The 1,153,433-nt window shown below is 38.5% G+C and overlaps 10 protein-coding genes across 35 annotated transcripts in view; 4 read left to right on the top strand and 6 right to left on the bottom strand.

Moving 5' to 3' along the window:
• PTPRD (protein tyrosine phosphatase receptor type D) overlaps nt 1–2,459 on the top strand; it is a 376,703-nt gene extending 374,244 nt beyond the window's left edge. For both annotated transcript variants that reach the window (XM_075021650.1, XM_075021649.1), the window contains one exon: nt 1–2,459. This exon is cut by the window's left edge and continues 2,716 nt beyond it. The gene's annotated coding sequence lies outside the window, so the exon portion shown is untranslated.
• A 401,816-nt stretch (nt 2,460–404,275) lies between these two features.
• KDM4C (lysine demethylase 4C) lies at nt 404,276–683,361 on the bottom strand. Of its 15 annotated transcripts, XM_075021802.1 has the most exons (22): nt 683,179–683,361; nt 668,520–668,684; nt 660,663–660,838; nt 657,637–657,751; nt 645,000–645,193; nt 637,807–637,856; nt 627,216–627,319; nt 620,916–621,053; nt 542,340–542,530; nt 539,367–539,605; nt 536,904–537,265; nt 534,437–534,548; nt 514,229–514,410; nt 513,139–513,355; nt 512,137–512,213; nt 494,124–494,179; nt 490,895–491,003; nt 441,561–441,746; nt 434,436–434,606; nt 411,940–412,059; nt 407,948–408,040; nt 404,276–405,243 (listed from the first exon to the last, which is right to left on the bottom strand). In XM_075021802.1, the coding sequence occupies exons 2-22, from the start codon at nt 668,661–668,663 to the stop codon at nt 405,067–405,069; spliced, it is 3,213 nt and encodes a 1,070-aa protein (XP_074877903.1). In that variant the 5' UTR covers nt 668,664–668,684; nt 683,179–683,361; the 3' UTR covers nt 404,276–405,066. The 15 variants fall into 15 exon arrangements, 10 of the variants coding, with proteins under 10 accessions (XP_074877903.1, XP_074877905.1, XP_074877904.1 ...); XM_075021804.1 differs by lacking the exon at nt 668,520–668,684; XM_075021803.1 differs by lacking the exons at nt 490,895–491,003; nt 494,124–494,179.
• A 25,491-nt stretch (nt 683,362–708,852) lies between these two features.
• GLDC (glycine decarboxylase) lies at nt 708,853–759,386 on the top strand. The gene is made up of 25 exons (XM_075020913.1): nt 708,853–709,083; nt 709,217–709,295; nt 719,074–719,209; nt 727,128–727,292; nt 730,104–730,181; nt 730,887–731,034; nt 731,295–731,491; nt 734,045–734,141; nt 735,195–735,300; nt 736,359–736,498; nt 737,252–737,332; nt 737,900–737,997; nt 738,502–738,586; nt 738,679–738,720; nt 741,679–741,821; nt 742,801–742,876; nt 750,043–750,168; nt 751,046–751,195; nt 751,645–751,757; nt 752,350–752,491; nt 754,151–754,262; nt 755,544–755,639; nt 756,801–756,973; nt 757,669–757,749; nt 758,753–759,386. Exons 1-25 carry the CDS (start codon nt 708,859–708,861, stop codon nt 758,894–758,896), a joined length of 3,033 nt encoding a protein of 1,010 aa, XP_074877014.1. The 5' UTR covers nt 708,853–708,858; the 3' UTR covers nt 758,897–759,386.
• A 2,058-nt stretch (nt 759,387–761,444) lies between these two features.
• Nucleotides 761,445–855,233, bottom strand: UHRF2 (ubiquitin like with PHD and ring finger domains 2). 2 transcript variants are annotated; one of them, XM_075020914.1, is made up of 16 exons: nt 854,639–855,233; nt 839,653–839,895; nt 835,147–835,409; nt 819,615–819,833; nt 798,054–798,163; nt 790,494–790,680; nt 786,344–786,467; nt 785,850–785,957; nt 781,999–782,103; nt 770,714–770,820; nt 768,545–768,707; nt 767,677–767,814; nt 766,737–766,860; nt 766,167–766,330; nt 764,111–764,209; nt 761,445–762,555 (listed from the first exon to the last, which is right to left on the bottom strand). In XM_075020914.1, the coding sequence occupies exons 1-16, from the start codon at nt 854,789–854,791 to the stop codon at nt 762,409–762,411; spliced, it is 2,454 nt and encodes an 817-aa protein (XP_074877015.1). In that variant the 5' UTR covers nt 854,792–855,233; the 3' UTR covers nt 761,445–762,408. The 2 variants fall into 2 exon arrangements, with proteins under 2 accessions (XP_074877015.1, XP_074877017.1); XM_075020916.1 differs by having other exon boundaries at nt 766,167–766,327.
• A 63,000-nt stretch (nt 855,234–918,233) lies between these two features.
• BRD10 (bromodomain containing 10) lies at nt 918,234–973,601 on the top strand. Of its 5 annotated transcripts, none has more exons than XM_075021699.1 (11): nt 918,234–918,300; nt 919,016–919,653; nt 922,064–922,264; nt 929,221–930,656; nt 943,376–943,452; nt 948,458–948,547; nt 950,774–950,853; nt 956,427–956,559; nt 961,830–961,945; nt 965,641–965,828; nt 968,010–973,601. In XM_075021699.1, the coding sequence occupies exons 2-11, from the start codon at nt 919,073–919,075 to the stop codon at nt 971,645–971,647; spliced, it is 6,540 nt and encodes a 2,179-aa protein (XP_074877800.1). In that variant the 5' UTR covers nt 918,234–918,300; nt 919,016–919,072; the 3' UTR covers nt 971,648–973,601. The 5 variants fall into 5 exon arrangements, with proteins under 5 accessions (XP_074877800.1, XP_074877801.1, XP_074877799.1 ...); XM_075021700.1 differs by lacking the exon at nt 918,234–918,300 and having other exon boundaries at nt 918,427–919,653; nt 968,010–968,222; nt 968,316–973,601; XM_075021698.1 differs by lacking the exon at nt 918,234–918,300 and having other exon boundaries at nt 918,428–919,653.
• A 22,019-nt stretch (nt 973,602–995,620) lies between these two features.
• Nucleotides 995,621–1,004,416, bottom strand: MLANA (melan-A). The gene is made up of 5 exons (XM_075020100.1): nt 1,004,278–1,004,416; nt 1,003,309–1,003,407; nt 999,514–999,610; nt 997,908–998,009; nt 995,621–996,938 (listed from the first exon to the last, which is right to left on the bottom strand). Exons 2-5 carry the CDS (start codon nt 1,003,380–1,003,382, stop codon nt 996,870–996,872), a joined length of 342 nt encoding a protein of 113 aa, XP_074876201.1. The 5' UTR covers nt 1,003,383–1,003,407; nt 1,004,278–1,004,416; the 3' UTR covers nt 995,621–996,869.
• Nucleotides 1,004,417–1,008,949: 4,533 nt separating this feature from the next.
• On the bottom strand, nt 1,008,950–1,023,768 carry LOC142026656 (monocarboxylate transporter 13-like). Its single transcript, XM_075019873.1, has 6 exons — nt 1,023,613–1,023,768; nt 1,020,543–1,020,682; nt 1,018,423–1,018,702; nt 1,014,472–1,014,615; nt 1,012,535–1,013,341; nt 1,008,950–1,010,457 (listed from the first exon to the last, which is right to left on the bottom strand). The coding sequence occupies exons 3-6, from the start codon at nt 1,018,622–1,018,624 to the stop codon at nt 1,010,231–1,010,233; spliced, it is 1,380 nt and encodes a 459-aa protein (XP_074875974.1). The 5' UTR covers nt 1,018,625–1,018,702; nt 1,020,543–1,020,682; nt 1,023,613–1,023,768; the 3' UTR covers nt 1,008,950–1,010,230.
• Nucleotides 1,023,769–1,033,213: 9,445 nt separating this feature from the next.
• On the top strand, nt 1,033,214–1,054,714 carry ERMP1 (endoplasmic reticulum metallopeptidase 1). 2 transcript variants are annotated; one of them, XM_075019919.1, is made up of 15 exons: nt 1,033,214–1,033,542; nt 1,034,483–1,034,784; nt 1,038,194–1,038,321; nt 1,038,671–1,038,776; nt 1,039,654–1,039,800; nt 1,041,882–1,041,974; nt 1,043,355–1,043,567; nt 1,044,498–1,044,718; nt 1,047,324–1,047,498; nt 1,048,091–1,048,281; nt 1,048,903–1,049,055; nt 1,049,588–1,049,790; nt 1,050,535–1,050,650; nt 1,051,119–1,051,282; nt 1,052,421–1,054,714. In XM_075019919.1, the coding sequence occupies exons 1-15, from the start codon at nt 1,033,238–1,033,240 to the stop codon at nt 1,052,583–1,052,585; spliced, it is 2,682 nt and encodes an 893-aa protein (XP_074876020.1). In that variant the 5' UTR covers nt 1,033,214–1,033,237; the 3' UTR covers nt 1,052,586–1,054,714. The 2 variants fall into 2 exon arrangements, with proteins under 2 accessions (XP_074876020.1, XP_074876021.1); XM_075019920.1 differs by lacking the exon at nt 1,041,882–1,041,974.
• A 4,335-nt stretch (nt 1,054,715–1,059,049) lies between these two features.
• On the bottom strand, nt 1,059,050–1,116,497 carry RIC1 (RIC1 homolog, RAB6A GEF complex partner 1). 5 transcript variants are annotated; one of them, XM_075021582.1, is made up of 26 exons: nt 1,115,771–1,116,497; nt 1,104,763–1,104,870; nt 1,098,194–1,098,270; nt 1,082,410–1,082,517; nt 1,081,125–1,081,267; nt 1,080,758–1,080,894; nt 1,079,674–1,079,765; nt 1,078,536–1,078,624; nt 1,077,377–1,077,521; nt 1,076,820–1,076,868; nt 1,075,511–1,075,663; nt 1,074,955–1,075,158; nt 1,073,468–1,073,506; nt 1,073,086–1,073,196; nt 1,072,403–1,072,492; nt 1,071,649–1,071,809; nt 1,070,491–1,070,629; nt 1,068,428–1,068,544; nt 1,066,773–1,067,501; nt 1,066,299–1,066,457; nt 1,066,055–1,066,188; nt 1,064,734–1,065,020; nt 1,063,739–1,063,933; nt 1,061,662–1,061,839; nt 1,061,332–1,061,520; nt 1,059,050–1,060,940 (listed from the first exon to the last, which is right to left on the bottom strand). In XM_075021582.1, the coding sequence occupies exons 1-26, from the start codon at nt 1,115,909–1,115,911 to the stop codon at nt 1,060,655–1,060,657; spliced, it is 4,260 nt and encodes a 1,419-aa protein (XP_074877683.1). In that variant the 5' UTR covers nt 1,115,912–1,116,497; the 3' UTR covers nt 1,059,050–1,060,654. The 5 variants fall into 5 exon arrangements, with proteins under 5 accessions (XP_074877683.1, XP_074877684.1, XP_074877686.1 ...); XM_075021583.1 differs by having other exon boundaries at nt 1,080,758–1,080,891; XM_075021585.1 differs by lacking the exon at nt 1,073,468–1,073,506.
• Nucleotides 1,116,498–1,137,610: 21,113 nt separating this feature from the next.
• LOC142026995 (programmed cell death 1 ligand 2-like) lies at nt 1,137,611–1,144,551 on the bottom strand. The gene is made up of 6 exons (XM_075020542.1): nt 1,144,497–1,144,551; nt 1,142,818–1,143,180; nt 1,141,444–1,141,728; nt 1,140,748–1,140,888; nt 1,139,957–1,139,998; nt 1,137,611–1,137,787 (listed from the first exon to the last, which is right to left on the bottom strand). Exons 1-6 carry the CDS (start codon nt 1,144,549–1,144,551, stop codon nt 1,137,705–1,137,707), a joined length of 969 nt encoding a protein of 322 aa, XP_074876643.1. The 3' UTR covers nt 1,137,611–1,137,704.
• Nucleotides 1,144,552–1,153,433: the final 8,882 nt, after the last annotated feature.

Here is a 1,153,433-nt window from a genome sequence, read left to right as displayed (position 1 = left end):
TATGTTTCTTTTTCTTCTTCTTTCTTGATTTGTATTTTAAAATAATTATTGAAGTGCCAGGTTATGTGGTGTAGTCATGTTCTTCAACTCAAATGTAGGGGATCAGAAAAACACAATAATCTAAAAAGCACCATTTTGGAAACACAGACTAGGGAAGATTCTTGCACACCAGATCTGTAAAAGGATCAGAGCATTCTCCCTAGCAGACTGTCTTGCAAGCTCCAAAGAAAATAAGGGAAGGGAAGAAAAGAAAAGAAAAGAAAAAAAAAGCAGAGCCAATTTGTGAGGAAAACTGTTGTAAAATTAAATATTCGTTTTAGTTTTTATGTTTCTTAAAATAACTGTTAGCATCATTGATGTGCATTCCACTTTCTGTATTCTTACATATAGTCATTATATAGTTAATTTGTGAGCATCTTTGTCTACATATATCATACTTTTCCAAGCTTAAAATTGGTTTCATCAGCATAACCAGTACGGTGCTATTATTTACATTTATATGTGTAGTTATGTCTAATTTTGTAATTAGTTGCAATGGAGAAACAAACCCACAAAATGTATAAAAATGATTTATACAGAAGTTTAATTTAGCTCTTTTTAAAAAAATTATTTGAGTGGTTAGATAGTGGAGAGGATGGCTGGGGGAAGGAGTGGCCCTATCGGGAGATTTGCACTTTCTATATGTACCTTTGTACTATGCACTGCCCTATTGATTCTACACCCAATAATGTTATAACTTGAACCCATCTGTAAGAAACTGCTTATAAAATCCACTTGTGTATATTTAAATGACACAGAACATGTAAAAAGGAAAAAAAGAATGTTTGCAGTGGCTAAAAAAAAAAATGCAACTGCTTTTTTCCTTTTATTCTCTCCTTTTTTTTATTTTTCTTTTTTCTTATTTTCTTTTCCTTTTTTCTTTCTTTTTTTTTTGTTTTTTTTCTTTTCTTGGTGCCCTGATACTCCACAGATATCAGAAGGCTGCAGGTCTCATCATAACCATCTGTTATGTGGCTTTGCCATTCAAGCTTGGAGTGTCTTTACAAAGATAATAAAAAATTGTGTTCTTTGCTCTTGTTTTGGATGCATAGACTGAAAAATTTAAAAAATTACCTTGTAAAATGGCTTGTTAAAAAAGATACAATTACCTCTAATTAGTAGTACGCATAAATGTTTTACAGAATGAAAGGCGTGCTTTTTATTTTCTTACTTCGTTACATTGGTGGCGAAAGAAAGTCTGTATGAAAATCAGTTCTTTGCTGACACAAGTTCCATTTGTTACAAATGAATTCTAATAAAATGTCAGTGTTATGCAGCCCTGGTCTTCTTTCTTAAGCAGTACTTTTGAAATCAAAACTTGTTTGGTCCCTCTTGGTGATAAAGGAGTTTAATTGGAACTACAAAGCAGTCATTAATCTTCTTAACTAGCAGCTGGACAGTGGAAAATGCATTCTTAGGTTAGCAAATATATATCATCTTCAGCAGCAAATTTTGAGCCAGCATAGGGAAACTCTTTGGCATATATTCCCATAGCTTCATGAATTTAATTGAAATTATCACGCTTTAAATGCCTCAGGAGTTCCCCTTTGTGCTTTAGAAATGTATCATTACACTGAGTAAATAGACTTCTGTCCATTCATAGGTGCAACCCAAAGAGGGCAAAATATCCACATATTTGGGGCAAATTTTGAATTTTCCAGTCCTGCAGATTTGGCAGGTTCTGGAGTAAATCCAAAGTCACTGATCAGAATTCAGTTACTGAAATTGTGGCAAGCAGTTGTGACAGATTTTTGACTCGTTTCTGCTATGCACTGCATGTCCAGCAAGTGCAAACATGGGTCTGTGTAGCTGCTATCCAAATACTGTGCAAGTGTTTTCAAACACTTTGAAAAAGTTTTAGATGAACACATAAAGTGTATTGAGGAAAGCCACAAGGGACATGGCACAGCAATCTAGTCAAGGAAAACATAAAAGATTATTGCTCTATTTGCTTGTTTTGAAAGAGGGCAGGTTCTGTCTTCAAGATATCTTTGTTAGTAAAGGAACACAGTCTATTAGCAATTACTATTAAGTACATGTTAATAAAGAATTCTCTGTGCTGGAAGGATGTGCAAAGACATTAACATTAGGCTGATTTCTAAGAACTTGTATTGTTCTTAGCCTAATTTCCACGTTAAGATGGTGGTAATAGTGTAAATGTGATGCCTTGGTATTCTTACAGTCTTATTAATGTTTTTCCACTGACTTCTGTGGATTTTGCAATTACTGCTTTGCAGGCTGCCTTTGGCTTGAACCTTTTTTGCGTAGTCTGTGCAAGGTGGTTTAAAGCTGTGTTATGTAAGGGTTTCTTTGACTATCTGAGTGGCTTTAGATGGTGCCCTTTAATGTCAGCGTTGACTTCTTTGGATTTTCCTGTTCTGTGCATCTAGCATGGGCCAAAATAAAGTGTGAAAATGAATACTGACAAAAAGATTTGGCTATGTATGGGTTAATACATTTTAAGTCAATGGGTTTTAACAAGACTAGTTCTAATTCATGCTTCCTTCACACAGAAAAAAAAAATTTGTCATGTACTTTGAGGTCATTGAAGTTAAGAAATGCTGTTGAGATGTGAAATTAACCCATCTCAAAGCAAAACAGTAGCTACAGACTTTCAAACACAATAACATTTGCATCTTTTCAATATTATACGAACACTTGGATCAAATTCCCAGATTCCCAGAATCTTTGGTGTTCTTTCACTCTGGTATCTCTCAAAATGAGACAGTTGGTTTTGATTCTAGAGCAAGAGAGGATTTCCATCTGTGGTTTGTATTTCTTTTTCCACTGCCCGCTTCTCCTAGTTTGTGTGAGCTTAGGACAAAAGTGAGCTACTGGTAAAGGTATAAACAATGTATTGAAAAAGTACTGATAAAGAATATATAGAAAGAAATTTTTCACTAACCAGAATGTCCAGAACAGGTCAGTACCCAATAGATCAGTACCCAATGAAAGCTAAAGAACATTATAGCCATCACTGGTCAAGAAAGGGACAGAAAAATGTTCGTAGAAATTGTTGAGTCCTTTTTGCTTCAGATATGAAAATGATCTTTTTTTTTTCTTTTCCTCTTAACCAGCTTTATAAGCAGAATGATCTCTAATTACTTTTCACAGACTTTCGACTTTTGAGGAAAATAACCAGCAAATTTGCTGATGTATAAGCTAACCTACCAGTGATAAATGACTTCCTCTTCTATAAAACTTAACATGATAAAAAATACATATCTTGCCTGTGGAGTTGCTGAATTCTATGAAATAGCCTTGCATATCAAAACCTTGAAATTTAACATCTTCAGACAATCAAAATTCAACAATAGCACTGGATCAAATTGGCAAAAATCTCCACAGAAGGTACCAAATGGTATCAATATTACATGCACTGTCAAAGAATATCTTTAAAGAAGTTTTAGAAGTGTGAAATAGTGGTACTTTTTTCATTGTGTCACGGTGCATGGAGAAATGAAACACTGATGGGGTATGAGGCTACGTACCTATAGCAAATTTTCATTTTAAGACCTGTGGCAAATTCTTATTTTATTTTGTTTTGTTTTGTTTATTTTTTATTCTGTTCTATTTTTATTTGTTTATTTCATTCTCGTTTATTTTGTTTTCTTTTTAAGGAGGGAATATTAATGGAGTCCTACTGACTGCAACTTTTGGAAAGTTATTTAATTAAAAAATTGAAGGATTTGAATAATGTTGTTGGACTGATATTCAAGAGAGAATATTTTCTCTGTATACTATCCAGTGTGTTTTAAACAAGCTGGTTCTGTCCTCCAATTCTGCTTATGAAGTGCACCATAGTAGGATGCAGAATATTTTTCTATCGCTAATGCAATGAGTCAAGATGGGAGAAAACATCTGCCAAGTAGCTTTCAGAGGAAAGCAGAATGATAACCTGCAAATGAGACATTGCAGTGAATAGAGATCATTTTATATCTAGACTATAAATAGGATGCTTTTGAACCCAAAATGCATTCAGCTTGCTTCTGTCAGCAGAAGTCTTTATTATTGTAGCAGGAACAAGCAAACAACCTTTCGTTGCCAATAAAAGCAGTTTATTATATATTCACAGCCTTATTGGATCTAGAATGCAAATCTTTAAAGTCAAAACTGCCTGGAAATGCCTTTCCTTCTCTCATACATAAAAACAAGAGAACAGAATGTAAGATTTTCTTCATTGGAAGAAATTATTTGAAAATACATGAGGATTACTATACTTCTGGTCCTCAAAAATCCAGTTTGCTTTTGAAATCTGTTAGGGTCTAAAGGACTTGAATGAGCCCGTTGTGCTACTGTGGTAGGCACTTTACAAATAAACAGGAAGTTCTCATCTATACAGCAAAAGAAAACAAAACATCATCTAGAGGCTGTAGGTGGCATTTCTAAGTTCATGAGCCAAACCAACCAGCTAGTGTTACCACTACAAGGCATCTTAGTCAGGCACTGTGGTAATTCGAAGTAAGTGCACCAAAATCTGCAAAAATCAGTGACTAATGTTGAGTACCCAGTAAACCATTGAACACAGAGCTGGCAAAACAATCATCTTTTGCTGACAACAGTAAAACTGTGTACTTCTGATCCATGCACATAACATGTTTATCAAGTTAATACAATATGTTCTCAATAGTCCACACCTCCAGAGAATATTTTGCAAACATTTCATACATTCACACCTTCTGTTTGAACTCATTTTATTCCATTTCTTCTGTAAAAGTTTGCTATTCTCTTTTCATCAAATGCTTATACTTGTTCATTGACTGCCTCCTTTGAAACTTAGTCCCTGCTGGTTTTAGAGAATTGGTACCCAATTTACAGCACCATGCAGAAAACTGGAATGACAGAGTAAGACCCAAACCTAAGTACTCAGCCTAGAGGGAGCAATATATTCGGCTACAAAATAATTCTTAACCATTGTAGAATGTGGCTGCAGAATAGCTCTTATGTAATGAGTAGGCAACAGAGCAGCCTTTCAGCATGGTGAACTAGAGCTCTGTCTTAGGTAAAGAAGAGGAAAAATGTGGTCTCCTATTTAGCTCTAACATAGATACAGGAAATAACATAATATTTCAAGTGGTATTTAGGGGTGTTTTGATTTTGGTTGGTTGTGTTTTGCTGGGGGTTTTTTTGTTTGTTTAAGACAATATTTGTTTCTTTTGAAAATCACTACCAATCAGGAGTGTTTATTTTTAGTCTACTGGTTTTGACTGGAATGGAGTTTATTTTCTTCATAGCAGCTCTTATGGTGCTGTGTTTCAAATTTGTGACCCTGTGTTGATAACACACCAATGTTTTAGTTATGGCCTAGCAGCGCTTACGCGGTATCAAGGCCATTTCTGTTTCTCATTCTGCCCCACCAATGAGTAGGCTGGGAGCACACAAGAAGTTGGGAGGGGACACAGCTGTGACAGATGACCAAAGGGAAATCCCATACCATATGATGTCGTGCTCAGCAATAAAAGCTGGGGGAAAGCAGGAGGAAGGGGGTATGTTTGGAGTTACGGCATTTATCTTTCCAAGTAACCATTATGCATTATGCCCTGCTTTCCTGCAAAGGACTAAACATCTGCCTGCTGATGAGAAGCAGTGAATGAATTCTGTATTTCACTTTAGTTGTGTATGCAGCTTCCATTTTACCTATTAAACTGTCTTTACCTCAACCCATTTTTCTCACTTTTACCCATCTGATTCTCTCCCCATCCCACTAGGGGGATGGAATGAGCAAATGACTGTGTGGTGCTTAGCTGCTGGCCAGCATTAACCCGCATTTGGTTACTGATTTTTATTGTTTGTTGTTAATTCCAAGGCTGACATAGACCAGAAATTGCAACTGATGCTCCTAGAAAGCCAGCTGCAGAGAAGCTTTTTCTGCACGCTCTGTTGAAGGAGCAGGAGGAAGAATACAATGGTCAAGCCCATGAAGTACAAAGTGGGAAAAAACCTATTGCTGTCTAGAAACTGTAGATAATAAGGTGTGAGGGATAAACAGCGCAACAAATACACAAGCACTATCCTCATTCATTGACTAAAAGTCAATTTCTACAAATTCTATAGAAAAACTTCAAATCTGCAAACAAACCTCACCAATGAGGTCATTGGAGCTTCAGTTAAAACCTTGCTCTTACACATGCTACTCACATGAAAGCACAATCAGCACTGCTCTGTGTGGCTAATTGAAGAAGTAATCCAAAGTGAAAGATCTCTAGGACGAAGTGAAAGAGCTACCATCCTTTGTGCATGCCACTGCTTAGGTCAAATGCGTGTACAAATACATTTAAGATAAGGGAATGCATTTCAAGGCTTTTTTTTTTTAATAAGTTTAAGATTATGAATATTTATTTCTTAAATACCAGATACAAATGAATCATCTTGAAGTAAACAAAATTCTGACTTCAATAGAAAAGATTTTTTTTTCCTACTTTTAGCTTTTTATTCATAGGATATAAGCTAAGTACTATCAAATAAGTAATATAGGCAACAAAAGAGATTTGGTAAATATCTGATATTTGGTAATTTTTTAGAAGATGTATGAAAAAAATCTGTGTAGCTTTGTTATGTCTGAATCACTTAATCATGTACTCTTCAGAAGTAATGGAAAATGAACATATGTACTCCATGGGCAGACAGGACTTTTCCTCTCTAATAATTAAGAGTACTCAACTGAAATCATGGAGATTGGCAGGAATTAGAAATACAGTAAATTTATTCCTTAGAAGTGTTTTTGTTGCATTAATATTTTTTGCCGATGTCTTGTGAGAACCGAGCTGAACATACTCCTTGGCCTGATAACAAAATTTATTGTTTTAAACTAAAGAATCTTTTGTGTGATTGTGTTAATTTCAAAATTGCTAGGAGTAAATTCCGAAAGGGCTAAAAGGCTAATCACATGCTGAGAGATGCGCTCTTTTATATACACATAACTTGTTCTACACAAAGTATTACAGAAACAAAAGCTAGATCTGCTTTTGCATTTCAGGGTTTGAGAAGTGTTTTATCAAATGAAATGTTAAAAGTTCATTCATGTTATGAGGAAACTTCTGCTTATAAGTAAATTTTCTAATAGAAGCATCACATAGTTTAATTACATATTTGGATGGGGAGGGGGTGCAAAGGAAGAGAGAGAAATGTATGAAATTATCTCTGTTGATGGCATCCACTCCAGGTAGTTGCTGACATCATTCTAGTATGGTTTATATCTTGACTTTGCCTCCCTTTTAATAGCTATAAGAGGGAGATTAGTATCAATATGGTTTGTCTATTTTTGACAGAAATTTCCTTTAGGCAAGAATTTTATTTGTCTATAAGCACACACCTACATTGATCACTATAAAATAGCACAAAATTATTATTTCATGGGATGCTAGAGAATCAAACAATATAAATTCAAGATCAACAAGCTCAGAAAAATCCTTACAAAATGGAAAGGCAGTGAAATTTAATGTAGGCACAGCTTTGCAAACAAAAGTTCCTCCCTCCCTCCTTCTATCAATGTAATAGGATATTAAAACTATTCTTGAGAGAAGTTATTTTATCAAAGGGAGGAGAAAAGAAAGGTAAGTAACAAAAGATAGCCTTGGAATGACCACACTAAACAGACTGGGGCAGGGGGGAAGATAGTGACTTTGTTTCAGCTTGGCACTAGTTAATTAACAGCTTTTAGTATCTAGAGAAAAGCAAGGTGAGAAGGAAGCTTTGAACCAGATAATTTGATGGCTTTATGGCAATACTTAATACAAAGTGGTTTCAAAAAGTTGATGAAAGCTTCGACCTTTGACCTGCATGAACATACAACAAAATGGGTAACTTCTTCCAAGATGCATGCAACTTTTTTCAAATTCAAAAGGGCAAAAGATGTGAAAAAAATCATGAATGTTATCACATTTCCCGTGAAGCAGAAGCTGAGTATTTTCTGATCCTATATGTGGTATATAGTGGCTACTGAATCACTTAAAGGTTCCCTTGAGTCAGTAAGGTTTGAAGAGGCTGCTTCTGAACCAAAAATCTGACCTAACAGAACCATGTGGTATAACTATTCTACATGACAGAGCTGGAGTATCTTATGAGCACAAGGCTCCACTCATTACAGAATTATGACAGGCTTCTCAGCCACTTCCATATTGTGTCTTTGTACCTCACAGTCTGTAATGGCTCCTTCTCTAACAGTCCTGTGAGATACTGAAATATTATTCATAATTTGTACTTGCAAACTGTGCAATATTGGCCTATCTATGCACATACCAGTTTGCCTACTCAGTATTTTAAGTCAACATTTAAGTTTCTCCAGGACTATACTCAATTGTCAGCTAGTTGTGTATATGTCTGCCACTAGGACTATTTTACATGCTGATGTATCTGACATCTAATGCAACAAAAGTGCACCTCTAACTCAAACAAGGACTCCTGCAGAATAATTCTCAAAGTAGCTATTCCCCTGCTCTAGTTTCCAGCTCTGTCCAATTTAACAGAGCAAATTTAACAGAGCCAGCTACATCTTGCAGTGGGAGATGGAGTACAGATTTTGGCAAGCAACACAGATCCCCAGTGGCAAACTGATAGGTTCCTGAGCATTCTGGGAAAGCTCTCACTTCTTTTTCCACCTTTCTCTTTGCCCAATTCAGGGCAATGCTAATTAGCAGTCCATTTCTTAGCAGCAACCTAAGGGCTTTTCTAGCTAAGGAAAGAGGAAAATCTTCTACCTCATGTTGTCAGATGAATTTGGGAAAAGCCTAGCAGTCTCACAGCAGTTGGGAGCACAGGGTGATGGTAAGATCTTCATTTTCCTCTCAGAGTTTACACAGTTCCTATACAAGAGCTACTGTCCATCCAGGGTGGTAGCAAAGCAACTCAGTCGTGTTTGCATCTATCTGTGTAAACATGGTTTAGCTTTAAACTCATGTATTTTAGCAGTCACAAGTACTGGACTCATGGCTAAGGATTACACCAAGTGTTAGGGCACCCAGGAAATTGGGCTTTGATCTTCCCAAGTGATATTTAGGTTTGAAGTGATTAAGAGCTGCATCCTGTTAAAAATATCACTTGGTTTCATTCCAGTATGACTTCTGAAATCTATTTGGAGGCCTGTAACTAATGATGTACCACAGTCAATACTGGGTCCAACCCTGTTTAATATCTTCATTAATGATCTAGATGATGGGGCAGAGTGTACCCTCAGCAAGCTTGCTGATGACACAAAATTGGGAGGATTGGCTAGAGGGTTACTCTGCCAATCACAAGAACCTCAACAGACTAGAGAAACGAGCCAACAAGAACCTCATGAAGTTCAGCAAGGGAACTGCAAAGTCCTACACTTGAGGAGGAACAATCCCAGCCATTCATGGAAAGCATCTTTGCATAAAATGCCCTGGGGGTCCTGGTGGACACGTAGTTGAACATGGGGCAGCAATGTGCCCTTGCCACAAGGAAGGCTAATGGTATCCTGGGATGCATTAGACAAAGTATTGCCAGCAAGTTGAAGGAGGTGATCCTTGCCCTCTCCTCAGCACTGGTGAGGCCACACCTGGTATACTCTGTCCAGTTCTGGGCTCTTCAGTACAGGAGACATGGACATACTGCAGAGAGCCCAGCAAGGGGCCACTAAGATGATGAAGGACTGGAGCATCTCTCCTATGAGGAAAAGCTGAGAGAGCTGGGACTGTTCAGCCTGGAGAAAGGAAGGCTCAGGGGGATCTTACTACTGTATAGACATACCCAAAGTGAGGGTTGCAAAGACGACGGAGCCAGGCTCTTTTCAGTGGTGTCCAGTGACGTGGCCAGGGGCAATGGGCACAAACTGAAACATGGGAGGTTCCCTCTGAATATCAGGAAACACTTTTTCATGTTGAGGGTGACTGAGCCCCGGCACAGGTTGCCCAGAGAGGTGGTGGAGTCGCCATCCTTGGAGATATTCAAAAGCCATATGTAGTCCTGGGTAACCTGCTGTAGGTGACTCTGCATGAGCAGTGGGGTTGGACAGGATGACCCCCAGAGTTCCTTTCCAGCTGTAACCATTTATGTGTGGGACATAACATTAGCAAGTACAGTTGAACCTTAGGTTACTTCTTTAAGACCAGGTTTCTTTTCTCACTCAATTTCATTTTCAGCTTTTCAGTGTCAAAAGTAAGAAAACAAACTGAAGAATTTTTTATTTAATACACATTTCTGTTTCTCAAGAAATAACCTTTGACTATACATACATATACTTACCACAAATATATACTTAGTGTATATACATGAACATAACACAGTGGTTCTTAATGTTTGTGTTAGGAGATCTCTTGTTTTTTTAGCTTTTCAGAAAATGTATGTCATTCATGTTTTCCTCTTTGGATACTTGATCTGTTTAAACAGGACATTTTAGGGACATTATTTTTAGCTACAACATTTACTTCATCCTTTCTCCTTGGTCCTGAAAGACGCTGTGTTTACAAAGCAAAATCTTTTATCTTGTCAAGCCCTTGACCAAATTTCCTTTCTCAGAGAACATTTATATTTTCCTTAATGGTTCAATTTTAAAGTGAAGTTAGTGGAGCCAGGTAACATAAAACATATTATATAGTGGACTTACTCTTACCTCTGAGAATTAATCCAGTATTAGCATTTCCATATACATTTCTTGCACAAATTATTCAGTATTTTTTATAAATATGACTGAAATTATTTTCCTAATTCGCAACTCATTATCTGCCCAGGATTTTCAATTTCACTTGCCACAATCCCTCATTAAAATGATTTTCCAACTGGAGAGAGATTTTTATGACTGAAAAAACTATTTCCTGCCTCATCCATGAATGTGAGAATGTGGGGCATGCTTCAGCCCTCTCATTCCCTTTTATGTTTCCATTTATGTTCTCATAAGCTATTTATTTGGTTTCAAGGAAAATGGATATTTTAGATGCAGTTTGTTCAGTGGCTCTTTGGCCATTGTCTGGCTTTGTGCCTGTTCAGATGAGATGGAAAACTGAAAGCAATTTCCTTAGAGGTGTATTTTTTGCCTGGGTTGAAGACCCATAGGTTTTTGTATTTGCCTGAGTTGAAGCCATGTCCAGAGGCTAAAATCAAAACTAACTCAAGCTGACATCTTACACTGCTTAATTAAAGCATCTGCACTGTTTTCTTTCATTGTTGAATACTTCTGACAAACAAGTTCCCAGAGCAATGTGAATCTGGTGTTTTCCACATTTTGTAGGTGTAGCATTCCTAGCATGGTCTTAATTTAGCGCCCCAAATGTATACATTGGTGATGTGTCTTTTCAGCCTTTGTCTTTCTTTCTTTTTTTCAAAGGAGAGAAATAACTGTCTGGCTGTCCTGCAGTTTCAAGGGAAGTAATGAAACAGCATACAAGCAGGCTGTTTGTAGTGAGACAGGAGGGATGTTGCATGAGATACCTATATTAGAAAGTCCTTCCCCCAGCATAGACAGTTTATATGCAATCTCACCAGGACCTGAGAATTCTTGAGTTGAACTGAAAGGTAGTTCCAGCTGCTGAGTGATAATCTCCAGTTTGGCCACAGTAGGCTGCAGCAGGCAAGGTGTGGTACAAAACAGGTAGCTAGCAAAAAAACCCCCCACTCTAACTTCTAATTTTTTTAATGGAATAAGATAAATCATCATTATTAATTTCTCTCTGAGTGTCCTTTCCTTAAACTGTACTGATCTGTGGAAATGGATCCACTTCATAAACAAGTCAGGTGACCTGAAGATTTTTATTTCTTGCACCAGTGGAGTGTACCATGGAATTGGCCTTTGTTTTCTCCACACTGCGGGAATCCAGCAGAGCATTCATGCAAATGGGGTGTAAAAGTGCCAACATGCATATGGAAACCTATGATGCTCAAGTACTCTTTGCAGACTTAAGTCCATAGGATAAGACTTATATGCCTTAGATTTGAATCTACAAAACCCAAACAACTGAGTAGACACCTCCTGAACTGGCCAGTAGAAAACTGCAAGTAGTGTTTGGATTAGAAATATATTTGCTTGATTTGGAACTGATATGCATGGAAAATCTGGAGCAATGAAGACCTACCATCAGTGGATGGTGATCAGGCTAGGGAATGTTTAACAAAACTGAAATTACACATGTCTGGGGACCTGACAGGATGCCCTGATGAGTGCTGAGGGAGGTAGCCAATGTGAGGCTACCTTTGGTTGTCTTTGACAGATTGTGGAGATGGAGGAGGTTCCTGAGGACTGGGAGAAAGCAAATATCACTCCTGTTGTCAAGCAGGACAAGAAGGATCTGGGGAACTACAGACTTGTCAAACTCACACAAATCCCTGAGAAAGTGAAGGGGCAAGTAGTCCTGAAAAACATTTCCAAACATATGAAGGACAAGAAAGTGGATGGTAGCAGTCAGCATGAATTTACAAAGGAGAAATATCATTATCAAGGAGCTAAAAAAAATGAGGTTAAAAGGGAAACTGAAAGTAAAGCCAACTATTTGAAGATTTATATTTACAGTAAATGCACAAAACCCTACTGGAGAAAGAAAACAAGAGACGTAGGAGTTACTTGCAGCTCTAAACTTCTACCAGCCAACCAAAGCTCTTGCTCACTCTGCTGGTTCCTTCTAGAACCACAGAGCATGTGCATCCTCTGACTCCTTTAGCTACATCTTTCCAGGCTTCATATCCTATTTGTCTGTCTCACTTCATTTTCACATTCAGCTACTGGTTCTTCAAACAATTCTGTGAAAAATCTCTCTATTTTTACAGTTAGCACTTCTGAGTGCTCACAAGTATGTCCCTGTGTTTGGTTTTAGAAATACAGTCTCTTGGAGGAGTATACCAATATTGTCTCAAAAAAAGAGTCTACTGCTACATCTGCTGCAAGTAGGGCAACATGCAACTTATAACAGACAGAAAGTCAGATAGGCTGAGTTGGGTGACTGTGTCCAAGTGCTGGCAGTGTTGGGCTGCAGGGATAGCCTCTGTGAGAAGAGGCCAGGGACTGCCCCATGCTGGACACAGCCCATTCCAGCTGGTTCCAGCCAGCTCCAAAATGGACCCACCAAAGGACACAGCTGAGGCCATCAGCCACATGGCACACAAAAGTGGCACGTCTGTGAAAATGCATTTGGGAAAAGGCAAAATGCCAGATGGCATAGTGAGGAAAAAAGCAAAACATGAGGAGCAACCCTGCAAATACCAAGGTCAGTGAAGAAGGAGGGGGAGGAAGAGGTGCTCCAGGTGCCAAAGCAGAGATTCCACTGCAGCACATGGAAAGGACAATGCTAGAGCAGATATCTACCCTGAAGCCCATGAAGGACCCCACACTGGAGCAGGCAGGTATTTCCAGAAGGAACTGGCACCTGTGGAGAACCCATGCTGGAGCCAGGGAACTGTGTGAGGAGGAAGGAGCCACAGAGAGGAGAAATTATAGACTGACCCCAAACCCCCATTCCCCATCTCCCTGTGCTGACCAGGAGAGGAGGAGAGGTAGAGGAGTTGGCAGTGAGGGAGTGAATTTGAGCCTGGGGAAGAAAAGACAGGGGAAAGTGGTGGTTAAATTTGTCTTTTTTTTTCCTTACTATCCAAAACTATTTTAATTGGCAATAAATTAAATTTTCCCAAGGTTGAATCTGTTTTGCCCATGATGGTAATTGGTGAGTGATCTCCCTGTATTTACCTTGACCCATGAGTTTCTCATCTTATTTTCTCCCCCTTGCCCTGTTCGAGCAGGAGGAGGAGGAGGAGGAGGAGCAGGTGGAGTGAGAGAGTGACTGCATCCATGTCTGGCAGCTGGCCAAGGCCAATCAACCACACAGGTAAATGAAGAATGTTTGGGGGAAGGTTTTGCCACTCTTCTGAAAGTACACTGTATGTTCTGCCCTGTAGATTTTGTAGCAAGCACAAAAAGGCAAGAATCACATGGTAAGAAGCATAAAAAGACAAGAATCACATGGTATGAAGAACAGTACTACCATGAAGTACATCCCCTTCCTTTTTCCCACAAGGCAGAAGAGATCTTTATTTAGATACATTAGGTTGCAATCATCTGAGAAGTATAGTTAACCTAAAGTAATTGTGAGAGACTGGACAGGGTTAATGACTGAAACACCTGTCATGATTGGCAGACACCAGGAACTGGCTTTTGTGGTTGAGGGGAGGAACAGACCTTGCTTGCAAGGTCCAGCAACGAGGCAAGTTCTGCATAGCAACACCATGTGACACAGGATGCTGGAGGCATATCGGAGGACGTGCAGCCCCATGCCCTGATGAACTGAGCAGGACAAGTCACTGTATATGACCAGGGGTCACCCAGAGTTTATCTGGGGAAGGGGCTCATGACCACCCCCCATAATGGCACCTGTGCAGAAGATTGAGAGTTACATAAGTCCTCAGGGATGGTGCGCAGAAAACCAAGAGGGCGTGTGATTGACATGAAGAAAGGCGGGAACTGGGCTATAAAAGGCGCAGACACGAGAAGCCCCACGTGTGCCCTCTGGGACTGGACCTCTAGAACGGCTGGACCAACACTGGACCCAGGACTGGTGAAATCTTTTTCTTTCATCTTCTCTTTTCTTTCTCTCCCTCCTTTTCTCTTACACCTCATCCCTTTAGACATAAACCACTGACCAAATCTGGGCCTAGGAGTGGATCCAGCCGCCCCCAGGCTCCTTGCTGAGAAGGAGTCTAGAAAGCAAGGGGGTCCACTCTGAACTTCGTGACTCAACGGGAGGGATCTCCTTCTTCCCTGAATTGATGTATATGGTTACTATGGGTTACATGGTTTACTGAGATAGTTTCATGCCGATTCCTGTTGAGAGAAACCCCACCACCTACTGTTATGCCTTCCAAGTTCAGGCTGGTTCTACCATGAATAAAATGTTTAACTGATCATTTGGTGTCATTTCACCTTAATTTAGCCCAACAGAATTCTGAATTCACCACTACCCCTCCCTGGTCTGTCCAGCATGGGTCATGACTTTTTTTGGTGTAGTTGGCAGGATTCCCTCAGTGTTGCTAAAGCGATCATTGGGACCAGGTCTCTGCTGTGGCCCCTCTCTGAAAGGAGTCACACCAAGGGGAGATAGTCCTCAGAGGACTCAATAAAAGGATCTGATTTCATTACAGCCTCCCTGGGAAGTTGACTCTAGAGATAGTCCTCAGAGGACTTAATAAAGGGATCTGATCCCTGTAATTGTGTGTTCATTATGGCCTCCCTGGGAGGTCAGACTGTAAGCTGTACCTCTCCCCTGGAGAGATTAGAGGCCTACACTACCTGGTCGTCTCCCCCTGGTATGACTTGGGCCCATGACAATTGGCATGATCCATAAGCTGTAGCAGACACAATTTTCATATTGACTAAAGAATGAAGGGTGAAGCAAGGAAAAGGGAAGGTGTTGGTTTGTGCGGTTTTAGGAGCCACTTTGGTGGCAGCACAACAGCACAAATACATGGCCCAACAAGCAGAAGGGGAGACAATAAAATCCCTCCAAGACTTGATGAAGGCTTTACAGGAGCAATTGGAAAATAAGACAAGAAGCATCTCTGACCAACTCGCCACTAGCAAGTGACTAACCAGAAACTACATACTGCTTTGATGGAGGCTCCGGAGTGGAAAAGGTTATTAAGAGAGTAAGTAGATGAAACCTGCTCCCAAATCACTGTAGAAAATGTGGGTGCAGACTCTGACAGGGAAAAGGAACCAAAATCATACTGTTTTGAAGACCTAGGACATATGAGGGAAATATTTCCTCTTCAGACAGGGGAAGCCATGATGAGATCCTTGATTAAGATCAAGACTGGATGGTGGTCAAGGAGGAGCCCAACAAGTTACCACCCACATCATCCCCTATTCCGCCACCTATTTGGCCAAAATTCAGGAAAAATATTCCCAGGGAAGCCAAGTATGTGTGGAGAGTATCCCTTACTGGGGACAACCGTATGCTCCTAAGTGAGGATGAGGCAGGAGGATATTGGGGGCCAGGGGTTTTCCTAAATACAAGTTACAATAGACAGTAGCATATTGGGCCAAAGAGCAGCATATCGGGCAGGTGGATTGGACCCTATGGAGAAGGGACATCCCTTCTCAATTAAAAGGTCTACAGTGGGTCACATTTTAGAGAGCATACAGAAAGCTGCATGTCTCTAGTTGATGTGTGATCAATTCCTGGTTCCACAACAGCCTTCCCTCATGCAATACATGGCAGACCCTGAAAGGTCACATCCTCTTATAAGGGGATTGCCTGACGCTTTGAAATTATATGTGGTGCAATTACAAGATTTCTTGAGAGCACCCCAACCCCGAAGAAAGGGAGGTTCACTGGAGATAACGTGGGGAGAAGTAGCCCAGGAGTTGACTAATTACAGGAGACAGATGGGGTTCACCACTCAGGGAGAGACAAAATTAAAGCAGACCTTAGAAGGGTGGAAGGGAATGGAGAAACAAAAGCCAGGTCCGCACACAATTCCCGATCGCCTCCTCCAGGCAGACCAACATGGCCTCCCAATAATAAAAGATATGCACTATGGACAGAGGGTATCTCAAAGGGAATCCCCAGGGATCTGATGGACAGAATGCCCAGTCCCAGCCTGGAAGGTCTGGTGAAAGGCTGGGACAAAATAAAAGGGGTGCTATCTTCCTCAAACTTCAAAGACCCATCTGCCCCATCTTGGGAACCCAGAAACATAACCCTGCCTGCTCCTCAGGAGGCTAAATTGATTGATTTGGACATCCCTGAGTTGGGAAACCCCCTCCGCTGTCCCCAACAAGTAAGCCAGGGGATAAAGGGGACCTGTTAATTACACTTCCCCTAGGCCCCTTTAAGACCCCAGTCACATTTTTGGTAGATACAGATGCTCAGGTGTCGGCACTCCAAACGGATGTCACCAACAGTAATGGCATAGTTGCTGACAAGAAACCAATTTGGGTAACAGATGTTTTTGGAAACTCTCAGCTTCAGGCAACTGCCCGGGTTAAGTGGTGGTTGCCAGGAGATGAGACTGTGACAGAAACTATAATGATATTGGGACCGCTACCAACAAACATTTGGGGGCTTATTGAAAGGGAAAGCGTGGATAGACTCCAAGGGGAGGAAATGGAAGTTCAGACTCCCTGCGGCTTCAATAAGGCTTTTGCAGTTGGCACCTTCACTCCCACCTTCAAAAATAGTCAATGTGAAACCTGATGCCTTGCTGTTAGGAGTGAGAGAGGGGATTGCCCCTGTAATAACTGAGCTACAGGAACAGGGAATAATTGTCCCAACCCACTCACCTTACAATTCTGCAGTGTGACCAGTCCGCAAACCAAATGGAAAATGGCGGTTAACAATTGACTATCAGTGCTTGAATGCTAATACAGGTCCCTTAACAGCTGCGGTGCCTAAAATGGTCGAGCTGATCGCAACAATCCAGACCCTAGCCACCACTGATGTAAAAGCTATGTTCTTTATGGTCCCTTTGCAGGAAGTGGATAGGGACCGCTTTGCTTTTACTTGGGAAGGGATGCAATTCGCTTTTACACATCTCCCCCAGGAATATTGGCACTTGTCGACAATTCCTGATTATGCATTGGCTCAAGAGCTTGCCAAAATCACTCCCGCAGAAGGGATTAAAGTATACCAGTATACTGATGATGTATTAATTGGCAGCCCTGATACCAAGGTAGGGGACAGACCCAAACAGAGATAATCTCTCACCTAGGAAAATTAGGACTCCAAATTCCCAAAGAAAAGATGCAACTTCCATCTTCTGAAGTAAAGTTCTTGGGTATGTTGTGGGGGGTGGGACAGTGCGCATTCCCCCCCAAAACCTTGACCACCCTTGAACTAGTGAAAATGCCTGCAAATAAGAAGGAACTCCAACACGCCTCTAGGCCTGTTGCTGTTTTGGCAGAAACACATCCCTGACTTTATCATAGCCAGACCCCTGTACAATGTAACATGCAAAAGGGTCTCTTGGCATTGGATGAAGCCAAGTACACGAAGAAGCCTTAAAATTGCTAATTTTCAAAGCTGGGGGGTACCAGGCCTTGGGGCTAATTCATCCAACAGAGCCACTCTGCAGTGAATGGGGTTTCACAGTCCATGGGCTATCAGTACACATGTGGCAGTGTGGACCTGAAGGCCCAACTCCGCCTATTGGATTCTATTCATGTAGCTTTAAAGATGCAGAGAAATGATACTCAATTTGGGAAGAGGACCTCTTTGTGGTCAAAGTAGCTTTGCAAGAGGCAGAAAAAGCTATATGGCAACAACTGATTATCTTAAGAGGGCCCTTTAAGGTTTTAAAACAAATATTGGCGGGAACCCCACCCCCGTAGGAGTTGCACAGTGAGAAACTGTAAGAAAATAGTATGCGCAGCTAGATCATTATTGTCACACATGCCAAATAGAAGAGTGAGCACCTAAAACATTCCAAATACAAGAACTGCCTGACACCCAGTTAATGCAAGAACTTCCTCCCTTGTATATAAAACGTACTCCTCCATTCAAATCTCATCTAAAAAAACATGTGGTTCACTGACACATCTTCTAAAAGAAAGGGAAGGATCTGGAAGTACCAAGCAGTAGCCCTGCATGTTGTCTCAGGGGACAAAATCATAACAGAAGGTGAGGGAAGTGCCCAGGTAGGGGAACTGATAAAAAGAGAAGTTGAAAATGGAGAACCAGTACTCATTTATATGGATTCATATGCAATCTTTAAAGGGTGCACTGAGCGGCTCCCCTTCTGGCAACAGAATCAGTGGGAGGTTAACTGGGTACCCATGTGGCAAAGAGAAAAATGGGAGGAGATCTTAAATATCACCAAAGGCGGAAATTTCTTTGCAGGATGGGTAGCCACACACCACGGGGGGGAATCACCCAGCACACATGTGGAATAATCAGGTAGACTCAGTAACTTGCATAGCTACTATGGCAGCAGGAGATGAAGAAGAAAAGTGGGGACATCAGTTAGAGTGGTTACGTGTGAAGCGTGGTCATTCAAGGGTTAAAGACCTTTTCAAAGAAGCCAGTGGCAGAGGCTGGCCTGTTAATTGGGAATTGTGTAGTACGATCATTTCTGCTTGTAGTCAGTGCTGTACCCAGCTAGAAAGATCAATCTTTGGGAAAGACATCCCTTACAAGAACCCCCTCCCCACCTATAAGACAGGAAGGGACTCTGGGAGACTTGGCAAATTGATTATATAGGACCCTTCAAAAAGTCAGACAGGAAGCAATATGTTCTTGTCAGGGTGGAAGTGGTGTTGGTACTTACCCAAGCAGTGGCAGTTGCAAGAGCAACTGGGGACAACACAGAGAAAGGATTAAAGCTATGGTTCAGTTATCTGCCTAAACCCAAGTCGATCCAATCAGGCAACAGTAGCCACTTTACTGCTGGGGTGGTTCAGGAATGGGCAAAGGATGGATGAATACAGTGGGTATTTCACACTCCCTACTATCCTCAAGCTAACGGGATAGTGGAGAGGACAAATGGGTTGCTAAAGTGTGTCCTTAGGCCCCACAATTCCGGATGGCCTGCATGGCTACCCAGTGCTGTAGCAAAGGTAAAGAGTTGCTGGGGAGTAAATGGGTGTCCCAAGCTCCCCTCATTTTGCCCCAAACACCCCTCACTATTCCTAGGGGAAAGGGAAACAAAAGACACAGTGAAACCCTTACACGACCCAAGACAACCCATACTGGCAGACCTCCTAACAGTGGGAGAGGTACCTCTGACCCTTAAAGCCCCTTTGAACTTGTATGCATGGACAGTAACAGATGCACATGGAAAAGACCACTGAATCCACATGTGATGGATAATACCCTTGTTTTGATCTATGTATGCTTTATATATGCACTTTGTAGAACAAAAGAGAGACAGCAAGGCACCCGTGTTAGTCCTAACTACATTAATTGTTATTTGTGTTATCAGTTTATTGTCACTTGTAATTTCTGTCTGTTATTATAGGGAAAGATGCTTTGGGGAAGGTTCTCCCTCATTCTGACCCTTTCCACTGGAGGACAAGGAAAAGATTCTCCAGATTTAGCTTGGAATTTGATTTAAGGTTTTATGCACCTCTGGAAGGACACCAATCAAGGTGTTTGTACAAAGGAATTCAATTTGGCCTCATTAATCTAAATATCACCAATCTTGTGAAAAAAAGCTGGTAAACCAAATTGCTCCTGGAACAATACTTCTGGGGGACCTTTCATGGCTCTAAAAAACCCTCCCTCTGATGATTAAAAGATTGATCTTCTTTCCTGAGGAGGGAGCCTTGTGATGTTGTTGTTAAAAGAACATGGGATATATGGGATGTTAAATCTGACTGACAGAGAATGCTGTCTCACTATACACAACAGAACTACCTCCTTAGAAGTGCGAAAGAAGAGGAGAGAAGTTATAGACAAGACTGGACAACTTTTCCCAGCGATACAATGAAGAGACCAGTTAAACAGAGGATCATTGCTGACCTGTCTCCTAACATCCTTGGGACTCATGGGGTGGGGAAAATGGCTTGTTAGCACTGGGCTTATGTTGTTATGTGGATTTTTGTTCTTAATGCTGGGCCTTGCAATTGTTCACTGTGTGATTACCCATGCCATCTCTTCCCTCTCTTCTCGCTTCTCTCCCTCTTCTGTCTGCTAAGTTAAGTTTTGTACTCTTTGAGGCTTTGCACATGTTTTCTGTCTTTTTTTTTTTTTTTTTTTTTCCTGCTCTCTCCTTTCTTTACATCTAAATCACCAGCCTAGAAGAAGACTATGGAGAATCCAGGAAGATTATATAGACAATGTTTGAGCCGCGGTGTGGTGTGAGAGACTGAAAGAGTCAATGTCTCGAGCATAGTGGTAAGCAAGTTCTGCTTAACGACGAACTCTGCATAACAATGAAGCACAGGTGAAAAGAAGCTGATCAGCACAGGACATCAGCAACAGGATATGGAAGGCATGTGGGAGGATGCACAGTTCCATGTTCATGTATGGCCAAAGGTGAAACAATGGTCATGTCTGCAGGGAGGGAGAAGTTACTGCCCAAATGACTCCCAAGCCCACCAACCCATTTCCTGAAGGTTCTGAAAGCACAAACCGTGCATGACACCTAATTAGCCTAATGAGTTTGAGTGCCTACCTAAAGGAGGGGTAAGGAGATGATAAAAGGGCATGAAGCCCCATGTGTGTGCACAATCTGGGACTGGACCTTTAGACTGGCTGGACCCACGCTGGACCCCGGACTGGTGTAACCTTTCTCTTTCCTCTTCTCTTTTCTTTCTCTCTCTCCTTCTCTCTCTTTTTCCATAATCCCTAAACCTCATTCCTTTAGAAATAAATTGTTGACCAAGTCTGGGACTGGAAGTGGATCCAGCTGCCCCCAGGCTCATCTCTGAGAAGGAGTCTAGAAAGCAAGGGGGTCAGCTCTGAACCTTGTGACTCAAAGGGAGGGCTCTCCCTATTGTCTTACATATGGTTACCACGGTTCACTGATGTAGTTTCATGCCCATTCTTGTTGTAAGAAACCCCACGACCTACTGTTAATGCCTTCCAAGTTCAGTTTGCTTCTGCCATAAATAAAACGTTTAACTGATCAGTTGGTGTCGTTTCACCTTAATTTAGCCTGAGGGAATTCCGAATTCACTGCGACCTCTCCCTGGTCTGTCCAGCCCACGTCGTGACAGTAATAGAAGAAGATGCTCAAGACTGATGAGAGTAGAAAATGTCAGAAATGCATTTTCATGCACTCCCTTGGAAAAAGTAATATCTCTTGGGCTGGGACACTGCTGCACTGCTCCATGATGTGACCTGCAAGTTTCTGTAGAAAAACAGAAGCTCAAAAATGTGCTGACAGTAAGTGAATGAGAAGCTGTTAATAAATTCCACTGAGAAACTTAAAGTGTGCCTGGAATAAAATAGATCCATATGACCAGGGCATGATCCATATGGGAATGGCAGCACCTTGGTGCCTTAGTAGACAGACAACCTCCTGACAGCTTGTAAAAGGTAAGTTTCATGTGTTACTTCCACAACCTAGATACTGTATTGTAAAACTGTTTTGTGTTAGGGTACAAATCAGGCATTTGTCACACTGTTGCCACTTCATGCAGGACACTGCTGAAGGCTAGTGTCAGTTCATTCATTAAGTATCCATATACATATACTGTTACTCATGAGATCAATTCATTTAAGCAACTCAGTTGGCTAAAGCTGCGTGAAATGAATATTCAATCAAATCTGTTTTGGATCTCATTCAGATATTCAAATAAGCTAAACCTTTGGCTTGTTCATTTGTGATATAAGCTCTTTTATGTGGGTGTAAAATGGCTTTTCACAATGTGTAAGCTCTGATCTCTGATCCACACATGTGTAACAACTAGAAGTAGCATAATCCAGGAATTTGAGAAGCTAGCAACAGTATCTGCACTGAACTGTTGCTCCATTGGGACTTCTCACTCTTCCAAAACCACATTAGGCCAGACATGCTTGTCTTGCATGTCTGTGCTTGAAGATAATGAAAATGCAGCATTGAAATGTGGAAGAGTAGTTCCTAGCACACCTGATTAGACTTTCTTTTCTGAAACTCTGGAATATGGTCTGTAAACACAGACATATTTTTCAACTTTTCAGGGTACTTTTCATCTCATGAATTTTTTTGCATAGCTAACTTCAAGCACTCATTTCAAAACTTTTGAAGGCACCAGCTTTTTTAAAATCAGGTCCTTCCAGAATTCTTAAACTAGGTTCTTAGCTTAAGCTGGAGATATACAAAACCGTCAGTAAAATGTTAGCTACATAGACTGAAATAAGTATCTGAAGTGTTGGGCTGGTACTAGTTTTGGATAAATATGACCAAGGACATAGTTACATGGCTGAACAAAGGAAGACTATCTGTCTAGATGTGGATTCATTGTATTAGGTGAAATTCTTGTATTTCCAGTTCAACATCCAGCAGTAACCAGACAGGAGAGATATTCCACAGAAACAGGCTGGGGAGGAACTACCTGGTTTGGTGGTTTTTTCTTATTTCTAGAAAATATGGTCTAACTAGGACAGACAGTTTATGATCATCTGACAATCTTTACCTTATGACCAGTTCAGATCCCAGTAGTATCCTGTGTGTAGCATGATTGCCTAATTGAATGAAGTCTGTTTACTCCCAGTCCAAGAGGGTAGGCTAGGGTATTTCACCAAGATGAAAAGCAAGTCATGTTGTAGGGACTATGATTGATCAATGGTGCAGGTAGAAACAGGTCAAGTGTCCACCATATCTGAAAGAAAGAGGTACAAGGGTGCTGTTACTATTGCATTGACTGAAGATTATAGGAGGTTACCTGCTCAGTGAGAGTAGGACTGATGACAGGACTGAAAATAAATAAATAAAAGACTGACCTGCAAAATCAAACTGAAAATCTACAAGGTTTCCATTGAAGGCTGAACAGACCATTACAATTACCTGGCCTGAACTATAGAAAAGCCTGGTACAGGCTTTAGTATTACTGCTATAGTAATTTCCAATTCAGTTATACATTTCCATAATTCAGTCATTCTTAAGGGTATCTCCAGCTCATAAATGGGCCACACTTCTGTATAAAGCATAAATAAGCATTAAGAAAAACAAAGAACACCCTAAATCTTTTTTTAATGTACTAGGACAGATCCTGCACTCCTTCTGCCCTAGTTTTTTGTTTGTTTGGGGGTTTTTAGGAGCATTTTTGTATGCATTACTTTAAAGATTAAGTTGTATTCTTTCTTGGTGAAAATAGATGTAGAGAGATGAAATGGGGTATAAAACAGAAGGTGAATTTATCAATTAAAATGAGATCCAAATAAGATTTGGAAAAAAATATGTTATTTCAAATGAAGGACATCCACTTAATTGTGTTAGTATCAGATGAAAAGGGTGAAAATCCAAAATAAGAATTTACTCAGAAAAAGTGAGAACCAGAGTGACAAAAAGCAAGGAAATACTTGTTGTTGTTCAAAAAGAAACCTCACAGCTTTTAATTCACTTTCTACTGTGGGGGAATTGGGGGGAGGGGGAGAAACTAAGCCTAATTTAAAAAAAGGATCCTTTTACAACCTGAGTGAGTCTGTGGACTATTCTTATACTATATTTCATTTCCATTTGGTAGATGTGGGGCATGCTCCTCAGCAAAGGATCGCCCTGCCAACAGGAGTAATGAGGCTTGACTATGCAAGGTGGAGGGCTAGATCTGATACTACGAAAAGAAGACAAGGACATCTCCTGACTGTAATGGTGTGGCTGAGGCACTGCATGTGTTGCAAGTCTGGGGAGAGTTTCCTTCTCTGTGGGTTGTACTTGATATGCTCTTCAAAGATACAAAGGCCAAAAAGAAAGTAGGCAAATAGGAAAAAAATGTAACACATGAATTTGTGAAAATTATCCACATATAATTCTCTTCTTCCTTCCTACAGAACCCTGCAGAATTTCTGTAGGTTACTGCAGATCTGCCTGGCTGGGTTGAGTGCTAAAGCCATGTTTAAAAGTTTTCTATCTTTGAAAAAAAAAAGTTACTTTAGTTTCATTTGGTTGAAATATATCCATATTACTTAGTGTGCTCTAACATCTTCTCACAACTCAGGCCTCAGATTTTTGCTCTATGGAACTGAGTATAGTTATAGTCTTCCTTGAAGGTATTTTTGAAACAGGTATTTATTCTATCACAGCCACTTATGTCTCAGAAGGAAAAAGAGAGGTAAACTCACCACCCAAAGATATTGAAGATTATTAAATATGGGACAGAAATGAACAGTGGTTTTGTCAGCTAACCAAGAACATTGATCTGCTTATATAATTTAACTCCTCTGTTCTATTAATAGCTTCCTATTAAATAGACTTAGACCCTTCAACTCATAAGCAACCTCATCCTAGACCCGCCAACCTTATAGGCAATTCTAAGATCTAGTACTGGAAGAATATATTTATTTTATTTAGCATTTGTAATTTTCTGCCATACGAACTAATAATTTGCAATTTCTTTCACCAAGGGGAGCCTATTACCCCGGGAAAAATGATCATTCATGCTTCAAACATGTGGTCTGATTCCTTTTTGGACTGACAGCTTACCTATTGCAGCAATCATGAATCCAAAGTAACAAACTATTAGCAGGTCCAATAAATTGCTAAAATATCAAGTAAGACCTTCCCATTCCTGCAACATGGCCCATATGAGAAATGTTGAATATAAACCAGGAGATGTTAATTGCTGTAAAGCTAGCTGCATTGCTTCATAACATCAAAAGCAGAAGGCCTTAGAATAAAATCATTAGTTAAAACTAGATTATAAAAAATATTTTCTACAAAGTAATAATAGAAGGAATCTCATGCGATATCACATTGTAGTCATAGATCTTTGTTTCAACCTAGCTTTTCCACAGACTACGTCTCTCCAGATCATCTGTCTCTTGAAAAAGAAGTTGTTAATTCGGGTTCTTACTGATGATTCCTCCAAATGTTTGTCTCCTGAAGTTTTAACTGAATTGCACTAAACTTTTTTTTTTTTGCCATAGTTATAAAACTGTCTTCCTTACTACTTCATTCCACCATTTATAGCTCCTCTCCTGTTTTCTTTGTAACTTTGTAACTTTTTTCTCATTAAGTACTTTAGAGGTAGTATATGAACTTCAGTATTTTTGTAGAACATATGTCCTGGTTTCAGCTGGGATAGTTAATTGTCTTCCTAGTAGCTGGTACAGTGCTATGTTTTGAGTTCAGTATGCGAAGAATGTTGATAATGCTGATGTTTTCAGTTGTTGCTAAGTAGTGTTTAGTCTAAAGTCAAGGATTTTTCAGCTTCTCATGCCCAGCCAGCAAGAAAGCTGGAGGGGCAAAAGAAGTTGGCACAGGATGGAGCCAAGGCAGCTGACCCAAACTGGTCAACGGTGTATTCCATACCATGGGATGTCCCATCTAGTTTAGGAACTGGGGGGAGTGGGGGCGGGGAATCGCTGCTCTGGGACTAGCTGGGTGTCGGTCAGCAGGTGGTGAGCAATTGCCCTGCACATCATTTGTACCTTCCAATCCTTTTATTATTGCTTTTGTCATTTTATTAGTGTTATCATTATGATTATTAAACCGTTCTTATCTCAACCCAGAGGTTTTACTTCTTTTCCCAATTTTCTCCCCCATCCCACTGGGTGGGGGTGGAGTGAGTGAGCAGCCGCGTGGTGCTTAGTTGCTGGCTGGGGTTAAACCATGACAACATGCAACAAGGTCAAAGGTTGGTGCAAGCTTGTGATTATTTACAGTATGGTCTCTTTTCTCCCAGCAACCTATTTAAAATCAAAAGAAACCATCTTCTAGCTTTTTTTGTTTGTTTATTTGTGTTTTTTTTTTAATTTCTACCTCTCTGTCATAAAAAAAAAAACAGTTGCTTTCTTTTAAAATATGGATAGGCAGCAAGGGAACTGTTTTCACAAGTCTTTTTTGTGGAATACCTGCTTATAGTGTATGTTTCCCCCAGCATTCTTTCACATGAAAAAATTGACCAAGAGACATATTCTTTACAATACCTACACTTCTGAGCCACGTTTTGTAGTTTTCTATCCATTTCTGTCAGGATTTTGTGATAGGTATGCTGCTCAATAGACATGCGTAGAGGTTTCTATCCACCACCTAAGCTTTACACAAATAAAGGATTGCCTGAAAACTAAGGAAAAGTCACTGTGTAACTATAGCTAAAAAAAAAATAAAAAAAAAAAAAAAAATCTGTAGAGAAATCCATACCTCACCTAGATTGGGAAGGAGATTTCATTCTACAGCATACTATTTTACCATATATTCTATTCCCAAAGAATTTTTTTAGCCAGCTTTTTCACAGCACTGCAATCCTTCCCAAACTAAAAGCCAATCACAAGCTTAATATCTGATCTCTTGTGATATGGCACAAAGACCGTGTTGCTGGTTGATGATTTTTTCCAAGTGGAGATGTGCTGAAAGCACTGTAATACATTGGGAATACTTCCCCAAGTTCATTTGAGATTGTTGGGTTCTTACGTGGCAGCACTAAGAGACTAACGGAGTCATTATCCATTCAATTTAAACATACCCCCTACATGTTCTGCTTGCAGCTGATTCCAGAGTCCTATTTAAAGCAGTACATCTTCAGGTGAACAGTCAAACAACAGATTTCAAGTGTCCAAAACCAGCCAAGAAGCTGGTTTGCCAAAACCAGCAAAACATCCTGTGTGCACCAACCCTTTTGCTTAAGACCAGCTTTAGGAAAACTTGAAGTTACAGGGCTTCTCTATGTTTCACTTGAGAGTTATATATCTGAGCACACATAGCATTATTGGTGTGCACAGCTCTTTGTCTCATCTGTGATATCCTGATCAAGGATCAAGACATTCTTCAGCATAAGTTTCCTCAATGGAAACCATTCTGCTAGATCATTACTACACACACAGCAGAGCATGCTATCCACTTCCCCAGATATCTGAGCCCCCCACAAACACCAGTGGGATCACTTCTGCAAGTGGTTATAACAAGACCCACCACTTTGTTGAAGTGGTTGCTCAGCATTACAAAAGAGTGGTTCTGCTTCCTTGGGTGCTGATGAAGTTCAAACCCATAACCTCTCACCTCCCTTCAAGCTTCTCACCACCCACCTTTAGAAAAATAGGACTAGCGGCCAAGGGCAATTTGTGTGGCAATACTGTCTCATTGTCCCTGTGTAATGGCCATAAGTTATGTTCATAGCCAGAAAATTGTATAAGCCTCTGTAAGGGGGAAACCCAAGAATTTACCAAGTGACTCGTCTTGGGGTCTTGCAGTTTCTAAAGCTTTCTTGAATCTAGGCTTTGATATGTTAACTATTTCTGGAAATAAACATTTCTATAGAACTCAGTCTTTTCCATCACAAGAAAACAGACCAAGATTTAAATAAACATTTACATATCTATATGCTTATCTGATGTCAAACATTGACTTCCCTGATGCTCAGTCAGTGTTAACTTGCAAAGAATGTAGACTATAAATTGAACAATGATGGTAGAATGCTCAACTTTAGAGACAGAATGGGTGGGAAAATGACCAGAAGTACTGGACCAAGTCTTGACGGAATTTAAGTCAACACAGGTTTTGCCTCTAACAATGAAAAAAGCTGCCATATCTCTTGTTATACTGGAAGGATACTCAGCATTGTAAAAAGAATTTCTCTTACTTCTTCTTCGAAGTTTTCTAAATCCAGATTTTGCTGTGCAATTTTCTTCCATTTTAATAAAAGATCAGAGGCACTCCTCTTTCTTTCCTGTACAGCACCTTATGGACCCTCCTCTTAGAAAGGAAAATTGACAGGAAAAATATACCTTATTAAAGGGTTATGGAATGTTGTTGTTGTGTTTTTGTGGAATTTGTCCTGTTTTCCCAAATAAGTTTAAAATATGGACATCCAGGTTTCTACTAACAGTCTCAACAAAGCTTCTTTTTTTTTTATTGTGTCAGGTAGCTCAACATACCCCATTTTATAGACAATCAAAACCCTGTTAAACTCTTCAGTATGACTTCATGTAAGCAGATCATAAATGTCCCAACCTTCCCAGACAGTTTAGTAATCAATACGTATCGCCAATAACATTTATACCTCTGCAAGTCTGTTGTCATCTTTAAAACTTTAACAGCAAACCCTTACATTTTCCTCTGGTCTTTGATAACATTATTGAGTACTATAGAGCCCAGACCCTATCTCACCAGGACACTTAACAAAAAAACAAGAAACACATTTCAAACCCCAAGATCTTTTTTCATGACTTCCCAGGTAACAAGAAGTTGGGAAAATGATAGTATCTGTCAAAGCCGTGTTACTATTCTGGACATCAGTATACTAACAAAACATCTGCAATTAATTTAATTGTGGTAAGTAGTGAGTGAATGAAACCAATGTTAAAAATAACAAGTGGGAACAGTATCAGGACCTCTTTTCCATCAGTTGCTTTTCTGAATAAATTGCTCAAATGTACCTATGTTCTTTGTTGTCCTATGCTGTAGTATAATGAACAGCCTTCTGTAAATGATTAAGTGCTTTATTATTTAATCAGCCATTTCTCTGTGTATTACATTGCTGCAAAAATCATCACATATTAAAAAAAAAAAAGGGAAAAGAAATGAAGAATTGGTATGTAGAAGGCAAGGGAAACATCAAATGACTGCTGCCTAAAGGCCTAATTTCATTAACTCAGCAGCCTAAAATGTTGTTTATCCCCCAGTTCTTAAGACATGTTGCAGTGTTTAAATCTTGACTTCTGAGACGTGTTTTTTGCAAAAGTACCAAGAGATCTCTGAATTTCCATTAATACCAATTCTTTGTCTATCCAGCCTATTAACATGGTCCCAGGCTCTCTTGAAGAACTATAAAATTATCAGAAGTCTATTGTAGCAAAAACAAGTTCAATAAATATCTGATCATTTTTTAACAATTAGCATTTGGGATAAAGAAACAGACACCAAAAATTACACAAAAATTTCTTTCTCATTCTCTTAGTAATTTTCTTGCTTTAGCCCGATATTTTAATTTGAGAATCACCTCTACTACAGCCAGAAATCAGTCCCTGTGCTCACATACCAGAAACCAGCTCCTTAGATGGTACCATCTAAGAGGTATCATTTACTTAGACCTGTGCCAACTAGCCCAACTGTGAATCACCAGCTGAAATCAAGTGCTCTTAAAGTCAAGTTGAACATAAATGTGTTTGGGTTTTTATGTTGGGGTTTTTTTTGTTGTTTAGCTTTGTTTCATTTTGGGTTTTGTTTTGGTTGGGTTTTGGTATTGATTTGGGGTTTTTTTTAGAAGGACAACTAATCCCCCAACTTAATCTTCCTTCCTAGTTTATTGTCTCTTGATCTGAGGCAAGAACAATGGAAATGTATGTTCCTTGACAATGGCTAGACTTCACAGAGAATCTTGCTGCTCTGACAGTAGAGAAACAGCATAGACAAAAGCTATGGGAGCTAAGTAGACAAAACTAATAAAAAGGTCATTCTGCAAATCATGTGGGTGTAAAACAAATGCAGCAGGAGAGAGAGGAGGTTGTTTAAATGGGGAGGAAGGATCATTTTGGGGAATTTGTATACAGTGTTTTCTTCCTACACTCCAACTGATCACAAATCTTGGGTTTCATCAATGACTCTAATCTTGATGATTTACATAAAAAATTGTTTACAAACAGAATAACTGCATTAAAAAACTTTATTCTTGTTTGGTTTTTGCAATTGCTTTTGACACAGATGAAGATTTGAGGGGGAAGGGGAGCCACAGTTCTGCTACCTGTTTGATCATGTTAATTTTAATTTTAAGGAATGCCAATGGCTAGTGTATCTGAAGGCATAGATCATTACATATTCATCCTCCCATTCCAAACCTTTGCTGTGAAGGGTTGCTCCCGTTTTTAAAACTCAGTGGAGAAATACTCACTGTATCGAATCAGGAGATCTGCTCTTTGGCTTTATATGTATGAACACATCATTTTTGTCAGCCTCTGCCAGACACACAATGACTAATAGGAAGTTCTTCTTGTGCCAGATTTACATGTATACACAGCCGTATAATGATCAACTTTTTAATGAGACTGTCAGTAATTCAGAACATTTAAGAAAAGGTGAACAAGCTTCCTCATAGCAAGCAATTAGGATATATATTGCTGTGTAATTCGAAAATAAACAATCCTGATTTAATTATCCTCGGGCATCTAGGATCATCAGAGGAGGTCCAAAAGAAGAGGATGGTGTCACATTTCATTGCAGTCCCTTCACTGCACACTCTAATGTGATAACACAGGGTTAGAGTCTTACAAACTGAGACAACCTCATTTGATTCGTTGTACTCAGGCCTCTTTCAGTTTAGCTCTTGTCATGACATCTGCATTTCCACAAGTGAGGAACTATTCTCTTTACCTTGGTATCTATGTATTAAAACAAAACTCAAACAACAACAAAAAATCTTACATGTCTATGTGCACTTTCAACAGATTATAAGGAAATGCACCTTCTCTCAGCCTCTTCAGTTTCAATATTTTCTTTGAAAGAAACCAAACTGGATGTGGCAATGATTTTACACACTCCAAGATCAAACTTAGCTGTGAAAAGTGTTACTTTCACACAATTTAACAGAAGTATTTGGGTTCAAGGAGGGCTAAATACGTGGGGAGTGGGGGATGGGGAATGGGCCATGTGCATTAATGCACAACAGTTTCCATGTATCATTTCTTAACATGTGAGAGGCCATGATTTCTGACCCACTGATTCTATAAAAGTTGTGTTCAGTCCCTTGCCTTTGCCAGTTCTGACTACCGTAATTGCTCTTATTTTGTCAAAAGGATAGCGGTGGTGGTGGTGGTGGTGTGGAGTGTTTGAGGATAGCTAGGGGAGTGCAACAGTCATGACATTACTGGCTGCTCTACTGCTCATGGGACAGATGCAGCTCAGTCTGGGCAGAGCAGAAAAATCTCCCCAAGGTGAACGAGAGGAGAGGGACCCCTATCAGCCCCATATGCCTACTCAGCATCTATGTCCAGGAAAGATGGCATCTCCTAGTCTTTCCAAGGAATAAGGGTTTTCTAAATAGGAACCTTCTGTAGATTCTTGCTTATCAGCCCTTGGATAAAAACTGTTTTGGAGATTACATGGTCTCACCTGGGCTGGATTTTAATGCTGATCTGGAAGAGAAAGGCTAATGGCCTAAACAACCCATTTGCTAGTTCTTACTGTTAAAATGTCACTGCAACTCTTGATGGAATTAAAATATATCAAAGTAAATACTTTTCTGTATTTGTATTAAATACCCAAGTGCAATAAGCCACTTTATGGGCCAGTGAACTGGAAAATGAAATTATTGTATTAATGTGACTTTTTACTTATGATAGTAATGCAGTGTCATAAAAATGACAGCATATTGGCTTTATTTTCACACCTGAAAATAAAACTAAAACAAGAAAGTCTTCTGAAGTGCAGTAAAAGAATGTTGTTTGAAATTTTTCCCCAGCTCTGGCACTTTGTATTCATTCAGATTCTGGAGAAGAACTGGTTTATGGCTGATTAAAACAGCCTTTCAGAGGAGTCTCTGAAGAGAAAGCATGTGCAGACCCTATGGCAGGAGTATTTGCTTATACATAGTGACTGTCACCCTCCTAGCCCACCTGGCCTCCAGGGCTCCCCATTGCAAGCCTGAGCCTACCCACCCAGTCTCAAGTCTCTCATGTCATGCACCCAGTTCCCTGCCCATGCTCCAGATCTACATGCCCTGAAATAGCCCCCTGGAAACCTACAGCATTTAAATAACTCTGCAAGTTATTTGTGAGTCCTAGTGCCCCCCCGCTGCCCTGCTCCTGGCTAGGGCATTGGGACGGGACCCAGCTGCCAGTCCCTGCCATGGGGAGCCCCTACCACTCTTGAACTGTGCCATGCCCCAAACGGTTTTTGTGTTGAAGATTATTTTTGCCAAAGTTATTATCATCCTATATCCGTGTGGAGGAGAAATGTGTCTAATTTAATTTTATCTGATATCTTACATAATCCTTCCTAAGAAATAAATTAAAAGCATTGGTACTGGTAGGAAAAGGGGCTCTAGGTTTTAATTTAGATTTGGCTAATCATAATCCTGCCTCCTGTAAGAAGGTTTTTGTTAATATGAATTCAGTTCTTAAGAGATTTTTTTTTTTTTTCTTAAAACCATCTTGGTCATTAAATCTCTTACAAAACCTGATTTAAACATATAGACCAGAGTTGATCAAAGCCTCGTATTAATCACTGCATCAGTATAGTTCACCACTGATACAATTCCTGGAGCAAGTCAATGTGATCTCCAAAAGGGTAGAGAAATAGTGATGTAAGATCACAAATTTATTCTGGTACTTATCCAGAGTTTTGGAATGTTTTGACAACTGTAGATATCTCAGTAATATCTTTTCTTTGTAGATTCAACAAGTGTAATGACCATAAACAATTACAATTATTACTCAGCTCCAAAATTTTCTCTCACAGTGCCCAAAAACTTTTGGTGTGCTTATTAGACTAGAGTAACATTGGAAACTCTTCAGCCTTTATATTTTGGGAAATGGTTGCTTTTCCTCAGAAAGGTAATCATGAGCTGGCAACTATGGCTATCAACAATCAGCAAGACCAGTGGTGAAGAGCATGCAAAAATACTCATGAAATTAGCTTACATAGTAATCTACTGGTGGATAGCTACAAATAACACTGCCATTGTAAGATTTCTGGACTGGTTCATAAATAATTCACAGGCAGGAATAAATGTGTCAAATAATATATTCATAGTGATTTAAATGACTTGTTATAGGTTATGAGAGCCCTAATAATGACCTAATTTCTCTGCTGTAAATGAGTAGCACCTCTGCTGACACCAGAAAAGACCTCCCAGCGGAAAACTGAACCCAAACTTCATTCATGTCTTTGGTAAATCTGTATTTCTAGGGTTTAAATTAAAAGATAACAACTAAGAGAAAGACCAACACTATCTTGAGTTTTGAGGGACTGATATGTAAACTCTTCTCTCCATCACTGGTTAGTCCCACAGGTGTTTAAAATGCAGTAGGAGCTTCTTAGAGGATCTGAGTATTTCTTAAGCCTGAATTCAGGTGTCTGCAACCATTCAGACTGTTCTTGACTGACTAGGTAGAGAGCTAGCTCCTGCCTTATCTCTGCTGTGACCTTAAGGGTCCAGGCAGGTATGCTCAGGATATGCTAAAAATTATTCAATTGAGAAAGTAGCCAAGGCCATTTTTATCTATATATGTAGTCAGGGATATGTGGTCAGGCCACCCCCTTTTTCACATTAGACTAATAGTAATACCAGGCTGTCAAACTCCCTAGACCAATTACATATCGAAGATGTGCCAAAGACTGTTCAGGAAAATGGAGTGCTGGATGGCTACTAAGGAGATGACTGTGACTTCCTTCTGGACTGAACAAAATCAAAAACAGGGTGAGATTTGGGAGAACCTGTTAACTTGCTTCTTCCCACAGTTAAGGATCTGAATATTCTAGGCTCCTGGTACCAGGAACATGAGATAGTTTCAAAGCAGGAGCCTCACTTAGGCTACATGCAGCTTTACATGAGCAGTTTGGCTATAGCTAGGACATAGGTTAGAGCACCAGAAAAGCCTTAGAAAGCAGCACAGATGTTTCAAGACCTTTTTCATCCTGAATGCTTTTACACACTCTCTCATATGTCTCAGAAGGATACAGCCTAAATGAAAACTATTTTAGGGAGATGTCACAGCCTAATATCTTAGGACAATGACTCAGGTTTGCTGATTCCCAGGTCAGGATTAAGGTGAAATGACACCAGAGAGCCTAAAAAAACTCAACTTTTATTAGCTCGCAAAAAAAAATTGGCATGAAACTGTGTCAGTAAACTGTGTAACATGTGCTAACCATACATCACCAAACATATACTACAGGCCTTGCTTATTTTCAGATCAGTTCAGGGAATACAATCAGGAGAGCCCTCCCATTGAGTCATGAGGTTCAGAGCAGAGCCCCTTGCTTTCTAGACTCCTTCTCAGAGACGAGCCTATGGGCTGCTGGATCCACTCCTAGTCCCAGACTTGGTTAACGGTTTATGTCTAAAGGGATGAGGTGTAGGGATTATGGAAAAAAGAAGAGAGAGACAGAGAGAAAAAAGAAAGTTTTCACCAGTCCTGGGTCCAGCATTGGTCCAGCCAACCTAAGGGTCCAGTTCCGGTGGGTGCATGCACGTAGGGCTTCAGTTTGTGTCCTTTTATCATTCTTGCCTCTCCTTTGGGTGGGAACTCCAACTCATTAGGCTAATTAGGTGTTATGTACAGTTTGTGCTTTCAGAACCTTCAGGAAATGGGTCAGTGGGCTTGGGGTTCATTTGGGGAGTAACTTCTCCTTTCCTTCAGACATGACCATTGTTTGATCTTTGGCTATGCATGGTGAGCTGCCCTGCTCAGCATATCAGAACAGCATGTCAGAACAGCATATCAGAATACAGAGCTGTGCACGCTCCAGCATGCCCTCCCTGTCCTGTTGCTGATGTCCTGTGCTGCTGGGTGCTGATCAGCTTCTTTTCACCTGTGGTTCCTTGCTCTGCAGCGTTCATTGTTATGTAGAGTTTGTCATTAGGCAGAACTTGCCACACCACAATGTTTGAGACATTAACTCCTTCAGTCTCTCACAGGAGGAATTGAATGCCTGCCTGCCTACCCCTCTCACCTGCATGAAATTAGGAAATAGAATCATGTTTCTTAGTAATTAGGACACACAGTCATTAGTAGATGGATCTGGGACTCTGGCTTCTTGAGTGATAGCTCATAATACTCACTGAATTGAAACCAGATGACAGAGGACCCAATAAGTAGAGGTGCATGGCTAGACCTGGAACAAGGAAGAACTTGTCAGAGATGTGAAAGTCATCAGGGGCTTTGGTTACAGTGAGCATGAGATAATAGAGTTGAGGACCCAAAGAGGAGAAAGCAAGGCAAAAAGCAGGACCACAGGAGAGCAGACTTCAACCTTTTCAGATATTTGCTTGGAAGAATCCATGGGATGCAGCCCTGGAAAGAAGGATGGGTCCAGGAGAGCTTGTTGATATTTGAGGATAACTTCCTCCAAGCTCCCAACAACTAGGAATTCAAGAAAAGGAGGCAAGCGGCATGCCTGGCTAAGTAAAAACCTTCTAACTGAACTCAGACATAAAAAGGAACTGTGGAAGAGGTGGAAGCAGAAAGAGGTGACCCAAGAGGAGTTGCTATCCAATATTGCAACGATAGGTTAGAAGAGCCTTCTTGGCCTTTCTAACCAGCTGGAGTTGAATCTGGCAAGGGATGTGAAGGGCAATAAGAAAGGATTCTACATGTATGTGAACAGCAAAAGGAACACTCTGGAAAATGTGAGACTGCTGCTGAAAGCAGCAGGGGAACAGGTGAGAAATTACATGGAAGAGGTCAAGGTACTCAGTGCCTTCTTTGCCTAAGTCTTTACCAGTAAAACTGGCCTTCAAAAATCCCAGGACCCAGATACTAGAAGGGAAATCTGGAACAAGGAAGACTTACCCTCAGTGCAATAGGACCAGGTTAGGGAGCACTTAAACAAACTGGACATACACAAGTCCATGGTTCTTGACAGTTTGGATCCACAAGTGCTGAGGGAGCTGGATGATGTAATTGTGAGGCCACTCCTGATCATCTTTGAAGAGTCATAGCAACTGGGAGAGGTTTCAGAAGACTGGAACAGAGCAAAGGACATTCCTATATTCAAGAAGGCCAAGGGAATATCCAAGGAATACAGGTCAGCGAGTCTCATCTCAGTCTCTGGGAAGGTAATGGAGAAAATCCTTCTGGAAAGCATTTTCAAACACATGAAAGAAAAGAAGGTGATCAGGATTAGTCAGCATGGATTTACAAAGAGGAAATCATGCTCATCCAACCTGATAGCTTCTACAATGAGGTTATTATTTAATGCGCAAAGGGAGAGCAGTGGCTGTTGTTTATCTCAACTTTAGTGTAAACCTTTTCACACTGTCTCCCATAATATCATCATAAACAAGCTGACAAAGTATGGATCAGGTTTGTGTGCAGTGAGATAGATAGATTGAAAACTGGCTGAATGATTGTACCCAGAGGGTTGTGAGCAATGACACAAAGTCCAGTTGGATGCAAGTCACTAGTCGTTTACACCAGGGGTCAATACTAAGGCCAATATTGTTTAACATCTTCATTGATGACCTGGATGATGGAGCAGTGTGCACCCTCAGTCTGCAGATGATACAAAACTGGGAGGAGTGGCTGATACATCACATGAGTCTTCTGCCATTCAGAGCATCAATGATAGGCTGGAAAGTTGGGCAAAGAGGAATTTTATGAAGTTCAACAAAGGGAAGAACAAAGTCCTGCCCTGGCAATGAAAAACCCCAGTCACTGGTTGAGCTGGGGAGACATCTGGCTGGAAAGCAGCTTTGCTGAGAAAGATGTTGGGGCCCTGGTGGAAACCTAGCTAACCATGAGCCAGCAGTACACTCTTACAGCAAAAAAGGCAAATATTATCCTGAGCTGCATTAGAAGAGCATTGCCTGCATATCAACAGAGGTGATCCTTCCTCTGATCAGCACTGATAAGACTTCTCTGGAGTACCGTGTCTAGTGCTGGCCTCCCAAGTTCAAGTAAGATACTGACTTGATGGAGCAAATCCAGCTCAGGGCCACAAAGATGATGAAAGGACTGAAGCATTTGCCATGTAAGGGGAGGCTGAGACTGCTAGGCCTGTTTAGCCTGGAGAAAAGGCTCAGGGGGATCTTACTGTTGTATATAAATACCTGGCAGGAGAGAATGAAGAAGGCAGACCCAGGCTTTTTTTCAGTAGTGCCCAGTGAGAGAACAAGAGACAATGGGCACAAATTAAAAAACAGTAAATTCCATGTCAACTCAAGGGAACCCTTTTTACTGTGAGGGTTGTCAAACAGTGAAATACATTGCCCAGAGGGGTTAAGAGGTCTTCATCTTTGGAGACACTGAAAGTCTGACTGGATGCAGTCCTGGGTAACCTGCTCTAGGTGACCTTACTTGAGCAGGGAGGTTAGACTAGATGATCTCAAGAGATCCCTTCCAACCTAAATGATTCTGTGATTCTGCATTTCTATGAAACAAAAATCTTAGCAGTAATTCTGGAAGAGGAAACCACCACCTCATCATGCTGTTCTAAATCAGATAACTATCCAAATTAACAAATCCTGTTGGTTGAACCAGCCCAATCACCATGACCTGGATGGTAAAATTTGCAGAAGGAATTTAGAGAAGGGGAGTGTAATGGAAGCATCCATCAATATTTATTTACTTTAATGGATACATTGTGTCTTTCACCTATATAATGAAATGCACACGTAAAGCTTTGTTTCAGTTCTGACCCTGTCCTGATGTGCTGGATTAACTTTAAGTTTTTCAATTATCTTTCCCCACCCCACCCTCTCAAGAAAGATAGTAGCTGCACAGACGTATCTTCTCCATGGCTGTAACCATAGTAACCCAAACACTTCATTTTCTGTCTCAAGTAACGTGTATGGTTCTGTCTGACTAACAATTCAGTGAGGACATTGACAAATTATCTCAGTATTCAGGCAGACATTTAAAATATGCAGATATTTGTCTGAATTCTAATATGGCCAATGGATACTCAAATGATAAACTGTGCAATTCTCAAGCAAAATGAGAGAAAACTTCTCCCTGAGGATACTTCTCATTAAATGTTTCAAAACAGATATATTTTAAGTGATGAATTTATTCAGTGAGATGGATTCTCTCCTAGAGATCAGAGATATAAAGGCTCAACAGAACTTAATTGTGCTGGGGAAGGCAGCATGTGGTCCACCATCATCATCATTAATCTGAAACAGAAGCAAGAGGTGTTGCCCTCTGCCTGTTAAATATTGACCTTCCTGGTGGGAATTAGTGTGACTCCTCCAGAGGAACTACATGTCAGCTAGAAGCTGAGCACATTTTCACAACGAGGTTGGTTACACACTGTAACAGATTTACCAGAGAGGCTGTGGAATGTCCATTGCTGGAAATAAGGGACAAGGCTTTGAGCACTAATGTAACTTTGAAGTTCTCTCAGTTTTGGGTAGGATTTGGATAAGATGACCTCAAGAGATCCCTTTCAACCTAAATTATTGTGTAATTTCATGATTCAGAGTCCATTGCTTCAGTTCATGTAAGTCACATGAAATAGTTCACAAATTAATAAGCTTTCAATCTCTGTTCATATGTAGTGGATTCTTACTAGAGAGACAGAGGTGAAAGACCCCTTATTTCATAACTCATCCATCTCCAGAGTTGTCAAAGTCCCTGCGCTCAGTATTTACTTTTAAAATAGCATTGCATTTTAAGAACACATTGCCTCATTTATAATGCTTCCTACTCTCCTGACAGTTCATCTGTTGCAGGGAATGCAAAGCGCTGTCAACATTTTACACATGCAGCTACCCTTCAACATTGGTCTTGATTGCAGGTGCAAGGTTGAAAGTGTCATTAACTCTGCAGAGAATGTCTCCACCAATGGAATCCATCTGTCAGCTCCTCTTTTGTGGCTTCTCATCTGGTTTGCTGTCAAAATTAACAGGGACTGTCATGTGAGATGATCTTTTCCTACTTTATTTCTTTCCTGTTGTATCACTTGCATAACAGTATTTCCCATGCAAGTGGAATTTAAACAGTGACTTCAGCAAGCTGACAAACAAGATATTATTGAGAACAAATGTTGCTTTTACATTCAATATTAAAGGAAAGTGTACTAGGTACCCAGAAGTTTTACTGATGCTAAACAAATAAACAAACAACCCTCCCCAGAAAAAAGAAATAAAAACAAACAAAAAAACCCACCCCAGCAACAACAAAAAAAAAAACAAACAAAAAATACCTCCTGAAAACTCAAGTATTATTTGCCCCCCTTGGCCCCAAGAAACAAGAGTTCTTAGTTTGCAACTCTAAAAGTCTGTAGTGACCTACTTGACTGTAAAGTTTAAACCAACCAAACAAAAAACCCAAACAAGCAAACAAAATAACCACCAAACACACAAAAAGAATCTAACCCAACCATTTGCATGACTATTTACAGGAAGACCAATGAGGTCCACATGTGCTAGGTATGTTCTTTGGTTAGTGAAAGAGCATATCAAGTCCACCCTAAAAGAGCTGGTCTTGAATACGTTAAGGGACAGTCCTAAATATTTAAACTAATAAGCCTTGGGCTCCAAAAGATATTCCCATCTCAGCACAGTTAGAAAAAATGAACCTCTCACAATCTTGGTTTTACTGTTTTGACAGTAATTCTTCAGCAATAGTTTCCATCTCAATTTACCTTAGTCTGTAGTTCAAGTCAAAGTTTTCCTGTTTTGATTTTTTTTCCCTTGCCAGATCTGAAAGCTCAGAGCAGCATCTCAAAAAGGAAACATACTCTGATTTGTACATAAAGAAAAAATACAGTCTAAAAATGAAACATAGTTGGCAACTTTGATGATGCTAAATGTTGCCAAGAAAGATGCAGCCACATTGACTCTGCTGCAAGAATTAGGGATGGAAGCCCTTTTGAGTAAGAGCTATTTGGACAATCCTTACAAATTCCCTGAACACCAGGAGATGGAATATAGGTCAATTATGTCCTGGACAACACCTAGCTTACTAGGTTAGAAGTGTGGCTCTGATATTTCTGTTCCCTTGCCCTTGCCCTTGTCCATGCCCTTGCCTCAGCGGTTTCTGAAGACACCTGTACTTTGTGAATATGGGTATGTATGTATGAGTTTTTCCTAAATGTATCTGCATTTAGGTAGTTCAAGAATGTAACTAAGGCTTAAAGGGTCCTGTTGAACAATTTCTAGCCTTGCTACTCTTGTCCCTTTCCCTGTAGAAAGCAAAGGAAATAAATATGCAAGTTTCAAAAATGCCAAGTGTATCCACCATGTCAGGAAAGTTCATCTAGGTAAACTAAACAAATGAGGAGATATGTACAGAAGAAGCTATATCAAGCAGTGGCAGCTGATGCAGTGCTTTTTAGGGTGATTGTGTAAAACAGAAAGAGAGTGAAAATGAAGTCAGATTATAGGAGAAGTCCCTGCATCCATCACCCAACACTACTACTGAAAAAGATTATTTCAAACTGAAGAGGTATTGTAAGCTCCCATTTCCCTTTCTAACAGCTTTCTCATTGTCATCCATCACTCTTTTTTTTTTTCCTTCCCCCCCCCCATTACTGTGAAGGGGAGGAAACTCATCACTAACCAGAGGTCAGAAAGCCAAGAGGACAGTCATTTAGTCTGAGAGTCCTGCATGCCTTGGAGAAATATTTAACCTGATGGGAAAAACTAGAATAGGTTATGGGTATAGAGGACCTGTTACAGGAAAGACAGAAGTAAATTTTTCACAGGGAACATATTCTGCTTACTTTTACAGGGAGAAATACAGGTTTGTCTTGGAGGTCATGGATGGTTTTATAGAATCAGATGAGAAAGTCTGCATATATAAAGGGGGAAAAAAAAGCTTACTTTTTTTTTGCAAAAGTAAAGAAATCAAGGGGTGGAAAATGGATTGGCAGAGTGCAATACTGATGGAGGACACAATTTACTTGCATTTCTGACAGGCTGGTAAACATGTCTGGCAGAGCTGAGTTGACCTCTGTCTGGACAAACTGTGACAGACTATCCTAGGAAGGTGAAGGGGCTGTATAGGCTTTAGGGCCAGCTCTTAGAAGATGATGTGTGTCTAAGGTTGGTTCTCTAAGCACCTAATGCCTCACCAGGAGAAAGTGTTACAGAGACAACACCTGGTCTGCCAGCAGGTTTGCCGAAGTATAATGGGCAGATAAATTTCTGTGTATTTCCCTCTCCTCTCACTGCCACCTTACTTTCTGCATAGCAGATGCCAGTCCTCTGTCACAAATGTGTATTTAAGCCTTTTTGTGATCTGCGTCCTGAGGAGGAAGCTCATGTTCTCTGAATGTGCTAGGCAGGGGCTGAGGCCTCAGTACCCAGCTATTCAGGCTGAGAAGTGGTAAAGCAAGAATCCAAGGGGTCTTGAGAGAGAGTAAGAGGGAAAGATATTTAAGACACAAGAAGGTGTCTTGGAAGGAAGGGGAGACTTGGGAGTAGGTAGTTGTATGTATGTATGTAGGTGGGATGGGGGTGGGAATGCAAGCTGCTGGATTTTCCCCTTTTGCCTATATATTTATATCCAAAATACTTGGTAAATAGAAGTGTTAGGCAAAGGAAAAAGAGTATAAAAAGGGAGAATAAATGTAAGATGGGTTAGGAATTTTCTCCCTCTTCATCTAGATACTTATATTTTTTTCCCTGTATAGTAATAGTGATGATATAGTAGAAAAAGAGTGACTTTTTTGTTTGCCATCTTTGCAGGACCTTGCTGTTTGCTGTTGTCTTTTCATAATTTGAGGAAGTTATGAAAGAATGTATCCAACTGCAATAAGGCAGGAGAGGGTTAAGGGTTAGCAAAGCAGATGGAAGTCTGCATTTGAAACCAACAGTCTGAGTAAGGGAAGAGAGGACTGTAGACTGCTTTAAAAAGTGGAAAATTGAGACTGAATGCAAACTCCTTCATTCCCCCACCTCCAAGCCTCCTGGAAGCAGAGGTTTATGGGATCAGAAATCCCTTTCCCACTGCTTTAGTTTGGGAAGAGCAAAAGTCTGTAGTCATCATGGTGACAGGGAGCTGATTGCCCAGATAAGTAAGAATAATTTGGTGTTAGGGCTATTATGCAAAAATCCTGTGACTTAGAAAAGGAGTCTAGGGAGGCTGAATCGAGTCTAATGGTTGGGAACACCTAGCAAATGTAGCGAATAAAAGTACTGCAGTCTCAGATAAGTGTAAGCTGGTAGCTGGCCAAAGTGAAGTGCTGAGTTTAAGATTGCTTTTCTACTTGTAAAACTTAGAACTGTTGTTAAATTTTGTGGATTCTTACAATTACTGACAACTTAGAGTGTAGAGAGCACTTGTCCAGACTATTGTATCAGAAAGAAGGCAGACAAAGAAGATAGGATTTTAAATGACACATGTATTAGGTTTTGACCTAATTGATGTGCTCATGGTTCCACCCCCATGCTGTTTCCTTCCAAGATATTGTCACAGAGACACATGCAACCAAAGCAAACAGGTGTTAAAAACTAAATTATATTCTTTAATAAAAAAGATTGGTTAGAACTCCAATAACATTAGTGAATCACAGGCTTAGTGGTGTAAGGGGAAGTTACTACTACACAGCTGACTTAAGAATTCTTAAGGTTTAGAAATGACGACTCAAAATGCACATATCACCCACCTAAAAGTTGAGGGCTCTCAACCTTGAGGAGTTCCCCAGGGCAGCATCCTGACCCAAGGGGAGAGTTGCCGACTGCAGACCCGCTGCTGTGAGGATGACTGGCTCAAAATGCCCTCCGGCAGGGCCCCATTTCTATCCTCATCAAATCTGACCTGTGGTCATTTTAATCCCCATTGACTGAAAGGTCAACAGTTCCATGTTCCTGATGCATGTCGGATTGGTCAGTTCAGCTTCCAGCCTGTGGCCTCTAGGGTTTTTTTAACTCTCCTCCATATCCAGAGAAATTTCGCTTTCTATCAGGGCGGGTGCATCTGCCACAGATACTTCCCCCGAGAGGCTGGATTGTAGTGAAATCTCAGTTCAATTCACGGAAGCGAGATGCTCCAAGAAACTGTCAATATCATTTTTTAATACTATTATATACCAAATTTTCCAGGCTCTCATAAGTCGGGTCATATCAACTGCTGATTTCCACTTGCTTTGATTAGAGGCTGTGCTAAGTCAGATGTCTGCTGTTTGATCAAGAAAATGGACAGTTAGGGATATCAGTATCAATTACGGACTTAATTGCAAATTCAGCTGACCACTGTAGTCAAGTAGGTATAGCCTCATCTTTTACTGTGCACCCAGAAGATTTCAGCACCTGTTATAAATGGGGTTTTCAGAGCGAACATCTTAAACACATATCCTTTTTCTGCAATGTATCTCTTGTCCTTGGTTTGTTTTGCACTTAAAAGTAACAGACTCATCTCAAATATGATCAGACAATGAAGACATATATCTCATATCCTCATGACGTTCAACAAGAAATGCAAAGTCCTGCACCTGGGGAGGAAAAAACCTGGGCATATGGGGTATGTGGTGGGGGCTGGAAGGCTGGAAAGCATCTTTGCATAAAATGCCCTGGGGGTCCTGGTGGACACGTAGTTGAACATGGGGCAGCAATGTGCCCTTGCCACAAGGAAGGCTAATGGTATCCTGGGATGCATTAGACAAAGTATTGCCAGCAAGTTGAGGGAGGTGATCCTTGCCCTCTCCTCAGCACTGGTGAGGCCACACCTGGTATACTCTGTCCAGTTCTGGGCTCTTCAGTACAGGAGACATGGACATACTGCAGAGAGCCCAGCAAGGGGCCACTAAGATGATGAAGGACTGGAGCATCTCTCCTATGAGGAAAAGCTGAGAGAGCTGGGACTGTTCAGCCTGGAGAAAGGAAGGCTCAGGGGGATCTTACTACTGTATAGACATACCCAAAGTGAGGGTTGCAAAGACGACGGAGCCAGGCTCTTTTCAGTGGTGTCCAGTGACGTGGCCAGGGGCAATGGGCACAAACTGAAACATGGGAGGTTCCCTCTGAATATCAGGAAACACTTTTTCACGTTGAGGGTGACTAAGCCCCGGCACAGGTTGCCCAGAGAGGTGGTGGAGTCGCCATCCTTGGAGATATTCAAAAGCCATATGTAGTCCTGGGTAACCTGCTGTAGGTGACTCTGCATGAGCAGTGGGGTTGGACAGGATGACCCCCAGAGGTCCCTTCCAACCTCAACCACTCTTTGATTCTGTGATATCATCTCAAAAAGGGAGGCACAGAATATATACAGAATTAGGAAGTACAGGAGTTAAACCAATACTAATCTGGTTCAGGATATCTCAGAAGCATGGCAATATCCCTGAGTACAAGAAAAGTTTTGTGAGTTTATTGTTCCCTCACCATTGCTATTTCAAGAACTTGTTTAGGATTTATTGCTTATTGTTGTACTTTTCCAGTTCTACCGGATCTTTAGGTGGTAGAAGTACCTATAGTTTTATGTCTCCAAATTTGAAAGAAATATGTAGCAAGGTAGCTTCTATGGCTACCTAATCTGTGGTGGTAAATTCATCCTGTCAGTGGAGAGGTATTTGGCACAGTGTTTGGGGAAAGGGAATTCTTTGGTTGTCTGGTTCTTCAGAATGTTTTTTTTTTTTTAATGAGGAATTTACAATAGCTGTGTTTAAATGCAAGCTCATGAGAGCAACTGGGAAGGTTCCTCTTAAAACAAGTTTTATTTTTGTGTGAATGTGAGCTCCAAGACTTCATCTTTTTCTTCAAAGGTAAAAGTTGCTTCATCACCTGAAGCTGTATCTCTGAAAACTCTCTTGGAATTGTTTAGAAGTGAATATCACATATATTGTTTTTTTTGTTTGAGATAGAGCATATTTGGTGCTTTTCAGCCAGGTTTGCAATACGAGAATATAGAAATGCTTTTGGTGAAATCACTGAATACTTTGTACACAACCCCTGGGAACAAACCCTCCACACATAGGGAGGCAAATGGAAACTATCAGTTTCCATTCTTAAACTGAGGTTTGTAATGTCTTTATTCTATGTAGCAGGAGGACTTAAGTTGTGATGGGTTAACCCTGGCTGGACGCCAGGTACCCACCAAAGCCATTCTATCACTCCCCCATCCTCAGCTGGACAGGGGAGAGAAAAAAATATAACAAAAAGCTTGCGGGTGGAGATAAGGACAGGAGACATCATTCACTAATTACTGTCACAGGCAAAACACTTAGCTTAGGGAAAATTAACTCAATTTATTACAAATCAACCAGAGCAAGGTAATGAGAAATAAAACCAAATCTCAGAACACCTTCCCTCCACCCCTCCCTTCTTCCCGGGCACAACTTCACTCCCGGATTTCTCCACCAAGCCCCCCCCAGCGGCACAGGGGCACAGGGATGGGGTTTACAGTCATTACACATTGTTTTCTGCTGCTTCACCTCCTCAGGGTGAGGGCTCATCACACTCTTCCCCTGCTCCAGCGTGGGGTCCCACCCACAGGAGACAGTCCTCCACGAACTTCTCCAACGTGGGTCCTTCCCACGGGCTGCAGTTCTTCACAAACTGCTCCAGCATGGGTCCTTTCCACGGTGTGCAGTCCTTCAGGAGCACACTGCTCCAGCGTGGGTCCCCCACGGGGTCACAAGTCCTGCCAGAAAACCTGCTCCGTGGGCTCCTCTCTCCACAGATCCGCAGGTCCTGCCAGGAGCCTGCTCCAGCGCGGGGTTCCCACGGGGTCACAGCCTCCTTCGGGAACCCACCTGCTCCGGCATGGGGTCCTCCACGGGCTGCAGGTGGAGATCTGCTCCACCGTGGACCTCCGTGGGCTGCAGGGGGACAGCCTGCCTCACCAGGGTCTTCCCCACAGGCTGCAGGGGAATCTTCGCTCCAGCGCCTGGAGCACCTCCTCCCCCTCCTTCTCCACTGACCTTGGTGTCCGCAGGCTTGTTTCTCTTACATGGTCTCACTCCTCGCTCCGGCAGCTGTTTCTCCCCCTCTCAACTTTTTTTTCCTTCTTAAAAATGTTATCACAGAGGCGTTACCACTGTTGCTGATTGGCTCGGCCTTGGCCAGTGGCGGGTCCGTCTCAGAGCCAGCTGGTATGGGCTCGCTCTCTCTCGAACACAGGGGAAGCTTCCAGCAGCTTCTTACAGAAGCCACCCCTGTAACCCCCCCCCCCCCGCTACCAAAACCTTGCCACAAAACCAATACATAAGTCTAAGAAAGAGACTCAAGAGAAGACGACATTGATGTGTCCCCTCCTAACTGTCACCATTACATTTTTTTATCAATACAGTTGAGACATGCTATGAATTTTTTATTCATGTTTCTTTGCTTCTAGGTATAGCACCTTACAATGGTACGAAAGCATCTGATGAGTTGAAAGTCAGCCTATTAGAGCACATTTTGAATAGATGAAATTTCGCAGATTAAATGTATGAGGCAAGGAAAGGTGATACCCTAAAGGGCTGGGCTCCTTTTGCTATCTCACTCTTAACTTTGTTGCTGCTAATACCCTACTCTGCACTGTCCTTTCTTCCTCAGAGGTTAGAAACTCTTCAGGACCTCAGTGATGGTCTGCCTCCATGACCTCCATTTCTACCTGTTACAATTGACAGACTGACTAATTAAATTGAATTACTGTGTTTTGAGACACCTTTTCTGCCTATCTGCAGTAATTACTTTATCCCTGAGGCTGGAAGCTGTAGGCACTACATTGCAGTGCTCAGGTGTATTCAACGAGTTGAGAGTAGTCAAAATATTGAGGAAGTTATTCCACAGCTGATGTCTCTGGAAAGCTCTTACAGGTACTAAGTACCACTCTACTGTACTGCCAGTACAGTGGAGTAGGCTGCAATTCCTGGTGTCAGAAACAGAATAATATTTGGTTTTTAAAGATGTACTTTGTGATATTAATAGGCAATTATTATTAGTGTTAATCAGAGAACTGATGACTGAAGACCTGAAAACTGATAATTAATGAGGAATGACTAAAGAGGGAAGGAAGGAAGGAAGGAAGGAAGGAAGGAAGGAAGGAAGGAAGGAAGGAAGGAAGGAAGGAAGGAAGGAAGGAAGGAAGGAAGAACACTATATGTGTATAACCTTCAGATAGCCTGCTATCTCAATCCATCTGGTCAGTCAACTGTGGTTTTTGTGCATTGGTTTGCTATTTAGGAAAACTGCATTAACTTCTACTTGACACATAAGGCTAAGAAACACATGGATATATGATCAGCCAATATGCATCAGTATTGCCTCATTTTAAGTCATATTTTCAAGTAGGTACCTTAACTTACATCCAGACACATGCTTTCAAATGTTGCTGGTAAATGTACATGTTATTACTAACTTCACATTTGGGATGTGCTTAGGCATTTTGCTAAACTGAGCCCTGAATTACGTAATCTGTACTCCTCTTCTTTACTCGCTGTCTATCCAATTTGTCCTAAGAAAGTAGCTAGCATCTTAGCAAGGGGCTAATGATGAAGTTGTACTAGACAGAATGTTTCACTGTTGAGAGGTCCTGTGGGATGGTGAGATATTTTAGGCTTGCATGACTTTGCTTCTGTGCAAAACAATCTTTACTGTTGGGTTCTGCTGCCAAATAAATCTGATGCTGGTGACTGGCACTGGTGTGCAGTCTCCTTTTCTTCTTTCGTGGAATAATGTGATTAATTAGTTATTTATTTATAATGGACACTTCCTCAGGATGGATTCCTCCTTTAGATTGTTCTGAGACCTTAGGTTATATTTAAGAATATCGATATAATTCCATAACATTAGCTAGAAATGAGGACTATGAAAATTCAATGTCATTTACTTTTTCTTTAACCTAGTGGACAGCTCTAACTTTTGCCATTACGTAGTAGTAAAAGTTATGACTTAATGATCTCATCTACAGCTAGCTTAAACTATGAAATCAAATCATATGAGTCTTTCTCTGTAATACTCTTCACAGTTGAGGTCTTCACAGAATCTCAGTTTTAGCTTTAATGGCTTAGCAAACTATAATATAACTAAAATCTACCTACTTGATAGAGTATTCGAAATGGTTTATTCCTAATGTATTAGCTAAAAAAATATTGCAGGAGCAAGTGAATGGAAAATAAATATTTTCATTGTGATGCATTTCCTGTACTAAATTCTGTGTGATTAGAGCCTGAGAAGTATAAACTAATAAAACATAAATTGACAGACAGTTGGTCAATTTTCAATACTCATATTTGCTAAAAGCTATACTCCTAAATTTCTGATAGTAGTAAAAGCCTAGGTGAAAAAATACTTTTGTATAATAATATTCAAGGCTTCTTTAGAAAGGAATAATTATAAGAGTATTATCATAAGTACTCTTCCACTAATCAGAAAACAGAACAACACTTACAAATTATTTTCCAGAATGACCATTATAAGTGCAAATAAATTCAGGACAGTGTGCTGAATATAGTAAGTATGCACAAAGGCAAGAAGTGTGCTCTGTCCACTCATGAAAATACCCAGTTTACTAAGCAGACTTTATGAACAACATGAAATAGAACAGACATTGACCACTAAGCAACTCACCTATATAACTAATTTTATATACCTCAAATTATTCTAGATCTATAGTAGATCCCACTTCACAGTATTGACCTTCCTGAAACCTATGCTTTGACATTCTTACTATTTATACCTGAATTGAAACACCTATGCTTTGACATACTGTGATGGGTTGACCCTGGCTAAACACCAGGTGCCCACCAAAGCCGTTCTATAACTCCCCCATCCTCAGCTGGACAGAGGAGAGAAAAATATAACAAAAAAGCTTGCGGGTCGAGATAAGGACAGGAGACATCATTCACTAATTACCGTCATGGGCAAAACAGACTCAGCTTAGGGAAAATTAGCTCAATTTATTACAAATCAACCAGAGTAAGGTAATGAGAAATAAAACCAAATCTCAGAACACCTTCCCTCCACCCCTCCCTTCTTCCTGGGCACAACTTCACTCCCGGATTTCTCCACCAAGCCCCCCCCAGCGGCACAGGGGCACAGGGATGGGGTTTACAGTCATTACACGTTGTTTTCTGCTGCTTCACCTCCTCAGGGTGAGGGCTCATCACACTCTTCCCCTGCTCCAGTGTGGGGTCCCACCCACAGGAGACAGTCCTCCACGAACTTCTCCAACGTGGATCCTTCCCACAGGCTGCAGCTCTTCACGAACTGCTCCAGCATGGGTCCTTTCCACGGTGTGCAGTCCTTCAGGAGCACACTGCTCCAGCGTGGGTCCCCCACGGGGTCACAAGTCCTGCCAGAAAACCTGCTCCGTGGGCTCCTCTCTCCACAGATCCGCAGGTCCTGCCAGGAGCCTGCTCCAGCGCGGGGTTCCCACGGGGTCACAGCCTCCTTTGGGAACCCACCTGCTCCAGCGTGGGGTCCTCCACGGGCTGCAGGTGGATATCTGCTCCACCGTGGACCTCTGTGGGCTGCAGGGGGACAGCCTGCCTCACCAGGGTCTTCACCATGGGCTGCAGGGGAATCTCCGCTCCAGCGCCTGGAGCATCTCCTCCCCCTCCTTCTGCACTGACCTTGGTGTCCGCAGGCTTGTTTCTCTTACATGGTCTCACTCCTCGCTCCGGCAGCTGTTTCTCCCCCTCTCAACTTTTTTTTCCTTCTTAAAAATGTTATCACAGAGGCGTTACCACTGTTGCTGATTGGCTCGGCCTTGGCCAGCGGCGGGTCCGTCTCAGAGCCGGCTGGTATGGGCTCGCTCTCTCTCGAACACAGGGGAAGCTTCCAGCAGCTTCTTACAGAAGCCACCCCTGTAACCGCCCCCCCCTCCCCCCGGCTACCAAAACCTTGCCGCACAAAACCAATACACATACTTACTATTTATACCTGAATTGAAACACAAGCCCAATTACTAGCTTAATAAATCTTTGTTCTTCATAGGCTTTGGAAAAGATTATCATTAACTAGGTTAATTTTTCATGGTTAGACATTCAAAAGTCAAGAAATGTTAAATCTAAGGCTACATGTGATGCTTTATTTCTAACATTCTCCATATTTTTGTGACAATGTTGTTTGATTACATGCATTTGTTTTAAACCATTTTTTCAATATCTTTGAAACTCACATTGAAGGAAACAATCATTAAAATATGATGGGAAATAGATAACTGAGTGTGCTGGGTTTGGCTAGGATAGAGTTAATTTTCTTCATAATAGCTAGCATGGAGCTATATTCTGGATTTGTGCTGAAAACAGTGTTGATAATACAGGGATGTTTTGTTATTGCTGAGCAGCGCTTACCCGGCGTCAAGGTCTTTTCTGCTTCTCACCCCACCCCACCAGTGAGAAGATTGAGGGTGCACAAGGAGCTGGGAGGGGACACAGCTGGGACAGCTGACCCCAACTGACCACAGAGATATTCCAGACCATAGGACGTCATGCTCAGCATATACAGCTGGGGGAAGAAGAAGGAAGAGGGGGGGATGTTTGGAGTGATGGCGTTTGTCTTCCCAAGTAACCGTCACGTGTGATGGAACCCTGCTTTCCTGGAGATGGCTAAACACCTGCCTGCCGATGGGAAGCAGGGAATTAATTCTTTGTTTTTCTTTGCTTGCATGTGCAGCTTTTGCTTTACCTATTAAAATGTCTTTATCTCAACCCATAAGTTTTCTCACTTTTACTCTTCCAATTCTCTCTCCCATCACACCAGGAGGGACTAAGCAAGTGGCTGTGTGGTGCTTAGTTGCCAGCTGGGGTTAAATCATGACATTGAGTAAGGTGCAATATACATTTACTAAGGGAAAAAAAAAAAAGAATGCTAAAGTAACCTAGTATGTTTCTCTGTTAAGATTACCAATTACAGAATAAACACTGTACATTTACTACAGATTTGACAAAATTTGGCTCACTAAAACTCTTGCTGCATTGCCACTTGAAAAAAAAAACAGTGTTAGTACAAAAAAGAATGAGTCTCTTGCTGAGTGGATTAAGAATTTGATAAATACTAGACAGCTGCAAGTTATGATCCTAGAGAAAATATCAGCTGTATAGGTTACCAGCAAAATTCTTCAGAGATTGATAGACTAAACTTAATCAATATTTTAATAAATTTGTAAGAAAAAAAATAAGTGAATGTTAATGAAATTTTCTGATGACAAAAAGTTTTAGGCCTTAAAACTCCAGGAGGCAATTAGATAGCATATAGAAAGAACTGAATGATCTCAAGCATAAGAGAAAAAAAAAAAAAAAAGAAATCTTACTGTTATAAAATGCAATCTTACAAATTTAGGGATTAGTAAAATTTCTCTAAGTTCAGGATCACTGGCTGTCAGCTGCAGAAGAGCAGAAGAAACCTTTATACTATATGAAAATGGAGTAACTGTAAGCCTCCAGGATTATGCAAGAATGAAGAAGATATACTGGGTGCTTATTTATATCAGAGACTTCAAGAGGAAGAGAAGGACTAGCACCAAAGTAAATATATGCATAAGACTTTTCATAAATTCAGATGATAACAGGTTCAGAGAAGGACCGACTGAATATTAGAGAAAATACTTCTTTATTTATGACACTAAAGGATTCTTGTAGGTTAGGTTAGCAAAAAGAAACTTGAGAGAGAATATAATTATTGTTGTCAATAAAAATAGAGAGATCAGCTCAAACAGGTGTGACATTTTCCTATTCCCATTATTGTCACATAGAATAGAGTGAAATAAATTGTAAGAACATGGCATAAATGTCTTATTTAAAAGACTAAGAAAGTTATCACTTTTATAAGATAAAAACGCAAGAAATTGTGTCATTCAACTGAAAGTCAGAAATTCTTAAGTCTTTCAAGATTATTATTATTCAGATAAGCCTATTCAGTCCTCAGGCATAATGAAACCTTCCATATGCTTAGATCAATGGAAACAAAGACAAATATGTGAAATGCGCTGTTGCAGGAAAGGCACAGCTTGGGCAACAGTAGCCTGCCCAAAGACAATTCCTTCATTGAGATGGGATCAGTTTCTCCCTTTTTCATCTTCCCACTGCAGTTGCCTCCCAAACAGATGGAAGCTATTATATTATAAAAGGCAAATTCAAAATAATAAAAATTATTTGTCCCAGAGGAGGATTAAGCATTCCATCAAAGCATAACTTCCCTCTGATGAAACTCTAATTTTGTACGCACTTATCAGAATGGTAACAGTTAGCTGAAACGTAAACCAGCAAATGCACATGACTGAGCAAACCTGCATGAAGTTTATTTGTCAGTCTTGCTTGATGCAGCTGAATCTTGGGCCAACATTTTGTTTTAGCTTGTTCTGGAAATACATGCACCTTCTCTTGACCACAGATTATGTCAACCTTGGAAAAGTGAAAACTTTTCCTTTCATATCCCTCACAAGTACAAATTCAGCTGGAATCCACTGGTTTTCGTCCGAAATTCTGAATCATGGGCCCAAGTAGCGTATAAGGTGTTACATATTCTGTTTTCTCAACCTGAAGCAACTGAGCCAAGGGGAGAAGTTGTTGCTCTGGATTATTAGACATCAGAAGAGAACAGGGTAGAAGGAAGAAGTCTTAGGAGATAAAACTAGTCGTGGTGGCCTTCTATTTAGCTAGTGGATTTTTCTTGTTGCTTAGTACAAGGGTACATGTTAACCTAGGTTTATATAGACTTCTGATCTTCCAGCTATACAGCTGTTTAAATCAGTTCTGAATTTGTGCTGTGATAACATATCTCATAATCTCTCTCTCCGACATGAAAACAGACATTCAGAGAAGAAAGAATCTGACTTTTTTATAGATTGTGACCTTTCTTTTGTAGATAGATGCTTCTGGTCTATGGCTGACATTCTGGAAATCAATGTACTGAAACCTGTTCTGTTTCAGTGAGATGATGCTACTCCAAATACCTTTTAAACAAGTTGTGGTTTATTTGGAGAAACTATTGGATGACTTATTCTAACTGTTAAAAATTGTTTCAAGTTCATTAGGAAATCAAAATAAATCAATTATATATGAATACGTGGCTTGTGAGATTTCTTACACTCAGATGTGAGGGGACTGTGAATTTTCATTTTAAAAGGCTTTCGTTTCCTTAATGGGTTTTTTTGGCTCCTAAAAAGTTCAAATTCATCCTCAAAAAAATTAGAATTAATAACTCACATGTATAGAAATTGAACTTTTTTTTAAAGTACATTCTTTAGTAGTTTGCAGGCAAAGTTCTGAAGCTGAGTCAGTTCTTTGACATCTGTGAAAAAGCTTTCAGAAAGCTGTAGTGTATCATATAAAACACATAAAAGAACCTAAGGTAGCTGATCTTGTTTGATTTAGTAGGTGAAGAAAGCCTGGTAAAGAGAAAGTCAAGAGACTTGCTTTAGCAGTTTTTGCTTAGTAACCTTCATAGCTTTGCATTGTGACTTACAAGATGCTTCCAGTTACATATGAAATTTCCACATGAAATTGAAGAGGTCAATGTCAGAAGTCTCAGATCATTTAGGCAGACTTACCTGAAAATTCTTGTTTTATCATATGTTTGAAGTAGCTTGAATTGTGCTTCTCTCAAGATTAAAATAACATTAGGATGTCCCCTGAAAAGTCCTCAGTCTCTATTTTCTACATATGACTGAGCCATGGGATCTCAGAACTTCTTTCCTTATGTGTTTAGTCTCATAATGGGTTATGCACTTTATTCCATTGTAATTCTTAAGCACCTCTTTCAGTAAGTCTGTAGGGAAAGGTATGTGTATTTGTGTGTGTGAGAGAGAAAGACTTTACTGGAAAGAAATAGTCACATAACTTAGAAATATATTGGTCCCATACACAGATGGTTGTCTTCCTCGTGCCCCCACTTTCAGCCTTTATTAAAGAGATATATGGTGGGCCTTAAGTCTGTGATTCATTTTACTCTATGGGGTCATCCCAGTGGATCTTTTTTGACTTGCCAAATTGATTAGGAAAAGCACTACCTTAAGGCTAGTCTCAATAGGCTGAAAGATGTAAATTTTATTATAGACAGATGTCTTTAACCCTTCAACCTGTTCTGATCCCAGGGAAGAAATTCCATCAGCAAGAGCTATCAACAATCCAACACAAAATGAAAGCAGTGTTACTTTCAAGACTAAGGAGGTTATTTATAATTTTTGAATAAGGTAATTAAAATCAAAGTTATTTGCAGTTCTGCCTGTATACTTACAAATGTTGATCAACATCATAAATAAAGGAAGTGTGATTCAACTTTAAATCCTCATTGTTAAAGTTCAGATGTAAAAGCTCCCCTCACAAGGTATTGATGTTTTAAGCTGTCATTACTTGGCTATTGGAAGGAGAGTATATAGATCTGCTTGCTAATCTGCAATGCAAATACATTGCAGTGACAGCTTGTGTTTCAATGCATTTATTTCAGTTGGGAAGCATTGCTTGGAATTGCAAGCCTTCAGATTTGACTAATTTACGTAAATACTGTGAACATCCATTCTGTTCTCAAAAGCCAACTCATAAGCAAGAAATCTAACATATTCTATTAAAAGCTGAGAATTTTTTTCTTCCTTACTATTAAAAGATTAACAATGGCTAGACTTTACTTTATGAATTTTGATAACAGATCTTCTGGTGTTTCTCAAGAGGATGTGTCTTAATTCAGTGAAAATTAAGCTGCTTCATGAGCTGGAATCTGATGGGTCAAACTCAACATAAAATAATTTGGCTTTTGGAGGATTAACAGAAAGAACACCATATAGGTCTGAGCAAAATACAAAAAAAAACAAGTCTAGCTGCATAGCAAATTTCTCTGAAAAATTATACTAAGAAACTCTTCAGAAAGAGGCCAGTAGGACTGACAATTACTGGTCAAAATACATCTTCCAGTTTTACTCTAGAGCTATTATTTTTCAATTGCTTTCATAAACACTAATAATATTCTCATATGTCATATGTTATTGTTCTAAATTTTTTGTTGATTTGAAAAGGGACAGCCCTCAAAAAACCCCAAACCAACATGCATGAGGAACAGGATGAATAGCTGTGATTCCTTTTATATTTTTTTCCATGAACAAAAAAAAAAAAAAAGGATCCTCTTGTAAATGCAATGTTGTGTATTAGTAAAAACATCCCATGATAATATTACAGATATGTTCTGCTAAAACTTCTTTTTCTTTGACTATAAGAACAAAAAAATCAGGCAGAAATTTTACTGGTAGGTCTCTGGCTCAGATTATTTTCTTTAGAAGGACATTTTTGTTTGGATGCAAATTATTTCATATATGTCTATTTAAGGTTCTTCAATTCCTTGAGGATTCTTCTTGTCTATAAAAGAACAGGTAAGCTTTCAGCAGAATGTATCAGCAGATTGTGAATGCTTTTCTTTTCTATCACCAGTGCATTTTGAGAATTTTTCTTCACTTTTTGTGTGGCAAACAAGGAATTGTCAGTAGTTTTTAATTTTATTTTCTTTCTCAGTTTGGCAGACAAAACTCAAAATCAATTACATATATGGTTCTAATTAACACAAAGTCTAGGGCAGAAGCAAATAAAGTATGTGATATCTAAATGAAATTGCCAGGGCAATGCAGACACCCAGAGCTTAATACTTTTACTTTGAATTTGTTGAATTAAAGGCCTACATACACTTTTTCTAAGACAGGTATATGTGGATGTTATTAAACAAGAGAGTGTTGCTGCAAAAAGAAATTTGTTTTGTTTAAAAAAGAAAAAAAAAGAAAAAAGGAAAAAAAAAAAGAAAAAAGGAAAAATACCTTTGCTTTAATAAGATCTGTTCAGGGTCAGGCTGAACTTGTGTTCCAGCCATTAATACTGATTTTTTGTTCTTATAACTAGTCTGCTACTCAATAAATACGAATAATGACTCTGGCAGGGTCCCACCTCACATCACAACAAAGTTTACACTAGAATGCAAGATTACACAATTGAAGCTATACAATATGAATTATTAATAATAACAACTCTGTTTTCCTTAATTCTAATGTAATATCTATATTGAGAATTTATTTGAAAAAGGAAGACTGTCTATCAGCTACTGTGGGATCAAATATACTAATGTTACAATTTAAGGATTAAGTTTACTATTTATGTGGACTGCAAATCTACTTTAATGACAACCACTATGTTTGCTTTGGCATAAGTATTCTGACCCCAGCTAATAATTAACCAGAAAACATCCTACTGGAGTTATTCTTTAACAAGGTAAATAATCTGTTGTCCACAGTGAGGGTATATGATGTTGGTGGAATTTTTTCCATAAAGTAATTTGGAGGGTCAGTCTTTGCAGTGTTTGCTGTTCAGATACTTTCCTAAGCATTAGCTACTTAAGGATTAATTCTGACCTCTGTTTCCAAAATTAAACCTGCATATTATGAAAGACTTGTGTATCATAAGTATACATAAACAATGACTATTTTCATTTTTTTAAATCTTGCTACTTGGATATAACTGAGTACATTTTAACTTTTTAATTTGGGCCTGGGGAGGTTTCATGCTTCATTTGTTTCCAGAAGCGGGAAAAAAAATCCTATTTGAGGTATCACTGAGGAATAAAAAAGCCAGTTGTGCAACATGCATTTCTCTTTCTTTCAGAATATTTGATACACATATTAAATGTAATTATATGTTTGGGGTTTTGACTGAACAGGTTGGGAGGAAAGGGCTATCTCTGCATCCCAGTTACACATTTTGGATTATTACTCAAAATTAGGGTGGTTAAAATTGAAACTGTAGACACATGTTTTATTAATGTAATAATAACTTAATGACTTATATCCAGTCAGGCTGGAGATCCTCCCCACTTTTCATTATTCTATGATTCTGTGATTCTAAAGGCTTCACTAGAAACAATAAGTAAAACTTCTCAAACATGTAGGACTTAATCTGCTAAATACTTCAGGTAATGGAAAAAAATAACCAAAAGCAAGGTGGTGAAAAGTATTCTGAACCTTAATCCTCTTGACGGCCTGTCATCAGCTGTTGGTATAGAGGAATGGGTGGTGCTGGCTGAAGAGTGAACACTTTTTGAACTAACATGTCCCAATATACTGATCTCCAGGGCTCTGTTACACTTCAGAAATAACAAAAAAGTTTTCATTCACTGATCAAACACCCAAGAGTAGTGAAAGATGGAAACTACCCTGCTTCGGGGAGGGCTAAAAGTCTTGTCTTTGCAACAGCTTGTCAGAACACCTGCAGGTTTTGAGGTAAAATATTGCTTTTAACAAATGATAATTTAGAGAATGTCTTCTATACAGTTTTCTGCTTAAAAAAAGCTGCTATCATATTGTTAAAAAATAAGCAGAATGTTACCCAGATAGTTTTATTAATCTTATTAGTTACCCAGATATTCTCATCTTCTGTTAATGCTGTAGATAGCCAGACACCACCTCTACAATGGGTTAAGAGCTCACATCAAAGTGTGTGACATGACAAATGCTACTTGCATTTTTTTTAATCCCCTGTAATGTTGCATGTTTCTTCCAAAGCTACCATCATGCTGATAATTATGTCATCCATCCTATACTGCATGCATTTTATACTGCAAAGAAACATTTACCAGTGTGCTTCAGGAACCTGTATCCTCTATAAAAGTTAGCTCCATACAGTTTTTCATATGTTTACTCTTTCACTTTCATTGGAAACTTTGAGCAGCATTTTCTGTAATATTTGAAGTGCTAGCACAGTAGGGGTGTTTCAAAATTGTGTACTTAAACTGCCAGAGAAACAGAGATCAACATTGGCCATGATTCATTACTGTGCTATTGATAAGAAATAGCTTTTCTTTAGGAAATCAGCTCTAATCAGTGTCATCAGAAGTCATGTAAATTCCCACAAGCACTACACATTGGCTGTTCAACAATCAACAGCCATCAAGAATGCCTTGCTTCCACTCTTTGTGCTGTCAGTAGTTGTCCTAACCTGCTATCGCTTCAACAACAGGGAGAAGTGCACATCTTTAACCTGCTATGCTCTCTTGACACAAGTCAAGACTGGCTTGTGCTGGAAGAATGTGAATATATGCTCAAGAATTAAGCAGACTTCCAGGACAGATGTCAGTTTATGTATTTATTTCCTTATATGTGTATGCTTCCTGAAAACCTGAGCGGGTCAGCTGTACAGCATTGCTGAGGCTGCAAATTAACTAATGCTCTCCACCTTGTCTTATAAGTTCCAGAATCCTAGTTTGTATGTATCCAAAGTAGAGTATCCTAAATGCAAGTTTTGTAGTTGATGGAAAACTATCAAGAACACAACAGTTCTTGTAATGGCGGTTTGTAGGTTTATTCCTTTTGTGAGAGGAACAGTAGCATTTTCACCAGCTGCAGGTTTAGGGCAGAACTTACTGAAGCAGGGAAGGCAAGACTGACACACATCACAGTGACTCACACGTGGAACAGTGAAAAAACCATCTGAGGCAACATTATGTTCTAAGAGCCATTAAGAACAACAGAGGTTAGAAGGCAAACGGGGAATACTTCTGAAGCCTCTTGAGGGGCCAGTTTGCTGTTGTCTGAGATTTTCTGAAGCAGTCACCTTTTTTTAGCATCCCCCTTCTTTTCTGACCCACTGGAGCACAGCCTGCTGTCTCCCACATACAATGTATCAGTTGTGGCAACTGAGGACACAGCCCCGTGTCTGCCTATAGTTGCAGAAAGTAACACTTCAGATTGGGTATCATTGGAGCATGACGACATTCCATCTTGTATTGTATGATTTCTCCTTTCACAAAAATATCAAAGGAATTAACAACCTTGAGTCCTCTGAGACACCACATCTATGAATAACTGTAGAAAAGTACCAGTTGTCCAGCAACATCTTCCGAAATGGTTCAGAAAAGAGTTACTTTTTATTAGTAGCTATTCTATTCACCTCAGCCATGTCATACAGTTGTGATAGAAAGTATCAATGAGCTGCTAAATAGGAAGAACATTTGTCTTCCAGTGCTATTTGTTGTTATTGCTAGAGGATTACCAGCTGCTGTACAGGCAGTATTTCTGGCATCCAAGGGTGCAAACAATGTCAAATAAGAGGGCTGGCCTGCCACTACTTTATTAAGAAACATTAACTGGGCATTTTTTTTGTCCAGAACAGGTCTTGCTAATAAACCTTCCACAGACTGCTAGAAATCTGTTTTCAGCTGATCCTGCAAAGCTGTACTAGCAATCCCTTATAATATGAGCTTCTATGCTTTCCCCATGGGCTTTCACCTAACAAGACAGGCTGAGGTCTCACAATGTTAGGAATACTGCTTACAGCTTTTCTATGACCTCTGGGTCACTGGTTGAAACTTGAAGAGATGGCCAAACTTCACATGTGGTTGTTAGCCTGCTGATGTCAGCATTCCCTGCAGTTCCAGTTGTAAGGAAGAAAAAAGATGTTCATCACTACTGTTCCCAGACTGCAGCACTATTTTTTGATGTTACTTGCTGGTACGAAGTGCTTTCCAGTTTCAGGGTCTGGAATAAATTCTATATCAAGTCCATGAAAATATGGCTGTGTCAAGTGAAGTCTTGTCCATCACACCATCTTACCCAGTAACTTCTTAGTTACAGCTTTTTTTTGTACTACATCAGGCTTGGAATGCCCCCTCTACAACTACTGTATATGGTCCAGTGTTTTGTCATAAACTGAAGGAAGGAGAATCCAGAAAGATCTCTTCCATTACAAAATTATTCATTCATAAGAAGAAATTACATTTGCTAGTGGCAGCTTTTTTCTACAAAGTACACAGTCCCATATAATTTTCAAAGTGTTGGGGTGTCTTTTGTTGGAGTAGGTTTTAATGGTAGGTATTTTTAAAACAGAGATTCCTGATATCCAATACTTTTGGTTGCTTGCAACAATTTACCTTTTCAAAGTGGATAACCAAGGGCAGGTGTCATGTGAGAGATTGTCAGGGTTTAGGGGTGAAGTGCTCCTGACTTCTCCACTCTTTGTCTCTCATTCAAACAAGCTGTAAAACACTCTATGTCTCTGCAGTTGTGCAGTAGAAGTATATCTTGAAAATTTTCTCTAAATTTTGGACTTCTGGAAAGAATGTAGAAGAAATTATGTCCAGTTTATTCTAGGTATCCACAGAAATACTGGATGTAGAGGGGAAATTAGGTAACACATCATAAAACTTAGAAAGAAGTATGGTTGCTTATCACAAATAAATATTTTCATTATAAATCCAGAAATGAAAGCAGAATTTCAAGGTATGCCTTTCATGATAAACATTTTGGCATCATGTCTCCTTGCTTTTGCTGTTCATCATTGTGTTATTACAAGACTTCTGAATAAGAGGATGTATTGGATAAATGGGTCCTACCTAAAATGACAGCAGATTCTGCCTACAAACACATAACCAATCATTGGTGGTTCCATTTAAATTTTTGCAATGCACACTGAAACTGAGTTTATATTGTTTTCCCATATCACAGGGACTCAATGAAGAGAGGAAACAGGTGAATGTGAAATAGCAGATTCTACTGGTTGTCTGAATTGCACTTAAAAATAAGCTGCGTACATCTGTAAGGATAAAAAAGGATTCCACATACTATGTTGTGTATTTATCTAGTGATTTTTATGTTATTTTGTGTGTCAGCAGAGGAGATGAGACTTAGAAAAGATTGTTAGGCAGTAAAAAAGTAAGCCTTACTCAGGGACAGTCAAAATAATATTTATTTCAATTTCAAAGAAAATTTGAATTTTTAATTACACTAAATTTATCATAGAAAACAGGGAGAATTCAGCTTCATTAAAAAAAAACCAAAACAAACAAACAAACAAACAAAAAAAAAAAACACAAAACAAAACATACAACACAAAGAGTAAAGTCTTCATTTAAAAAATAAACCAACAGAATAACCCAGGTGACCTTCCAGACTAAAGACTGAGTTGGGGAGGAAAAAAAAATTAAAAAGGTTTGTGTAAAATCATACAGGAGGTCTCTGGAAGAATGAAGAAAGTTATACACAGTCTATAACTCTTACAGTGGGGTGTTTTTTTTGTTTGGGTTTGGTTTTTTTTTAACTTGCAGGCAAAGTGTCCAAGGCAACACCATGTAAAAGCTTCAACTGAATCTAGTTACCTTATAGTAATTACTAAATGGCAAGAACTGTGAACTGGTGAGAGAGAGGGACTATCTGTGCATAAATTGGGGCATCTGCTGGGAAGTTTATCTCCCCCTACTTTTCACATATTATGCTATGCAGAATTTCAAATTTCCCTGTCCTTGTGAAAACACTGACAAAGCCATCAATGTCTTCTACAGTACTCACAACTATCAGTGTGAGTACCTCTGTCCTTCTAGCTTCTCTACTGTGGCAAAATCGTTTAGCATTCTTTAGCCTCTCTTAAAGCACACTGGAAAACAGTAGAAAATTGTGCTTACTATTCATCAGATTTTAGTACTGGACTGGGGATTCAAGGATAAATAAATTATACACTCAATCCCTGTCACACGGAAACTGAGGTGTCATTGAACTAATGGGCATCTTCAGAAAATGACAGTCAATTAAATATGTTATTTTAGGACAGTAATAGAAGTAATTATCTTTTGTGCCAGGAGAGGAAAAATTAGCACTGAGAGGCCATGATGAGTCCATAGAATCAGTCAATAAAGGAAATTTTCTACAGTTACTTGACCTGATTACAGAAGATGATGTTATAACAAATGTTGTGCAGCAGCATGTAGTACAAAATAAGCCAATGGTATCAACAGGTTGAATCTCATTCAGAGTAAAAAGGATGCTGGCAACTATAATGAAATTGATAGGTGTTGGGGGAATAGTATGAACTACAATAAGATCACTTTTCCAGTATAATAAAGGAAGATAACATTTATAAAAAACCTTGACCTAGGAACAGTTATACTGTCTTTAGAAGATAAGCTTGGGAGGGAAGATTAAGTGAGAATTTGGGTATGAAGTGTTTGATACTCATTGGCCATCATTATCTCAAAGTATCTCACCCCAATCAGAGCCAGCACATAGACCATGCAACTGGAGACCTTCAGTATGTGTTTATTAACATACAGGTTTATACAAGCATATATGCCTCAGTAAATAGGACGCAAGTCAATAAGTAGACTTACTGTCACTAAGTTTTTTGGTGGGTCTTTGTAGAAGGTAGGATAGCTGTTTCATTCCTGACTGAATCAGAGTTGTTAGTAAGCCAGGTAAACATGGCAATGCCACCTGTTTTACCACAACAACATTTGCCTCACCAAACAGATTAACTAGTCCTCCATTTTGGCAGCTTTATAAACTGACTTCATCCATTAGTTAGAGGTAAATAGGCTTGTAGTGAGGAATGAAGAGGGAAAGAGAAAATGACAGAGCATGTCTGTAACTTCTGAGTGGTCTCAAAGCAGAGAAAGCAAACATGGATCAGCAGGATGGGCTCTCTTGGGGAAATGCAGCATGAGAACCATGTTTTTCAGGATCAAGGAAAGTGTCTGTGGCAGTAAGGAGAGACAACATGCACCACTGATGGTGGTGGAAGTCCAACAAATGCATGCTTTTTTTCCCTTTCATTTTTTCACCTTTTTTTTTTTTTTAATTCCCATGAATGTGCTGTCTGTTATGGATGTACTTTACTCCAATCAACTCCATGGGCTAATTTAGGAGCTGGTGTAATCAGTCAGAAGTGAGAGAGAGGTGGCTAGCAGTAAGAGCCAGGAAAGCCCTCTGATACACAGGAAAGTAGGAAAGATGTTTCTGATGCTCTGGAATCCTGAAGGAGTTTGTGACATGCAGAAATCCATGTACTAAAATTAAAACTGTAACAATAACCTTTTGTGTAGAAAGGGCTGTCTTTCAAGGTAGTAGTGAGTAGGAGTTTCTAGCTTACACAAGTATTGTAGTTAGAGTTTATGAAAGTTGTTCCAGTTGACCTGCAAGGGGAGAAGAGTGAGTGAGGTGGCTGCGGATGTGAGGATCCCATGAAGAGGAGGTGAGGAACACCCTTTGGGTACCCACTGACCTCTGGGGTCAATGAGCAGAAGGGTGCTTGGGGTGAAGGGGAAAGGCATGGGAAGGTCCGAGTAAGGTACAGGTTATGTCAGATAGAAGTGCCAAAAGGCTTTTAATCAGAGAGTGTTTACATTTTGCTTCTTCCCTCCCCACATTGCTAACAGATGTAGCCAACAGACACCTCATTTTGTTCAACATTTCATTGATCCTCCTTCAGGGTCTTCCAAATCAACTAGGAAAGTCATCAGAGACTGTTGAGGCACTCCTGGGAACTCTTTGAGGAACTTCAGGGCACCTGCTGCTGCCAGGAGAGGTGAGAAGTACAGGAGGCCTTGACTTCCAGCAAGCTGTTCTTCCATCTGGGCACCAATGATACTGCCGGGGCAACATGGACCGTGTCAAAAATTACTATAGAGATCTGGTGGTCACAGTTAGGGGAATGGGGAGCCAGGTGGTATTTTCGTCAGCCCTGCTGGTGAGGTGAAAGGGTGTAAGTAGGAGGGCATTGGTACTATGTATCAACAATTGGTTGCAGAGTTGGTATCAGCAACATGATTTTGGTTTCTATGACCATGGGAGCCTCTTCAAGGATCAGCATCCACCTGGGGGAGAAGAGATCCATCTCACTTAGCAGGACAAAGGTATCTTTGCCAGTAAGACTGAACTAGTAAGAAAAGCTTTAAAGTAGGATTGACATGGGAGGGATGAAGTTAACACCTGTGAGAGAGTGACAAACAGGGTTGACAAGCAAAGGGCTGGGGGTGAGGTGAATGAAAGAGAACACAAAATCAATAAAACATGTCTTAAGCAGAGTCACCTCAAGCATTTGCATGTAAGCAAGGAAGTGTTTATAAGCACAATTATGGAAAAAAAACCCAGACCTTTTCCAGGAAATTGTTATGCCAGAGTGCCTCTCTGAAGTGCCTGTAGAGCAATGTATACAGCACAGAGAATAAACATGAGAAATTAGACATCTCTGTTTATTTGCAGGGCTATGGTCCTCTTGGGATCACAGAGGTGTGGTGGAATGTCTTGCATGACTGGAGTGCTGCAACAAAGAGATATAGGCTCTTTAGAAGGGACAGGGTAGGAAGACAAGGAGGGGGAGTTTTCTTTTATGTGAAAAGCAGTTGGATTGCACAGAGTTCTGCCTGAGGATGGATAATGAGCCAACTGAGAGCTTAAGGGTAAAGATTAAAGAGCAGACCAGTATGGGGGACAGAATGGATGTCTGCTATAGGCCACCTGATCAGGAACAACAAGTAGATGAGGCTGGAACAGGCCATGCTTCTCATGAGTGACTTCAACTACCCTGATATCAGCTGGAAGAACAGCACAGCAGGAAATAAGCATTCCAGGAGGTTCCTAGAGAGCATCAGTGACAGCTTCCTGACCCAGAATATAGAGGAGCCAATGAGAAGAGGTGCTCTGCTGGACCTTGTATTCAAAGACAAGGAATGACTCACTTGGGCTGTGAAAGTCAAAGGCAGCCTTGACTGTAGCGACCATGAGATGGTGGAATTCAGGATCCTGAAAGGAGGGAGCAAGGCAAAAAGAAAGACCACAGACCTGAACCTCAGGAGAGCGGTCTTTGGCCTCTTCAAGGACCTACTTGGAAGAACCCCATGGGAAATGGTTGTGGAGAGAAGTCCAGGAGATCTCATTGATTTTCCAAGGATCACCTACTCCAGGCTCAGGAATGGCTCAGCCCCATAGGTAAGAAATCAAGGAAAGGTGACAGAAGGATACATTGATGGACAAGGAGCTCCCAAGAAAACACGTAAAGGAAAGTAACCTGGGAGGAATGCAGAGAGACTATCTGAGTGTACAGGTGTGTTGTTACAAAAGACAAAGCCCACCTGGAATAAAATCTGGTGAGGGACCTAAAGGACAACAAGAAAGATTTATACAGGTACATCTGCTGAATAGGTCAGGAGACCTGGGCATAAAGGATAAATAAAAAGCCAAGGTACTCAGTGCCTTCTTCTCCTCAATCTTTATTGGTAAGACCAGCCTACAACAATTCCCAGGCCCCTAAGACCACTGGGGAAGTTTGGCACACTGGAAACTTTTCCTCAGTTGGAGAAGGATCAGACTAGTGAACACTTAAACAAATTGATTGAACACAAATCCATGTGTCTTCACGGGGTGGACCCACAATTGCTGAGGGAGCTGGCCCATGTCGTTGTGAGAACACTAGATCATCTTTGAGAGACTGTGGAGAATGGGGAAGGTTTCTGAGAAATGGAAGAAATCAAATGTCACTCATATCTTCAAGAAAGGCAAGAAGGAGGATCCAGCTCAGTAGTTTAAATGTGGCAGTTACTGAGTTCCTACACAGCTGTTCAATTTGCTTTACCATTTCAGGTTTAGATGTCTGTTGTCACCCCCTAGTCTGGCAAAACTTTCAATGATAAGCCTGCATGTGCAACTTTTTTGTTGTATTTGCAAGTCATTTGGCTTGGATCATACCTCTGGAGGATTCCTTGGTCTACCACATTCCTTTTTGTGTATTTTTTTTTTCATTAATTAAATGTATAATATTTCCCTGTGCATATGAAGAACCTCCTCTTCGAGGTGCCAGAGACACACATCCTTCTGCAAACTTTTTAACAGCTCTGCAGTTAGCACCTTTCTGTAGAAACCTCCCCACCCTCAACTTGCTCTTGTCTTTGGAAAGGTCTTCTTTGTAACAGTCCTACATTTCCTGGTAGGGAAAATTGTGGTTTTCCAAGTATTAGTAGGGAAATAAAGCTTTCCAATTATTAATAATGCTATGGCATGGAAATTCGTGTTTTAAGGTTGATAGTAATTCTTTTGATGTGAATGGAAACCATTTTATTGACTGCAACTGGCATTAGTTCAGGTCCACAGCCCACCCCCTTCCATTGGTCTTTCAAATCCTGTATTTTGTAATATCGTGTGGGGTTTAGTTCAAAGTCTTTTAAAGCATGCTTTGACAATCAAATACTACTTTAATTTATCCTCAAGTTTTCAGAGAATTATATTTTGGTAATCATGGTTATTTCTAGGTCACACAGTCACAGCGACTTTAACACTGGTAAATCAACTCTCTCTTCAATTATATTATACATATTATACATTATAATTGAAACTTTATCCCTTAATGTAAAAAGTTAGACAAGACTCATCCTGCAGCTCACACAGTGATGATTATGAGCAACAGCATAAGCAAAAAAGGGTTATAGAGGACACCAGGAACACTTTTCCTTAGATTTTTTTCTCTATATACACAAGATTCAAATCAGGAGGCATTATACAACTAAGAAAAATCTGCATGTTTCCTTAACCTAATGAAATGTTTTCTGAAGAACTATATCTAAAATATTCAGTGGACTTGATCTAATACTGAACTTAAATTTGGTCATATGAACAGAAACACAAGGACCTACTCTGATGCCTTGGACATTAAAGCAACTTTTAAATGTATCTTCCTGTTTTAATTTTTGAAAGATTCATGTGATTTGCAGGTTCAAGGCATGTCTTGCAGGCTGGGAGGCATGGTGGCATGGAGTCTGGTAAAAGTCTGGAATATCTTCAAAACTTTTATTAGTAATATATGTTGGAAAGTAAGTAATTCTGGCTTTGGATTGTCCTTTCTTGTCTGGGTGTTTTTGACTACACATCTATTTAAACTCCTACTAGACAGCAGCTGGAAATATCTGGTACCTCTTCTGTGAGTAGTTTTGAGGGCTTTTTTTCTTGTTCTTCACTACAGAACAGCTTATTTGTGTCTCTGGAGTGTCTTGAAGTTGTAGCTTGAGCAATATAGGATACTGAAGCGACCAGGGCTTGATAGAAATTTGAAAATAAGTATACCTATTATTAAAATAGGAATTCTAGCACCAGAAGTAGCAGAGATGAGATAGAAATCAGTAAAAGGAGCCACAATGGAGAAAATACGAGTTTGACTCTACTCAGGTTCTGCTTTTTCAGAGAATACAGCATTATTCCCTGCTTACTTGCAATATTCATAGACTTTACCTAGATGATACTGAAAACCGAAAATAAGCAGCAACTGAAAGACATGGTTGGAGAGGATGGATCACTGATCATGACTATGATCCATGTGCAGAACAGAATTGGCTCTTGCTAAGAGAAGCAAACACTGAGAAGCCATGCTGGAAGTCCAAAGGCACTGGGTACAAGTGTTTGTTGTGAACTCAGCAGATGCTCCTCTGAGGATAATCATGTAATGAACACAACCAAACACTACAAAAGTCAAGTTCACATTCCCTTTTCATGTATACCCCCAAATCAGACCTGGCGCAGAAGCTGTCCACTTGTAATGCCCTAATGTTTTTGTATGTGTGAGGGAAGATGGATAAGCTGAGCCTGTGCATTGTTTCTTTAGTTTCCATAAGCACCAATTTAGCAGTGACACATTGGCTAGAGCCTGCTATGTTATTTCTTTCTTCCTTCAGGAGCTGACCCAAGTACCAAAGTAGAAATATAGGAAAAAGAAGAAAACTCTGCCCCTTCTCACTCCAAAAATTCTATAACTTTGGGTATTGAGGCTGAATTGAGGCTAGGACACTGAAAAGAGATGTGCCATTTCTCAGCTTGGTTTCCTTAGGCAAAATCTGTAGTTCAACTTTAAAGACTTTTTTTCCTCATATTAAGTTTGTAGCCCCCTTCTTTTCTTCCTTTTTTGAATTCTTTGCCAAATGTCATTGAAACTTGCCAAAGGATTGGAGAATTCAAAGACAGTAAAGTTACTGAAAACAAGTGAATGAGAAATATTCCCTTGGCTAAGGCAGTAGCATGCACTTAAGCCTTATTAAGAAACAGAATAGTCACATAAGACAGAGAAGCTATTAATAATCTAACTGAAAGGAAAAAAATCAATCAGGTATGACATAATATTAGACATCAGAGAATCTATCCACAATCTAGTAAGTGAAGTTTCATTAATTCCTCCATGTATAGAATATATTAGTTTCCCTAATATAAAATCTGAACCCTTTCAACCTCAATTCCAGTTTTTACATCCAGAAATATTGTGACGTCAAAAAAAAAAAAAACCCAAACCAAAAACCACTTCTGTATTCCTTGCAGTGTAGCAGCTCCCTTAGGTCATACTTGTGATCAAGAAGAACCCAGATCTGCCACCTTTCGTTCTACAGGTATGGTAGACATAACAAAGCAGTAGGACTTAGCTTTCATGAAAAGTGAGAGAGGAAAACATTGCCATTGTGTTGACAGCAATATGTTGGAAGTGAAAAATCTGTAGTCAGCTGTGAAGCATTGTGATGTCAATTACAGTTTGGAAATGACATGTTTTGGCTGGGAAATGCAATAGCCTGCATAATCAATGTTATATTATGTGTACTTTTACAAGTGTACTTACTATCATAAAGAAGAGAGAAGAGATGGCTCTTTCAAGGCCACATATGTGATTGCCTTTAGGAAGGTTGAGTAATTCTTCATAGCTGCCATCTTGAATTTTCTGGAGAGAGGAATGAAAAGAACCTCTTTATTATCTACTTCCTTGCCATCCAGAACATCCTTGACTGCCTGAGCTATATCCACATAACACTGCTGTTGCTTACTTGTACTACCACAGACTTGCCATAGCCATGAATTTTATCTATATCACTCAGTGGATACACCATGTTCCTGATTCCATGAAGAATGCAAATGTCATTCCTGTCTTCAAGAAAGGCAAGGAGGATCCAGGGAACTACAAAGCAGTATGCCTCACCTCAGTCCCTAGGAAGGTGATGTAGCAAATAATCTTGATGGACGCCAAACTGACCATGAGCAAAGACTATGCCCTTGCAGCAAAGAAGGCCAACAGTGTCCTGGGCAGCATTAGGAAGCCCATTGCCTGCAGATCAAGGGACTTGATTCCTATTCTTTATTCTGCCTGGTAAGACACATCCAGGTGCTTTGTTCAAATCTAGGCTCCCCACTACAAGGGAGACACGGACATACTGGAGTGAGTCCAGCAGAGGATCACAAAGATGATGAAGGGACTAGAGCATCTGTCATGTGAGGACAGGCTGAGAGCACTGGGAGTGCTAGTCTGGAGAAGAATGGGCTGAGGGGGATCTTATCCATGTTTATAAATATTGGATTGAGAGAACCAGACTCTTCTCAATGGTGTCTAATGACATGATGAGAGGTAGTGGACATAACCTGAAAAAAAGGGAATTCCAGTCAAATATAAGAAAACTTCTTTACTGTGATGGTAGAGACAAAGTCTAGTACAGGTTTCCCAGAGAAGCTGTGGAACCTCCATTCTTGGACACACTCAAACTTGCCTGGACATGTACCTCCCTGAGCAACCTGCTGTAGCTGATGCTGCTCTGAGAAGGAATGGGACTTGGTTATCTACTGAGGTGAGATAAAGCACTATAATGCTGTAAATCTGTGATGCATGTATGTGTGCATGTGTGTTTTTATGTGTATACATATTCTCAAATGAATTGCAGCCTTATTGGAAAAGTCGATAGTTGTGAAGGGAAAAACAGATTCTGGATGAAGTGCTATATATCAAAACTGCCCTGGGACTGGCCAGCAAACGCTCTGGGACTGGCAATGGAGTAAGGAAGAACTTTTAAGTTTAGTTGAAAAGAATGATAAAAGCAAAGCACTGAAACATAAAAGGTTAAGGGCAGCTGCCTTTGAAGAGTTTAGTGCACTGCCTGCTGGTCTGGTTTAAGCAAATCAGAGGCGAAGGTGTTTCCTTATCTGGAATGTTAATGAGGAAGAAGCTGAGCGCTTTGCTAAGCAGAATTGTGGCCTGCATGATAATTTGTCATCCTCTAACAGTGGTTATGCTGCTTCAAAAGATTCTGTGACATCCTCAAATTCAAAATTATGGGAGGATGACAATTCAGCCACTGAGGAAGCCAGTGGGCTTTCAACTGACTTTAAATAGTCATGAGACAATGTGAGCTGTAAGTCTATAACACAGATAAATTCAATCTTTCTTTTTAAGAAAATGTGATCATAAGATCAGCAATAGTATACAAAAGTTAAACAAGTGAAAGACAGGTTTTATGGTATGGCTACTTGTAACAGTTTGTAAAAAACCCACAATTTTTTCCTATGAAGGTATCAAGCAGACTGTACAAAATATTCTAAATCTACTACTATGCCTCATTTTCCTGTAGCACAGTCACATCTTGAACAGCTAGTGAACAGAAACAAAGTGCCCATAGGTCTAAAGAAAATTTCTGTTTGTTTTAAATCTTTTTGTCATCCTTAGCTTTCAGTTCACAAGCAACTAAGATACCCACTATGACTGCCAGAGCTAAAGTACTAAATTGAAAGTATTTCCATATTTGCTGATAAACAGCACACTCAGCCCACAGAACATAGTCAACTTTTGACTTTGAAGGGAAACTGTAGGTACTTTTATCTTCAAATATTCTGACCTCTCTTTTGCAAGATCCTTATTTCAGAAGGAGTTAGATTTTGCTGGTACCGGAGAATGTGTACTTCCTCCTCCTCTGACCTGAAAACCATGGGACTGTGGTGGTGCAGACCCCCTGGGCCACGTTGCAATGTCAGGACCAGCCAACATTGTGTTCTTGTTTTGGCTACAAGTGCAGTGAGTTGGGACAGTCTGGTACTTTCTTGTTCTGGCTACGGTACAGTGAGTTAGTATGATTAGGCACTCCCTAACCATACCTGAAACTCCTGCTGCCTGGATCATGGCCTGCCCTAGAAGGTGCCAGAATTACCTGACAAGAATTGTGGCCAGAATGGAAATATATTGGCCAAAGCCAATCATCTTTCCATCCCATAAACAGCGATCCTAAGTGAGACCCTTTGAGCTCTGCAGGATCACAGCAGGCCGTGACCCAGTATCTCTGCCTGAGTTGGGATACCTCTCATGGTAGATTTTGCAAGGGTTTCCAAGATCATCCACTGATAGATGCTGGTAAAGAAGAAGGGGTCAAAGATCATCTGCTGACAAATGATGACGAAGGAAAATAGTAATTCACTACAATTAGATTTCACCAAGTTTCAAAGATCATTTGGTACCAGTAATTTACTACGACTGGCAAAGAGCGAAAAATCTTGATCATAGGTTAACTTCTGTATCTGTGTGTGTGTGTGTTTGTGTGTGTGATTCGATTTAGGAAACTTTATAGTGTGGATTATAGCAAATTTTATTAAATCACTCTGTTAATTGGCTGATGATTAAGTATTGTTAAAAATCATATAACACAATCTTGTGATTTACGATAATAGTGTTAATAAATCTTTAATTTCTGCTACCTCAAAGTTGTGTAGGATCCATAATCACTCATTCCCCAACAAATTGGTGTAGTAACTCAACAGGAGGTTTTCCCTACCCTTTATATTAATTCCTTTAGGCACCATTGACCAGGTCTGGGACTAAGTCTGGATCCAGCCGCCTCTAGGCTCCTCTCTGAGAAGGAGTTTAGAGAGCAAGGGGGTCCACTCTGAACTTCATGACTCAACAGGAGAGTCTCCCTTACCTGTTTATGTCTCCTGTCTCTGTGTAAATAATTTAAAATCAATTCTAACTTGACTTTCCTTTGTATGTTTCTTCCATGTAGTAAGTAATAGAGTGAACCTTGCCACTGAACTTTGTTATGTTGCACTTTCACAAATTCACATTAAAAAAATCATTTTTGCTAATACCTTTGATGGTGATTCTTTAAGTGATCTAAATCACTCATCTGTGACAAATTGGTGTAGTCATCAGGATTCTAAATTAGGATTCGCAACAGGGATGAAACAAAAACATATTCAGCATACGTGGGTGAAACCTGTACTGAAGAAGGAGTTGGCTTTTTCTAGTCTGGAACCAGCTTTGCTGCTATAAAAAGTGTGGGTGAGGAGGGCATGGAAGAGGATGGATGTTGTTTTCCTGAAGGTGTTGAAGGTCACTTAAGCCAATCAAGTTGATGTCAGTGTCACAGTGAGAATAAGACAATTAACATCAAATGGAGTGGCCAGTAAGCACTTTGTCAGATTCAGTGTTTAGTCTGTAAAGCTAGGAAAGAAACACTGCAGAGTTCTCCCAAAATGATCATGAACAGCCATTAACGGAGCACTAAATATAAGATGATTAGTCTGGTTTTGAATATGCTAATCTTTCCATATACACAGTGCAAACAAAAAGTAGGAAAGGGAATTTTCATTTTGTTTGTGTAACAAAAAAATTAAAGTGCATATATGCATAACCTCAGCTTGGACTGACTTCTCAGATCAGATCTTTTTGGAAAGGGAAGGGTGCAGTGCCAAATTCATGCACTACACCAGAAGAACATTTTTTTGGGGTGGCTTAAATTAAAAACATTATAAAACAGTATGAAACAAACAGATCATAATGGAAATGGAATGATGCTGACAAGCTTTCATCCCTTTTCACATCATCTTTATCTAGGACAAATATACAAATGACTTGTCTATATAGTTATGTATTATCACTAGCTCTAGCAACAGTGAAAAAAATATTAAAACTGCTTAAAAATATTATTAACAAAAGCCTTGCTGCTAGTTAAAAGAACTTTCTATAAGCATATAAGCATTACTGCTACAGGATACACTGCGAAAGGGGCTCATATTTTTTAAAGAATAAGGACACACCATGAAGACTCATCTCAACAAAGAGATTAGTTTCATGGGCACAGTCATGAAATAAGAAAGCTTTGTTTATCCAAGCATGTCCTGTATGTTGTCTATAGACAGACCTGTATCTTTTATGCACTGCCTTTTACTATAGTGTGAGGTACTTTGATCAATGGTAAGATACATAGCAGTATTTTCTCCTACTGCTGTATCAAGTTAGACCAAATGCTGGTTGATACATTGGACATGTGTGATGCCTTCAAACTGCATTTGCCTGCTGGTGTCCTTCAGCTTGGGTGGTGGTTCCTTAATGACTGCTTTGCTGTACTTTTTAAGTGTCATGTGCTTGGAACACTTGGAGATCTTTCATTAAATGTTCACTGATTTGGCCTCTGAGATTTAGCTGACCTTTCCAACAGCTTATAGGTGGATTGGACGTTGAGGGTTGTTTTTCACTATGGTGGGTTTTTTTGTTTTGTGAAAACAGTCAAGCATTATCTATTGACCAACATGGAAAATGGCTCGGAATGTGTCTAGTCATGAGTAATTAATTTAAACTATTAAACTGGCTTCTTTTTCTTTTCACAAGGATTATTCTGACAAAAACAAAAACTCGTGGAATACTTGACCACCATTGCTGAAAAGGGTACACACTTTCTGTTAAGACATACATATTCTGATCTGAGTTAGAGATTAAGTCACTGGACTTTTATTATTGCTTGAGTACATATTATAGATAAGCAGAGCTCTGCTGAAACACTTCAGTGAAATATTTCTCATCGCACTTCTTAATATTTTCAGACTATTTCTTCAGTTCCTCCCAAGTGCTATTTGCAGCATGGTAATTTCTCTTCCTTATATATCTGCACCTCATTTCTTCATTAACAAACCTGATCAGTCTCAAGCACGTTTTTCCAGTCTGGATAGCTTTCCTATACATTTATATGAAGAATATGTATGTATACATACATACTTGTAGATTGGTGGGTATGTCTATTTTAATTTATAACAAGTCATACAGATTATGCACTTACAAATCAAAGCAAGTTATTGATGAAATCTCTTTTCATTTAAAACTGACTGTTTCACTGAAGCTTTCATTGTGAAGGGTCTATAGGGCCTTAATTACTGTATATCTGGAATTTATGATGAGAGAAAAAAAGTAAAAAGACAGGAAAGAAAAAGAAAAAGGCAGAAAGATTAAATGAGTGGAAAGAAGGAAGGAAGGAAGGAAGGAAAGAAGGAAAGAAGGAAGGAAGAGAGATAGAGAAAAATCAAGAAAATGAGACTGACAGAAACAAAAGACAGGCAAACAAAAAGGAAAGAAAAAGAGAACTCAGAAAAAAGAAAGAAAAGAACATCAGGCCCTTCAATAACCAATAACTTCCTTGTCTGATACTCACCTGGAATCTAGTAACCCAGATTCAGACTATTGGCCTGAACTGCAGGTAGAGACTTATAATCAGTGAAAGTTACTCAGATCACAGAAACTACATGCATGTTAGAAGTGAACAGCTCCTGCTCACTCACTAGTGCTTGTGATGAAGAGCAGTAACAGATTACTACCATCAGGACACACGTGTCAACTGTGAAGTCACTGATGAGAAAAGAATGCTTTTTTTTTTTTTTTTTAAATCAGTGTATAAAGTAATGTTAAAAAATGCCCAGGAAAATGATATTATGGAAAGAAAAAAGTCCTATAGAGAGAGACTGTGAAGCCCCTTAAGCATTTGTCTTTTTTTTTTTTTTACTTAAACATTTATATCTTCAGCAACCTATCCTGTCTGTTTCACTGATTGTTTCAGTTGGATGTCACTCAGCTAATCTCAGTATTATCCAGAGCCTGTTGAGCAGTTCTGCGGTATTATTAACCTCATTTTCAGAATGAGCTTACTCTTTTCCTTGTTGCACTGGAAACAATAGCAAAGTATAGAGACCTTGGACTTAAGAAAAGGCAAAAAATTCACAGATTTTCTTTAGATGAGGGAGAAATAAACCCACCTACTTTTGGGGGTTCTGAGTCAAACTGTGTGTTAAAATTTGAGGAACAACAAAAATCCATTAATTAAGGACATATAGGAAGAGATGGCACATCATATTAAAGCCAGGTGAGAACAGGCCACTTAATAGACAAGATCTGTAACATTGTGTGTAAATCTCAGTAAAGAACCTGATACTCCTAATTTCAAACATGGATTTCATGGCATTCAAAAATGAGTCATGGAGGTGAGGATGCTCTTTGAGTTTGTAGCATGAGTCTGGAATTCAGACTTGATGTTTACAGAAGAAGATATTTTCTAGCAAGTATTACAAATAGATCAGAAGGTAATTTACCTAGCAGCAGAGCTCACTGAACCAAGTTTATTCCTAGGAGAGAATTAATCAAGTATTTGAATACACATATTGCAGAGCTACCCTTTCTTTTCTATTTTCCTTTCTCTCTCTCCTTATGTCTTCTTTTCTAAAAGGAGGAAAGTTATGCAGTTGATGATCCTGCCATTTATGAACTCCTAAACTGAAACAGCCAGGGACAGCCTATAGGTAGATAGATAAAGAATGCCAGGCATCAGATAACAAAAAACAGGGTTAAAGACTAAGGCATAAATCCAGTACAGCAGGCATGAGCAGTTGCAGCATTATGAGAGATCCTGTGTGTCTGAGGGGAGAGGCAGAAGTATGCATGAGCATTCCTTGTCTTTAATAGTTTATCACTGGAGGAGGAGGAGGTGGTAGTAGTGGGAACAAGCTGCCATGGATATTCAGAAATACCTACCTCTTTCTCAGCTAAGCAACTGGCAGAAGCTCTGCTTTTTCGGGATCCTGGCATTATCCTTTGGAGGTGGGAAAAAGAGAAAAAGAGAGAGAGAAATAATAAAGAAAGAAGGAAAGAAAGAAAGAAGGAAAGAAAGAAAGAAAGAAGGAAGGAAGGAAGGAGGGAAGGAAGGAAGGAAGGAAAGAAAGAAAGAAAGAAAGGAAAAAAGAATTAAAAGCTGTTTTTAAAATCACCAAAACATTTTTAAGCATTTTTATTGAGAAGAGTGGGTAGCAAGAGAAAGAATGCAAACTAAAAACCCCTCAGTTTTATCGAATGTGTATGTGACACACCTTTAGGACTTTAAGAGGGTAGTCTGAACTGAGAGATCTCTTAGGAGATCTAATGTCTAAACTTCTTGGTTACAACACCATCCCAGAGGACTGAAAGATCTACAGAAGTTCAGTGTACTTACCTTGTACACTGTTTTGCAAGGATCATAATTAAAGTTTGGATTCGCCCCTTCTAAATCTCTCTGGAAATCATTCAAAGCCTTTTTTCCATTTCTGGCAGAGGAATCAAGAATTCTGAAGGTCACATTTCCCATGGCAAATAGCAAAATCCAGCAACAAGCTATTTACCTAATCTGGAGTATAATAAACAAAATTGTAATACCAACAAAGCCTTCCAGTTTGACATGAAAGCATAGTCACAGAAGCAAAATGTTTGAGTGCAAAGAAAAAGTTGATGTTCACAACAGGATCAGTCTTTTACATATCTCGCATAATTACAGTTCTTTCAATTTCTCATCTAGTGATTGCCTTTATCAACTTCTTATTTTTCCCATATGATCTAAATCAGCCAGTGATTTATGTCTAGCAATTCGACTCCTCAGTAGCTGAAAGACAAGCAGATCCCCTCCTAGGCAGCAGACTCAACACTTTAGGAACAACTCACCATCTTGCAACTGGTACTCAGTGGCCACAAGCATCCTCCGCATGTCTAAACCAGCAGTGTGAAAGCCAGGAGAGTTTACCTTAGGCTTGAAAACATGCTAATGCCAAAAATTATAACAGAAAAGGACTGGACTAGGATTTCAGCTCCAAAGTTAATCATTTGACTCTTGTGATGTGGACATAGTAGAGATAGACCAGATCTCTAATCTGGAGATGTGACGAAAAGGAACAATTTCATGGTCAAGTAATGCGAAGATAAGAGCAGATAAAAAAAAGTTACCCTTGGCCATGTAAAGGTGTGATCAGTCTGCTTCAGTACAAAGCCCTCCTTTCAAACCACCTGTTCAAGTTTGTTTCGAAGCTGCTGAGAAGTGCCCAAATACTCAGTTAAAGCTGAGACATTGTTCAGAAAGCAGTTCTTTGTCACCTCTGGGCCATCAGTTATGGCTTCCCAACTGAGACAGGCATCTCATGATATAAAAGTGTCTCTTCCACTGTACCTTAGTGCAAATGATCTGTAAAACTGTGGAGAAAAAATCCTTGACAAACTTTGGCAGCCACAACTTTTTAGCCATTTCTTGCCACTGAAGGTAGGACCATTGATTCTTTTTTTTCATATGCCTTAAATTTGCATATTTTACTTAGTGACTACCTGACAGGAAATCATGTGGACAAAAATTTTCAAATCTGGTCATGAAAGGTTCATAAAATCATAGAATCACCCTGGTTGGAAGGCACCTTGAAAAATCAACTGGTTGAACCTTTCATAGGAAAGGGGACACATATTAGACTATCCAGCACCCTGGGTAATTGCATCTGGAAAACCTCGAGTGATGGGGACTCTGCCACATCCCCGGGGAGGTTGTTCCAGTGATTTTTCTCACTGTAAAAAATGTCTTTCTTATATTGAGATGAAATCTCTCCTAGTGTACCTTGTACCTATTGACGCTTGTCTTCTCTATGTGGATTCTTGTGAAAGGAGAGCCTCTGTCCCCTTTGTAGCTCCCCCTATACTGTGATGAGGTCGCCCACAAGCCTTCTTTTTTCCAGGGAGAAAAAACTTAACTTCTTCAGTCTTTCCTCAAAAGGCAACTTCTCTAACCCTTTGATCATCTTTGTGGCATTTCCTCTCCAATCAGTCTGTGACTTTTTTGAATTGTGGGGACCAGAAGTGGACACAGTACTCCAGGTGTGGCCTGACAAGTTCTGAGAAGAGTGTGATGACCATGTGTCTATCTGTCCTAGTAATGTCCTTGGGGATGCAGCCCAGGATCTGATTTGCCTTCCTTGCTGCAGCTGCACACTGCTGATGCATGTTCAGCTGCTTGTCCACCAGGACTCCCAGGTCCCTTTCAGCAAGGCTGCTCCCCATCCTCACAGTCCTAGCCTGTACTGGGCTCTTTGCTTATGTCATCCGAGGTACAGGACTTTGCACTTCTCATTGTTAAACTTCATACAGTTCTTGATAGCCTACTCTTCCAGCCTGTCCAGGTCTCTCTGCAAGATGGCTCTCCCTTCTAACACGTCCAGCTCACCGCCCAGTTTGGTGTCATCAGCAAACTTGGTAAGGGTGCTTTCAATCCCATCATCCACAGAAGAAGCTGAGCATTGTGGGGTGTGGTATCGATCCCTGGAGGACTGCAGTTGTAATAGCCTGTCAACTTGAGTAAAAACCATTGATCACCACCCACTGAGTGCAACCTGTTAGCCAATTTCCTACCCATCTCACAGACTACCCATTCAATCTGTATCTTGCTAGGTTGGACATTTAGTCTCTGTAGGATACCTTTTACTTTGTTCTCAAGTGTGAAAACTGTCTTAAAAAGGAGCTTTTGCCTCCTGCAGTGGAAGCCCTTTTGACACTAATATTTTAATGAGGATTTAAATACTTAACTTCAGACATGCAAGCAATTCTAAAACCAAACCCTGAAACTTTGGTTCCTATTTGGGATTTTATCCCACTTACTATGATTTTGTAGATTTAGAACAAAATACATTTGTGGATGTATGTCATATGCAGTAGATAGTGTGTATTTTATGTTACCTGTGTCAGCTTTGTTTCCTTCTTATGGAGGAGCAACCTCTATAACCTGCTAATACTTAGAAGTCAGTAGATCTTGCCCTTTTGTCTTTTAAATGATTTCTGATAGAGTGGTTCAGTTCCCTGAAATTCCTCTTGTGATATATAAACCCTGACTAAAATATGAGCAAAGTAAATGAAGCCATAATTTTAAAAAGACCTCTGTGCAGGTGGATGTTTCTACCTATGGCTTAATTAGTACTCTCTGCAGGAAAAGTCAGGTTGAGGATCTGTACCGGGTGCTTCTACAGAGTTCACTAAATGATTAGTCTTACTTATCCACCATCTGAAAAAAATGTGGAGCTGTTTTCTTTTATGGATGTAGACAATATCATTGGTTATTAGAGAACAGTTCTGGTGAGTACAATTGTTAATGACCTTGCTATATAAACAATTTATGTTTTGTTTTGCTTAGGCTGCAGTAGAAAACCCTTGTGTATAAACACAGATGGACAATGTTCAAAATTACTTCTAATTGGGTAGACCAGCTTACTGGATATTTCGTTTTGCCCTTGTGAACATATACATGCTTCCACAGTCTCATTTGCTTTGCCTATCAGAATAATCCATGTTATTTTTTCATTAGTAAAATCCATTTTAAGGTCTCCAGGAGGTAAATTCTTTTTAAAATTAGTTTTTCTTTTATTAGTCAGGTTACATGATATCAAAACTATGTTGGAAGCAGTGGCACTTCGATTGAACTTATTAATAATGATACAATCACTTTATGTCTCTGTTCAATATGACACCATTAACATTCTGAGACTAAGAAATATTTTAAAAAGACAACAGATAATTTTTAACTAATTACTTTAGAATAAATTTTTAGAGTGTTTTTTAGTTCTTACTAGCTTTATTCCCCAGAAAAGGAGAATGTAAGCAACAAGTTCATGAATAGTTATCAGCTGAAAATCAGAGAGAAACATCAGGTATCAGAGACAGTATGATGTATATCCTTCCAGAAACTTTGGCTAATGCATTTGACTCCCAGATGCAGGAAAAGAAAAGAGGTGGGGCACAAGTTTGCATAAAGCAATCCTGGCTGCTTTGGCATAAAAAAATAATAATATGAAGATAGAATGAACTTTTTCAAAAGTACCTACCTTGTTTAGGAGGTGATTAGTCTCCCATGTTATACACATGATCTCGAAACTTTACCCTTGCTACCCTGCACTTTTCCTCCTGGGATTGTCAAGTTCTTGAGTACCATGCTAACTTGTAACACAAAATACTAGAAAGTGAGAGAGCTGTACATCTTTCCTGCTCAATAGCACTAGTTTCCTTTAGCAAATCTGACATTTTGCTTTGCAGTAGAACCAGGTTGATGGAGGAAGTGATAATGACAGATAAATCAATTCTCATTTCTGCTCTACACACTGACTAATAAATACATTAGTGAAATCATTAATATCATTATTGTAGACACTTTGTCCCTTCACCTTGCTGAAACTTCTGCATTCTTGCATATCAGTCCCATAATGGTGTTGCCAAACTGCTGCCTTATGGTAGGTTAAACTCAGAGATACAGTGTGAGGTGATACTATAAAGCTGAGCATTTCTGGAAGATGGCATTGTGAACCTGGCAGGCAGGCATTATTTTAATGACATGACAGTATAGTGAAGTTGACAGCAAAGGAAAGTAATGAAGGCTTATTGAAAATTCTGTATACGCTGGGGCAAACCCATGATCTGGGGTCACCTCTGCAATGGAGAATAGAAATTTAGTGATGGCTTTGTTTAATATTAAATCCCAAACTATTAAGCAAATGAATGAAGAACATAGAGTGGTTATTTAGCTACAGCCTTTGAAGTGGGCCAACACAGAATACAGTTTTAGGGGGTTTTAGTGCACATCCTACTAATTCCTGATAGCATGGTACAGATAGCATGGAAATGATATGTTTCACTTGAGTAGGATGATAGAGCTTCAAAGTGAGATCTAGGACATTCGTAATGTTAAGGAGAGAAAAAGCATGGGGAGGTGTTAGAGAACAGCAGTGAATAGTGTATTGGGGTACGTCTACTTATTCACTTCTCTCTTGAGCCAAGTAACAGCCCCTCACCTGCTAATGCTTTATGCTTTTCATTCAGGGTGTAAAAGTGGTTTAATGCCATATATGAAAAATAAAGGTGTGTCCTCACTGGACAAAGTCTCTGTGAAAATGAAGTGGAAGATCAGCCCACTGGGGTGGCTCATTTGCTTCTTTCTGCTATGAAGCTCTACTAAAACAACTGTTTAAAATAATGTCAAGGGACAATATTTTCAGATGTGGTGTGTCTCAGTGTTTACAGTGTTTTAGTATTTGTTGTGACTGAAGTGTCACAGGGCCAGTGTCTGCTCTCCATCAAAGTGGTACACATCAAGGAGAACTGAGGATCACAGATCAGTCATGGTGACGTAGAATATACCATGATGAGTCCCAGCTGTTGACGCATACCTTGTCTACGATCTGACTTCCATGCTCAAGTCTTCTCCATAATGCAAATATGCTCTGAGAAAGACATCTGCTACTTTTGAACAGTTTCATGGCTTGTAGCCAGCTTTCATTTGGTATTTCTGTGGTGGTAACTTGCTTTCTCTATATTGCTGGTAAAGCACTGCTTATCAAAGTGTTTCTAAAAGTGGGCCCAAGTGACTTGCAATTCATTTCTTCATTTGTATCTTTTGTACAGACATACTGATGAAGTTTACCAGAGCCAAACACAACACTATGATAGTTTCTTTTGCAGGATTATGTTGTTGGGCTACCTGTGTCGCATATGCACCACAAGCACTGAGAAATAAGCAGCCTATTTATAAAATACTAATGCAAGCATGGTTTACACTGTAAGAAAGTTTGCCTTAATGTGTTGATCCTATGAAATCTGAACTCGCTGTTAGAGGAAACAAACCCCAAACCTCTTTGTGTTCAACTATTTAAAAGCAAGGAAGTATTACCACCTCCTGTACTTTCTCATGCACTGATGTTTTGATAAACTATTATACTTGTCTCCAGAAAAGGCTGGAATGATGTCCCTAATGACTGCAGTGCAGCATTTTAATTGTAAAATTTCTCCAAAGTGTTAACTATTTCAAAAGTTCTTTGCAAAAATATATCACTTGCTGCTAAAATCAGTTTAAGATGTTTTTTGTACATAATACCTGATTGCAAATTTTGCTATGTCAAAATGTGACTAAAAAGTTGAATCTTTTAAAAGATTTTCTCCTATATTTGCTCCCTTGGTCTAAGACCAGCTAATGTAACATTCTTCAAAGTTCTGCCACTGCACACTAGGGTATATATATGTTTCCTCTATACTAAATGGCTGTCCAGAAAACCTGACTTTTCTAAAAAACTTGTCAAAAGTCTACAGTTACAGATTCCTTTCTGGTTTTGTTTTTTTGGCCAGTAGAATTACTGAAACCACTGCTAGTGCATAAATGTATAAATAATTTTCCATTCTCTGTTGCTTTTTATTTTTCCAGTAATATGTAGTCTAGAGGGTTCTTGCCTTGTAGCCACAGTTAGATTTCGAGGACCCAAACATGTTCTTATCTCAGTCCTTTCAGATCTATCCATTGAGTCTCTGCAATTTATATGTTCTCTCTCTTTCTCTCTAACTTGCTGTTCTTCAACACAGCTTAGCTGTCTTTTTACTTTGCTTTGTAATGTCACCATTACCTTCCCTAGTACTTTCTTACTAATATAACATTTGAGTTCATTTTTATAGTTTGTTTTCCTGGAACACAACCAAGCCCTTCAAATACAGTCTGGTATGCTGTAAACATGTCAGCATTCACTTCTTCCTGCTTTACAATATTGACTCTACATTTATGCTTGTTACTACTGGCAAACCAAGAACTGCTTATGAGCCAAACACTGCAGTGTGAAATAAGTGTTTGCTTCTGTTCTCTCCTTATAGAAAGTACAGTTCAAGCTAATTTCCCAGATGCTTGCCTTTCCTTATCTGAAAGAAGACCTGATCCTGAGCAGGGTTGTGCAGCAGTGATTGTTGGCGAAGTGTCAATGCTCAGCTCCTCCTTTGAAGTGTCATGAACAAGCACATTCATAATTATCACACTTGTCTTCTCTTACAGTCATTGCACAGTTTTGATACACTGGCTAGATTTCCAGTAATTATGTTCAAAAACAAAACACTGTGTGAAGAGGGGTTTTGTCCACCATCTGCTATACTCTTCTCTCTCATGTGTGAGTTGTGCATTTCTAGTGAACTTTTATGTATAACTTCCTGCCTTTAGCTGTAATTGGACTTCAACCTCTTTCTCTCCCTCCCACCATTTAATGAGCACTAGTGTAAAGCACTGAAATGGGGACTGGAGGTCATTCTGAAGTGTCCCAGTACAGCAAGCCTGAAGATGTTCTTCATTTTTCATAGAGTGAGTTTAAAACTGAGACTGTGATGATTTTCCCCATATTGTACAGAACACGTATTCAACTCCTTCTTGTAGCAAGAACGAGTTCTTAGAGGTTACTGTCCTCTGCTGACACTTAGGATATGTTTGACCATAATGACTTGTCTTGCAATTGTTCTCCTGTAGCCCTGTACACAACAGATTGATTTACATCATATTTAACATTCACATACTTAGAAGGTACTTCCAGGTGGTTTCATATGCATCAGTAATTGTCTTATATTTATTTTCTTCTGTGCTAAAAGGAGAAAAACCCCTCTTTGCTTCTAGTGCTCACAGACTTTTCTTATATTTACCACAGTAAGTCTGCTTCCAATCAATCTATGAACAATGCTTCCTTTAAAAAAATCTGCTTCTTTTTAAACACAGGCAGATCTTCTTCTGCCAGATGGAGAAATAACATCACATATTTTCTTATGGAGCATGTAACGCTTTTATGAAATCTGCTGCTGTCACGGAGAGTGTTGGTGGTATGTCTGCATGAACAAAACAGCACTGCTCAGTGACACGTGATCAGACATGAATTTCCTAAGCATGGTGGGTACGGTGAGTGGATTGCAATTCCTCTTCTAAGATTTCTGTTCTAAGATGCACTTACACACTTCACACCCACGTGGACCAGCAGCTGCAGCCCAGCCCAGCCTAGCCCAGCCCAGCACTGAGGGCCCAGGATGCTCAGGCCAACAGCTGGATGGCTGACCTCAGCACACCATGGCTACAGCTCAGGCTTTGCCTTGACAGGGTGTTGGACACCTGTGGACCTGTGTCCTCAACCAAAGAACTATTGGTTTTGCTGTCTTTTACTTTGTATGTTATGCAGTAGGCACGCACTGATGATGAGGGTTTGCGCCAGTGTCTGTAACTCTCTCCTCATGCAAGGCCCATTAGCTGCTGTCACCAGGGTTTCTGTCACTTGCTGGTCTCCTGCCCCAGATGTGTTACACAACTGTGAAGCTTGCAGTGGTTACATGAAAAAGCTTGTCTATTGCTTCTTTTCCAGCTCACATTTCACTGATCTAGTCAGTTTATAAAAGGGCAAATATAGCCAAAGTATCCTTTCTTGAGCCTTCAGGTACACTTTGTGCCTGACAGCTACCATGTTTTCCTGTTGTGTGTAGAAGTTAATTCAGAGCTTGATCTTTATAGCTTACATTGTCAATTATTGCACTATCCTTTTGTAATTGGCTATCAAACTTTATTGATGGATTTTAAACATGTGCCCTTGCATTCAATTTCTGTCACCACAGTTTCTTAACCAAATGTGTAGAAACTCTCAGTAGATACATGGATATTCAATATGTTTCATATATCATCTTTATTAAAAACGTTTGATCCATGCAAAAATATTTTTTTTTGTACAGTCAAAACAGATTTGCTACAGTCTTACTCAATAAAATAATTGATTATGATTTATGCCAATGTTTTAATACAGAATCACAAACCACCTTCATGAACTCAGAACACGTGAGTGACAAGAAAAAGAAATGGAGGGTGGGACCATTTCCAATCTTACTAACTTCAGAACTTACAAACTATACCAGAGCAGATCTGGCTACTTCCATCCAGTGAGTATGTATGAAATATGACTAGACATTCCACCTGAGATCTGTAAGCTGACCTTTATGATGTGCCAGATTAATTTTTGCTATTATCTTAATCAGAAAAAGTCAGGTTTTCTATAATTAATGTAATGTTTTATTAATGAATAGTTCCTAATAAATGCATTTAGTTACTCCCAGTAATGAAGTAATACAAGTCTGGGGCTTTGTTGGGGGGAAGGGTAGTATATTTAAAACGTATTTAATGTCCTGTACAATATATCACCCATGAACTCTTAAATACCAAATACACTGCTCTTTGACTTTGCCTGTGCTTTATTAATTGCTATACTTTCAGTAACCTTATAAATGTTTCACTGTACCTGAAATATACATTCATTATGCAATAAATGATTGAAGCTCAGTAATGGGCTTTCCCTTAAGCATAATTTATGATTTGCCTTGGCAGGCTAATACCTGGAAACTGTTTGCTGCTTCTGCTGAAGACTGCATAAGTCCATTAAAAAAATGGCAGTGTAACAGTGCAATAATGTCTTCATGTCTTCAGAAAAAAAATTCTTATGCTTAAAATATTGAACTGCAGCTTATCTAATGGGCATTATTGCTAGGCTGAGAAAAGTAAGCCTCAAAATCTTGTAACATACATACTGTACAGCTGTTTAAGTATCATTGATTGCACAGGTCTGTTGAACTAAGTCCTTCTCCAGCTCTCCTGCAGAATTGCAAGTATAGAGCTGGTACAAGTATTTCAAGTATATAGTATGTTCCACTTTAAAGTCTCATTGACAGTTGCAGCAGGGGGAAATGTGTGTGGATAGTTAAAAGGAATATGACTGAAATATGTCATGAAAGTGGTCTTTGCTGCAGTGACAATCAAAAATATATTTTTTTGACAGGTAGTTTTTCTATCGAACTTAATGTGCATAGGTTCTATCAGAATGATTTTAGCTCACTGCAGATTTGATTAACTTTTTAGAAAAAAATGGATGGAAAATAGCCAGAAAAATAATTTTAAAAAGCAATGTAGAGAAAAGAAGAGGAAAAGGAAGAGGAAGGGGAAAAAGGAAGGGGAAGGAAAGGATAAAAATTGCCTACACTTGAATTTTGAAGTATATTGAAGAAAAACAAAACAAAGCAACCCTGGAAACTGAAATGAAACACTTCATTTAGTGTCCATTGAAAATATTTTGGCTGGAAGAACTCCATATGGGATTTACAACTGATTTGAGTCATGACAATGATGCAGAACAGATTAAGGAAACAAACCCTCACTGTACCTGCCTATCTGCCATGTTAGAAAGTGCAGGGCTGATTTTCTGTGCATTATGCAATGTCTCTGCATACTCAGAAGAAGTCTTTGGTGGATGCCATGTGCTTTCAAGCTCATTGATGCAACTGCTCACATCAGGGTGCTTGACACCTGGACTATTGTTATGTTACTGATGACAGCAATAGCTTACCAAACAACATTTAGTCAGATGCCACTCACTTCCAAGGAAGATGCAATTATTCTTAGGATTCTCAAGGCTTACACCATGTCCTTGACTAAGTTTATGCTGCAGAGACATTCCCAGCTTGGTGACTTTGTTTGTTAAAGGATCTTCTTAATTTCTTGTCTGAATCTTAAAAATTGCCTAAAAAATAAATTCCTCCACTATATCAAGGATGAGAAGATCAGGCATATGCCTGAGTCCTGCTGACATGCTGCTGCTGTCCCAGCAAAGGGCTGCAAATTCTCTGTTCAGTGAGTAGCAGCCAGCTAGGGCAGTGGTTGAAAGGCACCTCAACTTTGCATGGGAGAGGCTTTTAGCTATCTAAATGTCAAATTACTTACAATTTCTTTTTGAACAGCATTGTTTAGGAGCTTACTAGAAAAACATAAAATGCATTTATTACCCTGAAAAGAATTCAGTGTCTGCTTTTCCTCATTCACAATATACTGTGACAACTTGTGGCTTGTTAATCCTTAACTGATTCACTTTAAGCAGGAGGAAAACACCAAATGTATTTGGCTTGTAACAAAAATGTTAAAGAATGTTTTTTAATATAAAAAGTTGTTTCTTCCTGTTGCATGAAATGTTTATTTCAGCTCTTACATGTGTAGATGCCAATCAGATAACAGAAAAAAATGCCTTTTGAGGACCATGGGGTTTGGATTTTCAACAATTTTTCCTTAACAATGTGCAGATGAACAATTCCCCACCTGGAGCAAGTGGCCTTCTCAGAACTGACTGAGAGTCTATACAGAGCTCATTGCTGAGAGGGTTCCAGACTGAGTTAACAATAAATAAATTATTGGTATCCTCTGTAACTGAATAACTGAACACTTTCATATGTGTGTTTAGCCACCAGTGGGAGAGAGGTTCCTGTACAGGAATGTTTCTTATTGTAAGACTCCAAGTCAAAACTCATAGCAGCACCAATAATTTTCATTAGACCAGCTGCTCTAACTGGTGAAAACAAAACTTTCAGGCACATACTGCTTCAGGTCAGATCTAAGAACAGATCCACATGAGCATAGGCTGAGAAGCTGTGCTGTGCTCTACTTTGTCAGGTATTACTATTTGTTGGGACGGAGGGGTTGACATTTTTCAATTCAGTTACCATTCATAAAAGTGAAGCCAGTAACCAGAAGATGAAGAGAAAATATATTTTAAGTAGCTGGTGTTTTAATTAGGTGGTTTGGACTTCAGGAAAATTTGCCAGAACTGAAATGAATTTACAAAAGAATTTGATCAATATGAATCTGGGCTTTTTGCTAAGAGCTTAAGCTGAGAAATTTAAGGCAGTTTTATTCACACTGAATAATCCAGCTTGCAACTGCTTTAAATAGTCTAATTCTGAGTAGTGAAAGCAATATGGTAGAGAGAATATTATTTATTTTTTACTAAAAACATTTGTACCTAAACAAATGGCAAGGTATAATTCCACTTTGTTTAAATTCTTGTATATCCAGAAATGCCCCTGGCTTCAGAACTGGTCTGAACTTATAGCAGTGTGGGAAGAAGGTGGTCCTAAGAACTTTGTGAATGAGATGCAAGTGAATACTTTGTAGTAATTCTTAATGCATATAGTTATCTAAGGGCTCTTGTAGGTTTTTATAACTATTTTTATATTTATTATGCAGTCATCCTGGGTCTGTTTCATAATATGTCCCATATGCTTTTACTTTGTCTTGATCCAAATTAAAATGTACAGGTTGCCATTTCCCTTACAGAAAGCCAATGCACTTTAGTACCATAGCACTTTTATTAGGTAAAAGATTATATATATGTATGTAAACTCTTTTCATTAACAAAAGTTCTTTTAACAAAAGTGGACAAATTTATCATGCTTTCATGACTCTGAAATGCATTTTGGCATTGCGCATTATTCCATGTTTTGTCTGTCCACATACTCTATGTCTCCTTTCTGACTTGCAGCTGGCAGCCCATGACATACTATATAAGGATTTGTTTCAGGCAATACAGTGCTCAAAGAAGGAAAAGACTTACTGGGTGGGATCCTCTCCTGGTATGCAACCTATGGCTGGTGACTTGAGGTCTGTTCCAGGAAAACTCTTAGGAAACAGGTATTCTCCCACTTATTTGCTTCACAATATGTGCAAGGTAGCATTTTGCAGCAGTTCAGAAGTTCAGTCAAAGCTCCTGCAATGGGAGGGCTGGCTGGAAACAAAAGGAACCAAAGGGGCAGGAGTGGCTGACTGAGATGTACCAAAAGGTTCCATTGAGAATTAGAAAAAATGTAATATAAATCAAAGCAAAACGAAAGAAAAGCGAAATGCTAAACATACTTGCCTTTCTAGTTTTCGGGTTTGGAGCTGGGGAGAGGGGTTGGGCAGAATAGTTTTGCATTCTTTTGCTGCAAGGAGCAGATGAGTTGAAAGGGGGAGAAATAGCTGGCGGGTCTCAGGAAGAAGTACTATGAAGTGCTGAGGTCATCTTTCGAAGAGGAAACAGACGGGTTGGTGGCAGTTACAGCTTCCAGCACTTTAACTTTTCCAAACCTAGCAACCAAAGGGAAGTATAATTCTTCAGCTCTCAAAGCTCCTTTAAATGATATTTTAGGATTAATTTCTTTGATTCCCAGCTTTTCAGATAGTTGAGCATGTTTCATAAGGGGTACCACTGCAAGAAAGTTCATGACATCCATTATAAGAAGCACATAGTCCATGCAGATACCTGATTAGACAACTCCTGACCACAGAAGGAAGCATTAAAAAACTGCCCAACTAAATGAGATACTTCATTGTGCCAACCTCAATCTGCTGTTCCTATCAGCCCTAATTATAGTCAGCTAATTCCATTAGCTTCTTAAATACATTTTAAGCTACAGTACTTACAAGCTAAGAGCAAGTACTGGCCTGTAATGGAGTTATCATTTTCATAACAACATTTTCATTATATCAAGCAAAGTATTTTCCATTAATTTTGCCATTATGTAAGTTTATTTCTTTTTTTCTTTTATTAGATTATCTTACACCAAAAACCAAATAGCACTTTATTTACTTAACAATATTTGCAATGCATCAACAGAGCAAAGAAAAATATGAGAAAAAGTTATGTGAAAAGGAACAAAATAGCTTGATATTCAATTCTTGGTAAGGTATAGAAGTCAACATAATATGATACTATGATTGCTCCATCACACCAAATGTTAGACAAAGTGCACCTGTAGGCTGTTTTTTAAATGTTAGAATGTTATTCAGAGAAGTGATATTCTCCACTTTAGTCAGCAACTTGGCAAGTTAGAATGAAATTCAATAATTTGTCCTTTTTTAGAAAGAGAATAAGAAATAGGAATCATAAAGTGGAAATGAGGCTGAACCAAAAAATCTTTATCTGAACAAGCTTACTCTTTAGGGGAGTTTGAAAACTTTTCTACTTTAAAAAAGAAAACTACATTAGCTATAATACTCTATCTATCTTTTTGGTCAGGTGTGTGACAACTACAGACTATGATTAAACTGTCAGGCAAGAATTGCATTTAGGAAAATAATGGTATGGTTCTGTTTCAATATCCTAAGAGGCAAGTCTTGATACATTAATTCAACACAGTACACTATATTGAAAGGTGTGTTTCCTTCAAATATTTCCACTAAAGTCAACATGATTTCTAAAAAAGTCCATTTTCTGAAGTCAACTTGACTTCTGCAAAAGTAGGTTTTCTTCATAGAAGTACATCTGTTTCTACCTGGCCTTTATAATACATTGCATATACTTTTATACAGGTTTAAATCTTGTACTTGCACCAGTCATATATAAGACCCAGAACGGTACTTCCTCTGTGATGCAGAAAAGGCTACAACTTAGAAGAAAATAAATGGAGGGGGGCTACTCTCTGTGGTAAAAGTAAGTGTGTGTGTCTGTGTGTGTGTGTGTTCATAAACTTTTTGTATCATGAGGTCAGTACTGTGTGTCACAGTCCTACACAGGCCTGCATAGAGAACTAGTAACATGTTAAAGGTGTATGAACAGACAAGAGGGTTACAAAGGCCTATTATTTTTGAATGATAAAATCATTATGGAAAACCAGCTTGATGAAATGGGGGTTGTAAAGTGATGTTATTAACAACTGGTGGCAAATCTTTATTGCAGCCAGCACACTTTTGATGTTTGCTATCTGCTTAGATGTACTGAAGAGATGAAAATTTAGAAGTTGAGGTAAATAATATTTTTATCCTTTAAAACAGTTATTCTCACTTCTTTCTCAAAGCTTCTGAGGCAATCTGGATTTTTTTTCAACGATGTATAGAAGCCAAAGAACACAGAGATTCCCATAAACATGATGGGAAAAGGGAACCAAGGGTCAGCTCAGAAAATTAACAGGAAAGCTTGGCAGCAAAGCTTTCCAAAGCAAGCAGGTGAGAATCAAGGACTGGGGGATTTTCCAAGCAGGCAATTCCACTGTCCTGTTACTGTAGTCTCAAAGAAAAGTAATTGCTTCCTATTCCTTTATTAGAGGCTTCACACTCCATTGTCCTGCAGTCCTGTAAAGAATGTTGCTCTCTCTCTACCCAGAGTTTTCGTGCAGCAGCATTGGTAAATAAGGGGAGCCAGATGAAAAACAGAAAGAAGAACTGTAAAAAAGCAGATGGTCAGACACAACAGTAAGCAGCTGGAAAAGAGGAAAAGGCAAGGAAAAGAGAGTGGAAAGAGAGAGAGATTAGAAAGAGATTAAAGGATAGAGAGAACTGGAGGAAGAAAACACAGACATTGGCAAAAGAGAAGAAAGCTGGAAAGATTTGAGGGGATATGCCTTTGTCACACAGTTGTCTGTAAATAAGTTCCCAAATGTATATATTTCCGGTAATAAAGCTTCTGAATTTCTTGATGTTATGCCCAAAATATTGTTTAAGGTATAAAGGAAGACGACATTACATATAAGTAAAGCAAAGAAATTCTTGTTAGTAGAACTGAAAACTAGATACAAATCATTATTAGTCCAGATGTAACTGTAACAGAACAAGAAAGAATAGTAATACAGTTAAAATTGTATACACACACACTTCTTAGTTTGTACCTGTTCTCCTGGTGTTATGCTCACCTTTCTCCCCAGCTTCTCTAGATCCTATGGTTGGTGAGGGGACAGGTGTTAGGGTGGGTCATCAGCATCTGGAGTCCTCCACCAGGACGCATATGATGTTCATGTTGTTGGTTCCTTCTTCCTCCTTCTGGGATCCACTTGGAGTATTTTTTTTTTAATATTTGCTAACATGCTTTTACATCTTTCCTTTTCTTCACTTATCTGAAGTTCCACATTACATAGGAATTCACTGTGATGCATTTATGTGTGTTGAATACTATCTATTTCTTTTTCTTTGCTAATCCTAAAATCATTTTTTTACAATTCCAGGTCTGCATTTCTCTAACTGACCATCAGTGAGTTCTTTAAGGGTGTTGGGTCTTCAGTGCCAAGCCTATGCACCACCTCTTATCATCCCATGACTGTACTCAGCTATACCACATCCTGTGTCTCCACTTCTCAAAGCCTCTGTTATTGTATCAAGCCTGTGTTTCTCTGCTCTATGTCATTGTGTTAGAGTTGTAAATATATCATTCTACACAGAACAACCACTCATTAGTGTTTTCTGTATCAATTTGACTGGAAAAATTGCTTTCTCAGCTACACCACCTTCAGACAAGTGAAGAAACTCAGACACAGGCAAGTTTCTGCAAACTCAGCCATTGCAAACTCCATACAAAGCTTATGGCCTGTTACTATGAATTGCAACACTGTGTTACAGGGCTATAAGACTATAGTGTGCCCTGTAATCGTACCTTGTGCTGTGTGATGCCACAGTTTCTGGGTTCCTTCTGTCTGTGTATGTATTGGGAAAAAGTGTAGATCCGGGAAGCTAGGTGAATTGGTCCTTCCTTGGCTGGCAACACATAAAAATTGCCCAATGCCAAATACTACCATAACTATAATCCATGCAACCTTTGGTGGGTGGAAAAAGGGAACTGTACAGGACTCGGGATATGATTTGTCTAGTAACCATGTAGCAAATCCAGGGCCCTTGCTTGAGGATGGGCAGCAAGGTGCATGTAGATTAATTGACAGATCTGTCAAACTTTGATAAGGTCTGGAGGTCCTGTACTAGCTCTTAAGGGATGTTAAGAATGTGACCACCTTGTCCAGCTGCTCTGGCCAAGGACTGCCTCCTGCCAGGCTGCTGGAGCCCATCCAGGTGCACCTGGTGACCCGTGGTCTCTTCCCAGGCTGAGGGACACAGCTGCCGCTGTCCCATTTGCCTGTTCAACCTGTGGTGAAGCTGAGCACATATCCCAGGGACACACACATAGACATGGACACAGACACACACACAGGCACATACAGAATACTGACACAACTGGTGTCACATAGGCTGCCACAGACAAGGTGCTGCCTTCAACAGCACCCACAGACAGGGCTTACCTAAAACACAAGCACAGACAGGTGGGTCCCCTCCTCCTCTTGGGCTGGCAGAGGCAAAAGGTCACTAGTGCAGCACACACATGATGGTCTCCAGGTTTATAAGCACACACACATTTGCAGATCCCTCAATTGTCAGCATGGCTCCTCTGTCCACCCAGCACCCCTGCCCACATCCTGGGCTCTCTTACCCACTTGATGGACCCTTTGTTCCCTGGCTGGAACAGCCGGATGCTCTCTAGGAAATATGCAGCATTCACACCTTTGTCCCACAGGCACCCCACACTAACAAGTCCCCCTGGCTGACTAGTCCGGCTTGAAGTTTGCCAGTGAATACACACATACCCCCATGCTCACTGGGTTTAGGGAAGATACAGACACCTGACACCCAGCAGCTGGCACCAGGCACATGGGCTGTGACTGGCAGTCCCAGTCCAGCTGCCAGCACTGAGCCCTTCAATCACCTCACTCATCCCAGTTCGCCCACAGCTGGTTTTTGGGGCACACACCATTCCTGCCCCAGTGACTAGAGGTTAAAGACTCCCACTTGCTCTAGTCCCTGGTACTGAGATCCCACTCATTCCAGTAGCTGACACCACAGGTCAGAGATGCCTACACTCCAAGCCTGACTCCTGTAGCTGGCCCCAAGCTTCACTCATACACAGAGGTCTTGTCAGTAGCTGGCACTGAGTCCTTGAAGCACACATACACATGGGATGGAGTGTGAGATTTTGCAGAGAGATAATTAAGAAAAGATTAGTAAGAAGACACAAGATAGGACAGACTACAGTGATCTGGCGCAGGGCTGAACCAGACAAGTGTACAGACTGGCCCTCTTTTACACTTGACCAGCCCCTTTTATACCTCTTTTCTGCCTACGTCCTGCTCTTTGTCCTCACAGCTCCCCCTTCATCTGCACATCCCTTCGTGGGTTTCTATACCTCTACTGATGCCCTCACTCCTCCCAGGCCAGTGTCCAGGATCTCTCTTGGTTTACAATCATATCAGCTGCAAAGTCTAGGTTGATCTTCCTGAAAGGGTCAACTGCAGTTTCTTGATAGCCCATCACTTGGTGTGATTGGTGAGGTTGTTTCTTGTCATTGTCTCCATGTTTGTTTTGTTCGATCTGTGTCTCTGTGTATTTTGTTTCTTTCTGGCTTTCCCCTTTTTCCCTCAGTTTCCCAATTGACCAGCTCCCGAGTCAGAAAGGCTTCCTGGAATAAACATTCTCATGCACTTACATGTCCTCACCAATTAGTGTGAATGACCAGGCTTGATTTTCCTCACTGTCTCCCTTGCCAGTTGGGTTTGTGTCTCTGTATGTTCTTGTTTATGGTTTCCTCCTTTCCTTATTACACCGTTTTTGCAAGGTCCTTGACCAGATGCCCTTAAAAGAGCACACACACTCCTTCTACACACCCTCATAAAATCTAAACAACATAAAGTTCTATTGTAAATAACAAACCGCTGCAATGGCTGCTGATAAACTGTACTAAGATAAGTTATCATTGCCTAAACTTGATGAGGTGGTTCAAGTCAAGGTATCTCGGGGCTTCTTGGTCATCAGTGAGGTGAAAATTTAGGGTTCAACTCCAGTAACATAGCAATGAGAACTATTCAAAAGAAGTAAGACCATGTGAACTTTAGAAAACTTCCATCCAGCTAACTAAATTAATTAATTAATATTTGATGTTGTTTATCTAGTTTAAGCTTGAATTACTCATGACAGTCATTATCCCCTTTTCATTTCTTTTGGCCTTCACTAACATCATTTCTTTAAGGCACCTCAGTTTAGTGCTTTCCTTCCCATTGCTTTAGTTGAGAGTGACAATGAGAAGCCACATCCACATGTGCAAGATGTTACCATGAAATCCTTCCCTCTCACTGTCTCTCCTTCTTAATCTACCTCCCTCTCTCCTCCTAAGGATCTTACAGGTTTTCAGCTAGCTATGCCTCCTTTTTGTTCAGAAAATAGGTTTTCTGATCAATCCTGGATCATCCCAGGCTGTGTGGCTGAGAACTCCTCTAGGATTCATGAGTGAATGAATTACCAAAGTAGGATGTCTGAGCAACATATTTGTTTTTTCTGGGTTTTTCCTATTGAATGATCATATCACTCCATACTGTATTCTATTGTACTGTAGTTTGTTGTGTAGTTATTTTCTAATTATTCTCCAAAACACCTTCTCTTTTTTGAAGTCTGCCTGCCCAGTTACTGATGTCACCAGTTTTTCCTTATTTGGCTGTAACATCTGGCTATTGGTTGGAAGACAAGATGGCATTTTACAAAATAAACCTCCTTCTCAAATCTCTTCATGAATCATGTAAAACAACTATATAGACCAATACAAAGGCTCTTATTTTCTTCTTGGACCTGTCTTATCAGTTTGAGTTGGGAATTTTCAGGAGCTCCTTTAACACAGTTTCTAAAGCTGTTTTCATGTGAGTTAGGGTAAAATTTGCATTGCCCTGAATGACACCAGTGATAAAGTTACAGATTGAATCACTTTTGAAAATTTCTGCACAGTTGAAGTTCATGTCTATAAACTGTGATCAAAGGCTGACTTGGGCTACCCAGGAGTTTTTTACCTCACCGAGCACATCAGGGCAAGGGATAAAAGGAAAGGTTCACTTTCATTTTTGGTATAGATAATTATGGATAAATATTCTCAGTAGTAGGATTAGTGACAGCATGCAATATTCATTATTCTACAATTACCTTTTCTTGACTCTCATCGTACTTGAATCTGCTGGTCAGATGGCAGAAGGGGACTATCATGCTGCAGGGGACTATCATGTTGAAGAAAGTGATCATGTGCGACTTCCAGTGTTCCTCTCCTAACCTATGACTTCAGGATATCAGTAGTCACTAATTGTAATTATGCAGCTTCCCTATAAAATAGTGGCTGGGGAGAAAGAACACTGCTTTTCATTGCAAGTGCACAACTGATAACAGAAGGGCAGATTGCTAAAATTGCTCCTTTGCTATGTATCACATCCAATTCCCTAGCTTTTAAGGAAAAAGATCAATTTTCCAGGCTGGCCTTTCTTTCTTTTTGAAATTGAAATAGTAGGTTTAGAAACAGGAATGCAGTTATTATATAAAGTACCGAATGACTGACATTCATTGAAAGTATCTTTAAATAGATGATACTGTTGGTGATGTGGGATAAAATCAAAATCAAAGGTCATGGACACAGAGACAAAGAGTAGACTGAAGCTGTGTCTCTCTAATATTATATTCACAAACGTGAATTACCTTTGTAATTTGCAGAGAAGGATGTCCCTTTTTTGATTTACCCTCTCTTCCGTGTGATATTTGCTCTGACATAAATATAGCTCTGACAAACCTTGTATAAGAAAAGAGACCTCCTGTATATTATTTCCATAGGAAAGATACCACTACTGTACTGAGGACAGTTCTTAAATAAAGCTAAAAGGTTTATGTACAAACTGAAGAATAAAAATGCCAAATAAGCTAAATAGCCATTTTCCCCCTACGAAAAGCACATGTAATTGCTCCTCTACAAGGTATAAACTGCAATGAAACTGAATAAAGCCATCTCAACTTTTAATCCAAAGTAATGCCTTTGTACTTTAAATTCTTCTGTGTGCAAGGACATAATACAGTTAGTAAAAGAAAGCCTTGGCCAGGAGCACTGTTTACAAAGGCTTGGTAGCCCTGCTACGAAGGGTACAAAAATCTCATGAAAGGTGGGAGGTTTCCCTGAACTGTCACAGTGCTGAAAAAAGCCCACTACTATAAAATCTGCTCTCTTTGTTAATAAGAATCTTTTACTTCAAGGAGTAACTGAAATCCCTACCAATATCTAGCAACAGATTCCCTGACAAGGGCCTGTTTGAAAGAGAGGGAAGTCAATAAAAGTAAAGTGTAAGTGTACTGTTAATGGCAGGTTCTTGTAGGCATTTTTCCCCAAATTATACCATTCCTATTCAAATACCATCTCAAGAGCCTCAGACAGTGTCAAGTGCAATCATTGTTATTGCAGTTGCCAAGGTAATCAATTGAAATCATAATGAAGGGAACAGAAGGAAATCAATAGAGTCTGAAATTACAAATAAAGAGAAGCTATCATTTAAAAGCATTTGGCTGAAATCTTCCATATTAATGGAGTCAGAAATGGCTGTGTCATTCAGAAGCAGTGTGGTGCATAATTCACTTGAGTGCATTAGAACACCTAAAAGCTATTGCAGCAATTAGGTCTGCCTACCAAGAAAGTGTCCACCTTAGAAGAAACATTACTGAATTTTTTGTTTCATTTCCATATGTTTTCATGTTTAAAATTGCCTTTTTTTCCCCAAAACAGCCAGCATGATGCAATCTTAGTAAACATAGTTTCTATCTCATATTTTGTTGAAGAAGTTTATCTAGTGTGTGATAGCTCTTCTGGAGTTTTCTTTCAGTTAAATGCCCTGCTCAGATGCAGCCCCACCCCGATAGAGTTTATACCCCTTCAGTGCCCCAGTGCCTGTGGGACATTCCTAGGTAATGGCAGTGCTGAGGATTTACACTCCTCTTTTACAATTAATTACACTGGTGTCCTCACACATATTATTTAGGGTAGATTTTTGGAAAGCACATCACTATACTTAGACAAAGGCATTCAAGGTGTGACCAAGAGGGTACTGTCCTTTTCTCTTTTTTCTTGGTACTTCAGTAGCTGCAGTCCTTGGGCAGATAGGACAGCAGGATCCTTTTTTTGGCTTCAGAGAGACAAGCAGGCAGAGAAGGAAGACCTCTGCTGTGAGTGCTCTACTAACCAAACATTGTTATTGCACCTTGCAAGGCCCAGTAAATAATTATTCCAAAGAAGAAGCTAAGCATGATGTTATAGTCTGTTACTGCATTCACTTGGGAGGAAGAAGACATGGGTCTCAGCTCCTGAACCAACTGGAGCAGGGAATTGAAGTATCCATTGGAGCAAGAAAGCCAGGTCTTTTAGAGCTAGCCAGTATGTTATGCAGCTATGTTCCCTTCCTCTCCCCTTCTGGTGGTGAATATTTAATAGTTTCATGCAAAATGGAACAGCTTCTAAAGGAGGGGTTGGAAAAAAACTGTAACACCCTATAGCACTGCTCTTAGGTGTTTCCTCTACAAAGCAAATTACCATGATGTGAACAAGTAGATTTATCTATTTGTGTCTTTCCTGAAAGGAGTGCTCAAACTGCTTAGTCCCTTCTGAAGAGGGAGGTGGGCAAGTGTTCACATCACAGTTTTTTTCAGCTGCATTCAGGAGAAAAAGATGATGTGGGTCAGGGTTTTTTTTGCTTTTAGGCAGCTGCCCTTACCTCATTGAAATGTGAATTGGCCTTCTTAAGGAAATTGTTTTTAAAAGTCAGAGAGCAGGAATGGGAACAAAAATTAAGAATGTCCCTCCTTGCTGCCTGAAATACCACTAGGAAAATGTCCAAGCATTGCACAACCAAGAGCTTTTTTGCTCCAAAATATTGATTGGCTTTTGCATGACATTTAATAAAAACTTTACATTACCAGTTGCATAACAGCAATTAAAATCCTCATCAAATCTATCTTAACTGCTTATAGTCTTCCACTAGGGAGCATTTTCCTTGGCAAACATCTGCAGTAAAAGGCTATTTAATCTTCATAAGTAAAACAGTCAGTTATGCTAATTCATCTCTTTTATTGTCAGTTTACATTGAAATCTTGTACAGATCTGGTCTTCTGCATTAGGTGTGTTGAGGCACACTTTGGCTTGCTCTGAGCCTTTGTCTTTTTTTCTGTCACACCTGCTGAAGCTAGATCTGATCATTGTATGCCTCTGTGAAGGAGTTCAAAGTACTTTGCAGTCTGCAGACTACAATGAAGAAAAAAGTATCTTTGATGGATTGAATTCTTGGTTGAGACCAGTGAATCACTGCATAATTAGGTAATACAAATAAATGCATCAAATAATATAAACTAATCATACAATCACTAACAGCACTTTCTGCCTTTTTATTTGTACAGATTTATTAGTAAAGAAATTAAATGCAGTGTATTGAAAGCAACCAACCCCCTCCTTTCTCTGGAAAGTACTGAACAAGTCATGACAGAAAGGGAATAGTCCTTCATATCCTCATACATGAAAAATCAGACGTGGTGATTTTTTTTCCCCCGTGTCACAATCCCAGTCCTGAGGTTCCTTTAGCTCTCATTGTTCCAGATTTGTGATCTCTGGGTTGTCCCTTTAAGAGTTCCTGGATGAATATTAACAAAAGCAAAGATGTAGCAGACTTGAAGATACAAGGCTGTGCCTTCTAGTGTCTCTAGCTTTGCCTTCTGGCATCTGGCTCCAACTTTGAAGCTGTGAATCTTTTCTCACTTCCTCTTCTTGATGCTCAGTTCTCAGTTTCATCACTTACAGGACCGTCAAACCTCCCTCCTCCGCTTTATTTCTTTTTCTCCCTGAGAGGATTTCAGCTTTTACTGATGCAAACAGGAGCAACTCCATCTGTAAGAGAGGCCTGAATGCCATTTGTATTTTTAAAGAATGCTTTGCAAAGGAGGGAAGAGCTGTCTTATAAAAGTCTGAATAAAAGCCAAAAAATAAATCAAATAGGTATTTACACTTTAAATAATGTGCTGAATGTTTCTCTACTGTAAAGGCCTCATAGCAGATCAATACCGTTTACACTATTCACTTGCAGCAAGCAGTAAAAGTCTTTCAATTCAACAGTTTCCAACCATTTAACATTGTTAAAAAGACAGCTAAAACATCAATTGGGGGCATTTTCTCCTAAACTGAAATGGATCGATTAGTTTTCGTGACATTCACTGTGGAGATGTAGGATTAGGAAAGAGGTAATATGGGAGGAATAAGAGAAAGAAGAGACTGCACTTCTTTGAAGTTAATGAAATAAGTTGCATACTTCTGCTCAGCAAGAGTAAATCTTCTTGAAGAGATTGACTTTTTTATAATACTGTGTTAATAACTAGTTCTCTACACATGTAGTATGGATTGCCTTATAAATTGATTTTGCTGTACATATGCAAAAGCAATGGCTTTGAGAGTCTGGTTTGTGATATTTGTCATGTGGAATCAGTAAGGCAATAGTGTAAATTTGTGATAAATGCCACATCAGTAAGAACAGGTCATTATTAGCAAACTCTAAAAGAACTATGCATGGTGATTAAATAGAAATTAATTGTTCTAGGGGGTTTTGGAGTTAAAAACTAAAGTGATAGTTCAGCTATTGAATGCCTTTGTGTGATCCTAGATCAACACACCATTGTTAACATCATACAGAGAAACAATAGGGCTGTTAGCATCATTTTGGCACTTACTCTGCAGAAGGAGAGAAGAAAGAAACTTCTGAGAGTATATAAAGAACCAGAGATTTGAATTCAGCATTTTTCATATTCAAAAACTGCTATTTTTCCCTGTCTCTCTTGTCTTTCTTCTTTTTGTCACTTTTTTTTTTCATTTCTTCATTGTTTTCCTTAATGGCTGCACTGTATTTTAAAAAATTAAATTTAAATAATTGCATCTTACTCTTTAACTTTTTTTGTAAGCTCCAGTTCTAGGAGACATGTTCTATGGCTTATGGCAACAGAGTACAAATCTGAAGCCAAAACGAAAAGGAAACTTAAACAGGCATTCAAAAAGGGTTGTGAGTTGCAGGTCCTTTTGCATGGTTATGAAGTATCAGAAGATGGTAAGCTAAATGGTGGAGAAAAATCAAGATTAGAGGTATGGTATTATTTCTGGTTTATAACATGTTATTTTTTCATGAAGTACTATATAACTATTAAAAACAAATTATTTGAAATCATGAAATTTGTTTAAGGGGATATCAGTTTTTATCCTGTGATATTGTGCCTTGAATCTCATGAACTATGACTTCTGTCCAAAGATATGAGAGTACTTGTAACTAGGTTCCATTAATTTATGCGGCTTGGGCTCATAAAAGGGCTTCACAACAGCACAGGATAGTGTACAAGTCCCAGCATCCTGCATAAATAGTCAGTGTCATGAAGCATCTATGTACAATAATAGTCAGTCATATAAGTAGTATAAATTTGTTTAGGTAGCTTAATGAAATGGCAGTTCCCTATTCACTGATCTGTTCATTGTACATTCATCCAGAAAGTCAATGGAAAAGTGCTTGGCAGGTAAACCTGAATTCACCATCCCTTCAATCTCCCACATAGTAAAATACCTGCTTAAAAGATTAATTAATAATTTCCCACATTTTCCACATTTTCCTTTAAGTACAATCACCATCACTTTGTAATGGGATAAATATTTCTTGAGAGTAAGGACTGTAGCTCTTAATATAATCATGGTCTGATTTTTATCTCCTTCAAGCTTTCCCACTAGAATGCTCCTTCGAAGACAGGGAAAAGCTGAGCTATATAACAAGTAGTGTCTTAAATCCTAGCAATAGAAGTAGTTTATTTGACTAACAGTTTCCTGAGATGCTGAGTGAAATCTAGGTAGTGCTGAAATACTCTGCATTTTGGGGAGATGCAGCAGGTGAATGATACTTTTGATATCTAATATCCATTAACAGGCCTCACTACTTCTTGTAAGACTTGGGTTGGGGAGGGGTGGGCATTGGTACTGTCATTGACTACAACCACAAGGTTTGTTTCATCTGCATCAGCACTGGACAGCATTCAGATATCAAAGTCATTTGTTACAAACAAGTATTTCTAAATAAGATTTCTAACCCCACTGGCTTGGTTCTTGGTGGTATGAGATGAAACCAGGCATGCTATGAGGAAAACCATGCATAAATTATTTTAATCTAATTTTAGTTTAAATAAGATGGAGATTTTATGGATTTGGGTCAACAGAGATCATACTAAAAATGTTCACTGCTTCATTCTAATGAGTTTAAAGGATGATTGCTCTATTTTTCTTTAAATCTATTTTTGTCTTGTTAGTATGTAAGTACAATATGTTACTATGGAATAAAACAAACTCATTCCTGAAAATACCCAAATGTAGGAGACGCCCCTGAAGTTTTGCTCTAGACTGAGGTCCAGAAATGCCAGATTTGCCTGCAGGTAGACAGATCTATTCCTCCGGGGTAATGTAAGTTTGAATCTTGTCAGGTACTAGAGAGAATTTTGCCTAACCCTTCTGCATTTTGAGTTTTTGCAATAAAGGTTGGAAGAAAAGACATCAAGAACCTCTAAAAAAGTCAAGCCCTGCTCTGTGTGTGCTTATGTTTGAGACACAAATAGGGCCAAATCTTCTACTGCCGACCCTTACTATTTGCTCACAGTCAGAGAATTATACCTGCACCCTGAGTGGTCCATATCAACTGCAGTACCTGTGTGTTAGTGGGAAAGAGAGACCAGAGACATCTGGTGAACTTGGGCAATGTGACTCACCTATGTGCAGTGACAGAGGCAGAAGAGCAAAGCATTTGCTTCATCGTCATCTTCCTTCTTGAGAAGGACAAAAGGGTGGTGTGAAACCTGCCTTCACAGCTAGTCTGGGATTATGTGAAGAAATAATAAAGTGGGCAGGACTCTTTCCCTTCACACCCCTGAGAATGTCCCTTGGTAATTAATGTAATTCATGTCCCTTCATAATTAATGTAATGGTTTGGATGTCCATTCTTTAGCCCAGCTTACTGAAGGAGTAGGTGTATGTGACCAAGATATGTCCTTGCACCTTTTCACTACCATGTTTCTACAGTGACACTGGAACCTGCTCACTGAGTCCTTTTTAACATTGGGCAAAGAGGTCTCCAAAGTCTTAAGTACTGCAAGTTTCACAAGCATACACAGAAAGTAACATGAAAGATAACCTGTTAACATCTCTAGAAAAGCTGCAGCATCCATTCTAAGTTTCTTAAGGCACCAGGAAGACTACCTGAGACAATTTATGAATGCTTTTGCTCCGTGGGGAGTTTCCAAACTTTCAGACAGAAGAGAATCTTTAATGAGAAGCTATGTGCAGCCCCATAGGAAATGAGATTTCAGTAAATCTGTTTCTCAGAGACACTGTTAGGATCTCAGATGCCCAACTGTCTGCACTGGATGGCTGTGGAGCCACGGTATCCTCATATAAGTTCCCTCTTAGTAGGCACAGGCAACTAAAATGTGAGTATGAAGCTCTTTTATAGGTTTCATCTCAACTTTCTGCTACATGGTTAATAGAAGGATGGCTTGTATCTCAGTTGCAGTGCAAGTGTTGTATTCCTTAACAAATATGGAAAGCTTGCTAACAAATATTTTCTTAGATTCAAGCATTCTCATTAAAAACTCCCTGAAAAGAAAAATGCCTAAAATTTAACCTCTAAGTCTCTACATTTGGCATCAGTAGGGAGCAGCTGAATGTATTTTGCAGTGCACCAAAAAAATAAAATCTTCACTCTACAAAGTAAAATAAACCCAATCAAGACCTTAAAATTCTAGCAGACATATTAATTTGCAAGATTTATGTTTGCATAAAAGAGAACAAACACTTTACGAAAAATGCAGTCTTTGTCAGCAGGGTGTATACCATACTTTTCATATTTTGTGTGAAGACCTTCCTTAAGCGCCTCTATGTTTATACTTAGTATGTACAATACTTGCACTTTGAAAATACACTTTGGGCAAATGGACACTAAGTATAACAATTTTATTTCACATTTCAGTTACTAAAAATGCCGGGTTGCTGCTCCCCAAAATGCCCTTTCAAAAACAGAGTCATTAAAATCAAAACATGCCCTTTGTGTGAACTTCAGCTAGCTGCCAATAGCTCTGTACTCAGTTACTGTGGGATGACTGCCTTTTGCAAAAGGAGTGCCTGGAATAGATCAAACTTGAAACAAAAAACTAACCTATTTTTTGCAAAAAGTAAGGCTCTTTCTGTATTCAGGCCAAATTCAAACTGGAGGAATTACATTCTGGCTCCTTCACTCCTTGTTTTCTTTTTACTAGCTGATGATTTCTTTAGTCTTTGTAAAGGATGTGTATCTGTACTGGTGCAAGGAACCATTCCTGGAGAGGACATTCAATTGTGCATGCCATTCAAATATTTTAGGAATCTTTGGGGTCCCTATCACAATGTAAATGTAAAAATATTCTTTAGTTCACCTTTTATAAAAAATAATAATTATAGAAATTTAGGTTTTCAAAATAATAATTTTATTGAAAAGTGGGTTGCTAAAATAAGCTAGAGCCTTCTTTGATCTGGTAAAACAAGGTTGTAGAACAGAAGCAATGTGTTTTGTTAGATCAAGAGGTATAGCCAGAAAAAGTAGACATGAAGATCTTACTTGACAGAAAACTTAGGTTCTTGCTGTTGATTGCTGTATTCACTGCTTAGATTTTCCATCCTTTTTAAGTATGAAAGGTATTATTTTTTCTAAGCTGGAGCCAGTATATTTGCGGCATTCTTCTGCAGAGTGTGAAGTTGACAATTTTTTGTCTGTAGAGGCTATTTAAAGGGAGGGCACCAATATGCTTGTAGTTCCAGAGGTGACTGAAACACAGATGTACGGGCACTCTCCATCAATTCACCCCAAGGCTATCTACACAGGTCTGGGAAGATGTGACTTTAGCATAGGGAAGCATATCTGAACTAACTGTAATCTTTTAGCAGTGAAGCATTCAAGCTGTAAAAATCTAGCAGGACAGCTATGTGCATATTGGTCAGTCCACATGGATACCTATGTCATCATACCTTAGTCTTTACTTTTAATCTGTTATAATTTATTATTTACATTTAAATTAATTTTTAGTTTAGATTTAAATTAGCCTGGAGATGACTAAATATTTAATAAACAAATAAATAAGTTTCATGTTCTCTGAAGTGTGATTCTCTGGAGGTATTTAAAAGGTGTGTAGATGTGGCACTTAGAGAGATGGTTTAGTGGTGGACTTGGCAGTGTTAGGTTTGCGGTTAGGACTTGATGATCTTAAAGGTCTTTTCCAACCTAAATGATTCTATGATTCTCACATTTCTCAATTGATGAAATCTTCAGTCATGTCTAAGCTTCCTATAAGCAGTGTAGTCAGAATTATTTCCAGTGCTGAGAACAAGAATGAATTTCCCTTAAAACAGTCTTGGATCTAGGGCTGGTTTTCCTTCTCAGGTCTGTTGTTGGTACCAAAGAGTGCAGAGAAGAGAAGAGGTTTGAGGAAGTATTGAGGAGTGGCAGAGCTCCCTGAGCAAACCAAGACAGTGACAGGAACTTACAAGTTCCCATTTTGACATGAAGTTAATTCCTGATATCTTAGAATGTTAGAAAGAGGTTTGCTCATATTTAAGGGTCTAATAGAAATAGCCATGCATGCTGAGCAATTGCAGACACCCTATTGCTCTTAACGGGACATTCAGAGTCGTGACTGTTTCTTTATTAAATATTCCCATTTAATAAACACTTGGGTGTATATCTGGTGAAATATTAAGGGCTTCCCAAAAATGACATGCTCCCTTAATCCCCACTGCAGTTCAGCTGCTGGTGCTCAGAACAGTGCAGGATCAGCAATTTGCATGTCTGACTTTCCCTGGGTGTGAAATTAGAATAATAATACATAATTACCTAACTTGCAAGGGTGTTGTGTAGATCACATAGTTAATGTTTGTACAACACTTCTAATGTGTAAAGTGCCATGAGGCAATTATTACTGTATTAGCATCTTCTGTGGAGGTTCTTGTATCTTAAATTTCTGTAATATAGTGAGACTCTTAGTCTATGTCTGTCCGTGTGTGTATGTGCATTCTGTGAATGAAAGATCAGTATAAAAAGCAGATCAAGTTTTTTTTAAATGGCTATGTCAATCATATCACTGGAATACTCAGCAGGTAAGAAGTAGCCAGATGATACTAAGTAGAGCTTGAAAGAATGATGGCAACCCTGGAGATTTTGCAGCTAATCACAGATGATTAATGGTAGTTGGGGAAGTTACTTTAAAAAAATCCTACCTTTCCTTTTTGGTTGTTAATTATTCATGGAAGACTAAGAACAAGAGTATACTGTGGCAGGACAACACATTTTTAAGCATTACAATGAAAGAAAATTGATCACCTAGTTAGTATGCAAGCAGCTAAGTACAACAGGGTCAGCTGTGCTAATTTGAGAGTCAGTTTGTGAGCTTAGCAAAGCCTCTTAGTGCCAAGTGACTTATTTCAATTAAAGATGAACTGAACAGGCTTGTACATATCCATGTACATCTATGATGGGATGTTTACCCACTGACATTGTTACAAAACTGACAACTGGACCGGCTTATTCCAGCAAGTATAACATCAAAATGCGACTTCTTCTTTTTTTTTTTTTTTTTTTCAGGACATGGATGGGTGTTTTCCATGCCTATGAAGAAGCTGTATTTCCTCATTGGTTTGCAGCTCAAACACAGAAATGTGAGGAAGCTTTTATATTTTTCATACTTTTCTCTTTCACATTCTTTAACGAATGCATTATTCAATAAGGCAACCCCCCCCCATAAAGATTAGGTAAGTATTTAAACAATGACAAAAGGAGAATAAATAAAATCTTCCCCATATTTGTCTCTTCAGAGTGCAATCTCTTCAGGCCTACTGCTTAGTCTTTTCCAGCCTGACTGATGTAACTGGGTTCACTCTTCCTCAACTCATTGGATAAGCCAAGGCACCATCTATAGCTGTTTTGGGTTATTTTTTTTTGCTTTTTTGTTTGTTTGGGTTTTTTTGTTTGGTTGGTTGGTTGGGGTTTTTTTTCCATGTAAGAATCCTTAGACCATAAAATCCTGATTCTGTTTTGTGTGGATGACTTAACTTATTAAATGAGTACTCACTCCCTAGGTTGTCAAGTTCCTCACAGAAGCAAAGAGATGCAGTGGTTGCCTCAAAGGGCTTATAATCCTTTATATATCACAATATAAGCAAGGGTCATGTATATAAGTGCAAAGAAAAGAAATAATACAAGTACCAAGCTACACTGTATTCTTAATTCTTCTACCTGGGTGGGAAACAAAGTTGGTTTTTTGATATCTAGAAGAAATATCAATCATATTTCTGTATCAAAACTGCAATTTATTCAGGCAAAATAATTTTATTCAGCTGTGTGAAGACCACCTACCTTTTTTTATGTTCTATGAAAGTAACAGGGTATTTACTAATACTTCTGTCATTTTCATTGAAGAAACAAAATTTGAGGAATCTGAAACAAGATGGATTTAGGTTCATAGGAAGAGTTTTGAGAGGTCTCTGTCTGCATCTGCTCTTCTAAAGGTAAGGAAATAGAAATGAACAGAAGGAACAAAGAGGCGCTGGTGAAAACGGCCTCTGCTGTTCAGAGGACTCATTCAGAGAGAAGGGCTGAGAAGAAAGCCCTTTGAGTGATGCTGGTTTAGCCACTGCAAAGCAGAATCAGAGTGACATACTTCTGCTCCAAAACCAAGAGCCTCCCTTGCCCTTTCTGCACTGCTGCAGCAGCTATATAAACAGCTGACTTTTCTGGACCTCACACAGCAGCGGTAGGTCCCATCTATCACCGTATCACAAATCTGCAGAGCCCAGATGAGACAAGAAGGGTTACAGTATGAAAATATGGCTGAGTGTATTGGTTTTATGTGGCAAGGTTTTGGTAGCAGGGGGGTTTACAGGGGTGGCTTCTGTAAGAAGCTGCTGGAAGCTTCCTCTGTGTTCGAGAGAGAGCGAGCCCATACCAGTCGGCTCTGAGATGGACCCGCCGCTGGCCAAGGCCGAGCCAATCAGTGATAGTGGTAACGCCTCTGTGATAACATTTTTAAGAAGGAAAAAAAGTGGGGAGAGTGAGAAAACAGCCGCGGGAGAGAGGAGTGAGAACATGTAAGAGAAACAAGCCTGCGGACACCAAGGTCAGTGAAGAAGGAGGGGGAGGAGATGCTCCAGGCGCTGGAGCGAAAATTCCCCTGCAGCCCGTGGTGAAGACCCTGGTGAGGCAGGCTGTCCCCCTGCAGTCCAGGGAGGTCCACGGTGGAGCAGATATCCACCTGCAGCCCGTGGAGGACCCCACGCCGGAGCAGGTGGGTTCCCGAAGGAGGCTGTGACCCCGTGGGAACCCCACGCTGGAGCAGGTTCCTGGCAGGACCTGCGGATCTGCGGAGAGAGGAGCCCGTGGAGCAGGTTTTCTGGCAGGACTTGTGACCCCGTGGGGGACCCGCACTGGAGCAGTGTGCTCCTGAAGGACTGCACACCGTGGAAAGGACCCATGCTGGAGCAGTTCGTGAAGAACTGCAGCCCGTGGGAATGGCCCACGTTGGAGAAGTTCGTGGAGAACTGACCCCGTGGGTGGGACCCCACGCTGGAGCGGGGGAAGAGTGTGATCAGCCCTCACCCTGAGGAGGTGAAGCGGCAGAAAATAACGTGTGATGACCGTAAACCCCATCCCTGTCCCTCTTGTGCCGCTGTGGGGGTTGGTAGTGAATCCGGGAGTGAAGTTGTGCCCGGGAAGAAGGGAGGGGTGGTGGGAAGGTGTTCTGAGATTTCGTTTTATTTTCTCATTACCTTACTCTGGCTGATTTGTAATAAATTGAGCTAATTTTCCCTAAGCTGAGTCTGTTTTGCCCGTGATGGTAATTAGTGAATGATCTCTCCTGTCCTTATCTCGACCCGCAAGTTTTTGTTATATTTTTCTCTCCCCTGTCCAGCTGAGGATGGGGGAGTGATAGAATGGCTCTGGTGGGCACCTAGCGTTTAGCCAGGGTCAACCCATCACACTGAGACCATTGTCCTTTCCTTTCTACTCCCTTCACAAAGCGAGGGGAAAACAGCAAGTCTATAAGCTACCACAGAAATGACAAGAGGGAAAGCATTTTCAGCAATCCTTTGCTCAATCCCAGATCAATCACTCTGACACTTAGCTGAGCAAAAGGGCATCAAAATTAGTTTTGACTGTGACAAAGATTTAGGGGGAAAGAGAAGGTTCCTTAAGCAATTGAGCCTACTAGAAATACAACCAAAGCCAAACCACATGGGTAAATATATCTGCTTCTTTATTTGTCAGTGTTCCTACTTCTCAGACTATAGTAAATGGGGTTGCTGTAAGGCCTTCTGGTAACTTCAAGAAGATACCTGCAGTGGAACGTGTCAGTTGCAATTTAACTGTGGAATAGGACATTGCAGCTGATCTTAAATTTTAGAGGCATTACAGTGGTTCTGCTCTAAGAAAATAATAATATACTTCTAATGGAAAAACACAGCAGTAATTCTGATCTCTGTGAATCAGAAGTAATTGATATTGCACTACTGTAAAAATATCTTGGTGGTGAATTCATGGACACAAAACCCCCATGTTAAAGTTTCTCCACTCCTGTTCATCTTCCTTGCTTCCATGTAAGTGATACAGTACACTGAGAAAAAAGCCCTGTCCAACTCTATGAACACACCACTCTCCTCCACTAGTCAGCTTCCCTGAATGCCTAGTTAATGCTCTCATCAACCTGGTTTACCATTATTCATATGGAAGCATCCATGAGATGCGTTTGCACAAGAGATGCCCACTCCTAGTTTGAATTTGTCACATTGTTTACAGTATAGGAGGTGATTTTGACTTAAAAAATAAAAACACAAAACCAAAACAAACCCACACTCATTTACCACTCTAATTTATTATATCACACTGAGATGAAGTCAGAATACTCTTTATCACTCTGCATTGTTGATCTTCTACCAAAAAAAAAGTAGAACCAATTAAAGCCAACAAATCTGTAAAGTTGTTCCTTGTTCTTATAGCATAACAAACTTTGTCCTTGTAGCACTCCAATTAAAGACTTTTTTCTTGTAATTTTTCAAAGCTTAAAAGAAATGTTACAGATGAGTATCTACGTGCACCTAAGAGGGATCAAGTGAGAACCTCTTGGACATACTAGTAGAGAGTTAACCCAGCTGTGGAGGGGTTTTGTTCTTTATTCACAATATTTTACAGTTTTTTGAAGTCAAAAAGCACATCTACATTTCTGTGCATTAAATAAACTTCTAGAGACTAACTCCATTTTAAGGTTGCAGAGGGCTCAGGAAGATATTAAATCAGCACAGAGAGACAAAAGATTCAGTGCCTCAAGACAGTCATTTCCATTATGCTACTGCTCTTGTGCTTCTTGATCCTTTTGCTTAAATGTTATAACTGATATAAAGATGTGGGACAATAGAAATTAGATTCCCAGGCAGTTTAAATAATGTTTCTCACTAACAACGTTTAAGTAGCTGCTTCTGTGAGGACTTTGTATTGCATGAAAAGAAAAGGTAGACATGTAACTGCAATTTGCCACTTGTGTATGATACAGTGTAACTTGGCACTGTAGGCTGGTGTCTCGTATTGTCATTCAATCCCGTTCCAGTAGTAACCCAATTTTGACTTTCTAGGTATCTGAATAACCTTAGAACAGTTTATAATTAAAGTTATTATTTTCTTGCCAAGAATTCATAGACAAAATTGCACTGTTGTTGTGCACTTCTACCTGACACAGCTCAAAATCTATGTTTTGTGATCCTGTCATTCCTCCCCAGTAACATGCCTTGTCTCTCCTCTCTTGAGGCAAAAAGAGTAAGTGAGACCACTAAAGAAAATACACATCTTCATCAGGACATCCTCCCTCAGCAACCTGTGTCTGTAAATCTAAGGCAACCTCCTCTCCCTTGAAAACAAGCTACACACAAAGGTTATACTCTCAGTAACCTCTTACATTTCTCTAATCCCAGCATTAAAATTACACCCACCACACAACAGCTAAACCATTCCTCCTCCTTTCCCCAATAAACCAAAACATTTTATCAGTCCTCTTTAAAGCAAACCCTTTCAAGTCTGAAATGAAATATTGGAGTCAAATGGGCAGCTGCAAAGTGAATGAGTGGTCTTTGTTCTTGCACTTGTTTCTGTCACACCATGGTGCCAAAACATTAACAAACAATTTAACTGCACTCCATTTGTAAATTACCTTGGCAGTATCAACTTAATATTGCTTACTGACCATGGTCATGCTTCAGTGACTGATGTACAAAGGGTGCAGTGATAGTTGGAGTGCTTTTGAGAGCATTTTTTTTACAACAAGCACCATCTTTGGTCAAACTAGGCTTCCTAAATTACACATCCAAACCCATGTGGAGGCATGTGATTAGCTGGCCCAATGTTCATGAGTTCGAAACAGTTTAAAAAAAACAGTAAATGGAAATGACAACTATTCAAAGTTCTAAAAACCATGCAAATTTATACATTTAAGCACCTTATTGCAGGCAACAAAATAGATCTTTCTGCTGACTTTGGATCAGACTCCAGAGGCAATACTTAGATGTACAGTTATGTGGATTAAAAAGATGCTTGGGGATTTACATACAAGCAAATAACAGCAGGATTTGTGAGTAATACTCCATTTCCTCCTACTTTGCATTTGAAAATGAAGTTTACCTTTATATTTGTGATTGAAAAATTCCAATTTCATCTGGGCTATCTGGCTATATTTCTCATTTCCTGTTTCCCTATGTCTGATTGTTGGAAGGATGTGTTTGCTGAAGAAAAACAAGCCCTGTATGTTCCAACAGCTCTGAAGGATATGATCTCAAACAGAAGCTATCTAGTCACTCACATGCTATTTTCCCACAGACTAGCATAACGGTTCTTGATGTTCTTACATTTTTATATTCAGAAATGTATGCTGCTTTTGAGTGCCGTTAACAAAACATGTGAATTAAGTACTTCTTAGTCTCAGGATTTAATTACAAGACGAGGAAAAAGAAGGTTGTGAGGGATTGCAACCTTTTTTTTCCAATGCATTCTGCTAAGCTTCCCCTTTTATTCTTCATTAGATCTCTGGACTCAAAATTTTGAACAAGACATGAGGGACAGGCTACAAAAACAGTGTAGCTTTTTTCCTTTTCATTCTATTGAGGTTAGTTCTCGAGTGCTTTCCTGCTAATAAGTTTGGTAACACAGGAAGATATTTCAGTTGCAGCCTCAAAGGCAAACCTGATAGCATGAACTCCATATGGATAATCTGTATTAGGCTGGAACATGATGACTGCTTGCTATTTGAAATGTCAGTGGGACGATCTTCATGAGAAAAGTCTTAATAATTTGGCCTTGAGTATGTCTTTTATATGGGTGCTACAGTCTGCAGAAGATATCATCATACTTAATTTTGTGTCATACTTCAGAGTCAAATGACCCTTAAATTCATACAGTCGTTTTTCACTCAGGAGCTGGCAATATATAAGGTTGACAGGTAGGCTTAACAATTACATAATCCAAATTAATCAGCATCAGGATAGCTAGTGTTACACAGAAGTTTAATAAAGGCACAATTGATAACACAACTCTATCAATGGTCCATTAATCCTTTTGTCTAACTTGTACTAAACCACTAGTAGAACACAGTATGTCTTCACATATGTAAACAGCCTGTAGAAGATATTGATTATAGATACAACTTTGCATAAGAAGTGAAACTTTACAGTGAAACTGTAGGAGCAAGATTTTCTGAGATATTTATGTCTAAGGGTGCACAGAAAAGAAGCCACAGAATAAGTTGCTGGTCTGCTATTCAGTACCCCTCAGAGTGATTTCTACTAATGGGAATCCGCTTGTCTAGTTTACTTCACCACATGAGCTCGTAAAGACCTAGAACCAAGTCACAAAGCAGGGCAAATACAAAAAGAGCTACATGCAGTCTCCCTTGCACAACAGAAGTGAACGAGGTCTGTAATACGGTAAGTGTCCAAGGGAAGCACATGGGAAGGAGGATGGAGTTAGAGGGTTGCCCTCCTATGGGAAACTTCTTCCTGCTTCCAGCCTCGAGTTCTTCTAATTCCTTCATATTCACTTATCCTCTGCCCTAAGTAGAGCTTCTCCTTCCATTTGTTTTTAGCTCCTACATGTACATCTAAGAAAGCTTTACCTCCTTTCTCACTCTTCATTTTGCTGCTTTAAATAGCCAATCCCCTTCAGTTTTCACCCATAACAGAGAAAATTCATTCTCTGGGTGTGCCTAATTTGTTGGCAGCTTTTGAAGTCTAAATATGTCTTTCTCAAATAGGGTTGAACAAAATTATATCCCACATGAGGTCTTGGTAATGGCAAGCATGATTTCATTAATACCTTCCTATTTGGAATAGAAATACCTCATCTGCTATTATATTCACTTCTTCTACATTGCTTGGTTTAGGATCAGATGTTTTGCTCCGATGTCTTCTCTGTCCTCTGCTTCCAGCTAATAAATCTATTTCTTTCCTTTAGAGCAAAAGAGAACTAAGGTCTAAATACACGTTTTCATTCGTTGCACCATTGCATTTTGTTCTGTCCCTGTTACTTCTGTGCCTATTACTTCAGTTCTCAGGAGCATTCAATATTCCCATACAATATTTTGCTATTTATGCTTTATTTAAATGCCTACTCAATTTGTGCCACCAGCAAACTCTGTTAGCACATACCTACTCTTGGATTTATCCCACTGAAATATAAATGACATTATTTATGAACTGGAAGAAGAATCAAGGAATTGCAAATGCTTAGGGAGAAGTGTCTGGGATGTGATGAGCTTGCATGGAAAACTCAACTGCAGAGCCAAAGCCTCACTGTAGCTGATGGCTCTTTTTTCACTTAAACTATGTCTGTCTGGGGACTATATCCAAATATGACAAGAGTATTTTTATTTATTTTTCCTTTCTCTTTATTGACTTTTTCAACAGCAGTTATTGCTAGTATTGGTAAAACTGATAGCCCCAAAACTTCAGCTCTTTTACCTTATATTGCCAATGTTACACACAGAGAACAGCAAATAGATAGGAGGGGGATGAAGGGCTACAGGCATATTTTTATTTTTGCTTGTTTTCAGATTTGTTGTTTGACATTTGGAATTTCTTTTTAATCAATTCTCCTCCTAACCTCTTTGTTTATTTCTCTAAAATGTATGCCTGCTGGATAGGTACACTTGTTTCTGGTTTTTTAGGATTTGATTTTTCAGGTCTTAACCAAGTTAACCTTTATTCATATGGTTTGATAACGTTGCAACCTTAACTCCCTTTTGTAAGCACTCACATATACAAGTAATCCCAAGGCAAAATACCTGCACAGACAAGCTCATGACATGGTAAATATAGCGCAGAAAGAAAGAAATTCTTAAAATCCTGAATCTGGGCTAGGTTGGGCACTTGATTATGTGATAAGTGGCTTTCATGTGGGGCAGAGGGCCTCCTGCCTTGGTATGAATTTCATTTTTTAAAGCACATATTATTTCTCCCATAATACACTGCAAAGAAGTGAGAATATTTTAACAGAGTTAGTAAGGCAGCTAGAATTATTATACTATCTTAATTCAAATTGTATTTAGATAATGGGTACTGTTTCAGGTTCAGAGCAAAGCCTAAGCAGTCTGCCTATTACTTCTAATAGGTTTCAGATAAGATCTTAATAAATGAGTGTTCTTATTAAATTTTCAGTCACATCTACACCCTGTAAAGAACCATTTTTTTCATAGTTTTTCAGTGTCTCAGCAGTGATTAAGACACAAACATTGCACACGACAGTCAGGTTTCTTTTGTCCTTTTGGTTTGCCCTTCAGAATCATGTAGGTTTGTCTGTCATTAGTGTCTATTACACTGGAAGTGATTAAATGAGCCAAAAGGAGGGGACTACTGTTTCTTCATGTGCTTTAAAGCAGACATGAGGAACAGGACCTGAGGAAAAGAGTTTTAAGTAGCACCTCAAAACAAAAGATAAGATAGAGTGAGTCTGAAAAGAGCCTTAAAAAAAGAAAATCCCTGAAGTCCATTTCACTCAGATGGAGGGTTTATGTGAGTTTCTATGCTCTGTGAAGAGAGAAGGATCTCAACAGGATTTGAAGGAAAATTCCACTGTTAAAACTGAAGGCCAAATAAGTCTATTAATCAACTCAGTGGTGAGCTTGAGAAGGTGCTTCATGCTTCACCTTTTTAAAAAAAAATCTAGTCTATGCTCATGAGGCCAACCTTTCACTCTGTCAACTGATTTCAGATTCAAATGACTGAACTGCACATTGCTTTCAGACGTTATCCTCAGGAATGTCCACTCACATCTGGTATAAAAAAGGAACAAGTAGTGATTGTTCTTCCACTGATGAAAAATCAACTGACTACAGATTAAAAAAAAAACAAGTTGAATTTTTAGGTTGGTTTTTTTTTTTTAATGGGCATTAACTCACTAATTTTTCTGTTCCTAAAATCTGATGGGTAAGTCTATGTTTTCCTTCCCATTCTGCATTCACTAAAGTAATGAGTCCTGTCTATGGGAATCAAAGCTCAAAACAACTACTTTAATGGTCTAAAATATACCTATGTATTACTTCATATTTCCTTGATATTTCAGTGCTGAATTTATTACACTGATATAAAACTGTGTGCTTGCAAAAGAAGCTGCTTCAAATGGTAAGTAAGTAGGTGGGTTGGCCTGGAGTATCCAGGTTGCTTCTCAGGTGATCTCAGGACCAGAATCCTGGACTAGTCAGGTAATAGCTATGCTATGTTCAGGTCACAGGAGTCTGACATATTCCTACAGGTTAAAGTAAAGGATTTTAGAGGCTGACTACCTTTCTTCTCCCTGCAAAGGGATGTTTGTTGGCAGAAAGATGTAGTGAGACAGAAACTCCTTGTCTGCTGCTTCTGCCTCATACTCCTTCATCAGCAAGACTTGTTTCTCCAGGCCGTAAGAGGCAGAGGTGTGTGGGACTTTCTCAGTTTGGAAGAAATTAAGAGGAAAAACTTTCTCCATACATTTAGAGAATGTAAGGGAACAGTTACAATCCTGGAAGTACTCTGTAATTCATAGCATTCGGAATCAGGTACAGTTTTATTGATAACCTTCACTTTAGCCAAAAGATGACCTTTTTGCCTTTTTTGGAGCAATAGCATTCAAGCTTTTCATGTAACTCTCCCTGGCTTGACATTCGTCTGTTTTGCCAGCATAACCCTTCTCAGCCATATCAAGGAAAGTAAGATGTTACTTGTTTGCAGTAAAATGTTGCTTACACCAATCCATCTTTTTTCCTAAGTCAGTGTAACAGCTCCATTAGAAAACTTAATATTCTTAATAGGAGCTAGGGAGAATTCCTGAATAGAAGCTGCACATCTATCTATTCTGTGCTAGCTTTCAGGTATGCTGAGAATTTTTTTAACATTGGGTTGTTTTGAGGGGTTTTTTTGCCTTTGTTACAATGTATTTCTAACCATCCCTTAGTTAAATGTTTTCACTTTTACTTATATATGTATATGTAAATGTAAATTTGTATGTATATATATGTATATACTATCCAGTTCAATTAACACATTTTGCGTTTTCTGATCATGGCTGCTTCTTAAGCTTTTGAAGAAAATAAATTAAATCTAAGTTGAATGGTGCCCACACATATATACGCATTTTGTTTGCAACTGGAATGTGGTTAAATGATCTTTGAAGAGTTTCTGTGTTTTGTAAGACAATGAAGAATGACATGGATGTGTAAATGGTTAGTCTGAGGACCAACAGTTTATCCTAGTGAAGAAGAGGGATTATCAGAAAGTAAAACAGAATGAGGATAATGTTCTCTTCTTCAGGCTTTAAAGTTTCAGAGAGAGCTGAGAAGCTTTTAACCTATCAAACTGTCAGTTCAAGGACCCATTTCTTACTGCAACAATTGCTACTGATGATTGTCCATTGCAGAATCAGTACTGCTGGTTATGGAGTATTGAATTACTCTCCCTGCTTCAACCCAGGGGCTGACTTTCATGCATATTTTAAGTTTTACCATTTTTCCAGATTCAGCATTAGTATGCTAGGCAGGCAGTTAGAGATAAGCTAGAGACCATTTTTCATTTCCTCCCTTTAGGTCAAACATGCTGGAGAGAAAGCCTTTTTAGTTTCAGTGTATGGGATCATAAAATATTGATTCACTACTGGTTTAAATGCACATTTAGAAGAATGTGAAAGGTGTTATTTTGTGTACTCTTGTGGCATGAAATATGACATGGCCATGATTTACCCCTTTGCTCAAATGGTGAAATAATGATCTCATGAGAATCAATTCCAGCACAGGTAAAAAAACCACAGAGAATGAAAGGGATGCTGGTGTCCAAAGCCTTCCTGTATTCACTTATATTACTTACAGTTAGTAAAGAATGGAAACTTTCTGCCCTCTTTAACTCTTCTCTTGCCTTACACTTTTGGCCTGTATCAGAGCTAAATGAAATTTTACTTGCCGCTTGTATTTTTCCAAGACAATGAGAAATCTCTTGTTCCCGTGTAATGTTGTGTGACAACCACTTAGCCTAGTGTCTGTCAGTAAATACTTTTTGAATCTGCTAAGAAAAAGCAATTTCTCTACTTAGGAAATTGTGTCATTTTGCCATTTTTTCTCAGGCACAAGAAGTCATTGTTTTGAAATCTTTTCTAGAACAGAATTTTTAAAATTGACTGTCAATGATTTTGAAATTATGGAAATATTTTCCTTCTTTTGCCTCAACTATGTCAAAGCATTTTACTTCAGTTAATCCTCTCCAGTAGGGAACATTGCAGTAAATATTATGTATGTCTAAAGGAAACACTAACTTTAAGTTACGGGTAAAGCAAGGCAGACCATTCATAGAAAGATGTGATGCTTCACAGAAGTCAAAGAAGGCATAGAGATTTCTATGACTTTTTTAGATAAGTGGGACATTTTCAACTGTCTTTGCTCATTCATGTTGACAATAACAGGACAAAAATAAATTGAGAGACTGAGCAAGGCAGAGAAAGAAAGGACTTCCTCTGTAAAAATATATTGAAATTTTTAATGCCATTTCAAATCAAGAAAATATTTTACATTTTGTAATCTATTCTAATGTGGAACAAAGATTTTTGAAACTCAATGAACCTATGCTAATATAAAAATAAAAATGAGATAAGACAATAGTATTAAGACAAAATTGTTTTAGTCATGCAAAAAGTTTTCAATCCTAACCAAATGTTTTGATACAGATGAATTAAATACAAAAAGAGCAAACAGTACATTTACATTTTCCTTAAAAAATGAAATTAGCACATTCTTGAAAAATATTTTTTTAATATTTTTATATTCAGCAGAAAGTTATTCCTTTCATACTTTTTCAGCAAGGATGGATGATTATACAAAGTATAACATTTTAAACATAACAGGGATCCCCATATAGATTTAATTCTGATATTGAAGATGGAATACAAGCATAAATTGTTAATACTTTCTGTTATATCTGATTTCTTAAGAAATTGATAACATAATCATATGGTATCTTTATAGTTAGTGTGTTCTGTGTCAAATACTCCTTAAGAACTTCTGGAACTGTTGTTTGGCTTCACCTGTTCTTTGCTGTGCAGACATTAACAGAGTTTCTGTACAAAAAGAAAATCCTTAATTTGTTGAGCTGTTTTGCGGAGGCTAAGGCTCACATGGAGAACTGAATCTTTGAAAGTGGTTGGTCACTGTGTGGATGGTGATGGGAACCTTCAATGCAAGGATCTTTACAATATCTTCAGCTGGTTCAGAGGAGATTCTCAGTCTGCCATTCAGCCAGACACTTACAGTTCAAATCACCTGCAATCTTATGTGGCCACTCCAGCACATACATGATCCGTATCTATCAATTATTTGAAATTACATAGAAGGCATCTGTCAATTTGTGTATCTGTAGGTAAAGATTCTACCAATCATTTAAAATTGTCTATATAATTTGGTTAATTCTACAGCAAGACCTACTTGCTGGGATGGCCAAATTCCCTTGTGTTGTTTGTCAACACAATTTAATTATACAAAGAGTGCTGATCAGTTGGACTATAGACAGCAAGGGCTGCTTGGAGGAATGTCAGAACTGTCCATAATGTTATTCCTGGAGGTGTCCTGCACCAAAAAGTCAAATATTTTGTTATGAAGGTGATTTGGGGTTCAGTCAATCACTGGGTCTCATGCCAGTCCATTGCCACAACTCAGTCCTTTGTCTCACTTATGCAGAAACTAGCAGGGGAGTTGATGATTAAGTGTGACAGGTATGCACACAGGCACAGTCCTAATACCCAGCTTTTTTCATGGGAAAGGAAGAGGTTGGATAGAGAAATGTTATTAGTGTCCTTACTGAGGGAAGGGCTGAGTTTAGTCATTTTAGGGAAAACAGGATCATTTAACCAGGCAAGATCCACCTATCTTTGTGTTATACACATTTATTTTATATTCAGATAGTGTTTCGTATTGCAGTAGGAAATAGGGGACAGAGTTAGTGGGTACATGGCACCTTAACTCCTTCAAAGTCAAACTAGCCATTTCTTCAAAGTAACAGCTTACTTTGGTACCTTTTACTTTCAGTAGGTGAAAATATGGGTGTTGGAAGGGAGCGGTAAAGGAAAAAAATACATGGTGACTATATCTACTGAAACACTTTGCCTACATTGTTCAGAAGGCATACAAAACCCTGAGGTAGAACTACAAACGTATAATTATATTCTCTCTTTGTCTGGTCTTCTGAAAGGAGTCATGTTTTGGAGAAGGACAAAGCATCACTTGGCAGTGATTAGTAGTCACAAGACATAACAGAATGGGACAGTGGTTAACCTGATTATATATGAAAACATGCATTTAAACACTGTCATAAACTAGAAGACCTGTACCTTGTATTTTTAGGAAGAAGTTGATTTTTAAACCTGTATTGATTGTTCTAGCAATGTACATAACCTTTCAGTATGTTTTTTCCAGTGAAAAAAAGAAGTCTCTTGATTTTTCCTGCTATTCACCAACCCACAATTTAATGTTAGTTTTTAATGGATGCTGCTACTTGCAAGTTTGAGACAAGTGCCAATTGACCTGTCATTCCTCTTTGAATTTACTGATGAAGATAGGGATGTAGTGTAAAATAAACTTGTACAACATGAAGGGCAGTAGGAAAGTTATTATAGAAAGCTGGAAAATACATGCATGAGCTTGCATGGAGGGCCAAAAGAAATATTTCATGTACTATGGCAGAGATATTACTGACAGCCTTAGTTTAGTAATGAAGAGTGACTATCAACAGTATCAAAAGCTGAAGTGAAAACAAAATCAGTGGCTGTGTGAACAAGCTTTACCTATGACAAGCTCTCTGGTGAGGGTGTGAGTTTAGCATTCATGAAAATGAGGGTCTGAGATTAAGAACTTTATGACCTTCCTCTAGCACAGCCCAAGAGATGCCTGCTCAACACAAACATCAACTCAACCTTGCCTTTCACTGGGATCTGCTGGCCTCCAGAAAGCACTGAATATTATACGATGAGCGAAGTGAAATGGAAGTGCACCACAACACACAGACTGCTCTTCTGATGTGGTCCTATTTGACAGCAGATTAATAAAGTACAGTGTTTTCTGTTTTTCACTGTGACTATAATGAAGCCTACCTACTTGTGACTATCAGCAAAGTTGTACAGTACACTGGGAGAGCTCTACACAGCTGCTTACAGACCATCAGGAGAACCAGGTATTCAGCAGCCCAAATGCTCAAGAGTGAACCATGCAGTTCACAAAACCCAATTACATCAATAGCATTCCTTGTCCCTTTTATTCCCCAGAGAAGTGTGGAAGCTGGGGCTGGTGAAGAGCCCCCCTCTGCAACTGAGAGAGAGAGAGAAGAGACTCTGTTGCCATGGTGTGCAACTGCTTTTTCATAAATGTTTCAGTAAGGTCGTGCCCTGCTTGATTAATTCCAAGAGTTCACATTCATCTACTGCCACACAGACAGCTTACAGCAGATGTTCACTGAAGCCGTTTTATGCTGACTTATAACCCTTCTCTTTTTTTCAGTACCTAATCTATCAGGATGGTTGTATTCTGGACACAGAAGTAACAGGCATAACCACTGAAAAGCAACAGCCGTTGTGCCTGCAACTGTCTTTTCATTCCAGCTGCCTTTGTTGGCAGCTAAATGGTAGCAAATTTTTCCTACCCTGAATAACCACAGACTCTCCCTGGTGTAAATGTAACAGAGTACATGGACCTATGGTTGAAAGCAGCATGCGCACAAACACAGGAATGACGCAGTTTCTGAAGAAGCTTGTATACACAGTCCAAAGACAGGGCAATGGACAACGGAAATTGTTTTACATCCTATGCCCTGCTCACCTTTCCTTCTCTCACACAAGCCTCAGGTTGTCAATAATAAGGGGAAGGGAAAGGCCAGGAGGAGGTGGGTTTGTTATATGTTTTGGCACCCCATAGCCTGTGATGTAATGAGTGGAAGGAATACTTGCAGAACAAGAATTTCTGCTATGGTACAGAGAAGAGCAGAGGTGGTTATAAGTGGCAAACTAAGAAAAAAGGGATTCTGCTTTTAGATTTCTCATAACTTGTGAAACTCCATGCTTCTGCCTAAATGATGCAGATTATTGTCATTGTGAGAAATTGTATTGCATATTTCTTATCCAAATTTTTCAATTAAAATCAAGGGCAAATTCTGGGGATATGAATCTGCCCAAATTAAACTAAACCAATGTTCACTCAGTTCCCACTGAGGTGATGAAATCATTTGAATGTGACTGTATCTGGTAATTACAGCAGGTTAGTAGTACTCTCGGGAATTCTGTCTTGACTTTGAATATTGTGAGAAGTGATGTCAGATGGAAAAATAAAATTATCACTTCAGTTTGTGTTTATGTAGCTAATGTCTTCAAATTCGTTTTGTTACTATGATTTTCTACTGCAAAACTAGGTTTCTGAATATCATGCTATTTTTATTACAGATCATTTAATCCCTCAGCGGAATTACCTCTCCCTCTCCTCTTCTCCATCTCCAACTCAAGGTTCCATTGCCATGTGCCTTTTACCAGGAGCAGAGCTGGTTTAAATTGCTTGTCGTGCACTTTTATTGCATCCTCGGGCAAGTGAAATGTTGCTCCACACAAGTTCTTGCAACTGAGGGAAGAATTGGTCCTGCAGGGCACCTGATCTGTCTCAGGAGCACACAGCTCTTCTGTTGTCTTCTGTGCTTGTAACCAGTCAAAATGGGAAGGTAGGAAAGGAGGAGTGGTGTATCTCGCACTGATGACATCCTGTGGGCCCTGCCTCCCCACAGCAGACTGCAAGGACAGTGCAGGGGGCTGGAGTCAGCCTCTTGGAGCCCTGCTGCGTCTGACAAAGGTATCAACTGCCAGCATGATCTCAAGCCATTCTGAGGTCAGTGCATACTATGTGCCTGTTGCCCACTTTTTAAAGAGGCATCTCAAAGTCGGTCAAGGCACTGAAGCCATAGATCCTCTGCATGCAGAGGGGGATCTGCTGTGGTTGGATGGCATAGCCAAGTGTGTGACTCCTCAAAGTCTACCCTTGTGGGAGGAAAAGGCAGTTGCTAAGAGGCACAATGAGAAATTAAGTTCTTCTGTGTTCTCACAAAGAGCTGGGGTCACAAACCAGCTGTCTCAGTATCATGTGAGCAGCTCCAGCTGAGGACTCCTGAGTGGCTCTGATGCTGCTGTGTGGTGCTGGCATCCCAGTGAAGCCGACTGTTGTGCAAAGAGGAAGTGCCAGTGACATGGGTAACTCTGAAGTGAAGGTACACCTTGACTAGAGAGTACTGAGAAAGGAGGAAGTTTAAAAAATAAAATAAAATCCTTTTTTTTACTGATGAACTTGCCAGAGTTGGCTGAAGGTATCAGTCCCAAACCTGCAGTTGTGGATTAGTACAACAGCCTTGACATGGTCCTTTCTCTTCCCTGGAGTGAATGGTAGTCTTGTAGGCTTCTTTTTTTGTGTCATTTCTTCTCATCTCATCATGTTGCTTGGTAAGCATGAACTCAGAAAGCGAACCTGTTCATTTTGTAGGGTGAGCTGGAGGTCACAGTGGTCTCCTGTGGAAATAAGTCCCAATAACCTGCCCTGACTGCAACAAAAGCTCTGTCCCTTGCTCCGGGTTTATCACTGGTAGATTTATCACCCTCAGGAACAGGTCCTGACAGGTTGTGGATGTCTGTTGACCCAAAGGTCATAAACTCTTTAAATAAATAATCATTCTTTCAAACTCTTTCTGAAATTCAGTGTAATTTGAAGCAAGAGAATCAGTCCACTCCAACACACACTGAGCTTGTTTTTGCCAGTGTGTACTCCTAATCACTTACCAATTACTTATGCAAATTGGAGGAAAAGATGCTGAAGGTTGCTTTCAAGGCTACCTTGCAGGGGCTCTATAAAGCTAATAGTTGTGGATGACCATGGAGGTTTTTTTGGTGGTTTTTTTTTGTTGGTTTTTTTTTGAGTGGGTACATTAGAACTTTATTAAAAGGTTCTTCATTTCACCTAGACTCCCAAACAGTACTGTTTTAGTACTTCTGTGCAGAGTTTTCCTCACCTGTCAAAAGATAGCAGCTGATGGTTATAGTGCAGGTAATCACAAAGATAAAATATTCTTGTTGAAAAAGAAAAGCAGAGAAAAGTTGGGATATTATGGGTGCAAAAGGCTTTTAATTTAAAACTAGGTTTTGCTTTGCTATTACACTAAAATTCTTACCTAGCTGTTCCTGTATGTTTTGTACTGTTTTGAGGGCTAAGAGCATATCTTCCTCCCTGTGCTTTCATTTTGTGCACGTCTTTTCTGTGTGCAGTTGTATCATATCTGCTATTTATCATATAAACATAGTGTGAAGGGATGTGGATAAATGTTAAAAGGTAGAGCAAAGGGTTGATAGAAGTACAATCCTTTAGGTGTGTTTCTTAACTTGCATAATTATATTTAATTAAATCACACAGAATGTACACCCTATTTTGATGTGCTGTGGTGACCAGCCACAAGTGAAATTCTCTGCAGGAAAGGGCTTTTGCAGATTGTCTGAGATCCTACAGGGAAATCAATGACATTTTAATCTGAATTAGACGTAGTTCCTGCAGAGAGGAATCTAAGCAAGCCTGCAGAAAAGTGTTGATTCTTTTAGTAAATAAGACATTTTCTTGCTTTGCTGTCTTAGTACTGTGAAGATTTTCTGACGGAAATTTGCAAAATAATTGTTTGATATATAAGGTATTTGTATACTTTTAGATGAAAAACATCAGTTTAAATTTTATATCAGGTTAAATACAAGCAATAGAAAGATTAATTTTTTTATATCTGATCTTTTGAAGATTAAAACCAATCCATGCATAATCCCTCCCTGCTAGACAGAATGCATTTTTAAAATGTTCTTTTAATTATCTAAACACTAAGACTTGCACATTGTATAACATCATATGATCATATCTAAAGTATTATTAATAGATTACTGTGTTAGAAAATGCAGGAAAATCCCTCTTTGTAATTTTGTTGTGTGCTTAGTCCTGTCTCTCCTCTATACATTTGACATTTTGCCTTGCTTACTCATAGAAATAATATAATAGCAGAATGTTTTGCATGTTCAGTCAGAGGATCTCAATGCCCCTACTAACTAAATTCTCACAAATGGAGCTTGTTGGGACTTTTCTGATATTAAAACACTTTTCTGGTGGTGAGGAACACAGTCTTGTGGAAACTGAAAGGCTTTGAGAACAATACACCTTATTCTGACAAACTTTCAGGTTTTCCTTTCATTTACCAAGCTCTTTAGGCTATCTGCTAGGAGTTAAGTTTTTCAGTGTCTTTCCTTAGGAATGCCAGTAAGCCAGGAACCCCAGATGCCCATGTTCCTGACCTCTGGGCAGCTCTACCATGTATGCATGAAGTATTGTGTATGTTTTCCAGCACCTATGGCTCTAGGACAGTCCTGCCTTGCATTTCTGCAAGTCATGGTATTTCTGATTGTCGTGGTTTAACCCCAGCCAGCAACTAAACACCACGCAGCCGCTCACTCACTCCCCCCCATCCAGTGGGATGGGGGAGAAAATCAGGAAAAGAAGTAAAACTCCTGGGTTGAGATAAGAACGATTTAATAGAACAGAAAAGAGGAAACTAATAATGATAATGATAACACTAATAAAATGACAACAGTAGTAATAAAAGGATTGGAATGTACAAATGATGCGCAGGGCAATTGCTCACCACCCGCCGACTGACACCCAGCCAGTCCCCGAGCCGCGATTCCCTGCCCCCCCTTCCCAGTTCCTAAACTAGATGGGACGTCCCATGGTATGGAATACACAGTTGGCCAGTTTGGGTCAGGTGCCCTGGCTGCGCATGAGAAAAATCCTTGACTATAGTCTAAACACTACTGAGCAACAACTGAAAACATCAGTGTTATCAGCATTCTTCACATACTGAACTCAAAACATAGCACTGTACCAGCTACTAGGAAGACAGTTAACTCTATCCCAGCTGAAACCAGGACACTGATACTCCCTCCTGGAATCTGTGAGCATCTGTTTTCTTGTTGAGTTTCTTTTCCATAAAGATTCACTAAACATTGGTCCAAAATTCTTTTTGCAATATTTCATGAGGCAGAAAGCTTAATTATCTGTCAGATCACCTGCAAATTGGGGGCTAAATTTAGCTATTCTTCATCTCTGGGAAGTATTTAAAACCCACTTACAACAATAGTTGCTGGTTAACCCTTACCAACTTGTTAGTTTAGAGTTGGTGTTGGCTTTAAGATTTTTTCAATGCACTTCATTGCATGAGGCAGATGCTCCTGATGATTCATGTAAGCTTTCTAAGTGGGGTATGAAGATCTGGGAAGATAACGCAGCCTTGAAAAGAGCATGTTTCGATACAATTGTTTTTTCTTGCATGGTTGTGAAACAAAAGCACACTGGGAGAGACATAGTATAAAACAGAAGCAATGGAGGAAGTCTGCTGCAAGTCACTGTCCAGAATGGTCACCATGTGGTAGAAATCATTACTCTCTTTTGTATTAGTGCAGTTCAAGCAGACCTTTGGCATTAACCTAATATACTAGTTTACTTTTTCTAGAGGAATATTAGCTTCTAGTTTAAGGGTCTTTCTGTGTGAGTAGAGGCATATCAATTAGGTTATCTTTCTACTCACAAAAGACAGAATTATTCCTGACTATTTTCATGTTTTCAGTCTTCACAGTTATGGTAGTTACAAGACAAGAGAGATGATCTTTGAAATTAAACAGTGTTTGTGATTTGAGATTCCTACATATTGGGAGACCAAACAGAACTGATGAATAGGATCTACTCACATCAATTCTTCAAATCATAACACTGAAGTAATTGGAAATTGCTAGAATTTTTTTTATTTCTTTCCACCAATAACATGTTACCCATCCTTGACCTTACCACACACATCATGAGCCATAGTTTCAAAATTGCAAACCAAGCTACCTGTTTGCACAAAAGGTTGCTTGGTTATGAATCTAATTCTTGCTTACTTAAATAGGATTTGAGGCATTAATTAGTACTTCATATATACAAAGACTTCATTTGCTCCTGCAGTAATTGATAGATAGTGATTTGTGTACACACTCTTTTTTGAAAACTGATCTTGCACAGATGACTGTAGCAGTGCTTACTTTTGTTTAAAATGCCATTGATTAGTTTGCTGAGAAGTCCTGGAATAAGCTTCTTTAAAATTAATTAATAAAGAGATTGTATTATAAAAAACCATAGAAAGTGTGGTTCTCTCAGCCATAATAATTTGTTATGGAAACTGGCTTTTGATATACTGTGTTCTTGCAATTGGGAGTCATTCTTCATTGTCCATGATAGTCAAGAGCAGGTTGCATATGTTTTGGAGATGCTTCAGCTGTGGAACTGAAAAAGTCAGGAAATCTCCATGCCAGTTGATCCTAACTCCTTTTGGAAAACTTGTGCAAAAAAGTCTGTGTCTGGGCAGTGCCATGTTCTCTAGACTATGGCTGGAAGGTTGGTGTAGGTCAGTGAATGAGCCTCCAGCCTTCAATGGGAAAATTATCTTCAACTTCAGTTCTAGTCCAGAAAAGCCAGGATTAGTTTTGATGAGGTCTTCTGAGCTCTTTGGAAGAGCCTGAAATAGAAAACAAATAACTTCCTTCTCCTCTTCCATTTTACTGTGTTCGCTTCCAGTCAGAAAGACCATTCACATTTAAAAGATTCTGTGATAATACTTTTCATTTTTTAATCAATCAATTAAGTGTCACGTCCTTCACACATGCTTGTTTCCTACCAGTCTCTGTAGCAGCTCCAGTTCACTGCTAGTCTGGAAGAGAAAAATCAAATGAAGTGCCTTGGTGACTAACATGGGAGGTGGACCAGTCTCACCTGCCAGGCAGAGTGAGAAGGTCTGAATCTTGGATCCAGCACTGAATTATTGTGTCATCTTGATCATGTCACTTAACAACTGACAACCTAAATTTTCTGAGTTGTGACATGGGAATCCAGTGTTTATTTACGTGAAAGTGCTAAAGTGTTTTATGTAAAACGCTATACAGAGCAATGCTCTAATTTAAACTCCTGGGTTTAGTTCTGTTTTCTGTGGTTTCAGAGAGTGGTGAGTTGACCTTGGCTGGATGCGAGGTGTCCACCAAGTGGCTCTATCATTCCCCCCCCGCCCCTAGACTGGACAGGGGAGAGAAAATATAATGAAAAGCTCATGGATTGAGATAAAGTCAGGGACATCACTCAGCAGTTACCATCACAGGCAAAACAGACTCAACTTGATCATATTAATTTAATTTATTGCCAATCAAAAGTCAGAGTAGGATAATGAGAAATGAAAACAAATCTTAAAACACCTTCCCCCACCCTTCCCTTCTTCGCAGGCTCACCTTCATTCCCAAATTCTCTACCTCCTCCCCCTGAGCAGCACAGTGGAACAGGGAATCGGGGTTGCAGTCAGTTCATCACACATCATCTTTGCCACTCCATCATCCTCACGCTCTTCCCCTGCTCCAGTGTGGGATGTTTCCGACATGGACCCTTCCTTCTCTTCTTTATTTTTTTCTGTTTCTCTGTAGAGAGGACCAGTTTTGAGTATTTTGCATGAATTTCTAGTTTCTAATGCAGTCAAGAGTATACTGGTGAGAACAGAACTCAGGGAATTCCTATCACTAAGGCCTCTACTCATTTGTAAGCAATGTTTCTATTTTGTCCTCACATGTGCAAGAATCAGTGATCTGTTATCTACTGATAATTTTCTGTTATCTGTATCAGATCACATAGAATAATTTCAGTTTCATAGACTTTAGAATGAATATTTCCAAAAATAGCCAGCCAAACTTTCTAAAAATAAGTTAAGGATGCCAGTCTTTTTGGAGGCAATTAAATAAAACAAACTTGAAGTTTCGAGGTCATTGAAATTTCAGTGTATGACGTACAGGTTGGAACTAGTACCAGCTGGTGAAATCACTCTGATTGTTTTTTTTCTTTTTTTTCTTTTTTTACCAACTCTTTGGCATTTTCCTTTTTAAAAAAAATTTTTTTTATTATTATTTTCTGCTATCTGTATCTAACTACAAACTTTGAAACTGTTACATGGATAATCATGTAGATAATCCAAAAGATGTACATGATGCTGGAATGACAATGGGAAGACTTGGTCAGAATTTTCCTTTACATAGAAATCAAAATTAAACTTTGATTCTCCACCAAACCTGACATAATGAAGGTGTGTGAGAAATGAGTCACCAGTGGCATTCCCCAAGGCTCAATTTTAGGGCCAGTGCTCTTTAATGTTTTTATAAATGATCTGGATGCAGGGATCGAATGTACATTAAGTAAGTTTGCCAACAATACTAAACTAGGAGGAGCTGTGGACACCCTTGAGGGTAGAGAGGCCTTACAGAAAGATCTGGATAGACTAGGGAGCTGGGCAGTCACCAAATGTATTAAATTTAACAAGAGCAAGTGCCTGATTCTCAACCTGGGACAGAGTAATCCTGGTTATGTATGCAAATTGGGGGACAAGAGGGAGAGCAGCCCTGCAGGAGATCTGGGGGTTTGGGTTGTTGGCAAGTTAAATGTGCGTTAACAGTGTGTCCTGGCAGCCAAAAGGGCCAACCATGTCCTGGGGTGCATCAAGCACAGCATCGCTAGCCAATGACTGCAAGTGGGAGATGACTGTCCCACTCTACACTGCACTGGTGCAGCCCCACCTCGACTAGTGTGTGCAGTTTTAGGTGCCTCAATATAGGAAGGACATCAAACTGTTAGCGTGTGTCCAGAGGAGGGAGATGAAGATGGTGAAATGTCTTGAGAGCAAGCCTTATGAGGAGTGACTGAGGTGACTTGGTCTGTTCAGCTTGGAGAAGAGAAGGCTGAGGGGTGCTCTCATTGCAATCTACGAATTCCTTGAGGGGGGCAGCAGAAGGGGAAGTGCTGACCTCCTCTCTTTGGTGACCAGTGATAGGACATGAGGAAATGGAATGAAGCTGTGTCAGGGGAAGTTCAGACTGGACATTAGGAAAAGGTTCTTCAGCGAGAGGGTGGTCAGTCACAGGAACAGGCTTCCTGGGAAGTGGTCACAGCACCAAGCCTGTCAGAGTTCAAGCAGCATCTAGATGACGTTCTTAGTTATAGGTTTAGTTTTAGGTAGTCCTGAGAGGAGCAGGAATTTGGACCTGGTGATCCTTATGGGTCCCTTCCAACTTGAGATATTCTATGATTCTATGATTTTTTTCTCTTACTTTGCTTGAGATGTAGTTTTCCTCCAAGCCTTCCAAAGAAGTGGTACTGAAATTGCCTTCATACCAAGTTTCAGAGGTAAGCTAATTTTAAGTGTAATTCTGGGCAACTATAATGTTTCCACGTGGCACAGTATCTTTTTTTTTTTTTTCAGTCATCTTTCAGTCCATAGAAAAGATTTCACTCAAAGAAGATGGCCAAAAATTGAGAGCTTTTAAAAGAGAAAAGGTTTAGAGAACAATGACTGTATAGCAGACATTAGGGTATAGAAATGATGAGAAGTGTAAGAGGTATGATGACAGGTTTGACAACATATTCTATTTTACATGTAAATTACACAACTCACGAAAAAATTGCATGGAGTGAAAAAGTTGTCCATTAACTCTCCTAGCACCTTCTCACATAGTTATCAATTATTATAGAAAATAATTGTTTTTCCTTCCTTGCCTTGGTTTGTGGTGCTAAGTTGCAAAATAGTCAGAATTTGCTTAGACCTACTGACAAAAATCAAAATGTCCACTGTGCAACTGGAAGCTTTCTGATGAACAATCATACAGGTGCAACATGAATGGTACAAGACAGGAAAAGGAGGCAAAACACCAATGTAATTAGCCTTTGCCTTGCTGTAAATACCTGATTCTACCCATTTTGAAGGCAATAAAGTTAAACACATTTTCAGTAAATCTTAGGCCAGATACAACACCATCATGTTAATCTCAAGTGAACTGTGCCTAATCCGTTTGCTGTAAGATGCAGCTAACTCACTGTTTCTAGCATCTTAACTTTTTCATTTCATGTTACATTTAATTAACAGGTAAGGTTTATCCCAAGATTTATCTGAGCAAAGAATTCAGCAATTCCTTTTGCACTGTCACTCCGATGAAGAAAAATTTAGGTTTTCTTTCATAGGAAAGACAGTGATCTTCAAAGAACTTTCATCTATGTTACTCATACATATGTTGGCATTTTTAAAGACGTGCATAATCTGATTAGGACTTCAGTGGATCTTTCTAGATATGGACTGCTCTTTTTAGGAGAACCGACAATGCTCATTCTCTCAACTCAGCCAAATGCTATCTTTATTTTGCCTTAACTCCCTGTTCATAAAGCTGTTTTGAAGGTGTTACTTTATTTCACTACATTGACCGCAAAAAGGCTATGTGCAAAAGTACCTGCACATAAAAAGAGGTTCATATGCTGTCCATTTATAGAATTCTTATTTTAATATAAAAGGATTCTTATATAATTTTTCTATATGCAGATATTCACACATGGCTCCAATCCATTTCATTCAGATAAGTGAATTCATATCAATTTGAATAAGAGTTGTGCAACTAAATCCAAATGAAGGTGCTCTTCTTGATGGTAGTGGAAACCAAGTTATGGTTCTTCTGGTTCTTGACTGGCAGAGACTAGGTTGTGTATTGAGAACTAACACATAGGAAATCTCCTAAAACATGAAGAATTGCAATACAAGAAACTACAAGGACAAATGTGTGGATTCTTAGTATTCCTTTTATGAAAATCATATTGATGATTTTTATAACACTCCAGAAGAACAGTATTTTAATTTTGAGCAAGCCTTTTAATCTAAAAAGTACATACATAAATTTATACACACACGTAATCCAGCAAAACCCTAATATCCAAATGTATAAACTGGCCTCTACTATTTGGACAAAATTCATCAGCCTGCAAATTCTTTCAATAAACAAAAAAAATATCAAAGTACAGGGCAAATTCAGCCTTTTTCTATTATCAGCCAGTAACTTTTTTTTTCACATTCCACCTTTTCAATAGGCTTAGTGAACTTATCGTAATGCTTGGAGAAAACAAACCTAGTTCAACATATGGACAGAACTCAGTATTTTAATTAGTTTCCCCTCAGTAAAATAGCTAGAATAATACGACAAATTACATTTCTTTTGGTGGTGTTTTTTTTTTGTTTTTTTTTTTTTAATCCTTGGCTTTAACAATCTTCCTTTAGCAAAAGAAGAGGGGTTTTAAGAAACGTACAAAAAGAGGTTGGCAAAATAGATGCTGTTACAAGACTCCCTCCATCCACACTGAAGCCCATTACTTTTCCATGTAATGGCAATAATAAAGGCTCTTTGGACTGCTAGCATGGAAAATATGTGCCTATATGCACTTTTTCTTCTCAGATGTCCTCATTCTTTTTTAAATAATCAAAATTCTTCTATGTTAGCATCATTAACTGCCCACTTTTTGTGCCAATGCCATTTGTCAGGGGCCAGGCTTCCTAACAACACATCACTTTCTTTCAGGATGGAAGAGTGTGGATGTAAACAAATACAATGTTCTGTGACTTTTCAGAGCATTAAACTCAGAGATAAATGTTTGCATGTTGTATTCAGAAGCAATGTGTCAACAATATAGTATGATTAACCTATTTGGACAAACCAAGGATTAGAATTCATACAGTGTCAATACATGGTTTACTGTTGGAATGATAGCCCTGCACAGAGATGCTGTCTGTACTGTTTGATGAGCACTGTCACAAACAAAATCTCGATCCCAAAGAACATGCAATCTAATGTGAAACAAAGAGATCATAAGTGATTATTACAAACAGCAGGAATGAAGGAGGAAGTGTGGCAAGAGCAAATCTGAATAGTTCTGTGTGCTGTTGATACAGTCTGAATCAGTTTATTTTCCTTAAATAAATAAATATAATTTCTGTCAGACTGCAACTCACCTAGTAAGATTAATGGCTGATTCCTTGCAGACCATGCAACGAGATGAACAGTTGTGCAGGGACTGACAGCAAGACGTGATATGGTACAGTTTGCCACAGGAACTAATACCAGGGAAGAGAAAAGGAGGCTATTATGTACAGAAGCATAGAGAAAGTTGTGGTACCACTGAATACTCAGCAACTCAGGGGTTTACCACCATAGACCTGAAGGGAAAAGCAAAAAAATTGATTAAAAAGAAAGGTTATAGTTGTGAAGGGCGTTGAAGGTGAGCATGAGGCATTTGCATATGATGCTATGGAAAATGAGGAGATAATAAAGACATTCAGATAGGAATAATATAGAGTGACAAGCAAAGAGGATGCTCTTAGGTGATGCATTTTGAAGGGATTGAAAAGTTCCCAACTTGCATAATGACATGTTAGTGATGAGCACTTTGAAGGTCAAAGCAGCCTTTTTATCTGTGAACCTTCTGATGCCCATGAATTATCCCCAAACCAACAAATTCACCAGGGTTAAAATAAATTTCCTCAAGGTCAGCACATTCTGCAAATAGAATAACATACAGACTTCTTTGGCTAATATGATCCCAAATTAGCACAATAAGCAATCTATAAGAGGCTGTATATTTAATGCACTGGAGGGAAAAACAGATTTAGTTTTTACATGATTAAATAAAGTCAAAATAAAACAGCTTTAAAGGAGTAAATAAATGATTCATTACTTTGTGTCTGAGTTGTCAAAAGGCCAGGGAGATAATGACTTTGGATTTTCCTGCCATCAATGTTTTTGGCATCTATTATGTTCAGAGCTCAGCTTGTTTCAATGGATGCATATGATGGCTACATTTGTGTGTAGCGCAGCCCTGTAGGAGTGGATCTGAAGTACAGAACAGCAGCTGAAGAGGGTTCAATGCCCATGTGATAAGTATATCAGAAGAGTTTATTTCAGGCTCCCTATTACCTGGTCCCAAGGATCCAATGTCCACCAGCACCTCAAACATATTGCATGTGTTCCCAGATTACTGCTTCTGGTTTAGCCCTGCCTGAAGAAAAACCAGTTCATGCACTTTATAACTGCTTGGTGATGTGAACAAGAACACAGTGAGAGATCCAGAGATCTGAGTCAAAAGTGTACCCATGATCTGAATCAAAGTAGTGCACTCACATATCACACATTCACTGAGGTGGATCTGGTCCTCTGTCCCTGAGCAAAGCTTTATTTTCTCCCCTATAGCTCCTACAGCTTGCAAAATCTGCAGTGCATAACAGCCCCAATATCAAACAGCCTCTAGGCATAAGCTGTAAGCAGATCTCCTTGTTCCTTTAGAATATGTTATTATAAATGCTAATTTCACCATTCCTGCACATGCTTGACAAAATGATTAAGTGAACTTTCTAGACACTAGCCAGGAAACACTAATTTTGGAAATTATTCAGACTCTCTGGAGATAAGCAGAAGCATGAGAGATGGCATTATGTTACCAGAGCTGGAAACCTGAGTTAAAAAGATTAAGGGGCAAATACTTCTTGTCAAACATAGGGGTGGATAAGTGAAAAGAATACTGAGAAGGTTTCACTTTAGATAGTTATAGTTAGTTAGTTTAGATAGTTATATAAATGAAATTCCAATCACAACACTCATGTGAATAAAAATTAAATCAAGTGATAAGTGATAAACATTAGTTTCCTTTCATCCAGATGGTCCCTATCACTGGGTAGTAAGGAGAAGACACAGTGTAAAAGACAAGACTAGAGGAAGAATGCCCTCTAAAAAGCAATGACAGGAAAAGATTACATGCTTCCCTTAACTGTATTGCTATTTCATGACGTAAAGGAGAATCACACAGTTAGGAAGGCTCCATTCTTCATTCCCTGGTAGGACAAAGCAGTAGAAGCATCCCTCCATGGTCTTCTCTCCCTTTCTGTAGTTAGGCTCTCAATCACTTCTCTTCATGTTCAGTCTCAAAGTCCTACTGAAGGCTACACTGCTGTTCAAATAGAAGTCCACAAGACATTATTCATTTGAACAGGCGTTAGGAGAAATGAATTAAATTCAGGGTGGAGGAATTCATGGGACAGTGTGTAACTTGCTGCATTGTGTGTTAGTGGGAGCCATATGTATGCTGCTGGCAGAATCTGGCTCTAGAGTTATCAGACAGTGTGGCCAGTTTTGTGCTTTTTATGTTCTGCTTCTGCTCCTCCTAGAATTCAAAACCTTCTCATATCAATCATGGATTTTCTTTTGCATAACTTAAAATTTTGCAAATTCTAGTTCTGAGATTATGTTACTTATCCTTCGTATTTATCTTATACACTTTCATGTAAAATGTTAAGATAATTTATTTTAATGAAATTATGAAAGCAAAATTATTGTTGGTTTTTTTCCTCTGACAGCCTTTAGCTTTCCCTTGGCACAGTATCATATGATTGCTTCACTGCACAGTCTGTGATCAACACTGAAAATTAAAATAAAAACAGGATTAACAGGAAGAAAAAAAGTAGATTGTACTTCAGACTTCCACTTGTGCTCCTCTTCTGCTCTCTCCACCTTCCATTTCATCTTCTCCTCACTATTCAGCCATTCTGGCTCTGTTTTTCTTTCAGCCCTGTTAATAATCTTCAGTTAGTCTCTCTCTCTCCTTTACACAGTGCTGCTTTTTATCTCCCTGGTATTGCTTGATTCCAACATTGTAATAAAGCTCATCTAGGCTGATGAATTAAAGCATTAGTACATCTGACTGATGTTTACTCTCAAATAAAGTTATTTCTCCCTCTTGCCCTTGCTGCCATACTCTCTGCTTTTCCTCTTAAATGAGGCTTAGTTTGGTATGGTTCTGCCCTTTCTTTGCAAATGCAAATTGATAGTTTAAGGATATTCACAGCCTCAGAGTTTTAAGAAAGTTTTAATTTAGCTTTTATTAGGTGCTGGGCAGCATAGTACCAGACTGTGTACACAGTTAAACAACAAGAGCTCTCTCAGGGGAGTATATTGTTGCAAGCTTCGACATCTATATGCAAATTAGACTTTCCTTATTTGCTATCAGTTACAACAGAAATTTTCCACCCAGGCAAGACACTTTTTTTTCTTTAGCTATCTAAAATAGTGACAAGCCCTGAAGAAAAGAGTCTGTTCTCACTGGCTGCAAAAGTTAGAGAAACAATATTGGGTTTAGGGATTGTTTTTTTTGAGAGGCAGACTACCCTAAAGCAGGCGTTTACTATAGTTGCATAATATTCCTGGAGAAATAAGGGGGAGCACTGAGGTCCCTGCATCAGCATGAAAGGAAGTGGTATGACAAGACTTTTGTTATTTGACATGGGGAGAAGGAATCCTGAGAACAAAGAATGTTTTATTAAAATTTCTCAGGTCTGGGACTCCAAAATGCAGCAGGTACCTTCTATTCTAAAGGCTGTCCTAAACAGTCTTTCTGTTGATGTTGTGGATTCCTAGAGCTGAATCCCACAGAAGGACACCCATACAAAGCAATGCTTACTTGACTGGTGGTCCTTGGAGTCTCAGCAGGTATGCTGTATTGTAGGGATTTGAGGGTAAAGCACAGCCCTTTGAAAGATGTGCCCTCCTCAGTTGCCCCAGAAAAGGTAAGTGTAATTTCTGTGAGGATAAACACATTTTGATTTCCATGTTATAACTGAACTGTTGAAATTGACATCTGAGAACCCCATGAAAGCTATCCACATTACTCACACTGGACATGGGCACTGCAATATGCACCAAGCATCATTCTGGCACATACCAAATCTAAAGCTATCTGTTAGTAGAACTGCTTTTGTATTTTTCTTTGTGTTTCCTTCCTTTGATGATGTTTCTCATTTTGTTTTGGTTTGGTCTGGGTTTTTTCCACTCTCCAATTTATGCAACAGAACAGTCACATCTGGCTGTAAAATGCAGTCACCTTTTTCACGTGGGGCAATGATGCACAAAAATAATTTTAATGATAAATAGATACCAATTATGAACAATGAGTCACCAACAGTTAGAGAAGAAAGTGGTTCCAGTGCTTGAATTCATAAAGTAACAGTACCTTTAAATACTTGATAACTGATGACTGCATCAGTGTTTATTTTTTGTCTTGTGCACCATCTTAGTATTTTCCCTTAAAGTGAAAAGGGGCCAATTTCTATCTTACCCATCTGCTGCTTCTCTCCATGACCCTGCAGTTATTGCATTCCCAGTGGTGTGTTTCAGAGCTTGCTGTGAGCAGGGGCAGTGTCTTGTGAGCTTTTCAGTGCCTTCTGAAAAGAAGGGAGATAGGAAAAGAAGGCAAACATGAAGAGCCAACCTTTCAAGGTATTGAGAGGTAAGGAGGTCGTTTGCAGGCTGGGCCAAGAAATTGCTGAAAATGTATCCACCTCACTGACCAGGACCTATGCACTCAGATTCTTAGATGTGGGAGGCTGGTGGGTTAGTAATCACAACCATATGAGTCTAAGGGCAACCACTAAGCCGGCTACCTATGGTGCCAGCTCTGCTTTTAGGACATCTAACTTACCTTCGGCTATGTAATGATCCTGCAAGAACACGTGGCAGACACATGCCAGGGAGATGTGCTTCTGAGCTTACGCTGCAGAATGGAGCCAATCAGTGCACATATAAGATGTATTTGGGTTAAAGTGAGGACTCAGACATGCATTCAGAATGAAATACAGACCTGCCGTGCGTTGTGCTTGGTTCCTAGAGGGTAACATCCTACTTTGACAGACAAATGTTTTGCTTGAAATGTGTGTATGACCTTGTCTGAATAAGAGGTAACCCTGAACTGCTCTGGCTCTGGGTCCGTATCCAAAGTTTTCCAGTGTTTGAGGGTACTAGAGTGCATGAACTTGGGTCCATCCCTCCTACTGGAAAAAAAAGTCTAGCCATAATGCTTAGCTCCAGATAAAAAGTCTGAAGCCGCATATTGTGGCTATTTGCCTAAGAAGATGTGATTTGCTCTGTATGATGTGTGACTGTCTCTGAGCCTCATTTCCAACCAGACCTTTCCTTTCAAGAAGACCTGTGCATTCTTGACTGATGGTCATCTCCTGATGCCATCAGAATGTAGCTCATTACATGAAATGTTATATTTCAATACAGATTTTCTATCTTCCTGAATCCCCAACTTGCTTGCTGAGGGTTTCATGCTGCTCCACTCTGTACTGTGATATCCACTTAGAAACTTCCACATTGTACACACGTTCACTTGACCGCTTGTTCCTTGAAGGAAAAGGCTATTAAGGGATCCATTTCCCCACGCATTTGTGGTCACATTACTGAGCATGAGATTTAAAAAAAACTCCTGTGAATGTTAATTGAAATGGCTTAGTTAAGGTACAGTGCTACTGAATTGTGTGCAAATCATGTCACTTCCCTATGCAAGTGTACACTCTAATTCTGCTGTTTGTTTTTGCTGGCTATGTGGCAAGCCCATTTAAAGTTGCTGTGGTGTGATGATATAACAGATGTATGTGCACTTTATACATTACAGTTTGTTTTCATGAACTACACATACTGCTGTGTCATATGTATAGCCTTCACTCTGTATTGCATCTTGGAAGGAGAAGGTGAAGTAGCATTCACAATTATGGCTGCGAACGGATTGTTGGCTAAGGAGCTTTAGAGCATGGAATGTTTTCATCTACATGAGGAGAAAAAGGAGTAATGTGTTTTAGATGCAGAGGAAGGAACCAGTCTGAAGATGTAGCCTTCTCCCAAGCATCAGGAGAAGGTGAACAAAGGGAGTTCACAAAGACAAAAAGCAGTTGTTGAACAAGGAACAAGAGAGTCTGCTTTTATGACAGGGACATCCTTTTCAACTGTTGAAATAATGCATGAAGAAGAGAATCCCCATATCACAAGTTTGTGTAAAAATCTTCATACCTGACAGACACAAATAATAACAAGGTGCAGTGAATTTAAGGCAAAGGATGATATGAGGACTTACCAACTTTTTTAGATCTGTGTATTTTGTGTCAAAGTTTGTGTATTGTATGTTTCACCTGGCAGGGATCTAAGAGAGTATGTACACAGAGGGAGGGCTGTAGAAGTGTGTAAGCACTTATGTAGTCTGCCCAGGACTCGTAAGTGCTCTAACAGCAGGTCAAAATTGTGTTATGGACCACCAGAGCCTAGGAAGTGTACTCAAGAAGTCAAAGAAAGAGAACACTCTTAGAGAAAAAATATTTTTCTTTCGCTCACAGGTACAGAATAGTGAAACCTAAGCTTAGGAGCATTGAAAGTCCACCTTAGAGACCTTAAACAGAGTTGCAAAGGGCTCTGTCATGTTGTGTTTGAACAAGGCTGAACACTGTGCTGCTCTGATCTCAGCTAGACATTTGCAAAATACAAATGATGGATAGTGTGAGAGTCTCCTGGAGTAGCTAGAGACTGACTGAAAGACATGGATTACACATCTTGTACTATATTTGTTCCCTGAGCAGCATCTGGAAAATGGGTGCCCGAACAATAGGGTAGGTAGAATGAGTGAATGTAATGCCTCATTTGGAGAATGCTTTTGCTATTATGCAGTTTAAATTTAAATGCAAACTCTAAAGTTAAATCCTAATGGCAGAAACAAAAAGAAGCACTCCTTCAGCAGATCTGGGAGATACTTTTATCCCTTTTTTCAAAGAAAGCAGGATGGCTCTATTTTTCACTGCATTTCCCACTACCATTTTTCCTTGGGTCTTTGTGAGATTATTTTATGTTCTTGCAATACCAGGCATCAGACACTTGCACAGCTGGACACCCTCTCCCCTCTACCACCTTTAGGCTGATTCTAGCTGGCAACAATAAACAGGAGAAGCATTGTGTGCATATGTTCAAGGCAGAATTATCTTTCTTTTTCTTGAGACCCACAGGTGGGTAACTATATCACGAGGGGAGGTAATCTGGCAGAAAAGCAAGTGCATGCTGTCTTCTACGAAGGTAGATTGCTTGCTGAGTGCACACAAGTGAACACTGAGAGGGAGACAGGAGCCTTTCCATAACATTTTTCTCCTTTAAGAAAGTTGGGTCTGATTCAAATGTTCTGCTACGCTTCTGGAGATGTCAATCCAACAGCATGGGGGTGGGGAAGGGACACCCCAGGAAATCAAAGCAAACTCAATTATCTATCTGCTGACAATGACAAAACCATTTCATTCCTCAGCTCTTCACAGAATGTGAGGGGGGGGAAATTAAAAGCGTGAACATTTTTAATGAGTGCAATTATTGAATCATCAGTCACACAGTCCATCTGCTTCAGAGTGTTCCAGTGACTAGAGAAAGACTAAAATACTGCATTGCCTTTTTGCATTCATATAATCATATAAATGTTCTTTAAGGAAAAGCTAATGATATTCATATATCATGCCCATCACTTTCAGTAACTTGCAGCTCCCCTTTCACTTACTTCACTTTATTAATCACTAATTTTGAATTTTGACACCAAGGTGGTGGAAATATCTTGACAGATGCATGGCTAACAGCGAACCCCATGATATTAAATGCAGAATCATGTAATATTCAACTGGAGAGATAAACTAATGTAAACTTTATCTCAAAGGTCCCATTTAGCCTACAATTTAGTGAGCAAAATAAACTTCACACTGCAGTAAAAAAAAAAGGGGGGAGGGACGGGACGGGAAGGGGGATTTAAAATTCCTTTCCCCTAGTGCTATCAATCCACTTGGTACACAGATCAGAGTGTGAAAGCACGTCAGGAAAAAGCCAAAACTTATTCAACAGAGTTTGACAACATTTGCAAATAGTCAGGAGACATAGAGCAGGAAAGGTTCAGATAAAGGCCTGAACCTGAGGAACTGCGACAGAACTAAAAATCTGTTTTGGCTGTGGTATCCTAAAATCTATCCTAGAATGGCAGGGAAGGTAGAGATTTGGATCTGAAAGTAGTAACAGGCTTTGCTATGTGCTAACTTTTTATTATGTTGGGATTTGTGCTACAAGCGTGTGGCGGAATAAAAAGAATGGTTTTGTGCAAGGAATGTTTTCTGGAATTGCAAATAAATGCCACATTCTGTAGAGATGTCCTTTGTCTAGCTCTTTTCAGCCTTCTTCTGCAATACTGAGCTGAGAATTACCCAGATACAGTAATGTGCATATCTATGAGACATATTATTTGAGAATTCTCTGACTTTGCTACAAGGACCAACATCAGAAGATTTTAAGGGTCGAACTCTAAAAAACCTGAACTTCATATTGGGGGTTGCAAACAACATACAGTACTTTTTCTGTGGATAACACAACAAAACAAAATAACATTTCTCATTCTCTTCTTGATTCTGGAAATTCTTTTTTTTTTGTAACTCAGCATACTCTGAAAACAAAGTTTAGTCTCAAAGTATGAAATTCACAGCAACTGATGCCAATTAATGGCCCCAATAAATTAGACATTTTGAATTATGCATTGAGACTCGTATAAGATTAATCCTGATATTTGAGCTAAATCCAGGAGGATTGTATGTGTGGTGGTGAAATCTCACTATACGTTGTCTGGGATGACAAAGTGAGTTACTGGTTTTATTTTTAAGTTATAATACTCACTTTTTGAAATAATTATTTATTACATTTTCAGATTAAAAATTTTATCTAAGCAACCAAGATCAAAGAAACAAACAATTGGCTATAATGTTATCATGGTACGCAGGCTGTGCCTAATCAATATGCTACTAACTTTTTCCTCTTCTCCCAGTAAATGTCTAGCAAGAGCTGCAGCAACAATTTTTGCTATTGGGAAAAGAAGCATTAAATAAATAATTAAGGCCTAAATTGCTGATTTGTTCTCTTTGTAGGAGTGAATTAGATACGGGATTAGTTTTCTTTTCAGTTTTAAATGTGCGGACTCACTGAACCATGTCTCTGTGAAGAAATATGGCTCCATGTTCTAGTAATTTAAAAGTAATCAGTAATCTCCTGCATCTCTGAGAAAGTAATCAGTGACATATAGGAGATTATTGTTAGAATCCAGTGACTGGTGCAAGATTGATTTATTTTTTTTATCCCTCCCACCAGTTTTGACAGCTCTGCTTAACGACTGACAGTAAATGGAGTTTGTGCTGTGTCAGGTGTTCTGGAAAGGGCTCTGGCAAGGAAGATTCAGATTATCACATTGCAACCTAAGGTCCTGATCCAGCAGACATTCAGAGCAGTAAATAACATTGCAACAGGGACTTATCTCTTTTATTTCAATGAAAGCTCTTACTCATATGTATGTTTGATTTCTCATGTGCAGACCTTGCTCCTGTAGTTTCCTGGGAATCTCCTGGGCAGCCATCTCCATTTAATGCCTCTGTGTATTAGTAAATCCATCCTTGGAACAATAATTATTATTGGATATTTGCATCCTATGCATAGATTAGTTAAGTGCCTCTTATATCTATACATAATTATTAATTAATCTATAATTATAATTAATAATAATTAAAATTAATCTATAAATATACAGATTTTACCTTCAGTAAGCTTGAAGTCTAGAACATAGACACAACAAAAGAAATAAAGGAAAGAATAGACAAAGGATGGCACACAGCGGCTGATAATATTATGTGACAAGGCAAAAACAAAATGGCAAAGCTTGATTTAACTGTTATGTTTTTTGTAGTCTTCAGGGCAGACTGCAGGATGAGACTTCAGGATGAACTTGACTGAGATGAATATGGGGCCTTGGCAAATTGGTTTGGGGACACAGTTCAAGGAATTAAAAGCAGAGGAAAAAGACAACGAGAGAACTGTATGAAGGGATGACTTGGATGTCTGTGTGATCAAAAAGAGAGAGAGGAAAAAAATGGTAGAAGTGTTGACCATCAAAGCACCCAGCAGCATGGCCAAAAATTTGGACTTAAATTCTGCAGAAATCATCTCTACATGAGAACAGAGAAGAACTTCTCATTTTGATAAATAAAACAGGCTTTTTTTAACTGAGGGGCCTGAATCTGCTGGAAGGAGCAAAATATAGGCTGCATAGCAGATAGTGAAACTGTTGACACCATAATAGAAAAGGGAGTGTTCAGAAGAAAACATTAGAAGCTGAGTTTCAACCACTGTGATTTTGAGATGTCAGAGAGCAATTTAAAATGGCATGTTCCTTGAGACAAGAAGAACTGGGGGCCTGCATCATACTCAGGGAAGGAGAGGGAGAGTTGAGAGTTACCAGATTAAAAACCAGGAACACTGAAATCTTCCTAGCAGCTGAAGTGAGACCTAGTTTTGATAGACTAGGGAGGAACTCATTCATAGTCTAGTGTTATAAGCATGAGTTCAGATAGTGTATCAAAATGCATTTGGAAATAGTGGTTGAATTTTTCACTGAGATTTTAAGATACTTGGACTAAAAGTTGTAAAATACATTGAGTAACACTAAAGAAGTACAAAGCAAAAGCAAAATGAAACCACTTTTTTTCAGAACAGTTGTGGGGATTCTCTGAAGCAGTAATAGCTGCTACTTGACATGTGTTTATATGTAGCTATTCTAATACTTCAGCTGTTGCTACTTTGGGCCAAATAGAGTTCAGTGCTTTACAAAAATATGCATACTGTAAACCTTGGCCCAAAGAGCTTGAAGACTGAAATAGCAGACAAAATGTGTATGTGAGGCAAGCAATCTACCTTCAAGTTGTAAGGAAGGCTAACATATTTACAAGGATGAAAACCTGGCCATATTAAATGCAGTGGCAGACTTCCTATTGATGAACACAGTATGCAAGAGATATTAGCAATCACAGGAATCACAGCTAATCTCCTGCCTCACCATGATCACAGGCATATTTCTGTAGCCTGCCTGGCAAACACAGTCAACAATAACTTGATGTTAGTCAGTCTCTTTAAAATGATTTCCAGAATTTCTGTTCAACACACCACATTTGGTCTTGACAGGAGCACAGCTCCCACTGATTGCTGGATTCAGTGTAGTTGATTATTTTTTTATCAAAATGAGTTTGCATTAGAAAAACCAAACACCCCCATAAAAATCACTTGTTATCCAAAGTTACCTGCTAGGAATGACCTATGGTAAAAAAATGTTTACAAAGTACAGTGGCAATCAACTCAGAATGGCTTACTGCTACAGTAAACTTTAATGCCAGCAATATTTTCTACAGATGTTAGAGTCAGAAGCACATTTTGGATACCCATCACTGAAAAATTGTCAAAAGAACATTTCTAAGCCATCCTGGGATCTGACATGTTTTTACATGTTTTTAATTTCTTGTTTTACCCAACCAGTGACCTTTTATTTTTTTTTAAGAAGAAATCAGTAACATATAATCTGTAGGTAACCTCTACCATACCAGTGAATTTCACAGCAGAGTAATACTAATAGAAATGGGGAAGAGGGAAGGGAGAAAACAAGGGGGAAAAAAAGTTACGGGTTTTTTGTACTGTAAGGGAAGGAATAGAGAATGTTAACAAAGAATGTAATTTAATACCGAATCAATTTACTGATTGGAATTTCCATGAGACTAACTTTGAGTCCAGAATGAGTTGCACTGATCTTGCAAGCTACTATAATGACCAGCAAGCAGTAGTATGAGGCTGCAGTGGTATAAAAATAATAATGTCAGTGACTTCAAACAGCTACAGTAGTTAATTAAATGTGTTCAAATAACATTATGTTTGGACATAAAACCACAAAAGCAGGGAAATTTTGAGGTAAACCTGCCAGAGTGCTGGCTGACCATCTTCATGTGCTAATGCAATTCAACAGACTCCTTCCAGGGACCCAAAACACCACATGGGGTCAAACTCTGCCCTCCAATGAGCACGTAGAACTCCTTTCAATTTCTGCAGCTTTTTCATATATGTTTCTAAGACGATCAATATCTGTGTCTAGGCATCTCAGGCTTTTAAAAAACCATGCTGTGGCTCTGGGCCATGACTGAACTGTGCTTGGCTCAGGAAAGGCAGCAGGCAAAACTAACTTTTGGGATGTGTCTGCACTTTGATCTGGGGCAATGGAGCACACCACAAAAAAAGAGCCAAGCACATGCAGCTGTGCTCTGGCCACTCCTCCTTCATCTGCAGACCTTCCCTTTGCCAGGATGAAGGAGATCTGCTGGCTGCTTTCAGAGATGCTTGACAGTACTGAAGCAGGAAGCACAGGACCTGGCTGTAGGTCCACAGCCATCATGCTGGATTTGTTATGGTTATATATTTGCATGCAACATTTTAACTGACTGTTGTGTTTTTTCTTTCTTCTGTCACCCACCTTATGTAGTCCTCTTACTTGTTGCACTTCCATGGAAGAAAGTGCAGCATGTTACATTTGGGGGAACGATATTTGCCCCAGTGAGGAATAGGAAGTTACTACTTCTATGGGACAGAGGGAGAAAAGGTCCTGTGAGGCACCTTTTTAATACTGCTTTTGGACAAAGAGAGGCTGCCATAGCATGTCCTGCAGGCTGTGCTTGCTTTACGGTCCCATTGTTAGACTAATGGGATATTGCTCTTCATGAGACCTATTAAAGTCACAGAGAGACTCTGCCCCATGTCTGAACTTAAGAATCTCCAGTGACTTTGCTAACTATACAGCCTGGCACATACAAGCTTGGGAAGAACAAGAAAACCATCCCTAAAATATCTGGATAAGGATTACAAACTGAAGACCTGTTTGCTTGTCTCTTGCTTCAAGTTCTAAAGTCAATAACCCTTGCTATATTTACTTGGTCCTAAAAACTGAGACCATAAGCATTACATCTATTTACAGCCTAATGAATCAGTCTCTAAAAATACAGGGACGTGAGGGCATGTTAACCCCAGGACTGCTATTCCTGCTAGTCTGAAGTCAGTGAATGTGGGGTGAGGTTTAATCACAGCGCTGAGCAGTGAGAGAGCCCTTCTGATCCCTGAAGCTGCCCTGAGGGGGGACGTCCCTGGAAGTATCTGCTGGCCAATAGGAACAAGCTGAAATAGTTTCCATAAGAAATCAGTAGAGGAGACCTAAAAATAATGGGGCAAGGAGTAAGGAGAAAAGTTTTCTTGCACTTAAATTTAAGACTAGAGAGACAGAAGGAGGACAAGACAGCCTAAAGAGTGCAGAGCTCTTTCCTGGTGTGGCCTCAGATGCCCTGGGAGACTTTCGTCAAGTCATTAACTACCATTTGAAGCATTAGCTGACTTTGCACACTTTGTGGAATTACAAATGAGGCAACTTTTCAGTTTCTTGCAATATGGTGAGAAGAGAGTGAAAATGGCAAGGAAGATAGTTGCCAAATTTGTGAATAGAAAGAGGGAAGAGATGGTTTCAGGATGTTTAAGACTGTCATGAATGCAAGGTTTCATAGTCTCAAAGCAACTTGGTGATGAATCCATCTAAAAAGAAAAAAAGAGAAGAAGAAAAGAAAATTCAAGATGTTAGAACTGATTTATAAAAAGAGCATAGCAAGGACAAAACAAAAGGGAGGAAACACATTTGAAAGCAAGAACAAGAGAAAAGGGAGGAAATGCATTTGAAAGCAATAAAAAAAAAGGTGCATCACTCATATGTGGGGTCATTACAATTTTGTTCTTATTCATGCATCGTTCATAAGGTTAATATGTACATTAGCTAGGACCCTCAAGCTCCTAGCAAGCCACTAATATTGACTTCAGTGTCACAAAAAAAACATGCTGCTGATTTAAAAAATACTTAAGTCCAGCAACACAGTATTTGTCTAATAAGTGAAGAGGAGTCTGCATCAATGGATGTTAGCCAGTTAAAGTTGGGTGCTCCAGGGAAAAAATTCAGAATACAAGTTATGCTTAGTCATGGTATTCTATTAATAACAGCCATGGAGGTACACCCAAGCCTAATACTTTTAAACTGAATGGCATGTAATGGAACAGCTTCCACATATTTTACATAGCAGTATGTCTGCAAATTATACTGCAAGCATTGTCTAGCTTAAATATTATGCCAGTTGAAAATGAAAACAACTTTTGGGTACCAGACACAAAGAAAGTTGTGCTAGCAATGTAACTCTAAGTAATCAACATTTTAATTTGATTCCAATTGACACTATGTAATTTGGCACTATTCTGCATTTTTTAATTTGAAAAATGAATATATTCTTTCTTTCTTTTTAGATGCGAAGGCAGTTCAGTATTGCTACAAGGTATAATTTTTAATTTTTTTTTTTTTTTTTTTTTTTGCTAGCACCTCCTAGAATTATACACACTTATTTTCTAAATTTGGCATTGAAAATTGCTGAAATTTTTTTTTTTCATCTTGATATGATTTCCACATTTTCTTAAAAACCTATTTTCTACCCTAAACTGTCTCCTGGACTGCTGTCTTTTAAAAGCTTTGCAACCAGGGAGAGTAGAATTGCAATAGGCAATTTACTTTTGAATTCCCACAAAGCTACCACATTTTCCAAAAATGAGATATATTCATTTTTCAGGAGAATCTTTTTACATGTTCCCAAACATGGTTTTACAAAGGCCAACTTTTTACCTCAGGTATATACATAGAATACTCCTTGAATTTTATTTGGAAAAGCATATCTGTATCTAAGTGCAATTTATGTCTAACTATGTCTTAAGGGGACTGCTTTCATTCTGATACCCTTAGTCTTCAGGTATTGCCTAAGTTATCATTTTTGTCATTTGTCTCATTTTTTATCCCAATGAAAGTATTGGTATTGCAACATCATATTTCCAATAGCCAATAGCTATTTCTCCTGCCAGAAACTAATCCTTAAAAGTGATAAGTACTTCATTGCTCCGTGAACAGACTGATACAGCTGGAAGGTCTCACAGCCAGTCTAGATGTGGTTTCCAATTCTCTCTTGGCACTATAACTTCAGTTGTTAAAGAGGTTGACCTGTTCGGCCCAGGTAGTGCAAAACTCTGATATGTTCAAGTTACAGTATTTTAGGCAGTTAGCTTGAAATCATGCTGACTCTTTATACACTCCAAGTTGTATAGGTTTTGATGTGTTTTATTGATTCTGTCTGAAGACATTCAGCACCTTCCTGGATTAAGTCCTATACTGTTCGTGCAGGATGCTCTCCATTCTGTCATCAAGATGAGCATTTTTGCTTGCTGAACTCATTCTTCCTTTCAGAATATTAGCTGGAGAAGAAAAAACATGATGATAGGCTGCACAACAAAAAGTGTATGTTAAAAACAAACATGTATGAACTCCCAAAAAAGCAGAACATCTTTCAAGGTTTGTACGCTCAGAGATGCATACAGTATGAATCATATAAAAATAAATGTTGTAGCCTTACACATGGCCTTATGTAATGAAGGATGAACAGTAGAGCCCCAGCCTCAATGAGAGCTGGATTCAGTGTCACGCATGACAGTACAAAGTGCTGTCCATATAAACACCAGGGCTGGCCACAGAATATCATCAGTAGTAAGGAAAATAACAGGTGTGGTTTAATTATGTAAATGTCCACTGTACATCACATGCATTATTCATTAGTATTCATGGTGCATGTCTTAGTAAGGTTTTAGCATATCGTAGTAACCCTGGAGTAGTCAAGAGTTAGTAACATCAAAGACATTGATTTAGAATGTTGAAAAACTGTTGGAGTCTTGAAATCAACACATTGCCAGTTGGTTAACTGGTTGTCTTGCTTGGCAATGCTCTGTCTGGGTTGCTATTGTGAATTCAGACACAAAGCATTTGAATTTCTGAGGCTGGAAAATGGGAGAGTTGGGAACAACGAGCTGTGCAATTTTTGGCTGGTGATGCAAGCTGCAGAGAATTCCAGTTGTGACAAGTCTACAAAAATCTTGCCTGGAATGACACCAAACAGCATCTATTAACTTCCCCAATTATTAAAACGCCATCTGCATCAGTAAGTGCTGTTTCTTTTCTTTGTGCAGTACTATTTGCCCCTCTTTGTTGCTCATAGCCTTGAAGATTATTCATACTTTTCTGGATGAACACTGGATGTATGTAGGTAATTCTACTTGCAGCTGTATATATGAACTAGTAAAGAAAGTCTCTGCTCTCTCTTCTGATATAAGCTTTTTGGGGCATCTCTGATGACATTAAAAGTCCTTCCAAAGCTCATCTTTGTTTTGTTGTTAATTTTAACAGCTCTCCATCTGAGAGCTGAAATAGAGCTTTTTACTAGAGAAAGTCAATTTATGATGCCCTGAGGCAACATATATTTGTAATTCATATTTATAAATGGCAAGAACGGCCACCAAATTCAATATCATTTGATTGTAGGGAACAACCAGGTTTATGATTTTTTGCCAATATTGGCTTACTTGGATATGTGATTAGGCAAGGGCAAGTGTCTCATTAGTATTTGAGACTACATTGTGGGAAAACAATACTTTGAAGCTTACAGTGTATTAATAAAGGAAAAGCTTACAGAGACTAATGTATTTTGAAAAAGAGTATTTAAAATGCCAACATGAAAAGTCCATACTTGAAAGATGCTTTGCTGGTCCACAAAGTAGGGTAAAAGCTGCTCTTGATAAACCCAGTGGCTGATCACACTGCTCAGGGCTATTGTATCTGCTTTTTATGTGTATATATATACATCTATGTATGTTTACGTACCACTTGCTCTAGCAGAGCCATGGGCTCTGACTTGCTCCTACACAAAGGAACAATACATGGACATCTGCCAGCATCTGTGAGTGTGCATAAGCTTGAGCGGACAAGGACAGCTCCTCTCTCCTAACCTGCACTTTTTTTTTCCACATTTAGACACCACTGAGAGGACAGCAATGCCCTGAAGGCTGCCAGCTAGCCCCAGGATGTAAAAGCAGCTGTGTAAAGGAACCTACAGGCACATTTGTTTACCAGGCTTCCAGCCTTCACCAACGATGGCAGCAACAACAGCAGCAACAGCACTGTTGAAAGGAAATCCAGCTGTGTTCTCAACATCTGGCCTGAGTTTTGCTGGAGCACAGGAGGATGGCCAGGAGTGTGCCTGCATGGACAACCCCTCTCCTGCTCCTGGGGGTGTGCAGACCTCTGCACAGTCAGAGTTGTAAGGCTGAGACATGGGTGGTCCTTGAGGACAGCTCGTAGAGGAGGCGAACCATGAAGAAGGCTTGTCTATGATTTTGCTTCTTTTCATGTTCCATTTGGAAAGTGAGCAAACCCCATTAATCCCACTGAGCCAGCCTGGAGGAGCATGCTGGGCATGCTGCCTGCTCACCTGCATCCAGGGACACCCCGCAGGCAACACAGCAGAATCCTTTCTCCAGTCAGATGCAAAGGTTGTTCCTACCCTATTCTGATCTGGGAGGCTTGTGGGGCTTTTCCTTGACATTTCTGCTTACTCTCTGAGAAGGAGGGACACTTCACAATTATTTTCTTCACCCCTCATATCATATATTCTGCCCACCTACTGATAACTATTCCCTGCAGGTTCTTCATGAGAAACACTAAAATTTTGAAGTCAGGCCAGTGTTGTCTTGTCTCTCAGTCCTGATTAGGTCAAAGTAATTCTGGCTAAAACAAACTCTGATCTCATCTTTCCTCCCCGAAAAAAAAAGAAGAAAATCTGAACCTCTTCTAGATGCTGAAAATCATCCTTTCCTTTACACTTTTCCTACATTATTTTGTTTGGCACTTCTTGATTCTGTTGGGCCTGAAACAGGTATTGGAATATTGCACTGAATCTGACATTTGTCATTTTTATACCTAAAACTGCAAAAAACCTAATGTTATTCTTAAGAAATGTCCAGCCTCTTTTTTTACAGAGTCTGAAGCAAACATTTGCCTCTCTATATATGCTCCTTTCAATGATTTCTTTGTGCTTCCCCATCCCCTCAACAGTAGAGATGACTAGTAACATGTAGGACTAATTATCTTCAGATTTCATAGCAAACTAGCCAACTCTGCTCTCACACAGCTTTCAGTCACATGATTTATAAGCAAATACAACTACATCCTTACATGCAGTCTCTTGCTTAGGGAAACTCCATTTAGTTAATTTTCTGCTGTCTGCCTCTTGTTTCTTTTGTGTTTGTTTTTTAAGAATGAGAGGAAGGGTAATCTAATTCATCCAGAGTCATAGAATCATTTAGGTTGGAAAAGACCTTCAAGATCATTGAGTCTAACCATCAAACATGCCCACTAAACCATGTCCTGAAGTGCCTTGTCTATGTGTTTTTTAATACCTCCAGGGATGGTGACTCAACCACTTCCATAGGCAACCTGTTCCAATGCCTAACGACCCTTTCAGTAAAGAAATTTTTCCTAATATCCAACCTAAACCTCTCCTGCCGCAACTTGAGGCCATTTCCTCTCGTCCTATCTCCAGCCACCTGACAGAAGAGACCAACACCCTCCGCACCACAATCCCCCTTCAGGCAGTTGTAGAGAGCGATAAGGTTTCCCCTCAGCCTCCTCTTCTCCAGACTAAACAGCCCCAGCTCCCTCAGCCGCTCCTCATAAGACTTGTGCTCCAGGCCCCTCACCAGCTTTGTTGCCCTCTGCTGAACACACTCCAGCACCTCAGTGTCTTTCCTGTAGTGAGGGGCCCAAAACTGAACACAGGACTCGAGGTGCGGCCTCACCAGTGCCCAGTACAGGGGAACAACCACCTCCCTGCTCCTGCTGGCCACACTATTTCTGATGCAGGCCAGGATGCTGTTGGCCTTCTTGGCCACCTGGGCACACTGCTGGCTCATACTCAGCTGACTGTCAACCAGCACGCCCAGGTTCTTTTCTGCTGGGCAGGTTTCCAGCCACTCTTCCCCAAGCCTGTAGCGCTGCATGGGGTTGTTGTGACTGAAGCGCAGGACCAGGCACGTGGCCTTGTTGAACCTCGTACAATTGGCCTCTGCCCATCCATCCAGTGAGTCTGTAGTTCCAAGATCAACTTTTTTTCTTGCTAAAAAATTACTATCTGGAGATTCCATATTTCTCTGTGCCTTGATTTCCTCATCTTACCAGTGGAAGAATGTAGTTTACTACCTTTTACTGCCTCTGGAATTTATTAATGGCAAATGGATCCATATAGGGAAAGAAGTGGTATAGGTATATAGCACAATCAAAGATGTGGAACACTGCTTCAAGAGATACTTAAGGAAACCAGATGTTTTCCATCATCTTTCATTGTAAGTATATAATAGACTCTCCACCAAAACAAAAAGTGTCAAAAATATCCAGTAGCTTAATCTGTATCTTAAAAAAGGTTTTTCCTCTTTGGCAGGTGAAGGAACAGTGAGAAGTTTACCAGTTTACTCCTTGGCTCCAAAAACTAACTTACAACACTGAAAAGTAAGTATTCTTACTTGCTACATAACAATTTACTATTGACTGATCATTAGGAAAAAAACCTTCTGACCTCAAGATCCAGTGGGAATATTGACAATAAATCAATTTGTCATGCCTGTGAAATTAAAATAGGTTAGGGTTATTAATACAGTGTAATTAATCAATTGGTAAAAAACATCCCACCAACATCAAACTTGATAGAAATGTTCAGGATGGTTACTGTCACTCGCTGTATTAGATATTTAGAACAGTTTTTCCAATGCTTAACAACAATATCTAGATTGTTTAATGTTTAATACCAATTAGAGCTGAATAATGAGACAAATCCTACTTAATAACAATAAAGGGTAATTGCACATTTATTACCACTGTAATTTTTAAATAATAAAGTAACAAGGTTTATCTTATAGCTTTACCTTTTAAATCAAAGAGACACTTTTGTAATAATCAATATTTAATTAACTTATAATTACTCACAATAACTGTCTCTTAAAAGTGAGTTAAAAGCCTCTTTGAGGTATTTTAAGCATTACTCGTGTCTCTGGTTAGGTCAGTTTAACTAGATTTTACTACCAAAATTTATCCTTAATCATGCTGAGGGTAACTGGAGCCCCATATATATATTTTTTTTTAGAATATTAGGAAAACCTGCTTATATTAAAAAATCATAATTTTTGCCAAACATTTTTTTTCAAATATTTCATCACTTTGCTATACGGACAATGTTAACTTACAATACCCAGTGATGAAATTTCTTTTTAACTTGCATTCCTATATGCATTATATAGTTTTGTGAAATTTGTTCAGAGTGAATTGAAATGATACATGTATTCCTTAAATAATAGAAAGCATTAATAGAAGCCCTCACCTCTTACATTTTTTACTGAGTTCAGTAAGTACTTACCTAAGTGCGAATCTCTGGGGTTGATTCATCAGCTTTCTAATAAATAATGTTACTTTAACAGATAATGTCCCTGCTGAATAAGGGACACTACTTTGTCAGTCATAAGCTGAAGAAGAAAGTAAATTTAAAAGATATGTTTAGACGAGATTCTCAACAGCATAACAGTGTTCTGTAAGAGCTGTTTTCCTCAGTTCTTGTGGGATTTGTAACCTAATCAACAGATGAGATTTGCAGCATTTCATAGCTTTTCAGATTAAAGTCTCAACACTGCATAACACTGCAGCCTTGAACTCAAGTTTACATGATCTTTTTAAAATAAAACTGTGAATTTTCTTTATTTCTTTATTCCTTCCAATAATCTTGCGTCTTCCTCCTACCTGAAGCAAACTTGTAGGAGAAGGTTGTCTTCTATTTGTATATACCAGCAGTAGTTGATGCCCTAGGATTTCTTGGTCCCCAAGATTTCAAAACATCTGGTTTGAGTGGGCACAACAGAAGCTCCAAGGAAAGTTTGTTCAATAAATTTGCTTGAATTTGGTGTTGTTGCCTTTGTTTTTTTAAGCTAAAGGCTCCCAACATTTATTTTTGCAGTAGATGGTGGAATTTGGGACATATCAAGTTTGCAGACCATCTGGGCAGTAGAGAAGGGAATCTTTCTGGTCTTTTCCACTAAATTGGAAGCAAGCAAAACCTACAACAAGGCTCAGCAGAGGTTGAGACACAGGCGTATGAAGGGAAATAAGAAGGAAGAGGAAGGTGCCAAGAAGCTTCAAAAGATGGTGACATAAACAAAACTTGAAAACTGGTGGATGAGCACATAGACCTACATTTAGCAGGAACATCTATGCAGATGGACAACAAGATGATCATGTGTCAGAACAAAAACTTTTTTCAGAATGTCAGGGAAGATGCTTTGAGAAGACATTCGTGATGGCATCTGAAACCAGTTGAGTTAAGCCTGGTCTGTATTTCTTAGCCCAGCAGACTTAGGCAAAAAAAAAAAGTGTCTACTAGCACAGATTCATTGCCTGGTAGGAAAAATAATTGACTGACCTTCAAGGAGAAAATAAACAGGTGGTTGTAGTGGCTTGCACAGGGTAAGGATAAGAGAGGGTAGGTGATTTAAAAATAGGTTCAGATAAGCAGAGGAAGCCAATGGAAAACCACGGGTGAGAATAAGATGGTTTGCTTTCCCCATATTGCAGAACATCATCCTGGACTTACTTAAAGTTTAGAGACAGGATTTAGGAAGATCATAAAAGTAAAATTGCTGTCATTGATTGGTGAAAAATGATTACACTTTTTAATGCTGCCAACAGTTAAGCTTCAGTAAACCACAGGAAAATATTGGACCAGCTTTGGAAAGAAAATGTGCTTCATAACTGGGCTGAGGACAAACTAAATAAATTACTGATTTAAGCAGTGATGTTACAGTCAGGCACCTAATCCTTGGAAAAGATTTACTAGGATCCCTGTGGTGAAAACCCTCCAATTACGTGACTGGTAGAAGTTCAAGCTCTGGGCTTACCCAAGGCCATCAATGGCTACTGTTAAAATCAATTGTGGGCTTTTTTTATGAAGGAAGAACCAGATGTCTTTTCAGCACCTGATAATGGTGGGAAAGAATAATTTTCCACAGGTCCACGTGTATTTTATTATGGTGCACAATCAGAACTTTGGCTGCAAAAGCAAAAATAATAAATATTTCCCAAGTTCATAACTAGCCCTTGAAGCGAGCTCAAGGGGTTAACCAGATTGCCCATGGGAACTGGCCCAAAAGCCTTAATAAAGGAGGAGACTCTTCCAAGAGTTTCTGGAGATTCATGCTGCAGAATGTAACAGAATCATCACCTGATCTTGGGATTCTGCATCTACATGAAGTCCTCATAAAACATTAGTTTGCTTCAGTTCACAAGCTTCATAAAAAGACACTGATAGAGGCCTAATGGGGAAGAATCATTGGGGGGGGAGGAGGGAACCTACCAAAAAAACCCCTTATGGACATAAAGTGACTGAAAAATAAAGAGTAAGTCGTTATTTTTGAGCAGAGAAAATCCAATAATTTCAAATATACACTTCAAGTCTAAAGTTACAGAATACTTGGAAAACATAACCCTGAGAATTTTAAACTAAAAGAAACCTAATAATCTTTCCTGACACTATTACCCTATGTAATTGTGACAGAATCAGTGCACTTGGCAGTTACATATTAATGGAAGCACCTGAATAACATTCACAATAAATGATTAGCTGAAAAGCATGCTTCCTGCTGGGTCAAAAGATTTTGTTTTGTTCTGTTCGACTGCAATATTTAAAACCTGTGACAACTGAAACATACCCAAAGCCTGTTCAGAATTAGCAAAGATAAAGAATTGTGGAAGGGAAGGGGGAAAGGGGAAAGGGTTATTCCCCTTTCCTTTGGTGGGGAAGAGATAGGAAAAAGAAGGTAAGAAGGGGAGAAGGAAAAAAGGAAAGGGCTGACTTCTGGAGGCTTTATTCTTGTAGTGTTATCTTAGCAGAGTGTGAAGGATTTTCTGAGGAGGCATAGTTAGCAGACAGGATACTGGTCTGTTAGCTGTTTGAAGAGAAAACATAGGTTATAGATACCTGTGAAAAGATACATAGCGCATCCCTTTTCTTGGTAGCATCTTACACAGCAGTCTATGTGAACTGAGGTTTAAAAATCAATTAACTGCATCTGCCATAATATTGTCCAAGTTAATTATGTACAAAGCACACACAGGCACATAAAACAAGCTGTAAAAGAAAATGAAAAAAAAAACAGGGAGGAAAAAAACAGAAAGAAAAAAGCCGGAGACTCATGCCTACTTAGAACAGAGACCACAAAAGCCTGGGGGAAATACAACCTTCAAATAGATATCCCCCCCCCCTCCCGCTCACCTTCTGCTGTGCTGCAAAATTTTAATATCTCATCAAGTATATAGCAGCCATAAACTACTGTCCCTTTTTATGTAGTTTCAGATGCAAGAAGGAGCACATTCTTTATAATGACCTAAACCTATCAAATGAAATAACGCTTTGGGTTGATGAACTCTAAATTATGAGTGATTATTTCTAAATTCATTACAACTTTGTTTGACATTTTTATTGCCTTCTTAATTTCTTCCAGCCAAGCCACAGAAGTTATTACTCATGATATAAACAGTGCACCAATTAGGAAAAAGGTTTTTCCAGGTTTGCATTCTAGCTGTTTGACTTCCAAACGAAGATGACTGAGCCACTTTTGGGACATCACTGAAGCAAACATCGGCATCAAAAACATAAAAATAAAATAAAGTTTATCATGTTTTGCACTCCAGAAACTTAATGCATTTCTCAGACATTAAGCAATTAAAATGCACAACAAGCTGTTGACGAAGGTATTATTAGCTCCATTTTACAGATGGAGGAAAAATGTCAGGAACTGAGTCATGTCACAGAACAGACAGCCGTTTAATACATCAGCAAGACATCAGTCTGTAGCGATAGCAAAGGTAGAGGTATTTGACAATAAGCAACCAAGAGATTTGGGAGGTTGGTATGAAATATGGTACACTGTGGGCTGTGCAATTGTGTACAACTGTGCGAATATAAATAATGATTTACGTGAGGAGCTGAAGGGAAGCACACTGTCTCACCTTGACTGAGGGCACAGTCACAACAGTAGACTGATCTCCATGCCTCAGTGGATTTCTGCTCAGCTCAGTAACGAAGGCAGAGCACATCCATCTTCATTTGCTGCAAGAGAAATCTTACTCTTCTGCTCTGACATTTGGATCAGGTCCTAAGGTAGGATGAAGTCTGAGCTTCACGCTTCCCACTCATCTACACAGAAAAGAATACATTTGACTGGTGGGGAAAGGATGACAGGAGAGTGCAGGGGTGTGATAACATTTATAGAATTGCACTCAAGTAAGGTCGTGTACCTAGAGCTAGGCTTCCAGGTATCGGTCTGCTGGGATCTCCTACATGTCTGACTCAATGTGTTTGGAGGCTTTTTGGCCTTCCTCTAACAAATCAGGTATTGGCCATTCCCTGAGGCAGGACATTCATCACACTTGGCAAATCCTGTGTTTCCTGATCTCTCCCTCTGGTAGGGTTTGCAATTAAGAACCTACAAACAATTTTCAAACTAAAGACAAGAAAAATTCAAGAAAATGATGGATGCTAAAAGAGACAGGAGACCAATTTTGCTGAGGAAGGCATTACTCTAAATAGAGTTACAGTAACTAGTAAAGCTAGTCTAAGACAAATGTACTATTTGGCAAGTACTTTTCATCTAGCATATTCAACAGAGGTGAGTTTTAGGTTGGGAGGTTTGTTTGTTTGATTGATTGATTTTAAAAAAGGAGAATACTTTTCTGTGGACTAAATAGTTAACAAGCATTCATAACATCACCGAGTGCAGAAGTTTATCTTTAAAACACCTGTGGGTCTTTCACTGAGTTGGTGGCAATACTAGCACTAAATAGCATAGCTTACACTGGTTTATTCAATAGTGAATTTCTGCACAAGCTCCTCCCTTTGCCTGGCTAAGAGTCTTCATGGGAGCACAGCATCCTGCCCTTGTGTTGTGGCTTAACCCCAGCCAGCAATTAAGCACCACGCAGCTGCGTACTCACTCCTTCCCACCCAGTGAGATGGGGGAGAGAATCGAAAAAAATGTAAAACTTATGGGTTGAGATAAAGACAGTTTGATAGGACAGAAAGGAAGAAAATAATGATAATTATAATAATTACAATGATAATTGTAATAATGATAATAATAACATGACATTCATAATAATAATAAAAGAATTTGAATACACAAAACAAGTGATGCACAATGCAATTGCTCATCACTCACTGACCGATGCCCTGTTGGCTCCTGAGCAGTGATCTACCTCTGGCGGATAACTGCCCCCAGTTTACATACTAGGCATCATGTCACATGATATGGAATACACCTCTGGCCACTTTGGGTCAGCTGCCCTGGCTGTGTCCCCTCCCAACTTCTTGTGCCCCTCCAGCCTTCTTGCTGGCTGGGTATGAGAAGCTGAAAACCCCTTGACAGTATAAACACTACTTAGCAACAACTGAAAACATCAGTGTGTTATCCATGTTATTCTCATACTAAATCCAAAACATTACACTATACCAGTTACTAGAAAGAAAATTAACTCTATCCCAGCCAAAACCAGGACACCTTGCTATAAAGTATAGAAAGGGCAGCCTTTGCTACGCTAGGCACACATTTACTCACCCTCCCTTGTAGGGGCAGACGGTGCAAGACCAGCTTATCTGAGTCACTGTTTGTAACCCTTCTCAGGCTCACTTTTTTTGTTCACGTGAAAGCACTTCTAACAATACCTTTGCCTGGACACTCTGCCTGGAAAGTTCAAGCCTCTGCCTGACAGCCGCACACTGTTACACATTTCATCTCGTATGCCAGGATGTGCCTGACAAGAAAATGGACAGATGAACTTCCTCAAACTACTCTCCAGTACTTGATTGACAGCCCTGTATCACTTACCCAGAAACCCAAGAGGGTGGCAGAAGAGGTGAAAGGCTGGGCAGCAAAAAGATAAGATTATGCCTGCAGCTGAGGGATGTACAGCCTTTCTGCTCCTCAGCAGTATTCAACACCATTACAGTAGGTGATGCCCAGCAGTGCTCCTGAGAGGTACTTGTGCACTGAAATTCACCTTCTGTCTTGTGATATGAACTCACAGAGCTTAGGAGGACCAGCCAGGAGGCACAAAGCAATTTTACTTCCTGGGTCTGTAATTTCCATGGGAAATGCTGATGTGTGAGGTAATTCTTCTGCTGATTAAGTTCACCTTATAAAGTATCAGATCCCCTCTCTGCATCTTGAGTACTTGATTTCATTACTTCTTAATCTGCATATGGCCTGCTTTTATTCATATGTGATCGTTGATCAGCCCATGAAAGGTCAATGTTCCACATCTCAGTGAAATGTTTCTTTAAAGAAATGTTAAGGACCTGAAGTATGCCACAGAAACAATAGATTTCAGCAATGAAACACTCTACTGTGTATGCTGCTGCTAATGATATTCATTTCAGTGAACATGAGCACCATAAGTAAGCCTCCTTCTGTCCTTTCTTTTCCTAAGACCACATCTCTTCATCAATGTAAATGCTTCACATAACCGTACAGACAAGTTTTACCTTAGGTGAGCAAAAAAAAGACTCAATGAAATGGCCTATGCTAGGCATTGGAAAATGCCAGGAACTCAATACTCTTGAAAAACAGAAAGTCAGAAATGTATTCAAGTGTCTAAATATTGATTTAGAAAAGCAAACATCTGGCAGTGCTATTCATATTAAACAACTATTCACTATCATTGTTTTAGTTCTTAACTTTGTTTCCTGTCCATCCTTAAACAACATTTTTTTATATTCAGTTTGCATCTTATTCTTTCCTTGGGCACTGTACTTGTGGTGATAATTTGCTGTTATTAATATTGTATTACCAGTTTCCTTAATCAAATGCTGTTTTATTTATTCCCTGCTCAGGATGAGATTAACTGTAATGAAGTAGTGACCCTAACTGAGCTCCAAGGGTCTTCGAGTCTTTCAGGGAGAGGAAAGAAGTCATTCAATAAGGCTATAAATATCTAGACATGGAGTATTAGGAATTTTTTAGGGTCCCTTAAATCTCTTTTCAGCAACTTGAGGTAGACATTGCTTGATGTGATACATCAGTGCTAGAGTAGTTGCCTCCTTAATACTAAGCAACTGTGGAAGGCTTTACATGATCCTGCCACAAAAGTTGCAGCCAGATCTCTGCCTGACTAATTCTGACGTCTGTTGTAGGGCTTGGCTGGGCAAGAGGGCTTGTAAGAAGAGGAGAAACAATACAGTAATCAGAGAGCCTTAAGCCTGTGTTTCCAGTCAGGACAGTTTTTCAAGGTGGTGGGATACAAACATGCAGCAGCTTGGTGGTATTTTGTCTCTTGGACAGCCACAGCCATCACCTATTTGCAGAGGTCCAAACATTTCCAAGTCCAATGGTAGCTAACCATTGATAGGTTCTGAATTCATCTCAATGTAAGTATTTTGTAATAACATTTCAGAAAATGAAACAAAATAGATTGAGCACTTCTCAAGGACTTCCTGGTAACAAATGCCTCTCCAAATAGTTATGGTCTTGTGTTCATAAAACATAGAAGGTTAACTGGATTTAAAGTGTCCTGGTTTCAGCTAGGATAGAGTTAATTGTCTTCCTAGTAGCTGGTACAGTGCTATGTTTTGAGTTCAGTATGCGAAGAATGTTGATAACACTGATGTTTTTGGCTGTTACTAAGTAGTGTTTAGACTAAAGTGAAGGATTTTTCAGCTTCTCATGCCCAGCCAGCGAGAAAGCTGGAGGGGCACAAGAAGTTGGCACAGGACACAGCCAGGGCATCTGACCCAAAGTGGCCAACGGGGTATTCCATATCATGTGATGTCACATGTAATATATAAACTGGGGGGAGGGGGGCAGGGGGAATCGCCGCTTGAGGACTAACTGGGCGTCGATTGGCAGGTGATGAGCAACTGCACTGCGCATCATTTGTATATTCCAATCCTTCTATTATTGCTGTTGTCATTTTATTAGTGTTATCATTACCATTATTAGTTTCTTCTTTTCTGTTCTATTAAACCGTTCTTATCTCAACCCATGAGTTTTACTTCTTTTCCCGATTTTGTCTCTCATCCCACTGGGTGGGGGTGGAGTGAGCGAGCAGCTGTGTGGTGCTTAGTTGCTTGCTGGGGTTAAACCACGACAAAAGGTACTGGAAAAACTGATCAGTTGTGGAAGTATATGGGTCTAAACTACAAGATCTGCAGACACATTTCACCACAGCTTTGATAATTTACTGTCATGATCATTGTACAAAACCAGTATTCATATTCCTAGTCATAACATTTTAGGAAAACTGACATCTGAATTCTATTACAATAAGTTTTCTTAAGTCATTAACAACTATAATTAAGTTCAAAAAAACTAATAAACATTGAATCTGTTTCTGTGATGTATCAACTATTTGAGCAATTAAGTATTTAAAAGCCACTGAAGAAGAAATCCTTTTTTTTTTTTTTGTTTTTTTTTTGTTATATACTTGCCAATTCACAGAGTCAAATCTCTGCTGAGGTTTCATAAGGGCTTTTCTCAGATAATAAATTACTGCAAGACAGGGTGAGCTCAGATATCAAGATTTGGTGCAATAATTGTTCATTTGCTACAAGTCTTCCATCCATAAAAATGAATTAGCAGGTTCCCAGTTTTTTCGGACTGAACAAAAGTGCATATGCTTTGCATTTGCATAAAGCTGCAGATCTTACTACACTTAAACAAATTGGACATACACAAATGTGTGCACTCATCTCTCCACGAATACTTTAAAAAATCTGGCCCTTTAATGCAGAAAATTGGAACCAGACTTCTTGATGTTTGAAAGATTAGAAAGAGGGGGTTTGGGGTTATTGTTTGTCCTTCATTTCACAAGCACAATATAATTTCTGCAGTATTACTAGTCTCCATATTCCAGATGCTTACTATTATGTACCACATTGAACAGATATGTTCTTCTTGCAAGGGGAAACTCAGTTCATGGTATGTGAAAATTTCTAAAGCACTATACATAATAAATACAATTTGCAGAACACTCAGTTTATTTGGGGAGAAAAACAATGCAAGGTAAGAGACTGTGGAAGAAGACAGGAGTATGGATGAGAATTCACAATTTGGTATCTACCCAAAAGCCTAGACAAATACTTCCTAAATTGCATGAAACTGCTGTTTATTTCATTAAATTAAACTGATTTCACCCAGGCTTCTATGCCCAAGACTTGCATATAATAACTGCCTTGTCAATAAAAGGTAAATAATCAGATGCTTTTCCCTCCCTCTGAGGAAGTACTTGCTTTCTGCAGCAAGGTCTCAGCTCTAGTAATAGTGATTAGGCAGCACTATTACCCAGGCAGTCCATGGCTGACAACAGCAGGTATCAGTGCAAAAGCAGCAGTAATAACCACATCATTTCATTGAGGAGGGAAGGCTGGTGTTGGCAGATAAGTGACAGAAAGTTTTACTTTTTGCTTAAATGCTTTGAATGAAAAGCTCAAAGAAAGAGCAAGACTGAAATATGGAGGTTTAAGGCACTATTAGTGAAATAAAAATACAAAACTCATGTGTGCACATGCATTGCTGCTTGCAATGGGTGAGAATAGATTCCACAGACCCCTTCTCTTCAAACTACAATAACTGTAGCATCTAAGAACATATGTATAGTGTGAGCTAATGAAACTTTTACATACTTTCTCTTGTTGTCTCCATAGGCTTATGTCATGGTTTAACCCCAGCCAGCAAGTAAGCACCACAGACCCACTCACTCACTCCCCCGTGGTGGATGCAGGAATGAATAGGAAGAGTAGAAGTGAGAAAATTTGTGCGTTGAGATAAAGACAGTTTAATAGATAAAGCAAAAGCTGCACGTTCAAGCAAAGCAAAGCAAGAAATTCATTCACCACTTCCCATTGGCAAGCAGGTGTTCAGCCATCTCCAGGAAAGCAGGGCTCCATCACACATAACAGTGACTTGGGAAGACAAAATGCCATCATGCTAAACGTCATGCCCTTTCTTCCTTCTTCCCCTAGCTTTTATTGTTGAACATGACATCATATGGTCTGGGGTATCCCTGTGGTCAGTTGGGGTCAGCTGTCCCAGCTGTGTCCCCCCCTCAACTTCTCATGCACCCCCAGCCTGCTTGCTGGTGGGGTGGGGTGAGAAGCAGAAAAGGCCTTCACTCTGTGTAAGCAATGCTCAGCAGTAATGAAAACATCTGTCTGTATTATCAACACTGGTCCCAAAACAAATCCAAAACATACCCCCATACTAGCTGTTATGAAGAAAATTAACTGTCACATTCAAAACCAGCACAGCTTAGGAAAGATCACTGGGAATGAGCAGTTGTCCAGTTGTTATACAATTCACACATGGTACCTTTGCTTTTGCCAAGGCTCCAAGTGTCAGCATCTGGGGAAAGTTTTGCTTGGGCCTCTGTTTCACAGAGTGGGCATGGTTATGTCACAGAGCAGACTGACAATATCACAAAATATAGGTGCACAATGTTCATTTTGGAAGATATCCTACGGTGGCAATGATACAGTTTAAAAAAAAAAAAAGGAGAAAAAAGTCGCAAGACCACTATAATAATTTCACATGCACCTGGTAGTCACAGAAAGGAAGGCCATTCTTTCTGCTGCCATGGAAAACAGCAGAAACAAACAAACAAATCCCTGTTTGTATCAGCATTATGCTGAAAAATGGGCTAAATCCAGGCCTTTAATACAAACTGTCTACATGTCTATCCTTGGAAAGCTGTCATTTGTCTTCTAACTATTTCATTTTAAATCCATAGTTTCTGTAATCAAATGATTTCCTAGAATATTTTAGGTTATTTTTGGTAAATGTGGAAGAAAAAAGAATAGGGGGCATGAGACTGTGAAAGGGAGAAAACAAACTACAAAATTTACTACCTGTATTTTCCCAAACCACGTTAACTAACACAATATCTTACAAAGGGAAAATGTATAAAAGCTGGCATAAGATATACTCTATTTATATTCTATAGAACAGCTAAGTCTATATGATTATATATGTTATTTGAAGTGTTATTTATTTGTTTACCTTTTCCTAATATTTTTTCTTTTTTCTAACTAATTCAGCTTTACTTTGATTTCATCTCCTTTTGCACATGCCCAGCACTTCCCATTCCCAACCATGCTTTAAAGAGAAAGTATGGTAGTATTGGTACACTCCCTGCCTGCTGTTGCCAGAAGGCAAATGTTGCCCATAAGTAATGAACTATATCTCTGAAATAAAACATGCAAAAAATCCTTTCTTGGGCTGTGTTTAAAAACAGTCTTAATGGCACTTTAATTCTTCTGTTACAATTGCTCAAGTCAAAAGAAGACTGAATTAATTAAATTGAAAAAAATTTCTTCGTATTTCTCAGCTATGCAATCCTGTAGAAAAATTCATTTCTTTCCTATATCATACCTTTACTGAACATCTTGAAACAGTTCTCATTCTATGTAATAGTCATTTGCATGCATAATATTAATGGAAAATTTTGTTTGTGAATTCACATGAACATTTTTTTCTATGAGTAGTTTACTTGAATGCTTAAAAAATGTTGGATTTAGTTATAGATAGGTATGAATATATTTACAATGCAAACTGTGATTCTAAAGATAATAAGAAGTGCACATTTTCTCTGGCTTCAAAAATAAAACAGCTTAACTTCTGAATTTCACTTTTCCACCTACTTTTTATTCCTTCCTAGGGAAAAAAAAAAAAGGAAGGTGGGCCACCAAGTGAAGCTGAGGGTAAATAAGTAATCCATGACTTCTGGAGAATGTTAATTTCAATCAAACTGTCTAAGAATGGAAGGCTTAGGCATGGACTAAGAAGTAATATTGGGGCCTTCTGTCTCATAGGCAGAATATGTTGAAATTTAGGTGTAAGACTTCCAAGAAAGACTGTACAGGTTTCAGACTCTGTATTAGTCATGACTGTGAATAGTGTTATAGTATCTGGTGGCAGTCAAGAAGACATGACTCATTATCCATGTACTATATTTAATATCTACCTTAACTTAGCTCATATTAAAGACATTGCAAGTCCTGCTCAGTTTTATGCATCAGATGCCTAGCAATTCACACATACAAGTACATCACAAAGGCAATTACACTTACAGGTCTGGGTCCATAAGCTGTGTGTCACTTTCAGTAAAGCTGTCTCTTTTGAAATGTGGTAAGGTACCCAAGCCTAATTCAGGTAGTCAGCAAACTGCAACATCTGCCAGCGAAGGACAGCCTGATATACCCGAGTCCACCATCTTCCTTTCAGATTTGATGTCAGCTGAACACAAAGGTACCAAACATCCAAAAGAAAAAAAGCCTGGAAGACAAAAAGGGGGGGAGTGGCAGTGTGCACATTCTGATCAACACAGGTTCTTGCTCACTTTTTGTGATATTTCAGAAACACTGTATCACAAATGTTTCTCTGTCTGTATTATTCCACTAAGTATTTGGTGGAAAATAAAAACATCTGTAATGGGTAATTTATAATATTTTCTATCTTAACTGAGGCAAAAATCAGGTTATGATTTAAGAAACATCAAGTATGCCCTCAGAGCAGCCAAGAGCACAACCACTGTGCTCTGGATTAAGAAAGGATGTTGTGAACAATTGTTCACCAAGCTGGAAAATAACCTAGTGATAAACACTATTTTTAAAAATTCATTGTTGGGGTAAAAGCCACAGATCTGAAAGCAACATGTTAGCAAGAGAATCATGAAGAAAAGTTGGTGAAACTGGAAATTATCAGTGCAAGTATGAGTACATCCCACACTCAAGATCAAAAGGATATAGCTGCCTGTCTGTTATATAGAGACCTTTTTCTTTTATAATCTTACACATGTAAGACACCATCATGCAGGATTTGCTGTCAAAGGCTCTTGCCTCAAATAGGTGACCTGATTCTAACTCATGCAGAAGCCCCTTTTACCAGTGTTACAGATTATACTGTCTAGACCCACATGGTCCTTGCAATCTCTTCTTTCATAAAGATCCTTTCTACTACCAAACACTTGTTAAGAGGCTTTTGCATAAAAGAGGCATGTATGGTTCATTTAATTCATACAGAAATATGCAAATGTGTTTTCAGACAGGTGAATGCCAAAAATAAAGGGCAAATAACAAGTAAGTTGCCACCTTTTGCAGTCCCAAGTAACTCTGGGAGACCTCTCTCAGAGGAAGTGGCACCTCCTGGAGCTCCATCATATGTATGTACTGTATCCTCTCCTCATTGCTCAGAAACAGACATTGGATAGTCAGTGGGGGGTGTGCTGTTCCCTGATTGATTTGAGCGCTGGTCTCCCCACAGGCAAGGATCTGGTTGCCCCAGCATTGCTGAGGTGGCTACCTTCTTTACTCTATGGCTGCATCCTTGGTCACACCTAGAGGTGACAAGTATACCCCCAGAAATGGGGTTGAGGGGTTGTTCAGCTAAGTCTGCCCACTGTCCTGAACACTTTGAGGCAAAAGAATCATGGGGAAAATCCAGCTGCAACAATGTCAGTAATGAGACCTTTTTTCATTATTCTTCCTTACCTACTTGATCATGAAGACCGCAGAAACCCATAAATTTTGCCTCAATATAGCTGTACTTCCATTTCTAATTTCATCCTGGTCTGGAGTCAGAGTGATCTAAGCATAACACTTTGTGGCTAAGTAGGTAAAGTGTTTTTACAGATGTCTGAACCACTTCAGCCCTTTCTCTCTAGGCTTTATAAAGATGTTAACATTACTAACAATGGCAATAGGCATGACCATGAATGTCACTCATGATTCCGCTTTTTTTTTTTGGTAACATTTTTCTTTTTATAAATTTAATGCATGGGTGTGTTTACTTTTAGGGGTACAGACTCAGAAATAAATGAATGTGGCTGCCTGTCAAATATTATTTTTACGGATAAGACATTTTTCTGTTCTGATGCATTGAAGCCTAAATGTGTGAGTGCAATGAGAAAACATGTAAATGCCCTAGCTGAGGTAAAGACCCACACCAGAGCACATGATTCTCAAAGGTTGTTGCTAGTGGTTTCAGTTGCTTTTCATTCAGTCCATGTTCCCCTGGACCGTATATGGCAAAAGAGAACTGGAGGTAGAAGTTTTATATTTTTAGAGAAATGTCTGAAGGTAAAAGTCTTTCTGCTTTTATAATCAGTCTGAGGGGGCTGATGACATTTCCACAGCTCATCCTTGCTTACCTTCTCTTAGCTCCTTTCTGTGTTCCTTGTGAAGATGCCACATGTATCTTTAATTTAACTCCTGGTGCTGTAGTAAAACATCCTGTGGGTTAATTTGCCTAATCCTCTAAGCAGGAGGCTTAACAGCTGGAGCTCATCATGTCCTCCTTTTATGCTGATTCAGTGGTCAGCAGAAAATATGATGATTCCCAGATGTTCACACTTGATAGACTAAACAGGCTTGAGAGGAATACAGGAGAAATCAGTGACAGGTATGTTTTTTTCTTCCCACCATAAGGTGCACAGAGGAAAAGGAGGACATATTTTTAAAGGAAATAGGTGTTTTGGGGGCTTCCAAATAGAGTCTTTGATCTCTCGTGTTGACATCCAGAAACAGGGAAACGTGATATTGCATAGATTTAAGACATAGTTGACCACACTTTGTGTGTGTTTATTACAGCATTTTTTACTTTGATTTGTTAACAAAATCCAAACCTCCCTTTCAATAACACCAGCAATACAATATTCTGATTGTAGCAGGCAATAAGTATATTCAAAGTCCAAACGATTAAATTTTTGCTGTTGTAGACAGACAGCTCTCAAAGGACTGCACACTGAAGATTTATGATCACCAAATGAATCAGAGGGCAGGGAAAATAAACAGATTGGCTAAATACAGAGGTGGTGGCATAATTGCTCAGTTTTTAATTGGGTCACTAGCTCCTGAATTTGAAAATGAAAGGATGCTGCACTTCTGTGGCTAAGATGGCATGTTGGATACTTGCTGGTCTGTTCACGGGGTTTCTATGCTGTGTGCACAATTAATTATTGGAGAGAAAATTCAAGGATTTCCTCTTCCAAAGAGTTACGGAAGTGGTTTTAGTACCAAGTAGAACAGCTGAAGCAGGAGATGCCATGCTCATGGTAATGTCCTCCATCTGATTAGGTGTTTGGCAGGGATATAGAGGACTCTGGTCTGAATCAGGCTTAAGTAAGGACACACATCAGAGCCAAGCATTCTCACTACAGGGAAAGATGCTGTTTGGCAGCACATCCTCTCTTTTGAAAACATTGATTTTCTTTCAGCTATCTCTTGGCAAGTCAGATAAAGATCCTTTGGTCAGATAGTGTGCTTCACTGTCATATTCTTAATAACTTGGTGAGTCTCTTGTTTAGCTGGTGCCTAAGATAAGTTCCCAAGAGACCAGACTCTGAGACCTCCCAAATAACACTTTGTGTTAAAAAAATGATTGATCCCAGAGGAAGACCCTACTTCTCAATTAGGCCCCAAAAGCCTGTTGGTTTTGTCATTCATTGTAAGATGACTGATCAGGCAGAGTGCAGGTAGCAATTGTAGCTTCTCAGGTTAGTATCAGATATGCACCCACCAGCTTGTTGATGAATCATTTTTCTATACAGGATAGATGAATAAGGGCATAACAGAGAATCCCAGAGACAACTTGCGATTTGAATATATACTAGAGAAATTAATGAGATAATGAAAATTAATCAAGCCATGATTAGTATCCCACATCCAAGACAAATAACTGAATCCATAATGCATCAGGTTATCAGCTGAACTGGAGTCAGGAGGATATCCTGTTTTTTTCTGCATACAGAGGAATGCCAGACCTGCAGTGCTCATCCTATCATAGCCTCTGAACTAAAAGGGTCTCATCTGCCTGGTGCACCTTCCCTTGCTCTCCCTCACAAAGTATTAGTCACATGAAGTTGTTGTTGTGGTGAGTCCTTCACAGTGGAGGATGGTGGCATGGTGTGGGTGGATGAGTCAAGCTTAGTGGGTGAGCAGATGACTGTTAGTTCACACAAAGTAGGAAATCTCTCCACAGGAAGAGTAAGAAAAACACACTGCCTTGCAACAGCATGATGGCTAAGTTTCACAGCATTGCTTTATCTAATGTCAACAACGTACTTAAAGCCCATCTTCTCCACTGTCTGGAGCACAATGTGTGTGCCTCCCTTTCTCTCTCCTTTCAGCTCCTTTTCTTGGGATTAACAAAATTCCCCATGCACAGAGTGAGAAAAGTGAGATGTACAATTTAGCCAGTGTTTGGGACACTCCTGTAAGAGCTCTTTCTTTTTGCCCAAGCTAACAGCTGGATATCTGGCATCCAGTTTCTACTAAACAGAATAAATTCATGGTACATAGCTGTAACATCCCATAGTTGTAATTATCCTGTGATAATAGGAAGGATGGAGGAGGTAGAATCCCTTTCACAGCAAGCACTGAACATTATCATCCAGTAGATTATACAGCAACAGTCAACTGACTCCGGTCATAATTTTGTCTGATTTCCACGATCAAGTAATGTGTGTTGAAACTTAAATGCACTGAGTTTCCTTTAAGGTCAAGTAATTGCTCTCACTGCAAGTCTTTTCTTTAGCAACAACAGCACTACATCTGGGTGTCACTTCAAATGAAAGAATCCAATTAACCAACCCAACACAAACTTCGAACATCCTCCAGTTACAGAAACCATTGTGACCAAAGACAACATAAGTAGGCTCTGCAAGAGATAGTGGCTTATCTAGCCCATCAAAAATGATGTGACAACCATTTCATCATGCAGCGTGACCTTCCCCATTCTTGGGATCTGGCAGTAGAAGAATGGTCCTTTTTTTCTTGCTGTTCTGAAGCATGTATTCTCTCTGTATGTCGTTCAAATGACCTAGACTTGCCCTTGAGCTCCAAGCATTTCCCATTCTATCTTCTATCTCCCTTCTTTTTTTTTTTTTTTTGACATGTGCCCAAGTCTAGACAGACATTAATCCTTACAAACATTCTGACCTTGTTTTTATTAAAATGCTTTCTGGAGAGGTAAAATTCATTTTAAATTAAGACCATTTTCAAAGCTTGTGTTTCAAATGTATTTCATTTGGCTTCCCAATTATGCTTTTTCTATTTTTGTGTGTTTTTTACTATCAGTAATGATGACTTTTAAACAAAGTGTGTTTCTGCTCTTTAGTTTGTCCTTTGAAGGGAATTACTTACGTAGCTATTATACATTGTTTGGCATTCATTCATCTGAGCGCTGCTATGCAGTGCATCCTTTTGTGCAGCTGTCACTGTGACACTACCTCTCTGGGCTGCCTCCAACAACTGGTTAGCATTACCTTTTACTTTCAAGAGCTAAGTGGATATACTGTATTTTACTCTGACAGCTGGGCCATTTTGTTTGAGCCTTATTGAACTTGATAGTTACCTTTAGGGAATGTCTTTTTCAATTGTTTATTTCCAAAGTCTTCTGTCAGTTCAGACTGTGAAACACAAAGGAGAATGCTGAAATTGTTGGTACTGATGCATCCACCATGGGATAACAAATGGTTGGGGCATCACTGTTCTTTGGACATTGCAGGAGGTTATTAGCATCTTATTAGAGATCCAAAAAAGAAGAGGAGAGAGAAAAGCTGTTTTCAGTCTGTCTCCTGGCTACAGATCTTTGCAACTATTTTACTTTGATTAATAATTTTGTGTGTGTGTGTGTGGTGCTATTCAGGTATTCAGGACTCTACAAGTGCAGTAGGAGCAATGAAGCAGTTCCAAATGTAGATGTGTCCCACTGATAGCAATGAGACACAGCCCTATATAAGAAATACTGCATAGACACTGTATGGTTGTGGATGTGGCAATTACTAGCCCATATGGGTAGAATATTTTGTCACAGGAAGCTATCCAACAACAAGCACATCCAGCCTTATTTAAAACACTTTTAACATCCCTATACTTGACATTCATAGCAAGTCTGTATGAAATTTGAGGATTGATTTGCAAATACAAATAACTGGATGCTAACCCTCTCCAGTTACACAGTTGTGAATCTACCTATATGTATTAATTTTGGTGTGTATGAGTGTGTTTTTTAAGAATTCTTAGTGTCACCATCCATTTAGGGACTGGAATGGTATTTTGTTCACAGGAGAATTCCTGTAAAATCCATTCAAGATAGGGAACAATAAATGCAGCCCTAAAGGGAAGTGAAAGCCTGGCTTGAATGCCTTCTGTTTCTAAAATGTGTCAAACAGAGAAAGCTCTTTTCAAATTAAATAGCTAAATAAATCAACTCATCACATAGGGTTTTTTCAAGGGTTATTTACAAATAATACACACACCTCAGTCCAGACAAATAAGGAATCTATAGAATTACTCTTTTCATTCTATTGTTTGCCCGTGCGATTGCATAGGAAATATCAAGACAGAGAATAGTGTTTGGGCTTTTTTTTTACCTTGACACCAAACAATGGTTTGGTGTAAGGTATAAAAGACAAAGTGAAAGACAACCATTACTTTTATAAAGTGTTCACCTAAATCTGAAACTTGCTTGCTTTTCCATCTGTTCTACAGTATTTTGAGCACACACAAACTAGAATTCTGTGCAACCCATTTTTTCTAGTTTTACAGTCCTCACAGAACTGAAGTTTGTTTCCTGTAATTCCTGGAAAACCACATGTCTACACCAATCCAATTGAGTGGAAGGACAACCAGTTATATATTCTGAGGAGGCATTATCTGAGACTTAGATATGAAAGTGTTAAATGTACTTGGAATAGATTGATCAAAAGAGACACAGAACAATGCAGAGTAAACCAGAGTGGTTTTATTGTCAGTACGATAAACAAGAAGACCTCTTAACTACCCATTATCCATCATTCAGTATTATTGCTGTAACTCTTTGAAGTAATTTAAACCTTGCTTAAATCTCAATTTAAACTTTGTGATTTTTCACCATTTTTGTATCTTCCCATTCTTGAAGATGAAGTCTTGTGAAAACCAATCAAAATTATTAACTATTTTTTGTCAAAAATTTTATATGCGCATGAACTACAAGAAACACATCAGAACTAATCATCATGGATTCACAAAGAGGAATTAATGCCTGACCAACTCGAAGAACTTCTATGATGAAATGACTGGCCTGGTAGATGGGGGGAGAGCAGTGTGTATTGTCTACTTAGAATTCAGTAAGGCCTTTGACAATGTCTCCCAAAAGAGCCTCACTGACAAGCTGTTGATGTACATGGGATGGATGAACAGACAGAGAGTTAGACTGAAAACTTACCAAATGGTTGGCCCCGAAGGATGGTGATCATTGGAACAAAGTCTACTTGGAGGCCAGTAACTAAAGTGTACCCCAGGGGTCAATACTCAGTCCAATTCTGTTCAACATCTTCATTAATGATCTGGATCGTGGGGAACAATGTTTCCCTCAGCAAGTTTGGAGATGACACCAAACTGGGAAGAGTGGCTGATATGCCAGATGATCGTTCTATCATCCAGAGGGACCTTGACAGGTTGAAGAAATGGGCTGACAGGAACCTCATGAAGTTCGACAAGGGGAACTGCAAAGTCCTGCACCTGGGGAGGAACAACCCCAGGCACCACTACATGCTGGGGTACACCCAGCAGGAGAGTGGCTTTGCAAAAAGAATCTGTGAGTCCTTGTGGGCACCATGTTGAACATGAGGCAGCAATGTGCCCTTGCCACAAGGAAGGCCAATGGTATCCTGGGCTGCATAACACAGTCTGGCCAGCAGGTCAACGGAGCTGGTCTTTGCCTTCTCTTCAGCACTACTGAGGCCACACCTGGAGCACTGTGTCCTCTGCTGGGCTCTTCAGTACAAAAGAGTCATGGTCATACTGGACAGAGTCCAGCAAAAGGCCGCACAGTTGATTAAGGTACTAGAGCATCTCTAATATGAGAAAAGGCTGAGAGAGCTGTGAGTGATAACCCTGGAGAAGAGAAGGCTCAGGGCGATCTTGTCAACATCTGTAAATACCTGAAGGGAGGGTCCAAAGAAGATGGAGCCGGACTCTTTTCAGTGGTGCACAATGACAGGACCAAAGGCAATGGGCACAAACTGAAGCACAGGAGGTTCCCTCTGAACATCAGGAAACGCTTTTTCACTGTGAGGGTGAGCAAGCCCTGGCACTGGTTTCCCAGAGAGGATGTGGAATCTCCATCCTTGGAGATATTAAAAAGCTGTCTGGACATGGTTCTGGGTAACCTGCTCTAGGTGATTGGCCTTGAGCAGGAGGGGTGGACCAGATGACCTCAAGAGGTCCCTTCCAAACTCAAACATTCTGTGATTCTGTGATATTGTTTGACCACCATTTTCAGGGTCCTGAGCACACCTATTTGCTTTATTTTCCCTGACCAACATCACAGATGACCCCAAGTACACTCACAGCTCATGGCCCTGGAGCTCCATTAAGCTTAGACCTGAGCACCCAAACCTTGTCTGAACTGTCGGAGTTTGTCTCTGGCTCCATTTCCTTTTGCTTCTCCCTGGATGGACCCTGGACCTGTTTCACCCCTTTCTTTGGCAAGAAGCCCATCACCCCAATCACCCCACCCAGCTCATCCTTCCCAAAACACTGGAGGGCGACATCCCACAGAAAGGGTCCTGCCCAGCATATGGTGTACCTGACGCCCAGACTGCCCCCACCCCAGGACAGCCCTGCTTCTGCAGTAGCCTGACAATCAACAGGAGACATAGTCCCATTGCGTCAGCTCTGAAAAGTCTTAAAAGGGTGAATAATATGCATTTCAACATTTTTATGGAATTTGGATTCAGTCCTAAAGGAAATAATAGACCTTTATGAATCAAGCCCAATACCTTAAACAGTGAGGGCAATTTGACTTCAAAATCCAAGTAGTCAGGGGTCTTTCTTATAAGCAGAACATTTCTTTCTTCATGCTGTTCTTCCATAGTCATAGCAAAAGAGGGTTTTCATGTACTTTTAAAGATACAGGAGAGGCCCTCAGATGTGGAATGGATTTACCTCCCAGTGTGAAACAGCACTGATTTGTGAGCCACAAGGGAATACTACAATATGTGACAATCTGTTCAAACTATTGCAATGACTGACATTTTAGCTAAGAGTCTTTGAATGTGGGCAAAAGGTTTCATGTTTGGAAATCGACCTGATTTTTTTGAGTGCTAGGCTGCTGAAATGTTTAATCATTTTCCCTCCTTTCTTCTGAGCTTCCTTCCTTCAGTCTTTACCTCCCTTCCTCCTTTCTTGGACATTTCTTCCATTATTTGTTTGTCTTCCTTCCTTCCTCCTTCCTTCATCCTTCCTTCCCTCCCACACTCCTTTCCTTCCTTCCTTCTTTCCTTCCTTTCTTCCTTCCTTCCTTCTTTCCTTTTTGCCTTCATTCCTTTTTTCCTAGCTCTTCAAAGAACTGCATATACACATACATATACAATGTCCTTCATGTTTTGTATTCTAAACATCTTTAAAATCTATTAGAATAACCCCAAAAGCAAAGCTGTATTGAACCAAACAAGCTGTGGAAAACAAGAGAACACATACAGTATGGTTCAGTCATCTATAACCCAGTATGATAACATTTAATAAAGTGGAGATTATGAAACAAAAGGGCAACACTGGGCAGTCAACAGATGGAGAGAGCAGCAGGAGAGGCAACATTAGCATTCTGCAAGTCAACTTGGCAACTGTAAGTTAATACCAGTAAGTCAGTGGATCAACAGGCAACGGAAGGGCATTCAGCCTTTCAACAATACCTGACTGTACATTCAATTATTGCAATTTAGAACTTTCTTTCCCCCTTTCATATTTGTGTTAGTAATTAGCATTTTAAATTTTTTAAAAATAGTGACATTTCTCCCCAGTTAACAGTTTCTAGAGAAATGTTTCATAAACTTCCACAGAGAACTTAGTACATCCCAATCATAATTCACAATGCATAAACCTTTCTTGTATATAAAAGTCTGACAGCCAAGTCATCTGTAGAAGCACAGGGGGTTCTGGGATTTTTTTATGTGGTAGCTGTAGAACAGCATATCCCAGACAGGTCTAAAAAAAGCCCTGCTCTGATGGAAAGTCCTGTTCCAATCCTGTTTTAAACAGCCTGATGTGCATGTTTGAATATAATAGCCAAGTAATTGGGAAATTCAGAATTTAGCCTTATTAGTACCCTAAGTGAATAAAATAGTCATATAAAGAAAAAAGTGCTGAAATGAACATGGGTGGTGGACATATTTACACCTTCCTCCTAACACATAGCCACAATTGCATGTAAATGAAGGTGAAAACACAACTGAAAAGACAAGAGCTAGAGAATGTAACTTCCCTTTTAACTTTGTGTATAGCAATGGGATTTGGAGTGAGGGCCACAAGAACAAAGAGCACTCCAATAAATCTGAAGCTGCTAAGGAAGATCCAGTTCTTTTTTTAGTGTGCAGACTTCTGATGCCAAGTGTTTAAATCGTCTACCAGAGACAACTGGCAGCAGGCCGGTGGGGAGGAGAGGAGCAAGATCAAAGCTAAACACATCAATGTCATTAAAAATCTCATCTGGGGTCATGTAACTGTGACCAAACCCAGGGTAACCTTTCTGAATTACCCAGAAATTACTGATATGTACCAATGAAGTAACAGAAATGCTAGTGTTTTCTTTTAGATGTTCTGTACCTCACTTTTTAGACTGAAAAGTGTGGTTTTTAATTCACATTGCATAGGCAGTTAGAATCACACTACGTTGAATGCACCTACCTAATAGTGGTAGTTAGGGAAGACACATATGCACACAACCACACCCATATTCCAAAAATGAATAATTATATTGTGAAAGTGATAATGAAAACCAGGAAATCAAAAAAGCTATAGCTTCTCTAGTAACTGAGTTTTGCCATGTTGGTTAGCATCTATTTGAAGAGCATTTACTTTTTTTGTTTTCTGGAAGAGCAAAGATAAATACGAATACCCTACTTCCACCTTCTAGGCCTATCAGCAACCTCTTGTTTATCTTTTCATGTTTGAGTCAGTGAAAAGGCAGAGCTAGGGAAAAAAATCCTTTGAGAATTTCTAAACCAATTAGGAATTTAAATTTAGGCTGAGTTCAGTGCACTGATTTATTTCATTACAGATAGAAACCACTGATTGATTTACTGATCAATCTATCAATAGATAGAGATGCTCTGTATATATGGATACTTATATACACGTATGCATATATATATACATGGATGTATACCTACATATATATATATATGCAATGTGGTGGGGTATATATGTGTATACACTTCTGTGTGTTACATAGTGTTTCTTATTAACTAACATACCAAAATGGTGTGATACATTCTGAAAACTTTCCCAAAGTTGTCCTAGTGAACAGTGTCAGAGTAAGGAAGGGGAGGTGCACATGAAGGAAACTCTATGTGTAAGGGTCAGTCACTTACTTAAGTGGAGGATAGGATGGTGCTAGCATGGAGAGTTACAGCCATTGTATTGCTAATAGGAAAACTGGGGTGGTAATCTATGCCATGAAGGGTTGGGAAGAAGGATATTCATAGCATTTAGCACACATTTTCATGCCCCTCCAACCTTCTTTAATCTCAAAGATGATTTTTTAACAGATATATTTGAAATTTCCCTTTTTATCAATTTCTACTACAGCTAATTCAATGCACTATTGTCTCGTTATTACAAACTACAGCAACATTTTAGGTTAAACAGGCAGTGTATGGAATAACATAAAAATCTTTTAAAAAATTACTGTATGACACATTTTCAGTACAATGAAAATGAAACAGCCATAGCAAACACATTCTGTAAGTGGGGAAATATGCTAATTTAATCCTCTTCACAGCATATGGTATCTACATATGTGCATGTTAATTACTGTATATAGTAAAATGTAGTACAATACCTTGGTCCACAGGGAATTCGAATTTACAGACACACTTCTACATAATGATTTGTAAGGCTTTCACAATCACCTAGGTCCAAATCATTTGTATCACACTCACTGGCATTTGATTATTACTATATTAGTAGAAAAATACATGTTATTATGTTGAATCTCTCTTGAGATATATCTCTGAAGATACTTGGATATCTCCACTTGAGACACTTTTTAACTACTTGTTAGCAAAGTCAGTTAACCAAAGCAGAATTAAGCTATCTTTCAGGAGGAAACATACAGTTATTTTGATTGATCTCAAGTCTGTTCTTATGTGATATTGGGATAAGCAGGGAAATGAAACTGTGGTTTTTATAATTTTGCATACAAGTGATACAATATCAAACCATGTGCATGTATTTGCTAGGGAGGTAAATGTATCTTTATTTACTGAGTAAAGAAGATTGTTTAGTTTCTTGAGACTCAAAGTAGGCATATTCTACTGCTGAATAAGTGTCACAGAGGAATGTAAATGACAGAATTATGAAAAGTCAAGGACTGGAGAATTTTAGGAAAGGATGTTGTTTTCAGGTTTTAGTATCTGTTACCATCAAGATATCTTGAAAGATTTTTGACATAAAATAGACTCATGTTGCAACAGGTTGTCAGCTAGATGGGTTTCAAATATAGCCCTTTTTCAACACACTATCTATGCTCTTCTACTGTTATCATTATCTCATGTACACACCAAGATTTCATCACACATCTTGGCTTGCTTGGGACTCTCCAGATTCCAGTTCTTCATAGCCTCAGCTGAGCAAGGGCTGTCACACAGTATGAGATGGTTGCTGATTTTTTTTTTTAAACAATACATTCTTAAATTATTTGTTTTCTTTCAGGCAATAGTCATAAAACTTACAGCAGATAAACCAGAAAGTATCAGAGAGGGGGATGGAGGATTTGGAGGTTGAGAGACTTGCCCTGAAGTTACATAATGCATTTGTTTTGCCAGCAAAGCTTGCCATAAAAATTCCTTCCCCTTTTTTTTTTTTTTTTACCATGGATAAAAGTTGTTGTTCTATCAGCCATGCCAATGCATTTGCTTATTAGGCTACAATATTAACCAGAACAACAAAATGATCCCAGTTAACAATAACGCCCCTTTTGGCAGGTACATCTGAGCCAGTTTTCCTGCCAAGTCTGACGTGTCATACAACTACACATATAAAAGAACAAACCAGACATACTGCTATGGGAGATTTTTCCATTTTCTGAACAGCAATTAGGCATCCAATTACCATTTAGCCATTCTGAAAACTGTTCCCCCATCACCCTTTTCCCTGTTTATAAATTGGGAAATATGACAATACATTTTTTTCACCCACATTTTTACCTTGTGTATTTGGACTTGCTGGCCATTAGATTGGGCAAGATGTGTTTTGATGCTTTTCCAAGATTCCTAAATTTTCTGTGTCTGTGTTCTGGATTGCAAAGACCAGACTATGCTGCAATCTGGTTGTGATAATGGCACTTTTGATATGATGACCATGTTCTTTTGTATTCAGCTTTTAGCATCAATTATTTTTTTCTCTTACTTTCTCTTTGAAGTTTTTGTTTTGCTTTGTTTTGTTTTGTTTGCCACATCATCCATTACATGCAGACATTGATGAGAACAGGAGAGAAAAAGGAAAAAGCTTTGAAAATGAAAGTCTTTGTAACTCCAGGTGTGTTGCCAGTTGCTGCTCAGCTCCATTCACTGCTGCTGTTGTTTTTCATTGGTCTGTTAGCAAGAACATATAACTGAAAAATACACAAAACAAAAATTAATAACTACTCAGGAGAAGAAAGTATAGAAAAAAAGTTTTATTTTATGAGTCCTTGCAAGCTGGCAACTTAAAACACCAGCTGCCAGTTTGTTTTATTATTATTTGGTTTAAATTTATACATGGATGGGTGGAAGGAAAGGTAACTTATAATATTTTTTCCTGTTATATTCATTATTTTATAACCTTGAGCTTGGTCCAAACACAATTGCTAGTGGAAAGAAAAAAATCATTGTTCCCCACATCATGAGAAGGAGGAGGCTGTTCTGTGTCTTATTTCTGTTCCCTCTCTCATAGCTATAAAATATTTCCTCCAGTGGTGAGAAGGTCAGTCTCTCACAGAAAGATCTTTATTTCTGGTACTGCTTAGCCATGTTTTGTGATAAACATAACAATGAAGAAGGACATCCAGATTGCAACCTTTGCTCCCAAAGCACTGACAAACACCTATATTTTTAATATCATTCTCCCAGTCAGTCTTCCCCAGGCAACACCTTTTGGTTTGTAGATGCTTCTGTTATGCTTTTTTATTTTTGAGTACAGGGCTAGAATCAGTCCAAAACCAGCCCAATGCTTTTTAGAAACAGTCTAATCCAGGAAAACTGGAGTAGCATGTAAGACAAACCCATACTTTTCATACAACAAATTTAAGTAGGAGTCTGCTTGTTTCCAGATTTTCTTTACACTGGTCTCCTGGTCTCCATCCCATTTTCTACTCTCAGACTACATACATATTTGTCTTTTTGTCCTGAGATTCAAATAACTTGGAATTCTGACTGACATGATTCATCTTTGCTCAGGCTGTCTGCAAATACCTTCACTGATTGTAAATCAAAGTAATTTCTCCTTGAATTCCTCTATATCCCATCACATATTTTGGCTCATGGTGAACTGGAAGCTTCCTTAGTTAACTGCAGTCAGCTGGCTATTCAGTGTGCTTAATACTAGATGTGTTCGGTAGTCCCTCTTCTGTAGCAGCAGATATTCTCCACAGGTTGTGAGCCAAATCTTTCAACATTTTTTTTCTTCCCAATTTTCAGATGTGTTTGAACACTACATTCATGCAGTGGCTCCATAAAACCTTTGCCACTTAGGCTTACATATTAAAAAAAAAAAAAAAAAAAAATGTGGTGAAGAATGAGGGTAGTTTACTAGTAAACATCTGAACTTCCTGACTAAGTGTGCATACTGTAACTGAATCTTTTTCATACAGCTGGCTATGAAGAAATACTTCTGGAAATGTACACAGGAAAAGGAAATGCAGGAAAAGGAATAGAAAATATCTTCAGAGTGTTAGAAATGTTTAGAAAAGGACTTCCAGCTTCTTAGCAATGAGGGTAAGTAAAACAGCTAACAGTGGAAGTAATAAATGCACACCCATGTGGATTCTACTTTGGCTATCTTTCTGGAAGATATACCTTTGGAAAAAGTCTCACACTACAGGAGTTCAGATGAGAATGTCATTGTGTCCTTTCTGCCCTTTAAGTCTCTAATAACAGCTTTAGGAGCTAAAAAAGGCTCTGTGACCTGTGAGTGAGAACAAGAGATGTGGCTAATGGGCCCACAGCTGACTAAACTCTTGTGCTGCTGGAGCAGGCTGAATGCTTCCATTGCACAGCCACACTGATGAATGACACAGAAATCCTCTGCAGCTTCTGAACTCCTGACAACACAACGCATTTAGCATTTTGTGCTGTGGCCCCACCTGAGTTTCAGCTATAAAATGTCATACAGAATGCAGGGTCTGAAAATGTGAAGGCATGAATCTCTCAAAGGCTGACAGAGCTGTCAATAGAATCTACAGCACAAACTCAGATATAATATTTGGCATTTACCTAGATGATTTCAGGGTATGACATTAACATGTACACCTGTGTGTGAATTTGAGCCTGGCCACTGAAAAAAGAAAGAAAACACAAAAATCTGATAGTCCTATGAATTCCAGCATTCTTTAATTAAATTTTTAAAAGGCAAGAAGTACAAAGTAAGACTGGACCTGTTCTGCTCCAATAGCTGTTTTTAATAATACAGTTGGGTATCTTTTTTACACGCCTTTACAAGGTGGTGTGTTACACTCTTCAGAACCAGCTGGAAAACTAAGATTAAGCCTGAAACACTTCAGGATTAGAAAATATCTTACTGGAACTGGTAATTCCGCCCTTTAAAAGCAGAACAACCTAGTGGTCTTTTTCAATGGAAGGGAAATTACTTCCAAATATCTCACAACATCCTGGATTTTGGCTGCTTTTTGAAAACACACAACATAAATATAGGGCATTGAATGATTCCTTGGGTTCATGCCAAATTACCAGGTCATTTAAATTGATGCTGTATGCTGTTGCACACTTAAAATTATTTACACTAATTTTATGATTTCTTCAATCTGTTCTCTAACATTAACACAGTGGATAACGATTTACTCCAGAAAATCAACATCTTTCCTTCATTTCTTTTTTGTGGAGAGAATGTTAGCATGCATCAACTTAGCTGCAGTGAGGTTTCAGAGGATGTTCCGTTTACAATGCAAGCAACTTGATCCTTTTTATTTTGAACACTTTATTTGTTCTTGTTAATTTCCTTCCCTTTCATTTTTCTCTTTTGAGTTCTGCCCATACTGCTTTGTAACTAGGTTTCCAGACATCTGAGGCCTGAGCATTTAGTAGTTCACATTTGGGAGCTGGTGAATAGCCCATTTTGCTGGCTGAGATACATAAAGCTTGTAGCAGTATGGGTAATTATGATTGATCAGAATTAACTAGTTTATGAGACTCAGCAAATGTCAATCAAAATTGCTTTGGTCACTTTAATATCAGTTAAGACCGTAGATAGATAGATGGAAATAGTTTTATAATCATTAACTTTGCATGGTAGACACAAGGGGAATGACTTGAGGAGACAGCCTGAGAAGTTAATTGTGGAACTTTACTGCTTTTACTATGTTTTCCAATTGCCTCGCTGCATGCCATCTGTTCCTCTTCCTCCCTCCAGGCAAAAGGGCATTACAGCAGAGCCAGGAGTAGGAAAGGGTAGAAATAGAATTCTATACATACAGAAAACAGGAAGAAAAGCAATTGTAAATGTCAGCAATCAAACAGTAATCTATTTGGCGTTGTAAATTAGCACAAATAGAGATCTACTTCTCTCAGCCTCAAATCCTTTTGCTTCTGGGTAAAACACACAAGAGTAATATGGCAGTCCCAGGCTCAGACTCCAACAGCTGCAAGGAAGTTCTAGTGCCACAAAGTCAATGGTAGATCTTCCATTGATCTCAAAAGAGTCAAGAGACTACTCTTGAGTTTATTCTTGGCTGCTGAACAGCTCTCATGAGACCTTAAACTGATCATCCAAGTTCACTTAAACTCCCTATCATCATAAAAAAAAGTGCTTGTAAAGCTTTCTGACCCTGAGTGTTTATTGGTAGTTCTGCTTGGTGTTTGTCAGTGCCTGAGGTCCTTCCATTGACAGTACACAGTCTCCTTCCCAAAAAGTCTCTCATTCCCAGGTGCTTTGGTCATGTGAGCTTCTCTTTTATTCCTCCTTGCCTCCATTGCTGCTGCCCTCCTTCCTATTCTTCCAGAGATCAGGAAAAATCAGGAACCCTCATCTCAAGTGTTTATTTTATAGTGAAATCCTGTATCTGTGCTTTTCCTGATATGACCTGTGTCTGCCCATGCTCCTGCAGCTCAGAGATGTTGCAGGTGGCTACTGTAATAACCTGTTGATTTATTTTTAATAAAATTATGTTTGCATATCTGCAGCTGGTTGAAAGTAGAAGCTTGCCAGGGACATACAGATCTTCATTCTAGCAATGACCACAAGCCTCAGACCATAGTGGAACAAGGCAAAAATTCAGGAAGAAAAAGCAAGAGGTGTTAAAGTAATTTTGTTAGTTTTGGTGAGCAGCAGTGGCACTCACCTATTCAAAAATATTCCCTAGCATGCCAGGGCTCATGCTTTCCTCCCACTGTTTCGTCTGAGAGCTGCCATGGGGATATTCTCTTATACAGATCATGTTGCTTTGATTTAACTGCACTTAAAAGAAAAGCAAGGCATACTAAAAACAGTCTTGGTCCATGAAGATATGGTAATTGTCCTCCATTTTCTTGATAGGGCTGGATGCTGATCTATGGCTATCTCTAAAGCCCCAAGAGGATAATGTGAGCTTGGCTGAAGGGTATTAGTCAAGAGACCCACTTCGCCTGCATGCGTTTCTCATCTCTAGTAAGAATCTGAGAGGAAAATCTGGTAGTTCCTCCAAGGTCAGGAGTAAGGATTGCTGTACATTGATCTCAAGCATGGTTGGCACTATGGACCCAAAGTGGTTTTTATAATTCCAGGTTTTTTCCATTAAGGAAAAACTAAGGTGATTCTTACTCAAATTGGGAATATTTCAGTTCTTGCTTAGCTGAGTTAAGTATTCAGAACAACTTTAATAGTCAGAAAATAAAAGTTGCCAAAAGTTAATTCTCAGCAAGAAATTACTTCTGTTGAGTAACGTTATGCCTGCAACACACATACATATTTCAACTTGTTGAAAATAGGCTGTATAAAATTGAAGTAAAAGGGTAGATTTCTAAATATATTAACTAATACTTCACATGTTCTTAAAACTGAAAGCATACCTTACTGATATTCATTTTTAATTTGGCAACTTAGGCCCTGGCACAGTATGATTTTTAAAAAGAAATTTACCAGGTTTCAAGGAGCTTTTTGTCATATCATGACAATATCCTATCCCTAAGTCATATTCTTCACTTTCTTCCCCACTCCTAAACTGATTGTGAACTTTGATGAAATAGTTATTGTTACTAACTTTCTTAGCAGGATAATTACAAATCTCCCTAGGCAAATACAAGAGTCTTCTTTAGAAGAAATGAGATTTCATTTCTGTTAGCTATTGAGGAAAAAAAGATGCTTCAAATATGTAAAAATAAGTTATTGTTTGCTTCAATAGATATGGAAGGATGCATGCACACACATATATACATACACGTATCTATAAATATGTGTGCATATGCGTATATTCTCCTGTATATTTTTTTTTAGGCACAACATTAAGAGCCTAGTGAATATGTAGCAGCAAAAAATCCATGACTGGGAGGATGTATTTTTATGAGCAGTTTGTGTAATTCATTTAATGGCCCAACAGAAAGTGCCACAAATCTTACGTCCAGACAAGCTGATAGGCCCTAGAGGTTCATGTTATCTGAGTGAAGCTCAACTTTAAAATAAACATCCTAACCTTTTTCTTTTCTCCTCATGTTGCCTAATTTCTCCATGGGCCACTCAGTTCCTTTCATTCCCCCAGAGGCCCCCAGATCCCTCCCTATGCCACTACCAGGTCTGGGAAGCTGGCAGGGAGTTACTACATCCTCGTACATTCACAAAAGACTCAGAGTTTCCATGCTCCAAATGTCAGTGAGATAAACTGCTTGGTTTTACCACTGTGTTTTTCCCCTGGAGATTTACAGAAAGAGTACCAAAATGTAAAAAGTAAAAGCACTTCATGGTATGAGCTGATGTGAATACCATGGGAGGAACTGCTAGGGTGGTGCTGACATTTAAATTTTGAGATTATCTGGATCTAGAGAATGGTAGCAGTTTGCAACTCCCTCTGACTCCTGACATAGAGATAACAAAAGAAAACAGTCACACAAGTGGTTTATAAGGGTTTGCCACCATTGGGAGTTACCTCATAGCCTAAAGAGATATGAGCCATCAATGTGATCCTAGGATGGTTCCAAACAGTGGCACTGGGTTTTGGCATTGCAGACCTTTATAGTGCTAACGTCACGTTGACTCTGCTATTTGGGCTAGCTTTAAAGAATCTCTACTGTGAGGTAGACTACAGATACTATAAACTACTATGAAGGTACACTATAACTTCCTAAGCAGATCTGTGCCCTCCAAGAGCTTTTGAAATCTTTTTGAGTGTATGGTTTTGTTTACCCTCCTTCTTTAGGATGTGTATAACAGCCATAGTTCACCAATCGGTTCTCCTTAGCTCACTGCCTTTATTTCTATTCTGCTTCATTAGATTACCTGTGTAAAACCCACCCAGTCTTCTAAACATCCTCTTTTAACCCTTGAGCCTTTTGAGCTGTCAACTCAAGGTTTTTTTAGAATTTAGACTGCCCAGAGGCAAATGTTTATTCAAATTAATGGTCTTCCACATAATATTTCCTCCCCCACCACCACCACCTTCTGCTTACCCAACTGGATGACCTTTCTATTTTAACAGAAGCCCAGGCTTCACAGATACATGATTCCAGGACTGGAAAATCTGAAGTGTTATCCCAGTTGCTTTAACTCATTAGCATTGCACAATAAAGTAGCTGAAAGTAACTACATCTCTGTATTCTAGAAATATTGACACAGCAGCTTTCTAAATATGCCATATTGGTATGGCATTAATTATACATTTAATGATGTAATTTCAAAACTGATGAGTCAGAGAAAAATAATGTTGTAGGAATTTTTCCTTGTTTCTTACACTTAAGAAAGAATTATTTGATTTTCCATTCTGGTCTCTTTTCTGCTTTCCACTGGCAGAATCTGACCCAGTGATCCACAAATCAAGTTTCAAATTGCTGCTGAATGTAAGTTGAAGAGCCCAAGGACAGGACTCATCTCATCTAGCTGTATACATCTACAGTATAGACATAAGTGTCTGAACTATTCTCCTAAACTCCCTTTTCAATTAGTGAAGTTCTCTTCACTTAGAAGTGCCTTCATAGGCACTTTTCAGGCTTGATTGATCTGGTTTATTTTAGACATCTACTTTCAGATGAGATTAATCATGTCCTGGACACCACCAACTATTTTGATTAGATTGTCATAGATTAGACAGGAAATCCACAGTGACTAACTCAGATTAAACATCTCCATTTAGTCAGATGTTTCACATTCTGAGAGATTCAGAATAAACTGTTCAGATATTTTTTGTCCACCTTGTCTCTTAAGCTTCCTGTTATAAATGTCTTTTCTCTTTCATATCTCTTCCATGTTAGATATCATCTTGCAGACATGTTTGCTAAAGGCAGCTGACCAATTAAACCTGTGAATTGACCGAATTCTTCAGACTACATAACATTTGTTTTATTTTTGATGTATGCAGATATTTGTCAAAATGTGTTGTCCAAGTGGTTGTTTATTTCAATGAATATTCTGTATACATTTTTGGTAAATTCTTTGGAATTGTCAGTGAGTCTAAACATACATATCCATCTTTTTGGACAATGTTAATTTAGGTAACTTCTCACATTTGCTAGAGGGCAGAAGAAATAGTTACTATTTTTAAGCAAATTAAGAAAATTTCTTTTTGGAGAAGTAGCTAAAGTAAATCCTAGAGATGTTTTGGGAAGTTTGATAGTGGTTCGTCTGTTACTACTGTTATCTTGCTTTAAGAAAGGCACAGACTTTCTGCATGGCAATATGACAACATGAACTTGACATTATGTCTAAGATGAAAGTTCGATAGATGGGCTGTTCAGGTAAATATGTATATCTAGAATGCAGGAAAATGCTTCTGATTCAGAGGAACTTGGACAAGCTGGAGAAGGAGGCAGATAGGAGTGACACAGGGAGAGAAAATAAAAGCAAAAAGCAAAAAAGAAAAAAGCAGGAAGGAAGAAGGAAGGAGGGAAAAAGAAAAAAGAAAGAGGGGAAAAAGAAAAAAGAAGGAGGGAAAAAGAAAAAAGAAGGAGGGAAAGAGAAAAAAAGAAGGGGAAAAAAAGAAAAAAGAAGGGGAAAAAAAGAAAAAAAAAAGATATGTTTAGGGTTCATATATTTGACCTACTGACCTTGCCTGAATAAAGACCATGCTTTTTATTGAATATTCAGGTCTAAAAGTTTGTCAATCAGGTGAGAAATCCATGTTCTGTTTCTTCCCTATACCACATTAAACATGAACTATCGTCAGTTCTTCAAGCAAAACGCTAACTGTACAAGTGCAAGTAGATAAAATAACAAAAGATTTTACACTCTAAGCCCTGTTTAGCATAAGAATAGCTTAAAATGGCTAGTTACACTTCTCAGCCTGGACGACCTGAGTGTATACATGTATATGCATATGCTGACTATTGTAGAGAGAATTAAGAAGAGTAAGAACAGGATCCGGAACTGTCATCTGGATAGTAACACCAAAAGTAACTAACACAACTCTAAGGAGATGTGTTTCTAACTGAATTTTCCCAGTTTTCTAGATGGTGTTCTGCCTAGCATAGTAATTCTTAGGCAGAAGCCCAAATGTGCACTTCGGTCAGTCTTACAACACTTCTCTGAATGTTTGGCTATAAAACTGGCTGTAATGCAGCTTCAAACACTGTCATTATTTTTATTGATCTAAAATACAGCACATAACTCCTTGGATTTTTAAGACATATTTTAACTTATTTATTGCTGACCCAGTCTTTTAATAAGTCAACAAAAATGCCCATTTTCAATTTCTGCCAGTGCAATTGCTGTGATTTCATATAGAGTCATGGTATCTTTAAGTGTTATAAATGCACAGATTTATGGAAATCAGGTCCATTGTAAGTGAAATGAAAATAGTTCTTGCTCCTGTGCTAGATGCAGCACATGGGAATTCAAACTTCAAACTCATTGTGACCTGCCTGTAAAAGCCTATCTTGATGTATTAAATAGGGAGGGTGGGGTCAGGTTCCCCAAATTGTCTCAGGTAGCCTTCTGGTTTAAACTGATAACAGTAACTAAATCTGGTAACAGCAGATTTATATATTTATGGGCCAAATCCTGATAATTTTACTTGATTTATTTCTCTTCAAGTGAAACCCTGTGGAAATTACTGTGAATTTGGCTAGATGATGACTGGACTAGGTGGAGCAAGTGGCTGAACCAATATCTTTCAAGAATTTAGGTGTGTTGTTTGGTTGATTTTTGCATGTAGAAGAAGATATCAACACACTCTTTTCCTTCACATACTGCTTGGTTTTTTCTGTACTGTTATGAAGGTCAATGTCACATAAACAACTCTTGCCCCTCCAGTGACAGAAGTACTAACTATTTGTCATAAATGAAACAAGCAATAGTTCTTTGAAGCGCTTTGAAACAATAGTTCTTCTCATTTAGAAATATGTGAGGGGATACCACAGTGGAGTATGTGTCTTCTCTTCCTCCTCATCATGCCAAGTTTGCTTTCAAGTACCATGCATTATTCCTCAGAAAGATATTATCATGCATTTTAAATAGTTCCATTAGTGTCAGAATGAATTACTATGCAATGCTGAAATTTCCACCATCAGATGCCTGTGCTCAAAATTGTGAAAAAGTGATGATGCCATTACACTTCCTCATCCCATTCCCCTTTGCTTTCATCAACTGTTATTTTCAGTTCTTTTTTGGTCATTGTCACATCCCGATTTCTCAGGATGATGACTCAGGTTTGCCGATTCCCAGGTCAGCATTAAGGTGAAACGACACCAGGGATCCTTTAACTCACAAAACTCAATTTTTATTCGCTCACAAGAAGAACTGGCATGCTCACCACCAAAACTGGTATGCTCGCAACAAAAACTGGCATGAAACTGTGTCAGTACACTGTGTAACATGTGCTAACCATGCATCACCAAACATATACTACAGGCCTTGCCTATTTGGGAGTCAGTTCAGGGAAGACAATCAGGCGATCCCTCCCGTTGAGTCACGAGGTTCAGAGCAGACCCCCTTGCTTTCTAGACTCCTCCTCAGCGAGGAGCCTGGGGGTGGCTGGACCCACTCCTGGTCTCAGACTTGGTCAGTGGTTTATGTCTAAAGGGATGAGGTGTAGGGATTACGGAAGAGGAAAAGGGAAGAGAGAGAGAAGAGAAAGATTTCACCAGTCCTGGGTCCAGCGTTGGTTCAGTCAGCCGAGGGGTCCAATCCCGGTGGGCTTGTGCACATGGGGCTTCAGTTCATGTCCTTTTATAATCTCCTTGCCCCTCCCTCGGGCTGGCACTCGAACTCATTAGGCTAACTAGATACCTTTGGGCCGTGGGCTTGGGGGGTGTCGTTTGGGGAGTAGTTGGCCCTTTCCTGCCGATGTGATCTTTAGCCGTACCTGGTGAGCTGCCCTGCTCAGGACATCAGAACAGCACAGGAGAACAGGGAGCCGTGCACCCTCCAGCATGCCCTTCCGCTCCTGTTGCTGATGGGCGCTGATGGGCTTCTTTTCACCTGTGGTTCTTTGCTAGGCAGAGTTAGTCCTTAAAGCAGAACTTGCCCCACCACAACGTTTGAGACATTAACTCCTTCAGTCTCTCCCAGTCATTTATTTTTGTTAGGATTTCTCACACGGATTCTGACTCCTTAACTTGCAAGTGTGCAGATGGACCTGTTCAGGAGCTCATTAAGGGGCAATCTACCATCACCAGAAGTTTGTGACAAACCTCCAGATGTCACCAGAAGTTTGTGGCAAACCTCCAGATGCCTTCCCTGCACACTGAAGGTAATGAGAAATGAGGGGCCATGAGCGACTCAGATCTCCTTACTTTCTATCACCAATGAGCATGTGCAAAGTAAGCTGGAAACCATACTGTGTGGTTTTGGTGGGGGGAGTAACATTTTGGTTTTTCCTTTGGCTTTACTCTGTACAGTGTTTTAAGAATACACATGGAACTGGTAGTAAACTAAGGATATAGAACAATATTTTAAAAGAGTTTCCTTTATTCAAACTGCTTGCCACCTCTGTGTCAGACAGAATCCCAGGACAATAGGGTGCCAAAAGAAAACATGTCTGAATGTCCAAATTGTTCCTGAACCTCCGAGGAGCGTGCCGGGTGGGGGGGTTGCCACTGACCGTGGAAACAGTGACTGCCCAGGGAATATGCTTTAGCTGCACCTCCAACTAGGGAAAGATGGTGCGGTTGCAGCTCTTGCATCCTCCCTTAGGCTGAGCTTGAGGCTCTTTTGACAGAGCCGCAGGTTCATTGAAGTTAATGGCATTAACTAAATGGAGTTAAATTTCTCCCTTTTTCATCCCTCAACACACCTGTGCAAGACCAGGCACAGTTTAGTGCTTATTACTGACAGCTTATTTTCTGGGAAATGACCAAGATAGAGAGTAAAAAGAAACCTAAACCTGATACTCAGATTCTTTTAGACTTCTTTTTCCACAGATTTCTTTAGCTTCAATTTCAATTTAGATGCTAATCTCATTTTTGCTTTTTGGGGGAGTGTGAATTGAAACCTGTGTGATTTGAAGCATAACATAAGGGCGCACTTATATTAAGCTCCTATTATAGAGTGGATCATATCAACATAAACAGCAGCTATCAGAGTCTTAGGAAAGTGCTGCAGGAACATTTCACATGACGCTTTAAAGAGACAGTCTAGATGGAGGAAGAGCCTGGTTTCTTTTGCATGAGCTCCTGTAAGCTGCCACTGCAAAACAGAAAAAGAAAAGGAGGAGGGAAGGGGCAGGGGGGTGTAAAAGCAAAACAAAGAAACCAAAATGAATGGAGTAAATGAATTACTGCTCTAAAATGGAAGATAAAAGAGAAGAGCCTGCCAGATATAAGACAGGGTAAAATCTTGCTTTTTAGATAGATCAAAGTAAATCCCAATTAATTCCAGTGTTTTCTGCAAGTTCTTTTAGATTTGCGCTAGTCTAAGTGACAGATGGAATTAGTCAGGCTTTACATCAGTTGCACTGAGAGCAGAATTTGTCTTGGTATAACTGCAAGAGGGTGGGCTGTCTTTCAGTGCAAAGAATCCTCCTATTGATACTACCTTTTTTTCCTCCTTTTTTTCTCCTTAGCTCTTCTCATACTAGTTTTAAATTTTCTTTATTCACATTCTTTCCTATTCTCCCCCAATTTATATAAAAGAGGTTCTAAAACACGCTTCATGACCAGTTTCCACTCCTACATTTTAGATTTATTTTTACAACCCTCCTACCTTTGCAGTAAGTCTTCTCAACACTGATCCCACTATACCAGTATCTGCTGCCTCCTATCCCTTAGGCACTCATGGTCTCTTACCAAACTCTATTTGTTCTTTTACTTGAAAAAATATGCTATCCCACTACAACAAGCTGTAGTACACATGAGCTCTTCCTTCATATTGCTTTTACTGACTTCTTAATGCAGCTATTACCTCAGTTTTCTCAGTAATTTTTTGAATAGTCTTTCGATCATAAGCAAACCTGTGCTGTATTTCCAAGAGCATCTCAAACTCACCACATGGTCTTTTTGGTCACATTTTCACCAAAAGGTCACACTGCCAAGTGAAATACCACTTCCTGTCAGAAAGCTCTCCCTATCCAGCAGAGACATCACGACACAAATGAAAAAAATCTTCTTAAACTTTGCTCCCTATATCTTCCTATTCACCCTGCCTTACCTAAGCTACACGATAGCGTAGTCATTTGGCAAGCACCACGAACAGATTGCCCATGAAAACCTAACATTATTTGTGAAGGCGTTTACACGCAGCATGCACAAACCCTTTTGAGCAGAGTAGAAGACAGAAAAGCTTCTGAATTCAAGGAAAGTGCCCTGGTCTGTGTGCCTCAGTTGCTGCTCTGGTCAATGTAGAGGCCAAGCACGAGGCTGCTGCAAACATTGCAACCCCACATCCCTTGAGAATGAATATTACTTCTAGCTGGAAATCATAGCTTTGTAGTTACTGAGTTGGACAGGGATTCAAAAGCAGGTTACTCTTCACAGATATTCTACTGGCTCCCTCTTGGACAAAGAACAAATAATTTCCTTTTTCTGTGCTTCAGTTTCTTTGCCTGTAAAATGGGCTCTGAATATTTCCATGGTTAGCCTTCCATATTTATGGCTTTAATGGCTTGTGTACAGAGACTGTGGTAAGATTTAATCAGGCACATGCATTAGAACATAGGGGGAAAGCCTATTGTTCACCTTGTTCATATTTTCTTATGCAAAGTGTATGTTGTTTTATTCAAGGCATACAGACCATTTCAGTAACTATTTTGTCATTTCAGTCTACATCCATAGCAATCACACCAACCAATAGAAAAGGAATTGCCGCAGTCTGCTTCTGTCCTCACTTCAACTGATCATAAATTGTATTTGCACCTTCTGAAACATGTTAACTTTCCATCTGCATGTGGTTTTGGCTACTTTTCCCCAGAGAAAACTATTACACATTGAACAGTACTTGCATTTTTGAAAAAGAACAAACACAACTACATTAAAAAGAAAAATACGGAGATATTGGGTCTGATAAGGCAGGGAAATGACTAACTCTTACTTTTGATAAGACCTGCTCTGACTGTGTCCCTGGCAGTTCTTTGCATGTCCAAAGCTATGTGCACACATCAAACTGAAGATGTGATGGTAGCATGTGTCAGCATTCGGGTGTGACAACAAGAGTGAAGATGAGATGGCATGTGCTTCAGCATGTGTTAGCAGTCAGGATTTGTACCCTGGCTCCATGAATTGTTTGAATGCTGCCTGTAGCTCTTCTGGGAGTTCATGCTTGTATGCTTCCACTGCTGTTTATAAACCAGAATGCTCTGCAGGGAGGCCTTCAGCCACTGCTAGCACCTGCCCAAAAAGCTAAATGCAGACCTGAAGGCATGCAGAATGAACATAGGAACACACAGCAGGTTTAACACTTCATTATGCAGTCCAGTTATAGTGAGGTTCAGAGAGAAGCTCTTGATTCACTAGGTTTTACCCTTTAGGTAACTGTGGATATTTAAGTGGGATTCCCCTTCCCTCATTCACTCTGAGGTGTGTTTCCACAGCATGGGGTGCTGGCACAGTGTTGTGGCATGTAGCAAACTTAAAAGGTAACTGCACTGTGTGCCCAGCTGAGTTCCAGGAACATCTAGTTCAATTCAATGAATTCACACAAATCATTTGCCTGGGCCTTGTAATGAACACACAGACATAAACTACACCACATAAACTGTGGAGTCTTTTGAACTAGTAATGACTGGATTATATGCTTTCTTCTCAGTAAAGTTTGTGCTTTTTTACAAATTCTTGGTTAACTATTTTTCCTCTGAATTTTTTTTCTGTACTTGGATTTGGCTAAGAACAAAGGGCAAAACAGACTCTTCTCATAGTGATGTTGTCCTGACTCACTCCAAGGAGGGTCTATTAATGGGAATTTTAAAAAAAAATCTTCATCTGAAACAGATAACTCTATTTTCAAAAGTTGTCTAATCCAAACCAACAAACTCAAGGGAGACTTCATCCACATGAGTTGATAACTCATGTAGAAGTCAAGAAAGACATGCACATTCTTGCCCAAGGAAAATCTTGCTGTGTTTAACCACATTTTAAGGAGACATTCATGTATTTGTTGCTAAGTGCTCTGGAGATGTAGGAAGATCTGTCCCCTGGGATTTGCCTTGGCCTGAAATGGATTTACATGGAAAAATGTTTAGTGAGGAACAGAAAACCTGTTGGATGTTTGATCTAGACAAATGTTCCAGAAAGAAAGCATTTAATAAGCATGTTCTTGATAGAACTGTGGAAGGCTGTGGAAGAAATTGCATGAAGCTTCTAAAAGCCCTCACACAGTTTTGGAAAACACAAGCAGGGCAGAGAATTGAGGAGAGGCCATGCTAACAGCAATTTCCAGAAATATCTTGACTCACGTTGACACTAGCAGACAAAATTGCTTCAGGCAACTGCATGTGAGGGAGAAGTTTCAGTGCATCATAACACCCTCAATGCTGGACAGTCAATCAGCACAGCGGTAGCTTCTCAATTTTCCTGAAACACCCCTGCTACACAGACCTGCTAACATCTTCAACTTTTTACTTCCCATTAAGAAACCTACAACACCTACAAGTTCCCTTGCAGTCAGTTTCCCTGATGCCACTGTCAGAAAGGAGTTTTTTGCAAAAAATTATTGCCCTTTTACTCATTTTCTTCATCTCACTGTCCCATTTGTCCTTTAGGAACAGGAAAGACATTTAATGTTTTTCATATGTTTACTAGTGCTAATACAGCTGAAGCAATTAAAGCAAATTTTGGAGAATGACAGGTCTTTCTAATCCTTTTAAACAAGAGGAAAGACACAAATTATTATTTTCTATATGACACTTTATAGATGGTGTATATTAATTGCCTCATTCCTACTCCAGTCAAAAACTTCATCTATGTTAGAAGAATCATCTATGATTCAAAATAAGTATCAATCATTAAGTTGTGTTTTCCGTTGTTATTCAGGATGGTACCCACACTTAATTAGATGTCTCCTTTAACAATAAGATGGAAGTTGCAGGACTACCTGATTACTTCAATGACATTCCCATTTGATGACCTGCACTTTTATGAAATTGAACCTCATTAAATTGAAGGTCCTTTTCTATGTTACATTGTTACATATCCACTCCCTTCCCTGCAGGCACTTTGATTTGATGTTACTTTTATTCCATTTCAATGCACTGTGAGTGTCAGAGTAGTCCTGACATGTGACATTATCTTTGACAAAGTTCCATTTTATCATTTACAAATTCTTGGTGTGTTAAAAACTCCAGTTGATTGAACATCCCAAAGGGAAGAAGGAAGGTAAAAGGGAACATGGTAAGAAGATGAGATATGGAAGTTCTGACACTCATGTTTATTTCACAGATTAATTATTGCAAGTAATTTGATTTCTGAGGCTTTATGAGGTCACCTGTATTTGTTGCAATTTATTTAGAACATAACTGTCAGATTTCAAACAGGCACCAGCCCTGCATAACATGTTACTTCCAGCCTCAATTTTTTTCTATTTCACATGATAAATATTTTGATGCAAAGTCCTGTAGTTTATTTAAAATCCTCTTTTTACAAAGGTTATTCTTGCTTGGTTTGTCTGACACTTGCCCAAACACATCTTAAGTGGCTGCCTAAATTAGGCTGAGAAGAATTATCACTCAGTTTTTAAGTATCACACAGTAGTAAAATTGTTGATGTTGGGAGGTACCTCAACAGATCATCTAGCCCAACCTTCCTGCTCAAGCAGGGTCAGCTACAGCTGGATGGATGGTTGCACTCAAAGACTTGTGGTCAACACCTCGATGTCCAAGTGGAAAGCACTGACAAGTGGCATTCCTCAGGGGTCAGTATTGGGACCGGCACTGTTTAACATCTTTGTCAGCAACATGGCCAGTGGGATTGAACGCACCCTCAGCAAGTTTGCCAACGACACCAAGCTGTGTGGTGCGGTCAACAAGCTGGAGGGAAGGGATGTAGGGGTCGGCGTTCGGAAGATCTCGCGTTGTCACGGAAAGTTAGAGGGTTAGTCGCAGCCTTGTGATGTACCTGTAACCCCACCTCCCCTTGTTAGTATAAAAGGAATTAACTGCGCAATAAAAGGGGGAAGTTGGCGCTCACACTGCGTGTGTTATCTGTCTCTTTCCCTGGTCCGGGCCAATCAGTGATCTAAGCGTGGCACCTTGATATGTAGCGAATGCTACAAAGGGATGCCATCCAGAGGGCCCTTGATAGGCTTGAGACGTGAGCCCATGTGAACTTCATGAAGTTCAGCAAGGCCAAGTGTAAGGTCCTGCACATGGGTCGGGGCAATCTGAAGCACAAATACAGGCTGGGTGATGAGTGGATTGAGAGAAACCCTGAGGAGAAGGACTTGTGGGTATCGGTTCATGAGAAACTCAATGTGAGCTGGCAATGTGCAGTTGCAGCCTGGAAAGCCAGCTGTATCCTGGGCTGCATCAGAAGAAGTGTAACCATCAGGTTGAAGGAGGTGATTCTCCCCCTCCACTCTGCTCTCATGAGACCCCACCTGGAGTACTGCATTCAGCTCTGGGGCCCCCAACATAAGAAAGACATGGACCTATTGGAGCAAGCCCAGAGAAGGGCCACGAAGATGATCAGAGAGCTGGAGCATCTCTGCTGTGAAGACAGGCTGAGAGACTTGGGGTTGTTCAGCCTCAAGAACAGAAGGCTCTGGGAAGACCTTATAGCAGCCTTCCAGTACCTAAAGGGAGCCGACAAGAAAGCTGGAGATGCACTTTTTACGAGAGCATGTAGTGATAGGGCAAGGCGTAATGGCTTTGAACTGAAAGAGGGTAGATTTAGATTAGATGTAAGGAAGAAGTTCTTCACTGGGAGGGTGGTGAGGCACTGGGACAGGTTGCCCAGAGAGGCTGTGGATGCCCCATCCCTGGAAGTGTTCCAGGCCAGGTTGGATGGGTCTTTGAGCAACCTAATCTAGTGGAAGGTGTCCCTGCCCGTGGCAGGGGGGTGGCACCAGATTATCTTTAATATCCCTTCCAACTCAAACCATTCTATGATTCTGTCATTCTATGTTAAACAGTATTAGCCCCAGATTTGATCCCTGGGATACATCACTAGTAACTGGCTTTAGCTGAACCTTCTGGCCTGGTCACAACCATTTAAGCCTGACCATTCAGCCAGCTTTCAGTCCACCTCACTGTCCATGTTTCTAGCCCACATTTCATCAGTTTATCAGTGAGAATGTTGCAGGAGATGGAGTTGAAAGCCTTCTTAAAGGTAAGATGAACAATATCCACTGCCCTCCCCTCATTCACCATGACAGTCACTTCATCGTAGAAGTCTGTGAGGTTAGTCAGGCATGAATTCCCCTTCATAAATCCCTGATGACTCCTCCAAATTAAATTCTTGTCCTTCATGTGTTTGGAAATGTTTTTGAAAAGGATTCAGTCCACCACTTCCTATGGGATCAAGGTAAGGCTGACTGGCCTGTGTCTCCCGGGATCCTCCTTCTTGCCTTTCAGGAAGACAGGAGTGATGATTGCTTTCTTTCAGTACTCAGGAACCTCCCTTAGCTGCCACAGACTTTCAAAGCTGATCAAGATTGTTCTTGCAATGACATAGGTCAGCTCCCTCAGGACTTGTGAGAGCATTCCATCAGGTCCCAGGGGCTTATGTATCTCCAGTTTAAGTGTTCCTTAACCAGATATTCCTTGTCCTGGGATTCCTGAAGACAGGTGTTATCAATAAAGACCAAGGTGAAGGCAGAAAAGAGTACCTTGGCCTTTTCCATGTCCTTTGTGATCAGATCCCCTGCCTCATTCAGCAACAGTCCCATATTTTCCCTCAACTTCCTTCTGCTGCTTATGTGCCTGTAGAAACCTTCTTTGTTGCCCTTCTCATGTTTCACCAGATTTAACTTCAGAAGGGCCTTGGCTTCCCTAACCCCATATCTGCACACTCATACAGTGTCTCTTTATTCCTCCTAGGCCACTTTTTCTCTGCTTCCACCTCTTGCACAGTTCCTTTATGTCTGAGGTCAGTAAGAAGTTCCTTGCTCATCCATGAAGGCCTCCTACTTGTCAGAACGGACATTTCTTGAGCTTGGAGGAGGGGATCCTTGAAAATCAACCAGCTTTCCTGGACACCTCTCCAGGGCTGCATCCCATTGGATTCTTCCAGGCAGATTTCTGAAGAGGCTGAAGTGTGCTTTCTAAAAGCCTGGGCTGTGGTCCTGCTTTTTACTCTGCTCCCTTCTTTCAGGATCCTTAACACCATTTCATGGACACCACAGCCTGTCCCTGACTTTTACATCACCAACCAATTATTCCTCATTTCTATGAGGTCCAACAGAGCATCTGCCCTCATTGGCTCCTTGATCAGCTGTGTCAGGAAGGTGCCACCAATGCACTCTGAAAACCTCTTGGATTTCCACTGCACTGCTGTAATGTCTGTCCAGCACATACTTGGGGGGCTTCAAGTCTCTCATAAGACACAGGGCCTATGAACATAAGGATTCTTCCAGCTGTGTCAAGAAGGCCTCATCTACTTCTTCTTCCTAGTCAGGCAGATTGTAGCAGATACCCACCACAATGTCACCCATGTTGGTCTGCTGACTAACCCTGACACATGAGCAATCACCAACTAATTGTTCATCCGTAGGCATGCACCCCACTGCTGTCCTGTGTAAAGGGTCCCCTCTTGCTGTCCCAGCCAGTTGTTCCTTAACAGCCTGTATCCATCCATCACAGCACTCCAGTCACGTGAGCTATCCTGCCATGGTTGCATGATTCCAATGTGATCATAACTCTCTAACTGCACATAGACTCTAACTCCTCCTGTTTTTTTACTGCAGAGAGGCAGCAAGTCATGCTGATTTCCCAGAAAGGTCATGGGAGATTTTACCATAGTTCTGTCTGGTAGGCACTTCCTTTTTTATGTGGATATGTTTGGGTGGGTGTCCCTTGTGCTCTGCTTTGTTGATTACATCCCTCCTGTTTACATCACCCCACACCCCAGCCTTGTCCACCACTTCCTCGCATCACTGCTGGTCATTCCCCCCCATTCCCCATTCCCAATTCAAAGATTTCCTCACCAGGTTGGCCAGCCAGCTGGCAAAGATGTTTTTTGATCTGCTTGGCTAGATCGATCCCATCTCTTACAAGCAACCCTCAATCCTCAGAGAGGGTCCCCTGGTCGTAAATAATAAAACCTTGTTGTCAAGAAGGTTTGACAGCTGCAGAACCGATTTTTGACCCACGAGTATATTTGCACTAAAAAATATATGATAAATGCTAAAGACTAAAGCTTTTGTCAAAGCTCTTTGTCTTCTATAAAGGCAGGTCTCTGATGACAGCATGGCATTTGTTACTAGCTGTTATTTTCCATGAGGTTTTGAGTCACACGAGAAGAGTGCTTCTGCTCCCAAGTTCCCTGCATGTTGCACAATGTTGCATTTCATATTGTTTCCTTTCAGTTTCTAATCTGTGGGCTGGGGAAAAAAGTGTCTCTTCTGACATGGGAAATCAACCTAGTGAAACTACTGATACCATCTCTTTACAATGTAATTGTAACTGAGAGAATAGTTTAATTTCAAGCCAATTTGAAAAACACTAAGAAATCTCCGGGTTTAAGTAGCTGAGTATTTCAGAAGGGATACATATTCACACAGAAAACATTGCACTGAGTATAGCCATCACACAAGTAAGAAATACAGAGCTGAACTGGCATTGGAGAACCCATGAGTTCTAAATGTTTACTATCACTTCTAGCCCCCTTCCTAAATATGTGCAGTCAGAAAACAAAATTGTGTTATGCCTTTGAGGTATGACTCTAACCATATAATTCAGATTGAATTATGAACACAATTGATTTTATTCTATCTAGTCCTATATATACTTGATATTACATTTAATAATGTAGGTGGTGGCCTAGCATTTGAAAGAGAATGGGGAGAGACTGAGAAAGGAAGACATATAGCGAACAGGAAAGTAAGGCTTCTGAAGAAAATTTAGGATTCCATTTAAAATAAATACTTTGTAAACCTCAGAAAAATACACCTTTTTGCCTGTCATGGTCAAGAATAACTAACTTCTGGAGATTCTGCACAGCAGTGGGACCCCATAAATCAAATATATTTATTCGGCACCAGGCCAACACTTCCAGTTGGCCCAACCAAAGACCATGCTTGTATCAAAGGAGACACACTCCTTTTCCTTTTCTCCCAATTTCAGCAAGCACTTTGAAAGCCCATAGAGGCCTTTTTAAAGAGCAGGTGTAAGGGGTCTTATAAAAGCAGATCTAGGAGAACGAAGAACATCTGCTCTCTCTCAGAAAAGACTCTCAGGATGGTGCAAGCTCTTGTCTAAGAAAATGCATGCAGAGTTAAGCATAGCACCCTCCTCAAAGGGCTGTGTCCCCCATATGGCAGCTCTAGCTCCAGAGGCAGGCAGACTATTCAGCACACACCGAAGCAAGATAGATGAGCTGCAGTATCCCTGGCACGTCTCTACCACTTCCTGTGCCCATGCTAGTCCTGCTGTTTCCCAGGCATGGAAAGTAACTGTTAACGCCTAAATCCAATGCTGTCTTTGGCCTGAATTCACACACAGAAAGAGGTAATGTAAGGTCACATGGGGTTGTTTTCCAAAGCCGTGGGGATCTGCTCATGTTCACAATATCTAAGGAAGGAGGGGAGCAGCAGGTTAAGCACATTGCCCCATGGCAGTCCATCACAGAGCAGGGAGGCTTTTCAGCCCTTAGCAGAAAAGCAGAAAGAAGGAAACAAAAAACTTGGGCTTGAATGAGAAGATAAGGGCAACGAAAGCAGCTGCCAGAATTGAGCCCAAAGGCAGAAGGTCTGCTAGTGACAGACGGTAGTGACCAAAACACTGCTGGAAGGAGAGAGCATATGCAATATTTATTTATTTGAGGCTAAACAGTTTCTATGTGTGCTCCTAACAAACTGCTTATAACCAAGGTTCCTTTGGCTATGATTTTAATGATACTCACTGTTCTACACAGTTTCAGTAGTATATGAAGAGTCTGGTAAATGGAAATTGTCCTTAGTTATAGCCCTCAAACAGTATCTTATGTCCAGTTAGGCTTTAAGTCCAGAAAGAATGGAGGCAAAGTCATTGGTGCCATGATCATTTTTAGCAGTGGAACAGAAATGTCCTAAGCCCCAATTGTCTGGCAAGGGGTCAGTTGGTTACTAGATGGGGCAATGTGAATGCTGCTTCTTTTCCCAGAGCTGTGTAAATCACACCCCTGCTATATTAGAAAATTATGTTTTTCTTGTTCAGTTCATAATGTATTAAATGTTATTTGTGGTTTAACTCCTCCCAGAATTTTCTTGTTCTGTAGGTCTCTGATGAGGCTGGAGATATCATACCTAGTGAGCTTGGGCTGCTGGAATGGGGCAGCACAGATTCTATTGAATTCTTCCTTCCAGTTCACACTCTGCAATGGTAGAGCTGTCACACATAACGATATACTGTAATTGATAGGTATGATGATTTCAGTATGGTTGCATATGTCTGTTTCATTATTTTAACTCATTAAAAAAGAATACATTTTAAAAATTAAATTTCTGATGCCTTCTTCCTCCTGAGACCAAGCATTTAAAGTGCCAGCATGCCATGCCTAACATGCATACCATTTTCTGTTTTAGTTTTATCCCAACCTCTTGCTTTTCTAATCTATCTTTCAATTATCTCCTTTCCTGTGAGGAATCTCAAACCAACATCACTGAAAAGAATAATAAAAAGTAATTGGTGGCTTGATAGAGTTTGAGAAAATAATAGCGCTACCATAGGAAATAATGATGGTATTTTGTCTTTATTTCTTCTCTTCCAATGTGCTTTGGACATAGACTTACTTACAGGTCCCACTCCAGAAATACTGTATCTAAGTGGTGGACATGGCAACCATTTAAAGCGTGTAAAACTCAACAGGAGTTCTCAGTGGGAATTCAGAATAGCTTTGCAATTCAAATGACAGGTATATTTCACATTGGTAGAATGTAATTTCACTGTCTGGAATTTGGCCAAGATATCAGGGTCATGCTCTTATTCTTACAAAAAGAGTCTTGGGATTTTTAATCAACTCAAGCAGTTGGGAGCTTGGGTTTATTCCTGAATTAAATTTAAACACTTCCCTCAGGACCCTGAGACAATGCTGAAGCACCTGTTCAGTAAAGGTTCAGGCGAACAAGCATGTCGTCTGATTCTAACACTACCTTCATTTGCTGAATTTTCATGCATGATGCCATTTCCTATCCAAGTCATTACCAGGTGTGACCATGCTCTATATATGAGATCTGATGACAGCAGCCCAGCATATCTGCAAGCAGAGGAAGCACATGTTGTTGATGATTTGTCTGCCTTCAACACCTAGCTAAACCTTTCTTTCAGACTGAGAAAATGTTATTAGCAAGAGTCTCAGAAATAAGCTCTAGACTTCCAATTTGGCTAATCAGTACTAGCGTAAACAAAGTAGCAGTGCAGTCAGGCACAGCAGAACCAAGAAAGCACATGCAGTTTAACGTTGACAAATAACACAGCGTATTTTAGGGCAAAGAATAAAAAGAGGAAATATTTGTCAAATGGAGAGGATCTTCAGCATACTGAAGAAGAGCCCTCTTTGCAGCAATGTGAGGAAAGGCCCCCAAGCCATCAGCACAATGTGCAGCTGTATGGTGAAGGGAAACAGAAGGGTGGGTTGTACTGCTGGGGGAATACATTATCAATCAAAGCAAGGGCAAATCCAGGACACCTTCTGGGGAAAGGCAAGTACAGAAAAAACTCTCCTCCTTCAAGCTTCCCACCTCCTTCACTCATGGAATCGTTTATTAAAAGCTTCATTTTTGGCTGATCCATTTCTTCTGGCAAGACTGGAGGTCAGCCCATAACTAACACCTAGCTTCATCTCTGCCTGTAGCCATAGAGAGGAATCTGGATTTTGGGGTGTCCATTGCTCAGCCTGCATGGTGCCAGTGGAGGGGTGGAGAACATTTTAATCAGTTTTAAAAATGCATTAAACTAAGCCATTTTCAAAATCAGCCTAGTTCCCTGCCCTGCAGAAAAACTTTGAGGAAGAGGATTGGGGAAATGGAAAGAACTGGGATTGCTGGTACTTCTCAAATTAGCTGTATAGATACATCAGTGATTGAAGAGGCAGTCTGCCTTTATGTGCCGTGCAAGGCAGGAAACTCTTTGTTTGATCATAATCTGAAGGAAACAGGAATGCATAGTAAGGGAGAATGGTTGAACAGATTTTTCTCAGGAGTCAGGAGGTAGCAACTTCACTGAGTAAAGATCAGCAGGAGGGAATGAATCAGGCTGGCTTAGTAAGAATGTTTTGCCTGATCTATCAAAAGGGGCACCTCCTTGCTAGTACATGTTAGATTTGTTAAGATGGGCACTTATTCAGGTCCTGGCAACACCTTAGCCCCCCAAAAGCAAGGAGGGCAAGGAGATGTATTAGTGAAGTTTGACTGTAAAGTGCAACAGGGAGTAAATATATGTATGCTGATAAACAGAGTTCATTAAGAAAGTCCCACAAGGGAAGGGAAAGGGTTGAACTGAGGAAAAGGGAAGAGGAACAATGAGGAAAATAAAACATTGTACAGCAAATTTAGATCCATGACCTAATTATTGAATGCCTAATACACTGCAGCCACTCAACATGCAATTTGCTTCAGGCTCAGAGACTACTCTGCAAAACACGGAGTTAATAGGAGCTTCATAGAGGGTAAATCATGTGGATTAAGGGCCAACAGAGCCTTACTGCAGTGACCTTGCACTGTAGTTGGGTATCAAAAACATTTACACAGTGATCTGTACTGTGTATATAACTTAACATTATACATGTGCACTCAGGACTATCAAAGCTGGGAAAATCCAACACTGTCTACAGAAATTTTTTTCCAAAACTTCTTTTTTCTTCTGGGAAAAACAAGCAAAGAACCCTATCATAATGTCATCCAAAATGTCTACCCACTGGCTAAAAGGACACTACTAGGAAGCTGGCCCAGCTGTGAGCCACTGGATATATCCTATTATGTCAATGACAGAATTATAGCATCATTTGGGTTGGAAGGGACCTTTAAAGACCATCTAGTCCATCCCTACTGCCATGGGCAGAGACATCTTTCACTAGATCAGTTTGCTTAAAGCTGTGCCCAGCCTGACCTTGAACACTTCCAGTGATGGGGCATCCACAACTCCTCTGGGCAACTGGTTCCTGTGTCTCCCCACCCTCACCATAAAAAATGTCTTCCTTATATCCAATCTAAATCTACCCTCTTTCAGTTTAAAACTGTTGCCCCTTGTCCTGTCACAGTCCCTGGTCCTTCTCCTTCTTTCTTATAATCCCACTTTAAGTATTGAAAGGCTGCAGTAAGGTCTCCCTGGAGCTTTCTCTTCTCCAAGCTAAGTAACTCCACAGCTCTCTCCACCTTTCTTCATAGGAGGGAAGTTCCAGCCCTCTGATAATTTTCATGGCCCTCCTCTGGACCTGCTGTAGCAGGTCCATGTCTTGTACTGGGGACCCCAGAGCTGGATGCAATACTCCAGGTGGGATGTCCTGAAAGCAGAGCAGAGGGGGAGAATCATCTCTCTCAAAATGCCAGCCACACTTCTTTTTATGCAGCCCAGGATACAATTTGCTTTCTGGGCTACAAGAACACAGTGCCAACTCATATCCAACTCTTTGTCCACTAGTATCCCCAGGTCCTTCTCTGCAGGGCTGTTCTCAATCCATTCATCCCCCAGTCTTCATTGATATTGGGGATTGTCCTGGTCCATGTGCAGGACCTTGCACATGGTCTTGTTGAACTCCATGGGGTTCCCATGGGCCCATTCCTCAAGCCTGTCAAGGTCCCTCTGCATGGCATCCCTTCCCTTAAGCATATCAACAGCACTGCTCCTCTTGGTGTCATCCACAAACTTGTTGACTTTGCACTCAATCCCACTATCTATGTCATCAATGAAGATATTAAACAGTACTGGTCCCAGTGTGGACCCCTGAGGGACACTGTAGCATTCGCTACATATCAAGGTGCCACGCTTAGATCACCGGTCGGCCCAGACCAGGGAAAGAGACAGATAACACACGCAGTGTGAGCGCCAACTTCCGCCTTTTATTGCGCAGTTAATTCCTTTTATACTAACAAGGGGAGGTGGCGTTACAGGTACATCACAAGGCTGCGACTAACCCTCTAACTTTCCGTGACATCGCGAGATCTTCCGAACGCCGACCCCTACAGGACACCACTCGTTACTGGTTTCTACTTGGACATTAAGGCCATCCAGCCAATTCCTTATCCATTTAATAGTCCATCCATCAAATAGATCTTTCTCCAAGTAAGAGGCAAGAATATTTTGGAGAACCATGCCTTACAGAAGTTCAGATAGATGACATCAGTTCCCCTTTCCTTGTCCACTGATGCAGTCAGTCCACCATTTGTGCAGGCCACTAAATAAGTCAGGCACAATTTGCCATTGGTAAAGCCATGTTGACTGTCTCTAATCACATCCCTATCTGCCATGTGCTTCAACAGAGCTTCCAAGAGGATTTGTTCCATGATCTTATCAGGTACTGAGGTGAGGCTGACTGGTCAATAATTCCCAGGGTCCTCCTTTTTACTTTTTTTTTTTAAATGGGTGTGAAATTCCCTTTTCTCCAGTTGCTTGGGACTTTATCTGACTACCATAATTTTTCAAATATGATGGAGAGTGGCTTAGCAACTATGATTATTCCAACGAACAAAATAAACCATCCAAAGTACTTATGAGAAGGCTAGCAGTGCTAGAATTGACTTTTGACAAGTAATTAATGAGATCCAAATAGTGGTACTGACAATTTTCATATTTTTCCATTGCTTCCAACATCTTCTTGGAAGTCACATCAATCAGTGAAGACTGAAAGATTAAGATTTCTTGCTTACCTACATTGCTTTAGGTGAACAACCTCTGTTCTAATCAGGGCAAATCTCAGCCTCCTTTTAGGAAGCCCAGGAAGATGGATAAAGGGTTGCAGTCCTAGTCTGTGCCCTGGAGTGCTTGAAGAAGGAGTTGTGCTCATGTTCAGCAGGGCCTCATGGGCCTGCATTGGACTGAGGATTTTTTGCTGCCTCCCATGCTGCACTAGACTGAGCCACCATAGTGGCTTCCTTGGAGTATATGTGGTCCTTCAGCAGGACTTTCTGTGACAGCCTGAGAGCAGATATGATGCCAGCTGGTGAAGGCCTATCCCCACAGAGAATGTGGGAGCCCTCATTTAGGACATTATCCTCTGCCTAATTCCTCAACAATTTTTTAGGCAGGCATGCCAACTGGGCTACTTGCTGAGCTGCCTTCAAGTTGTAAACAGTTTCAGCAAGTCCTCTCTACATTGTTCACTGGAATATAAGGAATGTCTTTCATTTCCTAATTTTGACCATCTTTCTAAAAAGTTCTCTAAGTAGTTGTATGTCAGGCCATACCACTGCTTAGCACTTCAGTACAAGTCATCAGTCACTGTAATAACATTAACCGTGAAAAATTTACTTGGTATTAGGGAATATAACATTGTGTACAATTCCATAGGAGTTACTCATCTGTTTTCCTGATTGACACCTTTGAAATTCTCTCTACCATGCATTTTCCATGTATCCTGACATTTCTTGATATAAATAGAGACTTCTCTATTAAAAACAAAAAACATGCCCTCTCCCCAAACACAAAAAGGCATGGATATGTGTACACATGCACACACACACACACACACATGCAGAGAAGGAAGAAAAAGAAGGAGGAGTCTCCTTCAGGATATCAGAGATATAGAAATAGTTGCTGAAGCTGGGAGTAGGAAAGAGCCATTTCTGCTACTGGGATTATAAAGTGCTTTAAGAATTCTTTTCCCTTCACAAATTTCAAACCAGCAATTAATTATCTATATATGGTAATTTCACTTTCTTAACCATTGTCAATATTTGGAAGCTTCTTTTATAGATTTGTGATTAACTTCTAATTATAAACTAATTACACTGTTCATAGTAATAGCGGATCTTGTGAGTTGACAGAGAATCTATAAACGGTGCCCAGGAGACAGCAGCAGATTTAATACATTCCAGTCTTGTCATCTCCTTTTACTAACCAAAAAAGCCTCAGGACACCTAGTGCTTGATCTTGGGAGCTATTCTTGCCTCCATTAAGAAACTGAGAAAGAAATTCAGCTGCCAGCAAACAACATAGGTGAACTTTCTGCTTTCTTCAAGTTTAAGCAAGGTGATAAGAAAGAAAAAATGGAACACAATGACAGCAGTAACATAAATTAATTGCTGCTTTATGTGGTAGGGAATGGATTCAGTGTGTCTGCCTGAAAAAGTCATCATTCCCCTTGCCTATTTCCTACAAAAATGAAGCCAAAGGTTCAGAAGAACTGGGGATGACATCTCTAGCAAGGGTGGGATTCAATCACATTTTGTGTACTATTTTCTACTTTCTTCCTTCTTACATCACTTACTTTATCCACTGATGTGTTCCTTATTATTTTGTAAATATTTCCATCTACTGCTGCTCACTCTCCATTTCCCTAGAAAGTTTTGCTGTCTCTAAAACTTATATTTTGCTTCATGTTTCAATTAGATTAACTATAAATACTGTGATATTTTGCTGCTCTCATTGCATCATAATATGAAATCATTGCCCTGCAGCAGTGTATGAACAGTTTCCCATTTCAGGCTGTGCTACTGATTTTGTTCACCCCCTACATCTGCAAAATGCTGGTGTGATCACAGCCCTCCTCAGGCTGAAACTAGGTAGTGGGTGGTCAAAGGGCAGAGTCAGCAAGGACAGTAAGAAAATTATCTCTGGGAGGAGAAGACCCAAAAGATATCTGATATATTCCTAAAAAACTCAGAGGAAGCCTAGTAGTAACCAGGTAATAGGAATGGACCAGGTGTAATAACAGCTTTCATGGACTAGCATGCACACACACTGGGACACTGATAAGGAATATAAGAAACTAAAGAACTGGAAACTATGTCCAGCGTTCCAGGAGAAAAGGGGCAGTTGGAGTGAAACAAACAGACACATGTACGCTCCATAACCTGCTCTACAAATCACATGCTTCCCACGGGATAAACTCTACTGACATGCAGTGACAAAATTAGACTCAATGCACACTAAATGCAAGCTAAAAGTAAAAAAGGCAAGTTAAAGACACTTAAAGTGTTTCTGATGCAGTTGCCATTCCTGTTCTGGAGATGTAACATGGCTCCATCTCTCTGCATCTTGCTCACCCCGATTTATACCCGATCAGGGCTGTGCGTTGGATACAGATTAAAAGCAAAGGGTACACATATTGTAGGGGTTATGTTTTCAACCTGGCACTTCATCTGTGAGATCTGAAAAAATCCCACATGCCTAATGGGCTGATCACACTGAGACTTTTACACTTGGCTCGTTGCTATGGGATAAAGAACAAATGACTTGCTCTTACTTGATAGGGAAAAATGTGGTAAGTCTTGTCTTGGCTGAGACATTGTCAGCTCTGCTAACATTTGAGTGAGCACAGATATATCTGATTCATGTTATTCTTTCTTCTGTGCTTTGATCACCAATAAAACAGTTCACTCCTCTGAGGTATATTATTTTGGCCTCTTTAAAAAGGAAGCAGATGCTGCTTATCAGTCACATTTAATTTAGATTAGTACTACCTCTTTTTTTCTTTTCTCCAGATGTCAAGATGAACAGCTAAATGTTTTTTAAGGAAAAGACAAAAAGTTTTAGTGCCAGAAGACTAGTTCAAGCATAGGAGAAAGTGCTCGAATGTGCCTGGGAGAAAGAGTAGACTCTGAACACTTTCAGATTAAATGCTTCAGTTCTTTGAGTGTATCTAATAGTCACATTTGCTAAGCCTCTGGGACTGGGACTGCACAGTCCCAGAGGATTCTTGGACATCCTAGCCCAACTGCTGTAGTTACCTTAGCCCACTTTGGTAATTCATATGGTGAGATCATGAGGAGGCAGACACCAAGACATGGGCACTATGAGCTTTTCCCCCATGTGGGACCAAGGACAAACTGGAGCAGGAGACTCATCCTGCATACTCTGCCTGGCAGATTTCTCTGTTGTCAACGTATGTCCTATTTTGGATACCCTAGCCCCAGGTAAGTTGGCTATTATCACTGTCAGAGTTGTCTGAAAGTAAAAGGACTATTGACCACTCAAGAAAAAACTCAGCTGTAACTAGAATGGTAGAAAGAGATGTATGAAAGGAAGCAGAGAAAAAAAGATAAGCTTTTATCTGAGGGGGAGAAGAACACTATGTATATTTACTTTTGTGAAAGGGACTAATACAATTGGTTAGGTGGAAGGAATGGATAAGTTTTAAAAATAGTGGAAATAAAGAGTAATTCTGAAGAGGGCAGTCCTTGATTTTTCATCTGTCTTTGTAATGTCCTTCTGCTGTCTAAAATGGAGCAATTTTTAAAAGGCTGTTATAGATACAAATGTCACAGATATTGTCACAGAGGAACTTGGGCTAGAGAATCTGCAAGAAGAGATCTCAGTGGCATAAAATCTAAAATGTATTCTCTAAGCAGGATTGGAATAGCAAGCCAGTTGTGATTTCTATTCTTCCATTGAAAGACACACACACGTACATACTCTGTACAAAGCCCATTCACAACTACTGATGTTAGAAGTTCAGCCACAACCAGCACCAGGGACTTAGGAAATTCAGGCCCTGACCCCAGTCACTTGGTACTCCCAACCTCAGGCTGGCAGATCAGCTTCCTCATGCATTGCTTCAGCCTTGCAGTCAGCCTTTTGCTTGCCGTGGGGCTCTCATGGATTTGTTACCCTAAGGCACCACTGTCTTCCTTATTTTTTTCTTTGTAATTTAGATGGTCTGCATGAGTCACCAAAGGCCTCATTGGTCACACCATCCTGGGCCACTCTCTTTGTCTTTCTGCATTACTAAAGTGAATTAGTGGTTGTTACCTTCATCATTAGTTGTTCCAAGGATGTCACTTCTTGCCAGAATGTAAAGCTGTTAATATTCAACTGTACTTCTTTGCTTCTCCCCCTGTCATACCTAACCATTACAACAGGGCAAGTGCAGTCCAGAGCTTTTAGGTGAACCTTCCCCATGACAATTGTCTGTACTTTCCCTTGTTTTCTCTGCGGATATCAAAATCATATAATGTTACAGCTGGGCAGATGTCATCAAAGTCTCACTTATCTGAGCAGGGCTTTTGGGTAGGCTTCTTCTAGGGAGACATATGTACAGCCTGTTAAAAACTTTTGTCACACCCATCTATAAATACCCCACAGTGCCAGCTCCTCAGCCTCTGAGATTATTTCACGATCCCAGTAGTCATGCAAATTACTCAGTATTTAGAGGGGTGATGAACTGGCAGTTGGCACTTGCCCATAGAGCATTGGCTCAGAGTCAGCTTGCCACAGCTGAGAGAGACAAGATGGTATTTGATTCAAACTATAGACACACAGTCAAGATTGAGTGCTGCACCTGTGACACTAGATAATGCGTGACGGTAAACCTGGAGAGTAATTAAAACATAAATCCATCTAAAAAGTGTCTCTAGAGCTAGATAGACTGTCAGTTTGAACCAACAAAGTCTTGGAGAGTGCAAGCACCAGTTGGTGTAGCGCATGTATGCAATACAAGCACCATTTGAACACTCTTTGTAATGAACGGGTTAACTTTGTTCATGAAATCGCATGTGGGGGTAGGGACAATCTTCGCTTATCTAAAACCTGTAAAGGTAGGGACATTCTTCACTTATCTAAGACCATAAGTATCCAGTTGAGTAGACAATTACATACTGATGATTAGCATGAATGGGACTTGAGTCACCTAAAGAACAGTTGAGGAAGACTTCCGCCTTCATCCCAACAACCACCAGAAGCCAGATTACCACCACCTAACAACTGATGGCACAAGATACCGAAGATACCAGCCAGCCACCACGTATCAGGGACTAAAAGACTATAAATAAAGAGACTCTTCCCCAGTTTCGGTGCGAGCTTGTGGCGGAGCATTGCCTCCCCGGCCGCCCAGCGCTGTTTTGCTCTCTTGTCACTTGCTAATAAATTCAATTTTTTTATCCAATACAAATTGGCTCCTCCAATTTGTCACGAGCTTTTATAACACTCTTGATTCTCATTCTTTCAAAGTTTGAAAAATACACTGCTTCTAACAAAATGGTCAGCATTACCCCCATTGATTACGCAAAGCAGCAGAACTTCAGCTTTCAGTCTTCACCAGTATTGTATTTGAAGCATTGCTGTATGCTTCCTCAGGGACCAGCTCCCTAGGTCCTAAGAAATCTGGCATTAAGAATTGTCCATCATTTGCATAATTTGTTCTTTCTCTCTAGACTGAGAAACTACAGCTTCAGAAATCCTGCAGATGTATCTGTACCCTGTGACCATTGAAGACACTGCAAGATTTGTGTTTACCTGGTAACTTCCTTTCTTTACAATTCGCTCTTGTAATCTGATCTACTTAGGGAATTTAATTGCAATGTTTAAACATAGATCTTACTGACAACTACTTGAAGAGCCTTTATCCAAATGGATCATAATGCACTTGTCAACATACCACCATTAAGGAAGAAATGAAACTTTAGGTTTTGAATATTTGGTTCCAGGATCTGCTCTTGCCAAGGATACCTTTAAGCCTCAGTCGCACAGGATAGCTCTGTTTTCTGATGTATTACACAGGGGAATAAGCCACAAGTGGCTAAAATGAAAAAAAAGAAAAAAAAACCAACCAGCAGGTAGAGACATATTTTTAATCTCTGATCATGTGTATTTAATATTTTTTTTCCTGTGAATATCCTTCTAAACTGAAAGAAGTCTGAAGAGACTGCAGGGTCTGATTAGCAGCAGTCCACTTGCTTGTAATGGGATATTGCATGTGTTGACTTCAGAATCAGCAATAATACATGAGCTGCAAATCAGTGGGACAAAAATTCCTACATTAGCAAAATGTACAACTGGTATCATGAAAAAAATTTAAAAACTAGTATTAAAGAAAAATACTGTGAGGAGCTGGCTAAGAAAAATCCAGTTTAGGACACAGTGAAAGCTAGTCAAAGGAGATGCCTATGTTTAGGTGGGCAAATCTGGATATACTAAAAAAGCCAATGAGAGCTACATTTTTAAGCTTCCATAGCTGAAGATCATATCTCAGACAGGAGATGTGATGCTAACAAAGTATTCTGTTTCTGACACTGGGCAATATCATATGCTTAAAGCCAAATGGTATAGCAAAGACAACGCACACTGATGGTGTCCCAGTAACACTACCCATCTTCTGGTAATCTGTAACACAGAGATTTTTGAAGCAGAAATGATGGCACGGTGCTTGACAACCCTCTTTGGCTTTTTCATTTGGGAATTTGTCTAAATGCTTTTTGCACCTATAGACGTCTTGAGTAACCTAAACACTCTGTGACAGTGAAGTCTACAGTCTGACTGCCTCCTGTCAGAAAGGGTGATCCTTTTGTGTGTTTCCAGCCTGCCACCTGGACTTGCTTGCTACTTGTTTCCTGTATGGTGGAAGAAGCACAATTGAATGGTAAATCAGGAAGGGGAGTTGTCACAGGATTGAGTGCCAAGACACAGATTAAAGTGAACTCTGCTATCACATGCCTTGGATACATGTGATTTATGCATCTAAAGCTTTCCTCTTAACACCTGTATTTGTTTGCACTCATTAAGAAAGTTTGAGAAGTGAAACTGAGAGATTTCACATGAAAGAGACAATGAGAAGGAAGTTTCAGAAACATGTGCTGGCTGAAGTATAGCTATCTGCTTAAAACTTTCCTCAGATCAAATTCCTGTCAGCAGAGGATAGCAGGCTGAGAGACAGGCTGTTCAGGAAATGACTAAGCAACAATGGCAAACTAAACTGCAAAGTGTGATTAACCCTGAATGCCCTTACATGATGATATGGGGAAATGCAAGATAAAACTGATTTACTGCAATGGAATTACAATTATAAATTACTTAAAACCCACAGAAAATTTGTATCTATACTGTGATAATCTCCATATCCCAAGGCGTGCCTGGGGTTCTTAGATTTTGTTATATTTCAGTGTCTATGGGAACAGCATTTGAAATTATTCTGTCGAAATTGGTGTTATTGTGACAAACAAGGAATCTCAGTAACTCAAAGTTTTGTTTGATGGTGTGAGATCTTTATATCCTGTTTGGCTGTAAACAGTGGAGATACGGTGCCCAAATGTACAAATATGTTGGGCATGCATCTCAGAGCACTGTGCTAAATAAAGTGATCTACTTTAGTGAACCCTAACACTGACAAGATGAGAGAATACAACAATAATTTTGTCTTCTGAGGAAATCTGAAGGAAATTACAGAGTGTGAAAATACATGCTCAGGAGATACGGAGTCAAGAGTTACCAATTTATCAATCATACACTTGCACTGGTTAATGAGAGTTCCTGAGGGAGACTTAGCTAAGATATGAACATACAAGTGTGGCTTGATTCATTTTCTGTCCTATTCTTAAACAAAAGAAAGACTTCAACTAGTGTGAACAAATTATAATTTAATTTCATCCATGTGACTGAAAATTAACTTTTAATTTCCATTTTTCAATGATGTATAGTATTTGTCTATGTAAATAGGGCTAATGAATGTTGTTAAACAGCCTTTCAATATTCAGTTCACCTGTTCATCAGGGACACATATATTCTATTTGAGGAAAGTAAAATATAGTTCATTTCTGTATTACCATTATTATCATAGCAGTATGGGGTGTAAATTTTGAATCTGGGCTAATAATTTCTGTTATGGTTTCCATTAGTTGTTTTTCAATAGAAAAATTCAATCTGTTGATTTTAGAAACTGTTCTGCACACCATCTGAGTAGATAAGGATGCATACAAATTCAAAATACTCAACATAGCACAGTGAAATCCTTACCCTATTTCTAAATAGTTAAGTCAGATGTCATCACTATGTCAGAGACAATGTTCCTGTGGACATACAGAGGAGTTCAAAACAGGGAGTAGAAAAACTAGGAGGGTCTCCAAGAGATGGAGAGTAAAAAATATTTTATTATTTTTAAATGAAAATCCCATAATTTTAGCAAAATTGCACAATGTTTTTTATCCAGAAGACCTTATAACACAAATCTTTAAAGTCCCATCCCTTGAATAAGGAGCTCAAATCTGCTGAAGTAAAGGTTCCATTGCTCAGGTTATGTCTTATTCAGCAACGTGGAAACAGCTAGCAGAAAAAAAGCTTTGGTGAGATAATCCTGTGAGATACCAAGGACATGAACATTTCACTAGCTTCAGGTCTTAAAATCAAGAACTTGCAAGACAAATATCAATCTATTTTTAACAGAATAGATTTCCTGATATCTTGAGAGAAAATTATTCATCTCAGTATTTTCAGATACCCATGATTCTTTTGAATGAATACTAGAGTTGGGTTTGGGGACGCTCTTGGACACATCCAAATAAGAAGAAAACAATGTGGATTTTATGCTCTGTGATATTGAATTCCCTTGCATTCCATTTATGTAGGAGTTTACTGTGGTGTTACAGAAAGTAGATGTTTGGAAAGTATTCATATGGAATATCAGTAAAACTTCTGCTCTGTGTTAGACAAATACTCTTCCAAGGTTGTTGCTTGGCAGTACATTGTTAAAAGCTAGAAAAAACTACCAATAGAAGAGGGAGAAAAAAGAAGTTATTAATGAGACACTGAGGAAAAGTTAATATTTATTTCTTTAACCTGTAAATATGCATGGTGTTTAAAAAACTGGAATTCAAGATTTCTGGGCTGGGGACTTCATATAATTTTGTGTTTTCCCATTCCTTAGCATGATGTTAGGCAATGATTGGTCTACAGCTGTGACCACATAGGACAGATAACACTAACATAAATGACAACATGGCTGGAGCAGACTTTTCTTGTCTTCTTATAGCACAGTTCTTAAATGTGTGGGAAATTAGTTTAAGACATCAGTGAATTCAAAAGGTAATTTTTCCAGTGCACAGTGGATTTTATGCACAGGTTGTTCAGAACCATACCAATTCTTTGCAATGTTAAGCAGCAGTGAACCTTATTTACAAACTAAAGTTTATATTTCAACTCCAAAGTCAATGGGACTTGTGTATCTTTCACCATGACATTGTGATTCTTTTGCTGTTTGAGTCAGGTATTTCCTCAGAGAAGCAGCAGCTGTAAATACAGGGTCTCTCCTATTTTAAGTATACTAGCTGGCTAATGTTTTTCCTCTCCTTTTACCATACACACAACTAGCAAAGGTTGCACCACCTTTCAGTTAAAACAGAGGCCTGCCATGGCTCTGCTATATTGACTTGTGGTAGTTATTTTTCTGTTGTTGACATTCTTGGTTCCTATTGTGAAGAACTGTGACAGGTTTTTTTTCATTTCTTTTCAGTTTGGCACAGAACTGAAACACATAAAACAGTTACTTTCATTAGCTTAAAACTGATGGCTAATAGTCCAATCGAATACATTCTCATATTCTTCATATATAGTACAAAAAGAGCACTATTACACCACATACTGATCTATATAGACACTGAAAGAGAATTCTTCCATATCTGCTTGCCTTAGGTGTAACTAGTTTGGCAGAAAAGACTTTTTCAACATATCCAAACAGAGCATGTTTTCTCAAACTTATTCCACAGCTTGGTCTTCCAAACACAGGAAAGGCATCACATGACAATAAATTCAATGTACGTGTAGTCCAAGGATCTCAAAGATATTAATAAAAGTAAATTCATTTGTTATTTATTAGCTAAGGAAAAAGTTAACTAAAGAATCTAGATTTGAGAAATCTGTCATGATATCTAACTATCTATCAAAACTATACATTGCAAGTAATTTTGGTTTTGGTTTTTTTTTTTCCCAACTGGGTACATATTTTGCTACTTTAAAAAAGCAAGACTAAAAAGGTGAAGATTGTGTTTGAAAACATAATGTAGTATTTTAGGTGTTTATATTTATTCATGGAACTGATATTATTCGAAGAGCTGTGATACTTAGCTTTCCAAGCACACAAAACTCCTGTACTAGCCGTGAGAAATCATGAATATTGGAATTCAAATCTGTTTCTGGTCCAGGACTAAATATTGTCCAACCTGGGTGCAGTCCAGTGTAATTTTGATGCAGGAAAGAAAGCATTCCTCTGGGAATTTTATTTAAAGAGTGACAGCTGTTTGAGGATACTTAGGGACTTAGAATGTCAAAATGAATCCTAGGAGAGCTGGATTAGCGAGCAGAGGACAGGTTAGCAAGTCCAAGGTACATGATGAACACACAATTTCATGTGGTTCTGAAATTTCTTACGTGGATTTTACAACTGGACATGTGCTGTCTACTTGCACATGTGTAGAATATATTTTTAGGCAGTGAACATTTGCTTTATCCTTTATCTTTCTTATGTATTTCATAGTCAAGTTATCCTGCTCTCCTCCAGCTGTGAATACACCTCATGCCACATTTTTGGTACCCTTTTATTAGTCAACTTGATGACAAGCATCTGCAATATTCCTGCAGAATGAATGCATTATAATGACCCAATTAATAGGAAATCACTAGACAGGCTAAGATATTGTTGAATTTATCTTCTAATGTATGCTTGTCAAAGTTTTATGTAGATTTTATACATGTATCAGTACTTTGAAGAATGAAGAAGGAAGAAAGGGACACAATGTTATTGTCAGTCAATATTTGATTAAAAAGAATCTGTGCTGAAACTTTTTTAACTGTAGAATCTCTATCTTATTTTGTACAGTACAATTTTCATGAGGTATCCCTGTGAAATTCAAGATAAGCATATGCATATATAAGCTGCTTCTGTGACATATGAACTAGAGTTGGCAGAATTTATTGAGTAAAAACCTGAGATAATTAGGAAATATTGATAAATTTTATCATACAATATTTAGTGAACTGAGTGATGCTCATTAAAGCCATTGAAGATTATGTTGAGAATGGGTAAATACTGAAAGGTTGAAATCTGAAGCAAATGTGGTTCTTATCTTTCAAAAAAGGTAACGGCAAGTGACAAAATTACAGATGCATCATTCCGAATTCAGAACCCAGAAAATATGGGGGGAAATTGAAAAAAAAATCTTGCCGTAAATGCTTGAAACAACAGATGAACAGTGACATATACAGATTTGCTTTCAAAACCACATAAGTTTCTCAAAGTCTAGTAGGCCTTTTTCATAAAAAAAATAGGATAAATAGTTGGTAACAAATGTCTTGAATTTAGTAAGGTTTTTTTGACCCTATCTTCCTTGGTATTTTCTTATACAGCCTGAGAATGCTTGGTCTGTTTACAAATATTCTTGCATGCTTGACAAAATGTCTGGAAAATCATAACAATGTCAAAATAAAAGATATACTACATGGGTTACCTGTCCTGGATCTGTACTTACTCAGTATTTTATGAATGGCATGTGTGGTGTAATAGCAAAGATATGCTTATTTAATTGTGAGGTGGGTTGACCTTGGCTGGACCCCAGCTGCCCACCAAGCCGCTCTATCACTCCCCCTCTTAATCTGGACAGGGAGAAAAATATGAAGAAAGCTTCATGGTCTGAGATAAGGACAAGGAGACATCACTCACCAACTACTGTCACTGGCAAAACAGACTTGACTCAGGCAAATTAATTTAATTTGTTGCCAGTCAAAAGTAAGAGAAGGATAATGACAAATGAAAACAAATCTTAAAACACCTTTCCCCCCAACCCTCCCCACAGGCTCAGCTTCACTCCCAATTTTCACTGCCTCCTCTCCCCAGCAGCACAGTGGGAGAGGGAATGGGGGCTGTGGTCAGTTCATCACACATTGTCTCTGCTGCTCCTTCCTCCTCACACGCTTCCCTGCTCTAGCATGGTGTGCCTCTCACAGGATAAAGTCCTCAATGAACTTCTCCAACATGGGTTCTTCCCACAGGCTGCAGTTCTTCACAAACTGCTCAAGATGGGTCCCTTCCTTGTGGTACAGTCCTTCAGGCACAGACTGCTCCAGCGTGGGTCCCCCACGGGGTCACAAGTTCTGCCAGAAAACCTGCTCCAACATGGGCTCCTCTCTCCATGAGGCCACAGGTCCTGCCAGGAGCCTGCTCCAGTGTGAGCTCTCCACAGAGTCACAGCCTCCTTTGGGTGCATCCACCTGCTCTGGTGTAGGGTCCTCCATGGGCTGCAGGTGGATATCTGCTCCACCGTGGACCTCCATGGGCTGGAGCAGGACAGCCTGCCTCATCATGGTCTTCACCACGGGCTGCAGGGGAATGTCTGCTCTGGTGCCTCGATCACCTCCTCCCCCTCCTTCTTCACTGACCTTGGTGTCTGCAGGGTTGTTTTTCTCACATTTTCTCACTTGTCTCTCCTGGCTGCAATTGCTGTTGTGCAGCAGTTCTTTCCCCTTCGTAAATATGTTCTCCCAGAGGCACTACCACCATCATTGATGGGCTCGGCCTTGGCCAGCAGCAGGTCTGTCTTGGAGGTGGCTGACATTGGCTCTGTCAGACTCAGGGGAAGCTTCCAGCAGCTTCTTACAGAAACCACCCCTGTAACCTTCCCCCACTACCAAAACCTTGCTGTGCAAACCCAATACAAATTCACAGATAACAGTACAGATATACGGGAGAATGGAATTTAAACATAAAATCATCCTGAAAAATTGGAGAACTAGTCTGGAAAAGTAGAATCCAATTCATGTAGCTATCCATAATGAATTTATTGAGGGTGACTTCATGAATTGCACAGTCTTAATGATTCATTAAGTTAACTACCTGACACACACTTAGGTAGATCTGCAATAACTGATTAGATAGTAGGGAGAAAAAGATTTAAGAACAACAGTGGATCAGAAGTTGTATACAAGTAAGCCATGCCAAAGTGCTTCAGCAAAAGCATATATTACCCTGAGATGCTTTAGCAAGAACATAGGTTGTTATGTAAAGAATTACCTCCAGTGTACTCAGCAAAGCCTCTGCTGGCACTTTGCTACTCCGTGCTTGAAAAGTGTTGAGAACTACATGACACAACTGCAGAATAAAGCAGCTAGACATAGAAGTTCTATAGAAAACATGCAAAAGCATAAATTACCTATGTTGGTATAGCTCTGAATAAAGCAAGGAAGGATCCTGTGTCTACAAGAACAGTGAACTATTAGGACAAGTTGTCCTGGGAGGTTGTGATGTTTCTGGCACTAGGGATCTTTAAAAACAGGCTGGACAAATGTCTATTAGGAATGACATGGATCTAGGTTCATTCAGGTAGGTTAAATAGATGAAAGACATGATCTTCCCAAGATTCTCTCCTGAACTTGATTATTTGATATCACAGAGCCTTCTTGTGAGACACTGATTCATCTCAAGCCATTCGTCTCGAAGATTGTTTGCTGTGAGAGACTGAACTGTGAACTATTTATCTAGACCCATTTGTCTTGAGCATGGCTTGTTTAAGCAGGACACCCCTCTGGTGAATAAGGACAATTACCAGGCCATTGAGGCATCGGAGGGGGGAGAGGGTCTGGAGCCCTGAAGCATGCAGGAATACACAGACACTACCACTGTCATGGAAATTGTAGTCCTTGAGATAATGTACTGGTTTGTTGATGATGCAAAGGTCCTGTGACAGACGAAATCTGCAGCACGTGAACAGCGTATCTGCGTGTATTGGACTGTGCCCTATAAAAAACCGTGGAGACAAGCCGTGGGGGGAAACCACCAGCGAAGATTTGAAGACTGAGGACCAATGGGAGGCCGCTAGATCCATGGTGGTGACTATTCTTGCAACTCTATCCCAACTGCTTGCTTGATTTCTGCCTTTTTCTTCCATTCTATCCTATTGTTATTATTTTCTACTTTTGATACTTTTGATAATAACAGCTGTTCTGGGTATACGGCATTTGACCTCATTTGTGTCTTAATCTTGCTCTTTGCATCGTATCAAAAACTTCCCCAATATTGGATTGGGACACTTCTTCATGTCTTCTGAGAGCAGGAGTGAAGCTTTGTTGTCATGACTATCAGAAGGCAAAAGCTGAAAAGTCATAATGCTGAAAAGCCGGTCGAAGAAACTCTCTAAGACTTGTTTTGGAGTTTTTGAAAGCAGGCATTCTTTATTGCAGCACTGGATGCAAGGGGGATAATTCCACCTAGCGTGCATGCCACAGCTTTAGCACAAACAGGTTCTATAGAATAACTAATTGCATATTAATCAGATTAGTATACATATACATAAAAGTGATTGCAACTGATTATCTTAGTACTGCCTACATCCAATCATGCACAATGAAGGATCCATTTGAGTCGAAAGGCTGCTTTTGTGACCACCGACCCATTTGAAGTTCTTGTTGACTGTTCTTGAAGTCCTTATTCTTGTCCTTGTTCTATGATCTTGAAGCTTAACGCAGTTTCAATCACATGTGGTCAGTTGCAACATTGTTCTCATCTAGTGTACAGGAACACCTAGTCATAAGAGCAAAGAACAGTAAAACTTATGAGTAACTACCTCTACTAGTTAATTTCTTGGCTACACTTTTGTCTATCTTTTCAACCATCATGTTAGTATAAGATTTCTAATAATTATTTACCAAATCTCACTTTTACAGTCACCTAGCAGCAAACCAGTTTCCACAGCTGGTACAAAATAATAAAACCATCAAAATATTTAGACATACCATACAGAATGTATGGAAAGATGCTATCAGTCATACAGCCAGAGTTAAAGGCTAATAACGCAATTCCTCTGTCACTGTCTGTGCTGCTTAGTAAATTACATATGCATCTACTATTAAAATATATAGTGCTACAACAAAAACAAATTGCAACCAGTGGCAATTAAATATTCCTAGCATGTGGGTGTGGATGTTTCATGCTTCTTGTAAAAGTTTGTTTCCCAGTTCGGATCAGCTACAGGTAGCCTGGGTAATTTCACTGAGGACGTTTCACACAAGTAATACATAACCAAAAGGAAATGCTCAAGTGTCATTTAAAATGAACATCTTAAATTCTGAAAAATCAAAATGTATTCAGGGGCAACTTGTGAACAGAATTTTTAAAAGACTGGAAATTCTTGAGACTGAATTTCGTCTACAAATGAGAAGTCCTTTTTCCTAAATTCCATTTGCAAGCACAGAGCTCATCACAAAACATGCTCTTTTGATTATGATAATGAGAAGTAGCTGTGAGCCAGATCTTGAAATCTCTTCTGCAGTCAATACAGCATCTGATTGAGTATAATTGGTAAAGGATTCAAGATAATTGCAAGGTATGAAGGAGAAGCAGAATCAACTACCACATGTACATTTTCAGAAAGAACAGAATATTAACCTGGATATCACAGAAGTTCAAAGAGGGTTTAAAATTACACTTCTGCTAGAGCGCTCATTGGATATTCTGGGAATGTGAGCCAAGCGCCAATCAGAAATTCTTTCCAACCAACACCTTGTTCAGATTATCAGATCAAACTGAAGTTATATTAAAATTCAATGTGCTTAACAGTTGCATTAACACAATTATTAGAAAGTGTTATTAAAAAATGGTCTATTTCATTTCAGGGTGTTATAAAACCATTGGCAGCAATTGCCAGAGTTGTTAAATTTATGATTGTGATCAACCATTTCAAAGTAGATCAAAGATTAATAGCAAAGCTCATTAGAAGGCTGGATTCAGCCACGAAGATTGTACCTAGATAATGGTAATGGTTAGCAATGGCATAGGGCATCAGGTTTATCATCTGTGATGAGGCAGCACTTTTTATGAACACCGTTAATATTCAGGTAGTTTGCTTGGGAAACTGGAGAAATCACTGGACATGCTCAAAGCCTTGTAAAGATAACCTCATTGCATCAAAATCAGATAATCTAATCTGCAGTTTCAGTTCCACTCTGGATCTCTCATGTTCCCACAAAACGTGCAGAATAAATACAAGTGAAATCCATATGCTTATAGTTCAGTATGCACAGCCCTATAGATGTACCTTCCTTGTTTAAATTAAACAGCTCAATGGTTTGGAAAGCATTTCAGTAGACTTAATGTTGTACATTAGCCAGTGAGGTTTCACACCTAAAAAGGAAGGACATGCACGATCTCATTTTTTTCAAGGATGATACTACTTCCATTACCACAGAAGTACCTATTTCCTTTTGGGATTTTTATAAAGAAGCAAATAAACAGAAATTGTCCCCCTGACTAAGATGGGAATAGTCTTTGCTACCATTTACAGTAGATGAATACATTGCAATGAATTATAATGAAATAATTAAGTATTGTTTTCTAATTTATTTCTGATGGACAGGTTAAAAGCCAAGAAACAGAAACAACTAACCAGCCTTCTTCTCCTTCTCTTCCCAATGAGCCCTGGAGGGTTTTACCTCAATAATGTCTACACATATACACAGACATGCTTGCACACTCACTCCCATACAGGCATCAAATGCATGGCCAAGCTCTGTTTCCTGAGATAAGCACTTATAAATCAGAGTTAGATCTATTTAAAGACATTTTGGCTCACAAGCTTGGAAATACTGAAGTACGCAGTTTACAATGAATGGATTTGTTTTCAATTTTCAGGTTTGCCTACAGGTACTTTGTGGAATCCTAGGAAACTGCTGTAACTAAAGCTGAAAAAACTTTAGTTTCATTTCAGATCATTCTGTTCACCTCTTTATTACTTTTGAAAATAAGTAAGAAAATCCATTTCTTTCCCATCCCTGAAAAATATTTATTTTGAATCAGAGTTTCTCAATTTTGGTGCAGAGGAAAGAGAATGTTGGATCTCATGGTTAAAACAGGCACAAGGTACCATTTTTTATGTCCCAGCGCGTGTTATGTGGATCCTACCTGCTTCTCTGGAAGGGCACAGATATTCTGTAGGCCCTGTCATACATCTGCTCATGCAGATTTCTGCACAGTCTGCTTTTAAAAGTTTAGAACTATTCTGGTGTTAATTGCCAGAGAGGACAAGAACAGCTACCATGCTGAAAAGATTCTCTTTGTACTTAACAGTTCCTGTTCACTTGCCCATCCAAAAGTGGTGGTGACTTCTTTAGAAATTCTGGGAAGAATAAAGAATCAGAGGAGCTCATTATTTTTTTGAATAGCCTTCTTTGAACTCTCCAGCTTCCCAGTGAGAGTTGAGGCACCATCTTTCTACACACTGTACAAATTGCTGTCATTCTAAATCTACTCTCCTAACAATCTGACTTTTTTGATACTACGTTGTTCCTAAATATGACCACAGATACTCACAAGGGTTTCAATCATTGAGAAAAGTCTATATGAAACAATGAGATGTAATTAAAAATCCTTAAAAACTATGCCTTAGTAAATATCTAGTATTATATATCTAGGGCATGGGAGAATCATGAATACAACCTATGGAGCGTGACATTTTATTTTGTTTTTTTATAATCAAGGTATCTGTTTATTTTTCTGACAGTTAGCTCAGTAGCCTGTACTGTCGATTGTCTCACCATAATGAGAATAAGGTATGCTATTTTCACACATGTATGTGAAATATCAAAACACCCTTGTTAAGCACAAAAGAGTGCTATAAGACTTGAAAGAGCAGGATAGTACATTCAAACACACATTATACATGTCTTAGATTATTCACAAAAACATATGTAACTGCAATTCCACAGCAGTATATAATTAAATTAACATATGTTGCAAAAATTTGGAAGAGTTGAAGTGACACTGAAATCATTAGCTACCAGTTCCAGTTTTTAATACTTTTAAAACAAATGATAACTCAAGAGAACTCCCTGTTTATAAAACAAAAATAGACCATAGGCCTGATATATTTGGAGGCTAAAATCTACAGAAGGTGTTTGTTCAGATAAGGATGTGGCTATGAACAAGTTAAAAAAAATGTTTGCCTCAGGTTTCCCTCATTATACCAAAGTACTTAATTAAATATTTAAATTTCTAGTAAAAAAAAAAGATGAATGTTCAAACAAACAAAAGTGCTTGCCAAATTGCTCAAAAGGAATAAAAGGGTTTAAAAACTTTACTTCCGAGTGCCATTATCTGGCTTTCTATTCTATTTCTGTCCTCGGTGCTTTCTTCCCTTTTTTCCCAGTCGTCCCTTCCTCTATCCTCCTCTACCAAACTGAGATACCAAAATGAGTTTCCACAAATAGCCAGATAGCCTCCTTCTTGCCAAGAGATTGATTTAAAAGGATAAATGTCTACACTTATGCATGCTTATTGTTCTGGGAACACAAGATTAGCCAATGTATAGGAATGACTGGAAAGACTGAGTGAATAATAATATAGTGGCAAATACTAGTCTTCTTTTGTTGTATACATTTAAAAACAGATGACTTTTCCATTATTTCATAGCTGTATCTGAACTTGTCCTTGTCACCCCTTGCCTTTAATGTTTGTTCAGAATTTTTTCTATTTTCATCAGAAAAGAAAGAAGCAGAAGCCACATGTTTGTTGCTGGCAAACAGTTCTGTCACTTACACGTCAAGTGTAAGAACCAGCTAGGTCAGATGGCACGGTTTTTAAAGGTGCTGAGCTTGGAATTAGTTTCCACTGACTTCAAAGGGACCTCCAGATATTTAGTGTACTTCACACATTTAGCTCAAGAGCTACACTAACTACTTGAATATGGACATTTGCATATTCACAGTGTAGTCAATAAGACTGTGCAGCAATTATACAAGTTCCTCTCCTCTGGATGGCTAACAATGTTTGTAAGACAATCAGAGTACATGGATTTACACATTGTAAGACAATAAACTTTGTGTTTATGTAACAGCCAGAGTACAGGGAAATACATAACAGGGAAAAAATGTGCAGTTATATATCATTATGCTAACTGTAAAGCAATCTGGAGAATACAATTCCATTTCAGTATAACATCCAGTGAGCACTTAGTTTCATCATAGCCTATAAAGTGTATTTTTTCCACCCCAAATTATATGAATTTTGGCAGAAAAAGAGGCATTAACTTCCACCTCAAGCTGTCAGAATTTGTTTTTTAAAAAATCAAATAATTTCCTTATATGATAAGTCACAAGGGACAAATCTGGAAACATACAAGACCAAGTCTGAGTTAACTTACACCCTTTTCAACTCCATTAACTTTAGCAGTATTGGCCAGGGTTGTGAGTTAACTTGGAATTTGGCCCATGGAAAGAACTCTTGTTTCCAACATGGTTTTCGTTTTTGACTATGTGTGTTACAGCATTTTTAAACCATATTTCTTTATATGAGAAATATTTGAAAGATACAATTTAATTAAGGACATAAACCAGAAATGACCCAATTCATTTCATTTAGATTTTGGGATTCAAGATAATATGTACATCTGTAAACATGAAGCAACATTCTCTTTCAAAAATGGCTGTATTAAATTACACTACATTAACAAGAGGCTGTCACAAGCAGAAATATTCTCAGACTCAGAAGCAGGCTTTCTAAGATATGTCTCATTGAGACACCTTCAAACACAAGAGAAGGTTTTATCTCTGTGGGAAGCACATGCAGTGAGTCCAGCTCCTAATTCAGCCCAGGCAGCATGGTGGAAAGCACATATCCAAATTCTCACAAACATCCCCAGACTAAGAGCATGAGCTGTGCCTGTCTGTCCATGCTGTTCACATTTGCTGTTCCCATAGGATTCCCCAGGAACCACACATGCCATTTAAACACCAGGACTTCTGTCTTGTCTTTCAGTTTATTTGCTGTGCCCTGGGGCTGAGGGAGCAACAGCAACAGCCTGAGGTAGAAAGTGTTTTTCCCAGTGGAATGAGACTTGACAAACTATATTCTGAACTGGTTTTGGCCACTACTTATATTGTTATTATATAGAACATAAAAAAAAATAAATGGGGAAGATTTTATGATTGTCTTTCAGATCTCAAGAGTGGTTCAAGAACCCTCTTCTGTTTTCACTAACATATGAATTTCTCTACAAAGTAACCCTACATCAACCTGAGCTGAAATTCCAGAACTTATCTGGTCCTTCAATTTCTCCTCTCTGGAAGTTAACTGAGCTACAGACATAAATTGATAAAATAATCCTTTGGAAACCACAGAGAACAAGGTCTAACAAGATTTATGCAGCCATTTGCTTTTCAATTTATTAGCAATCTAAGAGACCTGTAAACCTACTACTGCCTGTTCTTAACATTCGCAAGAAGTGACTTTCTTAATCCATTGTGGCAGTGACATCTTACAGTTCCTTCCTCTGTTCCTTAGAGTTGGGCCCACTATAAATATAGTAAAGAGAGTCACTTCCCCTTTCCCTGACGATTTCTCTGAGTTTAGAATCCTATTGTGTTCTTTACTCAGCACACTCTTTGGTTTAAATAATCTTTTTACCGCCTCCAGTGTTTTGAAGGTTGTGGTGAGAATTTCATTAATCATACATCCTCTAACAAATACTTACACAAATGACTTTATAATATCATTGAAATTAGCTGACAGCTAGTAGCATAAAGAGATCAAATGTGGGATTAACTGAAAATAGATTTGAAACCTAGGGTTTAGGACTGTTTAAGTCATCTTAGTTACTCAGGACAGAGATTCTTATTCTTACACATTCGCCTCTTCTGCACATCCAGTATTTCCTGTGAAAGTTTTTCACAGATGCCAGATTTTTGGTTATGATTGCATACACCTCAACAAGTATGTGAAGAAAGATATTGCCCATTGTACATTGTACATTTCAAATTATTTGGACAAATATGCTGTTTCAAGCTTCGAATTTGCAACTGTGTCCTGTAGAAATATTTATTATCATCCAGATCACATGATTTTGAGGAACAGGTATTCAATGCTGCTTCTGGAAGTTACCCAAGTATGAAAAAAAAAATTAAATACCCAAAATCTCTGTCAATGTTTAAAAATATGACAAGAAGTCTCCTTTTTTTGTTTAAGAGTTACTGGGTTTACAGATACACATCATAGAGAAGATCTTTTCTTAATATTCACTTCTTTTCACTTCATCAAAGTATTTGGACATTTTTCAAAGATTATAGAAATTAAAATAAAGTCAAGACTTTCTCCTACTGTGCTAGTTTTAACCAGCTTAAAAAAATATTTTTTTCTATTATTAGAAAAACTTGACATATTCTGTTTTTCTTTTTAAGATGTCTTACATGAGGAAAGACCAAAGGAAAAAAAAATGTTAGGTGGATGCTGGTCTGAGTGACAAGATTTTACCTGAAAAGAATGAGTATGCTAAACTGCCAGAAAATTGTGTAGAAAGTCATTTGAATATAATTTTACTTTTAACAGTGGATTAGTAACAAATCTTGCTGAGAAAAGAGATTGTTGCTCTTATTGCCTTTAGGCTTGTACAGGCGACTAAGGAAAAACTTGCCTAAAAAGTTGCTTGACCAAGAGGCCCAGTGGTGCATTTTCTTCATGTATGATTGTCCTGGTTTTGGCTGGGATAGAGTTAATTTTCTTTCTAGTAGCTGGTATAGTGTAATGTTTTGGATTTAGTATGAGAATAACATGGATAACACACTGATGTTTTCAGTTGTTACTAAGCAGTGTTTATACTAAGTCAAGGATTTTTCAGCTTCTCATCCCCAGCCAGCAAGAAGGCTGGAGGGGCACAAGAAGTTGGGAGGGGACACAGCCAGGACAGCTGACCCAAAGTGGCCAAAGAAATAGTCCATACCATGTGATGTCATGCCTAGGATATAAACTGGGGGGAGTTGGGCTGGGCAGCAGATCACTGCTTGGGAACTAACTGGGCATCTGTCAGCAGGTGGTAAGCAATTGCATTGTGCATCACTTGTCTTTTCTTGGGGTTTATTTTTCTCTCTTTTTGTTTTATTCCTTTTCATTACAATTATTATTTTATTATTATTGTTGTTGTTGTTGTTATATTTTAGTTTAGTTCTTAACCCACGAGTTTTACTTTTTTTCGGATTGTCCTGCCCATTCCACTGCAAGCAGGAAGGAGTGAGCAAGCGGCTGTGTGGTGCTTAGCTGCTGGCTGGGGTTAAACCACAACAATGATACATATCATCATTTTAAAGCATAACATCAGTAAAAGGGAGTTGGATCTATGCCATGAGGTGGATCTATGCCTTTTCTTGAAAATTTTCAAAACAAAAAAGTAATCAAAACAGAAGTGCCATACCAGTGAGTCTCAATAGTAATTTTGCTGCTGCTCAATACTGTGGAAAGGCAATCCATTACATCTCAGATTAGACATCTTGGCTGCAGAAACATGGGATTTGCCAGTGGTCTTCAATTTGTACTCCATCAGGAGTCATCTGTCAGCAAGTCCTTTATGGCAATGAATCAGAGCAACACCCTTGTGCCAATACAAGACATACTGGGTTTGAGATGCAAAGACTTGTCTGGGGTGAGAAAAGCAATTCAGATAAACCCTTTTACAGGAGAAGACTCAGTCTGGGGTAACAAGCCTACACAAGGTCCCACAGTACGTTTAAATCTCACTTAAATGAAATTTTAATATGCATTCTCTGTGCAGCTAGTATAGGAACTTAACTGTTATGGTTAAAGGCGAAGTGTGGAGAAGCCAAAGGTCCACAGAAAGCGAATGAAAATAAACCAGAAGAAAACCAGACTTTGTGAGTCTTCCTTTGCCTGTCCAGCCTTTCTCCCTAGACATTTCTGTACAGCCATGATAGTTCAGGGATCCTGACTCAGGAGAACAGTGTTTTAAGCCCAGTAAAAAAAAATAAAAAACAGTTTTACATAAGCACTTAATCACGCAGTAAATGTGCTAAAGAATACAGCAATACGGATAGGGCATCACATATTTTTGTACTACTATAGTATAAAATGTATGAAAGAGATGATTATGTGAATAAAGAATGAAAATTTTATAAGTAAAAATAAACAGATAATTTTTCAAAAATAAAAGTGTGGATTACCCTAAATGAACACCAGGAGACAAATTACTTATTGGGACAAAATTTTGCATAAGATATCTAAGTTCCACAGGTAAATTTCAAGAGTATTTTGAGTACTTGCAAGTGAGAAACTCTGTGAATATAAAATAAAGGGCAAGATACACAGCCAGGATGCCATGCCCATCATTTATTATCTTAATGAATAATATAAGATATCTCAAGTTACATAAGGTAACTACATATGACCTGCAAGAGGTGTCCAAAGAGACTGTGGAATTTCCTCAGAGATATTTGACAGTACAAGTTCCTGAGCAATCTGAACATGCCTTAAGTTAGATTTGACTTGAGCACAAAGGCTAAATGAACTTCAGGGATCCCTTCCAAACATAAGTATTCTACCATCTTGATCAGCTGAAGGGTCGGGCTCAAAGAGTTGTAGTAAATGGGGTAACATCTGGCTGGCTACTAGGCACTAGTCTGTTCCCCAGGGCTCAATTTTAAGGTCAGTTCTCTTCAATGTTTTCATCAATGACCTGGACACAGGTGTTGAGTGCACAGTAAGTCAGTTTGCTGATGATATTAAATTAGGAGGAGCCATTGATTGCCTTGAGGGCAGAGAGGTCTTACAGAGACATCTTAAAAGATTAGAGCACTGGGCAATCACCAATTGTATGAAATTTAACAAGGACAAATTCCAGATTCTGCAGCTGGGATGGTGTTATCCTGGGTGTTGTATAGATTGAGGGATGAGAGGCTGGAGTGCAGCCCTGCAGAAAGGGATCTGGGGGGTTTGGTTGATGGTAAGCTCAATATGTCAACAGTATGTCCTGGTGGCCAAAAGGGCCAGCCATATCCTGGCATACATTAAGTACAACATAGCTAACCAGTCAAAAGAAGTGGTTGTCCCATTATACTCAGCATTAGAGAAACCTCATCTCAAGTACTGTGTACAGCTTTGGGCTCCACAATATAAGAAGGATATAGAAATATAAGAATGTGTCCCAAGTAGGGCAACAAAGATGGTGAAAGGACTAGAGGTGATGACTTATGAGGAGCAGTTGAGGATACATTTGTTCAGCTTAGAGAAGAGGAGGCTGAGGGGCAACCTCATTGCTCTCTACAACTTCCTCATGAGGGGAAGCAGAGAGGGAGGAAACAGAGTGGGAGGTGCTGATCTCTTCTCTCTAGAGTCTGGTGATAGGGTGTGAGGCAATAGCTTCAAGCTGTGTTAGGCCAAGTTCAGATCAGCTATTAGGAAAAAGTTCTTAACTGAGAGAGTGGTCAAGCACTGGAACAAACTTGCCAGGGAAGCAGTCACAGCCTCAAACTTGTTGGTGTTCAAGAAGTGTTTGGACAATGCTTTTAGATATGTGGTTTATCTTTGGGGCTGCCCTGTGTGCAGTCAAGAGCTGGACTTGATGATCCTTATGGGTCCCTTCCAGCTCAGGATACTCTGTGGTTCTACAGTTCTATGATTCTGTTCTGTTTTGAAGCTACTATTTCACACTGTTTGCCTGTGGAATATTTTGATTCATCTCAGCCTCTCACCTCCAGTGTTTTCTGATGTGATAAATCCTATTTACTCTAACCAAAACTAAATTAGCTTAACTAACAGTTCTTATCTTATTCTGTCTCCAGTTGTTATCAAATAATATTCCCTCTGTTACATAACACTAAATGCAAAACTAAGACCTATCTGAAAAGTGCTGGTATTAAATAATAGCTCTCCATTTTGCAGAGAGAAGATGGAGTGTTGGTCCCTGGTAATGCATTTCACCCAGTCCATTTGTTACACACAAATGGAAAACAGCCTCCATTTTTACATCTCCATCTCCTCACTTGGCTGCAGGGAGCAGGTTTACCCTGATGGCCAGGTGCTAATCTGGGCTCCCATGGGCTCCGCTGTTGAAGCCCTTCAGGCATACACATTATCTAAACAAGGCACTGTCTGCAGCCAGATCTGAAACTGGACCCCATGAACTCCCTCCTTCCTCCCCACACAGCAGCTTTCCAGAGCCAAAGCAGAGCTTCTTCTGTGTGCTGGTGTTGGGCTGAAGTCCAGATACTGCCCCTGGAGTCAGATAAGGAAATGCAGAGCTCAACTTTGGGCAGCTCAGCCTCTCCACTTTCCTAAGGTGTCCTTGGTGATCAACATACCTGGGGGGACTTTAGCTCACTTTGAGTCTCTGGTTCCCAGGGACAGATTGGATGTCTGTTAAAACAGAAAAAATAAAAATAACCTGATGTTCACTCTTCAGTGTCGGGCTGCGCACCTATTCTCACTGACAGATAAGTAAAACAAACATTTCAGGGTGCGGGCCAGGAAATACTCTGCAGCCCTGCCATCAGGGTTTACCCAGGGCTGTAAAAGCCACTCCAGAGCTCACGGCTTGGGTTGTATCACAGGTTTAACATTCCCCAAATTCTGCTTTGTCTCATCCCTCTCTACAATGTCACCACTCCAGCAGCAGATGTAGCAGTGTCACTTGCTTACCATAGTCCACAGGCTTTATCAATAAAGTGAGTTTTATAAAGTACAATTTTCTCAAATTTAGTTTCACACAGAATCCGGATATCTCATTTTCTGGGCATCTCATTAAACATGCTGAAAAAATCTGAAAAGCTTCTGCCTGCTTCTGCAGAGGTAATGCTGGTCATACCCCTATGACTATATATACTTACATATATGTAAAGGCCTAATTAATAACTAAGGTATCAACATACGGGGCTCAAGCATTGTTCCTATCTTCTATATGACATGTATATTACAGCTTGCATTACAAAGAGCTCTTTGGCAAAACACTTTTCAAGAAATACTGCACTGTGAAGCAGCTGCTGTATTTCATAGAAGTCCAAAGAGATTGCTGTGCTGTACAATGCATAGCACATACACTTAAGTCCTTTATGCTTGTAAAAATCTCTGGGATTTTCAAGAAGAAAGGAACTACAAAAATAAAACTCAGCACTTAGAGCATCACATGATAACTTCAGAAAAAGCAATAAGTATTTAAAATTTATTTTATCCTTTAGCTGGATCTTACCTCCCTTCATCTGAATCACTGTAACATACATTTTGAATGCTCGTAGTCGGCTCCTATGCAAGATAATCCAGGTTAACCTGAACCAGGCTGTCACAAACAAGAACCTCCTTTTGTTTTGGCTGGAGGTTCAGAAAATGAAGACTGAATTTTCCAGTCCTTTGTACAAAACTATACACTATTACTGAGGAAAACTGGTTTTCATCCTTGAGGCTAAATTTATGTCACCTTAAGTATACACTAGGGCCACATTAGATAAAAGAAATAGGTAAAAAAAATGGAGAATTTAAGGAGGTTTTGAAATTGATTTCAGTGAAATAAAGCCTGCTGAAGAGTCACCACCAGCTAATACATTATAATCATATGTTACTATGTGCTTAAGATAGCAGTATTTAGAGAACTTCTGTTCTTCGTATTATTTTAATTAGAAGATTTTAAATCATTCTACAATGATCTTTCAGCCAAATTCTATGTCAACATCTACATTGATGTGTATTGAATATGTGCCTTATACTTTTACAATTACCAGCAGAATCCAGCTACATTATCAGCTCAATAAAATACTGAGAGGTGGTTGACATTCTTTCATTGCATTATATGAGTTAACTGGAGCAGTGTAAATATAGTTAAAATATAACTGAGTGTACACAATTTGAATGCTTTTAATTACAGTGGGAGTTAAAAGAAAATTCACAGTAGGGGTTGTCACATCCCAATTTCTCAGGATGACGACTCAGGTTTGCTGATTCCCAGGTCAGGACTAAGGTGAAACAACACCAGGACTAAGGTGAAACAACACCAGGGATCATTTAACTCACAAAACTCAACTTTTATTCATTCACAACAAGAATTGGCATGAAACTACGTCAGTAACTGTGTAACGTGCTAACCGTACACCACCAAACATATACTATGACCCTTGCTTATTTGAGGATCAGTTCAGGGAAGAAAATAAGGAGAACCCTCCCACTGAGTCACAAGGTTCAGAGTGGACCCCCTTGCTTTCTAGACTCCCTCTCAGAGAGGAGCCTGGAGGTGGCTGGATCTGCTCTTAGTCTCAGACTTGGTCAGTAGTTTATGTCTAAAGGGATGAGATGTAGGAATTATGGGAAAAAAAGAAAGTGAGAGACAGAGAGAGAAAAGAGAAAGTTTTCACCGGCCCTGGGTCCAGCATTGGTCCAGACAGCTTAAGGGTCCAGTTCTGGAGGGTGCACATGGGGATTCAGTTGTGTCCTTTTATTATCTCCTTGCCACTCCTTTGGGTGGGCACTCGAACTCATTAGGCTAATTAGGTGTCACACACATTTTGTTCTTCCAGAACCTTCGGCAGATGGGTCAGGGAGCTTGGGGGTTGTCTGGGGATTAATTTCTCCGTCCCTGCAGGTATGACCGTTCTTTGACCCTTGGCCATACACCGTGAGCTGTCCGGCTCAGCCTGTCAGAACGGGGAACTGCACACCCTCCTGACAGCACAGCCTCTGCATCCTGTTCCTGACCAACATCTCACCTGCAGTTTGGTTCCTTGCTATGCAGGTTCCTTGTTATGCAGAGTGAGCCATTATGGAGAACTTGCCCCACCACAATGTTGGAGACATTAACTCCATCAGTCTCTGACAGGGGTAAGCCTTAACAATCTCACAGAAATATCTCATACTTTATGAAACATATAATACTTTATGAAAGCTATCATCAGAAGCTTAAAGATCACACTAGGAAAGAATGATGTAAACTTTTTGTACATGGAGACTATGATCACCTTGTGTCTTGCATCAGAAAGACATGTACTTCATGGTTTGAATATAAATACTAGCATGTTACTTTTTTTTTTTTATTAAAGCCATCAATGAAGGGTTAGATAATTAAAACCACTTACAATTACCTCTAGAAGGTTTTCATCTAGGGTATCATTTCAAAGTTCAACATGAATCAGGCAGCGTTAAAACGCAGTGGATATCAATTCAACATAGAAAATCAGGAAACCTAAAAATACAATTGGGGTTCAAAAAATGTTCAGATTTCTAAATTTTATGTCCCTAAACTAAAAAGGCTGTTCGCCTTCCCCAAGACCGTTATGCATGTGTTTCTAAGAACATCTCATTCTTGTCTCAGGATGGCGATGCCAGGACTCAGGCCAGGGCCTTGTTAGTGAACTCATCATTTCTCTGCTGCTCTAACCCCCACAGCAATTAACTCTGTCTTCCATAAAACATGCCGGAGCACCTCTTGAGGATGTTCTTTCCCTCTCTTTCTCACAGATGAGCCTGTCCTGCAAAGGCTTCTGAAATTTCCACTGAGGATATCCCAGATGAAAACAAGAGTGAAAGTGCTGTGCAGAGCATGTCCAGTGGATGTGATCAGCCTGGATGTGCTGCATCCATCTGTATAAACATGCAGTGCATGGGCACTTGCAACCTTCACATTAAGGCTAGTCTGACACATCCTGGATGTGCTGGCCTCCATGAGACTGTGCAGAGGAATCCTGTCCTTCCCGTGCCACCCATCCAGCGTGCCCTGAAGACAATGCAGTTGTCATGCACCCACAGTGAACTGTATAACACTGACCTTGTAAGTTACAGGGAAAGTCATTACACAGGCCACCTTTGTATGTTTACTGGCCATTTGCCCAGGCTTCCTGAAGTCACAGCAGCCAGTTTAAGGTATCACTTTCACTAAACTGAAATCCAAAAATTCTGGAAAATTTCCTCCTTTTTTGATGAGAATCAATTTCCATTGCCTCCTAAAAAACAGTTGCTTACTACATGCTTAGTGCATGTAGGGTATTTTTACTGTTAGAATAATGTTTCATCAATCTCTGTAAGCAGCTTTTCATCTATTTCTACTTTCCCTGATCTTAGTCTAATGAAAATAAATGGGGTATAACTTTTGCCTTTTCTTTGTCTCGCTCTGCATCTTCCCCAAAGCAAAACTTGAGCTCTTAAATTTTTCCAGCTCAAAAAGGACTTCCACTCCTGTAACATTTGAATGTGCCTAAACTGAGCATATGCACTGTCTTACATACAACGCACACACACACATGCACACCCCCCCCTCACCCCCCCCCCCCAAAGTTTTTGTGCTGATATAGAGGGTGCTTGGTGAAATGAGTTACAGATCACAACTCTCTTTTAATGAACACAGGTCAAAGAACATTTGGCATTGATGCACACATGCCTTAATAACGTAGGTATTTTCAAGTAATAAAGTGTGGAAGCTTGCCCATGATAAGTTCCTTCTATGCTCATAATACAATTCTATTCCTCAAGACTTCACATCTGAGTCTTTTCATTAGCTGAAGTTTCTTTCTTTACATGATTCTTTCTTAAACCACAATGCTTCAGGTAGCTGTGGCCATTATAAAGGACTGCAACAGAACATCAATTGTTTATTGCTAAGTAGAAGAAATTTTGTGGTAGCTTTACATATAGCACTGAAATGCTATTTAGGAGGTCCCTTCCCTCCTTAACAACATCCAAGGATAAGCCATGCATAATAAACTCACAACAGATGTCAAATAATCCTAAGCAGTTGTAAGACCTCAGTTAGACTTCTATGACCAGTTCTTGGTTCTCTGCTTTAAAAAAAAAAAAAAAAGATGTGAAACTTCCTATGACTAGATAGATAGATAAATTCATATCCATAAATTTACACACACACATATGCATGCATATATACATTTTTTATATATATATATATATTCACCCATGATGAAGGTTTAAAGAACAGAGGGAAAAAAAGAACAGAAAAGGGCTACTATTTTTCTCATCCAAGTAGTTAAAATCAAGAATAACTCTAGGGAGACAGAGAAAGTTGCCTTACAGTAAAGACAGAACAGCACTGGAAGACGCTGCAAGTGATGATTGTAGAATCTCCATCATTAGCTATCTTCTAGATTCACTGGATGAAAATCTCCAAGGAATGGAAAACATCTCACTGACCTCCTTTGAGCTGGAGAATGGACTAGAACCTTATCTTTAAAATTATTTTATGACACAACTGTTAAAAACAACTGTTCCACCAAGAAGATTGAAGTCTTTGAAGTTATTTTTAATTATTTTAACTATTCTGGTATAGATCTTAAGAAATTATGTCTTTTGCTTACCCATTCACTTAGCCAAAGAAAGCAATGTGGTCTCATCCTCTGGAGTCCATCAAATGTGCAAGAGCTAATTGCATGAATATACTAGCTGCTATTCTTTTCCTTTCAGGCATATCTCTGCAATACAAAAGGTGCCATAACTTCAAGCTTCTGCACAATGCCTTTGCTTTGCCAGTAGTACAATCACACAAATTATGTTACTCTTAACACAGCTTATTTCCTTCTGCATCAGTGAAATCAGCAAGCCCTTGCTTAAACTATGAAAGAAAAAACAGACTATCTATAACATATGGTGAATTTATCATTTCCAGAAAAGTTTGACTTATTGCCAGTGTGCTATACTACCAAAGATCCAAGCAAAGTCCTAGAGTCTGAAGGAGTTGTTTTGTTCTCATTTTGTTTTCATTTTTTTGATCTAAATGTTTCTACTGAGAATTTGTGATTTCATGTTTACTGAGATGTTCCATAATCTCTCTGCTTATCTCCTTCTCTTAACCAATCTTAAAAAATGCATGCATAATTTATCATATGGCCCCACTAATCATAATCAGGCTTCCAAAGAGGTTTTTTGTCTTTTTGTTTTCCTTATGAGCATTGGAAATGTGTAACTACAGAGTTTAATTCTCTGCAGCAGTAAGAGAAAGCCATCTGGCTAGGTTTCTACCAAGTAGAATGCATGTATTTACCAGTTTGCTATCTTGGGGACTACGCTGAGTACAAGGAAGACATCAAAACATCTATTTCACCTACAAGGTGTTCATATTATTCTTTTCTGGTCCTGTTGTTATTTGGCTAATTGGTTTTCCTGCATCTCTTTCTGATTTCATGACAGCAATTTTGAATTACTTCTGAAAAATAGTTGGGTTTTTTAGAGCAATAGTATCTCACGACTGGTTTTCCTTCCAATCACTTTGAATAAGTCTGAAGGTAGTATCTCCTCAAAAAAGGTATTCTATATTAATTTTGTTTATAAACCAGATTGTCTTAATTATAACTAACCCTTTTGGAGTTAATCGTATGTAAGTTTCCATAAAGTCTTACAGAGATTGTTTTTTTCTTTCTCAATAACTTTTTCTGAACTATTTTTCTTTATTTAAGGGACAAATGTTTAACTGGCATCTATCAAATGAAAATGTAGTGTATCTTTCACTTCAATAGTTCTTACAGCAGAGCTTCTTTTGTCCCCTACAACAAAACATTTTATTAAAATCCCACCTAGCAGTACTAGAGTACGTCTAGTGAACCCTTGCTACTCAGATAAGCAGCCCCCATCTTTCCGGACACCACAAGGGAATGCAACATCTACCCAGAGGTTTTGAGGAAGAATAGCCTGTTCATCATCACTGTGGATTTTCACACCTGAGGGTAGCAATGTGGTACTAGGGGTATGGCTTAGGAGAGTGCATAGAAGAGTGTATGAGCAGACAAAGTTGTTTTACAGTATAATTCACAGTGCTACTTAGACAATATGCTGGTTTGTTTCTGCTGTGTCACTCCTTCACTATGCCAACTTTTCCTGCTAAAGAATACACAACTTCTGTTGAAAAAGTTGTAGCATTGCCTCATCCTGATGTTCTCTTACTGAAGATTTGCAGTTAGGAGTTCAACAGAGAGAGTTTTTATTAAGTGTGCATTTAGAATGTGACTGAAAAGCATTTTGGGCAACCATGCTTCCTCCTCCTGTGCTTGTTCTTCCTACCAGAGCAGTTGGGTGCTTTTTATTAGCTCCTTGATGGACATGCTTTTAGTGTGCTCTAACTAAACCTTTGCCACTGGTGGGAGTGTCTTGTCACATCGTTAAGAGCAGTAAGTAAAACTTCTCCTCTGACAGAGACTAGAAAATTGTTATGCATATTGCACTAAAAGGATGATCAGGCAATCCGGTTGGGATTACAAGATAATAATTCTTTTTAGCACTTTCCTCACTGAAGGTGATGAGCAGAATCAGCATCAAGGAAAACACCAACAGACATTAAGACATTCTTGTCTTGCATACAGTGACTAATTCTTGGGCCACCACTATGCACATGTCTTCCTGTGATTTTGAGCAGTGACACAAGGCCTGTTCCTTTCCTTCTCATCCTCACTACACCTTTTCACCAGAAAAAAATGCTACAGCAGCAGCATGCACTGCACATGACAGCAACATCTTCTCCCTTGCTCCCATGAGCTTAGTACATAAAAACAAAGTTGAACCTAGGAATGTCACGCCACAATGAAACCTAGTGTTTGCCAGTAAACCTGCCATCTCGCAAACCCAGCTCATCAGCTCTCCCTAGTCCAGTAATATTTACTGACCCACAAAAAATATTAATCATATAGCATGTAAAAGCAAGAACCCTATCTAGTTTGACTGACACCTGAGTACACAGCAATAAACCTACCTTTGTTCTTGAGTTCTGAGTTCTGACCTTTGCACAATCCCTGCTCCCTCTGCCAGCCCTGTTAGTAAGCACAGCACACTAAATTTTACTGATACTTGTTCTGCCATCAGTTTAAACTCGATACTAGGCAGCCCTTGAGTTTATCCAGGAGACCAATCATGAATACAGCCCTAACCATAACTCAGTAAGATAAGTTGGATGAGGCAATAAATCCAGTTCACTGACTACTGCTAGACTAAACTCATATCTTAACCCCAACCTCAACAGCACAACACTGGTCAAGTTCAACTCTAATCCGAATCCACTTCTCCTTTCTTGATTGGCAGCATCGCTAGCTCATTGTCCCCTGCTAACCTGAGTCCTAAGCTTCCTAACAGCTCTAGCATTGGATGGCTGGGTATCTCAGCCTTGCTGCATCTCAGCAAATTTTAAAAATCCTTGCCATGACTATATCCAATATACTCCTTTTTGTCTCTGCCTCTGTACTAATCACACCTATGTGATACCAGACTTGATTGAGCTCTATGGCCTTTGTTAGATCAAGTAATAAACCTACTTATTGATAAGTACTGGAACAAACACAATCCTATTCCCAGACTAGGCTCAAAGCTAAGGTAGAACACCCTCCGTATCTTTAAGTCAAAATTAGGCATCCCAATTCTCTCCAGACAGTCCCTTACTGCCACCTTGATGAAAGAAGCATATGTCTTTCTCCTCCTCTGCTTATAGCCTTTTGTGATTCAGCTGCCAGCAGGAAAAGGAATGGTGAGAGAAGGAGGGAAATACAGGCAAATCTGGAGTGAAAAACAAATGGAGATTCCCTCCCTGTTCAGCCTCTACCAATGCAAATAATTTTCAGTCCAACCCTCTCTCTGTCTTACACCTTTGAACAATGTTACCAGCACATGACCAGAAATATGCACAGGGAAATAAACCATCATGATTTATCAAGTTATTATGGCAGCAGGCCCCCAAATTACTGTAAATCAGTGTTTTATCTAAACCCTACTGCAGACTCTATCCTTATCCTGAATAAATTCCTGGGTTTTATAGCAACCAAACTTGAAAATTAATCACTGCTGTTCTAAACCCACTTTGGGATTTGATTGTTAGTGGCACTCAGAATCCATTATCTTCAAACTTATGAAATCTTAGCACTAAATTAGTTGATGTGTAGCAAAATCTGACTGAAGCCCAACTCACGTATCCTTTAGAGCCTTGATGGCTAACTTTCTTAATACCTTCGGTAACGAGGCCTATAACACTCTTATTGTTGTTCCACATGGTCTGTTTTATTAAGCCCTAAATGCAAAGCCAGCTCTAAACCTATGATCACAACTACTGTTGACTGGCAGATACAACCTACAACCCAGATTTCAGAGAAAATCTTTGCCCCTCTGGAGACACAGCTGGAGGCCAAGAAGCAGAACACAGAGTATTGCAGGTGAAGATAGACATCTTTGGACAACTGAAGTGGGTTGACACTCTGCCAGTCATGTCTTCTACTACAGTAAAGGAGAACTGTGACTTTACACAATGCACAGTAGTAACAGGGAATAAATTCTCTTGCTTCAACCATGAAAATACTGTTGGCTATTGTGCTGTTTCCTTCTGGGCTCTGGTTTAAATTGTCATTTTTACTCTAGAGAGTCTACTAAATCCCAGCCATAACCCAAACATTATATCAGGTTCATTGGTATTATGTGGAACATCACTCTTAACTTTCACACTGAGAAACCAAATGGTTCCTGTTAAAAAATTATTTTGTGGTATTCATTTTAATTGGGCTGATACTGTCACACTGCAGAATACACATCCTCAAAATCTAGCACTAGGCAAATGCTTGACTAGATCTATATATTCAGAGCAGTGACAGTCTTAATTTTTTCACTAAGAAACTTAATGACCAATGACACACTTACCATCACTCCAGAACTTCTCGTTTTCCAGTCCTTAACCTAGGCTCACACAAAGTTCAATCATATGAATTACAGGCCAAGACAGGAATTCAATTACTACCATCTTAAACCTAATTTGAAGTCTACTTTCAAATGCTGCATTTGTTTTTCTCAGTAGTTTCTCATTTACTAAAATGTAACAAAAGCCTCAGACTGTGCTCACTGACACCTCGTGAAACACCTAGAACCACTGAGTCATACAGGCTGGAGTAGACCATGGGAGGTCTCTATCCAGCCTCTCACCCAAAGCAGGGCCAACAGTGCATTCAGGACAGGTTGCTCAGAGCTTTGTCCAGTCAGATCTGGAAACCTGCAGGGATAGAAATTCCAGTCTCTTGGGGCTGCCCATTCCATTGCTTAATTATCCTTATCATGAGTGTTTTTTCCTTATATCCAGCCTGAGCCTTCCGTGTTTCAGCTTCTGCCCACAGCCTCTTGCCCTCCTGCCACACATCACTGTGAAGAGCCTAAGTGCATCCCTTGATCCCCTCCCATCAGTGACAGGGTTGCTGTGAGGTGCCACTGAAGCCATGACTTCTAGATGAACTAGCCCTAGTCCCACAGCATCTTCCCACAGGACACAAGTTCCAGTTCCACTGTTTTGGTAGCCTCCACTTGATTGCACATCATATTCCAGTTGTAATATAACCAAAGTGCCAACTGAAGGGGAATAATCATTTTCCTTGATCTGCTGAATATGTTCCTCTTGAGGTAGCCCAGGGTGCTGTTTGCCTTCATCACTGCCAAGGTTCACTGCAGGCTCAGTTTAGCTGACTTACTCATCAGGACATGTAGATGTGGCACTTAGACACATGGTTTAGTGGACTTGGTAGTGTTAGGTTTATGGTTGGACTCGACCTTAAAGGTCTTTTCTGACTGAGATGAAAATGATTCTATGAAAATGATTCTAGGACCCGCAGAACATTCTCTGCAGACCTGCTGCCAGGGCAGACAGTGTGTGCTATTGCAGATGTGATGCAGGACTCTGTATTTGTCCATGCTGAATTTCAGGAGACTCCTGTCAGTCTAGTCCTCCCACCTGTGTAGCTCTGCTCTTGACAGTATTGACTGTACCCCCATCCCTCTGTCGTTCAAAACTTGGTGAAGGTGTATTTTATCTTGCCATCTAGGCCACTGATAAACATGCTAAACAGAACAGGTTCCAGAATAGACACCTGAAGAGCTCTGCTTTTAGCCAGCCTCATGTAGTGTATGACGTATTAAGCACTATACTTCAATCCTGATCATTTAGCCAGTTTTTCACCTAGATGGTAGGCCAACCACGTAGATTTTAACATGCCATCTTGATTACAGGAATCCTACAGGAGACTGGGTCAAAACACTTGCTAAAGTCAAGGTAGACATCCTGCAAAGTAGAAAACTGCTTCCCTCTCATCCACTTACATGACTTATTCCTGGTAAATTCATGCTGGCTATTTCCAGTCACCCATTTTTGTTTCATGCATCCAGAAATGGTTTCTTGTTCTACCATTTTCCCAGGCACAAGAGTGAGACTGTCCAGCCTGTAGTTCCCTGGATTGTCCTTCTTGCAAATTTTGAAGATAGTTGCTACATTTCCCTTTCTCCAGTCATAATGGATTTTGTCAGCTTTTCAAAGATGGTCAAGAGCAGCCTCACAATGACATCAGTCAGTTCTTTTAGCATCCGCAGATGCATCCCATTGGGTCTAGACTTGTATGGAACAAGGTTTATCAAGAGATCCCTGACTCAATTCTCCTCTATTGCTGGTAGCTCCTTGACTTCTTGAACCTTCTTTCTAGGTGCAAGACCTTCAGAGTGGCCTTGCTAGTGAAGTATGAGGCAAAGAAAGCTTTATATGCCTCTCCTGTCAGTAAATCATCTGCTCCAGTCAGCCACAAAAGCACATTTTCCTTTGTTTGTTCTTTTACTGTTAGTTCAGGGGTAGAAGCTCTTCATGCTGCATTTCATGTCCCTTGACAGTTTCAGCTATAGCTGAGGTTTTGCTTTCATAAGAATATCTCTGCATGGCCAGGAAATATTTCTATAAACTTGAATTATAGTCTGTCCTCACTTCTACCTTCTGTATACATCTTTTTGCATTGCAGCTCAGTCATAAGTTCCCTGTTTAGCCACACCAGTCTCCTGATATGTTTAGGTATTGTCCTGAATGTTAGCATGGGCCTATCTTGAACTTGGAGGATGCTGTCCTAAAGAATTGAGATCCTTTGCCCTTAGGAGCTGTACCACAGTTTCCTGAAGAGCTAAAACTTGTTCTCCTGGAGTCCAAGGATATCTACTCTTCTACTTGCCTTCCTCACTCCTGTTAGGATCTTGAAATCCATTGTTTCATGTTCACTACAGCCAAAGCTGCCACTGATCATAATTTCCACTACCAGTTCCGTCATTCATGAATGACATATCTAGGACATCACCCCAAAGTGTCCCATCTAGAATCTGAGTTAAGAAGTACACACCATAAATAATTGTTTCCCCTAAAAATGTTCTGGGCACTGTCTTAAGAATATTTTTCTGTCTACCTTAGTGGTGATCTGTTTTGAACCCTTCATCAGTTTCTCACTGAAAAACCAAATGGTTTACTCTGAAGTTTTCCTTCAGCATATTCACAAGTGTCCCAAATTTCTCATTCACATCATATTACATTTAACTGCAAGCTCTCCCTTACCTCAATCATTTTGCATGCAATAATCCACATCTTGCCTAGCCTTTACCCCTGGTTCATGCTTTAACCTTGGTTCAGCACACAGTGTTCCTCAGATTGTCATTTCTCGTTTATTCCTTAGAAACCTCATGACAACTTTCCACAATTCTGGGGTACCCTTACAATGCTACTCCTAAACCTGTTCTAACTTTTTTCTAGGGTCAGCCTTACGTGGGCATGTTTTGGTTGCTCTAGGAAACACACTCTTTCTTATGGCATTGATAGTCTAAACTCTCATCTTAGTTGCAGACTTGCAGTCTCTCACTAAATCTGGGCTTCCCTCAGGCTCAGAAGTGCCTTATACCATCCTGCTTCTTTTTGTCACTGAGAACTCTAAAAACTAAAATGCTATTTTCTCTAGGGTAATCTTTTCGAAGTCCTTCTTATTCTCATGCCTTGATTTTCTAATTTGATGAACTTAAACCCTAACTGAACCCTAACTCTAAATTTCCACAAGACTCTAGACACACTTAGATACTTTCTTCTTTTCAGTGGTTTTGCTTCACCACTGAGCATTCACTGTCAGTCCAAGGAATTTTATCACTTTATTACCAAGATGCCCAATGCCAGATGTCTTAATATTTTTTTATTATCTGTTTTTCTATGACCTTCTTATTGCGCAGCCACAACTTCTAGTTTATTCAACCTTAAATAAGTTTAGTGGCACTGCTAAATTTTCACTGAAATCCCCACTATTCTGAACTCATTTTTGGCCTTGTCTGAAATTTGTTGTTCTTGACCTTTTGTAGATCCTAGTTTATAAAGCCCTAATCTTAATTCTTGCTTTAGGCTGAACTCAGTAATACCCTAGAGAATTCTGTTCCTCATTTTATCTTTGAAAAACCCAACAATCATGGTCTTAAATGTAGCTTGGAGTTGTCTACCAGTATGTTTTCACTGTGTTTCCATAGCTTCAGTTTATCTAAGTCATAATCCTTACCATATTCCTAGACAAAATGACAATCAAATGGCACACCAATGTTCTAACTCCTGGGGTCCACTTCTTAAAAATTTATTTTTAGTGTAAAAAACTTCTAATCACTAAAGGTAAGCCCATCTGGGACATTATTCATCAATTTCTAATGAAGAATTTCCTTCTGTAATCTGCTTTCCCATGGCGCTGTTGCTGTCAGTTCACAGCTTCCACTTTATTAAACCCTAATTCCAACCATAGGCTTCCACTAGCTTCAGTGATGTTCTCCAAAGGTCACTGCCAATTTTCACTACTGAGAAAGCCACAGCTAGTATTCTAAGTTTCCTTGATATGTTTTAAGTTTACTTCAGGATCAGCTTTCAAACAAATATTCTCATTATTATTATGTAGTTTACTAAGCTCTAGCTTTATGACACCTGATGGAAAGATGCTCCTGTGACTGTCCCTAGGCAAGTTAAGTTTGCTCTCTTAAAATAACTTCATATCTCACTTCAAAGGGCACTTTTATATCCTAACAGATAGGATGGTTACACGGTCCTAACATGTATCCTAGACATTGGATTTTATGATTGTTGAAATCTAATGAAATTCCTAATTTTTGTCACTGAGAAACCTAATCACCACTGCCTTCAAATAAGATTTTTATTTATTTATTTGCTTCTTTATTTACTTTTAGTCCACTACCTAGATACTTAATCAAAACTAGGAATCCTTGAATATCCAGGGGAGGAAACATCCCCAGACAGAAGACAGACAGATGAACACACACACACACACACAAAACTACCTGATCAGTACTTTTAGGACTAAACTCTCATGCCATGTTAAACTTTCTAGTTCATTGACTTTCGCAGCTGCAAGTTCTAAATGTTCTTAAACTATCTATAGTCCCAAGATAGAAGCAAATAATGAATACATAAAAGGCTTAAAAAATTATTTGATCAAACTCTGTTGTCTTGAATTTCAGCACTGAATGTGGTGCAGAAGCTACTGCCACGCAAGCTTTAAATTAATGCAGGTGGCCTATTAAAAGAACAGAATAATAGGTCAGTCTTTTACCAGGAATTTTATGCATTTTGTTGCTATACCAGCAACAAATGCACAGCTTTGGGTAAACACTTTGGGATTGCCTAGAGATGACAGAAGTAAAAAACTTAGACAGACAGATAGGTTTCAAAAATACAAATAATAGGTTTCTGACAATAACATCCATACTGTAGTATTCTGCAACTCCTTCCAGCTTATTCTTTGCTCAGATGAGCTGTGACATTGCTAAACCAAACCTTCACTAACACAGAGATCACCATATCTGACTTCGATGTCCTTGAGGGCAAGTTAGAAGTACAACATGATAAACCAGTTCAGCATTAGAAATATAGTTTGCGCTTACATTTTATTTCTTCTTGAGCCTTTCATGACAAAGGTGACAAATTCCCTAGGAGATTTGGGTTTGTGATGTCATATCTTTATCTTGAGCTACCCTATCTTACTGTCTTCAGTGCCTCATTCTATGGATTAAAACCATTCTGATAAGTGACTGATAAAGATGATCTAACAGTCAGAATTAAGACTCAAAAGAAAATATGCAACATACTTCATCAATGACTTCTACAATTTAGGAATATAAGACCATGACAAGTAGTTATTTTGAACCACTTTCAGACTAATTATTTTGTATAATTTGTCATATGTGAGCATTCCTATAGCAAAGAAGAATGATTTAAAACATTCTTCTTGTTTTCAGATAAATTGTTTACTACAACCTGTTCTTTCCATCTCCATTTGACCTTCAGTTTATAGACATCAGTACTCCTGTGCCACTGTGATGTCATTGTGAGATGACTTCAATTACTTGTATGCATGCAAAAGGTATAACTGAGACTTTGTAACAGGTCTGCAAAGAGTCTGAAGTCCTCAGATGTAATACTGCATTTAATCTTCATATCTATCCATACAGGCAAATGATAATCTGAAGAAGCAAACTTCTAACTTTCAAGATTTACAATTATTACACAGCACACAACTGATAGAAAAGCTCTGAGATCCCAGTGCGAGAAACATGGTTAATATTTAAGAAAGTGCAATATAGTACATAGGTATATACATTTGAGGTGGAGTAGGAATGGTTAGGCTTGTCCCATAAAATGTTACAAATTACATTCAAAAACCAGAGGAAAATTTCACTTTTGTCAAAATGCATGTCATCAAATAAAGTAAAAGTTTTTTAACAGAAAAGTAAAAATTTTAGAGGAAAGCAAATATTGTATGAAAAGTTTCACTTTGTGGATTGTCAAATTTTCTATTCCAATACATCTGTTGTGGAATGGGGCTGTTGCCCTTTTATTTATAATTACCTATCTGCCTTACTACAAATATTTGGAATGGGCAAGTCCTCAGATAATGCAGTTTGTTCTTTGAGGCACCTGAACAGGGAAGTAGGAAACTGAACTCCATGTGCTGGTGCAAGAAGGAATGGCAGATGGGGAAAAGGAGGTTTCCAAACTACAAATTAGTTTTCTTTGGAAAGTAAGGGTAATCAAAAATCTCATCATGCTGCATTCTAAATAAAAGGTGGATGTAAATGCATAGTAACCCTGCACTCACACTTCTGTTCAGTGGGAGAAAGTAAAAAGACAGAGAGTGTTTGCCCCTTGTTAGCCATATTACTCATTGCATTTCTGATAGGAGTTCTATGATGAGTTGTCTGAGAAGTAACACTCAGCAAATCCAAAGTATTCTGTTTTATGAAGAAAGGCCTAGATTGTATTCTTACAATGAGTAAAGAGAGGTTTTCCTTAATTTTTTTTTCTCAGTCTGCAGGATGGAAAGAACTTCTATCTTCAACAGGCACAAAATATGTAAAAAGTCCTTAGAAGACTGATGTTACAAATCTGGAAAAAGTCCAAGTGCTGTTATTGTTTGTACTACACTTTAGAGTAATGCAATTCAGAAATTAAGTTGTGGTTTCTGAAGCCTATTTTACCAGCCTGTTGTAAGATAACTCATTCAGCTTTCTTGCATATGGAGCCTTTGTCAAACAAAGACTCAGTTGATAAGAAACAGAAGAGAAATCATCTCTGAAAGTTATTAACTACTTTTATATTATGTATTTACACTTCTACCAAATTGTTAAAAATAAATCTCTAGTATTCCTTTCTGTGCTGCTGGGGCAAAGTCCTGTGATGATATACAGAACCCCTCCTTTCTTCTTCTGCCATTCAGCAAGGCCCACTTGTCTCTACCTTTGTGACCTACTGCTATGAACAAAGACAACAGTTTCCAGAAGACAGTTGGAGAGATGCTTAGAGTATTTTCTTAGGAAGCAACTCCTCACAGAGGACTTGAAATTGATTTATCATCCATTTAAATTCTTTTTCATGTGTTTTGCACTTTTTTGGTTTGAAAGGTTTTTTCTCCTGCTTCCCCTTTGGCTTAATCAGGTCCCTTTAAAATTCATTACAGAAAAGAACAAAAGAATGCAACTAAGCATAACTATGGTAAATCATCCCAACAGCAGAGCATTCAGAGATGAATTGGTCTCAGTTAGTGCCTCTCACATTTCTGTACTGCCCAAGTGCTCTTGTCCTTTCTTTTCTTTCTAAGGAGAAGTAGAAAAAATGTGTCAGAGAGTACTATCACTAGCAGTAATTGTTACTACTAATGCATGCCATTTTCATTAAGTATTTGGCTTTGGCGGGACATGGTTCTACTAACCTCATATTCCAAAATAATAGAACTCACAAATAATTAAAAATGCATATTTATTGTTAGTCCCATTATTCCCATTAATCACTGTAGGTAAAACAAAAAGGAAAAGACATAAACTAGTAGGAGGAAAGGACCAGATAAGAGCATATTTAAAACATTCAGATACTTTGAAATAACTTCAAGAAGATAAGTTTCACCTTAGAATACTAAAAATGGTCTATTAAACTGATACAAACACCAGAAAGTCACTCTGAGATTTCCTAGGGAATGAATGAGAGAAGACTAGGAAAAGGCAAATATGCTGTCTTCCTTTAAAAGGAGAAAGAACTTAGATAATTAACTTAATTGGAATACCTGGAAACATTGGAGAGTAAATAAGCTATTAGTAGGCAAATGAAACAAGCAACATTGAGATGAGTTACAGCAGAAGTAGATTTAGTTTTAAAAAAAAGAAAGCTAAATGAAGGTAGTTTTCTTACACAGGAAGTTATTTCCTGTGACATTCTCTTAAGCAAATTAAAGCAACAGGAACATAATGAAAATCTTTTAACACGAGCACAAATTCAGTACTTCCACATTCAGTGAAAAGTCATTAATGTTTCACTGAAACAATGGATAGACTTATTTAATGTGTTTCTGTGGAGACTTGATTTGGGCCTGCAACTACTTCCTATCTCACAGATGAATACAAGACAAGAGGATGTCTTATTACATATGAAAACATATTGACATAGAATGTAAATATATTTACATGTAATGTATTCTGTGTAAATATACTTACATTCTGTATTCAAAAGGAAAATAAGCAAGGCTGAAAGATTAGAATTGCAATTCCAAAAGATGTTGACAGCTTAGAGAAACAACATAAAACTAAGACTTAATTCATTAGAAGTTTGTGGTAGTCCCTTAGAGATGAGCAAACTGGCTAAGAAGCAATTCTTCAGAAAAGAAACTGATAGATTATATATGACTGTAAGTTGAACTCTAGTTAGCAAAGACTTGCTCTCAGGCAATGTAAACATTAAGGTGGAATGTATAAATAGGAGTACAGAATGCAAGATAAATGAATTAACTTTTCCACTCTGCTTTGAATTGGTAGCACTTAACCTTAAAACATTACAGCCATTGATCTTGAAGGAAAAAACCTTCCCCTTTTCATTTGCATGACACCTTGATTAACAGGGTCTCCGTGATTATTCACTTTCCTTTGTAATGCAAATATGGAAAGTATGAACTCACCAGTATGGATTCAGTATTCAAGCAATTCCTTCCTAAAATCTACTGTGATGAAAATCTAAGTCTTTTAATATTGCCTCTCATGTCCGTGTTCTAAGCCTTCACAAGAATAATGAATTTGGTAATATAAGATGTATGTCTTTGCCCTTAGAATGATGCTACACAAATGGGAATTCAGAGACTTTATGTTCAATAATCATTTATTACTAGTCAGTTTTGCATGCAACCATGATAAATTTTGCAAGAAGAAAAGGCAAAAAGTGCTTTCTGGAATGTATTAAAAAACTCACCTTCTAATTCAAAAAAGTAAATTTATTTTTAAAGGAATATTTATAATTCACTGAAAGGTCTTTTTGACTCATATTTTACACCACAGAAAGCATTGTTCAGCTGCTAATGACAGTGGAAATATGAGGAAAAATCAAACTAATTGTATCTTTTTGCATATTTTGGCTCAGCTGTCCCATCCTAAGCTAAAAAATAAACAGCTTCTGATCACACTTTGATGCATACACTCCAGAAGGATTTACCAAAACTACAGTAGAGAAGAAATAAAGTTTGACAAATACATTATACTGTTGCATATGGTAGCAGGGGAGTGGCTTCAGTGATCTAAGAACTCTTTTTTTACTCTAGTGTTTCTGTGTGGTAAATTTGCCACTTTTCCATTATTCAATTTTCTGCTTAAAAGAGTGATTAAAAAACATTATGTTTTCACTCTCCATTAAGAAAACACCCCCCCCCCCAAAAAAAAAAAACCCAAAACCTCTAATAATCTACCCCAAAATGGAAAAACACTTTCTCCCATGCATTTTTTCTAAAATTTTAACGTTGACTACTGAAGTGTTTGGCTTTTCTGTTATCCTGCTTATTTCCTTCAGCGTGCATGACTAAATAATTCTGAAACTGGTGCAGATGACTCTGAGAAAGAATGAGTAACTCATCACTGGGTAGAAAAGATCAGGGCAGCATTAAACTGTATAATACAGTCATTAGAACCTCTGGACACAAACACTCCTTCTGTCCCCATATGCTCCACACAGTGCTGCCCAATGATGGACCAAATCAAATCCTCATGAGACAGTTTTATGCTGACAAAGCAAAATCCTTAGATTTTCTACAGTGAAACTTAGCTCTTATTGGGGACTCGGGTGACAATTCAAACATAAATGGAGCTTCCTTCAAAGATTTGGACTTGCCTATAGTTTCCTGCCTTTCCACTCTTACATTTTCTGATTACAGTATCACATCTCCTGAAGTAGTCTCCTAATTAATGTCAGAAGCAAAATTTACTCCAGACATGTATGTAAGTCCTACAGTTACAAATGCCCAATAGCAGAATTTTGAGTCCTCACAGCTTAGGGTCTCACCATCACCTAACCCACACTCCCCCATATTGTTTACAAGGCTTTTTGCTCTCTCTAGTGCAGTCCATGAAGCCATAGGTTTCACATACAATAATGCAGCTACAGCCACTCTTTCCAGAAGAGTAGGTTTCCCAGATGTGGGACATTTACTTTAGTCAGACCTCAGTCATGGACTGTGAACATTTGAAAATTTCTGATAGTTTAAAAGATTACCACTCCTCTTCTCCAAAGACTGTTACTGAGGATAGTAAGCCAGAAAACTCTAACCAGAGCTGACCCATTGACATGGTCGTTTCCAATGCACATATTTATCTAGACTACTTCAAAATTAGGCAAACCCTTTCAATGAACAAGCTATGTTGCTGATTTTTATGGTGCACCCTGAATTCCAACAGTCAAAGGAAGAAATCAAAGAGGTTTTTAAAAAGTATTTTTGACAACTCAAAAAAATAATAAACTTACTCTACATTTTGATCTATTCTCACTTTTTAAAGTATTGTCATTTATTAATTGAATTGTGAGGACTTAGAATTCTTGTAAAGAGTAACATAAATATAAAATATAATAATATGGTTTAGTCTCACAGATAAGTAAAGAAAGGATTGTGTTCACCTCTCTTTCCTCTCTGAATACTTACTTGTGGGCATTCAAAATCCACTCATACACTGCCAATAGAAATTAGAAATATCTAATAAAATGGTCTTTGTAAGCACAGACCAGCTGCTGGAGCTCTGTAAAATAGTCAGAATCAGTACGGATGTGGAATAAAGCAGCTGTGCCTTTCAGTTGTTTTACTCAGCTATTGCTTTTAACTTCTATAACAGAGGAAACAAGCATAGGCACCATCTGAGTTTCTACAACACAACTGTTTGCTTGATTTTCTTCCTTCTCTCTGAAACTGCTCTGTGTGTCTCATGGAAAGAGGGGTGTGGGGCATGTTCTCTCATTTTGCTTCTATTCTACACTTAGCTTCCTTTCCCTGTTCCACAGAAATGGAGAAAACATCAATCTTTTTTTTTTCCTGATAGCAAAAGGAAATGGACTGGTTTGTAATATTCAATCAGTCTGCGTGCATTTCTGAGTTGCACAGGGAGCTGTTTTGGATCCCAGAGGCACAGTTCCATCTCAAAGTTAAAATGAGTTACCAAAAAAAAGAAAGAAGAATATTGTGATTTTTTTTTTTTAATCTAAAAATCCTATCTACAGCTAAACAAACTAGAAACAAATGTTCCATAAACAGTAACAGGGAGTTTATTCTTGAGAAAAATTTCTGAAGAGCCTCTTTGTAAGGACACTAATCATTCCTAGTGATAAAAAGAGCCATCTGAGATAAAGCACTGGAAAGGCTGCCCATGAAATGGTCCTGAATGCTAATGAGCCTTGCTTTACATAGAGGACAGTGCTGAACTTCAGAAATGAAGCAAATGATTCCTCTGCATTGCTGCTGACAAATATTTCAGCCATAAGACTTGATTAAGTACTAATTGCTGCCTGGCAGTGAATGCTTTCTGTGGCATCTTGAAATGAAAATGAGGATATGTAACCAACCAACCAAGAAATTCACTAGCTTGGCAATGACCTATTCAGAGAATCTGATGGACATCTAGTGATACTTTTAACTGTTTTCATGCTGAAGTATTTTTTAAATTCTCATCATTTGAATGAAAAGATTCTATAACAGAAAAACCATTTTCTGACTGGTTTATTTAGAATTTCCATAGAGTAAATGTCATTCTAATTAGTTTATTGCTTTGAAGAAAATTTTCACATATGTAGCATAATATGAATCAATATGAGTTGAAGAAAAAAAATTAATAAATCACTTTTTTTGAATATGTATTTATTAAAAACTCCAACACAAAAGTGGACTTAAATAACATTTAAACTCAAAATATGAGACCTTTAATGAGTAGGTCAAATATCTACTGTAGATAATTCATCTGACAAGTATAATTCACTTCTTTGTTCATAAATCACTCATGAATCCACCCCAATTATATATACATAAGTTGGGAAGGTTCATGAGTAATTATAAATAGATATTAACCATCCATGGGCATATCCTGAACAGATTATGCAAACAAATTTTGGCTGCTGAATTGTTCACATAGTGGTGCCTCCATCTGTTCCAAGCATTCCAGTTGGTTACATGGAACATGGGGCTATTGTTTCTACTTTCCCATAAGAGGACAGGAAACTGATGCAAGCCAATAAAAGAACAGAGAGAATAGCAAATATTTTTGTCCATTGCAGAATAGTCTGCTTCCACCAACTTTAATGGAAGAAACTGTAGTTCTCTGAGCACTTCAGTGTGTGTTTCTATAATTAGCAGAGCAAAAATGCCTGTATTTAAACGTTACGGAAGCATGAGAATGCTTACATAGAGACTTTTAAAAATTTGAATCCATTCTACAGCACAAATAGGTACATAATCTGTCCAAAACAACAAATTAAAATGCAGTTCATTTTCATTACATTCTTTTCATCCTTGGTAACAGCTCCAAATTTCCCTGCCTGCTCATCCCTTTCCTTATTGTTATGAAGAACAGTATTTCATGACACTCTGTTATGTGCCCTTCAGTTATAATCCTGCCTTTCAGTTTTGGAAAAAAATGTACGTAGCAAAATATATGTGGCTAAAGCAGATACATGTTTACGTCTTTAATTTTTCAGGAGAGTGCGTAGAATAGTGGATTTCTTACTTGTCCAAAGCTGATTCTTCTCTGCATTCTAATGTTTAATGATAATCAGTTTCAGTTTGTAATTCCTATTTTAAGTGTTTCTGAAGCTAAAAGGTCTTCCCAGGAAAGTCCTGTGTGTGTTGAACTGGTGTGACAACATTTTCCTCCAACCTTGACCTTCAGGGAAAAGCTATGAGGAAAAAAACCCCAGCTATTCTGTCAAAATCACTCTGAAAAAGAAGTGAAGATTAGGAAACTTTCCATGCTGAAGAAAACTCTGACAATTGCCTACCAAATGCTGACATTGCAAGTGGTCACTTCTATCTAGCATAAACTAGAGATACTATACAGAGAGATTACTTTGTTTTTAAAGCGAGTAAGCAGCTACAGAAGACACGATCACAAAGATGTGCCATGGATTACCATTGTAATTATAATTTCTTAGACTCATATAGTTTCATTGACATGTGATAACAAACATAAGTGTGTCTGGAACTAAACAGGCAGCCACATACTGGTGTAAAATCTCCTTCTTTGAACATGTTCCAGCCTTGGCAAAATACAGTTGTGACTGACTTGATCTTGGGTAGGTTACCATTCTGCCTGCAGAGGGAGACTGGAGGAGGTGGCTTCCCAAAGTTCCTCCAGTTCCATGATGTTGATGCCTATGTGCTATTACTACTCTCCAGTTGTAACCATCCCTTCAGCTGAGAGACAATAATTCATTGTAGAAGTGCATTTCAGTACAAAGGGTAGTTTAGGCAAACCTGTTCCACTTTTCTCTGAAATGGACTAGAAATGCTCGTGTCATCAGTTATCGGTCCCCATAGCTGAGGCTCTAACAATTTCAAACTGAAGGGTATTAATGAATAGCCATAGGGTAATGACATCTTAAATTGTTACATCTATTTCAAAAATGAATGTATGACTGTGCCCTAAGGTTCTCAATTTCAAAAGGATAGATTATGAGAAATTAAGAGTACTGGTTGGTAAAGACAGCTGCACTGACGAAAGTACAAAAACAATCTAGAATTTATACCCCAGCCAAGGGGAAAAACTTCCGTGGAGGGTTTTCAGACCTAATTAGCTAAATAATCACTTCAAAAAAAGGTATTAAATGCAAGTAGAATGACTATAAAGATTGACATAAAGGATTGTTTAACAAAGAAACCCTACATTTTAGTCATCAGAAAGCACAGATAATAGCTAAAAGTCAAGTTGATACAGTCTAAGAAGGAGATTAAAACAGAAAAGGATTGTTTATAGAGAAGGCATAGAACCTTCAGGTAAGAAGAGGTTAAAATTAAGGGTAATATAGACAGGCTTCAAAAGCTAAACTGACAGTTTGCCTCAGTTTCAGCTAGGATGAGCGCCTGAGTGTGGTATGAAAGACAAAAGAACTAACAAAACTGAAGAAGAAGAACTGGTAAATTGTAGAGTGGAAAATTATTTTAGATAAAATACAATGCTGCCAGAAGACCTGAACATAAACAGGGCATTTAAGAATCAGACCTTTACTAGGGATAGTGGTAACTAGTAAGATACCCTTACTTGTAGGGATATCAGAGATTCAGTAACAATTACAAAAAGCACAAACTCCCTCAAATGTATAGTTTTTTAGAAAACTTAAGGATTTTAGGGTGTTCTTACAACTTCTTGTGGTTCATGTTTTCAATATTTTTCAATATTTGTGTAGGTAAAACTGCAGCTATCCAGCCAAAATACAGACTGATCATCATTTTTAGTCTCAGGCACTTCTTTTCTTTGTGGAGGAGCTTGCTGCAAAAAGAAGGGAAGGGGAAGGGGAAGGGGAAGGGGAAGGGGAAGGGGAAAGAGAAGGGGAAGGGGAACGGGAAGGGGAAACAAAGGAGGAAGGGGAAGGCACCTGTATGCAAACACATATTCCCAGAAGATGCGCTGCAGGAACACCTGCACCGAGCAACATGAACCATGACAAACGCATCATACTATTCATATTTTACGCAGAAAATATGGTTAACCCCAGAAATAATGAGTGTCACATTGAAGATTTTCCTGTTAACTATAGTTATCTTAGCCTGTGGATTATAGGGCAAAATGCAATATCATACTTGCTGAAAAATACAACTGAATTAAGATAAAGAATGGTGGACTAATAAACAATGAGTATCTTGCTATGTGCATAGACTCATACACACACACATAGATGTGTATCCACATAGATTGGCAAGTTCTTTTGGGGCATATCAGTGTCATAAAGTAGCAGGTTTAGTATGTTAATGAAGCTTTCTTTTCTTTTAGTGTATGCAATCACTTTGACCAATGTAGCTGACATAATTAATGGTACACCTTAGTTATAGGGCAGTGATACATAGAGCCCTGTCAAAGTAAAATTAAGTTCTGGAACATATTCAATACTGTCCTTAAAATTCCTCACTATAAAATTGTGTACTGTATTGGGTTTGCATGGCAAAGGTCTTCATAGTCGGAGGGCTACAGGGGTGGCTTCTGTGAGAAGCTGCTAGAAGCTTCCCCCATGTCCAAAAGAACCAATGCCAGCTGCCTCCAAGACAGACCCGCCGCTGGTCAAGGCTGAGCCCATCAGAGATGGTGGTAGTGCCTCTGGGATAATGTATTCAAGAAGGGGAAAAACCTCCTGCACAACAGCAACTGCAGCCAGAGAGAAGAGTGTGAATATGTGAGAGAGACAACTCTGCAGACCCCAAGGTCAGTAGTGAAGGAGAGGGAGGAGATGCTCCAGGCACTGGAGCAGAGTTTCCCCTGCAGCCCATAGGGAAGACCACGGTGAGGCAGGCTGTCCCCCTGCAGCCCATGGAGGTCCATGGTGGAGCAGATATCCACCTGCAGCCTGGGCAGGACCCCACGCCAGAGCAGGTGGATGCATGAAGGAGGTTATGACCCAATGAGAAGCCCATGCTGGAGCAGGCTCCTGGCAGGACCTGTGGCCTCATGGAGAGAGGACCCCACGCTGGAGCAGGCTTTCTGGCAGGACTTGTGACCCCGCGGAGTACCCACACTGGAGCAGTCTGTGCGTGAAGGACTGTACCCCAAGGAAAGGACCCACGCTGGAGCAGTTTGTGAAGAAATGCACCCATGGGAAAGACCCACGTTGGAGAAGTTTGTGGAGGACTGTCTCCTGAAGGAGGGACCTCATGCTGGAGCAAGGGAAGCATGTGAGGTGTCCTCCCCCTGAGGAGGAAGGAATGGCAAAGACAACATGTGTTGAACTGACCACTACCCCCATTTCCCATCCCTGTGCGGTTTGGGGGACGAAGTAGAGAAAGTCAGGAGTGAAGCTGAGCCCATTAAGAAAGGAGGAGTAGGGAGAAGATTAGTTTTAGTTCTCATTATCCTACTCTGATTTGATTGGTAATAAATTAAGTTCATTTTCCCCAAGTCAAGTCTGTTTTGCCCATGGTGGTAATTGCTGAGTGATCTCCCTGTCCTTATCTCAACCCATGAGTTTTTCACTGTAATTTCTCTCCCCTGTCCAGCTGAGGAAGGGAGTGATAAAGTGGCTTTGGTGGGTACCTGGTGTCCAGCCAGGGTCAACCCACCAGATGTATAAAGAATGTCTGGCCTAATGAAGAGACAGTATGGGACCAAAAAGGACACAAACAAAAAGGACAAAAAGGTCTAAATAGGGGTAGTTTACAAACCAAAGTTTAATGGAAAGACTATAAACAAATAAATTTTAAAACCCCAACTTACTAGTAGAAGCATGTAGAAAGTGTGAATTTCAGTATAAGATCAAGTTAATGTATCTGTGGATGTTTATGGATCAGTAAGACAATGAAAATTTTCTCTCATCCTCTTTTCCCACAATCCTATTTTACAGAAGTTCTATAAATGGAGATCTCTTGGCTGAAAGCATGACATGATTCACATTTAAGAGTCAGACCAGGTTGTTGTGATTTAACTGCACATATTGTTGATTATCTCATAGAACTGTAGAATCACAGAATGGTTTGAGTTAGAAGGGACCTTAAACACCACCTAGTTCCAACCCCCCTGCCACGGGCAGGGACACCTTCCACTAGATTAGGTTGCTCAAAGACCCATCCAACCTGGCCTGGAACACTTCCAGGGATGGGGCATCCACAGCCTCTCTGGGCAACCTGTCCCAGTGCCTCACCACCCTCCCTTACATCTAATCTAAATCTACCCTCTTTCAGTTTAAAGCCATTATGCCTTGCCCTATCACTACATGCTCTCGTAAAAAGTGCATCTCCAGCTTTCTTGTCGGCTCCCTTTAGGTACTGGAAGGCTGCTATATGGTCTTCCCAGAGCCTTCTGTTCTTGAGGCTGAACAACCCCAAGTCTCTCAGCCTGTCTTCACAGCAGAGATGCTCCAGCTCTCTGATCATCTTCGTGGCCCTTCTCTGGGCTTGCTCCAATAGGTCCATGTCTTTCTTATGTTGGGGGCCCCAGAGCTGAATGCAGTACTCCAGGTGGGGTCTCATGAGAGCAGAGTGGAGGGGGAGAATCACCTCCTTCAACCTGATGGTTACACTTCTTCTGATGCAGCCCAGGATACAGCTGGCTTTCCAGGCTGCAACTGCACATTGCCAGCTCACATTGAGTTTCTCATGAACCGATACCCACAAGTCCTTCTCCTCAGGGTTTCTCTCAATCCACTCATCACCCAGCCTGTATTTGTGCTTCAGATTGCCCCGACCCATGTGCAGGACCTTACACTTGGCCTTGCTGAACTTCATGAAGTTCACATGGGCTCACGTCTCAAGCCTATCAAGGGCCCTCTGGATGGCATCCCTTCCCTCCAGCTTGTCGACCGCACCACACAGCTTGGTGTCGTTGGCAAACTTGCTGAGGGTGCGCTCAATCCCACTGGCCATGTTGCCGACAAAGATGTTAAACAGCACTTGTCCCAATACTGACCCCTGAGGAACACTACTTGTCACAGCTTTCCACTTGGACATCAAGCCATTGACCACAACTTTTTGAGTGCAACCATCCAGCCAGTTCCTTATCCATTGAATGGTCCATCCATCAAATCCATGTGTCTCCAATTTAGAGACCAGGATGTTGTGCAGGGCAGTGTCAAATACTTTGCACAAGTCTTGCTAGATGACACCAGTATTTCTTAAAATAAGGAGTGACTTGGAGATAGCCAATTAGTCACTACACTGATGTCTTCTCAAAAGCAATAGGCCTACTAACAGCAAAAAACTGAGTTTACCTTCCAGAGATGTTCTAATCAATATGAAGTTTAAGCAGCAGCAGAATATGCACTAATCTCATTTATGTTCTAAATATGAGAAGTATTTTTGCACTTAACACTGCTGAATGGTTCTAGAAGATTGCTTAGTTTGTAAATGTTAATATCAGTTTGCAAGTGTACTAAAGAAATGGAAATAAAAACAGATTGTTATGTCTAAAACAGATCACAACATTAATGCATACCTGTAACTTTGATATCAGGAATATAGGGGTGATGGAAACAGGTAGCTGAAAGGGCTGGAAATGAGTTCATATCCCTTACTGTGAGTATTGGCACTTTAAATGCAACACTAAAGATCAAAATGCATTACCATCTGAACGTTATTCAGTAGACTGTATGAAATGAGCCAGCAGATCTCAGTCTGGTTGTGAACAGTTGTATCACCACTGCAAAAATTTGCAGAGACATGAGGGCTGAACAGCCCTAAAGGTTATATTATGCTGTAGGCGTAAGAGGCAATGTTTCCGCCATACCAGTGACTGAGACATGTGTCTGAATTGTGCACACTGTAGGTCCAGCTGTCCAATCAGTATTTTTTACTATGAGTAAATTTATTTTCCTGCAGTTTCTGTACCTGCATCTCAAAAGGAATATGTTTGCACTCTTGGAGATGACAAACTGGTTTTATATAATAAAAATGGTATCATAGTTCTCTCAAGCAGAGGTAATACACTTCTTATTTCAGAAGTTGTGCTAATATTGAGGATAAAGCAGTAATCAATACCACAGTGCAATTTTGCATTTTCAACACCTTTAACCATGTATTTCACCTGGCGCTATGCCCTCAAGCAAATGAGGCCCACATGATCACAAAGTGCACTAGAGGTCTTCTATGGCAACACATATAGGAAGAACTTGCTGGAAACAAAATGTGCCAGAAGGGGGGACAACAGCTCCAAAAACCCTTCCAAACATAAAAGAAAAATAAAAAATAATCAGAAAAGTCAAAACCAGGGAGAAACAAAAAGTGTCTTTTCTGTCCTTTACATTATTGTGTGGTAACTACATAATGATTGTTGTGTGGGAGCATATTCGTAATCAGAAGGTTTTGTCAGACTGGAGGATGAACTAGGGCACAAAGTTGTGAGTTCTACAGACCAATTGCTAAATTTCTGACTCAGGTCATACAAATGGAGATAAGTTTGTTGACCTCCATGCTAATGGCTATTTGTGCACATCACAAAGCATATCTAGCTGACAGAAATGACAGTCACCAGTCAAGGGAAAATTAGCAACTACACAGGCCAAATCTGAATGACACAGAAAACAAGAGATGAAAGCTTGCACATTATCAACTCACATTATAGCAGAATCTGAAAAATATGCCTTTCTATGATGTTTAAATTAATTCAGAGCTATTTATAAGGAAATTGCATAGAAGCATGTAGGTATGGAAGAATTCTTAATGTTTCAGAATGAAGTTATATAAAACTGAAGTTTTATGAAGCCATACTGAATATTTTAATCACCAAACACTCACACAGATGAGAAGCCCCACAAGAGTTATATTCTAACTTTTTAAAGAAGGGATTAAATATAACTGTGTCCATGTGTACATGGATTATAAATATATGAACATCCATGACTGAGAAAGCCTACAGGAATGATAGACTGCTGTATACACATTGCTATGCAAAGATAGCAGGAACATATGCTTAGCAAAATGTATGTCCTCTAAGGTGCTTGGAACATCCACATTGGTCTGCAAAATATGGCTTGTCATCTTTGGCAGATCCACATCAGTCTGAAGAGCCAGCTGTAACCAGTGGCACACCCTGATGCATCTGAAATGTCCACAGACACCTACATTTAGGCAACTGAATCATGTTCATTTAGGCAATGACACTTGATGGGGATTTTATGGATATTATAAGTTAAAGTTCTGCCAACAGCCTTTCAGCATGGTTTTGGAAAATTCACCACCAAAAAAAAAAAAAGTTAGCAAAGGACTATACTTCACATGATACTTACAATAGTTGACCCCTTCATCTGCACGAGGTCTTTTAGACATTTTAATTAAGAACATTGCCAAAAGCCTATGAATAAGTCTATCTGTTTGCAACACTGGAGCCTACAACACAAATAAATGTTTAACCACAGCAAAGTACTTCTTAGGAATCGTTTCAGAGTGGTTTAATAGTATTCTAAGAGTTAGAATAACTAACTGTGTTATACAGTCCAATTATAGTAGAAACATTCCCATGGCAATGAAGATTTGAATGGCCTGCAGAATAATTATTAAAATATTTGTGACTAATGGATTAAATTCATTTTGTGAGATTTCTTATTTTGTAAGCATTTTGATAAACGTTTGATATTCACAAACATATTTGTGAATCCAGCATAAATTCTCTCTAGAATGATAGCTTCATTGCCACCACTATTATGGTATCTTTTGAAGTCTGAAAATTCATATTAGAATACACTAGAGCTGCAGGCGAGTGAGTAGTCCTTTGAATAGGACACAGCATGAGACTGCACTAACTGAACAGAACACTGAAAACTACAGGATGTGACATAAGAAAATGCTGAACATATTAAGTCTCAGTGTGAGAAGCTGAAAAATGTTACAGCCAGTGCCATGAAGGATAGCAAGATCTCACAGGTGGTTAATGGGAAGTTAACCCACCAGACTCCAGAGGTATCTGGCGGGGAGCACTCGGGACTTTCTAGTGGGTACCATCTTGACAGACCAACAGCACGAGTGTAACTGTATCAGTAATAACATATAAAACTAAGATTGCCTGAATAATGGTATCAGAAATAGTGAATTTGGATAAAGATATATCCGAACTGTGACCAGTTGAGAAGAGTAATATGGGATTGTTTACTTGGAAGGAGACTAGTGTGGGAAAGGAAGGTCCAGCGGAGGTCCAAGGAGGTCAAAGAAAAAAGAAAAGGGAGAATAAGGTGTGCAAATCATGAGAGTGGTGCTGCCTGGGTTTACCTATCAGGAAGCCCTGAGCTTGGCCACTGCAGCTGGAGGAAGACAATAAACCAAACCCACTTCCTTGACTATATCCTGAAAATCAATCCACTTCCATGTTCAGGAGGACCAGAGTAGTGGTGGTCAGGGTGATTTTTCTGACAAGCAGGGGAGCACCCAGAAAGACAGATCAAGAATCCTGGTATCACCATGTTGATGCCCATTTCAGCTCGTGTGGCATCAGAAGTTCTCCATCACCCTTAACAGAACAACTATTTGCTAGTCACGATTTAAAAGACTTCAGTTCTCTAATAGGAAAGCCCAAGCAAATGATGTCAGAGGTAAGTTATAGAGGCATACATCATGTAGAGGAAATAGTAAGAAGCCAAAGCCAGACATTCACAAAATGAACCTAAAAAGTTATTGCTCATTCAATGATTTGCTAAAACAGAACAGGTTGCCTCTGGTAAACTGTGTTATTTTACATGTGACTAATTTTGGTATCCTTATTACTATTTGCAAAGAATATTCAGCTCCAGTTTATTAGCATCTAAGCATTAGTGTAGGATTCAGGATGGGCAGAACAGTCTATCCGGTTGCATGAAGACTTGAACCAGAATCTACTGGAGTAGAGTTTTACTGCAATTCTTATACAGATCTAGCTACTTTACTCCAAACTTACATGCCTGTAGAATTAAGAATATCTGAAACACAGTGGTCTAATTTTATAAGCATAATCTTGCACTTTTCTATTTTAGCATTAAGAAAGTAAAAACAATACAAAGGAAGGGTAGACCTTACATACTGCAAAGGAAGTGTGTCCATACTGGAAAAGGATAAAGCTAATATTACTCCCAACAAAGAAGCAACTGTGTTCTTTCAAAATGTCAGCATTTATGGAGGGCTGACATCCACCCCAATTACAAGAAGCTCTGCAAAACTGTTCCATGTTGATTGTCATGTTATTGTCTCTGTCTGTGAAATAAAAGGGATATGTAACGCCAGTGACAACAGGAGGGTAGACCATCAGGAAAGGGGAAAGAGTGGTAAATAACTTAGACTGGCACTGAAAATTCAATGTTATTTAGAGGTGAGATAAAGCAATGAGCTCTTGGGACAAGAAAGTAACTAGTATTTCAAGGCTGCATTCAAACACCAGAGGGAGACTCCCATTTTAGACCACTCCACATCTCTCTTTTCCACTCAAAGACCGCACTAATGCTTCCTGAGGCAGCTAATCATATTTGGGGTTTTTTTGTACCCAGACACCATCCTTCAGCTTGGAAAGCTGCAGGCAGTATTATTGGAAAACATGGGCCATATCTAACCTTAAGGTATCCCTGTGCAGATCTCAAGGGATGGGCTGTAGCAACAGTAACAACAACAAACAAGAGCTGTATTTATGGCTTCCAAAGAGAGAAGCAGTGACAGACTAGATAGAGGAAGGATTGCCATGGCTGGGGCTCTCTGTGCTTGGTAGAATGCATAAAAAATAGAAAAAATGCAGATGCAACAATGCCCTACCAGCTGTCCAGAAAGATGATAATCTGCTAGTACAATATTGTGACAAAAGCAGTTGCAAAGTATGGAGAACTCTTTGACTCCACACCTATAATAATGGTATTACTTAGCATTTATATAGTATGTCTCAGCTGCACAGCTAAAGCTCTTTACAAAAGATAGGGATCATTATCCTAATTTTGCATTTGGGAAATGAATATGGAGAGAGTTTAAGCCAAAATTTTAAGAGTTGGCTCATTTGGAGGTTCTGGAAAAAAAACAAGGGATCTGATTTTACACAGGCTCCAAGCATCTGCAACTTCAATTAGAATGGCTGGTAGCTGCAGGTGCTCATCAACAAGAAAATCATGTTATAAATGTATCAGGTTGAAGACTTCAGAACCCTGTATCCCAAATTAGTGGATGCTTTTGTGAAAGGTAGACTGGCTGATGTGGCAAAGGTTACTTGTAAAGCTGAATAACAGGAACAGAATCCACGTCTCCAGACTCCCATCCTATATCGTACTATAGATTGAATGACAGTATCTAGAATAAGCTCAATAAAATTTAAAAAAAAAAAAAAAGACAAAACAAAAAAGGCTTCACTAAAATAGCAGATGTGATGGAAACTTAAGGAAATGAGTTTTGGGATAAAGTGTGAAGCGTAAAGGAGACAAAAAGCTTAATTTAGGATGGAAGATTTACTCTATAATTTATAACAGGAAAGATGGTACACTGTAATAGCATAGCAATAGCACAGTCAGAATATCCAGGCTGAATGACAGTATAGCTCCCAAGGGCACAACAGCTGCACGGGACTAGCAAGATCTGAAACACAGCCTAGCTCGGGTAAAGGACCAAATTAGTGTGACTATTTTGGCTCCAATGCTCAAGCCAGTTTGATAGGAGTTGGATGGGAGTTGGGTGAGTATCACACATTGTGACATATAGGTATTGCTTAAAGTTTACAATTGCATCACTGTCATCAGACAAAGAGAGAAAGAAAAGATGACATTTGCTGAAAATTAATGAAGCTGAGTTCACTAATCCCGTCTTAGATTAGAGACTTCCAAGCATCTAAGGGCTCTGGAAAAAAAGATGCAATTATTATATAGAAGGCTGGGTCCCGACAAAATTTCCAACATTGTCCCTATAATAATAACTACTAATGCCCTTGCTACAGTTTGCGTCTGTTCCAGTGTGCAGCTCACTACAGAAAAAGCTTCCTCTTGAGAACAATCTCATAAGGCAGAAGCAGCTGCTCTTGTTCCTCCTGCTCTCCCTCTTCAATTCTTTGGAGTCGTGTCACTAAATTTCAAATGATAAGTTTGCTTTATTACTTTAGGTTTCAGTGGAGTTTAGGGACAAGTCAGTAGCAAGACTTAGACTTCATACTGTAATGCATGAGAGGACAGACCCAGAGCCAAGGCCCAGCTCTGCTTCCTTCCAACCTTAGAGTTGTTTAACTAATAAAATTAATTTGCCTCTTTAAAATTTAAAATAAAGACAAGATGTTTTGATTTTTTCAGTAATCTACATTGGCAAAAAAGAAGGGATGTTATTTGTATGCTGATTTGGCTGGTGAAAAGCCAAACTGCAGATAGTTTGGCCTGATGCCAGTCTGAGTTGCTTCATTTCTTCTTTTCCCAGAGCTTAATACAGGCAAGATAGCTACTGTGCGCCAGTGGCTGCACCAGAAATTTAAAGAACTGGAAGTATAAGAGAGAAAGCCAAGAAGGGGCAGACAGCAAAACAGCCATCTTGCCACAGTTGCCACACCAGACCTGACATTAAAATATACTGTTAATTTCCTATAGCACCAATAATTACAATCAATTTTGCAGTTTTACGACTTCTGTTTTTTACACCTAGAAACAGTTTGGATTGGTGTCTGCTACCATTTTTTCCAGCTACTTATCAGCAAGAAAAGTGCAGACTTAATAAATCTACCTGTCCACAAAATAGCAAACACACAACAGATTAATCCTGTAACACACCATCAATTCTCAGCTTTACAAATCAATAACTGGACTGCAAAACACAGCATCTGTGGCAAAAAGTAACACCATAGCTGTAGAGTCCTAATCTGCTTTTCTAGGAAGATATGTTAAGGTTGCCTCCTCAGACATTTGAGGTAGATGTGCCTATCCATGGTCTTAAGTGAGCGTCTCAAGAGGCCGAAGGGCTTCAAAGCCAAAAAGCAATTATATACTTGAATAAAAACTAGAAATTTAACTTTATGAGAAAGTTTACAGTATACAGAAAAGAAGAAGAGTCCTTTCCAGCTCACTCACTTCAAATTGAAGCAAGACCTGCATGATACATGGGTTTGCCCTGCCCCTCCTGCAGCCTGACTAGCTGCTTCTTGCTGTATTTGGTTGTTTTTCCAGCTCTGTGTTTGAGTTGCAGGCTTTTAGCTCCTGCTGAGGCTTTCTCATTTCCTTTTGCTTACTGCATCCAGTGTTTTCCAAAATCTTCTGTTCCTGAACAGGTTAAATAATTTTTCATGAGACCACTCCCTCTTTTAATTTTCCTGACTCAGTGTTATTAAAGGAACACAACAAAGAAAACTAAAAAAAAAAATAAAAAAAAAAATCACTGCAGGTATTATTCATTCCAAAAAGGCAAACCACAGAGGAGAGAGATAAGGCTTAACAGTTTCTACAGCCTTTGCCGTTTGGCCACAGAGCTTATGTAGGGTGTGCCTACATTACTGAGTGGTGTATGGCACAAGGAGAGGAGTACTGTGATTTGATTTGCTGCAGTCAGCAACATTTCCAGGACTGCATGTTTACATAACCTCTTAACCAGCAGTTAGCTTTGGACTGGTATCCAGTCATCTGTGCATATCATGCAGGCCTGTACGCTAAGTGCTGAGCAACGTTGCATCCACATTGCAAGTGGGGTGCTCTGGGCAGTTCCCTGTTATCTGTCTTAGTTGCAGCAGGAGTAATTTTGATTGTACAGGCTGTGCACTTAGTTGTGTAACACAGGAAAGACAAAAAGCAAATTTTCACAAGAAAGGATCCCCTCCAAAACTCAAATTCACTAGACACAGCCATCACCCAACAGACTAGGCTACAAAATCACCCTGGTTATAAAAAATGGAAAGAGCTGAGTCTGTCATAACCTTGCCTGTTTCTGGACTATTTGGACACCAGACATCAGGAACGAAGAGGGTGTGCGTTGGGTTTGCATGGCAAAGGTTTTCACAGTTGGAGGGCTACAGGGGTGGCTTCTGTGAGAAGCTGCTAGAAGCTTCCCCCATGTCCAAAAGAACCAATGCCAGCCTCCTCCAAGACGGACCCGCCGCTGGCCAAGGCTGAGCCCATCAGAGGCGGTGGTAGTGCCTCTGGGATAATGTATTCAAGAAGGGGAAAAACCTGCTGCACAACAGCAACTGCAGCCAGAGAGAGGAGTGTGAATATGTGAGAGAGACAACTCTGCAGACCCCAAGGTCAGTAGTGAAGGGGGGGGAGGAGATGCTCCAGGCACTGGAGCAGAGATTCCCCTGCAGCCCATAGGGAAGACCACGGTGAGGCAGGCTGTCCCCCTGCAGCCCATGGAGGTCCACGGTGGAGCAGATATCCACCTGCAGCCTGGGGAGGACCCCACGCCAGAGCAGGTGGATGCATGAAGGAGGTTATGACCCAATGAGAAGCCCATGCTGGAGCAGGCTCCTGGCAGGACCTGTGGCCTCATGGAGAGAGGACCCCACGCTGGAGCAGGCTTTCTGGCAGGACTTGTGACCCCGCGGAGTACCCACACTGGAGCAGTCTGTGCGTGAAGGACTGTACCCCAAGGAAAGGACCCACACTGGAGCAGTTTGTGAAGAACTGCAGCCCATGGGAAAGACCCACGTTGGAGAAGTTTGTGGAGGACTGTCTCCTGAAGGAGGGACCTCACACTGGAGCAGGGGAAACATGTGAGGAGGAAGGAGTGGCAGAGACAATGTGTGATGAACTGACCACTACCCCCTTTCCCATCTCCCTGTACCGCTCTGGGAGAATTTGGGAGTGAAGTTGAGCCTGTGAAGAAGGAAGGGGTGGGGGAAGGTGTTTTAAGATTTGGTTTTAGTTCTCATTATCCTAGTCTGATCTGATTGGTAATAAATTAAATTAATTTTCCCCAAGTTGAGTCTGTTTTGCCTATGATGGTAATCACTCTCCCTGATCTCCCTGTCCTTATCTCAACCCATGAGCTTTTTGCCATGTTTTCTCTCCCCTGTCCAGTTGAGGAGGAGGAGGGATAGAGCGGCTTTGGTGGGTACCTGGCACCCAGCCAAGGTCAACCCACCCTAAGGTGACCAAAATATCACATTCATGTTCTTACGTAGTAATGAACACAATTTGATACAAAGTTCACAAACGAATGTGTGCTTTGCTAATCTAAATAGAGGTAATAGGCCTTTTTGCTGTGACAGACTAACTGGATCAGCCCCATACCCCATCTGCCCATAATTAAAACCCCACACTCAGAAGTAAACTTATCAAAACTCTCTCATGATTCACCCAAGTGTTTGGGTAAAAGCCACCCATTCTCTTCCTTTGGAGGAGACACAGATCTAAGGCATGCACAGTATTCACTTGAGCTCTCATGACAGAGGTTCTCAGCAGAATTTCATCCTCAGCATTTCTAAATCTGAATCTGACTTCCCTGTAAAAACACAGAAGATCATTTGCTTGCTCTCTGGAAGTGGTCAAGCAAGACACATTTATCAAACTGCTTTGTTCCAGCAAATCTCAGAGAAGATTTTGAAGAACAGATTGTTCAGCACCCTGTGGAGAGCAACAGCTGCTCCATGGTGCAGCCTCACAAGGGAGTAAGGAGATTCCAGCCAGCCATGGATGGAAGTTCAGAGTGGGTAAAATGAGCTATCTCAAACAATAGTTAAGATACTTATCTCTCAAGCAGAATTAGGATCTGTAATGACCACAAATTGCTAAGATACTGGGTCTACACATAAGCTATCATCCAAAAGACAACATTTGCAAAAACAGGTGCCTCGCAAAGCCCTGCTGGGTTGGGTGCAATGTTAGTGACAGTAAGTGGCACAGTTAAATTGCAGAAACCAGTCAGCCTTTGGAAGCTTTAATACCTAAGCAGCTCTTAATTGTGACCTGGCACACTATATAAGTGTAATGATGTGTTTGTTACTACATAATATAAATCACTTATTTTTTCCTTATGTTTCCTAAGAATTACTTACAATTTACCAAGTAACTGCCACAAATATTTATTAATTTTAATTACAGAACCAACATATTTCCAGGGAAAGATGTCATCCATAAATATAAAACTAAATATATTGCTGAGTACAGGAAATGAAGTAGTATTTAATTACCAGCAATTGCCATAAGTAATTGTCAAATGCTAACCACTACTACTACAAGTCTCATGTAAAATGGAAAATTAATGTGTTGCTGCTAATAATTTAATTTACTAAAGTTACACTTTTGCACTCTACTTTGAAGAGAGGATCAAATAAATATATATATATATGTGTATGTATATGTATATATATATAAATGTATATAATCATTCCTTTATGCAATGGAACCTGTATGAGTACAATACCTTCAGGCTGCAAAACAACAATAAATAACAGTGCAGCTGAGAATGATAATTCATATAAAGCTTGAATATGTGTGGTTGAAATCAATATAGATCTTCAATCAGTTTCACTGATCATTTGAACAGTGAAAGTCATACTACAGAAACCATCATAATCTATTACTTATGACAACAGTAATAATTATTACTAGTTCAACACCAAAAATAAGAACAGCAAAAATAACAACAGCAGCAGCCTTTGCTTATTTAAAATTTATTACAACATTTCAGCTAGGACACCAAAAGTCTATGAGTCTATATGAACTTTTTCCTGATGTTGCTGCTGGAGTTTGGAGGAATACACCTTAAGCTCTGTGAGCAAGGTTTCCATCTGCTGTGTTACTAGAAATACTAAATAAACACTTACCAAGGTGTGCCACTCATGTGAGAGCAAGTAGATGAGTAATAACCATGAGATTTCACTCAATTCCAGAAGTTCAATTATGTATGTGTTCAAAATCCTAGCAATCAGTTACTCCGTCAGGTAACATGTTACATTGTTACGGGAAGGCCTGTATTTGTGTGTCCTCCCAGTCAAACACACTTTTCATATATCCATTTTGTGATGGACAGGAGAAACTGGATGGAAATGAGGAGATAAAGGGAAGGTTGTTCACATTATTGTAAATATTATGACACAAAGGATATCATCTGGAACTTGGGACAGTGTGAAAGACAGGAACCAGATGGAAAGCAGTGATGAAATGTAAGGCATTTCTACCTCCACGTCATTGATTCAAAGGCAGCCACTCAGTACCATTGACTCATGAAGGTAAAAGCAATGACTCATCTTTATTTACACCATCTCAGGAATGCCTGTGAAATTATCTCACATTCTGGCTATCACGACTGGATCTCTTTGGGGAATTTCAAACCTCAGAGGATTGTAGGAACCATAGGGACCAGAGCACTTTTTTTCAACAGATTGCAATTCTAAGCCATCACTGCAGACACCAAACCTGTGATATACATGCACGTGCATTATAGCACATGGTCTTTCATACAATTTTTCCCTCAATGTCCTTATTTACATCATTTTTTAAAGACAATCACAAAATCATTTTTCTAGTTATGCTTCTATGGGATTTTTATCAATCAACAGACGTGCAGCATCTGGGTAGATGCAAATTCTTTTTCCACAGAGCCTAGGCAGTTTACAGAACAGAGTCTGAACTTTGAACTTCACCAGTCCAGCAGTCTTATCTGCACACTTTTTGAGCTTGGTGACAGAATTTACTGTGCATATTCAATATCCAATACCCCAAAATACCCACACAGGTCAAAGCAAAACCAGTTTTCTCATATATAAGTACAGGAATATGTGCCTGTCTGAGGCAATTTCCAAACCAAATTATTGTTTACCAAAATGAACAGCACAGGTGTTTTTGAAGGAAATAATCTTCCATAAATTTATATAAAAATATTTTTCTAGCCTTCCCTTGATTGAAATGAAATAATTATTTATGCTCAAGCAAACAAATAAATTTAATCGCCAAGAAGTTGTTAAATATTTGGAAAAAAATCCTTACATATACAACATTTAGGAAAAAGCATAAAAATGAAAGGTTAAAATGGAAACATTGTAAGACTTTGCTTTTTCTGCAATGAAGGAAATTCAGTTTATGAATAAAGCTCAGTGCCTGCTGTGCCTCTCAAAGAGCAACACGTAAATGTCAAACATAAGTTTCTTTCACTTCCAAGCAAAAGTCAAGATACTGTGTGAAACAGTATGCAATTACTAACAGCGTTTGATGAGATAGTATGAAATAACCAACCAACTTATGCTAACTTACACTGACAATCACAGGGCACTCTTTGGATATGCTTTCCAGGCATGTTTTAGGAAAAGCAGGCACAAAACACTTTGCCTCTTTTCTTCTGAGGTGCTGTACATTTCAAACACTGCAGTCATCTTTCCAGACCCTCCCATATCCCCTGCTCTCCTCTTGGAGAGGAGCAAGAGGGAGGAGTACTAGCCTGATTTCCTAAACTTAGGCAATCATGCTGTATCTTTCTGCTAACTGTCTCTTCCCCATAAATTTTCAATCGAGGCCAATTTCAATTAAAATCTGCAGAAGGAGCGCTCTCAAAGATACTAAACCCCTGTGAATTTCATGAAAATTGGGTAACTAGAAAAGACAGACACATATATTGCCATCATCAAGGGAAAGAGCACAGCATGTTTTTTAACCTTTTTCAACATCAAATAATGTACTCACGAGAGCACTACAATCAGTGATGCCTGGTCTCCAATGTGTTTGTACCTCATGGCAGACTGACACCCTGGTCAATGTAACCAGGGGTTACGACAGGAGCTCTGCTCTTATTAGCCACAGGAGAATCCACAGCAGACAGCACCACTGAGTGTTCCTTGACTGCGGCAAAATCTTCAGTGAGTTTATGCCATTTATCATACACCAGAGAATATATGTTCAAGATGTGCTCCTGCTGGCAGCACTCACTGTGGTAGAGTCTCTAGCATCTAATAAAGTGCCAATGCAGACTGAAGCTCATTTTCCACAGAGTATTCATAACCTCTCTCTCTCATTCTGACACTCTTTCCCTCCTTTCTTCCAGGTGGAGTATCAGATGTTTAATAAAGCATGAGTTCATCTTGTAATCATGGTATACTCGAGTTAAATTTGTCCTTCAGCTGGGAGAGAAATCCATAAGAAACTTTGCCAATTATCATTGCTTTCTTAGGGAAGAAGATGTTTTCAGGGAGCTGAGCATCAAAAGTACTCAAACCATTACATATGAAATAATTTATAATGTCCTAAGTTTAATAATGATTGAAATGTTACACTAAGAAATCAGAAAGACCTGTGTACAAAATTCCAGTGATTTCTAGGCAAATGCAGGCACAACACACAACCCCCTGAGGCCTGTGAAGCTGTGAATGGCAGTCAGCCCAAGTTCGTCACAGTACCTGATTTCCTCCCAGCTGCCGGGTAAGGCGCTAAAGAGCTCTTTTGACATGATATAGCAAGATTTCTGCCAATTGATTTTTTAAAAATATTTTAGACGGGTATCCATTCTTCTTATTCTGATTTCTGATTTCAAACTCACTGGTCCTATCATATTTCTTATTAGCAATATAAGGAGTGGCAGAACAAATCCATCTTCTTCTGTCATGGTCCTCTGCACGAGGGCTGTGTAGGAAAGATTTTTCTTCTTTTCAAAAAAATGTAATTGCTGTGTTAAAGGAAGACCCCAAAATTTCTGAGGAACTGCACTTTTCATTCTAAAAATATAGACTGCAAAAAAAATCCACTCAGTTTACAGGACATTTGTCTATTAAGTCTATTAATCCCTTTGTAAACTGAAGCCCTTAGGCAATATATGGCATGAATTTCTTCTCACATCTGCACTCTTTTTTTATCGGCATAACACCACTGACAATAATTAAATCACCCCGTTAAAATGAGGGGAGAATCAGGTCCATGTGTTCCTATATTGGTTTGATAGAACATATTATTCATCCACTAATAATTCGATTAACAGTTTGAGAATCCTAAGAGTTTTACTACAAATTCAGCTGTGTTGACTCTACAGTCATGCTGCTTAAGAAACGTAGCCTCATTTTTATCAGTTGCATATTATGAAATTAATGCATTTCCTATCTAGGTATGATGAACACTTATTCTCTTGCCAAGATAACTCTAACTTCTGATAGATGTGACAGTTCAAGCTAAACATTTTGAAACTCTGCCAAAAGTCTGAATTGCAGAGAATGCAACTTTATGCTTAGAAGAATTCCATTAACTTTTCTCTGGCTTGCTTTTTTCACATTTGTTTTCAACAGCCACTAAGAGCAAAACATTAGAAACAAAACAGGAAAGACCATTCTCTGAATACGTTTGACCTGATTTAGAGCTGGAAAGCACTTAAAATCTTCCAAAAATCCTGAAATTTCCCCAGAAGTCTGTGCTTTCATACAGAAAAGCTGGATATAGAAAATTCTAAATCAGATTTCTGCTTAATTTCCCCTGCCATTGGAAAAGCACATAACCCTGCAGAACAATTAAGAGCAAAGGAGAGATTTCAACAATTAGGTGAAGCACTTTGCACATCCTGAAGCAATCTGCAAACTTATTTATCTGTTACAAGTCACATCTGTCTAACATAAGTGGAAAATACTTGCCAAATCTGACTTCTGTTGTCACTTTTACAACACACAGATGAATTGACAGGGTAGTGACCTATACTTAGGTTCATTTTTTCATTCCTTTCTGCAAGACTGAAATCAAGAGGATAGTGAAGATTCATTATGCAAAGTTAGCGGCTGTGGGACAAGTAGTTTGGAACTGGGATTAAAAAAAATAATAACAATAATAATAATAATAATAATAATAATAGTAAAATGAGAGGTAAATAGACTAACTGAAATTGCAAATTGTTTTCTTAGGTAATATGTTTCCCAAGGGCATTGTTGTGACAATGCACCACAATACTGTGTAGTAACTTGTAGAGTTTCTGCTGCCTCCAAGCTGAATCAATATTTTAGCACAAGCCACAGAAATTCACAACTTAAGACATTCACAGGCTCAGTCCCTAAAAGAATATTTAGCAGTTCTGCCATTTGTGTGTGTCAGGAGACAATATTGATTAGTAAATCCCTGTACAAATCCTAGCCATGCAATAGCACAGGGGTAGGTTTCACAGCGTCTTCAAACTGGAGTCAGGAATCCACTACAGAAAGTAACTCCTAGCTTGGGATCCTGAATCCTGAAGATGCTTAGAATAAACACATTTCAGAGGAAGAAGTGTTTCTCTCATGGAAGAAATTTAATAGATATATCCTCCACAAAAGCACATTGGTTTAAGCTACAGCACTGGACAGTCAACTCCTATACTGGGCAGAACACCACCAAGGCGGGGCGGGGGGGGGGGGGGGGCAGGAGGAAGCAATAAATTCCTGCCACGTGAGTAATTGCATGCTATCACACAAGCCCACCTTTCCAATCAACTAATGGCAGTCGCCACACAAGGGCCCAAGGAGACCCTTTCAGTCTCCTTGGTCTGAGGAAGTCTCAGATATGATTTGTAAAAAGCCCAGAACTAAAAATTTGCAGAGAAACTCAGGGTGCATCTATGTACCATAGTGAACCAAGGTGAGCTCTTTGTCTGACCCATGCCTTGAACCCACTTATGTAATAGGACTTCAGTCATATTGAGCAGAAGTGGCTTTGACTGCTCTGGACTGCAACAAAGCCCCTCTGCATGGTGGCTCCTCTTATGTATTCACCCATGAAAACAGTGGGGCCAGACCAGGCAAAGGAAGTGTAGGGACTCCAGCACAAACCTGTTCATCCTTTTGCCGGGGCAAGGATCAACCTGATCACTTGGCATGCCCAAAGTATACCCACACTGCCATGTCATGACAAGGAGCCACCTGGGTCAAACACCTGTCTGTATAGTTATAACAATCCCAAATGTAAGATATGTATACTCCTGTTCTGAACTAGACTCTTCAGGAGCCTATCTCTTCCATGCACAAACCAAAGAAAACCAGCCTTCAGAGTCTGCTGGCCTTATGTTACAGAAAAATCAACACACCTCTCATTGGGCCAGCCCACATTTGTGAACAGCATCCTCTTCCTTTGCCCTTCCTAAAAGAGACTTCCTACCACGAAACTCAAAATTTATATGCACCAGCATACAAGCACTCCAATTTCTGGAGACCTTTACTATTTTTCTTTTTTCTTTGTTTCCTGCTGTTTTCAGATAGTATTCTATGCTGACAGTGTGTCTGAAGTTTACACAGCTAGACCTATACAACAATTACTTGTATACAAAAGCCCAAGATTAGAAAGGACAGGTTTATCAATGTTTGCATGTGAACCATCCAAAACTCTCTCTCTACAAAATGAGAATATAGACATTCTGATTGACATAAGCTTGACAGATTTCTACCGTTACATCTTATATACTGAAAATGACCAGGCTTTCAGCTACTGAAGGCATTCAAAATGAAACATGCTATGGTCTCCTGATCCATTGATAACAGGGTGCATCTGCCTGATAATATGACTGTAGAAATGCCACTTGATGAAAGTTTTTGTTTCCATTGATGCAAGAAAGACAAAGGAGGCTCATAGGCAGACCTAGGTGCAGGACTTTCTAGGAAGAATGTGGTTGAATTATTATATGCTTTTTACTATATGACTTCCAAATCAATCAGTAAATAAGGAACGATTAATCATCCTGGGAAGTCACTAGTCCACACAATTTCAGGCAAGGTTGCAATGTCAGACGAAACCAAGGACACGTGAAATCCGTGTATCAGAACTGCTGGCATGACTTTATGAAACCCACATAAACTTACACTAGCAAGTTTCTTTCTATATCATTTGACTGGGGACTGGGGACTATAAACAACAAAGATAAAACACGGAAGTTATGAATAAGTTTCTTAATGTGTTTCCATGGGGTTAATGACTCTTTCCAGTATGAAGAACAGTTGCATGGCTATCCTGCAAAGGACAAAAATGGAAAATTTTGTGCAAAGTAGACTTTAATAATTCAAACTCGACAATTCCCATACAATCTAAAAAAGCAGTTTGACATACCTCATATGGGCTTTTCCCGCTCTTGTTTGACATACAATTAAAATAGGCAGATTTTCTAGTGAAATAGCAACACAAGATTTTTATTTGACCAGTCTACTCTGCTTGACAGTCAAATCTTAGCTAGAAAAAGTAGTAATTTCCATATTTTGCTAAGCTGATATTTACTGAGCTCATTTCTGCTGAAAACATTTGATATGGTTAAAACTCATTTCATCTTGCAACATACTCTCTGATGGAAACCTTCAAGTTTCAGTTTCTGCTAATAACAAACCTCAGCACATTTTCTTTTGCTGTCCTAGCCTTCTTTTCTTCCCAAGTACTCTGATCGTTGGAATGCATTTTCCAGCAAATAGTTTATATGGACAGAAATTAAATCAAGTTTTCAAATCCTATGCGACCTTAGAAATCTTTGTGGATTCTTGTGGTTCTAAAATGATAAAGGGGAATTCACTCTGTTCTGAAATAAAAAGGTTTCGGGGAGATTTTGAAAGGAAGAAGCACAATAACTGATGTAAAAGTTTTACTCAGTCTCAAAGTATATCAGCTATGGCTTTTATATTTTATAGTCTCTAGCTAGCTTTTATGTGTTGTTATTATTAAGTTACCTTGTACCTATATTGTAGTAACTGTAGCAGTGCTGTAATTTTCTGTCTTGCCATGCTTAACATTGTAACAAATTGCAAGTGGTCATTACAAACCAGTGGGTTTAGAATATTCTTGGAGGTGCCCTATATTAGCCTGGGCAGTAGCAAGCCCCTGACCAAGATCAGGAGCAAATTTAACATCTACTTTTATCCATCTTTATTCCCCTTATGTGCTCTGAGTTTGAAGGTGGAGGAATATCACACTGGAAACTGCACTTCTGCAGGACTTTAACACATCCCTAGATCTTCTAGCTTACAACAATACTGCTCTAAGTAACTTCCTGCAGAAAGATGGACAGAAACACATTTTACAGTGACTGGTAAAGGAAAGGCTGGTGTATTTTGCAAGAGCTTTTCATTTTTAATGGGTTCTTTGCTTTCTGTACTTATTTTATTTAATAGCTTAGCCTCCTAACTCTCTCTTCTCTCTCGTAGTGAATTACTTTCCAGAAATAATAGGGAATTTTAAGCATCATCATGTTGCTGGTATTGTCACTTGAAAATGTGGGTCGCCATCACCTCATCACCCCATCCTGGTTTGCTCATTAGTGGCACTCTGTATGGAAAACCTCTAAAGATCATTACCACTGTAGACTAAAGCCAATGTGCCAGCATAATGAAAAACAATTCAGCAGTTCCCTATGCTCTGTTAGTTGTGTTTGTCATAAATGAGTTGTGGAGATTTGGAGTGAATGATCCATATCATATTGAACCGTCCTTTTTATCGCTGACAATTGAAGGTGACTGAAAAGCTGGGTCAGTGTCAGACTGTATCTAATTGGAAACTTTTCCTCATTAACGTTTGATGTTGACTTGTATTAGTTGATGAAATTAGGACCACAGTGGAATGGATTTTATTACACAGAATGAGCTGGTTGAGCTCTCTTCCATTTCAATGTTTTTTTAACCCCACCTCTGGCTGCTGAGAAAGGAATCCAGAAGCAAGGGAGTTGTGAGTGATGCAGGATTAAGAGGAAATTGAGTAAAAATGTCAGAGCTGCTCAGGAAATTGAAATCGTGTGCATATTTATGCCACATTTACTTCAGCAAACCTTTTGTGAAAATACTTCCTTATAGATCATCTGGGGTTATTTTGTGGGTTTGAATCAGAAGTAGGAGATAAATGTTTCCCAGGTAAAAGGGAAATGGCAAATTGGAGGGGGGGGGGGGCAGTCCTTGTTTTCTGAAAAGCAGAAACAAGGAAATATTTTTTCATGGTTTAGATAGTCAGTTTTGCAGTAAGAGAAATGTAGCACTCTTCAAAAGTACCCCCAACCCTGAATAACTCATTTTCTTGTTTATCAGCTGCTGCAAAAGCTGTTAATTGAAGGAAACCAAGACAAATCTGTAATACTAAAAATGTTAACTATAACTGCATAAGCCTACAGAAAATATGCAGGAGTCATGCTATAAAGATAGATAACACACAACCTACTAAATTTTTCACAGACATTTGGTGACTTTAAAAAAGCAGTAATAGCTACATATTCATTTTAGGAGCAAATTATTGCAGTTAAATTGATCATAGGACGGTCTGATACAGGATCATGATGCCTATAGACTGTCACATTGAGGTAAATTCCATCATTACAGAAGAATAGAGTAGCAAGGGTTGCTTAGCATGCAGTATCATGCTATCACAAAAACTCCATTAAATGATCTTGTCCTCAGACTCACAACTCCTCTTAAATATAGCCTTTTTTTTTTTTTTTTTTCAGCAACAATTCATTAAAATTGAACACATAAGGGATATTCTGCTCTCAACTCCTTATAGCATGTCCTTAAAGCACATAAGTCACTGCTAGTTATGGACAAAACCTCAGAACATACTGGCACTGACATCTTTAAGATCAGATATAAAAAGAGCAAGGGCTTTCTTTCCAAGCCACTTGTATGAATCTCTCACAGGTTTTTCACTTCCATCAAACTGATGATTCATGACTTTTTGCCTCAGAAATCTTTCAAAAAATCAAAAATATGTAACTGGACCAAAATTCCACTTACTTCTGTAGCTCAAAGGCATGCCAAAACCACTGTGCAAATAGCTTCAAGTCTGTGATCTCAGAAATTCTGCTTCTGAACAAACAGTTCCACAAACTGCCTTCAACTCTCAAAAATTGCTCAGTCTGATTCAGACAGGAGTCTGAGCTGTTTTGTCAATGTCTCCTCTTTTTGTGTTTAGTCAGAGATTGACCCATCCTCACTAGGTTTTGTAGCTATGCTAATTTGTAATCACAAGCATGATATTGTAATTATAAATGCCATATTATAAGAAGATACAGAAAACTGACAGTGTAAACTGAGAAAGAGAGAAATAGGTCAATAATAGAGCAATATCAAATGCTCTTTTAATAATACCTCAGTAATAGGTTATCTTGGTTTGTTGTTGAAATGTTTATCTTGCTCACATTTTTCTTATGTTTATTTTTTAAAAATTAAGACAATAATTATTCGTAACATCTTTTAGTACAGTTATATGTTTACATTTTATAGATGTATGGTTTGGGATTTTAGAATGAAACAAAAATTTTATTGGTGTTCCTGGAGAAAAAGTAAATGGCATTCTTCATCTGTCTCAGCCAAGAAAACCGAGAAACTTGCCCATATTATGAGAAACCCACATTATAAACAAAAAAAATCATGTCATGTATTGGAATGAGTCTCATAGCTTATGCGTAGCTACCAGTGGACAGAATCATTTCCACTTGTCATCACTCAAATATATTGTGATTTACAGAATACAATTGCTTTCAACTCTTTTCCTACTCATGCATCATGACAGTAGACTTGATAATAGTTGCTACTTTTCTTCTAATTCTGGTGCTGCTCGGCTTGAATGGCTTGGTAGATTCATATTTTGATGTCCTAAAATTTTCCTCTGATATTATCAGAAATCTTTGTCCCAGCTCACAGAGGACTTCTTTGGCTCAACATAAAAAGACAGAATAAATAATCATGCAACTTTAATCTATCCCCCCACAGTCAACATCTGGAGTGTGATGAGTATCTTGCAATACCCAGATAATGCTTGGAAATTAACCCTGTTATAAAGAAATTTTTTTTTAAACTCTGAACTTCCACAAGGTATTTAAAACAACCATGATGGCATTTAAATTCTGATAGAAATTGGGGGGGGGGAGCAAGTTAAAATAAAATAAAATTAAAACCAAATGTAACATGAATGTGTGATGGGAAGATCTGAGATTTCCACAAGCAGGTGAAAATAAAGAACTGGCACAAAAGCAGCAAAGAGAATTCTATGCTTACAAAATAGGGTGACTTCCAAAGCAGAAACACTGGCTTTACTAAGAACACCAATGTTTAATTAAGTTATTTAAAAGCATTGCTTTGGAAAAATGCAGGTACAGACACATCTGTTTTGATTCTTTCTGCCTTTCAAACCATTCCAGCCTTCATTTGGATATGAATGTATCTGATGTTTACACACATGAGGTCAACATGCTTGGCTTGCTCAAATCCATTAATAATATCTCCCTGGTTTACCTCCACTGTATTTATGAACTCTAATCACTAAGAAAACATCAGAGAGAAACCCAATGACATCCAAACATGGGCAGTTACCAGTTAAACTCACATGGCTTTCTTCCCAAACTGTCTTTCAATGACCGTCCTTCTGAGGTTTTAAGCGCTGTTTAAGAAGAGCTGCGGACATTCTGTTGGCACCAGACTTGAAATTCATAATGGGCACATTATTTGGCCACATTATAAAATAGCATCATCCATCTAACAAATGGAAAATTTTTTAATGTGTGTGCTCTTAATTATAATAATTTGGAAGAGAAAGACATCAGCTGAAACTGAAGTGAGAGGGTCGTTCAAGGAGATTTGTGACTTCAGAGTCCCTTTCCAAGTTAGTATAGGTAACTGGACTCGATGATCTTAGGGGTCTTTTCCAACCTAAATTGTTCTATGATTCTATGATTCTAACTCCTATCTACAGTTCCTGTTTTGTTGGGAGCTTATAGTAGATTTTCTTTTGTTGTTGTTGTTATGTAGGCAAAAGCAAGAATATGACTACCTGATGCTTTGGTTGTGATTACATTTTTTTATTGCCATGACAGTTTCTAATATTTTACATTTAGAAGTAAAGCATCTTTCGGTCACTAAAGGCTAGGGCAAAGGAGACACACACATCAAAGACCTACCAATGGATATTTGTGCTCAGCCAAAATGGAAGACAGAAAGGACATGGAGAAAGAACAAAACCTGAAATAACTCTTTACAATCTCAAAATACTTGTGACTCAGAAAAACACTTCACATGCAGCTCTACCAAGCTGTTACACCCATAACTCTCTCTACTGCACAGATTCCAGTAAAGTTCACAATAAAATGTGTATTGAACTAACATATTACTGTTTTCAGCACAGGGTACACCATTCATGAGCTCTTATACATTTCTCCCTGGAGGTACTTTCTTCTTCCTTTTCTCAGAAAGAAGTTTAGTGCCTTCTTTCTGAGAAACAGTTCTTTCCCAGGGACCATTAGCCCCCAGGATGCTGTGGTCTCCTTCCCCTCTGCAAAAGCCCATAAGTGGCAAAGCAGGAAACAGCAAAGTACATGTAATAGATATAACACATCTGTGCCGCACACATAGATGTCATAGATAAAAGACATAACTGCCAGGGTGGTGGGACACTATCCACCTTCTTGATTATTTAAGTTACTTGCACCTCAGGCATGTTCAATATGCCAGACTTTAGGAAAATGGAAGCAAATGCATCTATAACCAGAAACTTCTTTATATCAAAGCTATTGCCACTTCCTTGTAATATATAACTTTGATTAAAGTCTAAGCATAAATCCCATTTTAGCCAGGGATTCTGACCAGCCGTTTGCTGTATGAGAAACAAGATAAATGAATATTCTGTCTCAGCAAAGACAACCTTGTAAGGAAATAGTCCATTATTACAAGTACATACACGTGACCCTAAAAACAGCTGTCTGTAGGAAAAAAGCAGCCCTTTGACACCCAGGAACACCGAAGAACAGGCTGCCCAAAGTGAATGGCAGACAATGGATGTGAGATCAAAACATAAGGATAATACGATTGTGACCGGGAAACTATTTGCTTAACACAATAAAGTCAACATTTAAACACTAGAGAAAGCACTCTGAGTTTCAACTTCAAGGGTAACATTGTTAACAATATTGGTAACATGTTAACAATAACTTGCCATTTTACCTAGTTCTTTATGTAACACAGTTACCCAGAGTATCTTTCTAACAAGCCTGACCTGGTCTGATGTGGTTACACTGTGTGATGGTCTGATGTGGTTAATAGTGTGGGATGGTTAACTTCAGACAAATATAATAATAATAATAATAATAATAATAATAATAATAATAATAATAATAATAATAATAATGTTCCTGAGTTGGAAATTAGTAAAAGAAATGGTGCCATTTCTTTGTGGGTTTTTTTTTTCTTTTTTTTAACTGAAATGTTTATTGGACAAACATATGCTGTTGCAGTTATATTGCAATGGTGTGTGGCTTTCTGGTATTTTACTCAGAAATACATATTAAGCCCTCATCAGACTTTCTTAATTTTGCAGGAAACAGGACTCTGTCTGTATGGCCTTTCTGTGGCACATAAAGATGCAGCTGCTATAAATCAAAGAAATGGTGACATTACTAAAGGCAGAGTGAGCCACATGTAGCATTTTTCCTGACCTCTTTGCAAGAGAGTCAAGTCTAGAGTTTAATGAAATGAAATCTGTTTTGAGGGAGTTCGAATGAGGCTGCCTCTGGAGCACTGTTCTGGGGAAATGATTTCAGCTGGCCTCTGAGAAGATTTACACCTAGGTCTCCAGTGTCAGAAGCTAAGGCAGGCTGCATTCACTACCTGGAGACCTTCTTATCGCTTCTTATCCTAAAGCCAGGAGCTTCCTCTGAAATTGCTTGAAGTAAAAATGTTTTAGAGACAGAAAGAGATATAAACAAATTAAATGAGAGTCTAAGATCACTATGGCTTTCCTATCAATAAAAATGTTAGCCTACCTAGGAATTTCCTGGCCATAACAGGGAAAGAGATTAAAGTTGTTATTCACTCAGAAAAGACCAAAGGATGCAGTAAGTTATTTTCTTCTTGTTAATACTGATGATTACTATTTGTATTATAACAGTTCTTATACTGGATACAACCCTTAGTCAGAAAACTGTCTTTACTGTAGTAAACTGAGATAGCAGTTGAAATTTATTTTTCTGATATAGTTTTCCTTATGAATTTGAGCATTTTTCTTCAAACAACTAACTCCATAGATAAGAGAAAAAAAATCAATAAATAATTTGGTTATTGATTAATGTTGTTCAGTACAAAAATTATGTTCAAGTAATTTTTTTATTAATTCAACCAAGTGAACTATTAAAATTGGGATTAAAAGGAGTTTTGTATAAATAAACCACTACCCTTTCACCAAGATAGAGCAACAGGTTCTTTTGTCAGATCTTAGCAAATGGTAATATTATGCCTAAATTAAATGTTTTGATGTGTATCCCAATCTGCCTAATATTAAAGAACCACAACATGACACAGCTTTGTAAACTTTTATTTGGTTAGCCGATCTATAAGTTGCACATTTTAACAGTTTAATTGAAGCTTGGGGGGGGGGGTGGGGGGTGGTAGGGTATTCAAACTTCTGAATACAGTCATTTAAAAGGAAACTACCAAAACTACCAAACCTCCTGATCTCTATTAGACAGAATCACCTATTCTTCTGCAGTAAAGGGTCTGAATTCCTCACCAGAGAATACAGGCAGAAAGGTCAACAATTATGCAAAATAAATAAAGGGTTTAGAACAATCACCGTATCCAGCTGCTGCAAAGTAAGCAGATTCTCTGAGTGCCAGGTGTAGGCCTCTTTTCCCCATGGGCATGACCAGGACCTTTCAAAAATGATGCAGTAAACAGTATTGCTAGATATCCAGGAAAAATACCTATCAATATGTTTGAAAACCTAGGGTCCTAGATGCAGATAACAGGAAAGATGGTTATTTATTTTGGCAGATCAATTTTATTGACAAATAACTTATTTTTATAGAATACCTTTTTATGAATACTACAAAAATTATAAATTAATTACCTCAAAATTTTCAGGGTTTCTTTTTGTTGGATGAATCACATTCTGCCTTCACTTACCTCCAATCCTGCAGTTTTGTCACTGTTTGCCAGAAGTTAGTTATATAGCTATAAGTACCTATATTGAGAGAATTAAACTCAAACTACCATCACATTAGAAATGCTATTCCTCTCTTTGAAGGGATAAAACCACTATTTTGTGATTTATGTGTTCAATTTCTTGGTATTTTGAATGATCACTTTCACAGAGAGCTCTTTGTACTGCATCTGCTGCTTTTAAAGTTTGCCAGGAAGATTCATCAAATACTTCTGAATAACAATATATTCCAAGGAAGAGTGGTTCAGTTGGGAATTCATGTAAGCAGAAGGTTTTACTAAGGTTATTGGTTAAATCCTGTCTCCTATAGTCTCTGTACAGCAACAGAGTGGACCCTAGAATCTGGACCTACTCTCTCTCCAAACAAATGAGTCCCTGAATAATCCTTCCCTTACTTGATTTTTTTACCTTTCTGTACTCAGAAAATTGAGGAACCATGGGCAGAGCCTGACATATGGTACATGGAGCTCTGCCAGTGCTTCTCTTCTCTAATTTGAAATATCCTTCCTGCTGTTTAAATCTTTGGTCAGCCTTAACAGTCCTCAGCAATCCTTAAGAATCAGCTGTAGTGCATTAGGAAATGAGTCCTTAAGTACAGTTAAAAGTAGTGCAGTAACTCACCAGCTACATTACTATTTGTATTTACTTATTGATATCAAGAACCTAATGGCAGGAACTACAAAAGAATAAAGAATTCTAAGGCCCTTCTTGAATTAGGAATTTGACTTGAACTGTCTGTACAGTTCAAGATGCACAGAAATAAAACAGCACATTTGAAAGGGGTGCTTTTCTTTCTGCAGCTGCCAAGCATTATTGGAAATGGGAGGTGAAGTTAGAGCAGAGGGGGGAATTATTAGAAAATGTTTTCCTGATGTTTCATGGCCTTTTCTCTCACTGGGTGGGTGCAGGGTGAGCAGTGAATGATAAGACCTCTAGAAAGCCAGGCCCATATATCCAGTGTGCCTGAAAATTCAACTTTCTTTAGAATTATGAGACCAAGCTTTTACACGGACAAAAGGAGGAAGCCTTATCAGAGGTGAAATACTGGAGATACAGAAAAGCCCTAGAGAATCATCCTGTTATCATCCTAATAATTAAAATTAAAAAAAAAAATCAAAAGGAGGGGGAGGGGGGAGCAGCACAGGCTTAAGCATAGATCTAGGGTCTGTGTTGAATCACCATCTAGATGCAAAGATAAGTAAAAACTATCTCTAAGCAGAAACTTACCAAAATTTATGAACACAACTTTAGTCCCTGAGAAGTCAGTCCTCTTGGTTTTGTTGTAAGCAAAAGCAAGTTTCTGGTATTGCTTGAGCCTGCAGCATAAGGACCGGCAATGCACCAATGCGATAATATACCATCAGTTGGTCTGTGCTAGCAGTCTAGCATAGTAAGACCCAATATGGCAGGGAATCACTGTGGTGGATTTAGAGGTGCTGAAGGAGTGTAATGAGGACCTCACATGGTTTCTTTGGTTGTTAAGTATCTCTGTACTAATCTGTAGCAGTTTTTCGTGGACCAGACTCACCGTCACAGTCACTGAAAGTAGTGGGCTGTAGGATTTCCATAAACCAGGAAGAACAGGTGCAGCACTGTTTTTACCCTTCACCTTTTCCTGAGGTGAAAGACTAGTCATGGGTAACCCTGGCTTCTCACCTGTTACAGTCAAAGAGCAATAAAATAAGCCCTAGAAATATAATGGGGGGAAAAAAGCTCTCAGACGATATTTTGGCTGTGTGACTTTCCCCTGGCTTCAGGGTGATGAGAACAAGCTTAAATGCAGCCAGGTCTATTTTTCCCCCAGCCAGAAAATAAAGGTCTCAGAACTAAAATGTCACAATGCTTCTTATTTTCAATTTTTCAGGTTGTAGTCAAAAGCTGAGGCTGACATTTTATCTTTAACTCTCATAGTTGTAAGAAACAAAGGAAAAGTACAAAGGTGTGAGGAATTAAGGGCAATGTATCCCTCAGACTTGCCTCCACAGTTCCTGTATTTTGGTTGCTCACAACTGTTACTGGGCCTTGTGCCACTCAAGCCTTTGGAGCACGCATTGCCCATGCTGGCTGCAGCCAGCCTCTTCCGCAGTGCAGTCCGGGTGAGGAGCACTGTGGGTTCCTGGCCTTTGACCACATGCACAGATGCTTCTAGCTGCTGTGTCAGCTTCTTCTACCATCAGAGTTAAATTTTCTTCCCATCAGAAAGCACTGACATTCCCCTCTAAGTGTCCCCAGGTTATATAGTGGGTGTTTCATTAAATTAAATTAAATGCACCTTAGATTCTGTGATTATAATAATTTTCCCCATCAGTTTTACAGTATTGCACAGGGTGAAGAACCTCATTAGACACTAATTTGTCTCCCTGAAATAAACAAATACATATTAAAATTTCTTAAAGGTCTGGCTTTCTCCCATAGAGAACAATATTGGGGCCAATTTTTTCATAAACAATTACAGTTTTGATCAGTATAGGTATTACTTGCCTTTTTCATCCTCAGTACGTCAAATCTTGCTCCAGTCTTTTACAGTTCTGTCATTTTCTGATAGTGGGAATGAAGGAGAGAATTAACTCATGAATTCAAGCCTCTGGAGCAAGCACAGTGGTGCCACACTCATGCCAATAATCCAGGAAGTAAGCATAAGCAATTTAGAAAGGGTCAAAGACTTTATTGCTTAATGTTAACAGCCTTCACTCTGAGACCAAAATGAGACATTGCGACAACTATTCCTATTGCTGACTTACATATTTTTCGAGTAAGGATTTTAAACAAACCAAGAGATTGCAATAGAACAGATTTATTATTAGTTTTAAATTTATGTAAATTATTTGCACTCATGCTATATTTGTTATTTATGCCACTATAATAGACACAGAAAATCTTTGTATGCTGATAGCCGGTTAGGTTCTTCATGTAGTAACTTTCGCTCCCCATTCCTTTGTACAAGACATCCTTCTCTCCAGCAGACACTATTTAGACCCAGTTGCTGTTATAGGTTGAATAGAAAATCAGGCCCATATGTTAACAGTAAAAGGTTTCTGTAAAATCATTTCCAATACTTTTCATTTTTTGAAAATTTCTCACTTAAAACACAAAGATTTTAGCTTAGAGAGCATGAGAAAGAGGGAAGAAAGAGAAGAGAGAAGCTACTAAAGTTCTGATAAATCAAGATCTAAGTGGACATAAGAGTATAAACAGACAGATGCAAGATATTTGCTCATCACTAAGCACAGGCTTTTCACAAGGACAATTAACTAGCTGTTACCCATATTGCATGCTCCCAACCATTTTCCCCCATTTCCCCCCTGCTTCAGTGGAACAAGTCACATGCATTTTTTCCATTAGTCTGACACTTTCTTTTATTTGGTTTTTTTTTTTTTTCTTTTCTTTTTCCCAAGGCAGGTTTCCACATCAGGATAGCATGTAAATCTGACTATGTAACCTTAGAGCAACACTCAGCACAGAAACAAATGTAGTAAAAGTGATGCATACCGCAAGGCCACTTTCTATCATTTGTTTGCCATTGTGCTTTGTTATGGAAAAAAATGAGGATAAAAAGAAGAAATACGAAAGTGTTGTCAAGGTCACCAACATTTCTGTGGTGCAGGATTTCCCCAGGTGAAATTATTTTAATTTACAAATTTGCAGAGATGAAAAAGGCCCTGCTGTGAAAACCACAATATTCACTGTAGCATGTGGTGCTGATGAGCTCCACCAGATGATAAAGCAAATTGAAATCTCACATTTCTAAGACCTTTTGTTAGTGGGGGGAGAAAATCATGTGAAGAGTTATAATGTAGTTAATGGTATTGCAAGGCTGATCTCACTAATTCTACAATTCTGTTACATGCATAGGTTATCATACTAATTAGCTTCATCTGGAATATTAGTCATCTTAATAGAGGGCTTTCATGTTTCCTTTTACTTCAGTTCTAAAGCTTGCAGTTTGATGATTTCAGACTGCAGTAAAACTCAAATCTCACAAAACAGATCAAAACTGGATAATTGGATTTTAAACAAACCACTCTGCTGTAGGCATGCCACCAAAGGGAAAATAGCACAAGAGAATTATCCAGTAGCTCTCAAATCCAAGTAAATGGGAGGTACATCCCAAGAATCAGAAGAAAATTTAGTACGTGCCATAAACTCCTTTCCATTTGTTTTTTCTTGTTGATTAATCTTACTGTAAGGGTGCTGTGATAACCAATATCACTAACACATAACCAGAGTTAAACTACAGAGTTAAGTTTTACCAAGTCATGCCACCAGCAGTGAGTGGCTCTGACAGCAAAAGGCAAGCACTAGATTCATTTCTTCTCCTTGGTACTAAGGCAAGCATGTAGCAACTACTCAACAATGAAAACATGAAACACCTCCACATGTGAAAAACAGATTCCTGAAAAAAAAAAAAAATTAAAAAAAATAAAAATTACCAACCAAATAAAAGACCCCTTTCCTATTTTTTAATGGCTTTGCTTCCTTTTGGTGTTCCTCCCAAGAATACTCTAGCAGATATACCTGGAAGCTAGCAGTTCGAAGAAATCTCACCACTTTAAGAAAATACTGCAAAGATCATTTTAAAATTCAGAGAGTTTTTGTGGTTTAAACTGATAGCATATGTCCATACATTTAATGTGATTTGTTCAAACTTTTATGGTTCTAATATTTTGTACTTCTATGAAAACTGGTTTGCTGCTAGGTGACTGTGCAAGTGAGATTTGATAAATGATATATAATAACACTATGGTTAAAACAATGGACAAAGGGTAATGGGGGAGATAATTACCAAGTCTAGTCAAGTGATAAACTAGTAATTATTCATAAGTTTTGCAGTTCTTTGCTCTTATGACTAGGTGTTCCTGTACACTAGATGAGAACAATGTTGCAACTGACCACATGTGATTGAAACTGCGTTAAGCTTCAAGATCAAAGAACACGGACAAGAATAAAGACTTCAAGGACAGCCAGCAAGAACTTCAAATAGGTCAGTGGTCGCAAAAGCAGCCCTTCAACTCAAATGGATCCTTTATTGTGCATGAACAGATGTAGGCAGTACTATGATAATCAGTTGGAATTATTTTTATGTATATGTATACTAATCTGATTAATATACAATTAGTTATTCTATATAACCTGTTAGTGCTAAAGCTGTGGTATTTGGCACGCTAGGTGGAACTATCCCCTGTGCATCCAGTGCTGCAATAAAGAGTGCCTGCTTTCTAAAACTCCAAAATGAGTCTGAGAGAGTTTCTTCAACTGGCTTTTCAGCATCAAAACTCCAATCAAAAATTATGAAGCAGAATCTTATGATATGCTTGAGTTCAGTTGGAAGAAAGCTTTCTTGAATATTTACATTGACCCATTTGTGGATCATCCGATTCCAGATTAGCTGTGAAAGCAACAAATGACAGTTCCAGAGAGGAGTTATTCTTCTCTTCTAAGCATCCTGTCACCACTTGGGAACTCCCTCTTTTGTCCACTTTTCATTTGCTCTTAGCCCAATGCTTAAAAACTCAAAACTAGAAAGGCAACATTAAATGACAAACAGATCGTAAGTGATATTGTTACAATTATGTAGACTTTGCTGGCAGAAAGAATAATTTAGCTTAAAAAAAAAAATACTCTCTACACATGTAGACAAGATATGTGGTAGTTTTTGATAAAGTCTTTCATCTGATGGAGGAATATCTTTTGTTTTGATGGCTCCGTGTTCTATTGGCCTCCAAAGAGTTTAGAAATGCCTCAGCTTCAAGGCAACTTACTTGCTAAGCTATATTCTTTATTGAAAAAAAAGTATGAAGATAATTTTGACTTATTGGGCAATTAAAAACACAATAAAAACAGTGTTCAGTTCAAATAGTTTCTAGTTCAGCAGAAGTTTGGAGGGGATCTGGAATATTTTCCTGTCTTTCTATTACTTTACTAAGGCCATCATGAGATACGTTTGATGGCAAAGCATCCTCAAGGTGCTCTAACCTGAATTATTTTTGTTAATGCAGATGCTTTCTCCTAATTTTTTTTCCAGGACATGAAATGGTGATTTTTCAAATCTGTTTTTTTATGTTCTCTTCAGAAAATGTGGTCACTTTAGGATCAGTTTGACTCTTACAAAACTCAAGTAATTTATACAGGCAAGAAGACAATACATTTATGAAAACATATACTTACCATTTTAAAACAGTTTAAGAAAATCTCAGATAGCAACTTTCTGCAGATTCATGGCAGTTATAGTAGTCAGTGTCCACTTTTTTACAGCTATACGAACAAGAAGATAAATATTTTCTCAGGTAGAGAAAACACTGAAGGAAACAAAACCTCCCTGGTGAATCCCAGTGATAGCTCTTTCAGAACTGAAAGGGGCAAATGCCAAATAAGGGCTAAAAAATATTTTTGGCTGTATCCCTGTAAAATAAAGGGTGAGGCAAAGGAAAATATCATAAGCATTTGTTTTGATCTTGAGAGTATTAAAGTCTCTGGAAAGGACAGAAAACAGCCAGCCATTAGAAAACAAAGTTTTCCAGTTGGACTTATGGTATTCTTCATTTGTATGATTTTATACACAGGGAAAAGAATCAAAACTAATGTTTGGTTTGATTTGTCAATGGAGGCTCATAACTTAGCATGCTTATGCTGCTTTTGGAGCTCTGGTGCCATCAGTTAAACACTCACTATTTCAGTTCACTCATAGGAATCGTTACATTATAGGAAAGGCCTGCTGTTGTGTTTCGTATTAAACGAATATAGCTGTTCTTGTCATCATCACTGAAAGATCTCCATAAAAAACATGTCTGAAGGACACAAAGATATTTAGCTATGCTACTATAAGAACATGATTTAAGCTTCTTCCAGACTTGGGAGACCATCAACTTAGTATTCTTTTCAGAGTAAGGTATTTGGTCATGTTTATGCCACACAATGAGGTATTATTCCTAAAAAAAATTATCTAAAAAGGTGGTTGTCAGAAGTTAATAGTTTTATTCTGGATATACTGTATGCCATGTAAAGGACTGGTATTTGTCAGCCAGATTGTGCAAATAAAACTGGGCTTTATTCTCTAGGCATGGTATAGAAGCAAGTTAATGAAAACAGGAACAAGGGAGTTAGAAGTAAGAACAAGTCGGTGGCAGGTCTCTGCTTAAATGACCTCTGGGTTTTCAGCTATCTATCAATCCCTACTTCAGGAGGTTTTGCACAGTTTCCTGTGAATAAAATAGAGTGGAGGAAAATGTATAGCCCTGACTTTTGGAAGTCCTAGATATTTCTCAGCTCCATTTAGAGCTGAGAATGCAAAGTTCAGACTTAAAAAAAAAAAAAAAAAAAAAAAAAGAGTTTTGGTAAGTTAATAAATCTTTCCTTGTTAAGGTTTGTGAAAGTGGGAATACAGGAGGCTGAGGATCTAAATATTTTTATACAGAGTAGGAAAATGGAAAATATTTCTGAAAGCTGGACAGTTAACACTCTTTGTCAACCCTGTGAAGAAGATTGTGTTTGGGTGATGGGTAAGACATGCTCTGTATAGTCAAACTAGTTAAAAGTGATCAAGCATAGGAAGATGTCTATCTTTGCAACTGAAGAGAACTGAAAAGTTAGTTTGCTTTTTGTTCAAAAGGCCTAACTTCAAAAGGTATTCAGTGTCCTTCACCCTCAAGGGACTAGCTTAGTACACTGCTGAACCAGTCACTAATTGCTTTGTTAGATTATTTAATTAACCCTGAACAAACTCTCTTAGGGGATGCAGCGAGGGACATTTAACCAATCTCCCTCCATGTGAAAACCTTGACTGGTGAAAACTGAGAAGGGAAAAAAAATGCCCCCACATGAAATTACACTGATAACATTTTGCAGAGTGAGACATCTCAACACAGTATTTAATTAGCACAAATGTCATTTAACCCACTTATTTTTAGATTAATTTTAAAAACTTGGGAGTAAAACCTTTTTTCCTTGGGATCCACTTTGGAAAGTGACATTGCTTTCCTCTCTCTTGTTGCCCCATCTATTTCTTCCACAAGTTGCTGCCAGCAGGAGGGGTAACAGCTAAAGGAGAGATGATGCTACAAATGATAGCAGGATACAGGTCCGTTCGTTTCAAGTGACTTCTCAGGACAATAGCTGGCATTGTAACTGGCAGAAATCCACTCATTGATCTCTGAAATTGTGATGCAGAATGAGATGGTATGACAATTAAAGTTATTCCAGTTCTGACACGCAGCAAAGGAAAATAAAGCCCAAATGAAGTCTATCATGCATAAGGTATTTTCAGGCTGTGCTAAACAACTGCTTTATCTGCAAACATCAGCAAACAGAGCATATACTTAAGCACAGTTCAGTAGTAAGTCTTAGTAGAAACTCCCCCCCAAAAGCTGATTTAGATTCAAGACTTGGAGAAATGGAAAAAAAAGAATCCAGGCTAAGAAATGTGGTAGTGTAATTTACCTCATCTGAGCAGCTTCAGATTTTGTTGAGGAAAAAGAAAGTGTTCTAAGATTTTCAGTCTAACCTCTGGTGGTTTTGGCAAGGACTTTGGAAACTGTTTCTTAATTTAAGAATGAATAAAACAAATATGATATCATAGTACCCATGAAAGCTACTGTAGGATATTTTATTGGACATGGCTGGTCCACCTGGGGTGAACAGTTACCAAATGCTGATGTCCATGCAGGAATGAAGTCCTATGTAATCTGAAAGTTTGCACAGCTGCATCTTTTTGGTAGCTCATGACATATCTGGTAAATTGTAATATCCAGCATATGGGTCTTATTTGAACATTTTGATTAAGATATTAAGTATACCCACAAATGGCCAAGGCAACCGTGTTGTGTGCACTTTGAAATCTGAAGTCCAACACACATTTACTGCTTCCTTCTCTGGGTTCTCTTTTCCTTCATATTTCACCACAGAAGCCAAAAATGACAGTATCCCGCAGACACGGCATATACTCACTGCCATGTGATTTTGAAAGGGATGTTTTCGTAACTGTATTTTTTAAAGACTTTTATAGCACTGTGAATAAAATCCTCAATGTCTGTTAGCCTGAAAACACTAGGAAATTTAGGGGCAAAAGTCACATTATTGAAAAAAGCTTTCCTTCAATTGATTGCAGAGCTATGAAAAAACTCACAAGAAGAAGTATTTCCACAGGTGAGTCAACCCAAGCAATGGAATAGCAAGAAAGCAAGTGTTTTGGGCAATACTGAAATATCAGGTCAAGGGCCCTGACCCTACAACCATTTTCTGTTTAAATGGAAAGGATAACAGCCTGAATACCTCAGTTAACCTCAGTTCTTATGACATCTCTCAGACAAATCTGCTGCTATTAAAATGCAGCCACCTCTTTAGGGTTTCAGTGGTCAAAATCAGTATCTTAATTGTCTTCCAAAAATCTGTTGGAAACCAATTTTGATAACTAGATGGAATCCAAGAGAGTGATCATACCATCCATTGTGAAATATGTTTATCCTTGCGTGAAAATCCTCTTACTATTGGACTCAGATATTGCTCCTGCCAACAAGCACAGAAGCAGTTGAATTGTGCCTATGCCAATCAGTAGATGGCCAGGCATTGTGATGAATGCCATTCCCTTGTGCATGAAAAAAAAAAAGGCAGAAAAACCAAACATGCTATTGGAGTTTTTCTGATGTCCAGCCATGGCTTCAAGCTCAAGTAGGCCACCATGAGAAGTGTTTGTGAGGAAATCAGATATACCAGTTCAGCATCAAACCCTATCTGTATTTTGCCAAGGAGCAGAAATTAAAGCAGCCTAAAAGTTGCCTTGAATTCTGCTGGCAGGCAAGCTATGGACACAAAGGCCTTTAAGGCCTTTTTATGCTCCCTTTCCCAGCATACATTTGAGCTCTCCAGCCAAAGCTTAGTATCCAACTTATTAAATGTGGAAATGGTGGTGGGTAATGGAAATATTTTTTTGTAGTTTGGAATGAGATTTGACAACCTATTCCCTCATTGGAAGATTTTTGGCACAGTGCAGCTTACAAGAAAAGTTTGTATTATAAAGTAAAATGCTGCTGTGGTAATTGACTATAGTGTAAATATAATTTCCTAATGTATGCCATGTTTCTGCCAGCCTTATTTTTCTAGCCAGTCTTATACTTTATTGGCCATTAGAATAGAATATGGAGAGTGTCCTTTATTACTTCATGAAGAAAGATATTTCAGATTTTGCAGTATAAATCCTGTGCTATCCCAGTGCTGCTTCTCTGCTGCAGCTTAGTCATCTGAATAAGAAATAAGCTTATGCCAGTGTTAGGGTTTAACTAGCAATGAATTTCACTTTATTGTGATATTTATGAAAGCTTTTAAAAATGTGGTTAAGCAGAAATCTTCCATGTGGCTTCAGTCAATATTTCTTGAGGAGGAGAACTTAAAAAAGCTGTGGAGTTTTATGTTCTTTCCTGATACCTCACCTCCCTTTGTCTTTCCTCTCTTCTTCTGTTTCCCTGAGTCCTACCTTAGTGTCACAATAGCCATGGAAAGTTGGTTTTTTTCATTCAGTTGCTTTTTAACAAAGATGTCTCCATGTTGCCTATAAGATAAGCAAGAAGCTTGGAAAACAGGACCGGCAAGCCCCAGGCACAATTTTCAGGCCCTTGCAAGTACAACAATTATTACCAGTGGTGCAACAGCTGTGAGAGTTGTTATTTGAGCTTATCTAGTTGCAGCTAGGGCTTTTAAGAACCAGTTTGTAAACAGTTGCTTTGCTGAGGAATGTTTCTTGGGATTGACAGGAAACTGTGGATCCTGAGCAGAGTTTTCCAAATCACTCCCCCTGCTTTTCACAGGGGGAAATTGAGTGTGAGAAGAGAATAGAAGACATTAGCATGACAGGGAAATAAACTGTGGTTGATTAGTGACCTATGAATGCAGTAGCGGCTGCTGGTTTGGGGGACCTTCTGAGGTCTCTTGCACTGGCTGAGAACTTCTAAGTAGCCAGTAAGACTCAAAGGTGTCTTCCAGGGCAAGATCTTCCAAAGTTTAAATTATTTTTCGAGATTAGATTGATAATCTAATATCTGATGAAAAAATGACATTTTAGGTGTAGTCTGGGTTATGTATCAGTTTTCCTTTCCCCCAGTAGCTCTCTTCATTGTGGCCTGCTTAGACAGCCCTGAAAAACAAGATCTGTTTTCCTGATCTCCATCTTCCAAGGGAGTTATCCTCATCACTGGATTTTCCATCCTGCTCTCTCTTATCTGCTCTCTCTGTGCCCCACATATGTGTTGTACTTCTGCCTACAGCTGGACAGGGCTGGAAATCACGAGCCTTGTATTCCCAGGAGCTGCATGATTAAGAAACCCTCCAGTGAACTGTGAGCTGTGAATGAGAACCCCTTTATTCTGAGGACTATATGCAGGATCTCAGTATTTAGCCTGTAGAGGGAACAGTTTAGCTGTCTGGTTTATATGCAGGTATGAAATCCTTTCCTAGTTTGGTAGGAAAATGTAGTGGCTATTCTGTTTTGAGCTTAACATGGCAACATCTACTTTATGAAAGCTGCAGCCTGAAGATGCCTATCACAACAGGACTCTCAGAGGAGCTCAACATAGAGAGTCCTAACACACCAAATCCCAAGCAGACTTTGTTGTGACATGTTAATCTAACCTCTGAGTTTCTGTGGTAAGAAAATTTGAAGTGCCACACCGCTCCTAAGAGCTACCCAGACTGCAAGACAGATCACAGAACAAAACAGTCATATCAGCAGGATAGTGTGTACCACTAAATACACTAAGGCAGTCCTTCTATCAAGGAACAAGATAGTTCCTTGAAACTACCATTTCAAGGACTGAGATCTCTTCATTGTGTTGCACTGTACCTTGTAGACTGAACTTGCCAGGTCAGATCAGTTTCAGCTCAGCTGTGTCTGCACCACATGTTCCACAGTGTAAGATAAACCACAACTTTTCAGACAGAGAGTTGCTGTATTTTTGGATACAGCCTCTTCTAAACACAAGTTCAAAAAACTTAATTTCACTCTTGGTCCTTTATCACTAGAGGCAAGTAAAAAGCTAGGAAACTATTGTTTTCAGCTAACGCACACTTCTGTTGTACCAAGAATAAATCACAGAATAATTTAGACTGGAAGGGAACTTCAGAGGTCATCTAGACCAACCTTCTTCTCAAAGCAGGTCTAATGAGATCAGGTTGCTCAGGCACTTGATCAGCCTGAACTGCTGACCATCACTAGAAAGAAACTGTGTACCAGTGTAGCATTTGAACGTGGCAGTCTGGATGACGGGGAAAAAAAGTTATAGAATTTTGAATTCACTTATTTTAGCTTTGTTACATTTGCAGTGCTAAGAAAGCCTAAAAGCATGTAGTTGAAAGTCATATAGGTGTAGATATAACTTTGAACTCATGCTACACACCCAAAATCTTTGGACTGCTTTAGAAAATCTAATACATTTCCAGGAGAAAACATATAAAGTGATATAACCATAAACTGGTAACTGCAGAATATGAGAAAGGAAAGAATAGCAAGAAAGGATACACAACAATGAAGAACTCTCTTCTTAGAGAAAATATAAGTTTGAAATGACAGTGATCACAACAGCTGTGAAATATAGAAACAGCAAGTACAACAACTAAAGATTTCATTCATGTCAGAAAGGTAGGGTGTCAGGGCTAATAATCTTGGCGGAACAACTTGTCTTCTGAGTGGTCTCTTCTAAGCTCCATCTTCTCCATAAGCATAGTGTCAAGACAACTGATACCTTCACATTAAAGGATTTCACTGCAGGGAGTCAGTAATGTCAAAGAAATCTTCTGCAATCTTATGTAAAAGATACCTGAGCATGTACAGTAAGTAATTTTCTGGACTATAAAACAACTTGAAACAAATAACAAGAGAGCAGCTACCACCAGCTGATTACTGGGAGCAGGCACTGAAAATTTGTGCTTTTCTTCCTGAATCCTCTGGGATGCATTGCAGAAAGATGGAAACAATTTGCCTATTGCAATAATATGTTCCCAAAAGAGTGATGATCCTATGCGTTTTAAAAGCTGCTTTATTCCAAAACATTAAAACACATTCCAGTTTTTCCTGCTTTAAGAACACAAATAAAACATCAGTGACACTTAAAAATAAAAGCATCCAAGGGTTCAGCTTGCTTCCATGGTGCACATTTGTTTTTCAGTTGTTATCAACAGGTTTTGGTTCAAGCTCTTTCTCATTCTAAATGCTCCTAAATGGGAGAAATACCCTAACTGCAGATAAAGGTGAGGAAACCACCTGTAGTGTGTATTTAATTTTATATGTTTTCTAAAATGTTTGGATAACAAACAGAAATCTCAACGTGAAGTTCAATAAAATGGAAACAGAAGAGACAAAGATACATGTGAAAGAGCAGTAAAACCATCCATAATGCCAGTGATGGTTCAGGTATTAGAGATAACAGTGAGGAATGGTATAATTACAAAGCTGAAAAGATAGTTGCTATCTCATATCATGAGGATATTATAAAGGGAGATTCTGTCCCTCTTTCTTTCCCAAAGGAATATGCACAGAAAGTGGAACTCATGAGGTTGAGGACCAAATAGTTAAGGAAGGTCCTCGCCTGTCGTTTATAACACCTCCCCCTTGTGGTAATGATAGTGACTTCACTTTCTAATCCGGTGGGCAATTACCATTATACCAGAACAGCACATACTTTAAAAGAAGTCATTGTTCAAGTGATTTTAGTTTAATTCTGCTAACGATTCCTAAGTATAACCTTGAATCTAGCTCTTTAGTAATGCACTCCTTTCCAAACATGGCTGCAACTTACATGCAATTGTTATTCCCCAGTTTCCTTGGTGTGGTTTTTTTTAATGATTTACACGATTAGTTCATTACAAAAAAGGCATTATGTAGGGCAAGGTGGGTAGAATCAAATAGTTTGTTATTTAAACACTGCTTTCCAAAAATCTGTGCCTGCAGGCACTTGCTGTAACATTACAGTACACTGGAGCCTAATTGATGAGCACCTGTTGAAGCCATGGGCCTCTTAAAACAATTTATTTCTGTATTCCTGACTAAAATATAGTCATAAATACAAGGATATTCTGCCTTTCATTTAACTCGACCATAAAGGTGTCTGTATCTTGGAAGGCAAAATCACCAATGGATCTCAAGCTGTAATGGCATAAAACCTTCTGAATGAATACATGTTTGTGCATGGACCAGGAGTGATACTATATATGTGTGGCAGATATAGACAGAAGAAAAAAGGCCTGAAAGAAAAAAAATTGCTGAAATACGATTTTATAAATGGTATTTCAAATAATACCATTTTTATGGGCAAGAAAATTAAGTACTCAACAGATGTGTGTTGGACAAATAATAAAGTAGAGCAGTATCTTACAGAAGTAGGTTCTACTATACAATAGGCTTAAGAATAATTCTGCAAAAAATAATTCTGAAGGGTCCAGTGGCTTTCTTTGTGTCTGTTGAAAGTAAGAATATATTTAAATGCTGAAAAGGCAAAGATGACTTCTTGATGAAAGACTGTCATGGTGAGACAGTAAAACAGGTTTTTTTAACCTCTTCTCTTATAGAATGGTGGAGGGAGTTAAACAATTGGAAAAAGTGTTAGAAGCTACATTTAAAACAGCTCCCAAAGCTGCATCTTGTCCCTAGGTATATGTGCTTGTAACAAACACAGAAATAGTAGAGTGAATATACTGAGAAGCACGTATGTTAACAAGACTAGAATGTGAGAAGGAAGCACAATTCCTGTTTGGTGGGCACAGAGTTTCTCAGGGTTTAAAGTGTCTTGTGTATATATTCTGTTGTAGCTGAGAGGCCCTTGTGCACATCCATAGGGTTTTCTTCACTGTATTGTTCGTTTGCAAAATACTTTTATCTCATAAATTCAATAAAGAAACAGGGGTAAAAATTTCCCCTTGAGGGCTGGATTAGCTCTTCCTACAGCTCAAGGATTGTCTTTTATATTTTTATTTTTATTGTTTGGGGCCTGGATGGAGAGTGCCAATGGTGAAAACTTCATTGAAAAAATTACTTATGAAGCAAAACAGATTTCAACAAAACAGCACATTTAATTAGTAGTAGGAAGGTGTTCTTTGAAAACTCTCCATCTATTTTTTTTTTCCTATGAGTCAAGAAGAATGAGAATTCTCCTGGCTAGGTCCCTGATTTTTCCCTAAGCACAAGCATGTTTGGGGTCTAGTGAAGAAAAGAAGCTGCCAGAAAAGGTCTTTGTGGCTTTCTGGATCAGACATACACTATGAAAGGTAAGTTAAGAAGGGACAACTTTACTTCAGAGTTGCAGAGGAACAGGTCTCTAGAGTTTTGCTAAACTCCTTTCTCACTGACTCACATCCATGCCCCAGACACGTCATTTCTCTACTGACATTCAGGAACACTGAAAAGGCACAGTTACCTTTTTCAGATGTGCATCCTCAGAGCATATCCACAGACAAGAGTACTCTACATAGCCTAATTTAAGCATGCTAGACACTTGTAGTAGAACAGAGCTGTTCATCTCATGAGTGTGGATTAACTACTGGTGTTTATACAGCCTGTTTTCTGGTGCACCCTTCCTTTTTCTTTTTGGATTCAGAAAATTCCTGCATTTCCTGTAATTTTTCATGAATAGATGAAGTATTTTTGCCCCCAATCACAAAATATTTCTAAACAGCAAAATTTCACAGCACACTCTCAGTACTCCTTGAGTAGCCCATATTGCACTTTCAGAGAGAGGAACTGATGAGATCCCAGTTCTCTCTTTGCTCTCATCTAATTCCCCTTTCCAGCTCCTACATTTTACCAGAAAGTTGGAGATGGCTCTCAATAGTCATCTTCAGTCCTGTTCTGGGTTTACCAGCAGAGATTTGCTACACAGCTACAGAAGACAAGCACATGAGCACTCACAGAGGAGGAACAAAGAACATCTCAAGAGCCCTAATGCAGAAAAGGAAGATATCACTTCTGTACATTTCTGCCTCAGCATTTAGTAGTTGATATCACATTTTAGGACACCCAAAATATCTATCAGGGCTTAAATGTTTGCCAGGGATGCAGAAACAAGTCTTTTCATCAGCAGTAAAATTTCTTGTTTGGGCAGTGTTTCTTATGTCATGTAATCTAGTTATTTTGATGTTGTTTTAATTATTAGGGTTGGCAAGGAAATATTTCCTTTAATTTTTAGACAATTATTTAATTTTCTGTTTACTGCTAGTTCTGTTTTTCTGCTAAAATGGAAAAAAATCAACCTAACATTATACAGCTATTTAGTGTGCACAATGAAGAAAGCCTGAAAAACTGAATGATCTAATTGGCTAGAGTGTAAAACAGCAGAATTCAACACTCAGAGCTTATTAGCCTGTTCATTTCATTAAGATTATGCACATTTTTGACAAAAAGTAACATTTTATAACAAAATTGCATTCTATTCAGACATTCTACTGTTTGAATTGTACTAGAGGATGTTCATTTACGACAAGCAGCTTTGATCATAAATATGCACTTATTCAATCCCTGCCATGTCTTATTGATTAAACAGGGTATTTTCCCTCTTGTTAGAATGAAGTTGCAGTTCAAAGGTTTTAGAAAAACATCCCATATAAGAAATTGGCAAGGCAAGTGTGTAGTGCACTACAACCTTCTGAGAATTGCATACTGTTCCTTCTTCCCAAGCTACTGTGGTGGTTATTGTTGAAAAAACAGTGTGTGCAGTATGTGTTGCAGTTGAAATTAATAAATATTTGAAAAAAAAGTCTGCTAGAAGACAAACGTGCAGTATGTCAAATGCCATGAAATCAGCAGACAGGTCTCCATCCGTTTATTTATTTAAACACATCATGATGTATTTCATCCACAATGTGCAATGTACAAGTGAAAGCTTTGGCTCATATCTCCTAACAGGACTACTAACCCTTGCACTATATTAAAGAAAAGCAATCCCAAAATACAGTAAAAATGACTGAATCCCAGAGACCTGTTACATGAAGTAGGGATCTCTCTGATGTTCTTTATGTATAAATTTCAGTAAAGATGTCTGCAGGCTTTTTGCAGAAGTAAAAAATACAAAAATTTTCTCTGTTTAGATGGAAGGTTTCGATTCAGGGGGGGTGTCTTTTTTTCCTCCCCTTCTTTTTTTTCTTCTTTTTCGTAAAAGCTCTGTGTGATTTAATACTTCTCTGAAGCTCTCAGTAATAATTCCTCCTATGGCAAGTTCCAAAATGGAAACCAAATGTCTCCTGAGCCTCAGATAGTATGCACTGAATAATAAAATAAAACAAGGCTTTGCACTCACATAGCAGTCTCTGAGGGCCTCTAAGCATTTCAAAAATAAATGAATTCTCACAGCACCTCAGCAAGGTGTGTAAGAACAGGAGATGGTAATGGGATTATTATCCCCATTTTGCTAATATAGATATGGAGATAGGGAAGTTGAATAACCTGCCAAGCTTGTGCTACAATCTCGAGAGAAAGCAGATCTCCTGACTCCTGGTTCTAAATATTAACACAGAGCATTGCCAATGGCTAGCTGAAGTTTACTAACCTCCAAACCTTACAAAATCTCTCCTGAGATATCATATAACAACCAGAAAGCTAGGGCATGATCCAAAATGCATTAATGTTAATGGGAATTTTTCTACTAGAATAAACACACTGGAAGTCTGAAGATTTTCCTGAACCTTAGTCAACCCAAATGCTACAAAACTGGAATAGGTTTTGCCACTTCCTGCCACACTGCCAGAAAGTAATCTAATAATTGTCTCTCTTGTAGGGTTTTGGAATTACTTTTCTAAGCGCTGGTCAGAGCAAAATAACAGAGTTCTTGAGAGCATTTGTGCCCCCATGCCTGGCATGGCCAGCTCCACTCTGGGTGCTATAGGTAGGCAGTTGTTGCCCTGGGAGGCTGAAGGCCATGAGAGATGTTTTTTTCTGTATTATCTTTGAATACAAACATGAGCATTTTTCATATTGTTAGTCATAGATGTATTCATATGTTTTATCCTGGCTTCTCACTTATAAAATGGTCACTGAATAACACCTTTCAAGAGAGCTAAGAGTACCACAAACAAAGAGAAAACAGCAGCTAATTTCAGAATCAAATCAGTCCTGCTCTACGCCATTCACTTTTTAATATCTACCTCTTTTTTGTTTGGGCTTTTTTTTAATTCTAGCTCTCTCCATATAACAACGTTACATGAGTCCAGCTCAGAGGTAAGAGTGCCACCTATTGAGTCTCTGGCATTATTTGTCATCATCTACAGAGGAAACAAAAGCTTACACACCATTTCTTATGATGTATCTGCATATAACAAAAAGACAAGCAGCATCTCACCAACTGAACTCAGGACTGTTATGTATTCAGAGAAAAAAAAAACATTATAAAGACTATAATAAATGGTGTCTCCCTAACAAATATATCTTCAAATATCTTTTTTTTCTTTAGAAAATAAGGAAAGTGAAAAAATTAAGATACAGAAAAAGATCAAGTACTTAATGATAAAAAACAGTGCCTCTAATAGAAGAGCAGTTTTCTTAAAACAGTTCAGTTATAGTTCAGGGTAAGTTTTTCTCCTGACTTGACCCAGAGAGAATTTTTTCCCCTCATCGTATTGGCTAGTCATTATACTAATTGAATACTTTACTAATCCAGGGTGTGCTAGATGTCACCTTGGAAACACTTCAAACAGTATTGAGTAATATAAAAGCTGAATATAAGGCAGCCACATTACAGGGTTATATTACAGAATGAACTAGCTTTTCTTTTTGGCAGCAAAATTGCCAAGACAGTGCATATTTTTAAAAATTGCTGGAATCTCTAGAAAGTGAGGAAAACCAAAGATACTTACAAGAACACTGATGATTTTTCCACTTTATTACACTTGCATATGAATTGCATTTTCCTGGAATCCCAAGCAATGATGACATGTGAGAAACATGTATATTTTTAGAGGAGTTGTATTATTGTTGACTTAGGTGTATATGCTGAGTTTAGTCAAGAGAAATCCTACCCATACTATATGCTTCACTTAATGGGCACTAGCTAGACAAATGAACCATTTCCTGAAATGTGCAGAAAAGTAATCAGATGAGAAAACTATCAGAAATTCCATCAGTACATGAACACTTATCTCCCCAGACCAGGGAATAGATGTGCGTACTTCATTTTAACTTTCACTGAAAGTCCTTTGTTTCCTTTCTTTTTCTGAGCCATGGTGCAATATTACTTACTGTTGCTCCAAAGCAGATTTTGTGGGCAGTATCTATGTTGGTGACCTGAAAGCTTGCTCATGTGATTAGGAAATGCAGCATGAGGAGAAAAAAACACAAATAAATGTATTCAATTTATCTGCAAACAACACCCTGAACTAACCAGGTCCTGATCACTTTTCAGGATCAGTCTCTCTCTAAGAGCAGTGTTTGTGAGAAATGACAGAAGGTGAATTCTGGTAGCATTATTCTGGTGTCAGTGTGAGCATTGGTTCCATGAAACAAATGCAGGGGGGGAAAGAAATGCTCTGAGGAAGCCTGGAAGGAGAGATGGGAGTAAATGTGCCTGTAATTATTGCCCCCAAATGACCGCAGTGATGATTTGATAAGCCCAGACTAACAAGGCAAACATGAACAGCTGTCACAAACTCCAGAATCTGAAATATCATGACAGAGGGGCAGATTCTTCCTCAGTATGCAAATATATGTGAGCACAGGGCAGACAGCTACATTTCCTCCATCCAGGGATGTCTTTTTCTCAATGTTACTTAAGCTAGTCTGCTAGCATTCCTAGGAGAGCTGCGAATCTGGCCAGCAAGCTGTGCAGACAAAAATCCCAAAAGCCTAATCAATAAACCTTGTCTACATATGCTTACTTTATTCCCTACCCTTCAGGAGCTAGACTGCCCCAAAATCCCTAGTGGTACAAGGAGATAGCCCTTTCTTACGCTGTTTTAAAACCAACACAATTAATCCCTTCTGTGGATTGATGAGTGAATAAGAAAGTTTAATTTCCACAGCCTTATTCACTTCTCATGAACGTCTGAGACTCCTGTACACAGGAAAGAAAATCTGACTTCATAGGAATTGCTGAAATCACTCGGAGAAATCTTCATCTACTAGAGGCATAAACAACTCCCCACAGCTCCCACCGGAATGATGTACCTAAAGGTTTGAACCCACAGTACATCCAAGATGGCCAGATCCTGTTTTTCTAGATATTTCTAGTTTCTCTTCATCTATCAGTGACATACCTCTGGATACAAGATGTATTTGTCACTTTGCACACAACAGAGATTTTTCCTAGTCATCCACACTTCCTAGACTTCATGCAGTCTATAAACTGGACACGGATGTTAACAGGATGGATTGAAGAAAGGTAGGGAATATTTGTTGCACAGGAGTGTAAACTGCCTGTAATGTTGCTGAACACCTCCCTTTTCCCTGACTGAGTTTTGAGCTTGGGTTTTGGCAGCAATCACAGCAAGGTAGAAATCAGTCCAAGTAAGGATGTAAGAAAAAAGGGAAAGAAAAGGAACATGTCAAAAAAACCCATGCTGTTTTAATTTAACACAAAAGTCCTTTTAAGGGCTCAGGGTAAAAATCACTCCAAGTAAGGATATAAGGGGGGGGGGGGAGAAAAGAAAAGAAAAAAGAAAAGAAAAGAAAAGAAAAGAAAAGAAAAGAAAAGAAAAGAAAAGAAAAGAAAAGAAAAGAAAAGAAAAGAAAAGAAAAAAGGAAATATGTCAAACAAAACAGGCTGTTTTCTTTTAAAGAAAAGTTCTTTTGAGGGCTCAAGGCCTGAGCCTCTGTTAGGACTGCTACACAGTCTGAATGACTGCCAATATATCAGGTTGCAATAGGCCATTAGAAGGGGCTGAATATGGATAATCTTCCCTAAGGGCTGAGCAGAGTCATACTGCCTTGATTACTTTTTTTAATTTAGATTAAAAATCTCTATAACAGTTGCAGACTAATTGGAAAAAGACTTTAAAGGAGCTTTAGGAAATTAGGTAAGAATAGTTTTTATTGTTGTAGTGCGCACCAATTGCTGCAAACCTCTTCCTCCTAAAGGATGGGGAGTCAATCACAAGAAACTCTTATCTGAACAGAAAACCAAATCTTGTCCCTTATGGGATTTCATTTTTTGAAAGCTTGTTTTACCGTGACCATTTTATTTCAAGTGAACATTGGAGAGCAAAAAGAAGTGTTGGAAAGGCTGGCCTTTCAGCAGTCCGGACACTTGCACAGTGTTGTTGAAAAAACAAGTTAGCTCCACATGTAGGTCACTAACCACTGTAATCATAGGCCCAACGTTATGATTTGCTGAACTTTGACAACAATATATTGGTATTTCTTTTAAAATAGAGAATGTTTCTGATTTAGTTTGAGCATTCTCCCACAGTCTTGTGATAGGAATCCCAGTATTCCTGGCTCTTTATCACTCTGATTAGTAAACCATGAACCATAGAAATTGCAATGTTTATTTGAGCTCTGGAACTCAAAGGTCAGGTACAACATTAAAAACCCCAACCATCATCTAATTTCTAGCAAGAAACATAAAAATAACAGTCCTGTGCAACAGCAGCAATACATTGATGCACGAAAGCCAGGATATGAAACTGGGAAGAAATAAGAGGAAATCTCATGGCCAAAATGGTTAAAGACACAAGTGTAATCAAAATTCACAGATATGAGAAATAAATCAAGCACTGATACAGAAAGAAAGCTAGCAAAGGTTCCCGCTCTCTTCTTTCCAAGTAAATTTGCACCTGAGTTTTATGATGGCAATGCCTCTGCAATCACTCTCAGTCTCAAGGAGTTACAGGATTTAGGCTCCAACCTATACTACTTTCATTCACAACCTTAATGAAAGGTTTGCAGAGGTAGCCTCAGCATCCACGTGATTCATTCAGATATGCAATCAGATCATTTTGTTTTCAGGACAATACTATTTGGAGAAACAGATTTATATACTGTGATTGGTATATTCTTGACTTCTCGGGGCAGGTTTTCAAGTGCCCAGCTCCCACAGCTGGGATTACATTTTCAAAAGTGATGAGAGTTCATTAGCTCTATTGTCCTATTTTTGATCAGATTTTTATATAAATATATATGTATGTATTCTGAATACCACTTGTTTTAAGAACCTGGACACAGCTCTGTACATTCAATCTGTGAACATGGAGTGTCACTCGTATCTGCTGCTTAGAGGTTCTCCAGAACTTCCTCTCAACGCAGTATGCTCATCCTGCCTTTATTTTTATCGTGTGGTACAGAAGAACAAAAGCTAACACCCTTGTATTCCCAAAGAACATCAAAAGCACCTGGAGCCATATTCTAAGAAGAGAGGCTGAGAAAAAATAGAGAGTTCCATGTATGATTCTGAAATAATATAAAGGCTGCAAAGGGATTTACTGAGCAAATCAAATGAAGAAGGCAAATTCTTTAGACTTACTAGACTTTCAGAGCAAGTTGGTCCCTAACCCAAGATAGTTATTTACAATTCTTGGCCTTTGCTGGAGGTGAATGTGTCTCAGCAAATGCTGCTCAGAGTGTCCCCTATAGCTAAGCATCTGGCTCCACTGTAGACTCATCTACTAACAAATGAGCAAATGTTCACAAATCTGGAACACATATTCAAACAGACTCCAGCTAGCTTTAAAATGAAGCAACCCTTTCCTAATGTATACTGCACATATTTGGGAGAGTGCTGTGTTTAATGACAAATATTGACCATGTCATTTGACTAAATTCAGTCCCTTTGTATGTTTTATGTCACTTTTACATCACAGTCTCTCATACCTTAAATCAACAAAAATAAATCCACCTATTTGAATAGTGAAACTGCAACCAATTTATAGGTTTTTGAGGCTCTCTGCTGTTAGCTAACTCCTTCTTCGTAACAAATCATTTTTTAAATTGTCAGTTACTGAATACATAAAATGATAAACAGAAAGATCATCTGTTTAAATACTGAGTCTTAATACTGACTAGAGATGTTTTCTAAATAAACTTTTCCCTTTCTGTTCCTGTCTTACCATTCAGTCATTCCATAAGGAAAAGATTAAGACCAGGGAAAAGTATCAGCACATTTTTAGTCTGTTATGCCATTATAATGATATAACGGGAGAGGTTACTGAGAGGAGTTGTTTTTTAAACCTATACATTTAAGACAGTATCAGTTAAGTAAAATGAAATTGCTGCATTTCAGGACACTTGGCAAGCCAGAAACCTAATTCTCATTTTTATTCTGCTTTGGAAGCATAAAGGACTGTCAAAAAAAAGACATAAGTTAGTATGAATTGGCACTGGACCCTAGACATTTCTCATCTTTCTGTAACAGATTTCGATTCTGATGCCTAATCCACAGCCAACCGATTTTAGATATGAAAAGGAAGGTGGATATAAGGTTAAAAAAATTAACAAATGAGATTAAAATATTCTAGAAGTATAAATGATACAGAAGTACAAATTATAAAGAGCTATGAATCATAGAGCTTTGTAGTCCAAAATCACTCTCAATGCCTAGCCTCCTTGAGAAGTAAGGAAGGATTTATACATGAAAAATATTCCTCAAAAGCCAATAACAGCATTCTTCCATGTTGCTCTCCTATAAATATCTCCTCTAAAGATAAAAAGTCACAAAGTCTCCAAAAAGAAAGGGCAGCAGGCTTCTTCCAGTAGCAGCTTTTAAGCCCACTTATTTCTATGTACAGATATGAGTTATTGCAAGCAGAAGAATCCAGAAATTCCAACAGACTATGCGACTCAGTTGCTTTGGCCGCAGGGCTGATTAGGAGGAATGGCCTCCCAGGGCAGCCCCACTTTTGAGAGGCTTTGACAATGTCTATAATGTAGCCTCCAAAGTTGGTTAACTTTACTGTCCCGTGATCTGATGTATTTTGAGCACACTTCTGTCTCCTTCTTTAATCTGTTAAGACACCAGACCCCACCCCCCCCCCATTCACTTCAGTGGTAAAATAACTTTCAATATTTTTCTTCTTCCTAGTTCCTGCATATAAAGAAGTCTGGTTACCTGAGTAACACAAACACAAAATCAAACATAAAATTAGAATTTGTTAGGCTTCCTGATTAGGCTATTGAAGAACAAGAAATATCTTGCACATAAACAGGTTTCTGCACAAAAGTCAAGAGCTGCAGAATAATGTGTACCCAGCCAGATTCATATATAAAAACAGAAAGCAGAAAAGAACATACAGGTAGCCATGTAGGATCAAATCACAGGTCACAGTCATAAATTCATAGGATAATTCAGGCTGGCTTGGACCTGAGGAGGTCTTCTAGCCCAGGTTCAGCTTGCTGCCCACCAGGGCCTGGTGCTATCTCCCTAGAGGTTCTCCCCAGCCCTGTTGTCCTAGCCTGCATCCCTGCAGGGCTCTGCCTTCCTGGAACAGAGCTTGGCCTCTGCCCATGCTGAATTTTATGGCATCCCTCTCAGCCCTTTTCTCCCCCTGCTTCAGCTCCCCCTGGATGGCAGGCCAGCCCTTCAGTGAATCAATGGGTCACCCTCAGTGTCATCTGCAACCTTGATGCATGTATCCTTCATCCCCTCCTCTAGGTCACTGACAGAGATGTCAAACAGAACAGTTCCCAGGACAGACCCTGCAGGACCCTGGTTGCTACCCACCTCCAGGTAGGACATGGCCCACTAACCATGACCCTCTGAGCCCCACCATCCAACTGGGTTTTTTGTTGTTCATAGGCCCATACAGCTCAGTATCATCTCTCCAAATGCTGCCAGTTTCAAGGTAGTCCTTAAAGCAAATTATAATGGGGCAAAAATAACCCAATACTTCCACTAACATGGTTTCATAACTTTTAGCATCTAGAAATGCAGTTGCCATACTTGAAAGTAAGAGTGTTTCGTGGACTTCTATTTTTTGAACATTTTCAGTTACTTTCTGAACACATCTCTCCTCACAATAAATCCTATGGTGTCATTATGTATTGTGTGGTGAAGGAAAAACCTCATTTGTTGTAAACACACTGCCAAATAATGTCATTTTCTCCATCTTCATTCTATTGCGGGAAAGTGTGACTAATCAGTCCCTGTTCACTTTCTCCTCATCATTCTTGGATTTATCTAGTACCTCCAGTCATTTTTCCTCCCAGACTAAAGAAGCCTAGTCTGTTTAATCTATCCTCATGTGGAAACAAATGGAACATCATTGTCATCTTTCTCCCTTTCTAGTTTTATTGTGTCCTTTTTGAGATGCTGTAACGAGAGCTGTGCTTAGTATTAATGATACGAGCACATCTTGGACTTGGGGCATAATAATGTTTTCTGGTTTGCTCTAATTTTCTTTCATAGTAATTCCTAACAGTTGATTTTCCCTTTTAACTGTCTCTGGGTATTAAGCTGATGTTTTTATAGAAATAGCCACAATGCCTCTACAATCTTCCTTCTGAATAGTAATAGTTCATTTAGAGCCCGTCACTGGGTGTATATAGACAATGTGTACATACAGATAGTGTTTTTTCCCAGATGCATTACTTTACAGCACTGAATTTATCTTTCACTTTATTGCCAAGTTACTCAGTATTGTAACATCCTCCTGCAGCACTTTGCAGTCAGCTTTCATTTAACTGATCTGAATAATTTTATTTTATCAGCAAATATTTTTACCTCTCTCTATAACTATCCACTTTCCCAGGATTTTGGTGAATATGTGGTTGAACACACATCTCAGCCCAGACACTTAATGAACTCTACTAGTGAACATAGTAACACCTGACAGTTATTTCTTCTTTTTGTTTTTTTATGATACCCAGTAATAGTTGTGCTTCCTCTTGCCCCATGTCAGTTTAGGATCTCTGAGAGTCTTTGGTAAGAGATCGTCAAAAGCATTCTGAAAGCCCAAGCATAGAACAGCCACAGGATCTTGTTCATCCATATAATCACTGGCACCTGTAAGGAATTCTAATACGCTTTCAGAGCATGATCTTATTCTGCAGAAGCCAAACTGAATGTTTCCCACTATGTCATACTCATTCATATATATTACTGTCTTTGTATTATGGCTTCTTCCAGTTTTTCCAGTACAGAAGTCAAATATACTCACCTGCTGTACCCAGACCTGCTGTGAATCCCTTCCTAAGAACCAGTTGCAAATTTGCCAGATTTGACACTTCTGGTCTCAGTGTCATTTTAAACAGTAAGTTGTACAACATTGTTCATAGGTCAGCAACTTTGGACTGATTGCCTTTACAGCTCTTTGTCAAATATAATCTGATCATGATAATCAAATGTTTTTCAACTGCCTTTATTAAAACTCTTCCACTGCAGAGTGTCATGGTGGATTCTGAACCTTTCCTTCACCATCCTTGAAACCTCTCCCAGCCTGGTGTCACTATACACTTTAGACAAATACTGTCTAGCCCATCATCTGCTGTTCAGTTAAAAGGCCGATGAAATGAACAGGCCTGCACAATAGATTGAACCACAATAGATTCCTGATGTACCTCACTTGAAAATGTTTTCTCTATTGAAGGGCAGCCATCAATAACCACTCCCATCATCATAATCATAACTGGGTATCTATATTCACTTGCTTGAGAAGCACAGCCAGTCATCTTCTCTGTTTTTTTAATCTTTAAGGATTTGATAATAGCAGTAAAGCCTCTCCAGAAGGATATAGCATATTTTAGCCTGGCTTCTCTGTTGTAACTCTTAAGATGCTTGTTACTGAAGGGGAAAGAGCTGGAGGAGCAGAGAGCTGCATGTTTGACTGCACTCAGTGACATTTGCTGCATATACACGTTTAAGAGAATACCCAGACACAGATTCAGTGCTCTAAATATCTGCCTGTCCTTGTTAGCTCTTCTTTCAGCCTCTGTGGTATTCCTGATGCTCAGTAAATGACTGCCTTCAAATGCCTGCCTTGACAACTGAGCTCTATAAACCAACCACCAGCAAAACTCAAGTTGAATCAAGGGGCTGCTTGAATAATTTATATGAGTGTTACTTTTACAACTTCAACACATTTACAACTAAATCCAATACACATGAACTACTATGTAACAGTCTATTCATGGCAAATTGGGCCAGAGAGAGCCTACACGTTCCTGAGATGAAAAAAAAAACAAAGCATAAAAGGGCAGTAACTGAATTCCACTGGAGCTGATTATAGGTTTTATACTGTTATATAGCTTCCAACAAAACATTAAAAAAACACAAATGGTTTATCAGTACAGCAGCAGCACAGGTTTGTCCGGGTGCAAGACTTTAGCCTGCCTCCATTCGGATTTTTTTCCTGGAATATGGAGTCTACACTCAGAATTACCGAGTTTAAGAATGTGTGTTGACCAAATAACTCTTAGATTTGGCCTTTTTTTAATGGAAATACAAAATGTTATGCTTACACTGGCATCAGCTGGTTCCAGTTAAACAATTCTCACCTAAAAGGAGTTAGGCACAATGTTAGTCTACATATGTCATTTTCCAGTGTGCACATTCCTTTTAGGACATCCTACAAGTGTAACATTGATTATAAACAAAACAAAGAAACACAATTAAAGTAAATTGCTATTGTTTAGTTGATCTTATTTGATGTATTCAAGGTGAGATTCAACTTACACAGATCCAGCCAGATCCTAATTAATATAAAAGTATTTATGAGTTTTGTTTATGCTCCGATGCAATTTTTCATATGAAACAGGATTTTTAAAAAAGGGGAAAGGGAAGGAGGAAGGGGAAGGGGAAAGGGAAAAAAGGGGAAGAGGAAAGGAGGGGAGGTGGAGGGGAGAGGAGGGGAAGGGGAGGGAAGGGGAGGGGAGAGGAGAGGAGAGGAGAGGAGAGGAGAGGAGAGGAGAGGAGAGGAGAGGAGAGGAGAGGAGAGGAGAGGAGAGGAGAGGAGAGGAGAGGAGAGGAGAGGAGAGGAGAGGAGAGGAGAGGAGAGGAGAGGAGAGGAGAGGAGAGGAGAGGAGAGGAGAGGAGAGGAGAGGAGAGGAGAGGAGAGGAGAGGAGAGGAGAGGGGAGGAGAGGAGAGGGGAGGGGAGGGGAGGGGAGGAGAGGGGAGGAGAGGAGAGGAGAGGGGAGGGGAGGGGAGGGGAGGGGAGGGGAGGGGAGGGGAGGGGAGGGGAGGGGAGGGGAGGGGAGGGAAGGGAAGGGAAGGGAAGGGAAGGGAAGGGAAGGGAAGGGAAGGGAAGGGAAGGGAAGGGAAGGGAAGGGAAGGGAAGGGAAGGGAAGGGAAGGGAAGGGAAGGGAAGGGAAGGGAAGGGAAGGGAAGGGAAGGGAAGGGAAGGGAAGGGAAGGGAAGGGAAGGGAAGGGAAGGGAAGGGAAGGGAAGGGAAGGGAAGGGAAGGGAAGGGAAGGGAAGGGAAGGGAAGGGAAGGGAAGGGAAGGGGGAACTAGGTAGAATTGACTGGGATGGACTAGCAGGAAGGAACTGTGAGAAAGGAACTGGAAAGATGTTAAAGCTGTGATTTTGAAAAACAAAGCATTCTGCAAGAAAAGAACAGAACAACAGTATACGCGCAAACATGTCTGTGTCATCTCAACTGTTCTTCTGAATTTGCTTACAGAAGAAAGCGTATTCTGGTTGATACACAGTTGAGCAGGACATAATATACCACTTATATTGAGGGCTCTATTTTCCTTAATGCTGCAACAGCATAAATGTGTGAGCAGGGATTGTCTTTTTAACTGTAATTTAAGGCAGTAGGAGTTGTGTAAATTGCTAGCTATTTGTGTAACAAAGTGTGGTAAAGCTGAACCATAACGTGTAACTATACAATCAAAAGAAAAATTACCTACTAGGTTTTTTTGGGTGAGCCCCTTACAAAACCATTGAAGACTTGTCTCACTTTAAACCTTCTTTCCTTTTCTGGATGAAATGTTGCCACTAATAACAGTCATACTACCCCTTACTGATAACTTTAATTGCATCAGTAATATTGTAGTTAAAAGTACAGTTTGGCTCCTTCATTATGAAATTTACAGTAACAAAGTCTTACAAGTTTAAGATAAAAGACCCACAATACCTACTGACTAGTCACTGTTAAATCACCATAGCTTCAACAATAAGAGGAGGTAAGCAATACATAGTGAAACTGTTCACTGCATTTCCACATGACCTGGGTGACATATAGCTTAGGAGCACATCTCAAGTTAGGTCTGATGACATTCAGACCTAGAAAGCCACAATGTTCACAGGTGCTAGCATCTGAACAGTCACAGAGCCAACCAAGATGAACTGTGGGGTATTTTCACTGAATGTCCTCACTGTACTTAGTCAATGTGATTTTCAAAGGTGCCACAACACAGAGTGTCTAAACCAGAAGTTTTTTTTACTCTGGAAGTTCGGGCAACATATTTTTCTGTTCTCATCTTTGTAAACTTTAAGCAGCAGAAGCATCCAAAAATGTCTCAAATTAAAGAGACTAGAGCAACATAGAAGAGATTTGGGAAAGAGAGGCTTTATTAGTGATTTGTTCAGAATCTAGAAAGGAGTATAAGACACTTTGCAAATATTTTCCCAAGATTTAACTGCTATCTTTGAAGATAAAGACTGTATGTAATAGTGCCACCTGGTGACTGAATGATATTAAACACTTAAATTAATGAAATCGTTCTATTAGCTTGATTAACTATTCATAAATAGGGTCCCAGCACCCCTGGAGTGAGTGACATAAGCCAAAACAATAAACAGCCTATTGCTAATGTGTTGTGGTATAAACCTTAATTTTAAATCTGACTAATGTCAAGATCCAAGCTCTTTCTTAAAGCTGGAAATGCGTGTAATAATAACTCAGTGAAGCTGACGGTACTTAGTATGTTCAAGATTTGTCACCTAAGTGAGTCAGCAAGATTTTAACTTGACAGGATTAGTTTCTGGTTGAGATGTAAGTGTGAAGTGTAACTGCTAATATTTGCTCCGGAGTAATTCATTTTCAGATCATAAGCATTGATTTGGATGTGTCCATACTTTAAGTGACAATCCATCTTGTCCACAGTGGAAACAACCAGAATTTGCTCAAAAGTCTTCAGGGGAAAAAAACCAGCTTCTTCCAACACTCAGTTCTACTTTAAGTATTGTATTTTCAGTTAAAGAGCTTGGAAGCAACCATCCACCAATGTCTTACTAATAATTGTTCCTGATTAACACAAGAACATCAATAAAAAAGAGAATTGAGCACTTTTTTTTTTTTAATTAAAATAATCAAGTCAAGGAAAACAGCCTACGTGACAGATAGCTTGTGTAAAAATAATTGACTCATTAATCTTAACCATATGAACATGTTCACATTAACAGGGTCAGCTGCTAGAAAGGATGCAACTGTAGTTACGTATTCACAGAGGTGTGAAGTTGAAGTTAGCCTAATTGCACAAAAGCTTTCCTCAGGAACTGAACAGAGGCTTTAGAGAAGATAGCTACTCAGTGCCAAAAGCAGAGAAAGTTTCAGGGGGACTCTCAAAACATAGCATATGGATTATAAATTATTTAGGCAAAGGAATGTCTTTTCATCATACTAAATAGAGCAGGCAGCACAAAGATGTTTGGATCACTGACTGAGGTCTCTAACAGTATCTAAAAAAATACATCCTTAACCTCAGTGCAAAGGCATCTGTTATAACCTTTTCTTGGTTATAAGGCAACTAGACCTTTTAAAGCTAAATAGCTTTGGAGTTAAATTCAGTTAATGCAAAAGGTTTCACACTTCCAGTAAACATTGATGTCAGCACATGAGAATATATAGATATTCAGCAAGAGTTTTCAGCAATGTGGGTATAGTTGCTGAATGAAAATACAGTCAGAAGCTTATCACTCTGTTGATTATACAGGGTAAATCTTTGTGGCCATGTAACCCCATAGTGATGGTGTTGCTACTCCTCAAATCAGGCCACAGGCTTTGCCTTAAACTGACAATTCAGGGCTCAGTACCTGAAAAGGTTTGTCTGAATTTCTCTTGGCCTCCCTGTTTTAGTTCAGCAGTTAAAGCAGTTGTCTAATGACCAGGTAACTATTGGTTTATGTTTTGTTCAGCTTTGCAAGTAAACTGTTAAAATAGTTATCGCTATACTGAGGTAAGCATTTAGTAGCTAAAAGCAGCAATAACAAGTAGTTAGTCTATGTGGAATGACGGAGCTGTGACTTAGAAAGAAATGCAGCATGGATAAGCAGAGGAATCAGATGGCAGCAGGGGCCTTCAAAGCCCAAGCACAGAGCAATAGCAGAGGCCCTGGGCTACAGAGAGCTAACCAGTCATTCCTGGTCACTGAAGGAGTGCAGCCCTGGGAGCTGGGAAAAAAACAGTCTTAATGGTAATAAAGAGAACAAAGAACAAGCATCCAAACAAGTGCAAAACACACCTTATATAGTGTAACATGGACTTGCAGACCAGTGGAGGAAGAACAAGGTGTAGAGCCTGTTGCCAAGCACACAAAATTGGCCACTAGTATATCCTAAGTGGAAAAGAAAGAAACCATTAACATCAGCTTCATCTTTCTCCCTGCAAATGGCTCAGGATACTGGTGACTGTCCATACACGACAGTCCTCGCAGTGAAACTATCATCAACCTTAAGGTCCAGAGGCGTAGTGCAAGGCTGAGCACATCACCAGAGAAAAGGGTAGACTTCAGGAAGTTTGTGTCTATACCATTTTAACTATATGTGGTTTGATCTGTAAGCATTGGTATCATGTTAGTACCATTGCAGCTGGGCTACTAAAATCCTTCAGTTAAACTGTTAAGTTTTTAATTTGACTAACAATGTATTATTGGCTTTGCATGTAAGTTGTGTGCCTTTTTCCTGTAAAATGATTTAGAGTGTAACAAGCTGGCAGGAGTTAAAGCAATCTGTTTTGTAACCTAGGTACAACAGATTGGTAGGACCTCACATTAGTTACGTTATTCAGCACATAGGTTGCCAGAAGAGGATAGTGGGCCTGTCACAAGATGTTGTTGCATAGACTGTGTACCACTCTGAAGCACCTTAATTCTTTCACTCCTGGTATTTCAGAAGAGAGCACAGAAGTTGCAGCTAGGCAGTTCCAAGCTGCTGCTGACTGGACCCATGTGGGGCATATTTGAGTCTCTCTTTATGTTACTTGACCATGAGATTTCTACACATGAAACTTAGCTGTTGTGATTGCATTGTCTATAATAATATATTATAATAAAATGGGATGAAAATAAGTGCTTGGAGCCCAGCCAGCTTCTGTAAATCTCAGCTAAGCTGTGAGGACAGCTCCTTGAAAGTATCCAGGCTAAAACAATTGATGGCAGTTGAAGATCTGGGTCAGCACATTACAGAACAAGCAACTGTCTCCACTTTGATTATTTTGAGAATAATTGTTGAGATAAGCTTATTACCTCTGATCTTCTCAAACATCTGCCTTTTCAGTCTCCATGATTGCCATCTCTTAATTCTCTTTCAATTTTTTAGTTCAGAGAGCACGTTAGCTCATTAAAGGCTACATTATTTTCCTAATATACTGCATGGTTTCTCTTGGAATCAATATGGGCTATCAGGTAGCATGTCTTTCATTAGGGACTGTAAGTCAAAAGGTGAACCTTAGCTATCCAAGCACAACTCCTCTAAAGCAATGTAAACAGTTACTCTTCTCTTTACAGGAATACAAATAAAATTGGATTGTAGTTTATATCTTAATCAATGCAAGTTATCAGGTATTTTCATGCCTCCCTGCTAAAAAAATTAATATACACATTACAGCTGTGACTAGTGTTTTTATATGACTAACCATTTCAAAATAGTTTTAAATATACTTCTTATTTCTTATTTAGATGAGGTCTTCATAAAAATCCTTTAAATGTGGCTTTTCAGATAGGGCCTTTCTAAATGTTTATTGGCATAGACTCCAGGCCCCAGGCACAATGCAAAAACTGCATATGTCCAGGCTTTGGACAGCACAGAATTTAATCACACCAATTGACAATGCTGGATTACAAAATAATTAACGGGGGTCTTTTTTTTTTCTTCCTTCCTCTTCTCATGTCCTCCTCCAAATTAAGAAAAGAAATTTACTTCATAATTTTAAACTATCTACAGTCATTAGACAGATTAATCAATCACCTACAACTTTTTATATGGAAATAAATAAAACTAGGTTTTGAGAAATAGATTGAAGGAAAAGCAAGCCCACAAAACTAATTTGTGGGGATGATGTGACAATCACAGTTCAAACACAACCATCAAACACCACAGAAAAATGAGATTCACTTTTAACTTATATTCAGAAGGGGGGAGGTAAGGTTTCCAACTGAGCTTAGACCAAAAAGCAGCACATTTGCCAGTGACTGAGTGATCTATGAGATCAAGACATCTTATCTGATCCAGAAAGAGGTTTGTAAGGGTTTTTTCACTATGTTGGGCTGTAACTTAGAAGTGCAGACTTTAACCATAATAATTCTGTAAGAAAGAAATATTGCAAGTATGGGAGAGACATTTCTGTACTTGTCTTGAAGGAAGGCATTAAGCAAAGCAAAATGAAACAAAAAAAAAAGGCAGAAAAAAAATGCATTCTAATGTGAATTACTAATAGTCTTGTTTATCCAGAATGAAGTATTTTTATAACACTTCAATCACATACACATTTTCCTCAGGTTTTTTCACACATGCTTTAATAAAAACTCAAAATTTTTGGTGTGCTGCAGTCATCTTCAGTTAGTTCTTTTTCAAATTCAATGATATCTAAATACAACCAGTGTCCTCTTAAAAAGAAAACAGTAAAAGAGTTAGCTGACAGAGAAGGAACTGTGAGATTGACAGGTGCATTAACCAAACCTGTAAGAAGCTCCTAGAAGATGGAAGTTTTACCTTGAAAGCTAAGTAGAAGGTTAAAAAAACCTATTCAATATATTGTCTTCTGTGAAGATACAGTTGTGTCACTAATAAGTGTAAGGTGAACCAAAGTCTACTGAGGAAGGTCTGAATAGGAAAAGATGGCGGGGGGGGGGGGGGGGTCTGTCATGACAACAGTGTCTAGGCATCTATTTAAGCTTATTTTGAGAAGTCCCCCTAGGACTTCATCCTCATTCACCAACATTTCTAAATGTAGAGCTGTTTCCTACAGCTCTGGTAATTTCTTCCAGACATTTTATAAAAATAAGCATTCCTGAGGCTATTTTTCCCCAAAGCCATTTTTCATTGTTAAGGAAATCGGATTTGCACTCAGCAGAGACAACTCTAAAACTATTTTGACTTGGGAAGAAACAAGCCTAGTGACCCCCATCTACCCTACCCTGCCCTGCCCTGCCCAGAGCTCACAGTGGGGTGCCTCACTTCATAGAAAGTCTTTAATTGATATGACATCATTTCCTTTTATTCTTGCATTCTCTGAGTTCTAGGTACACCAGGTTGTGGCTGCAGCATAGACTTAAATAAAATTAAACCTGGATCTTCAGTTAGTATTCCTAATTTTTCCCTGCTAAAAAAAGAAGAAGAAATTAAAATTATTTTCCTTGAATGCCCTATCATGTTTGATTTGATCAAATGCCTTCCAGTTCTTAGGTATTTTTACAACAAACCCAGAAAACATCAATATAAACATCATTTGTATTACCGTGTAAATAAATTCACTCTATTTTTTTGTCTTCAAGACATCCTTTTACTCTTCCTTCCAAAATCTGTATAAAACTGAGTCTTGCTAAATTCAGAAGAGATAGTAATGAAAAGCAAATGTATTTGTGCTGAAGTCCTTTTAAATTTTGTTTCTCTTACAGTTTTCATGTTTTATATTTCTCTTAATACTCCTGATAACTCCTAAAAACTATATTATCCTCTGGACTAGGTACATCTGGAGTCTGAAGAGAAGAAGTAAGAGGAAAGGAAGGAGGGAATGCTCAGTATCTCATAACAGACCTCTTTTCCCTTCTGACTTTTCATGTCACTGTAATATTATGCCATTACAAAAAGGAGCACAAAAATTCAATTGTGCCACTTTTTTATAACCTTTTCAGGTCATCACCAGAGTGATTACAGAAATTATTAACAGGACTTCACAACCAAACAGCCTTGGTGCTTACCACATTTTGATTTGTGTATATATGTAAATAAAACTGATGGCGAAGAAGCTGCATGGGCCAGGGAAAAACTAGAAGGCAAGTTCCCTAGAAATTTCTAAAAATTTTCAATAGGTTAGTTCCCATATAGTTATGTCTCAGAAGCATTTTCCCTCTGTTATCTAGCTGTTTCATGGCAGTACTACCTCTTCTTTCAAGTCTGTGAATTCCTTCATAAAGTCATTCAGAAATAAACCATGAGAGGCACTTGCTGAAACTAGTAGAAGAGCAGTTTAGAACTGGTTAAAGAATGCATTTTTCACAACAAACAGTGAACCTCTGGAGCTTGTGGCCACAGAAGGAGGCAGAGACAGGTATAACAGCAGGTTCAGAAGGATAGCAAACTCACTCATGGACAACAGGTTTAAGAACAGAGTAAATAGAATAAGTAAGGAGGTGTCTCACAGCACTTCTGCTGTAGCCATTGAAGATGCTGGGGTAGTACGAGTGACTACTGTATCAGGACTAAGTGATTTTATTTAAAACCTCTGTTAAACCTTTCTGGTCTCTCTTCCTCCTACTCCAAATTAAAGAAAAATTTAAAAAAAGAGAGAGAGAGAGATTGAGAGCAGAATTTAGAATGAAAAGATATTTCAGGGAACAGCAGACCTGCTAGTCTGACCTGAAGGAGGCCAAATATTTAGCTAGTCATGGATTTCTACCCATGAAAGCAATAAAACAACTCTCCAAAAGAGTGGAAAAAGGCTACAGGCTGCTTAGCTACTTTGAAAGGGTTGTTGGCCATTTAATGAAGAGGATTGTGTAACAGGTTTCCCCACAGTGCCAGAAGGCTGGACCAGATGATCCAGAAAGACTTTCAACAGGGAAAGTGGCACTTTTGACAGTCTTTCCACTGAAAAAGTTAAATATTGTAATAAAATATCACAAAATCAAACTAGCTGATTTCCCTGTCCTCCTTCTCTCATTCTTTTCTACCTTGGGGACCCTCCTGCTCTTCTAGAAAAGAAGATAGACATCTGTATTTGGCAACATTTATGCAACACATTCAGCATTGAGTAAGTGCTTAGTCCCACTGAAGTCAAAATCACAAACTCTCAGATGGGCATACATATTTTCAGGCTCAAGGCCACAGTGATTGTTTTTCCCTGTATGCAGCTATGCAAACTTATTCTGTTTGTGATGTGAGTCTTAAATTACTATCTGAATAAGTGCATTAGTAAAAGCAAACTAACAGTTTACTCTGAAAGTCAACACTCCTACACTGTTCTGAGATTACTTTAAACTTCTGACTTGCAAAAGATTGTAACAAATGGGAATCAGAGAACAACTGGTCCTTGTTGTCAACACTTCTTGCAAAGAAGGACTCCTTCCATAAATGCTCACCCTAACAGATTCACTCTTAAAATTAGGTTAGATTACTTTAGAAGCAGAGTTACAGAGATGTGGTCTATTATGGGCTGAATCTGGGCTAATTTGAAAGCATTGTTAACACATGGAAAAAGCAAAGAGAAAATTTACTCATTACAGATTGTTTACAACGGAAGCCCACATAACCTTATTAATTGGGAAAAAAAAAATATGCAGATTTCCCTCCTCCCCTCCTTTAGGAAAGTAAAAACACAGGCATTTAATGACACATTCTTTATTGTTATTCCCTGTTTTACCTATGGAGTTAAATGTGGTGATAGGTCTAAGAAAAAAATAAACATTCTCATTAACAAGCACAGACATCTGCCAAATCATCTGGGTTTTTTCCGCAAGTGAAGAGTCTTTTCAACAGTGCTGGGCCTGCACTATGCCTGAGCTCTGATAGCAGGGGGAAAATTCAGCTGTAAATTGCCAAGCTATATCTACGTTGCAAACACTGAAGCTGTGGCAGGCAAACTCAAACTAGTTCTTAAGCAGAGAGCTTAGGTACAGCCTGCAGCACAGCTGTGGCAACACGAACCACTGTGGATGGTGCAGAACCCACGTAAGAAGCTGATGAAATGGTGTTTATAAGCCAAATGCATAAGCTGCTCAGTACATTTCGCTAAGGGTGGCAAGCTCCAAGGAGCAGTAATCAATAAGATCACTGTCCTCAAAACTGAAGGCAGAACAGTAGCCTTTACGGTTGCTTTTTCTGCTTAGTGCTGCAGGGAGTGTCAACACTGAGCCAAGAAGTATCACCACTCCTGACAAGGTCTGCACAGCTCCTGATCTCCTTTTCAGGAGCCAGTCCAAAAGTATCCAGCAAAATGCAACATCTTAACTTTGTCATTAGAAGTAAACACCTCCAGGCCACCAACACTGGAGATACTGTATAATACCTTAAATGAAAATGGCTAATTCAATTTTTCAAATCCAGTACTGGGTTTCTGGAGATGGATAAAGCCTTAAAAATCACATTTATCTTCCCCTAAAGTATCAAATTCAAGGAATAGTTTTTGCTTCCATTTTTTTTATCATATAAGGTATAAATTGTACCTAGGAGGTTTGTAACTGTTTTTAATTCCAGCAAGTGCTAAGCTATGGGCAAATGAAGAAATGCCTGCAGAGAAAACTCTTGACATTGTCTGACAGTGGCTCCTTAAATTCCTAGAAAAGATGGAAGTTAAATAACCTTGCTTGTAATGCCTCACATGCACTTAATTTTATGGGTTAGGATGTGCATGATTAAGCGAAAGAAATTGTTATCTTCACTTACATTTATCATTATAACCTCAGAGGTAAAAAGCAGCCTTTTTTTAAATTACATTGGAATGTTTAAACTCAATCTAATGTTAGGGTTAAAGGGAAATGGAGGTGGGGGGAGGAATGACTATTACCTAGAAGCCAGTCATTTAAGCAGATTTCTTAACTGGTCTCTGTAGAGCAGTCTCAAAGCAGGAATTACTTTTTCAAGTATTCACCTGGCAATGAATGCACTAGGCATTGATGCCAATGGTGAATAACAACTAATAGTGCATCTGCATTAGCATCTTAGTTCAAATCAGGAATGCTTTTGTGAAGTGACTTCAGGTTGTTCCCACTTACCACACTTCAACTGACATCTCAGAACATCCTCTGACCACATGAACTAGATTTCCTCTGGATGAAACCAAACTAGAAGAGGGGTTCCATGAGCTCATCTAGCATTAATTTGATGATTTATTGTCAAATAAACTTTATTCTCATTTAATTTTTATCCATACCTCAATTTTACAAATTTTGTTTTGAATTTGTATTTTGTTTAATAACACATTAACCATTTGAAATATACTGTCTGGAAGATTTTTCCTCAAATATCAGAGTTCCAAACCAGCAAAAACCTGAAGACATAGGAAATCTGTCTCAAATTCACTGAATAAACCAGAGACCTCTCACATAATGTACACCTGGGCCAGGTTACTCTGTCAGTTTTTACAGGAAAGCTAACTGGTATATTTTTTATAGTTCTCAAAATGTAATGTGAATTTCCTACAGCATTTGAAGTTCTGGGTTGGACAGTACACATTAATGTGAAACTGACCAGTACTTCATAATATGTCTACATTCCTTCCTGTTATTGTCTGATCACAGATACCTGGGCATTAATGCTGTCAAGTTATTCTTCTTGTGGTGACCATGTGTTCTGACCTTATTCGAGCTTGGATAAAAACAATGCCTTTCACACTCCTAATCTGCTAATGTGGGCCTGAGTCTTGCTGTCAGCATCTCCCTCTCAATGCTTCTCTCCCCCTCGTTCATTCCTCCATGGCTGCTGCTCTTTTATGTCCATCTTGAAATGCTGTGAGGAATGCTTGAAGCCAGTTGGCCCAAGCATGAGCCCAAAATCATCCCTTCCTTAAATAGTTAAATTGAGTTTTCACTATTGGAGTACAAGACTTAAATAAAGGACTTCAGGCTGCAGGACTTTGTAGTTTACAGCTCAAACCCCAAAGACATCCTAGCCACAAATCTCCTTAAGGTGGGCTGGCTCAGCTCAATTTAAACATAAGGTAAATTACAACATAGAGGTGATCCCAGCTCTCAGCCACTTCCATTGATACCAGACTTCAAGAAAGGACTTTGCCAGGATTCAGACAGAGCAGAGTCCTACCTACAGCCCAATTTCTCCACTTTTCATGCCTTTCTACCCTTTCCCTTTGCCAGTACTTGCAGTGCTGGAGAACACATTTCTGTGCCCAAAACCTACCAGTCCACTGTCCTCAGAATCCCCTATTCCACGTGGGTCTCTGGTGACCTTGCATGCAACCATTTCAGAAGGGACCACAGCCATAAGCCCGCTTCTGACGTGCTAAGGAGCTGTGCCACCACCTGAGCCGCCAGCAAGGCTTGAGGAGCAGCTTCAGCAGCAGAGCATGTGAAGGAAGCAGCTGCTTATTCAGCAACAGCTGCAGAAGCAATAGATATGGAAGGAGCCAGTCAAGCTGCAAAAGAAGCTTCTGTTGTTTTAGCAGAAATCTGCAAGCTGATCTTTTCCTGTTTAGTGAGATGGATGAGTAGTGGTATGGAAAAAGAATATAGAGGGCATGGGAAAGAAGTCAGTTGAAAATCTGACAATGTATTCCATGTTCCATATGTCTATTTAATCTAAAAACCCTGATCCTTTTAAAGCCTGCTCCTAAATGAAGAATACAGAATCTGTTTCCCTTTCTGAGCTGAGTAAACATAATGCTCTACAGTAAGAGTTACACACATTATCCAGAAAGATAAGGCAATTTTAAACATGGCATCTTTGGACATATTCTTCCTTTTCCTAAACCCAAAGACCCCCCCATTAAATCCAGAAATTTAAGTAGTCTGGAAAGTTTACTGATTATCTCTGTAGAACAACTCAAGTACTGATATCCTTCAGTTCCTTGAGATTACATAGGTTCATATAAAAAACCAACCAAACAAACAAAAAAAACACCAAAAACCCTCCAAACAAACAACAATAAAAAGGCAGTTTGGGGTTACAAGAAAACTCATCAATCCAAAATATGTTGTAGTTTTGTTTCTAGTTTCAGCCCATTTCTTTCAGGAAATAAAGTCAAAACCAAATGACTATGTTAGCGGGAGATTTTATATCAGTTGACCTACTGATTTTATTTTCTTTTTTTAATTAAAAAGATAGAACATTTTCTTCATGGTCATCCTTATAAACTAACTTCTGTCCATTGAGACAGATTAATGTGTAATCTTGGTTTAGGGATATTTGTAAATTACACTGTTGTAGATTTTAACTACCAATGAATAATTCAAATCACTAATTTACCCTAACATGCAGTCAAATCAAAATCCACAAAATTTCCTCATTCCCTCAGTAGCCTGTTTATTTTATTCTTTACTTCTTGTTGGGACAATTTTTCTTCAAAGCCAAAGGATATTTATGTATCAGTCATATTACAATGTGTTCAAGTTAACCAAACAACACAACCTCACATGTCAGTAATTCAGGAGAAAATGAAATCTGTTGGATTCCCGGTGGCAATTTAGAGAATAAGGATCTCATCCAAATTTATCACCATGACTGGGGAGAGGGCAGATGACCAAGCACAGCCAGGATACATCAAGGGTGTTATTTTCATATGTGGAAGGGCAATTTAATTTGTCTTTCCTTTTTATGAATTGCAAGCATAGAAGTATTTGCACAAGAATATGTGGACATTTTAAAGCAATTAATTAAGCATGCAATTTATATGAAAACTATTTATTGTTGGGCATTATATAGGCATGCAAAATGCACATGCGATTTCTGTGCCTTCTAATTTGTGGACATCATTTATTTTGATTGTGCAATTAGGGAAGTAGATTAATTAATTTCTGTCTTACTACAAGAAGCAAGGCAAATTCAGCAGCCAAGATGTCAAAGCTATCAAGAAAAAAGAAAAAGCAGTACAGAACACTGAAAAAAAAAGCTCCAGGCAAACAAAGCTTCTACATACCAAAATAGAGAAAATAAGAATCCTGAATTTAGGGAGCAAAAGCTAGGCTAAAATCTTTCACTTAAAATCTCACTGTGGGAGAAAGTACAGTTAATGCTAAATCTTAGAAACATGAATGTAAAAATAAAGGGGAAAAGATCATCTAGCTTAAAGCAACCTAATGGTCTCACTGGTTCAGAAATGTTTTATGTGGTTCTCATTAGAGCTCATAGGAACATTTACAGCCAAGTATGTTTTCATTAAAATAAGTATTTCACAGAAGTTGGAACATTTTACAGACCCATATTGATTTCAGTGCAGTTTTCAGCTAAAGAAAGAGACCACAAAAATAAAACCCACAACCTTTTCAGTCAAAAGATTAACTTTTCAGCACAGCACTATATAGGGAAAAAACCCCAAACATTTAAAGTCTTGGTTTAGACCAATACATAAATTAAACCAACTGGAAGTGGTGGAAAGCTGCTGAAAACATAATAGTCATCCTTCAACCCTCTCTCATCTACCTCTTGATTCTTTTCCCTGCTATGAAAACCATTTGCGTTGCAGCTCAGCTGATGAGGCACACACCTATACCCAGCAGCATTGCTGATAATGTCTCAGCTGTTATCTTGAACTCCCTTTTTATGGATCTGCTGCAAGGACTGTGTCAGTCTTATGAACTGTAGGGAAACATGTATTTGCGTGAAGTGCATGGTCAGGTTTGTAAGAGACTATTGCATTGTCCAAAATACATAGCTGAAGAGCAAATGAGTACAAAATACATGTTCTTGAGTCCTAAAATATGCAGGTTCTTCAAACAGAAAAGACAGGCATGTGCTTTGACTATTCACTTTCCCAAGTTCACACACATATTTCAGTCATCAGTATCCAAACTGTGAACTGTGATAGGTCACAGTTACTCAGAGCAGTCTTAGCTTGTATAGTAAAGATTCAGAAGAGATAAGACAGTATTTTTAAACTCTTGAATATGAAGACCTTTAAGAAAATATTCTCTATAGTGATTCAATGTGAGTAGATGATCTCTATATAGACATGTCCTGTAACAGCTGCAGAGAAAGCTTTCCTCCTTCCCTTCCAACCCCTAATGACCTTTTGCCAAAGTGGTTTTCTTTCATCCTTCCCTGTTAATTCTTCTGTCAGTGCCTTGTGTGTGGTAATCCCTCATAGCCTTTGGAGGCTAAATAACATCCTCTCTTAAACACGAGGATCACTACTTGTGCACGAATGTGACTGCAGCAGTCCTTAAGGCTACCAGATGATGCCTCTGAGGCTCATGTCCAATAATGCATGTTGTTTAAGTTATAACATTATAACATTATAAAGTGCTTTTATTAAAGACATCATTTCTATTTTGAAAATTCTGCGTTCACATACAAACAGCACATCTGAACCAGATTTACACTGTTTTTAAAAACGATGGCCTTTTCAGGTGCTTGTTTACTCGTGACAAGGACTAAATGCATTGCAGTATCTTCTCATTAAAACCCCCATTCAAGTCATCTAAAGACAAGGTTCCAGCTTATTACAGTGTGATAAAAATGCCTAAGACTACAACTGTAAATAACTGACTTATTTTTTTAAAAATAGATGTGGAACATATAACCTTGGGCTAGAAGTTCTCTAGTCCACACTCCTGTTCCAAAAAGAAACAGTTCATACAGCAGAAGAGGAGGAGGCTCAGGTGCCTCAGGTGTGACTCGCTTGCAGCTGTCTGGAACAAAGGCTTATACTTTCTGACTTTGACCACAGGAGATAGAAGCATAAATTATTGCATTAGATTCCTAAATAGACTTTTTCTTATGAATCTCATTTCTGTATGTTCAGACAGAGAGTTAAACAAGCTATGGTAGTCGCTGTGTTTTATGGATTTATTGTGTTTGTTAGATGCTGTATTTTATTGCTTTATTTTTGGTCCCTACAACCTGAAAGTTTGTGAAAAAAAGTAGATTTCTTTAAAGAATTTTGTATGAGTTTGAGAGGGGTGTTTTGTATGTTTTCAAATTGATAAAGTTAGAGAAAGATATATTTTCAAAGTGCTTACCATGAACTTCTGTGCTCTTATATTTAGACCAAGAGTTCTTACAGTTCAAAATGTTGGCTTTAGTGCATGTAATGGCTGTCGTGGTTTAACCCCAGCCAGCAACTAAACACCATGTAGCTGCTCGCTCACTCCCCCCCACCCAGTGGGATGGGGGAGAGAATCAGGGAAAAAGTGAAAGTCATGGGTTGAAATAAAGGAATTTTAATGGGACAGAAAGGAAGAAAAAAATAATAATAATAACAATTATAATAATACAGTAGTTGTAATAATAATGCAGTAATAATAACACAGTGATAATAATATGACAATAATAATAATAATAAAATAATTGGAATATACAAAATGATGCACAATGCAATTGCTCACCATTCTCTGACTGATGCCCACTTAGCTCCGAAGCAGGAATACACCCCCTGGCCAACTCCCCACAGTTTATATATTGGGTATGACATCACACAGTATGGAATATTCCTTTTAGCCACTTTGGGTCAGCTGCCCTGGCTGTGTCCCCTCCCAACTTCTTGTGTCCATCCAGCCTTCTCGCTGGCTGGGCATGAGGAGCTGAAAAATCCTTGACTTAGTATAACTACTTAGTATAACTTGACTTAGTATAATCCTTGACTTAGTATAACTACTTAGCAACAACTGAAAACATTAGTGTGTTATCAACTTAATTCTCATCCTAAATCCAACCCCTAACACTATACCTGCTACTAGAAAGAAAATTAACCCAGCCAAAACCAGGACAAGGGCACAGTATTATAAAAGGTAATATGAAGCAATGAAATGTCATGTCATAATAAAGGGTGCTCTTGTTAGATATGTTACGCTAAAAAATGTATTTTAAGTGGCTGGTTTTGACATTAAATGACCTAACACGGAAAAAATCTCACAACAAAAATAGAATTTTGCTAATTTGTACATCATTATGTTTAAATTGAAATGTGTGTGTCAATATAAAAAAAATAACTTGCCTATTCCTGACTAGTCAAACAGCTTGTCTTCCTGAGCACTAAGCTGGAGATAAACGTAAATAAAGATTTCAGGATCTTTGGGAGCACCTGGGACAGAGTTTGACATACCCTGCCTTGGACCATCTGTACAGACTTAGGGTATTTAGGAGTTGTCATGGTTTAACCCCAGCCAGCAACCAAGCACCACACAGCCGCTCACTCACTCCCCCCCCATTCAGTGGGATGGGGGAGAAAATCGGGAAAAAGAAGTAAAACTCCTGGGTTGAGATAAGAATGGTTTAATAGAACAGAAAAGAAGAAACTAATAATGATAATGATAACACTAATAAAATGACAACAGTAGTAATAAAAGGATTGGAATGTACAAATTATGCACAGTGCAATTGCTCACCACCCACCGACAGACACCCAGCTAGTCCCTGAGCGGCGATTCCCTGCCGCCCACTTCCCAGTTCCTAAACTAGATGGGACGTCCCATGGTATGGAATACACTGTTGGCCACTTTGGGTCAGCTACCCTGGCTGTGTCCTGTGCCAACTTCTTGTGCCCCTCCAGCTTTCTCTCTGGCTGGGCATGAGAAGCTGAAAAATCCTTGACTATAGTCTAAACACTACTGAGCAACAACTGAAAACATCAGTGTTATCAACATTCTTCTCATACTGAACTCAAAACATAGCACTGTACCAGCTACTAGGAAGACAGTTAACTCTATCCCAGCTGAAACCAGGACAGGAGTACACAGGGAAACAATGATGGCTCAGAGCTCCTCTGCGTGCCCCACGTGGACTGATCAAATATGAGGCAGCCTGAGTTCAGAAGTTGTATCTCTGCACTATCTTTGTACGGTAATCAGACCAATTCATCCTGTTCTGAGCAGGTCTTACTAGCTGCAAAGCAGGGAACTTCTCTAATACAATGATACAGCTTCCATATCAGAGATGTCTGAGGTGCAGCTCCTTCAGATCACAGGGAAATGGGTAATGCATCTGCCTGCACCCACCCGCACAAGCATAGCTTTGTACACACTGTTGCAGTCTAAGTGAGCTGTACCCATGTTTTGCCAAGTCAGAGGACAGAACTACCTTGAATCTGCTTTAGTACAATCACATCTCTGATTTTTATGAGAAATATTACTGTCCTGCAAGTAATCCTGTCAACATGGCCAGCACTTCAGAAAGCCCTAAGAACACCTTAAATTGTATAGTCCTCAGCACTGGCGCTCTTTCTTTTCTTTATGTTTAGAACAGCTTCTTTCTCAGAGCTCACGCTGTATGCTGACTAGTGACTAAAAACCACATTGCTTGGAAAATTTGATATTTATGGAAAGATTCAACACCTACAACAGGACATTTCATCTGAAAACCTAGACATTTGACAATAGATTGACTTTACAAGGATTGCTTTACCATCAGCTGGTGGCTGGATCTCAGCAGGTGTTTAAGAGCATACAGTAATCCCATAAATGAAGATACACTCAATATCCATGTAAAATTAAAAGGGTAACTGACAGGCAGAACAGAGTGATTCAAATTGACCTGTGCCCAAGGTAGTGGTTTTGCCATCACTGCGTTGAATACTGTCAAGGGATCTTTAATGATTTACAGTAGGAAGGTTTGGGTTTTGTGACTAGTGTGGCACAGTACAGCACTCCCCTCTTCCCTACTCCATGACAAGGTTTGATGTCAGTGCTGGCTAAAAGTTGCCAATTACCAGATCAAATTCTGAAGTGCTTCAGCAGTAAGTGAGCCTTTTAGGACCACAAGATGAGTTAATTGTCTAATTTGGAGCATCTAGGGTAGGAGTGACTAACAGTCACACTTGCCCTCCAGAAGTATCTGGTCCTATGAACTGTATCTAGGCCTATCCCAGTGGAAACTATCAACAGAGTTGCTCATTTCTCTTTTGTCCTCTTCCTCTCCATCTGTCAGCAGACTGAGGATGTGGATCTGCAAAATAAACACAGGACAAATACTCAATGCAAAATAAAAATCAAAGTTTTCCATCTGTCCCTTTCAAACCTTGCACAGTCATCCAGGTGTTCAGAATACAGATCTTATTTTCTAAGGTAAATAAATGACTATATTTTCAACTTAATTCCAGCTCCACTGATTTAACCTTAGCACTGCTAATAGATCTCAACTGAAGACCTGGCTAACTACTGATGCCATTCTTGTGCATCCTGCTGGTGCCATACCACAGCTTTGCTTTTCAGATTAGGTTTTGCAACTGATCCTTATTTACGCCAGACGACAGGAAGCACAACACTCCTCCTTACCATGTGAAACATGTAGCAGGCTCCTTACAGACCTATAATACTTTGTGGGACAAGCATTGCTTTGCCCAATAAACTTGGAGTTCCTCCACCCACATGCTGACAAGACCTAACATTCAGAGTTCAGGAAAGTTGGCAAAATCCAGACTGAAGTGGAGGGAGGAAAGGACTACATGAGAAAAACATTACCATTTGAACTTCAAAACTGAGATCCAATGTGTGGCCTAAGTTAAAACGTCAGAGTTGATATTCCAGCTCATACTCACAAGTCAGGTAAAAAGATATTATAGAGGTGTTCAACAAAAAGAAAAGCCATGTTCACATTTAGCCAGAGACAAGTCTGTCAACAAGGAAAGCAAATTTCTGTGTGGAGAAAAAGTGGCCATGTCGTTCTGCTGAAGAGTGAAAGGAGGAGGAGTGGAGGTGAATAAATATAAGAAGCAGAAAATTTAGCATAGCACAACCATGAAAATTAATGCTGGAAGCAAAAAAGAGGGACAAAAAGGATCTGAAGAAATACTGATAAGGCTCAAGAGGAAGAGTTATAATAATATACATTGAGGAGGGAAAAATGAGGGAAAGAACTATAATGTAGAGAGAGCTAAGCTGGTAAATCCTACAACTTTAGTATGCAGCAGGATCCAGGAACAGATCATTCAGGATTCCCCCCAAACTTAGCAAAGCAATGTCAAATGACAATCATTTTATTTCACCTAAGAGAACACTGGCATTAAAAGTCACACATAGTCAGAAAAGTAATCTGTAGTAAATTACATGGGTTTTCAACATGAAAGGAGTTCTTTGTACAAGCTTTTGTACCTAACATGGGGTAATTTCACAGGGGAAAAAAGAATGAAGTGCGAAAATGGTAACTTAAATTGTTCATTTGCTACATATCTAAAGTTGGTGTGGAAGAAGAATGAATTGTGGGCTTGTTCACCCACAGTATGTTATCTAAAGCCTGAATAATGTGACAATTATCAGGGCTAACAGAAAGAAAGTCTCTTTTCCATGGCTGCAGCATAACAGGGAATGAAACAAAATGGGTTCTGCAGCTCCAGGAAATGGAAAGTGAGGTCTGGTTTCTCTGCCAGCAGGGGACCAGTTTGGCTGGCTAGCGTAATATAGTGCCAGCCATCCCTGGTCAATAAGAAAGATTTCACACCAAGGCTAGTCCCCACATTTCCCAAAGTACAGAGATTTCCCAGGTGACTCAAACCTTCTCTGTGTACCATCTGTACCTATGTTCAGGACTTTTACTACCAAATAAAGCATATATTTGGCATCAAGTTGTTGTTGCGGGAGGAGGGGAAGCTTTTCTTCTATAAAGTCTAAAAATAATCAACTCCTAATGAACTTTATTTATTATTAAGTATAAGACTGCTGTGTTTAATTATGTTTATAAATACTAGTTCCCTGATTATGAATGAATTAATGGGTAACACTATGTTCAAAGTAAAAACTATTCTGCGGTTATGAGGATGGGTGGAGGAAAGTTATAAATCATAGGCAACTGACTGATGACACTGCTCTTCTATGGAGAGTGGAAGGAAGTAAGCACCATCTGGAGTCCTTACACTTGAGAGGTAGGAAATCTCAAAAGTTCACTTCTACTGTATTGCAGAAGTGCTATCACCTCAACTGTGAAGACACAGAGTTGAACACTCAGCACACTATCTTGCTCAACTGCAAGGAAGAGAGCAAGCTCAGCTGTAAGAGACTGAATTGTTATCTTGAACCATTTGCCTCAAAGATTGTTAGAAGTGAGGGACTGGGCCGTCATCTCAAGGAACTGTGAACTGCTTATCTCGAGCCCTTTGTCTCTAAGATGGCCTGTTTAAGCAGGACACTCCTCTGTCCATAAGGACGATTACCAGGCCATTGAGGCATCCAGGGGAGGAAACAGGCTGGAGCTGATCTGGTGTCAATCACGTGAAGGTCCTGTGATAGATGAAACCTGCAGCGCATGACATCATCAAAATATGCCCTATAAAAAACCGTAGAGACAAGCTGTGGCGGCCTTTTTCACCACCAAAGAATTGAAGATTGAGGACCTGCTGGATCCATGGTGGTGACCGTCCTTGCAACTCCCACCACCGACTGCTTGCCTGAGGACCAACGGGATGCCACTGGATCCATGGTGGTGACCATCCTAGCAATCCTATCCCGACTGCTTGCTTAATTTCTACCTTTACTTCCATTCTATCCTATCGCCACCATTTTCCACTTTTGATACTTTTGATAATAAAAGCTCTTTTGACTATATGGCGTTTGACCTTGTTTGTGTCTTAATCTTGCTCTTGGAATCTTATCGAAACCTTCCCCGACATTGGATCGGGACACTCAGTGAAGCACTTTGCTGTTCAGTATTGAAGAATACAAAATAGCAAAAAAAATCATATGTGCAGTAAGGGCATTTTATACCTTTTATACACTTCCATAGTAAAGGAGAACATGAATGCAGTAGGGCCAGAGATGGAAGAGGTGGAGAGTGGATGCTGGCCTCAGAAAATGCAGCTTCTTAACCTTATGTATCTGTGATATTTTCTTTCATACTTTTTATCAGACAGGAACAAAATCCAGTTTCCTCAGATGGACTCAAATGCAAATTCATTTAATTCATTAAATCCCTCTGTATTGTAGAAAAAAACCTCACATTACTTTATTGTATTAAATTTTTGCCAACATCGAGTAATGGAAATATTAATAGCATACTCAAAAAATATTTAAATTGCTTTCCTACAAGAAAGAATATAGTTCATCTTACATAATTTTAATGTATTTATTTATAATATATTAGAATTTAGGCATTGGAATTATGGCTTATGATCAATAACTAGTTAATGGTACATTTCTGTGTTTAAAATGGATAGTGCTAGCCACGTATATTCAATTTATAATTGATGCTGCCCACACACAGCTTTCTATACAGCCTTTCTTGCCTATTTTTCATCACTCTGCTGTTCAGTTTCTTGCATACATAATCATATGCATGCATGGAAACAGCCTCAGCTGCTTAGAAGGCTTCTAAACATGAATGTTTTCAAACCACCTCAAAATGGTAGCATTTTAAAATATTATCAACATGTCTGAAGAAGAGGCATTTATGTTGTTCTTTATTAAGTATGTTTCCTTTGTATTTTATTATATGGTATCTTAACATAGTAATAAAATGCAGTTGTGATGGGCAACAACAATTCAGAATATGAGAGTGACTTGCCAAAATTCTGCAGTCCTTAAAAGTGGATTAATTGTTCAATTTTTCCATTATGCTCTCATTTTATAGATGGGAATCTGAAGCAGAGAGAAAGAAATTAACTTGCCCAAAACCCAACAAGAAGTATGTAGCAGAACCAAGGACTGAACCCACTGACTGTTCCTTCTTCTGCCCCATTGCGTTGTCTTCTTCTACATTGATGTCTCCACTAGAAGTAACAAGATTGGAAACAGCTAGAAAGGTCCCTGCTACACAGACTAGACTTTTCTCTCCTTCCTCAGTCTAGGATCTTTTATATGCTACTTATTGGATCAGGTCTTTGCTGAAGAAAGTCAGGGATCAACTCCTTTCTAAGAGATATCTACAGAACTTCTTTAAGACTCAGCAATACTTGAAGTTTCTTTCACTTTCTCTGTTTATAAGTTATGATGTTTGGGGCTTAAATTCATAAAAACCTATACACCTTTTCAATATGAACAAAGTCAAAGGAATATAACTAGTATTTGTCTTTTTTTTTTTTTTTGTCATATCTTTCATTCATACATAAAGTCTCCAGTGTTTTCTCAGTGTCAGGTTCTAAGCAAATGAGTAAGCCCAAAAGAAGACTTTTTCTTGGTTATTTCCTTAAGAAATCATGACTCATCACTTCTCTAGCAATGTTCACCAGAGATTGCAAGAGGGTAGAATTATGTTACCTTGGTAGATGGCTTAACAGTGAAGCAGACAAGAGATAGATCTTAAAAGGACTAAGCTGGAGATTAAAGGACATGGTCACACAAAAACGAATTTTTTCCTCCTTTTGAGATCAATTGCAGTGGGCAGTCATGATGTAAACTGCAGTAACTGTGACCTTCATGGCCAAACATGATATTCTCAAATAATTGGCTTTTCTTTTCAGGAAGAGACAGTTACAGTGCCAAGACACTTGTTTGTCTACACTTATCAATGAAAAAAAATAAACCACACTGGCCTATTCTTCTGTACTCCAGTTCATCACAGCTACATACAGGAAGTTTGTCTTCCCTCATCCACACTGTCATCCACACTTGAAACAATTTTAAGAAAATCAGCTGAGAAGAAAATAATCATGGTTTTTCTTCTCCCTCTGCTTCACCTAAAGGACTACCCTTTCCTGAGTGAGAAGATGAACTTTTGAGCTGAGTGGACCAATTACATTTTGAGTACACATTCTGTCATGAAATACAGATGATGTAAACATGTTAAAAGAAGTCGCCGGGCTTCAGAGTCCTGGTAAGAAGGCTTGCCATATGTTTTCTAGGGACATATGAATATTCAGGTTTGACTTCCGAGGTACTTCATGTTGGGAAGAAAGGCAGTGGTGGGGGAACAGCTGAGAAGTTCTCTTCAGTATTCTATTTTTTCCTAAGTTTTTTTTCTTTTTTTAAATTCCACAGTTCACAAGGAATACAGAAATTCAGCGTAGTTTAGGAAGAAAACCATATTTTCAAACCTTTTTTTTAATTGGTCAGCTATGCACAGAAGTGAACTAGTTTACTGCATTTAGCCTGATGCCAGACTGTGAAGGGAATTATGTTGTGGTCTTTGCCCACATGTTAATGTTGCTACAGTGGCAGGCAAGGGCAGTATCATTATATTGAATCTGTAAGGGTGAAGTTTTTTACTTTATTTAGTGAGTGAAGAATAGTATTTTGTGCTTCTATTTGTGCTGCTTTGCTCTGTTGCAAATTCTTTGCAGGGAAGAACTTTTGCACTATGAGAGCTTGTTTTCTGCCTTCTTTTCTTTGGCCAGTCATTTTGAGCACAGCAACATCCTTGAAGGCAGACACAACTGTTGAGATGAACACTTTGGAAAGGGCATAATGCCTGTTCACTGTTTTCAGCCCCTGCTATTCTAGAGCAGGTGAGCATACTGCTGAACAAACAAGGTAGTCTAAGAAAATAATCTGCTCTGACAGTATTTTTCCTTTTCCACTCAACCTTTATTTGAGTCTATTTATGCTTCTGAAAGACAAGAGAATTTGTCAACTGTTTGTTAGTTAAAAGTTTTAATTGCATTCTATAAATAACATCTTTTTCACACAGTTTTGTTGATCTTAAAAAATATTTTGAACCCTTTCCAAGGTAGCAAACAAGAGAGAATGGTGAGGAAGCAACTGTTTTGCAGTGTAGGCTGCCCCACAGCAGTAACTAACTAGTTTAAACCTCTGCCTGGCAGCAGTTGCTGTCTTTGAGTTCCTCCATAAAATATGTCTAGGAGATGGTTTCCAATTTCCTTTTATTTGAGTCTGTATATCAAAGGCCACACCTGAGTGATTTTTATAATTAAGATCTCCAAAACTCTGATTCATGTTGATCTTTCAGCCTCAGACCTTTCATGCTCCATAATTTCTTTCCTAAAATATGGCTCCTAGAATTGAACATGTAGGTTCCAGCTATGTTCCCCCTAATGCTCAGCATTAACCAATTTATAATCCCAACTCCTCTGAGTCTCTTTTCACTCCTGCCAAAGATTGTTCAAATAGCTTTGGTGTATTATTTATGATAAACCCTGTTTCCCAAGGTGATTTTTTTTTTCTCTGTACAATTCATGCATTTGTTAGGGTCTTTATTTTTAAGCCTACTAGTACAACTTTCTGTCTTCAGTCAAGTGAATGACCTAAATCAGTTCAGATATACCTTTTCTGCTGTTTTTCCTATCTTTTTGCAAGCAGTCTGACTTTCTGGTTAGTATAAAGTACTTCTTCTTCACTTAGCTATTAGTAATATTAATTTCCATACTATGTATGTTGCATATGTGTATATCAGCAATGACACCAGTCAGATTCACTCTGCAGAATTTGCAAAAAATATTTTTGTCAAATAAAAGCTTGGTGAAGCTAAAAAAAAATATATTTTATGTAAGTTTGCTCTAAGGATAGAAACTGTTTACACAAGGTGACACTGATACTTGGCCAACAAGAGATCAGTGGTCAAACACCATGTCAAAATTGATATTCAAAAGCTATGAGAGTTTAAAAAAAAAAAATTGAAGATAGATAAATAGCAGTGAAGTTAGAGGATATTATCTGTACAGAACTCCCAAAGAAAGCAAGAGAAGAAGGACATGTTGTTTCAGCAATATCATGAACTGAAACAGCAGAAAATTCCCCTTCATAAGTCCTTTACAATATAGGAAATGAGACAGAAACCAAACAAAAATACATTTATCCAGGCCACTGCTACATATTTCACACTCAGGCACTAATGGTTTAAAATGCTGCTCTCAAAAAATGTGAAACACTTGTAGCCCTTGATCTTAGAAATGGCAAATTGGCCTCAAAAGGGATCACACAAAGTCAGATAGAGGTTGAAGTGGACCTCTGGAGATCATCTGGTCCAAACCCTTCTGCTCAAACAGGGCCACCTAGAGCTGGTTGCCCAGGACTGTGTCCAGAGGACTTTTGAATATCTCCAAGGAAGGAGACTGCACAATCTTTCTGGGCAACTTGTGCCAGGGCTCAGTCACCCTCACAGTGAAAAAGTATTTCTTGATGTTCAGGAGCAACCTCTTGTGTTTCAATTTGTGCCCATTGCCTCTGGTCCTGTCACTGAGCACCACTGAAAAGAGCTTGGCTCCAGCCTCTTTGCACCTTCCCTTCAGGTATTTATAGACATTGATAAGATCCCCCTTGAGCCTTCTCTGCTCCAGGCTGAACAGTCCCAGTTCTCTCAGCCTTTCCTCATACTAGAGAAGCTCCAGTCCCTTAATCACCTGTGTGGCCCTGGGGTCTCTCCAGTATGTCCATGTCTCTCTCATACTGGTGAGCCCAGAACTGCACAGACTACTGGAGTATTCAGAATGATTCAGAAACAGACTTTTCTGAGTACTTAAGCCAGGTGTGCTCTACTTCAGACATTCCTATGACCCATTTTTCTTGGGATCTTTAGGTTTCTAATATCTCTCAAAGCTTCACTGGTGCTTACTTAAATTATCTTGACAGGAAACTACAGAGCTTGCTGTTTCTCTGAAAAGATCAAAAGAGCATATGCTATGCAAGCTTTATCTCAAAATGATTCAGAAGAGAGAATATCATCCTCAGTTAAAATCATTAACATGGTCTCTTTTGCTTTATCACAGCTGTGAGATAAAGACCAGATGAGATACAGATTTTGGATACAAAGTTTGGAAAAAAGAAAAGTTCAAGACTGTTCAGTTAAGGAGTCAACATGAAGTCAGTCTTCAAAAGAACATGGAGCCTCGGAAGAAATGAGTGGCTATGTTTCAAGATTTATCAAGATCCTTTCCTTTTTTTTTTTTTTTTTTTTCATTTGAATAGATTAAGTTGTTTTATTAAGTTAAAACATAGTTTCATACCAAAAGTACTCAGACCATGTAGTCCGAAATTGTTTAATTACAGGTAATACAAGTACAGTTGAGTTTCATTACATTAAGGTCGAAGGCTTTGATTATGCAAAAGCATTTCAGACCATTTCAGGTTTTAGCTATGTGCCTCAGGACAGATAAAAAGAAGCCAACATGCCACTTATGCTTGACGTGGCTGTAATTCTAGGAAGAAGAACAGATCAAATACACCCAAGGTTCCCAGTTAGCATACTTTACACCGTAGCAGAAGACAACCATGAACCATAGGTTTGTTACTCTGACTGGGGAAAATCTTACATCAACATCTAGCAATCTGTATGATCTTTAGTGCATACGTCAGACCCACTCACCACATACCTGGAGAAGAATTGTCACATGACAGCACAAGAACAGAGTGAGAACAGTGCAAGAGATCATCCAGATGTGACTCTGAGAGTGCTCTTGTGTCCTCATAGATAGCCACTTCATCACAAACACTCCCTACAGCACTTCACGAAATAGGCTAAAAATGCTCCTGTATGGAAAAGAGAGAGTACCAGATGGCAGCAAGCTGAGGCCTGACTGCTTCTTTGCCTCTCTAGAGGGCATTGGTGAGACCACTATTTCAAAACTACACTGTTAAACGCAGTTCTCAACTGCAAGAACTATGTGGAAACTTTTGGGAGAGAACTGTAAGAGAGGCTGAATAACCACAAATAAGCCTTGGAAGGAAACTGTTTATTTGTGCTGTAAGCTGTCATTTTATTAGTGAGCATTTACATGAAAGGAGTAAATGGGTATTTAACAACTGCACTAAAGTGTCATGAAAACATGACAGTCAGGCACAAAAATGGACAAAAAAGTCTCCTTTTACAGTAACTATAATCAGATTGAGTCACTCTGAATCAGATCAAAATTTCTTCTAGTCTAGAATCCTGTCTCTGACAACGTTGTTAGGAAATACTTTGAGAAAGACTCGAATAACAGGGGGAGAATATGGTGTGCTTCCCCAGAGTACTTTTCCAGGTGCCAGCGGCTCTGTGCAACTTCAGACACGACCAGCATGTTTCATGTAAAGTAAGAGGATGAATAGGCACTGTTCTACAATTCCTTAATGATATATCCATGATATGTCCACTGTTGCCTGGAGGATGTTGATGTATAACAGAGATAAATCTTTCATTGCAGAAGTGTGAGATTCTTGCATGGTTTATTTAAAAAAAAAGTTTCCTCCTAATTCTGAACTTAGAACACCTGAGGGAATAACTAATGTAGATTTTTATATGCATAAAATTTGTTTTAAAGTTTATCTAGAAGTTGCTGATTGTTTTTCACAGCAGAACACAGCTAGGAATACCAGTTTACATCATTTTGTCAATCATATTGACATTTAAGTTAACACTTTTTCTGTAGCCCATTTAGAAAATAGTAACTGTTTCTTATAAAATTGAGAATTCTTTTTAATTTGTAGAGCAGTCCTGTATACATCCCATTGTGTCAAACATCATCATATATCATCATATCCTATGATGCATACCCAATAATCTGAACTGAAGACAACTGTATTACTATGGTGCAGCATACATTTGGGGACAGAAAGGGCAAGATGGTGGGTTTGATGTGAACAATATGTTATATATTTGTTTAAAAAAGCACAGGCTTGCATGTTACATGAAAATAAACTTACTAGATGATCTGAAAAATCTCTATTGTGCTGTGACTCCTTCAGACCTTTAAATTCCAATTCATAAATTAGGGAAAGTATATTACAAAATTTGGAAATCTTTCAAGTAAACATTGAATCGAAGTCCGTAATCTTCATGGTATTAATAAATCAGAACTACCTGCTAGTGTATCCAAAGTATCTATCAAAAAACCTGTTACTCATCTGAGTTTTATTTTAAATGCAGAAATATATTTTTCCTGAAAAGTTTTTGAAAAGCTGCACATTAGACACAGCAGAGGTATACACAAAACATGCAGGAAAAGAAACCACCTTGTTTTTCCTCAGACGTGTTAGCTGTTAAGTTTCCAGTCATTCAAATCAATCTCTGTTGTCAGCAGGGGAATAAGATTTATCAAGTTTGTGCCCTCTGTACTATCAAAAGGGAGCAAACTCTTGAAGGAACAAAACACCTTTTGCTTGATTCCGGCATCTCTTTCACTGGTACCAACATCACTGACTTCAGAGAGCTTTCATTTACACTGGTGTACTCTAGAGGGGAATTTGGCCTTCCAGCTATATGTTTCATTCCTGAATAAGAGAAACTGAGAACAAAATCTTAAACAGACAGTTTAAATGTAGGTTCCTAGATATAGCACACTAACTTTCAGAGTGTACACATACTTGCTGCTGAATTCAATCAACTTCATTTCATCTCTCACTTGCACAGATTTTGTGCCAATATAATACGAGTGGCATTACTCCCAAGTGTCTTCAGTGAATAGAAAGGAAAGTCATGTCCATTTGTTTTCAACACTAATTCACTTTTTTAAAAAAATCTTTTATTTAGGCACCTCAGCATAGATTTCAGTTCTTAATTCCAGGATATGAAGTAGGCAGATTACTCTAATTTCCAGGTAGTCATAACCAGTTATTTGTTCACAGCAGGATAAGTAGTCCTATCTGCACAGTGCAACTTTGTAAGTTTATGGACAATGTTAATATAAAGATTTTTCAAGAAGTGCAGGGTTCTATTTGCATTTACCAAGACAAAAGGAGACAATGACCACATCAAACTTTGTAGTTTAATCATGCATTCAGTGAGACAAGCAAGGAAGGAGAGTGGTAGTAAAGAAAAACTTGATCTCAACATTGAAGTGGCCTCAGGCACTTAATTTGTACCTCTGGCTGAGAGAAAATATCAGCCTGCCTATTGTGTTCTGCTGTTCACACTGAAACTAAATCCCACTGTAAGACTTTTTCACAGTGAGGAATCTCTTGGCTGCAAAGTTATTTTAAGTTTTGTTCTTGTGACAAATGAATGAGCCCTAATGGAAATACTTTTCTTACATGGTCACTGATACATACATTATTTTCAAAGTGAAGTAAAGTAACATTGCAAAATGAAGCACAGTGAGGTCAGATTTCCATTTGAAGAACAGTCTATAAGGTACCTATATGGGATTGTAAAATTCATCACAGGTTTTATGTTATCTTATCTGCTGCTAAAAAAAAAGGCGGGGTGGGGGGATGACATGTTCAACTATTGATGCCTCTGACATGCAGGCACTCCTGTGAAGTTCAGGCAACTAACTTACTCCTACATTAAAATATTGTGGGTACAGTTTCTCTTGCTGATGTTTCAAAAATATCACACTCAATTAAACACTATAGACTTTTGTATAAATTTCTGCATCTTTCAACAGACACTGATGACAAAGCCTCACTGCAATTTTTAACAAGATGTAGGTCTTCAGAATAGGAGGTTTTAATTTGAATAACTAACTTTGGAGGTAACAGGTAAAAATCATCACAAATTAATTAAAATGTCTTCCTTTGTTTGGGGTGATTAATAATACATAAGGAAACCAGGTTTTACATAATTTATCAATCTGACGCAAACTGGCACTCTCCAGTTCCACCGAGTGGAAACCCAGCTACTCTGTGACACTTGAAAAACAGCTCTGAATTGATGCACTGCATCCTTCTGCCACAGGACTTAAAGTCATATGGACCCAGTTTGTCACATACTAATGAAGTATCTAGGACTGAGGCAGTAAGAAGTAAAAAAAAATAAAATATGCTGAGTTTAAAACAGCGGGGTTTTTTTTCTTTTTCAAGCGCTAAGCTGACAAAACCTAGAAGTAACATACTAGCAATTAAAGATGGAGAAGGACTCAGGTAAGATAATGTAGCCTATGCTTATATGACTGAAGAATTATTTCTTAAGGAACTTGAAATTCCTAAGTATGTCATTCAAAAGGCAATCTAGTGCCAAGCATATATAACACAAGGTTCAGTCTGAAGCAGCAGGGTGGCAACACTGGGATTGAATCAAAGTGGCAGCAGATCCTTCTCCTTTCCAGAGATGCATGGTCATAGCAGGGAGTCTCTCCCAGTAAGAGACAGGCAATGAAATATTCTCTTAGCAGCATTCCTCTTCCCTGCATGGAGACACTTTGCCAGAGAGTCCAAAACAAACAAGGAAAACTGTACTGAGCTCCCTTCAGTTCTTAGCCTTGACCAAGCTGTGTACTTTTACCTTCTTTAATATTCTTTTATTACTCTCTTAACCTACTGCCGGATTGTGTGGTGCTTGTAAATCTTTTTTCCCCAAAATATTTCTAAGTGCCCTGGCTCCTTCAGTTGTTTCCTGCCTATGATTTGAATTTCTTTGTGGTTTGTCTCAGGAGTTCATATTTTTCCTCCTTTTTGCACATTGTGACAGAGTATGAGGAAAAGAAACAGCTCCTAAAAATCCATCTGCTCTGCTTGATGTGTAATGATAACCCTTCATTTGTATCTGTGCACGGTACTGCAATGCAATCAAAGATAATTGCACAAAGCAGAACTCTGGTACCAGAGGCTGCCTCTGAGCTTTGTGCACTGACACCAGCACTGCCTGTTGGCACCAGCCTCCTCAGCTGCCTGTGGTAGTTTTAGGAGTACACGTTCCTACTTAGCTTTAAATTTCTGCATCAGGTATCTCTAGTGTAGATACTAAACACTTTTCTTAGTGTTCAGTGAAACCTGAACTATGCAGGCCAAACCTAAATCTCTGGCAAGTCTTCAGCTGATTAGCATTACTTTTGAAAGAAATATTTAAAAACAAACATCAAAGTAATTACCAAATTCTTAAATCATGAACATATTCTTTATTTATAGTGTACATGGAAAATATATTATATTGATCTCATTTAATTAGCTATCCTAAAACTCCCAAATCTTTTCTGGTAAGAGTTGTTCTTTGTAAAGTACTTGTCACTGAGTGTAATTCAGCTATTCTCTCCATTGTGATAAATTTAGTATTTGTACTGCTGCTCATCTTGGAGCGTACATAATTTGATTGACATTTTTGGAATAAAGTGTATAACATTTATTTTTCTTCCAGTTTTCCAACCAGTCATGTTTTGAGTAAAGACATGCTGTAAAGTCTGGTGATTAATTCTCTTAACATCTTTAATGTTTAGAATTCTTGTGTTAGCCTTTCTTTTAAGGCAGAGACTTAATTAACATTAATATTATTTATATCTAAGTATTACATAAAAAATCAACAGCAGATTCTGTCTGAGTGTGGTCTAAAGCCCCATCTTTTAAAAAGGAGGTTGTTCTCCATAGCTGTAGTTGGATCATTTATTTATGCTCATATACATTCATTATCTGTGTGGCCTTTTATATGTAATTACAGTTTGACCAGACCTTTTTTTCTTGCAAAAGATAAATGTTCAGCACCTCAGCTAAATAAGTCACCAGTTTAAGCCTTCTGTTACTTAATGGCTTGGGTTTTTATTGTGTGATACAACTTTTCTGAATTTTTTCACTTGTAAAATTCTTCTTTTATGCACACTCTGTTAGTCAATAGTTGTTTTCTAGGATGCTAGTCATAACAAGAGTACCACTTGGTTACAAAACCCAGTAAAATTAGGATAACATCAAAAAATAGAGCTAGAACACATGCACTATCCTGCTTCAGGTGCAACCATGGATCAGTGGCCAAGACTTAACTGCATATAATCCAAACTCTTAGAGTTGCTACAGGAAAATACAACTTTATGACAGGACAACCAAGAGCTACACTGTTGCTACAGTAAATACCTGTGCAAACCACATGGAAAGATCCTGGTAATTGTCAGTGAGGCACAGACGTAGTGATGAATACTCCTTTTTTCCTTTGGTACATTTTCTTAAAGCAGAGAAATACACTTCAAATTCCTGTAGTTACTTTCACCTCACCATATCATTCCCTGGTTTCCTCCCACAGAAAAGATAAAAGAATAAACTCTGTAAACTCTGGAGCACCTTGCATAAGTTCTTTGTTTTCCAGAGGCCTATTGGTCTGTGGAAAAATTCAAAATGCATGGACCACAGCTATTCATTAACAAATAGATTAATTTTTCAATATCCATCCATATCTTTAATCCTTAGGTCTAGCACAGTCTTATGCATCCACCTGAAACTATACTGAAAACAGAAAATAATTTCTAAGTAGACAAGCAAACACAATGAGATATTTTTCTTAAGATAGCAGCATTTCTTGTTAGTGTTTTAAATTCTAGTACTTGCGTTTTTCACACATAAATAATCAATATTTGCCTTAAGGATAACCTACATCAGTTTTGGAAAAACAAGCCTCCTGTCTCAAACAGCTGGAGGATGAAACAAGCTCCCCTGCCCCTTAAATAGATAACTATTGTTAGTTTTCCAGTGAAAAGGGAAAATGTTTTATTGACCTCCATTCATGGTAGAGCGTTGGTTCATGCATGGACTTGAAGTATTCAGGTTTTATTTCTAAAACAATTAGAAAGTCTCCAATTTGCTTCTCCTATCACCTCTCTTACAGAAAATATTCAAGTCATGCAATATACCTGTTAGTCTAAAGTCCTCTGAGCAACAAGAGACTTTTAAGAAAAAGGTCAGAAATCAAGTTAAAATTTGCTAGTTTATCTTTTTTTCATTTTCATTGATTTATCCTCATACTGATGGTGATTCGTCTTCTCTGTAAATCCAAGATGGTGAAGCTGAAAGACCTCCCAGGGTAAAGGCATAATCTGATATATAGAAAGCTTTAGCAACTTCAGCTGACATTTACCAAAGTTGAGCACTTTTTCCCCTTTTCTTTGATTTTAGTTCCAACAGACAGCGTCAGAATACAGAATATGAAGCTTATTGCGCTTCTGAGATTAGAGTGGCAGAAACTGCTTCTAATCCTCCATCACCCTCAAATTGACTACTGTCTGACATTGTCAGTGCTGAGCACTGCATGTACCTGCAAACACTGGAGACTGAAAAAATATTTCATTCTAATCCAAAAGAAATGTAACTGGAACTGCATAGACATAGCCTGTATCTTCTCAGAGAAGATATAGAAAAGAGGAAATTACCTACAGATCTATACTTGATTGGAAAGGGGGACATGTTTGGAGAATATTTTGCTGCACTATACATTTCTGAGCCAATATTTTGTGTAACAAGACTAGTATATATATGTTATACCGTTATGCAGTAGGGAGGCATATTTGTTAAACAGGCAGCATCTGCATATTCAAAGTAAAAATGATGGGTCCAAGCCAGGACTCTGGATCCAAACAGATGGCAGGTAACAAAGGCTAGTTCAGACAAGAGTGTTGATGGCAAAACAAAGGCTTTACTGACAGGGTGATACATAAAAAATTTCCAAGCTTATGCTGAGGTTGTATTACAAACTAAGAGATTCTGCCTATCAGTCTCCACTTAAGCTGCCAAATCCTGCCCTGAGGAGCTATCCATTGCAGTACATTATTTTATCAACCCTGAGTGCTCACAGTGTGCAAAAGAACAAAGCACCAAAACCTCTCTGAAAATACCACATATCTGGAAAGCTTTTTAAAACATAGATTCCCCCATCTGTTCCACCAGACAATAACCACCTACATTCCCAGTGTTGAATACATTCATCTTTTAAGAAGTTCCTAGAAAACCTAAGCAGTGTTGATCCGGGACTTCTTGGATTTAAACTATGCCCTGACTAACAAAATGTTGTAAATAATTGGTGCTCCTCTTTTCTGAAAAAGTAAAAATATCTATCAGAAAAGCATCTTTCACATGCTTCTTCTAGATGCCCTGCTGTTATGAGAGAATTTAGGAGTGAGGTAGATGCAAGAACACAATCACACCAAGCAAAGACAAAGATTTTATTTTCTAAATAATCCAGGTAATAACAGGTAATCAGCAGTTGTATCTTTACATTAGGAATGACAAGAGGGGATTAACTTAACAGTTGGGTTGTGAAATTTCTCACTGAATAAAAAGAAAGATGTCACTTATTGACATTTACTACCTGTGTTTTCTGCTAGTCTTCAAGGCATTGCATGTTTCAGATATGGCAACAAATTAGGCTAGAGACTTGTCTAGTAATGCTCCAATTTGCATTGTTCAACAAGGTGACTGGAGATGGAAAAACATTAATAATAATAAATACAGAAAAGATGATCTCATCAGCTGCCTCTGAAAAAGTTGTATCTAGGTGATAACATACTGACTGCTGACATCACTCCTCCAGACAACCAGCCAATAAATAGTCATTGCTGACTGTACACTTAATTTGTGAATTAGAGAAAAGATTCTATGGTGCTACAGAAAAGACTAATCACAGATTAACTTGCAGAGACATCTCCTGCATTTCCAAGTCTTGGGGACATACTTAGCACTAGGCCAGACGCAAGTTATGATCTAACCCTTCATCACTCTCTTAATCTCTCATTGCTTGGCAGTCTTTCCATAGACTTTGGAAAAGGTAGCCAGGGGATTCACAGCAGGTTTCAGACTCAGGAGAAGGTCCAGACTGTAAGGTTCATGAGACAGGGACCCTGTCACCTCTGAGCTCTGCTTCAGATTTACCCATGGCTAGTGATGATCTACAAAGTCATCTGAAAGGAGCTAATGGGCTGCTTCTCCAATAGTTGTTTGGAGAAATTACACCACAAATGCTACCCCAACCTCCTTCAGGAAACTGAAGCTCAAAAGAAAAGGGGATTACACTAGGTCTGAGTGAGGAATCCAGATTCCTATTTCATACTATCTTTGCAATTCTACAGTTCTTTTAAGGTAGGAAATGATGGCTTTTTTCTTAGTTTGTGGTTTTGGAGACAAAAGAAAACTTACGTCAGCAAATGGCCTGATCAGAACCAAACACACTGCAGCATATGACCATGCCCCAAATAAGCCAAGTGTGTTTTTTAGAAAAAGGGATATAAGAACATAGGAGATGGGGATTGTAACTTCACTGGAGTAACTAGGTGATTTTCACTAGGCAGTGAAACAACTGCTGAAACAGTCATGCACAAACAGCAAAACAAACAAACAAGCAAACGAACAAGCAAAAGCCAGGACTTTCTTTTCAGCAAATACTGCATTTTTCAAAAGTTACATGAATACTGTTCTCCAAAAGGAGTCATCCTCACTGAAAAATATGCATTTCTGTTCAACTCTAGCTTACATCAACATATTATTGATGCTTTAGTGTTTTGCCTTGAATAAGATTTGCTTAGACAAAATCCTGAAGGGTTAATAGTATCAAAAATTATAAATAGAGCAAAGAACAACTATGTTCTAAATCCATCCCTGGTGTCATCTTAAAGAGGTAAATGTTTGACTGATTCTTTTACCAAATTTGTTTTCTGCTGAATAACACTTACATTTCATAGTTTTCAGGATATCCATGTAGTTTGCTTTGGCAAGTACTTCACATATTTATTGAGATGTATGGAGATTTTCCAGTAACAAAATTTGTAATACACAGAAGTGGCATGGGGAACGAAAATTAGTAAAGACAAAACTTGTATCATATGTACTGAAAAAAATTATATAAGTTCTCAGAATCACATTCCATAGGATAGTAGGAAATCTGCAGACAGTGCATATGAATATAACATTAAGCTCTCATATTACCATGCCTGAAACTAAGCAGATATGAAAAGAAATCTTAGCTACACACTTTTTTCTCTATTAAAATGGCATATAAGAACTGTGGGGAAAAAAGATTGCAGGAACACTAAAACACAGTCACATGTGCAAAGGTACTAAGTATATAATAAACACAATGACCTTTGCAATATCAGCTATGGCACTAGCAAACAAGGTCATGGGTTTGTGCCATGGCACAAAGGTATATGCTGACAACTGTCAGAAGAAAAACTGAGTGAATATATGTCTAATCAGAATTAGTATCTTGATGTGAGATTCCACTTCTCATCAATACTTAATGGATGATTAACATTTAAAGTTTAAAGATAAAACACCTTTCTCTACTAGCATCAATGAGCCATTGAAGATGACAATGGAAAAGATGGATTCAGGGATTGGCAAATTCAGAGCCTGGGCCTCCATGGCTGGAGGTTCTGGGTTACCAGTGCATTTTTCAAGCACAGCTTGCATTTCATTAATCCCATGAGTTTGAACAGCAGGGCACTGTGGGGCAAAGTGAGGCATTTCCCAAGTGTTCGGGGGGGAGGGGGGGGGACAGAAAAGAAAATGAAAACAATTTTATTTTTAAGTAAAAGCCTAAAAGGAGTTTTCTGAGCCTTTCTGTTTCCTTTTGGGTATTTATTTCCTTTTCTGGGAAGAGTCTGCACACACACAAAAATGCATCTCTGCACACTGTGGCAAACAAGCTAATCAGACATTAGTTATTCATACAAGCATACCAAGGAATATCACCAAGTAGCATTAGAATACAGTCTTCAATCACATGGGGGGAGTATCATGTCCCCTAAGAGAGGAGAAACTCACAGACTTCAAAGAATTATGAACATCTGACCTCCTGCATAGTAGAAACTATAAATGTCATCCAGCAATTCCTGCATCAACCTCATAATTTCTGCTTCAGTTGCAACATTTGCTTTATAAAGACATCCGAGTCTTGATTTAGAGATCTCTTGAGCAATGTCATAGTGCCTGGTAATAGGGACTTAATCAGGACTGAACAGTCAGTGAATACTCACTACTGTCTCAGCAAAAGCCAAAATAAAATGTCCATGATCTCAAGCAGTACACCTCACCACAGTCAAAAGAGGAATGGCTACCCAATGCAGTGGCATCTGTTCTCCGGCTGCTTTTAAAGAACACTATATACAGAAAAGCCTTTGATATCCAATACACAAGGTCTGTTTCAGCAAGGAATAAAGAGATAGCTTTCCTAATCATGTTGGTTTAAACTTCTGCCTCTCCTTAGAACAAGCGAAATAGAAAGTACCCCACAGTTAGCAGTACCTTAAACTTCTTGGTCTTCCACTGTATCTTGGATTTAATTAAACTATTTATTAAAAAAATAATAGTAATTCCAGCATAGCCTCCATATTATTTTAAATAACTCAGCTTTCCTCCTTGCTAACACTTAGCAATGGGAGAAATAACATCATGCATTTAATAGAGTGCCCATATTTTAAGCAGGCTTCAAGATACTTTCCATTGAAGGTCAATATACTGTTAGTGAAAAGACAAATATAAAAAGCGGCAGAAAATATCTGCATCAACAATTCCCCTCTATAACCTTTAATCACTGAAATTCCTTCAAAATATGATGTAGTTCAGGGGCTAATTAATACCTTTTAAAAGTCAGAACTCTAATAGACCTTAACATGTCATATAGAGATGTCTGCTCCAGTATCTATGAAATGTTCCTCTTTGCTTTGGATATCAGCTATTGGAAAAGAGGGCCATGGAAAGAATAGTTAAACCAGTGCTTCAGCTTCTGTAAGGCTGATTGAAAACAGGGAAGATAAAATAACTTTTAGAAAGAATTGCTTTGTAAAAATCCACAATATTACTGAAGTGCCATATGAGTTACTGCACAATATAGCTGAAGTGGCACTTTCATTTCAAGATCCTCCTTTCAAACACTTGTTATTTTCATAGAAGGAGGTAGAAAATCTGGCTGAAAATTCTATATGTGTTTTTAATTTTTATGCAATTTTTAAGGACTCTATTTTCTGGTCTAAGAATACCTATTACAAATTAATCTATAAAAATGCCATAAAAGCATTCAAAATCCCATAAACACACTAAGACATATTATATTATAGGAATGCAAGACTACTGTTAAAATAATAACAGGTGGAAATAGTATCTACTTTCTTTCATCTACTCATAAACCACAATCCCACCAAATGTCCTTCCCGTGAAGACAGGAGAGAAGAATTTTTGCTTCTAAAACCGGACAAAATTCATGCCATGTGTTTCCTGAGTTTTCCTGAAACTGTTTGCAAACCGTGACCGTAGGCAAAGTTTTTGTAACAAAGTGAGGAAAACTGCGTAGCTCTGGCTTTAATTTCATGATTCCCCAGCAGTCTAAATCCTACTGATCTGAAGAAGTGACCATAGGACAGACGGACAAGTGGAATGCTTTTCTTCATGCTTTTAGAAAGATGCAGTGGCTATATTAGGTTTACACGGCAAGGTTTTGGCGGGGGGGGGTTACTGCTGTGGCTTCTGTGAGAAGATGACTCAAGCTTCCCCCATGTCAGACAGAGCTAGATCCAGCCATCTTCAAAATGGACCCACCACTGGCCAAAGCTTAGCCCATCAGTGACGATGGTAGCACCTCTGGGATAACATATTTAAGAAGGGGAAAAAAACCTGCTTAACAACATACAGCCAGAGAGAGGAGTGAGAACATGTGAGAGAAACAACCCTGCAGACACCAAGGTCAGTGAAGAAGGAGGGGGAGGAGATGCTCCAGGTGCCAGAGCAGAGATTCCCCTGCAGCCTGTGGGGAAGACCATGGTGAGGCAGGCTGTCCCCCTGCAGCCCATGGAGGTCCACAGTGGAGCAGATCTCCACCTGCAGCCCGGGGAGGACCCCGTGCTGGAGCAGGTGGATGCCCCTGAAGGAGGCTGTGACCCCATGGGAAGCCCACAATGCAGCAGGTTTTCTAGCAGGACTTGTGACCCTGTGGGGCACCCACGCTGGAGCAGCCTGTTCCTGAAGGACTGCACCTGTTGAAAGGACCCATGCTGGAACATTCCTGAAGAACTTCAGTCTATGGGAAGGATCCACATTGGAGAAGTTCATGGAGGACTCTCTCCCATAGGTGGGACCCCACACTGGAAAAGGAGAAGAACTTGGGGAGGAAGGAGCACCAGAGATAGCACATAATGAGCTGACCACAACCACCATTCCCTGTCCTCCTGCACTGCTTGGGCAGAGGAGGTAGAGAATTTGGGAATGAAGTTGAGCCTGGGAGGAAGGGAGGGGTGGAGGGAAGGTGTTTTAAGATTTGTTTTCATTTGTCATTATCCTGTTCTGACTTTTGATTGGCAATGAATTGAATTAATTTCCCCAAGTCGAGTCTGTTTTGCCTGTAATGGTAATTGTTGAGTGATCCCTCTGTCCTTATCTCAACCCACGAGCCTTTTGTCATGTGTTCTCCCCCTGTACAATTGAGGAGGGAGAGTGATAGAGCAGCTTGGTGGGCACCTGGTGTCCAGCCAAGGTCAACCCACCACAGCACGCTGCAGTATTTGTAAAGGACAAGAACATGTACAGCTTCCATTCAGCAGTCAAGGGCTATAGCTAGCATTTTCAAGTGTATTCATTCAGGGTTGGACACCAAACTACCTACATGAGATGTAGGCTAGTGCTGTGAGATCAAAAGCAACTATAGCTCCTGATGCACCTCCCTGGCACTGCTAAAGCTCTATAGCCCCATCGCTGATAAAGGTCATGTTAATCTGGGATCCTGGGAGTTTAACATGCAAGAGCCTAAAATGAAAGTCACAAATTTGCTATTCACATTGACTTTGAAAATTAGTTTGTACAAATTAAGACTGTACAGTAGAGAGCTGGCTATGAGTAATTATCATGCTATAAATCCCTGTCTTTCACAATTTACTTTACACAAATTTCTGTAATGGCGATTTAAATACCTACATGAACACTTTGGTCTGTATTTCCCAGCCAAACATCAACAAGCCTTGACACACCATAAGCAACAGTCGACAACTCTGGATGAGGGAATAGCAGTATAGATGTTTCACCCGTATGCATTATATGCACATAGTAAAAGTGAAGTTTATTAATTTAGGCTGTTCAAGAGAAGATAAGCACAAGTCTCCATCCTCCATTTGTGCTAGCAGAATTCTCTTTTCTACATATACAGGGTAAAACCATTTGGATTTTCACTTCTCTCCCTTTGTAACTCATCCAGTCTATTTTAATTAATGTTTTAAGTGACTTGAGCCCTGAAGTAAAGGATTCAAACAGAAATTCAGAGAGGGAAAGAGCATGCAAGAGGCATGCTGTACTTGTAACAGTACATCCATGAGTATCACCAAGTAGATGGCCCACCTTTTTGCATGGCAGTCTAAAATTACACATGTGCTAACAAACCTGAGCAAATAAGGAGGCAGCTAGTCTTATTTGCTTCTTCCTTTACCCAAGCACTTGTCAGCACAGCAGTCCACAAACTATGGCCATGCCAAAAGCAGTCCCAAATTTCTCTGATATCTCTCTTTAGCAATAAACCAGAGATTTATTTGGTTAAACCTACAGAAGAAAAAGAAATAAAATCATCCCAGATGACTAAATCACAGTTTCTGGTGGGTAGCTTGGTAACTGAACTCTTTATCCCCTGAAGAACTACTCAAACAATTTGTTTTCATTTTCTTGACATCCTGTCAGTGTAACATAACTGGATGTGCTGCTCTGCTTGTTATTTTCTGGGATGAAAATGACTGTCTTTGCTAAGGAATCTTAAGAGGTAATGAATAATAAGTTAGAGGAATAGACCCATTCGTGTGATCTCTCAGGAAAGAACATTTGCTCATGAGCTCACTTACAAACCACAGAAGTCAGTGAAGAACTCAGGAGCTAGGCTGTTCATGTGGGAAGAACTATGACATGTTCTCTTTATACTCCCTCAAAAAAAGATTCATTTGATGGAATTTCAGCACTTTTTTGAGGCTGGTCTTTTCAGAAAATGTGCTTTTTTTCATACACAGAATAGCTGCTCAATTGTTTAATGCTTTGCTACTCCTGTGCTTTCATTGTCCCTGCATTTCCAAGGAGGTGGCGGTCATTGTGACAGTATTAAAGACTTCAAGAGAAAGCAATAATATCTGTGATATTGGCACTGCAGTGGGTTAAAACATTAAGTCACCTAGACCTTTCAATTCAGGCACAGTGAGCTAAAATTTTTGGCTTAGGGAACAAGGGAACACGGGTTCAATGACCTCATCCTAGCCTCTAGTGGACATTAATCCACATCAAAAAACCATCAGGCAATTTGTCAGAGTAGCTATACACCCTTCAAAAGATAACCTGAGACTAGTGAGTTCTGAGGGTGGTGCTGGACAGGAATCACTGTTTCTTTTCACATAGAGTTTGCACTGTGTTTGATGTCAGCATCACTTGCTCCAAGCATTGTTACTAGATACTCATTTTCATTCACATACCTGCCTGTAAAAGTGATAAGAGAATTTTAAAGGGGAATATTGTGAAACTTACATATATACACAGCAAACCAGAACTGCTTGTAACAACAAGGGCAGAGATGCAGCCTGTAGCAGTGTAATATTAGAGCTACAGCCTCCCAGAGACATTATGCACCTGAAAATCCTGCTGGAAACAAATTTCTCCTCTGCTTCCTCCTTGCTCCCAGGGGATGATAAGTTACTGCTAGCCTAAGAGTGCTCAGTTCTACACCTACACCTTCAATAGTAGTTCTCCTGCAAGGATCAATAGAAAACTGACTGTACAGAGAGCATTTCCTCATCCATTTCCTAGTCCCTACTCTGGTAAGGGAATAACTGAGTGAAGATCCCAGCTTCCTCCAAAGTGACAAGACCAAATAACTTCTCAAAAGATGAAAGGTGGCTGTCACATTGCATGTCCTTGAAAAGACTGAACAGTCCAAACAAGATTCTAGGATTTAATCTTTTCCTTCTATGTAGTTCTCACTTATGAGAAAAGGACTGGGGAAAAAATTACCTTCTTATTCTGCTCATTTCTGAAAGCATCCCTTTTTTTTAAAAAAAAAAAAGTACTAATGGGAGAAAATGAAACAAAACAAAGCCAAACACAAACTTTATGGGTGCTTTATGCATTACTACTTGACAATTTTATTCCTAAATCCAGATTACTTCTCTCTCTCAGGAATAATGTAGAAAAACCGTAAAAAAGGAATGAATACCTATATAATCAGACTTCTGATTAGAATTCTATTCCTTTACTAGTTTATAATCTGTTATTGTACCATAAATTTGGATTTAGAGAGGCATTTAACCAGAAGAATATGTTTACTTAGGTACAGTTATTTTTAAAATGAACAATACTATTTCTCTAAGCTCCAAATCCCCATTTTGCATAGTTCCTTTTAAAAATACGTTTAACACTTTTGTAAGTTTTAGGAGCAAACCCCAAAGTTCATCAAATTCTCGTATTTCTTTGTCATGCTACAGTATAATTCTAACTGATAATCACCCTCAGTAATGCCTACCAGAGCATCACAAGAAGTGTAAAATAAACACTGAGATAGCAGTTATGTTAATGCACATCTATCAATATCAACAGGGCAGATTCATCATCACATCACTAGTCTTGCAACTTGTGCATCACTTTGGATCTGGCTTTCACGTTTTATGATACAGGACACCCAAGACATTATTTTTTCTGTCTGCCCCATCACAGCCAAAGCTCTTCTGTATGTCCTCCATATTTTACCTATTGGCTTCTGTGAATCATCTTAAAAAATGCTGTGTTGACAGTCTCACGGAAAGTTAAACACATCCTTTTTTACATGCCGTTGCAACTTTGCACTTGCCCACTATTGTCCTTTTTTTCTTTTTTTCATAGCATCAGTCAGCAACTCCTGCCTTCAAATGCTACTAACTACCTTCACCCCACTGGTTTCATAAGATACACAGTCAAACTATTGGCTCTGATACATAATCTGAGACTGTTATCACCACAACCAGCTATCTGTCAGATTTTCCACTGCCTCCTTCTCATACTTACATTGCTCTCAGTACAGGAAACATTACTCCAGCTGTCCATCTTTAAAAACCACCACTTCCATGATACCCATAATCTCTTCTACCACAGTTAAATAGAGGCTTACTTTAACAGATGCTTTTTACTCTCTCCATATGTGTTTCATTGCTGTCCATTTCACCCACCTGATGTCATTCACCCTACCTGCAGGATGATATTCTCTTCACATATGTGCTTCAAATATTTCCATCTATCCAGGAGCCCTTCCTGGCCCTCTTTGATCACAAATATGAAATAAGTGTTGCTCGGTCTGGGATTTATGCTGAGAACACATTACACAATTGTTCTAAGAGTACTCCACCTACTCATCCTGTAGTACAACAAATACAGTTCAGGAATTGCACAGGGTTGTTATAGCCTGGAAGGAATGAAGTTGTAGCCTGTTCCAACAACACAGTTGTGATTGGATTGCTTTTAACATAAAGAAGTTACAAAATATTACGTGTGCCTGTATAAATAAGCACATCCATAGACATTTTTAAGCCCAATTGTGTAAAGTCCCAGTAACCTGAGACTAGGCCTGTCTATAGCAATGACCTGTCAGAGACACAGCAGGAGCCCCTGAGTGCACAGGCTGGCAAAGGTCTGGAAAGCCCAGAAATGGGATGGTACTAGGAGCCCCAAGGCCAGTCACACAAATGTCCAGCTGCTGACATACAGCTGTGTAACAACCTAATGAAACTGCATATAAATGATAGCACAGGTGGGGCTGCCTTAAAATTGTATAGATTACAACAAAAACAATCAGTTATGCTGGTACCACCCCTCAGAAATAAATACACAGAGCCAGCCACTTTAGCACCCTGTACTGCACGGTCACTTTTGTAAGTATTGTCTTTTCATTGTTCCAGTGAAATTATATTTTAGTATTTGGTTTAACATGTTGCTGATTCTGCTTAGTAGGTCTGACTACCTACCCTTTTGGACTAGCTCTTAAATCTAAATACTACAGGGTGCCTCTATCAGGCCATCTGAGCTAAAGGAAGCATTGTATTTCCGGAAGTACTGTATGTATAGCATTGCAAACACTTGCTACCACCAACATTTACAACCAATGAAGCTTGACCCCTGTACATAGTCATTGTTGTCTGATGGGAGCATGCTTGCAGTTTTCATACTAGGCACCATGAGCTCTGGTGGGAAAGCCCCTATTATCCCACCATTCCTGAGAAAGATGGGGAGTGTGGGGGCAGCTCTCAGAAAGGCACTTAGATGTCAGGCTTGAAACCATGGAGAGTATGACTGTCGCAGACAAACCAAAGTACAGGAAGTACTGTCAAGCAAAGAAAGCATCAGTACATAAACATCAGCGAAAAACAAACATTTAAATCAAAACTGGTATAGCTGGGATAGAATAAGGACAGCTAGAGTTGCCCATGTGACTAGTTACTGGGTGGCATCTTGCATGGTTGTGGTCTTTAAAGGTCCTAGGATTATAAATTTTAGATTTTCATGACTTCACCCAAAAAGCTTCCGTATTGCTGAATCTGCAGGATGATGTTCAATGAAACAGTGCAAACCAAGGCAGCACAATTAATGACCTGAATAGTGAAAAGGCTGCCAACCTTCTGAAGAGAATGAAAAGCAGCAAACTGACCCCAAATTGAATTAGATTGCTTCAGGAATTTATAAGTAGTTTTGTTAAAATTAAGAATGTGGCTAGTGGAAAAGAGCGGAAGGTCAGCAATACTGTTCATTAAACTTCAGTAAGAACCTCCTGAGAAATACAATCAGGTGTTTCAGTTCAAAAGTGCCTTTATTTCCATTATTTAGCCATGGCCGAGAAAAGAATCAACACAGAATAAAACACAGCAAATCAGATCCTTTAAAGCTTTATATAAGGCAAGCTTTGTGCTTTGCCCAGTGCTTGAGCAAAGCTGTTAAGTGTTAATGCATATAATCTATCTAGCCAGCTAACTAGTTTAATCCATCACACAGTGTGTGAAAACATAAAAGCAACCCAGCTGTGACAAGTTAATAGTAGGGTTAGGCAGTAAAACAGTAACGAAAACACACTTTGATTAATGATGCCGAATTGTCCAGCCCTAGTATAGATGGCTTTTGTCTAGGTTTATTTAGTGGCCAATCAATGCAAAATAGATCTGGTAATTTAAAGCATTATACCAGATCGGAAGTGTTGCCCCATACGGACAAAAGCTGGAGAAAATATCACATTTTCATAGGGAGAAAAGTAACAATTTAAATAACTAGACCTGCTTCAGAGGAAGAGAGAGAATTAAAATACACCAAACTCAGGGGACATTCCTGCATAATACCTGCAGTGGAAGGCATGCTATAATTTGAGTAAAATAAGAACCATGCCAAACTATTACTCAAAGAGTAAAGCAAAACCTTCTTTGATCTCCAAAATTTGCTAGGCGCTTCCCTTTCCTTGTGTGTTAGTTTCCATTTCCATAACCCACCATGAGCAGTTTCCAAAGAGTCAGAAGAAAAGCTTGATAAAATGTAAGAAGAAAACTCGCTTTCTTGACATTTCTCAAATCTGTGCTCTTTTGGATACTCCACTTGAGTACCAAATAAGCACACATACTTTGGGATACATCAGTGCACTGAACAGTCAACATTCCTCCTCCTTTAGTGCATAGACCCTTTTCTGTTAAAAACACCACTGAATGAATATGCATGACACAGTCCCTGTGACCTCCTGATCTGGGAAACTTGGGACAGAGCCTCCCAACAAGAGGAATTCAGGCATCTGTTACTTTCTAAGTGAGTGCTGCAAGCTTCAAGCTGTAGAGCTTAATTACCTCCTCTTGACATTTCTCCTCTGAAAATACCTGTGGTAGGGTACAGATTATTCCTAAGTATGCCTCCTGTTGGAACTGTGAAAAAAAAACAGTGAAGTCTGTCTTTCTTGCTTGTGCACAGTGCACAATATAGCAATCTTTCAATTTGGGATGTTTGATAACACTAAACCTTCTGACCTGCATAGTTGGAAGAATGAGATTCCATGAGTATGTTGCAGCAGAAAGTGAAAATGAAGAATGCAACTTGCCAGTGAAGAGAAATTGCAGTTATCTGCAAAGAACACAACATCCTGTTTCCCTGAACACAGAAGGAATTGAGTAACTGGAGATGGTTACTTCAACACAACTTCAAACGTCTTGCTAGCCATTACAGAGCACACTGAGCACTCCCTTTGCTGTAACACCATGTGTGATTTCTCTGGTTGTTTATGGCTTATTGCTCGTTGTCTCATGCTGCATTGCTGCCTTTTCTATTTTCTGCCATACAGGCCTCTATCCAAACATAACTAAGTTGCATTTCACTCTCCACTGCTTGTTTTGAATAGTATTGATTCTTATCTTTGGCAAGAGTTGTGGTGAAGTGTACAATGACTTCATAAAAGGAACTTAACACTTCATAAGTAATGTGATAGCTCACACTGACGCATGAAACAGTTCAAAACAAGTCTGTCACAAAAGAAAATGCATCGATGAATGAATCAGTGTTTACTTCTGACATCACAGGGTGTAATTCAAATACATTATATTGGTCCTACTGCAGTGGCCTTTAACAGGAATTGCAGGTATACACACTTGAAACTAGAATTTGTTTCTTAGACAGTTTTAGATTTATGAATTTTTATTGTTGTTGTTTTGATGGTGACTTTAGGGCAAACTAATAGCAAAAGCCTGTGCATAAAAAATGAAAAATCAAGCTTGGAATATCTGGCAATCTTTTAGCAGAACAGTACCACAGCTTGATTGTCAATAAAGCAACTAGAAACATGGAAAGGCTGCCATGTAAAGTGACAATGTGTTATGCCTGTAAGTAGCACAGCACTCCTAAAGACAACTAAATCAGCCTGCCTGTTTATAGCTATCTGTGAGAAACTGCCTGCTGTAGTACTCTTTCTATCAGTAGCGGTTGATAGCATGATATTTCCATCACTTTTGAATGGGAAGTATACCTGTCATCTCATCTAACACAAGTAGATATCTAACTATGTCTAGAAATGAACAAAGGACTTGCTGCGTTAGGAACTGATAGTAAATTGGAGTCTAATGTTTTCAAAAAGGCTGTGTCAGAGAAGGATATAACCAGTAGGGCATTGGATCTACAAAGAAGGGAAGGAATACTTCGTCAGTGACTATTTCTGATAGTTCAAGAGTTCTGTTACCTGTCAGTGTATTCCAGGCAGCCACATTCAAAGTTACACACTGAGACATCCATGTCCTATGACGTCTAAAGGATAACACTAGCCTACAGCTGCCGCTAATCCTTCAAGCACGTTTTAGAGATAAAAAAGTTCAGGGGGTCAAACTAACCTAGCCAGCTGACTCCAAACAAACACATAGGAAGTCCCTAGAGATGTGTCAGATTACAAGCAGTGATTTGGAGCATCATCTGCACCAAGTAACTGTAAGTGCTACATGCAACGTCCAATTACATGCTGACACAAATTCAAAACACAGCAACCCTGATGTGATAAACCAGCCTGCAAACCCATGTCTCCCAGTAGAACATTGTTGAATATTACCACACATGAAAACAAGCTCAGACTTTACAACTAAATGGATGTGACCCAGATTGGCTGTTTCTTTATCTCTTTTTTTAAAGGTTGGTTTTATATTTTGACTGCTATGCGGAGTGGCCAGTCCTTATAGGAAAGGCATGGTTTCAGTCACATTCAACAAGGAATTCAAAGTAGCCGCAAGGATTGGGGAGATGAGGTGCTAGAAGGACTTCTCCATTTCTTTGGTGGGATATTTTGGTCTGGGCATGATATAATTTATGGCCACTCAGCAGGGAACAAGTAACACAGTGATTTTGGTAAGGAGAGTATTGTACATGCCTAGCTACCACAGTTCTCAGCCTTTACCTATTAAATAAGAGTGCCCTCCCAGTAAAATCTTCACAGTAAGGATGAGGCCAATGTTTAAGACATGAATTCACTTTCCAAAGAAAAATTGCCACACAGAGTGCCATAAAATGCAATTATGATCCTTAAAGAAATTAGTTCAAAGGGACACATGCCCAAGGGAACTTCAATGATATTGAAGGCAATGAATGGATTTTGAAAAACATAGGTGCATCTTTAGAATAGGAGTGCATTCTAGGAAATATCTGCTCTCATTACTGCTTTATTTCTAAAATCACTTTTAAAATATGGTAATTAAAAAGATAGAGGAGAAGGCTGCTTTATTTCCATACAAAGCACTAGGTGAAGAAATGTGTTGCTTCTAATTTTCCTTTGAGTGAGTGGGAATTATAGGAAATATGCTAGGAAATGAAACTTTAAAACTTTGCAGTTTAAAACAAAACTGTAAAACTCTAAGGAGAAGCTTTGCCTGACTAAAAGAAAGGAAAATTTCCTCAAAAGACCGGAAAAGGGAGTTAGTGGGAGAAAAGAAAAACTTTAAGAAAAGCTAAGGGTTTTTTTTAAGAAAAACTTAAGGTGGAGATTTTCTGAGGTAACATTTTCCTGAAAAGTTTTTGTCCCTTTCTTGCACTAAATGGTGGTCTAACATAGTGGTCTGCCAGAGTAATAACCTTTTTTTTTCAGAGAAATTGAGGTTTTGCTGCAGAGTAAGGATGTAACTGGTCAGTGGAAAAGAGCCTGTGATGTTGTTTTCTCTATTATTCCTATTAATCAGCAATGAGCTTTATTAAATATATTGGTTTTATGACTGACAAAGAGTACTCTTAACTACAAGCGCTTGTGAAATTCACAAATCACTGAAAACAAACAGACATTAGGCACATGAAAGATGATCAGAGAACATTTTTGTGAGTGATTTTTTTCACATAGAAAGAGAATGAGAATCTAAGCACTGAGGTGAAGAAAACTGGCAAGAAAAGTACAGAAGCAAGCAAAAAAGACATCCTCATATTTGATCAAGCAATGTGGAAGGGGAAAGAGAAGGGAAAGGGGAAGGGAAAAATAAAGGAAATATACCTAGCTGAGAGAAAGGACTGTCACTGTGCTGAGATGTATAATTTTGCATACTGAATTTGCCAAGAAACTACAAATCCCAGGCTGCTATAAATTAAAAGCGTGCTATAGGGCAGGGGGATAGCATTGGGGGCAGAGTAATCAGCAGCAATAACCTTACTAAAATAGAATATTTGTATTATGCTTGAGGAATAAGAATTCCATATTACAATATCCTTCAGTGGCTGGGATTGCCTGAAGCTTTCAATCAGTATATTTATTGTTTGTGGGTTAGAGGGCAAAGGACACTTACCAGGCATTGACAGGATTGCAAAGGACTGAAAGGAGGACAGCCTTTCTCTGCTTTCCTGTTCAGAAGCAGCTGATATCCTACCTGTGTCAATGAGACCTTACTTCTACTGCCATAACTTTTCACTTATGTTGTCCTGAATGACCCTTGGTTATGATCTTTCGTTAGAATGATTCTTGGTGAGGGATAGACAAGTGAGCTAAATAGGAGATTTTAGACAAGCCTGAGATGAAAACAATGGTCTAACATGTTCCCACTCTTCTTACTGATGACAAGATAGGTTAAAAGTCTAAAAAGCAGATTTTGTCCACTTGCCAGAAAGGAAGTAGATATATTGTTCAGGGGGAAGGGGTGAACAGGCTGATTCAAAGTGGTGCCCTCTTTTGACACATCTAACAATACAAGAAATGTATGCAGAGCCAAACAGTTCAGTCTCAATGGCAGTTTATCCAGGAATAGCTTAAAAAAAAAACAGAGAAATTTCTAAATTCAAGATCAATGAATGTGGTTAATCTTAGGACTGTTCCGTACCCCTAAATTACTATAGGCTGCTGTTATGCACTATAATAGCTTGCTGAGCATTTGTTAACTCCAGCAGAGTATATGTGCAATTATTTCTAATGAACTCCCCAGCCCCTTAAGAAGAAATAAAAGTCCTTTTGAACTGGCTCTACCTGTTGGCTGCATTAAATTTGGAAACAAAAGCCATACATTTTCAAATCTCCCCATACAACATGGCTCAGAGTGAGATTGGCATGTTTATTTTCAGAAAACCTCCCAAAGCATTTTAGGCATGGCCAGACTAATACATCTCTCCTTGACAGTTGCAGAACTTTTATTTCCTTAGCTAGAGTGTAACAGATTGCTTGCAGTTTAAGTCTCGATGTTTGGGTTGCACTGCAAAATCTGGCTGCCTGCTGGGGTTGTAAAGAGGTCCCATGCAGAGAGGGGAATTCTGGGAACATCTGCCCACGTAAACATTATGCAACCAAGGAGTCAAGGGAAGGAACAGCAATTTGTGGGAAGGTGAGAGAAAATAATTTTCACTCACATATCAGCAGACTTTCTACCAATACATTAAGCTTTAAAAACTCTATCTGTTCTTGCAATTCTTGATGAGTTAGCTGGCAGAACAATTAAACCAGAAAGATAGGACCCCATCTTAATGAAACGACTGGTTTTTCAGTTTCAGAACATCTCTTATTCATGCATGCTTTCAGGTTTGCTTTTTTGACTTTCCTATATATTGCAGTGTAATTGGAAAAATATAGCTTCACATGAGAGGATTTTCATTTTCATGGCAGATTTACATGAGATTGCCTTTATCTGGGAGATTCTTGATCACCAGTCAAAGCAACAGCTGGTGCACTCTGCTTCAGCTGTATTTGGACATTGGGGAATGTCATGTTATCAAAATGTTTTAAGTGCACCCATCAAAGCTGACATAAACTGGAACCTGCGACATCAGCCAAGCAGACTGCAGGTTTATTGCATGGTTTCACATCACTCTACAGAAAGTAAATTGTGCACAGGAAGTGAATCACAGATATTCTAATGCTAAACTTAAACTTCACTTTCAACTTTCCCAGACAATATAACTTAGTTTAGTTCCCAGCAATTATCACAATATTTCTGGAGTTTTAAATGTGTACTGTTCAACAGCCAAGATCAGCTTTTAAAAAATTATGAGGCCTAAACCACTTGTTCCACCAATGTTTTTCATACCCATGAACTTAGGTAAACAAAACACACTTCAGGAGTGCAAGGATTCTGCAAGTGTTAAAAGGTACCTTGTACTGAATTTGCCTAAGAATACTTTTGTCTGTGGCTAGCATTGAAACCCACATAAAAACCTTTATGTGGTGTTAGATCAAGAACAGTTATTGACACAGAGCTGCAGTCAAATCATAGTAGTGATCACTGGTACTTAAAACAAGGTTTTTCCTCATAAGCTCTTAATTGCACACACAGAGTATGCTGGATGCATGCAGTATATCAGCAGCTTTAATAATTTCCGATTGCTTTAGCCAGTGTTGAGTTCAATTGTTTTTTTCATAATACCTAGATGGACGCTATTATTTCCATGACACATTATTATGTTCTAGATGAATAAACAACACATATCACCTAATGGCCTACAATGTACAAGATGTGTGCGCACCACGTATTCTTTTCACAGTGGATTTTCAAAATGCTTTACAACTCCCATTTTGGCACAAAATTAGGCCATAAATTGACTGAATGCAGCTCTCTTAGACTAAGCTAGAGTTCTGCAGCCTGAATTCCTGGTTGCCAATCAGGAAGACAGAAAGAATTTTAAGTGCAAATAGCTCAGGTGTGCAGGAATAGATTATAAGCATGAGGTAGAAAGCAATGAATTCATAGGAATTTGATGTTGCAATAATGAGGATGTTGCTGTGCCACTGCCAATTTACTCCCAAAGAGGAGAGGACATAGCTGAGCAGTTCAGTAACTCAGTTCTCTCAAGTGTATGTATTTTCATGAATGTCCATGGTTTGCCCCAGGTACATCCTTCTTAATTCTCTGTTCCTGGAGCTAAGAATGCATGCTTGCAAAGGGGCTTGAAACATACAGTATTGAGGACTAAAAAGCAACCTTAAGCTTAATGGTCTCACTTGTGGCTCCTACATAGCCCAATGGAGGTGAAAGAATCACAGTCTCAGGAATAAACAGAGAAGGCCAAATTTACTGCTGAGTGTCTTGTGGCCTTTTCAAGTACCCTAGAATAGTAATCATTCAGAACTTGTAAACAGAGATCCCGGATGATGTTTGCTCTGAGTAACTCTACTGGATCCTCTGCTACAGCACTCAGCAGGTGCCAAAAATAAATTTTACTGAAACTCACATGGATATGGCAGAAGTTTGGAATCTCACCCTAGCCGACAGTATGTTCACCCTTGGTAAAACAAATAAAATAACTTACTGTAAACGTTGGTACATATGGGGAAGCTCTGTTCCAAAATGTTTTTTGCAATATGCACTCATATAATGTTACTGCTGCTTTTCAAGGGAGACCTACTTTTTTTTTTTTTTTTTTTAATGTGATTGTTAAACTCTGTGCTCTCTATTCAGATATCTTTGATAAGCACATACTGGTAATACTGAAAAGTAAAGGATTTTCATGTTTTTACACCCAAAGGTCTCTAGAAATGTTTTGCTTATTTTTCAGCTTACTCTAGCTTTATGTGCACTGCTTTGGAGCAACAACTCAGAGTTCCTGAGCTGATGCGTGGCTGGGCATTGGTCTACCCATGGGAGCTGTTGAGTGATTGCCTTTGCACCACTTGTTTTGTTCTGTTTTCTTTCTCTCTTCTTCCACATCTCCTTAGCTTATTAAACAACTTTTATCTCAACCCACAAGTTTTCTTGCTTTTACTCCTCCTTTCCTCTTCCCCCATCTTACTGGGGGTGGGGACGGTGGGGGGAGTGAGGAAGTGGCTGAGTGGTGCTTAGCTGCTTACCAGGGTTAACCTACAACACTGAGATAATACATCAAGAATCTTTAAAACAGAAAATCTATGTCAATACTTAAACAGAATTTTTCAGGGATGTTGGCAGGTTTTTTGTGTTTTACTGATTCCACTATATATGAATGTGAAATATTCACTTCTAGTGTTAAATATCAACTGCCTGTTCTCTTAAAAATAACTTGAAAGAGAGAGCAAGCACGTTGTTAAATTTCTTCACTGAGAGGGTGGTCCATCACTGGAACAGACTCCCCAGGGCATGGCACCAAGCCTGTCAGAGTTCAAGGAGCATCTGGACGATGCTTTTAGTCATATGGTTTAGTTTTAGGTAGTCCTGCAAGAAGTGGAGAGTTGAACTCAGTGATCCTTATGGGTCCCTTCCAACTCAAGATATTCTATGATTCTATGAACTAGCAAATTTATATATGAGCATCAGAGCAGTATTCATTGAGGGGACTACTAACGGCACATTTCACAGCTCTTCACACTGTGAGCCACCCTATTTTTCTGTCCTCTCTGAGCACATGTAAGGAACCACGAGAAGAAGCAGAGAAACAATTCAATAGGCAGCATTCAATGTTAACCTGCACTCACACTGAAGTGTGGTAATCTTTCTCAGCCTATGCTTTCTCTTCATTTAGCCAGCTCGACTTCCCAAGCACTCTGCACTGAAGAGCTGAGCAGCTCTGCTACATGCATGCCTGGGCTTACCATTCCCTTTCTGGTACAGAACTGAAGTTTGTGTTTCTTAGGTGTTGTTCATAACAAAATAGTCCCCAGTTTGTCCCTTTGCCTCATCCAAGAACCAATAACCCTGTCTGATTTACAGTGTTACCTGGAGCTGCTGAAACTGCCTAAATTCAAAGATAAAAAGGCAGCTAGTCCTTCACTTCAGATTCACTTCACTGTTATTTATTTTCTTACCCTGGGTGACTAACCTGTAGAAGAAAAACACAAAACATTTCCATGCTCTACATGTAGCCTTTTAGCCCAAAAGAAGGTCTTTCTGAAGCCACTGTGCTACCTCACCCAGTACTACCTCTGCTTTTGACATGCATTCACCTTTTTCACCAAAGCTAACCTGACAGACGGGCTGGAAGCCAAGCCCCAGAGGCTGGCCCAGGCAAGACCAAACATCTGGGATATTTTGTCAGGTGGCTTCTGCTTTGGCACTTCAGGGTAAATTTGTTCAAAATCTTTTAGCATCTGTTAAAAAAAAAAACAAAAACAAAAACAAAAAACCTCAGAAACTTTACAAAAGCTTGACTTCTTAAACTGAGCTTAGAAGTGTGAATGAATCTTCACCTCTAAAATCATCACGGAAGTACAAAAGGCAGAATTCATGAGGGGAAGGACTTCAGCACACAGAAAATCAGATGTAACATGAAATGTCAAGGGTGAAACAAAGACAGTTATTACTCTGGCTTCTCACAGTTAAAACTGCCAGTGCATACACTTTAAATGCAGAGCTCCATTACACTGTAATCCCAGTCATATCACGCTGTCACTATGGAGCTGTGCTATAAATGATGTCACTGTTTCTCAAGTCAGACCTAAACTTTTCAGTTTTGGAAAAAGCAAGTCGTAATTAAAATCTATGCTCTCTATTAAAGTGTTTGTGCTAAATGGAGCCAGTGGTAACTAGAAGGGAAAAAAAGATATCTTCTTCCACTCTTCAGCATCACTCTTTTTTACATCATTTGCTTCAACTGCATACGTGCTAAGATCAACCATCCCTAACATTTTATGCCACAGTCTAAGAACTCAGTTTTTCCTTTGCACTTGTCAAGCCTACGTCTGGCCAACTGGAAATTAGTTCTGAAGATATAGAATGCAGTGGAACTAGAGACAGAGTTGCAGCAAGAACCTTATTGCAGAGAAACAATAAGCAGCCAACAATTAGCTGATAATATGCTGTCCATGTGAGGCACTTATGTTACACAGATGGAGAAAGGGACAAATAAAGTGCAAATAGAGTGCAAATAAATTGTCCAAGGACATAAAAGAAAAAGTTTTGGGACAGTGTTTGGAAACTTCCTGTTGAATTCTTTGGTCCATTTACTACCCCATCCTGCCATCACTACATACCTCTTAAATTCCAGAGTAACTTATTTCCATACCCTAAAGCACAAAATGTCATGATAATAAGAACTTTATGATTGTAAAAAATCAAAAGAACCAAAGTCCACTGGGTGATTTGACTGCATTCATTGCTATACCAACTTGTCTCAGTAGCAATTTTTGCAATGGTAGAGAGGTCAAAGAACCTCAGGCCAAAAAGTTTTGCAATCCAAGCAGCTAAAAAAGCAGATTCAGCTTCCATTTTGTTCTGCTGCATACAGCCTGATTCATTCCCTCAGTACTGTATTTACAGGGCAGATTATGTTTTCACAATCCAGACTTTTCAGAAGGAAATTAACACTGTAAAAGTATGATCGAGATATGAGACTCATAATCTCATATCTATGATGAGTGTCTAGGGTGCTTAAACAACCATCAGAATTACACTGTACGGTTGTTTAAAGGTGCACTGGAGAAGCAGTTTGGGTTGTTAGAGAACTCAGATGAAATGGAATGAATCTGTAATCCACATTGCAAGTGTAAAATGACAGTGACTTAAAAGGAGAAAAATATGTAGATGGCTCCAGCTTTTTTTCTTACTTCTTTCTTGAATAATTGTGTGGCAGGGTTTCTATACCCTAATCTGTTTACAGAAATATTGAGTATGCATTACACATCAAAATAAATAATTCCCCCATATCTTTGTACTCCAAAATTTGCAGTTAATTAAACTAATTTGTCAGTTTTTGTAAGTTGGAACTCTTCCTGTCATCCTCTCCAATCACTACTTATTTAAATTTCATCCTTGGCCAGTTTCATGATAATGTTTATCTGCTCCAGAGGATTGGAAATGAGAGTAATACACTGCCATACCATTTAATTTCTTTCTTAAAGCTGGAAAAAGCAAAGCATCAACTGGCCAGTTAGATAACACAATTTCCCATGTAGGTTATTTGCTTACGATAGCTGGGGGCTAATTTAATTCCTGAGCTGCTTGTTTAATGGTTCCGAGAGGGATTCCCTACAGTTAAGAATGAACTGTGCATAAAGTTTTTATGAAAATTGTATGAAAATGTTCTCACATCAAAGCAGGTTATATATATTACTGCAGCACACATTTAACATATCTCATTATCTGAACAGAATAAAAATTCTCTACTATTTGTATACATTGTTTTTATAGTATTTATCCAGCAGAATCTAGACAGGAAAAAAAAAAGGGATGTTTAATATCAAATGCATGTTTTAAAACATACAGCTTTTTTTGCAGATGGTTCACTTTAGGCTTACTTCTGATTTCTTTTTAACTGCTCCTGAAAAGTCTAGCAAGCAATGAATACAGGTTAACCTAAGTCATATAAAGAAATTTTTACATTTACTTTCACGCTCAGTGTGCTTTATAAACATTTAGTTAATTCCAACACCACTTTTGTCAGATAGAGAGTGCATGCTTCAGGTTTTGGCAACCTAGGAAAATTAAGGCCCATATATGATGGAGCATTTTTTATAGCTCCTTCTGCCTATAAGATGGATCCAAACTCTCCAGAACAGTGAAGATCCTAAGGAGCATTTGTTTGTAGACAGAATAAGGATGTTTGCATGTACTCTGTCTCTGCCTTGGAGAACACGCTACTCAGTGAGAACAGTGCACCAGGTAAAACTTCAAGTCCATGCACCAGTGTTTTATCATGTGGCTTCTTTTGCTGCGGTGTTCCCTACTGTGTACCAAATATATCTTAAATACAGATGAAAACCATTAAGATGTTCTTCCTGCCTCTTGTTTGAATGTAAGCTTACCAACTTTGCTACCAACAGCAGAGATATGCCAAGCATTTCCATCATTCTCACTTCCTTAGTGTGTATTTTTACTTTCATTGGATCTGTCTGGCAAAGCAAAGAAAGAAGACTAAGCTCAAGAGAAAAGGATAGCAGGAAGCATTGCACAGCATGTAGCACACATGCAACAAAACCTCTCCTGTTCATGATAGGGCAGGAAACAGGAAAGACTGGAATATGAAGGATTTCACATACGTAATAGCAGCAGTTGCTGATCAACAATTGTAATTCTGCAGTAGAACTGGAAAAGCTGGACTTCCTAGTCTCTGATAGCAGAAGTGTATTTTCTGCAGTGTCTTTAGGTCATTGCTGTCCCTTCATCTGTAAGAATCTTTACCTTGACTCTTTGTGTCTTCCTCACTCTCCTCTTTTTCCCCTGGGAAGTTAGCCTGGGCTATCAAAGGACCCAAAGTAACCAATATAATTTCAGTTCAAGAGGATTTGAGCTACTTCCTCTCCAGCCATTCACCTGAGGATTTCAGTCTTGACCTTGTTTTGACCCAGCAGTGATATGATAATAAGCAACAGCTGGTACCATTTTGATAAGAGGCATTTTGCCTTATTGCTACAGAAAGCCCTTTGCCTTAGACCTAAACCAAATCTCTACTGCAATGATGTTGTTCTTCTTAAGATTCACGTGGACACCCTTGTAACCAACCTTCTGGAAGTCGTCTTGCTATTACCCTAATATATACTGTTTCACATTTGTATTTTGTATGTGTCTTCCACTCTCCCAAGTCATCTGACTACGTGTTATCTCTCTGTTTGAATTCTGGTGGGCAGCCAGGGCTTCTCATTAGTGACATCATGTAGTTGAAAACTCATAAACTGTTCTTACAGTATTGTGATCCAAACCAAGTAACTAATTTACACTCTCCAAAATCATTAGCAGCTGACTGAGTCTGGCTGGGATGGAGCTGATTTTCTTCATAGGAATTTGTATGCTGCTGTGTTTTGGATTTGTGACTAAAACAGCATTGATAACACATCAGTATTTTGTCTATTGCTGAACAGTGCTTGCACAACATTGAGCTTTTCTCTTTTTTCCACTCTGCCCCCTCCAGTGATTAAGCTGGGGGTGGGCAAGTAGTTGGGAGGCAAAACAGCCAGGGCAGTTGACCCAAACTCACCAAAGGGATATTCCATACCGTATGACATCATGGTCAGCAATAAAAGCTGGGGGAAAGGAGCAGGAACTGTGGACATTCATGGTTGTACCATTTGTTTTCCCAAGTAACCATTATGGCATGCTGAGGCCCTGCTTACCAAGAAGAGGCTAACATCTGCCTGCCAATGGGAAGAAAAAAATCTTATTTTGCTTTGCTTGCATGCTTAGCTTTTCTTCACCTACTAAACTCATTTTCTCTCAAACCACAAGTTGTCTTGCTTCTGCTCTTTCTGTTCTCTTCCCTATGTCACCCGTATGGGGGAAGTGAGCAAGAGGCTGTGTGGTGCTTAGCTACTGGACAGGGTCAACCTGTCTCAAGAGTGGAGAGCTTCCAGATGGCTGTAACAAGGGTCACATTACCTGCTGAACTGAGTCTTATATTATTATTTTGCCAATGAGATCTGCAGTATTTTATAGCAACATGTTAACTTTTGTCAAACAGCTTTTCATGATATTTCTTTGTCACTGACCTGTCTCATAGCCACAGTTGACAGATTTCCTACATGGCAATCAACAGAAAGAAGATATTGCTTGTTTTACTGCTAACATTACACAGCAGCTTTCAGTGTAAACACATGACCTCACCACTCAGCAACACTAGGTAACAATGAAATGGTAATGGTTAAGTTAGTGGTTTCCTTGTGATAAACAAAATCTTCTCAACTTCATCCTTTGACTCTCAAAATTCCTGTACTTGTCATTAGACAACTGGCAGTCAAACCTTAATATTTGGCCTATCTCAGGGTGAGAATTTGACTGGCTGTCATGAAAAATAACTAGAAAAATTGGAGGGATGTCACCAATCATGTAATCAATGTGTTGGTTGATGAAGTCAACTTTATGGCTATCAGATAGTTTTAGATCATCCTGAAGACTGATACCATGAAGGAGGGTCAGGTGTGAGAGACTTTTTCTTTCATGTAGATATGCATACATTATGCTTTCATATTACACTAAGCTTTTCCAGTGCATTCACCCTGACGTAAAGAATACGAATTGTGCACAGCTTCATAGCTATGTGTATTAAAGATCAAATCCCATTGTACCAAGGAGTCATCTAAATAATAGCACAGGATTTATTTCTACTCAGAGTAAATAGAATAGGGACTTTAAAAGAGTAAATTTGAATTAGCAGTTAACAACAGTACTATACTTTTTTTTTTCTTCTTAGCATATCACAAGCTCAAAAGCTCTCTATTTTCTTCACTGTTATACAGAAAACTTATGCAACTGTAACTTGAGTAAACTATCATCTAATTAAACAATTTAGATTGAATATGCTAATGTAAAGGATCATAAAAAAAGAATAATTACAAAGGGACTTCAAGAGGATAATTACAAATGGAGAATGTTGGATCCAAATAAAATTCTTATGTTCTTTAATTACTGAAAACCCATCTAAACAAAGGATTGAGAATATCTTATTTAAGCATTGTGCACAAAGAATGTCTCTTCAGACCCTTGAAAAATATTAATTTGATCATGTATTTGTTAGATATCACCTAACAACTTTCAAAGCCTATGAGCTTTAAGGGGCGGGGGGGGGGGGGGGAGGAAGGATCCAGCAATGCTCCAACTATAGGTCTATTGGTAGAGTGTCAACAGTGTTTCTCATCCCAACAGTAGGGCAGCTCATGCCTTGGTCAGCATCACATTCCTGAAGCTGTGGGAGAGGGAGTTCCACTTACCCAAAGTGACTTAACACAGCACTACCAAAAAGATTCAAGCTGCTTCAGAAGAAGAAACAAACCCAAAACTATTTACTTCAGCAAACAGATGCATGCAGACATATACAGATTACTGCTCTTCAAACAGGTGTAACAGTAGGCTCTATTCCTCTAATATCCCCTTTTCTACAATTAGTGTGTTTGAGTAGTTCTCCTATTTTGCCTCAAATGTCTACTTTCTCATGCAGTGAACTGTTTGCCAAGTCAATCCATGGAAAGATTGTTGCTTCTTTTTCCTTTATACTTCAATATCTAGATTTTGGGGGGTCCACAGGTTAGTTGCAGATTTAAAAATATTTTCACAATCCCATCTAGCACAGTAATTTCATCAATGTCAATAACAGGTTTTAAGAATATTGTCATTCAGCCTTTGGTCAAAAGGTTTAATGATTTGCAAGATCATATGGTTTAATCACACTAGTAAGGACCATTTAGCAGAAGAAATTACAGTATTAGCATTATATGTGTTGCATCCCTGTAGTAGCCTCAGATCCCATTTACACAAAAAGCCTCTGCAATTTTTGTTTAAAATTCCAAAACAAGTACCAGACACAGGGAGAAGCAGCAGTTCATAATCAGACTATCATCTCCTTGATTAGTACTTGGTTTTGTTAACATGACTCAAGTATTTAACAAATATGCTAGAAGGATTCAGCTCCATCTTAAAAGTCTGAGAAAGCAGTTGCTTCATTTCTCCAATGAGATCTGCAAGAAATATGCAAAAAATAATATTTGGTGCATTATTTTTCCACAGAAAAAGAGTAAAAAAGATTATTTACTTTTAAGTTTTGGTTGTATCTGTTCATTACATAGAAAGTATTCATTAGATGGAAAGTACAAAAGACATAAAACCTTTCCTTTTTATTTTTTAAACCCATTTTGGATTACCTTGAAGCATAGCTGAACTAGAGATATATTTCTGAGCAATTTCAGCATAAAAGAAATATGGTGATCTGAGAAAGAAAACCTGAAAAATGTCTGTTCATCACACCACCAGAACATTCAGCCAAATACACAGAGGTTACAAAGCACACAGGTTGAGGACGACAAGAACTGGAAGAGTCTAGTCATAGGTAATCTTAGAGTGTAAAAGAAAGTGAAAACTTGAAAAGCTAAAATTTGAATACTGGAACCTGTTTTGTACCCTGGTGTGATTTCAGGATATTAAGAACTAAACCTTTCCCAATAGACAGAAACTAAATCAAGAGAACTGTATATGTAAATAGGAGAATTTTGCATATCTGTGCATGATCTGTTAGATTTCAAAGGGAAATATCTTGACTGAGGACACCTTTGTTTTATATTTCCTTTTAGTGTTTCATTACATAAACATGTTATTTCCAATTAATATGTTACAAGTTTAAGGTGGAGAGTTGGTTGTAGATTCTTGGTTTTCTGAAAGAACATTACTGAAAGCTAGTAAGATTTGTGTAACCATAAGGGAAACTATCAAAGAAATAATGGCTCCAAGTTGACTACTAAGAAGGGTATTCAACCTGATGAACTTGGGTTATATGAGGTGAGATAAGCAGTTTGTCTTGCTGTTGAAATAAGTCAGTAGAGATACACTGAATAGATCACTGCTCTAGAAACATTTAAGGGAGACAATACAATGCACAAATGTAATAAATATCTGAATTTTCTGGGTTTGGACCAGAAAGTGAAGTCTGTGTTGCACTACATATTGTACTTGTGAAAAATCAAGAGATGCAAATATATGTAAACTTCAATATGTGTGTACACAGCCACAAATACAGTCCAGCTGGGCTGCACTCCTGAACAAGTGGCACAAAATTAGGGAAAACTTTAGAAATCTGCAAACCTACCTATAACCTAAATACAGAAGAATAAGGTAGAAAAGATGGGAAATTTATTTTACAGTTATTTCTCAGCCACCATAACTTGTAGGAACTGAGATAAAAGAGAAAGAGAACCTACCACCTATGACTGAGGAGAAGGTGTGTAACCTTCATCCTTAGGAAATAAGCAATCTCAGCTACCTTAAAATTCTCCAGTTTTATTTTACTTTATTTACCTCAGTTTGGTAGCTGTTAGATACAACATTTTCCCCCACAAACATTCTTTTCCCCCTTAACAAATGCAGGATTATTGAAAATGGAGTCAATCTTTGAGGCAATTGTATTGTGATACGATTCTATGTGAGCTGGTGAACAAAGGCTCAGGATGACTCAGATGCACCTTTGTTTGATGGCACCATACTGTTTCCATCTGCCCAATTACCCAGCACTCAAGGGGAAGGCACTGCAGCACCCTAATTGGTAGAATTTATGGCAACTTTTTTTCCCTTTGAGGAAAGTTGCCCTCCAAGACATTGACTGAAACAGGCTCTTTAGAAGAAGCAGCAGCACAACCCAGTATAGCCGTGTCTCATTCTAATTTTGTAAACCATAAGTACAGTATGTGTTCTTAATAGATTAGAAAAACCTTCTTTCTGAGAGTTTCAATAATTTAGTAAAAAATATTTTCACTAGACAATTGGTAATTTCAGCTACCAGCCTATTCTCTATTCCTGGCACACAGCTGATTCATGAACCTAGCTTACCCCACCTGCCACAGCTGGACCTACAAAGTTTTGTTAATGCTTCATGAACTAAGATTTTCTGCTGCAGTTTTGACAGAAAACTTCACAGAAGCTGTCTCTGAAATATCAGAAGTATGAATGTCCTTTCTAGCAAACCCAGGAAATATTCATTGCTGCAATTAGTAGGCTGAGAAAGGGAAAGTCTAATTAAATTTCAAGCCCTTTGAACCCGATGTCTTCTGCCAAAGTTCATCCTGATCATTGACACATAGGCAAACTATAACACTAAGGTGATGAAGAATACCTGAGGTGTGAGCCAACAGACTACAGCTAGACAAAGAACCAAGAGTCACACATGTACATATTCAGTTGACTGAAACAAATTTTTTGAAACTTCATAAAAGCAGATTGTTAAACAGGCTTTTTTCAGCCTGGCCTGAAGTAAACAAATTAGAATCTGAGGAGACATGACTCTTCACAGTCTAGCTGAAGCCCATTACAAACAGAGGTTACCTACTTTGTGCTGCAAAGTATGCAGTGGCTATGATCCTCAAGAAAATGCAGGTATCCAATTGCTTTAGAAGCAAAGCAGCTAGACAGCTTTGGGGGTCCGGGCTTCACCTATACTACTTCATTCACCAAAATTAGATAAGTATTTTTACCCAACCAATCGTCACCTGAAACCATATAGGCATTAAGCTGAATTCCAAGGCAAAAAAAGTATCATTAGATGAGGATGCAAACACAGACACACAATCCTCCCCTTCAAGAAATCCATCTGAGATGAAATTACACTGACTCCAATATATTCACTCCAGCATAAACAGTATAGTGCCTACCAGCAGCAGTCTGTGTATCAGATTTTGGACAGGGAGTCCTTTTATACATTCCACCTACACATTCCGTTCCATGTTCACAACCTTACCTAAAACACACAAAACATATACAAAGTGACCTGGAATATATTCTGCTGTCTTGAAAAATAATATTTTAATATAATGAAAGATCAAATTTTTATCTTAAATCAGACTGATTTGGAGAAAAGTAGTGTGGGATATTCAGGTAGTTTGCTTTTCAAGATATGTGGCAAATGGAAGTTGTTATCTTGTTTGCTGAATAACAAATTTTAAAACATTTTCAAAAACCTACGGGAATGTTAAAATTGTTAATTTACACTGACAGTGCTTGCTGCACATTTGTTGTTATTGCTTTAGTATCTGTACACTTAGAGTGGACAATTTGTTATTTTGCAGTCTCTGGATTTGCTGAAATTGTGATGCAAGAACACCAAAGATATCTAAGGTAGTACAATAAAGCTGTGACTTTATGGCATGCTAAAATCAGAGGCATTTTGTATTTGAAGCTGTTGTATTACTAGCATCTGAAGTCAAATTACCACGTGTTCCACTAAGCATAATTACATTATACCTAACTACAGGTTGTTGCACTAGAATAAAGAATTTTGCAGTTCTGCTTTTGAACACATACAGAATGTATGGAACTGAGGAGCTTGAGATTGCAGGGTACAGTTACAGTACTTTGAGAAAATGTGGCTACCACATGCCTAAATACACTTGAACTAGCTTCCAGACCAACAGCAGAGACATCACAGGTGAAAGGTCTTCAGGATGGGTTTTGCAAACTAACCTATGATCATTGCTATCACCACGCAGCTTTGCCAGATGCATTTGATAAGATACACCTATAGATGCTATGAACTCATGCTGCAAACGTATCCAGAAACTGGGCTTTACTTGCTTCCCAGACGAGCCTGGCTACTCACACCCACTGGCATTCAAATACTCACAGTTTTTCACCTCAGGTGCATAGGCAAATTGTACATAGTTTGGCAAACTGGGGCTGAAGTGTCAGATAATGTAGATTTTACATATAATATAAAATGGGTATGACTGGTTTTCAGTGTGTAAGTGCAGAATACCCTATTTGCCCTCTGCTCAGGAAAATACCAACATGCCTTGGACCATTTTTACAGACTGTGTTTGTCAAAAGCAAATTTGAATCTAAAGTTCTTTGTCCCTTTTCCAAGGTCCAGCTCTCCCCAAACCACATCCAAATTTTCCTTCTTGGTGCTATCCCTTAGCCACATCCTGTCTTGTACTGCATCTCCCTAGATCCCAAGCTAACCTCAGCTTCTGACAAAACTAAGTTTCATTTCCTTAAGATCAGTTCAGTTTTGCTGACCCTGCTATGAAATTGATGAAATAAATTGCCAATGCTGGCCAAACTGGCCTTTCCAAAAAAAAAAGTCCCTCCAGTTCTGCTCTCACTGACAACAAGCACAAATAAGCACCTTCCCTAGCTGGGGCTTTTTCTGTTGTTTCATTCAGTTGGTTTTTACTCAGGGTTTCCAGCTGCAATGGGAGCAAGGCTCTTACAGCTTCTCTGAAAACAGTCCTGTCAGCATTCAGTATCACACACACATCTCAACTCTGTACAGTCTGCCCCCCAAAACTGTCTTTGGGGCAACAAAGGCCATTAACACTAACAGCAAGGTGTAAACCATAAAGTCTACGAAAACAGCCTTCAAAACCTTGTCACTTTTTAAGCAAAGAATGCAGAGAAGGAGTTAAACTCAGTCATGTGTGCTGAGTTAGATCTGAGAAACCTCCTGCTATTGAGGGTTGGATCTGAGTGCTGATGCGGGAGGCTCCTGACTGAGCAGGCAGCATAATAGAGCCTCTATCTCCTGTTCCATTGCAGGGATCCACATCCTGCTCCGACTCAGATCAGCTGTTGTTTTGCAATTTCTTTTGGGCCACCTGCTGTCTGTACTAATTTTGTAGCTAGCAAAGCACTCAAAGGATAGGTGGGGCACAAATACTGTACTTTAGTTGGAGTAGGAAAGGATCAGAGACTAATACAATTATTAAAGTTAGACTGTGTGTGTACTACTCTTTTCTAGGCATTAAGTACAATAAAAGTAGAGTTCACAAACCATCAAGTTTAATGCACTACAAACAATTAGTAAATAAAGTCCTCTAGGGAAGATTCCCTCCATGTTCTTTCCTTCCAAATATTCCTTAAGCTTAGTAGCAAAATTAGGCATCTCTCACCTCATGCTATTCTTCTACTTTCTTAGTAATGTGTGGATGACTGGTAATGACACTGGAGGAAATCTTGCTCCCAGATTAGCACTGCAGGAGTGCCTAGCTGCAATGCAGATCCCTGCTGCTTTCAGTACATGTTATCCACAAATGTCAGTAATCTTAGAACAGGGGGGAGAGGGGGGAAAAAAAAAAGCTTTACCAATTAGATGACACTTTTTTATCCATTGATCTCTACTGTTTTAAAAATCTTAACCATCTAATCAGATTATGAATACAAACTGAGAATAAGCAAACAATTTTTGCATCACTTATCACATACAGTGAGAGTGTGTGTACACAGCACAGAAATATTGTAGCTCAGTTGATAGGTGGTAATTCATTAAAGCATGGTAACTCCTACATGTCTAGGCATTTGTCCATGCACAGAGCATCTAGAGGCTTAATTCTGTTCCTAGTTCTTCTACAAACTCTGCCATTTAACTTCAGGCAGGTTACTTCATCTTCTTGGCTCGCTTTATCATTATCCTAGTCCCCAGGGCTTTATCTATCATATCTCTTTAGATTGCAAATATATCAGGGCAGAGGTGGGGGTAAGACTGTAGGGTGTTTTTTAAAGACGGCACAATGAGCCTAGATCTATTTGGAGCTTTTATTACATAAACTATAATTTCATTTTTTTCTCTTTCTCTAAGACAAGGGACAGAAAGACTAAGAGAAAATTAATCAAGGATAATCCTAGCAGTACAATCGACTCCTGAGTTTCAGTTTTATATGCTGTCCTTTCATTATGCCCTGAAGCCTTAGCTTCAACTTGTTGTTTTCCATCTCTAGGGGGACCTTGATATGCTTGAGGGTAGACTTCTTTGCAACTAAAGACAAATTGTCCAGAGGGTTATTTATGATTGTTTTTTTAAATCACTGTTGTCTAGAGTTTAATACTAAGTTCCATGCTAAAGCATGGAAATAAAAGCAATAAATCCATACTGATTTAGACTCTTCTTCCTTGCCCAGCATTTTCTCCATCCAGGAAGCCAAACCAGGAAGGGCACTGAGGTATTTATGCTTCCTACCAGCCAGGCAGAGCACCCACAGTACCACAGTAGCATGGCAATGCAGGTAAAACTGTTCTCTCTTGCTGTCTTCTTCCATGAAGCAAAACAAATATTTTATGTGCATTCACAGGTGCCACCAAGATTTTCCTGAAGTTTCACAAAATACGGCCAGAAGGGAACAGTGTGTGACCTTTTTTTTTTATAACACAGGGCACAGAATTAATTACTGTACAAGCTGGAGCATGTCTGTTACAAACACAACCAATTCTGATGAAAAAATTGTCAGTTAGGAAATTCAGCACCACTGTTAGTGTAGTCTAAATAGCTAATTATCTTTGCTTAAGATTTATGCCCCTAAATGATAAAAAGGTAAACTTAAAAAGAAATAAAACCTTCTACTTACATGATTAGCATTTCAGAGCAGGCCAGTTCTGAGACATAAAATGCTAGAAGCTGTTTCTTTTTATTTGCTGGAGTTCTGTCTTAAGGAAAACAGTTAAAATACTGGAAATACCTATTTGTTGTGGGAAAGCACAATGCAACAACATAAGAAAGCTTCTTGGTAGTGATAACAGTTATAACTTTGGTTCAAACTAGTGAACAAGTTAAATTTATGTTCCTTTTCTAGAGGCCATACTCAAAGACCCCTTTCCAGTATCTGAGACCACAAAGGGGCCATGATGGGACTTCCTGGGATGGGGGTGGGGGGCAAGATCACATCTTGTGGGATGTGGCTCCTCCATGTCTGTGCTGGGTGCAGGTGCCCAGGTGCTGGCAGTGGGAGCTACAGGGGTGACTTCTGTGAGGAGAGGCTGGGGGCTGTCCCATGCTGGACACAGACCACTCCATCTGGCTCCAGCGGACCCACCACAAGGCACAGCTGAAACCCTCAGCTAAGATGGTGACCCCTCTGGGAAAGCAACTTAAGAAAGGGCAAAAACACCAGACAGTCAGAGGAGGAGGGAACAATAACGAGTAACAAAGAACAGAGGAAATAACAAGGGCAGAGAAGGTGGGGGGGTGGGGGTTGCTGCATAGTGGAGCAGGTATTTCCCCATGGCTCGTGGACAGCCCACACTGGATTGGGTTTATCTTGAAAGACCACAGTCTGAGGGGAAAGTCCATGCTGGAGCAAGGGAAAAGTGTGAGGATGAAGGAGTGGCAGAGATGAGGTGTTACAGACCGACCACAATCTCCCATTCCCCACTCCCCTGCACTGCTCAGTGTTGGGAGTAGAGGAGCCAGGAGTGAACAGGGAAGTTGAGACTGGGAAGATGAGGGGGAAACTGTTGTTTCAATTTCATCTTTGTTTCTCACTACCCAAATCTATGTTAACTGGCAGTAAATTAAATTCATCTTCCCCAAGTCAAGCCTGTTTTGGCCATGAGAGTGATTGGTAAACAACTTCCCCGTCTTCATCTCAACACATGAATTTTTTCATCCTATTTCTCCCCTTGTCCTGTTAAGGCAGGGGAGTTAGTTAGCAGCTGGGTGGGCATTTGGCCAAGGTCACCCCACCACAACATGCCATAGCAGCAGAGGACAGCAGAGCTTTAGGGAGACTTTTGATGTGGCAATATGGTAACATTACAAAGGTAGGAAATAGCAAGGCAATAATTGCATATGAACCTTCTCACTTGTGGTGGATTGACTCTGGCCAGCAGCTAAGCACCACACAGCCACTCGCTCACTCCCCTTCCACCTCCAGTGGGATGGGAGAGAGACTAGGAAGAGCAAAAACCAGGAAATTCATGGGCTGAGATAAAGATAGTTTAGTAAGCAAAGGAAATAGGAAGAAAATAATGAAAACAAGTAACGTAAAGACAACTGTTCACCATCTCCCACAAGTAGACCAGTGCCCAGCCAGTCTCCGAGCAATGTCTACCTCCCCAAAGAAACCCTCCTCTCTGTTTTTCATTGCTAAGCATGACATTGTATAGATTGGAGAATTCTTTTGGTCAGTTTGGGTCAGGTACTCTGGCTGTGCCCCCACCCAAGTTCTTGACCAGCCTCAGCCTACTCCATGGGGGACAGAGTGGGAAAAAGAGAAAGCTCTGATGCTGTGCAAGTACTGCTGAACAATAGCCAAAATACTGGTGTGTTATGAACATTGTTTTAGTCACAAATTCTAAACACAGCACCATTTGGGCTGCTATGAAGAAAATTAATGCCATCCTAGCCAGACTCAGTACATTACAGCAGTCTTCATATTGAACAATTCATCAGAAGTGAAGAAACAGTGTTTAAGGAAGTAAAAATGAACCTTTTTAGATTTGTATTCACCAGAGTCGTCACCTGTGAGGTGGTGATGAACTGGGAAGAGAATAGTTATCTATGCTGAGACAGGACAAGAGACAAAGCAGAAAGATTTTGATGCTGTCAAGCTAGGTTTGTATCTCCTGCAGAGAAATAGATTCCTCCATTTGGATTCTTCATGGAGCTGATACCAAGAAAGAATCATGAAAACGCTATGAAACCTTTTCTGCAGAGGGTCAGGCAGACATGGTGGAGCTGCAGTAGAGCTTTTGACTCTTTCTTCATTAAATCCCTGCTCTGCAAACAATACAATTTCACTAGATAGATAGCCCATACTGACTTATTTCTGTACCTCAGCCTTTCCCAGGCTTCCACCTCCACATTCTTTCTTCCAAATGCACCCAAAGACCTCCACTAGCTAGCAACCTGTAAAATGGGTCATCTGGAAAAGTATAGCATGTAACACAAGGCTGTGTTAACACCTTGACAGTAACAACACCTAAGTATTTTTGTGTAATTTGGTCTTATGTTCATTCTGATTTCCAGCATTGTGGAAGTGGTATGACACTCATCATGGCTGTAGATACAAATGAAATGAATTAGAAAGAAAATTTTACACAAAAATTCAGAACTCTAGTTTCCTTGGACTAGATTAATATGCATGCAAACAAGGCAGTAAAATACTCCTCAAGACAATGTAGATATAGTTCTCTTCATTATTTTATTAAATTCCTTGAAATCAGGTTGTTAGGTTGCAGTAACGTATGGATGGGATATATAATGCTACAACATCTGTAGCCCAAGCAGGCCATACAGCAGTGAAACAGCAAGTGGTTGTGGTAGTGGCTAGCTTTCACAATACACGACAAGCAGATTCACACTGCAAGGTCTGTTATTGTCAAAGGGGGAGGATGAGATAAAACCCCAAGTTTGCCATCTGGAACATGCGGAAGAACAGAGGTACGTTGACCATGAAGAGGCTAGCAAGAAAATAAAAAACAGGAAGGTGTTGGGAACAGGCAAATGAAAGAGAGTTGGAAATTAATGATGGGCAGATGATCACAGAACATGTAATCCCTTCAGAAACATCTCCTCCTTCCTTAGTGAAATTGCTGTTTTGAATAAACAGGCTGGGAGAAGAGAACCACTTAGATAAACTCTTAGCTGGATTGTGTACATTGTTGCTGAATCCATCTGAAGAAAGCACAGAGTATTTATAGTTTAATTGCTTTCTATTTCTTCCTTAGAATAAAAGTGACTTGGGGAAGAACAATGGGTCAGCGTGGGTGCTTCCACCTCCTCCCACCAGGGTCTCAACAGCCCAAGACAGATTTCTGTGTTGTGAGGCACAGTTTGAGTCAGGCTCTCAAACAAAAGCCCCACCTTATCAGAGCCATGCTGTGTTTTATCCGTGGCAGCTGGAGAATGGCATCGCAGAACAAAATCCTGACCAGTTGCTGGAAGGACAAAGGTAGGTGACACAACCTGTGCCATAGGAGCCATAGGTCTCCTTGATTACTTCTAAGTTGATTCCAGCTTCTTGCTTTTGACTCTGCTTTGTAGCTGAGGTTTGAACTTCTTCCCTGGCTTCTTTAGTGATAGTTCATAGCTATCCCTTTTCTGATATATTCTTAAGAGCATTACCTTAGCAAGGGATGTCAGCACTGCTCCAGGTAGGTGCATGTAAAATGGACATGAGTGGACATATACTATCCTACAGGATGATTCTGGCTGCAGGAGAATGACTCAAGTTTTGCTACAACCCAATATTTTAGGAAGGAGATGACATACAGCAACCTGGCACAAACGCAGTTGAGGCACATTGACAAATTGATCAGTTAGTCCTAGCAGGATGCAAAGCACTGTGGGATGCCAGTGGGAAGTTGGTCAATTTAATGTGAGGTGGAGATGTGTCCAAGGGAATGTTAGGCCTCATTAACTTAATGTGCTGTTAAGTTCACACCCTTCCCACTAAAATATAGGCAACATTATCTGGCCAGTTAATTCACCTAAAGAGCTGCAGCATGTAGAAGCAGGTATTTTCAACACAAATAAATTAAGTTTGGTGTGGATTAACCCCTGATCCCCACCAAGATATTTATTTACATGTATCTGTTGTCCAAAAATGATGAGCTCATTTTGAAATAGATGGAAAAGTGTATTACTAGTCCCTTTTTTTCTGACTACTACATTTTCAAATTGTGCTAAACATAATAATTGGACAGCAAATTGGCATCAGTGGAAAAATGTAGTGAGACTGACTTTTTATGATGTTTTTCCCAGACATTTTTTTCCTTTCTTCTTCTTTACAATCAGTTTCCAAGATAATTGTGCCTCCCTTCACTGAAAATGATGACTGTACTTACGTGTTGCCCTGTAGAAAGTGAAACTGCATGCCTCAGTGAATTCTATCATCATTTCACCCCCTAATGAGAGAGATTGTTTGCAGGCAGATGAAATTAAATTGTAAGCTCTATTGACTTCAACAACAGGTGCCATTTGTGCAAACCCAAGGGGAACCATTGAGTTGTCAAAAAGATTTAACTCTTCCTGACACAGTGGCATCAGATAACATCTTGGTACCTGCACCTCACATAGTTCCTGTGCCCACAATATATGATCTCACCTATAACATCCCTGGCAAAATGACTAGAAAGCACTGAATTAACTGCAAATGAAACAGCTACACTTGCTGATTGCTGGGTTGTATCGGATCTGCATAAAGTAAAATGAGGAAGGAAGAGAGAAATTAAGCTGGAAAAAAAAGAATCTGGGAAGCAGTAAGGATTTCAGAAACTTCCCTTTTTTTTTCTTTTTTTTTTAAATCTTCCATGGATAAAACAAATTCAGAACTATACTTGGCAAATTTTAGTGGGAAGAATTTCATTTATAAATGTTCCACACTTCCCCCATAGCCCCAGGCTGTGAAAGGTTGCCAATCACTTGATCTGCATTTGCAATTAAATCAAGATGATCACTGATAAGCTACACAAAAGAAATCCATGCAGAAGCAGGCCTTTGCCTTTTTTTTGAACAAGTACAGCACAGTTGTGATTTTATAGATTAAATTAGTATTAGCTCAATGGCTGGGTTTTGTGCAAGTGTAAAACATTGGCATTCTTAGTTCCAAACAGAAAGAATGCCCAAATCCCAGTGTTGAACAAAATAAGAGCTGGTGCTCTTTGAGTTACTTCCTTAATGCTGTTTCTTACCCTGACATAAGAATTCTGTTCTTGTCAGATAGAGAGTCAATCACTGCTATCTAGCAAGAGAATCCTCTCTGTTTCTGGGTATAATTTGATATTTCAATGATGTGAAGAACAATTAAATACTTAAGCATTACATAACTTCAAAAGTCTCTTTTGAGATTAAAAATATGCAAATGATAATGTCTAATATGGTTATGGTAAAATTCTTTAATTTTGACTTGAAAGCAAAGAGATTTCAAGACAGCATGATATATTTGATCCAATGAAATAATCAAACCAACTTTGTATTACTTTGGTGGCAATTTATCTTCTCTGCCTGAAGCAGAAAGATATTCCTGCTGCAATAATGGATTTATGTAGTTTCTCCCATATCTGTTTCTTTCAGTTTAAGTATTCAAAAATGTGAAGTCCTTTAGTGGGTAATAGCTCCAGGCATGTAACAGATAGGAGACTTCCAGGAGATGGAGGTTAGAACATTCCCTTGTTGAATATGGTTACAGGGCTACAAGTCAGCACTCTTGCTCTGCTAACAGGCCCTCACATTCACTCCCTTATTATACTGGTGGAAAAAGGGAAAGAAAGGCTCAGGAAACTAATGGCCTGCAATTGCAGAAGCGGCACAGAATGCAGGTTTAAATAGTCAGCCAGCAGGATCCCAGCTTTAACAACTGCTGTCCCAGGTTTGCAGCAGCAGCAAAATCTGTGCGTGCACTGCAGGTCTATCTGTGCGAGTTCCTCACCGGGGTCCTCGACACCACACACATTACGAGCTCTGCCTGTTGCCTTCTGGGCACAGCCACCACCACCTAAAGACAGGGAATAGCAAGTAAGTCCTGCAAGCACCTGGTGAGATAATGACTGTTTTATGCTGGTAAGAAGTAAAATGTTCTGATAACATCTTTGACACTTAATGATGTTGCTTTCAGTTTGAACACATCATTGAACAGGTATTGAATCCATTCATTTTGGTAATAGACTCATAGCTGCAGAGCTTCTGTTGTAATAAATAATTAAATAAATAAACACAAACCCCAGACACTTTTTGTGGGGGGTGGAGCATGGGAGGAGTCATAACCCCCCCATATTATACATGTTCGCATTTCATGATTTTTGCTTTTCTGTGAGCATCTGCATATGTCTCCTTGAAAAACTAATTTCATTTTCCCATTCTCGACTGCAGCTTTTCCAATTTTGAGATCAAGCTGCATATTATTCTTTGTCAGACTGGCTATTCCAAAATAAATGCTAAAACTTAAATATATTATCCATGTTTTCCAATTTGGCTGGAGAAGGTTTGGTTTAGATATTATTTTTCAGACAAAATTGCAGCATTTTTTCTTATCACACCAATTATATTTTGTAATTATACTTCTCCAGCTTGTAACAAAAAGGGGAGATTGAAATTAAATAAAATTATTTGTAAAAACTGCATGGAAATTTTCAGGTTTTGCTACAGCTTTTTTATAACTGGCAGGGCACTGCCATGACCATTGCCACATTTATTTCCCCAAATTCAGTTCCTTGTGGTTTTATGCAAAGTAACACAATTAGTATTTGGGCAAAACTAGGTATGACACATTAAAAGCTTAGGATCACTGTGAGGCTAAACAAGCCAAAATGTATACCAAAATCCAAGTCTGGATTTTCCTCTTATGTTAGGTAAGTATTTTTGGCCAGCGCATCTCCACCTACTTTTGTAAAGTGGCACTACATTTATACCACAACAATTGACATGAAAATCTGCTCTTGTGCTAAGACTTAGACATGTTTGCAAAAAAAAATAAATTTGATCTGTTACTGAAAATTATTATTTAGACATGAAAATACTTACAGGTGCCTAACTTAGTATGTGTTTCCTCAACATAAAAAACGATACAACTTATTTTAAAATCTGAGTCCGTCTTCGTGCATGAACAGCACAAACAATTAAAATAAGATCAATCTATATGCTTTTGAAGCATGTCCAGAGAGTTACTGTCTCCAAGTCATGTAGAATCACATGTAAACTGTGCACCCATGTGACCTAATGAAAACATATTGTACCAGTTACAGGTATCATCCTAACCTCTGCTTACAATTTTAGCCAATTGCAAACATCAACCAACATTTTCTCAGTCTTATCCTGCTAATCAACTTCAGAGTTCAAAATTAAGCTGGTGTTTTGTGGTTTGTTTCATTGCTCCAGAGAGCTGAGACTTAGCAGAGAAATGGGAATGAGAGACATTGGAATAGACAGTACATCATATCTGCTCAACAACCTTTAGAAATATGCAAACTGCACAGGGGACCTCACATTTTAGATTTTTTTTTTTAAATTGGACAGAACAGGAACTTCATGTGTCTTCCTATAGAAACATGGCTCTGTATGAAAGGAAAAGAGATTGTTCCCACTCCTTCTGTGGCTGTGACCACTTGCAGTACGTTCTGATATTTTTCTGTGTAGCTACTGGTTTCCTTCATTTTTCCTGTCAACACTCAACTTCTTTCCTGTCTTATTACACTTCCCTTGCTGAAATCTCTGCCCCTGTGGAGAAAACTACATGGTCTGTCATAAAAAAGCTATAATGAAATCACAAAAAGGGTATTGCCTTACTGGGCTTTTGCCAAATTCTTCCTCTGTCTTTACTTTTTTTGAGTAAGCAGTAAGATGCAGAAACAGCACAGCGGATGGTGCAACAGTTTTTCCCTTGGTCATAGGGTAAAACTGTTTCAGCAGGAAGGTAATAAGCTGTTAACGAAGATGTTTGAAGCAAAGTATGCTCATAAGATGAGTAAAAGGAGTCTATTGAGTAATACAGATGAAAAGGTGGGATAGAGGTCAACCATGTAATGACTCCAGGTTGGCTATTCTGTGTCCCATAAGTTGGTTATGACTCCATTTAGCTTCACACTAAGAGGAAGGGCCACACTGCTGTGATTTGTGATTGCAAAGCTACAAAAAGAAGACACTCTGCAGGCAGCACTCTGCCTCCATTCCCAGGTTTGAACAATATGAGTTGCAGGGCAGTAAGGAATAAAGTTCTACACCCTTTTAAGACAGTGAAGTTGAAGAATAATCCTGATTTGCTGTACATGCAGGCATCCAACCTACTCCCTGCTGCTAATTCTATCAGTGGATCCCACAAGTACGTATTTCTATAGCCTTCCTTTTTTCAGCATACGATAATGCACAAAATAACATAACTTAAAGTCATTAGTTATGCACCAATGTGGATGTTTATATATGCAAATCTCTCTCATTAAGTTCCACAAGAACTTTCCTGGCCATTTAAGAATTACCTACCCACATACTTTAAGAAGCTGCAGAGCTAAGCAGCAGCTACTGATTGCACTTTTGGATTTAGACAACCAAAGTGGCAGGTAGTTGCTTAAACCCTTTATGATCTTTCTTGCTTATAGTCTCTCTATTTTCTAGTGTCATAATCTACACAATGGAAAAATGGGTTCCTATATCGGTTTTCAGAGAGAATAGGTAGGTTGGAGATTAAAAACTCTTCAGGTAATCCCTCAGCACATGAATATCATTGAGATGTCAGAAACAATGGTAAATTTGTTTTGATCAGGCTATTTAAAACTCCAATCACACAGGACCAAATATTCACAGGGCTAATTATTAACCACCTGGTAATGAATAATAAAAATTAAGTTCTTATTTCATTTTTCTACAGTTGAAGGCAGTTTTCTGTCTTCTGTCACTTGGTATCAATAAGCAGGTTTCCAGCACAGCCGAAACAACACTAGATTTGAAAGGTGTATAAACATTGGTATGATCAAACATATAAGCAGCTATGAAAGCCAAACCAAGTTTTGCCAACAGCTGCAGCTAGTTTCCCCAATTCAGTACAAAGGCTGCAAGTAAAGAACAGCTCAGATTAAATCTTGGATGTGGCAGGAGGCAAATGATGAGACAAGATCTCCTTCTAATGCAAGCTACCATCCTCATGGTAATTCCCATATGGAATATAACTGGAACTTGCATTCCAGTCATTTTTTTCAGTGCCTGTAGAGTGATTCATCTGTGAGTCAATAACTTTAGAGCCAGCTTGCTAGAACAGGTGGATAAAACAGATATAATAACAGGTAGGTATTAAATAGATAAAATTATCTTTTTACTCAAGCAAAATTTGGGCAACAGCCTAGCACAAGTCCACTAGAACTATATTTCTTGTAATGGGGTACAAACTGAATTTCTCACTTTGTTACTACCTGTGTCCATACCAAACAGTTCTCAGTAGCCATTTCTGACATGGCAATAGCCTTTCCTTTTGGAAAGCATGCAATATGAATCAAGTAATACAACATTCTGAGTGCTTTGTATGAGACTAAGTAGTCGTGAAATGTCCTACACTCTGAAAAGAAAAAAATACTTTCAGGGGAAGGGGAAGGGAAACTTGATCATTACAAAAATAAGATATTTTAAAAATAATATTTATTATAAAAACAAAATAAAATTATGATAACATGAAATTACCAATCTCAAAATTCTTCAATTGTCTTGTATTCCCTTTTGTTTTGTTACAGACAGAATTGGACTTTTTGCTAAATTTTGATATGCCTACGTCTGGTACATCACATTAAAAAAACATAAATCTGTATCACATAAATAAAATAAGGATTACATTACAGTAACAAGACTAAAACTGCAAACCTAACATGAACTATTCAAAATGTTATCACATGCTGAATCAAATTTTGTTAATTTATTTCACAAATTCGTAGCCTGAAGTTGTGATGCTAAACAAATTTCTAATCAAAGACCACAGAATGCTATTAAAACAACAGATCTTCTGAACACAGGTCATTGTTCACCACTGTTTTGAACTAATAGACATAGCCAAAAATATCTGGAATTTTCTACAGTTCATATTAAACTAATTTCCTTCTTAGTTGTAAGTCAAAGATAGTATGCTTCAGCTCTATATTAACAATAAACAACAGTTAACAGAAAAATATATGCATAAAACTTCCACCTTTTTTGTGGGTTCCCACTAAATATGTTTCTGAAATCAAATATTCACATATTTCTACAAAACATGCTTTGGGACAAAGCTAAGATTGAATGCTTGGTGCTTTCTGACTGGCATGATTGTAAAGAATGTATTATGCATGAAACATGTATAGAGTGAGGTTACAACCTGCTCCAAACATTTCTTCACTTGTTTTGATATGTGATGGATAATTTAAAAATACTTCTCAAGATAGTTACAGCATAAGAGTTATGAACTATAGTTTTTAATAAATGCTTTTTAATGCTCATGGGATACAAAAGCATGCCTTCAGTTGCACGTTTGCTTTCTCAAGGGAAAATGATTCTTTACTTGGAAAAGTAATCTACAGGCTTGCAACTCTGCATTTTGGTCTCTGTTCCACAGATGCAAAACAGCTATTCAGTATCTGGCAAAAACTGTCTCTATAGAAAAAAACACATACATAATTGGCTGTTTGTTGGTTTAAGACACATACTGGGGAACATATTTTTAACTGATCACCTCTTCTAGGTAAAGCCACATAAATATGCAGATTGATAATACATCTGAAATTGTTGACTCTCAATGCAAAGTCAACATTTAAATGTGTATCCTCCAGTTCTGAAAACTGTTTATTAGCCAGCATATCAAAGCAAGCAGAGAACTAATTCAGTTCCCATAACAGCTTCATGTTGCTGCTGTTCTACTATCAAAACTGTGGTTTTTACATGCAGGAGAAATCCAAAGCAGTGTGTTAATAACGCATACCAAGAAGGTCCTCAGTCCATCTATAGAGTGGCTGCCATGCATTTCCCTTCTGACATATTTCTCTAAAAAGTTTTTGAGGTCTAAGCAGCTTTTTGCATCCTGTCAAGCAGACTTCACAAATATGAAAATGTCTACAACCCAAAAGTAATGCCCAAATCCTCAAGCTCTAACATCAGCATGGCTTTAAAGGAATGGTAAAAATGTTTCATATAGTAAACTGAAAACATACCTCCTACCTAGCCGACCATGAAAAGAACTGATAATGCACTATGGGTATTTATAGACCAATTACAGAGTCAAATTTTCTTGAGAAGACATGCTTGAGTATTCAGAAAGATGCCTTAACATGTGGCCTTTTATTTAGCAAAAGGTACATCCAGAAACTGTGAAAGATCATTGCAGGAAACTGCTCTGCTGTAAACCAATGTCATTGTTCATATTACTAATTTCCTTCTACATGCCACCAGTATAGTTCTTCCTTTTTTTCCTGGTGCATTTTTCAAGCAGGTGCCAATACCAGACTGAAAAGTAGAGGCAAGATCACCTACAAAGACAAATCTAGTACTAAGGACTCAATTAATTTAAAGATATTTGTCCCCACACACATCTGCCAAGCTAATCAGCCAATAGTATAAGCCTTATATAACCTGAAACCCTAGTTCGAAAAGAGATTACTATTGAGTTCTTACTATTCATGGGATTTCTCTTTTCTTCCAGATCTCCTTTGGTAAACAAACCTGTCTAACAAATTCTAATCCAAGGCTAACAGGGCCAGATTTCCTTCAGTGCCGGTTATACAATACAGTTCAAAATCTGAAATTTAATATTCGTGGGAGTAAGATTATTAAGAGCTGGGTGACTTTAGCAGAGCTGTCTTTCAAACCATGCAAGCAGTCTTTCACAAAGGATTTACCCTGAACCCATGGGAGCAGCCTCCTTCCCCAGTATTTGGTAGGCCTGGACTCTGAGCAACCTTTTAGTTTTCTTCTGGTTCTGAACTGTAAATTCAGATTGTAAATTGTAATTCTTTGAGTGCACTTTTCTTTCAAAATGAATGCCCTGGTGTCCCTTTTCTAGGGAGGAATATCACTGCCAGTAGCTAAGTGCTTATCAGGAGAGACCTTGCATGTCATACCTAGCTGTGCACCTTGATATAGTCTACCGCACCTGTGCATTTCTAGGCAGAAATGTAAGTGCAGGAGTACTTTTTGGAAAAACTCTATGTTTCCCTAAATATAAGTTCTCTCCTTCTAGTTGCTCTATTGCTCAATTTTTTATTCTTTTTCCACAGTATACAAATGTCATTGAGGATACAATACAAGTCAACTTTTTTTGAACTATATAAAACATTCAGACTACCCAGTAAAAATAATCCCATTAATGGTCAATGTCTGTTAATCTATTTTTGATAAAAGAAATGCCCTTTGTTTAAAGACTCCAGGAAATTCTCTTCAATAATAAAAGTTTTAAATTTGAGAGACACTCATTTTTCCTTTAGAGTACTTATGGAACCTTGCAAGGGTTGCACTTTTGAGTCAGTCTTCTCTTTAAAATACATCACAAAGTAAAATTAGTTGCAACTGTTACATAAGGAAAAACTAACCTTATTTTGGAAGTTAGTAAGACTCAGAAACCCAAGAGAAGTGACTTTCAACCACTTCCCATTTATGGCTTTATCTGCCTCCAGTATTTTTTAAAATATAATTTTTCTCTCTCCTATTTTTCCTATCTCTCTTATCTTTTTTAAAAAAATTAATTTAACAATATTTTATATTCTACCTGACAAACTACTCTTAAAGAATTTTAAAATGTTTCAGAACCATTTTCAAAAACATGGTTAGCAATTTAATTTGTTTTGGTTGTCCACAGTTTCGGGGTCATTAAAGTTGTGTTAGTTTAAGAGAATAACTTGATTTGAAATGTTCCATTATGTGCTTACTAGCATCCTTAACAGTAATTTTTTAAAATTAAAGCAGTATTGGGAATTGATTTCTTTAGTGAATTGTATTTACTTTCCTGTATCTGCAGACACAGGGCCAAAATACTGGAAGAGATATAAATCACTGGTTGTTTCTGTTGTTTTGGTTTGGAGGGAGACTTATGGAAAACAATAAAATCTGATGTCCTGGGACAAGGTTTTAAAAACCATGAGATTTCATCCAATAAAGTACAGCTCAACATACACAGCAGAAATCATCTGATAATTTGCAGAGTTAAATACAACATTCAAGAGGAATATTCTTGTCCTATTCCATGCACATAGCACCCTTTGACAGTAATAAATGTTCCGGGCATGCACATTAAAAAAAGGAGAATAAGAAACAAGCACATACAAATCCTTATATGGTAACTGCTCAAAATGAAAAAAAAAAAAAAAGAAGTTAAAATACACCAAGCTGCCACTGGTTAAGCCCAAGTAAAATAGTGTCATAAATCCATCTATTACAAAATATCAAAAATACAAATGCAATTATGTACAATAACAAGAGACTGGAGACAATCCCTCAAAACAGGACAAGCTACAAAGGGTCTGGCAGAGAGAACAGGACATCATGGTGCCAGCAATATGCCCAATGGCAATATGGACACCTCAGCCCTTGAGACAATAACCATAATAATTTCCTGCCTAACAAGATTTTTCATAAATCTAAACTACAAGTCACTTTACAGCTTTTCCCAGTACCTGAAGCCAGCAGCTTGGGAGAGTTTGTGAGCTGCAGGCATAGAATTCTGCTATAAGTTTCATATGAATTTTGACTTGCAGCTGGTAAATGCTATCTTGAATTGAACTGTTCTTTCCATGTTACCCCCTTTTTCACTGACTACCATGACTAGCAAGCAAGAAACTAGTAAAATTAATATGCCCTACATGTGAACATCATGTTAATTTGTCTTTCCACATTTCCAGCCACTCTAGTGCCAGAGTTCCTGTTCTGAATGCCAGATAAAGCTCAAAAGGAAAAGGATAGTTGAATCCTTAAGGAAACCACAAGTCATGTTATGATTCAGTGGTAATAGCACGTTTGTTTCATGACACCTGGCTTACAAGAGGGAGAAGAACTTTCCAATGGACTGGTAGAAATGAAATACATTGTCTTAGTACACTATCTGTAGTTCAAGAAGTACAGTCCCTTTGGGTGCATAGAAAAGAGTGAAATATGTTGTAAATGTGATTAATTTCTGGCAATTCAGGTAGCTTTCTCAGTCAAATTTAGTCTGACACAGAAAGATAAAACTTTCTCCTTTTTCTCACTCATTACATGAAAGGGCTAGCACAATAACAATGAACTTCATGTCTAAACTGAACCATTTGCTCAGCATGTTACCCTTCAATATTCCTAGGTGGCTTCTTTAAAGAACTGACATTCTATTAATGGATTTTCTCTGACACTGGGTGAATAAGCTAGACTTTCTTTAAATAAGCTATGGGATCGTGTAGTTCCTTTCTTAGAGGATTTAACCTACCTAACTCATTATACACAGACAGATATACTCCTTCCCATTTCATTGAACTGAATCATACACTGTGGCACTACATGAACTTTAATGATGTAGTTTTATCAAAGCCATAAAACATTCAGCATTCAGACTTTTGGAATATCTCCTAATTTCATGTCCATGTACAAAAAAAGATAACATCAGACCTTTTTGCCCATGTCTGTGGTGACAAGCTGCCAGCATAATGAAAATAAATATTTTTTATTTCATGAGACCTTCTTTATGATAGATCCTATTCTGCAAACCAGTGAATCTTTTTTCTGACATGAATGGCAGACAGAGGTGGATAGTTAACAAACTCATAGATGTATTGCTAAATGGCAGAGTTAAATCTTTCAAGCACAAATTTTGCTTACCATGGATGCTATAGCAAGTATGCTATTTCTCCAAACAAAGAGATGCAATTGATCTGTCTTGGGAAAAAGAGTAAAACCCTGTTTAATTCCAGAACAAAGTATACTTTGTAGTTATGTTTAATTATGATGGGAGAGATCCAGAGCCCATGGAAATCAATTGAACTATTTCAATACACTTTTGATCAGGCCCATAAATAGAATTGCTTTGTGAATCACTGTATCACAGCACTTCAATAAAAATTGTTTCAGAAGATTTACTGAACTTCCAGAATGAAAGTGTTGGAATTTCACAGAAAATAAAGAAAAACTCCCACATGTGATTTGGATTCTTGCAGAGTGTCCCATTCAGAATGCAAAAGGAAAAAATATGTTTGCTATTGTTGCAGGGATTAATTACCTTGGCACTACTTGCAAGTAACACTGCTTCACCACTACCAGGAGCCATTGGTAAAAAAGGTAGTTTTTCTTCTTAAGAGCCATACTGGCTGCCAGGCTGATAGCTCAGATGAGACCACATCAGTCCTGTGTGGAAAGCCTAGCAAAAACCTTCTGTGCTTACAGATGCTTTGCAATTTAGATGGACAGCAAGTTGCTGTTATTTGTTCAGGGTTTCAGGACCTGCTTTCTGGGTGCCAAACCAAATGGCAGTTTACCATGGCAGATCCCAGGTGTAAAGGCCCTCTTCTGCTTTTCATGTCTCACTGTCCTTTCCTGTTTGCATCACAGAGCAATGCCTTCTAGCAATAAATCAACCTCAATGACAGAATGAACTTATAAGTGAGCAGACCTATAGGGGCATCTTCTCCTTGGCAATATGTCATAATCTCCCTGAAGACTGAGTATGGACAACAGGGAGAGGGAAGACATCTAGGTGCGAGGACACTATGGGTTCTTTGCTCTATCAACTTTGACAAAGCAAGCAATTGCTCTACCTATTCCAACACAAGTCTTACCCTCAGCTCTCTGCCTACAGAATAGATCTGCCTAAGGGAAATTCAGGTCTATAATATTTCTTTTTCATTTGCATGCGTATTCTACTTACGCCTACCTATTCCAGGAAAAAAAATGCTAAAAAAACAACAAAACCAGTCATTTTTTCCATTTCTTAAGTTTTATCCCCTCTGCATCTGGGTATTCCATTGTGTATTCCCTTCATGCCAGGTCCCTTGGTTCTGTGCAACACCTCTGAGCACCAGAAAACAGCTGGGATGGGAGCCTTTCCTCCTTTTTTGGCTGTATTTGCTGCTTAGGTTTGATAGCATCTGGATGGCTACCATCGTATTAGCTGGTTGTGCTACAGATACTGGTCTCCAGGCTGCAGCATGTCAGTGAGCAGTGACACAGGACAAGGAAATGTGTGTTCCCTTTTTTTCACATTGCTACCCAGACACGTTCAGAAATCCCAATTGATTTTCTTCATCTTCCTCATTCCCATTTCATGTACAGATTATCAGGCAAAAAGTGAGTGGCCTCCCTGCCTGAAGCCAATACATGGCAGTCCTTTGTTTGGGCTAGGGTAAGAAACAGCATGGAAAGCAAAAGGTAGTCATAGAATCAGATACACAAAAAGAAAAAAAAACCTCTGAGCACTGGACAAGTAGTAGAAAGGTGTCAGAATTATTCATGAAACCAGTTGAAAGAAGGACAACCTATATGGCATGCTTACTTTTATAATATATAATATATATTATAATATATATATTTTATAATATATATCTTTTATAATATATAATAACTGGTTCCAAAGTATAACCAGCAATGCACTGAACTTACTAGTGTTACATCTTCTGAGAGGTTGAGATGCTGCAAAGGAAGGCATGTGAAGCTACATCAGGGTTAAAAGGAAATGATGCCACTATATAGAAGAGAATATTTTTCTTTGTTTGTATGCTTATTGTATTAATGCTGTCCATGTGTGTTTTTCATACTCTTCTATTGATGAATTTACAAAATATTAAAGAGCAAATGATGCTCTTTTATGTTTGTTATTTCTCTGCCATACTGATAAGTAAATCTAATGAGGTAAAATTCAGATAATCTACAAAGCACATATGTACCTTTTGAGACTTTAAACATAGACCTGTAGCAATGAACCAAAAACATGGCCAACAACACACAAAATCTGTAGGCTTACCTGTGTTTGGTTAGCTGTACCTTCCAATCTTCTGCAAAATCCTGTTATGGGGCAGGGGGACACAACACACCACCTTGCTGTGATATTCCATACACAAAGAGCAGTCAGATCCTTCTGTTTCAAACAAATTTATTTTATAGGGAAAACAACAGTATCTGCAGCAACAACAACAATAAAATGAAATAGCAATGAAAGTAAGGTTCCTCTGAGAGAACAGTGTTGTACTCCCCATAGCTACCAAGTCACATCATTGCAAAAAGACTTAGTTACTTCCATCTAAAATAAACAAGCCAGCACAGCTAGAGGTTATATGTACACCAGGAAATTCAGCTATGAAAGACAAGAAACTTTCAAGCTAATGGCCTGCCTTTCAGATGTGAACAGAAGACACAGCCATTACTTAACTACAGAATTTCTTTATTCATTCTCCCAAGCATGTTCATCAATACTGTATATGCAACAAAACAAAGAGCATTATTTCACTCTCTTTATCCTGTTCTGACAGTCAGTGTATGTTTAGGAATTCCCTGTTGGGTCTCTCCACTGCTTGATATACCCAGCTTTCAAGTATCCAACTTTCTTGAGATTTAAATTGGAAAACTTTCTGGCTGCTAACATACAGACCAAGGTCTAGTGCATCCCTCCTATGAATCAGTAAGGGGGGTTAATGAAGTGCTCTCACTGCATGTGCAAGAATAGAGCAAAGCTCTCTGGTTGCCAGCAAATCAAAGATCAAACCAGTTTGAGGCAGGACACACAGCTGCATAGCACTGCTTTTGTTGGAGGCTGGTTAGGAAAATGATCTGATAAATAAGGGAAAAGACACAGAGTGTGTATAATGTGCCAAAATAGAAATAGAGAGTGAAAGAATAGGAGACTTACAGCAGAGTTCAAAAGTATCTTTCCCTTTATGTTTTGCTCTAGATAGCTCTCCCATGTATTTCTCAGATTTGCAGGCTGGGGGTGGCAGGGGAGGGCTGTTCCTTCCTGAGTTGTTTGTAGTTATTAAATAATAAGAAGGTAACATTTGAAAACTTAGAAAATCATGTGGCATCAATTATATATTCATACTTCAAACACCCATCTTCATTAAATCCAGCCAAGCTCAAGCTCCTAAATAGGGAAGAAGAGAGGAATTGTTACATTGCTACAATTAGGCTGGAAAATTTAAATCATGTTATGATGAGGGTGGTGAAACAGTGGAACCGGTTGCCCAGAGGGGTTGTAGATGCCACATCCCTGGAAATGTTCAAGGTCAGGTTGGACAGGGCTTTAAGCAACCTGATCTAGTTGGCAATGTCCCTGTTTATTGCAGGGGGGTGGAATAGATGACCTTTAAAGGTCCCTTCCAACCTAAACCATTCTATGATTCTGTGAGAACTAAATCACAAAGATACTCTCCACAAAGATGACCAGGACTGCTTTCTGGGCTGATACATTTATTTCATAACCAGTGATGTGAAGGTGTACTTCTCAAAGTATCAAACAAACCATATTGCTACTGCTTTTATTTATAGTGTGAAGAGGTATTCAGCATTGTACTATTACTAACATTGACTTTTCTCCAGCCTGTCTCCAGTAACAGGCTAGTTTCTTCAGTCTTTCATTTCACTAACTTTGCAATTTGTCCTGCAGTGAGACTGCTTCAGTAAGCAGCATTAAGGAGCAGCTCCAGCACCTGCTCTCTGGGGTCACTGACCATCTTTTACATGGGGAGAGGGAAAGAGAAGCAACTGAGAAACTCGGGTTGCAGAAAGATCAAGTCAGCCACAATTACCATTGTATTCATTTACTAAACCATTCAGCTGAGATTCTAGTTACACTAGGACAACTAATTTTGTTCATTAGAGCTCAATTAAATTAATCTGAAATTCAAGATAGGATCATTGTTGTTGTACAGCCATATTAAAGATGAAGTATAATCTCTCCTGATTGTTTTCCTCTGACAGAATGAAGTTTTCATCACATGGAATTAAGATACAGGCATCTTCTTTAGCAGGACAATGAAATTTTACAAAAAAAAAAAAAGATTGGCTATTTTTAATTAGTCTTGTCATCAACAGATTTCATTTGAAGACAAAATGGAAGTATTTGCATTTTCAAAAAAAGAATTTCCTGGTAAATGTCTCCTTAATGTTATTATAATGAATATTTTCCTTGACTGACCACAGAAAACTTATTTTTAGAATACCTGTCCTATAATAAAAGCTTATACTTCACTAGCCTTAGCTTATTCAGTTTAAGGTCTTTGAAGAACTCATCCTTTTTACATCACAAAATTGGGGCAGAAAGAAGCACACCTCCTCCCTCAAAACAGGTATTGCTATCCCTGAGCTATTTTAGACAGACGTTGGTCTAGCCTGTTCTTAAAGACCTTCAGCAACAGAGATTTCACAGTACCTATCGCAGCAGTTCTTTCTTCTTAACAGAGCTGCATCTCAATTGGCAAGAAAAACAAGGGACTGAAACTATGCATTTCTGCAGGGTCATTAATTACCAGCTTGTCTTGGTAATCTGTATGATTTCACCTAAAATCATCTCCATCCCTGTTGGTGGCTCTGTTTGAGACCTTACTGTGCATTTTACAAATCTTCATGTGGTTAACTGTCATTAGCATGTGGACTGTCAGCAAAGCCAAGCCACAGCTCAACAGGGAGCCAGGCTGGCTTGGGCAGGACTTTCTCTTAGAAAGTGGCATTCCAGTCACACTATTCATGATTAACTGCACAGGTTTTCTGTTCACCCACAGAACTAGTACTTCACACTAAGTTGGGAAGAAAAATTCAGACTTTTCTCCTTCAGTGAATATAGATCCCTGTTTCAACAGTATATCCTATGCAGAGAGGGATGTGTTGTTGTATAATAAGAAAAGTTTCACTTGATGCCAAAATGCTAATAAACAAAAGAAACCATTAAAAAAATAAAAATAATTGTGGAATTAACTATTAAGCAGGGTTTGCTAGTTTCCTACCAAATGCAGAAATGAAGTTGCCCCTGAAAGGCTGGGGGGGAGGAAGCAATTACTGCCTGAATAAGTATTTAAGCTAAAAGTCTGCTTAAAAATCAGGTTCTTAAAGACTTCTTTTTTTTAATGATGAAAAGTTTTCATATGTTCCTTGTACCTAATTGAAGAATACATCCAATCTTATTAAATTCCAATGAGATTAAGGGGTCATCTTGTTCAAGTCAGAAACCAACCAATAATGAAATCACAAGAACAGAGAGCAGAGTGACGACAGAACACTGGAGGGAAGCCACCTTCCAATTCATCACCAGTACCAGCCACTACATCTTAAGCCTTAAACCCTTTGCCAAGGGAGCAGGTTTAACTTTCTCTTCTAAGAGTTTTAAAGGGATATTTTCATTCTATTTTAATTAAAGGTATTGTCAACATTTCATCTGAAGCAACAAATCATTTAAATCATGTGTTTCTATATTGTCTGGAACAAAGAAAACAGGAATGGGCTTTCATTCAAAATGATGGATTTAGATGTACATTGATCTGTCTGTCACAAGACAACTTTTTGAATTTTTTTTTTTTTTAAGTAGGTGGTTTAAATACATTCTTTGGGTCTGTAGGGTTTAATTGAGATTACTCTCATTTTCTCATTTATGAATTTTTTAGACTAAACTTGTTATCAATTAATATGTATAATATGATTGAAATAACCAGGGAGCTGCTAAAGTCCTGTGCACAGCCCCATCAGTTAATATTTAAAATAGGGAAACAATAACTAGACATGATTTAGGTTTAGGAACTAAATACTAGACAATGGGGCTTTATGTTTATGTCAGAAAAGGTAATGGATTGTAGTCTGGTCAATAATGCTTGAAGAATCACTTGGAACTGCCAAGACTAGGGAAGAAGTAGGTAAAAGGTCATTTTTACAGGGGGAGATCATGACCACCAACTCATTGACCACCTACTTAAATGATACCACCTATTCAAAAGAACACAATGAAGGAAGAAGACAGAGTCTGCGCACTAATTTACATGAGAGGCAAAGAAGAAAGAAGCAATCATTAAAGGAAATAATAATGAATATGTATTACTTAAGTATATAAATGTAGGAATTTTTGAGACAAAGTTATTGAGACAGGTACCCATTCATGTCCCTCAATGAATTCACTTGAAAATACCTCAACTCTGTGTGTTATTGGCTTGCACACCGGGTAAAGGAACCTTGTTTGTGGGACAATAACCTTACATGACTAAAAAAGTGATGATTACATCTGGCAGCTAATCTAAAAGGAGAGAACCATTAAGAATCACTTTGTGTTATCCTTTCTTTTCTAAAATGTGCATTTTCAGTAATTTAAGAAAAAATTACTTTGCTTTTATGCACTTGAAATGCCCCATTCTACCCCATAAAAACATGATTAGAAAAGAGAGGCCTGAGAAGTATATGTATTCCCTTATTTTACTTTGCTTCAGAAGCAGATATCGGGATTAATTTTGCTGCAGAGAGATTTTTATGAGTCCATAAATTCTAGGTAAAATCCACTGAACATTCATTCTAAATACTTTGGTTCCTTTCTCTGATCTATGCATTATTTTGTTTCTTCAGGAACGTATGCTTGAGTACAGCCTGTGCTGTGCTATAAGGTCACCTCCTGCTTTCCTATTTCAACTGCTTTTAAAGCTTCACAGCAAAAGGAAATACCCTATTTTGCAGGAGTCCATCATATTTTATTTCCAAATATTTTTTTTAGTTTCTGCAGCAGCCATTTCCTTTCCTATTAAAAAAAAAAAGAAAGAAACAAAACAAACACAAACAACCCCCCTAAAAAGCAGTACTCAGACAGTTGCTTTACCTTTTTAGAGTGGAAGAAAAAGTGTGCAGGTTCCTGCTGGAGGATGTATGTTACGTTACAGAATAATTTGATGAAAAATTCAACTACATCAGATGCTGAGTCACACATGAAACATCTCAGAGCAATTTACTGCATGTCACATGTAAATACAAAGGAAAAATTAGAAACTACAGTTAAATTACTGCTCTCTTTCTGCAAAAATGACCATTTATCACTAAGCATAATTCTTTAAGGACTGCTAACGACATGATCATTATCAAATGGAATACCTTCACAGCTTTTCATTAGCTCTCTGGGGAAGATGCTAAAAGACTTCCACTTCAAAAGACTGCACTACTGATGAGTTACTGAAGTCTAAGGTTGATCCAAAAATACACACTTAGAAGTATATTTTACATTTCAAGGCTGCTGCTCCAAATGTCCAGATACAGAATTTGGGTTTTCTTCTGTCACTCTTTTCTCACAAAAACTGTGGTTTAGAATGAGGTCCTTATATGGATATGTGGGAATAAATTTGGTAAGATTCAGTTCATGAATGGTGATACAAAGTAACAATGAAACACTTGCTTTTTCTGGATGTACTTTCATATCAAGCTGGAAAAATCCATGTTGAAAAATTACTTTTTAATTATACATGCTACTTACAAAATCTTTCAGGAACATGTTTTTGATATAAAAATCACCAAGCAATTAGTTCTAATGCAGTTGTGGATCGACATTTTTGGAATATACTACCTCAGAAAGGCTGCAAGTAGAACAGGAAGGATATTCATGTAGTCTACTGATTTAGCAAGGATTCCTGAGATACTTCCACTCTAGCCTGATCTTTAAGCCCAGAACTGCACCCTAATGAATTCTAAAAGATTCAGAGGAAAGAATACACCATTAAATGCATACTTAAAATCTTAAGTCACTCTGCAACAAGACAGGAGAAAATCATGTTCATAGTGGAAACTAAGCATTAGTCGCTGACACTACAGAAGTATATACAGAACTGTATTGAAGATAATACTTCCAGTCATCCATACTACCTAGCCCTTCACATGTTAAAAACTGCTGGGGAAGGGAGAACCAGACAGAAAGGGAGAGATGCTACTAAGAAAATTATATTGGCTAAGGGCTATATACAAAGCATAAAACACAAAATCCAGATAAAAAAAATGTAGCAAAATGCAAAGCAGTGTTTCTGCCATAGGGAATACCACATAATTCACTAGAGAGAATGGATTACATGGCCTGACAACAGTGATGGGATGCCAGAGACTGTTCTCATAGAAGAACTAAGCTATAATTGCTGTATTGTTATAATTTTCAGCAGGCCAAAACCTGCAGCTTTCACTTGGCCAGCTCTCACATTATTGTTAGGCAGTGTTTAGCAAAGGATTTGGGCCCCCATCCTGCATTTGAAAAAATCGGGTGTTGCTCTACATGGACAAAAGGAAACTCTTGTCCTTCCTCATTTAATGTACTGTCAGACACGTCAAACAAATTTCTGTAATAGTATTTGCTATGGAGTCAGACCTGCTTTTTCACTACATCACCGTGAGAGGAGTAGAGATGTGCATGTTCCAGACCTGAACTGTCATTTCAACCTTGACTGCTAAGGTACAAGGCTGGCTTAGGCAAGGAAGGGAAGAAGACAAGCCAGAGAAGTTGTGAAACTGGTGAATACACCTGTGACATATCCCAGCACACCCAGCAAGGTGTACCAACCCTTTCTGTCACTCCTTCCCCAGCAATTGTAGCCATGTAGGACTCCCCAACGGCCCAGAGGTAACATGTCCTTTTCAACTGGAAAATATTTCACTAAGATCAGTTGCTTTTAATCACTGAGAAATCAATTGTGTTGATGTACCAGTATTGTTTTCCTGCAGGGCCTCCCTCAGTGGCTACTGTGTCCTTTCTTTTAAAACACATGATGAAATTAATAATTTTGATGGTAAGTGATTACCCTCCTGGGGTTTCTCAATTGGTTTCCTGTGTCTTTTTAAAACACTACTAATTGACATTAATTTTCTCACTACTATCTCAGCAGTTAATTTGATGGACACTTCACAATGAGAGTGTCTACAATAGCGTTTTCTGTTTATTTTTCACAGAGTACCTACTGTTACATAGCTTTGAGGGAGTTCCACAGAACAAAGTGCTGAAAATTGAGAGTGATGCACATTAATAACATGTTTATATAAGGGTAGGAGTTGTGGTCTATGTGTGCCCCTACATCACTTGTCAGTATCCCCAGCTGCAGAAGCCCAGTCAAATAGCAGGTGAATTTTGCTGAGACACAGGCTCTTCTTTGATTATTCCAAAATCTTAGGATGCTGTAGCACAACACTGTTATTGTATCTCAGGCATCCATCTTCTTTTGGGGACAAAGACCTTGCAGTACTCAACAGTTGCTTTAAATCACCCTTTTTACCTAGTGTTTCAAAAGGATGGGGAAGAACTTCTGCATGCATGTTCACATCTTGGTCTTTCTTGTTCTCTAAGCACATGGTGATACTTCCAGCACTGTCTGAGTGGTATCCTACAGATTGAAGTTCCTTCTGCAAAGATTTACCTCTAGTTACAGAAACTCTCTCATGTGGCCTCTGCTTGACTTTCCCTTGGCAGAAAGGAGCTACTGAAGATTTTTATCCATGTAGCTCTTTGTGTTATATGGAAACATACCATCTATCAGGCCTTCCATTTTTAAAATATACTTAGTGAACCAGCTTACATGGTGTCACGTTCACTAACTTCTCTAAGCAAAGACAGGATGTCTGGATAACTGCCCAAAATCATGCAGGAAGGTGGTGTCAAAGCTGTGAGCTCTTGCCACAGTACGCCACGGAACTGTGGCCACTTGCTCGCAGGGCCTGGAATGCCTGTTCTGTGAAAATAAACCTACGCATCTCATACTACTGCTAGAGCTTTGTACATAGCTTAGGTCCCCATAATAATTTCCATGAAAATCTAATTTGTCTTATTTACCGCCTGCCATTCCCAAGTCAGCTTTGTTGGTCTTCTCTTTATTGAATCAAAGACATTTTATGCATAAATGATCTCTTAAAAATGGTTAATCATGAAGAAACCTACAACTGCATTTCTTATTTCAACAAATCAGTGAAGTCAAGTATGTTGCTACCTAATGCATGTTTGCCATTTATTCATTTGTGATGGATACTGTTTTCTCTTCAGGAATATATTGTCTCATTAAAGGTAAAATATATTAGTCTTCTAGTTTTTGCAACTGCAAATATTGCCCTTAAATTGAGATCAAGGATTGAATATCCATGATCAAGGGAGAATTTATCATTGATTTCAGTGGAAGTGGGACTTTATTTATGTTACTGACAAGGATGCTTCAGTCATGAAGGATGCTTTCAGAAGAGAACTTCAGATCTGGGGCATGTGAATAACTGGCTACTTGACCAAACTGCTGAGCAAGAGACTGGCTTTCAGTACACGGACACTAACTCAGTCAGATATACATCCTAAACAAACACCCATTAGGCAAGGCCCTTTATGTATGCCAAAGTTGTGCACAGAATTAGAGACACTGAACTGCTTCCCTCACCAGAGACCTCTGTCCTTTGCATCTTAGCTCCACACAACTGTCAAAGGAAGACAGGAAGTTGTCCTTTTTTCTACTTGTGTGCTTGGGAGTTGAAAGGAAAATTTTAGCTCATTTTCCTCTGCCTTTTGGTGGGACACTTTGAAGTGGGATCTACAAAAGTGGATAAGCAGAGAACAGAATGGCTCCAGCCTTTCCTTTGAGAGGACTTAACACCTGAAATGACAAAAAAAAGGAGGTATTCAGCACAGAAATCTCTCTTATTGCTATTTCAATAGGTCAACAGGAAAAGGAAAAATACTACCTTGTTTTCTGCTCCTTCTTCCTTCCAGCTAAAAAAAAAATAAATATCAAATTCTCTTGTTCCTGCTTTCACTCACCAAATAGGACTCTAAGGAACACAACAGGGTCATGCAAGTCATCCTTGGTTGCCACATCAGGACTGGACTGAGGTAACAGCTTTGTTTATTACTGATGTCCACTGAGCATGGTCACAGAGAAAGGGACTACTTTTAGACACGGAAACTTTTCAAAAATAATTTTGTTCTATTACATTGTTCCTTGAGCCTTTTCTCCTCAATAATGCAGCATGACATTGCCATCAACTGTTAGTACTGTGTCAGAAAATGCCCTTTGGGAATGCAGTGCCTCATCTCTATTCTTCCTTGCTTTAACTCCTGTGCATCCCAGAGAGTCATTATGGTAATTCTTCCTCACAGCTCCTCAGTGACTAGATCTGTAAGGAACATATAAGGAAGCTTCAAGCATTATTTGTCTTCTGGGAAAATTCTGGCATTGGCTGTATACCTCATTTTGCAACCTTAACTCTAGCATAATTTAAATGCACACAAACACACAAACTGTTTTTTCCTAGTGACCAATCTGAAAAAAAAAAAGAAGAAAAAAATAATAATTAAAAACTCATCACATGTAACTGGCTTTCAATCTGTACAGCAGGACCAGATCCTTAGGAGAACAAAGATGACTGCTCCTTGAGTTCATGCAGTAATTGGCATCAGGAATAGCTGTTCCTAAAGGCAACCAGCCAGTAATTTGCTGGTACATTTCACAGCCATTTGCTTATACCAGAAGAAATTTGAGCCTCAGGCATCCTGGGTTCTGCAGAGGACTGTGAACAAATCTCTTTTTCAGAATCTGGTCCCCCTGTTTCTTCCCCTTCCAGCTCTATGAATTCTCTCTATATGCCTTCAACTCTTTACACCTTTGTACTGAAGTCGGATTTTTTTCTCCTGCTTTTCGATACTATGGCAGCAACATTAGCAGGGAATTGAGAACAAAGGAGAGCCTGCCTCTGTCCTCCATTTAAGTAACTAACTAGAGTGTACAAGAAAAGGCCCTCCCAGTTTGCAAGCCCCGCAAGGTCAGTGCTGAGCTGACTGTGGTGGCAATATATGCACTGTCCCTTCCATCACCGCAGAAGGGCACTGGGGTGGGACAAGCACTGCAAGTGGTACAGGCTCTTCCAAGACACTATCATCTCAGACCCCTGTCCACAGACCAGTCAGTTTATGATATATAGCTCAGTCAGATGACAGCACATCTCTAGAAAAACTAACAAACCTATTTCTAATACCTAATGGGAACTACCCTTTCCCTCATCCACCAGCAAGTCCCTGTTCCACTGTACAAAGGAACCACAGAGGTTCTCAAATAAATGGCTGGGAATCTTCAGGACAGAAAGAATGAAGATTTTTTTCCTTAATCCTGCTCTTCCAAACCCTTCCAAATGACCAAACTGCTTGAAGTAACGTTCCCTGACTTTTTTCAGACATAAACTGACACATAAAAATCTCAACTAAATTGCCAAAGTTTTTAGTAACTCAAAACAGGCAGAAAGTTTTGGCAGCTATCAGCTCTGCTTACAAATCTAGGTAGAGAGGAAATACATTAAAGTATTGAGAATAATATCTCAGCAGCATGGCTGCAGGACAGTTCAGTCTGATAGTAACAGTGAAGCCATAACCAAGTAGACAGTATATACAACAGCTCAGATGAACTCCAGTAAAACCTTTATGCCCTACCATATCATCGCTCATTTTCTTTTTGCTAGATGTGTCAGAGAAAAATGCTACCTAAGGCATCTGGAATTCAGGACTAGAAGCCTCAGAGATGGCTTTTGAAGTTCAAAGGTATGCGATAAATTTATCAGATGGTTCTGCAATTTTTAAAAAAGATGGATATGCCTTTTGTCCACATGTGCAGGAAAGATTCTTCTTGCCCACCATACATAAGCTTTCTTTCCTGCTAATGTGCTATTGGACACAGGCATGAAATACTTCAGTTGGTTAACAAGAAACAGAAATACTATTACAAAATTTAGAGACTGAAGAAAAAGCAGCATTTCATAACAGCAAGTGAAATTATCATTTTGCCTTCATCTGTTATCAAAGTTAAGTTGTGATTGTGCCATTAAATAGAGATGGCTAAATCAAGCAGAACAGGTACCAAATACAACTATTTGTTATTTAGCCAGATGATCATTCAAGCAGCATTTAGCTTATCAGTAATTCTTCCTGTTAAGTTTTCTACACTGGAGAATGTCTCACAAAATCAGAAAGGGTGGAACTGCATAAATAGGGGCAGCTTTTATTCTGCTATATTTTGTTTATAAGTATCAGGGTATCATATTAACTTCTCTGTTACAAAAAATTACTGCTCACTTACATCACAGCTGGAAAGCTTCAAAGCAAAAATACTTTGTAGGAATCTATCTATTACTCTTTTTAATTGAAAATTTTTAACTACTGTAGCACAACACAATATATTGTAGAGCTCCTATTAAGCATCAACAGAATTGCTTTGCTACAGTAATACAAGAGCAAATAGTATTCAAGAGAAGTAATCTAATTTTTATCTAAGTCTAGTAATTTGTTTTATCAGACCTTAGCTAGAGCTGTGGAAATCATAGTTCATAGTGCTAAAGCATTCTACTTCACAAGCCAGCATAAATTCAAGTACTTCAGACCCTTCCTTGATATTTTTCAGATGAGTGTGAATATCCTGAAAAAAAATTTTTTAATGTGTCCTGGTCAAACCATTACTTTGTGTGTGTAGACCCACAAGCACACCCATAGCCTTCAGGATTTTTGAATATACAAAACAATTACTTGCTTTTGTATGTATAAGATAATAGAAAGAGCATGGTTCCTCCTGTCCTGAGATATGCAGCTATGCCTTGCTACAGACATTCAATTTTTATTTTTTTTTTAGCCTGGGAAAACCACCGCTGATTCAGTTAGCCTGCCTTTAAAGGTAACACTTCACTCATCTGCTTCACTCTTCCTCGTACAGACACTGTAAGTGAAATAGCCATGAATGCTGACATGCTTTTTCATCAGAAAAGACGTAACTGGCCCTAACATTAGGACAAAAATAACATGTAAAGGTTTTACTGGAGAGAGAAACTGGCTATTGAGAACTGGTTACATGGACAGCAAATGACCCTGTTTTGGTGTCCACCTACCTGATTCAGATGGTGGCAAGCAGCTCCTGGTTTCCCAGAGCATGGAACACCAACCACTGCATGTGAATCTGCTCTTTCACATACCTGAAAGGTCCATATCAATACCTGATGCGCAACTGAAAAATGTGGCTTTTCAGGAGTTGTAAAGTAACAGGAAAGGTCTGTTTAGGCCAGTTGTTTAGCCAATCTAGTTTGCAAGGGACATGAGGTCTTAAGACAGGAGGCATGAAACTGCAGTCATGACAACAACTATGTTTTCATTTATATAGGAGGTATTTTACAGCACCTTACAAAGGCCAGAAATAATTTTGAAGTCTTCCAGAACTTCCAAAGTAAAGATTTTTTTTGCTGAAAGCTAGAAGGGGAAACAAGCCAACTGACTTTTTTTTTAATGAATCTTTTAAAAACAATTTGCAGCACTTTAATCAGCAAATTTCAAGGAACTTGAAGAGAAAGATGCTGGATCCATCTTACAGACATGAGGCAGTTTATTCACAGTGTCATAAGAGGTCATATCAGATCCAGGCAAAGAACATACATTTGATTTCTAGCCTCTGTAGTACTGCATATCATCATCTATTTTATTACAAAATATATTTAAATGTATTTAACCAGTTAATAATATCGTAGTTGTTTTGAACTTTCATGGTGGATCATAAAAGCACTATTATCCTAGAACAGTATTTTGAAACTAAGCATCAATAATCCTAGAATCACAGAATAGTTTGGGTTGGAAGAGACATTAAAGATCATCTAGTTCCAACACCTTCCACTAGACCAGGTTGCTCAAAGCCCCTTCCAACCTGGCCTTGAACACTACCAGGGATGGGGCATCCACAGCTTCTCTGGGCAACCTGTTCAGTGCCTCACCACCCTTACAGTAAAGAATTTTTTCCTAATACCTAATCTAAATCTTTCAGTTTAAAACCATTACCACTTGTCCTGTCACTACACGCCCTGACAAAGAATCCCTCCCCATCTTTCCTGTAGGCCCCCTTTAGGTACTGGAAGGCTGCAATAAGGTCTCCCCGGAGCCTTCTCTTCTCCAGGATGAAAAACCCCAAGTCTCTCAGCCTGTCCTCACAGGGGAGATGCTCCAGCCCTCTGATCATCTTCGTGGCCCTTCTCTAGACTCGCTTGAGCAGGTCCATGTCTTTCTTATGTCAGGGGCCCCACAGCTGGATGCATAACTATGTTACCAGCTGCATTTAACTCTAGAAAGCAGCAGCAGTCTTGCATTTTGCAAATGTATCATTAGTTTTTATTTTTCCTTTACAATACCAGAAAGAGCTCTGATACTCTGAAATACACCAGACAGTACCCACCACAACCCAGTACCTCTCGAGAAAGTGTTGTCAGTAAGACATACATTCCAATTGTCACAGCTAAGCAATTTCTTAGATTAAAGGGATTCTAAGTGATTTCATGGTACAAGAAAAGATAGTTAATGTAACACAGAAAAATTAAATTGTCAATCGAGGTGTCACATAGTAAATGAAAAGATTTCACTGTCCACTCAAAAAAATAGGAGTAATCATGCAAGGGCTACAGTGAAACAAAGATGTGTGTGCCTTAGCGTATAAAGGACTGGGTTTGTCATGAAAAATTCTTTAGGTCCATATATTCAGGGTTTTTTGCAAGCAGAACCCTAGAAACAGCAGTGCTCAGATTTAAATTGGATTTCGAGAGGGCTCTTTTTCCTGTGGTGACAGTCAGAAATCCTGCTGACGGTCCAATTTACAAGAAACAGCTGATGTCATTTTGATAAAGCTCTATTCTAGTTTCACGTACCCAAGTGTTCAGACAAATTCAGACTTTCTGCTTTCTGTGAAACATCCAAAAAGGTCAAGATCCCAGAGAATGAAGGGAAATAGACAAGAAATGAAAGTACAGTAATAATCAGGTTTGCATTTTAACACCAAGTCATGTGCATGCCTGTGTGTATATTCTGTTGTGTTCAGGAAACTATAAGCATACAGCATATAATGAAGTTTCTTGATTCCTATAGGTATAAAACAATGGGATTGAAAATGACATCAACAGACAAAATGCTGCAAGTAAAAGGACAGTATTTATTTGTTTGTTTGTTTATTTTAAAACATTTTACATTGATAGAATTTTATTTTAAAAGGAAGACCATAATCTATTCATTCAAAACTAGGCTGTTAAGCATATATACTTAACTCTAATTTTTCCTACACATAATGGAAGAAAATTATATTTTACAAATAGCTATTTTTAATAGACCTTATGAAAAACATGTTTAAAAATAACTGCCAAAATCTGCCTCTTTAAATATAGAAAACACCCTTGCTGCACTAAAGATATCTTTCTTAAAAGCCAAAAATATCTAAGTCAACAGCTGAGACCACATCAAACCCTACTGAAAGCAGTAGTGACATAAAAATGTAAAAGCACTGTACAAAGTAAGTACAGCTTTTGTTTGTCTTAATACTGTACGTATTTGTTTTAAAAATGTTTTATAAATACTAATATTATTGAACTTAACATCCTTTCCTTTCTGCAGAAAAAAATGAGCCACTGAAATTACCTCTGTTTACTAAAATGTATCCTCTCCTAATGTGAATCTTCTCTCATAATTCAAAGGGAATTTTACTACTTATTTCAATGCAAGCAGGACTGAAAGTTTTCTTCAGCATATCACTGTGTAATTCCTCTTACTGTCACTTAGTTTCCCCCTTAGTTTCATAAGGCAAAACTTTACAGATCAGAAAATCAAGTACTTCAGTTTAGTTCATTGTAAAACCGAGTGTTCAATTAAACCAAAACCAATTGCAAATAATGCTGCATGCTTTTTAATCAACATTCCTCTCTCTCTCTTGCTTCCTTTATAGCCCCTTCTGGCTTTTTTTCTGGAATGAGCTTTTTAAGAAGGTGCGGTATCCTGGATCATTCACATATTCATTAGTAAAGCGTGAACTCAATACTCTCTGCCTCTTCTTCTCTCCCAAGATAATATCTGCTCCATAAAATGTGTCTTCAAATCTCATGTCAGAGGCTGTAGACTAAAACCAGACAGTAATTACACATACAGCTTCTTACAGGCCACCATATTCTGACATATTTTAGACAAGTTACAAGGAAACACAGATATATTTCACTAGAACATATGAAGCCATCTACATTACTGATTATGTAGTTACAACTGTTTTCAGGAAAACATCTAAATATTAAATATATATTTTAAATGTATATTTAAAATATAATTTTTACTTTTCCATATTTTGCATGTACCAGTCATCATTTAATTCTCTAGGTCTGTAGTGTTGCTGACATCGTCCAGAGGTCACACAATCACTCTAATTCATGGTGAAAAAGAGCAACATGGAAGTGATACAATTGTTGGGCAGGTTTGATGCTAGCAGTATCATCTACCACTTTGTGTTATTCAGAAAAGTTTTAAATACAAGGTACTACAGCATGGACCTCTGAAGAGAAACCTGCACACTGCATAATTTGCAAAGAATTGGAATCACAAGTTCCATTGTTTGTCATCAAGCTTAAAACTGTTGGGAATCCACTGAAACAGAGCAGCGGGACAGCAAACAGCAAGCCATTTGGGAAAAAGCAGTGGCAGAAATTTTTGGACCAACTTCTACTACTGGAGTCATGGTAAAATTCCCAGGATTAGGAAAAGTAACATTTAGGAGGAATTAGTGTCATTTATTTCAAGAGATGGAAACAGTATTATAAGCTGCTTTCAACTTGAACTGTATTCAGCATGAGGAAGAGGAGGCGGCGTTGGGCATACCTTGAGGACTAAGCTACATATTTATAGAATTTGAGGCAATAATAGAAAATCATGCAAAGATCTGCGCACAGGCTGTGGCTTGTTTTATTTATTTGACCAAATTAAATGGTTTTAAGCTATACTTATCTTCCCTATGATGTTAATGGTGTCAAATACAAAAAAAAAAATTGATCTATAAAAACTCCATTTTAAAAAGAGCAGCATAAACCCAACTATATTTGTATTGTTATCCTTAGTGAAATGCAACCATTTACACTCTACAGAACATGCAGTTAATTTGAAATGCTTTTTACACATAGTCTCTAAAAAAAAAATGGTAATGGAATGTTTTCTGGGTATAACAAAAAAACCCATTGAATATAACCAGATGGTTCATTTAACATTTTCCAAGACTTCTATCTCAACCCTAGACAGACAGGACACTGAAAGATGTGCGCACTTATCCCAAATACATTTACAAAAAGGTGTCCTAGCCAAGAACATTTGACCACTGCACCTCCCATTAGAAAGAGCAGTCCTAAGCTTACTCTATTCCTTCAGCAAAACAGGGCATCCTGCTGGTGAACACTCCTCAGCAGGCTGACAGCCTCACATTTCTGTGTCTCTCTTCCTTTCCCACCTTGACTGCCCCTTTCATACATGATGCCAATCCTTTCCTTTGACACGCTCCTAGCTTTCTGCATATACACAATCCATGTTGGGGTGGGCTGCTGAGAATTGGATGAAAAGGAATGATAACAATGATGGCAGCTGCATGTGGCAACAAGCATAGAAAAGGAAAGTCAGACTGAAACCTTCTTCAGCTACCTCACCATGTAATGCTACAGCAGTTCACCGAACTCATACAAGCTGACATATGCCTGAAGAATCAACTCTACACATCATTCCCCTACAACTCCTTGCACCCAACTTTCAAGAATCAGCTAATTAATGTCACATAATGGCTGTGTGAACAGGTATTGTGTATGAGCCCATCTCTGTGCAGCAATAAAAAAATATAGTGTACTCTGCTCTCCCTTTCAAAGCTTCACTGAAAAGGTTCTTCAAGTAAGAGGGAATTTTTTTATTCAAACACTGAATTATTGTTTGTTCTCAATTATGACTAGGTTTTTGCATCTTTATGCTTGGGTCTTACATGTTAAGAAAGCTAGCGTTTAACTTGCAATGCAGTTTCGAACAAACAGCTCTAAAATAGAACATGGACATGAGAAGAACATGGTGCTCTTCTCAGTAGACTTTGTGAATTGCACAATATTTAGCATTAATGACAAAGACAGGTAATAGCAGTCTTGTCTCCTCCAACAACTCAACGGCAGAACTTTCCCTTTTCAACCTTTAAGTGTTACACTTTATGAACCTCAACACTTTTCCACATGGCATACATATAAATGACTAGTTGGTGGATGTTGTTTGAAACTGCAGGAAACCTAAAAAATATAGCAAAGATTTGGTTTTAAACCAAAGACTAGTGAAATGCTCATGAGTCTTGCCAGTGACATTAACGAGTTCTGATCAGGCACTTTTTTTCTTAGAACAAGTTAATTGCATTTTTATTAAATCGAATGCTTTTAAAATCACAAAGCGCTGATTACTTTTAAAAGTTTTTAATAAAGTATACACATGTTATAAGCATACTGAAAAAACAGAATGTCTGTCAATTTAAATAGTTACTAACTTGGTTACTCATGTCTTACCGATGATTGACCAAGATGTCCCTTTTAGGAGAAAAGAATCATGTTTGACGACAGCGTTTGCCTGTACTGGAAGAAAAACTAACCTTTCTCACTAGCAAATGGACACTTGTGCTAATTGTTCTGCTGATTTAACCAGCCATATTAGTACAGGCTTCACAAAACATTTGTCCAATTTAAACAGAAAATGTGGAATAAATCCAAGGATAATGTTATTACCATTTTGAGCATATATATACTATAATGTTATTATCAGCAAATACTCACAAAACGTGCTTTTACTCTCTTAGGAAGCTCTTCATCTAGTGTATAGATCTCTTCTCTCTTCATTACTATTTGAGAACCATCTTCAAACTCAACCTAATTGAAAAAAATGGGTATATAAAATAAAATCATAATTTAACTCTTGCAGGAAGTTTCTGGGAATGTCTCCAAATAACAATATATGTGTAAACACAGAAGATTTATATACAAATATTTAGCTATCTATTTTAGAAGGTAAAATTAGGATAAAACACAAAAAATGTTACTTGTTAGGAAATGCAATACATTCATAAGTTGAAAATAATATCTAAGCAAAGAGACTTCAAAATCAACACTGACACATATACAATAAAGTAAAATTTATTAGATTAGAAATGCAGAGCAGTAACAACACAGACAACATTATTTTGTAGGAGTGACATTAAAATGTCTTCATGTCATTTTTATTTGCCTCTAGTTTTTTTACTTGCTTCTAATAAATAAAAAATTAATTTTTACATCCTGTGATTCAAGGTTGAGGAAGACTATATCAAAAGAAAGAAAGTATGAGTGACAACTAAGGAAATACCAGTTAACAGAATTTTATTGAATCTGATCGAATTTCTTTAAAATGTTGTGTTCAGAAGATGAAAAGCTTTATCGTGCTTAGGTTTAGATTTAATCCAACATGAACCCTGTTAGCAGAAAATGAGAAAGGAAATGTAACTAGGTGTGGGGAATGTTAAAATGCTGAGGCTTTGAAGCATTTAAGCTTTCAGTAGCTGCTGATATTTTTTTTAATACTTCATCTAACAATTGTGAATTTCAGCTATTATCTATGACTGCAGTTTTAGTTCCCACAGAAACTGTATTTTAAACTTTGGTATGAAATTTAAAAAAGTCCCATTCCACAACCTTAGGTGACTTAATAAGACCATGTAAATGACAACAACAGACTTAGGCTCAAGAACAAGCCCAAATACAAACATAGGAAAACATTAACTTATCAAAAGTATTATTATAGATTAAACTGAAAAGTCATATATTTGAAGTTGTAAATGGACTGGGTTTTGTAGGTTCAAATTAAAGCCTTATCATGACTATGTCAGATTAATTGTGAACAGCTGAAAAATCTGACATAGTATACCTATTCTCAAAAGCCAGGGTACAGATCTATGAGCTATTAACTTCTTTAAAAGCAATTTTTTTTTTTACAGCAATTAACATGGATGCATAAATCTGGAATGCATTTAAAATCCGCAGAGCACAGATGGATAACGAAGTCACAAAAGTCATCCTTGCTCCTCTCTGTTCCTGTTACTAACCCCGTAAGCCTAGCCTGTGAGTAGGATGTTAGAGGAACTTAAAGGTCAATTTGGCTTAAGCTTGTTTAAGAAAATAATGGCAATTTAGGTATTTTTCACCAGGATGCAGGAGCAGCTTTTCTGCTATTCCTGCTCCTTACGGCACATTTGGTAATATGTTTTTGCATAATACAGTTGGCAACAATGTTTTTTGCATCACTGGTGAAAGAACTGGGAAATTAACTCGGCCACCTTCATGCCACCAGAAAATCACCTCCTGAACTGGCAATATTTTTGTTTTTACTGGTAGCGTGCAGCAGGAGGCAACTGCTTCATACCACAGAATCTGGCATGCTTGCAGCACAAAATATATTGAACATTTACAATGGAGAGTACCTGGAAGTTCTTCAGCTATAATTCAGCGTACCACACTGGAAATAAATTTGCCTACCATTAAAGGCAACAAGAGCTCCTCTAAGACTTTCAATAGTATCATGATTCATGCAAAATATAAACCCACCAACTGTAATAGCTCCAATTTAATTCAGACTGCAGATACATTTCAAATTATCAACTTTATCCAGCAGATTATTTTATTTGGAATTCTGCTGCTGTACAATTTCTGTGTAGTACATTATTCTCTCCATGAGATTTTCTTTTATCAAGACACCATAAATTAAAGGGTCAGCTGAAACTGTTAGAAAGCAATTAATAGAGTGAATGGATAATTTAATAATCTCAAATGAAACTCAAAAATAAATAGTGAACTTTAATATAAAAAATGATCAACAAATCAAATGTAGATCACATTAACAATTTCACTTGAACACCTGCTTTATTTGGCATGTATAACTCTGCTTAGGGATTGTGTAGGATACTGGGTCACTAATGTCAAACTGGACAACACAAATTCTAGTGCATTGTGTCATAGCTCCTGCATGCACAAGTACTATTACATTCAGTACAAATGTCTCATGAACAGGAGGAAAATTCACAGATATATCCAAGCAGAGTGGATTTGCCTTACTAAATCATAATACTTATTTCAGAGAGTCCTTTTCAGTCCCTCCTTTTGTCATACCATCTGAGAGATCACACAAAAGACTTGGTAAGAGAATCTCGAATCTCAGAGGTGCAACAGAGATCTCATAACCCAGAAGAAGAATGGAGCATCTGTATGCATGGGTCCTGGAAGCTTTCAGACAGGCTGTGTAGAAAGACCAGAGGGAGAACTACTAATGTGTCTTGAAGATAGCCTTGCACCCTTCATGTCACAGACTTTCTGTAACCTGTGGCCATGGTGCGGCAGTCCCCTCTTTGGTCCTACAGATTGAAATACTTGTCTCCAGAGCCCTAGGTAGTGCAATTTGGACTCCCTCTAATCTTTAATCTTTGCTATTTACCTGTGATAGGGGTTGTTACAAGGCAGTTTACAGTAATCTCCCATGATTGCTATGCTGAGGAACTCCAAACCTTACTGAACCTCTGCATGCTAATCCATTTTCCTTAAACTAAACTGGTTTCCTCATGTTGTCCAAGAGGTCTAAAATAAAAAAAACAGTTTGTTTTGACTGTCAGATTCCTTCCAATATATAAAAGATAACAACATTCATCTAATGTACCTCAAAGTATTCCTCAGAAGACCAGCTGTTCAGAAGATTAAATGATTTGAAGATTAATGTTACTATAGAACAATAATCTTTATATTTTATAAAGAACTTTTCACCTTCACAACATAATATAGCTGCTGAATATAAGGGAAGAGGTAAGATTTAGAGACTAGCTCAAGGGATCAGGCATTTGAGGACTTGAGTTCGATTGCAAGTCATTGGCAAAGTAAGAAGGTCAACACAGCAAGTCATTTAGCCTCCCTGTGCCTTAATTTATCTACAGATACAATAGTAAATTTGCCATTTTTGTAGAGTAATGTGAGGCCCTCACATGAAAAGAGTTACATAACTGAAAATGATTATATATATATAAACGAAACGTACCTAGATTCTCATTCTTTCAGAAGTGCTATTATTATTGTGATTGTTTCATTGCAGTTTCTACAATTCACTTGGGTACTCAAAGCTGCTGACTGATTTTTCTCAAAGGCAAGCATATAAAAAAACAATTATTGTGTCTCTGAAATCAGAAGTCAGCTTTTTAGCACTGCCTTCAGTGTTCAGTTCCCTTTTGCCTTTGCTGAGGATAAAACGCTCCTTATATTACATGTTAATTAATTCAAAAGTGCCTCAGACAAATGAAAGTGGGGCCATTTATGCTCTTCTTTTTACTGTCCTCCCTTACATCCTTTTATGAAATGCTTACAGTTCATTGTAGTCACACACCAATACTTATTTTTCTATCATTAATTGTACAATTACCTGACATCAAATAAAAGTAATAACCTGGTGAAATTAACAAATGTTATCTCTCAATCTCAATGTTCTACCTGTTCACCTGAGTTCTTATTAAATAAGACATTCTCTTGCTCTTATAAGAACGGGTGAAAACTCAACTCCCAAAGAGTGCACAGCACTTGTTAATGGTTTAGACAGCTTTATTTATTAGTTTAAATGCATTAGCAGTTACAATAAGAGCCCACACTCCAGCCTTCTGCAGCTTTGAAGGTGCAGCAGGCCACTCCAATGCGAGAGCCTAATGAGCAATTTGCAATAAAGACATCTGAAAAACAAGCACATGGCAATAAATATAGACACTCACCTGATAGATGTGAGCTGTGTTTGTTCCCAGATACTTTGCACCATACAGTTTTCCATCAGGCCATTTCACTTGGACAACCTCTCCCTCTGCAGGTGGGCCCAGCCTTAGGCAATCTCTGCTCTATTTACAAAGAAGTATGGATTCTCAAATCAGTGAGTGAGCCACTACACTGAAATTACCAGTAAGCTGCTTTTTACAACTTGGTAATTGGAGGTGATTTATTACCACGTGTGTTTCAAGTTTTACAATCCTGCTAATGGGCTAACAGAAGATATTGTTAGCCTTTATGAAAACGAAATACTGACCAAAGAAACACTCTCTTTACAGTTGATGCTGCATTGGCAAGGCAACGTATGCATAAATCAGATAGCTATCAAGAACTGTGATACATTTTCCCCCAAATTAACTTCCATCACACATTGAAAATAAAGATCACTAAAGTGCAGTTGCATATGTGCAAGACCTTCTCTTTTACATATTGAAGTAACTCATGTTTTGTTAACCACAGCACATTTTTGCTAGATGCTTACTTTGCTGACTGAAACATATCCTGACGGATCAAACTATAAATGGTGAGAATGCCAATGAGTTCTTTGCTTACGTGGAGAAACACTGAAAGAATCCAAATGCTTACAAAGAAGAATCAGATGGGATTTTTAATTTTTTTTTCAGAAGGCATGAAGCAGTTTTTTTCCTGTGTTTTGACCAAATTTTGTGCCTGACTTGTTGAGCATGTCAGAGCAACACACTTTACCCTAGTCACAACATATCCATGTTATGGTTTCTTTTGCCCCATATAGCTCAGTATGACCTAAATGACTCATTTGCAGAGAACACTGACCACACAACCTTAACAACAGCTGTCCACATGAGGAAATACATGAAGGACCAGAAAAGGATCATGTCAGCTCTGCGCTCACTAATTCTTTGGAAGCTATCTCTGCCAAATACTCACCCCAACAAAGGCATCTACGCTTTGTATGAACTACATTGCAAGACCTGTCATATAAATAGCACTAATTTAGTGCTGTTCTCCTAGGTGTGAGAGGACCTACTTTACGACCATGTTACCTGAGCTCACTGCTATGAGCTCTAGACTGGGAAAAGATAAAGCCAAGGACATGGGTACAAGGACTCAGCAAAAAGGTCCTGCAGGACCTGGTATTTTCTCAGGTTGCTGCAATACTACTACCATTTTCCAAGTCTCAGATTTACATAGAATAATTTACAAAATTATTTTATTTACAACAGTTCACTTCCAACAGAGGCTAACAATCATCATGACAAAGAACTCAAAACATGGGATTGAAAAATGCACCACAGTGATCCTTACATTACCTTGTTATAATATCATGCTAGCCAAATCCAGGCTTTATGAACTTTTTAACCACGTGTATCTTAATCCATGAATTTGATTCAACACATGAAAGAAGAAGTGAAAAGCTGGATTTTCATAGAAACACACTTTCCTGCATGACAATACTGTCTCTGTCATCCCTCAGGTGCTGTGCCAAGGGGACAGCTCTAAAATATGCCCTGTGTGTTTGCCTGGCAAAGATTGCTGTGACAGATACAGAAAGACACATGTTTTCAACTTCACCACATATTTGTGGTAGTAGGTGGCATTACTGTAATCACACTTCCTGGTATTTCCAGGAGAGGCAGGGGGAAAGGGAAAAGGGGAAGGGATAGCTTCTGTCTGCTTTCCAACAGCGGAATAATTGAGTTCTCAGGGGACAGGGATTGCTAAATACTATCATAGCTCTGCCTATAAATTAAATGAGACTATATTTTTAATGCTTTCTCCTCAGTGGTGACTGTCAAGATGGTTACTGTCATGATAATACTTCTTCCTCTATCTATTTATTGCTAAAGTGTAAAAAGGAGTCTTGGCTAAGCATCTTGAACCAAACTTTTAAAATGCATCACGGAAGATAGCAAATTTCCTGAAAACAAACAATCTATCAACAATGTCAAGCCAAACATTAATTTTCCAACAACAAAAGCCCAGGATGAATTACTCCCTTTGCACCTTGCACAAGAAAAAAATCTCACAGCTTCTCTAGGATAGCTAATGGAATTGCTCATATGGAAAATTAGAGTTCTCATGCAAATAACTAGACAAATAACAATCCCATTCTTCATGTATCACCACAATGTCTTAGTCTATGGAACAACGTTTGGGAAACCTGTACTAAATAGTTTTTGCTGATTTCTACCAGAGTTCCTACCTTTTATTTTCATATTACAAAACTATTTTAGATATTCTTTACTGCAAAAATAATTCTCACCATTTTCTTCTGGGGAATGATTAGATCCATTTCTTAGGCTGACAAAACTGCAAAAATGCAACCTCACTTTTCTGTCATAAAATGAAAAGTCAGATATCAAGATATGGCAATTCTTTAACATTCCCATACACTAGCTGTAAATAACATAGTGTGGGCTCAGTCTACCTTCAGCTTGTATGAGAATTGTACATGGATTACAATTACATAGTATATTTTCTTCTTCACACAAATGGACAAAACCATGCCTATCTGCACTGAAAAGCCTATTCACTTAAGTGTCCAGTTTCACATTCCAGCTGTTTCACAGCTCAGAGTCTCAGCTCCAAGCATGGTCAGCTACAGAAGGCTGCTCAGGGACATGTCCAGTTGGGTTTGAGTATCTTCAAGGATGAACACTTCAGCCCGTCACAGTGAAAAAGTTTTCTTAAGTGAAGAAAAATTCCATGTTAAGGAATTTCCTGTATTTCAGTTGGTACCTGTTGCCTTTCATCCTGTCACTCTGCACCACTGAGAAGTGTGTGGCTCCATCTTCTTTACTTCCTTCATCAGGTATATATATACTTGGATAAGATCACCGAGTCTACTAGTCTCTAGGCTGAACAGCCCCAGCTCTGTCAGCCTCCTCTCAAATAACAGATGATCCAGTCCCTTCACCATCTTCATATCCTTTCACTGGAGTTGCTCCTGTATGTCCTTGTCCTTCTTGTACAGGTGAGCCCATAACTGGACACAGCACTACAGATATGGTATCACCAGTGCTAGGTTTACAGCCATTCAAAAACTTTCTTTATGAGTAAAAACCTGTGAACAGCAATAATTCTAAAACTTTTCTTGTTTATTACAGGTGGTATTTTCTGGTTTCAGAAACATTCATTTTGGGGTTCATTATATACATTGAACTGTGTCCTGGGTTCAGCTGGGATAGAGTTAATTTTTACCGGAACCTGGGAGGTGGGGGGCATAGCTGGGGCAGCTGACCTGAACTAGCCCAGGAGCTATTCCATACCATGTGACATCATGCTCAGTATATATATAGGGAGCGGGCCGGGGGGGGGGGGGGGGGGGGTGCTCTCGACTTTTGGTGGGGGAAGTGGCAGAGCGTTGGGTCCCGGGTGGTGAGCAGTTGCACTGTGCATCACTCTTTTTGTATACTCGTTCATTAGTACCGTTGCTGTTGTTGTAATTCCTTTGTGTTGTCCCAGTAAACTGCCTTTATCTCAACCCTCGAGGTTCCAGTTTTTTTCTTTCCTCTCCTCCGTCTTCCCCCCATCCCACCGGAGGGGGCGGGAGGAGTGAGCGAGCGGCCACGTGGTCCTTTGTTACCGGCTGGGCTGAAACCACGACAGTCCTTTTTGGCGCCCAACGTGGGGCACGAAGGGTTGAGATAACAACAGATCTGGCCAGAGCGTGTTTGAAACAAATTTGTCATATGCATTTCTTATACTAGATAAATAGATGTTAGTCACAATGTTGATTCATTTGTTTACATGGTGGCGTTTTGTAAGTTCTTATATGCTCTATGTATTGCCTGTAGTTGCGTATCTCATGTCTGGGAGAGTAATTGGGATTATCATTTTGCTGTACTGGGCAATGTCGACTTGTGAAATAATTACATCACTGGTCATGAGGTTAAGCTGGTATCTGTATGAGGCAGTGATATCATTTCCATACTTTGGGCACCTTCTGTCGGATTTTATTGGTAATTACACCCAATCCATGGGGAAGTTAGGGGGGGATACTTCCCCCCGTCCATTCCCCTCCCTTTTCTCCTTCCGACTAATTACAACAGCTTTCGAGAATTTTGAATATCCTTGGGATGTGCAAGCCAGTGTGCTGTTAGTGCTATGCCTCCTGACTATGTTCCAGGTCTTGTTTAGGGCTACAAAAAGGCTCTTTAAGAGTACCACCCAGAGATCTGTCCCAAAGCTTGATATGCATGGGTGGCACGGCATGTGGGAGGATGTGGGAAGGTATCTAGAGAACTTCTCACCTCCAGTGACTTGGAAGTTCACTCCCGAACAACTACAGAACCCTCATGAAGTGACAGAATTTTTGAAAGAAAAATGCTGTGGCTATCCCAGAGACACACAGCTCACTACAGTGTGCTGGGCCCTGGCCGGTATCTACCAAACACTGCTTGATATTAGGCAGCATCCTCAGGGGAAAAAGGGGGAAAAGATGGAAAACAGGACAACATGCACCATGGCTACCCCAACCCCGACAACAGGTACCGTGGCTACCCCTATCCTGGTAACAGATACTGCAGCTAAACCAGAAAACCAACCTGTGCCAGTATCAGTCGCCCCTGTACAGAAAAAGAAACACACAAAGAAATCAGTTCGCTTAGTGAGAGATAAAAGTGAACCAGGGTCATTGCGAGAACAGGAGGAAGAGGTAGAACCTGAAATAATTACGCGATCTCTATCCCTGAGTGAGTTGCGTGACATGCGAAAAGATTTTAGCTGCCACCCAGGTGAGCACATTGTTACCTGGCTGCTCCATGCTGGGATAATGGGGCTAGTAGTGTGGAATTAGAGGGTAAGGAAGCCAAGCAGTTGGGATCTCTGTCTAGGGAAGGGGGCATTGACAAGGCGATTGGAAGAAAAACACAAGTTCTCAGCCTCTGGAGGCGACTTCTGTTAGGTGTAAAGGAAAGATACCCCTTCAGGGATGAAGTTACATGTCACCAAGGCAAGTGGACCTCCATGGAGAGAGGTGTCCAGTACCTGCGGGAATTAGCCGTGCTGGAGGTGATTTATAATGATCCAGAAAATGGGCAGTCACCCACAGATCCAGATGAAGTCCAATGTACACAACCGATGTGGCGGAAGTTTCTACGAAGTGCACCACCAACCTATGCCAACTCATTAGCAGTAATGTCCTGGAAAGAAGGCTATGGACAAACGGTGGATGAATTGGCTGTCCAACTCCGGCAATACGAAGGAAGTCTCTCTTCCTCCCTACGGGCCTGTGTCTCAGCTATAGAGGAATTGTCCCGAGAGTTCCAGCAATTCAAAGTGGGTATGTCCTCCTCCTCACCTGTACAGGCCCGCATCGCAGTTATTGGGAGTAAGCGTTCCTCTGCCCAAGAGAGAGAAGAGAGAAAGTACACACGATGGTGGTTTTACCTGTGTGACCATGGAGAGGACATAAGGAAGTGGGATGGAAAACCCACCTGCAGTTTTGGATGCACGGGTACGGGAGTTGCGAGACAAAGCAACCAGAAAAGAGGATTCTTCTTGGAAAACTGCTGCTCCAGTTTCCCGTGAGCAGTCCCCCAGACGCAGTAGATGGGCCGATCTCATTTCTGATCCTCTTGAAGGGACTTCTGATTCACGTGTGCAAAAAGTGAGTAACGGATATTCTAACCAGGATTAGAGGGGCCCTGCCTCCAGCCAGGTGGAGGAGAGGGACAACCGAGTCTACTGGACAGTGTGGATTCGATGGCCTGGCACGTCAGATCCACCGGAATATAAAGCTCTAGTAGACACTGGTGCACAATGTACCCTAATGCCATCAAGTTATAAAGGGGCAGAACCCATCTGTATCTCTGGTGTGACAGGGGGATCCCAAGAGCTAACCATATTGGAAGCTGAAATGAGTCTAACCGGGAATGAGTGGCATAAACACCCCATTGCAACTGGCCCAGAGGCCCCGTGCATCCTTGGTATAGATTATCTCAGAAGGGGGTATTTCAAGGACCCAAAAGGGTACCGTTGGGCCTTTGGTACAGCTGCATTGGAGACGGAGGAGATTGAGCAGCTGTCTACCCTACCTGGTCTCTCCCAAGACCCTTCGGTTGTGGGGTTGCTGAAGGTTGAAGAGCAACAGGTGCCAATTGCCACCACGATGGTGCACCGGCGGCAATATCGCACCAACCGAGACTCCCTGATCCCCATCCATAAGCTGATTTGCCAACTGGAGAGCCAAGGAGTGATCAGCAAGACTCGCTCACCCTTTAATAGTCCCATATGGCCCGTGAGGAAATCTAATGGGGAATGGAGACTAACAGTAGATTATCGTGGGCTGAATGAAGTCACGCCACCGCTGAGCGCTGCTGTGCCAGATATGTTAGAGCTTCAATATGAACTGGAATCAAAGGCAGCTAAGTAGTATGCCACAATTGACATTGCTAATGCATTCTTCTCCATTCCTTTGGCAGCGGAGTGCAGGCCACAGTTTGCTTTCACTTGGAGGGGCATCCAGTACACCTGGAATCGACTGCCCCAGGGGTGGAAACACAGCCCCACTATTTGCCATGGACTGATCCAGACTGCACTAGAAAAAGGTGAAGCTCCAGAGCACCTGCAATATATTGATGACATCATTGTATGGGGCAACACAGCAGAAGAAGTTTTTGAGAAAGGGAAGAAAATAATCCAAATCCTTTTGAAGGCTGGTTTTGCCATAAAAGAAAGTAAGGTCAAGGGACCTGCGCAGGAGATCCAGTTCTTAGGATTAAAATGGCAAGATGGGCGTCGTCAGATCCCTGCGGACGTGATCAACAAGATAGCAGCTATGTCCTCACCAACCAATAAAAAGGAAACACAGGCTTTCTTAGGTGTTGTGGGCTTTTGGAGAATGCATATTCCAAATTACAGTCAAATTGTAAGTCCTCTCTACCAACTTACCCAGAAGAAGAATGATTTTAAATGGGGGCCTGAGCAACGACAAGCTTTTGAACAAATTAAGCGGGAGATTGTTCATGCAGTAGCTCTTGGGCCAGTCCGGACAGGACAAGATGTTAAAAATGTGCTCTACACTGCAGCTGGGGAGAATGGCCCTACCTGGAGCCTTTGGCAGAAAGCACCTGGGGAGACCCGAGGCCGACCCCTGGGGTTTTGGAGTAAGGGATATCGAGGATCCGAAGCTTGCTATACGCCAACTGAAAAAGAGATACTGGCAGCATATGAAGGAGTTCGAGCCGCTTCAGAAGTGGTTGGTACTGAAACACAGCTCCTCTTAGCACCCCAACTGCCAGTGCTGGGCTGGATGTTCAAAGGGAAAGTTTCCTCTACACATCACGCGACTGATGCCCCGTGGAGTAAGTGGATTGCACTGATCACACAACGGGCTCACATAGGAAACCCCAGTCGCCCAGGAATTTTAGAAGTGATCACGGACTGGCCAGAAGGCAAAGATTTTGGAATGTCACCAGAGGAGGAGGTGACATGGGCTGAAGAGGCCCCGCTGTATAATAAACTGCCAGAAAATGAGAGGCAATATGCCCTGTTCACTGATGGGTCCTGTCGCATCGTGGGAAAACATCGGAGGTGGAAGGCTGCTGTATGGAGTCCTACACGACTAGTTGCAGAAACTGCTAAAGGAGAAGGTGAATCGAGTCAATTTGCAGAGGTGAAAGCCATCCAGCTAGCATTAGATATTGCTGAAAGAGAAAAGTGGCCAGTGCTCTATCTCTATACTGACTCATGGATGGTGGCAAATGCCTTATGGGGGTGGCTACAGCAATGGAAGAAGGGCAACTGGCAACGCAGAGGTAAACCCATTTGGGCTGCCGCACTGTGGCAAGATATCACTGTTCGGATAGAGAAGCTAGTGGTAAAAGTACGTCACGTAGATGCTCATGTACCCAAGAGTCGCGCCACTGAAGAACATCACAACAATCAGCAGGCAGATCAGGCCGCCAAGATTGAAGTGTCTCAGGTGGACCTGGACTGGCAACGTAGGGGTGAGCTATTTATGGCTCAGTGGGCCCATGATACCTCAGGCCATCAGGGGAGAGATGCAACATATAGATGGGCTCGAGATCGAGGGGTGGACTTGACCATGGACACTATTGCACAGGTCATCCACGAATGTGAAACATGTGCTGCAATTAAGCAAGCCAAGCGACAAAAACCCCTGTCGCATGGGGGGCGATGGCTGAAATATAAACAGTGGGAGGCCTGGCAGATTGACTATATCACACTCCCACGAACACGCCAAGGCAAGTGCCATGTGCTTACAATGGTGGAAGCAACCACTGGATGGCTGGAAACATACCCTGTGTCCCACGCCACTGCCCAGAACACTATCCTGGGCCTTGAAGAGAAAATTTTATGGCAACACGGCACCCCAGAAAGAATTGAGTCGGACAACGGGACTCATTTCCGAAACAACCTCGTAGACACCTGGGCCAAAGAACATGGCATTGAGTGGGTATATCACATCCCTTATCACGCACCGGCCTCCGGGAAAATTGAACGATACAATGGACTTCTGAAAACTACATTGAGAGCGATGGGGGGTGGAACTTTCAAACATTGGGTTACACATTTAACAAAAGCCACCTGGTTAGTTAATACTAGAGGATCCGCCAATCGGGCTGGCCCCGCCCAACCAAGACTTCCACATACTATAGAAGGGGATAAAGTCCCTTTAGTGCGCATGAGGAGTATGTTAGGAAAGACAGTCTGGGTTAGTCCTCCCTCAAGCAGAGGCAAACCCATTCAAGTAGTTGTTTTTGCTCAGGGACCTGGGTACACCTGGTGGGTGATGCAGAAGGATGGAGAAGTTTGATGTGTACCTCAGGGAGATTTGATTTTGGGAGAGAATAGCCAGTGAATTGGGCTGTATGATATTTAACTGCTAAATAACCTGCCAATGCATGTCATTGTATCTATAATGTCTATATGCCATATCAAGGGTATTACTGTAAGAATTACCCAAATGACTGCAGGATGGACTTTGAAACTGAGCCAAGTACAACAGCAATAGAACTTGAACTGGCACCCAGCAATTTCCTCAAGATCAACATCTTCGACCTGCAGACCAAGGGCATGAGTTGCACCAAATCTACTAGCCACAAGTTCCAGAGGCAGCATACAACAACCCAACATCTCACACCATCTCGCTTATCCTGAAGAACTGTTACAACAGATGGAGTCCCAAAGTCATGGACTAAATAAAATCGATGGACACATTACAGGGATAGCCCATAGGGTAAAGGAATACCATTTGTGTGTGTGTGTGTGTGTGTGTGTGTGTGCGCGCAAGGCGGGGGGCAAGTCCATATACTTATATATATATATAAGACAAGGAAAGTGGTAGTGGTTGATTGGAAAATCTAAGATCTGGGCACGATGTAGATGGTATAGAATAAGGGGTGGATAATGTCCTGGGTTCAGCTGGGTTAGAGTTAATTTTTACAGGAACCTGGGAGGTGGGGGGCATAGCTGGGGCAGCTGACCTGAACTAGCCCAGGAGCTATTCCATACCATGTGACATCATGCTCAGTATATATATAGGGAGCGGGCCGGGGGGTGGATCCTTCTTTCGGTGGGGGAAGTGGCGGAGCGTCGGGTCCCGGGTGGTGAGCAGTTGCACTGTGCATCACTCTTTTTGTATACTCGTTCATTAGTACGTTGTTGTTGTTGTTGTAATTCCTTTGTGTTGTCCCAGTAAACTGCCTTGTTTTGTTTTGTTTTTTTTTTCTCTCCTCCGTCTTCCCCCCATCCCACCGGAGGGGGCGGGAGGAGTGAGCGAGCGGCCGCGTGGTCCTTTGTTACCGGCTGGGCTGAAACCACGACAAACTGAAATAGTAAGCAATCCATTCGCAATAGGTGTTGGAAAAACATGTTGAAATACTGGGTTTGTCTCCTATGCTGTCACTAAGGAATTCTTGTGTACAGCACTACGGATAAAGTAGACATTTTTGCTATTTTTCTCTTCTGATATTTCTTTGTTTTTACCACAGATGTTGAATGATACTTTGGTTCATTAAGGCTGGACAGAGTATTTGCAAGTAGCAAATCCAGTTGCAGTGGCAGTGTGGCTGACACCATCACCACACTGGAAAAAATGTGGAGCCACACTAAGAAAAAAAAGGGACGAAGTCTGCACCTGAAGCATGCACTTGAATCCAGAAACTGTGAAATGTTGCAAGATTCCCATAATTTGAATACAGCCACTGACACCTGAAGAAAATATCTTAATTTTAAAAAAGTCTTTTAAAATATTTTCAAATGCTTTCCTAAATCAAGGTTAAAGAGTTTAGATATTCTGGTCTAGATGAACTTATGAACTATTGAGACTATTCTCCGAAACAGTCAGAAACAGATGTTCCTTGGAAACCTACAATTTTATTTTGACAATGTCTTGCCTGGCAATTATGTTATTAATTCAGCTATTTCAAATTCAACAATTATTTTCAAAATCATAAGAATATAAGAGCCTTTGACTTCTTCTAGGTTTGATCCAAAGGAGCTACACTGAAAGCAAGTATCTTTAGTGAATTCAGAGGAAACAAACAACAGCGTGGTGCAATCCTCAAAGTCAATGGGGCTAAATTGGCTCATATCTTCAGGCACTGGCTAAAAGAAGCTTGCAAGTTAAATTGATAGTAGAAAGGATACTGTAGTTTTTCATGTGAAAATTGTAGTAGGAAAGGATGAAAATATTCTGTGACTACAAAATATCAGCCAATGTTAATTTACAGAGTCTCTGGTCTGACAGAAAGCTAGATAGAGAGGAAATCTTAGAAAGAAAAATATTGGCATGGCCAAAGTAGAATATGTGAGTATTTAATGAAACACAAAAAGTTTCCAGTTTGAGGATTTTTTTCACCAGTGAGAAGGCAGCAGTTGAACAAAAAGGACCTAGAGACTGCAATGCATTATTTAACAACACTTTTAAACCACTTTTTTTTCAGGTTCAATACCTGAAAAGCAAAAAGCTCTCACACACATTTCCGAATATTCTGAAGACACAAACCCCCCACCACTTCATTCCTCCTGAATCAAGCAGCAGGGAAAGTTTTTCACTGGTTTGTACAATGTTCTGCCTTTCAACAGTCAGCTTATAGCTCAATGTTTGTTCTTTCAGGAGCTTAAATGGAACCATATCCTTCCAAATCTGATTCGGTCTTTGGTGAATGTGGAACGTGATTGGTGAAGAAGGGATCATTTAACTCCTTTAACTTTAAGTAATTGTCATAAAGGTTAATATTGTATCTAGTATCATAGCAATAATATTGGTCATTGTATCTCAAGAATTTGTTTGAAAAGAGGAAAATGTGGCCCATATGGCATCTTTTACAGGAGGTATAAATCCAAGAGTAGTCAAATATTTAAAATTGTTGCTAGAAAACAATCATATTCAAATGGAAGAATGCCAATACTTGTCTATTCAAATTAGGGGACAACTTTGTCAGATCACCTGGCTCTTGTGAATTGTTTGATGATGTGATCCTACCCTGAGTCAAGAGAGGATAGAAAAGTTGTGATGATGAAAGTTCCCGATTTGATCCTGCAGCTGATAACCTAGACTAGTATGTCTTGTTTAAAAGCTGCTTTTGCCTTCCACTCATACTTTTACATGAGCATTCTGTGGAACTTTTCCTATTAGGACAAAGAAAATCAATCTCCATCTTGATCAGATCAGAATATTTTCTGTGGAAGATTACTAAACTCAGTTCTCACAGCTGTGCTCCTACAGTGGGCTTAATAGGGAAGAGGAGAATGAAACACTGCGGTGTAAAAGTCATATGCAATCCAAAAATAACAGCTTGAAGACCCTCTTTTAATGCTAATGAATATTACTGAAGACCAGTTTTCCCTGAACATAGCCTTAAAACATTCACACACACACACACACATATATATATATAACAATACAGTGAGATTTCTTTTGCCATGTATAAAAACATAAGGCCAAAACCTTGGAAAGATATTGAATAAAAATCAATCTTTGTTATACTGTATTAAGTGGAAATATTGTCTGCAAGTGGTTCATTCTTGATGTTTACTCTTATTCACCACTAACCATCTGAATAAGCATAATTTTTTTCCTTATAGCTGCACTGTTTTACATACCTGAGGTTTACATTCGTAAGCTGGCATCATTTAAAGTAATTTGTTAGACATGCAGAGTAGCCTCTTCCTTTTCTGAACCATTTCATTCTTCTGGAACTTGTTAAACAATTTTCAAATCTACCACATCCATAACATTCTTCTACCCATTTCCCATGAAGGTGTCTCTACAAAATCCACAACATGGATCATCAAACTGTCATCAGGTATTAACCAAGACAGCAAACATAATCAGGCTGGCACCTCTTTGTTAAGGAGAGTGTCTGAGTAGCCCCTTTCCCTTGAACAACCTCAGAAATTCCCATTTGTTTTCCTCAACAGTAATAGAATTGTTTATCTGTTTAACTGGCAGACACAGTGCTGAGCTCTGTTATTTTTCAAATCACTATAGTTTAGACTGTATTCAAAATAAAATATTTTTGTTTGTTTAAATTGTATTCAAATTACAGCATTTTTCTCAAATGTCAATTAGCAAAAATTTCTGCATCTCCTTGACACTCCTGGGTTTTACTTGCTGATTTGCTTTGTTTCCAAAACAAAGCACAAAATGCCTCATTGTTTATTCAAATTCTTGTCAAATACCATTGATGGTATAATTGACACACACAATACAGGGGTAAAGTGGTTTAGTGTGGCTCTTACAACAGGTTTTGTGAGTTAGCACATACTTCTAATCCTGTTTTTGCTGTATGGCTCTGTAATGCAGGGACTGAATGAAACACATGGAAATTGTATAAATTATTTTACTTAATGGTAAAGGAATAGTATAAATATACACAGAACTTGACTGGCATTATTCTTCCTGGGATGCTATGAGTTTAAAGACAGTTTAAATCTTAGCTCAAAACTAGTATTTGCAACAATCAGTTTAGCTGAAAAGTTACTCATTATTTCTGTACCATACAACATTAAAATGCTCTAGGAAGACATATTCCAATCAATCAACAGCAGCCTTGCAGGAAGACTGTGTAAGAATCCATTTTGTCCTGCTGCTGCGGCTTTCCGTATCGGACCCACTATGCTGCTGTCATGCAATTTGCCAAGAAGGAATGGCAAAGAGGCAGAGGTAAGCAGCAGCCTGGCTTCAGCCTTGCAACGTGCCTGGTGAACAGATCCTTTCTGTATTGTTCCATCCCTGACATACAGAGGCCATGGCACAATATTGTAATCCTCCTCCTGCAGACTGAAAGCTGATAATCTAGCCCTGAGGTTTCAAAGATCAAAGAGAAACAGATACCGAAAACACAAACTAGAGCCAAATCAGACTCTGTAATTGCAATAAACATGGCCTTCCTAGCCTGCATATCTACATATTTTTTTACTATCACTCATCTTGTGTTTGTTCATAAATTTATACATATTGTTAAAATCAAATTGTGAAATAGAAACTGTCCATTTTCTGTCATCCACTGCATTGCTTAAATCTATAAGAATGGCTCAGACCTTAGTATTAGCCTATCTAACCACAGTTTCCATGAAGCAAACCATAAGATTAGCTCATTTGGGCTTTTATCCTAGAAATTCCATGGTTTCTGAAAAATAACTTAAAACTCATGCATGGTCCCCAAAACTGAATAACCAACACCTCTATCCTCTTATTTTGGAGAAACTGAAATTAATTTCACAGCAAATTCAATTCATAGGACGTTCATTTTAATTTATAGCAAACGAGCATTGTGGTATTAATCACAAAATTAACAGTTACCTCTCACAAGACAGACAAAACACAGTAACTACATCTGATTTTCACTGATAAGACTTCAAGTGGGTTTCTAGTCCCCAAAATTCATGAAAAAGTAGGAAAAATCCAGGTTTGATTATTGGGCTTTTGCACAGAAATGGTCCTCTCGTTGACTCTAGTTGAACTGCAGCAGTTGTTTCTAAATTTTCCCCTTAAATTAGGACCTGAGTTAAATTTACTATCCTACTTCATTGTTATTAGGGTACCTACCATGGGATAGTGCTCTGTACTCACAGAAACCAGATGAAGTTGGTTTGAAAGGGAAGGAGCACAGAACTAAGCACACGGTGACCGTGCTGTCAGGAAGTTAGCTCTTGCTGTACAGATGCAGGAGAGAAAAAAGTTCCCAGGGCAGAGTAGGAAAGGTACCCCTGAACAGTCCTGAGGACGGAGCTTCAATGTCCCCAAGGCCATTCTGCAAAGGCACTTAATGCAAGTTGTCTCCTCTGCCTACGTTACTTCAGCTAACATTAACTTTCAACGCGAGTGCTAGTGATTAAGCTTCCACAATCATGCTCACCAGTGATTGTTTCATAAGGAGCAGGACTAATGTGATTACAACAAACACCTCCAATTTAGAAAAGCTTGTCACACCGGCAAATAACATAACACAGCTGCAAAGAGTGAATATATCTACCAACACCATTAAAGTGGAAGTGGAGAAACAAATTGTGAACAACCTCTGACCTCAACAGACTGTCAAACTTGTTTTTTCTTTTGGGAGCTGATAGTATACAGTAGTTAACGTAAATTTTTAGAAACACAAAATTAGGTTTCATATGTTCCAAGACAATCTGAATGAAAAGGAGAGTGGTAGCTAATTTGCCACAGTCAGAATTTTATCTAAACAGGAACAGCAATTTACACAGTGCATTATCATTTGAAAGAGCAGGTCTGATTCCCAGGAGTAAAATTCTGGTTTTGAATTGGTATAAATTCAGTGAAATCACCAGATTAGCAGAATAGTTCCTGTAATTCAACAAATTTAGCCTTGGATCATGGAATGCATAGTATAAAAATATTTTGTATTTATGTATATGTTGTCCTTAAAATATTACTGAATCTTCTCTTATGAAGTGAATATATGCTTACACGAAAGGGAAACTGGAAGAGAAATTGGATCATGCATTCCTGAATACATCTAAAAATTTCTTACTTTCCTTTCAGCTTAGAAAGTTCCTATTTCAGCCGTTATATTGCCTTTCAGCAAAGTATTAATAACACAAATACATGCAAAATGCTGACAGATGCAGAATAGCCCAGAAGGCCACAATTCAAACCCACATTGTAGAATGTGGTTTAGGATGTCCAGGGCACCACGATAAGGTGCAGCACAGAGGACACTGAGGAAGCCTTAATTTGGGGTACAATATACTCTTATGGGACAAAACTCAATGTCAGCAGTAGGAAGGTGAAGTTGGTAAGGATACTGGGATGTCTGATTCGCTGTGCCTGATTGAAGGCTCCTTTAGTGCAGCAGAGAACCCTTGCTTATGCTTATGCTAAAGTTAGATGAGACTGAGTCCTACAGCATGACCTTGTACCCTGCCCATCTATATATTGGTGAAAGCCTAAAGGTTTAAAGTTCCCAGTAAACCAATTGCAGTCAGACAAGTATAAAGACCAGCTCATCTTCTCTGCCTGCCCCTGCCTCAGGACATAACACACACAAAGTAAAATGTTCCTTCCCCACCTTCCCCACCCCGAGCCCCCTAACACACATGGCAAGTCTAGCAATAATCTACTTCTGAAACACACAACAAATAGGGTAAATTACCGGATCCCAAAACCCTACAATTCCTGGGTTACCTCAGAAAAAAGGTGGGAGGGGAAATAATGCTCCTCCCCCACCCCCAGCAGTCCCACCTCATCTCAATGGTTCCTGTGCAATTCCAGGCATTTCACTGTGCTCCACATGCTCATCATGGCTGTACTAGTTGTAGTCCTGGACGTGGATGCACACTCACTTTGCAAACACAAGAAGCATTGTAATATATTTCTGTCTCTCACCTGCTTCAACTCAAAGTCAGCCATCTTATTACTGCAAAGTAATGGTATATCTTCCATGTTGTTTCTCCTGCTGAGCTGTGGGGGCATTACCTTCAACTAATCTAAAATAATTCTTGATAAGGTTCCATAAAGCATTCCAGTATAAAGTAGAAAGAACATTATACACAGGAAACTGTATAAAGATAATACTTATATTTAGAGCTTTAATTTGTCTTTAATCTACCCTATATTCATTTTTTATGTGTAACTGCTAAGTTCCCTGTCTTTCTACTGTAACAGGAAACAAAGAAAAAGCAAGAGCCACAGAAAAATCACTTCTGTTCTCCATAACAAAGTAAAGTGAAAGTAACTGACTTAAATCAATATGGTTATAGTACTGTACAACAAGTTTCAGATTAGAATCAGACTATTCTATCTTTTGATGTTTTGCAGCTTCAAGAGTTAAACGATGGAATAAAAGCCACCAGTCTGAAGCCTTAGAACTTAAGTCTTTGCTTTAGAAAAAGTTTGATTTTAACATAATAAGACCACAGTTTTAAAAACAGGAATTCATTTGTGTTAGTATTCCGAAGATGCAAACAATGATTCACATGTGCAAAGAATAGCATTCTGTGTATCAGCGCTTGCAAATCCAGTGCAAAAGTTCACAGTTATAAAAATGTGTTAAAATTAATTTCTCAGCTCACATGAACTTGAAGTAAAATCTTCAAAACATATATACATATTTAACTTCTTGGAGTATTTCACAGAACTGGAATGCAAAATCCTACAAAATTTTTACCAATCTAACCAGGAAAAGAAACCCAAGTTTTCTCCTCAGAGCCATGTCATGCAGCTCTCAAACTTGCTTTCCAGAATTTTTCAGAATTGTCCGTCAATGGCCACATCATACAAATTGCTGAGTAGTAAGTTCAACTACACAGCAGATAATTTTATAATGCTGCAAAAAAAAATTGTGCCAGCCCAACATGAGTAGTACATTATTCAGACCACAGACTCAATGTTGTCTCAGTTAAGAAATAAAAAAAAGGTTGCTAAACCTATTATAATTCATTAGGTCTCTTTTCCTACATCACACAGCTAGTTCTGAGGACTTTTTGACTAAGTTTACACCAAATACGATCTATCCTCCTGTTACATTCAGACGTGCATTCCTCACTTTTCTATTTCATTCTCAGAAAACACTGGTGATGGTGATACTGAAGTGCACCCAAAGTATCTATAGATTGCCCAGAAAGTGTAAATTCAACAGTTCTAATTTCCTGAGCCATTCTTTACAGATTTACATGCCAGTATAATAAAACTGAACAATAAGCTATTATTGTCTGCCAGAAGTCTAATGGATCTTTCACAGATACAAGGAGGCAGGAAAGCACTACTATTTAAAGTTTTGATTTGAACAGGTAGACAAGCAGAAAACAGTTGTCAGAAGAAATAAAGAGAGAAAGGCATAAAGAATAGAAACCACCGGAAAAAATGCTGGAAACTAGTCAGGAGTTTAGTCATTTATAATGCCAGACAAGGTTGATAGAGGAAAAGTTACATACATCTGGTTTGTAGGACAGCTTTCCAAAAAAGCACACAGCATCCTTCGGAAATTACTAGGGCTAGAATCGAATCTTCTCGTTTTTATATGCAGATGGACATTAATGGACTGTCAAGATTTACATGCTAGCCCAGTATTTCCAAATGACCATTGTTCAAGCAGTATGGTTTTGCAAAAGCAGTAGCAAAAGTATTAACATGTACAGAAATTGAGAAGCTGATTGAGTGTCCACATAGACATATGCAGACACATATTTATTGTATCAGTGAAAGTCAGTAGTCACAAAGTCATTAGAGAGAAGTTCTTGTAAAGAAGTAAGACTTTGCTCTTGAAGCTACATCTTGAGCACCGGCACTCACGGCTCACAAAAGTGAGCTACCTTTTCTAACCCGCACATGCAAAAAGTCCCACCTACACAATGGCACATTATGTTTTTAAACTAATGTTCCCTTTAGCTAGTCTGTGGAGGAAATAATTTTTGAAGAACCATCCAGCTAAATCCGATTTGTTCTACATCTCAAAGGAAGATGAAGTAAATCTGTTCTGTCTCTCATTAGTCTAATGCTACTATCCTTGGGACAATCTGCATTCAGCCTGACCCCTTTGCGTGTACTTTACACCAATTGGTTCACCTCATCTTGAGCAACTTCTAAGATTATAAATGCCTATGCAGCTTTGAACCTCTGTCAGATATCTAGGTCAGGAAGGATCATTCGGAATCTCAGCGAGTCCACAATCATCAAGAAAGACAGGATAATTGGCAAGCCTATGCAGACAGTATGTGTATAGATTAGAGTGTGGCTCATGAGATGTCAGAGCTTTCTTTTCATAATTTTGCAGGTGTGAAGTGAGCATTTGTGGGCTGGGACAGAGGCAGAGGATTGCAAAGAAGGTCCCTGGCTGAGAAAAGGCTTGCTTTTTTTTTTTTTAATAGCTTCGCAAATTACATTGCTGGCAGGGTTTTTTTTAAATACTGGCAACTAAAATGTGCTGCATTTTATTTAAAAGAAAGCAGTGGTTAATAATTTTGGACTTTGTGAAATTTAGGTGCACACCCTAAGAAGTTGTAGCCTTCATGTAATTTCAGTGAACTACTTTGGCTGTCAGAGCTCTCAATAGCCCTGTTCCTCCTTCCTCTGCTAGTGGGGAATTTAAAGTATTGATAGTATTGATAGACACATAAAAATAGAGCTTAATCTCTTCTGTTCTCTTCACACTGAAGGCTCTCTTTGGACCACTACTGAAAGAAGGTACTCGCATAACTATCAGCGTAATTCTGTTAAGGATTCCAGGTATCACTGTTAGTATGTTAAAAAATCCACTGCTTGGTGGGTTTTTTTCATGCTTGAATTTTTTTCCGGTAAGGTGGCAACCACTTCAAAAACCAGCAGTAGACAAAAAAAAATCAAGCAAGATGTTGGATGGACCAACTTGACACATGCAAAAATAATTTCTTGTTCCTGCTTTTGACAGCTGCAGTCTGAATGTCTTAACCTGAACTAATACATACTTTTTCAAGAGTATGCTTTTTGGATTTTATCAGGACCTCAGAAAATTACCATAATGTGGTTCTGCAAAACAAATTCATAACTCCTGAATATAGCATCCAAGTGTCCTTCCAAACACATCTCACCTCCTTAACTCTTAAGATGCTCTTGATTCTAAGGAACATTTACAGCAGTTTTCCACAAGCTACAATACTACTTAGGATGGTATTCAATTTATAGATTTTAGTAAGTAAAGTCCATTTTGGGTTGTGGGCATGACAACCCACAGATCACCTTTACCTTCTCAATGCAGGACCCTTACATTTATACACTTCATAGTAAACTAAACCACAGTGTGGGTATGTCATGGCAGCAAGAGAAAGTACACTCATTTTTGTTCACCTAGTTTGCTTGATAAACACAAAGTGGAACCAAGACAGCAAAGAATTCTGTGTAAACTGGTCACTGGAGGACCAGGGCACTTACTGGGGCTGGTGGCCTGGAAGGAAGTCCACCATTTCAGGAAAGGTGTGCTCAGCTCTCCTGTAATCAGACCTCCCCACAGACTCAAAGCATGCTTGACTCTGCAACTTTTTTTTTTTTTCTTCCTCTCTTCCTTGCAATCAATACAATTTGGTGGGACCCTTCTGCCCACAACCAAGTATACTGCAAGGACTCCCTGTTTAGCTGGGATTTTAATAAGGTAATGCGGGAACGACGTCATCCTTACTCTAATTTCAGATTACATATGTATGTATATATATTTTAATTATACTTGCTGTTAAGGCATTATTGACAGCCACAACATACAAAGAAACAAATATTAATCCTAGCTAAATACCCAGAATATTCATTTCTAGCAAACCGCCAAGTTATGGCAGTGGGGAGATGTCCATCAGGTACTAACACAGGGAAAAAAAAAAAAAAAAAAGGAACTGTGGGACACCCTCCCTAAATGAGCAGGCCGAAAAACTGAGACATTTCCTGATGCATAATCTGTAAACTGACATCTGGCCTGTTGGGCAGGACAGTACTCCTCTTGGTGCTGAGCTAGGGGCTGTGTGACAAATTACAGAGCATTAATTCTTCAAGCAGTGACAAGTGGCACACACACATGCTGTCTAATGGTAGCAGTTAAGCAGGACTGCAGCATATGCATACCCCACTTGTGTACATGCATTGTTAAACTAACTGCTAAAGCTGTCACCTCACCTCCTTTAAGGTATCACGTACTCTCCCCCTCACTGCAGTCTTTCCATGACTTACAGAGGAAGTTGTCCTGCTGTTTCTCCCAGAAAAAAATTGTACCCATATACTTCTTTGCACCCTCTTACAGCTGCTGGGTTGAGGGAAAGCTGGCTGGTTAGCACATTGGGAAGCTCTCTAATGGGTTTAAACATTGTAATTGAGGAGTGATTATTCTAAGAAATTCCGACAAGGTAGAAATCAGGTATAGTACCCAATAGCTTGAAATAAAAATCTATACAGCTATGCCTATAACTAACCCTTAAAAAAACCCCAACTGAAACATTTAGCAAATGGTAACACAAACCAAGGGAAATACATATGATAAAAGAACAATGTATACCTTGCTTTGGTAGTTACTAAATACTTACAGGCAAATAGAGTTTCATGAAACTTTGAGACTGAAATTTCCCTGCTCCTATTTTCCTCCTTAAAAATAAATTACTGTGTCTGAACATTGGAACTGTGGTCTATTGTGAGCTGAGCTGAAATTATGTACTGGATTCAGCACATACTGGAAAAGCAGAAAGCTCCTGCTATCTTTGTGAGCTAGTTGAAAAGTGAAAACAGATTAGAAAAATAAGTTCTTCAATAGGCAGCAATATTGCTTTCACACCAGATTTGATGAATAAGTCCTCCCAGCGGCACTAACACCTGATATGCACATTGCATGGATTAGCAAGTTTTAGTCCAGGCAGAAGAAAAAACATTTTTTTTCCCTTCCAGTAACTGCTGCAGGTATATTATCTAATGAAAACACAACAAGATTTCTCTAAGGAATGTGAAATTCGTTTGGTGTTTCCATCAAACAATTATATGTTGTTCATCCACTATCTGAGAAGCACTGAGGCATATCCAGACCTGATTACATTTATTCTTAGCTCCAGATCAGACTACCCCACTAGGGCAGCAAGCAGTTTCTCATCTCTGCCTTACCAGATCCTTGATGCAGGCATACATAAAAGAGGGGTTTCTAATAACAATACAGCCACATTTGCTTAATATCTTGATCATCCTAAATCAGAATGTCTTTGATCATTAATGGAGCCTTTTGGAGTGTTTTGAATTAAAGGATAAATTTTCAAAGACATGTAAGAGGGATTTGCTGACTGTCTGCTATTCAGACCAGTGGGAGGTAAACAGCTCAATCCCCATACACTGCTCTGAAATGTACCCTTTCAAATACCGTATTTTCAAAAGGCATCAGACTTTTCAATAAGTAAGAAGCATCTAAGAACAACAGTATCATTTCCACTGATGTATCTGTCAGCTAATGCTACTTCCAGGAAAACACTAGGCCTGCAGAAAACAGAACAGCTCAAAGATTTTCACGGGAGAAGAATATGGAGTACTTCTAGGGGTTGTGTCCCTTGAGCTGCACAGCGTGTATTCTTTTGCACTGCTGCACATGCCAGACTCTCCCCCTCTACATACAGAACAGGACACAGGGCTAAATGAAACCTGGTCTTGCAACAAACAGCACTTTTGCATACCAGTGTTCACTGAAGGCTCTAACTTTCAGAGATTATTAGCAGGAGGTACACTAAAAATATCAGTTCAGCACAAAAAAAGACTCAGAGCATGAAGGTAAACAAGGATTAGAGTCATATCATGAGAAAGACATCAAGCGGCACCTGATGAACACAATGAAGGTTAATATCCAATGTATTCATTGCAAATGTGGAGGGAAACAGAATCTTTCCCCGGCTGTCTGCAAATTTTGTTCATATGTGCTAAGTGCACAACGTGGTCCTTAACAGTTCTGAAAAACACCATAGTTTATGTAAGTGCATAATGGAAACCAAAATATCAGTTGGTTTTTGGAAATGCAATAAACTACACATTCTACTCCCTGATGATATTTATCATTAATAATGTAATCTCACAAACTAAATATCAGAAGGTGTAAACAAGTTGTTAGATTCTTGAGAGCTATTCTTCCCAGTACAGCAGCATTTTTCTATTCTGCAAGGAATTTTTACAAGTTATCTCTGAGAGACACAGAAGGATATATGGAATTCCCTCTCTCATATCTTTTATTAAATACATATTTCTTAATTAAAAGATTTTCTAAGATTACTTTTGATTCATTTGGTCAAATGGCAAAGACTAATTAGAACAACCAAGGTTTGGAAGCCCATTAGAAAATAATCATTCTCAGCAGCAAAAGTAACAAACACAAAATGAATATTAAGATTTTATCTCCTCAGGGTCAAAAGAAGTAGTTCAAGAGGTTCCAACTCTCTAATTTAAAAAAAACACCACAACAAACAAACCAAAACCAAAAAAACAAAAACCCCCAAACAAACAAACAAAAAAACCAACAACAAAAAACCAGAAAGGACAGGTATCTGAGAAGGTACTTACTACAATGTCTTCAGGAAAAGTATCCAGACTGAAAGAGCCATCATCAAACATGACTTCATAGAAAAGTTGAGATGTCACTCCTATGACCCTGCAACTATAGTATCTTGTATTTCTGTGTTTTGTGATGACTGTCTGCCCAACTGTAATGGCCTTCTTACGTGCTTTAGCTCTCTTGAAAAAAAGGAAGAATTTAAAAGAAAAAGTCATTTTAAAATACCAGCTTACTCATCAGAAATTTGTCACTGTCAAAACAGAATTGATAACAGTTCACCACTCAATATAAAAACTTCAACTGCAAAATCATTCCTTCCAATCATGATCACACAAATTTGTTTTACATACAAAGTTTTTGCATTTTATGAGAAAACAAATGGCATCTGAAGAATAATAAATCACAGCACTCAAAAATATTTTTGCAACTGATGCCTTCTAACTATTCTGCATGAGATCAATAACACTTACACAATTAGCAATATTTGTAAATTTTATTTGTAGAATAATTTGTAGAATTTGCTTGAAGAGGTAAGATGTGATGAACCCAGACTGTGGTCTCGCATTGCTTTAAATGATGGGATTTTTAAGTACTGGATTTCAGTATGAATCTACGTAATTGCTTAATATTTTGCTGAATGGGACACAATAACTAAATGCATATCTAGTTCTTGTCAGAGCTGTCTACAGCAGTATATCCGAGTAACTTCTTAACCCGTACTGTGCAGCACTTTTGCTTTAAAACTTTAGACAACATTGACCACTCTTCATCAGTTATTTATGTAGTAAATCAGTAATAATAATTTTTTTTCATTTCTCACTTTTAATTCCACAGAGCTAGTTACGTCAATCAGAAGAGTAGCAGGGTTGTTAAACTATGCAAAAATTCTACAACAATAACTGCGTGATGGATTCTATAAATAAAAAGAAGCATGGTACCTTGTAAGTGAGCAAATGCTCAGAAGCTCACATGATACAGACAGCTGTTACATCTCAGCTCCTAACTAATTTATCCTCATGAACCTTCCACTTAAAAAGTAACCCTCCTCACCAGGAAAAATAAGATCAAGGGATTCTCATCTTAATAACACAAGGAAGGCATTTCTTTCTTATGATCCTGACTGCCTATTTGTTACCTCACAAAGGTCCATTTCTTTATGCAAAAGTGAGTTATTGTGACTTTGTCTATATCTGAACAGTTGAACTTCTGTTATAATGGAAGATGCTACTACAAGGGGCAACTACACAGATGTATACTAAGCATAAAATATTTTTTATTAGAAACGTTTATATAAACAGCATGAAAATACTTTATTACATATGTTAAAGTAATTACTCAATTTCCTAGCACTGCTTTTCAAACCTTCAAAGACAGTGAATTCTTCAATCAATATAATAAATTTTAAAAGTGTCTGTGAAAATCTGGAAAATGCTACAGGTATAGAATTCTTAGCACTAATATCAAAGGGAGAACCAAGGACAGCATCAGTTCTTTTTGTTAGATTCCAAGCATTAATAGTAATGCCAATGCTTTTGGGGAAGAGGAAAAGCCCACCCTAAACTTGAACACTTCTGTTTTTGCAGAGACTGTAGTCAGTCATGTCTCTTTCTTGGACCAATATCTGGGATTTAGAATTTTTAAACCTCTCTGCTCCCGCAAACTAAAGGGCAAACCAAGTACAGATATTCTGTACCATTTCTGGAGACAGTGAACTAAATCTCTGTGTGTCAGAGCTCTGCCTGACATACGCATTTGGAGGATTTAGCTGAGGTCACCTCAGATAGTAAAACCCAATGACGTGTCTAAAGCATTTTCGAGTTTACCTGGAAATAATGTTCCAAGCATACTCACAAATTTTTTAACCATTTAGATGTGTAACAAAATTGTTTCTCCCTCATTTTACCTGTCTATAGTTAGACTAAGTAGCAGAATTAACTACATAAATAACAATTTACTGGTATAATCACAGGAGTGGTAACATGTCAGTTAGCACCTTTTATCCAATCTTGAAACATATGTAAACATAAATGTTAATTTACCTTTCAATTCTCGACTTTAGTCTATTCAGTTATTTGGGGGGCGGGGGATCAAAAGTAAACTGGAGAGTATTAGTTGATTTACTTATGTGAGATAATAGAAAAAGGTTGATATTACAGAAGCCCAAAGAGAAACAGCTCTATTAAAAGGTTTAAATATTTTTAAAGCCTGAAGATGGAACTCTTCAGAGAAGAAGGAAGGCAAAGTGTATTTTAAGACACAATACAGGCTTATTTAATGATAAAATTTTCAAAGAAATGTCATTGTTCATTTGAACAAATAATAAAAAACAGAAATGCTCAAGGAGAAGATCATTTTTAGTATTTTATCTTGGTAGGATTCTTGAATTATTTCTCAGAAAAAATATTGACAAGCATACACTGTAATTGATTGCATGTTGCAGAAAACATTTCCTGTCAGAAAATCTTAAGAATTTATGGATGTTAAGAATGTCATTTTTGATCAGAAAGGACATTTGTTATGTAAGGGAGTCTATCAGATTAAAGAAACAGCTGTGGTTGTTACCAGATTATTGAGAAAGCTGTGGTTTAAAAAGCATGATTTTCTTTAACAGTACCTAAGCCAAGGATGAACTAAGATAGTGGCAGAAATACAGAAAACAACCAGATACAAAGAAAAAAAAGTTAACCTCCCGTTCTGTGTGCAAACTTCAAAAAGATAAGAGAAAAAATTACTTTCTCCTTCATTTTCTGTATGGCAGGACACAAAAATCTTGTTAAATAAAATATATAAACTGTATGTATATGAAATCATAATAACTATCATGAAATAGGCATCTGATGTATATCTAAATATCTAGAAACTTTCTCTGACTGCAGTTTTTAATGGGGGATCTTCAAAATTCTGAGGCTTTTTTGATATAGGAACATAACTCTCATTTAATCATTTTAAGCTTACTCCTTGGAACTTAAATTTAGGCATAGAAATGATGCATGACATTTCAAAAATATGCCAGCTCATGATTTTTGAATAATATGTCCTTCCTAAAGGCATGCCTTAGTCTCTCTGAAATGTTAAGGAGCTGACAGTAGTTAGCAGACAGTGGCAAACAATGACATTGCATTACTCAGGTATTCAACAGAAAAAGGATCTGCAGCTTCCATTTGACAGCATCCCTTTGTTCCCCGTGTGCTACAGAGGCAAGAACTGGCTGATAATAGCAGAAGATAATTTGAAATAGCTCAAAAAGCAGCAACAGTAGGTTTTTGCAACTCCTATCTTTGCCCCTTCTAAAGACAGCCTTTCAAAATGCATGTAACTGGGGCTGCCTAGATGGCCTCTTCTGATCACGATTTCCAAATGAAACATCACCTGTGAGCATATGTTTGCCTCCAGCTAGCTTTGTCTGACCCTCAGTGCTGTCTTTGCTAACTTTGTATGGATCGTCTGGGGTTGTTTTTCCTGCTAGTATAGTTGCATACAACTTCTTTTTCTCATTTCCTTGTGTATGAAAGAGCTCTTTTAATCAAAACAAATGCATCTGCATTTCTCAACTGCATATTCTCAACTGTACTTCCAAGTGTTCTTGCAGTTTGATGACAAAAAAGTGCGAGGGATATGTTTCATGCCCAGAGACAAGCACAGTCAAAGAGGAAAAATGAAAAAAACATGACCTACTCTGTAAGTAGTAAATCGCAGAGCCTTCCTTGCATATTGACACTCCAATTTACATAACAGAATAATATAGGCTGCAACAGGAATAACCAAAATCATTCTGTATAAAACAACTTTTCTGCTAGCAAATTTTTGTGTTATTTCCAAAGCTGTACCTTCAGCAAATATGAGGCATGCTTAGTCTTGACTCCATGGACCTCCAAAGACCAGATTTTTGAAAAGTCATATCAACATTTAAAACTCCTGCTCTTAGTATTTGTATATTTACTCCATTTGGCAGCACTATAGAGATGCAAGGAGTATGCTTTGCCTTTTTTTACTGTCTTTTTGATGATTTTTCATCAGAAGACCTGCCAGTGTTTTCCATGGTTGACATTAAAATAGTACTCTAGGAAAAAAATCCTGGAGACGATACAGAACCTGATCCCCAGAAAGAAAAACTTGTGAAAGTAAATTGATGAATAATTTGGACACAATTCGCTTGAGATCAAAGCAATAAATAATTTGGATACATACTCCACCTCATCACTGCAATAAGCCCTTGCCTGAGGTGAAGAGATACACTAATACCAGTAATAATACACATTTATCTGTACATAGGTAGGTTTTTTGTTTGGTATTTTTTTAAAATTTGAAGAAAGTAGCAATCACGGTTTTCACTGAGCATTTAGAACGAATATCTAGCGCCTATATGAGTGAAAAAACATTTTTTTATTTTGCTTCCTTGAAATGAGAACCAGTAGTGTCCTTGCTTGATGTACAATGTTTTCAACTGCTAAATACCAGAAGAAATTATTTTTCTTGCTGACAAGACAATCTGTTTGATTCCTGTAAAAATTTCCAAACTGAGTATATTTCAGTCTGAATGATTCCTCTGTTCTGCTTTCAAGCAAAGAAGTTAAAACAACAGACAAACGAAAGAAGTTCATTAGAAGTAAGATACATTGCTATGCCTAATGGTGAAGAGCAATATAATTTCTGCATGAAGGAATAGCTAATAGCTAAGAAAAGTGTAACAAGAAAACCAATGGTGAAAAAACTTCCAAGGGCTTAAAGATGTGATTAGATTAATTATCCAAAAGACAGAGTATAAAACCAAGCATATACAAACATACGGCAATTTCCTTTGTCTCAGGAGTTAAGAATTTCACAGAAAAAAGTTTCTTTAACAAAATATGTGATCTTTCCAAGTTTTGGCCCAATGAAAAACACAGAAGTATAATTCTTCTTTCTCTTCTGCAAATCTGATTTTGATTTGAGCCTCAGGAAATAAGTTAATAAGACAGGATTTTTTTCAAAAAGGTTGTTGCTGAGTTTCAGGAAAGGATGTTATAGTCTCATTCCAAACTACTTTGAACATCCTTCACACCACCTTTTAAATAGTAGCCACACAAAATCCTGTTTCTCTGGAGTTGGTGGTTTTTTTTTCCTTTGACACTACCTAATATAGGTCAAGAAAATCACTAAGACAAAATGGATTTTATGGGTTTCCATGTCACTGTATTACTATTGTGGTTTTTTTTAGATGAGCATGTGTTTTGTTTCTTACCATTCAAAATAATAGCTATTTAATAACTTCTTTTCTTTTCCAGAGAAAGTGTAGACTAAGAAAGTTGAGTGCTGAAGTCTGCAGTGTTTTATATTAGATTGAAAGTATAAATTCTGCTTAAACAACCTACCTGGTTTTCATTACTATTTTGTAGGTATTTCTATTAATAACCAACATGAACACAAATGCCAGAAAAAAGGTCTGTTTAGGACAGAAACACTGCTACATTAAGTGCTCTATAAACTTAGAAGAAATAATCTGAAACTTCAGAACATTTACCATTTAGTATCATCGAAGAGAATAAGGTGAAGAAAAATCACATGCATTGTTTAACAGCATAAGGGGACTCCAGCATCAGAGACAGATATATTAGAGGAAGGTGGAAAAATTAAGGAGCTGAGGGAGTGGCTGCAATATACACATGAAGAGGGAATAAAAGAAAGTATGCAGAAAGTCCTATTTGATCAGGGAATGATTTCCCAGCTACTGATGCAAATCTCACTACCTAGAGTATAAAGACTTGTCCCAAACAAATACTGGAAAATATTTGGGAAGAACAGCCCTATTTTTACTGGCCATGACTTTAACCCAGTAATTTTCAATTAATGATAATATTTTCCAAGAAAGCCAAGAAAAGTATCTTAAGTTGCCTGTACAGATAGAGGTTTAAGTTTGTTCCTTTGTTTTTCAAAACAAACTCATTTTCTTGAAAAATGTTTGAAGAAACTAAAATCACATGATGTGTACTGGTTTCACATGTTAATTCATTTTGGAAAACAAAAGTCTTTAAAAGGCTTAACAGTTCCATGGAAGTTTTAAACAGGGACACACAATTTGTTTCCCCTTTTAAGAACCACCAGCAGATTGAATACTCAGGACTGATTACTCTAGTTGGGAGGCACTACATTTTACTACACTTGAAAGAAAATCTTACTCTTCAGTAGACTTGTCATTAAGACAAAGGATTCACTCACAACTTCTTGAAAGACAGACATATATTATACAGGCATTACGTGGTTTGGGTTTTTTTTCACTTCTAATATATAAAGGACATAGAAAGTTTGCAAATTGTGAATTCTCAACTTGACTAACTTAAGGTATTTCCTTAATAAGACTATGTTAAGTCCTTCTAGTTTGCTAGGAAACAAAACCTTCAAGATGTAGTTTTCTATGTATGGAAATATCATAAATGGAGCCATTACAATACATAGTGTGGATCCTTTCTTCCATTTTCTCTGGAAACATACTTTAATTCTGCAATTCCATTTCTTAACAAATAAGGAAACAAATTCCTTACCTACCACAGTTTTAAAAGCCCAAGATAAATAGCAAGGGTTCTCTCTTAACTGAGATAGTAACAATTCATTCGAATAAAAGACATTAAACTAAATCTTCAAGTGTCTCATCTAAAATTAAAGGTTCCTCCCAGCACAGACTAGAAATAAAAAGGCACAGTAATAACATGAATTTTCATGACATACCAGTGTTACTTTGCCAGATGACAGAGTAATTATAATTGGATATTTGCAAGACACTGTTTGGCTGCAGAACAAAGAACTTACATACACACCATATCCTTCATCTCACAGTGAGTATTTGCAAGATACTGTGAGCTGGGTATTAGTAATACACTCCAGGTCAACAAAACAGAGAATTCAAAGATTTCTTCTGGCTGTCAAAACAATACATTCAGCAATGACTCTAATGCAAAAATGTGTTAGGCATATTAAGTATCACTTCTCCCAGGTAATGGCATAAGGAAAAACCTTCAAGATGTAGTTTTCTATGTATGGAAATATCATAAATGGAGCCATTACAATACATAGTGTGGATCCTTTCTTCCATTTTCTCTGGAAACATACTTTAATTCTGCAATTCCATTTCTTAACAAATAAGGAAACAAATTCCTTACCATATTTTGGTTGATCTTGTGCCTGAAACATGTGATGTAGACAACATACGGCCAGTCATCAGGTTCCATCCGCACTCCTGCAGCATGGGCACAGGTAACATGGAAGGATGCTGGGCAGCGTCCATATGAACACTGAATGCAGGCACCAGACATTTTCTTAATTCTCTGTCTGCAGAAGATACATTTCTGTAAAGCAAAATAAACAGAATATTTACCATACCACCCCTGTGGAATGATTGCTGGAGGTCACTTATTGATATGTGGCCCTTTTAAGAAAATGTAAATGTCCAGGGTGGAATGCAGTGAATATATACAAAATCTGTTCCATAATAATCCCCTAAGCAACATAACCTGCAACCTTAGATGTTAGCAACACCAGGGGAGCTTGGTATGCTGACTCTGAGAAACAACATGGAGGGTGGAGCAGAGTGGAAGTACCATGGCCAGGCTCTATGATATCCCTGCAGGGACGGGGAACTGGAACTACTGGAACAAGAATGGAAGGTCCCTGCATTGAATCCACTGAAGCAAGGAGGTGAAATATGAGGGTTCTGTCAACGCTATTGTCTTACTTCTGATTTATATCATAAGTGCCCAGTTCTGGAATAGTGACATGCTAAATCATGTTCTCTAGGTGAACTTTGCTCATTCTCATTATAATACCGAAACACACCTCCATCCCAAAAGCTACCTGCCTCCAAGGTTCAACCACCTGTCACTGAGCATGCGCTCTGAATTTTTGCTAGTGTATACCTTTAAAAGTAAAGAAAGGAGATTTTACACCAATCATAATAAAGGTATGTATGACTAGAGTCACTCAAGCTCCACCTAAAAATAAGAAAATATAAAAGGGCTTAAGAGAGGAGGAATGCTAGGGAAGATACTATCGTAGACAAGTCAGGAATACATGCTGACTTCTGGGATCAGTCGACAGGCTGAATCTCTCTTGCTCCCCATGGGGATGCCTATTGGGTAAGATTTGAACCTTCAGTTATACCGAGTGCTTGCCCTGGAAACTTAGAAATCTCTAGAGAGTTTTTTCATAATTTAGTGCGCTTGTAGTCAACAGTTATTATTTGCACGTGCTTTGCAGACAGCGTATTTATAACTGGCAATCCAAAAGAAACTGTACTCCTGTTGCTTTAATAAACTGCTATTCATTAAAATCTAGCCGTGATAGTTCATCGAACGTGACCAAACTCCTTAAGTCTGGCCATAATAGTTCATAGAATGTGACTAAATTGAAAGTACAGTGCACTATTAGTGCATCTGAAATCGTGATAGTTCAATACACTGAACACAACCAGACTTATAGCACTGAACTGGGCATCACTCAGAATCTAAGCCTAGCTGCCTCCAGCCTCTCTGATACCTGTGGACAAGCTGGAATGCAAGGGGGTTTATTTTCTGCCAAACTTCTTTACCCTTTAATGCAAAAACCCCAACTCCATTGACTTGTAGAAGTACCTCAAGGACTGAAAAGTTATTTGTGCTTCACTGATTACATCTGATACCTTGCAATATGCATCGCAAAAGAACCAGCATTTATGAATTACAAGATAACTTAGTAATATGATAATTAATAGATATCATTTTTGCCTTTTTTACGTTAATGTGAAGATGATCTGTTCTGGTGCTATAGTAAGAAAACTGATAGATGGACAGTTATTTAAAAGTTTAATTTCAAATTCCATACACTGCTCTGAAAATTAACCTGATCCTCCTAAAAAAGGTAAATCAAAAAACCTATGCATAATTCTGCAAAAAGTAACTGCAAGACTCAAAAATAAAAAGAATAGACCCACAGAAGTGTAGGGCTAGACAGGAATTCCAAATATTTAACCTAGCTCCCTACTTTGAAGCTGGACTAAATATATACTTAGACAGTCTTTGGAACATGGCTAATCTAACATGTCCATGAAACGGTTTCTACAACGTCCTCAGATAGCCTGTTAAAGTGGATAAATAAAGTTAGAAAATTTTTTCTTTATCTCAAGCATTTGCATAATTCCACAGCTGAAGGCAGTTCCTAAGCCCCTTTTCATTTTTTCTAGCCTGGTTTTCATTGGTTGTGTATTTAATATAATGGTGATTGAGTAGCCTGTATTTCCCCACTTCATATATTAAAACATCATGTCAACAGCCTTACTTGTGTCAAGACATACCATTTTTTTCCCTTTTGCCAAAATGGAGACCACGTCAAAATATTGTCACTATTTTGTAAGCGACTGTCCTGGTTTCAGCTGGGATAGAGTTAACTGTCTTCCTAGTAGCTGGTACAGTGCTATGTTTTGAGATCAGTATGTGAAGAATGTTGATAACACTGATGTTTTCAGTTGTTGCTAATTCATGTTTAGACTATAGTCAAGGATTTTTCAGCTTCTCATGCCCAGCCAGCAAGAAAGCTGGAGGGGCACAAGAAGTTGGCACAGGACATAGCCAGGGCACCTGACCCAAAGTGGCCAACGGTGTATTCCATACCATAGGACGTCCCATCTAGTTTAGGAACTGGGAAGGGGGGGTGGGGAATCGCCGCTCGGGGACTGGCGGCGTGTTGGTCGGCAGGTGGTGAGCAATTGCCCTGCGCATCATTTGTACATTCCAATCCTTTTATTATTGCTGTTGTCATTTTATTAGTGTTATCATTATCATTATTAGTTTCTTCTTTTCTGTTCTATTAAAAGGTTCTTATCTCAACCCATGAGTTCTACTTCTTTTCCCGATTTTCTCGCCCATCCCACTGGATGGTGGGGAGTGAGTGAGCGGCTGCGTGGTGCTTAGTTGCTGGCTGGGGTTAAACCACGACAGTGACATAAGTGGCCCATATGAAACAAATGAAGGGACATGAGCTAGGTTAACTACGTATGGGAAATAAGCTCCACCATACTAAAAAAGACAAAGTACAAGACAACTGGTATCTTGCCACCAAAAAAACATTAACATGCTAGATAGAATAATTACCTCAGTAACATCTACAGACAACTGTGTTATATCACATACAGGAACTATCCTCTGATAATTCTCATCATGGCTAACAAAAATGCAAATGTTATTGATGATCACAAAACTATCTCAGCTATTCTAAGATACAGACATTTTATTTAATGACACAAGACAGTGAATTCAGTCATTTGAAAACATACTGCTGGAATAGTGGTTACTTTCATTTGTTCTAAATTTGCTAGTCACTGATTTTGTTAAATGCCCTCTTGTCTGCCTATGGTGGGAACATGAGTAAGAATAATTTTGATTTATTTTTACTATATGGTTAATAATTCAAAATGTTTCAAATTAACTCACATCAAATTCTTCTTCCTAGGTTACCAGAGAATTTTGTTCTATTGTTTATTAATTTCCATATTCTGAAGAAAATATGCAGAAATTCTGTTATATAATTCCATAGTTTCAATGGCTTCTGGCATTCAGTTTGTGACTGAAGTAAGTGCTAGCTCATTGGTCATGCAGGGTTCTAGTTCACACATCATTCTGGATGTGAAATACTCTTGAAGTTCTGCCTTCATATCCACCCTCTGAAAGCCAACAGCCTGCATGGCTTTGCACAAGGAGAAACAAAAGCAGCATCTGGTATGTGGAACTTAGTTAAAAAATTGACCTATCATTCACCAAAAGGACCAGAACTCAGCACAGTCTGCTGTAGCAGCATCAGGTCTGAAAGACTAGTAGAGGTAAAGATGATTTCACCATCAAAACAAATGTTCCAGAGACTTCGCTGATATGCTGATATCTCATTGTGCATTTGTATTCTCATGCATAAAGCCATTTGCAGATAAGTGAAGTGACTGTTTCTTGAGGGAGCTTAAGGATTTTTTTATATATACATATTCAGAACCAAGTAAAATTCCAGAAAGAAAATACAATTAAAATCTGTTATGTGTAATGTCTAGACAGTGAGTTCATGCAAATACACAGCTCCTTTTGAATGCTTTTTCACACAGATAGACACACAAATTCACTGGTCAGCTTAATGGAAGAAGACTGAAGTACAAAACACGTATGGGTATAAAAACAAACAAACAGCTGTGTGTTCTGACTAAACACTCAAAAAACGCAGTTCAAACAAAATGTAGGTAATGGAGAAAAGGGATAAAAAAGTAAAGTGCAGATAAACTAGCAGTAACTGAAGGAAGTACGTTACGCAGGAAATGCTGATCCCTTTAAATTATTGGCTGCACTTGTGCAAGGCAGCAAATATGCAAACATTACAACATGGCTGCAAGTTTCTTTGGCATCTTACTAAGGTAAGAAACTTGGGAGATGCAGAAATCTAAAACATTGCATTACATGAATAATGCTTCCCCAGAAGATGCTCTTACAACTATACATATGTACAATTGTTCTATTTTAAGGCTTATCACCTTTCAGAAGTGGAGAAGCTGAGAAAAATAAAAGCATCATGAGGACAGTGAGAGATGCTGGAAGGGAAGCTGAAAGTGCAGTCAGGAAAACTGAAAATGTAGCACAGTAAGTGGGATGGCCAAATCCACAGAAATTAGAGCAAAACTTCATCCCTCCTCTAATATGTTCTAACATGAACGTATCAGACAAACTGACATATTTTAAGAAAATTTATTTTTCACAGTACTTTTCAGAGTTGCAACTTGAAAGTATTAAAAAAAAAAAAAAGCTGTTGAATTACTATTGACTATATTCTTATTTCCATCATGCTAGTGTAAAATTACTGTAATACTGATGAAAAGTAAAATTACTTCATATTTACTCTTACATAAAAGGAATACTGCTTGGCCATATGTAATTACGTGGATGAAGACTTCAAGTCACATGAGGAAAGTGAAAATACTTCCTGGGTTTTAACCATGAGATGAAACCATCTCACTGACAAACACATGGAAGGTAGTTGTTACATCAGTTAACTCCAAACACACATTAATCTTTTGTGCTACACTCTTACACTCTTCAGGTATCAAAAAGATTAAGATCAGGGAAATGAATAGGGGAAAAAAAAGTTACTGTACATGCAGGAAAAACATAATCCTATATCTCCCTGTGCTTACGGAATACCAGAAAAATTCTGAAAATCAGTCTTCTTTCAGAAAGCATGAAAAGAATCAAGGTTGACAAATAATGAAATGTCTGCTATTATTTGTAAGATGCTGTGTCCTTTGTACAAGTACAACAATGAAAGGGATGATGCAGATGTACCTCAGCATTACAATGAGTCTCAAACTTAGGCAAGAATTTTGAAAAGTACACATATGCACAAATAAAAGTCAAGTGTACAAGCAAATTCACAGGTTGCATAACTGTATCAGGCAGCATGGCCCCATTCAGAGATATGAGAAAAAGCTCCTTCATCTGTGAAAACATAAGTCAAATAGTTAATCTACCATATTTGATTAATAAAAGCAACATACACAGAATAAAAGCAAAGCAAACTATCTGCTTTGCATAGGCTTTAGGAATCTTAGCTGAGGTACATACCAAGCTGTGTATTAGATGTAAGTAGTAAATTGAACTGTGCTGTGTCTGACCCATACTGGCAATTCTTTCCCTCCCTAGCTTCTAACTAAAAATCACTGAAAGTGACCAAAGGAAAAGCACATCAAAATTATGAGATGAGACAACAATCACCAGTTGTGAAGACTGAGATTTCACTCTCCCTGCCACCCCTCTCTGAAGTCTGACTTTCAGAAGTTTGTAAAATGAAGGAATTGTATAGAATGGAACCAATCTTGAACCACTCCTGCAGAGGATAGAATCTAAACAGCTCTCTGTCTGGATGAACCTCGTAGTTAGGTACGCAAGTTTGCTTCTTGTGAAATTAACAAGCTTGACGTACTATGAACACATTTACTGAAATACAATCATGCTAATTCAATGCCCAACTGACAGTGTTGTAGTAGCCTGAAACTACAGCTGTTCCTACCAGCTAAAGCAAATTCAACAACCTAGATAGCTAGAAAGAATGTCATTTTGACTTAATGCTTGCTAGATATTAGTGCAAAGCAGAGACAATGGGGGAAGTAGCTGAGGATCAATCTTAATCAGAGATTCAGATGCAAAATGAATTGGAGAATAAATAAAATTGTTTATATAACTGGAGATTAAGAATATAGGACAGAAAAATGTAGTGCAATTTTCTAGATGGTGAAATGACCTCTTTTTGCCCCCAAAATGAAAAATAGTCTGATGCAAATGGATTTTCTAATCGTAGAATAGCTCTTTAATATTAATAGATTGCAAATATATAAACAGAATGGATTTTAAAGAATGAGTCTGAGGAAACTGGATGCCAGTGTTTTGCAGAAGAAAGCCCACTGATAGCTTTCATAATAATTTTTATGCATCCTTATATAAAGAATTTGATATTACTTCCCTCAAAAGGAGTAATACTTACAAAATAAAATTCCAGTCCCTAACAGGATTATGAATTAAAAACAGTAACACTGCTTTCTCATGCAAAGATTTATGAAAATAAGCACAACCTGAGGTTGCAGCAGAAAGCCGAGGCTGGATTTTAGGAAACAATTTGGGAGTATTGATTTCTCCCAAAAGTATTTCTATGCCTTGGCAAGAAGAATGACTTATGTGAAGAAGCTCACTATAGTAAGGAATTAAATTCTACAAAAAGAAGCTATTTTAAGAGAGCCTCGAAAAATTATTATATTTCCAACTACTACTAAAAATCAACCCATAAGAGCTCTTCTTCTACTGCTGCATATGCTTATTAACTACTAGTCAGTAACTGAATTGTATATTCTCATCCTCTTTTATATATGTGGCATTTTTGGCCTTCTAGGTATCACCGGAAATAAACACTAAGGCAGAGACACCATTGTAAAGTTTAGGAAATAAATGAAAAATCCTGCGTATTTTTTTTTTTCTTCTTTAAGATCTGCTTTACCACCTCTGCATTTTGTAATGAATCTGCTTTCCATCAGAATTGATAATACCAGACAAGCAATATGGCTGTGGTGTATGATCACACTCTAGATATGAAATGTTGGTCCTACTGTGACCAACAGTAAAATACCCATAGATTTTAACAGAGCAATGATTTCACAGAGAATATTGAGAGAAGGAGCTTCATCAGCTTATCAACTGTTATAACTTGAGACATATAGTATAAAATGCACAGTGAAACTAATCTTTTCTTTCTCCAGTCCAAAGCCATAACATGGATTAGAAGTGAGAAAAGATTACAGTCTAGTCATACTGCAAAAGTTGGTAGAAAGGTACTGGCACAAAGATTTGTTAACAACGCTCAACACAATCAGAAGATGCATACTATGAAGACATTTGACACATTATCTGCAGAACAGTGAGCGCATGTTGTCTGCACAACCATCTTTCAGAATACAAAGTCAGCACTTAATTTTGGCAGAGAGCATAGCATGTTTCTATGGAAACAAGCTCATTACTTTTTTTCAGTTTATGTTTCCTTTTATTCCTGATTAATCTAAACCAAGCTGAATATTTCAGCTATGAAACTAACAGACCTGAGAATCAGCACATGTGAAGAAAAAGAGTTTCTTAGATCATCTATTCCACTTCTTTGTTCAACATGTTTAGACAATTATATAAAATTAACTAATAATGTTGTTAGTTAAAGTATCAAAAGACTACTTTGCATCCCTCTGGTACTTCAAACATAACAACCAGTACCTCAGGGAGGGGGGGAAACAATGCTTGTAGAAAATTATTTGTAATTTCCTACTACTCAGTAAATCTGCCTATAGCACGGGGCTATCACAAATTAAAGACGGCAGACATTATCTAGATGTAGGTGAAATTCTCTTAGTCATATATTCCAGCAGAGAAGTAAACATAACACTTATGCATCAGTAGCAATTAGAAACAGTAATCTTATTTTCTAATAACTCTGAAATAATGTAAATTGGGGTCTACTCTCAATGAGTGAACTTGCAAGTCATGTTGTTTAATTTTGAATTAAACATGAAAAGATCTTGAAATGGTAACAAATATACATATTGTTTAATATACAATTTTAAGAGCTGATAAAATATTATCAGGACTTGCAAAATTATGTATAAATGCAGTATACATCTACTATTTCAGTGAAACTTCTAAGGTACCAATAGCTTTTTAACTCATAGCAAATGAAAGACAAACACACAGTGTACAGTTAAAAAAAAAACAACTTAGCTATTCTGAAGCACAGATTGTGAGATTATAATGAAAAAGTCCTTACACTGTAGGTTAAAAGAGAAAGAAAAACAATCATAGAAAACAAAACACTTGGTGAAGAAGTTCTTATTTTAGAAAGTGCCTGAAAAGGTTTATGTTCCTGTGATACACTATGTAATCTCCTTAACTTGTAAAAGGTGAGTGTCGTGAGGCAAAAAGGAAAAAAGACTTCATTAGAGCTCCAGCTGTTGCCTGTACACTGGTAGTCACCACCACTATACCTACAACTATGCCATATCTAGGGAAGTAAACTGCCATGTATTTATTTTCAGTATTCTTGAAGTCCTCAATATTTGTAATTAGATTTCAACACCAAGCACTGCAGTTAAGACCCTACTCTATTTTCAGGCTACAGCAGTACCATTAGTTTTCTATGCTGTTGGAGATACCCAGAAAACACTTGAGAGGTCTGTAATCCTACCCTAGCGATCTAGTGATAAAAATACCACATACACATATCTCTACTATCTCCTCAAAGTCTTATTATCAATAAATACTAAAAGGAAAATATTCAATCACCAAGATCTCCTTCAAAAAGAAGAATTACTACATATATAATGAATATGCTGCTAGCACATAGTCATTGAACACAAGAATACCCCCCCACTTCCTTCCAGATTCATATACACCAGGTGACACTGAGAATTTAGTCATCCTAACTCTTCTTTTGCCCACTTCATATCTACCTCCCTTCTGAAATATTAATATGTAACTGTGTCCCTTCACTTTGTAAGGAGACTCTCATGATTTTAGCTTAACTCTAGTTCTTATGTATTCATACATACTTTTTCCAAATGTGTTTTTATTACAGGACAAAACAAATCTTTTTTTGCCAATGCTTCCTCCTCTGTAGCTTTGAAATGTTGCATGTCTTCTTTTGGGGTTTTTTCCCCCATAATTTTCACCTTTTAGCTTCTTCATTGTACCATATGAACAATTAAACACACAGCCTTAAAAAGTTTAGTTTCATAGAAGCATCATGCCTCTATTCAGTGCATCTTTCAGTCATCCTGGAATGAACAAGAAGAAATGGTTGATACTAGTATTGGAAGGGCAAAATTCCAGGATGATAAATATGTGAGGCTGGAATGAATCTCCTTTTCTTTGTTCTCCAGGAAGAAAACATTTTTATTAAAACTTTCCTTCAGATTTGCATAGACCAATTTGAATAGATTCACCATTTACACAAAAGCTAAAATGCCTGACAAGTTGTGAAAGGCCATTTAGGCTAAAAAGGTGATAAGGCATCAGTTCGCTACCTCACTGCTGCAGCCTCAACCAGATATGGTGGTAGAGGTCCCAGTATTATATTGTAACTGCACTTTTTCCAGTCGATTCCTATAGGCATTGCTGGAAATTAAAGGCAACAGTAATCTTCAGATTCTTTTCTGCACTCCAGTCATCCAGTCACAACCACATTTCTCAGCCCAAGCACATAGTGCAGAGATAAAACAACTGCACAAAATGAGAGCTAAACTATTTCCATAGAGTCAAAGAATAATGGATGTTGGAGGGGACCTCCAGAGGTCATGTAGTCCAACACCTTGCCAAAGCAGACCTAAATCAGGTTGCACAAGGCCTGTCCAGCTGAGTTTTGAACATCTCCAAGGACAAAGAACCCTCAATTTTTCTGGACACCTGTTCAAGTGTTTGATCACTAGCTTTCATAGTAAGAAACCCCTTTCTTTACACAACACTGGAATTCACCATGTTCTGATTTGTGTTCTTTGCCTCTCAAGCCATCACCATGCACTTCCAGAAAGCATCCATCTCCATCTTCCCTTTATCCTCTGATTACCTAGGTATAAAAAGCAGTAAGATCTCTGCAGAAAGGTGTCTCTTTCCCAGGCTGAACAGACCCAGTTTCTTCAGTCTCTCTGCATACATCCTGTGCTCCAGCCCTGACCATCTCAGTGGCTTTTCATTGGACCTGCTGCTGTATGTCAATAGTGGGGACACCAGGTGCAGCCTTACAAGTGCCAAAGAAACGGGAAGGATGGATCAATTCCCTGGGCCTGCTGTCTACAGTCTTACAAATCAAACCCAGGATGCAGCTGGCCCTCTTTGCTGCAAGGGCATACTTCTCATTCAGTTAATATCTCCACCATGATCCCCAGGTCTTTTTCTGCAAAACCAATCAAGATAAATTCTAGTGGCAGACTTTGTATTATTCAGATTTCAAAAGAGACAGATCTCCAACTAAAACAGAGCATGACTACACGAGGTACTTAGAGAAGACATCTAGAATTGCTAACTTAGAAAAGTCCCTAACAGACAATGAATAGAGAACTACTATTGAGAGACTGCATGGCCATTTCAGGCTCCACTCCTTCATGAGCTATCATTTCATGCAAAACACAGCTCTGAAATGTAATATCATTATTTATACTCAATGCGGAGAAGATCACTGTTTCTGTATAGTTTATTTTATAATTGCTTTATAACATTTCATATGAATACATACAAACACACACAGAGAGAATTTAAGATTTTAATAAGAGAGCCGTTAAAATTAGAACATTGATATGCAGCATTAAAAGGATTATATTCTTAGCAATATCCTGTAAGCAATTTACTGAAATGAAAAAATGCAAAGACAGTCTTTATCAAAACAAAGTTACCACCATATCTTATCCAATAAACTCTCTATCCTTCTGAGAATGGCTAGTTGGTAAGGTGATACCAATAAACTAAAAAGGTATTTGCATACACACGCAAAGAAAACAAAATTACTAAAAAGCCAATCATACAGCATTTAAGACATCCATGTTCAAAAGTTTAGAAAAAGGAACCTTGTAAAACTCAAACAGAAACTTCTGACAATACAAGCACACATACCAAAATTTCATTTACCTACTAGCATGACAGTAATGTGCTGCTTTCTGTCTTAGAAGATTAGAAAATGGGAATGGACTTCAGTGTATGTCCTCTGGGCAAGAAGGGGTCATGACCAATTATGTAGGTGAATGCACTTTGCCCCTGGGAGGGAAAATATTGTGCTTGTGAAGTACACTGAATGAGGACACAGCTGCTTGTCAAGTTGTTCTCTGTTGAAGGGAATCTATTGTGGACAGAATACACCATTAGAAAAGAAGGATATTTAAAACCATTCAGCGTGGTTATGCCACTGGCCAGGAACTACCTGGCACCCCTACAGTAAATCAAGCAAATGTGAGTCATGCTATTTCCAGGTGCTATGAATGGCATGTAAAGAACTGAATAAGTCAAAACCGGAAATAAAGGGCTATTCCAGGGTGGAGGGGTATTTTTTGCTTGTGTAGGGGTTGGTTTTTTTGATTGTTTGGTTGGGTTTTTTTAAAATTTTAGGAAGGAGTCAAGGCACACAGAATTTAAACATGCTCTGCATCACAGCAAGGGTTTTTTTCAGTTCTGAAAAGCTTGGGGGACTGCACAGCTTACAAAGAAAAGATTATTTGTGAAGCTTTCAGCCAAAAGCCCAAATCTATTTTTTTGCAGAGTTGATGTTAACATTATACCTAACCAGAAAATAGTGTCATTTGAACAGGCAAAAGTGATAAGGCAGTACAGAAAATTTATGACATTCTTTAAGACATATTAAAATGTATTAAGTGCAAGAAGTTTAAAAAATTCCACAATCTAAAATGAATCAGATTGAGGTATCTCAGAAACAGTAAGTTATTTCTAAATGTTACACTTATTTCTAAGTCCTGTACTAACTTCACTAAGTAAATATTTAGAATAATCTGATCCCACTGCAGAAGAGGGTAAGCAGTGTCTTGGAGTAGTTAGCTGTTATCAAAAACAGTGAAACCATTGCTCCCACTAAATTGAAATATACTGGTTATTAATATACTTACTGGCTAAAATGGTTGTCATCAAAAATGCAGAAGCAAAAATTGAAATTATAACATGTTTAAAATTAATTGGGTTTTTTCTCCATTTTTTTCCCCCTGTTGCTTTCCCTCAAAAGATTAAAAAAAAAAAGAAAAACAATATGATGGCTTTATCTTAGACAGGTAGGCAAATGACCTTTTGCTTAAAAAAAATCTCATAAAGTATCATCTTTCTTGCATAAACCCAAAAGTATGTGGATTGCAGCACAGTTGCAAAGCATTCCAAGTTTGCCATGGAAACAACATTCTTATTTCAAAATAATACAACTGCTCACTGTGGACTATTGGCATGAAAGCTCCCAATCCAAGCTCATTGACAGCTTGTGGAGTGGACAGATGAGGCATGGAAAATATTTTAAATTAGTTCATTTATCTTGCTCAGACATGGGAAGAGACTGAGAATTTTTCATGTTTATAGAAAAAAGCAGAGGGAGAGAAAGAAAAAAGCAGCAGAGGGGAGAAGGGGGAAAAGGCGGGGGTAAAGGTGAGTAAAAAAGGGGAGAAAAGGAAGAAAAAAGAGAAAAGGGGTGAAAGCAGGAAAAGTGGGGAAAGAGGAATGAGAGGAAAGGATGAAGGGGAGGGAAAGGGGAAAGACAGTGCACCTTTTTATACAAATTATTACCAGTTAAGCTAAATTTCACACACAATGCATTTTTTGTTCATTAGAAAACATACACCCCAACACTAGCTAAACTAGCAGATGTTTTTAACTGCTTTTGATTTTATCTTCATAGTTTTCAGAAAATAAACACTGGCTTTTATTACTGCATTAAACACATGCAGATTTAAATTGTTTTGTCCTAAGGACTTAGATTATAGAGATTTTTCAAACATGAGGCATAATTCCCCTCACATACCTCAGAAATTATGCCATACACATCCAAGATGAAGAATACAATAGATTAAGTATTTAGTTAATGCAAAGTGTCTTATTGCCATGGACTGGAGCCCAAGACATAGCAAGGGAGATGGCTCAAAGGACAGAGTAATGTACAGCCAGTCAGATGACTTATTTTGTTCCTGAGATTCCAATGGCTCCTGAGAATGTGATTCTGACAAACTTAAACAGAGATAGGTTTCCTCCTCCTGCTTTGAACTTAGATCACTCTACAGCTACACCTAGAAAGGCAGCTTAGTACTGTATGAAACTCATATGAGGACCAAATATACCTGACATGCACATGTCAGACTTCTGTGAGAAGCTTATATGGGAATCTTACCACAAATCATGGAGTGTATAGAAATTTACACAAGAACGAGGGATTCTTTTATATCAGAATAATGACCAAACACTAAAAAGGTCTGTAATATCTGATTGTTTCTTCACTATCAGTTCTAATTCCATATAGAGAGAGGCTTTGAATCCTATTTACTTATTGGAAAGTAAGATATTATTCTAAAAGCAAACGGTAAAGTGAAACAATGCATTTCAAAGAGAATCTGAATAAAAAGAAATGTGTGTCTTACTTATTTTCAACAGAACTAATACCTATGGGTAACATTTGATTATGTTTTGTACAGTTATTTCCTGTATGCAACTCAAATTTTGCTTCATATGGAAATTTTTATGTTTAGTTTTTATATTTTTAATTTATCCAGTATGTCTTCCTCTTTACCCAGCTTTTCAGACACAGTGATTAGGCTTGAAGGAGGTTAGACTTTTCCTCACATCTTTATTTTTCACATTTTTAAATTTCTAATTTCCTGCTCTGGGAAACACTTCATATCCTTGATGGACATGTAATTGATTTATTTAGTGTTAGTATTTAGCAAGGACTGCTACTGAAGGGCAAGCTGTACTCTCTTCCACTGTGATGCCCAGTTCAATAAAAAACTATTACAAAAAGAAAATTTTTAAAAGCCTGTTCTACCTGTCCAGTGTGAGGACTGACCCATCTATTTGGTCTAAGTGGAGCCATTTCGCATGCAAACTATTATGTTCAATTTTAAAGTACCATTTTCAGCATCTCTGGCATATGGCTGCATGCTTTTCTTTTCTGAAAAGCATAATCTCTCACTGTAAACAGAACTTCATTAAATTATGAAGCCTTGGCCTATGGGCCTATGGGCCCGTGGGGCCAGTTGTCCATGGTATAATTTTGAGAGCTTCTTTTCTTCTGTTCTTTGTATCACAAACCTTTTCTTTAATGTGGGACTCATTCACAGGGAAATAAACTGCTAACTACATATGTAATTTTAAAGGCAATTTTTTGAAGTTACCTACCAAATACTGTATCAGCAACAATACGTAGAAAAGTGCACATTTTAAAAGTCACAGAACAGGAAGAACACCTAGCATATAGTTTGACTTTCGATACTGATTTTCAAAACTTCTTTTTGACTAGTTAGACTTCTGGAAGATATTCTTTCTCTCCACACAGTGCATCCAACTCTTGTGTTAATGGACCATTAAAAGATGCTTCATTGTGTCTTAATGGCATAATACATTATAAAAGTCAGGTGAAGGAAGGAATTACACTTCTCAATCTAAAGACATGTCATATAAAAGACCATAGCTGGTATTTCCTGAAAGAAATATAACAACATTTTGCTAATACAGCACTGCCAAGTAATTGGTGAATTTTTTAAAACTTGCCTGTCATAGAAAATATTTTTCAAAACTTGTCCAGAATTCAATTAAACCATTTATTAAACTATAATCTGACTTGAACTTCTGACACTGATTTGGACATGTCATTCACACGTCTAAGCACCTTGATGAATTATGGGAGCAGATAAGTATAATATTTCAAAGCATAATTTAATTGCTTTAACTCCTAAATACCCTTTTAGTGACCCAGTAATTTGTGCGTGATCTCTAAACATTTCTAAATGCTTATGCAGGAACTGAGATAGCACACAAAAGATTGTCTCACCCCATACATTGTCGATTTGCTATGCACAACTTAGCGTCTCAGCACCAGAGAAAGAATGACATGGGTATTTGGGTCTCTGAAGTCTCACAGTACAGTACAGCTAATATAATGATATGGAGGCACTCATGATATCTATGCTTTCTAGGTAACTGTGAATAATTCATATACTTATTTGCACCAGTCTTTGCTATATTAAGACTAATAAACCCATGTGATTTCTGTCTGGTGGGGGCCTACACAGTACAAATCTTCCTCTATGGTGTACTTGGCTCAACACCCTTAGGACAGCATCCCGTCCCCTTCTGAGAGAGCTCACCATAGCCTGAGATCACACAGGAGGCAACACTAAGCATCTGTCCCCCACAGAAAAGACAAACAAATCACTGGAAGCAAAAGTGAAGAGAGCCTCTCTGATTCGTGAGAAATCCTGTAGATCCATCAAGTCCATAGATGACACAACTGTAACTTCCCCACACCACACAGATGGGGTAGACATAAATCTGCTTAAGGATGGTTCACCTTTCATTTATAATCTCAGTACAAATAGCAGCTTCAGTGGTGAGGGGGCCACGTTAGTAAATCACACTTTAAAACAGTTGGGTTTTAACCTTTTACAGAACTATATCTAGCAGAACAAAGCAAAGAATCTGAAAAAGGGAAAGGACACAGAATCTTTGTTATATTTAGAATTCAAAGTATAGGTTTTATTGCTTTCACCACTTCACTCAGAAATACTCATTTTTTTACTTCACTCATTTTACTTCATTAGTCACCTTTTACTTATAGTTAACAACCAGTTTTTAAGCTTTGAGGAAGTTTGCCTGGAGAAACAGATAGTGTAAGATCACAATAGGTTCTTAGAGATGTTTATCAGTAAGTCAGAAAAAGGCTAAGAACACAAACAATCAAAAACAAAAGGAAAAGTTATTTTCTCCTAAAGTGAAATATTTACAAATTTTATTCTATTCATCTTCATTCATTCTTTAAAACAGTAATCCTATATTCCTTGATGCAAATGCTCAGTAAAAGTGGAAACTCTTGTCAATTCCCTCTACATCCTTTTGCCCTGGAGATACTAGATATAAAGCACTGTGTGATCTAGAGCTGAAAAAAAAATTACAACTAAGTGGTGATGAGTTTAGATATCAGCAATCAGGCAAACATTTCGGTTGAACAAAATCACTGAAAATTTTTGTGGACTCCTAATAAGTGCATTCTGGGATCACAGTGATGCGCTGCACAAAAACAGTTGAGACTTCTTGTAAACCTCTACTACCATGGCTGTCACCACATTTTCACTGCCAGAAATCATGACTCTCTATGAACCATCATGAACCACTCTATGAGACTTTGTAGGACTAGTCTGCATCAGTTTGATCAGCTTTGTTTTATTGCACTGAAAATGGACAAAAGAAATGGGAGCATTCTCACAAGCTACTTATATATATTTACTACAGTACACTTTGCACACTGAACTGATAGAGTTTTGCAAATGAGTTCCAGAGACTCGTTAGCTTCTTTCATTTTGTTTAATGTACTTTTGAAAGCACACATTTAAGGTCACGATGCTCGCTGTGATCATTTCCAGAGATGTTCCTTGGCTAATTTTATCTGTAATCCACTGTTTACATTAACTGCAGTCATCTCAACCTGAGTCTGTTTCACTCTATCTATGAGCACAGACCTAACACCTTTTAACCTTGAGAGGATCTTTGCTTTCACTGAAGACTCCTCTCTTGACCATTACTTTTCCATCAACTATCAACAGCAATATGAGGAAAACTAGTAATCGTCTCCTTTTAACTTAATGATCTCTGTAATCTGTCAGAGACACAAAAGCCTCACAAGTATGGGTTGACAAAAAAGTGAAGACCTAAGTAAAGCATCTCTAGGAACTTTTTAATTCAAAATATGTGATATTTTTCAATATTACATGACCATATTTTTAAATAAGCAACATGGTCTCCTTATTTGTCAATACAAACTATTGTAAATATGACTGTGTATGTGCTGCAATCTTTCATCTACCCTTTTTGTGAAAGTTATCAATTTGAGCAAATTCTTTATTGCATTTTTCTGCATTCTTCATAACTGACTTTCTATTCTTTCCTTCAAATATAGTCCCTAAACCCCCCCAAAAGATGGTAGGATGCATAATAGAATACATAAAAGGATAATTTATTGAAGCTGTGTACTCAATGACTACCATCAAGACTACTAAAGTAGTTGTAAATATCCAATCAAGTATTCTCATTTAAACTGGTATACCATATGGTAACCAAAAGCAAGCAATAAAAGCCTGTTTGGTACAAGAAACAGTCAGTAGTTAGAAAATAGGGGCGGGGGTGGAAAGGATATGTATGCTCTGTGTTTGTTTATGCAAAGTTCAGTATAATTTAATAAAATCTGTTCTCAGTCTGTTCTCAGTATTTAGGTAATTTCTATGCATGGTCAAGTTAGTTCTTAAGTCTAATAGTTTTCCCATGCTGTGTGGATTTTGCAGTATTAACTACCAGCAGACCAAGGACAGAGACTCAAAAGTTGTAATAAAGAGATTATCGTGGTTCCTATTAGCAAAAAGAAGACAGTATGTGTTTCGGTGCTCTCACTAAAGCCATTTAAATTTAAATACTGTAGAAATGTCAAGTTTAGAATAAATATGGTTCATCATGCAATGGCTGGGCATTACTTCTGTCTCTTGTATGCTGGAGACAAATGACACTGCTTTTCCATGATTAGGTACACATTCTCCACATTAATTTTTGCTGATTTTTCAATTCAGCAAACATGAGGAAAAACTAACATGTATCAAATATATCCAGTAAAACTGTATATAATTTTTATAGCCAAAATTAAGACAGAAGGCTTCCCCACTGCAAAAATCAGAAGTAATCAACACTACTGATTTTAAACACATTTTGGGGTGCTTATGTCCTTCTTTTTCCAAGCTGCATGAGGAAGGAAGTGCCCTGAAGTACACACCACTAAGTTTTCACTCAGTATGAGGTAACTCTTCATACTTAGTTTGGCACTCGCTACTGTAGTGGAATCAAGAGTGGTCACTTGGTAGGAGAAGAGGATTTGTTCAAGAAAAGACAGGTTTTACCAAATACTTTTGGAAGATACAGTAAGAAGTAGAGAGGTCCCTAGCTGCTTACTGGCTCCATCTCAGGCAAAGTATGCAGCACCAGTACCCTGCCTGGATGTTACAGCAAGCAACAAAGCAGCAGCTGCCTTTTAGCAGTCTGGATAGTTTTATAGCCTGGATAGCAGGCATGTGAACTGTGAGTCCTGAAATGTGACTTTGTGCATCTGCATTGTCTCCTGACTTTTCCAACACGAGTCTTCCAAGGAATTAACCCAACACACCTGAAATTCAACCCAGGACACTTGAGTTTGGCACAACACAAAGATCTTTATCAGGGCAGAGTGTCAACCACAATATATATTATTTCACTGCTAAGATCTCATGAGGTTTCTTTTGCTCATACTGATACTGCCTTAGCACTACTAACTTATTATTAGTTTGTAAGGCAAATTATTCAGACCATCATGTAACCAGCATGTACAATCTGAAACACTTGATTTCGCCACAGTGTTTGCTTTAAATCACATAGCAGGATAAAAGATTTAAAAAAGAAATCCACACAGAAAACCACTACAAGCTTGTTTGAACTGTGGAGCTTCAAACAAGAGCAACCATAATCATTACTTTCAAGTGATTGTCAGTATGCAGAAACAATATGATAACTGATGATTAATACAACAATTAGTATGGTAAAGAATAACCTTACCTGTGCTTTAAGCTAGGACAAAGTGAAAGATATTGAAAGATAAGATCAAAATTATCAGATAAAAATGGATAACTACATCACATTCCCTACAGATGTTTGTTTTCAGCAGTACAAACCCCAGAGGTCTTCAGGAAGACCTCTAAGGTAAAAATTCAGTTTTCAGGCCCCCACAGAGCTGTGCATTGAAACAAAAAGAATCTCTACATTTTATCCAGTAACTCAAGAGAATGTAAAGAGCCACCTACTCATATCACCAAAAGTGTGTTAATTAGAAAATCTGAAAATGCACACTCACCTACTTTCTACCTATCTGTTTTCATCTGCAATATTTCCATATTCTCTGCAAGTCTAATGTGGGACCCCAGGTGTCCATCTTTAACACAGTGAGTCAGTGCAGCTGCTCAAATGCATAATGCTGTTTTCTGCCACAGTGAATTTCTAGCAAAACAGCTTTTTTTGAAAACAGAATGCTTTGAACAGAACACTGAAATAAAAGGAACATTCTGCTTTTGCTTTAGCAAGACCAAGAATATTTTAAGTAACTATTATGTTTTCATATGTCTCTTAATTTGTTGTCTTCATTAATGAATGCAAATTTCATAGCTATTTTTTTCCATACTAGAAAAATACTTTCCAACTTTGCCTAATAAAATGCCCCTGTGAATCTCCAGTGAAAATGAAAAAAGGGAATAAAAGAGTTCCTACATTTGGTAAATCAATCAGTTCTTCTAGATATAAATTCTGTAATTTTTCTGTTCCACAGAGAGCAACTGAATGATTTCATTGATTGACAGACACAGCTTACTCAAACAGAATGCAGTATTGTAGAAGTGAATTAATATAACTATATTTTTAAAGGCTAGTATAGCTATTTCTGGGGGGAAAAAAGCACATGACAACTCACCCTAGACCCTGTTTTCCCAGTGATTTAGTACATGGGCCTGGACAGAGGATGTTCAAGTCCTCCTATAGTCCATGTTCATGCAGGTCCTTCCAAAACAAAGGAGGAAGGGAGGCACTGCACGTCCAGTTTTCTTCCAGATGACAAGCAGATGCAGAGCACACATGGACACTGAGTTTGCAAGGATGCACCTATTCTCAGGTTTAGACACAATCTGTGACAATTCAAGGTTCATTTTATTTATAGAAGCTTAAACACAAATTTTCCCAATAATCAGAATTACTTCCATAATATAAAATGAAATCTAAAAATTAGCCTTTGATCTCATCAACAATTCAAAAAGGCAGCTGTGCAGATACCCACATAAGAAACTTCTAATGTTCAGTAACAGCCGAGTAAATAGGTAAGGCCTACAGTGTTTTATCTTGGGACAACCTACTTCTTGACAGGATTTTCTGTGGCATGTGGTATAATGCTCTAGAAAAGAAAAATGTCTGCCTCAGGTTCAGCCATGCTCTTTTTTGCATATCCAAGAACAGGAAAAAAATTCACAACACCCAAGTCAGTTAATATTTTTGTCCCCAATGATGTTTAGTACTTCACAAATCCTTTCATTCATTAGAAAGAAATGAAGCTTGTGTTGGGTTTTACTACACTTACACAATCATGTGGTAAGTTCTGTTACATTAGTTTGGCTGTAACTGTCTGGGACATAGCTAACAAGGATACTTCACGTATTTCTACTTTTGTTCTACAAGGATTGCTGTCTCTATAGTGTGTTTAGGAGTACATCAAGACTGCTAGTTATGGAAAATGAATTTGTACTGTTCCTCAGTACAACCAAGATAATTCCTCCATACTCCTCTTAGGAGGATATACAACAATGAAAGAACACACCATTTATTTACAAAGAACACTACATGCTATTATTTCCAGCTAAAGCAATTAATACCTAAAGCACTTATGAGTAGCAATCCAGAAAACCTTCACTTGTGCTTTGCAAAGATAGAGAAATATCTTAGCATTCCGTGGCAACCAACAAGTCCACCCATATACATAATAGCTACATATTCATACAGGTACAAACAATAAGATGTGTCAATTCAAGGGTTGGTGCTTGGAAGAGAAAGAGGCTTTTTTCTTTTCAGGACTGCTCAGAGTATCAATAAGGGGAAAATATTAAATTACTTCTACCTGTTGACCTGGTGTAGCATTTAGCTTGGCCAGGCAAAAACAGGGAAGGTTGTCTAGCTTAGGTAGGGAATCATTGTGCCACGCCTCCTTGAGAGAGTGAGGTTCTAAGTTGCATTCGAGAGCTGTAAATGCTTCAACTTTGCTAGGGTTAGGGCATTTCCTCCCACTGGCAAGCATACCAGCAAGTAGGCATACAACAGAACAAGGTAAGCTGATACTTACCTTGGGTTCACTACCTGAGGAGCAAAGGGAAAGGGCCAAGAAACTGCACCTCACCAAAAGAACTGAGACGAGTCAGCAGAGGTTGGTACAGGATACTAGACAGAAAAGGACAGGATGGCCTCCTCAGAGGAGCAACAGTGCTGCAGCCAGCATGCCACCAAAGAGGCACTAGAGTGAGAACACTCTAGTTGCTACAGTGAAGGGAGCTTCAAGTGTTTATGTTAGAGGGAGGACAGTTCTCAGTTTTACAATGTTTCCTGCAGATTAGGTTTGCGAAACCTGGATGTGTCCCTGCGGTAACATCTATAATACTTACTTCCCTAGCTTTCTTACGGAGATTGGGTTCAGTCCTCTGCTCCTGCTATTATTAGATAATAGCAGTATAACACCCAGCCCAGGGAAGGGAGATTTGCTTTCAAGGATGCAGCTAGATTACTGTTACAGAAAAGTCCACAAAATACTTGGGGCAGAAAAGTCTGAGAATGAGGCAACTGGACCTTACTTACAATTATAGATAGATGCCAATACCCAAGTCCTAATTTATAGACTGCTTTCGTTGGGTTATTAGCTTGAACCCAAACAAATTTAATATGCTTTCTTCTATTTTAGAGGCAGCTACTTCAGCTCTGATTTCAGGATCAGAGCTACGATACACTTATTCTAGTCATCCCTGGGACACTAGAGGTCTTATTTCCCACCCTATGACAAGCTATTCTAGCAAAACTCCCTTCCTGCTCCCATACTGATTCCTCCCCTTCTCTTTTTCTTCCCTCCAAAAGATGAAAGAGAAGATATACCTACTGTAAGTTATAATTGCAAGAGGCATTAAGTATTAGACACACCATAAGGGGATACCGACACAACAGAACCCTGATATAACGCAGATTATTCCTCTACATGAATGTGCTCCAGTTTGAGAAGCAGTGTTATGCAAAATTGGCTCTTCATTGATTTGAAGCGTATGCTGCTGACTTGCAATGTGAATTTGAGGAAAGCAGACTTTTGCGCCTTTGTGTCCCCCCATAATTTAATTTTATCTTTCACGTTTGGATGGCCAGATACCAGCAAAGTTGTTCCTAACAATTTGTGCAATAGGCCAAACCAGAGGATTTTTCTGCTTTATCATTATAAAATGTATGAAATATATTTAACTTACATAGACACACAATTCTTAGAGATATCCAACGGTATTTTCTCATGGTCCTACCTTTAAAAATGATATCTTAATTCCATTCTAAACTAATTCTAATGTAGCACCTCATAGGACATGAAATCCCCGTGGCTTAAGAGATCTCAGATTTATTAAATGAAGTAGGTTTTATTATCAGTGATTTTGACGTCATGCCCAAGTCCCTAATTAACACACTGTAACAGAGCTAAAAGAGAGTTATATTTTCAATAACACTGTGATAAAGAACAAAAGCAAAATTTATCCATCAATATTTATAATCTCTTTTTAAAGGATGGCTATATTTGATGGCTTGAAAAACTGATCTACCTTTTTATTTTCTTACCGCAAGTATGAAATTCAAAAGCTTCTTAAAATAAAGGAAACATTTCACTATGGACAGTTTTGGAAAAAAAGCTCAATGGCAACTGTTAGGAACAACAGCATAAGAAAAATTCAGTAAGTGTGTGAATGGAATATAAACCATATATAAAGGGGTTTATGATCTCTGAAGTGCTAAGTGCCATTGTTTGAAAGACCAGGGCTCCTACAAATTTTAGATAGTACATTTGTATTATCCGCATAAATAGGGACTGGGCAACTCTGAAAGAGAAGAGACAAGAAGATATGAGACTGTGCAAGAAGAATAAATGCAATATAGGGTGAATGGAAGATACCAACAAACAAACAAACAGAACAGAAATTAAAAAAAGGCAAGAAAACAAAAAGGTGCCATGAATAAAACATAGAACGTATAAATACTGAATAAATAGTGAAAATAATGAAAAAGAAATATTGAAATTGAGTAACTGAAATTCAATATTGAAAGCATTCATCTTTAAAATGCTATAAAAACATGGATAAGCAACATTTAGAACTGAGGATTATGTTATATATTCAGGAATTGACTAGCAACTTCTACACTCCATGATCCAGCTGTGAGTGCCTGCATTGTGGGATGCAGGTCATTGTAACTTGGTTCTGCAAGACTTTTCTGGCTCTATCGTGTGAAGTTTCCTGCTGCCCTTGTGTCATTTTGGCTGGAGTCCTTATTTGTGCTGTAATACCAAAAGTATAAGAAATTAATAGAAGTTTAAATGAGTAATTGTCCTTTATGCCTCCCCCCCTCAGGACATGGCAGCTAAGCCTTTCATAGAGAACATCTGGACTCTATTCTTCAACATCTGGGATTCCTAATGATGGGTTAATGCTAGTACTCATCCAGGCTTTTAAACTCTATAGAAGAAATATGATTCTGACAAAGGTCTTTTAGCAGTGTGCTTACTTCATATCCACCTAGTTTTTTGGTATTTTGAGCTTACCCAGGGTGTGCATGTCTGGTATGCTCATCATGAAGAGGCCTGCAAGCTAACAATCTGATCTCTCTTGAGGTCAAAATTTAAAAAGATTATTCCGTACTGAAGAAAGACCAAATTGTTAGTAAAATATTCCTTCAAAATAACTTTTTCAGAATAATTTTGGTAATGCTCACAGGGCGGAGTGTTACAAGGTATATTTTGTGTAGCATTTTGAAGGTGAATGCTGTATAAGTAATGGCAGTTTTCTCAGTGACACCAATATTGATATCTGTTCTATGTTTTACCCATGGTGTGTTCTTTCTTTCTTATTTGATACTATTATTTTCCTACTTGTTTTCCTTCTATTCTGTTGGTCTACTTCACAAATATAAACAATTAACAATTATGTAAAAAATGCTAACACTGTACAAATAAGGAAATTCCATGGACTGCACTGTAATAATGAAGTGGGAAACACAGTTCTGTATCCATTATTAAAATGCTGGTCCACTACAGGAAATGTAGTCTACATCAAACTGAATGTTTTATTTGAAAAAAAGAACAATGAGCAAATCTTATTTTTCTTAATAAGTAAAAAAATATTTAAAAAAAAAAAAGGAATAAAGAACACTTTGCAAATCTATCAGCTGAGTTTCAAGAAAGTCAGCAGTCAGCAGCCCCAGCTGTACAGAAGTCAATTAAGCCTTTTGTCTTCATCTGTTAATTGAAGCTGCATGACATGGTAATTCTCTTGGGGAATTATAATCTCTAAAGTACAAAAATTATCTACAGTTATAATACTTTTCCCTCATAATTCAGTAAGATAGGTTGCACAGATTGTTGAAGCTGAAAAATTCTTCTGCGTTATCTCTACAGACTGCATATTCAATTCCATGGCAAAAACAAGAAAGTTGAAGGATGCTCAAGTTCAGGATTTCATACAACAGAAGGAAGCAGCATGAATGTGGCAAGAACATCAAAGATTTTAGCATTACCATGCAGATGATCAAAAAATAGAGAAGTGTTTTCGAATCATTCTGCAACAATTCTTGTAAAGCCAAGAGAGCCGTACCACACATCACATTCTACTTCCTGGCTGGCTATGAGGGACTGTCAGGTTTGCATTTTTGAGAATTCCAGCTGCATCCAGTATTGTTTTATATCATTAAGGATAGTTTATTTTTCTAGACAAAAGGCATGCAATTCCTAACAACCATTGTTTTGAGTCCCAGCAAAGGCAACACGGCTATTATTCTACCCAATTACACTTATTAAGTACCATCAAGGTTTTGAAGATTTCTGCGAGTTGCACAGACATCTCAAACACAGAACTGCGTACTTATCCGGTGACGGTAAGTTTGTACCGTACTTGTACTTCACATATCAGAAGAGATATTTTGTCAGAGTAATAGGCTGAATGTGACTGCTGCTTGGCATCACAGTTTACCTCACTGCATATTTCAGTTTCAAATTATGACTTTAAGTCCTCTTTTTTTTTTAGCACTAAGAAGTTTTGAATAGAGTCTATCTTCAGTGGGTCAGATGATTACAGTGAAACAGTAAGAGGCAACAGGAGCTGAACTATAAAGCAATATAGTCTGTGCTGAGGAACTGATGCTCATGTACCTTTTGTGGGGTTCTCCTTCAGACTAGCTTGACTGATCTCTGTATTTTTTTTATAGTTTTGTTATTAAATGTTTTATGTTACACATAGAAGGTTCTCCCTTTTTTATTTATGGGTGGAATTTTAAGGATTGCAAGAACCTTACAAATCTGGGAAAATTTCACTGTGCAGAAGTGAAATATTTGCAAACAGCAATCTCCATTTATTAGAATAATAATAATTTATGCATAAATTGACATATATGAACTAATGCATTATAATAATGCTTTATCTTTAGCTTTGTATTCAGTCTGAAGATACAAAATAGCACAATGATACCAGCTTTCAAGAGAGTGAAAGAAATGTAAGAAAAAATGTCACAGGAAGCATGTAAGCAAGTAAGGAATCTGATCTTCCAATTTCAAAACATATAGCTAAAAAATCAAATTACTGCTGAATTTATGTTTTGAAAACTCCCTTCTCACAAAAAGTGCATGGTAGTTTACTGGTGCCTTAAATAATGCTTGTTGACTACAGGAGGTACATTGCAGTGTGGTAGGTTGACTTTGCCTAGCTGCCAGAAATCCACCCAGCTGCTCTCTCATCCCACCTCCTTGAAAGGACAGAGAAGAAAACAAGATAGAAAAATTTGTGGGTCAAGGTGAAGACAGGGAAGTCGCTCACTGTCATGGGCAAAACAGACTTCACTTGAGGAAAATAAAAATAGAGTAGGATGGTAAGAAACAAAGACAAAACTAAAAACACCTCCCTCCCATGCCCCTCTTCTTCCCAGGCTCAACTTCACTTCTTCACTCCTGACTCCAGTACCTCCTCTTGCCCACCAAGCAGTGCAGGGGGATGGGGAATTGGGGTGTGAAGGTGAATCCATAACAGCTTCTCTCTGCCGCTGCTGCTCCTTCCTCACACTTCTCCTCTTCTCCAGCATAGGGTCTCTCCCACGGGATACAATCTTTCATTAACTGCTCCAGTGAGGTTTGATCTTTCCATAGGCTTCAGAAAAAGCCCTCCTCTTTTCCTTTCTCTTCAGAAAGAGACTGCACCAGCATGGGTCACCCACAGGCCACAATAACTGGCAGAAAACGTGCTACACTATGAGCTCCTCTCTGCAGTCAGCAGTTCCTGCAGGAGCCTGCTCCCGCACGGGCTCTCCATGAGCTGCAGCTTCCTCAGGGCATATCCACCTGCTCTGGCATGGGGTCCTCCATGGATTGCAGTATGGATATCTGCTCTGGTGTAGTTCTCCATGGACTGCAGGAGGAAAACCTGCTTCACCATGGTCTTCACCACAGGCTGCAGGAGAATCTCTGCTCTAGCACCAGGAGCACCTCCTTCCCCACCTCCTCCTCCAACCTTGGTGTCTGCAGTGTTGTTTCTTTTTTTTTTTTCTCCCCTCTCTCCTCTCTCTCACAGCTGCTGTGCATTGTTTTCTCCTCTTTCCCAAATCTGTTTTCCCAGAGGCACCACCAGCCTGGCTGATGGGTGCAGCTGTGTCCTGTGGTGGGTCCAATGGAGCTGGCTGGACCTAGCTATGTCCCACACAGGGCAATGCCTGGCCTTTTCTCACTGGGTTCCGCTGCAGCCCCAGCACTATCAAGATCTTGACACTTACACCCAATGCAGGTAGCCATGAATGTCTAAGGATATAAGCAACAGAGATTTGAGAATCTTTAAAAAAATCCTGTTTTCCCTAATAGAGCAAAATGTCTACTGAATTTTTAATAGCGTACGTTAAATATACAATTGTATCAAAAGTGAATTACAGCCTTTTAGGTTTCTTACTGATCATTTTTAGTCATTTTATTATTATTGCTAAACCAAAATACTGATAATGAAATAAACAAAATGTAGTGCATATATGTCAGTTTTGTTACAATTTCCACTTCTTTTTTTTTTTTTTTTATCACTGGTTTGAAATATTTCCTTTATAATATGAACCTAACTAAACTTCCCTCTCATAAGAATACTAAATACTCATTTTTAATCTCACTCAGCTGTATATATTACACCTTTAATCTGTTGAATTGCAAGTACAGATGATTCCTCCTATAAGGCAATTCTTGCTGTAAAGAAGCAATGTGCTGTATATTCTTCAGTCACAAATGAGCATGAATTAATAGTTTCCTAGAGAACAAGCATTTTCATAGATTCTTCAGAAAAGCTACACAAAATTTTAAAAATTTTATACTTGCTTTTACTAAGTATGAGGTCTCTCCAGAAAAGATTTCACAAAAAGCAGGGTAAAACTCTTTTGCCCTGCCATATCTAACAAACTACCACTGCAGCTTTTGAGATGAGATACAACTGCAAATGTGTTATGTGTTTATTTAAGAAAAAACAATAATGGCAGACTCATTGTATTTCAGAACACTTAGAGGTTTTGGCTTTAAATATGAGTCAAAAATCACTAAACATATCAACAAGTGACACTTATCAAAATAAATCACACAAAATGGCACTTGTATGATAACACATTGTGACAGTACTACTGCTTTCCTAAATAAAGAATGAAAATTAAACTTTCATAGTGAAATATTTCACTAGACTAGATTGCAATCTTTGACATGGTCAATTCATCACTGCAGAAATCAGACAAAGCTCAGTCTACTGTAGTCAGGAAGCTCATTATTTCATTAAAATTGCACTGTATCTAGGAGTCCAACATTCCTTTTATTAAAAATAATCACCAAGAAGTTGAATGGTAATTGTCAACCTCCTACACTACAATTTGGTTTCCCATTTAAATGAAGGCTGAAAAGCAAAAAGTAGTCATTGCCAATAAAACTACACTGGATTCTGTGTACGGAAAGCAGGCAGATTCAAGGAGTAGTTTACAATTTGTTCAGCAATTTAGAGCGGTACAAATGCTCTAGAAAAACCTAAACAATGTTTTTCAATGGCTATTTTACAATCAAAACTAAAACTACAGGAAGGGTCAGTTTTAATTATGTTCTGAATTAAAGACAGGATGGAAAGCAAATTCCAAAGTTTTTGAGCTCAGTCCTTCATTCTGAGAAGCAATCAGCATAACAGGATCATTTTCACAAACTGTATGAGCTCTAGCTTAACACCACTGGGCCTGTCAGCACACTCTATTCCCATTGGAAGACTGTTCAAGAACTTCACTAAGTAGATGGGTAGAAATCTCCTAGTCCTATAAAGCCTAAATTTGCTTATAGTCCATTTATACTTCATAGTTTTATAGCAGCAATGCTCTTTAACATCAACAATTTAAAGTTTTTATATAGCTAAATTTTCTTTTACTATTTTGTAATCTTTTCTCTGTACTGAAAAGTTACACTGTCTATTGAAACATTACTTTGTATTAAAAAAGTTAAAAAACAAGGCTCAAAATTTAAATAAATAATTTCAAAATTACTAAAATAAGGATTTTGATCTTGCTGATAGGAAGTTAGTTCAAATTATCAATTTATTCTTTAGGGTTTCAACTTGTGTCAATTTTAGGCAAGAATGTTTTTTGAGATCTTGAAAATATTTAGGAGTCAAAAAAATTGCTTTTCACATTCTTTTAGTGACAACACCTTTGAAATACTACATCAAATCCCACTAAAATAGAAGTAGAAAAGTAGAAAAAGAAGAACAGGAGCACGGGAAAAAAACAGAAGCATGGAAGGATTTTTTTTCCTGGTCTAGATAGTGTGTCCTGCATTCAATCCAGTCTATATGCCAGTGCAGATGTGAATCTGAGGTTTTCTCTTGGCTGGCTGAAGGCTTCCACAGAGATCAAACCAAATGGCACAGAGAGACTAAACAGCCCATGAAAGCAACACTCAGAGAACCAGCACAAAGCTCAGAGATTCATATGACTTCATGCCATTACAAGTTGGCCACAAAGGAGCTGTTTTACCACGTAATTTTGCTTCATGTAAGCCTAAAGCTCTAAGCCTGTATTGATACCAGGGGTTATCCCAACCCAGGTGCAGGACCTTGCACTTAGCCTTGTTGAACCTCATGATGTTCACATGGGTCCACTTCTCAAGCTTGTCCAGGTCCTTCTGAATGGCATCCCATCCCTCAGGCATGTCAACCACACCACTCAGCTTGGTGTCATCTGCAAACTTGCTGAGGGTGTACTTGATCCCACCATGTCATTGATGAGGATATTAAACAGTACTGGTCCCAGTATGGACCCCTGACAGACACCACTTGTCAGTGATCTCCATCTGGACATTGAGCTGTTGACCACTACTCTCTGGATGCAACCACCTAGCCAATTCCTTATCCACAAAACAGTCCATCTATCAAATCCGTATTTCTCCAATTTAGAGAGGAAGATGTTGTAGGTGACCATGTCAAAGGCCTTACAGAAGTCCAGATAGATGACATCAGTAGCTCTTCCCTTGTCCACTGGTGTAGTCACTCTGTCACAGAAGGCCACTCATTGGTCAGCCACGACTTGCCCTTGGTGAAGCCATGCTGGCTCTCAAATCACCTCCCAGTCCTCCAGGAGGATCTGTTCCATGACCTTCCCTGGCACAGAGGTGAGGCTGACAGGTTGGTAGTTCCCAGGGTCCTCATTTCCACTCTTAAAAATGGGTGCAATGTTTCCCTTTTTCCAGTCACCAGGGACTTCACCTGACTGCCATGACTTTTCAAATATCATGGAGAGTGGCTTGGCAGGTCGTCTCGAACCTGATCTGCTCTTAGGGAGGGACTTTGCTCCCCCAGTCCCTGCCTTGCAGTCCATCCACTCAATAGGTGTTGGAAGAGAGATTGCCAGTGAAGACTAAGGCACAAAACTGTCAAGAACCTCAGCCTTCTCCTTGTCCACTGTTATCAGTTTACACTGTCTTTCACCTTCCTTTCCTGGCTGCCATACCTATAGAAGCCCTTCTTATTATTCTTTGCATCCCTTGTCAAGTTCAGCTCCAGCCACCCCTTGGTCTTCCTGACCTCATCCCTACACAACTGGGCCAACAACCCTACACTCTTCCCAGGATACCTGTCCTGCTTCCACTGCCTGTGCATTTCCTTCTTGCCCTTTAGTTTGACCAGCAGGTCTCAACTCAGCCATGCTGATCTCTTGCCCTCTTTTCCTGATTTCTTACAACCTGGGGATCGAGGGCTCTTGTGCTCTATGGAAAGTGCCCTTAAAGATCTGCCAGCTCTGTTCTGCTCCCTTGTCCCTGAGGGCAGTTTCCCAGGGGGTCCTATTGACTCACTCCTTGAACAGCTGGAAGTTTGCTTTCCTAAAATTCAGGGTCCTGACTTTACTCTTCACCTGCCCCATTTCCCTCAGGACTGCAAACTCCACCAGTGCATGATCACTGCAGCCCAGGCTGCCTCCAATCTTGATGTCTCTGATCAGCTCACCTATGTTGGTGACCAACAGGTCCAGTAATGCATCCGCTCTGGTAGGGTTATTACCCGGCTTAAGAATTTATCCTCAAGGCACTCCTGGATCACCTCCAGCTCAATGTGCTAATTTTCCAGCAGATGTTGGGGTGGTTGATGTCCCCCAGCAGGATGACAGCCTGAAAGCCCACTGCCTCCTCCAGCTGGAGTAAGAAGGCTTCATCAATAGGCTCCCATTGATCTGGTGGCCTGTATTAAACACCAACCAAAGGATCCCTTTGTTGGCTCAGTCCTACCCATAAGTTTTCAAACTGCTTGTGGCTATTCTTCAGAGACAGGTCTCCACAGTGTATCAATTTCTTGATGTAGAGGGCAGCCCCTCTGCCCCTCCTTCCTTGCCTGTCCTTTCTGAACAGCCTGTAGCCATCAACAGCTACACGCCAGTCATGGGATTCGTCCCACCACGTTTCAGTAATGGCAGTGAGGTCATTGCTTTCTAGCAGCACTGTGGCTTCCAACTCCTCTTGTTTGTTGCCCATGCTGCATGCATTGGTGTAGAGGTACTTCATCTGGGCTATCAGCCATGTCACTTTTTTAGAAGAACAAACCTTAATTCCTCTGAGGTATTTCATCGCTGTTCCCCTGTCGGTTTCTATTACCTCATGAGCCCCTGGCTCATCTCCGCAAGACTTTAAGTGTGCTCCAGTGTACCTAGCAAGTCTCAGAGCAACAGGATGAGGGCCCTTGCTAGCACCCTGTCCCTCTAACCTTGGCATGTCATCCCATGGCTTGTCACGGGCTAGCCTGATATTATCCCCTTCCTGCTTCAAGTCTAGTTTAAAGCTCTGTCAATTAGCCCTGTTAGCTCATGAGCAAAGACCCTCTTCCCCCTTTCAGAAAGGTGAATCCCAACCAGTGCCAGCAGGCCTGGTGCCATGTAGACCATGCCACTACCGGAAAACCTAAAATTCTGGTGGTAACACTAGCCACGGAGCCATGTATTAATAGACTGGCTTCATCTGTTTCTTACAGTATCGTTGCCCACACTGGAAGGATAGAGGAAAAAACTACCTGTGCTCCAGATTCCCTTAGCAACCACCCCAAGGCCCTGAAGTCTCTTTTGATTGCCGTTGGACTACGTGTTGAGGCTTCATCACCACCCAAATGGAAGAGCAATAATGGGTAACAGCCCAAGGGCCATACCAGGCTAGAACATTTCCTAGTGATGTCTTTAACCCGGGCCCCAGGGAGGCAGCAGACCTTCTTAAGACAAGGGTCTGTCCAGCATATTGGACCCTCTGTTCCTCTAAGAAGGGAGTCATCTACAACTATAACCTGTCTTTTCTGCCTCATGGAGGTGGTCTTGATATTGGGGGTAGGCCTTTCTGACTCTGGCAACACCTCTGATATAGATGGACCATCATCCACATCATCAACTGACTGACCTTCCACATCCAGAGCCTCACACCTATTGTACAGAGGCACCTGGGAAGGCGAGGTGGGCAAGGAGAGTGTTAGCCTGCCACCCTGAGCGTAGACTTGCCTCCATTCACTCCTTTCCTTTAAGTTACTGCCTTCTGCCTGGTGTGGGGAGGATAAAGGATCCCAATGATCTTGTGTTTTTTTCTGGTGGATGTTCCTGTTTCTGTCTCAGGAAGGGAAGAGCATGGTTCCACCAGTCTATCTCTTTCTCAGACTCCCTGATGCTCCTTAACCTTTCTACTTCTTCTCATAGCTCTGCCACCAGGCTGAGCAGATCATCTACTTGGTCTCACCTCACGCAGCTGTTCTCACTACTGCCATCCCTGACCAATGAAAGGCTCTGGCATGCCGTGCAGCCTGAAACCTGGATGGCTGCATGTTTTCATGGGAGCTCTTTCTGGGTAGCGACATCAGTTCTGGTGAGTGCAGAGGACATAGCTTTCTGCCGGGTGGATGCCATAGCTAAGCTCCTTCTGGGAGGGCGATGACCACCAACTGAACTCACCTTTTGAGCTGGTGGGGTGACAATGCCCTTCCTGCACGCCCTTTGGCGCTGACTGCCGCACCACGCCTGGGTCGCTTGTGCTCCCTAGGCTGCTTTGTGGAGGTGTGGAGGTGGCCGCAGTTCCTCTGGCAACACCCAGGCCTTGTCAGCATCTACCGCATGAGCTGCCGGCTCCTAGCGGGTCGCTCTGCTGCCCTGGTGTTTCCCTGCCTCAGGAAGCCCTGCTGTGTGCCAAGACCTGCCATGGACCAGGCTGGCTCCAGGGCAGCTCACCTCAGCGACTGACTCACCAAACACTGTAATAAGACTTTTTATCAAAACCCACGAACTATTACTTTGCTTATAGAGTCTTTCCCTTTTCAGGTTTGCTGCTCAAGATTTGACATTTAGCAGATATTTGAAAAATCTGAAGCTTTCTGTTTAGATAAGAAGCAATTTCATTGCAAATTAAGAAACACAGAATTCAGATTATTCACCAACAGCTCCCAGTGCTGCACTCCAAGCCTTCCCTAACAAGCTGTAACCTGCTACAGAGAATTATAAATTCACATTCCCAATTATTTTAGAATAAAGATCTACCAAGGAATTGCAGTATAGAAAATCATGTGCTTTATAACCTTTCCACAAAATAAATAAATACTACTGTTTATACCTATAATACAGCACCAGCGCCTATAGTGAAAGCCAAATTTGAAGATTGTTTACTGCTAGTCTAATTTTAAAAATATTAACATAGAACACTTTTTGTTCACACTGGTGAGGTTAGTCTTGATATACTTTCATTTAGGTAATTTATTATTCAATCCCCTCATTCTTAAAATCTCACTATATTAGACTGTCTTGTTCACCAGTGTGAAATCCTTCACAGTTAAATATCTAGACCCATAAAACTGTATTTGTTCTATTTAGGAACACCATCTTTCTCAGTTTTTAAAGGATCTCACAATTATTCAATGCAGGAATCTGATATTCCAATCAAATCCTAAGTGGAACATGGAAATTCTAAATTCATAACAGAAGCTGTACCTAAGAACTCTTAAATGACATAAAGAAGTTTCTATGAAACAGAAATCAGTGACACAGAAACACAATAAAAAACGTTTCTAGGATAACTTTTCCCCAGTGACACTCGCCATTTCGGTATTCTCTAAATGAAATACATCAACCCTCTAATGACAAAAAAAAACCCAAAACCAAACCAGAATTAAAACTTTCTAAATTTTCTAAATTTTTTAAAGCTTGAAAAAGAAATGAATCAAGTTTTAATTCAAACTAAGTATTTTGGTTTGCTTTAATGCTTTGTGCAAATTTTAAAAATCCATTTTTCCATGAGGCACTACAATTTTTCATAGTATAAAGCATCTACACAAAAATCTAAATAAAATCCCAGACCTCTAACAAATGTTACTATTCTCAGTAAAAACATTAATCAAAAAACATTAGGTAACCTGTTGGTAAGCTCCCAAACTTGTCTAAAAGTACACTATGATCATTACTCCTTCTTTGAACTGGTCCCTACAGAATAACTACACAAGTTTAACATCTTCCCACTCAAAGTACTTCACTGACTAGGGGTCAGCAGAGGAAAGTGTCAGTTCAGCTCAGCTGCATAAACCTAAGCATAGTGGAAATTTCCGCAATAAATTTGATAGAGTGGAAGACAGCTTTTAGAGGACCAGCTTAAGACTGGGACAAATTCACTCAAGAACTAAGGGTCACCTACTATCTTAACCACTTTCCACTCCCAGGGCACATTTCTATCAACATTTCTTCCCCAGACTGTTTGATATAAACAAGCAAGAATGCCTGCACTTAGGGTTAAAAAAAATATGCATATATATAAAAACCCCCCAAAAATAAGGAAAAAAATACCCTGCAAAAAATCACTACAACATACTTAGAATATCCACCCCTTAAAATACTGTGGATATCACTCACATTGTTTCATAACTACTTGAAAGGCTCTTTGATGGCATGATGAGACACCTGACAAAAGATCTACACCAAAATAAAATGTAATACGAGCACTCTGTCTAGTATAATACTAAATCATCTCACTGATTTGAAAGGAAAGGATCTTTGAAACATCTTTGAACTATCTGGAACATAATGGTTACCACATTTACACAAAACTTAATTCCAGCCCACTAAAATTTTAAAGCAACGCTTACCTCCTATACCATATAGGTACAGCATCATGTGACAGCATAAACACAAAATGCAGAACAAAAGAAGTAGGTGGTTTCTTTCAAGGATTTTCAGTTGACAGCCATCAACATAGAGGCAACTTTGAGTAATAAAATCTTCAGGCATCAATAACTGTGTTTTATATACCTAGCTTATGTTAAACAGGTGATCACACACAGTAGGTAAAGAAAGATGTTCTTGAGAGGAATAAAAAAAATGGGTCTTTAGGTGTGATAAGTACACAGTGCTCCATAAGTTTGAATTTTGAACAGCTGGACAAATATAGCAAGCCAAGAAGGTGCTCATCTATGACATCCCCATTTTACCAATTTTATTACTATTTTCACAGTAACAGTGGAAAATCCAGTTTACTGCACATACATAGACTTTATCTATGAACATGTAAGTACATCTAGTTCCATTATCAAAACTAAGTAATATTTAAAGCTTTAAAATGTTGTGATGCTGATTTAGGAATTCAAACATTTTTGGCATAGCCATTTTATGCTGATTTTGCTGCACTGCAGGAAAAAAAATTTGGAAATGAAAACATTCAAAAATTATGTAGCTGGACACCCAAATGAACTACATGGACAGTAATCATTCCTCTCAGTAGCTTTAGGTTATGCATCTTCTTCCTTTTGCTTAGATATAAAGTTCACTTGCACTTTAAAGTTTTCTCTGTTTTCTTTCAAACAATAATGATTATGGTAAAAAATATTTAGCCATTAGCTGCTTTGCTTTTAGAGAGCTCTACAGTTCAAGATTCTGTAATGAGAGATAGCTCAATCCCTGCTTTCTTATCTTCATTTTAAAAAAAAGAAGAAAATCAGTTTGCAATATCAAACCTCCTTTCATACAGATGAGATATCTTGAAGGTTCACCAAGTCTCATCCATAATCCCACTGACTGCTCACTAACCATTTCATCATGCTCAACTTGACAAGAATCTTGATCTTAATTTTCCTCTTTTAAAGTAATCTGTTAACAAGGGATAAATATCGAATATAGCTCCCCTATTTCCATGTTGCTTACCTGCTTTCATTTTGTTCCACTTATTTTGAAAATCTTTATGAAACAGGGCTCAGTCACATATATTTCGCAATACTTGAACAAGTGCTTGTAATTTACTAGGAGCTGTCCAGGACAGCACAAATCTCAGGATTATACAAATGTTTGGTCAGCAAGTACTCTTCTGACACCTGCTTGCACGCTAGTCACAATTACACAACTGCATAAACAAGGAAGGAAAGTCTTGAAAATTAATAGCTGCAAATATCACCCAGTGAACAATCATTTGCAGTGTTTATTGCTGCTTTAAAGTAACACATCAGGGACCCTTTCAAACTTCCTATATTCTTTGGTGTTGTCACCCAAACTGGCTGAAAGATAGCCCCCAAAAAACTAAACCACAATAATTGAAAAAAAAAACCAAAAAAACCAAGTGGTAAGTTTGTGTCCTTCAGTTACAGTAAAGCAATACAGTAACGCATTAGTAAAAAACCTGCTGGCTGTCTTCTCTCTTTTGCTGTTTAATTCTTGTCTCTTCTCTTAACCTCGGAAACAATCATTTAAGTAAAACAAGCATCCATTTATAAATAGATGTCACATATATCACACAAAGTCACACATATTTTCTCTAATAAAAAAAAAATCCCCACCAGTATATTCTAGAGATTTTATATATACATATGTTTTAATAAAACCTCCTGCTGAAGAGCAGGAATCCAAAAGATATATAACGTGAATGGAATAATTCTGTGCTGCATATTTATGTTAAAATTATGAAAACAATTGAGCTCTTAAATAGCTTTTTGTGCATTTTTCCAGTCAACAGCAAATCGGTGAAAGTGATAGCAAGTGACCAAAGCCCTCCTGCCTTTTACAAATGGAGAATCTAATTTCTCTGAGATGAAGAAAAAGAGCTATGAATACGGAAGTCAGAAGTTTGTAGTACATTTGAGTTTACAATAATAGGTTATGCCATAATGAAAGGATTTAAAACAGAACAGAAGGTTAGGACACCTCAAATCACTAAGCTGATCAGACAGGGAAAAAAAATTAAAATCTTGAAATTAAATGGCAGAAGCACAGAAATTAGACAATAGTCACCATAAACAGTCTGGAGCAAAAAATCTGTATTCTCACTGCTGAAAAACAAGAAGCTATTACGTCAAAAAATGTCCCTGAATCATTCAGATATTCAATCTGTGTGCAAAAAGAAGCAATGAGTCAAAATCTTCTAGCTTCATATATTCTGCTAAGACTCCAAAAGAAATATAAAGAATAATGTAAATATATATAAAATAGTTACTTCCACTTCTGTGTGAATTGCACAAATGCTTGTATCAAAGGAATTTGATTTTCTTAAGCTTCCCTTATTCTAAAAGCCAATATTAACTGCTTATGTATAGGAATATGTGTGTGCATGTACATGTATATGCATGTAAAAGCAATGCAACTAAGTATGTGTGAGTTTACATGTGGGAAAATGAACATTCAAAGTAAAACTAAGGTATACCAGATCTTTTCTGTGACACATTAAGTAAACTTTTAGCTCCTACAAGCATAACTTTCCCATTAACTTAACAAGGCACATCCAGCAGAGTTGCAAATTTTCAATTCCTATTTAAAAGCTATCTGATTTCTATTTGCTATAATGAGATAATTCTACCACGACTAGTTAAAGAAGTAGATGGAATTATTGCAAACAGAAAATTCGTAAGGGGAAAAGAGACTTCCATAATAGTTATCTCGAAGACTACCTTCACAGTGATCATGCTATTTTTCAGATAGCTGGGGTATCTTAAAACTATGATGCTGATCTGGAAAATGTACATTATAGACAGCTCTGACTAGGATAAGTCTACATTGCAAGTTGTGTTATAGCAGCAAAATTAATTAGCCAGCAAACAGGTTTCAGTTATAAAAAGAATAGACCTCTCACAAGGATAGAAATACTCTTCCATGACAGTCTAAAAGCAAAAGGCTCCCAACCAAAGGACATCTGCAATATAAGTCCAGTCTTATTACTCAAAAGAGATCTGGAAGTTCTCCAAAATCACATAAGTTCTGCCTAGCTGCAGGACTCTAGTTTTTCTGTTTTTGAGGAACTGATATTTAATATTGCAGAAGAAAACCAACAAGCTATAGACCAGATGGTTAGCTGAGTATCATACAGAACGAGGAAATATGAATAATTCTTCTATTTGTTCCACTCCCTCCAGCCATCATTTCTATGGCTAACATGTTGCCTTAACATTAAAAGATAAGGTAGACAGCTATAATTCTATTAAAGGGATGACAAACATGAGACACCAGGCAAAAGACTAAAGGTTCATGTGTATTAATGCTTCCGCAGGATACAAAGGTCTTTAAAACAAAGATTCTATTTGCAATGGCTTCTTTTATTTACAGCCCTGTTGAGTTATACTTGCACAAGAACGTATCTCCTACTATCACTCTGATGCCCAAAAAGCAGAGGTATGTATAGTTTTTCAAATCCAGTTTAGGATATTTTCCACAACCTCTACTTCATATACCCTTATATCTGCCAGTTTCACAAAGTTAAATTTTATGCAATAAGAAGTTAACACATTCATTACTCATTTTATGAACTTTACACCAATTTATGTGTGATTTTGTTATGGCACCTTTGGACACTCCACCTTCTCTGCTGAAAAAACAGACGGTAACACTGGCTGTCCACTAAGAGAAATTTCTGTCATACAGTGTCACTCTGTAACATATAGTACTGGAGAAATCGGAAGATGATGGAGGCTGCAGTGCCATCATTATGATGTTGACATCGCTTTATGACTCATATTTGTCAGACTTGGACAGTGTAGTCTCTCAGCTTGCCAAGTGCCCTGCTGTGATAAGGTGCAAGGAATAAGTAAGCTGCTTAAGTTCAGAGCTGACAAGACAGATGTAATGCTTGCTGGTAATGAAAACAACGTACAGCCATTCCTGAAGACCACACAGTTAAAAATACTGGATATGCCTAGCAAATAATCTCACCCCACTATGTACATAGCAGAAAATATGCCACTCCTCCAGAGAAAAAATGTTGTTCTCCGTCGTTTGGGGTAATTTAAGACACTCATCTATAGTGCAGGCTGTGGCTATCTAAGAGACCATACTTTCTTCTGATAAAAATGGGATGCAAAACAAAACAGCAGGATTAAATAAATGACTGTTAAAAGAGCAACACTGTAAACAAAGGGACGACAAATCACTAGTCTCTAACAGAATGTGCCATTTTTCTCGTAATAAAACTTATCTGAAACAGATACCTCATCCTTTTTCTTGGAAACTGCATATATAGAAAACTCACAGAGAGCTACTTCAACTCATGGAAAAAGGTAATCCCTGGCAGCAGTTCAGCAATCATTCCTTGCTCTTTAGAATGCACATTACCTTGAGTTACATCAAATCCCCAGAATATGCTGCTCAACTCAACTTACTGCTTTCTTCAGCAACTCCTTACAACTATTATTTCAAATAGCAGTCAGCTTCCTGAAGGAAAACTAATATCTGTTCATATAGACACGTTCTCAAGCTTATAACCTGAACTGGACTTTTTTCACTTCAGGGAACAGCTCTGACAATAATGTTCCAAGAATCACCACAGCAATGCCTTGTGGCACAAAACTTTAAACGAGAAAATGACAGAAAAAAGTGACTTAAATAGTAAAAATTGAAATTTAACCTCTGAATGCTAAACATTCTTACTGAACTGAGTTTCCAACTATTTCCAATTATGTCCAAATAATGAATTTAGCAATTACTCATCACTCTATCCTTAAACCACACCAAATCCATAAAACAGCATGTAGCACAAGTAACAAGCAGGAGGAGCTGGAAGCAACTGCACAGCTGGAAAGCTATGATCTAATTGCTCTCACTGAAACTTGGTGGGACAACTCACACGACTGGAGCGCTGTAATCGATAGCCATAAACTGCTCAGAAGGGGCAGGCAAGGAAGGAGGGGTGGAGGGGTTGCCCTCTATGTAAAAAAGCAGATTGACTGCACAGAGCTGTCTTTGAAAAACAGCAATGAATAGGTTGAGAGCTTATGGGTACAAACCAGGGGCCAAGCCAACAAAGGAAACCTCATGGTTGGTGCTTACTACCCACCACCCAATCAAGGGGAGCCTGTTGACAAGGTGTTCTTACTTCAACTGTGGGAAGCATCACCCTTGCAGGCTCTGATCCAGCTGTGGGTCTTCAGTCACCCTGACATCTGCTGGAAAAGCAGCACAGCAAGCTGTAAACAGTCCAGGAGAGTCTTGGAGACCATTGAGAATAATTTCTTAATCCAGGTGACAGACAGCCTAACCAGAGGAGAAGCTAATTACCAGACCTGTTGCTTACCAACACAGAACTAATTACAGAGGTCAAGATCCATGGCAGACAGGGCTGCAGTGATTATGCCCTGGTGAAATTCACAATCTTGAGGGATATGGGCCAGGCGAAGAGTAAAGTCAAGACCTTGAATTTTAGGAGAGCAAACTTTTAGGGATTGTTTAGGGAATTATAGGAAGGCACCACTGGGAAACTGCCCTGGGGATAAAGGAGCAGAACAGAGCTGGCAGCTCCTTAATGACATTTTTCTTCAAGCAGAAGAGCTCTCGAATCCCATGTGTGAGTGTCGTGGTTTAACCCCAGCCAGCAACTAAGCACCACGCAGCCGCTCACTCGCTCCCCCACCACCCAGTGGGATGGGGGAGAAAATCAGGAAAAGAAGTAAAACTCCTGGGTTGAGATAAGAACAGTTTAATAGAACAGAAAAGAAGAAACTAATAATGATAATGATAACACTAATAAAATGACAGCAATAGTAATAAAAGGATTGAAATGTACAAATGATGCGCAGGGCAATTGCTCACCACCTGCTGACTGACACCCAGCCAGTCCCCAAGCGGCGAAATCCCTGCCCCCCCCCTTCCCAGTTCCTAAACTAGATGGGACGTCCCATGGTATGGAATACACCGTTGGCCAGTTTGGGTCAGGTGCCCTGGCTGGGCATGAGAAGCTGAAAAATCCTTGACTATAGTCTAAACACTACTGAGCAACAACTGAAAACATCAGTGTTATCAACATTCTTCACATACTGAACACAAAACATAGCACTGCACCAGCTACTAGGAAGACAGTTAACTCTATCCCAGCTGAAACCAGGACAGTGAGCAGTCAGGCAAGGAGCACACCAGCATTTCTGAGTAAGGACCTCCTGGTCAAAGTAAAGCAGAAGAAGGAAATGTGCAGGCAGTGGAACCAGAGACATGTATCCTGGGAAGAATACAGGGGTGCTGCCCAGTTGTGTAGAGATGGGATCAGGAAAGCTAAGGCACAGTTGGAGCTCAATTTGGCAAGGGATCCAAAGAATAATAAGAATGGCTTCTACAGGTATGTTGGTCACAAAAGGAAGATTAAAGAAAGTGTACCCCTCGATAACTGAGACAGAATTAGTGACGACCAACATGGAGATGGCTGAGGTACTCAACAATTTGTTTTGCCTCAGCTTTCGCTGGTAATCACTCTTCCCACATCTCTCAAGTCCCTGAACTTTAAGGCAGGAACTGGGGGAATGAAGTCCCTCCCACTGTAAGAGAAGACCAGTTTTGAGACCATCTCAGGAACCTGAACATACACAAGACCATGGGACCCAATGAGGTGCATCCCAGGGTCCTGAGGGAATTGGCTGATGTAGTTGCTAAGCCACTGTCCATCACATCTGAAAAGTCATGGCAGTGAGGGAAAGCCCCCAGTAATGGAAGGAAAGGGAATATCGCACCCTTGTTTAAAAAGGGTAAAAAGGAAAACCCTGGGAATTACTGACCAGTCAGCCTCATGTCAGTGCCCAGTGAGATCACAGAACAGAGACTCCTGGAAGTTATGCTGAAACATACAGAAGACAGGGAGGTGACTGGAGATAGCCAATGTGGCTTTGCCAAGGGAAAATCATGCCTGAGTGGACTGACTGCACCAGTGGAGAAGGGAAGAACTACGTATGTCATCTACCTGGACTTCTGTAAGGCCTTTGATACGGTCCCCCACAATCTTCTTGCTGCTAAATTGGAAGACAGAGGTTTGATGAATGGACTATTAGATGGATAAGTAATTGGCTGGATGCCACATCCAAAGAGTTATAGTCAATGGCTCAATGTCCAAGTGGAAACCAGTAATGAATGGTGTCCCTCCAGGGTCCATACTGGGACAGTACTATTTAATATCTTCTTCCATGACAGAGATAGTGGGATTGAGTGGAGCCACAACAAGTTTGCAGATGACACCAAGCTGAGTGGTGGCAGGGGGGTTGGACTAGATGATCTTTAAAGGTCCCTTCCAACCCAAACCATAATAAGATTCTAGAAGACATAGAACAGTGGGGACTTTAAAGGAATAAAGGTATCATGGAGCACCCAATGGTGTTGGTGAGGAGTGTCTGGTTTTTTAAAATGTATATAGTCTGTATATAGTCAATAGCACAGCAAAATTTATTCAAAACTGGCTAACGCATAGAATTAAACTGGAGCACTACTGCAATTATTACCAGTTTGATTTATGACACCATAAAGATGTATTGTTCAATCTTCTACAAATGTACCCACTGATGTTGGTGAGGAGTAAAAAACTAAGCTTTGATCTGAAATACAATCACAAGCTCTTTCGGATAGAAAGTATTATTGTACCCAAATACTCAAATCAAAACTCAGTATTTAATTTAGCTCTTCAATGACCTTCACCTCTGGACATCTACCTGTTTAACTTACGAGTTACCTTTCTCATACGCTTGTTGCATTACTGTCCATTTGTGTGTGGACAATAAAAAAACCCACAAACATGATCTCACCTATACACAAACACACATTGTATAGACAGAAACGAACTTCAAAACATAGACCTGACTCTATCAGACCTACACATCTTATTATGGACTATTAATCCTTCAGATGTTTAAAAATTTCAAAGGATTTTTATGGGAAAAATCTGGTTTTTTACACATAAAGTACTCTCTGCAATCAAAAAGAAATTCAGAGGACTAGTTAGCATTTTAAACACCCTGCTTTCATTCTTACAGACATGTCCATCTCTTCAGACATTATTTACAGTCACGCATATCTAACATTTTCCGTATTTTTCATAAGACTTGATAGTATGGTACCACTGCAAGATACAAATTTGACAGTTTGCAATAGGATCTGCTTATTGTAGCAAATTATTCTGACAGTAAGTACCATACAGACAGCAGTGTACATTCTTCTAACATACTTACTAAAAATCTTATAAATGCTGTGACTAAAGCATGTACACTAAATTGTATTTTGTACATGATTGCAATAAGTCACTACATTTTTAATGAATTATATATTGCAATAATCAACTACTGCATCATTTTTAGTTAACATTTTTTTAAATCAAAAAGTGTGCTATTGAAAGCTATTTTATTAATAGTTCTAAAACAATTTGGAAATATTTTAAAACCTCTTTTCTGTCTATTTTGCTCCCATTGCCTGTGAATGTGTGCAATGAGTTAATGAGTGAATTTATGTATGGTATAATGATTCTCCTCAACTGTCCTCCCAGCAATATTTTTGGAAACTTTGAAAAGTAATCAATACCTCTTTGTATTACTAGAAATGCATAGCAACACTGGTATACACCAGTGCAAGTGTTTCTTTAGTCTTTCACAAACACAGCTGCAATAGTTCCACTACCTGACTGTAGTTAAACAAATGAATTTCATTACAAATTAGAACACAGAAGATGAGCAGTGTCCTCGAATGTCTTTAATCCTTTTTTAGATTTCATACATCATTAAAATAGAATGACAGGCAGGAGAATATTTGCTCATTCTTCTAAAAGCTCATACACATTTTTGCTTTGACTCCATTCTTCAGTGGTATACCACAGAGAAACCTCTGTATTTTCAGAATTGATGTACCTTTCAAAACTATAATCTCTGGCTTTCAAGCTCACTATTATTTGCCTTCAGGTGCAAATTTTAAAGTGTATAGGCTTCTAAAAAGAACTTTATGGCTTCAGCCAGATTCTGAAAGGCTTGTAGATCAGTCATCGTCACAGTGTAAATTTCTTTTCAAAATAATGTTCCTCACTCAGAGTACACTTGCGCTTATACTCGGTTCACTTGTCAAATACAAATTTGAGGTCATCAAAAGCTTCAGGGCAACTTCAGCTATTCCAAAACTCATTTTCTACCTCTATTTTGTTGGAGAAATAGGATTTCAAATGTAAAAATAATAGGAAACTCTACAGATAAAGAAACAAAGGCATCTTACATGCATGTTTTAGTACAGCATTGCAGTGACTGCCTGAAAGGACAAAGTCAAACCAATACCCAAGCATTTTAAAACACTGAAGATATTACAAGCAGATAACATATTTTGCTATTGAGTTGATATGTATTCTATTCAAAACATGATTTTAGAGTTGACATCTTAAATATATAGGTTTAGAAACAGATGCTACCGATTCTATCTAAATGTTTCTTTTACAACAGATGAAACATTTAAACACTCTCATTTACAATGTCTACTGTTCATTATAAATCATACGTCTGACAAGGGTAAATGACAGTAGGCTCAATATTCCTATTGGCTTGGATTCCTTGGCCTTATAATAGTAAGTGCTTTTATTCAATTCTGTTTTTAAGTCCTATGTTTTATTAAAATAGAGTGACAGACAAGAGAGCACTTATTCTTTCTTTTGAAGGCTGAGTTTATGTTTGTGAGGTCAGTCTGATTTTTTCATCTCCAGAGACTTTTTCATGCAGCTATAGTTCATATTTATAATTAGAGCTGAGTAATTAACACTCTTTTGAAAGCAGAGACTCTCTAGGTACTTGGGGAAAAGCTTTTCCCTTCCCAGAGTAAAATCGAGTTTATCGCTGACTTTAACACACACAGGAATCCACAGTCTGTTTTCTATGACCCAAAGCCTCATACATGTAAACAGTCAAGGAAAACAGGTTTCAAAAGCAGGCATTTACACCCAGGCTTCTCTTGGAGACTTAAGGACAAATGGTACAAAGCAAAAATAAAATAAATAAAGTTAACTCAGCTAGAAACCTAAGCTTTATCTGCTTTGGGTAAACTGTTAGATGCTGTTAAACTGTGTTGGGATGGAAGCTGACACCACACTCATTCCTGGCATAAACTCCCCTCCAAAATACAACTTGTTCCAAATTTTCACCAGCTGAAACTCTGCATATACGTTTAGACAAATTTCATGTGGTCCCCCTCCATACCATCACTTCTCACCAACTTCACCTCCCTTATATCTGCTCCTAACATTTTCACTATGATTAAACAGTATTGAAGTTGGCATTTGTATATTACCTGTCTTTTCACGCTTGCTCATGTATCTGCTGTTAAACTTGGAGACCACTGCAACAGAGACCATCTGAACTAAGTGTTTACAAAGCAGCTAGCATATTGTATTTTATGTAAAATATTTTTTTTAAATGTGTGATATGGTAAGGTATATTCCTCCACCCATTTCATTTTAGAATGTGTGCATTAACATCTGAATTCAACATTTTTGTTTCCTAGCTTCATAATCACAAATTGTCATTCCACATGGCTACTGGAACTCAAAGTGTCTGACAGATGTGACCATCCAGACTGAATCTAAAATAAAGGAAGAAAGCCTGACTCTCTGACAAAAAAGACCAGGACAATCTCATTTTCCCATTCACATGTTTCAAAAAAAGAGAAAAAGTATAGTCACAGAGAGGTAAAGTGGAGAAACTACAGGTTATAGCATCTTTGTGGGATATTCTCTAAACTGAGGCTGCCTGGGAGACCTTTTGCTTTCACATGAAAAGTCAACTACAGTCCATCAATATCATGGGTGTACACCCCTAAAATATAAGTGATGATACAACCTGTTTTATTTCAACACAGAATGTATCACATTCCCCTATGAAAGACATAGCACCAAAATCTTCTATTAGTATTGATTTAGACTGTTTCATTCACTAGCATTAAGGAATAATTTTCAAGAGAATTAATTTTTAATGAACATTTCACTATCATCTAAATTTTCAGCAACAGTGGAACATGGCACATAACCCATTGAAAAAAGCTAGGGAAATATGAAAACATTTTGGCATTCTATAAAAACCCACTAACTTAAAACATGAAACGGCTGCATAAAACAATTTTAAAGTTACGAGGACTGTAAGCATAAAACAAATACTGATTTTTAGTCTGGAAGAAATAAGTATATACTGAATATTTAATAATGGAAAGATTGACAGGAAACACACTGATTTCAACCCAAAATGTCTAGTGAACTAAAACTATTTAACAGCAATCAGTATACATACTAACTAAGCGATAAAAACCAGCCTACCAATATGTTCATGTTTGCAGTTATTTGTCAAAAATAAAACACTGACTTTTTATCTCCTTTGATATTCCTTTGGAGATGCTACATTAAAGAAAATGTCAGCTCAGCCTCTACAGATCTCTGAAGACAGTAGATGTTCTGCTCATTTGGGTTTCTTACTATTTCAGAGAGAGAGATGAGAAGGGGGGGAAGGAGGGAAGAAGGAGGGGAGAGAGGAAGGGGGAGGACAGGGGTAGAAAGAGAAATGTTTAAAACACTAGAACTATTTGCTCCTACATTGTAAGATCTAGTTCTGGTATGTCTGCACACCAGAATGTAATCTATCCTTTTCTATTTGGTTTCCAATGTTTTCTGCTTATTTAAAAATATTAAACAAAACACATCCCAAATTTTGTAAAGGAGAGATGGCATAGTAAGAGAGCCCATTAGCTATCCTATGCTTTAACATAAAGAGCATTAAAAAGAGAGGCCCAAAAATGTATTTTTAAAACATTTTTTTGGTTGTGAAGGCTCAATATCAACAAACAATGTACAAAACTTCCTTTTACTTATACAATGAACAGTCTCTGGCTTTGAATGATGGAGATGAACAAAGATATCATTAACCTAACAAACAGGATAGCTATGAAGCAGGAATTGGCTGCTGAAGAGCAGTATTGGTGATCCCTACAATTTCAAAGGGGAAAACTGGCCCAAAGCTAACGTCAAAGTGTGAATCACTCAGTATGCTTTTACAGAAATTAACAGCAAGACAGATGGTATCAGCTGTGTACTCCAAAGTATAGAGTATATGATAATGGAGAGGGATGAAAGATAAAATTGAGGCCATGTGGGCAGAAGAAGGGATGGGAATTCCTAGAGAAAGAAGCAGAATTAATTTAGATATAATTCCTGGGGTTCCCCCAAGGCAAAGGACCCAATGACAGTGGGTATGAGAGCATAACTGTTATTCTGTAGCATCAACAGTCAGGAAGTGAAGACAAACATAAGGATCATATTTGATTTGAGAATGACATGGCATATATGCACAAGGTTATCGACACCAACCTCTTTAGAGAAGTAGGAACCCCATGTTTCAGGAAATAAGAGAACTAATGTACCAAAAGTATCTAATACACAGGGCTTTAAAGAAAATATAAAGTGTCTATGCAATTCCATCTAATAACTACTTTTTAAAAATGTTTTTTTAAAAAATACAAAATACTACAATGTTATTCAGGAGACTTAGTTTACGTAGGGTATTCACTGTGAAACAGAGCAGAGTAAAATCATCAGATACAGCAACTTATTTGCGACAAAAGCCAAAATTTAAAAGCAGACAGATTGCTGGTGGTTTTAGAGTAGATTTTTTCTCTGCTCCTTTATCCAAGGAGGAGCATTTTATTGGTCTATTGACATTTAATCATTATAGAGCCTTTTGAAATGGTCAAACTGCCTACTTCCCTTAAATTTGTACAAGTCTAGCTATTTCATTATAAATTCAATGTTAGAAACTAAGTCTTGGAAAAGTAAGGTTTAATGAGCCAAACCAGGATTATAGTGCTTCCTTCCCTCACAGTAAGGGTGCCTACTACCTGCAGCAATGGCTGTTATAAAGTACCCTGTCTCTCATTTTTATTGTATTCAGCTGAGTTCCTTCATCACAACATTCATTCCACTCAAACATACAAACTCTTTTACTTTAAAAAACAGCATTAAGGAAAGCAAGTACTGTATTTCTAAACATTCAGGGATTCACAGGAGACCAAAAGGGTATATATTGCTTAATACAATTTGTAGTGCTTTAGTGTAATTTTATATTGAAGGAGGCTTCAAGAACTGAAAAAGCACTAAGGACTATAAGCAAGCTTCTACCAACTGAAGGAAAGAATTTAAGAAAAAGCTCTGTGTTATAAATAACTGGTTAATATAACTGCTTCACACTCAGCAGAAATTACCTAGGAATTGTAAATCATGGAACTTCATAAATTTTTGCTCCATACTTTCATAACTAATAATCTACAAGTAATTCAAGTCTTCTCCAAAAGGCTCCTGTTACTCTTATACAGTTCAAGTCATGGACAGCCCACAGAATTAATTTCAACATCTGGTAAACTAAACACTTCTGCATTTTCAAGCCCTGAATTAACAATTTCCAATCAGACACAAATCTGTGCCTGTTTAAGATCTTCAAAAAATAAGAATGAACATATTAAATTAATTCTCAGTGCTTCTACTGGTTTTATTTTCAGATTAGGAAGAACATTTTTATAATGAATTATACATATTCTTTAGAAATGTGTTTTATATTATTTTTAAAAGGACATGTGAAAACCAAAATTTTGAACAAAAATTTAGAAGGGATTACCATTTGAAGTACAGGCTATCAACTTAAACCACTCAGAATTGCATATGCACATTTAGAAATACAGCTAGAAAACACAAGTAATGAATGAAATGAAATGAAAATGTAATGAAAAGATTAGTAGTTCAAATTGAGCAAGTACAAGATCAGCTAGACCAAGAACCACTTTGGAAATAGTGTGGGGCAGATCCAGAAAGCTGATAGTTTTCCTAAGATTTTGAATGAGCCACTAACCACTTTCTTTCTGTCAGGTGACATCACAGTGACGCACATGCTGACAAATTAAGTAATTCTCATGTAATATAGCAAGGAAAATACTCTTATATTGCACTTATGCATATCTTCTGCTTGTGTACATCAACTTTCTTGAATGACGTTTTTACTCTAGATGTAACACAGGGTGCAACTGTTAGTAGCTGATGCACTTGTATTTTTGTTTTCCACCAGTTTCTGAAATCCTCAGGAAACAGGGTTTTTTTCATCCAATATAATGTGTGATTTGTTTTGTGCATATTTTTCAATGCCCAGATGGTAGACATACACGTAACAAACAGATTATACATCCTTTTACCTTCATAAATAGTTCCTTGAGGCAAAAATACATAATAAAAAGACCTCACAAATATGTACTGTGTGATATTCCCAGTCTATTTGGGTTTCAACATTTTCATCACCAATACAGTTCCAAAACTGAAACTTTCACAAGTTGACACTGGTCAAGTTTGTTATTCTTCTTTTGGGGGAGGGCAGGTTTGAACTTATTTTAATAAAATACCAAAGGCTGTTAACAGTGTTAATGAATGGCCATTATATGTCAAAAAGCCCATCTTGATAAAACGCTGGTTATTTATTCCTTACCTTAAACACAGTTTATTGCTCTGTACCTGCCAATAATCATCACAATTCAGATTTTCAATACATTTCAAATATTGGAACACCTTAATAGCAAAGAATAAATGAAGCATATATGAATATACTACTCACCAATTTTAATCTTTGCAAAGGTATTCTGCTAGTGTCTATCGGTGTACGTTCTGTGACATTACCAAATCTGACTTCTGGGATGGCAATTGCACATATTACATGTGCCCACCTGTGAAAAGTGGCAAGTCAAGAATACTACCAAAAAAACCCATAGAAATACAAGTGTTTAAGATGTTTCATTACTTGCTGTGTGTTTGTTTTTTTTTAAAGTCAACCATCTCTAAATACTTCCTTATTAGGATTTCCTAAACTTCTTTGAAACGTATTTAACAAACCTTAGAACACTACCACTTTGTGTAAATATAATTTCAGACTGGGGTTTTATTGCGACATTTTTTTAAGCATCTTTCACATTCAATTTATTAAGTGCAAAGGTTTTGTAGTTGTGCTATCCAGGTCCATATGTGAAGACCACACTATTTGATTCTTGTGCAATTTATCACCTACAGCATTTTGGATTAACATTACTCAGACCTGAGTAACTATTCTTAGGCAACACACATGATCACCATCAGTCATACATCTATCAAAGCGTAAAACTAAGTATAGTATCAAGACCTTCTGGTTACGGACATAAAGGCATAGAAGCAGCAAACTGATCAGGCTATCACTGCAATGCCCAACATGAACAGGATCCCCTTTAGCAGTGAAAGCACGTGTCAAGTGCCTAGGACCAGTGCTACATGTAAGACTTCAGTGCAACTTCAGGAAGCTTGTCAGATGATGCTATATGCTTCCTATGCTCATCAGAAAGCACTGCTATATCCTCCAAATGCAGGTTCAATACATAAATCTCAAAATAAGAAGGCTAAATGAAACTAAGAAAAGTCTGAAATTAGTATTGAAAGTGCATATTATATGAAGTAGAAGAGAAGCTAATGACATTTTTATTAACCAAGAGTAGCCTTCTGAGGCTACTTCTAAAAACTTTTTTGGAGTAGACAACTCATACATCTGAAGAAAGGGAAACATTTCCATTCCTTGCCTCATATTTGCCTTATTCCCTGTCATTCACTGTACATCTTCCCCCATTACCACATTTGCTCTTTTTTGTAAGCCCTGAATGCTTGCCTCACTTCACTTTCTGTTCATCTCCCGAGACACACATCATATGAGCATCTTAGCAGATTAACACGAACGCAGGCTGGAGCTAAAAGAGATAGTGGGTGATGCAGCAGAACAGAAATAATTTCTCTTTCCTGCACTAGAAAATATTGGTGCTATTTCAATAACTCTTCTTTGACAAAAATATCTGGAAAAGTATAATATGACACACAGGGACTAAACAAACTGCTGTCATGTGACATTCAAGTTGCATTGGCCAAAGTGTGGAATAAGAGCTGTATGTAAAGATGACATATCAATTAGCAAGTTATACATTTCAGCCCAAATAAAAGCAAATAAACCTTGTAGATCTATCATTTTGTTACGGTGACAGTTTTGTTTATGTTCTAACTTACAGGAAGAAGTCTTGCTTTGAGACTTTTTAACTTTTAATAATACACTTTTTCTTTTCATTGCTGCCTGCCTGCCTGCAAAACTACATTGTCTTACCATCTAAGCTTTATGGGACAGATATGCTATAAATAAAATGCCTCTTCAATAATTCTTCACCCAAACCTTTATACTCTGACATCTCTCAACCTGACAGGACTGAAAACAATTGCTGTGCTCTGCTGAGAAGAAGGAATCTCAGCTCTCCTACATGGCAAATTGTTACCCCCCCCATGCCATGTTTGATTCATTAGCTTTTAAATCCAAGTAATGCTCATCCTATATCTCTAATCAGTATGTGAGAGAGAAAGAAGGGGAGAAGGGAATGCACATGTTGGATTTTACACTTGTTGGAGAAAAAAAGACATAATTAGAACATACTCTTCCAAAAACTCTCAAAAGTCTGGAATGGTAGCTAATGCTGAAAGACAGATGAAAGATTCAACAATGCGTAGCAACTGTAAGGTGTTCTGGAAGCAGGAAAACAAGAGTTGAACTACTTTTACTGAACTTTCATTTTATAAATCCATAACAGTAACCTACAGAGAGATACAATGCAAAACGAAAGACTTTAGGTATAGCTATGCAGAGAAAGTCACTCTGCAATCCCCTGTGGATATTTTTTCTATGAATAAATCTTATGAAACATTTCTAAAACATTTTAATTGATCTACAAAAAAGAGGTAGGTTTTTTCAATGATGCAACATGCAATCTATCAGCAGCCATTATCAAAAGGGCATGATAAATTCTACTGAGATGACACTTTTGTCTTTTTTTTTCTTTTTTTTTTTTAGTGAGATCTAGGGGAGTTTAAAACAGAACTAAAAAGCAGCTGAGAATTTTCATGTGTTGGTCAAAACCTCCAGTTAAAATGTTAATGCTTTCTGAAGGTAAGATCTGGCCGTGAGTTTCACATAAAACCTTCTCCTATCTGGACAATTTACAAGGGTCATGCAACCAATTACAAATCACTGACAAATAAATTCTTGTTTACTAAGTGGAAATAAATGTTGCAGCTAGATCATCTCTTACCGCTGCATTTCAAAGTGTTAAAGAAAGAGATCTACAGGATATTACTAAGTTACTAAAATAATTTAATTAAACATGAGAAGATTCAAAATGCATAAAGACTGTTCCACTAATTGGCTTGAAAAAATATTAAGCTGCAACATTTTCCATTTTATCTGTCAGGGTTACTTGCTATAGTATTCTGTTATCCAAATCCTGATGCTGTTAATAGCATGATGTCAGCAACAATACTATTTTTGACATTGTATGATAGATGTTTAATTAAAAAAAACCTTCAAAATCTAAAACTAATATGATTCAAATTAATTAATAAAAAATACTGTTTCTAGAAGTTCAAAGGTGTTGTATTGAATTCTGTAATCACAAATTTCCAGGACCAAAGAAGAAAATACATTTCACTGTTTGATAAGACTTGCCATGCAAACAATGACAAATGAGCTCTCATTTACTTTCTTTACACAAAGGCCAGTAGAATGAAATTTGGAACAAGTGCATGCAAATACTAAAACAAATGTACATTATAGCATCTAAGTATTTCAGAAAATGCCAGTGGCACATTTTGATAGAAGTAATTTTAATTCTGCAATGATTCAGCTTAAAGGGACACTGTTAAATAACTAGGTTTACAAATGCTTTATACATGGGAATGGATTGGGAATAAAGTTTAAAACAAGCACATACAATCCTGAAGTACATATTACTTACTTCTTGTCAGTAGTTTGCTTTAATGCACCACCTCTCAAATTGCAGAGACAACATTCCTAAAAATAAAAATAGTGTAGAATAAAGTGAACTTTATTGATTGGTTACAAATCAGTTTTATTCAGCTGATCATAAGGATATGTAAATTGCTAATGTATTTAACGTACTGGGTTGTACTGTAATGTATATATAACTGTAATGTAACTGGGCTAGAAACTGCCACTTATAAGCATTGCATTTCCTTACAAGAAAAATACAAGAATACAGTAATGAAAAGAGAAACAGCTCAAATGAGATTACTAAGGTAAAACAAAGTAAATGACATATAATTAAATAGAAGTTTCTGAGAAACTAACTCACAAGCCATTGATCCAACTCGAATACCTTGAAAACCTGCTTGTTCCCAACAGTTCTCAAATTTATAAACCCACAGAATATGGGGCAGGTTAACCTTTCTTCTTTTTTTTTTTTTTTTCTTCTCCCCAGAAGTTCCCTTTGCTGCAGTACACCTTCACTGCCTTGATCTTCAGTACAACTCCACCTGCTTTCAGGGCACTCAGCAAGGTATATTTCAGTGGTTCCCAGATAACATGCCAAACAGGGCTTTTCCTACCTCTACTTAAAGCTGTGCCTTTGAACAGATAAACAGGCTTTTCTACTTTCCAACCCTTCTCCCTCTCTCTTCCATCTCCTCCTTCTCTGAATCCATCCTTTCCCCTTTTTTTTCTAAACAGGAACAGATGAGAAAGTGTTTCCAATTTTAGGGTGTTTTTTTCCTGTCTCCATTTTTCTGGTCTCTACAAAGAATCAAATGCACAAAATGAAGTCAAGATATCCTGTGCCTGTGTATCTATACTCAGAAAGAGAGGCTGTCTCCCAAAGCTCTAAATTTAAGTTGCCCTTGCAGGGAAAAAACCAACCAAACCAAACCAAAAAAAAGAATTGTTATGTAATGCTCCAGTCTGATCTCATCTTAAAACCTCCAATAATGAAGATTATCAATGTCTGCCAGAAATCTAACTGAATGCTTTACTACATTTCCTATGAGAAAGATCTTTCCCTACCAAAAAATAGTTCCTTGTGACAATTGAATCGTCTTTGCAATTTAAGCACATACCTTTTTGTCTTACCTGCCAAAACCATGAGGAACACATAAGCCATCCTCTTACAGAGTACCCTGTTAACTATTCAATATTATTGTAGAATTGTGAAGAAGAGAATTGAGGTTTATTATTTTACCCACAAGATCCTTAGGATGGGACCTAACATGTTCCAAATCACAGTTCCCTTTTTAATAGTAAACATTGACTATTAAATCAGGAAACCCAGAGGCTCAGAATACCAATTCCTTCAGGTATTCAAAGAGGACTGAGCAGGAACAGGCAGTTTCAGCACATAAGAAGGAAAAATGGAACACAAGGAGGCTGCAATTGCAGCACTGAGTGGGAGCTTCAGTTTGTACTCTTCTAACTTTTTGTAGCTTTTGCAAGAGAGGAAACAGCTCAGACGGGGTACAACATCATGGCATAGGATTTCTCCATTTGGCTGTTGGAGAATAAGTAAAAGTGTTTCTTCCAGAACCAATATTTGTATTCAATTAGCTGTATCACTGTGAGGTTCTCTTGCCACATCTTAGGAAACCTAAGAGCAACACATGACAAGCTCATTGTGGGTGGAGGGGCAGTGGAGAGAACAAGTGGAAGGGAGAACACAGAAAGGAGGAAGGGATGGAGGTAGACAGGGAGAAAGGGAAAGAAGAAGGCAGGGATGGATGAAGGGAGGGAAGGAGACAGGGACAGAAGATTATTTCTTCTCTTTCTCCCCTAAGTGCCCACACACTTGAAGGTAAAGCAAAATGGCAGGAACCAGAATTACTCTAATACTATTTACTCTTCCACTTCTTCTGTCAAAGAGAGATCAAGTCAAACAACTTCATGCCATTCTAGATTCACCTACTAAATTCAGTTCAATGTACACATCTTATCTTAGTTTCAAATCATTCAACCACTATACATAATCACCCCTTTCTTCCCTACCCATAATTATCTTCCAAATATTTGTAGATTTTTATGATATCCTAACCTCTTGGTATATTTCTTGCCAAGTTATATATACTAAATTCACTTAACTATTCTTCAAGGTGATTCAAATCATCTTCACATTCTCTTTGTCTGTTGTCCTTCTTTGGATGTTATTAGGATAACAAGGTGCTGCCACCTACACAGGTATACTCTCAAGCTATGTGAAGAACTGTTACCTTTCTTAACCTGAAAATATTTTTGTTTCCAAAAAAACATCACTCAATTGGAAAATTTACTGAACTACATGGGCGTGAGGTAGAGAATTTCCTAAACTAGATGCTAAGGAAACACATTGTTAAGACTTTATACACGTTAATTCACCATGCTGAAATTATTCTGAAATAATACAACAAAAATTCCACTAAACAGTTAATGGGCACAGTGCACTGTTTCAGTAAAATACCACTACAGGCACATGAAATTTGCTTCTAATTGGCATTCAGTGCTCAAAGGCAAGCACTTATATGTGAAAACTACAGCATGAAAGAGTCTGCACATCTTTAAACCAACCTGGGAATCCTGAGGACTACCTTAACACAACCACAGAGTAATCCTACAGCACTGCATCCTCTTCAATCCGATTTATCTTAGAATCTTGCTTACCAATTAGCAGAGGAAAGATCTATTTCGTCAGCTCTTCCTTTGACTGATTTTCACACCCTGAGTGAATGGGTCATCTTTTCTGCTATCAGTGTTGTTTATCTTTATAAACAGAGCTTGGCCACAGTCATAGTGAGATACTGACCAACAGAATGAGTCCAACCAGTTCATTTTATATGTGACAGTTGGAGGTGCAAGAAAAAACAGTAAAAACAGATGGGCACACATCTCCATGACTACATGAGAGTAACAAAGTAAATAAGCTAAGTAGCATAGAAAATAATACTTAAAATGGAACATCCATTCACCAATCTCCCAAAAAAGGAGCCATGCAGGACTTCTTGACGATCTGATCCCCAACTCATTTGCAGTTCTGCAGAAGCGTGAAGCTTACAATGTAGAGGTAGAATAACATCTGCAGATTGGGGAAGAGACCATCAATCTGACTCAACAGAAATCTTTGCAGGGGAAAAGCTCCATTTGCCACTTTCAAATGTAAAAGTTCAGTGGATCCCCCACCTGTGGATCCCTCACAATTTATTTTTTTTTAATTGAAGCACTTTCTTCATATTTACCATAAAAATCCTTTAACTGACTGCTTCTCTGTTTTGCAAAATAACAGTGGTTTTGCTCCTATTTTATAAGCTTTAATGTTTTTATGCCAGTTTCATTTGAAATTAATTGCTTGAATAAAGATGAACTTTTTCTGCTTCTAATAGGTATTTTTTACTTTTAAGTAAAACCTTAATCTGATCATCTGCTGTGTAACTTATTCATACAACTAGAGAGAAAGTCCAACGGCCTAAAGAAGGTCCACAAATAAACTAAGCTAAAAGAGCACAGGAAGAAACTTTATATAAGATGTTGTTAACAAATTTCTTCTGAAGGCTTACTGCCTCTTGACCACTGTAAAAATAAAGAATTGTGAATTACATCATCTGCATCACTGCAAGAGGCAGAAGCCATAATCTTTACCTACTAACTGCAGAGCTTTCACACTAGGTAAAAAAAAAGAGATCCTAAAAAAGAGGACAAAAAGGGGGGGGGGGGGGGGGCAGCCCAGAGAAAAGAGAGGGTGGCTGTAGATATCCTCATCACCAGCTAGAAAAAATACTTCCTCTATGCAGGACCCATAGGAACCAAATGTAATCTCTTCTCAAAACCCACCTATACAGTGGTGGCGGGTAATGACTGTTCGCTGTTAACTGGATACAGGCTATAACAACTTAGACCCATAAGAACTAGAAAATTTCACCAGTGTTCATAGAGAATCTGAGTGGGAAGGACCACAGGCTTAAAGACCATTAAATTGATTTTGTAAATCATGCCTGTGTTGCAATATATTGTCCTGTATCAATGCGACATGGCTATTACTTTACCTCCAGTTTCGACGTACTGCATGCAATGAAAACACAGGGGACCTGATATTTAGAAAAACTAATATTCCTAATACAGGTATACCTGCCATGGATGGCAGTGAAATCACATGTACACTAGCAACTATTACCCATGTTCTCACAGAGAAAGAGAGTCTTTGTACATCCATGTGTGTCTGCTGTCAGCCTGTGTGTAAAAATCAGGATAGGAATGGACTTCATTATGGAGCATCACCTTAGAAAACATCCAATCTCTGATTCTCTATTACTTTGCAAATCCTTTAAACAAGTAAATTTGTCATTTGTATTTGCATTAAATAATAATTTCTTAAGCATATTATTTTACACTTACCTAAATTAAATCTTAGACCATTTTAAATTGCTCAACTGCTTCAAAAATCTCCATAACATTCTAGAATTACAAAAGAAAACTCTCTCTTCCAGTATCTGTGTAAAGTAAGATGTCTCCATATAATTCACAAGTTTTAGCACACTAATGTTCACATCATCTTTTAGCTTTTTAGTGGAGATGATGCATTTTTTTCATAACAATACAGATCATAGCTACTGTTTCTGGACTAAGCACTTTTCCTTGCTTACAATGAAACCGAATTCTGCAACCAGCATTCCTAATCTGGTTTATTTTTCATTTCTCTGTTAAAGAAACCTGCTAGAAACCACAGCAAAAGCCAGAAGTCAATGTGAATTAACCATGCTTCCTTTGGTATATACATCCAAAAGATGGATCACCTTTTTTGGAATGATACCACTCAGGCATAGCTGCATATTAATTTTTGTTGCATGGATAAATACCACACAAAACCCAAGCCTGTTCACACTCATTTATATTTTAAAATGAATGCATTTAGTCATCTTTGAGTATTTTTTACACTCTGCCATAATTCAAAGTCATATTGACACTAATGCTTATAAAAAGCCAGTTTCATACTTCCATATTTGCATACTTACTTCATCAGCAACAGTATTCTGTATGAGACAGGAAGCTGTCTGACACAGCAAGGGAATAGAGTTCAGCCAAGTCATAGCAGAGGGATATATATAGTAAGTCATATAATGATTATTGTTATGGACAACTATGAACATGCCCCACATGATCCCCTTTCTTGTTAAACTGCTGTTTCTCCTTTCCTCTAAGATCCTGTAAATTACAATGGCATCTCCAAAGAATTGTATTTATCCAGTTAAATGAAACATATAACTTAATGGCGGCAGATGAAGACAGGGTAAAACAGGATCTATGTTATTCCTAATGAATTTTGTCTGACACATTTTCAACAACTTCCTCATAAAATGTAGTCTCCATAATCAACCTAACAATCTCTTCCGGCTCTTTGACATCCTTGCCATTAGGAAGTTTTTCATAACAGCTAACCTCAAGATTCCCTGCTGTGGCATAAGCCTTTTTCTTTTTACCTTATGCATCATAAACAGATTATTCCTCTCCTTTTTGCCATTTGCCATTTACAGCCCATTAGTTAAACAACCACAACTTTTTCACCTACTGTCTTCATCTGCACCCATGTTTTCCCCTCTGAGATGCAATTAGAGTAAATCCTCAGTGATGTCAGGCAAAGCATGTTTAGTTGATACATCTTGCATCCCACATCTAGGGAGATATGCTCACACAGTGTTCACCTTTGCATTACAGTGGCTTGTTAAGCTCATGCTCTATAACCTTTGGGACCTCTTGATAGCAATGGCTGATATCATTGCTCACCATTCCTTTGTCTGTATTCTAGCTTCAGTATCTTGCACATTTCCCTATTTAATTACATTCAGTTTTCCAGAATATCTCAATAATTTATCAAGATCTTGTTCATTTCTGATTAACCTTACTTCACAGGCCTCATTAAAAAAAAACCCTTGTATTCAGCTAACATCAGCGGCAACAGCTTCTGCACAAGGGATAACTAAGCAGGCTGTGGTTGGTCAGGCCAGGAAAGAGAAGACACTATGGTGTTTGAGAGATGCCAGTAAGATCATGATGGACTTGGAAAAGGGCTTGACTAAGTACTCCAATACAATAACTAGGTGGTTGCTATCAAGGGAAAACAGAAAGCTGCAGATTCAAAACAAACAAACAAAAATTTTCTTCACAGAGTATGTGACTTTGCCAGATGTGGATCATAAAATATTATATACCAGTCAAAAAAGAAGCTGCATAAGTTCATGAAAGAGAAAACCAACAAAGGTTACCTTTTACTTCGTACATACAAAGACACTGCCTTTGGCTAAGGCAGTTTCTTATTTGCATATTGTAGATTGAGAGAGCATTAGGGAATGCTTGCCCAAGACTTATATTCTTCCCCAGGTATTCATTTCTCGCTGTACTAGAAAGAGGTTAACAGGCTAAAATAGACTTTGGTTTAATTCATTATGGCACATCTTAGTATTCTATATAACCTGCCATTTTAAAGTTTTACAAAATACATTTTAAAATGTTTTAGAAAAGATTCCTGGATATTAGGAAAATCCTGTTACTTGGCATTGCTAAGTATACACTGCAATATGCATTACATAAAATATGAATTTAATTTAATTTTCATGTGTTCATAAAGGTTTTGATTCTGAAAACTAAACAGAATGCATTCACTGAACTTTATATTATTATTATGAAGTTATTGTGATAACTTTATTATCACAGCTTTACTTAGCAGTGATACCAGAATGAACCATTTCAAATAAGTATACATTTTGGTGAGTGGTTTGAAGCATTTCAAGTGTTGATAATGTCTTCAGCACTAAGCAGGACACTATTTATCCAGTTATCAATATATTTCACCTTTTTTTCATCAACTGTTGTCCCTGTGTGTCTATTGACTCTGACCAGTGCCCAAAGCACTCAAAAATTTCAGAAAAGTGGTTAGGACAGGTTTTTTCCCCAAATATTTCTAATAAAAGGTTAGAACAGTTGTTTTCAATTTAAGAGTCAACTGCTACAAAGCTGTGTCACAATAGTGCTGATTTACCAGTCTCATTTAAAAGTAGCTAATTAAAATGGACATCTAACCTTGAACTCCACCACAGCTAAATGAAATAGATACAAACTGTATGACTAAGGCTGATAAACATCTTTTGTTTCCTTCAAGCCACTCTGATGGGTTTTTTAGAGAGGAACCTTTGAACTGAGAATAGATACCCTTAGTCTTCTACCTTCTCTCTCAATTGCCTTGTAATGCCCAAGGTCACACTTCCTAATAGTATTAACACAGATGTGCATTTGGATATAGCCTTGCTGCCTTTTCATCTATCTCATTTCCCCAGCTTATTTCTGTCTGTATTTATCGTTGTGTGAAGAGAAAAGGGTTGGTGTTTCTCTTAACGCATTTGAAAATGTCATTTTCAGCAATGGTCCACTAACGAATATTTTAATCTTTCCACACCAAGGGAATAATTGTCACTCAGAAAATAGCTTTTGAGATTATTTAATTTCAATTCAGAGACCATTACTGTATTCACTTCAAGCCATTACCTTAAAATTAGCTTCTCAGAAAAAAACTTCCATTTTTTTAGAGACAAAATATTCCTAAAAATAACAAATTACAGAGAAATTAAGGTTTGTCTAGTACACGGATTCACTTTCCTGTCTGGGAGCACCATTTTTTAACATAGCTGCTAGATACTACCATTATAACTCACAATCTTCATTTGTATATAAACACTGTCAAACTTCCACCATCATCTGCCTCAACAATGCCACAATTTTTATTAATAATAGGAACTTTGAGAAAAGCATTTCAACTTTTTTTTTTAGAAAATGTTACAGGAAAATCTTACTCTGTCCAAAAGAATAAAACATTATCAGTTCTTCTAGCATTCTGCAGATGCTTAAAGTTCACACTGATTGAGGAGGCTGGGTAATTGCATGAAAGAGAAATCCACCACAGGTTAACATTTATTTAATATGTAGATACATCTTTGTCTGCAAGCTTCAAGTGGGTTCCTGAAAACCGAAGGTGGCCACACTTCTGCTGTGGATAAATATTTTACTCTTTCAGATACATTCAAATCTGATCAAGACATCCACCTTTGGGAATTTAAAGTGTACAAATCATCAGCTACTGAATTTCCACATTTTAGTAGCCTAATCCTGCAAAAGTTCAGTCTGCCCTCCCCTTGATTCAGGGATGGCCAAAAACCTCCTTGCAATTGCAGCTCCCAGGTCGTGCTAGGCTGAGGCAATAGTATGCAGAGCAAGTAGTCTTTTACTCTGCTGTCCGCAACATAGCATTATTGAGAACAAGGATGCAAAAAGCAGGAGAGAGTTGGCTCTGTGGCCAACTCTGTTGGCTGTATGGATAAGAAGACTTGAAAAGGACAGGCAAGAGAGGTGAGATGGTGAATCGGAGTAGGAAGAGAATTTTGCAGCCAGAGAAGGAATGGGAACTGGCAGGGTTGAGACTAAAATAACAATCAAAACACTCATTACAGGCAACTGGAGTAAAAATAACTCCCACGCATAGTAGGGGGGGCCTATGTGTATTTTCTCACTAGAATGTGCATATCTGAAGTAAAAAACATGTATGAAGTATGAAATGAAGACTGTTAACATCACTGAATACAAAATACTTTCTCCAATAGTGGTTATTGGTCACTTGGTTTTAGAAAATGTTTACAGGAGAAATAGAGCAACTGCTCCCAAGCATCCAAACAAGAGAGATTACAGACAACTTCCCCTTTGAAGAGAAGTCAAAAGGAATGAGATTAGCTGTTTTAAAAATAAATAATTAAGCACTGAAATTAGGTACAAAGTCCATAACTGATCATTCTTCCTGCAAAATATAATGACACTGTGACAATCTCTGCCAGAGGATAACACTGATGCTAAACACCTACCAAATACAAATGGAATGACGATATGTCTACTGATAAAAAATATGATTATTCCCATTATTATAAAACAATGTTTGGAAGTGACACTAAATATTAGATTTAAACCTGACCATCTTTAGCTGAAAATCTGTATCTTCAGGAAAGCAGCCTAGGACTAGCTGTGCAGGGCAGGATATCATGCTACTGGCTATTTCCAGCTTTTTTTTCCCCTCAGTGATCTTTCAGCAGTACTCCTAGAGATCAGATATCATCTTTGAGGACAAATTTAGATTGGACAAGGTTGCTGAAGGTTCTCTGGTCCAATTCCAGCTCCAAGCAGGGCCAGATTCAAAGCTGCATCTGATTGAAAACCTGCTTCACCCTGCAGGGAATGGACAACCTTCCTTGGTATGATGAGAATACCAATGCATCTGGAGGTGCTCAAAGCTATCAAGCCTTTTCACATGGATATCAGTGGCAAAGGTTGACTTGGTGAACTGCAATGACAGGAATCCAAGGTCAAAAAGGACTTTGGGTCTGAGCATTATGGCACTTAGGTTAAAAAGGTATTTTCTGGGTTTAACAGTCTTCAATTAATTTTCTATGACAGCATCAGGGAAATTCAGTATTTACAAAACTGTTAAAATATGTTGTGTCAAAGACCAGTTTTTACAAGCAGTACATAACCTGTTACTAGACTAATACCAAAACCAGAAAGAAATATCATGCTCCCCACCTTCAAGTCCACACATCGTTACCATCAACATTTATAAGTAACTCTCCCAGTGTTATATTTTTGCAGAGATAGTTTGAGAAAATCCAGATTTGAAAAATAAATAAATAAAAGAATTTTGAAAAAATAAATGAGGCCTTACTTTTCTGAAAAGAGAAAACCACAGAAAAGTTAAGGTTTTAACTTCTCCTGCTATAGCCAATTTTTCATGCCAAATAATTTCTTTTTATTAATAATATACAAATGTTTTTAAAGCTTTGTAGCAAAATCAGTTTGAGAATTAAGACATGGTACACCAACTCACATGTAGTGAGTTAATTATGGCAGTCATCAGGCTCTGAAAACAGGAGTTCATAATGGAAATGCAGACACTGTATCAGTGAGAAGGGTACCACTATAAAAAGATTGTTCAAAATCATTATTTTCAGTAGGGTGAAATAGGGCAGTTTCTAAGCTGGAATGTAGAAAGCTCTTATATGCCATTTTTCTGTGCCACTTTTCTGATGCCTTGGGAAAAAGAGAGAAAAAAAAAATCCTTTAACTGATGTAATGGGTTACTCTAACCACAAAATAAAAAAAAAACAACCCACCCCAAAGTCTGAATATCAAAAGTAAAATATAAAGCATGGAAAAGCTCATCTACAGAAAAAAATTCTGCTAAGCTGTTAACACTTGCTATTCAGCATAGGATCTGTTCTCAAAATCAGTGCCAGCTGACCAGATTAGGTGCTGAACTATTTCTGTCGTGCTATGGATGGTTAGAATAACATGTGAAAATTCATGCAGCTTCCTTAGAAGCCTTATTAACAGATAGCTTACTACGAAGTAAGGCATTGAAGTGCATGTATGTTTCCTATCTTGCTCTTCTTTCTAACTCTTTCCTGTCCCAAATCCTTTTGTCCTCTAAATAATAAAGATACTTACATTTATGTTCTATAGCTACTAGGTGACCACATCCTTGCACACTGTACAGTACATTGCATTCTCTGTAATGCCAGTCATTATTCTTCCTGACATCACTAGCTTTCTTTAGCTGAAGCATTTAAGATTAATGAGGCGTTTGCTCTCAATCAAGGCACTTTGTATGAATACAGTTACACTTTCAGGAGCCATGCAGATGACTTATTTAATATTATTTGATTTTTTAAATTGTTTTAGGGGATTGGTTTACGGCTATTTTTTATCCAATAGCATAGACAAATTTGGTATCTCTCTTATCTTTTGTCAGTAATCGTTATCAAACAAGACCTACTGCCTAGTAGAATATAAAGATATATTAAGTTATCATGGATCCAAGTACATCCTGGAATGTGAAAATTTGACATAAAATATTGTAAAGCATACTACTTCAGCTACTTAGAGACACTGAAACTGCAAGAAAACAGTATGCTTCGGAATCTCGAAAGCAGTTTCCTCTGATAAAATAAAATGGAATCTCCATCAAAGAAAAGTCTGGCTCTGTAAATCTGAGTCTACATATGCATTTTTCTATTTCCATATTTTAATGATGTTCATAGTTGGGATTCACACATAATGCAGTTTCATTTAGCTATTAATACAGCTCTCATTTCTACTGCTCTCATACTTCAGTGCTTTGCAAAATCATACTGATACACAAAAACCTAGTAGAGACCAAATTTTCTATAAAGTTAACATAAGTGTGGAGAGTTTAAAAAAGTATCATTTAACAGAACTAAAAACAATACCTAATTGTGTAAGCAGAAGAATAAGAAGCAACCTTCCCTCCTAAGATATGAATTCTGAACTTTGAACCAAGACTTGTACCAATGTTTTATAACTTCCATTCTATTCTCCACTGCAAAAAACTTTTCTTTCTCCTTGTTTTCCAATCAACCTTCCTTTCAGGATTTAAAGCCTTACTTAGAAGGGAATTCCTCAGACAGATCTTCCTCAGCTAAATCTCCTCCTTCTAGGAATCAATGCAAAGAGGAAGGAAAACAATTTCAGACATTCAGCAAGTTGGATTTTCAGGGAATAGGTATTTTCTGATAATTAAATCTCACTTTGTGCACTTTTCTGATGCGAGAATTGAATTTTTGAAGGCATGTGGATATAGAATTCCCACAGTGAGTCAAATCTCTGTTTCACATCTTTTGCAACAGCTGCATGTTTTAGGAATGCTTATCCTGAACAAGAAATTAGATGAATATGATTTTTTCCATTTGTTTCTTGTAGAAACTAGAAGTCTGAACTGTGTTAGTAGGAATGTAAAATACACTTACTCTATATTCCCTACAGTAAAAAAAAGGTCGTGCAAATAAGTAATATTCTTTAATTACACCTCCCTCTCCAGAGAGACTTATGGTATTACACAGCAATTTAAAATACAATTAAAATATCATATGTATAACAACAGACATAGAAAAATTTATACAAATTAAAAAACTGATTCATAAAAAAAAAGCATGTGATTCAAAGGTAGCATAAAACTTTCAGCTGCAAGTTGGTGCAACTAACATTAATTGCAGGTTTTTAAAAGGGAAAGTAGTACTCTGGACAGCAGTATGTTCAATTGAGTTGTCTTTTTTTAATAGATGTACAGAAGACTGGTTAAAAGAGAACCACATTTATCTTAAGTATAATGCTAAGTTTAGACAAAAGTATTGTACTATTTTGAAGTGAAATCTGTTAGGATAATCTAAGGTTATTGTCCAAACTCTGAAGAGACAGAAACATGATCCTAAAATGACAAATAGGACACAAATAAGTATCAGCAATTCTTAATTATGCTGATGTCAGCAATGAGGTTCCATACAAGCAAAAAATACACTAATACATTTAAGTTATATATCAAACTGATAATATTTTCTCCAACGAGAACTACAGTCACATTGTTTTGCAATGAATAATACTGTTCAAACAGGCAAAAGAGAACCATAGGAAAAAGAAAGCTCAATATCTATTTTATCCTTCTGCCTCAAGGCACGATCAAGTCTTCTTCAGCTATTCCTGACAAATGTTTGTCTAACACGTTTTTGAAAATCATGAAGGAGTAGATGGTACAAAATCTCCATATATTCTACCCCAGTAGTTCACTGTTTTTAGAAATAAAAATTCATAGAATTTCCTGGTATCAACATAAACTTCTGCTGATGCAGTTTAAAAGTGCTACAAGTCGTCTTGTCCCTAAAATGAGAGAATGGCAATTGATTGTGTTCCTGTTTGCCAAACACATATAATTTTACATGAGAGAACACTACTTATTTCCCTTCTGTCTTGCCCTTGCTATACTAACTAGGTTAATTCTTTTCAATCCTCCCTTATGGAAAGATTGAGGTCTACCAGGAATGATTAAAAGAATTTTGGTTCTGGTTTTCTGCAATTTCAATTGCACCTCGTTTTCTTCCATCCCATTCAGGCTCATGGTTTTTTGAACAATGTGTGTTCACTGTTAGACACAGTTCTTCAGCTAGGCTCTCATCAAAGCTGAAGAGAGCAGAAAGATTGTTCCATGTGTTTTTCAGGCTCTACTTCCAGTACAAGGCTTAAACATCCTACTGAGATGTTTCAGGTTCTGTGGAACTGATGACCTATGTTGTTTGTGACCACAGTGATTACAATTGCAGTTGGCAGCAGGAGCTACTGCTTAGGTAGGGACTCCCATCTTATATACGCGTAACTGGTAATTCCTCTCTAAGTATTGCACCTATCTCTGTTGAACTCCATATGTTTTGTTTTACACCATTTCTTCAATATAGTAATACTATTATTGTCCTACAAAATAGAGGATCCAAATCAAAACAGTAATTGGATACAATCCAAAATAATAATCCTAACCCAAATTAGTAAACCTCAGCCTACAAAATGCCCAAGGTCCTTGGTACTTACAGAAAATGCGTGGGGAATGCTTCTTATTAATCCTTTCGCTTCACTGAAATATTGAAACAACTGAGGGAAATAATATTTTTAATAATACCTGAAACACACTTGACAGCTGTGAAAAAGCCTTTGATGTATTCTGTAAGTTTAACACCTTGGTGGCTTCACATGAAGTATACTCCCCCATCTCCTATGCAATTGTCTTAAACGACTTAAAGTAGATCAGTCTAGATTTCCACATATGTTCGGTAAGGACATAAAAAGTAATTAGCAAATGATGCAAAGAACATTATCACTTTCTTAGTGATTTTAAGAGTCTGATGAGAATGATTGCTGGTGGCCTGAGATAGTGAGGGTTGAAAGCAAATCCATATTCCTATATGTTTGGCAACTACTGCTTTACATCATATCTCTTCTGTCGCTTGAATACCAGAATTTAAAACACTATCAAAAGCATCTGAAAGATAGGATGCACAAAATCTTTTGCTTATTCCTTATTCCCATAAGCAAAGCATTAGTTCTTTTGTTCTTAAATACATATGTCTTTGTACACTGTTATTGTCTAGGTGTTTAGAAATTGATGGATTCATCATTTGTTTAGTATTTCTTTTGTAATCCAAGATAGGTTGACTGCCACTTAATTTGTTGGGTCGACCATTTCCTGCCTTTTTAGAAAGCAACATTAAATTTTTGAGGCTGCTGGCACCTCACCTAAGGTCTGCAAACTCTCAGAGATAATCACTAATAGTTCTAAGATTGCTTCAGCATCTCAAGAGTTTTGAAAGACCCTAGTATTAAAAAAGAAAAAGTGACTTCGGTATCATTCACATATGAGTAAATAACAGAGCGTTACTCACATCCTTGAAGCTGTTGGGGTTTTGCTATTTAACTCAGGTAGCAGATGCCTACTATCTATCCCTCCTACATATTTCAGCTGACAATGAACAGTTCCCATTGACATGTGAATGACATGTAATAACAAAGAATACAAGATAGCAGACTATGGAGGACAAGTTTTAAGTAAATTTAATACTAGTTAGGTCTATTCAATCTTCAACATTTTGTTAAAACTTCCCAACTGAATGACAACTTATGACATTAAGAATGTGAATTTCATTCCACAAACATATCTGAATGAAGAGCTCTCTTGGGGCATAAGTTCATTTCACTCAGGTCACCAAATCAGAGCTATAGTAAGGTGAAGTTGTCACCACTAACGATTCAGCTGTACAAAATCACAGCAATTTAGTTAAATATATCATAGCCAGAGCTTACATTAAATAAATTGACCAAGTGGGCAACACATACTGTCTAGCCTTTGCTCCACTTCACTCCTATCACCTTCTTGTTACCTAACACATAAGATTCCAGAAATCCACTGAGTCTTCTCCCCTAGTCCCCAGAGTGTGTTTTTGCAAAAATCCAATACTAAAACATCTTCACATAAAATTTCAGCTATTTTCTGTATGTTTTTGATATCTCTTCCACTGCTTCATCTCATCTCCTCAAATAATTTGGCCAAAAAGTACTTTCCCTAAAATTCAGATCTTCCTAATTTTCAGAAACTTATATGCATTATAACAGAATAAAACTAAACCTATTCAGTAAAATGTGCATAATTCTTCTCAAATTAACACTAACTGTGGGTGCAAATTTTCCCCCTAATAGTTTGATGAAGAAAAATCCCAGTCAAGTCAAGCTTTAACCCTCTCCCCAACATTTTCCTTTTTCTATCATATTACCCAGATCCCCCTTTATTGCCCCATAGTGAATGTAAATAAGTCAGTCCTTATGACACTGTTTTTATCTTTCACCTACCACTGTGCCATCTGAATGTCCTTTTCACTTCAAGAACACTTGTAAAATAACCTTAAAACCCCAGAACAATTTTAGAATCCTTTCTACAACACAGCATTAACAAATTATAAGACCAAATTTTGTTTTACTATTTTTCAGTGACTTTTGATTTTAAAAAATGCACTATACTCAAAAGACAAACACTCTCTCCAAATTTCCCATCAAAAGTGTTACTGTTATATTGCAGTTAACATCAGGTTCCAAGGCCATGTTCTAAATTTTTCAGTGCTCTTAACAAAAACATCTGATTCAGTCCTATTCCTGTCACACATGGTATTTCATGAACAAGAATGTTCTCCTTAGAATTCCCATACTTGCACATTGTAGCTGTATCTCCCTTGAAAAGAAATTAACAAAACTTTTCAATAGAGCAGCGGGGCTTTCTAACTGTTTGTTTAACTGATAATTAGATTCTGAGTTAATGGCAACCTGTCACTTGCTACAGCAGACTTATTCTTTTCCCCTCAACCTTCCCCTGACTCTAGGGCAGTAGTCACAAAAGTAGTTCAGGAGATCCTGAAACTCACAATTGTCTGATAAGGAAGCTGTAACAAGGTTTTCTTATTACCAACGAAAGATGAAAATTGGATTTTAGCTAGTAAGAATACCTTTCCTACTAAAATAAGAACACATTACAGACATAGAAATTGATTCAATAAATATTTTAATAGCTATTCACTGAGAGAACATAGGACTAAACATTACAGATTGACCATATTTTTGTAATGAGCAGTTTTAAGTCACTTTTTTTCTTTTGTTTTCCCCAGCTGCAGTAATATGTGGATTAAAAATACCAGTTCCCTTTTTGGTTTCCTTAACTCTTACCATTCACAAAAGAACCTTAAAATGTTGACAGTATACGAAAGGAAAATCAAAGTGTTTATATTTATTGTTACTTTCATGTTTGCTAATGCTATGATTGTGAATTTCTTACAGGTGACTTTCATAATTGCAAGAAGTTATATTTGACAAAGTGATATCGTATTTTCCAGTAGTTTGAATTCTCATTTCTTTTCCAACATATCTAAAAATTTTATGACATCATTTAATGATTTACATTTTTAAGGCACCTGAAATATCTCCTTTTAATTCAACAACAGAAGGAAGAAAAGCTATGTTGCCATTTCAGACTCATTGTGAGAGACCGAAGGAGTTAATGTCTCAAACGTTGTGGTGGGGCAAGTTCTGCTTTAAGGACTAACTCTGCCTAGCAAAGAACCACAGGTGAAAAGAAGCCCATCAACGCCCATCAGCAACAGGAGCGGAAGGGCATGCTGGAGGGTGCACGGCTCCCTGTTCTCCTGTGCTGTTCTGATGTCCTGAGCAGGGCAGCTCACCAGGTACGGCGAAAGATCACATCGGCAGGAAAGGGCCAACTACTCCCCAAACGACACCCCCCAAGCCCACGGCCCAAAGGTATCTAGTTAGCCTAATGAGTTCGAGTGCCAGCCCGAGGGAGGGGCAAGGAGATTATAAAAGGACATGAACTGAAGCCCCATGTGCACAAGCCCACCGGGACTGGACCCCTCGGCTGACTGAACCAACGCTGGACCCAGGACTGGTGAAATCTTTCTCTTCTCTCTCTCTTCCCTCTTCCTCTTCCGTAATCCCCACACCTCATCCCTTTAGACATAAACCACTGACCAAGTCTGAGACCAGGAGTGGATCCAGCCGCCCCCAGGCTCCTCGCTGAGGAGGAGTCTAGAAAGCAAGGGGGTCTGCTCTGAACCTCGTGACTCAACGGGAGGGATCGCCTGATTGTCTTCCCTGAACTGACTCCCAAATAGGCAAGGCCTGTAGTATATGTTTGGTGATGCATGGTTAGCACATGTTACACAGTGTACTGACACAGTTTCATGCCAGTTTTTGTTGCGAGCATACCAATTTTGGTGGTGAGCATGCCAGTTCTTCTTGTGAGCGAATAAAAATTGAGTTTTGTGAGTTAAAGGATCCCTGGTGTCGTTTCACCTTAATGCTGACCTGGGAATCGGCAAACCTGAGTCATCATCCTGAGAAATCGGGACATGACACTGATTATCACATTTCCTCAAGCTGTTTTAAGGAAAACAAACATTAGATGACTTAGCAGGGCAACTGATAGATTGGTAAGATGTAAAATTTTACACTTTTTTTTTAAAATGAGTATATGTTTAGGGATTCTATGAACTATTAATTGCCTCTCTATTTATTCCTTGCTGTATAAAACTATTTTATGCTTTTTTTAAAAATCAAACAATAGGCATTTAGGAGCCTCACAAGTGAAATCTTCTTCGGCTTACACAGTGCAGTAAACCTTAAATGCTCAAAACCAACAATTTCATTCCTGACTGTAATTTATTATTCTTTCTCTATTCTCCGGCTGTCCACACGTACATACCAGAAGTCTAAAATATTTAGAGGAAATCTCTTTTTTTCTATTATGTGAATTTAAATTTTCAGTTGTTTCCTTGAACAATGTTTTACACACAATTATATTCTGTTAGCCAATCCTTTTCATGAGTGTATAAACCTACTCCAAGTTTGTCTATCAAAATGCTATTAAATTTTACATTGAAATCTATTCGTATTTTACAAATAATTTTTCTGCAGCAAGTGTGTGTTCAGTAAAAATAAGCAGGCTACATTCCACATGCAATCATGCATGTGCTTCATTTTTTTTTTTTTCCTTAGATAACTAAGCAATATGTGAAACTTACGGCTGTCCAGGCTTCTGTTCTGCATCGAGAACACAGCCAGTCAGTATGGATTTCATGAGAAGGAACACCATAGCAACCTAGAAGAAGAGAGCTGGATTGATTAATATATTCTGCCTTTCTATCCATGATGCCATACCATTCAACCTTGTATAAACACTAGTAAAATACATCTCCTGTGACCAAGGAGACTTTTCCAATCTAGGCTTACTGCTAATTCCATAGTCCATGAAATATATAAATTAGACACACAGACACCCTTCCCAAAACTCAAAAAAACCCCAAACAAAAACAAACCAAAAACCACCAAACCAAATCGAAAATCAAAACAAACACCCCCTCCCCCCCGCTGCAAACAGTCAAAAAACCAAACCCCAGGGAATTTCTTATTTTCTGTCATTTCAATAGCGAATCACCAATTCTCCCTGAAGTAAAAATGTACAATTTGATTAATATACTGACATTTTTTCTATGCAATTATATCACGCTTCCATAAAAGAATTTCACATGGACTTCTTAGAGATAACTATTCAAGTCTTACTCTCTGTAGAAGACACTGCAGAAAATCCCTGCATTCATCAGTCACTCTTGAAATAAAAAAGAATGCAAGGTGAAAGAAATTACTGCATACCTAAAGTCAATAGCAATATTCATAAGTCCTTAAATCCAGCAGGATTTCACCCTGACATACTAACATCACACAGTGGTTTAATATATGAGAAGTAAAAGGAATTTAATAGCTCAAATTGAAATAAGAATCAGAAGTTTGTGATTATTGAAAGTTTACAGAAAAGTTAATTCTTCACTATTTTCACAGCAGTCATTAGCTAGTAATAGAAAATGTAACAGTTTTTTAAAAAAATTTAGCCAGTGATGGAAGCATTACATATGGAAATGTTTTTCCAGTGCTTTTAAAGACATACTAGAAGCCTAGTTAACTATTATTTATCAATGAAACAAAATTTGAAATTACATTTCTGCCAACTGAACAATTAGCTTATTTACTTGCATGAACCCGCACACAACACTTTGCACAGGAAATCAGAAGACTTGTTCCATCTTCTTCGATAAAGGCATTTGATGGATAGTTTTCAGTGTTTTCTTCACTATAAATAAAACACATCTCTGGAATAAGAGGTTTAGTCTTTTCGTTTTCAGCCATCAGTGTTTCTGCTGAGTTTGCTTCCCCGAAAGTAGGACTTTCTTCATCATGATTGTCTGGCTGGAAAATAAACAGAATTTATATTTAAGTAAAAGAAAGGAGCGTCGTTCTTAGTCTTCTTTTTGACAGTGATGAAATTACTTCTCCCCTCCCAGCTCTGGCATTAACAATGTAACAGTTTTATGAGAAAATTAACTGCTTTAAGTTTTTATCACAGTCATTCTATAGTTCTTTGATTGTTCAAATAACTGTGAAACCTAGAATAGCACTCAGCCTCCAAACTAGTGTTATTGCAGCAGTGTTCAATGATACTATACTTCTGTCTCCCTTTGAGTCCTTTAACTGGGTCCAGTGCAATAAAAGTTTTCTTCCTAGTTCCCATGCTGAGGGGATTCTACTTCAGCAGCTTCAGAATTAGTACCATAGAACTACAACAGCATTTTTAGCTGACATTTGACACGGGAATTCCACAAGCCAGTATCAAACTGTGCTCTGCATTAGACTGTTTCTGTAAGAACATTACTCCTGAGAAGGCCTAAGTACTGTGAAAACACTTAATTCCTTAACACTGCAGGAAGGAGACATGGAAGAGGCTTTGATAAAAAGCATCTGAAGATGGACAAATAAGGAAATAGCTAAAAGATACAAACCTATGTGGATTCTCCACCTCAAAAAGTGTAACATTTAAGGGCAAGCACACATACGCTAACACCAATCCTACACAAACCCTAGTAGAAGGCATACACTGTCTGCAACCAAGGACAAATGCAGGCGAACAGAGTATCAGTTCTAATTTTAGCAATAGTGAGTTTATTTACCTCTCATACAAATCAAATGCATAAGCTTATCTTATTTCTAATTTACTGGAAATAAAGTAGCTGAGCAGCTATTTCACACTTCACCCGGAGATGCAACTGTTAGGATCTTGCTTACCTTGTAGTATGGCATGAGGAGAGTGCAAATGGCACAGTATGGTTTCTTTTTTGCACAAGCTCCATTGTATTCTTTTTCAGCATTGAAATTGGGTACTCTCGTCTGCCAAAGGTAGACCAGAGGCCTGGCCCATGTCTCTGTCTCTTGAACTTTCTCTTCAGTTAAGATAGTCTCAGGCAGTTCTTAAAGAAAACAAACAATTGGTTACATTGCAGTCCTAGAATGAAAACAAACAACAACAATTTTGTCATGTGTGCTAACAATGAAGATAAAACAATGCTATAAGGAGTCTGTGTGAGTGAATACAAATGCAGAAGTCTAAAAGAATGATGCATCAGGACAAGCACAAAAAAAGTACTTTCACACCTGTGTCATGAGCTGACTGCTCCACATACAGCATAAAAAGTATGCCACTAGCTCTACTGTTTACAATTTGTATTCATATCCACAACAGTACATCTTGCTCTCCCACTCCTTAATTCCCCCAACCTCTACACCCTAACCCTCCATGCACTCTGCCCTAAACTCCTTACAGATGGAACATGTTGCATCCTGCCAAGCAACACCAGACAAATCACTCCATTCATGCAGAAAAGCACCTCTCAACTCTTTATGGAAACAGAAACTCATTTTCCAAAGGGAAAAAGAGACAAGTGTTATAGCCAGGGAGTAATGGGGAACAATCTGATCCAGAGATGTAGCTGGACATGCATGCTGAATTCCACTACAGGCAAAACTAGTTGGTACTATCAGTGATCTGTTCCGGATGTTGTAAAAGTTTGGTTTACTTAATAGCAGTGTTTCTGTGCAGGACTCCATAAAGCTGACTTTATGAAATTAAAAGCCTCTACAGAAGCTGGGAAATAAAACAGACTGAAACTCAGAGAAATAGCTTATTCAATAGGAGTAATTTTAAAATGTAGTCATTTGCTATTGAGAAAGATTGGAAAAAGGAAAGCTGTGAAAAGGAGACTGGGTGTAAAACCCTTGCCCCAGTAAAATCAATAGCATAATTATTAATGATCCAGTTGTTAACACCAGAATTTCAGCCTAGTCACATGTTTGAGCTGGTTGGAGAACTCAAGATACCTTCATAGGCAACCTAATGACTTTGTCACCTGTGAAATATACAGATTATGAAGAGGGAAATATCTTTTCATCCTAGAAAGGAAAGCATTGCTGACAGATGTTAAGTATATTTTTCTGAATTGGGTCCTTATACGCTGCTCTGATTAATGATGAGGTCTGTGGTTCTGTTCATTCAAGTGGACAGTGCCTATTAAATCTTTCATGATCAATGAGAAGTCATGTCGGTGACAATTAGAATAATTAAAATAATGTGAATGTGGGAAGGAAAATGTAGAAAGTTACTGAATAGAACTTTCAGATAACAAAAAAGGTCTCTAGCATACAGGTCTTTTCTAATGATGTATTTAAGAAAAATTGTTTGTTTCAGAAGAAGAAAATTCCAACAACATAGAAATGTTTAATGAAGTACATTAAGCTGAATCATCACATTCCTTCATGACAACCATCATCCACTTTATGAAAAAGTGGAGGCTTTATGGGTCTCCTCCTATGATAAATTGTCACACGCATTGCTACAAAAGCACTATAAAGTTGATAGCATTTTTGTCAGTGTTGAATAAAATAAGGATTAAAATATTTGTCTACAAGCAAGCCAAATGTAGCAAAAATAAATTATTAATATATCCTGCATGTGAATTTTATTCCATTTTTTATAGTTTCTCAAGAGAACTAATACCAATTCAATAAACATTTGCCAATAATCCAGGTAGAAGGACAAATACAAAACGTGCAAAAAACATGTCACCAATTCAATATTCAGCAGCAGAGCTCTATGGCGAATAATGTAGCCGCAGAAGAATAGCAGTGAAGAAATAGCTGAACACAAGCAAAAGATGAAAATATAAAATGCCGGCATCACTTTTACAGCTTTCTGAGTTACTTATCTTTTGAGTTAAAAGCTTAACTAAGCTTTTAGTTAAAAACATTGTCAAATCATATTTTTTCTATTGCTTGCTGTGGGAGCAGCTCGGAACACCTGGCATTTGTTTTCAAGAGTGAACCGTGTCCTGGTTTCAGCTGGGATAGAGTTAACTGTCTTCCTAGTAGCTGGTACAGTGCTATGTTTTGAGTTCAGTATGCGAAGAATGTTGATAACACTGATGTTTTCAGTTGTTGCTCAGTAGTGTTTAGACTAAAGTCAAGGATTTTTCAGCTTCTCATGCCCAGCCAGCGAGAAAGCTGGAGGGGCACAAGAAGTTGGCACAGGACACAGCCAGGGCACCTGACCCAAAGTGGCCAATAGTGTATTCCATACCATGGGACGTCCCATCTAGTTTAGGAACTGGGAAGTGGGGGCAGGGAATCGCGGCTCGCGGACTAGCTGGGTGTTGGTCGGCGGGTGGTGAGCAATTGCACTGCACATCATTTGTACATTCCAATCCTTTTATTATTGCTGTTGTCATTTTATTAGTGTTATCATTATTAGTTTCTTCTTTTCTGTTCTATTAAACTGTTCTTATCTCAGCCCATGAGTTTTACTTCTTTTTCTCCCCCATCCCACTGGGGGGGGAGGGGGGGGAGTGAGTGAGCGCCTGTGTGGTGCTTAGTTGGTGGCTGGTGTTAAACCACAACAAACCGTTAGAATTTGTCGTGCTGCATGTTTGCCAAGCCTTTGAAGAACTAGTTTTACAAGGCCAGGTTGGATGATGGCCTTGTGTATGCCTGGGAAGATGTAGCTGAAGACAGTCACGAGTATATTATGGAATTTTTTTATCTTTAACTGTTCTGAGGACTGGCAAACATCCCAGCTGAGCCAGATATGCGTTCCTGTGTTAGCAGTGTTGGCTATATGCCGTTAGTTCTTTTTAGATCTTTGTTGAAACATATGTAAGTTTTATCCTTTAATGAAATAAAGGGAATCTCGTACAGAGAGCTTGAGCGCTTAATTCAGTTGCCACACTTGCAATTTCCCAGAACTGTAAAATAAATAGCTCTGAAATCTGTGCCTCTAGTTCTGTCTTTATCTATTTAAATTTTCCCTTACAGAACAGTCTCACAAGTGGCTTCATCTTTGCTAACTTATTTTCCACATTCTTTCTTTGACATTATTTTCTTTCAGGAGGTTATACTGACATTATTTTAAATAATTTCATTATAGTTGTGACCTGACAGAGAATTCAAGGCTTGATAGTACCTTATAAAGAAAAGAAGGAGGAACACAAAATTTGTTGTGAAGGTTTGTAACTTAAATGTTCTGTATCTATTATCCACTTTGAAACTGACATCCTTGGATTGCACCACTCCTTATCACTGCTGAATAATTCTCCCATGAGGGACCTCAGCCTATCACGCTCCTTGTTAGTCAAAAAATCTATCTTCAGATTTCCAGTCCTGGAATCAATTCTAAGACGACAGCTCTAGTTCTCTCACATAGTACTCTGGTTTCCCACTGCCTCAGCACATTGCTGAGTTCATGACTGTATTGGTTTCGCTTTGGATGAGAACCATATTTATATCTTAATTACATATAAACTCCACAATTTCAGTTCCCTCTTGTGTGATCTTTACAAATCCTTTCCAGATCGCGGGAATGAAAACAATGCAAGAGCCAAGAATAAAACTGGCAGTACTCTTGCAACAGTGTGTTGCTTTCAAGAGCTTTTTATTTATTTTCAAACTTCATTCCAAATGAAGCCAGGGACAAAGTGTCATATGCAGATGTACTGGACTGCATCTTCCACAACCTTCAGAAAACTTAACACTCTTTTAAAAAATTTATTTTCTCCTTTGCATTATGTTCAGACTAACTACTTCCAGTTACTTATTGACTAGAAGCAAACCCCCATTTGCCTCTGATCTCTAACATCTCTAATTATGCATTCTATCTCCTTTTGAGGTATGACTGTCTTCTTAGTGCTCCTTACAGCAGTCTCTTAAGTCTCCTTGCATGAACTACAGCACCCAAGCTCTCTTATGTGATCCTACTGCATATTACACCCTGCAATCTCTCACTCTTCTCCATCATAACAAGCCCAGAAGCACAGCCAGGAAAGGAAAAACATCCCTCCTCCTTTCAGAGGGAGACTAGCTAACCCAGTATTTCTTAAATGAATGTTACACTAGCAGTATACAAAATTAAGAACAGAAAGAATGGATGTTCTTAAGGGATATAAGCTTTGTCTGATTGACTGTTATCACTACTGTACGGCTTGTGAATATCAGTTCTCTTCAAGAATTTCCTAGGCAACCTCAAGCTTAATTTATCATCTTTCAAGGGCTTCAGAAATATTGGTTCATCTCCTTACAATCAACATTCATGCACCCACACACTGAAATCTTAAAATGTCAAAAGAAATTGATATTAAAAAAAAAAAAGTTACAGAGTACGTGACTCCCATTACAGAATATGACAACAATGCTGCCTTCAAGAACTTTCTCACCAGGTAGAATTTGCAATCTTCTATGTAAATACTCTACATCAGCAGAACTTGGGCAGTTTCACTTTGTGTACTTTTTCCAAGGTGCATCAATAACATTGATAGGAAGAACTTCCAGGTCAGCTTCTCAGGTAGTACAGGTGGGGTTACCTTCCTGGTTTCCATGAAGTCAGAGAAGTTATATACCATGAATAAAAACTGAGAATTTGGTTATCCAAAACAGGCAAGGAAATAAAACTCAGCTCTCCAACTGTTCAAGAAAGCAGAGAGTATAATCACTTGATGTAACAAACCCTGCCATCTTGGCACAGTTTATAACCTTTCTTCACTTGTCCATTCGATAATTCCAAAGTACTATTTGTGTCCCCAAAAAACTTGGAAAACTTGAGGGGTTTTTAGAATTTTTTTTTGCTATTTTTCCAGTACTTCTCACTTCCTCTTATTCTCTTTAATGACTCCTTCCATCACTTACTACATAACTGAAGAGCAAACAGTGACTTAGCCTAAAAAAAAATCTACTTTCCTGACTAACATTGGTATGTGTGGTTTCAGGGTAGACATTCAGGTGCCTTATGTGAGCTTGGTGGTTTTTGACCAGGTATACCTGTTAGAAGTATGAAAGTGCCCAGCATCTTCGTATGCTTCTATGCAATGGTATGAAGTACACAAGGCAACTGCAACCTCCAGTTGCTTCCATTCAAAATCCACCTTAAGTGAGGATTTTCAAAGTACGAATAGAGAACAATTTGTGGTGTCCATAGTGACTGAAAAATCTCAGAAGCTCCACTGTCATAAGCAGGCATACTTTGTACTTCAACTATGTATATCAATGCCATTTCCCAGTACTCAAGACCTGCAAAAACCTGGTGGAAGCATCAGTTCCCACAGTGAAAGAGATTCAAACATTGCCATCCAAAAACAGCGTATCTACAAGACCAGTACATAATGTTTTATGAAGCACTATGAACATGATGTTCCACTAAAAATCTTACATTTTGGCATTTTTCTGAAAGAGCCTGAGAATGTTGTCTCAGTTCTGGTAGAGCAAGTTTTGATGAACAGTCACTTACGCAATGCTGTCAACCAACAACATTCTATGATAAGTGCCACTATTCAGTCAAACCTTCCTTGTGATAAACTCGCCTTGCTCTAACAGCAGCTACCAATGGCCCAAGACAGACAATCCAAATGATTCAGGTCAGCCAACACAGTGATATGAAACACAATATATGTCTATGGAGAGCATTTTCTCTGTGCAACACATGAAATGGTGCTAGGGAATCTATCTCGACTTCTATGCCTGCCGTAACTTGGATCAAATCACTGACAATTCCTCACAGTTCCCTGCCAGTAAGTGCGTGAACAGGACTCTGTACAAGTGTGTAGCCAAATTCCCTGGTGAGAATTCTGACGTGCCGTTTGCTTTTTTCAGCTTTTCAGCATGAAACTTATATTCCAAATTAAGAATTAATCAAGACAAAAGTGAATAATGCATTCTTGATATTCTTTGGTAAAGTCAGATGAACTTAACTATAGTACAGGATACATCTTGCTGTCAGAGGGAATAAAAGAAAATACAGGAGTTGAATCTGCTAGCCATGACAATGAAATTCAATATACATTTGCAGCTCAATTGACAGCACTGTTCAAGAGATTGCAAACTCTCATGCATAACACATAGGCACGCTAACAAATACTCGAAGAACCATCTTTGAAGTCTTCAGCTGATATATTTCTGTTGTTTAATCTCCATCTGAATCATGACACTCTAATTTTGATACAGTAATTATTCCCATAGCAACAAATATTGTATACAAAATTGAGGCCATCACTTCAGCTACAAAAATAAACATCTCTTTAGCAGAACACCTTCTCACACAACACCATGTTCAAGTGTAAATGTTATGCTTAACCTGAAATATAAGTGCTACTTACAGGAGTTCTATGAATTCAGAATTACTTAACAATGCAACAGAACTATAATTATCTGATTCACTTTCTTACAGTCAAGCTCACTCTTTTCCTGAGACCATTTGTCTCTGGAGAACTTCAGCAGATAAGACACTGTGCTCAGAGGATGACTATACAAAGATTTATGTGCTCACCCCCTGCTTCAAAGTGAAACTATGAGAAGAGCCATCCAGCACACTTTCTCGGATTGTATTAAAATTCCATAACTATAAAAATATAGTAGAGGGTTTCTGTACTTTAACTGCAAAAATGAAAATCCTCTGGTTATCACATGAAGCCTTTACCATCTGGAATGTGACATGCCTGAGGAATTACATGAAATAAAAATTAAATAACCTACACTAAAATAAACCATTATTACATTAAAAAGGACTGTCTACACAACGTCTTGCACCATGTAAAAATTCAATTAAACTTCTTTTTTTTAAAAAGATTTAAAAAATAGAACACTGTATAAGAAAGAAAAATAAAGACTTGTACTTGTACCATTGGAAACATCTATGTAGACACAACCCCCAGAACTCATAGCTAAGGCAGATCAATCACAGTCAGGAAAAAAAACAAGTATCATAGAACTTCTACAACCTATTATCCTTGTAAAGTTCAAAACATGACTGTAAGTATACATTATCAAATAAACTTTAATTTCAAACCACACCCTACCTTTCCAGCTGTAAATTAAGCTTCACATCACACCTGTGTAATGAATAAGAGCCACAGGGACAGGCTAAGATTTGGTTCATTAACAAGGATGTGTTACTCAAAGGAAATAAATGTGGAATTATCATTCAGAGTTTCAAGAATTCCCTGATGCCAGACAAAGAAACAAGAAAACCAAAGATGATCTTATTTTTAAACAACTTAAAAGGACCTCCATTCTCAATGAATATTTTCTAGGAGAGAAGAAGAAATCTTGGGCATCCCATATGTGGAAGAGGACCTATTATTAAGCAGACACTCCTTCATTCTGCCTAACAAACAGTGGCAGTCTTCTGAAAATCTTCTTGATGATGGAGGTATATTTGTATGTAAACCAGGGCAGGGTTCCTCTAGTTTACACTTTAATGTTCCATGCATCATGTGACTGATCAATAAATCCCTGAAACTGAAGAAGGCTCAGAGGACATGCGCAAGGGCTCTGTGCTTTTGAACCTCAGGGAAGAATCTAGGGAGTGACTGCCCATAGCTGTTGCAAAGGAAAACAAATCTATCTCAGCATAAAGGGGAACGGAGGGTGTCCTTTGTTTTAGATAAATGGCTGTATCACTTGGGTGGATCAGCTGTTTGTCTAAATGTTTTTCCCTGAGTTAATCAGAAGATTGCAAATGTTTTCCTGAGCCAGCCAGCTCAGAATATGGGAACTGTGTATATAGCTCACTTCAACACTGAGTATAAAGACTGAACATTGAACAAAATGAACTTTGAAGGGAGCAACAGGTTTGAGCTGACTTCAACCCACATATTCCTTCCCAGCAAATGGTGACACCCAGCATCATGACAGCAAGCATATACAGAAGAGAAATGGGAATCACATTTACATTGTGATCCAACTGTATACTGCAATTGCTATATTGTGCTTATATTGTGATTTCAGTACATTGCTGTATCACTCTGCTAATGCAAAATCCTTTGTAACATCAAATATCTTCCAGTAAATTTGGTATTAAATATTAAATACATCTTGTATGGGACATCTAAAAGAAGCCAGTCAGAGAGTATAAGACTCTGGCACAAGGAATGCAGAATTCAGTTCTTTAGTACTGGTACTTAAATTGTATTTACAAGTAAAAAGACTGACTTGAGTTCTGCTGGAGTGCTAGGCATTACAGTTTAAAGCAGCCAGAAATTTCCTGGATAATATGTAAACCTTCAAAGTTGGAACATATGTTTAAATCAAGTTCAAAGACTTTTACTGGATACACTTGGACAATATATCCTACTTGGATTCAAATGTCTTATCAACACATCATTAAATATATCACTGATTTTGGTATGCTTTGATAATAACTATGTGGAGTGGCCTTCACACAATGAGACTGATATTTCTGCCTCTTACAGCCTCCCATGGAGAGCTTATCATGCAAGTCTGTTAGTATGCACATTTTTTTTTTTTAATACTTTTATACAAATGAAGCCTGTTTCTTGTAATGTCTGTTATGTTTCTGGCTGTAATTATATCACATATTCATGCTGAAGTCTAAAATGGATCAATACCAGCCCAAAAATAAGTGTTAACGGGATGATGTAATGCAGGATATTCCTATGCATTTAAAAACATCTCTTCACTGCCACCCCTAACAGTGGTCACAGATTTTGATTGTCCATGAACCACCAGGATGTTTTTACTTCACTGCAAGTATAATGCTTTGTTGTAATATTACTTTAGCAGATACAATTCATAATGAGGTTAAATATTTTGTTTCCTAAGGGGATAGACCAAGTGCTCTTTTTTCCAAAAGAAAAGCAGAAACGCTTGATGAGCCAATTAATGACTTTAAATAAATGCATAAAATTTATTATAAACCTTACTGGATCATACTAATAATTCAACCATAGTGGTAATGATACTATAAGATAATTAGCAATTCCAAACTCCGTAACAGTTACTGCTATAATATTTGTACCTGAAAAGAATATTTATACAGGATTAATTAACCTCTGTAACTTAACTGTGGATATACCAGTTCTCATTAATGCCATTATTTATATGCATCTATCCCTTTACATATTTAAGAAAAGTGAAACAATTCATTAAAACAAACTGTGTAGACAAAAAGAAAACTATAGCCCAGAATCTTTTTTGGCACAAAGGAAACTCCTTCTATAACAAGAGTACTTACAAACAGTTACTGTGCTGCTTTCCAAGTAGGTAAGTGAATGAAATAAATGTTTTCACAAATGTTACTGGTTTAACAGTTTGTGTCAAACTTGCTCCAACACTCAATACTATTGCTTTGAACAGTTTTTGCTTACTAAGTTAAACTTAAATTCTCAGACGGAAAACATTTGGGCCATTTGCAGAATGGGCTGTTGCCAGCATTTGCTGATTTAACCCAGCAGATGTGAAAAGCCATAGATGCTAATACAGTACAATTTGCTTTTGCCAATCTCAACAATGATTTTGTTGCTGGAGGTTATGTTCCACTGATGTTTCCTGGCTTTGTACAGCAGCATTCTCTGCTATGAAGAGCATAGCAGCATCTGTTATTTTTCAGGTAGTTGAGCATAATCTCAGCCCGGGGAGGCATTATCTATAGTTTCAAATGTCCTGGAGGAAATAATAATAAGAAAAAGTCAGTCAGGGAAAAAGACTTGCAACTTCAAAACTTTACTGTTCCTGCAGTATATCAGCAAACTCAGTTTCAGATATTGTGTTTCTTTTTTTCACTAATGAAAGCCATAGATTTCATAGCAAAATATGAAAATGTAAACTTTGTAGATTCTTGTACGGCACTGTACAGTAACAGCACTGTAAAGTAGGTATATGTTTTTGGTTAGAGAGTCTAATTGCTGAATTATCAATCAGTACTTCAGTTCTCATAAAAATTGTATGTAAAGATAGCCATACTGAATCACAGCTCTATAGGCTAAACTTAAGAGCTCCTAGATTAAATAAAGTTTACCTCACAAAATAAGCTAATGGGATGCTTTTTTAAAAACAGTAAAATATAAAGGAAGTGTAAAACATAAGTTGTAGCAGATCTCAAAATGTTTTGAAAGGTCAGAAAAATTCAGAGTTCAGAAAATTTTTCAAAAAACAATTTGACAGGATTGAAAGATGTGTTTAGATATTGGGATACTCTGATTTTTCTTGAGCATAGAGTCCCATAATAAAATTGTTTTGTGATTGAACTGTGTATTGCAATTGCTACACTTTGCTAAATGTAATTTGTTCTTGTATTGTGATTGAACTGTATATTAAAATTGCTACACTCTGCTAAATGTAATTTGTACTTTCACTGTGATTTAGGTGCATTGCTGTATCACTCTGCTAAATTGAAATCCCATGTAACTTCAACTAATTTCAAATAAGAAAATTTTGTGTTATTCATTAAATATTCCACACATGGAATATCTACAAGAACCTGGTCAGAGTGTATTATACTCTGACATTAACTGGCATACTCAGCAGGATATTCCTGAGGGTAAGTGGTACCCATTAAAGCAGTAATGATTACTTCGGCAAAAACATACTTTCTGATTTGGTGTTAGTAACAAATAAGTACCTAGTAGCGAAAACCTGCACTGTGATTAAGAATATGTAGTGATAAGACTGGCTGCAGACAGGACTACTAACATTTAAAAGAGAAGATAGAATTATTATAAATACTAGCAAAGGCTGGAAAAAAATCTCACCAGTAACTTTGAAAAGGAGGGATGGGAAATCCATAACCAGTATTTTTCATGGACAGCAGAACAAAGCACTGATCCCACTGATATTTGGGATGAATTTGAAAAATTGAAAGGTTCTAAATTGAAGAAAGGAGAGAAAAGCAGGGCTTTGCAGTTGCTGGTATTACTTGTGAGTAGTAGTGCAGAAGTTAGAAGAGAAATGAACACATAGCATGCTAGAACAAGAAAAAGAAACATTTATAGAAGATAACATAATGCATAAGCAACATACACAGGGAATTAAAATAAGTTCTTAGACTCAAAGTTGCAGCCTCAAATCATATGTGATGCCCATACACATAAGGAGCATTTACTATAGTTTACTGAAATAGACCTCATTCAAATGATGGCCACCATGTATACCAAGGACAATGAATGATCAAGAGATACCTGGTTTGATACTGATCCTTTCCAGGGTGATGATTCAGGTGACTCATGAGAAGAAAGTATTATGAAAGTGTTTCTTCCATGGCAAAAACCAAACGAAAAAGCAACGGGCCTGAACCAGTTGCAACCCACATATTCCTTCCCAGAGACTGAAAACATCCAGCATTGTGACAGTGAGCATATTATTAGACACCAGTAATGAAATTCACATTTGTATTATGACTGAATTACATATTGCAATTGCTACACTCTCCTAAACATAGTTTGTACTTGTATTGTGATTTGAGCGCACACTGTACCACTCTGCTAAGTCAAAAACCCATGTAACTTCAACTGACTTCAAATAAGTAAATTTTCTATTATGCACTGAATCTTTTGCACGTGGAATATCTAAAAGACCCTGTCAGACTGTACTGGAACCCAACTTTTTTCTCTAACAAATGGCAAAGTAACTAAAATGTATTTGATTTACACTGCTATGCTGCTGCTAAACTAACTAACTTTGAGAAAGCTCTGAGGACTCATGGTGTAGAGAATAAGTCTACATTTACATAATCTGTAAAACTGGTTTTACAAGGCTACAGTATTGGTGTTTTTTAAAACTATCATTTTGGTTTGCTTACTAATTCTTGCAACAAAATCATTCTCTACTTCAAACTGAGCCCTAATAGTTAAGGCTCAAATTGTCAAAGATGTCTACTAATTCTGGCTATCTAAGCTGAAGCACAAGCAACAAATTCTTATTGACACTACAAAACATGGACTATCTAGTGACTCCAGAAATACAGATACTTATTATGTCCAAAAACCAAGCTCAAAGGTGACCCACTAGTCAAGCAGCCATATTTAAAATGTGGACATGAGGCCACAGAAAGGGACGTGTTCTTATATATGTAAGAACTGCCAATTCAAAATATGTACAGCATATTTGTGTTATAGTTTCCATTTTTATATATATGTACATCATAGCAATTCCAGTAATTTCACCTGTCTTTACACCATGTAAGTTTAAAGAATAGCCACTGTATTTACAATTTATTTCAAAGAGGCATCACATCAAAATCAAAACAGAAACAAAAAAAACCTGCTGGAATTTACTGCATAGCGTATCAGCAAAAAACAAAGCTGTCAGTGCAATATCATTACAAGAACAGACTACAAGCTAAAGACTGGCAGATATCTGCTCTCCTGAAAAGCTTAAATTCACAGCACTGTAGAAGACTTATTACCAGCTGCTTTCTCCATTCCATTCCCCATGTAATTTTTTACAATTTTTAATGAACAAAATTTTTACTTTGCATTCCAATTCAATTTGCTTGCAGTCACTGTACTGACCAGCTAGAAGATTCGATCAATAGCTGAAATTAGATTGGAATTTTTAGGAACTGCTATTGCCATCCACACACATGCTTACTGATTTACTAATGAAACATCATAGTTTGCCATCTAGTTTCAAGAGCTTACTAAAGCTCTTTTAAGCTAACCAACTCCAAATGTAGAATATGTATTTAAATTTACATTTACTTCTCATAATTAAGGATTACTTAAACCTGAAGGTCTGATCATGTATATCTTTATCCCAGTATTTGGTACATACAATGTCAACAATGTAAAACTAGTGTATCATAAAGGATTCAATGAAATACATGCACTTCTCTATATAAAAGACAAATCCATTATTTCATTTAATTCTTCCTCTTTATTTAAAATTAATATCTCATGAACCTCTGCAAACTTAAATGATGACCCCTGAAAACCAACACTGGACTAGTCCCTACCTTTGTCAATTACCTATTGGAGTTAACAAACATGCACAATATCATCAGTGTAAAAGTATTAGTATAGTAGGCTTTTTCTCCCCGATTTTCTTTCTGCGTTCTAAGAATTTTCCAAACTAGCATGCAATCTAATTCATACTATTTCATAAAACACTCTATAAAACTTGTCCAACCTACTTGTCAGTATGTGCATCTGTACAAAAGGGGAAAAATACAGAAAACTTTCTCCCAATCTTCAGGCTTTCTTGCCTACTAATAAAAAGGGTCACTGAGATATGACAGTTATTTGGTACTTCTTTATTCTAGAAATTAAAATGTATCTTCATTGACCATACTGCCAAGTACTATACAGTCAAATAAATATCCAAGTATTACGCTGTTAAGAGTGTTTTTGAAGTATTACATAGCAGATTCACCAACACACTCTCATTTTATGCTGCTCTAGAGACAAAAAACAGTACCAAGTGGGGAAAACTTATTTTATGGTTATTTTATATCTCTCAGGCAGCAAAAATCTAACCTATGTCAATACACCATTCCTGCATAAGTGCCTCTGGGCAAAGCACAAATTAAATTTTGAGGAACCCCGTTACTTGAATGCTTACATTTAAGATTGTGCTGAAGTTCTCCACTGACTCAAGGCCTTGGGTAGTTACTTATCTTCATAAATTAAGTATGGAAGATGCAAAGCAGAAAGACTTGATCACAGGTCCAAATTTACATGACAAATCAATGCCTGAATTGGAATTATAAATTAATAGCTTCAGGCTACACTTCCTGCACAGATCACTAAAACTAATACCCCATAAACACTCCATACACTAGACAACAATTGCATTCAAACTCCCTCAAGGACCAATTACTTAAGTGTAATTATTTTGTACATTTAAAAAAATATATATATTACACACACTTCTCAGCCAAGAAAAAGCATTTAGTAAAACCCCATTAGCATTAAAATCAAGTCACTTCCAATACTGCTGGTTTACAAAGCAGCTTCAGATATTGACAAAAGCAATGATAACTCTATGGGCTAGATTTCTTTTCATTTGGAAAAAAACCAAACCTACTATGATATTTTGGAACTAGGATAATTTATTAGGCAATCCTCTGTACCAATACCTCAGGGAACTAATCCTTGTTAAATGCAATTCATACATTTTCTGTGTTTCCCTTTGGACCATAATTACAGAAACAGAAACTCAACTCCAGAAGATAACCCTATAGAAGAGACATCTGTCTCCTTTGCAAACATCATACCTGGTTTGCCTACTGACTCTACAGCTACACTTGAGAAGGCTATTGAGAGGCTGCACAAATGCAGCAGGAAATCCATTTTCATCTTGGCACACTTGATAATGAGAAATTATACATGCCTCTGTATCTAAGACTAAAGTTCTGTCCACTCCTTTAAGAGGTAAAATATTATATTTTAAAGCTAAGAAAGCTGTGCAATTGTAAGGTTCATCTAGAGGACAATGAGTCTTAATGATCTCCACATATACCACTGTCCAGCAAATGAGGCATAAATGTTAGAGGAACTGGTTTGTATTCCCCTCTTGAATCAAAATAATGGCTACTCTTAGATCCTGGCATTTGTAGGTGTCCACTCTAAGGCAGATAAGCACTGCTGTGAAAGATGTCAAGGGACAAGAGCCACCAGTGGCAATAATCAGAGCTGTCAGTTCTCACCATTTCTGAACATCAGCTGCTAGCCCAGAAGTTTGACAAGAGTACTGGACGTTCAGGAAAAGCTTGTATTTGACCTTTGAACACTTCCCTCTCCTAATTACCTACTAAAGATTCTATGACAATTTTATAAAGTTGTTTTGAGCCTTCAGGATACCACATGTTACGTAAGTGCTAGAACTTTTTGTTAATTATGGTAATCAAAGCTTGAAAATGTAACTTAAACAAACCAGAAGCATGTAGATACCAGAAGAAAGGATAGAGAACACCTAGCATAGTGATACCATTGCAACTGGTAGACAGTGCTGGTCTCTTCCAATGCTAGAAGATGAAGCATGAAAAATACAAATTCTGTACTGGATTAACTCATACTCACACAAGAGCAAAATATTTTTTAAAAAGTAAAACTCCACTCAAAAAGCAGACCAATACAGTATGGGAGTGAAAACAATACTGCAAATTATAATACTAATGTGGCAAAATAAACATGCCTCTGTTAACTGGTTAACAAATTCTTCTCTACCTCCTAAGACACACCAGAAAAAAAGAGCTAACATTTCTTTCTGAAATAAGTAACAATCTTCAAGCAGAATCTGGCATCTTAAGCTTCAAAGCAAAAGAATCACAATTGCATCTACAAGTGTAATCTCCCCCTATTTCAGCATGCTTAACCTATTTATGACATTACTGAACACGCCTTATATGGCTTGACTACTAGTATCAGATCAAGCACATCTCACAGGATGCTGAGAGTGAACGTAAAAAAAGAAGTTTTATTTTATGACACAAATGAAGGAAAAATACAGCTGTAAAACTAGCAATTTTCACTAATCAAACTCTTGTCCAAGCCACTCTTTCCATTCACAATAGTTTTTGCTCTGTTTCCTTAGCTTACAAAGTAACAAAAGCAAAATGAATTCGAACTTCTGAATCATATTTAAAACACTAAAAACCATATACAAAGAAACCCATACTGAATTCAATCTTTACACTATTATTATATCATTTAGGGTTATGGCAGATTTTAGTCAACTTGAATCTAAAAACAGTTTCTAATGTTGCGTGCCCAAATATTGCTGGAAAGAAATCTCTGGGACCAATCAATGTGCATCCAAAGCCAGTATGCTTGCTCCTTCTGCTGAATTTGCTTTTTTATTGCTTAAGTGAGCAGAAATATAACTGCATTAAATACAAAAGAATAATATTACCATAAGCTAATATACCGCCCTGAGAATAAGACCAAGGTTCATTATGTAAAAATTATTAGTATTTTGAGTGTGACATACAGCTCACACTGTACTGTTGTACTTATTTTTCTAAACTGGAAGCCTGAGCTGTAATTTCTGGGATTGATTCCCCGGTCCCCAGTACTTCTCATTGCTCAGTCCTTTAGGCATTAATTCCACAAAACCAATCATAATAAGGGAGACTCAGAAGACAGACATACAGAGGGAAAGGCTTCAGAAAGACTGAAAAAAAAATATAAAATTAACACCAATAGACCACTCAGAAACAATTAAACCGATCATTTTTCTGCAGAAGAAACAATTAGATCATAAAAAACCATACATATAAAGAAGCATAGGCAGTGATAAAAAGAAAACACAAAACTCAATGTCCAAGCGATCCTGTGCAAAAAAAATAATTTCTGCCAAAGGACTCTGTATTATAGCAAATCCAGAAAGTCTCTGCTAAGATTCAAGCCTCATGCTTGAATTGAATGAACAACATTCGTGCTGTTGAATATGATAGTATTCTGTTTGCAAAAGTATGATTCTGAAATATCTGACAGTGTCAAAGAATGTTGCCTTCAAATTGTTAACAGCCTCTGATCACCTCTATTCACAGAAACTTCCTAATAGAACCCTAGTATCTGAAGGACTTCAAATATATTAATTTGAATATAAATTATCTGTATTAGAAATGGCTACAGACTATCCAACTTGTGGAAAGTGACATGATTTGCAGATGAACTATAAAGCCCCCATTTGTTAATTTTTCATAACAGTACTAGTACTTATCTTCTTCTTCCTCCATTTTGTTTACATTTATGATTTTACTGGACCCAGATGAATTAAAATATAACCTGATGTATCAATACACAAATCCTCCTTGTAAAGGAATAGGTGAACTCAAAAATTATGGTACCTAGAGACTATAGTATCATAGCCATTATCTGCATCACTTTTGTTCAAAAAAACACAGAGGACAAGAACTGAGTAAGTATGCATGCTGAATTACATTTCTGGTAACTCCAGAATATGGATGAAGCACCTTCATAAAGAGGAATATAGTCATTGGTACATTGATACTGATTACTCCGCTGATACCCAACAACAAACATTCTTGAACATAATCAGAAAAATCTCATTTGACTGGCACTCATCTAACCACAGATCTTTAACTCGCATGCCAGCATGCGCCAGGAAAGCTAATGAGGCTTCAGTTTGCCAGTCTGCCTCAGCAGTTCTTCAATCCCTGTCTTGCATGTAAACATTCTGTTCTCCCAAAACCTATTGTTTGTCTTTTGGTGTTTTCACAAAAGCATGCTGATGAATTACATCACAATGAGAAACAGACACATGAAAGTAATATCAAATTCCAGTTCCAGCTAGGAAATACCAATAACTGCCATTTCCAATAAAACTCTTAATTACTTCCTTCAATCAATAAGCAGACAGGTGCTTAATAGCTAATTGAAATTATTCTAAGACAACATTTTCTTTCCTAATAAAAATACACCCTTAACTACCAGAAGGACAATCATGTAAAGAGGAAAGACTGGAAGGTATATGACTTCTTGTTGGGATGCTCCTACTTTCACACAAAATTAAGACACCAGGAAGCTGACAAACTACTGGATAAGGCAATGAATGAAGAGCAGAATCCTTGAGATTAACCAACCAGTGTCATCACATCATCATCTAGCCAGATTATATCATATGCAATCCATGCTTAAATAGAAATTTTACACTATGTTTTAACTATAAAGTTGAAAAAGAATCAGCAGGCAAAAGGAATATAATCTCTAATTAAAAAAGAGCAATTTCACTGCAACCTACAACATATTTAAATCTTTAATTACTTTACTATATGAATCTTAATATTAATATCATCCTTTTTGTGTAAATTACCATAACACTTTCTGAAATATGCTCTGTCTAGCCCTCAAGGTATGCAAACATATCCATATATGATATAGATCATGGGCCTAAGCTTTCTCTAATTTTCAGAAAGATGCTTAACAACTAATTGAAGTATAAGCCTGGCAAAACTGCAGCTCAGATAAAAAAGGGAGGGTATGGCTTTCCAAAATTAGTGAGATGGAAGATGCAAATCAATGAATGACTTCAGGCTTGGAACAAGGAGGGAGATGTATTGATGACCGACCAGTTAAAATTACAGCACCTAGCTCAACAATGGCTAAATCGGTGCTAACTGAAAGCATAATATTCCTTAGTTACAAGAAGAATCAATTAACAGGCATGCTGTCTCTCTCTGAAGTCAAGAAAGTTTATCTGTAGCTGTAAGAAACAGCTACTGTTGACTAGAGGTAATAATTGTGGAGAAAAAAAAAGATCAGGAAGCCCAGCAAGACTCTTATATCATTTAAAGTATAAAATAAGAGCTCCAAGCAAAATGCAGGTACAAAGTGCAGGTAGACACTGAAGCATACAGCAATGTTGGAACCAGAAGTGTAGCCACAGACGCGATACCAGGCCCATTCTGCACTACACAGAGTATCAAAGTGTCTAAGGAGAGTACGTGGACCAAACTCCATTTCTGCTAACTGAGGAGATTCTGGAGAACAGCACCTGAAAAACCTGCGCATTACAGAACTAAAATGCTAAGGCAATATGAAAAAGGAATGTATTTGTTTTCCATTTTGATGGATAGTTTTGATGCACAGTTTGATAAGCTTCACAAGCCATGTTTGATAGAATAAAGTAGCTTTACTCATCAACTTTGGCTGGCTGTATATGTGATTGCTGGGTAAAGTAGATTTACTTTTTCTATTTACTTCAGACAAGCAAATCCCTATCTTGGGTAAATTTCTTAGCTTTTGTAGCCTGTCTGCACAAGATGATGGCTCTCTAAAGTTAAAGTACTCAAGTAAGCTCCCAGAAAGAGCATCTGAGAAGTTCCAAGTATTGTTTTAATATTTTTGATCACTGCGGTATCTAGTTACAGAGCACTAAAACTCATGGCTGCAGAAGTATTTACTTATTTTGCACAGAACTCTGTTCTATATATCACTGTCACTTATCATCATTATTTATGGATATGCTTCTTAATTCGTACTTCACTCTATTGCTTGAAGTGCATGAAGGTACTGTACAATATACAATAACATGCGTATCTGCAATCTATGGTGAAGATCTGGACAAGTGTATTCAAAAGGATTGCCTAACATTATGCTTCTTATTTATTCAATTTAATTAAACAATGGAATTTTGTGGTCACTACTCAGCATTAAAATAAAATAAAATAAAATTACTCAAAGTACCTAAATGTCAAATCAGAAGCCCAGTAGTCTACGCATTCCCAGGAGGGCCATTTACCCTGCTTCCAGTTGCCTTCTGCCACTTAAAAGTAAGCAGAAAACTGCTCTAAGAAAAATTCTCAAGAATTGTTCAGCTGGGTAAACAGAGAGGAGACCTTTTGCTGCTTTCTAATACACAAAGGTTATTTTCATTATGTCTAAAAACAGAACTATGTTTTTGCACCATTTTTATGTTTGTGAAAATATGGTACTTACTTTCAACGTCTTGCACACTATTCACTACATGCAAACCTGCACACTACTTAGATACAGTTAGAAGCAGATATAGAGATATGAGACATGTAGATGATACATGCATCAAAATCAGCTTTTACATTATTATTTTAAATCAACAGAGTAAAAATGATTTACCAAAACTACAGGGAGAGACATGTTCTTTCTTTCCATATGCAACTAAGCAGAAGCCTAGAAATCAAGACATATGTAAACTCTCTTGATAAGCTTTTGATGATACCCAGAAGTCAGTAGCCTTTTTCTTGAATGAGAACTATAGTATCTTAAGGCATTGACTCCCAAATGTACAATGTCTATCAAAAAAAACAGACAACAAGGAAAAAGTGGTTTTAAAGCAGTATAGGGAACTAGGGCTTACACCTAAGATTTGTATTCAAAGGATTCTTATGTCACTTTTATCTACATTTCCAATATTAAAAACTTGTTCTTAAACACAACTGCTATGTGTTCTAATAAGGAATATTTGATTGGCAAATATACTTGTTTTAAATGACGTCTTACTGTTCAGAGCTTTTTGCAAAGACAATTTCAATGTTTTTAGAAGAATTTGAGTGAAGACAGGCAAAAAGTACATGACCTGTCTGTGGCTTCAAAGGCCTCACTGTTTACATTTCCCATGCAGAAAGAAATTATTTCATCTTGGTTGCTTTTGCAAATATCTATATATATGGTGTCTCATAATCACAGAAAAAGATCACCAGAAAAATATAATAAATAGTACACTCACCTTCATCACTAGTTGCTTGCTGTTTAACCAAAGTCATTGGAGATCTAGCTGGGGGTTTATTTAGTGGATGACGCCAACTCTTAGATACTTTCTTTCTTTCAACTTTCACTGACTGAAAAGGAAAAAATAAAACTAATTTAGTATGTAATTCTGCAAAGTTAATTTTGATGAACAAAAACATTCTTCTGTAAATGAGCACAGATGTCAATTCTGTAAATACTATCAGGGTACTTGAAGCACCTTTAGTGTACCTATAAAGCATTTGTCTCTAATTCAGAATATACACTTTAATCAAAAAAGAGTAATCCTTGTCAAACACAAATGGTTTGAGGTGTAAGTTACTGCAGCCCTTCCCAAATTACAGAGCATAAATCCTGGTTTGCTCAGGTGATGTCTGAGAGGAAGAACAGCCCAAACAGTTCTCCAGAACCAGAAGTACAATACAGCCACTAAACGTGGCTGGGAAAATGAGGCAGAAACCCGCTGACATCATTTGTGAAAGAGTGCAAAATTCCTGAGGAAGTAAAAAAATTATCTGGAATTTAGGTAAGAAATTAAGAGTCCTGATATGTAATTAACATGTTGATTTGGGATATGAGGAAATTCTTTCCTCCCTCAAGCAACCTTATGTACTACAGCTCGAAGTTATCCAAGCTTCAAGAACTAAAGCCAACACTACAAACTCTAGAAGCGCAGCTTTCACAACTCTGTATTTGAGTGCCAGTGGGGGAATCACGAAGTAAAAAGCTGCTGATGGTATCTGGAGGTTCAGGAGCACAGGAAAGGCAAGCACACTGGCAGAAGGGTGGGAAGGACAGTCTCACACAATTCCTATGGACCACAGCTTCTCAAGACCCTGAATCTAAGTTAGCAGGTTACACACATGCCCCTTTACTGATTTGAGGGTTGAAAATTACTACTATAAAATGGGAAGTAAATCACAAAACAACATCATATTTACTGTGATAAGCAGAGGGAGGAAGATGTGGTTAAAGCACTGGACAGGTTTATGACCTAGAAAAAGTTACCAACTAAGTAAAAAGGGAAAGAAGATCAGACTTTTTAATTGCCTCTGTACAACACACTTCTTCACTTAAAAGAGAAAGAAAGAGTATGCAATTATACTGGAGAATATCCAAAACCTCACGTATAAATGGCTGAAAGGCACAGAAAGAGATAAATATAATCTCTGCTACATGATGATTAAAACACTGAGATGCTTACAGTGCTCATTATTATTACAGCAGAAGGGTTGGAGCCCAGATTACTAAAACTCACAACAAAAAATCATTAGTGCACAGTTCATGTCTGTGAAAGGGTCAGCATGATTTTAATTTGGCTTTTAAAATATATTTCCCACTAAGTGTGGCAATCTGACAGTGGATTTCCTGCTCTCACTCTGCCAAACTGGGATTGAACTCACAACTCAGAAAGCTCCTGTGACTACCACCACAGCTTAATTTTTCATCATGCTTCCTAAAGTCAGCTGCCCACCCTTCATAGCAGAATAGCAAGAGTAAAAAAAAGACTGTAAGTTTGTATGTGCCCCAATAAGAAAACATTATTAAATCCACTATTTAAAAATTAAAAACCATATTCCTTTTATGAGAGGGATTTTTTCTTCAAGTGTTTCCTTTACATGTTTTATGCCATTTCCAAAATCCAAGAACAGCAGGTTTCAGACCCTGAAATCTGTATTATCCTTCTAAAGCCATGTCTTGAAGATTCACTTTCTCCAACTTCAATACTATGGATACAGTTTCAACTAAAGCAAGGAAGTCCATAAGATTTTTACAAACTATGTGAGATAATATAATGGAATGAAAGGAAACTTTGTTTCCACCTAACTCAATGCAGAGATGCTCCTCAGCTTTGGTTTATCCACTTCTTCATTTGAGAAGGGCATCAGTCCAAAAATACATTACCATGTGCTTCCACAATGATATGTTCTGCCCTTAGATAGTAAGTCTCTCAGAATCAACCCATTCTGCTGACATTTTACTAGCACACTGTTAAGTCTCCTTAATACTTAGTCAAAACAGCCATTTTTTTTGAAGCACAAGTAGGTGATACCAAATATAGTACTCATCTCTAATCATTTCAATTTCACATCAATAGCAATAACTAAAACTGATAGCCTTGCTCATACTGGCAGGCAGTGAACATAGGAATAGCTTGAAAATAGTTGCTGACAGTTGAGATTCACAGATATAAAGTGAAATTACTAGGTATCTAAAATCAGAAGGAAAATACGTCAACAAGCCAGCTCCAGAAACATCCTACTTTTGGATCCAAATTCCCACCCTTGCCTGAACACTTCAAAACATGTTCAAATTAGCATCTGATTAAAATCATGCATATTGTTAAGTGCTTTAATATGGATATCAGGTCTCATTAGAAACATGTTCATTCACATTTCATTAAATCAGGAATATATTACTATAACGATGTAATTTGCTTCACATACACTCAATGTTTCCATGCCATCTTCTTCATCCTTTTTTACAACGGGCACTTCTCCATGTTCCAAGCTATTTCCACAACTTTCTAAGTTGCTCACATCATCCTCTATCAGGACATTTTCCTCCTTATCTGGGTTTTCTGCTTCAGAAGCTTGTCCCTCGGACTTATGGTATTGTATGGATGAAACAGACTGATTCTGAGATTTCAAACTCTCTTCTTTTCTACAGCTATCAGAAGCGGGTATGCGGGCCACAGAATCTTCAAATGTAAAGACAGGATGATTGGAATCTGTCCTGTCCTCATCTTCCATTTTTGTTTTCTCTAGTACAGGAACAGGGCTCAAATACGAGTCTGAATGGATGCTTCCTATAGATCAAGAATATGATTTGTTAATAAATCTCACTTTATATCACTATATTTCATTTCAAAATGATCTGAGGTATTGAAATTCAAAGCATGGTTCCTCATTTAGAAATCATACAGAAAAGTATTTGGTAGAAGGACATACACAACTGTGGAGTATAGCTTTGATCAAAGAATAAATTAAATGTAAATGTTTTGCGTTTGAAGTGTGAAATACAGTTTTAATCATTTAATTGGTATTTTGTATTTCATATTTGTATTACAACAGGTCTTCATGTCATTCAAAATAATCAATATTCACGTAGCTTGTTTACTCTGACAGCCCACAGGCACTTTGAATAGTTGGAAAAAAAAATATAAAAGTTTGGTATATTGAACTTTATACCCTGCATTTATACCTATTATGCCTGTTTTTAAAATGACAATAAACAAGATTAAAGGTTTATAATTAGGAAGATGTATTTGAAATAGATACCAAGAATATTTTGAAAACAGCAGCACCGGTCTAAAAATGAAAAGCAATTAGCATAATTTTATATTTCAACAATTAGCATATTTTTATATTTCAGTGATGCTGAAGGGTGAAATTGTGTGGACTTTATCAAAATTCTTCATCTGCTGATGCTTGCATGGGATAGACAGAACAATGGGTTAGAGAGGTCACTCAAAAATCCTGTTCCTGAAGAACTCTATGGAACACACCACAGTGAATTTTGATTCAGCAGCAGGTCCAAGGCATTAAAGAAAACTGTCTCTGTGAAGTCCCTCCCCATTCTTTCTTTACAATTGTTATTTGAACTTGCTTTTCTGTAAAATTCCCTTTTCAGGTCAAATGAATATAAAATTTAGTAATACAAAGTCCATCCAATACTAAAACATAATCTCTGGGTACGAAGAGTACTGCCTCAATTGAGCATAATGGACATACTAGCCAGAGATAATACAAGGTAAACAACCATCTCCAACATCAGTACTGGAGCTTTCACCATCATATCTAAACAGGTCCTTTTCCCTACAAAGTTCTAGGCACCACCTCTTAATAGCACAAAGGAAAGAGGACAGCTCTCCACTCTTCTCTGCTTTTCCTTCCCTTGTCAATGAACACAGAATGGCTGCTAACTAAATACTAGTCCCTCAAGGGTCATGAACACTCCAAACCTCTATTAAAAGTTGGGGGAAGCTGTAAAGGAATAGCACCTTTAAACAAAAAGATCATTAGAACAGACCTGGAAAGGCTTTGACAGAGCACCAATTAATTTGTACACAGTAATTTCTAAGCCTCCATACTGGAATACTGTCTTTGTTATGTTTATATGGATCAATCCTGGTGTTTACCATCTCCAAATAACCATTAACATAACCATTAATGTTCACAATCAGGGAAATACTCTATACACAGTTTGCAAGTAAATTTTCAGTATCAATATAAACCCAAATGGGACTGCTCACAACCTTAAAATCACAGTTTGCCTTTCTGAACAGGAATGTGAAACTACACCTGAACTACAATTAAATGTGAAACAGAAGAAATAAAGTCCAGAACAGACCAAGCCTATTAGTATAAAATACCTGTGGGGAAAAAAAGAACCATCTTTGGCTTGACATGGCCTTTATAACTTGCATTGTCAGACAGCTCAACAGGACGTGATAAGAAGTCTCAAAACAGAGCATTTTTGTGCAAAAGTATACACCGTTTCTAATATGCAACATTCTTCATGAAAATACATGTAGCATACTACGAGCATATATGTTCTGTACTGTTTACCTAAGTGTTAAGAGATTCTGTATCATTTCCATATCAAAAAATTTTGCTGTAAAACATATCGCTCTATTAAAGAAATAAAATTTACAAAACCTCATCCTTTTTGCCCCTTTAAAAAACACTTCATTAAAATAGTTTAGGTGATATTACTGTCAGCTCAGAATATTAATTTTGGCATTTTCTCACTCTTACTGAATATCAATCTTCTCTGCATAACTTTATACATAAGTATTTTAGTATGCTACTTAGGATAATACTATGCTTTAACATCCACTGATTTGTGGCATTAGAGTATCAACAGCCTACAACTTACTTGTGAAATATAATCAGTCCTTATCTCACCTGCAACCTTGACATTATCCAATAAATGTTGATCCAGCTGCATTCTACTACGGTTTTCTTCTTCCCCAGAAGGCACTCCTGTGTTTACCAGTCTCACTTTTTTTCCAGGTTCTTCACTGACCTTGAAGCCATCAGTAGCTGCTTCAGTCGCTATGATTTCTGCACCAGCTACCTTAGCAGATAGTCTCTTGTCCTCTGGAGTTTTAAGCTTTTTAGATCGTGATCTGGTGTGCTGGAAGCTGTTATAAGAGATATTGCTGTCAGAGTAGAATGTCTGTCTTGGATAAGATAAATCGTTTACCAATATGTATGTCCCTTTCACCTGCTTAAAGTGGTAAAAAACTGACATTTTTTCATCTTTTTGTGTTGAGATAGTGTTTACAATTTATTAAGTGATAGATTAACAATTGATTGGATTTAACCTTCTAATCTTTTATCACCATTCTAAGGAAAAGTTATTAGACTAAAAGTAAAATAACATTAAGTAACTATTACTTAACCAGCATCCAAACTACTTTTTAATGAATCAGTCTTTTGAACCTGAAAGAAAATAACTCTTATAAAAGTAATGAAGAAAAACTTGTCAGTTGGACTACATTCGAGTGGTATTTCCAAACCTCAATGCTAATAAAGCATTAGTCTGAATACCCTTGTAAAATCAGATCTGTTTAGATATCTTGGAACCTTTTGTGTGCATTTTAACACAAACAACAAGCATCTGAAAGGAAAAATTCTGATCATCAAATATTTTGAATGGCTACAATATCAAGCAATACATTTAATAATGCTGTGTAAAAAACAAAGTTGACATTAAAGCTTCAGCATAAGTTTTTGCACCCTCAGAAGCAGAAGGGAAAGGTTAAAGCAGGAGAAATGGCACCCTGTCAGAAACTGGTTTGCAATTTATGTGCTTAGGATGAAAGTAACAGGAGATTAGTCCAGTTTCAAATTCAACTATGTGACATGGGAGGAAATTTTTATATGCTTCATCACACATCAGGCTTCAAAACTCGTAACACGCTAGTCATAAAAGCCCAACTACAGCAGGTAAAACAGGAGTTTTACAAATGTCTTGCATCTTAGACTATACACTTCTCCAGAAAAACATTTTGCTTCCCCTTACATTTTATCCTGTGTCCACTAATATATACCTTTCAATACCTTCTCTATAAAATAGTAATTTCCAGAAAATTTGCCAAAGTATGAGAGGCCCATCAGTTCACACTCTAATATAACTGCAAGTATTATTACTGTTTACATGCAGTCATTAGATGTTCTATTGTAGCAAAGTATTTCAGCCATAAACTTCAAAGTTAAGCTCTCCCTGTCACTATATTCATTAAGATTTCCACAGACAGTATTTCTGTTTTCACTCTGCTGGACTTGTATTATTCCCATAATCAGAATGATGACAATTTCAGTCAACACATTACACTCAAAATGAAGCTGAATAAACATTTTATCTTCCCTTCACAATACGCATTGTTACTATGCCTGAGCAAAAGCCAACTCAAGAATTAAACAGCATCGGAATTGTGTTTATTAGTGAAGTACACAAAATCAGCCCACATGTTCCTATGATAAAACTTTCAACAAGATTATTAAAGAGTCTTTGCTTTTAGTTAAAATTGGCTACCTGTAAGGGTACTACCAAATGAATCACTGCTGGTCCAAGCATGAATTTGCAGTTATGCTGTACAATACATACAGTAAAACTTACTACAGGGCAAAATGGCATTCAACTAGCTAAACAACAGAATTATTCTCTTTGTGTGTCCAGGTTAATATTATACATATACTAACAAATTGGCTGTCTAGCTATGTCACTGGCTGTCTTCAAGAACTGATTCTACCCCACAAACTATTCTTACCCAGAACAAAGCCAATGTTACATTTCTCAGTTATAACGTTCCACTACAGTGGCAGTTGGTCCTCTCCTTTACAAGTTGATGTGCCTATAATTTTCCTCAAGAAATACATTAATTTACAAAGATAATGAGGAAATTCAGTTTAAGAACAAGTTTAAAAAGTAACTATATTGTAAAATTATTTGAAGGAGGAAAAAGTTCTTAAAAAATCCAGCACTATCTTTAACCCAGCAAACTGCAGTCCACAGTAAGTAGATACCAACAAAACCACCCACCCTAGGCTAGAAATTAAGTAGATCTTTATTAGATAATGAGGAAGAAAATCCATAAAGGTCCTGATAAGTAAGACAGGAAAGCATTAGTGTACAAAAAATGTTTGTGCAATGCAAACAAAAACCACAATACACACCAAGAAAAAAGATGCAGCTATGAAACTGCTTTAATAGGTCAAAGCTTTGATAGCTTCAGTGACAAGATAAGAAACTTTTTTCCTAATTTTCTTAGTGGTGTCAACACCAACAACTGAGATTTAGGCCTTCCTTATGCCAAATTATGATTCGTGATTGACCTGTGGTAGACACAGAGAGGTTTTGGCTGCAGCACTCTGAGAGTGTGCCAAATAGGCCATGATATCTCCTTGGTGTTACATGGCAGTGAGGGCTAGACTATTGCTAGAGACTTCACACAGCAGTTGGGATTCTGCCACAGCTTCATGATAAGTTTTTCCAACTTCTCCCTTGTCTTTTGGTTGCAGATGTCGCTAGAAACAATAGCAAATATCCACACCTTGAAAATTTTAATGAAATAATCTCTACTAAAGAAAGATTCCAAATACCACACTGGAATGCATTTTGATGCTCTCCATACTCAGTAACTTTAGCTATACACATAACTTGTAAGTTGAATTAATTTTTCATAGTCATTCTGAAAAAAATACTTGCATGTCCCCAGGTTCATCTTAATGCAGAAAACAGAAAAACAAACTTTGTCTAAAGTAAATTAATTAAAATAAAACATCTGATAAAGTGGCAAAAAAAGAAACAAAAAGGAAACTGACATCATATTAAAGACAATTAAATGGAGGATAAAGAAACATAAATATCACCTGGGAAAGTTCTTTATTTTCTTTCTTCTCTGTAGCCAGGTCTTTACTTCAGGTGTTGATTCAGGAGTTGGTTTTGTATGATCAATGGTGTATATATCCTTTCCTTGTTTCCACAGCTGGTATCTGTCTGGTTGAAACTTCTTCACAAAGATGTCCATGGATATTGACACCATGTCTTTCCTACAAGTGCACTGCAAGAGAAGACAAAAGTTTGTAAGTGACAAGTAAAGGAATATGCTGCAGTTCACAGTAAAGAAAGTCCAAAATAAGAATCCCACATGTGAAAATTTACTTTAATCAAATTTTTCCTTTTTGCCTCTTCCTCACTTCTTTGGGGGGAGAAGATCATTCAGGAGAAGATACTATCTGAACAAATGTGACACACTAGGATTCCACAAAGGTACTTATGGACAGTCCATTGTTTGATTAACTCCTACAGGTTAAGACCAAAAAGAAACCATAGCATTTCTTTTTTGCTCTATTAGCTATTCCTGATAGTTTTAAGCCAATACCATGTCAAATCCAGAGACTGCACGTATCTTTAGCGGCATCATAATTTTCTTTTTAAAAATAACTCATGTAGTATCCACCTGACCCAAAGGTCTTTACAGGCATATACACAGTCCTAGCTTTTAACTCTTCAAAACAAAATGCATACGAGTACTATATCAAGTTACAGTTTTACCCAGGTTTTTCTACAAGGAGGAATAAACAAGCAAGAAGGTGGAGTATTATGTTTAAGGTCTAGAAAAGCTTGATATAAACATGTAACCTGACCTTCTGTGCAATGCAAACCCTAAAATCTCATGCAGTACTTTCCTCATCAACTTTGCTCTAGTCCCTGATTTTAGTCCTCCCAAAGAATTTTACATGGCTTTTCTTTACAAATTATGCATATGAGTGGAATATTTTAGACTTATTTGAATAAACTTTTAATGCTGGTCATGAAAATACAGGGGAGTCTTCACTTGGAATACTGTAGATGCTGAGACAATTTTCAGACTAAAGTTACTGCACCTAATGCTCCAAAATACTTAGTATTAGGAGACTGAAATAAGTAAATCAATATGCCTACAGCACATAAACTATTGTGGTGGGTTAACTTTGGCTGACTGCCAGGAGCCCACCAACCTGCTCTGTCATTCCCCCTCCTCAGCAGGACAGGGGGAGAAAATAAGATGAAAAAGCTCATGGGTTGAGATAAGGACAGGGAGGTGACTGACCAATTAGCATTGCAGATTCAGCTTGAGAAAATTAAATTAATTTATTGCCAATTAATAACAGATCAGGATAGCAAGAAATAAAAACAAAACTAAAAACAGTTCCCCTCACCCCCCATTCTTCCCAGGCTCAACTTCACTTCTGACTCCAGTGTCTGTTTCTCTCACATTTTCCTCAATCCTCCCTCTCACAGCTGCTGCGCAGTGTTTTTTACCCTTTCTTAAATATGCCATCACAGAGGCATGACCAGAGTCGCTGATGGGCTTAGCTTTGGGCAGCAGTGGGTTCATTTTGGAGCCAGCTAAACCTGGCTCTGACATGTGCAGCTCCTGATCCCTTCTTACAGAAGCCACAGCTGCAGCCCCCCTACAGTACCAAAACCTTGCCATGTAAACCCAGTGCAATTATTCCCCTACACTACCAAAACCTTGCCATGTAAACCCAGTGCAATTATTCCCCTACGCTACCAAAACCTTGCCATGTAAACCCATTGCAATTATTCAGATTAAAAACAAATTCACTGGCTAAAACATATAGTCTGAAATGGAAAAACTTTTTAAGAACTTAGTGTTATAGCTAAATGACTCAGTTGAAGGGCAAATTTGAGACAGTATTTTCTTTCAGGTGAACAAAGTTATATAAAAAAAATAAATCCTGGTAAATGCATGTCCTGGGTTTCTGGTTTGCTACAGCTAGTTTTATCACCCCTTTTAAACAAGCAGGGTGTTTAATCATAGAAAAGTTGAAACACTAGGGACTGAATGCAACTTTTCTACTAGCTAGCTTTTTGTGGACTGGATGCAAATTTCTTTACCTGCTATTTCCACCTATCATTTCTAGTCCACCCTTCTTCCTCTTGAAAATTGTAAGATATATAATGAAAAGAAGGCATCCAAGATGTATTAAAAATGCTTTACTTTCAATATGTCAACATCAGTATGCTGTATATTCACAACACTGCCCTCTAATTGAGAATGGAATGGAAAGAAGAAAAAAAATTCAACATAGAAACTGTAATTTTATGCAGCTGTCTTTAATGATAGTTTTTACCCAAAATATGATTAGAATTTTCCTTTTTCGAACAACATGTATATAAGTACATATACACACATACTGTGAAAGACTTAACCTTATTTGAAATAGTGTGTCTGATTTAGAGAGTCATTGATCAGTCACAATGAACAGTAACAGAAAAGCAATTAAGGTACTTCTGTGTACTGGAAAGGTGCGTAGATGATCCACTGTTATATTTTTAACTTTTAAAAATGAAATTTGTAACACAAAGACAACCAGCACTGGATTTTCTCTCCATTTACTCACAAAATCCTTTCATATTCAAGTCATGTTGCTACACATTGATTAGAAATGTTGTTAAACCCAAAATTTAGAGGATTACTGTTTTTGCTGTTAGACACCAAGACTTCCAGTGGTTTGGAAGAAAATAATTATTTAAGTCAGGATTGAAGTATCAAGGAAGAAAACACATCAAGAAATAAAATTTATTCTATGATGGAATGATAATAATATATAAAAAGACTCAGAATAAATTATGTCTAAATGAGGCATAGAATTTCTGTCTTTCAGTAATCTTTGATCAGTTTCCACTAGATTCTGATAGAACTACTGCAAATGATTTTAGAAAAACAGGCAGGTGTTAGAAATATCATAGAACTTTTTAGAAGTTTTAAAAATTTTAAAATCATACACTTCTGAGTAAAAAGTAATGGAGAAACTTCATGCTCAACAGAATTGCTGCTTGCCTGAAAATACAGAAGACAGGCTTCTAGGCACCAAAAAGTGGAAATATTTGAAAGTAACCTATCAGACAACAACAGCACGCATGTTCTGAAAACTATTTCTACTCATATTCCCTAAAATGAGACAAGAAAAAAAATATTCTGTTGCTTTGATAAATAAGCTGGAAGATTTTTTTGTTCTTCTTGGTGGTGGTGGCAGCAATGTTTTTTAATGTTTTTTCTTCATTTCCCATTTGACTGACTTGTAGCTGACAGTTATATGGCTTCCTGCTCTCAAGACAAAGAAGTGACTGAAAGATTCTCTCTAAAGCAAAACTAAATGTCATTCTGTTGAAGGAGCCTCCAGGGACAGACACAAAAGAGACATGCCACTGTCTGCTGAAATACTCACAGTGGTACTTTCATGGATCACAATAATTTTGGAAGCATCTTTTAGTATCTTTAAAAGTAAATGCAAAATCGAAGTTGTTGGAACACCATGTAAAACACAACTGATGTTGCCATAGATAAACATCACAACCATTGCATTGGAAAGAATTATTTTCTATATGCAGTAGAATTAGTCTGATGCATATCCTTCAATCAAAGATTAGTATGACAATCAGAATACTTAAGGGAACAGAACTCTCTCACAATTCTTTGATATTACTATTAACATCAACATCACCATAACTATTATCTATCCTATCACAAAGATACAGCTTAGAGGTAAGCAATTCAAATAACATTTATTAGTAGCTGCAAACCTTTATAGCAATGAATTGGAAGAAAAATGTTTCAGAAACTTTAACTAATTGGTATAACTAAATGTGAGATATATTTCTAATATGAGAAAATTACCTAGGAGAGACATACTCAGCCAAAATACTTTGTTTTCAAACACTTGCTATTTGTGAATGGAAAAAAGAATCATTATTTTGTACTAAAAAAAAAAAAAAAAAAAAAGTTAAGTTCTTCCGATTTTGGACTCTGATTCAGGAAAATTTAAAGGAATACAACAAGCTTCTAGACTTATACATACTAGAGTTAGACACATAGTTAAGCACATTTTAAAATAGAGGCATTTTTCTCCTAATTGCTCTCACTGAGGTAATCGTAGAATTCATGTTTTCATCAGCAGGATATTGACCCACTGACATCTATGCTAGTACCTAAGAACAGCTCTTGAAAAACATTTCATATCACTAAGAATCAAGTACATGTCTTAAAGGTCTTTCTAATACTCCAATATTAAACTCTTTCATCAAACAGAATCATTGGATTTTTAAAATTAACATCAAAATATTCACTCTGTAGAGAGTACCATATTTTGCTGCAACAGAAAGCAAAAAAAAATTATCTTATTATCTGACTAGTAGAAGGGGGGTAGTATTTCTCAGTACCGCAGTTCTAAGCACAGAAATGTACATCCAGTGTCAAGCACTGGTGATTTACATTTTTCTGTTAGTTAAACGAAGTATACATGATAATGTAACTTCTAAGATGTGAAATTATGTCTGTATCAACAAAAATATCTTCTCAACCTAAACACCAGTTGTTATACTACAGTGTTACAATATTTAACGCATTAGGCTTAAAATATCTGGAGGATCTTGGACATTTTGCACTCAGTATTGGATTTTGTTAATTAAAATGTGATTTTCACTATTTCCAAAATATACTTTAGTTAAAATTCTTCCAAAGCATTAATTTGAAGAAGAATAGTAGTACTTTGTTAGGCTAAAATTTTGTCCTTCCTTTATATAATCATTTCAGAAGAAAAGAGGCACCTAATTCACGTTGCAACTGCATGGTGTAGGTAAACTCTTTTTCTACACACCTGTGGAACAGCATGTGTGAGTATAACAATCATGAGTAACCATGAAAAGTTCTCTTTGTAAAGAAAGAATGGATTTTTACAAAACATATAACAAACCAACAAATTAGCAGAATGAGGCATGTATTAGGCTGGTAATCTTCTTTATATGCTATAAAAGCCCCAATCCACAAAGCAAATTTTAAAAATTAACTAATCAAGCCATTTTTCACTGATACACCTTCCTAACTGCTTATAATGATTAAAGCTTTCTTCATGGCACAGTGGCAATGATGTAATTATTGGAGAGACACATTTTAAATAATTTAGATTCTTCTTACCAGCTTAACTTCAACTGCACTTAATAGACTATTCCACCCACTATATTCCACTCTCCTTGTAATATGTTAAATGAATCATGTTCAAACAATGTAAAAAATGTGTTTTGGTAAACAACATTTTAAAGGTCCTACAACTGGAACTGCTTCTTGTGGGCTACCTCTAGAAGAAGTGCTTGATTCGAGGTACTGTTTGTTAGGAGGACAGGATTTAATAAATCTTGGTAACAATAACTGTTCTTTGCTATGGAATCAGGCAGGGATATATTTTCACACTGACCTTCTGGCAACTTGTAGGCAGTGTTGCAGAAACCTTTGATATCAGTTAGCCATCTGTGCAAGCTTCAATAAAGCAAGCCTTCCTTTGATAAGTCATAGAGAGTACATTCACTTTTCCCTGACACAACCAATCACACACAACAAAAATACAAATTCAAAACACCACTCTTTTTTTTAAGGTTCTTTTTACACACATTCCACAAAGTTTTGGGTAAATAATAGAAGAAAAGATTTCTAATAAATTCATTATTTGTATTCATATATGCATAAGCAAATAGTCTCCAATATTTTTAAAATAGTCTAATATTTAAATAGTGCATTACAAAATATCTGGTTTTTTTCTTCATTCCTATTTTCAATTTATTTTACACTTACATATAATGCCACCAAGACATTCCCACACAAAAAAGACTTAGTTTATATTATGTAGAACTGATTCCATCAGCACCAGATGCCATTGCAAAAATGTGGCCATTTTCCTCCAACTCCTTTGAAACCTGGGCAACAGAAACAGTGTGACAGAACACAGCTGAAAGAACCCCATCTTTTCCTATATGTTCCACCTCTGACCTCTTCTTTCTCTTTATCTTATCTGCCTGTTACACCTTTTTGATTATACTCTTTCTCCATTTATGTGACACAGAATCCAATGAATTAAGTATGAATTAGGCATGTAGATGAGAAAACTGATGAAATTCAAAATGGAAGGTAGGGATCCGTCTATGATCCAAGGAACTTGCTGGAGACAGGCAAAGATGAGGACAGAAAGATATTTCTAGGCACAGCAAGAGGAGAGAAGGGGCTTTACATACATTTGGTAATTTTACAGGTCTTCTTGAACTCTAAATCCAAGTCGTCATCCAGAGTAACAGATTAATGTACAGGACAGCATTCTCACTTACCAAGTTTTGACACCTAACTATGCAGTAACTTTAAGGGGGGAGAAAAAAAAGGCAGGATTGTTGCAATATGTGCTACCACATTTGATGCAGTGCGAACTATCATTGCTGACAAAGCTCAACCCTTTTGAGTGCAAATAAAACATTTGAAAGGATATCTCTGCAAGACAATTGTTTAAGGTTTGTTGCTGGTTTGAGGGTTGTTCGGGGGTTTTACAGGTTTGCTTGGGGGGTGGGGGGCACGTGTAACATATCTTGAAAATAATCCCTTGAGCTTCCATAACTATACTACCCTTGAGTGTCCTATCAGTGTGAATCCGTTACTGGTATCTTTCCTGGCATTACTCTTACTCTTTGGAAGTTTTAGTCATTAGCTATTAACTTTTTTCTCTTCATTCTGATTTTACTCTGTATTTCTATCCCAAATTCTTCTCCTCTTTGACACACATTCACTTCTCCATCCATACGTGATGCCTATACACAGAAACCCTTTGCCTGGAATCTTTAGCGCTCTGCTGTGTGTCAACTCCCCTCGCTCCATCCTTCTCTTTGCTCTACATTGTTTTCTTTCTTAGTACCTTTGGACTGCATTTCCTTAGATCCAGAAAGTGAAGGCTTCTGCCCCTTAACTTAAACTGTCTTGTAATTCCTGTATTTTAAAATGGAAGGATTCTGACCCTGTGGAGTTATAATTTATTGTAAAGAAATTAATCTCCATCTGCAGCAGACCAGAATTAACCAATTCTTAAATATCTCCTGAACTAAGAAAACAAGCACTCTGTGCAAGAATACATACACATATATAAATATATATATCACATTACAAACAATAACTTGTAGTTGTTGAATACTGAAGACGGGCCCATTACTGTGTCATCCCTCATCTTGCTTACACAAATTCCTCACTCATTACCAAGATTTACTTACAGAAAGTTTACTACTATCAAGCATAAAAAAGGAATTCACAAATGACACAAGTGCAGCAATTCCGAACAATTACATATAACCTTAGCTCATTAATTATAGCAAAGAGATAGTTTAACATATCATAGGTAAGAAGTCAGTTAACAGGAAACCTAGTAAGGAAATGTTTCTTCTCTGTTCCCAGTAAACTCAAAAGAAAATCAACAGGTTACAAATTTGAAAACTGTATTCCTACATACCAGCTGGGAAAAACCTCAGATTAGAACCCCATATACTGCAGATTAAAGGGGGTTCTGGGAAGACAGATGCAGATATACACCTGGTATGAGTAGGCAGGCTGAGGAATAAGAACTTTTTCTGTTATTTTGGAGCGTTGGTTATTGGCTAAAATAAACTGTTACCACCACTGGATTATTTAAGACCGTTTTCTGGCACAATTAATATATTTGTGTATCACTACTAACATTGCTAGCTATTCCAGCAAGTCAAGTTACTGTCAGTACTTTCAGAAGCCTTTTTTAAATTCAGGTTAAGATTAACAATAATTGAAGCTTCACAGTAATATAATCAGATTAGTATAGACACTTTTTTTTGCACAACAATTTGAATTTTACAGAACTCCAAACCTAGCTGCCGCTATTAAAAATTATGGTTGCATTTACACATGATAATGCTCACAGACAGATCATGTTGAAAACTAAATACTATTAACTCATGTAAAGCCCTAGAACTGTTGAGCATTCCTCAATGTTGCTTCTGCAGCACAGCACAGCAAATAGAATAATGACTTGGCCTTATATTAATAAAATGATAAATTACTTTTTAAAGTTCAGAAAATAATTTTTTTCTAAACATTTTGAAGATGATCTAAAATGTCATGATACATTTTTCTCAGGTTTCACCTTTTAGCATCTAGAACATTGCACTAAGGGATGTTAAAACCAGCAAATTAATGTTAGCAATAGTAAATCACAGTACATAATGACTTCTGCCTGAGGGAAGGAGAAGAAAGCAATAAAATTCCAATCAGAGGGAAAAGCTGTGGCCAAGTCTCATGTGAAGCATGTAAAGCACCATCACATTCATTAAGTTTCTCTAAGGCATATGATAAATTCTTGCAAATGCTTGGCTCAGTTTTTTCAGGACTTAGATGCCCAAATTTCATCACTCATGCACATCTTGTAGCTTCTGTAAATGCTGAGTCAAACAGCAGGCTGAATCAACCAATGTTTTGTTTATATATCAATAACCTCACTGCTCCGATTGTTAAGTGTTATTCTTAACTAAAAATTCACAGAGGATAATAACTACAAAAATTAACACCTAACAGATTTATTCTAGACTGTCATCTACTGAATTATTTTTTGGCCAATATGACACTTATATTGAGCTTATGCCTCCCAAAGACACTTCAATTGTACTCTTGCTCAGCAAAGCAGAACAATATTTAGAGCACCTATATACCTTCCAACAGATAATGAAAGAGTCTATAGTTATACATATCTTAATTCCAGGAAATCTCAGAATGCTTTGCAAATATTAATGTTTCTTCCTGATAACAGAGAATAAGAAACCAGACCACAGAAAGGCTTATTTGTCAAGGTCACAAGGCAGGCCACAGTCAGAACTGAGACTAGAACACATTGGATTTTCAGTTCCCTGCACCAGATGTTACACCTTATTTCTAAACTGAACAGAGGAAAAGAGAATGATTTTCCCAGTTCTTAAAAGAACTTTTTTTTCCCCAAGGCTCTCCTACTATTCCAATTATATTACAGAGAGAAAAAAAAATAAAGAGGGCAGAAAAAATATTGTGAAAAAAAGAATTATATGATCCAACCATGCATTTTAAAAGCTAATAAAACCCCAGAAATTTCAAATAATCTGCAGCTATCTATTTGTGTAGCTTACCCTTTAATAAAAGATGGAAAGGAAAGAAACTGTAGCTATGCAATGTTCTACCACCATTTAAATCCAAACTAAGTAAGCAATGGAGCATTGTGATATTAAAACAAACAAACAAACAAAAATAAACCCCACAAAAATAAAAAAAAACCCACACCTTCAAAACCTCCAAAAAACAAACAAACAAAAAAAGCAATCCTGTCAGAAACAATGCAAAGAAAAAGCACTCAGTTAGAAAAAACTTCAAAAGGAAGATTTTCTGTCTTTTTTAGGTAAACTACATGGCTGAGAACAACACTATGTTGATGCTGTGTTGACACATTGAGAAGAGAGGCTTTGTGACACAGGTTGTCTAGGTTTGGGAAGGTAGGAGAGGATGAGAAAGTAGGAGAGAATTGCAGTAAGACAGAAACTGCAGAATCCTCTGTAAGTTTTTTTCCAATAAATAAAAGCTGTATGGGAAACCCATCAAAAGTTTTCCTGTTCAGACACTGACACACTCTTGCTAAACCATCTAGCAGGCCTATGAACCAAACCCCTCAAATGTTCCTATCAGGGTACTGAAGTGGCAAGTTGAGCACAAAAACAGTAACAACACTAAAATAATGAAATCTACTCACAACCCAACTCTTACAGTTAGTATCTTGGAACACTGGGCTCAACTATTAAAATTACTTAAATATGTAACTTGCAAAAATATGAGTCAAAAGAGTGGAACCAGAGCATTACATATTTCACCTGCTGCAAAGAGGAAAGAGTAGCTGAAGCAAAGGAAAATTCATTGCATGAAGTATGCATTCAAAATAGGGTGAAACTACCCCTAGACATTTTTGGAAGAAATGGAATATGTTTCTGTTGACTAAAGCCCTTGTACAAAAAAACAGTCTCACTGATGTGAAGCAAAGTCCCTTCCAGCAAGCACTGGGTTATCAACAAATACATCATTGTCACTGAAGATCCTAGAGAAACATCTGCCAATAGTTATGGAAAATTGAACCCATTCCTAGAAAATATGAGTTTCCAGCTGACAAATATGATAGACAAACAGAAAGGCTCAGTGTAAACAGAGATTGTATTCAATTTAAACTCATAATGAAAAAAAATGACAGACCATTCAAAGCAACAGAAATTCCTTCCACTCAAGTGAAGAAAGAAATGAAGGAACAATGATGTTGACAATACAGGCCTTTCTGGCTTATGGTTTCTAAAAGAATGATAATCAAATGAAGGACTTGACAGAAGATGATGACCTACATTCCTCTTACCTCACATAATTTACCATGCCCTAGAGTTGGGAAAATAAATATTACTTCACTATTCACTGAAGTGGTTATATTGCTGCAGTGATCACAGTTCCTATGCTGACAACTATGGATATAAGGCAGGAACTTTCCCAAGAAAGATCTAACAATTTGATTCTAGTGCTGGTCAAGCTTTTCAGAGAACAGTAAAACCAAAACACACTCACTGCAACTACATCAGATACGACTATTTAATTTGTTTATATGTTCATCAGCACATAAAAGAGAATGAGAATCAGAGCAAACTAAGTATCACTAAGTGTTACAATAGGTAAGGATGAGTATGAAGCTGGTCTACAGAGCTGAGTGTGGAACATGCAGGCTCATTATTAGATAAGAAACTGAAAAACATTTACTAAGGTACCACAATTACTTGCCATGTCTTCAGTTCAATACATTTTATTAAAACAGTCTATAACAGGACTGCTTTCAATCCATTAGCTCTTTGCCTTGCAAAAGCCTGGTGTAGCTATTATCTCCAAGTATTAATATCACTTGGAATAAAAGCACTGACTTGCCATTAGCCTATTCAGAAGTAGGCTAGATGGTCAAATTATTAATGCAAGAAATATCTGGTAGTATGAAACACTGCACAGACAACAAAAAATACACACATTTGAAAAAACAGATTTTTCTAATTTTAGTCTGAGATTCACTTTGTGATGCATTAGATAGGACTGTGTTTTGCTGCCCAGGAAATACAGAATGAAAAGTTTGGTATTGCAGAGCATTATTACCATATAGTACTGGGCACTAAAAGCACTTCAGAACCAAAACCTGTACAGCTATGTAAAAGAACAGACAGCCACATACATCCATAGTCCTTCTCCCACACACATAGATCCACTCAAGATCCTCCAGCCATCCTCTAGAGCTGGGAAGTTAGTATGACCAGAGATCTGTGTGGTTGCAAAGCATGAAAGTATCATTACTTTCTTGGCTAAGCGACTGCACTATTAACCTACTCAGACCAACTTGTATCACACACCACCACAACTTCTTGGCATTAGGAGGCCGTGAAGAAGCGTGTTCTAAACAGTGCTGTCTTCATCATAAGTAGTCATGGATGATTCTTGACATGCCAAGTGTGCTTAAACTAAAACCCCTTTACTATGCTTTAGTATTTTTAAATCTGCATACAATTAAACGTGTGCTAACTGGCAAACTTTTAAAAACACTTTGCTAATATGGGTAGGGCAAAAGGCTGTATAAGTGAAGACGGAAGGCTTACAAACTTCTCTAGCAAGAGTTATGATGCAGTAAGAGGAACTTGCCAAAAATGTTACTAAATGCTGATCACGTGTAGCTAGTAGATTCAAAAGGCATCACACTTTTATGATGACTTTGCTCTTATCAAACAGTATGCTTAGTTTAGGGTTTTCTTCCCTTTCCCTTTTTTTATTAACCACAACACAATAAAGAATATGTGTCATTTCATCATTATTCATTTTGGGTGGCTGTAGAAGATAAAAGGATCATTTAAGATCTAGACGCCTTCTTTCAATAATGACTTTTTAAAGCAATCAGAATTTCCATCAGCCAATTGTTCCTTATATTTTGACAAAAGAACAGGATTCTACTTGTGAGAGAGTGACAGTATGATGTGCTGCTTACTGAATTTTTCTGCCAAATGAATAGGAGATTCACCTGTTTTCCCACAACACTGCAGGGAGATAAAGAATTTCTGTAGTCATAAAGTCTAATAAAACTAATGAAGCTTCTACAGGCAAAACAAAAATATGGGTAGCTTCCTGTGGATTGGGCCCAAAATTTAGGCTAAAGAGTTCATTAAGAGTAGTCATTTGATGTTTTCAAGACAATCAGGTAATCAGATTTACTTCTTCATAATCAGCTCATCTAGGATATTAAATATGAATATTTTTAACTAAGGATTTCGGGTGACCATAAAAAACCTAACTGCATTTCTCATTCTGTCATATCCTTAAGATTATTTGGTTTAATCAGTCAGAGAGAAGACTTCATGCACAGAGTCCACATTACTGTGTTCTTTCTTACAAATCAGAAAATGTATTTTTACTGATTTTTAGTCCACTTTAAAAATACATTTACTCCACCTGAAACAGATAAAACTGCTCTTGAAAATTAAAGGCTTTAACTTCATAGAAATATTGTTTGCCTTTCATGCAAAAGAATTGTGTTACATGTCTTTCCCCGAGAAGCGTTTACAGGAGGTTTGTATTTGGCAGAAGGAGAATTGGTACGACAAACAAATGGTCCTGTATGATATCCTGGTTGCTTTTTAATCTGTGAAAAGTCTGTTAATCAGACAGAACATGTCCAAAGAGTGAAAGAGATTTCTGCATCAACTCTGTATTAAACTCCAAGATTTTCATACATTTCTACAAAACGTTCTGTCCCCACTTGCAGCTAGCCTGAAATCTATCATAAAAAAAGGCTGGTATCAGTTCTATAGGCTGTCAGACAGTGAAGACCAATCTAAGATAATTCAACCTATTCCAGCCAACTGTATTTCTGTTTAAAACAAACAAACAACAACAACAAAAAAAACAACAACAAAATCACAAACCAAAAAAAAACCCCCGCAAAAAAAAACAAAACCAAAATTGTGTGTTTTATACAGTGACACCAAAAAAAAAAGTCTGTAAATATAGATGTGTAAAAGGAAATCACTATATGCAGTTCTCTTATTTATATCTTGAAAATGTCTTCCTATTATTATCTATTAACTGTCAAGAAGAAAACCTAGATAAATATGTTCTACATTCATAAATATGTTTTTCAGGGAAAAAAAAAAAGAAAAAAAAATGTGACCAGCAGTAGCTTTCAACTAAGAAATGCAAAAGCATTTAAGATTTTTCCTGGCTGTTTGGCACAATAAAAAGAAGTAGGAAAACAGGTTTAAAAGAAGAGAAAAAAAAGACCAATATGAGAGAGTATTGACTATTCTAATTCTATATTAAATACATTTTATATAGATTCAGTATTGCAAAACCGAAATACTGTGATAAGCTCAAGCCCTACTCTGCCCTTAAACAGCTGCACTAAAAAATTAAGTTTTCTCTCTATGTAACCAGATAGTTAAATCATTTCTATCAGAGAACTACCTCAATATAGTACCCAACTTAAAGCAAAAGAATCAGAATTTGTTACGCATTTCCATCATTTTTAACAGATCTTTTCCTTACTTCCAGCATATCTCAAAAGCTACCAATATTTCACTTAAAAAACCCAATTGCTTACATTCTATACTAGTTCCAGTTAAGAATCTACAATAAGAACTGAGTTCAGTTTCAATGCAGTGTCCAAATTTCTGGGTATTTCCATTCCATTTTGAAGAACCGATGATGGAGGTAAAATCCTCAGTTGCAAGGCCTAAAATAGAAGGCCTACCATCTTGATGTTTAGTCGTGTGCATTCAAAAATAAAGGGATGCTTCCTTGCAGACCTTAATGACTTTAGGTAATACAACTGAAAGTTCTGATTTGCAGGAGCTTTCTCTCTAAGTTCAGGTCTGGCATTCTAACATGAATACACTTCATATTGCCCTCAAAGAATCATCACTCTCATTTGATTCACACAAAAGCTGGAATTATGTCCTTGTGTTAACGTGTTTTTTCCCCAAAAGTAAAGACTGATGTTAAATTTCATATCTTGATGGCAGGACCAACAGAAGAAATTAAACTAAGCAGAGAATAGAACAGAATATGTAAACATCTACAGTAAAGGATGGAAATGACCACAGAATTTTTATTTTTCTCCTGTTTTTTCCTTACTCCCTGTTAAACATATGTAAGTGCTTTAAGTCCAAATTCTAGAAAATAGCACTTAAAAGTTTCATGTTCAGCATGGGTCTCTGAATACTTAATAGGGTTATTTTTTATTTATATTGCATGTGATAAGACCAAATTAGATCATTAAATTTTAACATTCCATGGAGGAATGATAATGGCTTTCTGATGATGTCAGAATAGTTAGTATAAAACTTTTGCATTTACTTTTCCAGTGTGATCAGCATCTTATTTTATTGTGCAGATGTCACTCTACCAAATTATTATCAGATTGTTCCATCTTTAAGTAGATAATTCTATGCCATATGTTTGTGTAGGAATTAAGATTCTTGCACTGGAACATACCATATTGCTATCTCTCTGTAAAATACAGTGAAAGAATTAATGCTTAATAGACACATGCAGTGAACACTAAACTTGCTGCTGGGAAGAATGTGACACAAAAAAGGGGAACATTACTTGATGTCCTTTCCAACTGTAACCAAATCTATTGGAAAAGAACTAGTAATTTAAACTCAAGACATACAATCACAAAATCACAACAGGGAAGATAGGGGTACTGTGAATTATATTCTTTGGTAAGTTGCCTCTAAGCTTATCTATCTTCTGAGAAAATGCAAAGTTTCTTCAGCTTCTATTGACTTCAATGGAAGCTCAGGATGCACCACGCCTTGCAGAATCAGAAGCTTTGTGAATAGAGGTAGCTTAAAGGGAGAGTGAAACTGGGTTCAAGAGAGACACAAACAGAAGAAAACTTAAGTTAAAAGAAATTATAAATCAAGATTGCCACCGGAGTCAGAAACATCAGGTTTTTATCCAAATTCATCACAAGCATATGTGAAATGTTTGTGTTACAGGAAAAAGCAGTAGCTAGATGACCTTTCTAAAACAAGATGCATATCTTGTTAAAGTATTTTTTTCTGTGAAACATTTACTCATTGGATACCACATCTTCTACTCTATATAGTCTAAAAAGGCAAAATGACCACTTCCAACTTCTTCACTATTGCATAAAAATACAGAAGGAACTGCAATGGATTTATAGTATGCTATGTCTTCTTTCTCAAGGATAACATTCTTAAGGAAGATGTCAACTGCAGTAAACAGAATTGCTAAAAAGCACTACCAAAAGTTCACATTCTTCATATAGTATGAAATGGAATGAAACAAATCACCTAACAAAAGACTTGCAATTACCACAGGAATTTCCATGACTATCTTCTTTTGCTAGGGACCTACCAAATGAGGTCTGGATCATGAGGATTATTTCCTTCTAATTTTTATTTCTTTCAGGCTGATTATAGAGGAAATTGGAAAAATAAAGAAAAAAGATACTAAGCAGTATACTGTAAGTACTAAAACCCATCTATTTAAAGATACACTAGTTAGTTTTCCTATTTTTTTAAGGAAAGCTTTTAAGCAGGTTGAGACTTTATTACTGCTCCATTTCTGGGGATCGTAACAAGCAATATTCCAGTTTAAAGGAAGTAAAACTAAGTGGTTCTAATGAGAAAATGAAAGTAGAATCAAGATGGCCATTTCTATTGCACAAGAAACAAAAGGTTTGGGGTTTTTTTTTCCCTTTTTTGTCCTCCTGCTCTGGAACTCAGCATTCACCTATGGAAAAAACAAGCCTAATTCATTCCTGTCATATGCTTTTGCAGTTCTTGTTAATATCCATAGAATTACACCTACGACACACTCCTTTTTCCCCAGTTGACCTACCAGGTTGCCTGGTCTGATATTAAGAACAGAAAAAGCATTTTATTATGTTTTTCTAAACTATTTTTACAGGACCCCAGTCTGGGACTTCACTTCCACCAGGCATAAAAATTTCATTGTGATAGCAACCTAAATATATTCATAGGTTGCCTATGTGATTTGTTCATGTTTGTACTGGGGTGAACACTTTCATACTTGCAAGGATAATGTTTTTAAACCCAGCAGTTACCCACAACTCAAGGACAGTTTGGTGTCCTGGACCCATCCAACAGACATAAAAATTATGCCTATAGGGACAAAACCAGAAAGCTAAAATGCAGCTATACTTAAAAATGTTGCTTGCTTCTCAGTTCCACTTCTATGCCTGTGCTATCTATTCAACTCTGCTTTAGTCAATAAGCCAAGTTTCTTTTAATTTGCTTTCAAATGAGAATCCTCCATTTTCAACAACTTTTTGAATTAACTTTTCTTGAACATAAGTGATCAGAATTGCATAGTCTTTCAGATGACTTTTACTATGGTCTTCTACAATGGCAGTGATGCTTTTGTAGAACTAGTACAAAAAAAAAAAAGTTGTTACTGATACTATCTACAACTGCATTTCTTTTATTCAATAACATCCTGTAGGGTTCTTAGTTATCAGCTAAGTAGACCCAAGGTCTTGGTGGTACTTTATCACTTCTAAGTGATGAGGTCCCAGCTGCCAACAGCCATTCCTGTTACTTATACCCTAGAGGACCATCTTTTTAAATGACTAAACAAGCAAATGAAATTTAATTATTTGATACTATGATGGCTAGCATATGTCCACCAGAAGCTGTGCCACAGCACTCTCCTATTCCTGCAACAATATCACTTAGGACTAAGAGACGTTTTTGTCCACATTTGAGCAGACACATACACTAGGGGTGTGACAAGATTGCACAGTTGCGAGGGAACAATTTAGTAAAAAGTCTCTCTCTCTTTCTCTCAAGGCTATCGTTTCAGTGTTTTAAAACAGTAGTGATTAATTTCTTCATCAAACACAATATAATAATAATTTTAAAATATCCGTGATGTCAAACAGCAAGAAATTACCAATGAGGCAGTTCCACTACCACCACTCCATATCCCCTTAGGCCCAGATTTAATTCATAGCTTTAATGTTTGTGCTCAAGGTTTCCTATCCTTCCGGCTGACTTTGTCTGCAATCGTGTTACTTAAAAAATTTTATTTGCTCAAATAGTATTGCTGTTTCTGGGAAACAGAAGTTTCTCCACACTTGGAAAAGTGGCAACTATTTTACATTTTAATAAAATGAGAAACAGAGAGTAGATTTGTAATAATTATGGGCTAAGGAATCTGTCTCAGATTTTTCTGCCTTACCTAACAGGACTCTGATGCATCCTGAAAGTTCATGATTCTTAAAGACTGCTAGCCAACAGAGGAGAGAATGCTTAAATCTGTAACTGGGCTAAAACTATGCGCTATAACTAGTCAGCCTGTCTGCAAGTCTTTGTTTCAGAATCTGTGACCAGTAATTAATACAGCCTTTCACAGCTCTTTTAAACCAAGGAAGGTTTTATCCTTAAATGAACAGATAACTGAGTGAAAACCAATGTTTAAGCAATGAAACATTTTCCATGGATCTCTGTTTTCCACAAGCTCAGCCCAATTGCCTCAGATCATGCATGCAGTCTTTATCTCTACATCTGCCTGGTTTTCTGCAAATAATTCTCAAACATCTTCCAGACAACAATACTTTTTTAACATTCAATTCTCTGAATTAACCTCTCCAAAGCCATTGCGTGCAAATACATCATTATGAACTAGGCTTCAAAGAAATGCTTTCTCAATCAAAAATGTGTACATTGTTTCTTATACTGAGAACTGGGAGATTTGTTATTTAATCATAACAATAGACTCATGGTAGCTTCCTTAACAGACTTGCTATTGAATTACAATAATGTGTATGCAGCACATTTCCAACACAGTCACATGGCAAACTTTTCCTTGCTGCAAGACCAGGTCTCACACACTGGTACCAAGTTGCTCTGCATTTTTTACGGGCCTCAGTTCAAACACAAACTGAAGTCACTCCTACTTCCGAACCATACACTGTATTCAAAACACTTTCTTCTCTCCTCATGTAAGAAACACAGCTAGGTACAAGTGCACAACATATACAGCATCACCATTAACCAGGTGATATACATTATGAAAGTTACCAGTTACAGGTGACAGGAAGACTTTAACATTTACCAAGTTTCCAGGTCTGGAATGTTCTTTATATTTTACAACATGCTCTTCAACGCCACCAGTTAGTTTCTGTAATTGTAATATAAAATAGTAATTTCGCCATAGATCAATTATTTGTGTCCACTGAACTTTGATGGCAATTTTGAAATCAAATCAAGATTTGAAGAAAAAACAGGGAGTAAAGGTAATGTGTATTTAAATACATTACATTCTCCACAATGTCAAGAATAGTTTCTATCTGTTGAGAATGGTCTTTTCTAGTTTATAGCCATTAACTGTTAATTGATTAAAAAGATGACAATGCATTCTAATATACTAGACCTAATATACTTCCTCAAAAACTCAACTATAATATGACATTACTTTAATCGGGGGTCCTATTAATAGAAGAAAATGACAGAATTGGAGTAACTTGCACCAAGAGGTACAACATTACTGAGAATCACTGTGGACTGGACAAGTAACTATGATATAGAAAAATTTGACACTATGTAATTTGTACTGAAACAGAATATAAAATAAAAGGGAAATGACAATTCAGTATTTTTAAAAGTCATTCAATTTGGCCTTTTTTTACAGTACCTCAGAAACAATTACAAAAGAAAATGCTACCACCCCACAGCTAAATGCTCATTGCAAAGATTTTTATTTTCTTTGGCTTTCATGCTCCAGTTTTGCAACTATTAGAAGATTCAGAAAACAGCTGAGTGTACTTGCGACTTGGTCACAATTGGCAACAGAATCTTCTGTTAATCACTGCTACTTCCAAAGGTACCCAGCTTGACAGAAAGTATGTTTAGGAACTAGTTTAAACTCCAACTATAAAAATGCTCTTAGAAAAGGAAAGACGGACACATGGAAGACTGATTTAAAAGCACAGACCAAAGACATTGGGCTTCCTTCCACCCTTGAATGCTCAGACTTATTTAAAGTCACTTAGAAATTTCCAGGTAATATTTTCTGTTTCAGGAAGTCATCAGTGCTTATCAGGCCATCACCCAAAGGAACCTAAACACACACAAATGACAAACTAGCTTCCTCTTCAGTTTGACAGAGGAACATGTCATCTTACTTATGCCGCGAAAGTGAACGGTGCTGCTTAGAGAATACAATTATTTTTTTAATCACTCCTAACAGTATCTGTAACTCTGTCATCTGTAATAACATAAAATAAACTGATACTATTGAATATATAATAAAAGTTGATCACCTACTCAAACACGGAAGAATGCCATTTTTCCTAATATCAGTGTACAACAATGACATAGCTTGTACATATACTATGAAATACTGGCAATAAATAGAGGTCAGGATATTAACATGCATTATTTGTCTGATCTGCTACATATTACAAATCTTATATTCCACTCATCTAGTTTTATAGGGGCGAGGCAACACTCAGTGGCAACATGGCAATACAGAGTTTGATACTTAACACACAGATTGGGAAAATACAACACGGTACACGGTATGCTTTACTGCTCCAGGTTTAAGCCACCTGCCAAAACCAAACCAAACCAAAACCCACAATACCCAACCAACCAAATGAAACACACACACACACACACACACCCCCTGCCAAAAAAACCACACTCCCCACCCCCAAAAAAAAAAAACCATCACCATTCACTTCATTTTGGAAGACTGATTTTTTTAGTAGGGTGTCTTGAACCTTTACTCAAGTAACACTTATGGTACAGAAAACAGAGGTCTCATTACTATTTCACATCTGTAAAATCAAGCTCTGTGTTTAAGACCATCACTGAACAGCCACTTTCTTTGTCATTACTGAAAAGTATGAATTAACAGACTGCACTGATCAGTGAAAAATATTATGTAAGAAAACAACTCACAAAATACTTGCCCCTACAGCCATAATTTACTAGCCAAATAAATATCCTGGTGCACCAAGTAACCAGAATTCTACTGTCATTAACAGAGTATGAGATATGCTCTGCTTTGGTCTTCAAGTCTTTATTAAAATACATAATCTTTACTTTTTACATAACTGTCCTGATAACATACTTCCTTTCATAAGGAGTGAGGAAGGAGAGCAGCACAGCACAGACCTCAGACTTCAGTAAGCTGAAATCTGCTCTCCTGAAGGAACTGGTTGATGGGATCCCAAAGGAGGCAGCTCCAAAGGATAATGGAGTTCAGAAAAGCTGGCATACATTTAAGGAAAACATCCTCCAAGTCCAAGGATAGTTCATCCTGATACTCAGGAAAACCAGAATGTTTAAGTGCAGCTGGAGCTGGCTTGGCTAAACAATAACTCAAGACTAAGCTCCAAAGCAACATGGCAGCATATTGGAGGCAGGGAAAGCCTATAAAAGAGGAACTTTAGGCATGTAGGGATGGTGTTAGAGGAGCCAAAGCTCATCTAGAGTTGACACTTGTGAGGGATATCAAATGGCAACAAGAAGAGCCTCTACCACTACTCTAGTAATAAAATGCTGAGCAAGTAAAGCATGCACTCACTGCTGAGTGGAGAGAGTGATGCAGTGACAGAAGGCACAAACAAGGCTGAGGTGCTTTCTTTGCTGCAGTCTTCACAAGGTCCCTCCACCTTCTGTGCTTAGTGATAGAGTACAAAAAGGAGATGAACTACCAGCAGTGGATGACAGCTGAGTCAATAATTGCTGCCAAAACTCAACCAGCCCAGCGCCATGCAGCTGATGGGCTGTATCCAAAGAACCAGCCAATACCACAGTTAGATTGCTTTCTGTCATCTTTGACATGTTGTCGAGATGACAGGGGAAAGGACATTGCACACATCTTCAAAAGCAGGCCAAATGGGTGATCTAGAAACTGCAGACCAGTTGGCCTTCTTAGGTCTCAGGGAAAAATCATGAAATTAGTCACCTTGGAATACACTTCTGGGCATCACGGGTGAATCACGCCTGAACAACTTGAGTGCCTTCTCTGATAAAATGACCAGATTTGTGGTTGTCAGTGGATGTCATTCCCCTCAACGTTAGCAAGGCTTTCAACAGTGTCTCCCACAATTCTCTTGCATCCAAGTTTAGACCTTACAGTCTGGCTGGATGGACAACTAGATACGTAAAATACTCATCAGATGGACAGGCTAGGAGAGTTGTGGTTAGTGAGTTGTAGTCTACCTGGAGACCAGAAACAAGCAGAGTACTGCAAGGGTCTAACCTGGGACCTGACTAATATTTCTATCAATGACCTGGAGAAGGTGATAGAGTACACTGTCAAGTTTACAGACAACACCAAGCTGGGGGACCAGTTGATATGCAATGGCAGGGCTGACGTTCAAAAAGACCTGGACAAGTAGAATGAATGGGCTGACAGGAGCCTAATGAAATTTAGTTTGTCCTAACAAATGTGGAAACCTGTCCCCGGGAAGGCAAAGCCCCTGGCAATGACACAGGCTGGGGATGGATGGGCTGGGGAGCAGCTCAGTAGAGAAGACCCTGGGGGCCCTTGTGAGCAGGAGAGTGCAGGCCAGCTACACACCCTGGCATCAACAAGGGCCAGCAGCATCTTGAGTTCTATGAACAGTAGGGTAGCCAGCAGGTTAAGGGAAGTGACTATCACCTTCTGCTCAGCACTCACCAGACCACACCTAGGTACTCTATCCAGTTCCCTCCCTTTCTGAAAAATGTAGATAAAAGGGAGTGAGTTCAGTAGAGGTTCACCAAGGCAGTCAGGGAAAAGAGCATGAGGAGGCTGAGTGAGATGAGCTTATTTAACCTGGAGAACGGCTGAGCTGGTTTCAGGGGCAAACCAACAGCAGCCCCCCAGTACTTGAGAGGTTACCAAGAGAAAAGAGCCAGAGCAGTGGATCACAGAAGGGTGAGAGGCAGTGGGCATTAACTGAAACACAAGACGTGCAGACTGGAGCTAAGGAGAAATCTTTTTCCCCATGAGGAAGCCTGGCAGTGGAGCCAGGGCTTTGAATTATTCTATGATCCTATGAAACATAAAAACCAGTAGACAACCCCATCTACAAATCTTTGCATTCCAGGCTTATACTGATGCCCAAACCCAATAAACGTACACTGAAAATGATAATTTCCACAAGGCTTAAAAGCCAGTAAATTTTCCCCATCAGTGACTATGGATGGTGAGTTTTGAAACTCTTTAGTTATAATATACATTTAATTTTAAAAATGCCACTAGTTAGCAAGAGAGTACAAATGAAAGAGGTTGGTTGTATTCAGAGGTAAAATCCAAGAATGATTGTTTAACAAATCCATAAAGAGTTGCATATTCTTTGGGGAGGGAGGAGTAGGAAATACTCTTCCCATAATACTGATAAAGCATCAGATCACAAAAAAACAACCAAAAAACCCCAAGATAGCTCAGCAGGCCTAGTTAAAACACTTCACTTGACCTCTGAGCAACAGGATTGAGGATTTCTCCTGAACCAATTTAAAACCTATCAGTGCTGAACATAAGGAAATTTCAACTGCATAAATGTACTGGTTAACATGCATTTGAATGAAGTTACAGTAAACTAGAGTGTGAAGACATATGATCTTCTCTCCTATATGGAATACTTTCATTGTCATGTCTTCATTTTTTATATGCAATATTAGTGCAGTTATAATTTGCTCACATTTTTAATGACCATTTAGTCTGATACTTTGTATTCAAATTAAATCTTTAGTCATACACTATAAGTAGTCTGCCTTTTGATAGTTTTCTCTGATACATTTAAGCTTTCTTATTCCTCATTAGACTTCATGACTATTTAAAGCAATGCAGCCCCTTGCTACTTAAAAACTAATGTATTTTTTTAGGAAAAAACAGACTGTCTGAAGAAAAGAGCTGTCATTGAAGCATCCACATTCAGATACAAAATTCCATGAAAGGGTGAATAATTCAATGATTCATTATGTGCAACTTCTGATAGGGTTATATCCCTGCTCTCACAGACAACTGAACGAATCGTGGCAGCTGGTGACTGGCTGTACAGCATGTTGTTTTTGTGACCTATTGTGAGGCCTCAGCAATGAGGCAGCAACACGTTGGCATAGATGGCACAGCATATGCCCTTTTTGCATTCACTGTCCAGACAGAAGCTACACAAATACACTAGTCTGTAAATAGGAAGAAACAATTTAGGGTAAGACTGCAGCTGAGGGAAAGACAGTGGTAATGCAATGGAATTTAGCAAAAAGACACAGTACAAAACTACTGCATACCTCTCTGTACTATGCTGGGGTGAAGATGCCCCAAGATAGTCCAGCTACCAGTAGAGAGCTTACACAGACCTTCAGGCAACTTGCAATCCTCTCCAATAGCCAAACTAGCCTAAATGAATTTGTTCATGCATAGGACTTCTATCAGCAAGACTGAACTGAAGCAGTACCATTTTAACCACAGCTACAGATGCATAACATGGAGATGTTTTGAATGTATTCTGCAGCCCTGCAAGGATGACACAAGGCCCAAAGAGTCATTTGTTGCAGTCGGTCAAATAAGAAGTTTGTTTTCAGTGCAAATGAGAACAAGAGCCAGGAACTATATGTGTCAAAAAAAAAAAAAAAAAAAAAAAAAAAAAAAAAAGCACAGACCTTTAGACCTTTCCTCCAACTATAATCTTTATACACAGCACTTATTTTTGGCTCCAGCTTCACAAAGTTTGTTGAACGGGTTTCTGGAGAATAAACAACTATCACAAACCAGACTTCTCACACCTAACAATTCACTGTATTTTTTTAAAAAGCATGGGGTCTGAATCTGGGTGTCTATTATGTACAGTCAGAGATGTTTAATGTGGAAATCCCAGACTCCCTTAAATAATGTTTAAAAGCAAAATATACAGAAAAATTAGATTTAACATTTTTCCTGTGGCACAGTGACCTCAGTAACAGCAATTTTATGCACTGCATTCTTCTACGCACAGAGTTTTTTTCAGTGCAGACTGATTTCGAAAGCCAATCCATACAGACTTGGAGAACAGAGTAATAATTAGAAAGCACAGAAGGGAAAAAAAGAATACATATATATATATATTACTGTTCCTTCCCTTACCACTGAATCTGAAGACAGCTTATACGGAAATAATTTACAAAAGGTGTTGCCTAAGATGGCAATTAATACCACAATACTATTTTCATTAAAAAAGATGATTTTTTTTATAACATAAACCAGAAACTTTTGAGTGATTATACAGGAAAAAGAAGGTAAAATGGCAGCTTATGTTAACATGCCTGTACTAGCCTTCATGCACAAGCACAGGTTAAAAAGAAAAAAAAGGGGGGGGTGGGGATGACACTAGTTAGAAGCCAGCACAGCTATCCACAGTTACCAGGAAACAAGTACTTTCATTTCTCAGGCATGTTAAATTACAGAAATACACTATCATTTAAATAAGTACACATGTGCTAGCACAGGCTATGATTAACTTTCATTTTGCAGTTTGACATGTGCTACAAGCCAATGTTGGTCAAATTTAATGCATTCCACACCTCAAACCTCGCTACAGAACAAGTCAGTCCATAAAGTGACACTAGTTCTCCCAAAGAATATGCTGTATATGCTGTACCTTAATAATCGGCTATGGTGTCCAGAGAATTGCAATTATACTGCATTTGTCCCTAGAGACAGAAAGGCATATCTTGAATCCTCAGCATAATAACACCCAAAGCCAAAAGCAGTATAGCTGTAACATAACATTTTTTCAATGTAAATGTGACTGAGGCATTTAAGAAAAGACAGATTCCAAAATGAAATATAGTGGAGAGATTAGCAAAGCCGCTGTGATTCAAATAACACTGAATTCTCCAAGGGTTCAAGCTTATCTGAGTCTCAGCAGCAGCATAATACAGCAGAAGTCCAAATCACAGATGCAGGGATTTTGAAGCACTACAGCAACTAGATATATACCACTAAATAAATCATCATCATCATGAAAATGTAATTTCTTAACAATCTGTAGATGATGAACCTTTGTTTTAAAAGTAGAATAAAAGCACAAACTGAACACTGTCTAAATGGTATAAATCACTGTATTGGGTGCCCATGGCACGGTGTTGGCAGGGAGGAGCTGCAGCGGCAGCCTGTATGGGCTGAGGCCAGAGGCTGCCCCATGCTGGACACAGCCCATTCCAGCTATCTCCCGCGGACCCACGGCACAGGGCACAGCTGAGCCCAGCAGCCAAGATGGTGGTGCCTCTGCAGAAACTTACTTGGGAAAGGGCAAAACCACCAGACAGTCAGAGGAGGAGGGAATGAAAAATAGAGTGAGAAACAGGAGAGGCAACACCAAGGTCAGAGAAGAAAGGCAGGAGGGGTTCCATGGTGGAGCATGTATTTCTCTGCAGCCTGTGGAGAGCCAATGCTGGAGCAGTCGGAAGTCTCCTGAAGGAACTGTGGCCTGTAGGCAGAGACCACACTGGAGCAGCGGAAAAGTGGGAAAAGGAAGGAGTGGCAGGGAGAATATCCCTATATACTGACCAGACACCCCTATTCCTCCCACACCCTTCAGGGAAGCAGAGGGTAGAAAAGTCAGGACTGAAAAGTGAAGTTGAACCTCAGAAAGGTGGGAAAAAAGGTGGTGTGTTAATGTTTGTCTGTTTCTCAGTACTCAAATCTATTCTAACTGGCAACAAATTAAATTACTTTTCCACAAGTTGAGTCTGTTTTGCCCAAAACGGTAGCTGGTAAGTGATTCCTCTGAGAAGGGGAAGTGAGTGAGCAGCTGGGTGGGCCTTTAGCCCTTAGCCAAGGCTAACCTGTGACAATGGGGCAGGTTGAGAACAGGGAAATAAATTATACAAGGACAAAGGCACTGTACTGTTTCCCCTCACACCTAATAATATTCTGAGGAAGTGCTTTTACTTGTGGAAAAAAATATCTTTAAGTGTGGCAGACAGTGTTAAAATTCTTGGTAAGACCCACATTATTACAACTCCCAAGACACTGGAAAAACTTTCCAAGATTGCAGTTGACAGTTTACTATTTTATCCTGCAAAAGGCAAAGGTGGGGTTTTAGGGTTTGTTTCAAAAACACATTGACCTATTGCTCACACAATGTGTATTATTATACAATACTATACTTAATGTAGATAAAACATGCCATGCAGAAATCGATGTTTCATTGCTAAAAGAGGTAGTAATGTCTGCACACAGCTGACTCAAGGCAAAAGGATGTATCCTGAATAAATCTCAGTTTTAATCAGTAAATCAAATGTTCTGTGATATGGTCAAATTAATATTGCTAGGAAATTTGGTCATTTGCACTATCTGTGTTCTTAACACTGCTATTGTTCCATTATGAAATGCTTTGGCCCTTTGTTTTTATTGTTATCTCTTGTTTGATTATTCAGATTCTTTCCTTTAAATTTGTAAAATATCTACATCTTATATGGACTTGCCTTTTTTTATGCTTGAGAGTCAATCTGAGTGGGTTCCAAGTGTACTTTTCCACAACTACAATCACTTACACATCCTAAAAAGCTACAATATCAAGGTTGGTTTGCTTCTCATTTCCGTAAAATCAGTAGCTTTCTGATGATGACCCAATTTGTGATAATTCTACAAGCTCTCCTCTCCCATGAGGTGGCTTTTTATTAGGCAAAGCACAGGGCTTTTACAGTTTCTCACTTTAAAGAATGCTTTAAAAAAACTACTATCTTCTTTTTCTTAAGCATAATAGAAAACTTGTTCAACAGAACTCCACTCTCAGCTTTCTTGAGACACACTGCCTCACTTGACTCTTCAACATCTCCTCATCCAATTAAGCACCGTAGACGAGCATTGTTGAAAGCTATGAAAGAAGCCATATCCAACCCTTCTTGGCAACCATGGCATAGGCCACAGAAGGATTATCCCTGGGCTCCCAACAGCTATGCAGAAAACCCATGCTATTTTTACACCAACATTTTATTAAAGAATTTTCCTATTCTTATTACTACCAGCCTGTACCCACCAGAAGATGCAGTGATGTAAGCAATGACAAAGGCAAACTTCCACTGTATGAACTTTGCTCATACCAGATGTAGAAAGCAAAAAGGTGAAGTTGCCAAGAGCTTTCAGCACCTTGCATATGTTGCAGCTCTCACTGCTCCTGCCAGCTGTACAGCTGAACCAGTGATAACACTGGTTGGAAATTTTAGAGTAAACACTAGCACAGACAAGACTACAAAGGGAAAATAGGAAATGAGCTTTTGGCAAAATAATAAGATAAATAAAAAAAAGAAAGCCTAGTAGGCTGGATGTACCATAAAGAGCAGTAATAGTTTAGCAGTCATATCTATGAGGAAACTCCTGAATGCATTAGGTAGGGCACCATGCTCCTAAGCAACTATGTGCCAGGCAGCTTTCACACATGTGTTTTCAAAGCATTATAAATAAAGAATAAGTGCCAAAGTCATTATCCTTCCTCCCCTAAAAAGCCTGAGCTAAAGAATATCAGGCATATGCAGTTACTTTTCATGCTAATCACCACTGCTATAAGATGGAACAGCAAAGAAACAGACCCACTTAGTATCAAGAAGACTAGTTTGACTAATAATTTTTGCCTAACTAATTTGCCTAATAAAATGTATGTAACAAGCAGATAGCCTTTTAGCACCTACCAACCGTACCTTTCAATAAGCCTCCTGAACAATATTGGGCAATGATATCATTTTACTTGTTGTAATTCATAAATGGAATGTTTCCCTTATTTTACTCTAGATGAGCAAGTACTATCAGTCCAGATTTTTGTACATTTGGCCATGACAAACAGAAACATATGGGAATCCGCTTTCTATCTACTGTGTAAAAAAAAGAACATATGTAGGTTTCTTAAAAAAACAGTAAAGAAAGTTTTTAATCATTGTTGACATTTGCTGTGCACCAGGCTCTCTTTCAAGAATTAGGGTTAGAAAATGTGCTATAACACATTACTTTCACAGACCAATTTGTATGGTCTTTCTACAACAATGAAAGCCAAGCTGGATTCTCAGCAAGTGTTCAACAGTCTTAAAGACCATAAAAGTCTGAGTATGGAAGAAAGAACTTGAATACACAGCCAATTGCATTTTGTAAAGCACACACAGAAGTACTGTTGCAAACTGGAACGTAACACTGAGCAACACCTGAAAAAACGCTTTAACAGGTATATCAGACATAACACACATAGTAGAGAAAAACAGGAATGTTTTTATTCATGCGTGAGATGTTTAAAAAAAAAGCCTTAATATACAGACACTAGACTAAAATCTCTTTGTTTCTGAAGAGTGTCCTAAAAGATAAAGACATGCAGATATGTATCTGTGACAATCCTGCCAAAAATCTTTGTCATCAACAAACAAGTTAATATTTCTCAAATCTTTCATAATACCAAACCAAAACAGTTTGAGGCATATGCATTTCATGGCAGTTCACAAAAGAATCATAGAAGTCATGGAATAACAATCTTTAGACTGAACGTAAATTCCTGTGTTGCATATAGTCACCCTAAACTATGTTTGCAGCCAGTGGCAAACTTGTCAATATAGTCAGTGGAGTTTAGCATACAATTCATGTATTGCTTAAATCCATGCCTAAGCTCTCTTGCTAAAGAAACTGCAATCTACAAATGCCTATTTCTCTCTGCTGACATTACATCAATCTATGGTAACTAGCTCAGCTGTACACACCACGGATGGCTAAAGTCAGTCCAGCTATATTACAGCATTAGCCAGTTAAAACAGTAAATCCTGAAAAAAACACACCAAAAACAAAACAAAACAAAAAACAACAACAACAACAACAAAAACAACAACAACCACCAAACCAAACATAACAACAACAACAAAACCAAAAAAAAAACCAAACCAAAAACCCAAAACACCACCAAAAAGACCCCCAAAACGCAGGGAGAACATAAAATGAAATTTGAATCAGAAAGCTAACTTGAAACACAGATTTAAGGGAAAGGGAAGAATGAGAAATCTGAAGATTTCTCACAAGCAGAATCTTAGATATGCTTTTGTCATATGAGAGCAGAGACTGAACAAAACTAGAAAAGTAAAGCACGGAAGAAGGAAAGATCGTAAGCTTGCCTTATACCAACATCAGAAGATATTAGTGTATGTAATAAACAAGGTTCAACCAGAACCAAATATTCTAGATTTTCCCACTATTCAGAGTTATCTTGTTAAAAATTGCATGTGTTGATGTATACCATCGAAACAAACACTGTAGATTTAAAATACTATTTTCATTGTCAAACTGGGGAAGGAAACAAGAATTTGTAGCATCAGCACTTTTTGTTAAAATCCAGTTCTCTATTATCTCTTCAACTCCATGCAGCAATACACTTTATTTTTTTTAAACAAAGAAGATACCGAAGTAAATTCTTTTCAATGGTTTAATAAACATACAAATCTATTTACAGCCAAAGGATAGAATTAAAATTTTACAACAACGGATGGATTGAGTAAGTATTGCAAATACTCCTCTTCGTATTGAAAGGAAATCATTGCATTAATCCATTGATAAGGTAAGAGCAGAGACTAATCCTGTCTGCAATATTTTAATTACAACATTTTCAACGTAAGTAAAGAAATCAGTTATATTGCCCATATTCAGTATTACTTAATAAGCAAAACCTAAGAAATAAACAGAGAAGTGAAGGTCATCAAATTAAGCTGACAAACTCCAATTTTCCTCTTTCAGTGAAAAAGTGGTTTTTAATATACTTCATAATAGATATGCATTCTCTCCTCAGAAATTGCTGAGTTGAAGAGAAAGGACTAAAGCCAGAGCTTGAGGTACTTAACAAAGGAAAGTTGTTAAGGCTTTTTTAAAATTACATAGAATTTAAAGATGCAAATTAATCCTATTTACTAAAAGAACAGAAGGCTGTTCTCTGGCACTACAAAAAATGGGGCATATTCAACATTTCACAACTGTATTCCTTGACTTCCCTGGTACTCCAGTTTAAATCAGGCCTGAGTTTGATCCAGTCTATCTAGATGCTCTTCAGTAATTCACAAAATGCTATCTTCTGCAACTTGTCCTCCTTAACATGGGAACAGATACAGTTAGGATTGAGATTTTCTTTCTGTGCTTAACTCAGAGTTTTAGCTCCTTTCTTGTATCCTACAATGTATATCTTACCATCTTTTTAATTGTCATATAAGGGTAGCTGGCAATGATTTATCACATCTGAGATAATTTACCCAAGCTGGTTAAGATGAGGTGAGAGAAGAATATTAATCACAATTTGCAATTTTATCAAGTTTTTCTGCGAAAAGGGAGAATCCTGATATACAATCACTAGGAGATCCTGTTGAGTATCTAAGAGAAAACATGAGATGAATTCAAGCAAAAATTTTAAATTCTTAAAACAAAGTGTAGAAAAAACAGAATCTGATAAATCTCCCATGAATTGAGGATTCTAACTGTCTTGAAGACACCTCATACAGAATTGAGAAGTTTTACAAACTTTGCCACCTACTTAGTCTATAATATAATTTTCCAAAACCATAATTTCCCACAAACACTACACAGAAATTTTGCAACTTATACAGATCTTAGAAAACTGCAGTGAGATTCTGGCCACAAGAAAAAAAGAGGAAGGGGGAAGAGGGAGGGGGAAGAGGGAGGGGGAAGAGGGAGGGGGAAGAGGGAGGGGGAAGAGGGAGGGGGAAGAGGGAGAAGAGAGTACATGCATATATACACACACACATATGCACAGGTTTTCCAAATTCCACACACTTTCCTGGTTCTCTAGCTCATAATCTCTTGGAAAGAAATTTTTGAAGGACAAATAAATCCAGCACTATTTACTCTCCACCAGATGGCACACAGATAGAATGTGTTTGTTGTTACTTGCATCTGCTTGACTAAAGGTGTCACACAGAAGTGGCTTGCACAGAGGAGTAGTAAACATTGCTGTGGGGGAACTTCAGATTCTGTTTATTCTGCAGTGAAAAATATTTGTCAGTGTTGTCCTAGGCACTACACAAGCTCTCCAAAATACCTAATAATGGATATTTCATAATCAGATAGCCTTCCAGTAAGAAAATGTTTTTTCTAAAAAGTAATGTAAATCATCTTTCATGCAACTGAAGTATACTCTCTCTTCTATCATCTTCCCTGGACACAGAGAACAAAGGAATAACACCTTCCTTAAAAGAATCTCTTGAAAAGCTTGTGGTATCATGCCTCAGTCTTCTCTTTTTCAGACTAATCAAACCAAATTATTTCATTGATCATGTAATTCTTACTGCCTAGTACTGCCTTCTACTACTCTCTCTTTTTTACATTAATACTAACTGATGTGTTCTAGCCAAACTGGAAAGAGTTCTCCAAAGTGAGGCTTCATCAGCTTCAGGTGAAATTACCAACTCCCATGTTTTCCATAACAACACTGTTGTTAATGCAAGATGTTAGAAATTCAGCAGAAAGGTGAAAATTTTCATTACTCAAACAATATCAACAATATGGGTAACTAGAGAAGAATTTGTGCTAAACCCTAAATTGTCTTTTACAAATGCAGTATCTTTAATACCAGCTGTGTACAGTAAACACATAAAAATCAGTGTATTTCAGAAAATGTCAGAAAATGTCAAACCTTCAATTATGTATTGTCATGATAAAGCAGCTGCTGTAGTAGAAACATTATTTTGAGCCTAAGCTTGCAATAGCGAATAGATATGATGTTTTGTTTATACACAAAAGTATTTCCTTTATTTTTTCAATTTTCTTACTAGCTCAAAAGTACAACTAGCGTTACCCAGTTTAGAATATTTTCTTCACTAAAAAAAAAAGCGTGCTCATGTCAATACCATTATTTGAACACAACAGAAAAAATTAGTAGCAAATACTGTACTGAAATAGTTAACCTTCCCAACACAAAGGATCCTTGTGATCATTTCTTTGAGAAACTCACAATTTGTGAATGCTTGAAAACTTGGGAACTCTCATTCCTTTGTCCTAGAAAATTCTGTTCAGTTTTCCTTGGTTTTCCTAAGGAAAATTATGGCAGATCAAAATTACCTTGGCAACCAATGCCAAAGTCTCACCACTATCTTTGCTACTATACTCTTAACAGTTGAAGTTGTTGTAGCAATTCCAGTAGGAAGTCTGCTACAGACACTCTCCTTCATCTGATCTCCAGAACTGGCAGCTCATGCCAATAGGCCACTAGCTCCTGCTGTACCAGAAGCTGGGAAAGTACCTCCAACTCACCTGCTGTCAGAAAAGAGAAAAATTAGTTCTTAAACTAATGCCTAAAAACCACTCCCCTCCGTTATGACCCTACTGTGGGAAGGAGATCACCTAATCCAGAACAGAAATCAAAGAGGTGAGCAGAAAAACTGAGCAAATTGTGTTATTTGGGGGAACAATGGTCTAGCTACTGCTACAAAAACCACAGTGCCTTCAGATACCACATAATGGCATTAGACCTGCAGCTCAGTTTAACCTGTAATGCAACAAGGCAAGGAGCCACACTACTGATAAATGTAAAGAGATACCTGGTGTATCCTAATTTTAAATGTTTCCTTTGCAACTAAAAGAATATTATTCTAGCAGACTAACTTCCTGTAAACTTCTATTAAGGCCTATTTCGCTTATAATGAAGCTTACTTCATCTTCTAACCATAGCAATTGGTCTCCACCATAATTTGCTTACAACTCCCAGAAATTCCTGTGTCCTTAGAATAAAGCCCGTGCAAGATCATTTGGCATTCTGTCCAGTAAGATGCAGAAGGTATATTCTTTGCATATTATAAAATTAAATAGTTACATTGGAAAAATAATCAGATAATCATGAAATTTTATGCAAGTAAATATAAACTAGTGCTAATCCACTGGCCCAGATTCTACTCTGTGCTTGAAAGATTCAGAGGAAATCAGGACATGAAGTGGCTTCCAATTATCAGTATTTCCTATGCATTTCCCTTTCTTTTGTCTCTAGCTGGAGGCCAGCTGTAGAATAATAAAAAATACTGTACCCTTCAGGCTGTTTTTGTTTCTGTTAGGACACAGCTTCAGAGAGCTGTTCACCAATAAGAACCTCCAAAATTGAGAGTCTTCTGGCCCCTTGCCCCACCTGCCTTACTGAGGGTGAAACTCAGGATCACCAGTGTACTGCAGCAGATCCACATCATTCCAGGATTCTTTTATGTAAAAAATCTTCAACTGGGGAAGTCTCCCAGGCTTCCTTCTAACATGGGAAAGTGGGATGAAACACAGGAGTTTCACGACATGATCCATTACCTTAATTTTAATAATGGATATATCTTAACAATGAGGATATACTATTACATCATCAGATTTTATCAACTTTTCCATCTAAAAATTGAGATAATTTTGGGGAAAAGAGCTATTTAAAACAGTTTTCAAAACTAAGGAAAACAAAGAAATCTTGGGAACAGTTACTATGATAGTTTTATCTACAGAAATGTTCAGAGAAAGGAAATTCAAAACTGGCTAGAGAGAACTTCAAAATATGTGTTTTCTGCAGCTTTCTTTGTTGCATCATTCCAAACTCTTAAAAAGCTCCATTGTCTGTCAACAATATATATTATATCCTCTAAAGCTAAATCAAACCTCAGGATTGACTCCAGCAGTCTAGCAGCTTAAGGGTACCACTAACACTGAAACATTAGCTACTCCTGGTGCTACTCAAGCCTATCGGACCTAGTAGAAATTTAGATGCTATAATGTTCACTCAGTGGCGGGGGGGGGGGGGAGGGGAGGAATAGCCAGAACTTCTAAGTATGAATTACAACACTACTCAAAACTATTTGCATTTAATAATTTTATTTTTAAATATATACCATTTTAAATACTGTTGTCACATAAGTGTGTGAACAAGTCCAAGATATTACCATAAACACCTTCCAAGATGGAGTTCAGCTTCAATAACTAGTTTAAATTACTTTCAAAGTAGTTTAGTTTTAGTAGCTTATAAAGCAGCTTGTGTAAGCTTAAAGACAACCATTTGATTTTCAGATCACACTGCTGGAACATCCTACAGTGATGTTAGAGAAAGAACATTAAAATGCAATTAGACTTTGATCCTGCTAAATTCTCAGCAGCTCCAGAAGGTGCTGAATGCCTTCATGCTCCTTTGGAGTTTCTTGGTGCACTGGCACGTCTGAGCTCAGATTGTGCTCGTACAGACACTTAAACCTTTAAAGACCGCTTCCCCAAGACCCGTGTATTTTTACAAGTTCTATGCAAACACTGACAAAAGATGTTTTGAAAGGACAACATAAGACACCAAAGTCTTAGTATTTCATTAGATTAGCTGATGCACACAAACAGACTAGGTTTTTAGCTTATTTTGGGGTGGGGAGGGGGAAGGATGTTGCTGACTACTTTACTTGAAATAAGCCTGCCATTAGAAATGGCAATGCCATAAAAACTAACACATAACCACTGGCAGGATCCAATTTAAAAGATCTTGCTTGATTGTCTTTCCTCAAATATTTAAATGCGTCCCTTATAAAATAAAATAAAAGCTACATAAATAAATGCAGTAGGAAAAAAAATATATATATATCCTTCCTATTTATATACCAGAGAGCAACAAAACATAAAATCTCTACTTAATGCATTGTGTGTGAATAGTAACATTTCTGTCATTAATTTTTGCCACGTGGTATGGAACTTCTCTTTGGATAATAAACTTGAAATTACATTTAATAATTTTATTCAACAAATCCTACTTTTAGTAATAAAAAGCGCATTGTTTAAGAATACTTGAAGACATTTAAAAGAAGGTTACAGCTGTATTTTACAATGGTAACGTTAAAACAAGGCAAAAGTAAGATTGCTTGGCAGCCACTTCATAGATTATCTGACAATAACAAATAAACTAAAAATTCACAGACAATAGAAAATATACCACTTTATTATCCCCAAACAGCCATAGACTATAACTAGCCCTACTACTAGCATTTTAAACTGCACTACAACATTCAAAAATAGTTAAATAGATTAAACATTGTTTGGCAGTTTGTAGTAAAGGGTCTGAGTTCAATAAAGTATCCTATGCTGTTGATCAGAAAAGCTCAAAAAAAACCAAAACCCTAGATAAGGCTTTGTTTTGTAGTGCTGACCTTACCACTGTTATGATGCTTTATAGTGCTGAACTACAAAAGACGTAAACAGACTTACTCCTCAGAGAAAGGCAATGTAGTCTTTAAGATTAAAGTTAATTTATGTGAGTCTAATTTCCACACAAGAAAGATGCTTTATCGATACAGAAGGAAGTTCTAAACACAGTCACACCGTTGCATGTCAGATTAATAAGGTATCAAAATCCATGAACAGAAGACAAAAAACTGCAGGTTTTGAATACAAAAAAATACAGACAAGTTTTCTCCCCACATACATTATGTCAATACCTTGAAAGAAAAAATCCACTATAATGTTCACTTTAAAGAAACTGCCACAAGAGAACAATTCTCAAAAGCTTTAACATGGTAAGTATTCTGTACTGTGAGTCACTCCTTCCCCTTTTAGGAGAAGAAACCAAATATGAACTCTGGAACTGAGGATTTTCCATGCAGTTGTGACATCCAGAGGAGACACTGAAGTTAACTGGAATGCTAGAAAGGACTTCTACAACCTCCAAATTCAAGAGAGCAGCATGGAGAATGCTGACGGAATAAGGGCAAGAAATCCAAGCACCTACAGGTGCATGGTTATTCATCATCTTCCCAGTGGCCATGGTAGGGGATGCCTTCCCAATGCATTTCTCTGCAACATAGCCAGACTCTCTTGCATGTTTCTAACAGCTTAGACTCATGAAGTACGTATCACCCTCCTCTTAACATGACATATGCTTTTGAAGTCCAAGTACAGGTACATGTTTGAACTTCATCTTCCAGCCTTTCACATGCCATGTTAAAACTAAAAATTTCTAATAGCAAAAAGGAGAACAAGGGGACAGCTCCAAGCACTCCTGCCTTGGGGAGGAGATAGCACTGTCAGACACAAATTGTGGTCATGTCTCAATAAAGAAGGACAGCTGGTGTCTCAATAAAGTAGACATAATCCTGCTGAAATTTCGATCCCTTTCTTTCCAGGCCTGTTCTATTCTGAAACAATCTCTATACTTAAACAGCCTAAATCCTTGAGAGGAAAGAGAACAATACCTGGAGACTTGTAAACAAAAACGTGAAACGTAGAGTTCAAGGTCTACTACGCAAACATGAAAGCAAGTTTCTAATCCTCTCCTTTTTGTGATCCTACTCTTGAAAATAGAAACATTTTATTCCACATTTCTTCAGGAAGTGCAGAACTGTAGAAAGTGCAAACTACGAGAAGGTCACCTTGTTGTGGGCAGGGATCAAAACAGCAAATAATGGAGCTGTAATTCAAATAGATTAAAAAATAGAGTCTCTCAAGTATTTTTTTTAAAGTAAATAAAAAGTAAAAAAGGCTTGTTCTTTTCTTAGCTGTAGGAAATATATTTGTAAACTTTTTAAACTCACTATTTAGGAACAGATATTTAAAGGCTGCCTGAACTAAGCATCTGACCTAGAAATGATTTTCAAAAGTAAACCCCAGCTGAGCTGCTGTGTTTACAATCACGATTACGATTGTCTCATTTTCTAAAAGCAAACATAGCCATAGAGTATAGATTTGTCTCCAGTGGGTATAAATCCCAACACAGACTGAAGAAATCCTCTCTTATCCAGCCAGTTCTCATATCTTATAATGAGCCCTCTCACACAGTGGAGTAATTAAGAGTTGATTTTATATAGGAGAACAGCACTGGGGTTTACTCATGGCACAGGTATAAGGTATCCATAATGACACACTGCAAGAGAAAAGCTAGGGGAAAAAAAAGATTAGTTATAGCCTTTATCTCAGACTACAGCAGGCTTTGTTTGCTAATACCATTAACTTACTGGGTCAATTTTAAATCTTAGAATCTATTTACCCTGTATAAAAAGATTTCTATTTATGCACAGAAATTGTATTTACTGTGAATATGACATACTGTTTTTTTACTACAGTCATGTTATACTATGAACCTTTTTGATTCACAGATGTAGATTAATACATATATAAATACAAAACTCTAGTGATGAAACACAAGGCAGAAAAAATAGAAGAATTTTTATAGCATACCTCTAAAATTATGAGGTATGAAAATTATTAAAGTGTATAAAAATTTGCTTGTTCTCAGGGAAAGCTCACATGGCAAAAGAATTTTTATATACTGCTGATTCCTAGAACAGAGACATCACTAATAATATCCAACAAAAAGTACAGTGTGTATAAGAATATAAAAAGTTGCAGTTTAAAAAATCACACAAGCAGAGCATTTTAAAAAGTACTAGTAAAAAGCTGATGCCACTTTTCAATATTGGTATGCAAGTCATACCATATTTCTGTGAAACCCACTACTGAAAAGCAACATTGCAACTTTTAATTTCACACAGCCTATCCACTGCTATTTCTGTATACTTCAAAATCTGTTTTGCTGAATGGCCAAAAAAGCACCCTCTCCCTACCTGCTCACAGACCTTAAAAGCTTTCAGCTTTTGTTTTAATTAGTTTTCTTTTAAAAATGTTAGACAAGACGTAAGAATCATCATTATCACTTACATTGAGCACCTGATTTACTAACCAAAGATGCTGCAAGAACAGTTTTTGTCGTCATCTTTCTTGTGATTCTCAAAATCAGATTTCACGTGTTATTGATACCATGAATATAATGTATATCCTTATAATCATTTGCAGCAGGAGGAAAACAATGGTCAGGAATGCTGCATTTTAAGATGTATACTATAAGCAAAAGGAAAATTTCCGAAGTTCTTTTAACATTTCACTACAAAACATTATAAACTCACTTTTAAAGCTTAGTAGTTTTACAATACCATACAACCCGTACAGTGAAAGTTTTATGACATTAGGAACTTCTGCTTACTACACCTTCTTTAAGAGCTTATCACTTCATACATTTATATGTGCTCTTACGTGCCTTGGTTTAAAATTCCCACAGGACTCTCAAATTAAAATACTAAACTAATCATTTACTACTAATTTGCCTATCTGGCTATTTAATACATTTACTTACTAATTATTTTTACTGACATTTAAATATGTGATGCTTTAGCACAGGACAAAGGACTTACATATTTGTATTTTAAACTACACAACTTGAATTCATGAATCTTTGGCTAGCTGATCACCATCTTTTCATTCACAGTCACAATGCTCTGTCTTCATGTTATGCAGTTGTATGGTAACTTCTACTGAAAATGTCAGACACATCCACAAGATGAGATGTTTTTATTAAAGACAGGAATTTCACAAAACACAGCTGTGTATTTTTCTAAATATTTAATATCTGCATCTAAATTTTAGAAGTGATTATTTAATTCATATTCTTATTTTTAACCAGCAAATATTTTTAAAGACTTTTTAGGTTAAGCCATTATTTTTTTAATGACCACTGAAGTTACAAGGTGATTCCACCAATGTAATTTTAACATGATCAGTGGAGCTGCTTAGAGAAAAGGGGACTTGTTATACATAAAGATATTATATTACGTATTGCCTAAAGATATTATCTTGCCATACCATTTGAAGGAAGTTTTTAATTTATGTAAAACCCACATTTTTCTAGTACCTCTAACATTGAGATCTATCCTCTGATATTAAATTTAAGTAATTAAGCATTTTTTAAAATCAGGGCCGTAAATGGGCTTTTTATATGCCAAATACAGTAGTTACCATTCAAAACTAAACCCTGTCTCTGATGCTATCTTAAAGAGATCCTGTGTAGATATTACAACATCCACCCACATTTCCAGTGACTAACAAATGTGATGCTTCTGATGTCAGCATATGGACACCACAGGCATGTCCTGGATTTTTAATACAATCCAGATAGAAATTTAGTAGACACAGAGACAGTGAAATGACTCAGACTTCATAAAAATACACCTGTTTGCAGAGTTGTGTAATGAGAGAAAGCAATAAATAAAAAAATACTACAGATATAAACAAAAAGCAATTACACATACATGCAGCCAAACACAAGTCTTTCCCCCTGAGGTGCCTTAGTCAATTCTTAGTAAGATCAATGTCTGTTATTCATATAGTAACTTGACAAACTAAAGGAAAACACTCAGTCATATTTTATAAGTACACTAATAGGTGGCTGTCCTGGTTTCAGCTGGGATAGAGTTAACTTTCTTCCTAGTAGCTGATATAGTGCTGTGTTTGGGTTCAGCGTGAGACGAATGTTGATAACACACTGATGTTTTCAGTTGTTGCTAAGTAGTGTTTGTATTAAGTCAGGGATTTTTTCAGCTTCTCATGCCCAGCCAGCAAGAAGGCTGGAGGGGCCCAAGAAGTTGGCACAGGACACAGCCTGGGCACCTGACCCAAACTGGACAAAGGGATATTCCATACAGTGTGACATCCTGCCCAGTATATAAACTGAGGAGAGTTGGCTGGGGGGTGGATTTCTGCTTGGGAGCTAAGTGGGCATTGGTCAGCGAGTGGTGAGCAATTGCATTGTGCATCACTTATATATTCCAATTATTTTATTATTCTTACTGTAATTTTATTATTGTTGTTATCATTATTAGTTTCTTCCTTTCTGTTCATATTAAACTGTTCTTATTTCAACCCATAAGCGTTACTTTTTTTCCCCAATTCTCTCCCCCATCCCACTGGGTGGGGGGCAGTGAGTTAGCAGCTGCGTGGTGCTTAGTTGCTGGCTGGGTTAAACCACAACAAGTGGCTTTATTAAAAGATACTCTTTCTGGAAAAAACCTTTGAAGTTTCTTTGACTTGTGTTTTAGGATATATATTTACCTTGCATTATAAACATTATGTCTCACTTCCTAGTGCTCAACATATATATATCTATGCAATTGTCACTTTCTTATTTAACATACAATCTTCTATTCTGAACACAGCATTGGGCTAAGTAGAGGCGATACTACACATTTACGCATGCACTGCAAATGACAGCATGAGTGTATAAAGGTACCAGATGAAATGACTGACAAGGCTTTAAAAGAATGGTGTATGTGAAGCAAGTCATAACAAATAGAGCAGCAATAAATACATGGAAGAACCCCGATGAAGCAAGAAATAGGCAAAAGTGCTGGATGGAGTGCTGACTGTATCCAGGCCACACTACAGCTACGGCGACAGCATGGAAGCAGCAATGATACCACAGAGCTTAACCTGGCCTGAGCACAGAGTCTGCAAAAATCACGAAGAATCATCACCAGCCAAGGAGAAAACAAGAACTGTGATTGGAACTTGCAAGTCACTGTTCCCTTGTCTGCTATACCTCAACATCTAATCCTAGCTAGACTGTTGGGAAACCTCAGGAAAGATGAGTATGTCAATGTAAGAGAATGAGTGTAACAAAGTGAGTGAGTGAAATCTACAAAGAAATGCCATTAATAAAACAAATTATGTTTAAAATTTTTTAAAATCACCTTCCCCTCCCACAGAGTCTTGCACTGAGCTTTTCTATCTTGAGAAAGAGTATGAAATATAATTATTTAACATCTACTTTTGCTGTTAGCACTGGAAATAATCACCTGAGCACTATGCATAGGCAGAATAGGCCATTTGACCTCTGGCATATCCAGTTCATTTCTGGGTTTTCAATTTTGCTGTATTCTGTTTTGAATAACCTGTCAGCAAAGTCTAGTTTGATTCATCTCTCAGCTCAAGTGCTATTTCAACCTAGGCTTACCAAAGAGAATCACAACAAAGGTAAACAAAAGCACCAATTTTGTTCTGGGCTTGAAGCACCACTAAACTTGTTTTGCAGACAAAGCAAAAAAAGCTAAAGGACTTGAATTTCAAATTTAGTCTTTCACTCCCCAAACTACTAGAGGGAAGAAAGTGCCCCAGAAAGTATAATTAGTCACAGCAAGTTGTGCACTAGGGATGCACACAGACCGTTCAAAACTAACTCCTATGAGGTACACAGCTCTCAACACTACTGTAACTGGCTCCAGAGGGAGCAACAGGCAGAGAAGCATGCAGCTGCGTGAGAGAGTTACAAAGCCAGACGGAGAAGGAACCAGCTGGAGAAGAAATCTGGATAAGGGCAGAGAGAAGGTGGAAAAGTCCACATCTGAGGAACAAACAGGGAGGGAAATAAGAAGAAAAGACCTCTGAAAACCAGGAGTCAGGAGTTAGAATGGAGAGAGATGTGGGTGAGGAAAGAGACATGGGTGGCTGAGGCAGGGCAGATGACAGCACCCAGAGAGGAGGCCAGTGACAGGGCGGTCTTTAACCACGGGAATATTGTCTCCTCCAGACCTCAAAAAAGAACATCCAGAATCTATATCCCTCTTTAACCAGAAAAAAACTTAATCCAAAGGGTGAGTTTATGCCTCATCCCTTCTGATATTAACATTCAGAGTGAAATCTGCAACAGCTACCAACCACTGTATTAGCTCTGACATAAAAGATATGTACTGACAATATAAAAGTCCACGTCCCATTGTAAATCACACATGAGAAAACTTCCAATTCTAATTTTTTTAAAGACATTTTAATCTTAAATTAAAGGAAATATTAAGAGAATAAGCATTGCAAAGTCAAGAATTTTCACATAGGAAACACTAGGATCAAAACTGCATTAATGCCTTTAACCCATTCCATTATGTCTCTACATTACTGTATGCTCTTTAATCAAATGACCACACTTACTAAATGAGTATTTTCCACTAAATGCTCAGGACAGATATGACCTGGGACAAAATAAGAATTTTCTAATTGCTAGTGTTGCACATCTTTGCAAACACTTGAAGATGTAAAGAGAGTGCAGCAAAGAACGCTTTAAGGGAATGGTAAATCTCACTTTTTAAGGAAAAAGCATACCTACTAGAAAAAATTGATTATTTCCTTTACTCAGTCATGGGGTTCCTGTGTGATAGCAGGCTAACCACAAAATCCAATTTTCATGAGCAGTAGACAATAAAATATTACAAAAGGAAGCTGCAAAAGTGATTAGCTACTATGTCTGTAGTTTAAGTCAGTTAAACTGTGGTTCAAAGCGCCACAAGAAAATGCTAAAATCTAAAATGCAAGTCATTGGCATCTCATATTGGATACTTAAAATCAACAAAATATTTCAGCCTTGATACCTTTTGAGCTTAGAGTTCCCCAGCTGTAAAATACAGATAATAATATGAACTAATCCACACGACTATTGTGATGTTAGATTAATTTTTATGAAGTTTACAGATGCAATGATTAAAGTATAACAAAAACTTCTAGAAGGAATTTTCTTTCTTTTTGGTGCCCAGTTTGAATAATGAACAGTATGACTACACATTATATGCTCTGATAAAGGAATACTGAATAAGTGAATTGTGTTAATGGAGTAAGGTCCTGTGGAAAAATATGCATCTGCTCATAAAGTTAAAGATTATATATTAACATAACGGGGGGGGGGGGGGGGGGGTTAAAGTTGAACTGACCCCTTGGTTTTGACAGACTAATTTTGCAATACTTGATTTTGTAATGCTGCTGTTCTTTTACACACAGTTTCTTGATCAGTGTAAAAATGACCTAATGACCTACTAAGATGTTAACTGTTCAATTTTAGTCTTCTCTAGACAACAAAAAGTACAGAACATCTTGCTTCTATGCAGACAGGTCAAAATACATGAACTGTCTGAAAATCTTAGGCTGACATTTTACAGGCACCTGTCTGTGAAACACTTTGTAAAGGTGCATTTGATTTGGTTTTATCAGTATGATAGGTTCTTCATGAAAAGACCTGCTTACAGAAACAACTGGAATAAGAATGCAAATTAAGTTGCTAATCTCACAGTAAAGCACCTCAATGAAAATGTAAGACTAACATCTTAAAACTGCTGAATTCTGCTACATTTGACACAAGAAATGTTTTGAGGTATCTCCAACACTTTTGAATAAGTGTGTTAGCAGTGACTTTTAAAGAAATTTAACCATTTGTGTAAACAACTTTTTTTAAAAGCATCTGTAATTACCAAGCTGATTACAGATGTAGTTACAGCTGACTGAAAAGGACCTACTGAGTTGACACCAAGCATTATTTTACCTTATTGAATTATTTCAAGGCATCTTAATCGTACTGTTTTGTAAAAATAAGGGGGTTTTTACAAGCTAACTGCAATTTCTCAGAAATGTATGTACATGTAGCATATGGACAGCGATCATCAAGCTCACCAAGATCACTGACCACTGATCAGCATATGCACAGCATATGTGACATCTTCATATCATACCAGATTTCCACAATACAGTTTTGCAGCTCTTACATGTGAATTTTGACACTTCCTGGAAGCTTCTAAGTCTACCTGGATAAAACATTTGAATGGAAAACCAAGACTTAGGAAAGACTATGCTAAAGATGACAAAGCTACTCCCAGAGAACTCCAAAGCTGTAACAACACTGTCAGAAGTGAAGCAGCTCAGTTATGTGCAAGAAGAGTTTATGCCCACAAACAATACACAAAAACAATAAGGGAAAGCCAGTGAAAGAAATAAAATAAATAAAATAAAATAAACCCAAACACCCCCCAAACACACACCCAATAAATGAATAAAACCACAAACCAACACATTTCACTTGGCTGTATTGCTCTGACATGGTAGAAAGCATGTGACACATCACTCTGTTTCTGGCTCCTGAATAATCAGCTAAAACAGCAAGGTAAGTATTGCTCTATCCCTGAGTAATCTATGACAGAAAAAGTAAACTCTCTTCAAAAATCTTAGTTAGGACAATTTAGGCTCCAGAAGGCTATTCAATCTTAAGCTCAACTGCAACTCTATATTACTATTAAATTTTTAATGGCAGGACTATCAAAGTAGCTAATAACTCATACATTGAGGAAAAAACCTGTGCCAAGCTTCCTTTTTGCTAGAAGATTACAGAGGACTAGTATTAGAAATTTTACTACATGGAAATAGTCTCAAATACTGTCAACTGTGTAGTCCAGATACCATAAAAAGCCCTCCCCCGGCCCCTATTTTTTAACATCCAACCTTAGAGGCTAACCTTACAGGTTTTACATATCTCATTCAGTTGAGTGAATTAAAATCTTTTGTACCTAAATAGTCTAAACTGCTTCCCAGAGATTCTACTGTCTCTGTAGAGAACTCAATATATTAATTCAGGTACTTCCGTTACAAGTATGGCACAAGGAAAGGTTAACTAATTAAAGCATTTTCAGTCCCAACTTAACTTTAAAGAAGAGATTTAATATCCTTGTCTCCAAATATTATTTTTCCTCATGTTTAAGTATTTTTAGCAACTGGAATGTGTTAAAATACAGGAAGACACTGATTTAAATCTGAATGTACAATCTGAAGTACACATTTTCCTGAAGATTGATTTTAAAAAGTACTTATATATCTAAATATGCAGACAGGTATGTACTGGACTTTCTAGAAGTATACAGGAGCTTAATTCATAAAAGCTCTCCGCTGTGATTGGCCAAAAAAAGACCTCACCACCCCATCAATAAATATATTTTCCCATAATATAAGAGACTGCATTTTCTTTGCACAGCAAAAGCCAGTAGCTATTTGAAAGATGACTGTGGATTACCATATCAGAGCTTTATGAGAAGTAAACACTGGCTTCCCTAAGGCACCTGAGAAAGACACACTGATAATGTTAAAAAATATCGCCACGAAATTTCTAACAATCACAGGCAGGATTATCATTCCCATCCTACATGCCCTCAAGCACCCTTTTCTTTAGTACTCTAATGATAACAATAAAACTTCTTTAAAAATGCATAGTGAATTTACCTCTGTTATATTTTTATACAAATTATTTCCATAAAAACTAATGTACCTCCTATGTTCAATACTATTAGCAAGATACTGCAACAGAAAGCAAAAGATTGTGAAGAATTATAAACATCAAAAGATCCCTGATTTTAATTTTCCTTTTCCTTTATGCAACATATTTAACACTGTTAAAGAGAACATATTCTGCCTAGCAGTCTGCTTTTTCTCATTGCGTGTACCTCTAAAACAAAAGGACAAAAATAAGACTGGTTACATAAGTAGTCAGATACTGTTGCTGCTTCATACCTGAAAGTTGTTACACATGAAACTGAAAGATCAACAGCACTTTTGCTTACAAATAAGGTGAAAAGAATTGCCCGTATCTTTCTTATAACCTGGGAAGCCAAACACAGGATATGGATTTCAATATAACAGTGTTAAAAGTGAAGTATGAAACTCTTTTAATACTAAATGTCTTCTGACATACTAATGAATCACTTCACATACATTTTTCACAATTATAATAGCAATTAAGTGAAACAAAAATGAAGCCAAGAAATCTACTATCCCAAATGAACCCATATTAGACTAAATCTAATCCTTTTGGTCAAATATGGTTGAAACCTTAACTTCCCTTCACCATTATTATTTTTATTCACATTCCGTAAACATTATTTTTGGTCTCACAGAAAGTTAATGTCATCCTTTCCAGAAAAAAAAGAAAAGAAAAAAAAAAAAGCTCATTCACTAAAGATGCACTTTACATTCTTTTTATTATAACTATTTAGATCCCTCCCATTGGCTGCATCTGTTGAATAAGTCCTTTCTGTTAAATGTAAAATACAGGCATATCACATCCCAGTGATGGCTAAGAAATGTAATGTAGGAAAGACATATTTACTTTCCACTTCTCTCATCTCCTCAGCATCACTTTTAATTTTGTTTGCCTTCTAGTACTTTTCCATATCTCCTTTCTTGGTTCCTGTAACATAATTCCTCCAAACAGCATTTTCATTACCAGCAACACCACTAGACCTTGTCAACAGCCTCATCTTTGTAAGTCTTTTTCAAAAACCACCTCATGCCAAAAATTTCTATCCGTAAATCAGCAAACATGTCCCTTTTTTCTACCAGCATAGAGTTCTCGGTCTTGAAATGACAGCTCTTAAAATTACTCTGTGCAAATTCAGATGAGAACATGTAGACCCTAAGTTTTACTAGTTGTTTCATGATACAGTGAAGACTGTTTTCCACAAAAACTTTTTATACCAACAAGCCTGCACTAAACAAAGCCAACATATATTCTCAGTACACAAGATACTTAGGATTAAAATATTAACCACTCAAAAAGTAAGCATGGTTCACTTGGTCTTTTTAGTTGTTACACATGGTTTCTCTTACTTAATACTAGTTTATTGAATGTCCATAAGAGAAAGGCAGTAAGTATTTTCTCGGTCGTTTTAAGTTACATTAAAGAAATCTTTCCAGTCTTCACTGGATGTTTATCTAAGTTTAAGAAACTAATTTTTCTCTTTAAGAAATACAAACAAAACAGTTCAAAATAACTTAGATCTAAAATAAATATTAAGCTTTAGTAGCTATGATAATAGCTGACTTGGCAAATTTCAAATAGAATCCATATCTTACTGCTTGGTGACAAATAATGATTTTTGAAAGGGTCTCCCTCACAAGCTCAGAGCAGACTCAGGACTGACATGAAAAATAAGAATAAGCAGGGCAAGTAAAGAAAAGAACACACAGTGCCAGAATAAAGTAAAAATGCTTTCTAATGTTCACCAAGACATAATTTGTTTCCTTACAATCAAAGAGCAGTCATAGAGAAAACAAAAGAGCAAGACTGTCAAACGTGACAACATAATGAAGTTCAACAAGCTCACAGTCTATGCAGTGCAAAAAGCAAAACGGACAGAGAAAAGTATGCAGAATTCCAGCCAAAGCCAGTATCACTGCTGCTATTTAAACAGACCATGCAAATTTTATTAAGCATTTATTAAAATTAAGCTACCCATGCATATAAACATTTATGCCACAAAAAGATACAGAATAAAATACAAATCCCAATCTTCTCTCACACAAGTATGTCCTTTTAAAGAACAGATTCTTCCCAGACAACTTTCCTTCTAGTCATTTTCCCTGTATTCATTGTATTTCCCACATTTTTCTCATTATATCTTTTCCCCTACCTTTTCCTTCTAAGGTTTTCTAATTCTTATCGGCTTTTTTGGTTCTTTTTTTCCTTCCTACTGCTGCTGAAGGTACGTTGCAAAGAAGAAAAGGCACATAATGCCCCAGCAACTTCAGGCAACAAACAGGGCTCTGGGTACAGCAGCATACACCAATTCCAGTATCATCTTTCCGCTGCGTGCTACCTTTCAACCACAAAACAAGTTTAAACACAGGCTGTCAAGCTGATGGGCACTTCAGAAGACAAACTAAGTATTCATACAACTCTCAGCTTGGCTGAAAACAACTTACCCTACAGCAACAGGGATACACACATCCAAATTCTGTACTAAGTGTCCAGTGTATGGACTAGAAGTGTATGGACTAAGTGCATGGACACTCAGCACTGCCATACAAGCAATCGGCTCCTTTCCCCATGCTGATCTTCACCGGGCTACAGTCCCAGACAAGGACACCGCTTAAACCACAGCAGCTAATACCTACAGGTTTAGACATCCTTAGCAAAACTCACAATGAAGCTGTCACAGGCTCACATTCCATAAGAAAATGATGGAAGGAACCTTATTTCCAAGGTCCTACAACCAATGTAAGACCACCAGCACTTAAAGCAAAGACGACAAGGATGTGTGGAAATCAGACAGACCATGTCAACCAAGCTGTCGCTGTCAATAAAGGCTGGTAGAGCTGCCCAAGGGACACAAATAAGAGAAGTAAGTTTAAATTAATTAATTAAACAGCTACACCAAAGAGATGCAGTCTATTGCTTTTATTCCGTATTTCTGCTCTTATACAGGTGTCCTAAGTTTATGAATACACTTTGTATGGGCTGTGCCATGGGCATCATTTGCTTTATTCAGAAAAGAGAGAAAGTGCATTCTGTTGCTTCAGAGGCAAAGTAGCTTGAACCACTGACCTTTTTGCCCCCACTTTGAGAGCTTGTACTGAAAAAAATACATTTGACATCTTCAGAGGTTGGGTACTTTCTAACTGAAACAATATACTTTCCATAACTTAAACGGCAAAAAAAAAAAACCCATCATGTGCTTTCTTCATTTATAATATGCAAAGGCTAAAAATTACATGTATAGAAGCTGATTCTAATCTACATTGCAAAGCATTATATTGTGATTTACAGAGTCTTTGGGAGATGAGTAAGATTTGGTAGCAAATTTTAGTTTAATTTATGATATAAAATTACAAAAAACATGCCCTCTGTCTCAAAACCATTCCCAAGTAGAATATCTAACCATGGTTAGTCTATTTCAGAAAAATTCTAAAATAAAACTCACCACAGCTCAGGACCCAAATCATACAGAACTGATTGAACTCTAGCATGGTTTTCTTATATTGTAAAGACTTCCTTCATAAGCTTTACCTAACCACCAAGAATTAAAAATAAAAACAGTATGTTGGCACACAGCACCAAGCCAAATCTATCCACTTCGCAGATACATGCATACGTTGTTTTATATTAAAATTCATAGAATGTGTACCCAAAATACCTGGATGTTTTCATTCCCAGAATCATCACACCCCACCCCACCCCCAAAAAAGTGAAGACAAGAAAGAGTAAACATGAGAAGCCAGAAGTGAGACAAACTGTGGCAATAAACAGTAGCTGATTTTATTGTTTCACTTTGGAAAAGACCAAGAACCTGGTTCATTTAGCTACCATCTACTTTCATTTTGCAATGAAGTACTTCACTATTGGCCATCAGTCGACATCTCCATTTCACATCAGTTTGAATGAGATTTTGTTCCAAAATAATAAAAAATAAACAGATTTATACCATTCATTTTTAATCTGATTAGAATGAAGCATGGCTCATTTTTATTTTGAAATTAGGTATTTTGTAACATTTACTTATTACCTAGTCATAATTTAGAGATTTTTCCACGCTTGTTACTATTCCAATTACCAGCTGGCATAGCTCATCAAGTAAATATGCTGACTAGAATACCAATTTCCAAACCTATTGTGATTTAGAATTTTATTATACAAATTACAATTATCAAAGTAAAATTAACAGTCATTTATTATTTTGTTTTATATTACAGCTTTGAAATTATTACATGATTATATTAGAATATGTGGCAGGTGTTATACAAGGTTTAAAAATTTTAAAAATTACAAACGTTTTCATTTACTACCTTTAGTTTTCAGAAAAGCTACTCCCTTATAAATCTCAAACTAATTTTTATTCTTATATCATACTACTGGAATCAGTATTCCAGAAATGTTCCTCTTTTTATCTTTATACTCATTATTTTATTTAACTTCACACTCTTGAAAACTGCAGTGCATTTGATACATAGAATTACTATATTTTTGCTGCACACATATATTTTCCAGTGCTAATCCTGTTAGTTATTTTAAACTCAGGAATATGGGATGTAGATTGCTAAAAGATAAATAATCAAGAGCATTATTTTTCTCTTATAGGACACAAGATCTCATCTGGTTTATATGCAGTTGCTTAAATAAAGGACAACATGTTGTCTTTCATAACAAGAAAAGTTCTTGATGCAAATCATTATTTCACATGAAATTCACAGATGAAGAACAAACCATCAACACCATTATTCTGCAGCTTGGGACATGCACTGTAGGAATAACCATATTCCCAGAATGATTTCTGGAAAGTGATCAACATTTTGATTTGGAGTGTGGGAAAATTTTAAAACTGCTTGGCATAGAGTTTTCCTTGAAACTCCTTATGGTATATGTGGAAGGTCTTACATTCTCATGAGCGTCTCCATTTCTTTTTAAAATATCTTACCTCCAGCAAGACTGTAATCAAATGATACAGGTAGTTTCCACTATTTCAACCATCGTTCACCACTTTATATTGGATTAAAGAAAAAGTCAAAGGTATATAATAGAAATTTGAAGCTAAGCTTGACTGATACATAGTAAGGTTCCTAATTCAAAGAATACAGGATACTAGGATATTTCCTTTTGATTGATCTTAAACATAGCAATGGGTTAAAGGTCATTGCAGTTAAATTTTTTTAACAGCCATATTTGTATTCCCTTGCCACAAGAACAATGTTTAAAAATAATATTGAATAAGTTATCAAGACTTATAACAAAGTAATCAGGTTTCAAGGAACGTAAAACTCTGTTCAGATTTTTTTCCAAAATGTTTTTTGTTTGCTTCTAACAAATTCACTAGTAGGCCTCACCTCTCCTATGTATTATCATAACAAAATAAAAGACTGTCAATTTTATGTCAAGTACCTGCTTGCTCTGTAAGAGCAATATTTGATTCAAAAATGCCAAGGAACCCAGCAGTGCTGAGTTTACTTCCATTAAGACAGCAAAACTGAAGGAAAAAAAGAAAAGACATCTGACTATAGCCTGAGAGAACATGCACCAAATAGCATTTCCTTAACATGCTCTAATAGATTCAGGCAGAGAAGAGAATTGATTTGGAAATTAATTATCAGCTGTCACAAAACATGGACATCATTAAAATGAGAAAATACGACACATGATACAACATAATCTTTTTTAAGCTTAAGTCTGAAATAATACCAAATTAACAGTCAGCAAACACTTCAATTATGTCAAGATAAGAGTTCAGACAGAACATATTTTAAATAGTGCCATGTAACTACAAACATGAAAAAACATAAATTCATATTCAGTTTTATCCAGCAATTTCCACCATCTATACTTTCAGTAACAAACAAAAAAGTTTGAAACAGATTTTAAAAGAATACAGAAGCAAAGTTCATATATAAAACCCACTAAAAAAAAAAAATTCCAATAGAAGTCCAACTCTGAAAACTGGTAGGCCACTTGTATTGTATAGCAGGCAGAAACCATGGTGGAAACACAAACGTGTAATCTCACTACAGAAAAAGTATTGCCTCGTCATGGTCTTGGGAATACCACATGCCAAATCCATTTAAACTGACTTTGCACATGACTTCAGCCTTGTCCTCAGGTGAGGCATAAGATTTCATTTAATTTTTAGGAGGCATTCTGGATTACACATCCTTATTCATATCACAGCACCTTGGTACTGCAGACTGACATGAAACTGGTAATGGACTGCTGTATTCTCATCAATCACCATAATGTCCCTTTTCGGGAATCCGTGAAATACAGATACATAGCTCTGGGTCAGCCCTTCATCAGCATCAAGTACATGTCAAAAATCCATATACCCAATTAGCATCTACACACCTGACCTGAAACGAGCAATAAGGACAGTAGAATGTAATAGGAATCCAGCAGCGCACCATGCAGAAAATACAGCCTTTTGGCGGAGGACCCTGAGACCAAGGTGATGTAAAAGAACGAATACTTAAGGCCCAAGCCACCCTTCCCTCTGCAAAAAGTATGGAAAGGTGCTTCCCTCACCCTGGTTTGTACAGGCATCTTTTCCCAGACTTTCCGTTCCCCCTCAGCACTGTACAGAAAATTCTACTCTGTTTCAGCTTCCTTTAAGAACAGATTTTATGCAGAATCATTAGGACAGTGCCATCTACAAATATGTCATATACATATTATGTCTCAGCTTGCATATATTTTCAGTACTAAAGGAGTACTGATGTACAAATGAATGTACTAATTTAAGTGCAAAGAAATGCAAAGCAAGCACAAGAGGAAGCAAGACTGTCAATCATGCAAGAAGGAAATGTTAATTTACTTTAAGATTAATTCCTCCCCCAGCTTCTTTCAAGGAAAGAAGGGAAGTATCATTTTGAACGATAACCAATCGGAGGTATTCAAGCACCTAACCACATCTAGGAAAATGCGTATCTCAAAATGTACATCCCATACCTGAGCAGGGGAAGGCAAAGGGTACTGGAATTTTTATCTTCACATTTCAGTGTCCAAGAGCATAGCTGATCAAATGTTAGGTTCAAATTGCAACCAGTTGGTAAGAGGCAGGTGTCCAAGTGTTGTCACCTAAGTAAGCCATATTTCTAAGGTGCAGCCTTTTGTCTTGCACAATCAAGACAAAAATGCATTCAACAGTTCAGAGATCAGACAACTAATGCAGGGTAAGTTAATTTAAAATGCCTTCGTTGCTGCTTTCAAAAAAAACAAAAACAAACCTGTTCTCAATAAAGTCAACAAAAAATAGAGTACAGGGACAGGAAAAATAAAGGGGAGGAACAGCACACAACAACACCACAGAAAGAGAATCCCTGCTATTTTCTTTTCTACCTGCCAGTTCTATACACAAATATACTAAATCTTGGGAATGAATGGTTTTATCATAATAATCTATACCATCTCATCATCACACAGAATAGGAGCAGTAATATTTACTATACTCCTGTGGTATTATCTCAAGTCTTAGAAATGACTATGTTGCATTTATTTCTAATTGCAGTTGCCAGGAAAAAAAATAATAAAAAAAAAAAACAAAAAACCCCCACACCACACAACAAAAAAACCAAACCAAACTAACAAAAACCCCATGTAGCTGTACTTTTCCTTTCTCTTGCACTAAAATTGCACAAATACAAGTTTAATTACATAATTAAATGGAGTTTGAAACATGAAGTCAAAAAAAACCAACAACCTTTATATAATTAAAATGTGACTTATTTAAATAAACTACCTAATATAAAACATTACGGAAGCACCAGATCAAAATATATTTCTGACAACTAACTTGTCACATTAGTTTGGTTTGAAAGTAGGTTCTAACAGACAATCAGAGTAAGATGCTACAGACATATTTGTTCATGCCTAGTTTACCAACGTCCTTCATGAATCATATTCTCCAATACTTTAAAATGTCTGTTGCAGAGAGAGAGGGAACTCAGGCGATATCTGTTGGGTAGTAATGTACTAAGTAAGCTTTCAAGAACATCGCCACTAAATTCACTAGTCACCAACCACCATGTTAAATAAGCACTCTGGATATTTTATATTTTAATGGAAATGCGCCCAATAAAATTAGTTATGTCTCAACTTGTCCTACAGTCTTCAAATTAATGCTCTTCTGTCATTTGTTCAATATCACATATATAATCATTATGAAACAGCAGTGACATACATACTTGGTTACAAAGAGTATTTTAATAACAAGGATGTTTTAAACATCAAAATTATTAGAAAAAAACATACCCCTTAGTGCTAGAACATGGCACAATGGCAAGTGCCTAAGGATATGGTAGTGTGATAAATTATCTACTTAGTACATTTTAAGAAGCTACCATCTCTCCACCAAGACACAGTAAAATGTTCACATACATGTGCCTGGATATAGCACTGAGAATGAGAATGGTTTAGCTCTGCAAGTCATCCACTTTATTATGCTGGCTGCTTCTTTTTCCTCATTTAACCCTGTTATAATGGAAAATAAAATCACCAACTGGAGTAAGATGTCTATAAAACTGTCTTTGTATTGACTCCAATTAATGGTTTTTAAAAAATGAAACAACCTTTTAGCTTAAAGTAAATGAAACGTCTAAGATGCTAGAAAGGTGATTTTCAACCTACTTCTCTAATGTACACATGGCTATTTACATTTACATATACATACTATGTTCATTTTTACCATCCAACAATGCTATATTTAATTAACAATTTGTTTATGCTGTGAGACATAACCATATATCCAGCACTATATTTATACATGAAAATTCTGCAGATTTTTTCTAAATAAAATTTTAAAAGCCATAATAATTTTTACTTGCATTTCTGTTTCCCAGACTAAGACTTTAATACCTGCTGAAGTTGATTTGAAATTGTTCCCATTTTGCAACACAGTGATAGTGTGAAAGACTGAATGATTTAATCAAATCCTGTAATTAGGAGTAGATCTGGAACTAGAACACAATACATTAGCACAAATACCTGTGCAAAAATTTAAATGCAAAAGCTACGTTATACCAAATACATATATTCTTCATGATCTGTTCTGCCATTTTTTTCTGCATGCAGTACTTAGAGTTCTACTGTTATTTGCATTTTAAATTTTACAGCTTTAACAGTGGCAAATTAATCTTCAAAGCAATTTTGGTAATAGAAGATGACCACCATTATCCAATGCATGTGAAACAAAAGTAGAGATGGATGCAACTGCCTAAGGTCATTCAGGAAGCCAAGGGCAGAGCTGGAACTAGAACTCAAAAATCTTTTAATCTTAGCCTCATGTTTTAACACTGGTAAATGCTGCCTGTCCCAGGCTGTTAGCAGGAATTGTATCTATGTTCTGACAGTAAAGTAGACTCTTTGAATGTGTGATGCCCAAAGGAGAAGATGAAAAACAAGAAACCATATGTCTGAAGTCTTTCTGAATATGCCTCAAGAGCATCAGAAATAGGAAAGCATATTTTCAAAAAAAATTTGCCACACATGAATATCCATTTTAGGATTCCTGATATGTCCTGAAAGAAGAACTAAATGAAAATATAAATGGCAACATAAAAATCAAAGAACTATCATAACAGATTAGTATTAACATGATATATACTAAAAGGTTATGGTACATACACTTCCTAAGGACTGTAAAGGCTCATTTTACCACCCCACTCATAAAACAAAACTCTTCTTGTCACAACATACAGAATGAATGAGCTGTAATGGAGAACTGTATCTACTTTTTCTTAATTATCACAGCACAGCTTCTCAGCACACCTAACTTACAACACATGTACTCATAGTCTGCAAAGTACTACAAATTCTTCATAAGGGATTTAATCCCACAGTAAAACCGAAACAGATATAAAAAGAAACGACAGAAAGCCTCCCAAACTTTGCATGAGTCTGTCCTGGGGCAGGGGGTGGGGGGAAACGGGGAAAGAAAAAAACCAAAACACTAAAAGGGTGCATCAGCTAGTTGCTAAGGGTGCATCAGCTAATCCAGTAAAAAAGCAATAGCATGTTTTGCCATCTCCATAAAGTCTGGACATTAACTGTCTACTTATGAACTTAGAGGATACCTCCCATTGGGTACAGCTACTAGGAAGTTTATACAGCCTTCTGAAAGTGCATAAGGAATACTAATACCACAGCTCATTGCTTTTTCATCATGAGTTCACATATTTTCTCAGTATTTACAAGTAGGTGCTCCTTTAGTTAAAACTAGAAATAAAAAGATCAACAAATTAAATCCTTTCAAGGAAATGTATGAAGTTATATTGCCCTCTGCTGATGAACAGCTAAAATTGGATATAAAACCAAAACTCGTGCTCCAGTAAACACCTTGAATAATGTATGCTACTGAAACTCAAATATTTGTTTTGCTATGATATAATTCCAGCTGACCCCAAATGTCATTTCTGTTTTTCAAAGAACTGTCAGCAAACAGAGAAATATAAAAGATATCTGAAGAAGAGAAAACATGCAATTTTAGGTTTTTTCTGCTCTAAGAGTTGGAAAATAAACTTTGCTAATTTCATTTTTACTGAGATAAATTTACCTGCATGATCTTACTTTAAATTACTTACCATGTGAAAATGTTTGTCAAATCAAGTTACATATCATTAACACCATTTTTTCCCTTGAAATGAATATGAAATTATACCTTATTTTAGCAACAAGCAAAACAATCTACTCCACACTGATGTTCAAAGGCAAAGGAACTATACAGGAGAGGTTAGGAAAGAACCTTATATCTAGTCCATGGAGACTGTTTGATGATAAAAATATACTTACTTAGATTACAAATCAAACAGTATACTCTTATATAATAGCCTCCAGACCTCACCTTGGCTAAACATTGGATTTACATTTATAAATATTTTAACCATTAGTTAGAAGAAATTCTTGCTGCTTTTTAAAATATTCTTCCTAAACACTACAGCTTACTACTGGCAATGCTAATGTGTTATTAACAGCAGCAGTGCAGATACAGTTGAATGTACTTTGAAAGGCTTGAGCAGATCAAATTACAGCCTAAATTCCCTTCCAGCCTTTAACTTCTTGGTCCTGCATGTGCTAAAGCACAAATGCTTTACCTTAACTGCAGTTTTATGATGTGTTAATTAGATCACACTTCGTAATTTCATCTCATATCACCTATTTAAGCTCTAATCTATATAGGCCTCTGATTTCCTTATACTTTTCTTAAAATGCGATTAGCAGCACGCTTTGTATAATAATATCACCTTGGAAACAAGGCAGTACATTATCCCAAGATGTAAATAATGATCTTGCGTTTTTTCAATAGGATGTTTTCATAATGCCTTTCTGGATTTTTTTAAACCACAAAAGATTTCAGGCCTGAGATAAAATGCCCAAATAAAAGGAAATAGTACCTACAATGTATCCTAAATAAAAGGGAGTTGTGTTCATCCTAACATGAAGTTTTCTTCATTCTTTCTGTTTTAAAAGCCACTTTCACTAAAACTCAACAAGTTTAAGACAACAGAAAAGAGAACACTCTAAGTTGTGATTTTCTGTAATTCTTGTCTTGCCCACACACAGATGGTATACGATTTCTTAATATAATGACATATATTTTATTTACAATACTTACACATACTGCAAGGTAACAACAACAACAATTTGAAAAGCAAAGAAAGAATAGGAACTATGACAAAATACTAGTATTTCTTGGACTTTAATAAGTAGCAGATGGTTAATCAACTAACATATATTAGTGATGTGATTAAACAGAAATATTCAGGTATCAAAAAAAGAGACACATCAAAACTGTAAATAGGAACAGGAGTAAACCAGCAATTGGTATAAGAGAACAAAGGTATTGCCACACAAAGTAGAACACTACATACATTCTTAGATGGGACTTTAGGAGGTCTTGAGATATTCACAGGAAAACAAAGCAATTGCCTCTAGGTAGAAAAATGAATGTTTATAAGGGTGTCTTCTGCTCATTCTGAAGTGACAGCTATGAATAATTTAAAGTTTTCTGGATCTTATGAAAAGCAGGCCTGACATTCTGAGTCAGAAGTGCTCAATGTAAGGACCTAAAAGGTCTGGATGGACTTGGGAAAAAAACAACTGAAGATAAAGACTATTATGGTGGTTTTAGAAAGAGAAGCCTTAAAAAAAGAGGTTATCCTCTTAAAATTGAAATTATGATCAGAGAATTGACATGATTACAAAAGAAGTCCTAGCCCAAAGGAGGTGCAAAGGAAATAGTTAAGGAAATAATCTTTATTTTAAAGACCTTCTGAGAAAATACACAAGAAGCCCAAAAATGGCATGATAAACTAATAATCCTCTAAGATCAAATGAAGCAATTGCTCACTGAACTTCTCCCATCTTTGAACTTGCATTAAGGCTGTTGGCCAGGTTGTGCTAATTTCACCCGTGGCTTATTAGAATTACCATCTCACTTGTCTTCATTATCGCAAACCATCTGCTTTGAAAATTGCTTCTTGAATGGTAACCCTAATGAAATACATGATACTATGAAATTTTAAACTAGGTATTTCCTGAACTTGGAAGTAGAATTTTTCTGTACTTGTTTTCCCAGTAAATGAACTAAGAATTAAGAATGGCCAGGAAGTCATGAATCTTTTCTGGTACCTAGACCCATTCATAGTGCTAAAAGCCTAAACCTGCCAGAAAAATACTTAAAAAGATTGAACATTCAGAGAATAAACTTAACACAAAAGCTTAAGAACTCAAGAATGGAAGACAGGAGGTCTACCAATGCTCACCTACATAGGATGTAAAATTGCATTTTCAGAATTGAAAAAAGAATGCAGATTATGTTTAGAATTTGCCTTATAGAGAGTCTCTGCTGTTCTGTATTATAACTTATTAAAAAGTTGTTTGCACATTCTTTTATATTGCAGTGAAGTAGTGCTGCTGAACAGTTGTTTCAGTGATTAAACAATACTGAAAGTCAATTTCACAATTACAGTAAAGGCCATATATGAAGTGAAACACTTTCTTTTCTGGGCTATCAGGAAAGCAAGAAAAAAAAAGTCAGATGCTAAATGGGAATAATAAAGAGCAAACAACAGAATGAAAAATATTTTTTCACCAACAGACATGGAGTAACAGTTCAGATTATGACAAAGTTTCCCCCCAAAATCAGACTAAATGAAAGTCATTTGTAAGAGTGACAGGGTAACAGAATAACTATGACCACAAATTCAACCAGGATGCCAAGTATTGCTAAAAGTACCTGATAGACTATGTGCCTTTATTGTATGAGTGACCCCTAAGTGACCATTACCTTAAAAAAAAAATAAAAATTATACTGAAAGACAAACATCATTTTAAATAAGATATCTACTAATTCAAGTAATGTTTCTTTGGTTAATGGCTAGTGGAGTTAATGGTTTATGGAGGTAAAGGAATCACTCGACAGCCAATCTACATATTTCAATAGGCACAACACAGTTGCAATACACTGGAGCTTGTTCATCATCATACTGAGTGACACTCCTGCAACACCTTCTGGTATTCACCAAACCACATAGGGTCCATAAAAAATTCTGAAGAATCTAAGTGGTTTCTTGGTCCAGGAAGTTCTGAACTGCTAAACTATCCATAAAACTGCACTTTATAAAGGTGTGTTCCTTCTAGGATTAAAAACAAGAATACCATTAAAACAATTTTTATTCTCACCTGTTGTAACTATAAATGATGCATTCATGTCCAGCAAAAAACTTGTATTCCTTTTTTTCGCCTATAGTAAACCATGGTAATTACCAGTAGATTCTAAAAGCCAGCAACAAAATCCCAAGCAGTTCTACTGCAACAAATAGAAGGCTTTAAAAAAAAAAAAAAAAAAAAAGGGAAAAAAAAAGGAAAAAAGAAAAAAGGGGGGGGGGACAAAAAAGAGAAAGGAAAAAATGGAACGTCTTTTCAAAAAAATCAATTTTTCCTCATTTCACTTTACTTAAAATTTGAAGAAATTCTGTAAGATTTACACACTAGGGAAGCCCTCAAGAAACAGCACTTCTGTGTGTCACCTGACTTTATATTCTTTCTTCTGAAAAGCTCTTTATCAGTGTCTTTCAGAGTTTGCACAGAACAGAGTTTATCACTAGTAATTTTTATAGACATAGCCAAATAATGATGGAAATGACATGAGAAGATTTGCATTCATGTCTCTGGTCACTACAGTTATTAAAGGACTAAGATAACAAATGTGACATGAATCCCCTCTGCCTAACTCAGAGCCTTCCCTTTTTAGACTTACTGAAGCAGAGTCCATTTGCCAGACCTCTGCATACTTGCTTTATTCAGCTATGATATCTATGACCTAATATTACTGCAAAAAGTCAACAGCTAATTTTCTTAAGAATGAAATTAAAGCAGTGCAAAAACTTTAAAAGTATTTTAAAAAAACCTTCATTGGCTAATTGTCAGCATTTTCATTTATAACTAGTTCTGAGAAAACAACTAAATCAATTCTAACTTGCTTTCAAAAGTCCTATAGTATCAATAAACTTCTTGTATCTTATTTCTGAAGATTCACAGTATCAATGCAGTCAAATCTGATCATTTAATTACTCCTTCAGTTTTTCAACATATATTCATGTGTTTTCAAGTATTTGCAACTGGAGACAAAACAGAATACAGACAGCAATGCAAAATAGTTTAAACATTATTTTAAGTAACCAACTAATTCATTTATAAATTATGTAGAGGGAGAAAATAAAGCAAAGCAAATCAAGGAATCTGCATTATGAATTACATTTTTAAGCGAACACTTGCAGATCATTCATGCAAAAGATCCAAATTCATTACTGTTCAATAAAAAATAGCCTTATTAATACTTGCGAAATCTCTATGGTTCATCTAGATAATACCTTAAACACAGCTTTTTGTACTTCATTTCTTGCTGTATTGTTAGTAGGACACTTAAGAAAGAGAAAAACAAATAAGTACAATTATTAGCTTACACTAATGACAGGGAGACCCACTGTGCATTACTAGGGAAGTAAGAGATGAATAAAGCTGGCAAATAAGCATGTATGCTGCTTCGCAATGCTTTTACACAACATTATTGTTAATTAATTTGAAAATGCTTAATCATACGTAAGCCTGAAAGGCAAACATAACCACATAACCACAGGCTAGGCAAACACACAAATGTGTGCCCACATAAAAAGGCACTGAAGAAACAATTTGGAAAGGAATATTCTTTTACTGTCAACTATCTTTCCAACCTATGCATACAGGCAGGAATCATAATAACTGCAGAAAGAACAGATGGGACAATTCACAGAGTTGCTTGCTGCTATGATTTTATCATGAAGAACAATAAAACCTATCAGTCATCCAATCACAAACTAAGAGGAGACACAACAACCAGAAATGAGAGACCCTGGAAAGCACATTCACCTCAGAACACAAACTGCTAAAGATTTCTGTCTAGTTTGTCAACATCCCACATAATTTTGCTTCCAGCTATAACAGTAAGGTCTGATTAGCTCAGCACTTTTAAGCTGCTGCTCTGGTATAGAATCAGAGAATCGTTTAGGTTGGAAAAGACCTTTAAGGTCATTAAGTCCAACCATTAGCCTAACACTGCCAAGGCCACCACTAAACCATGTCCCTAAGCACGAAGTCTACATGTCTTTTAAACACCCCCAGGGATGGTGACACAACCACTTCCCTGAGCAGCCTGTTCCAAGGCTTGATAAACCTTCGGTGAAAAAAGTTTTCCTAATATCTAATCCAAACCTCCCCTGGTGCATCTTGAGGCCATTTCCTCTCATCCTATTGCTTCCTACTTGGGAGAAGAGACTGACACGCACCTCACTACAGCCTCCTTTCAGGCAGTTGTAGAGAGTGATAAGGTCTCCCCTTATGACAGAATGTGTGACAGAATTAACATAGCACCACTATGTTACCAGTATCTGAAGTAATTACTTCTAAGAAAAAGAGACTTTTACTTAGCGAGTCAACAATAGTTCAATCTTTCTAACTGAATTTAAGTAAACTAAGTGTTAATCAAAGTTCAAAACCTGGTGTTTGAGGCTACCACTTAGAAAGATTTCTGTCTTGCACAAATATTTGCAAAGACCTCTGTGAACTCAGCTAGTTCCATATCTTCAGTTTTCCAGTCCAGTGTTAAGGCACAGACATTTGCCAAGCTATTAGCTCTTCAGCCCTGCTTTCTGTTCAGCTTCTCTGCCCTTCAACATTTCCAGTAACCTTCACTTTACATGACTCCTCCTTCACATGCACAGATGCAGAAATAAATTGCATGTTTATCACTGCATACTTATAAATAAATGCATGTATATCACCTGTCTTGCCTCAAAATAATCTTAAACTCTCTTTTCAAACTGCTCATAATACCAACAAAGAGGGGGCAAAAAAAAAAAAATCAAGTAATAGCAATAAGCCTTAACACAGCATTCATGGTCTCAGTTAATACAGCAAGTCTTTCATTCTGGATTGTTTTCAACATATGTAGTACTATCAGCTGGCAACTTCCTTGCCAGAAAATTATTAAGAGGTCATCCAAGTTTGAGACTGCGTTTCAATGCAGCACAGACACCAGCTAATAGGGAGAAGCCACAGAGCAAGTTACAGGATGCACAGGGAAATAACAGGATTTTGCTGCACTTTAGTAATCATCCCAGCAGCTTCAGAAGGTAGTGCTGGCAGCCTCTGACATAGAACAAAAGAAGCACCTACGCCATTTTAGGACTCTACGAGCACAGATTTGCTTAGGGGAGGGGGGAGGAATCCAAATAAAATTGGATTGTTGTCCTTGTAAGAAATATTACTATGTACAACATACCTTCACAAAGGAGAGGAGGGGGACAAATTATGGCCTGATTTTGGTTTAATAAATGTATATAAGTGTTAATTAAATTAACTTGCATTTTCTTCACAGTCATTTTATGAATAGCTTTGGAAGGTAAAATAAGATTACTGAATGTTAATTAAAAATAAAAATCCAAATGAACTGCAGCAGCATAATCAATACAAATTACATTATTTAAATTAAGCAAAATTTAATTAAAGGCATTCACATGAAATTTATTCTCTTTGGATTCAAAGCTTTTCCAATTTGAACTGTTTTGTAACAATTTTACAAGCAGCACAGCAGTCAATAAAATTTCACATTATTCTAAATTAGCCATTATGTGCTAGACACATCATTTTTATGAAACAAAGTACTGATTCTGTCACATGTTGGAGTTTAGCAACAAAGCCAGAGGAAGAAAAATGCACTTCACTCTCCAGGTTGATTCTGTACAAATGCACTACACTATCACTACCCATTTGATTATGGCAACACATGTTACACAAAGCAACTGAACAGTTCTGTTGAACTTACCACCTCTCTCCTCTTGCAAGACAAGCACTTGATGAGTATGCAGCAGAAAAGCTGTCTCACAGAAAACATAAATCTTCCTACAAAAAATATATGTAGTATTTCTCATAAAAGTTTCAGAGCCAGAAAGATGCAGGAGACCCATCGGTAGTCATTAACACTAAAATTCTGTCTGAAATTAAATAAAAAATTGCTTGGTCTTTAAAGATGCTGAATTATGCTAGCTGTCAATAGGACCTGAAAATGCGCAGCACTTTCAAATGTCAGAAATAAAAATGTTTAGTTAGAAGCTTGTCAAACTACAAAAAAGGAAAAAAAAAAAATCATTCTTGCATTACAAAGTTTGCTTTTAATTTAACCAGGTCAAAAATCCTACAAGAACTGGTATTTATTTCCATACTCCACCCCACACAAAGACATGAAATTCAAGAGCATGACATTTTTTGAAAGGTTTCCTCATCTAAAAAAAAACCAAAACCCAACCCTCTGAATATATTCTAATTGTACCTGAAGTAAAGCAAAAACTTCATAATTTTGAATATGGGATTCAATAACAACAACACTTACAACATCAAGGAGCAGCTTCTTTTAAGAAGTCTGCAAGACTGGGTCTGCAAGATCAAGCAACTAATAAACAAGTTTGTCAACACCACAAAAGGAAAGAGGGGAAAGCCCTTCTGAAGTACTGCAGGGATGTTTTGACCACAGCCACAAGAGGACCACGGAAGATTTTACCCTTTTTCCAGGCAGAAAACCCTATAACAGGGAAGAAAAAGTGAAGATATAACAAGAGACTGACACACTCTGAAGAATGTACAGAATATCATTCTAAGATGGTAAGCAAGGATAAAATAATATAGATCTTATAACTCTCCAGTACAAAAAAATGGAAATGCTCCCCAGGTTCTAACATCTACTAACAGTGTAAAAAAAAAAAAAAAAACCAAACAAAAAACAACTATAACATCTGAAATGTGCACCTCAGGGTGTTTCTGATATGTTTCCAAGCTTAAGAAACAAATATTGAGATGATTTTATTTAGGATAGATAGATAGATAGATGCATGCACCACACTGCCAATGGGCTAACTGGTTATAAGTTTGCAGATCCGTTTCCCTCCTGCAACACATGGTGTAGTGCTCTATTTCAGAGGCCACAGATCTCCAGTACATAGTGGTAAAGACTAGAAAACTTTCTCAGGTTCTTCCTTTCAGTGATTTGGCCATCAGACCTGCTAAATTTTATTAATGAGGTTCCACCTTTTTATTTTTACAGACCCTGTTTTTGTTGGAATCAAAACAAAGTGAGGGAATTGGCAGAAATTCAGCAAAGCAAACCATCTACCTGTTCTGCTGCTAATACTGCAATTATTGTAAGTAAAGATGGTTTACTGAAATCCTCTAAGTTATAGATAGTACATAACCTCTTTACTCAGTTTTACTGATTAATGCTGACTCTTTCTGATCACTTTGTAAGCAGAGGGGGAAAAAAAAAATCCAAATATGCAATAATTTCCTAAAAAGACACTAGTGCTCTATAGTCTTTTTTACAAAATGCCCTAAACTGGGTTTTGTGAGGTTTTTTTAACAAGATGTTCAGGATTTAGAGATCATAAACAGAAAAACTATGAAACTGTCCTGTTTTCAAAACACTGTCAGCACTCAATTGAGTCATATGTCAGGGGTTGCTGATGACTGACTAGTCTACCTATATGTGCATGAAACATTTTTACACTAACGTGTGGCATTTCTTTTTTTTTAAAACAGGTGATAGAGAACTGCTTGATAACAATTATTAATAAACCAATGATTTTGAAAAGAAAACTATTTTGAAAAGAAAGAAGAATTCAATTAGAATGCTCTTGAAGCAATTTATAAACTTTAGTGAAAAGTAAACCTCACATAATTTTTAACAGTTGTTGTAAAAAGCATTATGGGAAGAAAAGGCCTGTAAGCATACCTACCTGTGCTCAGAGTCCCTAACCCTTAGCTCCAAATATCAAACCTGCAGGACTATATATGATTCAATCGGAAAACTAACTGGCTTGTCCAGAATTTGCTGTCACCTGCTTTGCCCAAAGCGAGAGAATAACTTCTACAATTTCAAGAACACTTTGTACAAGTAACGGTAGCAGAACTCTCCCCCAGTTTCCTAAATCTGGAGATTACTGTAGAAATTGCATTTTCACTTTGGGAAGGCAGCATGTGAAGGAGAAAGAGGAACAGCTCTAGAGCAGCAAAAATCTTAAATAAACTTATAAAAAAAAGATTAAATGGACTGGATTTGACAATTACAATTTTTGTGTGATTGCACCAGCTCTCTTGAAAGCAAACAGGGTTATGGTATACCAAACACAGAATAACTTCTGGGAAGTCAACAAATAAGAGATTATCAAACAAATGAAAGTGAATTTGATGTATTTCCTATCAGAGGTGCATACCAACTGCACACATTCTCTAAGCCCATACACATTTTAAAGCTATGTTGCCAGTAGCAGGTTTTTCTAAAAACCAGTAAGAATTTCCAAGCAATTCATTGAGTAGAGCAGCTACTTCAGCCTAACCAGGGAGCACAAGTGAAGAATCGCACAAATTCATCCAATAACTGACTTCCCCAAGATACAACACTGATTTCTCTTTTCAGCCTGCACTATAAAAGGGTCAAATCCTGAAGTCAAATTTGGAAACACTTTGCTCAGTGGGGCTAGCTGCATGCAGATTAATAGTTTAATAAGGATTAGAGGGTGTAGACCTATGGAGACCCAGTAGTTATGAATAGCAATAAAAGTACACAGGGATCCATATCCAACTACTGCTTTATTAAGGCACCAGCAATTACATTTTATTTAACTATGCAGAATACATAGTTTTATAACAACATGGGGGGCTCAACTGACAAATTAGTTCCTCCTTTCTTACCAAACTCAATGAAAACTTCATTTTAAAGGTGCTTTCCACAGCTTTAGAGAAGACCTCAAGAATTTTCCTCTCTAGCTCTAGACCAAAACCAACATGAGCAGATTTTAAAGGCACAAACACCCAAATTCTCAAAGTACTTCTGCACTAAAAAAATGACCAATATTTGGTTATTGTACTGAAGTCCAGTCTAAAACTTAAAAATCTTGTTCTTTTACCATATTTTTTCCAACAAAATACTTCAATTTTGCACCAATTAAACTATTTGACTTTTAAAACCCTACTTTGTTTTGTTCAGAGTATTAAACAACACTTGAGACCACTCCCTGTAGGAGATTAAATTCATCATGCAGGCACGTACTTCTTTGATATTAACCTGTTTGCATGCAGGTAAGAAATATTTATCCCCTATAGCCAACAGTAATCAAATAGTAAAAGAGGACTGGAATGGCAAGAACAGAAATTCTATTTGTCTCTTCCTCAGTCCCTTAAATCTCCCACTTTTCTCAGGACCACGCTTTCAGTGCCTCAGCAACCTATGTCCATTTTTTATTCACTATTTCTTCTCTCTATATTTCACAGGTCCTCATGCCTCTTTTTCCGCAAACACTCTGCCTCCATTTTGGGTAGAGGAATATCTGAAACTGAGTTGAAGATAGTTGCTATTTTATAGATTTAGTCATACCACATAGCTTAATATTGTCTTACTATTAGCAGCTCCTCTGTCTTACTACTAGCAGCTCCTCTGTCTTACTACTAGCAGCTCCTCTGTCTTACTACTAGCAGCTCCTCTGTCTTCAGTGGAGGGTATATTCCCTATCTCAATATCTGAAATTTTGCCAAAACCACAACTTATCTGGTTTAGAATAAAAATCTAAAAGTAAAATCCTGTGTCATTTTTTCAGGAAATTACTTGAACATGCCAGCTTTCAGTTAAACCAGTGTTGCACCAAAGTTAACTCAGACTGTAAATGTCGGTATCACATCAAGCAAAAAGAAAATGCTCTTCCTCTTACTCCCTGCAAACTCTAGCACATGATGTTGTTAATCTTTTGCTTATTACCTCTTTGCAGCTATATTCCATGCAGGGTGTCCCATTTCAACACTTATATTTTTTATTGTTTGTTACCATTTACTGTCATCCTGATGTCGCAACTGCGAAAAATGTAACCAATTATTTCTTTTTAGAATCACACAATAATTTTTCCAAAGTCTGACATTTGTCATAATGCTGTTACTATTTCTTTCACAGTTTCTTTCATAACAAAAGCATTTTAGTAATTCCACCACCTCCAAGTAACTTGCTTTATAATCACAGATACAATACCTAGTTCTATGATGTGCAGACTTGGAGTCAGGTATCTTTCTTTGTTTCTCTGTCTTTCCTGAGGATTTTCTAGCACTGGTTAGACTTGCCTCGCTGAAGTAAGCATCAGTCTCTTCTCTCTAGCCAGAATGAAACTTGTATAAAATACAGTAACCTTGAGAGCCATCCCTTACCCTTTTGTCCACTTTGACTGACTGAAAACACTCTTCCTCTTGCACCCAGCAAGCTCTAGCACACTACTTCTTTATCCTTTATCATCCCTTTGCAACTATAGTCGCACCTTAGAGGGAATTGGAGGTGAAGTGAGAACAGATATGAGACTCACTTAATTAAACAGGCTAAGGCAGCACTCTTTACAGCTTCTAAATACACGGAATATTTTCAGCAAAACTTCAACACAACACAAAGCCACATCTAATTAGACATCTCACCTACACAAAAAAGGAAATGTAACTATGACAACTTTTCCTCTTTTCTTTTCTAAGGTTTCCATTGTCAGGGATCATATATAAATTTTAGGTTTTATTTAATCAGAATTATCTGTGAAGACTTTTCCCAAAATGTTTTATATCTAGACTCCCTCGGGTCCCACTACCCACTCTGACAGATATCCAATAATGTTCACAGAACATCAAGAGCACCACCTAGGACACTGTTTCTTATTACATTGTAATTTTAATTCCAGCATTAAAACTCCTTTAAAACTGCTTAGTTCAAATATTTCATTCATAACTACATCTACAGTACCTAGAAACCAACAAGTCACCTGATTTACAATAAAGTACTAGAATTATTTTTAACTTCAAACAATTTGCCAAGGGATTACCTAACAGTCCGTTTCATAGATGTTCAATACACTTACTGAATGCCACCTATACAGATTTTTTCCTAAAATCTTGTCCAGTCTCAGATTCTAAGAAAGATTCTTATATCCTGATTAACAAATTAAAGACTGATACACAGAGCCGTGTTTATCAACACCTCGTCATCATCTATATAAAAACGGGAGAAGAACATAAAGAAGGGGATTTGGGGAGATTTCTTGATGGTATCTTTCCTCTTTTTGAGTAAATTTTTCAGTCTGTCTCTTGATTCGTTGGAAACATTTTTTTTTTTAAAAAAAGGCATAAAAAAGAAACAAAACAAAATTGCAGTACCTGAACTAAATTTCTCCTCTACGTATATCACAGATTTATCCCCACAGCACTCATAATAATGCACCAAAATACACCGACCTCTCTATCTTTCTTACATACTGTGATTGTTCTCAGCATAGTTTGGAAAGGCCATCAAAACACAGCATTTACTGTCCTATATGAAGGTATTCAGAAGAAGTAACTGAAATTACGTAATTGGAATAGGTTGGAAAAACCAGACATAAGCACAATGACACCAAGATAAAATAAGTTTTTATTTTTTATTCAGATGTTTGCTGGATATTTCAAACTCAACTGCCCCCTAGAAATAAACACTGTTCCAGCTCCCTAGAGCAATCCATCTTTCTATATATAGATACATATATATATAAATTTGCAACAGAAACTTCAGGTGAAAAACTGTCCCCCAGAATCCCAAGCATGTGTGATGTCACATGGCAAAGGCAAGATGAGCTGGTTTTGTTGTCAAGATCTAGAAGTTAGTTATTGATCTGACAAAGGTTGCTGAATATATGAGACCATATTACATACAGAGAACAAATACAGCGTCTTACCTTAATTTATTTGGTTATATGTTTATGCACTTACAAAAGAATGAATAACTTATTTCACTCTAAGAATGCATGCAGGGTCTTGTAATGAACCATACAGAAGTGCACTTTATCTAAAACATCAATACGTATCTTCCTTTGGTGTTAATATTGTAACTGAGTTAAGAGGTGATGTTTTGGGTTTGTGTGGCAGGGTTTTGGTAGCAGGGGAGGTGCTGCAGGGGTGGCTCCTGCAAGAAGCTGCTAGAAGCTTCCTGGCTCCAAGTCGGACCCGCCTCTGGCCAAGGCCGAGCCCATCAGTGACAGTGGTAGTGCCTCTGGGAGAACAGATTTAAGAGGGGGAACCTGCAGCAGAGAGTGAAGCGGAATGTGAGAGAAAACCCTGTGCAGACACCAAGGTCAGTGAGGAAGGTGGGGGAGGAGGTGCGCCAGAGGAGGGGATGACCCTGAACCCCGTGGTGAGACGGCAGGCTGTCCCCCCCCAGCCCATGGAGGGGAGCGGGGAAGCAGGTGCCCACCTGAAGCCCCTGGAAGAGCACACACTGGCGCAGGGGGTTGCCCCCGAAGATGGCCGTGACGCCATGGGAAAGCCCGCACTGGAGCAGTCTGTGCCTGAAGGACTGCAGCCCATGGAAAGGACCCATGCCGGAGAAGTTCATGAAGGACTGCAGCCCGTGGGAGGGACCCCATGCTGGTGTAGGGGAAGAGTGAGGAGTCCTCCCCCTGAAGAGGAAGAAGCAACAGAGACAACATGTGATGAACAGACCCCAACCCCCATTCCCCGTCCCCCTGTGCTTCTGGGGGGAGGAGGTAGAGAAATTGGGAGTAAAGTTGAGCCTGGGAAGAATGGAGGGATGGGGGGAAGGTGTTCTAAGATTTGGGTTTACTTCTCACTATTTTTTATTTCATTGGTAGTAAATTAAATTGATTTTGGTTTTGCCCCAAGTTGAGTCTGTCTTTCACCCATGACCATAACCAGTGAGTGACCACTCCCTGTTCTTGTCTTGACCCACAAGCTTTTCTTTATGTTTTCTCCTCATCCCACCAGAGCCAGGGTGGGGACAGTGAGTGAGCGGCTTCATGGTGCTTTGTTACCGGCTGGGCTTAAACCAGGACAGGTGACTATATATACCCTCAGAGAAAGATGACACCTTCAAGGTGATTGATTCTACCTTTTCTCCCAGCAACCTGAAAGTGGTTAATGCTTCAGGCAGAAAGACAAACCTTAAAAACTGAGTACAACCACACTGCCACCAAGGTCTTAATTCAACTTTTTTTGCTATAAAACATTTCAGAAAATTATTTCAAAATATACTTCAAAATTACTTTTTGTAAAGCATAGCAATATGTTTTATTGTGGGTTTTATATAAAATCAAAACAGTACAAGTTATATAGTACATTTAAGATCCTTTTCAAGAATTTTAAACCTTAAGACTTTTTAATCTAGTAGCATATAAACTAGAGTCCTACTCACTCAAGTAAGAAGCACAGTGGGGACGCTAAACCTGCAGCTGAGGCATATTGCCACGTTCGACTCCTGTTTCACATATCTGCCAGGCTACCTAAGCTCATTTGTACTAAAAGTAATACCTACACTTTATTTGCCCTGGTGTAGTTACCTCAGGATGTGGGTATATCATTTATTCTTCTTCATTCATACAAGCCTTCTCTACTGCTCAGACTAGGTCAAGGATTTTGAATTGTGTATTTATATTTACAGTGTTTTCTTTCAGATGAAGGAAGGAAATAAGCCATGTGTGTTTCAAATCTATGACACTGCTATTCAATCTTTCCACAGACTCTCAGAAAAACAGAGAGAAAATTGCAGGTATGTGTTTATCTCCACAGTATTTTTGGCCTGAGCCAAACTAGTGAGTCTAGTACCAACTTCAGGAGTGATTCATCTCCAGTAGAGGTGAATCCTGTAGAAGGACCCAGTAGAAGATACATAGGTTAACTGAATGAAAATCATCTTCATACAAAGCTTCATCTCTAGAGAAGGAAGGAAAAAGAAGAAAAAAAAAGAAAAAAAAAGAAAAAAAAGAAAAAAGAAAAAAGAAAAAAAATGAAAAAAGAAAAAAACACACACCAACAAAAACAAACCAAACCACACCAAAAAAAACCCCAAACCAAAACCAGAAACACTTGAGTTCAAGACAATGTCAGAGACCAACAGATACAGCATGGAAGAACACCAACAGAATGGTTTCTAGTATTCTGAGACCATACTTCCTTCTGCTGGCAGCAATTTACTGTGAAATCCGTGAAACAGAAGCATATCTCACTCTTCCAGCACCAGTCAACCTGGAGGACATTGCTTATCACCAATACCTAGCACTATAATTACCTCCTACAACTGCAAAGACATGAACTCTCTGATGGTTCACACGTAGAGTCAAAATGGTTGCAAAATAATAAGACGACAACAGGAGAAGCAGAAGAAAAAGAAGCAGAAGAAGTCGGGGGAGGGCTTGGTTTATGAGAAGAAAGGTTGGGGGGTGGTGTTTTTAAGGGAACTGAACCCTAACACTTAAGCCATCTTTTTGCTTATTGGCATAGGTCAACTCCTAGTGTCAAAATACAAAATATTCTAGCAAGGCTAGAGAACTGAATTCCTCTTAGAGTAGAGGAATGCAGTCAATTTTTAGGACAAGTTTAACTTATGCAAATGGTATAAATAAGAGAACACAATGATGGATGGCTCACTTCAATTGCCTGGGCATGCACTGACACCTGAAACACTTTCTGGTATCTGTGACATCTGCCTGAGCTCCAAATATTCCACTGGATTCATGGAGATTGGTACTCTTCTGGCTAGACAAAGCAAGGCAAAATATCTCAAGCTAGCTCAAATGGTGTGGAGACACCTGTGTTTCAAGAGCTGATTCAAGCCCAGATAGCCTATTTTGTGAAACTCAAATTTATGAAAATAATTTCTTAGTTAAAATTCTTCTTTCTTGAAAAACTTGGAATGAAAGTAATCTCTCTTTACAGGTTGTGACATTAATATATGGACAGAAAGGTACCTAATGACAATAGTTTTTCCTCAGTATTTCAAGGATAATTATAATCTGCGTTCTGATAAAAAGTAAGGAAAGACAAACTGTATTGATTTACTCAAAATTTCATATAAATGATCTTCTGAAAAGGCAATTTTATTGTAAATTATTGACTTTTTCTATGAAAAAGTTTGGTGAAAGCTCCTATAAAACAAAAACTTCTAAACAACTACCAAGTATGCAACTTGGTACATTTATTATTTTGATAAATAGAACTTCTATAATGTCACTTAGAAAAAAAAAAATCAAAGGAAAATTAGATTCCATCATTTCTACTCACTCACAGTTGCCAGAATGTACTCCAACATTTAAAATCTTATTTTAAGGAATTCTCCTCTCCTTACTTATTCAAAATGGCATTTTAAAAAAAAATAAAAATCTGATAGTAGTGGTTTCATATTTATTTAATAAAACAGTACAGCTTGCATGAGAGCCCTGGGCCAGAAACACGCATGCATAACCTTAGTCACACATACTGTAGTACCACACACACAAAAGTTAGGCTACATCGAGATGGAAAAGATTCATTAGAATCCACACTGAACTTCAGAACCACAGAATACACTAGTCACAGATAACAACCGTACTTGCACATAGCGTAGCACAGACTGTGAAAACATAAAAACACAATCATATGAAGTTTCAGATTATGAACTTGCAACCAGCTGCTCTACCAAAATGGGAAGGTAAAAAAAAAAATAGAAAATAATTCTCTTTGCATTTACAGGTAAAAATATTGTGATTATTACTATTCCTTCCTACTCCTAAAACGATTACAATTCTTAATTCAAGATGTCACAGTACTAGAAGTCTAGAAGTGTACAAGTTAGTGCCCACTGGGAGACTGACAATCTCCCCATTACAGGAAGAGATTTTAGAGTGGGAAATTTTAATAGCTGCTGTTCTCAGGAAATGCTGAGTTTGTGATGTAAGATACAAACAGGGGCAGTAGATTATGGCAGTAAGATGGGCAAAAATAAAAGATAAGGAACAGATCAAGATAAAAGAAATACAGAAAAAATAAAAGAGAACATTCCAAGACAACTATAAATCTGAGAGTGGCACTATAATTATGAAGTGAAACATCAAACGGCAGAATGCACAGGATTTCTTCTGAAGTGGTGTACTAACATCAGGACCAGAAATGAAAAGCATGTCTGGTTCCTGAATCCTTGTAAGATTTCATTAGCAGCCAAGTCAATAATATAAGGTAGCTAATTATGACTTCCAGACAGTAAAAACATTAGTTTTTACAGCTTGAACGATGCTGGTATCATTGCAGACTGGTATCAAATGTATCAACATGCAGTGTTTAAAAAAAAAGTTTCTTTGACCACAGTACCTCATTCAAACTAATAAAAGAAACTGATAAAAGAATAACTCATGAGTTTATGTGCATAACTATTTCTGACATTCAGTACTTAAACACTGCTGTAGAAGTAGCAAGATAATTTTTAAGTCTAGGCCTTTAAATCACTTACCCACATTTAAAAAAAAAAAAAAGGTACATAGAAGTAGAAATTTTATTTTTGTTTTCAAACAGAGAACTAATATTTTATTGTACAAAAGCAACCTAAACATAATCCTCATTGAAAAAAAATATTACCTCAATAAATTATAAGAGGTGGAAATGTGCTTTTGTGCAGTAAGTATAATTTCTTCTCTGATAAAATTATTTGTCAGACATACTGTCTCTCAATATATATTTTCTAATAAATATGTTGTTTGGATAGCATAAGCTGGACATGGCTATCCTCAAGACAATGACTCTCTTTTGCCCAAACAAATCAGGATACTAAATAACTTTTCTTCCCTTTGAAACAGTCATAACTGCTTGAGGCTGCTGCAGCACAAAAACAAAATATCTTCACAAAGGTCTTGAAACAGTCAAGCTGAAAATCTAAGCCAAAGTTTCATTTAACAGCCTGTCAATTTTTTGATGTGAAGCTAATGAATGCAGTGGCAAACAAATCCATCAAACCTAACATCAAAACAACTGCACTTCATCCCACCAAAGCGAAAAATACAACCTGCAGGCCAGCACTTTGATCTAACCTATCCACAGAAAACATGTTGCTAAGCAGCTACCACTGAAGAATGCATGAGTAATTACTGACTTAATTTTATGAAAGAGAGCAATAATACTTAAGTAGCCCGAATTTCAAGTAGAAAAGGTTGATAGGCTTCTTTCCTAATGTTCTACATTTCAGCTAAACAACAAAAAGCTTTCCAGCACCAACATCTGAAAACAAATCACGTCTTAAAAGGATCTGCAATACAAAAGAATCATTATAATGACTAGTAAAATCACCTAGTGTGACTCTATCCCTGATAGAAGGCAGTAAAATTTACATACATTTATACTGAGTGAAAGTCACCAAGTGGTGCCACAAAACAGACACAGTGAGCAACAAGAGCAGTATTCAGAAATGCCAGTGCTTTCCCTGAAAGCTTTTGAAAGTATGGCTATTGATTTGGGCAAGGGCTAACAGAGTTGTGAGAGACCCTGACACGAGGATTTGGAAAAGCAACAGACAGGGGAATGTGGGGATTTGAACAGTAACAAGAGAAAAAAGGAAGGAAAGAAACTAAAATAATCACCACTGCATAAGGAAGAACTAGAGAGCCCTGACCGAACCTGCTCACATCACCAATATCCTGGACATGTCCTACACAGGACCTCCATCTCAACCCAATTCTCTGTTCTGTGAACTACCTTCTCCTATCAAGCTTAGGTGGGACCATGCAGTCCAGAAGCTCTATACAAGGACAAAGGATGTGCTTTTTAGGGGGATTTCCTGTAACTAGGAACTGATTTGCCAATATCTACGTTTTTCAAACATTTACAAAATAGCAGCAAGGGAAAAAAGGAATTCCAAGAAAGAAAAAAAAAAAAATTTGCCTGTACAGAAAAGCACAGGATCTTATTCAAAATTTAGATCTGTTTCCGGTTCTCAGTATCAAATTAGAGTGCATAAAGTTTATCGATCCTATCCACTGGAGCTCAAATTAGGTGAAAATTATGACTGAGAACCCCAGTTTGGACACCTGTGAGAGGTCTTGCACTGTAACCCTTGTATGAGGTCAACACTGGCATTCATTAGAAATAAAAATTACAACAGACAAAAATAAAAAATTAATAAATATACAAGATCCACAGATTTGGGGGTGAGGGCAGAGGGTCTCCCACCCTGCAGCTAATAAACAATAGGAATACAAGATTTTTCTCAGACTAGAGATGTGTCTTTTACCCAATTGCTTCAGAAGGATCTTTATTTTACTAGACATACAAGAATTATGTGTAAATATTTCTGTTCACCAATTCTAATAACTAAACATCACCCCTTGTTCAGCACAGAAGTTATCTACTCAGCACAAATCAAAGTAGATACCTATAAAACATACAAGCTAATTGCCACTGACTCATCTGCTTTACCACTAGTAACAAAATGCACTGGGGGAAGGAAATTCAAAATGCACTTCATGAAGCTACACATTTCCAGCCTACTCAAATAAATGTAGCTCCATTTAGAAAATGGCAAAAACCACAGAAGCCTGAAGAAATATCCTCTCCACCCCTATTTTGTACCATTTAATTTTTTTCAAAAATAAACAACATTCAAGAAATGAAAGTTATAGGATGATGATGATGATTGAGAATATCTAAAGCTTAGAGTGCCTCTCATCCTCACAGAACATAACAAACACAACTAAAGTACTTGTGAGCTGAGCACTACCTACCTTTGATTCTCTAAGTCCCACCATTACCATACATCAGCACTTCACCAACATCCCTCTGCACCACCCCCATTTGCCAAGCATCTTCAGGACAGCATGACTGGTTTGTTCCTTTCACCAGTATCTCCTATTTCTCTTCCTCTGTGTTCTTGCCAGTGGAAAAAGACAGCAAAAACTACACCATTTCTCCCCTGGAGTTGGAGGACTTTCAGTACATCTGTTATTTCTCCATTTCTGCTTTTATTTTCTTAAATCTACTTTTTACTTCTGCTTAATCCTGTCCAGCTTAATTCTGTCTAAAAGTGAGAACACACCTCAAAGCAGCAGCCAAGTTGTAGGAAAGAGCACACTGGAGATGCCATCTGGTATTACTTTTTGTATGTCCCTTTTCCACCCCCTGAGTGGAAGTCTTACACAAACTCTAGAAAACAAGCTGGAGTGTACATCCCTGCTCCCAGAGTTCAACTACTACAGGTAGTTAGGGTACACATAGTAAAACCAAGATCACATGTTTAGCAATTTTAAAGACAGAAAATAATTTTTGGAGTTTGCATCCATAGTCTCTGATTAACCAAAATTTCTGAGGGTCTAAATGATCTCTGATTTAACATTTGCAATCAATTTCACAGAATCTTTAACACCATCTCATTTCATGCAGGAAAGCAGTATCGTCACACAGCCGAAATATTTACTTTAATGGAAATTTTTGCATGATTTTTTTTTTTCTCGAAATTAATGAAGAATGAATATTGTCTGTACTTCAGGGTTTTTTCTTTTTCTAAGACAGAAATACAGCTGTAAGCAATTAGAAACTATTCTGTAACAATAAAAGTGTTCCAGTAGGAAGACAAATAATCAGTCATCAGTATACAATATTCTCTAAGGAGAATACAGCAGTGAACTGACCTAGATATTGCTGCATTTTGCTGATGCAGGCAATTTCTGCAGTACAATACAGTGGAACTAGGGGATCCAAAATATTTTTTTCAATTAAAATTCTTGTACATACCATATAAAGAAAGAAAAGACAAGTCAAACACAACATCAGTACTCTGAAGAATGACAAATGGGAATGCAAGGTTGTGTGGTGGATTTTTGTTGGTTTGTGGTTTTTTTTTAAATGAAATTACCAGAGCTGCAAATAAAACTTACTAAAATATCAGTACTCTCAGCACATGGACTTCTTACCTTTTTAATTAATACTTCCAGGAAGTTTCCTGAGGTTGTGATAAAACTAATCATGGCTATCCTCATGTTTTTCTAGAGAAACACCATAATCAAGAAACAGAGTACCCAATTTGTAGTAACTCCATAATTTGTCTGTGCTTTCGACATGTCATATAATTACAATTTAAAAACAGATAGCCAGTTATAATGCTTTCTCTGGTTGACTTTTGTTTACCGTAGTTGTACGGCATAAACAAATACAAGTACTATGAAGAATTATTTCACCGCCTTTCCATTAGTTTTTCTCTTACACATTTCCATTTTAAAAAAATATTTTAAAATTCTACTGTTAGCACTTCCTAGCATGTTCTTTTTCATTGAAAAAGAGAAGAAAAATAAACTTTCATTCTCATTCTTGTGGTAGTAAGTAATAAAAAATGAGCAAGTAACATGAAGTACTCTGACCATTTGCCAGAGAAACGAGTTCACATTTGACAATGGTATCTAAAATTTCCCTATAGAGGAAGACTAGTAATTATTGCTTCAGCTGCCACTCTGAAACTTTCAGACATTTAAATTTAACTGCTGACACCACAGAACTACTTTAGTTTTGTATACTATATATGCACAATACTGCTGCTACATGCAGTAACCACAGAGCGCAGAATTCTGTGTCCTAATATGATCAAGTTTTACCCATGTGCTAGAGAAGTTTGACTAAATAAAACTGTACTGAGAGTGTATATACCAAGACTTCCTAGCTAAAAATTCAGAATTTCAGGAGAACTTTTGGACTGGTGTAAAGGAATGAAATCTCATTAGCTTTAAAAAATTATCTTCTAACTCCGCTGAATTTAAACACGACATTAAGTTTACAGTATAATACAATAACTGAGAGGCACGCTGGAGGCATAAAACATTTAGTACTTTGTACTGGGGCAGCTGCACACTTAATGGTAGACCTTTTTTTTTTTAAAACATAAGAAATATGAAGCCTGTACACTGAAAGGGATGTAGCTGGAGGTCATTGCCTCATATTTGCTACATCCAAAGATAAAGCTTGCCATTCTTGAAGTTCAGCTGAATCAATTTTAGAGCTGCAGCACATTTGTATCTTAAAATCCAGGGCAGTTTTACCTGCCACTATTAGGTCATATGTGTCCATGCCCATATTCCTCTCAACTTTGTTTCACTGTACTATATATTCCAAACTATCAAATACATAATTTTTTTAATGAACTTTACAGTCAACACCCTATCTGTTGACTGTTAAAACCACATCTTTACCATTAATGACGAGCCTGAACATGTTAGATGCATATTGATGTTTTCAATACTTTCACTATTGTTAGTGCATGCATACAGAACACCTGAAAAAAATATTTATAAACTTTTCCCTTTGAAGCATATTAAATATCATTAACGATAATAATCAATACTGCCTAGAATCATAGATTTCCACTATTTGGGAACTTTCTCATGATGGTCTTCCAAGCCCGAGTATTTAATGAGAGTTCACTATCATTACTTCATTGTTAAACCTGCACATCTTATTTTGCCCTTTATTCCATGTCATCTTATTAGCTAATACATTAAGCAAATACCTATTGAAAAGGGATTTTTCAATAACAAACATGTCAATGCAGAAAATGCCTCTGAATTAAACATTTTGGGAAGCATACTAACCAAAGCATATATAAGCCATAACTCTGAGAAAAATCACAGAATATTGAAAGCAGTAACAAACTTCTGCTGAACAAATTGCACTTTCTTGATTTTGTGTATTTACTCACATGCTGTACATGAAAAGAAGCAAAAAATGTATGCCACATAACAAAAATTTCAGACTAAATTTCTTCAGTAAAACACAACTCATTTTAAAACCAGAAAATATCTACTCTGAGTTCACAGTTCCTTTATTATCTTGTACTACAAGATATCTGATGACATTAAAAATGAGAAAAGTTGAACCTGTTTCTTTAAACTTTGTTTAAAGTTTAATTATTTATGTTTCTTTCCAGGTATCAAAATTTCTAGTTTAAATAAAGTACTTTCACGAACAGTAGAGCTTAGAGGAGGTTTAAGAGCAGAAGTCAGTTGTCTTTCACATATACTAACCTCAGTATATGTAGCTTCAACTTAAAAATATCCATAAATAGAACTGGTTTTGAAGAACAATATGTACATTAACCTGCAAACAAAACTCACTACTGAGAGGAATACACATTGCTGGAAGTATAATACCCACTACAAAAAGAACAACTATAAGTAAAATTTCAAGGGCAGTATAATGTACTATCTGATTTAATAGCTCTCACTTTCTCATCTGCTTCCATAGATCCTCACTAAGAAATAACCACAGGAAACACTTCCTTACGCATCAGTTTTGTGCAATATGACTTACCAATTTTGCTGCTTTTCCATAATCAATCCATCGGATGGTGGCGAAGTTTGTTGACTCTGCACAGTTAAAACCATGGTTAAATCCTGCATGGTATCCATATGGGAAAGTGATCATAAATTCTCCTGCCTCTTGTGTAACCTATAGCATAAAAACAAAAAAAAACCTCGAAGTGAGCAACATTACAAAAGCAGTTCTGCTCCTGAAACAATGAAAACTGTATTTGCCTTTGCAACTACCTAGAAAGAAAGAATATTTTCACCTTGCACACAGTTGCAATTTAATGCAAGCAGAAACAGTATACTTGAGACAATGTTGTTTACTATAAAATTCATAGCTACATGTATTACTTTAAAAATTCAGAAAGTAGTTTCAAAAACGCTAATCTTGGAGGACAGGTTCACTGGTAATAAAACATGGAAGTATGGGGAACTAGAAAAGACAGTGCAAAGAATATATCAATTTTCCTGAGTGGAAGCAGAGACAGGCTGGACCAAAATACCCACAATTATCATCCCTAAACACTAGTACAAATTAACTGTTGAAGAAATTATTCTGTCCACCACCCTGAAGATGTTTCTTTAGAATAGCACAAGAAGTTTTCTTGGAAAGACTGGAGAGAGATCTTATTCCCACTCTTCTCTCCCACACTCACCCATTTCAAAAACTATGATTTGAAGACCTGTGACTGAGGGCCTGATTTGCCTTTTAAGTTACTTACTATTGAAGATCAAGCATAAAGTAGGAGAAGCTCTAAGTTAATGAGCCTTAGCAGTTAAAGAAACCAATGTTGTTCATCCCAAAGGAAAACACTGGATACATTTGGATCCCCTCAGGCAGTAACTTTAAATAATTTTAGATAGGAAAGCAGAAAGAAGAATTAACAATTGCCCTGCACCAATCCTTCAGCCTTACAGCTGTGGCGGTGTGTCCCTCTCACCCACCCAACCAGTGGTGGTTGTGATGGTTGCAACCAGCTTAAATTGGACTTTGGGGAGATGGATGGCAACACAGCAGCCAAGGGCTGTCTTGCACAGTGACCCAGATGTCCCGCTGGTATGCGAATATTACTATAAGTCAATAATCTTACTCCACAAATAGTGGACAGCCCAGGGTCTGCTGAGCTCTCCTGCACAGCAGCGCGCTGCATGCCAGGATGTCCCCTTGAGTAGGGATGCCTCTCAAGTTTACTCCTCAAGGCTGAGAGTATCCTTATCACATCAGATACTGGGTAAATGAACTGGGAATAAGCAGCACTGAAACTCTGTAATCTTAGCTAAGTGATATAAAGGATTGATCATGCATATATAATCCTTTAGACATAAACAGTTGACCAAGTCTGGGACTAAAGTCTGGATCCCACCACACCTAGACTCCTCTCTGAAAAGGAGTTTAGAATGCAAGGAGATCCTCTCTGAAACTCATGACTCAACGGGAGGGTCTCCCTAACAGTTTTGCCTGACCCTGTCCTTGTAAGAGACTGTGTTTGATTTGCTGACTCGACATCCTGTTGTTGTAGGGGAGTACGCACAAGATGTCCCCGAAGAAAGCCACCACATAAATGGGTGGACTTTTCAGAGAAATGGTGGGGACTGGAACAATAAAAGAACTGTGTACTCCCCTCTCGCTGGAGAGCAAAAAACCTGGACTTGGAAGACACCTAAAGGACTGTAACATCTGCATCAGAAGGAGAGGCACCTGACTGTGAGCTGAGGAACCCGACCCTCCATCACCGGCGTCGGAACCGACTCCGCGGGATGTTGCTGGCTTTGTGGTGGTGGTAACTAGTGTTGCTACCTCTCGTCCGTTCTCTTGCTTAGGTCTGCCTCTCTTCCTTCTTCCTCACTTTGTTCTATTGCAGTTATTAGTTGTTGTAGGAAATAAAAGTTGTAAGGTTGTACAGCATTTGACCTCATTTGTGTCTTAATCTCGCTCTCAGGATCATTTAACAACCCTCCCCGATATTGGGTCGGGACAGTCCTCTATGCAGTAAATACTTATGTGTACCTTGCCATTGAATCTTATTAAACCACTGTCGCATTTACCATTGAACTTTGTTCACTCACTGTTTTATATCAATAAAATATATTGCTGCTTCTCTCTTGCAAGTGAAGAGCATCGCTCTCCTGTGACAGTAGTGACTAACACCAAGGGGATTCTTGCATTGGAAATGCCATGCAAAAGGTCTCAATGTAAAGCCATTAAAACATTAAAACTTTACATTAAAATTTTATTTTACCCTTGTTGTTTCCGTCTTTCTCTTTAAGCACAATTTAAGAGAGCAGAAGGACTCTCATACTATTGATAACAAGAATTCCAAATACCTAAAGGACAAAGGGCCTGGAAGGAGATTCTCAAAGAGGAAAAGCTTGACTACAGTTAAGCTCTTGACATTGCTTTGGAGAATGAGCAAGGGTAGTTCCAAAGGACTGTTCTGATCTTTACAAGTACAGTGAAAAGCAACCAAAAGAAAAGTGTGCTGAGGCCACTGACTCAACAAGAAGTTATAGAAAGCAGAAGAAAAGAAAAACAAAACCAAAACAAACAAAAAAAACTAAAAAAACCCTGCCACAGTAATTATATTTTGTATAGCCAAAAAGAAACTGAATTCCTAGTAGTTATAAAAGAGATATCAGATATAAAAGGCTTCTAAAGTAAATTACAAAAAGAAGTGGGGTAAGGTAAACAAATCACTGGTCAGGATATTCTCTTTAACAAGAGAAATCTCATCTTCCTATACTTGGATGAACTGCTGCTCTCCTCTGGACATAAAGAAAAGGAGAGACAGCACTTCTTGTCAGTCACTAATATTCTCTCCATTCAGAGACAGCTTAAAGTCAAACTCTTAAAGTCAAACCACCAAAGACTGTATCAAGGACAGGTTAGTCAGAGACTAAAAATGGCACATTGACTTCTGAGCTATCTGATAAGAGTTAATCAATGAACTAGAAGATTCAGAAGAGTTAGAAGAGATTCCTCATACTCTTTTTGATATGCCTTTTTGCACGAAATGCACATCAGACAGCAGGCCCACTAAAAAGCAAACAGATCCATTTAAATGATGCAAATACTCTGAGCAATGACTGATGACTGTTCAACAGGATGCATTTGCTGATTACAAGAAAATAAGTAGACTTCTTAGAGATTAAATAGGCTGTTTCCATTCTGTGATAATGCTTTGCATAAGCAAAACAGTAAGAAAAATTGGAAGGACAAATATGGCTCTTTTTAGGGAAATCCACTTGTAATTTGAGATAGCAAAAAGGAAGAGTTAAATATTAAACAATCACCAAAATTAAAACTCCCAAGTCCAAACATTTTTCTTATTAATATGTCACATCTTAAATCTCAGCGTTTTGCTGGAATAGTTGTCTTACATTCAATTTCTGCTTGAATCCCCACTTTCTTCTTCAAAATTCTCATCTTATAGTTTTACAATTTCTTTGTCTTTTTTCCTCAACGCAAGAATAAATACACAGGGATAGCACTTCAAGATGTAAAATTCTCATTGTATTATGGGAGGAAGGAAAGACATGAAAACAAGAAAAAAATACTTAGCTAACAAAGGTAAAGAATAAAATTGTATCTTACATTTTGCATTTGCACTTTGCAAGGTTAATTTTTTGTTGGTTCATACTTAGCATATACATGTAAATGCACATACAGTGCATATATTATAACTGCTACTGTAGCACTCCAACAATCGCTGTGGGAATGTTTAAGAAAGATTATTCTCAACACTAAGAACTCCAAAATTTATCTCAATACACCCTCCCACTGCTGACAGTTTAGCAGGTGTTCTATTGCAACAAGCAGCAGTTCAGCTGCCACCTGGTAGGCATAGGCTGACTTATCAGCATTCAGCACATTCCAGTTCTATTATTTTGAGCCATGAGACATCACAGCCTGGTTCTCTCTATTCACTCTCTCACTGAATCCCACTAATTACAATTACACTCGGGTACAGTCTGCTTCCTCCCAAGACTAGGTGACAGAACAAAACTTAAATATTTAACTATTTCTAGCACCTTTTTTTTTTTTAATTTAAATACAGGAATAATCAAGACACTGAAATAAGAACATCAACTCCCTCACCCACCTCAAATGTGTGCTACTGAAAACAAATATGCTCACATTCAGAAATATGCTACTTTAAACACCAACCACTGAAAATTACACTGTTCAGAGTAATGTTCTGTAAATCCAGAACTATAAATCTAGTTATAAAACCTTCCAGTCTGGAAGGTTTCATCTGACACTTCATGATAAAGCACACGGCTATGAAAGAAATCACTATTTACCTATATATTACAAAAACTGAACTCAGCAACTACATTTCCATATGATAATATATCATTCAGAAAACGAACTACTTCTGATGCAAGTAATTTATTCCAAAAAGCTTGCTTTCCAAGGCAAGCAGTATCATTCTGAAGGCCTACATTTCTTCAATTTTATACATAGGTTGATTTAAGCATGAAAAGTGAAGTGATATTCCAAAAGGCATTCCCACCTGTGCTGCAAACTATGTTGATAACACAGGAATGCTTTAGTTACCGCTGAGCAGCGCTTACACAGACTCAAGCCCTTTTCTGCTTCTCACCCCACCCCACCAGCGAGCAGGCTTGGGGGGTACAAGGAGCTGGGAGGGGACACAGCTGGGACAGCTGACCCAAACTGACCACAGAGATATTCCAGACCATAGGACGTCATGCTCAGCATATACAGCTGGGGGAAGAAGAAGGAAGGGGTACATTTGGAGTCACGGCATTTGTCTTCCCAAGTCTCTGTTACGTGTGATGGAGCCCTGCTTTCCTGGAGATGGCTGAACACCTGCCTGCTGATGGGAAGTGGTGAATTAATTCCTTGTTTTGCTTTGCTTGTGTGTGCAGCTTTTGCTTTGCCTATTAAACTGACTTTATCTCAGCCCACAAGTTTTCTCACTTTTACTCTCCCAATTCTCTCCTCCATCCCACTGCAGGGGAGCGGGCGAGCAGCTCTGTGGTGCTTAGTTGCCGGCTGGAGTTAAACCATGACAATACTATACATGAAAACATTCACATAAATATTATTTCTGTGGGCTGCATTTCATACTCTTACAAGAATATCACCTAAAACAGATAGAAAACACTGCATTATCCCATAATCTAGGCGGGGGAACATGAAAAGCTAAGTTTGTGTATGCAGGTCCATATGATATTAATAAATACTGCATACACTAGAAGAGAAACCACAATAATAAACAAGGAGTGTGGCAAGGACAGTTTACAGGACTACACTGCAACAGGAATTGAGTGAGAAAAAGTATATATTGCCTGGCTCTTCTGAACACCTTAAAACAGTCTGTGCAGTGGGAAACCAAGAATCATAATCCCTTAACGATCAAAAGGCTTTTAAAAACTCAGTATAACATAAACAGATGTTTAGGCAGGGGACGTTCTACTCTTCCGAGTGCCTTACAAAGCTCTTAAATTTAGAACTTTAGAGTTTGCAAAGCATTCAGGATATAGAATAAATATACTTAAAGAAAAAGCAATGCAGCAGAAACGTTTTCATTAGCTGGTGCCTGTAGGAAGTTAAAAGTGGAAAACAGTAAGTTAGAAAATCTTGTAGGAAAGGAGAAGAAACTGAATACTTCCGATGTTTTTGAAAGCAGCTATGTATTAAATTCATCCACAAAGAAGAAAGCCAGTTATTCTTCCCACTTTCTATTTACATAATGTTCTTATCAACTGTCCAGTCTGCCACCACCTAGCAGCACAAAATAATCATTCACCCTTTTTCTAATATATGACAGCTTTTAAAATGTATTTTAAATTAAATAACGGTTCTTTTGGTTTTATTCCACTTAAAACTTTTTAATCATAATACTGATAAAGTTACATTTAATTGCATCAGAAGAACAATACACAGACATAAGAAATGAATTGTTTTAAAATATTGCATATACAATTTAAATTAATACAGCTAGTTAAGAAGTGTTTCAGTCAACAGGAAATCACATGCAAGCTTGTATGCAAATAAAACTGAAATAAAAAATATTGGTTATGTCTTAAAAATCACAGAAACTTTTAGGATAAAGATTATGGTGGCTGCAAGTGTTTTCTGCAAGAAAATTCCAAGCTAAACCATGCAGAAGTCCTAATACTACAAGCATTTGTTTTCATCTTTCCATGGAGTCAGTGCCTAAAAAAAACCCAAAAATAGTAATTTTGCCTCGCATTTACTAATAAACAATCCTTACAGTAAACACAATCTAATTCAATGCATGAATGCATAGTTTAAAAATAAATACTAATGTACCTTGTCAAAAGGAATTCCATACTTTTTCAGTATTGATGGAGAAATCAGAGTCATCTTGTGGCGAAGAAAAGCATCACACCCTTGAGAGCTGCTTGGGAAGAACCCTAATAACGCAAGATAAGCAAAAGTGGGTATCTTTTAATTTAAAAAGTAGGATTATTGTTTTTAATATTTTACAATACATAATACTGTTTAAACTTGTTTTAGAATTTTTTTTCATGTCATTGCTAGGTTCCAAGAGATTTGTATAAAAAAATCAAATGCACCTCCTTCAACTGATTTTCGGGGGGACGGGTTGCAGGGGTTCAGGGGTACTTTGTTTGTTAAGAAGTGAAATAATTTAAAATAAATTTGGACCTGTAAATTTAGGCATACTTTTCTTACCCTTTAGAGAAATATTTTATTGTTGGGGTTTTTTTTACGTTAACGTTCATTCTGCAACCCCTGCATACATGAAAACCAACTGCAGTATATAAATTTAGGATTCCACAAGGACTAGTTTACCTAGCATTTCCAGACCATCTATACAGTAAACAAACACAACTATCTAGAAAAGGCTAGAAAGTATGGCTACTTTCACAGAGGTATCTGATACAACTAAAAACAGGTGGGGTTTTTTGCTTCTTTATATCTTGTCCTGATTTCTATGAAAAAAGATTGCTTTCCATGTTTCAACTTTCATGTTTATGTACCACTCCACAAGCCCTGCTTAGTTCATTAAATAATTATATAATCCATCTGAGAACATGGAGATAAATGAATGAGGGAAAAACTGAAAAATTAAAGACAAAGTTTCAGTGTTATTAAATGCTTGTATCTGACGCTCTAACCAGGATGTGAACAGCATCTCAGCTACAGTTCAATTGTGCTACCCAATCCTTCCTTCTCTAAAATGAAATCATCACGTTCTTTTCCATTCAGCCTAACTATGTTACCATAAGAAACCACTCTGTTACAAGGAAAATGGGAGAAGATGAGAAGGAGAAAGAGGGGGGCAAGTTTTCAGAACATCGCTAGTTTAGTCCTCCCTGACCTCCTTTCATACTCCATTCTAGAAAGAAGGTAACACTCTCAAAAACTGGAAACACAATTCCTACAAACAATAAAATGAAGAAAAAGAAAGGCATAGTAGTTAATGAAAGCAAGAAGCTCCTGAAAACTTCAGACTGAAAAACGGAAGGAATAAAGCCATCTAACCACCTACTACTTTCTCTGAATACTTCCTATCAATCCCCTCTTCCACTTACGCACAGGTGTATTACTTGCTCTGATATGAACATGTGTCTTCTGTTGGAGTCAAGAGGAATGCTTTTGACTGTGTTATAATGCAACATCACAGAAGTCTCACTAAGTTACAGTACTAACATCAACAGAACTAGGTTGACAAAGGGGAACAATTTACTCACTAATCAGCAAAGATAAGACAATCTTTATTATCTTTATTATCATAAAAATAGTGTTTGTACCAGACCATTAGCAAGAATTACCATGAGATGTACTATGAGTAACTGCAATCCATACATTTATCAGTCCTAGGTAATACGTAATTTCATTTTATCTAGGACATAACATTTGAAAGAATACCTTTCTGTGAAGTTCAACTTGATTTATTTATTTCACTTTCTTCTGTAGAGTATATTTTCCAGTGTTACCAAGATTTCTTAAGATCAACAGTTTACTGTATTGTATGTCATTTATCCTCAAGTGATTTCAGAGATTTCACAAAGATTGGCAGGCTACTGCTAAAAAAAAAGTTATTAAAAAAGTAATTGTTTTTAAAATTTCTTAATTTTCAGAAAACAGAACTGAGGCATAAAGGAGTTAACTACCTCTAACAGTTCCATAGGAAAAATACTGAGGAAATAAGAAGTTGAAACAAGAAATGCTAGCTCTTTGTCTTAGACTCTTAAGAGTAAGTTCTTACTGCTAGGTGTACAGTTTCATCACAGCCCTCTCTTAAAACATATAGGAGGAAAAGATGAATTCTAATCTTTTTAACTAGTGCAGTATGAATTAGCCTGACTCTACTGTAAAAAAAAAAAGTCTGTGATAATGACATTAGCTAAAAAAGGATTCCCCAAAATTGTTTCCGTTTGTGTTATAAATCTAGGTAAAATTCACTTGATAAGAAAATCCACATATAAAGCCATTTAAAAATAACAACTTTTTTTTCTGGGTACAAGGAAAACATATGCAATCCTATCCTCTAATGCAGAGGAACTACCTGAGAAACATGGACAGAAATTAAAGTGAAGCAAACAGTATTAAAAGGAAAAAAAAAAGTATATTTTACCAATTATCTTGCATAGCAACTTGATAATGGAGAAGATATAAAGCCAGCTCTTCATGATGAAAAGGTCTCTTTAATGATGGTATTAATACCGATTCAGAAAAAATACTTTTGATTCATTTATGCATAAAATGATATTTTATGCCTGAAGAACACAAAAGATCTTTGAGAGATCAGTTCCAGACTGATGGATTACCTAGGATTACTCAAGGTATAAATGTTTGTCCACAATGAATTTACTAACCAAGAACACCACTCAATTATTCTCCAAACTTAATAGTCTGTTTTGCTGGAAAAGCCTGGTAATTGTAAGAAAGCAGTAAGAAGACGTCACTCAAGAAAAATACAGAAAAAAAATTAACAAAAATGACTAGACAAATGATATAAAAACATTGCTTAGTGGACATAATATTCGCCACAGGACATCTAACTAGTAAAAGGGCTTTCTGTCATCTCTTTACTGTGTTTGCACAACTCATTGTATCTCTCTCACGTAAATGTTAGTTCATCATTCACAAAAGCAGTTTCGTTCTTGGAACAATATGCTCACTACTCGATTATAAAAAAAAAAAAGAAAAAAAGAAAAGAATCACTTTCAATCAATTAACCATCTAAATATTTTTAATGACTTGAGGAAAAAAAAATGGAATCTCAACAATTTGCCATAACATATAGCCTTCTCTGTAATGTCAGATTTAACAACTTCTCTCTGATTAGTCTTATATTTATGTCCTTTAACCACCCTACAATTCCAGAACAATTTTAAGATGATCACATTATAATTGTTACATTCTTTCTACATTCTTTTCTAGCTCACTCCCCAGTCCTGGGAGAACAAATGTTTTCTAATAGCTCAAATATAAAGTTAAGCAGCACTTAAGCAGCAAAGATGTAATGTACACTTGTGCTAATCAGTGTACTAGGAACTCTGCTAAGATGCCCTAAGATCAAATTTTATTCAGATTTATAATTCTTTTTTCTCCCCACCAACAGGCAAAGAATTCTTTACTCTCTTTTGGAATTGCAAATAATAGTGTAAGTCTCAACAAGTAGTATTTGATAGGTACAGTTTTATCATACATGTTTGGCTTCACTGACTAAAAGACAGTTAAAAGAAACTATCCCACAATTAGTGGGCTCCAGCAAATATATTTCAACTGTTTTGGCATAATTAATGCCTATAACATAATGATAAATATCATAACTTGGAGTCTACAACTTATGAGTTTCAAGAAGTCTCAGTCCTGAGCATCATAATAATAGAAATATACTGGTACACACTGTGAAAAAAGTGGTTGAAAGTGATACTTGAGACTGAGGCAATAACTGGTATGAAAAGTAGCAAAACCCCTAATTCTAAAAAGCAGGGAGAGTTTGACTGAGTTGTTTTCCCAGAGAACACAAATTTTGTACCAAATTCTGCTACTGCAATGTGCTTAACTATCTCAATACATGATGATAAAAAGCAAACAATGGGCAGATATCCAAAACTTAAGTTGTACCACTACAGCTCCAAGAGATCAGAAATAGTTGTGACAATTCCAGCCAGAAGGCAAGCCTGTTGCTGAATTCTAAGAAAGTTGCAAACAACACAGAACAGCAGAACACAACCTGTGCAAAATCCATTAAGAGAAATTTACAGGAGAACATTTGCTGCGGTTGCAGAGCCCTCACAGTGAAATCAAAGTGCAGCCTACACATTCTGTACCACGATAAAATATATTTTGATGCTGTCAAAGTCTACACTTACACACAAATTTTCCAGTCTCATTCACCTGCTTTTCTCAAAAGCACTCTCCTACAATGAACAAAGGAAGAAGGGAAGGTAGTATTTCCTCATTACAAGACTTTGTTTATCAGAAGGTCTTTTGTTCTGTCCAGGCTAAAGATAAGGTCACAAGAGCTTTTCTTTCAGGAAAGAAAATCCCTGTGGGAGAATTGGTTGGCAGATATAAAAAATACCTAATAGCACACTAAATAGACGACATTGCATTAGAAACATCACAAGACCCTTACAAACACATTAACTGCAGGCCAATTCAAGACATGCCTGCAACACACCAGAACCACTCTCAAATACCAAGCTGACATTAAAATTACTGATTTACAGGATTACCAGTTAATCCTGGATATTTAGTGAAATACCACATCCAAAAGAAAATACACTGAAATCTATCTAAAATGTAACTATCATTCAAGTTCTGTAGTACATTCATGCTTTTATGAGACACATGAAATCTTAATTTAATCCATTAACACTAATCCATTAACTCTAAATGAGTTGTAAAAAAGCAGGTATTTTGTGGGAATTTGCATGCAACTCCAGTTTCTCAGATGGTCTTGAGACACGGCAGACCTCTTCTACACCTCTTCTCAATACTTACATTTAGCCATCTGTGCCCTACTTATCATCTTGGAAATGATTACACAGAACACAAAATGACAATTCAAAGCAGTTACTTCATAGGAGTTGATGAGCAATTATCAAAGATCAGGGTAAAACAGAATTAGGTTGCTCGTTGATTTACGTCCACGAGAAAAAGACCACCCAGTTGAAAATTCTCTAGTCCATGATTTAAAGAAACACTGACATTCTCAACCCTAGAGCAGAATTAGAACAGTCTACATGGTAAGTATGTGATTCAGCACTTGGTGGCCAAACGTTTGGGTATGAGCACATAAACTATGAGTACATTTATCCACCAAACTGAAAGTCCCACTCAGGCTTTTTAAAAACCTTATCTAGTTAACACAAGCAACAATAGCAAAAAACATGCTCTGAGAAGACTACATATATATTCCAACAGATTACACAGTCCAAAATAAGATGATTCTACACAAAGTAACCAATGCTATTTGTACTAACAAAATAAAACTACTTCTTGAGTTACAGTCTCATCACTGGGCTGGTGAAGACACACCCTTTGTCAACGCTATTCCACCTCAGTAGACAATAACACTTCCATACAATTTCTGGTTTTATGAATCCATGCCCTATATACAAGTCAAAGCCTTCTCATCTTTGCAGGAAGCTGGGAACAGTGGGCACTAAGCAGATTCCTAGCTGTGTCTGAGGAAGACAGGATTTCCACACACAGGACATTGCTACATAGAGTCTTTAAAGCATACATGAAATGGTTCAGGGATAAAGAACGTATTTAAAAATAAGTTCAACTCTATAAATTATTGAGGGACGGTGAGCATTGCTATCTGGAAGGCTCATTTTTTTTTCACCCTGAGAGTATCATTCCTACACATCACACATGCCTCATATCAGATGACCACATCACAACTATCACCAACACAAAGTAAAGTGGATTGGGTTCCATTTCCTGGTTGATTACCATTTTCAAGATACTTGGAATGCTTATCTATGATACTAAGAATGTGTCTATACTGCTTTCAGTTAAATTGTTCATCTACATCATACATGGACAAATTACAATGCTATTTCCAAAAAAGTAATTCTACAACTTCATTGACTTGCACAGGGTGATTGACTATATATTACCTTGTATGATGAAGGATATCACAACTTGGCCAATAATAAAGTCATTATTTAAGCACATACACATAAAATCACATTTTAGGGAACTTTCAAATCAAATTCTGACCAGTCAATGAATGAGGCTAGACTTCCTATCTTTTTCTACACTTCCATACTCAAGTCTTCACCTAAAATTCCACAGTAAAGGTGCTGCATTTCTAGTTTATTAATAGTAATTGAAAATATAACTACAAAACATGAAAATATAAATATAAAACTTAGAAGATAAGAAAGATAACACCCTAAATTTCAAATATCCTTAATGTAATTTAACTTTAATTTAATGAAAAATAATCCAAATTAACGTAATTAAGCTCAAAGTTATGGTGATTTTTTACTTATGGAGATCTTCATTTAAAGGACTTAGAAGATACAAAATACTAATCATAATTCACTGGTCAGTATTCTTGGAACACAGGTAGAGGTGAAAGGACTGAGGACTGAGTTTTCTATTCATTTTATTTTTAGATTTTACTACGGTACGTATAAACACAAACTTCATATACATTATTTAAATTAATTTGCAGTGATTTCAACAAATTTGACTTAACTTTCTATATTGCACATAAAAGAAATTAGGAGGATGAGTTTGCATGACAACAATCCTCATAGCAATCTTCTGTACGCTATACAAAGCACAGAGTGCAAAAGCCATGAAAGAAGCAAGTGCTGTGAAATATGAGTGTTGTTATGCCCTGTTGAATATGTTACAGCCTTAAGTTTATTATCTCTTAGATGTGACTTTCCTACCTTGACTGTCATAACTATCAATTGAGACAAAGTTCAATTCTTCAGCTGCTCAAATTTTCAGATTCAAGACCCTTATAAGTTATGCAAGATCTACATCAAGTTTCATTTCAACAACTATTTATACTTGTTTTCATACATAATAGGTAATGACTTCTGCATTAAATGAATTAATTAATATTATACACCATACAAAGCTTTTTATAACACCTCTACACACCTAAAATAAATTAAGCTTTACTTTAGTTTCTTCTTTAACATAATTGAACACCACAAATAGATGTCATCTCCTCTCTAGAAGTTTCTGCAATTAAATGATCTATTAGAAGATCTTGAAAATCCTTCAAACTGTCATTGATTTGCTATTCTGCTTCTATTATTTTCTAACTCATTTTGTGAAACAAAAAATCCTTAAGAATACCATGGTATTACAGATTAACATAACAAGTATAAAAATTGCAGTTAATAGCTCACTTGAGATTTTTATTACATTTATGTCTACATAAAATTGAAAAAAAACTACATAAATGAGACAGCAGCTGAAGGGCAAAATCAAACTGTTGTCTTTATTAGATGCAAGTCTAATGTCTTTCAGATAAAGTATCTGTAGGTGCCACAGTCAATCAAGATTTCAATGGAAAGCAAAAATAAAAGCATTCATGCACAAAAGGCATGTGTGGTAATTGTGAGGTGCAGACAAGAGAATGGAAAATATTCCAGCCTTCCTTTAATCTTATGTATCAACTGCCGCCTTCACTTAGACAACCTGTCACATTTAATGCATTATTTTATTATTTTAATTATTTAGGACCATTCGGTAATTTGGTAGGCATCTGATCATCAGAGCTAACCTTCTTGAATAAAATACTTCTTTTTTTCTTCAGATGTTGCACTCATGCAAATATATGATTAAAAATATTTTCAATACACGTGTAAGTATGAAGGTCTCATTTACACTATGTTTTATTAATGTTTACTATTAAGTGACTTGCAGCCATGCAGCTTACTTTACATTTTCATCTTTTTAAGATACCTTACTGTAAAACTCAGACTGTATTTTAGCAGGTAGCAGTTACAAGTAGAAGATCACAAAGGTCTTAACCTCCACAGCACGGAAATAATCAGAAGTGGTAGTTCCCCTTTCCACTCCCCTCCCCACCCCCTCCCAAAAAAAAAGGAATGTGTAAGTCAAACTGAGCATAAAGTCCATCATCTCTATTCTTAAGAACTACAGCATCATCTTCTACACTCCATTCTAAGCCAGTAGCTGGCCAAAAATATCATGAGAACAACTTGCAGAAAAATATCACAGAAGACATTAAAGTCAAATACTAAAAACTTCGGAAATGTCGGAGAGGGTTGTATGTGAAACTAACTCAGCTATCTTATATTGCTGTTACAATAAAAATCTCTGTATAAAGTATGTAGTTCTTCTACAGAAATCCAGTTTCATTCATGGAATATAATGGAATAAACAACTATTTGAAATCTTATCTTCACTGTTCAGTATGTGATTCTATGTTTTATTTGCTATCTACTATTCAAAACATGGTTCTGAAATAAAAATAATTAAGTTTTGATCATAGACATGATTCATCAAGGAAAGTAGTTTTCCATTCACCACACAGATCTTTATGACTTGTAGATTTCCACTTCTTCCCATGCTTTATTTCCCATTCCTCTTACTGTATTAGGCCACCATTACCAGTAATAAGAGGCCTGAGCACCTTCAGGCTGCAGTTTTCTACACAATACTTTCTAAAACTATGCAAGTTTACACCAAGTGACTTCAAAAGCTCCCATGTAGCAAAGCATGTATCTCCAAAAGTTACCTACTTCCTGAATTTGTATAGGTTACTCCAGTATCTGGGGAAACCAGGGTATGTCAAAGAAAAATCTCAAGGGTTTTTTTAGCTTGCAGCAAAGAATACCATGCATCAATGCCACTTAATTCCTAGAAATGATTGAACAAGTGCTGCTGAAACTGCCCATTCTCTTCCCTCAGTCTCAAAAAAAAAAAAGTTTTGATAAACACTCATTACAGAACATTACAGAACATTTAAACCTGAATAAATTCTAACACACTACAAAGCTATAATCAATCAATATGAAATCTAAAATAAGTGCCAGAGCAGCCATATCACGTCAAATTAAAAGTCTATCTACCCAAAGGTGTTGTTCCCAGCAAATGTCAAAAGTAGATCTACAGAGAAGCGTTTAAATACAGCATGAAATCTTTGCTTCCCCTGAGTAATCTAGTACCAACAAGTTGCTGCTCCAAGACTTCCAAAACCAGATGCAGTTCCTATGCTCCTCTAACAGATTCCTTTGCCAGTGTTGGCCAGTCTTCCCCTGAATCGATGCAGAATTTTCGAATCGACCAGGGACGGTGAGGAGTTCATACTGTGAAAGGAACTATCTCCTTCTGTTTGTTTTGAACCTGCTAAGATTCTTCATTCAAAGTCTCTAGCTGTACTGGAAGACCCAGTGAACAATCACTCTTCAGTCACCTTTTCCCTGCCAGTCATCACAGTTCTTTATCGTACTCCCTTCCCCTTATTTGACACTTTCAGATCGAAAAGTTAGAGCTTACTAACAATTATTAATAAAAAAAAAGGCAAATTTTTCACCAGTCCTAGTGCCCCCTCTGATTTTTTTCCAATTTTCTATTCCTTTTACTCCTTGCTCATTTCCTGTGAATCTTAAAAATAATTATTGAATGATCCTATCACAAGTCAGTGTCCCTTGCCCAGTCTACAACATGTATCAATTTGTCTACCAGTAAAAAACAAAAGCTTCAAGGTATGCATATGAAGAGTTCTATACTTTGCAAGTTGGAAAAAGAATCTGGAAAGCAAAAAAATGAGCAACAACTTTCTCAACTGAAACTATGGGAAAATTTAGGAATAATAAATGTAATTATCCAAGTTGAAATCTGTCTTTCTGAGACATGTTTTTAAGACTGCAAGTTCACAGGTCTTTACTTTCACGTCTCAGTGATACACACCATCTCACTGTTCTTAGCAATAGTTTAAAAATAGCTCAGAAAAACAGCCATGCACCTATATGCACACAAAACAGATATGAAAAAATGTACAAGAATTTTCAGAATTTGGTCCTGACACATGATATCTAATTATCAACTTTCAGTAGCATTCCTTATATAATATGGTTAATAGCAGGCTATAAAACATGGGCTGCCAGGCCAAGAAACATGCCTAATTATTACCATATTCATAACTTGCGCTCTTAATCTAGAAACAAAAAGAGAGGTGTAGTGTTACTGAAAATTAAACAAATTACTGTGTAAGAAGAATCTTCCTATAGACTAGTGATTTTTACCCCTTAGATCTCAACCTTACAACAATATCCTCTGCTCCTTCTCAACAGAAGTTCCTCACACCTCTGGAGGGCAAAAGGCAGTACATGCTTTGGCTAAAGTGGATTTATATGCCTGCTCACTGACCAGCAGGCTTCCACCTAAAAAGATTTAACGTCCATACATTTTGTCTGCTTCCTCCTTCTCAGAGGTACTAACCAGGTTTCTATCCCCTACCCAGCCATTAACTTTCAGGAAACTTCTGGAGACTTGGCTGTCTTCAATATTTCTATCTTTGTATCAAATTTGGCTAAGAAGTTAAGATTCAAAAGCTACAGATGAAGAGAAGCTATGACAAGAAAAAGCAAGGCAAGAGGAGACAAAGATACTAGCACTGAAAATCTAATGAACAACAAAATACTAAGCCTCATTTTCATAAGTTTCACCAAGCTAAAAATGCCAGTACAAAATAAAGTTCTAAAAGGAAAAAAAGAAAAGATTATTTGTTTGTTACAAATTCCTCAGAGTACTAGAAAGTGTTCCTTGTTTGCAATCATACCATAGACAGATAAAAGTCACACAACATTAAGTAATAAAACACAATAGGTGAGTCAAGGACAGTGTTTTTCACTTTGCTGGAGGTTTCATGCTTCAAACATCTCACATATGGAAATATTGGAAATATTACCTTGAGCTAATCTTTCAAGCCGTTTCCCATGCTCTGGAGGAACAGCATACCTAAAATTCACATAAAGAAAAGAATGAAATGCTTAAAGACATAATTATTACAAAAGCCATGATTCACGTATGATAAATATCTAAAAATACAGAAGTCAAAAAGATTAAAGACTGAAAAATTGTAGAGAAAAAATATACAATTTCTGAGGAAAAAATACATAGGGTTTTTTCGAAACAACATTTTTAGCTTAATTCTAGTTTAAACATTTTATGTAGTTCAAGAATGTCATATTCACTATTTAAAATCACGCATATGGGCAATATTTGATATGATTACACCACTCCAATTAAAAAAGACACATATACTTTCATTTTCCAAATGAAACAAAAACACATAAAATAAGTATTTTATACAGGTTTAATTTCTTTGAATTATATTGTGCTTCATAGAACACAAGAGTTATTAAATACCTCTTTTTTTTCCTATAGCCAATGCTGTAGAATGAAAGGGTTACTTGTGTTTGTAGAGTTAAAAAAATCATTTAAGAAATACACTTTAAGTTAAAGAATTGTACCTATCTTGGAATCACTCTGTTCTTACAATAAATTATTTTTTAAAGATTTCATATACTACCTGCAACAAGTCAGTAACAATATAAAAGAACTGGAATTAACCTCATGTTATTTTTAATGTTTATTGCAGCTAAAAAAATTAAGATTAGTGAAAAGCTGTAATTTCATTCTGCTTTTCTGAACACTTTGTTATTCACATATTTACTGCACTTCATAGATATAATGTATGTATTAATTAGGCTTTATTATTGACTTTAACTGCTTCAATATGTGATATAATAGGCTTTTGTTTCTGTTTAATCTTGCAACAGCATTGGATTGTTTCTTCTCTATAAAAAACATGGTTCAGAAAAGGAGAAAATGCATATTCAGCTGTACAAGATAGTCCAAATCCACATCTTCAAACTAAGTCAACATACAGCTTTTTTCTTTTACTACACTGTGAAAAGATTTCATCTGCCCTGACAACTCACTCAGAAGAACAAGTGAATGACCCTAGGCCGCTCATATTGGTCAAGAAATAAACATCCCCCTATCTCAAGCTCTTATTTGCACACACAAAATTTTATGCTATTACAACTGAAACTGTTGCGCAGAAGCAAGACCCAACACATTAATCAGTGCTCTAATGTGAACTATAGCAAAACCCATGCCTACCTACAATCCACTCCAAATGGTATTAAACAGAAAGAGACTCAGCTCGACTCTGCTCAGTGTTTGCAGTTTTAATCAGAATTTCACTGTCTTACAAAAATGGATTTTGTTTCTCTCCATTTGTAGAACAGAAGTCCATCTTGACTGACAGTTAACATCATCAATAAAATAAATGTAAAGCCTAACATAGAAATTTCCATGTATTTAAAAACATTAGTCAGTATTATCTTTTCTGTGACTTCACAGACAGCACCTCTTCAATGCTGCATTTTACAGATTGCACCTTCTACATAGAACAAGTGGGTTGGATTGTTGTGTCATTTGTATTTCTTTTTGTGCAACAGGGTAATTGGTTATTCAGTACTGTAGAATTTCTTAAGTGTAGGCAGTAGACAAATTTGAAACTGGATTTGAATCCACTTGATTTTAACACATGCATTGTATCATGATGACTATAGATGGAAGGAAAACTGGTGATCCTTGTCAGGTGCTCAGTTAAGTGGTATGTTTTACAAGTGGGGTGACTTTTACAACAGTATTATTCAAAGTAGGGACAAAAAAAAAAACCACATCAAAAACAAGGAATCAGTGCTTTACTGTGCAAAAAGTAACCAGCCAAGCAAGATGGTCATCAGACAAGCAGCCTCTTGTTTTCACCCAGTTATTCTCATCTCAGTCACAAGAAACAGAATGTGAAACATTGCGTTCCATTCTTCCTAAGCCAGGTACATGCACAGATAATGGATACTCCCCCATCAGCTGCAAGCTAATTACATGTGATGCTAAATACTTAATCGAACTACTTCTCTGAAGCCCATGTTATATATTGACAGGGGAACAACAGCTGATGATTTTTCTTGCTAATTAGTATTTTAAAAATTCCAAAGCTGCAAACCCACAAACTGTTGTTACAACTAAACTTACAACAGAATTTTTTTTACAATGAACCCAATTCATTGGTTTCACAGTTGATAACAGAGAATTTGCAGCCTCCACGTTATATCAAAATAATGCTGTCTATCTAATTCCAGACACTGGGCTCAGAATCCCATGTCACTTTTTATAAGCAACACTAATTTGCTCTACTATCTATTTAGGTGTTTAATAGTTATTATATATAAACATGATAAATTTTAAAAGTATAAACAAACTGAAATCTCATAAACTTAACTTAGGAAGTTAACACATTTGCTGTTTTGAGATGGGAAATTTCAAGGTCTGTTACCACGTAAAAAATTTCCCTACTTAATCTAAATATTTCTAGGAAAAAAAATCATCTTTGGGGGGGGGGGGGGGTGTTAAAATAAAAAATATCTCCTTTTCTTCTAATTCCCATGTCTTACTAAGCAAAGTTCCCCCACTTCATGGAGAACATTCTAATTACCAAATGATTGCTCAGTTTCAAGCACAATGATAACCCTTTCAAGACTGCTGACAAACCACTATACTCTTTGATTATAGCTACTTTTTTACAATTAGAATTCCTATTCTTATTATATTCACTGCTGTAACTACTAACATTCTTATTTCTAACTCTTCTGATAATTTTCAGCAAGAAGTGTGGCTAGTCATCTCCTCTCTTAATTTGAGCGTAACTGTCTCTCCACCTCTCATGGAAGTTTTATACATTACTCCCATTTTTCACACTAGAAGTTTGCACTTCATTGTAATTTTCTGTATCTGTTATTTTTCCTAGACATATAACATAACTAGGAAACATGTCAGTTCTGTCAATGGTATACATAACTTGTGCAAAGGTAGCAAGACTCTTACACTCATGCTGAGCTCTGCATCACCCAGCCAAATTTTGACCAGTGTTTGTCAACTGCTGATAACGCTGAAAGTTCTATTAATGCTACCCCAGAAGACCCTGTCAGGGCCTAGCTGAGCCTCTTTTAACCCATTTACTTTATTGCCATATTTGTTCTTAAATCATACAATGTTAGCATCAGTCCGAGTATGCTTTCCCTTCTTCACTTTTTTTGTCTGTAAATTTTGTCTAAAACTAATATTAAAACACCACCCATTTTTATCCCACCGTACTCATAACCCTTTTACTATTTCCTATGCTACTGGGATTCTCTGAAAACCTTCACATGAAATCATGTTTTAAAGAATTCCACAACCCCCACTGTGTAACTATCTTTCCTCATTTTTCCACTTCATAAAGGAAGATGAACAAGTATCGGCACACATTCTACACTAGCAAATCCATAAAATAAGGTTCTAGCCATGGCAATCAAGAGGTAACAGTAAAGTTGCCCATGGCAAAAATTTTAGGCAATCTGGAGATCAGATTTGTCTCCATCCTGTATCCACTGAACTCCTGAAAAAGAATTCCTGAACCTAAATCACCTGTTTTATTTTGAATTTCACCATAGATCCATTCCACTCTACTCCTCTTACAACCTAAATAAACTACCAGGTCCAATCTCACACTTCTGATCTATTTAATTTTGGCCGTCTAAGCGTTCTCTCTTCAACAGTCTGGTCTCTTTTTCTTGACATTATCACAAAGACAGAACCATCTTCTCTTTCTGTAGTATATATTCCTCTTCATTTTATGACTGACCAACCTGGCAAGGCATTTTATGATTTATAAAACACATTACTAAACAGGAGGGGTTTTTAACTTAATGTATTCTTTGTCATTTCCAGTCTTCAAAAGAGCTAGGAAGTGAAGACCAGACGGAATGTCAAAGAAAATATCACAAACTGATATGTAAATTATGTTTGTATTATACTGGAAGATTACACTGTGCCCCTTTCAACAGCAAGTAAAAACTCCGATTCTTCATACAGAAAAGAATTCAGACCTCCACCATCAGATATAAAAGGTGAGCAAAGTGAGCACAATTTTTAAAAAATATTACTTTCTAAAGTAAAATATTAATTATATTCTCCACATATCTGAACTCCTTTTCTCTAAAATAATAAAATAAGAATAAATTAGTCCAATTATTATTATATTTCAAATATCCATAATGACATGAAAATGATTACTTTGGGCCTGTTTAATAAACAGTTTCACATATTCATTATTAATATTCTTCAAAAAGATTTACATCACCTTAACACTTCAAAAAATTCCTATCAACACCACTGTTTTTCATGAGTTAGGTAAACAGCACAAAGAGTAAGCACCGCTTTCAGATACTTAATAAACCCAGAATTATTTTACAAAATATTAAATATCTTATTCACATCTTTTATTTATAAATTTACAATGTAAATTGAAGCATTATGTATATTTTACCCATGGATCTAATACAAATACTAAAAGTCTAACATCTGTACTATTAACAAAAACCTGGTTTATGCTAGGCATTAACTTCCAACAGCAGTTCAATACTTTAACAAGACAAAATTCCTCAAATTATTACACAAAACAAAAATAAATTCTCTTTAGTCAGGGCCTATACCCCTGAAATAATAATTACAATAGAAGAAAATATTTAACAACAAATGGCAGAGGGAATAAATTTTTAATACTAATAAGCAGTTCACAGATGCCATTATCAAACATACCAAGAACAAACTGAATTAATAGATTAAGCAAATCCTCAATCAAATCAATGCTTCTCCTTGGCAATAAGACTTTTCTTTCTAAGAAACTATGATGTAAAATGAGGTACCATCTTCAAGATTTCTTTCCCCTCAGAATAAAATGCAAAGGAAAAGTTGCAGTAAAGATTCTGCCTCATAGCAAGTAATTTTAATAGACTCTATTCCCCTTTCCAGCAAATCTTTCCTCTTCATATTGCACTCTTCCCCCCTTATATTGTTCTGTTTCAGAGTTAAGTTTTCTTAATTCCTTTTTCTCCTTCAAATTATTTCCTCTCTTTAGCATTTTTTTGCAAGCAAAAAATCATCTATAAAGCAAACATATGTATTCCAAAAATATATACATACATAAACACACAAACAGCCATAGTCCTCATTTTGCAAACAGTTATCAGACACTTTCCCCGTCTTTCATATGAGGCAGTCAATGGAAGAATCAGTATACATAACATAAAACTGTAAACTTCTTTGCATGCCTCTTGGAAGTGAAACTGCACAGAGTGTAATAAGAAATGGAGGTTAATCTACGCCTAAACACTGGAGAAAGTTTCAAATTCCATAAAGACTGCCATAGCAGTCAGATTTAACTGCTGCCTACAAGTTCTCATCACGCCTCTCAGGTGGAAGTGGTTGTCTTCTTGCAATTCAGACAAAATATGCTGCCTATAGTGCTTCTTAATAAAGTATTTTTCAATTCTCCGTAAGACCACTGTGGCTGTCTTGGAGAACTACATGTGTACCCAGTAAAATCAAAAAACATGTATTACTACTGTACATGCCAAGGTATTTGGTTTCACTCAGTAAGCACTTGTCAACTCAGTTTAAATTTTTTAAGAGCAGACAAGATCTTTACTATGTGTATCCTAAGATTCAACTCATCCTCCACTTTTTTGAAGAAAATATTATACTAATATTACATTAACATGAGATACATTTTACTGACATAGGAACAGCATTAGCATAAATTATTGCAGCATTCCTCCAGTAAAAGCACATGTATAACAACAAATAAATCTTCAACTGTCTTTCATTCAACTTTTTATTGGCACTGCGTTTCTTAACAATATGGGCCAATGTAGTCCAGAAAATGAAGTCGTATCCATGGCTATTTTTTCAAAAGATGAAGTTGTCAGTGTTTAATGATTTTGTTCATTCAGAAGTGTAAACAAGTATCTGTAAACTAGAAAAGCATTTATCATACTATTAACTCATACCTCCTTAAAAATACTTAAAGAAAAAAAGTTTTCTTAGCTTCCCTAAGGACTTCAGGGCCTAAATAGATGTCTCTGCTACTTGGAATTTTACAATATGCAGTGACTTTTTTCTTTAAATAGCACTTTTAAAATTCCTAAGAATCCAAAATAATTTTTACGCAATCATTGTTTTATTTAAATTTGTCCTATCACCTTAGAACATTTTGGAATTACCTATCTTTACATCCATTTTTAACAAAGATATCCTTCTTATGGCTGAGACAACTTTCTTAGTATGTCTAACTCTATCAAAGCAGCAATTTCAGAAATATATAATTATTCCATTCAAAACATAGACTTGCGTTACTACAACAGGTGGTGTTTATCTTCTCTGTCTAAATGCAAGCGATCCACTATACAAGAAAAGCAGGTAAACATAAGGCAATGACCTAAGAACCAGCAGCTGACCAATTTACTACCTTCTTAGTTTAAATACCTGATGTTGCACAGGTCTTTGTCTTTTGTATGGGTATAAAAATAACCAATAATGTTTTATGGAATTACCAGCTACAGAATATTCCATCTAAGTTTGGATGACTAGAAACTGCCAGAAACCACACTAAGCAAATCTATATGTACAACATTAAAACTACTTGTCTCTCTATTAAGGCTGTTCAATCAAAAATCTAACATTATTGAGAAAGGATAGCAGAAGCTTCATATTAGGAAGTACCTTTAACACTGAATCTTATCTCCTGCTGGGCCTACTGAGTTAACATTAGAGAATATGACTCTGATTCAAAAAAGCAATTAAATGCATATTTAATACAAAACATGTTAGGCAGTTCCAAAGGACAACTGAACCAAAGAAACTGATTTGAAAGAGGCCTTACAGAAGCTCCCTCAAATACTCTTGGGGTTCCCAACTCATTAAACTTCTCATATTGAATCATTACAATCTTATTCTGTTGAACTCAAATAAGCCTGATGTACTTATTAGTCTTTTCCTTTAAAATAAAAGGATTCATTACCGAGATGTTCTTTACATCACAAATCTCACATATTTCATAGCATTCTCAGCTTAAAAAAACCCACAAAACTACCAGCATAGCTTTTCAGTAAAGCTTATCACTGTGAAGCAAATGTACCCCATCTGTGTGGTTTAGTCAGCTGAAACAAACAGATAAATGAAATAATCTTTCATAAAATTTAAACTTGCCATGACTTCGGCTCCCCAAAATGGAGATAATTAATACTGTAGAGATCCATGTCTTCAGTGTGCCATGCAAATGTTGTTTTCCACATGCCAAAATACAGATATGGCGTATTTACACCCTCAATAGAAATTCCACACTCTTCTCCTACAACATCTAATATTGTATTAAGATGGGCAATATTCCATTCCTCGATACCCTAAAAAAGATACATAACAAATGTATTAGAAGATTTATAAAGTAATGCAATTTTATATAATAGTCTCAGTCGAAAGATAGACACCTGACCTAGCCGTTCAAAAGACTGTATATTAATACAAATTTGTAAGCACTTTAGAAGACAGTTGAAGCTACCCAAAGAAAAATTCTCTTGACCTTAGTAAGATTTAGATCAGGTTCTAAGCTTGAGGTGTTCAGAGAAGAGAACACAAAGAAGTTCATATCTGCTTAACACTTAATACATCAAATCTAACATGGGATGAAACACCATACAGAATAGAAATAATAGCTGTAGACAAAATCTTTGATGAGTTCATAGCTAGAAGCCACTAAGTTTCACTGGGCCTATCTATGCTATTTAATTACTCACGAAGTAATACGAAATAGTATTAAAAATTATTTAGAAGTTTAATTTACATGGGTAAATTTACCATTTCTCTGAAAAGTATAAAACCTAAAAACATTACATCACTTCAAAGGTATTTCTAACCATAATGATGTACTGCCTAAGAAATATATCACAAAAGAAATCTATTGATTTCATGGGATTTCAGCTGTTTCATTACATTATTGCCTATAAAATTTGTATATTAAAAAGACATTCAGAAAGCCATGCATGTAGTTTTTGTTGTACTTCAGATTCATCCACAAAGTGCAATTCTAATTTCAGGTAATGTAAGAGACAGTACAACCCAGATCAAAGCTACAAAACTGAAGACAAAGAGATTAGACTTCATTATAACAGCAATTATTAGCACCTGCAGGGAAGGTATTAGCTGGTGCTCAAACAGTCAGAAAAATATCCAAACACTTGCACAGTTTAGAAGGAGCTGACCCATTCTATTCTTAAAGACATAAAATGAAATGTAGCTTTCAGTATACTGGTAAAAAGTAAACCTCAAGGTTGTAAGCACTAACCTCTTTGCAGATAAAGTAGGCTCCAAATGAAATTATTTTTCATTCATTTCCTTTTTTTTAAAGTACTTAGAATAGTGACATGATACTAACCTTTGCACTTTACTTAAACAAATCAGCCAACAGTGTGATGTATTCCATTCTTTATTGGGAAGACAGCCCCTAAACATGCCCTTAACCATGACCTGCTCTGCAACCCTCATCACTGAACTCTATATGGTTCTGGTAATCTTACTCAAATTTGGGTAACAAATTGATGGCAGACTGCAGTCCTGATGCAGCTGATTAAGACTAAGAAGCATGGTGACATTCAATAGTTGGGCAGGTGGTGAAGTAAAGACACAGGTTAAAGCAAGAAGTAATGAACATTTATCACTCAGATTACATTTCCTTGTTTTTTTGAGATTTTACATCAAGCATGTTAAGTATACAGCAACTAGAATTGATATACAAGATGGTAACTTCTGTATCAAGTTCAACATTCTCATTGAACAAGCACTTCTGACCGCCTGCTGTGACTATTTCACTTAGTAAGAAAAACTATCTGTAAGTTATCTGGGACTTTTACAAAGCAGTAAAGGAATCTTAAAGAATTAGTTCCTTACAGACAGCAATTTTTGTCTTTTTTTTGAAATTGGAAGCTTTGGCTTTGATGCATTTGTGTGACAAAGGCACTTGAAATTTAAAAATTTTTTAAAAAAAATTAAAAATTAATATGATGACCATTATCAAAGGAAAAAAAATAAACACCAGTATGAAGTCAAATAGTAGATGCTGGTCAAATTTGCACCTTCCAAATCTAAAAATCATAATCATCAGCAAGGTAGTGGAGCTGCAAAATATAAAATCTGTTTGAAGAAACAATTTTAACTAATTATTCCTCAAATTAATTTACAGACTTTATTTCTTTCAAACCACGTAAGATTTATCTTTGTTCACAAATTGTGCAGCATTTGGAGAAAAAAATTAATACAGCAAAGTAAGAGCAATGACTCAACCATGTAGGCACAGAGACACATACCGGGTTAGAAGACAACAATAAATACACCACATAAAAATCAACTGTTAATCTAGGCAGTATACTCTTTCCAACAGTAGGCAAAGCAGACAAGAAACAGTGTAAACAAAGCAGTATTTCCCCAGAACACCCTTCCAGCCTGCACCAATTTGCAGACTGAAGGTTCCTCCAGCCAGAAGCGTTACCCTTCTACTTATCAGTACCCCATGGGCTTTTTACCAATTTATTCATCCAGGCACCCTCTTTAATCCATGTAAGCTCTTAGCAACCATAACATCCTGAAATCTTACCCTTCTCTTACTAAAAATTAAGTGACAGTTAAGAGAATAAATTATCTTTTTAATTTTTTAACACCACTGCTTTTTACTTTCTGTTCAGTCAAATCACAACTAGTCACCAAGCAAACTGCTAGTGGTTTGTCTCTAATACAAAAGCAAATCCTCCCATAGAGAACAATCCCAGGAGAAAAAGCTTGCTTCAAAATACCAGACATACAAAATACACAACCCATAACCTCTACGCTCAAGATTCATGAGCTATTTCCATTTCCTAAAGACTATTTTGGACAAGTAGTCTTAGCTCAAAAGGAAATGTTCTCTGAAACCAGCTGAAACGTGAAAATCACGCTGACTCATTTTAACTCTTCCTACATTCCTTGAACTTAAAAAAGTTTTATATTTATGCCTAGATTGTTACAAGTAATTATTACAGATTATTGTTAAAGCTGTTACTTTCCCCTCACAGATATATCTTTTTTAATATTCCAAAACATTGAGTAAAATGCTTAGATGAATTTTTCAGTAAAATATCCATTCTAACTTTTCCAATACTTGCATAACTGTTTTTAAACTCTACAGTTGCAATGTACACTAAAAAAATCATAGAAGCTGCAAAAGAGCAGTTTAACAGGTCAATACATAATAATAATAATTCTCAAAATTTACGTATACATTAGCAGGGTGTGCTATATTTAATAACCAGTATTAGAACACCGGCACACATACTACTTGACTATCAGGTATAGATGCTAGTTTCTTACAAATACAAAAACCCATTTAGACATCATAATCTATTTAATGTTAGGAAAATATCAAATATTTATTCTGCTCAGAATATCACATTCTGTATCAGAATATTTAACAATTTCAAAGGAATGTGTAAAGGAAGTATTTCTAATTTTTCCACATTTTTGATAGCAAATTATTTAAAGAATACGTGTCATCTTCAACAACTGTACCACACTATCCAACATCAGGAAAAAAGATGAAAAAATAACGTATTTTTCTTTCTTTACTAAAACAAATACAGGCTTGAAACATCTCGCCATCTATTGACATTGCTACGCACACTAGACTTACCTGGTATTTCTTCAGAGAAATATTATAAGGTACATAGTAATTTATATAGAAGATGACTATTCCAATCTTCACCAATTTTGAATGTGATTGAAACTTCCTGTAAATTACTATCAAGAGGTTTTATGACTCTTTTAACAGCCTTTGAACCAGCTTTTAATGCAATGTGGAGATAAAATGAGACACTTCACAAGCAGCTCTCAAATATCTGAACACTTGCACAGTTTAGAAGGAGCTGACCCATTCTATTCTCAAAGACATAAAATGAAACGTAGCTTTCAGTATACTGGTAAAAAGTAAACCTCAAGGTTGTAAGCACTAACCTCTTTGCAGATAAAGTAGGCTCCAAATGAAATTATTTTTCATTCATTTCCTTTTTTTTAAAGTACTTAGAATAGTGACATGATACTAACCTTTGTACTTAAACAAATCAGCCAACAGTGTGATGTATTCCATTCTTATGAACATGATTTCTGTATGTATACATTAATACACACATCCTTTTTCAGTCTTTAATTTTTCCTGCGATTATCTTATGGATTCATTTCAATATTAACCTGTCAAACAAGACATTTGTTCTACAACTAGGACTAAAAAGCCCCTATGACTGACTGTAACAGCTCAAATAATGAAGAGTAAAAAAACTAATTAAGAGACACAGTGAAAAGGAGCAGAAGAAACATACAGAAAAATTTGTGCTTTGTCACCCAGTCCTCTCCCCACACACCCACTCACTCAAAACGATAAATGTAATAAAAAACCCTCCAGGTTTTTATTGCTTCCTCAAATTGCATAAAATAGAGACAGAAAAATGCTATGAACAGAATCTCTGCACCATAAGCACACAGGTTAGGAAATACAATCACCCTCATTTGATCTGTTTTTTCTTCTCAGTATCTTTTCAGATATAACCATTGCTTTGCAGCACCCTTTCAAAGGGTGGAAAAAAAACTAGAAGCAAGTAGATTGTCTTCAGAAATGCACACTAGAACCAAACATGTAAGTGAAGGAATGCTCACATTGATCTCAACTATGAGGAGATCATACAGAAAGGACATCTGACATAATAATCAAATCATTTAGGTTGGAAAAGACCCTTAGGATCATCAAGTCCAACTGTTAACCTAGCAAAGCTGAGTCCACCACTAAACCATGTCCCTAAGCACCACATCTACACAACTTTTAAATACTCCCAGGGATGGTGACTCAACCACTTCCCTGGGCAGCCTGTTCCAATGCCTGACAACCTTTTCAGTGAAGAAGAAATTTTTCCTAATATCCAATCTAAACCTCCCCTACTGCAATTTGACACCATTTCCTCTTGTCCTGTCACTTGTTACTTGGGAGAAGAGACCAACACCCACCTCACTACAACCTCCTGTCAGGTAGTTGTAGAGGGTGATAAGGTCTCCCTTAAGTCTCCTTTTCTCCAGGCTAAACAACCCCAGTTCCCTCAGCCGCTCCTCATAAGACTTGTCCTCTAAACCCTTCACCAACTTGGTTGCCCTTCTTTGGACACGCTCCAGCACCTCATTGTCTTTCCTGTAGTGAGGGGCCCAAAACTGAGCACAGACCTCAATATGCGGGCTCACCAGTGCCAAGTACAAAGGGACGATCACTTCCCTAGTCCTGCTGGCCCGACTATTTCTGATACAGGCCAGGATGCCGTTGGCCTTCTTGGCCACCTTGGCACGCCGCTAGCTCATACTCAGCTGGCTGTCAACCAACACCTCCAGGTCTTTTTCTGCCGGGCAGCTTTCCAGCCACTCTTCCCCAAGCCTGTAGTGCTGCATGGGGTTGTTGTGACCCAAGTGCAGGACCCGGCACTTGGCCTTGTTGAACCTCATACAATTGGCCTTGGCCCATCAATCCAGCCTGTCCAGATTCCTCTGTAGAGCCTTCCTACCCTTAAGCAGATCAACATTCCCGTCCATCTTGGTGTCATCTGCAAACTTATGGAGGGTGCACTCAATCCCCCCATACAGATCACTGATAAAGATATTAAACAGAACTGGTCCCAGTACTGAGCCCTGGGGAACACCACTTGTGACCAGCCGCCAACTGGATTTAACTCCATTCACCACCACCTTTCGGGCCTGGCCATCCAGCAAGTTTTTAACCCAGTGAAGAGTACACTTGTCCAAGCCACGAGCAGCCAATTTCTCCAGGAGAATGCTGTGGGAAATGGTGTCATAGGCTTTAGTAAAGTCCAGGTAGTCAACATCCACAGCCTTTCCCTCATCCACTAAGTGGGTCACATAATCACGTGCTAAAACATGCAGAACTTCCTACATTTAAAAAAAATGATGAGTCCATGTCCCCTCATTAAGCTACCCAGTGACATCCTGTACATACTTGTAGTGGGTTGATCCTGGCTGGATGCCAGGTGCCCACCAAAGCCACTATGTCACTTCCCCTCCTCAGCTGGACAGGGGAGAGAATATATAATGAAAACCTTGTGGGTCAAGATAAGGACAGGGAAATTACTATCATGCGCAAAACAGACTCAACTTGGGGAAAATTAATTTAATTTATTACCAATCACATCAGAGTAGGATAATGAGAAATAAAACTGAATCTTAAAACACCTTCCCTCCACTCCTCCCTTCTTCATGGGCTCAACTTCACTCCCAACTTTCTCCACCTGCTCCCCCTGCAGTGGCGCAGCAGGACAGTGAATGGACACTGCAGTCAGTTCATCACACATTATTTCTGCTGCTCCTTCCTCCTCAGGGGGAGGACTCCTCACACTCTTCCCCTGCTCCAGCATGGGATTCCTCCCATGGGAGACAGTTCTCCACAAAATTCTCCAGTGTGAGTCCTTCCCATGGGCTACAGTTCTTCACAGACTGCTCCAGCATAGGTTCCCCCACAGGGTCACAAGTCCTGCCAGAAAACTGGCTCCAGCATGGGCTCCTCTCTCCACAGATCCGCAGGTCCTGCCAGGAGCCTGCTCCAGCACAAGCTTCCCACAGGGTCACAGCCTCCTTCAGGAACCCACCTGCTCCAGCATGGGGTCCTCCCCAGGCTGCAGGTGGATATCTGCTCTACCGTGGACCTCCATGACTGCAGAGGGACAGTCTGCCTCACCAGGGTCTTCCCCACGGGCTGCAGGGGAATCTCCGCTCCGGTGCCTGGAGCACCTCCTCCCCCTCCTTCTTCACTGACCTGGCTGTCTGCAGGGTTGTTTCTCTCACATATTCTCACAACTCTCTCTGGGTGCAGTTGCTGCTGTGCAGCAGGTTCTTCCCACTTCTTAAATCTGTTAGCCCAGAGACACTACCACCTTCACTGATGGGCTTGGCCTTGGGCAGTGGTGGGTCCATCTTGGAGCCAGCTGGCATTATCTCTATCAGATGTGGAGGAAGCTTCTAGCAGCTTCTCACAGAAGCCTCCCCTGTAGCCCTCCCACTACCAAAACCTCGCCTTGCAAACCCAATACAATAATGTAAAGGATGGTATACAAGATATATACTTATGGTATTTTGCAAAAGACAAACTGTAGGACTACCTCAGCAAGGATGGAGATATCCACAATCTCTCTGGGCAACCTGTGGCAGGGCAGTCAACCTCACAGTAAAAAAGTATTTCCTCATGTTCAGGAGGAATCTCCTGTGTTTCAGTTTGTGCCCATTGCCTCTGGTCCTGTCACTGGCCACTGCTGATAAAAGCCTGGCTCCATCCTCTTTGTACCCTCCCTGCAGGTATTTATATACATTGATAAGGTCCCCTTGAGCCTTCTCTTCCCTAGGCTGAACTACACTCTCAGCCTTCCCTCATATGAGAGATGCTCCAGTCCTTTCAACGTCTTGCTGGCCCTTTCGCCGGCTCTCTCCAGTAGCTCTGTATCTCTGGGCACAGCACTCCAGGTGTGGCCTCACCAGTGCTGACTAAAAAGGAAGGATCACCTCCCTTGACCTGCTGGCAGCACTCCTCCTAATGCAGCCCAGGACATTGTTGGCCACCTTGGCTGCACCAACACATTGCTGGCTCGTGTTCAACTTGGTGTCCCCCAGGACCCCCAAAGGACTTTTCTGGTAAGCAGCTTTCCAGCCTACCCAGAAGGTACCCCATATACCTGGGGTTTTTCCTCACCAGGTGCAGCACTTTGCACTTCCCCTTGTTCAGCTTCATGAAGTTCCTGTCAGCCTGTTCTGCCAGCCTGCCAAGGTCCCTCTGGACAGCAGCAAGACCTGTCAGCATATCGGCTGATCCTCCCAGTTCCGTATCGTCTGCAACTCTGCCCCATCATCCAAATCATTAATGAAGACTTTAAACAAGACTGGACCCAGTACTGATCCCTGGAGCACACTTATAAAAGTCCTTCTTGTTGCCTTTGACATCTCCAAGATCCAATTCCAGGTAGGCTTTGACGCTCACAGTTGCATTTCTGCATACTTGGACAGTGTCTCTACATTCCTCCCAGGTTACATGTCCCTGCTTCTACCTCCTGTGTATCTCTTTTTTATGCTTGAGTTTCATCAGAAGTTTCTTGCTGATCCATGCAGACCTCTGGTATTGCCTGACTTCCTGCTCATTAGGATGGACCACTCTTGACCTTAGAGGAGGTGAATACCAACCAGCTTTCTTGGGCCCTTCTTTCCTCCAGGGCCTTATCCCATGGGACTCTACCAAGCAGATCACTGAAGAAGCCAAAGTCTGCTCTCCTGAAAGCCATAGTTGTGGTCCTGCTTTCTGTCTTGACATGCCCTCTTAAGATCCTGAACCCCACCATCTCATGGTCACTACAGACAAGGCTGCCTTTGACCTTCACATCTGCAACAAGTCCTTCCTTGTTTGTGAGTACAAGGTCCAGTGGACAACTTTGGTCAGGAAGTTGTCACTGATGCTCTCCAGAGACTCTTGCATTGCTTATGCCTGCTGCTCTCCTGCAGCCCTAGGTTAAGCTACAACTCAGATGCCATCCTTAACTCATTTCATGGTCAAACCCAAATTCTACATATAATGTCAATGTACTGCTTTAAAATCAAGTTAGTTGCTCTGTCAAGGGACACAGCAGGAAATTTGAGTACATCTGTTGCTAGAGTTAATATTACATTAGAGATGTACCTACAATTTAGCAAAAATAACCAACTGTTAGCCTACAAACTCCACTGAATCAATCACTCTTGTACTACTAACCAAATACGCTCCCCACAGCTTAGACATGGAAGAAGGGAGGCATTAGCAATTAGTTTTATTCCCTCTGATAAGACAAGAGAAGAAAAAGGGAAGTGATATCTTCAAGACAGGAGCTGAAGCAAGTGGTGAGAGAGAGGCAAGACAACATTTATATGCGCTTCTTTCAAACCTTGTTTTCTCTACCGAATAGCAGATGCCATTGACAGCACTGAAGTCAGATGTGTTTTATGACCCATTATAAACATCAAATCAGTCACTTTTCTTTGGAACCTTCTTTGAAACCAGGAAGATTTTTTTCTCCTTAGTTGCTAGATCAGTCCATGTGAGGGTTTCATACGTCCTCCCCATCTGTCTATACAAATACAATTTCAAGTTAATAAAACAAAACAAAAACAAAACAAAAAAAGAAGTTAATTTGAGCTCCTTGTATCTCATACAACAAGGAAACAACTTAATTTGTAGCCTCAGTGATTGGTGGTTTCATATAAACAACAGTTGGGAGTGGCATGGAAGTGGAAGGCCTAACTGTAGTTCACCAGAATAGAGACTGTACAGAAAAAGTAGGTGAATCGCACTCTTGAATTTACTCACAGGTACAATTGCCAGAGAAGTTAATAAGAAGTTAATAAAGTTAGTAAAGTTATGATATCAGAAACAAAATAAGGTTCTTCCTCCCCTTTCCTGGCAGGAACAGTAACTATTTGCAACTGTTTCACAGGCTAGTCATTCACAGTGTAAGCTGGCTCAAGTTGGCATTACATTCATGATAACTCATAAGGAAGACGGCTCGCTTGAAATAGCATAATAAAAAATAAATACTCACTTCTCAATTAAACTTCCTAAACAATCATAACTCTTAGGTGTTCATAATCAATTCACAAATCAGTTTAATGACTGCAGCTAATGAGACTGGTGCTTTATTATTGACATTATAAACACTTTCAGGAATATTAATTTTCACTCAAGTCCAGATGACCTTATAACAACAAAAAGACAGAACCTTGAACATATATCTTATAGTGTTTATAATCTTAATATAAATAATGTTCTTTACAATCTGTTCCTTAGTGCAATGCTTTTTCTTGAGTCACCTGCATTGTCATTCTCCTACAAAGCACTGTAATTAAATGTAACAGCAATTAAAATGCACACAGCACAGAATAATATTTCAAGTAAACATTCAACTATCTTAAATTTATTTTCTATAAAGCTCTATGCAGTGTACAGAACACTTGTTCTCATAGGTTATTTCCTTATTCATAAAGATTTAATCTGTGTTCAAAACTGTCAAACAACCATAAATACATTATAAATACACAACAGATATTCTGCACTAATCCAAATATCACAAGGGTAAACTTTGAATTGTTGATGCTAGTTGTCAAGTTTCAAAGCATGCATTTATAGCTTTGTTCCTGTTCTTTTTTTTTTTTTTTTGCTGTTCCGTATAACACAGGCTTTATAACTCTTTATAACTTTGCCCCATCTTCCAAACCCCTCAGAATCTGCCATCCTCTGATCTAAGAAAAGCAAACAATACTACAAGACCTATGATCTCTCTGGCATAGTGCCAGCAAGGTGCTGGATTCCACAAATAACAATATTGTTTCTTTAAATAATCTAAATAGTAAAAATTAAGGCTCCATCATGCTTCAGATACAGATGTCTCACCGTAAAATTGAACACCACCATGTGGAAAAGAAAATGTAATTGGTAAACTTGAAAACTAAAAAATATGGACTTGCAGCATAGCAGCACTTCTCACTAATTTTGATGGCCCAAGTACACATATACATCACACTTCCACTAAGTTCCAGGTGTTTTTCTATCTGGAATTCTGCCAGATATTTACCTTTCTGTTAAATGCAACATCTATAAACACACTGCTTTCTATAAAATGCATTTTGTAAAAAGCATTTGGGTTTGTTTATTGCAAATGGGCTGTTATGACAAATTAATCCCACCATCCCCTTTGCACTGTATGTTGCCCAAAATGTCAGCTACTTGTATTCATCTCCTTTCCCCAAATAATGACAATCCTCAAAAGCAAACTGAATGAAGACATAAGAACAACCTCTAATTCCAAATAGAATCAAAAAGGTCCTTTCTTAGCACTGTCTTCAAGCATAACACATGAAAAAGATTAGTTGTGCAAGTACACCATCTGCTGGCCAAAAATTAACTTCGGCAAAAATATTCTAAGAGAAAACATTTTGATCAGTGGCATCCATAAATTTCTCACCAGCAGTTTGGTACCAGGCATTTTTCCTTCTTTTCCTCTAAACCCCACTGGGCTGTACACTGTGACATGGCTGTCACATTTACTAATCAGTCTGTTGACACTCTTTCCTCAGTGTCTCACTAACATTTTCACTAAGATTTTTCCTTTGTTATTTATTTATTTTTAAATAATAGCCATTTAATCATAGCCACTGCCTGCAACTTTCAGTGCTTTCTTTGCACTAACATCTGAGATAGGATTGCTGAATGCTGCTCTTCTCACTTCACCCTTTGTTTTTTTGACCTCCCTTCCTCAGCCTCCCAACCTAATGAGAGTGCAATTCCATGAGAAGGAAATCTCTGACCTTCTCTTTGACCAGTTAGCACTTCAAAATCAGATATTACTGCATCCTCTTTTATTTGGAAATGCTGCTCATGCAACAGTAACCTTAATATACCAAAGACCAAAGAAAACACAATCAAAACAATGTCTACATTTGTAAAAAGCTATGCCGGAAGGCGTTACCTGCCAACATTAAAGAAAACAAAAATATCAGCGAAGCAAAAGAAAAAGGGAAAGCTTCTGTTTCTTGAAAGAAACACTGCTTTCCTATGCCCCGTTTTGGTCTCCACAAAGCAACAGCCATCTAGAATGTCTCTTCACCAAAACACCCCAAATCAGCATCTTCAATTATTTTCTAAATCATTTTTATACAGCTGTTTGGACACAAAAAAATAATTTGGACTTGCTGCTTTCTCTGAACAATAGACCATTGGACATTTATAGTTGTCTTTCAAAGATCACATAACCTAGTGCAAAAATGGAATTGCCTTAAGCCACCGTGGCTGACCGTATTTATCTTTGAACAGAGTCTTCAAGTAATTTGATTTCTATGAAGAAATATGAAACATTAGCAGAGCCTCATCTGCCACAGAGAAATCCTACTTTTTTTTTTTTTTTAATGATTGGAGAAGGCAGTTACATAGAACATGAAATAACTCAAGAACTCCACACATGGTAGATTCTCTTAGAGAAAAGTTTGCCCTGTGTTTTTTAAATCCTCAAATCTTTTTTGAAATGCTAATATTTCTTCTGTTAGTCTCATTACTTAAATAATCCTTTCAAAATCTAGTTCCTATAGCTACTCACATAGCCTAATTGATAACAATGGATATTCTGTAAATCTTCAGATAATGAGATCTGTATTAAGAGTCCATTTTTATCCATGGAGATCTTGCCAAGTAACCAGCAAAATCCATTTACTTAGGAAGCTTCCATTTCATCTGTTTTAATTCAGAGGTACACAGGAAGTATAAGCACATTTCCAGGAAACTGCAGGTATTCCAAGCATGTATAAAGTACAGCTATCAACTTTCCTCAGTGAGAGAGAAATAAAGGGTTTAATCTTTTAAAGTTATTTAAATATCACTAGATTTCCAAAGAGGTACACAGATAACATGCATACTGAAATGTTAATAAACAAATAAATAAATAGGAAGGAATCTCAAAGTTCTGGAGAGTTCAAAGTGAAGAAAGGAAAGAGTCTTATGATGAGGGAAAGTAGCAATATCCTACTGTCTAAGGACAGAACTGTCTGACTCTTGCAGATGTAGCGTTAATTTCAGCCTTGCATGGGAGTCTTTAAAGTAAGTAACACAAAGTTTTCAACAGAAAGACAGATTCTCAGTCACAAAGCAAGAATGTATCCTCCAAATATAGTACCCTTTAAATGAGGGCTGGAAGAGATAAACTTCAAAAAAAACTATGCATACTTCATCATAAATGCTCCCATTGATATCTGCTCCATAAATTGGTGCCACAAAAGTCAAGTTCTTCCAGTATTTACGCTCCAGATCTTCATAATCTATGTATCTTGGGGTGCAGTATCTGCAGAGGAAGAGGTAGGCAAAGGTTCAGCATAGTCTTTCAACAATCACCTTCACAATGGACTATGCCTCTGATCCTGCAAACTTAATTCTAAGAGATCACTTCATTTCAAGTTCACTGAAATAGAGGAATTATTAGTTGTCCTGAATTCTTAGTTTCATGATTCACCACAGCATGTAATGTCCTACCTGACAGCTATAGTAACTGAAGTCATACACCTACCTATGTAACATTTTCTTCAGTCTTCAGCAGCTAAACAGCACATCTACTGACTGTCCTCAGGCTGAGGCCCTCCCTTTTGTTTCTCTTCCAGAAAAAAAGACATAATGAAAAAGCCACTTAATTGACAAGTATTTGTTATTTTCCTGCCTCACTACCAGCTCTGCAGAGACACAGAGGTAGGTCCTGCATAAGCCTGTCTCAGAACACCTCAAATGTACTAATTCTGCCAAGTAGCAGCCCTGTCTGGCAAAACCAGTGCTTTCCTCTCTTTCTCACTCCCCAGAAAAAACTTCTGAGAAAAGGTGTAATGTTTCAAACAGTTGATACCAAAAATTCTACCATGCAGTGAGAAAAAATATTTAAGGGAATTACTCTTTTTACTCCGTCAGTGCAGCACAGGGCACCATACTTTTATATGCATAAATATACTTAAGTATATACTGTTCGAAGGTTACTCAAACCTCATTTAAAATCTCGCGGGAACACAACACAAGCACACTACCATAGAAAACATCCATCAATAGCTTTTGCCTCAGGATCTTTTGTTAGGCCTCTGTTCTCCCATATTCAGGTCTTCAGAAAAGAAAACTTGCTCCATTACTGCAACTCTGAGAAGTAAATTTTCATATTAGCACTGCCAACTTACTACAGTTGAACTACTGGAAAGAAAATCCAAACATACAAGAATCAAGTACACCAGGTACATTTACATCATGTGATAACACAGAACAGAGACAAGCAAGTTAGCAAAACACATCTTAACCAAAGCATTCTCAGCAATGGAGTTGCTTCAATTATTTCTCATGATATGGCTCCAGAAATCGGATTGTATTTCTGCTTGTCACTGAGTAATATGGATACATAAACTCAGTTACCATAACACAAGTATCTTGATTACAGGATGCAGGTATGCCCATACTTCCCAGAGGTCAAGGTGGAGAAGCACCTTGGTTCAATGGTGAACTGTGAATCCTCAAGCAAATAAAACATGCAAGGCATTAGACTGAGGGCACAAATCCTTTTAAAGGCAACTATGTTTCAATTTAGACCTTCATGACCCTTCTCTCTTTCTTAAAGGAAATGAGTAACATCACCATACTCAGGAAAAGAGTTTTTAACAGAGAAGTTTTCTTCATTAAGGAACAAAATTATTTTTATGGGAGAATAGGGGCTCTCAGCTACTTAATAGTTTAAGAAATATAGACTGCATTGAGTGTCACAGGAGGTTATATGACACATTTTCTCAAGAGCAGTGATGAATATTTAGAAAGACCTACAGCTAGTAATATATAAGAAGTACTCCCAACTGTTCTTTACTTTACCGATGAAATGAACTTGTAAACTGATTTCAGTAAAAAACATGAAAACTGAAATCAGAAACACTTCCAAATTATCTTCCATGATAAAGAATATAATAAACTTAACATCATGATACATATTAAAATCTTCACACTATTTTTGCATTATCAAACTATTTTAAGAAATTAGTGTTTATCTTTTTATCACATTTAATCAAAAGTAAACTATAAACATATATAAACAGATATCATAGAAAATGACATCAGATCCCATACAGGCTTTGTATTTTATTCTCCCCTCTAACAGTTATTGAACAAATAATTTTAAGAACTACAAAATAGGTTCCCATTCCTGTTTACCAGAGGAAGAAAATTTTAAGTGTGATAAGCTCAATTTTTCACAAATAATATATGGGCAGAAACATACTGATAACTTTTTAATTGAAAAAAGATCAGTTTTGCATTTTTACAACGGCATGGATATTACGGAACATTTGCTGAGGAGCCTCTTTAAAAGCTTTTCATGTCCTAGTTTTTCCTGATTTTGATAACAGGACAAGATCTTCTCTTCTTACTTCATAATTTCTTGAATTAACTTATGAGGGAAACTTTCCTTCAAACTAGGGCAGTGTTATCTTCCTTCATTATATTCATATACCTTTTGTCTCTAGGATCCGTTGACTCACCTTCCAGAAACTGTTTCCAGTCAGTTTTGAGGAAATGCTGAAGTAGAATTTATTCTTTTTATGTGGCCAAATGGAATGGGAAAGAATTCCTTCTAATCACTGCCCTCTTCTTGGGATGTCCACCAATTTGAAACTTTTTAGTATAGCACCTAGCCCTTCACAGACTTTCTCCACCCCCCCTCTCTTAATATCCATCTTGCCATAACCAGAACATAGACATTCGCTAGGTACAGTTGAGTTCTCTTAGATTAATGCAAAAACTTCTAGGTGAGTTAAAAAGATGTCGGATTTTTTTCCAAATTACATGGTGATAGGTCATTCCAGTATCTAGGCCAAAATAAGTTACACATTAAACATTAATAGCTGTACTCAAAATAAAACTCAGATGTAAGTCTGTATCATCTTCATTATTTTCAACATAAGCATTTGTTAGAAGAGGAAAAACAAAAAATGAAGGTAGACAGAAAGCATCATGTCTCAGGTTTGTCAGATGCTTTCTTGCTGCCTTGGTATCAGATGATTTCAACAACTGGAACACAAACAATGTTCATATTGTGGTACCCTTCCACAACTTAGGAGACAGGAAAACCTCTACTGAGTAAGTGAAAAAAAAAACCACCAGCTGCCTAGTGCAATTCAAAGAAACCACAATATGGGAACAAATAAATATTTGTCATTCTAAGCAAGACCCCCTCATATACATACTGGTCACTGTTGGCCAGCTGCTTGAACTCCTTCACCGTCATTGGCTTTTTCTGAATGTTGTACTGCATGAAGAGCCCCGACTGGCCAGTGACAATCTGCTGAATTGGAGCAGGAATCACCAAATCTTCAATATCATTATAATGTTTTCTTGGTTTCCACTCCTTCGGTGGGATAACCTTTAAATTCAGAAATAAAAAACAGGATATCAACAGTTGCAATACCAATTCAAAACATTCAGGAAAAATCAAAAGAACCAGTCAAATATGCCCAGATGATCACATGAACGATTCCTTACCAGCTGTTTCACAGTAACTGACCATGTAAGTGCTCCTAGATAATGCAGAAACCATTAAAAATGGGCATAACATTACCTCAATTCACAAGCAGCAACTCATTAGTCTACACCAATTCAATCATGTGAAACTGTGCAAACATACACATGTATGATAACAGAACAGACAAATATTTTATCATCAGAAAACCTTAAAAATCATAAATACTTCATACTCCACAATATAAAATTGTTATCCTCAATTTAAAAAAACAAAAAAACAGATTCGTACACAAGATTGACAGTCCCCTGTCCAAATGTTATTTGGTGTAAACAGTATAAATAACTTTATTTCTTACTGAAAAATGTAAAAAATAGAGCTATTTCAGAGAGCTTTAGATTTTAGAGTCTGTTTAACTTACTCCCCATCAAACTGCAGGGTACAACTCTATTATAGTCAGAGTTTGCACCAATTTAGATATACTAGATTTTGTATTAACATGATTTGAACCTCATAATTAAAGATTAAAGCTATGTGCAGATTAACCAGTTGTAAAGTTAACACTTTTATTCCAAATACCACAGAATTGCCCAAAGTCTACAAAAACTCCTCAGCAGATTCGAAAGTGTTGGTAATAAAGTCATTAGGAACTTCAGAGAAGCCTGTAGTTATACCAGTGTTCTTCAACTGGCTGCGTAATTTTGAACATTCCTTGCATGTGTTATTTTACCTGAAAACAGAAAACTCTCTAGATTTGAAATTGCAACAGTTTTAAAACACAGCAACAGACATTTTTAATTATTTTTTTTTAGTTTTGAACTTTTACTTGCCCAAAAGCTCAGTGATTATGTTCTTTGACCCACTCACTATATTCATTCTTTTCCATGGTGTTCAGATCAAATTTTCACAAGCATTGGCTTGGAAACTTTTAAAGTAACATACAGCAAAGTAGGATGACTTTTGTAAACATTCGTCTGCTATGCACAAATTACATTACTTGAATAATTAATTCACACCTTAAGAGGTAGCCTTCACACTAGGCTAGCTAGGCTGTTCCTCTAACAAGCATTTCAGGATTCCACACAATATTGTCCATTAGATATTTTGCTATTACACCACTCCAAGAAAGTAAAAAATTCTAAAAAATATTACAGATAGACCCTGAGATCATTTGCTACCTTTGGAAAACAATAACAAATGGGGTAAACTGTAATGCTAACATACTCAAATAGTCCAACCCTCAAAGAAAACTGATTATGATCATTAATGCTAGCAAGCACACACCAAAACAGAAGCATCAAGATGAAGAAAATTTATCAGATAGTAACACACTTCCATACCTAATGCTTTTATTTCAAACATAGGCATTTTTATCCAGTTTTTTACACAGATGCAACTCCCTCATTTCATTTTTTCTTCCCAGCTTCCATGGGACTTCAGCTGCACAGAGACTACTTAGCAACTTTCACTGTTGTTTGCTTTTAGAGTAAAAAAATAATCTAACCATCTTGTGATTCCTACTTATTTCTTTCACACAAATCTTAAATTATATGCACATCAACAAAATACAAAATGTTGGTTTGGAAGCACAGAAGTCATGCATTCAGAATATATGCATAGAAATCAAATATGTGCACAGAGATTTCCATTTTCATGATTATTAAGTATGCACTTGTAGGTTTGCCTCAAATATATGAATACTGAAAAGCAAAATTTGCATTATCTTATTTATTTCAAGGTCAGTGTGTTTTAAGCAATGAAAATATTTTTGTGACTACAGATTCAAAATATCTCCTTCCAGCTAACTGGAGCATGTTTATTATCGTTGTAATTAGAGTACTGGTTAGAGAAGGGAATTCTGTGGGGACTGATGTGCTAAGCATCATTTTCAAAGAAAATAAAAATAGAGTCCCTGGTCCAAAGGATCTGTATTTTCTAACAAAGGTCAGGGCAAGGACTGGAGATGTTAAAATATAACATTCAAAGCAACACAGAGCTAGTCAGTATCAGAGTTAGAAATAACAACTAGGTCTCTTGAGTTTTTACCACTGACCTGTCCCACTGAAGCCTCCTTACATTCCCTTTAGTAAAAATAACCTCTACAGAGTCAGGCAAGTTAGGTTTACTCCATGGAAGCAGCCTAGATCAAATTAATCAGCCAAGCTGTTCAATGTTCTAATATAAAAATGGAAAAACCTAAGGCAAGGCTTTCTCATTTATATATCTATACATACATATGTCTCAAACATCCTAAGCATATTAACACTGTGTAGTGTTACTTAGCATGACATATATATTCAGTTTTAGATAGATATATTTGTTATACCACTCAGTCTCCTCCATGAAGGCCGCACTTTAGTACAACTGAGGTTATTTCAGAGTGCTATCAATGCATAAATTTTTGTTAAATCCACTTTCGTATAATGGTAATCTCCTGTTCTGCATTTGATTCTGAATGGCACTGGCTACTATTTCCATGTAGCTACTTCTGCCCCAACTCTTCTGAAAATTGTTTTTCTTGTACTTGCCAACATCTACTTTCAGTACCATGTTCCATAATTACTTTTCTACTTGCCAAGGTGACTGCAAATTAATTTAACTATTTAGCTCTGCATAAATGCAGTTTGAAACTCCAAAACACTTTTTATTCAAGTAAATAGCAACTAATCCATGAGGGTGCCTTGTTTTTCATTTGTCCTACTGCTTTCATCCCTTCTTTTCCTTTTTAAGTATAGGATCCTCTATAAGACTAAAATACATTATCTATGCCTAAAGCTCATTTCAGACATTCAAAAGCCCAATGGAATTTTTTAGCCAATTTGGTCCAGGGATGCCACAGTGTATTATCTGCTCTGGAAGTGGTTTAATGTTGTTTGTCTAGTACCTTAATCATTTGTTTCAGGCATATTATTAGGAACTTTTTTTATTAACATTTTATTCCCCGCACTCCCCCTCTTCCCACAATATATGCAAGTCTTATAGTCAGTTTATCCCCATTTACATACACATATTCTTCCACAAAAGTAAGAGGTCTTCTCCCCTTACTCACATTTAACCTGAAGTGCTGGGTACACCTACTCTGCTTATGACCTCCGTTTAGAGGTTAAATTACTGTTTCTGCATATGCATACAGCTCCTCTGGTAGTCTTTATATTCTTTGCATTCATACTTGAGTCTGTACATCCTAGACTTAATACAAATTAGGTCCTCTGTAAATTCATTTTATATTACTATCAAAACAGGAAAAAATATTTTATTCTTCTTATTTTAAATCCAGTTTCCAAAACTCAGAAAATGACCCTTTAACTTTCGCAGTATGAATTATTGGTTTGATAAGATTTGTTTTAAAAAATACTTACTTGGTTTAATTTTTACATAAAAATGTAATTTTTTTGAGATATATCAAAAAATAGTAAAAATTAGAATATAAAAAGTCTCAAGACATCAGAGTAATACGAGCCAACTAACCGACAGGATGAAAACAGCTAGAATGCTTTAACTGCTATTCTAGTATTAAGCAGAAGGGGAAAGCAGACCTACGTGGTATGGTTAGAAGGGCCCTTCCTCAGTCGCAGTACAACTGAAACATGACTAATGCAATTAATAATTTTTAAAAGGTTTTGGTATGCTTTCTTATATCATAGACATTATTCCAGGTGTTCTGTAAACCCAGATCAGCAGATATCCCACATGCATATAAACACAGATATATAAAAATATTTTTCTGTGGTCCCATGACTATCACATTTTAACAATCTGTACATGGAGAAGAGCTTCCCAAATGGTTTTGAAATGTGATACATGGAATGGGAATTAAATCTTAGATGTATGGCCAAAAAATGGAAACACATTTTCAATCATTTAAGCACAGGTATATTAACTTCAAACAAGCCAAAATATACTATGCAAAATATCACCAATCCCTGACCACATTGCCAAATTCTGCCCTTATCAGATATGTTTAATTTTAGTGACTTCAACAGAAAGAGTATGAAACTCCAAGTGCTATGAGAGTAGTGACAACCTCTGTAAATCAAATCTTGGAGTTATTTTTAAGACTCCACTAATTTCCAGTTTCTCTTAATTGCGTGTGTATAATTTGAAAGAACAGTAATTTGTAGCCAAATTTTTTCCATACCTACTACCTGATAATGAGATCTAATAACCATCTCATTGAGACATTATGTTAATGAGAGAGCAAGAGAAAATATCATTTCCTTTTTAGGAAAAGAAAAAAAAAAGTATAGTCCAGATGAAACTACAAAATAAATAGCTATAGTTTGATAATGGCAACAACACTGAAAGACTCATCCTTAAGGAAGCAGCTCATGAGCTCATCAGGAAAGAAAGTAGTTTCAATTTGTATTTAATGACATTAAAAAAAAAAAGTTGCTTGAAAATTTAAAAATTAATTCACGTTAAACAGTGTTAACTAGGGATATGCATCTAAAATTTACTACCCACTTCTCATACTAATCCTGAAAGTTGTCATATCTCTGAAGTACTTTGTCACTTAAATTACCAGAATGGACCCCCCATTAATTTTCAACACAGTTATGGGATTCTAATCTACATCTTACAGCTTTACACCATGGTGAAGAAGAAGAGACCACAGCCTAACCTCTGTTCTTCTGTTGCCATGCTTACCATTTTACAGATTGATTTTTTACTAGATTAGTGTTACAGTAAATTAAATACAGTACACGCCTGCATCCATTGCACAGTCAACATCTGCATTACACTCTTTAAAATACTGAAACACCTGGTAGATATTAGATATTACGGTTGCATGTACCATTTTAAAAAAAGTCAGTTTCACATATTCATGTTCCTAACCTAAAAAGATAACTACTACTTTGGCCCATTACAATATTCCTTTTAGGTGTTTCAAATTCAAAACAAAGTTTACATATTAACATTAAGTGCTCTTTTTAAAATGACAGCATTAGTCTATTTTATTGATACTATGTCATCTTTGCCTTTCAGTGACAAGTGAATATTTAGATCATATGCATTTCATATATGCAAGAATTAATCTCATGCTTGGTTATGCCAGAAAATTATGTCTATCCAGAATCTTCGAGGGGGAGGTGTCGGGGGGGGGGGGGGGGTGCAACACTAAGAGTAAGGATATGAAGATGACAGCAATATTACAGAAATTCTAAATTTTACAATAAAGGCAAAATTGTTTCACATTCTTTCCTTTCAGTCTTTCCTAAGGTTACTATGTCCTTTGCTCTCCTCAGGACATCTTCAATGGCTCTGCCCTTTTCTCCTACACCAGTTGCACATGGAGGTTTATTTAATTGCTGGATGGCAGGAAAGGAACCAGAACCAGAACCAAGATAAGGTACCAAAACACAACTATGACTGAAGCCATATTTATGTCTCATAAAAATCTGAAGAATATTTCCAATAAGACTTCATTACCTCTTCACACTGCCTGCTGGCTGAAATTTTGCAACCAAGAATGCCAAGACATGGAAAACTCTCCCTTTCCAGATATCCTAAAGTTCACACACACAAATGACTAGTACACTGGGATCAAACCATGACATATTTTAGTCCCACAGTTAATCTTAAGTATACCAGCAGCCTCAGAGGAGCACCTAGCACCATGTATCAGGAAGCTGCTGACCAGCATTCCCAGCTGCTTCAATCCCTGACAGAAAAGAAAAGCAGCAGCGCAAAAAAAAAAAAAAAAACTGATGGAGAGTAACTGAAGCATTTATTTATTATGAATATCTCAGAAATAAAACAGAAGTTTGCAGAGGCTTTTTAAGGATTATAGTTCATTTTTTGATGATACACATCCGGAGAACTGTCAAAGAGGTAAACAGATACACAGTTTTTTAAAGGAAAATGAAATGTAAGATACTTTTCCTTTTTTTTTTTTTTTTTTTTCCAAATTAAGAAGCTTCTGGTTTGGAATACCATCGAATGAAAAGATTAATTGCAGTCTAGGACAGACACAGCCATGATAAAGAGCATATCATAAATATTCTTCTTTTTAAACAAAAACTAGTTCATTTTTATTTTTTTTCCCAAACGTATTACAGGCTAATCCTGGCTCATATAACAGCTTCCTCATATAGCCAGAGAAAGATAGGAGTACAATTTATGCATACCTGTCTTTGTTTTATACACAACATACCAAAGAAAGCAAGCATATTATATATGAATAAACAAACTGAAGTAGAAGAAAATTAGTCTCATCTCAGTGGCTGGTCATAAGGCACTTTCTATTTCTTTGGCTAGATCCCCATGAAAAAGGATTAGAAACTACCAACAGTTGAAATAAAGCTATTTATATAAGCAATATGAAAATGAGAGAGTTTTTTAATGTTGAGTCCATGTACAGAATCCACAGAATGATACATAGCTAAAATCTCCTGCTCATATACATGTTAATGGTGTAAATCTGTTGAGTAACAGATGTCACTATGATGAATTTGCTGTTATGTTTACTGTTCAAGATGAGAGGACTGCAATAGTTCATCCCCACACAAACAAATAGGTTCCATAATATATCCTTAATACAGTTGAGTAAGTGAAAAATTCAGCTCAGGCTTTCCTCTGTTGTCTATTTATCCCATTTCTACTCCTGTTTGCAGAGAAGAGTTTGAAAATATAACCTACATGTACTCCACCCTCATAAATCAGAAAGCAAGTAAACTATAAGGTTTTCAAAGTGTGTTCAGTTTGGGGAGTTCAAAGGGATTCAATTTTGCTTTGTTTTACAGGAAGCAGGGAGTGGGCCAGGGGAAAGCAAGAATTGCAGGTTTTGTTTCTCAATTTTTAAATGTCTTGACTTTGCAACATTAGCTTAAAAACCCAGTGATGAAGACAGCTATTCCCACTGACTACTTGCAATAACTAAGCTAGGATTTCTAGACCTGCACTATGCCCTGATGGTTTGAAAAGTGGCAAAACAAATACTGCATAAATACTTATATGATGTAGCACTAAATTACATCAAACTTAATCTCTGACAATCACTCTCCATTAGGGGACAAACACCTGCTGTAAAACCCTGGATATACCATTGTTCAAAGGGCAATTCAATGGTAATTAATGTACCTCCAATTCTCATTAATAAAAGATAACATGATCACCATTAAAAAGAAAACAATTTTCATTCAAACACTGCATCACTATCTTCATGCATACATCCATTGACTGTAGTGGGATTATTTGCTCCAGCAAAGTTATACACAACCCTAGAAGACCGAGTTCAACATCTGATAAATCAGGACTTTCCAATTTATACTATGAACTCCTAATCTGTTCTGATTTGCCAAAAACTAGCTTAAATCTGCCTTAAGATGAGATCTTCTTTCACTATTGTAAACATGGAAACAATTGACAGAGAGAAAACAGTATACATCATCTTCATTAGTTTGCATGAAACATCAGAGATACCAAAAAGCTCTTTTTTAAAACAGTAACAGCGCAGTATCCATTCATTGAAAATCATTGGGAAAAAAATGTTAAATACCAAAAAAGTCAGTTTTGCAATCAGCAAAATACAGATACTGGGAAAACATATTAGGAACAATTTTCCTTCTACATTGTAGATGTTTACCTTTGCAACTCCAGCCCTATGAGCACCTTGTGATTCCATGTATGCTAAGTATTTGTTGAAATCCCTGAATTCATCCATCGAAGGCCTAAAAGTCATGATTTTGCAGCTTGGGTTTGAAGGACTATCTGAGATGACAGCAGCCATTGTGGTTCACTTTCAATCCAGCTTTAAAAAAAAAAAAAAAGAAAAAGAAAAAAAATAACATACACTGAAGAGAATAATCTGTAAAATAAATTCTGAGATTCATGTTGAATTCTTGCTGGCTGGGCATGAGAAACGGAAAAATCCCCTACTTTGTATAAACACTGCTTAGCAGCAACTGAAGACATCAGTGTGTTATCAACATTCTTCTCATACTAAATCCAAAAGGTAACACTATGCCAGCTACTAGAAAGAAAATTAACTCTATCCCAGACGAAACCAGGACAGACATATGTGTTTGAAACAGGAAAAGAGCTTCTGAAATCCTCTACCCATGCTAGTATAAAAGGCACAAAACAAGTGTTTACTTTTTCTCCCTCCTCCTTTAAAAATACTCAGCCTTCACCCAGCACAAACACCATCATGAGTGACATTTATACTGTCCAGTTCATGCCTCTGGTTTTATGACACCTTTTCTCAAGTTAACCTTTAACATCATAATAGCATCTTCCTGTGTTGACCCGTCTGCAAGTTACTGCATTTCTCTGTCTAGGGATTTACATTACACAGGCACAATCCAGGGTAACAAAGCTACACATTTGATAAAATATTACTGTTCCCAGTTAGTATACAGAGAAAACTGATTACTCACTTCCCACTCACACTGCAAACAGAAAGAAAGAGCACCTGGATTTCCTAACTCTCACGTCAGCAGTTTAACAGCAGAACTATATTAACCCTTATTCTCTGAAACCTCTTCAACAGAAACAAAGCATGCAAGTGATACACATAAAGACAGTAAGTTTCCTCTTATTTCCATTTCTACACTGAGGATGATAAAAAGTTATATTTCTGTTTCATACTAAGATACAGTACTCATGAAAGGACTGATCATTTTAACTTCAGCAGGTGTTGCAATTTCCAACTATACATCACCATGTGCCATCTATTGTTCACAAAATTCTTCCTTAACCTTACAAAAAAGCTCATCCCAGAATACAAATAACTCAACTGTGACTAGCTTTTTAGTGATTTTGCTTTCCTGAGCATATAGTTTAACTCATTCCTCATTTTCTCCATCTGCAAAATGCCTGCAATAATGTTTTCTTTGCCACACAGTCAACATAAGTTTTTTTGTATGTCACTGTATTAGCCACTAATTTCATTAGCTTCATGACCCTTCTAGCTTGATATGAACCACTGTACAAGAAAGCTGTATGTGCAAGATGCCTTTAAGTCCTCCCATGCTTTACTCTCCTACTGGTATTCCAACATTTAGCCTGCTTTTTGTGTCTTTATTTTTTCTCTCACTTTGCCTCCCCACTTCACTCAGCACACCACTCTCCATTCTTAGCACTTAATTTTCTTTTTCCACACTCCCACCTTCAGTAAGACCCTATTCCCCTGCCTACACTACTTTCCAACCCTATTTGAATTGAAATTAATGAGACTTCTGTAACTCTTGCATTCCCAGAAATCAGTACCATTTTAATTTGGGGGTATTTTTGCATTTAAACTATCAAGTCCATATACGCAAACACACCTCAACATGTAAAAGTGGGATAACTTCCCTCAGCAGTAAACAGCTGGCTTGTATATAAGACACCCTTCATTTATTCCCATCCATTAGAAGTTCCACATATAACCTTGCTACTGTGACCCATCACAGGAAAATGAAACTTGGATTTATGACCACAAGTGAAGCTATGCTTTCCTTCATTGCAAAGTGCAATAGACAGTGCTTACAATTTATAATGGTTCACTGACAGTAAAGTGACACTGGAAATATAATCAAACAGGATATTTGATTCCTCTGCACAAAATCGGAGAGGGGGGGAGAGGGGGAGAGGGGGAGAGGGGGAGAGGGGGAGAGGGGGAGAGGGGGAGAGGGGGAGAGGGGGAGAGGGGGAGAGGGGGAGAGGGGGAGAGGGGGAGAGGGGGAGAGGGGGAGAGGGGGAGAGGGGGAGAGGGGGAGAGGGGGAGAGGGGGAGAGGGGGAGAGGGGGAGAGGGGGAGAGGGGGAGAGGGGGAGAGGGGGAGAGGGGGAGAGGGGGAGAGGGGGAGAGGGGGAGAGGGGGAGAGGGGGAGAGGGGGAGAGGGGGAGAGGGGGAGAGGGGGAGAGGGGGAGAGGGGGAGAGGGGGAGAGGGGGAGAGGGGGAGAGGGGGAGAGGGGGAGAGGGGGAGAGGGGGAGAGGGGGAGAGGGGGAGAGGGGGAGAGGGGGAGAGGGGGAGAGGGGGAGAGGGGGAGAGGGGGAGAGGGGGAGAGGGGGAGAGGGGGAGAGGGGGAGAGGGGGAGAGGGGGAGAGGGGGAGAGGGGGAGAGGGGGAGAGGGGAGTTAATTAATTCTTTGATTGGTTTGGGGGGGGGGGGGTTAAAAGCAGTTTACTTCAGCATCCACTTACAAATTTGTCTTTTACATCACTAATATTCTTTCCCTTAGCAGATAGAGAGAAACTTTTCAGAAGCGTGTTTCATCCACTTACCTGCCTAGTACCAAGCCCAGTGTTCCCAAACCAAATCAAGCATTCCTAAAGGACTAGCTTTAATGAGGAGTGGGAGGGGAGGGCATACTGCAACAGCCAATAGTTGGAATTATGTTCAGTTAACCGATAACTCGGTTCCTCACCACTTCAAGGTCTCTCAGACACATACTTTTATCTAAGCCAAATCAGAGCAACTATTTCTGCTTACAACAATGTGGTGTTTGTAGACAATACAAAACTGGGAGGATTGGCTGATACACCAGAGGGTTGTGCTGTCATCCAGAGGGACCTTGACAGGCTGGAGAAATGGGCTGACAGGAACCTTGTGAAGCTCAACAAGGAGAAGTGCAAAGTCCTGCAGCTGGTGAGGAACGACCCAAGGCATACGGGGTACATGAAGGGGGCTGGCAGGCTGGAAAGCAGCGTTGCAGAAAAGGCCTTTGGGGGTCCTGGGGGACATCAAGTGGAACACAAGCCAGCAATGCGCCCGTGCAGCAAAGGTAGCTAACAGCATCCCAGGCTGCATTAGGAGGACTGTTGCCAGCAGGTCAAGGGAGGTGATCCTTCCCTTTTAGTCAGCACTGGTGAGGCCACACCTGGAGTGCCGTGCCCACTTCTGGGCTCCCCAGTACAAGAGAGATACAGAGGTACTAGAAGAGAGTCCCTTCCAACCTCCACAGTTCTCTGATTCTGAGCTATTCCTACCTGCTGCTCTAAGTTAAACACTGCAGCTGCACAGGTAAACACGCAAAGCCAAAGTTACAGCTATGAATTAATATTAGTTCTGCCAACTCATACATGCGCACAGTGCCAGACATCATCTTCCACTACGTCACAGATGAAGCCCATTTCCAAAAGCAGTTATATAAATTGTTTTACCAATTAGCTTAATCAGTTTCTATGTAAATGTATTAAATTAAATCATTCATATAGAAAGCCAGTTTCAAAAGGAAATCTAGTATCAACCTTTTCATCCTAGTTTTGTCTGTGGGCACAAAACATACACAAGCACAGTGCCTACATGTGTTCCTAGAAACCTGAGGCTCTGTCTTCCATAAGTTTTGTAATTAAATTTGTCTAAGATAAAGGGTTATAAATCTGAAAGATAACTGATTTCCTACATTCCTCATGAAAAGGGGTAAGGAGACAAAAAAAAGCCACATCCAAGTGGTTCAGCTACAAGAAAAGCTGCAAGATTATTTTGGCTAGTGTCTGATTTCAATCACTAGGCACAACAAACTAATTACTGCATAAATTACTATGATAAAAATTCCTCTCTGCCAAGACATTTCACCAAAACATCAGTTTTAATACCTGAGCTACTTTAAAAACAGCAATGTACCAAACAAACTGAATATACCCTACCACTTAGCCACAATGAAGAAATTAGTTAATTTAAAGATTGTTAATCTAGCTAATCAACGGTGATTAACTCATGCTAACTTCCACAATCACATATGCCAGCATGCTTCCCTGGCTGCTAGATTGCTAAAATCCTGTTTGCAAAACATACCAAAGTAAAGATACTAACTAGATTATTTTTTTTTACATCTCTGGACATCTCTGGAACTAAAAAGCTCAAGCATATAACTGAATTGTACTATAATGAACTTGAATATGTACCGCAAGCAAAATTAGTAATTTTCAACTAATCATGAAGACATTTGTATAGCATTGGAAAGGCAGAATTTTTGCCCAGCTTTATTGGCGTGTGAAAAACACAAATCCTCTTTCACAGGATCTTTTTTCTACCTGCTTCCATGAATCTTAGGGTCCAGCTCCCTGTCCAATGACCACACAGACCAGCCAGCTATGTTATTTTTGGTGGAAATATACTCTCCGATCCACGCTTGTGATACCCTTCTTCCTCAGTAAAGGACATCTTCTCATTAACTTACTGGGTAAAACAGCTCTTTGATAGGCACAATCTTTGTAAGAACACTCCTTGAGCAGATTCTACTATACAATCTCAGTAGTTTAGGAAGCAGAAAGATGATAGAGGCTATGCAGTACTTGCTGTGCTAGAAGTCCATATACTTCTTATTAGACAATGCTATTCATTTTATGATTTCCTAGTAATTTAACACCTTTACAGTTATGACCTATGAGTTGAGACTTCTTAAATTCATTTCATAATTGTATTATTGCAGCATTGTTCATTATACTTGTCAGTCTAAAACAGTAAGCACCAGTACTGAGTGACATGGTTTAAGTTTACCACAAAAAACAAAGCTATGCTGTAAATCAGTTGGAAAATGCTGGCCTTCAAATTCAATTCCATTAACTTCTAACACACCATGTAATTCTCTCAAGGACTTTGTGGAATTCAAGAGTCCTACATACTCTCTCCCACCAATTCCTACTTTTGCTCTTTCTTTCACATGCAAAAATTCAGTTACACCCTACCAAATCATAAAACAGGACAGCATAAAATATAGTCAAGTGTAAGAGTTAAAAGGCCTTCAGAGGTTCTTTTGCAGACAAGTACATAACTACTAAGATGCCATTCTAAAGTAAAATCCACACTGCAATCATGCTATCACTGCCTTAACTATTCCACTTAGGGGTATACATAACTACCTGTTTTGTGATGTTAAAGAGCAGCGCAAGCTGAGAAATAAAAAGTTCTAGAGTTTTTATTTACTACTACAAAATGAGTATGTGCAAGACATTAGCAAATACAAAGTCATAGAAACAAGGGCAGCATGTCCATTTAGGCTGCACATTATAAAATAGAAAGACAAGTAGTATGTAGAGAGAGATTTTTAACAGTTATTTTAAATGTCTAATATCAACATTGTAATCAGCCATTTTCTGCCCCCTTGCAAGACAGTACTGCACCTTGACAAGTTTGCCCATAACTAGCTAGAAAAGCAGTTGATAACGTGAATAAATGAGAAGACATACTCCACTCAAATTAGCATGCATTAGTACTTTGCATAACGCTGAAAGAAGCTTTTTAGCTAATCCTCGGAAAGCTCTAGTCAAGCAAGCTCAAGCTATGAGCCTGATCCAAGAAACTGCAAGGCCTGCCCATAGAACTTAAATTTCTTGGTGACCAAGTAGTTTGCCTATGTCTTGAAACATGTCTGATTAAACAGCGCAAAATCTAGATAAAATGCAAGCATGTAACTTGTCCACAGTTGCCAGCTAAAGAGCCAACAGCTGTGTTAAAGAATCTGGTCCTCCTTTTAAAAAGTTTATAGCCATTGTCAGGCCCCGCCAAAAGACCTTCAAGTCATCAGCCAAGAGCATAGTAATGCTACATTTGTCTTAATACTACAGAACTGGAAACATGAAGTCAGCAAAGTTTAATCATCCACATCTAAGTCAGTATGTGGCCTGAGAAACCTAACGAACCTAATTCAAAATGTCACAGTACAACACTAGAAAAGCTCATATACTCACAGCAAGATGAAATCTCATTAATGCTACCAGTATTTATATAAGCCAAGATGCAAACGCATTTAACCAGTTAGGATGACAGGGGGAAGTGCTTTTTAAACTAATCCTGTAATATTTAAATTGCACAGCTTGTACAAGCGTAACAAACTTGATATTTTGATAGGTACACTAACTACCAGAACAAAAAGGTGATAAAAGACTACAACAAACTTCTCGGAAGCTGCCAAAGCAAAAGAAAAAAACAGGTAAGAGAGGAAGAAAGAAAAGAATAACTTCCTGCATGCTTTCACATTAGTAACTAAGGCCAGATATGGAAAGAGTTAATAACCTACATCTACAGAACAGCAATGAACCATACTACAATGCTTGATCACAGACTTTATTCTGCATGATTGTTTAGTAAGTGCAGAATCTACAGGATTGTTTCTTCCATATCCTAAGAAAAGGAAAGGACCTCTATACCTCACCACAGCTAACTGAATCTTAACTATCCTCATTAGTACCAGGCAGCTACAATTTCCAGCCTGCCCTGTCAAAACACTGGACTGCTTTTTATAATGCCTATACCTTACCATATTGTTAAAGCTGTCAGGATACTAAATATAATTTATTGGCAGAAAATTATCTGTTAAACACCATTCTTCCATGCAGAATCCTCCATACCCTCACAAGAACACAGAATATATTATCCCCAGAACTGGAAAACACCTTCCAACTTTCATTTATTGACAGCTAATAGAGAAATCCAAACTAGCAATTATGTTTAATCAAATTACAAGCAAGGCACTGATTCACACAACTAGAAAATACTCGTATGAAACAGGACGAAACACACCAGAAAAACAGCATGTGTTAATTTGCAGTTCGTCAAAATGCACAAAGAACTGCAGTCTTCACTACATGAAACCAACTTTCAGTATTACAGTACTCTCTCTCCACCTTAATACTAAGCTGTCATATCTCCTCTGAAGGCTATCCACTTCTCACTTGTAGTGTAAAATAACTAACCAGTACTTCGAATTCCACCCCTCAGCAGCAGAAACCAAAACTTAAGCTACACAAGACTTGACACAATTGTTCTTCCAAACACGCAAACATGTGGGAGGCAGCTCTTGACTGCCAAACGGTGCCCACTTTGGCCCCTGTACTGAAAGCACTGCCGAACAACAAGGGACAAAAAAAACCACAGCCTGCTGCATCTGCTCTGCTATACACAAAAAGGTTAGCTAACACGGAAAAGCACTAAATAACTACAGGTCATTTGTGTCATACCTGCATCATAAAATAAGTGCATTCATATTTTGGAAGATCAGATTATTTTATTATTTCTGTGTGTTCAATATATAAAATATCAATGTCCACAAACTTTACTCAACAACCCAAATTAAACAAAGCAAGCTCCAGTAAATGAGAAAAAGAAGGAAGACAGGAAGAATAAAGAACAAATTTTTGAAGGTCATCAGTTCTCATAGATAAATTAGTTAAAACACACATTTTTCCCTTTTTTTTTTCTCGCAAGTTTTCACCCACACTAACTATGGGACAACAAACATTTGAGGAAGAATTAATTCATCCTGAGAAATTTTTTTTTCAAATAACTAACAACAAGAAAATAAACTTGTCCAGAGAAAGGCATGCACAAAACACCGCAGCATTTTGTTGAGGCTTATCTGAAAGAAAACACGAAATAATCTATTTGAAAACACTTGGCAGATACAAGAGGTTTCAGTTGAAAACAAGACAGAGCACTCACATTCTAAAGTACTACCCAACATTTTTTAGGAATCATTCAATAAAAACACTTTACTGACAAAACTTGAGGAAAACTACAGTTTTTTCCACTAGCCTCCTATTTGCAGTGTCTGTTTTGCAAAAAAAGTAAGAAGTTTGTACAACAAGCTCTGCAAGAGCTGGAAAGGGAACAAGCAGTAGAAAACCAGGTCTTAACCTATAATAGTCTAAGCAGCAATTTTATTTACAACCTAAGTAAAAACTTCATAAGCTCATCCAGTCACTTATTTTTACCACAGACAATGGGTAGAATCACTTCTGCATTTTCCTACATCACTTTTAAAAAGTTTTTAGCATACTCTGTAAGTAGGTACCACTCAACTCCCTATATTGTTTGGCAAAGCAAATTCAAAGATGTAAGATACCGCAACAGTGCAGTCCATGACTAGCTACAGGAATGACTTTAAGGTAATTGGAAACCTAAAAGCATAGCTTGCATGTCCAACTGTTACTGAGCATGCAAATAGTTAATTCTCAACGTAATTTGTTTTGCAAACTTATGTTTGAATTGTTCCTTTAATAACAGTAAATGTGCATGCAAATTATGTCTGCCTAGTTTATGTACCTGGCTTAGAAAAAGATCCTATTTATCAGGAATTCCAAATCTGTTGTTTATGTTATTTGATTGAATTAACTGTTAAAATAAATGCATGGGCCACTATGTTTTGTATTTGTGATATGAGGCATTTATAAGCCAGATCTCATGGTTAGGCATGTATTCATCAGGTACCCAGCAATCATCTGGAAGAATCAATTAAGTTTAAAAATGTTAAGAGTATTAAAGTATTCAAATCGATTATAAAAACTTAAGAAACCAGGAATCTGGATAGGTAGCCATATTCTGAAGTTCCTAAATCCATCTCAGTTTGAATATAAAACTCTCAGTAGTTTGACAACCTTGAAATGAAGTTTGCATTTCTATGTTTGGTACTACCCTTACAGTAATTATTTCCAAAAATACAAAAATGAACTCATAAACATTGAACTGAAAAATTACATGAATTCATTTCATAAACATTACTCTCCCACACCAGGCTCACAGCATGCAAGAACATCTTGAAATAATTGATAAGGGGGGGGGGGAGTATTTTTCTCATTTTTACTTGCAACCCATGTTTCAAGAGTTTTTACTTCCTTTTTAATGAAAACACAGGTATGAAATCCATAGTCCCAGTTGGAAGCAGCATGCAACAGCCTTCAACAACAGCAATAACAAGTCAGACCAATCAAGTTTCCAGTTGCTAACAGCAAATATCTAGAAAAAGTTAACTGTAGGGGTAGCTTATAACTATACTTTTGCAGAATACCATCTCAGCCTTCAGCAATGTACAGATTATGGAATCCTTAGACAGAGAGGGTATTATTGCATTTTGTGGACTCTGATGGATTTTTTTGCCCATGATTCTAAACCTTTGTAGGCCTTTAACATCCAGAACATCTCATGATAAAGCATTCCACAATCAATGACATGCTAAGCGATATATCTCCTTCTGTAAGTTTTGTATATTTCACATTTTAGTTTCATCCGACATCTCATGTGCATACTGGGAACAGTTACCTATCTGCTTCTATTTACCTTTAGACCACACATGAATTACAGAACTCTATCATGGTCTCCTGCAGTCATCTCTTTTCTAAGCTGTAGACTCCTAGTCTCCTTGCAGATAATCCATTCTGTACTTCTAATCGTCATTGCATCCTATTTCTGGATCTTTACCAGTTCCAGTAAATTACTTTTAGTAGGCAAAAGGGGTACCAAAGCTGTAAGCACTATCAAGATGCAAGTAAACCATGAATTCACACAATGGTGTAACAACATTCTCAAATTTGGGTGTAGTCCTCATAGAGACCAGAAAGCAATTTGGCCTAAAACTCAGTTTTAAAAAAGCTATTTACAAGCACCTAGAAGTTTAAAAAAAAAAAAAAAACAACTTATTGCTAATACAGCCTATAATATTGCTGGGGATACAAACAGCAGGTGGTGAGTGTGAATTGCTTCCTGATTAAGCACTTTTAAACAGTTCTGCCAGGTCTCTCATTTCTGCCAATACGCATTTCTCAAAAAAACTCCCTAACTATATGGCACATTATTAACTAACTGCGTTTAAAGATCTCCTCCCAAAAGATACCCTTATACCCCGGATTTCACAACTCCTTAACATCAAAACACACATTCTTTTCGGGAAATGTATAGTAACAGTGATAATATTTTTCACAAGCAATCACTACATGGCAAATCTGTTCAGATGCAGAACAAGGACAGGACAAAAAAAAAACCAACTGTAAATTAGTGTCGTTGCTGAGAAACAGAAATATGTACTTTTCCCCCTTAAAGCTGCTTCTGGCACACCTGAAACAATATTTCTGCACCTGTGATAAGGTCTAGCTACTATTAGCCTTCACAGTGAGCATCTCCCCTCTCAAAAATATTTCGTAATTCAAAGATGTCACGCAATTCCCCCGCCCTTACACCTTGTTCTAAATAACCATAGACCCAATACCTCGTGGCCAGGGAAGAGCCATGCATGTCTTGTCTTTCTGCTCTTATGACTGAAAGTACACACACTGAAGTGAACCAGAGGACCAAAAAGCACATGCACAGTACAGTCATACTGCGCTTCTGTGGTCTGCTATAATGCTCACAGCAGTGAAGAAAGCATCATTCGCTCAGCTCGCATGACCAAAGCCTCCTCAATCCAAACTGATCACAGGCCACTGATATGGCATATCATTTAATACCAGAGGCAGACCACTTTAAAATGAACTCACAAACTGGTATCTGGTAAACATGTGGCTGTAATCCACAACATTATAACATACAAAAGGAACAAGAAGAAAGAATTGACATTGTGCCTCTGTTGAACTTGCAGCTCTAGCACATCATATCACTTCGCAATGCAAAAAGTTCAATGAAAAGTAAACTATATAGCTAACATTTGTACAGCAGGAACCTGTGAAGATTTGCATCTCAAAAAATCCAGAAGATACTTCCACAGGGACAACAAAAGAACATTGTGAGCTTAGAAGTTTCACCAACTCAAACATAAGCCGTACCTACAATCTGAAGGCCACAAATCAGTTAAGAAAAAGCTTTTCCTCTATTATTACCTAATATTTGTCCATATTTTAGACATTTTTACTGATCTCAGTTTTGAAATATTTGTCATCACTTATTCAAATCAAATACTCCAAATACTTCCATCTAAAATCAAACCCAAACATGAAGTGTTTGATTCCTAAAACTTAGGGAGTTTGTTAAACTCTTCTTTTCTGTACACCTTTATTCATAGGTCAGTTTACAGATTTCTACACATTTCTGTAATTTTAATTTTAGTTTTAAATCAAAATCACTCTTTTTTTCAAAAGCGTTTATGATTATAAACAATTTATCCAGCTCCAAAGCCATAGGTTCATTTACTGTTTTCGCAACTTATAAATTATGTTTTAAGCAAAGAGATAAACTGTGAAAATGAAGCAAAACCTGACTCAGCATAGTAATTTTTGTCACACAGCATCTATTATGAACAGGAGTACTTATCTAGGTTTTCTTAGAGACAAACTACCTGCTAATAACTAGTATTTTAATTTTATTAGAGAAAACCCAGCAAGAAATCATAAGTCCACTAAGCTACATCATAACAGCCTCAGTCAAGTGATTCTACATTTTGCAGGCAAAAATGTCACAAAGGAACTGGTCCATTTTTGTTTTGTGAAACTCCCCTATAATATCTGCAACAGTCAATGAAGTATCCTGTGATGTCTAAGAATCAGAAAGCAAAACTGATTAGACACCAAATTTTTTTCAATATTCAGTCTTCACAAGAAGATGTGTTTTGAATTTTAACTCTTGCAATTTCAACACCTTAAATTAAAAATCCTGACAATTTTTCTAATCTGTTGTTTACATATACTGTCCCCAGTTTTTAGGGTATACTGTCCTAAGTATACTGTCCCAAATATACTGTCCTGCAAATGTTAGATGTAAACAGAATAAGGATAAAAATGAGTGCTTGCATAACTCCATAGTAGGACTACTCACACAGACAAAGTTAACAACTTAGCCGCTATGGGTAACTCCACAATTTTAAGCAAGTGAAATAAAGTTGGAGCAAAATGCAAGCCTACAACAGAATGAATTATAATATACAATGCCACATAAGAAACCGGAAGTACACCCTAAATCCTTATATACCAAAAATACAATATGAGTTTATAATGCACTCTGGACTTCAGAACAGCAAATTGTTATGAACACCTTCATTATGTGATTTGATTACACAACAATTACCATCTTCCAAGTATAAAATACTGCATTTTTTAAAAAATCTTATGAGTCAGTCTATGAATCTAAGTGAAAATCAAGAAAAGAACACAACACATCACTTGTTCATTTTGAGGTATGAAATATTAATCTATCCAGTGACTATGGATATTTTTTCTAGTGAAGTATTAAAATCTTAACATTTCAGAACAACATCTTTTGAACCATTCATGTGATCATTCAGAGAACTTGAAAATATCTTGTATTAGCAGAATTACAGTAAAACATGCTCTCTTTGAAGCTCCGTGTATACTAAAAGCGTGTTTCAAAATGTATTTGGGGTTTTTTTTATTTATGTTGGGGGGCAGTAGGATAAAAATACCACCTTCATGAAACAAATTTGACCACAGCTGAGACCACCATATACCCCATTCACATTCTGTTCAGCATCATGCTGAAGAAACACATCCCAGGAAGAGACACCTGTAGGAAAAAACTGAAAACTTCAAAGCAAATTAACTGCAGAACTAAGACGTAGACCAATCCAGAGCTGTTTAAATAGAGGAAGTCCTAAATCTACTCAATCCAATATTTTTTAATAAAGTTAGGTATGAAATCACAGAATTTTTTTTAATAATTATTGTGCTTGTTCATAATTGCTTAGGAAGATTCTAATAATTAGCACTCAACAACATAATTTTCCAGTTTGAATGCATTACTGTGGTAACTGTGTATTTAGATTTGGTGCAGAACTGCTTACCTAATTTGTTTAGAAATCAGGCCAAGAGATAAAAAATTCTGTACTCAATACACATCAGTAATTAAGGACTAAAAATTACAGGACTTGAATCTGGTTTTCTGTTTCATCATATTTACCATTAAAAAAAAAATTAGAGACCAAACCAGGTTGGTTTTTTTTTTTTAAACAAACACTGACTAAAGGTTTTCCCCTCGTATACACTGGCTCTAACTCTGATCCAACAGCTATTTAATCACGTCCGCGTATTTGGATGAGACATACTGTTTCCTGGGTCAGTCCCTAGAAAATAAATTGCTCTTACGCACATCTGCATCTGCACTTAGCTAAAAGAAAACCATCAGTTGCCAGCAATCAATAGCATCAGCACCACTCCAAACCAAAGTTGAGAGCAAGATAAGCATGGATCCCAGTGGTTCATCTCAAGTACTGAAAAGCAAATCATGCTTGTGCTTTCCATTGTCTTGTGTTTGGAAGGTGCTTTTTTGAAGCAATACCATCAGCTAGTTATCACAGTACAATGAAAAATATGCGTAAAGTCCAAGACAAATTTTATACAAGTCATTTTCATGTTCTCGGTTCATGAAGAACCTGAACAAAAAATACTGTAGGGTAAAAAAAAATAGCCTGCATTAGGCTGCCAGTAAGTTTCTTTCTCACAGAAAGTATTTCAGCTTAGAAAACTGCTGGTTTAGTAGCCACCAGGTAACTTTTGTTGCTGCTGTTGTTAATGTCTCAGAAAAGAGTGCAGAGAATCATAAATCTGCAGCTTAATAATATAAAAAGTAAATGCCGTTTATACTCTGAGCTAGTATAAACCTTTAAAAAACACAGGGACACCTAGTATTTTTCCTAACACAGTTCACCTAGCAGAAAAAAAATATTTTTGCTTTTCAGATTGCCAGTTAAAATCAAGTACAGAAGAGAGAAGGCTGACCAATGGAAGTCTATTAGCGTGGCATAAAGCCCTGAGCCCCGAAACTGGCTCCGAAAGGGTGGAGCACTCTAACCACCGACAGACCGACGTGGAACCGACGCTTAACTGAGTATTTTACTCGGAAGACAGCTTCAAAGTCTTTTTCTAACACTTTACAACCGTCAACTTCCAGCAACGCCTTAATGACACGCAGAAACGAACGAGCTGTATCGGCGCGGCTGCACTTTGCAAGAAAAAGAGGCTGTTCGTGAAGTCCGTAGCATTTCATCAAAGCCCAGAGAGACACAGAGAGAGGTAACGCTGTAGCCTACTCTGACCACCCGCTTCGAACACCCGGGGAAACCGCCTGACCTCTCAGGTGGAGAGCTTCCACCGACCGCCCTGACCCAGAATCGCTGGCCACAACCGGGAACGCGAGACCTGTTTTTCCGACACCTGCCGGTTTCGTTTCCCCGGCCCGCTCCCCGCCGCCATCCACCTATTCGCAACTCGGAGCCCGCGGACCGGTTCCCTCCCGGCCGGGCCGGGCCGGGCCGGGTCCCGACCCCTCACGCACCCCGGCGGGGAGGGCTTGCCGGGCGGCACGGCGGCCGCTCTGCCCCTCGCACCCGACCCCCACGGCCTTGCCCCGGCCGCGGTCAGCCCGGCGAGACGCGCTGCCCCGCCGCCGCCCCGCGCTCCGACGCAGCCCGACCCCGACCCCGACCCCGACCCCCTTTTTCCCCCGGCCCTGCCCCGCAGCGCCCCGACTCATCCTCGTTACCCCCTCGCCCGCCCCGGCCTGACCCGGTCCGCCCGCTCGCCCCCGGCCCAGGCGCACCCCGCCGCACGCCTCCTCCCCGCCAGCCCGCCGCCGCCCGACCCGGCTCGGAGCTCGCCCCGCACCTGTCCGGAAGAGAGTTAAGCGGGCGGCCGCAGTCAGAGGAAGGCGAGGAGGAGGGGGGGACACGGCGGCAGGCCAGGCCAGGTCCGCTCCGCTCCCCCCCGGCGGCCGCCGCCGCCTGCCCGGTCCCCTCGGGGTTTTTCCTCCCCGTGCCCGTGGGACCCCTCGCTCCCTGCGCGGATGACAGCTGCTGACTGCGCATGCGCACAGCGCTCGCACGCACAGGGAAAGCGCGGCGGCCGGGCGGGGAGGGGGGAACACGTGACGGAGGAGCGGCGCGCTCGTCACGTGACGAGGGCGGGCGGAGCCGCCGGTGCTTGCGGGTGGAGCGCGGCCGCGGGCGGGGTAAGGCGCGTTCCCCGCCCCGCGAGGCGTGGCGGCCGCCGGCCTGAGGGATGGGTAGACACGCGGTGGTCACGTGCCCCGAGGGCGGTCGCCTGGCGCGGCGCAACGCCTGCCGGCGGTGGCGCGCGGGTGCGCGTGGCGGCCGGGGATTGGCGGCGGCTCGCGTCGTTCGTGGCCGCCAGGGGTCAGGCGGGGCCGTCGCGGCGCAGGTGGCGTCGGCGCGCTCTGCCGCTGGGGGCCGGGCCGCGCACGGCACAGGCGTGCGGGCCGCCCGCCTCTCCGGTGGGAGGGAGGGCGAGCGAGCGAGCGAGCGAGCGGTCCGTCCCTCTGGGGGAGGAGTTCGCTTTGGGGGAGCTGGCGGCGGGAGGAGAGGAGCGGGCGCCTCCTCGGCGGCTCCCCGGCCGCGCACCCCCGGCCTGCCTCCGTTGCCCCAGCCGCCCCTGAGCCATGTCTGCTCTTGGACGAAGAGCCGGCCTGGCCTTCCACCGGCCGCGGCACCTGCCGGGAGGCACGCGAGGAGGACACGAGCCCCAAGCTTACCGGCGAAGCCGGTCTGTCAAGCTCAGCGGTACTCAACGGGCGAGACCTTTCTGGTCCGTAGGAGCAAGCCGCTAGGTCGGCTTGGGTATCCTGATCTCTTCTACGCCGTCGTGTCCCTTACCAGTCAGTACTGCGCTATGAACGTGGTTTTGTTTCCAAACCTTGAACGGTGCTTTTGGTGACTAAGCCCCTCAGTGCTGCACGTCATGCATTTACTTTCTAAAGTGCCACAGTACAGCGTAATTTTTTTGACTGCACAGGTTGCTGCTAAAATAAATGTCTTTTTTTTAACTGTGTGATGTGCTTTGATTTTTCTTATAATCAGTAGCCTCTGCTTACCTTTCGTTTTAGCTTCTGGTTGCCACGTTCAAGAAAGTAGTGAAGAATGACCAAAAGATAACTAAAGGACAAGTCTTTTTTAGATGTGCTTCTTCAAGCATACCTATTATGTTAAGCCTTACTTTAGGCTTGAATTTATCTTTAAGTGACAAAGATTTTATTCAGTACTAACGGAACCTGAAAATACAGGATTTTTTTTTTTTAAAAGGAACCTAACTAATGCTATAACTTTGCTGTGCTCGGACGCTTTCATGTTTTGTCATCTGGATGTTGCCAAAATCCGGAATAAAACTCCTTAACAGCAATGAGAAGTTAAGAAGCAGGCACTTCTTTATTGCAGCGCTGGGCACACAGGGGATCACTCCACCTAGTGTGTGCACCTGTCTGGTTTAATCATGCAGGTTAAATATACACCTGTTATACATATTCACTAAATTTCTGGGAAATGTCATACATAATCATCAACTGTCCGATAAATCATTAGCATATGTAAATGTCCCTTTTACGCAGGCGTGGTGATGTCTCTGGTGGTCTTCAGAAGCCCTCTGGTGGTCTTCCATAGTCTTCCTCACTTTGTCCAATAGTTGACCTCTCGTATGTGATTCTGTGCAGTATGATTTTCGCCATCATGTATTAGATTTACATAAAAGTACATTCAATGTTAATTCTTGAATTTAACGTTTCTAGTGATTGGCCCTCAGTTACACCACCTTATCAATATTCTTATACTAAAACATTCATTGGTTAATCTTACTTAATTCCACTAACTGGAATCTTGATCAAAGTGGGGTTTCTAAGCAACAGAACTAAGGTCCATAACGATCTCTCTTAGTTTCTTAGGACAAAACACTACAAACTAACAAATCGGTCGAAGTTTCTATGGTTAACTAATTTTAGACAATACTTATTTTCTTATGACTGTATACAGCACATTTTGTATGTTCCTAAATTTCGATGACTACATTGCGAGCTTCAAACCCCTATATTCTACAGTCTTTACCTTTTGATCAAACCCAGCTTATATATAAAATTTTAACTTATCAGAATATTTGTAACATGGACACAGTACTATACATTAAATGGTAGTAGTACTGTGTATGCTCTGTGTTATCCTCAGTCCCAAGAAAAACTCATGCAACTGTATCTTTAGATACCTCTGTATAGCACCACTGTGCCCCACAATGTCTAGAATTAGTCATCCTCATCTGCCTAAGGAAAGGAATTTTGATTCACTGACTATAAGTAGGAGAAACAGAGGAAGTTGCTTTCTTCCTCAAGCCTTTGGGGTGATGAAGAAAATGTTTATTCAATGCTTATGGGAAAACAGTGCAGTTGAATGCAGTTTCTCATTCAGTTTGCTTTCTGCTCATTGATTCAGTTATAAAGTACAAAAGATTGATGACTTAGGATTGTTTTCAAACATGATCTCTTAAGATTCGTACTGAGTGCTAGCTAAAGAGAAAGTACAGCAGTGGCTCTTCAAAGTATTGAGTCAGCACCTCTCCACACCTCCTGGTCTTTCAGGTTACAAGCCTCTGTGAGGTCATTAAGTGCCCGGAGGGTGTTACAGTATTGCCAAAGCATACACCTCTCCCAGCCACTGGCTCACCACTCCCAAGAGGCGGACTCTTGGGTGGGTACTCCGAGAACATTAACCCTCATCGTGCTGCAATTGTGGCAAACTATGCCTTGACATCATTTTTCAAAGCCAGTAGCTTAGCACTTCTGTCTTGCTAGAGGGAAGTAAGGACACCGGCCTTCTTCAGAATAGTTATGTAGCTATACATGGTCAACAGATCAGTGTTTTAGCTTTATTAAACTGCTCTGGCACACTGCTTTCAGTACTCAGTGATCACATTCTTTACTTTAGTGGGTTCATCTCAAAGCATCTGTGAATTTGCTGATCTGTTCTCGCTGGCATGAAGAATTTTTTTATTACTGAGGCTTAAGTAAGCTTTTCCACACTTCCTCCTGCCTTTCATGTTTTGGGCTATGCCTTTAGGTTAGTGTTGGCTAGGAACAAAAACCCTGGTCATATGACCACAGCCACTAAGAAAAAAGGATGTAGCTGGTAAGTTCCTTTCGCCTTTGTTTTAAGTTGCTGATGTCATATTTAGGCAGCCCAAGCTTCTGACCAAAAAATGGCCCTTCTGCTGTATGATAGTGTAAGTATCTTCTCTCTTTCACCCCCCTTGGCAGACGTCAGAAGCCACTCCTGTTTGAGTAGTTGATGTCTGCTTAAGCTATGAGTTTGTCTTCCATGACACCTCTGAGTCCCTGTTTTGACGTTGTACCACTCATCGTGAAAACTTTTTTACTTAATACAATGTGAATTTCCTGTATTGCAGTTTATATTTTGTCTTGTCCTATCACTGTGTGTTTCCAAGGAGGCTCCATCTTTTCTATGCCCTCTCACTAAGTAATGGTGGACAGCAATAACATCACCCTGAAGCCTTGTCCTCTTAAGGCTGAACAAACCCAGCTCCCTCAGTCACTCCTCATATGTCATATCCTCCAGCCCCTGACAAGCTTGTGACCTTCCACTGGACTTAAGTATGTCAATGTCTTTCATATACTGGGAAGCCAAAATCTGGTCACTGCATGGTATTTCACCCAAATTGGTGCAGAATATATCATTTTTGGTTTTGAATGTAGGTTACTTCTATATTGTGTAGCAATAATACTAAGAAATCTTTTCCGAATTTTAAGCAGCATCTTTGCTTAACGTGACAGTAGCACAGCTATCGAAGGTAAGATCACTTTTGAGGAAGAAAAAATTCTCTTGTAGAAATCCACTGCAATACCGCTTAAAATACATGAGATGGCAGCAAACACCAGAAGCAAAGCGCTACTGGCCCAAGGCAGAGACGCTGTTGGCAATGAGAGAAATTTTGCCATGTTCCTAGTATTACTGTGCAGGTTGCTGCAGTTTCTGTTACGCTGCTTTGAGTTAGAAACCAGGACACGACGTGCTGGCTGTTCGAATGTAATCGTGACTGAAACTTTCTGTTACTGTATGGTTAATTAATAGTGTGCAATTTAGCAATGTTGCATTATATAGGTTGTGTAGACTACAGAGGAAACATAACTTTTTTTTTAACTATATCTTTTGTCAGTGTTACATCTGTCGTCATATCCTCATCTTAAAATTGTTGCTAGCAATAGGTAAGCTTATATCTCATCGTGTTATGGAAATTCATTCACTTATGGAACTTTGTAGCTTTTAAACATTTCAGTCATACAAAGTTAGGCATATTTAAACTGGGAATGATGAACAGTAAAAACAGTAACAGTGCAAATGAGGAGTTAGTTTACCCAGGGATATAGTCGGTAGGTAGCCTCCTTCCATTAATGTCGTTATATCCAGATCAAAAGTATTTTGAGTGCTCCGACTCAGACAAAAGCTACTGGCTTGATGTAGAAATTCTCAGAATATCTCTGCACCTGTTACAAAGGCCAGGCTTAGATAATCATAAATAGATCTTCTAAGTTGAGAATTCATATGAAGTATTTATTTTTATTATATTCATTCTTTACATTTTATATTAAACATAGAGGAAACCTCATTGTATTTAATATTGATCACTTTCATTAAAAACCTTACCTATCCAGACAGTGTTCCTTCCAGCCAATAACTTTTTTTTCCTCAAAATTTATCAGGATAAAATAGAGAGGCTATACCATATCGGTTAAAGGATGCTCATGGGCTCTGCAGGGCCATAGTGCTGGAACAATGCATCGCCAGTCTGCCCAAGCATCAAGTCTCAGAGGCCCAAGTTCTGGTCTCCCAGCCAGTTCAGCTCAGTTGCAGAGCAGTCAAAGGTTCATTAGTATCTAAGAGCAAACATGAAATAACATCGCATTATTTGGTGACACTAGATTATTCTTTGGTCATGTTCTTGCTGTCAGTTTTGTGAAGAATGTAATGCTGATTTCCACTAGTACTGGACAGATGGTCAAGAATCTTGATTGTACTGTAGTGCAAAAGGGCTGGAAAATTAACAGTACATAATCAGGTCCCCTTGTGTCCCCTCTGTGTCAGTGAAGTTGCATTCCTTTCAGTACAGTTAGTTGTCTGACCTATTTTTAATAGTGTTCCGAGTCAAAATTTTCACAATATCTGCCCATTTTCTCTGCAGCACTCGTGGCTTCACTGACCTTTAAGAGTTTTATATGCATAAAAGGCAATCCCAGGATAATGACAAGTTGGAGATGAATTTTCAAACAAGGACAAGAAATGCAGACTTTTTTCCTTCCCTCCACTGTAAATAAATAAAAGAATTAATGTATGTAATCTTACCCTAAAAAGGATGCAAATACATCTTGTAATTAAATGCCTCACCCAGGTACTTTATACATGCCACAAATTTGATTTGTTGATGCCAATATCCACTGAAATATAGGAAAGGAAATTTTTTTCAATTTATAAATTAGGCATAGAGTCAAGACACATCCCGCTTAGTTAAAAAGTTACATGTTAGGGAAGCCAAAACCTTTTTATTGTGAAAGTGACAGACATGGCTGGAGCACTGAACTTGGAACCACCAGAAGAAAAGCACTCTTACTTTAGTGCCTTAAACATCCCCTAGATGAGAAAGTTCTGCCCTGTTTACTTATTTTGTTCTGTCATTAGATTGCCAGCATGGTCTTTTGTTGTATGCAGAAACTGTTTTATTTCAGGATGCAATAGGTGGCAGCCTTTATCCTCTGTTTATCTTGTCCACAAGCAGTTAACGGGTCTTTTCTGCCACACAACAGAAAGACAGTAAGGCTTGGTTCTGTCAGTAATCTAACTGCTTGCATTCAAACGGTAAATTTAACCTCTGTAAACTGTCCACTGGATCCACCCAGACTCTGGCAAACATGAGCCTGCAAACAAGTGGCGTTTAACCATCACTGTCCTTTTTTGCAGTTGTCTAATTTGAGGACTGAACTGAGAAAAATGAAATGGGATCCTTTATAAAGCCCTCATCCAGAAAGGCATTCTATCCTTTTTAACTGAGCGGATGAATGAAAGAGATTTTTTCACTGTTGTCTTGAAGAGTGTTTCTCTGCCCAAGAAGGGTAACGAAGGAACCAAGAGGAAACACTAGACGCTAACTGGGCAAATACTGACTGCAGGATACCATGAAAGAGCTGAAACTCTATTTTAGCCTGTGTGATTGCTGTAAGTGATTTGAAACCATGAAGATAAATTGGTTTGAATGAACTACTGTATTTTTTCCAAAAGCAGTGGAGAAACTAACAGTTTGGCAACTTTCTCCAATCAAAAGAAAACATTTGTTGGCCTGATGCAGACCACAAATTTAGCTTTTTCAAATTGAGAAAGCCCCAAAATGTGATGGATCTAGACTCTGCCACAAGCTGACTAACAAGAAAACTCAGCCTGAAGGGAAGTCTAGTGTTCCCATGATTGTAAGTGGAAATCAAGAAAGCTTCTTTAAAAAAAAAAAAAAAAAAGGCATTGCTCCCACCACCTACATTGGTTATTCTAGCATATTTTGTCTTTAAAACCCCTTTATGTGATAATACAGGAAGTAGCTGAAATAACTTTACCTTCAGTTCACTGCACAGAACAAGTGTAAAGGAAAAAAATTAACCAAGTGTACACAGCCCAAAGCATTGCCTCAGAATACTATTTTCTAGAATTTGCTCTGAGTTTAAAATCCTTGAGAAACTGGAAATTAAATGCAATTTGTACTAATCAGAAGTTGCCACACTTCAAATTGTTCACTTAAATTCTAAATTATAGTATCTTATAGGAAGACATAAAAGGTTCACATTTGTAGAAGAAAGGAATACAAAGCCAGAAATCTCATTTTTGCCTTTGAGAACTTGTATCAAACATCAAATAATTTGGTTTTAATAGTAAAACTTTTAGCGAACTTCAGCTCACATATGTGGAGTCCTTTAGTACATAAGTTGTGATTTGTGAGTAGTCAGAATGATCATGAAATGGATAAATCGTCTTACATTTGCAGTTTTAAAGATTGATGATTTTGAGAGTTAATGTAATGTAACTAAATACTGAAATAAATTTTGACTTGATTTTAATTTGATACTCTATAATTTCATTGCTTTATTTTCAGTGTACACAGTTCTTTACAAGGTTACATTTGTTGGGGTTTTCTCTTTTTAATGAAATCCAAAGCACTCATGCTGTCACAGCTCTGAGAAGCAACATGAATTCAGAAACCCTGAAGATCTTGGAATGTGTCAACCAAGCAGCCCTTCAAGGTTAGTATGGTTTTGGCCTCACACGTGGTTTCACGTAGCCTTTGTCGTCCTTAGACTCGGCTATCCTTCCCATTAATAGTGCTCTAATAATACCTACAACATCAGAGTACCCGAGAAAGTAAAAAAATATTCTTACTGACTTCACCTGATACTCAACTGAATTTTTATATGTTGTTTTTTCTGTCTGTAAAACAGTAAAGAATAACATTTGCTGTACTGGAATCAAACAAGGATTAAACCAGGAAAGTTTCTGATGTGCAGACTATTATTCTCATCTTGGTACATTCTGACTTTATTAAAAAAGGACAAAGTTGCTTTGTTAAATAGAAAAGACTAAAATCAGTCATGGAATAAATAGTAGTTGCAGGCTGACACAAGTGATTTACAGGTTATAAAGGAAAACACATCCAGTAGGAGGGAACATTGTGAATACCATTTTTAAAAAAAGCATATGAACACTCCTGAAAATCTTTTTTTCTGGTCTTTCTGTTCTCATAGCATTTTAAAAATTCAGTTTCTTACATTGATTGCTTTTTATTATTCTATTTCTGTATACCCATTCCATATCTTTACTTTTCAATCACATTACTCTTCCTTCCCATGTGAACTCCCAATCTTGATAAGAGATTGTGAACCTTCATGTGCCAATTTAGTACTGCAATAGGACGGTTTTCTGTAATGACACTAAGTTGGGATGGGGGGCAGAGCTTGGGGGTTTTTTATTGTTGTTTTTCCCCCTCACTGTGCAATGGTGGACTATATATACTAATCTGCTGGACATTGACACAACATGTATCAACATACAACATTTCCAAAGAGCAAGTTCTTGATTTTTGTTCTGGTTTTTTTATGACATAAAGGGACTTTCAAACATCTGTCCAGGGTAATGATGACATTTTAAGAGACAGCAGTCCAAGGTTTTTGGCTTGAGTGACATCAGTGACGGCCCCAATCCAGAGGTCATGCAAGGAAAGATAAGAAAGATAAGTTCCACAAAAGTGAAAGTCTTTCATCAGCTTAGTTCTCTTGCATTTCTACCTTTTCACGTAAATGCGCAAGATGTGACAGAGTACCAGCTTAGCTCTAAATTCCCATTTGCTGCCCAGTAAGATGTATTCAAAACAGAAGATAGTCCCTCTGTCATGGATATAAATAAAAATCCTGGCAAAATATTGGATTGCTTCTGGAATTACCCTCTGAGAAGAGATTTTGAGAAGAAGAAGTTTTAAGCACAGTATCTGCCCATTTTCTCTCTATCACCTATGTCACTTCACTGAGCTTTGAGAGTTTTATATGCATAAAAGACAATCCCAAGGTAATGACAAGGTGAAAATGAATATTCAAACAAGAATGAAGAATGCAGATTTTTTTAATTTTTTTTTTTCTGGGACAAACCCTTTTTATTTGGGCTTGCACAGCTGGCATAGCTTCTCATTTTTTTAACCAGATCAAAATCTTTGGATATCACAGAATTAATCATAGGACAAGAATCTCAAATTAGAACTTCAGTTAAAATGAGTAAGCCAGCTGGTTATAGAGGTTTTTGAAAGCACACAGTGCTAATTTAGTGTTACTGTGCTCATACCTTTTATTTGGTTTTTAAAAGAAGCAAATTCATCATTTGATGTCAGAGCCTATTGCTACAAGCAATATTCTCTTCCAGCTGAACCACAGTTAACATGCCTTTTATTCTTTTTTCTTTGTGTCCCTTTTATCACTTCAGTGTGCTCTTCCATGTGTTGCAAAGTACAGATGGTGAAATGCTTTGGGTCATACAATGTTGTCTCTTAATTCTTTTGTGAGCTGTGGCGCCAGCTAATCCCCATTTTTCAATTTCTGATGTGTTCCGTGCAATCACTTTCTTTTGGTTTAATCATTATGCCTGAAAAAAGAATGGCTTTTAACGGCTAAAAGTCAAAGGCATTGAGCCAAATTGTTCTTCCACAGACATCCATGCAATTAATTGGCTTTACTCATACTAAAAAGAATAGCAAAAAGGAAAAATTTACCCACCATTTTACACAGTGATAAAGTCTACAAATATTAGAAATAAAGCTACATCAGACAGCTAAAGCATGTACAGAAGAGCGCATGCTTCAAATAGATGCTCAAATGTACTTGACAGGATATTTTAGTATGAAGAAAAAAGGGAAGGAAACAGTGAGTGACAGAGAAGCACACAATGTTAGTAAGGGTGACAGATGTAGGAAATGGTATATGGTATTGCAGTAAACATCCTGAAGTACTCTTTCAGCCCAAGACTAACAGTGTGAAGAGTATTAACCTGAGGGAAGAAGGTGAGGAGGGAACTGTGCACCTAACATAATTGTAGCACTGGTGTGGTAAGCCAATTAGAATAAAGCACTAAGATGACTAAAACACACGTTCAAGTCCTTATGTTGGACTGCACCCAAATACTGTGCTTTCCAAAATGTAGCTTGATAATGAAATGTGACATTCTATGCATTTGAAAGGCATGGCCAAACAGAAGCTGAGCCTTTTCAGTGTCATCTTTTGCTATCTCCTCCTAAATGTGGTGGGCAGTGGGTGGCGTCTGTGTTGAATACAGGGTATTTCTCCTAACACGGCTTAGATCACCAGCTTGCTCCTACTGAGATGAGGTCGCCTCTCTTTTACATGCACCCACACACACAACCCTGCACACTTGCTTCTTCTATCGCTTACCTCGCATCAGCTCTGGACCTTACTAGACCCCCCATCTGAGCAGACTCAGCTTATTGCTAAAGTGATTAAAAGAAAAAGATAATTTTCTGATAAATTGGGAGATTGAATCAATACACAGAAGGGACCTTTCAGTGCACAGAGATGTCGCAAAAGCACTAGGCACCTGGTGTGAACAGAAGAGTGTGTGAGATCTCTCATTTTCAATAGTGATAAGTTCAAGCCGTCGCTGGTTATGTGGTTCTCATTGTCCATTTTTTCTTCTCTGCATCCTTTTATTGGTACAACTTTTCATTTGTTTGTCTCTTAAACTCTTTTTACAAAGTTTAAAAATAAATTTTAAAATAACACTTTCCTGAATCAATTCTCTTCAAATCAGAGGTAAACTGCCTGAACAATATGGGAAATACTGTTGACTAATGAAAAGAGTGTCACACTCTACAACCACAACTGGATAAAAGGAAGCTAAGTCCTGTTATACTTGTAGGCTGTGCTTCTCTGCTTTCTAGTTTAAAAGGCATTCTGGGAATTCCTACATTCTTTAGAAAAAGTACTGCTAACTGTATCCAGCTGCAGATGGAAATACCTTTTTTCTTTTCCTTTTTTGGTGTTCTTGCTGAGAGAGATGTCACATGATTACACTATGAATTTATACAGAAATTAAATGAGCTGCTGTGAGTTTCCCATCTTCCCTAACATCCTACAACCCCAGCATTCTTAGCGCCCCATCAAATTGCTGTAAACACTCCTACGTAATAACAGTTGCTGTACCCTGCAACATTGCTGCTTATTTGCAGTTGCATCCACACAAAGAACTTGGTAAGCCAGAAAAAAATAGAGAAGGAAAAAAAAGGAAGGCAAGCTTACAAACAGATGGGACACTGACAAGGCACTGGTAACATTGAGTATGCTTTGTAAGCCTTAATCAAATTATTCCAGGACCTTGCCCCAGCATTTCCAGAAGGGACTGCATTCCCCTACTTGAAGGTGAAAAGAAATACAAGTTAGGTCTTGACAGCTATGGCAACCAGCTCTCATGAGTGTCACAACTGGACACTCATCAGATGTATAGTAGTCATCAGACTACACTAATTGGCAGTGTAAGAGCAAATGGCAAGGCATGTGGTTTACAGTTTATGAAGCTGTGAAACAGTGTACTCCAGTGTGTTGGCATGAACCTGCCTTATATATTTCTCTTCCTTCTGGAGTAGGAGGAATGCTGAAAAAAAAATTAATTCTTGAATGAATCATACTTGTTTTCATATATCTTCTAAGTAAGAGTTTTCAGGTTAATTTACAGATGGTTTTACAAAGAATGAAATTCAAGTGATTGAGGGTCTCACTCTGGCAAAATAAAAATTCCTGTACAATAAAGTCCATTTTCCCTGCTCCAGCCAAAACTATTGAGAGACACTTCAGGCAATTTAGGTTACTACTCTATATAAGTTTTATAGTATATGGAAATCCTAACACTAAGACTGCAATTTCAATGGATAATGTGTGTGGATCTAACAGCTTGTTGCTACTCCTTCCCCTTTGAGACACTCGCACCACTCACTAGACTTCTTTGTTAGCTGATCAAACTCATTAACTAAGCAGAAAACTAATCCAGAGAAAGAAAGATGGTTTCCAGAACAATTAGCAAGATAAAATGGTTTATCATCCAAGGAAGGAGGAGGAAATTCACAAACAAGAACAGGAGAAGAAGAGGTGGAAAAAAGAGAAGGAAAGGTAAAGTTTCCTCTTTCTTGACAATAGTGAGATACTGCAGTGCTAGAGGTAAGACTATTCATGTCTCATCAACAAATAACTTACAGCTGACTTCTTCAAAAAAATTTGTAATGCTGAATTATGTATCAGTACAGTATTATGGTACAGTAGGACACTAAAGCTAGTTTTCTCAAATAACAAAGTGCTAGTGAAATCTCGTAACACAAGTAACAGAAGATGAACAGAGTAATCATAACTAGTCTTGCTAGGTATTGCTTATTAAATAAGGGGGTTTTAAAAGCAAAGATTATAGTTATTTCTATAGAGACCCATGTGCATTAAAATCCATGCCCATGGTTTTGAAGAAGGTGGCTTAATCAGTGCCATTATTTTGATCCACAGGGTTAGAATATAAAAATGGGAGCTAGTAAGTAGTTTATGTGTAAAGACGTATAAAAACAGAAGACAAAATGTAAATAAAGAGTGCACAGTTGTGCCTAGTGAGGTCTCAGGCTGGTGTTTCTACCTATAAGAAGGAGGAAAGAAGATAAATGTGATTAAGCAAAGGATATAAAAAAGCAAGGAGAAAGCTGCTCTAAAAGACAACTTTGAAGAAAACAAAAGGGAAATGGAGAGAGGAGAGCAGAACAGAGAAATCAAAAGAAGCAGAAAAAGGAAAGGTATGTAAGAGGAAAAAAGAAAGAAAGAACTAAGACAAGGATAATTATAATTTGTAGAAGCTAGACTCTCTGAAATGCGCTAGTACATTCATTTTCCCAGATCAAGCATGGAAGGCAAGTTTTTGAAATCATCTGATTTCTAGGATCCTGCCTGCTGCCATGTGGTGTGTCTGCTGATCACAAGCCTGAACAGAGTTTGGAGGATGGAGCACCAATCTGCTATTCCTGCACAAAAGCACTAATTATAGGAAAAGGTTGTTACAGCAAGTAACTTCCCTGTTTGACAGAGTTTATGCCAGAAGGAAGAAGGATTTGAAAAATCTTTTCAGTATCCTTCCTGTTATTCTGGGTAGAAATGTACAAATACTAAATCTCTTTCTTGCCTAGTTGATTTCTTCACCTCTTCCCATTATCTGTTTGTAACTCATGGCTATTTTTAATACTTTTTCTGCCTGTTTATTTTTTGTCATCTGAAGCTCAACAAACTTCAAATTTTAATAATGAAGTCCATTTCATAGGCATGTAAGTTTTACCAAAAGTTATGAACACTGGTGGAAGAAAATGTCACCCTTACGGAAAAGGTTTAATCTTGCATAGTTAGACAACTGCATACTCTGATAGCAGCCTCTCTTGGGTTGTGAGAAACTGGGAACAATTCTGTTGCATTGGGCTCTAGCACAAACCATACGACTGCTTGGCTGATCTAGAGAGCTAAAGAGAGTTAGGACAACATAACCGTGTCCATTACAGAATGTAAAGGTATAAAGGCATGGCAAACAAGTTGTACTTGGCACATGAGACCATCATGGGAGGGGAGCTTATTTTTTATTGGGGCCGGGGCGGGGGGGGGGGAGGAATATGTTGGTAACTATCTACAAAGAGAAAAATATTCTATTCCATATAAAGTAAAAAGCAGCAGTATAGTGTACTGTACTTCAATTAATATGTGAGTGAAATGACTGTTAAAATAGAATATGAGTCTTTGGAAAAAGCATCTGAGCTATGGAAGATAGTATGGTAACAATTTCATTTTCAGAGACTGTTGTGGAGTAGAGAGGTAAAAGAAAGGTATTTTGCTAATAAATAGAAATATCTGTACCCCCTACTAAATACCCATTCTGTATCTATTTAACTAAAAATTGGGGTCATTCAACAGTCCTGGATAAACCAAAACAGGAAAATATTGGCCACATTTCAGAACAAAATTGACCGAGTGTGAAAGACAGCAAGCATTAAAATAGTGCTTTTCATTGTTGCTATTTCTAAAAACACCTATGAAACAAATGTTTTTCACACTGTTTACTGTTATTTTTAAAACTGGCATGGTATTCATTACTGCCCTGTGAACTATTTGTATATATCTCTGAATCAATCCAAAGTGACACTCAAATTTAACATTTTGTTCTTTCACAAGCCCAAGCACATGCTGATAATATTTACTTACTAGGGAAGCTGTCACAAAAAAGTCCCACAAAAACCCCTCTTTCACTCCATCCCAATGGCCTTTCCATGGCCCTTTAGCACCCTGAAGCCCTCTAAAACTGGCAAAGAAGAATACTAAGATTTATCAGAAGGCAAGGATCATGAAGAGGGTTAGGATTTATTCAATCTGTAAGAAGGGTGCAGGAAGTAGTTTACAACCCAACAGCGTTCTGCTTCTAAATCCACTATCGAAACAAGTTCACCAAGTTCTGCAGGGCAGAGAAGCATATAGTGAAATATGACTGGATCATCAGTGGGGCAGGGACGGACATGGGGGGACGGGGATGGAGGGAGACAAGGGAGATTAGATTTTACATTAACTTTTTACTTCTTGCTATGAGTGTCAAGTTCCTCATTAAATTCAGTGATATGACTGACAGTATGTTGGCCTCTAGTGGGTCTTTCTTAAGCAAAAAGATTACAAAGAATCTTACTCATGAGAACTGGAAAAAGAAATACCAGATTTACATTATTTGCTAGTGAATAATTTATATCATATTTTACAGGACAGCAAATAAATTTATGCAAATGGCCTAAGGTACCCACAGGGAGAGTCATTAAAAGTTTTGTGTTCTTATCAAGGATGTAGCTGCATTGACTTCTGAATGGGACTAAAACCTCAGACGAGTAAAGTTATTTTAGAAAGAAACAGAACCCTTAGAGCTGTGATTCTCAGATTTTTGTAGGTAAACAGACTGTTGTAAATTTTCTATTTTTCACTGGACAACCATATATTTTATTGAATATTTAATTGTTGTGTTCATAAATTTTACTTATATACATTTTCATGGTCAATTACTCTTGCTCTGCAGATCATTATACTGCTTTAAAGTCTCTTAACTCTGTGCAATTATTTCAGGTCTCGTCATCCATTGTCCATTTCATTTCTTCTATTATTTTCTGCTTAGTCATTACTGAAATGTTCAGGCTAGTTTATAAAAAAAAGTTCTTAGAGAAATATGACACGTGTTACTTGGTACTGGTCAGAAATTTAAAATGGAAGGTAATTTTTCAGATTCTGCTAGCTGCTTCTTAATAATGGGTGACCTGAGTTTAATTCTTTGGTTATTTCATAGATGACTAAAGGAGTTTATACAATGAGATATGACCAAGGAAGCAGAAAGAATCTAGTCTTTGTATTTCATTGCCAGTATTGCATTTTATTACTTTAAGAGCTTCTGAGTACTAAGTCCCATTTAACAGTGCATATTGCTTACCTTGATTAAAAATTGCTTAGGCAAGAAGGTACAGACTGTATTAATCAATGCTCCTTGCCAGGTGTTTTTCCTACAAATGAGCCTAGACTGTTTCTTTGGAAAGACATATTTCTGTTTTAATTATATCCTAGAGTTGATGTTGATGAACAGAGGGCAAGTGTCCTGTTGAAGCAGTAAGGAGGATCATGGTTTTTTGTTTCTGGAAGCTCCTTATGATCACATGGCAGAGGTTACTGTGGTGGCACACTGTTTTAAAAAGCAGTTGTCATTCAGATGAGGAAATGTGATTGTGCTCTTTCCCTATGCAAAATTGTCAGAGGCCCTGTTTGTGGTTTACGTTAACTTTAATCAACTGAAAAGTAAAGGTGAGTTGATCCTATTATTTATTTCAGCTTTTTAAAAAGATTGCCAAAGACAGAGTTGCATAATGCCATTTTGCAATTGGTAAACATAAGCACAGAGAAGATACATTTTAAATATTTACACTTAGGCAGTCTAATATATTAGCACTGTTAGAAGATGGTGATCTCTAACGTTCTCATCTCTACAGTAACAAATTAACAGACTGATCTTAATTAACTCAGTGTCCATTGGAAAATCAAGATACACATTTCAGATTAATCCATGGGTAACAGGTATAGTGTTCTATAAGAGCAGGTGTAATATAAAACTATATAGTTTTCAGATGTTAGTACTATGGAAATTTCAACTCCCCCTTGTTTCTGCTCATCTATTAGTTAACATTTTGTCATGTCATTCATTGAGAGAATGGCTGTAATGAGAAAATTATATGAGATAGTGGGTCCTTTCTATGTCATCATTATGTTAAAATACAGCAAAGGAATTGTTAGTAGCATCTGAGATTTCTCATCTTCACACATCCTTGTATACTGCCATGCTGTTTTAATTACAGATTATGATCTATCTGCTATATTTTACATCCAAACAAAATGAAACATGGAAAATCATGAAATGAATGAAGATTTAGGATTTCCTTTACAGGTTTAATCTAGTCCATAGACATTTGCATTAGAATATATTTGTAGAATATTTAAAGTCACTGTTGTCTTCCTAGGACACACACCTTATTAGGCAAATAGGTAGTTATTTGACTTTTTTTTCCTCAGTGCTATTATTCCGAACTTCCCCTCAGTTCTTTTCTCTTATTCTTCACCACTGGTCAGTCCTGCCTCAATTTCTACTCTCACCAATTTCTTTCTTCACCACCCTCCTTCCACATAAACCATGCTGACAGTAACCAGCATTTCCTAATGACTGATCTGTAAAGTAGATATACCAAGCTGCATTTTTCAGCTTCTTGCTGCAGTCTGCCTTTTCAGTCGCTCTTCAAAGTCTGAGCATTGTTCCTTCTCCACCTGAATCAGGATTTTGCCTCACCATACTGCACTAAATAACAAATTTCTGAATCAGTTGAGGCTCATTATCATGTTAAAGAGTCCTGTTCAGAGGCAAAGTATGCTAATGTAGCACTGCACCGAACCAACATTATTGCATGGCTTTTTGGCCAGAGCTGCAGAATCACGGCTGTACAAATCATGTGAAATCCCTGAGGGATTCAGGGAGCATAAGTGAATGGCAAGTCATGGTCAGATCATCCCATCCCAAGGTAAAGCATGCTTGCTGTAGCTGGGATGTTTAGAGAAGGTATGTCTGAGTCCTAAGCCTCTAGTAAGTGTATGTGAACTGATCCCTTTAAAAGCTTATATTCTAGCAGTGTTTGGTAGTTTTACTTTGCATTTTTTTAACAGAAGCCGCAAAAAGATATGTAATACCAGAACTAGGCCATTGCAACATTTCAAGCTTTTTCTAAGTTAACATATAACTAAGACATTATGTAACATTAAAGTATTTATTCAGTTTTGATTTCAGAGCCAGATTCTTCAGTGCTGATTCAAACTTAGTCTATGTTTAACGGCTCGCATACCTGCGTTCATTAGGAGTTTGTAAAATGTCAGATACTCTAATCGATTGCAAGCATACTTCAGGGAGATAGCTGAACCAACCTTAGCAGTTGCTGGGTGGTTTTCAGAAGAACCAGTTGCATTTCTTTCACTCCCCTACCCTGGTTGTGCAGTCCTGCTTCCTACCTTGTACGGACTGCGACATTCATCTTCTGTGATCATTTAGAGGGCCAGCTAAACTTATTCAGCCAAGAAAAGCATTCCCCTTTTTAGGCTGAACTTGGTATAATGAAATCTTAGATTTATTCAATCAAAAAATTAAACTTCATCTACAGTTATACGGGCAAATCTGTGTATATGTAGGTATAGTTAGGCTGTGATAGAACAAATGCCATAACTGATTATAGGCCACTTAGAACCCGATAGAAAGTATGTTTTGATGAAATCGCTTATTGCATTTGCAGAACTGGTTTAAGCAATCTCTTAAAATCAGAAATCATTACAGCTCTGGAAGCAGCAGTCCTCTTTAAGCAGATGAGAACTTAGAAACTCCCCTAGAAGCTTTGCAGTGTAAGGAACTGCAGGATCCCTTCTTCCTAAATCCTTTTGCTGCAAAGGGGAAAGAGGTATGGCCTTACTGGAGCTTCTGTGATTTGTAAAAAGGACTTCCTAAAACTTTACCTCAAACAGAGCAGAGGAAAATGGCTTTGTAATTCATTTGCTATTGCTAAGGGATCTTGTTCAAACTCTGGAAAAGAAAAAAACACTGAAAGATGAGAAGCTGTGACCTGATCTTGCAAAGGGGGGAGGATTTTTATTCAATGTTTGTCAAGCTAAAGTTTGGTTTCATTAACACGTGATGAACTGAAAATCCAGACAGACATCTCGGATCCGAGTTCTTTTTTTTGAAAGAAAAGTTAAGTCTTTGCTGAAGCTGTCATCTCAGCAGTTTGTGTTGGTGTGCTCTCTGAAGTACAAACAAAGTTTATAATTCCGTTTCTAATGTAAAAATAACAAATGAATATGCAAAAGTGAGTCTTCTGAAAAACAACCTTTTAGACTTCCTGAATTTTCAAAATCTGCGCACTCTGTTGCATAATACCTTTAACTCCTAGATAAGAATAAGAGAGGACAGATGTTTATTTCCCAAAGAATATCTCAGTACCATGTCGTCATGATACACCTGTTAGGGTCAGCAGTATACAGTTCTCTCTGTGCCAGAGAGAACTTTTTATTGCCTAATAAAACTAGATTGGGCAAGAGAAATTCTTGCAATGCTATGTCTATTACATAGGTATTCATAATAGATAACATCTACTGATATAAAGTATTTGCATAGGCAATGGTCTAATCATATAGCTATATTCAATGTCTAAAAGCCAATGGACACGAATAACACGATAAGAGGCTTAACGTATCCAGTATTAAGTAACTGAATTTGCATATCAAGCTTACCTTTGAACCAAGTTGAAAAAGAGCAAGTGACAAAAAGAAAGACTAGAAAATCACCCACTCAGCAGCAAATAATTCTGACTTTGTATGAAATCCGGTGTAGGTCCTCTTGGCCTTCTCCTTTGGAAGGTTTACAGAGGACAGTGGTAGGCGTTTGTAAGAATCAACAGTAGATTTTGACAAATATATCTGTTAGAAATGGCAGTGATAACAAGGAAAAAAAAACAACCCAAAACACATATTTGATTGTAATCCTACAGTTTTCAGGAAAGCGAGGTGTTTGCCATGGAGATGAAGCAACAGCTGCCCTGCTTGGCCATGTCACAGAGATGTCTGTCAGTTCAGTCAGTCACAGCATGAGGGAGCAAGGTGGCAGATGGACAACAAACCAGTGATGTTTGGAGTTAATTCCCTTTATCTCCTCTGTGGATATCCGCAACTCCAAACATGAAAGGAGGTGGAGCAGAAAAAAGGTTTGACTTGTGTTGAAGGGTTAAGAGACTTTTTTGGCCAGAGGACTGGAATCCTTCAGGAGTTTTTAAAATAATCTAAAGCCTGTGGGCAAAGCCAGCCTACAGAGAGTCCCTACCTAACCACACAGTTGTTTCAGTTGTTACAGGAAGAAGTCAGGGCCCCAAATGCACCTGTAGGACCTACTGGCCCTGACCAGCTTCACCCAGGGCACACACACCCTGCCCATGAGCCCCAGGTCTCCACTTCACCTCAGCCCCAGGCCCTCAGCTATCTTGCTGGAGTGCTGCTCTCCAGACAAGCCTGACCCTGCTGTCTGGATGTACCTCAAACCTACCTGATAGCTAGCTTGTCTCCTAGATGGGTCCCATGGATGCCCATTGTCCACTGTTCCTAGCCCTGCGGGCTGAATGGACTTCAGATTCAAGCTGAAACCTTGTCTCTAGTCTATCTCTGGCCTCGACTCCTTTTGCTCCTGTCTGGAGTCCCTGGATGGACCTGGTTCATCACTTGCCTGGGACTGCCAAGGGACCCTGCTACCAGCACCTGGCTCACCCTGCTATGACCAGACCCTGTGGGACCATGTGTCCCCATGCCAGGGACAACCCTGCCTGCTCTGGAGTCACCTTTTACTCCTGGAGCACCAGGTCTGAGGGAACAGCAGGCCCTTGCTGCTCCCTGGCAGAGAAAATGGAGAAACCACACTAACACCTAGTACCTTAAAAACCTTCAGACACTTGCTTCCTTCAGCCATTTGCCCAAGCAAGAAATGGGGTTGGAAGGACTTTGCTGCAAGGCTAATAATCAAGAATACTTAGATTTTCCTATTTTCCGCGTGTCTCTTCTTCCAAAGTCTTAGGGATTTTTTTAACTTATTTTTGTTCTCCTTTCCTTCCTTTCTTCACAGCCCTGTACTTCCTTATCAGACCTCTCTGTGTCATTCTCCCTTGTCAAAACAATCATACTAATAATTTATTTGATAAGAAAAAGAAACGTGTATTTGAATATTTAAACATCAATAGGAAAGGCAGTATGTTATATATCTGCCTGCATCTGTATGTGTATATCCAAGAAATGTATACAGAGCTTAAATAGTTTTGCTTGCTACATTCACTTTGAAGAGGAGGAATGCATATGATTCCACACAATTGGTTGTACCAATATTTAATGATCATTACTTTGAGACATGAAATATACTTTGAGATTTCTGATATGGAGTTGTAGATTATTCTAGGTCTGCCCTATTGACTTAGCAAGTGTGGAACATAGTGGATTTGTTAAGGATTATATTTCCAACACCACAACTGTGGGGAGAGATTTGAACACAACTAAAATGAAAGCTGCACCCTGAAGATGCCAAAGGCATGGATATGTATGTGAGTAAAACGCTTCCTTGGGAGGAAGCACAGTTCAGTTTCACTGTAGTTCTAGTTTATCAAATAACTGAAAACAAACAAGATTTGAAATTTCACAAAGTGTCAGCTCTAATCGATGTGCAGGCATACTTCTGACTTCAGAACAACTAAAAGACTGTCACCCAGGGATGGTCAGTTAAATAAGGGACTGTCAGTTAAAGGTAAGCTTAAAAGCTTGAATATATATTAATCTAACATTAAGGTGTTTACATAGCAAACATCTCATTGAGGAAGCTTGACTACAGGTCCTAAAGAACCAACATGATACTGTGCCATCTGGTGTGATGTTACCCAGTCTTTTGTGGAGGATGGCAGCCCTAAATCCAAACCATTGTGATCCACGAGAAATCCACCACATCAACTGTATTATCTCATGTACTAATGTGTATTTTATTTTATGATCCAGCTGTGGTCAGTGAAAAAATAATAGTGGGTAAAGACTGCAAAAATGGCTCCTGGCTCTTTGGCAATAGCGGCTGCATTATGTAGTTGGCTGGCTATCCACCCTCAACACAACATTGCCTATCCTACTGCATATTCTGATGCTTGGGTATCAAAAGAACATGTCATGAAACTATTCTATTAGGTTTAGAGACATGAAAACTGTTTCCTGGGTACATATTACATGCAATTCATTGAGCTCTTAAATTTTACTTGTATAAAGGGATCAAAAAACCAAACAGGTGGCAATTCAGTCCTCACTCAGTAAATACTGGCATATGCAGGGACACTGGTGAGAAGTAATTTTCTTCCCACTGGTAGCAACCGGTAATTTTTTGTGAAAGAAGTATGACATATTGCTACTTCACTTAAATAGTAAGTTTGGGAATAAAATTAAGTAATTCCTGGTTTGATATACTAGGTAAACATCTGTATTGTTCTTTATGTAATGACAGCCATGGTGCTTTTTAAATCTTATTTTAGAGCAAAGAATCATGTCACAGATTAAACATTTCTTGAAAAGAAAAAACTGTGATAAAGATGTCTCAAATTAGAAGGTAGCAATGTTTGCAGTACAAACCCAAAAGTAGGAACAACTGCATATTTTACCTTTTATTATCTACGGACTAAAATGTTTTATTTGATAACAAGCATATGTATAAAATATGCATAGAAATATGTTTGCAATCTGTTTTCATTTACATATTTAAGTATCAGTGGTGGGAAATTATATTTATATGTCTTTCTACCTATATCTATATATCTATATCTCTATATCTATATATCTATATATATCTCTATATATATCTCTAAAACCCTCCAAAGAATTATTGGTAGAAATTCAGATGATCTTCAATATTGAATTAGATACAGCTAAACTGAAAGAGGCACTGCACCTCTTGTGCCCCTGCATTTTAAGATAATTTCATGATTAGAAAGGTAAAGTGTTATCTGGATTGACACTTAAAATAAGCATGGCCATTAAGAGATCATTTGGTAGGAATTCCTCACTTGATCTGCTAGAGACTTTTGAAAACACTGATGATGGCTAGTAATGTTCTTAGAAAAGGCAGCAGAAGTGGTAATTTAAACTGTTAAAACCTTTCTTTCTGTTGAGTTTCTGCAGAAAAAATCTTGCATAAGCACGGAGTTAGTCTGTACTGTTACATGCATGATTTGTTTTGTTTTGCTTGTTGCAATGTGTTTAACATTATGAGTACTTATCGTGACTTTAAGGAATAGTAGATTGAGAAAGAAAGGTTTATAAAGTGACTGCTCTTGAATAGTAGCCTGTGTCCTGGTTTCAGCTGAGAAAAAGTTAATTTTCTTTCTAGCAGCTGGTATAGTGTTAGGGTTTGGATTTAGTGTGAGAAGAATGTTGATAACACACTGATGGTTTTGGTTGTTTCCTAGTGTTTATACTAAGTCAAGGATTTTTCAGCTTCTCATGCCCGGCCAGCAAGAAGGCTGGAAGGACACAAGAAGTTGGGAGGGGACACAGCCAGGGCAGCTGACCCAAAGTGGCCAAAGGGATATGCCACACCATATGACATCATGTCCAGTATATAAACCGTGGGGGAAACCTCGCTGGGGACCGCTGCTCAGGAACTGACTGGGCATCAGTCGGCAAGTGGTGAGCAATTGTATTGTGCATCACTTGTTTTGTATATTCTAATTCTTTCATTATTTTTATTATTTTTTTTATTTTTATTACTACTAACATTATTACCACTATTATTATTATTTTCTTCCCTTTCTGTTCTTTTAAACTGTCTTTATCTCAACTCATGAGTTTAACTTTTTTTTTTCCCAATTCTCTCCCCCATCCCACTGGGAGGGGGGAGTGAGCAAGTGGCTGTGTGGTGCTTAGTTGCCGGTTGGAGTTAAATCATGATCAGCTGTTATATTTATTCCACTAACAGTTTACATGGTTTCAGTTGGCAGCCAAACAAATTTGGGGAAAAAAAGCACACTAAGAACTCCTAAATGCAGAAATCCCAGCATGCTAACTGACTGTAGAAATACTGCAAAGTGGTATCAGCACCTCTTTTTGTCCTAGTCTTGTGTTTCTCCTTAGGGTAGCTGTAATTGGCCAGTGTCAGAAATAGGCTATTGTTATAGATAACATGGTAGTATTATCTACATATTTTTGATATAGTGGTACAGAAGCGAAGTGTATCAGCTGGAATAGACTTCCAGCTTTGGGTGATAGGAGGGATCTGAAGTGAATCTTAAAAGAATACAACACAATTTTCTTATTGCAATAGTTTGTGGCTTAAAAGGAGCAAAGAATGGTACTTCCAACACCACCCATAAACCCTGTAGTATTAGAACTGCAATAGAGGTTTTTAACTAAATCATGACTGGAGTCAAGGCAGATTGCAGGGTTTTTGTCCTTACTGTGGCATTCAAATAAAGCTAAAAAATATCAGCGTTAAGGAGAGTACATATACCGTGTCACTTTAAATGATATAGGGCATTCCTCTTAAGAGTTTTGTGCTTTATCTAACAAAACTGATATCCCTGGCAGCTGCATAGCAACTCACATGATGTCAGCTCATTAGGCCAAGACATACACATCTCTGAGCTTTGTGCAAATTGCTTTAATAGCAAGACACTGGTTCTCAATCTTGTCCTCTCTTCCATGAAACCTCCTTCTTTCTGCTGAAGTACATGCAGAAAACAGCTGGTTTTGTTGGCTACGTACTTTGAAGTGAACAATTTATTTGAAGTTACAAGATTAGCTAGGTTTTGTTGATCTGACATCAAAGCATTACTGGCATTTGACATCAAAGCTTCATCTTCTATTACATCTCTTGTTCAAGATTCCTATTTTGCTTTTTAAGGCCATAATACAGCTTTCAGGAGGCTGCTAGAGAGCTGGCTAATGGATCAAGCACATAAGCCAAGCTTGTATCCCTGCCACAGTGATTACATATAGCCCATGCTAAGCGAAGTCTGTGCTGAGTCTCTGAAGGAGAAAACTTTAGCCATAGAGTGGCTTAACAAACCACTCCAGGTGTGGTGCTTTCCAGATGAAGTGGGCAAGCGACCTTGACACTACTGCCTTGTTCACGGGTACCTCTCTCCAGTCTTCCTCCTCCCACACATAGTTTTCAAGTTGAACTAAAACTGGGTTTAGTTCTCGAAGAGCCAGAAATGTGGATAGAAAGTACATGGTTTGGGATGTTTGGGATGCTTCTTTCTTCCCTCCAGACCTCACTTCCTACAGCACTACAGGTGACAATAAAACTCTGGCCCCACGTTGAGGAAACAATTCTATCAAAGTTAGTGTTTCAGGTGAGCTGGTTGTAATGGCTTATTTTGTGTGAAATATCATCCCAATATTACCTGCCAGACAAAAGGAGAAATTTTTAAGGAACACTTACTATTTGGACAAATTCTGCAAAAATATTTGGACAAAATCTGCAAATTGTTTTCAAGAGCTTTGGAAGTGCTTTAAAAAGAAATTGGTTTAGGTAAAAACTCATAACATGAATTAATTTGTTGCTATCATGGTTTTAATATATTGTTCTACTATGTCTATTCACTCTTGCTACATTACATCAAGTTAAAAGTCATAGCAAAGTTTTAATTTCCTTCATGTTATGATCATATTTATAAAGAAGCAAGTTACAGAGGAGAAAAGTGAAATATAATGATCTCTGAATAGCAATCTGTTGAAGTCAATATTGGATTTATGTCACAAACCCTTGCAGCAAACACCTTTGCCATTTGAAGTGAGCTCCGTCTCAGCTTAGTGTGTAATTTGGGGCTCTCTCATTCTGAAACCAGGGACTTCAGTCTTTCTCCAAATACACACTGGTGTAAGTTATGGGACCCTGCTCCAGCATAACAGAACAGTTTAGATAACTCGGGTTGTATCAGAGGAGTAACTCCACGTTTACTACAGAAACAGAGAGCTTGCATGAGTCGGTGGTCTTTGGTGCAAAGCAAATTCATTTTTAGGTTCAGAAGTAGTGATCAGTTATTAAATTCAGAAGACAGGCAGTAAATCTGTGATACAATTAAGATGAAATCAGTGCCTATCTTGGGAATATATTTTCATCTTTCATTGTTGCTCTACTTAAGTGTTGACACAAATACATGTCGTCAACGTTGCTACACTTTGTCCTGCCGATAGAAACAAAGATTCAAGTTTGTAGCTATGCTGATGTTATCCCCAGCGACGCAGAACTGAAACAGCGGGAAAAGCGGGTGGCGGTTCACCAATCCGCTCCCCAAGGCTAACACCACCAGAAGTGAAAGCCGTAATAAAGCTGCCACACACCGCTCCCCCGCCCCCGCCCCCGCCCGGCAACCGCTATAGAAAGTGGCGTGTGTTTGTTACTCCTCCAAACGCTAGTGACTTGAAAGCGAGCCCACGCTCTGCCGCAGAACGGCAGGAGCCCTTTTTCCACCCGGGCGAGGCTTTCGCGGAGGAGGAAAGTCCCGTTTCCGCCAGGGCCTGCCACCCCACCGCCGCGCCCCCCCGCCCCCCGGGGTGCTCGGCGGCCGGGCCCGCCGGAGCGGGGTCAGGGCCGAGCGGGGCGGCCCGCCGAGGGGGGGGGGCGGGCGGCCGGCAGGTGGCGGCGGGGCGGGGCGGGGCGGGGCGGGGCGGGGCGAGCGCGGCACCGCCCCCGGGCCCCATTGGCGCCGGCGGTGGGGGGCCGCGCCGCGCCGCCCCCCGCGCACAAAGCGGGGCTGCCCGCCGGCGGCGGCTGTGGCTGTGGCGGAGGCGGCGGGGCCATGCAGAGCTGTGGGCGCTGGTGGGGGCGGCTGGCGGCCCGCGGGTCGCCGCGGCACCTGCGGGCGGCGGCGGCGGCGGCGTCGGGGGGTCAGCGTCGCTGGGGCGGCGGCGAGGCGGCGCGGTGCATCGAGCAGCTCCTGCCGCGGCACGATGACTTCTCCCGGCGGCACATCGGGCCGCGGGAGCGGGAGAAGCGGGAGATGCTGCGAGCCGTCGGGGTGCAGGTGGGTGCCCGCTCCGGGCCGGGCCGTGCCGGGCCAGGCGGAGCGGAGGGGGCGGCGCGGCTGGTCCCCTCCCGGTGCGGGCTGCGCCGGGCCGGGGGGGAGCTAACGACGGCGTGCGGTCGCCTCTTTGCAGAGCGTCGAGGAGCTGATGGATAAAACCGTCCCGGCCAGCATCCGTCTTCGGAGGCCGCTGAGGATGGACGACCACGTCTGTAAGTGACCGCATGACCCGGGGTGCCCCCAAACCGCCCCGCCCCCCCCGGCCGCTGCCCTCCCCACCGCTCCTTCCGGCCGCCAGCACCCGCGGGGAGGACTTGGGGTGCTACCTTCCCCCCCCCGCCCCCCCGCCTGTCCCCGGTGAAACGTGTAACGAGCTGGAGTGAAGTGCAGGATAAGACTTTAGGGAGCGTAGCTCCCTTAAGTACCCTTAAGTACCGCCGCCGGCACTTCAGCCTTCGCAGGCTAACTCGGTAGCGTAGTTCGGCTGCTGCAGTTCTTGCTCTCGTGTCGGAATCCGGTGGGAAAAACGTGGGTGGCAGGCCGGTGTTGCCCCTAAAAAACACGTTTGAGCTCAAGTGCTACAGCCCCATCACTTTTTCCCAGGAGTCTGAAAAATGTGGCTAAAAATCGTCCCCTGAGTGTGGACTGCTAGCTTCAAACGGGCCGCTGTCTTTTGTTGGCTCTTACGTCTCTGCAGGATTTCTTTGTTGTTGTGTCCCTCCCCCCGCCCCCGTAATAACCTGCGTATTCTAATAACATGCAAAACCTGTGTCTCCGAATAACGGATGCACAGTAGACTCACGGCTAGCATTCTGAATCTGATGGAGGGAGTTGGATGAACTGCAGGAATACAAAACATCTGAGCCAGCAATTGTGGCACTACAATAATTCAGCAAATTGCTGTAGAAAACTCGATGTGATTTGATGACTCTTTAGGTATTAACATTTTTTAAAGTTAGCAATCACAGCACAGAATTTCTATCCGTGTAACTGCGATCTTGACAGATATCTGTGAACATCGTGCTGGAAATCCCGTGAGTGAAAGAAATGCTCAAAAACACACCTAGCTAAACAATTCCACTGAAACTAACAAACCTCAGTGGCCATTCAGATAGTGGAGTCGATTACATCAGTATTAACTTTGTATTTATGTCAAGATAACATTGCCTGATTTGTAGAAGATTTGATCCCTCTCGCTGGGTTTTATTCATTGCTCATCCATGCGCTGTAATTTGAGTGTAAACTTCAGGCCTGCAGCTCCGGTGAGGTTCCCGGCCAGTTTAATCTGGTTACTCCAAGATGACATCACGTGTGAGAGGCAGCGCCGCAATGAACAGCCAGGGAAACTAGAGCCTGAAAGGACAGATTCTAGCCAGGAGGGATACAGTATTGACTGAAAGTTTCTACTCTGAAAATGTTTTATTAGTACAGTGGTATTTTATATTTTGGTAACTAACCATCTTATTAAAATGGGCTGGGGGGGGAGGGTAGAGAAGTGGAATGTAATCACGTTCTTCTGTCTGTATAGCTGCTGAAAGTATTGATTGCATATTTTCCTATGACTAATGTATTTTAATCAAGGTACTCCCTGATTGATGAGTGATTTTCATTTAACCTCAGAGAAAATAACTTTTTAGATTTTTAGGTCTATGAGAGGGCTTAATTGTAGATTGTCACTAATAACGACTTCTTAAAAAACTTTCTTCAGGCTTTTTTTTTTTTTTTAGTATATGATACTCTTATGAAGTTTTACATTGCTAAAACACACATAAAAGTGGCACAGTACAGTTGGGCATTAAAATAATTGTACATTATTGAAAACTAAACTGATGATGTCAACCTAAGTCAAAATCTTGATGTAGTTTTATGTGTTCTCATGCTGATTTACATAGCAACTTTGAAGTGGATGTCTCCAACATTGCTGTGCATTAGTTCATGCTCTGTTGTATGCAAGTTCTCATGTGCAGCAGGACCTCATTAGCTAACAGTGTATTTAGCTCACTGGCATTTTGCTCCACTTGCTATGCTGTTCTTGTTCGCTTAGAGTAAACTTTGAAAGAATGTGACTGATGCAGAGTCTCACATTGCACGGCATGCAGCAGTGAGTTTTCAAAAGAGGTGCTTGCATGAGGTACAGAAAACTTTTTTCTGCACACTGCTGCTTTTCCTTCTGCAGCCACTGTGACAAACTGTCTTTTGTTATTTAATGTGTGGATTTTTGTCACTAGTTTTCCACTGCATTGGTAGCAGAAAACTCCACAGCTTGTAAAAGTTAAGTTAAAAGCCTCAGCTTAAAACTTGGGCAACTTCACATTGAAAGTCTTGTACCTAGGACACTGTAGTCTGAGTAAAACTTGATTCCTCGTTCATCTACCATTAGAGATAACACTGTCTTTCCAGTCGCCAGTGTGGGAGTTCTTATGTGAGTATGGTATATTATTTATCTCCCTTGTATTAAAGGGAGATACTGAGAGAACTGTATCCTATTTTAAACATGTTCTTTTTATGTGTATGAAGACAATTTTGCTCCCACCATCTCCCAAACTCATACATGCAATGAGAGAACAGGGCAAGGCCATTCAAAATGTGTTGTTCAGCTTTAGCATTTATAAAATTTTTAATACGGCAATTCCTAATGGCTTAAATATACACTTCCAGTTTTCTGTATAACTTCAATTAAAAAACATAATCACAGTGACTGCACAGGTCAGAGCGCAGCTGAACAAATCAGCTATGCTTGACCTACTCCTTTGTATTGGGAAACGCAGTTGAGCTTGCACTGAAGTCTCATGGAAGTCAAGCTTACAGATAGAATTAGATACGCAGTCCAAGAAAACCATGCACTCACCATAAATAGTACATCTGGGTGAGTACCATAGGTCTCTGCAATTATAATTGTGGGGTTTTTTTAAACTTTCATAGCTTTAGGCCTCATCTCAGATGTGTACATTTGATGTATCTGCATATCTTCAAATTTTGATTAAGCATGGCAGTAAGATTGTTTTGCATTACAGATCCTTCCCTTGGTAACATAACAAGCTGTCTAAAAGAAAATCAATCAGCTGTGTGTATGCAATAGCAGTAAAAAAAAAAAAATCCTCCTGGGGATGCAGCTTATGTTAAAGAGCTGTTTTAAATGGTATTGCATATGATCGTAAATAAAATCTTTGATTACAGTAGAAGCATAAACTTTTTGTACATGCGTTGTCTTTCCTGGACATTTTAGCACAGCCCTACTTTTCAGTGGAAGAATCAAGCTTCATTACTTCTCTGAAGGACATGATATATTGAGAGAGAAAGCCTCTAGCCTTAACTGGACATTTGTTTTGCTCATGTATGAATGAAGAAGCCATTCTGGTAAATGCTAAGCTTTGCTGGTACAAGTGCATCTACACTAGAAATGCTTTTTCAATATTTATTAGTGTTCCTGTATTGGTAGATCTCTTCTTGTACAGACATGGTCAGTGATGGAGGAGAGAAGGAGTGTAGCTTGTGCTAAGAGGTTTCTGAAATGAGTTGCTTCCTTTGGTAGGTAGTATGACAGAACTATCTGTGTCCCTTTTCTGACCAAAAAAAAAAAAAAAGCCATTTTAAAAGTGCCTGCTGCCGTGAGCCCCCTGATGGTGTTGTAAAACCACCTGAACATGCCACTGAAAGCCAGTAGGGGTGAAACAGAAAAATGTCTGATTTCCTGTAACAGTAAGTTGCTGTCCTGTACCTCAACTAATTCTGGAAGGGGGCCTTTTTTACACTCAGCTTTTTCTGTAGATATACTTACAGGAAAATGTTGTTTTGACATGTAACTTCTGTTCAGTCAATATTTATAAGGGTAGACATCTGTTTGATACTTAATTGTGATCACCTGGTATTACAGAGGGGTTTTTTTTCCCCCCTGTCACAGTAAGTAAACTTTAACAATCGGCTTTTCTTTAGGTATAGGTATTGAAGGTGCTTTAGCATGTATGTAGTGATTGATCGATTTAAGTAAAAGAACAGATCATCTTATGTAAGAGTAATCCTCTTTCTTTTATCCTTGCAAACCTACTGTCTGTATCAGTTGTAGTTATCCCTGCAGTGCCGCTATTGCTTGTCCATCTTTATTTAATGGGTGGGCTTTGTACACATATTATGTGTTTCTGCTTTTTTGCTCAGGATTTGAATTAAAAAAATGAGTCTACAAACTCTGCCATGATTTTTTTTCCAAAGTATTCCCAGTTACATTCTCAAATTTTAGAAATTTGTAAACATTAGTTCATAAAATCTGTGTAAGAAACTAACTGGGTCTCCAGTCCAAACATTTTTAGAAGCAAAATTGCTCAGCAGCAGTTGTATTGTAAGTAAGACTATTTGTATCTTCAAATTTAACTGCTCTTCATGCAGTTAAATCTACTTTAACTACGATTTTGTATTTAAAATGCCACTAAAAAAATAATTCTGGATGAGTTTATCGTCAGCTCCTAATGTCAGTCAGATTTTTAGAGCTGATTTAGTCATTTCGGATTCCCTGCTGCTGGAGTCCACACTGTATGCTTTGAACGCCTATAGCAGGGGTAATTGTCATCCTCCAGAGTGTTGCTACAAGTGGTGCAGGAATCTGCGTTACCACCGGTGGCACTTGGCTCTCACACTTTGCTCCTCAGCAGTTCCAGGCTGCTGTTCTTCTTTCCAAAGGCAGCAGGCCTTGGGGGTAGGACAGAGACCAGCAGGCATGCTGCTGCCGCTCAGCCCGTCCGAGCTTTCTGCTCCTCACAGCATCCTTGGGTTGCCTCTGCTGCCCAGGCAGGCTGGGTGAGTGCGTGTAGCCTGAGTGAAAGGAGGAGGCAGGGCAACAGATGGTGTTGGCTTTCTACCTGTCTTTTGGGAAGTTTCTGGTCGGACTCAGCACCTGGAACAGAAACTTTTCTTGTGCTGTCTTGCAGCGTTATTACATGTCTGACGGTGCTTTGGAACTGTTCTGCTTCGATAATACATGATGGTTCTTTTTTTTTTTAATGGAGATTGAATTAATTGCTAAAGCAAGAGAAATTCATTCATCCCCTTTTTCTTATATCAACTATTCTGAAGATCTTGCTTCCTTAATCATTGAATCGTTTAGGTTGGAAAAGACTTCTAAGATCTTTGTGTCCAACTGTCAACCCAACACCACCATGCCCACTAAACCATGTCCTGAAGTGCCTCGTCTACGTGTTTTTTGAAGATCTCCAGGGATGGTGACTCAACCACTTCCCTGGGCAGCCTGTTCCAATGCCTAACGACCCTTTCAGTAAAGAAATTTTTCCTAATATCCAGCCTAAATCTCCCTTGCCACAACTTGAGCCCATTTCCTCTCGTCCTATCTCCAGCCACCTGACAGAAGAGACCAACACCCACCTCACTACAACCTCCCTTCAGGCAGTTGTAGAGAGTGATAAGGTCTCCCCTCAGCCTTCTCTTTTCTAGACTAAACATCCCCAGTTCCCTCAGCCGCTCCTCATACGACTTGTGCTCTAGACCCTTTACCAGCTTCCTTGCCCTTCTCTGGACACGCTCCAGCACCTCCATGTCTTTCCTGTAGTGAGGGGCCCAAAACTGAACACAGGACTCGAGGTGCGGCCTCACCAGTGCCCAGTACGGGGGAACAACCACCCCCCTGCTCCTGCTGGCCACACTATTTCTGATACAGGCCAGGATGCTGTTGGCCTTCTTGGCCACCTGGGCACACTGCTGGCTCATATTCAGCCGGCTGTCAACCAGCACGCCCAGTCCTTTTCTGCTTTTACTTTTTCTTCTGATCTCAGAAGCTAGATTTTTTTTTTTTTTTAAGACCTGACATAATGTGAACAAAATGATATCAAACAAATAGTCACCTCCCTTTTGTGTTATGAGTTTTAAGTTGTATAACTCAAACTGCTCCTTCTGTCTTGATTTCTCTCTCATTTTTGGGTACCATATTATTTTGTAGGTATCTCACAAGTTCAAGGCAAATCTACTGTGCTAACCACAAAAACACTAGCAGAAATAACGGTATTATCATTTTGTAAACTGATAATTCACTCCCTCTTATTATTTTTGTGATATGTTTTGCCTTTTCTACCTCTGGGTATAGCAGTAATGAAGTGTCCTCACAGAACTACTACTGGGAGCCTCAGTGAATTTTCTCTACAGTTCTGAGACAGCAGTACTGCAAGGTGAATGAACTTTATTCTGGGTACTGGTTTTGATCATATTATCTAATGAGTTGATGAGGGGAATAAAGATCAACTGCAGTGCCTTAGCTGGCAATTTTTTTTTTGCTGAACAAGGTTCTTAAAGAATTTATAGTGTACACCCAATAAAATGAATTCAAGATAAAGGCATTTTAACCATGTTGTCTTAGAAAACTGGAAACAAATAGCTGAGCATTATGGCCAGCTTCCAAACATTTCTTAACCATAGTCAATTTTTTAAAATTCTGTTTTACTTCCCCATTTTGGATATCACAACTTTATTTCACCCGTTGCTAGGGAGAATTTAAAAAAAATAAAATCAGTAACCCAACACAACATCTTGCAAGTTGTGTTTTTTCAATCATATGTATTGAAATTTGCCAAAATCCTAGACTTCGTGTGTTTTAGCTTTAAATAAATAAATAAATATTTACAAGAATACACTGTTTCCACTACATATACTCCAAGGTATGTAATTCATACAGCAGAAAAAGTCTGTGTAATTTTTTGGGTTTGGTGACACTCTTGTTGACCAAACTGGAAACCTAGCAATTTCATTTTGGATTTGAAAATTAATTTTAAAACAAACATAAGGTACTCATGTGGTTAGCATTCTTCTGCCTTTATACAAGCGTTAGTTATTTACAGAGTGACCAGTAAAGTGTTAGACCCCTTTCACAAATATTATGGGAATACAGTGTTAAAAATGAAGCTTGATGGAGTGGGAAATACAGCTACTGACAGAGACATGGGGTCCTGTTCAGGCTGGTGGAGACCTGGGGAGTGCTCCAGCCCCAGCCTCTGCCCAGAGCAGGCTCAGCTGTGGGCTCAGACTGGGCTGCTCAGGGCTTCACCCAGTCGGAAGATGAAACCCCCAGGGATGGAGACCCAGCTCCACTGCTGGGCTGTCCTTCCAGGGAGAAGGCTTCTCCTTATCTCTGGCCTGAGCCTCTCATGTTTCAGCTTGTGCCGCTGCGTCTCAGCCCCCCACCACACACCACTGCGGAGAGCCTGGCTATGTCTCCTCCATCCCCTCCTGTCAGTGCTGGGGATGCTGTTAAGAATGGTTTCATTCCCTTGCTCTCCAGTCTTTGGATGCCAACATATGTGTTAATTTCCCTCACCCTTGACTACATCAGTTTTGCTTGAATTCAGAACCCTGTCAGTGTAAAGCAAACACTGAATCCATAAAAATTAAATCATAAATCTACATGGACTTATGTTTAGTCTTAGGTAAGCCAGGCTGTACAGACAAATCAGGGACCATTGACTTCCGTTACTCTGGAGTGCAATTCCTTACGGGCTGTCTTCCTAAAGACATGATGTGATGAACAACTTCAAGGCAGTGTAAGGCATAGGGGAAGAACTGTTCACCCCAGGTCTCTTCAAACAGGCATGCCAAATGCGGGACATGTGTCTTGGAGCTGTACTGCTCCTGTTCCCTTTGTAGTGACCAAAGGAGCAGGGTAAGTGAGGTGAAGCAGGAGTAGCAGGAGAGTGCCCTCCAGCAGTTCACCACCCTGATTAAAACTAGTAGTGTAACTGATAAAAATGTAATAACTAAAAATATATTCTGTGTTGGGCTCTATCAGTGCAGCTCTTCTAGGTGGAATGTGGTTCTACTCTTAAGCTTAATTGCTACCTAAGCTGCTTACAGTCTCACTAGGCTTTTTGCTTAGTGCCTTGGATCGGTTTGGAAACTGGTTTGTTTCAGAGAGCTCTAGCGGAAGTTCAGCATCTTCATGTGGTAGTTGTTAGCTATATTTGCTCAGAAATGACTCTCTAGAAGAAATATCCAGTCAGGCAAACAAAGGGAATGCTATCTGGCACATAGTACAGTATTTGTGCTATTTGTGTGTGACGTTGGGCTACCAAGCAATTTATATGATAGTCAGCTTCTGCCTTCAACTGCCTTCGGAGTTAAACAAGCAAATTCATTACCATTTTCAAAAAATCATTGATGTTTGAATTCTGCAAGAATACAACCCTCCTTCCCAAACTGCACCCAAACTGTCTTTCATCAAATTTTTGGTTTGCAAATGATAGAGGAAGATCTCTACAGTGTTAAAACTCTCACTTAAACAAACAAGCCATCTATCTGGAATAAACTGTGTGGGAGGAGTATGGGGGAGTGGAGCTGCTTGCTAGGCTTTAGAAACTTTGCCCTGGACATTGCTGAGTTCAATAAACACATGACTTTTGAGTTTTGAGAAAAACTGCAATTTACTGAAAACAAGAAATTAATCTTTATACATTAGATCTAATAGTAACACTGAGTAAAAGGCAGAGAAGAAATGAACTTTGAAGTGAGAACTAAAGATCAGTAAAAAAATAACTTTGTGGAAGGTATAATGTGACTCTGGAAGAAATTAATTGAAAACCAGAACATTTTTTTACAAAATTAATTTTTACACATGGAATGCAATAGTAACACTTTGAGTAAAAGGAAGAGGAGGCATGAGTTTTGAAATCAGAGCTAAAGTTATAGTATCCTTGTTTGTGGCTGTGGAAGAAATGAATTCAAAACCTAGAGAATTATTTGCCAGCAGATCCCAGAACATTAACTTTGACTTGATCTCTCTTGCTGAGTAACTTACAGAGAGAAAATAGGTTTTGAGACATCCAGGGCTCAAGCCATTCTGCTTTGGTGATTTGTAGCCTTATATTCCAAAGTCTGATTTTCAAGTTGCAATGCAGAATGAACAGAACTTCGTGCAACTGCCGCAGTAAAGCAGTTTCTGAGGTCAGATTGGGGCGGGGGGGGAGGAGATCTCCCCTCCCCTAAGAAGGTTGGTGTCCAATTCCACCCAGGTCTGTTAGGTTGGGCATGACTATCTCTCTGTCTAATCTTAGGCAGCCTACTGACCATCTTTCTGCATCCTCAGGTACTAAAATATTTTGTAAATCTTTCCCTTTGGCAGATGTCGGGTAGCATTATTCATTGACTACTAGGAACAGGTTGACTGAATGTGATTTTTGCATAGCCTTCAGGACACTGAGAACTATGTAGAAGCAAGACCAAAGAAACTGTGGTTGGGGGAGGGAGGGCAAATGCCTTCTGTCTGAATGCTTCAAAAGCATTCTGTTGTAATCTCTCCAAACTAGATCAGCAGATTCATTTAAAAGTTAATCTTAAATGGAATTTCTTAATCTAGAAATACGGTATTCACACTTTTTGTTATTTCTTTTTTCTTTTTTTTTTAAATAAACTGGTGAAGCATACTAAAATTGAATTAAAAGGAACTGTTCCATTTTATCAGCTATTTAGGGAGAATGCAAGAAAGTACAGTTCTTTTTAACCCTAAGAAACTACTCCTGGATTCTTTTTGTGAGCCCCGTTTGTGCAAATATGGCTCTGTTAGAAACACTAAATCATATTTGTGGATGGCTATGGCTTCATCCAGTGCTGATTGTGCAAGGTTTAGCTAATGAAAGGTGCCTTCCAAGATATATTTTAGTGCATGTGCAGGAGACCCAGAATGTATATTGCATTAGCACAAAAAGGGGTCTATAAGCTGTTTGTCTACAGCTGTTTCTCTCACTATTGCTTCCACATTAGTTGAAACACCGTTATTATTCAGTTGTTGCATTTTCCAGAATTTGGCAGAATTTAAACTTTCCCAGAATATTTTACAAGCATATTTTTTTATCTTTACTGTTCTTGGTTTGCACTTTATTCTGCTACTATTTATACTTGTATCATCCATGTTGCAATTTTTTTACACACGGGTACAAGGCATTTCAGTTAAAAACTGTTAGCATTATATGTAACTGTAGTTTTCTGATACAATTTCTTTTCAATTAGGTGAAAATGAAATCCTTGAAACTCTATACAATATTGCAAGCAAGAACAAGATATGGAGGTCTTATATAGGCATGGGTTATTACAACTGCTCAGTGCCTCAGCCCATTGCACGGAATTTGTTGGAGAATGCAGGATGGTAATGTACCATGTTTTCTTTTTAAATGCATATGTATAAATATATGTTTGAAGTTCATCTTATGAATAAGCATAAAAAAATATAAACCAAACGTATTTTTTTGACTAAGGCTTTCATATATTTGATACTGATGTGTAAGTGTAGGAAATGTGTTGTTCATGCTGAAACTAGAGAGGAAGAAGAATACTTTTGACTTTAGAAGATGCTTTTCTGTAAAATATTTCATTGATTTTGTGACTGCTGTTCACAGCTCCTATTTATTATGAACTAAAACAAGAATATTTGTTTGCTTTAAGGAAGTATACAGACTTAACTCCTAAATTAAAGTAATTTTTTCTAACTTCAGCCTAAATTTAAATTGGCTTCCTCCTCCACTGGTGTATGCAATTTTGGATGGAGGTAGTTAAATATTATGCAATACTCTGATTATGGTTTTCTTAGGAGGAACTAAGAAGCCTTAAAATTTTTAAAGGCTTTTCTCTTGGTATTTCTTCCTTGATTTTTTTTTTAAACCAGAGACCTTCAAGAGTTTAATGGGTATCCATAAAGTATGTTCTTGTCTGAACAAATAATTCACTGGTTGTTGAAAACAGGTAGACAGCAATACTTGACATTTCATTTATGAAGAGGCTAAGAATATTGTACCTTGTTCTCATCACCCAGCTGACATTTCTTTTTTGGGGACAAGCAAAAGAACAGCCTATCTGACAGACTTGAATTTGAATGTTATTGGTTTGGGTTTTGGTTGGGGGTGGGGTTGGTTTGTGTTTTGTTTTTTTTTACTTAAATGTAAAAAGGAAAATATTTCAATGCATTGATTTATATATTATGAATTTCATTAATCTAAATAATAATAGGGTTTTGTGTCTTGATGGACTTCTCCTGACGAAGGCACTAAGACTTGATTATAAATACTCATTTAGCATTGACATTTCTCTAAAGAACTGTAACTCAGAAATGATGCAACAGAAAAACTAAATTTAATGTGGAGTCTTAGTTTCCAACAGACTGAGTGCCACTGATACCCTGCATTGACTCATTTGGTTTAGAAATTCCCTTATCTCTAGTCAGTAACACCCTTTTTTTATACTGTATTAAAATAATAACTGTCATCTTTATTACTGAGTAATTTTTATTTTAATAAAAGCAGTATTGAAAGTTTATATATATATATATTTATAAAACACCAACCAACCAATCAACGAGTCAAATTAGTCAGTGTAAAAAGCCATTGTTACTTAATGCTATATTTTTTGTACTTTGGGTTGCCATAAATGGGTCTATGTGTCTGTAGACCTCCAAGTCTATGTATTTTTAGACTTGTCTGCTTTATATGTATCTCAAACTTTTGAACTGACAAAAAAGTTGCACTGTTTGGACTCTATGCAGTACGTCTATACAAAGTTTTATTTGGCCTTATCCCCACCCACTTTTTGCAACATATGCAATCTAAATATTTCAGTACAGTGCCACAAAACAAATAATCAATTGCTAGAGGCAAAAATAAGAACAGTTAAAAAGTAAATGGACCAAAATGAACTGCATATTTTTAAACCCTAAAAAATTATATAGTTTTAATGCAACAACTGGGAGAGTCTATCCAGAAATCTGTTCTTGGAGTGTCCAGTAAAGTCAAACTAGATGGCTAAAAGCTAAACTTTTAGATGGCTAAAGTGAAGGCTGAAATGTTTGTGGGGGAGAGGGTGTAGGTGTGTGTGCGTGTGTGCAAAAGTAACTATACAGACTTTATGGAAGCTGTTTAAGTAACCAAACCTCTCCTTACATCTACCGAGTGTGTAACAATTTCTGTGCTAGCACACGTCACATTGCAGCTCCAAGGGAAATGCTGCAAGTGCAGGCTTATTGTTTCTGATCAATTCTGCCACTCACGTGACTCATACTTTCTCACTGCTTGGCATTCATTAGAGCAAGGCTTGCATTGGAATACAATGGAAGTTTATAAAAGATTGTTTGTAGAAGTCTGTGAACACTGAGGTGAAGGACTTCACACTATTTAGGACACTTGGACTTGCTAGGAGGAGGTAGGAAGTGAAGGAGTAGATTTTAGGAGGAAAGTGTTTACAACAAAATGTATTTTCAACTGAAAATGAGACTACTGACCCTCTCTGCTTTCTTTAGACAATCACCCCAAAAGTATTCCCAAATCTCAGATTCTGTTAAGAAAATACTCAACACTGTTGGAGTTTCAAAACTGTTCAAAGCATTTGGACAACGATCTATAATATCTTGTTCACAATAAAAGCTGTGTGTAGCTTAATTACTGAGAGATAAAACTGTCTGACTAAAATTATGCACTAGTAAGTGCCTGGGAAATCAGCATTCAGGAATTTCTTGTACTGGTAGCTTTAGAAAAGTACAGGCGTACTTTTAAGTCTGAATCCCATTTTAACTACTTCTGTATTTGTGAAAGAAGCTATTTCAAAACAATTGGGGTGGATACTTTTTAGGTAACTTTTTATCCAAATAACACTTTGACTGAAAGTTAGAGAACAAGCAGGAGAATTTATGTTGTGGACCTGAAATGCTGCAGTTAAAATTCCAGTCTCCTACATGAGGGATTTGACTTAGTCACAGAAGGTAGCGGACAAGTATCCCATATTTTTTGTATTAGATTTCTTTTTGTTCTTGGTTGCTGACTGCTAACACTTCCTTGTTCCTAGGAATCTGTGACTAACAACTCCATGCTAACATGGGGTGGAAGTCTTAGAAGTATTTTTCATGCACTATGTAGTTAATATTAGCAAAAATACTAGCCTGTTTTTCCAAACAAATAAATAGCAGGACAATGTGTTACTTACTTTATCCTTAGAACATCTCAACTCTAAAGTACAGACAGAAGGATTTATTTGGGGTCATACCACCAATTATGTGACTTTCAGCACAGACCCCTCAAATGCATGAATACCTGTCAGCTGTCTGCTGGTATGCATGCATAGTCCTTACACTGTGTACCCATATTAACATATTCATTAAATTTTTTCACACCCAGTGTGCTGAGCTCTTTCCCTAGTAGCATACCAAATTAATTCTGTGCCCTGCCATGAACATAAATGAATAACTGAAGATGTGAAGAATATTTGGTTTCAGAAATCAGCTTACATATAGGCTTCTTAATAACATATACGTCAAAACAATGTAGCATTTATTTTTGAGGCTTAAATGGATAAAAATACCTATCAGGCCTTGAAAATCAAGAAGGCCTTTAAAGTCACACTAATACCATACAATGGAGCATGGTGCAGAAGTCTCCAAAGTACAGTTCACTTGATTTCTTTGCCCCCAGACATTAAGTATGCAAGAATAAAGTACCTGTACCAAGGACACCTGCAATCTTTACATCAGTAGTGTAACTTATTAAACTTATTGGCTACTAGCACTCAACACTTATGCATTGCATTCTGAAAATTACTGCATAGCATGCAAAAATCTGATATAAACATTATGCAGCTGGTTTCTACTTGTAGACCAGATACAGAAAGCTGCACAAGCAACTACAAAGCATGCCAAATTGGCAGTAAATTCAGTGTTTATGCTTTGAGTGGAAACTGGCACATCTCCATGCCCTTACACAGCTTTCTCAAGCCGATGGGTAAGACACTGTTTTCGGAACACCCTTATAACTGCTCTTCAAAGATGCATAAAGTGCCAAGTGATGTGTCTGGAACTATATATACAGTATGGCATTTGGGAATTTTACAGGCTGGATGGAACTGCTTGCAGTTGGCTGGCTCCTAGTTGTATATCTTTACTCTAGTATCTTTCTACACTGCAATATTTATATATGTGCTATTTAAATTAAATACAGCTTTTTTGTTTTGTCTTGTTTCACTTTTGGCCTTAACACTGATGGCCAGTCCATAAAAGTCAGATAATTTAAAAATTTCATGTATTCAAGACTGAACTTCAGGCTCAGTTTTTCAGTGTTGTCAGATGTATGAACTACCTTTTTTCTTTGGCTCATATATGTTGGTTTTAAATTCTACTAGTGTTCTGTCCTTACTTTAAGTTTGTTTCATCTTACTAATTGTCAGATCTCAAAGAGAATATTCTGTATAACTGGAAATCCAAATCAATTCTAGCTCTGCCATTGCATAAGATTAGTCTTGCAGGCGTCTAAAACTGCAAGAACAGAATTTGTAAGATAAAAGTATTGTGTTGATTATGAATACATTAACTTTCCAGAGATTCAGTCAAAGTATAGAAAAAATCACTAAGGAAGATATATGGTGAACTGTTTTGCTAGAACTTACTGTGTATTAAGAAATAAATTAGGCTTAGTCTTAGATCTTATTGACTGTACACCTACAAATATTAATCAAGAACTAGTTCATTGATATTGCTTGATAAGGGAGTTTTCTGAATCTTTGCATGGAAGCAAGAGTTAACTTTAATATAAAGAAGCCATAATTGTTAATGTTGCAGTTAAAGTATAGTCTGTTGGTTTGTTGCTAAATCTAGAACAAATCCAACTCCCAAGTACAAAAGCTTCTGCTCTTTCATAAGCCAGGTCTTTTGATGAATGGCCTAGCTTTTGGCTGAAAGCATGCTTCCTGAATACTTCTTGCTCTGATGCCAGGTTTTCTTTTAAAACCTTCATCGGTATCTTAAAGTTGGTATTCATACAAGTATTTTTGAGACTAGGATGAGGCAAAGGGTGAAACACTGAACTCAAGCAGAGTTATAAAAGCTACAAAAACAGAAGCCACTTACTACCAGACTCTTGAAGGTCAGACACTGGCTCAAGAAAGATGCCACAAAAATCTCATGGAAGGTTTCTTTTGTGTCATGACCTATCACCCTTCATTAGCTTGGGAGCGTTTGTCTGCAGAAGTACTTTTGGTCAGAATAGATGCTGACTGGAGATCATATTTGCCTCCAGTTTGATTGAACGAGAGGCAGTTTGTAGCTGTGTTCCTTGCCACGATGGTAATTCTTCCTTTTCATTTTAATGTTGTTGGTACTGGACTTGAATTATGTGTCGAATAGCCAGTTGAACAAACCTAAGCAGAAGAGAGGAGTTATTTGAATGAGAGATGGTTTAGTGTGCTTTTTAGAGATTTGACTTATGTAAAAGATTACTTCAGAAATTACTTTTACATTTAAAGAGTTTACTTTTAAATTGCTTTTAAAAATTACGTAACATGTAGTATAGATGCAGGCAGAAGTCAGAGTGCAGACTAAAGCCAGCTGTTTTATTTAAAGAAATTGTGGAGAAGTAGAATTATTATATTAAAATATTTAGATGCTTAGACAGTGCCAAACAACCTTCTAAAAAAAAAGAAAGTGTTTAAATAAATGTTTTTATGTTATGAAAGGTGTCTTCACCTGTACAACTGTTAAGCTTCATGCACTGGAATTTGCTGTAATGCTGGAATTCAGTATTTCTTTGTTGATTTTTTCCCATCCTTTCCATACTTGGTTGGTTTTACTTTGACTGTTTTTACCATTCAAAACCATAACATTAAAATCACAAAGCTTCATTAATTCTGTTTTGTAGTTTAGTGTACTAGCCCAACTATGTGGGGTAGGATTGAGGTTATTCAAGGGAACCATCAAATTAGCAGCTACTTTGTAGAAGTTTAAGAATAGACTTATTTATTTATTTTACACAATATGAAAAAATTTTAAAAATCATTTGAGCATAAACTATGAGTGGAAATTCTTAGGCTTTTTTAATAGGTTCCTGGGTAACTGATTTGATTGGTCAGCTTTGAAGCATTCACTGCAAAGTCTGTCTTTAATTATATAAGATAAAATCTTAAGAAAGGGGTTCTCATCAAGTAAGGAGTTGTGAACATTGCTCATATCTTAAGAAAGATGCTTTGTCTTTGAAAACAAAATAGAGAATTTTGCACCACATGAACAGCTACAACTTCAATGTCCTTTAGCAAAATTTGCAGCCAAGTTTAATGTGAAGTATTGCTTCCCTACTACAGACTTTTCTTTTTTTTCTACCTTTCTCATTTTGAATCAGCCCCTAATTAGTAATGGTTTAATGAAACAATGTTTTTGTTGAAATGAATAATAAAGCCAGTGTGCTCAACTTTAATTAAAATCTCACTTCTGTTAACTGATTATTCTGGCAAGTACTAAACAATGGTTCTTGATTTTGGTTTTTTTTTTTCTTGCACTGAGTCATATTTCTCTAATGCATTTCAATTAATCTCAATGCTTTAATTCTTATTAGTCTGCTTTTAGTTCCTCCTGCAAGTTATAATGCAAAAGAAAGGCCTTTAGCTGAAATAAAATGAGAAAGTAAGACTGTTAACTTCAAGTACAGAGGAGTTTCTTTTATTAAACAAGAAAACTTATTGTTCATGCAAAGGACTTGGGAATAACTTTTTATTGGTGAGAGCTGAGTGGGCAGGGGGACCATTCAGAAAACAAACCTTTATACTGCCAGATTGAAAGTTTATCTGACAAACTGAAAACTGGGTTTAGCAGCCGTGGAGAAAAAAATTATTGCTATTGAGACGAGCAATGTTGCATGCTGTGCAGGACATGGTCTCATTTGTGAACTATGCAGCCAAGTATATAATGATAAGTAGTTTAGTGTTAGACTTGGCTAAGAAGCAGGAAAAACCTTCAATATTTGGGAAAATCATCAATATTTATCTAATTTGATATATAGCTATTGCTTTCTGTCACTGTACTGAATAGTATACGTGAAAAATTTGAGCAGATATATCATTTAAATAGACATTAGTAAATACATTAGCATCATATACTACACTTTGAGTTCACTTACTATGTCCTTCTTTCTAGCTCTTCCATTCTCTTCTTCAGGACTTTTTTCCTTCCTTCTCTTGCATTACTATTTTATTGCTCCTCTCATCTTGCTCTATACCACAGATTCTGCAGCTTGCTCTTTAAAAATCTCTGTTGCTCACCTTCTATTGACTTTACATGACTCGAGCTTCCAAATACTTCAGTCTCTTTTTAAAGATTATACCTTCACCCGTAAGAATTTTTCAAAAGTCTAGGGCTTACTAGTGCCCAGGAAACAAACTGTTGTTTTCTTCTATTGCTAGAAAACAGAGGCCACGAGTGTTCCTGCTTATCACTTGTTTCTGGCTGCTAGTCTGAATTCAAACTGGCATAAAGTCTGTCCTGAGTGACTGTGGAAATATTTCCCAGTCCAGGGATTTTACCCAAATTTATCCAAATTTACCCAAATTTCCAGCTGTGAGAGGAGAGTCTGATCTCTGTTCTTGCCTTTCATCCCTGGATGCATGCTGCTTTGTTTTCATTATAATAGAGTGTTTCCCTTAGATTTTTGCCTTTTCTAAGGAATTGGTTATGTTGCCTCTACTGTTTTGTTCTCCAAATGACAACAGATAAAACTCACATCAGTCTCACTTCCCTTCACTAACATGTATGGAAAATGTTATTTCACAAGGAGTTGCATATTTCTGAGCTTGATCCTGTGAAATGCCAAGTGCTTTTCCTCCCATAAGAGTGGAGAAGACTTGGCAAGGAAAGGGCTTCAGAAACAGTGTTGAAAGATAATGGCAATTCCTAGATTTGATTGAACTAATAATTTTCATTTGGATATTGTAACTTGACTAAACATTCTGACACTCAGTGCCTACTTTCCCTCTCCCTTCCCCAAGATGCACTCACACCTCTATTTTAAAAGTGATTTCTCTTTTCAAAATGGAGAAATAGAATTCTGCTGTAAAAAGCCAAGTTAGTACCAGAAGAGAAAATATTCTCAGGCTTCCAGGACAGAAATAAATTACACCCTTCTAAAAGTAACTGTTTTCTAACAAACTTTCGTGTTAGTGAGTTATGCTTTACAACTTATTTTTCTTATGACATAGTTGAGTTACATATGGGCATAATTCTGTTACATATTTATTTTCCTAGACCCAAACTCAGAATTCTTTTCTTACAGGGTTACCCAGTATACTCCTTACCAACCTGAGGTGTCCCAGGGCAGGCTGGAGAGCCTGCTGAATTACCAGACTATGGTATGCGATATCACAGGAATGGATGTGGCTAATGCGTCTTTGCTGGATGAGGGGACAGCTGCTGCAGAAGCCATGCAATTATGTCACAGGTACTATGTTTAAATGTATGGTTAAATCACAGCATGAAGGAATTTTGGAGTTTGAAAGGCATCTCTGTGGAGTAGGCATGGATGGGTGAGTGGGTTGAAGTTGATTGTGGCCTTTTCACTGAGCAGATCACTAAGCAACTATAGCCCATGTCGTTAAGCCCCTGGAGAAGTTCACAGTGTTGATGTGAATGTAACTCAGACGTCTAAGGCCTTAAGAAACCTAAGGACCTAGAGACCAGGGGAAAGTCTAAAACAATTAAGACTTACCCTTGCTGGAGGAGGGTCAGGTTAGAGAATACTTAAGCAAACTGGATATACACAAGTCCTTGGGCCCTGATGTGATGCACCCATGAGTGCTGAGGGAACCACCTGAAGTCATTGCAAGGCCACTCTTGATTATCTCTGAACAGTCATGGTGACTGGGAGAGGTGCCTCAGCACTGGCGGAAAGCAATTGTCACCCCTATCTTTAGGAAGGGCAGGAATGAGGATGCAGGGAACTACCAGCCGGTCAGCCTCACCTCAGTCCTTTGAAGGTGATGGAAAAACTGCTAGTCCTGGAAACCATTTCCAGGCATGGGAAAGACAAGAAGGTGATCAGGAGTCACCAGCATGGGTTCACACAGGGGAAGTCATACTTGATAACTTTCTACAATTAAATGGCTGGCCTGATAGATGAGGGGAGAGCAGTGGGTATTGCTTACCTTGACAGTCTCCCTTAAATCCTCACAGAGATTCTGAAGAAGTTTGGCCTGGATGAGGTGAGAGTGAGGTGGATTGAAAACTGGCTGAATGGTTGGGCCCAGAGGGTGGTGATCAGTGACATGAAGTCTAGTTGGAGGCCAGTTATTAATAGTGTACCCCAGGGGCACCACTGAGTCCAATTAATGATCTGGATGATGGGGCAGAGTGTATCCTCAGCAAGCTTGCTGATGACGCAAAACTGGGAGGATTGGCTGATACACCAGAGGGTTGTGCTGTCATCCAGAGGGACCTTGACAGGCTGGAGAAATGGGCTGACAGGAACCTTGTGAAGCTCAACAAGGAGAAGTGCAAAGTCCTGCAGCTGGTGAGGAACGACCCAAGGCATACGGGGTACATGAAGGGGGCTGGCAGGCTGGAAAGCAGCGTTGCAGAAAAGGCCTTTGGGGGTCCTGGGGGACACCAAGTGGAACACAAGCCAGCAATGTGCTCTGGTTGCAAAGAAGGCAAATGGTATCTTGGGCTCCATTAGGAGGACTGTTGCCAGCAGGTCAAGGGAGGTGATCCTTGCCCTCTCCTCAGCACTGGTGAGGCCACACCTGGAGTGCCATGTCCAGTTCTGGGCTCCCCAGTACGAAAGAGATGGACCTACTGGAGAGAGTCTAGTTGCCCTGCCTGTGGTACCAGCCCAGCTGCTGGCAGCCAGACACACACCTACCACCACAGACACACGGGCCACTATGGCTGAGGTGCTGCTCCAGTTGCTGGCACTGAATTCCAGTCACTCCGGTCACTCCAGTTGCAGCACCATGGACATGTGCATCCTCCATGGTCTGACTCCAGTTGCTGGCACCCAGACAGCCATACACATCCACCACCACTCCTGGAATATGGAGTCCACTCACCCATGAAAACAATCAGAAAGGAATTTAACAAGAAGAGAGGACAGACTGTACTAGTTGGGTGCAAGTTCATCAAAAAGCAACCATTTATATATGACTGGCCCTGTTTACTCCCTTAGCTCTCTATTTTCTTACACTTGTTCCTCCCAAAATCACTTAGCTGAATCCCTTTTCCTCTAAACATCTCATAATAAGCCACTGCAATCCCAAAATGCTCTTCCCCTGCATCCCATAATGTCTCCCCCCCAGGGAGACAATGTGTCTGTTTGGGTTAATTAATTAATTTGCATTCCCACCTGCCTTGGGGCCACTGTGCTCCTCTGTGCTGGTGGAGATGGGTCTCTGATGGGCTGGTATCTCCTGTGATGGGCCTGGGACCAGCAGGAACAGGGTGTTATTTGGGCTCCCCCACCTGCCATTGCCCCTCTGGGGGGTGCCAAGGAGCTTTTATTGCATAATCTAATAGTCTGTGGCATGAATCCCTTGTGTCCATGAACACTGATGATGTGAATTGTTTTTTTCCACTAGTGGTTAAAAGAAACTTTATAAACCAGTGAAGTAGATCAGTCCTAAGCTGCTAAAAGTGAAACTGTTACTGTTATACCCAAATTTACTTTTGGGGATCTGTATTGTAGGGGCAATTGAAAGGGATCTGCAAATCAAATGAAATCAGAGAGATGATTGAAGGTCACTGCGGGACTGTATATCAGGAAGGACATTACACAGCAGTGACTGTGTTGTAACTATTCAATTGTTTAAAGCATCAGTCTGACATAAAATCATGTTTACCAGAGAAAACTAGGCAATTGTCTTAGTCTCCATTTTACTATTTTGATGGCTCATGTTTGGTTATCCAGGGCAACACTGAGAATCTGTATTAAAGACCACAGTTGTATTCCTTTAAAAGAGTATGTGTGTGTGGAGGCATTCCTGCAGCTTCTTAAGTTGGTGCCTTCTTCTGTTTCATAGTCTGTTTTAATTTTTGTCATGTATGAATCTCATTTGACTGTCTGAAATGAACTTTCCTATTTTAAATGGATTAGAACTTTCATTCAATCTTACACTTAATTTGGTTATGATAACCAAAATTTACAACTGCCTTTTAACTTAGGAAAACTCTATATTTAGAAAACCAATTAATTTTATTTCCATGGAAAAAATATATTCTTGATATGCAACCCTTCTTTTTTTCCTTTTCTTTTTAACAGGCACAACAAAAGAAGGAGGTTCTATGTAGATGCCCGATGCCACCCCCAAACTATAGCAGTGGTCCAAACTAGAGCAAAGTAATGTTTTTCTCCATTTTCCACCATATCTTTTCACTTACAGTGAATCATTTTTCATCTGTGTCTCTTCACCATATACCTAACATTTTTGGAATATAGGATTATGCTATCTTTGCAACATAGAAGCAGAAATCTGTTAAGATTTGGCATTGCTTCTACTTTTCCATTCAAATACAACTGCAAAGTAATTAAAGATGTTTAAAAAGAGACTAAATATCTGATAAAAAGAAAATATTTAATTTCCTCTTAAGTTGTTGGCACAAATATATACATTTGGTTACTGAATTCGGTCTGGTCATTTTTTTTTAACTAGGAAATTAATTACCCTAGATAGCAAAAGTTCTCTTGTAATGAAAGCTAAATCCATTTTAAGTTTACAGTTTAAAGTAACCATCTGCTAAAAATATGACTTGATTCTCCAAGTTAAACATGCTAAAGCAGCAAAATGTTGATATCAAGTAGCTTAGGCATCCTCTACTCTGCTTTGCTTCATATTTCTGATGATCATATCAAATGCAATTTTCTTCATTACTATATACCATGACATGAAACTTTCTCAATGTTTAGTGCTGCAAAGCAGGTTCAATTCTCTGTATGTTAGAGAGAAAAGTCATTTATAAGTCCGTGAAAACATCATGTTGAGTATCGCTCCGAGGCAGGAAATGGTTTGAATATTGTTGTCTTCTGCATGTTCTTGTTTTTCAGTTATACGGGTGTTATTACTGAGATCAAATTACCCCATGAGATGGATTTCAGTGGAAAGGATGTCAGTGGAGTATTATTTCAGTATCCAGACACTGAAGGGAAGGTGGAAGACTTCTCTGAACTTGTTGAAAGAGCTCATCAAAACGGGGTGAAGTAAATTTTATTTGTCTCAGATTTCAATCTGGTGCATCAAATAGCCATAGTCATAGAAACTAAGTGTTACATGAGATACCATCTAAAGTATTACTAGTCGGCTCCATGCAGTTGATAGCCATTACAACCATTACAACCACTGCACTTTAGCTCTGTGCAAGTGATATGGAACTGTTTGTTGTTCCAACTTAGCTCCCATGCAAACACCATTCCTTCAGAAAAGAGGCTGACTGCTCTGTGCACTTCTCTTCTCAGGCTCTCACCTGCTGCGCTACTGATCTTCTGGCTCTCTGTATTCTGAAGCCTCCTGGAGAGTTTGGGGTAGATGTTGTCCTGGGTAACTCCCAGAGGTTTGGCGTGCCACTCTGCTATGGGGGACCCCATGCAGCATTCTTTGCTGTTAAGGAAAATCTGGTGAGAATGATGCCAGGCAGAATGGTGGGCGTTACAAGGTAAGGGCTCCCTTCACTGTTGGTATCTTCAGGGAAAATCAAAGTAAAACACATTATGAACATCTTGTGCAGCCTTTATGAATAACTGTGGTGTTGTACTGAACACCTTTTTTCTTGAAAACTGGGAGAATAAAAGTTGCCTTCAATTTTTAGGAAGCAAGCTTAAAGAATTGCATTTGTCTGGAATGAAGCTGTGAACTGTCTATAGTGCTTGCTGCAATGTGGGATGAAGAGATAACCAAAACAACAGAGGATTAATTGTGATGGCATGAGCATGAGGCTTTGCAAGCTAACTTATTCTGCTTATTCTGTATCTTATGCCTTTTTGTCTGACATCCAGCCATTAAAAACATAAATGGGAAGAAATAGAAAATTCAGTGAACCTCCCAAATAATCAAGAAGGAACTTAATCTAGTACACATTTTAGTCAGGCTTAAACAAAGCAGAGAAACAGTGTGCAAAAACTTACCTCTAGTTCTTGTTATTGGTGACATATTTTGAATTTTGGGAAGAGGTCTAGCCGGGAATAGAAGAAATGCAAGGTAATTGTCACTGGAAAACCTGCATATCTTTGGCAGAGAAGCTATTCAGAAGTACTTCAGTAACCAAAATAACTAATGACATTAACAGTTATCAGTAAGCTTAGATATATTTCATTTGTGTAGTAATATTCCTTCAAATACATTTTTAATCATCTTGCTTATTCTAAGGGTGTCCTTAGGCTTTTCTCGTAGTTCTGAAATCTGATTCCCAGTTCAGATTTTGATCAGAAGTCTGGTACAATCTTTTACAAAAGAACAGTAATTCTATTTATCAAGGTCATGCTACTGCTATTTTGTGACTATACCTGGTTTAATATTTTGAATCTATTTTCATCTTGCTTCATCTTAAGAAAGTTGGAAAAGAAAATGTTAAAATGGAAAAAGCTATGGTACTTTTCAAGGCAGCTTTCTGCTGTGGATTTTTTTAAGTTTTTGATCACAGAACCACTGAATGATTGAGGTTGGAAGGGATCTCTGGAGGTCATCTGGTCCAACACCCCTGCTCAAGCAGGGTGACCTACAGCCAGTAGCCCAGGACTGTGTCCAGATGACTGCTGAATATCTCCAAGGATGGCAACTTCACAGTTTCTCTGGGCAACCTCTACTGGGGCTCAGTCACCCTCACAGTGAAAAAGTGTTTCCTCGTGTTCAGGAGGAATCTCCTGCATTTCAGTCTGCACCCATTGCCTCTGATCCTGTCACTGGCCGCTGCTGATAAAAGCCTGGCTCCATCCTCTTTGCACCCTCCCTTCACTTATTTATATACATTGATGAGGTCCTCCCCAAGCCTTCTCTTCTCCAGGCTGAACCGTCCCAGGTCTCTCAGACTTTCCTCATATGAGAGATGGCCCAGTGCCTTCAACATCTTACTGGTCCTTCACTGGACTCTCTCCAGTACCTTCATACCTCTCTTGTATGGGGGAGCCCAGAACTGGACACAGCACTCCAGATGTGGCCTCACTAGCTCTGAGGAGAGGGCAGAGATCATTTCCCCTGGCTTGTTGGCAAAGCTTTGCCTAACACAGCCCAGGATACCATTTGCCTTCTTTGCTGCATGGGCACATGGCTGGCTTGTGTTCAACTTGGTGTCCCCAATAACCCCCAGGGTCTTTTCTGTCAAGCTGCTTTCCAGCTGGGTGGCCCCCCAGCATGAACTGGTGCATGGGGTTCTTTGCCAGGTGCAGGACTTTGCACTTCCCCTTGTTGAACTTCATGAAGTTCCTGTCAGCCCACTTCTCCAGCCTGCCAGTGTGGTCTCTCTGGATGGACTGATGATAAACTCAGCTGTATAGTCAAAATCCCTAAACAACTGCTGGAGTAAAAATGATATAAATATCTTGTAACTGGTGTGCAAGTACTTGAGGCAAGTAGTCTAGCTATTCAAACCCTCACATATGTACTATATATATATTTATATATGTGTACATATTTTGTCCATTTCTTTTTGTGACTGTTCTGAAAGATTTCATAGTTTTAAAGGATATTAGATTGGCTGTTGTGTCTCCACTTTTAACATGTTAGGAACCCTACAAAAGGGCCTCTTAAAGGATGGATTGGCCAGAGCCCTTTCAGTTATTTCATACAGCTTTGTTGGATGGTTTATTTTTATGTACAAACTCAACATGCTTTTACTTGATGTCATTAGAAAAGATGCTGCCTTCTCCATGTTTGTTCAGATTAAGTTCTGGGTTACCATTCGGTTAAAACAATTGCAATAATCTGTGGCATTTTAAGGCAAATACCAAGTTTTGGTGTAGTATGCTTAGAAAATTCACTATGTGCTCTACCTGACCAGACACATTGTCCAGCCATGATGTAAATAAAAATCTAGAGACTTTAGTCTCACTCTCTGTTTGATATCACAGCTGTCCTGACTTATGCTTTATTCTCTCCAGCAACTTTTTGTCTCTGAGGATAAATAACTAGTTTCAGGTTAGCATGCATAGAGCCTAATGCCTTAAATTACTGTGATTTTAAAGTAACAGAAACAACATTTTCACTTGTCACTTAGAGATGCAAATGGAAAGGAAGTGTACCGACTTGCTTTGCAAACACGAGAGCAGCATATCAGGAGGGATAAAGCTACCAGCAACATCTGCACAGCACAGGTAACTTGTCATACTTTATTTTCAGCAGTAGAAAGGAACAAGTTAAACCATAAGATTATAGTCCTAACATCACAGTGATTTGAGTTAGCTTTACTTTTGAGAGTTTTTTCTAGAAAAATGAAGAACTTTGAAATATTCTGGTGTTTGTGCATTTGTTTTGAGTCCTTTGAAAAATGGAACCCTGCTTGAAAAGCGGGCATTAATATCTGCTTCCTTTAATAAAGACTTTAGCCCTGAATTTGTACATGAGTCCATCTGTCTCATAGGGTGAACGCCACTGAGTAGTGCTGTGTTTGTTATGAATGAGACAGATTTCTTAATAAAATGGAAGGGAATTCTAATGATCTGAAATTGCCCACTCAAGGCAAAAAAAATCAATTTTTAAATTCTAAAACTACTTGTTCAAAGTGTCACAACTAATATTCTTATCTATGTGATTTGATTCAAAAATACTACATTGCCAAAAGCTATCTTTACAGGAAAATACCATGATTAAGTAAGTAATTATCTAAAATAATTATCTTCAGCATGCCTCCACAGACCTTCAGCCAGACAAGTTCATAATTTTTTCTGCTCCTATCAATGCTTTGTTCATACTCTTAATGTTGAGGCAGATTTTGAGGAGGGATTATTATATATTAAAACAAGCTTAATTACTTAGTATTCCTGAGATATCCCATGTATATTTTGTACCAATCCTGAACAATGCATTTCCTATGAGACTAACTTTACTCGGGAGTCTTCAAACGTCTTTGTTGCAGTAGATGAATTTAAGTTCATGTTAACTGCTGACACAGTTACATTTCAAGAGCCGTTGAATTCATAATCAGTGCTTACGGCTTCCTAAAAGTATTTGCCTTTCCCACCTTTTATTTTGTAGGCAAAACGTAATCAAGTATAATATTAGCTGAGGATATGTGGTTGTCCCTGGGTGCTAAAGAAACTTTCCACTAAACTAACATGAAGTAATCTTTGATGATGATCATGATGATTATGGTGATGATGATGATGATGATGATTATAATGATGTCGTAAACTGTATTTGGATCCTAGGCTCTTCTGGCTAACATGGCAGCCATGTTTGGTATATACCATGGGTCTGATGGATTAAGGCATATTGCAAGACGGGTACACAATGCTACTCTAATCTTAGCTGAAGGTGAGTGTTTAATGTTTGCAGAAACTGTTCTTAAATACTTAGACCTTCTTAAATAAACTTATGGGGGTTTTTTGCCAGCTGATGTGTGTTTTCTCAACTCTGGAGAGAACATTTTAATACAAAATTCATAGCTGATGTTTTTGTGTAATTCTGATAATGACATCCAAGGATTAGATATCTATGTGATATGAGCTTGCAAGCGTCACTTCTGTTTCTCTGGGAAACTAACAGAAGTCTACACAGCATGTCTCTAGGTGACAAGATTCAAATGCTGGTTTCCAGCTGCAAGCTCTGTACTTCACTTACTGGACCATCCTAGTTTACACACAGAAATCTGCACAGAGTATTAATAACATAGCAAAAATAAGTAATAAATGAGATTAAAGAAATAGGAACATATCAGTTAAGTTGGATGGAGTATCATACCTGCTATGAACACTGAAATCCTAAAGCTTAACAGCTGACCGAAAGCATAGAATCTGTAGCAGAAAATAATGGTTGCAGCTGACCATGTGGTCTGGTAGGTTTTTTTCACTGGCATGACTATCGTTGCTGTCAGAAGGAGCTATACAGAACTGGGATGCTGGGAATTGAGGAACGATTGCCATAATTATCCATGCTTTATTTGCCAGCTTAGCTGGAAGACCTTTTGCTGCTGTGAAAAGCACTAAGACTCTAAACTTTGCTATGGCAAGCTGCATGATGGTTAATATCCATTTATATAATAAAATTTTCCTTTCCAGTCTTGTGATTTTGTCCTTATTGCATTCATATACCAATTATGCTACTGTATATATTAGAAATCTGATGTATCAGAAGGATCTTCCCTAGAATCAATCTGCATTATTAATTAGGTCTGAATCTGATTTAGATGCATTTCATGAGTAGTGACATTTTGCTAAAAAGCTGGTGGGTTTGCTGCTCTGTAGGCAAAGGGAATGTTTTCCTTTATTATGTAAAAGGATTTATTTACAAGATTGATAGTGCTGTTATGCAAGTACTGTGTAAGCAATCAATACCATATACAGCTAATAGAATTAACTTACTGTTTTTTATAGGTCTCAGAAGAGCTGGTCATAAACTACATCATGATCTGTTCTTTGATACCTTGACAATCACGTGTGGATGCTCAGTCAAAGAGGTTTTGGACAGGGCAGCTCTTAGAAAGATAAATTTTCGGATTTATAGTGATGGCAGAGTAAGCAACTCCCTAAAACTTTCAGAAATTTTGTAGCATGACTTTTTCTGCATTAAGTTTCTAGTCATTATATGTGCTAAACAGAACAAAATTATGTAAGACTTCTTGTCATTTGCTCACATATATCAGTCAATATAAATATGAAGAATGAAGTTGTTAAGTGATGTACTGAACTTCCAGAAATAATAATTCTATTTTCATTTTATTGTCTATTTGAAAAGATTATCTAATTGTTTCATGTTAAATATGCCACAAAGGGCTAGACTGGAGAGACTCTGAAACTTAATGATGAAATGCAAGGTGACTTCCAGAATTCAGGTCTTGTGGCAGTCTTTAAAGACAGATTGAAATCTAAACCACATTTTGGTAGGCACTAAGGACTTTTGGCAAAGTCTACTATGTTCTGTAAAATGGGATGGGGGTGGTGGTCTAGCAAAATGGGCAATTTTCCTGCTAAATGGAAAACCCTTAGAAATGTTAGAAGTGAGGTCACAAGTCTTGAAGCTTGTGAGCCATCTGGCTTGGATGGTTTAGCAGGGGCAAAGTAGGAATAGGAAAATTTTATGTAAATAAAATAGTAAAATAGATTTATGGATTTGTTACAAAAATGAAGTGATATTCACATACTGTTGGGTAGGTTGATTATATTTTTTTTCCTCCTATGTTTCTGGAATATTTTTGGTTGACTAGAACAAATATACTATGCATCTGGAATTAAGAGCTTTGAGCAATTACTGCTGCTTTTATCCATAGCTTGGAGTATCACTTGATGAAACTGTAAATGAGAAGGACCTAGATGACATATTATGGATTTTCGGTTGTGAGTCTTCAGCTGTAAGTAGTCAATAGATCATACGGATTAAATTATCTGAATGTTTCAGAAGTTTAACGAAAAGCAAAACTGCTCCTGGGATAGTGGTTGTCTATATGATGACCATTTGTTAAATACTGAGAATTTCAGATCCTCTCTTAAAGAAAGAGGCAGCATGAGGTAACAGTGATTTATGTAACTGAGTAATGCCATTTTCTGATTGTGACACTTAGTCCTTTTGGCCAGCTTTGACACCTTGCATTTAGGCTGTTACTTGTTTTGTGAGGCTTAGGACATGGTGGTCAATTATTTCTCTCCCACTGGAATTTTTGTTGCATGTCATTAGTAATTAGCGGCAATACTTCCAAGATGCGGACTATTGAGACATCTGTACTCAGTTTTAATATAATGCTGTTGTCATGCTAGATATATACAGATATGTATGCTAATGAAGTTTTGGGTTTTTTTTACCTAAAGACCTGATTATATCTTGAGGTAAGCTGGTAGTATAAATTAGTTCTGATAGAAATTGACTGTGAAAAGAGAAATTTCCATGAAGGTATTTGACTCCATGTTTCTTTGTGTCAAAGGAGCTAATTGCTGAGAGTATGGGCGAGGAAACCAAAGGCATCCTTAGCACCCCATTTAAGAGAACTTCCAAATTCTTGACACATCAGGTTTTCAACAGGTTTGTGAAATTGCTGTATATGTGGTATTTTAATGAAATCTGAAAGTATCTCCTTTCAAAAGTGATACTGGAGTCAGCTGAGGACAGTTTTGTAGCTGTATTCACACAGTAACTCATTACTCTGAAATAATCTATTTATTAGCATTTTTAGAAATCTTTAATGTTTAAAATGAACAATACTCATGCTCACATGGGGGATGTGTTTTTCCGTTAATCTGCTACATTGTACAAGCTATAATTTGAGGACATAGTATCATCAGACTTAGTAGAGCCCTTATATTCCATTTTTACTGATAGCATTTCTGAGTGAATGACAATAGGCATTTTTCATCCACATTGCTATTAGCAAGCGTACACTACTGACTTGGAAAGAAGTATCTAGTATATATTAAAAATTATCCTCAGCCTTAATTCTTTTTTATGGATTTTCCTATGTTGAAGCACAGACAAACCAGCTGGTATAGCTAACCTACTTGCCTTAACACCACATTTTGTGTTCTCCAGCTATCACTCTGAGACAAATATCGTGCGGTACCTGAAAAGATTAGAAAACAAAGATATTTCCCTTGTTCACAGCATGATTCCTTTGGTAGGTATTTATCAAACAGAGAAAAAAATTAGGTACTTACGTACATATTCATATATTTCAATAAATACTGTCAAATGTGTTTGTATTTTTAGGGGTCCTGCACAATGAAGCTCAATAGTTCAGCTGAACTTACAGTAAGTTGCAATAATCCCATCTTACTTGAGACCCACATGAGTAAACTATCTATCCAGTGTCATTGCAGAGAAGTAAAGACTGCTTTTGGTCTAGCACTGCAGCTGAGGAGGCAATTTCAGAAGTAGTTAAAGTCATCAGCTCCCTTCTCCGCTAGGAAAAAAGCTCAAAAAAGCACAGTAGGGGTGCAACAACAGCAGGAGAGTGAGTGACTTTGAAGACTCCCTACTGAAAAAAATAATGAATGTAATTTTTGGAATTTGTTATCACCATCCTGTTCCCTCATGTGGTGTTGCAGTACCTAACTTCTATCCACATTACAAATCTTACAGTCAAATCCTCAGAAATATGGAGAGTCAGGTGGGACTGGCAATTCATGCTTCTCTGTCAGTTTGCTGTTTCTTAGGATAGCACGCCTTTTGTCCAGGTGAGGAGCTGCAGTCTCCAAGTATCTTCATTTTTCTAGCTGGTAGCAAATGAAGCAGAGCATTAGCTAGGCTGTTTGGGTACCGAATTACTTTTTGACTCTGAATGAGCTTCCTCTGCTCTCTCCCTATTGGTTTCTCACTTTGATCTTTCACTAGGTTTCCTTTGTCCCCTTTCTCTCACTGCCTTCTCTATGTCTTCTCCCTTCACTGTTTTCTGTCTTCTATATTCCCTTCTAATTAAAATGGATAGCAACAAAACTGTGTGAACAAATTGAGTGTTACGTAGTATTCCACAAACTCCTCCCTGTTTTCCCTGTAACCCCACAGCTCTACATAAGTGTAGGTGACCTAGAAGGAGAAACTAAGGATTTTTAAGTATCTTCTGAATGTTGAAAAAAAATGTTACTGGAAATCATAGAATCATAGAATCATTTAGGTTGGAAAAGACCTTTAAGATCATCAAGTCCAATCATTAACCTAACACTGCCAAGTCCACCACTAAACCATGTCTGTAAGCGCCACATCTACACATCTTTTAAATACCCCAGGGATGGTGACTCAACCACTTCCCTGGGCAGCTTGTTCCAATGCCTGACAACCCTTTGGTGAATAAATTTTTCCCAATATCCAATCTAAACCTCCCCTGGCACAACTTGAGGCCATTTTCTCTTGTCCTATCACTTGTTACTTGGGAGAAGAGACCAACACCCACCTCACTACAACCTCCTGTCAGGTAGTTGTAGAGAGCGATAAGGTCTCCCCTGAGTCTCCTTTTCTCCAGGCTAAACAACCCCAGTTCTCTCAGCCGCTCCTCATAAGACTTGTCCTCTAAACCATTCACCAACTTGGTTGCCCTTCTTTGGACACGCTCCAGCACCTCATTGTCTTTCCTGTAGTGAGGGGCCCAAAACTGAGCACAGACCTCAATATGCGGGCTCACCAGTGCCAAGTACAAAGGGACAATCACTTCCCTAGTCCTGCTGGCCACACTATTTCTGGTGTAAGCCAGGATGCTATTGGCCTTCCTGGCCAGCTGTGGACCAACACCCCCAGGTCCTTTCTCTGCCAGGCAGCTTTGCAGCTGCTCTTCCTTCCCCAAGCCTGTAGTGTTGCATGGGGTTGTTGTGACCCAAGTGCAGGACCCAGCACTTGGCCTTGTTGATCTTCATACAGTTGGTCTCGGGCCATCGATCCAGCCTGTCCAGATCCCTCTGTAAAGCCTTCCTACCCTTAAGCAGATCAACACTCCTGTCCAACTTGGTGTCATCTGCAGACTTACGGAGGGTGCACTCGATCCCCTTGTCCAGATCACTGATAAAGTTATTAAACAGAACTGGCCCCAAAACTGAGCCCTGGGGAACACCACTTGTGACCGGACACCAACTGGATTTCACTCCATTCATCACCACTCTTTGGGCCCAACCATCCAGCCAGTTTTTTACCAGCAAAGAGTACACCCATCCAAGCCATAAGCAGCCAGTTTCTCCAGGAGAATGCTGTGGGAAACAATGTCAAAGGCTTTGCGGAAGTCTAGGTAGACAACATCCACAGCCTTTCCCTCACCCTCTAAGCAGGTCACCTTGTCATAGAAGGAAATCAGGTTAGTCAAGCAGGACCTGCCTTTCAGAAACCCGTGCTGACTGGGCCTGATCACCTTGTTGTCCCATATGTGCCATGTGATGGTACTTAAGATGATCCGCTGCATAACCTTCCTCAGCACCAAGGTTGGACTGACAGGCCTGTAGTTCCCCAGATCCTCCTTCCAGACTTTATTCTAGATGGGTGTCACATTTGCTAACCTCCAGTCAACTGGGACCTCCCCAGTTAGCCAGGACTGCTGACAAATGATGGAAAGTGGCTTGGTGAGCACTTCCACCAGCTCCCTCAGTACCCTTGAGTGGATCCCATCAGGCCCCATAGACTTGTCTGTGTCTAAGTGGTGTGGGAAGTCGTTAACCAGTTCCTCTGGGATTACGGGGGCTTCATTCTGCTCCCCATCCCTGTCTTCCAGCTCAGGGGGCTGGGTACCTGGCGTACAATTGGTCTTACCGTTAAAGACTGCGGCAAAGAAGGCATTAAAAGTACCTCACCCTTTTCCTCATCCTTTGTCACTATGTTTCCCCCCGTATCCAATAATGGATGGAGATTCTCCTTAGCTCTCCTTTGTTGCTAATGTATTTATAGAAACATTTTTTATTATCTTTTATGGCAGTAGCGAGATGAAGTTCTAGTTGGACTTTGGCCCTTCTAGTTTTCTCCCTGTGTAACCTCACAGCATTCTTGTAGTCCTCCTGAGTTGCCTGCCCCTTCTTCCAAAGGTCATAAACTCTCCTAATTTTACCTGAGTTCCAGCCAAAGCTCTATGTTCAGCCAGGCCACATCCTATAATGAGGTTGGGAACTTGTCTTGCTGCACAAGAATTGTTTGATTTTTATTTGAGCACAGGGCAGCTTCTTTCCTTCATAGAGTTCAACAACAAAACAGAGTTGTCTGCAGAATTTTTCCTTGCAGCACATTTTTTTTTTTTAATAGCCTATTTCATGGAAAGAATTTGCCAACATCCACCCTTTTGTGCCCCTGGATCAAGCTCAAGGGTATCAGCAGCTTTTCAAGGATTTAGAGAAGGACCTATGTGAGATTACTGGCTATGACAAAATCTCCTTCCAACCAAACAGGTAGGAAATTTTTCCTGAACATTTGCTCCTTAACATGATTCCAAAAACTTATCTCTAAAGAAAATGTGCAAGCCAAAAGTGAAAGAAGTTTCTAAAATTAAATTTGATAAAGAGAAGCCTTGAATGCCAGGTTATGAAAACAAGATTTGTTTTTTCAAGACTGCAGAACCTTACTTTGTCTCATCTCTTCTAAAACTTTAATGGTCTTTTCTATTATTTTATTAATGTTTTAATTTATTTATTTAATTTATTAATGTATTAATTCTATTAATGGTTTTTTTTTCCCATGTTTTCCTTTCTATGAAGGCTGGTTTCTCCACCATTGCTTGCTTAAAATGGTGATGTTACTGATACCCTCCTATGAGCTAAAATGAAAGATTTGAAATAGGAGTAAGCTGTATGAGCTGGCAACTATATAATTGTTGAAACTGATATATGATGCTCTAGGTAATACTAGGTTTGACGGAAGAATGCCTAGGATCTGCATGGTCACTGAAATAGATAAAGCAGATCTGAATGAGTACTGCTGCAGCCTGTTTATGTCTGTTAGTAGTTTTGATATAAAATGAGCATCAAGGACTTACTTTACACTTAGGATATCACCAAAAGAGTTCTTGTTTCACTGCGTACACTTTACTATGCATTTCAGTATTAGTCTGCCTCTCTGTAGTCAAGCACACAGTCCCCTGCTAGGTGCAGAATTGAGGATCAGCTCAGTCACCAAAAGGATTTAACATCATAATGTAAGCACATAAAATGGCATAACTTTTTTCATCGACTGTTTGCAAAAGAGGCAGGAGCTGTTAATTAATGCTTGTCTATTTGTAATTTAACCCATGGGATGTGCTTCTTTTAAGTTGCTGACACTTGCCTAAAGTTATTGAGAAGGATTAGGGCTGGACAATTTTGAAGTTTCAGTAGAGAGCTGGCCCTTTCTGATTTGTATGCTTGTGTAATGGGGTTTGTATTCCTCTTGCAGTGGAGCCCAAGGAGAGTATGCAGGTTTGGCTGCAATCAAAGCTTATTTAAATGCAAAAGGAGAACGTCATAGAACTGTAAGTGTCAACACTCATGTGGGAAAGAGCTTTGGGTGGGAAGTGGAGAAAGAAGAGTTGATTCAGCAGCTGGGACTCACCTAGAGGGAAACTAGGTTGTGTATGCTCGTCTGTGACAAGCTTTCTGTATTCCCTGCTTCCCTCATGGATCATGGGTACCATCTTAAAAGTCTTTCTTTCGGACAGTGGGAATGAGGAGTTAATTTTCTCCATTGCAGCCCACATGTTGCTGTGCTTTGGATTTGTGGCTAAAGCAGTGTTGGTAAGACAGGGATGTTTTGGCTATTGCTGAACAGTGCTTGCACAGTGTCACGGCTTTCTCTCTCTCCCACTCTGCCCTGCCCCACCCCCTGTACTCCCCCAGAGAGAGGGCTGGGGGTGGGCAAGAGGCTGGGAGAGACACAGCCACGACAGCTGACCCAAACTCACCAAAGGGATATTTTATGCCATATAAAGGCATGCTCAGCAATAAAAGCTCAGGAAAAGGAGGACAAAGCAGGGAAGGTCATGGTTACAGCATTTTTCTTCCCGAGCAACCATTACGTGTACTGGGGCCCAGCTTTCCAGGAAGTGGCTGGACATCTGCCTGGCCATGGGAAGTAATGAATTAATTCCTCTTCTTGCTTCTTTGCTTGTGTACGCGGCTTTCATTTTCTCTATTAAACTGTCATTCTCTCAGTCCGAGTCTTCTCACCTTACTTCTATTTACTCCTCATCCCATGGGAGATAGGAGTGAGTGAGCAGCTGCATGGGTGTTTGGCCACTGGCTGGGTCAATCTGTCACAGTCCTTTTTTGCATCCAGTGTGGGGCTTGAGGTAATGACAGTTTTGATCTGAGCATGTTAATTTGTTAATTGGCTGGCTCCTGGGTGGGTCACAAAGCTTGCTTGCTTTACTCTGTATTAGAGTCTAGGGCTTTTTAATGGCTGCTTTTGGCTTTTGCTGTTTGCTGTGCTGCTTATCAATGTATTTCACTGTGCTTGGAAACATTTTGATAAAAGCAGTGGCTGTATGCCTGGACTGGCATACGGCCCTGGCTGTGATGCCATTCCTGTGCTGCATGAGCTACCTTGTGGAGAGAACAAGGGATTACACCTCCCTCTTCTCCTCTGGGATTGATGTGTCCAGCTCTGTTGCGTGGGCTCCTGAGTTTTTTGTACATCCTTGTGTAAGATGTTTGATCCTATTATCTAACATTGTTGGCTTGTTGTTGGGTGTGTGGAACCTGGTTTGGTGCTGGCATAAGAGTAAACAACTTGTTGCTGAGCTGACAGAGAAACGTGCCCTGAGGCAGTTGATCCCTGGGTGACAGGGTGTGTAGGAGGGTTTGGGCAGGTGCCTAGCGCTATTATCACCTCCTATAACCTGGGATTTTACACCTGAACAGGCATGCAATCCCATTGAATTGGCACACTACGGGATGGAAGGGTGCATTGCCTACCTCAGTGAGACCCAGCAGCTTCTAGTACTGTTCTGGGGCTTGACCTGTGCCTATTGAGCTTCTGTCTAGCACTGTCACAGCAGCAAGGGAAAGTGGGCCTCTACCTCCAAGGACATGATGGCTGAGACAGGGACCCAAACCTCAACCACAGTGATTGCCCCAGTAGTAAAAAGAAAGCACTGGCAGTGGAGGTCAACAGAACTGTACCATCAATTAGTAAAGGAGGAGGAGGAGGAAGGGTCTGATCAGGAAGCCAGTCCTTTGGCAAGGAAACATAAAGAGAAAGCGATAGAAGTCATCCAAGAGGCAGAAACCACCCCATCCCTAACACTGACCAAGCTCCAAAATGTGCAGAAAAATTACAGCTTCCAGCCAGGCAAGCATATTGCTGCCTGGTTGCTCAAATGCTGGGATGCTGAAGGGGATAGCCAGGAATTGAGGGCAGAGAAGCCCAGCAGCTGGGATCCCTTGTTAGGGAATCAACAAAGGAATCAGAAGACAGTTGACAATCTGCAGCCTCTGGAGGTGGTTCCTGTTGAGTGTGAGGTGTCCTCTCAAGGGTGTTCTTGTCAATTACTGAGGCAATTAAACCCCTGCTGAGGAAGGTGTTCAGTATGTAAGAGAATTAGCAGTGGCAGAGGCAGTCTACAGTGACCTGGACAACAAACAGGTCTCCACAGATCTGCATGATGTCCAGTACTCATGGGCCATGTAAAGGAGGTCTGTGGAAGATGCATCAGTATCATATGCCAACTGACTGGTGATGACGGACCGGCCACATCTTGAGATACCAACTGTGGAGAGACTGTCTTGCCGGTTCCAGGGTGTTTCAAAGATAATGCCTCCACTTCTCATCCCCACAGAAAGTGTCTTGGCTGTCAAGGGTACCCTATGGAGTCAGCCTCCCCCTGCCAGAGAGAAAGGGAGCCCCAGGTGCACACCATATGGCACCCTCTGGTTCTTCCTGCGTGGCTGGGGTAGGACACAAGGAACAGGGATAGTGCACTCACCTTGAAGCAAGAAGCACTTATACCTGAACTGCGGGGGAAGACAGCCACTAAGAGGGACCAACCCAGAAGGTTGCCGCACTAATTGCTGCCAAGACAGTGGAAAGCATCCAGCAGTCCCCCAGACACAGAATAAGGGCTGAAAATGCCTCTCCTCCTGAGCTTGGTGAAGGGACTTGTGGTCTGACGCCACGGGAGTCAGAGTGAATACTACAACCAGGATTAAAGGGTCCTTGCCTCTGGCTAGGTGGAGAAGGGGATAACAAAGTTTAATGGACTGTATGGATTCAGTGGCCTCGCACATTGGATCCACAGGGGTATAAGGCTTTGGTGGATACTGGTACACAGTGTACCATAATGTTATCAGGGTAGAAGGGGGCGGGACCTATCTGGATTTGTGGAGTGACGGGGATGTCAACAGTTGTCTGTGTTGGAGGCTGAGGTGAGCCTAACATGGCACAAATGGCAGAAGCATCCTGTTGTGATGGCCTAGAGTCTCCATGTATCCTTGGAATAGACTATCTCAGGAGAGGGTATTCAAGGACTGAAGAAGGTACTGATGGGCCTTTGGTGTAGCCACAGCAGACAGAAAGAAGACTAAATAACTGTCTACCTTGCCTGACCTCTCCATTGTAGGGTTGCTGCATGACAAAGAACAGCAGGTGCTGGTTGCTACTGTGACAGTGCACCAGTGGTAGTATCACACCAGCCAAGACTCCCTGGTTACTATTTGTAAGTTGATTCATCTGTTGGAGAGCGAAGGAGTGATAAGCACGACTTAATAACCCTTAAATAGTCCCATAAGGCCCATGCAAAAATCTGACGGGGGGGGGAGGTTCACAGTGGACTATCATGGCCTGAACAAAGTGATGCCACCATTGAGTGCTGCCGTGTGGGACAAGCTAGAACTCAATATGAACAGGAGTCAAAGGTGGCCAAGCAGTATGACACAATTGATATTGCCAAAGCATTTTTCTTTATCCCTTTAGCAGCAGAGCACCAGCCACAGTTTGCTTTCATATGGTGGGGTGTCCAATACACCTGGAAATGACTGCCCCAGGGCTGGAGCACAACCCTACCTACGTATCAGTCTTTGACTGATACGGACTGCACTGGAACAGGGTAGAGCCCCTGAACACCTGCAATACATGGATGACATCATTGTATGGGGCAACACAGCAGAGGAAGCATTTGAGAAGGGGAAAAGAATAATCCAGGTCATTTGGAAAGCTGGTTTTGCTGTGAAACCAAAGAAAGGTAAATGGACCTGCACAAGGCATCCAGTTCTTGGGACTAAAAAAGCAAGATGAACGTCACACCCATGGGGCTGCAATCAATAAGATAATATCTATGTCCCCACCAGCTAGCAAGAAGAGAACACAGACTTGTCTAGGCATTGTGGATTACTGGAGAATGCATGTGTATGGCAGGTTACAGTCAGCTTGTGAGCCCTCTCTATTGAGTGATCCTAAAGAAGAACTTTTTCTGAGTGGGGCCCTGAGCAGCAACAGGGCTTTGAACACATCAAAGAGGAGATAGTTCGTGTGGTAGCCCTTGGGGCCATCTGGATGGGACCAGCTGTGAGAAACATACTCTACACTGCAGCTGGGGAGCACAGCCTCAACTGGAGCCTCAGACAGAAAACATCTGGAGCAATGCAAGGTCAGCCTTCAGGATTTTGGAGCTGGGTGTATTGAAGATCCAAGGCCCACTACACTCTGGCTGAAAAAGAGGTACTAGTAGTGTACGAGGGGGGCTGAGCTGCTTCAGAAGTTGGTACAAAAGCACAGCTCCTCTTAGCACCATGATTGCCTGTGCTGTACTGGATGTTCAAAGGACACTGTATAAAGTGGGTAGCGTTGGTCATGCAACAGGCTTGGATGGGGAATCCCAGCTGCCTAGGAATCCTGAAAAAGATCACGGACTCATCAGAAGGCATAAATTTCAGAGCATCACTCAAAGAGGCGACTCATGCAAAAGAAGTACCACCATATAATGAGTTATCAGAAGATGAAAAGCACTATGGTCTGCTTACCAGATCCTGTTGCATTGCAGGAAACCATTGGAAGTGGAAGGCTGCTGTGCAGAATCCTACACAACAAGTAGTCAAAGCCATCAAAGGAGAAGGCAAGTTGAGCCAGTCTGAAGAAGCTGGCCCTAGAGACAGCTGAATAACAAAAGCAGCCAGCACTTTATGTTAATACTGACCCATGAATGGTGGTAAATGCCCTGTGAAGGTGACTGCATCACTTGAAACAGACCAGCTGGCAGCACAGAGGTAAACCCTTCTGGACTGCTGCCTTCTAGCAAGGCACTGCTGCCCAGGTAGAAAGCATTACTATAAAGGGATATGTCATACAGATGCTCACAAGCCCAAGGGCATCACCACTGAAGAACACCAGAACAATGAGCAGGTAGACCAGGCTGCCAGAATTGAAGTGACTCAGGTAGACCTGGACTGGGAACTTAAGGATGAGTTATTCATAGCTCAGTGGGCCCATGAAACATCAGGAGGTTTAGGGAGAGACCTAAAACCTACAGATGGGCTCATGATCAATGGGCGGACCTAACAATTTAAGCCATCACACAGGCTAATCATGAATGTGAGACAGTGATACAGATCTTCAGTGAGATGGATCTAGGCCCAGATGTCCATGCCTCAGAAGAAAATGGGCAATGACAGTTTTTTGCTTTTTCAAGGTGGTATGTCACTCCCTCTCCAGCTTTTTCACTTACAGGGGGAACAGGAACTGATTATCTAAAATTTATATTGCTTATAATGTCAGTTGGTTCAAGTATAGCCACTCCTGACAGAAGAAGCAGACAAGCCTCTGGTATGCCTTGGTAGCTACTCATAAAAGTCTCAAGGTTCATCTAGTTCTTGTCCATTCAAACTGTTTCAAATAAATTTCTATGGGATATATGGAGGTAACCTTGCTTCACAAGGGCGACAAAAACTGTAGCTGAATAATGCTAATCAGTTTTGATTCACTGAGGATCATCTTCAGTTGGTAATGCAAGTCTAAAGGCTTGATTTCTATTCTCTTCTATACTAACTACCTGAAACTTTGAACTCAAAGAGTCACTTCTCAGCTATACCATTGTAACCTGACAAAAGAGAGTTTTTGTAAACCTGAGAGTTGATACAACTGTAGTTAACCCCAAAGAGGAATCAGTTCTTACTAGTACATTATGTTTAATAGAATTTTGAATTCTAATTTTCTTTTAAAGAGAATTCTTTATTTTTACTTAATGGCAGGCAGTTATAGCTGAAAAATCTGAAAGTAATATTGTTCCTTTAGGTGCTTTCTGAACAAGCTGTGATGCCTGGAAGAAGGGCTGTGTTAATCGTAGGTTTTAGGTATAAGTTTGATTGGAAGTGAAATAGGTTGAAATACGTAAATGTGAAAAGTTGGTGGTAGCAAGTTTCATTTTGGAGACATGATTGCATGTTTGTGATATAAGAAGAGCCAGATTAACCCAGACCAGAAGTCTGTCAATCCCAGCATCCAGATTTGGTGGTGTCTCATAGAAAAAAAAGTATCTACTTTAACTGACAGCTCACATCTGTCCACTTTTTTGCCTGATCAATAACTTCTGTAACCAGCAGCTGCAGATGCAACTCAGCAAGACTGGATGGCAATCTAGACTCACTTTACATTTCTGCTGTGCAGCTAAAATGACCACAGATGTGCCACAGTGCTTCCCAGCACTGGGGCTGTAATCCCTATGTTTCCTTTCAGCACAGCTGCACAGTAAAACATTGACAGTTCACTGCAAGAAAATGAAATACCCAGGTGCTGAGACAGTTGGGTTGGTTCCTTGAAATAGCTTTTAAAGTATTAATATTTGTCTCAGCATCTCTGTGGAATATGAGGTAGAGACCAGCAAGCAGTTTCTCATGAAAACAAAGCAGCTTACTGCTAGTTATTTAATGCAGCTAAGTTTAAGTAACTTACTTAATACACCTAGTTAACTTAATCCTTCCAAGAGAATTATAATAGCCAAATGTTTCAATATACTCATTGAATAGAAGCAAAGGATTTTTTTAGACAAGGTATATTTATCATCTTTAGAAGGGGTGGAGTTGCTAGCAAATGTCTGGAAATATCCTGAGCTCCATTTTCCTAACTATTAGTAACAAGAACCTCATTTATTTAAGTAAAAGTACTTCTTTTTTTTCTTTTTAAATTAACTATATCAAGCATGTATGTAGCTGTCTGAAACTTCTAGCTATAGCCGAAATATTTCAGTCTAAATTTTTGTTCTGAATGGAATACAGAAGAAAATGCTTTGGAAGTCAGCTGAAGATGTAGTGGGAAGTTGGAATTAGATAGTTTTTCCTTTCAAGTCATTGTTCATATGGAGACTGATTACTGTAAAAAAAAATTAGCCTTTAAAAAAAGAGGGGTGAGAGGAGAGGATTTTCAATGTGAGTCTTTTGAGATAATATTCTGGAACTTCAGCCCTAAATATGATTTATGCAGCAAATGAAACTTTACTTTCCTAATGAGTATTTAGATGCTGATACTTGAATGGCTTTTCTTCAAAGAAAATTGAGTTGCATCCTTCAGTACAAGTGGAAATTTACCAGTAAACATTCCCTCAGGATCCCCTTTGAAAACTCTGATAATGATTTGTAGCTGAGCATAGACCATAATGCTTTAAGACTTTTTAACCAGTTATACTTTAGCCCCTGCTTCTTTTTTCCTTCTAAGGTTTGCCTTATTCCTAAATCTGCTCACGGTACAAATCCAGCAAGTGCACAAATGGCGGGGATGAAGATTCAGCCAATCGAAGTGGATAAAAATGGGAGCATTGATATCTCCCATTTAAAAGCAATGGCGAGTATTTAATTATCTTTACTTCTCAAGGCAGGAATACTCCTTCTCCTCTACAGGTAATAGCGTTGGTAGCTGAATCAGACTTTTCTTTGAGAGAAAATAGGGCAATAATAGTGAATACATGCTTGAAAAGGATAAGTAATTCTTGCTTTTTTTGCTCACTCAGGCACTACCATGTGGCACTTGTGAGATTTCCTTTAATTTGAGGATCTTTGATGCAGGAGTGGCTCAGAGTGGTTTTCTACACAGTAGGATCTTTTATAGCAGACCTTTTTGGTCTACATCTAGTATTTGAAATGAATGAAGCATGTTCATGAGTATGAAGCATTTGAAACGGCACTTTAGCCTTTGCTTAGCGAAGTTCAAGCCCACCTCTGCTGGAGAAGGTGTTGCTAGGCAACTTTTTTCACTTTTTTGAGTAGACTGGCTGCAGGTGAATCTTGGGTACCCAAGGGATTAGCAGGACACATTTCCAAAAACACATATTTCAGCAGGCTTTTATGGTAGTCATAGAACTGTATTGCTGAACGCAGGGGGATGGTCATTAAATCACATTACCTTGAAGGCCAGATGTGTCACTTGACTTGTCTTAAGGTCCGAGAAGTGACTATTAGACATGTATCTTTTAATACCATGCCTTCTTCTCTGATTTAAAGTTCTGATTTATTGAGAAAATACTATTTCTCTGTAAGTATTGCTGAAGGAAAGAGCGCAGTGTCTTTTGCTGACTGTAAATGACTTAGACTACCTGCCGATAGATTTGCTTCTTACCTGTAAAACACCTGATGACCTCAATTACAGATTTTTGTAGAAATCTGCTCTTAAGAAGCTTTAGGAGCCTCAATGACCTTTTTTCTTTCTCCTTCCCTGCCACCAGGTGGACAAGCACAAAGAGAATTTGGCAGCCATCATGATCACATACCCTTCCACCAATGGTGTGTTTGAAGAGGAGATTGGAGATGTGTGTGAACTGATTCACAAACATGGAGGCCAGGTTTACTTAGATGGAGCAAATATGAATGCCCAGGTACAAAATCTCAGGGGCAGATTTATTACAACTGGGAGTGTACATTTGCTTGGAATAAAAATAGCACAGTTCAGACCTTAACACAGCTTCCTCACAAGATGGCACAGTGTTTGGGGGGAGAGGTGAGGTTTCCAAGAACAATAATAAAAATTAGATGGTGGAAATAATTATCTTTTATCTGGTTTTGCCTGAAATGTGTTATAAAATGTATGAGATGTACACTGAAATTGGCTTAGTCTGCCTGATCTTTGTCAAAGACATTCTTTACAGAATTGAGTAGGAATTCCTACCGAAAAAAATTGTTTGCATCAATTCTTTCTTATGATGCATCACATTAAAGAAAAATGGAAAACATATAACATCTTTTTCAACCTATTTTTCTTAAATGAAGTAATAGGTCTTAAAATGGCACATGAAGAATGTTTTGAAACAGAGTATTCCCTTCACAGGTGGGCCTGTGTCGTCCTGGAGATTACGGCTCTGATGTCTCTCACTTAAACCTTCACAAAACCTTTTGCATTCCCCATGGAGGAGGAGGACCTGGAATGGGACCAATTGGAGTGTGGGTATCTCTTTAGTAGCCTTTTCTTTAAAAAAAAATATCTCTTAGTGAATCATGGTTGGCTTAAGTACAGAGCCATGAATGGGAAGGTGTACTGTTGTTTGTAAACTTTTGTCCTTCTTTGTCATGTGCTGATCTCATGAATGGTGAGGTCCACATGTATTCCCAAACCCTGACTTTCATGTTGGCCCTTTAGTGTGTATGGTAGACCTTGCTCAGCAGTCTGTTTTCTGAGTAAATGCAGAGATGACCTGTGAACTTTGAGGGCTGATACTGTATGTAGTCCAGAACGCAGAAGTGGTACATGAATTACATGAATCTATTCTATATGCAATCATATTTCTTTAGAAGAAAATAATCTCATTCTTTTAAAAAAAAAAATTTTGATTTGGATAGCTGCATGAGTATCTTATGATAGAATGAAGACTGAGTGTCATCCTCCATTATCACCAGTTACGTTAATAAACTTTCTCCAGACTTCCTGGAGGAATGTGTTTAGAAGGAAGGTGAAGAGAAGCTACGGTTGAAACTGTCTAGAAATGGTAACACAGGAACACACATTTAAGTTCTAAAATCAATGTTTTTGTTTTAGGAAGAAACATTTGGCACCCTACTTGCCTACCCACCCTGTCATCAAAATACAGCTGGATAAGGATGCATGTCCTTTGGGTACTGTCAGTGCTGCACCTTGGGGTTCCAGTGCTATATTGCCAATTTCCTGGGTGTATATCAAGGTGTGTAGACTTTTATAAGGACTATCAGCTGAGGGTCTGTTTCTGTTTCAACAAGTCTGAGGACCACTGGAACCACATGAACAGGTTTAAGAGCAACTTGTCACAAGATGTTGGCACAGACTGAAATGACTATGGGACAGTCATAGGTTATTTACATCCTTTGAACCTCCTTGTTTTCTGGCAGGACAATGGAACAGCCTATTGCCATCTGTTGCAATAGGGAAGGATGGCAGGACAACTGCTGTATCTATTCAGCCTGCTTAATTCTTCTGTCTCTTGTCTGTAATAATTCTTGAGACAAGTGGACATAAGGCAGAAAGCTGCAACCAAGCTTGCCCTTCCACTGTCTCTGACATTTAAATTTTCATGTTAAAAGCTGCTTGGTAATTACTGTTCTTCCAAGAATATTTTTGGTTGTATGCTGCAGTATTGTTATACTTGACCTGTATGTAACATTTAACTTTTCAAAATCTGTTCAATAAGAACTTGAATTCCAGGGGATTTTACTGAATTTGAAAATTGAACTTAGTTTTGGCTTTGCATATGTGACAACTGGATCATGATCTATGTAATTTTTTAATGCATTGCAATTTAGTGATAAGCCTGCAAATATTTAGTTACATATATGGAAGTATTCAGCTAACAGAGATGAGTGTAGATTCAAATTCTGTTTGAGAAGAGGGCATGCTGGGACTCTGAGCAACATTTAAAGCCTTCAGTGAAAGAAAGACTTGGAATGGCAAATATAAGTGCAGCATCTATTCAGAGTAGCCTGTAGCCCATTTGATACTCTAACCATGGAACCTTCCGCTCCCAGAGAATCCAGCTCTTCAGGAATTTGAAATGAGCAAATATGAGCTGGTACAACTTCCATGGTGGCTTTTCAGCTGTGGGTAAAAATCACTTGTGACTGTAAGCTGGTTCCTATTACAGAATATTTAAACTGTAGTGATTTTTTAAGGGAAGCTGTTTCTTTGCAATGCAAAGTGTCATCTGTTTACACTGTCCTATCTAAAGGGGCTACTTTGAAGGCTGTTTTGGCTGTCTTTGCCAACTTGACTTCTAAGTGGAGTGTTAAGAAACAACAGCTCAATTCCAGCACTGTTCTTTTGCTGTGCTTTAACACAGAAATAAGTGCATCTGTGTTCATTTGGCTCTGGTCTCTGCTAATGGACAGTATCATCTGTGACATGATACGGGCAAGCAGAGTTTGAGTTGCTGGGATAATCTGTACAGACAGCATACATAGATTCTTGGGCAGCTCTCTGGATGCTTTCCCTGGGGGTAAGGATGGCAACAGGCAGCATGTGCAGCTCTTACAAGTGTGCTGATGACATTCTTGAGTTCTGCTCACTTTTTTCTATTCACTTCAGAGCTTCTCAGTTTGAGGAAATGTTTGGGTTGCTCACTTGTTGACTTCAAGCAAAAAATCTTACACAGTAAGCAGCCTCATAAGTTATGTATACCAAACTTGCTCACAAGTAATCCCAGTGCTTTTCTGTGAGTGTAGGGTGGAAAGGTGTAATAGCAGTGTGACTGCCTTAAAACTACGCAGATGCATTAAGGTGCTGTTGTCTATCATGCTTGCCAGGACATGAACGCACTTAGCTTGCTTGGGAGTGTTTTTAGATCTGTTTCTTCATGTTATTCCTCTTTCAGACAATGGGAGCAAAGGGTCTGAAACATGCTTCTGAGATTGCTATACTAAATGCAAACTATATGGCAAAGAGGCTAGAGAAGCACTACAAAATCCTTTTCAGAGGAGCAAGAGGCAAGTATTGGACAATGTTTTCTTCTACAAAGCTGACTTTTTTTTTTTCCTAGTGTACAAGTTGGCTTGCGATATGATTCTTTTTTAATGCTGTATGACAGCTGCATCTCAAACTTCTCTTCACGTTGTTCACAAGGAGAGAAATAACCTGCCATGCTGCTTCTGTGGAGGTATTGCAATGAAACTGAGATACTTAGAAGTAGAAGAAAAATGCCTGTTTGTAATTAGATGAAAATATGACAAAAGATGGAGTCAACCTTGGCATTCAGATTGTTCTCCTTGAAGTCTAGTAGCAGAGTAATGAACAGTAGAAAAAGGAGTAGCAACAAAGTTGAGACCTCCAAATTTCCAATAACCAAAAGCACAACAATTTAAGAACTGGAAGCAATTTTTGGACCTGTGCTTTCCCTTACACACGTTCTGTGGAAAAAAAAAACCAAACCAACAAATTTCTCTCGTTTCCGCTCCTTATTCTCCCTTGTGAGATGGGGGAAAATCCCCTTGGCAATGCAAAATATTTTAGCTACATTCTAGTTCCCTTCTGCGGCTCTCCAGTCTTGCAGCAGGACAGAAGTAATGAATAAGAGGTGAAAAAATTATCTGTTACAGTAGAGTAACTATCAGAAAATGCTATTTTGCTTAAGTTGAATAGCACCAAAGAACATTTGAGTACAATAGGTATGCTCTTCAAAAGATATGTCTTAAATTTAATGGAGTACACACTGGCTAAACTTGCAGGTTGCATTTCAAGAGAATATATTATTTCCTCACAGAAGTGAATGGAAGTTGCAAATTTTGAAGGATTCAGCAATGAAATGGAACAAGGTTCTCCAGGATCATGAATATAAATTTAGATAACTTATGTCTTTAGCCTTTCTATAACAGCAGATTGGAGCTTTTCTGTGGCATAACATGAAGCCGATTATCTTGTACATGGCTAATTCAAGCCTAAGACCCAAATGGTGTTGGGCTACTGACAAATTCAGTTATTTTTTAGAGTACTTGTAAATTGTAGGCGCTACTTTGGCCACCCTTTCCTAGTTCTCATGTTGGAAGTGAGGACTCTTCTTAATGTGACTTGGGACTCAGAGGGCCAGTCTTCAAATACTGAGTTGTGTATCTCTTACCTGATAATTTCTCAGGTTTGAGGTTTTGTGCAAGTGGATATGTTTTAATTTGTCTTTTTGCCATGTTCTCCACAAAACCAATCAGAATAGACTGCTTGGTAGATTGTGTTATTTTCCTAGTAGGTAAACATAAGGTACACTTTTTTGTTTACAGGTTATGTAGCCCATGAATTCATTTTGGATACAAGACCTTTCAAAAAAACAGCAAACATTGAAGCTGTAGATCTTGCTAAGAGACTTCAGGATTATGGTAAGTCAAATGTCTTTTTTTAAAAATAGCAGTGTAAATACGAATTTCCTAGATTTCTTCTAAAGGGAGCCAGAAACATTCTAGTCCTGTGCTTATGGATGGTGAGCCTGTCACAATCATTTCAAGTCTTACCATGTTCATTAAGGGCTTAGAGAGATATTTGCATCTCTTGAGTTGCAGATGCAAATCTGCTGCTACCTCCCCAGTTTTGTAAACTGCCCCTTCAAATTTGCAATTACATGACTCAACCATTGGAGCGAGTGGGCTGGAGCCGAGAGCTTAATAAGATTCCAACAACGGGGGGGGGGGGGGGGGGGCGGGGGGGGAAGAGTTTTGAAGTAAGATAATAGGATTTAAATGCTTCCATCCTGATACAGTTTAGGCAGTTTTGTACACATGCTGTGAAGAACCTGATCGTGGCTACTCTGGCTGCCAGACAAGATGACCCACAGAACTGCTTGATCCTATGCAACTGTGCTTTTAACCAGTAATACCTGGTCACTGAAATAATCCAGAGCCCAGTTGTGATACCAAAAAATCCCATCCTTCCTGCTTGTTTTAAGTAAGTGGGCTGCTATGGCCTTAAATAGCATGCATCACTTTAAGTAGACTTTTCAGTAGGTACAGAGGTGAGTTACATGGATAAATTTAGTAAAGTTCCATCCTCTGTAGCCAAAATACAATTGTCACAAGGCTGTAATTAGCAGTAGTGCTGGAAGGGAATAATGAGAGACCACCTTTTCTTTCTATCTTGTTTATGAGTGCAGAAATCTATACATCTTACTTTGCCATCCAGCCTGTCATAAGAAGGTAAAGTGACAAAACAATTCTACTGAAGTGATCAGCAGGAACAGAAATAACCCAGGAAAGCAGCAATATACTTTGGGCTGAAAAGTAACAAAGCAGAAAGAGCAACTTTTAAGAGTGTTTCATTAAATCAGTGTGTAACTGTATTGTAAATAAGACAATGGCATTACCCTTCAGTGTTAAACACTAAGGTACTTGAAAAGTCTCTTACCTCTACAGTACACTGCCAACACTACCAATGAGTTCAGTCCTGTAAAGATTATAGAAAGGGCTGCATTTGTGAATCAATTGCTAGCTAATGCATATATTAACTCATAACCTATTGTCAGTGACTGATGATTTCTTCTTTATCAGGTTTTCATGCTCCAACCATGTCCTGGCCAGTGGCAGGGACACTTATGATTGAACCAACAGAGTCTGAAGACAAGGCAGAGCTGGACAGATTCTGTGATGCAATGATCAGTATTCGACAGGAAATTGCTGAAATAGAGGAGGGCAGGATGGACCCCCAAATTAACCCACTAAAGGTAAGATGGCATGTAGAGCAAGTTACCAGCATCAGCTTAACCCTTGAGACTTACTTGAGACTACATAAGCCTGCTTCTGGTCTTTCAGTACTTAAAAATAATTATGTGCAACAGTGAACACATGAATTTCTTGAAATTTGGCTTTTTTAGAAACCTTAAACTTTTTCAAAATTTGAATTTTGACTGTTTCAAGTCAGAAGTCTGGCCTTTGTTGAGAGAGCAGAGAAAGTTATTTATGCAAGCATATGACCTATAATTTTTGAGGCCATCTCAAAGTAATGGAGATGCTTATTTATCTGGTTTAAGAAGGGAAATGGAATGACCTTAAAACTAACAGTAAAATAAAGATTGAATGAATTATTTTAGCAACTGCAGCATGGAATTGCTATAGGCTCAAGATCTGTTCAATTCTTGTAATGCTGTATTAACTTTTTAAATATTGGGGGGATTTAGTGAAAAATTGGAACCATGTTCAAACCTTGGGTAGTATCTTCAGGCAAACTGGAAGAAACCCAGATACTAAGTCGCTTTCTGTTTTAAATCTGCCTTTTTTTCCCAGATGAATGGTATTCTCAAGAGACTCTCTAGACAGCAGTTATTTGTATGTAGTAATATGAACTTGAAAGAGGGTTCACACTGGTATGTTCAACTGAATTTAGTGATTTCATGTCCTAAAGATGTCTTTTTGCTTGTAGATGTCACCACATACTCTGAACTGTGTCACTTCTTCCAAGTGGGATCGTCCTTATTCCAGAGAAGTAGCAGCATTCCCACTGGTGAGTAAATAATTGGATCCTAGTGGTGTGGTAATACATAAATGCGCTTTCTGCTCTGTGGTTTTCTGGTCAGTTGGAGATGAAAAATGTGGTAAGAATAAAAACTTCAGAGCCATTTTTACTGTTGCTCAATTTTTATGTGTGTAAGCTCTACAGTAGTTCCATTAGTTTTGTTTTTCAAGACAAGGAGAAAAGATCTTAAAAAAAATATCTCTACACATGAAGTGCAAACTCGGTCTTCTAAATCTCAGCACTTCAATATTGGATATTCCTATTGGAAACAGCCCGTTCAGTTCTGACATACTGCACCAGGGGCTCCCAAAACAGAGTCCCATATCCTGACGTTCAAAGCTGTGCTCCAAAGAACTTAGATGAGGGTTTGACAAGATGCATGGCCAGCATGGGGCAAGCCACACCAATGTGAGTCTGCTACAATTAAAAGTCAAATTGGAGCTGGATACATAAGACTTCTTCAGAGCACTCCATAAAATTGCTTCCACAATCTTAACAGCTAAATATATGTGTAACTAACTTTTCTCACCTAAAACTGAACTGCATCTATTTTATTGCTTCGTGCTGTTTCAAAGAGGAAGAATTTAACTGCACCTGTGAAGTTTGCCACCTTGTTTTATATGTTATATTACAACTATCTTGAACAGCACAGGTCTTGGTAGTCTCCTCCACTTTTCCTTGGTTCCTATCTGTGAACCAGTTATTCAAAGGGTCATAGTTTTCTTTTATCCTACAACAACTGCTTCTTTGCAAGCATTTGTTAGAGGACATGGTTATACATTTTTGAAAATCTAAATATTCTTTTGACTGCCAACTCTATTATACATGCTTGTTAACTTTCAGGGACTGCAAATAGATTTGAAGTATGACTTCACTTTAAAAAATCCACTTTTCTAGCATTTGTCATTCTTAAAACTTCTAATGTCTATTACAATTACATAGATTTGCTTGGTAGAAAAATTAAAATAGTTGTTTTTTCTTCTGTACTTAGCCATTTGTGAAGCCTGAAAGCAAGTTTTGGCCCACAATTGCTCGCATTGATGACATATATGGAGATCAACATCTGGTTTGTACCTGCCCACCAATGGAAGCCTATGAATCTCCCTTTTCTGAACAGAAGAGAGCATCTTCATAAGACTGCTTCCAGCTGCCTGGATTACTGAGTCCATCAGGATGGCCTTTTCCTCCCAGACCTGATAGGGGATTTATATACTGTGTATATTTTGGATAATCACCATGTTTGTTAATTGAATCACTGCTCAGTTAAAATGTAAATACAATCATATGTTAGGTGTGAACAAAATGTGATTGTTCCAGAGCAGTTGCTGTTGAAGTTGCCTTGATTCAGTATTTTCTCTGTTTTGTGCTAAAGTTTTAACAATTAACACCCAATTTGCTAAGTGCCATGGAAGATATGGTTAAAAAAAGTAGAAAAGGTACAGATGCATAAGGCAATAGTAATGAATATTAACTGCAGGAGTAATTGTTTATATTTTGTAAAAAAAGATGAAGTAGATTGTTTAATTTACTTTTCATATTACCACTAGCATTGCTACTGTTAATATTTCATGCTGTTTTTTTTACCTACCAATGTTAGTACTCTAATAAAATTGGTCAGAATTTTGTGTTGTCATGTTCTGGATTTCAGTTTTTCAGCTGGATTTATCCAACAGTGCGGTATGAAATTATGAAGCTAAAGTTCTGATTTGTCAGAATTGCCACAGCAGTTAACAGCTTCCACATAAAGCAAAATACTGGCAGAGATTAATATTGAAATAAATGTCTGATTTTTTTTTAATGAGCTAGAATGATCAGTTTTATGGAGCAGTGACAAACTTAACTTTTTTCTATATCACATCAATTTCCCCTTGTAGTTCCATCTAATCCTCTCCTCTTATTCCAGAGAAGGCATGAAACACCTTTTCTAACAGACTGTGAACTGCTAAGGTATAAATTAGATCTTGTCTAACAAAGTGTTCTCCTTCCACAGTTTCTCAGATCTCTTGTTTTGGATACTGGCTTTGGTTTATACAATACACTCAACTTGGCCTGCTTTGTCTTTTAAGTCTACAGCTTGTGTAAAAACTGATTCACAGCTTTAGCTCTAGCCCTCCAAGAATACCTACAGCACCCTGAGACCAAAGCCCTACTGCTACACACAAAGCCACACTCAGTTACTTAGTAACCAGAACACAGACCTTAAAACAGGAGCCTCTTCTAATCTGTTCCCAGTCAAATTTACATAAAACTGATCCTCTCACCAATTACACAGACAGACATCTAAATACATAGTGAAGAAAATTAGAATTTTATACTCTGGAACTTACTTACTATTGAAAAGGGCATCTTTCAGTAGCTACTGATACAGCACTAAGGGCATCAGGAATTGTGAAAAAACACTGCAGACTTACAGTGTGAGGAAAGTAGGGTCTTTTTGTGTTGCCACTCTAACTCCACAAAGTTTTGTCAAGCTACTTTAGTGTTTGTTAAAGGCAGTTCCATGTTGTTTGATTGTGTCTGTCACTGAGAAGTTGTATTAAAAAATTGGTTTACATATATTTGTATTAAGCAGAGAACTTCCGATTGTTGACCTCAAACCGACAAATTTATCTCATCAATTAATTGTTAAAAGCTATCAAATGGAAAAAAACCCATTAAATGGTATAAAATATTTCACAGCACTCAACTATCAGGTAAAAGGCCACAAGTCTTAAGTGCTTACTGCACAGATGCAATGATTGTTACAAAGGTAAAATTACATCTGTTTTCCCCATAAAATACTGACCCGTTTTGTAAAACATAGAAGTTCAACAGGATATAAGAATCTGTCTACAACTCTTTTAAACTGTATGCTTAACACTAATTAATACCAATTCACCTACTGAACAGAGGCTGAACCCTCATTCTAGTAAGCACAGAAAAAGCTGATGCATTAAATCTTTCAAAACTGTTCAGCAGCACCTGTTTTTTTGATATGTGACTAGAGAGACAGTACCAGCATTATGTATTTTGGATGCAACTGAAATCCTAAGTAGAATGGGGTGGGGGGAGTGGGTAGAGAAAGAAGTTATTTACTTCGGATGAAGTGAATAAGCCATTAAGCTAATTTTGAGCCACAAAAAACAGCACTGCCATGTGCATCTCAAGGACCGGTTCATTACCACTCCAGGCTAAAGGCAAGATCTAAAATTACTGAGAACAACCTACATACTTCCATATATACTTCTATATATGCCTACTTTGCAGGCTACGGGCTGTCAGCGCAGCCCCATGCCTATGGTGGGAATCTCTGACTGATGGCTGTGCAGAGCACCCACAGCTCCCAGCTGCACCAGGCTGGCTCTGGCAGCAACCACCGCCAACACCAGTGGGGTAGGACGGGCTCTGACTCTGGTACAGGGATTGAGCACTGACAAGCTTCCTTTAAATGCTCAGTAGAGACCAGAGTAGCTACATGACAGCCACTGCTATAGAGTATGTGTGAGCCCATGGATATCGGTGCCAGGTGGTTGGGTTTTTTTTCTTAATATTTTTTTTTCCTGAGAAATGAGTTAAGGAATATAAACCCGCATGTCTGAAAAATAAGCAGCCCACCTAAAGACAGCATTTAGTAAACTGAAAAAAATTCTTTAAAAATGTTATGATCTAAATAAGTGGATAATAGTAACAACAGAATTAGCAACTTTTCTGAATCATAAAATATTTAATAAGGTATATTTGGGGGGGGGATATATTGTATATAAAATTTCAGATCACAATATGAAGCGATTTGAACCCTCTCCAAGCTAGCACTGCCTTCAATGCCGTGTAGATGTATTGCCACTGATACAAGACCTACTAAAAGCATACAGCTTAACTAATACAGAAGTGGCTTTTTTATATGAAATATTTTTTACACAACTAGAGTGTCTTGAATACCCTCTTTAAGTGCAAAAAACACAGATCACTTTACACTAATGCAGCAACAATGCATTCATATTGTTCTCATTAGTCATTAGTAGTCAACTTGCATAAGATACAAGAAAAGCACAATGAAGCTCACAAAAATAGACTAAAAATCAGCCAGTTCTTGCAAAAAAATACAGCATAATAGAAGAAAAAGACAAAAAAGGATTATGCACACCACAGAATCTGCTGTTCTTTAATCCAGCTGGCTTAAGTGCTGTTTCTGTTTTTTTGCTGTTTTTTTGTGGGTTTTTGTTTTGGTTTGGGGTTCTTTTTGTAAATCAAACCACATGGACCAGGCACAACTAATATTCAGGAGGCAGTGTGTAGCTAAAACTTCACTAACTTTTTGTCATCCCCACAATTTATTTTCCTCTGTCCTGAGGTAGTTACAAAAAAACAAATCATAAATTAAGCATCAGCTAGGCCAGTAAGAGCTGAGGCTTTTCTTTTTTTTTTTTTTCTCCTTTAAAAACTATTTGTTAACTGGCCAAAACTACCCTTGATGTTAAAAGACAGCTGAGAATTAGAGTTCTCACTACACCAAAAAGATGGCTATTAGGGGAAGAGGGTTAGCTGCTTCAAAATGTGACAATATATTGAGTCCCATCAAGCTGGCTGGTCCACTGTTGAATTTCCCATATTTATTCTCCTTTACTGTCTATAAAGTCACTGGGAGAAGTACGGAAGGATCTGAGCACATCATCGTCCTTTACTGTAACCAGGGAAGAACTGGTCCAGTAGTGTCTGCAGTATCTTGTTGGGAACCATGGTGTAGCCTTTTCCCAGGTCATAGCGGCAGGCAGGGCAGGTGAAGACTTCAGCTCTGAAGGAACGCTGTAAACAACTCTAGGACACACAAAGACAGAGAAGTGAATTATGAGAACTTTGTTTTAGACTGACAGCTTAACCCAGCAAAAACCAAGGAATCACTATAAACCAAAGATGTAATCTATCTGCTGTACTACCAGAAAAAAGAAAGTCATTATGAAGTTCTCTGGTGCTCACCTGTGTCTCTATGTCTAAAATGTCCTAACAAAGGAACTCTGCTCTGGGCTGGGATGTGAAACATCGAGCTTGGGAGGAATTAAGTCACTACTGAGATTTCCCCTTCATTTCCACTAGTGCCTTCCTGGGAATCACAGCCATGTCTGCAGCTTCATTCTAGCTTCACGGTTAGATTGCTACAGTTTTCTAGACCTTCATTTCAAGAGGAAGGTGAGTACACCAGGTATATTGTTTAAATAATCTCCATCTATCTCATTGGAGGAGATTCAGTTAAGCCTTAAAGACATATGTGGAATAATACAATCTCTAACACATTAGCTTCTATGCTGCCCTTCTTATTATGTTACCACAGGCTGCAGATAGCCCAAGCACATAAGCCGAGTATCAGAAATTTATCAGGGCAGATCTGTGCCCAAACAGCAATAGCAGCTTACTATCAAACTATTCCTTACAACTTTAACTGGATGTTATTTTGTATTTGCAAATATTTACTGACATCTTCAAATTCTGTGCTTTGTGAGTTGATTGCCATTCAGCTTTCTCTTCTCCATGGTTTTCCAATTTCCACAATTCTGAATATTAACCCCTTCATAATACTTTTTGGTTTTTAAGAAGCCATAATCATTCTATGTATGCAGGCCATCCATAACAATACAGCAATTTTTACTGGAGTGATACGTATCTTTTTGAACTTGCATTATCAGATATTGTTCTAGGATGATAACAGTCTGAGTCCTTTTAGGCTCTTAGGAAGAAATGCTAGGTATGGCAGGCACAGTTGAAATACGTACAATTCAGCACAGGATTCTGTACACACCTGTGTTACAGAAGTTAACTCTAGTACAAATTCGATTCCAAACTCCTTACATTATATCCAACTGATCAAGATTTTAAGATACACGAGTTATAAATTGACTCCTGTGGCCCTCCTACCAAACATAAACAATGCCAAGAATAACAAGGTAACATAATTTACTCCAAATAAGCCCAAATAATTTTCTTGTATTTACCCTGCATCCTTTCAACAACTCTTAAGTGTTACACAATTATAAAATCTGGTTTTATTCCTTACCTATGTAAAATTAAATTAGTGTTACTGTACCAACATCTAGCTCTTGGACCAAATCAATTTCTAGTGTAATTCTACTGATCACAAAGGAATGACAGCAATGGTAAACTTCATTCATTATGTCTACCAGGAACTATACTAAACATACTTCCACTCTTTATTACATAAAATTAAGGTTACACAGCAATCACTGAATGCAAACTTGTTGCATGTTTTTGCTCAGAATGTTAGGCAATAATTATTGTCTTTCTAAAATACATATGGCTTTGATGACTGCTGTCTCAGAGCCAAGAAAACAGCCCAGAGCATGACCAAGTTCATTCTTACTTTACAGACGTTGTGGAGGCACTCTGTTGTCACTGGCTGGTAAACCAGCTCCTGGCAGCAGACACACATAAAGGATTGTTCCAGTTTCTTCAGAAAATTCTAGCGTAGGGCAAAGGAATAAAAAAGACAAACTCTATTACAATTCTCATGAATGCCACTTATTACAGAAAGATGATGAACTTCCAGAAGTTAAGTCCTCCGTGCCCATGAGTACAGCTTTCTAAAAGTAATCGGGAAGCAGGTCCATAGCTGTTTAATTTTCCTGCTTTTCCACAAATCAGAGAACTAATGTTTTAAAGATTATTTACTTGTTTGTATGAGTACTGTTATAAACAAAATGAAACAGACTGGAGGGCCCCTCATGACTGTTAGCGTAGGTCAGAAAATTCAGTAGTTCTGTTTAGTGACTGCTGCTAGAAATTTGCATGTCCCTGAAAGATCTCTGCTTCTCTGCCAAGGGAATTACTTCTGCTAAGAAAGCCACTTCTGCACCTGCTCCTGTGCTTATGGGTTATGGCTACCTTAATGGCTTCTTCTCTCCTCAGGTCAAATTCTCTGCAGTGTGTAACTCAGCCTCCCTGGTTTCTAAAGTTTCTCAGGGCATCTCTGAGGAATCTCAAGATACATTCATATCAGGTGTTTTACACAGACAAGCAAGCTTATCTCTGGCATGTCAGTGATCTCCAAGTATCTCAAGAATACAAGCTTGGGTATAGAAAAAAAAAGCAAATCTATGCGTAATCAAAATACAGTTCTTTGTGATAATTTTTAAAATACCAGATTTATCATAAACCACATTTTATTTAGTTAAAAGGGAAGGTGGTTGTTTCAAGAAGTTAGGTTTACATTTTCACAGTAGCGACCCAAAACTACCAGTGATTCCTGTTGCCTTTAGGGGCAACCAAACGGAAATCTTACCAAAATCATGGGTAGGAATCTGTAGAAAAGTGACTTCTCAGCCACATTTAAATTACTGCTTTCTCCTTTTCACAAACACGTATCTCTATTGCCTGTCATCATGCACAATTGTAAGAGCTTAAATTCCTTCTAGTCATTACAGACACTGGACAGAAGACAGATAACAGCGAATAACTTTACACATTTCCTACACAAAGACAACTGCAGCAGCATTACAGCAAAAACTAGTACTGTAAGTGGAAAAACAGGGAGTTATAGATGCTTCTTCTGTTACAGAAGCACCGTAAAAAGCCACTGGTAATTCTCAAATAAACTAAATATGTATGTCCATTTTTAGATACCCATTTTCCAAATAATGGTTTGGTTTTCACTGAGTTGAGTTTTATCAAGTTATTTTAACTTCTTAGTGCCTTGATTTCTTCTGCAAAACAGCTAAAATAACTATGAACTTGACACTGGTAAGACTAATTATCTCTGAAAGACATAGTATTTCAGGACATACTCCTTTTGTGGACTTTTTTATAGTAGTGTCTATAGTCTCTTCAATCTTAAGCTATTCTTGCTATCTTCTTGACATTTAGGGGGAGGAAAGTATTTTCTCTCTTACTCAAGTTTCACTCTCTACAGAGTGGGATAATCTAGATTGGATGAAAATATTTTAATTTCATATCTAAATTTGAAGATAACAGTACTTTTATCTTCTTAAACAAAGCAAGTAAGCTGTATTTTCCATCATAAAGTTATTTTCTGTCTCAACAGAAAGGAATGACTAGAACCACCTTTCTTTATGTTTGATTCCTCACATCAGCACAGCACAAAAATACATGTATAATTTCAGAGAAAACATGCTCACTTCAAAAATGAAAACAAAAAAAAAAGCCACTTCTAACTCCAAAATGCTTTTTTGAGCGAGAAAAGATCTCTACTATGCAGGTGTAAACTGAGCCATCAATAGCAAATTGTACAAGTGAGGATTATTTTCTTGAAATCAAAGTCTTACAAGTAAAAATAATGCCAGACACAGTCTGTATTCAGCAAAAGTTCAACAAGCACATTAGGTTTTAAGAGAGACTCAAGATTTCACCTAACAGTCTAAAGAAAAGGTAAACATTAAAAACTGTGCATGCAGCAAACATACTGGTCCTTCCTTAAGTGATGCAAGTACTTCATCCCACAGTTTCTGGTTCATACAGTCTTCTCTAATCAGCCATTGCTGCTCTTGGGTCAGCTGGAAAGCCTCTCCTTTCCCTCCATCCCCCATCCTCATGGCTTTGGGTGTATTCGTAGGTTCCTCTATACCTGCTTAAGATTATGACCATCAGACAGAGTAACGACAGAGTGTTAGTCTAAACTAATAAAAGGGGAAGACAAAACTGTTTCTAGATGGCTAAAACATGGATTACACCCATGAAATGTAGCAATCAAATCCCTACTCCAGCTCATACTGTTCAGCATTGTTCTGGACTGCAGCACACAGTTGCACAGAAGACTTCATTTTACTACGGAGCTTAAGAGGAAAAAAAAACCCGCAAGAGTAGTAAATAAGGTAATATCCCTACACTACTACTTAATTACAGAGCATGTACTTATCAATTTACATTAGTATTCCAAATAACTTCAGACTTCCACAAAGTTTTCATGCTACTGGCTTAATGAACGTAATATGACAGACTTCACTGATAAATGCTAAAAAAGTAAAAAGAAATACCATCATCAATTGTCCTTTTCTGGTTTCCATTACTCTGGCTGGTTGGCTCCTGTTTCACAGTTTGCTTTTTAACCTTATCTTTCTTCTCCTTACTAGCCATGGCTTCCAAATAACCTTCTGGATACTGAAATAAAAAAGCATAGAGTTAAAACAAAACCCACTGGCATACAGGAATTCCCAAATACCAACAAGACTAATTTCTAAAAGACTTTAAAACCTCGTGATTACATATTGAAATAACTTACAAAATAATTTTTAAATTCCTACATGATGCAGAAAACATTTAAATTAGTATCTATTATTAAGAAAGTATAGTAAAGTCAAAGAATCTAATTCAGACTCCATTGTATTAAAAGGAACCTGAGATCCCGATCTATGCCCTTACAACTACACAAATCAGTTAGGCAAAGTTTAAGATGATGGTATGCTGTAAGATACACCATTGCCTTGCTGAGAAAAGAAACGGCATGTTAATTCTTTCCATCTTTCATGGGTTCTGCAATGTCCAGGTCCTCATGGGTCAGTTTATTTCTGCGCCTGAAATACACTATCTATACAAAATCCACAGTCACATGGAGAGAAAAATACATAAAAATGCACAGGTTTTTTGATTTCTCAGACTCAGCTATAACAATAGTTGCTTGTAATTCTTTCCAGCCTAAGGATCACAAAACTGGATTCAAACTCTTTAATTTTCCAGTTCACATATGCAAAGCAATTCACTGTTAAGGCTGAAAGGTTCATCCACCCTTCCTTCTACTGTGCCACTATTACAGGATTCTTTCAGTCTGCAGATAATCTGTAGTGGGTTTTGGCATTAGATCCTGTCACGGTGAAGTACAAGAAAAAAACCCAGGGCTTTAATTTAACTGATTTCTATTTCTGGAATTCGTTTACTGGAACTGAGAATAAAACCAACTCTGCAAGTCCTGATTCGAACCTGTACACTCAGACCCAGTTTCTTTGACCGCTCCATTCCTTCTGAAGTCCAAGGTGCAGGCTCAACATCATCTCTCCTCAGAAGATAACGCCAAACTAAAAATCCACATTTGCCAATTTCTGGCCAATATTTCACCACCTAAAGAACAATATAAAACTTCTGCCATTATTTCATCACAAGCCAAACACATGCATGTAGTCATACTTTAATTATTCAAGAAGAAATGAGAAGACTAAGTTATACATTACTATTGTACAGCAGCTCTTCCCTCAGGTAAAAAATTTTTGAATTTTTGATAAATACAGTGCTCTTAAAAGGCACACACCTTTATATCAGATGCTGAGAAGTCATTAAACGCACAAAAAGCTAGGATATAGTTGGAAGAAGTGAGGAAATAATTAGATTTCCAGGGATGAATATGCACATAATATGTCTGCTCAGTATATATATAAACCATATATACCTACTAGACCAAGCTAACATAATGAACAGTAGTATTTCTACTACCACTGCCTGATTTGACCCAGGATTGAAAACCCTTCAGAATCAGACTCAAACCAAACCATGGATCTCAGAATGGAAGAAATAATATGGTTTATAATATGCTTTGTATGTGGTCAGTAAGCACTTATAAATAGATTACATATTTAATTTTATATATCCTATTATGGATTATGTTCTATTATCACTGCTCTGAATAACTTCATTTCAGTTCTTTGCAGAATAAGCTAAGGCTAAAAAGCTATCATACAGAAAAAGGAATTATTTCTTTTAAGTAATAATGAAGAATTTGCAATGTAACACACATGAGACTTTTTAAAACAGCTGAAGAAAAATGTTATGTTGCACTTAGTAGAAATCAGAATACCTTGTAAATGCCATCATATCTGTTGCCTTCCTCTGGGGCATATTTGCTGATTCGCCGTCCTTTTGAACTGCGCACTACTCTGACTGGCTTACCAGCTCTCCAGTTCTTAGACTCTGCTCCATTTTTGTCATCCAGTGGGGCATCACAGTTAAGGGCCAATGCCCTAGAAAGAGAGTCAAAACCTTCATAAACTAGATTGCTTCACACAACAGATTTTTGAGAATTAATGTAATTAAGTCATATCTATTTTCCTTATCTAATTACACTTTATCAAGCAGCATAGAACTTTTCAGTATATTCTTTAAGAACTGCAGATGGTAAGGAAAAAATATGGGCACACAGAATAGTTTGTTGTCAAGATTCCAGATGAAAACTCAGCTGATATTGCTAAATAAAACAAACCAATCCTTTTAGATTTAATAATCTTCATTTGTAAAAATAAGCCATCCCTAAATAGCATTGAGGGAATTAAAAGAAAATTGTAACAAAAGGCAAACTTCTATCGCTATTCCCCATTAACTGCAGATTTTAAGGCTTTTTAAGTTGTGTATGCAGAAGTAATGAATATGATGAAAAACACTACAGAGAAAAAAGTACATAGTAATCATCCAAAAAACTCCAAGTAACTGAAATGTCTCACATAATACATAAACTGCCTCACAGCAGGAGTTAAATAATGGTAGCCAACTCAAGGACGAGCAAACCCCTTTATCCACTAACGACACAAAGACCCTTTTCTAGAAACCTGGAGCAAGACAGTATGAATACTTACTAGACCAAGCTGATGTAATGAACAGTATTTCTACTACCACAGCCTGATTTGACCTGGGATTGAAAACCCTTCAGCATCAGACTCGAACCAAACCATGGATCTCAGAATGGAAGAAATAATACGGTTTATAAGCAGCCATGGTATGAGTATAAAACCCACATTGTACAGAACAGTATGGGACAGGCATACAATGCCAACTTTAAAAATGTTTCTTATGTAAAAACAAAACTTAAAAAAGGAAAAATATCTGGACAAGCAAAACCAATACTGATTCAACTACAGGGAATCATCATAATCTTCATTATCAAAGTGCCTGAAAACTTGTATCAAAATCAGTAACTGAGAGCACCTTGTTACACTCCATGAGCACTAATGCCTGCAAAGCTACACGACAAGCTTTGTCAGTGCATTTCTCATTTGCCAAGAGCAGAGAAATGCTGAGACTAAGGAGTCCAGCTTTTAATTCTGTTTCCCAAAACAGGTTTGCTCTATTCACTAAATATGCTTGTAAACCTTTTACTTAAACTTACTTCCACCTTCCCTCCCTCCTTGTTCTTGTTCACATCATGTCCCCCCTCTCTCTCCCCCTCCCTTTCTCAGCAGCCAAGTCAGGCTTTTCCTCTAAGCACCACCAAAAAGCTTGAAAGAATCCCTCTCCACTCTGCTAGACAGGAGCAGATCATATCTAAAAGCAGACCTAGCAAAGAAAAGGTCTCAGTCAATATCAGCATCCCACAGTTGTTAAGTGGTAGCTGCCTAACAGGTTATGCTCTTAGAAACAGAAAAGGATGGAGATCTCTTCATTCAGGCAGGCTTTTATAAGATGTAAAAACACTTTAAGCAGATGTCTAATTAATCTTTTGGACATATATCTTCTTTTTCAAGCACCTGCTTTTGATAAAGCAACACCCTAATTCCTTGCTTTTCATAGAAAACTATGATGGAAGAAAAGGCTAGCAAAATAGGAAAGACTTCTTTTAACATGGGAAAATGAACATGTTTTCTTCCTACTTAAATTTTGTAACTTATTTACCCATTGAAGAAGAAATTTAAAAAGAAACATCCAGAACAGAAAACTTCCACCTAAGAGTTTTGACAAACTTCTCATTAAATTAAAACAGAGTCCTCTGAAGGAAACTGTAGGACAATTTCAACCAGAGACATGACTACTAGCTGCACCAGGAATACAGTAACATACTTCATTGAGGTGTGTGTTTCTTTAAATCAACAAAACATAATGCTTGATAAAATGCCTCTTAGCAGCAAGAGGCACTACTGTTTACAAAAGCAGCATGTACAAGAGTAAATGAATATTGCAAAATGTTAGTTTTAAATTAAAGCACTACAACCCAGCTATTTGTTTTGGAATACTTTTTAATTTTATCTTCAAAACTTACCTGTTCATATGTGTCAATGTCTGATCAAATGAATGTTCTCCAATCCTTTTATTGCCAGAAAGATCTCTACCCCCACTCCCAGTGTAAGTGAATTCATCTCCTCGATCCTGCGCAAGAAGATTATCCTTCATTTTAACACTCCAAAGTAAAGCAACTCAATTTACAAAAAATGTGACTTCATTTGTTCTATTTACTCAGACAGAAAAAAACTATAATCCAAAGCATGAAAAGATGTGTTTTAAATTTCAGCGTCACTGTCCTACAGTAGCTGTGCTAGCACAGCTGGATGGAACATATTGTCCAGAAAATTCTTATTAAAAAATTGCCCGCCTTAAAAAATTGGACTTTTGCATCTCTTAAAATCCTATTTTTGGGGAAAGAAAAAAAAAAGTGAGGAAGAGAACACATTTTAGCAAGTGGTTACTTGCTCGAGAGCTTTCATTTAGTTTACAAGAATATCATGTTTGTAAAATACATAATAAATACTTTGGAGGGATCACTTCACCTTGTGCAAGGGGCTAAGTGTTAATAAGTACAAACAGTTCTGCCTTATGTACAAGGCAGGTGCTTTAATGCAGTAATAATCCTAGCTCTTCTGAATTAGCAAGAGTTTAAGCTCATTTAGATTTGCATTTTGGAAGATGATACAATTCTGTAGTATACTTTCTACATAGAATTTTCTTTAAATCAAAGGAAGGTTGATAGAATCTTTTACTGTGAACCATGAAAACAGTCAAAATCTACATACACATAAGTAAAGCCAGTAATGCTGCTTTCTTTAGGAAATGTATCACAAAAATTCATATTACTCCTGGCAAATACAAGCATTTCTAGAAATATATATATTCTACAAACATAATTAATATGATATATCTTTGGAGATGCAAATTTTGCACAAAGCGTGAAGCAGTAGTTGAAGATAAATACTTAATAGGAAAATAATGTTTATATGAATTTTTATAGCAAAAATCTGAACATACTTGTATGCAGTAGTAAAATTCAGTCAATTTCTTACCACTATTAAAAGTCTGACATTATTAAGGATCCAGTGCAAGACTGTTACAGATATTTCATGACTGACAACAGCAGAAAAAGAGAAAGTTAGAAAGAGAAATGCTGGTTGAACAAGGCCATAGATTAATTATAGAAATTATTTTTATTTTATTCTGTGTAGGGAAAACCTAACAGAAATTCAGCTGCAGTATTAGAGTATTTCTCAGTCAAAATTTATCTAGACATAATAACAAGCAAGTGCTATGAAGTTAAAAAAATACTCAAAACCTAACAAAGACATACATAAACTCTGGTATTTCCTTTCTTAAAACAGTCTACTTACTCTGCTCAATGAACCTCTAAAAAATAGCAGGAATAGAATGATGTTGTATGAGGACAATATATGAAACAACTTCAAAAGTATGAAAGACCAACAAGACAAGACCTATTTAATAAGACAGCATGTAAAGTAAATAGTATAAAATCAGGTATCACAGAATTGAGCTATGTTCAATTTTTCAGTGATTGTCAAGACAAACAAAATGCGCAGATCACACAAGGATGATTGTGATAATAATATGATGAATAGGGATGGTTTGCTTGATGAATCAGGCCCGTTCAAACAAATTGCATTTTAACACTGAATAAGAAGCTTGTGCCAAGTTCAGAAAACCAGAAAGATGTGTCTTGGAAAGTCATGAATCCAGAATGATTTAGGTTTCATAACAAAGAAGAGACTGAATGCATGTTCATGGTATAGCAGAGTGGGGAAAAGTGCTAAGGCGGTTTTTTGATGTATAAGCAGAAATGAACTGAAACTGGAAGGTGATTTTTCCCTCTTTTTAGAACACAATGTTGAGACAAATATTGAAATAACACATATATAAGAATGTAAAAAAATAAAGAAAAGACAGAAACACTACATATGTGAGCAAGACGGAGAAAATTATTTACAAGACAAGACAGGTTCTTGACAAATGGTTTTGTTTACCAACTAGGTAGAACAATCTTCATTGGAAGAAAGTACTGAATAGACTTTTTTTTGGCATAACAGACAAACATAAATCAAGGACAAATCACTATAGACTTAAGCCAAAAAACCAAGTATGAAGGCATAAATGCAAACAGTATTCATAATTAACTACTGGAACACACTTCTATGAAAAATGGGTTAAATGTTAAAGGCCTAAAAACATCAAACTTCCAGTGACTTCAGAGAAAGACTGAGTGGTTCTCTGGGTGATACTCTTTAACCACAGGCAACCACATGACATTGTGCTTGAAGATAGCACAGATACAAGGCCTATGCACACATGCTCACCTCTTGAATAGATTCCACACTTGATAGGTTGATAGGTTACATTTGGTTCTCCTTAATTATCCAAGTGTTCTATGCATAAATAGGCAAAACTACATGGATTTGGGGGAAACTGGTAATCCAGGGGAAGGAAAATGGAGGAGAAATGGAACAGTTATGGAGCACAATTGTTACAGGTCAAGTAACAAGAAGAGGGCATCTTTTAATACCCCCCAGTGTAAGGAAGGGTCATTTCTGCTTTGCTTCCCAGAAGAACAACATTCACTTATTTCACATCAGACATATATATATAAAAAAAAAGGATTGCAGGGAACAAAGACACACATTTCCTAGGATTGGAGGAAAATGACAGAGATCTTGCCATATAAGGCACTGATTTGGACTGGATGAAGAGAAACTGGGAGGACATTTGAACCTCTGATATGAGAGCAACTCCTAAACAAGGGGAGGAAGAAACACCATGAGACTACGTAAGTGGTTGCAGAGACAGAAAATCTAGAATGGCAAGAGTAAGTGATGCACAGACACAGAGTTCTTAAGAGTGGAAAAAATGTGGAAATGAATACAGCCCGTGATAAGTGTAAGTAAAATGGGGATACTGGTAGTCTGGAGACCTAATGGGAGACCTATAGAACCTATTTCCATCGTGGTTATGGAGTATTACTTTGAAAGTGGAATATGCCAGGAATATTCACACAGCTTATTATTTGGTATCTTTTGATGAGTAATGACTCATTAAAACAATTTCTCAATAGCTTTGAGTTCTGAGTCTATCTACAGACAATGCAGGATCTTCCTACGACCCATACCTGTTCGACTGATAGCCTGTATGTGACAGGTAAAGGCGGAAAGCTATTTTTTTTCTCAAGAGGATCAGAAAGCAGAGCTTAAGATGCTGATACTGCTGTAAATTCTGCATTCAACAGTTCAAGAAAACATTTGGTCAAAGGAATTATTGATGTCTGTATGTTCTTTAATAAGATTTTTAAAATGTTCACTTCTTTAAAATAACTGTCAAAAAGGCTATTAAAACAATCTTATCTTTTCCCTTCTTTTCCTTCTTCCTACCTTTTACCCATTTTCTTACCTCAAAATATGTAACTCTGCCATTTCTCTTCTGCTTTCCACAGCTTAATTCAACTTTCTTGCACCAAAACATTCTTTCAACAGCTAGTAAAACCTTTGTTATTCTGTCTTCTCTTAATGCCTTCTGTATGTCTCATTTTCTTATGTTGCCTCCATAAAGTTACTTCTTAACTGTCCTGTCTAAAGCTTGATCATGTCATAGAGCAAATGAACTTCAGCCACAGGAACATTGACCCAGTAAGTATCTCATATTGGGGCATTTGAGTGGAAGATGAGCCTGAAGCTCTAGTACTATAAGCCAGTCAGCCTCAGACATACAACGTAAGCAGATGGTCAGTTTTATTAAATCACACTCCACTATTTCAATGTTGTTACATAATCAGCTGTAACTCTAACAAAGAGATAATGGAGAACAAAGAAAGTAAGATTTTGAATTCTACCTAAGTGTTCAACGACATTATTTCTATGGGTTGCTTTTATACAGCAGCTGACAGGGGCATTAGCTACTTCAATTTACTGGAATATCAGCTATCTCAAGATACCACTCAATTATTTTCGCTTTTCATTGAATTATGCTCAGATTTCAAAGTTTGGTCCCAACATATACATAAAAATTGCATTGATCAGTTAGTAAAGTACGCTATTATGAACACAAACTTCTTCTAGATGAGTGTATTGGGTTTGCGTGGCAAGGTTTTGGTAGCTGGAGGGCTACAGGGCTGCCTTCTGTGAGAAGCTGCTAGAAGCTTCCACTATGTCCGATACAGCCAATGTCAGCCACCTCCAAGACAGACCTGCCACTGGCCAAGGCCGAGCCCATCAGCGATGGTGGTAGTGCCTCTGGGATAACATATTTAAGGGGGAAAAAAAACCAAACCAGGGGAGCAGCAACAGCTGCCAGAGAGAGGAGTGAGAATACGTGAGCGAAACAGCCCTGCAGACACCCAGGTCAGTGAAGAAGGAGAGGGAGGAGGTGCTCCAGGCGCCAGAGCAGAGATTCCCCTGCAGCCCATGGTGAAGACCATGGTGAGGCAGGCTGTCCCCCTGCAGTACATGGAGGTCCATGGTGGAGCAGATATCCACCTGCAGCCTGTGGTGAAGATCATGGTGAGGCAGGCTGTCCCCCTGCAGTACATGGAGGTCCATGGTGGAGCAGATATCCACCTGCAGCCTGTGGTGAAGATCATGGTGAGGCAGGCTGTCCCCCTGCAGCCCATGGTGAGATGGTAGCCTGTCCCCCTGCAACCCATGGAGGTTCATAGTGGAGCAGATATCCACCTGCAGCCTGGGGAGGACCCCGTGCTGGAGCAGGTGGGTTCCCAAAGGAGGCTGTGACCCTGTGGGAAGCCGATGCTGGAGCAGGCTCCTGGCAGGACCTGCAGACCCACGGAGAGAGGAGCACATGCTGGAGCAGGTTTTCTAGCAGGACTTGTGACCCCACAGGGGACCCATGCTGGAGCAGTCTGTGCCTGAAGGACTGCAGCCCGTGGAAGGGACCCACACTGGAGCAGTTTGTGAAGAACTGCAGCCCACAGGAAGGACCCACATTGTAAGAGTTCATGGAGAACTGTCTCCCGCGGGAGACAACCCACACTGGAGCAGGGGAAGAGTGTGAGAAGTCCTCCCTCTGAGGAGGAAGGAGCAGCAGAGACAATGTGTGATGAACTGACTGCAACCCCCATTCCCCGTCCCCCTGTGCCACTGGAGAGGAGGAGGGAGAGAAATCGGAAGTAAAGTTAAGCCTGGGAAGAAGGGAGGGGTGGGGGTAAGGTGTTTTGAGATTTAGTTGTTATTCTGCATTATCCTACTCTGATTTGATTGGTAATAAATTAAACTAATTTCCCCAAGTTGAGTCTGTTTTGCCTGTGACGGTAAGTGGTGAGTGATGTCCCTGTCCTTATCTCGACCCACGAGCCTTTCGTTGTATTTTCTCTCCCCTGTCCAGCTGAGGAGGGGAGTGATAGAGCAGCTTTAGTGGGCACCTGGCATCCAGCCAGGGTCAATCCACCACAGTGAGCTTCAATCTTCAGTCTGAACAATAACAACAACGAAGTCTCATTGGCTTTTTTGATATAAGAAACCCCAAAATTTCATCAGTTCATCAACGCCTCGATTCATCAGTTTCACCTCAGTAAAACATAATGAATAGAATAATAAGATTTTGATTAATATGACAAAGCAAAATAAAAAAGCACTAAGCCTTTTTAAATAAAGTTATTAAATTCAAGACAAATATTAACTATTAGACAATTATATTTGAAAGGAATTTCTTTCCCTAGTAGTGGGAGTACCTGAAACTGAATCATGTCATAATTCATCTCCATTAAAGTCTCATAAGTCTGTATGCACATAAGTGCTGACGGAATTGGTCTATCTGCCCAATTGCCTGATTTATTTTTGATAATTTCATGGTTTAGCACTGCAGTAAAAGCTGCCAATTAAAAAAGGAAGGGCTAAATTACACACTTAATTTATAAATCAATAAAAACCCCCTTGCATTAAGTGCAAGCTTGAATATATCATAATCAGTGCTTCTGATTCTTCCCCACAACCACCCTTGACAGCAAGAACCTGACAGTACCGTGGCATGTTCCACCACGATGAAAACATTTAACCATTTTAGTGTTAGCCAGTCTGAAAATCTGAACAGTAAGTAAGACAGCTTCAAAACAGGTGGCTAACTGGTGATGGAAGTAGGTCAACATTTTGAAAAATAACTCCCAAGTGAAAGTACTAGACAACTACTGTATGTGCAGCACTTTCTGAGGTTTTTCTTACTCCTTTCCATGTTCAGTGCCAAAATGGTGGACCACCAGACCTTTAAACTAAACATTAATATGCAAATAATTCAGGCTACCCAATCTGGATTCATTATTTTCTGCTCTGTTCAATATCAGTTCCGACTTCAAATGAGGTTCACCAAAGATAAAACACACAGAAAGCCTTTTCAGGTCAAAGACATTTTTTTGTAATGGGACATTACTTAGGAGGTACAACAGGTTTTTGAGACAACATTTTTTAATTACAATTATTTTTGACTACCTACCTGTTAGAGATTGCTGAGTGATTGTTTTTCTGAGGGCAAAAAATCCTGCAACCTGTATGAGTAATTTAATTAGCCTACTATAATCCTAGTTAAAGCAAGGCAAGGAAAATCTTGCCTGTCTAAAAGACATCACTTACTACTTGACATTCATTTATCTCTATACATATAATTAGAATTTGTTAGTTTAATCCTTCTTTCATTTCCTGTATTTAAATAAATGCTTAATATCATAAGAATTAATTTTTATAAGCATTCATGTGAAAAATCTATTAAGTCCAGCAAGAAACCCATGGTTTGATGCAACAAAGATTAGTAAATTATGCTGATCCTTCAGAATTTTATGAAGGGAATAGATTGATGATACTCCATATGTTGCACTAATATGACTGTCTCTTGAAAATGCATGAATTTCAGAAAGAAAAAATTTCAGTATGTTAGGCATTCACAAACAGAAACCAAGGCCTACATCCTTGACCTAAGGCACTATGCCAGACAGAATGTTTCTTGGAAAGCATGAAATGTAAAAAAGAGCGAAATGGTGCCTTGCTAAGCATTGGCAACATTAATTTCTGCTTTTTAATCTGCTTTATCTTGTGTCAAATGGGTTCCTCAATGCTTTAGAAACAATCAGATATGCAAAGTCCTGCAAATTAACTTTGGAAAAGCACAGATAGGGGCAGTATAGACACAGATTTCACACCTCATTATGAAAGAAGCTGACAAATAGGCAGATAAGACTACTTTGAGAGCTGTAGTGCTAGCAGTGAAAAATGACAAAAAGCATCTGTGTAACAAAGGAAGGTTTTTCAGAATGTGAAGGTAATTCTTCATATAATGCAGGTACAGAGGAGACAATGAAATTCAGAAAATAATGCAAGAAAGGTATTTTTTAGCATTGTAGCATTAATTAGCATTTTGTATGGACTGATAGCTAACAATATGGAATAACAGATGGAGAGGAGACTGTTGCAGAATAGGATCTGTTCTGCAAATCTGAAACACTGGTAAGTAGTATTAAAACTACTGCCCTTCAAATTATGTCAAGTATGTCCTTAGTATCAGAGGTAAGAAGAGTGGACAAATAACACATCTGAGTGAAAAGGAAGATATTTGGTAGCTATCATATAGCAAGATACTTGAACTCTTTCACATATGTTGGAGCTCCAAGTGGGTCCCAAACCAGGAGGGCGCTTACACCTTGGAAATGTGACAGCTTTTGAAAACAGCAAGTTTCATGGTGCTAAGCATCAGGTTTTCAGCTACATACTCAATCCAGGTAACTCACAATAGAGAGACACTCAGTGTAATGGCTGTAATGAACTTGTTATGTTGGATTCTCCATACTATTGAACAGAGTTGGGAAAATTGAAAAGGAACTGTTCCCTTGGTAACGTAGTCAGCATGGCATGATAATCCAGAAAATTTATATAGGATACTACATCTCTTTTGTACCAGGGTTCACAATGGATTCGGATGACTCAGGTAAACCCAGCAAACTGGTTAATAAAGCAGCAGGTCATACACACATATCTAGGTAAACTGCAACTCGCAATGGCCTTTGGATATAAAACACTATGCCTCAGACATGAGGCTCCTACTGCCACTTGATTTGGATTTAAAGCCATTTAAGTATGCAATTCACTACAGTACCGGCACTGCACCTTTGGCACTGGTGGAACTGATCAAGTGCTTTCACTGTGCAATGCACACTAAGCAGAGGTTCTGAAACGCTCCATCATCATCACAGGTCTTAGGCAAGTCTACTGAGCTAAATACTGTTTATTTGCAATTGGACTATTTCAAACAAGTGGAGTAACAGTTATACTGACACCTTGGAACTGATTACCCACACACAAGATTAATGCAAAGACACAGAACATTTAAAATGGACAGCAAGCCATTTCATGAAGTGGTTTGTGAATGCTGTGTTCCAGGCACTGAATGGGTTTGGTATAAAATATCAACGAACCTAAGCAATGAGTATATTTGCCTGGGGTCCCTTCTGAGTCATTAGAGATGCTATTCTCTTTTATACTCTCAGAATCTTTTACAAGAGGATGCGAATGATCACAGCAGATATTATTCTCCAAGAGATTCTGAATCTCACTTCAGAGATTTCCCGTATGATCCTATATGCAAAAGCACTTAAAGAAGAAACAATCTTTGTTCAGATTAAACTAAGCATACCACACAATTAATTGACCATCTTTACAACACTACCTCAACCCAACAGAAACATGGATCTCGAAACTTTTGAAAATAATCAGCAGTTTTAACCCCGATACATAACAATGACACAAAATAGAAGGGTAATTTTTCAACACAGAAGTGAAATTTCTTCAGCTACTTGATTTGACAAATAGACAAGTCAAAATACTTTTATCATGAACACTGTGACTGCACAATCACTGTTAATGTCCAATATCTAGTTTTTAAATTTTACTCTATTCTGAAATAATTCTTAGATTTTAAATTCCTGAAAAACTTCTCAATTTCTTCAGCTAATGTTCCTATTATGGTTTCTATCAAGAACAAGACCAGGAGATTAACAATATTAACATATTCAAGACTCTAAAGCTAACTAGTGTAATACTGTATCTTAAATAGGTAAGCCATGTAACTTGTCACTAAAATTCAAGGTTAAACTTTACAAAGAGAGATTAATGTGCAAACATTTTATATGCATGTAATTAAGAATCAGATTAATCTTCATGTACAAAACAATTTCACCCAATGCTCATTTTGTAAACTATGACTGTACCCCTTCTCAATCTTGAGGGTAAATCCTGTACTGACAGAACTTGTCGTTACTGAGCTCTCCAATACATCCAGAACATCCCAACTTGAGCAAAGCTGCAGGCAAGTCTGGGTCTGCAGGATTCTAAGTTTCCAAAGGCACAGCATAAAAATGGCATGATCTGAAAGCTAGAAAGTGAATTCTATTTCCTGCAATACATTTTTGCAATTATTTTACCTCAATAGTGAACTGTTAATTTAAAGCCACAAGAAAAGCATTAAGATGGCAAGTCAGCAGTGTGCATAAATAGTGCATAAAGTTTTTAAACATACAATAAAAGTCTTCCAAAATGTATTTATTTCTCAATTTTGTAAAAATTTATACACAAGTACCTATGTCATACCACTAAAATTCAAGTAAGACTCACCTCTCTTCTTGTTGTCATACAATAAAGTGACTAGATGTGATCAGAGGATTTTATCTGAATGTTTATTAAAAAGTTTCATTTAGGGAATAAGATACCATACTTAGGATACTTATAAGTACAGAATTTGATTTTTCTGTGGATATTTGTACGGGAGTTTAATTTCAACCTTTTCCAAAAACCAGGGAAAAGACATAAATTGGGAAATAAAATCTAGTATATGAAAAAAGAACTAAAGAAAAACTAATTCCAAAAATGCACCTGGAAAAAAAAATATTTCTGTCCTGTGTCCTTAGATTAGAGAATTGCAAAAAAGCTGACATTGATACAAATTTTTAGGGCATCTTCTGCAATACTTCTCCCCAACTATGCCTCTTCAAAATTATGTATGTCATCTAGACTATGACAGTACTTAGGCATCCACAAAAACACATGATCCCAACATCACTTAGGTGAACTGGAAAAGACATGCAAAGGATCCAATTAAGTTTGTGAAATATTTTGAATAATTACAGCAGCAGAAATAAGGGGACATCAGTATCACAACCAAAAAGGAAAAAAAGGAGTCTGCAGCACCCCAGAATAGCAGGTGCAACTACTGAGCAACAGTGATCTTAGGGTCCACTGGCTAAGGGTCCTAGAGCTTGGGTTGGGGTTGACTCTAAGGACGTAATAATGTATCCCAACACCAAGTACCTCCTCATGTGACTTTTTCAAAGAGACTCCTTCAGAGGCAATGCTCTGCAGCAGCAGCAGCTGGTAGGTGCTGTTGGCAAAGAATACACTACGTACTGATGCTATTTCAGAGGTTTATTTCTTTCTCCAGTGCCGCCTTCTTTGTGGTAAACAGCTATGCATGTTTTAAAAAAACGGATTGCTTACTGCTTTATCCTTCACCTGATGCATGATTCAAAATTCCACCTGATGGAGCAGAACTGCAGGAAGGGATATACCCTGTGTAAATGTTATTTAATTGCAGAAAACAGCAATCTATTCATAATTAAATGTTGGTCAACATCATGAGATGAAAGTTGGATGCAGTTACTGTTTTGTTTAGCAGCATAATAGCTTTCATTGCATTACTTAGATGTTAACATCAAAGTAGAATTTTTTTCCAGCGCCTTTGGGGATCATAACACAAGATACTGATACCTTCCTAAGAAGTTCTGAAAGTGCTCATAAGTAGGAGTCAAGAACCTTCAGAACTTCACAGAATCAAGTAACATGTACCTTTTATTCTTGCTTCATTAAAATAAATGTATCGCATTTAGAAACACAACAAACCCAAATGAAGAGGCATCTGTCTTGAAAGCAATAAAAATCATGGCCAAAGCAGAACATAAAATATATTATTTGCACATAATTACCCTACCAGATTTTAAATAATACTAATTCAGACTCCAAAAGTATACTGAAATTTAACTGCCCTAAACAATGTAAAATCCAGCTGTAATTGACATATTTTGCTTAAGTATGAGCATAAACATTCTTTAAGAAAGATTTCCTTACACAGTTTTCCCCCAAATACTAAAAACTATTCAGTTTGTAATCAGTAGTAGTTATTTTTTTCACCGTCATATTTGCATAAACATTAGTTTTAGATCAACAACAAACATAACTCTATCTTTACAAACATTGACACATTAGAACAGCAAAACTGTTGCTTGCATAAATGACATACCACTTCATCTTCAAATCCTCCAGCTAATACAAGTGAATAAGCTCCATCATTACTGCGCCCATGGATGCCACCCACATGTGGTCTGTGAACACCTGCTTCGCTCACCTGGTAACAGAAAAAAGCCAGTTTCTAGCATTTTTTTCAAACAATCAGTCATCTACAATCACTTTTAGCAATCAACTTCCTGCTTAAAATATTGTACAGAGCTGTTTGTGTAAATAGTTAATGTAAAACTGCAATTAAAGGTAAGAATTCCACTTGTTTTTAAGGAAAAAAACCCAAAAGTAAGGACACCGAAAAAATAGAAAGACAACGTAGGACAGTGGTGGCACCAGAAGATATAAAGGTACATTTTCTTCTTTGGGAAAAATCTCCACAATTCCTTCTATAAGCAGTATTTAAGACTGTATTCACTGCTATACTCCACTTGCACAGCCATTTAGAACAAACCAAAGCAGATGGAGATCTGCCAGTTTGGTAACATTTTACAATTTTTAACTAAGGAAGGTCACAGTGACCAGTGTAAGGATTATTATGTCAGGTACTATTAAGGTAAAACAGTATGCGACCAACACAGAGGAGTATTATCACACTGCCTAAGGAAACACAAGAAGCCATTCCAGCAATGTATGGATCATAAGCTAGTTCTCCAACCAGGATAACTCTCTGGTAATGAATGTGCAACTAAGCCACAAACAGACCACCTGAGAACTGCAGCTGTACCATAAACTGGCAACATCACTAAAGTCTGCTGGAACATCTCTCCCACAGAAAATTACTTAATAATTTTTTCAAACTACCAAGTTATATTAAAAAAATAAAACACCTATATGAATAAAAAAGAGGCTACATATTAAATTCTGTATTTTCTCAGTATGTGATGCCAAAAATACTATTGATAGAATGAAGGTTCCCAGCAGAAAACCAATTAGGATCCTTCTTCTTACCTTCATACCCTCCTTCAGACCTTGACTTTGCCTGTTTTTCTCATTCTGCCACTCTGACTCCTGAACTCCTTTTCCAAACCTAAACTTTTAAGCAACTTCCATGTAAGTTTACATTCTTCTGCTATAGTCTTGTACTTTCATAATACAATACATCAGATCAAAGGTCCAGCTGGCCAGAAATGCTGTCTCTAGTAATAGACAAGAGCTGTGCACAGTATGAAAACTACATAAGGACACAATGATAACTTACTTGCACAATTTCTCAGCACCCAGCTGTCTGTGGCTCAGAATTCCTAAAAACTTTTGGATTCACAGTATTTAAGAGAGAAAAGAGTTCACAGTGGCACCGTTTGTCATATGAATGAGTACTACTTTTGTTCATTTTGAAGTGGGCAGCTGACCTTTTTTTTGATGACCCCCTTTTGCATTACAAAAGTATGTGTATTGGTCCCTAATCACTTTTTTCATACTGTACATCATTTTGCAGCCATCTACACTACACCACCTTTTCAACATTCTTCCAGAATGAAAAGTCTTTCCAGCTGAATGAAAACCATTCCATTCCTTTAATGATCCTGTTTGTTAATAATATATTTTATTTTCCTGACCCTTACAAATTATATAGTTAGAACTGTTCCCCACTCCACATTTACTATCCACAACTTAGCACTCTCACCTAACTTTATCAGTTATTTGCTGATTTTTCCAGAGCATTTATGACTTTGCTGAATAAAAAGGCCCCACTATCAAACATCCTTTCATTCATTCCTCCCTCCCTTCTTTCATGTCCAGGTTTTATCAATTAAATTTAGGTTTCTGGTAGATGATTCACCCCAAAGGTGAACTCTGGTAAGTAATTCATGCCAAAGATGTTCTTCAGATGCTCTCTCCAGAAGCAATACTTAGTCAATTTCCTTCTAGGGAAAAGTGAGTTTGTGTCATAAAAAACTATGCAAATAAGAAGTAAAGAAACTACAGTCTCTAAATTCTCATAGATTTGCTGAGACAAACTCATTTCTCATACCATTTCTCATACAAAAGACTAGTCATATGAGAAACAAAAGTGTAATTTAGCTTTTTATGTAGAAAGCATTTCAATCTCTAAAAAAAAAGTACAAAGTATTTAATTTGTAACCAAAATTAAGTAATTCTGCAGAAATGGTAATTGCCTTTTAATGTCTAGTCCATACATACATATATAAAAATTAGCACTAATTTTCTAACAAAAGCAGTTTAATTCTGTTCCTTTTTCCTACCAGCACTAGAAAGGTCTGAAAACTATTAGCTTTTGTGTTACTAATGGAATTCCTTACAAAAGGGCGAACTAATAATTTCAATTATTGTTGAAGCAGTGAAAATAAAACTTGATTTTGAGGTTATGAGTTTGCGTAAGTGATTTTAGAAACTACACGTACTTATGAGATTTTACTTAATCTGGAAGCCAACAAGAAGAGAACTATTTATTTTAATTCCTTTCACAAAAAAGTTCTTCAAACACAGGAGAGGTCAATAAAATATCCCAAAGAATCAAAATTGAATTTTCCTCTTAATCAAGTCATTTCATATAAAATCACTGGTATGATGAACAGCATAATATTACATTAAAAATTTAATTTGCTTCATCTAAGCCTTGTATTGATGGTATTGTTGACAATGGACATGAAGGTGAGAAAGGATCAAAGAACTAGTTTAGGTTTCAACTGCTTCACTGTGACTTCTACCAAAGAGAGAAACTGAAAACTGTTGCTAAGAGGAAAATGCCTGCTGCTAACCATATCAGCCTCAAAACTTGCATGGCCTTCCAAATCCAGAATTCTTCACACAGTACTGGAAGACACTGCCATCAGAGGAAAACTGCCTACCAATTGAATAATAAAATATCTGTTTTCTTCTCATGAGAAAGCAGGTGATGAGAAGTTCAGAAAATAAATCAGAAGAGGCTTTTGGTTCTTGGCTTGCCACTCCTCATGCAGTTTAAAAAAACCTGTTTCTATTCTTCTAAATATGATGGAAAACATTAAATTACAACCATTTACACATGCAAGACACAAAGAACTGATTTTGAAAATAAAGAAGTATGTATTTCCCTGACTAAAACCAACAAAAAAATCAAAGATAGACCAAAAATCAGTACTATCCAATAAGGCTGAGGGAGAAGGAAGTCTGCAGTTTGCTGGACACTCTGAAACCACAAAAAATCTGTACCGTAACAAAATGAAGCTGTTCCATCCTCCCCGCCCCTCTGGGTATTGGCACTGCGCTTATATAACCAAAATGTGAAATGAACTGGGAAAACTAGCTCCCCTCCTACCCCAGCTGGGATTATTTTTCTGGCAGGTTTTTTTACCAATCTACTTTATCATAGAGCCTAAGAAATATTTGCAACAGAAAATGAGACAGTGCAAGAAACAGCAAAGGCTGAATGGACAGCTAATTTCAGTAGCAGTACAGGCTTACACTGGTTTAAGCTGTTCATTGGTCTAAAAGAAGGCTTGGACATCTGTTACGTATGACCAAATAACCCAACAGCAACTCACTTTACAGCAATAACATCTAACATTTTCAAAATCTACAGTCTACATCTCCTAAGTGGGATAATCAGTTCATGTGAAATGCACTTCAGAAATTACTTTACTTTATTCACTAAGTATCCCACTTAGAATTTTAAAATATGAAATTTGTTTATCCTAATGACAACAGACTTCTTATTAAGTTGTATTGTAAAATCAGTATACTTCAACCTTCACTACTGTCGGCATCACTTCCAATATTAGAATCATAATGTATTGGCTTTATTTAGTCCTGGTGAAAATGGTGATTGTGAATCTAAATTTATTTTAGTGCCCAACCCATTCATTATTACTGTTACTTACTTCAACCACAGCTAATACTGAAACAACATACCTGAACTCTGAATTTCCAGGTTGTCCCAACAGGAACACCAGGTATAGGTCCATAATGATTTGAAGGAACAATAGTGCATTCCTTAGTGCGACCAACACAGGCCATGCCCTAAAAATACATCGGACAAAATGAATTAGTGTTATAATATAGAATACTATTTGCAAATTCAATGCAGATATCAAGAAAACTGATCATTATAACAAACACATACTTTAAAATATGTTAACAATTATTAAAAGGAATGTTAATTAAGTAATATGTGTTTATGTGTTTAGGGAAGGGATTGGGGGTTGGTTTTTTTGTTTTTACCTCTAGTCACCTTAATAATTCTTCTACTTCTTTAACTGCCAGTAGATAGTGGGCAGGATTAAACATTATCTTATCGTCTGTGCAACCCAGTACTGAATTTTGTGTAGTGCATATATAAGTAGGATTATAGATGTAGCACATACATGAACAATCAGAGTAACAGCTATTTCTAAAACACACTCTACCTTGCCCCAGTCTCTCTGGCTTTCAGTACTGGCAGATGGCATCTTTGCTTTCTTTTTACTCTGTTTGAGCTTTTCTCCAGCCTTTACAACTTCATTAGAATCATTTTTGCAGGAAGGACAATACCTAAAAAAAGGTTTTAGTAAATTCTCAATTACTTCATAATAATGGCAATACATTTCTTGTAGCCAAAATAGTGTCAATTTGTTTATCTTGACCGAATATTTCAAGCTAGCAAACATATACCAGTCTTAAGCAGCTGAAGCCTATGGCTTAAAAAATGAACCCAACATGAACAAATACTATCAACTTTTAAAAAAGGGCATTTCAGAATCTTTGAAGGTAGAGTGCTAGAGGCAAATCATTTAACTATTCCTTCTCACATGATATGTGAGAGGTCCCCATGTCTCCTGCATTCTCTCTTCATTCTGTCCTCCTTCATTTAGATCATGTAAAGGAGAAGACAGCTGAGATTAGAGTACACTATTAACCAGTACTCATGGTTTGTTTCTACGTCCTGCCCACTCTACCCTTATTTTTTGCTTCTAGTGCAATATATTTCACTGCAGACAACTGAATGTCTAAAACAGCCAAGGTATCATGTAATGTGTGTAGAAACACACACACATACATGGACACACTCACTCACTCTACAGCACTGAAGCCACTTGGAACGTAGTGCTGAGACTCATTCCAGCTACCACAAAGACATCCTGGTAGGAAAGTAGGAGATACTGTATGCAGTAACTACAGCAGAGAGAGAAAGGGAGTACACTTGTCCTTTTGCTGCTTCTAATAACATTTTTATCCCATTCAGGAATGCCAATGCAAAGGCAATTGTCTATGTTTCTGGCTCCCATAGGCTGGGTTTGGTCCATATGCCACGAGTGGAAGAAGCCTGATCTACACTTAGATTGATAACCTAGTTTAGATAACTACCACTACTACTACTGCTGCTGGTTTTGATTTATTAATTAACATTTGTATGTGGATATGAATAGAAGAATTAGTGATTAATGTCCACAGGAACAGATTTCACTACGTCAATAAAGGTGTTGAACGATTAAGACCATGAAGCTATGTAGATAAAAAGAAATTTAAAATAATACAAGATGCTGAAAATGTCTAACACTAAGACTTTCAATGATATTACAGCTGTTTAAAAAAAAAAAAAAAAAAAAGAGTACGCAATGACCAATTAAAAGAAGGAACAAGACATAATGCAAATTCACAAGCAGGCATTCCCTGCTTCTTGATAGGGTAACCGTATTACCTTAATATTTTTTAAACTGAGTTTTATATGGAATATTAAATAATGTTTTGCATATAGAGCAGCTTAATCTCCGCAAGAGAAACTCATCATCCTTTCCCAAACTGCAGGCTTAGCCCCTGCAGAGTTTGCCAAATTTTACACTGTAAAAATACTAAATGGAAATTCTTCCACTTCTAAAACAAACAAAATCTGTCAAGAAGTTAAGGATCAGACAGCCACAACTCTTTGCTAGTATGCAAGAAGAAGGGAGAACATAGGTCTCTTCTTTGGTAGGAGACACTGCTTTGCCCCGTGCAACTGCACTCCTTCTACAGACGACTGAGCGTTAAGATTGCACAGGGCTGGCATCACCAAGTGTCCCAAAATTAACTTCACAAACCAGTTCCATAACAGTACCTCTCTCACCAAGTTACTCCACCCACAGATGCAGCTGTCTATTTACATGAATGAATCTTAAGACTCATATTATTACACAGCACACAAAAACAAGTTAAAAAGCTTTACAGCCATTTTTCAAGACAATTTAATTATATGAATTAAACATCTACTACTTGTGGAAATTCATAATTTTTTGGCCAGAAATGTAAGTGGAAGGGTCTAAAAGTGCACTTAACACATGACCTGAGGGACTCTAGGGACCATGTTCTCAATCAATTTAATCCTTGTGTGGTTGTCTACAGAGAATCAAATCTTCCATATGGAGGAAAAGAGTCCTGGGGCCCTATGCAGTGCAGTTACAGTGATATTATTGGGAGTGGGTAGGGAGATCTGAGTGGTAATGGCTACACTTTGAAAACTTCAGTTCTTCAAACTTTCTCTGTAGCCTTCTGAAATAGATGTAGGATAACTCATAAGAATGTTTCATAAGAAGCTTTAGAAAGAGAATGGGTGGCAGTGAAGACTAGAACACTAATACCTAATCTGAAAAATCATTTGAAGCACCCAGCAGACCAAGATAACCTTAGCACAACCTTAGATAACTAAACCAAAGAGACACTAACAACCGGTGAGATTTCAGTACCAGTATCCTGATGTGCATATCAAGCCTTCTGTGTATTTGAGGGTGTACAAGAAACTAGAGAGAATAAATTGTTTTCAGGGTAGAACAAAGGATTTGGGGGTTTTGTGGGAGCAGGTCACTGATTTGAGGCATGTATATTTTCTTTATCAGAAACCTTCCTGTGACTAGTACTGGAAAACAGATGAACTTTACTGTTACTGGAGTACTAGATTAGAGCTGGTTCTAAGAGTAAGGGGCAACTGAAGAATGGATAGACCGAACAGATGTGTACTTCCACACGGATGGTCTCATTGAATATTCTGAATTAAGGAAGTCAAAAAGAAACTTCTCAGCTGCTATTTCCAAAGGTCGGGTACAATCAGGTAAGAATACTGCTTATGGGCTGCAGTCAGTAATAAACTGATTGTGTGTTGAGAATGGTTTCCAATATGTGACATTAACTCACTTATGTTGACAAGTAGTAGGAAGCAAGATGATGTCATGCACAGAAGACCAGTCTGCCTTGACAGTAGAAAACTTGTGGATAGTTCAGACTAATATGCGGTGTAATAAACACTGCTGAATAAATACTGCAATCATTTTGCATATGCAAGAAGCGGAAGGCAGACAGACAATATTCAAATAAATGCTGTTTTTAGTTCCAAAGACCCATACATATTTCTAGTAGGTACTGAAAATATTTTTTATGTAGTGTTTCAAGCCAGCAGCTCCTCCAAAAACAGTGAATACAACTCTTGCCAGTGGACAAATTTCATGTGAAAAAGATCAACTTCCAACAACAGTATCCCTGTGGCCAACTGTACACACTGAGAAACACCTACTGATGCTAATGGTCTCAGTCATTAAATCACACATTGGCATAAATACAGAAGGAGTTCAGAAAAAATACAATGCCCCAGAAACCACACAGGCCATTAGGCACTGACCAATAAACAAACCTACTATGGCATCCACTAAAATACAGGAGATTGAGTTATTTATTTCCAGAGAACGTTAAAACTTCCAAAACACTTACACAGATTTTTACACAAAATTTAATCACAACGTCCAAAAAGATTCCATAAAATGTACCCAGAGACATCTTGAACCTTTACTGCTGTCTATGTAATGGAAAACTTTATGAGAATAAATTTCTGTTTATTGCTTATCTATAAAGGGTTAGCATCTCATGTAAGTTACAGGTGGGTGATAAATACGAAGAGTGTAAATTGTAGAGAGCTAATAAAGACAAAAAATGGTACAGAGCCCAAGATAACTTAATGGGCTGCTAATATGGGTCCATGCAGATTCACTTCAAAATACAATTATCTTGATTTAACAATGCCAGTTAGCTTGGTTTTCCTGCTGGCAGAACCAGGTATAGTAGAAATGAAGAGTAGCAAGGTGGTGGTCCTCCTACAGCAGGAGAAATTAATGGAGCAAAGGCAACGAGAAGACACAAGAAGGGCACGAGGGCAGCAACAGGGACAGAGGATGAAGGGAAAGAGAAGGGTGAGCATAAGAGAATTGTTCAAGCAGTGAAGCTTGAACAAAACCAAAAGGCTGGGGAACAACCACTGTTGATAAACACAATCAGATCAGATAATGTCCCAGAAGATCATAATGATCATAATTAATAAAATAAACATACCAGTTTTGAAACTCCATAATGGTCATTAAAGCTTACTATTAATCCTTTGTGAATGATTTAAAAGAATTACCTTGACAGAAAACATAAGTCTTACATTAAGTAGAAGGATGAAAACCACAGCAGAATTAAAAATATTCTTCAGTATTGTCTCTCATGAGGTGCACATAACAAAAAGGTACCGCATATAGAATGTCAATATAGATAAGTAAATCATTCTTGTATATTTACCAGTCCTCATCTTCTGGTATCTTGCTTAAGGGGGGGTTCAGGCAGTATATATGATAAGCCATATTACATTCATCACACAGGAGTTGCATGTGAGCATCCTGTTTTCCACCACACAAATAACATGAACAAAAACGGCACTCCTTATCTGGATCAGCCCTACAGTGCTTGCATTCAGGGCCACTTTTTCCTGTTAAAAACAAAAAACAAAAATGCCATGTATCTTAGAAAAGGGCAATACTGTATCTACAGGAAAAAATTACTTCTGCACATGAACACTGCCCTCTTGAAAATGCTTTTACCTTACAATGAGGTATTTGACTATCTAGGCTAATAGGATTTCTTCTGCTGTATAAACAAGCAGTAAAGAAAACATCTAATCAGCAGCTTCTCTTATTTTCTCCCCACCCGTTCCCAACATGCCACCTGCACACTCTCCCTACAGATGGAGCCTTGCACAATCTCCTGTTGGAGTCTTCTTAAATACAGCCATGAGGAAATTCCAGTGAGATAACTGGCTATGGTCAAGTAAAGATGAAACTACAATTTGGAACAGCTTTCTTCCCCTTAAATTAAATTTACAGTTGGACAGAACAATTAGTAGTCTGAGACCACAGACAACCCCAAATCACCAGCTGTTTCACAGCAGCAGTATAGTTTACACACAAAGAAACACTAACTTCCTGTTTCAGTTCACTTGGAAATTTGGACCCATGAGCCCCACTATGAAACAAAACCATTGGCATTGGTTCCTTAATCAGGGAAAAAATGCTTTTATACGTGAGAAAAACATTGAGTAGCCTAAAATAGAAATGAAAGAGGAGAGGGAAGAAACACTGAATACTTGTAGCAGAATTAACACTTACAGAAGAAATGTCTAAATAAGGAGTAGGTCCACAGAAATAAGAGACTTCAGAAGAGAACTTGATCACAGCCCAAAGAATTCCAACATTGAAAGTAAAAAAAAATTCTTTTATATATTCTGTGCAAAAGTCATCTAGAAATGCCATGGAACTGAATTTGAGCTTAAACTAGTCTAATGCAATAATTAACAGAGTACTTCCAAACTTCCCTGGAAGTAGTATTTTATCTGAAAGAAGTAATTGGCTTTGAATCAGAAGACAAGTAAAACCAGAAAGACTATTTGAGCATTCAGAGTTGGAAGTAGGAAGCTGGAGAATCTAGACACCGGAGATAATAGATTATTTTTCTTAAAGTTTAGAGTGGCCAGAAAATGTTCTTTCAAGCACCATTCTGAAGGAAAAAATAACCACAAGTTATAGAAGCTCAGGAACTGAAACAGCTGGAATACCAACACTTGGGGCAAATTTTCTTGTAAATCCATAGGCAAACTATCTGAGGAACTTCTGAAATGTTTGACAATGTCTACTCAAAAGGGCAACTGGCCTAGAAGGACAGTGTGATAAGGACAGACGAATTTATTTGTGTTATAATCTTTGCCAAAAACACACAAAAGTCATTAGCCATATCAAAAAACACCACTTGCATTCTCTGGGACAAAATCTTACTTGAGTATGTCCATGTGTCCTGGTTTCAGCTGGGATAGAGTTAACTGTCTTCCTAGTAGCTGGTACAGTGCTATGTTTTGAGTTCAGTATGCGAAGAATGTGGATAACACTGATGTTTTCAGTTGTTGCTCAGTAGGGTTTAGACTATAGTCAAGGATTTTTCAGCTTCTCATGCCCAGCCAGCGAGAAAGCTGGAGGGGCACAAGAAGTTGGCACAGGACACAGCCAGGGCACCTGAACCAAAGTGGCCAACAGTGTATTCCATACCATGGGACGTCCCATCTAGTTTAGGAACTGGGCAGTGGGGGCGGGAAATCGCCGCTCAGGGACTAGCTGGGTGTTGGTCGGCAGGTGGTGAGCAATTGCCCTGCGCATCATTTGTACATTCCAATCCTTTCATTACTACTGTTGTGATTTTATTAGTGTTATCATTATTAGTTTCTTCTTTTCTGTTCTATTAAACTGTTCTTATTTAAACCCATGAGTTTTACTTCTTTTCCTGATTTTCTCCCCCATCCCACTGGGGGGGGGGGGGCGGGGAAGTGAGTGAGCAGCTGCATGGTGCTTAGTTGCTGGCTGGGGTTAAACCACGACACCAGGAAATCACAAGCAAGTTCATTAATAAGGAATTTGAAGAGCAGCCCCACTACAAAAATGAAAACAACCCCGCCAAACCCAAAGCCCCATACAGCTGTTTGGAGGCAGCATGAGTATCAGATACTTCCACAGATGCCGAACAGACAGCATATTAGACAAAAAGAGAAGGGCACAAGCAACAAATAATATTTAAGAGAACACTGCCTGTTTCCATGGAAGCTTTAACCCTTAGGAAAACACAGAAATTTTTTCATATTAAAAGGACTGCTGCATTTCTGACACATTTTTAGGGGATATCAGAATTTGTCAAACCCCAATCATGGAGAACTACCCCAGGTTCCTTTGACTAGCATGAAAGAACAATATTCAAGGACAAGCTTCCATCTTTTCTCAGCTTTATTTTTTATTTTTCTTCACCATGAATCATTGTCTAAGTTGCTGCCTTCAGAAGCTCTATAGCTTTACAGCTCCTTGTAAGTTAGTTTGCTTCAATAACATAAGGAATCAAAGTAAGTATTTCTTTAAGGAGTTGATTCTTTAATAGAAAGGTGAGGTGGATCCCTGATGTATCCAGAAGAGTTCTGTATACTTTTGCATTTTTCCTAAGTGTACTGAGAAGGAAAGAAATGGCTAAGGGTTTGCAGAAATCCCAGCCCCTTCTTGCTGAGACAAAATTTGCCCTCCCAACTGAATAGACTTTACAGAAAATTTGATCCACATGGATAAGATATCAGTGTAAAATCTCTGTGGAGAGAAACTCCAGACTGAAAGTCTTCTAAGAAAGGGGGACTGGAATGTGAAGTGTTGTGCTGTATCTGCAGTCTTTCTGGAGGACCTTGAAGAATACTTTTATCTTCAAAGGTGGAAGCAACTAGACTTAGAGAGAAAAGGGGATGAGTTTTGAGTAACAAAGAGTTGAGGGCTGCTGATGTATTAGGAACCAACAGGGAAACACCTGTGAAATGCCTCAAAGGAATTAGGGCTTTTTCCTCTAAAAAGGTGACATGGTCAATGGCCTAACTGAAATGTCTTGACTCTGATGCATGGAGCATGGGTAACAAACAGGAGGAATTGGAAGCAACTGAGGAGCTGGAAAACTATGATCTAACCACTATCGCTAAAACTTGGTGGGACAAATCACATGACTGGAGCACTGCAATCAATGGCTATAAATTATTCAGGAGGGACAGGGAAGGAAGGAGGGGCGGGCAATTTCCCCTCTATGGGCTGATCGCACAGAGCTGTCTTTGAAAAACAGTGATGAACAGGTCGAGAGCTTGTGGGTGGGTGAAAACTGGGGGCCAAGCCAACAAAGGAAACCTCATGATTGGTGTTTAGTCCAGCCATCCAATCAAGGGGAGTCTGTTGAGGAGGTGTTCTTACTTCAACTGTAGGAAGCATCATGCTCGCAGGCTCTGATCCAGCTACGGGACTTCAGTCACTCTGGCATCAGGCAAGGAGTGCAGGAGACCAGCATTGCTGAGTAAGGACCTCCTGGTCAAACTGAAGCATAAGAAGGAAATGGACTGGCAGAGGAACCAGGGACATGTATCCTGGGAAGAATACAGGGGTGCTGCCCAGTTGTGTAGAGATGGGATCAGGAAAGCTAAGGCACAGTTGGAGCTCAATTTGGCAAGGGATGCAAAGAATAATAAGAATAGCTTCTACAGGTATGTTGGTCACAAAAGGAAGATCAAAGAAAATGTACCTGCCCCCCCATCCTCCTCTCTGCCCCCATAAATAAGACAGGAGAACTAGTGTCAACCAACATGCAGAAGGCTGAGGTACTCGTTTTGCCTCAGTTTTCACACCTCTCAAGTCCCTGAGCTTCAAGGCAGGGACTCGGGGAATGAAGTCCCTCCCACTGATCAGGTTTGAGACTGCCTGAGGAACTTGAACATACACAAATCCATGGGACCCAATGAAGTGCATCCTAGGGTACTGAGGGAATTGGTTGATGTAGTTGCTAAGCCACTCTTCATCATATCTGAGATGTCATGGCAGTCAGGGAAAGTTCCCAGTGACTGGACAAAAAGGAATACTGCACCCTGGTTTAAAAAGGGTAAAAAGGAGGACCCTGGGAATTACTGACCAGTCAGCCTCACCACAGTGCCCAGTAAGGTCACAGAACAGCAACTACTGGAAGACATGTTGAAGTATATGGAAGACAGGGAGGTGATTAAACACAGCCAACATGGCTTCATCAAGGGCAAATCATGCTTGACTGATCTAGTGGCCTTCTACAATGGACTGAATGCATGAGTAGATAAGGGAAGAACTACAGATGTCAATTACCTGGACTTCTCTAAGGCCTTTGATTTGGTCCCTCACAACATTCTTGCTGCTAAATTGGAGATACGGGTTTGATGGATAAACTATTAGATGGATAAGAAATTGGTTGGATGGCAGCATCCAAAGACTGGACAGTCTGCATCCAATGACTCAATGCCCAAGTGTAAACCAGTAACAAGCAGTGTCCCTCAAGGGTCTGTACTGGGACCAATACTATTTAATACCTTCATCAGTGACATAGATAGTGGGATTAAGTGCACCCTCAACAAGCTTGTGGATGACAAAGCTGAGTGGTACAGTTGATACACCAGTGGGAAGGGATGTCATCCAGAGAGACCTTGACAGGCTTGAGAAGTGGTCCCATGTGAACCTCATGAAGTTCAACAAGGCCAAGTGCAAGGTCCTGCACAGGACAATCCCCAATATCAGCACAGGCTGGGGGATGAATGGATTGAGAGCAGCCCTGCAGAGAGGACTTGGGGATACTGGTGGATGAAAATTGGATATGAGCTGGCAATGTGCACTTGCAGCTCAGAAAGCCAATCATACCCTGGGCTGCATAAAAAGAAGTGTGGCCAGCAGGTCGAGGTAAGGGATTCTCCCCCTCTACTCTGCTCTTGTGAGACCCTACCTGGAGTCCTGTGTCCAGTTCTGGGCTCACCAGCACAAGGACATGGACCTGTTAGAGCAGGTCCAGAGAAGGGCCACAAAAATGATCAGGGTGATGGAACACCTCTCCTGCAAAGAAGACAGGCTGAGCAAGATGGATTTGTTCAGCCTGGAGCAGAGAAGGCTGTGGGGAGACCTTATTGTGGCCTTTCAATACTTAAAGGGGGCTTATAAGAAAGACAGGGAAAGACTTTTTACCAGGGCCTGTAGTGAGACGGAAAGGAGCAACAGTTTTAAATTGAAAGAGGGTAGACTTAGATTGGATACAAGGAAGAAATTTTTTTATGATGAGGATGGTGAGAATGTTGGCCTCAAGAAAAAGAGCAGTTCAAAACAAGAAATAAGGCTAAATTGCCAGATCAATTAAGTTTTCAGGGTTACATTTTTAAAGATTATATTTCTGCATTACATTTTATTTATGAAGTTTTGTAAACAATATCCTGAAATGAATAAAAATGGGACCAGGAACAGAATGAAACAAAACCTACACCAAGGTGCAAAGCTCTACACAAACAGCAATATGTGAGTAGTTTAAGCAAAGAGGTTTCAAATAAGGAAACAGCTGTCAAAACAGGGGGAAAAGGGCTGTAAGTGAAAATAAAGAACTTGACTTCGAAACAATAAAGGTGGTAATCAATGTAGGAAGTACAGAATGGTGAGGCCACACCTCAAATACTATGTTCAGTTTTGGGCCTCTCACTACAAGAAAGACATTGAGGTGCTGGAGCGTGTCCAGAGAAGGGCAACCAAGTTGGTGAGGGGCCTGGAGCACAAGTCTTATGAGGAGCGGCTGAGGGAACTGGGGTTGTTTAGCCTGGAGAAAAGGAGACTCAGGGGAGACCTTATCGCTCTCTACAACTACCTGAAAGGAGGCAGTAGCAAGGTGGGTGTTGGTCTCTTCTACCAAGTAACAAGCAATAGGACAAGAAGAAACGGCCTCAAGTTGTGCCAGGGGGAGTTTAGATTGGATATTAGGAAAAATTTATTCACTAAAGGGTTATCAAGCATTGGAACACGCTGCCAAGAGAAGTGGTTGAGTCACCATCCCTGGAGGTATTTAAAAGATGTGGTGCTTAGGGACATGGTTTAGTGGTGGACTTGGCAGTGTTGTGTTAATGACTGGACTTGATGATTTTAAGGTCTTTTCCAACCTAAATGATTCTATGATAAATAAACACTCATGTCAGATCAAATGGTGCCACTCTAGACAATTTTGTATAGTCAGCAATATAGTAATCATTCATTTCCTTAACACACAAAATTCTAAAAATTAATTCACTACACAGTAGCTGCAGGTAAGAACTAAATGAACTGTAATAATTTTATATGCCCTTTATAAAGTTTCATAAACAATTAGACTTGCAAAATAAGTAGGTATGTAAATGCAAAACAGTATCCGTAGATTTTTAAATTTCTCATACTACAATTCTTTTAAATAAAAACATGTTTTAAGATACTGCAAAACCCCTTTAATAACACCAAGAATAAACAAACAGAATGGATGGTTAATTTTTTTTGAGTAATCTGAGGAAACTGAATCACAAAAAATGAAAAATTAATTGTGAGAAGTTCATTTACAGAAATTCACTTTTTTACTTTTAAGAATACCACAGCAAATGGTATTTGCTCCTCTGAAAAACTGATTTTTTAGACGATGGCAAATAAACAGTAAACAGACTAGTTCTTGGGCACTGAGAGCTACATAGAAAGGTTCTGAAAAATTGCCTTGGAGTCAGGAGTCTAATATATAATAGTATCTAACACCTATTAGTAGAGCTGCAGTCCAACCTCTCAGTGTTGCTATCACAAACACTTATCACTCCTAACTTTAATATATTTTTAGACTTAGGATAAAATGTCACACTACTTTTTAGATAAGCTGCCTGTAACTCCTTCTTGTCGTTGTGGGGAGGATGAGGAGGTACGGCATAGTTATTTTTTAGAAGGTCATGCAGAGTCAAATAATAATCCAAATGTTAATTATCCCTTTTTTTTCATGGTACAAGCAGCTTTGGCACAAAGTTCCTTATCTTTTATTTTTAATTCTGACATAATGACAGAGTTAAAGTGCATCATTATGGACTGATTCTATCTTTGGCATTTATTAATTTATTAAAAGTTTAAATGACACGTCAATTGCAATAGCAGTTTTGGTGACCTGGACACCTGTCTAGGCACTTAACTGAGACTATTAATTAATTCTGCACAGTTCATTTAGAATGTTATAAGCTGTTCCTCTTTTTCCCTGCTTATGACTGATAGCAGTAAGCTGTTACCAGTTTCCGAATATGTCAAATAATAGAGCCATCTTACGGTAAATATAATTTTAGAACAGAAATCTAAAAAGGATTCTATGTTATTACTTTCCTGAACACACAAAAAAATTATTACCTCTGTATGCTGATCCTTCTATTTTTTTAAAGAAGCATCATTCAATTCGTACTTCTATTCAAATAATAATTAAAAAAAAGCATACTTTTGAAATCTCCATCCCCAAATGTCAACGGATAGGCTCCCGGCTTTTCAATCTTGTACATTTCCTCTATAAAAAGGATTTTACAATCATTTATTGTGTCTTCCGGGCCTCTGAAAAACAAAAACAATAAAAAGCATATTCAACGTAGCTCCTCAGACCTAGAATCTGTACTTTATGGATCCTAAGCAATGAGATGAAGATAACTAGCACCTTTTTTTCTTTACTGATAGGATACTTTACCTCAATTCACACAAAAAATTCAGTCTAGTACTGTAACTTCTAAGAAAACCAAAACACATACTTAAAACTCACATGAAGAAAAGACTACTCCGTTACCCTCAGACTACCTGGCAACTGAGTATGTCCTCACTGACAGCCATCCATAACTTTGCAATTCTACTTGTAAAACCTCAAAATGGTTTTTTTTTTGGCTGAACACAGCACATCAGGCAAAATCATATCCTCTCAAATACAGCATATCAACCGTTACTATAGAAGTATAGTGTCAGAAATGAACCAAAAACATGACTTATAAGACACAATAAGAGACGCTACTTGGAACCCACAGAGTAAGAAAAGCAACAGAAAGCTTCAAAAGCCCTTCTATGACTTCTAAGTGCTTTGGAAACCTAAAACCCCATCCTGCAAAGACATGTACAATACTGAATTATCCACTGTGAGTAGTCCTGTTAATGTCAGGTTTCAGTGCAAAATCTGTTCATTGTATCTTGGTGAAGAGTAACAAATACTCCATGACTCCACAACACTGATGCTGAAAGACTTCTAGAGAAGAATTAGGAAATATTAAATGTAGAATAAATGTTTTCACCTCCTCTTATTATAATCTCTTTGTATTTACTAAAATTCTAATTCAAATGCAAATGTATCAAGGACAAAAAGTCCATAAAAACACCAACAGTTTTAAAACACTCTCTTTTCTCCCCTCCTCAGGATGATACTGTGCCTTCTTCAATTACCTGTTCTCCCACTATTTTCAATTTACTACCTAATCTAGAACTAAGCAGAAATTTTCAGTATAACCTGTACTGGAAGTATTAATTACTGAACATAGTCTCACTGATTTCTTTGAGTCACATGTGTCATTACTGATTTCAGAATTGAGCAGTTTAGCATGAGAGAAAGGAATTTACTAGCTGGAGAGCTCTGTTTCTTGCAGGGTGAGACCCAGCCATTAAAAAAAAAATCGGAAGGAAATTTGGGTTTATTGAACTACCTTCCTCTTCAAAAGTTAATCTAACTCTGTTGCACTGCTCAGTCTGTTTTGGTTCTAGAAAAACACTTCAAAATCTGAAGACACACAGGCAATTCATTAATACAGACCACAAATACCATAGCTTGAATTATTAAGATGATAAAGTTCAACATTTTACAAAGACTGTGATGTTTGTAGTTAAAATGTCCAGTAAGCATCCTGCAACACAAGAAATAAAATAGATCTTTTTCTTCTTTACAATATAGACATTAGATGTACTGGACATAATAGAGAAGTAGTAGCACACAGTCAGCCTAATTCCACGTTAGGAAAGAGTGAAGATTACACAGGTTTTTGAAGGCTTTATTATGAATGAAAAAACAAACTATTGTATTGGTTACTGTTCAGTATTTGATGGAGGTTGCGTGAGATTCTGCTAAGCAAAGCTGAAGTGCACTGCACCACTGCAAGTGTTTCTTCAGAAGCAGGGAAATAATGAAAATTAGTAACTGTAAAGATAATGATTAAATATTGCCACACTGGAGACTTATTTTCCAGGTGAAAACCACCAGTAAGTTAAAATGCTATGTTTCTTTCAAATATTTAGAGTGTAGAAAGGCCTGAGAATATGTCTGAAGCAGGTGAACAAGTCTTCTAAGCCCTATTTGTAGGATATCTGGAAGAAAAAAATCACAGAGGTGACTTAACAATCCTTTTGAAGAAAATCATGTAAGTCACATATACCTATAAAAAGGTCTAGGCTGCAAAACTAAATCAAACTATAGACAAGCAGGGAAGCAAGTTATTAGGTCCATATTAAATAAGGATTACTGCAATAACAGAACACCTCCAGAAACACCACGCTTCACTGTGGGAACTGTTGCTCCCTGCTCTACCTCTTTGCTCCCACCACTTCCTTTGTGCTGACTCCAATTCTTGGATGTTGCCACACGCTGACTTACCTAAGGCAGAAAAAAACTAAGCCAGGGAAAAAAACACAGGCAACGAAATACTTTTTGGTGGCCCTGAGCACTGCAGTGTTTAGGTCTCCATGGAGTGGTGTTGAGAGGACTCTGATAGTGTCTTGATTCACTGTAATTGTCTTTTAAGTGTATCAACAGCTGTTTACTTTGGCATCTGTATTTATTTTTACCCTTTTTCTTCTTTGCAGTTTTTGGAGGGAGAACATTCCCCATTGTTGCTCATATGCATAAACAGCAAATGCTAACAAATTTCAAAGATTTGGGATATTTCAACAGAACATACAAATGCTATATCAATGCAAATACATCCATCAGATAGAGAACAGTTAGTTTTCCTGACCAGGAAAATAATGTATTTAAGATAATCTTCATTTGCACCCTGGGAGGCATTACTTAAAAGCAGTTCTGGCCATTGTGGGTAACACCCCTCAGATTTATTCAGGTTTCTATACAGTGCCATGAACACAGAAGTCTTGATTTTCTGCACCTCAGTCTGGATGAGACTGCATGGTCCAACCACCCACACTAGAAAGGTGGACACCAGCTTCAGTTACCACAAAGTATTCCTCTGACAACATAAGGTTATGGAAACACTCCAGTCTGTGAATGGATACAGCATCTAAAATCCTCCAGCTGTTACCAAGTCTGCAGCTCTACTTTAAACCAAACCTGGAAATTGTGCCTTAAGTGAACTATTTAACTAGAAAATTGTTCTGAAACAGATAGAAGAGCACTCCCAAGAAAAACTACCCCTCTAAAAGGACTGTGGGTGCCAGTACACCTCTGCAGGGAAGATGAGAGTGGAAGCTTCTCTCTTCTGCAGTACCATGCAGAATTAAATTATCTATAACACATACCCATTAATTCACAGTCATAAAAGCACTATACATTCAAATATAGAAAGGACAAATTGTAAACATAATCCCTGGCAGGAAAACCAAATTAAAAAATACAGACTGACCATCAAGTTTTCTCTGCTTATTTTCTGTACCTTGAAGAGGCTATTCTTACCTGCCCTATACTTTCTGTTAGTCCTAGATTATTTAAAATTCAAAACAAAACAAATCTCCTGACACTCTTTAGTGCTATAATTCTAGTTACATTAGGACCTTCCTTAGCTATACTACTGCTTGCCTGCCTATCCAGCTTGATTGTTCTAGGACTTATTTCTAACATAACTCAAAATTGTGAATGTATTTTAAAACCAAAATATAGAATTATGCTTTCTTTCATCTAAGTAACATGAAATTCTATATTCATATAAAAAATGTGTATTGGTTTGTATATCTGTATGCTTACAAAGCAAAAGATAAAAAAACAAGCACAATTTAAAATTTAAGCAAATCTGTACAGAAAAGTCAAAATACTCATAAAGTTGAATATGTTGGATATTAGTAAGCATACAACTACATGTGCATCTACAGAAGATTTAAAGCATAATTTATTAATTAAGTTAAAACCTTGTCAAGAAACAATAGTGACAGTCTCAATGTAGCAGCTACAAACATGATTTTACCCATGTCATGGGATACAGACATATTCTCAAATTTCAGTACACCAGATAAGTTTCAGTGTATTTGCAGAGTGGTTTTTTCCCCAATTTTTGCATCTCGCAAATCTTCAGTGTGTGTGTAGTCTAAATACGCTGTGCCTATTATGAGCAAAACTGCATCTAGGAAAAACTTGCAACATCTCCTCCCTTCTATCTACACTGCCTTATTGTTTAGAGCTGTTTTACTTTAATTTACCCTCTTTTATACTGCATTTCCCCCAGAAATTTAGGAAGTAGTTGTTTAAAAAAACCAGAACTTTTCATCACATGTAATTCTCTGCATACAGTCTTTAGACAAGAGGGAAGGTGGCAAAACACCATAAAGCTGTACTCACAAATCTACAGACATTTGTGTTACTGCTATCCATACCTTTGAGAAACAAGCCAAACCTGCGCTCAGTAGAATATTTATTAGGAGTAAATTCCACTGGTGCCAATTTAAACTACTAAAATGACTTTTAACTGCAATGATTATCACATTGTTTTCTTGAAAGATACCATGCAAAGATTTGCAAGTTGGTTCAATGATGTTAGCATTCTAAAAGGCACCACAGCAAAAAGTTTTTGTGAAGTATGCAGAAGCATGGATTTTTATCATCAACTTTATAACAAAAAGTCACATGTATATTATCTCAACCTCAAAGTGTTAAAGCACAACATACTTTTTTTATTATATATAATTAGTTAAATAAAACAACTCCTCTTATTAATACTAGAAAACACAGAACTCTCAAAAAAAAAATAAATTCAGTTGCATGGAGGTAACAATTGGTAGAAGCATGTTCTTCTCTCATAGAACTGCAATCCTAATGACATAAGCCATACTATTCCCACATCTAGATGGAGCTGATAAAATAGACAGAATTCATAATTTCTCTATCACATATTAGGTCACAGTAGACATCCCTTCTCTTTCGGGCGTCTCCTATTTTTCCTTTGGGATAAGGGCACTCAGAAAGTAACTTTCAGACTAAGTTTTTCCTAAAAGATATCCAGTATTTGAGTCAAAGAAAACCTTTTATTTTCTGCTATCAGTTACATAAGGAGCAAGCAAATACTACCAAATGTCTTTACAAAGCTGGTATGTTCCAACAAATGCCACAGCTGCATATCCAGAACTACAGAAGAAGATCAAATACCACTGTGACAAATGATGGCTAATAATAAATGGTTAACCCTTACCAAAGCTAAAAATTTCTGCTCTTAGACTATTTGCTAAAAATAGTTGCTCTTAGACTAATTCTTCTGCCACATTACACATACCATAGCTTTAATAATGATCAGGCTACACATCATTTGTCTTAAAAATTATGGTTATCTCACAAAATTGTGGTTATATTACCCTGTCAAATATACTCAAGAAATATAACCTTTCTTCATTTCTTCACCTTACCATACCAAAAATGAGATTAGAAAAAAAATCAAATTATACATTAAACATAGCAAATGGGACTGCATTTGTATTTCACATATGTAAGTACACTAAACTGTTTAAAGAAGGTAAATCCCAAAACAGAGCCAGAGCTTTCAATACAACAGACTTCCTAATACAAGCTTTCCTTTTAGGTAAGTCAGCCATAGCTGGATAGAAACCCTCAACTGAACATTCTTATATCTGTACTTTTTTTCCCCTCAGACTTTTTCTTAAACCTTCAGGCTGCAAAGCACTCTATAGACATACATAATCACAGCTGACTAAAAGTATGACAACCGGGCATTATCCTGGATATTTCAAAGGTCAACTTTCAAGGAAATAAAAGCTGCTAGATGACAATTGCCACACTGTGAAAACTCTATCAGTTCTTACAGTCTGAGAGATTCAGTTACAATGATGAGATCTCTGCCTGGAATTTTCTGGTTTTATCACTTTACCATATTGAAATAAGAAGAAAAATATTTCAACATGCACTAAGAGTTAAAATACAATGCTGAATAAAAACAGGGGGAAAATTGCTATTAAAAAAATACACACAAAGGTTATATTGACCCAAAGAATTGTAAGGAAAAGCATCTAATGACAATTTATCTTTAGCCCCCCTAGGAACAAAACCTTACTCACACCAAGTCATGTTTACCACAGACAAATAATCCATTTGTCTGCTTCTATGGTTACTGTCAAAGGGTATTTTCCAGGTCAGCAGAGAAATCACTAAAATCATAATAAAACCTAACAGGATATAATTGGCTATGCTCTACAAACGTATGAATTCAGTTAATAAACAATATAAAAATCAGGACCAAATTTACTACCACTTTCAGCATCTATCTTTTCATATGCACTTTGTTTACATCCCATTTATGATCAATCAGCTTCTATTCTGCTTTTGCAAAGCTTTCAGCCAGCAGCTCTTTATTTTCCCCCACATCATCAAACAACAGTTGGATAACTTCTCCAAAAATACACAAAAAATCTTTTCAATATTACCATTCAAAATGCTTGTTAGAACTTTTACTATCATCCCCTTAGAAGCGGTTGAGCCACTAGAGTTCATGCCTAGTGTACGTATCACGAGCATTTCATTGCATCTTTACACTTGGTACTTTTACACTTAACAACTGCATGAACTTGTATCCTGACTTACTCAATAGACACTTTATTAAGGGAGAACTGTTTTAAAAACACCTTTCTTTGCCTTTGAAACACGAGAAACTCTGTTCCTGAACTGAGCTCATGAACAATTGTTTATCAACTTTTATTATAAAAACATTAAATTACAAATACGTTAAAATCATTAGGCTAGAGAATTAATTACGTGCTATTGTAACAAATAATCTCTACAGAAATCTACTCTTGAAAAACAGAATTATGTTGTGACGTTCAGGTCAATATATTCAAAGTCACTATCAGCCAAAAGAATGTTCTGAAGTTAAAGCAAATATGGGTAACAGCATGCATATTTCAAAAGATGTTAAATGGAAAACATCTCAATCTGATATAAAATATTGCTACATGAAAATTACTACTGGTTGCTTTACATTTAAACATGAACTATAACTTAGGCTAAACTGCAGTTTCAACAAACTGCAAACACACATTATCTACACAGAATGAAACAAAGGCTAAAACACACCCATAAAACAATAACAACCCTCACCAAACATGACTGGAGATTTGATTTTTAACAGGCTTGTTTTAAAGGCAAATTATAAAATCTTCCCACATGATGATAGCATATTACATTGATAATTTGACCAAATCCAGCTAGGTTGCACTGAATTTACATAGAGGTTCTCTTATTTTGTGTTGTATGGAAGCAGAAAAACAGACAATATTTTCAAGATTTTTTCAGAATATTCCACACCCATTTGGTTTATCATGAAAATACAAATGCAGTTACAAAATGGGACAGTATTAGCTGTGCTTTTAATTCAGCTTTATTTATTTTTATTACACAAGCCACTATAACGACAAAGACATGAGACAAATTTTCAACTATGCAAAGATTTTATTACTACATATGTAGTGCTAAGACTAAAAAAAATAAATTAACCCCCCCTCCTATTTCCCAGGATATGTTGAACACCTTACTATCAAAAACTTCTTGATCTAATACAAATTGTTAAAGCCTTTGAAAACAAAACAAAGGAAACAAAACACACACACACCCAACTCCCAAAACTACAAATTCACATTGTGGATACACACAAAAGCCAGCGAGGATATTACTTTTTTAAGCCTCAGTGGTAGGCGTAATGCTTGATGCATTTACAAAGCAATGTATTATAGTTCATGGTGCCAGACTCTGGAAGCAGAGATTTGGATGCAGGGACTATCCTTTTTTCCTTAGCCTGGGATCTGTAAAGGAGACGAACATTAGAAAAGCAAGCATAAACTTCGAACCTGGGAAATGGGGGGAGCACTGGCCTGAGAGATTACCAACTCACAAACCTAATAATCCATCTACCATAGTAGCTCAGGAGCATGACTCTGCCCTGTGCCATGAAGCCCACTGAGGAGGCAGAGTAAAAGACAGGGAGCGAATGAAGACCGATTCTTCCCACCCACCCACCCACCCAGCAGGGTCAGCACGGGAGACCCGCCGGTGGCCGGCCGTGCGGCGCCCGGGGACCTGTCCATGGTACTGCAGGGAAGCCACCGGCTCGAACAGGGGAGGGGGCACGACCTGCAATGACTGACTACAACTGCTCCCTTCTTGAACTCGGTTAAGCTTGTAGCTGCCACTATTGCCATGCTAAATGGGCATCCAGTTTCCAAATCCAGGCTCGAACATGCAGATGTTAACTCCTACTTGACCTAATGTCACCAAAGAACCAGGTAAAAAGAGCTCGTTGAAGACCCACAAAGATGGAACCCCAAAGGCTTCCTTCATATGTGAAAAACAAAGCTACAGGAGCTGTGTTCGGCATCACAGGGCATCACCTAAGCTCAGCCCACTTCTCTATGTATTTGTGGACTGAACTGCAAGACTCATAACAATTCAAAGCGTCTGCTCCAGATGTCATTCCAGGGGTCTGGACTAGTCAATAAGGTCTTTTACGCTAGGAAGTGGCAGAGCTACAAACAGGTGATTCTTAATAGAAAATGTTAAAAGCTTCTATCCAGATTTTACATCATGTTACAATTCTGACAGCAGATGCAGCACACGCTCATCATGAGCTTAGACACAGTTATAGGAGACCAATCTGTGTACCTAGCTGGACTAAGTGAGAATCTCAATTCAAAAACAAAGACATGAGAAGGAGTACCTCCCTTCAGAACAAAAACTCAACACGGATACTGTCAGGATGGAAAGACCTTCCAGAAAACAAACAATTGCAAAGAAGAATCTTAAACACAGAAACATAAGTATGCTGTACAATAATGAAAATAATACTAATAAATAAAAAATGTACTTTAAAACCAACAACAACAAAAAGATCTGAAGGTATCCACCATAAAATAGTAAACACAAAGACATTTCCCATAGAATGTTTCATACAGAACCAAAGGCAAATAAGAACTGATCTCAAACAAGGCCAAAACCACATCTCTAGCCAAGAAAGTTAGCAATGAATGGATTATCAAAGCTTGAATGTACATGACAGCATTACTTCTTCATTAAAGCTTAGCATCCAGGGATGCTCCTGCTCAGAACAGGATGAATCTCATCTCACCAACAATTCCTGAAAATCTGAAAGTACACAGTGACCTACAGAGCAAAAAACTCCTAATTAATTGGCATTTAGAGGGCAGCTGCTTATTTTGAAATGTCTTCATTCCTTATATTGCCCAATTCTCTTCAGAAAAATTACATCAAGTGTGTGTGCCACAATGTCCAATTTCACCAGTACATGATATTAAATGCTCCATTTAAGTGCCCAATGGCTATTGCATAATGGTAATATAGCCTTTCTACACCTTACGTGTATGTTTGGAAGCTGTGATGATGACATTATTATTCATTTTTATGTAGATATATACAAATGTTCATAGACTTTGGGGTAAAACTGTTGGAGAGATTCCTCAACAGACAAGTGAGGAAACTGTGGATAGGGTAGGCAAGCAAAGGGCTTGGGGTGATCAGAAGAGAAAGAACATAGCAATCAACGAAAAAAAAAAAAAAAAAGGCAGAATTGCAACCACTTGAAGGGTAAGGATGTAAAGAAGGAAGTGCCAACAGAGGAGCCTTACAGGGAAAGCTCTCATGCTCTTTCTGGGGAATCAGCACACTTTGGTGCCTCCCTGAATCACCTATACACCAATGCATACAGCATGAGGAATTACAGAAGTCTGTGTAATTACTGTGGGTCCATGACCTCACCAGAATCATAGAGACATAGTGGCATAGCTCACATGACTGGAGTGCTGTGAAAAATTGTTATTGATTGGCTCTTCAGGAAGGACAGGCTAGAAAGGCAAGGAGAGGGATTTGCCCCTTATGTGAGGACAGGGCAGGAGGCAGTCAAGAGCTTACAGGTCAAGATTAGCAGACAGAACAGGGGTGATACTGTAGTAGGTGCCTACTATAGACCTTCTAATCAGGGATAAGTATAGGAGGCCTTCTTTAGACAACTGGAAGAAGTTTCATGTTTACAGGCCCTGGTTCTCAGAGGGAACTTGAAGCACCCTGGTATCTGCTGGAAGGCCAACAGAGCAGAACACAATCTAGGAAATTTCTGGAGTGCAATGATAAACTCCTGACACAGGTGATCAAGGAAAGTATTGCTAGACACAATACTTGCAAACTAGGAAAAACTGGTCATGGGACATGAAAATCATGGCAGTTGGCTGCAATGATGATGAAATTATGAAGTTCAGGATCCTCAGAGGAGGGAGCAAGGTAAAAAGCAAGACAACCCTGGATTTCAGGACAGGAGACTGTAATCTCTTCAGAGATATGCTTGCAAAAATCCCACAGGATACAACCCTGGATAGCAGAAGGGTCCAGTAGAGCTGGGTGATATTTAAGAACCACTTCCTCGAAGCTCAAGAAAGATCTATCGCCATGTGCAGGAAATCAAAGGTAGCAGGAAGGCTGCATGGATTAGCAAGGAGCTCCCAGACTAAACTCAAGACATAAGAAGGAAGTGTGTAAGAGGTGAAAGCAGGGGCAGGTGACCAGGGGCAGTAGAATTCCTGTCCAATTGTGTAGATATAGGGTTGGGAAAGCCACGGTCTACCTTGATTTGAATCTGGCATCTACCTTGATTTGAATCTGGCAAGATATGTGAAGGGCAACAAGGAAGGATTCTGCAACTATAAAAACAGGAAAGGAAACCAGAGAAAATGTGGGCCCACTGCTAAATATAGCAGGGCCCCTGATGATAATTAATAAACACAGAAAAGAACAAGGTACTCAGCACCTTCTTTGCCTCACTGTTTACTGGTAAGACCAACGTTCAGGAATCCTAGGCCCCTGAGAGCAGAGGAAATGCCTGGAGCAAGGAAGACCACCTCAGTGGAGGAGGATTAGGTTATGGAGCACTTTAACTGGACATATACAAGGCCTAACAGCTTGTACCCATGAGGGCTGAGGGAGCTGCCTGACATCTGGACAAGGCTACTCTTAGTCATCTTTGAAAGGTCATGACAACTGAGTCACCCTCCTAAGAACTGGAAGGGAACAAATGTCACTCCTATCTTCAGGAAGGAAGATCTGCTGACAGACTGGTCAGCCTCAACTCAATCCCTGGAAAGGTGATGGAGCAAATAATCCTGGAAATATTTTCCAGATATGAGGACAAGAAGGTGATCAGGAATTATGAGCATAGACCTTCAAAGGGTAAATCATGCTTAACCACCCTGACAGTCTTCTACAATGAGGTGACTTGCTTGGACGATGACAGAAGAGCAGGACATGTTCACATGCACTTTAGTAAGGCTTCTGATACTGTCTCCCATAACATCCTCACATATAAGCTTACAAAGTATGGGTTAGGTAAGTGCACAGCAAGGAGGACTGAAAACTGGCTGAATCCACAAGATTATGACCAATGCCACAAAGTCAAGTTGGAGGCAAGTCTGTAGCACGCTAGGGGTTGACCCTGGGGCCAGTACTAACAATCTCATGAATGACCTGAAATGATGGGAACAGAGGGGACTCTCAGCAAGTTCACAGATGATACAAAATCACAAGTAGCCACCAATATCAGATGCATGTGCCACCCTTCAGAGTGACCTGGACAGCAGGACAGAGAGGAAATTCATTATGTTCAAAGAGAAACGCAAAGTCCTTCACATAGAGAGCATGCACCAGTACATGCTGAGTGCCAGCTGGCTGGAGAGCGGCTTGGTAGAGAAAGACCTTGAGGTACTTATAAACAACAAGCTGACCATAAACCAGCAATGTGCCTTTGTAAGCAAAGGTCAACAGCCTCCTGGACTGCATCAAGAAGAGCATTGCCAGCAGGTAGAGGGAAGGTTAAGATTCCTCAGGCTAACTACTCAGCACTGGTGAGGCCAGGTGTGGGGTCCCCAGGGGAAGACAGACATGGGCTTACAGGAGTGGTTCTAGAAAAAAATTATTAAGGGACTGGAACATCTTTGATATGGGAGTGCTTAGCCTGGAGAAGAGAGCTCTTATCCTTGTGTACAAACAGGGCGCCAGACTCCTCTCACTAGTGTCTACTGCAAGGACAAGAGGTAAACAGGCCCAAAGAGAAACACAATAAATTCCCCCTGACTGCACAAAATACCTTTTTACAGTGATTGTCCAGAGAAGTTGAGTCTCCACCCACAAAGATATCCAAAACCCAACTGGACATAGTCCCAGGCAATCTGCTCTAGCTGACCCTGCTTAAGCAGTCTCAAGAGCTCCTTTCTATCCTCAATGACTCTCTTAGACGTATACATGTATTTCAACACCACTCCTTTTTTATTTATTTTCATAATGCTTTTCCTAATATTGTGCTCACCACCAATTTTTTTTCCTCACACTCTTTGCCTTATTCTTCTGTTCCTTCCTCTTCTGTTTGGAACTACTTCCCTCAGTGGGAACAACTAAGCTTCAAAACACTTCTAAAAGTCACCCTCTAGAAAGCAAGTCAAAAGACTCTGTGGTTCCAAGTCTGCATGTTTATTAGAGAAAGGGTAGTGTTACAAATACTGAAGATATAGTTTATGTTCTGGGAAAACAAACAAAAACCTGAAGATCCAAGTCAACCCATTCTTCACCTTCAAAAGATACTTTTATCTTACAGTAATTACAAAATGGTTACGAAACCCAAAAGATTCCAAATTTTAACACTTGGTACTTACGCTTTTTTTGTTAAAGCAATTAATGCTTTAACACATAACAATTAAGTAATTTAAAAGTTAAGCTACTGAATGCAATAGAAAGAAGCAATTTTCTTCTCCTCTCTTGTCACAATTTATGTCCACCATCTCCGGTCTGCCTGCCATGTACCACTATGCTCCCACAAACATCTCAGCAGCCCTTTGCTGAATTCACTCTAGTTTATGTGTCTCTTTTGTGTGTTGGGGGGGGGGATATTTGGGCGTGGGTGGAATCTAGTATTCTTGATGCAGTCTAACTAGTGCTTAGTAAAGGGGAATAAATCACTTTCCCCAGTCTTCTGATTATACTCCTTTTCATACAGCCTGAATATCATTAGCCTTTATTACATTCTGTTGGCTCATGTTCAGCTTGCTGTCTACCAAGATACACAGATCCTCCTCATCAGAGCTACTTCCCAACCAGTAGTGCTGCAAGGGGCTCTGCCTTTGCAGATGCAAGAAAACTCTGCATTCATCCATGTTGAATTTCATGAGGTTCCTGTCAGCCCATTCCTCCTGCCTGTTCAGGTCCCTCCAACTGGCAGTACTACCCATGAGTTTCCATCAATTTGGTGTCTCTGCAAACTTGGTGATAGTGCACTGCACTGCCACGCTGTTGCTTAAGATATTGAACAGTACAGGTCCAGGATACACCCCTGCAGTTCCCTGCTTGTTATCACCTTCCAGGTAGTGTACAACCCATTAACCACTATCCTCTGAGCCTGATCATTCAATCTTACCTTTTTTTAAACCCATCTCATTGCCCATCCACCCAGATCACAACATCCTAATTGGGACAGGATATTACAGGACACAGACAAAAGACCTGCCACAAGTTGAAGTATATGGCATCTGTTGCTCTCCCCTTGGCCACAGAGCTAATCATTTCATCATAGAAGGCAGACAAGCTTCTAAGGCATGATTTGCTCTTTGAAACAAATCCACCCTGGCCGTTACAAATCATCTTCACATGGCCAGCACTTCCAAGAGGACTGTCCCACGGTTTTGCTCAGACTGAAATAAGGCTGACTGCCCTCTCTGAAGATGAATGCAACATTTGCATTCCAGTTGCCAGGGAACTCCTTGATCTCCATGACTTTTCAAATATAGTACAGGGGAGCATCACTACAGCATCAGCCAGTTCCCTTAGCATACTTGGATGCAACCCATCTGGTCCCATGGACTTGCACTGGTCAAGGTCTTACAAGCACTCCTTGACTCAGTCCTCATCCACTGCTGAGGACACTCCTTGAATGCTTTCACTAGGCACAGCTACCAGACAGAGCTTGTCAATGAAGAGTAAGGCAATGAAGACAGTGTCTGTTGCTACTGAATCATCTGTCTTTTTCATCAATAGATCCCTATTTCCCTTGTTCAGCTTTCTACTGCTACAGTCGTGGTAAAAGCTCTCTGCGTTGCCCTCGATGTCTCTTAAGTGTCAACTCTAGATGAGCGCTGGTTCTCCTAACACCATCCTTACGTGTTCAGAATTCCTCCTTCTTACACTGCCCATTTCCAACTCCTATATACTGACCTTTTGCATTGGAGCTAAGTCATGAGTTTCCTGTTCAGCATTGCCAGTCTCCCAGTACATCTACTGATTTCTTGAGTGTCAGGATGAACCATCTTTGCATTTGGAAGAGGTTCTCCTTAAGCATGTCAGCTCTGCTGAGCTCCTTTACCCTTCACAGTTGCCTCCTATGCGATCCCATCAACCAGTTCTTTGAATGAAACTGAAGTCTGCTCTACTAAATTCCAGAGTCTATGTTAAGCTGCTCTCCTTCTTCAGTTCCATCAGGATCTTGGTATCTACTATTTCACAGACAGCATAGCCAAGGCTACCACTGATCATCTGATCTCCAGGCAGTTGTTGATAATAAACGGCAGATCCAGATGTGTATCACCCTGCTGACCTACCCAGTACCTGTATTAAGAAGTTATCCCCAACATTCTCCAGATAGCTTCTTAACTGCTTGCGTTCCAGTGTTATCCTGCCAGCAGATGTCACGGAATTTGAGTCCCCCATGAAAATCAGTGCCTGCGATTCAGAGACTTTTAAAGAAGGCTTTGTCCTCTTCCTCAGCTGACTGGGTAAACCACCACCACTATGTCATCCTTTTCAGCCTCTCCCATCCTCATCCACAAGCTCTCAACCAGACTGTTGACATTCCACTGAAGACCTCCCTATATCCAAACTTCTTCATGTCATGGCAGCCCTGTCCTCTTTATCTTTGCTTTTTCTGAGAAGTTTGTATCCATATACCTCTGATTCCAGTCATGTGAGCTGTCCCATCGTGTCTTCACTACGCCAACAATGGCATAGTTCTGTGACTATGTGCAGAACTAATTCCTCCTGCTTGTTTCCCAGGCTGTACTTATTTGCACACATGCACTTGAGATGGGCATCCCTCTTTTACCAGTCTGAAGATCCCTCTTGTTCCCAACACTCTGTGCACTTTGCTTTCTATGCACGTGCCAATACCTCCCTTAACCATGGGTCATAATGTCCCTTCACCACCCAAAGCTCTACTCACCAGGTTGGCCAGCCTGTTGGCATAGATGCTCTTGTTCCACTTGAGGATCAAGGACTTTCAGGGACAGACAGGAACCCAGTTATGGGCCTCATGGTGTTAAAAGCCAAAAGCCTGTTGACATGAGCTGTGCAATTAACCAGGTTTTGATCCACAGGATTTGCCTGCTCCTTTCTCTTGGGAGGATTTGTCCTCCAGTCTTACCCTTTCACCAGCAGGACTGAGCAGCTCTTACATAACTGGGCTTCTTAGCTTGAGAGATAACACTATTTCTAGTAAGGTACACTTGGTTTGCAACTCAAATTTTGAAATGTCAAGACAAAATAACAGTATATTCACAGTCCAAAACACTCAACATGAATTACAAGCACCTACTCTACTTTCCCTCCATTTTGGGAAAGCAAGCTGAAGCGATCAAATATCAGTTTCTCCATATTGTCAGTTAAGAACAGGCAATATGCAGGGATATGGCACAAAGGACAAATAAATTATTTTTTATGCTTTCTCTTTAAGAATCAGGAAGAGGGAAGCATCAAGAGATAAAACAGTTCTTCCATGTAAGAAAAATAATTAAGGGTAAGCAATCTTAAAACTGTAATCTTTCCACTCCTCTCTGCAGAATGGAACCTCCTGAAGATTTGTCCTCTGTATAGCAGGAAAACAAAGCATGCAGGAAAATAAAGTGCATGAAGGAATAGCTATGGTTTGTGTAGAACCTGGCCATTATAACTATTCAGGGAGTGTTTGTAAAATGGCACTTTTTGTCCACAGAGAGAGAAGGCAAAGGAGGAAACATGAAAAAGGTATCTGTAATAACAAGTCTGCCAAATACCCTTCAAAATGTACTCTCAGTTCTTTCTAAACTTGCTGCTTTTGATTTCGTAGGTGCTGAACCAAGGTACTCTATCTCATTTATGACCTTGGTGGAGAGGACAATTACCACAGTGAGTGGTTAAAGGATTCACTCTGTTCATGCTCTCTTCATGAACTATTCTCAGTCAAATATAGTTCTTCATTCTTCTGCCTCTCACATTTGATCAAAACAACAGATCCTGGACACCAACCTTTCTCCAGTCCCAGTGGACCAATCTTTCTCCAGTCCCAGCAGCTGACAGTGTGTTCCAATACCTTCTGGGCAGTTTGTCCTGCACCCCAGATGCCTTTTTTTTTTGCGTAAGAGGCGGCACTGTATGCTACTCAAAAGTCTCTTTAATAATATTCTGTCCTCATGACCATTGTAGCTTCCAATTCTTGAGTTTTTCCTCAAGAATGAAATCACAACTGAAGCAAGATCAAAAACCTAATCTGGAATTTAAAAATAAACAGTTTGATTTCCAGTAAACTTCACTTCTTATGTTCAAACACATCATTCTTTTCACACACACACCCCACCCCACCCCAAACATGAGTTCTTTTGTCCAACAGGATAATTAAGTGGGATCCAAAATACTCTTCCTATTACTAGAGTAACTCCTGTTAAGAATTACAAGATTATTACCTAAGGCTGTGTATCACAAAAAGAGCCAACTCTAGCTGTAGAGGCTAGGAAAAAGCAGTTCACAGAAGTGCTTAAGACATTTTAAGCATCATGTCTACAGAATCACCATGAAAAATCCCAGCAGGCTTCTTGGACAATCAGAATTTATCTTGATTTGAAACAGTTGTGTTGATTCAAAAGAAGGTCTTTTCTTCAAAGGAGGTGACCAGCTCCACTGAAGTCATAAGAGGAGGAAAGAGGGAAACACAAATTCACCCTTTCAGAAGTTTTGTTGCCTAGAAGAAATATGCCATTTTTATGTCTGTGCAAGAAAGCTGCAGGTGAGTTCTTCAGCAATTAGAATTCTTATTATTAGGATACCTGCTGATACAGCATGAAAGCTATTTTTAAAAATGGCTTCAAGTAAATCTTCTTAATATTCCACATATCAGCAAAACAATGTCTTCCCAGATCAACCAGCAACAGTCAAAGATGCTACATCAAAACAAATAAACTGGGAAGTTATTTTGGGTAGCAAATTATACCACAAAAGTATACAGGCATCAATAAGGGATAGAACCACACAGACAGAAATTCCAGGCCTAAAAGAAGAAACACAGTATGAGAACTACACTATTGGACACCTACAAATTATGACAAGGACTGTGAGATGTTGATTATCACAATACATACTGAGAGGGATAGGAAATATGGTACTGTTATTTTTCTAAGTGTCAAAACAAAGTACAACTGCCAACAACATTTTTTTTTGGACCAGCGAGATAGAAATCCACAGAAACACAAGAACTCTTCAAAAGCATCCAGAACAACGTGCAAGACTTGTTTCACTGTTAGTTCGCTGTTCTGTAACGTGTTTAAATTCTGTACGTTTACAAAGCTATAAAAACAAGTATTACGTATGACTTCGAAAATTGGAAGTTAAATATAAATGAGAAAAACTTCTTCAAAAGAAGTAAAAGAAGCAGCTAAAAGTAAAATTTGTACAGGTAGCATAAAGACTGTGTAAAAACATCATACTGCCTTTTGGGAACAAAAACATGCCAGACATAAATAGAAGGAGTCTAAAAGAAGATAAACAGGAATGTATCCTACCAAAAAAAAAAAAACAAAACCCAACAAAATAAAAAGCAGAAATTGTGTTCAAATGAGGAAGACAAGCCCCAGATCCAGCAGGTTACATAGAAAAACATAATAAGCATATTTTAAAATTAGAGAGGTTGATCTGAAAACAAAACAATCCTTCCTTTTTGGGAGCAGGAAGCCTTACACAAAAACCTGCAGACCTAAAACATGACAAATATAAAACTGAAAATTTAGGACCCCTTCTATAACTTTCCATTACCACTGCTTGGGTAAAGACCTCAAATTCATTAAATATGCACTTAGTCAAAGAGGTATAAAATCTGCAGAGTAAACAGATTTTCTGATATTCTTGTTTAACTCCAAAAGCTTAAACAAAATACGAGTCTTGGTATTGACAGAGTCCTTGCTGAACTTAAACTTTAAAAAGCTGACTGAAGATAAGTAAGAGCTGATTTTGCCTCTTGGAAAAAAGAGGCAAAATCTTTTTGTATCTTGAAGTCTAGCACAGAGAAAACACAAAGCACCATTTGAACTACTTCGGTTTGATTTGGTGTGGTGACTTTAATCATGTCAGCCAGCTCCAACATTAAAATAAATTGTGAACAGTTTGCCTCACAACTACCCACCAGTAACAGGTATTTGATACATGCCCTTTAAACCGCAAAGACGACAAGTCCTATTACTCTGATTACAAATAACTGCTTTCATCATGAAACAGCATATACTCCCAAAAAAGAAAAACAGAAGATGTTCAAAAATAGAGGTACACCCTCCGAATTTAGTTAAAATCAGTTCAGAGGTACCACACACACAGAGACCATACTGAACTGTAAGCATGCACACGGTCATGGGAAACCTGTGGTCCTAGGCCCATGTACATTCATTCCATGGTCAAAGCACCGCTGTTTCCCTAGTATTTGTATCTGAGACACAGTACCTCCAGTTTGGATAGGTTTTAGACATCCTGCAATGACAAATTTCAGTTGCAATGCAAATACAGAACAAACGAGAATTACTAACGTGTGGTCAATTCTTCTGTATAATGATGTCTTTTTATCCTCTGTGCAGTCTCACTCCTCTCTTTGATAATATTCTCTAATGGGTATCTGTTTCCCAAAAGACAAACTGATGATGACAGACTGTACAGGACATTTCCTTCAGGCTATGACTGAGACATTGGTAAATGTAACACCTAACACACACACGTGTCAACAAATACAGTAAAAAGAAGTGCTCATCACGTGTTCTACCAGCTCCAAAGCATTACCACAAACAGTACATGTTCTTGTTATTTCCTGCCATTGTGCCAACAGCTTCACAAAATCTTTGTCAAAAGCAATCAAGATCAATAAATCAAACATTCAACTATTGCATACAAAACTGTTTTATACAAAGCCTGTTTTGACATAATACCAGAAAGGGAATAAAGTCCAAGCCACAAATACCTCTGAAGCAATCCTAAGAACTCTTGCCTCCCTTTACTGCCTGCTAAGGTTGTTCTTAAGTAGTACACAAGTAATTAGTCATTAAAATACAATCAATCACTAACATATACTAATAAAGCATTCAAAACAGATTTTACCTTTATTTAAAACAATTTGGGTAATAATGCTTACCATAATGCTAACATTATGGTAAGAACTCATGATAACATATCAATAATACCTTAAATTATTGAATACTTCTATATTAACTATTATCGACTAAATATTATAACATAATTCTAAACTAATTAATATTCTGTATTATATTATATATTTATATTAGTATATTAATATATATTAATAAACATTGAAATACTAAGAGATTGTTTTTTATTTTGCAAATGAACATACCTGAAATGTAAAGTGATTCTTGCAGCAGCATGATTCTTGCACAAGTTTGAGAGGAATGACTTAGGTAGCACAGGTGATACAGAATTATTCCTTGATAAATTTCAGAAATGGCAGGCTCAGATAGCCTTACTTGCTGCAAACTAGTTGATTACTAGTGTATACAACCTATCAGCATATAAATGAAACCTGAAATCTTAGTCAGGAAGAAAATCCACTGAAATAAGATTCCATTTGAAAAATGGACTTAAATTCACCATCTTAGAATAAGATACTTGTTGACTGTGCCTTTTTCTCCCCAACTCCTTTCAGAGGACAGTAAGTGTCAACACTATGGGGAACCCCATGGTACCTGCCACAGTACCCATGGTGTCTGAAGCTGCCATCTTCAAATTTGAAGCATAACTATCAGCTTATTTAGATTAAAAAAAGACTATCCTATAGAGTTTCATCCAGCAAGAACAGAATTTTTTATTAGCCATCATAAGCTTGCTTTTGCCAATGTAAAACACATTTTGATTATCATATTTTAATAAATGGGAAAAACTCTGAAAGAATCCATGCAGATAAGAGTTTTAAGTAAGGTTGTCAACAGACATCTGAACTTCATGTAAGCTGATATCTGGACAGTTCTGTTTGTAGAAGGTGATGAAGTCCATCTCTGATTCACCAAATGCCATACAAATATTAAATGCATTACAATGAAAATCTTCATCTCTCTAGACTGGCCTCCATTTCTTAATCTCTTCTGCCTTCCAAGTTAGTAATTCATTTTTTTGCTTTACATTTGAAGGTTGGGTTTTTTTGGTTTTGCCTACAAAACAAGCCCATATGCCTGCTTTACTTAATACAAGACTACCATAATGCACTGACATTGTCTAATAAAACGCCTGTTATTCTAAAATTAACAACCATCCACAAAACAAATTTTCATTTACTTGCATGATTTACCAAGTCAATGTATTTCCTATTTCCTGGTACTAGATATGACTGCATTTTAAAATATTGAACTGCACCTGATCATAAGTCTTCTGTGTGTCTCTTCCAATTAACCATGTCCTACATTGTATGTCTTCCTACAGATACAACAATTCTCCTTTCTCATAAAGAAAACTACACTAATAAGTGAATATTCCAATTCATTTTAAGGAATATACTCCCAGAACAATGATACTACCGATGAAGTGTGGGATATACCAACATTAAATCAATCATTTCTTAAGTAAAAAGAAATGTCTTTTTAGTTCCAGTTTAATTTTAAAAATGGTTTCACTCCTAACATGTAAGTACTCACACAAACCCCTCTTCTGCAGGGATGGATGTGGCAGACTGGATCCATTTGCCTTTAGTTCTTTTGTGTCAGAAAAGCATAATGTTAAAGGATGAGGAAAGCTAATGAGAAGGAGGAGGAAGGTTACAGTGAATTCCTCAAGGGGACTGCCAATAAAGACTGGTCATCTGTTCATCCCTAAGAAGGCAATCACACAGCTTGCTGACAGTAATATCATATGGATTTCTGAAAAAAAACCAAAACGCTGCTCCTAAAGAACTATACACAACTTTTTAAATGAAATAGGAAAACAAAGCAAAAATACTCATGTGAGTTCAGCCACGTGAAAACTCATTAGTCCCATGTCCCACAGTTCCACATTTTACTTATCAGAAGCTGTAATACCCACATAAATATTTTACTCTTCAAAAAATTCCATTAGCCAGTTCAGAGAGTTTCTCAAACTGTCAGAGATGACTAATACTCAGTGAGACCTAGGGGTTCCCAATTATCTCAAAAATTACTGAAAACAGATTTTTCAGTTTTCAATAGAAATGAACTTATATATATGTTAATATAAATGTATAAATATATAACATATAAAGGAATATAAATTAAAACACACTCTAATCAATTTGAATCACAGATAATTCATGAAACCTTACGGCTGCCTCCAGCAATCTCAGGAAATGTAAAAATTCTGATTGATAGCTATGTCTGCACACCGTAAAAAACCATGCACTATAATTCCATCACTCAGACAGCTGTGGAATCAAAGTATGACATTAATTTTAATCTAGTGATGACTAGTACACAAAAAAACCCAACAAACATACTTTATATGATATGTAGAGATTTTATGAGTTGGTCAAACAAATCTTACCCCAGCAGAATTTTAGCATGAACCTCTTTGTTAGTCCTTGAGATTTCTCTCAAAGAGGTAATTTCTGCATCAAACCAAAATCCTCTTTCTTCTGGAGTCTCAACATTGTAGTTAACCATCACCACATCACCCACTTTTAGTTCACTCCACTTCAGAATGGTTCTTGCTCGTGGTCGAAGATTACTGGTGTCCATTTCTACTATACCATTCTCTGGGTACCTTGAAAAGTAAAACCAACAACAGTAATGATTACAACCTCTGTAACAGTAAGAAGTAAGTCACAGACAACATTTTTCAAAAGTGTAAGTTTTTAAATGTGCTTTGGGCATATAAGAAACATAGTATAAAAATCTGACCTACTATCCTTTTGAAAGTTTAGTTTTCATCTAAACATACACCAGGAATTTGACTAGTCTCAGATGGAGAAAACAGCCTCCAAGAGTTTTCTCTCAAAAAAAAAAATTATATAATTAAGTAAATCTACAAGCACTGGATGACTTTTTGATTGGAATGCGATCAAGTTTAAGGTTTTGGCACACACGTGGCCCCAGTTTGCTCCCAGTAAAGTCAATATTCCAATTAAAATGACAACAAAATGCAATGAAGATTAAAACTAGGTTTTTCAACTCAGCACATTTCGAATTTAGCTTTGGTTTCATGCATTTGTTACATTTCCATTAACTTCAGTAACAACACATTTAGGACAGTTCTTAAAAGTTTGACCCTACAAACATAGTATATCAAATTCATGTGGTAAATACAGTTCAAGTCCACATTCCATGCACCATGTTAAAAAAAAAAGTCTAACTACACAATGTAGTAAGTGAGAAACAGAACTAAGACTCTCAATGAGATACATGAACTAAGAAATTGAAAACATTTCTCCCTTTAAATTACAAAACAAAAAAATCCAGAAAGAAATGTGGGAATCATCCCTTCTCTTGACAATACACTTCTCTTGACAAGATGTAGTAAGGAATGTAAGATTAAAAGAAATTAATGGCTTGCTAAATCATAATTAAGAAATTTTGGTTGATTTATTCTTCACTGAAACTTGGTGACTTTTTATGCAGTATTTTACAGAATAGTACCTACAAATTGCTAGGGTTTATAAGAGATTGCTTTATTCCTCCTGTGTTGGTGTATGCCATCACAGCACATATACAAAAATCAAGGAGTAACGAATGATTTCTGAAGAGCTCCAATCCCTTTCCAAGTTGAGAAAGACTCATTTAGCAGAATTAAGATAGTGATACTTGACAGCACTACAACTAAAATCCAAGAAAGAAAGCTTTTAAGACTTGAGATTAACTTTTCAGTTTAACACCACAGCCTTCTTAAGTCCTCTGTATAAAGGCAATAATTCATGATAGTAGAGCCTGTATAGTTTGCACATGTGCTGGAAAAACAGCACAATATGGACGTGATGAAAACATCACTTGCAGAAAAAAGCTGGCCTGTTACAAAAAGTAACAAGTAAGACGCTAGACTAAAATGAAGTTCCTTTCTCATACTGTCTGTAAGCAAAAAAAGAATCTTCCACCATTTAACTAGTACTAGATGAGGTCACAGTACAAATTTAACAGAGAAAATGAAAATAAGTCTACTGCCTATAAACAAGTGCTATTAAGAGTATTCATTTTTCCTTCTTAACAAACATTGCTGAGGAAGATATATTGTAAATTACATTTCTACTAAGCAACTATTGGTACTTTAGCAAGAACACTCATGCTTTATAGTTAATATACCTTTATCAAACAGCACTGTTAAATCATAAGGGCAAAATTCCACTCTTACTAATAAAAGCATGGCTCTGTCACTTTGCCTCCCTGTAGTGAACAAGATCATTTCAAGGTCTTGGAGAAATCACACATTGTATCTTACTAAATTACTACACAAAGAAATACTAAAACTAGTGTCATTAACAGCACAAGGCTCTGATAGACTATAGCCTGAAATCCGGATGTCTACCCCTAAACAGTTGATTGAAAGCCCAATGATGTAATTGGAGACATTTTAAACAAGTTCATTTTGTTTTGTTTTGTGCCTTCCACCAAATCTAACACACCAGTTTGCTACTACAGATAAGGCAGGGGGGTAGGGCTAGTCCTGGCATTCTATCTCCAGGCATTTCTTTGTCCTCTACCATGCAGGTATCTAGAGAGTGCCTTAAACCACAACAATTTAGAAGTGGCTGTACCTTTAGAAAAGCCAATGGCCAAGTAAAAAAAACCATACCCTTAACTACTTATAAAAGTTAAATCCAAAGATTGTTTTTTCCCCAACATTTTCAGATCCTAATTATAAAAATCTGCATGACAGGAATTATATCATACAAAGACAGGTGCTTGGGATTGAGCCACTATCCAAATGACAGTTTCATATGATGTAACTCTCCACAGTTCCCAAATTTTTTTACTTGGTTTTGTTTCCAATTTGAGTGTGTACTGCAAAGCTAACATTTGTGGTTTTACCTCTATGTCATGCAGCTTTCCCTTAAAAGAACTATTATACAATTCTACTATAATAATTATGAATGTTATAACTGTAATATCCACAAAAACCATAAGACAAATTCAGCTACAGGTAATAAGACAAAGCAAAAAGCAACTAGAGATAATGTCTATTTTATTGAGCGCCTGAATAATGACATTGAGTTATAGTACAACAGGCTACTGAAATCTTAAGACAGCTATGTTTGAGCTACTGGTCAGTTCCAATCATCTTACAATAAACCCTTCCTAAAGTTTGGACAAGACAGCAAGCAGCACACAGTAAATGAAGACTCAGTTTAGTTGAACTCCAAAACAAAAATAGGGCTTAAACATCAGGAAACTGAAGATGATAGATAAAAAATAGACATCATTTATGTATACAGTGAAATAATCAAGTGAGAAGTACACGAGATCAGTGGGATTGTAAAAACAACCAATACATTAAAAAAGTTCCAGTGCCACTATCCCTCACCCTCCTGCCCCCGCCCCCCCATCAAAATGTGTGACTTACAACAGTTTACATTCATAGAAACTTAACTTTGATCAGAAAAATCTATTGTCTTCTAAAAATTAAATTCCTTCAGGTTGTTTTTCCTGGGAGACCTTTAGACAAATGTATTTTTTACTTAATGATTAAGTATTTTTTTCCTAAATTCAGATTTGTGTCATCTTTCCCATCCCTATACAGCTCAGAACAGAACCTTTCCTACTGTAGTGCTGAGGAACTTCAACGATTGTCATTGTTAACAATGACTCTACCTCTCTGCTTGCAAGTGTCTGATGAAAGAACGCAAACAAAGGAGATGGCTTATCAGCATGACTAGAATAAGATCACTTACCAAAAGACACCCCCAAGGTCCCCTTTTACAGACAGAAACTAACTGTTTTCCAAAGAAATAAAAGGAAGGCAGACTCTTCACTGAGTAGATTTTTCCTCTTACTGGCTAGTCACAAACTTAAGTTCAGAAACTTTGGAAGAAAAAAGATAGCATACAAAGAGGTGAGATTTCCTATGTCAGAATTCACCTTTCTTTTGCCTCAGGTCCCAGACATTGAATGTTTTGCTGCTGTGCCTTTACATATAGAAATATGCTTTCATGGACTTTGGTGAATGCTAGCAGATACTTAACCATTCATGTTTGTCCATAACTTGACACCCCAGGCAGAGCAGCAGAAACAGCATTTATCACAAGCTTTTGAGTTAGGCTCAAAACCACCGAGTCACACTATATATGTTAAGCACAGTACCACTATTCCCCATTATACCAAGCAATAAGTAAACAATACTGCCACAGTAAACTTGTGCCCTCAAATGTACCTCAGTTTACCTGAGTAAGTATGGAAGAAACACACTCACATTAGAAAACGCTACTATCTCCATGTTTGTTTTCCTGAAGTTTAATGTTATTTGTAAAAATCCCACATTAATTAAAACCTAATCTCCTAAATATGCAAGAGTAATATTTAAATATAGTATCACAAAAAGGGAATACATGGACTTGAGTAGATAAACCCAAACTTAAAAGAGAACAGACATGATCTTTTAACAAGTCTCAAGAATTAAGTGAAAAAAACATTCCAGCAATCTATAATAAAGGACTACTGTTAGCCATGAATGTTTACTGAAAGTGTTTTCTTATTTATTGAGTCACTTTTAAAATCCTGAAATGACCCTCATGAGAAAACAGAAACATTTTCACAGCAGTGTTCTAATCAGACTAGCTTAAGTTTGGTACAGTTGAAATGAAGATTATGACACAATTCAACCTTTAAACTTAAAACAGTTGTAGACATTTTCTTGGTTTTCCATGTTCTTCATGACACTTGGCACCTAATATTGAAAAAAGCAGACATCATAACAGTAAGCATAATCCTACCAGTTCAGTGAATACTGCCCGTAAGAAGTCTCACGTTCATCATTAAACTGTATTTCCCTGTAATATTTCTAACTAAATTCTAACACTAGCATAGCAAGGATTTAAGATTTCCATCTATGCAGACAGTTTCCATAGCAAAGAATTATCCATGAAGTAAAAATTCCAGTATTTCTTGGCTATGGTCAGTATCTGCTCATTCCTAAAATGCTCAAATACAAAAAAAAAAAAAAAAAATTAGTTCTATGTCAGAATATACACAAGTCTGCTCAATTTACTGAGAACTTGCAACATATCCTTTAACACTTTTCCCAGCTGTTACCAGAACAACTGAAACTGGAAAGATAAAATTCTTGAAACAGAAGAGTTCCCCATCCCCTCTCCATACTACTACAGTAAGGAATGTTAGTACAGATGTGCAGTTTCTTAAACTGTTATTTTCCAGTATAAATAGAATGAAAGCATAGGGTTTTTCCCCAATTAACAAACTCGGAAAAGAATTATTCAATATACAGCCAGAATGAATGAACAGAAGGGCACAAAAGAAGAAAGAAAAAGGAATTAACTCATAGTGGAGGTAAATATGATTAAGAAGGTAAACCTGAATAAAAACTACATTCACACCCCCACTCCCCCCAACAATTTGCTACCTGAGGAAATAATGAGCATAATTTTGCTGTAGTATTTTGAGAAAGCAAATGACACAATACTGAAAGAGCATCTAAGCCACAACTACAAATGAGAAAAAAAAAACAACAAAAAAACCACAAACCACCACAAAAAAGTCCACTGAGATAATAAAGCTATGCGTTTGCACTTCCATAACAAGGCACGTGGGTCTGATAACTTGTTATTACAAGAAGAAATTGAAATATTTCAAGAGACAGGCTGGAAGGAATAATGAATATCAATAAAGATAAAAATCAGTCACACGGAACATAAACAAGATCTTGAAAACTTTACCTAACAACTAATAATTACAGAATTAAGCAGCTTAAACACTGAGAAGCCATATTAATAGCTTGAAGAGAAACAACTCATTTCCCTAATGATTTCAGTTCTGAGTATTAAGAAAAATTAACTTCTAGACTTACACCATTGCACTCTGTGGACAACATGGATACTCTGAAAGACGACAAACTGGAACCAGAGTATCAAAACAGAAGTTCAGAAGCTGTAAGAAATACATGTAAGGTTGAATTTTTAATACAAAACTGTTGTAATAATGAGTCTAAATACTGTGAATGTAATGAAAAACAAGTCATCCTGTGTGCTAGCTATTGAAGTAAACAAGTCACACAAAGACTTATTTTTTGAAAAACCTTTCCTCAGGTGTTCAGTTCTGTGACTGTGCAAGGAGAACACTTACAGCTAATTAAAGACAAATAAATAAGTAGAAAGAGTTCAATCACATTCTCACTAACAACACCATTTTTTCAGTCAAGTACCAGTTTTAAAGGAAAAAAACAAAAGTTTAACTGTTGACATCTCAGTTGTTCTCTCAAACAACTACTCAGACAGCAAAGCTTCCCTCCCTTCATTTCATATGCTTTCTAAAGAGGCACAAGAAACATCTGGATTTTCTCCTCAAATATTTCCTTTTTGGTTTGCGTAAAGTGTCTACATCCTTAGAAATCAAAGCCTTACAGTCAATGCCAGTTGTGAAAACCCTGAAGACTAATACATGCAAACACTTTGAGGTTATAAAACACAGATTATGCAGTCAGGAAATCCACTGCAAAGGGGACAAGGTATCTTAAAAGGAATCGAATTCTTGAGATCAAGAGCAGTAGTGTGCAGCCTACTCGCCCAAAATACTTTTAAGTTTGAACTAATATGCCTAGACAGCCACATCATAACGGCACTCTTTTTCTAACAAGGATGTAAAGAATGAAGACTTCCATGTGACCTAACAGGTCTCCTATTGTTTTACATTGTCTAATAATCCATATGAGAGAAAGTTTCGAATGAGTAAGCAAACTAATCACTGATATTAGAGACTAGAAAACAAAATTATGCAGCTAGGAGAGGTGCTCCAAGTAGTCACTCACACCAGTTACAAAAAAAGTTTGTTACTGACAGAAGATCAAAAAAACAATGTGTCTCCCTTAGGAAAAGATTGTCTTGCGATACAATTCTACTGAGCAGATGATACAGCTCTCATTCCTCTTCCTCTTCTGAAATTTTAAAGTAGCCAACATGAACCGAAGATAACAGGTGCCATAATGAAGCTACGGTTTGTAGCTCCCAACATTTCTTCATATTTCTACCCATTAACTTAGTATCCTTCAGAAGAAATCACTCCCCAGTCTCCTCACTTCAATTGTTTCAACTACTGCCAGGAATTTGACAGCATACACCTTCCTGATGAGCACTACTTCCTGTGCTTGATGTATATAACGAAAAAGGTCAAATATTTCAGTTAAACACATTTACAATGGGTATTTGAGAAATACATTGTGCGCAAGGGGATGTATTTTGGCATTTCTTTGCAGAAGACAAAACATAACTGTTTGCATCATGCAATTCCACTAATGCTGCTCAAAGCAGCTACCTCTCAAAGAGCAGTGATTTTTTTTTCCCCCCGTTCTGCCCCCATTGTGCAGCCACCAGGCAAATTCATTTGACTGGATCAGTGACATAAAAACCAGTAATATTCACTTAGTGAACATTAGGTTTTAGATATTTAGGAAGCAAGAACATGTCACTGCACAGTCACACAACTATCAAATTCAATGCAACTTAACTATTAGATGTACATAGTTGGGAAGTAAGGTAAGAGGAAGCCGCAGTGGCCACCTCATCTGACAATGGCCTATAATGTCTTTTGGTCTCCAAAATCAGTTTATCAACAGTGCCACCTGTGTGAATTCAGACACATTCTATTAAATTCCAGCCTGCTACCTTTATTTGAACATTTCACATTAAAAATATTCTGAAAAATATACCTGTTAAGCAAGTCTGATCTTAAAACCGTTCCTGAAGAAAGGAATAGCAAGTTTAAAACTATTATCCTCTTGACAATCTCTTCAGCTAAGCAGACACTTTCAAGGAGAAAGTGATTATTTTTCTTGACCAGGCAGTACTTAGAACTTTTCTTCTCATTTACTCAAAATATTCTGCGCTCTCCAACTATCAACCTGTGTCTTGCATATTACTTACACAGCACAACTAAAATTATTGACCTCTATGACAATACAGTGAAATCCTAATTTTAATATAAAGAAAATTATTATTTCTTCTATAAAGAAAATGCAGAATTGTTTGTAAATTCATTATTTTTCAAAGGTTAATGACAGCCTGGACTATAAATGAAACTCACCCGAAACAGGCAAGACTCTTTTGGTAAGGATAACGGCTACAGCAGGACAGAGCATTTGAGAGTGCCAAGCTATCACAGCCTTTCAAACAAAAAACCCTAGAGGTTTTTAAATTTTGTCTCCTCCCTTTATAAAAATGATGATCAGTAATACCTTTAGCCTTCACTGGGATCTGTTTCTCCTCACACCACTTTCAAGGTGAACTTCTCTTACTGTCTGCAACCCTGATTAGTCCTGAATAAATAGAATAGATATGTAAGAAAAAGGTTTAAATAAAAAAACCTAATATTCTTGACAATGAGAACTGCCCTTGTACCTGAAGACCTTGTCTTCCTGCACTTTAAAGACTTTCAAAGCCCCTACAACATGAAATAATATGGGAATAAATGTTTTCCATTTGAGCAGGATGAGATCTGGGGAATGAAAATTTTTTTTAAAAAAGAAGTATTTCAAGTAGGATCCCTCCCAATTTTTTTCCTCCTAAACTGTTTTTTCATCTTGCACTGTTCCTCATCTGTCCAAATAAAGTTTGTTGCCCAAGTTCCTATTTTTGTATTTATTTCAGCTAGCATGAGGCATCTATGCCCCTAATGTGACTCAAACACTTCAGAAACAGAAGCAAATAAGCTTAAAATGGTAAAAAAAGCCAGCCAGTCTTACAAATGCTTCTCAGTCAGAAGCAAAAACAAAAATGAAAAACACAGGAGTATTGAGTTGCTGGGTCAATGCATTTTAGTAGTGTTTAACAGCAAACCTTCCATCTTGAAATGAAAGCTACCACTAACAGACTGATACAACTGAATTAGTTCAATTTACAGTTAGGAACACTGGAGTCCAACATCACTGAGATCAGTCCCCTTTTATTACAACCTACCACATATACTAATCTTCTCTTGGACTCCTTTTATGATCTGAGGGTCTAAAATTACTGTGGTGTTTTCCTCAATAATTTTTATTTTTGTGACATTTTACACAGCTTATGGAAAACAACTGGCTCGTGAGAGAGACATACTGACTGAAGCTTACAGGTATGGTGATGGCATATTCTTATATGCTGACTTTTGCATGCACAAAACATCTGTTGGTTCTACTTAGCTTGAAAACCCCAAAAGCATACAGGCTCCAGGATAGATAAATGATGAACATGCACATGGAAACGATACCTCAGAGAAACTAGCTGCTCTTACATATGCCTTCTATTTACCTCCATCAGTCTATAGGCACAGTCAGTAGCTCCCCACACCCACAGTTCAGACAAAGCGGGTTTCCAATTTCTTCATTACACAGTAATTACTGTAGGATCCCATCCAAGGACAGCATAGTTTCTAAACACATGCAATAGCTAGTACTAATATTCCACAGATATCCAAAATGGTGGCATTCTTTAATAATGTCAGAATTTGAAGTATATTGCAACTTAAGGTCTGCCTTAGCAGTCTTGCAACAGATACTCAAATTAACAGCATCCACTGAGACCATCTCTAAGATCACCATATCTTTTGATTGTCCAGCTAGCAGCACAAAGAGACACAGGGACCATCTGAAGTAATTGGTCCCAAGCAAGTTGTACAATGCCTGTTCTATCCAGCTTATGAAAAGCTACACAATTTGAGAATAATATAGGAAAACTAGTTTTCTAACCAAAATCAGAAGCAGTCTGAACCTTAGTTTTAAGTCAAAACCTAGACTAGGTCCCAAAAGAAATCTTGCAGTATAAAAAAAAACCCCACAACACAAAACTGAAACCCACATGCAGGCAGTCATTCTCCCTGTAGAAGTGAGAGAAGTCACCTTGCTGAAGAATAGAAGTAGCAAGCTGGCTGCCACAGGCTCTGAAGGTTAACATCAACTACCAGTTTTCTACTCCATTAACGATGAGGATCCCTCAGACAGTGCAGTATTCTCACCAAACCCAGAAGAAACATTAACTTTACTAAAGTGCAAGGAAAGGAGCCTGGGAAACCCACTGAAAGATGGCATACTGATACAGAAGCAAGGACTAACATAATAATCCTCAAAATCCATCAGACAAAAAAAGGTATCAACCAAAGAGCTTCTCCTTGAAGAGGGACACTAATGGACAACAAGAACTGTAATGTACTTGGAAATTTAAGTCCATCAAGTTAAAGTCTCTTGTTCACCAACGACAAAGTCTATTTTAGTATAATGGAACACTAAGACCTAGGGAAGAAAAAGTTAAAATCTATTCTTAATAAATCTATTATTAGAAATACTCTAATGTCTGTCTGCACAGATCCAGGAACTTGGAATCCTCATAGGAATTTTAGGAATCCTCATAACTAACAGTAATGGCCATCTAGCTACCTAAATTGCCAGAATCAGGCTGGGCATGTAACTCAGTGCCATCCTACCTCACATTGCTTTTCAGACAGGCTCTTTACAGCATCAAAGACATTCAGGTAAATGTTTATGGATCATAAAAACATCCAACACATTCTACACAGAACCAACACAGACCTGACTATCATCCCTCGGGCTGAGACAGAGACCTCATACTACTTCCACATCTGAAAGAGTTGAGGGCATCACTCCACAGCTCATATTAAGCATGAAGGAAACAGATGATACCTCTTGGTAAAGTATCTGGTTCCCTAGAATAAATAACCACAGTGTTCTTTATGACACATCATGCAGATACTACCTCAAGATTTAATTTAAACTTCTCTGTTGATTGATATAAAACCTGAAAGGGGGGTATCACCAGCCAAACATGACAACCCTGAAAAAGTTACCTACACTTGAGCCATACTAAATCTGTACTTGCATATAGGTAGGCATACTGACATTTCTCAGGCTGCAGAAACATCCAGCCTTCCTGTGACTACTGTTGAAAGCCTTCTCAAATGGAAGGCCTTTGTTACAAACTACTTAAACAGGAAAAGACAGCATTTGTTTGCAAATCAATAAGTCTTTCCACTACTTCAGAGAAGAGCTAACCATCAAGAACCTAACACTCACAAAGTGAAAGAACTGTCTGCCTGAAACTAAGTAGACTATATATCCAGTGGTGCACACGCAACAAATATGGAATAGAGTAAGTTAAGAGGAAAGGGTAAACTTTTGTGTGACAGCACTGTCAGACATGTCCTCGTGGTGCCACACTAAGCTACTGAAGTATCCCACTCCTGATTTAGAAGTGATTCTTAAGCAAGCTGTGGTGGAAACTACCAACAGTTATCTCAGTTAGCTTCAGGATCTAAGCATGTGTTGGATTCCTCATGAGTCCTTTCAAATAGGGATTCAGCTTTCTTCTGTTCAAGACAGGTTCACATCATCATCTTCTGTATTAAAAGACAGTTGCTCAGAGCAGAATAAAGAAATGTACGACAGCAGTGTATGAAACTTGATAGCACACCCTTGACTTCCAAATCTTCAATGGTTCTTTGTGATACCAACAAATGCAAAGGCGAAATGGAAATACATTGAATAAAGTGGCAAAAGGGGAGGAAGACAATACTGGTAGAAACAGGAACACACCTGTAAACAATGCTGTCTCCAGGGAAAAGGCTGTATTCAGAAAATGAATGCAGAATATGGACTATCAGGCAAAAGGTGTATAGCCACAATTGGATGCCAAAAGAATTGGTACTGACTGAAGATCAGCATTGATAAAGCTGATACTTTGGTCTCTTCCTCACTGATGAAGATAGGGCTCTTAAACAAGCACCACAAGCCTTTTGCATCTTTGAGCTTATCAGGAACTGTGACTTCAGTTTAATCTGGAACTGAGAAGTTCTGTTCCTCCAAATGGCACTAAGTTTTCTGTAAACAGAGCCATCTCTCTGCAGAAATATATGGGCCTTACAACTATTGCAGCAATTTAGTTAAATGTTAGGCATACAGCCTCGGGGGGGGGGGTGGGGGGGGCGGGAATCACAACAGAAACAGCTCAGCTATCCTGTTCTGTACAAAATCAAGGAGGGATACGTAGTACCTCCTCTCCGTAGCAGTCACAGCTGGTAGGAGAGTTCTGTTTAGCCACAAGGTAGTTACCCCTTTGAAATTACTATAACTAAGCTCTTGCTCAGAAAGGTTAATTTCTCTGAATCATGCTCTTCGCTAGAAGAGCTCTGTCATATTTTCCCATTTCACATTCACTGTAACTACACTATTTAAACAAGAAGTGGAAATAAGAGAGGAACAAATGAAAATAGCTCCTCAGAGGAGGTACACTGCTATGAAATGAAGGATTAGAAGAAAGTGGGTTTTACCAAACCTAAAACTGCAAAACAATGTATTTTAAGTTTTGTACAGAACTTGTGATATGTAAATCTAGCAGCACTACTGCTAAAACCAGCTTTCTTACTTAAGGGATGGACAAGTCCTGCTTCATCCTTTAAGAACAGCTGTTCTTAGGAGAACATGGTGACCTAAAAGTTACCTTGTTGAGAAAGAAGAATTAATGATTGATTGGATTCTCCATTGATGGGACTGTCAAATGTTTCCAGCTAGAAAACCAAAGCCAGATGAACATCAGATCTGTTGATGGTGTTCTAACTACTTTCAAAGAATCAGGTGTGGAACATACAAGCAAGTCAGTACAGACCCAGCCTCCTCAATGCAGAGCCACAGGACTACACAGAACCACTGGCTAGGGCAGCATCATCCCTCACTGAAACTGGTGGAGGAAGGGTAAACACATCACAATTTCTGGACACATTTTGGATGTACATTCTTAACTAGTTCTTCATGCTCTTTGACAGATTTTCTTACCACACCCAAAAATCTTCAAAGTAGAGACAAGTGTGCTCCAGTATAAATTAGTCACGCAATTAAGGCTAAAGGTGAACTTCCCTGACAAGCACAGTCTGTAAGAAAATTACTGAGGTGAAGTTTCATTTTTGGATAAAATTCCCAGCTACGCAGTTCTGAGATAAGATGGTGTCAAACAACACAGAACTCAGTCCTGAATCAATGAATACAGTGTGAATACCCACAGGACAGCTAAGAAAAGAAAGCAAAGAACAGTTTCAGGCCTTCATCTGAGTCAAGACGTGGATCTGTGTATTTTGGAGACAACTGAGGTGAGACAGGCCTGCCCTAGAGGACTTTGTTGCAAGAACTGGGCCTATAATGATGGAAAACCCAGTCCTGAGATGGGGTTGCAAAGATTTCCAGTATCTCATACGTAAAAATCACTGGTGTTACTGGTTCCAGCCACTGGGGCAGGGGGAGGAGGATGTTGCTTTGTTGTTGCCTTTTTTTTTTTTTTTTTTGGGGGGGGGGGGGTGCCAGGGGGGCTAAGGCCCCACAGGACTAAGTCTGCCACAACACATGGTACAGTGGTACAGTAAACTTTATTTACTATTCATCACAATGAAGCCTCAAATCAGAGTGAAGGGGCTGGAGCAGACCAAGTCAATGCACTACAGGTGACATATCCTTCAACTGTAACCTTCTTTTTTGTGAGTTTTTCTCCAAACTGGAAGGATATAACAGGCACAGAGGGAGAACCAGTCTGGAAACTGAGCATCAGTGACAATTTGAGAAGTTGTGGACCTGTGTCCACCTCTGACACATATTCCTTCCAATGTATTCCAGTAATTTTAATGGCTTTACAGGCACCACGCTCATGTCATCCATTTGTAAGCCATTTTTATTCTGTTTCGGATAACAATAAGTGTTTTCACATCTTTTAAGAATATACCTGTTGTAGACAAGGCGGAGCTGAAATTATGCCACCCAAGAGAATCATCTTATTTAAGAGATAAGATAAAAGGGAAAGGAGCTTCTCCTAAACAACACAGCAAGGACAGACTAGAGAATGCTAAGTACATCTGGCAGCAATATGCACAGTCCAAACGTGAAGAGCAAAACACCCAGGAACAGTTAACTGCAGAAGAAGATAGTACTAGCAGTAAAATATGAACCTTGAAGAACAGGAGTGAAGAGATAAAGTCGATGAAACAATTTCTGTAGCAGAGAACGAATGTGTGGCAAAGCACACCATGACCTCCCTATTTATCCACATCAAGCATATAGGTGACAGGATACATGTGTGGTCTACAGACAGAGGTAAACACTAATGTATGAAAACAAAGTGGTGTGAGTGCCCACATAGCTACCATATGAATATGCATGTTAGGTAACACTAAAAGAAAAAAAGTGAGACCTTGAAAGATTTGTACCAGTACATTCATCAAAAACCCAATCACTGACAAATGTACAAGTCTCACTTTCCAGAAAGCCTTCCAACAGTTTTTCTTTCCAAACGCTCAAACTTCCAATACCTTAGACTGATCTGTAAATAACTGTGACTTCAACCACTACCTTGCAACATTGTGTTTGTGCCTTACCTAATTTTGTTGGCTAGGAATACACAACTGCTATACATAATCTTACAGTAAAAAGACTGTCTCCACTTGCTGAAAGGTGACAGGCAGATCCTGAAGTCCACGTAAATAGAGATCAATCTTTTTCAAGTTTGAATATGCCAAAGAAAAATCAGACCTGTTGTGAAACATTTTCTACTTTTCTACTTTTAACTCATGAAAACCAACAATATCTACAAAAGAGTAACATAATTTCACTGCAACAGTTACAAACACTGTTTCTCAGAAATGGTTGCCCAAGGCTAACTTACATGTATCCACACTATTGTAAAATTAGGTAATCTTAAAGCCAGGTCTTTGAAATCACCACAATAAACATATAAATTCAGAAGAAAGTATTTTCATTTTGATCATACTGGTTGACTAAGTTATTTTCATGTATTTCTCACAATATCCAATGAAATATTTACATTTCTATTTCCACCTTTGTAATTCTCTGACATTTTAAGTAGAAAATTTACACAGTTGCAGATATAGAATCTGAACTTAACATAGCTAAAAAAGTGCATTAAATTGTATCTGCTACTAGGAAGAGCAACAAAAAAGTGTATTAAGTAAGTCAGATTCACAGCTACGTATTAAAATAACTAAAGTTGATACAGCTGCTCTAAAAACGTATTTTGAAAATGTACATTTAGTTAATACTGAATATACATTACAGCCTTCTACCTTAATCTTAGGTTGCACAAACTACAGTATTTTTACTAACCTCAGTACCAAAAATTAAGAATCCTCAAGTCAAATTTTTATTTGCTTAGAAGCTTAACTTAATGCTTTAACAGATGTTATTTAAAAAAAAAAATCTGGACCAATTTCTCAAGCAAATGAAGTGGTGTAAAACTTGTTCATTAATAAGAAATCCTTCCAAACTCAGGGTTTCCCACCCACACATTGCAGGCTCTGAAATTTGTTTTTACTACAGAAACAAACACAAAAACCCACAACCCACCCTTAATGTCCTCTCTCCAGTTCAGAATCCATTTCATGCCCTCAGTCACAAAGTTCTCTATAACAAACCTTTACCATAAGTGCAGACCTGCAAGTTTGTGCACAATTGTTCTATTTGGAATAAAATTGATCCAGATCAAGTAACAAAATTTACTCTCATGAGAGTTCTCCTTCAGCTCCAATGAGAGGAATTGAATATACAGAGAATAGTTAAAAATAAAAATTAAAACAATATTTACTTGGAAAAACCCACAGGAAAAATTCAGTTATATAGTTTCTTTTTCTTATATAAGGATGGATTTTAAGTTTCATGAAGACAAAGAAATTAATACTTGACAAGTATTTAGGCATGAAAAATATCATTACTCCCCATGGATTCACTATATCCAACTGAAAAGTGTTATAAATATTTTAATAATTTTTTTCTTGGTTGCAATATTGAACTTGCTTTCTTTGATTCCAAGCTTCTTCAAGAAATTCTTGGTTTATACAAACCAAATAACAACATGTGATGTCCTCAAAATAGTATCAGGAGCACTTACTCATCGTACTTGATATGATAAATAGCTTCTTCATCAGTGTCCATACAGTCTGAATAAGATGTGGATGGTGTACTGTCCAACTTATTTGCATTTTCTCTAGAATGATCTTGACTTAAATTTCCATTAGTCCTTTTGTAAGTGTTACCACTCTTTCCTTGAGCTTTACCATTCCTATGTCCTTTTGTTGCTCGGGTAACATTTTCTATATGAGCTTCAAACCAGGCTCCAATGCTGACATCACGGGCATCCACCAATTCATTTATCTAGAAGGAAAATTCAGTAATGAATTTATGCTTATTTTTTTCTAATCCCAATTAAGAAAAAAATAAATAAGACAATTTACTATGCTACTGCTTAACTTTACAGTAAAAAAATCAACTCTAGTAACTAGTTGAGCTTAAGCAAGTTCAAGTAACATGCAGTCATGAATATGTTGCACTTTCAGTATTTTATTACTCATCCCTCATTAAAATGTAGTATGAATATAATCTGTACGTGATTTCCAAAAGGAATGCTAGATTTCTTCTTTTCCCCCCCTTCAAACCTGAAAGTTAGCTTAATCTTTTTTTATTATCCTTTCCTCTTGCTTTACCAGTTGTTCTTCAAGGCTAAAATATGCATACACAGTATTAAAATACTAGCTCACAACCAAGGGTTTTAAAGACTTTCCTGAGGCTCCAACTTGGAATTATTATTTAACCTTCTATCTTTCTGGCCTGCAAGATTTTTTTTAACCCTTCAAGACTAAAGGAGAGAGAGGAAACAAGTCTAACAAGGTTGCCAGCCAAAATCTTATGACTGAAAGAAATGGAACTATCTCCCAGAATTCCTCCCTTCTGTACTCACAGTAATACTAGTATTAAGCAACCAAACCATTTTACTATTCTAAATCATGTTTCATTTTCTCAAGTCTTCGGCTAATTAAGCAGATGTTCCTTTAATAATACTGAGAATACTGGAAAAAAAAAAAAAAAGATTTAAAGAAAACTTCCATCAACAGTAGACCCTGTATAAAAAAATTATTACAACAGAACTACTGCACAGCCATACCATAGAAAACATCTATAATAAACAATATGAAATACATACATATATATATATGGTTTAAGCTACAGCCTTTGTCAAGTACCAACGCAGTGGCAGACAAGATAGTTAATTCTTACTAACCCCAAAGGCTAGTGTCTATAAACTGAACGATCTTACTGTACTTTCACAGGAGCAAGCCAAAAAACACACTCAATAACATTTAGTATTTAGAGTGAAGGAGTCCTTAGGTATCTGAAAATGCAACTGACAGTGGTTTGAGCTAACAAGTTTATCCCAAGAAAGCAACACTTCGCATTTTACTCTTCCCATTCACCATCTTAAAATGGCCTCCAAAACTCAATCCTTTATTCTTCCTCCCATGTAAAATACCAACATGATTTTTTAAAATTATTATTCTTAAAACCTACAGTATTCAAAGTACAGTTTTTCACCAGGATGAAAATTTCAGCCACATAATAAACAAATCACAGAAGGACAGCCTCATTTTAAATCTATCAATCTATTTTAAACATGAACAGTGAATTCTAGAACTTCTAGAAGAAATCCTCATGAAGGCATCCCTACACAACCTTATGTGTTTGAATTAGCTGTAGCTCAAAGTGCTCCTTTACTTCCTCCTCTCAAAAACACAGTTGAGTGAGACATGCACTACTAAGGATTCCCCCATCTGCTGCTACTTCTTGCGACCAATTATGAAAGTGCCAGAGAAGCCATGTTAGCCAAGTCAGAAATCATCATCAGATCCAGAAAAAAAAAAAATTTAAAAATCTACAAAAAGTCAGTGCAAACTCCCTTAATCGTTTGTCTCCAATGCATCCTTCCATAATTTGATATGCATACTTACACAACAAACTTCCCACCCTCGCAAACAGTAGGGGCAAATAATTATTACCAGAGATCACTGAGGAACATCAGACAACTGTTTTATGTTACTGGTGACTGGTTTAAGAACTGGGTTATTAGTAGCTCTTTGTGAACATTATTAAACAAATCCTGATTTTACTAATTATAGATTCAGTTTGTGTGGTTTTTATTCTCAGCTAGTTAAGAGTTCTCAGCTAAGATGTTTTTACTACAGCCAGAGATTTCTGGATGAAAAGTTATGAAGTCTGTGTGAGAATCAGAATGGGAAACATGCACGTGCTTCTAAATGAGCTTTGCCTTTTCTAATATCATTCCTGCATGATCAACCAGTGTTACTGTAACTCCTCTCTTGTAACCTGTCTTTTATTCCTCCTTTTGGCATTGGAGATCAGCCATGGGTACTCTGCTTAGCCAAGGTGGTGTCCTTCACACATGCTGAGTCCATTTTGGGATGGAACCCCAGTTCTCAAACGAGACACCACTTACAATTCTCAGTGTTAGTAACAAGGAACAGGAGTTGAACATAATTCTACCCACTACTAGTCCTTCAGAGCCCATTTAAGTATCAAATGTCAGGTACAAGTAGAATATAAAACAAGCTAAAGCATTCTGATTTACATAATATACAATGACCACACAGAGGAACTCTGTTTAAACCACTATTTTAACCATCTAACAATACTTTAATAATTATTAACTATTATTTCCAATATCAACTCTACCACTTTTTTTTTTCTTTTTTCTTAAAATTACAGGTTCCACACTGACTACCTTTTCTTTTGGTAGTTGAAATCAGAAAGAGAAGGAGGGCACAGAGGCTGAGACTACTCATAACATGGAGTAAGTAACAGGTATCTTGCTGAGTCTAGCTCTGTATGCAGATCCAGTGAGGCACAGGACTTTCCTCAGAGAGAAGAAATTGTAACAAACTATTCCTTCCTGTAACTAGACAATTCCTTATTGTTTGACAAACAAGCAATTGCAAAATAATTAAATACATCCACCCATCTAGCCATCTAACATAACTTAGTTTATGGCCTTTTAAATTGACTTTTTTTAAACAAGTTTACTACCTTTGGATTACACTATTGGCTAAAAACATATTTTTAAGAGTTTCCTGATTCTGTAAGTAGAAATCCTCTATATGTTCCTACTGTCATCTACAAATAGCAAACAATGCAATGACGGTACCCTTATTTTTCTCTATATATATTAAAAACATATGGTTGGCTGAAAAAGTAATCAATTCACAGGTAACGAAGAGGAAAGTGTTAGGTCCCTAGAATTAGAGATCACAAAAATTCCAGCCAACTTAACAGAATGCATTTCCTCAAGTACATTTGCCAGTATCACCATTCCCTGTACTATTTTCTGGTTTAATCCCAAACAAAAGAGCGAAGAGTCTATCTGATATAATTTTTAGCATTTGATCAACTCATCTGTGGCCTCCCAATCTCCCCAGTATTCTCTCCGTCCTTTCTCGTATTACCTTTTACACTCATTGATTAATTGTAAAGCATCAGAGCTGAAGAACTGGGTTTTTTCCCACTGTAATAAATGGAGATAGAAGTAAAAGAAGGAAGCACAGAAAAACTTGTAACTCCATATTCAAGCTACTGACTTTTTGACTCCCTGATTCATCAGAGAATGAGTAAAGCTCACTGCACAGAATGCTACAGCAATATAGAGAAGTAACTTACCACCTGTCCTTAATACCTAAAATATTAAGTAACAGTCTGCATGAAACTAAGACAGTTTCCCATCAGGATGACATGTCTAAATAACAGTGTTCCTCTAACTGAAATCAACTTGTACATGTACGGTAGCCTCAACCTCCTTTTCCTTCTCTGTAATTTTGGACATTTTCCAGCTAAAGGATTGCTGCTATGGATATTTCTTATGTAAAAGAAACAACCAAACAGGAGGTAAAATGCTACCATTCCCTATATATACACATCCTACTAAATATCCAATGATCTAGCAATCTGGAAACAGCCCATTTTCTGTCTAAATTAAAATTCTGGTAGTCTGATGTAACCCTACATGACAATATCGAAAAATCACTGAGGTACAAAACTAACAATGAATATGATATAGGTGATTCCTAAAAAACCTATAATAAAACAACAATCATTACATCACATACAATTTAAAGAAATTGTGTATTTCCATAGTTTATCTAGTTCTAATGCAGCACTGACACCTTAGTGTTAAAACAAATATTTGCCAAGCTTGAAAAAAAATAAGTCAGGAAAAGCTACACTTCTCCACAGATTATTTTTTTTTATTAGCTGCTTCTGTTCACAAAAAGTATTTCTGTTTCACAGGTACTCTAAACTTTTTGGAGAACATGTTTTGGAGATCACAATGTGTCAGAGTTCATGAACTCTCCTGAAACCTGCAACACCAGTGAGCTTGATACAGAGACACTTTCGTGACTCTGCAAGAATCAGCTTAAATGAAGTCAATTTGACTTATGTCAAATCATGAAAAAAAGCAATGACTATACATAATTTTATACAATAAAATTTTTAAACAATAAAATTAAACCCACAAGTGTGAAGCAAGTTTCCAGCTTTTGAAGTTTGTACATACCTTGTACAATCCAATGCCAGGATCAATGAGAAATGAGCGAGATGATGTAGATGGCTGACTCGGTGATCCACTATTTGTTTTTTTGACTTTGTTCTTGCAGTTGGAAAGAGCACAGGGATTGACTTCTCCATCCTGATCTGTCACAGAAGCAGTGGTAGGAGCTTCAGATTCAGAACGTATCAAAAGCTGAACTATGTCATTTAGTCCAACATTGTAGTCAAATAAAGTATGTCCATCTTCTAGCTGTCAAAAGAAAGATATACTTATAAAATTCTACCTTGAGGTACATCAGTAGTTTCCAAATCTTCCTTTTACTAACAGTACAGACCAGAAGAGGCAAGCCATCTGTTTCAGGTAAATAAAAACCTACGACCCAAGTATATGCAAAAACAAACTCTCACCAAGTTACCTGCAGCCATGGTTTCATCCAATGAAAAAAAAATCAGAAAAATTAGAAACAGACCTTTACAGACTTCAGACCTTTTAATTATGCATCAACATCTAAGATAATGCAGTGATTTTCTAGTCAAAAAACAGGTAGGATCTATGTTGCCACTTATATCACGTACACAGTAACTATAAATACATGTGAGAATATTTAAATAAACAATCATTGTGTTGTGTACATTTCAGCTACATAATTTCACAATTCACTCTTTCTCAATCTCTTCTAGAAAGGAAGGCAGTACCTGATACTTCCCTAATATTTTACAAACTGTTTTCTAAATAAAACATCTAGATATAAAAAACTTCATATACATACAACTCCATTTACTTTTCAAAACTCTAAGACCTGAAAGTATTGTGCAAGAGCAACTACACTTAAGAGGGAAGCAACACCAAAAATACATACTAGGCCTTCAAGTTTATTAAAGGAAATCTTCTAAATTGAGATCATTCAAAAACATTTTTATTCCAGATTTAGCCAGGTTCCCCATTCCCCAACCCCACCCCAAGATCAAAACAGGGTTATTCACTGAAAGTAAGTCTTTTAACTGGTCAGTTTAAAAGCTATTATAAAGCTGAAGAAAAATGCACTGTGTAGCACTCTCTCAAATAACTTTGTACATCAGGCCCTACTATATTTCCAGATGCAATGAGATCCTGCAGAACACCAGAATATAAATAGGAGTAGACATTTCAATCACATATAGGACACAGTTACAAAACATTGTTTTGGGCCCCATTCTGCACAGCTTTAAGTTACCTTTTATTATCTTTATTTTACCCAATGATCTCACCTACCTACAATTAAGCTGAGAAACTCACACCAAAAAACGCCAAGTTGTATGCTAGGAGAGAAGAAAACCAGGAACTAGTGACCACTGCTGCTTTGTTCAGTTAAACACTCTTAACAACCTACAGCATCTTTGAAGCAGAGATTTAATTTACCTAGAAATACAATACATTGCTTTGGGACATCAAAACTAGAATTTGATTTGTTACGTTTCACTTCACGTTGCAGTGGGAGAGAAACATGCATGACTAAAAAAACTCCCACCTGCTTCCAAACTACTTTTGCAACAAAAAATTATGTTATGTGACCTCTTTCTAGAACAGGTGCCATTTTCAACATCAATGTTTCAGGAATCTTTCTAAACAGATCTGTTTTCATGAGCTTATGGGTGGTATCAATACAAGAAAAGGTAGGGAGCAGGAAGGAACAGAAAAATAAAGAAATGGGAGAGAATTCTCCAGCTTCTCACTAACATACCTGTGACATTCAAATGATCTCAGGATAAACAAAAGTGGAATGTAGGTGCCTTCCTTCAACCCCTCTGCTTTTTCAAAACAACTCTAAAGGGCAGAGGACATTTAGAGACACAAGCTGACACTCAAGAAATGAATCAGTTCTTCCATGAATGTATGATCTGTAAAAAGAAATTACTCTCCATATTGCTGATAACTACTGTACCCCACAGCTGGGATATGTAAACAGGAGTAGTCATAGTTTGTTTCAATGTAATTGAAACCGACCCAGCTGTCTCGTCAATAGCTATGGGAATGACCGGTGTAGCTGACTGTTTTCAAACCAGTTCAAAACACACCAGCAAGTTTAAGTAACCTTTCCTGTCCCACTATGTCATATGTTCCTATGCTTTTGACAACTCTTTAATGAAGGGGAAAGAAGTGTTCTTGCAGTCCTATGACAATCCAGTTTTGGGGGCTTCTCATGCCACAAGAAGTTTGTATTTTTGCTGTTAAGATTAAAGAAGTTTAAAAACTGCTATTCTTAGATTCAAAGCACAAATAAACCCCCAAAAATACAAATAGTTGCCTTGCAGTAATACATTTGAAAAGGGCTGGGGTGGTGGCAGGGAGAAGATCCACATTTCTGGAGCTGCTACTGCTTCTGAGCACTACTCCAGGCCCACTTTGAAGATTCAATCCCCCACCAAATGTTTTTTTTTGTTGCAAAATGCTTAAAAAAAAAAAAAAAAAAAAAAAGAATTAAAAATCAGCAGTACATCTGCAAAACAGATCACTTCTTAAATAAGGAATAAATTGGATGTTATTGAAGGCAACATAACTTCTGCTCCATTTTTCTGTTCCAATTGGACTGGACAAGCTGTGGCAGAGGTTCCAGCGTGCAATTTCTAGAATCCTATGGTATAAGGAAATCTTTTGAAAGCTAATGTGGTGGAGAGAAAAGGATAACCTTGCTCCTGGTAGACTGAAGGTATGTAGGCAACACACAGGTGAGAGCAAAGCAATACTGTCATTGATCCTTTTCTCCCAGGACACACCACGTGCAGGCTGACAAAAAAATATTTTGAGGTATTGGAGTTTAAAGCCAATTCAGTGAAGACCTAAATCTAAACAGCCTGAATGACTGACCATAACCAGGTAACCAGTGTTAACACTCAACTAAAAAAATGTATTCTGTCTAGTCTTTGTGATCTGTTCATCAGTTATGACTGCAGCATAAGTTATATCTTCAATCCACAACTGAATCCTCCCCATTAGCATGAGAAAGAGGCAAAAAAAAAAAAAAGACTTAAAAAAAGCCACTTGTCCAGGAATAGTTATATTTAACATGTTCAGAAAGCAAGACATACCTAGGCTAGGCCCTGAGTAAGAAGAAGCCTTCTCTAATGACACAAACACCCATGCCCATGCACAGACTACCTACTCATGCATAGGAATCAAAGAAGTCAGTTTTGATAAACGTGAACTAAACAATCAACAGAATAAACTGGTGACTGCAAAGTTGTCTACTTTACAGTACTAATTTATAATGAATTAGCATTCTGTTCTCTGCCCAAGTGGCTGTGGGATTTTTGCTTTGTTTCTATAATCAGTATTCTTTGCAGGAGTATTTTATTATTATTCTGTGACTAGTGATGTCATGCTTAAGTCTGAAAGCACAGTTAACAGAGAGAAGATTACTATAAACACACTTCAAATGAGGCAAGATGTAGTGTTTGGCAGTGTGATAGAGAAAGAGCACCTGTTTATATGAGCAAAAAATACATTCCCAGAGTATTAGCAACCATATAAATTTAGACCAAGTCCATGACTGCAGCCCTGCCTTCTTCTAGGAACAAAGTAGAGAAACACAAAAACTCAAGTTCACAGGCTATTTGACTTGCAAGAACTAATGTGTGTATCGACAAGTATACCTATACCCAGCACTATTGCACCACTGAATTGAAATCTTTGGAGTAACAAAGTTGGAAAACAATCAATGTTTAAAGAACTCCATTCCACAACAGAAGCAGAGAAGAACTGTAAGATATTGTTTCTTGAATTACTGACACTATACTGATGTTAACATAACAGGGGGATCTTGGCCAGTAAGGCTATAACATCACAGACTGCTAGAGTAAGAGAACTCTAATGCAGCACATCACTTTACAGCGTACCTGTCCCTCCCTCCAGTGTTACATCTCCTACTCTGTTCCAAGTTGACCAGGGACTGTAAGATGACTTTTCAAATTGTATTATTAAAGCAGTATCAGATGCAGAAAACTCAGGACCTGCCACTATGTCTGGTTATTAACAAGCACTAGGAGAAAAAGCTTGTTACCTTCCTTTTTTAGAGACAACCAGCATTTTAAATCCAACCTGGAATAAAGTATTTCCTACCCAAAAGAACCACAAAAAACCAACCCCACAAAAAAAACAAAACCACCTGCAAACACCCCCCACACACACCTCTTATTTCCTGCCTTACTATGTCATCAACATTCATGAAAACATTACTAAATTGAGTCCCAAATAACCTCACAGACAAGTTAAATATTCAACCTAGAAAGCTTGAAAATTTCATCAAAAACAGTCTGGCAATTTGTGGGCACAGGTGCTGACCAGTCGTATGCTCACTTCTAACAACAGTTACTTATATAAATATATAAACAATTTCATCCCATTCTGCTGCATAAAGATGCTAAGAAGATTCCCTGAGAAGATGTTTGCCTGGACCGTGTATTAAAAGAAAAGGAAGAAACATTACATATTTACTTAATCATTCACTAAGCATTTAAGGACACCTGTCATTCACAAGTTTATACATGCAAACCAGAAACAAATGTAATCAAGCAAGTACCAGATAATCAAGCTGTATCTCATTCAAGTCAGTTATGATTTCTTAATGGGTGATTAGAATATGTACTAAAGCAAAAATAACCGAACAGGCAATTTCATTTATGAAATTTTGCTAGCTCTACTGATCCTACTGTCATTAAAAAAAAGATGCATTTGTTTCCTTAGCAGTAGATTTCACTTTCAGTTTTTCTTCTTCTTAATGACTGTCATGCTTCAAAAGCCTTTAAGGCTTCATTAACATATTCTGAATTAAGTGACACTAAAGAGCAGCTAGATTTAGTGTATCTAACACTCTTTCACTACACTAAATAGCCGTAAGTGGAGAAACAGATTACATCTCTCAAATGTTTTTCATAGATCACGTTATAGACACTATGAATTTCAAAATACTTCTAGAGAAGGTTGTTATAAATACTTCAAGAGAAGACAACACTATGCTTACACTACTACACAGAAGTAGCTGTAGAGCAAAGTAATACTGGAATTGGTATCTACCTACTGTCACTGTTAGAAGAATTGTCTTGTAACATCAAGCCACAAATGACTTTAAAAGCATGTAAAAGCTGCACTTTGACAAACATGAATGATCATGCAGAGTACCGTATGATACATCACTTGGAAAAAAAAATATATATGCCCAACAAGTAATTCACCGATGACTATCACATTAAATTGTCTACAAGTCCCAGCAGAAGCACAGCTCATCATGGGTTAGACAGCATGTACAGAGACCTCCCAAGAACGCACATAATTGCTCTTGTAAGAACACATTACCTACTGTTTTTATCTTAGAGTGTGATCCAGGACAGTAAGTTCCTGGGTCACCTTAATCCAGCCATTCCACTTGACAATCTAGATCTTTAATCAGTTATGGAAGTGTGCCTTTGAGCATCTTCTGAGGCTTTCTTTTCAAAGAATTAGAGCAGTGCCTACATCTAGCAATAAAGATGAAAGAAACCATAATGAATGCAGAAGAGCTCTTTAATTAATGTAGTATGATGAAAAGTTAAGTGACATCAATCTTTTATTCTGCACAGGTATTACATGCACCCTACAAATTTCTTTAACAGAAAATGCGTAAGGGTAAAGAGCTTCAAGCTCAAGTTGAGTAGAAAAAATTTGGTTAAGAGTTGTTTATATGAGTTACCCAGGGAGTAAGTTAGTCTGAAGAAATCAAGAAACCGTGACTTGCAGCTCAGTACTCACTGAAAGCAAGCAAAGTGGACTTCTAAAATTTCTAGTATTCTCCATCTCAAGATTTATGTACAAACCTAACTTTTCCTGCCTCTGAGAAAGCTGTCGGAGTTGTGAATTCCACTTAATGATTTTACAGAAGCATTCAAACACATCTCCAACCAGCACCTAGTAATGAAATGCCTAACTGAAAATTCAAAATCAGCTTTTAAGTATGTAACAGTGAGTTTTGGGCCAATGGGACCAACTCAGGTCAAGAAAATCTCAATAATCTTTACTGCACATTAGACACTCAGCTCATGGAATTCAGCCATTCACAAAGTGCGCTCAGTTTGCTTACACTTTCAAAACTGAAAGAGAACCTGAACAATTATTTTTTTATTCCACATGGAAAACTGTCGCCTACACCTGGAATATCTGGTATCTGAAGAGAATGCTCCAGGATTCTGGGATCTTTAAATTCATTTATGAACCACATTCAGAGCAGTAGGCACAATAACTGAAGGTTACTTTCTTCATATGAATTGGAATGTTTAATATGTGCTGTCTTAAAGTGTTTGCAACTCCAAGAGATACACTTCCTCCTCAATCAACTCTAGTTTCAACTGTACTTGTTGCAGCTCCCATACAGGCTGCTCTGTCAAAAAATACTTTGTCTGGAGATCATCCTACTAGAACATCCCATGTCCGTCTTGCACATAGCACAGTTCTGCTGCTATCAGTGACATTTTTTGAGTATCAGGAACTGTTCAGGGTCCAAAATGATATACCTGGCCCTGCACAATGAAACTCCACTCAGACAATCCATTATACTAAGAGAATAAAAAGGCAAGTAGCCACATCCAAACATGTTTAACCAAAGACTGCACATCCACAAGGTTTAGTGGCTCCTTCTCACGTGCCTACAGAAGACTGTTTCTGAAATGCAGGCTTGACTATACTATGATAGCACAAGAGGAAATGGCCTCAAATTGCGCCAGGGGAGGTTTAGATTGGATATTAGGAAAAATTTCTTTACTGAAAGGGTTGTCAGGCATTGGAACAGCCTGCCCAGGGAAGTGGTGGTGTCACCATACCTGGAGGTATCCAAAAACACATAGACGAGGCACTTCAGGACATGGTTTAGTGGGCACGGTGGTGTTGGGTTGACGGTTGGACTCAATGATCTTAAAGGTCTTTTCCAACCTAAACAATTCTATGATTCTATGATCTCCACATTTTAAACAAGGGTTTGCATATACACTGTACAGTCATAAAGACACCTTGTTCATACTGTTTTCACCTTGGTGCTCCTGAATGTTCTCCTAACTCTCCGTTCCTTATTGCAGCTGACATTTTTAGCAAAGATCCTCATAGAAACCAAACAGCAACACCTATCAGTCTCATGCAAAAACTAACTGTAATAAAGGTTTACTTTACTAAATGGGAAATAACTTTAATCTTGCTTGGAGAGAAATACCCAAGAAACCCTAGGTCACCATTATTAGTGCTTTTCCTCCTTGACTTTCTAACAAGCTCCTCAATGAAAGCAAAGCCCAAATAGAAACAGATTGAGTCTCACAAACATGTTTCTTGTTTGCCACTAGAAGCACTTTAATTTACACAGTTTCATTAAAAGTCCTAGCATTGACAATCTGTTCTCCAAGATTCATGTTTTTATTTCTCAATAGTTTGGACTTCATAGCTTGCTGTTAAAAATAAACAGATGCAAATGGCAGATCATTCACTCACTTCAAGAAGAAGACTTTACTCATCAATTAAAAAAAAAAAGATAAAAATAATTGCTCTTATTCACTCTTAGTATTCTTTAGCGTGATGACATTATAATGGAACACAAGAGTAGGTACAATATCTGGACAAGGAAGTTCTCTGACAGACTCTAGATCCCTCCAGCACAGAATACAGTCAGATCACAACATTTTAAAAAAACAGTAACCAAACAAGCTATTAGTGTCTGGAGGTTATGGTCCAAATTAGACTCAGTTCTGTCATTTTTTTGCCATGAGATTCACATCTCAAAGCAGCCTACAGGAATGTTTGAAGACATGACCCTTATGCCACCAAAAATCCCACCAACAAGGTAACACCAATTAGTCTTTGTATCAGAGAGTGTACTCCCTTTTAACTGCTTACATGTGTTATTCGACAGGTAATGATCTACCCTGGACTCAAGGAAAAAGGTAGCAGTAACACTGGATGGTATCAAATGTCTTACTCCCAGGAAATCATAATCTAGATAGGTATCACAGTCTTAGACTCCCACAGTACTCAGCAGAAAGCACACAGCAAGAGGAACTGCTAGAGAAGGAAGAATATGGAAGCTTCCAGTATCTGAGAAAGGCTTTTCTACAATTATAGTGACAATCAATCGAGTTTGATCATACCACAGTGTGAATATGATGTGCTGCTTCAACTCTCCACACATAAGAGGAAGTCTGGCATATGCTACACAAAGCCACACAAGCTCAGAAGAAATTGTAGAATCTTGCTGCTGACATTGTCTCTAATTACACACCAATCTCAGTACAAACACCATGATAAATGTACATCGGTCATCTTCATACTCAAACAAGACTAACCTTCTCCAAGAAGAAATTCACACTTTTTCTGAAGTTCTGTAACCAATATTAAGTACAGAAGCCTACATTTTAAGGCCACATTCTCCAGCAAAACAGTGGGTTTTTACACCATAACTACAAAATTATTTGCAGAGTGCACAGGTGGTTACCAACACATTTTACCTTTTGGTCTGGACTACCTATAATCCAGAAAAGATTCCAGTGTACAAGATTAGTGCCAACATGAAAACAGCTGAAAGTGAAGAGCTGTAAGAAAAGATTCTTTGGCTGCCTTCACCTTTATCTTTTGATTAAGTCATTCTCAGTCTCAGCCAAAACTTCTACAGGGTTCACGTCTGCACCTCTTCCAAGTTAAACTTTCTAATAGGAAGTCCAAGTTTTGAAGACTATTTCTTCCTTTATCACTGGGTGAGATACAGAAAAAAAAATTGCTAATTTAGACATGACATTTTCCTCTTGAATGCAACTCTAAATCCCATTAAAGGAACATTTACTCATTAACTTCTAGCTGGAAAATGAAGTTAGAGCAGCAAGGTTTCTCTTCTTTTGCAGTTCTCAGAAGTCTTTCAATTACGTAAATAAAAGTTCATGGCATCTTCTGTCTGACATTTTGGATTACCTGATACTTTTGTAAAAAAAAAAAAAATATGTCAAAGTATAAAGCTGCACTGAAATCCTTAGAAGCATGGAAAGACTCATCCATCTCTACTGCTTAGATGAGAGTGGTCAAGTACCTCCTGTATGATGGTATGGACTTCTACAGCACAGGCAACTGAAGTTCAGCAACAGTGGTGCCAGGGAGAGCAAATGACTGTCTGCAGCTTGTAAGGATACCTGTAATGAAGAACTGGTTATTATCTGAACCTTCTGTAATCAACAACAAAAGTCTAAAAAAATAAGTAAATACAATAGCCAGGTGTACCAGAGCAGTTATTTTAACATAATCTAACAGTTAAATGATTAGGAATAGAGATCCATTTAACAGCTTTTAAAGAAGAGAATCATCTCATAACTTCCAATATAAATGCTATCAACACTTGATTACATTTCATCACTGGAAATCCTCATCATTTAATTCCATATTCTCCACAGCTTCCACATTCTTCCTTCTCTAGGAGTTCCTCTTGCTGTATGCTTTCTGCCTAGTACTGTGGGAGTCTCTAAGACTATGATACCTATATAGATCACAATTTACTAAGAGTAAGACATATGATACCATCCAGTGTTACAACTACCTTTTTCCTCAAGTCCAGCGGAGATCATTTAGTGTAGGCCACGCATCAGCAGTGTTCTGCATCTAAGGGTTTGCAGTGTTGTTTTTTAATGTAAAAAGAAATATTCAGTTTCCAAGAGCTTCCAGATTAATTAAAAAAGCACAAGCACTACACTGTCTTAACTAGAATACATTAATAAATATACATGCCAGAAAATATAGCCTTAAAGCTGGCTGCAATTTCTTACAGGTTGTATTATGGTTTTTCAGCTTCCTACTACTGAAGTCATACATACAAAATAGTATAAACTATTGTGTCTTCACATATGCTTCAGCTTTTCCTTCAGTTTGTTTAGGTGCTTCGAATTACAAAGACAATGGTACCGAGGAATGGCAAGTTGCATTAGTAGTTGTACAGCAAAAATTTAACAAGAAGCTGATTTCAGTAAACAACTTCTGCAGTCATATAAAAAACTTGCAAACAGGGCTACCAAACCTACTGCCAGATAAGGTCGAAGTATAATCCATTAACGTTTTGGGAATTTTGGAATGCTGTATGATCCTTTCTGCCCTGAAGACTCCACATGACTGACTCTCACCAAGCTACAGAGCTACTTGCTACCAGCTTCATTGTAGAATGGCCATTATTACCTTTCTAAGACTTCTTCAAATTATTTCTCCAAATTATAAAATGTAACTGCTCCAGTTGAAGACTTCTCACACCCAGATTCTCCCTAAAGCAGATGGGGTTTGGACAGCTTCAGCTGAAAATGTTTACAATTTTCCAAACAAAATAAATCTGGAAAGAGATCGTATTAAGAAACTTGATCATTTTATGAATAGGTTTAGCACACCCATTCTTCAGGGAAAGAGTCCATAAATAATGCTTTTCTATCCTGGAAATTCACCCAAGCTGTAATTAAGAAGCCCTTAAACATACAGTTCACAAACCAGAAGCTTAGAAGCTCAAACTCACACAAGATTCAATCCACTGCTCACATGCCAGCCCAGGTCAGCAGAAGTTAAAGAGGTCTTGTATAAGAAAGGCTGTAGGCAAACCAAGGCATGTCCTATTGCCAGATTTATAACCGTGTGTTTCACTGAGGCTGCTTTATCACAAGGGTGCTCTCATGCAAAACTGAAGTTCCTCCACTCCTCCTACCCCTCTACAGTTTCAGTTAAATTTACAGAAACAAAAAAATCCTAAACGCTTGGGCATTACAGCATGGGTGTGACAAACTATACTTAAGAGTCAGCTTGCACAGCTAAGTAACACAATGCATACTACCATACTTTTTTGTGCATAAAAGCAGAGCTGAATTTCTTCTAGTGAAATAAACCTAATTTGCAACAACTTTCACATCAAGCAAATAATTGGCTTCAATACTCTCACTTCCATCTGCTGACTTCAGTCTCCCATGAAACAGGTTTGGAGTGTCTTCCTCGCCAACAAGATTAGTGGGCATGGTTGATGGTTGGACTTGATGATCTTGAAGGTCTTTTCCAACCTATATGATTCTATGATTAATGACTTCAAAAGCAATTTCAGTCACTGCCTCTTACATATACTATGAAGAAATATTTGGGCTTCAGTGTCCTTCGTCCCTGACTCTGGTAAGCACTATGGAAAAGCCACTTAAGATGATGGTTTCTTTAACAACAACAGCCATTTACAAGTTTTCACTGAATTCAAATTCCAACAGGATGGGAGAGGATGATGGAAGAAGCCAACACAAGATTATATTATTTTCTGTATTCCGTAAACAATACATGTTGCTGAAATACAACAGTGTGCATGTTTAGTTCTATGTGAAACGCAAGTTGCCATTAACACCCCTACAGTCTTCTGGACAACCTTAAGTCCTCTGGCAAGTTTTCAAACTTAAATAAACTTCAGTCTATTTTTACTGCTCAATTTTTCCAGCATTGTAACTGAAAGCTAGAAATTCCACAATGACTATCAATGACTATAGCTTGGTCCTATAGAAAATCTGCTCTTATAGGTCAAGATGCCAAGAATTTGTCTACTATAATATCTCCTTCACTTTCATGAATGAAACTGAGAACTTCTATTCTCATCAAGAAGTGCTATACAGGTTTTCCAGTTAGGATAGACAGAGAGTATGCTGCCACAGGACAGGTTGTCTTGTCTTGCTTTTCTAAATTTTAGAGGAACTCCACATAATGCATTGTAGTTTACGAGTTTACTCAGAGTTAACATTTAACACCACAGATAAAGCATTAGATGGGAATTGTCTATGGTGGAACAAGGTTAAGATAGGGTTTATTCCAGCATAAGGAAATATTTGTGTCCCTCCAAGAAACTCCAACTTCTTCAACAAAGGGAGCAAGAGATGTCACTGTGGGTTTCTATGTTCAATAGACTTTGCTGACTTAACTGCAGACTAGGTTATTGTGCCACAGTAAAGAACTATGCATACACTACTATTGCCTTTCCTCAGAAAGTTCTGCCCCGATCTACAGAATGACTCAACTTCTCTGGCTGATAAACAGTTATTCAGCTCTACAGAAATGTGGATCCCCAATGTGTCCAGGATGTCCTCACAGACCAGACCAAGTTACAGAGAAATACTATCTTGCTCACTCTTCAGTATCACATGTGAATGGTGGATCCTCCTGGCAGTTAACAGTTAAAAACCAGAAAGCAGTCAGCTCAACCAAGTAGTGCTTTTTCTGGTTTTACAAGAGAAAAATAGTAATACAAAGTATTACATTAATCAATCACAACACTAGGTTTTAATCAGTAGTTCTAGGGTACTTTAATCCTTAAGAACAGGGCTGTGAAGTACTGCCCCCTTAAAGTCCTGCATTTGTGTTTGAAGATCAGACAACAGCAAATTACAGTATACCACATAAACTACATTAACTGGACATGGACACTTCTAAAGAACTGCAAAATAACAGCTCTAGCTCCAAATGTTACTTGAAGCTGTTTTCTACTGCAAGCTAAGAACACGAAGTTGTTGAAATTCAGCCCATAAGCAGTCACTCACTTAGGTTTCTGTGTCCTTATAACCTCATACACCTCACATTTTTAGAGGGAAGGAAGTTATTTAGCCAGTCTTCTGGTACCCACCACTTGCAAGGTCCAAGTATTTCTAGAAGTTCCCAGAGAGACTACAGTAAGCAGTACTCAGTAGGAAAGTCACGGTTCTACCAGCAGACTGTACAGATTTACCCATACTGAGTACTAACCAGATAAAATAGGAGAAGAGTTTGGACTAGATCATGTTTTTTCCATGAAGGAAACTTCTTTTTTTCCTCCATGTTTTCACTTCCATATACTGCTTTCTATTCACCTCACATTTAACTTAAATGCCCTTTTCTATTTTTTATTTTATCACAGCCCTGAGAGAGCTTAAGTTGTTTACAGTTTCATTTGCTCATGTCTCTCAACATCCAGTTTTACTTGGGCAAGAGCGATCCTTCTGACCTTTTTTCCTACCTACTAGGACCATGGGATCAGAACAGTAATCCATAACCATCAAGGAGACTTCAGAATGAATTATGGTAATTGCAAGAAAATAGACATAAATGGTGAGTGAAGCTATAAAAAAGAACTTCCAACTCTTCACTGAACATGATCCCAACTGTGTCCTGAACCAGATAAACTAAGTACTAAACTCACAAATGCTGCTCATTTAGGCAACTTCAGCTATAATACTTCACTGTTCTGCTTTCTTAAGCAAGACATCTGTTCACTAAAATGTTCAAACTAATTGGTCTGGCCACTGACAGACTACATAGAAAAAGCACAACACACTACAGGCTCATCATCGCTGCTCCTTGGGTAAACCTTGTGTCCCACACCAAGCTCTGCACTGAAAGAAGAGGTGTGCTGGCACAGCACAAACCTAAACAGGTTACACAACTTCCAAGACTGATGTTCCTTGATTTGGTCCCTTCAGGGAAACGTGAGATTGTCCATAATGGTCTCGGCAGACACGTCCTCGCAAACACTCAGTCAACAATCTGTAGAACACAAAAATCTACTAATTTGCTACTGGGTTCACAATCTAGGCTTAGCACCTAGCCATCAATGCTTACCTTCTAGTCATAGTTAAATTTCTGTTTCCTACTCCCCCCCCATTTGTAAAGACACACACTTCCTCTCTTTTGAGGCAGAAACCTCACTGCCGTGGATCACTGAGTTTAGGCAAAGGCTGCAAGACTCATCTGTTGTAAGAAGGCGCATCTTAAGAGCCAGGCGCCCAGAAACGTACCATGCATCCCATACCTGCCTTACCAGGTAATAACCGTGCCTCACTTAAGCAGTGAGTACACCCCCCAGTTTACGTAAGGCAGCCGGAAACGTTACACCCTTCAGCAACAAAGATGCAGCCTGAGGCAACCTATTCGGATCAAAACACACTTGGAACCAGAGTGGAGGGGAAGTACGGGCTCACAGAAAGCTTTCCGCCAGCTACCCCACGAACACCGCTCCCCGCTCTGGGGGAAACGGCTCCTCGGACGGACGGACGGACGGCCAGCAGCAGCAGCCGCCCCGCTCCCACCGGTGACACACCGCTCGCCGCTCTGGGGGAAACGGCTCCTCGGACGGACGGACGGCCAGCAGCAGCCGCCCCGCTCCCACCGGTGACACACCGCTCCCCGCGCCGAGGACAAGTTGTGCCCGCGCAAACCAACCCCGCGCCGCCCCGCCCCGCCCCCGCGGCAGCCTCGGCGGGCCGGGCACCACCCCGCCCCCGCGGGGCGGTGGGAGGGGTTCACAGCCGCCGGACCCCGAAAACCGTTACTCGGCCGCGCGGCGCCGGGGGAGGGGCGCGCCGCGCCGACCCCGCAGCGGGTACTGACGGGACATTGCACTTCGCGCCGCCTCTCCCCGCCCCGCCACGTGCGGGCCCCGGGGGCGGCGTTCCGCCCTGCAAAGCGCCCGCGGTCCGCCCGCGCCGGACGCTTCCCCCCAGCCCCCTCCCCCCGCCGGCCGAGGCGGCGAGAGGGCGGGCGAGGCACGAACCGGGCGCTCCGCTCCCGGGGTCTGGGGGCGGCGAGGAGAGCGGAGGGGCTTCCTCGCCCCGCCGGGCGCCCTGTCACTTCGGCACGGTCGAGGCAGGGGCGGGGGGAGGAGCCTCCCGCGGTTCAGGTGGGAAAACAAACACACAAAGGGGCCTCTCCGGCACCCGCTCGCCCTCGGTGGAAACGGCGGGCGGGAGGGCGCGTAGAACGCCCGCGCTGGCTCCCCCGCCCTCCTGTCAGGGCAGGCGCTTCGGCTCCCTCCTGCACCTCACCTCCCTCTAGGCCCGACGGGACGGGAGCAAACAAAAGCCGGAGCCAGCGGACGACGCGTGGGTGGGGAGGGGGACCTCCGCGCCGGGCCGCACAAAGAGCCGAGCCCGAGAGGGGACGCGCGGGGCGGGAGGAGGGGGAAGCCCCCACCCCTGCCACCCAGGTAGGGGCGTTTCCGCCTCACCTGCTTGCCCCGGTAGAAGAGGCGCTGGCGGTCGGGGCTGACGCGGAAGGTCTCCTGGATCTTCTCCCGCAGGCACTCGATCTTGGTAAGGCGGCTGAGGTCGTCGATGGTCTGGGTCTGGGTGCCGTCTATGGTGCGGACTTGAATCCACATGGTGCGCGCCCTCCCACCGGCTCAGCCAGCCGCGGGGAAGGGAGGGGGGTCTGGGGCAGGAGGGGGACGAGGAGTCCGCTCCCCGGGAGCGCGTCCGCGGCGTGCGAGGGAGAAGGGGAGGGGGCCGGGCGCTTCCCCCCTGCCCTTTGTTCGGCTCGGTGGGGCAGGATTTTCAAATCCCGCGGAACAGACGCGAGCCTCCCCGCCCGCCGGGCCGCCGTCCTCGCTCAGAGGGGGCGCGGAGAGCGAAGGAGACCCGAGCCGATCCCCCCCGCCGCTTCACCGATCGCCCGCGCCGCGAGCCCGCCGAGGACGGCACAGGGCGAGGCGGAGCCTGGCGGGAACCGCCGCGGCCAGGTCTAACGGGCGCCGCCGGGAGCCATCTCCCGACCCCGGGGAGTGTTTACCGGGCGCCGCCGCTCTCACATGGAGGTCACGGCGCCAACGCGGATCTCGCGAGAGCCCCCGGCCTCGGCCGTAAAGAGACAACAACACCGGGGCGGGGGCGGGGGCGGGGGCGGGTGGGAGCGAGGCGAGCGGGCGGCACCACGCCCCCCTCCCGCTGCGCTCGGGCCGGCAGCCCTCGCGCCGCATTCGCTCCGCCCGCGAGCCCCGCCTACTCCCTCTCCCCCTTCCGCGCGTCGTCCCCGCCGCCCGCGCGGTCCGCGGCTGGCGCGAGGCCTGCGGGGGGTGGGGCTGGCGCGCGGCGGGGGAGCGACCGTTGACGTCTCCATGGCGGCCGAGCGGGACGGTCTCCGCGGCTCCCTCTCCTCTCGGGGCAGGCTGCCCTGGCCTCTGGGGCCCGCAGGCCCTGCGGCCTAGCCCGGCCCGGAGGCCGCCCGGCGTTAGAATGGCTGAGCGTCCGCCGGCAGCCGGGAGAGCGGTGTCCGCGAGCGAAACCCAGGCCCTCAGCGCCGCCGAAGACGAAATCTCGACCCAGCCAGCGTCAGCTCTACCTGAAGAACACGGATTCAGGCTGGCTGCGCCTGTTAGCGTTAGACCGGTGAAAACATGGGGCAAGACAAGGGAAGGCGAGCCTCATTTATACTTGCAAGTCCGATGTGGGTTTCACTTTCTGTGTTTTTCTAAATAAGGTAATTCTACGAATTAACATCGGAAAAATCTGGATTTACTACCCTGTTGTCGGCTAGCCCCGGTAGGCAGCTGAGCCCCGCACTGCCACTCGGTTGCTCCCTTGCAGTAGGATGGGGACAAGAACAGGAAGGGCAAAAGAGAGAAAACGGGGGTCGAGATAAAGACAGTTTCACAGGTAAAAGCAAAAGCTGTGGGCACATGCAAAGCAAAATAAGGAACTAGTTCGGTACTTCACATCGGCAGGCAGATGTTTAACCATTTCTAGGAAGCCAGAGCTTCATCGCATGTAAGGGTTACTTGGGAAGACAAACGCCATAACTCCTAACATCCCGCCCCCCCTCCCCTTCTTCCTTCTTCCCCCAGCTTTCATTGCTGACCGTGATGTCATATGGTCTGGGATATCGCTGGGGTCAGCTGTCCCAGCCAGGTCCCTTCCCAGCTTCTTGCACACCCCCAGCCCACTCGCTGGTGGGGCAGCATGAAGAACTGAAACATCCTTGATCCTGTGTAAGCACTGTTCAGCAATAGCTGAAATGTGCCTGTGTTAACACCGTCTTGGCCACAAATCTAAAACACAGCACCATACCAGCTACTGTGAAAAAAATTCACTCTGTTCCAGCCAAAACCAGTAGACATGAATACCAGTAAAATAATGCAAAAACGTGTCTGTAGCAGGCTCACTAGAAACCAGGAGATGCAATAATGGATGCCTTTCAAAGGAATTCTGAGCAGCTTTGTTGCCTGAAACTTTGGCAGCTGGATTAAAATACAGATTTACAAGATCTGGGTGACGCTCGCCTAGTTTTGTGGCTTTTTTGTACCAGGTATTGTAAATATCTCTGATGTGATGTAGAGTCAGAGGAGGAATCGGTTCACAACCAACAGTTACTAGAACACTTTATTAATTAGACTGTTACTATTAATTGCAGATAACTGTTTGCATCATACATGCAGTCACTGCCTCACGCAATGCACACACTCGCAGTCACCCAACTGGAGCGGCAGCGGAGAGGCCAACCCCAGTGGTTCACTCAGGAACCAGGGCTGGTACCCACACTCTGCAGGTTTCCAGGCAGCTGTGCACAAAGTCACAGAGAGGGTCCCTCATTTCAGCAGGTGTGCTTATATATATTGCCCTGTAGTCTTTGTCCACCTATAGCAGCCCCTGCTTTCTCAGATGCAGTGTGAGTTACATGACCTGTCATGGGTGGCCAGTGTGTGCTGAAGGCCTTGGGACAGGTTCAGCAGCTCCTTGGTCTCCTGAGCTTACCAATTTTTGATCCAAGACGACTATGAGTTCTTGGGAGGCTTTCAGATGCTGTCTCCCAGCATGTATGTTTCCTCTCTTCATCCAGGTGTTGTCTGGTAACTCTTTCTCCACCCATATACAGAGGCACCTATAGAGCCCACTTGCACAAACACAGCTTTTATGACACAGTATGGTAGCAAAGATTCCTGTGTTTTACTTTTCAGGTCTGAGAATTCCCACTGCAGTTGTGAGTGAGTTACTTAAGGCTTGATTTTGGGGTATTGAGCATGTGCAAAGGCAGCTGAACAATTAAAAGTTTCTTAATTATTCTGCAAATCTGTTCCTTTTCTCTTCATCCTTGCTGGTCTATCTCTGCTCTTGTGATAGCACACAATTTGCTTTACTGCCGCTGTCACAGCTTGTCACCAAATTGCCATTTACACAAATTCAGAGTTTGGTTTTCAGTTTGTTGGTGGTAACACAGGCTCAGACTCAAAGGCTGTAGTACACATGACCTTTTGCGATCTTTCAGCCCCAGTCTTCTTGGGTTCACTGAGACATGCAGTGATTATTTAACACAGAGGAGTACAGTAAGAATGTGGTTTAATAGTCCTATCTGAAAAAAAGGATAAATCAAGCTGTCTTCAGCTTTATCTTAGTTCCACTCCATCTCAACAGTAAAAGGAACAGAGTCTCATTATAATCCCATTTGCAAAATACAGCCTTTCTGTTGAAGCAAGCAGTAAAGTGTGTCTGTCTCTTGCAACAGGGAAAAAAGATCTGAAAGAATTCTGAAATGGGATATGTTTTACCACATGTTGTGGTTTAAGCCTAGCCAGCAAGTAGGCACCACGCAGCTGCTCGCTCACCCCGCCCTGCCTGCCCCTCCCAAATGGGATGGGGATGAGAATCAGAAAAAAACAGTAAAACTCATGGTTTGAGATAAGAATATTTAATAACTAAAGTAAAATAAAATGTAATAATAACAATAATAATAATGATGAAAAGGAATATGATATAGTAAAACTAAAAAAAAAAAAAAAAAGACAACAAATGATGCACAATGCAATTGCTTACCACCCACGACTGATGCCTGAGCAGTTGATACACCCCTCCCAGCCAACTCCCCCCAGTTTCTATACTGAGCATGATGTTCTATGTTATGGAATATCCCTTTGTTCATGTGGACCCTCCTTAGTTCGGGTCAGCCATCCTGGCCATGCTCCCTCCCAGCTTCTTGTACACGTGTTTGATGGCAGAGCATGGGATACCGAAAAATCCTTATCTTAGGATAAGCGCTACTTAGCAACAACTAAAACATCAGTGTGTTATCACCATTATTCTCCCACTAAATCCAAAACACACTACCATCTACTAAGATATCCCAGCTGAAACCAGGACACCAGTTAGGGAGAATAGCATCAGTTTGTGCTAGGGACACTTCATGGAATGTGCAGGATGGACTCCCTATAATAGAAGACATTTTTTGATATGGAGAAAGAAAATGAAAGAGGATCAGTTTGTTACAGCACTATATCTGGAAATGTATTTTCTAGCTGGGTTTGCAAAGAAAAGCAGATCAAGTTGTTCAAGATAACCTAAAAATGTGAAACGATCTGTTTATTTCTATGCAAGATGTTCTTTGTATGTATATTAAGCTGGTAGTCTAAAGACAATAATTTGTCATCAGAAAAGAAAAAAGCTAGCGTCCTGGAGTTATTGGGCCTTGAAGAACATCAAAGAATTAAAAGACCAATAAGGAGGGAACATCCCGCCCTGAAAGGTGCCAAAAGTTGACTAGTTGATAATGGGCGTGAAGTCAGTGCACATCTGTGGTAACTGGGGGAAAGGTAAAGACAGCAGGGGAAGATCATCACCACCGACTCAATTTAAGACCTAAAAGACTTACACCCCCACTCCACCTTGAGCATGCACTGTAGAATAAAAGAACACTCTACCTTTAATTCGAAGCGGAGAAAACTTAGCCCAATAGAAATGGTGGCAGCATGGAGCATTCATATTGAATTTTCAGAAGTGGCAAATCTGTAGTTCATCTCCTTTCATTTTAGTGAGGTTGGATTCATGAAGTAGAAGAACTTCTCAGCTAGATTTATGATATATATGGGACATGTAGAACGGCAGCGGTTTCAGCTTCGGTTTCCCATTAGTTTTAAAAGATCAATCCAAACCTTTAGATTGAAGAACTATATCCTGCAAAATTGAATGGAACTGATCACTCTAAAACATTTTATGGTCTCCTTCGTGTTACTGAAATCTCTAGGCATGCTATTCAACTCTTGTGTAGTCAATAAAAAAACTCATCGCACCTTCAACACTGTGATGAACTGTATTTCAGTTAGTGAGTTGGCTGAAATGTGGAAATATAGTTCTGTTTTGAGAGTATGTGAAAAATAATCACAGTGAGAATTTTTACTGCAAAATAACCTACAAAAACAGGCTAATAGTAGAAACATCAAGGTAAATGTAATTATGTGGGTGTTGTGATATGCAGTGCTAATGTTATGTTTCAATAGACTTTAAGAATTTAATTGGTGTAAGCTATTGTAGACTTCTTGAACAATTACTGTTTTATCCATGTAACAGGGGACCCCTGCATTCTTCTGCACTCCCAGTAATGCAGAGAAAAAGTGTACTTCACCAGATTTGCAGGTAACTTTTAAAGAAAAAAATCAGAAAATAATCTTTTAAGTGGTTATATTAAACAAAAATACGTGTGGAAGCCTTGTCACTCACACCCCTCAGGAAAGTTTCCAAAGTTTGGGAAGGCATGTTTTTACCACATAAATCTTAGTTTTTCTACTAGAGTTATTTTTCCATACATGCAAAAGGACTCAAATGGGGACCCCATTTGTACAAACCTCATATGAAACTTTATCTAAGATACTGTTTAGCATTGTCAGGACAGCTAGTTTAACTATGAATAAGTACAGAAAATGGCTTCTAGGGGAATCTACAGAATAGAGAACCTGTCTTAGATGACTGGAAGGGTTAAATTGTTCACGGCTAAGCACAACAGGTGAACAAAATGAGAACATAAGAACTATGTGAGTTCAGGTACAGTGTTCCACAAGGACAAATTAAAGCTTCAGAAAATTTGGAATCATTTTTAGGCTGGCAACTGAAAGTTGGTTTCTAATGAGCAGAAGTTGAGGGGTAAAGGGAGGCCTTTAGTTTTAGATTATCATACAGCAGTAGTATTTTGCATGTTTTTTTAATGTCTTGCCAAGACATGTGATAATTTTATAATTTTATATGGAAGGTAGTTGCATGATTGATGGCTTTGCTACATCAAAGTGGATCAGCTAACTGTAGATCAATCCAGAAAATTAAGCTGGACTCAGAATCTCATCATTTCTTTGTGGCAAAACACTTCTCACTAGAAAAACATTATTCCCATTGACTTCTGTTTCATTTCCAGTTTGAATTTGAAGTGTCAGTTTTCCTTTAAAAATCTTCAGATAGGTTGGAGCCTTACTACCTAAGATACCACCATTCCTCCATTAAGTTGTCGCTGTAGGACTGAAGCTGTCCCATGATCTCAGCATAACACTACCTCATCAACTTAGAGCATTTCAAATTCCAGTTCTTCTCCAAACTTGACATGATGGCAACATGTTTAACTCAACTCAGCAATTCCTTGTGGATCCAGGTGTGACAGTAGGTCAACTGGGTCTGGTCAGCCAAAACAACAATATTAACCCTAACTCTTATAACAGCTCCCAATAAGACAGCACTAACCATAGCTTATCAGTCCTAAACCTTGTTCCTAGATTAATATAACTATAATCCTAGTACAGAAAACTCTGCAAGTGCAAATACTAGCAAAAGCACATGTCAGGAAACCACTTTCATATCTAAACCTAGGCCTAATGACATGTCTCAATAATTTATAAATATGTAAGGAGCCAATATTAGCATGGATCACGTCAGTGTAATTCTAGGTCTTTCACTAGCTCAACAATGCCTGCTAATCCTCCCTGAAGCCCTAGCCCAGCAGTGTCAGCTTCCAGCCTGATCAAGCCTTTCACCCATAGCAAACCCAGCCTTTAATGTAGAACATGTAGAACCCTTTGCTACTCTATTTCCAAACTGAAGTGGTAACCTCATTTTAATGCCTTTAATTGCTTCTTATGTGTCTGTTAACCTAGGCCTGAAGGTTTTGTTTTTGCGATTATGTTAGTGCATATCTTCAGCTCTGATAATTAGCACTATTTGGAAAAAGAAGGTGGACCTGCTTGGCCCCATCAAAAACCAAGGACAAAGCTGGTAGCTCTCAAACAATGCTTTCAACTTTTACCAGTTTACTCGGAAACAAGCATACAAATACTCGAAACCTCAAGCACTGATTATTTAATCCTATTTGTCTAGCAGCTTTAAAAAGTGAAAAGTGCAAAAAGGAACAACATTTCAGGTAATTATATCTTAATTATAAAAACATATATTTATGAAAGCTGAAGGAATTAGTCCTCATTAGGGAGCACATGCTTGCTAATTATTTTTTTTTTAAGTACAGCTGTTTTTTACTTGCATAATAAAATGTATTAAGTTTGATCTGCTGAAAATATACTCATTTATAAGGGTGTACTTGTCCTTATGTAGTGGTCTGTTTATTAATTAATTGTCAGAGAGAAGAGTACTTCAAAGCTGAAACTGTGTGTAGCAAGGCCAGAATGTTTTTTTTTTCCTCAGCATCATAAGCTCCAGAAAATACAAGTTTGCAAAGGAACTAGAATGTCTTTCATAATCAATTTGTCACTATGTATATTGCTTCAGTATAAGGAAATAAACAGCAATCAAAATGAAGAGGATGTGTACTAAAAAAGACTAAGTGCTGCAAATATGTAAGTAATACAAGGTCAGTTGAATTACACTATGCCTATTCTTGTATGGTTTTGCAGAATCATGGAATCATAGAATGGTTTGGGTTGGAAGGGATATTTAAAGGTCATTTAGTCCAACTCCCTTGCAGTGAGCAGGAACATCTTCAACTAGATCAGGTTGCTCAGAGCCCAGTCCAGCGTGACCTTGAATGTTTCCACAGATGGGGCATCTACCACCTCTCTGGTGGAAACCCGTGTTTCACCACACTCATTATAAAAAATTTCTTATATTCAGTCTGAATCTACCCTCTTTTAGTTTAAAGCTATTACCCCTTGTCCTATCGCTACAGGCCCAACTAAAAAGTCTGTCCCCATCTTTCTTATAAGCCCCCTTTAAGTACTGAAATGCTGCAATAAGGTCTTCCCAGAGCCTTCTCTTCTCCAGGCTAAACAACCCCAACTCTCTCAGCCTTTCCTTATAGGAGAGGTGTTCCAGCTCTCTGATCATTTTTGTGTCCTTCCTCTGGACCTGCTCCAATAGGTCCATGTCTTTCTTGTATTGAGGACTCCAGAGCTAGACACAATACTCCAGGTGGGGTCTCACTGGAGCAGAGTAGAGGGCAGAATCCCCTCCCTCGACCTGCTGGCCATGCTTCTTTTGATGCAGTCCAGGATACAGCTGGCTTTCTGGGCTGCGAGTGCACATTGCTGGCTCACGTCCAGCTTTTCATCCACCGGTACCCCCAAGTTCTTCTCCGCAGGGCTGCTCTCAATCCCTTCATTCCCCCAGCCAGTATTGATACCAGGGGTTGCCCCAACCGCTATACAGGACCTTGCGCTTGGCCTTGTTGACCCTCATGAGCTTTACATGGGTCTACTTCTCAAGCTTGTCCAGGTCCCTCTGAATGGCATCCTGTCCCTCAGGCATGTCAACTGCACCACTCAGCTTGGTATCATCTGCAGACTTACTGAGGGTGCAGTCACCCACCGTCTATGTCATTGATGAAGATATTAAACAGTACTGGTCCCAGTATGGACCCCTGAGGGACACCACTCATCACTGCTCTCCACTTGAACATTGAGCTGTTGACCACTACTCTTTGGATGTGACCATCCAGCCAAGTCCTTGTCCACTGAATAGTCCATCCATCAAATCAGTATCTCTCCAATATAGAGAGAAGGATTTTGTGGGGGGCCGTCTCAATGGCCTTACAGAAGTCCAGAGAGATGACATCAGTAGCTCTTCCCTTGTCCACTGATGTAGTCACTCCATCCTAGAAGGCCACTAGTTTGGTCAGGCAAGACTTGCCCTTGGTGAAGCCATGCTGGCTGTCTCAAATAACCTCCCTGTCCTCCCTGTGCCTTAACACAGCTTTTAGGAAGACCTGCTCCATGATCTTCCCAGGCGCAGAGTTGATGCTGACAGGTCGGTAGTTCCCAGTGTCCTCCTTTCTACCCTTTTTAAAAATGGGTGCAAAGTTTACCTTTTTCCAGTCGCCAGGGACTTCACCTGACTACCATGACTTTTCAAATATGATGGAGAGTGGCTTGGCAGCTACATCAGCCAATTCCCTCAGGACTCTGGGACACATCTTGTTGGGTCCCATGGACTTATATATGTTCAGGTTCCTCAGGTGGTCTCAAACCTGACCTTCTCTTCCAGTGGGAGGGACTTTGCTCCCCCAGTCCCTGCCTTGAGGTCCATCCACTTCAAAGGCACGGGAGGAGAACTTGCCAGTGAAGACTGACTTCTCTTCATCCATTGTTACCAGTTTGCAAGTTGTGTTCATTGCAGGGGTACACCTTTGACCTTCCTTTTCTGGCTGACATGCTTATGGAAGCCCTTATTATTCTTTGCATCCCTTGCCAAGTTCAGGAGTGGGTCTTTTGTGGCTTTACCTACAAATACTGGTTATCTAAAAACTAACAGATTATAAAGTTGTAAAGAAGATGATTTTATTTTACCTCTTGGGAAGCTTTATAATTTTATCAATTAGTTTTTAGCAGTAATAGAGTTTATCTTTTTAGAAATATTTCTATTCCTGACTAATCATCAGAGAAGTGAATCATGAACTATGCACAACCCAAAACAGCAATGTGCAAGGCATTTCTAAATGATTCACATTTGGTCCTCATTACACAGAAAATGCAGAACGTTCTTGTCCTTTGTGGCTATCCCAAGGGCCAATGAGAAAGTTGGAGGGCTTTCTTCTGCCAATAGTTCACTGGAATCACTGAACAGCACAAAACTTTCTGGTTAAACAGCTAGACGTTTGTAATGATGGATAGGATAAGTGGAAGTAACTTCACAGCAATGCAATACCTGGCACTTCTGGAGTTGAATGTAGACCTCTGAGTGAAACATTTAAGCTAACTGCACATCATGTGCTAAAATTAGATGTGCAAGAAGGTCATCCAAAACAGGCAGCATGGTGAGTAGGGAGCTACTTAAATTCAGTGTGGACAGTTTGTATCTGTCTAGATCTAGAAGGACATAAACAGTAAGTGAAATCTTACATTCTGTTTTGCAGATAATACAAACAGCACAAGCAGCTAATTCTGGATCCCCACTTAGTTACTGGAACTGACTTCTAAAAACAAAGGCTTTTTAAATTTCTTTCAAAAATATGGACAAAGGACACTTTTTTAACAAAAAAAAATCAAGGATATGTTAGGATGGCAAAGGATACTGTTGTTACCAGTTCCATTTTTCTAAGTGATCTTTTGCAAGATAAAATTTCCTGGGACATACCGTGAGTTTTTATGTCTGTATATATGTGTAGGTATTTTATAAGCAATTTATTGTACCCAAGTTACAAGCCAGTTTGAAATGCTCTCATTTAGTTGCACAGATTCTGCAGTTGTGAGCCAAAGAACATACCTTATATGCAAAGCCAAGAATCTACAGTTGGTCTAAGTAAAATCTTAATAGTCCAAGTAAATTCTTAATCAAGAATGAATATTAGTCCATTTAAATGTGTATCAGCACTTATAGTTCAGACTACGTACAGTTAAAACTGATATAAACAAACTTTCTAGTATCTACCCCATTCTTTCATTGGATGCTAACCTTTCCACTGACCGTCTGAGTATGAAACATTAATGGCTTCAGTTTTGGGGCTCCATCTTTAGTCTGTCACTTAGAGGAGCATGGTATTTATGGTGGGGTTTCGTCCTCCTCCTTGCTAGCAGGAGTAAAATATTGCTGATGATGATTTCCTTCTCTTCTCTAGGACCTGTTTGGAACCACTTTTATATGCTTGTTAAAATATTTTATACATTGCTCTTTTTTCATCAGGCCACAAGTCCAGGGTAGACCAAAATTTATTGTAAGATGTGGTTTACATATGTTGGATACCTGTTCTTCGTTCTGTCACCACTAGACTGGTTTTACCGAGCTCCCAAGACTGCACTCCTTTAATGTCCAGTAATAGACTGCTGAGTTGCTTATAGCCCGAGTACCCCATTATCATTCTGCCTCTACTGTCATTTGATTTCTCTAGGCCTCAATGCTGTGTTTTGTTATAGGATCACAGATACTTCATTCTACAGAAAAGAATTCTTCCTATTGCCATCCGTTAGTTCTAAAAGGCAAAAATTTGTTGCAGTAGGCTACAACTTGAGTGGACAGTAGGCTTTACAACACACGGCAATGCAATGCTAAGCAAAATGTAAAGTGTAATGCAATAATAAGTAATAGTCACCACATAAAATATGGTACAATAATAGGTAATAGTCACCTATTGCCTAATACTGGATAATTACCAAAAGAGTTAGATAATTGCTTGTAGAACAAAACAAACAAAAGCAGAACTCCAGGTAGGCCAAAATAAATCTAGGCAAGCCCTAGGCCTTGCTTTGTTAGCTTAACACAAAGCCTGTGTCCTATTACAAGCATTTGCATGCCACATTTACTGGGCTTTAAGGCTACAACTTTAATATAATTTTAATACAAGCTAAGAAAAGCACAGGAAACACTGCATGTGAATTAAGAGTAATGTTTGCTGTTGCTCAAAGTAGTATCATTAGTTGAGCTTGCAGACTTGGTGTTTGCAGGATACATGTTTTCAGCTGAGAGTCAGGAGGAGGGAGGTTCCTCTGCCAGGACCATGGTATATTAACACTCCAGAAGCCATGCAAATTAAATTGGGGATTGTCTTTGTCTGAAATAGAAACATTATTTTACTATATGTCTTAAGTATTTAATTGCCTTAGTACTTCCAGTGACAGGACATCAGGGAATGGCTCAAAGCTGCATCAGGGGAAGTTCAGACTAGATATTAGGAAACAATTCTTTACCAAGGGGGTCATCAAACACTGGAACTGGCTTCCTAGAGGGGTGGTCGATGCCTCAAGCCTGTCAGTGTTTAAGATGCATTTGGACAATGCCCTTAATAACATGTTTTAATTTTTGATCAGCCCGGAATTGGTCAGGCAGGTGGAGTAGATGATCATCGCAGGTCCCTTCCAACTGAAATATTCTATTTTCTATTCTATGCTATTCTATTCTGTTCTTTTCCATTCCATTCTATTTGCAGCGTATTACTATGTCCACCATGACAGACCAATTTTAAAAAAAAGTCTGAGAGAGAGAGAAAATTAAGCACCCTGTTTTGTTAACTAATGGCTATTCTGATGACTGCTTGCACACAAGGTCTCTGTACTATCTGATTATAAGCTTAAATATATGAAACTTCCATAGCTGTATGTAATGTTATTTACATAACCAGTGTTTGTAGCTAGAGCCACAACCAATCCCGCCCTACAAAAACATAAAAGAATACATGTAGTATAGTTCAACTGACCTTACACTACTTAAAAATGTCTTAGCTACAAGTGCAAATGTCATCAGTCTCTTGCAGTAAGATAGGTATTGAAGCCTTTTAGTAGAACAAGCACATTATTCCAGACAGAGAGGACAATACATACCTGCATTCATGGTCCCATATCTTGCACCCCATTCTTGGACCTCCTCTGCTTTTTTCCCACCTGTGAGCCTCTGGAATTTAGTCCAGATCTGGTCTAAAGACTGCCTATTCCACATTGGAAAGTAAAGGATTTTATTTCATGCAAGAATCAAGTCTCACCACTGTTGCTCCAGCTGTTCTGAACATGTGTGGATAAAGACATTGCTTGAATTCTTACTCAATATGCATTGACACAATGGTAGGCAAGTAGACAAGATTTTTCCTCTTTTTATGTTATAATACTGACTCTCTATTTCCATCTTTAGTTATCTTATTTCATTCTGTAAGTAAGCTACTCAGTTAAAGAAGGAGTTATAAACTAGGCTCAGCCTAACTCTGTAGCTGAGCTGGCTATTCAGGGAGCTCTTCTCATTTTTTATGGAATCTGGCAGTTTGCAATAAATAGGTTGAAGTCGTCTTTAACTAAAATCCCTGTCTAAGTACAGTAAGGTATCACTTCCTAAAGGCAATGTAAGACAGTTCTTCCAGCTGGCTAATTGACCTGGTATATGTGACTGTGAGTGTGATTTGCAGTGATGGCATTCTGAGCATCTATATGTCCAGTGTGGCATAAAACTATCAGCCTTCTGTACACCATGGCTACCATCCTTCATTTTAGAAAAAAAAAATACATTTTTACATCCCCATGGTTCATACACTTACATGTCCATTACATTCAACACACACAGAGTGACACATTCAACATGTTAGTAACTATGTGTTAAAACAATTAAGACGGAGAAAAAATAGAGTAAAGGTTGAATGCTACAGTGGCGTTACAATATTCAGTAAAATAGTTCTTGGACATCAGTGGAGTTTTATATGAGTAAGGTATATAAGATGGTTTCCTAAGAGAATGAATCTGTGACTGGTGACAGAATCAGCCTATTATCTCCATTATTTTTATGATGCCTTTATTTTAAAATGTTTAGTTGTCTGGTATTTAAAGGAATTAGCTGAGACAAAAAGGAAGAATTAAGTCATTTCATACTGTTTTATGGGATATAGACTAGAAATCAAAGACATTTTAGGATTTTTTTTGGAGACATTCAGAAATTTTATAACTCATATAGGTGATTTTATCAGGTAATAGACTTGCAATAAAATCTCTTTAGAAATACTGCTAAAAATGCAACCAAATGGGAAAACAGAGAAATAAAAAAAAGGCTTTAGCTTTTCAAAACAGGATGTGGATTTTTGTTACACTTTACCCATGATAACTGAAGACCCTCCCTTGTGTTAAATTATGGAGATCATACAATCACAGATTTTACCATCTGATCTAAAACTAAGACATCAGAAAAATTCCAGCTCTTTGATCTCACATATCCTGCAGGAACACTATTGCTAGATCCAACTAAAGAAAGGAGTGAGCAGGGCTGCCTGTTTTAGGGTCAGCATGCTGTTAAAAGTAATGTGAATCCACGACTGTAAACTCGAACTGCTGCAAGGACCAATGTGTGCACTGATTGACACCTCTCCGTTTCATCATTCTTGACTCCCACAAGCCGAGCATTTTCAACATGCCTCTCTTCCTGATTTTTCTTTGCCATGTTGCCTTTACAAGGTTTCCCAGGAGGATGGATTACTTAGTGTTAGGATGACTATGTCTGTCACTTGTTTAGTGCTTTATAAGAGGATGGAAGAGCCAGAATCAAACTCAATTAATTTCCATTTTTTGCCAGTATACTCTGTGGGTTTGGGTTTTTTTAGTTGTTGTAGTTGTTACATGTAGCTGTTCCACTGCCTTTTACACTCGCAGATTGTAAGCCACTCTGTTGTGCAGGAAGCTGAAGTTCATAGTTTTGGGAGGACGCCTTGCACTTGCAAACCTGCGGACCACGAATGAAGTTGCTTTTTCATTTGTTCAGAGCAAAGTTTCCTGAGGCAGTGGAATTCGCCCCATGGTAATACGGTACTCAAGAAAATGCAAAACCAGAGAGTGGTAAGGGAGCCATCCAGTGGATTGTTGTGAAACATACAGTCAAGACAAAATTATAATCTGAGGGTGTTTTTTCTGCCTTTTTGGTTCCAAAACGTTGGGTGTTGTGCTTTTGTCCAAAACCTGTTTGCACTATTAAATGCCAAATTCCTTTACTTTTTGTGTTCATTGTAAAGAAGTAATTTTCCCAAAAACATGAAAGTCTTTGACGATCAGGATATTGCGCTGCTTTTTCTAGAATACTCATTCAATTAAACTGTGAACACCAAACTCCATTTTTTTTCAATGTATGTAATGGAAAGGGAAATGTACTGTATAAAAATGAATGAGGTTGGAAGGTATTAATTCATCCTTTTTATTTCAATTCTGAAATACAGTTTAATTCTAATGTTTTTTGTTTTAAGTGTGTGATATTTTACTGAATTTAAAGGGTTTCCAAATTCTCATTAGAGATTTACTTAGATTATTTTCAAAGATCCTTACAGATGATTTATGAATGATTTATATATGATTTGTTCACTTACCAAAATAAACTGAAAAGCAATGGAAAATATGACTTTTAATGTTCATAGCAGCACAAGATCTGCAATCCAGAAAATTTTAGATTATAGCTCAAGGAGTAAGGAGAAATTGCCAGTCTTTCCTAAGCTTGGAGAAAATGTTAATTGAAAAGAAAATTAAGATTTATCTTTATTTTCAATAACCTAGCACATAGTAGATTTTTCCTATCATTATTACTGATCAAAACTTGATCAGGGATTGATCTTCAGTAAAAACACTTGGCTTTGTTTCTTTGCAAAGAATGGCTCAAATAATAGTTATAATATTAGATATAATTGCAAAGTCAGCAAACATGCAACTGAACAACTGTTAATTGAAAAAGTAAGAAGAATTCAGCACAATACTAGAGATGGCTTTCAAATTTTTATTCCTTCCTGTATGGTATGCTCCTCTGAGGTATGATTCTCTTCTGATCACCATTAAAAACTGTCAGTATAAACCAGAATCTTTTGCTGAAGCTCACCTGACATAGCAGTAAGCGTTGTCCTTAACTTTTTTATCTCAGGCAACTTCAATTACTTTGCCTTTTTTTATTCACGTTTTACTAAAAGGTAAGCAATGGAAATTTTGGATAATCTTCGTGAGTAGTCTAGGTAACTATATGAAAAAACTCTGAATTTAGCCAGGTTACAGTATCAAATAATTGATGTAGTTCCACAATCAACAAAAATATATCAAGATCATGTCAATAAAATCTAATTTTTTGTATTATGAATACAATAAAATCCCCCTCAGCTTTAAAATCGACCAGTACTCTATAATATTCTTTCCAATCGCCCTATTTGTAACATGATCCATTCTTCAATTCGCCTCATGGTACATATCATCAGAACCACATATCACAAAATTCTTCTCATTCCTCCTAGTATTCCTAATTGCGATACTCACCTTAACAATCGCCAACAACATATTCCTCCTATTCATCGGCTGAGAAGGAGTCGGAATCATGTCCTTCCTACTAATCGGCTGATGACAAGGCCGTGCAGAAGCCAACACAGCTGCACTCCAAGCCGTACTCTACAACCGAATCAGAGACATTGGCCTTATTCTAAGCATAGCATACCTAGCCTCAACAATAAACACCTGAGAAATCCAGCAAACCCTCTCCCCCAATCAAGCCCCAACCCTCCCCCTCCTAGGCCTCATCCTAGCAGCTACAGGAAAATCCGCCCAATTTGGCCTTCACCCATGACTGCCCACTGCCGTAGAAGGCCCAACCCCAGTCTCCGCCCTACTTCACTCCAGCACTATAGTAGTAGCCGGAATCTTCCTACTCATCTGCACCCACCCTATACTCTCCACTAACCAAACTGCCCTCACCCTATGCCTCTGCCTAGGAGCACTATCCACACTATTTGCCGCCACCTGTGCCCTGACACAAAATGACATCAGGAAAATCATTGCCTTCTCCACATCCAGCCAGCTCGGACTGATAATAGTCACTATTGGGTTAAACCTCCCCCAACTAGCCTTCCTCCACATCTCAACACACGCTTTCTTCAAAGCCATACTATTCCTCTGCTCAGGGTCAATCATCCACGCCCTTAACGGAGAACAAGATATTCGAAAGATAGGAAGCATCCAGAAAACACTCCCAACAACTACCACCTGCCTAACCATCGGAAACCTGGCCTTAATAGGAACACCATTCCTGGCAGGATTCTACTCAAAAGACCCGATTATCGAGAGCCTAAATACTTCCTACTTAAACGCCTGAGCCCTCCTCCTAACACTCCTAGCAACATCATTCACAGCAACATACAGCCTACGCATAACCCTACTAGTCCAAACAGGATTTCCCCGCATATCCACAATCACCCCAATAAACGAAAACACCCCAACACTCATCAATCCAATCACCCGACTTGCCCTAGGCAGCATCATAGCTGGCCTACTCATTACATCCTATATTCCCCCTACAAAAACACCTCCAATAACCATGCCCACCCTTACAAAAACCGCCGCAATTATCGTCACAATCCTAGGCATTATCCTAGCCCTAGAACTCTCAAACATAACACATACCCTGACCCAACCAAAACAAACCATATACCTAAACTTCTCCTCCATGCTCGGATACTTTAACCCTCTAACACACCGCTTCAGCTCCTTAGCCCTTCTAAACAGTGGACAAAAAATCGCCTCCCACCTAATCAACCTATCCTGGTACAAAAAAATAGGCCCTGAAGGACTTGCCAACCTCCAACTCACAGCAACCAAAATCTCAACCCCCCTCCACACCGGACTACTCAAAACCTACTTAGGAACCTTCGCCCTATCAATCCTCATCATCCATACCAGTAGGTGTTATTTGTTACTTCACTGTCTTTTTTATATAAAAATTTGAGAGCTTTAAGGATGTTTTAATCACTCTTTTAAACTTATTTATTTTACTGCAGAATCTGGAAGCCCAGATCTAAAACAAACACACATACAAAGTTGAGATCTATCATTGCAGTAGTATAGGGTGCAATTTCTTAATGCTGTAGTATATGAACTATAACTCTGGATGACAGCATTGCAAAGCCTTATGTTTGGTCAGCAGTTTCCTCCTGTGAATTTTGTCCTATGTGCCTATGCAAATTTGCCTGTTAGACTAATAAAAGCCTGGCTACAATTTATCTTCTTCTATGTTGGCTGAAAGCTGTGCTCAGAATTGTATTAAATTGTTATGATCATGTTTTTCTGCTGTTTCAGTTAATTCTTGGACTATTTTGGGAGCACTCCTTTAGTATATGAAAATGTGTTTGTTGCTGTTGCATTCAAAATACAGTTATTTTATCTTTCAGTGAGGAAGAAAGACTGGACTGGGTAATTCTTTTTATATTTATGCTAATATTAATAATTTTTTTTCATTGAGAAATTAAAGCACTTGAAAATCATATATTCCAGGAGAAACACTCCTCCTTTTTCGTCTTTTTACTGCCCTGTATTTTGGGGATGGTTGGCTGGTAACAAAGAACTGAGCAGGTGCTTTTCTTAAATGCAGTTTGGTGCCTATTCTTTACATGACCACCAAATGAATTCCATGTCCAGCTCAGGGGGTTTGCTGGTAATCCACAAGTCCAAACTGGAAACTGCCTTTCTGTAAGAAAACCACAGTATGTAGGCTGATCCCTTTGATCATGAAGAGCAATACGTTCATAACAGTTGTTGCAATAGGTACAAATTGCGTTTGGACAGAGTTGTGCGTGTGTTGATTCAAAGGTGCACAATGCAGTCCTGTGCTGAATTCTCTCATTTAAACAAATTGAGGTAGAAAGTCATGTATCAGGATCCTCTGCACCAGGGATAGCCTCCCATAGTTACCTAACTGTACTGTAAGTCCAGAACATCTTGAAATGTGGTGCGAAGTGACCATATTTCACATACTTACCTCACAGGAAGTCCAGTTCTGTATTTTGAGTAAAACAATGCCATTTTATTTTGTCCTTTCTTTCGGTCAGTCCAATAAAACCCAGTTTAGGCTGTTTTAAAATATATGTCCTGCAAAATAACTACTTTTAAAAGCAGACACTAAGGAACTGTAAATAACATACACTTAGTTACAAGGAACAATATAATAATTTACTTAATGCTAGCAAAACAATGCTGCTATGAGATACAAGGCTTTTAGACCTGATACAGTATACACTGCATGCCACGTTTCCTGCTAACTCAAACCAGATAGAAAATGGTGCTTTCTCTTTTCTCATGGTAATTTTATTCCTCAGTCTCATTGCTTCTTGTTTTTCTGTTTCTATTCTCTTTTTTTTTTTTTGTAGTATTGGCTAGAAGAATACAGTTTCTTGCCAACGCTGAGCTTTTTTGTATGTTGGGGGAGGAAAGATCAACAAATAGACCCTCTGTATTGATGTCCAGCAGAACTGAGAGGAAGTAACCCAAAAAGTATCCTTCTTGCATCTGTTTGTAAAGGTCTGGGGACTAAAGTCTGACTTCAGAATATAATAACAGGTTTTTAAAAAATGGTAATTTAAGAACCTGTAATCATTTTCCATGGTGGAGGTGATAAATAAAATACTCAAACTGAAATGACTGTTCTGTAATAAAATATATTTGATTGGCTTGTTTTTTCTGTTAGAAATGTAGCAGTATGTTATAGGATTCATAGCTAGTATATGAGCAACTCCTTTATAGAAACTAAACTGCTAGATAAGAAGGTAAGCCACTCCTTCTTATAATCTTTTTCAGCATCTGAAGCAAAAAGGGACATTTCTTTCCATCTAAGGATTCAGGGGTTTTTATCGTCTTCCCATACAGTTATTAACAATGAGGCAGAATAGCTGATCTTTTCCTAGACTGTGATTATGGGGCAGCACCAAGCTATAATTGATTCATCTGTTTGCTGAACTTACCAGTTACGGGCAAATACAAAGCATTTTCATAGTGCACCCTGAGAAAGGGGCACTTTATTTCTGAGATTAAATTTTGAGCCCATGAAATCATATTCCAGTTAGGGACATATTTTCAAAGTAAATTGATTTTGAAACACAAGTTAAAATTACTTTCAGATTTTACATCTGCTTCTGACCTTCTTCTGCCAAATAGGAGGCTTTAGCACTGTTTTTTCATGTTTTAAGCAAAGTTATTCTCTTGTTGTTATGTTAAAGACCCATTCAAACAGAAGAGGATTGAAATACAGTCTTCATTGTGCAGCTGAACCGGCAAGTGTTCAAGAAACAGAACATTTACTAGGCGATCTGAGAAACGATAATTCACAGTAACCCTAAAGCCTTTCTAGAGTCTGACTCTGCCAACACTAGCAGGTTCCAAATGAAAAACCTCAGAGCCACCATTTTCGTAATGCCAACTCCGCAGCCCTGCCACCCCACCCTGGTTAATCTGGTCCAGAAACCGATATGCTTCTTTTTTAAATATCTGTCTCAAGCACTTGTGCATTACCAGAGTGTACCACATCTTTAAAAGTGTGATTGGCAAGTTGGCTTATTTTAGGCCAAACTAAGAGCAGCGTGAAAAACACTGGTATTCTAACGCAAGCTGAAGCATAACGTTCAAACCCAAGGAAACATGGTGGCTGTACCACTGCGTTCAGCAGTACAGTTGTACTTGGCATCTTTAAACGTAGCTGAGCTTTACAGTTCAGCAGTGGAATGTAGAGGAGTTGGGGGCAGCTCTTTTATTAGTGACAATGGAGTTCATTACCACTACATCTTTATGAGGAGTCACCTTTATTTCCTTTGTGCTGAACACAGACAGAAGCAGTCCAAATCCCAGCAACAAGGAGAGCTTCATAACCATAGAAAAGGCTGGTGCTGTAGTCCCCAGGGAGGTGGGGACGGGCTAAAAAGCGCCAAGTGTCACTGTTACATCTCAAATTATAGCTCACATTGCAGTCTCTCTGTATTCACCCCAAACAATACCTTTATCAGAATGCCTTCTGCCTTCATCGACAGTTAAGAAATGCACAGAACAGATTTATGTAATAAAATTCTTTTAATATTAACCATTTCTAAATTAACATCTCAGTGTACAGCCAACAATGTCTTTGTTTGCCAAATGCATAACCCACTGTGATAAGGTTTATAATTGGGTTTAACAATGGAATTACACTAATATGTCTGTGGATTCTCCTACCAACAACTTAGATAAACAGTAGGTGTTCTCTTCGCTAGCACTAATAATACAAAATTGCCCACAAAGTAGCTCCATACTGAGAGTAGGAGAATCCCTTGTCAACAACCTACCTCATCCTTACTGTTAAAAAAATGTTATTGTTAGAGTTGTTAAAAAAGTAAATGTGTTCATTGTATTTATGTAGTGATTAAGGGTCCATACTCAGAACTGGAACCTCACTGAGATGTTATTCAAGCATAGTTTGTTTAGATTTCTATTTAAAGTGAGGCATGATAAGAGAGTATAACAAGGGCTAGAGAGAATAGGATTACAGGCAAGAAAGGATAAGGGTTATAGTATTTTTCTGTGTCTGACCTGCTGTCTCATGTAGAGCATTATACTTCTTGTGGATTTTAATGCATTTTGTGATTTAAGGGGAAGCGTAGGGAGTAAAAGTCCTTCTGGGCTAAATGACTAGAAACTAAATGTCTATTGTGCCTCTTAACTTCATGACCAGACTTTATGACTCGGCCAATCCCTTCCATTTCCATGGTTGTTCTGTATTTACACAGGTAGTTCATAACTTTCAGCAATCCATGGTAAATTCCTGGCCCTATGAAATTCAATTTCAAAGTCAACTTCAAGTCATATTACTAGTTTTAGGGTGTTACCAGATGGAAGCTGAAAAATTATGACAAATATATTGAGATTAATCTTAGGTTGGAAAGAAACAGATTAATTCATAATAATGAATTAAAGTGGCTTTTGAAAATTGAACAGCTGACTAAAAGACAAAAGAGAACATTGTAATATTGTCTCTTTTCCCATAAAAATATTGGACCCTGTCCTACTGTATAAACTACAGGACTGAAGCCCAAGATATACTCACTTCAGTGTGAAGCTAAATATACTGTCACTTAGGTTTGCAGATAGCTTATAATGAAGATATGGTGTGTCTGTATTTCTAAATTGTCAGTTCAAAGCTATTAAAGCCTTAAATGTGTTTTGAGTAATCAGGAGGAAAGCTGCATAAAGTTAGCTCATTTTTCCTGATCTTTGTCCCCTATTAAAAAGTACACTGGAACAGACTTAAGACAAATATATGTAGGTTAAATTTTATGGCTAAAATTAAAGCAAAAAAAGGATTAAAGAAATAGAAATATGTGTAATAAGACAAAGCACATTAAGTATGCTTTGACTTAATTAACTAATTGTTTTATAATAAATCAAATTTTTTTTATGTCACTGTAAGGAAGATTGTGGCAGGGCCTTGAACACATCAGCAGGCTCTAATTGCCATGAGAAGCCTGTAACCCTGTTTCTCTGTAACCGCCCTCTGCAATCTCTTCCCCTCACTGAGTGCTTGACTGCTTTTTTTAAGATCAGCTGACTTTCCCTTGCAGAGAGGCTGACTCTTGCTGCTCCCTGGCAGGTTATCTGCCATTTCTTCCTCCAAGTGTCTGTTATTAGGGCCTCAGGTATCTCCACTTTTTAATAAAAATAAATGCAAATTCCAGGAAGTTCTTTTGTAGGTCTCACAGTCAAGTTGACCTAAATAAATTGATCAAAATATTTTTGAATGTAAGAGCTTAATAAAGACCTATGATAAAGGTTTGCAATTATTCTCTGTCTCTCTGGAAAAAAAAAATGAACACAAAACCCCTGCATTTGGAAGGAGAGATCAGGGTTATTTCAATAGGGTTTGCTGAAATATATTATAATTAGAACACTGATAACTACTAATTTGATAGCAAATATCAGTTGCCTTCTAAAAAGCCTTTATTAATTTGTTAAACTTGCTAATTCTCTGATGTCTAAATTTCTATATATATGAATTTCTGCATTACAGTAAAGGCAGATGATGTTTCTATTTTTAAGCAATTTCTGACAATTAGAATCATATATGAAACTTTCTAACACAATGCTGGCAAGTCTGTCCACAGTTAAAAATTGTTACATTTATTGACATTTATATAGTACACGTATACCTAAACATTGTAGATCATCTCATCTGTTAAAACTAAGTTCCAAAAAATATTCGGGTTGAAGTGCTTTCTAGCTTCCTGTCAGTAACCTGTTACATTTCCTTAGAATAAAAACCATATGAAATCACTTTCATTTCAGTTTTGAAAAAAGCAATTCAATACTAAAAGGTCAAAATCAATCCTGATTGATACATTAGCAAGACACTTTCCTTTGCTTTGAATTCCATATTCTAAAATGTTCATACTCTGATAGTTACAGAAAATCTATTAGAATCTTATTATTTAGCTGTGAGAATGTGTGTGGAGGTCAGACATACTACAAAGCTGCAATTCTGCACTAGAACAATACCAGAGGAATGTGTGTAGGACTGGGAATCATGAGTTCGAATTCTCGCTTTGCCATTTGCTGTTGCCTTGTCTTGGCTAGGTCATTTTTCTGTCCCTAGTTTCCTCTATTTAAAATATACACAATAAAATTTGTATTCACCTTTATTGCATGTTAATATTTTACAAAATTTTGATTCATAAAGCACTATGGGATTGTGAAGTGTTATTGCAGGCTATACCAGTGCAGACTGTGTCCCTGTTTACAGTACCACAACTTCAACCATTTTGCTTATTTACAGTTCTAAGATGTGGAATAAGTGGAAAAAACACAGTGAGTTTCCACCCAGTCAGTACATTTGGAGCATGATACATATCCAGTAATACCTTGTGAAGGTATATGAATACAATGAGAGTTAGAGAGATAAATTTGTAGTTTTAGTACAGATGGTACAGATACTATTGTCAGAATTAATTTTTCAGTTACCTCTAAAAAAAGTAGATAATGCAATACTGAAAACACTGGACACAGAATTAAGAAGACATTATAGAACTCTTACAGTAATATAATCTACCAACAAAGAGATTACTTAAGGTTCATATTTGAGGATTTAGCTCAGTGTCCTTCCAAACAGAAAATTTTATACAAACAAATGTTTTATTTTCACCCAAAGTATTTTTATCCCATTTCCATGTTACTAATGTTCCTCCCAGGAGCAATTTTTTCCCACAATAAATTCCTTTTACAGAATATAATCACCAGCAGTTATCGCAGAGTAACTGAGGTTGGAAGATACCTCCAGAAATCATGTAGTCAACTCTGCTGCTCAAAGCAGAGTGAACTCAAACGTTACTCGTCCCTTGTGATGCACATCATCAATTTTTGTCTAATTCATGGCATGATCCATCTGATCATCAGGAACAAATCTTGAAGTTCTCATTTTCATCTACTGCAAGAACTGGGTTTTGTGCTGTGTCCAGATTACACTTTGTAAACTCCAGTTTCAAAAACATTGAGCAATTACCTCTGTTAATTATTAGACTCATTTAAATAACAGATAATTAGAAAGAATGAGTACTGTCTAGATATTGAAATGCCTCAAGATACTTTGTCAGATGGTCTTTAAAAGCATGGCTAGTTGTTATCATCTCAGTATCATGGTTTCAGAAAAAAGACTTGTAGCAAAGGCACGTCAGTGTGTCATGGTAAACTTAATTTCTCTACTCTTGAGACAAACCCATAAAATAGTTTTAAGGCTGATCTAAAGAGTGAAGCTTAATTGTCAGCAAAGATTGCCTAAGTTTGTAAATACAGAACATATTTGTTCATAATGTTAGCAGTCAACATATGGTAGTGGTTAATACTAGTTTTAAGATAATGTATTAGCATGACTAATAGTCTAGTATTTAGTATGACCTTATTCAAGAGAGTTACGTAATTACAAAGAAAATGTTAATTTCAGACAGAGAATGTGGAGCTGCCAGTAAAGAAAGCAGCTAAAGATCAGAATATATGGGTCTTCTAAAATTGTATTTTGAATTATATATCCTCTATTTCTAAATAAGACTCCATATAGAGAAGCTCAGACTAAAAACAAAGCAAACTCATAATTAATTACTAATTAACTACTTTCTGTCTTTCTAATCTATCAAAAAAGTGAAGTTGAAACCAGATTGAGAGATCCTGCAAATTCTGTAGTAAAGTTGCAGCGAATAATGAACACATCAATTTCTAATTAGCCAAAATGTAAGTACCCCACATGCATGCATAGCTATATTTAATTTTTTTTCCTGCATTTCTTCTCATACAGTAAAAAAAAGTAATCTGATATGCCACTTAGTTAACATGATGTCTAGAGAGGAGCTAAAGCTTCAAACAACAAGCAATAGATTTAATTTCTTTTGTGTAAAAGCACATACCTGTTATCTCACAAACACACCTCAGGGCATCATTTCCATTAGTCTATCTTATTTGCAGCTCCCTGTACAACTGTAGAGTAACCTGAGGGCAGAGGTGAGCACAGGGGTAAAAGAATTTATTTAAACATACCTTTATGACTTCTTTGAACTGTGATTTGCACTCATTTGGGAAATGATCAGTACTATGATAAAAGGACTTTGGGACCGATACAGAGATTTCAAGACATTATCCTCTGCTCAGCTGTGTGAGAACTACAGATTTTTACCTGGGGTTGGTGTAGTTAACTCTTCTATTTGTTAGTTTTCTAGAAGGAAGAAGGAATCCACATAGAATCATGCTATTCTTTCTGTGCTTCATTTTCAAACTTTTTCTTTATACCTCTCCATTTTATACCTTTTAGCTAACTATTTTCTTGTGTATCTTTCTGCTCTCCATACTGTGTCCTTCTGTTCTCATCTGTTCTCTTTCTCTACATTTTTCTTCCCAATTTCAATACCTTTTCTAGACTTTGTCACCCCTTTTTTCAGGTATTTCTCATATTCAGTCTCTGTAAAACACCATAGAATACTTTACCAACAAACTGGCAGCAAAGATACATTAAACAACACTTTACCTTTTCTTATCAGTGTCTGCTAATCACTTCAGTTACCTGCGTTGACAACAGTTAGGTTTGAAGCCTGCTACACCAACAACTTGACTAGATTACTGGAAATATAGTTGCTTTCTCTATGTAAATATTTTTATGAGAAAGCAGTGCAAATGTCAGTTTTGCTGGTGTAAAGCCTAACAGGACGGTCTTAATGTTACAGAAAATATCATGCCTGTCAGCCACAACTTCAATGTCTATGAGAGAAAAATCTATTTATTACAGGAATTAATTATCCTGGTAGTAATTTGCAAAAATTGTGAAATTTAGGTAACACTTGTACCTAGGTGTATTAGATCTTTTAGGTTTTAACATTATTAGAATACCTAATGTACATTCTGATTTCTTTAATAAAACTGTGGTTTATTCATTACTTTTACTAGCTGGGGGGGGGGGGCGGGGGGGGGGGGGCGGGAATCCTTACAGTACTGACCAGACTTCAATACAATGAAATATGCTTACTGTTATTTACTGAGGTCATTCAAATATTGAGAAGACTATTATTGCAAGAAAAACTACACCAGAAACAATCAGGTAAAATGACAGTAGCTTTTAAATTCACCTGATAATCATATTGCAATTACCTTTCATTTTCCAAATGAATCTTGTTCTCCTTATATAGTTTTCTGCTTTGAAATAGCCTATGTGTTTTTCTTTGAGTTTTCTGGAGATCAGGAGGGAATCTTTCACTTGTTATGACGTTTTTTCTGACACTGAATATCTTTTCCTCTGGGCTCAAGCCTGCATGTAGTCATGAAAACATTGTGCTTTGGGGTGGAATCAGTAGGATTTATTTTGTTCGCTTTTATGTGGTTCTTCTGTATCTTTGTGTAGGTTGTACTAAATACTTTCACTCTTTGGATTAAATATTCTCTAAGTTCTAAGACACTGAAGCTGCCTTTGAATCATAGAATCACAATATAATTTACATCGGAAGGAACCCCTGGAAGTCATTTTGTCAAACCACCTGCTCAAAGCAGACTTAACTTCAGCATTAAATGGGCTTACACAGAGCCTTGTTCAGTTGAATTTTGAAAAACTCCAAAGGTGGACACTTTATAATCACAAAACCTGTTCCAATTCCTACATATCCTTGTCATTTTTATTTTTTTTCTTTACAGGCAGTCAGAATTTCCCTTGCTACAACTTGTGACTACTGCCTACTGTCCTTTTGCTGTGCACCTCTACAGAAATTTTTGTTCTGTCTTCTCTACAATCCCCCTTCAGCTAGGTGAAGAGTCACCCTTCTCACCTGCTAGCCAAACAAACCCTGCTGCCCTAGCTTCTCCCCTCAAAGGCTCCATCCTCCTAACCATCCTCGTGCCTCTGTCCAGCCTTGCTCCAGTATGTGCTGGAAAGCCTGAAACTGAACACGGTGCTGCAGATACAGCCTTGCAAATGCCAAAGAGAGGGGAAAGCCTTCTTTCCTTGACCTGCTTGGCTGCCCCCTTCAGTCATTCCAGACACAGGAGATCTAGGCCCTGCGATACAGGTTGGAAATAAATATTGGGATTTGGAAAAAGAAAGAAATTATTTGTTTTCAGCTGCTGAGAACTTTTTTGTAGCTTGCTGATGTGATAAAATTTGAGTACAAGGTTACTACCATTCACCTGAAGTCCACCAGGCAGTGCTAGAGAAGGACAGCTTCAGTGAACTGTGTGTTAACATAGGAGCTGTACATTAACAGCTGCTGTCTTTCGTCCTCGGTACTGGTTAGCCCATGCAATTTGCCAGAAGCAATGAAGAGGGAAGCTGGTAGAGAATCTGCTCATCTGCAGCTATTCATATATACAGGGAATATGAGGAGTTGCATTTAAAATACATGAACTTCAGCGGAATTTAGCCGGCCTATGTTTTCTTTGGTTAGACAAATTATGGGCAAATAGAAACAAAACCAAGATGACATTAAACAAATCTCTGTTTATACACACCTTCTACTTCAAAATTCATGCCATGTATATCTAAAAGCAGCAACACTCAAGACAGAATACTATTCTGTCTAAATCAGTGGGGAACAACAAGATACATCTATATTATTAAGTGTATTGTAAAGGCAACATCATCACATCATTCTATCTAAGAAAAAAAGGCTGTTGACTTCAGACTGTGAATGACTGGAAGATGAGAACTTCACACCAGGGAAGAGGCATAAACGAGTATTTGTGTATTGATGTGTTGTGTTACTAAAGATCCTTAACAGAAGAAACTGCATGATTTGGATTACTTACAAGTTTTAGTACTGTTGCAATTGCACTAATGCTAGATTGTTGTATTTTATTTAGACTGTAAAAGCATTCATTAGACTAACAGTTTCTAATTCTAACTTCTAGTTCTTTTGGCTACCCATAATGAAGGTGGTATGCAATTCAGTGTATACTAGGCACATATTTTGGGCCTAGCAAGGCTGGCTGCCAGTCTCTTGCATTAACATATGACAGTTGTTCCTAAACTCACGCTTTAATGCAGTCATTCTTTTACCAGTCTTCAGTGGTTTTTTACTGTAAATGATTTTTTTTCCCACTGTAGATGACCTTTCCTTTCTCCATGATTGAAAGAATTCTGCTTTCCTGAAAAGATAGCACATAGATCCTAAGAAGATACGGTCTCCTCTTTTACATAGATTACTTAGGTTAGCTTTTGTCAGATTAACTAGCGTAAGGATCACATTCTTTATAGTTATTGATGTTCTTCTCACAAGTTTTGCTCTAACAAGTCACAAATATGGTCAAAGTACTAAAAGTTATATATGAAGAACACTTGCATTAAATTGTTCTGCAGCAAACAGAATGTGGTATTTTCTTTAAGGCACGGCTTTTGAGAAGGATAAACACAAGAGCAAAATATTTGTATTAGTATTTTAATAATTGTCGCATCTGCTAAGTAAAAGTTCAAAAGTATCAGTACTGTTTTGAAAATAAACTGCAAAATAGTAATTATATTTCATATTCAATTGTTAGATACATTGGATAAATGTTTTTTGTATTGTAAAGGTTAGAGGCTATATTTTTCTAAAAGACTCACTGGCTTTCCTTTTCTGTTTTAAAATAAAATTTCTACATGCCTTCCATCTCACAAAATAAAAACTTGTCTGCCAATTATGAGACACTCAGATTAATGGGAATTTGAAAATGTCAGTTTGAAGAGTTTGTATGAGCAAAACAAGAATCCAGGAAAGATTAAAATCCAGAAATTGTTAACTTGTTTTTCTATGTACATTTATGGTTACAAAGCTGGCTGAATTTACTGTGTTTTCTGAGAAAAATTGTCAAATGACATTACTAACTTATATCTCAAATCTGAAACTTTACGAAATTACCACTGCTGCTTTCCATAAGGGCTTTTGTCCCTTAAATTGTCAAAAAAATCTTATTTTTACAGTAGATGGTAAAAGTACAACATTCTGCATGTAACCATAATTTAAGTTTTAACTATAAAATAAATTAAAAATTTACTGAGGTCAACATTACTTTTTTGCTCACATCTGCAATGCTGATTTCATTAGTATGCTTTGTAAGAGCTTTATGATGTAGTTGTCATCATTTCATAAAACTTATCATCTAGAGAGCGTCTTCTGTAATTTAGTAAGGTGATCGCATTACCAATAATAAATGCATGATTATGAAGTGTTAGTGTATCAGTTAATGCAGTCATTGTACCTGATATATAATTGAATTTATTTCTTGTGCAACATAATAGATAGTACTAAAATAATTTCAATCTAGTATAATGTATGCTGAAGTCAATATCTAGAGTTTGGGGTTTTTTTCTTCCCACTGACTTCACTGAACTCTTAACAGATCCAGAAGTTGTAAGTATTATTTAGGGAATACTCAAAAGCTGTCTTCTGTTCAGTCAGCATTGGAAGCAACGGAATGATTTTCACTATTTGAAGAATACAACAGGCCCACCAGTGAAACTCCACAGTGCTGGAAGCGGGGGGAGAGGGGGAATCTTTTAAGATCTCACAGACTTTTGGAGTTTGGTCTACCACAAATCATTGCCTTCCTGTAATGTACATTGGTGTGACTGATGTTAGGTTTCCTATTTCTGGTATGCCTTGTTTATTATATTTACACAGAAAAACTCGTGCAAGTGTTGCGTGGCCTGTAGGTTTTTCCACTGCAACTAAGCGACAACCTCTTGGCATAGGTGCATGATGTCTATCATTTATATACATACATTCCCAAATGACTTGCATGAAGGAAAATTGCCACTAAATCACAGTGGGACTCCATGCACAGCAGTGGAGAACCAGATCTTTAACACCTAGTGATCCTGTGTAAACTTTTACTTTGTCTCCTCTTGTATTTCAAATGTTTTCTGCCTTGCAGGGTATGATCTATGGACATTTAAGTGTCAGCATCTTCCATTTCACACTGACAGACCCTGTTGCTAAAAGGCAGGTAACTCTTACTGCTCCTCCAGTGTATCCCACATAACCACCTAGTGTTTATTTTATTTAGTCATTTTGAATATTTATTTTTCAGGTGTTGTTCTGCACTCCACTTTGCAGCTGAACACATGATGGCATTTCCCTCTGTGATTCAGAGGTAGAAGCTAATATGTCATAGCAATTTTCTGCCAGTGTTCACAGGCACCTGTTATGCCCCGTCAGTTCAATGTGCCTCCCTCCCTCTGCCTGCACGTTGTGAGTCTGATGCTCTGTGCACATTTTCTTAGAGAGCTGCCATGCTGGATAGATGCTGAAATTGCATAATGGAGTATATGCGCTGACTTGGAGCTACAGGAGCAGAGACTAACCTTCAGCCTCTTCCTTTGTTCTCAGTTAGACCTGAGATACCTTTTCCACTCCTTTCCCAAAGTCAGTCAGTCAGTCAGGACATGCACATATGCGTTTAATAATTTCTAAGTATTTTCTTGTCAAGTTCAGGCGAGCTCATAAGAGACATTTTTTAAAAAGTAAAATGTTTACCATGTGGAGAACTAACAGTGCTTTCTATTTCATTTCCATGTACACTTCCTTCTTTTTCCCCTGCCTTCAAAATGTCCCCTGTGTATTTTTCCCCTTCCAGAAGAATTCAGCTCCTTAAAATCATAATTGTGCAGGTAAGACACAAAGAGACTGATCAGTTAGTATGCTTTTCAAACTTAGCCTTTCTCTTTTCCTATTGAAAGTACAGAAATAAAGGATGTTACTGATGCAAAATGGTGACTCAAGAAATTACAAAAAAGTGAAAATTAAGCCAAAATGGAAATCAGTTTATCTCAACCTTCCTTCTCTTCTGTTAGCTTATTACAGAAGTTGTATGGACACTTAGGCCACTGAAAGGCAGACAAGTTACTTTTCCTGTAAATACGACACCCTGAAGTAAAAATTTTTGTCCCCGTTGGGTTCTTTGTTTTCCGGCTTGCGAATATCAAGTGAGTCGTCATTCACATACAGGTAGTAACTTTTATCTTCATAGCATTGGAACTGCACTGAATCTCCTTGGTAGTGCATGATGAAAAAGTGATTATCTTCACTCAGCTATGAAAACACACAAAGTAAAGAACATACGTTATATTTTTAAAGCCTTTCTATAGGGTTTCATGTGACAAAAAGTCATGTATGTTGCTGGCTTGTTATATTTTGAATGCTCTTCTCCAGTGCCACCTATCTACCAATTTTTAGGTAGATCTTTGGCAACACCTAATAATTTTGGGACAGATTCTGTGATAACTAGGAATAAAATAATACCTGTCTCCCTCGAAGGACTGAGTATTTCCAGACTCATAGCTGCATTCCTTTGCTTCCCCAAAAGACCAGCAGTTTTTCTCTGCAGTATAACTATTATTCAGATAATTTAGGATTTCATCTGGTTATTTTCTTACCACAGACCTACACTGTCAACAGTCACTGGGAACAAAACATCAATCCACAGTTTTTCTTGCCTCTTTTGGAGCAAAATTAGAATGTCACAATACCAATTACTCATGAACACCTGTTCTATTACTTATGATTTTTCTGTACATCTCCAGTTTCCAATGCACTTTTTTAAGATTCATCTCTGGAGGCATGGCTATTGTCAAAACCGCCCCTCTGTGTGTTTGGATGTGTTTGTGCTATCTTGGCACCTCAGGGTGAGGATGGAGAAATAGTTACCAGAAAACACCACGCCAGAGAGAAGAAGAGTATGTGCTGAGAGTTAACCTCTGAGACCATAAGCCCTGGAGACTAGCAGCCCCGTTCAATCTGCAAAAACTGATAAACTCAGGAGACCAAGGAGCTGCTGAACATGCCCAAGGCCTCCACCACACACTGGCACCCATGACGGGTCACGTAACCCACACTGCATCCAAGAAAGTAGGGGCTGCTATAGGTGGACAAAGACTACAGGGCAGTATGTATAAGCACACCTGCTGAAATGAGGGACCCCATCGTTGACTTTGTGCCTGGAAACCCCTGGAGTGTGGGCACGAGCCCCGGCTCCTGAGTGTGTGCACCAAGGGAGGGAGTAACTGAGAAGACTGTGTGAATAGTTATCTGCTGCTAATAGTAGGAGCTTAATTAATAAAAGGTTGAGATTTGTGTTTCCCCCAACTCAGCCTCTTGTCAGGGAGGAGGGAATTTATAATATCTTTTGGGGAAGACTGAGATGGTAAATGAATACAGCATAATCAAATTATTTCATCTTGCCTTTTCAGTGATCTGTTTGAACACTCTAATCCTACTCACAAGACAGTTCTATAAATGTGACCAGTCTGGTGCATTATCATTGTGCACAATGCTTAAGGGGAACTCTAAAATGAAACTGAATGCTTGGGGAAAAGCTGGAGGATATAAAAGAGTCTCAGCTATGCTGGAAATTACAGCATTGGCAATAACCACCTTTTCATGGAAGCAGGAATGTGTTCTTACAGTCCACATGACAACAGGGGATGGAAAGAAAATGTCCTGCAGTTACTGCAGAGTGCATGAAAGAAACTTGAGGATACACCTCCTGTATTAGCAAAGCTATAATGGGAAGCAGCTAAAACATTCTGTCCTGATCAAGCCAGTGTAACAGCAGAGTAACTGCAGCTTCAATCAAAAACTTCTGTTGTAAAAAATATTATTAGGAAAGTTGAAGGTAATTTGCTTTTAGGAAAGAAATACTTTCTAGGGACTCAAAAAGGTAATAGGGAAATACAGATGGAATAAGAGAATCTGGTGACTTCACCAAAAAAAAAAAAAAAAAAAAAAAAAGAAGAAGAAGAAAGAAAACCTGCAGAAGCAAGGAGAGGGATTAATGTGTACAATGCAGAAATTCACCCTAGAGCAAGGGAGACTCCGATGGGATCTGGTAAATGTGAAGCCAAAATTAGGTGCTTGGAGAAGCAGATCAAGATGTAAAAACTGAAAATACCTGCTGTATCTGCATGAAATGATGGAAAATTAGATGGCAGAGCCATCAGAGGAAGATGATTTGGCTAATGATATCATGTGACTGGGAGAAGAAAGAGGAGCTCGGACTAGAAGCATATCCAAACACTGCTAGGGCTGGGACTTGCAGGAGGTTATTGAAGAACAAGGTGTTTTGCAAGAAATCAGACAGTTTCTATTATGGCCTGTTAAGATAGCTGATGAGAAAACCTGGAGAATATGGTGGACTACTGCCAGATAAGATTCATCCCAGGGACAGCTCCTATGGCAGCAAGCATGCCATTTGCAAGTTCCAGGAAAAAAAAAACCACTCTGGTTTTCAGTTACAGATCTGACTGTTTCTTTGCCATTGCATTAAATGAAGAACCGATTTGCAGGTTAGGTTTCACTTTTAGTGACAAAATAATAAACTTTTACTCATGTCCCACAGGTGATTCACAATGCACTTGCAATAGCATATGTATGCTCATGTTAGAAAAATGCTACAAATGTTGTCTCCACAGGTTAAAGAAAAAAACATTGTCCTGTGGAATAATATGTCAGTGATGGGAGCTACAGAGGAAGATGCAAGAGAGTAGCATCCAAGTTTTAAAATAAATAGACTCAAAATGATTTAGTCAGTTTGAACAAAGCACAATGAGCATAACCCCAGGCTAAGTTCAGCTGCTGTGTTCTACACCAGGAAGCAGCAAAAAAGATAAAAAGGAATGGATATGAAGGCCAGCTGAAACAGAACAAATCATCTTACATTGTCATGACATGTTACACAAAGGAGTGTAGGGCACACTACAATCTACATTTTGCCTCAGATGAAACAAGGAAATGAGCCCATGATCAAAAAATGCATAAGTTGTACAATGATGGTAGGCAACCTAGTAAAACTGAGCTGCCACCTCAGTTGCATCAAAGAAGCTATGGTGCTTGGAAAGTATTACTAATAAATTATACAGTGCTTTGGATTTGACTAAAACAGGGTTGGTGACACACCAGTGTTTTGGCTATTGCTGAGCCGTGCGTGCATAGCATCAAGACCTTCTCTTTTCCCCACTCTGCCCCAGTAGATAGGCCCATGGGGGTGGGCAAGAGACTGGGACATGACATAGCTGGGACAGCTGTCCCAGACTGGCCAAAGGGATACTACATGCCATATAATGTCATGGTCAGCCATAAAGACTGGTGTAGAGGAAGAAGAGGGTGGGGGTTTTTTGCTTCCAAGGTGGCTGTTGCTCAGAGACTGGCTGGGCATTGATTTGCTTATGGGAGGAGTTGAGTAAGTACTTTTGCATCACTTGGTTTTTTTTCTGAACTTCATGTATTATACAGTCTTTATCTTGACTCACAAGTTTTCTCACTTTTGCTCTTGCTACTTTCTCCCCTGTCCCACTGGTGGGGAGTGGGATTAAGTGAGTTGCTGGTGGAGGTAGCTGCTGGCAGGGGCCAACACACCTCAGTGCTTTCTTTCTCACAGCTGGTCCTGTCCCGACAAATGGTAGGGCTGTGCTTCCACCCCTGGGGCAGTCGGTACCAGATGTATTGAACATCCCTCCACATGAAAGCAAACTATGGCCGGCGCTTTACTACCAAAGGGATCAAGAAAAATGCTTTGGCCATATCAGTTGTAGCATACATTCTGCCATGTTTGACTTCCATTCATATTGAAGCTCTAGGACACCTGATACAGCAGCACTCAGTGGTGGCATGACTTTGTTCAGGCCAGAATAGTCCACTGTTAACTTCCACCCTCCATCAGACTTTCACACCAGCCATATAGGACTACTGAAGGGTGAGTGAACCTTGCTGATAACTCCTTGGGTCTCCAACAGATGAATCAACTTACAGAGCCAAAGAAACCCCTGAAGCTGCATGCTGGTTGCCAAAAAGGACTGTGGTGGGTTGACCCTGGCCAGCAGCCAAGCGTAGTAAACATGGCATTGTCATTACTGACTCAAAAGTCCTGAGCCAACATAATTCTGTGGACCTCACTTGCCGGATTTTGCCTATTTGGAGCTTCATTTTCTTTATTTTAGCCTGTTTGACTGGAGTAAAGAGTAAGTCCCACAATAAGATCTTTTATGACTGCATAGCTAACCTCTGACTTAATCTGTCTCTGTCTTGTTTAGATTCATCTCACCACCCAGCGAAGTAGAGAGGACCCTAGAATAAAAACTGTCACAGCTCTTAATGGAGCTTTGAGAATTGCAGCCCTTCAGATCTCAATCCACCCAGGGTGGGGAATTCCATCCAGTCAAAGTTTTGGGAAAATGCTGTCCAGTTACAATAACCTAATCACCCTGCATTATCCACCAAGGGACAACAACTTGAAGAAGAGCAGCCAGATCTAGTGATAACATTGCTGACTTCCCTAACCTTTTAAGCAAATGTGTTAAGTCAAGAAGGAATTGAGGAGGGGTATCAACTGAGAAAGGAAAGATAAAGGAAGGTTTGAAACTGAGGGAAAACTAAGTGTAAGAGCTGAGAGGGTTAAGTATACATATGCAAAGATTGGAGGGTGTTAATGTATCATGAATACTAAAATATTATGGTTGAATCAGAACAGAAATAACACTGAAGGGAGATATTACAGATATGTACTGAAGGAGATGTGTACTTCTCTGATAACCAATATATAATCACTAAACCTTGCACTTCTGGAAGAGTAAAAAAGAAACAGTAAAAATCTATACATAATTAATTAAAATGGTAAAATGAGAACATTAAAACCTATACATACATGTAACAACACATAATGTGAACAACTCTCCTTGGTAATTCTGCCCTTTATTACTCGTTCCCCCCGTACTCCCTTCTCCTATGATCTGTTTAGCTGCCTGTATCACAAGGATACAGGCCCAGGTCTGATACTACATGGCTGCATAATTTTTGTCCAGACTTCTAAGGAAACTGCTAGAAGATAAGAAGAGCATGAAATAGCAGCAGTCTAGTTGAGAACTCCGGGTCAAGCCATTAATGTCAAGTGCAGTGAGTGCAAAATAAAACTCATTTCAACATCATAACCATATGCTGGGTTTTTTTCAGAAATGTCTGGGATTAACACTTTCCTCTGTGTGGGCTACATCAAGTGACAAAGTTTGTAAATGTAATCGTAGTTGTGCTAAGAGGACTGTATTGGTTAGTGGGAGAATTATCTATAAGGGGTGGGAAACATCCCATCATTGTCAACATGTTGTGGGGAGATAGCTGGGAAAACCTTTTCTGTGGTGGAGCTGAAGGGAAATACTGTTCTGTATCTCTTAATTCATCCTGTTGTGTGGTTAACTGCATTTGCTTGTATGATATTATTAATTATTATAAGCATGCTCTATTATAGGATTAAAATAATTACAGTTATAAGTAAATGTAAGCCAGCTCCTGAGTGAATCACTGGGGTTGGCCTCTCCACTGCTGCTCCAGCTGGGTGACTGCCAGTGTGTACAATGCGTGAGGGAGTGACTGCATGTATGATGCAAACAGTTTTCCGCTCTTACCAGCATCATGTTGCAATAAATATTGGTTGTGATCTGTGTTACTTTCCTGACTTAATCCCCTATCAGAATAAGATGTTATTATAAATTATTATTTGCTGTTGGAAGCTGTTATTATTTTATTGTGATAATAACAGCCTAATTCATAAAATGTAATAAATATTGCTTGTGAACTGTGTCTCCATAAGCCTTGGTTACAGAAATGGAAATTCACAACACTATATGCAACTCTTCCTGCTGGTATAACAGCAGGATCCACAGATTCTCATGTTTCTGTAATTCTACTGGTAGTCTTCCAATAAAAAAAGGAAAATACTTTGTCATTGGCTATGAGAAATATTCCCCCACCTCAGTCAACTCCTCCCACACTTTTTCATCCTAAGGACAGTTGAGGCTTATTTCATCACACCAGAAATTATTTCCTCATCAATGCACTCATTCTAGAAGGTTTATTAAGAATCACATGATTCAGACCTGACTATGATTTTGCATCTTAGCCTAACTGCCTGTGGTTCAAGTGCAGGCTGCTGAGTTCTCCTCACACAAATGAGTAACATTTTTTTAGTTCTACTTGAAGGAATCAGCAAGAAACCATGATGAACAGAACACTGTCTGTCTTGTTAGGTAATGCATGGGTTCTCAGAATGAATTTTTCATTTTAATTATCTGTTTAGAAACATGGAGTGATGAATAGGTCTCTACAGGCAACAGTTACAGCTCTTCTTTCCAGCCGTCCCCCAAGACTTGCAGCCATCAAGACACTAATCCTTTCCCTATGAACAGCTCCACAGGAAAAGGCATATCTTTTTCTATAAAAAAGCGCATAAAATACATTTTAGAAAAATGCAATATGACTGTGATGGTTTACATCATACAAGGAGGGGACTAGAAGTTGCCTTACAAGTTTCCTAAGCTTCGTTGCTTTCTCCTATGTAGAGCCAAGGAATATTTGTGGCAAGTAAGTACCTCAGCAGGAGCTTAAACTGAAGGACCCACTGGGATTTTCCAGGCCCAGTAAGCAGGAGATTTGTTCATTAATTATTAAATAAAAATTAGTAGTACTGTAGCTCATACCTTTGAAAGACCATTTCAGAATGACTTCAAACAAGAAACTTCTTATAATTTCAAATTACCAGAATTCCTTTCTGATTTAGGAGAAATGTTGGCAATGTTAGAAATATTAGGCTGGAAATTTTAGGTTTTCAGTGTTTCTTATTCACTGTTATGAAGTTCTGAAAGCTATCTGATCTCAGATAGCTTCAATTTTGCTCACTGAAATTTGAAAGATTGTCTTTCCAATCCCTCTGAATAGAAAATCCACTGGACTACAACCCTAACAAAAATTATTATTAGCTATAATTCCTTAGTTTTTCAATTCCTGTGGGTTAGAACTTCTGTCTAAGATACCTTATAGAACAACTAAAATAGTTTCTTTCCTGTGTTCACAATGTTTTATTATTTCTATTTAGAGAAGAGCCAACAAAATCAAGCTTTGCTCTCAAAAATGTGTTAAGAAACCACCTGACTACCTGTATTTCTATACACAGTGCATTACTTCCAATCTATAATCATCTGCTGATAAAGAATTCAGTCTGAAAGTACTTCAGAGACTGCTTACTTTTATTTCTTATTTATATTAAATTGTCTATATATCTCTTTTATGGGTTTTTTACTTCCCAGAAGTTTTTGGCTGATAGATTCACTATTTCTTAAACACCTCATTACTCTTATAATCTGACCCTTCTAGATCTGCTAATACACTCATCCAGATTTTCTAGATCTTGTCTAAGGATTTGCATCAGGTGAAAACTACTTTCTCTCTCCCTGCATTTTGTATGAGCATAATAATACAGGAAACATCTCCATCTTTCATGTTTTAATTGAAAGTCAGATACTTTGCCTGTAGATTGAAGGATGTACTCATAAATACAAGTCAGGTCAAAAGTATGGAAAAGTTCTTATTTTCCTTTTTCTGAGGAAAATACTAAAAATCCACTGAAGTAGGAAAGTAAACAATTAGTTACTTAATGAGTAACAGCAGGATGCATTTAGCTGCACTTTTTTTACACCTATGTTTGCTTACACACTCACACAAACACATTTTTATGTTTGATTATGATTATATACCTGTTTGAAGTCAGGATTTTCATGGTTGCATGTTTTCATGTTGCATCTTTCCACTGAAGGATAATCCTGCCCCGAACAGGATGCTTTTAAGACCTGTGTTTACAACCACACAGATTGGTAATTTTGTCTTCATGTTTTGCTCTTGTAATACAGCAAATGTAGTATTAATTCTAAAGAAAACTCTCTTTTTTTACAAAGTCCATTAATAATTACATTCAAATTATCCAAGATGAATAAGTTGGTAAGTTTTTGAAATGCTTCCATGAATATATTCCTCTTTTACCATTTGCAATGTGAAATGAATTTTGGTTGACCAAAGACAGTCCTTCAAAGTGTTTAATGCTCAGATTCTATTTTGCAATGCAGCCAAGACTGAACCACATTGTAACAGAATACCAAAACTTTATCATAGATAAGGAGCCTTGTCATCTTCCATACCAAAATTCTTGTTGAGATGAAGATAATTATTTGTATTCTGCTGGAAAAAGAAAGGTCCATGATCCTTCCAAGGATTTTACATATTTGCGAGACACTAACTATGTCTTACCTCATTTTCAGACAATAAATTCTTTTAATCATGTCAAGAAACACAGTCTAGTACAACCATGAAAAGGTAACCTCTGAACCAGAAAAATCCGTTTAAAATAGTTGCTCTTTCAAAGATAGAAAGGAAAATCCCAGTGGGATAACAGGCTATAAACATAATTAATGTCTCTTGCAAAATACATTTCCCCAGATAATTTCAGGAAGTAGATTTTATGGAAAGTCATCTGTGAATTAGAAACAAATTAAAAACATCAAAGACTTAATCTGAGTAAGCATTTGGCAATTTACACCATCATGCATGGCCAGTGTTAGATGAAGGGTCATTCTTTATCTCAACATAACCTGTGTAAACAGAGCTTCTTAGACCTTTGCCCCGTTTTAGAGGGTAAATTCCAACATAACATTCTTCCTCAGACAGATTTTAGTAAATGTTATAAACCTCCAATAGGGAAAACTATCCTTGCCAGCTCTTCCTACCATAAACAAACTTTTACAAGACTGAAGAAAATGGGAATGCTCTGACAACCGATGGTAAACATTTAAAACAGGCTATTACATCCAGCTGTCGTATCTTTTCATCACACGCCTTATCCTGTAATTCAGGTTAATCAGGAGAAAATAATTCCACTCTTCAACTCATCTCTTTCCAAGGCAGCATTTCTTCTTCTTCCTCCTCTTTTATTTCTTGCATGTTTTCTGGTTAAGAAGCCCCCTCTCCCTCCACAGAGACTGGAACCCCACATCCCCAACTGCCTTCTAGCGACAGTAGTCAACTACCTAACCCAATGATTTTTGCAATAACCTACTTTAAATATTTCCCCAGACAGAATAGAGGGAGGTAGTCAGAAGTTGTGAAATGTGGAAGGTGGTAAGTAAAGGAAAAGGAATTTGAAAAGTTCTGTGGGGGAAATTGTCGTATAGTAAGAAAGAGCACCCACAAGTTACAAAGGAAATAAACAACTTCTTACCTTCAGAGAGAGCTGCTTCTTACCCTTGCACAATAGGACAAATTCATTAAACTTTGATCTCTGCGTGAGGATCACGAAATTTTTAGAATCTGTTTTACATGAAGAAGAATATTGTAATAAAATGTGTATCACTTCGTATAATGAAGCATAGCTGAAAATATTTTGTGAAGTGACCACTTTCAGGTTCATTTTACATTGATAGGCATAGGAATAGAAACAAATATAATCACTCTTGATACTGTTCTCTTCTGTAAAGTATTTAAAGTCTATGGCTTTATGATGCTTTAAATTTGCCATATATATACTTTATTTCTCTGTATTTAAAGTTAATGTCTGGAATATCAGTTATACATTTATATATATAATACGAACTACAAAGGCATATATATTAGTACTTAAAGCATACACGTCATATATACGTTTATGTAATATACCTGACTATGTATACATCACTATGGAAAATGTAGGATTTTTTCCCTTTTATATTCTGCGTACTTTCTAGGTCAAAATCTTTCAAATATCATAATTGTGGGTGCATTGGATTTACTTCTTTTTGAGATGATACTTTTTTTTCAGCTGCAGGAAATAACAGTATATCAATAATAAAGGATACTCCTCAGCCTGATAAATTGACAGTATTCATTACCTTTTAGTACTTCAAGGCCTCAGCAAAAAAATAAATAAATCAAGGTACCATTTGTCAACTGATATGGCATACAAGAGCATTACCTAGCAAAGCCTGTGACATTAATAACTATCCAGTGATGCTATAACTCTCTGACTGTCTTGCAGGTTTACTTCAAATAATACCGCTTGTGCCTTTAAAAGTATCTCAGGTGTACTGTTTTAGAAAAAAAAAATAACAAAGTAGCAGTTGATCTGTATGTCCATCACTGCAGCAACTGAATACAAATTTTCCACAGGTTAAGTTATTATGCATTAACAGTTGCAGTTAAGGAGATACTTTTTTTTCATATTGCCAAAGGTATTTTTCAGACTTTGAAGGCAGAACATATTCATTCCATCTGACTGATTTTAGCTGCTCTAATCCTGGCCCTGATTTTAGTTGTCCTAACATACCCTAACTGTAATGATTTTGTGGAAGTCTGAAGGAATTTTGTCTGAGCCAGCTACAGCATGAAAATAGCATAGAAATCCTTGTTAAAAATTGAGACACACTCCAGGCTAGTGTATTTTACTCAGTTTACATGTGCATTCAGATACATGTGGTAGACTGTAGAAGGTCTAAAATTCTGCCATTTTTATTACTTTTTTTGGCATCAGTTTAAATTGCCTCAGTTGCAATTGTCCAACTTCAGCTGTAGCATGTAAGAGGCACATCAGCAGGCAAGAGAGATTTCATATCCAAGCCAAGAATTTCTAGCTTAGAAGTAAGAGTGGAAACAAAAGAGGGATGCAGGAGTCCAGCCAGTTGACCAGGGACATATGTCAATATGAGTTACATCCTAACTATCCTTGGCTTTCTCCATCTATAGCGTTTATTGAGGCTTGCTTATACACTGTTTAGTCTGTGTAAATCCAAAGCAGTCTGCCTTTCTCCATCACCTCTGAAAAATGTGACAAGTGGTCTGTCAGGCAGACAGTGAATGGCAAGGAAAGTAAGGAACCTTTCCATGATATCATATGTGATACTTCCACTCTCTGATGGCCTTTGGATGAATGACCAAGCTTCTCTCATTACTAAAACTGTACCAGAGTCTAAGGGGCAATTTTACAAATTCATGCAAAGGAAATGCTTTGAAATTGACTAAATACAAGAAACCACTTCTTGCTTGGGGTGTGCCTGAAATGCAAAGCATTGGGATTTGGGAGGGTATCAATATTTTATACTGTTACCTAGAAATCCTCATGTGGCCATTGTTCAAGAAGCAGTGCTGGACCAGATGGTATTTGCTCTCATCTATTACAGCAGCCCTTTATGGCTGAAATTAGAATACATTTCTCTTCTACTGGAATAGCTGGAACTAATATATCTTTGATTTTCACAATCATTTCTTATGCTCACAATATGAAAGTTCAAAAAATTTATCTCTCTTAATATCCATTTCTTTTTTTTTTTCTCTCCTGTTACAGTAGGGCTTTGCTAGCTAAGACCCATAAGCCAGCAACAGAGCACACACACTTTTCATTAAAAGAATTTGGATTTTCTAGCGTGTGTATATTCTACTTCCTCATATACATTTGCCTTCAGTCCAAGCCATTACTCATAACTTGCTAAGGCAAATTTTGTGACTGCAAAGATTTCTTCTTATGGAACACAGAATGGCTTTCATTTTTAGAGTTGTCCAGCAACCTGACCTAAATGAAAATCTGGTAAAACATGTTACTTCTAATATCAAGTCTATGTATAAAACATTACTAACTTCTTTTCCTACTCTCAAACATCTCTTCAAAATCTATTCAGACCTTAACAAAGGGAATGATACCTTTTATTCCCACAAGAATCTTACCAGTTACTGCTGGTTCATTCCTTGTGAACACGCTTAACCACGCAATATCTAAAATAGAAGTTATTTAAGAAATATTTGGAATTAGATCATTACATACTTCAAATTTAAAAACATCACAAACAATTTACAGAATTGTTTTAAAACATAATCTGAGAAAGAGTATGTAATAACAACAGGCATCAGACTTCATTTCCTGCAGGTCTCTGAATTCATATAACCTTGGAAGACTGCACAGTTAGACTTGTGAACAGGTACCCTGATGACTGAAATCTAATAAATGTATTGATTGATTAATTATCTGTTGCAAAAGAGAATGCACCTGAGAAAACAGAGGTCACTAATGAGATGTAAGGCCTAAAATGCTCTCAAAGAGAAGCTGAAAGTCTTTGGCAGCAGATGTGAGGACCCTAATACAAAATGTACAAGACTGGAAAGTAACAGGTAGTGACAGCAGGGGGGTTTGGCTTTTCTAACATTAGCCTGAATCACCTAGCCAGCTATCTGGGGAAGGAATCATCCAGTTCAGGTCAAAGTCACAAACACACAGGTTACAGGTGGTTCCTAATATGATGTTGTCTTAACTGTACCATCATGAATATACATTTGTGGTGCTTACATTTACATATATAAGAATATCACGTAGCATTTCCTTTTTTTTTTCTTTTTCTTCTAGGAACACCAGTATCTTCTACATCAGGATTGTCATACCACAAATCTGTTCAGAAACTGCTTCTGTTGTATGCCAATACAGGTTTTGGTTCTGTTCATAAATTAGCAATACTAATTCTATGAGTTACTTCAAATTTTGATGAAGTTATCAAGTAAAAGATACTTCAAAAGATATAAAGCACATTTAAATACCTTACCAGTGCAGCTGTCATTATTCACAATTTAATAGAATAAAAATAACATTATTTAGTTTATAAATGTATCAAACAAGCCTTTCTATGTCTTTATCTGAAGCATATATAATGGACTTCTTATTCCTGTAAAAGCTGGATTTTTGTAAGAAATAAAGTTTCAGTAAGTTGATAGCTATTTTACAGATTTCAAGTTTTTCCTGTGTTTCAGTTAGAAATATGGTTTATTGTTTTTTCTCCCTACTTTCATATCTCTGGAAAAAGTACAATTCTAGAATAATTGCATTTGTTGTTATTTGCCTCTTCTCTACCAAAAGAATACCCTCTAACAACTACTTCTGTGATGTTACTTGTGGTACCATTTTTGGTGTCAATTAGAGAAGCCCCATTTGAGATAAAAGAATAGTTCCATGAAAAGTGAAATAATCCCAGGAATTGCAAAATCTTCTCTATTTTCCTCCATTTTGCCCTTGTCTCTGAGGATTATCTTTGCTTTCATTCTCTTGGAATGAAAGTTTTCTTACATCACTATCAATATTCATAAAGATACAATATAATGTTGTCTACAGAAAACATAGAATCATAGAATCATTTAGGTTGGAAAAGACCTTTAAGATCATCAGGTCCAACCATTAACTTAACACTGCCAAGTCCACCACTAAACCATGTCCCTAGCATCATGTCTACATGTCTTTTAAGTACCTCCAGGAATGGTGACTCAACCACTTCCCTGGGCAGCCTGTTCCAATGCCTGACAACCCTTTCAGTAAAGAAATTTTTCCTAATATCCAACCTAAACCTCCCCTGCTGCAACTTGAGGCCATTTCCTCTCGTCCTATCTCCAGCCATCTGACAGAAGAGACCAGCACCCACCTCACTACAACCCCCTTTCAGGCAGTTGTACAGAGCGATAAGGTCTCCCCTCAGCCTCCTTTTCTCCAGAATAAACGACCCCAGCTCCCTCAGCTGCCCCTCATACGACTTGTGCTCTAGACCCTTCACCAACTTGGTTGCCCTTCTCTGGACACGCTCCAGCACCTCCATGTCTTTCTTGTAGTGAGGGACCCAAAACTGAACACAGTACACATAATAGTAGATTATAAAGTGTCCTGTAGTAGTAGACATATGGTTGGTGAATTTTGGTATAAAAAGCACACTACCTTCATGGGACTGTGAATCCTTGGTTGAAATTTCATGATGACCATCTTCATCTATGTCAAAATGCACTGTTTTTGAATCTTCAGTCAGTATATAGCATTTCAGTGTTTCTCGCAGACTAAACACTAATCAAAAATGAGTTGTAATTAATTTTACTAGCAACAGAAAAATGGTAAAATTCTGTAATAAAAAGATCAAGTGTATTTTTATAGCAAACTTTGATTAATAATCTATGTATATCTGAACTATGAACAGTATAGCCGACATATAATAGAAATTATACATTGGACTTAAGCACCTGTTTTGGGGGCTTGATGGTAGTGTGAAGAAGGAAAGCAAAGATTTCTTGGAAGCTTATCTCAGTGAGAAGAAGAGATATATGCTGGACCTTTTGGAGAGTTAACATATGCAAAAAGTTGAGCTTGAAAAATTGGCTTCCAACCCAAGAGCCTGAGGGATAGTGTAAGAAGGGGAATTGTGGACAACCTGCAGATAGCTGTGTTGAAAGAGACTAATGGGGACAGGAGAAATTTGTACACAAGAGAGGGGGCCTAAATTAGCAGTTGGTTGATGAATGACTAGTCTTACAGTGGGGGAGAGAGCCCTGTGGAGAGCCAGAGCCAGAGCAAAGTCGTGCACGGGAGCCTGCACACAGAGACAGATGTGAAAAACATGGAGTTAAGTTATAAGTTTTCATTCTGAAGAAGAGAAGAGGTGAAGTAGGGAAAGTATCTCTGCTGCAAACTGTTTCTAGACTAGTTTCCTTTATTTCATAGATAAGTACTTGCCTGGTTCCCAATTTTGCACTTTGAAAATTGGATCTGTGTACAGACAAGAGTTTTAGGTTAGAGTGCACATGGCTACCTAAAATAGGAGCATTTATTTTGGGCATCTGACATCTCTTACTGAAAAAAAACCCAGGTCTTCATAGCTAAAAGCTGTCAGGAGGGAAATTGTTCCCTATCACTACTGAACACAACTGTGCTGTTCTGGACATCAAAAGGATGTTGGTCCAGTCACTTGGGTGTCAGACACCTATAGAATAATACTATAAGGCGCAATTCTAATTATGTTAGGCTGAATATTGTTTTACTGAAATAGGTTTGCTGCTTTCAAATTCAGTTAAGACATTTCTGAGACCACACAGACCTCCAGGGTATGCTGTAAGATAAACAGTTCTTTCTTCACCAGAACAAGTAGGCAAGTAAAACAACAGGATACTCAAAATGCACCAGGAGTGACATAATGTTCTGGGAATGCTTGACTTCGCCCAAAACTTTTCTACTCATTTTATATTGTTGTACCTCCTCTGAAACATCTGTACTTAAGCAGACATTTTGAAAAAAATAGAGTTGTTTCCGAGAAGCTTTCTTTCCACCCTGTTTAGGCTGAGCAGAAACTCTGCATGTGCAGTCAACAAAAGAGATGAGCGATGCACGCCCTGACAGACCGAGTCACACCCTCCAGAAGTGGCAGGTCTGACACATCCTGTGTCGGACCTTCGGCACATGCATAGCTGATCTATGTGTGGACAAAGGCCTTCTCTTCAAAGGCCTGGCAACTAAGGCTATCAGGCTTCCAGAAAAAAGACAGGTTGTTCTAAAAAGCAACAGGACAACAGCTACAATAATTAATACAGCAAGCCTTTTAAAAATTGTTATATTACAACAGCTATAGTGTAAGAATTCTACTTTTAACTAGAATTTGAAGAACTAGTACAGTGCCCAAAATAAAACAATTGGCAGGCCTGCTATGTCATTCATTATTTCCAGGGAGGTATAGAAGTACTTTAGGAATTACTGGTCTGAATTTGGTGGTGTGAAAAATCTAATGTCACTGCTTTGAGGAGTATTTCTGTACTGGTTGTTTTAAAGGCAGCTTTCATTTTTTTTTGTTCCTCCAGGTATTTTTATTTTTGACCTTATTATAGATAAGGTGTTCCACATACTTAATTTGGTTGGATTCTCCCTTGGACTGGAATCATCTTTCCAAGATTACAAACACACCTGTCACTCAGGAAAGAGTTACCTGACTTTCCAGAAGCTGGTTTTACAGTTCTTGGCAGAGATTGTTTCTTAACAGGCTGCCTTCTATGGAGAGACACTTCATACGGCTTTTTGCGGCCTGAGCGGAGCAGCATTGCGGACACTCAAGAAATCCTGACAAGCTGAGTTGCTTCTCTTTTCCAGTCCTAAAGTAGGAGTCAGAATCTGTCACAATACTTCATGTTTCAGTTGAGAAACGAGTTTGCAAAGAGTATAATTTTGATAAATGACAGTTAAAGGAAGCAGGATAAAATCAATAAATGTTTCACTGCATGCATGACCCAAGCCTGTGTCTTGCAAGGCAAAAATGGTATGTTTCCAGTGACGGTAAATCAGTTACCTACCTACACTTCCACTAAGATGCAGGTTATCATGGATACAGTTGTGTTGAAGGAATATATTTTAAAAGACTTGCCCTTAGATAAAATATAAGCAGTTTATGTGACTTCAATTTAATTTATTTATGCTTCTCAGTCATAGCAACCTACCTACACCTTGCTAGCTGGATTGAAAAATCATATTCTTTTTGTCCTTCAGAATACAGTCTAAGATAATTTTCCAAGTATTCATAAGTGATTGAAAATTATGCTAAATTCAACACAGCATAATCTGAGTTCCAGCAAAGACATGCAGCCATATTGCAATCTTAAACCAAAGTTCAGGAAACATTACCTCAGGAATGAGGACTGGATTTTGGAAATTTGAGGAGTATATTACAATTATTGACTATCACAAGTGACCAGAAAAAAAAATCAATGTCCTACCATTAGCAACCATTCATATTTTCAAATTATTAATGTTTCCTTTACAATTCAATAATTTCACTTCAATGTGCTCTGCATTTTTCAAATTATGTTTGATTTGTGACTAATTTACAAGAAATAATGCTCTTCAGTTTTTGAAGGCTAGATGAATAAAAGGATTTAAGCATTACCTAGGCTCGATACCCTAAGAAGAGGCTGGTATCTAAGAATGGGAACCGCACTGACTGAGGAACCACCCAGGTAGCTAATAAGATATCCTGAGGATGCAGCTTAAATCACTGCATTTCAGAAAAGCTAAGGACCTTTGGTTTGGAGAAAGGGAAACTGGAATTCTCAAGTCTACACACTCTTCTGAAGTCAACCGTTTATGACAATTGTTTATGGCAAGTGCAGACCAAAGAAAATTATGAGCTTCAATTTTGTCTGGTACACTGGTGAATGAACCAAGGAAAGATGGGTATAATTTTAGCCCCATGCAGCTTTGCACAGAATAACTAAATATCAGTTAGGCCAGAGAGATCATGGCTCTGACACTAGTGTAATGATTTGTGAACTCAGACAGGGCAGGGGAATTCCATCTTCTGGTTTGGCTCAGTTCACTGATGCAGGACTTCACATTAAATACTTATGTGAAATAGTAGAAATGAAATACTTCTGTCCCTGGCAATTCTCTTGTTACTAGACTACAAAGGCTAACTAAGGCTCTTTTTTCACTCTCTTTGGCTCTTTAGTTGTATCTAAACATTCAGTTAAGCCACTGAAAAGTGAAACATTTATTAGAAATAATTAACTTATTCTTCCTAGTAAAGATATCTCATTTTTCAAATGTCTGATAACTTGTAGTCAGAGGTAGAAAGTAAAGGCTGGATCTTCCTCTTGCTGAAATTGCTTTATCCCTGAGCAAGCTGAATAAAAAAGAAGACTCACTGTGATTTTCCACTAAGTCCTGACTGGGACCTGCACTCTGCAAACATCTAACTGAATCAGGCTCTGCAGAGTATATGGGCAGTAACATCAGCTTGTGGACTTTGAGAGATGATAGTGTGCTAGGCATTTAGCATTAACAAAGCATCAAGACATCGTTAGATCTAGGATACTCAAAACCAGACATTTAATCCCTTACAGAACATTCCTACTGAAAACATTAAGTGCAATTCTAGTTTGGCTGCACTTGATCAGAAGTTCTGAAGATCCCAATTCCTGATTTTTATACGCAGTGAAGCAGTCAGGGAATTGTCTTCTGCTGGGCTTGCCCTTTGTATACTGCAGTTACTAATGCCAATTTATGTTGAGTTAGTCCTAAACACTTAATGAAATGATTTTCTTTTTTCTCTTGGGAACCAGTGTGATACCATGCAAACCATCTAGATTCAGAGTCTTGCATTTGCATTATTTACACCCACCACTGTAAGAAAAGGAGGATGATTACAAGCCAAGACCCTGAAGAATTCCTGAAGACAGCAGGCCAGTTTAAAGAAAATTTCAGAAGCATATTTAGGAAGTGGATAAATCTTAGGAAACTTTCTATGGAGAAAGATAGACAGGTAATCTTCGAAGTTCTCAAGGACTGTACTTAAGTTTAATCATTTTAGCTTGTTTCAACGAGTAGAAAATGGAAAATTCTGTGGTAGAACTTCACCTTTGTTAGCTCTCCAGAACAAATAAAGTGCTCTACAATATATAACAAAATATTGCATAGCTTGAATTTCCTCACATGTCCCTTAAGACTGAGTGACATATAAATACTCCCATTTCAATAAGCCTTTCCTCTCATTCCGTGTTCTTATGTAGATGTCACCTACTCCCACTTTTTTCATTCTCATTCATTGCTTTTTAATATTGTATGTCTCCTTCTATGCTTATTTCTTTGTTTTAATATATTTCATGCCCATTTCTTCTGTTCTTTTCTCTATTCTGTAAGGTATGTGCTGCTTGAAGAGGGCTAGGAAGAGCTGGATACTCTTCCTGGCTGCAGACCCAATCAACCACTCTTTGTTTTGGAAACTTGGATCTGTTTTATTTTGTTTTGCATCTAAGCTAAGTACAAGTGAAGCAGAAACTAGAGATATAGCTCTTTAAACTGCTGAAATCAGATATACTTGAGCATGTTTGTGGCCAGTGGCAACAAGATCACCCTAAAAGCACAGGGAGTTTGAAAATTTTTCCTGCTACATAGACCATATCAATTCATTTATACAAAGACAGCAAAGAAAATCTGTTGTCTAGCTTCTCTTGCACCCTTAGTGATCTTGTTTGTTCTTAGCCATTATTCTCTCTTCCACTTAACACCCAGACACATATGATCATAAAATTAAATTAAATTCAGTACATGAAAACAGAATTTAAAATTTTGGAGTTCATTCACACAGTGGTACAACCCAAATATTATATCATACTATATTGGTACATTCATAACAAGGTATGTCTAAGGCCATTAAAGGATCAGAACTGTATTTGTCTAGTATATTGGTTTGCAGCTCACAGTTCTGCTTCTGAAGAACCTAAGTAACTCCTCCAAGTTTGTTACAATTTAACAATGAATTAAAAAGAACTTTTGGCATCCTACAGCTAATAAATAATGAGGTTATCATCTATTTCAAATCAGACAGACTTTACAAAATCTATAAACTAGATATAGGAACATAGAAAAATAGACACACTAGACTAAGGAAGAGATTTCAGAAGAAAACTTTAAAGTCAACTGAAAATATCACTATTTGTTAGAATCTAAACAAGCAGTCTGATAAAATAACCTTAAATTTAAGTCTATTTAAAACCCTGCTGTAATCTTCCACTCTTGCTTACCTTATTTTGCCTGCTACTGTCTTTGCTGGAATACTTCTACTCAGGAGAATGCTAGAAGCACCTCTCTTTCAGCCAATTTATTGCCCGAACACATGGCAGGAAGCCAAACCTCCAAATAAAATAAAAGTCTGACGTGGACCTAATCTTTCAGATCTCTGCCTTCACTCATTTACATCAATATTCTCATGGCTCTAGCTACTGCTGGAATCCCAAGAATGTTGGAAACAGTAAGAACAAACTTTTAAACATCTCTTTCTCTGAGACACCAGAGAAGATGTCTTCTCTGGAACTGCATGCAAATTTTTAGCCAGTAGTTCTGTTTAATGCCTGAATATACTCATAAATACTAGTCTGATATTTTACGTCACTGATATTATTCTTGCTATCTGTCATTCCTTCCAAGGCTGATTCAAGGGCAGATGCTGGGTTTATGGTAATATAGACATATTAAAAGTAGGAGTGTAGCCTCAGTTGCAGGGAGCTTGAAACAAGTTAACTGCTTAAACATTTACCCAGCTATTAAATGGACTCTGCAGGTATTGCACCAATGGCAATAGTTAGGCTGCTTGTGACATGAGTGAACTTGTTTAGAGCGGATGTACTGTATTTCTTTGCCCATAAAGCTTAGATAATGGGTTTTATCATACAAGAACTAGCTCTTTCATTATCACATTTGGCATGTTCAGTTGGCTTTATCTACCTACCTACCTACATTCCTAACCCTTCACTCACCTATTGGTCCTCTATTCATACACACTAAATTTGTTTTAATAAGTGAGCCTTGCATTTTTAAAGGAGTGAATCACAGTTTTATATACCTCACTGAAATAATGAAACTCCTCTAAAAACAATGTCAACTTCTTTTTTTGGCCAGAGTTTTCTTAAAATCAAGGAGCTACTGCTTTTATCTAGAATTTGTATACTATGTCAAGAAAGTTCTGTATTTTACCTGTGTTTGGTTTAGAAAAAGTCTTTTTTAGTTAAGCCTAAAATTAAGCCTTCACTGGACACTGGTGGTGTATCAGGTCAGTAGAAAGATTTCATTAAAAGATATATTTAATAACAAAGCAATGTGAAACTTTGAAATCTCAAGTCTTTGGCTATTATTCAAGCAGACTGAAAAATGTGGGAAGGTTTCTAAATGTCATGATGTAAGACTGTCATCTCAGTACAGGACAAATGCAATGAAAAATCTATGATGTGGCAAAAGCTTTTTTTTTTTTAATACAGTTGTTCAGAGGGTACACTGGATCAAGATCTGATAATGCTGCAGCAGCTACATGTTTTTTGGTAAGGAGCAGATGGATCCAGGTTGCAAGGTGTAGACTGCATGACACATGAACCATCCTTACAGGCTGTATCTCTTCCTGAGCCATGAGGTAACATTCCAGGTTTAAGTGAAGTGTTTGTGGTCCCCATTGCCACAGCACAGAACATTTTTTTATTTTAAATTACTAACTATATGAGCATTATAACACACTACACCAACACTACTGTAGAATAGCTAAATAATAACACATATCATCAGCAGCCACAAGAAGAATCAACCTTAAACTAATTATAATTGATACAGTCAGGGTAGATTGAGCCATGTAAATACAGCGGATGCATCCACATTGCAGCCAACCTTCCATCTTAGCCTTTACAGTTCATTTTAAACTTTATTGTTGTTTACACTGTAATTGACTAAGTCATTGAGCATTTCTGGATCTAAAGAGTCTTTCTAAACCCAGATCAGTAGTGGTCTTCAACAAGAAATAGAGGTTTTAGTTTATTGTATCCCAAAGTTTAGTGTTGGCAGAAAGCTCAGCAATGAACCAGCTGTGCAGCACCTTCTCTGACCAGTGCATGCTTCAATCAGCAATAACAGCATCAAAAGGACAACAACCAATGGTGAATTTGTGCAGGTCCTGATGAAAAATATCAAGTTATTGTGGGAAAAGGGGAGAACACTGCTTCACTGGAGAGGGAACTGGGGGAGGACACTCACCCGGGGAGCCCTGCACATTTTTCTTCCTGGCTGGCCACTGAGAAGCATTTTCCATTCTCTCTGTGCCTCTCTCTCCCTTCTCCCCTGCCCCCCTCTCTCTTTCTCTCTTCCTGCTTTCCCTTTCCATTTCTGTCACTCTGTCTCTCACTCTTCTTTCTGTTTGTTTTTTTTTAATTTATTTACCTAGCTTCACCATTAGAGTCAATGTATTTCATCAGCCATGGACCCAACTAATAACTGTATCACTAGAGTTACAACGCTAGGTCCAGTCCATCACTGGACATATATTCAAAATTTTTTTCTAATTCAGATTAGTATCTCAGATTATCTTGAAAGAAAAACATCAACAAAATTACTATAAAATTAGGTTTAGTATAATTATTGGCATGGAAAGAAACAAGGAAAACAACTGCCTAAAACTGGTTTGGTTTGGGGGGCTTTGGTTTTGGGGTTTTTTTTTAGGTAAAAGGATATTAATCTGCAAAAAGTCAATATTTGCAGCAATGAGAAGGAAGAAGTTTCCTGGTACCACATGCTATGCATGAATAATATTGAGCATACAGTAAATAATAGCAACTACACTTTATCAGCCAGTTAATTTGCAAAGAATTTGCAGGATACCTAACTCAAAGTCTCTCAAGCTGGAACAAAACTGAAATGTAGCCAATGGACTGTGCCAGAAAAAAAGATGAGATATAAAAACTTATTTCTAATTCTGACTCCAGTGTATTTACAGGTTTACACTGGGGAAAAGTTTGATCACAAATAGTAATATTCTAAAGAAAACCTATCCAAAACATTTTCAGTGAAAGTGATTGAAAACATTAAAACAGATGTGGAAGACAGTATTTTCAGAGTTTGAAGATGTCAGCTCAAAAATACTTGCTCTAGTTTTGAATACAGAGTTTCTAGTCTAAAAATCCAGTCACCTGCTATTAGGGAATACAGATTATATTTTCATTATGCCAGAACATATGTTAATATTTGTATAAGAAGTTCCTCTTTTTCATCACAGTGAGGTCTTTCTCCCCAAAGGCATGAAGATACCAAACTGAATATAGTTAGCAGCTTACTGAAACAAACTGACATGGTTATCTATCAATACATTTTTTTCTTGGAAACTGTAGGGGTTTTTAATATTCTAAGAACATTTTAACATGAGCATGTAACAGTCAACTTTATCTTTATGTGAACATCCTGTTTACATGGCATGCCAAAATACAGGACTAAACTGAGTCTACGGTAGCCTATCTACTTCTCCCAGTACTTCCAAACTGTCATTAAATAATTCTGTTCTACTCTACAGTGAAGCTTTCTGCTCAAAACAGCAGGGACTTGTTTAAACCTCCATGTGTTTCTGCATGCAACAGAAGTCTAATGACTTAGTAATGACTATGCTGACCACTGCTGCAAAGTCTACCATTTTTTGAAAAACATCTCTTCTTAAAAACACACACACAAAAGTGAAAAATGAGATTGTATAAATGGAAGCTATCTCTGCCATTTTACTATTTTTTAACTTTTCTCAAAGTCTAGAGTTCTTACACTGAATGTTACTGCAGTTGCATTTTACTCATTATGGGTAACATAATTTTTGGTCCTTCCAGCAATAACAGCAGGATGACATCTCTTAAACTTGAGATCACAAAAGATATGCTCTCTTCACTCGTTAGGGGGGACACAGCTCCACAGAAGGGATTCAGCAAAAGTGGTCCACTGCACTGTAATATGCTGCAATACCCAGTGGTGTTACAAGCCATGTGCTTTCACTGCATATAGAGGAAAACCTGGAGGCTGTCAGGATATTTTCTTGGACTACAGTAGCTTTTCTTTCTCACATGCAAAATTGAGTGACATTAACTTTAGCTTTAGTCCTTCTATTCCAAAGCAGAGTAGGGTTAACTTCAAAAGAGAGTGGGACTGACACAATATAAAGGGACATTCCAGAAGTTTACATTTTTATATTAAAAGTTACACAAAGGGAGGCCATGCTGTATCTTTAAAAAGAGACCAGTTCTTCTTTTTCTTTAGTTGTCTTGATTTCAATGGGGATTTTCAATGAGGGTCAATGAAGACTTATCCTCAGTAGAGAAGGATCCAGTTGGGGAAATTTAAACAAACTGGATGTAAACAAGCCCTTTGGACTTAAAGGAGTGTACCCGCAAGTGCTGAGGGTGCTGGCGAATGTCATTGCAAGGCCACTCTTGGTTATCTCTGAAAAGTCATGGCAACTGGGAGAGGTTCCTGAGGACTGGGAGAGAGCCACTCCTGTCTCCAAGCAGGACGGGAAGCAGGATCGTGGGAAGTACTGACCAGTCAGCTTCACCTTGATCCCAGAGAAGGTAAAACAAATAATACTACAAACCATTTCTACACTATACAAAGGACAAGCAGGTCACTGGGAGTAGTCAGCGTGGATTCATGAAAGGTAAATTATGCCTGACCAACCTCATAGTGTTCTGCAATGACACGACTGGCAGTGGATGCTGTTTATCTTGCCTTTAGTAAGATTTTTGACAGTCTTCCTTTGCATACCTGTTGACAAACTGATGAAATATGGACTAGATAAGTGGACAGTGAGGTGGGTTTAAAACTGGTGCTAGGCTTAGAAGATTGTAATCAGTGGCACGAAGTCCACCTCAGAGGCCAGTCACTCATGGTGTACCCCAGGGTTGTTACAGGGGCTAGTACTGTTTAACATCATTAATGATCTAGATGACGGGGCAGAGTTCTCCCTCAGGAATTTTGAAGACAACTCAGAATTGAGAACAGTGCTTTATACACAGAATGGATACACCAGATGCTGCCACTCAGAGGGGCCTTGACAAGCTGGAGAAATGGGCTGACAGGAACTTCGTGGAGTTCAACAAAGGGAAAACTAAACTGCTGCTCCTGGGGAGGAATGACACCCCACAGCAGCACATTTTTGTCTGATTTTGGGTCTGATTGACTGGAAAGCAGCTTGGCAGAACTGAAACAGGTTGTCTGGAGAGGTTGTAGAGCCTCCTTCCTTGAAGATATTCAAAACCCAACTGAACAAGGCACTGAGCAAGCTGTTCTAGTTTCCCCTGCTTCGAGGTCTGTTTCAACTTCAACTACCCTTGTGATTCTGTTAAACTAATATTAAAAAAAAAAATAATTATTTATATTGATTGATTAATTTATTTACTCTGAATTTTCTAAATCTCCTATTTGGAAATAATTGTGGTTTTTCTTTGAATGTAGAGTTAAAACAGATGTACAGAAGAGGTGTGGTTGGATGAGACTGAAGACTGTTACATTTTAACCAAATTCTACTGATGGATTCCTACAACTTTTGTGAAAACTTTCGTGAACAAGCATCAGTATTTGTAGTTATCAAGAAATACAGATCATCCTTATAATTTATATTTTTCAAGTATTGCCCAGTCTCTCCACTATTCGTCATTGACGGACTAGTACAGTAGAATAAAAGTGTTGTCTTATATGTGTGTTCAATGTGTAAGGTGACTAAGCACTGTCACAGCTTCTTTTGTTTGACACCAACCACCAGACACAGTGACATACAATGCATACTGTAGAATGATTGATAATCTGAACATATTTGGAGTTCTCTTTTCCCCTGTCAAAAGCAGACATTCATATCTGGATGACTGCAGTTTTAGCTCTGGCCTGTAATATGTCTTCTCAGGTACCATGGAACATGGTCTTTACAGTTAATGATTATAAAGCAACTGAATGGGCAGTGAACAGAGCAAATATTTTAGTCACCTAAACATTGTCTGTCTGTATACTTTTAATGTCTGTATCTAGTCTCTCTCAAAATCTCTCTTTGCTATTAAAATTATACCCTTGTATGTTTTCTCCACTCTTCAGCAATGGGAAAGGGAAATAACTGTGATTTCTGTAATACCAGAACAATAAAAAACAAGTTTCAACTCTGCAATTAGACATAATAAAGTACAATTGCGAAACCGTCCACTTACATAAATGTTAAGTCTATATGAAGCAATTTTGTGGTTGCCTTTCTTGTGTTGCACAGTTACAGAAAGAACAGTAAAAATGTATGCTGTTGGAGGTTTCCAAGTTCGTGTTACCCTGATTTTCTAAGGAACTGAGGCTTACACAGTTGTGCTGTCTATCTGTTTGTCCTCTCCAATCACTTTTGAACCTGCTGGATAATTTTGACCAAGTTTGGCAAGGGCATAAAAGGAGGAAGCTTAGCTGGAAAAAATACACATTCTTTCAAGTTTTGTGAACAGCAGCAGCTGAATAGCAGACAGACTGAAATACATTGCTGAATGAAAAACTTCAGCCTGATCTGAACAGTTATCCTTTCTTTTTGGCTAAGGACCTAGTTATCAGCCTGCATGTACTGGCTGTCTGGGTGCAACAAGGTAAATGACAACCCACAGTGGATCTGAACACTGGTGTTTATTTCAGAACCAAAGAGCGTAGAGCTTTTACCCTACTTGATTATCTGGCACAATCAATCACTCATGTCATGTTCCTAGGTCTCAACTTGCCTCCTCTGCAGAAAGGTTGCTGCTGGTCTGGGATGGTTGGACAGAAAAATCATGTTGGTTCCTGCTGTGCTGCTTCCTGCAGCACCCGTCCCGGGCATTAATAGCCAAAGTCCCTGGGCATGCCACAGCATTCATCTCCACACAGCTCTCTGATCTCTGGGATCTTCCCCAGTTCCAGGATCTTTCCTCCAACAAGGATTTCATCTTCCGCTTTCTGGGCCCCTTTCCACTTTCTTAGACCACTTCTATTCAGGGACCCTTCTTTTTGGAGCCATCTCTTCTTTCCAGGGCCCCAACCCCTCGCTTTTCTAAATCCAGATAGTCCATGTGGAGAAGCACAATGCATGACCTGCCTCCTAACTGGTGGTTTTGTCCCTAATTAATTGGAGGGTTCAGGACATGTCACTTCTATTTTGTCCAGATATTACCAAAATTTACAGCCAGCCCGTACCAACTGCAGGTAGCAGGCTTGTGCTTCAGAGCTTCAAAGATCAGTATCATATATTCATCACCACCTCAACATGCAGTCATTGCCTGCCACCTTTTAGCATTCACAGTTTAAGTTGTATTTTCATCTGTGACACCGGCAAGCAGGTATGGAGCTGAACCAGTCACAGCACTGGGCTGTGACACTCTTGCCTCAGTGTTAATGGAAGGTAGGGGAGGGAATGAGGGAAGGTTTAAGGATGTGAAGATACTGCAGCAGTGTAACTCTGTATCAGGACACATCAGTTCACAGGGAACCAGCTATGAGTAGTTTTACTGTTCAGGAACCAACGTTAGAGCTACCTCTCTGTTCTGCCTGTCACATATTTAGGTGACAAAGAGTAATTTTGGTGCAGTGTTATGGAGAAAAGTAGCTGGCGCTAGGCAAGTGAATTATGAAAAGGTAGAAATGGGAAAGAACACAAAATTTTAAAGTTTTAGAAAAGAATAAAAATGGCAAGTTCCATCACACTGCTCTTCAGGAGGAGCCTGGTTTAGCAGTCTAATCAGAAGTAACTAGCTCATGCAGTGGACTTCAAAGGCAATCTGGAATCAAGAAAAAAATATTTGAATTTGTTCATTTTGCTTTATTCTTTCTCTAGTTCTAAAAAGACGTCATAACAGAATTTTGAATCATAATGTCATATTAATAAAAATTAAATATTTATTTCTGGTTTTTGTAAAGGAATGGATGTTTGATGCATTGCAAGATGTAAAATTTTACTTCTGCTTTACTTTATGTTGCTGAGAATTACTTATTTTAGGGAGAACTGTAGTTTTTCGGCACTACTTGATGCAGAACTTTGGGTACAAAACAGCTTACAGCTCTGAGAACGCAAAAAAGTGGGAATGCCTCTAAAGTGTAAAATTCAAGGATGCTTCCTCTGTTTTCTGTCGGTTTGTATATCTAATTGGCAATGAGGACAGCATTCGCAATAAGAAGTAGTACTGTATCCCTAAATGGGAGGAAGATCTAAGTAACAGTGGTGGGACATGTGAGAGGATGAAAAAGATCAGAAAAATAACTCATCTGGAAAGTTTCAAAGATTGATTATTTTCTTTACATATCAGAGACCCTGTTCCCCAAGAATTTTTGTGCAGCTGATAAAAAGGAAACTTCAGGTGGCAGATCCTCAAAAGAAAAGAACTTTGATAGTGTTGTCTGGAGTTTAGTGTTGGGTTTATTTACCATTAGATTATGTAAGCAAATGGAGCATGTGATTATCTGGGCACATAATTTAGCTGTTTCTGCTGGCAGTGCTAATTCACCTCACAGAAGAGCTCCGAGGACCCTTAATGTGGGCTGTCTTGTATGTCACTGTGGGGGTCATCAGTAGCAGAAAATTGAATTTTGGACCTCTGGGCTTAACAAATGAACTAAAAGAAGCAGAATGAAGATAATAGTAAGCTAATCAGTCACTATTTATGACACTGCCAGCAGAAGAAGAAAATGATACAATGAGTGGATGTGTGTTATATAAAGAATAGGGTTTTTTCTGGTATGTGGAGCATAACCTGAAGTTGAAGGTGGAAGATACTTTTTGACCTCCTTTACTGCTCCAGAAGCAAACAGATAACATTATTTCAAGGTTCATAAAGTCCAGCATTTCACAGAAAGAAACACACAATTTTACTCTTCTTGCTAAACACTGTTTCTGTACTGCTGCTGCAGCGATCATCTTTATTCGTCCCACACCCTGAAACAAGCAGCTCCTGACCTGTTAGGACACAACCTTCCAGTGTCCTAGTATGCATATTATAATTCTGCCAGCCTAAATGATTCTTTGAGGGTGGTGGAATGGTGATATTTTCCTTTAAAAAAATGCTATAGTCCTCTTGAAAAGGTTAGGATACACAAGAACTTGAGCTAGAGGACCTTTAGATTTAAGAGGTTTAGACCAGTTTTTGTAAAATATTTTACACATTTTCTAAGAATTATGTATAAATCTCTGAGAATTCACATACAATCTGTTGTTAAATATAGACAATGGCCGCAAGTAACCCAAGCAGTTAGAACTTTTGGGTTTCGCCTAGGAGTTCATCTTAATCTATATAATATTTGTAGCCGCTAGCTGTTACTTTATGGTCTAGTAACACTGAATTCAGTTTGAGAGAAAATGTAAAGGCAAAGCATCAGGTTAGGGCACACTATAAAATCTTTATAATAATACCCAGGTCAAGTTTCAGGAAGAGACTAAATATTTACATTGTCAATGGGTATCTGTAGAAATTGTGGATGCTTTCACGGTCAGCCTAAAATACTTGCTTAACTTTAGATCCCTGAGTTTGACCTCCATGACCCGCTAAAGTTCCCCCACCAAACAATCATATCTGAGGTAAAGGATACTGGTCATGTCTGAGAGTTGTCTCTATTCCTCTACAAGATCATCCTGTCCTTTGCGAACTGTATACGGAAGATTATTCTTTCCCAAGCATATCTCACATTTGTCCCTGATGCCTTTATCCACCTGACATTTGCACTTTTCCCTAACTACCCCAGACACTGTGGATAACACTGTAATTGCAAAGTTTCTTGCCATCTTTGTGATAACATGAAGGCAGAGGGGCTCATTTACTGTAACATGCTGTCTTAGAAAAGATTATGCAGATCCACATTTGTAATTATTTTTTATGGTTAAAAAAGATGTAAATCTATATCATGACATTTTACAAAAATTGTGTATCAAATTCAGTTGTATGGAGAGAAATTAGAATGAGCCTCACTGAAGTGTTAAATTTATCAGCTCTATTTATTCTGAACAATATTTTTTTCTGGTATGTGGGTCGTAGCTCCCATTACTAAAACTGAATGTGGTAAAACACAACTCCATTTTATCACTGTTACATATTTTCTAAAGTTTGTTTCCTTTTGCTCCTGCAGTTATATCCTGGGTACATCGAAATGGAGTACTACCTCTAACTTAAAGCAGGAATGGAGTATGGTTTTTATTCAACAGTGCACTCGTGTGGCAAGACGTAGAAAGTACACAGATAGCATACTACGGGCTTGGTTAAATGCAATGTTATTTTTTCATTACAGAAGACAAAATAACACATAAAAGTTGCAGATGGGTAGAATGATCTGTTCTCCAGTATAATTCATCTCAGGCACTTCTTTTTTTAATTCTTTTATCCTAGTTTGATTGCATACCTAGAAAAATTATTCCCCTTAAAATATTTCAGTGATACAAGTCATAGCTCCCAATAAAGAATATTATCTTGTTTTGTCATATGTGGCCCCATTCGTCACTGTAAATTTAATTTCAGAGTGTAATATTGATATTTGTATTTCTTTCATCACCATAGACTAAAATATCTGTTTTCTAAGACAGACCTGAATATAGCTGAGATGTTATCACACCAAAATCGACAGGCATCACATTTTGTGGCTCCTCATGTACTAGTCTATAAAGTGTTTGCAAAATTCTGACTACAAGTTCTCATAGCCTCAAGGCAAGGCCAGATGTATAGCAAGAAGTAACAACTTGTATTAAGCTACCTGGTATTGTTGAAGGACATATAAATGAGCGTCCAGCAAACAAGCCCTTCAAACAAAGAAACAATCAAAAAATGTGGAGTTGAAAGCTAACCATACATTGAAAACAACTGCTCTTATTTACTTAGACATGCAGCACATGATATAACCATCCATGTTATCTCAGTCCTGTCTCGCAGGGGAGACCTACAAAACACGTTCACGACCATTGAACTAAAACTCTAACTTTTTGGAATACAAGAACGGTGGAAGAGAGATACTGGCTTTAGTAGTTCATTATAGTCTTTCTCCTTCCCCATCACAAAACTGCATATTCCAGAGACCACAAATTCTTTTTCTGTCATTGAGAAGACAGCCACCTCAAAGAAATCATAATAGGTACCTGTAAACCAAGAGCTTTTAGGCAACTGGAGAAACGGTAACTGGTCAGCCGACAAAAGTCAAAGCAACTTTACTGTTGCCATTTCTAGTCTTTGTGAAGCTATATTTCAGGGAGAAAGAAGCCCTTTGAAGCACACCTCCCACATTCTGGGCAATCACAAGCAGGTGTAGATTGGTATAATGTAAGTGTCAGGGAGCAGAAGGTCAGCCAGGAGCAGAGAGACACAGCACAGCACACAGGGCAGAGAGCTCACTCACAAGAGCCGCAGTACTGTAGTACCCAAGCAAGAAGAACAGGGCTTGTAATTCCCTCTCTCCTCCAACAGCACATGTTTGGTCCAACTGAAATAGTTGGACTGTCTATAGTCTTGCTAAGCTTTCTTTCACTCTGCCATTTCCCACGGCTAACAGATTTCTGCAAAGTGTCTGGCTGCCAGCAGGTCCCACAGCAGGGAGGTTGCAAGCAACTCACATCTCAGTGGGGCTGGACATTCACAGTCCTGAAGAAAGAAAAGCCTCATTATGAACATTAGTGGAGAGCTGATCCTCATTAACCCAGGGCAGGCCTGATCTCGAGACTTGTGAAGACTTGTGGCCTTACATGTTGTCAGGCCAAGGACTGAAGGGAGGAGGGAAGCCACTGTTGGGTGTCCTGGGAAGAGGCCTAAGAGTCCTGCTGGGATGAATTTTCCTATCTGATTGACCCAGCAGTACCAGAAAGCAAGTGTTGCTGGCCGAAATGCCAATGCCACAAAGCTGCTAAAAGAGCTGCCAGTCTAATCTACTTTTATTTAACTTATACCAGAAATTCCCAATGTAACTTGCTTGGCTGCTTCCCATCATCTTCAATCATGCTTTTTCCACAGTTGATTTAACCTCCATGTATGTTGCAGGAAGCTCTCCACCACTTCTGTCCCCCTGATGACCACCCTCCCCCTTCAACTGGGAGTGGGAATTAGACAAGCTGAACTCTCTTCCTGAGATAAGTTATCAAAGAAAACACAAGACAGCATTCCCTCTGTTTTGTACCAGGACATGCTGGTTTATTATGGTCCCAGCAAGAAAGGCATTCAGACTTTTCAAAGTATCATTTCAAACACAATTTATTAGAGTTAACACCATAAAGAAATAGAGAACTGTTATCTAACAGCATTTCAGATGCTGCAAGCCACGAGCAGTGCAGCATCAAATCACCCTCTGACCAGGGCACACACTGTGAAGCCCCCATCTGTGGAAGGGCTACCCCATTTGTGGTCATTCAGGCTATTAGAGGATTTTCTTACAAGAAAACAACTCTATTCATCATTTCTACTGTCAGACAGCAAGGATATTCGCGTAACTTCTTTGCTGCACTTTGAGATTGAGCCAAGGTCACGGAGGCAGTTTAATCACCGGTATGCAGCAGCTGCCCGCCGGCTCCTCTTAACAGCGAGCTGGCTGAGTTTATCCTGTGGCCATGTGATGTGCATGGCACAACAGCGGCCTGAAGGTCATGCTGTACGTGGCAACACTCGGGTTAACTGTTGCGTGGATCGCTAACTTCTCGGTGCACAGTGGTCCTCCAGGCAGGATCACCCCCCTCCAACGTGGAGGCAGGCTGCAGCCTCTGCTACAGCACCACACACTGCATGCCAAGGTGTCTGACGTCAGTTCTTTGGAGTCTGCAGTTCAAGGGGGAGGATTGGGAGGATAAAGCCAGGTAGCTGTAGTATCAGTGGCAGATATTACAGGAGAGGTGTGATAGGAGAGGTGCGATAGGAGAGGTGCCAGGACCTCAGGAATCAACCTTTGTTCACAGGCTGTACCGGGGCTTTGTAGACTGGGGATGGAAAACGGGGCGAGAGGGGGCATTTGGTAAGCTGGTGGGTCCCAAACTTCTGTCCCTGAGGCATGGCCTGCAGGGGAAGCATAGCACGGCGAGCGGGCTGCTGTACCTGTGGCCCCCGCTCAGGCCCCTTCCGCAAAAACAGCTTGGCAGAAGCACTTATGAAAGCTGGCTGTGACCACACGGGGACGGAAATTTCCTGGTGCCCTTAGAACTGATAAAGTGCAGTCATGACAGGGGAGCGGTTCTGCATTCCTTCACGTTGCAAGCTCTGACTTACTCCTGTCAAGACAGTGTCGCGGGCGAGGTCTCTGGAGCGATCTCTGCAGAAAGCTGCCTTGCAGAAGGGACGAGAAGGCCGCCATAGAAGTAGAGGGTCTATCAAAGAAAACTTGGGTTCCCCCCCGCCCCCTTACATTCACTGTCTCTCTCTTAGCTGTTCAGGCAGTTGTATCTGCCGGAGGGGGCAAGGTCAGCACCGCGCTCCCGAGCGATCGTCTCCCAGGTGCCTGAGGCTGCCGCTGCGGAGCCTCCTGGAGCGGGGGTCCGCCGGCGCGGAGGGTGCTCGAAGGCAAGCCGGGGGGGGCTGCCGTGCCCCCCGGGCGGCTCAGCGCGGATCCCCGCAGCTTCCGCTCGCGGAACACCAACTCCCCCGCGGGCGCAGCCGAGTGCTTTTGCGAACTGCCTCACGCCCACGGCGGAGCGTCCTTAAGGGAACGCCTCCACCGCTCGGGAAACCCGAACGTGACCCGGGTGTCCGCCGAGGAAAACTCTTACGCGCAGCACCAGCGCAAAGGCCCGTCCGCGCTCCGGTGACGTTGGCGGAGGTTATTCCGCACCCGTATCAACCCCCGTGCCGAGTGAGGACAGGGCGGAGGGCCGGGGGCGCCCGCCCGCCCTGACGAGAGGACTCCCTCACCGAAGCCGCTAGGCGGCACCGGCTCCCCGGCCTCCGCCTCCCCACCCCCACCCCCCCCAACATTCCCGCCGGGAACGCCCAACCCTGCGCGTGCGCACCAGCGCCCGCCTCCCGCGCCCCGCTCCCAGCCAGGCGCCCTCTGATGACGCCACCGCACCTGGCGACCAAAACAACCGGCGTGCCGCCGCCGCCGCTCGGGCGCATGCGCGCTAGGTGAGGCGGCGGGTCCCTTTCTCTCGCCCCTCTCCCGGGGGGGTGCCCCCCCACCCCCACCCTCCCGACCCCCGGAACGCGCCGACCGTTAACTGACACCGCTGCCCGCCGCGGCCGCCTCCAGCCGCCGCCACTGGGCCGGCCCCGCCGCGCTGTGAGGCGAAGAGAGGAAGCGCTCGCCGCGCAGACACGGGCTGGCCGGGGGCGGCCGGCGCGGCGACGGCCCCCGCCGCCCGACCGCCCTTTCCTCCTCCCGTCGGGAGATGGCCGCGGGCGAGCGGAGAAGGGAGGCCCCGTCGCGGCCGGGGGAGGGGGGGGGCTGCGGCGCGGGCGGGGAAGGGAGCGAGCGGTCGAGGCCGGCGGGATGCGGGGGGGGAAGGGGGGGGACGGACGCGCCGGTGCCCGCCGCCGCGGGCGGCCCCTCAAGGCGAGGGCGCGGTCACCGTCGCCGGGCGGGCGGGGCGGTACGCAGGGCCGGGCGGTACGCAGGGCCGGGCGCGTTGGCCGGAGGCCGGGGGAGGCTGGAGCCGGGGGGAGGCGCGCCAAGCCGGCGGCCGGCCGCTGCCTCCTCCCCGGCAGCCGCGGCGCACACACCCCCCGCACACCCCCCACACGCCCTTCCTCCCCCCCCACCCCCCATCCCCGTAGCTGGGGGCAAGGCTGGGGCCGTCGCGGGGGAGCGTGGCGAGGGACTGAATCGTGTCTCTGTGCATAGGTGACCCCGATGTGGATTCGCCGGCTGGGCGAGGGGGAGCGCGGCGGTGCCTAGGTGATGCTGAAGAGCAGGCCCGGGGCCGGCAGCCCCCCCGCAGCCGGCCAGGCCCTGTGCGTGCGCGGGGTGGGAGAGATGGACTCGGCAGAGCCCGCGGGCAGAGGCCTTTCGGCGGATCGGCCCGCGGCTAGCCGCCTTCGGTGCGGGGAGGAGGAGCCGGACAAGGAGGGAGATGATGCGGGAGGGAAGAGCGGCGGCTGCTCCGGGGAGCAGAGCCTGAATCCCGAGCTGCAGCAGGGGTACCGCATCCTGCGCGAGTTTCTCCTGGAGAAGTATCGCCCTCTGACAGAACCGTTTTTGAAACCCCTCGCGGATCAGGCATCCGTCAGGGCAGAAGGAGCTGGCTCCGTCTCGGGTCATAACAGTAGTCGCTCCTTTCAGCCGTCGCCAGCTGGAATGTGGCTGTTGAAGATGGAAGAGAAATTTTCCAGTGGGCAGTACGCGGGGATAGCAGATTTCGTGGGTGACTTCCGGCTAATGCTGGAGACATGTTACCGGCTGCATGGTGTAGATCACTGGCTCTCCAGACAGGCCCAGAAGCTGGAGATGATGCTGGAACAGAAGCTGGCGCTGCTGTCCCGGTACGTGCAGAAGGCTGTGTAGGGGCCCAGCCAGATGCTATTTACATAAAGCAGAACAGGAGGATGTGGGGGTTTTTTATATAAAAAATACCATTTGAATGTTTTTTTAAAAACCCACAATAAAACACACAAACTCTCAATACTTCCACAAAGAGGAACATTTCCTACCGAGAACTATTCCAATCTCAAAATGCTTTGGAGATTCCAAACCCAAAAATACCAAAATGCAAAATAAGGCATGACATTTCCTGGCTAAGATTTTCCTTCTGAAAGAAGCCTTTTATGAACAGGGAGGCACACTTGTTTAGGCAAGATGTCAAATGCTCCTTTCTTTATTTTAGGCTATCAAAAGCAAGTGAAGCTACCAAAACTCTCTATGAACATCTGGCTCTTTGAAACTGTGATTTTTACAATCTGCGAATTTTTAGTCTTTAAAATACGTAGGAATAAAATCTTGAGCCAAAGTACCTGCTTTGAAATGGCATATTTTTTGATAATTATAAAACAAAAGGTAATGCTTGGTGTGTTATGGTCTTAAATGGCAAAATGGAAATTGTGATATGTTGAAGTACAAGTCCCTGGCAGGAACTGGTTTATCAGGCAAAGCAGCTGAAGCATAGAAAGCTGTCAACCTGTATAGTAGAAAACCCGGGTTAAATCACAACTGAAATACATGCTTTCTCATGAGTTTGACACAGACTTAGTTTAGTCATATTCAGCAAACCATGGTGGCTTCTTACAATGAAAAAGTACACCAGTCTTCTGAGCGACATAGTATTTTGCATGTGAAAACCAAAAGGATTTTTTGACAAAGGGTGAAGGTGAAGAAGGAACAGTCTTAGGAAATGCATAAAGCTGTGCATGTCTGTCAACCTTAAACTTGCTAGTGACACAGAGCATTAGCCACCAGATGGTAAGAAGAATCTTGCTTGTGTAGCAGGAACACTGGAGGAGCGTGGTGCATAACTCAACTGAATAAGCCAGAGTGGATGTGTTCTGTGTTGCTGTAGCAACACTGTATTTGAAAGGTTTTTTGCCTAACAGCAGTTTTGGGACAGTTTGGGAGGAGAAGGGAAGGAGCTGAATCCAATGGGGTATAAACTTGATTTAAAAAAAAAAAAAATCTGAATTCCTGGCTTAAAAGAGTTTCTGCTGGCAAATAAATAGCTAACCAAATGCAGCTTGGAAGATTTGTTCCAAGTTCATTTTTGTATGTTGTGTGACTGTAACATCTCAACTGTGTTGAATTGAAGGGCGTTTTGTTGAGGGTTCTCTTGAACTACAGGACTACTTAATGGATTCAGTAGAACCTGAGAATGCTCAATGCCATTTTATTAGAAACTCCGTAAGAAAGTGAAGTCAGTTTATGTACTGTGTCATCAAATAGCAATATACGTATTTACCAAAACAATTCAATTGCTGTTGTCATTGTTTCACAAATGCACAGTCTTTGTTCAAATAAATATTAAGAAATATTAAACTGGCTAAAAATAATCCTCCTTCAGTATATAGTGAATTTCTCTTATATTAACTCTTCAGAGATTTGTAAAAATTTTTTCAATATGTCTGTGTACGCTAGCTTGGTAAAAGTTTCTAAGAACTGTATATAGAAAGGATTATGGAATCTAGAAGTCTCAAAGTTCTTTTACAGTTTTTGATCAGACAAGTTTGGTTTATGTGTTTAACGGAACTAATTTTATTAGTAAAATGAAATTCAAGAACCACTTCTTGGAATAATCATCCTTGCTTCATTACAGAGCACTATTTAGCTCAATGATCCCCATCAAGTGACTCCAAGGAAGTGATCAGTGTTGGTTTTATGATTCTCAGATACTATAAACCACAGAAAATTACCTTAGAATGGAGGTTGCTTTTGAATGGAGGTTGGATTTTCCCCCCTCCCCTCAAACGTTTTCAGAGGTTGTGTGATAGAGTGTTACTTCTCGTACCAGTTTTGGTGGAGTACTTTGAAGCAGTATAAGATGAAACGTAACTTTACAACCAAATCTGTAGTGTTTTGCTTTTCATCTTTTTTAATTTTTAACAAAATTAAACTGCTGTTTAACACGCACCCACAACACAAACCAACAAGTGCACTTGGTTTTTTTAGGTGTCTTCTAAAAATGATAGTTTCTTGTTTCAGATCTCATGGAAGTATTTTCTTTCCAAATATTAATGGATTAATATTGAAAATTTAATCTCCAAATAATATTTGATTACTTGAGATAAATATCCACCATTTCTAACAGGTGTGAAAATGTAGCTCATGTTAGCATGTTGGGTTTAAGTTTAAAATTTCATGAAGGAACTTTCAAAGTGGAAAAAATGGCAGATGAAAAATAGTGTAGGCATTGAAGTGCCATTGGTAAGGAAAATTGTAATTGTGAATTGGCTTGCTTTTCTCTTCTAGGCATTTAAGAGAGAAAACATCAATAGCTGTAACATCTAGAGGATGCTATAGGCTGGAAGATGAGAAAGGAACAGCATGCATTTCAACCAGACGACGTTCCACGCCTCGCAATTTAGTAGGCTTGTCAACAGGCACGTTTGAGTCTGTGATGGTTCAGGTTCTAAGACAAGAGGAACAGCTGAGAGCAAAAGAGGAAAAGAGGTAATAGGAAAAACTGTTTTGTTTTGGTTTTAAATAATTATGTCTTCCTAGTTTTCTACAGGGGCTAGCTCCTTAAGGCTTTTTTAGATAAATAAATGTGGTGGTTCCTTTTGTCTTAAGTTCATGTGTGAACATAGGACTTCAGTACAGTCCATCCACAAAACAAGAAATCAGTTTTTGATTTATGACCTTCTTGAAAAATTGCTAAAGTCATAAATTAAGGTTGCTGTTATTTTAGGATTGTGAAACTTATAATGGTAACTGAAAGCATCCACAGCAATTTTGTGTTAGCTCAGTCATGGTTTATTGTACCTCTCTTTGGACCATTTTCCATGCAACAATTAGATTAGAAACTACCAGAATGCTTAATTAGAGTCTTAAGTCTTTGATCTTGTCACTGCTTCCCTCACTGATAGCCAGAAGCAAATTATCTCTGCCAGTGCCACTCCTGTTATCTCACTGATGTGGCATTTCAGCTTGGCAGTTAGGTAACAAATTTAGAATGTGTGTGTAATTAACTCTGTGGGATTTTGTGGTTTTCATAAATTAAAGAGGTATGTAATTCCAGGCAGTGTCTAATGTTGATTGTGATACGTTTCACTTTGAGGAAAATGAAGCTTAGAAGCTTGTATACTTTAACAGTAACTTGGGAGACTGCATCTGAACATGGAGCATGATGGTAAAACGGTATTAGCTTTAGGAAGCAAAATATTTCCAGCTTTTTTCAAAGCTTACAGTTTTGGAGATTTTTCCCACATATAACCAGTTCGCTCTCATTTTACAGGTAACCTTCATTTTCAACAGAGTTGAAGCCATACCGTTATTGAGTGTTAGCCAGTACTTTTCCCTAGAAATGACTGAATCTTTCTTCTGATCCACCTCATACTTTGCAAAAAAGCAAAGGTCACTAGGGTTGTTGCTTCTCTGGTAAAATTCTCTTTGATTTGTGTTCAACTCTGTGTTCTAGATCTCTGAACCTGATAACATTATTACAAAAAAAGGATGTTTTGATTGGATTTTAATCCATAGAGTCAGTAGAACATATTACCCAATCAAATAAAAATTTTGCTTTCATACACCTGTTTTAAGCATGTTCCTGCAAAACTGTTGTAATTAACGGTTAAATCCATGTATCTGGATATACTCAAAAGTCCCAAATCCTGTGCAAAGGATGCTCCACGGTGGTTGATTATACAGAATGTTCTGCAATAAAAGGAAAAGATTACAACTAGCTTGCCTCTTTATGCCCTAAAATTTTGAACTATGCCACTTACTAGGAAGCAGTAAAAATGTGTCAGTAGATAGCTGGTTGAATATTTCTTTGACTCTGTTGATCTCCTCAAATAATCATGCTTCAGGTATCTCCTTAAATTTTTTTATTTCTTAATGGATCCACCATTGGACCTCTCTATACCAGTTGTCTCCCAATTCACCAAAATGCAAATGTTCCTGAAGTGCATTGTAGAGGTATTTTATGAAAAAGGCTTGGAAATTGGAAGGCCTATAAAATTAGTAACACATTACCAGTGAAGATCATATGATACAGCATATATAAATTTAAAAGGGTTTTATATATAAATGCATGTACATGCAACTTGAAGATGGGACACTGTTTTTATTAAAAAATGCATTACAACTTCCTAAACTTACTTTGGATTATCGCTAAAATATAGATTATGTTGAATATATTGTTACCTGTTAAGAAGAGAAAATTGTTATTCAGCTTTTTTTTTTTTTTTTTTTTTTTGAGAACTGACACACTGAGGTTGGCACAGAATAAGTACTTTGAAAACTATGTGCAAGATTGCAGACTTGGGTAGTTTAATTGGAGTGCACAGTGCCGTCCTTATGGTAACCTCGTTGCAGTATTCCTTAGAGCTACAGTGTTAGTCCATTGACAGATGTGCATTTTCATTACTGAATTTGGCTTTCACTCACTCTTAATTTTTTGTAATAAAAATGAAGTTTGCTGAACTGAAATTGCATTTATACCTGTTTAAAGCTTATATGGATTCTGCAAGGAAAATTCAAGTAAAAATATGTGATTCTGAACAATTAGCCACATCTTCTTCAGGCCACAAAATGTTAATGCAGAATTTCTATTTATTTTAATGTATCCCAATAGAATTCATGGTATAATCTGTATTCTTAGAACTAAAGTGCTACTTTAATGGATACGGATTATTATCATTATTATTATTATTATTATTATTATCATTATTATTATTATTATTATTATTATTATTATTATTGATTGTTTCACTTAGTCTTTCATCACAGTTGTAAAAGAATGAGTGTCCAAATCTGTTGCTGTTATATAGGCTATCCTGTGTCAGGGTATAAATGTGAATGACTGTGATGGTCAACTCAAATGAGTGGGTAAATTATTTAGGATTTTAATTTCTACTGTACTGAACTTTGCTTTCCTCCTGGTCTTGCTCTGCTGCTCTTTTTCCCCATAAAATTGTGTGTAGTGTGGTAGTGCAACTTGCTTGTGTGCTGCCGAATCAGTTTTGTTTGGATAGGCAGCACCTGCTGTTCACCCAGCTTGCAGACAAGTTATCAGGAACATAAAGTGCTCACTATCTGGCCATCCAGCTGACCACTTAGCACATACATACCTTCTAGCTAGTAATTAGCTTAGCTTAGACTGTTTAGCCACCTCACTAGGAGTTACAGCCTCAGGTAAGTAACGTTGCAAATGCAAGTGCCTTTCTACAAAACTTAGCCTCGTACCTACAGAAATTGCTTGATGAATTCCAAGTTAGTATCTAATCCCTTGCTTTAGATATATAGGTACTCTTATAAGGCACAGATATCATATGATGAGTAGAAAGAACTGCAGTAAATGAAATCTTTGAAATAGTTTTTGATATTTTTTTTTTCCCAAATCCTTGAAATTTATTTTAAAAGCTTTTTTTCAACTGCATATTTTGGAAGAATATCCTGAAGTGTGGTTTTTATCTTCTTTTCTGTAGCTAACCTCATGGAAATCGTACTCCAAATCCTTTTGTTATTTTTGTTATATAGGTATCTTTTGCAGAGCATTCTCTTTTTCTTTCTTGAACTTTATCCATTTCTTGCACAATCCTTTTAATTTTTTCTTTATTTAATGTTTTATAACCTCCCCCAAGTGATACCTTCATCATGGTAGACTCAACATGTAAAAATGGAGATAGATGTCTTTGCAAAGTAGATTTCACTATTTTGTGGCTAATGGTTTCTGTAGAGCAGCAAAAGCACTTCCCCCCGCCCGGGTATATTATAACAACATCTGATTTACTTTTCTTGTCAGTCTTGTTTATAAGCTTTCCTTTTGTTCAATTGTTCTAATTATCAGAATGTCTTCTTTGGGTTATTGGTTGCATTTCCATGAGGTTCAACTCAGCTGCTTGGTTACATGCTAATTAAGTAACATAACAATATACATACTAACTTTCATATTAGTTAGCAGTAAATAATTGTGGAATTATTATATAATCGGAAATGCATGCCTGTTTAGAGGCATTTAGATACCAAGACACAGAGGTAGATTCCCACTGAAATTTTTAAAACCACAGTGAATGGCAAGTAGCTGGTTGATTTCAATGAGAATTAAGTGTGTGTATGACTTTGGTTTGTTGAAAATTATGCTAGATAGCTCTGTGTCTTTACCATCTCTGAGAATGTGATCCTGGGATAAGTTCCAAACATGTTCATTAAAACATTTAAAGAATTCAATTCCAGTTGCAAGATAGTCATTTAAATTAGCAAATTGTGGAATGAGCTATGCTTATACAGTCAGTTTTGCCTTTTATGAGAATGTTGTGAGCATGGAATGAACTGGGTCCTATGGAGAAACACAGAGTATGTCTAATAAGATGCAAGACATTACAGAAGCAGAATTAAGGTCACGTGGGCATCTCCAAATTTAGTTTCTTCTGACTATTAAATCATGATTTAATTTAGAATAATGCCTAATATTGCTATATTGTATGTAGCTTTCTAGATTATTTTTAAAATAAAGTTTGTAGAAACAAGTTATTGTAGAATAAAAACTACCTTGTCATCATAACAAAAATTACTCAACACTTAAGTGGGTTAGAAGTGGTAACTGAATAGAAGTTTTGTGTTATTATTGTAAACACAATACATCTGCAAACATATTCCTCAAAAATATAAATAAAAGTATGAAACAACAGGTATTTTACAGTTGCTGTCAGCATGAAAGCCACATATGTTTGTCCAGAGAATTTCAGTGTAAGGGTATTTGTCCTGCTAAATATCAAATATTTCTCTCTCCTTCCATCCCTGCTCCCTTGCTCCACCTCCTCTCCCCTCTTAATCCTCCTCCTCCCTCTCAAAAAAAAACACCCCAGGAAAAAGCTATGCCCTCCAAAAGATGGGCAACTAGTAGGAAGACCTCAATAATGAAGATATGAAAGTGTGCTGTTACTTACGTTTTCTCTTGAATGTCTACGGAGAATGGAATGACTACAGATATTGTGATAAAATTATAGCTTTAAAAAAACCAAAAAGGCAAACTTTTTGCAAGTAAAACAACGTATGTTTTTCTTTTTAAAAAGTTGTTTAAAATAGTATAATGGTTGTCATTTTATGAAGTACAAGGCAGAGGTGAGTCTAGAGTATTTTGTTTATTTTGAGAATTCTACCTTAATTTAAATTATTAATTGGTGATAAATTGAAACAGCTTGCAAAGACAGTATCTACAGCCTATGTTTTTATTAAACAATACTGAAATGTGATTGTTTTTACAAATGTTCTATCTCACTATGTATTAATATTTAAGCTTATTTCCGTACGATTTTAATAGAGTTCACACCTTTTGGAGGCAGCAGGTTATTTGATGTTTTACAGTTAGAAGGGAGAGGAGGGAGTGGGACTCAGGAGTGCTTTAAAATTTATTTTTCGGAACACTTTTTACTTACTATAATCTCTTCCTCTGCCCCACTTGTAAGTTATTTATTTTTCTTTATTTTTTTAGTTATTTTTATTTATTGTATTAATGCAGTATTAACGTAAGGATATAGAACAAAAGCCAGAATAAAAAAAATGCCTATTTTACCTATGCAAGTAGTATTGTTGAATTTACTGGTTTATTCACCTAGAATGGCAAGTGGGATTTTGTTTTTAGATCCCATCTATTATACGGTTAAATTAGTCCTGCATTGGGAGAGTGAAGTTGAGAATTTACTGACCTGTTTGCTTTTACATTTTAATTTTATGTTTTACATGAACCTGTCTTTCTGCATTTGATAGGTACATAAATAACAATGATGCTTGTATGTGGTTTTAAAAATTTCTGTTCAAATTATGGTAACAAGTCACTTGAAATTTAACTGAATTACGTAAGATAAAGCATTTGGTGAAAACTTACTGTATTCTATGTCATTTTGCATATACAGAGGATGCAAATTTTAAGTTTGTAGTCATGGCATATTTCTCCTTGCATTGATACTAAAATGTGGTCTAAGCTAGGTTTGTCACATTTTTTGCATTTTTGAGATACCTAGTCAATACTTAAGGCTTCAAATACACATTCTTCATGCTAGAAGCCACTATTAGCTTCATGTTAAAAGAAAGATTTTAATATAACATTACTCTTTGGCTGAATTTGGAAAGCATTGATGCTTTGAATAGATACGTGGCATTTATTTGCTACTTTTATACAAATAAATATAATTGGACATTAGCAATCTGGAAATAAGGATGTGTAAATTCCAGTAACAAGTCGCATTAGTGATATGTGCAGGTGATTGTTTCTAGCAGTGGTCAGTGATAGAAGCTTCAGAGAAAAAGGTATGAGAAGCTTTGGATGAGCTCTAGAAAAAATTTTCTGCAAGTGCAGCTGTATCCTAAATCCTATCTTTTGGAATGTGGTCATGCCTTGAGGCAAAAAGTTTACCACTGCAACATTAAAGAAAAATCCCTCCTGTTACTGGTAACCCTTGATATTCTTGTGATTCATGCAGATGTCCTATTTTTCACTTTGAAACTAAATTAACATACATTCTGTTCTAGTAAGTTAGATGGTAAGCTACGCATGATTGATTATCTGAAGTGGAAGCATTTCTTCTGCTTAAACTTGTTGCCTTTAAATTTCATGATGAATTTACAAATACAAGTAAATAGAGGTTCCCAGTCTGTCATACTAGTTTTGTATATTGCTGTCATGTTTCCTCTTGCTAGTGTTTTGTGTAGAGTCCCAAATTTTTCAGGAGTTTTTACAGGCCTCTGATTACTGATAACTTCTTTCTCTGAATACCCACTATTTCTGCTCTGTCCTTTTTTTAGATAGGGGGACCAGAACTGAATACATTTTTGCAGGTGAGGGCAAACCATTTATTAATGTAATGACATTTTATTTCTGGTGTTATTTTCCATCACATTTTTCATGCATCCTGATACTTGTTTCCTTTTTGACCACCATTGCAAACCAACTAGTAACATGCCTATGGGTGGGAGGGAAAATGGCTTTTGTATGTCAATGAAGCACTTAACAGTAAGGCATGTATACTTGTATACTGAGGAGGGGAATTACAAGGTAGGTGACAAAAGCCACAGCGCAAACATTTGAAAGCAAGATTTATCTGGAATTTGTTTTCAGAGATTTTTATATGGACTGTTTTTTGGAAGTACTTAATCCTGCCAAAAAGGGATTGGGGAAGGGAATACATTTTTTAAAAAATCTCACCCACCCAAACTATTGATATCTGCCAGGTTTTTTCCCCCTTTTTTAAACTAGTGGTGATAGAAATAAAAGGTGATAATTTCCCATTTGGGTGCAGTGATGCGTTGTGTAATCCAAAGTAAGACAAACTGAATGAAAGCTTTAAGTACTGTGTTCTTTATTACTTCAAGATAAGTACGTTTGTCATGCTGTAGTTCAGATTTTTTCTCCCTTGTTTCTTTTTGTTCACCTGATATCTGAATTTTCATGAACTTTCTTTTAATAGGCTGAGAGAGCAAGAAAGAAAAGAAGCAGAAGAAGCTAGTCAGAAAGAAATAGAAGAATGGGAAAAGTCACTTTTAGCTCAAGCAGCACCTACAAGGATGGAAACAATGTGGGAGATTCCAGCTATTGGTCATTTTCTTTGTTTAGCACAACAGATTTTAAATTTACCTGAAATAGTGTTCTACGAACTGGAACGTTGTCTTCTGATGCCTCAGTGTAATGCTTTTTTATCTAAAATAATGACTTCTTTGTTAAGTCCTCCTCACCGCAGATCTACGTTACATCGCAGGCCTACACTTTCTTACAAGACTTGGGAAGCAGCACTCAGACAGAAAGTACAACACTGGTATACTGTTGTAGGGCAGACTGACAATCCTAATAGCTCTGCAGAAAAACTTGGATTGTGTCCCCAGTTTTTCAAAGTCCTTGGAGAAGTTAATCCGTTGGAGGAAAAATCGTTTCATGAGCTACCATTCTACCAAAAAGTGTGGCTGCTAAAAGGTCTCTGTGATTTCGTGTATGAAACACAGAAGGATGTTCAGGATGCAGTGCTAAGTCAGCCTATCCACGAATGCAGAGAAGTAATTCTTGGTTATGACTACTTGGAGAATGCATATGTTCATTTTCCACAGTTTTGCGGTGCAGATGTTCGGATTTACAAACAAAAACCTTTTCAGGCTCCTGAATTCCCATCTCCTCCCATCAAAGTTAAAAAAGTATCACGTATTAAATTGGAGAAAGCAAAACATGAATTTGTAAGCAAAAGCAATGGGGATGTCAGTTCTGGTGGTAGAGAAGAGCTGCTACATCTTTCCAAGACAGAAGTAGAGAAGAGTATGGATTCCATTGTTACCTGTCCAGAAAAAAAACCACATTTAGGCAGCTTTACAGTCACTACAGAAGGTGTTAAGATTAACTGTGAAATCAAGACCTCCAGAGTCTGCGACATCAAAAAAACTGGTTGCTGTAAAGAGAACTTGAGGAATTTTATTAGTTCAGGAGAGATTGTTGGTATGGGTGGTCACCCTAGTTCAGGAGAAATAAGGGCTGTGGAGAATGGACAAGGTTGTCCTGAAATGGCCAGACTAAAAGCTGAGATCAGTCCGTTCAGGCAGAACACACTGAAAGCTTGCCAAACGCATGTAAATGGCACTCATAATGACAACCAAGACATAAATTACCACGAATCTGCTAAGGAAGCAATGCTAGAGGACTCACTGCGAAATAACAAGAAACTAAGTAAGTTGCGGGCAAAAAAGAAGAAAAAGAAAAAAAAGAAGTTGAAGGATATTCTAAATGAAAATCTACAGAGAAAACTTGATGACTTGCAAAGAAAGCGTGAGGTTCATCTTCATCCATTCAAATCTTATAAATCTGAGATCCAGAACAAGTTGTTTACAATTAAAAAGAAAGCAAAACACAAGAAGCACAAGTCTGGTAAGTTGATATTTTTACCTATAGTAAAAATTAAGAAGATACTGGGGTTTGGGGTTTTTTTTATTATTGTTTTCATAAGTGATTAGTCTACATTTTATTTTGTGAAACAGGACAGCCTTATGGCATTAGACTTCTCTGATGTTAGTTTTAGTGTGAAAGTTTCCCATTCAATAACACAATCATATAAAACAGGCTTATCAGCTGATGAAATCATGATTCATTTGCAGAATGTATCTTCAGAGAACGTAATTCACTGGAAGAGCTTGTTTGTTAAAAAAACTATTCAGGAGAATGAATGTGACTGATTGGTTAGCATCAGAGAGTGTAGCTTGAAGTTGTTTTATGCTGTCTTATATCATAGCAATTGTGGAAATATTTCTCCCCTTTCTAGTAATACTGCCTTATCCAAATTACAAAGAAAAGCAGAGTACTTAGATAGGATCATGAATCTAAAATAATTCCTACTGGAACTGTGCAGTTTTAGGTCACCAAATAGTACTACTTTGACTGCGGGCCTGATCATATTTCTGTTTAGTCCAACAACTGAGATACAGAGTTTATTACAGATGTGGGGAGCATCTATTTAAGTGTTTCAGGTAGGTGATACATGATCCAGATTTCAGTTAACTCACTGGAAAATTTTAAAACAAAGTCTTTTAAGTCAGTTCAGATTGTCAGGTAGTTGTAGTATTTTTGATGTCATATGAAGCCCCATAAAGCTTGATCTGCTATCCTGTTGAGTCATGGGCTAAGCTCTCTGTGCTAGATTTCAGCCAGCTGCTTCAAACATTACATTTTTTGAAGTGACAGGCTTATTTTCAGAACAGTGTAGATTGACGGGTAACCACTGGATTTCAGCTGAAAAGCAGAGAGCCAAAACCAAAAATCTGTGTAACAAAACATCTTCTAAAGGGTAAGAGAGTTCAGTGATCTGATGCCGATGCGTTTAGCTAGAAGTTGAGTAGAAATTTAAAGCTAAGAATACAAGTAATGTTTAGATCCCAAATATTTGTGCAGAATACCCAAAGAACTGTCTTACCGTATAAATCACAAACTCCTCCCTCCAGAAAACTTAAATGCCCACATCTAACCAGAAATTTTAAGAGTTATGGTTGAAGTTCATATACGTAGTATTCAGCAAAAGTAACGTATTTTACATTCACTTTTGTGTCTTGTTAGCTCTCCAAATGTATCATGGTTTTAATTCTTCTTGAAACCAAACAACAACAAAATGAATAATAACCCAAATTGCAAATAAGGGCTCTTTAATTTAGAGAACTATTGGAAAAAAAATTAGAGACCAAGTGTCCTTTATTATTCTGTGCAAGCATTTAAAGTAGGTCACCATGTTTATTGTAACCCTCATTTTACAACACATGCTTAAAAGTCTACCTTCTATGAATTAAGCAATGCTCGTAGAACAGCATGTGTCATTTTTTAATAGATTATTGTTTTGAAAAGCAACCACTGTTAGCAAAACAGACTGGCAATATTTGAAAGTAGCTTTTGAAGTTAATTGATAGAGATGATGTTTACTATGATAACTGCTTTTCTTATATGTGTCATAAAAATAAGTTCAGAAAAGCTGCCCATTTGCTTCCATCTTAATATACTTAATAGCATGTTAGCAGATTTTGTTTATAGTTACAATTTATGTTTTGTTTTTAAAGATGAAGAGAGACAAATTTTGAAGTGCTGTTAGAAGAACTGTAAACATTCATGTGAATTTAAACTTTTTTTTAAAGAAATGCATCATGAACAGCTATCACAGAATGATTGTATTTATAATAAAAATAATTTCTGTAATATATTCTCAGTGAAAATTCTCACATTTATAATTTCTGATTTTTAGTCTGTAACATTAAGGAGTTTTTGGTCTTGAGTAGATCCCAGACTAAATCCTGCACTGTTAGTGGAAACTGTAGTTCTTACTGTAGTACACTTAATTGCAATACCTAAATATAGGCAGTTCTTTCAGTTTGCAATTCCTGTCTTTTAATTGACCCAGTGGAAATTAAGCTCATTAATAAAACTGGAATCAAGAGAACTTTTCCTTCAGTCAGTTTCCTTTTTGTATCTTGCATATAGTGCACGGATGCTAAAGTGAAAACAGAAATCCCTGGCTTTTCATTATCCCAGATACCTTACATACATTGACCTGTATAGCTATTATGTGATCTCCATTTCTTGCAATAGTTTGTTTTGTTTTCTGAACTGCTAAAAAAATGTTGGGTTTTGTAGTACCTTAATACCAAGGCTCATCTAATGCTCATCTGATACAGGATTATAATGGAGGTTATTTATCCAATTATCATCCTTTATGCTTTATTAGAATGCAATTTAGGACACAAATATGTTTCAGAAGCTTATTATAAAACAAGCTAGTGTTCTATACCACTACAAACATGGGAGTTAGAACAGTCGTTCTTTCAGTTTTAATTTGCAGTTTTACATGACTGACAAGTAAATTCAGCAGTAGAATGCCATGTACCTTGTTTTTTCCAATTCCATGTTGTGTCATAAGGAGCTTAACATTATCAGAGGTAATTTAATATAGAAAATAGTGTATAGTTTTGTTAAGAATATGTATCTGTAACTGTAGACTAGTGCTGGATGCCATTAATCATCTGAACTTAGATTTTAATTGTACATATTTTCATCGTCAGGGAACACTGCAAGTATAGTATTACTACTCCCTTTCATTGTCAGTTTGAGATAGGACGGAGATGTGTCCGTGCAGGTGGAAATCCAGAAAAGAGTAACAAAGTTTTCTGTCATGCATTCTACTGATGTTTGCAGTTTTGCAACCCTGACTGCACACGGAGACGTCGTGTGTCTATTCAATGAGAAATGATGGAAATACCTCTTTCCATTTTTACTTTTCCTGTGTCTCTAACTACTTGATCTGCTGGATCTGATAGTCTAAGTTACGCTCAGATAGTGTGTTCATTTCCATTCAGGTGAAGGGCATAAGACATTCTTTTTCATCTGCAGGTGACAGGCATTATTGTCCTGGGAGTGATATGAAGGGTCCAATATTTTTTTTTTGGTACTCTTTCGTCCTTTATCTCTTAATATGTTGAGGCATTTCCCTTCTTATTCTGACTACTTCTTCATTGCAAATTTTTACCTCGCTGGAGGAAAATTTCCTAAAACATTATGGTATTACAAGAAGGAGCTTTTCTTCCTATGCTTGAGAGCACTCACATGGCAAGTCCAGGACAAGCAGGGGATCAGGCCCAGTCAGCATGAGTTTATGAAAGGCAGGTGCTGCTTGACCAACCTGATCTCCTTTTATGACCAGACGACCAGCTTAGTGGATGAGGGAAAGGCTGTGGATGTTGTCTACCTCGACTTCAGCAAGGTCTTTGACACTGTCTCATGGCAAACTCCTTGAGAAGCTGGCAGCTCATGGCTTGGACAAATGTACTCTTCGCTGGGTGAAAAACTGGCTGGATGGACAAGCCCAGAGGGTTGTGGTGAATGGGGTGAAATCCAGTTGGCAGAGGGTGACAAGTGGTGTTCTTCAGGGCTCAGTACTGTGGTCAGTTCTGTTTAATATCTTTACCGATGATCTGGACGAGGGGATCGAGTGCACCCTCAGCAAGTTCACAGACGACACCAAGTTGGGAGGGAGGGTTGATCTGCTCAAGGGTAGGAAGGCTCTACAGAGGGATTTGGACAGGCTGGATCAATGGGCCAAGGCCAATTGTATGAGGTTCAACAAGGCCATGTGCCGGGTCCTGCACTTGGGTCACAACAACCCCATGCAGCGCTACAGGCTTGGGGAAGAGTGGCTGGAAAGCTGCCCGGCAGAAAAAGACCTGGATGTGCTGGTTGACAGCCGGCTGAATATGAGCCAGCAGTGTGCCCAGGTGGTCAAGGTGGCCAACGGCATCCTGGCCTGTATCAGAAATAGTGTGGCCAGCAGGAGCAGGGAGGTGGTTGTTCCCCTGTACTGGGCACTGGTGAGGCCGCATCTGGAGTCCTGTGTTCAGTTTTGGGCCCCTCACTACAGGAAAGACATTGAGGTGCTGGAACATGTCCGAAGAAGGGCAGCAAAGCTGGTGAGGGGCCTGGAGCACAAGTCTTACAAGGAGCGGCTGAGGGAACTGGGGCTGTTTAGTCTGGAGAAGAGGAGGCTGAGGGGAAACCTTATCGCTCTCTACAACTACCTGAAAGAGGATTGTAGTGCGGTGGGTGTTGGTCTCTTCTGTCAGGTGGCTGGAGGTAGGACGAGAGGAAATGGCCTCAAGTTGTGGCAAGGGAGATTTAGGTTGGATATTGGGAAAAATTTCTTTACCGAGTGGGTTGTCAGGCATTGGAACAGGCTGCCCAGGGATGTGGTTGAGTCACCATCCCTGAAGGTATTCAAAAAGCACGTAGACAAGGTACTCCAGAACATGGTTTAGTGGGCATAGTTGATGGTTGGACTCGATGATCTTGAAGGTCTTTTCCAACCTAAATGATTCTATGATTCTAAGTGTCTGTTAGTCCTGCAGCTGTTAGGCTGAAATGAATAGGGTTTGACTGAATTCATGCTAACGTCTTACTGTTTTGGAATGTTTCATAATGTTTAAGGCTAAGTAGTATTTCTCAAAGATCTTCTGAAATTTTATCTTCTCTTTAAAGATACTCTTACAATGTAGAACAGAGAGATTTGGTAAAACGTTCTGAATTCACAAAACCACTTGATTCAAATCTATCATAGTCATAATCACTCTTCATAATGTTCTTTACAAGTACAGGAGGTAGAAGAGAGCATCAGGAATGTAAAAGTGAGTACTTTTCCGTATTTTTTAACAAGGTACTATTGGTTCTCTAAGGCAGCTAAATTTAGTTTTGAGTCACGGTTCATGTTTCTGTTGAGATCATTTGCACGTTCCTGACTTGCTGTAGCAGTGGTACCCAAAAGATACTGTTCATGAATGTAGACTGGTTTTGCAGGTTTTTTAGCTGAAAACTTCCCATAACTATTGTGAGCAAAACTTGAGAACACAGCTATGTCATGAGCCTTGCCATAGTTATGAGGTTTTCTTACAAGTTAGGAAAAGGAAGATAAAACCACTTTATTGAATCTCTGTCTCTGAAACAAGGTGATGGTTATTACTGTGGCAGTGTTCTGTGTCAATGTTATTGACAGAGTAGTACTGAATATAATGGAAAGAATCAGAGAGAGTAGTTCTGTAAATTACTTGCATGCTACACAGCCATTTTAAAGGTTACTTTATTACTGGAGTTAGTTAAATTAGGCTATAAATCCTTGAATTGGACTGTTACAATGGTGGTAGGCTTGTTGGATCTGGACTGAGGCAGCTATGCAGAAGTAAATCATGGGGTACAACAAAGATTGCAGTGCAAGGCACAGTACAAAAGCATGAGAATTCTGTGCTTGCACGCTTGAAACGGGGATTGGATGAAATTCAGAACATCCATAGGGTTGAGAAAATAGGAGGGACCAGAGGCTGCTTGTAATAACTGTGATGTCCCCAAAGCAGAATTGAAGTAAGTTCAATCTCTTTTATTCCAGTTGGTGTAGAAAACACCAATATAGCACACAGCTTTAGAAGAACCTTGATGTAAATTCTATACCCTATACTTGTGCTCTGAAAGATTCATAGCAGTCCACCCGCTTAAAGCCTATTTCATAGTATATTTTATTTCTTTAGAGTACCATTACATTTTGTGTATAAAATCAAGCATTACTTGAATGTGAAGAAATGAATTTAACAGCAGTTTAATATTGCAGCAGTTTTGTAGTGTATGGTGTACTGTCCTTGGGAGTTTAATCTCCACTTCTGTCTTCAAATCTAGCCTCTATTTTTGGAACAACCTGTTAACCATGCTTGAAAACATTAAATGAGGTATTCTACAAAGTTGTAACAATGTACTGTGCATTAAGCTGCAGTGTCAGTATCTTCAGAAACATGTACTGCTGAGCTTTTATTGGGTTTACTTACGTTGTTTGGTAAAGCAGCGTTATTAATGCATTTGTTCAGACCTGCTTTGCTGTTTTGACTGTGTAAAAGCATATGTGGAAGCTTCAAAAGTCTATAGTAATGCTTCATTTTCCAGATCGTTGCATGTTCTATTTTCTAAAAGAGGAGCTGTTGGGAGCAAGATAGAAGATTAGGGGAATAGAGAGAAAACAGGACATGCTCAGTAGTTGCCAAATCTTTGAAAGGCATGAAATGTGTTTTACAAATCTGTGAACAGGAAAATATAGGGCCAGTTTTTCAATTTGAGAACAGTGGAGTTGCTGCTAGAATGTAATGAGAAAACAGGAATTCTTGCAATTGGAAGGGACTAACTTAACTTTATTTTACTATGGCAAATACTGCTGAGGTAGTGTTTGATGTCAAAAACATCTGTTTCCCCATCTGAGATAATGAGTCTCTGCTGCATATGTGGTAAAAATTGCATTTTTGTTAAAAATTATTATTAAAATAAATTTTAACTAAAAATTGCTCTGTGTTGTCACTTTACAATTTGCAGCATGGATTAATATTACTGTTGTCCTTCAAGGATGAGCCATGAGGACTCAAATATCATAGTTCATAACAAAAAGTTTTACTAGATCTGTATAAATATTCCTGCTTTCAAGTCAAAATTATTTATGTTATGATAACTTATAAATGGGTTGTATTGTCTGTGCTGAGATAATTTACCAACATCAAGAGCATTTCTGTGGCTTAGTGTTCTATTTGTCTGTGTTTCTGTGCCTCTAGGCACAGGACTAAATGAGATCTGAAATACCATTTTTTTATTTATTCCCCCTTCTTCACCCACATATGGCAAGATCAACTTGAGATGGCTTCTGTTTTAGTTGCATCTAATCTCCCTAGTGGGTTTTTTTGATGCTCACAATTAGTGTCCAGGCCCTAGTTTTTATGTTACCTTGTTAATTGCCTGCATTCTATTCAGTGCTAACATCTGTGGAATTTGTTTTGGCTTGAAAGGAAAACGTATGGCAGTCAGATATCTTCTGGACCTACTGAACTTAAATAACATCTAAGAATTCTCTCAGAGCTGGCTAAGGGGCTGTTGGCTAGTAAAATGTTGATTTCCAGTGAATCTTACAACAGAAATTTTCCAGCCGTGGTGTTATTTAAAAGGAATAAATGTGAAAGATCTGTAGATCTGTATTTGTTTTTTAGTTTCAGCAATAAGTTGTTTAAGAAATTACTTAATGACCATTATAAATATGTAGAAGGAAAATCAATAAAAACCATCTCTTAACTATCAGTTTAAGATAATCTGATCTGTTGGAACTGAGATTATTCAGGGAAGAAATATTTCTTCCGCTCCACCTATTGTGATCACCATTAATTTAGCATTAAAAATTAAAAAGCAGTAATGTAAAAATTGTTCACCTTTGAATTATTTGACTTATTTATTTTGGTTTAGTTTTAGTTTGTTATATGAAGTTATGTCTTTACTCTGAGACTGAGTCATACATGAAACCTGGAATACACTATTTCAAACAGTACAGATTTTTCAGTGCTTTCCAATACGACGTTCACTTACTTTGAAATCAGCTTTTCTCAGAATAGCATTTGTTTCACATTCTTTAGTGCTTTCACTAATCTCTGTTACTTGCTTATACTAATACTCACTCTGCAGGTTTCGGTCCTCATCATCCTTCAAGCACCAGACACTGTCTGGATGGACAGAGCAGTATCCAAGTTAATGTTACTTGTGTCTGCTTAATACAGTTTTCAGCTTTTTTGGCAGATGACTAAGGGCTTGCTCAAGTAAGTTTACTGTGGAAAACCTATATTTTACTGCATTCCTACTGCAAGATAGAGTTTGTTTTCATTCAGAAAAAAACAATAATGTGATAGCTAAAATGTTACACAGCTGCACTGTCCTTTACTGCAGATTGTATGCATTTTGTCAGTGTTCTTATTTCAGTTTAATATCTAAGTGGCTTGTTTCAGCAGGTGAAGTCAGGAGACATGCAAATTGAGCTTTTAGGCTCTGATGCTACCAGCTCTAGGTATAGGTTGGTAGCATGTTATTGGAGAGAAATAATACCTCAAATCAATAAAGAGTTTTGTTTTATATCCACAGATAACTGAATTATAGTTTAATTTATGATAAGATTTGTTGTAGTTTGCTTGAAGAATAAAGTGAATGTGTGTTTTCCCTTTATTCTCTAGCAGAAAATGAAAAGGACTCTCTATTTGTTGCATAGTCCTGATTTGTCCACTGAACATGGAAGGGCTCTTGCCTTGGGTGTTTGTACTGGTCCCCTCCCTAATCTCATGAACTGCTTAGCTCTCTGTCAGTATTGGAGGTGGTACAAAAAGAGCTGATCGTCTCCTGCAGCATGTGAGGGGAAAAGAGATGATAGTTACAACTTCTACCCAAGGTGCAATGTCTCGTAGTCTCTTTCTCTCTGAACTGAAACCCATCTGAGATGTGGAGCCTGTTGGAAAAGGCAATGTGGAGACATAATTAGTAATTGTGGCACAGTAAAATCATGTCGGTGAATATAAGGTTACAGAGGAATAGGCTAACATTTCCTAGCTTTAGAACAGTTCCATTTGCAGCAAAGTAGATTTATATATATATATAGTTTTGATGTGTATATTTGAATACAAACAATTATTTTTTTTTTAATTCAGGAATCTTATTTTATAATTCTGGCAAGGGAGACTAAAGCTCTTTTTTTTTTCCAAAGAAGTGTTAACTATATTCAAAATTGAACTTTTTATCAAAAAGAAATAAAACTTTAATCTTTATTACAAGCATCGCCCTATAGTAGATTCAGAAATAAGGATAAATCAATATTTATTTATCAATATTTATAAAACATTTATCAAATACTTGTCCAAATAAGAATATCTCTACTCCACAAAAAATAATTTAGTGTTGTAGCTGTTGCTGGATAGGGAGGCCACTTGTAAGTGCCTCAGGATGGTCAGCCTAACAATAGCTTTTATGTAGTTGCAGCTATTGAAGGTGGAGGCCTCTTCATCTGTTTCAAGATCATTATTTTCATTGGACATCTTCTTTTAGTTTGGGAAACTCTTAATTTGTCTTGATGGAGAGTGTTTTTCTCATTTAATTCTTAAATGATCAGGGGAAAGTGTAAGGAAATTGATTGGTCAAAAGCATTATCTGATTTATCTTCCTTCTGTGCAGTGCAGTCCTGAGCTATTGATTCCTGTGTATTTGTAACTAATATATGTATACTGTGCAAAGCAGTCTTTAGAAGAGTCACAGAGCCATAGAAAAGCTGGTTGGAAGGAACCTGTGTAGGTCACCCAGTCTGAGTCCTTGTTTGAAGCAGGACTGTCAGAAATACCAGATCAGGTCAGTGGTGACTTGGAGACCTCTAAAGATGGAAATCTATTTATTGAGCCACTGTTCCCCCTTACCCCTCTGAGAATTTTTGTACTGAAATTACTTTATTATTTTGTCTATGTGTAGAATTCTTGGTAAATGGTTTATAAATGATGGCTAGTAAAAGCCGGGGACTGAGAGGTGAGAAACAAGCAGGGTGTATTGAATTGCAGTAGGTGACCTGAAGAGATAATGCATATGAGCTTCCTTATTAGAAATATTTTTTTTTCTTCATTATTTCTTAGGTGTGTTTTTCTAACTCTGATTGCTCTCAATCAGCAATTAAATATATTTGTACATTGAGTATGTTCTGAAAGGTACAGTGTGCTGTGATTCAAAATCCATCTAGCTGCTCTCAGAAGCATTACTTCATCTGCTGAAGTAAGTACTTTAAGCATTTAAAATAGTCTGTTTACCTAGGATTATGGGCAAAGGAGCTCTAGCAGACCTCCGTGGAGTGGTTTGAGAAGTTGCCACTCACAGCTGATGCCTGTTCAACCCCGTAGTGATTTTACCCTCCATACAGAATCTATGCCCACCTTAGCCTGGCAGTTGAAGCTAAGTGACTGCTCTGTGGTGGCATGGCTGAAGCATTCCTGTGGTTATGCTACATGCGACAGGGCCAGCAGCTAGTAGAGGCTGACATCCCTTACCATTGCTGTTGTTTTTGCTGAATGTGTCAGCTTGTGGTCTGAGAATCTAAACTAGCAGCTCTCAGTACATTTTTATTGTGGAAATCTGTTCCTTGGTTAATTTTATCCAAAGATTTTTCTGCTTAGAGGTAAGTGAATTGGAATATTTTTAGGTACTAATATGAATTTGGAAACTGGACACAGGTGCAGCTGCATTGTCTTAGGAATACTAAATAGAAGTTTTCCTTTATTATCTTCCTTGCTTGGAAAGCAAACGAGAAATACTGTTCTCTGAAAACCAGAGGTAACTTTTTTAAAAGAGAGAGATTATCAGTACTAGTGCTGTAACTTGTTTTGAATTTCAATTTGGTATTTTATAAGGATGTTATTAAGATAGAAGATGAGTTTGCCAAAGTTAGTTTGCTGTATGTATTAATTCTCTTCCACTGTGCAAATATCTGTAGTGTTTTCTTATGTTTTGGTATCTGATATGTGCCTGCACCATAGGACATCTGTTGTGCATAGTCACAAAGTGGGAAAGAGTCTGTAGTGCTGCTCTGTACAAACATCTTCTTAGTTCATGGCAGATGTCAGCCTGGGAATTTGTATAAGTCTTATGGTACATATAGTCTAGGAGGCATGCTTTATGATAACTCATATGTCATAGTCTAAAGACTTTTTTTTCCTTGATTCAGTTTACACAGAAGGTAAGGCTCATTTTGTTTGTGCTTCTAGTCAGTGGTTTTTTTAATTCTTGTTCTGTCTGTTACCCCATATCTTCCCTACTGCATGCTTTTCAGATGCTGCTGCAAAGGAAGAAATTTTTACTTTCTTTTTTTGGTAATTAATTATAGTTCTTTCTAACAATTTTGTACCCCTTTTTTCAGAAGGAAATATTGGGGAAGGGAGAGTATATTTCTGTTAACTCTTATTTTTTGAAGTACACTGCATCATACAGCACCTGATGCTGAAAATATTCAAGTAAATATTTCCTGAAAAGTATGCTGAAATTATTCAAATAAAATGAAAATTTTCATTTTGATTGTGTTGATGTCTTTCTTTTTGTAAAGAAGCAGGACAGTCTAGCTGCCCCATGTTTTTATCTCTTCATGTTCTTGCCAGATAACATTCTTTTACAGGGCTATAACAAGGAACCACCATATGACCAGACTTCTTTTTGAGTCAGTTTGTCAACAAAACTTATAGTAGATGTCTGTTTTAGCTTGTTAAATTGACAGTGTTGTTCTCAGTAGTAGCAGTTATGTTTTCAATGCAGCTGGATTTGTAAAATATATAACAAAAATGCTGACTTCTTTGCCCATTGTCAAAACATGTGGGTGATTGTTCTAATAAACATGCTTCTCTGTTTTATCACTTGTCCTGTAATGTGAAATCTGTGAGTGTTTATTTTTGGTAGTTGAGGGCTCTTTAAACTTGTTATGTGTTCAGTATGTGGAGTTTCAAATAGAGGTTGATTTATTGATTTTTTTATGGTTTGATTTTATGTGGAGTTTCCAATATGGATCCTTCGAGCCCTGTGCCCTGTCTCTTAAGTGTGTTTTATTTCAGGTTCAGGTAAGATGTTCAGGAAACTCATAGTGTAATAAACTGAAAATAGGATAGTATAATAAACTGAAAATAAGATGCCTAGGCATCTATGAATACATGTGTATATAGGTACATACGCATTTGCACACACAAGCAAGCATCTGTTAGGAAAAAGTTAAATGCAATTCCTGCCAATATTTTCATTAATATAAATATCAGATCTGCCTGTGTTTGTGTTATTACTAAGTGCCTGTAATGATTCTATTTGACAACAAATTCTACATACTTTGTATGATTATTTTTTTTTATTAAGATTTTTAATTATTGTGTAGGACTTCTGAGTGTGAGCACAGCTGTCATCTTAGAGTGATGGTTTTGGTCTGGATGAACAGGCCAAAAGTGGGCTTGTTTCAGTTTACCATGTGAAGGTAGAAATAACCACATAAGAAACTCCATTATTTTGCATATATAGCTTGGTGATATAACTACTTGATTTGAGAAAGGTATGTGACTTGTGAACCCTGATACTATAGGCAGTAAAGCACTTCCCTTACATTAAAGGTTTTTAGTAGCATCCATGTTCTAACATAGCACAGCTGGGTGTGAAGGGCATTACAGGAAGGTGTTTGCTTTCTTCTAAAATGTTAGGTTTTGCCACAGCCAGGAAAAACAAATCAGTAATCTGCTTTCACTGGTAACTTCAGTATGTTCATTCAGGGATTTCTAGATATTGATTGTGCTTCAAGGGTATTTTTTACTATAAGATACAGAGGTCCCAGATCCTAATGTGTGGTTCAGTATATGGTGTCAGAGAAGAAATCTTGCAGGTAAGATGCTATATTTCTTAAGTTTGTGGCATAAGTTCTGGATTTTGCTCCTTTCAGAACAGTGGTCTGAATATTTCTTTTATGACTTAAATTTTTAGGTGGTATATTGTAGGCACTGTAGTGGGTTTGTTCTTTTATCCCCCCCCCCCTTTTTTTCCTCCTCCCCCCAAAAGACTGCCATACACGAATACTTGTTTAATGTTTGCTTTTGCTGAGTCTAGTTCTGATTCATCATGTTTACATGACTTGCTGTCAGCCACCTGTTAGTTATAGTTTAACTTTCAAGTCTGTATTTAATTTGGTTTTATTAATGAAGTACAACAAACAGCATTATGAAGCTTTTCTCTTTTAATCTTACAAGGAAAAAAATCGATATCTAAAAAAGCAATCACAAAGAAGAGGAAAGGTGTCACAAAGTCTACTATACCAGAATTTCAGGTAAATTATTTTAATTTTTGTTTTAAGCACTTGAAATCTGAATGTATGTAAAATAAATCCTTTAGTTTCTGATAGAGACCTTGGAAATCCTAATCAAAGATGAATTTCCTTCTTCTAGTTCAAAAAGTTTAATCTGACAGTGTTTTTAAAACTGCATTTCACCTTTTCTAGGTAGAGAATGTTTCAGTGTTTTTTATTATGTGCAGCTTACATACTGTTTCACAGTATTGTTTAAGATTCCAAACAAATCTGTTACAGGACAAAACCTGTAAAAACTAGGAGTTGTTCATGGAATTTTTAAGGTAGGTAAAATTTTCTGGGATAAAGTTACTTGGGTTTTATATGAGGTGTGACACTGTGGTCCTTGAATTGAAATCTAGCTTGATTTACTGAAGAACTTGCAAAATATTTTCAGGCTTCTGTGCTCATCTTGTTTGTAACTTTTACTGCTTATCTGCACATGACCTTTAGACCAGAGAGCACTAAGAAAAGAATGCTAGTTATGATAATGTTGATTTATGGTACTGTACTAGAAGTGTTAACAGTACTTCAGTTCTAAGTCACAATTTATGTACGTGTGCCTGCTTGGATTGAAGTTCTCCTTTGGCTATAATTTTTTTTTTTTTTCAGAAAGCAATCTGTGCTATTCTGAGCAATAGACCCACACTAAATCATGACTGTTCTGTAAAACCCTGACACTGAGTCAGTTTATTCAGTGATGATGATGTGTTTCAGGTGGAGCTAGTAGACTTTCTGGTGATAAAATTGGTTAGTAACAGTCAATATTGAGAAAAGACATTTAAGTGTACACTGACTTTTGTATATATTCTAATGGTAGTGACTAAACTAAAATGTTTCCTAGCAGCTCCAAAAAATAGGTATAGTGTCTAAAATTATTGTTTTTCCAGTATATTACCTGCATGCCATGGATGTACATGGTTAGGTTAGAAATCGTTTTTTACAGTATTAAACTACTGTATTTAAGTAGTCTGTCTAAAACATTATCTAAAACTTAGCCTAACTTTTTATCTAACCAAGGTAAACTGTACATTTACATATCTATCTAAGTGTAAAATTCACGTTATAGTATTTACCTATGTAAAATATTAATTAAAATGTAACAAAATAATTGTGGCTCTTTTGATCAAAGCTAGGTTTGTATCTGTTTTAGGTGAAGCTAAGATTGATTAATATGAGCAGTTTAATCTTACTAGGGAAATTTTTAACAGTTTAACCTGCCTTTTTCAAGAGGACAGGCAGGACTGCTATGACTGTTAGAAATACTTGCAAATATTAAAGCATTTACATTTGGAATACTACTAAGACTTTTAGAGCCTGGTAGAGTATGCTTCAAGATACGTGGCTCCACATACATGTATGGCCAAACTTACTGAAGTTATGTAACTGTTTGAAGGTGAGGGTATATTTTTTAAATATTTGGTAAGACAGCTTGAGTATATACAGGCCCAGTGAGGTATGCCAGGGAGGATATAACCATAAGTATATTGCTATTCATGTCTAAACATCAGTTCTTTTGGAAAGAAAGTAAATAAATGAAAATTTGTAAGATGTTTTATGTGCCTGCAGCACAAGCACTTTATTTCATAAGACTAGATCCTGTACTTAAGTATAGATCCTTTACCTGAAAACCATAACTACACATTAAAGCTGAGAAAATTAGTATTACTAAATCTTTTAATATGTGCAGTGACCCAAGTTATATATTAAAATCAATTATTAACAAAACAATTCAGGAGATAATTGTACTACTTAATCCCTAACATTTATAATGCCATTTTTAAACAACCTTTTGAGGAAACTTACTGCACAGATTTTCTGCTCTCTATCATAGTTTCAATGTCATGGACAAAGCAGTAGAAGCATAGGTCAGTGAACATCACTCCTTCCTTGTATGTGATTTCAGACCTCATATTAATTTCTTAACTCAAGGCTGCTTTAAATAAAAAAACCACAAACCCAGAACAAAAGCAGATGCAAATTAAATTCCCTTTACCAAATAAAAAGACACAAAAAACATGTCCAGTTTTTAATATTTTGAAAATGATTTGTGAAGTGAGTTTGCAGCTTCATAGATCATGAGTTAGTTGGCTGTTGCATATATCTTTTTAAAAGAAATTCTGAGTTACAAGCTTATTATTACTGTTGCTCAGTAATGTTTTAAAGAAATGACAGTAATTATATTGCTGTACAGAAGGGACACTAATGTGGGTTTGGGGGGTTTCTTTTCCAGTTACAAGGTACATTTAGATTTGGTAGCAAGTGCTTTGTCTCAGTCTTTCCTCCTTTCCCCTCACATAAATACACATGTAGCTATATAGACCTACATGTACTGTAGGTAAGGAAAAAAGGAACGCGCACATTTTAAGGAACAGGGCTAACTTCAGCTTTTTTGTTTAACTGTGTCTTAAGAGTTTCAGTTTTATCAGCTACGGTCTATATTAAATACAGATCTCAAATGGGAGCTATCTGAACATTTTCCACGTGGAGATGGCAGCAATAAAAGAGGAGGTTCATAGGAAATAAAAGTATAACTTAGAATCATTACACAGATAACCTGAAGTTAAGCACAAGATCCCACTGAAGTGAGTAAAAATTATGCTGAAAGATTTGCTGAAGTTAAGGAGGGCAAAGAGGGAGCATCAGTGATTTGGGGGAGTACCGTAGGTTTGTATTTATTAATAGATCCACAGATTAGATTTGCTTTTATAATGGTAAATAGTTTTCATTACTGCTTTTTTCATCTTTCCTTCAAAATGCTGGCTTCATTCTGTAAGATGGGAAATGTTAACCAAGTGAGAGAAGTTTCAGAAATAGCTTCTTCCCAATCACTGTGCATCTTTAGTACCTCATCTCAAATCCTACTGTAAGCAAAGAAATGTAAATTTCTTCTTGAACCATTTATAGTGGTTTTCAGTTCAGTATTGGAGTATTTAAAATACTAAACTCAGTTTGACAGTAAATACTCTAACTTGAACTTCTGTTACCTTCCTTGTTTTACCAGTGGGTGATTGACACACAGATACTAGCCTCGAATGTACACCTCTTCTGATGAAAATTGGGGCTTAGAGATTTGATTACTCTTCACTGTCACCTCCAGCCCCAAGACAACTAAAGTTTATATATTTGCATTGTTTTTCCCATTGATATACTTTGGATGGGTACACACAAACAATTTTGCAAATTGGATTCTTATGTCTCAAGTGACTGTTCTGAAAATGAGAAACAGGACTGGGACCTGTGAAAAGTTTGGCCACATGAATTGTCTGATGACATGGAGGAGCTTTTTATGGTAGAGTCAAAGACAGAGTTGGTACTTCCAAGACACCATTCAACTGACAATAGTGAAATCGTCCTTCTCCTTGAAAACTCTTGCCTTTCTAGAAGCGAGTTCCTAAAGAGAAACTCACCCACTTCTAGCAAATGAAGACAGTGTCTTTCTTTGGTTCATAGTTCAGCTTTATCTTTGAGTCATGGTACACTGAATTAAATGTGTCTCATCAGAGAAAATAAAAAACAGTGATAAAATTTAAAAACTGAATTGTCAGGTGTATAGTCAAAGGAGTGGATTGTAATTGCACAGGGAAAATCTTTATCCATGCCTTTATTGACTTCTGTCAAGGGCTTGATGTGACAAACTTGCACCTTTTTGTATAATAATACAGTATCATAGATTTCTTTGCAGGCCAGATGGGAAAACAAAAGCCAGTATTTGTCTTCCAGTTTACATCTTAGGTATTTGGAAGTTCTTTAAGTGCAGGACAGACATGCATGTTGAACTTAGTAGAGTTACACATAGTAATACTATTTTCTGGGTTAAGAGAGAAACCTTTTGCAAGTTAATTTTACATACATTGCCTACAGCGAGACAGTGCCAATTTCCTGATTCATTTGCTATTTTAAACTTGGTAAATGTGAACACTGTAAACTTTAGTTTGAGTCACTCCAGTTCCCCAATGCTCTCAAATGTACACAAATATTATGAAAATAATAGCATTTATGCATTAGAGGTTTCTGAAATTTATATATTTTGCTAAAAGTGTCACTTCTGTGTTTTAATACTGAAACAAAGGTTTTTTTAATATGAATTTGCTGCAAATCTAAAACTGTATGTGTAATTGAAGTAAAAATATATTGTTATGAATTACTGATTTGGGGAAAAAAAATTAGCATTTGTAAGATAAAAGCCTTTTTGGTTTTGGTTGTTTTTTTTTTCTTTTTGGATTTGATTTTCTTAAATTATTTCAACATGTTTTCAGTAGTAATGAAAACATTTCCACCTAAGGGTGTTCAGAAAGAAGCAAATCTTAACATATGATAACCTGTAAGAACCTGTTTATTAACTCTTTAATTGCCCTAAATGATGGTAAGCCCAAACCTGTAGATTACTTTTGTTTGACAATTTTTTCAAGAAACTAACTTCCATATTCTGAAAGGAAAAGTGTAAAAAGGATTTTTTCTAAGGCAGGAATAAGAAGAATATAATGCTTTTTCAAAACATAGATAGGTAGGTAGATTTGATAGACATGGCTAGGTTATCTTTCAGTAATACTCTGTGTAAGCACATAAAGTTATGTTCAGGAAAAAGTTGTAACAAGTGTAATTAAGTTGTAACCGTAGCATAGTCCAAAGCTACTACTCTTTAATTCACCGGGGAGTTGTTTGGTACTCAAACCTGTTCCAACTCATTACTATACTTGAGACAAATTTGGTAGTTGTCATTTACAGAAGTTTTAAGAAAATACCTACATTTTGAAATGGAAGCTTACAGGCAGAGATACGGTTTATGTCCATAGAGTGAAGTATTTTCTTATTAGGTTTTCTTCCTTTCAAAAAGTCCTATTTTTTTACATTTAAAAATGCTATAAGAAAATAAAAATCAAATGATGGCACTAAGTAATAAGATGTGCTTTTAGATTTTATTTAACTTCACTGTACATTTTCCAAGTCCCACATTACCAAGTGTTTGTGTTCATTTGTTTTTTAGCTTATTTGCACTAATCTTGATGAACTCAGGGAATTAATCAGAAAGATTGAGAATGAACTCAAAGATCTGGAGGACATTAAAAAGAAATCGGTATGTGACATTAAAAGCTTTCTCTTGTATGGGTATAAAACAGTGCCAGTTATTTGCCGAGGCCTGTCAACTGAAGATTTTATGCCTGTTCAGTAACTGCATGAAGCCTCATAAGGTTGATGCCTGGAGACTGTAATCTTAATCTTCTCTGTATATAGTGCTCTGTTCACAATGTTTTTATGATAAGTAAGTTCAATAACTGTGTTAACACTTTTCACTGCCAAAGTAAAATGTGGATAGTAGTAATACCTTAGAAGGAGTAGTTCATTTCTACTAAACATGTGACCATTGTTCCCTGAGGACAAACTCTTACCCAACAAGCAATTACAGGATAGAGTTCTCATATCTGCCTATGCAGTGCTGATCAGATTTTCCTGTGAGCTGACTCTTATGTTGCTTATTAGGATTCATAACTCCTTTTGTTTGCAAGTAAGTTCTTAAAATTGGCTTTGTTTATTTTTATTCAAGTAGGTTGTACAGGAAATTATGTTACCGGGCTTTTGATACCAGACTGAAATACAAATTCTACCGATGTACACTGGATCACTTGGTCTATGCAGTTGAAAAGCTCAAAAGAGTAAAGGTTAGACAAGAGAATCCAACATGTTTGCAGTTTTGTAGGAGGCAGTGATTCTCATCAAGATGGTGGATGGTTTTAAATACATGAATAGTACTCATTTAAATGGACCTCTGCAGCCAACTCTTCTTATTACTTACTCTTTTTCATTGCAGTTTAATAAAACCTTCGGAAGGCATTTCTGTGGCATTTCTATGAACAGTAGTAGTTAAAAATGTCACTTTTTCTATACCTTAAAAATTAGGCTGCTAATTTCTGTGAATGTCTTTAGTCTCATGCAGAAACAATTTATTCTTAAATTATTTAAATAGGGGAAAGAGAGATGGTAGGTGAGAGGCAATATAAATTAGGACTCTGAAAGACAAATTTCAGTGCAGACACTTAGCATAATAGTTGTTAAAATACCAAAAGGAATAAAAACAGATTTAACTTGAAATTGTAGTTGCTAAATTGCAGATTGGTTTCATGATGAGATTGTCAAGAGGTTGTCAGAAAGGCTATGTCAGCAATAGAAGAAAAAGCCAAAAATGAGAATACATATCAGCATATCAGTAATCTTAGTATAGGTGAGACTTTTCGTCTACTAGTAAAACCGTACCAACAAGACTTCTTCAAGGGTAGACAAATGCTAAATATGTCATAATTGCTCTTTGAACTGAAATCTGATAATGTCATTATGTAAATAAGTTGCATGACTTCAGCAGGAATACTATGTTTAGTTCTAATCACACCGTCTTAAAAAAACCAAACACTTAAGTACAGGGGAGTTAAGATACAACTCATTCAGCATTGAGAAGTTGTGAGGTAAGGCCAGTCTTTCTGTGTGCTTGTATAGATCTATCAGTTCATGATTCTGGGTCTCTAAACGCTTGTGTTATTAGAAATTTTATGTAAAGAGAAAAGGCTAGGATTAGTTGCTGAAGAAGTGATAACAAGGAAACACTAAAGTGAAGTATTGATTTTTAAAAAATAATTATCAGGCAAATTTCATATTCACTTTTAAAAAATACAAGTAAACAGATGTTAAATTAGATGAATAGTCAATAAACTTGACTCTCTAAAATGAGGTTTTGTTTTGCAAGGGAAGTCATTATTCATTTTTGATGTCTAACACCATGTGTAATTAGGTTAGATATCTTAAAAACTGGAGGAAATGGAGATTTTCATTCTTCAGCTATGCCACAAATGATAGTGGCAGTTTCAGAAGCATCCAGAATAGAGTTTGTTTCAGCTTATCTGAAGTGCCTAGTCTATTAAGTAAAACATTGTTCTAATTTGATGATGGAAATTTGACCTAATGTGAAAGCTTATTTTAATATGATGGTATTTATTTTGATACTGTTCATGGACTTCTTTCTTGTCTTGACCCAAAGATGGTGGTGTTATTACTACTTCATGTTAACTTTATTGATTTTTGTTTGCAGTAGTAACCTAGGTAAAGCCATAGGAATCTTTCTTCTTCATGACTAACCTGCTCGGTAATTCCAGTTTTAGTAGTTGTTAGCATGTGCTACTGAGAGAAACCTTCAAGGCAAGCTTTAAAGCTAATGTTAAATACTAAAACATATTAGAAATATGGCTTGTCTAATTTCTATTAAGCCTTTAAAGTATAACCTTTCTCTTAGTCCTAACTGCCCTTTGTTTCCTAGGAGACCATTCTGGAGTATGTAAAAGGAATTCCTTCTCCAGAACTTGGAAGTACTGGAGGCTGTAATGAAAGAGCTGAGCTGTAAGACTTCTTTAACATGAGTAAACTTACAGGTTTCCTGCATTTTCTGTAGGTAGTTGAACTGGTTGTATCTGACACTTTTCAGAACATCAGCTTGAGCCAACAAATGACATGAGAGATTTTTCTAGCCCAAACAAGTTTTGTTTGTCAGATTAAAAGCAAATTAGAACAGGGTTATGTAATGGAAAGTCATGGGTAATTTTAAGTGTAGGCATTACTACCAGTTTCTTCTATAACAGTGAAATAATAAACCTGTTGGAAAGGATTTTCACTGTTTTGTTGATTAAAGTTTGGTTCTGTACTCTTTTGTACACCTGTATTGTCTTTTGAATTAGCTATGAGTGATACTTTTCCATTTAAAGTCTTGCACTTTCGCTTTATTACTAGTGAGTTTGTTGTAACAATGATGAGATTTGCCTTAGCGCCAGTTTGCCATTATTGTTCAGAGAGGAAAATGAAATTTGACCTCAGTTCTTTAATTGTAAACAGAAGTTCAACCCAGTCTTAGTATTATCGCTTCCCAGACTGCTTCGCAGTTGAACTCTAGCCACAGTTCTGAAGCGAGGCTGCAATTTAACATACGCTTTCAACTGACATAAGCCACAACTGCTGCCAAATAAATAGTTCCTACTCTCTGTGTCTCTTGCAGCTTACATGTTCTGTGCCAACCCATGAGAGGGGGTAGCAAAATTCTTTGTTCAGCTGCATGGTGAGAGAGTTGGTCTGTGATAAACCTAACTACTTTTTTACTGCTGCTTAGGTGTTTTGTAACCCAGATCAGTTTTCTAGTGCAGTTTATCATGCAGTTGCACAGATACCTATGCTTGTGTTCTGCCACAGTTTGAGGGGTCATTGTAAAGACAGGAATGAGCATCTGGGGCCAAAAGAAGGTGGGACTGCTCTTGACAGGAAAAGTGCCATTTTGTGAAGTTGTATGTGATATTCCAGTCAGGGGTGCTCTAAAAACTCTATCCATTCAGGTACTAAACGGTTCCTCTCCTTACCACCTACTACATTTCAGGAGGGAGAGGAGAGAGTAAGTTAGTCAGATCTGCTATTTCTGAGAGTGCCTGACTGGAAATCAGAAGGCAGGAGGTGCAGGAAGGGGAATTGAAGGACTTGAGTCTAATGCTCTGCGCACTGTCTAGTGAAAGGGTGGAGGGTGGCTCCCTAAGGAATGTCTAAGGTAGAATGTCTTCTAGCTTTGGTATGTTCCTTAGGACATGTGAAGTGACATCCTTTCACTTTAAAGCAGTGTAACTAAAAAGTAGAGTAAAAATGGAATTAATACAAAAATCCACAGAATTTACAGCAACAAGAATTAGATTCTAGTAAAAATTATGTCTGTTTTGTTGCTAATACTGACATAGGTAAGATGGGGGAAGTTACAAGCAAATTATAAATCTGAAGTAGAACATATTGGCTAAAAATTCTAATGAGATTTTATTGCATTTTTACCTCATGTTGGCTGAAAATTTAGACTATATATAAGCACGCAGTTCAGCTGAATGTGAACTCCTAGAAATTTGCTATAACTAGCAAATTGATCAAGACGTGCCAAGTAGCCTAATTCCACTTAAAAGTCTACTTGCAGCGGTATTGATGAAAAAATAATTTTGGCAAACATACATGATAGTGAAGCATTTTGCCAATATATTTAGGATAACATAAAGGCTTTGGTCTAATATATGAAATTTCTTTTATGAGAAGAGTTGGTAAAGTAGCACCTTCTGTCCTGATCAGTATGCAAGGTAACAACTATCAGTTTCTGACATTTTGGATCCGATTTTTCCCTGTTGTCTTCTGTGTTGGGTAAAATCAGTGGGAGTTGCAGAGTGAATGGAAATCTCTTTACTGCCTTCCAGATAATCAGCTATTCTTGTGATCTGAAGTCATTGGGGTTTTGTGTGAAACTGTTAATTAAGCTATTCTGTAGATCAGTTGTATGTATTTAACTGCTGCATAGCATAGCAGAAATTGATTTTCTTTTTTTCCTAAATCCCTTCTTGTGGTTGTGTAGTATGAAACTGACAGGATTGCAGATACTTGTATCAAATAGGGAACTTCAGGCTTTTTTGCAGATGTCATTTTGCAAGCTGACTTTGTAGTAAATGTGTTTATTGTAAAATGAACTGGGTTTTGACAAGGAAAGTTAATTCTAGACCCTGTCCTGATTACATTGAAGCATAGATTGGCCTGGAGAGAACATAAATGTTGTAAGATTCCTTGTTTACTGAAATGCAAGACTTTATTTTGTTAGCACGACTGGATTTTAATCATTCCCTGCAAGTCTGATTGGTAAGCACATAGCTGTCTGGGGAGTGAGAATGGAGACTGAAAACCAGGATTCCCACAATTAAGTTGACAAAGTTAACATGCAGTACCTTGCTGAGAAGGAGACCAGACTCTTCCTACAGGGAGAGAAAAGTTGGACAGAGGTGAGGGGAAGGAGAATTACTTAGTCAAAGGACACCAGCCAAATTCATGACTAATTAGGATTTGGAGAAAATACATTGAAGATTTTATTGTTTTGCAGAGATCTGTAACACACTGATGTTCTTGACTTAGTAGTAAAAACCTTCTTTATAAAGATTAGCGGTTCTGCCATCCTCTAATGTTATTCCTGAAGGTACTAATTAGACAGTTGTATTTCCAAAGACAGGTGAATGTCTTTGTCTATCTTTGGGAGTGTATATATCTTTTAAGCAGGTGAATCAGAAGGGCTGAAAGCAAACTCAGGTTTTCTCCAGCTCTAAGTCCATATCTCCTGCAGAAATACATATTTTGGAGTGCACCTGAAAATTCAGAGTTAAAAACCCACTGGTTCATGTCAGAAATATTTAGAACCTCAGACATAAATTCATTTATAGGATACTGAGGCTATCCAAAGGAATACATTGGGCCAGTATGGAGCGTATTTTCCGTGTCTGCTTTTTTTTGAAATTCCAAACAGGCTGCTGTTAAATTTGTTCATAGGAAGTGGAAGTATCTAAACTAAGAGAAGAGACTGTGTTCTGGTTTTTTTAATTGATTTGCTACACTTTACTTAAAAAAATGTTAATATATGGCAAAAATAATGCAAAATGGCTCATTTACTAAATAGAATTTTGCAAAGTATTTCCTCTGCGTATAGTAAAGAAATGGGAAATATTGTTATATGCTTGAAAATGTCTGGTGGGGAAACTGTATTTAGACAAGACTGTACAGGGACTTCCTAAGAATGCTCAGCAGAAATTCATGTAACCATCAAAAATAGACTAGGGCTCTTACTAATATTTTAGTGAATTGGACCTCAACTTTACAAAAAATAAAGTGGAAAAACTTACTGTGTCTTCTCATTTGGGCCCTGTGGAAACTTAATTATTACTGGGTTAAATCTTCTTCACTTTGTAGCAGGAGGTGGACTTTCTTCCCCCCATTCCTCCCTCTTCTTCTCCTGGCCTCTTCCCCACCTCCCCAGGGAAATATGTACCATGCTTGAGACTTTTGCATGTAAGGAGTTTTCAGTTATACTTGTTTTCATCTGTATTACTATATATACATAAATGTACATGCAAACAAATAACATAGTCTGAGAGATCTGTGTTTGCACACACATTCACAGGTTTAAAATGCTGATGAGATCCTTATTCCAATAAATATTTAGGATAACAAAATTTTAATAGACCTGCTTGAAGTCTTGCAGCGGAAACATTTTCTTTTAATTTCAGCTTAGTTTCTGTGTTACTATGTATCTTCATCTGTAATGTATCTAACATAGTCTCTTTTTCCATTCTGTGTCCAAAAAACTTGATTTGTACTTTAGTCACTTCCAAATAGTTTGTTATTGCTTCTCTCTGGCTTGTCTGCATCTTTTAAAAACACTAGTATGAGCCCAAAATGCTGAATTTTGAGTCTGAAATGTACACATTTACATCCATACAGTTTGTTGTACTTCTGAGGAGAGATTGAGTATGTGCAGCTTTTGGAAATCCAACCAGCTATTTAGTTGCATAGTATGAATGAATAAGGCCAATTTTAGGCTTCAAATTTCAAAATCTTCTGCACAGTAATTGCTTTTTCTTCTCTGGTATTTCTGTCTTCTGCTTATCTCACTAACTTTCAATATCTTTGTCCCAGTGTTCAGTATTTCTTAGCTCCTCCAGTATCTCTTTTTCTGTCCATATTGTCTAGTCTTTTCACACCTATTTTCTCTTAGCTTCCCATGATCTTTCGTGCCTTTCCTTGTGTGGCAAGTCCACCAATAAATGTTTGCTAAGAAGCTTTCCTTAAGCCACTTTTGTCATGTACCTTTCTACAGTTCCAAATGTGAAAGGGTGGATTCTGCATCAAAGATATGAATGTGTACTGATACGTTTAATCTGGAATGTTTTTGTCACAGAGATACTACTGTATATTCAGAACATTTCACAGTGCTTTGGATTTTGGTCAGTTAGTATATTATTTTGAAAAAATTGTTCAAGGCATTCCTGTCGGCACACAGTTATAACAAAACAGCTGATTTTAAGATGTTCAGCTGAAGAATAGAGAAATACTTGTATATTCAGAATTGAGAAGATGCAAGATTCAGCTGTATGAAAGGGTGACAAGTAAGATCCATAATAGCTTAACAGACCCAGCTTTTTTGTAAATAGTTTAAGATACCACAAACATCCAGTTTCTTCATGAGTTACGGAAGTATAAGTTAGTTAATATCTTGAAGTTCTTCTAATGAAGGGTAAAATGTGACCATTCAGTGCCAGATAATTTCACTGTTCTGAGTTAGGATCAAAAAGATAGTAAGATCATGCTCATAATAAAGTTTCTCCTGTGCTTTTGTGTTTTATATCTTTAAAATAAATGTGGCAGATGAATCGGTGCCATGTTAACTGTGTAGTAATTTTGCCTAAAGAAAATTAGAACATCTGGCTAAATGTCTGAATGAAAAGTCATTTCATAGTAATGAACAAATCATGAGATAAAGACTTTCAGTAGCAAGAAATTTATTGCTTTTTGTTTTTTTTACTTTGTTTGCAATGTTTAATAAGAGAGTATGGGATACTGTTTTAGGATATAGCTTGGTGTGATCAGGTATCTAGGTCATAGAAGTGCAAGATGAAGTCTTTCTTAAAAAAAAGTTTGAGGGCTGATATATGATATCTTTTCATTAGTTGCTGTAAATGCCCAGAAGTAAAATTAAGAGATATCACGACTGAATTTGTTTTATAATTTACTACAAGTCATTTTTCCTGACTATATTCAGTCCCAGTCTTCAAATAACATCAGAGGCTAGCTGTTGATACATATTTATAATATTCAGAATGACATTGCTGAAATTAAAATACAAGATACTGACTTTCAGGAACTTTTACTGTAGCAGATAACTCTAAGCATTTTCAGAATGAAAACACTTTCAATTATAGATGAGTTTGTGTAGTATGAATAAATAATCTCATCATGCATTCTTAGTCAGTCAAAACAGCCACTGAAGTAAGTGTCTGAAATTCTAGTATTTGGCCCATAAATTGCTTAATAAGAACATTCAGTATCCATCCATATCTGAATTGAAAAAGTTATCGATCTCTTTTCTTTAGGTATCTGATGTCCAAAGCAGCTGCAGATCACCAACTCCCTCTCTGTGTGACATCACTAGAAAATGCTAGACTGGTGATGTCACACATACCACAGAACCCCGCTGCAGAATGGAGCAGGCCTATTAAGGGTAAGGTAAGTTTTCTCCCTCCACCACCACCCCTTTTCAACAATATTGCATGGTTTTATAAGATTTCTAATCTTTATTTTATGTCCCGGGGAAATAAAGTAAAGATTGAAGAAAATCTTATAAAACTGCATAATATTGTGGTGTTGTGTGTGTGTGTTTATTTAAAAACAAAACAACCCCCCATATAAAGTTCAGTCCTTACCCCATATATCCATATCCTGGCTCCAGTCTGCTTTGGGGTTCCATGATGAGTATGCCAGAATAGTGTATGTTGGGGCATCATGGAGAGTGGAGTCAGCATTTCCTGGCTGCTCTGGATGTCAGAAACCTTATTTTAAAAGGTAAGTTTTCAGCTGAAATTGTGTTGAATGTCTCTCTGTGTTTATATGTAAACATTCAGCACATTTCTGAAATGTATTTTTATTGTGTTTACATTTTTTTAAATTTACTTGTTGCTTAACGCAGCTGAAAGTCACTTTTATACTTGTCCTCCATCTAGGCCTTTTTTCTCTTTTGTTCTGTTGTTAATACCTTATCCTGTGTTTCCAGAAAAAAATAGTGTTTTGTTTGTCACTACCTGAAACAAGATGGTAATTAAGTTCATTTAATATCTTTATCAACAGTCTTGATGAAGGGATTGAGTGCACCCTCAGCAAGTTCACAGATGACACCAAGTTGGGAGGGAGGGTTGATCTGCTCAAGGGTAGGAAGGCTCTACAGAGGGATCTGGACAGGCTGGATTGATGGGCTGAGGCCAATTGTATGAGGTTCAACAAGGCCAAGTGCCGGGTCCTGCACTTGGGTCACAACAACCCCATGCAGCACTACAGGCTTGGGAAGGAAGAGTGGCTGGAAAGCTGCCCGGCAGAGAAAGACCTGGATGTGCTGGTTGACAGCTGGCTGAATATGAGCCAGCAGTGTGCCCAGGTGGTCAAGGTGGCCAACGGCATCCTGGCTTGTATCAGAAATGGTGTGGCCAGCAGGAGCAGGGAGGTGATCGTCCCCCTGTACTGGGCACTGGTGAGGCCGCACCTGGAGTCCTGTGTTCAGTTTTGGGCCCCTCACTACAGGAAAGACATTGAGGTGCTGGAACGTGTCCGAAGAAGGGCAGCAAAGCTGGTGAGGGGCCTGGAACACAAGTCTTATGGGGAGCAGCTGAGGGAGCTGGGTTTGTTTAGTTTGGAGAAGAGGAGGCTGAGGGGAGACCTTATCGCTCTCTACAACTACCTGAAAGGGGGTTGTAGCGACGTGAGTGTTGGTCCCTTCTCCCAAGTAACAAGCAATAGGACAAGAGGAAACAGCCTCAGGTTGTACCGGGGGAGGTTTAGGTTGGATATTGGGAAAAATTTCTTTACCGAGTGGGTTGTCAGACATTGGAACAGGCTGCCCAGGGAAGTGGTTGAGTCACCATCCCTGGAGGTATTTAAAAGACATGTAGACATGATGCTTAGGGACATGGTTTAGTGGTGAATTTAGCAGTGTTAGGTTAACAACTGGATTTGATGATTGTAAGGGTCTTTTCCAACCCAAATGATTCTGTGATTCTAGAAGTCAGGGCAAAGGTACAGAAGCAGTGGTCCTGGGAATGTAAATTACAGACCACATAAGAACGTAACTCAGTACACACCCAAGTTGACTACTGGATATTTCTATTTAAATAATCAGTTAGGAATGCAGGGTCTTATCAGACTTAGAATTAGCTCAAGTAAATTGAAGGGGAACAGTTTCTTCGCACATCTATTAAGAGCAAGCTCTTCGGTGATAGAGAAAGACTGTTTTTACCACTAAAGTACTGTCTTGGGTTGATGTAGTTGGCTAATTTTAGTTCATGTCTACTAGTAAGATCCTGCTAGATTTCATAAACACCAGAAGGCAGTGCATCCAGATCTCAATTTCTGCAGACCCCTTGTTGACAAGAGGACTGAACTATGGGGCTGTAGTTGCTATTCCTTTGTACTAACACTGCTGTTTGGCTAAAGCACTCCTCGTGGAATTTCCCGAACAGCTATATTTTGATTACGTTGAGTGAAACAGTCATGGCTACTCTGCTGTGGTCAGTTCCTTCTGTGCCATTAGATGTTGCATTCCATTTATTTGCTAATCCCATAACACATCAGGTCATACTCAGAGGCTTTTATCTTTCAGCATAAGGAACCCTGCAGTCAGTGACTGAAAGGGATATTTGAAGGTCTCCCCACCTTGAAGCAGGACTTTTGTCAGTGCTGCATTAAGTCATCCATGACCTGACTAGCCAAGTTCTGAAAATTGAAAGAAAACAGGGATTGAACAGCTTCTCTGCACAACCTGTTCTAATGCCGTATGTTTCTGATGAAAATATATCTTCTAAGGTCCAGCCCAAACCTCGTAAGCTTCAGTTTGTAGATTTCTGCTGCCTTACATCATTTGGTATCACTGAGAAGAGTTTGCAATGCAGACATTTGTAAAGGCAAGTTTGTTATCTGTAGAAATTAGTAGGCAGCTATGTAATGCTGAGGTAGGCAGTTAAGAGCTTTACCAATTATTGATTTGCCTTCCCCTGCCCAGAAAAAACTCCAGACTGTGGTAGAGAATGGAATTGCATAGGAAAGTTAATGCTAGATTTTGTAGTGAGTGTCTTAAGGTTATAGACATTTTTTAATCCCTTCCTTTTTACTATTTTAATATTTAAGGAATAATAGCAGATCATTTGTGTAACATCTGGGCTTTGCAGAAATCTTATGTATTTGCACAGAAAATCAACTGAACAACAATAATTTAAAAGATAAGGATCTCCCCCCCCAGTCTTTTTTGGCCCATACTCTGTGTCCTGACTGTTTCTGAGGAAAGAAAATTATTCTCATGGCTTAAATTTTTGTATGTTTCCACTAAGAGGTATATTGTCAAGTCCTAAATCCCAGTAAGAAAAATGAGTAATTGGGATACAGGGAAATATTTAATTTACTTTTTTTAAAATTACGTTGCTATTATATTTGCATTAAAATTTTTGGGAAGCAAATATGGAGTTTTCCAGAGTTTATATCCAGAGGACACTATTTTTTTTGTTAAAAATGAGCTCTAGAATTCAGAGGGCAGGGGATTGGTTATTTTTTTGTTCATTTTTGTAAGCAAGGAGAAAAGTGACTTGTTTTTGTTGTTCTTTGAAGTGTTAATGAAGGCAGTAAAGTCTTGAAGTCTGCTCTTGACTAACGCTTCTACCTATGTCTGGGTATTCAATGCATGATACAGTTATCACTTCAAAGTTTACTCAGTGGTCAGATGATATTTATCTGGCTCATAAATACTGGTTTTTCTCTACTGAAGCCAAGATCGTAGCCTTATTTGAAGATAAATGTCTCAGACGTGAATAATTTCTTGTTTTTATTCTGTAGTAATTTTTAATATCTTTTTAATACTACGTTTTCATACACATTGTTTGCTATATCGAATGGATGTACAGCATTTCTATATCCTGATAGTAGTGGCAGTGTACATTATTGCCATTTTGAGTTTTGTTTTGGTACAATCCACTAATACCGTGTAACATATAAATTCATCCTTTTAAAACTGTGAAATGTTTTGTATATCTTACAAGAAAGATAAATCTGTGCACATAATATCCTTTCATATGTTAGCAATTAATTCTGTTGACTGCTAACATTAGGACGTGATACCAAATGCCTTGGTAGGCTACAGTATGCACAAAGCCTGTTTTCTGTTGGAGTGCTTAGTGGCAGGTTTTATGCTGCAGTGTGTTACATGTGCAAATATGACTGGCCACAGGTGACATTAGAAATTGGAATACAGTTTGCTGGCTTGTGTGCTCAACACTGACCATTATGGGGTAATGTGACATAATTTCATACTTAAAATCTTTGCTTTTGTAATTTGAATTGAAGAATGATGGAGTAGCTATTCAGTTTGTTATGTAACATCTAAATGGTTATCCATAAAAAATAGATACCTGGTCTTCAAAGAAGCATTCAGCCTGACTGATCTTGCTGTACATTGGAGAGATCTGCTGAAATGTGTAGAAAGGAATTACTCCAAAGTCCATAGAAAAATCGTTATTGTAGACTATTGAAAGACAGCCATGTCAAGCTTTATGCAGTTTGTCCTGCCCTACATTTCTTGGTGTGCTGGACCACAGGAAGCTATGAAGGATATGAGCTCTCTTGAAAGCTAAATATGTATATGAAATAAATAAGTTCCCAAGTCTTACTTCTTTTTCTTGCAGAACCCTAGTCTTTTTACTGTCTTACATCCTCTCTGACAAGTCAAAAGATAAAATCCTCATTTATGTAAAATGCACAGAATTAGTAGAGTGGCAGAAGTACTAGAAGTACCACATCTGTTTCCATAGCTGTTACATGTGTATGCATTGTTCAGTCTTTTATGTAATAAACTAGAGAATAAAGTTTTGGGAAGAAATACTTATAAGGGGTATCTAGAGTGTTAAGAGATGTGTTCTGCAGCATTATGGCCACCATGGTTGTGCAGTATATATATGTATACATGCTAATTGTCATTTCCCAGTGTGTTTTATCCTCATTCAGCCTTTCCAGCTTTATTAAAACATGAATTCTTCATGGAAGATCATAAGATTACATATAGCAGTTTGCAAAAGAAAACTATTTTTAATTATACATTTGAGTTAAAAGCCTAAAGCTTTTACGTTGGAAAACTGGTCTCTGCTGCATATTCTGTTACTTCATAAATAACCAATTTGCAAAACTTTCTTTTAAAAAAACATTTTATCTAGAACTTTGAATAAAATTCAAAAATGTAATGAAAAAAATCTGCTTTTTATCCCTAAAAATTGTAGTAAATTGTTTTTGCAAATAATAATAATATAAATTATATCACTTACATTAAATGAGATTAAGGTAAGATTTTCTGTAGGAATTTTATCTCTAACTATTAAAAGTGTACAGACATGGTTGATTTCCCTGACCTGAATAGATTACTACCTATGTTAGTTACTCATTGAAATAATTTTAAACACATGATATGTTCATAGGATTCTGTTTCAGTTTCAAGTTTGACCTGTAGAAAGTGAACATCCTTGCAGTATTGCTTTCTTAACTCGGACATTATGTCTCTGTAGTATTAAAAAAAGTAGAAGTATTAAAGTCTTACATAGGTTAAGGGTAGGTGTAACTGTGAAACTTACTAATATTTTCCTCCAGTTATTTTCCTCGTATGTTGTATTAGTGTACCAGGATTATTGTAGTACTAATACAACATAACAAGATTCAAGTCTAATGCAATGATAAATAAATCGTATTTATGTTTGCAGGGAAGATGGTACCATCGGAGGCAAGCAGTAAAGGAATTGCATGGTACGTTGATACGACTGCTTAATGAACTGTTACCATGGGAACCAAAGCTAATGAAAGCATTTCAAAGAAACAGGTAATTAGCTACTCTTTTTTTAACAGTAGTGCATGGGATGGAAAACAACAAAATTCACTTTTTAAAACTAATCAATATGTTGGCTTCTCAAATAAATTAAATGAAAATACTTTGAGGAGTGAGGCACTGGCAGTGCTTTAGTTGAAAGAATTATTTTATGTTCCAGACTTACTGTCTCTAAATAGAGTTTAACCCCCTAGTATTTTTTTTCCTCTAAAATGCTCTAGAATTCTTAAGCCTGCCTATAAATAGTTGTACCACAATCCAGCTAGGATTTGTATTGCTGTTTATTTGGTTAAGAGGTGCTGAAAACCTGTGTCTAGAAAGCTAGACCAGGGCTGCTTAGAATACTTCGTCAGACTACTTACTGTCTAAAGCTACCTAAATTGGTTGGTAATGAATTCTGCACAAAGCAATTCTTAAAACATTGTTTTAAGGTCTTTGTACATTTGAAATGCGTCTGGAATGAGGTGTGTCAGAGAAATATCAGTGAAACAGTGACTGATTTAGATCTTGTAAGGGCAAATATTAGTAGCAGTGAAGACACTACGCAGATTATAAATCCTGGAGAGACTGGATGTTGACTTGGTATTGTCATTGTGTCTTGAAGCTTGGTGCCGTTGTTGTCTGTTAGACATACAGCTGTTGCTATAATCATACCCTAGTTTTGCCACATAGACATTTAAAAATCAAGTAATGATTAGACGCTTGAACTCTGTGTCAAATGGTAGGTAAAGTTAGGGAGCTGCTTAAAAGTTGAGTATGAAGGAAGCAGCTTACATAGTTATGTGGTACAGAACTAATTCTGAAAAATGTAAAAGGTATTATGTTAAAAAAAAACCAACAACATAGCACCAAAGACAGTGAACAAATGGAATTACTAAGAGTTGGTTCCTTAGTACCTCATTTTACAGATATCTTGCATGAATTAAAGTCCTTATTGGAAATATAAGATGGTGTTGAGCATTTTGCTTTAAATAATGGACCAAAGTACAAGTTTTGCTTTTTTTGTATTCCCTTCTATTCAAGTTTCTGTTCATTTTCCTTAGCTGTTCCTTTCTTCCTGTCTTTAGCAATTCAGACTCCTTCTGGAAATGCGGCAGATAGTAATACTATTAGAAAGGATTTCAGTTTTATCCTTTGTGTAAATTCTGCTGTGAAATGGTTTGGTGCCCAGTATTTGTTCTTGTTTGTTAAGTGTGGTTCTAGAATACAGAAGTAGAACTGTCGTATAGAGTATGTAGAAGTACTAAACATGAGGTGTGCCTAATACGAGTAAATTTTAGTCTGAAACTGGGTGACAGGGGTCTTGCATGTATGTGTGCTGGTAGCTAGAGTAGCATGCACTTAAAGTGGAGGATAATTTCTGACATTAATTTATATTTCTCAGGATGTATGTTTTAGGCTGTAACCCTAGTTTATTCAGCAATGCTAGCCTAGGTATTTCCGTGACATAACTGTTTGGACAGACACATAGTATATCAGGTAACATCTCCAGCTGAAAAACAATCTTTACAAATCACGGGGAGAAAAGAGAGATGGGTGAGAGGAGGCTAGATCAATGTCTTGATCTGGTTCATTATGGAGCTGCTAGGCAGCTGTGTAGCACCCATTACAGTGGTGAAGAATGGTGTCATGTAAAACTGAAAAAGCAACTGAGTAAAGATTGCTTATGCTGGTGTAAACAGCAGCACCACCACAAGTCTAGCTGCAGTTGCATTGTCTGTAGGGTGTCTCAGCCAGCTACTAACATGTACTAATTGAATGACAGTGTTGGCCTTATAGGTTGTCAAGGGCTGGGCAGAGCTCCTTCCTTCTGTGCAAGACCTCAGTATGCAATAAGTGTGGAGTTTTCCTTCCTTCCTTTTTTGTTGTATTTAATTAGGAGGAGCACTCTTTATGATCAAAATCTTTTTTTTTTTTTTTTTCCTTCTGAAAGGTCCTCTGGTCTTTTCAGCATTATAACAGTATAATTTTGAATGGTATTTGAATAGCAGCAAGGTTTAAAAGGAAAGGTTACTTGTTCCCACTGATCACATTTGTTCACGGCCCCCCTGGCAGAAGATCCTCAAAAGAAAAAAGGAAATTCCCATCCAGAAGTTTTAGTACAGTAGTGGTTCTCTAGTGTCCTCCTATGGTTCCACAGCGTCCTTCCATAGTTCTTCCACACCTCGACTTCAAGCTCAAAATTCTAATGACGGAGTTGAAGTTTCATCCAGACTACATCTTGATGCAGACTTCAAGGTTGTCTTCTCTCAGTGTCGAAGCTGTGAGTAAACTATTAGATATTACTGACCCTGACCAGCGTCACCTGGGCCTCCATCCACATCACCTGCCCATGGGCCCAGGATCCCTATTTCAGGTCATTCTGCAGCCTTCAATCTCTGCCTAGGAATGCCAGTTTCCAACACAACTACAGCAGTTACCCTGCCTGGCCGTGGGTCGTGCTGATCTGGACTGACCCTCAGACTGACCTTGGACCTGCATCATCACTATGGACCCACCCAGAAATCACTTGACTGGGTCCGTACCCTGGCAGCTATCACTGGACCTGATCTTGATGTGAACCTGTGAATTGACTTCCCAGCTTAACCTCATACCTGCCTCAGCAGTAGGAACTTGCCTGTTGATCTGGGCTCTCAGTTGAACCCAGTTACCACTCTTAGGCCTGCCCTGCTCCCTCATTCAGGGGTGGTGGGATGGCATCCTGTCTGGTGAGGCTTATGCCCTGCTATCTGTGACATCATGTTTGGCTCCTCCCTTTCCATCCTTTAGGGAGCAGCTGGCCATTGCTGCACTCAATGCAAAAACTGTTATTTTGATGCATAAGAATGGGGAAATTTAAGATATTATTCTTACTGTCCTAAGGGTTAGATCCAGACTAGAGTCTAGATTCTATTCCACATAAGGTGCTAATTGCTGTAATCTGTTTAATTGTTTGCTAAATAATCTTCCTGGATATTGTGTTGGTTACCATCAGCTGAATCCTGCAGTTCACTGTATTTATGCACTAAAATACCCCCTAGATCTCATCTAAACAATGGCTTAGAAGAAGGGACAATAGAAATATGTAGCAGTTTAGGAGTATCAAGGTAGGTGGATGTGTTTCTGAATGGTGTTCAAATGAGTAAAGCAGCTATGTATGTCCATCACATGTGCATTCTTTAGTGGAGCATGAGCTTATGGAAAGGACAGTGGTAGCTGCTCTAATGGCCCAGAGATAATAAGGTTTTTGTAGAGGAGAAAGTTACATTATGGTCCCATAGGTGGGCCAAAAACTTGATGCATTTAAAAAAACAGTATTTACTTAATTCTGTAGTTGGGGTTGCCTTCAGAGGGAAGAGTAGACTTGTTACAGTTAATACTCAAGTCCATACAGGCACATCTGTCACAATGCAAGATGAAGGAAGAAGCAGAAGATGGATGTAGTAAAACAGTGATGGTCATATTTGACTCAATCTTTTTGTCTGTTGTTGGGGGACTTAATGACATAGATTTCAGTTTTGGTGAAGTGACAGGGATGTCCCTTCCCTCACATTTTCTGGGTTTTAGAGATTTGCAGACAGAGGTACCATGAAATTTTTTGAAGGGCACAGGCAATTAATTCTATACCAACTTTTTGTGTGGCAGCAATACAAATAAAAATGTTAAAAACAGTGTGGTTCTTTAGTAAAGTTAGTTTTGTTATTTTCAAGGTCTAGATTGAAGAAGGACTATGATGACTTTAAAAGACATCCAGACCATGATAAATTTACCAGAGAATTGTGGAGTAATGATGAAAGTGAAGTTGATTCTGGCAAAGATTCTTTTGCAGTAGTATGCAGTAAATCTTCAGAGCCTGTAGAACATGCGGAAGTTCCCCAAAAAGATCACCCAGACAATGGTAAGCATTTACTGGAATCTGATAGTTTGAACTTGATTCAGGAGCTTAATATTTCCATGTGAGCTTGTGTCCTACTTTTTACTGTAAGTACTACTGTGATAATATTCAAATAGCTTGTGATGCACATCTGATGGATGTAGACTAGAAGAGGGCAGACATGACCAAGATGAAAATTCTGATTAATGCTAGTTTTTGCCACTTTTGTGATTAACTATTCCTGTGATAACATAGTAGGCCTGCTTGGAATTTATGCTCATGGTGGGTTGACGTTGGCTGGCTGCCAGATGCCTAACCAGCCACTCTGTCACTCCCCTTCCTTAACAGGACAGGGAGAGAAAATAAGATGGGAAAGCTCATAGGTGAAGATACAAACAAGGAGATCACTCACCAGTTATTGTCACGGGCAAAACAGACTCATTTGGGGAAAATTAATTTGATTTATTGCCAATTAAAAATAGAGTAGGATGCTGAGAAACAAAGACAAAAACTAAAACACCTTCCCCTTCACCCCATCTCCACTTTCTTCCCAGGCTCAACTTCATTCCCAATTCTACCTCCTTCCTTGTCGAGTGGCACAGGGTGGATGCAGATTGGGGGTTGATGTCAGTTCATAACACTTCATTTCTGCTGCTTCTTCCTCATGCTTTTGACCTGCTGCAATGTGGGGTCCCTCCCATGGGATACAGTCCTTCACAAACTGCTCCAGCGTGGGTCCTCTCCACAGGCTAGAGTCCTTCAGGATAAGACTGCTCCAGTGTGGGTCCCCCACAAGCCACAGTTCCTGTCAGTAGTCTGCTCCAGTGTGGGCTCTCCATGGGCTGCAGCTTCCTTCAGGGTGTATTCACCTGCTGTGGAATGGGGTCCTCAACAGGCTGCAGTATAGATAGCTGCTCCAGCTTAGTCCTCCATGGGAAGGGGTCAACCTGTATCACCATGGTCTTCACAGGTTGCAAGGGAATCCATTCCAGTGCCTGAAACACCTCTTTCCCCTCCTTCACTGACCTTGGTGTCCACAGGGTTGCTTCTACATTTTTTTCCTCGCTCCTCTCTGTCACACTCTTCTGCGCAGCATCACCAGCTTGGCTGACAGGCTCAGCTGTGTCCTGCAGTGGATCTGTTTTGGAGCCAGCTGTGTCTGGCACAGGGCAGCTCCTGTCCTGTCCTCACAAAGGCCCCCCTGCAGCCCTGCACTGCCAAAACTTCAGTGGACGGCCCTCCTGTCCACCCAGCACCCCTGCCTGCATTCTAGGCCCTCTTATCCAGTTCATGCATCCCCTGCTTGCTGGCTGGTCCAGCTCAATGCTCAGTGTGAAACATTTGGCACTCACACCCTTGTCCCACAGGCACCCCACACTCAAAAGTCCACCTGATATGCCAGCCCAGACCCCAGGCCCCCTGCTCATCAGCTAGTCCAGTTTGAAGTTTACCAGTGAATACACACACACTGCCCCCATGCACACTGTATTTGGGGAAGATACAGATACTGGCCTCCCAGCAGCTGGCAGCAGGCACATAGGCTGTGACCCCCTGCTCTGTCCTTGCAGCTCCCCCCTCCTCTGCACATCCCTTCATGGGTTTGTATAACTTTACCGATTCCCTCACCCCTCCCAGCCCAGTGTCCAGGATACCCCCTGGTTTACAGTCATATCAGTTGCAAAGTCCAGGTTGATCTTCCTGGAAGGGGCACCTGCAGTTTCTTGATAGCCCATCACTTGGTGTGATTGGTGAGGTTGTTTCTTGTCATTGTGCAGTGACAATGATTGTTTCTTGACAATGACAATGGTTGTTTCTTATTTTGTTCAATCCATGTATATTTTTTTTCCTGGCTTCTCCCTTTTTCCCTCGAGGTAACCTTGCTGGAATAAACATTTTCACATTCTCACATGCCTTCATCAATTAATGTGAATGACCTGGTTTGGTTTTCCTCACTGTCTCCCATGCTGGTTGGGTTTGTGTCCCTGTATGTTCTTTTTTATGACTTCCTCCTTTCCTTATTACCCCCTTTTTTGCATTGAAAAAGGTTCTTGACCAGATGCCTTTAAAGAAGCAGATATTCTCCTTCCACATATCCTTATACTTGCAAACTAGCATTTTGCCTTTAGCTAGATGCTGTAAAATTGTTACATAGAGGTATTAGTTGCAAATGTCTAAAACACAGTTTCTGTTTTAATATCCTTGCAGGTGAAATGAAGCTATTAGAGATGAATTTACCTGCAGGAAAAAACAGAATTCTGAAAAAAGAATCAACTTCTAAAGAAATACAGAAGACACTGCCCAAATGTGTTAAACGACAGTCCAAGCAAAATAGTTGTCTGGATCAAAGCACTAATGAGCTTTCACCAAGGAAGAAAGCTAAACTGAGCGCTAATGAGGCTGTGGTCCAGAGTTCAGAAAGTATCCTGCAGCCAGAGAGTTGTTTGACTGAGCTGAAACAATTTGAAGGGTCAACTCTAGAATTGTTTTCCTTGACAGATCCTGTAACATCAGTATCGAAATTTCTGAAAGGGACCAAACCCATCCAGGCCTTGCTCGCCAAGAATACCGGGAACAAAGTGACCTTAACAAATCAACTGTCACCTCCCCCTGGCATAAATGTATCTACTCCTGAAAAGCCAGTTTTATCACCTTTGGAATCATCACTGGTAAAACCAGTGTTGCCCTGCCAGACCAGTTCGAAGACTCCTTTACAAATGGTATACAAAATGCCAAATGGCTACTGTGTACCAGTAGATCTTCACAACAGCTCTGTGAAAATTCAAATGCAACCTGTGATTGACCCTAAAACTGGAGAAAAAGTCATGCAACAAGTTCTTATTTTACCTAAGAATTTTCTTATTCAGCAGAAGGAAGGAAAAATTGTGGCCAAGGACATTCAGTCACTGCAACAAAAATCATCTGAGCTGCACTGTACAACTTTACCAGAAATATCAAATGTCAGTGTTTCTTTAACACCTCTTGTGGTAACAGGCCCTGCAAATGCTACCACTCAGTCACCTAGTACAATTTTTAACAATATTACCCACCCATCACAAGTGACTGGTCCCATGAACACTACACAATCATTGCCAGCTGTAGCTTCAGCCCGTAACCTACCATCATCAACAATTAAGGTGAGCCAGACTGAAACTGAGCAAATCAAGACTACAGTTTCAACTGCCACATTCCCTGTGTCTTTGACTTCACCTACTCTTTCCACAGCTAGCCAGTCTTTGATATCAGCAACAGTATTAAGCGGGTCTACAAACACTGTTTCTGCCTGTCACAGTCTTGCATCCCAGCAGACAGCTGACTCCTTTGAAACTAGGCAAGAACTGAAGACAGTGTGTATAAGAGAATCACAATCTATTCTGGTCACGACGCGAGGTGGGAACACAGGAATTGTTAAAGTGCGAACAAATCCAGACCAAATTTCACCTAGTAGTTTATCTTCTAGTTCAGTTTTCACTTACGCACCTCAACATCAGGCCTTTTTTGTGCCAAAAACCACACCCTTATCATGCTCTACTCTTCCATCTGTAGAAACAGCCATGTCTGGTCTCCCACATATTGGACAATCATCTCTTTCTGCATTTGCCCCCTCAACAGCTTCTTCTGTTAACATTCCAGCTTTCCCAGCTGATTTTACTCAGGCAATGGACAAGAATATCAAATTGACATTACAGCAGCCTGTTGTTGGGGGCACTTTGGGTCGAGTAATGAAGAACTGCTATGTGTCCTCTCCTCCTTTATCCTCCATTTCATTAGCTAACAGTTTGATGTCAGCAACTCCAAATAGTTCTGTTAGTGTGACTAGCATTGGACAAAATAACACTATCATAACTCCAAATTCTTCTGTACAGCAACAAGGTGATACTAAAACTGCAACAAATCGTGTTATACAATCTGAGTCTAATTCAGCAACAAATGGAGATTTAATCAGCGGTACTCTAGTTCAGAAACTTACATTAGTCACAAATCCACCTATTTTATCACCCTGTGGGGCATCAGGAGTCAGTATTATACCCTCTCTGGCATCCACTGGTATTAATGCTCAGAAGTTGGTTTTTATTAACACACAAATTGCCAATGGCCCATCAACCACCAATCTAGTTCCAGAGTCATTGAAGCATAACCTGCCTTCTTCCCTAAGCAAAACCTTTATTAGTGCCACAGAGCAACCACAGTTGGTTCTGATCCCATCTACAGTGGGAGCACCAATAAGAATAAATTCATCACCAACTATTGCTCAAGTAAAAGATGTGAAAATTGGACTAAATATAGGTCAAACCATTGTAAATACTAAAGGCAAAGCGCAGCAGGCTCCACCAGTTAATATATTGCACTCTGCCATTTCTAAGGGAGAAGACAAAAAGAGCATGGGCTTGGCACTGTCTTTGACAAGTACTGGTACTTTGGTTCCTGTTCCAAGTTTTGTGAGTCAAACCACAGTGTCAGTTAATGAATCTGTATGTGTTACAACAAAAGTTGAAAATGCCTTTACAGTAACAACAGCAAATGCATGTGTAGAATCTGTTTCAGTAACATCAAGTGGGACTTCTTCTGGGATACAGCCCACTATCTTGATTGGTGGAAATGATCCCTCAAGAATAAGGCCAGTTCTGGGTAATCGACTGTGTACATCAAATATTGGAAATACTGTGGGTATATCAACTGTGAAAACAGGACATCTTGCTTCATCTGTGCTGATTTCAGCAACACAACCAACAGTATGTCCTCAAAACTTAGCATCTGCTTTGCAATTTCCAGTCATTAGCTTGCCTGGATGTGTAGCCAGCCCCCACAAAGGGTTACATACAGTTCCTCAGTTGGCAGCAGTTCCAGCTCCTTCTCCGGTACCAAAAAGTCAGCTGCCCACACTGCTTCAGTTTCAGTCATCAGGAGTTTCGGCTGCTATGCTAAGTAATGCAGTTGTTCAGAAGCCTCAGAGCGTGTTGTCCCCTCCATCACCAAATACAGGAAAAGTCATTAGTTTTCCCAGTTTTTCTTCCCTACAATGCCAGCAGGTGCCTCCCAGTACAGAGAAACAAAGTCATGCTTGTACTTATGCTTCTACCGTTCAGATGTCTGCAGCTTCACCAACTGTAACAAGCAAGGCAGGAGGTGAGCTGAATGAACCTTGCATTCAACAGAAACTAGTCATTAATACCTGTATGCCTTTGGCACCTGGAACTCAGATAATGATTAATGGTACTTGTTTTGTTGTTCCGCCACAAGGCCTTGGAGCTGGCAGCCATGTTCTTCTTCTCTCTTGTAATACAAAACGGACTCCTCCTTTAACTATTAACCAAGGTCAAGAGGCTCAAGGTGTACAAATTGTTAATCCAATAACCTCAAAAATCATGCTAGCACCAAGTAATTCATTAAGTTGGCAAATATCAAAACATCCTTTGAAAAGCTCTACAAAAATTGTGAACTCTTTTGGGTCTGCAGATGCTTTACCCATTGTACATGCAACACCCCAGATATTTAGTACTCCAGCTAGCACATGTACTCCACTGTCTGCAGTGCCACTGTCTTTGTCTTCAGTGGTAAAATCTCCTGTTAATGTTGTAGCTACATCTTCTGTGGTTTCTGCCGTTCATCCTCTGAACTCTCATATACCGAGCAACACTTCAGTGTTTCGCTTAGACACTTCTATCAAAAAACTGTTGGTCAGTCCAGAGGGAGCCATTTTGAATGCTATAAATACTCCAGCATCCAAAGTTTCTTCCCTGTCTTCATCACTGCCTCCTGTTGTGTCCACAAGCAGAAATCCTACCACTGTCTTCCCCGCATCTCAGTCATCTTGCCTTGATAAACTTGACAAAGCTGCATCCTGAATTTACTGCAAATGAGCCACTTTGAAATTTTGGGGCATTTTTCTGACTTTGGAAGTTGTAACTATTGAATAATTTCTTACATTGTTTGAAACAGTTTATTTACTCAAAATTACTTAAGATTACAGTTCTTTCCTGTTTACCTGTGGGGCTTAGGAAAAAGAAAAATTTATTTACTTTGTCAGGAGTTTTCAGAGAGCTCTTTAGTAAAAAGGTCAGAAATGACCAATGAGTTCATTAAACATTTTAGTTTGGAGAAGTCTAGCCTTTTGCACATGTTCCATCTTACAGTATGGACTGTTTGCCAGTGTGTTTATGACAGTATATATCTCCTTTTTATTTGTCAAATTTATTTTTTATTTGTTTCTGTAAAAAAAAAATTTATGCATTGTAAAAATGCAATCTATGGTATAGAATTGTACATATTCATTAATTCCTAACAATCTGTACTAAACTATATGTACAAAGAACTATGCTGTCTTATTTATGTTTTGTTTACATAATGTATAGTTTTTTAAGTATTTTAGTAACTTTGGACCAGTGTACTGTTTAGCAACAATGCAGAAGAATCTGCGTATAATAAATCAAGTTGCTGTACTGCTTTGTGTTGGCAATAGTTTAAAAGTGTGTATATCTGTTACACCATGGCTGAATACATATATATAGATGTTCCCACTTAATGCAGATGCATCTCAGCTTTTGGAATATAGTAGAATGAAATTACTTAATCTCTGCTGCTTTTCTTTGTGGTTTACATTTCACATGATTTGATGAGAGTTGGAAGGAAGGCCATCTCATTGATCCTCCTGATACAGGGTGGGATAACCTATACATCATCCATTCTTAATAGATGTTTGATTATATTGCCCAAAATCTCCAGTGTTGTGATAAGGCTAGAAATGGTTTGCCAGACACCAGTCTAAGTCACACTGGTTGCTGTTCAGGACTACTACGTTTTGTCATAAAGCACAGAGATCTGTTGATTACTTCATTATTCTCTTTTTTTACAGTCTTGTGTGCATTTCCACATATCTGCTAACTGTAACAAGGTCACTCTCATCTTCTGTCTAGCCATAACAAGCTACCCATTTTTTTCACCAGTCACACTTTCTGGATCTCTATTTTTATTTTATTTTATTTTTTTTAGCTTTTAATTGGTTTGTCTGGAAGAATAGTGCTAAAACATCACACAGTGTTAAAGGAGACCTTATTAGTGCTTTGAGTGGGAATAATTCACATATTACATAGACCTTTCCTTATTATGCAGTGTATTCACTATTTGTTGGCTTATGTTCAGCTTTTGGTCTGATAAAACCCTTGGGTTATTTTCTGCAGATCAGCAGAGTTCACAGATGCCTCCTGCAGTGTTTATGGAAATAGAGGTGTTTTTTGGTATCTTTTGAGACCTGGCATATAAAGAAAGGGTGCCCATCTAGCAGCTCTTACTTTATGGAAGGTGATGATTTTAGAAGTGCTATTTTAAAATCTGAATTCATAGTCTCTGTTAGTTGCCTGGAAGATAAAATCTTAGGCTGAACATCTTTGTATGCGGGGGATTTTTTTGTTGTTTTTTTTTACAAAACTGAAAGGGAAGATTTCAGAACTCATGAATGTTAGTTGCCTTTTTAATAGCTATGACTTCAAAGGGGAATAAAAGCTTACATATCTGTATTTAGCAGCGTTCTTAGACAAGTGTTCATCAAGATGAAGCTTAAGCTTTCGGTCCTCATCCTGTCAAATTTTCTCCTTCCCTTCCCTGTTTGCTGTACATAGTTTGGCAGTTTGGATTTGGGCTTGAAGAATAAGGCCACAGTTTATTTCCTCTGTGTTGGCTGCCCTTCATACCGTTCTAAAAAGTAATCTGGTCACTAGTTAACTAGAATTCTGGGAAAGTGGAAGGAAGAAAAGCTTGTGGCTTCCATAGGTACCTTCCCTTTTTGCACTCACTAAGAAATTTGAACTGGCAAATTGCCTCTTTCTGGATCAGCAGTCTCCATCTTATCTCAGGGCTGAGAAAGATGGAAGCTGTCAGTTTTGGTGTGAGAGAAGGTTTGTTTGTCTTTTAGAAAAAGCTACCTGGTACACTTTTCCAATTTCTCATTAAAGATGTTACATAATCAGCTTTGAAGACACCTCGTAGTAAGTGGTGTCTGCCTGCCAGACTTTACAATGTTAAAGCTTTTTAAATCTGACAGCATTTTGCAGTTGAATGCTGGAGGTGATTTTTCCAATACAGGAAGATGGCAGAGAATGGGAGTTTCTTCATGGAGATTTTACGTACTCTGAAACCATATATACCAGCAACAGATTTTATTTCCATTTCACTGGTGGAACCTTGGGACTGACTTGGATTTTTCTCTTCTCTTAAATGGCTGGTTTTGATTTTTATTTATGTTTGTTGTAAAGTGAGTATCTACATTGTTTGGAAAGCTTAAGACTAGGTTCTACTATTGCAGGCAGCCTGGATAAAAAAAAAATCTTGCATGACATTTTTCTGTGTGCTAATGTAGTAGAAAGATTTATGCTATAATTAATTCTAATAAAGAGAAAAGATAGAAAAGCTTAATTGGGGAACTCAGAACTCAGGCTACTTACCTGAATGATTTTGTATAAATTTTCTGAATTAGTACAATAATATTTTATAATTGTTTTATAAATATCTTATAATTTGGCAGGCATAAACTTTGCAACATGCAAAGTTTGATTCAGTTGGATTAGAATTTTCATGGATGTTTATCCTCTACTGGACACATGTTCAGATTCCAAAGCCTATTGGAGAAAGGTTTGAGACTGCTATATAATGGGTTTGCATGATTCATTACTTTGTAAAAAAAATTTTAGTTGGACCAACAATGTTGGTCAGAGTAAGTCTTTCAAAGGAAAGTAAATAGCCATTGACAATCTGCTACATATCTTTTGTTCTCTGTAGCAAACATATAATGCTACCTGTAGCACAGAAAGAACTGTCAAAAAGTAGATTATATTCAGATGCAATGAAAAAGCAGAACTGCTTGCATCCTTAGTTAAAGTTAAAAAGACATTTAATTACATATATAAACAAATATATATGTAAATCAATCTTTGAAGAAAAACATTCAACTTTTCAGAGCTTGTAAAATGCCTTGCTTTTAGACCCCTTCAGATACTATATACAGATATTCAGACAATATTATATACAAACCTTCGGGGTTATTAATGACTTTCAACATTTTGGATGATATCTTTGATATTTATCTAAATGGACATATTCTGCACAATAATTTTGCTTCGCTTTGAGTAGAAAATTACATTTATTTTGCTTCACTATTCAAACCCATGTGTGTGTGTGAGCTGCCATTTTCTTGTAGGGATTCTGCCTCTACCATACTAGAAGCAATGAAATTTCACAAGTATTAGGAGTCACAGAAGTACCTGTTCAAACCAAGTGTGTTACTGTCAGGTCGTTCAAACCCACTCTGATTTCACTGTCTGACATAGCAAAGAGTACAATGTGAAAAGTGAAGCAAAAATTCTCCTGATAAGTAAGTGAAGAGAAATTTATTTGTCTCATGTAAGTAGGTGAGATGATGAATAAAAGCTGGCATTTGAAGGGAGTCCACAGCCTCATCACAAAGTTTGTTTCATAGCTGGTTTTGCTTATATTTTCTGGTAGTGCAGAATTTTAGTAGCCCAATTTGATTTTAAAGTAAATTATTAATTTTTATTAACGCATGAATGTTTGTTATGATGAGACTGTTTCCTTTAAAAAGAACAGCAGGAGATGCTCACGAAGTCTTAAATTCATGTAGCCTGTTCTCTGTAAGCTGCACCTGAAGTGAGTTTACGGACTCAAAACAAGATTAGTAATGCTGTATCAGACTGAAGGACCATCTATCCTAGCATCGTGTCTCTTGGAGCAGTCAACAGTAGCAGTCCAAAAGAGCATAGTAACAGGCCTAGTATCTTCTAGTATCCACTAATCTGTAAACCAGAGTATTCCTCAAACAGCTGTGATTTTTTTTCCAATTTAATAGCCCTCAGTGTATTTTTCTTGATGAAATTGACCAAGATTTATTTTTTCCTGTTTGTTTCTGAACTTGGCACCTGCTAGTTTCATTTGATGGAAATAATATTTCTGTTGTAAGATACAATAAACCTTTGCTCTTTATTCATTTTTACATGTGGCCTATGTAGACCTTTGCCATGTTGGTTGTCTCTTTAGTAGAATAAAGAGACTTAGTCAATTCAATTATTTCTTACATGGAAGTAATCAGTTACTGTCATTGCTGTGTGTACCTTTTTCAGTTTTACTATATACTTGACATGTGGTATCAGAATCGTGTGTGTTCTAAAAGCACTACAAATCTATTCAGCAGTGTGTTGATGATTCTCTCATAACAATTATTTCAAATTTTGGGGGTGGGTTTCTGACTATTCTTTAGCCTTGTACTAACTTTTTCGTAGAACTCAATTGTAAACCAATTGCACAGCAGTGTCAAAATAAATTCAGTTCATCTTGTAAGACTATACCACTTGCAGAATATCGTGGCTGTAAAGACATGATCTTTAAAGCAGATTATTGAAACCAGTGCAAGTCTGGCACTCTCCTCTCTCTGTACAGTTCCTACTTTTGTTTGGTTTAGCTCTCTTGAAAATGTAGAAGGACAAACTGCTGTAATGATTTTGAACATGGTGATTTTTTAACTCATTATTTTTGTGCATAGGATAGAAGCTTAAGTCTGTATATTAGATGCATGATCATTTTATTCACATTGGCACCCAAATAAAAATTTTTGAGTTGTTGAAGAGGCCACTTTTGCAAATGTGACAGATTATGTTCCATTTTAAATATTTTCCTTGAAAATACAGTGGCATAAAACTAACTTTTAAGATCTTGATCAACATGTCTTTTCTTCTTTTCTCAAAATACTGAATTTGCTGATCAAGTCATACCTGGATGTCTGGCATAGACTTGGAAAACAGGATACTTTGTTATTTCATATATGATTGGTCCAGAAGTTCTGCAGGAAGTTGCTGTTCTTAGGTTGCTGTTCTTAGATTATCTTTTATTTCAATCTCAGCTGAACTAAACACGTGAAATGGAAATGGTATGTAAAAGCAAAATAAAGGAAATGTAATTAATAGCGTATAATATTTCTTGAAATTATTACACAGAAAAACAAGATAGGAAAGGAGCCACTGTAACTGTGATTTTTGTGATTGTCTTCAGGCTTTAGAACTTTGCTTGTCAATACTGATGTCATAAAAAGAAGACTATACTTTTTTAATTAGTTGTTCATATTGATTACTTCTAGTAAATATACAAGTATAAGATCAGACAATTTTGGCTGTCTGTAGGTCATGGGCACCTAGTACCAGCATATACATTGAGATCCTGTCCACATAATGGGCTGGTATTTGTAGAATCATTCCTCACTCACTTTCTTTTAATCACATGCAGCAGTAAAATAGAATATCAAAGAGGGATTAGTGATTGGGTATTAATATGTAGTCACAGGGTGTCTTGGTTATAATAAGGAAAGAGTGGAATTATGATCAAATCAATCTACGCAGCATAAAAAGCAGGTATTTTTAACATTATATTTAATCTTAACTTCTGGGGAGGAGGACTTGCTTACATCTACTTAAACTTGTCAATTCATATTAGCAATATACCAATAATAAAATTACAATAGTGTCCTGGTTTCAGCTGGGATAGAGTTAATTGTCTTCCTAGTAGCTGGTATAGTGCTCTGTTTTGGGTTCAGTATGAGAATACTGTTGATAACACACTGATGTTTTCAGTTGTTGCTAAGTAGTGCTTATCCGAATTCAAGGATTTTTCAGCTTCTCATACCCAGCCAGCAAGAAGGCTGGAGGGGCACAAGAAGCTGGGAGGGGACACAGCCAGGGCAGCTGACCCAAACTGGCCAAAGGAATATTCCATACGGTGTGACGTCCTGCCCAGTACATAAACTGGGGAGAGTTGGCTGGGTGAATTCCTGCTTGGGAGCTAAGTGGGCATCGGTCGGCGAGTGGTGAGCAATTGCACTGTGCATCACTTGTTTGTATCTTCCAGTTCTCTTACTGTTGTTGTTATCATTGTATTGCAATTATGATTATCATCACCATCATCATCATCATCATTACTACCGTTGCTATTTTTATCACTGTTATTATTTTGTTCCTTTTTGTCCTGTTCAATATTCTTTATCTCAACCCTGTTGTTTTACTTTTTCTCTCTCCCGACCCACTGGGTGGGGGGCAGTAACTGAGCAGCTGTGTGCTGCTTAGTTGCTGGCTGGGGTTAAATCATGCCAGCCATTTTTTGTGCCCACCGTGGGCCCCAGCGGGTTGAGATAAAAGCAAATCTGACTGGAACGCATTAAAACAAATTTGTTATAAGCATTCGTTATATTGCTTCAGTAGTTGCTGGTGACTAAGTTGATTTATTTGCTCTCAAAGTTGGTGCGCTTATTCTTAAAGTTGCATTATGTGATACCTTGCTTGCAGCCTATGCTTCTTGTTGTTCTGTTTGTCACCCATGGGAATGGCACGAGAGTTATCATGCTGTTGTACTTTGTAACCCTGGTTTATGATATGATAGAATTGCTGGTCATGAAACTAATCTGGTGTTTGTACTAAGCATTGCCGTCATCTCTGTACCTTGGGAGCCATCTATCAGAAACTATTAATAATTACACCTCTTGCCTTTTCTCCTCAGAGAGCTAATCCGTTGGGGAGACACATTTCTTCACCTTCCCCTTCTCCTCTAGGCAAATTACAGTAGTGTTTGAGAATTTTGAATATCCTCGGGATGTTCAAACCAGTATGTTCCTATTGCTATGTCTCCTGAATATGTTCCAGGTCTTGTTTAAGGTTAAACAACTGTTCAAGAACATCACCCAGAAATCTGCCCTGAGGCTGGATAATCATGGGTGGCATGGCATGTGGAAGAATACGGGCAGGTATCTAGAGAACTTCTCACCTCCAGCAGTTTGGAACTTCACTCCCAAACAACTAAAGGACCCTGATAAAGTAATAGAAGATTTGAAACAAAAATGCTGTGGCTATTCCAAAGAGGCACAACTTACCGCACTGTGCTGGGCCCTGGCGAGTATCTACCAAGCACTGCTCAATATTATGCAGCACCCTCAGGGGTAAGGGCGGGAAAATAGGCTGACAGGTACCGCAGCTACTCCAACCGCCGCGACAGGTACTGCGGCTACACCAACCGCCGCGACAGGTACCGCGGCTACTCCAACGCTGCAACAGGTACCGCAGCTACTCCAACCGCCGCGACAGGTACCGCAGCTACTCCAACCGCTGCAACAGGTACCGCAGCTGAACCGGAGAACCAGCCTCTGCCAGTATCAGTTGCCCCCACACAGAAGAAGAAATCATCGCGACAACAGGAGGAAGAGGCAGAACCAGAGGTAATCACCTGATCCCTATCCTTGAGTGAGGTGTGGGATGTGTGGAAAGCACTCTGGCAACATGAAGAAAATCTCTCTTCCTCCCTACAAGCCTGCATCTCAGCTGTGGAAAAACTGTCCAAAAAACTGATGAAATTGATTGAAAAGTCCTACTCCCCACCTGTATGGACCAGTGGCTCAGCTATTAGAAGTGTTCTTCTGCTCAAGAGAGAGAATATAGAAGGGACACACCATGGGGTACCTGGTGGTTTTACCTGCGTGACCAGGGAGAGGACATGAGGAAGTGGGATGGAAGACCTCCCTTGGTCCTACATACACAGGTATGCGAGTTGTGAGGAAAAAACACAGAAGGGGATTCTTCCAGGAAAAATGCCACTCCAGTTTCCAGACAGAGTAGAAGGGCTGATCTGATCTTCATGAAGGGACATCTAAGTCATTTATACACGAAAAGAGCAACAAATACTCTGACCAGAATTAGAGGGGCCCTGCCTCCAGTCAGGTGGAGGAAAGGGACAACCGGGTTTATTGGACTGTGGGGATTTGATGGACTGACACGTTAGACCCACAGGGGAGTACAAGACACTATTAGACACCAGTGCACAGTGTGCTCTAATGCCATCAAGTTCCAAAGGGGCAGAAGCCATCTGTATTTCTGGAGTGATGGGCGGATCGCAACAGCTAACTGTACTGGAGTCTGAGGTAAGCCTGACTGAGAGCAATGGGGGGTGGGACTGTCAAACATTGGGACACCCATTTAGCAAAAGCCACCTGGTTAGTCAACACGAGAGGACCTGCCATTCAGGCTGGTCCTGCCCAATCAGAACTTTATGTACTGTAAGAGGGGATAAATTCCCCACAGTGCACATGAAGAGTATGTTAGGGAAAACAGTCTGGGTCACTCCTGCCTCAGACAAAAGCAAACCCAACCATGGGATTGCTTTTGCTCAAGGACCTGAGTGCACTTGGAGCGTGATAAGGAAGGATGGGGAAGTCAGCTGTGTGCCTCAAGGGGGGGTTGATGTTAGGTGAGAATAGCCAATGAATTAAATTGTGTGATGTTAATTGCTATATAAACCTGCCACTGTATGTCATCATTACTATAGTTGTGCTATGCTATATCAATGCTATTACAGTTAGAATCACCTAGATTAAGGAAGAATGAACTTCGATAAAACTGAGGCAAGTGCAGTAGTGACGGGACCAGAACCAACTTCAGCATGCAACAGTCCAACATTACACACCATACTCCTGCTGCGCCCAATGTCACCCACCCGCCGCACTGCACCGAAGCCCAATCCCGCTCTGCTGACTAAGTGGACTTCACAGCACCCTTCCTGCCCAGACAGACTTGTGACAGATGGAGCCCAAAGTGGTGGACTGAATGAAAACAACAGAAATTTTAGAGGGATGGCTCATAGACTAAAAGGATGATAATTCTGTGTGTGTATATATGTATCAAAGGACAGGAAAGGTGATGGTGATTAATTGGGAGGTACTGGAAAGTATGGGACCTGAGCATGACGTAAATGGTATAGAATAAGGGATGGATACTGCCCTGGTTTCAGCCAGGATAGTTAATTTTCTTTCTAGTAGTGGGTATAGTGTTAGGGTTTGGATTTAGTGTGAGAATAATGTTGATAACACACGGATGGTTTTGATTATTGCTAAGTAGTGTTTATACCAAGTCAAGGATTTTCCAGCTTCTCACACCCAGCCAGCAAGAAGGCTGGAGGGGCACAAGAAGTTGGGAGGGAACAGAGCCAGGACAGCTGACCCAAACTGGCCAAGGGGGTATTCCATACCATGTGACGTCATGCTTAGCATATACAGCTGGGAGAAGGAAGTGGGGGGTCTTTCGGAGTGATGGCGTTTGTCTTCCCAAGTAGCTGTTACGTGTGATGGAGCCCTGCTTTCCTGGAGGTGGCTGAACACCTGCTGCTGATGGGAAGTGGTGAATTAATTCCTTGTTTTGCTCTGCTTGTGTGCGCAGCTTTTGCTTTACTTATTAAACTGTCATTATCTCAACCCACAAATTTTCTCACTTTTGCTCTTCTGATTTTTTTCCCCCATCCCACTGGGAGGGAGTGAGGGAGTGGCTGCGTGGGACTGAGTTGCCGGCTGGGGTTAAACCACGACATAATGGCTCGTACAGCGGTCCGGTCCTTGTATGAGCTGTGCCTTGGACTGGGCATTTATCTCACTGTAGTGGCCAATCCAGAACACTTAGTGGGAAGAAGAAGAAGAAATAGACCAAGATGAGTGAATTTTTCCCAGTACCTATACACAACAACTCAAACACTGTGGTGGGGCACTCTATCCCTTCCTCTACCCCTCGTCTCCCCCCCTCACCCCTCTCAACCCCCCATATCACTCTCTCCCCTCCCTCCCCTCCCTCCAACCACCTCTCTCTCACTCCAGCTCTCTCCCTTTCTCTCTCCTGCTTCTCTCCCCCCCCTCCCCCGCCACCTCTCCCGCAAACACCCATGCTTCTTGCTCCCCCCTTTCCCTCCCCCCCATCTTTCTGTCCCCCCAGCACGCCTCTCCCTTTCTCTCCATCCTTTCTCTCCCTAATTCACTCTCCCCCACCTCTCTCCCCCACACCTCTTTCGCTCCCCCCAACTTTCTGTCCTCCCCACCCTTCTCATCCCCCCACCTGTCTGCCCCCACCTTTCTCTCCCCACCATGTTTCTTTTCACCCTTTCTCTCTCTCCAGGGTCAATTCCCCCACCTCCCTCTTCCCCATCTTTCTCGCCACCCAACCTCTCTCTCCACCTTACACCCCCCCTTTATCTCCCCCTCACCTTTCTCTCCTCCTGCCTTCCTCTCCCCCACCACCCTTTTCCCATTCTCTCCCCCGTTTCTCTACCTCTTCTCTCTCCGCCACCTCTCTTGCAACCCCCCACCTTTCTTGCCCCCCCATTTCTCACCCCCCCCACGTTTCTCTCCCCCCTTTCTGTTTCTCCCTCACCTGTCTAGCACCCCCCACCATTCTCTCTCCCCCCAATCTTTCTCTCTCCCCCTACTTTCTCTCAACACTTTTCTCTCTCGTCCCACCTCTCTCCCCCACACCTGTCTCCCCCAACCCTTCTCTCCTCCTTGCTTCTCCCCACCTTTCTCTCTCCCCCCCGCCTTTCTCTCTCCCCCACCTGTCACACAACCCCTCACCTTTCTCTTCCCCCCACCTATCTCTCCCCCTGACACCCCTCTCCCATTCTCTCCCCCGTCTCTCCTCTTCTTTCTCAGCCACCTCTCTCGCACCCCCCACCCCATTTCTCACTCCCCACACCTTTATCCCCCCCCTTACTCTCCCCTCCATCTTACTCTCCCCTCAACCTCTTCCTCTCCCACCCACCCCTGCCACCCCACCTCTCCCCCATCTCTCTCTCCCCCCACCTCTCTCCCCCAATGTCTCTCCCCTCCTTGCTCTTCCCCCACCCTTCTCTCCCCCTCACCTTTCTCTCCCCCTCACCTTTCTCTCCCCCTCACCTTTCTCTCTCCCCTCACCTCTCCCCCTTTCTCTTCCCCACTTCTCTAGCCCCCTTCTCTCCCCACGTCTCTCCACCCCCACGATTCTCCCCCCCACTTTCTCTCCCCCAGCTTTCTTTCCCCCACCTTTCTCTCCCCTCCACCTTCCTGTCCCCCCACAACCCCTCTCCCCTTCTCTCCCCTTCTCTCCCTGCCACCTCTCTCACAAGCCCCCACCTTTCTCTCCCCCTGCTCTCCCCTTCTCTCCCCCCTTTCTCTCCCCCTTCTCTCTCTGCCACCTTTCTCACTCCCCCCACCTTTCTTTCCCCCAACTATCTCTCCCCTGACCTTTCTCTCCGCCCACCTCTTCTCCCTCTTCCCCCAACCTCTCCCCCCTTCTCTACCTGTCACTTCTCTCGCTCCCCCACCTTTCTCTCCCCCCACCTTCCTCGCTCCCCTCAGCTTTTTCAATCCCCCCAGCCTTTCTTTCACCCCCATTTTTCTCCCCTCTCACCTTTCTCTGCCCTCTTTCTCTCTCCCCAACCTCTCTCCCTCCACCTTTCTCTCCCCACCCACCTTTCCCCCCTTGCTCTCTCCCCCCCACCTCCCTCTCTCCACCCCACCTCTTTCTACCCCAACTTTTCTCACTACCCCCACCTTTCTTGCTCTCCCCCCCTTCTCACTCCCCCTTCTCTCCCCCCCTTTGCCTCTACCCCCCTTCCCCCCCATTATTCTCCCCCCACTGCTCTCTCCCCCCCTTTCCCACCCACCTCTGTCCCTCACTAACTCTCCCCCTCTCTCCCCCCTTTCTCTCTCCCCCACCTCTCCTCCCCGACCTCTCTCCCCATTGCTCTCTCCCCCCACCTTGCTCTCCTGATGCTAACCCTCTCCCATTCTTCCCCCCTTTCTCTCTCTGCCACCTTCTCACAACCCCTCACCTTTCTTGCTCGCCACACCTTTGTCCCCCCCCTTTCTCTCCCATCCACCTTTCTTTCTCCCCCTACCTTTCTCACAACCCCCACCTGTCTTGCAACCCCTCACCTTTCTCGCTCCCCAAACTTTCTCTTGCCCCCCTTCTCTCCCCCCTTTCTGCCCCCCCTTCTCTGTCTGCCACCTCTCTCCCCCCCCCCTTTCTCTCTCCCCCCCACCTTTTTGGACCCCCCCAACCTTTCTCACTCCCCCCCTTCTCTCTCCCCCCAACTCTCTTGCAGCCCCCCAGCTCTTACACAAACATCACCTGCCTCATAACCCCTCACCTTTCTTGCTCCCCCCACCTATCTCTCTCCCTGCCACTGCTCACCCCTTCTCTCCCCCCTTTCTCTCCCCCCTTCTCTCTCCACCATCTCTCTTGCTTGCTCCCCTTTTTCTCCCTCCACCCTTTCTCTCGCCCCACATCTCTCCCCCTCCCCCCACCTCTCTCCCCAGCCCTTCTCCCTGCCTTGCTCCCCCCTTCCTCTCCCCCCTTCTGTCCCCCCCACAACCCCCTTTCTCTCTCCCCACCTTTCTCTCCCCCCGCCACCCCTCTCCCCTTCTCTCCTCCCTTTCTAACCCCCTTCTCTCTTCGCCACCACTCTCATTACCCCAACTTTCTCACTTCCACCCAACTTTCTCTCCCCTACACCTCTTTCCCTGACTTCTCTCCCAACTTGCTCTCCCTCCAGCTTTGTCTCTCCCCTCACCCTTCTCTCTGCCCCCACCTCTCTACCCCCTGCTCTCTCTCCACTCGCCTTCTCCCCCCATTTCTCTCTCCATCCCACCTTTCTCTCCCCCCTTTCTTCCCCCACCTCTCACAACCCCCCACCTTTCTTGCTCCCCCCACCTTTCTCATTCCCCCACTTTTGTCCCCCCACCTCTCTTGCTCCCCTTACCTTTCTTTCTCCCCACCTTTCTCTCTCCCCTATTTCTCTCCCATCCACCTCTCTCACAACCCCCCATGTGTCTCTCAGCCCCCCACCTGTCTCGCTCTCCCCAACTTTCTAGCTTCCCCACCTTTCTTGCTCCAACCCACCTTTCTCTCCTCCCCACCTTCCTCTCTCCCCAAATCTCCCCCCGTCCCCCCATCTCAATCCCCCATTTCTTTCCCCCATTCTCTCTCTGCCACCTCTCTCACCAACCCCCACCTTTCTCACAACCCCCCACCTTTCTCACTCCCTCCCACTTTTCCCCAACTTTCTCTGCCCCCACCTTTTTCCCCCAACCTATCTCCCCCCAGCTGTCTCACAACCCCCACCTGTCTCGCAAACCCCCACCTTTCTTGCTCTCCCCACCTTTGTCTCCCCCCAATTTCTCTCCCTCTGCCACCCCTCCCCTTCTCCCCCACTTCTGACCCCCTTCTCCCTCTGCCACCTCTTTCTCCCTCACACCTCTCTTGCCCCCCTCCAGCTTTCTTGATCCTCCACCTTTCTCTCCCCCTCCACTCCCTCTCCTCCCCACCTCTGCCCCGCCTCTCCCCACCCCGCCCCCAGATGTCTCTCCCCCCCTCCCCCACCTTTCTCTCTCCCCCTTCTCTCTCTCCCCTTCTCTCTCTGACACCTTTCTTGCTCCCCCTCACCTTTCTCACCTCCCACACTTCTCTCCATCCACCTTTCTTTCCCCCAACTTTCTTTCCCCCGACCTTTCTCTCACCCCACCTCTCTCCCCCATGTTCCCTCCCTTCCCCCCAGTTTTCTCTCCCCCACCTTTCTCTCCCCCACACCTTTCTATCCCCCCTTGTCCCCCCACCTTTCTTGCCCCCAGCTTTCTATCCCCCCTTCTCCCCCCACCTTTCTCTCCCCTCGCCTTTCTCTCCCCCCCTCCTCACCCCCACCTTTGTCTCCCCCCACCTTTGTCTCCCCCCCTTTGTCTCCCCCCACCTTTCTCACCCCCCACATTTCTCTCCTCTCCACCTTTCTCTCCCTGCCTTCTGTCCTCCCCACCATTCTTGCCCCCCACCTTTCACTCCCCCGACACCTGTCTGTCCCCCCACCTTTCTCTCCTTCCCATCTTTCTCTCCCACCCGTTTCTCTCCCCCCTTCTCACTACCTCCACCTTTCTTGCCCCCCCGCATTTCTCTCCCCCACGTTTCTCTCCCCCATTTCTCCCCCCTTCTCCCCTCCACCTTTCTCCCCTCCACTTTTCTCACTCACCCCTTCTCTCCCCCCAACTTTTTTGCCCCCACACCTTTCTCTCCCCCCCACCTTTCCCACCCCCTACATTTCTCTCCCCCCTTCTCTCCCCACCTTCTGTCCTCCCCACCTTCCCCTCCCCCTACCTTTCTCCTTTGTCTCCCACCACCATTCTCACACCCCCCTTTGCTCTCCCCCCCTTTCTCTCCCCCAACTTCCCTTCCCCCACCTGTCTCCCCTTCTCTCCCCTCCTTTCTCTTCCCCACCTCTCTCTCCCCAGCTCTCCCCCTTATCCTCTCTCTCCTCCCTCATTTCTCTCCCCCTTCTGTCCCCACCACCTCTTTTGCTCCCCCAATCTTCTTATCCCTCCCACTTCTCTATCCCCCCAACTCTTTTCCCTTTCTCCCTTCTTTCTCTGCCCCTTGCTCTCCCCCCTTGCTCCCCCTTCTCTCTCTCCCTCCTTTTCTTCCCCCTCCCCCACCTCTCCCCCCTCTTCTCCCCACCTTTCTTTCCCTCTACCTTTCTCTCCCCCCTCACCGTTCCCTGCCCATCATTCTTTCCACCCCACCTTCCTCTCCCCCCCTCACCGTTCTGTCCCCGCCCTTTCTCTCCCCTTCGACCTCTTTCTCTTCCCCCCCCTTCTCTCCCCTAACCTTTCTCTTCCCCCTCCCCCACCTCCCGCCCTCCCCCATCTCCGCCCCCACTTACACCCTCTCTCCCCCCCTTCCCCTTCCCCCTTCACCCCCTTCTTCCCCCTCACCCCCCTCTCTTCCCCTCTATTCTCCCATCCCCCTCTCTCCCCCTCCTCCCTTTTCTCCCACCTTCCCCCCTTTTCTCCCCCTCCTCCCTTCTTTCTCCCCCCTTTCTCTCCCCCTTCTTGCCCCCCCCTTCCTCTCCTCCCTATCTGTTCTCTCCCCACCCTATTCCCTCTGCCTCCCTTTCTCTCCCCACCCCGTTCTCTCCCCTTCCACCCCTTTCTCTCCCCCTACCTCTCTCGCCCCCACCTCCCCCCAACCTCTCTCCCCCTGCCCCCCCCAACTTTCCCCCTCTTTCCTGCCCTCTCCCCCCTTTCTCTCCCATCCCTCCTCTCTCTCCGCCTCTGCTTCCCCCTTGTCTTCCCCCCCTGTCTCCCCCCCCCCCCTTATTTCTCTGGTTTTCTTCTTATAGTTGTTTCAGTAAGAGGCCCACCACCAATCATTAAATTTTCCAAGTTCAGATTGCTTCTACCTTAAATAAAATGTTTAGTCGATTGTTTGCTGTTGCCTCACCTTGATTTTATCCCGCGGGGATCACGAACTTGCTGCAGCTCCCTGGGTCACCCACTCTGGGTCGATCGGTGTCGGACAGGACCCCCTCGTTGGTGCTGAAGCGATCCTTGGGACCAGGTCTTTACTGTGGCCCCTTTTTGAAAGGAGTCATACACCAGGGGAGACAGTTATCGCAGGACCAATAAAGGGGTCCAATCCCTATAACTGTGTGCTTATTATGGCCTCCCTGGGAGGTCCAGCCGTAGGCTGTACCCCTCTTCTGGAGAGATTAGAGGGCTACAATGCCCGGCCCTCTCCCCCTGGTATGACTTGGGCCCATAATAATTGGCACGATCCACTAGCTGTAGCAGACAGAATCTCCATTTTGGCTAAGGAACGAAGGTTGAAGCAAGGGAAAGGGGAAGGTGTTGGTCTGTGTGGTTTTAGGAGCCACCTTGGTGGCAGCACAACAGGACAAATGCGTGGCCCGACAAGCAGAACGTCAGACAATAAAATCCCTTTAAGATTTAGTGAAGGCTTTACAAAAGCAACTAGGAAATGAAAAAGTAGTGTCTCTGATGAGTATTGGGGACCAAGAGTTTTTATAACCACAAATGGTGATAGAGAGCCCTGGTCCCTGACCCAAAGAGTAGCGTATTGGGCAGGCGCATTACATCCTATGGAAAGAGGAGATCCCCTTCTCGATTAAAACGCCTATGGCGGGTCACATTTTAGAGAGCGTACAGAAAACTGTGTGCCTCCAGTTGATGCATGACGGATTACTGGTTCCACGGCAACGCAGGTTGCATCCTCTTGTAAGGGAGTGGCTACACGACGCCTTGAAATTATATGCAGTACAACTAAAAGATCAGTTGAGGGCACCCCAACCCCGGAGAAGGGAAGGTATGGAAACTCCAGGCAGTAGCCTTACCTGTTGGTTCGGGGAAGAAAATTGTAATGGAAGGTGAGGGAAGTGCTCAGGGAAGGGAGCTGATAACAGTTTGGAGTGCAATAGAGAGGGCTGAGAACAAAGAACCAGTGCTTATTTACACAGATTCCTACTCTGTATTTAAAGGATGTACTGAGTGGCTCCCCTTCTGGGAACAAAATCAATGGGAAGATAACTGGGTACCCGTGTGGCAAACAGAAAAATGGGAGGGAGTATTAAACATTGCTAACAGGCGACTTTCTTGGTGGGATGGGTAGCTGCACACCAAAAGGGGAATCACCCAGCCCACATTTTGATTAATCAAGTAGATTCGTTAACGTCTGTAGCTTCAGTAGCAGCAGAAGATGATGAAGAAAAGTGCGAGCATCTGTTAGTTACATGTGAAACACGGTCATTCAGAGGTTAAACACCTTCTCAGAGAAGCCGGTGGCAGGGGTTGGCCTGTTACTCGGGAACTGTGCAACACGATCATTTCTGCTTTCTGCTTGTACTCAGTGCCATCGGCATCCCTTGCAAGAACCCCTCTCCATTTACGGGTCAGGAAGGGCCTCTGGGAGACTTGGCAAGTCAATTACGTAGGGCCTTTTAAGAAGTCAGACAGGAAGCAGTATGTCCTCATCCGGGTGGAAGTGGTGTTGGGACTTACCCAGACTGAGGCCATTGCACAAGCAACTGGGGACAACATGGTGGAAGCGTTGAAAATATGGTTTAGTTACTTACCAAAACCCCAGTCAATCCAATCAGACACAATGGTAGCCACTTTACTGCTGGGGTGGTTCAGGAATGGGCAAAAAGTGAAGGAATGCAATGCTTATTCCACACCTCCTGCTGCCCTCAAGGATAGTGGAAAGAACAAATGGTTTGCTGAAGCATGTCCTTAAACCCCAAAATTCCAGATGGCCTGCACAACTCTCCGATGCCATAGCAAAAGTGAGTAGTTGCTGGGGGGTGAATGGATGCCCCAGGCTCACCGCACTTTGCCCCAAACCCCCTTTTCTACTCCTGGCGAAGAGGGAAATAAAGGATCCCATAAAACCCCTCCACTGTGCCAGGCAACCTATTTTGGTAGACTTACCAATGGTAGGGGAAGTACCCTTAACCCTGAAAACTCCACTTAACCTCTTCGTCTGTATAGCCACCAATGCCCATGGAAGGGATCATCAAATCAATACTAGATGGATTGTGCCATCTTTTTAAAGCCTGTTTCGTCCTCATTCTGTGTATCTGCAGGTTGTCACAGGAGCCTTCACAAATGCTATGTTTGTATTGTTAGCCCTAGTGATTGTTTGCATCATTTGTATAGTTTTCTTTATTGCTTTTCTATGTTAAAACCATGCACGATGCTTTGGAAAACCCTATTCCTCACCTTCACCATCCTTACTGAGGGAAGAGGAGATGAATCTTTGAAACTTGCCTGAGAACCAGTTCAGGGTTCTGTGAGTATTTAGAATCATAAAAATCAAGGGATATGCATAACCCTCCCCAACTCAGTGACCACAGAATTTAAATTCACAATGATTAATCTGAATTTATCAACCATGTTAGATGCCAGGCTAAACCTTAATGTAAGTCAGAACAATTGCACCTGGAAAAGTCCAGAGGGAATGAAATATCAACTCCACATGGGAAAATTTGTGGAACAATACCTGTTGTAAATGGTCACAAAATGATGGTGGCAGGGATGTGGATAACTGTACTTTGGTATATACCAGGATTTCCTGCTCTGGAATTGATTGGTGGGGCCCATCTCTAGAAGGTAATTATTTTGATTACATGTATCAAATGAGATGGCATCCAAAATGGTGTATTAAAATCCCACATAAAGAAGGGGATGACGTCAGACAGAGAGGAGACTGTACTAACCACAAATGGGATTGGTCCTGGAGAACCCAACTAGGGATTGAGATAAAACCTGATGATTTGGATACTGAGAGTGTAAGAGTATCAGATTGGACAAACAATGATGACTTTAATTGTAGCCATGTTATAAATCACTCCACAGAAGCTGGGAACCCTACAGAAACCTGGTATACTCCCAAACTGAGAAGCTTTATCCAACATATGTGTACTTGTTAGGGATATCTGAATTTAGGATTCCGAAACCATGATAGCTTAGGTGGTAGAGAAATGAATAGAACCAGACATGATGTATGTATAACTGGTTGTGGCATTCCCATTACTACCCATAGAGGTGAACAGGGTAAACCCCGAGCCTTTTGGATAATAAATGGCGCAAAATATTGATCAAATGATGGAGGGACTACTTGTTCCACCAGCTATTACCCTGCCCTACAAGGGACATTCTGGGGATGTTCAAATGGAAAAAATATATTCCCATTTTAACATGAGACAACATGCCGAATTATGATATGGAACCGAAGTTCCTGCAATGTCTCCTTCTAGAGTATTTGATTTCTCAGAGCTTCATCAAAACAGAAAGCACTGAGATAGTGATGGGCCCAAGGCATGGCCCAAGTGGGAGGTGCAAGAAGTCCGAGTACCCCATTATTATACCTGGAGCATGACAACATCTCTGGTGATGGAAAATATATTTACCCCATATATGACCCTCAAAAGACACCAATTTGTCTTAGAAATTTTGATCTGGCAAGTACACATCCTAAGTAATGGGACCAATTATGCTGTTGAAGAAATGAATTTACAGATTCAACAGGTATCAAAAATTACTTTACAAAACAGACTAGCTTTGGATACATTACTGTTAAAAGAGCAGGGAGTGTGTAGATTGTTAAATCTTACTGATGGAGAATGCTATCTCACCATACACAATGCAACTACCACCTTAGAAGAAGCAGGAAAGAAGGTGAGAGAGGTGTTGGAGCAGACCTGAGATGTTTTCCAGGCAATGCAACTAAAGGACTGGTTTGGCAGCTGGAGCCTCGGATCTTGGTTCATCTCTTTTCTGAATTCACAGGGACTTACAGGTTGGGGCAAATGGCTTTTAAATTTTGTTGTAATGTTGGGTTGTGGATTCTTGCTCTTGATGATTGGCCTTGCTATTGTAAAACGTACAATTTCACAACTTTTATCTTCTCTATCCTCTCTATCTGTTATGTGAAAATCACCACCCTGGATGAAGATTATATAGGCAGTGTGTGAGCCACGGGGCAATGTGGGGGACTGGAGGAGTTAACGTCTCAAACACTGCAGTGGGGGAAGCCCTGCAGAGCAATGATGAACTGCAGGTGAGAAGCCGGTCAGCAACAGAACATGGAGGTCATTCTCCCTCTCTCTTTCCTCCGCCCCCCTCCAGTAAGAGACTGGGCCACCAACCGTTACATTTTCCAAGTTCAGATTGCTTTTGCCGTAAATAAAATGTTTAATCTATCATTTGGTGTCGCCTCACCTTAATTTAGCCCGAGGGGATCACAAACTCACTGTAACTCCCTGGGTTACCCAGTCTGGGCTGTACCAACAGCCTCCAACCGTAATTCCAGGAGAATTGTGTGAACTCAGCCTGGACTTATCTGTGTCATGAACGAACAGATTTTGCAGCCAGAAAATTGGGTACTAGAAAAAGGTGAGCAGCAATTCAGAGAAGCAGAGCAGAAAAACAATGGACATGAAAGCATAAAATTGCTTCTACAGTTTAAGAAATGGTAGGAGAGCTGGATAAGTCCTGCTAAAAAGCAGAAGTTTTGAATGAGGAATTCACTGTGAAGTATCATTGCTGTCCTTCCATTGGTGAAGCCAAAACCCAAGAGGTGTAGAGCATGTGGACTGCATATCCTGGGGATTACAAATGTAAGAACGAAGGACTTCTTAAATCTATGTTGACACCAAAAATGTTCAGGAAGAGATTTCTGGACATACAGAAATAGGAGTAATTTGTTACAAGGTAGGCATCTGATAAATTTTAATCTTTGCAAGGATGCGTCTACAGGAGATTAATGTTCAGGGAATATTCACACTTACCATATAATTTCATTGTTCTACTGCAAATTCTGAAGTAGTTCCAACATTTTTCTGAATATGGTTACCAGTGAACAACTGCAGACAGCAAATCTAGCTGTGTCTGAAAGAGGCAGCAGTTCTGCTCCTGAGTGTCAGTAAAGAGTTACTTGGGGTGTAAGTGATGGTGCGCAGAATCAATTACTTCTACCAAGATAAATGAGAATGGGCAAACTGATAGAAATTGAAAGATCAGACCTTTTTCTTAGAAAACACTCTTCAACAAAAATGAGTTAGTTCTTTTCCCTAATAGCTACAAGAATGCAGCTGATGATAAGGTAAATTCAAAAAAGAACTTGGAAGAAGGAAGCCTGCTTTTCTGTGTAAGCAGAGAACATGGTGAACGTGCAGCAGGGCAGTCTGTTTCTCCCATCCAGAAATGGAAGCTAGCAGAGTTGAACAAACCTTACAAAATTAGTATTGAAAGACTGAAATATTTATATTAGGCCATCACTCTTTGTCTCATACTGATTTGTACTCGACTGATGTGGTGTACCTCTTAGGAAAGGAACAAATAAAGCATGTGGTCCAAACATGTAATTGGGGCTATACTAAAATGGTTTGGAAATGTGAAGGCACATCTGCTGCTCAGGCATTGTTCAGGTTTTGGCCCATGTGAGTCCAGCAAGTGTGGAGTTTACCGCTATTACAAGGCAAGAGTTTTCTAGGGGAACTAGAGAAGGCAATAACAGTGGCTTGTAGCTTAGGTGTCAAAAGTGTCACAGTGGATTCTACATTCTGCCCTTTTTTCCTGATAAAATAGGGCCCGGTAGTCTCTGGTTCTCTTTTGATGAGTAAATTTGAGAGATGGTTCAGCGTGGACGTGGGTCTGTCCTTCATATTGCCATGAGCACAAGGCATTTAGGAACACTGCTACCCCCAAAAATGTGGTCTTTTGCATTGGCCCAACAGTAGAACCTATGTGGACAAAACATTTTGAAGAGCTAGATTTTTGCAGCAAGGGAAGTAATAGTTCTTTGTGTTTATTAGAAACCAAGCTGCTTTTGAGCCAAGGATTTTCTGGGGGAAGGAAGTAGAGTGAAAATTGGAGGATTGTGTAAGGAAGAAGAATTCGGAGGGTCAATTCCAAAAAGTGCACAAGGGCTGTTTTTTAGCTGTCAGCATGTATGGGATGTGTAGATAGTATCTGTAGATAGCTTTTTTTAACTTTATACTGCTGCTAGTTTACCTTTATTACTATTTGTAAAGTTCAGTGCAGATGTGTGGCTAAAAGACAACACTGGAAACTTTCAAGCACTTTTCAGATCTAATGGGCAACAAAATACGTTTAATGAAATGGCATGAACACACAACAGTCTTTCAGTTTTGTTGCACAGTCAACAGAAAAGTACAAATCAATAAATACTACTTCTCCAAAGCACAGAGGAAGTCATTAACCTTTTCCTTTACATAAAAAAAGAAAATAAGTTTGCTTTTAAAGGGAAGAAAATGTACTTATGTCACATAAATACATGGACACATACAAACAAAATAATGGATATTTTACCAATATTAGACATAAATACGAACCAAATTTGATGGCACTGTTTTATTTAACTGAAAAATTACAAGCAATATGGTTAATACTAATACAGTTCTTGAGGCCAAGATGATCTATCTACATCCCCAGTTGCAGCAGGTATTAAGCCAACAGAGATTGCTGAGGTGAACATCACTGGATTGTCCTGGCAACCAGCAGCATATGCCAGTCCTGTTAGATTGGGCTGGTGAGACTCTAAGAAACCAAGTGCTTCCTGCGGGAAGTCCTTCGTACTTTCCTTTGTCATAGCTCTCTGACACGTGCAGTGTATGTGCAGCCCTATGGCTCGTGGCCCAGTGAGTGTTTTGCTACATGGTTCTGTATGGCAGGAAGATTGCACCTGTCAGGACCTGCTGCATTTTACCTTTGTGCAGTGGCTGGGATGGCTGACCAATATTCCGGAATCTTTATGGCTACATTGAGGCTTGTAACCTCATTAGGAAGCAGATGATCCAGCAGGATCATACCAGGAATCCAAACACAGACAATGCAACTGCTACTGCTGTTATAATTTGCCAATCATCTGATGAAAACACACTTTATTAATGAAAGACCTGGGTTTCAAGTTGTTTATTGTGTCTACATAAGGGTTGCATGCATAGCTGTAGGGATGTTGCTAAGATCCTTCTGTACAGGTAAGCTTTAGTAACAGCGTGTCTACTTCTCTGATAGAAGCAGTATAATGCAGACCACTAGCACGCAGAGCTTCATTCTCCTGCTATGACCAGCCACCTCTCTTTGTCAGCATCCAGGGGAAGAGCTCAAATTGCCCACAGGTTTCTTCATTTGCTCATTTGGTGGGAGAAAATAAAGTGCAAAGATCATGTTTGTTGAGAATTATAGTTGTAATACAAGGCATCTGATTGCAGCCTGAGTGCAAAGAGGGTAAAAAAAGAGGAGCAGGAGATCTTTGATTTTTACATCCTCCCTGTACATACATGACCATACCAGAGAAATTACAAATCTAAATTTTGGTCACCATTTATTACTCTGCGGTCACATGACTGTCTAATGTGAAAGCTTTTCCTGGAAATTTGAAAACTCTATACCACATTCTGCATGTGCGGTAGCTGAGAAGTTGCTATGCATTTCTCTTCCTTTTTAAAGGGACAGACATCCTAGGGAGTTTTAGGTTGTCTTTGGTCAAGTGCAGCGTGCTTGAGTGTAATGCAGAAAGTGCATAACATAGCCAGTTCTTGCAGCGTGCAACTTTGGCAATTACAGGTCTCTTGCTTTCAAGTTCTGACCTGTCCTTTACTGGTGGTTTTTAACGTATCAGCAGTCAGTGTCTCCAGTGTACCCTCATAGGGTATAAAACCAGATTTGAAAAATGCAATTTGTGAAGGTGTTTAGCATGAATGATGAAGCTTTCACCTATATAAAACAGTACTCTATGAACCCCTATTTCTTGCTCTTATTTTCATGCACGAATTAAAATCTGAGACCACTGTCTGACTGTTACTTTAAAGAAAGAATACTGCTTTCACAGGGAGGAGAAATGGGAGGACTTTCTGAAAACTAAGGATAGGTTTCCAAGAGGGCTTATCTATCCTTTAAGGGTCTATAAATTAGTGTCAAAGTTCAATAGTTCCAACCCTGGCTGCTAAGCAGTTCCAACAATTTGGCCTTATGTACTTCTGGAAATAAATCAATATTTCTACTTAGTGAATGTCAACTATTTCATGAGCTTTTGAAATCACTAGTAACATATTTAATGCTGATACTACTGAAAAATGTGTGGGATCAAGTAAAGCTTTTTGAAATCCAAGCACTCCACTTCGTTATAGTAATTAATCTTTATAGAAACTACATTTTTTTCAGACATGAATGTGTATGTCAGTTCCATTCAACTGTAGCACCATGGAGTCTTTTGAAAAGATGTTGCCTCAGGGCAGAGAGTTGCAGAGTACAGAGTTGCTAAAGATCATTAGCCTCAAGCTTTAGCTTACCAATTCTGCAAAAAAAATTAATTGTGTTCTACATCTCTGGTGCTTACTAGCTATAAGCTGGCATTTTGTATATATTCTTCTTCTTGTCACTAAACAAGTCCACAGAATTTTTTTCTTAAAGGTATTTATTGGAAATGACACATGTAAGACAGCTTTTTAGGTTAAAGTATCTCTTTAAATTTCTAAATACAAATGTCAACTAAATTTATAAAAACAGATATATTGATTATAACCTTTCACAGTAATTACAGATATTTATTACCTTCCAACAAGTATCTAATTTTATGAATCTATATAAACATTTTTATTACAAAAGAAATATTTCTAAAACCCTATGTCTTATTATTTATCACCATATATGGAGTTTGTGTTAGGCAAGTAAATCTACCTCATATTTAAAACATTTTTTTTGTTTTAAGGTGTTTATGTTTGTATATTTAATGACAACGAAATGGATTCTTTACTAGTAGCTGTTAATAATTGGTTTATGAAAATAGTTTTCTTCTGTAACTACTTTTCATTTTAATGAAAGTTGTACAGTTTTAGCTACCTCCTGGTATGAGATATCAGGCCTTGTGTATAAATTTGTTGACCTGCATATAATCTCAAGTAATAATCTGGCAAGTAAACAAGAACAAAAAAGGCTAAGTAAACAATAACTGCCAAATGTATGTAGCCTAATTTATGTGTATCACAATTCTGTGTTTTCTATTACTGCTAGTGTTCTGGCAACCTGGAAAAATTAACATATTGAAGTCTGCTGTCTTCTGTACTCTCCAAGGAACATGGGCTTCACACATTGTCTCATACTGTTTCATCATGTGAGAAAGAGTTGACATGTAAAGCTCTGTATCTACCAAGTTCTTCTGCTTTCTCACAAGACTGGCAGAGGGAAACGAAAGGTGATCATCATTATACCTGTTGATCAGTATGAAATAATATGGACACTAAGCAGAAATTCCTAGGTTGCCTGGATCACGTTTTATGAGGAATTATTTCATTACAGGTACATAAACAAGTGATGTGAGGTAAAAGCCTGTTGTAAAACATAGTCACTTTTTCCAGGTTAATTTAGAACTGCTGGTAGAAATCTTGGTAGGGAAAATGGTTAGGTTTTGTAACAGGACATGTAGTCAAATGGTTTTGTCCATTTTATGACAGATTCTTGTACATTACATTCTAGGGAATAGTTTATTTATTTCTTTTTTAAAGAAAGTGAGAGTAAGTGGGGAAGATTAAAACAAAGGTGTCAACACTTTCTACTCTGGTTGATACTCAATGGTATGTACTTACTCTTGGTAGATCTATGAAGGATGCAAGATACCCAGACTTGAGTATAGTGTATTAATCTGACCACAGGAAATTAAAAACTTAAAACAAAAGCATATTCAGGTTTATTGAGGCATTTCAAGAACCACTTCTGTCAACTAAGCAGGAATAATTTTCAGCAACTGCTAAGGAAAGCATGTGATTTTATTTTTTTTTTAATTATTTTAGCTTTAAGAAAGTTAAGAATGTACAGGAAATTAAGAGAGAGCATGAAGAAATTGAATCGGTATCTTTAGAGTGTAAGATTTCGTGATATCATGGTGAATAAGGTGGTGGTGACTGATCTGCAGCAATTTTGTCATAAGCTGGTGGAGCATCAGGTACCTATGGTAAGGAAAATGGGTGTGAAAGACTGAAAAAACAAGTGCGGTACAAGAAAATGACATTAAAGATGCAGTGAGCTATTTACCTTTGTATCAGATACGGTACTACAGCTTTAAATAGCTGAGCTCATTCATTATGTCTTTTTTTTTTTTAAGTTAGTTTTTGCTAATATGTTTTTTGGTTTTACATCAGATTAATTTCATTTTCTTTGTATTATTCATCCAAAAAGATAATTTTCAGTGTTATAAGGAGAGGAATTTTCAAAAAAAGAGGAATTTTTCTTTTTTTTTTTTTTGAGAATTCAGACTAGTATTGAAATTTTTCTTGATGAAGAGTCTTGATGCAGGTAGATTGTCTTATTTCCAATGTTAACAATTTGGGCAGCTTATTTAAAATTGGCTGTAAATTAGCCTTTTCCCTATTCTAAAAATATTTAAACACACATATAACTTGACATATAAATTTATCAATTAAGTTATTTTAACTTTTTAAAAATTATAGGTTTGAATGTTCATCTTTCCATAATGATTAGAGGAGCTAAAGCCTTGAAGTTTTATAACATTCCCTGACAATCGGTGTCAGGGTATAGTATTCCAGATGCAGTCCATTTGTTGTTTGTCAGAATGGCAAAACATCTGTTAGGGAGGTGTTTGTTTATTCAGTATATTTCAGCATTCAGGTGTTACATCATTCTAATAGATTACATCATGATCATACAACTTAAGAATAAAGGTAGCTGAAAGAAAAGGATTTTTTAAAATAATTCTTTACAGTAGATTTTAAAAACCCTTTTGACAGTAAAAATTGTGCAAAATAAATACTACTTTTTAAGGTAATGTAGAGGCATTGAAGACCCAATCTAGAGAGCACACCCCAAGAAAGAAATCTTCAAGAAGTGACTGTTTACCAAGATTGTCTCACCATGTCTTGCTATGTTGTAAGTAAATGAAACCTTGAGTTGCAACTTACCACAGAATTCATGTTTCTGTACTCCTGCAGAGCCATTTTGCAGTCCAGTATTTTTCCCTCACCTACCACGGTTTGTATTGTGCCCACACTAGAGCTTTTGCTCTGTGACAGATCATAAAGAAATATGGGAAAATGAAAGGAAGAAGAGAATGTGAAGTTGGAGCAAATTATGCATAATTTAATATTTGACAACATATTTACAATATGTATTAGAATCTGGGATTAGGGCCAGACACAATGCCAGCAAGTAAGAGATGTAATCTACCTATCACTTTTTGCTGTCTCTGCTCAGACATTCTCTCCTGTATTACCCAATTACATCACCAGAGAAATGAGGATCACAGTTTTTAGGTCAAGAATTCCTGCAGGAACTGACACCTTTTCACATACCTGAATGCCTCCTCCTTTTTATCCCACCCATTTCTTTCTTTAATCTCCAACCATTTTCTTTTCCATTTTTCCACCATTTCTGTTGTATGCATTCTGTACCACTCCTCCCCTAGCCAAAAAGCCTAACAAAAACTTGATTTTCAAAACTAGAAAGCAGCAATCTGCAATGAGAAAGAATTTAAAAAGAGGTTGTGCTTTTTAGCATGATGTACAAAGCAGGCATGACAGAATTCTGTTTGCTTTTTGAAGGTTTTTTAAGTATTACCTTCATTTTTGCAACATTTCACTATGGAAGTTCAGGTTTTATGTATTCTGCCAGTTGATACATATGTTGGATAGACTGCTGGAAAGGTAACAGGAAAAAGTTACTGGAAACAGGAAGGAAGTAGATTTGCTGACTTAGATGAGAGATATGTTTTTAAATTCCAAATGGTCACATATTTTTTGAAATATTAGGATAACTGAAAGTTATTTACTGAAAGTTATTATCCAATATGTAGTTGGATAAAGCTTTCACTTTAAAGGATTACAAGTGGCCTCCCTTTCATAGGAGAGAGAGCAGAACTTCAAAGATAAAGCTTTAAGACTTCTAACAACAGATGTTATGAGAAGGATTGTGCCTATTTTTATATTTTTTAAGAAGACAGAAAGTAGAGTTTTTTAAAAGTAGTGTTTAGAAAGCAAACCTCAAACCTGCACTGCTTTTTTGTAAATCTTAAAACTGCAAGTCAACTTTTATACAAATAAGTCATGCATCATGCATATATGAACACAATATTTACTTAGTTACTAGTAACAGTTATTTTTCTTCCCTGCTTCCTCAATTTACTCTAATCATAACTGTCCTTATTTAGGGGTAAGTCTTATGAGTAGTGAATATGTTATTTTTATTTAAATGAAAACACACAGAACATATCTTGACTTTGTGTAAATAATAAATATAATGCTTCCTAGAGATCAGTTTTGCCACTGATGTGTTGGGCAACTGGGTTCATCTCCCTATGCTTCCTCTTACCTCTTTGCCTGACTTGCAAGTTCTTCAGGGCAAGATGAGTTTCATATTGTGTGATTTTACCTGTGTATATGTCAGTGTATATATTGTCTGAGATAATGATGTCCTATTACAGATTCGATGTACTCTGCATTAATGTAATGCAAATAATGATAGTATGTTGTCAAAATAACAGTGTGCTAGAAAGTGAGCTGCCATGCTTACCCGCAGACTTTTATAGCCACTACGTCTTTTGTAATACCAGCAGCCAAAGATAAGTAAAATTGCCAGCACCAAAATGAAAAGTCCAACACCCAGAGCTCTGTTGGGAAAGCAAAACAAAATAATTAACATCAGAACTAGATGCATTCTTCTGGGAGCAAGAAAGATTAGAACAAAAGTTTGTATCAGCATCCTTTTATCAGAGGAATGCATGGAACAGAATTTACCTTAGAAGATAGACAAAGTATCAGTAACTTCAGCCAATCTCTGTAGATTAAGCAGTTAGCTAAATTCTCTGCCAAGTTCTTAAGCATTTTACAAATCAGGAATATATTGCTTCAAAGATAATAATCTACCAATGACTACTGCTTCTAAAAAAACCCCTGCCTGTAAATCCAGCAAACAGCATTGCAATATTGGAAGGGAATGTGAAATAAATTAAATACCACACCTGCAGAGACACAGCTCATATTTATTTGTTAAATTTCTCTAGGCAGCAGGTATGGAGAAATGTATCCTAATTGCATCATATTGCAACAACTGTTGATGACAGAAGGGTTTTTTGGGTACATGAAACACTACACAACCTCAAAACCCAAGTAAGAAACTTTGAATTATTCATAAAAACCTCTATAATTCTTTAGTTCTTGTTCCGTGATGTACTAGGGACAGTACTGGTGTCATTGGCTCATTTTAGGGAAGGTAGGCTTTGCAAACTGTGCTCTAAGACATCCTTCCCACTGCTTACCAGGGACTTGGGAGAAATAGCACAGTTACACTATCTGTCAGAAAGCAAGCTGACAAAGTAATTCAGGTTTGCTCGTCACAAAACCCTCCCTGATGTGCTAACATCCCCCCTGTTAACACATACAGAATTCACTCCCTGCTTCTTTGTTCTTTGCTTCTTCAGGAACAGAAGAGTCTGCAAAACGCTGAGAGGGAAAAGAGGACCAGAAAAAAAATGACCACAAGTCAGGATAAACTCATTCTGACTTACTTTCATGTATCTTCTACCCAGTCGCCCTGCAGTAATTACCACCAGGCTTTTCCATTGAGACTGAGGATTGGGATATGTGACTTATCAGAGACCTTTTATATCTATTTGTTATCATTTTCACTGACTCAGAGTCTCATGAAGGAGTGTTTCTTTGTGACCTAAGACGCCTGAAAGAAGATGAAAGCAGATCCGTGTAGCAGAACAGGCTGTCTTTTTACCTGAACTGCCTGCGTGCTGTTTGAAGTATGAAGCCCCTTGGAACCAAAGGAACTTTCTTTTTCACAAGTCCCTGAATCTTCCAAGTCGCTCCTGCCTTTTCAAGACTTTGCGTTGGCTGGAGATCTATTTAACCCAAGAAGAGAGCTCATGACATTCACTTGCTTCCTGGTGCAGCCATGTCGCAGCCGATCTCCAAAGTTACGCATTGGCTCCCCCCGGTTATGTCACTGCTCCCAGCACAGTTAAAACTTGGAGAGACTATTTCTCCAAGCACTTGCTGCCTTTTCTACATTTTGAGTCTGCTTCCTGCTTTTCATATGCTCTGTAGTTTTAGCCATCCATTAGCCTGTATCCCCCACAGAATGTGTGTCGTTTCTGGAGTTGGCGATTTTAGCTGTGTGTTTGCCGCCTAACTCCTTCCCTACCTGTTCAGGGGCTAGTATGAAAAGTGTGTATGCAACTTCTTGCAATTCCAGTTAAAGCTGCAGCTGTGCTACTAGGAATCTGTGCTTGTATCTTGACTGCTCCTTCTGGTACTGGAAGCAGAGAGACAATTTTCCCTCTCATATCTAGAAAACCTGCTTACAATTGCAGCCATCCGGATTCATGGCAGTTAGAGGTGAGTGTACTCAGTTTTAAGTGCTGAGACACGACTCATCAGCTTTTTCTTTTGGAGACCTGAACTGCTTTGGAAGGACTATGAGACACCCTTCCTCTTTGTTTATTATCTCTCCCCAGGGATGAACATGGAGAAACAAGTATCTTGCAGGGAGAGGGGGACAGACACAAGTCACCAAGTTGGGGGCCAGTAAACCAGTACCAGAAGCACATTCCACACACAGATATCCCAAGCACTTTGCCAATATCTGTCTAAAGTAGTAACACATCACGGGTGGGATAGTGTCTCTAGTAATCCAAGACCCAACATACCTTACTGTAAGCCAAAACTAACAAAGCATTAGTTTGAATTAGTTCTGCCTAAGTGGAGTCTCACTCAGGAACAATTTACTGAGAGTTACATTTTATGGCATTGATGTCTCCATCTGCTTTTTGATGGTATTTTACCATTTCTTTATGGTTTTCACTTATGTTATTCTTTAGGGTGAGACAATGTCCCTTTGAGGTTCTGAAGAGAGGTATGTGAATCTGGAGATAAAATTTAGTGTAAAGATGACCTTGCAACAGCCTCAAAAGAAAATTCTAAATAAGCCTCAATAAACCTGGTAATTTTATTATCAAGGTTAATGGCTTGTGATTGTATGATCAAACTCTAGATTCCTGAATTCTGCAATTCTGCTTTTTCTTAGCTGTTGAGGGCTTTTTATGATTCTGCAATGGCAAACTCTATTGGGTTTGTGTGGCAAGGTTTTGGTAGCAGGGGGTTTACAGGAGTGGCTTCTGTGAGAAGCTGCTGGAAGCTTCCCCCATGTCCAACAGAGCCAATACCAGCCGGCTCTAAGACGGACCTGCAGCCAGCCAAGGCCGAGCCCATCAGCTACAGTGGTAGTCCTCTGTGATAACATATTTAAGAAGGGAAAAAAAGTTGCAGCAGGCACAGAAACTGCAGCTGGAGCAAGGAGTGAGAACATGTGAGAGAAACAACCCTGCAGACACCAAGGTCAGTGCAGAAGGAGGGGGAGGAGATGCTTCAGGTGCCAGAGCAGAGATTCCCCTGCAGCCTGTGGTGAAGACCATGGTGAGGCAGGCTGTCCCCCTGCAGTCCATGGAGGTCCACGGTGGAGCAGATATCCACCTGCAGCCCATGGAGAACCCCACACTAGAGCAGGTGGGTTCCCAAAGTAGGTTGTGACCCTGTGGGAACCCCACGCTGGAGCAGGCTCCTGGCAGGACCTGTGGCCCCGTGGAGAGATGAGCCCACGGAGCCAATTTTCTGGCAGGACTTGTGACCCTGCGAGGGACCCAAGCTGGAGCAGTCTGTTCCTGAAAAACTGCAGCCCGTGGAAGGGACCCACACTGGAGCAGTTCGTGAAGAACTGCAGCCTGTGGGAAAGACCCCACGCTGGAGCAGAGGATGAGTGAGGAGTCCTCCCCCTAAGGAGGAAGGAGCGGCAGAGACAATGTGTGATGAACTGACCGTAACCCCCATTCCCTGTTCCCCTGCGCTGCTGGGGGGGGTAGGTAGAGAATCCAGGAATGAAGCTGTGTCTGGGAAGAAGGGAGGGGTGGAGGGAAGGTGTTCCGAGATTTGGTTTTATTTCTCATTACCCTACTCTGGTTGATCGGCAATAAATTAATTTAATTTTCCACAAGTTGAGTCTGGTTTGCCCGTGGCGGTAATTGGTGAGTGATCTCTCCTGTCCTTATCTCGACCCACAAGCCCTTTGTTTTATTTTCTCTCCCCTGTCTGGCTGAGGAGGGGAGTGATAGAATGGCTTTGGTGGGCACCTGGCGTCCAGCCAGGGTCAAGCCACCACACAAACACTAAAGAAAACTACAGGATAGTTAAAATGCACTCTACCTATATACAATGGTGACTTTTTCTGATACTGTTTTGTACATTCCTTTCAATGTAAATTTTTTCAGCAGCTTACATGCTAACATAGATTTTGCTTTATGCTTACTCTTCTGCTGCAAGATAGCTGTGTCCTTTCCCTCTGAAAAAGTTGCCATCTAGATGGTGGGTTCTTCTGGGCATTTTGTGAGCTTGGTCCTGCTCAAACCTACAGGATAGAAATACAGTGCCTCAGTGCAATAAATAATTTGTTATAAAGCATAATATTATTAACTTTTTTGTTTTAAGGGAGCATTTTAGGGAGGCAGCACAATCTGATATCTTCAGAATCAAGTAGATCCATATACATATGCAACTGTCCCAGTTTAAGGCAAAACTCAAAACTGTAACTATAGTCTACATTTGAATAGCTCCACGGACATCAAGGTGTTTGCACCTGAGTGTAACAGAGAAGAATTTGACATGGTGTCTTTAAGCACTAAGTGATGACAGACTTCTGAAGTAAAATCTCTCAGGAATATAGAAAGAAAGGCAATTTACCTGGACAAGAAAAATTATTCAGAAGAAGAATAACTACTGTTGTCCTTCCAAGTAGTTGTTTCCCTATTTCTGTTATTCCCTGTAAACACTCAAGGGCCAGTTTTCCATCAGCGTAAACTCTCAGAAGTCTATTGATTTTCAGATGGTTATACTAATTTATGTCTGCTGACAATCTATACTTAGATGTGTAGGGAATTTATATTATAATCTTAATTTCTGGTCTTAAAGGAATAATCATCCAACTAAAAGCAGTCTGAACAGTTAAAAGTCTAACTAGTCAAGTATAATGAAGAAGAAATCCGCAAGTAATCATGTTTCTGTCATATAAACAGCACAACAGATCCTACTTGACAGTATCCAGCTAATCTCCCTACCTTACACAGGTAAAGTACAAAATCTGCTGACTTTACTGAAGAGAATTCTAGCCAAGGAAACAAAACATTTTTCAGAGTTCACTTAGAGACAGTCAAGCCTCTTCTGAAGCAATTTTGAAGCAACACAGAAAATTTGGGTTAGAATAAAAAAATACAAATCTTACCTCCTTCAGACCTGTCTTCTGTCTGTTAACTGAAAGGCATGTACAGCTTGCTTTTCCTTGACTTGGTCTGTTTTTTTTCTTCTTTGATCTGTTCTCTCATGACTATCACGAGTTTAAATTCCTTTCAGTACAGCTTCTGAATGCATTAATTAGCATGAAAGAGGCAAGGAGACAACTTTTCATTTTCCTCTTACAGTCTGCATCCTTCCCTCCTAATAAGCAGTTCAAAAAATCTGTTATTTTTTCATCTATTACATACCCTCTGAGAAATGGCTTAACACCATTTAGCTGGCTAATTAGTAGGAGCTCCTAGAGTGGGCAGACTACTTCTAAATTCAAACAAGTTTTGATTTAGGATTGATTATTTTATGACAGAGGGCTGGTGTTTTCGCATGTGTTTAACTACAGCCTTGTTTATGCACATTTTTTCCACAATTGTAACACTATGGAAACTAGTATAGTTGGAGCAAAACTCATAGATGGATGCTGTCATACCATGATAGAAGTGTTTTAGATGAGGGTAAGTACTGTTTCATTCTGTATTGGTAAGCAAATGCTGCAACAAAAATAGAGTCTGTCCCACAGGCTGCAGAATGAACGAGGCCGGGTTTCCTATGGATTTGTGCAAATTGCCCATGCTCACACTGCAGTAATTCCTAGCAGTCTGTGGTTAATTCAGAGGTACTGTCATGGGCCAGCAGTCTTAGTTACTGCCAAAAAAAAAGACAGAAGAACCATGTTCTCTTTGTCATTTGTCCCAATGTATCATTAATTTCGGCCTCTATCCAGCTGCAGATTTTTTTTAAGTTTGAAGGACTCAAACTTAAAACTCTGAAGTTTTTGCTTATATTTGAAGCTGTGAACCTGGCTCTAACTGTGGTTGAAAATGGCTGACAGACTCAAAAGTGAACAGGAAAGAACAGATAGTGTGAGAAATCAGATGAAAAATCTTAACATCAATATTCTTAGGTAGGGCCAGGCTGGCAACAGTCAGACCATTTTTCTGCTTGTGTGTTTTGCCTAATTATGGCAAAAATCTGATCTTTCTTTGGATATTTTTCCCTGCTGGTGCCCAGTGACAGGACCAGAGGCAGTGAGCACAGACTGAAACACAGGAGGCTCCAGATGAACATCAGGAAATGCTTTTTTACTGTGATGGTGACTGAGCCCTGGCACAGGACATCCAGAGTGATTGTGGAGTCTCCATCCTTGGAGATGTTCAAAAGCCATCCGGACATGGTCCTGGGCAACCAGCTCTGGGTGGCCCTGCTTGAGCAGGGGAGTTTGATCAGATGACTTCCAGAGGTCCCTGCCAACCTCAGTCATTCTGTGATTAACACCAGAAGGATCTAATTGTTTTTGCTAGACCCATTAAAGTTTGAAATAACATGTTCTTTGTGGAGGGAAAAATAAAGGGACGAAGAAGAATGAACATTATTGAGGAGCATAAACTTGTTCATTTGGCCAAATAGTTCAGTGTTTCTCTTCTATTATCCCAGATGAACTCAATGGGTGTTTCAAAGGTGAAAGAGATGTAGGGAAAGTTTCTGTAGATACCCATGCCTGTAAAACAGTAAGTGTATGCTATCACAGTCTATCAAGTTCCCAAGCAACATGCCAGCCCTTATGCAGTACTCTGAAAAGTAGAGCTCATTATCAAATCATGTGTTTTCCTGAAGAAAAGCTTCTCTTCTGGGAGAGGATGGCAACTGAAGGGTACTGTTTGTTCTTGTCAGAATCAAAAATGAGACATACACAAGATCCATGTGATACCAAAACCAGCCTCTCTGCCCCTTCCTTGCCTCAAACAGTGTTGGGGCAAAATGTCAACTGATTGAGTATTTTGTGTTCTGAATGAATCTCTTGTTAATAGTATAACAAGGAAGGGAAAAAAAGAACAACTTTGTCATGGATCTGTGGTGCCATCTGGTATGTAAATGCACAATGCTGCTGTTGGGGAATTGGGCTGAGACGGTCAAACACCATGTCCTGGTTCAGATCTCAGTTCTTTAACAAAATCTTATTTCTCTGACATGGTGCTGCTAACTCTGTCAGTGTAAGGTCACTGGAATTGACATATGGATTCCACAGGTGTTACCTTTTTAAAGATAACATTTCAGGAGAAGAAGAGGATGGAAGAGGAGGACTACTTAGGAGAAACCCCAGAGCAACCCAGGTCTTTTGTGATAGTCGGCAACTTGTGGCAAGCCTAGGACACTGATGAATTTTGATGATAGGTAGGAAATGAATGCTTCTGGAGTAACTGAAAATAACATGCTTGACCTTTTAAAAAGAGTAGTAGTTGTTTTTATGCTGTTGACTGTGATTCCATCTTTCTAGAGCAAGATCCTGGTATTTTTATTAATTTATTTCCCTTACTTGATAATCTTTATTTTTCTCTGGCATTTGAGGCTTCCTACAGCAGACAGCAAAGAAATATAAGTACCTTGACACCTCGTTTAGTAAAGGCTTTAGTTCTAAGTTTTATGGGAATTTCAGTGGAAACTCACCAGTATTTCAGTGCTAAATCTACATTAACTGTAACAGTAAGAGTGAATAAGGACACGATACCCTTTTCAGTTGGTGCTGAGGATCCTCATCTCCCCATGGTTTGGGGATTTACTTTGAAGTAGGTATTATCTGGCTTCCAGGGCTGAACAGTTCCTCTATAGGCCTGATCTGGAGCTTTTTGAAAAGAAGCTATCCCTCAAATTGCTGTTACCTCAACTGCAGGCACCTCCAGGAAGCAACATGTTGTCCTGTTGAGTGCCTTGCACAGGCACCATTAATATGTTGTCGTCCTGAAAGCCTGGTTCATGAAAGTAAGTTCCTCCTCAAGTAATTTCCAGGTGAAACTGTGGTCCTTAGTGTCAGACTCATTTCCTTCTGCTCCACCTTTGAACAATGTACAGTAAAGAAGTGGCAGTCTTAATCTAAGCTATGCCAAAAGGATGCCATGAATGCAGTGGTGCCTGTGTTCCTGCACCTTGTTTTTCCACAGAAGAAAGATTGGATAGCTTTCTGGCAGTGTTTTAATTTGCCGCTACTTTGCCTGCAGTTGGCTGGTGGTTCTGAGCCCAGGGGATTTTTCAGATTTATGGGACTTTCTCCATGAGATGCAGGATAACCAACCATGGGTGAAAACCTTTTGGATGCAGTCAAGCACTATCAAGGTGAGGCAGAGTTATGACTTTCCTTACATGTAACTTCAGGAGGCCATACCTGGATTCAGGAGAATGGTGATGCTTTCTAAAGTCCTGTTTCCAACAGTGAGTGGCTAACTGGTTTGAGGTGAGAAACTCTCTGCAGGTGAGCTGCTGATTTAGGTCTCTGAGGCCACCTCAGAAACTCTTTGAAGAAAGTGAATACAGGCAACACTGACTACATCACTAGCATCTTGGAACAAAACAGCCCTTTGCAAGTAATGCCTGCAGTAAGAGGCCAGTGAAACTTAAATTGGAATATTGCTGCTACAGCTGAAGTAACAGCAGTCCTAAAATGGATACAAACACTCAGTACTTTTTCTGTGCTATTAAACAGATACATAGTCACCAGCTGACAGAGAGTCCAGATGACTAATACTATTCCATGCATTTACCAAAAAAAATAAAAGAATGACTTTTCATTTCTCCCTTCACATGGTCACAGGATCCTGTTCAGACTGGTGGGGACCTGAGGAGGTCTCCAGCACCAATCAGGGCATGAAGCCCCCAAGGATGGAAACAGCCCTGGCTCCACCGCTGGGTTGTCCTTGTGGCTCCATCCTGAGCCTCTTGTGTTTCAGCTTGTGCCGCTGCCTCTTGCCCTCCCGCCATCCACCTCTGTGAAGAGCCTGGCTGCGTCTCCTCTATCCCTCCCTGCGGTGCCAGGGATGCCCCCAAACCTGCCCCACCTGCTGCCTGAACCAGCCCCAGTCCAGCAGCATCTTGGTGGCCCTCTGCTGAACTCAGTCATGTTTATCAACTCCTTTCCTGTACTTGGTGCCCCAAAATGGATGCACAACTGCAGAGCAGAGGGAAACAATCACCTCCTTTGATCTACTGTCTGTGCCCCTGTTCATACAGCCCAAGATGCCACAGGCCTTCTTTACTGCCTGTGTCAGATGTCAGTCATATCAAAATACAGAAATGGGTGACAGGGCTTGCAAATAAAATGCAGAATTTTAACAGAAAGTCAGAGGTGGAAACAGCATCTCTTAAACATCTCTCCATTCCTCCCCCGCATCCAGCAATTCCCCTTCCTTTAATTTTATAAAATGACAGGTTACTTTAAATTTTGGAACACTGCAGAAGACTGAAAAATAATAATTCCTTGAAAAAAACTAAGTTTTTCAATAGGTATGATTGAAAAATGTTTTGTCAGAAATTTCAGGGCCTTGCTACAATACTTTGCCCACCCAGTTGTGACTCTTCCAATGTGTGTTCTGCAATCAAGCCCTCACAGATAGTTGATTTATTAAATTTTTGAAATAATTGTTATTCTTATGAGACAAGAATTAATTATTTTAGATGAGTGATTTATGTTAAACTTGGATTTGCAGATCAAGTGTTTCCATGGTAAAAATTTCTGAAGTTCATAACTAGGGCAGCTATGATATTTGTAATAGTCTGAAAGCTTGTAAGTGCTATGTTTTTTCCTTTTACTGTTTCTTTTTAAATTTGATCCAGCCGTTTCTCCCTTCTTTTACATTCCCTCTTCCCTCTGATAAAATAAAATGACGAAAAAAAAAGAAAAAGATTTGGATACAGACTCTTTATTCTCATAAATGAGTATTTGCTCAAAGAGCCTCAGGAGAGTTGAAATGTGGGTCTAAAGAGGACTTCAGAAAGTCACCTAGTCCACCCCAATGTTCTGAAGCACAACTGAATATATTCAAATTCTCTCTCATGTCTTATTTATTCCCCGATACGTTTATGTATTCATATTCTCCCTACAGTCTGTTTCTGTGCTTAACAGGCTACAGTGAAGTGTTACCCCATTACATAACTCTTGCTGCAAATTATATCAATTACTAATTGCCTTAACAGGGAAAGAAATTAATTGTGTCTTCTTTATCTCAACCTATTACGGATTTGAAGGCTGTTCTCATGCCCTGTACAACCTTTTGTCTTCTAAACCAGACAAACCTTCTTACATTTTTTCCTTAGGCTGCATTTCCTTAACATTCCTCATTCTTGTTCCACTTAATTCCTTGCAACTTATGTTCCTCTTCCAGTTAAAGCCTTGCAAGCATCATTATCTCCTCTAGCTTAACATAGTACAGAAAGATATTTGCTATTTTCAATATAGGGTTGCATTTGGGATTCTTACTCGGTTTGAAGTCCACTGTAGCTTTAGGTCTTCCTCTGTTATTCATCAATCCCTCTCCATTTTATATGTGTGTATTTTGCTTTTTAATTTTTCTATTTAGGACTGTATTTCTCTCTACTGAATTCTATTATTCATGTAACCGTCACCATTTACCAGGCTTATTTTTAATTTATCAGATTCCAGCCCCATTCTGTAGAATATCTGCAAACCCTTTAGCTCAAAACTATATTCATGTACTCTTGCTTTCAAATCCAACTTGTTTACTGAAAACACTGAACACTACTTCCCCAAGCTAAACATCTGTGAGCTGATGCCTCTTCCTATTTGATAGTGATGGCTGCAGTCTGTATTTGGGGGGAGGGTTTCTATCTGCTGCATACACGCTTCATGGTAATTTCATTTAGACCATAGTTTCCCTAGTTTGCTTATTCCACGGCCCTGTGGAACTCTGTCAAAGACTTGTATAGTCAAAATGCAACTTCAACATCAAAATAATATGATATTGTAAACTAATTACTTTCTTCTTCAGTTTCAAAAATTCCTATCCCAAACTTCCATCATTACATAAATCCTACTAATATTGAGTTTAGAGAAAATAAAACACTACCATATGTCCTGAAATGGTGTAAGATGTCTGATGTAGTCACACCACTATGTCATGTTCTTGATACCTTCTGTTTTGAAGTTTCAGGAGATGGAGGGAAGGGTAGGGTAATGCTGACTTTTCTGGTTTAATATTAGCCCAGCTTCCTCTTTCTTTTCTCTGCTGGAGTTGATCTAAAGTAACTAAAAATCCAGCTGATAAGATAAGAGTGGCTCCTGCCATGTAGAAGCCTGCTCGGTAATCTCCAGCCATGTCCACGATCAGACCTTGAGAGAAACAAATGACAGCAATGTAATTGATAGAAAACAGGCTACAGTGAAGTGTTACCCCATTACATAACTCTTGCTGCAAATTATATCAATTACTAATTGCCTTAACAGGGAAAGAAATTAATTGTGTCTTCTTTATCTCACCCTATTATGGATTTGAAGGCTGTTCTCATGCCCTGTACAACCTTTTGTCTTCTAAACCAGACAAACCTTCTTACACTTTTTCCTTAGGCTGCATTTTCTTAACTGTGAGCTGTGAATCAGCTCAGCAGTGTGAACATATCATCACAAAGAGAGTATGCTGGCTAGATACCTGTCTTGCAGCTTTCTACATCATGAGTGCATGAAACATCACCCCATTATAGCACTTTAAAATTTGAAACACAATTCACATCTATTTACTTTGCATATATGAATTGCTAGTAAAATAAAATGCTATACAGTTTAAGGCACTTTCCAACCTAAAACATGGCAGACAATGAAGGTAATGGCAGAAAAAACCCAAATCATGCAGCTTTGTATCTGAGTAGCCCCATGTTCTGTGGTGTAGGTGTCATCGGTTGCTGTAATTTGGACCATAACTGTGCAGCACGAGAGAGTTTAAAGAAGGCAAGGAGAGGCCTCTGCTGAAGAGACAGTTGGAGAGGTTGCCTGCAGTGTTATGGGCTTCCCTGTTCATCACTTTACAAAGAGTCACAGATGTTAACAAAAAGACCCTGGGTTTTAGGTAGCTTTGAGCCAACAAAAATACCTAATGTCACTGCATACTGTACTGAAGAAGCAGTAGTATAGTAGTAGTACTGCAGCAGTATATGTGATAGTATCAGCTGCTCTGTGGGTACAATAGCAGGTTCATTTGTGAGCTGATGAAGGCTTTGCTTGGTCTTCCACCAGAAAGTTTGTCCACATTTAGTGTACTCCCTCGCCCTTGTTCTAATCTAACATCAGTCCCATCAGGCAAAGGAACTCTCAACCCAGATCTTTTAGATTTTACTTTTAAAGTAGAAGAGAAGAAGAGCCCGAGAACCACTTAGAGTTCCCTCCTCTTCCATACCTTCTTTTTAGCTTACTATAAATACACAAAGGGGTCGCACTGAACCCCAGGCAATCAGTACTAGTGACCAGCCACAATATAAACATCTTGCTATCTTTGTATTTTATTCAGATCTTCCCAACATACTTTTGATAGTTTTGTCTCAATTTCATTATAAATCTTCCTTCCTATATTCTCAAAAGTGAATTAAAATATTCCAGTATTCAGTCTGACGCATTTGCAGCCTATTAGTGGTGTCATTACCACAGAAGTCACTGTAGTGCATAAGCAGTGGTCTTTGGATAAGGACACAGATCCACATTTTACAAGTCACATTAGTCATTTTTCTGCTGTGTCATTTTTCTGCCATATCATTTTGTAAAGTCCCTACAGCTTGCACTTTGTTTATCTTGCATTTTTCCATGATGACTTTGTCTCATTGCCACCCCATAAATCCATGTGCTGTCTCATTGTCTACTCTCTCTTCCCACTGTTTTTATGTGCTGCCTCCCTCATTTATTATATTGGTTAGCTTGAATGCTGTCTGAAAACAGCAGGCATCACTGTGAATATTTGCTTGAGGTTCACATAGCCTAATGTTTCAAGCTGTTCGATTTGACCTTCTGTAGAAACCCTCCCAACAATACCAGCATTTATGCAACATCACTAGTCTGAAATTTCAGTTTCTTCTCTGAAAATGTGGATTGCTTGTCCCAAAGGTACAGTTTCATAGGAAGACAGTGGGAGTCCATCAAGTGGGATTCTGGGGGATTCAGGAAGCAAGAACACCACCATGCAAACCCTGCCATTCTGCCCTGCTCTCATGTCAAACAGGTATCTCTAAAACCACAGAGAAGAGAGGGAGCAAGGTATTTTGAAGAGGAACTAAACTGACTCTCTGTTTTTATAGACTTCTTGGTCTGGATACTTCTAAGCTAAAAAAGGGGGAAATTTAGGTCTGGATCCGTATTTTTTCAGTTTGGGTTGCCATTCCCCTTTCTTCTTGTAAATGGTATTTGGCAGAGTACCATCTTAACTTACCAGCAAGAGGAGGCCCCACAAAACCTCCAGTGCTTCGAATGAGCATGAAAAGCCCTAGAGCACTGTCAAAATCTGGCATGCCTACAACATCTGCTAGCACTGTAATGTGAACGGCGACTGTTGTACCAAAGAAGAATCCATAGAAGCCAGTGAATATTGCCAAGGACAGGTAATTGTTAGCCAGTGGCAACAGCATCAGGGAAGTACTGATCAGTGTAATTGTCATTGTCAGCAAATGAACAGTTTTGGTAACGTGGAGATTGGCATACCAGCCACACAGCAGTCTGCCTGCAAAGTCCCCCATAGCCAAAATGGATAGGAGGGATGCAGTCCACGATTCATCTATTCCCAGGCTGTAGCTAAGTGGAACTAAAAACAACGGAGGAACAAAAAAACTCATAGCAGCTAATATGCCAAAAATGGCATAAAGTACAAACTCCGGTCGCCTCACAAGCATCCAGTTGAAGGTTTTGTGTGTGATGGGAGACTTATCTTCTTTGTCCATCCCAGATGCACCATTGCCAGCTGGTGTCTCAGTTGCAGAATGGCTAGCCTCAAGGAGGCAGCTGCTTGCCAGGGGTCGCATCAGTACTCCACAGACACAGATATTGAGTTGGATGCCACCTATGATCAAGAGGGCACCTTTCCATCCATATTGACTAATCAGCCACTGGAAAAATGGCCCAAATGTGAATGCAAAGGCACATTCTCCAGCACTGGCAATAGCATTGGCCAAAGCTCTTTTCTTGGAGAAATAATGGCTAACAATGCTAATGGCTGGTGTCCATGAAAATGAAATCCCAAGTCCTGAAAAACACCAATATAAATAGCACCAGTCAGACACTATTGAGGTATTTTGTGAAGGTGGAAATTAAAGCAGTCAGTGCTCCTACATTTGCAAAGTTAAAAACTAGTAAAAGACTTTTGTTCATAGCAGAAGCATGAGCTTAGCTGTACTATGTGTAAGAGTATATTTGTGGCATATGTTCTGTAAGAGTAAGTTCTACATTCAGGCAAAAAAGCAGGAGTATGAAGTATACACTATTATATTGTTGCTGTGAAAAAAAAAAGTTAGTCTGACAAGTTTGCCACTGGGTGAAAAATCACACGGCCACGTGGTTGAAACTAGACAGATCTCAGAGTGTCCACACTGTCCTAATTAAGGCTGGTAGTAGATCACATTGCCAGGTTTAGCTGAGCTGTGCTCAGGGTAGAAAGTTAGGGAGGACATGAAGGAAGCTGGTGCATTACCTCTATTTGCTCTTCATTTTCTTGCCCAGCTGCTTTGAGCAGGCTTCAAACCTGCTCTAACTTACAGTGATTTTAATGGCTCCCTTGAAACTATTTGGCAGCCATGGACTGCCAAAGGGCTCAAATTCCAGACATTTTCTCAGGCATCCAGCATGGAACTGGGAATGGTTTATTTTATTCCCTGCCAGCTTCACTTCCTGTTCCAGGAAAATCTGCTAGCTGTTGGAGACAACTTTCTGGCCTGTTTTCACCTGGAGTAAATGAAAGGACTGAAATCAACTGCAAGCCTAGGCCTGTGTTCAAAACACAAGATTATTTGATAGGAAGTACAAAATTTAGGACCTCTATGTCCTTGTATTTCAGCACCCTTTAGGTTCTTTAAACCTTCACAGAGCTCTTGGCTCCGAGTGAAAAATAAAACACTTTTCATTTTCTGGTTGTATATAATTTGCAGGTGAAAATTACCAGCATCTAATCATTCACCTTCTTTGTCATTGCAGGTTTCTAGCACAAATTCTTACTTCCGGAGTGGGACAAGAGGGAAATGACCTTTACAGACGGTTGCTGGTTCTAGTTGGTCATAAAATCAAAATAGAAATCAGATTTTAAAACCCCTACCATTACCACCCTCAAATAAGGGCACTGAGTTGTTCGTGAAAGAAATCCATGAAGCCATAAAGTCATACCCTGTAGGAAGCCAGTCGTTGCATACATCCAGACCATGTTGAGTCCAAGAAATCCCAGTGACATTCCTGAAAAAGCCAGGAGTCCTCCAGTGATCACAACTGCCCGATGGGTGTACCGTACACATAGTGAGCTGGCAACAGGGGCTGGATCAGCAGCAAAATAGGAGAAAGATAAATACGTTAGGAACATTAAGCTGGTTGACTGGACCAAACAATCAAATAAAGCATTTGGAGGAGAAATACCCTTATAATGCTTGTCTCAAACAGCCTGAATTCTGCTGGACGGGGGGCGTCAATGGAGATTTTAAGATTGGATCCTTGCTGATAGTGAAATGACTGGCCCTCGGGCACAGTTTTTAAATTATATTCAAAATATTTGGACTTTTTTAAAGGGAAAGAGCTTTTCAGTGCCTTTCTCATGGAACAGTTCTACTGAGTTTCATGCAAGGATACAACTAACAACGTAACAGAAATTCATGTAGTGTTTTAGCAGAAAGTGAAACCCCAGCCATAGAACCTCTAGGTTAATCTGTAAAAATTGTATTATTGAGAGTGTATTATTGATATGGCTGGCATGAAAACTCTCTGGAGAAAACTAATCTTCATCTTCCAGCGCTTTGCAAAGTCATCTATTCATGGTATTGCAAATATTTTATAGAGGACTAAAAATCAAGGTTTATTTTGAAGTTACATTTCTCCAGGAAATTTGCTGTTCATTTCTTAAATTTTTATTTCAGTGGTACAGTATTTCTCAGCAGACTGCAGGAACTCTTCAATACATGAGGGCAAAGTTGCGCCTGAGTTGCAAAGTTGCAAAGATCTGCCTTTGTGCAGCAATTCCAAACCCCAAAGCACTGGTCTCTAGTTGCTATATGGAAGCACCTGAAATGTTAGGGATATTTTTGCTTAATTAAGCATCAGTTATACTGCCTGGCTGTTTTTCCATCAGCATTACAGCGTTAAGATCAAGGCCATACCTACCACGGAAAGACACTCTGTTCTGTGGGGATAGTTTCAAATCACAAACACAGGATTATTTTTTTTAATTAACCGTGGCCACTAGAGGGATCCCAAGTAACACCTGACACCACCGGTTCTCGGTGAGGCTTTGTAGCGCTCCCTACAATTTACTAATATTCTGGAAATTGGAGCTCGAGGATAAAATTAAATTCGGTTGATGACGACCATGTTTGTAAACTGAACTAAGTGGGGAGACAGTGAAGAGAGGGCAGTCAGCAAGGGAGGGTTTATAGTAGTTTGTAGGGGCAACTTGTACGTTCACCTGTGTTAAGTAAGATAAGAATGAAGAGAATTTGGTAGCTAGGACAAGTGAAATAAACCTAGCAGAGAGATATTAATGGCTGCAAAATCTGCAGGACGTACATTGTCTGACAGCAGGTAGCTGGCAGAAGTTATACAAACTCCAAATGTCTCATCAGCATTTACAGCAAAAATAAAATTATTTGATAAGCATGTAAAATCGACACTGGAATTCAGTGATGGTCTGTAACATGTAGTGGAAGGGATGAGACAGGACAAAGCATATACACCTGGAGAATCATAAATATATGATGAACAAAAGAAAAGTAGACTCAGGATAACAAGAGATCCATGGAAGTGCTTAAAGACAAGAGAAAGGTCTGCAGTTGGAGCAGAAATACTACCAAAAAGCAAATTTTTTTTAACAGGGAATGAGGAGAAGAAATAAGCAGAAATTGAAAATGGGGTAGCAGGAGGAAGAAAGAAGCTACTCACAGAACTGGAAATGGAGAAGATTGCTAGGTTCCAGAGTCTGAAAGGAAAAAGGTCAATACACAGAAAACTTACAAGCAATTAAAAAGTATGATAATCACAGTGCAAAGAGAAAGGTGATAGGAGATGTACATCAGTACCAAGATAAGGTCTGTGTGTGTGATGGGGAGAATCCTTGCTGTGGTAAATTGAACAGCCTGTTGCAGGTGCAAACCCCAAAAGTAGAAGCACATGTTCTCCTTCCACATGAGACACAGAGCTGCTGTTGAAAGGATCCAAACAGGAAAAATTAGTAATTCACTGATCATCCTTCATACTGAGCCAAATGACACTGAAGGTTTCCCAGAGGAACACATTAAGAAAGACTAAGCCAGGCCAGGAAAGATGCTCAAAGAACTGGAGATGATCTTCAGCAGAAAGTCTTCTGGTCCCTATAAATGAAGCAAAGGCAGGAGAAGATAAGGAAAATTACCTAGTGACCTGAGACATTATGAACTGCTGTACAGTAGAGTTTTGGAACATTTGGCCGTCAAGCTGTATACACTAAAAGAGGATTCTTTTCATAGGATTTCCAAGGATGAAAAACAATTTCTGCTGAAAATTATAGCTGTCTTCTTTGAAGTAGGCCAGCCTCGCCCCTGGCTAGGCAAATACAGTTTTGCTGGTTTATACATGATATTATTATTTAATATGCTCTATCCTTGATACATTCCTATATAATGTAAATATATATTTAAAACAAACAAAAAACCTAAACCAGGACTTTGAGTTCTTTTATCCTCCTATGCTGTTTTTTTTTCTCATTAACATTCTCATTTTCTCATTACAAAATAGTATCACAATAGGTCAGTGATAAGTCTAATTTGTAAACCAAATTGATAGATTCCCATTTATTCACTTCTGTATTCTGTGAAGTAGGTGGAAAAGCAGGTTTTCATTGATTTTTCATTTAATTATTTCTGTCAGAATGAAACAAGCTCTAATATTGCAAATCAAGCATCAAGGATAGCAGTTCATGGAACTGGTAAAATCTTTTCAACCCATGACTTGCTTTATCTTTTTACTTTAACTTTGAATTACTGTTTCGTTCTTCTGAATATATTCTTTAAAGAAAGATCAGTTGCTCATGATCTTTGGAAGTACTGCTCTTACAAGCAATAATACTGATAGGTGTGGGCTGAGTAGGATGCATCTAATTATATAGTGTCTACACTATGAAGCATGTTCACAAACAAAATTATGATAGCATTTATTATGTAAGGATATTTACCTATTGCAACTATATATCTATACGAGTATATGTAGAGAGGACTTCACAAATTCTGTACAATTAGTGCATGCACATGTTTGGAAACCTCACCATAACGGTGAAGGATCATCCAGTTTACAAGGGCACAAAGGATTCTGTAAACAACTAAGTTAAGAGTCAAATGCAGTATGTTTGATATTTTTCCATCCTTTGTTTGGTGAGATGTTGCATTTGACTTGATCCCATAGCTCATTGACTTTGACTCTCTGATTCCTTACTGTCCGCCTGCATGGTCTTCTCTTCCTTATGTTCTCTATGAGTGAATTGAATTATTGAATATTTTTTTTATTTTTAACTCAGTGAGTTTTCTATTAGATCAATGACTTGGAACCACTCTAAGGGGTGAAAAGAGAGGCAGAACTGGCAAAACATGGAAGGAAGTGGGAATCTTGGTGAAGACAAAAAGAAGAAGAGGTGGGGAAAGCAGGACCAAGAGTCACCATTTTGGTAGCAGATGGCTTATCTTCTAGGCAGGGTCACAGTCCTTATATCTTAAAGTAGTTTGAAAAAGTGACAGTCACTGTGAGATCAGTGAACTTGCACAAACTGGTTTAAGAGCTTGATGCAACAAGCTCCGTAGTTCTTAGGATAATCTGCATTGAGTTTGATCCAAATCCTGTAGGAAAATTGAATCATGAGTCTAGGTACATGACGTTCTTTAAGGCAATCAGATTCCTGTGTATATACAGAGTTCTCATTAACCCATTCCATGTCTGAGGCATGGATACATCTTTAGGGGTAAAGCAAGTGCCAATTTTCTGTAGAGACAGAAGGAAGTATTGTCCTTACATGTTTTCTTTCCTTTTTTTTTTTTTTTTAAGGAAGCTCTTCAGAATTTCTTGAGTAGTTAAGACATTAAAATAAAATGCTAGAGGAACACTTCTACCTACCTCCTAAATGAAAGATGACAATAGTTACTGATGTGATCCAGGAAGTGGTGCTTGCAAGTTCATCAAAGTGCTGCTGGATTTCAACAAAGAACAGACCAAAAGTCTTGAGGACGGCAGCAGTGAGGCCCATCACCGTGAAGGCTGACACTACCACAACCCATCCATAGCCACCATCTGGTGGACTGCTGTCTTTGGCCTGCATCTTTTCTAATTCTCAGATCTTCTCTCAGGGTTTTTTTTGCTGGGGTGGTAGTGATGGTGGTGAGGATTTTTAACAGATCTGCAAATTAGTGGAAGGCCCAGTGTTAAAGAAATTAATTAAAAGATTTTAGGAATGGCTTACACAAGTAATTAGCAAGTGAAAATACAATATGCATTTCAGTGATTTGATTGAAAATATTACCTGAGAAACAGATGCCCCAGGAAACAGAAGGCAGAGGAGAAAGTAAAACAAAGAAAGTAAAAAAATGGAGAAAGGAAAAATATTCAGGTAAGAAGGGCAGAAAAAAGAAGCCTTCAGATGTGAAAATAGGAGAGAAGATGATGGGAAAAGACATGACGCAGACACTAAGATTTTGAAACATAGGCCCAGAATCCTACCCATTCTAGTAATTTCAAGAACCTTATCCCACCCACTTCTCAAACCAATACATTATAGTAAACAATTAGCAAATTAAATGCCTGACAGGATACCATACTTTCTATCATTCTCTGGACATTGCAATAAACTTAATGAACTTCAAAGACATCAAGGCAGCTGTTTGTACCCATCAGCCTCTTGTCATAATTGTGTGTATGGATAAAGCATAATTATATTTGCTAAGTTGCTCCTTTGAGCAGTATCACTTGTGTGACAGAATAAGAGGTAGAAAAAAAGAAAAGATTCTAACCTTAAAAGGGCAGGAAATCTGCCAGTTTCAATCTTCTAGGTATCCACATAAATGGAAATAAATGGAAGCTACTTCACTTTTCTAGAAGTCTGAACCTAGTGGACTTTCCATTCCTGAAATGGCAGCCTCTCAAAGAAAGATTCCACCTTCCATTTGGCAAATACCAAAATGACAATTAAAAACAAAAGAAATCAAGTTGAAGGTATTGACTATGGGATCCTTTCAACCTTGATACTATTTAATCATTGCCTAAGTTCCAGGAATACTGCAAATCTGTTTTTTCTCTTTGTGCTTTGTCTCTAAAAACCCATGTGCAGTGGCAACTTTGACTAAAGAGTGGGAATGTATAAACTTAATACTAACTCTTGATGTTGTTGTAAGCAATACTCTAATTCAGAACCATGAAAATAATTTCTTAGTAATTCCAGTGGCAATAGGTCTTCTCCCTGTGTAAACAGGATGTATGTAATCTCGAAAATGGTATTCAGCATGAAACTGGGTGTTACTCTGATCTCTGAGGACTGTATTAGGGAACCAGTATTAGATATGGTACTGGACGTTTGAACACTATCTGTACACTGTGAAACTTTGGAGCTCCCTGCCACATCAATACTATGGATACTAAAACTTTACATGGAAATATTAGATAAATCTGTGCTGTTCAAAACCACTGAGGATTAACAAATGCTTAAAAATGGTCCCTGGCTCAGGAAATCTCCAAGCTGCAAGTAGTCAGAAACTGGGAGGTATCACTTTATGCTTAGTCTATTCTTAAACATCCCCTTTCGGCCTGAACCAATATAGCCGTTTTTATAGTGCGAGTAGCTTTTAAGGAACACTGCGTAAGAATTTTAGGGTACTCAACATCTTAGCATTTATAAACATTCATGGCTCCAGCACTGCAAAGCATTTTTGCCAAAATGGGGCACAAGCTTCTTTGTGAAGACATCTTAATAGGCAAGCGTATCTTATTAAAAGCATAACTGAAAAAGCGTATTTCCCCTCAGAAGTTTTGTGACAAACTTGGAGTAATCATGCAGTGCACAGAGGACATGGGACCTGGCTGAGGGAGGGTAACATTCCCACTTTTTTCTTGTTTCTTCGTGGACACCAAATTCTGAGCGGGCATGTTGTACAAAATGCAGGAGAGCAAAAGAGACAGGGCACAGGAAGCAGTTTTGTCTAAGAGGAGAATGTAGCTAAAGATAACTAAACATGTACTATACTTACATTTATCTTCCCTGTGTGCAGCTGGGAAAGATGTGGGTTAAGGGAATCCATACCACTAGAAGCCATCCAGTACAAAGCAGCAGCCACTAGTCCTGTGATTTGCTACACTGAGGTACATGATCTCGGGAGGACCTAGAATACTGCAGCAGGGTGGGGGAAAGAAAGAAGCCATCAGAGCCTTGTAGGGATCAGAAGCAAAATCCTTCTGCTGCCATGTGACTGGCTCAAACTTCAGACTAACATGTGGCACTGGGCATATTTGCATGACAGACATAGTCAGACAGATTAATCAGTTCCACAAGGTCTCAGACAACATCCTGAAAATCTTAAAACTCAGCCACAAAAGATGGAGGAAAGCCTTGTGGTTGAGGTCTATATGAAGGAATCTGGTTTTCACTCCCACAGTTTCTGCGTAACCTTGAACAAGTTGTTTGATCTTGCTGTGCCTCTGTCTTCTCAGTTGTCAAATGCAGCTAATAACTTTCAAAGCTCATGAATTTTGTGAGGTTGAAAATGTTAATACTTGTGTTAGTGCTGATCTACTATATGAAAATACAGATCTAGATCAAGTTGTAGCCATGTCTTATATTGCTGGGCTCAAGTGGCATGGTCATAACTGGGTTTGAGGCACTGAAGAATGTAAAACAGGATGCAACACTCAGGCTAAATGAGCCTGCCTAGGCAGAGTGATACTGAAATTACTGCACTCTGCATGGACATGCCTGAGCAAGGGGTTATGATTTCTGCCACAAGACAGAAGAAATCCTGCTACTTACCAGGCAGTACCCAGACTAAAACAGGCATGATAAAATCTACTACTTCCTGACACCGCCCAGTATCTTTCGCCTTCATTAGGCAAACTCTGCCCTGGGAGGAGTATAAATCAGGCCCTACTGCTCACAAGACTTAAACGAACAGTCTTTTTCCTGACCACAAATACATTTTTTATGTCACAGCTCAGAATTCAATCTCCAGTCTCTTTTAATGATCACAGTGTTACATGCAACTCCAAAATGAAATTACTATTTCAGTTGTGTGATTAATTAATGAGGTAGTTATCTCCCAGGATCCCTACAGATTTGAAAGCAGTGCAGCTACATACTGTAGAAAATTGCTGGAATGCCTGAACAAAGTAGAAGAAAGCGTAGATGTTGCAACGGGTGGACATGTTTCTGACACCATGCTCTACTTTCTTCTCTCCTTCACTTGCAAGTGGAATTTTACTACAAGCATGTAATTGAGAAAAACTAAGCTGAAAAAAACCACCCAGGATCTCTTTTTGCTCTTAGCTATTGAGTAATGGTAAATGGTAAGGTTTTTATGTCTTCACTTTCTCCTCTTGCCCCTGAAACTAAGCTTCTAAAAGGAAAGGAGGAAAAACCTGTAGGGAAACTGCCCTTTCTATTGTGCTTGGCCACACCCAAGACCCCTCAAAGAATGTAAAGCCATGGCTGGAAGCATTAGCATTCTGCCTAGCATCCCCGCCTCCTACCTCCAAGCTTTCCCATGGCAGCTGGAATGGATGCCCTGTGAGACAGAGGCTTCGGTCAGGAAAGTCACAACACTGTCATCTGTGCTTGGTGTGTGCATCACCAAGAGCAGACAGCTCTGCCAGTAATATCCTTACCCTTATGGCAAAATTTGCCAGTGAGAACATGCACGCAAAAGTGCAATCTTTATCTTTTAGCTATCTGGATAGCTACAAAGGCAGTTTCTCTGGCACTGGGGGTGTTCCTCTATTCACACTCTACAAGTTCTCCAGGCTATTTCTTCTTTTATTCATGTCAATGATTCAGAGGGTTTCTCAGACAATAATAAAAATATATTATATAAACCTTGTCTGACTGCTTGCATTTTAGTGGTGCCACATAAACTTGTGAAGACCAATACTTGCGTTACTTGGGTACCTTGTGTTCCATATTCTAACTTGCTTTTTACAGAAGAGCAAATGAGTTTAATACATTTGCTACACGTTGCAGAACTTGGTGGTGGAATCAAGAAAAGACTGTTGTTTCCATGAATCCTAGTCTTGTTTTCATGCAACTCGTACATAAAGCTCCCCAAATAACTGTATTCACTCTCTCTTAGAGGCTGGGTGGACTCCCTGTGAGCTGCCAATACTTAGCACTTTGCAGAAACAGGTTCCCCAAGAAGACAGAAAAGGCAAGCATTAAGTTTTTCCATGCTTAGATGAAGAAACATGACTTGTTAGTGGGGGTTTGGCTTGGGTTTCCAGTACAAGCATGGTACTTTACCTTGGATTTGGACTTACCAAAAAAAAAAAAAAAAAAAAGAAAAAGGAAAAGAAAAAGGAAAAAAAGGAAAAGAAAAAGGACAAAAAGAAAAAGAAAAAAGGAAAAGAAAAAGGAAAAAAAGAAAAAGAAAAGGAAAAAGAAAAGGAAAAGGAAAAAGAAAAAGAAAAAGAAAAAGAAAAAGAAAAAGAAAAAGAAAAAGAAAAAGAAGAAAAGCACACTTGATATACACAAAGGCAAAATTACTTTTACCAAAAGCTGATATTGGGACAGGACCACCAACTAGACTACCTTGATGTAGGAACTATTCAGCAATATCAACTACATAAAACTAGATACAAAGCAGATGTTTAATAAATTTACAACAGATTAACTAATATAATCTTGTTTTAATTGTTGTATTAGAAGAAAGATGGAAAGAAACATGGAAGTAAATTGTAATTGATACTGAAACTTCCTTCACACATATACCTTCTTACACAGCCAGGGAACAGGTACTTACTATGATTGTCACACTCAGATACCTTCTGGTCTTCATCTAACACTCAGACTCGCTCTGCTGATGCTCTCATGCCACCACAGCTTCAAATACAATACAGCCATGCTAGTTACTGCTTTTCAGACACAAATTCAAGAGGACCTCTTAATAAAATTCTCCTTTCTAACTTTATTAACATCATTTTAGTAAGAGCCAGGCTAATGAATATGATCTATAACACAATTTACTGACAAAGCATATCAGGATGGAAAAGACGGGCTGAATGCCCAGAGCAGTCAGTTTTAAGTAACAAAAATAAAGTATAGCATAAAGAAATTACCTTTTTCAGGTAACCCAGGCTTGTACGGGATATGAAGCTCTTCCTTCACCTTCCTGTTGTATGTAAGTTCTTGAGTCGTGCTGCAACCCACCAGGTCATCTTACTCATTGTTCCTTGTATGCACAGTCTATCTGAACAAACCAATCTGTCTCATTCAGGATGTGTAAGCTGCCAGATTTTATAAGAATCCCCTCCTCCCCTCCCCAAAAGTCATTTGACTCCACCTACACTCAGAAAAACAAAGTTCTGTCCTGACTAGAGATCAGAGAAAGCAAAATCAGGGATGGGTGGAGGAAATGGGAGAAGGAAGGAAAATTTTATATTATATCTGTACTGTACTTGTACTAGACTTGGACTGTGCTCCAGCGTTTTTATTGAACTCAACTATTGGGCCAACCAGAAAGTTCAGATGTGTTAGCCAACCTCAAACTCCCCAGTGTTCTGGGGCAGTTACTGCCAATGTTTGTTCAAATATGAAATTCATTTGTGGTTTCTCTATGACTGTGCTGTTGGGCAGATGTTGGCTACAGCTGAGCATCACATAGACTGCAGCAACTACAGAAATGATAGGAAGCTTGAATATGCTCTCTAGGTCCCAAGCCTGCAACATGGACAGTCAGAACTTTCCACTGTACCAGAGCAATCCCTTTGTTTTATGATTTGGGTTTTTAAGGGTCCCAAATTCCTTATATGCTGCTGGATCCTGTAAAGCTTTTATCTCCCAGCTTTCTCTGCTAGTTTATTATAACTGTTTCTATGTTTCCTAACAATCTGCCTTGCACTAAGGTCATGGTGGCTATAACCTGCTATTGTAATAGTTGGGGGGGGGGGGTGTTGTTGCAGTAGCTTGTCGCTTTTTGCAACCTTTTTATTTACATGCTTGTGTGTTTACCTTATGACTTGATCAGTAATCTGTGTAGTTGGTGCCAAGGGGAAGTATGAACATACCGATTGGTCAGTTGACTTGCATAGCTAAGAAACAGACACATTTCATATTTTTCAGCATTTTTGAAGTGGGAAGTCAGCAAGTTTGTGTGGTGACATTACAATTTTCTTCCACTGGGAAGATTCTCTAGGACACTTTCGTAGGGCTGGAGAAGTCAAAAGCATGGCAAAGAATAATTACGGGGTAGTTTTTGAAGAGTATTTAAGTGTGCACTGCTGACAGAAAAGTTGCCGCCATCCTTTCTTCACCTTCCTGCTACCATGTGGGCTTTTATGCAGTAACCAAACTGGTGAATTGACCCAGCTGGGCAAAACACTACACTGGGGCAGTTCCTCAATTCAGAGAAATTCATTGTGTGCCTTCACAATGCAGAAGGCAGAAAAAAGTAGCCAGGAATGAAACTTGGCAGATGCGGCTGCTTAATGCAGAGGAGAATTTCATGTGGCAATTGTAGCACAATTAGTATATTCACACACCCCGTGAAGCTGTGAGCCTAGAAACTCTGCCCTATAGACAAGGAAAGGTAGGTGACTCCAATGGTGCCAACGAGGAACAATAACTGAATTGTGGACTTACTTTAAGACAAAGTTTCAGAGTAACTTGTCAGCAATAACACTGCTCACATCTCCCTTCTTCCTTCCTCCCCACGCTGCAGAGTTTTGTGTGCTATGTTGCTGCACAGCTTCTGTCTGAGAAACCTGGGAGGCCATGAGCTGAAAGATGTCTTTATGCTGGATTTTCTTATGCCCTGATATATATAAACTGGATCAATAGGTCTGGTTCTTTCACAGGCTTATTTTCCCTCCTAAGTCTGTAGGTCTGCATTACCTTCCAGAGCCCCACTGTGAAAAAAATAAACTGTGCAGCAATTGTATGTGCATAGATGGATGACACTAAGCTATATTGTCCAGACAGATATGCATATGACAGTGGCTGTGATAAACAAGACTACATTTCTTACATAGACCTGTAAACCAGATGGAGACAGACAGCAATCCAAAAGGATTTTGTTGATCACAGCAGAGATGAAGCCTCTCCGGACAACCTGTGCCAGTGTTGTACCACTCTCATTGTGATTTTTTTCCCCTAATATTATAATCTGAATTTTCCTTGCCGTAGCTTATGACTTTGGCCTTTTGTCCTTTTCCTGTGCCACTTAATGGAAAGTAAAAGACAATTCCTCATAGGCCTACTGCAGGCCTATGGAGGGTTTTGAAGTCTGTTTTGCCAGTTGCACTGAACTTCTGCTCAGTCCATTAGAAAATATGGCAATATAGAAAATGAGGTATAATGGATAGCCTAGTGAATAAGAAAAAATAGTTGCTTGAAACTGCCAAGCCTAGGAACTACTAAATAAGCGTATGCCATGTATTCAAAATGAGAAGATCTCCACTGAGTTTGCATCCAATTTTTTGTAACCATTTTAAATCCATGAGGCATGTTAGTACTCATAAATGAGACAGTAAGTCAGCAGTCAGATGAGAAGAAGCCTTTTAAAGATTAAAAACCTCAAAGGTTTTTCCTGTATGTGTTAAAATATATGGGACAAGAGCAGGATTGGAAAAGATTTCCTTGCTATTTTGAGTTCGTTATTCATGAAGAATTTTTCCTTATTCCAGTACTGTGTTATTTGTTAGTCAAGGAGGTTCAAGTCTATAGACAAAATAATAATCTCTGGTGTAGTTCATTGATCAATCAATCAGATTATTTTTTAATGCTATATTCACAGAAATTATTGGCGATTATGTGCAAAGGAATATTGTCATGGTCTGTCATGACTGTGGCTTAAAACCAGAATGGTCTTATTGATAGTACACTGGATGTTCACTTTCTACAGTCCCTCCTACCACATATATTTAATCTTTAGTCATATCATCTAGTTGGGGTTATCCAGAACTACTATTATGAATTACTACTGTAGCAGCTTTTGCCCAGCTGATCAGGCTAAAATATTATTTTCACAATTTTCTATCAAGGTATGGAATCTTTATGCTATACCTGCAGCTTTGTACAGTACTTCTCCCTAATCACCTATTGTCTTTCTCCGAATTTTACATTTCAAAACTAAATCTAAGTGTTTCTCAAGTCTCCTTGAGAAATAAGAAAAAAATGTACACTGCACTTCTATAAATACTGTTTACATTATTTCTTGTTTAGCATTTAGGCGTTTTAGAATACTCTTAAGAGAGTTTACAGGTTTCCATTCATACATGGGAGAAAACAGTTTATTCCAGGTGGCAAGAAGAGTCACTTCTGCTCAGATCTAGTTTGTCAACTCAGCCTTCACTAAGTCCAAGGGCTAGCTTCCACTTTAAGTGCTTGAATAAGCACAAAATATATTCATAGGTAGACTGCTACATGAAATATTTGGTGTGAAGTGAAATGAGAATCTGCCTGGAACATCCGTACGTCAGAGAATAACAGTGATTCATGATTAGGAAGAGATTATGCTTAAATTCTGTCCAATCAAGTCATAAAGAATTATTTAACCATTTAGGAGTTAGCTGTGTCTTGGCTTTTACTATTAGGCTTGTAGAACAAAATCAGCAATCGTTTAAACAGAGGCTGACTACACATGCTTTCCGAAACGCCTTTTTCTCAACAATCGCAAAACTGAAAATAGTGACCGTGTTCTCTGCTGCTGTAAATAGTTTCAGCTCCATTGAGTTCAAAGTTATTTCACCCCTTTCACCACCAGAGAATTTCTTCATTGATTTCTCAAATTGAACAGGGCTCTTTTGAAGAAGATACAATATATCTATCTATTGGCTGTTTATTATTATAGTAGTGTATATAAGATGTGGGAAACATCACTCTCTGGAGTGTAGTTCTTATTTAAATAAACTGCACAAACGTAAAAGGCCAGCCTGCCACAAATACACACAGAGCCTGGCAAAGTCTCCTAGCAGTCAGCTGTGGTCAGGTGGAAGGACGGATAGCTTATGAAACCATGCCTCCTGCATTCAGCAGTCCTTGGCGGTGATCATGCTTGTCCCTCTACCTGGAACTACCAGTTCTTATCACATACACAGTCTTTTTTTACTGATCAAATCTTTCTGAGAGCATTATATAAGCAGATAGTAAGCCAAGATAAAATATTGCCATGTCACATGATTTCTCAACTAAGAGAATATTTATCAAAATGACTGAATCTAAATGACTGTATCTTTGGTTTGTAGTGTTAAATGACTGTTGATGTAATATGGGTAGCCTGAACATGAATTCTCTGAGGACTGTGTGTAGGAGAGATGTTATCATGGGAAAGTATTGGGAAACTATTACGGAAGAAATAAACAGGCTGACATTACTGCCAAAACAGCTGACATGGGATGCTAAACGAAACTGGGTAAGAAATGTAGATGAATGTGGAGAGACTTGAGGTCTTGAAAGGAAAAAAAAAGATTAATCTTGATGTGATTAGAGAAGGAGAACCAGGGAGGTGATTCAGTTGCATAATGTTTTTAGGCTGATGAAGAAGGTGATTTCTATGCTTGTGTTTTGTGTGGATAGGATAGCTGGCAGTGATAGCTGGCAGACATCGGAGGGGCTAAAGACCAGAAGGAGGTAGCAATCAAGTGACTGAGTGATTAGGGTTTGGCAGAAGCTGCCAGACTGTACAAGGTGAGATATTTAATAGCCAAAGGAAGAATAAATGGCTTGTATTTGGACTGGGTTCCAGTTATCCTATTATCAGCTTAATAAATTCTTATTAGTTTAAGATTGACTGAACCTTTCCAGGCTGGGAGCAAAAGAAGAAAAAGCCTTCCATCCTGAAATCAAGCAGGGGGTGCTAAGCACTCCCCTCTCCTCTCTCCAGGGTAACATCAAGCCCTGGCCTCCCTTTAAGAACAAAGGGAATGCTGAGCCTTCACGGAAAAGGGGGCAGAGTATCCACGTGACATAGAGCCTGAATTGGCTGCAAAGGGAGGGTAGGTCTATCTGAAGAAAGGTTGTTTGTTTTGTTTTTCAACAAGCGATAATCAGTTCATTTTCTCTGTAATTATTGATTGTGATTACAGCTCCCATTACAAAATAACAGGGTAAGAAAGAGAGGGAGCACAGAAAATGAGTACTGCTAAATGGAGAAGAGGGAAAAGCACTGATTAAGTTTATCAAAACAAAACAGTTAAGTACAGTGCTGATGCAAACAACAGTCTATCTGTGCCCTATCAATCTAGAATCTGTGGATGGTTCTTCCACTTCCAGTTCTGAAATGAGCAACCAGGGCTTAATCATTCTGCTTTAATTATAGGATGCTGGTGGAAATGCCCAATTCTAGAGTGTTGATGAGCCATCTTCTGTGCTTGTATCTTGGGAAAAAGATGGATCTGTCTGGCTAAATGAGCCCTAAACGTCCTCTGGTTAATGTCTGGGAAAGACTTTTACAAGGATTCAGCTGAGAGCACAGGCATTGGAGGATGTAAGCTCATTAGACTCCCTGCGCCATTTTCTTAGACTAGACTATGACATGCAATGCCATCCATGGCTAGATGCTGTATTATGGAGGCATGTGATAAAGTGAGGCAATAAAGACCATGCAAAAGAAATGCAAACTTCCTTGACAGCATGAAGTGTGCCTGTGTAAAAAAGTTCTCAAAGTGAACAGCTGCTTATATCCGAACTGAATACAGGCTACACAAGACTGCCCTGTATTTTTACAAGGGTGGATTCTTGCACTGACTTCTTACAATATTCTTCCTGGTTTCATTTTTAAGACTAGGATAACTACAGGTAATGAAGAAGAACACCTGTTGATTCAGAGCAATGCTGAATGCTTACCAAGTTAGCAAGGCAAATATTTTCAAGCTTGCAGCATACAGAATCAGAGACAGGCCATAGTTAAGGGATGGGGACTGGACTGTTGGTAGTAAAGACCAAAAAGAACACCCTGAAGACAGGGTAGAAAATGGATTCAATATGAGCTTCCAGTTACAACACCGTGGCTATAGGAGTGACGTGACTGATGGGTATATGATCGAAGAGAGGATAGATCCAATGCCCTGAGGGAGGAGTGAAAATCTAGCTCCATTGCAGCAGGAGGGCTCAGAAGCTCGGTGGTGCAACACTGGTTTTAGCACAGGGAAGCAAGATTTTTCCAAACCCACAGGTGTCATGAGGAAGGGCTGGCCCAATAGGCCCTAGTAACTGAGGATGTAAAATCTGGTTTCTCATCCTCACAGGGCTTCCTGCTGAGTTCCAGTTGCACTGAAAGCTGGTCTGGAAGATCCTGCCTGTCAGAGAAGCTATGGGACACCTTGTGGGTGGCTGGAACATGCTGCAGTGACAGAAACAGATTCCCAAGACAGTAGGACAGAACTGAGACTTCAAAACTGTGACAGCATGCTGATGTTAAAGCAAACAGCTCTGCCTTCCTGCAGGGTAGTGATTATTTTAACCCTGTATTTGGCACTGGTGTAGGCGCTGGAATACTACTTCTCCTTTTGGTTCAGTAATACAGGAAAGTTAACTGAAAAACTGGAAATCACCAGAGAACAGTTAGGAGGAGGAAGAAAGGACTGGAAAAGTAACAGCTTATAAAGTTCGAGCTTGAAGACGAATGTAAGAGGAGTCTTGATCATGATGTATTAATACCTACAGTGGACAAGAAATCTTGTAATAAAGGGATTTTCAATTTATCAGTCAATTTATCAGTTTATTATATGAGGATACAATGGATGGAAAAATGAAGCTAAGAAATTAGTACCACAACTAAGTCACATGTGAATGAGAAAGACAACTATGGGAACAATTTACCAATTATTTGATGGATGCTTCATCATTGTTTATTTTTAATCAAAACTAAATGCTTTTATGAAGACAGTTCTCTCACCCTAAATAGCTGATGGTGGCCTTAACCTATAAAATGTTTATATTTGTATTTATTTGTTAAGCAAGAATGTTATCCTGCCATCATTTAACTTGGTTTTGCTACTAAATTAGAAAACAAAGCAGGCCTATAGTCCATGTGGACGAGAGATTGGATTTTTACTTTTTCTGCTTAAAACATAGTTTACAAGTATAAGTCATGCTCAGTGAACATGGGCTTTCCCTCTGTCGTGAGCTGACAAAATGAAGTAGCATGGATTACAAGATACTAGGCCTTCTTGACATAAAGTCAAACTGAATCTATGCTGAATCATTTATTTGGAAATAAGATCCAATTACCTTAAATCGGTCATTCGAGACTAACAGAGCAATAAAGGGCACTGTATTTGTTGATGTATTTGACCCTGACGTTCCAGTCATGTCAAAACATGTGTGCACTATACTTCTAGCTTAATTCACATCACACAGTGCCCTCCCAAATGCTGTGCTCAGAACAGATGATAAAATGGCTGTCGGTACTCCAAACATCAGAAATTTCTGATCTAAAGCAGAAAATTACTTCTGAATTTTGAATTGATGGAATATTAACAATTGTTTTGACCTGTAGAGTGTGACTGTCACCAAAATCAGTATAATCAGGTCTTTTTCTTAACTGAGGGGGTTTTAATATTTAAATGTTGCCCAAAGAACGAAGGGGAAAAGACCATTAGGAAAAGGATGAAATTCTTTTACAGTTCTAATCCTCAAGTAAGCATAGAGCCAAAATAAATGAATGATGTGTAGCTCCTATTTTCTCAAATTGTTTATTACGCTCCAGATCAATAATGTATGGCCCATTCTGACACAGTCAAATAGAAATGCAGCAAAATGTGTTGCTGGAGAGGAACTGCCCTGCATATAGCTGCTTAGGTGAGTTTTTCAGGAGTGGTGGTCCCCAGTATCTTAGCACTGATGATATTATACATGAAATCAAAATAAAAGATGAAAGTCCATATTTGATCCCTTGTTTGACTTCTCTTTACAACTTTAAGACCTACTTAGGAATTTCAAAGGAGAAATGCAGATCTGCACTGAATATCTGGCCGCATCTTTCTTTAAAACCACATTTTCTTATGTATATTAGTAATACTACCTTACCATGATACAGATTATCAATGTGACATATTCAAAGGGCAGCTTCCACTCCATCACATTTTGGAGGGGGCTTACATTTAATTAGCTTTGATTATTTGTGTTGCAACCATCTCACTGGACTAATTATGCACTTGTATTTTTAAGAAAACATCTACACTGGAATTTTTCATAGTGGAGCTGTTTCTAATGCAAAATCTACTTTTGAGAACCAAATCTGGGGGTATGTTTGTCTACTTGTGAAGAGGGAGGTAACACAGGTAAGCAAAACAAAAGCAGGAAGGAAGAAAAATTGAACAAATCAGGATAAAAGAAACCTCGCAGCCTAGAATTATGTTACTGCGTCTTAAATGTAGTAGCATAATCTGGAGCTGTAAATCATAAATTGTAAGCAATAATCTTGTCTGTACTGAGGATGCAGTGAAGCAAATGAGAAAACTCACTAGGCCAGAATATGGAAATTTACTAAAGCACCTGAGGTGTCCAGAGAGCACAGTCATCACATTTTAGCACACTGCTCCTTCAGACTTTTTCATCCCCCAGGGTACAAGTCCTGTTAGAAAGCTTCCACATGGCAACACAGAGGCAGGGTAGAAAGCAGCAATGTTCACTGTTTATCTGCAACATTGGATATATTGAAACAGCCATTTCTCTGGATCACGTCATTACATATTTTGTTTCCAGATCATGTCACAGAGCACAAGAGACAAGTATCTTCAGAGTCGCCAGGTACGCTGCAAAGCGGTACGATAAAGACAGGAAAAATAACCATCGAACAGCTCCCTCCCATCACTCAAAGGTGCTGTGAGAATAGGCAGAAGCGTGCTTGCCCCCCCCCCAAGAGAAGCAAGTGGAGCACCGCAGAGGTGACAGTCCGTGTCGCACCTCAGGACCCCGTCCTCACGGGTGGTCTCGGCATGACTTCAGTGAAGTTGCTATTGCCCAGCACCTCCACGAGTTACTGCACTTCACCCTCAGCTACCGAGCTCCAGTCTGGGCACGGCCACAGCTATGAAATGCCACAAATATAACGCTGGGGGTGGGAACCCCAGCAACCCCGAGCACGGCCAGTGCCATGACTTAGTGTCTGCGAGGCTTCACCACCCCTTGCCCCAGGTCTGGTGGTTTCTGGCACTCTTCACTGCTCCCCCACAGACACCGCTGTCACTTCTGCACACTTTCCTTCATGTTTTAGTGTTGGGAAAGAGGAAAAAAAAAAAAAGAAGAAGAAGAAATGCCGTGAAAAGACGAAGAGTTCTAGATCTTTGTGAGTGAGGCGACACTGCCCGCAAAGCACGGGGCGACCCTGGGTCGAGCGCAGGGTCAGGCCGTCGCTCGCCCGGGCGCCGTGGCGGTACAGGGGGCTCCACCGCTACCGGGCCGGTGGCCTCCACCGGCAACCGCCGCCGCCGCCGGCTTCCCGGCCTGGGCTTCGTGGCCGGACGCACGACCGGGCCTGCAAGGCGAGCAGCGACCGTTACAGGCCCGCAGGGAAACGCGCAGCGCCGGCGTGAGGGACGCCACCCGCCGGGGCACCGGGGAGGGGCCGGCGACGGGGCCTGGGCCCTGCCCCTCCCCGCTCCCCCCGCCGCCCCGTGACTCGGCGGGGCCACGCCCCCCGCCCTCTGGCCCCGCCGAACCCCGCCGAGGAGGGGGCCGGGCCCCTTTTTTGACCCTCGCCCGTTTCCGTATCGCGCGCCTGCGCGGCGGAACTCGCGGCCCATGGAGCAGAGCACGGCGGCGGCGGCTGTGTGGCGGCTCCGCGCGACCGGCGGCCACCGCGACCGGGACCGCGACCCGGACCGGGGCCACCCGGCGGCGCGGGATGACGGCGACACGGGCGGGAAGAAGCGGGGCGGGCGGCGGCGGCGGCAGCTGCCGCCGCAGCCGCTGCCCGAGGGGCGGGGGGCGCCGCTGGTGCTGCTGTACCTGCTGGGGCTGCGGGCGCTGGTGCACGTCTCCCACCGGCAGCTGCTGAGCCAGCCGTCCGCCGCCGGGCCCCGCGAGTTCAGCGCCCCCCGCGCCAGGTACGGCAGGGGCGGGCTGCCCCTCCCGCCGGGGCCGCGGCCGCGGAGGATGCGGCGGAGAGCCCTGGGGCGCGCCCGTGCCGCGCCAGCCGGCGGGCAGAGTCCGCCCGCTGTTGGTCCCGGGGCGACGGTAGCCGCGGGTGCCGTTTGCTTTCCGCAGGGAGCCCCGGCGGGACGCTCGCCGCGGCGGCCCGGCCCGGCCCTCCCTCCGGGCGGGCGGGGGTTGTCCCGGCTCGGCGGCGTCCCGTTAGAGGTGTCGGTGCAGCGGGTGGGAGTCCGGCGGGCTGGCTGAGGCTGAGCCGGTGCGGGCCTCTCCCGTCAGCTGCTGGGTTACCGTCCTTCGCGGAGCGCTGGGGTATTCCCCTGCCCTCGGCGAGAGCTCGGGGCCCGCTCGGGCACTCGCGGAACGTAGGTGAGAATGTTGTGAGGGCTCCAGGTCTCACACTGGCTGCCCCGTAGAGGTGCCCTTCGGGGCTGACCGAACAGCGCGTGCTCTCGTCGTATTATGAAGGCCTGGGCGTAGGGGAAAGTTTCTTTGCAGGTTCTTAGTTGGTGTAAATCTTGCCAAGAGTGTGCTTATTCAGACGTTCAGGGAAGAGTGCGTATGTGCGTGCAGAACGTTGTTAAAGGTAGAATCTTCAGCTTCTCCGTTCACCCTTTTGTTTCTTTTTGCATCGATATGTTCAAGACGGGAAACCAGTAGTTTGGTTTATTATTGTGATAAGTAGGATGAGGAGCCCTGAGTAAAGATCAGTACTGTATGCCCGTTACCATAATGATCTTTGGCATCTTGACTACAGTTATCTCCAGATGGCTTTAGTCTCTTCCACTTCCTGTCAGTTTTGAAATAGGACAATGTACAAAAACGTTACCGCTGTAGATAAATTGCGTACTAAATGTTGAACGTGTTGATGCTGAATGTGTAATTTGTCTCTTACAGGGGGTATCTTGACAACATAACGGCAATTGGGCCCAGAACAGTTGGAAGTCCAGAAAATGAAGTTCTTGCAGTTAACTACCTCTTAGAACAAATTCAGGCAATAGAAAGAGAAAGCACAGATGCTCACAAGATATCTGTAGACATACAGAGGCCCACCGGCTCCTTCAGCATTGACTTTTTAGGAGGCTTTACTAGTTACTATGCAAACATAACCAATGTCATAGTGAAGCTGGAACCCCGAAATGGAGCTGAGCATGCAGTGTTATCCAATTGTCACTTTGATTCCGTACCAAATACCCCAGGTAGGTCCACATGTTCATTCTGTTTTTCTGTATATTACATGAGCCCCAGAGCTTGGCTCGCTGTCTTCTTGTATCAAGCAGCATTATAGCCACGTGCTAGAATACTGCATGTGTCAACTTGTCTGCTTGATTTCCATGAGATTCAGTATTTAGAGAGACAGATTGGTCCTATGGAAGTCAGGATTTCACTCTCACTTTCTGGTAGGCAGCAAATTAAAGATAGCTATATTTTGATTTCTAGAAAGTTTGGTTATATCTGACTTCCTTGTAATTCACTGCTTATGCATATGGTTCATGTGCTGCTTCCACCTGTCATTCAGGTCTTTCCATACTTCTGTAGTGATTTAATCCTGGCTTTCCTTTCACAGGATGCTTTGTGCCAGAGAATGTTCACACTCCCACTAACCAGTCTGTGTTTTCCCCTCCCTTTGCTGGTATTGTACTTTATGTCAAATTTTTAGTGTTATATCCTTAAGCGATGCCAATTTTTTTTTTTCTTTCTGCATTCAAAGCTTCTGTCTCAAAAGACTGTAGTGATCAAAGATTAAGGTACTGTTGCCTTGGTAGTGTGTACATCTCTCTCGCTGCTGCTTTCACTGTCACTGTTGTGTAGTCTCTTATTCTTGTCCCTCTGCATTTTTATAAACCTAATCATGTTAAATAATTATTGCAGCAAGGGTGTAAACAGCTTTGTAAATACATGGTTTTAACAGTGCCAGGAAGGTAGGGAACTGAAAACTGCAGGAAAACATTTGTTGCAACACTCAGCCACAGGTGTGTGTGTGTGCCTGTCATTGCGGTTGAAGAATACCTACAGATTTCAGTCACTAAAAGCACAGCTTTTACTGAAGTTTCTTCATTTACACCCCACGTGGTATTTTATTTTGGGGGATAGACCTTCTGTTCTTTAGCACATGCAAATAGCCTTCATTATTGAGAAAACAGTCAGGTATTGGGTAGAGAAACAAAAACTTGCTGTACTCTTTGTGCCTCTTTTCTGTCAACAGATAGTATACAGAACTTCTCTGTCTCCTCAGTCATGTTTAGGCAAGATGAGTCTCCAGATGAAGCTTAATAACTGCATGATTATTATACATGCTCTGTGATTTAGGAACTTCAGAGATGCTAATTACTGTATTTATAGTCTAAATATGGCTCCCTAGACTTAGAGTACTTCACAGGCATAATACAATGATTATTGAAAACTGCCTTTAAAGTGATGCCCGAGGTAAATTGTATGTCTGTTTCTATGGGTTGTAACACAGGATTATGTTTACATCAATTACTTTCTTTATAGTTACTCTCACAGTAAAATATTTCACCAACCTTGCACAGAGGTGCCAAAAAATTTTAGGGATTTTTATAGGTTTGTACAGAAATCTGTGGAGGAGCTAGAAATTGGCCTGTATGCTTGCCTTAATCAGAAAGCAGCCTAGCCCTTTACCACAACAGTGAGGAACTGCTCTGTGTTTTGTTGTCTTAGTGTGAAACTTGCACATAACCTAAGCAACAACCTTTTGTTTTCTATTCTTCTGTATTTCTGTAAGTTATTTGTTTACATCTTTTTTTGATTTCCCAAAATGTGTTAATTAACCAGAATCAGCAGGACTCAGTGGTTAATGAGTAATATAGTTGAAAATCAGATAATAAAACATAATCTGCTGTTGATGCTTATGCATATGTAATGAGTAAAGCAAAACTCAGTAAACCATTAGAGCTTCAGTGTTAGAAAGCTTGAGTTCCTTGTGAAGGAAAAACATGAACAGAAAATTTCTAAAACATGTCTCTTGTTCTAATGGTACTAATTTTTATGGCCTTTTTGATTCTTTTCTAATAAACTTGAAAGCAGAAACATCCTTAAAATTATCATCACAGATATAGCTGATAACATGGTTTTATCAGTTTACTGTTATTTGCCATAATATCTGTTTTAACCTCCCATCAGTTTTGCCGTATATGAAGTATTTGAGGATGATAACTTTCTCTGTGAGCTTGTGTCATAATCTATGGCTACATGGCTGCTTTACTCAGATGTAAATCTGTATGTTTGTTGAAACCAATAACTTGTTTTTCTTAGCTTCACAGCGAGGCAGATAAGTGATTAGCCTCGCTGAAAACTATAATCGCTTGTCTGCTGAGTTCTCAACACAGCATAAGTTAGATAAAAGAACTCAGTGTGGCCAAGAGTAGACTACTGATAAATTTGGGTGGCAATATAATCAGGGCTTTAAATCAGATGTTTGGCGGGGGCTTTTTGGAAAGCTTTTGGCAGAACAAGTAATTAATTTCTGAGAAATAGATCAGAGAACAGTGTATTGGAAAGATTTTGGTTTTATTTATTTATTCTAAAGTACTTCCATACAATAAGCTAAGGCTAAAATTTAGACTGAGATTTGTATGGGGAACATGCCCTTTTCATGGAAGGGGCAGATATGTCTAAATTCTGCCAAGTTACAAGCTTTGGAAAAGCTGGGGGTTTATGTGTAAATTAAACAGTTTTAGCAGCTAACAAGGCTGTCCTAATTGCGTGCTGAGGCCTGACCACACTGTCGTCATCTCAATGTACATTAGCATTATATATGCAACCCAGGCCTGAAGGAATGAGGTTAAATTTCTCTGTTTGCTTCTAAATGTTATTGATTAGAGTGGGGTAGGGAGATGCTACAGCTTGCACCAAAGTCAGGGAAATGGAGCAATGGGTGACCTTGGCTGAAAGATGGGTGCTTAATCAAGATAAAAAAAGTGGTGGGGTATGGGAGGAGGTGTGAGGAAGTGAGAGTAAGTCTAGAACAGTGTTGGATGAGGAACTCAAAGAGAACAGACTACTGAGCTCAGAGCAAAAGGGGTTTTCTGCAAATAAGAAGGGTGGTGGAAAGCATCTGGTCATGAAAATACTGTATTATTATGTATACTTTCATTTTAAGAATGTTTAAAGGTGTGAATTCTGGTGTTTCCTTTGCTTTACTTTGCAGTCTTGGCCTTGTGTTACTTTGAGGTTTTGTCCACTTACTTGAATGCATTGTAACAGCGTAGAATGCTTTAGGGAGACTTGTGTGGGAATGTTTATTTTTTAAAATTTGAGTATGCTGTAAGTGAAAATTATGTTCTTGTTTATTTGTATTGTTCTTAGAAAAAATAGATAATGATCACTTTGCTTGCTTAGTAACCTAGTTAGTCTACTTTGCTTGAGCAGTAGTATTGGATCTGATATCTTGTACTTCACTTGCTCAACTTTTGAGCATTATTTTTCTGTCTGCCATTGCTTTTAACTAGTATAGACAGAGGGTACAAGCAGTAGCAGAAAACGTACGAAAGCTTGGCATAATTGTACCTCAGATTATCTTCTCTGGTCTTTGTTGCAGTTCTGTGTGTTTGTTGTAAGCCATACTATTCTGCTGATTATTTTAAGGTGCCAGTGATGATGCTGTTAGCTGTGCAGTGATGCTTGAAATACTCAACACACTTTCAAAATCGTCAGAGCCCCTGCAGCATGCTGTCATATTCTTATTTAATGGTGCAGAAGAAAATATTTTGCAGGTGAGAATATGCCAGAATTACAAAATATATCTCAAAGCTGTGTATTAAGACTCTGGCAAAGGAAAGAGTAACTGCAGATTTGGCTTGTATTTAATCTGTTGAAATATAGTTAAATGCCAGTCTTAACATTCTGAGGAAAATGTGTTTGATTTCAAAGGGAAAAATATACTTAGATTAAGAATATTGTCCATATTAATTTAATTAGAAGACTTGGATTTTCTGCATCTGTGTTGTAAGTGATCTGGCTGCCTTGTCCAATCTTGAGTTATGATCATATGTGATGGAAAATAACATTTAGGCTGGTCTGGAAGATATTTGACCTATATATTTTTTTTGTTTTCCCATCAAGGCTAGTCATGGCTTCATTACACAACATGAGTGGGCCAAGTCAATTAGAGCCTTTATTAACCTGGAGGCAGCAGGTGTAGGAGGAAAAGAACTTGTTTTTCAAACAGGTATGAGCTTGCAATGTGTCCAGTTTCTACACTAGGATAATTTGATAATAAACAATGTAGACTTCAAGGAGTATTGAAAGTGACTCATAAGCAAAAGACAGGAGAACCTCTGTGCCTCTCTCCCAGCCCTGTGCAGCAAATAAGTTGCTCTCCATCTTTATATACTTGTAGGCTAAAGCACTGCCACAGAAGTTGCCTTGTAGGTGGGAAGCCTGTGTAGAACAGAATTACAGAAGTTGTATTTACCTTTTACATCAAGGTAGTAAGGAGAAAAACAGATTTGGATATCTTGTATATCTTGCATACTTCTATTTCATATGCTTTGTTTAATTTTCACAGCAGCTCTTTCAAAATCTATGCAGGGAGTTGTTGGCATTAGAACTCCATCTGCTGCTCAGGAAGCAGCAAAACTTCTGTGTTTTGTAGGGTACAGTTAAACTTCTGCTCCATCCTAGTTGGACTGCAGACTTCCATCTACTGCTGGAGCCGCTTAATTGTTTACTTGCACTGAACGCTTTAGTGGAGAGACTTTTCTCTAAACAACAATTTTGAGGTGTGATACATAGATGATAAATTGGAAACTCTGCCAAAGGTTGTGACTTCTTCATTAGTGCTAGGTCTTTTTTGAGAGGTGGCTTATATACTCTGCCAATGAACACTCCAGGTATCAGTGCTTTCCCCCCCACACCCCAAGTGTAACTAATTCTTTCTCTCAAGTATGAGTTATTCAGCTGACACAAATGCACTTAGTATATACCCTGTGGGGCAACAGAGTTAAAACTCTAGTAGTTCCTTTGCATTATTTATTTGTTACTGTAAAGATAGCACTGAAGTTCAAAAAGTGGTTGTTGTGGAATTTCTGCTCATCTTTTATTAGGACCTGAGAATCCTTGGTTGGTACAAGCATACGTAGTTGCAGCCAAACATCCCTTTGCCTCTGTGGTGGCACAGGAAATATTTCAGAGTGGCATTATCCCAGCAGATACAGACTTCCGTATCTACAGGGACTTTGGCAATGTTCCAGGTATGTTATCAGAAGGCATGTCAATGTGCATTATGCAGCCATTCATCTTAAGTTTATAACAAGGAAACCTTTCTGTGGTTCACTATGTGAACGTCCTCAAATTTGGTTTGTCTTTCAGTTTGGGAGCAAATTTTCCTGCTTTTTTGCTAAGGCAAGAGCCTTTAGATTTGGTTTGTCGTGTAGGTTATTAAGGATTGTTTTTGGAGACTGCTGTTTTCCAGAAAGAAACTACATGGTAGAAAAGTTTCCTCAAAATCAGGAAAACACTGCATGAATTAACAGTATGCTGTCAAATATTCTGTTTTGAAACATTTTGGTAATGGTGCCAATAACCTACTTGCAAGAATTAAATGTCTGTACCTAATGGATAAACCATAATCATCTTTTTTAAAGACAGAAATGTAGTAATTAATGCATTTTTGTTACTTTTTTTTGTCATAATCAAGCACAGGACAGCAGTTACTGGTTTTGCTAATCTGTTTACAGTTTGCTATCCATTCTGCAGAGAATGACCAGTGGGGAAAAAATGTGGTACACACAATGCAAACACAGTTCAAAGGAATGTAGACTTCTGTAAAATCCTTGCTGTCTGGCACAGGTGGTCATTGGAGTCACTTTCAAGAAAAGTGATATTTCTGATTTGATTATTGGAACAAAACATGTTGGCATATTCTGAACTGTTCCAAAGTGTGCTTCTAGCTTGAAAATAAAGCAGCTGATTTTGTACAATGTGTTCTTTATTTGTTCAGAATTGTACCTGGATCATAAATGAATTCTCACTGAACTCTGTTTTTTCTAGACAAATAGAAATAGAACAATTGAGTTAAAAGAACTAGTTTGTTCCTCTTTGTCTACTGGTAGAATTGAGGAGTGGTTTGTTAATCCTCTGCAAAACTGTGAGGATTCAGATTGCAGACAGCAGCTTTTTGCATGTGCAGCTGAGGTGGTGTGTGTTTGGGATACACTGAATGTATAATTGATCTTGTAGAAAACTTTTTTTTAAAATATTTTTTGTTTGTTTTTACAAATTAGTTGGACTTTTAAGAGTTCTCAGACTGGCTAGTTGAAAAGCTGTTTACAAGTTAGATGTAAAAAGAACATACCTGGTATTTTGAGAAGGTGTTCATATAGTTTGAAAGTGCTGCTTTTACTTTACAATGTGGATCTCTATTTACTAGTAAATGTTTGGAAAGCACCTTGTGCATCTTTTCTGAAGCTGAGATGATTAAGAATTTTCATGTGTTTCTCCAGTAGAGATGAGTTTGTGTACAGATGTCATGCAAATCAATACATTAGAAAGGACAGATATTTTAAAATGTTTTAAAGTGTCCATTTTTAAATACATGTGTGTTGTGGTTTAAGCCCACACAGCAACTCGTCACCACGCAGCTGCTCACTCACTCCATTCCCCCCCACACTTCAATGGTATGGAGAAGAGAATCAAAAAGAAAAGAAGTAAAACTCATTGATTGAGATAAGAACAATTTAACAACCAAAGTAAAATAAAATGTAATATTACTAATAAAAAAAATAAATAATTGTAATAGAAAGGAAATAACACAGAAAAACACTCCAAGAAAAGACAAGTGATCCACAATGCAATTGCTCACCGCCTGTGGATTGCTGCTTGGGCATCAGTCAGCAGGTGGTGAGCAATTGCGTTGTGCATCACTTGTCTTGGGTTTTGTTTTGTTTGGGGTTTTTTTGTTACATTCCTTTGCATTAGTATTGTTGTTGTTGTTAGTATTGTTAGTATTACATTTTATTTTACTTTAGTTATTAAATCATTCTTAACCAACGGGTTTTATTTTTTCTTTCTGATTCTCCTCCCCATCCCACTGGGTGGAGGGGGAGTGAGCAAGTGGCTGCATGGGGCCTAGTTGCTGGCTGGGCTTAAAGCACAACAACATGGAATCCCTGTTAGTCTTCCTTCTACAAAGCAGACTATTTTGTTCATTTTTAAGGATAGTGAGTGGGCTACAAAGTAGAACAATGGTTTTGGTGAAAGATATCTGAGGCTTTCACATGTTTTGAGGTTTTAGGTTTATGTAATTTCAAACATGCTTTTTCTCTCTCTATAGGAATAGATTTGGCTTTTATTGAAAATGGTTATATTTATCATACAGAATATGACACATCAGACAGAATTTTAACAGATTCCATTCAGAGAGCAGGTTGGTATTTCAATAATTTGGTAATTTACTGAAGAGTAGTGTTGTAGCTGCTTTTTCATTTTGCTGTAAGACTACCATCGCAAGAAATTCGTAATTTTAATTACACGTTTAGAACATGCTAGACATGTTCTAAAGAACAAAGAATTAACTGAATGCATGTCTTTCAAATACAAAGGAAGTATTTTGTCAACTTGGGAAGATAAACTTTATCAGCATCCAGTGATGTTCATTTGAAAGTAACTGTGGAATCTAGTTAAGGTTATAATCTAGCCATTGATACCTGATTGTTCAGTGTTCTGTGTTCGTTTTCTCTCAGTAAGTCCCCTTATTGATTCATGTTCATCATAAGAAGTTTATGGTTAAGTTGGTGGCATAGTGACTGATCTGCCAACAGAGTTTTTCTCTTGTAGAATATATCTCAGTCAAATTTCTGTGGTAGCACACAGACTGTGGATAAACAGGATTTATTTTCTACTAACAGGTTGTGCTCATAGGAGGCTATTTGACATACTGCAGTAAAGAAAATTGCAGTAAGACCTTCAGTTTTGCAGGAAAAATTAACGTAATCCTAAATGCCTGCAGGATTTTGACCATTTCCCTGATTAAGCTTATACAGAAGCCAGCTTAGATGACCAACATGAATAAGAGTTTTAAATGCTTTCTTGTGCCAATGCAGTTGCAAGACAGTAGCACTTCTAAATTTCTGTTGGACAGGTGATTGTACTGGTCATGGTAGTTACGTAGAACAGCTCTTGCTAAACATATCACAACTAAAAAAAAAAAGACAAACTTTTTGGCCCGTAAGCACTTTTACACAGCAAGCAAAAGCAAAATGAAAGTTGAGAACAATTGTTTTGATTACATGTGTTTTGGCTGTACTGGGAGAAAGGAAAAGGTTGTTGATACCTGTAGGCTACAAAGGAAAATAGCCTCGTCTCCTACCTTACAGTCATCTAGGGAAAGAAGGGCACATCACGCACAGTCACTGAACCATGGAGGCGTTACTAGTGGCAAGGAGAAGAGGAGTAAGTTTAGGAAATAACAAACTCATCTATGGGTTAGTCTGAAGTCCGGTGCCTTAATACCAGACCTGAAGAAGGGATTATGGGCTGGAAGCTTGATTACTCTCTTCATTGCAACAATGTTTAAATACATGAAGCTTCCCAAGTGTACTTATTTTAGTGACAGCTGTATAGATTAACTCATGAAAATAGTATGCTGTGCATACCATGGAATACCTATTTCAGAATAATCAGTTGTATATTCATGTCTTTGAGGATATTTCAATACAGTTTTATTTTTAAGAACACTTGTATTTTAAAGAATGCTGTGTACTAATTCATCAACCCTGATGTAGTTATGTATCTGCTTTTTTAATAGGTGACAACATTCTAGGTGTCCTAAAATACCTAGCAACATCAGACAAGCTGGCTAAATCTTTTGAGTATCGACATGGAAATGTTGTGTTCTTTGATGTACTTGGTTTATTTGTCCTGGCTTATCCTGCTCGTGTTGGCACCATCATGAACTGTATTACAGCAGCAATTGCTTTTCTTTATTTAAGCAAGAAAGTATTACAGCCCAAAACTAGAGGTAAGCCTAGTTGTTAAAAAAAAAAAAAAAATCAATCATATTACTCTTTAATGAATAGCAGTTAGATGGAGAAGTATTCAGATGATTAAGGCATCTTTTAGATAAACTTCAGAAATAAATTTTAGGTGTGCAGCATAACATAGGAGATGCTTTGTGTTTTTTAAATCAACTGTGAATAATTCTGATGAAGAAAGACTGTGATAGGCCTAGATGTCTAGCATTTATGAATCATGATTACATCTCTTATGCTTTCATGAAAAGTAAATCATTTAAAGATCTGAAAATGGAAAACAAACCCCAAAACTTGCTTAGTATCTATATAAACTCATTGTTCTGGTAGCACAGGTAGGGCTTCAGAGTTCCTTCTTTAACACCTGTCCATAGGCAGGAGCAAATAAGTAAACAACAAATGGGGAAAAAGACAGCAAAGCTTAAGAAAGGGTGTAAAACAACTTAAATCTTCTAGTTAGACCTTTTCGGGTATGTGTAGGAGCATACCTCTTTAAAAAAAAATCAAACCAAAAAAACCTGCCAACCTGCCTCCCCCACCCCACCCCAAAATCCAGCAAACTTTTTCTGGAGTAAGAAAAAGTTACAAGAAAAGCTAGTCCAACTTTTTTTTTTTTTTTTTTTTTTTGAGACGTGGCTCCACTGGTGCCCTAGAGAAATTTTTACTACCAGGAACATGATAATCTGCAAAATACACTATTACTCTGGGAATAAATCTTGCAGCAGGGAAGACTGCAAAAAGACTTGGAAATAAATAGGCTAAGTGATTTAGACGATGCTGTTAAGAAATCTTCAGAGTGGACTCCTCAGGCAGTTTTACTTTGGTCATTAAAGCAATTATACAGTGGGGTAACTACAGTCTTGGTGATGGTCTGGAGTAGAATACATGACTGTTGAATGAATCTTCTTTCTTCTTCATAGCTATTCATAACCTGAAGAAGTTCTTTACTGCATTCGGCATAACACTGATAAGTTGGGTCTGCACGCTGGTGACAGTCCTTATAGTGGCAGTGTTCATCTCCGTCATTGGACGATCTCTTTCTTGGTACACCCATTTCTATGTTTCTGTGTTTCTGTATGGCACTGCAGCTGCAGCTAATCTTGTTCTTGTGCATACGCTAGCCAAGAAGTTCTTCCTCAAGGTAAGCTTGACTTCATTGCTAATGTTGAAGGGTAATGTAGTGTTTAATCTGTGGAAGACTTAATTTTTGAGTTGATTAAAAAGATGCAAAAGGTTTTCTGTATTGGACAGATGTATTTAAAATGTTGCTGTAAAAATTGCTACATCTAAGCATGGGGATGGCTCTACTAAATCAGAGAGTTAAGAGCTTTGTGATTTAAGGCTTTCTCCTTGCTAATGACCTTCAGGAGCTGCTTCAGAAAAAAGGGCAAAAACCTAGTAGAATACAGTATAAGGTACTGTTTGTTTCTCTATCTGCACCTTGCCTTCCTTCCATCACTTCAGTGATAAGAGCGCAGAGCAAGAGCTGGAGAATTTAGGTTTTTTGATACTTTTCAATGTTCTTGATGATAATTACAGAATCTACATATTTACTGGCACGTTCTTTGAATCTTACCAGATTGTTGCCTCTGAATGTACTTCCATGACAGGTTCCCTAAATTTAATAATTTATTTTGGTACAGTACCTCCTTATGTATCTTTTAGTATTTTTATTCTTTATTTAATCTGATTTATCATTTACATTTTGTTGTGAAACTTGGGATTCTAGTTCTCTCTGTTTTATTCTGTTCATTTATTATGCATGTTTTGGTGATGTCATTTGTATTTCTAACGTTCTAAGCAAATAATAGGATTTTTTTTTCAGATGGTTCATTTGAGAGCTTTTTTCCTACATCTGTCAGAATTTCTAGTTCTGTCATGCCCTCTTCCAATACAGTAATCTGTGCTGTACAGAGCTTTCTAAATGAAGCTGTTGTAAAAATTTTGAGTAGTCATCCATCCTTCTATGATTATTCTGATTGTTAGCTGTTTTGACCACAGCTGGAGATGGAACAGAGCTCTTGATAGTCCATGCTCTTTTCTACAACAAGTAAAGGTCATTTAGGCCCCTGCAAGGCTCGGTGAGGATTCGGTGGTGTTACCTTTCCATTGCTGTCATTCGTCATGATTACTGTCTACCTACCTTTTTTGCTTAGAATTCTTTTTTATGGACTAACCAACGTGATTCTACTTGCGTAGTAATGGCATAATTGTAGCTCACAACAATCCCGTATGTTTAGATGATAGTTTAATGATTTTGTATTAAAAACAAATACGGCTGTGAGGTGGTGCCTTGAGGTATCTGACAGATGATGCTCTTCCAGGGCAGAAGCTGACTGCTTGAGCCTGTTAGGTTTAGGTTTTAGGTGCAGTAATATTCAGTTGTTCAGCTTGCTGTTACTTATCTTCTCTGCCATTTGTACAAGCTTTGGGCGAGAATTTAGGAAACGTAAGCTGTCAGCCAAATCCAGCTGCATCCTTGGATGTGAAGAAGTTTTAAGAATTTACTGAAATTTGATTGTATGGAAAGTTTGGGCGGATCCATCATGTCTTTACCTGGAAGTGGGTTTTTTTAAATTGTCTGGGGGAGGGGAACATTAATTGGTAATATGTATGTGGTGGTGTCCTTTTGTGGAAAAGATGAGCCAATTATAAAAGAGATGCGATGTTCCCATTTTCTAGTCTTTTGGAAGAGTTGATGGGAGACCATACTTTGATAACAGTTCAGCCGTTCCAGGCTCTGTATTTACTTCTTGCTTGCTGATTGTCTGATCAGATAACCAACTTGATGTCATGAGTCTCTTAATTTTCTTGCATGCTGCAGTTTGCAATACACCATACAGTTTATGCTGCCTCTGTAACTTACATTGTACTTAGAGTTGCATAAAAATTTTGGAAGCTAATCTCTTACTTGGCTGTCACAGGCAATGCCTTGGTGTTTTCTGTTGTGAATTAATAAGCTTTCTGGTTTTGAAGTAGGTTTGGCAACTCATATGTTTCTCCCCCCCCCGCCCCTTTTTTTTTCTTTTTTTTTTTTTCCTACTCAGCCTGAAACTGAACTACATGCTTTTTGATAGCCATTGTTCACGCAAGCAGTTGTTCTTGCTGCTAGCAGGTTTCATAGTTAAGAATCTTGCACTACAAACACTGTAGCATTGCCCGTGTAACCTAAAAAAAGCCCACAAAACCAAATCACATTTTTGATGGTTAAACTTCCTTCCTTTTTGAAAAGGTATCTAGTATTACCTGACCCATGACAGCGACAGCTGTGAACTAGTAACTGAGCTTGTATAAGAAGTGTATCAACAGGTACCGTTCAAAAACAGGCCTAGAATCGCAGGAGATACAGATAATTTTTTCACACATAAGTACTACATAACTTTTTTATATGCTTCACAAATACCAATGCTTTTTATAAAAAGGGCTTATTTGCCTGTGTATCTGAAACATTAGCCTTCCATCTTCTTTGTGTTGTAATTTGTACATTCCCTTCCTCCCTTCACCCCAGCCCATGTAATCTCTTTTTGAAGCTATGTCAGAGCAGATCTAAAAAATGAAAAAAAAAAAAGTATACTGTCATGGATAACTCTAAATGGTAAGAAAATGGTGAGATGATGCTTGTCAAAATTGTTTTGTCCAAGGAAAACAATTATATACAAGAAATAAGGATTTTTTTCTGTGTGTTCTCATGAGATGTGATACATGGAATATGCTCAGTAATGAGTGTATTTGCTTTTTTGTTACAGAATATGAATGAGCAGTACCTGGGAGATATTTTTTTTGATGCCTCATTGATGATTTGGTCTATAGCATTGGCTGTGGTTACTCAGATGGGCCTTTGTTCAGCATTCATTTGTACATTATGGGTAGCATTTCCTTTACTTGTTAAGCTGATGATCCATAAAGAGTTCAGCCAAAAAGGTATGAATTTTGAGGGGGGAGGTTGTATTCCAAAACCTCTGCCCCTACTATTGGATATTGAATGTTTTCCTCCAAACTGTTGTTTAAGCAAGAGAAATCCCAAACTTCAAATCTGAATAGTCAAAGTAACCATGTGACGTTTTTGTAACAAGGAAGAGTGTTCATGAACTAAGGACAGTTTGAAAGTATGGAGAAGCTCTTTAAAAAAAAAAAAAAAAGACAAACCCTGAAAAGCTTACTGTGTCTCAAGCTAAAAAGAACAATACTATGTGAGGTTATTAAGTGATCAGATACTTTGATGGACAATAAAAGTTGTTAAAAAATACTGTAATATTTAAACAGTGTTTGGAACAGAACACCTGTTTAAATTTTTTTTGTAATACAAGAATTGTTTTGGGGTGTTTTTGGAAGAGTTACATTGGCATTGGCCATGCAAAATGAGATCCCCTTTTCATATCCGTGAAAGGGGTAAGGACCAGTGTTGTGTATGGGACCTTGCAGCAGTATATGGATATATTAGTAAAGCTGTGTGTTTATGTCCTTTTAAGCTTTTACGATTTTTTTGTCTTCTGTTTTTTTGTGTCCCTTATAGGTGCCACAATGAAGTTTGTCATGATGTACATGCTCGGAATGTTTGTTCCGTATCTGTATATGTTGTATCTTAGTTGGACTGTATTTGAAATGTTTACACCTATCATGGGACGAAGTGGTTCAGAAATTCTACCAGATGTGGTGTTGGCAGGATTTATTGTGGTCATCACTATGATTCTGTCATCCTATTTTGTAAGTAGAATTTGTAAATGTTTAAAACTTTTAAACTTTCTCTAGAGTTTAGAATCAATGTTTTTCTAAATTAATACTTGAAGTTAATGATAATTTGATAATATCTTAAGTGTTAAGGGAAACTTCTAGGAAACATGTCAAAGATTCTATGTTTTGTATTAGTCAAAGTCATTGAAACGGGTTACAAAAATATATCTGCTCTATGATGATGTAGTAAAGATTGGTGTAAAATATGCAATTTAATGCTGGAGTTTGAACAGATATTCGTTTCAGGTCAAGTATAGTATGTAGCTGAACAATACATATACTACACTTAAAAGAAAATTTCTTGGAGGTTTTTTTTTTTGTCTGCTGCCCTTGCCACAAAGGTTCTGAGTTTTTGTTGGCAGATGTTTTAAAAAACAGGAAATCATTGAAAGCTCCAGGAAGTACTCATGTTATGTTATTCATTTTGGTTATAAATACTGAGGTTACCAAGAAGTGTCTTGTGTCAGGTAGTACTTCCAATGGTATATTTTTAATGTACTTTCAGTTCCATAACTGGATTTTAGAGTTAGACGAGTAGCGTCATATTTCTTAAATCTTGCAGTTTTATAACTGGGCTGTCTTTTTATTCTCTAGATTAACTTCATTTACCTTGTCAAAAGTACAAAAACGACGCTAATAACTTTAACTGCTGTGTTTGTAGTCACTCTGATTCTCGTTTGTAGTGGAATCTTCTTTCCTTACAGTTCTGATGCAGCTAATCCAAAGCCTAAGCGAGTCTTTCTCCAGGTAAGAAAAGCCTTGCATATCATATTGCCTCTATTGGTTGCAAGAGTGTTTGTTTTTTTCAAAGCTTAACCCCCCACCCCACCTGCCCCCAAAAGAATAACCTTCCCTTTCTTGCTTGATTTGAAAGCTCTAACGATTATTCCTGGATTTGAAAGAATTGCTAATGTTTCCCATGGTCAATCTCTGTGTTCAGTTTATCTGTCAGAGGAGCAAGCTTTTTTTAGGGGGGTTTGAAGTGTGAGAGTTGAGTAAGCAATGATAACTTAAAAAGTGAATGTGATGGGAGATGAGCAAATACTTACAGGCACAGTCATCTTTGGAACATAGGTATTTTTATGGTATGTTTCTTTTATCTGAGTAATTCTCTCTCTGTATATTCATAAATACTCAGAGATGTGTTCAGTGCATACTGAAAATTGAGTAGACCTTAAGGATTGACATGGAGGTATTTCAGAATCACTTCTGACTCTTCTGAACTGTGCAGGCTCCATCATCTTTCTCTGTGTCTTTTTTTTTTTTTTCCCCCTTGTAGCACACGAGTAGAAGATTTCATGATGTAGATGGAAACGTGGTTAAAAGTGACTCTGGTATATGGATTAATGGATTTGATTATAATGGGATATCTCACATAACTCCCCATGTACCTGAAATCAACGACACCATTAGAACTGCATGTGAGGAGCACGCTCCTTTCTGTGGCCTTCCTTGGATTCTGCCAGTGCATTTCATGTTCCGGTTGGTGTGAACACAGCTTCACTTGAGCACTTACTGCCAAAGCACATTGGTCATTTATGCAATCTTGCTTATGTAAGGGAAGAAAAAAAGTAAGGCTAATCTTGGTCTAAAAGTAAATAATCCTTGCACTTCAGAAGACACTTAAACTTCTGTCTAGGTGCAGTGTCTTCTGCCAGAATCTCTGCAAGAGATTGCTGGGTCTGCTGCAGGAGCTGTAGAAGTTGATGTGTGGAAAATCCATGTCAGCACCAGTGGAAAAAAAGGTGAAGGGGGCCGCCTTCCAAAGGGCAATTCAGAGTAGGAGTATGTATGTCTCTTCCTTTCTTCCCTGCCTCACCCCAGCTGACAGCAGAGGAAGTCTAAAGTAGCTGGTCTCTGTGGAAGAAAACAAGCTGCTGTGGCTATTTCTCATACCCCAAGAATCTTCTGAGCAAAAGTGTAGCGATTTGAAGAGGCAAATATTCTTACTTATTTTATTGTTTTGTAAATTAAGGCGGATGAAGGTAATGAACATACAGGTGACTGGTTTTCTATTAATATGCACGTTAAATATTTGTCTGGCCATAAGATGCTAATTTTACCTGCCTTCTGCTAGGGTCAGTAACTTTTGAATATTTCATTTAGTAAGCATACAGTCAGCTATGCTGTACAAAAACTTCTCGGCTTCTCATATTTAGTACCTCTGAGTGTTGCATTGAGAATATGCTAAAATGTTTGGGGTTTTGTTTTTGTTTTTTTTAACAGGAAAAACTGGTATCTTCCTGCTCCAGAAATTTTTCCAAGAAGCCCCCTTCACTTTAAAGTTCTGTCCAAGGAGCTGATGCCTTGGAACTCTGTGAGGTTAAGCTTTGAAGTATCTGGTGAGTGACTGAAGCTTCTGGTTTGTGATTTGTGTTTATTTTTATGCCGATAACAAATCAGGTTTTGACTCCAGTACGGCAGGTTCTAATGCCATTCCCAAGATAGTGAGCTTTGTGAGATTAGCATGAATTAATTCAGTTTCATAACACGCTAGAAGCTGTGGGTGTTGTGTTACAGTTGTTATCTGGGGTACTGATAACCTTGTCTATTTTGAGTAAGCCTTGATCTTTTTATACCAAGTCCTTTCTTAAAGTCGATTTTATAGCTCTGTCCCTCTCCTACATCATCATCTCATTTATCTCACCACTTAGAAATAATTGAAGCTTCTTCTGTACACAAGACAATTGCATCATGTTGTGAAAGACAGCAATAGTAATACATAGATAACATGCTACTACACAGGAAAATAAATGGTTCTTCTACCTCTACCTGTTGATACATCTAGATACATATCCCTGTCTCTGCAGGTCCAAGTCACATGTCTCTCTATGTTCGGCCACATGAAGGGTCGGTTCTGTCCACCTGGTCTCTCGGGGATGGTATACCAGTTGCTAGCTTAGGAGGAGACTATTTTGTGTTTTACTCCCATGGGCTGCAGGCTACACCGTGGCACTTCTGGGTAGAACTGACAGTGAGTATGCTGCTGCTGGAAACGCAGCAATCCCTTGGTCTGCCCTGTTGTCACCATTTCTGCATTCTTATGTGAAAAATGTTATAATAACTTCCTTAAGCTTTGCTTTATTTGATAGATCCTAATTCTAGCTTCCCTCTTTTAATTTCTCCCTCAGCTTTATATATCAGCTCACATATATTTTTGATACTTAGTCCACTAACTTGCCAGACAGCCAAAGGGAGAATATTTTCCATGTCTCCATGGTCTTAGGTTGTAAGTTTGGATTTCTTTGATCTTAACCTTGTAGTTCTTGAAGTTTTATCTTTATTACTGTTATTTCAGAGTTCTTTTTCCTATTGTGAGTAGTTTCCTTTTGATGTATTTTGTTTGGTTGGTTTGGGGAAATTAGAGGGAGTCCTTGGTGGGAAACTTACCTGTCTTGAAGCTGAATAGAGTTGTAAAAGCTTTGTTTTCTAAATTTTCTTGTATGTTATTTTCAGTTGGAAGCAAGGCTTCCAGCATTGCTGTTCCAGTGGGATTTATGACCTCCCTACTCTGTTAACTTGCCAGTGAAGAACTTTTTGCAGATCTATATGTTTTTTTATTACAGGTTTAACAGTGTCTTATTCTTTGAGTAAATATTACAAAAAACTTTAAAAGTTCAGGAAGTCCCTTGTTCCTTTCTGGATCAGGCAGTCTAAACACTTAACCAAATAATCCTCTGAGGGTATTTGATAAAGGCAGACAGGAATCTGCAGTGTGGCAAGCTTTGCAAGATTGATAGTGGCAAAGCTAGGCAGAAAAGCCTTTTCATCCTAAGGATCACAATAGAAGGATCAGTATAAATACTGTGTTGGAGTCCATGTCTTGATTTGTCAGCAAAACGAACAGATACAAACTTTGAAGTTGGAGCATGTGCAAGCTATGTAATGTCAGAGGCACTGTGACCTGAATACCTAGTTGCAAGTTCAATTCATATTGAACTTATCATGTAATCAGACTGGTATGTTTGAAGACAGGAAGTGTTTTAACATATAGGACAAAAAGCTGCAGGATGAAGTTTGTTGCATAGATATCAAATCTGTAGAAAAGTGTATCTGGATTGATCTTATGTTTAAAAGCCATAAAGACTGTGTCACCCTTTTCTCACTTTCAGGCCCCAGAAAAGCATTCTGATGGAATAGTCTCCCTCGCCATAGCAGCACATTACTTTTTTGGGGAAGATCAAAAGTCACCTCAACTTTATGCCTTACTGGAGAGGTTTCCAAACTGGACGTTTTCTTCTGGTTGGTCCTGCACTTACGACCTTTTTGTCTTTTAACGTTGACAGTAATGCAGCGCTAATAGGGTAATCTGTCTGATGCAGAATGCTGTTATAGCAAACACTTTCTAACAAGATGCCAGAGACTTTCACAAGAATTTAAAGTACTTTGGTGACAAATGGTGTTTCTTTGGCAGTTTGACTATTTAAAGACTACTGCTGTCTTGGGGATATGACTTCGTGTCAACATGAATGCAGTTCACCTTGGTTCTTCCACTGAAATGGCAGTTTGACTAGTGGGTTTCTTAAAAGGAAAACTGCATTTGACAAGGTAATGTTAGCATATTATGCCAATTGTAATGAAAGGGCCTCGTGAACTTATTTTGATATTATGTAAAATACAACTGTACTTCACGCACATGTGGGGACTATCACCTACCAATCCTATCCGTCGTATTAAAGTAAGACCTTCAGCTAAAGGATGCTTGTTCACGTGGTAGGGGGGCAGAGGTGGCAAAGTTCTAAACATTGCTTTTGTCACTGGATGAAGTCACTGAAGCTATGCTGCTTGTGTAGGTTGCATTCCCAGTCCTTGGCAAATGTACAATGCAGAAAAATCGGTATTATGATGGAATGTGGTAACTATTTATCTAGATTATCTTCAAATAATATGTTGCTGTTAAACTTAGTTCTTACCCTTTTGCCTGTCCCCTCAGTGTTACAACTTGAGTGGGTAAGTTTGACCTAACTATCATATTGTGGTTTTTTTCCTGTTGGGATCTTTCAGTATCAGCGTGTAAGCATGGTACTTGCTCTCTTGTATGTAAGAGTGCTAAATCCCCGCTCCTTTATGTGGATGTCTTATAATTAACCTACTTTATACTTCAAGTTATCTTCTAATTTGTTAGAATTGGCTAATTTTTGGTATCTCCTCTGGAGAGACTTTTGGTAATGTGACAGTATTGCACTTCGCTAATACGTTTAACTGTTTCTTAAAGTACAGTTTGCTTTCCATAAGGAAAAATACCAGGAAGAGTCATCTTTAAAAAGATCTCTAATATTTCTGGATTGCTTTTATTTCCATAGGATGGGTTTTGTAAATGACTGAGAATGCTTTAAAATATCTTCCAGTTTTAATTGACAAGCTTTGAGTTCAGAAGACACTGATCTCTTTGGGTTTTTTATACTCCCAGGTTTTTTTAAGTGCAGTGTAATATTTAATGTTAGTTTCTGAAATTCAAAGAACTCTGTGTACCTGGAGAAAATTCATACTTTTTTCCAAACTATGTATAAAACATTGTGACATGAATACTATGCTACAAATTTTACAGATCAGTATTTTGTTCATCTCATGAGTATTGCCAAAATTGCATGCAAAGCAGATTTTGTGCATGCATCATCATTTGGAGTAAAAACATTCTAGTACTGGGAAGTTTGCAGGGCATGTGAAAGAAAATTTTGTGACTAATTTGTGTGAGCTGTGATGGACAGCAGCTCCCTGATTGGGTATTTTTCCTTCAAATTGTTCTGTAGTTGTGGTTGATAGTGGCAAGAACCAGTTTCATTTGCTGCAAGGTACATTTGTGAAGACTGTCAACTGGCTCATGGACTAGAGTAAGAGGTTTAATTACTGTAATCATAATGAACTGTCCATCAGTATCTTAAAACCCGTGGGTCCTTCTACATTAACATGTGCATTAATCATTACTTGCTTGATTGTATCTGATTTGAAACTACAATCCCTGTATTACACATTTACTGTTTTTAAAAAAGTGCTATTAATGATTTGAAAAATGGAGGTTTAGTTCATAACTCTTGTGTCTTGAATCTCAGCAAATGTTTTGTACTGTACTCTAGCTGATGTACAGCTAGTTAACTAAAGTAGTGCTGATATTTACTGTCTTCCTCAGTTTTGATTTTTATTTTGTGTTTTGCCTCTGATTTAAGGCTTTGAAAAAGTGCTATGTGAAGAATTTGTAGTGGGAGCCAAAAATATAAAAATGCCTGTTAGAAATGTCTGAAACTTCAGTGAAGCAATAACTTTTGCTAACTCAGGATTTAGCCTTTATTAAATAATTTAATTATGAGGGATGTCTGGTTTGTTATAAATTTCTGTCTTTGTAAATAAAAGCAAAAATCAGTGAAACTTGATTTTCAGCATGATTAAAGGCATATTTGAGTTGTTTTTATTCATTGCACTATGTTTTATTTACGCTTGGGGTAGAAATACTTTTAAGTGATGCTGGAGTTAGCTAGCATTAGAGCTACGTGGAAGATAATGCATGGCCGAAGACTGTAAAAAATGTTAAAATGAGAGCCCTGGCTGGTTGCCTGGAGAGGAAGGTTCTTCCTGAAACAAGATGTGGTATGGAAGTCACTGGTAGCAAACCTAAGTACTCTTTGCAAAACTGACAGCTGAGAGCAAATTTATTGTTGATCACAGGTAGAAAAACAGGATGGAAAATTTTGCTGTTTCAGTGTCTGTCTACTTCCCTATTCAGTACAAGCAGATTAGTCTTTTACTGTCGTTTATTAATTCTCATAAAAATTGTGTGTCTTACTCTGTGAAATATATGATAAGCAAGCAGCTGGTAATTTTAAGGATAGAAGGGCATGGGAGTAGAAAAAGTCTTTATTCTTAGTGGGGGCAGTAAGCCAGTTGATTGGAATTACCCTATGTTCATCTGAAACAATTTACATACACAGGCTTTTCTAAATTGCTTTACTCTTCCTTAATGCTAGAGTTCTTCCCTGACTTTTGATGGCTTTGAGAATCTATTATGTTCTCTATTAACATACATAGTACTTTGTTTCATATCTGTAGATAAAAGAGCTTCAGAAATAAGCACTTTATCAACTTAAGCATGTGGTTGCAAAGCAGGCCTGTACCCGTTGTGGTTATACAATCTAATGCAGCATTAGAGCGTCACTGTACCTTCAGATTGCCTGTCAAGTAGAAGCAGACTGTTGAGCTGAGTGGAGCTATTCTGTGTTAGCAAGACCCATCTTTAATGTCTGTTCATTGTAGGTTGCGTTACAAGCCTGTTGGAAGAACACTAATCAAATAGACAAGATCTAACAAGTCTATACAGAGCTAATTGTAGCATATGGGACATAGCTGCTGAAGAGTTTGCCTGCATGGTAATGCTGTTCACTACTTTTTTCCTTGAGGGCAAACCTAATCTGGTTCTTGATAATAGTCAGGAAGGAGCCTGCAGGATGACCCATTTTAGAACTTGATGTGTGGTCTCAGTGAAGGATGGTTAAAAAGCCATGCAAGATCAGTAACCCCAAGTGCTGTCACAAAACTGTGTGCTTCAGTGATGTGAAGTTGCGCAAGTGTGACTTCTGTTTTGAAGCTAGAACATGGATTCTCAAGTCTTAATGAAAATCCGTTCCAGTCTCAAAGGATAAATTAGTCCTAGAAATTAGGCTTCCCTGTTCACTGCAGAAGAGGTTCTGTTGGGCTATGACACTTTATGGTTCTGACAAAGCTGCGGATGCAGCTTGAGAACATGCCAAGGATAAAGCTGAGACTTGAGCAGGAAGTATAAGCCAATTTAGGGACATCTAGTCACTGCTACCTATATTTCAAGCAGGGTGTCAAGCACCACTGGCCATGAACAGAACAGTTTTTTTCAGTTTCAGAAGGCTGTAAGAATCAGTCTTGAAAGTCAGCAGTAGTTCATCTAGAAAGGAGTAATTCTGCAGTTGGGTCTGAGACTCTGGAACAAATAGAAGCTTCAAAGCCAATAGGTACAGGAGAATTGAAGTAACTGTCTTAGAAAGCTGCCCATGCACGGTTTATTCAGGGTTGTTGCTTTTTCTGTGTGTGGTGATGTGGTGTTTCTTTTTTTTTTTTGATAGGAAACAATAATTTGGAAAAAGTTATGAGTTTAGGTGCCTTATGTCTGAACTGTTTAGCTAGCTTCAGTCTCCAGTTGTGTGCTTTTGTAAAGTCTCTTTTCAGTGCTGTCTGGCAGGAAACTCCTTGAGTTTACTTATCTTTGGTGGTACATGATAAATAGAAAACTCAGCAAGTTGTATTTTTCTTTCAGAGTGGTATGAGAAAGCTCCTTCCTTTTCTGTGTTTAAGCACTTGGGACTACTTTTGCCACTCACCACAAGCTGGCATTCATCTCACTGCCCACTAGAGTATTTCAACAGTCTTCAGCTCTAGGATAGGAAACTATGATGAGACAGTAAATTGCATCTGTGGCCTTTTTTTCTTGGGGCCTCTCCTTCCTTCAGTGAAGCCAGCCTACCACCCTCAACAAGTTACCCATCATCTTTTATATATAATTATAGCTGTAGACAACTGCCCTTGGTGTATGAGAAGGGACCTCTTTTGTACAGGTTCTTGCTAGGTTATGCGTTCATGTATTTGTTTACTTAGGAGTGAATCTCAACCTGTAGCTTACAGACACTTCAGCTTTAAAACTATTTTAAGTTGGTTGCTTTGGACTAAAACACATTAGTGTAAAAACAGCTTACTTTGGTTGACATAAGTGATGGTGAAAATTATCCTCAGAAATGTGACTTGACTCAAGCAGTTTTGCATGTATACCCTGCGTGAGAGGATTTTTTTAAATGGGTAGCAAGGAATCCAGCATTGTTGCTGTTTTTCAGAGACAGTTGGTTTTGTACAGGATGAGAACCAGATCAAGAAAATTTCATATGCAAATGCTGGTGAAGGAGGAAGTTGGACATCTTTCTACAGCATTTGATGGCTGGTAAGAACCAGGGCAGCCAGTTTTATGTGAGCTGGATAAACAAAGTATGAGAGGCAGTGAGTTGGAATTCCCTAGACAATGTTGACTCCTAGCTGGTTAAATGGCCCATTTTTCCTATGTGTATGTTGAGGGTAATAGTGCATATTTGTAGATGAATAAAGCTTTTGTGGTGGGTTAATCTTGACTGGCTGCTAGGTGCCCACCAAACTGCTCTCTCATGCCCTCTCCTCAGCAGGCCAGGAGGAGAAAACGAGATGAAAAAGCATATGGGTTGAAACAGGGAGATTACTCATCGGTTACCATAACAGGCAAACCAAACTGTCCTTGGGGAAAATGAATTGACTGCCAATTAAAAATAAAGTAGGATAGCAGCAACAACAAAAATAAAACCGCCTTTGCCCAACCTCCCCCTCACTCTTCTACCTCCTCTTCCACAGTGATGCAGAGGGATTGGGGATGGTTAGTCAAGGGTCAGGTCATGGTCAGTCTGCAACAACTCCTCTCTGCTTCTCATTCCTCTTCTTGCTGTTCTCCAGCTCCAGTGTAGGGTCCCTCCCATGGGACAGTCTTTCATCAACTGCTCCAATGTGGATATTCCTCCCAATGGGATACTCCTTCAGGAACAGACTGTTCCAGTACCAGTCCCCCATGGGCTGTCACTCCTGCCAGAAAACCTGCTCCTGCGTGGGCTCTTCGTGGGCTGCAGCTTCCTTCAGGGCTCATCCACCTGCACTGGTGTGGGGTCCTCCAGAGGCAACAGTGTGGGTATCTGCTCTGATGTGCTCCACAATGGGTTGCAGGGGGACAGCCTGCTTCACCATGGTCTTAAAAAGATCTTAACTAACTGCTAAACAACAGTAGCACAGTAGTAAGATACTAATATTAAGAATGTTAGTGTATTGGTTAATGTATGTTTTTACTTACACAGCTCCACAGGCTGCAGATGATCTCCGCTCCAGTGCCTGGAGCACCTCTTCCTTTATGGGTCTCCCTGTCTGCAGAACTGTTCCTCACATGTTTTTCTTCCTCACTCATCTCTCTCACAGCTGCTGCACAGCATTATTTCCCCCCTTGTTAAATATATTACAGAGAGGAGGCACCAGCTTGGCTGAGGTGTTCAGCTATATCCCATGGTGGGTTTGTTGGAACTGGCTGCACCTGACACAGGGGCAGCTCCTGGGCTTTACTTACTGCAGCCAACCCTGCAGCCCCCCCTTGCTACCACACCCTTGCCCCCTAAACCCAATACACCTCTTTTCAGAACAGTAGGTGAATGTAACTTCAAAGGTGCACTAATAAGGTAACTTTTAACTTAGAAGCTTGATACTTTCATCCTGTAAAACAAGCCATACAGCTATGATGTGGCAAACTAAAACAATCTTCATTGGGTAGTTTTGAGAGCGTTGTTTCTCTGAGATAACCTACTTGAGAAGTTACTGTCAATGGCTTGGAGTCAGAAATAGTTATTTTCCACAGGAGTAACTTCAAGTAAAGTTGAATACATTTGTCTTTTAATTACAGGTATAACAGCAGTGAAATTGAAATACAAAATTAGCACATAAGATTTGCATAGAGAGAATTACTACTAAAGAAGTACAAACTTCTAAAATTTCACAACTAAAAAGATTTAACTGCTAAACAACAGTAGCACAGTAGTAAGATACTAATATTAAGAATGTTAGTATATCAGTTAATGTATGTTTTTACTTGTACAGATCTAAAACCTGAACAGCAGAAAGCTGATCAGGATGAGCTTGGTTTACATCATTACCACAGAACCACAGAAAAATATTAACTTGAAGCACAGTTTTTATTTCTTTTACCATAGATTAAGCAGGTTTTTTTATCATAAAAAAGCTTTAAGTATCCCCATATAACAATAATAGATTTTGATGTCAGATCACAACAGGCTTGTAGGTATGATAGACATTATATGTAACCAGTAGCTACAATGCAGACTAAGCTTAATGCTGGGACTCTTGAACCAGACTTTTTTCTTAGAACTTCACTATTAGTTTCAACTCTTAAATGGAAATTCAAGCTGCATTCACTGAAATCTCCAGCTTTCCAAGTAATACTTGCAATTATTGCACTTTACTGGTTGTATTGGCTTAGTAAAGCCATTCTAAAGAAACAGTTTAACATTTGTACATTTTAAAGCACTTGATCTTATCTACAAAGGAAATAAAGATGATAAAACCACAATTTATTTCAACTTAATTGTGAATATTCTTAATTTTCAGAGTTTAAATGGATGTGCATTTAGTAACTACACTAGAAAAGCAACAGATGCTGTAACTACCCTATGATGACTAGTTTGGTCCATGTCAGTAATCAAGTGATGTTATAAAAAATAAACTAGTTTTTTTTGTATAAAATGAGTAATGTTGCATTTTTGTTCAGATTGCACAGTACAAACAAGCTAATACCTAATTAATACTGTTACAGGTAGTTATTACATAGGGACAGCAGCTAGAAAAAATAAGTACCTCAAAGCAACAAACTTCTGCAGCCAGCTTTCCATAACATTGTATGAAAGTTAAATATGTCTTAGTTATAAGTATGCATATTATAAAATGTTTGAAAAATGTTTAAGTATGAGCCGTTAAACTAATTTTCCATAGCAAGAGTATATGATGATTATTTACATTTAAAAAATCCGTTTTTCAGAAAAGAATTTACAATGAAATAAATAACCTTCAGCAATCCCTTAAGCCCAACTACAAGATCTGTAAGTGGCAGTAAAAAACAGGTAAGCCACCTTGTGTCAATGTTAGGTCAGTAAAGTATGCCTCATCCAGAAAGAAGTGCAACTCTGCTTTAACTTTACTAGTCATCTAGGAACATGCGCAATACATATAGGTACCTTCAAATAAGGTACAGCCTTGAGTATTTGTACAAGAGTATTCACAAAAACATACAATATATTTTACAGTCCTTTAATACAAAATATCGATATCAAACCAATCTGAACTGCACTGATCAGATATTTCTTAGGCAGGCAAGCTGCAAAGTATAACAGTTTTTAAATTTAATCCCCTCTTTGCCTTTTAAACTCAATTAAGAGATAAGTAGTTCCTTCAGAACATGTTGGTGATGTAAAGGTACTGATGAACTTTAGCTGAACCTGTCTCCATATGTATTCACTGTCTCTCAACACTATTAAGTATCAAAACCTAAAGCTGTAGTCTGAAGATTGCATCAAAAAAACCCAAACTTGCCTCCTTTTGAAATTATTAGATGAAACTGCTGCTTAGTTATCCCCACTAAAGATTTCAAAGATTGAAATATTAAAAAAAAAAAAAAAAATAGTTCAAATCCAAAACATGGAAGCATGTCTAGAAGCTGGTTTGCTTCCTTTCACACCTGATGCTTGGGAAGTTGTTCATCTTCCATTTAAGACACAATACAGTCATAACTGCCTTCTTGGAATGAATCCTCATCCTCTATCTTAGACTTGTCCTCTTCATGCCTGCTTGCATTGCTGTTGCCAGCATCACTCTGAGGATTAGCACCATGGCTAGATGAAGTCCTGTTTTCCTCAGCTCTGGGGTTCACTTGTTCAGTAACCTTAGAAGGATTCACTGGCTGAAAAGCTTCAGGCTGTACTTGCTCTTCTGCTATTTCACTTAGTTTCTGGATCTGTGGTTTGATGATATTTAGAAATGGCTTGTACCCAGGGCTAGGAAAATAACAGTACAGAACACTGTGAGTGAATTAAAAAATAGTACTTCTGTCATATGCCTGAAAAGCAGCTTTTCTTGGGAGATGTTTAATATAAATGAGTATCTTCTATAATCCTTCCTGTACAGAAACTTTATTTTTTTTAATAGACAGGAAAAGGCAACCATAAGCAAAACAACAGAAGTTGGGGGTGTTGGTTGTTTTGGGCTTGGTTTGTTGGGTTTTTTTCCAGTTTGATCACAACTGTATTAAGTGACTGTCCTGAAATTTTCTTCAAAAGTGCTTTTAAGTAATTGTTTCAGCTAGGGTTGAGAGAACTCAAAGGGTTTTTTTTAGATAACTAATTATCTACAGCTGGAATGAAAATGAAGGTGGAAAATAACACTTACCAATCTGTAGAAGCCCATTTGTCAACAGCATATAGGCCAGTCTTGATGTTCTGACAGATTTCTCCATCAATATCAGAGGATTGCATTATACTGAAAACCTGGTTGATTACTGAAGATTCTCTGAGGATAAGGCCTATGACAATACACCAATCCAGACATCCTGCTTCCATGAAGATATGTAGCAAGTACCTATATAGAAAAACACCCTACTTACTTCTTTTTCCACTCTAAAGACAAAAATCCCTGCGTGATTCTGCAGACAGTGTTTCTTTCCCCTAATGCTACATACTAGTAATTTTAAGTTTCAAATGCAAAGATTACGTTACTTACCGCAGCTGGACCTGTGACTTGTGTGGCCCTTTACTAGCCAGTTCTAAAGAGAGATGTTCAAGCTCTGACTGAGTTAGACTTAGACTGGAGAAGTTTTCATCCACCATGGTCCAGTCACCATCCACCATAGAACTTGTTTCAGTCAGGTCCGTTGCTGAACCAATGCTGCATTCGTCACCTATCAAAAACACTCAGAAACATGAGGGGAAAAGAAACTGCTTGCTTTAGCAAGATGCAGAGTTTCTGAACTACTTCCTATAGCAATTGACAAATTATGCAGTAATGCTTTGCTGTGTATCACAGTGCTAAGTTGTTACTTCAGCATACTGTCCATCCCACTTCAGCATTCTTCTTGTTACACTATATGGTGGAACTATTATTGGAGGAATTCAGTAGTTTTTCTATCAAATAAAAATAATTCTGCAGAATAATATCAATAAGGGATCCTAAAGATGTGTTGGCAATCATTGTAAGAGCACAGTGACAGCCTCTTACATACTATAGTCCTAGAATTAAGTCTGTAGGAAGGGTTGTAGTCTGTCTAAAGATAACTCATTACTTAACTGTTAAAAAGGAAGAAGCAATAGCAAGTTCTTCATACAAAACCCTGAAGATTCTGAATGCTTGGTAATGTAAATATTCACCTGCACTAATTACAAAAGGAAATAAGCGTTTCTAGTAAACACATGAAGAGTAGATGTAGCCACAGAATTTTCACAGGAACAGAATCAGCAAAACTAAAACCAATATAGTGGTGAGTCATGAAGGCACCCAACCTCCAGAACAGTTTCCATATTAAAGTAGATGTATCTTTTCTGTGGAAAATGTTGAGAAAGTCAGAAACTTGTTTTATTAGGTTCTTGCCCATGCATACCGCTGCTGGCTTAGTTATTTGTGAAATTACTACTATTAGAATTCAGCTTGCAACGTTTTAAAGACTATTAATTTAGTTTCACTTTAGAAATAAACCGCTTCAAAATGCATACTAAAGTCCATTGAACTCAAAGGTCTTCATCCAGCTCAGCAAAAAAACCAAGATACTTGTTTATAGAAACAGTGGTAGTGGCAGACAGCAGTACAAGATAATGCAATGAAAGAGGAATAAATGGGGAAAATTTAAATTATGCTTTTTTGGAGAGTTCTGTAACAAACTTACTTAGACCTAATGCATTCTTGCAGTCTCCAGAAGTAATAAACAGAAGAAACAGAAGTGAAAATAGAATGAGGAAGTGCCCAAGCAGAGGAAGAGAACCTCACTCTTTCTTCATTTTTTAAAGCCCGTCAACTTGTTAAATTACAGCTCCACGTGCTCTGACTCTTACAGGAGGCCCTAGCATCTTGGGGAGATTGTAGTTCACACTTAGATACTTAGGTCTTTTCCCTAATAAAGTGGGAATCGCATGATGTAGACACTGTTGAAAATATTGCTGTATGCTTGAGGACAAGAGGGAGCCAAAAATAAAAAAAAAAAAAAAAAAAAAAAAAAAGAGAGATGAATGGTCAGACAAACATTTCCTGTCTCTGACTGTGATCAGCAAAGTTTAACAAAGAATAAAATTCCTTGTTGTATTTTCATAAGCTGATCATACATTTGACCTTTTAAAAAGTGATTTAAACAAAGCCATAGGAAAAAAGAAAACTATATGGGACTATAATTTCCTCAATAAAGAATGTATATCTTTCTAAAGAAATCCAAAAGCACAAAGTTCATGCATTAGAACCGTACCAAACTGTGCAAGAGGCTGACCCATGCAAGAGGCAAAAATATAAAACTTATAACACTCTTCCCAGCCAGACTGTAAAAATACTAAAATTCAAGTTACTACCACAGGCAGGAACTTCAGCAAATATCAATTTCATATTCTACTTCAAGTACTTAAAGATGTATGACATGGGCATTACCTTTCTGTTGTAAAAATTTTTGTTCACTTTTCAACAAACCCTCTTCTTTTTTCTGAATTATGGTTATCAGCAGTTGAGAAGCAACAATACAGCAGTGGCATGCAAGTATCAAAACAGAAGTGCGTACTTCCAGGTGCATTTTTCCAATGAGCAGACAGAAGGAACAGAGACTAACCTTTACTTAGCAAAGGAGAAAGGAATGCATCTTGCATGTGTGGTCCATGGGATGAAACAGTGTCAATCTCTCTCTGAGAGGAGCTGATAGCGCCAAGCCAGCTGCGACTCCGAGGTGTGTTTGAAACCCCTGTGTCCATTTCCATGTTTACGAAGGTGTCTGCAGACTGAGATTTTAGCAACTGCTCCCCTACGGCTAAAAAAAAAGAACCCACCAAAGAAAAGTCATATAAACATCAAAAAGGAAATTGGGAAAGTTCTCTCCAGGCATTTCAGGAAGCTAAAACTTGTATATAAGTCAATATTCAATTAGTTTGCTGAGGGATCACCAAAGCAAGGGAATGCAACAAGTTTAGGTACTTCAAGAATGTCTGATCAGCTTTTTATGTCAGCTCTGGCATAAAAGAAATATCAGCTGATAAAAATGTTAGCATCAATAGAACTAAATTATAGTGCTGCTACTACCAAAAAGAGGAAGACTTGGCAGCTAGTATCAACTTTGCCCTGAGAAGATAAACTAGTGAACTGAGAGATTAATAACACAAAGGAGGTTTACTGCAAGTCCTCAAAATTCTTACCCTTTAACATAAAGCAAATTTCAAATATTAGAAACATTACTTTTTTAAATATAAAAAGTTAATCAAAACCTCATCTAAAGGCTATATGAGAATGTTGATTCTAGTAATTTTCTGTAGAATTTACATGAAAGAGCAATATCCACGTTCAACTCAACATCTGCACAAGTGATACCCAGTTCAGTGTTTGCACCTGAGAAAGCAAGAAACTTCAACAGAAACAGTACTGTAATCAGACTACACAAGAGATGCCATCTGTGCTAAACAGATTCCCTTCAAAAAACACACCCTGTGTGAGAAAGCTGTGCAGGTGGCAAGCCTCAGCCCGTTCTTTGCTTGGCTGAACTGAGGAAGGACAGATTCAGACTGATGGGTGTAGGACTGCAGGAGGGAAACCAAATCAACTCAGATGTTACAGCACCTGTCTTGTACTTTCCATTCTTGAAAGGTGAATTAATGGACGAAGCCGGTATGACTGGAAATGGCCAGAGGAAATCCTTGTGTAGCTTTTTCAAAGCAAACACAAAATCCTCCACACGGGCAGCTCTGGCTCGCTCCTTGCACAGCCAACCAATCAGCTCAAAGCCTAACTGTGCAGCAAAGCAGCCAAGGTCTTTCAGCTTGATTTCTTCTAGCAGACGCCGAGCATGCCGCCAGAGCATCATGTCAATGTACATGTTCTCGGCACAGTCGCTGTCTTTACTCCACCTATAGACAGACCAGAGAACAGTGACATTAAGACTGATAAAACAGAGTTGTAAAGGTTGTTGGCCACAACCACAGTACGTGGAGTGACCAGAGTAGTTAGTGGGAGCTTTCTATGTACCAATAGAAGCAGTTTCCACCATTTGTTGCTATTTATGTTCTCTAAAAGATCCCACTCAACAGGTAAGTGAAATAAGGGAAGGAAGTTACAACAGCAGCAGTGTCCATACAGTATTAAACTATTAGCAATGCAGGAAAAAGGTAAAGAAGGAGAGATAAAAGGCAGATGCCATTGCAAAGTGACTTCTGAGAAACAAGTTTAGAGAACAAGTCAAGTATTAGTCTAGGACCCTTCTTATCAAAACTCTTAAGATATTACTCTCTATGGAAAATTACTAAATAAAAGCATTTGAATTTGTACTAAGGTTGTTCTGAAGGTCTTATGTGGGGGAAAAAGCCAAAACCAAGATAATAATGGATCCCAGCTCAGTGCTGCTTCTGAACATTAATACTGATCAATATGAATTCTGTGTACAGCAGTTTAAGAGGGATTCACCTCAAGGTATAAAAGGCTTTATTTATGGCTTGGCAACACACTGCTAGATCAAGATGTGCACAGTATCACAGTGCAATGTATACTATGATGCTAATAGTATACTGTGTATACTAATGTATACTGTGAGCTGTTCAAGATGTATCTTTCATCAAAAGAGATCCTTCAATATAAGGCATGCAGTCTCACTAGCTATTTAAATTACTACATATGCATCCAGTGGATCCATGTAAGTGTGCCTGTGCATATATACACACAAACACACAAACATATATATTTACATGTGCGAGAACATATTCTCCCAAGAACGCAAGAAAAAGGCACAGACATTGTGAGAGTCAGGAAAAGACAAATGCAGAAGGATGTGGAGGGAAACTATGACAAATGTAACTCTCATATAATGTACCTCTATAACTTAAATTGGTACGAGAGTTAGTACGGTACCTAACAAAGTAGGGAAGGAGAGGACATTACTACCAATTACCTTTTTCCAGATGGGCCAGAGGGCATACTCAGTGTTTTTGTCAAGTTAAATTTGCTATGGAGATTCTCTGCTGATTGGGATAAACTTATGCTGCGATGTCTGAAGAACTCAAAGCCACTACTTGAACTAGGTTCCTAAAACCAAGAAAACCCAAACATACAGTCAAAGGAGCAAACATGCTATATAATAGCAAGATTAATCATACAAGGTTTGATGCACAGTATTTACTATTTTAATCACAAACCTGAGTTGTTGGTGTAGCTGGAGGTGTCTCTGTTTCTCCAGAGCCAATGGCTTTAAGAAATCTGATCATATGACGACAAAGATCCCACTTTCCCTGCTCTAAGGCAGTATTAAATAGGAGAGTAGCATGTTGTCTGCTAACTGCTGGAACTTCCATATTCTGCAAGTAACAAAGCATAATTAAGTCATTTGCTTTTGCCATCAAGCAACAGAAGTCCTATTAAGTCAAGCCACGGCATGTCACATTCAAGTATACCACAGATTAGAAGAAGCAAATTTCATGCTATTATTTTCCTTTTTATAACAGTAAACTAACTACTTACATTGTATAATATTCTGCCCCTTCATAATCGGACATAACAGAAAACTATTAAAAATTTGTTTAACTTGCATTAACTTTGATATGACAATATTTTCTAAAATACTACAACATTAGTAAATATCACCTCTCTTGCAATATATGAGGTACCATTACCTGTAGGATAATAAGATAAGAGGCAGCTGTGTCCAAGTCCTGGGCCATTAAGCACTCTTCAAATAAGTCCTTCGGGTTTCCAACAGCAGCAAAAAGGTAATTCCACAGGGCATATTCTGTCTTCCTAGCACAATGAACAACTGTCTGCAGGAAGAGGGGGAACTCTGTAATAAACTTCGCCACAGTGGGAAGCAGAGGGTCGGGAATGGGTTCCCGCGAGGTAGCTTCTTCTTCCAGCACTTCATGAAGCATCAGTTCTAGTACGTGAGGAAAGTATGGTAATGTGGCACAGGAGTGGGCCAAAAGCAAGGCTTGTTCACCGAGGTTCCTAACCAAGAGCTGGCGTAAAATGTGATGGAGGTAGATCTGAGAGGTTCTCTCAACAATGGAGAAAGGAAAGAGAACCTCTAAGTGTTCTCTAGCACTGGTTTGAGGATATAAACAGTCATAGAGCACAGTGTCATTAACAGCACCAAGAACCAAGGCATCTTCAAACAAAACAGCCAATGGGTATATGTTGATGTGGAAAGGCAGCATGATCCGTCTTGACAGAAAGGAGTGTGGTTTTCGATGATCTCTGGGAAACAGGGGAAGCCAGACTTTCATACCTGCCCCACCACAGCTGAGCCACAGAGCCTCCAGTAAGTGGCGTTTCTGTTTGTTGATCCTGCAAGTAGTCCATACATTTTCAACAGACTGGGCTAGGACAACTGGAGCACAAAAAGGCAGCTATTTGAAAAACAAGGAAAAAAAAAAAAATCAGAATTCATTATTCATTTGGTTTTGTTTGGTTTTGGTTTTTTTTTTACCCACTTCACAAGAACTCTTTTCAGCTAAGAACTATTCTCTTCAAACATGTTATTCCTCTAACAAAGAAGAAGCAACTCTGCTTATCCCTTAACTGCACCCTACCACCTGGGAAAGCATCACTTATTGCTTACATTAACTCAAAAGACACTTCTTTCAATTTTTTTAACCTCCCTAGTCAGGAGGCCAGAAGGGTGAAAATAAGGGAAGAAAATAAAAATCTGCTCTCTGCTTCTTCAGAGAGCCCAAGAGTCCAACCTAGAACTGACAAAATCACTACAAACACCAAATTTGCCCGTGTTTGATTGAGCTGCAAAGAACTCTTCATCTAAACTTTTCAGTTTTCACTCTCCCAAAGTGCTTCTGTCATGTAGAAGTGTTTTTCATCAGTGCAGAAAAATTTAAAAGTTCAGTCACTGATTTCTATGACTGTTGTTTTTAGGAACTTTGTAAACATACTCTGCAAAAAATGATAATGTTCCATAAACATACACAACAGTTTTAGATAGACTGGAGATTTTGTGTCATTACTGCATACCAAATTTTGTAAAGGACCTTTATGCTTAAAACTGGTATCTTTCACTGCAATACAAGTAGTAAACACAAGTAGTAAATACTTCGGTTAGACATTCACATAATTAAGTAGTAACATTTCACAGATTCTTAGGGAAAAAAAAAAAATCACGGGAGCAGTGATTTACTTCCAGCTAACAATTCAGCCTGTAAGTGTAGACACTGCCTTGCATTACAGACCTCTTTTCTTTATGCCTGGACCACTCCCTTCCAGAACTTCTTCAGTCACTGACATCTTTGAAGCCATATACAGTATTCCACATACATTTACTTACATGCTTCCTTTGATTAGGATTATTATCCTTATCTCGGATCTGGGGTCCAGATCGATCCCTTTGCAACATGATGAGTTGTCCTGCTAAGTTTAGCATAATACTTTCAGCTTCACAAGCCTAAGGATAAAATAGTATTATGCAAATTATTTGAGCTTTTTGAATGCACCACTTGACCCATAACCACCGTACAAATCCAGAATAAAAAGAGTAAATTAACTGCACTGCCATACAGAGATGACCAACAACCAAATGCAATGCAGAAGGACTCAGAAAAATCCAGTAGAACTAGGTACCTACAGATAGGTTCATTCATATAGTTCTTGTGCAAGGGAGAAAATACTGGAAGGTTTCTTGTTCACCAGACTTATTCCATGCGTTTATTTCATACAGGCTTTTTCTAACTATGCCTCTTGGCATGGGCAAGCCACCAGTATTTTAAGAAAAATAAAGCTCTGTGTTCTTAACAGTATCACCACTACATAATTGCCAGTATCTGACTGCAAAGACTAACACTGGTACAGAAGCCAAAAAGAGTTGAGCCATAAAGAATTTAGCCACACTTGTACAGCATCTTGAACTTTTAGAAGCTGCACTTAGAGAAGAATCTTTCCAGTTAGGTATATGAGGAAAGCAAAGTATTATGTCTAAACATTTATTTCAGAACTGTTTCATGTTAATTTTAAACCAAGTCACTGGAGCTAATACCATGCTGTGCATAAACTTTAGTTTTAAAATAAATGGGTAGGGGGCCTGTATGGTAAATCTGCAGCATCAGGGGTTAAGGTCACCAATAGGCAACAACACTGAGAAGGCTGACACACTGCTAAGTCAGACACATTGCTTTCTCTACAGTGCAGTGTCATGTTCAGTGCTAGATTAATACTTTTCTTTTGGTCAGGAGGATTGACAAAGTTTGAAGATATGGGCTCTTAGAAAGAAAAGAAGTAATATTTGTCCAGTCTGAAGCTAAGTGTAAAATATTACTAGTGCTCTAAAAAGTTTCAGTAGCTTTTTCTCAAAATTAGGAAACACCATATGTCAGGTAGTTCAGGAATAAGGACGCTGTCTCACAACAAGATGGACTAGAAAACCACAAGCATGTTGGCTTTTATGCCCTTGTCTAAGATAGTAGCAAATTCTCAGGACACATGATCAGCATTGTGGGACACTAAATTAGAATGAACGGAAGGAAGCAAGCGCAAACCTTCAGATTTTACATCTGTGCCATTGCTGTCCTATCTGCCAGTGGCTTTGGTATGTGGAGAAAAATATGCACCTTCACATGTCTACAGGCCTGCCTCACAGGCAGCACAACATCTGAACTACCTTAAGGTAGCTGCTCTGATGAGAAAATGTGCTTCATACTGCAGCTACTCAAATAGTTAAGCTTAATTTGTTTACACAACAGGCAACAAAAATGCAAGTTCTCTTTGTTTACACAACAGGCAACAAAAATCCAAGTTCTCTTTGCACTGTGCTTTCAGTGGCCTGAATCATTTCCTGGAGTTAAGATAGGCTTCACCTTCGCACCTTGGTCATTTTTTGGCTGTTGGCCTATCTTCTGACATAATCAGTGGGAGAGATCATCTTACTTTATTTTAGCAAGTAGGAAATTGACTAGAAGTAACCTTACTGGGTCATATGCCATCTTTTCCTTTTTTCTGTTTATTCTTTGTGTAATGGACCTGTTGCTGCAAGAAAGGCACTTCTTAATGCCACGGATTGCTCTGGTGTTCAACTTTTAATGCACAATAGAGAAACATGCCCTTGACATAGTTAAGTTTACTCTGTCCTCCAACATTTGCCCCCGAATTTTACAAGATGACAAAAGAAGATATGAAATAGAAGTAAGAATTTGGATTTTATTTCTACCACCACCCACCCCGCCCCCAGTTCACACATAAAATATCTATATAACAAGAATCAGAAAAAACATGTTCCGCATTTTACCACAAAAAAGAACCACTGATTTATGGTTCATTTATCAGCACCTAACTTTTGGGGACTAAGCTAACAAATGTAGGCACCAATTCTTTTAAATTTGAGCATTATAGACCTGTTACCTGCTGAGGCATCTTCAAGGTGATGCCAGTCTCTGTCCTCACTGATGTCAAAGTAACAGACACTACAAGAAAAGGATGAGGAATGTACCGAGACATGGACACTTCTTGAAGAACTTGGATACTGGCAGTAGGGTTAAGACTGAAAGGAAAGATGACTATGTTTAGCAATTTTAAAATATTTGCAAAATATTGTTTAAAATAGTATTTAACATAAAATTAATACCTTGAAGGAAACCTAATGAAAATAAGCAACTTAATCTCAGCAAACAGTTTATTCTATAGACTAAAATTACTTTTCTTTAACCAGGAATCCCACAGGTCCACATATCTACTGTACATGAAGTTACCAAATAAACCTAAGCTGGGTTACTTTATCTTGATAGTTTTGGGGAATACAGCTCTAAGTGGATAGAAGACAACATCAGATGCTTCAGAATAAGACTTTATTCACCCTTCAATAAGATAATTCCAGGGTTTGGATTTTGTTGGGAGTTTTCTTTGAAAAGCATTGAAAATATTTTCCTCCAAAGTGGATCAGCAGCTTGCTTTCTGCTAAAAAACCAAGGTCCTTTCGTGCTGAAACCAAGATGCCATAAGTGTAAGAAAAACTGCCTGCTTAGGCACTTCAAAGAACTATCTGGGAATCTTTATCTCATCCTTAGGTTCATTAATCTTAACTATCTGAAAGTATCTGGCTCTTATGTTGCTACTTCTTTTGCACCAAAATAGCTCCCGACAACCGCAAACCAAAATTGTCTCTCCATCTTTGCTACTCCACCATCACTCTCACCAATTTCTACTTTTAACGTTAGAAACATTTTTTATTAAAAATATTCAGATATGTGGGTGCCTTTTAGTACCTTTTTCTTCTATTTACATTCCATTTTCAAGTCCCTATCAGCTAGAACATGTTTGTACAGACAACTGGAAACAGGCGTATCTCAGTCACTACCTCCACACCTAATATGCGTATCTGCACGCATGCAAGTGACAACACTTGTGAACTATCTCTTGTGCATACAGATAACACCCCTCTATATTTTAAAAATCTGACTCCAGAAGTTATCAAACAACTTTATATTATGATAAGAATTTACTCAGACTGAGAACAGATTTACAAGTACATTACGGCAAAAGCATTTAAATACTGATACTCACCCCTCAGGCCTTCTCTCAATACTATATAGGCAAATGGAACAATCTGCTCTGAAGAGTATTACAATGTCCCGGAAGACACTCAGTAGTAACGTGTCTGCTTGCACTTTGGTGATGTGTGCAAATGCATTGTCAAGATTAGATGTTCGCAGGTAGATTCTCAGCTACAAGGAAAACGTTTGAATACAGGTTCTGTTTACCAACAAATTAATAATAATTCCACATTCAATTATTTTCTTTTTTGTGGAATGGCTGTCAAGGATTTCTAGCAAGACACATAACTGGGTTTTTGTTTTGTTTCATCAAATGTTTTATGCATTGCACTATATTATTGCATCCAAAGTGGTTAAAGAACAGTACAGCCAAATCTGAAGTACTAAACAACAAACAAAAGGAAGGAGTTTTATTCGTTTTAAAAAGCAAAGAGTAAGTAAAGGTCTTCCGCCCATCTAATTTAACACCTTACAAAAGTGTCCCAAAATACTGTAACTAGATACCCCAAAACAGACTTCATGCTAACATGCAAAAACATCACAAATTTTTCAGAACAATGAGCACATTTTGGTAGTCAGCAGAAAATAGTTTTTAATAGCAATAATAAACTTTTCTGCAAAGAATTGTTTACATATTAATAAAGAATTTTTGAACATGACAAAAAGTCACCTATGTATCTAACTTTTCATATTTATAATACTACTGTAAGAACAGATCAGATATTCTAAACATGATTAATTTACTTTGAAGAAAAATACGTCACCTCTTCCTGATGATCATTTAAATTATAACATGCAAGAACAATGAAGTCATTCCACCATGCTAAGCCACCTGTTACCGTCATATTTTGCTCCTGAAAAAAGCAAGCAAATGACATATATGTATGTATTTTTATATACTTATACACACATACACACGTGTACATTCTATGGGAAATTTCTGAAAGCCATACATGATCTCTATCAGCTTTACTGATAGGCAAGACAACCTATGTATATGAAGTTTTTGTTGTATAAAAAAACCGAAGTACTAAAGAATAACATGTGAAAGACAAACACCATCTTACAAAACACAGCTCCACAGTTCCTTATGCTATTGGCATCCCTGAACTCTCTCAAATTAGCTTTCTGCTTCTGGCCAGAATTTACAAGCTTGGCATCCAAAGCTATGTCTCACAAAAACTGTCAGATAAGACATATGGGAGTGTCTGACTATACACACTCAGATTTGGAAACCTTTTAATAATCAGACATAAATTATTGTGCCAAAGCCCCAAGATAAGTGTTTCAGCCACTTTATGAAAAACACATGCAAAACCAGCATCCATAATCCCAAGTGTGTCTACAGGTTATTTCAAAAAGATTATTTTTTTATTTTCTCCAAGAGTCATATTCCAAGAAATAAAACCTCCCCAGTATACCTGAACAAAGTACTATAATCTCTCACCTGGGTAATATTTCCAAACAGCTTCCATTTTTTGGTAAGTAAAGAATAATGTGCAAAACCAAACTTGCCAACAACAGCTACATTCTGTCCAAGCTTGTCAATAGCTGAAAACTGTTCAAAGAGAAAAAACCCAGAACCTCAGGAGGGAACTTATTTAAATGATACATCCTATCCCTAGTGCACATCACTACAAGGCAATATAATGTCAGAGTCAAAACTTGTAAGGTATCTTCATGTTTTCTACTTTACTGCCCAACATATATTCTTCTTTCTGTAATTTAAAACAATGATTCCATCTTCCTGAGCTCATCCAGCCCTAAGGGACAGTTATCAACACCCCATACCTTTAAAGAGGCAAGAACATATTCTTTAAATAACTCACCCTTATAGGCCAGTTGCTCTCTAGATACGTACTATGAATCTAAAAAAAAAAAAAAAAAAAAAAAAAAAGAGAAAACCAGAACCATAACTATACCAAGCACTATTAAAGTAGTGATTAACTGTAATGTTCTACAGGAATTTGTATAATGGCCATGTTTTTCCAAAATACTGGCTTAAAGGTTTTTAATATTGGGATTTCTTTTTTAAATACAATTAGGTTCCCTGCCCCCCAATCCCAGAAAGTTACTGAAGCCTAAATGTTAGCCTGTTTTTAATATAAGAAATATAGAAATGCATTAACAACATACAACAGCTAATACTATATTACAGATTAATAGTCAAAATTTGCTCTTCTCCTGCCCTAGGTACTTCTCCTCCACCAGAGCCTTTCATGGGAACATAGAAATTTTGATAAAAATAGCATTCAGGAGGGACTTTCAGTGTTGGGATTAAATTTCTAATCCCATCAGAAATACACACCAGCACATCCAAAAGCCTTGTTATTAGAGCAGTTGACTGGGATATGTCAAATTAAATCTTGATCCTGGATTTTCATGTCACATGGGATGATACAAATCCAGGTTCAAACTCCAGCCCTTGGTCTGTTACAAGGAGGTAGGTGCTCTCATTGCCCAGCCACTGGCTGTTCTCATGGGTGTATTACTCCCCCAGTAATTCCAATTGTGTTAGTTTTGCTCCTACACAGAATGAGGACTTTGCCCTCCTGCACCAGTTTCAGAAGACAGAAAAGCCACCTGGCCAGCTAAAGTGGAAATTCAGTAGTACCTAGAACCTGACATACATGCTTAGAGTCAAATGCTGTTTAGTAATACCAATTCATTTACTAGATGAAAAACAAAATCTTGGGAACCTTTTAAAAACATTTATTTAGAAAAATATCTACCAATTCAAGCGTAGAAGAACACACACTAGAATTACAGATTAAAAGTTATTAAATATTTCTTCTATATTCCAGAGAAAATAGAATCTGTCCCATTACTGCCCCTGGAAAGAACTTCTTTTTCACAAGATTGATGTTGTGAAATCTTAATTACATGCTTAAATAGATGCCATCTAAGACTGCCTGAAAATACAGCCACAGTCCAAAGGCTGTATTCATCAGCTGAGTATGCTTAAAGTAATTTGCATAAATAACAGAACAAACCCCTCAAGGATTTCTTGCACGTTGCACTTATTCTCCCTTTCAAAGCATAGGAAAGTAATTTAACTACTCCTTCCTGAAGTCAAGACAACATTTAGATTTTTTTATTGGCTAGGATGCAAACTCATAGCCACAAGGCTGAGACGGTCAACATCCCTCTACTGTTTGGCCAAAGAAAAAGCTGTACCAGGGGAAACCCAAGAGGCAATAAAAAGGCAATGATCTCAAACTAGAGGAAAATGGCAGAGTGGTGAGATCAGCTGCAAATTCCAGTCCTATAAACTCTTGCAAGCACAGAGCACATAGGGGCAACCAGCAACAATTACCTGTACAACATGCCAATGTCTGTGTCCTAGTAAAGTGCTTAAACCCTGAGAATCTAAACTGCCATCTGAAAAAGGGCCTCTTTCCCTGGTAGGCTTATGTTCAGAGTGTGCTGAAGTATTTCTGGGACTCTGAGCCTGTGTTGCATCTCCACAGTTCAAATACAAGCGATCTTCTCCTTGAAGGAGGACTTGTTCCTGGTTACTCTACATTCAAAACAAAACAACAAAAAACCAAAAGCAACCTTGAACTCCATGTACAGAAAACAAAGGAAAACACATGATAAATATATTAACAAGTTCTATGTAAACAATATGAAAAATAAGCATTAAGGCAGTTCTCAGTTTTTGTATCACTATGTACTACCAGGTTTCATGTTACAGTATTGCATAGCACTATTTTCAAAGCACCATTTTAAAGGTTCTATGATAAAAAAAGGAAGACCAGTTTAATGGCTACAGAACAGACTTAAAACCTGTTAAAAGAAAAACTCAGAGGTCATCTGAAAACTGGAAATGTGGTCTGAAATAAGGATATATTTATCAACAAAAAACTTACCATACAAGGATTAACAGTGAGTGCACTCTTGATGAAATGAAACTGCAGAATACCAAATTGGCGAGCTTCATTATTTGCATTTCTTTCAGGCTTCACGTTTGAAGAAGAATTCCCATCAATAACCCACAGATGATATCCTTCTGATCCCCAGGTCTGAATGTAAAAAAATAACAATAGTAAAAATGCAAAACCAACACTATATATTCTCAGAAAACAAGAATTACAAAAACTTGCTGTAACTGAAACTGATCTTATGATGGACATGAGCCTGGTAAAAAAACACACAGTTTGGTGTTCTAAAATGCATCATCACAGGAATCATAAGTAACCCATAGCAGTAAAATCCACAAGGAATAGTAAGAATCTAGCTTAAATTCTTTTCTTTTTTATGTAAAAAATGTTGATTAAATGAAAAGTAACTATGCAAGACATCCACATAAGTAATGAAGACTGTTTCGTTTGCAGCTTAAAGCAACTAACAAAAAGTCCACAAACAGAATCAGGTATGAAAAGATCCTGATCCCCAAAACTACAGTAGTTGTTGTTCATTAAATTCAATGGTATCAGAATTTCAATCTTTGGGGTTTTTTAAAAGGTACACTGTACTGTCCTTGCAAATATGTACATCCACTTGGGATGCACGTTTAAAATTGCTAATCTTCATAGCAACTAGCCTATACATAAATAAAATCAAAAGTTATAGAAGTATTGTACAAAATTAATCATGGTTTGTAAAAGAGGCCTTGAAGATTGTGTTTGATATTTATCAGCAGCTACTGATTTGACAAACTAGCAGGACTTCATGTTAATTAGTTTGTATTAAACCAACAGCAGCTAAGTTTCTTTTTAATTCATATTCTGAGTTAAGCTACTTCAACAGCCAAAGGTAAGCTAGTAATTTTAGAGAAATAAGTAAGTTTACAATTAGTGTTATGTGTCTCATTGTACTCTGAAATACAGCACCAGACTAAAAAAAAAAAAAAAAAAAAAAAAAAAAAAAAAAAAGTCACGGAAAACAAAAACTGTTCATTCTTAACATCGAAAGCAAAGCCAAGGCATGTCATGCACACTTCATGATCAGGCATATACATGGAAAAAAAAATTAAAAAAAAAAAAAAAAATCAGCTGTCCCCTTTTCCCTCTTCCTTCAATACAACATTGGTGTTAGGAAGTATAGTAAAGGCAGCTTACTCTTTTAAAGTAATAAAACTAAAGAAAGCCAGTTTGATTTTCTGAAAATCCATTTTGCTAAAAATAATTTTAAAAATTAACAGCCATCCTATTATAGTGGTTTTACATTCACATTTACCATAGAACTGATCTTTAGAGGGTCCTTTTTGGCACCATCAGACCGATACCTTAAAAACAGAACAGAACAAGTTTGAGATTGAAAATAACTTCATCAAAATAAGAAATTATCTTCCTATCTTTGTATTGTTACATGGTTCTACATTGAACCTCACCTCAAACTATAAAGCCTGTTTGATCCATGACACAGCATAAAAGGCAATGAAATTGTCAGATATCTAGCATAAACTGTTTGAATTGTGATTTCTGGATGCTAGCACATTTTCAGCAAATATATACTGGCACTGAGGGAATTTTAGTATTTGCCTGCTAAAGCCTGCCTTTAGGGCAATTTGCTTTTATGGCAAAAAGATCACTACAAAAAGAAAATAATACATTCTCATTTATGTTCAAATGATCCCCTCCTAAATATTATTCAGTGATTCCAGTAACTAAGGAGTTACAATGGAAAAAGATTTTTAAAAGCTAATTCAGTGAATCAGTTTCTAATTAAACGCTTTTAATTAGAAAATAAAGGTTTTTAATAAAGTATTTTACAATTTCATTAAAGATACTCACGCAAAATCACCTCCTAAAGTACAGATAAGCTGAGCACCAAAAACACTCCATAAGGACAAGCCTCCACACTCCCAGGTCACCATCACAACACAGCTATCAGGTGACCATTTGATTAGTTTAACAGGTCCTGTTTTATTCCAAATATCTGTTTAAAAACAGACAATGAAATACCATGTGAAAAACATCAAATGTCCTTCAACTGCTTTCATCATTAGAGTAGAAACAAAAATATATGGAAATAAATATTTGATTTTTCAATTAACTTCTTTGCTGCATTCATCAAACTGACCATCTCAAAATGAATAAGCAGCAAATGAAAAATTCATGTTTTCTTTTCATTACATGTTTGGTTTCACAGGAAACTGAGAATATATGAAAACAGGCCAGAAAGGCACTGTGCTATGACACAACCACAGAACTGCAATTCTGGCAAAATGATTTTTAGGACAAAAAGAAGATTTTATACTCACCCTTGAAACCTCTTCCTTTGGCACTTAGCACAACTGTAAAACTCTGCTATTTACCAATTTTATTTTTTTGTTGAAACCTAATAAGCACACATATTTTCAGCTGAGGACAGAATTTACCCACCTTATATGCTCCTCACTCTCAAGCCTGCAATACTCATCCCTATTACATGAAAAATTCCACTGAGCTTTTGTTCACTGCAGTTCAGGCAGGGTGCTGGATTACTCAGTTTTTTTCTGTACCCTGCATGTCAGTTGTTTCAAGTTAATTCACACCTCTATTATATTCATTATCAGTTTTGACAATAAGCTCTCATTTTCTCAGGTGAGTAATGGAAAAGTAATCTCAAAACTACATGTGGGAACTACTAACATCTGCAGTATTTAAAAAGGAACAACCAGAAGCAGCACTGTCTGTAAACTGCTAACTCAGATTCAGATTTAGAAAAAAAAAAATATTTCCCCAAACCAGCCCCAGCCCCTCACATATGAAACACATCCAAAAGTCTGTTAAAAGCAAGCAGCTAAAAGAACAAATGTGCAAGAGTAAATTACTACAAACACAGAAGAGTAAATACTAATCCCATCAGTGATAATGCAAACAACAAACACTTGTTAACTAGCCAAAGATAAAAATATTCTTTTAACACCTTAAAAACAGCTGGAAAATTCTAACAACAAAAGTAGCTCACCAGGATATTGTTTTGGTGTCAGCTCCAATTTATGAGAAAACTGCATGGCACCAGTGGTGGTATCTATTGTATAAACCTGCACAGAGCCGCTGGAAGAGATTACACATGCTTTAGACTACAGACCATTTGGATTTCTCATCAGTTTCAGGGGGTTAATAAAAGCTGCTTTTTTCTCACCAATACCAAATTTATCTAGAACAGAAACATTGTGTCAAGTAACACTCAAAAGAATTTTATGAAACAACTTTATAAGATACTTTCCAGAAGGCAGTGGAGGGCCCAAAACACCAGCCTATAATAACCAATGCACTAAGACTATTTCATTTTCTGAAATACATATGCACACACAATCCAGGTATGTTTAGAGCTTCCAACTATACGAGGGAAGTTAGTATTCACTTAGTACTAAAGTTTCATCAGGAGTGTACTAATGCATACCAACATCAATGAATTACAGTAATTATTTCTGTTTCAGAGGCAAATACCAACACACTGCATTGTTACTACAACTGAGAATACTATTTCTTAAGAAGACAGTTGAAGACTGAACTGCCCAGACCTTTTGGAACATTTTAGAAAACAAATAAAATACAATTAAAAAAAAAAAAGCTACACTCTAGACCAGCTGAAGCAGTATTATACAAGGAGGAACTGTCTTGAAGGAACAGTAAGCAAAAAACCACAACTAAGAGCACTTTTGAAACATTTAATTTATATTCAAAGTTAGACAAACAGGCAACATTTTTCCTGACCAAATCAAACACTTCACAGAGCATTTTCTCAGTTGGGTGCAAAGTGCTGATTCTTCTCCAATATCATTATGATTAACTGCTTAAAACTGACTTTATAATCTTGCTTTCAGATTAACTGCAACAGCAGCACTTTCCAATTCTCACTACTGGTCCGGTCACCTTTCTATTTTTTTCCAAAGCTAAACAGCAAGCACCAATTTCAACTGCAGTTCAAGCAGGCAATAATTTCTTCCCTATACCCTCTTGACAGAGCAGATTATACAATCTCTAAGAAGACTGACCATTTTCATCTTTACAGCTCTTGCAACACAACTTGTTAAGAATAGTACTTAAGCTTTATAATGAAATCATTTTCCTCCCCATTGAACCAGCCTTACAAAACTTACTTGGCACATCCAAATGCCATTAGCCTGTATTTGTTATTTACTGCCACACAAGTTCCGTCAATCACATCTTGTGCCCAAACACCATGGAGCTGCTGTAAAGAAAGCAATTCACAGAATTTTTTGTTTAACAGTGCTTTCATTCATGTTAGTCAGCTTCTACCCATGTGCTACCCATGTATGCCATATTACAGATCTGCCAGTTGACCCTCATCTCCTCAAGAAATTTCTATTGCAAACGTCAAGATTAATTGACATGGCTCAGATAAACAAAATCCAGTATATGTAAAATTGGTTTCATTGTTCTTAATAAAAATTACAGAAACATGCCAGTATGTAAGGAAACTGTTTATCAGAGCTCTAAATAACCAAAGCAAGTCAATACATATAAGGCAAGAATATCCCTGATACTGCATTAAAAAATCAGTAGATGGTACTGAGGATAAAGACAAAACACAAAACAGGAAAATAAACTCCCATCTGCAACAGCTCAAGTTGCAGGTATTGTTAAGTGTGTGAAGGAGTTTCAGACAGACTACACAAATCCTGCTGGGTTTTCTGTAATTAAATTAAAGAGATCTAATGACAAAATATAGTACTGTTTGTAGGCTGAATTACAGGTAAGAAAACACCTAACTTGGAAAAGATTCCTTTAAAAAAATTCTGAAGTATGTTTGTCACTGTAAGAATAGTTAGCCTTGATTACGGCTAAAAGCTAGAAATAGCACTTATGATACTTTGCCAATAGGAGAAACCACTTCTTATCACCCCACTTACAACCAGCAACAGGAAGCCTGTCACAAAGACAGAAAATCTCAGAACTATAATGACATTTTGAAGCAATAAACTAAAATTAAATCTACTGTCAATTATGCCCTCCCATAGATAACTACTAGCCCTAGAACAATCTAGTTCAAATTATGGCATGAAATATAGTCTTTTTCTTATGATATCTCCTAAGCAGTTGCTAAATTTTAGTTTCATTGCAGCTGAACAGAATTTAAAGTAGAAAGCTAACTGAAATGCAGAGACCAAGGAAAACACATTCATTGTAGAGTACATGCTAGAAATACTAAAGGAAATATACCTCAGCGGTGAATCTACTTGACATTGGTGTAATGAAACCAACTCTGCCATCATTAAAAACAACAGCAAAACCATCAAGCGTGGCACAGTATTCCATATCTCTGATGTAAACATCTTCAAAGCCCAAAAATGAACCTGCTGAGAAAACAAGATTAATTTAAAAACACAGTGATATTGCAAGCCAACAGCCTTTTCAGTTGTTTTCTTATTACTTCACAGAAAAAAACAATTTAAACAAGCTATTTTGTTCACGTTTATAAAAGGCACATTTTTCTCATCTCTGCTTGAGAACAGAGATAATATTTTATATTAGATGGTATTTTGCAAATAGTTAACTATCAAAAGCAATAAAAAACCCCAAAACTTACCTCGAGAAGACTGCAGGTCCACAGAAAATGGAACTGTACATAGGTTGATGGCCTTCCTTCCATTGGTCATACCATCCCAGTGAACGAGATGGAGAAATCCATCAGCAGTAGCAACAAGTAGATCCTCTAACATGGACTGCAAACTAACATATGTATTTGTCATTCTCTGAAAAACTGCATCTCAAATCAATGTCACAGAAAAATCAATTAATGTCATAAACACCAACTTACTGCCTCCTCTATCAGCAACTATGTTGAGAAGTTACATCAAATAAGTTACAAATTAAGTGCCTAAATCATCTAGACAGTAAAGTTACCAAGCTGACAAACTATGGTATATGTCTCTATTTTTCTCCAGGAATCAGAGTTCTTTAACAGGTCTGTATTGTTAGAGTAATTATTTAACTGGTATAGAAACTGCTGAAGATCATTTTAATACTTTTGATTAAACGTAAGACATTGTTACCAACAGTTCACTCATCCTAGAAAATTACCAATATTGCCTAGGCTGTAAAAAATCCACAACACTTTCTAACCCACAGTCTAAGCTCACTGATTAAGCAGAAATTAGAGTTCTCCTAAATCCTTCCTCAAACATCTCAAAAATTCTGAAAACTACTGTTAATCTGTTTGCATGCAGACAATGACCTCCAGCTTCCTAGGAAATCTTTTTTCAGCATATACTGTATTTCTTCAAACATCCATTTTCTCCTATGGGCCTCTTCCCAGATTGCACTTTGTTAATTTTCTACCCCACGCCAGTGCCACACAGTTTCACTAACTGTTCACACACACTTATTTGGCATGTTCAAAGCTTATTTTATAGGGAAGGCAATCACCACAAAATGGAAGAGATAAACAAAAAGTTTTTCCAGGACAAATAGGGACCCTCTGTGGGCAGCTGGAGAAACGTTGAAATGCTACATACAGTCTTGCTCTTATGTATCTACGTCTCCATGAAATCTCTAATCCATACTTCTGAGGCCAAGGAGAAACACATTTATAGTAACGTAATGTAATACTGAACATACATGTGCTATATACTTCTATATGCTAAAAATATCAGTATAGCCAAGCACAGAAAGAAAGAATTATTAAACAGCAATTTACTTTTTCATATCCTTAAATTTAGTATTAGTAACTTACTATTAGTAACTATTAGTCCTTACTATTAACAAGTCTAAAAACTTACTAGAAGTTTTTTTCCATCTAGTTTCCCCTTCACTTTTTGAACAAGTAACTGCTATATGCAAAGAAATTCTTAAGACAGAATTAGTGAGCATACCTTGTGATAGAGGCTTGCAAGTCCAGCACTTTCTTCATTTCTAGATTTAATGAAGGAGCACATTGTTCTTCCTTATAATGCGGGGTTCCCTTCAGATGTGGGCTTCCTCTAAAATAAAAGAGAAATACTACAACTGAAACAAGATGTCCCTCAAAAGAGGTAAGTTACTGATTTACATTCCCATGTTTTTTTGCCCCCTCTACATATATATACACTAGGCACTCATGCAACCTGCCACAAAGCAGCACTTAATATCTAGAACATCATTTTAGTGCAAAAAGTTTAGTCTGTCGTTATCATCCTATATGCCTATGAAGAGTATGCAAGCAAAATAAGACAATGAACAGAAAATGAACACTACAATAGCTGTGCAGCCCATCTTAATAATCCCAAAATAAGTTATATATATTAATGCAAATTCTGATTCAATAAAATGGTATTCCACTGTTTCCATTATGTGTTGAATTTTTAAGTATCTCCAATTCATTCTTTGCCAAGATGCATTACAGATATTATAGACTGTAAAATGTACATGTTTCTCCAGTTCCTTTTGCCAGATCAAGGTCCATACTATTAATTCAGCATGCATAACCTAACAGGTAAGACATTTATTACAGTAATTCATAAGAAAGTATCTCCCTATAACAAATTAACAATAAACCTAAGACCTACTAAGAAAAGACATGACTGAGCACTGATTCTCTTCCTTTAAAGACCATTACACAGTATCAACTTCTAGATGTAGAAAGCTTCCAATTTTTATTTTCCTCACTATAAATTTCACATTTCGTTCTCTAATGAAATGCAGTTATTTTTAAAACTCAACACAGCATCATTAAAGTATTTCTTATTTGTCTGGGTTATCAGATGTGCCATGCATTTCATTAACTTTTTTTTTCTTAAATGAGAACTGATCTACAATCCTAAGTATTGTAACATATCATCCAGTTCACCCATGTCATCAGCATTATGCTAGTAAAAAGTGCACTTCATGCATGAAACAGACATTGCAGACAACTTAAGAGTTTAGTATAACTTCATTAGTCAGAAACAACAGATACATACACAAATCTATGTAACCTTTACCTGAATCTTAACTGACAAAACACTTCTTTAATTTTACACCAGGCAGGGCAGCCAATGCAACTGCCTAAGACATGGCAGAAATCAAAGCAGCTGCAGTTTTAGGTAAGTTTGACACCACAAAGATACCTCAATCTCTTTTCTGTCTTGGTTATCTCAGTTGACAAGTGCCTTATTCTACTACCATTTTATAGAAAACACAAAGTTCACATCTGTTATTCTTTGATGGATACTACACCTTTTCTTATCCAGCAAGGACAAAGATATATGCTAGCTAAGGTAAGGCCAAGGCAACCTTTGACATTCTGGAGTTAGCAGATGTAAGGTGACCATGAAAGATTATAGCAAAAAATGAGAAAAATTACTGTAGGGTTAGTTAATCTACCACCTACAGATGGTAACTTGTATAAACATTAAATTATTAACATGTTTGGTTTGCATTTCAAAAGGCAATTAATTACAAAATACAGGTGTCTTGGGAAAGAACAGCCCTTCATGTAAACTAGCTATCATGGACTGACAGGAGGCCTGAAATTAAAAAAAAAAATTTTAAAAAGGTGACTAGTTAATACTAGTGTTGTGGGGATGTTGTGGGGTTTTTTTAAAACAGCAAATGAGACTGCCTTTCTTGAAGTTCATGAAGCCAAATCCACCTGATTTGGCCTGGTATCTTTTAGAGTCAGGGATTTCACAGATAAAATGTGTATCATACAGGATTAATTCCTTCTAATCTCTATGTCACTATCTGCAATGCAGCATCCTGTGGGTTGAAGAAACACTTACAAAACCGCAGGTGTTTGGAGACATGCCTTTCAACCCATCTGGACATACAGGTCCAGACAGTATACTCCCAATCAAGATGAAATGACTGCGTCATCAAGAATCAGTGGTACAACCAAATCTTGTAAGCAAATTACTAAAATTGAGACAAAACGGTTGTGTAATGCATAAATGTTACTGTTATATATGTATAACACACCGTGTAACATGCCTGTTGTAACTGACTGAGGTATATAACGAAGTATAAACACAGTGTCTGCACAGCACAAACTATAAAGCCAGAATGGGAATAATATGGTTTAAAAGACATCTTTCCGGGAAGAGAAATTTCAACTCTCCATATGGGCAGGCTTCTTTTTCTTCAAACAACTTTGATAAAAATAATTTGCAAGAACATTTGAATATTTTCAGTTTCATGAGCTAGTTTCGGCAAATTTGTTACCATCTGCGGAGTATATCTTTTTCCACTGAGGCACTACCATCACGACTGAAACTCCAAAATGCCAGCATTTTAATTCATTGCTTGTGATTACGTCAAATTCATTGATTCAAAGAAACCCTTACTATGGGTGCAAAAGGGCTGCAATCAAAAGTACACTGGGTTCATATAGTCCACATCTGCATGAATCAGCCTTACTAGTTAACTTTGACCTTTAAACGAAGAATGTGCACTGCTGACGGAAGAAGGAAAGAATGTTTGGTCTGGGTTGCCACATCGGCATCTGCTATTGTTGTAGCCAAACTTTAAGTAGCTTGCTTTTGCACAAGAATAGAGAGGAACCGACACATTCCAGTGACCGACTAGCTGCATGTGGAAACAAATATAATTACTTCACTTCTATTAGCATGGCATCTGTTAATGTAACTAAACCTGTGAATAAAAATCTCTCAACACTCAGAATTATGAAGAATCTCCCACTACATCTGCAATCCAAGAAAACCCCAAACACGGAAAGATTAGGAATGCCAGGCTGTATTTTTAAAGGTAGAACACAAGGTTTATAGGGAAGTTTCAGATCTTGATTTGAAGATCAGGGTGTATTTTTGAAATCACCAGGTTCATTCTCTGTTCCCTATTTAGCATGACATCAGTGATATGTTTGTTCACAGAAAACAGAGCACTATATGGTGTAACAAAAAATCTTTCACATGTTGAAAGGCTATGTAACCGTACCTCATGAATCACATTTTAAATAAGGGTAGAGGAATGGCAAACATAAGGCCACCTTAAGGGCTTGCCCTCTTTCTCCCAACTCCAATTCTCTCAGCATTCCCCACAATAACTTTCTCCTGCTGCTCAGTTCTAACCTGATTTCCCCCAAATGAAAGAGAAGCCTATAAATAAGTGAATTGCTAAAATTCTTAGCATGAAGCCATGATTTTTTTGTATTCATTTGATCCTCTTACAAGGGAAGAACTGGCTCTGGAAGTAACACTTTGGTTCTTCAGAAGAAAAAACTGTCAGCTCAAACTATGATGCAAGATGCAACAATAAGAAAACGAAGAAGTGTATTTAATGCCCCCCCGCCCCTCCCAAAAAAACAACCCCAAACAACAAACCTTAAGCATCCTAAATTCAAGAAAGAGGCAGCACCATGCAAAAATATCATCAGCTAGCCTCCCCTGAACTGGGAGGAAGACTCTCCTTGGAGTTTGTTATCTGGGGTGGGGTGAGGTTCAGGGAGGAAACAGGACATCAGCCAGCTAATTTTTCTAGCAACACAGTACCGCACTTCATGTCCTCCACTACATGCACAGTGGTTAAGTGATACAGCGTGATCCACAGACAAAACTCAGTCAGTAATATCGATTCCCAGACTTAGTCACTGCTAGCAGAAGAAACTAAGAAATACTTAGGAAGTTAATTACAGCAGAATCTGAACAGAGGTACTTAAAGACTTCATTATAATTTGCAATTAAGGTATATAACACATCATCTTTTTTAGTCTGTTCTAAGTATTTCAAAATAGTGTTCACTGTTCTCTGCTTATTACTGGAGAATCCTACTCCAGAGGTAAAAATAGCATTAGATTAGGATTTAAGTTTCCACTTTACTATCTGGGGTAATCATAGTAATATAGATAGCTGTTATGTCTGGATAATAGTTTAGAAAAGTTCAGAGATGCTCTCACAGTCAACAAATACTATGCTTCCAAAAAAATTTAGTGTGCCTAATGGCAGATAACTAATTGGAGTTAACTCATTAACTAAAAAACCAAACAAACAGACAACAAACAAGTCAGTAGCATCCATTCCCACTAGTCAAATTGCAGCTGCTTGGGATGTAATGGAGACATTTTACTGAAAAAAATATTAAAGAGTCCACACTTGTTCATCAGTAAATACCTTTAGAACTAATAATTGATACAAACAAGGTAAAATATTTTTACACTACTTTGGAGCTATGATATTCTTAATTGTTGCTACTAAAATGGTGTTGTGGTTTAACCCCCGCCAGCAACTAAGCACCACACAGCTGCTTGCTCACTCCCCTGTACACTGGGATGGGGGAGAGAATCAGGGAAAACAAAAGTAAAACTTGTGAGTTGAGATATGAATGGTTTAATAGGACAGAAAGGAAATACTAATGACAGTATCAACAATAATAAAGCAACAATAATAATGATAAAAGGATTGGTATATACAAGTGATGCACAAAATGCAATTGCTCACCACTCACTGACTGATGCCTAGTTAGCTCTGGAGCAGCAAGCTGCCCTCCCCCCTCACCAACTCCCCCAAGTTTATATACTGGGCATGACACCACATGGTACAGAATATCCCTTGACCAGTTTTCGGTCAGCTGTCCTGGCTCTGTTCCCTCCCAACTTCTTCTGCCTCTCCAGCCTTCTTGCTGGCTGGGCATCAGAAGCTGAAAAATCCTTGACTTGGTATAAACACTACTTAGCAACAATCAAAACCATCTGTGTGTTATCAACATTATTCTCACACTAAATCCAAACTCTAACGCTACACCTGCTACTAGAAAGAAAATTAACTCTATCGCAGCCAAAACCAGGACAGAATCCACCCTTTATTCTATACCATTTATGTCATGCTCAGGTCCCATACCTTCCAACGGATCCCACTTCACCACCACCACCTTTCCTGTCCTTAGAGAGAGAGGGGCGGGGCCGGGACAGTGAGAGGGAGAGGGACAGGGATCATTCCTTTAGTCTATGGGTTGAGTTCATTCAGTCCACCACTTTGGGCTCCATCTGTCACAAGTCTGTCTGGGCAGGAAGGGTGCTGTGAAGTCCGCTTAGTCAGCAGAGCGGGATTGGGCTTCGGTGCAGTGCGGCGGGTGGGTGACATTGGGCGCAGCAGGAGTATGGTGTGTAATGTTGGACTGTTGCATGCTGAAGTTGGTTCTGGTCCCGTCACTACTGCACTTGCCTCAGTTTTATCGAAGTTCATTCTTCCTTAATCTAGGTGATTCTAACTGTAATAGCATTGATATAGCATAGCACAACTATAGTAATGATGACATACAGTGGCAGGTTTATATAGCAATTAACATCACACAATTTAATTCATTGGCTATTCTCACCTAACATCAACCCCCCCTTGAGGCACACAGCTGACTTCCCCATCCTTTCTTATCACGCTCCAAGTGCACTCAGGTCCTTGAGCAAAAGCAATCCCATGGTTGGGTTTGCTTTTGTCTAAGGCAGGAGTGACCCAGACTGTCTTCCCTAACATACTCTTCATGTGCACTGTGGGGAATTTATCCCCTCTTACAGTACATAAAGTTCTGATTGGGCAGGACCAGCCTGAATGGCAGGTCCTCTCGTGTTGACTAACCAGGTGGCTTCTGCTAAATGGGTGTCCCAATGTTTGACAGTCCCACCCCCCATTGCTCTCAGTGTAGTCTTCAACAGTCCATTGTATTGTTTGATTTTCCTGGAGGCTGGTGCATGATAAGGGATGTGATATACTCACTCAATGCCATGCTCTTTGGCACAGGTGTCTATGAGGTTGTTTCGGAAATGAGTCCCATTGTCTGACTCAATTATTTCTGGGGTGCCATGTTGCCATAAGACTTGTTTTTCAAGGCCCAGCATAGTGTTCCAGGTGGTGTCATGGGGCACGGGATATGTTTCCAGCCACCCGGTGGTTGCTTCCACCATTGTAAGCACATGGCGCCTGCCTTGGCGGATTTGTGCGAGTGTGATATAGTCAATCTGCCAGGCTTCCCATATTTATATTTCAGCCATCGCCCTCCATACCACAGGGGCTTTAGCCACTTGGCTTGCTTAATTGCAGCATGTTTCACATTCACGGATAACTTATGCTATACTATCCATGGTCAAGTCCATCCCTCAGTCACGAGCCCATCTATATGCTGCATCTCTTCCCTGATGGCCTGAGGTGTCATGGGCCCACCGAGCCATAAATAATTCAACCTTATGTTGCCAGTCCGGATCCACCTGAATCACTTCAATCTTAGCAGCCTGATCCACCTGCTGGCTATTTTCATGTTCTTAAGTGGCCCGACTCTTGTGTACATGAACATCTACGTGACACACTTTTACAACCAAATTCTCTAGCTGGGACGCAATATCTTGCCACAGTGCGGCAGCCCAGACGGGTTTACCTCTGCGCTGCCAGTTGCTCTGCTTCCATTACTGTAACCAACCATAGAGGGCATTTGCCACCATCCATGAGTCAGTACAGAGATAGAGCACTGGTCATTTTTCTCGGTCAGCAATGTCTAAAGCTAGCTGGATGGCTTTCACCTCTGCAAACTGGCTTGATTCACCTTCTCCTTCACCAGTTCTCTGCAACTTGTCGTGTGGGACTCCACACAGCAGCCTTCCACCTCCAATGCTTTCCTACAATGTGACAGGACCCATCAGTAAACAAGGCATACTGCCTCTTATTTTCTGGTGGTTTTTTATACAGTGGGGCCTCTTCAGCATGGGTCACCTCCTCCTCTAGTGATATTCCAAAATCTTTGCCCTCTGGCCAGTCTGTGATCACTTCTAAAATTCCTGGGTGACTGGGGTTTCCTATGCAAGCTCATTGTGTGATCAGTGCGACCCACTTACTCCATGTGGCATCAGTTGCATGATGTTTAGAGGGAACCTTCCCTTTGAACATCCAGCCCAGCACCGGCAGTGAGGATGCTAAGAGGAGCTGTGCTTCAGCACCAACCGCTTCCGAGGCAGCTGCCAGTATCTCTTTTTCTGTTGGGAGTATAGTGAGCCTCAGATCCTCAATATCCCTGACTCCAAAATCCTAGGGGTTGTCCTCAGGTCTCCCACAGCGCTTTCTGCCAGACTCCAGGTAGGACCATTCTTCCCAGCTGCGGTATAGAGCACATTTTTAACATCTTGTCCTGCCTGGACAGACCCAAGGGCTACTGCAGAACAATCTCCCATTTAATTTGTTCAAAGGCTTGTCGTTGTTCAGGACCCCATTTAAAATGGTTCTTCTTCTGGGTCACTTGAGAGAGAGGGCTTACAATCAGACCATAATTTGGAATATGCATCCTCCAAAAACCCACAATGCCTAAGAAAGCTTGTGTTCCCTTTTTGTTAGTCAGTGGAGACATAGCTGCTATTTTGTTGATCACATTCACTGGGCTCTCATGATGTCCATCTTGCCATTTTTTTCTGGGTTTGTGTGGCTGGGTTTTGATAGTGGGGAAGAGGCTACAGGGGTGGCTCCTGTGAGAAGCTGCTAGAAGCTTCCCCAGCTCAAAGCTGGACCCGCCTCTGGCCAAGGCTGAGCCCATCAGCAATGGTGCTAGCACCTCTGGGATCACATATTTAAGAAGGGGAAACCTGCAGTGGAGGAGAGGAGTAGAATGTGAGAGAAACACCTATGCAGATACTGAGGTCAGTGAAAAAGCAAACTGTGGCCAGCACTCTGCTGCCAGAGGGATTGAGAAAAATGCATTAGCAATATCAATTGTGGCACACCACTTGGCTGCCTTGGACTCCAGTTCATATTGAAGTTCTAGCATGTCTGGCACAGCAGCATTCAGTGGTGGTGTGACTTCATTCAGGCCACAATAGTCCATGCCTGGATCTCTGGGTGATTGTGCATTGTCTGGGTCATAATAAATCATCTCCAGCACAGCTAATTCCCTCAGGTACTGGATATCTCTCTCCATGGTGGTCCACTTGCCTGGTTGACATATAACATCTTCCTTGAAGGGGTACCTTTCCTTCATGCTTGACAGGAGTCACCTACAGAGGCTGAGGACTTGTGTCCCTTTTCCAATTGCGTTATCAATACAACCTTCCCTAGAAAGCGATCCCAGCTGCTTGGCTTCCCTACCCTCCAATTCCAGGCTACTAGCCCCATTGTCCCAGCATCTAAGCAGCCAGCTGATAATGTGTTCTCCTGGACAACAGCTGAAATCTTTTCACATATCCCACAGCTCATTCAGGGATAGGGATCGCATGATTACCTCTGGTTCTGCTTCTTCCTACGGGTCCCATGATAACCCTAGCACACTGATTTTACCTCTGGTTCTGCTTCTTCCTGCTGGTCCCATGATAACCCTAGCACGCTGATTTTTTTTGTATATTTCTTCTTCTGTATGGAGGCAACTGATACTGGCACAGGCTGGTTCTCTGGTTCAGCTGCAGTGGCTGCCTCCAGGGTTGGAGTAGCTGCAGTTTTGTTGTGAGATCCAGAGACCTTCTCTTCTCCTTGAGGGTATTGAATAGTGTTGAACAGGGCTCAATAGGTATAGGCCAGGCCCCAGCACACTGCAGTTATTTGTGTGTCTCTGGAACTGCCAGCGTGACAGCATACTTCCAAACATCTTACTAGTTTTTCTGGATTCTGCACTTGTTCAGAGGTAAAGTTCCAAAACACTGGAGGTGCTCACTGTCCTACATACTTGCCCATACTATCCCCCACACCCTGCCACTCATATTATCCAGCCTCAGGGCAGATCTCTGGGTTATGTTTCAACTATTAAAAGCATTATACATGTGCGAAAAACAGGGCAAACAAGGTTTCTAAATGAATTTACACCACCAAGAACTGAGATTCTCTCCTTGAAGGCACAAAAGCAAAAAACTGACAACAGCCATTACTGTTGCGTTAGCACGATTACACAATATTTATTAACTGTTTTAAAATGGCTCACGTGAAGACTTCAGTTAGTGAATTGTCTGTACAGCTAAGGACTTAACTTTTTTTGTACCTGATTCAAAAAGCCTGCATCACCTCTAAACGTGTGATTCTTCACTAACAATTCACTGCCCGCTGTGCTTTTTAGGAATGGTTCTTAAAGAAGTAAAACAAGTTACACTATAAGCTCTGATTTCCACACTTCTTCCACACTTCTTAGCTTCTTCTCAGCCCTAAACCTGCATCTCTCCACCATACACTGCAGGCAGTCACCAGCAGAAGATGAAATATGTCTGGCTGGATCCAGAGCTATACACACACAGATTGGCAAGAGCTGGACAAATAAAACTTTAAAGAGAGTCTATGGAAACAACTATAAAGAATGAATAACAGTTTAGAAAAGTAATTCTTAGCACAGCCTTTTCTATGCAATTAGGTAGTAACAGGTTTCTGTGGTTTAAGAAGAGAAAAAACTAGCTAGCATATTAATCAATTATTCATGTAAAAAAGCTAAATGGTTTATCAAATTATTATTCCAGTTGCAAAGACTTCTTGATGACATTTTAAACCTCCTGAACCACATCAAGGGCTAGCAAGTGCCATAATGGTTAATAAAAATTCTACAACTAATCTAGTTTTAAAAATACATTTTCCAACCAATGCCAAACACAACTTATGGGGAAAACCACACTGCTAAAGTTTAGCACAAGCTTAATTCTGAACAAAAATTATTTGCTAAGTTAATTAACTGTACACCTCATCAGTTACCCTTGCAGAGTTTAAAGTTCAAAACCTTTGTACACACTAATCTTAAGTCCGCTGAATCAGGAAAAAAATCCCCACTGATGAGGTAATTTATGGCACCTATAAACCAACATGCTATAAAAAAGGAAAAAACTTTGAGAAGTGCCAGAAAGAGTAGGACATGAATACAGTAACCAGACGTATAAGCAACAATACAGCATTGTAAACCAGAATATAAAATACTAGCTTGTTTACATGCCCATATTGGTTAGAAAATAACTTCAATTTTTAAAGTATTTTCAGGTACTTAAAAATCTATAGCACTGAGGTCTCATTCTAAATTTACACAACATTCATATCACTTTCCCCCACCCCTCAAATGCAGGCTCCGCTTGAGAATACGAGGAAATCTGAGGCAAAAAGAATCTCCAATTACCATGTTTAGTTTATTAACCATGTAAAGTTTTTTAGGTTTTCTCTTTTTTAAAGGCAAAAGTATCCTCAGCGTTAAGTCACTGCACGCTGCCTCTTTGAGTGACAAATCCTAAGTCACTCTCCTTGACAGAACTCTAAACAGAAATAACTATCAGTTCAGTACAGGGAAGCCTCTACTGTGATGGTGTTACACATCTCTTCACTGTGAAACAAAGGAATATCTGTACAAGTTCCCTTGGAAACTTCTCCAAAAAATATTACTGTACCTTATCACAGCTTACAAAGCTAAAAATTTGCTTGTCTGCACTGACACTTTTCTTAAGTATATCACAGGTGGAGATTAATTTTATTTTACCATTCTGTTATTGTAAGATAATGGTACATATGTACGTTTTCTTCATGTTTTATCTTGCAACAACTTTAGTAATATGGTGGTAAAATTAGACTGAACTAATTGAAGCAGGACATTGTACTTGGGCTCACTGCAGGAAAGTACCCCAGAATGTGGGCTAACAGCCAATCCTGATTCTCTTCCAAGTCTGCTCTGAACTGGAGCAAAGTCTCCAAGAGCTGGAATGAAGCTGCAGACTATTCTGGCTCAATTTAAAAAACAAAAACCCACACAATTACTGCTTTTTTTCCTGTTTTTAGTCTAACAAATTAAGCAGGATACTTTAGGTTTTCATTGAGCATGAATGTCTGTTCACTCCAAGAACAGACTAGCAATTCCTAGTGAAATATCGACAGAGCCATAAGTATTTCCTTCAACTGAACAACTGCAATTCATAAAATTCCTAAAATATTACAATTTGACAAAACCTATCAATTGACGCCAGCAAAAATTTTAAAAGCTTCCCTTTTTTATATATAAATACTCAGAATTCATGACAGAATGCTATGCTTATGATATGAGCACTTGTTTTATCACATTAATCTAATAACAGATTTTACATAAAATGTACATAATGCTGAACAGGTCAGTTCCTTAACCCTTACCATATCTACATAAGTAGATTTTAAACTGATTAAACCTTTAAAGGTATAAAATAGCTAGGGTTTAAAAAGAATTTCCCACTCAACCATCTTAAAGTATTTCATATATTCTCAATTTTGTAGGAGCTATGCCCTCAGTGATTGACAGAACAAACTTAAAAGGTTTTGTGGGCTCCAGCTGCAAACGTTGATAATCCTGAATTCCAGCACTTCCACTAAAACACCAAATTTCAGAATATAAAGACCATTACAATAGGTTGATATGAAAAGGAGGAAGTCATGCCAAATAGGCAGTTTTAAACAGGAAATCTGTTTTCCTGGACTCTGATTCTGTCCATTTTTAAACAAACAATAGCAGGGGACAGGGGGAGTTCACTGAACCTTCCGTTCCAAAATCTGGTTATTTCACACTACTAAAAGATAAGGGGAAGCAGAGAATCTTGCATTCAAACATGATGACAGAGAGCTTAGTCTCAACTCACACTTTAGCTCTTCTACTCCACCTGTGTTGATTAGATTGGGAGAGAAGAGAGAGACTTGGCGCTAAAATAAAACCCCACATACTGTGGTTAGATATACTGCAATGCCTGTTGAGTTATAAATGGCAAAAGTGTTTCTGTCACTTCCAATGCAGTTTTGGGTTTGTTTTTTTTTACCTTGAGGAATTTTGTTCAAGCTGTACCAGCAAAAAACTTTTGCAAGTGTAATTACAGTTTACACAATAACTGTATGGTAGAATAGTTCTGTTAACAGATCAAATACAGGCAAGCTGTTCTAGATCGTCTTGCTCAACAGCCATATAGAGTAACAACTCTGTGTAATAACAACTATAAACTAGAAGGACTGTACTTTTCCACAAATGCCCCTCTCCCATATGGACAAATGAGGTGTGATTTTTATTTCCAGCAACTTTTTTTGGTCCTTTTCTTCAAATCAAGGCTAAACTGTTATCAAGGATATTTTAAAACAGTTATTTAAAAAATAACAACACTACATAAAAGTATAACTTTACTGCAGCTACCAGTGTACCAATCTGGAAGACAACTAACGTCTCGAAAGTGACTGTCTATCATATACCTTATTACCCACTTTTCTGACATTCTTTTTTTACTTACAGTAAAATATACAAATTTTATTTAAATGAGAGCTAAGCTGACAGAAGAATTTAAACACAACCTTTCTCAATGTTTTCACTTGTATGGGATCAAATCTAGCTGCAAGTTCAACTTCAGGATACTGACTAAACTAGGAAATCTTGCACCAGGATTCTGGCACAGCTGGTAACGTTACTGGTGTGTACTCCCAGTGCACAACCACCTCATTATGTTGGCCTGCACTGCTTAAGAATTCTGTCCAAGCTGAAGTTGTATTAAGAGAGTTTTCCTTTATTTTTGTAGGCACTACAATGAAATTTTATATTTCTGTCAGAACTGGCCATTTTTATTTAAAGAAAGGATACTAGAACAGGCTTCATTCTGCTTTCAAAAAATTAGTAGATATGGACTGTTCATCAACTTTAAGAATTATTCTACTTTTTAAAATTATGAATAAGACAGAACTTTTAGGAGCACTGACTTAAGTGTGTTCACTACCAAAAAAAACCCACAACCCAACAAAAAAACAACAACAAACAAAAACCCACAACTGATTAAGATCTCTTAACTTTCTGGTGTGTTGTGGAGGTGTCCAAAGAGAAGAATGGTAGACAAAAAAACCTTTACCTCAAATATGCAAAGTGTGGAGACCTACATTTGAACCTTTTGTCCATCCTTTTCAGCGTTTTTACTGACTTGTTTCCAGCAGCTGTCCTATCACAGCATTAATGCATGGACAGCCTTATATCTTTATGCTCTCTGCAAAAATCACCACCCTCCCACGCAATTTGCCTAACGTAGGTAAATAACCACGTAAGACAGAGCTGGACAAATTGTAATTAATATTTGCATGAGAGTTAAAATGTTGCAAGCAACTGATTTATCATGAACTATCATATGAGAATCATCATATGACTATCACTGAACAGTCACTCCATGTTTTTGAACTTTCCAGTGCTGCTACTCAGTGCTACTACAAGGTCACCATTTTCTAATGCCAGCCTTTTATTATATGCCAACTTGCAAGCTAAGCTACTGGAATCCGGGGCAGGGGATAGGGAGGGGCAAAGACGGGAGATGGGCAGGTTTAGTTTCCCCATCGGGTCAGCAACCTGACTTTACTTAAGGCACAGCTGCATAATCCCTGCTGCCAACACAGAGGAAGGAGCCAAGAACACACTGTTACAGTGGGAGAAAACAGTAAGATGTCCCTTTTTAAGCACAAGGCAAGTCACATATGAGGCCTTTCACTGATTTTTTTAATGGCTTCAGAGTTAGGAAAATTAATTTGGTATTGTTCAGTCCAGTAGAAATTAAATACAAGCATTTCAGTGAAAAAATGTCTTTGGAAAATGAACATATGCCACAAGAAAGTTAGAAGTTTCAATTCTGGGCTTTTGGTTTAGTTTGTCTGTTTGTTCATTTTGGGTTTATCTGTTTTTTTGGTTTGGGTTTTTGGTTTGGCAGGGGGGTGTGGTTTAGTACTTGATGTACAAAGCAAATTACTCAAACAGCCTACAGGCAGTGCACTGTATCTGCACCAAAAAAATTTCATCCCATTGTAATAGCTTATAGAATAATTAGACGTTAATCACAGCAGGCATAATTCACACACAAATGCTTGTGTCTTTCTTTTGACCTAATATAACCAAAACAGTAGTAATTTTATGTAGGTTTTCAAAATTGAGGGCTAAATATAGACAGACTAGTAATCCCACTAAATTCAGTGAGATCATTCATCTTCTTAAAGTTAAGCAGATGCATTTGTCTTAGGAGACTGTGAGCAACTATCATAAACTTTCTAGGGACAAACACCTTGTCTTATTCATCCACAGAATCAGCACTATACCCTTTTGGGCTATACAAATATATCTTCAAATCCTGAACATTCAACACACAGCTAACAGAAAGACTTTTTTCATAAAACACAAATTTAGGTTGACAACACAAATCGATTGTCAATGTTTTATATGAAAGTGAGACTGGTTAGTCATTGACTGCTTAATAGATATTTCCAAACCTTCCTACACGTGGCACGTCTAAACAAACTTTTCAAAGCTTCTTTTTAAACTCTTACTTCATATTTTATACTTATTTCCATATATTTTCAGATTTTGCCAATAAAAAAAACCCCAACTTTCCAAACAGAACAAGAACATACCATAAACTATTTTTAGTCTTTTGCATTACGTACAGCTGAAGACATACTAACCCTTTACTTATTTCAACAGGGTGCAGCAACAGCTTGTCTGCTTCTTTTTTTTTTTTTTTAAATGATGACAGATATGAAAAGTCAGTTTGAAAAATGCTATTCAGGTCTCAGAAAAAGCAAGTAATGTCTTAAGTTTTTGGAAAATAGACAAGTGAGTTGCAACAGTAAATTCCATTTAATTCCAGAGCTTTGGGGGTTATTTCAGAGGCCACAAGATGCATTATAGTAGTAACACACACAGAATTTTCCACTCAATGAAGCAAGAACTCACTTTAAAATATTTTACTACCTGCCAAGTCATGTCTTCCTATATGCACTTGTAAAAGAATAGACATTTAAAATTTAAATACTCATGAAGACCTGATTATTTTTTTTTTAATGTTCACAGTTTAACAGTTATGATTTAAAAAAATCAAAATATTTTCCTCTTACGTGGTATATCATAGGTTATCCAATACTCCCCATAGATGTCCATTTGGAGACACCCACAAATGAACTTTAACTTGTTTTATGAATATGAAAAAAACCTTAATTTTAAGTTGACTAGCATCATCATAATGACAAAGGTATATATAGAGATATATGAAAAAAAGCAGTTTCTAGCCAATGAGAAATCAAGGGTGTTTTATTATTCCTGTGGACAAATTTGATCCAGTCACTGACTATGGATTCCGCCTATCTAAACACACACAGATACATATAAATATACCCCTTCGGGTTTTAATTTGTGCTATATATTTCCCAGTTTTGCCAAATCTAAAGTTAACTAAGTCAACCACAATACATCCAACATACACATAAAAAGAATTCTGTCAATTCACCGTAAGAAAAATAAGATAATGACAACATAACACACTGCAGCTAAAATACATGTATATTCTAACTGAAAATGATTCGTATTCTTTCCAAAATATTGAGAATTTATTTCCCATTTGTTTCAAAAATTTCTAAGTTACTACAAAGTTGGGGAGCGGAGAGGAATCTATAAAAAACTGCACCCTAATAGTTCCTAAGAAACATGAGTTACTCAAAAGGAATTAAAGCTTGCTACAGGTCATGAATTCAACAAACTACCTCAAATTATAAAATTAGACAATTTTAACCCTGCTATTTAGGATTTTGAGAGCTTATAAGATAGACCTAAGGAATCTTACCAGCACACAGCAAACCAATTAGACCAAATTCTCTTCTGAACTGACTCTAACTCATAGGAATGATGCTTCATATACTCATCAAGTTTTAAAACATACTTTGGAAGGAAATATTTTTTACCATAAAATCTGCTTAGGACTTATCTAGTCATATTTTTTCACACTGTGGGGATGCAAAGGAAGTTTAAAATACTCACTTGGGATACATTGGCTCATAAAGATACTTGTCTCTTGCTGATGGGATTTCAAAAAATAAGATGTATCCATTTGCAGTCTGAAAGAGAAACACTGGTAAGATATATGTCTAGTTCATCTGCATGAGTAAAATCTACAGATTCTTGCGATTTCTACATATGTCTCATATATTGAACATTAATACATACTCATACCAAGTTTCAGATACACTAAAAAACTGTGTGTTCAAATTCATCCCGGGTAAAATCCACACTAGCCCTTAAAGCCTACTGAATAGATCACTCAGTAGGTAGAAAAATGGAAAAACACCATTGCTGACGTATGTGTCCAGCAGAAATTTTCCTCTGATTCATATAAATACATAAAACCAGACAGCTACATCAGATATTTAGAACCTGGACACCTAACTCCCACCAGCGAAGAGAATTAATGCACAAAGCATGTAGTAGAAGGTAGCAAGCCTTCAGAACAAGAACTCAAGGTGTTTGGACAGTACGGACACTACACAGTGCAAATAAGCTAGGCACTGCCTCGCAATGTTTGTCATCCAGGTAGTTTTCCAAAAATCCTTATGTCACACAGTGTCTTAGATATTAAAACACCTTTTCAAAATCTTCCAGTGTCTGGAAAAAATTTATACTATAATTCAATCCCAAGTCATATTCTGTCATTCTGGAAGACTGACTTCAAACTATAACACTATTCAGAGAACAAATATAAATCATTTAGTTATCAGGTGTTCCAGTCATGACTAGAAGCTGATCCAGTGTTTGTATATGCACAGGAGAGGCAGATGACCAGTAAGGTTAGTTGTTCAAAGAAGTACGATTTGTTTAAAGCACAAATTTATCCTTCAGGCAAAAAGGCAAATGCATTTTGGTTAAAGTGTTTCCATCCAATCATTTTAATATGGGCAGGGCATGTACCTAAAGCACTATTACTGGAGACAAGAAGCACTGAAATTAATGGTTTCAAGTTGCTTTGCAAAGTTGGTTTCCTTTTCTTTGAATAAAGGAAAAAGTAACCCTCTTGTTAGCATAGTTTATCAGTTCACAGATGCCATATTTTTCCCCAGTCAAATATAATGCTTTATCATGAAAGAAATTTGCGGTTTGGCTTCAAAGTCCAAGAAACGCAACTATTCTCATTCAAAGCAAGTATCTTTCTCATGCAAGAATAAAATCCGAACCATAATTGGTGAGCTTGAGACAGGCTGAAAATAAATGGAAACTTTTCTATGTGCAGTAATATCATGTTCAGGTATTATGTGGTAAAGAAACATGCTCATTTCTAACATCTTTACAGGTTCTTTCCGTTACATCATTAAATATTTAACCTGTAAGTGATCTTATCCTGGAAAGAAAAGTAAAACAATACTGTGAAGTATCTTTATACTGATATTGAGGTACAAAGGGCCTTACTGAACACTATTCAAAGAACAAACTTGCTATTGTTACAGGTTCATTTCTAAATAGAACCTCAAATTCCATGAAAAGCTGGATGAAATGCAGAAGCACTCAACCATACGCTTCCTGCAAATTGATCATATTCATTCACATAAGTTTCCAGATTGCTTTAGAAATGTCTGTGTTGCAATGAACTTACTAAAGTAACCATCACTGTCATCTGTACCCTGATCATTCTCATCTCTGACAGCCAAAAGTATAAGCATACAGTACCTTTCAAGGGATTTCACCACATAGTTTCTCATATGCTATGATGTTTAATAAAGCTCCGCCTTAGCTATGGGAATGCAGACTGAAAAGCGGTCTCCATCAGAGGACTGTGTGTAACAGGGGAAGGACTCAAATGCCTTGTTTATTTCTCTGTATTGAAGCATCTTGACCCAGTTCACAAGTTTAACTACTAGAATCCGCTACCTTAGGTGTATGTACTAATCTAGACAAGGAACAAAATATTTCCCAGTAACACTGGAAAAAATACAAATGCAGCAATATGAGAGAAGAAACTACAAAATATCAGGGAAAAAAGGTCAGTTTAGAAAATATACCAACAGTTTAGCAATAGAGTATACCAGTATAGAAGAAGTTAGAATTGCTAGGGGATGATGACAGTGTGAGAACTGCTTAAGTTTGTTTAACTGCATACCATTAAAGCTACTTGAGGTATTTTATAAAGCCTTATATGCTAGACCAAAGTTTGCCTTCAATACAAATAATAATTACCTCAAAGCATATGCTGCAAAGTGATTTATTTTCAAAAGGATGCTCTGAACACTCTGGCAGTCAGAAACGACAAACGCTGTGCATCACTGCTCTAGTGGACATTAAATACAGACTACAGTCTCCATTACTATGTTGTTAAAAAAAAGTGAATGTACCACTTGGCTAATAAGTACATACTAAGCCTTTTGTTCACCTTCCTAAAAACAAAGTACAACATAATTTTGTTATTACATAAAACTACTACAATCAAGCAACTCAAGAGCACAGGTAACAACAGGTAGAAACTAAATCACCTAAGTCAGCTTTCAAACTAGTATTTTTAGCTATTGCACAGGACTTCAGTAATTAACTGAAGTTAATTCAGTTCAACAAAACTGATCGTACAAACTATTCTTTTTTTAATTAATAACTTGCTTTGCCATTGCTCCTTCATTTGTACTCGTTAGTTTTCTTCTGAAGAAAAAGTCACAAAGAAGGGAAAAAATGTTTATTCTCTTGGAAAGATGTTCACAGTTTTAGTTAGGGATAAAAGTATCATGCATCAGCAGGAACACCTTTATTAAGCTCCCAAAACTGCCTTTCCACCCCATCTCTCTATAACAAAAATACCAATATTTGTAAATGTGGTCTTTCAGTAGGACTCCTTAACTGTTTCAAATTCAACTTCACATATATTCCAAAAGCATTATTAAAAGAAACTTGCAAAACAGAACTGGTGTTAAAACTACCATAACAAACATACTTGACTATATTATTTGTATATATACACCCAGGAGATGCAATATAAGCATAAGAAACATGAAGAATATTAGAAATTTCATGACACTCATTGTTTTATAAACTGTATGACCATTTCAAATTTTAATTTGTCAAACTCAAGTTTACAAACTGAGACTCTATAGGCATTTAGATTCTGACATCACCTGCCAAAAAGAACACTATATATTCAGCTGCAGAAAAACTTGAAAGCATGGTAACTGAACTGGTAACTAAATTAAAGCTAGTCTGACTGTCAACTAAACCATAAGGTCTCTTGAGCACATGGATCCCAACACCACAGAAAAACAGAACATGCAAAGTAATTCGATATAACAATTTAAATATTTTCTGAACTACTGCATAAAGGTATAATTAAAATATGTTTAGATAGTTTACTTGTGATGATATGCTGTATTAAAAAATTGAAGAATTCTTTTTTATTCATAGTAAATTCTTTTTTATTCATAGGGCAGGCAACTCAGGAAGAGTACAGGGATCTTGTTAAGTCATGCGGAGATGAAATTAGGCAAAATCTCAGCTAGAACTCAATCTGGCCACTATCGTAAGAGACAACAAAAAATGTTTTTACAAATATGTTAACGATAAAAAGAGAGCCAAGGAGAATATTTATCCCTTATTGGATACAGAGGGGAACATTGCCACCAGAGATGAGGAAAAGGCTGAGCTACTTAATGCCTTCTTTACCTCAGTCTTTAATAGTGAGACCAGTTATCCTCAGGGTACTCTGCCCCTTGAGCTGGAAGGCAAGGATGGAGAGCAGAATATATCCGCCATAATCCTGGAGGAAATAGTGACCTACTATGCCATCTGGACACTCACAAGTTTTCGGGACCAGATGGGATCCATCCAAGAGTACTGAGGGAGCTGGCAGAGGAGCTTGCCAAGCCACTCTGCATCATTTATCAGCAATCCTGGTCAACAGGGGAGATTCCCAGAGGACTGGAGGCTTGCCAGTGTGAAGAAGGGTTGGAGGGAGGATCTGGGGAACTACAGGCCTGTCAGCCTGACCTTGGTACCAGGAAGAATATGGAGTGGTTCACCTTGAGTGCGCTCACATGGCATGTGCAGGACAAACAGGGGATCAGACCCAGCCAGCATGGATTCATGAAAGGCAGGTCCTGCTTGACCAACCTGATCTCCTTCTATGACCAGGCGACCTGCCTAATGGATGAGGGAAAGGCTGTGAATGTTGTCTACCTGGACTTCAGCAAGGCCTTTGACACTGTCTCTCACAGCATACTCCTTGAGAAGCTGGCAGCTCATGGCTTGGACAAGTGTACACTTCGCTGGTAAAAAACTGGCTGGATGGACAAGCCCAGAGGGTTGTGGTGAATGGGGTGAAATCCAGTCAGCAGTGGGTCACAAGTGGTGTTCCCTGGGGCTCAGTACTGGGGCCAGTTCTGTTTAATATCTTTACCAATGATCTGGATGAGGGGATCGAGTGCACCCTCAGCAAGTTCACAGACGACACCAAGCTGGGAGGGAGGGTTGATCTGCTGGAGGGTAGAAGGCTCTACAGAGGGATCTGGACAGGCTGGATCGATGGCTGAGGCCAATTGTACGAGGTTCAACAAGGCCAAGTGCCACATCCTGCACTTCGGTCACAGCAACCCCATGCAGCGCTACAGGCTTGGGGAAGAGTGGCAGCAGAAAGCTGCCCAGCAGAAAAAGACATGGGGGTGCTGGTTGACAGCCAGCTGAATATGAGCCAGCAGTGTGCCCAGGTGGCCAAGAAGGCCAACGGCATCCTGGCCTGCATCAGAAATAGTGTGGCCAGCAGGAGCAGGGAGGTGATTGTTCCCCTGTATTCGGCACTGGTGAGACTGCACCTCGAGTGCTGTGTTCAGTTTTGGGCCCCTCACTACAGGAAAGACATTGAGGTGCTGGAGCGTGTCCAGAGAAGGGCAACCAAGTTGGTGAAGGGTCTAGAGCACAAGTATTATGAGGAGCAGCCAAAAGAACTGGGGTTCTGTAGCCTGAAGAAAAGGAGGCTGAGGGGAGACCTTATTGCTCTCCACAACCACCTGAAAGGAGGTTGTAGCGAGGTGGGTGTTGGTCTCTTCTATCAAGTAACTAGCGACAGGATGAGAGGAAATAGCCTCAAGTTGCGGCAGGGGAGGTTTAGATTGGATATTAGGAAAAATTTCTTTACTGAGGGGGCTGTCAGGCATTGGAACACAGTGCCCAGGGAAGTGGTTGAGTCACCATCCCTGGAGGTATTCAAAAAGCACATAGACAAGGCACTTCAGGACATGGTTTAGTGGGCATGGTTGACGGTTGGACTCGATGATCTTAACGTCTTTTCCAACCTAAATGATTCTATGATTCTAAATGTTACAGAAGTCTCCTTTCTGCCTTTGCTGGTAACTATAAGCATTTGCGAACTGAATATATAATCTGACACTATCAGAAATACTTCACTGCATTGATTTCATGAGATCCTTTTAGGTGATTTAAACATTCTAAACCAGCTACTCAGAAAAGTCTACCCCTGCATTGCACACAAGAAAACGGGAACACAGAAAGTTTAGTTGATTTAGAGTCGTGATGATATTGGTAGAGACACAATCTATTCCATAAACCGTCTGGTATTTTCCACTAAGATAACAATATCTGGTTGGTTTAAAAACTACAAAGCATTACAGGCACCATTTTAAGCACAAAAGATGGTTTATATTGGGAGATGAAGTCTGTGTACCAACAAATACAGTAGTTGTTACCCAGTTTGTCATTCCACATAATCAACTTCTGATGGGGAAATTTAATGATATCATTCTTTTCTTCTGCACCTTCTCACAAGAAAATCTTAAATACAATAGCCTTAATTTTAAAAGCTAGAAAAAGAAACTTACCCAATTTAAGACCTGGTCCTAATGTAAGACCTGACCAAAAGTCACGAAGAGTATCATCCTATATTCTGACTCCCATAAACCCTACTCTCACCTTTGTTGTGTCTACTTTGCACCTCGAATTTTTAAATGCTGGTACTGAAATAGTCCACCGCTGTGAGCATAGCACCAGCTACAAAACAAGATTTTATTTCCATGTGAGACAAGATCTCATCTTTACCTTCAAGACTCTTAACAGAAGAGTCTACGTATCACCTATCACTGCCCTTGTTTCTGTGTTCTCAGTGCCTTACAATTTTTTTTAATCACCAAAAGATACTGCACCTTAATAAAGCCACAGTTTCATCCTCTTAAGACCTATCTTTCTCAAACACCTGTAAACCCTATTTATCAAGCTAAATATGCTTATGTCATCTAACTTCTCAACTATGTCTTTCATTCACATGTCTTCAAATTCCCTTATTCTTTGTGACCAGATTACTAAAGTAATGAGATGCTGGATCACCCCTCGCCAATACATCTAAACATAATTTTAATACAAAGAATGGCAGTTCATTCTTCAGGGGAAAAAAATAATGAAAACTACTAAAGGAAGCTTCTATCATTCAAAAAAACCTTGGTACTATTATATATTTTTACAAGATAAATATCAATTAAATGTACATACAATCTGCAAGTTTGCATAAGCAGAAATTGGTAATACAAAACTCTCTTTGTAATAGTTTAACTGCAGTAAGAAGTAAAAACCCTACTTACTGAAACAGCTATCATGGTGCTGTCAGGCCGCCACTCTGCTTGTTTATAAGGTCCAAACTGAGAAGCTGCTTTTGATAGTTCCTTGTAGCTTACGATTAATACACTGGGCTGGAGGAAAAAAAAAATAATTATATCTCATATCTAAAAGGAATGGGATGGTTGTTATATTGTGATATAACTGTAAGCAACTATATTTCCGTAACAGCAACAACACATTTCCCTTAAAGAGTGAGGTTAAAAAATTAGTGTATATTTGACAATGCTTTACATGATGGTGCTTTTAAAGGGTGTTTATGCAGAACTGCCACACTGTCATTCCTAATCTCACTCCTTCAAAACCTGGATATTTAAATAAAATACTTCATTTGCCCAGAAAGGAGCCATTACAGAATACAGAAGTAGTTTCAAGTTAGACGAAGGGTGACTGACGCTTAAGATGAACAGAAGCATCTCAAATAGGCTCCTATAATGAAAAGGACTTTGAATTAACTAGGATGAAATATTCTATAGAGTATTTGGTACAATGATTTGCTTAGTTTCTACTAAATGCATGGGCCATTGTATTAAAGAGAATGATAATCAGGAAATCTGTTTCATACCTCTTCAAGAACAGGTTGCCAGAAATTGTGCAAAAAATCCACCTTTACAGTTTGCTGAAAAGATTTTGCATATGATGACATGCACTCATTAGCACCTTTCCTCCTGGGAATGGAGAAGAGTTTTGGGGTCATGAAGCCCAGAAAAAGCTACCGTAGGCACTAAGTCTTCATTCCCTTTCATGAAAGCAGTTGAGAGCACTGACACAAAAACCTAATAGAAAGTTAGCCTTCCTTGCTCCAATGCTTAGAAACAATCTTCCTTCTGAAATATATTTAAGAACTGTTTGCACTTTCTTGCTCTTGAACCAGTAATAGCTTACAGCTTAGATAGGCATCCCTCCTTCTGCTACCCTCCACCACTGGGAGATGGGGATGGAGAAGTATGTGCATATATAGTCGTAAGGTGACAACTATACTGCCTCAGCCTTCAGTTCAATTAAGCAAGCCACATTTTTCTTTCTTTAAAAGAAGTTTCCCCTCATCTTCATAACAGAAGCTGTCCCTAACTTTATCAATGTCAATTTTTCTTCAGAGTTGTAGCAGCAAACTGTACCAAAAAGAGCATGCTCCTTCAGCCCCTGGAAAGGAACCAAAAGGCTAATCACTCTTTTTTGCTGAAAGTAATCATGAAACTGCTTGGCAAAGCTTGTCATCCACCACTAGGACCACAGGTGATGGCAACTTACTATTGTTCCTAGTTAGTTTACTTGCTCAAGCAGCAGAAGCTGATACAACAAATATAAAAACATTAATTCTACCCAGAAATCAAGTGGGTGTGTGCTACCCCAGAATTCGGTGGGTATCTACTGCTATCATATTTGGCATCAGTTGCTTCAGTTTCCCTTAAGAAAAAGTAGAGTTACAAACAAATTAATTTAAAAGGAAAAATAGTATGAAACAAAGTAATCAAATGTTTTCACCATACATATAAATAAGGAGCTGAATTAATGTCACACAGGCAGTCTTAGCCTTGGTAAATTCATGGTATGACTTTGCATCCTGTAAACAGCATTATTACTTAAATTTCACACCCACACATAAATAAATTATCAAAAATAAAGTTAAACATTTAAACTGTAAAGTATAACAAGCAAACTAATCTTTACCCTAAGAACTATTTATACTATTATAGCCATTTCAATTCATGTGGCTTCTTTTGCAGATACTTGCAAATCAAATTCTCTAACATTAAATAGATAACTAATTATTCTTAATAGATTCTTACTAATTGTTCTCATGAACTACACAGACTTTCACTGCTTGGCTTAGACCCACTTTAAATGCCTTAGATATACAGAGAAAAAGTGCCTTGTGACAGTACAATCTTGGTAATCTGCATCATTAGTGCAAATCTGGAGACCAATCTTAAAGCACTTCTGTGCTTCAAGCATTTTAGCAGCAGGCAAAAAATATTTTAGAAGCTCATTAATGCACAACAATTTTATTTCTATATTGCTACTTTACAGAACATAATGACAGTGTTTATACTGTAATGTTCTTGTGACATTTATCCACAAGCAAGCTGCTATTACACCTTAGAACCTGGAGGAACTTTCTGTATACACAGCACCTATAATATTTATACAAATTGACTTCTAGACTGATCTCATTTTGTGCCTTACAGATGAGGACTAAAGGAGTTATCATTAAGAGTGCAAGTAATCATTTTCATCTTATTGCAGTTTAAGTAGCTTCTTACTAGAAAGCAGACTCACTTCTACTTCAATATGTCACAAAGGGTACGTAGCTAATGGTTAAAGCATAAATATTTCACTGATACAATTTATTTCCACATACACCACAACTCAAAAGCATGTGAGGAAAACCTTAACACACAAACTTTATCCCCCTGTTCACAAGCTTCCCACAAAAGTGTGAACTGCTACAAGGTTAACTAAGCTAGAAGGGCAGCTTGATATCCTGCTCTGCTCATGCAAGAGAAAGATAAATGGTCATTTTACATCTGAAGTCACTTATTACATTTAAAGTTACTGAAGGTGTATAATGGCACAGGAGTATGTTCTCTAAACAGGAGTATATCAGCCTAATTTTAATTACTTCCCCCAAGCAGAGCAAGCCATTAAAGACATCTTTTAACAAACATAAGCGCCTAGTTAGCACAATACTTATCTCTGGTTAGTTTTAGATACTTAATTCATCGCCTGTACAGAAACAGTAGGGGTTTAGATTCTATTACACAGAATTTTCCCTAAACCTTTACATTTGTTTCTGTTGGAAGAACCAACTCTCCATGTCAGCTTCATGAAAGCTCCATGGTTCTTCCCTCTTTACACTTCTGCATGCAGCTACTAAAATTATAAAGAAATCTAGTTAAAGACAACTAATGAAACATGTGCACTGTAAGTGAAGATATTGATTCTCCTTCTTTATAATGCTTAAAATCTGCTTGCTGAAATGTTAATGGTAGAGCCACATCTTTTGGAGAAACTGGTGATTCCAGAAACCTAGCAAGTGACCTAACAAATAAAGAGTTACTTGGAAAAAAAAAAAAAAAATTGTCTACAGAACAAAAGTAAACAGCTTCAGTTCTTAGGGAAGAAAGAACACAAGACTAAGGAAGAAAGAACTGAGTAAGCAAGTCTTTACTCGAATTGCAACTTAAAACTAGCAAAAGCTTCCCAAAATAGATAAGAAGCATATCTGGCATTTTACAATCTGCTGCAGAGAAAAACTAGCATTTTGATATAGTACATTTTGTGTCTCAGGAGGAAAGTAAGGTCAGGCAAAACAGAAGCTGCCACTCACTTATGAACAGAACAGTAGAGGTGGATGCTCACAGGATAACAAAACTGGTGAAAAAAATGGGAAAGATAACCTTAAAAATAATATAGTAGTATCATTATGAAAGAGTAAACAAATTCTCCAGTGCTCTAGTTCATGCTACTGAAAAGAGAGAAACAGAATCCCTTGTTCAGACAGTTAATATACTTTATCTCCTTCACTTCTTATACATCATTCAGCTACCTTGGCTACCTCTTCACAAGAGCACCTTAAACAGGAGCTCTTACTCAGAAATCTTTATGCTTCTCAACAATGCCTTTCTAGCATAAAACATTACTTTTTTTTACTGATGTGATATTATGACAACATTCACAAGGGGCAGCTGAAAGCAAATGTGTTTTGGATGGCCAATACTGAAACAGAGGAATTCCACTATTTATAAAACAGTAAGATAGCAAGCTAGCTTCATGAGCAAAGACACCTAACTCAAACTACTTTAAAACTCACTTTTCTTTCATTATCAGTTGTTGTTGTACCTTATGAATTCCTTTGGACTTTCCACTAAGAAAGATGAGCTCTGCGTCAACCTCAGGACAACATACCTAAGCAAACAATTTAAAAAAACACCACAAAACAACACACAAACCAAACCCACCGTGAAATAATTTAAAATTGTTTCTATTTTACTTAATTTTACCCGGCCAAATACATCTTTCCCATTTCCCTTTTTAAGCAATAACTATGAGCAGCATAAGTAGCCTCAGAACACCGAACCATATAAAGTAATTTTTATGAAGAAATCTATCAAGATATATAAACCCTCCAGCAAATTCTCTCAGCAAGCTTAGACATGGGATATTACCACTTCAGTTCCCTAAACACAAACATTCTACCACATTTGATGTAAATGCAAATCAAGTAGACATTTAAACCCTAAACTAAGACATGAATGTTGCTCTGAACAGGCCATCCTTAAATAGAACAAGTAGTACAGACTTGAACAGCAGCCCTTATAGGAGCAAGTGTCTGTCCTAACTGAGATGTTTAAAGGGCTTCAAAGAAAATGTTACATTAACCAATTGGAGAGAGGTACAACCATTGTTTGTTTGACAGAATATAAAATAATGAAAAAATGAGTTTTCCTTAATTTGGATTCTTTTGTTTGACTCCTGCAGGTTAATGACAAACTGTACATATAGTGGATTTAACATGTTAAGTGGGTCAGCAAATACAATGGAAAACTATTGGACTAAGTTTGAGAAGTAAACACCTAACAGGATGTATGCACTTGGACATTGAAACTTCTTAGTGCTCCTTTATTTTTGGTTGCTCTCTTACCATTAATCCACTTCAACCCAGAAGGAAAGACAGCAAGACAGGAACACTGCCATTTACAGTCACCCCCAAAATGACTAAAAACATGAAGTAATACTCTTGCTTAGGCCTGTGGATGTTCCTGTAAGACACCAGCACTCCCATAATTTTTATGCGAAACAAAGAAATAGTTATTGTACCTGCATTAAATATGAACAGCAAAATCATATCCTTGCCTAAATTCTAAGAATGTTGCATCAAGCAGTTGATAGTCATTCTCGAATTCTTACATACTGCAAAAAGTTAAATCATTTTTTAAAATACTGATACAGTTGCACTGAACCCAATTATTTCTGCTCAAATAATACCCAAGAACACTGACAAGCTCTGAATGTTTTGCCTAGCCTATCCATAGTCAACATGTTCAGCTCTGAATTCCATTTTTTATTTTGCTCTTTTTATTGTAACTATTAATCCAAAGTAACTTGAATTTTAAACCCAAGTAAATTTCACAATCCTTAATACTTTCTTTTCTCTTTTAAAGCACTGTCATCTTTAATGCCATGAATTCACTATTACTAATTTATTTTCCACAGAATTTTTTACATTTAATTATAGCTTTCAGACACTGAATATCTGGAAGACTATCAGTCTTTTCACAACTTTTATGTCTAGGAAGAAGATTCTTGTATTTGGTGAGAGCATGAACAGTATTAGCAGCTGACAACATGGTATTATGTATAGGTTTCAGTTTTTTAATGCAACATCAATACAAGAACCTGCAAGGCCATAGATAATCGTTAAAATCCTAATACCCTCAGCCTCTAACAATTTACTATTCTAGACATCAAAAATTGATCTCATTTAGAATGAAGAGGCAAATTCTTTCAAAAACACAAATGTTCTGCTTAGTCTTTTAAGACAAATGCTTCGACGCTTCACTAGGCTATAGGCACAAGACAAAAATCAAAAACATGCTGTTCTAATAAGCTTATGATCTAAGTGACAAAGACAAGGCTAGGAGAAAACAGAACAAAAGCCTGGTGACACTGTGCACTTCATTTTCGTCATTAGTCTGTGCTCCACTTTAAAGGCTGAAGCTTTGTAGGTTTATAAACTAATAAACCAGAAAGGTTAGATGGAAAAAAGAAAAGCATGCATGCATAAGGAAAATTCATCGCTAAGGACCAGAACAAAAAAAGACAACCACAAAAAACCATATTGTCAGTAACAGAGATAGAAGGTGGTGATAAAAGAATTTCTAAAAGCAGAGCTAATTATAAAAACATAACTCTCTTAATTCAGTTTTAAAAGCAGCTGGAAAGGTCAGAACCAGCAGAGTATCCATCCAACAAACACAGCAGACACAGCTCCCAATACTGTGCTTCACGTAAGGTACTGTGAAAGAGTTCAAAAAACCAAAGTGCATCAGAACTGTCAATCACTACCTCTCCCAAGCTGAAGTTTTCAGTTAACCTACCGCTCAAAAACATTGCCAATAAGAACGGCCATATTCTATGAATCTCTACTGCTCCTCAGCTCCATAAATTGCCAAGCGCTTAAATTTTTATTAAATGGAATTGTGTGTGATGGAGAATAGACTTTCTAACCACATCTCTGATCTCATACTGGCAAATGACTCTGTTATGTGCAGCTAATGGGAGAGTCAAAACTCATAACCAAGGACGCTTTTCTCTTCATGCAAGTCATTCTCAGATGTCTTTCAGATGTTATCTATTTTATATTAATACAGGAGACACGGAAAACCTTGTAAGGCCTACTAAATATTCACATGACAATTTTACATTTCACATGCTAAATCCATCAGTCTAACAGGTATTTCTCTTTTCTTTAATTATATAACCACAAATACATCTTTACAATAGAAGCAACAGCACAACTGTTACTGTTACTGACATATAAAAAGAAATGGCCTTCTTGGACAAAAGTCTGATGGGTATCAGTAAGAGGTTAGCATCTCAGGGTTAAATTACTAAGGAAAAAACACAGCAGAAGCAGCAAGACACCTTAGTTTGCACTGATGCTATCTGTGTCATATTGTTCACAATACACAACCACTTACATCGTTACCAAGATGCCTGTTGTCCATTTTGCAGCCAAATTCCAGAAAAAAACACTATAGAGATTGTATCTAATCCTATTTAGGAAAAGGCCACATACAATAATTCAGTAAATTATTCTGCTTACAGACGAAAGCATAATCCTGAAAGCACAGTGAAAACAATTATTTTTTTCCTTTTAATGGCCACCCGCAATAAAAAAAATTACAAAACCAAATGCATTTTTTTAAACATATTTATTCATATAGTGTATGAACTATAAGCACTAGTGTCACAAGTAACTCCTTTTATAGCGTGCCAAAATTCCAGGTTACAGAGATCACTTCACTAACACAGGCATAGTCCCCTGTTTTGTCCAATTTGTTTAAATAATGTGTATGCTTAGATTTAAAGCACTTACCAAGTGCAACTTTAATACTGAACAGCTAGAGACTGGAAAGCACATAAGAATGAGTTATGAGAGCTGCCTGAATATAGACTTATTCAGCATTTAGCATGAATACAGATTATTTGGCAATCTAGGATTCTGACATGCATGCTTTCCCATAAGCTTATAGTTCATTTGGGTGATCTGACTCAACATCAGATCATCACAAAAAAACAGGAAACTTTAAAAACAAGCACGGATGTAAATCACAAGCTGATAAGCACCTAGGTAATTAAGAAATGCTCCTCAAAATGAGTAGTTGGGGCAAACTACTCTTGTCTTCAAAGAGCTTACAAAACTGGTTTTGACTAGCAGAGTCATAGCAGATAATCCAACAACCTCCAGGAATTTCATTAAATATTCAAGTCCAGTACTTACTCCTGTCATTGCCACAAGTTTGTTAAGATTAAATAGAGGAAAGGCTGAACTATATTTACATACAAATACGTCATCAGATTATTCTTGTTGGACACAATTCACTCCTCAACACTTCAAGGGGGAACTCCATTCATCTATCACACCTCCTTCCTCTGTTGCATACATCTTCCCTTAATATCTAGAGCCCTGTGGGTGAATAGCTAGAATCCCCTGTACTGCCTCAAGCTCTTATGATGCCAGATAACCAAACCAACTTAAAATTAAAAGCCACTACTGTTAAAGGAGTAACACTTTCAACAAGCCAACTACAATACTCCTTTGATCCCTTCATGAGCTGAAAAAAAATGCTTCTATTTGTTCAGCAAGCTGAACAACCCTGTAAAAGCCATCACTAGTCCACTCCAAAAGCCACTAAAATACAGGTGCAAGCGGGAAAGATCACAACACTTAGGAATGCACAGCTGCCTCACGAAACATCACCTTTGGTAACCAAGTCAATCTATTAAACATCAATTACCTCACTTTAGCAATTCAGAAAGTTTCTTTCATGAATTGAAGTTTCTCACTTCAAGCATCCAAGTACTTAACATTACCAGAATGAAAACACTGACAAGCTTTCCAATGCTGTCAACGAGAACGGTTTCATTGGCTCTTAGTGTCAAGGAATCTTCTGAGGTACCTCAGCCAATAGTTTCTTGTAATTTAAGAAAAATACTTGGAACAGTCTCCAAAGTGAGATGCATTTAATACAATCCATTGGGGCGAAAGAAGAAAATATTTTTTGTACCATTAATAAATAAAGTAAAACTTTAAAAATTTGTTTATTTCAGCTTTACCTCATTCTTTTTTTTTTTTTTTTCTTTTCAAATGCTGGAACAGCCTTCCTAGAGACAGGGTCAATGCCCCAGGCCTCATCAGTGTTTAAGAGGCACTTGGACAATGCCCTTAACAATGTTCTTTAACTTTTGGTGAGCCCTGAAGTGGTCAGGCAGTTGGACTAGATCATCGTTGTAGGTCCCTTCCAACTGAAATAGTCTATTCTACTCTATTTTTTAATTTCTATGTTGTGTATGCTTGATAACATGCATACTAGTACAGTAGCACATGCATATAATTCATAAACAAATAAACGTACACATATTGGGGGTGCATGTTCAAAAATCTTTCACCAATACTGATGCAAGATCAAAAACATTCACCACTGATCAGTGGCCTTTTCTATCCACAATCCAATCTCTCCCTACAAAATAACATGTAAAATAGTCAAGGACTTTTTGCTCAAAACCACTAACAGAATTCCATCTGTTTTTAGTTACACCATTTACTGCAGTTTCTAATCTTAGTACCTATATTGTTTCCAAACCAGAAAACAATCCACACTTTGGATAAACCTTCCTTAGTTCCATTAGTTCTTAGCACACAGTAGGTGAAAAGGAGCTTTAAACATTACCACTTCACTTGAAAAATACACATACTGAATGTAAATTCAAACACCCGGAAGTATTTCAAAGGGCCTCCCCCTTGAAAAATTCAAAACAGAACTTCACCAGCATCATCACTTCATTCTTACATGAAACCTTCATATATAGTTGAGACAGTAGTAAGTCTTAACAAGAACATTAGGTGAAAGCTCTTCTACTTCAAGAAATTGAATTAATTCAACCTGACCAGAACTTAGCCTTGTTCCAAAGAAGGTCCTTCTGACAAATGAAAACATTTTCTAGAATGCAATAATTTTAGTTCACTTTATTATCAAGTCCAACATATGATTTTAAGCTTCACCTTCAAAAACAAAACAAACAAACAAACCAACAAAAAACCTCCCACCCAAAACCCCAGCTACATGCATAAAAAATAATGCAAGAGATTCTCTCAAAAAATGCCCTTAACAGAAACCTTTCTCTTGCAGGATATTGCTAACAGCTGGATGTCCACAGAGGTGGTGAGATTGTAACATCCTTTTTAGTCTAAGATCATCAGTGATCAAGACTGGCAAAGTCAGCACCTTCCTCAAAAGCAGCCATTATATACTGAATTAAAATATATTTAAAACATTTTAATGACCTGTAAGTTTGCTCAACTTTTCTGCATTGAGTGAATTCTTTTAGTGCTCTGCCTGTAGCCAGTTATACAACATTTAACACTTCAAAACAAGTCCAAGCACGTAAGCTAATGAACATGTAAGCTAATGAACGTTGTCCTGAGGAACAGACCATAAAGTAAACTACGTTCTAGACAACAAGGCACATCCTGAGAAGCATCCCACAAGCCTGTTCTTCTTTATGTACTTTCCTGGAAAAGAAAATCAATTGTGCTCTGCTGATGGACTACAACCATAGCCTTAACAACTGGCAAAAGCTAGAAGGGTGTACGCTTTATCTACACTACATGCCACAAACGTAAGGAAACAGAAGCCTCATGATGATGTTCACACAGCATAGTTACTGGGCTGGTATGTCCTAGCTGGCTACTGATATAGGTTAAAAAAAAGCATCAGCACCCCACCCAGGAACTAATGAACAGCCATGCAGAGTGCAACACAAGGTAAAGCAATGAAATCTCAGCATAATTTAAAACAAGATTTTAATGCTATGACTGTCATCTGATACCTTTCAGTATCAGCTTTCTAAAATTGGATTGTTAGTTTTCTCCTGTAACCTGAGATGAACTCTGTAAATTATCTGGAGTTGGAGATATTTATAGACAGATCTAGAGTCTAATCTAGGCAGTATTTAAAGGGATCCAGCATCAAAATTTAAAGTCAATGTCATAGCTGTTTCATTGGCTGCATCAAATCAAACTGACAAACAGCATTTTTGTTACAACATTAATTCCAAGTGAATTCAAAGCAAGGGATTTAATGTCAATTATATATGTAGTCTCAGAGCAGGTGTTGCTAGAGCAGCAACTTCCATGCAAAAGCCATGACAATTCTTCTGTTTAGGGCCGCAAAACTTTTAAACTTTTCATAAAAAGAAAAGTTTGTGAACTTCTGTGTTATACTGTTACAGAGAATGTTATAGTCTGTTCTGTGTTTCATAAAAACCGCGTTTCATACCTCCTACATTCATTTTTTTTATACAAAACACAGGGTATATGAAGGCAGAAGACATGAAGCATATCTGCAAAAAAGGCACTGCTACAAACACTCTTTATATTAAGCTTAAGCGTTATTTAAAGTCAAAGTGAATAAAAAATAGTTGGTTATAAGTCTCATTTTCAGGAATAACAGGTGTTAACTCCAAGCAGATTGCTCTTACATATTTTCTCAATGCGACATTACTATCAGTAAATATCGTGGCTTAACAGCTCTGATTCACAAATAATGGAAATCATCTGTAAGCTTTAGTCCCAAATTTTACAACCCTTTCTGGAACAGGAACGAAAAAAAAAACCACTTTACAGATGAGAGGGCTTTTCAGCTGGGAGAGTGGGGTCTGAGGGCTAACAGGAGGATGGATACTCACCCTGCAGTACCAGATGCTCAGCTGAGACGGGGACAACACCGCGAAGAAAGCTCTCTGGGGATCCGTCTGGATGTGAAGAGGCTGCTCCTGGGACTCCAGAGGACAAAAAAGCCTCTTGGGCCAGCCGCTGAGAAAATACATGGCTGTAGATTTCCCACTTCCCGAGAAGCGGGCTCTCAGCTTTCTCTAGCCTAGGCGGGGGACGGCAGGGACATCAGCCGAAAGAGAGAGGCAGGAGAGCTCGCTGCCCGCTCGACGGCCTCCAGACGAAGGGCTCTGACCACCGGCCCAGGGCCCGTCACGCATAATCACCAGCGAGACGACGGGACCCCTCGGCTCACCGCTGCCGCCCGCGTCCGGGAGGGGGGCGGCCGAGGCCTCCCTGCCGCTGGGGGTCGCGGGCCGTCGCCCCCAGCCGCCGCCGGTGCTCTCGCGCGGGCGTGGGGGCGGGGAGCGCCGCAGCCGCCGAGGGCAGAGGCAGAGGTGAGTCCGCGGAGGGGCGAGAGCCAAGCGGGCCGGGGCCTGAGGGAGGCGGTGGGGGAGGCGGCCGGTCACTGCTCCGAGCGGGCCCGCGGGAGCTGCGGCGGCTGCAGCGGCGGCTCCTCCCTCCTGCGGGTGCCTCGCCCGCCCGCTCTCCGTGTCGCTGTCGTCGTCGCCGAGGCCCCCACCGCCATCTCCTCCTCCCCCGCTACGGCGTCTGAACGCCGCGGCCCCGAGCGCGACGGCGGCCCGGCAGCGGAGGGAGGGAGGGGGAGGGCGGTGGCGGGGCGGGACCACGCGCGGGGGCGCCCATTGGCCCCGGCCGTGGGACCGCGCGGAAGTGACGTCAGAGGCTTCCGAGGCTCCCGCCCCCAGCCCCGAGAGACTCCGTGTCAAGGTTCCGGGCGAAAAGGCGCGCGCCGGCGTCTGAGGCGGGGAGGGGATGGGCGGTGGAGCGCATGCACATGCGCGTGCAGAGGAGGGAGGGGGAGGGGGGAGAGAGGGGAAAAGGGGGGAAGGGGGGAAGGGGGAAGGAGGGAGGCGGGAGGCGTATTCTGCGCAAGCGCGCAAAGGCGCCGTCCGCCAGTTAGCGCGGGGTGTGTCCGGTGGCCTCTGGTGGCGGTCTGCGCATGCGCAGGGGGCGGTTGGGTGAGGAGGGTTGCGGGGGCCGGGGCCGGGGCCGCCCTTCCTCCCGTCCCGTCCCGTCCCGTCCCGTCCCGTCCCGTCCCGTCCCGTCCCGTCCGGTCCGCCGGCCCCGGACGAGCCCGCAGGGCACGTCCCGAACAGGCAAGCCGGGAGGCTGCGGTGCCGGCCTACGGCTCGGCCTCTGGCTGCCGCCGGCGCTGGGGCTGCTGACGCCTCACGGCCCTGGGAGGCCCCGGCCTGCGTCGGGGCCGGGTGCGGTCGGACCCTTCGCACGAAGTAGGTCCCCTCCGCATCCAGCCGGCAGCTTGGGAGATGAAGAGGTCGTTTAGTGACAGAGGGGTGCCGGGCAGGGCTGCTGTAGGTGATAAAGAGAAGTCTGGGTGAGAAGGACCTGCGAGCGCGGGCGTTGCCGTCGAGGCCGTGTTCTGGGGACAAGGTGAGCACAGGCGCAGGGAACAGTTGCTCACGCTGCGTGTCTGCAGCATCGTGGCATTGGCGTGAAGCTGCTGCCAGGTGCTGCCACAAACATTTCTCCCAAGAGACGAGTTGGATCAAGGATCTAATTAACCTAAAGAAACTTTGGGTTTTTTCTTCCTGCTAGTTTATTTTCCATCCGAGACCTGTTCCTTAATCTTGTTTCCATGCTTGCCCAAATGCTGTTATTCGCACGCTAAGGAGAGAACAGGAGAACGTGCTGTGAAGGATGAAAAGTAGAAACTAAAGCTGTAGCTTTAGATGTAGTGAATGAGACTTGTTAGTCTTCTCTTGTAACTGGAAAACAAATGGAGGTGGAAGAGAACTAAAGGTAGATGTCCACACCGTTGCAAGGGCGGTGCCTGTATTGGAAAGAATAGCTACTGGTAGAAATCAGGAAAGTTTACTGAACCAGTCTCCCAGTACTGTTTGCTAGAGGAGTTCCTCTGGACTGAGCTGTCCTGAAACAGGTCTCACTGGATGCAAATTATCCAGTTCCCTTCAAAGAACATGGTCTCTCCCCATGCCTAAGGCCTGCTCTCTCCTGACAAACATTTTTATGCCAATAAATTGTTGTTGTTACCATATGAATACCCCATTCCAGCTGAAATATTTGTCTGAACACAAACACAAAATGAGAAGTGAGTTATAAAGATGTGTATATTACAATCCAGACAAAACCGTATTATGCCATGAAAAAGAATATAGTGAAGGAGCAAAATACCAGGATATTTTGTACGCATGACTTTTAAGTGGGCAACTTGGAAATGCCTTACCATCAAATTCACTGCTGCCAGATAGGTGCCAGTCAGCACTTCTGCTACAAACACCTTCCTTGCTATAGTCTCTCTTCTGAACCCTTTTTGGCCTGCTTTTTTGATAGCTAGCCTTCTAAATTAGGAAATTAAAATAATATTCAGGAGTGTAGCAGCATCTCATTTATTAACACGCCTTCCGTTCCTCATATTACAAAATAAATGGCACAATACATCCTGAAGAATAGGTAGGACTTTTAGAATTGTCCTTCTTCTGGATTAATTAGATTTTGCCAAGTTCATCTTGATGAAAGTACAGAGAAATTTCTCAAAGAAAATCCATGAAGCAATTCGTAAGGGACCTACATGTCTTTCGTACTACTTTGTAGCTTCCTTAGTTAGTGCTACAGCATCCTAATGCATGTGTACACATAAGAGGTAAACATGCTTCCAGCTCGTGCTGTTCCTGCAGAACAATGCCAGGTTGTGTGCTGAGAGCAGCATTAATGAAGGAAACAGCTACTGCTGTTAGTGACAACTACATTGTAGCATTTTGTTGTAACTGTACATTGTGCAAAAAGTAAATGGGCTGATGTCTTTGTAATGTTTGCATTGCTGCTATTGTTGCTTTCTCTGTGGAAAGGCATGAGGCACATAATTGAAATTAGAAATAATGATGGTGCAGTGTTTCATTAAAAGTGCGACTATCAAAATCCTCACATCAGTGATAGGAATATGATCTAAACTATGTCATTTTTGGTACATTTTTGTGGCCTGAATCAAGAACATACTTAGATGCTTAGGATGGTAATTTGGTAATAATAGACTTTTTGTAGTCATAGGCTGTTTGTACTTGAGTACAAAAATATAAGCACATTTCGCAGTGTAGCAGTATGGGAATGTAACTCTGGGAATAATAATTCATAATAAATAATAATAACAATAATAAATACACAACAAAAGTTGTGTAGAAATGAAATGCACACAGGGCACCAAGCTCACAGAGTTTCTTGAACAGATCTCGCAGTGGCTACCAAGGCACTGTTACAGGATATAGCAGCAAGGCTGTGATAACAAAGCTCAGCAGAACTGTGAAAGCCGTTTATACACAGAGGTCAGTTGTCAGTTGTCATCAAGTTCACCTAGTTGAAGACAAGAGTTACTTGCAGCTGCCTACTCGGTGACAGCCATGTTGTTTTGGAAACTGCACTCTTGAGATAGCTGTGTCCTGAAAAGGATGAGCTCATGCAGAGCTGTGGGAACATCTAGGGGCATTGAGATATTGTAAGTCTATATACCTAAGTCCTGATATTAGCAGGCTAGTGAAAGGAAGGAGAGGACACTGCTGGTGGCAAAAGTAGATACAGGATGAAAATGTTGCAGGAGGGTAGGTATTCCACACAGTTACCACTGTTAAGACTCCTGGCATTGCTTTGCAGCTATTGCCATGAACTGTCATTTAGATTGTGCAGCTAGCTCTCACCTAATGTTATATCTGCAGCTGTTGCATGAACAGTTACAGAAGGTCAGTCCTTGTATGTGAAATTGAAACAAAAGAAAGATCCCTCCCTCCACTATTATCACTACCAGCAATGTAGATCAAAGCCAAAAAAACCTTAGACTGTTAGCGAAGCATGGTCATAGTCAATGGCATGACATTTTTGCCATGCTGCTTACAGATGCAGGCTTTACGTCACATAAGCCACAGAAGTTGTGTGACAATGCGTGAACATCTGTGCTATGTACATCAAAATATCTTTATTTAAAGTCATCTTGAATTCTTAGAACTGGTTATGGAACCAATGAGTCCTTTACCTTGCAGATTTCTACTGCTGAAATGTGAAGGTTGCCATAGATTAGCCTGTTATTTAAACTGCCTGTTTCATTAGTCATCCTTTGACCCACCAAAAATGAACTTTTTCACTGAGAACAGAGCCATGTAAACAGAACAAGGTAGGGCAAATATTCAGCTCATTTTCCTATAGACCATCCACAGAGATGATTTCAGAGAGTGAATTATAATGGTTGTTAGCATCCTTAAACATGAAATCTAAGGAAATATCAAATTATTAATATCAGTAATTAAAAAAAAAACCACCAAACAGTAAAAGGGAAGTTACTTGCTATAACATGCTATAACACCACAGGAAAATCTTATGTATTTTAAAAGGAAAAAAAAAAAAACCCCAACAACAACAACATCAAGAACAACAAAAAAAACCCCACAGTGGATTGAATGCTAAGTCTAGGCAGCTGCAGCGCCATGAGTTTTATTAAAGCACAGAGAAAAATCACTCTGATTATTGCAGACATTATCTGAATTCAGTCATTCTGGGATAGACCAGTACAGTTCTTTTGGATTAATGGTTATGTTTATACTCACTTTCTGTCAAATTTTTTATTTTTACACCCAGCTGAGGTTAAATAAAATAAAAACCTGATTCTGAGCAAAGTTAGGTGCAAGTAATAAAATTAATTAGATACATTCCACCTGTTTTCCCTAGCAATTATTCACAAATGGTTACAAAATCATTTGGCAACTCTTTACCATTTGATAATTTGTAAGTTTATGCAGTTAATAATTATTGGTTTCAGATCATTCTCTAATTTCCTGTAAATACTCACCATCCATTTTATAGTGGTATGTCATTTCACACAAGTCACACAGTACTGTTTTCATTTTCTCACTGGACAATTCATGTAACTTACCAGCAGTATAAACCAGTAGCATTAGAACTCATGTTTCCGGAGTTTTGCAATAGAGTTTTGAAATAATGTCTCTGGGGTTTTTTCAGTGGATGAACTGAACAACTGACACATTTTTATTCTGAATTTTGGAAATGTATATATTATTCAGAATTGGCTTTCACCAAGCATTCGAGAACCCAAACCTGAAATTTGCAAGTAAATTAGTAAGTTTGCTAGTGGATTCTGAAGTGGAAATATATGTGTATACAAATATTACAATAAAGTCATAGTGGTTATGGTTTAGTTAGGTTAGAAATCAAATACATTTGGGCCCAGAATACTTTCTTATGTTTACTTGTCTTTGAGAAAATAGAAAGGGAAATCAAAGCAGAGCTCTTATCCATATGTTAACAGCCATACAAAATATATAAAGCCAAATATGAAGGGAGAAACAGATTTGAAAGTTCTGGAAGCAACCCATATCACTTAATGGATTAATCATTGCCAGTGTCAATAAATACATGTGCCAAAACCATGGGCTGTCAGATTGAACATAGCTACCACAACATTTGCAGAAGATTTGCGTTCTTTGGAATAAAATCCATATAGAAACATTCCTGTGGACATCAGTTTGGTTTTCATAACTGCTATAAATTCAGTATGGGGGTATTTTTTAAAAAATTCTTCTACGTCAGTGAAAATATCCCCAGAAATACATTATCTTCTTTCAGACTTTATTATCTGGGTTTCAGTGACTGATGAATATGCTCTTAGTTTCATGAGTAGCCTGCCACTGAAGTGTTTGCTTTGTGCACATGATTACTTTGCCAAAAGCCATTGTGGTTTCTGAATACATCTAGAGAATTGCATTCCCTGTTTGAAATGCTTGAAATTTGATACTAGGAAGCTGAAACGTCCAGAATCACAGATAATTTTTAAAGTCTTGGCTTTAGGTAATAAGTTATTCTTTTGGATTCTGGAACATGCAATGCAGCCTCTTAAGAAAAGCACCAACATTATGAACTGCAGATCATTTAATTGGATTGGATCAACTCTGATCAATAAAAAGGCTATATACAAATGATATATGGCTTTCCAGGAGGAAAAAGTGATTGTAGAATGAGCTAAATGACTCTTGGTATGCATTTTCTAACATCATTTTCAGTATAAAGCAGTGCTGGAAAAACATTTTCTATGCACTATAAACAAACTGACTGAAGAACCATGCAAGCTGCCATCTGTGGAAGGCAATTAATTAAGCTTTTATGGGGTGATGGCTGCATGTTTTTAACAGGTAACACCCTCTACCTGAAGTATGGGGTACACAGTTCGGTTACAGTATACTACATGCATATGGGAATTGTGGACAAAATGGAGAGATGGGAGCTCTTCCATGTAGAAGCACTGGTAAATAGGATGACCTAGACTTGTATGTTATACATTTAAATTATTGGTTTTACTAGGTGTTTCTGGAATTTTGTGAACATTGGCTGTGTTGTATCATCTGAAACTCAACAGTAGTGCACTTGAATTATCTTGCTATACGTATTAGATTGATACATGTTATCCATAACACTTGTGTTATGGATACAGTGTTACCTGTACGTGCCCTGACTTCCCTGTTGAATTTGAAGAAGAATGTTTTCAGTCTGAAGATGAACAGTGAAGGAAGACATACATGTTGGAGACAGGAATCTGATCTGGTAGGCTGTTGGACATCATCTGCAGCCTGTGACACCACCTCTATCCAAGAAGCAGGATCCTGACTTACAGGTGTCAAGATGCAAAACTAATTTGCAAGTATCTTCTTGAGCAGATACAAGGGACAAAGTAAAAGAAAAGAAGAAAATAGAGGGATTTTCTTGTCTATGATTAGTGGATATTAACCTTAATTTCGTCTTCTGTGTGTCTTCATTGTAGGCACTTGTCTGGACTGAGATGTATATTAAATAACCTCTGACAGTGTTTTAAGGTGCCTGTAGCATTAGCAGTGCCCTCTGCAGCTTTTATTTGGTAAGCAAAGAGAGCTATAGCAATTCCACTCTATTTTGATAATGTTTTTATATGGTTCAGCTAGTTCTTCTAAAATATTTTGCTAGTGGATCATCATCTGAACTTTGGAGTTTTATTCCCAAGCTGCTTGGAAATAAACACAGAGTGCTGTAAGTGAACATCCATGAAGTACTACGCAAACAAATTACACACTTGTTTCAGTCCTATCACTGGTTTCCTATCACTTTGTGTGTTACAACCATACAGCATCCTGGGCAACAGATATTCTAGTTTCCATCTCTCTTCCCCTTAGGAACTCATCTCTGTCTATACTGATCTGGCTGTGTCTGAAAGAAATGGGCGATCAATTCAGTTTTTAGTTCTTTGTGATCAGTGACTACACTGAAAAAAAAATCAGCTTTTTTATAAGGCAGATTCAGCCAAGTTGATACTGAGGTGGAGCTGCCCCAACATCCCTAAAATACAGCTGCAAGTACAACTGAAATTGTCACTGTCAGAGGAGGCATCATATTTTGAGCTGTTTCCTGTTCAAGTCCAATCCAAAAGAAATTATTTTCAAACTCTTTTTTTTTTTCTATGTGTTAATGATCTATCTCTTGCAGCTTAAAATATCTTCCAGTTGCAGGACAAAACTCAGAAGTCATTTATCTCTTGGTAAATTACATGAACACTGATTGCTCATTCCAAATCATCATTGATTAAATGGTAACCCATTCAATGCAAGAATATCATCAGCATAAAGCAGAGCCTTTTCATTACTGTATTTATGAGTAAATTGCTCTTCTTCATGCCTATCCCCTGCACATCAAAGTATGTTTTCCAATCAGGATGCTCAGAGCATTAAGGACAATTATATGCCAAGAGTTCTGACTTCTGGTCTGAGACGGTGCAGGGACATCTGTGTGGTGTCTAGGAAGTCACCTAAGTCTTTGTTGTTAAAATCTTGCTAATAATATGTGCCTCACCAAATTGTTATGTGTGTAAATTAGTTAAGGAGACAGATTCCAAGCTGTTTCTCAAGCAGAAGCTTGTACTTAACATCAGCTGAAGATCTGAAGGGGAAAAAGATGCAACACCAGGACTAGCTGGTAATATATACACACACAAGAATTGTGAATACTGTCACTTATATTCTTAGATGGACCTCACAAGTATTAAATAACCTATCAGAAAAGTAAACCCATTAAAGAAGAATGCATTGGAAAAATTCTAGAGAGGTGGTTGACTTTATCCACATTTAGAAAAATCTCTAATTAACTATCCTGTGGCCTGTTTAGAGGTTTGATGTTTGTAAATAAACACTGTGTGGAGCTATAGAGCTTGTTCTTCTGGGGATGTAAATTAGATAACATCAAAACAGCAAAATAAAAGGGGAAGTGCTATATGAACTTCTGCTTTTAGGCTACACTCCAGTAGTCACATTTTTTCAGTCACTGAACCATGCCAACCTTTCAGCAGTTCCTTGACAGAGTTAAATAGACATTTTCCTAAATGTAATCAAAGCACTTGTTTTCACTGATATGTTCTTAATAAAAAATAGAGAAGCATTTCAGCTTTTGTAGACCATACACACAAAACTATCGAGTAGGAAGCAAACTGGTTGGAATGCTGGCAGAACAAAACAATTCTGTACATAGACGCTTACTTGTTTTGGTGAGCATGTTATGTGTCATTGGATGCCAGTTTTCCAGCTCAGATACTGCTTTATGACTTGGCTCAATACTTATAGTAAATAAAGGACAATTAATGCAAAATAAGGACATACTCAGGCAGAAATGTTTCCATTACTCATCTTTTTGGAATTGTGTGATGAAACATAGCATCAATTGTTCTTAAACAATCCTGGGAACCATAGGTCTCAGAGTGACTGGCATATTTACAGTCTTATTAAAAATAATTACTAGGTTTTAGTAAGAATACTATACTTCCATATTAAGAGTTATTTTTCTGTTTTAGTTATGTAGGTCAATGAAAATTGTTGGCCAGCCCCAAATATGTTGAAATAATCTCTGTGACTGAAAATGCGCATGCCTGATAGAGAACAGATGCAGCAAGAAGTTTAGTCAGAAGACTCCGGTTTAGCAAGCATGTGCTTTACGTGCTTTGGTGATTCACATTGGCTTCAGTGGTGCTGAAATACATTAAACACTTTAGTACTTTCAGTGTGCCCTACCGTGAAGATGAGAGTTTTTTATTCACACATTGAAAATTAGTGAAGCATGTTTTCAATGCACTCCTAAACCAGGGCTACAATATCTACTCTTAAACACTTTTTTAATCATTGAAGTTTTGCCCTAATAAATACCAGCTTAACATTACTTTACTGGTAGTAATGAGAACATTATTTTATTAGTGTGTTCAGGTTGTTCTTGCCACTTGAACACTGTTGGCTGTTCTCACCCTTTGACACCAAAAAGGGCACCAAGGGCAACAAGAATGATCAAAGGCCTCAGAGGACTGCAGGCTGCTAACTAGGATCTGACTCTGGGTTAAAGTCAGCAAACAGAATGTGGAAAATTTTCTACATGACCTGAAAAGGACTGTGAATGTGAATGTACATGTAAGATATGTGAGTGAGGGCAGGTGCATGTTTCACTATTGACCTTCAAGACTGATCAGCTGGAGACGAGGAACTGGATCAGGCCAACTCCTGCATGTCCATGCTTATATGAGTGTGGTTGGTGTTTACATGGGAATCACGGAGGGAAGAGATGAGGGGGAAACATTGCAAAATCTTACCAAACTCGACAGTATGAATAAGAACCTGGTGTTCACTGTCCCTTCCAGTATAAGACCTAGGGAGTATCAAGTGAAGCTTGCCTTTGATAGGTACTGAATAAATGGAAGGAGGAAGTCAGTGGGTCCACTTCTTGAGTAGGCTGTTATGTTGTAGACACGTCTTCTCCCCATTTTATGATTTTTTTTCCAAAATCAGTGGATCAGCCAGTATCTATTGTTCCTTGAAGAGCATGAAGAAGATTGCATAAAGAATAAAAATCATAATGTCCAGGATCAAAACCACTGTCATTTCTATGCCACCTCCATTTGGGATGCATAATACATAGTCCATAAGCAGTCCCTAACATTAAATGAGGCAAAATTCTAATGCTTCATCCACAGTATCCAATGATCCTCCTTCAGCTTTTACTCAGGCAACACATTTCAAAATGCCATGTTTGTGTTCTTCGACACAGTATCCATTTTATCTAGAAACCGTGTAGGAATAGATAGAATTCTAATTAATCTCTATTGACATGGAAAAAGGAACCTTAGTGAGTCACCAATTACAAATTAATTTTTAATAGGTGGATTTGCAAAATTTTATTTTCTGTTTAATTCCTTTGACAGACATCTGAGAGCTTATGGGAAGGCATACAGGCAAAACTGCGCTTGCAACCTTTGCTTTTTCAGGTGGAAAAAATTACAAGCTTGCAAGACTTGTAAGCCAGCCCAGGACATGCATAACTGAAGTCAGTAGAACTATTAAGTGTATAGGTCTTGTCCTGGAAACTGTTCAATATTTGCAGCTTCATTGAACATAAAGGGACTTGCAAGAGCTCGGTGCCCCTCAGGATTTAGCTCTATGTATACATGGGAAAGCCAGATATGCCATTGCTTAGCAAAATCTGGAGAAAAGCTGAATTTAAAAGGTCTTTGTCATGTGCACATGCTGTCTTGAGTCATGTGATGTCCTTGGCCTTGTAAGACTTCTGTCTTGTGATCCTTTTCCCTAAGTTTTGTAACAGTCCTTGAAATACTGACATTTTATCCCTCCTTCCTTCTTACTCCCACTAAGAACTGGATTTCAAAATAATATACCTCTTGCTGAGACAGTAAAACAAAATGCCCATGTTACAGGCAGAGTCTTGTGATGTGTTCCAAATGTGGCTGTAAAGGTCTGAAGAGAAGTTTCCAAATGTGATGTGAAAATCTGAATTAAGGAGTTGAAAACTGAGTTTCTGCCAGTAGAAGAATGCAAGAGTTGCAGAAATACAGGATTTTGCACCAAGAACAGGACATTATAATTTCATTACTGATGAAACAGGTGGAACCACTTAGCAATCTGGTGTTTCAACATGTAAATGACAGGTAAAATACAAGCCTCCCTCATGTCAATAGCAATGGAAGCAATACCAGTGTTATGCCCATTTGACAAGGGCTAGGTGTCATTGAAAGTGTAAGAACACTAGAGCCGGATTCCAAGCCTCTGTTACAAATGCATACATGCTGATAGTGCACAGCAAATAATTTTGTTAAAAAGAAGAAGAAAGAAAAACAGATGTCTCAGCGGTATTGCTGTTTTCCCTCAATGTTTCCTATAAGAAGCAACTCAAGCTGTTGTTCTCATGGCATTCAGAAACAGCCCTCACGCACACCCAACACCCCTGGACAGAGCACAGTGCTTAGGCATCAGACAGCTTGTCTGATTGTATTTATAGAGTCTGACTTGAAATGGCACTTTAGTCAAATAGCATAAAATACTCAGATGTCTGTATTTGTAAAGTAAAGCCTTTATAGACTTAGCAGCAAAAAGGGATTATTGGAGACATCCACCAGACAGTGGTACTCTAAGTTGATGTTAAGTAGGTAAAAATGTTAACAAATATGTTGTCATTTTATTTTTGCTTTTTCTGTGGCTGTTGGCACATACTGCTCAGGAGAAATTTGAAATATGAAATATGCAGAGGAGGGCAGGGGGAGAGGAGAGGAACCAGACAGAAAATAGGACAGAAAACTATTAGTCTGGCACACAAAGAAACCTTTACTAATTTGCTAACAAATTCCTGATTAGAGACCCCCATCAAAATCCCGCTGCTGTTTGAGACAGTATGCCAGGGTTATGTGCCCAACAGTGAGGACTTGTTAAATAACTGAATAGCAATACAATTTGCTTAGCTGTGAAACTGTTTTCTGTTCACATCCTCAGGGCTGCTTAGCAAAACATGCTGCAGATTTTTAGCAGTCTATTCCTGTTTTCTTTCGGGGCGGGGGGGGGGGGGGGGGGGGGAATTATCATAGTTACCATCTGCCATTGTCTTTTTTTAATAGTACTTGCATTGTTCTTCCATTTTGCCATGTTTTTCTTCTGTAAATGGTGGGATCTTATTATGAGGTCTTGTTTATAATTCTCCATTATTCTGTTTGGTATTAGGTTATTCTGTAGTACTTGAGCTGATGATTTATTCAACTGAAAATCACTTGGCTCCATACCATGATACCTTGTATAACGCACTCTTTAAGGTAAAAGGCCTTGCCTGAGCACGGTTGTTCAGTAAGGGCAGAACTAGTGCAAGAAAGGTCTCTACTGCTTGCTATTGCGTTATCAGCACTACCATTCTTCTGGTCTGCTACACTGTCAGAAGTAGCAAAGCTGCAAAGTCATGCTGTGTAGCTGTCGGAAGCAGCCCTGAGATGGCATCTTGTTAGATTTAACCAAGTTTTTTTTGAAAAAGGGAGAAGTGAATAGGTCACTAAAGCATGTAACCAATCCACCTAACCTGAGAGAAGATCTGCTAGCAGCGTTGTGGTCAGCTCAGCAGACCTTAACTGTAGAGAAATGGGGACGACTTTTGTTTCTTGATCACTTTCATATTTTCAGGCAGAAAAATCCATCTGAGTGGGTACAGGGATCAAGTTGGCTGTATTTCTGCTAAGAGTTTCCAAATCCCTGCTTGGGTCTTTAACTGTTTCTGCTTTTCTAAGGAAAAAAAATCGTGCTGCTGTGCAATGAAGAGCACCTGGAAGTTAAATAACTTTTAATTTTTGTTAACGGACAGTTATATTTGAGTATGAATATAATAGCTCTATGCATCTCTGCTTCCCTATTGCAAAAAACCCCTTTGATATTTAAAAATAGCAACATGCAGGGCTGTAGTTAAATACAACAGTTAAAGCAGAAGGAGCATAGCTGCTGCAGAAGTGGCTGCTCTAAGAATAGGAGTCACAGGAGATGTCCTGGTCTTGTACAAAGATGATTGCTATTAAAACCGGTAATAATGAACACAGGATGTTTTACAGAAGGCAATGGACTCGTCATTGCCAGGGCACTACGTGCAAGAGTAGGCTTTAGCTGCCCTGGCCAGCCTCATCGGTGACCCCACCAGCGCACCCTCTGCCCGCAGGCCTGGGAGCCCCCTTCAAGCTTATGCCCAGGCACCCAAACCTTGCCTGAGCTGAGCTGTAAGTAGGTCTGTGCCCAGCTCTGTCCCCTGCCATCCTGACTTACTGCTTTTCCTGGCTGGACCATGGGCCCATGCTGTGGATTGCCCTGTCTCCAGGCCTGGCTGGCTGTGCCTAACCGGATCCCCTGGGTGGGTCTTGGACCTGACTTGTCACCCTGGCTGGTGAGGGGTTGTTGGGAGATTGTGTCACTAGCCCTGGTCCTGCGTAGGCACCATGGGGCTGTGCCCTGCTGGGGATGGCATGGTGCTGAGGTTGCCCTGCGCTCCTGGCTCATGGCCCCTCGTGGGGCAGCCCTGCTCTTGCAGCTCGCTGACACTTATTTTGCCATGCAAGGGTAGTAAAACTAGTTATATGGGGATGGTAGTGAAACCTCAAGTGATGTGGCTTTTATTCCTTCGATGTCCCTCAGTCTGCTTTTATTAAGGTACATGCTTGCCTTCTCTGTCAGTAAAATAGTATGATAACATTTACACACACTTGGAAAATACTTGAGATTCTCAGGCAGGAGATACTGTGTTGATGCTTCACTAGCTTACAAAGCCATGAAGTCAGCTAATTAAATCCCCATTCTCAGGAAATTCTGTGCTTCTTACAAAATAGATCAGGTGACAAATAGCTAAGTTCAGTACAAAAAAGTAGTCCCTCTCTTGAGTCTTCTTATGTGAACTCATACCCAGGATAGAAAACAGGGCGAAAATAGGCCACCTTGTTCCTTTTGAGAGCAGCTGTCTGAGGTTTTAATGCAGTTACTCCTACCTTTTCAGGAACATAGTCAGCTATTTTGCTGCTGCTTTTAGCAGCAACTGTTCCCCGAAGTTAGAAGTTCAAATAAACATGGTACTGTGATGCCAAGGTGTACGGCCTGCTGTTTGGGCAGACTCTTTATAAAAGCAGGTCAGTACTTCCCTGTGTTCAAGTATATTTGCTGTAGCACAGTCTGCTGTACTTCAGTGGGCTTCTGTAAATATGTCATACCTGCTTGTACGAAGCAGCTTGCAGCACTGAGATCTCCAATTACTAGTTTTTGGAGGAAAACAAGCACAACCTTATCCTGTTGTCCCAGCCTTCCAAAAGTGAGAGGAGGAACCTCCGTTTTCATGAACAAAAGTGTTTTTTTAAAAGACACTGCATCCTGTTAAAAGGCTAATAAAAAGAAAAGTTCCACTTAAATCTATCAAAGTGGAAAAATTAAAAGAATTAGGCTGAAAATACAAGCCAGATTCCCTAACTCATTCCAGTCTTGTTTCTTTTAGCTCCCTGTGGCTTTTTGGATTTAATTAAGGATTTAAAAGCCTTTCAGGGACATTCATAGTCACAAGGTGGGTTTAAACCAGGATGTGTCACTTTTGCCCCCAGAGACTGGCTAGCACTGTTTGTTTCAAATGCTTTTGTAGCTTTTCTCCAATAGCCTATCTTCATGGCACAAAGCCCAGTTCTGCAAAAAGCCATGTCATGTTGTGCCTGCGAATGGCGCACACACACACGGGTTAGCTGGCCAGTGTGTGCAGAATCAGAGCAGCAGGCACAGCAGTAACTTGTACCTGTCCTCTGCATGAGTACTCCCACTGTCACACAGCTATGAAGTGAAAGGCTGGTGTGGAGCAAGCCTGAGCATATACTTACATATGGGAATGACCAGCTCACAGCAGTCACCGCGTAGGACTGAAGAACAGTTTACCTTGTTTCTTATTCCTGCTGTGAGGCTTCTGGTTTCTAAACCAGCAGCAGGCCCCTTTACTAAAGCGTTCACTCCATGACACTGCAAGATGAGAGCTGTTTCTCATGACAAGTAAGGTTTCAATATATATCAAAGCAGTGCACATGTTCTTGTTCTCCTGGGAAAAAATGCAGCTTTGAACAAGTGTCTGGCCAGACACCAAGGGCAAAACAGATTTTTTTTTTTTGTTTATAGGACTGAGCAATCAGAGTCTCTGAGTAGTGGATAACTGCAGCTTGTTACTCTTGTTTATTAAAGGGGGTTATGAAGGAAAATTAATACAGGCAACACTTACTACGTGGGAAACAGTGTCTCAAACATTACAACTCCAGGAAAGCTGGTGTCCTCACAGGTATAGACCTCAGCATGTGGTAAAAAGGGTTTGTGTGATCTTTAAGACAGGAACGCAGAATTGGAGGAGGTCTTATGATTAGCATGTCCCCGATATCACAAGACCCAAGTCATACAATCCCTCCCATAAACTCATTGCACTCTAGCTGTAAACAAGTTTGGGTTTTGCTCTACCACTTTCACTGAAAAGCTTCTTCTGAGTGTCCCTACTCAAACTCTCAAGAAGCCTAATCTCTACACTGCATTTAGCACAGAGCCACTTTATACCTTTGCTTCTGTGCTACTATTGACTTTGTAAACAAATCTTTTTCATCCTGGTGGACTATTCCTCCAATAACCTAAATGAGATGTTTTTCTTAACAGCAATCCTGTCTGCCATCTCAGGCAGGCAGGGAAAATCCAGGGACTACTCGAGTACTACAAAGGGCAATGACAAAAAGGACAACTATGCAGGCTTGGAAAAAGGAAGTTTAATTATCTCAGTTATGATCTTGTTTTGAAATACCATATCAAAGAGGAAGTCATATGTGTAGCCTAGAACTGGTGCTAAGTTATATATGCAGTTGTGCTGCTGTAACTGACAGGGTACCTGAGGCAGATCAATTAAAGAATTAAGCTGAAAATATGCAGATCAAGACCCAGCACAGAGAAGATGCAGCAGTTGATAACCTTTGAATTGAGAAAATCCTTGACCTTCTCTACATGGGACTGTGAGCCCATCTGTCTAGTAAATTTTGCTAATCACTTCCTGCTTCCTTCATAGCTTTCCCTATTTGAGTCAAGAACCTTTCAGCTTCTGCCCATTAGCAATTCTCCTGTCAGGCAAGATACACAACTAAATCTCCGTGTTTTAGACTGTAGCCAGTCACCTGGAAGCACCAAGAATGTTAAGTTATCCCAGTGCACAGTTTGGCTTCCAGCATAACGGCAACCTTGTCTGAAGTATCAGAGATTGGGTAAGGTGAGCAATGACTAACTGAGCAGAGTTGGCTCATACCCTGAAATGGCTTCCAGAGTATGTCTTGTTCAATACTGTCTGGACTGATGCAAGAAAATTTTTCACACTCTTGTGCTTTTTCCACCTTCGTCTCTCCAATGGGGGGTACAATTGTACAACTCAGCATTGTGGAAATCCTGGGAATACCTGACTCAACCAACTTCCTCCCAGTGGAGGCAACTGGGACTCTGACCTTCTGTTCTTTTGCAGCAATTGTCATACACATTTTCAGTGTTAGAAAACTGAACAGCCTTTTAGAGGTGAAGTTTGAGGATTGTTGTAAAGAACCTGAACAATCCTTCATAAACTGTTACACAGGGGCAAGTAAAACAACTGATCCAGTAGTCTCTTCTGAAGTTAAACTGTTAAATCTATGTCAACAGCAAAATGTATGGGAAAGCAGAAGTCATTCCAATTCACAGCATATAGTAATCTTCATCCAGCTCAGTGAAATTCAGACTGTCATGTAAATAAGCTTCTCAGATGGGAGTTCACCAGATTCTCCAAGTTTGCTGAATCAGATTCTGCTCCTGGCTTTGAGCATTTAACTAGTCCAGAAGCAGGCTCTGTCTCTGACATCTTCCCCAATATATCAGCAAGGTCTACACTTTGTGGTTTACATTTTACTTCACAACTCTTTAGGAGCATGAGGTCTATGCATGACAAACATACAGAAAATCAAAGTCTTTGTTTGCGTGGAGGTCTAAATATGTTGCTTTTGCTTAATAAACTTATAGCTGTCTTGCTGCCTCAGTTTTCTCACCAGTCTGAGACAGCTCCCTGGACTAGGGTTGCAATATTTTGGGGATGTAGCGAAGGATCCCTCAGCAGTTCATGGCTTCTTATACGAACCAGGAAATTGTTTGAGCGCACAGTGCTTCATCTGACTTTACTATTCTCACAAAAATTCTGGGTCCCTTTTGAAACAAATGTTGTTGACCACCTGTTCCCTTTTCCCACCAAAAGCTTCTCCTTTCTCAGTGACATTCTCAGGTTTATATGTCTCTTCACTGATATCTGGCTTCTTTGTTCTGCCAGGTTTTACTTTACTGCTCCATGAATACAAGGTGGAAAGAGTTATTTCACTGTTTGTCAACTTAGCGTTTTGGTATAGCTGTTGCTGAGCTGGAGCATTGTTAAGACTGACAGTTGTCTATTTTAGATCTGGGAAGAGTATGTTCATCATCTTACCTGAAAAAAAAGTGGATTTCATACACAAATGCAGTCATTCAGTAGCACAGAAACCTTCTTGCTAGCAACATTTCCATTGCAATTAGGACTCCATTTCTGACTAGATAGATTGCCCACCCCACCACAGAAAGCCCTGTCTTCACCAGCTGAAAGTCATGTAATCATCTTGCCCCACTGCTTGAAAAACACGTGTATGTAAGGAATGCACTTATACCTACTCTTCAAATTTCTACTGAGTATGGTTTGTTTTATTTCCTTATGTAAAGTAGTTTCTAACCCAGACTTTGCATGAAAGAGATTCCACTTCTCACTTGGAAAAGCCCATTAAGGAAAGAGGGTTGTGAGTAAACAAACCTCAGCTGCAGAAAAAGGGCAGTAAACACAAAACCCAAAAGTAAATAGAGCTGAACTCAATTAATGTTTTTTTCAAGTCAGCTTTTAACAATGTTCACACGGTGCACTTAACCTGTGTCAGCTACTTTTTACCATATGGCTGCATATTGAAGTTGAGTGAAATACTACAGTGCACTGGCTACAAAACAGCATTTAGGGTACAATTGACAACATGCTGAGGAAAACCAGGATGTCTTGTCAAACCAGATGGCAGTCATTGTTCTGGGGCTATACTTTCAGGCCATGCTTTCATCAGAGTATAAGAAAAGTCAGATAATTACAAAGGATACAGAAGCTAATTTGAACAACAAATTTACAATCAAAGGTTACTTTTGGTTAGAAGGGACTTCTGGAGGTCACTTAGTTGACCCTCACCCCCACAGAAAGAAAAGCCCACTTTGAAGCTAGATCTGTTCCAGTAATGGTGATTCTTTACACTATAGAGATGGTTTGTAAAACTTTTCTCCTTTACTATTTTGTGAAGTAGGAATGTATTGGTTTTGGTGGCAAGCAGCATGTTTCTGTCAGGTGAAGGAAGAAATTCTGTAAGAAAAGATGACTGTGCCATTTCTTAAGAAAGGCATAGGATTTTGTTCATTGGCAATCCAAAACTCTAAAAGGCATTTCCAACTGCTCGCAGTTAGCCATGGTCAGAATCAGCTGGTAGTTTTCTGGTATGCAGACGTAAGTCTTGTAACACTTAGGTTTTAACTGGCCATTAGAAATTTCTCTTCCAGTTCAGTCTTTTTCCAAAGATACTAACATTCTTGATATTGACTATTGCTTTCCACCACATCTGCGCTAATGGAAATCAAGTAATTGAGTGGGTTTAGGCTGTTGCCAGTATGAAAGTGAATATTGTACAAAACAGAGGTAATCTTCCTCTCCTCTGTGCTCCTAATCACAGAGCAAACTGCAACTCACAGATACTAAAAATGTTGCTCTGGTAGAAATGCCCAGATAAACCTACTGCAAGCCCTTAAAATCTATGGTAAATAGCAGAGGTGAGGAATGAGCAGGAAGACTCGTCACCCAACTTGCCAATTGCTCCTGTACTAAAATGGCAAATATCTCACTCACAGTAAAGCAGGTCAGAGGATTGCAAAACTAGTGTTCCTTAGGCAGACAAGAAGAATTAAATACTTAAAACCTATCTTTTTTATACTTGCCTGTGAAAAATGGTCATCATTAAAATTCAGTGAACTATGTTTTTGATGACTATAAATCAGTGAGTAGATTCTTTGCACATCTGTTCATACAAACATTCCACCAACTTTAACTGAATCTATACCTTTATACAGTACATTAACATGCTATTGCTTATGACATTCTCCTAGTTTGGACAAACATATGGAGCTGAGTAGAGGAGGTACATATCAGAAAAGATAATGGAAGCTTCCTATGCAATTTATCCACTATGCCACTCTAAAATGCCAGTTGAGAGTGTCAGTAAGTTTTAAAGTCAATCCCTACAAGCTTATCTTGATATTAAATCTAAAAATATTGAATATTTCTTGGTCTAATAATATTGACTCACTGTAAACTCCAAAATTATTATTAAAAAAAACCACAACAAAACCCAAACCCAAACCCTTCAAACATTTTTCAGGCAGTTTATCTGTATCTGAAAACTCTTACTTCAGCTGTTCCAAGATAACAGCGTGTAAAACAGTAGATGAAGCAGAAAGAACAGAGACTCATCGTATCACACACGTATCATATGCTCAGTGGTTTGCAGTAAAAAAAACTCACGCATGAATTCATAGACACATATAGACTGGCCAAGCTGCTGACAAGCTAACTTTCACACACTAAGATGTGACAATCATCCTGATTTATTTTGATTGCAGGACATAAGTATCCATGAGAGTTGATAAAAATAGAAACTTGTAAACCAAGATACATTTCTGGGTATTCTTATGGTTATGACAGTAAATAGGACTATTGCCCCCTTCATATGAAAGGGAGTGGATAGGGCATAGGATTGTTGTGCAAGCTGAGCTGCCTCTGCCTGGGGATGCCAGGTGAAATGTTTCAGTGTACAGCCCATTAAGAGGGAAAGCAGCGCAGTGTTTGCTATGCCGGTAAAATGAGCAGGAAGTGCTGCCCACACGTGTTCTTTCCTGCCCACACCAAGGCAACATTTACTCAGCAGCATAAGATAATGTCAGGATGACTTTAATTTCAGTAAGGAACAATGCTCATTTCAAAGGCTGTGATGTACTATTTGTGTTCATCCACATAAATTCAGTTTGAATTACTTCCATTTTATGATTATGAGGAAAAAAGAAACAGAAAAATGCAAAATGAAGTCCTTTCAGGAACACAGCAGGTTAGACTTTTCACCGTGGCTGACACAAGGGGCTCATAGTTCCCAGTGGAGTACAAATCTGGTATGGGGAGAAATTGCATGACCTTATGCACCGACCCTAAACTATTGCTAGATGGTGCAAGCCAGGTCAGTCCCCAAGCTACTACTGCATCTGAAGCTAAGCAATGCTTCAAGAAGCTGCCTCTGATTCTCTGACATCTATCTGATTTGCCATGTCAGCAAGGACATAGCAAGCCTAGTGCAGATTTGTCTCAGCTGAATCCAATGGCTACAAATGAGTATTTAAAGGTACAATACTTAGGTATTAAAGTAGAGGTGATGACAGGGAGAGATTCCTTTTTCTCTTCCACAGGTAAAATCAACAGTAGCCCTGCTGTTTAAAATCAGCTGTCCTGGTGAAACAGAAGAGGGTGTGAATGCTGTCTTTCCAGTCTCATAGCAGCACTGTAGGTCCACTTCGTGCTGGTGCAAATAGCTGCAAAGTGACACTGGAGAAGCAGCTCCCATCTAAATCCAGAGCAAGTGCTATGAAGAAAACCTTAACGTTACTGATGCAATTATTTTTGTGAAACAGATAGCACTCTTTCAAGAGCACAGTAATGATAAAAGTAGTTTCCATGTGAACACTTTTCTTCAATCTTGTTTATGTCTTAGGAGAAAACACAGCTCACCAGAGCCAATGCTCTTTGAAAATAATATGACAAATCCTATCCAGTGCCCTTGCTTCACTATCTGATGACTATCTAAGATGCAAAGCTGTTTACTGCTGGGTGTTTTTTCAAAATTGGCATAGTAGAAGCTACACCAAGCACAAAGTGTATTCAGAGTTAAATGAGGCATTTTTAGGCGTTCCAGTAATAGAAAGTAAAACAGATAAGTGCCTGGCATGGAAAAGACTCATTTTTTTCCTTTGAGAAAAGTCAAAGTTACTGTTTAAAAATAATCAGTGGAGAAATCTGGCTGAGCTTCATTTTCACTTTTGCTTCCAAATTCCTCCTAAAGAAAATTCTGTTGAGTAATCAGTTTAAATGTAAAAGTTCTTAATGTCACGTAGTATGGCATCACAGGTTATTTTTTTTTTACCTGACTTATGCAGTTTTACATAGACTGTGCATAAAAATTCTCTTCTGTGATATAATGTTGATTTACTGTTGGTGTTGGGATTTTGTTTTTGTCTTGTCCTTTGATTTAACTTCAACCTCTTATTGATTTTGTTATATGAAATATCTTCCATATATTGCCATGCTGGTGGGTACTCATGGTAATTTCCAGTTTAATGTGTTGGAAAGCTTGGAAATGAGATACAGGCATGTAATGATGTCTCCACCTGAAAGATGACTGTTTAGACATAAGATAGCATATGCAGCTTTCATTCAAATTCCCACAAGATGTTTGAATCCAAGCACCATTCCTGAGACTGGAACAGTTAATAAAGGCATTCTTAAACAAAAATTTCTTGAGTAAGTCCAGAAGTAAAGTGTATCAAAGGCACTTAGATAACCTCTTCACAATGGTAAACCACATTTCATGACAGCATAATTCTCAGTAACTTCAAGATATGGTTTCTGAAGAGGCATAGCTTTGCATTGCTGCAGTGCCAATAAATCCCCATGAGTTCACTGTTCATCCCAAAGCTAAAGTGCTGTAACTTTCCTTGGAAGTCCCCAAAAACAGATACAAAATGTGCAAATTATGGCATGGGAGATGAATACTTTTCACAGACCCACACTCCCACTGTCTCTTGAAGCTGTGACAGTCGACAGGTATAAAGCCTCAGTTTGAGAGTTAAAATCATCTCCTTAAAGAAAGAAAATTAAATAGTATTATTTTAAAAATCTGCAATAATTTAAACAAATAAATACCCTGATTTTAACAACTGAGTGGTAAAAGAGTGAAAGCCCTATCTTCATTGTATGAAAGCTTTTCTGGGCCATGCTGAAGTTACAATGGCTCCTTAAAGCTGCCATTAATTACAGAGATATCCTGTTGCAATTTTTTCAGAGGGAAGAGTTCTCTCTCTCTCTCTCTCTCTCTCTCTTATCTGTGGTCCAAATTCTGAATTTTCTATTACATCAAAGCTATCACTGACTATCAGCCACATAAATGAAATAACAGAACTGAAATCTGGTTAGCATCCGCAGGAATGCTTGTCAGTAAAATCTGTGCATCTGAATAAAAGTTTGCAGAACTGGGACTTCAGCAATGAGGTCAAATGTCCTACATCTTCAGTGCTGATACAGCTTGAGCTGTAAGTTAACATGATAACATGAACAATCCTTGTTCCTGTAACCAGGGCCATATGGGTCATTTCCAAGGATCTCTGGTAAAGTTGTCTGTGGCTTTCATGCTTCAACTACCTACTCATCATGGAAAAAAGGTTCTTTCCAGTGTTGCTTAAAAATATATGATGCGCAGAAATATAAATGCTTGTCATATGACTTACTGCACACTGCACAAAGATTTTCAGTCATTAAAATGAAGAAGTAAAAGAAAACCACAAAAAGCAGCTACCTCTCCTTTAATTTCTTCATTTCAGTAAGTGCACAGACAAGGCTAGGGCCTACAAAGTGAAAAAAATCTACAACAGTAATACACCAAGCCATGGGAAGCCACGCTACGCTCAGACAACTTGCACTGGAATTGTGTCCAGGCATGCACCAACGCTGTCCTCCAGATTGCTGCTTGCCTTGGGCTTCTGTTCATTTGCACATGGCATAATTCCACTGAAGTTTCACACCATCACGTGAAAAATAAGAAGGGGCCTTTGACTACAGCAAGTGCTGATTTCTGAAGGTGAAAGTGTTTTTCTGAAAGTGTCATTTTGACTGTAGTATCTACCAATAGCAGTGAATTGGACAGCTATGGGTAAGATGTAAGCACTACAGTCTAAGGTGGCATGGGAATCAGTGAATTCATGCCCTATCTGTCCAATCCCTAGTTTTCATTTCACCTACGAAAGCTTTTTTTAAGCTGGTGACTTCCTAATGTATCATTTTTTAGCAGTGAGAAATATGGGTGGCTTCTCAAGTAAATCTTATCCTTGGAAAAGCCCAAAGCTGCCTATGCATCCAGAAACTGCTACGTATTGTTTCTTCAGGCCACTTGGTCAGCTGCATCACAGTTTTGCTTCAGTTTTGCTCCTTGCGGGAGAATCATTCATATTCCTAGAGCACATTAGGCAGCCTCGGGGCTAGCCTCGATAGCCTGTGTTAGGGTCTGCTTGGACACCAAGGAAATACAGCTGAACCCAGTACCACGGTACCTAACACTGGCCACAGCCTCTCTCCTGACAATACATTAACCTATCTGACTTTTATTTATAGGTGACAAAACTGATTTATATAAGTAGGTGTTTCAAGAGCTTTCTCATCATATTGCTTTATAGTTTTCTATGGTGATTCCTTTTTTTTCAGTTCAATTTTAGTACAGGACAGTTACATGCATCCTCATACTTTTTTAGGCATTACCTTCCCTCTGCAATGTGAAAATTCCAGGATGTCTAGAAAAGTCACATACTCATAAGACGAGAAGTGGCTCAGTGGACAATCTAATATTCCAGATAAATGAGGTATTATTGTATTTGTTGTTAAAACCTGTGGCCTGAGCAGACTATTGCCACAAAAATCTTGGTGCCTTCCAGAACAACCAGCTTTCTGTGTGTATCCTACTCAGCTGAGGCTACTAGAACTGCAGTTAGTATGCAGAGGTGTATACCAAGCTATATATGCAAGCTATCTGTATCTCAGTAAAAGGGAACAAACATTTATAAATTTTTACATCACCTGTGAGAAAGTCATAATGTTAGATACTGCATTTTTAGAAAATTGAAGAAAAGTTGAATTTAAATTCAAAACTAGCATCTATTTTGATGTAACATTATTATAGTCGCCATCTACAGATTTATAAAGACTTTAGCTGTAAGCAAGAAAAAGCTGTAAGCATAAATATAGAAAACCCTATGACTTACTGTTCTCATCTTTCAGGTTAGGGTTCAGTTTTCTTTTCCTCTCTGTTAAAGTAAATATATACAAATTTAGCTTAAGCATTTCTAGATTTGAAAGAAGCAATACAATTCAACAAACTTTTAGATTAAACTGAGCTTTAAGTTTATTATTAACTCATACCAAATTCATAAATTTCTCTACACTTCTTTTCTTTTACAAATTTTGAACAAAATTCTGAAGTCCTTAATAGCAAGACTTTAATTTCATGAAAATAAATACATTTGTCTGAGTTTACTGGAGTCTATTCATGGGCAAGAAAAGACAAGAATAATAGCCTGTTTGCTTTATTACTTTTCCACTGTTGCACTTACAAACAAGGAAAGAAACACTATTTGTAATGGTCCAGTACAGCATACCATGTTAGTTATAGAGCCTTAATAGAGATCGAAAATAAAAATTCTGTGTCATAAGCCATAGCTACACTGTCTTTAGCCATGAAGAAAAACACTATTCAAACTGTTTTTACATCCCTCCTTACCCAAGCCAAAGCTTGTTTGTGTTCTTTACAGAATAGCAGCTGGTCAGATAAATAAATGTATCTTCCCCTATACCTTGTCTCATGTAAGTAACAAGGTGAGGAAAATAAAACCCAATTCAAATGATCCAAGATTTCATTTTAGAACAGAGCTCATCTAGAAATAAAATGTGACCAAAGTCACACAAGCATGCTTAGAGTCACTAAAATTTCCAAAAGCTCACTCACAGAAAAAATAAAGAATAAGTGAAAAGATCCACTATCAGAAGTAAAATATACCTTTTCTGGGTTGCCCATTCTTGAATGATTTTCTCTTTTTAAAGATTATTAGTGCAGAGGGAAGGACAGCTACCATCACACATGTGGGGACAATAAATAAGATCGGGGATTTTTGTCCACTATACTGTGTACTCATTAAAGCTGTCAAAAACATGAAAAGAAAGTAAATTTATAACTTACAAAACAGGCATCATTTATGAAGTTATCAGTTCTGATTCTCCAAAGTCTTGCTCTGACTGAACAAAAGATTCTTAAAATGTATCAGCATAGTGTTTTACACTTATTTTATGAATATTCTGCAATATTACTATAAGAAGCTTTACAAAAAATGAGTCAAATCTCTCATTTGTATGGCATTTGAGTAAGCACTACTGCATTTATCTGTATCCTATCTGAAGAACAATTAATTAGAAGTCCAGATCAGGGAAGACACCCATGCAGATTAAAGAATTTCCTCTGTACTGGCAGCCAAATAATGGGAGCTATCCTGAAGTTAAAATATACAGAAAAATGACAGACTGGTTTGTTGGAGTGCAAGCTAGCTGAGTCTTCAAAGTCATAAATAAAGCTGACTTGTTTCTTTTCCAGAGCAGCAATATTACACTGCTTTCTAGAACCAAATTCCAGTGATGGATCATAGGACATGATGTGTGTAGAAATACTCTCTGTCTTGTGCAAGACCAAGGTGATACGAACCTAAAGTGGAAATGTGAGCTGAAGTTTCTCCATTCAGTTCTTTATTCCAGAACACGCAGCTGTAGTTCTCACTCATACTTGGTTTGAACGTCAGGATGCTGGTGACATTGTAAAGACCATCTGTGGTCAGCGTATAGGTAGTATTTGCAGATCCACTGAGATTGAAGTTCTTCTCATTTTGCCAGAAAACCTCTGCCAAAGGAAAGCCTTCTGACTGGCACATAAAAACAAACTTGTCTTCACCTGGTTTTCTCATTACTTGTGTGTTTATTCTTTTGTAAGATGCTGCATAAGAAGAAGTTGAGTGAAATTACTTTACGCAACAATAGTAATCTTCCCACTTCACTTTCCCTTCTTCTCTTTAATGCCATATTTTGTCCGTGGCTGTACCTGAGGTACACTTATTTGAAATAATGAAAGGTGTTTTGTTGAACAATTCAATATTCATTACTCAATCTTCTCATGCCTACACTGACAGAACTTATCCGCTACTTTATACAAGGCAGCAGTTGACACTGAATTTATAATCTATCAATACAGAGGAAACAAGTGAAGTCTCATGGGACTCTATTTTCACTTTTTGAATATGCCGCTTCAAGAAAAAGGCTATTTTTAATGTTTGTTTTATCACAGCTTATAAACAAGTGTGATATCTTCATCATATTAGAACAAAATGAACTTAGAATTTCTGTAAGGACAGTTCAGAGGAACCAATGTGGGTCTTAAAAATGGCTGTATCTATTTTTGTATTTGACAAAGCTTGTTATTTAAATGCCTAGGTTGGAAATGAATGCTGCCTTATATCACACAGACATACTGCAGTTAGTGGGAAACACCAGAGGCCTTTCAAAGGATTGATCTATCATGCTATGCAGTAACATATGCCTTTATTACTAATATCCATTTGGCTTCAATGAACACGGAAAAATCACACTTCTTTGCTCTGGCAGCTGCCATCACTTGGAGAATTCCCAGCCACTTGGGTCACTGCAACAAGGCTCCTAAGTAAATTAAAGCACCTCTGGGAAACTTTTGGGAATGGCCAGAGGTGGCCCAACAGGGCAGGGGGTCAAATGAGAGGTAGGGGCACTGCAGAAGAGGGTGTGGGAAGAAGGAAGAGGGATGAAGGGCAGAGGGGGAGCATTTGGTCTCCCTCTCTGGCACAGGCTGCTCCTGGAGAAGCTCAGCTGCCTGTGGAAGCAAAGACCAGCCAGCACCAAGGCAACTGCTTTGGTTCACCTGGAGGCTGAGCACCGGGTCCTGGTGAGAGAATTAGCAACAAATTCCTCCAAATTACTCAATTTCTACAAGCCTGTAGGAATTTAGTAGAGACATCTCAGTGAATGTATACTTACATTCAACTCGGCCACTAACCTTTTACTTCCAAAGTAATGTACTTGTAGTCCACACCCTGGTAGTCAATGAGACAGAGGTATGATCCCGCATCTGTGATCTTCACGCTGGTGATCTGAAGGAGAGCTCGTCCCAGTTTCAGTTCACTGTGCAGAAGTGTTGCTCTTCCTATGTAATCATGATGTTGGGATAGAGAGAAAGCCTTCCCATTGCGGAGCGTGTATACCTCTTTTGATTTCGACTGGCCCTGCCTTTTTTGCTCCCAAACAACAGTCAGGAGTCCTAGGTTTAATGAGCCGTTCACAGGGAATCTGCATTCCATGGTCACATTGCTCCCATACTCCACAATGTACAGCTGTTGGGGAACTTCAACTGTAAATAAAGCTACGGCAGGAAAAGAAAACAGTTTCATTTTTTGTATTAAAATACATTCTGATTTTCCTTACATTTGGGCGAAAAGGTGTCACGTAGTCAGCCATATAGTTACTGGTTTGACTAAAAGTTTTATGCATTTTTTTTCCTACTCACACTAACATTTTTACTAAGTCGTATTTATAGTGAATCATCTATATTCTGTATAGATTACAGAGTCTGAAAGACAAGGACAAAACAAGCAAGGGGGTTTTTTCCATTTTAGAAATAACTTAAGGCTGAGTCAGTGAATACACAGGGAGCACTTCTATGAAACTATGAAACTTAGGACATATATGTCCTAAGATTCTAGTAAAAGCAACAGTTAATTGTGGAAATAGTAAATCTAATTTCATGATCCTTCACAAAGAGAAAATCCAGTGTAACCCCTGTGAAACAGAGCCTGGATAAGCAGGTGTAACATGGAAGAATTGCTATGTAGCAATTACAGTCTTCCACAAGCCTGGGACCATGTGCGTATCATTTGATCCAATGCATCTTTTCAGGTACTTGCAGCAGTTATTACAGAAAGTATATCAAACTAATCTTTTTAGCCATTCACCAAATCTGAAATTCATACTGTTATGAAAAGTTTACCATTTTGAAGTGTAATTGATAAAGGAGAGTTATTTATGATACAACATTCAACATACCTTCTTACTACTTTCTATATTGGATGTACCATATATTAGTAGATTTAGTTCAGAAGCACTTGGAAGTATTCATAGCGACATTCAAAAGATAAGTTCAGGCAACTGTTTATGCATCCCTTTTATTTCATATGTTTGTGAAATACTTAGAGGGAAGGCTTCAATTCCTCTTAGCAATGTTTGTTTATTCACTTTAATACAACCATGATGAGGGAAAAAATAATATGAGAATTTGCTAAGTCCCTCCCTTCTGGGTTTTGGCCAAGCTGCCCCTGCTATGGGCGTGGGCAGGGGAATACATGTGTTTTTACTTCACTCTGCCTCTATATGCAACGGAGGTTGCTCTACTTTACAATTGGCTTAGGTTGCTTTGGTCACCCTCTCTCCTGTAGCTGTGCCTGATGATGCTGGACGCCTCAACTGCCAATACACTATGCTTTAAAGAAGCCTGGCTGTGGAAAGTGACAGGCTCAATTCGTACACAGTGCCTTCTGTGAGATGTTGCAAAGCAGCGGCTCCTGACATCACTGGCTATTGGTGCAACTGGCACTGGAGGTGCTGAAGCCCACGCACTGAGGGCGTAGCGGTATTTGCTGCATTGGTTCTGCTGGTGGAATTGAAAGGCAGTTTCGCTCTCACCTGAAACCATGGAGAGCTGTGTTTCCAGCAGCAGCATTGGTAGGATCTGCAACATTTTCTCAGGTGGATCTGAAACAAAAATAGTTTTGCATCAGAACTTGCAACAACCACCTTCTCCTGCTGAGGTGGATTAGAGCCGTGCTAGCCTTCAAAACGCATCGCAAAACTAAAAACAGGCATAAGGCTACCACTAGAAACAAGGAAAATCCTGATTAAAACAACCCATGCACACACATGGAATACAAACCACTGACCTGTGGCAATGAAGAGAAATAAAGCATTTCCACAACTTCACCCATAAGGCTTTCAGGATCTGTAGCTTGCAGGCAGTCTTAAATAGCCTGATGAGACAGCGTTTTTACAGCAACTTCACATTGAAACTCTACCACTGAATAATAAAAATCAATTGCAGTTGGCTTCTCACATGTGGGAGAGCTTCATAAACATGCACAAGCAGACTTTTTTAACTGCCTGCACTAACACCTGATCTAGTTTACAGGATCGCTAACCCCAATTTTGTTTCAACTCTACTTTGCATACTTTTTCGAGGATACTTATTGTCCACGTTCTTTAACCTCAAGACCAGCAGATGCCTGGAACTCAGTGTGAGGTACTGGAAATCTCAGGGTAGGTAAATTAAAGTTCGCTTCAGAATGGATTAGGTATGAACACTTACTGCTGCTAATTCTTTCACTTTGCACATGGCAGTGCCTGACATGTACAAAGTACCTTCTATTACTGACAGTAAACCAACTGTCCTGAAATAATGCAGAAAGAGAAAGTCCAGTTTTGGAGTGAGTATCTTCCTGTTCCAGTAATAACCAAACTATTGTTTGTACTTTTGTATACAGATCAACATAACTAAAAAGCAAAAAACAAAAACCAGGGACAACATTTAAAACAAAACTGATGAAATAATAGAAAAGAAGGAAGAATTACTTTGAATAAAGCATGCCAGCATATAGTATAATCTGAAAAATTAGTGAAGGAGATCGGGAAATAATAATAAGGAAGTAAAGAACAGAAGGAGCAAAATTAGACTTCACCAGAGCTAGCCTTACTGGAGAGGGTTTTAAATTTTACTTCCCCATTCATTTGTGGCTCAGCTTGAAACATTCTGGCTCTAATTTTCTCAAGTGCTGCATTTCTCTGACTGCTTCTACCTTTGAGCTCTCAGTACCTCAGAAAGACAGGCTCAAGCTTTAGCAAAATTAGCAGCCAAAATCAGAGGGCTTTTCCTAGAATTTTAGACTTTTATCTTTTGATGTCACAGCTAAAGGTGATGTTTATGTTACAATAAAGGTAGATATGCAAACTACAGTAAGCAGACTTACTACATATGAATTAAAGCTAATTACATGTATCACAGGACTGAGTTGCCACTACTTAATCTGTGATAAATCATACCATAAATACACATACCATACATATATATGGTACACATATCATAAATAAATAGAAGAACCCAAACAGGAAAACATTTTCACTTGTGATACCAAAAGCAGAGTCATGGAATGCTTGTGGTGATCAGCAAGGATCTGTATTAGAAGGATCAAGTATCTATCAGCAAGGATGTGTATTAGAAGCCATCCTTCTTTATTTCCATGATCTTACTAGTGGACATCAACCTGTTGCGCAACCTCAGTGCAATCTACCCATGCAAATTAATCATGTTGCTCTGCCAGGCATCCTGACATACTTCTATAAGTAAGGTCTGCACCAGCGTCTGAAATGTTATTTATTCCAAGCTTGCAGTACCGACCATTCACACTGTTACAGAATAGCCCTCATTTTCTCCCTACCTTTTGTAAAACATGTACCATCCCCTACTATGCAGTAGTCCTTATACACAACTATCGTAACACATTCATGCACAGCACTGTCTTTTTTTTCCTTTAAGCAAAAGGTCATTTCTAAAGCATATTCATCATCTGTCTGTTACAACTTCACAGTGATATAACAAAGGAACACTGCACCATAAAAATCAGCACTCAGTGGTTCTGGCAGCAAAGTCAGGAATTGAAATTCACATCTAAGAACATGAAGTCGCATGACATTTCAACAGCAATTCAGATCCTGTCAGTAAATGAATTTCCCAGACCGACCTGCAGAAGAAAAGGCAAGTTTTCACACAGTGTTGTGTGATTATGAAAATGAAGCTGAATAAACCTGTGAGGGTTGAGGTGATGAAAACCATAGCATCAGACATCTGAAAACCATCATGGCTTTTTATGAGTTGTAATAGTTCCAGTGAGGATGTAGGGACCAAGACTAAAAATTTGAATGGCAACAATGAACACAAAGGCATGACAATATGAATGGAAAAAGGGAGGAATATAATCTCTTTTAATACAGCTTTTTTATTTTACTGAAAGTACTAAGTTGAAATCCACACTTGACTTTCTGTGGCCCAAAAGGAACATATTCTGATAAGTTTTCTTAGTGAATGCTGAGTGATATCCAGAGGGCAATGATAATAAATTGCTAAAATTCCCCAAAGGTCAAAACAGCACTATGTATCATTTTCCTCCTTTTGATTGAGTTGATCATGACTATGACACTAGTCCTGGCCCCAGCTTACATATCCACAAGGATTATAACACTTATCTCCAAAAATAAGGTCATTTTTTGCCAATGCAATGCACCAGTCCACATAAAATCTCAAGTTGTTGCCAAACATCCTCCTGGTAAAGAGCAAGAAAGATATTTCTTTTTCCCTCAGAAAATTTAGACTTGGCATTCCCATTTCAAACTGCACAAGCTTTATGCTCCAGGCCACAATATTGGTTTCAACATATTATTCCATTTTCGATATATAGACTTAATTCAGTTCTACAGACAGAAGTGAAGAGATGCTTGTCCTAACAGAGCTGTATATTATAAAGATGATCTCAGGAGGTAAAAGTAGTGGCAAAAGGGGAACATCAGACCCTGCTATACGCTTAAATCATGGAGCTCTTGAGCAAAAGCTGGGATACTTCTTTTAAGTAGCTGTTCTTTGTATAGATCTCTTTGGCATGTGTTTATTGTTATGGCTACTGGATCTTACCTTTGGGGAACACTTGGGTTGTGAACCAACACTGAGTTGACAAGGGAGGTTGGCACCAATCTGGTCAGAATTGTTAATGATTTCTCAGTTAGTAACAACTCCCACAGTGTTGACAATAATGAAGAGTTTGCAAGAAGCTTTGTAAGCAAAGGAACATGGAAATCACAGAATATTGTGCAATCTACTTCTTAGTAATGAAGATTGAAACCCACATATGGATAATGTGAACTGTGAATTCATTTCTATTCCTTTCATCTGTGTATCTGAAAGATCATAGTTCTTTTCTTAAATAAAAGGAGCATCTTAGAATAAGACCATAGTACAAGACCCTCTGACACCACCTTGGATTAGTAGCCTTGCTATGATTGTCCCTGCTCATCGCAGGGGAGTTGGACTAGATAACCTTTAAAGATTCCTTCCAACCCAAACCATTCTTTGATTCTATAATTGCTGCCAACACAAGGATAACAAATGATCCTGTGCTAGATGAATCTTTCTTCTGCCATCTACTAAATGAACACAACCAGAGGCACAGTCTCTGATTCAGGGATATTATAGCCTAACAAAACGTTGATAACCCTTTCCTGGAAACATCATTTCAGCTATTAAAATATTTGTATTCCAGCAAACAGATGATTAAGAACAGTAAACTCATTTAGCATTTACATAATGACACTTAGCAGCAGTAAGCAAGGAGAGTTTTGTAGACCAAGAGCGTATCTTCCACTAGAATAATCAGAACTGTTGAAAAATCTAAACAAGCGTCCAAGCACACCAGCTCTTCTCCAGGTTTAAAGCAGAAGTCAAACATACACAGAAGTTCACAATAATCACTCAGACTTCAGTCTGAAAGATTAAAGGATTAAAGGACTAAGGAAAGGGTACTTAGTCCTGTTAAAGTTAAGTAGGCATTGTAGATAGACCCTTGTTTGTATTGCCTTTCCCTGCAGAGCAAGTTAGCATGTTGGCAGCCCTTAGGATGTGGTCATCCTGAGTTTTAGCAGGTGTAACACAGGTGCTCTTACAAAGTTCCTGGAAGAAAGCAGGGATATTGCCCTCCACAGCTGGGAGCTGGGAGGAGGACGGTAACATCACCAGGCTGGCCAGGTGGCCTGTGTCCACCTCCACACCAACTGTCAAGTGCACTTTAGCAAACAAGGTATTGCAAGTGATCTGAAAGACTGGTGATAAATCATGAGCTGATAGACTTCGTTAGAGATTTGAAACAGCAATGTTGTAATTGATTTGCTCATTCCTACATTCAACATTTTTGCTTTGCTACTAACATACTCTATAACATTACACAGGTCAGCTCAGATCACTCTTTTCTTATTCCCTCGACTTCTACAGCCTTTGTATTTTTGTACTGCAAAGGTGGTGCCTGCACAAAGCACAAAAAAACCCCAATGCCCTCTGGAAATATCCCAGGAAGACAAACTCACCTGAATACCAGAAGCAAACAAGCTGTGTTAACATGGCATCCTACCTGGCTCCGTTTGGCCAGAAGAAAGCATCAGAGCAATAACAGACTAATGTGACTCTACTGTTTCTCATGCCTAAGCTAGTTTGTTTGGGGGTAATTCAGATCTTTGTGCATGAAACTGAGTTTTATGCTCATTTTTTTTAAAACAGGCTATTTTCTCATACATATATGTACACTGCAAAAGATTGAGGGGTCCCAGTCACTGTTTGCTTGCTTTGTCTTTGTTACTGAAATTCCATTGTCTTCTGTGCATCTTGCAGTTTCTAAAGCTACCTTCCAATACTCTCATGTGTGCAAAAAGACACAAACTTTTCAGCATATTCATGAAAGACTAAACTGATTTTCCTTCCTGTTTAAAAAAAAAAAGTTTTTTTAAAAAAGGTTTAAAAATCCTAGGTCAGAAAATAAACAACAAAAAAAGCAGCATTAGATCTTTATGCAAACTACATCTGTTCTAGATCTCACCATCAGAAAGAAGGTATTTTGTTTCCATTTCAAGGATTTCATAAAAAAACTAGCAGTGCATATTAAAATTTGTCCAAAGTCCGTTTCTCAGGCCTGTCTCAGTATGTTCCGTGGACATAAGTCTTCTGCCCACTTTCTCTCCAACCCACTTCACCCACACACCCTCTCACCTGCTGTTCCTTCTCTGCTGTTGCACCCTTATTGCAGTCCCTTGTTGTCCACCTCACTATACAGTCAATCTGCTGTTGGGTCCATTGCTTTATATCTGATGTTCACATCACCTGTGACAGCCTATTTGCATCGTTTCAGTCTGCTCTCCATCTCACTTCAGCTTTCAGGTGAAGAGATATAATTTCTCACTTCCTTCTTTGCTCATCCTTGCTGTGAATTTTTACATTCTCTGCATTGTTTAACTGTCACCTGTTACATCTTTTTCACTGTCACTTTTTTTGTTCAATATCAAATACATTAATTATAACACAACCTCGAATAAATTTTTTTTCCATAGATGTTAGGATAAGATTGGGTTGAAATTTTGTTACAGAAAATGTCATTACATTTAAAATGCAGCTGTGTATTCTAGAGAACACACACCTTTCAGCTCTTAGCAGCAGCACTGAACAATACAGGCTAATGCTTTGGCATGATACACTGCAAATTTTCTCTGATATCACCAGCTTCTACAGAAAGAAAGACTTTTCAGGGAAGCACAAGAAATTGTTCTCTTCCTAGCCTGTGCTCCTCCTGGGAATGCAGAAGGTGAAAGTCCCCAGACTTGCTGTACAATCAAAACAACCTACCATCTGCAGGTAGGGGTTTAATAACAACTAAAAGTAAGCAGGAACATATAGATACAAATTCATACAGATTTTTTTCTCCATACAATTATTCCCTGAAATTCAGAATTAAAGATTTACGAACAGCAACATCCCAATGCATAATGTGAAGAGGCTCACTAGCACCACTCTTCTGCCTTTGCCTATGACAGAAGATTGAGTTGCAAGACAGGTTTAGCTTCTAAAACTCTTTATTCCTCAGGGTTTGAAACTATAGGGACCCATGGTTTAGGATCTGGGACTTATACAGTCTCTGGTTCAGAATCAGAGTCCACTCCCCACAAATAATTTGAAAATAAACGTAATTTAAGCAAATTTCAAGAATATAGGAAAAAAATCTGCAATCCATCAGTCAGAAATAGAGTAAATATCGATTTGCATTTTAGCAGCATTATACTCACATCAGATCTTCATGCAGTCATTGGAAGAATCAGGTTCATAAAACAGCTAAGATTTTCAAAGTTTTAACAAAGTAGTTCTATCCTATTTGCGTGACAGCAGAAACTATCCAACTCTCATGATCAGTTTAAAACATGCACCAATAGCACAGCTTGTAGGCTGATCTTATTCTGGCTTTCTGTCATAAAACAATTGTGTTAAAAGGAAACCACCAAGTTTCTTAGGAATTTGTGAGCAGTTCCAGTTTCATTTTGATGTTTCATGCTGACCATACACTAGAGTTCAGTGCTCTGCACTGCTAGAAAAGTGCATCCAAACAATTTTATTCAAAACACTGTCTAAAATTTATATGCTCAAATTCTGCTTTTAATTACACCCATAATTTTTTGCTGTATTTATACCCATGTAGAGCAGTATACAGCCTTGGCATCTGAACTTGCATTTACTAGGACTGTTCTGCATTCATGAAACTATTAAGTTACATTTTCTTAGTTTTCATCAGATTAATTTTACAAGAATCCCTTAATGATTACCTAACATTTGCCGAACACATGCCCTGTTCATTTTCATCTATATCTATACCCATATTGTTAAAAAAAAAAAAACAACACACCAAATCACAATGAGGGTAGTCAAACACTGTTGCCAAGCCAGGTTGTGACTCTCCATCCTTGCCAATACACCAAACTTGACAGGACAGAGCCTGGGCAATTGGATTTAAGTTGGCCCTGCTTTGAGTGGAAGGTTGGACTAGGTTACTGCCAGAGCTCCTTTCGAACAGGATGTCTCTGTGCATTTTACTGTTACTAGGTACTATTTACTTCCATACTGCAGCTCGTCACTGTGTCTTTTAATTTATGACCACATTATGAGTGGGAAACATAAAAGAGGTTACAGTGGTCTCTTCCCAGGTTTCTTGGATGCATTGGTGCTACAGGTGGGACACACATACTCTTTTGTCTCCAGTTAGTTCCTCATCACTTGGAAGAATAGTGCTCTAGCTCCGTACAAGTAATGGTTGTGGCTGTAGTGCCATGAATCCTGGCTGGTTTGGGACTATGTATGATGATTGCCTGCCTCACAGTTCCAGTCTGACTAAGACTGTGAAACTGTGTCTCCTGCTGCCAGGTGCAGAGAAATCCATCTCAACAAACCCAAAACCACTGTTATACCTTTTTTTTTTTTTTTCCTCAGTAAACTTATCCTTTGTAGCCCTATCAAATAAAGTAATTCCTGGGTAGCCTGACCTTCTTCCAGAAAAACTCCAATGACCTCTTTGGCAGCTGTCAGCAGTCAATGGTTTGGCTGACTGGACACTTGAAGGAGAGAGAAAAGTCCATAGGGCCAGAGTTGAGCTTGATCTATGATTTACAATTAAAGTCAAGTTTGCCTGATGTCCTAACAGTTTCAGTAAAAGCATGAGGGAAGAGATGGCAGCAACTGAGATCTGTGCTCTTTTGAGATCTGTGCTCTTTTTCTAAGTATGTGAGAGTGGGGAATTGAAACTTCCTAAGGTACTTCTTCTTGACTGATGCTTATGTCTACTGTTTCTCTTAACTCCATCTTCACCCTCCACTTGCCACCAACTTTCAAAGGCCTTGTTTGCTTTGTGGCCTTCCACACTAAGACAAATAGCCTATTTAGGGAGAAGTATTTATGCAAACATACCTTGCAATTAATAAAATTTTTTAAAGGATTTATTAATGGTAAAATAAAGAAAAAGGCAGAAACATGTGAATGATGTGCAAGTTGTGCAAAGCCTATAGGCATTTTGAGGTGGTAAAGGCAGGAGATAACCCTCTTCCAGAAACATTGTAAAAGATGGATCTCCCACCTGGAGTCATGGTGATTCCCAGCAAATGCCTTTGCAGAATACCAGTGTGCTACCAAAGGAGACTCTCTACCTACATGAACTCCTCAGGGAAGCCTTGTTTTGTTGATTGCTATATTCCTTCTCTTCTGATTAGCCATTTGCTTGCCTAACCCATCCACTTGTTTGTGAAGGAGTCTCTACCTCCCCTGTGTCTAGGTGTCTGGCTTCCCTGCAGGTATTGAGACTTCTTCTGGAAGGAAAACAAAAGTGTTCCTTGTTCTCTTCCCACCTGACAGAAAAGGTATCCAAAGTTACTTCACAGTCACCATCACTGTCTTCTACTGATTTTGAGCCTGCTCTAGCTACAATAGGTTTTCTTCCTGTACTCCTCATTTGGGAACAGCTCAGAGCAATTGCCCAAGAGTCAGTGACTTGCCTGGGGCATCTCATGAGCCCAGCAGTAGCTGGCAGGTACTTGGCTGGGACAATCACCTAGATTGCAGGACCAGAGAAATATGGAGGAGACAGGGAATTGGGGAGAAGATGCTGCAAAACCAGAAGTCCCACTGTTAACATCTGCAAAAGCCGAAATTCCACTGTTAACATCTCTGCCATTTTGCTGGTTAGCCCATGCCTGGAGGATGCACCATTGGTACATGTCACTCTAGGACACTGATTTTTTAGTCAAAAGGGAAAAGAAACACACATCCTGCATGCTGCTCCATGAAAAGCCCTGCAGGTCAATAGCAATGATTCCATTTTTCTTATTATTAGTTATTCTTTAATGTAATTGTTATTAGTAAGAGCATTCATATTCTATAAAACTAAATGCCACACCACAAACCAGGCCATCAGACTGGTTCATAATTACATTTTTCAAATTAATAAGTCC

The sequence above is a fragment of the Buteo buteo genome, chromosome Z, assembly GCF_964188355.1.
Source record: "Buteo buteo chromosome Z, bButBut1.hap1.1, whole genome shotgun sequence".
Lineage (NCBI taxonomy): Eukaryota > Metazoa > Chordata > Aves > Accipitriformes > Accipitridae > Buteo > Buteo buteo.
Note: the sequence above shows the minus strand (reverse complement) of the source record. Positions and strands in the feature narration are given on the sequence as shown.

Excerpts from the sequence above, each read along its gene's own strand:
- GLDC (XM_075020913.1), top strand. The coding sequence starts at position 708,859 with ATGCAGAGCTGTGGGCGCTGGTGGGGGCGGCTGGCGGCCCGCGGGTCG. Across the intron at positions 719,210-727,127 it reads TTGTTGGAGAATGCAGGATG|GGTTACCCAGTATACTCCTT; the intron begins GTAATGTACCAT and ends CTTTTCTTACAG. Across the intron at positions 737,333-737,899 it reads TCGGTTGTGAGTCTTCAGCT|GAGCTAATTGCTGAGAGTAT; the intron begins GTAAGTAGTCAA and ends TTTGTGTCAAAG.
- UHRF2 (XM_075020914.1), bottom strand. The coding sequence starts at position 854,791 with ATGTGGATTCAAGTCCGCACCATAGACGGCACCCAGACCCAGACCATC. Across the intron at positions 790,681-798,053 it reads TGGGGATGGAGATTTCAAAA|GAAAAAGTGGCCCTGAATGC; the intron begins GTATGCTTTTTT and ends TGTTTTTAACAG. Across the intron at positions 768,708-770,713 it reads ACATTGACACATATGAACAG|GGCATTGGCCCTTAACTGTG; the intron begins GTAAGTTTTGAA and ends CTCTCTTTCTAG.
- LOC142026656 (XM_075019873.1), bottom strand. The coding sequence starts at position 1,018,624 with ATGCAGGCCAAAGACAGCAGTCCACCAGATGGTGGCTATGGATGGGTT. Across the intron at positions 1,014,616-1,018,422 it reads TGTCATCTTTCATTTAGGAG|CCCCTGTTGCCAGCTCACTA; the intron begins GTAGGTAGAAGT and ends CTGCTGATCCAG. Across the intron at positions 1,013,342-1,014,471 it reads AACGACTGGCTTCCTACAGG|GACTTGGGATTTCATTTTCA; the intron begins GTATGACTTTAT and ends GGTGTTTTTCAG.
- MLANA (XM_075020100.1), bottom strand. The coding sequence starts at position 1,003,382 with ATGCCCAGAAGAACCCACCATCTAGATGGCAACTTTTTCAGAGGGAAA. Across the intron at positions 998,010-999,513 it reads GTGGCTATAAAAGTCTGCGG|AGCAAAAGCTCTAGTGTGGG; the intron begins GTAAGCATGGCA and ends GATCTGTCACAG. Across the intron at positions 996,939-997,907 it reads ACAGAAACATGAATTCTGTG|GTACCTGATGCTCCACCAGC; the intron begins GTAAGTTGCAAC and ends TCCTTACCATAG.
- LOC142026995 (XM_075020542.1), bottom strand. The coding sequence starts at position 1,144,551 with ATGTTGCAGATCCTACCAATGCTGCTGCTGGAAACACAGCTCTCCATG. Across the intron at positions 1,143,181-1,144,496 it reads ACAGCTCTCCATGGTTTCAG|CTTTATTTACAGTTGAAGTT; the intron begins GTGAGAGCGAAA and ends TTCCTGCCGTAG. Across the intron at positions 1,139,999-1,140,747 it reads GAATGGGCAACCCAGAAAAG|AGAGGAAAAGAAAACTGAAC; the intron begins GTATATTTTACT and ends TTACTTTAACAG.
- ERMP1 (XM_075019919.1), top strand. The coding sequence starts at position 1,033,238 with ATGGAGCAGAGCACGGCGGCGGCGGCTGTGTGGCGGCTCCGCGCGACC. Across the intron at positions 1,044,719-1,047,323 it reads CCAAGAAGTTCTTCCTCAAG|AATATGAATGAGCAGTACCT; the intron begins GTAAGCTTGACT and ends TTTTTGTTACAG. Across the intron at positions 1,048,282-1,048,902 it reads TGATTCTGTCATCCTATTTT|ATTAACTTCATTTACCTTGT; the intron begins GTAAGTAGAATT and ends TTTATTCTCTAG.
- KDM4C (XM_075021802.1), bottom strand. The coding sequence starts at position 668,663 with ATGGCTGCTGTCATCTCAGATAGTCCTTCAAACCCAAGCTGCAAAATC. Across the intron at positions 412,060-434,435 it reads CTTTTCCTGAAGACATTGTA|AGCAGAGATTGCCTAAGGCT; the intron begins GTAAGTACCTTC and ends CTTTGTAAATAG. Across the intron at positions 408,041-411,939 it reads ACACAGCTCACATCTATCAG|GTTGAGTTTGAAGATGGTTC; the intron begins GTGAGTGTCTAT and ends TTTTTCAATTAG.
- RIC1 (XM_075021582.1), bottom strand. The coding sequence starts at position 1,115,911 with ATGTATTTTCTCAGCGGCTGGCCCAAGAGGCTTTTTTGTCCTCTGGAG. Across the intron at positions 1,078,625-1,079,673 it reads ATGGCATTTGGATGTGCCAA|CGGCTCTGTGCAGGTTTATA; the intron begins GTAAGTTTTGTA and ends AATCTCTTCCAG. Across the intron at positions 1,070,630-1,071,648 it reads ATTGAGAGAAGGCCTGAGGG|TCTTAACCCTACTGCCAGTA; the intron begins GTGAGTATCAGT and ends CTTTCCTTTCAG.
- BRD10 (XM_075021699.1), top strand. The coding sequence starts at position 919,073 with ATGCTGAAGAGCAGGCCCGGGGCCGGCAGCCCCCCCGCAGCCGGCCAG. Across the intron at positions 919,654-922,063 it reads AAGCTGGCGCTGCTGTCCCG|GCATTTAAGAGAGAAAACAT; the intron begins GTACGTGCAGAA and ends TTTCTCTTCTAG. Across the intron at positions 965,829-968,009 it reads AAAAGATCACCCAGACAATG|GTGAAATGAAGCTATTAGAG; the intron begins GTAAGCATTTAC and ends ATATCCTTGCAG.